Source organism: Meriones unguiculatus, chromosome 6 (genome assembly GCF_030254825.1).
Source record: "Meriones unguiculatus strain TT.TT164.6M chromosome 6, Bangor_MerUng_6.1, whole genome shotgun sequence".
Classification (NCBI taxonomy): Eukaryota; Metazoa; Chordata; class Mammalia; order Rodentia; family Muridae; genus Meriones; species Meriones unguiculatus.
In genome coordinates, this window is record NC_083354.1 from 77,351,643 (window position 1) to 78,505,075 (window position 1,153,433).

At 42.3% G+C, this 1,153,433-nt stretch overlaps 5 protein-coding genes, 2 long non-coding RNA genes, 1 other non-coding gene and 1 pseudogene across 31 annotated transcripts in view; 5 read left to right on the plus strand and 4 right to left on the minus strand.

Annotated features, from left to right (window-relative positions):
• Positions 1–13,195, plus strand: part of Cd180 (CD180 molecule) — a 20,231-nt gene extending 7,036 nt beyond the window's left edge. The window contains exons 1-3 of one of the 2 annotated variants that reach the window (XM_060385666.1): positions 3,103–3,199; positions 5,263–5,429; positions 6,930–13,195. In XM_060385666.1, the coding sequence (XP_060241649.1) occupies positions 3,146–3,199; positions 5,263–5,429; positions 6,930–8,661 (1,953 nt within the window). In that variant the 5' untranslated portion in view covers positions 3,103–3,145 and the 3' untranslated portion in view covers positions 8,662–13,195. Of the gene's footprint in view, positions 1–3,102; positions 3,200–5,262; positions 5,430–6,929 lie in introns of those variants that run through there. The other variant, XM_021649491.2, reaches the window with a different exon arrangement.
• A 9,867-nt stretch (positions 13,196–23,062) lies between these two features.
• Positions 23,063–608,487, minus strand: Mast4 (microtubule associated serine/threonine kinase family member 4). Of its 14 annotated transcripts, XM_060385656.1 has the most exons (31): positions 607,905–608,487; positions 436,404–436,557; positions 405,440–405,564; positions 326,272–326,346; positions 296,125–296,156; positions 280,478–280,513; positions 133,838–133,926; positions 99,031–99,100; positions 93,171–93,249; positions 87,663–87,820; positions 85,634–85,709; positions 83,420–83,629; positions 78,345–78,446; positions 77,035–77,167; positions 73,425–73,492; positions 71,298–71,383; positions 64,371–64,579; positions 62,650–62,788; positions 60,901–61,033; positions 59,937–60,102; positions 57,901–58,002; positions 51,109–51,231; positions 50,802–50,914; positions 48,890–49,017; positions 48,393–48,628; positions 44,522–44,722; positions 41,802–42,031; positions 40,905–41,027; positions 32,282–32,418; positions 29,607–29,788; positions 23,063–29,363 (listed from the first exon to the last, which is right to left on the minus strand). In XM_060385656.1, exons 1-31 carry the CDS (start codon positions 608,244–608,246, stop codon positions 25,477–25,479), a joined length of 7,944 nt encoding a protein of 2,647 aa, XP_060241639.1. In that variant the 5' UTR covers positions 608,247–608,487; the 3' UTR covers positions 23,063–25,476. The 14 variants fall into 14 exon arrangements, with proteins under 14 accessions (XP_060241639.1, XP_021504837.1, XP_060241640.1 ...); XM_021649162.2 differs by lacking the exon at positions 326,272–326,346; XM_060385657.1 differs by lacking the exon at positions 280,478–280,513.
• Positions 447,330–453,983, plus strand: LOC110555910 (prohibitin-2-like; annotated as a pseudogene).
• Positions 574,045–574,170, plus strand: LOC110555918 (thymosin beta-10-like). The gene has a single exon (XM_060386085.1). The coding sequence runs from the start codon at positions 574,045–574,047 to the stop codon at positions 574,168–574,170; it is 126 nt and encodes a 41-aa protein (XP_060242068.1).
• Positions 608,488–608,800: 313 nt separating the features above from the next.
• On the plus strand, positions 608,801–620,558 carry LOC132654533 (uncharacterized). Its single transcript, XR_009592159.1, has 3 exons — positions 608,801–609,718; positions 615,059–615,213; positions 619,895–620,558. It is a non-coding gene; the product is annotated as an uncharacterized LOC132654533 (long non-coding RNA).
• A 159,259-nt stretch (positions 620,559–779,817) lies between these two features.
• Positions 779,818–787,675, plus strand: LOC132654534 (uncharacterized). The gene is made up of 4 exons (XR_009592160.1): positions 779,818–780,500; positions 785,465–785,534; positions 785,783–785,931; positions 787,174–787,675. It is a non-coding gene; the product is annotated as an uncharacterized LOC132654534 (long non-coding RNA).
• Positions 787,676–947,796: 160,121 nt separating this feature from the next.
• Positions 947,797–982,696, minus strand: Srek1 (splicing regulatory glutamic acid and lysine rich protein 1). Of its 3 annotated transcripts, none has more exons than XM_021649210.2 (12): positions 982,438–982,696; positions 974,051–974,184; positions 968,722–968,846; positions 966,425–966,589; positions 965,797–965,975; positions 964,547–964,677; positions 963,585–963,699; positions 959,798–959,917; positions 959,147–959,461; positions 955,164–955,259; positions 951,816–951,957; positions 947,797–950,666 (listed from the first exon to the last, which is right to left on the minus strand). In XM_021649210.2, the coding sequence occupies exons 1-12, from the start codon at positions 982,596–982,598 to the stop codon at positions 950,529–950,531; spliced, it is 1,821 nt and encodes a 606-aa protein (XP_021504885.1). In that variant the 5' UTR covers positions 982,599–982,696; the 3' UTR covers positions 947,797–950,528. The 3 variants fall into 3 exon arrangements, with proteins under 3 accessions (XP_021504885.1, XP_021504877.1, XP_060241650.1); XM_021649202.2 differs by having other exon boundaries at positions 951,816–951,960; positions 982,438–982,695; XM_060385667.1 differs by lacking the exons at positions 974,051–974,184; positions 982,438–982,696 and adding exons at positions 969,133–969,256; positions 971,196–971,817 and having other exon boundaries at positions 951,816–951,960.
• Positions 982,697–1,017,167: 34,471 nt separating this feature from the next.
• On the minus strand, positions 1,017,168–1,119,093 carry Erbin (erbb2 interacting protein). 8 transcript variants are annotated; one of them, XM_060385668.1, is made up of 27 exons: positions 1,118,962–1,119,093; positions 1,093,715–1,093,762; positions 1,090,501–1,090,698; positions 1,088,234–1,088,351; positions 1,072,385–1,072,463; positions 1,070,577–1,070,666; positions 1,069,219–1,069,275; positions 1,066,439–1,066,502; positions 1,065,135–1,065,209; positions 1,064,244–1,064,388; positions 1,062,908–1,062,980; positions 1,061,672–1,061,801; positions 1,061,057–1,061,172; positions 1,059,154–1,059,223; positions 1,050,361–1,050,460; positions 1,044,716–1,044,837; positions 1,044,138–1,044,311; positions 1,043,050–1,043,226; positions 1,040,669–1,040,783; positions 1,039,133–1,039,316; positions 1,033,694–1,035,230; positions 1,029,102–1,029,245; positions 1,026,600–1,026,716; positions 1,023,254–1,023,460; positions 1,021,436–1,021,528; positions 1,021,056–1,021,130; positions 1,017,168–1,019,203 (listed from the first exon to the last, which is right to left on the minus strand). In XM_060385668.1, the coding sequence occupies exons 3-27, from the start codon at positions 1,090,687–1,090,689 to the stop codon at positions 1,019,096–1,019,098; spliced, it is 4,359 nt and encodes a 1,452-aa protein (XP_060241651.1). In that variant the 5' UTR covers positions 1,090,690–1,090,698; positions 1,093,715–1,093,762; positions 1,118,962–1,119,093; the 3' UTR covers positions 1,017,168–1,019,095. The 8 variants fall into 8 exon arrangements, with proteins under 8 accessions (XP_060241651.1, XP_060241654.1, XP_060241652.1 ...); XM_060385671.1 differs by lacking the exon at positions 1,029,102–1,029,245; XM_060385669.1 differs by lacking the exon at positions 1,026,600–1,026,716 and having other exon boundaries at positions 1,118,962–1,119,047.
• LOC132655025 (U6 spliceosomal RNA) lies at positions 1,103,812–1,103,918 on the minus strand. The gene has a single exon (XR_009592608.1). It is a non-coding gene; the product is annotated as a U6 spliceosomal RNA (small nuclear RNA).
• Positions 1,119,094–1,153,433: the final 34,340 nt, after the last annotated feature.

Below are 1,153,433 nucleotides of genomic sequence, written 5' to 3' on the forward strand. Positions count from 1 at the left end.
AACCAATGCCTTGCCCAACCTGAGTTCCACCCCACGGGAGAGAGCCAACCCCCGACACTATTAATAATACTCTCAGACTATTAATATGCTCACAGACATGAGCCTACCATAGCTGTCCTCTGAGAGGCATCACCTAGCCAGGCATCAAAACAGATACTGAGACTCACAGCCAAACACCGGGCAGAGCTCTGGGAGTCTTGTGGAAGAGTAAGGGGAAGGATAGAAGGACTCAGAGGGGACAGGAGCTCCACAAGAAGACCGACAGAACCAGCTAAGCAAGGCCCAGTGTGCCTCTGTATACTGAAGTACCACCAAGGACCATTCATAGACTGGACCTAGGCCCCCTACACAGACATAGCTACGGGCAGCTCAGTCTTTAAATGGGTTCCCTAGTAAGGAGAGTGGAGGATGTCTCTGACAGGCCTGCTTTTCGATCACTTCTTCCTGTCAGGGCTGCCTTGCCAGGCCACAGAAGAGAATGTGTTTAGTCCAGACGTGACTTGATATGCTGGGGTGGGTTGGTGAGAGGGGTCTCCTTTTATGAGGATTAGGGGAGGGGGAATAAAGGGAAGAGGGACAGGGGTGGGACCAGGAGACAAGGAGGAAGAGGGCCGCAATCAGGATGTAAAGTGAATTAAAAATTTGTATTTTCAAAAATAAAAATAAAAAATACAACCAACTGAAATGTTGTTAACCCTAATAATTTTTACTGTAAAACTCAGACTGTAAAAGCTGTAGGGTATGTGTAGAGGCCAAGACCCCTTTGGTTTGAAGTTCTAACTCTTGTCATCACCCTTTCTCCTAAAAATCAAGGGAAGCAGGATCATTGCTATTTCCATCTCCATGGAGATTTGTAGGACAGGCTTTGTGGGCTTTCTTCTTGGCTCTGTCAGGCCTTGACTCTCCTTTTTTTGCTGAGGTGAAACAGCTATTTCACTACCTGCATTTCTTCCTTGAGGAGCTCCTTTGGTCCCTGGCTCAGCAGAGTTCCTGTAGCCTCTACCTTCTGAATCCCATTAGTGCAGTAAAGAGCTTAGAAAGCCCAGGAGAGGCTGACACAGGAAATAATTTCAGTGTCCTGGGCATGTGTACTTAGGAGGAGGCTAATCGTTAGCCTTAGACCTTTTGCTGTAGCACTATAATAGATTGGGGGATTCCCCTTCCTCCACATGTATGTGATATTCCAGTGGGGACCAGTAAAGAAAAATGTAGCCTCCAAGCTAACCGGAACCATAGTAACCTTGAGCCCAGAGCTGTCCACATGGGTTTTCTCTGGGTGAGCCACATGCTTTTCCCCACCAGCCGGCTAACTCTAAGTTTTAAATGCAAAGTGTGCATTTCAAGGACATTATGTGGATGGATTTGTGACAGTGCCTAGAGGACTTTGGGTCTATAAAAATGGAGAATAAATTACAAGGAAATATAAATATGGCATTTTCTTCAGCGACATTTATAATAAACCTCAGCACAGAAGGAAAATAGTGATTTCCTGTAGGTGAGCATGCTTAGTGGTGCTAGAAAAAAAGTGTGCCACCGAGCAGGAAACGGAGTTAAGCAAAAAGTGATTAAAATGATGACATCTCAAGAGCAAAGGAAGGTGAGTGAACTTCTGTTTCTGGCTAGGGCCATCGGTTTGTGGTCAGCAATAGGACAGCAGGTGAACTAGAGAGTGGGGGTGTAGGCCCCTCCAGTGCAGGTGTGTGGTAAGGGTGGTTATGAGTTCACCTAGGATGTGAGATGATCTGAGGACTGGTGGGCCCACTCACCTTCCTGTACCCCCAATGGTACTTTTCTTACCTAGGAGCCTCCCTAGTCTGGCTGCATATCATCAAAACTTCCTACCTACCTCCCCCTTAGCAAACGTGTGCCAGCTCGCTCTACTACAGTTCCACAGATAAACCATGACCCTACAGCTCTGTGGACTCTTGATGAATATCTTCCCATTTCTATTTAGTTCAAGATATGCATCTTAGACTAGGGATTTAGGAGGCATTCCCTATCAGATTTCAGGATCTTCAATTATGTTGGACACAGGATGGACCCAATGATCCACAGTCTGATAGCCGCAGCCTGCAGATCCAAAAAGGGGAAATCATTCACATTTCATGGTTGAAACACCAAATATCTATGCTACTTGGTTTCCTTTTTAACATCATGTTAAAGTTTGTTATAAAAATAGTTACAAGAGCTTCAAAATACCCATCACTCATCATTCCAGTACCATCAGCACCTATCTGTGAATGTACCTACCCATTTCTCTCTCCTACCCTCCTTTTCTGATTATTTGTTTGTTGAGACCAATTCTTAAACCATCTTAGAGTGGCTTAGAATGCACGAAACTACTCTTGTATCAGCATCCCAAGTACTGGGATTATAGAAGAATCTCTCTCCCTCCCTTCCTCCTCCTCATAACCCCTCCACACCCCCCTCTCTATGTTTTTGCCACCAGAGTATGTTAAAGCAAATTTCAAACATCATTTTATCTCTAGCTATTTTAATCTGCATCTCAAAAGACTAAGACCATCTCTTTTATATAATCACATCAGCCACTAACGTTAAGAAATTCATTCTTGTCAGGCATGATGGTGAACGCCTTTAATCCTAGCAGAGGAATAAAGGAGGCAGAGGCAGGCGGATCTCTTTGAGGCCAGCCTGGTCTACAGAGAAAGTCCAGGACCTCCAAGGGTACGCAGAGAAACCCTGTCTCCCAAAACAAAGAAAGAAAGAAAGAAAGAAAGAAAGAAAGAAAGAAAGAAAGAAAGAAAGAAAGAAAGAAAGAAAAGAAAGAAAGAAAGAAAGAAAGGAAGGAAAAGGAATTCATTCTTTTCTCTCTCACTCTTTTTGGAAAAATTCACTAACTTCTCAACATCATCAAATCCTGTCTTCAGAGTTCTCTGATGATTTATAAAATACCTCTTTCTAACATTTAAAAAAAAATCTAAACAAGGGTTAGTCTATTATTTGCTTGTCTAAGAAATTTTATATATCTTTATCTTTTAAAATGACTTTTAAACAGTTATTTTCTGTGCATTCATGAGCATGTGCATGTTAGGCCCAGAGAGAGCCTAACTGCTAGAGCGACAACTGAGGGAAACTCGGAAATGGATCAATACAAAAGCAAGAGGTTTATTCAGACCATCGCGTGATGGCGCCACCTTACAAGTCAGCAGCTGGGAGCGAAAGCCTTGGGTTTTTAAAGGTAAAAGCATGGGGAGACATGGGGTTGCAAGCTTGTTAGTACAGAATTGGTTCATTTCAGGCACCCAAGTCCCCAGACCTCTAAAGGATATCTGATCTTTAAGTTACATGGGGATCTCTTTTGATGTGCAGATTCCGTCTTAGTTGGGGAGGGGGGTGACCATCAAATCCTGTGACTTCTCGGAAAAGCAGAGTGAAGAGCTGTCTGGGTGAGGGAGTTGTGACCTTCTGGACCGGTAGCCAGGAAACCCTATCTTGTACTGCCGGTTTGGACAGTACTTTACAATAGGGAGGAGACCTTGGGAGCCATCTTTTGTAACACGGAGAAGACCTTGGGCTCACTGTTTGGCCGAGTTTAATTTTTCTTATAGCAAGGTGTGTCTTGTCCTAATTCATCTGCTTCTTCTGTCTGCATCCTTCTGCTTTCTGGAAAGGTGCTGAGAGAACTTAGTTTAACATGGGGTATAACATTCATATAAAGTGACCTGTAAGGTTATCTTGTTCCTGTCGTTCATACTAAGGCATATGTGTGGAGTCAACCTGCAAGAGTTGGTTCCTTCTTTCTATCTTGGGAGTTCCAAGGCAGGCTTGGTGGCAAAAGCCCTTAACCACTGACTCCTGTCACTAGCCTCTTCTTTAGCTCTCTCTTTTTAAAATTTTTTTATTTTTTAAATTTTTATTTTATTTTATTTTTAATTACACTTTATTTACTTTGCATCCCCCCTCTAGTTCCCTCCCTCCTCCCCTCCCAATATCTCCCTTCCCCTTCTCCACGCATGCCCCTCCCCAAGTCCACTGGTAGGGGAGGGTTTCTTTTTCTTCCTTCTGATCCTAGTCTGTTAGGTCTCATCAGGAGTGGGTGCATTGTCTTCCTCTGTGGCCTGGTAGGGCTGCCCCCCCCTCAGGGGGAGGTGATCAAAGAGCAGGCCAATCTTGTACAACCACTCTGGAAATCAATCTGGCGCTTTCTCAGACAACTAGGAATAGCACTTCCTCAAGATCCAGCTATACCACAAATAGGCATATATCTTCTTTATCTCTTAACAAACATTTTCTCCCCTCTTCCTCCTCCTCTTCCTCTGTCCTCTACTTTCCCCAGTTACTATACAGAAAGTCTTATTTTCTGTATTTGGCTGACTGCTAGTTTATGATGTTTTAACTTAACTATGCTGTGTCACTCACTTATAGACATGAAGCTAGGCCTAAAGTCTTGACTAGATTCAAGTTTATTCATTCATTTGGTAGATTGTTTTGGGCAAGAATATTTCTGCAGGGTTTCTCTAAGGAGGACCACATTTTGCTCATCTAGATTCATACCGATAACAGTGTGGCTGCTAACAATGTTTTTCTCTTCTGGTACTGAGGGTTGAACCCAGGCTTGTGCATGCTAGAAAGTGCCCTTGTTATCCGAGTGTAGTCCCAGCACTCAGGGAGGCAGAATTTGAGGACAGCTTGGTCTACAAAGCAACAAAGCAAGTCCAGGACAGCCAAGACTGCATAGAGTAACTCTGTCTCGGGGGAAGAAGAAGAAGATGAGGAGGAATAGGAGGAGGAGGAGGAGGAGGAGGAGGAGGAGGAGGAGGAGGAGGAAAAAGAAGAAGAAGAAAGTGCCTTTTGTTTGTTTAGGGAGGTATTTGTTTGTTAAGACGGGGTCTTGTTGTGTAGCTCACATCAACCTTGAAATCACAAACTTCCTAACTCTCTCCAAAATAGTGGGATTTAGAGGTGTGCCCTCCACACTTTGGCTTTCAACCAATCCTTTGCTAACAAAGTGTGTAATTTTCTTAACATCCTCAAATCCCATCATTCAGAGGTCTCTGATAGACTACAAATGACTTTTACTGATTCACAACAGCAAGTACTTTATCCCTATCCTTTGTGGCATCTTACTAAAAACCTAAAATGAATGCAGTTGTTCATAAGCATTTTATAATTTCACAAGTCTATTTTTGGTGAAGATTACTAGAAGTGGGATTACCTCTCAAAAGGCAAACCATACATAATTTTGCTAGAGTGTACCAAACTAGTAAATCCAATATTAATTTATATTGCTTCTCCCATCAGAAAGAAGCCAACAAAACATACAACTGTGAAAATTTAGGTCTCAGTGAAATTCCTGGCACTGTACCAAACTCAACAGAATGTTTGGAGTTCAGCTTTAATTTCCTGCCTACAATTCAAAATACAACCTTCAGCAGACTCATGAATCTCTCCTTTCTGGATTTAACCAGGTAGGTATTTCAGTTCCTTGTGTGCTTTTGACATTTTACTTAAGCAAAACTGCATCACACATCTCAAGTGTCTCCAATATCTCCCGTGGAGCCACAGAGAAGCTGCTTGTGTATTTACCCTTTCCCGAGGAATACATTTCTGGTGCTATCTTGCATTGCCAGGAGTGCTGTTTAGGAAGTTCTAAGGCAGTGGTTCTGAACCTGTGGGTTGTGACCCATTTGGGGGTTGAACCACCCTTTCATGGAGCCACATATCAGGTATCCTGCATATCAGACACTTACGTTAGAAGAAACTCATAGATCCATTGAGTAACTTTGTTTTTTTAGATAGGGTCTCTTTATGTAGTCCTGGCTGTCCTGAAATTCACTCTGTTGACCAGGCCGGCCTTGAACTCACAGTTACCCGCCGCTGCCTCCTGAAAGCTAGGATTAAAAACTAGCATCCCTACATCTGACATCTGTTAACTCTTTGTTTTCCCGTTTTACACAAATTGGATAAAGAATTTCATTATCTAGAGCAGATAATGAAAGATACTGTCAGCATCACAATTCCAGGTACTGAACTGTAGCCTGAAAGTTGTATTTGAATGCTGAAGCAATGGTTGGGAACAAATGGGCAAAACTAGCAAAAGCAGGTGAGGGTGTGCAACTTGTATATGTGGGGAAAGGAAAGAAGCCTGACCCTTCCTTGACACCTGGGACGTTGTAACAGCTCTCCTCATCAGCCTTTCCATTTCTGCAGAGTGGGAGAAGGCACACATCTACCATTTTCTTTCCTGCTTATACGTACCATTGTGACGTATGACCAATATTACTACTCACCTGTGCTTAGAGGAGGGAACCCTCAGCTTGTGTGTGTGCAAACAAAGTGGTGTATGTGTTCACGTGCACATGTGTATAATTAATCCAGTGTTTCTAGAGGTAATGCCAGGATTGTGTTTTCTGAGTCTTCGCTGTTCTCCAGCTCAGGGAGCATTTTCCCACATATCGTCTGGCACGCAATAGTTCTTCATAAACCCCTTTTACATTTAAATGATGAGAAAAGACTCTAGCCTGGTGGTAGAATGTATGCTTAGTGGGTGCTAGGCCTTGGATTCAATCTTCACTAACAGCCCTCCTCCCCCAAATCAGTAAAGGTTGGTTGTAGCTTTCTCACGATGTTAGCAATATCTATTATCACCTATGTGTTATAGGTGACATATTTTATATTAAATTAAACAGCAAATCGCAGTTTATCTTTTACAATCAATCAAATCAGGTTTTTTTTTCTTACAATTAAAAAAAAATCCCTGAGTGTTCACTGTAATGGTGAAAGGAGTATAGAATAAATTCTGAATCAGAGTGTTCATAACTAAGGCTTTCCATTAACCCAACAAACTATTCTATGGGTATGGAAGAAAGTTTTGTTGTGCTTTTCAGTAATGTACACTATTTTGCTGTAATGGTGTTTGTTCTTTTGTCCTTGTTTAAATGACTGTTAAATTCTCTTCTCACTTCCAGGTGCCAGATTTACTGGATACACGAAGATACTTTCCAAAGTCAACATCATTTAGACACACTCGTGTTAACTGCAAATCCCCTGATATTTATGGCAGAAACAGCACTTAATGGTCCTCAGGCACTGAAGCACCTGTTCCTCATCCAAACGGGAATATCCAGTCTCGAGTTCATCCCAGCGCACAATCTGAAAAGCTTGGAAAGTCTATATGTTGGAAGCAACCACATTTCCTCCATTAAGCTCCCCAAAGACTTCCCAACAGAGAAGCTGAAGGTCCTGGATTTTCAGAACAATGCTATTCATTACCTGTCTAAAGAAGATGTGGGCTCTCTACAGCAAGCCACTGGTTTGAGCCTTAACTTAAATGCAAATCTCATTACAGGGATGGAGCCTGGGGCTTTTAGGTCAACTGTCTTCCAAAGTTTGAACTTTGGAGGGACTCTCGACTTGCTCATTATATTCAGGGGTTTACAAAACTCCACTATCCAGTCTCTGTGGCTGGGGACATTCGAGGACATTGATGATGGTAAAGAACTTAGTGATTCCATGCTTGAGGCTCTCTGCGAAGTGTCTGTTGAGAGCATCAACCTGCAGAAGCATCACTTCCTCAACATCTCCCCCAACACATTCCACTGCTTCACCAGCCTCCAGGAACTGGACCTTACCGCCACTCACCTGAAAGAATTACCTACTGGGATCGTGGGCCTAAGCAAACTCAAGAAATTAGTTCTCAGTGCAAATAAGTTTGAAAATCTGTGCCAAATCAGTGCTGGCAGTTTCCCCTCCCTTACGCATCTTTACATCAAAGGCAACGTGAAGAGGCTTGAGCTTGGTACTGGCTGTTTAGAAAACCTAGAAAATCTCCACGAGCTTGATCTAAGCCATGATGACATCGAAACTCCCGATTGCTGCAACCTGCAACTCAGAAACCTGTCTCACTTACAAAGCCTGAACTTGAGCTACAATGAACCCCTGGGCCTCAGGACTGAGGCCTTCAAAGAATGCCCTCAGCTAGAACTCCTGGATCTGTCCTTTACCCGATTACATGTTAACGCAGCACAAAGTCCTTTCCAGAACCTCTATCTTCTGAAGGTTCTAAATCTCTCCCACTGCCTCCTTGACACCAGCAACCAGCATCTCCTTGATGGCCTTCCAGCACTTCAGCATCTGAACTTACAGGGAAATCCGTTTCCAAATGGGAATATTCAAAAGAGCAACCCACTTCAGACACTGGGGAGCCTAGAGAACCTGACTTTATCACACTGTGATCTCTCCTCCATAGATGAGCAAGCCTTCATCAGTCTTAAGATAATGAAGCATGTGGACCTGAGTCACAACAGGCTGACATCCAGTAGCATTGAGGCCCTTGGTCATCTGAAGGGGCTCTACCTCAATCTAGCCTTCAATCAGATTAGCATCATCCCATCTGGCCTCCTCCCCATCCTGTCCCAGCAAAGTATCATTAACTTAAGACAAAATCTCCTTGACTGCACTTGCTCAAACATTTATTTTTTAGAATGGTACAAAGAAAATGTGCAAAAACTTGAGGACATAGAGGACACTCTTTGCGAAAGTCCCCCAGCGCTGAGGGGAGTCAGGCTGTCTGATGTCACATTGTCCTGTGGTATCACAGCTGTGGGCATTTTCTTTCTCATTGTGTTCTTGCTCTTGTTCGCTGTCTTGCTGATTTTTGCAGTGAAGAAATTTCTTAGGTGGAAATACCAACATATTTAGCTCAAGGTTTCCAGAGAAGGCAGATAAATATGTTTAGCAAAGTTGGCCCAAGTGAAGAAACTACCATCCTCAGGTGAGCAGACTTTTTTTTTATTCTTTCCTAGTCCTGGGCTGGGGTTCACTGAGCCTAAACATATGTCTTATTCATGTGAGTCTCCCATAGTGCTGGGACTGGAGGCCCTGATCCTGCTATGAGACTCACAGCCACTTCCTCCAGTGAGAAGTGATCCACTGAATGCGATATAGTAACCCCACCCATTTCAGAAGAAAAGAGCACACACACACAACCTCCGACCATCCGGCTATGTGCAGGAGGAGGGAGGGCCAGCCCTGTCCCTCCACTCCCTTTCTCTCACACATCTGCCATTTTGCTCTAGGCTGAGCTCTCTGTAATTGAGCCATTTGGGAAAGTTAGGCCTCAGCAAAGTCTCAATGCTCATTTTAAATGACAAAAGGTTTAAAAAAAACAACAATAAATTTAAAAGAAAAGACAAAGTAATAAATTCTGCTCTCAACTAGATTCTATTAGTCACCTCAATTATTTGCTTTCTAAGGTTTTTTGAGAAGCTCCTAGGGCTCCAACAGTACAAAACTTTTAAAGCCTCATCCCACCTATTCCTGAAGGTTAGGATTTCATTCATTTCACAACATGGAGGCTCCCCTTCCCCTGTCTGATATTCTGGCTCTTGGGTTGCAGACTTAGAGGTGGGCTGTGGTCCAAACTGCTCTTTTTATCATCCATGTTTCTGGCCTTTGGACCTCTTTCCCACAGGAACAGGGAGATGAATCCTGGTTCCCAGGCTGGCTTTTCAAAGCCTATCAATCCCCTTGGAGACTATTGAAGAACACTTTCACAGTGGAACCTTGTGGATTTATGTGTCCTGGCACTCTAGCTGTTGGGAACATGATAAGGCCAGGTTAGTGAGAAGAGGTTTCTGCTCAGTCCAAGGGTGTTCCCAAAGGTTGCAGCAGTGACAGACAGCATGGGGGTCACTGAATGCACATAGACACAGAGGAGAAGATAATTGACAATGTCACAACTTAACCCCTCCCAAGACTCAGAATCCTTCTGATGTAGGCTAGATATTTTGAAGTCTGAATTGCTGGTTGAAACTCAGTTACTGTAATGTTTACAGTTACTGTTCTCTGAATCTAGGAATTTAAACAACAATGATATTTGAAAAAGATTGCACAATACTACATATATGTATAGTTTTTATTTCATCTTTCCCTGAACAACATAACTATTACACAGCATATAAACCGTGTTGGGTACTGTTAGTCATTGAAAGACAAGAAGAATATAGAAAGATTGTGTGTGCTGTATAAAAATACTATTCTATTTTATTTTTTATATAAAGGACTTGGACATTTGAGGATTTTGATATCTGGACCTAATTTCCCCATGAAAACCAAAGGGCAGTTACATAAAGGCCTTGATTAAATGTCATAACTAATTTTAGATTAGGTATGTTCACTGATGATGAAATGCTTGTCAAATATCAAAGAATGACCAATGGTAACATCTAACCAGAATGATAAGAGCAGCCATGTTTGCTCTTCGCTGCTGGGGAAGCTGCTTAGGCAGGAGGCAGCTGGGACGAACCTCTTTGCTACTTGGGGACTTCAGCTTTTCCCGCTTGGTCAGTCCTGCTTCTGGAAGCCCCTGCAGTCAGTCCTCACATCCCTGAGATTTGCAGACATGGCTTTCTCTCCTGAGAGTGGCTTTTCCCCGTATAGTCAGTCTAAACCCATGGTGAATGATGCTACAGCCAGTGAACACTATGGCTCCTTTATTGTCCTTGTGGCTCTTTGATACCCAGAATCATGACTTGGGCATGATGAGGGTACAGGGTGTGTGCTCATGCTCACACATGAGTGCACATGTCACGACTGCAGATGTTGATGTCATGTGAGTGTTTCACCATCCTACTATTTTGAGACAGGACCCTTCACTGAATATGGAACTCACCCAAACCCCAGGGTCTGCCCATCTTCATGCCCTGAGGCCACCCCAGCTCTGGGGTTATAAGTGAGCACTGCTCTGCCTGTCTTTTCACATGGGTCCTTAGGGAGCTGAACTCAGTCTGCAGAAAGCACTTTTGCTCACTGAGCCCCAAGCCACCCCAGTTGGGTGCCAACTGTTGGTGTTCTGGGTTACTTGGGAAGACTGATGAAAGGAAGAGAGCTACTGGAGGATAGACCTAGGCTTCTCAGCAGCATGGAGACCAGCCTCTAAAGGACTAAATACTGATTGCTTTCTAGAAGCTCTTTTTGTGCTTACGCCAAAGCCACTTTTAGCAAGTCCATTTCTGCACACCAACACATCTCTGAAATGAGGGTTGTCTTGAAAGACTCCTCACCTAAGACATTCTCAGCCACAGGAGACTTCCTGGTCCACCAGGCCTCTCTCCAGACTAAGAGATGCAAAGACTCCTGAGAATCCTTCAAAAGAAGAACCCCCATACAATCTCAGATATTGATCGCTGACAGAAGGCTACTTCAAAGCTAAGGAGCCATCACTCTTGATTCATGCCAGATATAATGGTTCTGCTAAAATCTGCTACACCCCAGCCCCTCATGTTTTACGTTTCAAATGATTGCTGAGATTTTACAAGCATCTGATCCCTGAGCCCTTATCTGAGCTTACTACTGTCACCATTAGCTCTGGTCAACATCTCCATTATTTCCTGCACTGCCCCTCCCATTTATTTCTCACCAGCAATGCCCAGAGCACTGTTAATCATGGATTTCTATGCCAAGCCTGCAGTAATTGGGATATTGAGATGAAGTCAACTCTGGATTCCTAGTGAATGACTATGTCCCTGTCACATCCCACCCCTACTCTTCATGTTTTCCTCCTACTTCTCCCATCTCATTTCAAAGTATAGATGGATCCCACATTCACAATGCTGTCTTGGAAAACACCAATCCATTGGGTTCCCTGTCTATTCTGTCAGATGTCAGCTGATTCCTGCCTTAGGGATAGAAACTGAAGATGAAAGATGCTAATTGTGATCCGCCACTCTATAAGTGGTGGTTTGAAAGAAAAATGGCCCCAGTGGGCTCAAACGCAGTGTGACGTTATTGGGAGCTGTGACCCGGTGGGAGTAGGTGTGGTTTTGTTGGAGGAGGTGTGTCACTGGGGAGTGGGCTTTGAGGTCTCCAAAACCCAGTTCATTACCTGCTGCCTGCTAACTCAGGTAATGTAGAACCCTCTGCTCCTTCTCCAGCGCCACATTTTCCTGTGCATTTCCGTGGTCCCACCGGGGTGATAATAGACTAGACTAGACCTCTGGAACTGGAAGCCAGCCCCGGTTAGATGTTTCCCTTTTTAAGAGTTGCTGTGGTCATGGTGTCTCTTCACAGCAATAAAACTCTAACTAAGACACCATTTTGCTTAATACTTAACTTATAACTCGGAAAAACCAACATATTCTGTAAAAAAAAATAAAAATAAAAATAAAAATCTCTGGTACAGATGCATTCAAGTTAAGGCCCCAAACTCTGAAGCTTTGGCAAGCCCTAACTGCCCATCTTGCTTTCATCTGCCAGGCCTGCCCATTTCCTACCCTGTGACTTGCTGTTTCAAAGCACCACACTGATCTAAGGCTCACTGACAGCTCCTCTGTATTAAGCAACAGTAAATTCAGCCCACAAAGCCAGGAAGGGGGCTATTTGATGGCTGCTGTCAATTTTATTGCTTTATCTGGTTACTAGGATAGGATCTGCAGACATCACGCATTTATTGGTTTTATGTATTGCATGTTGTTGCCGCTCTGACAAGCTACGCCTATAAAAATGTGTTGTTATTGCATGATGTAGCCCAGTGAGCTGACCCGGCATTTCAAAGTGTACTGAAGCAAATAGCATCGAAGTCCATAAAAGATGACTGGCCTCCATCACAAAAGGACTCTCTGCGTGAGCTGCAGCTCCTATAATCCAGGAAAGAATTACACCCTTCCGTGTAGCAGCAGCCATTGCTTTTAACTGAGCACAGCACACTCCCAAACACAGGCATTATCTGAAAAATTCTGAGACAAGATGCTTTATATCACTCTGATTTGTCCAACTCTTTGAGAAGATGCACGTGCAATTTTGAAGTTTACAGAAGTATGAAATGACTGACTTGATGGTGTGGTATTAGGAGAGCATGTGAGTGGAGTTACCAACAGGGTTGCAGGTGCAGAAGAGGCGCCTGAATTACAGCACTGGAAAGTGGTTATGTCTAAGCTGGGGGCGGGGCAGCTGCTGGATGTGTTAAGAGTGTGACTGTCTAGCACAGTGGAAGATAGCCCGTGGCACAGAGGAAAAAGCTAGTCCGCTCCAGCTCCCAAGGCTAGTTGAACACCAGAGTCACCTGGAGAATTCTTGACAAAACAGAAGGAAGTCTTCAACCTACCTTGGGACATCCCCCCCCCCCACACACACACCAAGTGATTTATATAAAATCATTTCTAATCTTCATTTTAGCAACGAACAGCAGAAGCATTTTAGGCTCCCTGATTCAAATAAACTAGTGCCTGTCTTCATATCCCAGGAGAAGAAGTTTCTTCCCAAAAATTGGACAGAGGTAATTGCCAAAACCCCTCGGTTCCAAGGGCCAGCATCCTGCCAGTTGACTTGACAGCCTCTCTTGCCGTCACAGCTGGGCTGCAAGACACTGGCCCCTGAAGCCATGCTGCCTCTCACCTCTTCCCCACCCACTCCTACTGCTTGCAAACAGCTTCAAAGTGAGATTGTGAATTGAATGTCATGGAGCTTGGAAAGAATCTATGGGTTATGTCCGAAGTCTACTGCTGCTCACAAAAAAGATTAAACAGGGAGGATCACCAAAGACCTACCAATACTTCTACTCAGTGTTCTCTGAGCACCTGGCTGTTTGAGGTGTGGGTCTAAATCTGGCAAAGGGGGCAGAGGGCAGAGGGCAGGGGGCAGAGGGCAGAGGGCAGAGCAGTTCTCAGAGCATCCATGCATTCATTTCCTCCTCTTCCATTTGACGCATAGAGCTTCCTCATACCTTCCTCTGCCCATTCCTCCTCTCTGTTCTCGATAAGGTCTCTTGCTATGTGTTCTAGACTGGCCTCAAACTCATTATCCTCCTGCCCACCTCTTCATTTGGAAAATGTACACTACCGTGTCCAGCTTGGTCCATGAGCTCTCTAAATAGCTCAGGTCTCCCTTTATCTTCTTTTACAAGCGACCTAAGTAAACGATCTAACTACAGTAGTAGATAAGGGATTAAGTAAATCAGAGGATGTTCTGAATACATGGGGAGTTATTCCATGTTCTTAGAAGGAAGAAATTAACACTGTAAGAATGTCAGTTCAGGTGGAAATCAGAGAGACACAGATCAAAATGATATAAACAGTATGTTCATGTTCTTCATGAGGACGAGAATGTGAGTTCCAGGCCCCACATCAGGCCCCAGGCATGTGATGTGTGCTCTGCTATTTGCAGGAACTTGCTCGCTGAGGTGCGCACACACAGACACGAATAAAACCAAAATGAGGCTTATTCTGACAAAAGGAAAAGGCTGGAGAGAAGGAGGACAGGCGTGGGGTTAGAGGCACTACGTGCTATACTTGCAGGGTTTTGAATAGATCGCTTCAGTCCTACTAGAACCACGTGACAATAACCAGTCCAACACATGACGTGTAAATTCTCCTCTGCGGTTACATCCCGGGAAAGCCCCATGTGTCTGCAAAGACTTTCAGAATGAGTTACAGAGAATTCATCACATGTCATACAAGACATGGTACAGTGGTTGGGAGTGACGGGTCAGACACACCCACAGCAGAACTTTACTGCAAATACCTTTAGACAAACGAAGGTCAGACAAATGGAGTTTGCAGAGTGTGTTTGAGCAAAGAAGGATTCGTGGGTTGGGAACACGTTAACCGGTGGTAGCTTGGAGCACTCCATCCAGTGATGTGAGATTCATAGGCAGTAAAGGGTAGTGACAAACAGAAACGGCTTGACTGGTCACAGCAGTCTTTGCCTCTTTTAGGCAAGGTGTATTGAAGAATTTGCCTTGTATGAACATAATCAGCAGCTTGCAATTGGCTAGAGTTCAGGTGTTCTGACTGCCTACGACTCAGTTGCCTTACGTGAGTCTGTTTTTAGGTAAGGCGGCAGTTTGTTTCTCTCTGAACCTGGGTTGCAGTTGCTGGCCAGAGGCAACTCTGTGCAGCAAATAGAGAAAGGGAAGCTGAGTGAATGGGAGCTGTGAACATGGGCGCAGCCATGTCAAGGACCCCAAAGCCTCAAACCCATAGTGGGTCAGAGTAAGGCGTTCCCCTCCTCATGCCAAGAATGAGGCTCAGAGGGAAATGGCAAAGCCTTCTTCTGGTCCATGTGTGTGATGTTGACCATGTGTGTGCAGAAAATGTCCACTATAGCTTTCCCCCTGGATGCTTACACTCTCCCTCTGTAAGGGAGGCTGCTTCCCTTACAGAGAATGGCCCTGCAGAGATGGGTTAAACCTGCTTCCTTGATTCGGCTGCATGCCATCAACCCTGCCTCCTTGTATGTCCTTGTGCAATAGCTCCCTCCCCCAGCCCCCACTCAATCATTTACAATAAACGCTCTGTACTTCTGGGGTAAGTTCTTTCTCCAGCATAGATCCCAGACCACCTGACCCCACATTTTCTCTGAATGTGTCTGTATGTTAGCTGTTTCCTCATCCCCTCGCTGGCCCCTGGCCTGGTCCATGTTTCTGCAGCCATGCTAAATGGTGTAGCTGGAAGCCAACGTTAAGATGTAAGTCCTCAAAGGAAAACCACATTAATGTACTAATGTACATAAATTAAAACAGCGTGTGTGTAAAAATGATAAACACTTTGCAAAACAACCCAAAAGATAAACCCCCAATATTGTTGCTTATTTTCTCAGTGAGGATTCTGAAAGTGAAGGATACGGTCAATGTTCCGAGAACTAAGGAGAAGATGACCTCCTCCCTCCTCACCTACTATATAGTTTCTCCCCCTCTCTCCCTTCTTCTCTTCCTCTCTCCCTCTCTCCTTCCTCTCTTTCCCCTCTTTTTCCTTGCTCTCTCCCTCTCTCCCTCCTCTCTCTCCCCTCTCCTTCCATCCCCTCTTCCTCTTCTCTCTTTCCCCTCTCTCTCCTCCCACCCCTCTTTTTTCTACCTCACTCCCTTTCTCTTCTCTCTCCTTCCCTCCCTTTCCCCCCTCCCTCTCCCTCTCTTTCTGTCTCTCTCCACACACACAATATGGCATACGTGAAGCAGAATGTGTGCTGTCACGATCGTGTGCAAGCACATCCACTATTACTTCACTATTCAGCAAAAGGGATTGCATTTTGTCATTGCTGGGACAAAACACATGATAAAAGCAACTTCAGGAAGGATTGTTTTGACTCATGGTTTGGGGGAATGAAGTCCATTTTAGCAAGGGACACTTGACAGCTGACAAGCATGGCTGTTAAAGAACCACAGTCAGGAAGCAGAGAGATGAGTACTGGGACCTGGGGTCGGGGCTTCCTCTATTTCCTGCCTGGGATTTGAGACCTTGGAATAGTGTTGATATATTCAGGTTAAGACTTCCTCAGTTTAACTTCTCTAGAAATCCGTATAGAAGGTGATAGAAAGAGCTGACTAGATTTCCCTAAAACTTCTGTTTCTGCAAGGGTGAAAAATAAAGAGTCATGGGCTGTGAGAACTGTATATGCTGAAAAACAAAACTATTTTTTTCAAATAGAATATCTTTATTAATTCTTTGAGAGTTTTATAGTATATTTTGGTCATATTTCCTCTCTACCGTTCTTTTTTTGCCCCCTTTCTTTTATTTTTCAATAAACCATAAAGTACAGTTGGCGCTGCTCATACCCTTCTGGGTATGAGGCTATCCACTAGGGCACAGTTGGCTTACTTCAAGAGTCTTGAAGACCCTTGTAAGATGCCACCCTTGAAGAAAGCTGAGTCTCCCTCTCCGAGAAGCCCTCCACTGTAAATAACTCCTCAGTTAGGGGTGATACCAGCTGAAAGATTTTTAATTTTTATTAACATTCATGTTTTTCAAATGCAGTGATTGCAGCCAACCTTCATGGGTCACTCTCTCTTTCCTCGTAAAGACACAGGGGCACTGTAGCTCTTACCAAGGATCACTGAAGGGCATGTAACAAGAGTGCATGTTTTCCAAAGTGAAAGCAAAGATTTTTATTTAGAAAGCTTAGCGCTTAAGGATATGGTAAGGCCACGCTGATCCATGAATTCTAGCTGCAGCATGCTTCCAGCAGGCCCTGCAAACACCTTCATTCTTCACCTCCCTGCTGCTGACGGGCATCTCCAGGCGAAGCTTAATGAAACAGGATGGATAATTCTAAGAGACTTTGGCTTCCACCATATTAATAGACTTTTCTGTAGAGCAGTGTAGGGTGATGACTTGTACCACGGCCAGCGGGTCTTTCTTCTTCCCACATCTGAGTGTGCTGGAACAACTTGTCATTGAGAACTGAGCTCTCCCGGCAGATGCTGCCTCCTCCCGCCTTCTTGTGGTACTCACCTACAAGCCAGTATTGCCATATTAAATAAAACTTGGCAAGGTGCAGGGATTCGGGCTGAGAAGCCACCAATGGCTTCGACACCCCAGAGCAATATCATGTTTAGTCACAGTCAAGCAACTTAGGCTGGCCTCACAAGGCCCTAGAGCCAGATAACTAGGCCGTAAATACGAACTGGTGAAGTGGCAACTGGCTGACTGGTTGGCTGACCAGGCTGTAGCCAATTAGATTTTTAATCCCTCGCTCCTGTTTTCCTGTTGATACTCTGATTGGGGCCTCTCCGAGCCTGTTCTCAGAGGTGCCCAATGAGATTGAACTACCAGTGATTGGTTCAAGGGCTTTTTAACAGTCTTGCCAGAGTCAGTGGATCTAGAGTCCACAGATCCTGGAAGCACGGGGTCCTCCTGCTAGACGCGTTGTGGCTACTGAGTCCTTGCTCTCTATCTGGGGGGGGGGTCAAAGGTAGGTTTACTCTTGGATTCTGAAGCTCCGTGGATTTGTGTTTTGCACTATCTGAGCTTGGTTGAGTAGACATTTTAACAATCAAAACTGGGGTTGGAAATTATAATCGGAAACAAGATCAGGTTGCCAGTGATGGACTGGGTCAGGTAGATACTAAACTTGTTTCAGCTGGAACAGGAATGGGCCCTGTAGAGACAGCTCCAAAGTTTCCCTTGCTCAGACAAGGAAACCAAACTGAGTTCCCTAGATAAGGAGAATTGCTAGGTTATGAAATCCTCCTAGGTTGACTGATACGGTGAGAGAGGACATGACCTTACGATGAGTGTCAAGGGTCAGTCTGTGCTATGGAAAGACAATAAGCCTGCGGAGTTTGTGGTAGGCTACGACCAGGGTCTGGAACTCTGGCTAATCTTAGTCCACGAGAACTCCTTGATTTTGTTGTTGTTGTTTGCTTTTTACTTGTGTGAGCTGTGTTTTTTCTGCTTCTCATGTTTTACTTTGTTTTCTAGAAATACCTTAAAAACATAGAGGCTACAATGAAGAACTTTTAATGTGGGTGGATTTGGATGTTTGTGGGGTAGTCTAGACAAGGGTTAAAGACCTCACAGAAATAAAGAGATTATGTATGTTGCTGCTATTGCTAGGGATGGAAAGCAGGGCCTCACTTGGGCTAAATGAGAGCTGTACCACTGAGCCAGTCCCTGCCAGCCTTTTGGTTCACTTTCACCTAGCACATGGAAACTTTTAGATGGTCAAATAAAGGGGAAAGAGAGCTGTCAATAGAGTTGCACCCTCAGTTCAGCAAGATCCGCTTTGTCAGGCAACTTTTTGCTCTAAGACCTTAGTCCAGCAAGAAAGATGTGTTGTTGCCCTGCCTGCTAACGGGCTCAGTGTCAACTGGAATTGCATCACAGACTAGTTTGCAAAGCTGCCAGCGTTTAGTTATCTTTGTAGACCTATCTTTAGTGAAGGGAAGCATGTCTGTAAGGAGCAATTTTATTCATAAAGGTATCACTCTCTCTCTGCCTGGAAGGGAGGAAAAGTTCTGTATGCTTTCCCTTTGAAGGAACAAAGATGTCTCCCTGCGTACCTTCAACCAAGGGTACTAAGTAGGTTTCCTGTACATGTTCATCTCAGGCCTAAAATCTGATTCCAACCAGCAGACTTAGGGCAGTAATGAGGAAGAGCAGTCTAGAAGGAGGAGGCACGCTTTGACTCAAACCCTTGGTAAAAATGAGTAAAAATGAAAAAGACGCAAAGAAAATATCCTTAGAGTGGAATAGCTTTTTAAAAGGATAAAAAGGCCCTTGGAAGGACCCTTGAGATGATTTTAACAAGTTCTGTCTGGCCATTTTGACATTCTCTAATCTTCTGAGTCCCTTCGGAGCCGTCGTTCTCAACCTGTGTGCTGTGGCCCTTTTAGGGGCCTGAGAGGCCCTTTCACAAGGAGTAGCAAGATATTCTGCATATCAGATATTTACATTACAATTTAGAACAGTATAAAAACCACAGCAATGAAATAATTTTATGGTTGGGAGTCGCCACAACATGAGGAACTGTATTAAAGGGTTGCAGCATTAAGAAGGTTAAGAACCACATCTTTGGAGGCTCTGTCTTTAACTGCAGAACTTTAGAAACCCTTTTCTTTTTGATGCTCAAGTGGCTGTACATTTTGGTGCTCCAGCAGATAAAAATTTATGAATGGTATTTTTCCTCGTCTCTAGAATCCTCTTGAAGTCTCAGGGCCTAGCTGTAGTGAATTACATACTGGAAACTTGGAAACTGTCAGATTTTTAAATCTCAGGTATTCAATGCTAAAACAGGTTTCTGGTTAATTTTGATCTGATTGTGTGTTTGAGACGTCCGGCAGGGTAAATTAGCCTGACTTCCCGACATGTTCTAACGACCTTTGACTGGAATAGAATACTAGAAGTTGTTTTAAGGAGAAGACACCTATTCACTTTTTTCATTGGAAAAAAAAATATGTGAAGTGTTTGACAAACTGAAAAATCTTGAATAATGGAACCTATTCATTGAGCAGATACCTGACTGCCCCTGTAATACATTCTACTAGCACCAGGAATAGATGACAAATAGGATAAATACAGTTCCTCTGTCATGGAGTGTCATGGAAGAAATGGGTGTCTATACACTATAAGCAATAGACTACAGAAAATTAGTAATCATGTCAAGTGCACAGAGGGGAGAAGATTGTCCATCCACAGTCCTGTGTTAGTATCTGCAAACCGATAGAATGGATAAACTCACAAATTTCTTTCTTATTTAATATAATGCATTGTGCTGGTCTCAGTTTAGTGGATGATAATGAACGATCTCTGGTAGTGGAACAGCTCAGGATCATATAGAAGAGATAAATGAGGTGTCCTTAGGTCTATCTGTACTCATGAAAACAATTGGTTTTTTTGAGGAAATGTGTCTAGACTTTCAAATGGTGTGGATTTAAAACAAACAAACAAACAAACAAACAAACAAACACTGATACCATGTATTCTTAACTGCTCCATAAGCTTTGAATGGAAATAAATCGAAGAGTAGAAATGTTAGTAAATGGTTATTGATTTCTTAGGTTGTGTTTCAACTAATGATTGAGTTGAAGAATTTTAAAATTTCCCTTCTCACTGTCTCAAAAACCCACTGTTTCTTTGGTCTCCAAGTCCCTGGGTAATTTTTAAACTTTCTCTCGCTATTGATACCTAGTTTCATTCCTCTCTAATCATAAATGATGTAGGATATTATTTCAAATGTTAAACAGGTTAAAGTTTCTTATTTTGGCTTGATACACGGTCTGCTGTTTTTATAATTTTTTATTTATAGTATGAGAATTTCACACATGCAAGGAATGAATGTGTTTTTTTCAAATTCATTCTCTTTCTCTTCACTCCAATTACTACCCCTCTCCAAACCACCTTCCCCTCCAAATTCTATGTGCTTTTTTTAGAAATGCAGAGTCCACATAGTGTTGCCTGTATGTGCAAGGATATAGAAAGATCGATACATCTTTTAGATAAAGAGTCGTCTCTCAGGACATCCATCATCGAAGAAAATGGATTCTCTCTCTCTCCCAGCAGCCATAAATCATCAATAGTTGTGATTTCATGGCCATCGCCTGACTCTGTGATGGAATTGTGTGTAGATTGACTTTCTACAGGTCTTGTGCCTACAGCTTCAGCCACTGTGAGTTTATGTGTGCTATAGTCCAATAGGATATCTTGCCAGGCCAGGTCTCATTGTAACTCGGAGGGTTCACAGTGGGGTGTGACTGCTGTTGGGGGCTGGTCTTGGTTACTGGCCTGTCCTTTTCATGTAAACCTGCCTAAGACATTATTCCAGATTGCTTAATATGAAAGGGCTGTGCGTGGGAGGGCAGAAGGTGTGGCTAAAGTTCCCATGCTTTGGGGGCAGGAGAATCATGGTAAGGAGACAGACAGATGGGAAGAGAGGAAAGAGGAGGAAGCCACGATGGGTTTGCATGGAAAAGGAACCACGTGGGCTGGGAGGAAGGACTCTGAAGGTAGCCTGGAAAAAAAAACAATCCAGGTGAAGGATAAGCAAGTATTTATAAGATTATGGATGGAAGTAGCTCAAATAACAGTGGTTAGGGCAGGTGGCATTGGATGGCGTGTGGGAGGTAGATGATAAGGTTATTGAGCTAGCATAGTAGTATTATCTGCCCAGTCCACGCTGTTTGAAAGCATCTAACAGGCATCTGAGAAATAATATTTCCTGTGTGTGTGTGGTTGTAAAATAAAAAAAGCAAGACAGATAAACAGCAGGCATGGATCTCACAGAGATCCACATGGAAAAACAAAAATTCATGCTAATGCAGTGAACACCAGAGGCGGCTAGGACAGGCTTTTCTGGGTACCTGAGCAGAGCATATTAACTAGCACATTAACTAGTTGGGGTTATCTAGGCTACTGTTAGAAGTGATTGAAGTTGTAAGCTCAGTCCCCAGCACGGCAGCACTGAAGTAAACCTGGAGAAAGGTAGTAAGGACACTGGGAATGCTACCCCAGAAGGGATTAATGTGATTCTCTGAGGCTTTGGTTTGTTTTTATAAGGGTGGCTTTTCATAGAAAAAGGACAAGCCTGACCCCTGAGTCTCTCTGCCTTCCCATCTCACTCTATGACCTCTCTGCAACTGCTTCCACCATCATGGAGCCCTGAGAGGTTGAACATAAGGGACGAGCCAATTCGGGGCTTTCAGCTCTACAACTATGAACTAAATAAACCTTTTCCTTCTTTTCTTCCTTCCTTCCTTTCTTTTTTAAAATAAAGTATCAGGCACCAGAAACTTTCTTAAAACAACATAAAATGTCCTAAAAGATAGACTAAGAAAGAATGTTTAAGGACCTGGGCTCAATGACTGTGGGAGGCTTTTAAATATGTAAAGCAGAGGCTGTAATATAGTGTGTGTATTTAAGGGAAAAAAATCTTTCTAGGGACATTTCAAAAACAGAATAGAAGGGTAAGAATAGCAACAGGGAAATTTATGAAACTTTAGTGTCACTTAGTCAGAAACTGACAGTCTAAACTAAAGCTGCTCATAGCAGGAAGCAAGGGTAGTTACAGCACAGAATACTATTCTGTGAAATTGATTGATCAGGCATTTTTTTGTTTTGTCTTGTTTTTTACCAAAGAGAAAAATAATTCAGGTAGAAACTTACTTTGAATGTAATCAGAGAAAGATAAGGAACACAGCATGGTTTGAGGGAAGAAAGGGACATTTAGAGAATGGGAAACATGTGTTTGGATTTTTGCTTATGTGTGTTCACATGCATGTACACGTGTGAGTAAGGAAACACGTGGGGGGGGGAATAGTCTGATTAGGATTAAAAGGGAGCAGTGTTGTCGGATACTGGTTATTAGGGGAACGCAGTCTACATAAGCGATGCTGGGAAACAGTCTTTGCACTTAGCCAAGCAGCACCGTGCCCTGCAAACCTGGTGCCCCTCAAACCAATGTGGACAGGATGTGGAAGCATCATCCTGGTAGTAGGGGTGGCAGGACTGAAAACCATCCACTGTAGATTCTTCTTCAGGCTACGAAAGAAGCAGGGAAAAGGGGTTTCTGAAACTGGGGGTGATCATTAAGAGCGAGATCTTGGGAGAACAGGAGCAATCACGGGAGACCTCTTTGCCGGGAAAGTGGTAAGCATGGCTGTGCACGCTGGTACAGTCTGTGAACAGAAGGTTGGGGACAAAACAAAACAGGAGAAAAAAGGTAGATTTCCCCTAGAAGAACAGACTGTTTGTGTAGGGCAAAAGGAAAACAGGCAAACCATTCCACTCACAAAGAAGCATCCATAAGGAACCTGAAGGATCATCTGTAATATTTTAGAAGATGGCATGTATACATACACACACACATACATGAAGAAAAAACCATGCCAGTCATCTTTCATGCTAAATTTTTATTCAAGTTATGCAACTGCATAAGTATAAATATTTGTTCAATATACAACAATTATGACATTCATGGGGGGAGGGCTTCTCAGAGAAAATAAGACTGCAAACACTTTATTGCACAGATCCTAACAAACTGAAGCTGGTAAGTCTACAACTGGGAGTCCTACCGAGGGCTACATCTTACAACCACACGGAGACTGACCAAGGAGAACACAGGAGACGTTCTACCAGCTGGCTGGGGAGATTCCACAACAACGAACACTTATCACATGTATGCAACCTTAAGTACTCTTTTACGCATCCAAAATGCAAAAAACATATTTGGCAAAATGATAATACACTATACAAAATATACATAAAAATATCCTTTGTAAACAAGCAGCTAGTTGTGCTTTAAAGAAAACCGGACAGTTAAAAAGCAAAGGCTGTAAACCATGAACTACCTCCTGGACAGACCTGTCCTGATGTCCGAGTGGAGAAGGACTGGGCTATTAGATCTGCCAAACAGATAATGCATTATAAGCTCTGAGACCATTTTTGAGACCCATTTGAGTTCTTGTAAAAAATATTGGTTTGTTCTACAGTTTCACAATGTAGTGATGGGAAGTGGCTAGAACTGTATGGGTGTGGGGAGACAGGGGAAAAGAAGTCGTTCCTTTTCCATCGCCAACCAGCTTTGCAACAAAGGGCAACCAAGCAGTCAATGATGCGATGCCTTTGTTTCTGGAGTGCTTACAACCTTACTAGGTGATTTACAATCCACAGGGCTGTGCTCACATAAACAATCTTATGGTGCGCAGACACTATGACACCCCCAAGGGCTCTGGTGCTAGATTCATTATTCATTTCTAATTATTTTTTTTCCTCTTATAGAACAAAGTCTTGCTATGGTTCCCAAGCATCTTATAAAAGCGTATCTGCATTGTGTCTTAGCGAGTGCCATCTTACGATTCAAAACAAGGTGTTCAAAAACAAAACAAAACAAAAACAAAAACAAAAAATCCTACAACAACAGAAACAAACTAGAAATGCTCGGCGCTAAAATGATCTGACAAATTCTACATATTTCATGGTATACAAAATTTAAATAAGGCTTAGCAAAAGTAAAAAGGCTGCTCACATTCAAGCACCAAATAGCTCCAGTCTCTTTGTTACAAAATGCTGCTCTTTATTAATACAGGATTTTTTTTGCATACAAATAAAGAGATTGTGTTATGAAATGTATGGAGCTACTCGATGCACCAGAAATGAATGTGAAACCCAGGAACTTGCTAAAAACAGCAAGCTTCATCTACAACATAAGGCCCCAGCTATGTATTAAAATGTATCTGATGTCCTGATTATTCTTTAATATATATGCTATGATGCCAAAATCCACCCCCCCTCCTTTTCCTCAACGAAAGCAAATTTAAAACCTCTTCCGATGCCTAATGCATTTCACTCCACCTAAGTGCTAGCAGATTTGTGTGCAACCAGTGACTTTCCTGTTTCCTCACGGGCAGGGCTGGTACAGCACCTGCCCTCTCCATGTGCTTCTTGGACTCACAAGCATACAGGCCTGAGGGTGAGAGCTTGGAAAGGAGGGAGAGAAGAAAGAGCCGACCTGCAGTGTGTTTCTGGTCCCTGGGTGCCCTCAGCTGAAGACCAGACATAGAACCCAGAGACAAGAACAATTGCCCTTTTGGCCACTTGGACCTGAGGGACAAAATGTCCCCTACAGGGACTGTCAAACAGATGCCCAGCTCCACCTGTCCTGGCGGCTCCTAGTGGAGGGTCCGAATGCAGCAGCTCAGAAATGCAGGCAGCCGGATTCGGTACGATCAGAGATCCTGGTTCAATATACACACAAAAACTCACCATCTACTGTATTTAGGGCTTCCTTTCATCTTTAAACTCTATTTCTACAAATGGAGCCTTGAACTATTCTCAAACCACAGACCAAACGTGGGTGGATGTGTACATACGCAGTTATGGGTGGGTTTCTATTTTCACACCCAGCTCTGACCACTCTGCCTCATCACTGCATTACGGTTAAGTGGTAAAACAATTATCTTCACTTAGAAAAGCTTTAGTCAACAAGGCGGTCAGCAGCAAGGTACACATTCTACATCCCGAACCGAACACATGGCTACGTATGTACAGAGAGATTCACTTCCTCACCAACACTACGCTGGAAAGGCAGGGTTTGTACAAACACTATCTGGCAACAGTTTTACCGGTTACAACTGGGAAGGCATCTGGAAGAAAGTTCCCTTTTTTTTCTGTCTCTCCTCCTCCTCCTCAGTCAGCCTCCGAGCTCTGCTTGGAGGACGTTCCCATACAGTGCTGGTTTGTAAGGGTGGCGAAGAGTCCATCGCAGCCACGCTCAGGCTGGCCCTCACGGCCCTGGTGGCAGGGCTGCACATTAGGAGGCCTTTTTGTGAGGACTGCTCCGCAGGCTCTCCTTGCCTCTCCTCTGCCTCACCACAAAGTCCTTCTCCGAGGAGAGAGGGAGGGGGCGGTCTGTGCTCGGGGCTGGGGGTGCCCTGGTCACCTCCCGGCCCGCATTCTGTTTCCTGGCTGGGGGAGGCTGGGCAGGCTCTCTCCCTTTGGGTTCTCCTGTGGTAGCAGTTACTGACAGTGCCCTGCCTCGGTGGCCCGCTGTGCTGGGCGCCTGTGGATCTGGGAAGTGGGACTCGGGGACAGGGTTGGAGAGGCGGAAGGAAGGCAGGGAATCACTCTTTGTCATTTGGCTTCGGCCGTCTCCCCCAGACTGGGGCTTCCTGTGGTCCCTGCCGCTGGGGGCTGGGGATTCTGAGGTGGCCCCCAAAGCCTTGGCAGAGGAGGGGGTGCTGCTGGCTGCAATGACATCTCGCATTCCGGCCTGGGCCTCAGGGAAGCTGGCTGAGTAGCTCAGAGGCTTTTCTGGGGGGCCAGATGGGCGGAGAGAGCTCTGCGCAGTGGCAGAGGGTGACCGCTTCATTCCGCTGGGCTTGCTTGGTTCAGCCAGTGGCTTCTGGGGACCAGGCCCTTTCCCCTTGGACTCTGAGAGGCAGCCCTTCCCCAGGCCCGCGGCTGGCCTCTCTGGGCCTTTGGGTCGGGTGTCACCATGGTGGAGGGAAGGGCTGGCCTCCAGCTTGTAGCCCTCCGGAGCTGGAACATAAAGTGCTTCTGTGCCTTTCTTCCCGTCTGACTTGCGGTCCCCAGCGGCAGTCTGCTGACCCGGGCTTTTGTCCGTCTGTCTGCAGAGAGGGGGGGCGTCTTTCACAGTGGGTGGTTTGGGATGTTTTGGAGACGGGCTTTGCTTTTCACCAGCGGGGAGGACCTTCTGGCTTACTGCTTCGCTGAGCCCTGGATGCCCTTGTCTGGGAGGCTTCTCCTGCATCTCCGGGGGACACCCTCCACTGGTGGTTTTCAGTTTGGCCTCTAGAGGGCTCCCTTCCACGTGGAGTGTGATAGTGACCGTGACCCTCCCTTCTCCCTGCCCGAGCACATCGTTTGCTTTGCCCTGGGTGGCGAGAACGGCGGGGAGCGTGTCTGATGGATCCTTGCTGCCGCCCTTCCCCTCTCTGAGGGAGCCGCCAAGGGGCTGAAAGACAGGCTCTCTGCCTTTTGCCGACCCGGCGCTCGGCTTCTGTGAGGAGGGGGACCTGTCTGGGTGCTTCGACTTTGAAGGGCTGGGGTCAGGGCCAGGGCGGGACTTCTGGCTACTGCAGTCACTGTGCCCGGCCCCGGCGGTGGCAGTGGTCGTGGCGGTGGCAGTAGCAGATCGGGGAGTGTCCTGGAGGCTGGTGCTTGGTTCTGCGGCAGCGGGTCTGGTCCCCATTTCTCTGTGAAGAGCGTGGTTCGGAGAACTGCAGTGCTGCCAAGCTGCTGAGCTGGGCAGCTCTTTGGTGGGTGGGGGTTGTTGAGGGCCACTGCCTCCAGGCCTCTGCAGGGCCTGATCCTTCCTCTCAGGCTCTTTGGGAGCTTGTTTCTGCAAAGCTGGGACAGAGGAGGTCTTTTCACTCTTCTCACCCTCGACTCCCGATGGCTGAGGAGGGTGCCTGGCGGCAGGAACAGGGGGTCTGGGTTCTGTGCCTTTTCTTGCCCTGCCTACCTCCTTTTCATACAGAAGCTCAGCGGAGTGCATGGAGTCCTCCCTGGCCAGGGACCTCACCTCCTCTCGGCCATCTCTGTGGTTTGTTTTTGAACAAGCCCAAGCTTTCTCCGTGGTCTGGGTCTGCATGTAGAAATCAGGATGGGTCCTTCCCCCAGAAGGGAGGTTTTTCAGGCTGTCATTGGCTTTACCCGTCTCTGCAGGACACGGCTTCACACAGGGATCTCTGTGTACTTCATCCCTCCTGGCAGACCACTCGCTCTTCGCCTTTTCGGACGGTTCCTTCGGGCAAGGCGTCTCCTTGGAGAGGGTCTCTTCCGGTGGGAGCAGGACAGATGGACACGGCCTGGGCGGGCCCGCACTGTGTGGGGTCTGCCCTGAGCCAGGGAGACCCTTGGTGTCGGAGGAGCGGTCCTGGTGTTTGGTGGGGGTGCTCTCTATGACGCTTACTGTGCTCCTGGCCACAGGGTGAGTGACCTTTCTGTCCTGCTTCGACTTTGGTTCTGGCCCCGGAGCCGCAAGAGAGTCCTGGAGACCCCGGCTTGGGGGCAGGAACCGGGGCTCCAACAGGTAAGCTTTATTCACCTTTAAGCTTGCGGAAGGAGGCTCCCTCAGGCTGCTGGGGTCACCCTTTTTCCCACTGCTCCCCGGAAGAGCTGCTGGCGCCGACGGGGTGGCGCCGACGCCTGGGCTGGGGCTCTGTGTGGGCTCCGGCGAGGGCAGCTCTGTTTTGCAGGCATGAGGTCCTGACAAGAGAGCAATGTCCAGGGTGCCCTCGATCGGCTTCAGGCATGAAACTGACCTGCCCTCCAGCTTATACTCGGAAGGGCTCTTCCTGACGGGGGATTCCGGGGCAACTAAGCCTGCTTTGTCCCCTCCATTCTCTCCCCGGCCAGCTAAGGCTTTGAGGGGGACAAAGGAAACAGCACCCATCTGAGATGTGTGGGTGCTGCTGATGAATGCCCGGCTCTCCGAGGCTGGCAGGGCCTCTTGCTGCCCAGCCATGGGCCGCACGGCGTTCCCGGGCAGGCCCTCGTGGGGGTTAGATGCCATCTTGGGTTTGAGGATGGCACAGTGGCCATCGTCCTTGTCGTCCAGGGACATTTTCTTGCGGAGGTAATCGATATTGGCCAGCTTGCCGTCTAGCTTCTCACCTCGAAGGAGCTCTTTGGCGGGTGAGGCCTTCTCGGCGTACTCGCCCTTCCCGGGAGTGGGCCTGTCAGGGAGGTGACACCCGCCGTCGTGGAGGACGCCGGAAGCGGAGGCCCGTTTCAGGTCGCTCAGAGGCTGGCCGTGCTCCCCGGACGCCGGGGCGCCGTCGGCGGCGGCCCCCTCGCTGGCCCGCACACTGGCCTGCTTATGGAGCGTGTCCTTCAGCAGGCTGCCCGCCGAAGGGGCCTCGGCCGTCGCGCCTTCGAAATGGCCTGCCCTTTCCAACCCCTTCGGGTACGCTTTCTTCTCTCTCTCCTCCAGCCGGAGCAGAGCGTGGCCTTCTGCGTCGCCGCCGCCCCCGCCGCCGAGGCTGTGAGGTTTCTGGTGGCAGTCCCGCTTCTCCTCCGGTTTCTTCACCCCGACCTTGGCCTTCAGCTTGTCCCGGTCCAGCTCATCCACGGACTCCTGCCTGCCCAGCTTGCGGGACACGGGGCGCTTCAGGCAGCCCTGCTCCACGGGCCGGGCCCGACTGAGGGACGGCGCGTCGCAGACGGCCTCCTCCAGGCTCTGCAGCGCCGCCTCGCGCTGGCCCTGCTCCCGCTGCACCTCCTCCTGGGTCACCTCCAGGCTGTGCTTGCGGGAGCACAGGTGCTTCTTGTCACTGCCGTAGGAGGGCGACAGCTTCTCCTCGGACTGCACGCGCTTCAGCAGCGGGGAGCGCGGGGGCTCGGCACTCTTGGGCCTCACGATGTGTCTGACGATGGTGGGCGGGGAGTGCATCTTGCCAGGAAAGGCCTGAGTGATCTTGGCGTTGCTCAGTGAGTGCCCCAACAGTGGGGATGGTGAGCGCTGGGGAGAGGTAGGCTGGGGGGTCGGAGAGGGTGTCCTGGCCAGCGGGGAGAGTGGAATGCTGCCAGCTGACTTCCGCCTTCCGGAGCGGTACCGCTGCCCACTGAGTTTGGGAGCCAGGCCGTGGAGGGTGCTGGGCCGGATGTGCCCTGAACCTGCTGGAGAGTTGGGCGCACTTGAACTTGGGGAGCTGCTCTGGGAGGAATTTGTACCTGTGGGTGAGGAACATTGAACTGTGAGCAAACAGATACCTTTTTGTTTCTTCCCACACTTGCCGTATCCTGGCCTGGGGAAGGTCATCTCTCACATAAGCCTCTGCACAGCCCTATTACCCGCTTTATTCTGATGGTCAGGCTCGCCCCCACTTGTGCCCTCTCTGTGAGTGCTGTCTGTCATGTGCCAGTTCCGCCTGCTCTCCTCAGCCTTGCCTGGTTCATGCCTTCCATGCCACTCACCGGATGGGAAATCGGGGGTGGAACGGTAGCTGGGTGTTGGAGACCGCGGGGACAAGCTGTGAGTTGGGGAGCCCGGGAGGCTCTCTCCAGAGGACAGCGATCGGTTCAGGCAGGAGAAACTTCGGCTGGTGTGGAGCAAAGGAGAAGGCTGTTTGGCCAGCTTCTTGAAGAGAGATCTCCTCCTGAGCGGAGACAGGAATGGGTCAGAGCCTACCTAAAACAATCCTCATGATAGGCACATCTTCAGCCACACAGTGACCCGACAGCTGACCTACTACATGGTAGCATGCCATTTCCGTACTGACAACTTTCTTAGGAGACTGACAGTATGCATGAAGACTCTCTTAGTGCCAAACAGCAAGAGAGAGTAAAGTGAGAAAGTTATAAAATAGTAAAACCCTTCACTGCTGAGTACATTCATGCCTTGTAGGTACTGATGTGACGTAATCAAAGATAAGAGCTTTTCTTCCGATGACTACTGTCTTGGGTATAGACTTACTAGATGGTAAGAGGTCTGCAGCAGAGGATTTTATCTGCAAAGGGCTGATCGCGGTGCTTGGTCCACTGTGGACTTTTAAATACGCCCCACACAGTCATGGAATGCACATTTGTATCGGCTGCCCACTGATACACGGAGCAAGGTGAAGCTGAGGCTGTCATATCAGTGGGCAGCCGATACAAATGCGCATTCAGTGTTAAATGAGTTCATGATAAAGAAAATGTACGGATGCCCAAGGCTTATCAGTGTAGAAACTGCACACAGCCAGCCCTGGTAAGCTTAAACAGTTATAATGCTGAACATTAAAACATTTTTTTCCCCTGTGTAACCTGAAGACAAAGTGCCCCCTCAAAAAACCCAGAGATCCTAGAACTTGTATGTAAGGAAAATAAATGCATTTAGGATAACATGACACATGTGGGGCTAGAGAGATGGCTCAGCAGTTAAGAGCACTTACTGGCTCCTCTTCAAAAGGACCCTGGTTTGATTCCCAGCAACCACATGGTGGTAGATCACAACCATCTGTAACTTTAGTTCCAGGGACTTGCCATCTTCTGCACTGGCTTCTGTGGGTACCGGGGAAGTACATGTGTGCACATACATGCGGGCAGAGCCCCCCTACACATACAAAGAAGCCAGATGTCTCTAGAAACCTATGAAGAAGCTCTCTGCTGTCTTCCTGGACTGCAGGATGGCCATCTACTATTCTCTTACCTGCTTCTACTTCCGTCTCTATAGTGCATATAACTCTATTATTCATGTGCTTAGACAGTTACTTTAGTTTCCACGCTTGGGCTTATCTGTTGATACCCAACCATGAAAAATGAGAAGATGAGTCAGGAAATGAAGGCCTGTAATCCCAGCACATTGGCAGGCTGAGGCCAGAGCATCCCAAGTTTGGGGCCTGTCTAGGCTACAGAGTGAATTTAAAATTACTGAGAGAATTGAAGGCCAGCCTGGAAAGCCAGGATGACATCGCAAAACAAAGCAATAACAAAAAGTAGAAAGGCTAAGGATGTTACTCAGTGGTAGAACACTTGCTTAGGTACATGAGGCCAGGCCCTGTCCGCCATACTTAAACAAAAGAACTCCAAGGCATCACCATAAACTTAAACTCACCAAGTCACCTCTACCTTCTAATAGCACACGGCCCAACCCTCTGCCAATGTGACTACTAAAGGCAGGTATGGCTCCTGCACTGTCCTTAGCCTCAGTTGGGCTCTCTATTGGTTCTCCTGCTTCTATAACTTTGTTTCTCCTGGAGTTAATAAAGCACTTTTTTATTGGATCATTTCTTTTACATTTCTATCCAAGGCCTTAGCATGATGAGGCTCTCGGGTTCAAGTGAACAAAGGATCATGACTACGTCGGCTCAAAGGAGCCATACCCAGACCGAAAAGAAATACCCTTCCCAGAGCACAGGCTCCCTTGTGCTTTAGTCTGTATGTCAAACTTCCGGTGCTCCCCGTCATCTGTCACTGTGTGTCACCTCGTTAGATCTCAGGCAGACAGAGCCCTTTTATTTCTGTACTTATTTGAAAGGTTTAAAGACGCAGTTATTTTTTGATGTATGACATTTACAACCAGACAGGCAAAAAAGGCCTTCTTAATCACATACAGGACATTTTAAATGCAGATTTCATGTGGAAAACTGCCTGACGGTCATGTGGGTCAGATCCAACTTTCCTGACAGGATGTCTACAGGCTTAAACAAAAACAACACAAAACAAAGAGAAACAGAGATACAGTGGAGCTGGTGATGGTGTGGCAGGGAAAGGTGGACTCAAGCATGACCACCTGAGGTCAATCCCCTGCACCAATGGTGGAGAGGAAGAACTAGCTCCCAGAAGTTATCCTATGCTCTCGGGTGCACTGTTGCATGTGTGTACCATATGCATTCACAGAAAACATAAATGTCCATTTAAACCAGTGAAGGACTTGTCAAGGTGTCCACACACGCTGAAGAACAATCGCAATCTCTTTACAGGAAGACCAAGCAACTCTTTCTGCTATCCGTGCAATGACATTGAACTTGAGTATCTACCGTGAACATGGTGTAACATTTCTCACACACAGAGAAACGTGCCTTTCTCATTTGTATTTGATGAGAAACACATTTTACGAAAACACTGGTGGAGAGCAAAGCAACCCTTCACAGAAGGCTGGCCCAACTTACCTTTCTAGACTTTCTTTCTTCTTGGACTTCTTGCTCCGTCTCACCATCCGGCTCTTGTAACTGTTTCTCCTAGCCGGTCCCGTTTTTATTGATGTGTTTTCAAATGGGGTGGTGGTGATTGACACCTTATTCCCACTCTGTTTAAAAAAAAAAAAGAAAGAAAAAGATGAGGTCGTATTAAAAAGAAGTGCCACGAAGAAGCAAGGTCAGAACTAAAAGACTCAAAGCCAAGTAAAAACATAGGTGCGTCGTGTAAAGGGGCCCTCCGCTGCTGAATAATGCCTCTATCCGTGAAGTCCTGCCAATCCAGATGGGGTAGAAGGTGAAGGAACAAGAGTCCTTAGTGAGTGTGCTGTGGGTGGGAGGGTATTTGAGTCAAGCACTAGTTCAGTAGGGCTGCTCGCCCTACCAAGGCTTCTCCTGAACTGTACTGGATGCCAGCAGAACGCTGCCATCTCCTGAGCTCAGCCGAGGAGTAAATGAGATTTGCAAAGCCGTTAGCACTGAGGGTGACACATGGAAAGGGCTCTATAAATATCAGCTCTCTTCATCCATATGTATTAAATATAAACGTGCCCAGTAGCTGTCTGGACTCCCTTGATATATTTTCCTTCTTTCTCTGTTTCATGTTTTTCTTTGACCTAGAAATCATAAGGTGACAAAACCGAATGAGACTTTTATTTGTAATGATGTTAGAAGGTTCCTTTCTCATTGTCATAAAAACCTGTCAGCTTGCAGAGCTGGGGAGTATGGGCCAGCCCGTGGGGAAAGCTCTCTAAGGAGGTCATGGGCAGTGACATAATTCCTGGTGGGTTTCTGTGTCCTTTCACTTCATCACGGGATGGGGCTTGCTAGGCAGGTCCTAGCAATGAAGGTGAATATGAAGTCAGCAGCCAGGCATTCATTGGGGTGCCTGGCCAGGTGGGCTCCCACATTCTCTTCTTGAGTTGCATAACAGCCAGGGGTAATTACATTCTTTCGAAGTCAGAGGTGGCTATGAAAAACTTGAAAGGCCAAGAAGGCCAAGAACAGGAGCATTTTGAAACACCAGGACGATTACGGAGAAGCTGAGTTCTAAGTCACGCCGAACAATGAAGTTAACTGCTGTGGGAAAGGACAGAGACTGGGCAAGCAGCTCTGCCTCCCTGATAGCCATTTTCTTTCCCTTTACTGGGAAGAAGAAAATGGTAAAGCACAGATAAAAGAAAAATCATTGGAATCTCCACTCTGCTACAACTGGTGCTATTTCAATCTACTTCCTGCTGAGTTTTAATTGTTTTTGAGGAGGAAGGGTGAGAATCAGACCTAGGGCCTCAGCGCATGCTAAGCAAGCACTCTGGCAGTAAACTGCAACGCTGCATCATCCCTATCTCACAGTCGCCTTCCTCCTGAACATGTACAGATATATGGGTAGCTTACAATTTCAATGTTATGTTTGTGGCTTTCTCTTTTCATTTCGCACATCTGAAAATACATCAGATACTCTCTAAGGACATGCTTTGTACTGGCTGCCTACGGATAACCTCCTCACTCTTGTACTGATTTTAAGTTCTACGAATTGATGGTCCATTATATTATTTATTTTTCTTATTTATATTTCTTTAGAGCAGTGGCTCTCAGCCTTCCTAATGCTGCAACCCTTTAATACAGTTCCTCATGCTGTGGTGACCCCCAACCATAACATTATTTCATGGCTACTTCAAATCTGTAGTTTGCTACTCTTATGAATCCTAATATAAATATCTGATATGCAGGATATCTGATATACGAACCCAAAGGGGTCATGACCTACAGGTTGAGAACCGCTGCTTTAAGGGACCTTTCTTTTCATGTTTTACCTCTAGTTTAGTTTTGAAAAGACATAGCATTTTATTATTCCCTTCATAGTGCTTTACATATCATTTTTGAAGTATTGCCTCACACCTAATAATAGATTTGCAGAAAATATTTGAGGCAGGTGGAGCCTGAATTCCAACAGAAAGATAAATCATGTGCCTTACATGTGGATACAAAACTTTAAAATGTTTACATTTACTTTAATGGTAGGGATTGGCCTTATTATTCTTTTTTCAAATGGAAAATTCACTACTGAAGACTTCTGGAAGGAGGTCTTCATAAATTGAATGAACCCCTGATGGTACGATGACATCAAACTCATCCCCCCTCCCACACACACGACGGATGAAAGGGGCAACAAAGCAGCCAGGATGCGTCTGTTTTCTTCCACTTCCCTACAGTGAGTGTACACACAGACACTCCCCTATGAACACTGTCTTATCCGTGAGCCACTGGGCTTGTATTCAAATGCATCTCAGCATTGCCTTTTTTTTTTTTTTTTTTTTTTTTAAGCAGAGTTTAACACTGTAGTGAAGGCTGGCCCAAAACTCACAATGTTGCCCACATTAGTTAGCCTCAACCTCGTGTCGGTCTTTCTCCTTCAGCCTCTAGAGGGCTAGAATGATGGTTGCGAGCGGTCACACCGGGCTCAGCCTTGTATAACTTTGTAAGGGGCTAATAATGCCACCTGGTGTTTTAAAGATACAATTTAGCTTTAAAGCCATTTCCACGTCTAGTCTTTATTTTTTTTTTAATAATCAAGATCTGAGGGTCGGGTTACCACTCAGGAGGTGAGAAAGGACTGTCTTCATTGGGACAATAGGCAGATAATGACAGTGGTTTCAAGGAGCCCGGGGTTCTTGTTCTCTGAGCCGTGGTGGTAAGTGGAACCGTGAAAGCCTGGCTTCTCTGTCCCTCACCCACCACCAGACTCCTCCTTCCCACCTTGCTTCATGTGGGCAGCAGGTGCCTGGTCCCTCTCGATCTCCAGGGCCTGGCACGTGCATGGCTTGTATTCATCACAGCAAGACGGTCACATGCCATGTGCGGCACGCTCTAAGTACTAGATCACGGAGAATGAAGGAGGCACAAGCATGATAAAACCGTGCAAGACAAATACAATAGAAACCGTGAGTGTTTCTCATGAGAAGAGAGAGGGGAGCAGGGGCTCGTCAGAAGGCTCTGAATGAATGTTTCCTTCAACACAAACTAAACCTACTTTCCTGTTGTCGTTGTTTCTACATATGACTTTTCAAAAAGCAATTTGTTAGGCTCATATACATATACCAAGGGCAGCCCCTGTGATGAGAAACACACAAGATGCGCCGTGCAAACACGTCAGACTCGGGAATGGGAAGTGAGAAAAAGAACTGGGCACTACCTGTGAAGCCCGCCATCTAGTGGATCCACCTAGCTACAGCAAGAGCTACAAGGATCTGGATGAATGAGGGAACTCCTAGAGAAATTCTGTGCTGACTGCTTGAAACACAACAGCAAGGACAACACGCAAGCAAGCAGACGGCTAGGTGCCCAGCTAATTCACCTTTACTTGCAGCTCTTTCCGTGACTGGTCCACAGTGGGAGGGAAATGATTTTTAGGCAGGCTGAGCTGAATTCAACAGCTGACATCAGGCTGTCAAGGTCTCAGTCTGGCTGTCAACTAGCTGACTCTGTTTCCCTCTGATGTTCTCTGTAAAGCTCAGCTGGGGGACAGGATCTTCCGGGGCGGTCCCGACTCTCATCCTCCACCCTCGCTCCAGCCTGCTTACACACTTTATCCCTACACAAACCAAGGTTTCAACCCACCAGATTCAGTGTGTATGTCATGATACTTGAGGCCCGCCCACCCACCTACCCCACATTTGCATTTCTACTCCTTGCCTGAACTATCCCAAATCTACTTTTCCATGTCCTAAATCTCCAACCATCTCGTAAGTCCATCACAGATTAACCTTCAGTTCTCCTGTGCTCTTTTGGTGCATGCTGGGAGAGAGCCGTCTTTCTTTCTTCGGAACTTCTGCCATGTTTACAGTCATCTGCCTTATGTTGAGCACTTTGATTATAGCCTGGTGTTGCCACTCCTTCCTGCTGTGAGCATTAGACTGTGTGGTACTGGTAATTAGATGCATGTGTTGGAGCAGTGTGAGGGAGGCGGTGAAAGCACAGCCTCTGAATCACACTGCCGGGATAGAAATCACTTTCCTAGCAGATGGTTGTGGCTGCCTTGTTCATGTCTCTCTAGTTTGTCTGTCTGGAAAATGGGGACATTTCTATTCATAGCACCTACCTCAGAGAATAACTGAGGGTTTACATGAATTTGTGTAAAAGACAGCAGGGCCTGGCAGGCGCCCAGTACTCTTGCTTCATTAGCTGTATGTGTGTGTGTGTGTGTGTGTGTAAGCACATGAGGTCAGAAGGCAACCTTAGCTGACTTTTCTCTAGTGCTGTCTACCTTGTTTTTTGATACGGGATCTAGAAATTACCGAGTAAGCTAACCTGGCTCGCCAGGAAAACCAGAGATACTTTTGGTCTCTGCCTTCCTGGTGGTGAGGTTACAAGTGCCATGGAACCTAGGTTCCTATTGCCCCATGGTTCTAGAGCAGGTTCTCAGCCTGTGGGTCATGACCCCCTTGGGGGTCTAATATCAGATAGCCTGCATATCAGATAATTATGTTACGACTCATAACAATAGCAAACTACGGATATGAAGTAGACGGGATAATTTCATGGTGGGGGTTCACCACCGCATGAGGAACTGTACTGAAGGGTCACAGCATTAGGAAGGTCGAGAACCACTGCTCTAGAGGATCAACTCAGATCCCCATGCTTGCAAGGGAAGTACTTTACCAACTCAACTACACTCTGAGCTGTCCCATTAGCTACTTTTCTGTGTTGTTTTTAGATGACTCTAGCAATATTTAGCCCGAAGCTCTGGATATATCAGGATCTCGTGGAAGGATGACAATCATACCATTTTGTCGTCCCTCATCGATAACCGAGAACCTCCCCAGAATTCATGGAAGGAAAATCACCAAACAATTGCTGGTGAGGCCTAGTCTCTTACCCACCAAGAATTTTAACAAGCAATCTGACTGAATGGAAAGCTCCCTGACTGCAGAGGTCCAGCCTGACACGTTCTCATTTGAGCAAGGGCCGAGACTTGGACAGCGTGGTCTCCATCTGTGACTGAAGGGTAAAGAAAGCCGTGACCTTCTTTTAGAAAGGTCAATGCTGTCCTGTGACCAAGTTCTTCAGGAAGGGAAGGTATGAGGGAGCTGAACGGTGGCCATGCTCATCCTCGCATCTTATCCCATGAGTCTATGCTGCTGACTTCTGTTGGACCCGTCTACCTGCACATGTAAGCTGAAGCTTCCATAGCAGGTCCACTCGGAAGCTGTAAGGGAACATGAGACTAAATGTGCAGCAATGGAATTTAGAAGCTGCGTTCAGTGTTCTCAGTCCAAAAGGTAGGTATATTTGTAGTTCAGGGGTTTCTACACACGTACATGCAGCCCTACAAGTGATCTCCCCATCATCTTCTAAGGATGCCACGAGATGCTGTAAATACTCAGCAAGTCTAAAAGATCATGGGAATGACAGCCAAGAAGAGTTAACAGAGCTGGCACCCCAGCATAAAGCCAGCCATAGCAGCCCCCTGCCGATGCCAGTCGCTTACACTCTTTATTCAAGAACTGCTGGTTAAATCTGGAAGAGAACTGCGTGGTTAAACAGTTCACAGGGGCGATAATCAAATCCCTTGTGTCCTCTTTGTGTCGTTAGACTAGTTACTGCTCTTGAGTGCTTCCTCTATGAAGCAGAGGCAGGCTCTACTGCCTGGACGGGCTACAGAGCATTCTCTGGCTCCAGAGGGTGCCGAGGAGAGGTACGCTCCACCTCGCTTGCACCGTCTGAGTGACCCACAGCGACTGGACCCAACGATAGAGCTGTAGGAGGTGATCGAAGTCACCAGGTGAGCCAAAAGCTTCACACAGAGGACCAGATGGTTCGATAAGGACATTTCCGAAGCCTTTGTGTGTGTGTGTGTGGCGGGGGGGGGGGGGGGGGCACTACATATCCAACCTCAGAGAAGTGAGAAGAGAGGTTTAGAAATCCAGAATCATATTACGATACAAAATCGATTCAACTTATTTTTTTTCTTTTTCCATAAACATCTGAATGCTATGAAATAAACACAGGCTGAGGTAGAAGCTGTTTTTCACATAACATACTACTGTTATGAAGAATGTGGTATAATATATGTATATATACATATAGATTGCTGGTTAATTGGGATTTTTAATCAATTTGACACAACTGGGGTAATCTAGGAAGGAGAACCCTCAATTGATTGGCATTATCTGATTGGCCTGAGATTTTCTTGGTTGTTGACTGACATGGTAGGACAGAGCCTAGCAGGGACAATGCTACCCATGGGCAGATAGTCTTGGGGCATATAAGAATGAAGGCTGAGGAATCCACGAAGCACAAACCAGTAAGCAGTGTCCTCCATGGTCTATTTCAGTGCCTGCTTCCTGGTTCCTGTTCTTACAACTCCTCATGATGGACTGCAAACTCTGAGCCACACTGAACCCTTTCATCCCCAGGGAGCTTTTGATCATGGTCTTCATCACAGCAATAGGGGGCAAACTAAGACAACTGGACAATTACCGTTTATAACTTAAAATTCCCTTAGCTTTCTGAGTAGTGGTGGCACACACCTTTAATCTCAGCACTCTGGGATGCAGAGGCAGGTGGATCTCTATGAGCTGATCTACAGAGTGATCTAGGACAGCCAAGGTTACACAGAGGAAACCCTGTCTCAAAAAAAACAATTAAAATTTTTCTTTAGCTTAACAAAAGTACCATCGATCTAAGGCACAAGTAGGATGGATGGGAGCTGAGAACTGTTCACCAGCTCCACAGGTTACACTGAGACAGGGCCAAAGGTCGCAAGCGAGCGCCTAGATAGGGCCAAAGAACCTTGGAGACAATGAGCTTCTTCGGCTGGAAGCTCATGGTGGCCATGATCATTCTTGCATCTTATCCCATAGTCGCCACAAAAATATAGGAGGCAAACTCCACAGTCATCCCAGGATCTCATCCACAGATACACAGAACCTCAGGGTCCCAGACTGTGGCTGAAGAGGGGAATGAGACTTGTCGGTCTACATTTCTTGACAAGGTGGTCTATGACAGTCCCACGTGCATGTCACAGCCCAGGGATCTCAAAAGTGAGCAGCTCTGCTCAGCCTCCCACCTTGGGATGCTTAGTCAGGGACGCTATCCCATCCTAGTTAGATAATTTTAAATAAGCAGGAGGCTGCATCGAACTAAAGTCCTCAGATCTAAGGTAGCTGTGTGGTCCTGTTCTGCTGCCGCATTTGGACATGAAGAACGCCGTGGCTCATTTTCATTCTATAAATCTATTGAGCCCTAAACCCAAGGTCAAATTTTTATTAACAGAGTGAATTAATGAAGAGAAAAAGCTTTCTATGTACTAGCTCACCCTGGATGTTAGGATGCAGAAGACTACCGCTTCTGGACCCTGGACCGGACTCTGAGTCCTTTGAAAAGTATTCCTTGTGTGAGTCTGGGGCATGGCAGAGAAGGGAGGAGGGAAGGCATTTCAATGCATGTGTTTTTTGAAAGACTTGCACACCCACTCCTGTGCTAGTGCCTTTAAATTCCTCATTTTCTTTCAAGTTCCACACCGCTGCCACTCCCCTGGTGTGCCTCTCCCTACTTAGAATGTTCTCTCCAGAAGCACCGTGTTCCCCTATATGCTCCACTGGGATAATGAAGTTGTTTTTCTCATATACATGTCCTGTACTCTCTGAGAGCAAAGAGCATCCCTTAGTCCCTGTTGTCAACAACATTTATGAGGCGGCCTCAAATGTTATTTAAACCATGCATAGCGGTTTACAGTTGTACACATTTATCCTGTGTCTCCGTAATTTTTTTTTTTATGCTCAAATTTCTCTGACTAGTACTGAGTAAGAGGTTGTACAAAATTGTGTAAGGGGGGAGGGAACTATGATTCTCATTCCAGATAAAGCAGCCTTTTTCCTGAAAAAAAAAAAAATTTTTTTTAATCAAATTCAATTTCAACTATCCCTGTATGTTTGACTTTTATATTCCGGAGTGAGCAGGAAGCAAATGGAGACTCTCAGAAGACCTGCTGAGAGGATAAATGTGCAACTGTTCTCCATTTATATTCCTGCTCTCTGGGAGCTGGTGCCACAGGCTCCATTCGACGCTCCTTTTAAGTAGGAAACGATCCTCGTGGAAGTTTAACTTAGATACGTGTATGAGAGTGAGAGGAGCCTCCTAACTGCTGGGGCCGATTCTTCCACTTATTATTTAGAACGAGTGTAAATACATCTAAAGTTCTGTCTTTAAAAGGAGCACCAACCCTTGAATCCTCTATATCCGCCTTCACAGCTAAACAGTGCCTGTCTCCTCCTACACTGGAATAACACCTACTAACGTTCCCTCAGAACTGGTGGTTCCCAAGTGGAATCCACTCTATGAGGCATATAAACAAAGAGAAGTCATGCTCTGTAGGAATGGTAGCAAGGAGCAAACATAGGTAATAAGAATGCAGGTTCAAGGACACCTTTTCACAGCATGAAACCTGAGAGGTCATGATAGCTCGGCCTCATGTCAGACTTCTGACCGCTACATCCCATCTCTCCCTCCCAGCGGTGGGAGTGACTACTGGGGCATGCCTCGAGAACCTGATCTCACGGTGCTGCCCCTGGCCGGCCAGGACACAAGAAAAGAGTACCTTTAGCAGGAGCTCGATGACTTCCGTGTGGACCAGGCCGTGCACGGGCTCTCCATTGATGTGCGTGATCAGATCCCCAGCCTTCAGTCCCGCCTGGTATGCGGGACTTCCTTCTTCTACATTCTGCAGTCCAAGAGGAGAGTACATATTCAAGAGCATAGAATAACCCCAATACTTAACTGTTTCTTCTGCCAGGATATTCTAAGTGAGCTTTGTAAATGACCTTAGGTTCCTAATCAGAACTCAAAGAGGCATGGCTCCTATTCTGATACTGTTTTAAATAGGAGAATTCTGATGTTTCCTTAAAAAAAAAAAAAAAAAAAAAACCCAAGTGAGTGAGAATATGACTTTTGAAAAACAAAGCAAAGAAACAAAAGAAAGAAAGGATGGAAGGAAGGAAGAAAGAAAGAAAATGCACACACAGGACAGGGGCTGGAGAGATGGCTCCAGTAAAGAGGATAAGAATGCGGAGGATCTGAATGTGGGTCCCAGAACCCATGGTAGGTGGTTCACAACTGTCTCTTAACTCTAGCTCTGGGTTCTCTAACATCTCTGAACTGTGAGCAATTGTACCCAGACATGCATATCATTAAAAATAAAATAAATCTTTTTTTAAGACAATAAGGGAATACGAAGGAGATGGCCTTTATGTTCACCAGATTGGTACAGAAGAATGGGGCAAGCAATTCCAGAAACTGCAGAAGTAGGAAAAATGACTAGTTCGGGTTATACCCCACTCTACCACAGAAATAGAGAAAAGAGCACTAAAATGAAAATAAAGTGGGTCCCCGGTGCCACAGGAACAGAAAGCATGTCAACGCCAAGGCCGCTTCCACCAGCAGCGTGCACTCGGCTGCCTGGAAAGGAGAGCCGACAAGAAAGGCGCTCCGTCCTTACCCAGACGATGTGGTGCACTGTGTAAATGTCGCTGTCCCCCACGTACACGCGGATGGCCCGGATGGTGAAGCCATAGTTCTTCCCTGAACTGTGGATCACAATGGGCTGATGGGGACTGGCAGACGCTGCAGAAGAATCTCGGCTGGGCGAGGAATCCCGGGAAGAGGAGGGGTCTGAAGACAGGGAGTGTGGGGACATCGGACTTCCCAGCGGAGACACAGCAAACATATCTACAACAAAGAAGCCACCATCAAAGCAGGTCCCCACCCTCAGCCACCCCTCCCATGGGGAGGCCCACCACAACCAGGAAAACAAAGAGTGGTCATAAAACGAATCCCTTTATTTCTAATGGCAAAATGAGAACTAATGCAGAAAATGCTCATGTCGGTAACTGGCACGGATGCAAAACTCAAGCCTGTCCAGGGGACATCAGAAGAGTTTCTGCTTTAACTAGTGTTTCAATCAATACCCTAAAATTCAGAAGTTCTACTTTTGCTATACAAAGAGGTTTTTTGGTTATGGTGTCTCTAAATTATTTCAGTGAGATAAGTAGTTTATAGATGCATATATTTATAGTGTATCTTTATAAGGGTATAAAGAGAGATAGTATAGTGTATTTTTATAAGTGTATAATGAGAGATAGTATTCTTCAAATTGTATACTCAACAGTTTAACATGACTCTCCAAACACATGGCCAGGAAAACAATGATCAATTACCAGCTGCTTTTTGTAACATTATTGCACCAGTACTGGTTAACGTATTTCAACCGAGAAACTTGGCTTTAAAAGAATGGCTATGGTTACAACTGCGCCTCTTTACACAGTAGCTTCATAGACTAATGTTTCCTCAAAGGTAAGGATGGTCAGATACATGTTAAGAGCGAATCAGCTCACGTACCCAAATACCATCTCTACTCTGTTTCAGACACTAACATCTGTTTTCAGGTCTTTGCATTCCCCAAGGCTGAAACCTAAGCCCCAAGATAATGGTATTGAGAGAAATATTTGGAAAAGAACTAGATCATGAGGGCTCTGCCTCTGGCGAGAGCAGTGTGTTTCTGGGAAGAGCCTGAGGATCTTTAAGATACGCCATCTATGTGGAACAAGACACCGAATCTGCTGTGCCTGGACTGTGGGCGTCTCAGCCATAAACAAAGGCTCCTACTGTTTAGAACCTACCCGAGCGTTAAGGTGTTACACTGCAGTGGCCTGAGAAAGCTGGATGCAAGCTCGCTCCATGTGAATGCATACAGCCCTTAAGTAGTCGTGAGACTGTGTGTGTGTGTGTTCTGAGAAGATGTAATGATCTACAGAGCACGCTGAGGTTTTAATGTGCGTTTGGTTAGGACCAGGTACCTGGTGCTACCGGAGCATCACAAGGACACGGCAAGACCCAGTGTGGTGGCGGTAAGGTGAAAGCATCCAGACTGCATGTGTTCTACATCTCAGAGCCTTAAAGCTAAGCATATTTCTGCTAGTGTCCTTTCACTTGGGCTCCATGGGTCACACTGATTCCCTTTACTGGTACTTTTCTGTGTAATCCAAAGGCCAGGAAAAGAGATCGTTGGTGGATGTAGACCTTCAGGACATGTGAGTAGAGGACAGGTCAGACACTCAAGACTCAAGTGTGGGAAGGCTGGGATCCTCCTCCTTAACCACATGCTGGTCTCCCTTTCTTCTACAAGTGGTATAACTTCCCTCTTTTTCCAAAGTGTGGGCGACTTTACCTGCTTGTACAGATGGACTAGACTGCACTGAATTGCCCTTCCCTGTTGCCCACGGGCACCTGGGCCACCCGGGCCACCTTTGAAGTATGTTTGGCCATACAGAAAAGAGAGATCGGAGTCTGCTTTATGGGCTCAATGGGATGTTTCCTAGCAAAGGAGTTTGCATTATGCCTTATCAAGTTTTTTTTCTTTGCACAAATAAAATGCAAAAAAGTTAATTAATCTTGTTGATATGTTACATAGTATGTATTCTTCCCAATAAAAGAATTCAATTTCCAGTTCTACTTTCTCTCACTGAGTGATATCATGACCACGTGCATATTTCCTATCTGCAAGGGGAATTGCTACAGACTTACTGCTCAGTAGATGCGAAATAAGTCGTAGGAAAACACAGCAATCCAACAAAACCATAATTAAGTCTGATTTTCCAAAACAGGGCAGAGATTAGCAGAGAGAAAGTGACGCTCAGTCCACAGAATTGGGAAAACATCGTATTTCAATACCTCCTGTGAAGACAGTCTCTGCCATCTCCAGGAATGTGAAGCTTACATTCTGTGTCTGTTTCCTCATTAATTAGATGAGGCAAAGCATACCTAGCTCCCCAACACACAGGCTGTAAACAGCTCTGTAAAGTACGTACACAGTACAGGGTCTACAGAAGAATTATCCCAGGGAGGGAGACTCATTAGCTAGCTTGTGGAGGAGGAAAGGCTTTAAGAAAACAAATGAAATCCGCCTCCATCGGAAGGAGACGTCTCCTGTCTCCTCCCCAGATACAGAATGTGAGCTGATACAGATATGCCCATGCTCTCTGGGTGCTCCAGGGGGGAAGATCACAGCTGCAGAGGCAGAAGCTCTTGAGAGCCGTCCTGGGACCCCACCCGTGACTGTCTCATGCAATTCTGCATTTCAATCAGCATTCCAGACGGGGGAGGACACGAGGAAGCACATGCACAAACCACACAGTTTCATGCGAGTTGATGTCTCTCTACCTCCTGGGATCATGAGGGACAGAGCACTGGCAGAGAGGGACTTTGTGACTTTCCCCGAGATTCTCTTTTTCTCTGTGCTTTCTAATCGCTGCCGGGCCATGTGAGAAGAGGTTTCACTGGATGGCTTTGAGGAATTATCTGTACTGTCCACACACTCGCTCCGCCCATTTATCTGATCCAAGTGCTCTGAAAAACTGCCAACTGTACAAAGAAGAAGGAAGAAACACATTCAGGAAAAGTTAGGATAAGAGAGTTGGAGATGGGAAGAGAGAAAAGGATGGCCAACTTTTGGGAGCTAATTCCATGCTCCTCTCAGGTCCAAATGTGCCAGGCTGCATGTGAAGAACTGGCTTGAGAGAGATGCTGTGGAGGAGGAAAGGACAGAGGAGCTATGCTCAGGCTTTGTTTACATGTACACAGTTAGGTAAGTTCCTAACCATTTTACTTAACCAGGAGAACACCTTTCAATCATTCAATATTTCGGAACCCTCTGAGTGTCTCCTGCCATGGGCCCTCAAGGAGTCCACCTTATAGACCTAATAACCTCCCCCCTCATGTTGATGCTAGTGATTATCAAGAATGCTGCTAATAATTTTGACTTGGGGATACCATTAATCACTCTGTAGGCCACGTCTGTCACCCCCTCCAGCTTCCTAAGACACCATGGGCCCAGGAATGTAACACGCAGAAAGAATCAAAATGTCTGATTCCTTCTGCGCCTATTTTCACTCCAAGCTCTTCCTAAGTTTCAAAGCAAAAGACACAAGATACCGCTCAGCACGTTATTTCGTAGCAAGCTCCTCCTTCCCGGTTCTCAATCTAGACTGCACCCCATGCTGGTCCTTCATGACATCATCCCCTTCCCCACCCGCTCTAAGACATACCTGTCTTTGTTTGTCTATTAACCTCTAATATACAGTAGAGTTATTTTTATGTTAAAACTTAGGACTCTTTCCCAAGACTAGGACATGTAGGAGGGTAGTGAGACGAGAATCACAGAGGCTGAGAGTAAGGGAACTCCCTGGTAGAGAAACGTGAGGAGTCCCTCAGAAACAAACTGAGCAGTGACTCACTCATGTTACTCATTCCTGTTCCTCAGCAAGTTAAAAGTCTTCTGGTTTTAAAACCACCCAATCACACTTTTTTTTTTTTTCTGTTCAGATCTCATAAACATCTCACGTTCTTTGCTTTTGAGATACAATATAAAATTCTATAATTTTATACTCTAAGCATCCTGTTTTGTCATAGATCAGTAGAGCACGTGTGGTATGTGATACCATTGCAGATGATCTTCTGAATGACAGGCCAGCTCATCTCAGAGTGCTGACCACACAGCCTTCTCTGCCTGGGGAAGAATTGGCCTAAATGAAAGCATTGTGACAAGCACACCACTCAACCGCACAGCCCCCGTCTGAGGGCCGGTTTGTGGAGGGGCATATCTTTTGGATCTGTCAAAGAGAGTAGATGCAAATGTAATGCGCCTTGTGGCAGACTACCGTGCTGTGCAAACAGGAAGGTTTCTTGGGCTTCCAGCATAACCTCCATGGCACCAATGGATGAGGACATCTCACAGCAGGTATCAACAGCCTTTGGAAACACAGTCTCATCTACTCTTCCATTCCCTCAGAGGAACAACCTGCTTGAAGGGCTTGATCAGAAACGGTTCCACTAGCCAGGAATCTCTCCTCTCTAAACTGCGCTTCACTTCAGACGACTCACTTCCTTTCTGAGTGGGTTCAGGTGGGTGGAGTGAAAAGGGAAAAAGTGCAAACAAAAAGCTGAGTCTCTTTACAGTGAATAATTTGTTGAGAGCATCTGAGCATTGCAGCCCTGATTTCACAACTTTTACTTCTCAAGGATTCGAGTACAGTGTAGTCAAAGAGAGAAGTGAAAGAGATATCAACCTGTGCTTTCCCCAATGTCAGGATAAATGCACAATATTTTCCCCTCTCCTCCCTCCTGCTTCCTTCCCCTACCTCATTTTATAGCACTGCGTATAAGTAAGTACCTCTTTCTGCCAATGGCAGGTAATGTCACCTTAATGCTCTCTAAATGTCAAGGGTTCCTTCTTTTTGATGGGGGAGCGATATAAAATTCAACAAATTTAATTTTACCACAGCCATGCTTTCCAGGGTCCTCAATTACCCTTGGCTGTAAGCAACTCAGCTGTGTATTCTGTGCAGCCCCTGAGGTCTTTGATTATTTTTAGTATGTGTATGGGGGAGACAGGGTGAGAAAAGGTGGGTTGACTCCATTAATCAAAATGTATGGTAGGACCTCAGCAGATATTTTTAATTATGAAAGTAATCAATCAAGTACTTAGACACTACCGATTCTTCCCTCCCTCCCTCCCTTTGCCTCCTAACTTTCAGATAGTCAGAAGGCTCAGGATACTGAGATGTGGTAAACATGACCTTTTAAATGAACAAATAGACTCTATATTCAGGGTAAGGCAACTGAGAACTAAACAGAGACCCCCTTTAACCAGGAATAGATACCAAGACCCCTACATTTGATATGAATAGTAGGATAAGCATGGCCAGGAACTGTACTGTTTTCACAATGTTATTATCTTGACTTCATGGTTAGAATAAGTGGAGCTACCCATCATAGAAACAGCACTGAGGTGGAAAGAGAGAGAGAGAAGCCAGTACTATTTGCTCAGGTCAACTATAAGCATGCATGCAGCTCCACAGATCCAAACATTTTTAGGGAGGCTGAAATCCAGCCTGAAAGACACTGTAAGTCAGAGCCATTTTTCATTTTAAAACCAAAAAACATGCACCCACACTGCTTAGCAGAGGGATGAGCTGATGTACAACCTTTACAAACCAAATGATGTTGTACATGAAGCTAAGTGCATGACCTTAAGGAAGTAATCTGAAGTCTGGTTGGCTAAGGAAAACACCTCCACTGCTAAGGTCAAAGGTACGCTTGAGGAACAGTGCTGAGCTACCGAGGACCTTAAATGTATCTGAAGACAATGCTTGTGGACACAGGTAGCTTCATTCGCACAAAGCTGCAGAAGTGCTGTCAAAGAGAAGCCCAGACACTGGACCCCACCCCAGCAGGCAGAGACGCTTCAGCAATGTCTAACGCCACTTGCCACAGACTGAGAAAAGCCCTATGCAGAGGCAGTATTTTAGATGCAGTCAGATACCGGGGGAGGCATGGTGGGATGTCTCACTCCCCTGACAGGTGTTCTGGGAACCCTGTGTCCTGTGAACTATATTAAGTATTTTGCTACCCACTGTGCGAGGTTAGCAGCCAGGGACTAGGACAACAAGGTGTGTCTGGTACAACATGACCTACTGACAGGGCTAACACCTTCAAAGACGCTACCATGCAGTTTAGGGCTGGAGGAAAAGATAGCTTCACACTTCATCTGAGAGATGACTGGAGCCATTTTCTAGGTTAACTGTGATGGCTGGTCTACGTGACATTGTATCTCATCCTGAGTTGGATACAGTTTTATAAGCTGTGTCTTTGCATCAGCAGTCGAGAACACACTCCTCTGGCCGGTTCTGTCTGCCACCAGAGGACCCCACAAAGGTGACAAAGAGCTGGAGTCTTTGCCTCAAGTCAGATCTCAACTTGTAGAGACACATGGCTACATATACAGGGTAGAAAACCCAAGCACCAACTGAAGCCAGCTCAGTCTGCTTTGTGTGGCTTGGCACTGAGGATGCAGCTAAGACAGCTGGCCTGGGTTCTTAGGGGCTTGTCCCTAAAGAAGTGGGACCACGGACAGAGTCTAAGATGAGTGAGAACACCCACCCCGGTGGTCTGACTGGGTAAGGCCTGGGACTCAGTACTTAGCGCCACTTGGCAGTATGGTGCCCGAGCAGAACAGGCACAAGCCGTCACTTACCTGACAGCGTGGAACTGCTGATGGTGCTGGCGGGAGTGGTGACCTCGGGCTCCTCCTGAGTGCACTCCTCAGGAGGAAGGACTGGTTTCTCTGGCTCCTCTCTGGGGTCTCCAGAGCAAGGGACAGCTTCATCCTGTTCTCCCTCTGCGGAGATTGCCAGCTTGGGAAGCAGGCCAGAACTGAGTCTGCATCTGTTGCTTTCAGTGTCTGAAGAGTTGGATGTCGATAACTGTTGCCTTAATTAAAATAAGAACAAGTCATACATACACCCCCAGGAAACCATTACGGGCAAAGGCTTGCAGGAACCAGGTGGAAAGGGAAGCTGGGTAACCCTGACAGATGCACGTCTAGAGCAGGGTTCTTATGAGGTGGGTGGCATGTCCTCACAAGCAGGGCACACAGGAGGGGCTGAGATCTACTGTGGCGGGGAACTCTGGACGTGGGTCTTGGACACACTGCACTGGCCCATGGGGCCCCTCGGGAGGGTTCTCACGTACACTTCAGAGTATTCCGAACTCCAGCTGAGTGTCTCCGTGGATGGCAAAGTTGTGCTTTTGGTCTTGTCCTCAGAGCCGTCTTTGTCCTCTCCTGAATTCTGAGTTATTCGATCGATGCTGCTGAAAACCTGGGAGGCAAATAACTGTTGCTTACAAACTACATCTGAAAAGAGCTTGTCAGAAAAAATCCAAGTCTTAGGGAAAAAAAAACCAAAACCCTGAATATACAATTCAAGTGCGAACTGGAGCCATGTTTTCAGGAAATACTGGCCATGCTGTGTGCAAGCCACAGAAAGGTCAAGGCACAGACACATTGTTTTCCAGTGGGAAGCTGAGCTGACACACTACTTTCACCACATCTCTCGAACTCTGTCTCTGCAAAAAAGAATCGCAGATGCACTCGGGTGTACTGGTTTTGAGATCAATGCACATCTCAGACCGGATTCATGCTCAAAAAGTAACCAGAAAGAGAAAATTCAGGAAAAAAAGTGTGTGTGTGTGGGGGGGGTAGCTTAAAGGCCACCAGTCAGGAGAAAGGAGAAAAACAAACTGAAATTGGAGTGTGAGCAGAAGAATAAGTGATGAGCTGTTTCAGTACTTCGAGCGGGGCGGGGTTCTGTGAAGGAGGGAGCTTACAAGGTGTGTCTTACAGAGCAGCCAGGCAGCCGCCAGCTCAGGAGGATAAAGCTTAGGCAAGCACGTCCTTCTTAGCCCATTTCTGAATTGCCACAGTCTCACAGGAAGCACAGGAAGTAAAAATGGGAGTATGGAGAGCCCAATACAGTGAGAACACCCAATTGTTACCCTCCAGCTTATTTACTGTTCTCATGGAAGTGGGCCTTGGGTCAATGACTATCTATAGAGTTTAAGAGAAGGGTTCGGTTAAAGAGCAGGAGCTGGGAGAAATAAAATGTCTTCCAAAGTAAAGCAGCAAACTGCTTAAGGTGGGTTCTGAGAGCACAGAGGCTAGTTATCCTCCGAGTACCCGTCAGATGTTAGTTAAAACTTGCTTCAGGACACACTTGCCACAAGTCTCCAGGGAAATCCTCACCCCCATGTTGGTCCTGTAGACAGAGAGGGGCAGCACCGGCTGACTTGCAGGTGCATTCTGGGGAATCACTCAGGAAAATGTACAGAGTGCTTTAAAATCACAAATTGCTACAGAATTCCTAAATAACTATCATACAAAATGCCATGGCAACCGCAAATATGTAGCAACTGAAAGCAGCAGAAGGGAGGCAGGGTGCCCTCTGGGATTATTTCCATTATTCCTGTATTCCTATCCTGCCAAAAAACAAGGGTTTTTTGTTTGTTTGTAAATCTTACCTGAGTTTATAGAAAGACATCTTTCTTCAGAATCAATTTTATTATCTCCTACCATCTCTAATATTCTAGAGTGGTCTTCCTACTGCCGTTTCACTTATAATCTCTATTACATTACAGATCCAAATACTTTCTCATCCCACAGTCAACTGTCCCCAAGGACTCGTACTCATGCTGAGGACTGTGTTGTTCCCTGTGTCACACTAAGAGAGATTGCTGCACACACTGAAGCTCGCCCTCTTCCTCACATGACAAAAGAAGTGGAGCAGGGAGGCCTCCACAGCCCAGCTCTTGAGCTAGACCTCAGGGCAGGTAAGCAAGCTCACCAGCTGACAACCATCATGAAAAGGTGACAAAGAGCTGGAGTCTTTGCCTCAAGTCAGATCTTAACTTGTAGAGACACGTGGCTACATCTACAGGGTAGAAAACCCTGCTTACCAAGAAAGTGAGACCATCTCCCCAGCCGACCAGGCCGGCGGCCTTGCGCCCCACAAAGCGCGGGTGCTTTTACAGTCTGGTCCAGCTGAGCTGGGTACCAGCTCTTGGCGATACCCCCAGATTCTGAATGCTGATGCCCCGCCCCGCTTACTTTAGAAAACCTGTGTGAACAGGAAGAAAACTGCCTTATCTCCACGGTGAAGTCCTCATCGTTTGTGTCGTCTTCCTCCTCCGTTTCCATGTGATGGTATTTCTCTGACCGAGCTGCAGGAGAAGGTTTGGGAACAGTCTGGGTCATTCGGAAAGTTTCAGTTGTTAACAGAGACAGTTTCTCTAAGAGCGCCTGGAACAACACAACAAGGCGCTCTACAGTCCGTATGAAACCGGAAAGCTCCAAGTTGGAGACAAAGTGTTTTTCCATCTAGTAAAGGCCAAAGGATGTCAGATAATGCACATACTATCAAAATAACTTGTGTCGTCCTCCGATTCCAGTTGGGGAATAAATTCTGCCTTCTGTCTCAGCAAACTGTTCCAGTCTAAAGAGCGGAAGAATCGATGCTGCTTCACTTCGTAGGCGCCACCTGGATGGGGAGAGAGTGAAGGCAGAGAGGCTGAGCCACGCTCCGAGAAACCTGCGAGGAAGTCAGCACCAGGGCTTACAAACAACTTCAGATATTTAGTAGCAGAGAAATAAAGAAATTGTGGAGTCCATACTCCCCGCCCCAACCCTTCTATAACCAAAACTTGAAAAAACAAAAATCCTGTAATTTATCAGCAGGAAATCTGATTTTGCTAACAGCAGTTTCTGTTGCACAGCTTTTTCCTGCTAATTTTTCTACAGCTTCTTCCATTTTTCAAAGGTTAATGACGTGGCCACTGAAAATCACATTATACCGAACCTGGGGACATGTTGGCCCAAAGCAGACTCACTCGTTACACACCCAGAAAATTCTAACAAGGTGCAAAGTGTGCTTAAAGCAAGAGTTCTTCTAGAGGGAAGATGAATTTTTCCTAAATAGTATAGAATTTTTCCTAAATAGTATAGAATTTTTCCTAAATAGTATAGAATTTTTCCTAAATAGTATAGAATGGTTACTGTTCAGTTTTATCGGACTGCTCATTAAGATAGGTAGGAATTAGATTCTATGGCTTAGATCCTTAACTAAGGAACAGACAAACTGGTTAGACAGATTTATAATTCATCTAACAGAAATCAGTCACCATGGCTAAAGTTGAGGCTTCTGCCAGATAATTGTAGTAGCACAGTTTGGTGAGAGGTTTTTATTTATTTGATTAAACAGTTGGCTTTGAAGGGCAAGGCCCATTGAAGAAAATGTATTTACAACATCTCACTAAAAGAGAAGAAAGTCACATGGTAAGAGCAGGCCCCGCCTTATCCCAGCCCACACACTATAGATAACAAAGACAGGAGCCTAAAAAGAAAAAAGCACCAGGATGAAAGATTTCTCAAAAGACAAACACAGAGGTCCAATCTGCCTCTCCTTCAAGCTTTCTTATTTTGGGGGGTGGAGGGGAGAGGTACTGATGTTTCTCTCTGAGACTGTCACCCATGCATCTCATCCTGTTTCCTTCCTATGGGTGCAAAAGGAACAGAAAGAGAAAGGCCAGGGGGAAGGAAGATGGGCTGAGGATCCTGGCTGGAGCAGGGATGCTATCTGTTCCCGAGGGATGCCTCTAGTACATGTTCCAGGTGTTGTGAAAACACTGGGATGGAGGGGAAAGCACAAAGTGGGATAAATCACCCCAAGAGGAGACAACTGACGGGGTTTTATAGGGCAGAAGGATGACAGTCTTTACCAAGATTCTGTGCATGCTCTTTTCCTGGCTTCAAGCTCAAATCCAAACTGAGAAACTACATTACCAGTGGTTTCTCAACTGAGCTGTGGGCTAGCTCTGTGCTGAGTGTTGAGGTCGACAGAAAGACAGGGAGAACACAGGGGAAATGAAGGGAGCATGAGAAACGAAGAGTCTCTCGACCCCCAGTATCTGTTTTATGTTTCTTACTGGCTAAGGGTCAAGATTTTCCATTCAACTGACAAATCCAAACTTCTGTTAAAGACCGCAAAGAGAAATACTTACTTTGCTAGATAAAGCTCACAAAAGAAAAAAAGAAAGTATTACAGCAGCTAACAAAACCATGCTTAAGGCCAAAATGCATGTCTTAAACAATTGCACCCTATGATTTGAACCTTACTGCACCCCTCTCTCATCCATAATCCCAAATAATGCATCTAATAAGCCACCTTGTAATTTCAGCCATAAAGGGTAATTCTCAGAGAAAAATGAGCAAACCAGCTCATAAGTTTTAAAGCTTTACTTAATCTCTGAGTCTGGTTATAAATTATAGCCTTTGAGTGTTTAACTTGCAGAGCCACAAAATCATAGCTATTGTTAGGATTCGTGTCTCCTTCTTATGGGTTACACCCTGGTTCTGCCTTTGAATGGGCACTGTCCTTTCCTCAGTAGGCCCAAACCTTGCTTCATATTATCTTACCCTGAAATCCTTTGATGCAGTGCAAATGAGGATCCCATCTCCATGTAGGAACTCCTTAGTTGTCATCTCGCCTGATAGTACTGCAGTTAGTGCTAAAGTTCTATGCTTCATCTAAATAACTGAAAACACCCCTAGATAGAGTCGGCATTATCAACTCCAATTTTAGATGGTGAAACTACAGAAAAGCAACACAGCAGGCTGGCCTAGGATCCTCCAGAAAAGAAGAATAAGAAGGTTACACCTAGGTCTTTCTAAAAAAAAAAAAATGTAGACCCAGAGGCAACATAGCCTTGCCTCTGCACATGGGATGCCATGCTTTAGTTTCTTCTGCTTCACTGTTTCTCCTGCATGGCTCTGAAATGGATCTACTGTTGCCCAGGCTAGGTATCTGAGCCAGTTGGCAAGTCTTTCTACAGCAACCCCATACATCCCATTTCAGCCCACTGTGCCTTGCTTCTCTTTTAGCTGCCAACTAACATCCTCTCTTAAACTCTGGCCAGGACCATTTTCTTCTAGTGCTCCTTTTATTTGGAGGAGTAAAACACAAAAGCCAAGATGGATCACACATTTTCCTGGTCTCCCCCCCACACACACACACTATGGTGAGACTTGGGACCAAGCCCTGATGAGTGCTCCGTGACGGGCATCTCTGGATGCTTAGAACAGCTGTGGTTCCAGTACCATGGCCATCAAGGCAGCTGCTGCTTGTGGGACCTTGTCAGTGACACTACTCTGAAATTCTAGCTGTTTCTACCAAGAGAAGCAATTTTTCTAAGGTCAATGACTCACATCGAACTTCCAGATAATAGTGTTCTCATCCACTACCATTTACCCATCTACGGAACTCAAGCTGATGAGAACTCTGCTTCCTTTCTGTGGACAGTGACAAGCGGGTTGTCCCAGTGAAATACAGTCATGCAATATGTAGCTTTGATCTCTTAACATTGCCCTTTGGGCCTTACTGGGAAGAAATCGCTCTCAGCAGGCGTAATTGTTGAAAAGCGTAATTGGCAGTATTGCAAAGCACATGGATGTGTGTGTATGTATGTGTGTGTGTTGTTCATGCTCAGAGAGCTTCCATTGCTAGAAAGAGGGAAACAAAGGGCAAGAAACTGCCTTGATCCTCTGGTGTGTGACTAGGTTCATGTACTAGATCCCCATACGCACATCATTGCATTTCGTCCCCACAAAAATCCTGAGATGGTCACTCTGCCCATTTTTATACACTAGGAAGCTAAGGATGATGACAAGAGAGAGAGACAGCCTTAGGAGCTCACAGCTGATACAGAGTTGGCAGTCATATCTCAACAGCTCTAAGGTCAGCGAGTCAGGCTGCCGCTCAGCTCTCTCCAAGTTCAAGAGCACATATAGTGCAAGTATAGAATAAGGTCCTCTATTGCAAGCTCTAGCTTGGTGCTACTGAACTCACTTGAGATCCTCTCCTTTCCTGGAAGCTTCTTAAACATTCATTATGCTCTTTACAGCCCTTTGTTGTTGTTTTTTTTTTTTTTTTCAGCCTCTCCGGTCTCTCAGGCAAATGTGCATTCACATATTTTCATGGTGCATTATTTTGCCCACGAAGTGTGCACTGAACCCAAGATGCTGTCAGTGGAAGGAGCATGGCAGGCCCGCAGGATCCGCAACGTCATTCTCGAGACCCTACTGGGACCCATCACGTCAGCCCTGTCGCTTTGGCAATCACTTCTTGGCTGTTCTAAGAGCTTGAGTGGGACCTTTAAGTGTCTCTTTTGGGCTTCTCCTAGAGAACTTGCTCTTACAACTGTCAAAACTGGCAGCAGCAGTCAACGAGGAAATGTGCAGAGAAATAACTTGCAGCATGTCGTATATACTCTGGGATGCGCTGACCACAGTCTCTGCCCTGTCTTGTTAGGTCAAGCCTGATCAAAGATCCTAGTGTTCTTAGAGAAGGGGGAGGACAGAATAGCAAGTGGAAGAACTCCAAACTGGACCCTAGGGGCAGCAGGGAAGGAGACCTTTGAGCTTCCTTTGGAGGGGTGTGCCCGTTCAAACACATTTTTCAGTCAGTCATGGAAGCCCTTCTTCTGGGTCAGGTGAATGGGGAATCTAAATAGATGTTTGTGCTATGGAAGGGCAACCTTGAAATGCAGCTGTTTCCCACATCTGACCCAATGGAGTAAAAGAAAAAAAATCTTTCCTTAAGAATCTGCCCCCCCACAGTCTTGACACCGTTTCTTTGACAGCCACGCTTGTCTCTCGAACCATAACCCGGATCTCTCTGCAGGTCACAGAAGGAGGGAAGTAACGGGTTTGTTTGACAGTTCAGACAAGTGGAGGAGCAGATACGGTGGGAATATAAACATTTCAAAGAGAACCGTGGGCTCCAAGGAGGTCACAGCACCACCATGGCTCCTACCCAAGAGGGAGGATCGGGGCTCGACAAGCCGGAGATTAAATGCAGTACCAAAAGCACCACACCTGGTCTGCTTCTGAGAACGGCTCCTGGGTAGCCTCCTCGCACCTCGCAGCGATGCTCTGACGTCGGATGACCAAACAAAGCCTACTCTTGGTCACACAAGCGAGGTTTAGCCACCTGCCTCTATCTTGTGCCCTTCACCCAGGTCTGCAGAGGCTTTCCAACGTAAGGGCACAGTCATTCACTGAAAGGGGCAGAGAGAAACAAGGAACTCCAGCAGGTGGCTCAGCTCTGAGGTACTTCCCAGGTCAGGCCAGATTTAGGCCTCCCTGCATTCAGTAACATGGGTCTTCACAATTTCTGTGTAGTGTCTGAGCAGTCCGTAGTTAGGCTTGTGGCCTATACAGTTTGTTATGACTACCCAACTCCATTGTTGTGGCAGGAAAGCAGTCACGGATGATATGTCTCATGAAAAGACATTGCTGTGTAAATGCCTCAAAATCTTTATTTATAAAAACAGAAAACCAGACAGATTTGGCCTACAGACCACAGTATTTCTGGCCCCTGATTTAATCTATTATCATAAGCTCTAGTGTAATTTAGTGGTCTTTTTTAAATTTTATTATTATTATTTTTTAATGAAACAGGTTCTCATGTAGCCCAGGCTGGCCCTGAATGTACTATGTAGCCAAGAATGATCTTGATCTCCTGGTCCTTCTGCCAGTATATCTCAAGGCTTTTGCCACTGAGTCTGAACTACAGCAATCTGCATATAAACAAAAACAGATCACTGTGGTGTTGGGGGCTGGTCTGATGCTTGTATGTTGATGTTAATTACTGGTCCTCAGGATCTGGTTACTGCCCTGTCCTTGTTGTGTAAACTTGCTTAAGACATTATTCCTTCTTGGTTAATAAAAAAGGCCTATCCTAGGCAGGGCAGAAGGAGGTAGACATGGCTAAAGTTCCTGAGCTTTGAGGACAGGAGATTCACAGAAGGAGAGGGAGAGAGAAATAAGGGAAGAGAGAAGGAAGAAGGATGCCAGAATAGGTTAGTGTGAGCAGGAACCACAGAGGTGGGGAGGAAGGACTTCAATAATGGCGTGGACAGGCCCAGATGAAGAATATAAGCAAGTATCTTGGGATTATGGCTGAAGGGTAGCCCAGATAGGAACGGATAGGGCAGATGGCATGGGATGGGGCTAGAAGATAAGAGATGGTGTGGCTGAAAATTCTGCCCCAGCCCAAGGTAAATAAGGCCATTATAAAACCTAACTGGTGTCTGTATCTTGTTGATTGTGACAGCGGGTTAAATAATACTGCCGTAATAATCATAGGGCTAATAATAAATGCTATCTAGCCTGATACAGTTTATTTTCAACAACACTCTAGAAAAGAATCTGTGGAACAATGTGAAGAACACTGGAAATATTTGGAATCTTAACAAATAATTGTCATGGGAAAAATGGTAGAGAAAATGGTTGCTCTGGTCTTTACTGATATTTCTACGAATGGCATAGAACGAAACATCAGAATACGTGACCCCTGCAAGCCAACAGTTTTCACTGATGAAACCACTAATTGCTGTCTAGAGTATATGCATTTACATTTAATGTTTTAGTCTCACTAAAACAAATCCACCTAGGTTGACCTGATGCTATCCCAAGAAATGTCTTAAGTGTGTCTATCCAAAATACAGGAAAGAAAAGGAAGCACATACCTGCTGGCTATAAAACTAGAGGGAGAAAATAGCAGCAAGAAACAAATCGACTGTCTCGTTTATCTTCAAAGACAATGGTTTCATTCCTTTTCTTGGGTCATGGTGCTGATCACCACGACAGGACAGCATGGCTTGGCCCCAGGCCCTCACTCCTAGTAATCAGTTTCAGAGCTGATAACCTATTTCAAAGGCTGTGGGTAGAAGCCTGCTGGGTTAAATTCTCACGGAACGTATATTAAAAACATAACCAAAAAGAGCTCCACATATCTGATTTTCCATTTCCAAATATTTACTTTCAAGACAGAAGATTGGCACATACCCTGGAGATGCATTTATTGAAGCAAATTAAGAGTTTCAAAATGCAAAAACAAACACTACTCATTCTAGTGTCTATGCTGTTCTAAATCACAGGAGCATGCGCGCACGTGTGTGTGCATACACACACACACACACATACACACACACATGCACCAGCCAAATAATATTGCTCTAATGTGTTGTAGCTATGTCCGACATCAACCAACAGATGTTGCCTACACAGAAAACATTAGCAAAAGCTTCAGACTGCTCCAGAGGACATTATTTCTTGTATATTGGCAAAAGCAACACGCATGCTCTCTAACCTGTTCCCAGCCTCTCCAGTGGATTCTGCCTGAGGAGCAAGGTAATCAGGTCCTGAGCATCGGGAGGAGGGGCCTCATCCTTTTCGGGCCAGTTGATTTCATCTGGAAGGAAGAAAAGTTGCCTATAGTTTCATTGCTGGAAGGATGGACTAGTTCCCCACAGCCCAGACAAACCCAGGAGGAATGTTAGAAACGCAGAATCCTGGGCCCCATTGCAGAAATGCAGAAACAAAACCCACATTTTCAGATCTTCAATCGACTTCTATGCAGTCAAGTTTGAACAGAATTATGGCACAGGGCATGGACAGCACCATTAAGAGGACCGTTAAGGTTAAGAGGAAACTACTTCAATAAACAGCACTTTTCATTCACTTTTTTTTTCACTGATAGAACTGTTATTTACTTTCTTCATTGACAGATGATCATTCACTTTTTTCCTTTGACAGAACAGTCTCCTAACAAGTCACTCCTTGTAGGTATTAGGAGGGTTTAATAGAACACAACTGAACAGCTCTGTGTCAAGAGCCTACCCACTGGGGACCATCTAAGTGTAAGATTTTCTTACTAAGCCTCAACTGAGAGTTTGGCCATGGCTGCTCAGTTCTTTAGCTCCAAGCTTATTTTACAAAAGTAATTATTTCTAGAGAAAAAGGTAAAGTCTGAAATGTTAAGAGAGAAGAAGAAGAAGAAGAAGAAGAAGAAGAAGAAGAAGAAGAAGAAGAAGAAGAAGAAGAAGAAGAAGGAGAAGGAGAACCACCCAAGGAAATCATAGTAATGGGAGTACTTAAAGTCTGTCAGAGATATTAGACTACATGCTCATTCTAAAGGAGTTCGCCTGGAGATAGGTATGCATGCTCGTGCGTATGGAAATGCAATAAAAACATGAGTTATTTTTGTGTGTGCCTGCCTCTAGCTTCCTCTGCTGCAGCTTAAATCTGATTTGGAAAATAAAACATGAATATGCATCAGAGCCGTAAGGCATCAAGAACAAAGCCAGCATTTGCTGCTTGTGTTAATTAAACAGTTGATTCCCCTTGCCATTCAGGCCTTGGTCTGTCAGAAAACAGCCTAGTTATAAATCCATAAACAGCTTAGATATTATATAAGGGGCTTTACACTGCAGGCTATTCAACAAATCTACTTTGTTAAAGTTTACAAATACGCCTGGCTTGCAAAGCCAATGTCAGAAAATAATAGTGCGATTAAGGACTCTCCATAAGCACACTGAATTTTCCCCTATATCTATTGCCATCTGCCATAAGCGCAGTCCAGGATAGGACCAGAGGTGGCTGGTGGGGCCTGACAACCCTTCAGGTAGAGAAGCCTTTTCTGTCATCCTTGCATTGGGGAAGTTTACAAAATCAGCAGGGAGGGAAGCAATGGCCCCTATTTAATTATCATTTAGGTGTGCTGCAAGCTGCATGACAATAGTTAGGGTCAGCTCGAAGGTTAAGATCTAAAGGTTATTGAATTTTAAATGGAAGATGAACAGCTGCTATAGAAATAACATTACACATCACCACTACCAATGAAAGCATTAACAATCTGCGGATTCAATTTACTGCCTTCCCATTCTCATTATTTATTATTTGGTAGACATTTGTTTTAGGGTTTATTACATTTTTGTTAATTTCTTCATTGTGCCATTAGCCATTTTTTCCCATTTATGTAAATGTTACCCACATTAACCTTTTCTTCCCTGGTGCAACTTTCCTATTATGAAAATGAAGGCCAGATAACAATGTAAGCATTTGTAAATCCCACACTGATTTCTTTTTGGAAAACAATGCAAGTTGGACAAATCACCAGGCCATTTCCAAACTCCACGTTAGCAGTTAACATAACTTCCGCAGATCAATTTCAACACATCACTCTCTTGAGAATGCAAGAATCAGTTGTGTGTTATGACAAGTGAGTTCTTTTAATTTGTTGGCTCAAATGTTTGACAAAGGTTAACATTTCGTGACACACAACAGATTTGCATTACATAGCTGTTTCCCAGCAGTAGCTTAAAGATAAGCCTGGATGATATTTACCACTGATGACTTGTCCAAACAGCTCTTCTGGGGTGTCCCCAAAGAAAGGCACACATCCAACCAGAAATTCATACAAGATAATGCCCATGGCCCACCAGTCCACAGGCTTTCCATAGCCCTGTCTCAGAATCACCTCTGGGGCAATGTATTCAGGTGTGCCGCAGACCTAAAATGAAATGCAATATTAGAATAATTGGACTACTAGACATGAGTTAAAATATACAAGATGGCTAAACAATTATTCTGCCACAAATACCCCTGCTCACCTACACGGAAACACGTGGACAAAGAACTTGAGGACAGACGTAACGACAAAGAACTTAACACGTATCTATTATGCTTACTTTCAAACTGCAAACCTATCCCGTGCCTAGCTTTATATAATACTAAAAACTATTTTTACATTGCAAAATAATAGCGCATATTTACTCTGTCGCTATTACAGGGAGTTCAATTGTTTAGATGGCCACACTGACTCTCACCGTGGCGACATCAGGAAGGCATGGCAGTTGAGATGGGTTTACCTTAAGTAACTTCACAATGAACAGATTGTGGGCACATGGTAATGAGGCATGCTTAAAAGGAAATGGGCCATAGCTCCGATTCTAGCAGCTGAGATTGTGCGATGCATCATGAGTTTCATGAGTACTCTATTGAGACTCCTGAATTCCTTACAAAAACAGTTTTCCATTTGTCTCTCTCACCCTCTCACTCGTGCGCAATTAGACCGTTCATCTTGCTAATAGACCTTAATGCTAGGGGAGGAATGTAGAGGGATCGGACAGTCCAAAGAGGCCCAGGGAGACAAATGGGAACAGTTTGCAGTTTATTAAAGGCGAGGCTTATACAGACATCCAAACCCCAGCACCAGGTGGAGGCGGCCTGCCCAGGTGGGTTCTGAGCTCACTGGCTGCAGGGAGCTTTGCATCTCTCCACAGACTGAGCCACTCACCCCCAAGCTTACCTGTTTATCTAAGAACTCTCGGGCATCCTTCTCAATATGACCTTCGTAGAGATTAGTCGTCATGCTCATTAGCCCCACCTTCGATAATCCAAAATCAGTCAGCTTTATGTGCCCCATGGAGGTGACCAACAGGCTGGGAGACAGAAGGACAAAAAGCGTGACAATTACCTTACAGCAAATTCTGTTGTTTTTAGGTCTCCCTCTTTCCCCCTTCAGTTTGTAAAACATCAACAGTATTACAAAATGAAGCAAAATGACCAGGGAGCCATGCAAAGATGTATAGGATTTGCATTTGACAGCTGAATGTAATTCAGAAGTCAGAGCTTGAGCTAAGGCTCCACTGTCTTTGTTGGAGCAGTCACATAAAGTGTTAGCTTATTTATTTATTTATTTTTTAATAATTATTATTATTTTTGCAACCCTTAGATACTCTAAAAACTTAAGTATGGAACTCTGATTCCTTTCCATTTTCTTATTTGTCTAGTTTATGGGCACACCACCCTCCCTGATTGTTGCCTGCTCTCAGATTTATGTTCTTTTTAAAGTTATGTGTATATGTGGGGGAGGGCTCCATGTGCACATGTGAATGAGGGTGCCCATCAGGTCCAGCAGAGAGCAGAAAAGCTCCCAGGGAGCGGGAGACAAGAGGTGGATGTGAGCCACCTTTCCAGCTGCCTCTTTCCATCTTAAGAATGAGAAAACAGAAGAAATGATCTGACAGTCCTATGGCATACATATGAGTGATCCACTTGTGTTAAAACAAGACGTAGATAAAAGAACCTGGATAGGAAAACGTAGTTTTCCATATTTCCACTTCCAGCTTTGATTTGAATTTCAACTCATTAAGCACAAAGCCAGGATTTATTACACAGTCAAAACAATTTACATATGAATATATTAAAGTATTTCATTGTAAATAAAAAAATAGCATTATATCAAGTAAAAAGTTAAAGCAATATCGGATTCTTCAAAAACCACTAGAGGAAGGCCAGGCTACAGTGGCGCACACCTTTGATTCCATCACTCAGGAGGCAGAGGCAGGTGGGACTCCGTGAGTTGGAGGCCAGCCTGGTCTACAGAGTGAGTATCAGGACAGCCACGGCTATGGAGAGAGACCCTGTCTCAAACAAACAAACAAGGCTACAGAAGGAATTATGCCCAAGTTCTAATAGTTGTGTATGAAATTGTTCTTCCCTTTCCCTGTGTTCTCGCAGCTTTCTGATGAGTCTAATCTTAGTTTGTCTCATGCTGTTCAGCACACTTAGCAGCACCTCACATTAGTGCAGAAAGTTTGAAGTATCCCATACATGTCAAGATGAACGGCTAGCCACTTGGGGGAAATTCTATCCATATCTCAAATCAGAGCCTACCATGAACTCCAAGCTAACAAAGTATGAGTGACACAGAGTACCATATCACGTATATTACCATGGAAAGGTAAAGCTCACCTTAAGTATGATGCCCAATAAAAAACACCATTCTATGTCACTGTTCAAAGATTTATATGCTGAAGAGAAAATTAACTCTAGCTTTAGAATAATTTCTCCCTATTTATCATAAGTTCTCACTGTAAGCATTGTAGTCTTTCAAGAAATGTATAAAAGATACCATTAAGTTACTATTAAAATAACTCATTTTTTTATGATAAGAATTTTTGAAATGTGCAAATAGCCTTAAAAACATTTCACAGACAGAAGAAAATGTTCAGTGTTAGGTAAAAGAAGACATTTGCTTTGTCAGTGCACATACTTGTCCGGCTTCAAATCCCTGTGTACGATTCCATAATTATGCAGATACTCCAAGGCCAAGACCGTCTCAGCAAAGTACATCCTAGCCATATCGACTGGGAGAGGACCCATGTTTTTCATTAAGGTCGCACAGTCTCCCCCTGTAAAACACAGGAAACAAATTTAGTAGGAATAGCATCAAGCAGGATTAGTGAAGGCTAGCATTGTCGATCACGGAACTTCAAAGCAGAATCGCATTCATAAGTGGAGACTATGTTAAGTCGTCATGTTTCTAATTAAGATGTGGAGTGAAGAAAGCAGCTTGGCTCTGAAGTGAACTGCATTCCGAGGAACCTCCAGCATAATTTGGGGTGATAGTACTCATTTATAATGTATCAGTATAAAACACAGATGCTAGAATTAGACGGCCCTCTGAGCAGCTGAGGGCTCTAGGCAAATGAGTATGGTGGTCTCGGTTACTTTATTGCAATAATGGGTTAGACATAATGTCATCCTGCAGTGGTTCTCAACCTGTGGGCCACAGCCCCTTTGGGGGGGGTCAAAAGACCCTTTCATAGGAGTCACATACCCTGCATATCACATAGTTACACTGCTGTTCATAACAGCAGCCGAATTACAGTTATGAAGTAGCAATGAAATAATTTTATGATTGGAGGGTGACCACAATGTAAAAAACTTTGTTAAAGGGTCACAGCATTAGGAAGGTTGAGAACCACTGCTTTATAGGATTATTTGGGGTTCATCCTATGTAAAGGTGGGAGGACCTTCCCTGATACATACCCAATGTGATAAAAGTTGTTATTGAAGTAATCACGGCCATAGTTCAGAAACAAACTGCTGATATGTAGAAAGAGTAATGGATGGAACTCAAGCAAATTGTTTTGGGCCCTATCTACCATGCAGTTCTCACTAAAGCTCCCTTTCTTGGCTGTCAGTCCACTTAAAAATCTCTGCTGTTTCTTGGAGATTCAGAGTGAGGAGTTTCTCTCCAAAGAGCCTAAACTGCACCAAGAGAAGATGGTCTGGGCTTTTGCTGATCTGTTCATTTTAGTAATTTTATGCCAATGAGTCAGGGAGATGGAAAGTCTCAGAAATTTAATGAGGAAAGAGAGAGAGAGAAATGAGATTACTTGAAACATTTAAAAGGCACACCACCAACAGTTGAGGAGGAGGTAGTTGGGCATGGCCAGGCATGCTGGTGACCCCAGCACTCCTAGAGACCAAGGAAGGACAATTAGAAAGCTTGGGACCTGCTTGGCTACAAAGGAAGACTGTTCACAAGGAAGATAGAAGAAAAAAAAAAAGAAGGGAAGATGGAGAAGACTGGCTGGATTTTTAATTTCCTAACATAGGCTAAAAAGGATATGTTTAAATTCACTTTTTGAGAAGACTAATTATAATAAACACATTTTATGATATGTGATAAAAAATAAGTAGGAAAAAGAAACCCCATCACCTATATTCCAACTTTAATGACCAACTGAAGGGAGGTAGTCAGGATTAAAAGCTATTAAAAAAGAAAACATCCTTTTCTCAAATAACACTAATCTTCCCTTTGTTGTAGTAGCAGGCATTTTACAAGCAATTATCTGAAGATAATGACTGGGAATTCAGCCATCTCATTGCTGGCTGTGGTTCCTAGGTAGATAGCGCTGTTGTGTGGAATAAATGCGGCGTGGCCGGGTACCGGTGCCGGGCTCTCTGTGTGAGGGACCGATTTACCTTCGACATACTCCATGACCATGCATAAGTGGCGCCTCGTTTCAAAGGAGCAATACATGCTGACCACAAAGGGGTTCTCCGCGAACGTCAGGATGTCGCGCTCCACGAAGGCCTGCTGGATCTGGTTCCGGAGGATGAGGTTCTGCTTGTTGATCTTCTTCATGGCGAACCTCTGCCGGGATTCCTTATGCCGAACGAAGTAGACGGCCCTGCAATGGAGCACAGGTATCGGGTTCCCAGGGAGAAAGGGGGTTAGGATGCTGAGGGATTCACAAACCACGTGAGCACCACTCTGAGTTTGTGACTGCTAAGCTAAGGTCCTATAGCTGTACTGGTGACTTAGAAGCATCCTATTCCAAGCCAAAATTGACTTAAAAAATATAAACTTTTTAATAAAGATCATACGTAAAGCATCAAATTTGCTTTTACTGCCCCAAAAAGGAGGCAGACAGTCAGTCCCAGAGTGAGCAACTTCCCAAGAGCTAGCTGATGCTTTCAGTTTTTCCACAAACAAAACAAAATCCGATACATAAATCAGAAACGGGAGGAATTAACAAAATTACATACAGATCACAGACGACATCCATTCTAGCATTAGACATATGTTAAGCACGTTTTCTGGACTGACTAAAGCAATAATTTTCTAAATGATACCCTTGGGCTCTGCAGAGAGGACCACAGCTTCTTAGAGTCTCTGGTTTCCGATTGAGAGTAATTACTTCGCAAGGGATCTCCAGATAAATGAGAGGTATGGGTGAGGATATCTGAGAACGTTCTGCAACAAAGAGTAGCATGTTTCCTCACTGCAGCCTCCACGTGCACATGCTCTATGAGCTCCAGCAGCAACACATCTCTCAGTATAATAGGTGATGGGGGGAGGGGGACAGCCAAAGAGCTGCTCCCTCCCTCCTGGCCAAGCTATGAGGCAACTTTACAGTATAAAATGACCAGCCCAGGTCACATTCAGTCTCTGTTATGGCTCTGCCCAGATACTCCCTAGAGACAGACAGTGAACTCCCTGAGGGTTGGGATGAGATGGAGAACTTAGGGGCAGAAGTCCTAAAATCCCCAGTAGGAAATGAGCAACAAGCAAAGGACTTAGATGGCCCCCTTCCTTCCAAGTCACTCCACTAGTTGTTTTCATGGAAAGACAGGTTGGGCCTCCAAGAAGGCAATGATCAAATAAACAAGCCTTTAAAGGGCCACTAAGCTGTACACACTTAACCCAGGTAACAGGTTGGATATTGTGCCCTGAAACCAAAGGTATTGATGAAATAAGTAATAATTTATCTAAAAAGCCACTGGTCAAGGTAAATACACACACACACACACACACACACACACACACACACTCACATATGGTATGCCTTCTAAAACAAGGAGCTATGTGAACTTAGATATGCTTTCCACTAGTTTGCTCAGTGTGTCTGAGCAATCAGTGGCTGGCTGCAAGGCAGGCTGGGACACTCTGTTCCCTGCTGAACCAATAGCTCAGGGCATATCTGATGTAAGTCTCGGTATACTCAAGTCTGACTTAACCCATTATTAACGTTTTCACTTAAGTGTTCAACTAGGGATTGCTTTTCCTTTCCAATCCATTTTTATATCTTCATCGTATCCCTCTCTTTTCTTTGTTCACAGTGTCACACATTTGCACTTCTCTCTCCGTTATCTTTGGCTTTGCTTCCTCCCTGCTCCCTTTCTTCGTTTCTTTGGTTTTCTAGTTTTTGTTCACTGTATAGTACAAAGGAAAGTCTCTTCATGACACTCACAGTAACTTACTGAGTAGCATAGTACTTTGATTCTCACCATAAAACAAAGCCACACAAGGGTCAGCCAGCTGGACATTTTGTACATGCTAAGTGAAGACTCTCCATGCTGGGCTCCTATAGACTATGTCTATTCCTACACCTGTTCTCCTGGTTACGCTTGATATCAAAATGAACTAATTCAGGTGCCAGAAATCAGACATTCACAGTCATCCTTCGTTATATGGCAAATCAGAGGTCAATCTGGGCTACATAAGACTCTGTTCCAAAAAAAAGTAGCTAATTCTAATAAATAGTTAAACCAATTGTTATGACTTGAACGTTAAGTGTCTCCCACAGACTCAAGTGCTTGAGCACCTCGTCCCAAAAAGGTGGTAGTGTGGGGGTTGGTTTTGAAGCCTTAGGAAAGACCTAGCAGTGAGGAAAAAGAGGGTGGCTGGGTGAGTGTATGGGGGGGGTGGTCTCTGCTTCCTCGTTTCAGCAAGATGCAACACGTGTGCTGCTAACAGTTGCCAATAGGGAAGGAGTTCCAGTCCCCCATACCTCCCCTCTCAGGGAGAGAAAGAAATCCTTCCTCCCTCAGGTGGCTCCTCTTCTATTTGATCCCAGTAAAGAGAAAAGCAACGAGTAACCAAGGAACCAGTGAAATGTCACAATGACAACGAGAAGCTCTGATGCTAGCAAGTGTTGTGAAAGACTTCAATAGATGCAGGCCACTAAATAAAATTCCTATTGGTTTAGTGGGAGTGAGCTTTCCAGACAAAAGCTGAAAAAAAAACATTTGGAGACCTATATTCAGACTTCTTCAAGATTTAGTTTCACCTTTAAACTTGGGAAGCAGAAATCACACATCCTAAGTATGGCTCATGGCAACTGTCTTCAAAGGCCTCAAGACTAAAGACATGTAGGTTAAACCTAAATGTCTACTGGACACATTTTCCCAAAGATTTCCCATTAAAACTAACTTTTAAGTTAATTAGCTGGTTAGTACATATTTCTATCTCTGGTGGAAAGCTTTTACTGTATTTTCCTTTTACTGAACCACTGATTAGGATGAAATTAAAACTCTGTAGATATTGAAAGCTGCTTCTAATCATGATGGTAGCAAGACACGGAGATATTCACAAAGGAGTATAAAAAAATAATCTGTTCAACCCCCAAATATAAGATACATATTGGTAAATAACTGTCACTAAAATGAATTTATGAAACTGGAGATATATATTTTTAAATAGAATTAGGAATTCAAAGTATCACCATGAAAATGTCATCTTTTTATAATTGCTTGCCTCTTCTTCAAAGGCAGCTGGGTTAGAACTCACCTCCTATCTTTTCCTTCAGTACTTCACATTAAGTTCAGTGCTGAGGACCTTTTGACCCGTATGATGAATTTCACACTGAAATAATCACAAGGTTGATGCTTTGATTTTCAACCAAGACTTGATCAAGGTGCTGAAATGGATTAGACTTCCAAATTGGGATTTGCTGTTGCCAAATGTTTTGTGGGTGAGCACTGAACACAAGTGATTACCACTGGGTTATATATTCCGTTTCTAGTTTGTTCTTTGTTATATGCTTAGTTATTTGCTTTGAGTATCATCATCTTTTTATTTGTTTGTTTTTGTTGTTAGTTTGTTTTGTCTTTCAAGACAGGGTTTCTCTGTGTCGCACTGGCTGTCCTCTGTAGCCCTGGCTGTCCTCTGTAGACCAGGCTGGCCGTGAACTTAAGAGACCTTCCTGCCTCTGCCTCCCAAGCGCTAGGATGAAAGGCATGTGCCACCACTGCTTAGCTGGAGCATTAGTCTTAATGCTAAAACTTATTTAATAAATAACTGCACCTACCAAATATATCTTTCACCTTTGCCTATATAATGTTTTAAATCTACTTATGTCAGCAGAGAGCAAGACACTGAGAGAGAGACCCAGAGCAGGAACAAAAGCAGATGCAGAGTAACTGATGGACCACCAACACTGTTGGATGCACCACGGATGTCCTAATGACCCCACTCTGCACTGTCTATGTCTTCGTTTCTCGGCATTGCTTTGTTGGAAAAGCTAGTCTGTCTCTTGCTCCACAGGAAAGTCCAAGAGCAGAAAATGACCTGGTAGGAAGGCAATTGGGGACCCTTGCCCTTGGGAGCCAGGTGTTTCTCTGCCTGTGCAAGATAAATTAAAAAAAAAAAAAAAAAAAAAAAGGCAGGTACATGAAAGGGAGGCTGAAGGCCTGTGAACACCTGCCACCACTGGAAGCATGATTCCAGTGCATATGAAATTAAGACGCTCTGACAGCCCAGTGCACAAATGTGAGACAGCAGATCCATAAGTAGGAGTGGGGTGGGGGGGCGGGGTGGGGAGGTGACCTTAGCATGTGTGAATGAGGGTGTGACACTCATGGGTCTCACGAATAATGTCTCTGGGCCCTTGGTGTGAGAGAATAGTTTGTATCAAAGTTAATAAGAAATGTTGCGACTTTCAAGTGCTTTAATTCTGAGTCAGTGTTATTCTTTTAGCTGCTTGTAGGGGTACATACCTGTAATAAGAGGATCGGGAGTTCAAAGCTAGTCTACATAACAAATTTGAGGCTAGCCTGGACTACAGGAGACCCCCATCTCGACCCACGCAATCCAAAGAGAAAAAGAAGAAATCTCTTTAAAAACATCTGAGGTTACAGCTTACAAATCTAATCAATGTTCAATAGAAGAGTTAAGTTTTTATTTCTCCATTGGGATGACAAGAAGCTGTAATCATGTAGGGAGGGGAGAACTCTGCCTGAAACCAGAAGCCCTATGTACCCGAGCTCCTCCTCCACAGACAAGTGCAGAGGGTATCAGCTACCACCCAAGCTCGTAAGCCGAGAACACAAAGAGGCCAGGACAATGGTGGACTTGCCAGCTTCAGTCTGGTAAGAGTACTAAGAGTACTTGCTATAAAGAGATGTTTCACTTCCATCCGGAGACCAGTCAACACTTACCCACACTGTTGTATGGTCAGGAAGCACAGCAAGGCCCAGGGCTGTGTGTCTCACCAAGCTTTTCTAATGAGAGGGTTAGCTGCCAGCAGCAGCAGCATGTGGGGAGACAGAGTTTGTGTTCCTCTGAGCCACTGATGTAAGCAGCAACACAGATACCTAAGACAGTGGGAAGAGCCTATATCTCCTACCCATCTAAGGGTCTATTTGTTCAGCTAGCCTAAAGACAGCATCATGGCTGGTTGAACTGACAGGGGCAGCTCCATTCCAATTTTAAATTAAAAATAATTCAGATAGAAAGAGAATCTGTCAGAAATGTAATGAGATATTACATCGGAGGACAGAAGAGAGGAAAATGGTTCTGGCTGATCAGCAAAGGCTCCGACAGGCAGCCTGTGAGCCCATTAATGACTTGGCCTGTATCCTGGGTGTTTACTGATTCACAGCTTGTTTAACTTCTTGTATATTCCCCGCCATTCCCCAAAGTGTGATATACCCCATCTACTATACGGTGCTTTAATTGCACTACAAATGAGTTTACTCAACCAATTAGAACTCCAAACACTGCTAAGATACATGCCCAAGATTTACAAAAGTGTTGCTTCCCAGACCATCTCGTTCTAGAATTCATTCCACTGCTGAGAAAGAGCTGAGCAAGTGCCCCAGCCCCTTGCCTGTGAGATCAACCTGCTGGCCTCCTTCTACTAAGAATGTCTGGGGTCATCTCCAGAAGGATGAAGAACCACAAAACAAACGGTAATAAACAAACAAAAGGCAGGAATAATTGCATGGTAGAAAACTTTCAACAGGAAAGCCCACATTGCAAAAAAAGGTAACATCTAAAAGCATTTACGGGTGGCATCAGGAAACATACCATTTGACATAATCTTGAAAGCCAGTGAGGCATAGAGAGGGATCACAAATATTTAAGTTCTTTGCAAAGTTAATGGTGTGGAAAATATTAGAGGTGAAAAAACAGTAAGGAAAAACATCCCTTGTGGCTCAGCAAAAATCACTGTCTCATCTGCTCCTATGTGGATAAATGGCAATAAATGTCTCAGGGATTATTTATTGCTCTCCTATACAGCTGGAATTGGGATTAATACTTAATTAAGATAGAATTCTTGGGCAGTGTAAATGGATTAGGTCATAGTCTGCATGTTTAATTGTTCTTCCACACTATTTATTGGTAACTCAGAATTTACTATTTACAATTTACTAATGTCACTATTTATACCCTGGGAAGAAAACTGTGTCCATAGAAATGGATCAAGGAATTCAACAAGAGAAACATCAAAGGTGCCTGGCACAAAGCAATAACAAATGTTTAAAGAAATGAAAACACTAACTCTGATGTCACCATTACACACATATTGAAATAGTGCTGTGTTACAAGGTACTGAAACATACAGGGTAAGCATGTGCAGTAAATGTCAACAGATAAGAAAACCACAAAAAACAAAAGGGTAGTCACACGACCCTCTAGTCCTAGCACTCAGCAGCTAGAAGCAGGAATTCAAGGTCATCCTTGGCTATACAGTAAGTTCAAGGTCAGCCTGGACTATATGAGACCCTGTCTCAAAATTTTTGAAAAAAAAAAAAAAAAACACAAAACAAAAAACAAACACATTTTATCCATGATGAAAAGAAGTACTAATAAAGGAAAAAGGAAAAATGACAGGAATTCAGTGCCCTCTGGAATCCTAAAATGTGTACACCTGTATGAATGTATAATATAACTCTCTTCCTTCAGGAGTAAACACGGATCAAGGAGGGAATGCTAGCAATGTGTTTATAGTGTCTCATTCGATTTAATAAACATGCTAGTGTATGAAGTCAAATAAACACAATGTATAACACATGCTCTATTCCAAGCAAGTGCCTAATGCCCTTCAGCTCCAAGCTCAGATCACACGATAGAGACAGGAATATAGAACATTTTCCTTTTACTTTATAAAATCTTCCTCTCCGGTCTTCTAAAAGAAGCCGTGGTTCACTGACCTTGTCTTCTGTTGGGCTGGTGGGCGTTTAGAAGAGGTGACTCTGCTTGCATGTCACGCCCAAAGGGGAAGAAGCTGCCTTCTAAAATGCAGCCCCTGCACAGCACGTACTGAGCGTAAGGAAGAACTGAAAACCAAAGGCTGTTCTCAGGTGTGTTCCAGTAAGGCAGCGAGCTCTGTGCATACTCACCCATAGGCTCCATTGCTGATCAACTTAATTGTTTCGAAATCACTCTCTCGGGGTTTCCTTCGCAGTCTCAGGGAGGTATTTGAGCTCTGGGGATCAGAATGCGAAAGTTAAAACACGGTTTAGACTCTGAGAAAATTACTGTAACATGCTGTTTAACCTGCTGAGTGAGGCATGGGGTTCCGGCTAGAGGACCTAGATCGGCTCCAAGGAGCTCGCTGCCTCAGCTCCAATGAGCTGTGGCTCCTAATGATTCCCTATCAGCTGCGCTTAAGCAAGCTTGTGCTGCCAAGAGACTGCGCAGGAAGGTTTTGGAAATTCAGCTTCATCCTGGCCCTACATTTTAATACGTCAAGTCTACAATGCCAAACCTTCCCTCTGCTTTCAGAAGAACGAGGCCAGGCCAGCTATCACCAGGCCTGTGAGGAGAATACAGTCTCTCCATGCCTGACCAGACCATATCTTTTTCGTTCTGTGGCACTCTGTTGGTGGTAGGTGACAATTTCTTAGGTGTGGAATGCTTCTCGGTGTTTACCTCTATACCAGAAATCTTACTATGTATTAAATACCGAAATTCTAAATGACAGCTCTCTAAGAAGTTTAGCTTAGTGAACAGGAAGAACTTCACTGTTTTGATGAACAGGCTCTCGGGCCCCATGCATCTCAGCTGCCGCTTGGCTCCATCCACATCATTTTGGAGGAGCCCATGATGCCAAGGTGCACACGAGTCTCTCCCGACATGGTTGTCATCTCTGCCAACAACTTCCTTTCCTTCTTCTCTGCTTCAGTTCTTTCCTCATCTTCTTCTTTTTTTTTTTTTCTTTCCCCATCCTATCCTCCCCACACGGGAAACACAACCAGTCCCCAGCCCCAGAGCTACCTGAGCTCCTCAATTCAAACAGCCGCCTTCTCTTCTACCTCCCCTTGACCTCTGGCCATAGGACCCAATTTGCATTACTACATTACTTCCATGGCTTCATCTCTGGAAACAATTCAAGTCAGGGACCACTTGCTTGCTCTGCACAAGCCCTCTTGTCTCCTTAACTCTCCCTTTGTATCACGGATGATGAAATCTCTGAGCGCTCCACTGGAAACTCCTCCTCTGAGAGCTTGACTATCACAGATTATAATCGCTAGTCTGATGGTTCTTCTTAGAGATTTCAAAGGAAACTGAGGCTTCAACACATCTCAATGATAACAGTTATGATGATGAGATTAGCATAGCAACCATCAGCACTTAACCATGGGGCACATTCCCACCCACTGTACATGAAGTAGTTCATTTAGCTTTCATCCGGATGGAGAAACTGAGGCTCAGGGAACTCCCTCCCCTGACTAGAAAGCACACTCTGTAAGAGGTAGAGTTAGTTTTCAAATCCAGGCAGCCTGGACCTAGAGTTCTCCAAGCCCAGACTATATAACAGGGTCCACCTTCCTAACCTCCTGGTTTCTCAGACGGCACTCACTTCCTAGGAGAATGGCCCCAGTCAGCAGGGCCCTCACCAATGCCACTGAAGCTGCCTGTTTACTGACTTCCCTGGGCCCACTCGGCCTTCTCTCTGTATCCCATCTGCTTTCAAGCCCCGACTCTGGCCAGGTCGTCTCCCTGTTCACTCCCTCCTCTCTCATACTCCATTTCCTCCATTGCTCAGGTATTCTCCATTCCCCTGACAAGCATGAGCAGGACCCTGCTGACTAGCTTCCTCCGTGCTCTCCAGCTCTGGAGTCTTCTTTGCTTCAGGGCTCACACACATCTTGCCATCTGGAGTGATCCCTTGTCACTTTATGTCCTATTCATTTTTCCCATTTTAACTCAATGGCATGCCCTTAGAAAATCTTTCTGGGACTGGTCAACTCAGAAAAAAAATATGCTTATGGAATGATCTATTAGCTTGTGGTCATCTTTTCTTCATGGATGTTATTCATGGATGCTATTTTGGAATGTATGATGCCAGTTTGTAAACTTCTGCTTCTCTTAGGAGTGAGGCACTAAAATTGGGTGCCTCGTGCCTTGCCCTCAGAAAGACAATAAACATTTATGGAATAAAGTAATTAACGTAGTCAAAAATCTCCAGATGCTAAGAAACAGAAGAAACCAGCATCGTATTTCATCAGGAAAAAAATACTCACGCTCACTGACTCATCCGTCTCTGGTGTTTCTGCTGTCCCACTATCGTAATTCCCCAACTGAGCCATTTCTAAATTAAATAAAAAAAAAAAGGAAGAAGAAAAATATTGAAATTATATAAGACAAAGCCAAAACAAGTGAAATAGTTCTCATCATCATTTAAAGAGAGAGAAACAAAATTTCAGTTTCTACACCAATGTGCGCTTCTTGCAGCTCCAAAGTCAAGAACTGACGGCTGACATTTTGAACATGGTTAATGACATTTTCTCTGGAGCTCCAATTTTATGAACAGCCTGATCTAGGAACAAGGGACGCTGGGCCTCTGCTCCAATGAGGGCAAAGCCACTGGCTCGTTGAGTGCAGTCCAGTTTGCAAAGCCTTGGGTGAGCGAGCTAGCAGCTTTGTCTACAACCCAAGAGTGGTAAGTCTTCCCTGGACTTGACACACAGCGAAGATGCATTGGCTACATTTTGAAAATGATTCTTGGTTTGCAGGGAAACAAAGAATGTGTAATTTGCCAGAGGCAGTAAGGGTAGTGGGTACCAGGGGATAAAAACACTTGGGCTATCACTTCTTAGCTGAGTGACTTTTTAACTTCAGCTTCTTCTGAGAGATGTAAGCAATATTATGTCTTTGTGAGTATTACACACGCCAATGCATGTAAAACAATTAGCATGTTCACTAATAAGAATTAAGTGCTCATTAAATGTTGATTGTTGTTTATTAATTACATTGTACAGAGTCCTTGGTTCTGGGCTGAATGCCACAAGCTTGACACAAGCTTAAGTACTTCCCTGGTGGTCTACTTAAAAGTGACAAAGACGTCTAATGTCTAATGTATAATTGCTCAGCCCATGGTTTGGAGAGCATCACTGAGTTTATTTAAGTAAATGAGAAAGTCTAATTGTAGCCTTGGCTGTTCTGGAACTCATTCAGTAGACCATGCCAGCATCAAACTCACAGAGATCCACCTGCCTCTGCCTCCTGGGTGCTGGGATTAAAGGCGTGATCCACCGCCACCCAGCAAAACATTTTAAAATAAAGAATATGAAAGGATTTTCTTCAAAAGCATTTTTAAATTTTTTTCAAAATTGAAAGTGTTCCCAAAGGGTTATAGATTTTAGCAGTTTCGTAAGCATTTAAAATTGCTCCTTGGGCCTTTATCTCGTATGTTTGTATTCCTATAAGCATAGCCTTCTTTTGGGGGGCAGTTATTATTCATAAGAAAGAGAAGGCAAAAAACACACTGAGTGCTGCCTTTAGGTGAAAATGTATAAATTTCAGATTCTGGAAGAGATGGACAGTGGCACTAAACTTCCCTACTTTAGATATAGGAGAAATTCCTGAGTAAAACTGAATAAATACTTGCTTGGTGTCATGGAAGTGATGTAGACCTGCAGAGGGACCAGCACCTTGGATACAGAGATATTGACAAACTGACATCTACTTGGCTTGAGGGTCTTTCAAGGAATGAAACAGTATTTGATACTGTGTAAAAACAGCAACAGACATTTCTATTTGACAAGGAATTGTTGTGCTGTCCCATCACAAAGATTACATCTGTGAGTTTTTACTTATTTAATTTTATAGAGAAACAAAGTGGCTTATGTCTTTGCACAGTCAAGGTCACAGCCCGGCCTAGACCTCACTCTATGTACCAAAGGACAGGCGTCAGTTTGTCTGCTTTGACTTTAACAAGAAAGCAAAGTGAAAGTATTTCCAAGTCTGTAATTAAATTACCTGAAAAGGTCACATTTTAAGTATTTAAAATAAGCCTGACAAGGTTGAAGCCAGATGTGATGGTACACACTTTTAATCCCAGCATTTGGGAAGCAGAGGCAGGCAGATCTCCGTGAGTTCAAGGCCAGCCTGGTTAACAAAGTGTGTCCAGGACAACCAGGGATGTTATACAGAGAAACTCTATCTATTCTCAGAATGAACTGAGAAAACTATTAGGAGTATAGAAAAATTTCCAGTGATAAATTTTCACTATGCAACTCAAATGTATCAAAGATCACTACTTTAAAAAAAAAATCTATTCAGATCTATGAGAGAGCATCACATTATTCATGTTCCAAAGTTCTGCCTATAGTGACGTTTGCTGCCAGAGAAGAAAACGGCACAGGGCTCACGGGTTGACAGCTCATAGGCTGACGCAGCCTTAACTGTATCAGCGTGAAGAGTCACCCTAACATGCTTTGACAGCCTGCCCTCTCCAATTATTTTCATAAAAAAGAAACAAATTAAAAGATGGTTCTGTTTTAAATAGAATTTCAGCTAAATAACTGTTATCTGGGAAATCCATATTATTTGTAAGCTGTGGGTAGTAATGGGATGGAACCAGGAGTCAGCTTTTGAGGCAGGAAGCTAAGCCATCATTTTGTAATGCCTGAAGAGATTTTTTTAAAACTCATCAAAATACCAATAAACATCTGCCCTTTTTATTTCATTGATTTAAACCATTTCTGAAGACTCATGATTCAAAAAGGTAAAGATGGTAATTTAAAAGCCATGGGAGGAAATCTCTCCCCAGGGGACTTTTCAGAAAAGCAGCCACCAGTCTCTGTGAGTGACGAATCTGTTGTGGTGTTGCTTTCAGTACAGTAAATTTATCTGGCATTATCTCCCAGTAATGCATGCATCATTTCACCAGAAGCAAAGATAAGATGTCCAAAAGAGCAAACAAAGCAGGGAGAACAGGAAAGAGTGGGACAGAAAGCAGAGGGCTCCCGAGCTTAGGACAGGAAAAAGAAAAAAATCTTTGCGCCAACATTTACCTCCACCACAAAGAATTGAGCAGGGTAAACACTGTCTGCAAATTTAGTTTAATGAAGCAGGAAGATGATTTGGAATGAGGAAATCAATGATGGTTTGTGAGTCTTTGGGGGTGGGGGTGGGGGGATGTAGATCCCCAGTGTTGTATAGAGCTATATCAGATAGTAAACCAGAAAAAGACATATTAATACCAATATTAACTTTTTTTCTTGAAAAATGGCTATAGGATGTTTCTTATTCTCTGTATTTAATAGAATTGTATCTTTCTTCGTGGGAAGCAACCATGTACCCTCTTAAAAGCCTTGAAAAAGCAACCTTCTTTACCTCTGGCTCTCCTTTATGTGTTACCGTCTTCACGCTTACTCGAGACAAACAAGTGAGCTAAAAGTGTACCTGCCAACGCTGCACTCCATTTAAAGTCATCTCCTGTAGCTGCGTTACTCTTAAATTAAAATTAAATGTCAATTTTAAATGAATGATGATTTCCAGCAACACTCTGAAAATTAAAAGTGCTCTCCGGAGGGACCCCACTGAGCTTTGCAAGAGAAGAACAGAGGGAGGATGAAATACAAGGGCTCCTGGGGATCTCAAGTCCTCTTGTTCCTATAGGCCTCTAGTCCAGCGAAGCCAGCCCTATTCTCTAGCTGACACACATGGGGCATGCTCACTTCCTCCTCTGTACTGAGCTGTTTCTTTCCAATACTAACCAGTCTCCCCCAAAAGGGGCCTTTTCACAGAGACAGCTAACATAAGGAACGTAAAGGCTCATCATGATGTTCTTCTGGATGCCACAGTCAGGGCTCAGGGCAAGGGAAGGGCAGCCCTACCGGCACTCACCTTCCAAAGGGTCCTTATTGAGGCCCAGCTGGCTGATGATGTACCTGGGAATGTCAGTTTTGATTCCCTGGCCTTCTTTGGCATGGCCTTCTGCAGCTTCCAAGAGGTAATAAAATTCTTCAGGATCGAATTCCTGGCAGAGGACAAGCACAGATTAATAGTTCTCGGAGTCAAAATGGGCTGAGGTTTTATTGAATGTCTCACAACAAAGCAGGCGCGGCTGAAAGCTGCAAGCGAAGGAAGGAGGCAAATGCCTTTACACAGTATAAAATTCTCACTTCATATTTGAAGCCCATTCACACTCCAAGGTAACACATAGCTATAATTGGTAACCTTAAGGAAATGATTACTTCCAATTTTCCAATTTCTTTGTAATATAACTCAGTCTGTTGTCTAGACTAGCCTCAGATTCCGCACCTGAAGAACCTTCCCCCTCAGTCTTCGGAGGAACCAGGCCCAGCTTGGTTCGCCCTCTCCCCAAATTCTCCCCCTGCTGTGTTTCATCAGGCACTGTATGTATTTATGGAGCTATGAATATTTCCATTTCATAAAACATTATGAATGTTAATTAAAGTAAGGATAAAACCAAAGCACCTGTGACTGTAGAGTGAGCGATGCTGAAAGCCGTTACACATGGAGAGGCGTTAGTAGTCAGCAAAAGTGAAAGTGAATTCCCTGGCCCTTAAAGGATCCTTATGCTCACAGCATCAAATTTGTTTACAATTTTGACTGACATCTCAGAGTATCATAAAACCCAAATTTTGAATAACAACAACAACAACAACAAAATGATCACTGACCAAAAAGATACAAACAATAAAAGTATCTAATGTCTACCAGCTGCATTCCTCCAGACTTGCTATAGATTGCCAACTAGCACTTATTTCTAACACAGCACATGTTAACAGCAATAATTATAGCCACGGGTCACCATACCCCTGACTTCCCTCTGTCTGAACCTTAGCAACTCAAGAAACATGAGGCACAGTAAGCATTTTAAATTAGCTCTGGCATAAGGTTATTATGCTGAAATAAGGTCAAGCATATTATTTCATGATCATTCTTCAAGCTTGACCAGAATACAATATGACTACTGCTTAATAACAGCACCAGCACCAGAATTCCTTCTCAAAATCAGAGAAGACAGGCCACATATGGACGCCATCATAAGCATTCACATGTCGTGGTGCCTCCTGACTCTTTCCATTTAGCACCCATGGCTGAAGTCAAATGAAACTGGAGCCTCCCGTTGACCGCTGCTTTGCACGGTTTAACAATAAATAATGTAGTCACATCCAAAGGCAACTTACCAAGCACTCCAATAGCCGAGCGGGGCGGGCGATAACAATTAGGATCTTTCGGACTAGCTGTTTAATAAACGCCAGTTCTCCACTTTCAGAGCGATCATGAGCCTAGGAAAAAGCAATGAGCAGAAAGATGATGGAGCGGGCTCCACTAAGTGGAAAAGAAAATCAGCAAAGCATGCTAATTAGGTAATTTTTTAAAAATCACAAATTAAGTGACTTAGAAAACACTCTTACCAGGCATTATCTCTAACATAAATGGACACTATCAGACATCTACAAAATGGCTCTATTAGCCAAAGTTTAATTGCCAAACTTTGATTTATTCTGTTTTAGAAATCAAGTGTGAGGATGAGGACTGTTAATGTGAGCCACGAATGATGGAGATATTAACTTTATGATCCACTGAGAGCCGGGTGCCAGCAGAGGCAGCTGAACAAGAACTTGGAGCTGGCTGGTGGCACATTTTAGATGTCTGTGGCTAGGGTAGAGATGAACTGATTCTGTTGTCCTGAGGCTCTAACGCAGGCCTCTAACACACGTGAAATGTAGTTCACGCACACAGGATGACCAGCCCGCAAGTCATCTCATCACCTGTGGGATATATGCAGTGCTCGTGCAAATGTTAAGCACGTGCTGTTTGTATTCGGATACACATGTAGATTCAACAACACTCACTGAATAACACCCAAGCTCTTAGCTCAGCAAAACGGAATCGGCTTAAATACTTCTTAAACTTTATTTGACGTGTTACCTAAACACAATAAATATTCCAACAGCAAAGCTCAACTTGTTAATAGTCACTGACATTTTAAATATTTTCTTGAGGAAGTCTGACAATACAGTAGGAAGGCTGGCATACCAAAAAATTTGGATAGACACTTCATGTGGATTTCCTAAGGCTTTCATAATTTTTACGGTTTTTATGGTACACTTTCCTAAGGATGAAGGAAAAGAAGCAACATGTTGCCGGTGCTATAGGATGTCATTTCAGAATCATTAAGAAACACGTTTGATCATTCTTGGAGGCATTCATCAATGGCAAGCCCCACCTCCAGAAGCACTTACAGACAAAACTTATGAAAAATGATTTCATCGTGTCCTCTGTGTTAAGCTGTTTCCCAAGATACAGCTTGCATGAAAATAAAAATAAGGCAATAACTGTAGCATAAGATAGGCTCTACATCTTTAGGAAAAAAAAAATTAGCCCACACTTCGAACACAAGCTATCTTTAAATATTCTTTTTAACCTTTGCTTTGTGAGGAAAAGAAAGTTTGGAAAGTACAATTAATGCTCAGAAAAAAATAACTTGTATTCTTTTTGTAGTTCATCATTGCTAAGTACAAATCTTTAAAGGTGAATTGAAAAACAAAAAGCCTACCTAAGTTCTTGGGGACATTTTGAGTTGCATGTTCCAATAATAATTGTTTAGCAGAAGTATCTAAAATACTGACGTACACTTTGTTGTTCTCCCCGCAAAAGAGAACAGTCAGTTCAAATGGCAAAGACTTCATTTCAAAGACCATAAAAAATGATGACACATTCCAACTTCTAACAATTACCAGCTATGTCTTACTCCAAGACATATGCGTTCTATTTAGCTTGAATATTTTATTTGCTGAACTAGTGAAGGAAGGCAGCCCTCACAAAAACAACTACTAGTGAAATGGCACAGCAAGAGAAGGAAGTGGCTTTCCCCTTTTCTGCGGCTAGCTCCAAAGGGACCAGTGGAGTCCCTGAGCCTGTATTGTAAGTGTTGGCTACTATTAAAAGAGACTGTGACCCAGATCTGAGATTACGTTAGTGTTTCCTTTGTGTTTTATTTTCTTTGGCTAAATACACCCTCGGTGAAAAAGACACCGTAGACATAAAAGCATTCCTCTGAATTTGACCTAGACCCTGGGACTTTAAAAGGCATCTGTTAAATCAAGCTGTTCAACCCATGAGGGAATCTGTGCCTTGGGTTACGCAAATGATTGACAATGGAAAAGTGGTGAGGAGGCAGGCTTGCTGGGCTCAGAGTGTCACATCTGGGAATGGACAGCTGCAAGGCACAGAAACCACAGCATGCTCCTACGGCTCTGCTGTCCCTACAAGTGGCTCCTCTCAGAAATGTGTGCTCCAGGCTCTGGACGGATACTGGCAATGTGCCTCTAAAAGAAGACTGGATTGTTGGAAATGACCAAAAGACAGCACATCTGTGAAGACGCACAGAAGACATTCTTAATCCCTTCCAACAGTGACCTTTGGGCCATTAATAAATGTCCTTCTCTGGCTCAAAGAGAATTTTCCCTAAAAAATTAACCTTTTTAATTTCTCACTACCACCCACACAGAAGATCCTTGAAACAGTAAGATTTATTTTTAATTGCCATAAAACAATCTGCCATGTCTGCCATACATCAACAAAAATATAGGGGAGATTTCCATATAAGCAACTTCAGAATCAATTCTACCCCCTTTAAGGAACTGCCTAGAAAGGACAGGACAAAACCATGGGACTAACCTGGTCTTTATGATGAATCTTGAGTGGCTCTATGGAATTCAGGAAGAGTGACTACAGAACTCCCCTGGCCTGCCTCTTTCAAAAGTGTATCATTGCACAAATGCTGATATGATGCAAAGGAACGGCAGGATCCCATAGTTGACATTATACCATCAGGGATCAAATGTTTTGATATGCATCCATTTATGTTTTCTTCCTTCTTCTCTCCCTTCCAAAGTAACTGAGGAATCCATGAATACCAGATAGCAAGCACTGAGCTAGGCACCACAGAGTAAGAGATGACCCATGGTCTTCAAAGAGCTCACTGCAGAAATGTGAGGCTTCCCTCTCTTCCTGCCTCAAATCTTGTTAGAATGTACCACGGATAAACAGAACAAGTGAGGAATATAGACACAGGCCATGCTATGGTGTTTGTCTTAAGCCAAATGGGTCAATGAAAAGTGTTCAGTTATTCTCGGAGCTGAACAGGTGCATGGATTTGAAGGGCTAGGTTTGGAGATAAGTAGACTGGTGCAGATGAGGATCTGAGCCAGGTAATAACAGGAAAGGAGAGAAAAGTTGGAGAATACCTAGGAAAAAAACCCAGGAGTTGTGAATGGTTGCCTGACGTAGAAAAAGGGGGTATCCTAACTCAGAGTCCTAGCGAGTGATAGGGTTATAGTGGTGGTAGTGATGGCAGCAGAGTCCTCAGTGCTCACAGCTCTGGTTAAGAAGATGTTAAGTCTACCTGACCCATGTTGGGGCTACCTACCACTGCCCCAGCAGGCTAGCCAAGTGCCAAGATATACAAGAAGCAGGCAGTCATGGGAATGTCAAGTTTATCGCGAGCTGCTGGTCTGAGCTATGTACTGAAGGCCACTGAAGTCCAAAGGACTGTTATCCAGACAGACAGCAAGATCGCCAGCAAGCGGAGGAGATGCAGAGGAACACAATGAGACTGGAGAAAACTCACTCAGAGAAAACACAGGCTAGGTGCTGCAGTAAAAGGGCCTGCTCCAGTAAACCAAAGGTGGAATCAATGATCAGGACAGCCGTGAGTCCTGTGTGATGTGCTCAGAAGCCACTCATGGGACAAAACATTTGGAATCTCTACCTGCTGTATGTCACTGTAGGTGTACAAAGAAAATGTATGCCTTTGTAGAGTCCCTATGTTCCAGGTGAAGTGTGGTCTATGGACTAGCGCCAGTCAGGGCACTACCATCAGTCCTGTGGTGGGCTCAGTACGACCACAGAGCGTATGCCTTAACAGCTCTCCCAGCAAGTGCACAAGCGAGGATACTCAAGTTTGTGACCATTTTCCTACACAGTTCTTCTCACTTTAGTTTACGGCAAATGGTAAATTAATAACAACCAAAAACTCATTCTGGGTGTTGTGTACACACTTGTAATCCCAGCACTAGGGGAGGCAGAGGCAGGCGGATCTCTGTGAGTTTGAGGCTAGTCTGGTCTGCAAAGCAAGTCTAGGACAAGGCTACACAGAGAAACCCTGTCTTGTAAAGCTAAAAACAGAACAAAACAAGCAAAAAAAACCCCAACCAAACCCAAAAGGTATGTACGTGTTCACCCTCAGAGACAATCTAGGAACACTGTTTTCCTAGTGACATGTGAGAAATGGGAACCACGAGGAAAATGCTGTTGGGAAGCTTGGAGGAGAAAAATGGAGCTGGCAGCCGCCAGCCGGAAAGGCACCCTCTTACCCGAGAGCACTAAGTCATGCAGGGGAAAGGACAGATGCGTTTCTCAAAAGTGGGATGTTAGATTAGCATTTTCCTTCAGTTTAGTAGGATCACTTATATATTCAGTCAGAGTGAGAAAAAAAAAACCCACCATGATTTCATTTACACGGATATAATTTACGCCCTATGAGATACAGAAACACTATAAACCCACATACGGGTTAACGAGGTTTCTCATGTAGGCTTCGGCCAATCAATTCAATTCCAGCCAGAAGAGCTATATCAGACACTAATTCTATTCCACCGGAGACATTCCCCGCCTGTCCTAGGCGTTATCGGGAGCCAGGCATGAGTGTGTTGGGCAGACAGGGGCCTGTGTTTATCTGTCATTTTGGAAATTGGATATTTTGTTAGAATAAGAAGTGATATTAAGGGATATAGAAGTTTCCAATTTACTCCCCAGTACCACATGCAGGTTAATTAATAGGACACACAGCCTAATAGCAACCAGTAATTTCCCATTTAGCATTTTTAGATATTAAAATTAGATAGCACCATCAAATACCACACATACACTCAGGCAATTTTTAATTTTATGGGGAAAGTTGGGGGGGAATTATTGCTTAAAAATCCTTCACAATCCCCTTATCCTAGAGACATAGACTGCTGGATCCCAAGGTCCCTGTAAAGGTGATTACACTCACCTTCTATTACTATGCATAATGACCAGAACTGCCTCATACCAAGTCGCAATCAGTTAGGTTTGCTTGCACAGGTGCTGTGCGAGCAAACACCCCATCTCCCCACCCCCACCCAAAAAATATTTTGCCAAGGGAAGTGCGAAACAAACCAGAAAATTATATCTGCGTGCGCCTGCGCTTGCGGCACCTCATTCTTACCTCCTGTAGCAACTTATCCAACTTGTGCTGCAACTCAAGGAAGTATCGGGATGTGATGAGACCCTGGTGGGATTTATCCAAGCAGTCTCGAGCCAGCTCGATAATCTGATGGTGGGTGAAGCTGAGCACTCCGTCCGCCAAGGGGAGGACGCTGTCTGGGGAGTAGCTGGTGACGATTTCCTTCAGACGCTCTTCCATCTGAGCCGTGGCCTGTTCGGAGGAGACGCGCGTGCGTGAACTCGGGACACAGAAAGACACACGGGAGCCATGCAACGAGCACTCTTTCATTTTCACAGGCTGTGAGGGGGGACACGGAATCCTGAGGAGCACCTCTGAAGGCAACCTCGTGCGGAGGCTGGAGTGTAGCTCACTGGTAGACAGCAGCAGGCCCTGTGTTCAGTTTCCAACAACACACACACACACACACACACACACACACACCTCAAAAAAAGAAACTTCACTTCTTCTTGATATAATCATGGTGCAAACGTGTGATTGTGCATTGGTTTGAACCCACTGGCTGAACAGCACCAAGGAGGAGTGTGAATGTTGCCTGTTGATGCAGATGCTGCACCTGTGAACCCCAGCAGCTACTGACAAATGCACCACTCCGCTGAGGACACTGAGACTCCGGGAGGGTGTGCACGTGAGGGGCAGGAGCAAGAGAGAAAATCCCGAGCCTTCCACTCGGAAGCTAACACTGCTCTAAAAAATCAAGAGAAGGGAAGAGGGAGAATGAGAGGCACTGCCTTACCCCGTGAGGCTCAGATAATAAACCTTTTCAGTACTAAATGAAAAGGTGTGTTTCTGGCTATCATTCCCCTCTCTCAGGCCTCACTGAATGCAAGATAGTCCATGTTTAACTTCTTGAAATAATTCTTTTAAAATTTTTTACATATTTATTATTTACACAGTATTCTGCCTGAGTGTGTGCCTGCTCGCCAGAGGAGGGCACCAGATCTCATTATAGATGGTTGTGAGCCACCATGTGGCTGCTGGGAATTGAACTCAGGACCTCTGGAAGAGCAGCCAGTGCTCTTAATCGCTGAGCCATCTCTCCAGCCCCTCTTAAAATAATCCTAAAAATGTGTGTGGAGGGCTGAGCTGTCATGTTAGCTCATAGGCTCCTTTCACATTGGTTATCAAAAAATATGAAGTATTTCTTTAGTTGTTATTCAAATCTCAAGATTATGCCAGAGTTCGTGGCACGGTTTCTGCGTGCCGAGAGCAAACATACACTAACTCTAAACACTGTACTTTAAGCACACGGCCAAGGGGATACCCCTCACAAACAGATCCACAATTTCCTTTCCAACCTTCATTTTCTTCCCTGTGATTGCCTACTGGCTAATCAATACTCCTGGCTTACAAGAGCTACACAGGCAGGGAGCTCCCTCCGCCCCTCCACATTGAACCTCATTAACTAGGCACAGTCAATACCGGCTTCCCTTGTGGGCAGGGGACATGTGATAAATAGGCAAAACAGGGCTAATCAATGCCATCAACATTAGGTTCATTACAAATACTAAGTACTCCTCCTCTGGTCCATGAACCCAAAGAATACCCTTTGTTCTCATGCTTCTAGCAACAAAGGCAGCAGGCGATGGTCCAAGTGCCGTAGGGAGGTGGCCTTTGCCAGGCCGTGTGGAGCCTTGTGGGTGAGGAGGAACAGAACTGGGAACTGAGGTGAGTGCAGGGGCCCCTCATAGAGCAGCTGCCGGTGAGCAAGGGATCTGGCAGCAAGCCTCCACACACTGCACTCTGGCTTAATTCTAAGGTTTCTGTTTTTGTTTCTTTAAACCAGTTGAGCAGCCAAACGTTAACAGCATACCTCTGCTTCTACAGTAAGAGGTTTAGAAACGGAGATGGGAAAGAGGGAAAACAGTTTTCAGACCGCAGCACACTCTGCTTTCGAGAGAAGAACCTTGCGGCCCTTGACAATCACACAGGATGGTGTGCCTCTGAGGGCAGGGCCTCCTCCTGTACCTGCCAGGGCCCCTGCTATGGGGTACATGCTGGCTGCATTCATGTTACAGAGTTTGTGTGCTTCACACTTGGTTAGCTGCTTTCTCCTTCTAAGGAGGCTACGGTGCTGTTCAGTGGAAGTCGTCACTGGGCTGGGCCCTCACCTCTGGTAACAAAACCACCTCGCAGAGGTTAAGCTTATGTTGCCCACAACCTGACATGCCAGGCATCTTCAATTCCATCCATTACCTTTGGGAACCTTTCTTTGTAGACATGGTTCATCATAATTATTTCATGGTCACAGCAGGCGGGGGAACGTCCTGGGCTGCAAGGAAAGCAAATTACCCTTTTAAACCTGCCACAGCGTGAGATGAAAATAAGCCTTTTATTTATAAACACTCGGTTGCCTCAGAAGTACTTTGTAACACTCATATGAAAAGTAGCTGTCTTAGATCTCACCAAAGCAGCCGTAAGCCCGCGCGTATGCATGCAGACACACACACACACACACACAGGAAAACACACAGACGCAAGGAATGGATTCAGAACGCAGGCCGGAAGACTGCGATGACACAGGGTGGTTACAGTCATGGTGCCCAGGCAGAGGAGTCCCTTGCACTGACACTATGTCATGCCCCTGGCATGGGCTTGTGTAGCTGTGGCAACCGATCCATGAACTGCAGTGTCAAACAAAATGGGGTGGCCACTATCGTCAACAGCCAAGACATGTTTAACAGTGCAATTTCATACTTGGATCAGACACCTGCGCTCTGCCACACACCACCAGGGAGGGCGGAGAGCCTTCCATGGCACAGGTGTTGCGGTGAAATCCATTTTCTACTCTAACAAATATTTATTTGGAACGCTGAGGTAGGCATTATGTACAACAAAATAATAATAATAATAATAATAATAATAATAACAAAACCGAAAAAGCAAAAGAAATAACAACAACAACAAAAAGTGAGGGGCATACAACTGTTGCGTACCTCAGTATGTTTGCCACTTTGTGTCTTTCAGGCAAGAGTTGCTCAGTTTGGGGGTAGCCATATTCTTGGATAGATATAGCTTAGGCTAGATGCCCTGGGTACTTCTTAAAGAAAATTAAAAATAGAACCTTTGCAACAAACCACGGTGACTCTTCATAAAGGGGCAAAGTTGTTTCTTTTACTCTAGATCTCAAAATAAATTCACACATCCCTCAGTTACCCAGTGTATGTTCCTTTGGCACTAGTCTATGATAGTAGCTGAACACAAAAGATGTAGAGGGAAACCCCTTCCTAGTAAACTTCTAGGTTGAACTCAATACCCAGCCAGCTAATGTTTTTAAACACTAAAACTTTAACAGATCAACACGTACCAATTCTGGCCCATCAAGACGTCATGTTGACGAGGAGACACAATGCCCTGATTCCCTCTTCTAAGAAAGAGCTGTTGCTAGCTGCTGAGTGTGCCATCAGCAGAAGCCAAGAGTCAGTTATGTGTCTTCTAGGACAGCCTCAGCTACAGGAAGGAACTTCCTAATGTGACTGACTGAACCTTCCCAGGATGCTTCTGAAAAAAAGGCCAACGACTGACTAGCTGGAGCAAGGGTATGAATGGAGGGAGGTCCAATCAGTCTACAGGGATCATGGCCCAAGGTGGGCCGAGGCTGATGGGTCTGTACTGTGCTGTGACTTATCCTCCTGCCCAGGTCTGCTTCCCCCATTTCTTTCCATCAGTGAGAATCCCCAGAGCGCTTTCCTATACATCTGAACAAGCCTTCTGGCTGGGGAAACTCCATCTGGAGACAGTACTGTGAAACCTACACTTGAGAAACTAGCCCCAGAGGGGAGCATTTGATACCCACAAAACACGGAAGCCACAAGTCCTAAGAATGTGCTCATCATCCTGGAGAAAGTAAGACTTACGTGGAAAGACGAAAGAAGAAGACTAAGATGGGTTTTATAACAAAAATATCTTTCCATCTATTCCCTTCCCTCCTCATATGAAAATATGAACTGCTCTTGCAACACCATTAGTTGACCTTGAACTTCCTATGGCTAGACTTTTTTTTTTTTTAAATAGATAGTCCCTAAGGCTTTTGCAACAATTAGCACACTGAAAATTTAAAAGAAATATAATGACTTTCTGTGGTAATTAAGAGTGTCATCTAGAGATGGAATATCACACTTCTGTTTATGACTATTCACAAAGCAGTGAGCGCACACATACAAATTAGAGACATGGTTAAGAACAAACAATTCAAGTAAGTATCGGTTAGGCTGGGTCTACGAACCTGAGACTTCGGGAACGGGGACGCATGGGCGTGTTCCTGCATCGGTTCTCGGTGGCGATGCTTTCTGTAGTGCAAAAGTGTTTGGATAAGAAGTGCAGCTCATCTGGTGTTGGCTGGTATGGTAACTGGTGCAACTTTTCCTGGGAGGAACAGGATGACTGAAACAAACCAGAGTAAAGTTAGGAGACGGCCTCCAGAAAAACCCTGGGAATGAATCAGTGTCAGCCATTTTGCTTTGAATCCGTGACAGCAACTACAGTCTACATGTATGAAGTAACTTTTCGCTGAGCGTTCAACATGCCTTCTCGATATCCATTCGCCTGCAGCTTCCCCGAGACAGTTTCCTTCCTGGGTAAAAACCAAACCTGTGAAATGGATGCAAGCCAGCTAAAGCCCAAGGAAGAGAAAGCAACCTCTGGAGTGAGAAGGCCATGATGGATTAGCTTTTGCTCAAGAGACTCTTGCAGCTGTTGCCAGCAAAGACATTGACTTGTAAGTAAATGACACGATTATGTGCTGTGAGATCATAAACAAAGGTAATGAAACCTCCCTCAATCAAAGCACGCTGCTCTTTGATGCAAATGCCACCCACGTGTTTTATGGGCACAAGGGGAGAACAGAAAAGTAGAGGCTTTTCTGAGTGATACCACCTTGCTATTTGGATCTGAAGTGATTCTTTCCTCTTTTATTGTGGGGGTTTGGGGATGGGGCAAAAGTATCCTTTCTCTACTAAACAGTTTCAGTGGTCCTGGCTTTCTCCCTTGCTCTAGATTAACTTCTTGAAAGCTATCACTCAGCATCTGGAATGAGATGGGGAAGGCAAGTAGCTAAAACAGGGGACTTTTAAACACCTGATGTTGGGACCTGTGCAATGAAGGGATTGTTGGCTTTGTTTTTGGGGGGTGATGAACTCGGTGAATCAATGCTAATGAGAGAGATTGAGAATTTTTGAACACACAGAAACACGGCTAGAATAAGCACATTTTTTAAAGGCACCAGTCATCTGAAAATGTCAAGTCAAGCCGAGTTTTTCATAAAACAAAACAAAAATGAATAACAACAACAACAAAACCTGTCCTTCTGAGAGGATACCCTTCATAAATAGAAAAGCCCTGCAGTGGAGTAGCCCTGGAAATTAATGACCGGAGCTGAAACCATCACGACACCTTGAAATTATAAAACGCCTTCCTAAGTACATAGTAAGATAGGCAGGGATTTTTATAATGTAATGAGATTATTTTATAAACCATAAAAATGAGAACACAAGAAAAAATTATGAGATAAACCAAAGCCTTATTTGGGGTAAACAGGCACTCTTAAAATACTTCCACTATGAAAAAAAAAGGAAATAAAACACATGAACTAAATCAATTCAGAAACTCTGGAAAAGAATCATAAAAATCAAGCAGGAGAGCAGCAGAGGTGGCAACAGCAAAGATGAGAAAATTAACAAATGGGAAAATGGAAGAGATTTACAGAGGGCTGAGGACGTGGCTCAATGGTGGAACAGCTGTGTCAATTGCCCCAGGGCAGGAACAAGGAGGCCAGAAGCATCGCGGAGAGAAAATAAGCAAAGTGTGAATGGAAGTGGGCAATCACAAAGGACCCTTGGCTGAGCAGAGGGCACCTGGAAACAAACAGAAATGCAGCCAGTAGCTGACTCAAAATGTGTCCTCAGAGTGTGGCCTGCTGGACAGCAGGGAAGCTGAAGTTTAAGTTGCCCAGGTGCTAGTGTGATCATAGGAGCAAGCACCATCCCCACAACCTCACTTCCGTGTGTGTGTGTGTGTGTGTGTGAGAGAGAGAGAGAGAGAGAGAGAGAGAGAGACAGTCTTGCTCTGGTGCCTGGGCTTACTTCCTAGTGACCCTCCCGCCTCAGCCTCCACAGCAGCTATAATTACAAATGTGAGCCACCACCTGGCTCTCAAGAAAAGATACCTCTGTTGAGCAAAGCCTCCTTAATCAGCACTCTTAGAAGAGCTTGAAGATTTAATGTAGGTGTTTTACAATATACTAAATTTCATTACTTCCTATTTTTCCTAGTGTGGGGCTAGGGAGTCTCATTACCTAACTAGTTTGCATATGACTTTTGATGACACCATGAATCAAATCTACTCTCAAAGAATGAAGAGTTACACCAAAAGCTGCTGTTACTTCTCCAAGCAGTTAGACTCCAAATACATTTCTATGTAATGATATCACTCAAATAAACATCATCTCTCAAGACAACCACTTTGTAAAGGATAGACCTCATATGTATGCATAAATTCCTACTTGTTATTATTAAAAGTAATATGATTTAATACACATACCTCATATTTGTAGGTATTTATATTCTTATTTCCAGTCTTTCTCTTAGCAGAAAATAATTTATCTGGTGAAAAATGTATGGAGGAATGTCTCCCTGCTACTGTAATTCCACATTGCTTATTTCAAAACTAAAAATTACGATGTGACTATTATATTGCGGAAGTTCCATAAATTAATTTCCACTGCAAAATTTCACACTTAAAGAACTGACAAGGCTAAATGCTCTCTGGGAGAACAGACTAACTGTATATGACAAGAATCTTTCCAGTTTTGAAAATAACATTTTTAACACTTGGCAATATTGACGTGTCTGTAATAGCCCAAAGATATTAAAAACATTTACATTTCAGCATGAACAGGTCTAGAGTTTGGCTAACAACACAATTATCTGTGAACTTTAAAATGGTGTTTTGGAAACACTTCTAGTTTTTTCTGTATGTAACCTATTTTGTCCCCCTTTTTTAAAAAAAGCACAGCTCTGACTGGCTAAATATCTAAAGTTAATGAGAATTCTAAGAGACATTCATATTAGGAATAGGAAAGCAGAAACTCTGAGTCACCAGCTGATATAACTGTGCTGATATTTGAAGAACAAGGACAGAAACCTAAACCAGAGCTTTGTAGCTTTCCCTTGTCCATCCTATAAAAGAGCAAAGAAAAAAACCAGCCGACCTATGCTACAGTGAGCACAGTCCAGACCCCAAAGTCCTTGCTTTTGGCAAAAAGAGAAATTATAGAAAATAAAATTTCATTCTGAAGGGAAGAAATGGGAATTTGAGACCTATAACTGCCAACCACCACCTCCATCAATACATAAATGTGTAAGAAAAAACCATTAGAAATGGTGTGTGTGTGTGTGTGTGTGTGTGTGTGTGTGTGTGTGTGTGTGTGTAAAAATGGTCTCAGGGTTTCTTGTTTTAGACACATGAACTTTAGAGACATTAGCCTTCATGTAAGTCACCTACAAAGCCAAAGAAACACCACTCATATGGTCTAAGAAGAGCCATGGCTCTTTAGGGCCTAGACTACTTGCTGTATTTGGATGGATAAAATAAAGAGATGGGTAATCAGCCCCTCAAATAATTTTCTGCACTTTAAGTTTCTGATTCATAAAATGAAGGGGACAAAACAGCAACAATGTCACAGAATATTTCACCAGCATGAAGTGAGCCCCACACATTGTAGGGAACAGATTGGTGATTACTTTATAATTTATAAAATAAGCATTATAATATAATACGATATATTATTTATTATATTATATATAGACATATGTTATATATAATATAATATGATATTACTTACTTTATAAAAACACAATTTAAAAAATTATTTAGACCAAATGGTCTGTATTCACCCTTTATACATTCACTTTAAGAAAATGATGTGTGGGGCTGGAGAGATGGCTCAGAGGTTAAGATCACTGGCTGCTCTTCCAAAGGTCTTGAGTTCAATCCCCAGCAACCAAATGGTGGCTCATAACCATCTACAATGAGACCTGGTGCCCTCTTCTGGCATGCAGGCACACATCAGGCAGAACACTGTATACATAATAAATAAATAAATCTTAAAAAAAAAAAAAGAAAATGTGTGATTATTAGAAAAAGAAGGTACATCTTGTACTGTATTTCTCATTCAAAAGAAAGATTTGTCACCTGAACTGTCATTAACACTGAATGAGAGTGATGCAAGGTGATGCCATTGAAAATACAGGAATCTATGGCCAAACCCCATGAATTTTATCTTTTAGTCTGGGGAGGATTCAATGGGAGTGTGGGTAAGGAAGTCACAGGGTAAAGAATCTGTACTGTTTTCTTGCGGCTTGGTTCTAATTAAAGTCTCCCAAGGGTCCAGGGAGAGGCGTTTTAAATTACCCTATATGGAGTCAGTTTACCATTCATTTTTGCAGTATGGTTCCACATTTTCACATCTGAAATAACCAGTGATGGCTGTCGCCATAATAATCAAGGAAAACCTCACTGGTACTTAGTAACAATTTTACCACTGATAACATCTAGGATTTTATGGATGTGAGGCTGCCATACCACAGAACCTACTCAGAACTGTTAGGGATGTGCTCAGAAATGATCCAAATGGACAATAAACTCACAAAGCACAACAAATGGGGAGAGAGACCGGAGAATAAATGGCCTCTGTCCAGTGTACTACCCTAAGGAGACGTAAAGTGAGCCCAACAGATGTTAACAATTTAAAACCCCTCATTATACTCAAGCTTCTGGAAACACACACGTATGGAGGAGGGGCGCTAGTTAGGTCATCTAAGAGGTTTTAGTTTCTTATCAGTTGGAACATTAGTTGGTCCCAGCATGCTTAGCACAGTGCTGTGGAAGGACAGTCCTAAACAGCACACTATGGTTCTGACAAAGTGAGGAGGGCACTGAATCAGAAATGACTCTGGAGTCACAGGTCCACCCTGTGGGCTGGTGGAGACAGGGCTTCCAGACCACCTCATTAGGCATTCATTGGATACTGTGTGACTTCCTGGGCCTTTCTAAACAATGACCTGGTTCCCAAAGCCCTGTGGTTACAGAAACTCCTCTGACTTAAACCAGGAATGCTTGTATCTAATCTACTGAACAGTATCCAGTAATTGCTAGGCCTGGGGTTGATGTGTTATTGTTTGGGGGAAGAATCTCCTATTTCTCTATCACTTTCCACAGACTTATTACACTGTTTACCTGTTTTATTTTTTTAAGTTGTTAGGGCACAGACAAATTTATGGCTTCGTGGATGTGTGCGCGTGTTGGGGCACCCTCTGGAGGAAAGAGCAAACGAAACAAGCTTCCATCTCAACCACACAGGACAAAAGATGGAGTCTATCAAAGTTTAATGGCATCTTTGGCACGAGTACAACTGGCAGGGAAGGAAAGCAGTAAAACCAGATTGTGTTGTCTCCCCCAAACTACCCCAAACGGTATTCAGTGAAGGCTCTCATTCTCCTTCAAGCTGGTCACCCTGAGCCTCAGACATTTATGCCCTGTCGTTTGGAAGCCTGCAGAAAGAGTGGACCGGTTTTCTACTTGGTAGGCCATCATTTGACATAGATCTTATACAGAGAGATAAATATGTGGAATTCATCTTTTCCTTCCCACTGGGAGACACCCAGAGAAAAACACAGGCTAGAGATTAGTTCTGTGGTTCCGAGATGAAAAGGAAAAAAAAAAATCAAGCACTTACGGAGACGGTGGAGCTTGGTGTATTTGTCCCATAGCCCGAGGAGGGGAGCGAAGCCAGGGACCAGCGGCGCCCATCCGTCCTGCAGACAAAGGGAGCTCAGTTAGGCCAACTGTGGAGCCCTGATACCAGGATACCCCAGAGAACCCCCGGGGAATGAGGGCATCTTTAATCAAACAAATGACATAAACATAGTCTATGAGGATGCGGGAATGCTTGGCCAGGGTTAGGGTAAACAAACATTATACAGCAGGTTGCCTTTTATTTAAGCGGAATCAATACACCCAAACAAGTAGAAAGTGAATGGGTTGATCCATAGTATTGATCTCTCACTAATACACTTTGACAAAATGAATACTGGGGATAATTACAACGGTCGGACTCAGCAGATTCAAAGCGATGCAAGCAGAAAGGGGAGAGGGAACACGTTTTATGTGAGAACTGACAGCTGACCAATGATTTCACGTGGACTCCATCAGGGTGCGAGCCCCCGGGGCAGGCTCAGGGCTTTCAATAGGATTCCACCTCGTATTTCTAAGGGTAGAGTTTTCCTTATTGTAAACAGGGGCTGAGGGAGCACTGGGTTGCTGGTTACGTCACACTTTCAGGTGGCATATAACTTCAGAGTCAGAAAGCCTGAAGCTCAGGCTCTGGAGAGTTATTGCTTTCTTCCGGCTTCATAAAGCATTGGAGCAAAGGCCACCAGCAGAGTCTACGTGCATGCGGCAAGCTCTGCCCACTCACCCTAAGGGCTGGAGGAAATTCCTCTACTCATAATGAAACGAACACTAAGAGTAAAGTTGCCTCCTCCAGTCTTAGAGCCCAAGCCATGAGGCTTCTTAAAGAGAATAGCTTTCGTTTTCGATTGGTGGCTAACTGGTGGCTTTCTAAGTTGGACTGTTGGTTAAGTCAGGGTCACTACAGGAGTCCGAAGTGAACTGAAGTAGTACTTATTGGTGGTGACATTGCTGGTAGGGCAAGGGGCTACCACACAGCAAATTTTCAGGGATTTTTGTTATTCTAGATCTTTATTCAAAGTTTCAGATCACACTGTATCATAAACCATCAGGGAAAAGAACACATGCAAATTTTTCCAAGGGGCAAAAGAGGAAAAACATGTTATTAAAGAGCAGCACTGCAATCTTAGCTACAGGACCACGTGGAGACATTCTGTAATTCACGACTTTGTTAATTTACCAAGTGAGAGACAACAATGTACACAGTCTAACAAAGACACATTCACAGAAAGTGGAAGTCAGGGAATTAAAAAGCGTCAGTCTTGAGTTTTAGAGACCACAATCAGATGTTGATAAGGAAATCTTCCACTGTAGCCTGATAGCCAAAGGGAGGTCTTTTAGGCTACCACAGATGTTGCCTCCAATAAATGCAAATGGTCCACAGAAACAAGATGGAGGTCAAGCAGACATATCACAGAGTGACTACAATGCTAAATTTTAGTGAAATTTACCTGTCATTTCTGTGGCCATGATGGGAGTACAATTGAATCAAGTATTAAAAAAAAAAAAAGAAGAAGAAGCAAAAGAAGATGTTTATAAATGTACCAGAGAAAAGTTATTGGGGCAATTAGATCATGTATTTATTTAAGAACGTTTTTATATAAATGAAAATGTTGAAATTTCTGGGGAAAATATTTATAGTATGTACATAAAAGATAGAAGCACCAGTTAAATGGACACAGGTAGATCTTATGTTCAGCCACCTATTAAAATATTTAAAACCCATGCCTAAATTTTGTATTTTAACCACTTTTCAATTTAGAAGAGAAAAGGATATGATTTTTTAAAAATTTGTTCAGTCCATTTAATAGCAATTATCAGAAACTAGACTCTGAAACGAGTGAGGGGCACAATTTCTCCCAGCATGGTTTGTTTTGTGATTCATTAACTCTCCTTTCCCCCAGGTATCCACGGACATATTTCAGATGGATGAGCTGTTCCAAGAGGAGTCGTGTTCTTATTAGTTCTGAAGCATAAATTACATTTGCTTAGTCTAGAAAACACACAACTAGAAAGATGTTTAAACAAGAATGTGCTCAGTCCTTGGTACAGCCACAGACCAGAAATAATTCATGTCTCATAAAGTTCCCTAAGTTGCCTGTATCTGTTTACTCAAATGGAGCAAAAGGACCATTTCATTTCCATTGCCATGACAACCGCACATCAGAAGTTCCAGCATATGCTATATGTAGTACGGAATGGAGAAAGTGCCCCCTTTCCAAGGAAGCCATCACACGGGCATGATTTGGATCTGACTAACAACGCTGTCTTTTCTGTTCAGTAGTTACCAATAAGGCAACATCCAAAGACAACAAGGATCTTCTGAAAAGAATCATTTCTTTGAGAATGGAAAACTCAATGTTACATCAAGTGAAAGAAGAGAGGAAAACATCCGATGACGTCTTCAAGAGCAGGACACAAACAGATTGGGGGTTGGGGGTGGGGGGGTCAAACTCACAAAACATTTAGATTCACACTGTGCACAGTAAAGCAGAGCGAACTGCTCTGATCCTGGCCTGGGGATTCTAACTGTATGAAGAGAGCACAGACTCATGCATTTCGTTATTATGGCCACCTGGACCGATAAACTGTACACTGTTGGGTCAAATTAAGCCGTGCCAACCAACAACTAAAATCTACTCAAGGAGGAATTATAACACTAATAGGAGTTTACCCTACTGGTATTCAAGGGTCTGAAGACTTAAAAGTTAGAAGGCAAACTTTTCCTAGTAATTTGCTTATAAAAATGTATTCTGGGATTTATCCAGACAAATAATGACTAGGCAACTAGGAGATGCTGACTGATAGCACTAAAGGGCACTAGGCTGACAATGAAAAGAAAAGCAATTTATAACGTGTCAACACCCTAGCTTCTGGCAAATGAATGACATCATCACGCCCATCTTACCATTAGGCAAAAATGTTGAGCAATCCATAGCCAGACGGGCCCTGAGTGTGCACTGAGTCTCCTTTACCCAAGATTCTTTAGACCAGAAACATTCTAGGCTTAGAATTTTTTATTTGTTTTCAAAAGTTATTTCCAAACCTGGTGAACATCCTTAATGCTAAATCTGAGACTTCTCTAAGCATCCCATTGTTGCTCAGAACACTTCAATAGTTCGCAGCAAGTTTCAGGTTTGGAGACCAATGAGATGGCTCGGTAAATAAAAGTACTTTCTATGCAAACCTGAACACCTAGAAGCCACACCTCCCGTGGCACACTCATGAGGGAACACCCACGTGTGTATGTATACACACACAAAGAAGGAGAGAAGAGAGAAAAACAGCCAGAAAGTTTAAATATAAGGGCTTCAGATTTTGGAATATTTTGGATCTTGGATTTTCAGATTAGGTTTTACATATGCTACATTTCACTAGCAATGTGAAATGTTTTCCTTGTCTCAAATAAAATGCAATATGGTAATGATTATTATTTCTCTTCATAAACTCAGTAGGTTAAAAACTACCTGGGTAGGTTTACTCTTGTGTCGGTATTTGAAAATATAGTATGTGTCATCATACCGGACTATTACATTACTAAAAGTTTAAAAGAAAATGTTGAACAAGTAAGGTTAGAAGTTTAAGCTTTGTGTCTCCACCCCAGAATGATCTCAAAGACAGAACTATGTTTACTGTATTGGGGTAAATTACAAAATAATGAAATGCAAGTATATCAAACTGGCATTACTTTTTAAAGGCACAGTGACACACAGCCAACAGGAGGCAATGGAGACTCCAGGCAAAAGGTCTGTGTTTCCTGAGTGAAAACCATCTCCGAAATGGAAGGGGTTGGCAGACGCTAGGTAGAGAGTGCCAATCTGAAGTCTCCCAGCGAACACAAGATTCTATTTACCTGAATAAAAGTTGAACACAACGATCACTCATGTTCTAATCAAAATTAATGTTTTTTGAAGAGTGTGGAAGGAGTCCCAGCTGGCAGTTCATGCAACTCGAACTGGAGGTCTCCAGCGATAATCCCCTGTCACGGTTTATGGTTTATTTGTCAAAAATTAACATGCTTGGGGGGGGGGAGGTTACACATATTTTTCATAGCGCAAAAGCCAGATTCATCTGTCCTTCAGTCTCCCACTTAATTATTAGATACTCTTCATCTTTATAAACCTGGCAGGATTAAGAGACTGTGGCTTCTGTCATGTTTCAATACACGCTGCTATGAGATTTGCACTTACTTATTTCTCAGAGTAATTGAATGCACACACCCTCCATTTTAGACTACTGAGGGCACTTGTTTATTGACTTGCAGAGCATCCCTGCCCACCTGGCATAGTGAACCATCTTGAAGTGACAGTCACGGGCAGATGGACTTCCTAGGGCAGTTAGCTTTTGCATTTCTTTTGTAGTATAATAGTTAAAAGAAAATCTTAACTGAAAAAAAAAATAAGTTGGATCTTAGAGAAGATCCAGGAATGGGTCTCAGCAAGCTCCTTGAGATGTATCTTGTTCATCTTGTGCCCTCCCACAGTGGGATTCATAGCAGACTTGAGCACATGATGGGAAATGGCTCCGGTGATGAAAGAACAAACATTTGTTCTTGGATTGGGACCTACGGTAGAATCCTAATCATACAGAGTTCTGAAAATGCTGCTGGAATCTTAATTATTATACATAATGCTGCTGAAATTCCTTTTCCTGGGATTTTAGAAGATAAAATATATTAATCACATGCTGACAAGTGTTTTGTTAGTAATCACAAGCACTACAAGTGTGTTGTTAGTAATGTGTACAAGAAGAAACGCATTTTCTTAAACATACCTATATGGCTTAGTAAGTGCAATCTGAATTCACTTTAGGGTATAATTAAGTCCCTGAGAAAGTCTTACAAATAGATGGGATGTCCAGATCATAAACTGAGTTTATTGTGAATATTTGGAGACCCGAAGGGGCATTTTGCGTTCTGTCTTGCTTGGGTGGCGGAGGCAAGACATATATGTGAGAGGGGTGAAGGAGAAGTGGAGACTGGATGTCTGACTGAGGAAGGCATACTGATTCAGAATCCAGAAGAAATGGCTGAGGCCACAGCAGCGAGGACCAGGCTGGGAAAGCTTGGTGTTAGGTTCTGAGTAAGGTACTTCCTTTTAACTCAGTTCCCCTCGAGGAGAGGCAAAGCTTATAACCATTTGCTGCCTAATTCTAAGTACAACATTAATAGAAAAAAGGCTCCAGACATGCTGGCGCAGACAGGCAGGAAGAGCTCTCAGTTCAAGGCCAGCCTGATCTACGTAGTGAGTTTTAGGACCATCAGGACAGCCAGGGCTACACAGAAAAACTTGTCTGGAAAAAAAAAATTCCCAACAGTCCAATGTCAGATCTGTCATTCAATTGCTGGTTAATGCTTACAAGTTCATACCTTGTAATCAAGAGCCTCATTTTCTCAAAAAGTACAACATACGGTAACAACAAAAACTTGTACCAGGACATAGATAAATAGAGGCTGTATAATAACACCTCAAAAAATTCAGTAAAAATCTGTACAGGCTGAATCGTGCATGCATACATGGGAAACACACACACACACACACACACACACAGAGAGAGAGAGAGAGAGAGAGAGAGAGAGAGAGAGAGAGAGAGAAGAACCTCCTATCCTCAGTGGGACCAAAAGGTACCCTCCAACTCTAACACAAGGCAGAAGTCATCTTGAAAACTGTTAAAGCAGATGTGTTCTCTCTAACAAGGTCCTTTGGTTGGAGAAGGCTTTACATGATAATGAAAAGGCTCTCACAAGACGCAACCCTGGAAGAGCAGGAGGGAGGGGTGTGCGGGGAGAGAGCAGAAATGGGTTCCCTAGGAGCCCCTTTATTGCCCCACTCATACGCAGGCCTTACCTCCGTGCAAATGAGAAATGGGCTGAGGCACTGGGGGAGAAATTCCTTGGACTGTCTTGAGGGCTATTTCCTGTGGAGGGAAAGAGAGAAATGAACAACCTAATTTTGTTTTTGTACCATTATCCACAACCAGAATCTTCTTCTTGGTAATCAGTTTCTTTACAGTTCTACAAAATGTCATTTCCTCTAATAATGCTTTAGCTTTGCCTCAAGCAGGGATCTGGGAAGTGGTGGAGGTGGGGGTAGGGTGGGGGTGGGAGGACACTGAGCTCTAGCATAGCTTTCCAAGTGGGCCAAACATATGAGTATATATAGTCAGCACTACCACCAAGCCCCAACCCTCCAGGGTTTAATAATCCAAGCATTCGGTCTATAGAATAATGAGTGTATATATATATATATATAAAACGTATATATATATATATATATATATATATATATATATATATATACGTTTTGTATGATGTCTTCAGAAGCTAACATTTAGGTGGATGATAAACTCCTCATGATTTCACTGGTGGTACTTTTTATTTGGAGCAGGCAGCCTCCGTATGGGGGGAAAAAGTCTTGAAATAAAGGCTTAAATTCCAAAGTATACATTTAAAAGATAGATGTGTCAAAACTAGTAATAAAATATCAGGAGAATCCAGCCATCTGGACCTATTTCTAAAATGTCCCAGGCTCTTAGCATTGCTGGAAGAACCTGGCAGGATTACCCCTTGTCAGTATTTCCTTCAGCGAGCTCTGTGTCTCTAAGCAGCAGGAACGTGACTGGCCAGGCAGACTCTAAAAGCTACAGGGAGCTGGCCACAAGGAGATGGCAGCCTGTGTCTCTCCTCAAGTCCTCCATAGGCAGAGAAGAGCACTGATTGCTAGCCGGAAGGAGGGCAGCTCCCTGGGGGCTTGTTACTTTCTCCATTAGCCTGCTCAACCTGCTGCTGATCATTGACAAAGCTTGGCAGGCAGCTGGCGAGGGCAAGTTCAGGACACTCCAGACCACGCTGCTTCCCTTGCATATTTAATTAGAGGCACAGTGCTGTCGGAGGACTGCTTGGGAATGGAGCTGGTTTCAGTAAGGAGGTGAGAAAAGGCTGCAAAGTCGCCTATAGTTTTGTTTTGTTTTTTTTTTTTTTGTTTTTGTTTTTGTTTTTTATAAAGTGAAAAAATAGATCAGGGAGACGCCTTTCATTCCCAAGAGCAAGGCCATTGTCCCAGCATTGGCTCTTGGGTGAGGGTGACCACTGCAGCCAGCCGTAAGGACTACAGTTTTTCAGTTTAAGCCCAGCTATAGACGTAAACAATTTGTTATTAGTGTGCTAAAAGAACAGCTGAACGCCTCACGGGGTTAAGTTTAGTGTTACCTGGAGGACTTCTTAGACTGGTTACATCTCCTGAAATTTTTCAATTAACTTAAGGTTGCAAATTTTATAGTGTTGTCTTTCAACAGATGCTATTAACTTTATGACAGCCCAATCAAAGCCATTCAACAGGGAAGCTCTGAAAAGCTGCTTCTTTATAGAAAACCAGGCAAGGAGCGGTTCCCTTGCCACAGTGAAATTTATCATGTCTTTGCATCTGCTGTTCCGGGGGACCCTGGAGGAATAGATTTTGCTTTTGCCGTCCAGTAATCCAGGATTCATTTTGTCTGTTTATCTACACAGCAAATTAACTTATTTTGATTTCTCTCAACAGCATTCACTCGCCCACTCCTAATTTAGCTTGTGTATCATGCTCTGCATTCTGTAAGAGAGCTCAGTAATTTCAAGATGGCTAAGAGCCCTTGCTTCCTAAGGGGGATAATCTAATGCCTGGAATCACTGTATAGCGGTTGGATTTTTGTTGTTGTTGTTGTTTGTGTTTGTTTTCAAAGTTTGGGGATATACTCATATTGCTCATACATCATGGAGAACAAACCACCAGTAAATTATTAGTTGTAACAAAAACAATTCCTTATTTGAGGCCAAGACATTCTGACAGCAATCCTTTCTATCTCGTTCACAAGAATAAAGTAAGAACAAGGGAATGTGGCCTGATCCCTAGCCTGTCTTCTCTGTGCAGAAACACTAAAGCTGGGGGTTCAAAGGCCCCTGAGGAAGCCAGAGACCGTTTTATAAAAGATTCTACCAGCACATGATGATCTTTCAGCTCGAGGACAAACAGACAGAGACAGACTAAAAAGGCTGATTTAACTCTGCCCTTCAAAGAAACCAAAGATGCCATTACCAAAGCTTCCACTAACCATCCCCAGACCGCCTCACAGCCCGGGCTGCCTTTCTAGGTATGACTAAAACGTCATTTTTTTTCCCCTTCCTTACTTGCTCTTTCACTGCCATAAAGCCAACCCCTAGATTCTTTTCTCTTCAAACTCAAGACTAGAGGACCGTGTACATTTCTTAGTAACTCTGCAGATCTACTTTTTTAATGTAGGTTGAAAAGCTGAACTGAAATGCATATAACATTCACAAAGTCATGTGTTGCTTAAGAACTAGACTGCTCTGAGAGATGTTATCAGGCATTTTTGTCAATGTGTGCACATCACAGAGCGAATTTCAACAAAGATGACAATAACCATCAGCACATGATGTAAAATTTTGGGGCCACAGCTGTACGTACAGTCTACCCATGTTTTAACAACACTGACAAGATTTACTGGAGGAAAAAAATGGGCCAGGGATTTCTGTAGAAAGAATTGGAATGCTTTTGTGTGCTGCTGTTATAACTGTACTATCACTAAAGTTCTCTAAAGCATCATAAGATAGCAGAAGGACAGGGACTCAATGGCAGGGCAGTACAGAAAGCTTCGGGTAAGATGGTGGCTGGGACTCCAGGGAATCACAAACAACTCAGTCACAAACACCGAGTTGGTCCCAGAGACAAGCTCTCTAGCCATAGCAAATGCAGAGCGGCAGAGCCAATGTCCCATGAACGACATTTTTTGGTACCAGATAGTGGGAGGCTTTAGAGATGCTCAGGTGCACCAAAGGAGACCCATCCTTGCATGGACCAGCACATGCAAGGGCAAGAGAAAGAACTTCTGTGGGCAAACCAAGAGGGACTGGAGAAACAAGCGAACACAGAGAGAGACTGGTGCCGCCACTGTAGATAGGCTGGCGGGAAAACACGAGACAATAACTCACTGACAGAGAATCTTGAGAGGTAGGCGGGGCTCTGGTGCTAACCCCGGAAAGGGTAAATGAGCACCATATAGACAAATACGTCATTCACCGAATGGAATTCAATTTTCCCTGGAAACTCTTAAGATCGGCACATTAGACTGGTGGAAGTCAGTCGTGGAAGGTTTTATTCTTATTTGTACTAACAAAAAAGGACTTCTTTTTGGTCCCCTGAGACTTAGCAATACAGTATTTTGTTACATGGTGTCCCAAATGCTGCAGATTCAGGGTGGAAGGGTTAGCATTCATGCCACCCAGGCTCTGGGAAGTGTTCTCGGTGGAACCCACGAGTGGCGCTTCCCGTGAAGAGACGGCGAGATAGATTGAAACTGGAGTCCTACACGTGACCTTCACTCCTCGCACATGGCTCTCGGAATTCATCCACCCATCTGCAAAGCAATACCTGGGAGACTCTCGCATGGAAGCCGGTGCCAGTTAATTCTCTGCCCATATGTGCAGCCCTAGCTTGTAGCTCACATCCTGCTGCTCCAGGGATTTGCTGGCTCTTGGATGTTTGCGCGCTCGGACACTTATGGCCTGGCAGTATCGCTGCTGATGCTCCTCGGACCCGATACAGTGTGCCTTAGCGGTGGCCGGGCACTGGGTAGGTAATTAACACCACAATCCCCGTAAGGCAGAGAGGCACGGCTAAGATGCAAGCAGTGTGTCGGAGCCATGCTTTACCTAACGGCACTACATGGGGTGCCTCATTTTGGAGGCAGTTATTGTGAAGAAAGTGATTTCCAGATTAATTAAATTGTTTGATTGCTTTGTAATTAGGCTGGAGAAGTCCCGCGTCTTCGCCACAGAGAAGCAAGCTGCAAATCTTTTTAAAAGGCATATGCTTTACCCACTATAGATTATTAATGTGCTTTTAATAGCTATCTGTTCACAAAATGACAGTTTCTGATGCCTCAATTTTCTTTAAGGACAGAGGGAATCCAAGAATTAATGACCACTGCCATTTGAAACTCCTGGTGGATCAAAGAGTAAGCCCTGCATTTGAATCCTCATTCTCATTACTTGATGAACCCCTTAAATGAGCTGTGACGTTTTGCACCATAACAATCAGTATGGTGTTTTCTGAAGGCTTCGTGGGCCCTCAGCAACATATAACCGCAGCCTCGGGCCACCTTGGACAGAACTGAATTTAGGAGCTTCCTGCAGGATGAGTGACAGCAGAGAGTGGGTACCTGCAAGAGTTATAAAGGAGCCTCCAACAGAATGAGCCATGTGAAATCACAGTTCAAGTTGCCAGCAAACTCTAAGTGGATCCCGCTGGACCATAACAGGTGATGTGTGAAGGAAAGTCAGAGATCTCCCTGTCACTTAGACACCTGTCTCCGAAATTGGCTCCTGTCCAGATATAATTGTGGAATATTAATTAAACCCGGGCAGCTGTTTAGGCCCTAAATAACCAAGGGCTATCTTGGAATGGCTGACAGTGGTGGCATGCCTGGCAAAAGCGTGCTGTACTCACCGCGGGATGGTGTATAAAGGATACCAATATACTGTCAAGAGCAGATTATTCCCAGTGCATTAACGGTTCCTTATAATGTGGGCTTTCTCTGCCTAAGCCTGACATAGGCAGAACCACTGGCCACTGCTTGACTAATCCAGGCAAGAAATGTTCTTTTTTATTTAACAGAAGGGAAGGACATGATAAAGTTGTTTCCAGCTGTTCTGTGACCAATGGGCTGCACACAGGCCGGGGCAGGAGCAGGGAGATATGTCAGGAAGCTGCCAGCACAGACCAGGGGACCAGTGACTGCAGACCTTAGGGAGGTAGAATCTACAAGACCAATGGGGTTTGTTGAAAAGTGGGTCTAAGTAGAATAAAGCTGGGAAGTGAGCAATTAAGAACGCTTCTTATAACTGATTGACAATCAGAGTCTCAGTCAGTCATCATCAGAAAAGCGTCTTCTCCTTGCAGTAGATGGGGCTAACACAGAGATCTACAACCGGACTATACTGAGTGACAGACTTCGGAGCACTGGGTCCTCAATGGGACGTCTCCATTAAAGCCCCTCCTCAGCCTCAGGGATTGGTGTGGGAAAGAAGAGAGAAAGACTACAAAATCCAGAGGTCATGGGTGACTCCAAGGAAATAGATTTTTCTAGACACAACAGAAGTGATGTGCATACACACTCAAGGAGATTGCTGCGGTAGCTCCCACAAGACTTGCACAGGTTCAGGCCAGATAGGGTCCACACTGAGAGGGGTGCAGTTCCCACCCCTAAATCAAGAAGCAAACTGCAACAACTGCATGCTAGCAGAGAAAACAGTGCCAATAAGCACAGAGTCCCCAGTGCCAGTAAGCTCTAGACCGGTGGTTCTCAAACTGTGGGTCCCGGCCCCTCTGGCAAACCTCCATCTCCAAAACTATTGACATTACAATTCATCACAGTAGCAAAATTAGTCATGAAGTAGCAATGAAAACGATTTTATCTCGGGGTTCACCAAAACATGATGAACTGTATTAAAGGGGTACAGCATGAGGAAGGTTGAGAACCACCACCAGAGCTGAATACACATATGCACAAAAGGTGTGTTTTGACTTCTAGTTTAAAGTTCTTCTTGCTTGGTGCACTGAGTTCCCTGTGAGAACAGATAACAGATGAACAAGACGCAGCAGCCAATGACCCATTGACAGAAGCAGATATGGCCATTTTAGATCATCTTGCAAATCCCACTCTGGAGCTTTATTCATTTGAAGAGCACATTTACCTAAATCAAAGCTTTTACATGCATCAAAATTACTTTTTTAAAAAAAATCTCTCAATGATGGTAAATTACAGTAAACGTACAGTTTGACAACACACTTAGGATTCTTGCATTCGTAATGTTTTTTTTTTAAGGAGTGAGTGATGAAGTTATAGGGTGGAAGACACATACAGAACAGAAGAGAGACCCAATAAGAGGTCAAATCCTGCGTCATGAGACTCACAGAAGTCTATTGTCCACATCATGAAGCCATTCCTCTGGAATTTGTGTCTTATATTTGAAAGGCAGTGGCACTGACACAGATCCCTTGGAGATGAGCTGTAATGGGTTCTTGAGAATGTTTTAGCTTTTCATTGACCCTTCCTTATTACTCTGAATTGATGTCACATCTCAAGGTGATCCCAGGTAAAGACTGGTGAACGGTAAGAGTGATGAAGAAAGTTGATTTTTAGAGGCATGTTTTCCTCCCATCTTCAGTAATTCATCTTCTCGGCAATAGAGAAGAGATTACTCTCAACCCTTGTTTAAAGTTCCTGAGATGTGTTTGTAAGGTCAAGGAATGGGAGGCAAGAACACATCACCGAAACAGATATTCCTCACTTCCATGCAATTACATGGAACTTGATTAGGGCTGTTAATCTTAGATAACTAATTAGTCCCTGAATCTGGGTAGGACCCCGTTAAAGACTCTGGCAGTGTGTGCATGTTATTATTTTTTCTATCTGACAGGAAGGGATTTCAATTCCTTAACATAATTAGATACAAAGAACTTCCCTTTTATTCCTAGAAGAGGGGGGACGTTATCAGGAAATTGGTTCTTAGACTGTTAGCTTCGACTGCTAAGTAATTTCTAGTCAGAACAGAGGCATTTTAATGAAAGGCTGAACATCCATATGGCTTCCTAAATGTACTGCAAAGGTGATGTTCATTATAAACCTTTTCCTTTTTAGATCCTTTTAGTTAAAGAATGAATACTAAAGCTAAGCTGCTCCTATTTAACATATTCAAAATGTTCCTATGAAAGCCAGTGGGTAAGAATGTAACCAAATGCAGCAAGATATATGCCAGGGTTTTTCTTTGAAATAATTATCACTTGGTTTAGAGAATTTTGCTAACCTATTCCTTTGTAATAAAATAGTGTGGAATAAGCCTAGAGTCTAACAAGTCAGCACTCTCAATGTCAGTTCTTAAGAAACATACAGATCATGGGACGCCCCTGGTGCTGACACTCTCGCTCCTTCGATAATGTCTCTCACACTTCTCCTCTGCATCCCCTTAGATCAGTGAAGGAAGGGTTCTCTGTGGGCTGCATACTAAAACCAACAGAGAAACCTTAAAGACGCTGATGCCCAGACCTTACCCCAGTCCCCTTGAGCAAGAGGACCATAATAGGTGCCTGGATTTGAGAAACACAGCTTAGAATTTGCTTATGTACTTGCCCTTTTAAAACTCTTCCTGGGACATACCTAGATTTCCGTTCCTTTGCCCATTTCTCTCTAACACTCAATTTTCTACTCTTGGGTATATTAATGCAATGTCCCTTTTACATATTCGCCTCCCTCTGACCTCTAAGTATTCTCAAAAGGGCAGTTAGACCAGAAAAAATTTCCCTATCAACACGAACAAATACTATCTTGCCATTTCAGCACTTTCATTCCCACCTGCCCACAGGGGCTCTCGTGGCTTAATAAGACAGGGCAGTGTTCCTGTATGGCAATGGATTCCAAGTTCCCCATGGGATCCTGAAGTCACAAACAGAACAGATACTATATATGCTATGTTTCCTTCCTATTCCTCCATACCTTATGATATAATTTAATTTACAAGTTGGGTAGCAGAACAGATTACCAATGTTGAGATATGAAGTATCCCTCAAAAATATTCGCATATAGAAAGGCTTGGTTCCAAGCTGGGGGCACTGCTGAGAAATGACTGGACCATAAAGGCTTCGATCTAATCGGGAGATTCATTCATGGATGAGTTCACGGCTTAAGGGGCTATTCGGAGATGGGGCCTATTTGGCAACAGTAGGTTATCTGAGGTGTGACTTTGAAGGAAATATCTTATGCTGACCCCCTTCTGTCTCCTTCGTATTCTCCCTCGCTCACTCACCGTCTTCCCCTCTTTCTTCTCTTCCTCTCTCCCATCACTCCACCACGAACTGAGCAGCTCTCCTCCGACATATACTTCTGCCATGGTTCTGCCAAGATGTTGTGCTTACCACAGGCCCTTAGTGATGCGGTCTAGTGACCTTGGACTAAAATCCCTGCAACTTTGAGACCAAACAAAGTTTCCCCCTTTACAGTGATTTTTTCCCCGGTATTTTGTCACAGTTAACGAAAAGATGACTAACATAAACACCATCACATCTATTGCAGTGTATGTTTCTTTTTAAATATTTATTTATTACTTATACCGTATTCTGACTGTATGTGTGCCTGAATGCCAGAAGAGGGCACTAGTTCTCATTATAGATGGTTATGAGCCACCATGTGGTTGCTGGGAATTGAACTTAGGACCTTTGCAAGTACAGCCAATGCTCTTAACCTCTGAGCCATATTTCCAGCCCTGTTTTGTTTTGTTTTGTTTTTAATTGTTGCTGTTTCTTTACTAAGCACAGGACTTTGGCCTTACATAAAGAAAACACTTTCAGCTTTTCTTTGACTTATCTAAATTGGGGTCATGACTGAGGAAAAGAAAAGACATTTAAGAGATGCCCTACCACACAGGAACTATGAAAGACTCTATCCAGAGGGTAACCAAGCAGATGATGAGACTCATAGCCAAACTTTGGGCAGAGTGCAGGGAATCTTATTAAAGAAGGGGGAGATAGAAAGACCTGGAGGTGACAGGAGCTCCACAAGGAGAGCAACATAACTAAAAAATCTGGGCACAGGGGTCTTTTCTGAGACTGATACTCTAACCAAGGACCATTCACGGAGATAGCCTAGAACCCCTGCACAGATGTAGTCCATAGCAGCTCAGTCTCCAAGTGGGTTCCCTAGCAATGGGAACAGGGGCTGTCTCTGACATGAACTCAGTGGCCTGCTCTTTGATCACCTCCCTCTGAGGGAGGAGCAGCCTTACCAGGCCACAGAGGAAGACAGTGCAGCCAGTCCTGATGAGACCTGACAGGCTAGGGTCAGATGGAGGGGGAGGAGGCCCTCCCCTGTCAGTGGACTTGGGCAGGGGTATGGGAGAGGAAGAGGGAGGAAGGGCAGAATTGGGAGGGGCTGAGGGAGGGGGCTATGGCTGAGATACAAAGTGAATAAATTATAACAAATAAAAAATAAATTTTAAAAAAGAAGAAAATAAAATGTTTGTAGAGACAAAAAAAGAAAAAGGAGAGAGAGAGAGAGAGAGAGAGAGAGAGAGAGAGAGAGAGATGCCCTATGATGTTTCAGGCAATGATGTGCCAAGGGACACGACTAGTATTAATGGACAGGACATACACACTGATGTCTTAGGCAGGATATGGCAGAACAGCGATGATGTCATCATACTCCTTCAAGTGCCAGTGAGGAAGCTACAGATAGTTTACCTGCGGGTTTCTGTTTAATATTTTTTAACTATTTAAAGTTCACCACAGAAAGCAAAGCCATGGCTAAGGGAAGGGATGACATCCCCAGACATACACTATTGAGATTCTTTTCTACATATGCCCACACACACACCTATAATTTCTTTCTGCCTCTGAAACAGTGGTTCTCAACCTGTGGCTCACCACCTCTTTGGAGGTGCGAGGGTCAAGGGGCCCTTTCATGGTGGTTGCATATCAGATATCCTGTATATCATATATTTACATTCTGATACACAACAGCAAAATTACACTTATGAAGAAGCAACAAAATAATTTTATGGTCGGGGGTTACCACGACATGAGGATATTTAAAATAGTTACACCTACTAGGACAGTTAAAATCATCCATCCAGCTGGTTTCAACAAATGACTGTTGGAAGCAAAGCTAATGATCAACTTGTTTCTTGTAGGAATGATGCCTATAGAGAAATATATGCTCAGTCAGCATTCTGTTATGTTCCATACACACTACTGTCAGTCCATAGCCGTTTTAGTAAAGAACCTTAAAATAATTGATGAGTGTGGTTTAAAAACACACACACCTGTGAGTCTCTATACACACGAATACTAATCTTTTGTGAATGCTGTCTTACGAATTCACAGGCAGTAATCACTTGTTGAGCTCTGAATTTGTGGTGTATGTTAAGCCTTACAGGTATTTTGCGATATAACAAGTCAGGGGAAGAAGCTGGGATCACCCTCTTAAAAGATATATGGAATATAGATTCCCCTCCGGCAGCCGCTAGCCCCTCCACCAGCACTGAGTAGCTAGCTCGGCTTCCAATAGCAGGCATCATTTCCCGCTTGTGGACCAGGGCTTGAGTCCAGTTAGAGAACTGTTGGTTACCACCACATTGTGCATGCCACTACTTCACCCTTAGGGTTATCATGACGTGCTACTGGTTTTTGATGTGGTTCACAGGCACCAAAGCTGGGGAGGCCTTTGGTTGCCTTTCCCCTCTGAAAGCTGGCATGGTGCCTTCAGGTACCATGAAATCTAGTTAGGGAGCATTGCAGAAGAGGAGACAGGAAGGCTGTAAGAGCCAGATCAGGGGGTTTGCTGTGAGACTGTGTCTCCTAGTAATGTCAGAAGCTACAGCCATAAATTCTCACCAACATGAGTGCCCAAACATGAGCTGATCAAGGACAATACCAATGGACACTGGTGGATGGGACATCCCAAAGTGGCTGGGAAGAAGCCCAGGAGGCCTCCACCCTATACAAAGAGCTACAAGCAACTGTAGACCAACTGGTTATCCAGTGCCAAATGGTCAGCCCTGAAAACATACACATGAGTAACATTATAGGAACTGAGCAGATTATATTTGGGGATGTATATATGCAATAACAAATTAGTGGAAAAAAAAGAGGCCATGAATTTGGAGGCCATGAAGGAGAGAGGGGAGGGACAAAAGGGAAGAAATGTTGTGATTATAATCTCAAAATAATATAAAAGGCATATTGGAATCTTGAAGACCTCCTTGAAATGAAAAGAACACACAAGTGCATCTTTTGTTATCTACATTAGTTGAGAGCTTTTATCAGGAGTGGACATGGGCTGGACACTGCTAAATTCTTACAGCTAAGGAGCACTGATTCCCAAGGCTCCCTACAAGGGATGCTGGCAGCAACGGAATACTAACAACCCCGGAGACAAGGCTTAAGCCAGAGCTTTGAATTCTGAAAATAATCAAGAGACCAAAAAATGGCCCATGTTAGGATCAATAAAATATACGAACAAGTGTTCAATATCCTTAGTCATCACGGATATGCAAATTGAAAGTACACCACGATTCTATCTCCCTCAGTCGGACTGGGCATCATTAAGAAAATAAACAACAAATGCTGGCAAGGATGAGGCCAGGAGGGGCTGTGACATGCTACTGGTGTGAAGGGCAATCACTCTCTCCACTATGAAACTCAGGACGGAGGTTCCTCATTAAACTGAAGTAGAACTAACTATACACGGCCCAGTTCTGCATATGTGTAGGAATCGAAGTCAGCACGCCACAGAGATAACTGCACAGCCATATTTGTTGTCACAGTGGTGGTATGGAATCAGCCCTCAAGCTCATCAGCTGATGAGTAGTTAAATAAAACATGGGTGGGGGCCAGAGCAATGGCTCAGTGGTGAAGAGCACTTCCTGCTCTTGCAGAGGACCCAGGTTCGGTTCCCAGCACCCATATTTCCTGACTCAAAACTGCCTTTAACTCCAGTTCCAGGAGATGCAAAGACTCCTGGCCTCTGCACGCACTTTTACACATGTGGTATACACACACACACACACACACACACACACTTACAAATAAAAATAATCTTTAAAAACAAAAGTGTTTATATACCCAATAAAGTTCTAGTAAGTCACAAGGAGAAAAAAAATTATATGATTTGAAAGAAAATTGACAGAAATAGTGATTATTCTGTTCAGCAAAATATGTAAGACTCCAAAAAAATAAATATTGCATGTTTTATGTCATACATGGGACATACATTACATATGTGTGAAGAGACATGAAAGTAGGAGGGAGTAATTGTGGAAAAGAGGAGAGGCCTGGAGGAATTACGAGAGGGCTATGGAGAGCAACTGTGTGCTCACAGTACCTGATAGCATTGAGTGAAATGTCATTAGAATACTTATCATATAAACGATGAATGTTAATACACATTTTTAATTAAGAGGACGTGAGCAGTATCTCTGGGTGTCCAGTCAGGTATGGCTGCAGGAAAGCCAATGAAAGCTCTGTCACATTTCCTTCTTCCGGGCTATCATGCTGCAAACACTGACCATGGGGCTCTCCTACACTGGCCCAGAAAGCAGACCCGCGGGAATATAACAGGCTGTGTTCAAGACAAGAAGTACAAAGCCCTTAATTCAAAAGGAGGCTGTTGGGTCATGTCACAAAGTGTGGCCTTCAATCTAGGCCCTGAAGGACAGCAGTAAGAAAAGCAATTGAAAGGGAGGAGGCAGCTGGGCATGGTGGCCCGTGCCTGTAATCCCAGCACTCAGGGAGGCAGAGGAGGGCGGATCTCTGTGAGTTCAGGACAGCCAAGGCTACACAGAGAAACCCTGTTTTGAAAAAAAGAAGAAAAAAGGTAATGGCCATGGAGGCAAGGGAAGGGACAGTTATAATGGTAACAGCACTTTTTTTTTTTAATGTTTGAATTATACTACAGAAGCAATTAAATGCACATGGGGAAGAAAATGCAAACAATTTCACATACTTAAAAAGATTAAAAACAGAAAACAAAAAACAAAAAAACAAAACCTTTCACAACCCAGAATCCCCTAAGCCAGCCTCCTAGCCCAGACTCTCATTCAGGCACGTCAGGATTTTTTTTTTCTAGACTTTGGGCCTAGCCACTCCGCTGTTATACACATTCAGCCTCTTTCCGTGTACAAGAAGTACATATGTGTGTGCCAACACGAAATGCCCACATAAAATTTACTCCAAAGAGTATAGCGTTTTATATAAGGCATTAGACATTTATAACTTCTAAAGGTTCTAAACCTTGTTTTTAATAACCTAGCAGTAACTTTTTGTTAACCCTTCTAAAGCTTTAGCCCATCATTTTTTTAGTACCAAAGAAAATTATATTATATATTACTCTATGTAATAGAATATATATTATTATATTATATAGCTTATATGTTATATATTTTATATTACATTATATATTATATATGCCTCAGCCTATTAGTGGATACCTGCGCTGATTTTAATGTTTTGATAGTTTCCTGAGTGTTTGCTGAAGGTCTGTGACTGTATCCCAGAGCTAAGTTCCTAGAAGCAGAAGCGGCAGGTCAAGGGTAGGTGTGCTGTCTATTTTAGTTTCTACAGCCATGCTCCTCTTCACAGGGCAGTCCCCTACCCCCTGAGCTACCCAACTATGACGTTATTTTCAGCTTTTGTCAGGAAGTAGCTATTTCTTTTTTCAGACCTGCTGAGGTAGAGTACTAAAATTATATTGATGCTATGTATGTTTTGTATTTATATATCTATATATGTCTTATATTGTATTTATAGGTCTATATATGATGTGGTCGTCACAATGAAAGCTACTAACATATGCATCATCTTGTTTAGCATTTTTAAGTGATTCTGAGTGAGGTCAGTCACCTTTCACTATGCCGACCTTTTTCTTATTTTATTTTCTTATTTTATTTTGCTCCTATGGGTATTTTGTCTGCATTATGGCTGTGCACAGTCTGTATGCCTCGTGAGGAGGTCAGAAGAGGGCACTAGAGGGTCTGGTAGTTAAAGGAGGTTGGAAATTATCGCGTATGTGCTGGGAATTGAACCCAGGTCTTCCGAAAGAGTAGCCAGTGCCCTTAGTAGCTGAGCTCTCTGTCTGGCCTCCTTTTGTAGTACAAAGCCCCTGGTTCGTTCCTTCTTCCGCTGGAGTTCTCACTTCTTGTTTTCCACATGGAAGCAATCCTGTCATACACTGAAGCCGTGTTTCTCTCAGTTCTCTTTGTCCTTTCATGTGTTCATGGTAACTTCCCTGGAGAAAACCTTATTAAGCTTATGTATTTTCTTTGTGATTATTACGTTTTGAACATTGGAGAGACTTTCCTTACTCGAAAATTGTTTCCTAAATACATCCATACTGTCTCCTCATATTTGTGTGGTTCCTTTAAAAGCACATTTAAAAAGCCAGGCATGGTGGCACAGGTGTTAATCCCAGCACTTGGAAGACAGAGGCAGGGGAAAGTATGCTTTACGTAGTGAGTTCCAGGCTGGCCAGGGCTACAAAGTGAGATCACAAACACACAACAAGAAAACCACTTAAAAACCTTTATGAGCGTTACCTGGTATAAGGTATACTCCTACTAGGGGTAGTAGCCGAGGTAACCTCTTCTCAAATGGTTAAAGAATGGATACAGTGACTGAGTAATCTATACCTTTCCCAACAAATCAAGCAGGGGGCACCAGGGAACGGGACATGGTTAAATGCCACAGTTACAGAACACTAGGTCAGACAAGGGAGGGTGAGGAGAAGATGATGGATGAAGACTGGGGCCAGCTGGAAAGGTCCTCAGGGCCAAATTCCAGGTGATTCTTCACCTGGCTGAAGCTCCTATTTTATCAAGTACCCCAGGTGCTTCTTGGGTACCACGGACCTCTGGAATCTCAGCCTTTGAACGGTGGTGATCTTAACCTTGGCTTCACATTAAAATAGCCTGGGGAAACTGAGGTGCCCCAAGGCCCAAGCCACGCTGCAAACCAATTAAGTGAGAATAGGGAGGAGGTGCCGGCGACCATCCGTCATTCTTTAAGGCTTCCCAGGTGATTTCGGTGTGCGTTCAGGTTCCGGAGTGCCGTTTTAGATTCTGCTTTAAGAAAACGGTAGATTTTTACAGCTTAAGTTGTCCTCCCGCCTTCCAATGTATGGAGATCCTCTAGAGAGCCTTTTAAAAGATACACACCAACGCCAGGTCAGACACCTGAAGTTCCTCATTTAATTGGTCTGGGGCCTGCGTCTACTGTTGGTTCTCGTGCATGCCGGGTTTTAGGCCCCACGATGGAGGAATTCTCTCACCGCAAATGCACACAGTCACCCAGACAGACCGGCACCCTCGTGCTCCTGTCCTAGATCTGGGATGGCAGTCAGGCAATCCGTATTTCTAAGTAGCCAGCTCCTGCTGCGGCTGCGGTTCGAGGACCCCCGTGGGAACTACTCCGCTGCATGTCACGGTCATGCAGGTTTTGCTTGAGTTAAAAGACAAAATAAAGCTCTGGTTTGTTTTGGTTTTGTGCTTTTAAAGAACTTCAATGTAGAGGAGAGAGTCTATGTAGGCGGGGCACGGGATATGAGGCCATGCAGAAGAGGAATCCTAGTTTTTATTTATTCCAGAAGTCCTGAATCATCGGCTTTGGCTCTGGACAGAGAGCCTAGGTCTAAAATGCTCTTTAGAAAAGTGGGATGGTCGTCGTAAGAGATAGCGAAGGAAGTTAGATATGGTGGCACACATGAGTAATCCTAGCACTTGGTGGATGGAAGCAAAAGAATCGAGGTTAGCTGGGGCTACGTGAGACTCTGTCATCAAAGTGAGAGAGAAAACTCTAATCTGGGTTAGTGAGTGAGTTTGGTTGCTGATGACAGGAATGGGGTAGTCAGACTTGGTGGTAAGTTTGGTGCTGGGGGCCACAGGTGGAGAATGGCCTAAACAGAAACAAGCATCTGTGCTGAGGAGAACGTTCTCAGCTAGAGATAAAGACTGTGGAAAAGATCGGTGCATAAGCACATGTGGGAAAAGTGTATGGACAGGGTAAGTGACTCGAGGGATTCGAACAGTTACACTGAGCTAGGAAACAGAAAGGTAAATACAGAGGGAGAAAATAAAGACTCCTGGTCTGGGGCTGAGTCGTGTGTGTGTGTGTGTGTGTGTGTGTGGCCACAGGGGGGTGATTGTGGGTCTGCTACAAGAGATCCCCAGGACCCAGGTGTGAAGCCCCAGCACCGTGCCACCACCAGTTAATCTAGGTCGATGTTAAATCTGAACCAGCTTCCCAGGATGTTTGAAAAGGACTTGATGACTGTTTTTCAAAGACAGATAATCAAGATAATGAATAACAACATCCACATTTGGTTATTAATTAAGCTACAATTTCAAAGTAAGGAACTTCAAATGTTATATTAGTTAATGATACCATGGTGTGATGTTAAAACCCTGTATTTAAACTGTGCTATCAGCTGTAAAATGGATAATTCCTAAGCGAGAGGTTAGCTTTTACATTTTATGACACCCTGAAAACACAAGATTTCAACCTTTCTCCCTTAGCTCAGCGGAGTTACAAGCTTGTAATCTTTTCAAAGAACAAGCTTAATCAGGAACGTTTAAGCATCTTAGCTTTGATTAACAAATATAAATACCTGAATGCATATGTGCATTTATTTAATGACGTAGTTTTTCTACATAGCCTCCACTAGCCTCACATTAAAAATCCTCCTGCCCCACCTCTCAAGTGCTGGGGTTGCTGGCTTCTGATTAACACACATTAACTTATACATACATACTAATGTGGTTCCACGTGATATTCTAGACATACATACAACACGCACTGCAAAAAATTTATAGAACATTCTGACAAAAAAAAAAAAGGAAATGGTTTCATTTGTTTTATGATGCTTTCCAGAGCAATTAGCTCACATTAAAAAAAAAAAAAAAGTTGTTTTTTGTTTTTTGTTTTTTTGGTTTTTTTTATTCAGCAATAGATGTTATCAAAGCCCTTCCGGCCCTGGCTGGGACACTGCCCTACCCTGGAGCAGATGCGTGCTCTGAGTGGACGTTAGGTGGAAGACACTGGCATCTGTGCATCCCCACCGTGGGGCTGACTAAAGCGAAATGGAGCCGTAGGGGAAGCTCAGCATTGTTCCTGGTGCGGGGAAATGCCGCCCATAAAACTGTTTAACTGTTAAACAGGAGGCAGATGGTGAGAGGGGAAGCAAGCACACATGGGATTCTGCAGCTAAAACATTCAAAACCCATATAAAGAAACTGCTCACTTTTAAAATAACCTTTTAAAATGTGCTATGAAAGGTAACGCACAATCATGATAGAAGACTTGGAAAATGCATCAACTAATAAAGGTGAAACACTAATCCTTTTCATATATATATATTTTGGTATTTCTACTAACCTATTTTTGATAGTGTAAATATTCATATACAAGGATATTTAAATTTTTTTCTTAATGCTATGGATCTAGTCCTGCACTTAACACATGCTAAGGGCACTTTCTACCCCTTAGCCCTAAATGGTGAATTATACAGGTACATACTGTGCCACTGTACAGGGCAACAGTTTACTCATCCCTCCTCTCACTGGTCGATGCTTCGGTTAACTTCAGCTCTGTATTAGCAGAAATGCTGCTACAACCACTATCCTGAAATGTAGATTTTAGAGTACTTCAATATCATCTCCTTATATTACACTTCCTAAAATGCAAATAATAGTCTAAATGATATGAACTCTTTTTAGGATTCTTGTTATAAAGGTGATGGTTCTCTGTGGAATGACCAAATTGACATCGATGCATGAAATAATCCATTTCACGATACCATCATTAAAAATGAATATTGCCATGTTTATCTTCTAATTATTAATATTTGCAAAGCAAGTGAGACTGCTATCTCATCCTTTTGACTTATATTCATTTGATTAGTGGGACTAAAGTTTTCATTTGTTCACCTGTTGTTTCTATGGCTTCCTTCCCTTCCCTCTGTGGGCTCTCTGCTCAGGCCCTCGGTGCAGTTACTTGGCGTGGCTCTGGAGTCTCTCACGCATGCATCCTAGACAGTCTTACAAGTTACCAATACTGTCTTCCCATTATATTTGTTACTGATATTTCCTCAGTTACATGTGAATGCTTTAATTTTATTTGTAGCGTTTTTAAACTTAAAGAATCTATTTAAGCTGTATGTTTTATTCTTCAAATTATATGTATGTGGATATGTGTGCTGGCGTGCTGGGTCAATGTGCACGTGACTGCCAGCAACCATGGAGGCCAAAAGCACCAATCGCCTGGAGCTGAAGATCCAGGTGGTTGTGAGGCACTGCTCTGGGTTTTGGGAACCGAACTCAGGCCTTCTGCAAGATCAGGATATATTCTTAACTGCTGAGCCATCCTGCCAACTCAGAAGTTCTCAACCTGTGGTCATGACCCTATTGGGGTAAGAATGACCCTTTCATAAAATCTGCCTAAGACCATCAGCAAACACAGCTGTTAACATTATGATTCGTAACAGTAGTAAACTTACAGCTATGACATAGCAATGAAAATTATTTTATGGTTAGGGGTAACCACAACCCGAGGAACTATATTACAGGGTTACAGCATTAGGAAGGTTGAGAATCACTGCACTAGCCCGTAAGTTCTTAATATATTAATATAGTCAATCTTTTCTACCCAGGCATTTTCCCTGCTTTATCATGCTCAGGAATTATTTCTCTCATACAGAAGAAAGTATACAACTTTATAATTTACATTACACATGAAAGAATTATTATATTAAGTGTTTATGTATTAATTTGTATATTTTAGGGTTTAACTGTTAGAGGTTACTTTTGAAAACTGTTTTATAGGTAGTGTGTTGGAAGCTCATTTTATTATTTCTCATAGGCTTAATCAACAAATGATCCTGGGGACACTGATACTTTTTTGTCAGCGGTTCTGAAGTTTCATCATCAATCCCTGTCAATGTCATATGACACCTGAATGTTCCCTTGGGTCACTGTCACTTTGTGACATTTGTTAATCTAAGGCGAGTCAGGGCAGACTCACTGAGTTTATTTGGTTAACTCTCTCCACACCGGTTTCCCAGGAGTAATTCCGTCCTGGGTAAGCAGCCTCCTCCTTAGGAGGAATTCCCCCAGTCTTGCTTGAGTCCTGCCTTCCTGCAGTTGATATCTCCACTCACTCTTCCAGATGTCCTTGCATTTAGCAGACAGGCACAGCTGTGTCTGGCTAAGTCTACAAGTGACTTTAGATTCAAAGATGATGGTATAAGGGTCTGCCGAAGGAATCTGCTTTGGTGGCAAAAGGGTAGTAGAAGTTTTCCTTGGCAGTGGTGGCACATGCCTTTAATCCCAGCACTCAGGAAGCAGAGGCAGGTAAATCTTTGAGTTTGAGGACAGCCTGGTCTACAGAGTGTATTCCAGGATAGCCAGGGGTACACAGAGAAACCCTGTCTCATAACACACACACATGAAGAAGAGCAGGAGGAGGAGGAGAAGATGATGATGTCACTGTGTGTTGTTGCCCTTGCGGAGCATTACTGTTGGAGTTTCTAGAACCCAGAACCCTGAGCAGAAGTACCTGTGAGTCCCTCTGCACACTGCTATCTTGCAGTCTGTCATTGCTCCAGGGTGCACAGCCTCCCGGTACTCACTCTGGTCTTCCTGAATATTCTGTGATCTATCATATTGTGGCTTTCCTTCAACTGAAAGCTCTATGCTTTCAGCGATAAAAGGGTCAGACATACATGGATATACAATACATGCTCACAAAACTGATGGAAACTCACAACATCTAGCCAGTGCTTCAATGAGAACAGCATGACTTTTCAGTATTCAAGATAACTCAGATTTCAAATACAGTTCTGCTTTTCGTTCTTGTTTTTTGTTTTCATAACAATCCCTTTCAAGGTTCCTTACGGTTTTTATGAAGCCTACTTATTGTTCTTTGGTGGGGAAGGGGGTGATAAAGGGGTATGGGAAAGAACACAAAATACTGTCATGAAATCATTTATTTATTCTATGGTTATTTTGAACTACTTATACACGGTAATATATAAAAATGTAATTTCTGCATTGCTGTCTTGTATAAGTTATCTCATCCACTTGCAAGTTTAAGACATAGGTACATAGTTCTCTTGGATTATCTAGATTATTTCTATCATATAAACATAATAACTTCTAACATTTTGGACTTAAACATTTCATTTCAATTTTATGTATTACTTGACTATGAAGAGCTTCTAGAGTAAAGTCAGACATTAATGAGGAGAGATTTTAATAAAATGCTCTTAGTATTTCACTGGAATAAGATAATGACCGTTAGTCTAAATTAGATGGCTTATTGGATTATGAAATTCTCCATTCCTTCTCATTTTCTAAAGAGTTTTTGTAGTAGAAATAGATGTCAAATTTTATCAGGTGCTTCTGCAGCATCATAGGCAAGCATTTGGTCCACTGCTATGTTTTAATATTTGTTCATAATTAATCAGCATTCTTGAGATAGAGACCAGTTATTCTTACACTGTTTGGCTAAATTTTAATATTTATATTTCAAAATATAGTTACATCTATAATTTTTCTACTCTCTACTGTGCAAAGTATTTTTTTAAATTCTCATTTGTGACATATAAAGAAATCACTGCTGCTTTTTATACTGGAAAATTACCATCTTAAAATGTTTACAAAGTACATCTGGGCACAATTTAGTTAAGTCGTGAGATCAAAGGGAACAATATACTGTGAATTCTCTGGAACTGGCTGTCCTGGAACTGACTCTGTACACGAGGCTGGCCTCAAACTTAGAGCTCAGCTTGCCTCTGCCTCCAAGTACTGGGAATAAAGATGTACTCCATTGTGCCTGGCCATCTTTTTATTTTAGGTATTGATGATGTCAACTGTCATCAGATCCTAAAATGCAAAAATCATGTCTTCAGTAAAGAATACAAAGCCAGCATAAATTAATGCTGAGAACAATTTTAAAAAGTTATTGGTTGTGGATAAGAGTATAAAATACCTTTGATACTGAAAATACAAAATTTAATGTGATGCTTCCCAGCCTCTATATAAATTCATAAAATTGTCTACAATTTGGCCTGGTTAATTTTGTTGTGCCTTTTTATTTATTTTCACATTTGGGGTTTTTTGTTTCGTTTTGTTTTGTAAAAATCATTTAAAGCTGGGTATGGTGGCACAGGCTTTTAGTCCCAGCACTTGGGAGGCAGAGGCAGGTGGATCTCTGAGTATGAGGCCAGCCTGGTCTATAGTGTGAGTTCCAAAACAGCCAGGACTGCACAGAGAAACCCTGGCTCAAAAAGACAAAAAAAAAAAAAAAAAAAAACAAATTATTTAAAACATTAAAACTATGCAAATGCAGCAATAGAAGAAATGCTTTAAATAACATTAGAAAAATATAAACAATCCAATCACCTTCATTTAATAGAAAACCAAATTAAGCCTGAGTCTGAAGACAGAAGGGACCTAGTCAAAGCCACATTTGACTGTGGAAAGACTGTGGCAAAGATGCTGAGAAAATTATTGTATCATTTTAAATCAAAGGGGGAAACGTAAGCCATCATTTACTTCTAGGTTTCTACTGAATGGTCCCCCATCTTGGGAGGAAGACAGCTCTGTAACCTCCTGAAACACTGCCTTCTTCACTCCTCTACCACCAGGACACTGTGATGTCACTGGGCACCTAATTCCTGGAAGTTTAGTACAACCAGCTATTGCTTCAGTTACAGAGAACACACTTAGGAGGTGCTTAGGCAGGCATCGGGTTATTTTGGTGCCCCTACAACACATTCCTGATGCTTATTAAATGTCATTTGCAGTGAGCCTTAAAGAACATTTCCTGTGGATACAATTTCTAGCTTCTAGGGCCTCAGAAAATCAGGACAATAATGACTGCTCCCAACATCACAAACATAGGCTAATAAAATGTTATAACTTTACAGTTTTTAATTTTTTATTACATTTATATTTAATTTTTTTGGGGGGGACCACATGCCAGGGTACACATGTGGAGGTCAGAGAACAATTTGCAGGTCCCAAGAATGACACTGAGCTTGTAAAACTTGTCAACAAGTATGTTTACTCGCAGACAGCATTGCCAAGGCTAGTACTTTAAATGACACTGTCCCAGATGAAGCCAACAAATTAGTTAACTGTTGATCATAAGCATTTATGTACTATGCTACCCATCATAATGTTTCCTGTAAGAACAGAAAATTCTGGAACGAGTTGAACTGTCATAGCACATTCATAAAATGGAGTATTAAGGAGATTTCATGATCTGAAAAATACTCCAAAAATAACAATATACAAAAGTACAAAACTGTATTTATGATCTCACACTTGTATGTGTAATATGTGCATATGTGGATATATACATAAATGTTTTAAAATATATCTATATTTCGTATATGCCCCAAATGTTAAGTAGATGATTTGTATGGTAATTAAGACTTTTGATGAGTTTTACATCACCTATTTTCACAAATCTTGTTAATTTTCTACAATGAGCACGGACAGTTTTTAGAAACAGAAAACAGAGGTCTTTTGAAATATACATAAACGTTTCAGGTATTTGCAAATGAAGGTTAATTCTTCCTTCTGAAACTGTACACCTTTCTTCATCCGTTTCCTCCCCAGTCGAAGGGAACTAAAACCTGCTCCCAGGCCTGGATGGAGAGGGGTGTGCCTGGCTCCTCGTGCCCACACTTGACCTCTAAACTACACAAGGTTCCCACCTCTGAGCTTAGATACTTGAGCGTTTCATCACCAGCTCTGTAATTACCCAGGGTTGCTCCTGACATAAAAGCTAAGACTCTGAAAAGCCTGCAATTTACATGGCTTTTGTAGATGGTTTTCACATGCTACTGTGGTGAACTCAAAAACCTGCATTAAAGCATCATTAAAGCTGGAATTGTAATTACGCCAGAGTGAATGAGTTCAAAGTCAGAGATGCCACTGCTGTATATGATACTTAAATATGCCAGAAATAGAAAAGGGTTTGCTAACACATGTACTCCAGTTTAAAGTACCGACTTTTGCACTTCTGTACTGATGGCCCAGCGAGTGCAGGTATGGGCATTTTGGTTGTACTGGGCATACAGATGTCAGAAAAAAGTTAAAGACAGCTAGCTGGCCATGCCCCTCAGTAATCCGTGCCTTCATGTCAAATTCTTTGGCCCCCTATGGACTTGGTCTCTATGGAGCAGTTAGTTATATGGATGTTGGCAAGTGTCCACAGACTCTCACCCCAGAAGTCTGCATTTGCATACAGCTATAGATTCCTGACTCTGCTTCTAGGAGAGGATCAGATGAAGGGTGAGGTAGACACCCGAGAGCCAAAGCCCTGTGATGGCTGCAAAGCCGTGGGCTCTGCAGCCATTGTGTCTGAGAAGGAACTGTGAGAGTAAGAAGGGAGACGGGGATTTTAAGTGTAGCTTTGACTTCGTGAGCAATCGTTCTTCATGTAAAAGAGACGCAGCCATGTCAGGAGGGGAGTTTTCCTTGGCAAACTGACAGACCAGGAGAGCTGATTTCTTCAAATTTGAATATCTGAACTTGCAGGAACTTAGAAAATACAGTCACACCTGTCGATTCATACCATCCAACACACTGAATGTAATCCAAGACGTCACATGCTGAATCATTTTAATTTCCACCTATAACATTTTATAAAATTTGAAATTAAAGACTATCATGAAAATGGACCTTTTTAAAAAAAATGTATTCTCTTATCGCTCTCCCTCCCTTCCTTCTTAAATGGCCCTGTGTGTGTGTGTCTGTGTGTGTGTGTGTGTGTGTGTAAGTGTCTGCCACAGTGTTCGTATGTTGATGGGAGGACTCTGTTGGATTCTTTTCTTCCACCTTGCCGAGCAGCCTCTCTCTTGTCCGTCCCTGCACTGCATACTCCAGCTAACTTGCCCCGGAGCTTTGGGCCTGTTCTCTTATTGAGTCTTCCATCTTGCTGTAGGCTTTCTGGAATGACCAATGCTTGTCACTGTGGCATTTGCCAGGTTTTTGAGGCAAGTCCATCTCCCCTGCCTAAACTGAGCGTTTTGAGGTTATAGTTTCTCGAAAATTCTCCCTTAGGCTTGACATCCTCATGCATGCCTAAATCTGGTGCCTAGAGGCTGAGGTGGGAGGGTCACCGTGAGTTCAAAGCCAGCCTGTGTTACACAGTGAGTTCCCACTCACATTGGGCTACACAGCTATATAGCGAGACTTTGTCTCAAAAACAAAACAAAAAACAACAAAAAAGGAAAACAAAAAACCTTTCTGACTAAAATGTATAAAATTTACAAAAGTACAGTTTCAGATATCCTTAGTTAAGTGAGGTGCTGCCTATCACCTTAGCAACTAAATTATTAAAGCCTTCGAAAGGCAATAGGCCTTTTACCAAGGGTGAGACATTACATCGGGAACAAAGGAAAAGTTTGGTAAAACCTCTTTCAAAATAAGTTCCAGGACAGTCAGAGCTACACAGAGAAACCCTGTCGGGAAAGAACAAACAATTAAGATAGGGTGCTATGTGGAGCCTGGTGTGGAACTCAACATCCGGGAAGACTCCCTGTTTGGGAGGGAGCCAAACTTCACCTTTCATCAGGGAGAATGCTACATTTTTGGTCTTAAGACTTTAAAGTTGCAAGCGTTTTTATTCAGGCAGCTGTTTGTCCAGCAAACATTTCTGAAGTACCTGACTTGATCCAATTTTCCTCACCTTGTTTCCCTGCCTTCTTGTGAATTCTATCTTGCTACATTGTCCCTGTTTTTCCTGCTTTTCAGACTCCCCATGGCCGTTTGTCTCTCAGGACCTCTGCCCTACAGGCCCAGCCCGGGTTCTGTTTTCTCATTTCAAACTCTCTCCTTGCAGTGATTTCTTGGCCTCTCAAGGTTTTACCCAGCATCTAAGAATATGACTTCCAAGCCAATGCCCATGGCATAGACTCAGTCTCCCAGGCACAGCTCTACATTACACTTAGATGTCTCACGGCCTTCCAACTCAAACCAAACACTTGCTTATTACCTCCAGTCTGTTTCTTGTATCCTTTATCATGGGAACCACTTTTATACCCCTTCATACACTCAGCAGGACATCTGGCAGCCCCTTCTGATCAACTCCCTCTCCCCCTACAGCCTATCTTTCACCAAGGGCTGCCAATTCTAACTTGAAACATATATAATTAAGATCTAACTGGGGTTTCAGCAACCAAACCTAAAGGCAAGACACAGCTGATAAGCACATATGTGCATGTAAAAGTGCACATGGACACATGTGCACACTCAAAGAGAGTGTGTGTGTGTGTGTGTGTGTGTGTGTGAAAGAGAGACGAAAATTCTGATTAAAAAAAATCAACTACCACCACCCAACAGAAAGACCTCTTATGACAGACAGAAAAATAAATCTTCTCAAGTAGCTGCCCAGAGTCTCAGCCTTTTAACACAAACAGCCCAACCATTTTTGATAGTACAAGAGAGCTGAAAACAACATTTAACTTCGTGTAGCTTTGGTTTGTAATTTAGGAGAGAAGGAGAGGCAAAACAAATGCCATCATAGTGACATTACTCCTATTCTCAGATTAAGGGAATCTGAAAAATGCTAGTCATTAAACTATTATTAGAGTAGAATAGAAGCATGTAAAGGTTGCAGTTTGCTCGAAGGGCCAGAGCGACAAATGCAGGTCAAAGGGCAGATGGGTCTACCTGAAGGAATTAACCAAGCATAATGGTTTGGGTTTGCACACCCAATTAGTGAGTCAACAAAAAGAAATATTCAAAAATGAGCAAAACAGACTGGCTGACGTCAGTCCATCTGATTTTATCTTTTTTTTTTCCTTAAGCAGGAAGGGCAAGAGATGTCATTGCTCAAGCCAACAAATGCCATTACACAAAGGCTAAGGAGTAACAAAACAAAACAAAACAAAAAACTCTAAGGGCAGCATGGACTAGAAAAGGTGGCATTTTCCACAAGTCAGAGAAATGTATTTATGAAACACTTGAAATGAAGAAGGGGTTCTTTGTAAAACTACAACCTTCAGATAAGCAACAAATAAGGAGTGTTGTTTCGGGGCTTGCTGAATGCTTTAATAATATGAAATAGGTTCAAGGTCATCCACTAATAGTAATTAAGAGAACAGACTGAGGCTGGAGAGAAGGCTGAGAGGTCAAGAGTGCTCGTCGCTCTCATCTGGGCTTAGTCCCCAGCACTCACATGGCGACTCACAAACATCTCTAACTCTTGATCTGGACGTCCCCCTCTGGCCTCTTAGGGCATGAGGCATGCACACAGTGCACATACATGTGTTCAGACAAACATACACATAAAATAAAAATAAATTTAAATTAAAAAAAAATGAGAACCAACCGGCTACAGTCACAAAATTGATTTATTTTAACCAATATTAAGTGAAACTGTATGGGAGGACTTCAAGGTATCCCAGATTGGAGACTAAGGTTTAAAATTTAATGACAATGAATGGACACAGCACAAATGCCTCTGGGTGACTGCAGAAATGGCTCAGTGGATGAAAGCAGGAGTGGTGTGAGCCTGACCACCTGAATTTGATTCCTGTAACCCACACAAAGGTGCAGTAGAGCACAACTCTCTCTAATCCTCTGATATCCACAAGCGCCATGAAATGAATGTGTCCACACTCACAAAGGTAACATAAATGCATAAATAGATATCCCTCCGGAGCCAGAAATTAAATACAGTTTATTTTTTAAAGTGATTATCTGGGTACCAAGAAACTGTCTTCTTAGCCTGAGCAGCAATCAATTTGCAGTGGCTCTGGGACACAGCGTCTCACACTGCCTGTTCTCCACATGCAAAGGAACACAGGCACTTGTGCTTTTTTCTTGGGCAAGCACTTCTATGCAGCCAAAGGAGGTCACTGACTTGCTGTGTGAACACTTTAAAAACGATCTAGAAAGTAGGTTCAAACAGTTTGGTAAAATAATATTTCATGCCCAGAAAACCTGCTGCATGCCTCTGAAGAAATCACAAAACAAAGGCACCACCAGCCTTCAGGCTATGTCCCTGCTCTCACCTTATCTCCACTGGTACTGCAGGGGCATGCACCTTTACCGCCCAAGCTGTTCTCCCCAGCCGTCTGTACTTTATAAGTAAGAGCCTCCCCTCTGCGTGCTGCAGGGAAGCCGGGAGGTACCAGAAACACCTGAGCAATAGCTGTGTGGCTAGCCACGCCACAAGAGAGAGAGGATTGTTTAAATGCCTGATTCGCTCGCAATCTTCCCTTCTTCCTAGGTTAAACTATAAACAGAGTCAGAAAACTCTCTGGGGCTCAAGAACTCACCCACCACTTGAGAACACCATTGCTTTGTTCCGTAAGCCTGATAGCCTGAGAATCGGTCAAACAAACAGAGGAAGGCAGTGGGTGTGGTGACACATGGCTGTAACCGTAGCATGTGGAAAGTAAAGGCAGGAGGATCAGAATTCAGGGCCAGCCTCAGCTACAAAGTTGGTTTCAAGCCAGCCTGTACTACATGAGACTTTGTTTTAAAAACATTACGTGTTATAACAGAAATGGAAGAAGTAAGAAAAAAATAAAAAGGCTATCAGGTTGGACTATAAAAAAAAACTGAAACCAGGGAAATGAGATGACCTCAAAAGCATCATGGCCAAGGACAAATGGCAAACTGAAGAAAACATTGCGAGACTACAAAGAATTACTGTCAATGTCTCATTTCTTATAAATCCGTACAGAAAGTTTCATTTCAAAACATGAGCATTTATGTTACTTGCACACAGAGCAATGAAGCGAGAGGGAAACTTTTGAAAATTGGTTCTCTCCCTCTACTTTATGGGTACTGGGGATCAAACTTTGGTGGTCAGGCTTGGTGGCGAGAACCCTTGCCCCGTGATCCATCTTAGCTGAATTAAAAAAACAAAACAAAACCCAAAAAAAAAAAAAAAATCAAGGGAGCATGGAAGGTGTCTTCTCAAAAATGCACAGTCTACTAAACCAAGAAAACAACAGCAACAAAAACCTAGAGATCACTCATGGATAAAAATACACATAAGGAAAAGGAGAGGGTATTTGGCTGTCATTGGAGGCCCAAATTTTTTTACTAAGTCTCTAACTAATAAGGCTTTGGTGCAGGATTAATATGAGGTGTGTTGCTGACATCGAGGAAGGCAGTGATAACACAGTGATGGCCCAAGAGACATCTTTGGCACACTGAATTCTTTCTTTATCCTGTTCTGGCCTGGTTTATCTTAGACGTCATTGCCCTGTCCTTAGCCCTAATGTTAGATGAGTGAGTTTTAATCATCTGCAGCAGCACAGCTGTCTCTATAACCCTGCCTTACCCCCAGCCATGTAGTGTAACATCTAATGAGTGAGTTATGTGGTGAAGGTGAGAAATGATAAAGCCCAAGTAAGAGCTGAGCCAAGTAAGTAGAAGCCGATTTTCACCCATGGCCCAAAGGGAGATATAAAACCAAATCCAAAGGAGGAAAGCCTTCATGATTGCCGAAAACCGTAACTTTAAATATTTACATAATGTCTTAAAAGTTTTTCTCACCCCGATTTCACGAATGGGAAAGTGAAGACATTCAAGGTATGCATGTCAAAATGTCCACAGTGACCGTATGGAATAGAGTAAGGATGTTTCCCTGTAACCACTGTGTGCCCACTGCAAACTTTCTCTGACTTTCACTCCTTGACCCTCTTTTATCTCAGGTACAACTTTGAAAGTGTGCTCAGCAAACAGAGCTGACTCATACAAGGTGACTAATCCATGAGAAGTGAAATTCCTTCACAAACTACATATATATATATATACATGTACCACACATAAAAGTTACATGTCTAAAACACGCCATGATGCATTTATAAGTCAATTGAGACTTCAGAAATGCTTGGAGAGCTGAGGTACACTGACAGGCCCTGGACTACCACCTGAGAGGCTCGGGGTTCCATTCTCAGAACCGTAAAGGTGAGCAGAGCACTAATAATTCTTTGAGCTGCCCAACTGGAAAGAGATAACCATTTCTTTCCTACAGAAACTCTCTTCTTATAAGTGAGTTAAAGTCACCAGCAAATTCACTAAAACAAACAGAAGAAACACAGGAATAAGCGTTTGGGCCAAGAGGAATCGAGCTGCCACATCGGTGCTCTCAACGCTGGGGTCCTAGGTCTTCCTGGTTTGCCTTCATCTAGCCTGAGGGTTGAGCAGCACTCTCAGGGTCCACGGGTTACACTTCTGAATCAGAATGTAAGTGGAGTGATGCTGTACTAGGCTGAATTTTCAAGATGGTCTCCTCAAGGTTCCTATCCCCTGGTTATCCAATAGGCTGGTACTACTCCTAAGGGATTTGGCGGTTGTAATTAAAGCCCCACATCAGCTGACCTTAAAATGGAGGATTATCTGGATGGGCCCTCTACGAAGAAAGAGTGTCCCGGAGCTGATGGAAACAGAAGTCAGATTTGAAGCAGGACGATGACCAGATCAGCACAGCTGGCTTACCAGTGCAGCAGGGCCGGCTGTGGCTGAAAACAGCCCGGGATGGCCATGATCTAAATCTGTCTGCAACCTGTATGAGCCTGAAGTAGGCGCTTTCCCAGACTTCAGGTCACAGCCCTGCCCAATCAACACCTGATTGTGGTTTTACAGAACCCCGAGCAAAGAGCCTCAGCAAACCTGTCCAGACAACTCTCTCCACAAAACCACAAGATTAAAAAATGCATCCTGTTTTGAGCCAGCGAATTTTTGGTAATCTGTTGCATGGCAGCAGAAAATGACTGTAGGTATTTTATTTCCTTTTTGGTTTTAGCTTTAAAGATTTTTTTTTCATTATAAAGTAATATATGCTAATTTCCCAACCTTCTTATTCCCTGCAAATAAATACTGCTCACAAATTTCACCTTCTTTTTCAAATCCTTATGAACATGTGCGAATACACAAGAGTGTATACATGAGCACAAAAAGAGGCACACAGATGAAATTACAACATGCATTTTTTTCACTTATTTGTACATCTTTTCAGTACCCTACATAAAAGCCTACTGTTTTCTTTATTACAATATCTGCTGGCTTATAGACCTGATTATATACCAGCTCAACACGGAATGACAGATTAAAAATAAATAATAGCAGCAACTTATTTTTCTGTTTTTACTAATCATAAGCACTGCTAACACTTATAATTTTTATTGTCCTAGGGGAATGTAAGTAAGAGACATCCCCACGTATACTTTTATTGGGTCAAAGGGTAAATACATTTCACATTTTAAACAAAACTACAAGCCACTAACTTCACAGTTATGCTGATTTACATCAATACATGAAAAATGGACTGTTTTCCTCCCATCTTCACTGTTGCTGGGTCTAACAAATGAAAAACGGTAGCCTACTCTAAGTAAATGATACCATCTCACTCTTGTGGCTCAATCTGTTTCAGGACGGCAATGACATTACAGGTCAAATTTGGGGGGCTCCCCTCCCCTATAATGGGCTATTTGCACCACTTTCTGTTTGCCCATTCACCCATTTATCACTCTTAGCCATTGCTACCCATCTGCACCAGCCCTTTGTACATTAAACCATCAGGTGGCCAATGCCTTACAGACAAACATACATTCTGCACCAGGTTTTCTTTCCAACTTCTCTTATTACACAGAACTTTTCATTTTACAAAGTATTCACCCGTATCTTCCATTCTGAATGATGGTGAATGCTTTGAATCTTTCTGGAACTGGAAGCCTGGCATTTTTCTATTATTTTGTTTTGTTTTTGTTTGTTTGTTTGTTTAATGACTGTCCTGTTCCTTGTCCTTTCAGGAACCTCTGGCTCCTTGAAACATCACATGAATGCTTCTCTTCTGCTGAATGCCCCTGATAGAAATAATTAATGCAGATAATCAGCACTGGATGCCTATATAAGACTCAGGTGCCAATGGTCAGCAAACATGTGCCCCCCCCTTAGTAAAACAAAGGGGTGGGGCTCTGTCTCTAGGACCTGAAAGACAGCAGGTTTCTGTTGTTTTCATGGTGGCATCTAGCCATCCTTACCAAGCACCCTGGATCAAACACAGTCGACAAGAAACAAGAGGTAAGCCATGGGAGGTGACCGCACACACGCACTAGCAGGACACCAGGACTGGCCTTCTATTCATTTACATCTTCCTTTTTACTACCCAGAAATAGGGATCTGGCAGATTGCAATAAATGCCACTTCTCACAAAAATGCCTGACAGATGTCGCCTCCTCTGAGTAACAACCTGTCGACTCCGTAACAAAGAAAACCACTCCGACCCTCAGCAACACACCTCTCCCTGCTCAGATCCCTCAAAAACAAACAAACAGAGCTAAGGAAATACAGAAGGAGGAAAAGGAATTAAAGGATCATTAAAGTTTTAACCATAGACTCTCTCTTCTCAATACTAGAACTGAAGAAAATCAAAGCAACAAAAGTCTAATTAACAGACACAGAAAGGTTAGGAAGTGAAAATCAAAACCACAAAGAGGAAGAAGATCACATGCTTAAAATCACTGTTGAGTTATACTTAAACAGCATCCATCCTTCAGTTAGCACCTAGTAAGACTGCCAGGCCCTGGCGTGGACACAAGAGGAACAGAATGCATTATTACACACAATTCCAGGCCCCAGGAAATCTGTCCTCTACTGACCCTCTCTCTAGGGTTCAACTATCATGACAACCATGTAATGAATATGTTAAAATCCAGCCAGGAATGATGGCACACACTTTTAATTCTGGCATTCTCGAGAGAGTGGGTAGATCTCTGTGAGTTCAAGGCCAGCCTGGTCTACAGAGCAAGTTCCAGGCCAGCCAGTGCTACATAGTGGGATCTTGTCTCAAAGAAAGAAAAACATTACAATTATAAATAGTAATAATTTAAATAATTGCATACTTATTCATTACATAGCTTTGGAAATATGCAAAATTACCAGTTGCTTCATTCTCTTCCTTCTTACATGCCTCTCTCTCAACTCACACCTCTAAAGTAACGATCATAAAATTAGTCCTTAAACTGACCTGATTTCTTTTAAATAGAGTCGCCAAATAATGGGAGAGGCAACCCTCCAACTAGACATTTCTCATCACCACGTAAAACCTTCAGTTTCAAATGAGATTTCTTCATCAAATCCCTCCCCTCAGAGCACAAAGAACTACATGGAAGAGGATGTGGAAAGATTGTAAAAGCCAGAAGGGATGGATTATGCTGAAGAAAACAGTGTCCTCTAGACACGACAGGACTCACACACATATGAACTCATAAAGACTGCTGGGCAGTGGTGGCACAAGCCTTTAGTCCCAGCACTTACGGAGCAGAGGCAGACAGATCTCTATGAGCTCAGGCCAGCCTGGTCTACAGAAAGAGAGAGTTCTAGAACAACCAGGACAACATGGAAAAACCCTGTCTCAAAACACCAGAAAAAAAAAAAAATTACTGAGGCTGCATGCACAAGTCCAAGCCAGTTGAAGTCCCAGCACCAAGCGGAAAATACAGACACTCGCTCCCATCCCTAACCAACAAGCTCTCTCAAATTGACATCTATAATTTTTTCCAATGAAATTGACAAACCATGCTTAAGGGCAGGTCCCATCCTCAGCAGAAGACGGCCAACACAAAATAAACTCAATAGCATTTTTGTAGATGGTTTTTGTTCATATTGCTTTGTTCTTTTTTTTTTTTAACCTTATTAGTCTTTTGCTTGTATACTGTGGTTTGAGTTTGTGTCTCTATAGTATGTGGGTGTGAGGGGGGTACGAGCATGCATGTCTGTACTTCTCATACCCTTTCTGTTTGTTTATTCTGGTTTGTTTCCTTATTTGCCTGCTTACTTTCTAAAGAGATTGAGAAAGAAGACTAGGTGTGGAGTTGAAAAGGTGGGGGAGGATATGGGAGGAGATGAGGGAAACTGTAATTACTGTATGAAAAATATATTTTTATTTAAAAATAAATAAAAATTTCTCCAATCTCTCATTATAAGCATACATGCATATATGTGTGTGTATGTGTGTGTATATATATAAAACATTTACTACAACTATTACACATTATATAACATCACACGAACACAGACATGTTTGTAAATAAAACAATACCCATAGCGTCACATTAATTTCACGTGAATGGTTGAATAGTGAAGCAATATTCTTTCGCAATTTGCCTTTGTTACCTAACAAAGTTTGAGTTTCATCCATGTAGACATGTGCAGGGCTAGTTAATTTGTTTTCTCTGTGTGACTGGATCATAGTTCATTTATCCATTTCCCAAGTGATTAAGCATTAGGCTGCCTGAAACGCTGAGCAATGATGAAGGATGTCACTGCTGCAGTTTAACTGCCTTCCTGTGTACACGCCCCTCCTCTGGAGCCATCTCTGGAGGAGATGTTTCTGAACATTGTCGTCATCCCTGTAGACACGTACAGGGTGAGTTTAATGATTTGCTTTTACCTTTTCACTTAGCCATCTTTAAATTTGCTCTTGGTTTATACATTTATTCATTTAATGTGTGTGTGCAAGCATGCACACAGCACGTGGGTGCAACCAAGCATTTATGAAGGTCAGAAAGCACATAGTGACAACTGAATCTCTCTTACCACGTGTGCTCCAGGGTTAAACCCAGGTCACCTGGCTTGGTGACAGGCACCATGGCTATCCACAAACCCTTTGACACCTTTTAGATCTAGTCATAATTAAGGGGGAAAAAGTGTCATTCCAAAGGACCATCTGCCCATCTTTCTCTTCTACCCATAAAGGCAGCTCCATCTTGCACTGCAAAGACCTGTGCAGCCAAGATCTACCTGCTCGACAGCGAGACAGTGTTGAAACCAAGATCATCGGAGGGTTCACTGGCATCAAATTACAGTTTCCACTTGGTGCAATGAAAGCAGGGTTACCGCCTCATTCAGAAATCCATCCTGAACATACAGCCCAGATCATCTTCCACGTCCTAAAAAGGCAGTCAAAGCCCAAAGCCTTTCCACTCCTCATCCTTCACCCGCTCTTCCATCTTTCTGTGCCTCAGCAAATCATTTTTCATCTTGAATACTAACTTCATTCCTCATTAAGTGCATGTTCCAGATTAATAAAAGTGGATCCGTACATTAAAGTAATAGTTAATGGCATCTTCTCACAAGTATGCTGAGCCATTGCTATACCTAGAAATCAATTACTATATGTGGGTACAGGTGCCCTCTTTTCCTATTTCTTTAGCAGATACCAAGCATGACCATTCCAAACTCTAGCTTCCTCCTGAGAGTCCTTTTTTTTTTTAAATCCCTCTGCTACCTCCCCTGCCCAAATCTTAGCTGTTTTCAACATCTTGGCCAAGTGGTTTATTTAAACTCTTCTGGTCTTTTCTGTTAAAAGTAGCCTTCTCCCCACTGCATCACTTTAGACAGAGATTTGAAATAAAAAGCATATAAGACAGTTTCCACTGAATAGTCATAGTGGTGTGCTTCTACCTTCCTAATGGTTCTATAAGGACTTCAAACCCCCAACCTCTCCTTATCTTCCTGGTCTAGACCAGTGTTATCAACCCGTGGGTTGCGACCCCTTTGGGAGTTGCATATCAGATACTTGAATATCAGATATTTATATTACGATTCATCAGGATGGTAAAAATAACAGCTAAGAAGTAGCAACAAAATATATTCATGGTTGGGTCACCTCAACATGAAGAACATATTAAAGAGGTACAGCAGTCGGAAGGGTGAGAGACCCTGGTCTAGACAATGACTAGCTATTTCAATATATGCATGATGCTCAGTTTTAGGAGGAGCAGTCTAAAACTTTCTGAATACTCTTCTTCTGCACACTGCTATGTTTGTAACCTCTAAAGATATTCCTAGTGGATAAATAGGTCTGGGTGTGTTAAAAAAAATTAGCAACAGAGAAGAATTAATTACAAAGAGCTTGATAAACAAAAGAATTCTAATTTGTTATCTCGGAAAGAACAACTTAGTAGTAAAATAACTGGAAAACCAAGGCATAAAATACATATGTAGGGCTCAAAGGGCCTGGGTTTGTTTTCAAAGGACAACAAAAGCAACAAGACAAGACTCCAGGCAGAGTCACTGGTTACCTGCATGAGCAGAGAGAGGTGAATGTGGTCTAGGCAAAGCTGGTGACTGGCCATTGCCTATCAAACTTTTCCGGTTGCTTGTCCGGCAACTGTCAAAAGGAAAGAAAAAAACCATGTGAAGAAAAACACCAATAATATTTGGGCATCTTTAAAGCTGACACAAGGATGCACACCCGCCCGGATTTCCTCATGCTGCTGCTAACAGCACAGAGAATTACTGTGTTCTCACTAATGTGGGATTGAAACCTATGCCCCTAATGTGAGACACCATAATACATTCATACAGCATAGCACCATCAATATTCCTCACCCCAGCAGAGCTATAATCAAACGTCTTCTCTTAGCTCATGTCGGCATCTACAAATATGTGCCGTGCCATATACACAAGTGATGAATTAAGAATTCTGATTAGCAAACCCCAGGTAGAATCTTGGTTGACACGAGATTTCTAATAGGAAATCATACGCACTGAAGCGGAATGGTATTAATCTTACAATGATGCACTAATTAAAAGTCTAATTATTTAGACAAATTTCATATTTGTGCCTTTTGTCAATAAAACAGCCGATGCCCAAGATGAATGCAGCTCACCACTCAGTCATTTTTCATCTTGTATACAACATTCAAATTCCTTATTAAGGAGCATGTTAGAAAACCGGAAAAAAAAAAGATTCCGGGGTTTAAAAACACCTAGCTATTGGCTGTAACTTGAATATCCAGTAAATACATTAATATAGATGGATACAAGGCACCTACTTTTCTCCATTTCTGCCAGTAGGAAGCTACCACGTGAACAACTGGATTTCAAACTAACATGCGCAAACATCAAAGACTACAGGAAAAAACAAAACCCAGTGATTATGAAGTTGGTATTTTCCTACATTTGTTTGCCTTCCTTCAATACACATTAACCATATATTCTCCTTGTTCATGGCAGAACCCAGAAAGAGTAATGAATCCAAGGTGACAACTCCTTGACATCGAAATGTTCAGGGTACCCTGAGTCTACACGGAAGGCACTTTTCCCCTTCGTAAGCAATCTTCATTCACAAGAGGTCCCCGGTGAGGCCAGGTTTCTGAAAGCCTCCAAATAACATTTGGATTTGACATTTCAGGGTTTGTGTACAATATCATCAGTTCATCTGGTGAGGATGCAGGTGACATCCCAGTTACACTGCAGACTACAGCAGAAGATCACAAATAGAAGACCGACCTGGAGTGGAGAGCAAGTTCAAGGCTCGCATACGCAACATAGTGAGACCCAGTCTCAAATTTTTAAAAAGCTACAAAAAAGGTTCAGGAAATGGTTCAGTAATTGAGTGCTTGTCTAGCATGTGAGAGATCCCTAGCAATAATAAAAAAAAAAAATAGACTATTTGAAAGGTCTATTCCTAATCTTCAAAGAACACATTTCAAACCTGTACCAGTTTCTCTCAGCAGCACAGACTGGGGAGTCAGTCCACGTGAGGTTTGCTGTGTGTTATCGTTGCCAGCATTTCCATTCTTAGCATTTGCTAAGGTCAGGCTGCATGGTTTTCTTTTCCTTGTTGCAGCAATCAACATCCCCTAGCATTATCTGGGAGTTTAATTAACATCATGTTTACTTAGCCTTAAAGAAGCTGTTGAATAATGATAGGCCCCTGATAGTTAATTAGGAAGGTAGACTGCGATATTATCAGCTCATCTATCAAGAACTGTATTCTCAAGCTATTAAATTCATAATCATTAAGTCAGATAGTCTGATTGTTTTTAAAAGATACCACAGAATCCATGTAGTGCTAATTCAAATTAATGCCACCTTTCACTTCAGGAAGGGACCATTAACTATACTAATCTGTCAATGCTCATCAAAGAAATTAGAAATGATAAATTCATATCCTGGAAATTTCAGCAAATTTACTTGAGCAAATTAACTAAAATTCAGATTAGTTATTACAAAAATAGGCATTGGTATTTAATCTATGTAATTCATAAAGAAGTTCTCAACATGGTTAATTATTAGTGTTTCCTATATGCAAATAAAATGAATGAGAAATGTGTGTCAACACAATCATTAACCTAGTAAGTATATTAGTTATGGATGTCAATATTAATTATTATTAATGGCACATATTAATGTAACTGTCCTAAAACTAAAAATTAAGAAGGGCTATTTCTTTCCGTTTTTTTTTTTTTTTTTTTTTTGAGACATGGTTTCTCTGGGTAGCCTTGGCTATCCTGGAACTGACTTTGTAAACCAAGCTGGCCTTCAACTCACAGAAAGCCGCCTGCCTCTGCCTCTGCTTCCTGAATGCTTGGGATTAAAGGCACATGCCACCATGCCTGGCCAAGAGGGGCTATTTCTTTTTTTGTTTTAAACATTTTTAAAATTAATTTATTCACTTTATATCCCATCGTAGCTTCCTCCCTCATCTCTCCTCTTTCCCTCTCCTCCTCCCTCTTATCCCAGTCCCCTAGTCCTCAGAAGGAGGGAGCCCCCTCCCTTACTAACTGACCCCAGACTATCAAGTCTCTTCAGGACTGCAGGCATCCTCTTCCTCTGTGGCTTGGCAAGGCTGCCTCATAGAGGGATGTGATCGAAAAGCAGGCAACAGAGTTCATGTCAGAGACAGGCCCTGGTCCCTTTACTAGGTGACCCACATGGACACTGAGCTGCCTATCAGGCTACATCTGAGCAGGGGGCCTAGGCCGAGAGGTTATTTCTTAAAGAAAACTTTAAAAATAAAATTTCCTAAGACTCATATAGACTAGTCAGTCTACATGTATTATATAATAGTAGATTACTATTATAGCAAGCAAAATAGTGAAAAAAATTAAAAACCCCTCACAATTACAGTTATTTAAAGTCTATCAGCAAGCAGTGAAAGGGTGATTTAATCTTTCAAAAGAAACCTGTAAGTAAAACCTGAAAATGGTTTTTATTGAAATAATGAGAGGCCTATCTTGTCACACACAAGGTAATATAAGTGTCCTCTATAACCTTTGACACCTTCCACAGGAGGCTGGAGATATTAAAATTGTAACACACTAGGGACTTTCCAAACTCTCCCAACAATCCAAAAGGAAGTCTTTAAAAATAAGCTGCTCTGATGTGCTAAAACAGAGTTGAGGAAACACAGGTCACAACAGATTCCCATGTGTGCACAAGACAAACCTCTATACTTAGGACACAGGATTATGGCCTCACAATGAACTTATTGCTACGATTATTAAACGTAAAAAGAGGCATTTTACTTTAAACTGAATCCTGAAATACATGAAGCACATGTGTGTTTGACCCCCCCATCTACAGTGCACGAACGAACACACACACACACACACACACACACACACACACACTCACTCGACTCCTTCCACTTCACCGGTGTGACTAAGTTCTTCTGACTTCTACCCAAGTAGTCCAGTCAGGGGGAAAACAGGCATATCCTACCAAGTAAAACAGTAAGGACACTTCTCTTCAGCACAAATCTCTCATAATTCATCTGGATCCCAGAACCGGACCTTGCTAGATGTTTTCTGGTTTGGATCCTCAGACACACAGGCCTGGAAAGAACTACACTCACGCTGCATCTAGTCCACCATGAAATGCATTCCTCTTATGTGACGCTTCCTACCTGACACTGCCCAGACTCCTGCCTAATAGGCTAGCCAGTGTTCACGCCTTCAAAGCACCTCCACTGCAGGTCTCCAGCGGAAGCAACCCAAAAGAAGGCTTATTCTCCCGGAACACAGTATGCTTGGTTGGCCCCAAAGAATTTAAGAGGTGACTGTCCTTGTTCTTCTCACACAACAGCACGCTGGGATTTGTTCCCATAAAGCCAGAATTTAGCAAGACAGCTGCATACAACTTGAGACAAAGGCAGAGATAAATAGTGGATTAGGACAAAGGCTGGTCTTCCCAGTCAGCACTCTTATTACTCATTCCCTGGTTCCTCCCTAGAAAGACCTACCCAGGGACAAGGACAAGATACAGAAAGAAGACTCTAACACACACACCAAGGGCACAGAACGTGCACCCTGCCCACTAGACCTGTGACCTAGGAAGAACAAGATGATGGAAAAATGGTGACAAAACTTCTGAGTGAGATGGGCTGGCTGGCCACTGAACACTGGGAGGCATACACAAAAGACAGAATTCCATGTCTAAGAAAGGATGCCATTCTTTTAGATAGTAGCTGAGGGCAAACTATGGCATGATGTGAGGCCACAGTACACTGTGATGCGCTGCATGAGTTTTGTCCTGGTATATGACATGAAGATTGAACAGGGTGCCACTCTTGCTACCACCAAGACCTTCACAAAGCTTCGGCATCTTAATGATGCCAAATGCTAGTAGGCCTTCCACTTGTTTGGATGATAAAGAAAGTGCTCAAAGGTTTCATTATCTAAGTCAGACCAGACTCTGAGAGGACAGAGGCATCTGGTTATCGGGCTGATACTGGGAAAGGAAGGCAGTTTTGGCCCACAGCCTACACCCCATTCCTGCCCAAATTGCCTGTAAGCTCGTTACCTCAGAAAGGTTTGAGGGCTCAGTGAATGTGTGTCACCTGCCTCCCGGCAGAAGAAGCTGTTGCCCCTCACCCGCCAGGTCTCTGAAAGTCTGACAGGCTTTGACTGCTTTCAATTATTCCAAGTAGCTAGATTTTAGCTTAATTTCAATTACATTTACAGTTAGACCCTGTTCTCAGCCTGTCTCATGATGTTAAGCCAACTGAGCTTGCCCCCTGGCTGTAATTTTTTAATTTGCCACTGACTGGAAAGACCAACACCGAGTACAACCTGTCACTGACCACCGCAGAGAGACAGGAATCACAGCAGACCAAGAAGAGAGCGGAGGTGTTGGCTCCATCTTACTGCTTTACCTTGATAAAGATTTGGATCAGTTTGCACAGGAGACCAATTATAGACCAGAGCTGTACAAACACCTGCTGTTTGCTCACGCCCTGGTTGGATCCGACCATCTGAATATTCCTCAGACACAGAGGAAGGCTGACATGGTGGAGCATGGCCTCGTCAGGAGGCAAAGTTAGTCTAGCAAACTACTGAATAACTACTGTTGTTATATAACCCAAGAAGGGCTTCAGCTTCCACATCTTTAAAATCAAAAGCTTTGTTCACATACAGGCCACAAAACAGTAAGAATATTCTGTCCACAAAATAGTAAGACACTAGTTTCTAGATCCAAGAAATGTTTTAATAGGGAGATAAAGAATCCAACAACTCTGGGATGGATAATTATATCATTTGTTGTATCCGTTTCAAATATTTTTTAAAAAAGAAAAGTTTCCATTCCCTAAATATCTTTCTTCCCACCTCTCCAACCTCAAATGTTTGACCCTCTCTATCTCCCAAGCGTGAACTGTGGAGAATACAGGCTCATGACAAGCCTTCTGGTTCACGTGTTGCTAGAAATCAAACCCAGGGCTTCCAGAACATGAGGTCATTCCCAGCCCCCATTCATCAGTAATACCACTGTATGCGTGCATGTACATATACATACATACACACATGTATATATGTGTTTTGTTAACGGAATCATGTTATGATTTTACATTTTCACTATTGCTTTCAGATATCAGGGGGAAAAAATCACCAAAGAACACTTGGAATTGCACACAAAGGAGGTGAACAGATTGCTCTAAAGACATCCACATCCCATTCTTCCTGCTGCCTGTTGCACGGTAAAACGCTGTTTCAGTGAAAGCCGTGAAGAACTGGGAGCAAGGCAAAAGGTTCCTGTCCTTGAACGGATACTCTGTCTGCTCCAAGTTCAACTGGCCTCCTCCACAGAAAGGTGCCTTCAGGTATTCAATGTCCTGTAAGGCAGAAAGCAGTTTTGCATCTACAAGCAAGTTCGTTTCATAGTTCCTGAATGGACATAGATATATGTCTATTTAAAAAACTCATAGAGTGTATCTTCATGTTATTGCTGCTCTAATTAAATGATAAATTAAATTTAAAAAAATCTCTGAATATGTTCACTTTGTGTGACAGTCATGTTTTTGGATTTGAGATAAGCCATAGCTTAGCATGCAATATGCACTATATATATATATATATATATATATATATATATATATTGTAAATTACATCTCCACTCAACATTGTAATTTTGAGCCTTATCCATGGCAACATAAATATGGGTCTAATTCATTTACTTTTAAGAATATCCATTTGAAGAAAATGTTAGGACTTTTAAATGCACTAAAATTATATACAGTGGACATTTTTTTTTTTTCTCCTTCTGACACTGAGTATGTAGGACTCTGTGCTTTTGAAAATCTGATTGCAAAGTTCTTGAAGAGGTATTTAAAGGAAAAATATGTAACACCAAGAAAATGTTCCTTAAGATCTTTGGACTCTTTCCCCCCTGCATCCTGGTACTGCTTCCCTCACCCTAAGCCCTATTCCTACCTCCCTTCTGTGGACATTTCCCATAAATATTTTGTCTTTATCTCGTGACTCAAGCAAGCCCTTTCCTGGGCACCTTCAGTCGAAATCTCTTGCACTTCTTCAATAATACAAAGTCACATGATGTAGCTGGGTAAGCATGATTCTTGTCTAAAAGAAGCAGAAAGCAGGTCTTTATGATCTCTTCCTCTGCTCCATATATGTATTGTCACTCATTTCAAGATAATATACCTGCTGGGGTCTTCCTTGCAGCTCATTAAATCAGGTTCTTAGGCTTTTGAGAATTCATTCACCAAACTATTTGCTGAGTGTGCAGCTATAGTAAGGGAGACACTGTTCTGAACAAATCTCTGGCTTCCTTCTAGAGTAGAATTAAATAATGCACACAATATACAGTAACATTCATCATGTGTAGGATGATGATGGAGGGGAAGTAATACAGACACTGTGTCTGGGGATACCAGTATGGAAGGTCACAATTTTAAGTAGATGTTCAGGAAAGTCCCTACGGAAGAGGTGGTGTTTGGTAAGACCAGGAAGTGAGAGAGTTAGCACTCAGAATAAGATAAGCAAAGGCCCTGAGGCAAGGAGTTTCCAAGAACAGAAGCATGCCAACATGCCAAGTGGGCAATGAACAGAGGAGCAGCTTAGGCAGCTGAACAGGAGGAGGAAGACAATGCAGGGATCAGGGTTGCGACCACAGTACAGGGAGTCTGACTTCCGGAAAACTGTCGAAGTTTATGGGCACAATCAGCCTTTAGAGAAAATCATTCTTGATGCTAAGCTGAAACAGGTGAAGGGGAAAGCAGGGTGAGCAGTTAGGAAGCAAGACCAATGTGCATCCTAGACACTCCATCACTCCATGCTTTGTAACTCCTGTTTAAAATATAACATTGCCATTTTTAGAACCGAGCAAGATGGCCGCTGATTCAATGAGAGCACTGTACGTTAGTTGGCCCCTGCCTCCAGGATGCTGAAGAGAAGGCCAGTGTGGATGCCGGGATAGGACCAAGCCACGGGCTTTAGGCCTTTAGTATTTGCATCGGCACAACGACCACACATAGTTATGAGGAGGATATCCCGACTGACCATCTTGACACACGAACTAAGCTTTTCCATTAGCAGAGAAATTCTTCCTAGGGGCACGAATCACATTAGAAATGATTAACTACTCCTACTGTCTTCATTTATGAGCAAATAATGTCAACAGATTCCAATAGCTACAAGAGAGTCTGAGTAAGCTTTCAAAAGATCTGAAGAAATAGGAAAAAATTTACATATGTTTACATATATGTGTATGTATGCATACACTATATATATATGACCATAGTCAGTGCTTCTTAGAAATACTAATCCATTAACGTAAGTCTATACTGAGGTTGGGCCCAATTTTCTGTCTTCCCAGAAAAGAGAGACAGATGAACATATAGATGTTAGGAAGGCACTGCCCGAGGAAACAAGTTATCTTTCCTACGCATAAGACACTGTGAGGAGGAAAAGGAAAATGTTCTCTAAGCCTCAAGTAGATGACTGACCCACGAATACTGGTGTTCTAGGGCAAAGCATAGACAAGAGATATAAACAGCCACATGTTGCAATCTGGGGTAGGAGATGAATTACCCATCAGCTCTTAAATATATTTTCATAACAAACATTGGAATCCTTTGTAGCATACAGTATATTATGCACTGCAAGTTATCCAGTGGGTCACAGGATTTCCTTTATAATCTCTGGACCAGTGAGATGGCTTAGTGGGAAAGATGCTTGCCGACTAACCATGCAAACTTGACAACCTGAGTTCAATTTCTGGAAGCCACATACAGGCAAAACGAGAGAACCAGTTTCACAAAGCTGTCCCCTGACTTCCATAGGTGCACCGTGTTACATACCTGGCCCACAGTAATAAATAAAAGTAAAGATATATAAAAAGTTTAGGTCTTCTAAATTACTTTCCATTTTATAGCTACTTCAAAGATGGACAGGCCAGTACAGCTACTGTGATATGGCTGACATGATGAGCTATGAGGTTACACTACTATCACGTGACTGACAGTAGCTAACATCTGCTGGTGTCTCATTACAGCAACCACAGTAAACAGAGTATCCCTGTGGGACCCTATCTTCATTCAACACTAGAACCAGGTATTCAACATGGTGCTTAAATTGGAGAAATGAGGATTCCCTGAGGATGAAGATCATATTTTTTTTTATAATACTGAATCCCTTTGCTTATCTATGAAAATAGAGAGAATAAAAATGATTTAAATAGAGACCTATTGAAAATGTGGGCTGGGTGGAGGCCATGCTGTGCCTGGATCCAGGTCAGGTATACTCTTGACACATGGTCTCTCTCCTATGCTACACCGTAGCCAACAGTACATCAGCTCTGTTTTTGTTTTGTTTTGTTTGAGACAGAGTGTCACTATGTAGCCTCGGCTGTCCTGGAGCTTGATATGCAGACCAGACTAGCCTAAAGCTCAGAGATCTGCCTGCCTCTGCCTCCTGGGTGCTGAGATTGAAGGCATGCATGTGGCTATGAGGTATTTTAAGGGAGCAGTGCCTGCCTTGAGGTCGTTTATAAACTAATTTGAAGTACTATTCAAATGTATAATACTAAACTGATCTACTCTGATATTATAATGCAGGACATTCTTACCGAAGGGAGCCAGGCTAAGCATGTGACAAAGAAAACACACACACACACACACACACACACACATCTGTGGAGGCCCCTTACAGAACATCATTCTGAAAAGCGTTACAGTGGGGCCTGCAGATTAATTAAAAGAGAGGGCAAGCACAATCAAGTAGAAATGTGAAGGACCTGATGGCTGTAGAGCCAGGCAGATTCAATGGCACAAGAGCAGAAAGGCTGAAGTCTCAACACCCTCGAGATTTTTAGTGCAGTTCTCGGCCATAGGTACCTACCTAGTCTGCATGCCACCCCCAGGACTCACATCATTATCCAGGGGTCTTGAGAGCCTGGGAGGTCGGATGATTGACAAGACTTCTGGATTAAGGTTATGATGTAAAGATTAAAGGTATCTAATTAGGACTGTTGGGTGGAGGGTGGGAAGAGAGGGCTACAAGGGCAGATAATTATTATCTCTGATATAAGAGCTGGAGGGCTTGTCCAGTGTCTTGGGAAAATGCTCAGTGGGCTGACAATTACCTAAGGGCTCATTCCAGACTCCAAAGGTCTAATCTGTCCTGCCAAAATAAAGAGATGTTATCACTTGGCTAGGCCCACTGGCCTCAGGGCCATCAAAGTGACAAGGAGTAAGAGTTGAGGGAGGGGTAGACCTGGTGGAGCCAGTTTTCTAACTAGAGAAAAGGTCAGAATCAAATTGCAAGGGGACAAACACCCAAGCTTTTGATAGGGAAGTCCAGCACGGAGGAGAACTCTAAAGACACGCTGGGGAGTTAAGGAAAACTACACGAAGCACTAATTACCCACTTATTGACCCTTCCTAGCCTGTGTATGCATGCTGCAGGTTCCCATTCCTCCTGCCACACTCTCCCAAGTGAGAAATTTCACTTTCCCAAGTGGAAATCCAGGTATAAGAACCATACCTAGCTTCTTCTTCTCTCTCTATCTCTCTCTCTCTCTTTTTTTAACTCTATATCTTGTACACACCATGAGAAGATCAATCTTACAAGTTAATGTATCTTTTCCTAGGTGGCAGAAAAGCAAGTTCAAATCCTACTATAAAAATGACTACAGTGAGTTGAGTGGCATTGAGTTATCCTAATTAGTAAAAGAGGCATGTTAAGAATTAACCTTTGAAAAATAAAATTCAGAATGTGGTAGGTGTAACGTCATCAACAACAACAATTATAATAAATGCAAATAGTTTAAATCTAGATTTCTGGTCCTCCTTTATTTTCCTTCTGTATGTCATCTACTCATAATGGTTTCTGTTTTGTTTTTGTCTTTTGAGACAGGGTTTCTCTGTGTAACCCTGGCTGTCCTGGAACTCAAAGATCCACCACTCTTTTCTTATAATGGTTTTAGGAAATGCCTGGTGGTAGTGGTGCACGCCTTTAATGCCAGCACCCAGGAGGCAGAGGTAGATGAATCCCTGTGAGTTTGAGGCCAGTTTGGGCTATAGAGCATTGCAGGACAGCCAGGGCTAGACAGAGAAACTCTGTCGAGAGACGAAGAAAGAAGAAAGAAGGAAGAAGGAAGAAGAAGAAGAAAGGAAGGAGGAGGAAGAAGAGAAAGAGGAGGAGGAAGAGGAGGGAGAGAAGGAGGAAGAAGAAGAAAAGAAAGAAAGAAAGAAAGAAAGAAAGAAAGAAAGAAAGAAAGAAAGAAAGAGAAAGAAAGTAATCATTCCCCATTATTTTGGGAAGTGTTCTGATCTTTAAATCTTATTTGGAGACTATGAGAATCATAGGATGAAGTATAATACTGATCTATCCATCCTACCATTCTTCAAATGGAAATTAAATTTCAGGCAGGGACTAAAGCTCAGAAGCAGAGTGTCCAGAATGCGTGAGGCCCTAGGTCCAATTCCCATACTAGGAACAAATACCCAAGTTCAACTTGTTGTCACCAGAGATATTTAATTTTTAGCCCGTTAGTATACTTTAGATGCATATTCAAATAACACTTCCCAAAATAAGAAGTATTCCCTGTGGTTCCCAGGACTGGTCCTTTCTGAGCCGCTGAAGGGAGAGAGTTTTAGTTCTGGAATCATGGAGTAGCTTTTGCATGACACTCAACAGAAGTTACTTCAACCCTGAATGAACAGCCTGGAGGCCTAACAACTTCCAGCTAGAAGGCGGTTTGCTTTTTCTGTAGCAGTTTGGCATAACGCTCTGCCCACCGGTGAACTGCCCTGATTCCATGTGCTGCTGCCGTTGGAACACAAACACAAACATGCAGAGGTCCTATCAGAGCTCCGCTCAGTTCTTTTCTGCAAGACAAAGTCATGTGGCCGTACGCCAGTCTCTTCCTGCTCACTGTGTTTTGTTGCTGGCTGCTCCTAATTCAGAATCTTGCAAAATGACATTCTGTTAATGACATGAATGTCAAAGCTGTGATAATGGGCAGAAGTAAAAGAAAAAACGTATCCTAAATGGAGAAGCAACAGGAAAAGTGCCAACAGAGTATTAAAATGAGCTGTGTGCTTGCCCCGTGCTTTCACACTCATCCCTTTCTGTTTGTTTCCAACATGAAAGGGAAGTGGCCCCCTAAGGGGAGAAGAACGGCTCACCTCGGTGAGAGCACAGAAAACAAACAAACACTAATAAAAACAAGGGGTCAAGGGAATGTTTTCCCTTAATTAACTTGACAGATGTCTTTTCTTTTTCTCATTTGAATCCAATGATGTTTTCTTAGTCATTCTTTTCTTTTGCCAAGATGGAATTGGCCAGGAGAAACCCATTCTGTTGCTGGCGAGATAGCAGAAGATACTGGCCTGCAAACTGCTTGGTATTCAGACCGGGTGATGGATGCTCCTGGGTGCTGTCAAGCGCAGACCCAGTAAAAGAATCTGGGGTCTGAAAGAGGACTAGTGATGTATGAAGACCATACTGCCCATTTGTGTCAACACAGCCACAGAAAGCCACGTGGCTCCTATAACCAAGGCCTGAGACACAGGGGTACATTTAATGACTTCCCAGCTAAATGTGTAACTGTTTTCACACAGCACCAAGAGAGAACTCTACTTTTGACATAATGGAGTTCTTAGAACAAGAGACTCACAAAACAAGGTTTACAAGCAGCAGATATGGTTGCTAATTCCAAGCCTGTTAAACTCATTCTCTATTGATCCGTGGAATGCTGATTAAGATTAACAACTATCTGCTGGGTATGGTAGTTCATGAAGGCTGAGGCAGGATTACTCTTGGTTGGAGGCCAGCCTGGGCTACAGGATAAGATTCTATCTCAAAAAAAAGAAGAGGAAAAAAGTGTCTGCTAACATAGAGACTAAATAAAAATAATACATGTAAAGAAATTATATCTTATATAAAGACGTTATATTTTATGAATATTAGCAATTAAAAAAAAAACTCAGGTATTTCTAAGTCAGGCCAACCTGGGCTACTTAGTGACAGCCTCTCTCAAACACACACACACACACACACACACACACACACACACACACACACACAGTAATATGAAAAAATCAACAAGCATTTGGCCTTTTCTTCTTGTACACATTCCTGTGTGTGTTTTCCTACTTTGAATTTTACTTTGTTTTTTCTTTCAAGGATCTTGGAACAAGAAGTGTACCATAGCCCACAGAATTACCTTTTTGAATCAAAACTATGAATTATGCAAGAACTAAAGAGGCCGGCTCAGGGGCAGCAAGGCTTGAGCAAATGTAAATATTAACCTGGTATAGGAAGAATATAAAAAGCGGCTTTTGTTGCCTATAGAGACAGAAAAACCAAAGCTCTGGTGTGGAGCACCCACCCAAGCGCTGGCTGGCAGAATGAAGGTGGCGCTTCAAAACTGTGAGCATCAGCCCAGCTTAGCCCGAAGCCTTTACCCATTAAGGCACCCAACATCTTTCCCTAGGTTACCATACCCTCCAAACAATCTTGAGCAAGTCCACAGAGACCCTCTACCCTGAAATGAACAGCAAGAACATTAACAAAAACAAATTTATACTGACCAAGTGTTCAGTATACTCTAAAGACTTGTTTAACTTTCCAGAGCACTCTATACATTGGACTTACTTTAATCTATAACTTTATATATGTGAAAACTGGAGAACTGACAAAGTCCATAGCCTGCCCAAGATCACCCAGCTAGAGGGTGGCAGAATGGGCATCTAAGTTGGGCAAGACCGTTTTTTGAGCCCGTGTTTTGAACTGTGTTTGCTGGACTGTCTCTACAGGAGGTGGAGCGAGCCACCGAGTATCACAACAGATCATATTTCTGGGAGGTCATACGCCCGACTCCAGTAAACAGCTATTAAATGTCACTATGCAGGATTGCTTGTATCCTGGGTCACACGTGCTGTCAGACCCATGGTGGGCACACACCTGAGGCCTGTACGCTGCTGGGCACTCAGTCCTCCGCAGTCTATTTTCACATACCCACAGGTAGGTGACTCAGCACATGCATCATCCTTGTCCCTGCCCAAACCAGCTGGTCTAGACAGAACCAGGGAAAGAACTGTGTTTACACAGCGTGTGCCAGACACCTTGTCCCATTGTTTCTGAGGCAGCTGTCGAGTCAATCTATACACATCTGGATCCCATTCTCTTCAGACTGGCTTGTTCGCCTCCTCATTTCCAGAGAACTAACTCTGAATATTAAAGAGAACACAGATAACAGGTTTGTGATTTCTAACCCCTACTCTTTTTGATAGAGGACCTTGCTAGGCAGCTCTGGCTAGCTTTAAACTACAGATTTAGCTTAGAACTCCTTGCCTTAACGACTTGAGTGTTGCGATAACAGACGTGTACAATGGACCTCACTGTGTATCCATCTATGAGCCAGCTTTGGAGAAAATATTAACTGCCACATTCACGAGCAAATTTGCAAAAAGGAGACCAAAAGCCTAGCATAACATATACTAACTATAATAAATGAGATGAGAATTTTTTTAAGAGTCAAGTATTCACATGTAAGTCAAAATTAAATAAGTAAATAATATAAACTCTACGTTTTCACAACTCTTACAGCCTTACCCAAATCCTCCATCCTTCTCTTGTATATTCTCTCAGGAGGGCATTCCTGTAATCCCAGTATGTGGAGACAAGGCATGGAGGATTGTGGCTTTGGCTTGTCTCAAGTTACACATATAAATATATATAAACCCATCATACATATATACATCCAAGATGTAATTCCATCTCTTACCTTCCTCATTCTTGCCTCTACTCAAAGGGAACATGTATGTGAGAAATCTGTGTTTAAAAAATCATGTGATCCACATAAAGGCTGAAAGGAATTCACGTGAGATGGTGTGCTTGGGTTACTAAGGAAAAGTTTATCTCTGGTGCAGCCTCCTTCGGATCTCTGGCTTGCTTCTTACAGGCATGGCCACCTGTTTTCCCGGGCCCAGCCTTGTGTGTAATGAGCTGACCTCATTCATCCCTACTCTTGGATTTGGTCCTTATTAGTAAGTACCCTGAGCTCCAGGAAAACAGACTGATTCCACCTCTTCACTGGGCTCAGCAGACACCCAACCTAAACTCATTCTGTATTCCCTGCACTGACTCAGAGTTCCTGTTCATTGTGTCCCTGGATTCCTGTTTATCAAAGTTATGGAATCCTGACCTTCCCATGGAAACAGTCTAAGTAGAAATCCAACTGTGTAGAGCGGTGGTGCCCTTCCATGTATGCTTTCCATAATGACAGGGGTTGTGAATAACTCACTGAAGTGGAATTAAGTTATAAGCCACAGTGCCAAGCCTAGAATGAGGATTCCCCAACATAAAGAGAACAAGTCCTTGATCCGTGAAGGAAATGAAAATGTGAGATCTGTTCCTGCCTGTTTTTGCTTATTATTTTCTGAATCAACCTTAATTCTTAATGTAAGATCAAAATGCAAATGAAAACAATACCATAGATAAATCCATCTTGAAAATGAAGCCTGTCAAGAGCCACCAAGTAAACCATTTCTTGGGCTTTGTGGTAACATCATATTTTCATTCACAGTATAATCATGAAATTATAGGGTACATTCATGTAACAAAGAACATTTTCTGTGGTCTTAAATTGAAGGTTTCTCTTCGCAGGCCTGGTCTTCAGAAACAGTGACAATGACTGCCTGTTTTACTAAGAGCCCATGTTTACGAACATGGAGAATGACATGTTAAGGTGAGCAATACATTGTTACAGTCCATTTTCATATTGGGTGTGCTTAGAACTCATCAGAGAGCCAGAGAGAGGCTGGCGACTCTCGGCCCCTCTCTCACCAGCTGGCAGCTAGTGCTCGCCTGCCTCACAGCTCTCTGTGAGTTGGAAAGTTGCAAAATGCTATGTGACTGAGCCCATGATCAGAGAGGGAGGCAATCTCCAGCCCAAGGATTAGATAAAGGTTTGCATCATGAACCAGTAGTACAAAGACTGCAATTCTTGGGAGCACCACTGTCTGATATGGGAAAAGAGGCAGGAATTTCTCACTGTCAGGGACCTTAAAGTCCACTGCCTGACATCAAAACATCACACCAGCCATTTCTGCTTTTTTCTTTATGTCCGCGTCCCATTCTACCATCAGCTTGAATTTATCTCTACAGAGTACAGGTCTTGTTTCTTACAGGGCAAGAATGTAAGTAGGTATAAATAACCCTGCCTCACGAACGGTACAACAAATATTTGATACTCTATGTATCAATGACAGAAAATTGTTTCTTAGCCAGGCCTGATGAAAACAGGCCTAAGATCTCAGTTATTCTACTATGCCATGAAGGATTCAAAACCTGACTGAGCTGTAAGTTCAGGGCAATCTAGTGAGACATGGTCTCAAAATAAAAGGTAAAAGAAAGGCTGAAGATACAGTCATTGGCAGGGTGTTGTCCTAGCAAGCATGTGACCACACATTCAACCCTAGTAGCAACAATAAAATATATATATAAATAATTTTACTAAAAAAAAAAAAAAAAAAAAAAAAAAAGAATCATACAATATCTTATTATCTCTCTTTGCATGTAAAAGAGTCAATATTTGGGGCTATGTGATATAGTTTAGTAATAAGAAACTTGCCCTGGAACAGGCAAGGCCCTGCAATCGATCTTTACAATTCCAAAAAGGAAAAAACAATTAATAATTTTTAAATGCAGGGGAGAGGAGGAGATAGTAGCAAGCAACAGGTAATCCTGACGGTTTATGGCAGCAATGTTGCTCAACAGCCTTGTAAAGGCAAAGCTGGCTCCCACCCACCTCCACAACACAGCAACAACCTGTTGTTTTAACTCAACTTGTTTGTTCTGCCTTGTGTGTAGCTTTTGTTACTTCACCAAAAAAAAATCCCTGACCTTTTTTTTTTTTCTAAAGAGTGCCTTGCCCCAGGCTGAGGAGGGCTGGTACCAGGATCTGAGAGCCTAGCAATCCGGAAATCTGGGGAGGGAGATTTCCTGCATTTTAAAAGACCTCTATTGTTCGGTTAGGAGACTTTGTGTAATGGGGAGGGGGAAAGATAGATGAATAAAACAAAAATCAATCTACCCCAGTTTTCATAGAAACTAGGTAGCCACTGTTGTTAAGTAAGTGACCAAAGGCAAAAAGAAAATAAGTCACATAAAGTCATCTAGGGCAGAGAGAGATTTCACTAGGCAGGTAGGCTAAGCAATGTTCCTGTTTAAGGTTAAGCCACTTTTAGAAGTGGAACAGAAAGGAAAAAGGATTAATGAAGGGTAAATTTTTTTTAACATGGAGAAATGAAAAAGGGTGGTTGGGGGCTACAGAGGTTCCTGGGAAGGTGTGTCTTTAATACACCATTAAACACAATATATAATCTTTCTACAAAAAACTTTTAAAATTTTGTGATTACATTAAGCCTCAGTAGAACAATGAATATTTGTGTATTAATAATTAAGTATAAAGGCTAACTCTCACCTGCAATCCTCCTGGCCCTCATGGTTACAGCCTTGCTCCACAAATTAGTCATTTTCAACTGTTAAAAACTTCCTCTTAGAGAAACAACTTAGATTCATTTCCTCCTCCCTCTTCTGAGATTTGATTTTACCTCAGAAAGACAAAGGGTTAGCTCTTCCTGGAGAAAGACTGAATCAGTTCATACAGAAATGAAGAAAACCGCTTCTTCCATCTTTATACTTCATTTTTTTAAAAAACTGGACAGATCCAGAAATGGATGGTAGACAAATAACTTTTCTCTATCCTAGTTCGCTGTTTGCTTGGTCTGGCCACCAAAGGCTTTGCATGTGCAAAATGGACTATGCTTTTACAGAAACAAGAAACGAGCCCATAGTCAAGACCACACTGTCTCTGAGTCACACTAGCCAAAATGAAAGGATGAGAACACCAAGAATGGGGGAGAGAAAGCCAGTTAGAAGAGGCGCTGGCCTGAGATCCTTGAGAAATGAGAGGCAAAACCTGTAGGCCCACTGTTCCTCTCAAACACTCACCTTCCTCCCTGGAAATGATGACTCCCTCCAGGCTTTATTTCTTACCAAGCCAGCTTCCTACATATGACCTTTTTCATACACACAACCTTTTTTTTTATTTTTAAGAAATAAAAAAAAAATGAGTCTTCTATACACTGTGAAAAGAAGCAGCTACATCCCCAAGCTATATAAATCCCCAATGTACAGAAAAACATTGCTGAAAATGGTGAAGGAAAGCATGATCTCATGCATGTTTAAAACACACAGGATTCAGAGAAAAATCAACTGCAAGTAGAGGTTCATAAATATTAATAGCAATGACTTCTCAGAAGATAGGCACACATGTGTTTTCAGAAACTCATGATCATTATAACCTCTTAACCTGGAAAATATGTGTATAATAAGGCAAGAATGACATCGCTTTGAATATTGCTAGCTGTGTTCCCTAAGAAGAAAGGGAGAGTGGCAGAGATGGACAACAATGTGTACTGTAACTACCTTATTTATTAAACTATTCATCTGTGGTAATCTGTCTCTTAGAGGAGAATAGGATTGTTTTTTCCTTCTCATATTCTAAGAAGCCTTTGTGCTTCATGTTCAGGTTCCTGGGCCTTGGAAGATCCTCACAGGGTTTCAATTTTGGGAACAGACATAGCGATTGGGAGGTAGCCCAAGGGCAAAGCCCCAGGTCCTTCCTTATGGAGAGAGCAACCTGCCTAGAGCTACAATTGTAGGGAGGCCAGTGGGCAGAACAGCCCAAGCAGGAGAAAGAAACAGCTCTTAGACTAGGGTAGGTAAAGGGGGAGGCGGTGAGGTCTGTCTGTGCATTTGAATGTGTGAGTGACCAAGACTTTGATGCTGAACCCCAAGAAGCAGAGGATAAGAGGCCCTGGGGTCTGAGTGTGACTTAGAGTAGAGCAGGGCATAGACTAAGAACAGGAAAGTCACACTCATTTTGAAAATGCCAGTTATAGCGGATCCTGCCCATGACCTTCACCATGGAGCAATCACAACCCAGTTTAGACAGGCCGCATCACTGCATGAAGGCTTGGGCTACAAATGACTGTGAGTCTTTGCCTAGGTCGCAATTCCTTAAGTCCAAGACACCTGACCACACCATAAAGGCTACAATTAGCAGCTACAGTAGGGGGGAAAAAGGCCCAATTGCCTTTGGCTGAGAAGTAGTAGCTAGCCCTAACTTACTCAACAGCTACTGAAAATACCAGGAAACTACCTGGCCCAAGAAACTGTCCATCTATGTCATGTTATTTCAGAAAAAGCCTATCCTCCTTAAGGACCTGACCTAAAATCTAAAGACAGAAACAGCTCAGGGAACTGAGTCTACAGTGTGTTTCCGGAAGAAACCTGTTTGCAGCCTAATAGATGCTGGTACATAGCTATAGAGGTGGGAATCAGAGCTGAGACAGACCCATTCTAACAGGTATTGATGATATAGTGGAGAGATATAGCCAGACTGGCAAGCTGAGCTCTAGAGGAAATGAAGCCAAAAGAAAAAAAAAAAAAGTCTCCATTATTCAAAAGGTAACCCAAATACCCCAAAGCCAAAGACACAGCTACCCCACAAAAAAAAAAAAAAGTTGGGTTACAGAGTTTGACTGTGGGTGTTTTTTAGGGTTCACTCGGAGCCAACAGACCTTCCAGGTTTTCTGTTACTGGTATTTGTTTGTTGTTGACGTTTGTGCTTTGTAAATTAACCCCCTAGCTTACATGAGGGCATTCCTAATGAAAATACTGTCCCTTTAGAACGCTCATATTCTGTATGCAACTGTTACAGTGCTTGAGTTAATCTGCTACTGTAAAATGAAGAACTCTACAGACGTCATCTTTTCCCAGTTTTATTGTTAAATGTATTCATCCGTTTGGAGCCTTAATTACTGAATTTATATTTAGGTCGTGATTACCATACTGCACTAGAATAAAAAAGTGTCTCACATTCAATTTACAGAAAATGAACAGAGTCGAGGCTGCACTGTGGATACTGTAACTAGATTCATATTCTCCCATGGTAAGGAAAGACAAAGTTCCCAGGCCTGGAGCTATACACTGTCCCTGCAGCACCTGGCACTGGAAGCCACCCAGCTTTGGCTGCAGAATTTAGGGCTACAGAACTTGTAGCAAAAGCCATCAACCAGGAAGCCAGCATTAGAAAACAAATGGCAAAGCCTTGAGGTTTTGGAATCCTGGCCCTGTAACTTCCACCCACCCAAATGTCTGCAGTGGCCTTGGCATGGGCCCCACCCACTTCTTGCCTGAGCCCTTTCCAAAGGCTGCTGGAATGCCATGCTTCTGTAGTGACAGAGAACATGTGCTTGGATCATGTTTAGAGTTCAAGCCCCAGAAAGGATAGGCTGGCTTTCAGCACCTACATCTGAAGAAACTCGTAAGGAATAGCTCTGGGTTTTCTAGGTGTGGCCTCTAAGGACACCACAACAAAAGACCTAAGCCTTTTTACTTAGGAGGGTTCTTCAATTGGAGAGGTTGAGCAAAGCCAAATAAGACATTTCATACTTAAGTCACTGGCCAACTGGCTCTAATCTCATGCTTGAAATGTGATCTGCTGTGAAGGGAAAGCTGCTGTCTGCTATCCCTCATTGAAAACCAACTAGATGAGCAGGACTATATACTTAGAGGGAAATGTCATTCTGGAACATATATGCATCTCCATCTGGACATCAAATGCAGATGTGAACTCACACCACAGTACTGTGTGACAATAAACTGGTTGCTTTTCTTTGAAACAAATTCATTTTCTTGAACAGAGGCTGTGTTCCCAAAGCGGACGCCAAGTTAATCAGTTTCCTTTCTGTGGCGAAAACTCGATTGTCCTAGCAAAGTTTACAGAGCTCCACACCTCACTGCTTCCACAGCACCCCCACTTCTGACTTTGACCAGAAGCCTCTCTGTTGGTCAGAAAGCACAGAACGTTTTCTACACGACAAACCCTGTCCATGCTGCAATGTACTACTTCTGTGGGGGTGGCTCAGACTGACCCTGAGCTTTCATTTGTAGTCTCCTTAGAAAGGAAAAGTATCTGTAACAATCTTGGTAGGGGTGGGAGGGCGCACAAAGAAATCAGGAGCCAAATAAAGGCATGCCTACAAGGCTTTTAGTCAGCCGACACTTTAACGCTGGTGGTTGCCACCTTTTAAACAGGGCCACAATGTCAGCTGGGGCTCTTCTTTTTAAGGGTGAGCTGTTCACAGTAAGAACTAATTAGCTGCCAAGAGTGAGCTGGTGTTTCAAAAGAATACTATTCTACTCTTTAGACAGGGGTTTCATTTACTCCCCTATGTTTACGTCCAGCTAGACTCATCCTTAAGCTCAAAGTCTTTGTAAGGACAGTTAGACGAGGACAAAACTATTTACTGATTATTCCATGCCAGCAACTCATCTTGTGTGTGTACACTAAGGCAACTATTACCTCTAACGCGCTGCTGTCTGCGTGATGTTATACACAACATAAACGACTGTGAATCCAAGCAGCTAGTTATTTGGAGTTAACTCAGCACGGCTGTGTGTTTCTGTTTGACATGCATAAGGCATCATTTTCTTCTTTCTGGATTCAAACTCTGTTCTTCTCAAAAAAGGTGATCACTATTCCCATGTTGACACACATGATGTGATCACATGGAAGGTATGGATAGGACTTTGATGCTAAACAAACAAACAGCAAAGCTAGACAAGCAGTAACCAGTTCCTGTTGGCTTTGCTATGGAGTTCTTTTCCCCTCCTTCAAAGTCAAATGGCATATCCAGACAACCTGGGTGTGGAATGGCTCCCCATCGCTCTCCCAGGAGAGACGGTAGGCTCCCTGTCACTATGCACCTCTTATTCCTTGAGTAGCACAAGACAATACACGGCTTGACAGCCCATTTGAAAGTTTTGAAAGCCAATAAAAATGAGGAGGGGAGGGTGTTTTGTTTTCTGAAACTAGGGATGATGGGATTTAAGCATAATAGACTTTGACCCTTCCTTATTCCTCCCTTCTTAAACTGGTCAAAGTTCCCATTTTGCAATTTCTCCTAAAAATCACAGCCCCTTCATTGGGAAGCGTTGGCTCTGCTGAGAATTATTCAAAGTCAGGTTCTCCTGACTCCCAGGGGCTCACTTGAGAATGGATTACAGGTGTGGCAGTGTTGTTTATAAAACAGTGCAGACAACTCTCAAGTCTTCTAAAACCATCTATAGACTAAAGCGTTAACCCGACCACAGAGTGTGGGGCTCTGGAAGGGGGACAGATTGCTTTTGACAAATAAGCACACCTTCCGTGCAAGAGACAGAAGTAGGTCAGGGTGAGTAAGTGAATTTTCCACTGACTCATTGCCACATGGTAAGTGTAGGGAGGGACACTGGGGACCTAGAGCCTCACCTGGAACGGCTGTGCAGATCAGTTCTCCAAGGAAAACAGCCAGACTGCAAATGGCCCGGCAGGAAGGGCTACCCTCCAGACCTGCAAACAAGGCCTAACAGGAACCTCGCTTGGCTTTGAAAACTGACAGGTGGGACTGTAGTTTCAGAGAAGGGAAGTGATTCTTTCTTCAGCCAGTGGGTCACTGCAGTCAGGCTGAATGGGGCTACACCAGCTCATGTACACCTGAACAATCTGGGTATGTAATATATATATTTAGCATTTCACTTTGAATGCAAAGGAAGAAAAAAACAAAAGTCTGCTTTTAGTGTGATCGGAAGGAAAACCTGGCATGGTATTTCTAAACACAAATGCATTTATTTTAGCACAAATGGAACACGCTACTGTAAATGTCAAGCACTCATCATCAGATTATGAAAATAAGGCCCAGCCAATCTTTCCAACTTATTTAAAGTTCAACGCATGAATGATCAGAGCCCCCCAGACAGAACCTTCAAGATGTCCTTATTAAGACTTTGAAGGGCAATGCATGAGATTGGGGAAGTGAGGAGAGAGGTCATTGGCTATGGGAGATGCCTGGTGTCTTGTGCTGGAGTGCCTGGACCGCAACAGCGTCTGTCTGTGGAGGACACAGGCCTGGGTTACATGCAAAAGGATGGTCATTACCCACCAGGAACGCAGATGACCTAGCTCTGTTGTAAAAGCATATATGCTTCGCTCCAGTACAACCACCCCACAAGGCAGTCCTTAAAGTGCCCTCCTTCACATGGGAGCAAACACATACCTTCTCTGGCACCACTGAACCCACTGACACCAGCCTGCCTTTCCCAGCCCAGCTAATGAGCTACGCAGCACCATTCATTGTTTGAAAAGAAGACGCCAAGTGTTATCAGCAAATCCTAAAACAATCCCTGAAGTGACAGAGAAGAGGAAATCTATTTTCATTGTAACCGTTGATTGGCACGGGACCAACACCCATGACCTCGTCCTCTTTAGCACAATGCTCTATTGAACTAAGATTCTAAATAAAAATACAGTTTTTGAGATACCTAAGGCTTTGTAAAATGAGACATTGTTATGAAGAGTGACATGGGCACCCAAGACAGGAAACTGGAGGGCTATGAAACACTTAAAAGGCAGTAGGCACCCCAATATATGATGCTCACACAGTGCGAGGCTTCAGACTAAACTTACTTTAAAAACAAAGAAAAACAAAACAGGGGGAGAGTAGTGTTAACTGACACGGGTCAGAGTCACTGGGAAGAGGGAACCACAACTGAAAGGCTGCCTCCATCAGGCAGACCTGTGCTCGTATCTGTGAGAGATCCGACCGGCAACTGATGTGGGCCCACTGTGGGCTGTGCCATCTCTGGGCAGGTGGGCCTGAGCTATATGAGGAAGCAAGGCAAACTAGCGAGCTAACAGGCAGCACTTCCGTCTGGGTTCTGCTTGAGTTCCTGCCCTGACTTCCTTCAGAGCCGATCACCTGCAAGGGTGAGCCCTTTCCTCCCCAAGCTGCTTTTGGCCTGAGTGCTCAATCACAGAAAAGCAAACAACTTCCGGTCATGCTCTCATTTTTGATACAAAACAGGTCTTACAAAATGCACCATCCCTCCCCGGTGCTCTGATTTGCCTAAAGAATACTCTGGAATAACATTTTACAGGAGTGAATAAGTGTTTATTTTCTTAGCTAAAATGTCACCAGATGATCTATTTTAGCCTCCAGTGCTATGGTTACCAAAATGATGACCAGGTCATTTCCCAACAGCGATCTAGTAACCACCAGATGCTCATCTTGGAACTCTTGCCATGACAAACCTGGTTCAAGCCAGAGCTCAAAGAAGAAAGCAAGTTTATACCGTTAGACGCCATGGACTGCAGGTTCGTAAGTAATCCAGTCTAACAGTTATTTGACCTGAAAATCTAGTTTTACAGTTCCAGAGATGTTCTTGACTAGGCATAACATTTACTATTGACAGATTTCAACTTTAAATATGTCCAGGTTTTAATGTAAATAAAACCAGTTCACTACATGAAAATCTGCAGTAGGTAAACTCAGAGAGGATCAGAATTCCTAAGAATAATGAATTAATCTTACTTTCAGATCAACTAGCACAACCTTCAAGCCCACAGATAGCCACTCTAGTGATGTTGATAAATTACATGCTCAACGGAAGTGAGCTGGTGCACCTGTCTCCCTTCCTCCTCACCCGTTTCTTATGAGGAAACAGAACTATCGTGGAAAATCCTATCAGTCTACCCACCTCATTTTTTATAAGGACACAGAAAACATATAGCCAACTGAGGCTTTTAAACAGGAAATGCCTTCTGTCCTTGTGAAGAAAAGTAGAAAAAACGAAATAAAAACAAAGTGGCTATAATGGTCATAGTCCAAGTACTCGGAAGCCTGAAGCAGAAGAAACTAAGTGACTTCAGGACCAGCCTAGGCTACCATGGAGTCCTTGGCCAGCCTGGGGTATAGTGTGAGAATTTGTCCCAAAACAAAAAAACAAAAAAAGATGCAAATCAACTCAAACAAATAAACAAAAACCCCGTAAACATCAACAACAAAATCCAGCAAGCAAAAAACTATCACATTGCCATAGAAAACTGAGCCTTCAATTCCCATCATCCTCTACCTTTACCTCATTGTTTCTTGGAGGCTGAATGTGTGAGGAAAACTTTCTTCATATACTTCTAACCTACTCCAAGGAAAATGTGAGTGTTAAATTAAATTTCAGTTTTGAGCTGGATGTGGTGGCATATACCATTAATTCCAGCACTTGGAAGGTAGAGGCAGGTGGATCACTGTGAGTTCAAGGCATGCCTGGCCTACATAGAAAGTTCCAGGACAGCCAGGACAGACAAACAAACAACATTCCAGTTCCTATCAGATTCTCCTATGATCAAAGTTGTTTAAATCTCCAAACAGTGTGCCAAAAACAAAATACACGTGCCTATGAGAACATAACTAGATAGCTTTACATTTGTGACTGTCCATCCTAGAATTGACTACTTAAACCATAGGAAAGTTGTTTTCCCACCCCCATATTTCCACTTCTGGATCAAGAGGACTAGAAAGACCAGATTCAGTTCTAGCTCTCAACAGCTCTTGGAAAAGGAATAGTCAACACTATTACCTTTGGAGCTCCTCATTCATCTATGTGAGGATGACCCATCCCCCAACCTGGAATTCTCTGTCATGCTCCACTCAGACCCACACAGCCAACAAACATCTCCATGCAGATATCAGCAAAAGCTTCAGCTCAGTGAGTCTCAAACTGAAGTTACTATCTTCACTTAACCTGCCCTGCTTCCCAAGTCTCTGTTCAGTTACTGGCTTTAGTCATTAGCCTACAGCATGAATCGACACTGGGGTTCCTCCTCATTAAATCACCCAATTAGTCACCTAATCCTATGGATCTGACTTCCTGAGTATCTACCTTTACTTCCAAGGGTTCTGCCTATGACCTCATCCATTATCTTTTCAGAAGGGTGTGATGTGTGCTTTAACTGGGACTCTCCACTGCCCAACTCTAGTCATCCTGCCAGGAATCGTTCTGTGTGCCCTTACTGATGCCCAGCATAAACTCCCCAGTGGTTCCCTTGCCTGCAGAATACATGGGAGGCCATCGTTTACCATTAGACTAGGATTTCAACTTTCAGCCAAAGCATCCTCGCATAGCTTGGTGTTCTCTTTGCCTGCAGTATTCTCTCCCATCTTCCACCGACTCTGCTGTCACTTATTAACATATCAGATGGCCTACTTTGGGGTTATATACGTCTTGGATGCTCTCAGAGCCCTCTCTATTCCACCACCATGGAAGAGCTAGAAAGCATAGTGCATAGTGTGTGTGTGTGTGTGTGTGTGTGTGTGTGTGTGTTTCTGTCTCTCTCAGTTCCTATGACTCCTCTGTACCTATGCCATCCTCAATACATCCATCACGAAGCTCTTCACTTCCATGGACTTAGAAGCCATAACTCCTCATGATCTCCATAGCAAAATGTCCAACACGTAGAAAGTACCCACGTGAGATAACTTAATTAGTGACAAATAAACACAGGAGATAGAGAGCCAAACACACGGAGCTCCACACACTCTGAGCCTCTCTTTCCCAGAGAAATCTCCCCTGCTAGTCACTTATTTTCTTGAATGTTAGAGGTAAGATTTGTTTTTTTTTTCTTTTCTTCTCAGTTGCATAAAACAAACAAGATGGTGAACAACCGTTACAGACTGCACAACTATCTTTCATTATGGCAAGGCAAGTCTCTACTTAGGATTATTAAAATAAAGTCAAAGGATGCTCTTACATCTTTGATACAATTTCATGAACTATGGGCATGTCCCAGACCTTACTAGTAAACTGTGCTTCTTTCTACATTCCCTCCCCAGATTTCATACACTCAATGCAAGTCTGCATGCACCTGTGGGAATAAACAGGGATTTCTGTACAGCTAAAGGCCACTCTGCTTTTACGGCACAGTTGGGACTCTGGAGATGACAAAGCACAGCTCTATGAACAACATACACATAGTTTACTCTGTGTTTTCAATAACTGTATATTTCACCAAGTTCTGCAATACAAATAAATGTAAGTGGTGATCAAATCATCTATTTTAGCACAACATTAGGGTGAAAAACTGCTGTTTTCTATGCTAATTATCTCAACAGTGTCATTAAAAATGTACATAGCAAATACCCATATACAACTTTGAGCCAACCACAGCGCTAATTTACAATAATGACACAAACATGCCTTCCTGATGAAGGCAACTTTTAATAATCTTCTGTAAACAAACAAAACAAAAAGAAAACATCAAAAGTAAGATATACTACAGTTATCGTGACATATTTAGATTTTCACCAAAAAAGATAACTGGCCTTTTTAAGTCTGATTTTTTTTTTTGAGGGTATCACAAACATTTGCATCAGGATTAAAACAGAAGGTGAAGCCCAGAGATAAGGAGGGAGGGGGTTCTTACCACCTACCTCTCTGTCACTGAAAATAATGGATTGTTTTTTTTATATCTCCTTTGAACAGAATTTTGTAGTCTCAAGTATTACAGGAAGAAAAATTTTGCCTAAGGGAATATGATGTAAAATTATTCTGTTTCATAACGATTAACATAAATGACCATGACAGAAAATTATATGCAAGGAACGGAAGAGTCAATAGAAGATATTGATCTGTGGGGGCAGCTGAGAAGAGGAAAAAAATGCTTGCCCTCTATAATTTAAGCCTCCCATCTAATTTGGAAGAGGACCTTTTAACCTGAATTAATTCTGTGTTTACAAAGCATCCCTTTTAATGCACGGGCGTTACCTTTCACAAGGAGATGCACAAACAGCATGCTCAGCACGTTTTCTGTCCAGTCTATCAGGTAGCAGGTATTTAGACTAACCCAGATGGCTGATGTGCAGTCAAAAAGGTATACATACTCCACTCTAGAAGAAATGACCATGAGATGTGTTGGGCGGTTCTGGGCCCTGAGATCGGGTTGCAGTCCAGATGAGTGTATTGTCACATACTCTAAACTGTTGTGTAAACTTTGCTCCCCAATTATCTCTGGTTAGTTAATTAAAAATGCTGGACAGCCTATAGCTGGGCAGAAGAGAGATAAGCGAAGCTTCTGATCCTAGGCTTAGGCTCTCAGGTAGGGACCATGAGGAGAGAAGCAGGAAGAAGAGAGAGAGAAAGAATGGGGCCTGATAAATCAGAAACAACCCAGACAGGACCAATATGGCAAGTAAATAGGGGTGTGTGGCTGGGAAGTAGCCAGACTAGCTTAGAGAATTAGTATAAAAGCATATCTGCCCAGTTAGTGAGAGTAAAGCTTGTTAATATATAATAAGTCTCTGTTTCTTTAATTTGGGAGCTAGAGCAGGTACACAGAAACAACCCCAAATCAATAAATTATCTACATCACATATGTTCTTGTAATAAATAAGCATATACTACGATAATCCAAAGAATTTATAACTTTGCCATTTCTCTCATTTTTCCCTCTCCAAATATAAAGTGGGTAAGTGAGTGATGGAGACATGGCTTTCCCATCTGAACGGGGTAGGCTGTATGCTGCATGCTACTCCTCTTATTCAGAACATACATGGACCTTGACCATTCAAGGTATATAAGTATTCAAGAATATAAGTATTCAAGTACTTATAAACTCTAGGGGAAACAATGACTTTAAGACTAACAGAAGCACCGGGAATGGTGGTGCATGCCTATAATCCCAGCGATGGCAAAGCTGAGGTAGGGCGATTTGACACTTTTAGTCTAGCCTGGGCTACAAAGCTCGTCCTTGCTTCAAACAACTACAAAAAGTACCTTGTCATTGTCAGTCTTTAATTTAAAGTTTTCTTTAAGATTTATTTACTTATTATTATTACTCAGTATTCTGCCTGCATGTGTGCCCGCAGACAAGAAGAGGGCACCAGATCTCATTAGAGATGGCTATGAGCCACCATGTGATTGCTGGGAACTGAACTCAGGACCTTTGGAAGAACAGCCAGTGTTCTTAACCTCTGAGCCATCTCTCCAGCCCTCTAAAGTTTTCTTTTTAGCCTGGAAAGGGGGTAGTTACTCTACCTGGTATTATACAACCTCAGCTCCACTCAACTGTAGGGAAGTCTGTGCTTCTAGCAAACACATGGGAAGATACTTAAAGATAAAGGCTTCTTTAGATGACATCAAAAACATAAGTTCCTGTGCATGTATTCCCACAAGACACGGCTTTGGGTCTCTCCAAAGTCAAAGGATGAGGGTGTTGCCTCTGCTAATCTTGAGTTTGTTCCAAACTTTCCTAGCCGCGTGGTAGATACAAGCAGCATGGCAGTGTGCCTCTGACTGCTCACTTCCAGGTCAGATGAATCTCTGGTTACATGGCTGGCATTGCCTCCCTTCACTCTGCTGGCTCACAAAGCCAGTGCTGGGACAGCCCAGAGGCCATCTGTGTCAAGCCTTGTCTGTTGTAACCTCAAAGTACCCAGTACTACCAAGAAGCTTTGGGTCCAGCTATTTCTGAACTAGAGTCTGCGGCCTTGGAAAGAGGCATACTAGTAGAATTCACTGAGGCCGTGATGTTAGACTGGTTAAACAAAATCAAAGGGAAAAAAAATCGAACAAATTAAAAGCTATATTGTTACTAAACAAAATGTAACTAACTGAGTCATGACATTTCTCCTATTTACAAATGCTTGGATGCCCCCTGTGTTGGTAGCACTGTGTTCCTGTCACCAAGATAAACCCTGCATGTCTTCACATGCGGTGGCAGATACATGGAAAATCATGCCTATACACCATCACTTCAAAGTCACGCTTACTTCCAGACCCGCCTCTAGCTCCTCATCTAGATGCTTTTAAAGAACCATATATATCACAAGTATTTTGATATGGTTGTGGTAACTTTAAAGATGTTTGGTTTTCATCTTATGCACTGAAAAATATTATTTGGAACTGCTGGTGAAAATGCTCAGTGGTTCAGACAATTTGCTGCTCTTGCAGAGGACCCGGAATCAGTTCTCACCACCCATATCAGACGGCTTACAACCACCTGAAACTCCAGTTCCAGGGGATCCAATGACCTCTTCTGGCCTCCATGACCACCAGGCCACAGCTGTTGAACAGGCAGACACTCCCCAATAAAATAAAAACAAATACATCTTTAAAAAAGTACTATTCTGAAAAGATACCCATACAGCCAATAGCAGTCACACTCCAAAAAACAACAAACAAACAAAACAACCAAAAAAACAAAAACAAAAACAAAAGAACACTGGAGAGGACACAGAAAGAACCGGTGTCACACAGTCAGCTGATTACAGAAATGTGACTAGAAACAAGCTCCTTTGAGTCACACCTTTTTCATCAGCTAATCCCGGCCAGGGCAGCAAACTCAGCCAGAAGCCACACAGAAAGACCAAGCAGACATATATTCTGGCATCCTGAGAGGCCCTGCGCTCCAACGCACCCTGCCACAGGCTCTGCCTGTCCTTTTTTTATTTTCTCTCTCACTGGCCCACTCGCCTTCTTTCAAGGCGCCCCAAACAAGTTTTGGTGTTGATGCATGCATCACAAAATTAAAATCCAGGAAACGGAAACCCAGTTCACTTATTTTTCTATCAAAGAGAATTACTTCCAACTAGCTCGAAATTGTAATGATGTCACTGAGCAATATTTTAAGATGCCACAATCCTTCCTAGAAAATGTACTCAAGTCTCCTTCATTTGCCATAGGGAGCTAAGAAGGAACACATGCTCATATGAAAATTAAAAATCTTGAATTTTATATTCAATAATGGCTATATTGAAGAAAGAAAGAAAGAAAGAAAGAAAGAAAGAAAGAAAGAAAGGAAAACAAATGATCCAGGCAGTGGTATCTCAGCACTCTGGAGGCACAGGTAGGCAGATCTCTGAGTTCAGGCTGGTCTGGGGTAAGGAGCAGGTTCCAGGGCAGCCAGGGCAAAAAAATAGAAATATCTTGAGAAAAAAAAAAAAAAAAGAGGATGAGGAAGAGGAGGAAAGAGAAGGAGGGAGGAGGGGAGGAGAAGGAAGAAGAATAAGGAGGAGAAGTAGGAGTGAAAACAAACAAACAAACAAACAATAGATGCTGGTGGAGATTTGGAGAAATGAGAACCCTTGTTCATCATTGCTGGAAATGTAAAATGGCATGGTGAAAAACAGCACAGAGATTCTTCAAAAGTCTCAAACAGAATCTTCCTATGCTCTAACAATACATCTCTACGGTACACACCCCAAAACACTAAAAACAGATATCTCTTGGAGAGCTATTTGCACACTCACATTCATAGCAGCACAATTTTCATCACAGGTAAAGTTGGAACAAAACCAACTGCCCATATGCAGGGGTACTAAGGAAGCAGACTGTGGCATATGCACACGCAAAATGGAATAGTACACAGCCCTTAAAAGGAGCTCTGACACATGCTACAACATAAAAGAACCTGCAGGCAATGTATGAAAAAAAAATGAGTCACCAAAAGACAGATACTGAATGAGTCTACTTACGGGAAGTACTAGAGGAGTCAAATACATACGTGCAGAAAGGTAGTTGCTAAAGGGTTAGTATAAAAAGGTGTTATTCACTCATGTAGGTGAGCAGGGCATAGCTGGCAATGTTAAAGGGCACACCAGACCCTGACCTCTGGTAAAGCTGCAAGACACCTCTCCATTCACCACATAGAACTCACAGAGAGCATGGCAATGAGGCAGTGCCATCAGGGGAAGATCTTTTGGGTTCCAGGCACACGTGATGATTCTTCTGTCATCAAGATTGGTTTTGATGGGTCTGGGCTTGCCCTTCAACGTGGCCAGCTACGACCTGCTCACCTACATGACTGCACACATTATGAACCTGCAGCCAGGCCATTTTGTCCATACTTTGGGAGATGCACATGTTTACCTGAATCGTTTCGAGCCACTGAAAATTCGGCTTCAGCAAGAACTAAGACCCTTCCCAAAGCTCTGAATCCTCTGAAAAGTTGAGACAATTGATGATTTCAAAGTTGAAGACTTTCAGATTGAAGGGTATAATCCACACCCAGCGATTAAAATGGAAATGGCTGTTTAGAGTGCTTTCAGCAATGCTGTGAATATCACCAGTTTTTAGGGTAAAATAAAGTTTTTCTCTAAAGAAAAGTGAACTAGGTCAATCAAAATTGACAGTGATCTCTCTGTAACTATCAACATCTATAAAAGTGTCACTGGTATTTAGAACTGCCTTTCCTTTAGTATTCACCGAAGGTACATAAAAAAGCTGAGATTATATACTCACCAAAAACAAACAAGCATATATTTATATATATATTATGAAGAAGGCTGGTGAAATTCATATTAAGTTATTCCTCTAAACTTTAAATATGTTACAATGTTCACTTATACATTTTATATGCTGCAGGAATAAAGAATTGTTTTGCATTAAAAAAAAGAAGGTGTTATTTAGTAAGTTTGGGGTTTCTCTTTTGCAACATGGAAGCAGTTCTGGAGCTCAGATGTACAGGGTGAATGTTCTCAACACCGAGGATAAGCAATGACCAGAAAACTGAGATGACTGTGGAAAACAAAGCAACTTGGCACACAGACCTATCCCAAACTGTCTTCCAGACACCTAGATAGCACAGACTCATTACCCAGCATCCTCCCTGACTCCCGTGGGTTTGTAAATGACCCAGTCTCTCAGATGAAGGATGGATTAGGAGGATATCTGTTCCTGGCCCCATGATCCCTTCCTTGCAACGAACACCAAGGAAGGACACTTGGCCATGTCTGGGTAACAGAATGCAGGATCCATGGGGAGGCGTCCTCAGCCCTCATTTGGATGCTCCAGCAGTCACTTAGGACTTTAAGATCCTCAAGGGACAGACACAGAAACATTGATTTCGTCGCTCACAGAATTCTGATAGCTGACAGCATGGGTACCCGACTTGTGGGCATGTGTTAGCATGTTACTACTGTCTGACTCCTTTAAGTGTCTCCCAAACATACTTAATTAGGTTAGAGCCCACAGGGTTAAGTTTTCTAAAAGAAAGAAAGAAAAAAAAAAAATATATATATATATATATATATATATATATATATATATATATATATATATATATATATATGTTATCTGATTTGTTAACTCTGTCATCTGGCTCTCTCCTAAAAATTTAAGTTTCAACCTTGAGGGCGGATTAAAGCAGCTGGCAGAGAGTATACACACAATGGACTATATCTTAGGGCAATCATATGTCATAATTCTTCAGAATACACATGGAGCCTTTTTATCCACCCTGATCTTAAGCCTCCAATGCTTAGTTTTAACACAGCAGCGCTCTTGAGCCGTTTTGCCCACCATCACTACATGATGTGCTATGTCATCTAAGTAACTGTGTTTCTCAATAACACACTTGCACCAAGAGATGGCTATGGCTATTTATCATGAGTAATTTATGAAGCTGCCAAATACTAAGAGATGGGGGAAGTGAAAATATCAAACCAGGAACAACAACAACAACAAAAAAGCTGAGTGTTTCCCAAGGTCTCAGCATGGAGGCTCAATCTTATTTCACACACACAAATCAGATCAATTGAAGATAGAAATGCATTATACATTAGACAAACAGTTCCAAACTTTGATAAAAGCAGACCTTGGAATGGGCATTAACAGCAATTTGCATTTATCAATGTTTCCCATTTGAACATTAAATGTGTTGAGAGAGAAAGGCGAATTAAAAAAATACATATGCAGTTGCTTTATTGAACTACTCGAGAAAAGTTCAGAGCAGCAGTAAAACTCCAGGGGGTCGTGGTTCCTTAGACCATACCTTTCATCCGATACCTGGCCTTTGCTAACCACGCCCTCTGCCTCAAGTTCTACGCTACATGAGGAATTTACATTTCATAGACGGGCTTCATCTTAAAGCATATGCAGTGCTCGTTCCAGACTTGGATTGGTGACGACAGGCCCACTGTCACTTTTGACTTGAGAAAATATGGAACACCAGACTGCAATAGTGCATCGTTGCAAGATCAGAATCACAAACTTGGAAGCACCTCAAGTAGACATAAAAACTTCTTGGCGTTAAGTATTAAGATCCATAAACATGTTCACGTCACTTTGGCCTAGAAATCTCTATTCTGGGAATTTATCCTAAGGAAACAGCCCAAAAGACAGAAAAAGCGATATGTCTAAGTGTGTTCACTGAGGAGTGCTTTCAGTCAATAAAGCTTTATTAAGTGTCTATTATGTGGCAGGCACTTCACTGGCATAAGGAAGGTGCCTCAAGACACTCGTGATCAGATGAAAATTCAGATAAGCATATGTCGCACTAGAATGTGCTGGGATAAATGTTAAGGGGGAACTGATCTCCCAGAAGCACAGCTACTCAGATACACTGGAGGAAGGCAGTAAAAACGGAGTGTGTGTGGCGGGGGGATCTTATCATGTCTTCATAGTATATTAAGGTGCAAGTTCGTGTTAAAATACTGAATAAAGATCAGTGGAATGGCTCAGAGGGTAAAGGCACTTGCTTCCACGCATAAGGTCCTCTTGAATCCCTGGGAACTACATGATGGAAGAAGAGAATAAACTCCCACACATCATTTTTATCATTGTTATTCTTTCTCTTTCTTTCTGTTTCTTTTCCTTGTCCGTTTTTGTTTTGTTTTGTGGTAGGGTCTCATGGTGTGACCCTGGCTGGCTTGGAACTCACTATGCAGACCAGGGTGATCTCAAACTCAGAGAAATAAATGGACCCGCCTCTGTCTCCCGAATGCTGGGATTAAAGTTGTGTACACAATGCCTGGCTACAAATTGTCCTCCAGGCTCTGCAAGTGCTCCATGGCACATGTTCCATAGCATATTATATGTTTTGTTCCTGAAAACTCATTATCCATGATGTGTGTGTGTTCATATGTGAGGGTGCATGTACATACAAAAGCCAGGAGACCTCAGGTGTCAGTACTCAGGGGCAGTCCACTTTTTTTGTAGTTTGAGACATGGTCTACACTAGCTGGATAGGAAGCAGCACGCCCCCAGTGGCCTCTAAGTCCTTAAAAACCAAACTGTTCTTAGTTGAGGGGGCTGGCGGGGGTGACATGTATGTAGGGCGAGTGTGCCACGGCATGCATGCAGAGGCTGGAGAACAACGTTTTAACAGAAGTTTTTATTTTCTCACCGACTTTATGTGGATTCCGGGGATTGAACTTAGGTGGCTGGGCGTTTGTGCCAAGCACTTTTACCTACTGAGCCATCTCACCAGCTACTCCAAACCGAAAGAAAGAAAGAAAGAAAGAAAGAAAGAAAGAAAGAAAGAAAGGAAGGAAGGAAGGAAGGAAGGAAGGAAGGAAGGAAGGAAGGAAGGAAGGAAGGAAAGAAAGAAAGAAAGAAAGAAAGAAAGAAAGAAAGAAAGAAAGAAAGAAAGAAAGAAAGAAAGAAAGAAAGAAAGAAAGAAAGAAAAGCTCATTTTAAGTATAGCTACCCATGCCTGTCCTTCCTGTGCTTTTGGGGGAGGTAGAGAGCAATCATGAACACTTCAAATCCGTCCCACCATACTCTATTCCCAGTCTGGGTTTTGTACTAGATACGGGTGTCCCTAATTAAATCTGCTGAGGAATTCTGAGTTTCGCTTTGCTTACAAGGCAAAACAAAATAAGCACAGGAAAAATCCTTATTGTTCCTTTGAGAATGTTTTCTTTCAAACGTCTCAGCTTCGCCTCAGGAGCTCCGGCGTTAAGCTGCACAAAGTCTTTTGTGAAATACGGCCTCTGTAATTTCTCAAGACTATAGTGTGTTTGCAAACAGGAAAATCTCAGCGTTTAGGAGGTGGGCTTTAAAGCCTTTGAAGGAAGAGACATGAGGCACACTTAGTCATCTATAAAGAGAAATAATCTCAGCTCAACCGGGCGTGTTGCAATCTATGAGGCCTGCCTCTGCTTACACTTGGATTAGCAAAAGCTCCATTCCTACAGCAAGCATGGCACCCACTTCAAGTCAACACATGCTACCATAGTGTAGCAGAGCCATGAAGAAGCCTCCTTTGACAAGCTCTTTCCTGTGCAGTGGTTCTAGTTCAGGTTATTCCAGAACAGTGCTGAAGTTCTAGGAAGGTCCATAGAGAAGGCCCTGCCTCCGCTCTCTTTCTTCTGAACTGAACGGCTAAAGAAAACGGAAGACGACAGAACTCATAATATGCAACGGGAAGAGGGGGAAGCATTCATCTGCTGAGCACATAAATCTGTGAGGCACGCCCAAGGTGAACGGTGTGTTACGGTTTCAGAAAAGGTCCACATTGTCTCTGGCATCGCAGGCCTGAGTCTACGCTGGAGCGCTTCAATTCTGCTCTGAGGACCAAGAAATCACAGACATCGCTAAGCAAATGGCTGAAGCTGCATTCTAATAAACGTGATCTACAAACCACGCCAGGCATGCAAGCTAGAGCTTGCCCACTCCTGGCTAGAGCCTTTGCAAATTGTTTAATCTGGGGCCCAGAAAAGTGTTGTTTTCCTCAGAGGTGCGGTGGCCCTGCCAAGGCCAAGTCCCTAACATGATGCAGAGTCAGGTTCCAACCAAAGTCTACCCAAACCCAAGGCCTAAGTCTTTCGACCCTAAGAGCAGGGCTGAACCCAGACGAAGAGGAGTCTGCTGTGTGAAAAGGATGGCAATCCCACATCCTTCCCAGTTCACAGCACCCACGCAAAGCCCACCTGTCACGAAAAAGAGAGGACACAAGGAGCGCTGGTTACTGTGGGTGGGGTGGCTCAGTGGCCAAAGGGGCTTGCAACCAGACCTGAGAGCCCGGGTTGGAACAAGTTGGGACGCACATGGTAGAAAGAGCCAACTGACCCCTGTGAACTGTCCTCTGACCTCCACATATGCCTCATGCCACACGTGCCTGTGTGCGTGCAAGCTTGGGAGTGCACACACCCCCTAAGTAAATGTAAAAGCAGAAGAAGAAAAAAATTATAAAGAAAAGCAGAAAAAAATGCAGAGGAACAGGGCAACAGGCAAAACTCCTCCCAGGTTTCTGAAATAGTCACTAGTGAACTCTCCTATTCTAGGGGAAAGGCATCAAATTCTTTGTCATCCTGTGGTAGATTATGGCAACACGAAAATGTGGTCAGCTTCTCCGAGCTTTAACACTCTAAGATTTTGTGACACAACCCCACTGACCTTCACATGTGCCACGCAATGAACTATTTATGTGCGTGAGAAAGAGGTGTGGCACTTGGTCTTTGGACTCTGTGACGGACTGGAGAGAAGGCAGAGGAACTAGGTGAGCATTATCCACTGCTCTCAATTGCCACTTCAAGGGCAAAGAGAAACTGAGCGCCACTGGTTAGTGCCTGGAACTCAAAGGAAGCAAAGCAGGCACTGTGAGTGAACCTTAACCTATTCCCTTCCCCAACCCCCGACTTTTCCCTCACTCCTTGAGAGATTAAAGATTCTCTTTTCACCATGGTTGTGCGATTCGAAACCTGAAGACAAGGTTCAAGTCCATCTCTGTCACTTGTTTTGGTAGTTAAACATTAATTTTCTTCTCTTACAGGAGAGAGGGTGTCAACTCTATCTTCTTGGCAGGCTCATTTTTTAACATAAAATGCAATGCTCTCAAATTAAAAAAAAAAAGCAATCCCTTTGCATGAACTTAGATGTCCATAAATTTTAAAATATAACAGAATTAAGAGTTAAAAAAAGTTTCCATGATTAAAAAACTAGAAACTATCATTTGTAGTTGCATAATTTATTTCTGAAAATTAAATGATGATTTTCTACAAAGGATGGAGTTGGGGGTAGGGGGAGGAGGAATACATACATGAAGCAGATGGAATCATTGTTCCCCCATGAAGAAAAACCATTTCTGCCCCTTACAAATATGTACTAATTGCCCTGCCACCTGGCAAGCCTGCTCACAGGCATAAGGGATAAAGTCGAGATCTTGAAATGTAACATTTAAGCCTTGGGAAGGTGGCAGTTAGAATCAGAGTTAGCATTAGAAATCCTAAGAGTGTGTTTCATGAGACCCAAGTGCAAGAAAAAAAAAAAAAAGAAAGAAAGAAAGAATAGGACCTAAGATGAGAGGCCTTAAGGGTGAGGGTAGTGAGAGACACCCTCATCACAGCTGGATACCAAGACAGTGGCTGTGGACATACCCCAGGTTGGAATGGTCCATACCCAGGTTGGACCATTCCCTCCCTCCCTCTCTTCCCCCCAATCTGCTTTCCTCTCTTCCTCCTCCCTCTCTCTTTCCCTTCCTTTTCTTAATCCCTTACTTTGTTTTAGTTTGGTTTTTCAGTGTTTGGGGTTGAAGTATTTGATTTTTTCAGTATATTGGGGTTGACTTTGCACACGCCAGGCCAACATCTACCAACAGGCTGTACCCCTTGGCCATATTCTGACTTTTCAGTTTGACATGAGGTTTCACTCGGTTAATCGAGCTGGTTTTGCACTCACTCTGTATGTCATGCAGGCACTGAACATGTGAACCTCATGTCTCAGTCACCCAGTGGGCTGGGATTTCACCAGTGACCACCAAGCCTGGCTCTCACAGTCATTCTTCATACAGTCACACATCATACAGATACCATTCAAGTCTTCTGGAAATCTAACTGCTGTAAATATGGGTATTTAAAAAGAAGCTCAAAGGGATAAAGCAGATAATAAAACAGGAGGTAGAATAAGGTGTTTGTTTTGTGATATGTGTACTCATTTGTATAAATAGAGAGGAAAACAAAAGCTACATGGTTTTAACAGTGGTTTTATCTGAGCATTGGCTTTGGAGGTAATTTTCCTCTTTAGGGTCATTTTTATCTTCCCCATTCTTGGTCAAGGGCAGGTGTCAGTAAACACTTAAATGCTACATAAGATTCCCTGAACTTCAAATACAATAAAATACTGGAAAGACGTGGTTGTTCAAAAGCAAAGAAGGCACCTCAAGTTCATCCTTTCTAAGATGCATGTTTTGTTCTTACTCTGGAAATTCCAGGCTTTCTTCTGGGCCTCAGAACTTCCCAATACCTATGGTCTATGTTTCGAACTCCAGGCATCACACACACACACACACACACACACACACACACACACACAGTAAGTAAAATTGCTTCTAGCGATCCTGTTCCCATATCTAAGCCAAACCTTTCCCACTTGCCAAATTGGTTATCTGTCGGTTTCTAGTAACTTCATCTATGTTGCTTCAAAGGGGGCATTCCACAAGTTGAACAACATGAATTCATAATTTACGCCTTTTCAAAAAATGACTCACTCTTCCTTATATTCTTGCTACTTCTCTTGATATTATCAACCACATGTCAACCATATAGTATTATAAGAATTACGTTTAAAATGGATGGTAAATGTAGCAGGGTACTCTGGATGAGAGCCTGAAAGAGGAGGAAAGGACCTTTGTGGAGAAACTGATTATTGTTGTTTCAGAGACAGGGCCCCAAGGTGTAGTCCAGCCCACAGTATCCTGAAACTCACTATGTAGCCCAGGCTGGCTACAGTCTAGTAATCCTTCTGCTTCAGCCTTGAGTGCTGGGATTATAGGCATGAGCCAAAACACCTGGCTAAGAAACTAAAAGTTTAATAAAATAAAAAAAAAAATTTCTTCATTGACAAAAAGGGTATAGGGGCAAAATAAAAATGTCATTCTAATCTCATATTAACATGATCACTTCATTAAAATATTTAAAACTTGTTGAGGTAACAGAAACATTCTACATACTCGTTTTGAAATTAGTGACATGACAGTTAATTGTTAAAACTTAGGTAACATCATATATAAAAAGCAAACTTGGCCATCTATAAACTGTATTAACATACCTGATTTCAGAACAAAAGGAAACACACTTTGCTGTCTGGACTTTCTCCTCTACAGTAAATTAATTCCAGCTTTAGACCTTATGTGAAGCCACCTGAAGCAGTCTTGGACTTGGGTCAGTAGTAATGAAAACACATTTAACAGTTAGAGTGCCCTGAAGGTTTACCTTTTTCTGTCTTAGAAACAAAGAAAAACAAAAACAACAAAAAGAAAGGGGCAGTAATTCTTTAGAAAAGGCTCAAATGTTACAACACAGGAATCCGGAGGCAACCAGTGAAGGGTTTCTACTGGTTTAGAAAATTCTAGACACAATATTTGTGTCTTCTGCATGTTGTCGACTATTTATAATTTATTCTGACAGAGTTGTTTTCTACATTTCAGAGTAGTCACCTCTTAGATCTTAGTGATTTTCTCAGAGGAAAAGCTGTATTTAAGTGAATGTCATCAACCATGGTCCTCTTAAGAAATTAGCCTAGTATAAACAAATGGAATTACTGTACTTTTTAAAAACAAAAGAAGCCTACAAAAAATTCTTTCTAAAAACTCCTGGAAGAGTTTGGTTTCTGTTTTTGTTTTCATCCTGTATTCTCCTGGTAACTGCCAAATAAGATGCAAGAACTGTTGTCTGTTCTGGGCCGCGAAGTACATGCACTGCCGTATCCGCATGGGTTTCATGTATTCGTGTAACACCCACGCTCAATCGAATGCACAGGCCTTTACAATAGAGGGAAATCTCAGAAAAATAAGCCTGGATGCAGTGGGGAGTTCCTCATTCAAAAGGCCGTAAAACAGCAGCTGTTCAGAGCTACGCCCTAAGTAAAGCTTCACTTGAAATGCACAAGCCCACTCAAACACCATTCTAAACTGTGATGCTTTAAGATGAGGAGATTGCAGGAGCATACATATACAATTTCCACTAATGGGAAAGAGAAGCAGCAGGTGGCAATTTTAAGACAAAAGCAAAGCCTACTTCTATTTTTCATTCTCGCCCCTCAGACAGCAGGTGGCATTTCTATAGCAAAGATCAAAATTACCGGAGCTCTCTGCTCCACAAATCTCTCTCCAATCGCCAAGAGAATGCTCGTTCCGTAAAATTAACACACTCTAGCCTTGCTTTACAAACATTACTTTCACATAATTAGGCTGCTGCTGGAGCCTAGTTCTATAGGAACTGGGAGAGCAAAGTTCCCGTCAGGACTCACCACTTAATCCTGGTGAGACCTGGGGACCACTGCATTTCTCTGAGTCCCCACTTGTTCCCTGCATCACCGCTCTAATAATGTCACCTTTACCGCACCATCGTGAAGATTTAGCACCATTCACATCAGGTTCCCTCAAAAGATACTCTCCCCATCCGGCTCCTTGGCTGACGCGGGTAGATCTCAGCTGCTTATTGTATGCTACTGTGATTATTTGTCAACATTTCCTCATAACCCCACTGAACTGGGCTACTTAATTAAAAGGACCATGACATACACTATCTTTGGTTCCCAGATGGTTATCACAGCCCTGGTGTAAAAGGCACTGGATGAGTACTGGGGAGAGAAAACAAAAACTGTGGCAATGTGGCAAGCCCTGGACGGCATCCACACAAGTCAAACGGTGCAATTAGGTTATTAGGTTATCGGGTTTCAGAGGGTGATTCAGGCTCATCTGCAATCTCCCAGAGCAGTAAAAGGGTCACACAGAGCTGTGTGACTCATAAGTCATCCCCTCTAAGTATTTTTAACTGTAATTAAGTTCCCATATTTCCAAGGTAACTCCTCCGAGCTTGGCTTCGCTATCTTCTGGCCCAGTTTAGAAACATCTGGCTTCTCTTTGGCGCTTGTAAAGCTGCAAGGGGAGCTACCTGGCCTCAGCCACCCTGCTCAATCTAATTCCTATTACATCTTGAAAACCTCATCTGTAACCAGAAGACAAACAGAACAAAGCAACAGCAAATCCGAAAGCTCTTTAGCCTACCAGCTTTAACAAAGCGTTTAAGATGTATACACACCTGCGACTTCCCAACGAAGGCCGTGCATGCTGGGCCATGAATACCCTCCAACCATATTAGTTTCTCTATTAAATAGATTTGAAAGCAAACCTGTGCAAGAGGCTGAAGGAGCAGCTACAAGCCACTGCCTGCTGGACACACCTCTAAGAATGGCAGGTTTGCAAAGCAGAGGCTATTTCTTCAGCTCCTGGCTGAGCGTGTCGCCGGCATGGGAACTAAAGCGCTGGCTTACAACAGGGCCCCAGCCTCTCTGGAACAATAGGTCATGACGAGCTTCCTCAATGCCAAAGTAAGTGTTTAGAAGGGATTTCTGCTAACTGAAAGAAAAGTGTAAAGGGCACATATATTTACTCTGGCTTAGAGTCAATACTTCTGAAGGCCTCTTGGTGCCAAGAGTCAGAACCCTTTTCCCTCATGGATTCCCAACCTGGGAATTCCACGTATGTGTGTAGATCTTAGGAATGTCATGAAAGTATGGTATCACACTAACGTGTAACAAGTAAAGTGCCTGTGTAGTATTTCACAGTTTATCCCAAGTGTGACTTGGAAGACTAACATGTAAGATGACTTCTCAACAGGGAAGAACTCTCCAAACTACTCACAGAGAGCTCCTATGAGATGAAATCAAGGAATAAGCCGTCTTCATAAGCCTGTCAAAGCCATCAGATCTAGGAACTGGGCTAAAGGGAGTAGGCCTCCAACCGGAGCCTAAATTCTTATTAAGAAAGCACCTTTGGTCTGGTGAGATGGCTTTCTGTAAAAGCACTGCAGATCTGAGTTCAGTACCTGGGACCTGAGTACATTTTGGAAGGAGAGAAGGAACTCCTGAAAGTTGTCCTCTGATACACACACACACATACACACACACACACACACACATACATTCATGCATGTGAACATACTAAACCAATTAACTGATTAAAATTTTTTTAAAGAAAACCAACACTGTATTCTCAGCTTAAGAACTCTTGATTTCTATGGCTAATTTACTCAACTGACATCTTTGAGAAGTAAGGCAGCACAGTAAAAATATAGCAACCAGCATATACTAAAGCCATGGCCTAACCTCAGACGTGAAGCCCCAAAACACACAGAGGGTTATGATTCATAAGCACATGAGCCTCTTCAACAGACTCTATCCAAAGCAGTCTGAACTTCCCTACATGCCCATCTGTCACCCTGGCCACCTGGAGACAAGGAGCTAGCTCCCCATTCAGGGAACTACCATGTATGGGAAATGCAAATTGAACCATTTGTTCAGTTTGCAGAGGCAGGTGACATGCAGATGACTGGCCACCTGCCTGCTTCTAGAGCAGTACAACAACACTAGTTTGGGGTGAATGAATTCTCTGTTCCTGTGGATGGGCATTAGGGTGAAGGATAATAAATAGATAACTCACAGGCAAAAATAAAATCGACTCCGTCTATCATTATCTAATGTTTGGTTCAGGTAACCTATTTAAAAAATGCTTTTGATTTTTTCCACCAAAAGTCTAAAATTTAGCCAAGTAAAAGTTAATACTTTTACAGGAATTCGTTCTCAAGGTCCAAGATCAACAAGCCATCAAACTCAGACTTAGGAAACAACATTACATAATAGCCATTTAATAGCTATTGTTTCACAGTACAAAGAGTTCATTTGGCATTTCCTAGAGAGCTTTATTCAGTTGGTAGCTTTTTCCCATGACAAACATACTCTCCCTACCCCAACCCTCCATGAATCTATAAAATAAAACATTTAATAATTGTAATTTCCAAGGTAGAGACACCTAGCACGCTGCATTTCACAAGACACATGCTGAATGTGAGTGAGGCATATCTTTATTTTATGTAAGCTATAGGTGCGGTGACTTCCTTCAGGTTTAACAGCCGAGAAACTGGGCACTGGGTAGGTAATCCTCCACGGGTGACTCCTAAGGAGGTGACACAGTCGGATCTGAGGCATAAACATGTAACATTTAAAATTAGAACGAGGCACGGCCTAAAAAGCTTCTACAATACTCATAGTGAAAAACGGGCCTGCTGAGGTCGGCTGTCCTCCCTCTAACCTCATGACCACAGGAGACCTCAGCAAGATCTCCAATATGATCCATCCAGTGGCTCTCTCCACCCACGTGATTTGCCCAGAACCTAAATTCACTCTTCCAAAAGTTGCTTTGGATGTGAGCTTCCATGCGGGTTAGAGACCTTCCAGAGTCCTCAGCTCCCAGGAGGTTGAGATGTCACGGTGAGATCTGCATTTTGTCTGCAGTCACAGTAGATGAAAGACAAAAGCCAGAGGCACTGGTAAAATCCAAGACCAAACCAGGAGCAGAATGGAGAGATTCCCAGGGTTCTGTAGTTAAGCAAGCCACATTAACAGCTGCCTGCTCTCGGCGATCCATTTTACCTTCAAGTGCTGATGAAAGCCTAAAGCCTGCACTATCTTCCCTTTTTCTTTAAGACAAAACAATATGACTGTTCAGTTTGAGATCAGTGTAGTTACCTTCTCTAATAAGCATGCCCAATAGCTGTTAGTCTAGCTAAAACTTCCTCAGGTCCTCCTAGTCTGTAACAAAGATTAAGGTCAACAATTTTAGAATTTACAGCCAAGTTCTTGATGGACCATCCCTAATCTCCAGGCAGATAGGGCGCAAAGAAAACAGGAAGGATCCAAACTACAAATATGAACAGCCCATGGAAACTTTTATTTAGAGATTTCTCTGGTTACAAAATGTACCCATGTGTCATGAAAAACACATTTGTGACTATTAATATATAGCCAACTTCTACTGACAGAGAGTGACAGGTTTTAATAGATGAGGTTACGCACACCATTCATCTACTTTCAAACTGGTAGCCCCAGGCCCTTTTTTAAATATCTTGGCTCTCCTAGTTAACTTTCAAAGAGATTAATCAGTCACCATGATGTCATACTCAGATGACAAGGTGACATCTGGTGAAGATAGGTCAGGTTAAGATACCTCTGTGTATGCTCACACCAGAGTTGGGTATGGACAGGACGGTGTTGATGCGGGTTCAGGACCTCCACTCTGAATCTTTCTAAGGGAAGAGCTACTTCTATACTAACCAATACAGAGAAGACTCTCACAGAGTTAACGTAGCTTCTGCCCAATTCCAGGCCTTGTCCTCTATAGGTCATCTCCACAGAGGGACTCAGAATTTCTTGATACCAGTATCTATCAGCTTTTTAGTCTTTACCTCAAAGCTTATGACTGCCCTGCTGTAAAGATATCATTTAAACTCCCGATACCAACATACATCTATCAAGAAAACCAAACAAAGCCATAAAAGAGTGATACATTCTATGGCACCTGCAGACCTTCCAATATCCTATCTCCCAGATGCAGCACCCCGAGAGTCACACAGCCGGGAGAAGCACAGACGCAGTACTGAGTGCTTCCCAGTTACGGGGTGAAGACCTCACACCTCCCCTCAAAGCACATGCTCCACATTCTCAGGACTTATTTGCACACCGATTCTTTCGAATCCTACTTTTTTTTTTTTTTTTTTTTTTTTTTTTACATTGACACATTCCTCTCCACCCTGTGCCTCCTTCGCCCATCTCAATACACTGAGCATTCCAGGGCACCCAGACTATCTGGGAGCTCCTCTTCTAAGCCAGGCTGGCCTTGAACTCTTGTCTTTGCATTGTTGGGATCTGGGCAACCTTAGGGGGAACTGCAGAGGCTGGAAAAACTCGCTGTCCTGTGTGCAAGCCCAGGCCCTCATCACACAGCATTAAGAGGCTTAAATGCCAAGGTCTTGGACTAGAGCCCTCTCCTCCCTGGATGGAGTATTCACGAAAAGGTTGAGCAGGGTGTGGTGTGGGGGAGAGCACTACAAGACACCTTCAGGGCACATTAGCCAAGCTGGAGATGACTGCGGATGAGAGAACAGCAGGGCGTGACCACAGGCAGCCATAGGCAAGGTACAGTGGAGAACATGAAGACAGGAGAAGGATGAAAGGAAGCAGTTATGAAACAGGCCTGGGCAAGGCAAGGAGTGGGCGGAAATGGGCACAGGGACTCAGGGAGGGGCCTAGCCCGCAGGTCGGGCCTGGAGAGGCCAGGAGGAGCAACACGTGGGGCCAGGTTTCAACCACCTGTGGAACCAGCTGCAGGGAGAAGGGCTGGTGCCAGGGCTTGGGAGGGAGCTAACAGATGGTGAGGGGAGTTACGTACACTAAGAGGTGGGGTTCTGTGTAGGTCTACGTGTGTTCAGAGACAGGCTGTCACTACCCAGGCCTGCTAGCCTGAAACTCACCATGTAGACCGAGCTAGCCTTGAACTTGCAGCAATCCTCCTGCCTGTTCCACCCGAGTGCTGGGATTAAAGGTGTAGGCCACCGCACCCAGCTGAGTCAAGGCTTTAAAGAGAAACTCCAACAGTGAGCGAGGAGGGGAGGAAAGACTCACAGGAGGTGGGAGGAACTTGAGCTTCCAGGGAGGATGAGAAAAGAAAACTTCTGTCATTGCCAGTTCTGGTGATGAGGTAGCCATGGAGTGAGCAAGAGTGAGTAAGGGGATGTGATTCAAGCAGAAGGCTCCTCGGCTGCCACAGTGGAGAAGGCTTGGTATCCTGATATGTGATCACTGCAGTTGGCTGCCCACGGAAAGCGGTCACTCAGCTTGCCTTTCCTCTTCACTCTGCTCCAGCTTGTTAAACGCCCTCTCAGAGCACCAGCGGACAAGTGTTGAAGCTGAGGGGCACTGATGATCTCCACATGCCAGGGATAGCACACCCACATACAGGCACCCTTCATTCTTAGGGAACTTTGCCCTCCTGAAAGCCATCTCTTCTGTCTCGTCTCTGCCCATTCCTTCAATGAGGCTCTGTTGCTCTCCCAGGTTAATTTACACCTCCCACGGTAAAAACGATCATTTCCAGGTCAATGCCCTGTACCTAAACTCAACTTCCTGTCTGGGGACTTTCTCTTTGGCCTTCCTCAGAGCCTTTGATGATCCCAGACAGTTGCCACCAGATGTTTGCCGCAGTCTTCAGTCTCCCTTTAAATATTACCTTTTCAAAGAGACCTTCCCTGGCCACAGTATTTAAAACAGCCCCCACTCCACGCCCACAAGGTTACTCTCGCTTCTGAGTTCTTGCTTACAGCTGTCGGAACACTGACCTGGATTTGGCAATGGGCTGTCTGAGCTATCTGCCTACTGGGGAGGCTGACACACACTGTCTTATTCACTACTGCATCCCATGTCTCAGCGTGAACTGAAGGCAGGAAGGAGCTCCCTGGGGTCCGTAGGACTTAACCAAAACTCCAAAGAAGTGGTTTCCACTATCTGGGAATATGAGAAGCAACTCCAACTACCACACTCCCCTCTCTTCTCCCATCCCCCACTTTCACACGTTTGGCGAGTCCAGACTACCATCCAGATGGCCCTCAAGCCAAAAACACTTTCCAGGGCCGTCACAGCATCCTTGTTTGTGGTCAGGGCCAGAGGCTCACTGGCTCCCATCAACTTTCCCATCCTTAACTTCTCTCACAGCCATCCATCCTTTCTTTTAAACTCACACAAAAAAAAAAGTTTCAGCGAGGCTGCCACGATGGCTTAATGGCTGAGTGGTGGTGGGTAGAGCTCACCCTACTTCCAGATCTCTCCAGAGCCACCAGACAACCCCTTTTCCCCACAGGATTAAGGGTATGCTCCCTCAGCTCCCCTCAACCACACTGCTGACTACTCGCTCCCATGTTGTAATGACAGCGGTGATGTCAACAGCTCCGATTTATTCAGAGTTTTTATTCACCGGTAATTGCATTAGGAAAATAAAAGGCGCATTAGCCAAGCTGAAGCTGACGAGAGATGAGAGAGCCGTGGGCCGAGCCCTGTCAAGGATGAAAGGAAGCAGTAATGAAGCTTACACACGTAATAATTCAATAAGTAACTTATTTATCCCTATTTCAAAGATGGAGAAACTGAAGTTCAAGAAAGTGAACTTGCCCAAATCGCAGCGTTAAACTCCAGTGTGCTGAGCTCAGAGCCACCCTCCTCCTCATTGCCTTTTTACATTTTTGCTCCAACAATGCCCCAGCGATGTACTTAAGTGCTCTCTGACCTCTGTATCGCCACAGCCACATCATTTCTCTGTGTACATCATTTCTATCCACTTTGGGAAGACGCTCTGCTGTCTGCGAAATATCAACTTATCTTCCAGAACCACATCAACTGTTGCCTTTGAGTCACTTACCCAGGTACATAAAAAGTGCTTAAGAGAAGTTGATGTAACTGGACTGGCAACAAAAGAAGTGAGTGCAGACTTACCAACACCCTGAGCGTAAGTCAGGGCAGAACGAAAGTCCATTTTCATCTTTCTCGTCTACACTTAACCAAACAAACTGAAAAACTCACTGAACAAACACTACAGATATTTCTGACGGGAGGGTGTGATGTTCATAAACAGTCAATACATTTTGACAATTATGTCAGTTAAAAAAATCCTTGCATGTACCTGCTACTCAGAACAACCCTAAGTAATGCAAATTCAGAAAACAAATTAAGGTAAAAACAAAACTTCCTTTATTCTTTGATTTTTACAAGTTGGGATCCTCAGGAAAATACAATCGGAAGATTTGCTGGAAGTGATCAAGAGAACCAGCCTGAGCACTGGCATGGATAAAGGTTTTAGTGATGTGGGTGAGGAGGGGCCGCCACTCCGATTGGGAGGTTACCACTTAAGCCGATGACAACATTGTTTCCAGATGAAAGTTAAAATCCAAGCACCTCCAGGCCCTCTGGAGCAGTGATTCTCAACCTGTGGGTCACAACCCTCTTGCTGGGGGGCGGGTGTCAAAAGACCCTTTAAGAGGGGTCACATATCTGACATACCGCATATCACATACTTACGCTACCATTTGTAGCAGTAGTAAAATTACAGTTACAAAGTAGCAGCGAAAATAGTTTTATGATTGGGAGGGTCACTTCAGCAGGAGGAACTGTATTAAAGGGTCACAACATTAGGAAGGCTGAGAACCGCTGCTGTAGAGCAGCATTTCACGTCGAGCAAAAGCCCACCCAGAAACTCAGCGGTGTGTGACCCAGAGAAGATATGGCTGCAGAATGCCTGGCCTCCTCCTCCTCCTCAGGTTCTTAACCCAATGGAAAAGAAAACCCACTGGACTAGAGGTCCATCAGGGACACAGGTAGGTCCTTTCTGCTGTGAGGGAACTCTCAACGAATTCCATAGCTACAGATCTATGAAGTTAAAGTTGTGCGCAGAGCTTACTCCATTCTAAGCTGAGAAGCTGGGAAGAGCCTGTCTATGAAGTCCAGCTCTGTCTCCTTCAATGAAGCAAGAACACTGCTACTGAGATGGCCTTGAGGAAGCAGGCCAAGGGAAAGAGGGGGAAAGGACAGCTACACAAGGAAGCATTTTTAAGAGGCTCTCTGAGCTTTAAGGCAAAGCAGGAACAGTTGGCATCTATCCAGACAACCCATCCCTCCCATGGCTGTGCCGTGTGTGCTATACAAGGATTGTGGTACAATCCTAAAGATCTATGTGCAAAAGTTAATCTGTGAGCTCCTCTCCTCAAGCACTCCATGAGTTACAGGCCAGGGAGGACTCCGAGTTAGAAGAGACACCTTAAATGCTTTCCTGTGAGAGGAGGAACCAATAAGCCAGTGCCATGCTGGGCCAGCAAGGCAACTGTGATGTTGGCTTGTATGGTGACAGCATCTGTCACAGTTCAGGTTTTGAAGGTGAGAATGAAGAAGCATCCCATCGCTCTTTTGTTTGAGTGGGGCATCCTGCCTGCTAGTGAGCTCTATGACACCCATTCACAAGCTTGGAGCTAAGTTTTCCTCATAGAAGATGCTAACACCAAAAAATACCTGAAATCAAAAATAAACTGTTCCTAAGCATTCTGGATCTGGGATACTAGACCAGTAAGCACAAAGGAAGGCTGGCCTGTTACACAGACAATAACTAAATGGATGGCTGCAGAGATGTCTTCAGGCACATTTCCAAACTCCGCACTTCTAGAAAGAAGAAACTCTTCATCCCACCCCCTTCCTGAACTGAAGACATACGTGAGAGACTGAGAGAGTGGAAACAGCCCTCCTCAACTCTCCTGTCCCAGGCTCCATCAGACTTAATTGGAGTGAGCAGGCTGGATCAGCTATTATCCTCAAACTCAGGCCTGTCCAGCCTGAGAATTCCTCACATGCCAGATTCTTTCAATAGGACCAGCAACAGGTGGGCAGGGATCGGGAAGAAAGGTTCTGCCTGCTTTTCAGGACCAGACACACAGGTAATGTCAGGGCCTCCTTATCTCTCTCTGCCCTGATCTGAACTGGCTCCAGATCAGGGCAGAGTGGCGGGACAGCCAGGGCTGCCCACTGGGAGGCAGAAAATGCTCTAATCAGACTGAACAGGTGGGAACCCTAGTATTTAGCATGGCAGGGCACGAGGGCCTGTCCATGGAGACTTTGTATTTCTCCTCAACTTTACTTGCTAAGCTGAAAACTTGGAACACTGAGGGCACAGTATGGGAAGATGGGGGCGGGGTCTGACAAAACTAAGATGATTTGAACACAATCATACCACAAAACATGAAAAACAGCCGCATGCCTCAATGAATGCTATGTGATTTAGGGTCATCGGCATTACTCAAGCTGCATTAATAATGATTTTAAAGCCTTCCAGATCTCTCTCTGGGTCTAACACACACACATACACACAAGAACATGTGATTTGTGGATGTGCATATATGAAGTAGATGTACTCTACAGTGCAAGAAATACCGTGGCAAACTTAAAAAAGAAAACGACTGTTTGAAAGTTCTTCTCATTTGCATTTACGCTATACATAGCTACAGGTATTGCTCCGCCAAAAGATCAACTTTCCTGTGCTCTCTCAACAGCAGAACACAGAGTTACAAAGTTCCAAATCTGATAGCTGGCATCCTGTTTATTTAGCTAGACTGTTTCAAGCACATTCACAGGCACATGCCAAGCCAATTTTTGATTGAAAAGAAAAATCTGTATTTACACAATGCAGGGGTTGTAGCTCTCTGAAAATACACCAGTGTGACTTGTTGTTTCGGACAGAAATGCGAATGAGACGTGAGCCTCCTTTAAATCATATCTCACTCCAGCTCTCTGCAAACTCTGACCTCTCTTTCACCTGCAGTCAGTCCCATCTCGACTCTCAACCAATTCTACCCCACCCAATCCATTCTGTCAAATATATATAAATATATATATATATTATACACTCACATATATGTACATCTATTACAAATGAAAGGCTGGCCCTATGTAAGTAATAAATGTCAGGAAAACAATAAAAAGTCAAAATGCCAAAGTTGGAAAGATCTTCTTTAAAAGCATTAAGTGCGAAATCGGCTCACTTGGGTTATCTTTGCCACACAGATTCGCATCTTGTAAGTGACAGATGGAATATCTAACATAGGGCAAGCCTCTGGAAGCTCTATAAGGAATGCCAGTAGGCCGAGCTCTGGGTGAATGAATGGTAAAAATACAAGTAGATAAATGGACAGAGACAAAGCACCCCGTGGCAAGGCAATGTCTGATTACACACACTGCAAAAGAATTCTGAGCAGCGCACTGATGGAAGCCCCAGGAAGCCCCACCGGGGAGGGGAACCACCTAAACAGACTCGCCCTAGCAAGGCATAAACTTTTCAAACTGTCACCAACAAACAAAACGACGGAGGCGGCCGGGCTCCGGCAGCCCCCAGCCTCTGCTAGAGAAAGCGTTTCCCACTCCAGCGCGAAGATCCCGCGTTTTTACCTTTGTGTGCGCCGGAGCCTGTTCCCACTCCTCAAATGAGGCAAAGTAAAGTTTGAGAGCACAGTCCAGAAATTGGGGTCAGACATATCCATTTCTTTCTTTCTTCAATTCACTGCGAGTTCAAGGCCATGAGATCAAAACGGAGATGGGGAGAAAAAATAAAGGGGGAAAAAAAATCCCAGTACTCAATCCCTCCAGAGAAAACGTGCGGTGAACTGTGGTCTCAGGAACAACTCGGAGCCTGTCTGAGAATTGCCCGTCCTGCGCTGGCCTTTAATTAATGCACAGCCATCTGAAATGTTCAGGAAACTTACTTCCTCTTGTGTTTGCCCTCTCCGAGGAAGCCTCGGCCAGCTATAAACAGTAATTACAAGAGTTTAGCCTGCGTTCTGCTCAAAATGCTGTCTCCCTGTGATTCAGTCCAAGGTACTTTGTCATCTGTTTGGCAGATACCATTTGCAGCTCCTGGGGGGTGGTGGTGGGAGGAGGACTATTTTAAGTCTATGGTTCCGGGAGGCTGTTGCTTATCAGCAAACCCATTCACATCCGAACATGCCCAGTGCAAAGCTTCCTTTTAACGTCTACATACAAGGAAAAGAATTTGAACGCAAAAGCTTCTTTTGCCCTCCCCTTCTCAAGGGAAAAAAAAAAAACCACCATGGAAACTTGAAAGCACTTTTAGAAAACTGGCCTATGGGAGTACTTGAATCTGACACCTTCGTGTAGGGTCCAGCTGTAAGGAGGCGGCCCTGGCTCGGCCCCCAGCTGGGCCTCCTGGGAAAGAGAGTGGGGCCCCCCTGGTGTACTCTGCCCAGGAGCAGACGCAGGGCTGGAGCATCCTCGCAGCTCCCCCATCCCAGGGCCTGAAATGGATCAGTCCCTCAAAATAAATAAATAAGTCCAGCTGCTGCACAGGAACACTAGTGTGTGCTGTGCACACCTGAAGGCTTGGGTGATTCACCACAGGACCTGGCACAATTGTGGCGCTCTGAGGGAAGTCCCTGATGACTCCCGAGCTGACGCGACCTGTCGTCTTGGAGAAGCACACACACGCACACCACACTCACCTCAGCGACACAAAATTCACGATTATATCCAATTGATGGATAACTGCAGTGCACACCTGTTTGGCCTAATGGATTGGAAAGATGAATCTAGTTAATGATCGCCTATTACGTGTAAATATAATGCCTGGTCCTGATTTAACAGCATGAATTCCTTTTCCTCCCAGCAAGTTAGTCTGACAGAGAGGAATACGGGAAGGGCTGAATCTAACTGTTATTCATTTTGAAGAAAAGCATGGTATTTAAATGACTGCCCAAACCACAAAATGTTTGTTCAAAAGTATATAAAGAAAAGAATTAAATTTAAATTATTTGCTTTTAATTTAATATTATATCATAATTATTAAGTCTTGTGATCCACAGAAATATTTCCTTGCCCAAAGACTCCAAAAAGGGTTAGATGACAATCCTTGTATGAGGCATTCATTCCCACAATCCTACTTTCGTCTGGAGTTTCCACAGACCTCTGAGACTCACAGAAATAAAAGAAAATCATAGACTCCACCCAATTTTACATAGGAGGAACTGAGTCTATGAGCAGTAAAACAGACTCATTTTCCAAGATCCTAGAAGTTTGTTTCAGTGGTTTTGCCCTCTCTGAGGTCATACCTTGTTGGCTTCTTAATATTTTGTAGTACAGTCACGTTTCTGCATAGGCAGGTTCAAGCATGCTCACACTAACAGTGTGAGAACAGTCAGGTGTGGTGGTGCACACGCAGGATGGCTGGCACACACGTGGCTTCTCAGCACTCGGGGAAACCACTGCCTGAGTTCTAGGACAGTCTGCGCCACATGGCAAGAGCCTGTCACAAGAACATAAAACCGAAGAAATGACAACAGCAGCCATAAACCCTGCAAGTAAAATTGTGTGACTAGTGAATGTGGAGGAACTCTTCTTGTTCTCGTTCCTTAAATAACATGTTAAGCTTATAAAATATTACTCATTTTATTTGTGTATGACTGTGTGCATGTGTTCGTCTATCTGTGCTCCATTTGCATACAGGTGCCCCACAGTAGCCAAAGGGGACATCACATCCCCTGGAACTGGGATTACAGACAGTTGTGAGCCGCTAAATGTGGGTGCTGGGAACCTGACCTGCAAGAACAGACCCGTGTTCTAAACTCCTGAGCCATCTCTCTACCCCCCTTTATAGGAGGCTTGAGTATCCCTGACCCAAGGGATGCTTTGACATCCTAGAATTTTACCCATCGATACTGAGAGATGACGGACCACTCTGAATGGTATAAAGTAATTCCCACGCGGTAGTAGGGTTTCTTGCTAGTGACACTGCGGCCTGGGCCATTCTTTGGTTTGGAGGCTTTCTTGTATTTTGACAAACATTTGGCAGCAGCATCCCAGACTTTCCTCTAGATAGTGGAAGTGCCAATCAAAAATGTCTGCAGACACTGCCAATGCCTTTTTGTTGAGAGCCACTGCTCTAGATAATGTCTCCCGCTGACAAAGGTGTCATGTTGTCTTTAATTCTGGACTCAACACTTAATCTAATCTTAAGCAAGTCACTTACTCTCTGTCCACCTTCCCTATTTATAATATGGGTCCATAACAGGACCAAGCTCTGGGAGCTGGTGTACGTAAATGACAAATGGGATGACACATATAACACCCCTCTGTGTAATGTCTGGCAAATACAGTGAGTCAATGCTGACTATATAAGATAATAATACAAAGAACCTACAGGAAAGCTTCACTCCATGATGCAAGCCTGAAGCAAAGGGCATTACAGCATGCTCTGTGCTCTCCAGTGCCCTGAGAGTGGGTCTGCCCAGAGAGCAGCCATGCCGTACTTTAACTGACTGCTTACTGCTGCCTTCCTTTTTAGTATGTGAGGTTCTCAAGGCTAAGGCCAGGTTATACTGATCGCTGTATTTCTAGAACCAGACAGCCCCAACCTTACACAGACACTTTTAAAGATGCTTTTTGAATAGACAGTTCCAATGTTCAAATATCTACTATTTCTCCTATGATGCACAATATGAATAGATCCATCAATTCTCACAGAGGGCTGGAGAGATGGCTCAGAGGTTAAGAACCCTGGCTGCTCTTCCAGAGGTCTTGGGTTCAATTTCCAGCAACCACATGGTGACTCACAACCATCTGTAATGGGAACCGATGCCCTTTTCTGTTGTACATGAAGACAGAAACACTCATAGATATATAAAACAAATCTTTAAAGAAATACTCTCAGGATTGGAGAGATGGCTCAGTGGTTAAGAGCACTGGCTGTTCTTCCAGAGGTCCTGAGTTCAATTCCCAGTAACCACATGGTGGCTTTCAACCATCTGTAATGAAATCTGATTCCCTCTTCTGCTGTGCATGAAAACAGTCTTCATATACATAAAATAAATAAATAAATATTAAAAATATACGCTCACAGAACCCTGAATTCTCAATATCCTTATGAAAATGTTATTAAGTTCTAAAGACTTTCTTTTATGAGTCATTGTTACCAAGTGATGGAAGGATAGCACAGCTAAAATCCCTGAGGTCCTAGCATGGCTTCAGGAAACAGCACAGCCAAACAAAAGGAAAAGTCCCCTTTGAGTACCATCTCCACTTTCCACAGACAAAGCAGAGAGTTTCTGAGCTTTTTGATGAAGAGGGGTAATTACATATCATAGGCTGCCAGAGAAGAGCAATCAAGATGGTGAGAGAGGATTTGAAATTGTGCTACAAAAATCATGAATTCAAGTATCTCTCTGCTGAAAGTAGAGAACACTTGAGAGATAAGAAATAGCTTGACCAACTGACCATGAATATTAAAAAGACTGTATGGAATTAGGTTTGCATCTGTGGGGGGGAAAAGGAGAAGAGAGTCAATTTTCCAAGAGGGGTGTTTAGTCACAAATTGGAGGCTATACACAGGATGAGAATTCAGCTCTGGATAGTTTTAAGACCTGAGGTCTGTACTTCCCTTCTCTCATATTCTTCGTCCTTCTAGAAAAGTTCATTTATTTGGCACTGCCTATGAAGATGGCAGCAACTAAAATGGGTACATTGATATAATCAAACCTTTATTTTTCTACTTCACCAGCTCTGTTCTCCATTTTGAGGACTATCTGAAACTCTCAGATACTAGTAGCTATTGTTAATATTTTTAAATTATGTATATGAAATGTGGGGTGCATCCACAAAAAGTCCAGAGTAGGGCACGGGATGCCCAGGATGTGAAGTCACAGGTGGCTGTGAGCAACCCAACATGGGTGCTGGGAACTAAGTTCTGGTCCTCTGCAAGAATGGTACATGGTTTTAAGCATTCTCTTCTATCTCACCAGCCCCAACACTAATCGTTTTAACTAAAGATATTTTATTACTTTCATTGAAAGGGTTTGGGAAGATTTGGATTTTTCCACACTGAAAACAGAAGACTAGGTAAAGTCCACATGCAGCTAGTGAGGAATTAGCTAATGTAGAGCAACTACTTGATAGATTCCCACACTCACTGATGATAAGAGTAGGTGTGACACTCCAGCAGAACCTGCCTTCTAACCTGTTTGACTTGATTTAGTAACCTATGATTCAGAAGACAAGGCAGTCAGTAAACACAGGATTAAATTTGTCAGAACTACTGACATTTTCCTACAGACAAAATAATTATATAGACAGAAAAGGAAAGCACAGTTGAGTCGCAATTGCCATAGAGCTGTGACTGCAGAACCAAGAAGAGACTGAGCCTTACAAATTCTTACAGAGCCAGCCTAGGCCACCACACAGGCACTCCACAGGATTTTCTACTTACTGGACAACCATTAAGCCAATACAACAATAGGGATGGTGTGGGATCCACGCTGCTCATTCATTTATCAGAATGTCACTATCATCCACTGCTCTTCCAAGGAAGGGAAATGAGATGGGAAAATAAGCTGGTCATTCTGCTGGGAGGCTAGCTCTGGAAGAAATGGGTACAAAATAAAAGGTCTAGGTCTATTCCTTAACAATTCATTCCCCCCACACACACACACAGACACACACACATATATATGTGTATACATATATACACACACATATATACACATACATATATATCATTTATACATATGCATGCATATACATATATATACACATTTGTATATATATATATATACACATACACACATATATTTTTAAACGTCCTTTCTGCAGACTTCTTACTCTCCCTCCAGATGTGCCATGCCCAAACAGAATAGTACTAAAATGTTAATATTTACGAATACTTTCGTGTGTACTATAAGGACACTAATTTTTTCTCAGCCAAGGTGTTAGGATGGGAAAGCTTTCAACTCTCTGAGCAAGACCCTGTGCCTATGTATCGACGTCCAGGGAGGACATCAAGAACGGCGGGAACTCACCTGGCCTGTCTACCAGGATGCTCAACACCAAAAAAATAACTATTTCCCAAGGTTGTCCACATTAACTAGTCCATTAGATCAGCCTCCAAAGGCCCTCCGGAACTTAAGGGTGAAGGTCTAATGAGCACACTGACTTTTCTAAATGAGGAAGCCTACAAGAAATAGGATTGAAGAGGTATCAAAATGAAAAAAAATATGGAAGGAAAATATGAAGAAAGAACAAAGAAGACAATGAACAGCTGATAGGAGACTCTCTTAGTGTCAGCAAACAAATGGGTGCCTACAAGACTCAAATCTTAAAAAGATAAATGAGGGCTGGAGAGATGGCTCAGAGGTTAAGCGCCACTGGCTACTCTTCCAGAGGTCCTAAGTTCAATTCCCAGCAACCACATGGTGGCTCACAACCATCTATAATGATGTCTGGTGCCCTCTTCTGGCATGCAGGTATATATGCAGACAACATTGTATACATAATAAATAAATGTTAAAAAAAAAGATAAATGATAATAAACTGGTAGGGATACAGCTGAAGGCTGAAACCCATTGCAGACTATAATCAGGTTGTATCATCCTAGAAAAAGTACAAAAAAAAAAAAAAGCAGTATCAAAAGGTAAGATGCAGACTTCTAAAGTTATTGAGTAAAATAAATAATTTTAAAAAAGATGATTTCTCTTTCCCAATAGTCAATCAGAGAACTATATAATCCTCATAGTTGGTGTGAAGAATTTTTCTAAATATTGACAGGACAGGATGAAAATGGAACAAAATGAAAAGAGACTGTATTATGGTCCTTGGGCAAACTGATCTCAGGAGAAGCAAGAGTTCAGAAAGGTAGCAGAAAGTCAGAAACTTCAATAAATCTAAGAGAAGGGAATGGACAGATACAGGAAATGAGGACTTTTTACCCAAGTAACCCCTTGACATGTATGATGGATAAGCATGGCGGGACAGGCCTGGGGAGCAGGCAGGGAAGCACTTCTAGGAAGAACACCCTTGCAATTCTCTGCTCTGTCAAGCAGACTTGTGTCCTGTGAAAAGGCCACAACTGAGTTGGACAGAGCAGCCCACACCCAGAGAAGATCAAGGCATGCTACCAGAAAAGGCCATAAGAGGGAGACTACTGGGAGACCCACAGCTGAGTGGTGTGGTGATTTAAATGAGAATGCCCTCTGTAGGCTCAAATATTTGAAAGAGCTTGGTACCCAGCTGATAGAACTGTTTGGGAATGATTAGGAGGCATGGCCTTGTTGGAGAATGCGTCCCTGCTGGCAGGCTTTGAGACTCCAAGAGCCTGTCCATTCATTCCTATTTAGCCTTCTCTTGTGGATCAGATAAAGTACTCACTATGGTTCCAGCACAGTTTGCTTGCCAGCCTGTTGCCATGTTCCTTGCCATGATGATCATGAACTCTAACCTTCTGGAATTGTGAATCCCCAAGTTAAATGTTTCCTTTAATAAGTTTTCTTGGTCGTGATACCTCTTCACAGCAAAAGAAGAGTAAGATTAACGGGCTTCGTGGCTCTGAATATACATCAGCAAATCCCAAACACATGGACCGAAATAATTATGGAGCACAGGGTAATTCCTAGAGGTCAACACCCTCTTCTCACACGTAGGAAGCAAGACTAGATCTTGCTTGCCTTGAGATGGAACTCTGCAGCCATTTGTTCTAGGTAGTCTTTGTGTAAGCCTCACCCCTCAACCCCTTCACACACACACACAGCAGGTTAGGTAACTCCCTACTGGGCTCTATCCCAGACAGTGCCTGCAAACAAGGGTTCATTCAGCCATTATCAATATCCAGATTTGCTCCAGATCAGTTCTGCTTTAGAAAAGAGCTCCTTGCAGGCTGGGGCTGTATTCCTTTCATCTTTAAGTCTTTTAACGTCATCACTGAGCTGAATGTCAAAACAAAGGAGAAGGAGAAGCAAAGACAGAGAAATGGCTGAGGGGTGAAGATCAAGAAGTGTAGGGGTCAGCAAGGGTAAGAAGGGAGTGAGAATGAGCTTGTTCCCAGGTAAAGAGGCAGTAACAGCACAGTTACTGCCAGAAGCCTGAGAACGACCTTGTTTGTGTCTTTAAAAGCTTTTCTGTCTACCCCTATGTGAGCTTCACAGATCCATAAGTCCATTCCATTATTTATGCGTATGGTATCTGGTAAGAACATCTACTATCTCATGCTTGAAAATGCCACAAAATAGGCACCTGTGCATATGCACTTAACTATGAAAGGTGGAGGTATAAGGCTGATTATAGATGAAAAGCTAAGTGCTTTCTTTTTTTTTCCTTTTTGTGGTAACAGTGAACACTGATCATCAGTAAGGAGTGCATCTCCTACAGAGTTAACTTCAAGGACGGGTGCTACTTGATCCAGAAGTCTGGGTCCAAGGTACATCATTTTTAATTCAGCTCCCGAGCATGAATTACAGTGCAATTATAAGAAGTGACAATTTGGTTGAAGTGGGTCAGTGTGGTTATATTTAGCCCTTTAGAAATGACACCAAGGCCTTTCTGTAATGTAAGATTATGGTTAATTTATAAGTTCATCTTTTCTTGACTATTTTTCCAGGTCAGATAACCATGGTTATAGGGAATTATCCCATTAAAATGAGAGGAAGGAGTTGTGATCAATGTACCACAAAGAAGCATGCACACAGAGGTGGAGATGGGGTTTCTGCAATGAGCAGAATTTTATTCTATTGTTAAAGCTGATTCAAGCTGTCACAAAGCAGGATAACATGTCAGTGAGGACATGGAAGTTAGCCAAGCAGTTTTCAAGCAGGGTTTCAGCTGAGTTTCTAAGTCACATCATTAAGTCACATCATTATTATGCCAATAGAAGTTTTTGAAGAAATATTAATTCGTAGGGGGATAAACAGAATGTCAGTCATGAACAGCTATCCGAGAAATGTGATTTAAAATATCAGATACCATTTTTACCTAACTGTCAAAGATGAAAAAATGACTGTATTCAATGTCGGCAAGGGCACGGGGAGACAAGTACTCTATACCAACATTCTAGAAGCAATTTGGAGGATGAAAATAAACATATGTATACATATACAGAAACACATATTGACAAATAAGTGTGCCTTCCTCTTAGGCTTGAAAGCCATCTTATAGTAAAGACAAACTTGGTTCATTCCTGTTTTTTTGTGTAAGCCTCTGTTTCTCAGGAATTGGGCTATGCCCCCCTTATAACCTTAACTACAAATGGTTCTGTACTGGCTGTCCCAGGAAATGGCAACCATGCCATTGTTTTGAAAAGGTTGTTATGACCACCTGTTGTTATGACCACTTTGTTATGACTCCCTTGTTAGTCCCACCTTGCAACCATGTCTTTGCTTTATAAATGGCTGCAGTGATCCACTTGTTCTATTCTTCTCCTGCATCCCTATTTGCCTGCCAAATCCCCCATTTGGAAATCCCCTACCCTTCAGCTATAAAAAACCCTTATCTTATCCATGTCCAACGATGACATCTTGAACCCTGCCTCAGGGTGAGGCAGCCCATGTACATAAATTAACAAATTAATAATTAATTGCTTGTTTTATTTAATTTAACCATGATGATTTGGGTGGGTGGCCTTTCTCCTCACATCTTTAAAATTAACAATATATGTCGGAACATTCTACATCACGTGTACAAGAAGATTTTCAGGTATGGAAATCAATTCAGAATTGCTTGTAATCGTGTGTGTGTGTGTGTGTGTGTGTGTGTGTGTGTGAGAGAGAGAGAGAGAGAGAGAGAGAGAGAGAGAGAGAGAGAAAGAGAGAGAGAGTTTTCTGAAGGTTCAAAAGAAGGGCAATTCTTCTTCAGTCCTAAAATGATTAGAAACTGGAACTTAAGAAAACCAGTACAAGGAATTAGAAAGATGGCTCAGTAATTAAAAACACTGTCTGTTCTTCCAAAGGACCAGGGTTCAATCCCCAGCATCCACATAGCAGCTCACAACTGTCTGTAATATCACTTCCAAGGGAGCTGACACCTTCACACTAATGTACATAAAATAAAATTAAAAGAAAAGAAAAGAGAAGAGAAGAGAAGAGAAGAGAAGAAAAGAGAAAAGAAAAGAAAAGAAAAGAAAAGAAAAGAAAAGAAAAGAAAAGAAAAGAAAAGAAAAGAAAAGAAAAGAAAAGAAAACCAGTACAGACCAGGATGTTAGCCTGGATGATAAATCCCAGGCTTGTCCAGGCTGAACTCTGGAGAACCTGTGACTAGGGTACCTGCCTGGCAGGAGACATTCTGAGTATTTGATTAAAGTAAGGGGTCCCTGGCTATCCACATGGCCCTCAGGTGCACTTTCAACCATCTCTCTAAAAGGGCAGAGGGAGATAGAAACCGGAGGCTTATGTCAGATGCTAATGCAGTCAGAAAAAGGATAGGGACAAAAACCCAGGAATGCGAAGAATGTGGCTAGAGAGAGCTGGATGAGGGGAGAGATTCCAGGCTAGCACTTTCAGCTCAAGCCAGGGGAAGTGGCTTTTGACCTTTAAAACAATAAGAGAGTGAATATATGAAGCCCCAAGCACTTACTTAGCTTGTCCTAAGTGGTTGCAGAGGAAGCTAAAAAAAAAAGTTTTCACAGTATGGATGAAATGAGAGACACTAATACTATAAAGCAGAAGCTCTAGAATGGCTTAAAATGTTATAAAAATAAAGCATTTCAGCAAATATCTGTTTGAGATTATGATTAGTGCTTTAACCGTTTTACATTTTAATCAAGATTATTATTATCTAGTCTCATGAGGAACACACACACACACACACACACACACACACACACACAAGGGTGACCCTGAGCTTCTGGTACTTTTGCTTCTACCTCCCAAGTGCTGGGATCACAGGCAGGAGTCATCACTCCTGGCTTATGAGGTTCAGGAGGTCAAACCCAGGAGTTCTTACAGGATAACTAAGTATACTGCCAACTGAGCGGCTCCAGTTCAAAAGTTAATTACTTTTAATTTTAAAGAAGTCAAAATTTCAGTTTCCCAAACCATCACATTTGGCAGTCTCTCCCCACCCCCAGGACTGTGAAGGCTCATCATGTGAGGCTGCTCTGAAGAGTTTACAAAATTAAGAAAGAACATGCACTCGCCGACATTTTTGTAAGATGCAATTGATGTTTTTGACACATGAGATAAGATGCCTTGAAAGTAAATTCTAAGATTGCTTTTAAAAAGAAGTCTTTCCTACTCCCAGGAATTTTATAATATTAAAAAAAAGAAGAAGAAAAAAAGAAGAATCTCTCCGTCTTCCAGGCATAAATCCTTAACTGTCTGTGGCAACTGGGCAAATTGGGTATTTTTGAAGCCAAATGGGTTATAAATCTACACAGTGCTTTGTTTTACATTGAATACATGCATTGGCTATCTGAGGAGTGGTAGAGCTGTGCATTTATGCAAACTGTTTTGAATTCTAAGCCTGTTTCTCCACATTATACCACACACTTTCTTCTTTCACTGCTTAGAAATGAAAGGAAGTCACTAAAACAATTATACAGAAAAGTATAAGCAAAACCTGGTGGTCCTCCTCGAAATGACTGAATGGCTATAATTAGGCGCACATACACTTGTGACCTTCAGACTTCACTGTTGGGCTGTGAGGAAATGAACAGCACAGATTTTGGGTGCTAAGAATATAAATGTTCTTTAAGTAGATATATTGTCCAAGACGTTATGAAAGACTCAAAATAAGCACCACGATGATCACAAAATGTTTTTTAAAGAGATATTTCAGTTAATGAGAACTATAGCAAGAGTCACTAAAAGCAACCAATAAGGCAGCAAGGGGACGAAGAGTGAGTATTTAATTTCTGCGAAATAAGGATTGTCCCCATTGGTGGCCCTTAGGAGATCAAGTACATACAAAACTATAAAGAATGCTAGTATATTAAGGAAAAGATATCAACTAGAAAACCCAGCTGCCATGGACACAACAGGAACAAGAAAACTGAAGAGAAATGCTTCTTAAAGTAACAGGAAAATGGGGGGGGGGGGGATAAAGAGTTTTCATAGTACATAAAATGATAAAAAGAACAAAACAAGCTGTTTGCTTGTTTATTTTTTCGAGACAGATTTTTCCGTGTAGTCTTGTCTGTTCTGGAACTCACCTGGTGGGTGGGCTTGCCTCTGCCTCCCAAGTGAAACAAGATCATGCCTCTGCTTTCACCTGATAGCGGCCATCATTTCACATCAGGATGAACACAGTCCACTCCCTACCCAGTCTCCCTACTCCCACTGTGAAACTGTTGCTTACAACCTGGCCAGCCCTCACATCTGCCTGTGGTCCTATCATTTACCCAGGAAACACATTCATCAACAGCCTGCGGGGGATTTCTCCCAGGATGGTTTCTATCTCCTACCACTGACTCACTCCGGGTAAGTGAAAAAAAAAATGCAGAGTTAGGGCTCATCTGTACAACAAATTGTTATGAAATACAATGATGGGGCAGAGCTGGTATAAGGAGGAAGTTTATTGGGGGAAGAGACAGGAGGGCCTGAAGAGAGAGAGGAGAAAGAGACAGAGATAGACACAGAGAGAGAGAGAAAGAGAGAGGTGGTGGCAGGTGATGACATAAGACATTGCTAGGTCCCTGAGGGCAGACCAGCAGATCACCTGTGCACTAATACAAATGATTCACAAAATTTGAGTCTGGAGCTGAGGAATCCATTTCACACCAAAATGTCAGGGGACTTCTGTACAGTGTGAGGGGGTACGTCTCAAGAAAATTAAGATCGCTTCTGAAGGGATATTTTATTGGGATGCCCATCATTATATCTCTCCTGCCTGGTCCCTAATCGTGGGTCTTCTCGTGGCTTAAGCTTCAACTGTAAAGCGTGCACTCGTCAGAAACACACTTTACTTTTGGCTCCCTTTACTTTTGGTCAGAATAAGCCCCGGCCACACGTTTTGTACATCCTGTTCCGTTTCTAGAATTTCCACCTCCTCTGCCTGGGAAACTTGCATTCATCTTTCAAGCGTGAGCTAGAAGGTCACCCTCCAGCAAAGTTTGCCTGACTTCTCCTGCACACGTAAGTAGTTCTCGCGCAGGCTCCCCGATGAATTTATGCATTGCATGCCTCTTGTCTAGCAATCATTCTTCTGCAGCAAGGTGATATGTTTTCAGGTCTAATTCCCCACTAGGCTTTGAGCTCTCCAAGCACAAGGGCAGATTCTATCCGTCTGTGGATGTCTCAAGTACAAAGTGGGTACTCGGGATGAATGGATGTACACATATTATTTTCTAAGCCTCTGGGGAAAAGAAAAACCCAAGCCTGTTAATTTCCTATTTCTCCAGCTGTTACATAAAAGCCAGGAGGCGACACTTCTGAACCATTGTGCCTTTTGTCAACTGGCTGACTGCTTTGTCGTTCTTTCATGTAAAAAAAAAAAAAAGTTTATTTTTATTTTTAAAAATAACACTTTAAAAAATGTTTAATGTGTAGGGGTAGTTTGACTATATATATGTCTGTGCATCACATACAGTCCTAGTGCCTGAGAAGGAGGAGGGGGCCTGATGCCTGTGAGCTGGTGTTACAGATGGTTGTGAGCCACTATATATACTGAGTTGAATCTGGGTCCTTCGAAAGAATAGCTGGCGCTCTTAACCATTGAGACATCTCTCTACCTCTGTTTTTATTTTTATTTTTTATGTCGATTGAGTGCTTGAATGTATGTACCAAAAGATAGCACTGGACCTCATGGGAGCTGCCGTTACAGATGGTGTGAGACACTAAGTGGGGGCAGGGATTCAAACCCAGGTCCTCTGCAAAAGCGCGACGTGCTCTTCCCCACTGAATCATCTCTCCTGCTCCCATGGATAATTTCCTTTTAAGCATTGTCATTAGAGACAGTCTTCATAATGAGAATCAAAAATGGCAATACAAATTTAAGTCAGTGACAGTTAACAGATATTAACGTTTTATTTATTTTTTAAATGAACCCTAAACTTCTAGTAGCTTTTAATTCTCCTCTACAATAAGAATGGCTGAAATACAGTTTTATTTTGTCTCCTGAAAGAATGAATAAAAACAGGAGCTTGGGCAGAGTGACCTTTTTCCGAGGTTGGAAACTCAATCTCGCTGGGAACACAACCAACACACACAGCTCCAAAAGAGAGCAGATGAGAATTCAAGAAAGCCATATCAATGGTGCTCCAGGTTGCAACCCGCTGGCTGCAGCCTCACAGCCCAGGCCTTCTGGCTCTCGTGGGTCAGTTTCCACTAAAAATTCTTCCACCTCGTTTAAGAGAAGCTGCAAAGGCAAGCAGACTAAGTTGCCTGACTCCAATGTGCTCTGCCTCTCAGGCACTGTCTAGGCATCCTCTCCTGTCACACTGCCTCTCCAGCAGATGGCCATTCCTGCATCTTCTTTACTTACTCTAACATTAGACATCTTTACCTGAAGTTTTAATTAAGAAGTAATGTTTTAATTGGTCGCGTTGAAGATGTGAACCATCCCCTGGGGTCACATTTAGAACTGGAAGTTTGAGAGACAAGCACAGGGTGTTGGCGATGGGGAAAGTCCACTAACCATTGCAGAATCTGAATTCTGTGACAGAGGCTTCAGAATCTGCAGACAAGCTTCCCAACAGGTGGCAGTCCTCACGCCACCTCCCCACCCCTCTCTTCTCTACTCCTCTCCCCTGGAGCAAAGGTATGAGAATGAGGCACACAGAGAGGTTGCTCTTCACTGATGCAGACACTGTTTTCCTCAGTCATCAAGGGTTGAGGACTTATTTATTAACTATGCAGTCAGCAAAATAAACAGCTCCTGTGAAGCAGGACTGCAGCGCAGCAAACTGTTCCATGAAAATTCCAGTGAAAAAAGGATTGTGCTGTGCTTGCCATAATAATCTTATGTACACACAGGAAAAGATCTGTGGGGTCTAAAAAAAAAAAAACTAGAAAAATTAATTATTTGATTCTTGATACGGTTTTCATGGATCTTAAAACATTTTTTAAGATGTTGTTCCCTAACCAAGCATGTGCCTTTAATCCTGACACTCAAGAGGCAGAGGCAGGTGGCTCTCTGTGAGTTCGAGGCCAGTCTTGTCTACATAGTAAGTTCCAGGACAGGCAGGACTACATAGTTAGACTGTCAAAAGAAAAAGAAAGAAAGAAACAGAAAAAAAAGAAAACAAACTTGTTTTCTGGTGCTTAGCAACTGATACCATTAGTTAGCCTGAATAATCATCCATCTTTCTTCTTTCTTTCTCTCTTTTTTTTCTTTCTTTCTTTTCTCTCTTTCTCTCTCTCTTTCTTTCTTTCTCTTTTCTTTTTTGTTTTTTGAAACAGGATTTCTCTGTGTAGCTTTGGCTGTCCTGGACTCCCTTTGTAGACCTGGCTAGCCTCGAACTCACCTCTGTTGAAACTGCCTCTGCCTCCCCAAGTGCTAGGATTAAAGGCAGGTGCCATCACGCATACCTCCCAACTCATCTTTCCTGAAGCAGTTCCAACTACTTTCAAATAATACTGCTTGACGTAAAAGCCACAGAAAAGTGGGCAGACCCAGGCTGTCTCCAGGTGTGTGGGCTACCTTCACCTGATCAAGAAACTAAGCTTTCATTTGCCAGAAATTAAAAGATAATCATCATTTGCCACCTTGAATGGTATCAGACACTACTGTCAAAGTCCTTTCTGAATAGATCCATCCAGTAATTCTGTCACAGAAACGGCCTTGTGCTACTTCAGTGAGGTGCCAGGGATCAGCAGAAGACTGTATCAGTCCGTGTTCTGTTCCGATAAGGCAACTCTCAAGGGCAGGCCCTTTATGAAGAGAAGAGGTTGTTCTGGAAGCTGCAGAGCATAGCATTAGCTTCTGCTCAGTTCTGGTGACATAATCCTGCTCCATCACAACATTGCTCAAGGTATCACAGGAGGAGTATGCACAAGAGAGAGGCTGCATGATGAAACAGAAAGTCAGGCTGAGCTTGCGCTCCTCAGGAGGCATTCTGCATTCTAACGTGGCTGAACGTGAGAACCACACTGACACTTTCTGGCTGCCTGTGAGGGCTTCCAACATATCTCACCATCACCCAAGAATCACGTGTGACTCTTAGGACAGACTCAAAGCAAACCACTGCGAATCTCAAAGGGTGGACTATTAGTTACTTTTAGTTTACTGCGGGTGTGTGTGTGACAAGGGCCCTGGCCCCACCCCCAAATCTCTCAGCCACGCTCCAGAGAGAAGTGAAGGGAATTTCTGGGTGGATCTGATCCCCACCCACTGCTGGTCACCAATGGCTCACACCCATCACTTCATATGTAAATACGCACATAAGGACAGTTTTGACAAGGGTCAAAACAGGTTTTGTGGCATTGTATAAATGTAAGCTATGCCATTAATTCCTGACTTTTTAAAAATGTCATAGACTCCAGGGAAGCAGAGAGCAAAAAGGTGGAAACAACAAACAGATGAACAGAAAGAGTACACAAGCCAAACACACATACACATACACACACACAGACACACACAGAGAGAGAGAGAGAGAGAGAGAGAGAGAGAGAGAGAGAGAGAGAGTTTTATCTTTTTCTCCTAAAAAAAGTTTAATTTTAAGTACATGTGTACAGGGTCATTTTTATGCTTGTGCACGTGAGTGCAGATATTCTCAGAGGCCAGAAGAAAGTGTCAGATCCCCTGCAGATGGAGTGCCTGGCATGGATACTGTCTTCCACAGGAGCATCCTCGGCTCTTAATCGCTGAACCATCTCTACAGTCTCAACAGATGTTTAATAACTGTGCAATAAGCATCAGAAGGCCATGCCAGTCCTCAGGCCTTACCTACATCCCTTCTCCCAAACCACACATACCTGGGGACAAACCAGGGCACAGTTGCTTGAATGAGGAGGCAAACTCAGTCCCCGTATCTCACAGCTACACTGTGCTGCCACTGAAACAAATTCACACCTTGCTTATTTTTATTTATTTTTTATCCAAAGGATCAACACTTCAAGATGAAACTAAATCTGTAAAATGCTATTCTCTTTCTCACCTAATCAATTTATCGGATTTAAAAATAATCTGGAATGCATTCCCACCTGAAAGTCTCCAAGTCCAGCTTAGTGACTGGTGAGAAAGTCTCACAGAGAGATACAGGCCAGGAGGCTTGAGAGGTGGCTCAGCAGTTAGGAGCACTTGCTGGCCTTGAGAGGACCCAGGTTCAGTTCCCAGCACCCACTAAGATGGTTCATAACCATTCTTAGGCATGCACAGGCAGAGAAATAGAGACAGAGAAAAAAACCACACACACATAAAAGAGATATTTTCAAAAAAATAAAATAAAATAAAAATGGCAAGTCATATTTATCATCAACTGAGAAGAAGTGATACAGGATGGCCATATGGCTCTTGAAATCTAAATTTGAAACTGACATAATAAACAGATTTCAAAAAGACCTTGGTAGCTTCTAAGGGCATATACTATTGTTTAAAAAATAGGCCACTGTTTTATTTCTTTGATTACAGAGAATACGTATGGATGAAAAGCTACCCACCATCTATAGATTTCAGTTTATGGAACGCTCTTGATTCTGGTCACCCTGAATCCTCCAGAGAGTTGTCAACAAGCAGCACGTTGTGAGTCTCAGTTTTACTTTCTGACTGTAGCAAGAATCAAACTACAAAGGCAAAATTCTTAGTTTCACATGTATGCGGTCTCAAATATCCTGGCACTGATCAAAGTTTTTTGTTTTTTTTTTCTTTTTCAAATTGATAAAAATAAGACATGAAAAAATATTTAGGATAGAGATTTGAAAGAGCCTAGAAATTCCTTTTATCTTAACTAAAAGCATCCATCATGTCAAAATTTATTTATAAAAAAAAAAATGTTCTCCCCCTTGGTTGAAAAAAATATTGGTTTACTGTTTCTTATTGTAAGTTTGGGACGTTCCTGTAAAAGCTTATTAAAAGCTGAATTTCTTTTATTAAGGAAACTGGTTTTAGAAGGCCAGTGAGGAGAGTAAATAACGCTTCACCATATGAAACAAGATGTTCTCAGGACTAGCCCTGAGTGCTGATTGGAATTTTGATCACCCCCCTCCCTTCCACACAGAGGTCATGCATCCATTCCCACATACCACAGGCTCTGACACCTGTGCTGAGGTTACATATCTGATTCCAGATGCCAAAGGCTGCGCAACTGTTGACATTTACTGAAGCATGTGGCTGCCCAGAATGAAACAGTGAGACCTCCAACTGATCAGTGAGAAGCAGGTCGCTCACGTGGTCAGCACTGTTTCCGGGTCTGAAGAGGAGAGGTGCTTTCCTACAAGGACAATAAGGAGTGGGGGGTCTGTGCAGAGAGTGGGGCTGAGCATCAGAGAGAAGGCAGAGCCTGGGGCCATGTAAAAACAACGAGGTCCAACAGGTCAGACCTCTGGTAGCGTCACCCGTCGTCCAGCCAGAAGCATCACAGCACGCCAGCATCCCACATCAAGTGTACTTCTGTTCCCGGTAAGGTGTGTTATATTTAATATTCTTTGCTTTACATCTCACAGTCCTCACACATCCTTGGAAGGCTGCAAAGATGTAAGATGAAAACTGTTTGCAAATGTAACACCTCTGTGGATGCTAATGTCTCTTCATGCCTGAGGAACTGGTGTGAAGGGAGGCGGTGTTAAATCATATCACAGTGAAGGACACAGCTGCTGGGGCCCTTGCTTGGGTTCATAACAACAGACTGAGCCTTGGGGAAGTTGCTTACCCCCTAAGTACTCTACTTTCCTGGTCTATAAAATAGAAATAACCTCTCAGGCTGCAACTAGGGTTATGGTACTAGCATAAACATTTAGAACAGTGCTTAATGGTCTACCAGTGGGAGTCACAAGACGCCTAGCAGACAGAAGGGCTCAGCAAAGAAAGGTGGCTGTGGTGGTTTGAATAAGAATGGCCTCCATAGACGCATACATTTGAATGTGTGGTCCATAGATGGCAGAACCGTTTGGGAAGGATTAGGAGGTGTGGCCTTGTTAGAGAAGAGCTGTGCCACTGGGACTGGGTGGGCTTTGAGGATGCGAAAATCCTTCCCCATTCCCGGTAAGCTGGCACCAGTCCCGATTCTGCTGCCCATTTTCAGATAATGCTGTAAGCTCCTAGCTCCTGTGCCACCACCATGTCTGCCTGTCTGCTACTCCACACTGTGCTGCCTGACCATGGACTCCTGCCCTCTGGAAACACAAGCTCCGATAAACTTTCTCCTGTAAGTTGCCTTGATCATGGTGTCTTATCACAGGGGATGGGGTGGGGGGAGTTCATTAGGAGCTGTCTTGAAGGAAATAGAGAGACCTTCAATTTCACATCCTAGACCAACATCTTTAATTCTACTCCTTCCCCCTCATGATTCTCCTCAGGAGAGATACAGAAGTGACCCCAAGGCAAAGGTCAAACTCTTCAATGAGGAGAGACAGGGTCAGAGGTGCTTGGTATCTTGTCCTTCCCCAGAATAAATACCAGAGTCACTTCCCTCTAGTGGCTGAGGTAAAAAATTATATTGCTGGCACCAACCTACTAATTCTTGAAATTTGTTGGCAATGGAAGTAACTCAGAGGATGATAAACTTAAGTCAATGCCAAGCCAATGGGAGCAAGGCAAAAGAAAACAAAGCATTGAGATTTTGAAGAATAAAGCAGTATTAAACATGTCCACAGTGTCATGTATTATGAACCTCTGCGTCACAGAAAGAGCAACCTTAATTAAATGCGACCTCATTGTAAGTGCTTAATACTTAACTTCAGTGTCCTCCAAGCACAGGCAAGTAATCCACATGATAAATAGCTTTTTGCTTCCCTAAGTTTTTGTAATGGATGAGGCTCATTAGTTTACATAATCATCCCTAAAACTAGGACAGCGCGCCTACTGTCACATCGCAGTAAAATATTAATCCTACCAAGCCAAATATTTGACATGATCTGCTGGGCTTGAGCATTTTCCTTAAACCATTAACTTCTTAGAGGTATGAGGTGGCAAACAAGAAGGAAAGAAAAGCTCACATTTTTCACTACAGATTTGTGACATAAGGAAAACATTACAAAGGGAGTCGGCCTTTCTCTCAGAGTTACTGAAGTTATTTTTTTTAGCAGTTTCTGTCCTGAACCATTTCAGCCACACCAGTGTCTGACTCCTCTAAAAGGTTCTGACTTGAAAAGCACATTGTATCTGACTCATCAGGGTGTATCACACGCGACTCAAGGAGGAAGGAAGGAAGGTCTACCAGATTGCTGTGAAAGTACAACTCACTGGCCTCTCACAAAAGCACACAAAGGCTAACACATGTCACCTTCAAGACAAAGAAGGTCTTCCTAAACAAGGTTCTCTTGCTTCTTTCACATCAACTTCAAACATGTAGGCATATTTTACTTTTAAAAAGGGTGACCCCAACGTTTCTGAATGTTCTCACACAGTGCCATGAAAGATATAATAACTCCATATCATCTCATCCTCATTTAAGACACTGTGAGATGCGAAGAGAGCACACCTATGCACAGGCACATTTTGGTGGAACAAAATATAGACAGTACTGGAAAGGGAAGAACACGCGGTCTAGAAGCAGTTTATGCGATATGGTGACAGTTCACCTCAGAATTGATCATCTTCAGCATTTTCCACAGAGTGGAAAAATTAGATGGGAAAGGCTAGATGATCTACCAGGTTGTACTTCTGATGCAACAGTAAAGATCAGTTTTGTATCCATTTAAAGCCCTGGGTTCTCTATTGATGGCAGCATAACGTCCCCCCCCCCCCCAGGATGTTTCCCTCTCTATCCTGAGCTAGAAACACTTCATGCCCCACCAGGTGCTCCTGGGCACACCAGTTTCCTAGGCCGTGGCCCTAGCTGTGCTCACATCTGTCCCCGCTCTGCCCTCTGCTTCCCCTCTCTAGTGCCTCTTCTCTTCCTGATCAGCAACTTCTGCCTGTCTACATCCTGTGGAAACCGAATCAGACAGAATTCATTCTCTCTCTCCTGGTCTGTTATTATATTAGAGCTAACTGCTTTCCTGTTGTCTTCCCCAAGGGAAGGTCACGGGGAGACCAGGCTCTACCACTGGGTCATTATTGGCAATCAATGTGTGTTGATAGGATGAATAAGCAGTTCAACAATGTATGTCTACAGATAGATGACTTCAAATCTTTTTTAGAAGGAGGGAGGATATAAGAAATAAAGGAAGCTGAGGCTTTCACAGCTGCTGGAATACTTACTGGAGTCTTTGCTTACAAGCTAAAACTCATGGCTGATATTTTTTCCACCTCAATGATATAGGAAAAGTTGCTTCACAATTGGAAACCAATTCTGCCTCAGTTCCACCATACCCCAGTCTCTTACTGGACACGTTACTGTCTTATTTCAGCTGTCCACATCTTAACCAAGTTGGGCCTGCTCTCTTGTCTATTCTAAAGGCCCCTTACAACTACATAGACATTATACACAGGGCGATTATAAGATGAAAGCAGCTGGCTCTCTCATCGCCTCCCCCTGAGTGGGGGAGCAGCCTTACCAGGCCACAGAGGAAGACAATGCAGCCAGTCCTGATGAGACCTGATAGGCTAGGGTCAGATGGAAGGGGAGGAGGTCCTCCCCTACCAGTGGACTGGGGGAGGAGCATGGGAGGAGAAGAAGGAAGAAGGGTAGGATTGGGAGGGGGCTACAGATGGGATACAAAATGAATAAATTGTAATTAATTAAAAAATAATTTAGAAAAGAAAAATAAATAATTAAATTAAAAAAAAAAGATGAAGGCAAAGAAATGTGCTGCAAAACCATTCCAGGTATACCGTTCACCTAAGGCTGCCACAGAAGACTAACCTGGTTAGGTAACTAGGGAGAAAAGGCACACACAGGACAAGCCTCAGGGATTCTCAATAGACAAGAGCATTTCAATTTTCCCAGGGGACAAATCAACATCCTTGTGGCATGCTGACATCACGAGGCCGCCTGTCCTTCTGAGAGAAGCCTTTCTCTTCTATCTGATTGAAAAGCAAGCCTCTCCCCCTTCTCAACTCTGGCCTCTAAAAAGCTCCTGAATGTAGAAGCCTTTATTGAGACTGGCGTCAATAGCCTTCAGTGAGCGGCAATGTACATTTGAGTTCTCAGGCACTCTACTCATGTTCAAAACTCTATCTTCAGTTTGCTTTGAATCCACTTGCCTGGTCTCCCTTCCGCACCTGGCCAGCTGTTTTCCAATTCCTATGTATGATGTGTCCATATGCAGTGATTCAGGAATCTGTCCTGAGGCCACTTCATCCAACACCCAGCCAGGAGTGTCACCTTCAGTTTTGTAGCCCTAACCTTTCCCAGGAACCCAAACCTGCCACAGTGTCCCCTACTAAAGCTCACATTTAACACCAACAAAATCATGCCCCAATTTCCTTCCATGAGTCTTCCTCCTCACCAGATTTTCTGACCTCTTCAAGAGACTCACCATCTTCTAGAAGTCTAGCAACAAGCTAGAGTTACCTTTCACTTTGTTCTTCTCCTCCCTGCCTTACTCCAACACAAAAGCAGGCAAACTCCTTCACATCTTTAGAATACAGCCTGCATCCTTCTGCATCTCCTGCATCATCTAAGCGGCGTGGACCCTCAGTCTACACCACTTTCCCATCTCGCCTTGCTCTCTACACAGCAGGCAGAGGAAACTTTCCAAAGGCAAGGCAGAGAGCATCATTTCTCTGTGGAAGAAAGTCAAGCACTCACTACCTAGCTTAAGGGAAAGCTCAGCTGGCTTCCTCAGACTTCCAACCTGGCCCTGCTTCACCTTCTCAGCAAGCTGCACTCACCACATCTGTCTCTGGGTTGCGAGTCCCATGCAGCTCTTTGCTGGTCTTCCCATCATTCAGTTCTGGTTCACACATCTCCAGTTCTCAGAACCTGAAACTTCTCTAGCTGCTGCACTTTTGCCTCCTATATGTCATTAACATATTGATGGCACATCAGTAACCTCAGTTTCTGTACCCACAATGATGTGAGTTTCATAGGAGCAGAGGCCTTCTCTATTCCATTTGTTACAGCGTCCTTGATTGCTAGAAGGTTCTCAGACTCACTTCTTGGCTGTATGGCTGTCAGGACACAAGCACAGCTTCCTTGTGTCACCCTCCAACACATTTAACAAAAAGCTGAAGATGTATGGTCCAAGCCTTCTCTCCTGCTTCTTTGTCTATACACAGATATGAATTATGTTTTATAAACACACACACGGACACACAAATTATATTTTACACTGTAACCTCCACATGCTGATACTACAGGAAAAATAACCTTTGTATTTTCCGGGGATTTCCATCTTGCATAATATTTTGTAGTAGACATGCAATAAAGATATTCTTTCTGCCAAGGACTCAAAACATGGTACAAGAGAAATATCAGCAGCCTTCCTGGCCCTTCTTTATTGACAGTATAGCAACTACTCACTCACTATCTTCTCTGTACCTGACATTTATTCTTTATTCTTCTGGTACTCCAATGCTAAGGGCTGGAGAGATGTCTCTGAAGAGGAAGGCACATGCCACAAGTCTGATAACCAGAGTTCGATCCCTAGCACCAACTTGGTGGTACAGTGGTCTGTAATTCTGATTCTGTGAGCTCCACCGTCATCATCTCCGTGGATGCTCTGTGCATGTGGTGCACAGACATACATACAGGCAAAGCAGCCATATGTATAAAACAAAAATAAATTTAAAAAGAGAGTAAAGGTGCCAAACAGCCCAGGCACAGGCACCCGAAGGAACTGAAGACACGGATGGAAGCATGTGCAGTTTTGATGACCGTGGATGTCCAGCCTATGCACAGTTTGGACTACCAAGTTTTATACAAAATATAAGTTGGATTGATTTGGGGGAAACACCTCTGTGAGTTTAGAGACTCTTCCTTATTCCTAGTGAAAGATGCCCTGATGTTGACACAAGGCCACTCGATTCTGCCAGTGTGTCGGGGATCTGGTTTTTACAGTGACATCCCGGAGATGGTGTCCCTCAAAAGAGCAGCAAGAGATCCTTTTCTAAAAGACCGTGGCTCTTTATACTGATCATTCTACCATTTTCATTCTGCTTCCTGAATGGCAGGGTTGGCTCGGGAAAAGCTGTTAAACGATATTATCAATGTGATGTATCAGCCCTCACTCTAAACATTCCCTGTTCGTCACACAGAGCTGTCGCTAAGCTTTATAGTCACTTTCTGAGTTTTAAAGGCCATACAAGAAGGAAGTGTGAAAGTTAATGACTGCCTACCCATGCCCTGTCTGAAGAACAATGATCATTTTAAGGAACCTACAGCTGGGCGTGGTGGTGCACACCACTAATTCCAGCATATAGGAGGCAGAGGCCGGTGAATCTCTGTGAGCTGGAGGCCAGCCTGGTGAGTTCCAGGACAGTCGGAGCTACATATAGAGAGACACTGTCTCAGAAAAAGAAAAAAAAGAAAGGAAGAAAACGAAAAACAACAACATGGATATAGCCTGTCTAAGAAAAAAAAATGTTTCTTGCAAACAAAAATGAAAGGTTATTCAAAAGGTCTGAGTGAGGAGGCTTCAACTGCCGAATAACTTTCAGTTCACCTCTAAGACAGCCTCTTCAGTTCCAGCTTCTGTAAAAGGCAGGACAAGAAGTTGCAGTCAAATATGGCTATCTGTAAACGTGGAGGAAAAAAAGACCTCACAGATGACTGATAATGACCTTCTAGGCAAATTCTACACCTTAGGTTTTCACCACAGCTCTTATCCACAAGATACAAACCGCAGACACCCTTTCAAAGTCATTTACTGAAGAAGCTACATGCAGGTACATAGAGCACATGGCAAATTCACTGGTAGCTGCAGGACTGGACCACTGGACTGTGTATCCTTCCTTACACAATGATTCCAGCCTCATGGCCAAGGCAAAACCCACCACTGAGGAGAAATGCTGTATGAAGGTTGTGTACTAAATAAAAGCCGTAACTCTCTGATGAATGGGATAGCATTCCTCAACAAACACTTCACTGTACTTCAGATTGACATTAAAATGAAATCTAACTAGGCGGTGAACTCTGTGGAGTCAGGCAAATTAATCTCCGGCGAAAGGGCACAGGGCTCCAACAGTGGTTGTAGGCAGCCTACCTCCTTTGAACAAATCGCAGATAGGTGCTTTAATGATGGAGAAAATACGAGCTAACATAACTGCAGTCAAATCAGTTCCTACAGGAGGCAAAGCGCATTAACTGATGTGATGATATCTGCCGCCAAAATACCAGCCAGGGAGAACAAGAGGCTGTCAAAGAAAGATGCTGCTACTATGCCAAGACAGCCCAGGGACAGGCCTCACTGCAATATGACATTCTCAAGGGGAGCACAGGTTTTCTTTCTAAATGTCAGCTCTTTAAGTGATTTTTATTGATGTCTTTTTTTTTTTTTTTTTTTTTTTTTTAGGACTTACTAGTTATCCCTGACTAGCAACAGGAAATCCCACTCACTTTCCATGATGGCTTCAGATGCTCTCACCTTGATAAATAATAGAAATGTCCTGTCACCCTCAACTACTCTTTCATGAGCGCGGAAGACAGGTAACAGTGTCCGGACCAATTCCTATCACTCAAGCGCATTGCTAAGCAACCCTTCAGGCAAGACAGGTACTTTACTGAGTCCTCGGTAGAATCAGTTTCAGTCTCCTGACATGAAAGGAGATGGAGACGATAGAGGCCAGCGGATGCTTTCACAAACACACCCATGATTCGGAATGGGATATAGTTGGCGGTGTGGGGAGAGAAAGAATGTCTCACCAACCGAAAGCTAAGAACGTGCAAAGTCACAGAAGAGACCAGGCCCCGGCCTGGCTACTACCCAGTTTGTAATTCTTCTCACAGGCTATTTCCTCCTCAAAAAGGCAGCTTTCTCATCTTTATGCTCGCGATACCACCACTACATAACTCCACCTGTTCTAGCCTCTCAATGTGGAGGCCTCAAGTCACTTTGCTGGCTGCCTTAAACGCCACGAACAACCGACTGGGCAGAGTTCAAACAAACAAACAGTAAAAACAACCTCACTGGGCCTTCACGGCATTTGCATTAGAGCTAGCATGTGGGAAGAGTCTCAACTGGAGAGTGCTTCACAATTATGGAGCCAAATTGATTTTGGCAGCGCCTTGGAGTGATTCTTGCATCTCTGGGAGCCTTGCCACTCGGCAGTCCTCAGATTCTAAGTGGGTCAGAGAGTCTCTCTGGAGAACCAAAACCCCAGATTTCAATAGGAAGAAAAAAAAAATCATCAGCCTGGCCCTAGTCTGCATTTCCTCTTAACCACACAAATCATTTCACGGAGTGATGGGCATATCCCTTTTACACATAGTGAAGTGGGAATAATTTCGAGAACATCCTCTGGACGTCCATGACAATATGATTGGACGTTTATCATTGGTACAGTTCCTTGGGTTCTGTGTGGGCATCTCAGTCCTGACTTGGGAGAACGATGTACAGAGCAGGTGCTGTGCAGGGTGTGAAGGTCACCGTCTCCCTGCCATCACCACAGTAAACGCCGCTGAGTCCAAAATGGCGCCTCAGAGCCCTTACCAACAGAGTTCTCAGTGGATCTATCCAACAGCAAGCAAAGGGAAGCATCTACCATTTGCAGTCCTCAGAATAAAAAGTAGCTTGTGCTCATTCAAGCGTCCTTCTGAAACTTTTTTTCTACTTTCAGAGGATTAAAAACAACACTGTAACATAATTTTATTTCTCAAATCAATATATTCCACCATTCTCTTACATTGTGTATGTCACTCACATTAAAAAGCTTAAAAAAGAAGTAGTGTTTGTCCAAGCCACGCATTCTATGTTCTAAGCTATATGGGAAAGACAGTGGATTCCAGCATTCGGCTTAAAGAATCTTATAACCAAATAACATCTCCCACACTCGTGTGCACTCATCTTAAAGTGTCAGCCAAGTGCTAGCTAGTTAGTGTGGTTTCCTGAGAAACCACAGAACAGTAACAACTAACCAACAGCCTGGCCAAAACATACCTTACAATCCATCTCCTTGGATGAGGAACACTGTTATCTGCAAGAATTCCTTGGGTTGCTCCTAATACCAATGGCAGTGGTTTTTCTTCAACTTCCCCAAACAGCTCAAAGTAGAACTGAGAGAGCCTTTGTTATGGAACCATGCCCTACTGGAAGCATTAAAAAAAAAAAAATACATGCTAAGAAGAGTGGTATGTGGAAGACGTGGCAAAGTATGCTGGGTATAAGATTCGCTATGTTCTAGCTCTTTATAAAGCCACTGATGAAAAGCAGTGTTTTTAGACATGAATATAGAACTCAGGCTCTTTACTGTGGCACCGCAACAAGGACCATGTTCTATGACACTGTCATATTTTCTGGTGGTTGCCTAAGGTCATTAATCATTAACTCAAACATTTCTTATGAATTCCAAATCAAGAAAAGACATGGAAGGCCTGGGGTGGTGGTACATGCTGTTAGTCTCAGTACTTGGGAGGCAGAAGCAGAAGTCCAAGGCCAACATGTCCTACATAGTGAGGTCTAGGCCATCTAGAGCTACATACTGACACACGATCCTTAAAAAGGAGAAACTAACAGGGCTCCGAAACCAAAATGTTTTCTTTCATTGAAGGGGTCAACAGTGTTTCACTGTCGCCCTGAACCTCAGACTCTCAGTGAAATATTCACATTAGGAATCTTACTCAAGTATCAAATGTAAAAATATCCTGGATAAAAATTCAAGTTCTTGTTCACCTTCATTTTAACCAAACTGATATGGTTATATATCAGTTTATGGTTATATATCAGTATATATATATATATATATATATATAGTGGGCCTAAGACTTAAATACAACTCAGTCATCTACTGTGCTATAGTTGACTATAGCTACCAGGGCAGCCTTGGCACACAGGGCACTGACCTGTGCCAGATGTGTATATTTGAAGTGCTGTCAGACCTACTCATTTACATCTGGCTACCCAGATGTGATAAAACAGGTTTTTTTTCTTTCTTTTAAATCTAAGTAGAATTTCATACCCAGCAAGTATCTTGAGGTCAGGGAGGCATTTTTCTCCTCAAATGACTTCTACACACACACACACACACACACACACACACACACACACACCTCACCACCATCACCGTGCATGACAATAACTTACCCTTGACAAATTAAACAGGACAATGCTCCAATGTGGTGCTGTATAATATATAACAACTGCCTGTATTCATAATCTGCAAGCTGTCCTAAGCTGAATGCAGTCTAAATATACACATTCTCACACTCTTGATGGCTTTGCATGCTTCAGGGTTAGCTGAATTTTAACAACCCTTTCTCACAAAGCCCAAAGACAATTTTTGGCATTGTCTGGAATGCACCATCCAAGTGATTACATTATTGACAGAAAGTCCAGTATCGCAGGTACGGAAAGGTTCCCACAATCAAGTCAACCTGACGTGTTAACAGCCTTCAATGTCACGTGACCAAGGGTAGTTCAACAGCTCAATCTTAATAGTAGAAAATACAAATGACTAAGTCCCTATACCCACAACCAGGGATCCTTCTCTACTTCTGGGATGTGTCCAGAGGGATCTGAAAGGGAGAGGCCCCAGTTGGAGCTCCAGCCTTCTGAGCATTAGGCTTACTTCCCTGTAGCTGGACTCAAGCATTCTTAGTGCACCACAGTTGAACACACCTCTGCCAGTCCTCCAGCTAATACCGGGTCCTTGGTAGCGGTTTCTCTTGACTCCAAATCTAAACCATGGAACAGCGGAGCAGCACAGGTCTGGCAGAGCACCTGCCTCTTGACCCGCACTTTTAAAGGGGCCAACAGGTCTCTGCTGATGCCTACCTTCGTTCGTCTTAGAACACCATCCTCAGCTCATGCCGAGGCACCAGTACATTTCCACTTGGCCTGACCACCAGACATAGGAATGACGTCACTCAAAGCAAAACCATTATCTATCTTTAAAACTGATTTTGGTCTCTTCTGTCTGGATGTCACAATTCTCCCAGGCTGTAATGCCATGTCTCAGTGGCTCCTATTAACTTTTCCTAGTGCCCTCTGTGGTGCCCAGGCCTCTTCTCATGCTTTCTCTTTCAGTTCTCTGGGCTTTCCCATGTGTTCCTTTTTCTAGCCCATCTATAGCAAGCTTCTCCAGTACAAAAATCCTGTTGGGCTATCATGCTCCTCATTCTGCTTCCCAGCTTAAGAACTTTCAGGCCCTTTCTAAGTGTCTTCCTAAACGGCATATGAGACAGTATAAGACCAACCCCAGCCTTCCTTTTCTATAAGGACCCCCTCTGTTCTCTTGTAGCATCATGCAAAATCCTCAGGATGTGGCTTGTTCTCTCTTCCTGAACATGCTGCCAGCAGCCCCTTCATGTTTGTTCATTCCCAAAGATGCTCTCCTCTTTCCACTTACTCCCTAGACATCCTTCACAGTCAGCTTCAAATCCTGCTCCAGAATTTGCTGTTCTCTAGTGACACCACTCATGGGACATTCATAACATAACTCAGTGGCTTGAAGTTTTCCACACTAAAAACATTCCTCATACTTCTTTACTGGCAATTGAGTGAGAAAGCATTTGTTTTTGTTTTGTTTTGTTTTCAGATTCACTGATATACTTCAGCTAACAGAGTTTCACAAAGAATGCAAAAGCTACAGTTTTAGACCACCAGGAAGCCCCATTTTAGGTGCTAAATTCTCTTACAACTCACATGAGAGGTCCCCAACCTTGGATGTTTTTAAGCAACTGTGTGACTTCTAGTGGGAGAAAGAGAAAAGAGGGGTTCATTTTATTGAACTAGAAAAATTATTTGAGTCTGTCACTATGTTAAAAAGATTACAATAACTGCAAGATACAGCTCTCATTTTCATTCATGATCAAACTTACAAAGTGGTCCGGCAAAATTTAGCTTCAAAATAAGCAAGCATTGTAAAAATTCATATATGTGTGATTTTAGAGTAACATTATTTTAACCAATTATATACAAAACACAATTACAAAACCTAGTTTGAAGCCCCTTAAGAGGCAGAAAATAGAAACAGGAACATCAGAGGGTCCTGAGTTCCAATGCAGTCACTAGTGTTTCTCAAGATGCCACTGTAAGAGAGAGATCAGTTCTATGCATTAAACATATGCTCTCTTCTCCCACCGCGTGGACACAAAGCACAGCATGTGACTGTCATTGCCGTACCTGGCTATCACACTTCAGCCATGCTGACTCTCTGGCTACTTTCCAGACACATCTGAGAGCTCTCTGAGAGAGAGAGACGGAGCCCTTTCAATATTCCTCTCCACAGCACTGTGCCCCGCTCTCCGCAGCAGAAGGAATGCTGAGTAAATTGGAATTCACGAAGGCCCATCGTGGCAAGAACAGTTGGCAGCAGCAGCCCAGATGGCAAGGCCATGATGCCTACAGCACGAGCCTGCAACACGAGAGGCCTGGGGGTCTATGCTACTTTGTCTATCTACCTTTTTGCATGTAACAGGTCAGAAGGCTATACTGCACATAAAAAACTGTGGCTCCTTGAGAAAAGCACCAAGGGACTGTCCTTGAGATAGCAAGGCTTGCATTTCTCCATGCACAGGCTGAATAGCATCTAAATTCTGGAAGGTCATAGAAGGCCAATGTCAAAACGGAGAATAAGGCCTGGACTGTAGCTGGCACATTGGTCATGTTCTCATTCTGTAAATATCTATTTTTTCCAAAGCACCATCAGTTTCTATGTCTGTCCATGAACCACAGTGATTGGTGAGGCATCTCTGAACCGTCACTAGGAGCATTCATATTTCCAGAAGAAGGCTGGGTGATCTAGCGAGTGGAGTTCCAGGCTAAGAATAGAGAAGCTAGTCTAAGTACATAGTCACATGACTCAACCCTTGCTCTTTCCTCACCAACAGAGGGAAGTGCACTGTGCTGCTTTCAGTGGGTCTACTTGATGGTCACAATAAGAGGAAGGGTCCAGACACCAGCACACATGCTTCCCCAGGCTGCTGTAACACATTGTTGCAAACTCAGATTTAAAAAGTGAACATTTATTTTTGCATGTTTGGAGGCCAAAAAGTAGTATCAAGAAAGCCCAGATCCAGGTGACAACAGGCCATGGCCACTGGAGACCCTAAGACAGAGTCTGTCCCGTGCCTCTTCTAGCTTCTCAATGGGTTAAATTTCTCCGCCACTCTGGCTGTGAACGTCTGTGCATGTGTACATGTCTGTGTGCCATGTGTGCATGTGTGTGAAGGGCAGTGAGCTTCAGTTGGACACCACCTTATTCCTTTCTTCACTTTTTGAGACAGGCCTCTCAGTGAATCTGGAGCTACCGATTTCGCCAGACAAACCCTTGGGGTCCTCATCAGTCTCTCTAACCCTGGGACTAAACCTGCTGTCACATACACGCAGCTTCCTACGTAATTGTGAGAAACTGATCCTCAAGCTTGCACAGCAAGTACGTTACCAATGGGCCTATCTCCCTAGACCCTCCCTGCTCGCTTCTGAGACCTTTGTGACTAGACTGAAGGACTACAGAATAATATAGACTCATCTCTTCATTTCAAAACCCTTAAATCAACCACATCTGCCAAGGCTCTTTTTTCATGTAAGATACCATCTTTAGGTTCCTTCAGTTAGGATCTGGTATCTTTGGGACCACCATTCACCTCTGACATGAAATCAACTACATTAAATGAACCATGTGATTCCCACCCCACATCCTCTGCTTAATTCTTAACATCTCAGCGGGATAAAAATTCTTTCAAGTCAATGTACAGCTCAGACTTTAAAAGTCCCAAGAAGGCTTTTTAATTCATTAAGTACAGAACACCACCAGCTCACTTTAGAAATCCCTCATTGTACTCAATTTTTAGTTACCAACATTAGATCTCATGCAAAATTTTTTTAACATAGTCAAGTGTTACATATTCTTATTCTTCTTCAATTTTTTTTTTTTTTTTAATTCTTAAAATAGCCAGACCTTCTGTTCAGAGAAGCTGGAGAAGAAGATTCTCATCATTAATGCTCCGTTGTCAACTGCCAACTGCTTGAGTGAGTGGCATTTGTAATGTATGGTTAGTAACAGTTCCGAGTAACCCCGAAAGACAAAGTCAGGGAACTACTCAAAATCACAATGGACTCCCCACAAATGACTGTAAGCCTCTTGCCGTCTGTCTGATTCATCTCATCAACAGATAATCTGGAAAAGCTTGATGTGGGCTGGCAAAATGGGTCAACTCATTCATCTTACCCATGGACCTTTGTGCAGAGTGTAGTAGTATGTGTCACACCCGAGGGACCAGGTGATGGGCAAAGCAGGCAAGTCCCTGCTCACCTGGATGTCTTACTCTTGTTGAAACAATTGAAAACAAGAACAACAGAGGATATATATCAGGTGAGAATATTCGTGGCAGGAAGTGTCAGGCAGCAGTGAAAGGGGGCGATGAGGGGTTCAGGCTGTGCCCGGGGAAATGCTGTTCTCTTGCAGTAACAGTCAGTACAGACGGCAGGGGGGAGAACCACGTGGGCACCGTGTGGGTGTTCCTTTAGCTGTTCCGGACAGCTAGAACATCTTGTTGTGCTGGAAAATTAGGACATACTCAAAGACTAATAGGGTCATGTCAGAAGGACCCAGAGTCAGCTTAAATGGCTTCCCAATGATGAATCTCAGGACAGTGCCATGGCCTGAAAGATCCATGATGGTGGTGTATATTAATACACAAAACAGATATTTGTTTTCTATTTTCTTGTCTAAAAAAATGTATGAGTCAACAGCAACATGCCTAAAATTGGGAGAAAAAGAAAGAGAGAAAGTTCCTTAGCTGATGAATCAGAAAACTGTGACAAACTTCAGTACAAAACTCATCCAAAAAAGGTCCTCAATGAATGTAAAAGCCAGTGTGGGTCTTTTTGTTGGTAGAAAGATATTCACATGACATAAAAATATCATCACAGGAATGTTTAGTAAAGTAAAAGGGACATGAATTTAGGGAACTTCAGACACAGGGATTCAGGCCTCTTGTTGAGGCCATGAGAGAACATCCCCACCTGTTCTTGCCAGGTACTGGGCTTCAGGCTTCATGGTAAGGAGTTATCTCCACCCGCTCTCTCTCACCAAGTGTCACCTGCGTCTGAGCAGAAGGCAACCATTGCATAGTGTATTGTGGCTAGTGTCACTACAGAGCAGGAGGCACGCTTCAAAACTGCCAATGTTCAGAAAAGAAGAGAACGGGGGTTGGGGGGATGAGTTTACCAGCTAAAAGAGTTAATGACATCCAACCAGTCAATGAAATTTTTTGAGTTTTAATTGGGTCTTGGATTAAGAAAACAAACAAAGAAAGAAACAAAAAGCAACTTTCAGGCCTCAGCGGTAGAGCATCTTCCTAATACGCTCCAACTTTTGATGCCTAGGATCACTAGAAATAAGAACAAAACAACAACAGAACTTCCATAGACAGCTGCACCTCCTGATAAAGGCACACACTAAGGTTCTTGACATCAGCATCGCTGTAATGCTCTCTTTGGGGGCTAAAATAATCACACTAAAGTTAGAAAGGAAAACACACTTGCTCATAGGAAATACATGCTAAAGTATTCAAGTATTACACATCTGTATGTCTGGAAATCACTCTCAAATGCGTATAGGAGTTGAAAGGGGAGGAAGCAGGTAGGTAGTCAAGCATGGCGAGTGTTAGTTGGCGAATCGAGTAGATCACAGCTGTTGACTGCACTATTTAAGCATTTTTGGAGGTTTGGAATTTTTTTTTAGTTGAAGAAATAAGAGAAGAAAACCATTCCAGGAGGAGAAAATCATTACCTACATCAAAGAAACCTGCTTAGGATAGTCAAGAAAAGGCAGTTCAGGGGGCTGGAGAGATGGCTTAGTGGTGAAGAGCACTGGCTGTTCTTCCAGAGGTCCTGAGTTCAATTCCCAGCACCCACATGGTGGCCCACAACCATCAGGAATGGGATATGATTCCCTCTTCTGGTGTGCATGAAGACAGAGCACCCATGTACATAAAATACATAATAAAAATAAATCTTTAAAAGAAAGAGAAGCCGTCCAAGGGGACCCAAGAAAATGAATGAGGGGTGGCGGGAAACGGGACATGGCAGCTGCCAGAAGGTTCTGAGCTAAGGAGAGAGTGAACGACAGTCCCAAAAGAGCTGGAGGAAGATAGAAATGCAGGATGAAGCCTGACTAAGCAGGAAGGCTGGCTGAAGTTACTACAGAAATCTGTGGCTTTGTTACAATCGCTTGGACTACGGTGGTTACTGTAGAGGAGAGGAAAGTCCATAGCAGAGGCAGGACATACTATTTTCATTTTTCATCATGTGTTGTAAACTACCCTGACAAAAAGCAGCTTATGGGAGAAAGGGCTTATTTGGCTCACAACTCCTCTTAGAGTCCATCACTCTAAGGGAAGTCAAGGGAAGTTAGGAACGTGAAGCAACTGGTCATTACCATATCCATAGTGAAGACCAGACAAAGGACAATAAAGTAATGCATGCATGCTGGTGTTGAGCTCATGTTCTCCACTCTCCACAGTCCAGGGCCCCTGCCTGGGGAGTGGCACTATCCAGAGAGGGCGTGACTTCCCGCTAACTGAGTTCTCTCAGTCTCATACACACAGTTCAGTCGGACCACACGTATCTCCGATGGTTCTGGACTGTTTCATGTTGACAAAGCTAACCATAACAGAACTTCCCCGCCAGTCCCACGTACAGACCCTCACTGACATGCATGTGCACACTACAAGAAAGTTTCCAATGCAAGAAGTTAAAGATGACTTTTGAGCCAAGCATGGAGGCAAGAGAATTCTGTGAGTTCAAGGCTGGCCTGATCTATATAATGAGTACTAGGCCAGCCAAAGCTACATAGTAGCACCCTGTATTTAAAACAATGAATAAAAAACCAGAATAAACAAAACTGATAAAAGTAATGACTTTAAGGCTTAGAACCTGGTCTAAGGTCAGTATAGGCAAATTTGTATTCTACATGAATAACAGTGAAAATTCAATCTTTTTTTTTTTTTTTTTTTTTTTTTGAGACAGGAGTTCTCTGTGTAGCCCTGGATGTTCTAAAACTTACTTTGTAGACCAGGCTGGCCTCAAACTCACAGAGATCTGCCTGCCTCTGCTTCCTGAGTGCTGAGGTTAAAGGCATGCACCACCCCCACCCAACAAAAAAATCAATTCTAATACCACAGTGAGAAATAAATGTCCCTCTTATTCTGAGGTGTCTCTACAATGTCTTACTGCCTGCAACCAGTGATGGTTCAGCTGAGTAAATCTCATGGAAAAGAAAACGGAAGAGCAGAAGACTCCATAAAATGCAGCTCATCCCCCTTTCTACCTGGGGCCATCAGCGCAACCATAGCAAGCTCATCAAAGCTCATTATTCTCTGCCACATGCAATTAGGATACATAGCATCTTCCATAGCAAGACTGGACTTTGTAGTTCATTTCAAATGCTGGGTTTCCAAGAACAACGCAAAGCCGAGAATGCTAAGACAGAGCACTCCTCTTGGAACAGTTTGCAAATGTTCCCTAATTAATTCTCACCACACCCCCGAGAGGTATTATTATCCATGCTACGACTAGAGAAACTCGAGAGATTTTTTTTTCCCCTTCAGTTTTGCATTTGTATGACTTCTCTAGCTGAGACACCTCTGTGCTTGACTGTATCACCATTCTGTGCTTTCAAAGAATATCACAACTTCATTCTCTCATCAACACGGGTGGGTGTTAATGGCTGTATCCACATTTTTTAAATGTAGGAAACAGTTTTTTTTTTTTTTTTTTTGATGATGATGATGTAGGTTGCCATTTTTCTAGTCATAAGATGGAACATGGGGCAGAGCCTTGAGCCCAATACACACAGTCACCCAAACACACACATACACACACAAACACACACACACAAACACACACACACTCACTCACCTGGATGGATACATACATTTGACAAAGTAGATTTCTCTTCTTGTTTTCTCTCTCTCTTTTTATTACTATAAGAACAACTAGAAAAGATAATGACGAAAGCTCCATATAGTAATTTCAACATACAAACCCAAATTCAAAAACCAAGTTCGGTGGAGTAGCCAGAATATTTGGGCCATAAGAGAGCTCAATAAAGGACACTCAGAACTGCGAGGGCCAAAGGAAGGGTTAAAAGTATGTGGTACAAAGGAAGGGTCCCGGCCCCTGGCAAATGGGCTAGCATTCTTTCTTCAGTCATGAGGAGGACACTCTCCTAATAGGGCTCAGAGGGCCCTGCAGAGGTCACAGCAGTGGTGAGAACACTGCCACCCCAGGCAGCAGGAGGCCATCTCCCAGCTAAAGGAGCTGGCTCATCCTGCTCAGCTTGCAACAGCACAGGTCTTAGAGCTTCTGGGACCCATGGCCTGGCTGCCAAATGAAGCCAACTTGACCCACATTACATCATCTAGGCTCTCTAAAATCATCTCAAAAGGGCAAAGGGGGCAGAAGATGGAAGACTGCACTAGAATTAAGCAGAGGGTTTCTCCCTAATGATGGACTCCCTCTCTCTAAATGGAATACTGTATTCTGAAAGCATAATTACGGTGACTATGAGTGGAGATGGTGGGAAGAGGTGACAGTACATGCTACAGAAGAGCAATGAGGTCCCGTAGCTGGTGCTGAAGCCAGGACCACAGGAGAGCACACACTGCACACTGGCAAATAGTGATAATGTGTAGTCCTAATTCGGAGCTGTCAAAGTGCAAGAAGAGCGCTACAATTACACCGCTACGAAGGCAAACATGACCCGGACCTGGGCGAAGTGGGAAATGTGTCCCCGCAGACGAGTTCTCCCTAGGCCTCAGACGCCTCATCTGTCAAATTCAGTTCCCACCTCCTAGACACAGTGTCCATATGTGTGAAACACCAAGGGTAGCACCAGGCACAGGGCACGTTCTCTCTATAAACGCTGGAAATTAAGCCAGGGCACATGCAAACACCTGGATTACTGATTTTGGAGTTTAACCACTGTCCACTGTTGGTAGAGTAAACAGAAAAACAAATGTGAAAATGTACACAAGGGATTGGAAAGCATAATTACTGGGACATATGACCAGTTGTTTGTTCCCAGGGTCAGAAATATGCCTACACAGAGGCTGTGCAAGGACTGACATATTCCTGGGACCCCTCTGTCCTCAAAAGCCTTGCTTGCCACCTGACCTCATAAGACTGTTCCCTAATTAGATTGTGTGACTGTACAGCAGATAAGCTTATAAGGTCATGACAGCCATTAACATATAATATATAAATATGTGCATATATACATATATAGTTAAGCTAGGTGTGGTGGCACACATCTGTAATCCCCTCACTAAGGACTCTGAAGCATAAGACTTCAAAAGTTCAGGGACAGCCTGGACTCTATTGCAAGGACATGTCTTAATAACAAACACTGCTGTGTTGCAGCAGAATGAGAGGAGCCATTTGTGTTTTATGCATGCTCACCCACTGCAAATGCCTGGCGAAATCTACCCTGCACTCATCCCTTCCAGGGGACCACAGAGAGCATGCCGTTCCTCCTTTGCGTTCTCCCAGTGGAGACACCAGCTGAGAGGTGGTAAGGATGGCGCAGCAGAAGCACTAACCGGCTTGTCCACACTGCTACCTCTTCTATGACGTCTGAGGCTGCCAACCCCCCATCTCTGCCTGAGCCGCACCCACAAGGTCGGCAGAGTGTGCACCGCTGGCGTGCACCTCTGCCTGGCAGAGCTATTCTGCACAGAGTGGCTATATTACATAGGCTCAGTACGACAGAATAATTCAGAAAGGAATCTCAGGAGCGTATAAGGCGATTCATCAAACCATCACATTCACAAAAGCACGGGAACTTGTATCATAGAGCGCAGAGAAACCCCCATCTGCTGCCAGCTTTCTCAGATATATATATTTTTTTCTTTTTTGCAATGTTCTCCCCAAAGCGAAATGAGAGGGTGCGGCGGATCTGCAGTCAGGTGACATTCCAGTGAGAGAGGGACACAGTGAGGTTCCCAGTGAGGAGACACAGAATCAGAACATACTGCCGCACGCTTGGCAAACACTATGTCTGCCCTTCACCATGGCAACAAGTGAAGTGAAGGGAATCCGCGCGGCTGTGGATACCCAGCAACATTTCCAGCAGCAAGACAAATGTTCTGGCTCTCAGAAGGACTGCATTAGCTGGCACTGTCCTTAATGCCCACGCTGCTAAGGCACTGTCTGCCTTTGTTGCCCACCACTCCCAGAAACAACACGGGTTGTGTCCTTGCTGGCACACATCGCTCTCAACGCTGTGAGCTACCGTTCTTCGGTTGCCACAGAGGTCGGTGATTTGTAGATAGAGACTGGACATACAGTTCGCAGTGTCCTCGAAGCCACCATGCTGGGAGGCTAAGAGGCACTGAACAAAACTCAAGCACCTTCCCAGTCTTCCAAGTCAAAACCTCAGCTGCCTCCAGTCAGAGGACATGACTGAATGAAGTGAAGTAATGCATGCAAAGGACTGGAGAAAAGGAGCCTGCAGACAAAGGGCAGCAGTGAGTCACTCAGAGGTAAAATACAGCCAGGGCAAACATATATCAGTGAAGGGCTTCGGGCCCTTACAGGAAGCTCAGCATCCCTCCAGTCACAGCTGTCTGTTTTTAATTCTTCTTCTTCTTTTCTTTTTGTGTGTATGCAGCTGTGTGCATGTGAATATGGGCACACATGTGCTATGGTGAATGCATAGTGGTCAGAGAACAACCTCAGGTACCACTACTCGCTTTCACCCTTATCTGAGACAGGGTCTCAGGGATGCTTTTCTACCTCTTTCACCAGACGACCTGGCTGGTAAGCATTCTGCCCTCTCCTATCCCCTGAAAAAGATGCTGGGATTATAGACATGTACACAACACGACCAGTTTTTTTGTTCCTTTGGTTGGTTGGTTTGGTTTGGTTTTTCGAGACAGGGTTTCTCTGTGTAGCCCGCATGTCCTGGACTCACTTTGTGGACCAGGCTGGCCTTGAACTCACAGACAGGCACCTGCCTCTGCCTCCTCAATTCTGGGATTAAAGGCATGTGCCACCATGCCTGGCTTTACATGACCAGTTCTTATAAGAGTTGTGAACATTCAAACTCAGGTCCTCAAAGTTGTATGGCAAATACTTTACCCACTGAATCACCTCTCAGACCCTTCTCTACTTTTTCAAACCGCATTTAACACCAAGGACTTTATTTAGTATTTAGTAGTGATGCCCCTCAACTTAAAATGTCTCCATAAAACCACATTTAATGCCCAGAACCAACTATCCCCATGGCCTAGGAACAGTATCAGTTTGGCTTTTCTCTTTCTTGATCACAGGGCTGGCTGAAAACCACAGCTCCATGCTGCTGGCTGGCACAAAAAGAGAAGGTCACACACATCCAAGACTTGAGGTATGGCTTCTACTGAACACATCCACTCCTGTGCCATGGAAAATTCAATATCCCCTTAAGTGGAGCCATTGTAAGATGGGGACTGTCAGTTCACGGTAGGTGCTGTTCTGGGTGCTAGGTGGTAAAATGTGAGGCAGACGGGTCTTTTCCTCCAGAGTGTGTATTCTAATTCTCTTCTTCAGTGCGTCATGCCTTGATTTCTGGAACACTTTTTATCCCCCTCACCTTAGTCAGCCACAGTCTCTCAGATAGTCTGGTGTTTACCTTCCATCAATCATACCTCTTTACTTTGTTCTTTCTGTATCGATAATTGCTGTTCCCCTACCAGTGTTTATCTATTTGACAGCTGGAGCTTATAATTTATGGAAAAGAACCACAATTCAAGCTCTCTGTTTTGAGGTGTCAGACACATTTGGTACAGAATAGTATATCATGTCCTGAGTACAGGTTAAAAAGTAAAAATCAGACTAGACTCAAGTCCTAGGCAATAACACTCCTATAGTGACTCATTCATCCAAAACCTGTTCTATGGAGCCTCTCCTGTATATATCATAGCCATGGAGTATTAATGAAGATATGTGTGAACAAGGAAACAAACTGTGTTCTCCTGGTGGAGTTTGCAGCACAGTTCTCTAGAACTAGCGCTACGCTGAACAGCGAATGAAGCATGGGTGTTTCTAGTCATGGCAGAGAGAGACGAAGGAGTTGAGAGCAGCAAGGAGAAGAAATAGGATACTGTCAGCCCTGGGATCATGGGAAATTCTGAATTGCTCTAGTTGCCTCAGACGTGCAGAGGGTAGGCATGTGAAAGGCCAGGTGACATCCTCAAAGTGCTCTCTGTTCACACAGGGAGCTGATAAACTGAACGTTCAGAGTTAAATACATACTTCAATTGTTTATGAAATAAGATGTCTGCTGGTATTACCCCAGGAGGGGTGGGGGACAAAAATCCAGCAAAAAGTTCAGAATTTGAGGACAGAGATGCCTCTTGCAATATACAGCTTCATATTCTCTGTTAGTGCACAGCTGTATTCTGCTGCTTGTCAAGTATGGGGTCTTCTAGCCTCCCTGAAACTGACAGCCTGGGGAGCGAGCACATCACATCTTCCTCTCGCACAGAGCCCCAAGACACTTTGCTGGCACCTGGGCATGGCACTTCCAGGCCTTCATTTCCCAGAGAGAAAGTTGGCTCGGCAGGAGAGCAGCCTTAGAGCCGGCAGCTCTCATTTCTGGCCAGTCCCCTGGAAGGCTGACCCGGGGGAAGCCCATAGGGACCTGCTGCAGATGGAGAGCTGACTCAGCCGTCAGCACAGCCTGTCTCCAGGGCTTCACCATGAAAGGAGCAGAATCTTCCACCACCACATTTAGAAAGTCTGTGTCAGCACCTCGAAAGGCCACTACTGTCACTCTCCCCTCCACCTGCACGTCCACTCACAAGAAAGGCACCGGAGAGAAATCTGACCCATTGCAGCCCAAGGGAGAAGAAAGTCATCAGTGCCAAGATACAATAAATACCCCCCCCACACACACACTGCATAAACACATTTAGATTCCTACAACTTTTCAACTTATCATAACAGACCATCATTTCAGAGCACACTATCAGAGACATAGCTAAGCTGCCAACTATATAACCATTTCTAGAACAATCTTTATGTGTTCTAGGGATGATTCATCACTATTACATGGTCCTGACTCCCTAACTCTATCTACTTCCTTGGGTTCCAGTCCGGCCATTCATGCTGGAAACCTCAGCTTCAATCAATCATTGAAAATTACCTGCTTTTACCTACAATACACACCTCTCTTCCATCAACTTCTGTGACAAAGTCTGCTCTTTACCAAACCTGTCTGTTCCTTTTCCTAAAGTCAAGTGAGCCCCATTTCTTTAGGTGCGACACAATGACACATGTCCAGTGATGGGATGTTCAATGGTATCCATTGTGCTCCATTCTCTACAAACTTTCCAATCCACCAGTCATGTGTTTGTGCCCCAGGCATCCTTGAAGGTATGTGTAACAGACACCCTTGGTCCCTGGATGGAGCAGATCCTTTCCAAAATCCAAGGATGGTGGGTGACAGACACAATTCTTTGTGTTTAAGCTGTTCTTCTATTGGGTGGTTGACTTGTTAGCGGCACACTAGTTAATACATCCCTGTTTCTCGTTCATTCATCTATTCTTTAACAAACCTTACTCAAATGTTTACTGCATTCCATGTGTTGAGCAAGGCACTTGGGAAATAAAAGAGTCTAAATGGAGGTCACAAGGTCTACCTACACCAGATAATTAAAATTCTATGTTAATGACTTCATAGCAGCGTGGATGTCTGAAGTCATTCACAGTGGAAGGATGTGAGACTTCAGTTTGAGCCTAAGCCATTTAATCTCTCTGTCTGTTAGCATTTTTATCTGTAGACAGAAGCAGCCCTCCCTTGTGGCCGACAGCACTAGATGGAAATGAGTGAAAAGTTCTAGGTTAGTAGTCAAGGCTCTACATATCAAGGTCCCAAATCAAATTAATTTCTTGTTTGAGATAGTCTCATGCATCCCAGGCTGGCCTCAAGATTGTTACGGAGCTGAGAGCAACTCTGGGTTTCTGATCCTCCTGTCTCCACTACCAGAGGGCAGAGGTTACAGGTTGCTCCATTATGCCCAGTTTTATGCGGTGATGGGAAACAGATGCAGGGTTTCAAGAATGCTGCTAAGTAAGCACGCTACCAACTGAGCTACAGCCTCGGTCCCACCTGCAATCAAGTTCCAATCCTTAGTAATCTCTCTACTGATAATTCTTTTTCTTTCATTCCACCCTCCTAATAGTCTATCAGCTCATGATTTTTAAAAATTTGTTATTATATTTCTCTGAGCATGTGTGAGTCTGGGGCGGGGGGCAAAGGAGATTGGTGTGTTGTGTGTGTGTGGGGGTGTGTGTGTTGTGTGTGGATGTGTGTATATACAAGACATAGCACACATGTCGGAGTTAGAGGACAACTTGCAGGAGTCAATTCTGTTTCTATCCTATGAGTCCTGGGGGTAAAATTGAGGTCATCAGACTTGACAACCAGTGTCTTTATGTTCTGACCTGCCTCATCAGCCCAGCACAAACATTAATACAGTTTCTCACCTCCTAGAGTTTGCTTTTTTTTTTTTTCTGTTTTGTTTTGCCTCCCATCCCATACCCACAAGGCTAAACCTCCAGGGTGTCTCGTGGTCCAGCTGAAACATACTAGTTCCATCAACCCTTTCCCCATACCACTAGAACAGCTCCTTCCTCTGCTACTACAGCATTGTTTGCTTGCACTTCGTAGAGCACACTGAGGTAGGAAAGACACTTAGAAGGACGAGAACCCAAAAGAAACTTCACTATTATAAGAGCAATGGAATTCTCCAGATAGACAAGAACATTTTCCCATGTTTTAGTATCTAGATGATGCTTTATAAGAATTATTACATATAACTTCCGGGTTAAAACTCACGTTTACAATCATAAATATAATCCTATCAGCATCCTAGAACCAAAGTTCAAAGTCATTAATTCATCTCCCTAGTCAATTTCTCCCATATATTTCCATTCAATTTTATTTTAGAACTAGGACAGAAACAAATATGTATGAAAAGACAGCATACAATTAGGGAGTCTCTAATCACTCCCTCTAGCTCCCAAACAATGAAACAGAGACCTATAGATTTACTCAACAAGCTTTAAGGCACTAGAGCTGAGCAGATACTCATCTATTCCAACCCTCTGTGCTAGCCTGGCTGCTTCCCAGCCACATGCCCTGAATTACTTGCTATATTGGTTCTGCCAGGGCTGTTTATGCTCCATCAGGTCAGTCCTCATGGCCACATCCTTTCTCTTCCTCTTCTCTCTGCTCTCTTTTCTTCTGCTCTTTTTCTCTCTTTCCTCATGGTCCCTATCTGAGACCCCTTGACTGGGAATGAAAGTCCTGCTTCCTGTCCTCTCCAGCCCAGCTCTAGGCTGAGCAGCTTCTTTATTAACCAGCTAGAGATAACTGGGGAGCAATGTTTACACAAGATTGATCAATGATCATGACAATGCCCATATCCAGACTGCAACCAGATTTGGGGGCACAGAAATCAGCATATGAATACACAGTGTACCAGACCAAGCCCCAATATATGTACATCTATGCAAATACCACCTAAAGATTTTAAGTACTTTCAAGGCACTAGCCATGAATGACAATGTTTATATTCAATTGATTATACAAAAAATAGAGCATTTATTATTGTGAATAATTTCAGCTGCCCTTCCCAACTGAAAGTTAACTTCAACCACAAGACTGATTCTACTTTCTTCCTTAAGATTATAGGACCCCTCATCCAAGTCATTTCCTATGGAAAATCTAGCAGACATACAGAAGTCAGGCAAGCAATAACCCAAGACCAAACAATGTTCCTGAGCTGCATACATGGAATGAGCAATACAGCAAGCAAAGTCCACCAGTTCCCTCGCTGCATAGGGTGCCCTGAGGGCACCAAATCCAAAGCAGGTTCCCGTTGGGTGGCAGACTGATCCAGGACTGGGGAATCAAAGAGAGAGCGGTCCTGACAGGCCCTGGGGTGCTTACCTCCAGAAGTGAAAGGCCAAGAGAGGACTACAAGGGCTGCCCGGGCTGGATGGGGTTGGACTCAGGCTCCTCGGAGTGAGACTGAAAGTTAAAATAACATCATTCCGAGTGGGAGAAATGATTGCAGTACAAATAGCAAAGCTCAGGGGAGGGACAGTGTTCCCCTTGGGCCCACATCTCCAGGACCTGGTTCCCAATAGCTTCAGGTAATCATCTCATCACGTGCCCTTTTCAGCTCTAGAATACAGAACAGGAAGGTGGCTTTCTGTGGAAAATTACAGTTTAAAAACTGCAGCTGCCATTTTTATTTGAGCCTTGGCTTTTTCACAAACAACTTGTCTGATGGTGCCATAGTGATTTTTGCACCAAAGACAATCTAATGTTATTTTATATGGACTGTGCATTGAACGTAAGCTTTTCTAGGTTGAGAATCACTGACGAATCTAGAGCAGAACAAGAGGGAAGTGGTGATCAGACAATGCAGATAAACAGGTTAAATAGTGACGCTTTCAAAAAGCAGACATTAACATTTTCTCCTAAGACAGATGTGTTCTTAAGTATGCAAAGACAAGCAATGTTTCTTCATGGCAATGACCCAGTATTTCTTTCTTTCTTTCTTTCTTACTCTTTCTTCCTTCCTTTCTTCCTTCCTTCCTTCCTTCCTTCCTTCCTTCCTTCCTTCCTTCCTTCCTTCCTTTCTTTCTTTCTTTCTTTCTTTCTTTCTTTCTTTCTTTCTTTCTCCTCAAGGGCAATGGTAACAAGGCTTCTCATGCTTATAGTCACAATTTAGAAAAAACAAAAACTTAAAAAAAATTCTCAAATGTAGCTGCAGACTATTTTATACATCAGAGAAGTTTTCTTTCTTTCTTTGTTTTTGTTTTTGTTGTTGTTAATAATCCAATAATCACTGGGCCATTGTAATGCTTGCTCCCCAAACTCATCCAAACCACCAAACATTTTTAGTAGCCAACTCTCAAATATTCATCACAAGGTGGTCAGAAAAAATCCATTTCCCCTTTGTGATTCTGGCCGCATGCCTGTTCACTAGTAGAGAGGTAAAAACACATACTTTTTTTTTGGTGTGTGTGTGTGTGTGATAGGAATGTATGTACATGTGTGTGCAGGTTTGCTTGCCCATGTGGAAGCTAGAGGTTGTCTTCAGGACGTAGTCCTCCATAGCTCTCCACCATACTTCTCTGAGGCGGTGTTTCTCATTTCAGAACTTGCCATTTCAGTCCCTGTTGTCAGTTCCCTTGTTTGTGTCCTCACCATTCTGGGGTTTTAGGTATGTACCTCCAGACTTGGCTTTTACATGGGTTCTGGGAACAGAATTCAGGTCCTCATGTTTACACAGCAAACGCTTTGCCTCCTGGACCATCTCCCTAGCCCTGGGTAGGAGAGTAACAATTTTACCAGTAGATCTTATTAAAAAAAAAAATAGTGTTGATCCTTGTTGATTCCCAATTATTTTTGCATGGCAAAAATCAGACAGAGAGTTAGTTATTCTGCTACTAACTGTTATGTGGAAGTGAGCAACAGCGATTCCTGTTTTAGTACGGGTTTCTTAAAAAACACACAGACTGCCTCTTTACTGGATCATGGTTCTACATGACATCATGTGTTTTTTCACCTTAGAGGAAAGGGTCCAGAAATGAAGCTCTATAATGGATGATTCCAGCCAGCTGCACCCCTCATTGGGTGGCATAGAGAATTGGAAACAGTAGCCAAATTTAAGTTTACTACTATTTGAAAATTTCTAATCCTATCTTTGGGAGGCCATTGTGTGTATAATTGAGAGTTGGCTCCATGTGTCACAAACTAAAGCATGACATTGCTCAGAAATGCTTCCATCTAGTTACTGAGGCTTTCCAACGAAGCTTGATAGTTTCTAAAAAACATTCTCCAGGTTGGTGGATGAAGGAGTTGGAATCTTTTTGCTGTCAGAGCACTTCAGAAGCTACTGTTTTAAAATGTACTGTACTTGAACTTACCAGCTCATTGGAAACCTCTCAGGAATGCTGAGATACATCACTCATTTTGTCTATGTCCCACAGAGTCTTATCTATCCTTCCCTGCCCTAAAATAGCCATGCATGGGCCCTCACACCATGCTGTCTCCAGACAGAAACGTACATGATGAGTGCTGTGCACTTTTATGAAGCAGAGGTGACATTTACAAACACAAAATGACTGTATAGGAAGTAGAAAGTTGTCACAAATTTCTGTATAAACTTACAATTTGTTAATTTTTAAAAATGTGTTTATTTGATATCTCACATCTAGAACTTACGTTTAAGAAATAGGAATCAAAACTGTCCCTGTGCTATTGGAAGATTCTGGGCTAAATCTACAGGGTATAAAGGATGCTCCTGTAATATTCCATAGCTGCAATGCTTAGGGAACACACTCTTTTGAAAGGAAGTCAGATTGTCTCAGGAGACAGCATTCCAAAGCTATTCTAGTCTTATTTGATTTGTGATTTGAGACCTTGTCATGTGGTCTCCAAATAATTACATTATATACATTATGGATGTTTTTAATAGTGTCAGAGTTAAGACTTCATTAAAATATTTTAATATTTCTCCACAGTGCCTAGATGCTGAATTTACTCAAAGGCTAGTTTTTCTCATGAATGAATGTGAAACTAGTTATGTATATTACAATTTTACATTCCAAGGTAAAACAAAATAATGAAAGTAAATGATGTGTGAATACTGCAATGACATGTAGGCATGCTCCTGTATTTTACTGTCTATGCTCCCCAGGTGAAAGCAGCATTCTAGATGCACAGTGGCATTTACCACACAGAGGCCAGGCCAAAGGAGGAGCCATCTGATAGCCAATCACAGTCCAGGGAACCCCATACTCAGCTGATTCCTGCGGCCTGTGTCCCTGGGAGCAACTTCAGGAAAACTGTGACAGCCTCTTAGCATTTCAAGAACAAAACAGAACACACACAACAACCAATTGTATGTAGTTTTTAAAGTTACTTTAAATGTCTCCTTGGATTATGGACAGGACGTTAAAAATGAAGGAAGGAGAGGCTTAATGTGAAGTAAGGTTTTTGAGATTCAAAGGGAGCTAGGGTGCATGACAAACGGGGTGGGGGCACAGCTCCTGAAGAAGGGTAGTGCTTTGGGTTCTACTCCTGCAGCTGTGGGCAGGGAGGGAGGGAAAGGCAGAGCAATCCCCACCTATCACTAAGCTGCAACATGATGATGAAACTTAATGCGACTGTCATTCAGGGGTCAGGTGGGAAAAGTAACTATGGCAATGGGTAGTTATTACTTGCACGTCCATTATGGCAAGTGTTACACCTAGCAAGAAGGCTGTGAGAGCTCTCCAACTTTTTATCAGTGGGCATTTTATCTGAAGAAAATAAGCACAGATTTTTTAAAGGGAGGACTGGCATAAAAAGTATTCACCAAGATGTTGTACATTCACTGATGGATTAATTTAGGAGGTAATTCCTCTTTCATGGACCATCTACAGAGCTCAAGGGGAATGACGGACAATTGATGATGGACACTTCAGAGGTGGACGTAGCTCTCTTCCTGAAGTGAGTCTGGTATGATATTGCAGGGGATATAAAGATTTCACGACGATATAACCCCCTATCTGTGCTGTAAATGACGTAGGTATTTACATTTCCTACCAGATTCTTATTTTACCGTTTATCCTTTAAAGTGTGTCAGCGCAGACTCACTCACAGCGTCTGCATCCTTGACTAACAGATTTAAAATAAAAAATTGCTGACACTTCCTGCATCACAGATGTCTAACTTCTGCGCCACAAATTTTGATGTGGACATTTTCACGTAGCTGCATCAAATCAGAAGGCAGTAAGATGCGTTAATGGGTTTTAAAAAAAAATGAGGAAGAAAGGAAGAGGAGAAAAAAAAAACTAGCTGAGCAAACACAGACCTCAACTAGGTAAACACATTGCATGCCCATGGCTGGAGACTGCAGAGAGGATTCAAAATGCTCTTCAGTTCATTAATATTCTGCTGCACTGATGAGGCATGGATCACATCTAATGACTGTCACAAATAACCCTTCTCCTGCACGCTCATCCATCCTGATGTTTTCTATTATTCAATGCAGACAGGGGCCTTTCTTCAGAAGCAGGCATTATGAGCATAACAAACAGTAAGAGAAGAGAAAAAGACAGATATACCACGGCCTACTGATGCATTCTTTCACAATGAGCTGTTAAGATGTTTCCAGAATTGAGGCTCAGCAACTTTAAATATGCAGCGGCACCTTCCCTCCGACTGCAATGCAAAACGCTGGGTCTGGGGTTTGCACATCAGCTGGAACCAAATGCCATGCATTTAAAACATGTTTCTCTACCTCACACTGCAGTGCTCTGAGGCTGTCAGTACAAACAAATGCTAAATAGCTATTGGTCCCCGGAAAGAGAAAGCGAGTGCCATGCAGAAAGCATTAAAATATTAAAGACAGACAATACTTACTCCAAGGTCAGCCCCGGAATCTGCAGTCTTTCCCGCTGGGCTTTCATGGTTGTTATATGTTATCACGCTCTATTGTAACCATGACACACACTCTCTGCCAGCGTCCCGGTGATGACAGAGAGCCAAAAGGAACCTCTCTAAAGGACTGGACTAACAACCTCTCAAGGGGGAGGGGGAATCCTGTAAGTTTGGGTCCTTCCACCTCCAGCAGCATCAAGAGCTGTCAGCGGCTTTCCTCAGGTTAACTGTGGGTGCGAGCTGCACTGATTTCGTTAAAGGAATGAGGCTCGCAGCTCTGCATATCAAGTAATTGGTTTCTGATTTTTTTTTTTTTAAAGAAAGTCACTACACTCACAGACCCACTTTTTACCTCAATGAAAAAAAAGAGTCCCCTTCACAGTGTGGACTTGAGGAAAATATAAAGCAACAGTATCATACATAAGAGAGTTCATTAAGCAAAAAAAAACGTCAATTGCCCCTCCCTACACAGCAACCCTGTGACACTCGGGGTCTGAATTTGCCACCCTGGGAAAGCCGCGCTTTCTCTCTCCTTGGAGCTAACAGCATCCCTTCATAGTCCACAAGGGAAGAGGGACGGTGCCTGGTGGAAATAATTAGATTTTTTTTCTATATATGGCGATCACCAGAAAGAGGAATAAACTAACTGTGCTAATTTGGGGGAAGTTGAACTCTGTTTTAAAGCAGAGACTTACGTGAGCAGGCACAACGCAGTGCTGGGAAAGTACCAACTAAGAATGTGAGACACAGGAGTGTGTGTTCTTAGTTTCGAAAAGCTGGTCTGGAAGAACACCTCAGTGCACCATCCTTTACGACAGCAGTGTGATATGAGTTAGGGAGGAAAGAGACAGCATATCTTTTTACAAGCCAGAAAGCTTCATCCTGTATTTACTCAGGGAACAGGTTTTTTTCACAGTGTTCAAAACTTGGAACTAACCGTACTTCTATTGTCCTGTATGAGAAACGTATCTGAGTCATTTCCTCTGATGCATTTTAAAATGTTTTAAGGTTTGGCAGCCACTGGTTGGTTGAAAAGAAACACCAGAAGGAAAAAAAAAAAAACAACTTTAACTTCTTTTCACCAAGAATTCTAATTTTTCAAGTACGACAAGGCCACGCGTGCGCACAGCACACCGCCCGAGGTAAGGAGGTGTGTTCACACAGCGACAGTCTGAGACTGTGAGGCCATACTCCATCTTTTTGAAGGAGAAGCAGGTGAGGCACACAGACCATGGCAGTGCCTAGGTGAGAGGCTGGTATGTTTATTCTCCTCAGGGTAACTGTGGTTCAGATTACATCCCCTACAAACAGCTGAGAAGGGAAGCAGAGGATGAATGTTTCCCCAATACATCTGACTCCATTTGGCTTTACCCATTTTTTTTTTTAATTTCTCCCAGTATTACCTTCTTGAAGCAACTGTTTGCAACTCTTTGGAGCTGACTTCAGATGAAGAGAAATTTACTTACTGTTCCAGAACCACACCGGATCCCTTTATTTGCCAATTGTCTCTTTGAAAGTTGTTGATTTTTAACTAGTCACCAATTTCTTCTTCAGGGTCCCAGTAGCCAGCCCTCTTACCTTTTAGAAGCATCAAATCCATACTGAAAGTGAATCTACTGGATTACCATTGTCTTGATAGAGAGTACAAAGGAAGGGTATAAAGCAGTTATAACTTAGTAAAAGAAAAAAAAAGAAGAAATAATAAAGAATTATAGACCAATAAGACATCAATTTTACTTAAAAATGGTGATTTTTTAAAAAATCAGTTACCTATGGTAAAAATAGTTATATTGTGAAATCCTTTAGTTTTTGTTTTTTTTTTTAAATGGGCGATTTTTATTTAAGGAATTATCAGTTCAATTCAATAAACTTCTATATACTGATCTTCTCAAGAGACTTTTAGTCCCATATACCAAAGGACTAGTATTTCCTTTCAGTACTTCTACTTTAACATACTCAAAGCTGGACTCACCATAACTCTCCAACCCCATGTATGCCCCCATCCAATGCCAGCTGTGTGGTCTCTCACTGTTCTTTCTTCCAAACCCACCTGGATCCCAGGAACATGGTTCCTTAGCTGCGTTAATTTCTTCAACTGACCTCCCCAGCATTTTTCCTAGGTACCCTCTTTATTGTAGACACCACTGAAAATCCAAAGTGGCTTTCTGGAGCAGGTCACCCCTCTTAAAAAAAAGCTCCAATAACCTCCCTCTCATTCACAATAAGAGTCAAACACCAAGCACACTTGGCTCCAGATGAGATAGTCAGGTGTCAATAGAAGCAATGATATAAGAATTGTCTAAAGTCAAGAGTGTAAGAAAGGAGGAAGAAGGGTAGGAGGGAAGGAAGGTAGCTAGGGCCACCTTGATAGATGCTAGAGAATGACCTCTCAGCATCTTGAAAAGGAAGCAGAATCAAGCACCTTTCTTTTCCTGTGCATTGTATGGTACATATAGGGAAGTCATTCTTTTATACAGCATTCCCAACTGGCAAACAGAGAAGAGATGTTAGGCTCAGCACAACACTGTTTTCCAAGCTCTCATAAATCTGTGAGCACTGATGACTGCTGACACATGGATAGATTTGCACTGGACATTGCATGTCTCCTGAGGGAGCAATGAGACCCAGTCTTAGCAAAAATGTCACAGAGCCCTGGAGAAAGCCAAATTCTATATCAAAACATCAATGTGCAGAAAGTAAAGAGACAACATGTTAAACAGTATCAGAGATGTGACCAGCAAAAGCTAGACGTAAAAGTCAAAACAAATGTGAGGTTTTCTAAAGTGGTATGTTCTATATGAGTATTTTATGTAATTATTTACACAATTATTTTTAGTAAGGAGGAAAGAAATAAAAGTCGAGCCTATAAGACTAAAAAGGCTTAAGATATATAGCAACTAACGATAACCCATTGTCATAGTTAGAGTCTCTATTGCTGTGAAGAGACCTCATGACCATGGTAACTCTTATAAAGGAAAACATTTAAATGGGGCTGGCTTACAGTTCAGGGGTTTAGTCTGTTATCATCATGGCGGGAAGTATGGTGGCATGCAGGCATTCATGGTGCTAGAGAAGGAGCTGAGAGTTCTACATCTGGATTCTTGGGCAGTAGAAGGAGACAATGAACCATCAGGCCTCACTTGAGCTTCCGAAACCACTATCCACTCCCAGTGACATACCTACTCCAACAAGGCCACACCTTCTAATAGTGCCACTCCCTGTGGGCCTATGGCAGCCATTTTCATTCAAACCACCAGACCCATGAACCTTTTGTGGGTCCTGATATCAAAGAAACTAAAAAGAGTTAATTAAACATTTCAAAAATAATCAATATGATCTAGGCCTTATATACACATATTAAATGCATATGGAGTGTAAGTATAAATGTGTATACATTTTTTAGTCCTCTTTCTGTTTCTTTGATAGAATACTCTGACAAAAGCAACTTTCTAAGGCAGAAAGGGTTTATATGGATGCACGCATCAAAGATAAAGTCCACAGGGGGAGAGTTCAGGTGGAAAAAGCTTAAATCAGCTGTTTATCTCACACCCACAATCAGAAAGCAGAGACTTATAAATGCATGCCTTTGTCTAGCTTCCTTTCTCTACTTAGACAGCCCAGGATTCCAGCCAGGGAATGATGCCGCCCACAGTGGGCAGGCCTTCCAAAGTAATGAACACAAGCAAGATAACCCCCCACGAGCATGTCCAGAAGCTCATCTCCTGATTGATTGGAAACTTTATCAAGTTGACAATTAACAATGACCTTCAGGGTATGTAGATACTGTGGGGATATTTGGTAAAAAACAATTACTTTTCAGTATATCTGATAATCACCTTTAAATCCTTATCTACAGAGATGTACATAAAAATATTTACATATAACATGACACACATAAGGGTTTGGTTCCAAATAAAGTAAAGAAAAAGAGAGAGGCTATCAAGTCGGCTGTGGCCTACTGCTATTTTTTTTAAGATTTATTTACTTATTATGTATACAATGTTCTGCCTGAAGGCCAGAAGAGGATGGCAGATCTCATTATAAATGGTTATGAGCTACCATGTGGTAGCTGGGAATTGAACTCAGGACCTCTGGAAGAGCCTGGGTGATAAAGTGGATAAGGACAAAGCTGGCATCCAAAGCTCCACAGCTACCTGTTCCTTCCCCAAGCCTTCACTAACACCTCATTCACATCTCTCTCCTTCCCTCTGTACTTATTCTCTTGTTACAGTTTGGATCTTAAAGGTTCCCCAACACCTGTCAGTCCCCAACCTGAAGTGCCGCTTGGGGTGAGGTGGAACCTTTGAGGTTAAGCCCAACGGAAAAAAAAGCTAGGGTAGAGGCTGTATGCTCTTGAAGAGAGCAACGATACCCCAGTTCTTTCTCCTCCCTTGCTTCCTGGATGCCATGAGATTATTGGCACTGCTTTCCCATGATGAGGGCCTCTCCACTGTCACAGAGCATGAGAGACAGATTACTATGATTTCATTTGAAGCCTCTGAAACAATGAACAGAGCAGACCCTCCCTCATTTTGAGGTGCTTCCCTCATGACCGTGCTCCTTGTCACATGGACACTCTGAACTTTCTTTATAACCCGCCTGGCTTTCTCATTTGGATGTGCAACACTCCCACACAGAGTGCGTCCTTCTCCTTATCTTGACATACTTTTCTCTTTAGCACCCAAAACCACTTGATCTCTTCTGTATTTGATTGTCTACCCACAGGACTGGGGACTCCTAGAATGTAGGTGGGACATGCGTTGTGGCTCTGTGTATCTCCAGTGCCAAGGGCAGCCACCTAATTAACCTCCCAGAACAAGATCCAGAAGGAAGAAAAAGAGAAAGAGGAAGAAAAGGAGGAGGAGGAAGCGGAGTGATTCTGCATTGTGGAAGTAAATGAGGCTTATCCTAGAGCTGGGAGACATGATTTCGGTAGGATGAGTGGCACGGTCACTGGCTTACACTGCTTTGGAAGGACTCCGAGGGCATAGATCAGGAGCCTTCTCTTGTTATAGGAAAGGCACAGGCCTGACATCATGCATTTTTAACAGACCCAGTGCCATGGCTTACGCTTGGATCATTCTATATTATCTCCTGAATAATAGCTATCACTAAGATTTTGCGATGCCTGGGGGAAGCTTTGGTCTCAAGTCTTGGGATACGGAGGAGGACTGCTGCTCCCAGTGTCTAGCAGGTGGAGGTCAGGATGTTGCTAGGCTTCCTATAAAGAGAGACAACACCATCCCCACAGCCCCCAAACACCAGTGCTGTACTGGAGACCCTGACGAAGAAGAGACGAGAGGGATCTTCAAGGTGCTTAGCATCAAGGGCCAGTTTTAAGTATTTAGATTTGGGTTTCACAGCAGTCAGCATAGGTAGAGGTAGGAGTGACCGCCTTATTGTTTCACATTTCATTTCACATTTCTGATTCTCGGCAATATAGCTAACCTGAAAGTATATGGAGACTTTAGTTTTGTTTTCAAGGGGAATGGCTTTTTATAGCCAGAGCCCCAGAAGTCCTTCTGAGTCACAGAAACCTAATTACCAAGGAATCCATGCTGTTCCCGAACAGCAACCCAGAAAGAAAACTCTGCTGAGCAAGAGACCCAACAGCATGAAAAATGCTCTCCACAGCTTCTCAGAGGGCAAGGCTAAGACGCTTACCTGGTAGTGATCCCAAATATATGCATCTGAGGCACGTGGCCAAGAGGAGTCCAAACGAAATAGTTTGGCTTCCCTAGTGAAATTTGTGGGACAGATCTGCAAAATCTAATATTCTCTTTCTTCCTGAGGTTCAGGATTCTATGAGGAAGATACAAGATGCAGAGGGACCACCACTCACCACTCTTGATGGATGCTCAGCTACCTATAGATCCCTCCAAGGAGAGAAGAGCTGAAGAAAACTTTCAAAGATGACACATATGACCGGTACTTTCCCTTTAATATCCACACAATATAGTAAGGGTTAGATAAAGGCATTAACACAGATTCATACTAGCTAGTATCACCATTCATTTAATAAACTTCTGTTTATCTGTGCTTGTTCCAGATGCAAGAGACGCGACAATGGATGAGATCAAAAGGCCTATCCATAGGGTTGTCAACCAGGGAAACTGAATAAGGACATACACAAGATGGTTTCTGATAGCAGTGGGTTATCGGCATCTTGGATTGACAAAGAGTTAAGGGCTAGAAGGTGTCTTTGGTCAGACTAGAGGATTCAGTCAGGTGTAAGGGTCCCTGGCAGGTTAATGCTATCAACTCACACAAACCTTGGAAAAGAATGGCACAGCAGGGTGGGCACATCTATACAGGGGTTCTGGCACTGGACCAAGACTGGCTCCTTTGATGATTATCACGAAGCCTGCCTTCATGACGGACAGTCAGGGGCTTTATGGAGGATTCAAAGGTAAGCAGTGTGTGGCTGCAGGTACTGAAGATTATTAGCAGTTGGAGAAGCAGGAAGAAAAATTAAAGTTTGGCATTCTTCATGACTAGGATATCAGAAACAGGTTTTATGGGGAGGGGTAACTTTTAATAGATGGAGCTAATTCTTCAAACAGATCCTTGATAAGGACTCTCTACAACTTCATTGGGCAACTAATGTGAGGTTGAGTATGTGTGTCCTCTGGCTCATGTGTGTAAGACTTTTGAAAAGATCATCCCTAAGCTTGGCACAGGAACCTGGAAGGTCAGGACAGAGCACCTAGCTCTTTCTCTTGAGGCCCTTCAGCCAGTCAGACAAGGCCTATCCCTGCCGTCTACACGCCTTCTAAAGTGGTGTTAAGGAATCTAAGGTGTTCGGTTTATTATCACCTACTGGAAGATGTGCTGAACGGGGACATAAATCATTCAGGGGAAATGCATGAGAGCAAGGAAAAGGCAGCACACACAGAAAGGCAAAGGGAATCACCAGGGCGTTGGCAATCACCAGCAAGAAGGAATCCCCAAAGGAAGTTGCTGCTGTAACAAGAGCATAGAAGGTGACTTGGGCCAGAGAGCTGAGGGGTTAGGAAGCAGCTTCAAAACAGGACACAATGAGAGGTTATCTGATGCCACTCAGAGTGCACAGAGCACAAATGATGACTTCATAGCTCTGTAGGAGAATATGGAAAGGATTCGTGATAGCCAAGTACAATTCAGGCCGAGGGAGAGCAGCCCAACGATCAGCTCCATGAAAAACATATTTATCTAGAAAAATGGAAACATGATTAGTAGGGTGACATATAACACATTATGTAGAGAATACCAGCCCCCTAAAGATGCTGTTGTTACGCCAATCTGTGAATTATCATCTTACACTGCAGATAGGACTTTGTTCTTCAGATTCAGGATGCTGAGGCAAGAAGATGATCTTGCACTTTTGGCATGCATCAGCAAAACCCCCGGAATTCTTATAATGCAGAAGAGGGAGGAGCCAGAGCTGGAGAGATGGTAGTAGCAGATATTGAGGTGATACAGCCAAGGCTCAGGAGCTCTAGAAGCTTCTAAAGGGGAGAAGGAAGATGGCTCTTGACTCTACCAAATAAGACCCATTTCAGAGTTCTAGCCCCTCGAATTGTAAGACAGTAACTTTGTGCTTTTTTAAGACACTAAGTTTGAAGTCAAGTGTCACTATAGCAATAAGAAACTAACATACCTGGAATAGCATAAATACTGTAAACTGATTTAACAACAACCAATCACACTCTAACGGTTGCTATCCTTAGACTGGGAAATCAGAGAAGAGAGAAAACACGGTGATGTGGAATGAGGGAGCAGAAGAATGATGCCTTCCTGTATCGTAAATGAAGTCAATATGTAAAGCATGAAACTAAGTGATTCTAGAGGAAACAAAATACATTACTGAAAAATATGGAGATATTATTAAAGAGCTGAAAGAGAGGTAGGACTGGAGGGTGGGTATGGGAGGCAGGGGCCCTGGTTTTCATAAAGCTAGTACCATTATTTAATTTCTAAAACTCTATATATTGTATTTTGATAAGAATAAAATTAATGTTAAAGAGAAGGATTAGCTGCCAGTATCCTTGCCATATCTCTGAATTTTACTGTACTTGCATTTATTGAAACATCATCTAATATCCTTGTACTTTTTATCTATCATTTTCAGCTACACACAATGGTATCTTTCAAATGGGAGAAAAGCAAAGCCTTTCCATCCCTCAGATTTAGTGATTTTCCCCCCTCACAACAATATGTCATTCATAATCAATGTGAATAAAGCCTTTGTAAACAGAAGGAAAATGAAAGCAAGCAAACAAAATGCAAACTAGTCCTTGGAAAGGAAGGGAAATGAATACTCTCAATATGCGTGGGCAACAGCGATTCACACCTAAAACGCTAACATTTGGAAAGGCGGTTGCCGGAAGAGCAGAAGTTCAAGGTCAGCCAGGACTAGAGTAAGATTCTGTCTTATAATATCAAGAGATGGGGATGTTGAGTACCTCAAGTTCTAACCTGCCATTAAGACACTCTTTGACTTCAACTTTCAGTAAAACTCTATAGTTTCAATTATAGTCTTTTTTTTCCTGACAGCTGTGGACTAACAGTATCAGCAACTATGTATCATGCTGACCTTCTCACACCCTGAACTCAGATGTGTAGTGCTTTTCCTTCATTTATGTGGCGACTGTATTCTAGGTTAGTTTGGGAGCCCCTCCTTGCTTTCTTCATCTTACTGGCTTTGGCTCTGATAAACGCTCTAGGTACAAACTGCGGGCCAATCCAGGCGGTGGCAGCAGTTCTCTGAACACAAGAATTACTTCAGGGATATGTATATGATTCAAGTGAGGTTGGGGACAGGACATTATTTTCCTGCTACATTTCAAGATGGGAGGGCAAACGTCTTTCTCTTGTGATCACAAATCTGGTAACCACAACAGCTAATAAGGCAGAATGAACAGAGAGAAGACCAGAGTTTGACGTTAATTATTTAGTCATGCATCAAGTCATACCAGAAGCAGCACCCTCAAACTTTCTGATTCCTTGACACAACTGGTCCCTTCTCTTAGGCCAGTGTCGGCTGGCTATATTGTTAGCTGCTATACTGTGATTACCAAATGCAGTAATCAGAAAGCTTTGTGAGCACATAACTATCTTCTTTTTAAGACTTTCTTTCCAATGACATATTAAAAAAATAAAAAGCTACAAAAAGATAACATCTAATGATAAAAATGTAGTTCAATAGCAGTGTTGTTTGCCATAGCCCCAAATTAGAATTCACCACAAATGACCACTGAGGTCGTTTGAATAGGTACGGGCCCACAGACTCATGTGTTTGAACGTTTGGCCCAGAGAGCATGGCATTATTAGTAGGTGTGGCCTTGTTGGAGTAGGTGTGGCCTTGTTGGAAGAACTGTGTCATTGTGGAGGTAGGCTTTAATGTCTCATATATGCTCAAGCTATACCCAATGGTGAACACAGTGTAACACACAGTTTCCTTCTGCTGCCTGTGGATCAAGATGTAGAACTCTCAGTTCCATTTCCAGCACCATGTCTGCCTGGACACTGCCATGATGATAATGAACGAAATGTCTGAAAACTGTAGGCCAGCCCCAATTAAATGTTTTCCTTTATAAGAGTTGCCTTGGTCATGGTGTCTCTTTACAGCAATGAAACTCTTAACTAAGAGAGCCAACAGTGGTAAAATGGCTAAATACATGGAATGAGCTATAGTTAAGTGTCATGCGATATCACATACCACAGCAGAAGAAAAAATAACTAATAGAAATAACATACTGAGGGGAAATAAAGTGGCCCTGCCACTGCTAAGAGACCATAGCGATTCCTCAGAAATCAAGAAAGAATGCCTGTGAACGAACCCATCGCACTGCTGGTGTACACCTCAAAGAAATGAAAACAGGAACATAATTATTGCTGTCTGATATAAAGACTCCTATCACTTATTTGAGGCATCTAGTGTTATCGGATCCATAGAAAAAAAGAAAAGAAAATGAACGGTCACTGCTAATGGCCAGCAGTAAAGATGTTAAAGTAAGTGTTTAATGGTCCAAAGTCACAGTTGGGGAACATGAGAATGTTCTGGAAATGGGTAGTTTTGATGGTGATACAACAAGGTGAATGTACTTGATATAACAGAATTGTATACTTACAAATGAGTGGATCAAGTGGAAATTTCATGCTACACATACTTTGCCACTATTTTAAAAAAGAAACTAAGAAACGAGGAAAAAGAAAGACTAGTTGTCTATCATTCTGCTTCTAGGCTTATACGTCAGGATTGGCAATAAAGTCAAGGGTGGAGAGGGAGGCCAAATGACAGAAGCCATGAATCTACACTGTATCGTATCTTTTTTTTTTCTCCTAAGTTCTAATTGCATGGGCATGCAACATTTGTGAAAACCCCCAATTTTTTTAATAGATTTAGAGATTCCAAAATTCTCAGAATCTACTTGTAATCTTTCTGAGCCTCTAGGCTTCTCTTACATGCCTTTCTCTTTATAATATTTATATTAAACACCATCCTTCCAGAGCCAGGTGTGACATAAGGACACACACATACCTGCTAAGGAACTTCTTGCTAAATCAATATAAGCAACACAGAAGTAAAAGTAAATGAAAAGCAACAATACTAAAACAAAAAGACATAAAATCTAGGCATATAGAAAACATAAGATGCCCAAAGGGGTACCCTGAATGAGCTGTCTGTGGCTAGCATCAGTATACTTGCTCCAAATCACACAAGGAGTGCATAAACTTCAACCTGAGATTTTCTTACTTTATATGGTGCAGTCTTTCTGCTACAAAATACAGCTTTCTGGATCACGTCATGTTATGTTTGACAAAATGATTCCAAAAGAATTCTTCTAGGTAACAAATGCTATGTACTTAACTCAAGCCAAAATATTTACTTTGAGTAACACTTCGAATTGTATGGACTAGATACATAATCCAGAGGGTAAGCAGTACATGTGTTGAAGAACTCAGGGTGCCACGTAAAATCAAAAGATACGGGACTTCTGAAAGCCTTTAAAAATGCCAACTACCTTTCAGAGGTCAGAACTGATTCTTTTTAGAAAATGCTTCTATTCCATATTTGGTAGCCCGATGTCCAACTCCTGTTCTCATAGATGAGCAGAGCTATGGTGGATATTTCCCATTTTCGTTGAATGCCTTGTTACACGCAGGTCCATCCACTGTAAATCACAGAGTTGCCATTAAAGAGCCCAAATGATAGCAGCAGAGCAACCTTCATTAGAAAAAAAGGTTCCAAGAACAGGTTATCATTGTAACACCTGTCAATTATTTTCAGTTTTCAGGTTTTGAATCATACAAGAGCATTCTTTAATGCCTGATTAGTGAGAATTTGTCAAAAATAACTGCAAAACTGCTCATCCTCTAGGACTCTGGCTGGGTATAGAAGGCAGAGCGGCATTCCTCTCTCCCCTCCCCACCCCAAGCATGCCATGACTGGTCTTCATGGTCAAGGCACATTCTGAACATCCCACGTCAGAGACACCCACGGAGCTGACAAGCAGTGAGAAGGAACAGCCACATGCCAAAGTTGACCTACTGCGGAAATGTCATCGGTAACATACATGGACGCTGGGTTTTGAAGGCTGGGGAAGACGACATCACCACTACAGAGCTTCCCTATAAAAGTCATCTTCCTGCAATTCTTCTCCCTTGATATTCCACAGAATTCCCCATCAGGCACAGCTTCCCAGTTATAAATACCACGGTGACCTGACAACCTACATTAATAAAGTCTCCATGTGTGTTTCTGTTTGAATTCATGAGAATAAAAATGCCAGACTTCCCTGACTAGATGCCATTCATGCCTGGATACTAGCACAGTGAAAAAACACAAATGCCATTTTTTTTTTTTTTTCAAATATCCCATGCTGGCTAACCATCATTCCTTTAGTAAATACTATGGGTGCCAATGTAAGCCAAATACTAAGACAATAAGGCTTAGCGTTTCCCAGTTTAAAAAGGTTCTATTTGCTACATTCTGGGGAAATGAGAGGGGGAGGGGAGAAAGTGAAGGCAAAGTTGGAGCAAACCTGTTTGCCTTAATAATAATAATAATTTTTGGTTAGACTTTTATCCTTCTCTTCCCAGTTCTATAGAACAGATAAATTACAAGACAGAAAAAGAGTTAACACTTGGATTTTGTGTATTCTGTGAGAGCAGCAAAGCAAAGGTTGTGCTTTCAGATGATTCTCGATAGCCAGGCAATACAAGGCCATGGCAAGCTCTCCTAGATCTGCTATCTCCTCATCTCTGTCTGAACACATTTTAAAGGTTTGAGAAGAACGTGCTGTATTCTTCTCCATCTTCCTGATGGTCAAACAGGTTGCAACAGCTCCTTCCCAAGTACAGAGATAAGCTGGGCCTGTCTGGCATCACAAACACAAAGAAGAAAAGGTCCCTAAGAAAAGACGGCCGCAAATACCACTTTCTAATGAGTGGACAATTACTCAATTTCCATTTCTTCAGAAACAGCAAAATAAAATTATGATCTTCCCATGTAATGCCTTCTTGGGAACAGCAGGAAACACTGAAATAAACATCTTGCCAAACCTACGGGAAGCAGATATCGCCACGTGATCAAGTCTTCACTGAGGCAGAAGTAGGGATGGAAAATTAAATTCACTTTCTACAAAGATGCCGAAAAACACAGGTTGGTTTGTCAATTTCCCCCGAGTAGAATATCAAACATTTTTTTATTTATAGTATTCAAGAGGGTTATTATCCCCTAATTACATTTTAATTTTCTAGGGAAAATTTATTCAGGAAAATGTTATTTATGGAATTTGTGTTTTGTAGGATCTATCTGAGCATTTATAACTGCTAGGACTGTGTAAAATGAGCCCTCCCTTTAGGTTATATATATCAACTTCAGCTACTCCAACCTATTAGCATATATTATCTTAAAGAAGAAGAAACGACAGAGAAATAGGGAATTACTAGTACAAGGTCAACCAACCATGAAAAGTTTTGTTTGTTTGTTTGTTTGTTTGTTTGAGACCTGGTCTCATGGGTCCCAGGCTGGCCTAAGAGTTTCTGTATGACCTTAAACTTCTGATTCTCTTGCGCCCATCTTCTGAATGCTGTGATTATAGATATGTGACATCACTCTTGGCTTATAGATGAGAACATGTTTTAAATGATTTATTTAATTTTATGTGCATTAGTGTGAAGGTATGAGATCCCTTGGAACTGGTGTTACAGACAGTTGTGAGCTGCCATGTGGGTTGCTGGAAATTGAACCTGGGTCCTTTGGAAGAGCAGACAGTGCTCTTAACCACTGAGCCATCTCTCCAGCCCCAGATGAGGACATTTTAAAGCATGCTTGAGTGTCAATATTCCTGAGGTAATGACACGTCCAGGGATCCTACCGTTTCACCCACTTAAGTCTATGCCTTCATAATATCCTTTATACCCAGTAACAGACCAGAAAAGGTAAGCCTTGGACAGATTATTGAAATTGTTTTCTCTAGTCGAAGAGGACCAATTTGATGAATTGTCTGAAGTATAGAAGGTGCGGTAGAAAATATAGCCTACATCTGTGGTGTGTAACACTGACTTCAGATCCAGTCTCATCCGTAGCCTTACTATTTCTGCTCTGAGAACAAGTGGGATACTTGTGAAGATGACACCACACCCACACTCTCTCCAGAACATGCTCTAATAAAAAGACTCCGTCTCACACTCAGAATCTGAACTCAGATGTTATTATTCTAGTTGAGAAACACACTCATTCTTTGTGGGCGCATTTGTGTCCAAGCCCTAACATTTCCTTCTTCAACAATTCTACCATGAGACTTTCTGATAATCCTCAGTGTTCTTCCCTTTATCGTGGATTATGACCTACAAATAGTTCGCACACTTTTACTAATCTTTTGTAATCTCTAAAGTCTGTTGTTCAGTCAGGAACAGCTTGTGCCGTGGTCCAGTGGAATAGGATGCACTGTGCTGAGAAGGGCTGGAATGCTTTGCTGAGGTTTTGGGCATCCAGAGAAAGCAGGGAGGCAGAATTATAAAACACACATTTTGATGCTTGTCTAATCAAATAGCAGCCATCTACTCAAAACCAATCCGGGTTCCATTAGCCAGGATTTGAATGTGATGACAGTGACACTCTGGTCTTTCTCAGATCATCTCAAACTTGAAATCATATCATATCTCCTAGCATGACCCAATACAACTGAGACTTTGGTCCCCGTAACAGGGAACCCAACTCAGAATCAGCCGCACGTTCTCATTCTCGTCCTTGTCTTTCCTCTCCACCTGCCCAGGAAGTTTGGGAAGTCATTCTTGAGCTTGCCTAGACTTATATTTTATGAGCCCCCAGCCTCCTTTTTTACTGCCTTCTTTACTAACATGAGTAGGGACGCCACAGGCCCTGTGACACTGGACTATTGCTGAGGTACAGTCATTCTCAAACTGTGGGTTGTGACCCTTTTGGGAGGGGTCGCATATCAGTTTTTCTGTGAATCAGACATTTGCATTATGATTCATAACAGTAGCAAAATTATACTTATAAAGTAGCAATGTAATAATTTTATGGTTGGGGGTCACCACAACATGAAGAACTGCATTAAAGGGTCACAGCATTAGGAAGAACCACTGGCTTTAAATTCTATGCGTGAGAACCCCTGTTGTTTTGATGCTGTATTTTCTTCTGCGGTTTAGAAGGGAGATACATTAGAGTTGAAGAAATCTCTAGACTACACGAGAGAGTTGAATGAATATTGCTGAATAGCAATGAGTATGTATTTTGGCAGAATTTACATGCTGCCTCTTCGTTTTGTAGATCACACATCACAAACTACCAGGTCTAAATCAGAATCCCAAAGCCGGATTGCATTTTTCTAGATAACTGAGGCTGGTCTTGAACTCTTGATCCTCTGCTTCAATCTTTTAACTGCATGAAACTGCATTATAGACATGCATTCTGGAGATCTAACATTAAGAACTGAAGCCTAAAACATCTTCAGCAAAGTGGCTGGATACAAAATTAACTAAAAAAAAAAATCAGAAGCCCTCCTGTATACCAAAGACAAAAGGACCGAGAAAGAAATTAGAGAAACAATACCCTTCACAATAGCCACTAATAACATAAAGTACCTTGGGGTGACTCCAACCAAGCAAGTGAAAGACTTGTATGAAAACAAACTTCAAGTCTCTGAAGAAAGAAATTGAAGGAGATATCAGAAGATGGAAAGATCTCCCGTGCTCATGGATCGGTAGGATTAACATAGCAAAAATGGCCATCCTGCCAAAAGCAATTTACATATTCAATGCAATTCCCATCAAAACACCAACACAATTCTTTACAGACCTTGAAAGAAAAATTCTCGACTTCATATGGAAAAACAAAACAAAACAATAAAAGCAGAATTTCCAAAATGATCCAGTACAACAACAGATCATGTGGAGGTATCTCCGTCCCTGATCTCAAGCTGTACTACAGAGCAATAGTTATAAAAACCGCATGGTATTGGCATAGAAACAGAAAGGAGGATCAATGGAACCGAATAGAAGACCCAGAAATAAATCCACACACCTACAGATACTTGATTTTTGACAAAGATGCCAAAACCATTCAATGGAAAAAAGACAGCATCTTCAACAAATGGTGCTGGTCTAACTGGATGTCTGCATGCAGAAAAATGAAAATAGATCCATATTTATCACCCTGCACAAAACCAAAGTCCAAGTGGACCAAAGACCTCAACATAAAACCAGATACTCTAAATCAGTTAGAAGAAAAAGTGGGGAAGAGCCTAGAACTTATTGGCACAGGAGACAATTTCCTGAACAGAACACTAACAGCACAGGCTCTAAGAGCAACAATCAATAAATGGGACCTCATGAAACTGAAAAGATTCTGTAAAGCAAAAGACACTGTTGTCAGAATAAAACGACAACCTACAGACTGGGCAAGATCTTCACCAACCCTATATCTGACAGAGGGCTAATATCCAGAATATATAAAGAACTAAAGAAGTTAAAAAGCAACAAATCAGGTAATCTAATTAAAAAATGGGATGCAGAGCTAAACAGAGAATTCTCGATAGAGGAATATTGAATGGCAGAAAAACACTTAAAGAAATGCTCAACGTCCTTAGCCATCACAGAGATACAAATCAAGATGACCCTGAAATTTCACTTTATACGCATTAGATTGTCTAAGATCAAACACTCAAGTCACAAGACATGCTGGAGAAGTTGTGGAGAAAGGGGAACCCTCCTCCATGGCTGGTGGGAATGTAAACTTATACAACCACTTTGGAAATCAATCTGACACTTTCTCAGACAGTTAGGAATAGTGCTTCCTCAAGATCCAGCTATACCACTCCTAGGCATATATACAAAAGATGCTCAAGTACACAATAAGGACATTTGTTCAGCCATGTTCATAACAGCTTTATTCATAATAGCCAGAAGCTGGAAACAACCCAGATGTCCCTCAACAGAGGAATGGATACTGAAATTGTGGTACATTTATACAATGGAATACTACTCAGCAATTAAAAACAAGGAAATCATGAAATTTGCAAGCAAATGGTGGGATCTAGAAAAGATCATCCTGAGTGAGGTATCCCAGAAGCAGAAAGACAGACAAGGTATATACTCACTTATAAGTGGATACTAGACCTAGAAGATAGGATAAACATACTAAAATCTGTATACCTAAAGAAGCTAAACAGAAAGGAGGACCCAGGGTAAGATGATCAATCCTCCTTTAGAAAGACAAATGGGATGGAGATTGGAAATAGGAGAAAACAAGAAACAGGACAGGAGCCTACCATAGAGGACCTCTGAAAGACTCTACTCAGCAGTGTATCAAAGCAGATGCTGAGACTCATAACCAAACCTTGGGCAGAGTGCAGGGAATCATATGAAAGCAGGGGGAGTTACTAAGACCTGGAAAGGACAGGAGCTCCACAAGGACCAAATATATCTGGGCACAGGGGTCTTTTCTGAGACTGATACTCCAACCAATGATCATACATGTATAAAACCTAGAACCCCTGCCTGGATGTAGCCCATGACAGCTCAGTATCCAAGTGGTTTCCCTAGTAAGGGTAACAAGGACTGTCTCTGATATGAACTCAGTGGCTGGCTCTTTGACCTTCCCTCCTCCCCCCGAGGGAGGAGCAGCCTAGCTAGGCCACAGAGGAGGATATTACAGCCAGTCCTGATGAGACCTGATAAGCTAGGGTCAGATGGAAGGGGTGGAAGACTTCCCCTATCAATGGACTTAGAGAGGGATTGGGAGGAAATGAGGGAGGGAGGGTGGGATTGGGAGGAAATGAGGGAGGGGGCTACAGCTGGGATACAAAGTAAATAAACTGTAACTACTATAAAAAAATTTAATTCAAAAAAGTTTCAAAATATAAACGTAAGAGAAAGAAATTGACAATAAATATATCCTGTAAGTGTTAAAAAACCAAAACCAAAACCAAACCAAAACAAAACAAACCCTGAAGGCTATCCAAGATCTAAAAGCTGAAGTACAACCCGACTTGCTCCCCAGTGGAGTCTAGGCATATTGTCTGTTCATTTCCTTTCTTTTGCTTTGTGAAACACCATGGCCAAAAGCAATTTGGAAAGGAAAGGATTTATTTCATGTCCATCCCTGTTAGGGAATGACGTTGCCCACAATGGACTGGGCAGCATCTATAAATGACAAACATTATGCCCCCAAAATCTGTCCCCGGGGCAATGCAGTGGAGGCAATTCTTCACTAGCTCTTCCCTCTTCCCCCGTGAGAAGCTGATAATCACATGTAGCTATCGTAACTTCCAACTAGGATATGTTCACGGCTATCACGCTTCAAAGCTTATTCTACCTCTTGATGCAAGAGATGCTTGGCAGGCTGAGCAAGGATTTGAGTCTTAACTATGAACAGTTCACAATAATAGCAATTCTAGAATAAAGGGTCGGCAGGGAAACAGTGCCGAGCCATTAAACTGAGAGCAGGCTAACTTGAACTATAACTAGTCACAAAATACTGTTAACCCATCACATTGTGCTGTCATCAGAGTATACACTTGGAATTGGGCTGGCTCATAAGAAACAGAAAGACAGACATGCTAAGACCTTTTTCTTTGTGGGGAGATGGGCACACTCTGAGGAGGAAACAGAAAAAGCAGGGCTCCTTTCTTTCTATGCTCCTCTGACAGGTCAGACTCTGGCAGCCACTTTGGTTTGATCTGAGCTCTACAGGGACCAGAAACATCATCCAAAAAAAAAAAAAAGTATGTGTGTGTGTGTGTGTATATATATATATAATGTTTTCCAGAATCCTACTTCTTCCTAGGCAGAAGCAACAATAAAGAATCTAGAGGTAAAAAGAATTAGTGCATCATAAAAAATAGAAAAGAAAAAACCCACTCTGCATTGACTGCCCCTAAGAGAATTTACTCACACACTTAAATTTATGCAGCGAGTTACCAGAAGCCTCATAAATACTGGACCCGTAATCAAGCTGTAATCATTCATTTTATTTACATTTCATTAGGGGGCACTAAGGTAATGATCTCCAAAAGTTTCACTGCAGCCAACGAAAAACAAAGTGGACTTCCAAAGGGGTGGGCATAAAAAGGGAATGTCGCTTTGTCCCAAAGGCATGGAATTATTAAAAACAATCTGTTTTAAAAGTTACTGTATGCTTTTTTAAAAAAAAATACATCTTCAACTAGTAATTGCATTCTAAATTATTTCCACTCTACGCATTACATGTGAGATAGGACCTACATCTCTGACTAAAGAATTTAGGCGGATCTTGTAGCATTACATGAGAAACAAACCTGCATGAAATAGAGAGGGCAACAGAAATTTCCAGGACACCTATAGCATTCACCATATATTACCTCTTGTCATTTACTGCTGGCAAAATCCATGACAACCTTTCAGGATCTTCCACAGCAATTTGAATAGCTACTCAAAGGATAGAGCAGAGATACACTGAATAAAACATCTGGTGCTGGCATTACTCCTTTGAAGGCTGCCAGCCATACATTTTGAATAACGTGAAATGAAGATCAAAAGGGAAGAGAATTTATTTATTTATTTATTTATTTTACCTGAGGCAGTGGATGAGAAGAAAGAAAAAAAAATTTTTTTTTTGGTTGGGTGGGCTCTAAATTTAGACAAACATCAACATCTTATTCATAAGGTCCATAAAGAAATCCAACAGTTAAGTCACAAAGAAGGCCACTGATGGTGCCAAGGCCAAGGCGATGGGGTTAGGTAAAGGGTAATAAAGGCCGAAATGCCCCCCTCTCCCTGTCTGCTTTCATGGACACCCTTTACTAGTCCTCTCTACGCACAGCCCCTTCTGTGTGCGTCACGACCAGAAGCAGGATTTTCTCATTTCTTTTTCTTTTCTTTTCATTTTTTTTTAAACTTTACTTAATTTTTTTTGGTGCAATTATTTTGATCCTATCCTTTCCCCTCCTCTGACTCCTCCCAGGTGCTCCTCACCTCCCTACCCGCCCAAATTTATGTTCGTGCACTCTCTCAAAAATAATAAGATCAAAACATAACAAAAATCAAAACACAAAAATGAAACTCAAAACAGACAAACATCTTGGAAAGTATCAATTGCAGATTGCTTCTTGGTTAGAGATGGGATGGGGGATTCTCCCATTTCTGTCTGAGGTCTGCTGCACATTCTGTGGGAGACTCCCTCTGAGTTGATGAAATTTTTCCCACTTTTAAAGGTGGGAAGAATGGGAAAGAACTCAAGACAACGAGCAGAGAGAAAGTCAGTGAGCCATCCTGGGATGCTTCCGCCTAACATGTAGACGGTGGTTTGAAGTGAGCCTTCCATGCGATATTCTGGAGGAAGTATTTAAAGAGAACTGAAGGAGGGAGCTGCTAGCTCAGCAGAGCAGCATGTAACCTACGCACAAGTATAGCAGGCAGGACTTGAAAGCATTCTATGAGTGGGTAACAATGTTGCCGGTATCGTAGTTACTAAGTGATAAAGTAAATCTGATCCCCTTGCTCTCTGCAGAAATGCTTCGCCGCTGAAACTAGAGCAGGAGCCAAAAGCGGTAAGCAGCACCTGCTTGGCCCACTCCCTGGGTGAGCAAAGCCTCGTGTCTTAGTGTTTTATTGCTGTGAAGAGACACGATGACCAAAGGCAACTTCTAATTTATTTTTTTTTTTAAAGAAGGCATTTAATTGGGGCTGGCTTACAGTTTCAGAGGTTTAGTCCGTTATCCTCATGGCGGGGAGAATGGCAGAGCACAGGCAGACATGGTGCTGGAGAAATAGCTGAGAGTTCTTTATTTTGATCCACAGGCAGCAGGGAGAGACTGTGTCCCATACTGGCCATAGCTTGAGCATCAGAGACCTCACATCCCGCCCCCACAGTGACACACTTCCTCCAAGAAGGCCACACCTCCCAGCAGTGCCCCTCCCTGTAGGAGAAGCATTCACATGAGTCTGGGGTGGGCACACCTATTCAAAGCAGCACACCTTGTGAATCCCTCCCTCTAAGGGCTGTCCTGCAAGAGAGCTGTGTGTTCCCTTATCTTCCCAAGGATGAAGTGCTCAAGGGGATCTAAACTCCCCCATGAGAACCTCCCCTGGAGAATGCGTTAAGTTAGATTTGTCAAAGAGAATGGGAATGTGTCTATCTTGTGTAACCTGGCTTCTCTGGGGAAATAAATTCATAATTTTCCCACAACCAATTGAAGTGAGAACTGATTTAAAAGACCTCATCTGAAATCTGTGACTGTCCTTGAAAAAAAAAAAACAAAACAACAACAATAAAAAGCAACCTAAACTTTTGAAATTGAAAGCCTTACTTAATGATTTTTGTCTCTATTATAATTTTCGCTTGGCCTTTTAATGCTGGTGGGACTTTCAGGAATTTAGTCCTTGAGACCAAATCTCTATGAGTCTAACTTTTATTCATTTATTATATTTTTTACAATGTTTAGTTTAAAATGGGCGTTTTCCCTGCATGTATGTCTGTGCATCATGTGTGTGCAGTGTCCACACAGGCCAGAAGAGGGCGTCATGTGCTCTGGAACTGAACTTACAAGTAGCTGGAAACTGCCAAGTAGGTGCTGGAAACCAGACTCAGGTCCTCCAGAAGAGTATCCAATGCTTTTTACCATCAAGCCATCTCTCCGGCTCTACCTTTATTCATTTATAAAATAAATGTGTATAATATCCTGCACAAAAACTAATCAACAGATAATCTATTCATTTTATTTTGAAAGTCAAGGGTATGGTAGGCAGAATTCTCAAAAGATCCCTGAATGTCCAGCATTCTGGATCAGGATGCTGGTCCTAAGTCCTGTGGACAGAACCTATGAAATGAAAACAGCTTCCCAGAAGAAGTTACGAATCTGTAAATACCCGTTAACCCTAAAGCAGCTTATCTTGGATGGGTCCCTTAACTCAATATAAAGCATCAGGACTGCTTCTGCCAACCTCAACGACCAGGCAAGCTACCACGAGCTCCACACTCTTGAGAAACTGAATTCTGCCAGCTACTGGGAGAGCTTGGGAGAGGATCCTGCTGAGAACCCTGCCCAGACTTCCAATCTGCAGAGCCGTGGGATGGAGGATGCTCTGTTAAGCCCCGGGATAAATGGTAGCTTGCCACAGTGAAATGAAAGAGTGATACTGAATACAGCATACATTTGTGTGTTTCTACAACCTCCAAGAAGCAAGATATCAGAAGAAATTTAGAATTTACAGACTAGCAAGAGAAAGAAGAGGGAAGGAACAGAGGTGAGGTTCACTGCATGAGACACTCTGGAAGTGGCTTTCCAAATACCTGTTTTGAAGAAAACTTTATTTGGAAGAAGGGCTAGCACCTTCTATTGCCCTAATGAAAAGTTTCAACTGATTAAAGTGGTGAGTTTACAAGCTCTGTACTCTTTCAATGGAATTCTAGCTTTCTTATCCTGACAGAAGCCCTTTAATGAACAAAGGAACAGCATCCAAAGACAGCCTCAAAGATTTTAATTTTAAAAGCACACACAACAAAGGGTATGGAGTTGTGATTTTGAAGGAATCGTACAGGCTTCTTGGTTTGTCACACAGGGCATTCAGGACCAATTTTCTCTACTGGACAGAAAGAATACACATTATTTTAGAAATCCACACCACATGACCCTTGCAGCATCAAAGAAGGCCACTGGCAACACCAAAGATATTCAGAAGAAATGTGAACAGAGGACTTGTTAAAAAAAAAAAAAGCAAAATCAGTATATTTTAAAAATAATTGTAAACATAAACTTAAAAATATCAGCTAAAAAGTGAGGGATCTCGCTGGGGCCTAAAAACGCTTGACCTTGACATAAGGTACTAACGTTACAGCCACCTCAGGGGTCCCTAAAAGCTGGCCTTGACTTTTCAGGAAAGACTAATAAATGCAAAACACACTTCAGAATTATTTTGTAATTTCCCCCATTTATCATGTTCTGACTTTGATTCTTTAAAATCAGCCATGTACATCAGTCGTGGCCTCAAAACATTTCAGAGCCCCACCGCAGGTAAAATCAGTCCCTATTTTCTGTTAAGTACACGCTCCTCAGCATTGTAACAGACAGCCCAGGGTTCCTGGAGACAGAATGAAAATAGTCAAATGAGTACTGCAAAGTTTTAAGTACCGCTGTCGTAATTTCTGCTTCCAGACAGGACTGGAGGGAAATGCATCTGCCATGTAACTCCCTGAAACAAATGAACTCCTTGGAATGGGCTCCTATCCTAATTTCATAGAAACACAGTTCAACCGTTCTGCTCTAGATGACAAGAGATGGAACGACAAGTACTATTTGGCCCTCGAAACTTCCCTTCAGGCAATGCTTGTTTCTAAAAAGCAAGGACTTCCGAAAAGGAGCAAGAACCTTTAAGGAATCCTTCATGTCAGCGTCTGCTCTGCGTCTGTGGTGGCTGGTAGTTCCATCCAGTGTGGGCAGGCTGCCTTTTGAGACTAATCGAGCTATAGCTTCCCCTTGCTCTAACTAGCATTCTGCACACTCACGTTTAGTTCTCTTTGCATTGGTAATGAAATTAGGATCTAGAAAGCGTAGTTAACTTGTGTGAAGTTAAGTGACGGAAGAGGGATGGTCAGTACCGCAGTCTGACTGCTGACATCCTGCTAAAAAATCCTCCGACAAAGCCCTAAGCCGAGATCACACCATCACCAATGGTAAATATAATATACATGTCCAAACATGCTATAGCCACATGTCTGCGGTATTGAAAATGACGACACAGCTGGACAGATGGCTTGGACTCAAAATCTCTGGCTTGAGTGTGATCCCTAGTACCCACAAGGTAATGTACAACCAACTGTAACTCATTTCATGGAGAATCAGCGCCCTCTCCTGGCACGGGCACTGCACTGCATGTGGTATACATTTATTCGTGCGGGAAAAACAGGTAATACTCATAACAAATAAAAAAATAGTTAAAAAAAGCATTCATAATATATTAAACACTATTTTATAATGTGATGTAGGCATCAATTAATATATTCTCTCAGTACAATCTTCAGCATACAAAGAGATCCAGACATTTTTCATTATAAAACAAAAAAAAATTATAATCAATGTTTCATAAATAGATCTAGAAAATATACTTATAATAGATTATTATATATACAATGAATACATCCACATATATCCACATCTAATTTTTACAACTAGATATGGAAAAAAACAAATGAACCAGGAAATGCTGTGACAGATAATATTCTATACATTCTATATTATATCTTCATACTGTGACACATGTATATGTATATGCGTGTGGATAATTCTCAGAAAAGAACATCTCAAAAGCAAGATGGAAAGCTTCTGCAATGTTTTGATAGAGTGAAATAAAATTTATGTTAGTAATGAGTCACCACCCTACACTGAAACCCCGTACATCACTAAAGTCCCCATCTTTGGCAGGGATGTGAACAAGGCTACTTACTATGCAGCTACGTGTCATTTCTTCTGTCAGTTCTTCTGGCTGCTTTCTCCCAGCCCATGCTTGAGCGAACAGTTCCTGTCGTCTGCTGTATCTAATCAGCTCTTACACATGCCTTCAGGTATAAATGTCTACATTTGCTTCTTTCTTCATCGGACCCAACCCACTGATGACATTTCCCAACTTCTCTATCAATTTGTCTTCAGTGTATTTGGTACATGATTTTTAAGCTATAGGTTCTCCGATTTCTGAAGCAAACTGGTAACTGTAATTCAATAAGACACCTTTTCCTCCTGTGAGCTAGTTATATGGTCGTGTCTCTTGCACGCTTAGTCACTGTTGTGTATGACTGTGTGTGTAAATACATACGGAAGCCAGAGGTCAAGGTCAGCTGCCCTCCTCAGTCACCTCCATGAAACACCGTCTTTACTCACAGCGACATTCTCTTTGGTAAGACTTTCCTCAATTTCTTTCTAAGTCTAAGACTCCAACATTATTTTCTCACTGAATAACCAACCAGCACAGTATTCCAATGATGGGAAAATACAGGCTTTTCCTTTTTTTTTTTAAATATATTTTTTTATTTATTACAATCTATTAACTTTGTATCCCAGCTGTAGCCCCACCCTCGTCCCCTCCCTCATCTCCTCCCATGCCCCTTCCCCAGTCCAATGATAGGGGAGGTCCTCCTCCCCTTCCATCTGACCCTAACCTATCAGATCTTATCAGGACTGGCTGCATTGTCTTCCTCTGTGGCCTGGTCAGGCTGCTCCCCCCTCAGGGGGAGGTGATCAAAGAGCCGGCCACTAAGTTCATCAGAGGCAGGCTTTTCAATTCAGGCAATTTTGAATGCATTTTTTTTCTAGCAGCAAAAAACTTTTATTTAAATATGAACAAGGAGCTATGTGAGAAAATTATAATTTAAAAATCTGTTCAGTTATATGGTTTTAAAAATATTTCTTACACTGAGTGTATTTTATAATAATAGACTACACTCATCTTACCTGGGCACCAGAAGCATTATAAGAACGTATCACCCACCATCATCATTCTGAGTGATGATTTGAGGATGGCCTTCAGTATGATATGACAGTTCATTGGAAAGAATTATTATAAAAATAAAAATTATGCTTATTTATACATTATGTGATTTTATATCTAGAAATGCAATTGAAGTCAATTGAAAAGCTGTTGAAATTGATGTATTAATTACCCATTAAATATGCAAAGCTTAACAGGTTTGCTACTAGTGACAAAAGATGTGTTAATAATAAGACAATCTTTATGTGACAAAAATATGAAACATAAAATGGAAAAATTGTAAGTAAAATTTTTAACAGTTTTATATTTATTGTACAAAGTAGTGGGTTTTATAATGATGTTTTTCTATAAGCCTACCATAGGCTTTTGCCACGCTCACTCACATTGCCCTCTTCTGTCCTCTTTCTACATCTTCCTTGCCTTTCCAAATAGGCTCCATTCTATTTTTATGACATATGTATAAACGTATGTTTGTACACACACACACACACACACACACACACACACACACACACAAAACCTAGGTTGCACATATGAAAGGAAAATGTGATGTTTCTGGAGGGGAAAGTCTGGCTCATTTTTCTTGATATACTATGATGAAATCTTAACAAGGAACTTCCTATAAGAAATGAAAACAAAAATACGTGATAAAGAAAATCTAAATCAGTACGATTAAATTAAATGTAAAGAATCCATAGAAGGAGAATCTGGTGCCATAGGATTAGACTCTTCTTCCTAATGAAATGAGCACATTCACTTATTTTGAAGTGTAGAGACTAGACACTAAACTAAGCAAGCATGCCATCACTGAGCTGCGTCACGGGCATTGACTCTGTTATGTCACTTTGGGAAATGCATCATGCTGGGAGAGCACCAACTACAATTGTCTCATTTATCCAGGGAGACTAGCTCTAAAAAGAGGAAAATCTGAAGACGAGGGCCAATTATGAAAACAAAGTCTACAATCATATGAAGTTAGGGTAGCAGCTGTTAAAGGAAACACAGATCACAAAACAGGCCACACCTTACATATGACAAGACAAAAGAAATCACAGGGGAAAGGAGGATTTTCCACAACTGGATAAAGAAAGCAACTAGTCAACAAAAAGGGAAAAAAACTTTATCCAAATACGCATAACATAAATTACAAATGCATTAGACTACGGACGTTTCTTTTGTGCCTAGAGGATACTGCGCCCCATTAGGTATCACAGTTTCAACTATGAAGGTTGATCTAGTGTATTAAATCAAGGAGTACAAGTGAGAGTACATGGTGGCTCCCGTGAACCCAGTAAATGATGCTATGGTCCCGTATAAATGAAGGAGCTGTCAGCAAATTCAGAAAAGGCCTGGCAGGTCCAGTTCACTGTGCCTGTTTAATGCCTTCACACCAAAATGTATGGCGCCTGATAGCTAGAAGAAACTCATATATTTATAATAAACTACATTAAAATTTAAAAATAACATGATTGCTGTGTTTCTTAGACCAAGAGGCTGGGTTCTTGTCCTTCTACCTCCAGTGAGTGAAAATTTACTATGATTTGTCATTTCCTGGATTAGAGGGAGAGAAAGCATGAGTGAATTTTTATTCAAGAAGAAGTGAGGTAAGGAAAATGGGAGGGCACAGGCACAGTGACTGAGAACTCAAGCCATGGCTGGGCACGGTGGAGCATTCCTTTAATCCCAGCACTTGGGAGGTAGAGGCGGGCAGATGGCTGTGAGTTTGAGACCACCTGGTTTACAGAGGGAGTTCCAGGACAGACAGGACCACACAAAGAAACCCTGCCTCAAAAAAGAAAAAAAAATGAAGAAGAAGAATCAGAAGAAGAAGAGTCAGAAGAAGAATCAGAAGAAGAAGAAGAAGAAGAAGAAGAAGAAGAAGAAGAAGAAGAAGAAGAAGAAGAAGAAGAAGAAGAAGGAAGGAAAGAAGGAAGGAAGGGAGGAAAGAAAGAAAGACAGAAAGAGAAGGAAGGAAGGAAGGAAGGAAGGAAGGAAGGAAGGAAGGAAGGAAGGAAGGAAGGAAGGAAAGAAAAGAAAAGAAAAGAAAAGAAAAGAAAAGAAAAGAAAAGAAAAGAAAAGAAAAGAAAAGAAAAGAAAAGAAAAGAAAGAAAGGGGCCGGAGGGGAAGAGAGGATCCAGTAGTTAGAATATGGGAAAAGTGTTTATTCTAAGTAGCAAGGACTGAGGGCATAAAACCAAGAAACCAAACATGTCAGTTTTGTGACTTTCTGAAAGCAAGGACTGGCAGCTAGGATCTCTGCATGGAAAATTACCTAACAACGCCATATTTTCAAGAAAAGAAATGAAGACTTTACCGTTGCCTGACAACTTGAGGACAGCTTGTTTTATTTGTTCAATAAATCTACGTAATGCTTAAAACATACCAAGAAATGCTTAAGAAACTTATACAGCAATGTTTCATCTATCTCCGTAAAAATCCCATGAGTCAAGCGTCATGATGACTTCCTGTGTGGTAAATAGGAGAAAACAGGGCCTAGGATGTTACGCAACTGGACTATTAGCATGTTGCTAACAGGTAGATTTAAACACAGGTTGGGGCAGATGTTCTCTGGTTGATTCCCTTTATCATAAGTATTATTCCCCCCTTCCCCCCAAAAAAACCCACCTTGCACTTTGAAACCAGACTAGCAGAAGAGTGAGACAATAAGGAAACCAAGGAGTGATAAAGACTGGAATATGGATCATCTTTCTTTCAGTGATTAGCTGTGAGTCACAGAGTAAAGTTTAACAACACTCCTGGGCCTTGGTGTTCGCTTGAGCTGCAGAGGTAAAGCAAGCTAACCTCAGAATCAGAGAAAGGTATGTTGAGGGGGGAGGTGTCTGGAATCTGCAGAATGCAGAGCTAGAGCTGGGAGAGCTTGACCTGGTATGTCCATGATATAAATGGAAGGAAGGCCAGCGCGAGGAAGACGGCTCAGGGAGTTGGAAGGGAATGAAGGACGGGTAGGTCAGGAAAGGGCCGAAGTGCAGATTCAGTGGGTAGTAACGAAGTTACAGAATTACAATACAAGCGGCTTCCCTCAGCTTCTCAGAAGACGGTAATCCAGCCCATGAAAGAGCCAGTAGCAAGCCATGCAACCACACCACACCGTCGCCAGTTGGTCTGACGACTGACGACGAACTGAGAAATGGCTGTGCCCCATCTGCATGTGCGAGAAATCGGGAGCTAATGACTGTAAATGTTTTTGTTTTTTTCCGGCGATCCTAGCAGCACACACTCCTGAACACCTCACATGCGCCATGCCCTGTCCACAGTGAACACATCGCTGCTCGCTCATGACTCACCAGGACTTCCGTCATTCTCATTCCGGCAGAGACACGTCACACAACAGCTGAGTGGCAGAACTAGCCTGAAAGGCAGACAGCCTTACATTTTGAGAAAAAAAAAAAAAAAAAAAAAAAGGGATAGGATCTCATAAATATGGAGTCTCTTGGAAACCCCTTAAGACAGAATGGAATATGTGAGTCAAGAGCTCCGTGTGTCCACTGCCTGGAGACCTGGCCCCCCACAGTTCACTCATCCGGGGGATTTCTAGGCTCCACAGTGCAGCCTTCGGATCCTCCCCTTGCTTTTAGGTTAGTTCACATGCAGCAGAAGACACAGGTCCAAGCGAGGCTAGTCTCATCAAAGGAAACCAAAAAAAGCTGAATACCAATAAAAAAAAGAATGTACAGCTGCAATTCAAATAATTGTTTCAATAAAGAGCAAGAAGACAAATATTAATCAATCCCAGTCTAACCTATTTCAAGTATAAGTATTGAAGAGCCTATGTCTAAGTCACATTATACCAATTGTGGCATTAGTATATTCTGTACCAATTTTCTGGCTCTGTACCAGAGCCCAAAGGGAATTTTTAGAGGAATACCAAGAGGACAAACTTAAAGGTTGTTGATGCCATTTCACTGAAAGTCATTACAAACAGAAACCATGTGAAGACTACCCTTTAATTTCAGACAGCCCCATAATCTCATTGCTGCACTCTCAAACATACTAATGGGTTAGTTGGTCAAGTGTGACTACTTCAATTGCCCCAAGCTAATGAGAAAAGACCAGAGGACTAACACATCATGAAGACTGAGTGATATCATGGGGCACAGTGGAGTCATCACCCACAGCTTTCCATCAGCCTTGATGGACGAGGAATTAAACTTCACACTGAGTGGGAGAAAAATGCCAGCTAAAAGCAACAAGCAAACCACCAGGCCTGCACGAAGCAGCCGATGGCATGCCCACACGGCGGCTCTTTGAGCAAAGCAGCGTTAACAGAGAATACGACGCTGGCGTTGTTTTCAATTCCACTCTCTAAAAACATTCGTCACACTTGTTTTAAATTTGTCTTCATAGTACACAGTTAAACACAGAGGTTTATGCCTGACCTTCTTCTATGTACATAAGACGGAAGCAGAAAATTATTTATGTCACTATTGGGGGAAGGGGGTGAAGAAACCTTTCTGTTAGAGTTTTAAAAACTTATCCATTATTCAAGCGTGAGGAACAACCTCTGAGAAGTTTGACAGCAAGCATGACTACTTGCTGGGTTTGGCAGGCGCAGATCCAGGCAGCAGTCGGCAGATGCCTTTGTCAGCTGTTCTATCTTTATAATGCAGAAATGCAAGAAACAAAGCGGGCCAGCAAAAGAAACAACAAAAACCCCAAACCCAAACAACAGCAAAAATCCTAAAACAAGAACAAACAAACAAGCAAAAAACAGAAAAATGAAGGAACCCTCATAGCAGCCAAGATACGACGGATGGGACACAGAAACTGTTGCGTATAAACAACAGTGTTATTCAGTCATTAAGAATGAAATTGTGTCCTTTTTTGGAAAGTGGTTCGTCCTGGGGAACCACCAAGTTCAGCAAAATTATCCGAACACAGAAAGACAAATGCCACCTTTACATGGGGAATCTAGGTTTGGAGTGTGTAAACGCACAAGAAGGACCAAGGACACCAGCAGGGGACAGTGCTGAGGTCATGGAGGAAGGTGACTATGAACAAAGACCATGACGAGGCATTTGTGAGCCATCGTGTTGAACCCCAAGGGGCTCAAGATGTAGACAAAGGAAAAGATCCACAAAAGGGGCACATGGTGATCCCTAATTGCCTGCAGCCAGGGATGCTGTGAGATTTCCGCAAAAGCCATCGAAGGACAAAATAGCCAGAGTCTAGAATGTCGTAGAGTCGCCCAGTGCAGGAAGAAAACACCTAAGCACCGAAGAGGACATGAAGAGTGATATGAAGTGGATTCTTTTATTCAATTAATAAGTAGGGATGAGATGGTGACATTCAATCAAGGAAAGAGCAGCCAGGACCACGCAATTAAAAGTGACATGTTGTATCAGGAAAGTCCTGGGGAACTACTGGGCTGATGAACACTTAAACACACACGCACATGGCTCTACACCTCAGGATCCTAGTGAGTAGAATTAAACCAATTCCTCAACATCGAGGAATCTGTTTTAAGTCAGGGCCTCACATAGCCCAGGCTGTCTTTGAACTCTCTGCCTATAAGAGACCAGCCTTGAACTTGCAATCTTTCTGCTTCCATCTCTAAAGTGTTAAGACAGAAGGTCTGCAGTACAGAAAGTTCCTATGTGGCTCAGGATCAAACCTAGGGCCGCAAGCATGCCAGGGAAGCACTCTACCAACTAAATCACATTCCCAGCCATCAGTGAATATTTTTATTTACGTGACATTTTTCTATGTAATAGGGCCAACACAGTACAATATAGACTCAGGTAGTTATGAGAAATATAAGTATTTAGTTTATTCCAACTAAAAGACATAGACAGAGGGGGCTGGAGAGATGGCTCAGTAAGAGCACTGTTTGCTCTTCCAGAGGTCCTGAGTTCAATTCCTGGCAACCACATGGTGGCTCACAACCATCTATAAAGTGATCTGGTGCCCTTGTCTGTCACTTATATACATAAAATAAATAAATAAATCTTAAAAAAAAAAAAGACAGACAGAATCTGTGAAAGGCAGGATGAAGCAATAAATAATGAATGAGATATATAAAAGGTATATAAAAGGTCAATCATATTACATTTGAGAGGACCAGAAAACTCTTTGCTTCCCAGGATCTATTGGTTACAAAATATTCCTGTTTAGATGAGAATTAAAAACAACAACAACCAAAGGAGATTAGAAATAAGTGTTATGAGCTGTGTTTACTGGCTGCTAAAGAACCACACAGTAATATTTTGAAACCCTCAACACAATGTTTTGTTGAAACTTACTTAAACCAAATGGAGACTATGAATAAATGAAAAGATTTAATTGCTAAATTTCATGCTTTGTCACAGAGAGAATAGCAAATTTCACTCTGCCCAAGATTAATAGAAGAGTCAGAAAAAAAAAAACAAAAACCCTGCGCAAATTATTTCCATAGGCTAAATAGGTATCAAAGATGGCAAACGTGCTCTGAGGAACAGAGCTAATCACCAGCCTGTGACCCACGCACAGCTAATTACTGAGCCCAAGGTGGAGAAAGCCACCGGAGCAGCATGCAGACCAGGGCTTCATTATTTCTATTGTAAACAAGGACCTGCCATGCAGAGCAGTTAGCCTGGAGCGTAGTCCTGACACGCGTTCGTTTCACTCCGCCTTTCTCTGCTTCGCCCTTCTTCATGTTCATGAGAACACGATGTCGCTCTCTGACGGCCGTGACCTGTGGGGTAGCCACCTGAGTGCTTGCCTGGGGTCAAGCAATGCCCCTGGAGTCTCTCACAGAAAGGAGACCTTATGAAATTACTACCTTAGTAGGCAAGAGAGAAGAGGAAAGGACCCGTTTCTTTCTAGGGTTGAACTCTGCCATCTGCCCAACCTGCCCAATGGAAAGGAAACCGATGAAGCTTTTGGATCTTTCTTCTGAGTGTGGAGGAGCTTTGCCCAGTGCAGGCATCTCACCTGCTCCTTCCCAGAAGCCTCTAAAGCAACTCGCATTGCAGGGTGACCCACAGGCTCGTCTACGCAAAGCCTGTCGTGGTTAAGATTCTACAGACGACCGAGAACGGTCAGTTATTTGAAGGATTCTGGTATTACGTATCTTAGACATGAGGGCATTAAAGATGTCCTTGAACTACCTCATAGTTCCTCTTGAAATAAAATAACGGACATGACCCCGGCTTTACAGAGTTTCCACAATTCCCCACAGATGACACAGCTTCAGGGCCCCTCTACATTCTTTTAAAACTTCAGTGAGACCATCCAAAGGGGTCACCAGTGGGTCAATATTCACGTCCTGATTGTGACTTCAAAGGGAAGAGCTTGCAGCCCTTCCCTTGATTGACTTCCACAGCATGTGTGATAACCACCTGGCTTCCTGGAGGCGAGCTCCTTTTCCAGAATGATCTGCAGATCAATAGTGAGGGAGGTAGCCTGGTGCAATGGCCCATGCCTGTAATCTCAGAACTCTGGGAGGCAGAGGCAGGTGGATCTCTGTGAACTCAAGGCCAGCCTGGTCTACTGCCTGGAGCCAAAGCTATCTACTAAAGCCAAAGTCAAAGCTATCTAGTGGAGCCAAAGCTATCTACTGATGCCTAAGTCAATTAGTGAGTCAAAGCTATCTAGTGGAGACAAAAGGTGTTTACTAGGCCAAAGCCAAATAGTGAGCAAAGGTCAGTTAGTGGAGACCTAAAGCTATTTAGTGAAAGTTATCTAGGACCCTAACTCATGGGTAAGACTGTGAGGACATCCTTTTGATAGAGCATCTGTGAGAAAACATCCCTATGGTATCTTGCAGGTACCTTATTTAACACATGAAAACACTCTTGCTGTCTCCTGCAGCAGCTAATTACCTTCCCCCTTTTCCTGCCTTCTCCCTATACAAGTTGGGTAAAAATTTCTAATAAATGAAGCTTTGATCAGACAAACAGACTTGGCTTCCTTCCTTGGGCTTCTCGTCCCCCCCCCATTCCTTCCACTCTCCTCCCTTAGGAACCCACATTGAAGCCCCGCTGGTCGGGGCAGTCTACAAAGCAGGTCCAGGAAAGCCAAGGCTACACAGAGAAACCCTGTTTCGAAAACCCCACCCACCCACCCACCAAACAAACAAACAAAAGCTATGGAGGTGATGAAGAACACAAACAGTAAAACTCAAATAATCTTTGGAGCATCTAGATTGCTGCCAAATTGGAAGTAGTAATTAATAAATGAAACCCAATGTAATGGGTTTCTCAATCCCATTTTACTGACAACTCTGATCGCTCTGTCAGCATTTGTTAAGCAGACTGTTCAAATCCAAGCTGGCTAGTGACTTTCCTCTTGCCAATCGATCTCAGTGTTGTTCTTCATCGAGAAACCCGGTACACAGGAAGCAAACACATCTGGCAAACCAGCAGAGAAAGTCCTCCCTCGGCCCATGAAATCTGGGCTCCAAATAAGTACCAAGAGAGTTAACCTAGAGTTGTCAAAGTTAACAGCCTTGGATCAAAACGAGGGAGACAGGAATGGGTGTTGGGATAAACTTTGAAAGTCTTTGTGACTATAAGGTTAAACGCAGTGAGAAATACGATATTCTTTATAACACACGTGAGTATGAATAGCAGATATTAATTGCCACATCTGTTCCCTGAGCAGGAGATGCTGGGTAGGAGATCACATAATTGTGGCTCTTGGTGACACTCATAGGAGCTGACTGGCTGCCTTGTTATAGATAAGTAAGTTCTATGAAGCCCCATTTCCCCTAAATCTTGTTCTCATGAAATTGTTCGCCTCTGAACATTGGCTGTGCATCCACAGACATGGAAAAGCGTGAATAATTCAAGATGGACAGGGCTGCTTTTGAGCAACCTTTATTTACCCTCTCTAGCTGTGTGGAGTGGTTCCCTCCCACAGGACCCAGAATATATAACCTATGTCCCTGACACAACAGTTTTGTACTCTGGCATCCTTTCCCTTCACAGGCCTCCACAGCACTGCCTCACAACAGACCTGCCCCTCCTGGTTTGCCCATGGGGTCCTATTGTCTCAGAGAACATCACTGTGGTACCAAAAAGGAAGGGACTGCAGATTAAGCTACACAGGGGCGGTGCTCACATTCTAAATACAGTAAATAAAAAAGAAGACTAAAATGTTTATTATCAGAGAAGTTTTTAAGCTTCCCAGTTATTCCTCATTTATTTTTCTACTCAGTCTTCCTCTCTCTCTCCCTCTCTCCCCCTCCACACACACACACACACACACACACACACACACACACACACACACACATTTATTTTACTGGCCTGAACACACAATGAACATGCGACTTAAGGATTAGTCTTTTTTTCTTTTTGAAGCAAATAACTTTCCCCGTGGGGTCAGCTGCATGGAGTTCATGACAACTGCTCTTCTTGGCTGTTATCAGCCAGATAGATTCCCCCATCTTCTTCTCAGCTCTGTGAACCAATGATAGAAAACAGCGGCGTGTTCTCCACACTGCTCTCCTTGCCAACAGGCTGCTGCTGTCGCAACTCGATGTTTTCTGGCAGGAAGTGGCAATGCCAACACCATTTATGGTGGCAGAAAACAGAGCAGGAATATGAAAACACGATCAGCTAAGAAGGACACTGCCTGGGAGTTCTCCTCTAGCTCACACAAAAGATGCCTTGGGGAAGAGACGCCAAAGGGCACAACAGCCCAGGCCTTCTTTCCATCCTAGGAAGACCTTTTCTTCCCTTCATTTTTCTTGGCCCTCCTCTATAGGGTAGTGATTGGAGTTCCCATGGCGAGGGTATCTCTGGGGAGTAGGTGCAGCTACGTGGAGTTAACTGGTAAACCTAAGAAGCGATTTAAAATAGCTCATTGCTTTCTTATGTAAGAGAGATTGAGGAGCAGCTAGTAGCCCAGGGCTGCATTGGTGGCTACCAAATCATCCCATTCAAAAGACTTTCACCTTTCAGCCAACCATCCTTTTTTATATTTATTTATTTCATATACATTGGTGTTTTGCTTACATGCATATTATATGAAGGTGTCAGATCCTGTGGAACTGGAGTTACAGGTAATTGAGTGGCTACATAGGTATTGGGAGTTGAACCCAGGTCTCTGGAAGAACAGCCAGTGCTCTTAACTGCTGAGCCATCTCTCCAGCCCCCAGCCAGCCATTTTTAATGGTCCAATCTACCTATCACGTTCACTTTATGGGCCAACCTGGGTGCTGGAGCTCAGCCAACACCAATGTATTCCCTGACAGGAAAAAGGAAAAAAGGGACAAAAAGGGACTCTCTAGCTGTTTCTCCCTCCAACTTGTGGGCCAGAACACATCACATATGTTCTGACTATAGAATGATAATTGTATAGCTGAGAAGGGAGATTGATAGGCACAACTCCTTGGTGAAGTGTGTCAGTACATAAAAAGCCCCAGAGTTTATCACTAACACAGGAGGGAAGACAGATCCTCAGTACATAACTGGATGTATCTACCAATGAGCAGTCACCTCTACCTTGGAGAAACTTGAAGCAAGAAAGTATCTTGACCCATATGCCAAGGATACACCACCAGTAGATAGGACGGAAAGAGTAAGCGTGCTTAGAGGGTGTCTCTATTGTTTTCTCAGTGTGCCCCAATATATGAGGAATGCTCAGACTGTGGTGACATCTCCTCTGATCCACTCGATCTCCCCATCTCTTCTCAGCCACACATGTGGCCTTGCTCTCGAGGGGCAGCTCGGAGCTGGAGACCCAGAACCCTGCTCCAAGCAGCATTATCAGTGTGCTTGATAATGGACTTCAGGCATGTCCACATGGCAGTACTGCACAGGTATACGGCAGAAATAATATTCATCTAAAGTGGAATTGAATGGATTTCAATAGATGAGTCTTTTGCCCTAAAAAGGTGTAGAGAAGGGCCTGAAGAGAAGGGAAAAGAAACTGCATCATGGACCAACTCATGTTTGTTGCCTGCTCTGTTACCTAGGAAACACCCTTGCAGCTCTCTTCTTCTCGGGCAGCTTGGTTTATTCATGTTTTTCACAGCCTTTGCACTGGCCGTCAGCGGGACAGTGAGGGCCCATCCTGAAGCATTTAGTAAGAAAAGGCAAAGACACTCCAACAGCAAGGACAACTCACATTGGGAACATGTCCTGGCAGGTTTCTACCTACCAGACGTGAGCAGTGAAAGGAGAAAAGAGGGGTGTCACCATTTAAACTGTGTTCCTTAAACGCTGCTGAATTTCTAACTCTCAAGCACTTCGCTTGAGGCCTTATTTGAAAAATCTTTGAAGATGGACTTAGAATGGAGTCATTAGGGTGACTCCAAATCAGTATCACCGAGTCCTTATAAAAAGGGGAAATCCGGACACAGAAAGGAAGAAAAGCTTTGCAAAGGCAGAGCCAAGGAGAGTCAGAGACCACCCAGCGAGTCACTGGGAGCTAAGTTACAAGACACCCTTACTATTATTAGTGCATTCTCTAGAGCAGGTTCTACTGCCCCAGTGATGGCCAAAGGGATGTGGAAGAGATTTTCTGTTCCCACCTTTAAAGGGAACTGCCCGAGGGACCCCGTGATTCTGGATATTTACCCATCAGAATGGAAGACAATGCATTTCTGTTGCTTAAGTCACCTGGTTTGCTGTGCGTTAGCATCATGTTTCCTTTTCTCTCAAGTGACTAAATCTTTACATGACATCTCTGTCATCCTCTAGCTATGTCTTGGACTCCATAATTTTGGGCCACCATCACATAAACACATAGGGCTATGTGATGTAAGGGTCAGGGGTAGCTCCATGAAAATTCACCAATTGTCAGGCTAATAGTAAGGGGAAGATGTGGCGCTTTCTATCCCAACAATCATGCTAAGTATTACCTGTGTCTCAAAGTCTACACACATGTAGCACACAGAACCACAGATGTCAACAGCTTTTGTGGAAACAAACTATATGGAGGCAGAAAGCACTAAATACAAGTGACTATATATCATGCGGGAACTGTTCACTTACAATGATTCAACAAGCTCAAATATGCAGCAATGTTTCCTGAAGGTAACTGTTCGCTATGACCACACCCTACTCACTCCTTCTGCTCCTTGTCCTGCAAACCACAGCTGCCTGGCAGAGGCCGAAAGACCTGGACATGCAGTCAATATTCTTTAATGATACCTATCAGCAGACTGGGGAAACACCACTTCCGTTCATGTTCCATGCATTCGTCTTTACTGTTTGCTTAATAAAAACCCTAAAAAGAGAAGAGCATGACAAAACCTTCCCTGCACATCAATAACACAGCTCAGCAAGTCAAATACATACAAAGCTGAAGGTCCCCACCACCCTCCCTCTCCTGGGCGCCCATCTCTTCCCCCAGAGGTGAATGCAATATGAATTTGGTGCATACTGTTTGCAGGTAGGTTTTTATACTTTTCCAAGAAAAAAAAAAAATCCACCCCAGAAAATGATGCTTAGCGACCACAGTCCCAGCAGCTACTTTTCCACCCCCCCCCCAACCTGCTTCTTTCTCTTATCTAGAAAATCAAACGAGATCCGGTCAACTAATAGTTATATTCAGCCATGTGATCCTCTCTCCCAATAAAGTGGTGGTGCAGGAAGTCCAAGCCTGTTGAACAGGAAATACACTTCGCACAGCAGTAGAGTTCTACACTGTTCAACTCATACCCACGCTGAGAATGTGGAGGAAAAACCTCAGCATGGATAAACTGAATGTAAGACAGCAGTGAAATTAAATTAGTCTCTTTTATATAGAGGCCTGGAAGAACAATCAGTAATGAATCCATCACTATTTTTATAAACTTTTATACACTGCTTGACTTGGTGTATGTGAGTGTGTGTGACACACACATGCAAGCGAGGTCAAAGAAGAATTTTCTGGAGTTAGTTCTCTCCTTCTATCACATAGGGGCAGGGTATCAAACTCAACTCATCAGTTGGGCTTGACACCAAGTGGCTTTGCACACTGAAACATTTCACTGGGCCCCTCCCTACTTTTTAGTTTAAACATTTTTATTCTACATGATTGGGTGTTTTACCTGTGGGTGTGTCTATCTGTGCGCCATGTACATGCCCAGTATCTACAAAGGCCAGAAGAAGGCATAGGAGTCCCTCCCACTGGAGTTATAGACAACTGTGAGCGGTCATGTGGATGCTGGGAATTTAACCAGCTCCTCTTGAAAAGCAGCCAGCACTCTTAACTACTAAGCCATCACTTAAGCCCTCACTTTAAAAAAAAATTTTTTTAAAGAAAACCCATTGATCTTTTGTTTTCAGAAAAGATTTGAGGTTAAACAATAAACTCTACCAGTCTGGAGATGCATGGGGTAGAAGACTAAAAGTCCACCATTGCATGTAGAGCATATGGAGTTAGAACGAGTGGGCAGGAATTCCAGTTACTAATCACTTAAGTAACAGATGGGTCTGGCTATGAAACTTCCAAGAGGGTAAGAAAATATACGACTTCAAATCATACAAAACAATAGTCTATAGCTATCTGTGGGAGACCTGTTAGATGCCAGGCACCATTCTAGGCATGAAGACCATTACAAAGATACTGCTCTAGGGGGATCTTGAGCAGGGCAGTATATACACACTGACATGAATGATACAAACTGAACAACTCCATGATCAATGAGTCACACTACAAATCACAATCTGGCTAAGAATGGCTGCTGTGCGGTTCCTGGGAACTCTCACAGAACCAGTGCTGCACCCAAAGAAAGACAATTGGTTCAATTCTCTGAGAGGACAGAGTCTCTGCCGACTCCTGGAACCTACCAAAAGGTGTTGCTCCAGTGCGTAAGATGCAAAACTTTTTGGGACCCTAAGTGCATTAACAGTCGAGGGAAAGTGTCATCCATTGATATTTCTTGAAATGAACCTGTCCACAGTGCCCTCAACAGTTGGACATGATTTCGAAAAGCAACACACATGGCTTTGTTGCCTATTTCTGTCAGAGGGTAGCAAATTTATGGGCCAATGGAACATTGGGCTTATCGACAACTTGTCAACCCATAAAGTACTCACCAGCTGAAAAGAAAATACATAGCAAGAATTAATGATCATCAAATAAGAAGGATATAGAACACAAACACCTTGAAATGTCTTAAAATGTGGGTGGAAGTGCACATGGCTAGACAGTCAGTAAAAACCATTTTACTCCACATTTTACTCTCATTTTCTCTGATGGAAACAATCAGAAAAAGAAAATCAACGCTTTCTCATTTGTGAGAATTTACCATACACAATTTCACGGTAAAATAAAATGCTATCTTATTTTTTTTATTTGTTGATTTTGTAGTTTGAAAAATTTCTTTTCACTTTATATCCCAAACATACCCTTCCCTCCTCTCCTCCCAGTCCTACCCTCCCACTGTCTTCCTCCTTCTCCTCAGAAAAGGGGGCCCCACCCCTACCCCCCCACCCGACCCTGGCACATCCAGTTGCATCAGGACTAAGCACATCCTTTTCCACTGAAGCCAGGCAAGGCAGCCCAACTAGGGGCAAGTGATCTAAAAGCAGGCAACCAAGTCCATGTCAAAGACAGACCCTGCTCCACTTGCTAGGGGACCCACATGAAGATCAAGCTGTCCATCAGTTACATATGTGTTGGGAGTCTGGGTTCAGCCCATGCCTGCTCTTTGGTTGGTGCTTCAGTCTCCATAAGACCCCATGGGCTTTGGTTAGTTAACCCTATTGGTCTTCTTGTGGAGTTCCTGTCCTCTCCAGGTCTTTCTATCCTTTCCTCCACTTTTCCATAAGACTCCCTAAGCACCGTCGAATGTTTGGCTGTGGGTCCCAGCATCTGTTTCCATCAGCTGTCGGGTGAGACCCCTCAGAGGACAGCTATGCTAGGCTCCTGTCTGCAAGTATAGGAGAGTTATTACTAATAGTGTTAGAGGCTGGCTCTCCCAGGTGGAGTGGGTTTTAGAAGGGGAGATAGAATAGACATTGGAAATGGACAAGTGTAGAAAATGGGAAGCAGAGAGTGTGGGGAGGGAAATAAGGGTAGAGAACAGAGAGGGCTGGAAGAAAGAAGGGAAACTGGCGGGGGGGCATCTCTGAGACAACATAGGGACTCACAACAGAATAGGCTCCTGGGAGGAGACTCCTAGCAGCAGGGGACATGGAGACTAAAGTGGTCACCTCATAGCCAGGCAGGATTTCCAGTGGAGAGAGGGGGACACCAACCCACCCACAGAACCTTCAACCCCAAGTTTACCCAATCTACAAGAAATGCAGGGATAAAGATGGGAGCAGAGATTGAGGGAACAGCTAACCAATGACTGCTCTCTCATTCCTTTTTTTTTTTTTAATTTTTAATGACTTGCTCACATTTTATTTTATTATTGTTTTTGAGACAGGATTTCTGTGTGTAGCCTTGGCTGTCCTGGACTCACTTTGAGGACCAGGTTGGCCTCAAACTCACAGTGATCCGCCTGCTTCTGCCTCCCTAGTGCTGGGATTATGGGCGTGCCCCACCGTACCCAGTCACTACCTCATTCCTTAACTGTAAGACTATTTACGTTAGAAGAACCTAGAGGAAGCATTATTTAACGCACCAAAACACAGTAGTGATCGCTACACCTCTGCTTTAATAAGTTAAAATTAATTAATTATTTTTTATGTATGGTTTTGTACCATGTCCATGCCTGGTGCCCACAGAGGCCGGATGTCACAGACAGTTGGGCACTGAGCAGCCAGTGCTCCCGACCACTGAGCCACCCCTCCAGCCCCACATCCACTTTTAAAACTTTCTTTTTCCTCAAAAAGATCAGAGAATTCTGAATGCATTTCTGTCGGCCTGTATTTTATAGGTTCTCTATGCTAGTCACCTGTAAGAATAACAGACTTGTATTTAAATTAATATGATTCAAATTACAAATTTCTACAAAGAACAATTAGCCATTAAAATAGTAGCAATGTTCTATTTCCACTTAAACTATAAGCCACAACAGCTAGCACATACATAGCCATTCATTCACCAAAATGATTCTTGGGATTGCTTCCAGGTTGAAATTACTTTCCACTTTGAAAGGATCATAAAAGTTCAAAGAGGTCAAAATGTACAAACTCTTCTGAAATTAGGTATTTCAACGGAATAGCCAGGTGCCAGGTCCTCGGCCACCTCTGCTGTGTCAGCTCATCAGGCTCACATCAGATGAGGCAGGGGGACAGGCGGCTACAGGGAGACAGCAGAAGGACCAGCTGGCTTGGTTTTTAAACCCCTGTCACCTGCTGTTCATCGCAGGATTAAAGGGCTTCCTGATGATGGAAAAACAGCTAGCTCTTTTATGATAGGCCTCTGCTTCCTTTGGCTGCCGCTGGGTTGGGGAGCCAGAGAGTAATTTGTCACACCTATGAATTCCTCCACCTCCAAGGCCAGGTTTCAGCAGCCCCCACCTGAAATATACGACTGTGTCCTCAGGCGTAGGCCAGCGTGCAAGGTCATACAGGCAGACGATGATTTCTGTAGCAGCCACAAAGCATGTAGAGTATCTGCTCACTCGTGTCATCATCCGCACCTCAGGGATACTCAAGCAGTACCAGGTACCCTTAGGGGTAACGCATGGAACCTTTGGGGTTGCAGGATGACACAGATCCAGCACCTCAATGAGCAGCTAATGGGGCACCAGCCTGCTGTAAGTCCCTACTTTAGAAACAACCTACAGCCCACCAAAGCACTGGCCCCTGGACATTCCTTTCCTCTGGAAAGCTCCCCGCCTCCCCCAATGAATGCTGGAGTGTCAGCCTGCACTTACAAGGCTCTCGCTGCCAGTACCTGGCCCTATTGTCTTTGGTTGAACCCTGAAGAGGCAAAAGTGAGATGCCCTAACATTAATGCACCCCAAGAGAAAACAATTCTTTGTGCCAGGCTCATGTTGAGTATGGAGGCCTTCAACTACCTGGCATTTCTTTTAATCAGTCATCCTGCTCTGGGGATCATTTTCCAAAGCCATCTGGCTTTGCAGACTTCAATGCAAGGACTATGAAAACCCCAATTTTTTTTTTTTTTTTTTTTACTGTGGCCCTCAATGGGGAGTAATGCACTTCAAAGTGTGTTAAGCTCCCATGGTTCTGGTGCCCAGAATAGCCTGCTCAGACTCTTCATTGTTCAGGCTTCCAGGGGACCTGACCATCTAGGACATGAAAGCTGCATCTGAAAGCTCTCTGTGAAAGAAAACATTTGTTCACTCTGAGTGTCCTCACAAAGGTGATCTTACACGTCGCAGCAGGAAGCCTGAGAAGACAAAAACGTGGGGGCCTCAATAAGTGTGGTGAGGACCGGGGAGGCTGGGGACATGTGCCATCCTAAATGGGAGGATGCTGAGGTTACCCTCCTTCCTGAGAATATTCTACTCATTCTTGCAGATTTTTCCTCACTTCAGGATGGTATTAAACAGAAACGCTTTGACTTCTTTTTTTCTTCACCACTGAATACAACTGCAATTATATTTAAAATATCTTTACTTTCTATCTCTTGGACACGTTCACTTTTGAAGTTTTCGATTCTTATATTTCAATAGCCCTATCTCTTTCTTGGCAACAGTATACTGGCCTTTAACAAACGCAGTACAGAGACGGGTGCTCCCTCTTGCTATTTTTTTTCCCCATTGGCAAGTAGTTCTCTTTCAGTCATTAGAATTTGAATGCTAGCAGAAATGATGGGAGAAAACAGGAGACTGACATTTAGACATTCACAAGGATAAAGATATTGTGACAATTAACAGCGAGAGATCAAATTTAAAGTGTCGTTTTTAGAAGGTGGTCCTTTGACATGGCTTAACCTAGACGCTAAATGCAGCCAGGGACGCATGTCACCAGCTCACAATAGGTTTCCCAAATGATGGAGGCAGCTACTCTCCCTTAAGGCACAGACAGTAAGGGTCACCAACCACTGACCCAGTGGCTTCATCCAAATAAATGGAGCAGTCTGAACTCATTTCTTAGTGGCCGCAAGACCTGTCAGCAGGCAAGACAAGCACCCAGATGACAATTATAGCTGATTTACAATTTCTCCATTGAGCCAAGAGACAGGGCCGGTCCCTGCTCTGAAATAACTGATCTCTCTGGGGTATGCCATTGCACTTCAGCTTCAACACAGTTGTTTAAAATTTAGGCAATATGGAGTCAACACCACTGCACTGATAATTTGTGACCTTCTGTGACAGGAGGTTTAGGGCATTCTTGTAGTGGACTAAGACAAAATAAAATAGGAGGAGGGTAGCATTCCATTTTGAAGCAATTTAAGATGGTGTGAAACACATGGATGTAATACCTAACAAGAGACGCACCATATAACAAGAGCAGGGCAATAGGATTTGATTAAAACCATGTTAAACAAAGTCACAGTTGTAAACAACCTTTGCAAATTCTAAACTGACAACTGCAAGCAAGCTCTGCCTCTCAGTTTTGTTTTACTTTATTTTATTTGCCTTTGAAGGTATAATGCCACACAGGCTGTTTCCTTTCAATTAGATCTAATTAATTAAAAACGCTTATGCATGATTGGGGTCAGGTGAGACAGCTCAGTGGTTAAGAGCAATAACTGCTCTTACAGATAACTAGGATTCAATGTCCAGCACCCACATAGAAGCTCACAGCAGTCTGTAACCAGTTCCAGAGGGTCTAGCTCCTTCTTCTGTCCTCTGCAGACACTGCCCACATGTGGCACACAGGCATACATGCAAACAAAACAGCCGTGAACATAAAAAAAAATTTAAAAATTGCTTATGAATGAGGGTAGTTTCTGATTGCTCTTCAGTTCAGAAAGATTGCCCTGGCCTTAGGGTATTGCTCTGAACACAACAACTAGAAAGCTTGGGGGAGACAATGTCATGTTCTAGTCAGCAGCTACTTCATTTGCTTGGTGTCTATACGCTAAACTCTGGGGCTGTGATGAACCTTAGCTGATTTATTTAAGTCGGCATGCAGGGCCGGCTCATTTGGTGGAGTACTTGCCTACCATACAGGAAGGCTGTGTATGACGACAAAGGGCAAGGGGACTGATGCCTGTAATCCCAGCACTCCGGTGATGGAGGGGGGAATCAAAAGTTCAAGGTCATTCTCAGTTACACAGTAGCAAGTCTGAGGTCAGTATGGACCCCGTGAGACCTTGTCAGCAGTAAAGGAAGGGCCAGCAAGATGGCTCAGCAGGTAAATGTGCTGGCTGATTCAGCCCGGCAACCTCAGGCCAATCTGAGAGGCCACATAAAGGTGGAGAGAGAGAACAGACGCTACAAAAATGTCCTCTGACTTTACACACACACAATGACATTTGCACACACACCCCCGCGTCAAATAAAATAAATAGATCAGTGTGCGTGATTTCTTGTTACTCAGTGTTACAGTTTAAGTTCTCTTAAACTTATCTCAATTCCCATGAGCATTATTTATTTTTATTAGACTACTGTTTAAGCCTCTCCAGTTATAAGCCATCCTAAGTAACTTGTGCCACCACAAAACCTACAGCTTTGTGTCCTTAGGAATACAACATGGCACAGCCGTAGTCACAGCAATACTTCCTACAGCCACGCCAAGCTCTGGTCACAGGTGGCTAGTTGGCTTGTTTGTTTAAAAAAGATGTTCTCTGCCCTAGCTTAAACATTCCTATCTCTCACTGACTAGGTACCCCTGGGACAAACCAAAGACCTAAATACTTAAATTATTAGGAAAGAAACTTTGCTTCACTGTAGTTAATCCTATGATATGTCGTTTACTGCTGTTTTTATACTAAGGTTTCCAATTTCTGAGATTCTGTCTACATTCTAAACAGGATTTTACTTTAGGATAACAACGCAGATTTTTCAACGATACACATATAATTACATCTGACATCTACTCTCATTATATCCTCTCATATTTACCATTATCATCTCTGTCAGTTGTGATGATGATTAGCACTTGAGAATTGATGAAAACAGTTTATATAGAAACCAGGAAACACGGAGAGCCTTTCACTTAGCACTGTTGTATCATTTGTCAATCTTTGCATATTTCATGACTGACTCTTGGCTTTCGGGAGACTCGTCTTGCTTTTGTGTCTTATAATTACCATTTTCTCAATGCTGGTTATGCTTTCGCTACTGGCCAGCAGAAAAGAATTCATTTTGATCCATCTGCACTTTAAATCTCAATTGCCACACATCACTGAAAGCATGCTTGCTCTCAGTTAGCAAAAACAAACTGAAACAAACAACAAAAATGACTGTTCTGCAAACAACAACATTCTGCCTGTCTCTACCATGACCTGCTGTTATGTTAAAAAGGGAAGTCCACTCGTCAGTGGAGAGTAAAATTAGAGAACGAAACTGGAGAAAATGAACTAACTGCAATCTGCATGCTTCCAAAGAACTCACGCAAGGGGGAAAAATAACCTTATCACCTTCTTTAAAACAAATGGCTATGGTTTATCAAAAAATTATACAGAAGGCTTCAACTTGTACCACTCATTTGGGTTTTCCTCTGAGTAACTCAATGTCCTTCTCTTTTCTGAATTACAATCTTTATTACTTATATATATACACAGAGGTGCCTTTCCAATCCATTTCTTACAATGAAACTACCATTAAAATTAAGGCTCTCCCTTTTAACTCATACTTAGATTATTTATAAGTATAAAACTCAACACCTACAATACATGAATTCTTTCATCATTTTAATAATGGCTATGGCAAAGCTAATGAAATCTTCTCTTTAGTCAAGTAAACACAGGTAGAACCTACCTGGCATAGTCCCTCTACTCTCATAAGCACAGTACAGACCTCATCTTTATTTGGGTATGCATTAATGTGTGAGTTAATATTACTATTATTTAACAACAGGCATTTTGTTTGCTTGTGTTTATTCCCCACTTAGACAGGGTCTTTCTATATTGCCCTGGCTGGCCTAAAACTCACTGTGTGGACCAGGCTGACCTCAGACTCACAGAGATCCATCTGCCTCTGCCTCCCTAATGCTGGAATTAAAATGTGTGTGCCACCATACTTAGAAATAACAGGCAATTTTGATATTTTAAATGTATTTAAAATATTTTTAATATTTGTGTGTGTATGTGTGTGCATGTGTATGTACCTATGCTTATGGGTAGGTGCCCAAAGGAGAGGGCATTAGTGTATTGAAGCTGAAGTTAGAGGCATCTGTAGCCACCTGACTTGGGCCAAGATCTGAACCGCCTTCAGCTTGAAGCAGCAAATGTTCTTAATTTCTGAGCCATCTCTTCTGCTCCTCAAATTCTTTTTAAAAAGCAGAAAGTATTTATTATTTTAAACCATGCCAACCAAAAGTTTTCAAAGAGAAATTAAGAATGCTAATGAACACAGGTAAGCCAATGTTACGTAAATATAAAAGCCAAGAATTGTCTTAACTAACTCAAGTATTGGACAATTTTACCCAGACTTCAAGCACGAAAGTTTACAAAATCCATGAAATATTCCATCTTAAGTTTAAAAAGAACAAAATCATAAAATATTCTAAGAAAACGGTTTTGTTAGGCACGTCAGAGGTAGCTTATCGTCCTCATCATTGAATCTACACTCTGCAACCAGGTGAGGTACAGGGGTCCCTGTGCTCTGTACAGAAACAGAAATGCCAATCACTTATAAAACTTCAGTCACTGAAAGCTCGAAGCACATGAGTTTTAATGCAATGATCTAATTCTCTGATGGATTAAAATGTTCTGTCAGCTTCTCTATTTTCTGCAACTTGGAGGGACTGAGAAACTATTATGGGGAAGACAAAATCACATTTAAAGAATCAGAATAGACAGAAGAAATACCTTGCGGTCTTATTGGAAGGTTCTATTCTAATTATTAGCATCAGACAGAAGAACTTTCCATACTGAGAAATATTGTTTTTGCTTCTATCCACTGTGTTTTATTACCTTTCAGATTTAGAACATTTGGGTGCTGGGAATGGTGGCACGCACCTTTAAAACTAGCACTTTTGGATCTCTGTGTGTTCAGGCCAGCCTGGTCTACACAGTGAGTTCCAGGCCAGCCAGCGTTATAGAGTGAGAACCTGTCTCAGGAAATAAATAAGTAAGTAGGCAAATAAGTAACTCAAACATTTACAATTAAAAAAAAATTCTCCCCAATTTCAAATTGTAACCTAATTAGAATAGAAAATTATAATTAGCTGTGATACGTATAAAAACAAGGCTAGTAGGTAACTTAGCATATATAATAAGTCCCTAGAGAGCCCCAGAACAGAATGTTGCTGATACAGACAGACAGAGAAGAATCAGAAAGGGCAATCCAGAGCTAGGTCCAAATACACATGTCATCTTTCCATGTGACAAGTATAACACTTCAGCCCCATGAAAAAGCATGGGTCTTGTAATAATTAGAACTTAGGTCATTGGTCATGCACCTGAGAAACAAAAAGAAACAGGATCCTACCTCATATCACATGCAACATTGAAAACTGAAGTAAGTTTTGAATGTTTCTTTTTAAATGAGGTAAAAATATTCAAGACAATTTCTTGCAATCTTGAGGTAAGCAAACCATGCTGAGCACAGCAGAAATCTCAGAACCCAAGAAGGAGAAGACATATTCGATTAAATAATTAACAGTTTTCATTTGACAAAAGACATTATACACAGAGGGAAACATCACAAAGATATTTTCACACATATAACAAACTATTAACACCTTTAAAAAACTGAGCTCCTAGAATTTGAAAATGGAACGATGGGCTATGAAAGTGAAATGAAGACAAAAAAAATTCAAACAGACATCTGACACACAAAAGCAGACTCAGCATTAGTGGCAGGAGAGAAAATGAAAAATCAATCATCAGAGACAGTGAGGCTGGCAAGAATTGAAAGGGGACATCCCATGCTGGAGAGAATGCAGGAAATGGGAGGTGGCGTGCTAGTCCTTTCAGTAATCTAGCAATATCTATTAAAATTAAAAACACACATACCGTTTGACCAAGCAATTCCACTTCTGGGAATCTACCCTATGGGGAAAAAAGGACCAGTATGTAAGTGTGTTACGTACAGACATTCACTGAAGCATTGTTTCTGGGCCTTAGGGCTGGCAAAGGCAGTTCTGGATATAATATGAATGTCCATCATTAGAGAAACAAACCTGCCAAACATCTATCCTGCCAAATATTGTATAATCACTCAAATGAATGAGATAGAGTTGTCTTGATCAACTTGGAAGGGTGAGAAGGTGAGAAACACTGACCGAAGAGTAAATGTCTAGCTGGCATTCCTTCTAAGGCCAGTAGCAATGTATGGGAACATATTTTTCTGGGTCTAAAGCAAGGAAAGGAAACACACAGACCAATCTAACAAGGGCCACATGAGTGCCATATGGAGACAGGGACTATGTTTGGATGCCTTGCTATTTAGGATGAGCACAGTTACAGCTTTTATTATAACTTTCAAAGTTATTTTTGATCAAGAATATCAGCCTACATTAAGAGAAGTACTCCAGGGCATTTGTGTTTGGTAAACTGGCATTGAAAAGACAAATGACTCCTTGTTGGGTCATGCTCATGCTCATCTCAACATGCCAGTGTTAATTTTTTGTGGCTTTCTAATATCCACCTTTTTTTTTTCTGTCTACTCTATGTGTGTTCCATAGCTTATACCCAAACTAAATAATTTGGGCAACACAGACTATACTCTATTTCCAGGAACTCCTAAACTGTTTCTAAACCATTGCTCTATGAGAAACAATTCCAAGTCACTTATACAGTTGCAAATCTTCCAGTTATCACATTTTTCAAAATTTAAAAAATAAGAAGTGAATGTACTTTCTCAATAGTTTTAAGATAAATCAATCAATCTATCTATCTATCTATCTATCTATCTATCTATAGATCTCCAAGCTGGACACTATTTGTGCAGGGCTTTAATCCCAGTACTTAGGAGGCAGAGGCCAGCTTGGCAGAGTGAGTTGGAGTCCAGCTTGGTCTACAAAGTGAGTTCCAGGACAACCTGGGCTATGCAGAGAGCTCCTGTCTTGAAAAACCACCACCACCACCAACAAAAATACTTAAAAAATAAAAAAGAAATAAAGAAATATATCCAAGACAAGACCCAAACTGCATTCTAGAGGCATTGGCTTCCTGGGCATGCTTATGTGGTTGGGAGGGTACAGTCATGTACGCACAGGCACGTGGAGGCCAGGGGCCATGTTGGGTGTCTTCCTCAATTGTGCTCAATCTACACTTTTCAGAGAAGATATCACACTGACTGACCAGACTGGCTGCCAATTGAGCCCTGGGAACGACTTTATTTTCATCTCTCCACCGCTGTGATTATAGCCACACCACTTCCTACACGGAAGCATTTGAACCATGGTTCTCATGTTTGTGATGTCAGGCCATCTAGCTCAGTAAATGTAATTCTAATAGCTTTGTTCTAATCAGACAACTGCCCCTCCATTCTTTCGTTCCAATACAACTAATGAGAAAATCCACATTCTTTCATGTTTCAACTCAGACTAGCCTAATGGCAAGAGCTTAACATATTCAGTGTTCGGTTCAGAATTTAAAACGGACTAATCTCATGGTGGGATAGTCAAAATTATCCCCTAGGTGAAAATGAACCAGAAAAAAAATAGCCTGGGAACATCTGGACCACAGCTCGATAAGAGCCCCGGTATCCGTGAGCAACACTGACCTGTTGCTGTATTTGGTGTGAAGCCTGGGCTTTTCAGTCATCTGAACTAGTTAGTTAGCTTTAGTTACATTATTCAGACACTTTTGGTTAGGTTTTCTATCAGCTGCAATCAAAAGTTGACCAATCAATAAAATCCTCAATGGATACTACCATGTCCACCCAGAACTGTTTACTGAAAGGAACTAACTCAAAAGTCCCAAATTTTTACCATTTACTCAAGGTATCCTCATGTTCAGTTTCCTTTGTTAGGTAACACTTGGGAGAATTTTCTGAAAAAATCCTCAGTGGAGACCCTCAGGCTAAACTTGGTCACCCAGGGTGAGTTTCTAGTGACTACACAAAAGCAATTCTCCTAATGGCATCAGATCTATGAGGTCTCAGAGAAGCCATCATCTCTCATTCTCATTCTACTTTCTCTTCTATGCCTCCCTCTCTGCACCCCTTTTTCCAACAGGTAACTCCTGGGGGCGAGGGCCAGCGATTTCCATGTACACCGTAGGACATTCAACTTTATTCTTGGCTCCTTTTTACTGGAAAGGAAAACCCATCCACCTTCAATAATGAGGACATCCAAAGATATCTCTAGATATTGTCAAGCACTTTCATGGACGGGAGAAACTCAAAATTACCTTGGATCCCCTCCTAGCCTAGACCAACAATCAGTTTAGTTGTTCACCGGACACTGCCATGCTATAGGACACAATCCTTGGAGTACGAACATCCCCCCGTGTGGCCTGCGGCATGACCTCTCTGGACCTCTCCCTGGCCAGTGAACTCCGCCTGGCCAATCTTCTTCTCTTATTGCCCCATAGCATGGTCCCTGAACTCACCTGCTGTTCTTCTTCCTGGAAAAAATATATATAACTGATTCCTTCTGGTTGTAGATTCCAACCAATCATTGCTTGAGCTGTTCCAGGAACTGCTCACCCAGGCATTCCTCTTGGACTTCTCCGAAAGGGATTTTCTGATGAAGTATGTGCTCATGTCTGTCGTGCACTCCCCAGTTGAGGCCCTGGATCCTGGGTCACTAATATCATCCACACTGTTTGAAGGTACCCCCACACCCATCTCTCCATGATAAGGTGTCATTCCCTCTAATCCATCTCTAGGACTAGACTTATATAATAGTTTCTGCAGACCCATACCAGCTCCTCAGATTGACCTATAGTCTCTATAAAATTTCAGGGGGAAACAAAACTCTTGGGTTTTCTTATAGGAGTGGACAAACTGCCTCTAAAGTTTAAAAATCCCAAGCAGCTAACAAAAACTTTGAAATACATTAAAGCTAAAGGACTAGCAGCAATATCAACTAGATTCACTATCACTGACATGAAGACAAACAGATCAATGAAACAAAACAGAAAGCCTGTCAGCAGACACTCAAATGCAGGGACAATTGAGCTTTGACAAAAATACACAGCATTTCAATAAACAAAGAATGGTCTTTTCAACAACTGGCAACAGAAGCATTAGATGTTTGTTTACATAGAAAAACAGGAACTTTCATTCATATCTCACCTGATTTGTAAAAATTAACTCAAAATTAAGAACAGCTCTAAACATATGAAAGTTCTGGAAAACAGAGGGGGAAACTTTTGTCACCTTGGATTACGTAGACTTCTTAGAGTCACCACCAAAGCGGTGAAGGAATAAACTGAAGACCATCAGAGTTCAAAACATTTGCTCATCTGATTATAAAGAGAATACAACCCCACAGGCTGGGAGACCCCATTTACAGAGTCGACATCTTTTATCCGTACTTGCGACTGGAGATGTTTCAGATGGCTGAATATTTGAGATTTGGGGTTTCTGAATTAGGGATGCAGCAGATGTATTTATAAAATCCAAGAATTCTCAACTTCCTAAGTGTCGTCCAAAACTGAACGGATCATCAGACATTGCCATTGCCATGGGACAGACTATTACCTAGCAATGGGAAGAATTAGCAGTAATATATGCAACATCTGTTAGAACCTGTGCTACAAAATAGTTCTCTTAAGAGAAAGAAGCCAGACCAAAAGTGGGGCCGGGGGGGAGAGGGGAGGATGTTAGTCACAGTATCATCCCACTTAACATTTTTAATGTGCAACCTAATCTCTGGGGTGGCGGGTGGCAGGTGAGGGGTGGAAGGCATTGATAGTTGCCTGGCTGGGGTACACGGGTGGACGGAATAATACACAGGACAGAGGAACCTCTGGGGGGAGATAAGCAGTCCACACTCCTGCTGCTGCTGTTGCTGCTACTGCTGGTTGTACTTGGACACTTTGCTTCTGTTCTTTTTATTCTGGAGAACTAAGGACAGATTCGGGATCTCATACAGGTGAGGCAAGCCCTCGACACTGAGCGTCCACACGCCCCCAATGCATACTGGGAAACTATGTGCACTTTCATGCATATCAAGTAGGCACCAGTAAAACGGTCTTCTTAGTGGGAATAAGAATGTAATATCAGTTCGTAGACCACGTGGGGGTACCATGTCCTGGGACAACTGAAATTGGCTCATGCGACGTGGGCTTTCAGAAGAGAAAGCAACCAGAGGGATGGCTGTTTTATAGAATTCCGCTAATGGCGTCAGAGCAACAGAACGCCCAGCTCTAGGAGCCCTGTCCTGGGAGATGTAATCTGCACCAGAGCAGGGAGTAACTAGGCAGAACACATCTTTGCTATGATTCTCCTCTTAAAAATCTGCAAAGACGAGTTGGGTGTGCTGGCACACGCCTTCAATCCCAGCACTCTCGAGGCAGAAACAGGCAGATCTCTGAGTCTGAGGCCAGCCTGGTCCACAAAGTGAGTTCCAGGACAGCCAGGGCTACACAGAGAAACCCTATCTTGAAAAAAAAATCTGCAAGGACAAGCATGGCCTAGTACTATTCTGTGTTCTTCACAATGTATAATTGCAACCATGTAGAGCAAAACACATGGAAGAACAGCAGAAGGAAAGATGGAAACAAGAGGAAACCGATCTGGTATAGAACTAAGGAGCCTGAATTCTCAAAGACAATAATTAAGTTATATGCTTTGTCCAATGTTTATGACAATATTTGTCCATGATTCCACCAGAATCAACTACATTAACATACAAATAATACTCAGAATGTCGGCATTGTTCCCCTAAGACATGAAACCTGCATACTGATCTATTAATTCATCTCAGCACGTGATGTCAAGTGCGGTTTTCAAACACCCTTCAGCTCCTCCAAGTGCTTCTGGAGCCCACGAGGATTGGTTTTAACATTTAAACTAATTTAACGCAGACATGAAGGAAAAAAAGAACCAACCTTTCGCTTGGTTGACTCTTGATTTATTAAGATACTAAACACCGTGCTTTGTATCCTGATCTACAAACCCCCTGGTAAACACACTCATGTGACCCTGCTAGGCAAAGGAGCCCTTGCAGCTGCAGCAAAGAGGCCAAGGGAAGCAGTGCGGGGAGACGACCCCCCCACCGTGCCCAACCTGTGCCTACCTGGAGGGTAGGTGACAGTTCCCTGAAAATAAACATGGTGATCATTTATTCACAGTGGCTACAGGGGTGGAAGTCACATAGCAGTGCCAAGTGCTTAAAGAAAATTCCCTCTTCAGTTGCTTAAAAACCTAAATCTCTCAGCTAAGCCCTGCGTCTAAGCTGACCGGTCTCACTGAACACTTATCCACCCCCAGCTCACTACAGGCTCCCGCCATGCCAAATCCATCTTCCGGAGAACTAGGGCTCAGTCCTGGGTGTCTCTGCAGGGCTAATCCTATGGATCTCTACGACACCTGAAAGCTAAAAATCAGTTCTTTTTGTATAATAAAGGCACAAAGGACGTCCTACATTTTTTCCTTTTTCTTCTTTTCTTAGACTGGGTCTTATGTAGCCCAGGCTGTCCTTGAACTTAGCACAGGATGACATTGGACTTTCGATCCTCTTGTTTCTACCTTCCTAAGGGCTGAAATTATACAGTGCCAGAGACTGGACACAGCCAATGCTGTCAGCCAAGCATTTTTACCAACTGAACAATCCCCAGAGCTCAACACAACAGATTTTCTTTCTCTCTCTCTCTCTCTCTCTCTCTCTCTCTCTCTCTCTCTCTCTCTCTCTGTGTGTGTGTGTGTGTGTGTGTGTGTGTGTGTGTGTTAATAAAGCAAGGGCACTTCCATGAAAGCAACTACAAAATATCCTAATACTTACCAGAGATTATAGGACAGGCTTTTCAAAAACACTTCCCTAGATTCTATAAACACTTTTACATTTATTACCAGAATTTTCACTCTTTGGACTAGAGGTCACAGAAGGCCAGCAGGTAAAGAGCTTGCTGTGTAAGTGTGGAAAGTTTTAGATCACCAGCACCCACATAAAAGGCGAAAGCAGCATTGCATGTCTGTAACCCTAGCACTGGTCACTGGATCCCAGGGCCCTGCCGCCAGCCAGAACTCTGTGAGCTCCAGGCTCAGTAAGAGAATCTTGTTTGAAAAAAATAAGGAAAAGGATGATAGAAGGCGGCTCTCAACACTGATTAATGGACTACATACACACACAAACACACGCATGTACACACACACACACACACACACACACACACACACAGAAGTACCTCCACACACACAAATGGGTGACCACACAAATACACACACACTTACAGACTTTGCATTCTAAAATATTAAAAAATAACTTCCTGTGTGAGATGCTACCTGCTTATATTTATGTGACAATAAAATTTATATAGTCAATCAAACCTTTTCTTTTCATTTTTGCAAAGTGGACTATCTGTGTAGAACTCCCTAATGACACAGAGGCAAATGTTGTCTGGGAAAATGTTGTGTGAGGGGAAGCAAGGCTCAGATGGCCCTTAGGAGGGAGTGAGGAGGAACTAAAAGGCTCCACAGGCATTATCCACACACACTGACATGCAAGTGCAGGGGTGTCCTCAATCTTACCCAGAAGAGTTAAGCTTACATAACAATAGGTTAAAAGACAAAGCAGATATAGTCTTACAGACAAATCTCAGAGGATGAGATCTCCATTGCAAAAGGAGGGAGAAAATAACCCCAAAGTACTTTTGATTTTCCTAGGGCCACTACAGGGAGTAAAGAGAAAAGGATGTGAAGCCTCCTCAAGAGACGTTCACACAAGGAAGTCCACTTCTTCCTGGTCCCTGCCTGTGCATCAGAGGGCTCGAATGGCTTCTGCACAATGGGGTAACGAGAGAACAATACTGAATTGAGCAGAGCGCTCACATGTCTAGTCGGATAATGAATACATAGAGGAGTTGCCAGTTACCACAGCTGGGCTCCGGAGGCCCCTGACTTGGGCAGCCATCACTGGCCCCTTTATCATTCTGGGGTACGCTTTGTTCTTGGTGGTTCTGGGGGTTTGGCAAGTGCGTTTTCCCTCAGCTGCATGAGTAAGTGGAAACTTTTAAGAACTTGCCTGGCATTCCAGAATATTCAAAGGAGCCGTGACAAGCACCGTGAAGGGGACATACGTTAGGAAGTTTACTCACTCATTATTTGGTCTGCACTATTCAAGTCAATGTTAACCTTCATATCAACAAAACAAACAGTCTTGCTAACACTCAAGCATACTGGCTTCAAGGTGAAAAGATGGCACCCCAGTCCCTGATGATTAGAACCCTAAATTCTGCTAATGTTTCACAATCACTGTACTAGTTGAGCCTAACAAGTCCCAAGATCTCTTCATTGCTACTTCATCATTAATCAAATAAAGCCAGTTTAAATAAAGTTTCTCTCAAGGATTCTCCTAGCTTTGAAATCCTATGACTAGGTTTTTCCATTTTCTTCAACACTTACTTGTCCCAAGCCACAGCTGCAAGAAGTGATTGACTCTTCTGGGAAAGGGGCTACTAAGCCTTAGGAGCTGGTGATACAATGACTGTGTGGGTCTGTCTCCACTGTGCAGGCAGAATAAGCCCTACTGAAAACCATAAGGCCACTGGCCCCTCTCAGAAAATCCAACAAAACAGCCTCCTAGAGAATGTTACTAAAATGATCTGGCTTTCAGAGCACTTCCTTCGAGGAAGTGTGCCACTGTGGAGGTGAAGCTTTGAGGTCTTCAATGCTCAAGCTACACCCAGTGTGAAACAAATCCAGTCTTCTGGCGGCCTCTGGATCAAGATGCAGAACTCTCTGCTCCACCAGAGCGCATGTCTGCCTACGCTCTGCTGTCACGCTTCCCACCATGATGATAGCGGGCTAAACCTCTGACACTGGAAGCCAGCCCCAATTAAATATTACCCTTCATAAGAGCTGCCATGGTCATGGTGTTTCTTCATAGCAATAAAACTCTATTGCAACCTCTGAACAATTCCAGGATAGAGTACCGTTTCCATCTTATAGATGGGAAACTAAGATACACAAAAGTAACTTGTAGCAGTCCCAGGACTGGTAAATTGGCAGAGACCAAATCCAAATCCAGGCAGTGCTCCAAAGCCTTATGCAGTGACTTCCCACAGATCAGCAGACCAGAGAAGGTAACTTTTAGTGGGAGAGCTATCTTCTCCCAGCCCCCTTGGCGGCACTGTATGAGCTAAAAAGGAATTGCCTTTGGAAAAGACTTCCCAGACCTAGCTGAACTCAAATTGATAGTATTACTCTAGTAAAGATGAAATTCTTAAATTGATAACTTCTTTTCATACATCTGAGGACCCAAAGCTAGCAGACCAGCTCACCAACCTAAAGCCCAAAACTTACCTAAAAATGGCAGTTCTCAGCTGGAAATGGTGTTTTGGATTCCCCTAAAGATTTTGTGTGCCCCCTCACTCATACTCATTCTCTGTCTCTGTCTCTCTGTCTCTGTCTCTCCATCTCCATCTCTCTGTCTCTGTTTTTCTCTCTCTCTCCCTCTCATATACACACACACATATACACACACACTTCTAATCTCCATGTTTAGAAGTACATATGGATTCTGATGATCCTAAACCTTCCTGGGATAACTCAACCCTTCCCCTGGAGCAGAAAGAAGGTCTTCTTCTAATTTCCAAAGTTAAGCACATCTCCCCCAACCCCACCCCACCCCGCATTGTTCTGTTTTCCCAGCCTCCTCTATTCCCTACAGCAAGGAAGACAAACCTGAAAAGAAGGGCTGCAAATGCATGCCAAATGCCAAACTGGCTACTCCATGAATACAGAAATGCAACTGACATTCTCCACAGCCTGAATCCCTCTCTTCACTCTCGGATATACTATACCACTCCCTCTTTTTATATAAACATGCCACTTTAAATGCTAATTCAGAGGCAACACTCAATTTTTTTTCTTCATTTTGTTTTGGATTTCTAACATCAACATGACACTGGACTTCTTTTTGGCTTTGACAGTAGATATTCTGAACTCTTACTTCAATATTTGTGGGGGTAGGAGGGTACAGTGTTACAGGGAAAATACATTCGTTTTAAAACATAGCCAAATATGGTTTGCATGTCTTCTATTTTGCTTGAATTAAACCCCTTTTTTTTTTCTCCTCTTTCCGGAAATGCTGCCTTCATCTTGCTGAAAAAAAAAATCTCATAAATCTTTTTCAAATCTATTGCAAAACCACGGTGATTCCCTCTCCCTGCGTTCTGGAAATAACCTCATTTTATCCAAACTATTTTTCAGAACAGCCAGGCAAGGCATTATGTTCTGAGCTTAAGTCTTTTTAAAAAGTACACCGAACTATGCATATCAATAGCATCTGCCCAAACCTATTCAATGACTTAGAAGGTCACTACCTAGCTTGTCTCAAAATAAGGAACTCCAGTCTCGGAAAAGCCCTGATCCTGTGCAGGAAACTCCGTCAGTGTCAAGTTCAGCCGTCTCAGCTCCCCCTGAGTCTCCAGAGACCAACTTTTCTCTGCTTTGAAGGCCCTAAGCACTTTTCAGCAGCAGTCTCTCTGTGTGTGGATCGCTTTCATTTCCCACACCATCCCTGGATATCCTTGGCTCTTCTCACATATGGAAGACAGCCGGAAGGAAGTGGAGTGAGTGTATTGCCTTCTGTGCACTTCCTAACTTATTCATAGAGCAAAGGCTTTTGGAAGTCTACTCAAACCTCTGGCAGAGTGGTCTCGGGCCACTTTTGCTAAAAGGCAGTGAGGGGGTACCTAAATGCGTGGTGCTGCCTTTCCTGTGGCTGCAGGCACAGGGGACCCCCAAACCTCACACAAACCTTCAGAGATGAAGGCTGCAAGGCCACCCTGCAGAGGCGGAAGCGAGACTATGACCAAGTTGACCAGGCCTTCATCAGGCACACCCTGGTCTGTTCTCCCCAGCCTGTATACCTCAGATCTTGCACTTCCCTTTCTTGGTCAGTTTAGAAGCTTTTCGGAGCTGTCTGGGCTCCTTTTCAACACTCTGAAACTGGAGTTATCTGACAGCAAGTTGGGTTCCTTATCCATTGAGCAAATCAGCAGCAATTCTGCTGTTTAGACATCTGTTGCTATGACAAGAAAGCTTGAGCTGTATAATTTTTGTGGTGGAAATTACCAGGGGATATTACGGTACACAGGAAAACAAGTGTGTCCAGAAGATCTATATTGTAAATTATATGATCATGGAAATACTAAGTTTGTACTGTTGTGAGGCTCACTGGGGAGAATTCTAGCTGACTAGCCCTTTGTAAATGGAAATACAAAAAGTATGATGATTATCTAAGGATAGGTTATGAATCAATGTGGTCTCAAGTGCCATTGTCTATGGTGACTGGAATGGTGGAGGCTGAAAACCCGATGGCCCCTTAAAGGTTCAACGATATGAGAGATTCCTGGACTCTGAAGAGACAGGTGCTCCCTCTGGTCCACTCTGCATCTATAGGTGACTAGGGTCTTCACAGAGGTATCAGGGATGTAAATGCCATGATATTTAGTGCTCTCATGGACAACGACATGAAAAGAACAGAGCACAGGACCAACTTGAAGGGGGAGGCCAATGGCTCCTTTATGTGTTTATATTTCCAATATGGCTACATTGAACAAATAAATCCTTTTGGCTTCTTATGATTACTTGCCTACTTAACTGGTGTCCGTGGCTGGGTGGCCGAACCTAGCATGTTGAGGCAGCCAGAGTCCAAGTTTTTAAGCTGAAACACCAGTCACTTGGCCAGCCCACCAAAAGTCTTCCATTAATGAGATTTTGGCTGTACCCAAAGGCAGGTACATGTAAGTGAGGTATTGAAAGGAAATACCTTCGAATGAATTTCTGGTTCTAGAGAGTATCAGAGTAGGTATGATGGAGATGAGCACTGCTTTACAGATAATGAGCTGGGCTTCCTACAGGCCTATAACAGTCTATTTAGATCCCTACTGGATATCTAATGTGGCCCGCATAACTGGGCTACAGCCACTTTCAGAATGGTGCAAGGAAAAGGTGAACAGAGAAGAAACGGAAGCTGATGAAAATGCCAGTGCTGTTGCCAGCTGAGGCAATCAAGGGAGAACACGGCATCGCAGCTGACTCTTGAGTGCCACTCCTCAGCATGCAGGCCTCCCTTTCTAGAGCTCCCATGTACATTTGGAGCTGCTTCCACTTGGGTCCTGCTGCTGGATACCACTAAATGCCATCTCTAAAGCTTGTGTGGCCAAAGAACACAAAGCTGAGGAATCACCTAAGAATCATTCATTGCTTCTACGAAAATAAAGTGCTAGCTGCAATGATTTTTATAGATTCCCAGGCCCAGCGGGCTTCATGCAAGAACATGGCAAGGCTCATAATTAAGCAAGGCAGAGGGAAGGCCATGTTTAGCAGTAGGGAGAATCTACTGCTAAGAATAGATAATACAATTCCGTTTGCTTTGTGGAGAGATCTGAAAGCCCATTAAAAGGCAGGCAGGGAGGAGGTGGGAAGAACTGGCCAGCCAATTTCCTGCTCCTCTCTCCAGGGCATAAACACCACATACACCACACAGGCACTCTAGGGAATTCCATAAAATAAAAAATAATAATAACAAATAAATAAATAATAAGGGGCTTCTGTCCTGGGGAGTTGTTTGTTTAGGCAACTAACTAAACACAAAGGCACCTTTCAAAGTAAGCAGTAGCTGCCAGGGGTGCATGACTCTTGTTCCTAACTATTCGTCAGTTCGCCTCTTTGCCTTCTTCACTTTTTCTACTCTCTTCGCCCAAAAACAAACTCCTTGGGCACAGATTTATTTAGAAATGCCAGGCAAGTGCTCAGTAGGAGACCAACAACACTAACACAGAGAGTGGTGACCAGCCAAATAAAAACCATGTCAAAGTCCCAGGCTGAATCTATGACGCCAAGGACAACCATATAGGATCTGTGTCCTAGCAGACAGGCCTGGTGACAGGGGCTACGGAGACCCGGCAGGAATACCTTCACTCTGCTGGAGGCTGCCCGAGGGGTGGGAGGTGGGCTTGTGTCTATTCCACCAACAGCAATACCGGAGACATTTCTGTATCTGGCTTGTCAGGAAGAACAACCACCAGACTCAAGTTCTGAAGCTCAAGATTCTAATTCATCACCATAACGCAATGATCTCGTTTTCCTCCTTGCCTACCTTCTGGCAGCATATGAGAAGCGATTTTAAGAGCCCTAAAACCTATCCACCCAATTCAGTTTATGCTTTTAGTATCCAAGATGGGAAACTTCCAGGTATTATAAAAACTGCAGTCATCTGGGGACGATCTTCATCAAGAGACCAAAAAACAAAAGAGTTTTGATGCACCCTCCTATTTGAAATAGACTTTTTAAATATAAAATCTATGCAAGTTATTTTTACCCCAGGGCAAAGGTTTGGTTCAAAGCTTGACTTGCACTTTCACACAATTAAGAATGTGAAGTCACAGAAGATGTAATATGAGCATCTACTTATTGCCACAGCTTGCTGTATTGGGCAGACTTTAGCCTCTCCATCTCTGCCTTTTTCTATAGTAGCAACTTCTCACACAAACCTGCTGCCCGTGCATCCTTTATGCTTCTATGGTAAATGTATTTAGAATCCACGGAATTTTGTTGTATACTTTTACATTTTAAGATGTAAATGCTGCCTTCTCTCTGGGACTTGTTCATCACTGCATTTGTTCAACATTTAACCTTCTATATACTATTTCCTTGCATAGCTACACCAGTCCCATGATTTTGGTAGACTGCTGAGGGAGAAGAAACATGGAGTGTGGTGACTTAAGTTCTGAGGAAATGGAAGGAAAAAACTGCTCTGAGAATCAGGGATCCAAAGCCTTCCTTGAATGGAAAAGAGAAGCTAAAATCCGCCTAATACAGCAAGCTGGAGCAGAGATAAGATTTGAGGCCTTAAAGAAGATTAGAGTGCTGGAAAGCCTCTGGGGAAACTTAGCTGAGGTCACATTTATCTAGTAACATCTTGCCTGGAAGGCAGTTCCCTTGGCTTTTCTCGCGGCTTGCTCTTTGCACTTCAGAATAAAGGTCTTAATCAACTCTGGCACCTTTTAAACTTTATTTATAGGCCATACAGTCTTCATGCTAGCACCCATCAAAATGACTGCAGAAAATTAGAGGAGAATTGATTATTTTTTTTCTCAACACTATTGTTTGCTTTTATAATCTCTCCATCATGAGAAAGCATATTTTCTCCCTTTCATTTATGAAAATTTTATTTTTAAATGTAGCGTATGCATGTTTTAGGACTGTACATATAGAAGTTATTTTTTAGCTTATTCAAAATAATACTTAAAATTTCAAACAAAGCTAATAGATTTTATAAGTTTCAAAGTGGAAGGAATAAAATTTTAAAGTAGAAACATCAAGTTAGAAGCAGCAAGCCAAAGCGATTTCCTCTGAGGCACAGCCCCTCTGACAAGTTCAGTCTCGTGGCTTGGAGAGCAAGGACCGTGAGGCCCAAGCTGAGTGAGGCTTGTGCAGTTGTTCACGCTAACATGGAAAATGAAGGACTCAACCCAACAGCAGGGGCCAGCAGAACAACACAGTCTTCCTGCAGAAGAGTGGAGGAGTTGAAAGCATTTGCCAGGAGGCATTTTTTTTTTTTCAATGCACAGGGTGAGGAAGTGCTGGTAGAACAATCATGTACTGTGACATTGGCTAAAACCAGCTTTAGAAAAAGCTATGCTGTCATCCTTCATTAGCTCTGTATTAGAATGAACCTGGCACTGTTTATAAAAGCATTTCTTTTTCTGGGTGTCATAAAGGACCATGCATGCAGAGAATAATTACCGGCCCGCTGTGTGGCCTTCTCTGAGGACACTGAGGGCTGTGGGGCTCTGCCATATCACCCATTGTTAATTCTTTGAGGGTTAAGTGTAGTAAATAAAAAACTGTTAGGTTTGGGGTTGATTCATTTAGAAATATTAATTTTCACAAAATCCACTCTTGACCCACGTGCTTTCCTCTACCACCCAATAAATCAATTGATTTTTATTAGAGAAGGGACTTTAAATACCCTATGTAATTCAAAGCATGGGCTCCAAGCACACTTATTTCATTATCCTTTTTTTTGAATTAATGATTCCATTTTCTCAAGTGAAGAAATTTTTTCTCTTTATCATGTGTTTTCACCTCAATTCATGGCTATTAGCTAAAATGAACAGAACTGAGACTTGACTGTGAAAGGAACATTTAGCTCTTACATAGATGTAATGGCTTTAATTTCTTAAACTGTATGAGCTTTTGATAGGAATTGGAAATATACTAACAAATCGAAGGAGAATTACTGTAAAGGCTAAAACCAAATCTGACCAAATATGTAAACATTTTCAAATAAAGTACAAGAGAAACATCCAGGATGCTTAAGAACTAAATAAAAAGTATAGAGAAAATAGGACTGTTTGTTTGCCTACAAAGAGATCTCGTGAAGTTTCTCTACTTTTCTCATCTTTGACTTCCAAAGTTTGTGTTTGGGGAACAGGGTCCTACCTGAGACTTAGAAAAGGAAAGCATTTAACCCTGCGGGCACTTCCTAATGAAGGGTCGAGTACTAACCTCCAGCTAGGAAGTGAGGCTAGGAGCTGGAGACAGTGAGGTAAGCTTTGCAGGTAAAATGATCAATTATACATCTGGCTTCCAAAAGGAAAGGAAAAGAAATAACATGGTCTACAAAGCAAGTTCCAGGACAGCCAGGCCTACAAACCTGTCTCAAAACAAAACACACAAACAAACCAAAAGCAAAACCAAAAACCAACCAAACAAATAAAAAACGGTAAATAAAATGTTCACAAATTATGCTAGTTTAGGTTCCTAGAGACATATTCTGGTATTTTCTTAAAGTTTCACCCAAAAGATGAAAATAGTCACCATACAGTTTTTTATTCCTCTATAGACTTCTTCAATACAAACCAGATAGAAAATCCCAAAAGTTCAGATTCAGGCCTTATAAAGTGCTACTGATAAGAAAGTTATCCTATAGGAAATATTAAAGGACAATTTCACTCTGGACATGGCTAATGAATAAAACTATGATTTGGGCAACTATATAATTGGCCTTAAAAATGAAAGGCGGAGACACACTACAAAGAATCAAGTCAAGGTCTGCAAATCTGCTGTTTTAATACAAGAGCATTACATGTATCCTTTCGATAAGACTGGATCTAAGAGCAGGACGTGCAGCTGACTCCAAGACTTCATCCATTCAAGTGCAAAGAAGTCTGTACCATAGAGAACATCCCCGGATTTTCAAACATATGGACGAAGCATTAACTCCTGATTCCGGTTACCTTGTGCTATCTGCAGATCAAATCACATTTTTGCTTGGCTATCTAATGGAATTTTTAAAACTTAAGATCCTCCTATGAATTAATAAGAGGTTACAATGCCCACACACAGATCCAGCAAATTATAATGAAATCATTACTCTTTGACATTTATAAATAAATTCATGTTGTTTTGTTGACTCAGTAGCTCATCATTAATTTTTCAATCACTGTCAAAGCCCAACAATTCAGATAGTGATCATATTACATACAAACTAGACAAAGAGAGAGCAAGGAAAGAGAGTCCTTCTACTTACAGGCTTCCTCTTCGGGGGAGGCTCAACTCCTTCTGCAAAAGAAAAGAGAAAACACACATGGGAGATGCCACACCAGCCAAAGTCGCCAGGACACCAAGTAACATGAATGGACATTCTTTATTAGACTTGATTTGGCCTTGTCATGACACCAAAGACTTTGATGACATAATTTTTGTTGGACCCCTCCCAACACGGCTCTTGCTGCAGAAAAGAGGTCTGAAGGAGCAGTTTATACTACAAACAGCTTACCTGATTCAGAAGCATAAAACCATTTGACCTGCACGAAGCAACTTGTGTGAAATATTGAGCTGAGCTGCACTGTCCTATGACTGAGGAAAGAATGAAGAACCAGGGGACCCATCCAGACAAGCAATAGACATAAGCAGGAGAAATTTCAGAAGATTACCACTGAGTGAAAGGTGAAATGGAAAGGATAATTAAATCAGATTATTAAATCAGGCCAACTTACCCTCCAAGGGGGAAAAAAAATCAGGCAAAATACTATGCATACCAGATATTATACTTTGTTGTTTTAACGAGAGCCTGCAAAGAGTTTTCTTCTGGAATTACTTCTCAAAACATATGGCATTTATTACTTAGGTATTGAAAAGTAGGTTAATGGACCTCTAAAAGGAACTGGATAGCCACAATTACCAGAGTGTTTACAGTTCTAAGGAAGGTCCTCACACTTATCTCAAATTAAGATCATTATCTACAGAATCACGGAGAGGAAAGGGGGGGGAGCATCTCACAACCAAGTAAGCAAACAAACCACACACAAAATCCTGACTCAGAAATACTTCCACTCACGACAGAAGTTTTGAGGCCCCCTCCTGAAGGAGGACTACTTGAAGACAATAATTAAAGAATAGGAAGCCATGAGTCAGCGGCCGACTTAAACTCAAAATTCAGTACGCCTCAAATTCAGAAGAGTCTAAACCTGGCTATTCATCCCCAAATTCTCATGTATTTGGTGTCTTCCATAAGCTCCAACATTAACTTTTGGAAGGTGTTTCCCTGGCTTTACACTCACCTTGTCTGTGCTCTGTCTTTATTGGATCCTGAATGTTTGTCATGGGCAACGGCCTCAGCCATCACTTCTAAACAGTGCAATTTACTCTAGCACAGCTTACAGAAAATGGCCTTGAGAGCATCCAAGGAGAGGCAAGGGAAGATATGTGACATGGGCTTTAGACATGAAGATGCCTCCCTGCTAACTGATAAATATGTTTCCATATGGAGTTACCATAATGGATCGCTGGTTAGTGTTTGGGAGAACAAGCAGTAATTTAAGAAATGAAGCACCGTCCTCCCACAGAGGGAACGTTTTCTTTTTGTCTGTTTTTATATATTTTTCCTCCTTGAATCTTTGATTATCCCCCAAGAAATTATAGTGTTTGCTAATGCTGGCTTCCCGATTCTGAAATGGAAATGCACCTTCATTTACTGATGACAAGAAGACTGTCTTTAACCAGGATAGTCTCCTCGAGGGGATGTAATGCACACAGAAAACCAATGAACAATTTTCTGTATATGAATCTTTGATTAAGCAAACACTAGAAATTAGTTTTGTACTTGGGCTTTTTTTTTTTAAGGACTCCCTAAGAGTCACAATTCATCAGATTGTGTCTTTCAGGAAAGAACTGAGATTCCTTGTTCAGGAAAAGGCTGAGAGCCCAGAAGTTGACTACTGCTCTGGCAGAAACTTGATCAGATGGCAGCACGCATGATACCAGAGCGCTCTTAGTAAGAGTAAGGAAGTAAGAGATCAGATGCTGTATCAACATCAACTATATATGCAGATAGAGAACTCACAAGACAGAGGAGGAAAAGGGCCAAGTAGGCAACTAACGGTTCAATCAATCATTGCCCGAAATAACGCCATCATAAACTGGCTGTTTTGCTCTCGGAAAAAGCCGCTGAAATAGCAAGATAAGGAGGGGATAAGAACCAACTCTGTTTTTAATCAGAAGCCCTTCCAATAGGCTTAGAATTATGAGTTCTAAATAAGGAGAAAGGTTACAGTGGTTTCCACAGCTCCAGCGCACCACAGGATGGTACCTGAGCTTCCGGGATGAGGAGCAGAGAACATTTAATAGGCCACTGTCAGCTGACCCGGAGCCACCATGCTAACCGAGCTGAAGGAGCTAATCCACCTGACAGCTTGAATGTCAGGCTCAGGATGGGAAACTCAATTTGGTAGCAAATTGGAATCAGATGTGATGGTAATAAAGTGAGAGAAATGAATGTGCCGTGGCCAAGACCTTGTGAACAGTAGCTGCCAGAGTCTGCAAATACCAGAGGGGTTAGCAATTGCAGGCCGGGCAGGCAGCAGCTACTGACCTAACGTATGGAGACCACATGTTAATAAATCAGCCCAGGTCAGACACAAATGAACAACATCAGGGCATTTTACTGCTTAAGCCCCAGCTGTACTCTGTGCATGTGTCTTCATTTGATTTCCTTATTGTCGGGATAAGGTCACTAACATATACTTAGATAATTAGATAAGATGTGTGGTATTGGCCCAGGTCATAAACCAAAGCCGGCATTTGGTACATAGGACATATGTGTTAAAGGCTACATTAGGCAAGAACTGGAGGTGGGGCAGTGGAAAGTGGAATACAGAGAAAATAAAGGGGCAAAAAGCATCTATTCCAACTAAATATGTTTATCAATTATTTCCAGATTATGAATATATTTAAGATTAAAGTTTTTAAAAATTATTTTCATGGACAGTGATTACTCAGGGATTTTGTTTTAGGCTTGTTTTGTTTTTTGTTTTTGTTTTCTGGAGACAAGGTCTCAGGTTGTGGCCAAGGTGCGCAATCTCCCGCCTAAGTCTCGCAAACGCTGGGGTTATAGGCAAGGAGCCACCATATTTGTTCTCAGTGGCTTAATATATTTTAGAATGGTATTATCGTTATCTTCTTAATATATACTTTGTTCCATTTCTAAGAATGTTAAATAATTATGTTGAGAGTTAGTGTAAAGTGTAAATAATTTTTTCTGTGACTTACTGAGATCTCTCAGTGAGATTTAGAATGGCCTGGTACAGCACACTCACACAACCCAGCACTGACAAGGCAAAGGCAGGAGTGTTTCTCGATCCCAAGAGACTAAAGCCATTCTGGGCTATATAGCAAGACCCCTATTTCAACAAATGAACAAACAAACAAACAGACTGACGATATTAAAAAAGTCTTCTCAAATTTAAGAAGAAAACTCGTGCAGAGTTCAGGATGACAAGAGAATTCCAGGGAGCGAGTGTGAGCCTTTACCAGTTAACCTCCGCCTCAAATGGAAAAACAAACAAAGAACCGTGGCTTGCAGTGAGGATGGCCTGAGGGACTTACATATGAAGAATGTGTCTACGTATGTAAAGAGCTAGACGTGGGACATAAAACTCACAGAGGAGTCAACTCACCAGGCCCTACAAACGTGGAGGTTGATGCGACAGAGCCCGGCATGAACACGTGACATCAAGATTGCCCAGTGACAGCCAATTGTTTGCGCAGGCAGGTGGACGTACGAATGTGGGTTCAAGAAAGGGGCTGGAAGTAGAGAGCTATGTGCCTGGGGCCGTGGGGTGGGGGCCAGGGAAGAGTTGGAAGGTGAGACAGCCAGGACACGGGCTCACGGAGATGCATGAGTGGAAAGGCTTTGCTACCCTAGCGAGCAGGAGCTGGGTCTCTTCAAGGCGACAGAAACTCAGGGGGGCTGACAAGGAAAGACCTCATTTTGTGGACCCGAACCAGCACCTTCTACGGCAACAAGATGACTGGGCAGGCAGTGTAGGACACACTGGGCACCAACACGGTTAGTGCACGTTGAAGGGAAACACGTCAGAGAGCGCCTCCTGCAGGTTGTACTTTTAACTGTCCCCACACCTTTAATCTCATGGCTCCCGGCAGGTTCCTATGCCCAGTGCGTGGTTGCTTCCTGGTCTCTTGCTCCTGCTGCCAAGCGGGCAGTAGAAAGGAATATGAGCTTCCCTCATTAACACAGAGAAGTAGGGCCAAAGCCACTAAATTCACATGCAAGGAACTCCTCCAAGATGGCGATGGGGATTTGAAGACTGTGCGGAGTGCTCCCGCTAAAACCTGAAAACAGAATGGCAATAACCAGACCAAACTACCTCCCAGCAGCTTCCAGAAAGGAGCATGTGGGGTGCTCCTGTGCTTCCCGTTATCCTCCTCCCTACAACACCGGCATCTTCATCTTGTCACTGAGAGTTATGACATGCGCTGGCCACTCTCTCTATTCAGGGAGTTCAAAGAACCAGGGTGTGCACAGTAGGGGTACATCCAGGCCATGGTCGGGGACATACGCAGTGGAAGACTAGCCAAACTAAAACCTATTTGAAAGCAACTCGGGGAAGCAGACCCACACTCGCAATGAACAAGGAGGTTTCAGCGGGTGCAAGATTGCGCAGCCTAACCTGGATGTGCAAATGCGAACAGGGGAGAGAAAATGACAGGGGAAAAATAACCCCGCTCGAGCGGAAGTTCTGAGCGCTGGTTGATTTGGCTGAAGTAGAGATTCTGAAACCCGACTACGCATTAATGTCACCCAGGGAGCTTTAAAGAGTGCCAGTGCCTAAGCGCCCCCCTAGAGAGCCGGAGAGGGAGGAAAAACTGTTCGCAGCCATTGTTTATTAGAGGTTAGTTATTTTAAATCCCTTTAAAGACTACTAGTTTGCATAAACCTTTTACCTTAAGAAATTCTTTCTCCCTTTAGGGAATAGTAATTTCCTGGGCTGCCATTTCGGCAGCGCGGGCCAAGCTGTGATGTTATTTCCCGCGTGAGCGGGAAGCGGTACAGGTGGAGGACCGCTGCTTCTCTCAGGGTCACTGTGGCGCCATCCCACGCCAGGGGTGGGTTCATGCAGAGGTCAGCCCTCCTCAAGGAATGCTTGGGCCGCTTTCTGGACTGTCACCCAGGGTTAGGAACTGAGGCAGAGGCAGAGGACAGAAAGGCTTGTGCCTCGGATCTGGATCTCGCCTAGCACTTCCTGCCGAGCCAGAGCAGAGGGCAAAAACTGGTTCTCAAACAGTCGGAGAAAGCTTCAGGAAACTGCCCTACGATCGCATGGTTTTCTTCATGAAGACAGCAAGGCTGGAGAAGGTCGGGCATCTTTGTAGGAAGGCTTCAGTGTGAATACCTTTACCTAGATGGCACCTGTGGAACCTGATGGGGACGGGAGAAGCACAGGGTCCCAAAGTCACACCTCACTTCCCGCAGGCTTTATTTTTCTTTTTCAGTCTATAATCATAAAACCAACTGACTGTCTAGACAGGTTACCAAGCATCCCCAGGCAAAGTCCACAGGAAACTAGCACCTGACCAGGGGAACAAACCCAGAAGATAACTGTTTTAAAAGTTAAACTGAGGGCTGGATGATGGCTCATTTGGGTATCAACACTTGCTACATAGGCACAAGAACTGAGTTCAAATCCCCAGTATTCACCTAAGAATCCAGATATGGCCACATACACCTGTATCCCCAGCATTTGAGGGGAGAGGGGTGGAAACAATAGACTCGCTGGGGCTTGCTGACTGCCAGCTTAGCTTCAGGCTCCACGAGTGACCCTGTTTCCAGAGACAGAAGGTGGTGATAGAGCAGGACATCCAATGTCCTCTTCTGGCCTCAGCTCACATGCATAGGTGCACACACACATCTCTCCACATATATACCACATGAAAGTAACACATAACACCACACACACACACACACACATTATCTGCTCCCATCCCCGCCCCCAAACATTGTGAAAATAAGAGGATGGTAGAACACTTTCCATTGCTACAACAAAGTACATAAGGCCAACTAATTCTTAAACCTAAGAGGTTTGTAAGAGGTTTGTGCAGAGCGCAGACTGGGAGGCTGGGGATCCAAATGAGAACATTTCTTGGCCTCGTGGTAAATGGTAATAGTGGCTACAGCGTGTGCAGAATACAGTTTATGGTGAGGTAGAAAACCAGAGGGACTCAGGGGCAGGGCAAGGATAGTTTTAGGTTTTTTGTTGTTGTTCTTTTTTCTTTTTTTTTTAATAATAATAACCCGTTCCTGTAGGACCCAAGGTCCCATAAGAAGTCCAGTAGCCCCTCTTGGAGATGGCATCCTGTAGATGGCCACACTACCCTGAACACACCTTACCTCCTGTAAATATGACATCCCCTATAATCTAATTACTTCCCAAGTAGGTTCTACCCCTTAAAGGTCTCCTCTTCTCTCCATACTGACATGCCAAGGACCAAGCTTTCAAAGACATGAACCTTTGGGAGAACACACCAAGAGACTATATTCCAAACCAAAGCAAGCAGGCAGGAGAGGTGATATGAGAGACTGAGAGAAGGGGGCCGAATGAAAGCGAGGGTGGTCGTCAGTGATGGTGATTATGAATGGAAGAGGAGGAGGAGAACAAAGAGGACATCAGCTTTGCCCTTAGTACAAGTGAGACAGACACAATTTAAAAGTAAAACTGAAGATTTTTGCCTGTGGTCCTATAAATTCAGTTACTGGGAAGGCAAAAATCTTATGCCAAGGGTGAAGACAAGGGCACATTTGGGGATTAGAGCAAGCAAAATGGGTTTCCTTTATTCAATCACACACTTTTTAGTAAAGGCTGACAGCTTTGACCATGCCAGCTCTGGGGATAAAGGCCTTCACTCAGTGTAAAATGCAGTGTGAAAAGGCCTGGGACCCAGAAGGGCTCTTCAATGTATTCAGCAGCAGAGGATGAAGGTGCTGTGTTTCCTCTGAGGAAGGTCAGCACTGTTTCTCCCCCATTGACATCCCCTGTTTTGTACAACCGCCACTTGTGATGGAACCAGCACACCCCCTTAGTCTCTAGAAGAGCAGTCTTCAACCTCTGGGTCATGACTCCTTTGAGGGGTCGGATGATCTTTTCACAGGGGTCCCGTCAGACTATTTATTGGAAAACATAGATATTTACATTATGATTCATAACAGTAGCGAAATTAAAGTTATGAAGTGCCAGTGAGAATAAATTTATGGTTGGGGTCACCACAACATAAGGAACTGTATTTAAAGGGTCACAGCATGAGGAAGGTTGTGAACCCCTGCACTGGAAGAAACTCTGAACAAACGAAACAAGTAGCAAAGCTTATTTTCTTTGGCCAAAGAAATCAGTTGAGAGATAGCATGTGGCCCAATGTGGGCAAAGCAGATGAAAAGCGATGCTTGCTTGGGAAGCCCAGGGAAGAATTTCATGTGCCTCATCCAGGAGGGTTATCAGGAGAGGTAGGAAGCTCATGATAGGTACCAAAGGTGGATGGGGAGAAATAGGCAGTAGGTGATCCTGTGAAGCAAATGGTCCATCCTTACATATTTCTAGACTTTTGGGATTTGTGAACCAAAGAAGTCCGTTGTTGTTTAAGCCAGCAGTGTTCTGCATTTATGGTTCAAAAGTTCCCAAGTGACGCATACTCTGCTTGTGCCTGCTCTTTCTACTATAGGGTCTATGCACTAGCCAGGCAGGCTGAGGACGGCAGGGAGGGAAGGTGAGTGCAGGATGGGTTCTAGAGAGGCCTTAGCACATCTGGGAAGTAGAGAAGAAAAGAAAAAAAACCAATAGAACAGAGTTTTTTTTATTGTTGTTGTTTTGTTTTTTTACAAAATAGAACACGAGTCAAGAGTACAAAGGCAGCGGTGCACATACCACAGCCTGTTCAGAGAGTCCACATTTATCCTGTTGGCAGTGCGGACTCCGTTCAGCAGCAGCAGATGGCCAGCTGACACAATGAAAAAGGCTACACTCCAGCATTAGGGTGTTACATGGCTCACAGATGGCAAATAGTGGGGAAAGTCTCAGAGGCTCCTTCTAGCATCCTGGGAGCACGGCTGAGCACCAGGACCAAGGATGAGGCAGAGAAAGGCAGAAAGCAGAGGGGCGGGCTAAACAGAGGACTGAGCACACAGGGTCTCGGGGGTTTGAGGAGACATGCTTGGCTTCTGGGAAAGTTAGGAGAACCATGATGGATCACGACGGGGTGCTATCTACCCAGATGAGGGTAGGAGACATCGGGAGGCTAATAAGCGCACAGAGCTTTCAGAAGAGGAAAGGCAGAAATGTGAAATGGACAAGGGAACAGTAAAAGATGTAAGTTACCAACATGGTCCCGGAGTACCATGAGAGTAGGGAGGAAGCTGCACAGTGAGAAACTGGCAAAGTCAGATTCCCAGGCTTCTATGCAAAGTTAGCATCCATCACGACAAACTCTGATTCCACTCTAAAGCTTTCATGGAAATGGTAGGAACTGTGTGTCTACACTAAACTCACCTATACCACAATCACATGTCACCTAATCACATGTCATTAGATGGACTCTGACATATGCTGCGTGTTGACAAACACTGGCTCCTTTAACCTTCACCATGGCTCCTGTTTCACCAATGAGGGAATGCACCTGCCCAATCTGGGGAGTCTTTCCTTACCAAGTCATAGCTGGTGTATTTGTCCCAGTCTCTCCTCACGTCGCCTTCTGAGGGGCTTCGGAGCGGCTAACACCCACCAGTATCTCTCCGAAATGAGAAGCACAACTGACTAGGGCAGCTTCTTCTAAGCAAATTTCACACTTAAATTGTTTTTACAGACTGATTTTATTTGAGGCACAGTCCTGCAAGCATGTTACTTTTAACACGGACTTTTCTCCAGCAGAAAAGGCGTAACAAGGCAGATAATCAGCTAACCCTAAGTAAATGAGCAAGTGAAGCAAGTTTCCTTTCCAGTCCATTACTGTGGTTTGACTCATTTCCTAACGCATTATGCCCTCGATGTCAAAACATCAAGCTTGGGAATCAGACATGTGCGTTCGCAGTATTACCAAAGAGACCTCCGCCGAAAGTCTAAGTCCGCACAGCTCTCTGCGGGGCTTTGCTTAGCAATAACTGAGACACGTGTGACTGACAGCTGCACATCATTGAATGTTTACTATGTTCCAAGCAACATGTGCGTGCTACCTCTAGGTCAACAGCTTTTAGCCCACAGTCAGATTGTATTTGCTGTGCTCAGTTTCCCCAAGAACAAGCTAATTTTCTAAGGAAGATCTCTGTGTCATTTTGAAGTTAAAGAAACTAGTTTGGGCCATGTTGGAAAACCTGGTTTTTTGAAACAAAAGGAGCCACAATAAAATAAAATAAAATAAAAAAATAGACTCACTGAGGTTAGTGCTTACAGATGTAGTTACTGTGCTGAGGAGACGGCTCATTGAAACACGAGGTCTGAACTCAATCCACAGAGCTCATGTAAAACACCTAGGCCTGACACATTCATAATCCCAGTCCTGAGCTGGCAAAGAGAGGGAAATCAATCTCCCAGGCTCACGGACCAACCAGCCTAGCCCACTGGCAAGTTCTAGGCCAATGAGAAGTCCTAGCTAAAGAAAACAAAAGTGGTCAGGCAGTGGTGGCACACACCTTTAATCCAAGGCAAAGGCAGGAAGCTGTTGGAGTTCCAGACCAGCATGGTCTAGAGGGAGTTCTAGGATAGCCAGGGCTACAAGAGAAACTGTGACAAAAAAGGAGGGGGTAGGAGAAGAAGGAGGAGAAGGAGAAGACAAGAAGAAGGAAGAAGAAGAGGAGGAGGAGGAAGAAGAAGAAGAGGAAGAGGAAGAAGAAGAGGAGGAGGAAGAAGAAGATGATGATGATGATACATGGTATCCAAAGAACTTTCACCTGAGGCTATCTCTGGATTCCATAGGCCATGTACATGCAAACACACACACACACACACACACACACACACACACACAAGATAGGGGCGGGGCATACACCACACAAACAAAAGAAACATAAATCAATCATATGTAAAAAGACAAACTTAATGCCACAGCTTTATTCCCACCCAAGGTGATGCTACAAAGCATCCAGAAGAAACTCCTCTACCTCCACTACAACCCAGTTTCCAAAAACACAGAATGGGGCCCACACCACCATGGCATAGTCAGAACCACAACAGTGTTCTCATGCCACTCTGTTCTGACTGCTCCCAACACCTGAGGACCAGCGTTTCCCACCCAAATATACTGCTCAAATTCAATGAAGAAGGCAAGCAGGGCAGACAGGGCCTGGATGTCATGGGTCAGTCATGAGGACAGTCCGGACACCTCCACCCTGTCATGGTCTTCATCCTGGCCCTGGTTCAGGGAAGGCTCCAGCAAAGACACACTCAACTATTCCATTAAATGGGACAGTCTTCTGCCTGGACATTAAAGACCAATGCAAGATGTTGAACTTAGCTGCTTCTAAGACAATGCAAATTGAAGGTTCCTTCAGTGTCTGTATAAAATTAAGGTCACGGGGAACAAGCTCTGACTTCTCTTTCTGTCATTAGAACACACTTGGGAAGCCTTCTGATAAGGAACCGTATCAACCCTGCCACTTAACTATGTTTCTTGGTACTGGGACAAGCCCATGAGCCACAGTGAGCTGAGATAAAAAGACCACACCGCACAGCTGTGCCCCACAGCACCCTGCAATCCTTTCAGGTCTCCCATTTATTACTAGCAAATTACAGTAAATTCAAAATATTGATCTGCAAACCCCTATATGGGAAGAAAGTTACCATTGACTTTTATTGCTTACTGTTGGGTCCAATTCTCTGGAATCAATAAAAGCTACAATGTTCATAAGCTTCTAAAAAGAGAGTTAATATAGTGGATATGAGACACCTTTTAGAATCATTATAAATCTATAGAATTCTCCATCAGCACCATGGCAAGCATCTTCAGTGTTCAAAAGCCTTATTGGATTTCTAAGTCTTCTCATTACCCAGGAAAATGCCCTGGGAAAAAAGTGCATGTCAATGCCAGGGAATGAAAACAAGCAATTAGAAAGAGCCCTGCCAGGCAGAACTCCACTCTCCTTCTCCTGTCTATTCACACCCAAATCACTGCCCCACCCACAGTGAATTATTAATCATCCTGGTCACTTTTTAAACAGCTAGATCTCATTCAGACTTCAGAGGTGTTTTCTAGACACTAGATCCCAAGACCCACCAAGGGAGACCAAGTTTGCCTATAAACAAATAATTCAAAAGTTCCATTAGAATTCCAGACAACCTTGATACAAAGAACAAAAGGCTTTTCATAGGACCAGGAAACAGGGTGGGATGAAACCGTCCAACTAGGAACAGTACGTTTACTCGCCTGAAGATGAATCATTTTTATTTACTAAGGGTACCTCACAGTTTCTCTGAGCAGTCACTGCTCTGAAGGCCTATTTTAGTGTAGAAATTTATTGGCAGGTCAGCTCAAGGGAGCGCTTGGAAAACTATATGAAGCTAATACCCACAAGTCTACTTTCTCCAGGCTATTCCTCTCCATCTAAATGCAAAAGACAACACAAAATATGCATGCAAAATGGATGCAGGCCATGGAGATTAATGGCTCACATATTCAAATAATCGATAATGTGAAGGTAAGCCTCTAACAGTGCTGAAATTTATTGCAAAGAGATGGCTCAGTAACATAAACAATTGACTTGGATGTAGTTCACTGAGGAAGTAACAGCTCCTATTTGTGACATTTTATGTTATATTATTAAATGTTTCTTTTATTTCTGTGTGTGTGTGTGTGTATGTGTGTGGTACATATATGTATATATGTATGTAGTATGTGTGTGATCTGCAACATGTATGTGGTGTTTGTATGTGTGTGGCATGTGTAGATGTGTGTGATGTGTGTATATGTGGTGTGTGTAGATGTATGCGGTGTGTGTATGTATATGTGATGTGTGTGTGGGGTGTGTGATGAGTACTATGTGGTATGTGTATATGTGTGTGGTATGTGTATGTGTCGGGTGTGTGTGTGTGTGTGTCTGGTTGTATACACATGAGTGCAGGTACACTCAGAACCCAGAAGTAACAGGCCCCTAACAGGCCCTCACGGAGCTGTAATTCCAGGTGGCTGAAGCCCCACCCCATCCCCATCACCGCCATGTGGGTGCTGGAAAGCTAACTCGGGCCCTGTGAAAAAGCTCAGCCATCTCTCCGGGGTTTGGAACTTAAGTTCTTGTCCCTTCCCTTTTATTAATGTTTAGTGTCTTCTCTGGTGGACAGCTGAAAGAATGCTGGAATTGGGACCTGTGAGGAAGATAGATGCCCTGTCTCCTACCTTACACCTTCGCCCTAGCACCACTAGCAAACCTGGTGTGTACAATGTGCGTTCTCGCGGGTTTCCTGGGACTCACCACCACCCTGTAGTATGGTGAGGTTACCAGCATTTTCTAAACAGGGCAGCTGAGTTTTAGAAAACTATGATGTTGGGCGGTAGTGGTGCATGCCTTTAATCCCCAGCGTCTGGGAGGCAGAGGTAGGTGAGGACAGCCTGGATTAAAACTTGAGTTCCAGGACAGCCACAGCTACGAAGAGAAACCCTGCTTTGAAAAACAAAACAAAAAGGAAGGTAGAAGGAAGAAAGGAAGGAAGGAGGGAGGGAGGGAGGGAGGGAGGGAGGGAGGGAGGGAGGAAGGAAGGAAGGAAGGAAGGAAGGAAGGAAGGAAGGAAGGAAGGAAGGAAGGCTATGTGATGATTTGCCCGATGCCCAAAGCATTACATTAAGAAGATGCTGTTTTAACACTACACACTCACTTTGAACATTCTGTTACAAACATTTCCACGTGTGAAAAAGAATGTGCCATGTCAGTAACACAGTTTCTGTTCTTTGCAGCTAAGTTCATTGCTGACTGAGGTCTTCCAAAAGTCTCTCCCACTGACTTCCACCAATTTAGAACTGCGGATCCCGAAGCACGGCACATGTCAAGGTGACCCCATCACCTCAACTGAGGGCTGCCCCAGGTTTGCCAGAGTACACGAACAAGGTGTCTACCAACTGGGCCTAGGTTTCGTCAGAAACAAGTCTCGGAAACATTGATTACAGATCGTCAATTTGTTTCCTTTTCCTGAAATAAATTTGGGAGAGCCTCACAGCGTGCACTAATGACTTTGAAGTTAACCAACAGACTCTAGGCTTAATGGCATCACACTTGTGACAGTTAATTAGCAGAAAATATTTCAGTGCGGGGCCGTTTTTGCCTTTTTTTTAAAGCATCAAAAGCAATAAAGGCTTTGGGGTTTTAATTGCTTCGACTGACTTCTGGTTCTCTCCCTGCAAAGACACAATCCTCCCTTCAAAGTCAGAATGGTCCTCTGTGACTTCTGTGATCACAAGGACCCTGACTGGGCTGGACATTTAAATTTGAGCTCTAAGAAGACTTTCACAACATAGCTTATTGTTGTTATCCATATTAGAAAGATGTGTTCTCACTGATTTCAGCACCAGATTCCTGCATTTACCACACGTGAGTGCAGCTGTCTCTAACACCTGTGAACGGAGGTGTTTGCTACACGTATTAGGTTCTTTCAAAAATTTAACAAGCACACTAGACAATATTAAATTGATAAGTATATACTGCAGTCTAATGTGTGTGTGTGTGTGTGTGTGTGTGTGTGTGTGTGTGTGTCCTTGTGCTGAAGTCTCTGGATTGCCTTGGAAGTATGAAATGGATCACTGAATCTGAATTCCTTTCTATAGAACACAGCTAAAAACACAATGACAAAAACCAAATGATATTGTATAAAAATCTAAACAAAGTTGGGGAAACAAACTTTGGGGCCAGAGAATCTGAGCCCTACTGAGGTTGGGGAATCCTACAAGGTCATTCAAAATACCTCATTATTTGGACAAGTTGGAGAATTTGAATCCATTTAAGAAAATGTTCCTGACACTTTTAATGCTAGCTCTAAACCAGAAAAAGAAAAAGCAAGCTGAATCACACTGAGTTTCACTGTTTATTAATCAAACAACAAATTAGATTGTAAAAGTCTCACATGCCACTGAGAAATAAATATTCATATCCTATATGTTAAATCCTATATGCCAACCCATACATCCTCAGGTCGCCAGGATGGATGTGGTGAGAAGCAGCATGGCACCATGGACCAAAAGACTTGGGCGTCTGCACTGCAAAGTGAGTGCCAGCCTCATTTCGCTTACAGCTTTGGGCAACTTGTGCGCCCTGTCTGTGACTTTCCTGCATCAATGGAAACTGCAGTCTCTGTTAGGAGGATTCAATAAAAGAATATACATAAAGTGCCTAGAAATGGATCTGGCACATAGCGAGTCTTCTATTATTATTCTGTCTTAAATATGTATGCACAAATCTGACACTGCAACCCCAGGGGTTTGCCTTTTCAAAATATCAAGTATTCAGACAAATAATAAGTTATTATCCTGATATATATATGTGTATATATATATACATATATATTCAGTGCACCAAAAGAAAGATTAAAAAGTAGTAACAAATTTAAATAGACTCTAAGCCTACTTCAATGAAAGCTTAGAGAAACTATTCTAGTATTATTGATAGGGCTCTCAGGTGCTTTCCAAATAGCTCTATTTAAAGCAAAATGGATTATCTTGGTACTTGAAATTGCCATTTATCAAGCATGAAGACCACCTATTAATGAAAGGCAAACTTCTTAAAGGGCTCTGATTCTATCCAAACATGCTCTGCATACCTGCTTATGTCCCAAGTACACTACAGCTATATATTTTAAGCAGACCTTATTCTTTTTATAGTTCATGCAGCTTTCACCAAATTATAAGAGGAGAAAAATTATTTGTTACGATGACCAGGAACAATATGCTAGATTTCTTGTGTTTGATTTTGCATTTTTCTGAGTCCACCTTTCATCAATAAATAACAGTGTTGCTTTAACTAAAAAGTGTGGAAAATTCTGATTGAATTTTCCACTTCAAAGTACACAAAATCATTTCATCTAACATGCTGTGTTAGAGAAATCTATGCTGCATTCTGACCTCCTGTTGCAGCCTATTTCCAGGACTAGCGATACACCGTATCATCCTGCATGGCTGGTGAAGAGGAGTAAACATATTGGCTGCAAACTGTTTTAAAAACCCCCTACTCCACATAGATCGCAGTTACTGTCAAAAATCACAAACATGTTTGCATTCTGTCTGTGCGAAAGCATGGCAGAGCTTTCAGAGAAATTCCCACAATGAATAAAAGCAGCTACTTGTGAAGCACACGATCTAAGCAAGACTATCCTTGGCTTGCAGTGAGAGGGAAGGGAGAGCAAGACTGAGCCCAAGTAGCACACTCAGAGGACGAGGACAGCAGACATTTTGAACTGTGCCCTCCTTTAACTCATTTGCAGGGATGACACAGAATGTGGACAAGATGACCAGCACTAGTAAGGAGGCACAGTACATGGAACTATGACCTTGCTATACACAGAAAGGAAGGTAACAGGAGGACTTTTTCTTTCCTTTGCAGCCTAGGAAGTTGACTATCTTTTCTTCATTTGGTGGAACTTACAGTCCAGCTTAGTTTCCTGGATAGGAAACCAGGGCAGTCTGTGTGTAGGCTAGGTGGCAGAGGACAGAACACTACGGTAAAAAACAATAGCTTCAAGCAGGAATCCCTAAGTGACGCTGTTCTAACAAGGTGAGAGCACTTCCGCCGTGCCCAGACTTCCTGGTCCTCTCTAGGTGGAGTGAGAAAGAGGCACTTCAGGTTCATACAATGGCCACCCAATGGGGAAATAAGGAGGCACAGAATCCATTTACTTTCACGTTTCTACAAACTGTTTGGAACTTTTAAAATTGTTATTATAGTCTGACGAGAAAAATTTTAAAGTCCCCTATGAAAAACAATTGTGTTCAAATAAGATCTTTCAAAGACTATTGCCATCATCACTCCTGACCTACCAGGGGCAAAGGCATAATTTGCAGGACTTTCCCTAAACTGGGACCATTAAAACATTGGGCTGGGGACAAATGCTGCACACACACACACACACACACACACACAGGTATAACTGAGTCCTACTTTTAGTATAATGCTAGAATAACTACAAAGAAGATAAGCCAGATTAATGCAGTACTATGTACTTGCTACCGCACTTAGTCACTTTGCATCGTGGTCTTGAACTGCACTGTCAGGAAAGAGTTAGGTAGCCTGTGCTGCGATTCAGCAAAGGGTTCTACACAACTCACAAGACTGCAGCAAAGAAATTCAAACGAAGACTGAAAACAAGGACCACAGAAACAAAGGCCCTGTGCAAGCAGTGATCAACTTGCTAAAGGAATAAACCAAGACACACATATACGTGATCACTCTGATGGGTCCACAGTTCATGCAGAAGAGAAACACAGTGGATACAGACTACTGGCATTTCAGTGTATGTCCACCACTGACAGGAAGTCAGGGCTGTGCTCTAATCATCAATGGCCAAGGCTTGTCTTTGTTCTCCTTTTCCTACTGAAAATTTCCTCTTTCTAAGACTTTTATTGTAATGTGGACAATTAGAGCAGGCCATTACTCACAGCAATATGACCACAGACTAGAAGCAAAGTTCAAAAGGAAACATCCATGCTTGGCTGGTTCCTCCTTGCCCCAACCATGGCTAATTCCTCCTCCTGTCACTCCACCAAGGCTGGGAGTGGCCATGGGCCTTTTCTTTCCTTTAATGAGGTTTATTACTACTCAAAAACTTTTACACTCCTAGCTTCAATGTAGCTCTTTTGTTTTAAGACCAGGTCCTGATGTAATCAGATGAGACTGAAAACAATTAAGATCCAGGATACAGGGGAAACTATGGGGCAACATGAATGAAGACACAGACAGTTTCTACAGATAAAATATGAACAAAAAGGGAAAAGCTAGAAATCAAAATACATTATAGTGAAATGGGATTATTCACCAGAAGAACTGAGTGAAGGATGAATGCTGTAGTAAAAATGGAAGAATCATGAAAATAGAATTATCAAGAGGGAAAAAAAAAAAAAAAAAACAATGCAAGAGTTTTGAGGATCAGTAGGACAAATCATACTGGACAATCTAGGCCTAGATGGAATTCCCAGGAAAGAAACATGACAGGACACGATGGCCAGCGTGTTCCAGAACCCAACAAAGGCCATCAGTCCACACAAGAGGTACTGTAAAGCCAGGAAGAAAACAGACCCAAAAAACCTCATATATTTAGCTTTTTCAATTGCTTTTTCAGGTAGGAGAGGTCAACATGTGGAAGATAACTGAGGATGTATATTTATCAAAATTACACACACACACACACACACACACACACACACATACACACACAGGCAAACAATGATGAGAATCCTGCCAATCAGCTCAGTACTTGGGAGGGCAGAGGCAGGGGGATTGTGAGTTTAAGACTGGCACAAGCTACATGTAGTTCCAGGTCTGCTGACATACATGATGAGATCCTGTGTCAACAATACTAAATGAGTGATCAGCAGAGGATGTATCAAGACACTGAATCAATTACAGAAAGCTCAGCAGGTGGGCCTCTGAACCTTGGCCAGCAAGTGCCTCTGAGCTGACCAAGCACTGCCAGGAAGTGATGCTTCTGGAATTCATCAGAATCCACAGAAGCAAGACACGACCAAATCAGACTTGACAGGTCACATATCTGTGTCACTTTTCAAGGTTGCTTGTCACGTTTTGAAGTGTTTCGCTTTTCGGCTTGTAGGATGGGTGGACATGAGGACACACAGGGCCCAGAAGCCAGAATGAATAACCATCATATTCAATCTATGCTCTGATCGTTTCACCTCTGAATTAAATTCTTCTGTTCTCACACTGGCAAATTTCCTGTAACATAGGTTTTTGGCGAGACTAACTCTAATGACTCAAAAAAAAAAAATAGGCAACAGCTGCAAACCACCATTGATTTTTAAGACCTAGGAAAAAAATATCTCATAAGAACAAGAAAGGTTGGGCAATAATAATAATTTACCCGCGTACACTAGATCTCTGTCAGCCATATAAATAAATAAAGGACACAGGACAGCCACAGCTCTTGAAAGTACCCAACCTCAATAGGTTCCAACAACACGCATGGCAAGGCAAGTTAGTGACTGGACAGGAGCTGGTGTGGGGAAACAGATGCAAAGCAGGAGTGTCAATGAGAAAGCACATCAATAAAAGAGAACACATGGCCTTCTTGTGTTAGGAAAGAAACACCCCAATGAAGGAACCTTCCTCTGTGTTTTCCATCACAGCCTTCAAGTGGGTTCAATGACTGAAATACTAAAGGCCACGATTATTATAATCTTTGTACTTGTTCTTTCCTGTATCATATAACCCAGTTACAGCCTTTCCTTGAACACAAAAGGAAACAAAAACAATTGCCATTTTATTGGATAATAAATTAGGATGGGATTACTTACATTCCCAATTATATATATTTATTGGATACTATGTTCATGATCTCATACATGTTTATCATATGTGACAGTCAAAGCCAGGTGATTAGCATCTCCTTCTTAAACATTTGTCATTTGCTTGTGTTGGGAGCCCCTTCGTGAAACAAGTAATAAATTCTCATCAACTACAGACAACTTACTGTATTGTCAAACATGAGAACTTAGGCCTCCCATCTAACATTATTACAACACCCATTATCTACAAGTAAAGGCGTGGGACACAAAGACAGAAAAAAAAAAAGAAAAAAAAGAAAAACGGTAGAAAAGCAAAGCATCCTGAAAACTTCTAAGGATATCACAGTGGGAAGCTCTGGGTGCTGGTGATTTTGATTTTATTTTTATATGTTGCTGATTAGAGTTGTCATTGGCCTATGAAGATTTACTGATATTTGTGTTCTTCTGGGTGCATTTTACTTGGCAGAAACAGCAGTGTCTCACATCTGTGAGATAGTATCAAACTTGAAATCACTGCATGTGTATATGAGAGAGAGAAGGAAAAGGAGATGGGGAAGGGAGGGATAAGGGGAGAGAGAAATAGGGAGGAGAGGGAGAAAAAGGAGGAGAGGTGGAGAAGGAGGGGGAGGAGAAAGTGATTTAAAAGCTGACTATAATCATCTTCAAGTTCAAAGTTCCCAGAACCAGCCACAGAAAATGATGTTCAGTACACATTAGTGGAACTGAATCCCAAAGCTGTTTTTCATGTTGTCATTTTGAAGGGCTCTAATACTGTGTTTATAGATGCCTCATAGATAGCATCATGGGAAGCAAGTAGAATCCACTTCCTGGAAAATTATCTGAATGGGTTAAGTAAATGGATATTAAACTTGAAAGCACAGGGCTAAGTTCTTGGCCTTTTTCTTCTCTATCGTGTCCTGAAGTATCCCATCACCCTCTGCTGTAATAAAACTTGGTGAATGTGGGCTGCCAAGTTGGCTCAGTGGGAAAAACTGGTTGTGATATGGACCTGATGACCTGAGTTTGGTTGGCAGAATGTGCATAAAAAGCCAGATATCATGGCACAGATCTGTAATCCCAGAACTCCTACACAGATGAATGTCTTAGAAGCTCACAGGCTAGTGAGCATGGACTATGAGGTGCAGCAGAATCAAGGGACGCCCTTCACGAGGTGGAGAGTGAAAACTGACCCCTGAAAAGTTGTCCTCTGACCTCCACACATGCACCATCATGCTCATGCCCTCAAAATAATGCTTAGAAAAGGAAATGATATTTAAAGATTAGTGGATGTGCTTTACTTATTTTTTGGTTTGCTTGATTTTCAAGGCAGGGTCTCTCTGTGTAGCCCAGGCTATCGTGCAGCTTGCTCTGTAGAGCAGACTGGCCTCGAATTCAGAGATCAGCCTGCCTCTGTCTCCTGAGTGCTGGGATTACATGTATGTGCCACCACTGCCTGGCTTAGCGGATGTGCTTTAATAGTTCACTGTTAGACAGATCCAGTGGAAGTCAGAAGTGACCAATGTCTATGGGGTATTTGAAAATAACTCAGGAAAAGAAGAAACTCTGGGTTAAAAGATTCTGGGTTTCTTTTTGCTTAAAATAAATTATCTATTTAAGTGTAAGTACATGTGTATTTCTTTGTATGTATACCAAGTCTGTGCCCATGGAGGCCAGAAGATGGCATCAGATGCCCTGGAACTGGAGTTACAGGTGGTTGTGGGCCTTCTGATGAGGATTCTGGGAACCAAACTCAGGTCCTCTTTAAGAGCAGCAAATTCTCTTTATCACTGAGCCATGACTACAGGCCTTGGGTTTCTTTTTCCTTTTCTCTTTTTCATTTGTTCTTTTATTCTTTTAAGCAGCATCTTGCTATGTAGTACAGGGTGTCCTTGACCTTGTAATTCTCCTGTCTCAGCTTATTGAGTTCTGGAATTAGAGTAGGCATGTGCAACCAGGCATGGATTTGATTTTTTTTTGTTACATTAACACACACACACACACACACACACACACACACACACACACGATGATGGATATGTTCCTTTGTTACACAATAGCAACACATTTTAACAAATGGAGATGGATACACACACCCATGGCATGACAGATGTAAACCACACACATCTATGTGTTTGTCATGCGGTATACACTAACCATACTCAGGAAACTTTGCTTTGAATATGTAATGTGTTCATATGTATAGAGATATCTTTAATTTTTAAGTCCATTCTATCCATCTCCTGTGATGGTCTTCCAGACAGGACTAATGTTTAAGCAAACATATTAAACCTCCCCCCTTTGATTCTTCTCTTTGGATGAATCTTCCTCATGAAAAGAGCGCCTGCTTTCTCTCCCAGCCGAGCGGCTTCCACTGAGCGGCTTGCACTCAGTTTGCCCACTCAGTTAACTTCTGAAAGCCGTCTGGGTTATGGCTAGTGATTTATATTAACGTTTGTGCTGCAACGAATCTTTTCCTTGGCTCATTTCACAGGTAGGCTGGCATGCAGCTGCTGGTTAGCCCCCCTCTCAAACGAGCCAGTGTGTCCAACAGTGTGTGTAAGGACTTCAGCTTAGTATGGTTAAGTATCTCTCTGAAGAGCTTGTGCTCACTCACTCCCGTCAGAAATATTATCATATAATTATATATAGATATAAACCATATACTTATATAGAACTACATATATATAATATATCCCCAGAAAACATTAGTAAGATTTTTTAGAACTTTTATAGACCTTAGAACATACTTTCATTTGTACTTCTGAGGGCAGTAGACTTCTGAGACTTATTTTTTAGCCATAAAGCCATTTATTTTAATGTTGGCTTTCTTTATTTTTCAAGTATACATGTGTATATGAGGTTCACATATGTATGTGTGATGGCAAATTGTGCATGTAACAGCCAAAGGTCGAATCTTCCTCAGGAGCTGCTCAGTGTGTGTGTGTGTGTGTGTGTGTGTGTGTGTGTGTGTGTGTGTGTTGTGTGTTTGTGTGTGTGAATAAGGTCTCTTACTGGGACATGAGGCTTATTGATTAGTCTAGGCTGATTGGCAAGTGAATCCAGGAATCCTCTTGTCTTCCTCTCCCCAGCACTGAAATTATAAGTGTGTGTCACCATGGTGGCTTTTTTTAAAAATATGTTGTTGTTTCTAGTGTGTGCATGTGTCTGTGTGAGAGAGAGAGACAGAGAGAGAATTTGTGTGTGATGCATGTATAGCCCTCTCTCTAGCCCCATATGTGGTTTCTTAAATTGGTGCTGGGGGTCAAGCTCCATTTTTATGTTCGCTATCTTACTAACTCCGTATTTGCATCTACCTGTGCTTCTTGCCCCTTTAGCAGGTGAACTGTTATGGGTATGACGGTCTTTTTAAAGCCAACAGAAACAAACTTTATAAACTGGGGTAGACATACATGGGACCTGTAATAGGAATAAAGATTTTTCTAGAAGCCTCGTAGCATTGCCCAGGTCTTCATCAGAAGGCCTGTGTATGTTCCAAAGGCCTTCTGTGGCACATAAGGTAAAGAGGGGGCATAGCAAGTGCTCACTTATGAATGATGATAATGTCCTGCTTCTCTTTGTATATGACATGCCTGGGAAGGCAGCAAGACACCACTGATGGCTAAGGACAGAAATGACCCACTCCAACCCTGGCCTCTCTTCTTCTTTGCTACCTCTTGGGTTTCAAGGGCAGGTTACTTAACTGATGCAGTGGATCCTTAGGGAATCATTTGTTACAGGCTTCTGAGGCAAGCAGGAGACATTAAAAAATGGGACATGATACTTGGTCTGGACACAGAGGGATCTAGTCAGCTGAGAAGTGGGAAAACACTTTCCCACCTTGTAGTGCGGCTTTATCATACAACCTGACAAACGTGTCCCCAGAGTTAGAACTGAGCATCAGAGACAATTGTCCCACAGATAGGAACAATGGCCCGGAGATGTTAAAAGTTCTATCTAGCTGGCCATTGCAAGGTTTCCCTTGTGATCTAAAGCATGGCGGGTATTTATGGATCTGGTTATTTGTATCTAATGCTGGAGGCACCAAATTGCTTACCCTATGTTCACAGGTGGCCTCTCGGTCACCAGGAGGCTCTACTTTCCATCCAAAGTTCTCAGAATGGAAGGGACAGATTGAGGTAAAAATCAAAGAAAAGGCAATCCTGCAGCTCCTCATTATCATGAGCTACTGTCCAGGGAAAGGGACAGGGGTTTGGTTTCACCTGTTTTTCAGGGGTGCTTGTCATGTTGTTTCACAACCTGGAGGCTGTTAACATAGGGTTGCTCAGTTTATCAAAATGTCTCAGGCTGCAGGCTTATAACGATACTATGTTTTAGTCGGGAATTATGCATGCATGCATAATGCATACATACAACCACACAACCACACATATGCACACACACACACTGGAGAAAAAAATAAGTCAGTCTACACACACAAAGAAAAATAGGCCAAGCATGTCTACCATCTATGCAGGGCCTCTCTTCACCGGCTAGTAATGGCCTCAGGGGCCAGCAAGGTGGAAAAGAAGAGGCTGGAGAGCTGTCTCAGTGGGTAAAAGCATTTGTTCCTCTTGTAGAGGACCCTGGTTCAGCTCCCCACACCCACGTGGCAGCTTATAACCATCTGTAACCTCAGTTCCAGGGTATCTAACTAGTTTCCTGACCTCTGTAGTCACAAGGCATACACAGGGTACGTATACATACAGTTAGGCAAACACTCATAAACATAAAATTATACACACACACATATGCATGTTATGTATGCATGTAACCCTAAGTGGGGGAAAAGCCGAAGATTTAAGCTAGACTTGGAGGCTCATATCTATATGAGGCTCAGACAGGAAGGAATCTGGGGCAGGAGGGCTTCCTGAGTTACAAGGCTACACAGCAAGAATCTGTCTTTAAAAGCCTAAAGAATGGGGAGGAAGGATGAATGAGATGGGATGGAGAAGGGAGGGGAGGAAGGAGAGGAGGAGGAGCAGAGGGAGGAATCACTATGTGAGGGAAGGGCTACAAGTTTACCCAGTTCCATCCCGGCAACTGCCCCTCCACGCCTACTGAGAGAGAGTGTCGTCCTTGCCCTGCTGAGGAGGGGAGGGGAGGGCTGCGGAGGACTCCAGAGTGAACTAGCCCTCGCTTGGCTTTGTAGCTAGTGCACAGGATTTGAAAATAATAGTTCTTTGTGATCTCAAAGCTGGAGTGCAACCACCACAAAGAACCGCCACACAGGGATGCCTCGTCTTGGCAGGCGTCATACCCCCACGACCGGTAACGACCGCAGGTACTCGCAGAACACACACACCTAACACTGATGCCCTTTAAAAAAATCCCTAACCTCCCAAGTCTTTTCTGACAAGAACTCGTGGGTCTGTCCCTGCTCAGGATCAAGGTCATGCTGCTGCTGCCGACCATACTGCTTATCATCATCTCTACTTTCTTTATCTGCCAATTAAACTATGTGTGTTGAAGATACTGTGCTGAATGCTGCAAAGACATTATTTCATGCCTAACACACAAGTAGGCGTACAAAAATAGACTAATTAAAGTCTATCGTATATGGTAGGCCTCAAAGATCACAGTATCTTAAACACCAATTTAACAGAATTGGGAGAAAAACCCCAAGGAAAGGCAAATAGCATTTACCTAATACGATGGTTAATATCGTTTGTCAGCTTGGTAGGACCTACAATTAGCTACGAGATAAGCCTCCAAGGGTTTCAATGTAGAACTGCCTCTATTTCATCAGCTGAAGCGGGATGATCCATGCTCAGCATGGATGGATGCATTTCACAGGCTGGAGTCCAGGACTGCATTAATATGAGAGAGTGGGCATTCACTGCCTTCTGCTCCCTGACTTCGTGTGCCCAACCCCTTTCCAACCCTGCCTCTGTGTCCTCTCCACCATGATGGATGGCACCCTCAGACTGTGAGCCAGAATAAACCCTTCCCTCCCTGAGTTCCTTCTATATGGTGTTTCCTCACAGTGGTAAGGACAGTACCTAATTTATCTAACGACTACGGCAACAGTAATCCTAATTTAAAGGATTAGTACAACTGGGTACTGCTTAACTGCTTCAATCACGAGGTCATCATCACACCAATCCCTCAAAGGCAACCTGAAGAGGCCTACATTGTTTTGGTCTCTGTTTTTTTGTGAATGAGAAAAGGAAAGCTAACTCGGAGTGATTAAGTGATTGGCTTCAGGTCACAGCTAATAAGTCTCAGAAATGAGATTCATGCTCATTTTAGTTGGAACCAAAGATCACTGATAGATGGTTGATACAGAAGCACACAAACAGAAACAGTAGACGCCCTCCAAGATTTCTATTAGAAATTTATGAGCCCTTCAGTCCTTTATTTAAAAAAAAAAAGTTCCCATAGTGCAACATTTTATGTTGTTAAAAAAACATTCTCAGAATAATTATGGCAACCAACTTCCTATCCCCTCCTCATCTTTCTGTGTCCTTAAATATAGTAACAAGTATTGCATCCTCCAAAAAAGAAGAAATTATTCTTTAACACTTGAAATTCCTGGGACTAGGAAGGTGTTAATTACCATCTAAAAGCTACATGCATAATAAGACTCCAAAATGTAGATATTTAAAATCCATCCCCTCAATGCTTTAGAAAAAAAAAAATCAACCTATTCTCTTTTGATATGACAGAAAGAAATGCAAGACTATGATTTCCCGCTGTCTATTTACACCATCTCTGTAACTATCAATTCTGGTTCCCTCTGAACAGTGGGTGTCTAAGGTCTCAGAGATGTTTACTCTTTGGGTAGGTAAGAATGAAAAAGGATCAATCCTAAAAGGTTTACACTAAGTGAGAAGAGAAGACCATCTGCTCTGAGATAGCTCGGGGCTGATTTTCCCAGCAGGGGAGCCCAAGCTTTATAAACCTCATTCTCATTAGAGAAAAGGAGAGAAATTGCTGAGAATTCATATAAAGGATTTTCAAGCCCTACAGCAGGTTCAAATGATGAATCTTCTCAGGCAGGTTTTGGTTGCTGGATTATCTGTGTATTGGGGGAGTTTGGGGTTAGTTTTATAAGGAAGGATAGAATGTTTCAACACTTTCTGGTCTTGAAATGTATTCGATGCTCTGCCTCCCACCATTTGCTCTCACCTGCTCAGATTTTCAATACCATCTTTATGAACCTATTTATTCTGGATCAGCAAAGCCTCCGATGTAAAATGACAGCTCATGGAGAATAAATCTTCATCATCCTTTTGTGCTGAAATGCCAGGAGATTTGAAAGCTAATCCTCTGTGTGCCTCCCGTCCTCTTCTGCCCACCAGATCGTGTCCCCGATGCTCCCGTTACAAATTGATTTTTATTTAACAGAAGCCTTTAGCAGCTCCCACAAATAACAGCACCGTAGTCTTTGAACTATTATTCCTACTGGCCATTTTGCTGCATTCTTTGTTCATTTGCTGTGTTAACAGCTTTCCAACTGGGGGACGGACAGGTAAGGATATTCTCAAAGTGAAAGATGATTCTGATGGTCCTGCTGGACAGGGTTAGCCAATCTGAGGAACACCACTTGTCTTTGATCTCCCCTGCACTCTTTATTTTTATTCAAATAAAAACAGATTTAAAAGATTGTTTTCTTATGCCCAAAGCACAAAAGGCTTTCTAAGTTTCTCAGGCAAAGCAAAAATCCAGGCTGTGGGGGAAAAAGCCAATTCTTTGAGCAGAAAATAAGCTTCCTATTTTCTGGTTTATATTTCCCCAATAGTAGGAAAGTCATTTCTCTTTTTTAAAAAATTAGCTTCCACTAGAGACCTCGACAGAAGTCTACCTAACAATAGGGCAGTAAGATGCTATGAGGAGTAAAGAAGGATGTGATTCACAGGGGGATTTTAGAGTTGAGATACGCCATTCAAACATCCCAGTGAATGGGAAAATGCATAGCTTTAAGGAGGTTTGATGGAGGAGAAAACCGATCTCATACACTGATTAAGAGAACATTTTACATGCTCTCATCATGTCAAAGAGGACACTTAGGACAATGGGACTCAGGGTTAAATGACTTCCCAAGGCCACAGAGCTGGCTCCTGATAGGGCCTACAATAGAATCCAGTCTAGTATGGTTTTTGCACTTCTTCCCAAATTATGCAGGGTGGACATTCACCATCAAATCAGTATTCTCAAAACATCTGACAGTGGGCTCACCATACATTGTTCCTGGCTAACCCCTGGAACACTGAAGGCTGCAGTTTGTAAAGAATTCTTTATAACAACTCAGGTCACCCAGTTAAAATGACACAGTGCGGATTAGAATCAAGTATGCTTACAATAAAAGGTCACTGGTTACACAGACACACATTTCTGTTTCCCATTTATTGTCCAAGTGAGTCATCCACGGAGCAAACAGTGGCTTCCTCCAAATCTCCTTAATAATTAGGGAAATAATTCTCAGATCTCCATTTCTGCAATGTTTTGGAAAGGAAAGGATCTGACCTTTCAAATCTATTTGGTAACATGGGTGAACCAATTCACACTGCACATTAAGGCACGAGGCATCCTCACCGCAGTTTAATGAGTTCTTCTGAAAGTTACTGTAGATGAGAAGTCATGATTCTTTCTCTAAATGAAACAACAAAAAAGCCTTTTGTAGTTGAGTACATAACACATTGTATGTGAGACACGTTACCTCTCAGAACGCTAAGAAAGACAGAAATGGATTCCAGACAATACTGAGTTGTGCCCTTAAAATGTCAAGGACCAAGAAGTGTGTGTGTGTGTGTGTGTGTGTGTGTGTGTGTGTGTGTGTGTAACAGGATATGTTTAATTCACACAGTATTTCATCTACATTAATTATAGCTCATAAGTGTATAATAAAATCTTGCTGTATTCTAACCTGTCATCAAATTAGGAAAATACACTTTTGTCTTTTAGAAATTATTTTAGTGTGTGTGTGTCTGTGTGTGTGTGTGTGTGTGTGTGTGAGAGAGATGTGCATGTGTGTGCTAGTATCCTGGGAGGCCAGAAGAGTGTATCATAACCCCTAGTGCTGCAGCTGGAGTAGCAGGCTGTTGTGGGTCTAGGATATAGGCCCTAGAAACAATCCTTTGGAAGAGCAGCAAAGTCTCTTAATTACTGAGCCATCTATCCAGCCATGAAAATGAACTTCTTACACTGTAAGGCCATTAGGCTTCTTCACAGCTAGTTTATTTTTTTCTTATATGTATCAACAGGTTGCTGAGTTGTGTGGGGCTTGGGGAACATTCCAGGCCCCTTAATAAAATAGCAAAGGACCACGGCATCTATGTCCACTTGGAAAAAAATTAACATTGGCAATGTAGCCTATTACTGATGGATTACTGACAATTGAAATGATAAATAGCCTATACATGTGAGCAGCTCTGTGCAGAGTTCATCGCTCCGAGTGGTTGGCCAGCATTATGCTGGAGATGCCTGCATCTTAGTCAGTACCACAAAGTTTGGCACACTGAAGGGGTGGAATAAAAATTGATGAGGCAGATGCTTAAGCTAGGCTTTTGTTATTAAAAACAGTGATATTTAAATAAACATGCAAATTGGCATATTTACTACAGATGCCATAAGACTCCAGGAACTCTATAACTTTTCTCCTGTGCTGTAGCACCTGAGGTTCTGCTAGTTGTGAATGGCTTTAGGTCTAACAAGTGAGGGAGAAGAGCTTTGTGTGTAACACCCACTCCACAGGTAAGGTAATTCGGTCCTAGAAAGTCTTTAGGTTGACCCTGAGCAAAACTTTGCAGAAAGATTTGAGTGGAGTGCTTTGAAAGGCCAGCTGACACGTCACTGAGTCACCGGACCACTCATGAGTATGCTCTCCTGATGGCCAGTAAATGTGAGTTTCATAAAAAAGGCTATGCGCAGTAGAACTTGTACCCCTTAGACTGCTGACTTTAGCAAATCGTCACCCGGCACCTCAGCTACTTTCTGTGACTTCTGCTATCACTCACTGGGCTCATGAGGAGCAGGTGTAGCAGGAGCCTGGAAGCAATGGCTTCTAAAGAATTATAAAACCCCAGGAGATTCATGCTGAAAGCCAGGACAGGCAGAAGCCCAGGCAGCCCTAGAAGAGGGAAGTTCACAGGCAGACAGAGATAATTTCACAAAGTTCTGACAACTTATCTCACATTGGAAATTTCTATATGCACAGTTCATGCATAAAATTTTTTAAAGACTTATTTATTTATGTAATTTATGCATATGAGTGCTCTATTTGCATATATGCCTCCACACCAGAAGAGGACATCAGATCACATTATAGATGCTTGTGAGCCACCAACTGGTTGCTGGGAATCGAACTCAGGACCTCTAGAAGAGCAGGCAGTGCTCTCAACCAATGAGCCATCTCTCCTGACCCATCCCTGGCTTTTGTTTCAACTTTTCTATAACTTTGTAAGGCCAAAACTACAAGAAAAAAGGGTGGGAAGCTAAAAGGTTTTTTTTTCTTTTTTGTCTCCCCAGCTCTGGATAGACTTGTAAATAAACCACAATCCAGGTGCCATCTCCCCCTTTTCTTTTGGGGTAGCAGTGAGCTGAGGACCTCACATTCCAGTTTCTGCTAACACTTCACTGCACACATTAACCTCAGTGCTAAGGTCAACCTACCGACTCTCAGTAAATTTTCAGGATTTTTATAAGTCAGTTGCTTTTGTCTGTCCCTCTGTTGTCTTGTAGTGCTTGAGATGAGGCCTGGGTTGGCATCTATGCTAGGCAAGCACTCAACTGGTGAACTCCCAGCTTCTCACAAGTTCTGACAGACAACTGTAAATGTAAAATGTTTAAACATACAAGTACATTTGTGGCAATGAATTTTGACAGTCATCTTGCTTAAATTCATAAACACAGAGGGTGCTCATGAGGCACACCTTTGGGTGTGTCTGTGATGGCATTTCCAGATAGTCTTCGCAGACGGAGAGCCAGTGTTGAATGTGTCCAGCACTGTCCCTTGGGCTGAGACAGAGACTGAGCACAAACAGGGGAAGCAGAGAGTGAAGGGAGCAGCAGGTTCGGTTCACTGCTGTCTGCTTCCTCCTCTGTTCAGACAGCAGCAGCTCTCACAAGCGCAGCTGTGAGCTGCTCCTGCTACCGTGTATTCCCCACCAAGAAGAATGTGATGGTTATCAATTGCCAACTTGACAGAAGTTAGAATCACCCGAGAAATGGACCTCTGAGCATGTCTGGGACACTATGGGTAGCGTAACTCCCTAGGGAGGATATCCTGCCTACACAGAAGGAGAGAAGGAAAGCAGAAAGCTAGCATACATACATTCATTGTTTCCATCTAAGCAGTGTGGCCTGATCAGCTGCTTCAAGTTCCAGCTGCCATTGTGTCCCTGACATAAAGGACTGTACTCTGAGCTAAAATAAATCCATTTACTTTTAAGTTATCTTACCACAGCAGCAATAATAGAAATTTAGACAAAAGTCCATGCCCTCAAATAATAATCCAAAACAAGTCTTTCTTCCCTTCAATGGTGTAAGCCGGGTATTGTTATAAAGAGAGGGGAAAATAACTAGAACACAAGGGCAGCTGACACGCAGAACTGGTGCACTCCCTGAGTTCTGGGCAGTGCTATCTGATGTGGGGAATCTAAGGGGACTGACCGTATGGCAGTGCTCTAGTGGGCATCTCTTCCCAGCTCTGAATTTAGTGACATCACACAGGTCCTTGACATTGGACACGGTAGGAAGAAACAAGCTAGAAAAGTAGGTTCATCCGACAAGCTGCGGTCTTGTTTGGGCTCAGGGCTGGCTACTAAGTGTTTATTGCAACTCTAAGGGTATGTATGGCCTTGCATAGGGAAGACTCTGCCTCCTCGACATATGATTCTTCATGATCCCACTATCACAGAGGGCCTACACTGTCATGCATGCTGGTCACCCAAGACTGACAGGGCACACTCACTTTTGAAGCAGCTGGGTCCACTAGTCTCTGGCGGTGTCGAGCTGAGTTGAAGTGGCTCTTCGGAGGCTGCCCTTCCTGACAGTGAATGGAAGATGGGAAATGAAAGAGAGGTGGGAAGGGGAAAAGTGGGCATGGGATGATGGGAGAATGGCCAGAAAAGGAGAGGGACAGTATTTAACAGTTCTGTACTTTGGTTCAGCTGAATATCCAATAAGCATGCACACTCAAACAAACCCACGCCATGTTTACTCCCACAAAATCACATAACCCAGGCAAGTCATTATGTAAAAAATAGCCAATATACACATTTATGTAATAATGCCACAAGCCCATCTCAGGATTCAGATATTCCTCAGCAAATGTTTATTCTCCTGTCAGCGATTATACTAAGAAAAACTAGAACACCATTTTTGTAAACCCAGATTCCACATTCCTAAGAAAACGATATTATGGGTCTTGTTTACAGTCAGACTTTGTACCTAGCTGACACCACCTAAATGTCATAGGAATCAGAGTTTTAACAGACACACTATATACACAAATGGATAGACAGACACACACACACACTGTATACACAGACAGACAGACACACACACACACACAAATTTGTCCTAGAAACATCTTTCTCCATCACCCTAGTGCTACTCATCTTTTCTGACAATCATCAATAACATTTTCTAAATGTGTATTATATTTTATTAGTTTAAACTGGGACCTACATTAAGTTTATTTGGTAAAAGTACAGTGAAGAGTGGTCTCTCCTTAAACCAACTGTTAATGGCCATACAGAAACAAACAAACAAACAAACAAAGAAGAAAGAAAGAAAACAAATGGAACACACAGAAAGCTTAATACTTACTCCCTCATTATATAACAAACACACAAATATACAACCCATGGTTCTACCTTTGAAAGACAAAATCGGGAACAAGAACTTCCGTAAACAATGTAGAGCCCACTTGCATCTTTCAAAGCTCTACAATAAGTAGTAAATAAGAATTTAATAAGGGAATGCTTTCTCCCCACACATACACACAGAGTGTCAACTCCAGGGATGACGAGATGAAAATCAACAGAGAGGGTCTCACAAAACCTCTGGGCTGGGCAATAGGCACAGTGGTAAGAGCTTGTCTGGCATGTGCTAAAACCCTCAGCTCACTCCAAGCAAAAATTACCTCTGGGTTTCCGAGACTCAGTCCATGGGTCAGAACAAGCAGGCAGCAAAATGACCCTGAGATGAAAAATAATATTTCCTCAACTCCATTTTAAAAAAAGGGAGGAGGAAAAAGAGAAAGATGCTGGGTTTACTAGCACATGCCTTTAGTTCCAGCATGCCAGAGGCAAAGGCAGGTGGATCTTTGTGAGTTAAAGGCTACCATGGTCTACAGAGTGAGTTCCAGGAAAATCCAGGACCACAGGAAAAGACACTGTCTCTGAAAACAAGTACTTTTAAAGGAAGGGTAAAGGCTTACAGATGTCATGGGTGGTGCAGAAATTACAACGTCTTTTTTTTTTCTAGCAATAATTTCCTCCTAGTAAGCACTCTGTTACATTTAAGTCACACATCAATCATACCCACTTGAATTGCCAGCAATTCCGGCCACTGAGTCTACAGCATAGCACTCAACACTCAACGAGCAGACACATAGGTCAGTATTATTATTTTTGATTTCTAGAGCCTACTCTGCTAATATACATCTTTTCACTGTCCTTTTCTTTAAAAAAAAAAAAAAGTGATGGCATAGTCTTGGATCTAGCTGGTCTCGAATGTCTCCCCATGCTTTAATGATAGAACTGATGCAAACAAGAAGCTAAATGTACTCCTGCTCTCTACAGAATCAATACCTTTTTTAGAGGAGGAAAAGGTTTTTTGTTGTTTTGTTTTTTTTTAAAGAATAGCAGACTACTTAATTTGATAATTTCAAGATTATCATTTAAACCTAGTAGTTTATCAGAATGGAGTTTCAATGCTTTTTCTTCTTCTCTCTAGACAGATGTTTTATCAAATAAACAGTTCTCTGCATTAATAGATCTAGAAGACCCCCACCCTGACTGACCTCCCTTCGGAGTGATTACAGCTGATTTAAGATTCCAATGCACCGTGTCTGGCTCCCTTACATCAGGGGGAAAAATTAATCTCAGCCTTAAATATACAATTATAGTCAATGTGCAAATTAACTAAATTCTGAGCCTGTGGTTTATTGCTCTTCTTCTGACTCCGAGGTGAAAATGTTATCTTTTTTTAATTAGCTAATTGTACCATGAACTCAGCAGGAGGCAGACATGGATATTAAACCTGAGATCTGACTCCTTAAGCTCCCGCTTGGTAGAAGGCTGGCTTAGAAGGAACACACACTTCCTTCGGGAGGTGAGGGCTTGTGGCTTCCTTCCTCATTTATCATCAAGACAATGAATCTGTAACAGCGGACAGCTTGCGATGAACAAATAGGTGTATGAAATAATCAATGTAGTTACACAGAGACTTCAGTCGTACATCTTAATAGAAGCCGAGGAAGAGCCTGCAGGATTAATGTCATTTTAATGAATTGCATGCAGAGTGAAAATAAAGGAATTGTGAACCGCTCAAAAAGTTTTCCTCCGTGTGATTTTAAACTTTACCATTAATTTTCAATAAAGTAGTCATGCCGTGTTTTCATGGAAGTTGGGGAGCTAAGCTCCTCCTAGGATCCAGAGTCAGTGACTTGGAGACAATGTGCAGCGAAAGAACATTAGACCCTAGACCGGACATGGACATCCTTGAGAAGGGCTTTGTTCAGTATGAACGTGTGCCGCCTTCTTCATTTTCAGGGACCATAACTGAATGGTTTTCCCTTCCTTTTTCCCCACTCTTACTACATAGCATATATGGGAGGGGCTTAAACAAAGCACTGCCTAGCTTAGTCAAGTAAGCATAATTGCATCATTCAGTTATGCAGTGGAGTGTGTTTGTGTGTGGCTGGAGATAGAACTAAAGGTTACACATACACAAGCCAAGCATTTTATTACTAAGCTGTATCACCAGCCTGTATTTCACACACCTTTTTAAACAGCAGATAGAGCTCAAACAGTTTCTCACAAAATTAACTTCCCTACTATTCTGACTTAAATGCCAAAAAGTTTGGATATTGAAAACCTCATCCCTATATTCACATATTCATGATATTTCAAAATGGAGCCTTCTGGAAGGGCTTAAGATTAGATGAACTTGCCAAGGCTGGACCCCCATGATGGCTTTAGTGACTTTATATCACAGAAAGAAAGATCTGAGGTGGCACATTTGCCCTGTCTCACCATGGGATGAGGCAGCAACAAAAGCCTCAGAAGCTGAGGAGCAAGGGGCATGCTCTGACCTCCCAGCTTCCAGACAATGAGCAAAATAAATCAATAAAAATAAACAAAAACTTGTATTCTCTATAAATTACTGGTCTCAGTGATTTACTTACAGCCACAGTAAACAAATTTATTTGCTTAAATAGTTTTTTTTTTTATATTCAAGAAAAACATTGAACTCTATCACTCATGCCAACTCTGAAGATTAATTCTGTGTCTACATTTTTCCTCTCATTTGCTAAATCCCAAGAACTGGCTTTTTTTCCTAAACAGCAGCCCTCAGCATCCTGGTATCTGTCACTCCAGACTGAGGTATCAATCTCCTGATACCATTTACCTCCTGCCTAATGGCATGAACATCAGCAAAATAACAGATTGGACCTGGGTGGGCCCCACAGGGTTCTCTGAATTAAATGGCTTATTTACATATGCAAATCATAGGTCTTCATTGCAAAGAGCTGGGAAGGGGGGCTTGGGGAGCAGAATTCTTCACCATTAGTTTCAAGAAACAAGCACATTCCAAATTTGCTTAGGTAGGCCCAACCGAAATAATTCTGCTATGATAACCACTAGTAACAAAAGTAGCAATCCCCAATTATGCAAATAAACCATTAAAATGACAAAAGAAAGAGAGTTGATATGTGCATAATGCTGAAATTTAATGAGACATATTTCACTTGATGGTAAATGCTCACACCAAGCCTTCACCCATTCGATAAATTGTTTTAGAAATTATTAACATCCCTTAACACTACACATCATACTTTTAAAAGAAATTATTGTTCCCTTGACATTGCAGATCTGATAGCTTGGTACTTTAGCCTAATGTGCAACACATAAACATATTTACAAGAATGCCTTGTAGAAAATAATTCATCAGGTATGGAATAATGGGTACCCAGTGATTTAGTTGCTTACAGCCAACTATTTATAAAAGTCTAATTCTTTAAATCACATGTAACTTACTCTTTCTTAAAATAAGAGCCTCAAGGAAAATTTAAAATTAAGTGTACCTATAATTTTGGCATGAGTCTCATTTTTCAAAAACCTATCCTTAGATATTTCCAGCCTCCAAATTTAAAATAAGGAAGGTGGAGGGCAGAAAGCCAAATAATAGATCATAAATTGTTCAAGGACTCCTAGACTACTTCTTAAAAATCTATTCAAAGTAGTTTTTATTCTAGAAATAATCACATGCATTCTGAGAAGGAAGTAAACTTGTCCACCCAGGTCTGAGATGGTCTTTGTCTGTGACAAAAACACTTTATTCCTAATCAAAGTTCTTATTAAACACTATACTTAATTACAACAAAGTTTATTTCAAACAGACACCACTAAAGAGGCCCTTGAATGTCCGTAAAGCAATCTAGATAGGCTCTCACAAAGTAAGAATACTCTATGAAAATAAATTGATTGATAGAATTCATAAGCCAGGGAGATTGAACGATTATTAAGCATATCAAACAGGGATCAGGAACACTGAAGGAATGTATCACCTAAAAGTCATGGCACGCTTTCCATTGGTGCATCATAGCTTTCTAAGACACACAGGATTCATCACATAATAATTTATGAAAACTTCTAACATGAATATACTGTGAAGAAGAGAGCAATTCTTTCAAGTTCTTTCAAAGTCAAGTTTTCAAAATAGGTCAAGAGGCAAGATGAGAAGCCAGGACAGGAAAAGGGCTATGCACACCAGAAGAGCAAACCCCAGAACTGAGGCCATCTGGGGTCTGCCCATACTACCCTACTCTTTAAATCATGAATTATTTCCCCAGTGCTGGAAGCAATGCTTCATCCTTCCTCATCTACTTTCATTCTTTTTAGAACAAACTCTGGCCTTTGTCAGTTAACCTGATGAATGTGACTGGCAGTTAAGTTAGCTTCGTGTTAGAATCATTCCCCAGCATAAAACCACAAAACCAAAGCCCATAAAAACCCTCACAAAAGGAGTACCTCTTAAGGTGTTGTGAGACAGGTGTCACTTTGGGAAAACAAACAAACAAACAAAAACTTACTAATAAGGCATTAGGTTGGGTCCCAAGTCTCTAGTCATTTGTTGTTCTTTTTCTCAGATTCATGTATTTCTTGTATTATTAAATCTTCTACATATATTCTTATTTTAAAAATAGCTTCATTTCAGAAAAATGGTATCTTTTAAAATAAACCGACATTGTGCCAGATGGTGGTGGTGGTGGTGCATGCCTTTAATGCAAGCACTCAGCAAGTAGAGGCAGGCAGATGCCTGAGTTCAAGGCCAGCCTGGTGTACAGAACAAGTTCCAGGACAGCCAGGGCTACATAGAGAAACTCTACCTCAGCACACACACACACACACACACACACACACACACAACATTTTAAATTATGACAAGGAGCTTTATGATAACATCTTGAAATCATGGCTTTGTTGTGCTAGTCACATTTTGTTCCTAATGCATTTTAAGAATGTATAATAAATACTAAATTAAAAACATCTGTGCACTTACTGGTGCTATTCTATGTGTACTAAACAGTACTCTTTAATAGTGTCTGTTGAAATTAGTTCACTGTATTTCGTGTTTAGTGAATATTCTAGTTACTTTTCTTATTGTTAGAAAATACCTGAAAATTTTTTTCAGAGAAGAAAGGTTTTCTGTTGGCTCAGTACAATCAAACACGGGCGTTGGTGTCAGGAGCGCAAGGCAGCTGGTCGCATCGCATCCATACTGAGTAAGTGTTTGTGGCTTTGCTCTGGCCACACTGGTGTTGTTCCCAGGGCTCTCCATGGATTCGCAGGCCTGAACTTACTGGAAAAGTTTCCCCTTACATGTTTTGTTTAATTCAGGGAGACACATATGTTTCCCTTCCAGCAGAAGGCCATCTCACCCCTTCCTCCTCTATCTTAACTTCCTAACATAGCTGACACAATATGGCAGCCATTCTCAACTTGGGGATAAAACAGCCCTTTCTCGGAGGTTACCTAAGAACGTCGGAAAACACGGAGATTTACATTACGATTCCTTGCAGCAGCAAAATTACAGTTATGACGTAGCAACAAAAATGACTTTCTGGTTGGGGGTCACCACAGGAGAAACTGTATTAGAGGGTCGCAGCACTAGGAAGGCTGAGAACCACTGCAGTATAGTATGGACGTGACTGTCTCTCCTTCCCTAAGCATCACAAAACCAGAAGGCATCTTTCATTTGTTCTCTACCTGGTCCAGCTGACGTCCTTGAATGCTTTTTAAATCGGCGAGTGACGCAAAATTTTTATATATTCAGTACAGAGTTACATGCTTAGAACTGAACCACACCTAGGCTTCCAGGCGGGATCCTGAAGGACTTGAAAAGCACTGTGGGGTTGGGGGCGGGGCCAGAGTGCTGACTCAGGAATGCTGACTACCTCACCAACTGAGGGCAGAAAGGGAGAGAGAGCTGCTTCCAAGATCTGAAACAGAGCACCGGGAAGAATTCTGCAGGATAGCATTCAGTTGCCCCGTGACTTAGGAGAAGGTGTGTGTAGGGAGGCAATGGCTCTGCGCTTTCTCTTCTCACCTCCTTCCACTCTTCTGCTGGGATCACCACACTGGGCCAAACTCCAACCAGGCACCAAAGCCAGGATGCCTTTGTAGGCCGTCTCTGAGTTAGGAAGAGAGGAGAGGACAGCAAGGGAAGGAAGAATGAGAAGTGGGGAAAAGAGGAGTGTGAGACAGGCACGGAGACAGGGAGATAGGAGAAAAGACACAGTGGAGAGGAAGGCAAAGAGAGGCAAGCTGAGCCTCTGAGCCACAGCAACAGGGGGTCCGGCTGCCTCTTTCCTCTGCCAGTCACAGCCTCTTAACCCCCAGACCTCACTTCAAGTCCAAAACTGTTTTGCTATTTCAGAAAAGCTGTGGATGCACAGAAAAGCCTGCGCGTCTGCTGGGGAGAGAGGAAAACAATTTGAGTAGAAAAGCCACCTAGTGCTTTTCTCCCAATGGCTTTCACTTTCCAAAAATGCTGAGGATGCAAACTAGAGATTATGCATGAAGCCCATATCTAATCACGGGATTTCTCTTTTGTCAAGGTTTCACAATAATGTGATTCTCTCGTAGGTCTGCAGTCGCGAGCCAAGAGAAAACCCTGGGATTGAATTCCTGATGAAACCCTTACTTTGAATTCAAATTTGCCCCACAATCCAGGTGTGCTTCAATTTGCCTTTTAAAGTTATTCAACATTAAGAAAGGAGAAGAGCCAGTCTGCACAGAGTCTGCTCCTGTCTGAGGAGGCGGCAGCCCTGGCCTTCTCTGAGGGAAACTGAGAAGAGTAAACCCCACTGAGAACAGTCTCCGCCAGGCCACCACCTAGTGACAGAGAGCTGGCTGGACATTCAACCTTCCTGCACCTCTAGGCATGAGGACAGGGAGGTGTGGAATTCTACAACTTGGTCTAAGATCCAGCACAACAGTGTAAAGTTTGCAAATGAGCAAATTCAATTACTGAGTTCATGTCACAGTTCAGTTTTCTTACTGGGCTTCAAAATATGTGTGTTTTGGGATTCACAGTATTGACAACCATTTAGAAAATATTACTGCTCACAGTTGTCCATAGAGAAACATGGCTTACAGCACATGCTACCATCAGTCAATGATCCTTTGTTAGAGCATTTCAGAACATTATATATTGATTCAAATTAATGAATTTTATGTCAAAGGCCAGTTAACATATTTTACCACAGACAATAAGTTTATGGATGTAATTACTGACTGGAGCTCCAAAAACAGTACAATTACGCTTCAGCACATACGTCAACCCACTTAAGTCACTTCAAATTAGAAAAAAAAAATCTAATGAAATCACATGCCACACATTTTTAATGAGAAAAATTATAAGATACCTAAATTAAAAGAACCGATTTTCCACAGGGAAATCTGGGGGAAAATGTTTTAGGTAAACCAATTTTCTGAAGGCAAAATAAAAATTTCAACACCGCTCCGAGTTGTACCCAAAGCAAATTACTGCCAGCAAGCAATAAGGTTCTGATAATGAGGCCTGATTAGGGTTGAAATTAAGCAGGAGATACAGCAGGCTCTTCAGAGCTGTTTTGATGGAGTTCATCAGTTTAGCAGGCACGAGGTGAATGACCAGGCTCCCAGGAAAGGGTAGCAGCCTTCCAGAGTGGAAGAAGATGCGTTTAAATGGCCTCACATCTGGCAGGAGCTCACCACATGCCTTCGTTTTTAAGAGAGATAACCACCCCCACATACACACATACACACACACACACACACACACACGCATTACAGCACTGAACAGAAGACACGGTGCTAAGGTATAGCATCGCGGTCACCATGTCTTTTCTGCCAGCAGTGTAAGCAGTCTGCGCACTTACATGAGGTACGTGAAGGGTCATCTTGTCTCTCCCACTTATAAACAAGGCCCCAGCATTTATAAGATGAAAAACTTCACACACTTTAAACAAACATATGGAGAATTACACTCATGTTCAGATCGCCCTGTTATCATTTTCTATTCTCTAGTCTTTAGTTAAAACCTACTTTTACTGGAGAATGGAAAAGAAAACAAACAAACAAAAACAGTTATTTTGGTTCCTTGAGAGAATCCTTTTAGCTTTTAATTTTGTTTTTGTTTGTTTGTTTGTTTGTTTGTTTTTTGAGACAGGGTTTCTCTGTATATCTCTGGCTGTCCTGGAACTCTTTCTATAGACGAGGCTGGCCTCAAAGTCACAGAGCTCCACCCGCCTCTGCCTCCTGAGTGCTGGGATTAAAGGCAGGCAGGCACCACCAGGACAGAGTTCTTTATGGGCACATGTAGCACATGCAGGTAGTGCTGAGGCAGGGTAGAGAATGCTGGGAGATCCGTGGTGAGTTCCATACTGACCTTGTGTATGCCTGGCAGAGGCCCAGTTTCTCCACAGGAAAACTGAGGCTATGACAGCGACTCCAACAGGTTATGTGACAAAAATAAGACAGGCACACGCCTAACTTGGCTCAACATGTAACTCATGATGGTTATTAGTGTTATACAGGCATCTGTCAGTAATTTCTAATCTATACTACCCTAACACTGGCTCAGTTTACTTCCCTTTACAAATGCCAGGTAACTGTTTCTATGAAGTTTTGCACACTTTTTACATGTTTTCCTAAACAGCAGCAAACCCTCCACAGGGTTTCCATCCCAGGCTTTGTGGGGAACACCAACATCTCCAATGTCCAAAGAACAACTTAATGCAGAGGCCTTCAACAAGTGTCCCTCATCCACCATCTAGGGTAAAACCCAGGCCAGCCCCTGCAAACAAATGAACAGACTTCAGGAAGCAGATGGCACGGAGCTACCTGTGAACACCTGTCAGAAAGCGTGGCTTTCTGTTCGCTTCCAGCCTTATATCCTAACCACAGGCTGTCACAGCATTTCCACTCTGATTGTACCAGACACCCCATGGCCTGCGGAATAGGAAGGAAGCCGTCTACACAAGCAATGAACACAATTCTGCTGTTTTTTTAAAAGTCAGAGGGTGGGAAGTGGCAGGAGGGAAATGCTGCAGCCTGGGAATCAAGTGAGGGCAGATGACAGAGAGAGACACATGCAGGAAGTGTTTGGAAAGAAAAACAAGAAAGGCTGCTGATGAAAAAGACTCCGGCTAAAAAGGAAAAGGTGTTCTTTGCCAAGAAAAATGTGCTAATCTTATGCAGCTAAACAAGATATTTAAAGAAACATTGTAGGACTCTTTAATTCCTTAATTCTTAATCCTAAAGCCATACTTAATCCTGAATCATCACTAGAACAATAAAGTGTACCCCGGGACTCAGTGCTCTCAGCATCACTTGGCTCAATGGGAACCTCATATTTAGGTAAAGATAAAAAAGATCAGGATGGCATACTTTGTTGCTTCAATCAAACTGAAAAGTCCTTGAAGGAAATTAAAGGTTCTTGAACACACACACACACCGATTACCATATTCTAGAATCAGCTACATGCATGAAGGTTTTAAAATGGAAGAGTACCAGGAGGTTAGAAAAATGGGAAGCAAAGAAGGAAAGAAAAGGAACAAACTCAAGAGTAAACAGACCGGGCAACTGCAGCCCCAAACCAGCCTTCACACTGATGGGAATGCAGCATGGCACACAGGCGGTACAACACACTCAAAGAAAGACACGCTTAACCGGGTGATGATACAGCCAAAAGTTCACTTTGGTCCTTGAAAGATGTATTTTTTGATTTACATTTCCTAACATATTCTACCAAAAAAGTCAGATGAATAAAATCTAATTTCAAAACAAAATCTTGAATTGGCTCAATGGTACTACGGGTGTTAGCAGACACAAGGCTGTAAATTCAATGCCCAAACATTAATAAAAAATGTATATATATCAAAGTAAAACAACAAAATAATTGATACCCATCAGAAGAGTGAAAATTAAAAACTAAAATGCCATGGGCTGGTGACTATAAGAGAAAACTGTAACCTGCTGGCAAAATACATGGGCTCAGAAAGTTTGCCAAGTTTGTTAGCCAGATCGATTAGGTTTGAAAATATACATGCTGGCACCAGGTGTGATGGTACAGGCCTTTCTTCCAAGCAGAAGTAGGTGGATCTCAGTGAGTTCGAGACCAGGTTGCTCTATATGGCCAGCGAAGGCTATAAAGCAAGACCCTATTCAAAACAAAACAAAACAACAACAAACAAAATGTATGTGGCCAGAGAATTCAGCAAGCCTGCTTCTTGGCCCATATTCTAGATATTTCTTATGAAGTACTATACTTTTGACTGCTCTCCCATAAGCCCCAGGGGGTTGCACTGTTTGTAGGGACTGCAGAGCCTCTAGGTGGGGCTTGCCTGAAGGAAGTGGATCAGTGCAGGATTTATGAGTTTTAGCCTGCCCCACTTTGGGCTCAAGCCCTCCACTTCCTGTTGTCACTTGCTCCTTCCACCATGGAGCAAACTCCCCACATCTCCATACCTTCCTGACCATAATGGGCTACCAGGCATGTCCAACCTTTTACTACATAACAACACAACTCTGTCATCTACAAAGTCTATGGGGAAAACAATGTAATTGTTTCAAGTATGTTTTGAGGTTTTGTGTTGGGCTACTTTCATAGAAATCCACGTGGGCCACAGGTTAGAAGTACCTGTGCTTAGACTTTCTAAGCTATGAGCCAAAATAAGCCTTTCCTCCTGTAGGTTGGTCCTGTTAGACATTCTGCCACAGTGACAAGAAAGAGAACTATACATGGATGAGCAGCAAGAACACCCCACAGAATGCCCTCTGAAGTACTGCTTGCTTCAAACTAGGAACCCAAGAAACACTTCTTATTGTGAGAAAGGATAAGAAGAAATCATAATATAGTAATATGTAGAAAACTAAGCAGTACTTAAAAACGGATGCCCTAGGTCTATATAAACAAGAACACATGCACACATAATGAAACCATATATGTAGATCTGTATATACACACACATATATACAGATATACAAACAAATTTTCAGTGACAAAAACAGTTGCAAGATAAGTGTGAAAGGAAAAGAATACAGACGAGATATATACACGCACACCAAATGGTGTATTTAATGGTGGCTGGTTCTCACTGGAAGAGCTGGGGAAAAAATAAAATGCTGGGGGTCAGGTGCTCAGTCATTTTCATTTCTGTTCTATTGCAACATCCAATTGCACTCATTAAAAATCCTACCCAAAGAAAAACAACAAATTGTAAATATTTCTTACGTATAGATATCAGTTATAGAAGTGATTGTTACATCATTCTCTGAAGTTTTCAGCATTTTATCAACTTTTAAAAAATTGTTTTATGAAACTACCTTTATAACTAGTCAGGTACTAGGCAGCCATAACCCTTATCTAGGTCGATAATTAAAACAAGACATTCCAATTTAATAAACAGCATGATCAAAAGATTATAAAGACAGCACCAAAGCTGTTTTTGTGCAAATAAATGCACAGCATTTGACTCCAGTCAGATAACAACGAAATCAGAATCAAGATCAGGAAAGCCATCCATCCATCAGTGTGCTTCTCCCTGATTGAGACAGCACACAGGCTCTCTAATCTTTTTCTCCAAACAGCACTGACATTGACTGGCCAGTGTGAGGGCAATTAATAATTCTTCCAAAGTGAGATCCATATCTCAGTTTTCTTCTTGTTCAAGTGCAAACAGTAAAATGAAACAGTACAAAACTTGGAGAAGCCTCCACCGAAAGGATTTATTCATTTAAATTTTAGGTCTGTGTGCTTCCCTTTCCTGTCCCGACTCCACAGAGGAAGGCCTACCTGTGAATCAGCCTTTAGTCCCTCTCTGTACCTGAGCACAGGTGGCCTCCATGTCACCCTGGGGGTCTCCCTTTTGTCTCACTGAGATGCGTGAACCACAGCAGAAGCTTAGATTCAACTGGTACCCTGGATGCAGGCCCACAGCGAGAAGCTGATTCCTATGGGAAAACTATCAAGTAGGGTACAGGAGACAGAGGTGGGGTTAACAATTCATAATGATGCATAATTCATCTTTGCTAGTAGTCTTCAGATGGACCATCCTCAAAGGTTCCTTCACTGTTTCAGGAGGTCTTAGGACAGAGGAATCCTCGCTGCTCACTATAGTGACCTTATATTGCCTCTCCTTCATCCTTCTCCTCTTCCTTGCATGTCTCTCCCTGAAGCTACTACATGGGAACCTCTCCCACCACTCACACCCTCAAATCCTCCCCTCAGATCTGTTTTCAAATCTCTAGTGAGGAGAATGATGTTCACCTAGCTCAGGTTTAGAAGTTATTCTTTCTAATTCATCAAATTAAAACTTTTCTACATATTTCAGTACTAAATAGCAAGTGGACTTTTAAAACAAAAAGGAAGAGGACACAATCTGGCATGTGTAATGTAACATATAGATAAAGAAAACAAAGTCCAACCTTACAGTCTGAGATGAGAGAAGGCGCTTTCTCTCGCTCTTTTCTCTCATACACACATACATGTGCATTCACATGGATGTACACACACGCATGCACAAAACCACAAACATGCACACACACATGCAAGCACGTAACTACAAAGGCAGGACATGTATGCAGGACATGCATGCACATGCAGATGTCATGAGGGAGACAGATGGCTTCTGCCTCTGGAGATCTCCCAGGTTGTTTGATTCCTCTCCAACTGTGGTAGGCTCCATTCACAAACCTGGCATCTATCTCTTTTGTAAAGTCTTCTCCATGAGTACGGGATTTAGTGATTCACTTCTAACAATGAAAACGGATGAGGTGTCAGATTTGGGATTGTGCTGGGAAGGTCTGTGCCTTTGGGGCCACTGGTCTCTTGAGCATGGTTGTCTTATGTGAGCCTCTTCGGGAAAAGCTAACAAACGAGAAGTACAAGGTAGATATTGGGCAACACCTTTGCTGGGACTGCGGTCCTCACTGCAGCAACCTCCCTCATCAATAGCCACTCAAAGGTGCTGGAGGCGGGTCTTCCAGCCTGTGTGATGGCATCGCCAGCCAGGATTAATGTTAGCCAGATGAGACCTTAATCTTAGCTCATGTGGTATGTATGAACAGACTATATGGAACATGTCAGCGCCCTCTTCTGGCCTCCACAGGCACCTCCACCACACAGAGTGCAAACACATACAAGTAGGCCCTTACACATGTTCATACACATAAAATGAAAATTAAAAAAAGTGAAATAAAAAGGCCAGGCGCACCTTTAATCCCAGAACTAGAGATGTGCAGGAAGGTATATCTCTGTGAGTTCAAGGCCAACCTGGTCTATACTGTGAGTTCTAGAACACCCAGGGCTACAAGGTAAGACCCTGCCTCAAAAAACAAACAGTGAATAAATAAATAATAAAAATGACATGGTTCTAGTTTTTGTGGAAAATGCTAAGCTTGGTAGCAAACATTTGCATAACTTCCCAGTCATTTTAAATTACGACTTATTCCAGATGCATAGTTTATACTGGCCCTGTAAGTATTTATTAGAAGTATAATTAAATTATTCTTTACCGAGACAACACACTTTATGTTCAATGCAAGGTATTTTAAGCTTTCTTCCATCTGCTCAGGACACAAGTATATATTTAGAAAAGAATTCTGATTTTCTTCTCCATGAAACATCCCTACAGGAATCAGGCCCTTTCCTTTTATTCATTCAGCGAACTATTCCCACAGGCAGAAAATGCATGGAGCAGTGAACTGGAAGACGTCATGTCCACGCATTCTGTAATAGTTTCCAAATCATCTACATGGAAGCGTACATTTCCTCCCTCTGGAGGGGCTGGGTGGCCTCTGTCTAAACTCTGTGATTTCTAGGATAATCATACAGATGTGGCTGATGGAGGTTACTTCCAGCTTTTGTGGTCTCCCCAAGGCACAGACTAGAAAGAACACACTATGAGCAGGAGCACTCTTTTCGCCTCTTCAGCAGATGCTTCATTGGTCCTTATTAATTTTATCTTTAAAATATTCTTATACAAAAACTGCAAAAACGAAATCAACAAACACGAAATCACATGACAGAATGAACCAGACTCAAACACAGTTTAATTTTAGAACATACCATCAGGCACTCCTACAGTGTCATGAGTAGCCTTTGGGAACTGTAGAGAAGCACGGCCACTTTGATGGGGAAGAAAAAAGACACAAGAGCTGGGTGAGAAGAGAAGGGGGTTAGATCTGGGATAAGTTTGGGGTGGTGTTGAGTATGATGAAAACTCACTGTCCCAACTTCTCAAAGAATTCAAAAAGAAAAACAAGCATGGCCATTTAAAATAAAAATGCAAAAAGAAAAGTAAGGTGAACCAATTCTTCAGTGAGGAATTTAAACATCACACACACACACACACACACACACACACATGTATGGCTAGGATAGGTAAGTGTACCCAAGGCATGTGATACAGAATCGTAACTGTATTACAACCTTGGCAAGAAGGCTTTCTGAAAACACCTTTGTCTTAACCTCCCTCAAGGAAATCCACTTCAACAACATGACTTGAGCAAAAGGCCATTCTCATGAGAAACAACACCTGACTCTTTCCACTCATGACACAGGGCCACAAAGCAAGGAACAGACACCAGAGTCTGTGGAGCAGCGAGTCACTAAATGCCTTGAGGTTAAGCTTTTATGTTTCTTGTTTACTTATCTGTGAGGTCAAACTGTAAGGCCCAGTCTGGCCTTGAGTGCTTCTGCTCTGCCCTCACCAGCAGCTGGGAACACACGGGTATGCCATGGCGTCGAGTCTTAAGCTGGCACCCCATCGGCATTTCCTCTGCATTTTCATTATGAAGTATTACGTCTTCCAACTCATTTCACAATTTCTGCATTCCCCTTTCCCCATTCATGAAAAAAGTATAGATAATGAGAATCCTCTTAGGGAGGAAGGACTCTATGCCTTTTTGGGGTGCCCCCTGAAGATGACTGACAGATATCTCTGTGCATTTTCTTCTTCATGTATGCAAGTGAGCTTGGCGAGTCCATACTACTGTTAGAATTTCTGTCTAAAAAGACTGATTTCTGCTTCTAATTTTGGGAGAGTGATGCAGTCCAAACCATGGATGTTAGTTGTGTGAAATAAATGTCTTTCATCTCAACCCCTCTCTCTAAATCACTAGGGCCAGACAAGAGTATAAGCAATAAGCACAGCACAGAGGGTTAGGAGGCCTGTATTCAGATAGATATACCCCAAGATGTCCAGGGAATTGGCTGTCTCTGATCCTCAGATCTCCATTCTAGAAAATGGGATTAAGAATGCTTAACAAGATCATTTTGAGTGTTAGGCCAATGCACACAGTTCCCGGCAAAGATTCAAATATTTCAAAGCCACCCATCAATATAGAAAGCTACTGTCTGTTTTCAAAATACTTTACCACACTTAGCCCAATACTGTAACTCAAAGGAAATTACTATTCATTAAAAATACTAGGAGGTTAGTTTCCCTGGATTATAGAAGAGGATTCAAACTAAACAAACATCCAAAGCCTTTCTGGCTCTAAAATAAATGAAATCAGGCACCACTTAGGCAGTCTGGAAACAGTCAGAAAGAAGGGTATAGATAGAAACTGTTCTCAAAAAGAATTACTCCACAATTAGCTCCTGCTTGTCTTTAGGAGCAAAACTGCATCCAGGAAATACTGGTACAAATAGAGACTCAACAGAGAAACTGCACACACTGTAATAATCCAGTGATATGTAACCACTATTAAAACAAAAGGGTTTTAGATATGTAGCACAGGTTTTTAAAACATTAAGGAAATGGTAACTCTGAAGAGTCATTTCCCAAGGAATGGAAAAGACAATAAGCACGAACAGTAGCTCACACAAATTAAACTGTCCTGTAAGAGCAATAGCCCACGTGCAAAGAATGCATCTGAGGCTACTTGCAGCATCCTCATGGCTCTTGCTGTGGGTGTTAAATTTTCCGTAACAAAAAACTGGTAACTAACAGGTTGACTCAAATTGCCTGGTGGCCTCATCAATTAGAAGGCTACTCCTGCCCATTCTCCTATTAAGCCTTCTTTAGGAGCGGTCCATGCTTTGTGCTGCATCTTTGCACAGAAGGACATAGATATCAGATATATGGATGGGCAGATAGATGGACGGACAGATGGATGGATGGATGGATAGATAGATAGACAGACATACAATAGATAGATAATAGATATAGATGTTATATATATATAGATAAGATAGATAGGCAGATAATAGACATAGGTATTATATATATAGAAAAGACAGATAGAGATAGAGAATAGATATAGATGTTATATATAGATAGATAACATAGATAGATGATACACACACACACACATACACACACATATATATATACACATTCATAGACAGACAGGATTGGATAACAGTTCTTTCACACAAACATCCATTAATTCAATACCAAGTTGGAACATTGTACTAAAATCCCATTTGTTTGTAGGATGATGTAAAAGCCGCCTTAAACATGAAGTCTGAGATTATCACCTATGGGAGACGTTAGTGGTCATGCACCAAACATGATAAACACTGAGAAGCAGCAGTGGGAAATACCATTTTCCATTCCAAAAGAACATCCCTCCTACTCATGTACAATTGTTTCTTCCTGAAAACCTTTAAGTTGTTTCCATGTTTAAAAAAATTACGAGAATTAAGGTACAGCTTAGTGCTGGAACAAATGTTTAGCTTACATAAGACCAGCACCCCTACAAAATTGCTAACAAGAATTACAAACACAAAGATATGTAAATATATATGTACACACACACACACACACACACACACACACACACACTTGCACACTGCTTTGAGTTTGCCAGATACAAATGGACTTTGAATGCCTCTAGGCAGAGCCCATGTGCTCCATTTCCTCCACAAGTGCTATCACTCCAGCTTTCCCCCTACTGGTATTTACATATGTATTTTTATGTCTAGTCCTGGGGATAATTTGGGTTACCCTCACTTTCCAAAATATAAACAGCAACAGTTTAGAAATATAGGCGCATTCACATTCTAGAAAAGGGATGAAAACAAAGCAAAACAAATCCAAAAGTAACTGCTCAGTGTGACCAAACAGAGGGACAAGGATCAGGCTTGTGCAGAAAGCCCAAGTGGCCACACTCAAGGAGCATGAATGCCAACACCTCAGTCTTGACCATTCCTATTTCCACAGCCTGGGCCCCATCACCCCATTTCTCTAAAATTCAATATTCTTAGCCAAAATATGACATAATTAAGCTAGACTGAGATTTGCTCCCAGCCTTAAATTTCTATGATTTTCTAATTCTAAAGCACCCCAGCAGCTGGAGAGATGGCTCAGAGGTTAAAAGCACTGGCTGCTCTTCTAGAGGTCCTGAGTTCAATTCCTAGCAACCACATGGTAGCTCACAGCCATCTAAAATAAAATCACATGACCTCTCTGGCATGCAGGCATACATGCAGACAGAATAATGTATAAATAAATAAATATTTTTTAAAAAGCACCCCAGGCTGTACCTAGTGATGAGGAAAAAGGATCCTCTTCTCTATTTGGATTTTTGTTGTTGTTGTTTTTTGTGTTTTTTGTTTTTGGCTTTTTTTTTTTGACAGTAAAGATCTTAAACTGTTACCCTGGATGCAATGGAAGATAGATGTGGTAAATTCTTCAGCTGGAATTCTTTAGGGAGCCAGGATGTGCTGCGACAAGAATCCTGAATTTATCATCTTTATTCTGGCTGATGTAACCACCATAAACAATTGCCTCATGCCTGTGAGGTAATATGCTTTACCAAGGACCCCATTATCCTATGAGCAGCCCTTCAGACTCTCTTTTGTTCTCATGTGTACCTTTTATCAAATTAAGTTCCTTTGTAAACTTTCTGCTCTTATTACAAAATAATCTAGGATATAGTATCACAATGGAATACAGACATTATCTAATTCTCACACACCTGACCACATTGTACATACAACAAGAGAAAGGCCAGTTCTCTTTATCTCGAGAAGTGGATAGACAGAGGAAGGAAATGAAACCAAAAGGTTATGACAGAGTCTGATGAGGACAGGATTAGGGGTTGGGGCCATCATGAAGAGTGCTGGCCCTCACTTGGAGTACTGAATTCTGGGAGAAAAATCATGGAGAGGGAAGAAAAGGTAAAGATTAGACACATAGAAAAGGGAGATAAGGCAGCAAAGAGGGAGGGGCTAAGGAGAGAGAGAATAAGAAAACAGAAGATAAGGGTAAGAAAGAGGAAAAAGAATGGTAGAGGGGACAGCAGAGAAAAGGGAGACAGGGCGACAGCCTGCCTGAGGAGGGAGAAGCAAGCTGACCTAGGCGGAGAGCAGAGATGCCTCCTGGCAGCATCTTGATGGGTTCGGGTTGTTGCCAGTCCCTCCCCTTCCTGCTAGGATATGAAACAGAATGAAACAAACTGGGTGCTCTCTCCCAATTCTGCAAAACACAGTTCAGATTCAACCTCAGGGTCATCGAACCTATTCAGCTGGTGATGCCCTCATCATAAATTAACAATGCCCCAAAGAACCAAGAAGACCTATAACAAGGGCACCCTCAATCAACCATCATCGGGATTACGCATGTAGTTATTTCACTGAGTCCAGCGAGGTTCTTAACGTTAAGTTGCTTCACATCAGCAAGGGTGCAAGAAGAGCAGGCTGCTGGGCACGCCACACAAAAAAGCACATTCTGTGCATATGACACTCACAGAGGCTCAGCGGACCCCTGCAAATGCCCAGCTCCACGTATGCATGTGGTCTATAATGGTGGCTATGGACATATTCAGAAATCATCTCATAAACTCAATGTGCCAGACAGCAGGAGAAGACTGGGAAGAAAAGAAGGAAAAGGAGAAAAACCAAACCAAACAACAAACCACCCAGGCAGGATTTCCTTCACTGTGTGTCCTAAACCTCATGTGGAAGAATCTAATGGCTGCTGGATGAACGCGATCGTTTGGAGCAGTCATGGTTAAGAGGCCATAAAGAAATAAAGCTGTAGGCTGCCTTACGGACTTGTGCTATTTGTCACTGACAAATCATTCAAGTTAAAAATCGTAATAACTTAGGCTGGCTGATTGTGATGAAGCCACGCCTGGTACGTCTTTACTTGCCATGCAAACAGAAACCTACTGCCATTTAAAAGGAAGTGTTAAGAACGCAAGCACACGGATCCCTCAAAGGAAAACATCTTGAGACAAATGCAATTGACAATCACAGACTCACCACCTATTATCATGTCCATTTTTTTTCCCTAACCCACTCAGAAAACCCACAAGTATCTTGTGTAAGACATATTTACGTCATGTAATCACAAATATCCATAGAAAGGTTAACCAAGAAAAATGCAAAAGACATTTCATTTTTCAGGTCGTCACAGTGGCCACGCTAACTACACAACAACTAAAAAGTACTAAGTATTTGAAAGAGGAAAACTTCTCTCTTAAGCAAATAGCAAGGAAATTAAAACCTCAAACTTTAAGGGTACCTTCTGTTCAAGGGATGAAATGAGTCCCATTGGTGAAAGGATGATGGCAGATTTGCTTTCCAAGACTCCTATAAGGGAAAAGCTCAGTGTGTGTGTGCATCAGGTCAGTGTGACACGGAAGCCTCCGGTCGACTCTGAGGCTCTGCTTTCTTTCTTTCCTCTCCCGGCTGTGCTTTTCAGGCATGCTGTTGACTTCCCAGAGCACACTGTCTTCAGATGAGCACTTTTCTGGTACTTCCCCTGCTCTGTATTTCCGCGTTAAAACCCAGCAAGAACAAGCACCTTTTCCAGAGACAAGCCAGGGCCTAAGCAGATGCCCAGGACGTGTTTATGGGGGAACACGTTTGTGAATGCACACCCCCTCTGTGTGGTAGGTACAGCCATGCGAAGGTGTAACTAATTCAGAATCATTTCCCACAATGAAATTAGTGAATTTTCCTCTGTGAGTCCCACAGATGTCCTTGTGCAAACAACAAGTTTATGTCTTATCGCTTTTGCCTTAGTCATTTCTCTTTACCAGAATGGTTCGCCACCTACCAACTGCTTTCTGAAAGCCTTCCAGACTCCCAGGAAGTGTTCTAGGAATTTTATAACACAATATAACGTCTGCTGCAATTACATAATTTATCTTTTGAATTGTGAATTAGGCCTCTTTTTCTCTAGCCTCCAAGTTTTTTCACTCTAGAGACTAACTTCACTTCCGCAGACCAAAAGCACTCAGACCAACGGACTAAGGGCCATTTCACCCCTCTTCATGAATAAAGGCCCACAGCTGCTGTCCCTCTGTAAAACTGTCCCAGAGCTTAAGACTTCTCAAAGCTGTTGGGAGAGCAAAGATGAGTGAACTCATGGCTGTTTCTCAATGCAGCCACACACAGGCACTGTGCCCCCTTTATCTCCGGTTTTCCATGTGGCATTAAAAAGTTTTGCTACTATAACAAAATACTTGAGGCAGGCTGCTTAGAGCAAAAACAAGGCTTGTTTAGCTCACGGTTCTAGAGATTTAAGGACAGGGTGTGGGCATCAGATGGGCTCTGGTGAGAGTATCATGACAGAGCATTTGAAACAATGAGTCGTTCTTTTGGGAAGGGAGAAAGCAGCAAGGAAGAGTGGGTGTGACCGGACTCAGCCAACTCAAACCAACCAACAGGGATCCATAGAAAGAACTTAATTCTCCCAGGGCATTCCCCAAGGATCCTAAAGACTCTCCCTGGGACTCTAGCTCTGAAAGATTCCATCAGCTCAGATTCCCACATCTCCATATCCAAGACCACACTCCAAACACATGGACCCCTGGACACATTTGAAGCATAGCACCTGCTATTCTACCTGAAAACTTCTAGGGAAATTGTCACTGTTGGCTAGCCTGCTGACCTCAGTGAGGCAAGCAGTGTGAAACCATCAAGGATGAGGTCAGACGACTGTGACTGTAATCCAGATCTCTTGGATGCTGTCTCTTACTAACTCAGTGAATTAATGATAGGCTAGGCAACTCTGCCTCTTCTTCTCCCAAAAAAACATAAAAAAAGCATCCCCTCCAGGGGTTCAGTAGAAATAAAATGAGATGACACATATAAAACTCTGTGTCAATAAAATTAATATTCAAGACTAGAATTGTCATTTTCAAGAGCATCCCTAAAGTCCCAGTGGAGAGGAAGACCAAATATACACTGTCCAATGCATAACTATTACTAACTTACCTGCCCCTTCAGGAAGTGCCCCTGAGCAGTGGAACTGTCATGATTCATTTAATACTAGTCTTTCTTCCCTGCTTATGAGCATAAGCTTCAGGAGAAATAGCTTCTTCAGTTGTGTCATTTCAGTCTCCATCTAGCGCATAGTAGAGATAGGAGACCACGGATGTGCGGAGGTCACCCCCCTCCTGCCTCAGGTATTTACTGCAGAACTTCCTCCATTCCGTTGACATTAGAATGTGATTCCAATCAGAAGAATTTATACAATTCTGCACTCAAAACATGAGTGCTGAGGTACCCTGCTCTACATATCAAAATCCCCATGAATGTTTTTGTTTCCCCTGAGCAACCAGCCCTTCCTGGAAATAAGAGTTTTCTAGAGTACAAAAAGAGCTGATGAGGTCGCCTCTGACACGACTCCCATGGTTTTATGCTACCTTGTATGATACTACTGCCTGTATTTCTGCCTCTGTGCCGGTTCTGGTCTCATCTCTCCAGACTTGTACATAGTCTTCCAGCCTACCACACACCTCCTTTCAAACTTCCCAGTGAAATCCAAAGCTTAACAAGAACTAGGGTGGAAATCCGTGGCCAAGCTCTACCTCTGTGATCATGCCTCCCACAACCCCATCACTGGATAAACATCCTCTTATGTGCTCATGGCACCTGGCACGGCCACCCACTTAACAGGGTAATTACTTTGTGGCTGACCAACCATCCTAGCAATAACTGTGACTGCAATGAGCTTTCCTTCCCCAGGTCAGGCCATAATCTCCCAGCAGGCAACAAGAATCCAGTGTTGGATGCCCTTGCATCTCCAGCCTAGCAAACCCAAAATTGCACTGAAAGTACCTGTTGAGTGAATGACTGTATGTTCCCATGAGACTGGCCCAAAAAAGATGCTACAGAACTAAAGCACTCCCCACAGATCACAAATTTATTCGAGGAAGAGATGGGCTGCTAAGAAGAATGTAACTGATGAGGTTCCTTGGCAGAGCTATAAAATCCAAAAATGCTTCCTTCAATCAAATCAACACGATGCTGCGTCCCTAAAGCAAGGGTTGTTTTTTAATATGAGTGGAAATAACACTAACTTAATATATATCTACATCTGAAAGTTCAAGGAATAATAAGAGTTCAGGGGTGAAGAGCCCAGGGTGGGAGGGAGATCTGAAGAAACCAACCATTCACAACCTTCAAGCCAACATGCGGGCATACGTGCATGAGTGTGCATACACAGAGAGAGAGAGAGAGAGAGAGAGAGAGAGTCTGGACTGGCTGAGAACAGCTGTTAGAGATGAATGCCAGGCTTCACACCAGCTTCCAGTTTAGAACAACCTAAGGAAAGTGCCTGACAATGACAGGAAGGACTAATATAAAGAAAGTCACCCTCCTGGTGAGGAGGCAGGAAATGATGCTAGCTAGGCTGCCGCTGTTGAGTGTGGCTGCCGCTGTTCACCAGGCTATCTACTTTACCAAACCGAAGGAGGGTTGGGGGACGCAAACAGAGCTAACTCATAAAAGTTAGCAAGAGAGGCCAATGCCAGTAGCTTAGATATTACCCTTCTGGGTTCTAAACAGGGGCACTGGCACACCCGGGTCCACACATCAAAATTCCCATGAACATTTGTTATTTTCTCTGAGCAATCAGCCTTTCTGAGAAATGACAGAACCTTTCAGGGAACAGAAAGAGCCAATAAAGTCCTTTCTGACACAGCTCTCACAGAGTGACAGGACGTCTAATTCAAATGACTGCAAACATTCCTCCCCAGAGATGCAAAGCTTAATAAAGAACTCCATATAAGCCTGCGTTCCTTCTACTAAACCAGGTGTGGGGGAGGCGCCCTGGATCAGGTAAGGAAACCATTCTCTCTTCTCGTGATTGGGGGAAAAAGGGCCCTGGAAGACAGTGATTGTTCGGAGGCGGGGGCCTAATTGTAGAGCAGATCAAATGACAGGGGAGCCATGTTACTGACATACAATATCTCTCCAGAGAACCTGACAAATGAAAAGTCGTGCACGACTTGCAAACACAGGTGAATGGACAGTCCAGGAAAGAATATTCCCTCCCGGGACCACTAATGTAACAACTATTACACGAAGAAAAGGAGCTTTGCCATCAAGGCTCCGTCTCACAAAAGCCTTTTAAGCGCCATATACAAAAGGGCAAAGCAGCATGAAGTTGTTCTGACTCCTTGCCCATTTCACAGGGAGGGGGATTTAGATAGCATCGATGAGGCACAGACCCGGGTAGGTAGGCAAATATGTATATGCAGACACATAAAAGAGTTATTTTGATTGGTTAAAGTTGCCAGGGCTAATGTGGTGTTAAGAGCTGTAAAGTTTCGTTCATGAAATTTTAAATAATAGTAATAGGATTTATCTAGACACAAGCAGAACCTAACTATAAAGCACATGAATAAAGAATGTGCATAAATTTTGAAGGCTTATTTTTCAGAAGAAAACAAAGAACCAAGTGTCTGACTTCTCGGAGTCTCTAAGCATAGCCTGGATTAGCATTTCAACAGCTTCCAAGGTAAACACTGTGAAATTGGTCAAATGTACAGACTGGCATCTAGCCTCCAACCCAAAGCAGCCAATTAGTTTCTGCAAAAAGTGGCATCGTGAAGTTAATATCCAGGAGCTCAAGACCTGGTCCCGCAGATGCACATCAAGTCACCTCAAGGCAAGGATGTTGGTAACACGGGTTTTCAGTGGAACAAATTCCAGGGTGGCAGCTCAAAGCGCAGGCACAGCTTATATGAACAGGAAATGAACACACACACACACACACACACACACACACACACACGCCACACAAAAGTAACAGAAAAGGAAGAACAACAATATAAACGAAAATGGAGAAAGCATGAAAAGAGGACTTGAGGTCCAGTGGTCTGACAGAAAGGTAAGCTTGTTTTGTCTCTTTAAAACTAACCCAATTTCAATGCACTCTCCACTACACACAGCAGGTTAACGCGGGCAAGATGTACACAGAAGTACCACGGGACCCAGCCCCTCAGCCCTGCCCAAGTCACCTTGTAGCAGGTGGTGAGGCTGAGTGGATTCCAATATGCATTCTGCAATCCTGCAAGGGGAAGCTTTGATGGAAGCCATGCCAGCTGCCCCTGGCCCTTCCTCAGTCCCCTTATCTCAAAACACTAACCTTTCGAAAGCCGGGAGAGGCCCAGTGCTAGGTATCTGAATAACCTTCCCAGTGCTGGGCCCTTCCAAGCACAGCACTGTTGTTCTTTCCTTTCTGCCTTCCCTAGTCTTTTTTTGGTTCCTTTTAATAAAAACAGGGTCATAAGATACCAAGAAGCCCAAAGGACGAGGTGTCAGGCTTGCCTCATAGCAAGTACCTAGAAACGTAAAAAAAAAAAAAAAAAAAAAAAGAATTGAAAGAAATAAGAAGACAGAAGGAACAAGGGAATGTATCAACGGAAAACCTACGTTTACTAAGTGTCCACTCACATGCCATGGTTAGTGTCACGGTCTAAATGAGTGTAACCTCTTCCTCGCCCCAGCCACTCACATGCCAAAGCTCTTACTCCCGGTGTGATATTCACAGGTGGGCTTTGAGTAATAATGAAGGTTGGGTGAGATAAGGGGTCAGGAGGCTGAGACCAGTGCCTTTACTGACAGGAAAGACATAGGGTCTCTTTTCTAAGCAGTCAGCCAGGTAATTAAAAAGGGATGTCAGGCACAAAGTATGCAGGCACCTTGATCTCGGCCTCCTTGGCCTCCTGTGAGGAATGGCTGTACTGTTAAGACCTCTCAACCATCTTTTTTTTTTTTTGTGCTTTTTATTTTTTATATTAATCACAGGTTATTTATTTTGTATCCTAGTCATAGGCCCCTTCCTCATTCCCTCCCAATCCAACCTCCCTCATCTCTTCCCTGCCCCTTTCCAAGCCCACTGATAGGGGAGGTCTCCTCCCCTTCCATCTGACCCTAGCTTATCAGGTCTCTTCAGGACTGGCTGCAATGTCCTCTTCTGCAGCCTAGCAAGGCTGCTCCATCATTTTGTTCCAGCAGTACAGACACTGAGAAGTCCAAGGGATGAGGTGTCAGGCTTGGCTCATAGCAAGTACCCAGCACAGAAAGTTGCCTGCTTAGGCCTCATGAGTAAACGTTAGTGCTTTCAAACAGCAGAGGAAACAGAACAAATGAAAGCAGTGTCCTCCCCCTCTCCTTGAAACTGGCTGAGGTCATTTACATGCGCATGGGGTCATTTACATGCGCACGTCATACCTATTTTGAGAACACCCTTCTGAGTTAAGAATTATATCTTGCTGATAACAAAAGTAAAGCTGTAAAGGAGCACCATGCCTAAGGGAACAGAGCCCACGCAGGGCAGGTCGGCACTCAAACAGTAGGCTGGTAGGCCTTGCAGCCACTGCTCTTAGCCACACGGAAGCCTGTCCTGTGTGTTAGTCTCTGCTGTTCCACACACTGCATACCTCACTGCGAAAGTCAGTACTTCTGTTTGCAGGTCTGCAGGGAGAAGGTGAGTCTGCTAGTTTTGACTCCAGCTCTTGGGCCTGATTTAATGAGCAGTGGCTGCCCTGGTCATGTATCTCTTAAAGGAAGCTGCCAGAGACAACTCAGTGAAACTGCACAAGCGAGCATGTGTCAAAACCTCACCTGTGTCACACAGAAGAATGGAAGTGACACAGGTGAGCTGAGAGTCAAGCCAGGAGAAAAGACCTATGTTGAGCATGAGGCCACATGAAGGGAATGGATACTGAGTTCCACCCACATGGGACTATATAATAAAAATAATCTACTCTTGCATATCATCAAATTTGACTCATTCTACCATTATGTCTCATAGTTGGATTGCTAAATCATGGGGAATGAAGCTCAGTGAGCTTCACCATTAATATAAAGAGTAAAATTTTAATGGAAAACTGAAGATAGTGTCATCAATAGTATTATTCAACTTATCATCATTAAAAGATGAGAGAATATGTCATAAGAAACTATAAAGCTATTATTGTCTCATCATTAAAAACATGACATGATAAAATCACAGTTGAAATAAATCTAGGTCTTTTTTTTAAAATATTTTCTTTTTAATTATGTGTCTCTGCGTGACTATATGTGGGTTTATGCACATGAATGCAGGCACCTGTGAAGGCCAGAAGAGGGCATCAGATTTCCTGGAGCGGGAGTTACAGGTGCTTGTAAGCTAGCCAGTGCAGGTGCTGGGAACTAAGTGAGGGTCCTGTATAAGAACCGTGGTGATCAGTCTCTCTCTCTCTCTCTCTCTCTCTCTCTCTCTCTCTCTCTCTCTTCTCTCTCTCTCTCTCTCTCTCTCTCTCTCTCTCTCTATCTGTTTCTTGGTTTCAAGACAGGGATTCTCTGTGTAGCTTTGGCTGTCTTGGACTCACTTTGTAGACCAGGATGGCCTTTAACTCACAGAGATCCACCTGTTTCTGCCTCCTGAGTGCTGGGATTATAAGTGTGAGCCACTGCGCCCAGCTCTCTTAACCTGGGAGCCAACTCTCTAGTCCCCCATCCAGACTGACTTCTAACTTTGAGCATCAAGTTTTTAAAAGTCTACTAGTCCACTAATATTTTCTGACATAATCTATGAGTTCCTAAGGCTTCTCTGAGGGAGGTTTTGCATGTTCTCAACATATGAAACTCAGGAAGTATTGTGAATAAAATAAGCCAATATTCTTCTGTATTGGCCACTCTAAATAAAAAGAAGAGTTGAGTCTTTTTATTATCAATATAACTTAATGGCTTTGTGTACACATTCACAGGTACAAAAGGACACTGGAAAGAGTGTCAGAAAACTGATAAAATGGTCCCTTTCATCACGTGCCTTTCTGAGTTGAACCCTTTATCTTCAATTACAGATATTCCATTCAAATGGAACAAAAATTTCAGCTGAATTTGATGTAATCTCACTTAGGTTTTAAATTCACTCACTGTTTCAGGCAATATGGTGCCAACCTCATCGTCTTCATTTAAGAATGAATTGCTTTTTCCATTACAGCCTCTCTCATCTGGGATGTTTCACTTTGCTTTTCAAAATTATCCTGGAATGAGACTAGCAGGCAAGTTGTCAATGTTGGAAGCAATTTTTTTAAAAGAAAAAAAAAAACGAAAAGAAAAAAGGATACATATCTTCAAAACTGGATACACTGTTTTCAAGGTGTGACTCTAAAACCATTAAACTATTCTATGCAGTCCAATTCTGGCAAAATATGCATTAAGATAACAGTATAATTCTTAAAACTATACTGACATAAATCTGTTAACCCAGGAGAATCATATGCTCCCCTTACTTGTGATCCAGGTCAATTATTGATTAGGGCTGAGGACGTAAGACTGTCATCTAGACACCTCTTGAGAAGACTAAAACTATACATACAACTTGTCCCTCTATAGGCATCCCGGGTGGCTTCCACAGGTGCCATGTCTCTTATCAATATTCAAAGCACTTCCTCTTCTTGTTCTTATTTGTCTCTGTTCACTAATCCCTCAAGCCCTTGGAGTCCCCTCCAGTCTCCTCCAACCCTCCTTTCCTGATCAGCCACAGGTCACTTGCAGCCTGCTGACATTGCCCTAAATTGCCTTTTTGGTACTTCCTCTGTCAGCACCTCAGTCCGCTGCTCACATCACTCCTGACCTGACTCCTGTTTATCCTGATTCTAGCCTTGGGCTCTTTCAAGCACTTTCCATGATAGCTGCTAAGGGATTTCTGTGCCCTACTATAAATCCTGCAATGGCCTCCTTACATAAAGTCCAGTCCCTCAGTATGAGACCGTTACTGGAACTCTGTTCTTTGCTTCCTCTTACAACTGTCTGAAGCTCTTTAAGAAGGGTTTACGCGTCTGTTGGCTAGCCTTGTATATGATGCACATCCATCCTCCCTACACTGTTCTTATTGCCTACTCAGTACTTACCTGGCTTCCACTATGTGACAGAGGTTCAGCCACCAAAAAGGCATGGCTGCAATGGCTGGAACTCATGCTGCTTGAAAGTTGCTGTCATCTCCACCATTCTATAAGTCTCTCCCATGTCAACCCTACTTTCTACTCTTGCCCTGCCAGAGTCTAAAGGAAAATAAAACAAGACAAAAACCAGAAGCATATATTGAAGACAAAACACAGTTTTTTGACACAGGCCTGCTCAGTACAACTATCACCACTGTTGTTATTTTTGCTGTTAAACAAACATCTCTGGAAAGGAAGGCAAAGGAAAGGGGCTGATATTCTCTGCCTGGAGGAAAAGCAGACACCTTCACAACTTATGTAAATTAAAAAAAATTATCAGAACTAAAACAGGTGTGTTCCTCAGGAGTATCCCTGAGAAGGATTCCATTCAAAACTGTGGACATGTGTTATCTTTGGCATGAGGAGGAAGCTTCCAGGAGCCAAGGCAATTGTCCTGGTATGTCCTTGAGGTGGTCTCCTGATGTAAACCATGGAGCACGTGGCAACAATTGCAAAACTGTAAAATTGCATCTGTGCGCTTTGGTGTAAGGATCTAGTGCTTCCTCTAGCCATCCCCACCCTAATAAGCATGCCCCTGAGTGGGTTGCCAAGTGCGTGCCATGATGATTGAGGAACAGCACATTCCAACTGTAGCCATGCGCCCCTGCCAGATGATAATGGAATCTCTGTGCACCACATCCACAGCCCAGGCAACAGGAAGCTCTGACAGCAATGCGGACTTCCAAAGTTTCTCTTAAACAATTAAAGAATAAAAACGGTCCTTACAAGTCCTCTTCTTTTAATTGATTATGACAAAAATCAATGCTTTTTAATTGATTATGACAAATATCATGTGCTTACTATAACAGGAATGAGGACAAGTACAATTTTCCCATCGCACCCAGACATGGATGAGTTGATCTGTTAATGCATTTTCTTCTTATTTGAATGATATGAAGAAAAACAAAAGAGATTTTAGATGTTAGTTATGACAGGTGGTTATACCTTGTTGTGATCCATCTTTAAGAACTCGGCAAATAAGTGCTTACTGGTGAAGAGTGAAACAGCTGAGATTACACAGCTAGAGAGTGGCAGAAATGAGATGATTTTTAAACACTCCAAAACATGTCCAGGCTCTTGCCTTCCACCCCCATTAGGTAGGCCCAGCCACCCATGAACACACACACACACACACACTTACTCCTGCCCTGTAAGCACGTACATGTTTGTATGTGTGGGTGGTACACATTTTAAATAAGCTTACATGCACTATGTAGCTCGCAACCTGCTCTCTGAAACACTTGACGCATTGTCAGCTTTCCACACGTCTCTAAACACATTCAAAAACTGTGTTAATGGCAGTGCTGCCCTCTAACATGCTCTCTGCCAATCTCCCTGCCTGTGGCTGATGCCAAGAAAAACATGTAGTTCTAAGATATATTAGTAAGCTCTGCTTGTATTTCATAATTTATTTGAAATGCTTCTAGTAAATTTAAACAGCCTATTCGCCTTTGTTAGAGTCCAGTGCCAACAATAAAATGATTGGTTGCTTCATGCATATTGATCTCTCTAAGTTCATGTGATTCTCAATTTTTATAGTTTATTGATCAGTTTGTCTATTATCTCCTTTAGTCTTCTCACATTCCTTTAAGTAATTTCATTGTTTTGAGCGCAACATTATCAAAGTTTTAGGACCTACCTCTTCGAAGGCATTTTTTTCAGACAATTTAAAATTTTTAAAAGGTGTAATAAATAAAACCAGATGATGGCAAGAGTTAAAGAATGAAGAGCCGTCTGCTGCATTTATGTAGTGAATTCTGAGCAGGTAGGCATGGGTGAGAAGACAGGATAGTGGCCATCACCGGATACAAGCTAGCTCACCCAGGGAGGGAGGACAGGCCGGCTCATGGGCCAGTTTATCATGAGTCTAAACCAGTTCATCCTATGGACCTGACGTTATTCTGGGACAGTGCTGAGCATAATCGGTGGGCCTTCCAGCGGTCAGGGCTGGGTGACAAAAAGTGGGGAGATGTTTCTCAGTCATTTTCCCCGTCATCCCTCAATAGAAGGACTTAGTGTTAGGCAGTAATTCTGCAAAAAGGCCTCTATGGGCAAACAGATGGATGAGGTAAGTGTTGGAGAGTCTATGTTGGAACCTGTGGGAGGCCCGTCTGGAAGAAGAGCAGAAGGGGTCTCCTGGGTTAGCCCCTCATGCAGCTCTGGCTTCCTGAGTCTCTGAGCCGCTCTCCCCACGAGCTTCTGACCATGCTTAATGCGTAGGAGCCACTGCGGAAGGACAGGGGAAAGTAAGAAGGAAGCAGCTAAGACAGCGGCTCTCAACCTTCCTAAGGCTGCGACCCTTTACTACAGTTTGTGTGGTGGGACCCCTAACCCAAATTATTCTGTGGTTCCTTTAAAACTGTATGCAGGATATCTAATATGTGACCCCCACCACCAAAGGGGTCATGACCCACCAGTTGAGAACCACTAATCTCAGTAGTCCCATGGTTGACTATGTCTTCTAGAACTCAGGGTTCTATTAAAACTGCTCTTTTATCGGGAAAATCAAGTTTGCCCTTGCTGCTTCTGGTTCCTGCACATTCACCTAAGCTTTTCTAATGCTTCCCACATGACTTCATTACACAGCTTAAACCAATTTATGCACACCATGATTCTATTGCTTGGACACTGATGACACGCTTATTTAATTACTTAAAACTGCACTCTGTGCAACTTAGTAATAATACCAAAGAGAGCTAAAGTTAACAGAAAAGGTCCCGTGAGCTGAACGCGGAGCTAAGAGAGTGGCCATTCTCCTCAAACTGTCATCTCTGCGTTGCAGACATGAACACGGAGATTCAGACTGGCGAACAAGCTTGACCCTGGTTGCAGAGGTGTTCTATGTCACTGAACACAAATCTGGTTCTAACGCCTTCGACCCTTAATAAGTCTATCATTTTAAACTGTGAGATGCTCACAAATAAAGCAATGTAATGATTTAAAAACACAACAAAATAATTCAAATATCCTATAGAATTAAGTATGTAAATAAAACAATGCCATACAGGGGAGAATAGGATGGAATGTAGTAATTATGGAAGTTTCTGTGAACTACTGAGAACTTAACTTCGGTCTGTGATAAACAGAAAGAATCTGGATAAAATAAAGAAAGGTAGCCGGGCAGGATGGCACACTGTTGGGGTACGCTGTGCGAAGGGGTGTACATTCAGCTGTTAAATCGGTACTGGCAGAGAGCTAAACGCTGGCAGGGTTTTGGTATTGCTCATTCCTCACCTGCCTAAGTAAGGCCTTCTAGAATGGTATCTGATTAGCTGTAGTAAAGAGCCGAGGGCCAATAGCTGGGCAGGGAGCGGAAGGCGGAACTTCCGGATAGAGCGAAAAGGACTCTGGAAGAAGAGTCAGATGGGGGAGATTTGCCATCGAGACACTGAGGTGAACAGATGGATGTGAACAGGAGCAGAGAGGTAGAGTGAGCCACATAGCAGGACATAGTGCCAGGATCAGATTAGGCTACAAAGCTGGCTGGGAATCTGCCCAGCTAAAACGCCCAAGCATTAAGATGTTAAAAAAAAAAAAACCTCTGTGTCATTATTTGTACCACTGGTGGGTCTGAGAAAGTCCTACTACAGTGCACACCTTTGATCCCATCACTCAGGAGGCAGAGGCTGGGTAATCCCTGTGAATTCAAGGGCAGTTTGGTCAACATAGTGAGTTCTAGGACAGCCTGGGTTATGTAGAGACCCTGTATCCAAACAAAACAACAAAATAAAAGTAATTGAAGTGACTGTAGGAAAACCGGATGCATGCACATTAGGTATCCTAAAACATGATGAGGCAGTGTTGCGAGGCCAGAGTAAAACTAGAAAAGGAGAGAGACCAGATGAAAAAGTAACTGTTCATTCTTATTCTATTCTAGAGAAGAAGGAAAGTCTGGTGGGAACAGGGTTGAGAAACAGGCTGGACAGGACAGGGCCATGAACCCTGACACCACCACGAGTCCTGGCAATCCAGGTATGAAGAATGGGCAGACCTAGACTCATGGGGATTAACATGGCTTGGTAAGAGGATGCAAGTGATGAAGAAATTATACTTGGGAGCCAGGGTGATGAAGAGAATTATTCTATCACTCACAGAATTACAAAGATGATAACGTGCTGAGTCCTTAACTATGAAAAGCCAGGATCTTGTATCAATTGATTTTGTTTTTTGTTTTTGAGACAAGGCTTCTTTGTGTAGCCCCAGATGTCACAGAACTCACTCTGTAGACCAGAGATCCACCTGCCTCTGCCTCCTGAGTGGTGGGATTAAAGGCATGCACCACCACGCCTAGCTTCAAATTTATTTATTTATGTATTTATTTATTTATCTATCTATTAATTTATATAGTATATTTATGTATTGTTTATTTTTATATCCTTAACATTTTTATTATTATGATTAATGTTCTTATCATATAAATTATCTTTTTTTTCCTGAATTCAAGGACATATCAACATTATCCATCAGGAAGCTATAGAATCATGTCTGTCTCCAAACAGAAAGTAAACTGTTCCAATGCATAAGAAACATGACTTGGGAGCTGGAGAGATGGCTTAGTGGTTAAGAGCACTGGCTCCTTATCCAGAGGTCCAGAGTTCAATTTCCAGCAACCACAAGGTGGCTCACAACTATCTATAATGAGATCTGATGCCCTCTTCTGGTATGCAGGCACACATGCAGGCAGAATACTGTATAAATAATGAATAAATAAATAGAAAGAAAGAAAGAAAGAAAGAAAGAAAGAAAGAAAGAAAGAAAGAAAGAAACTCCACTCATGTGTTTCTAATCTGCCTAACAAATTAGGTGGCTGTTCACTTATGACCTTTATTCTTCCTGTCCCAATGAAATCTACAGGCTTTTCTAGAACTGCTGTAGAGGAAAAGTACCTCATCCCGAAGAGAAATAAATGTTAGCTTGAGTGTGTCTACCATGCCCTTCTAACTAGATGACTCTAAATAGTCACCCAGAGTCTTCAAATGACTAGGGACATAGTGGTACTCCCACATAATTAGAGTGCTGTTGAATCTTGGGTAAGGTGTAAACTCGCCTCTAATTACATTGAAGTGGGCACGGAAGGGAAACCGGGACATTAGGACTGCAATGACCTATACTCATACACAAAGAAGAGGTGATCTGATACTCCGTCTGCTTCTCTGCTTTCTAAACTTGAATTCCAGACCAAAATCAGAGGAAAGTCAGGAAAATCAGACACAAAGCACACGTGAGTTCTTTATTATTTGTTTTGTTTTCATTAAGGTGAGTGCATGTCTGGGGCAGGAAGTGAGATCAGGCAAAGACAATCAAACAAAGCCCAGGCCTACTGGAACCTCTGAAATATGAGCATCTAGTTATTCTGCTGTTCTGCGTCATGCAGCAACGAGGGAAAAACTTTCCACACCCTAGCAGCACGTGCTACCTTGGAAGTAGACTTGCAATGAGGATATTTAATGGGGGGAAAGGGGTAAGAGAAGATGGTGCCTAGAAGGTCACTGTTCAACAAGACTTTGGACAGGAACTGTGGAAAGCCTTCCTTAGACACCCCGCCCTTCTCTCAGTGACTTGTACCCACCTCAGTGATTCCGGGTACTCACTGTTCTCCAGCCTTGGAATCCATCACAGTGGAGATAGGGACCCTCTCATTAAAACAAATAAGACGGAAACATATAATGGAAATCACTAAAACAATTAATTTCCCTGACAGTTAAAAATATGACCCACAGATGAGGCATATTAGGTCTGAAAGGAGCCAGTTATCCATTGACAAATTAGACCTGTCTAGAAATTCAAATTGCCCAAAGTCCAAGGCCTGTGCAAGTCCATCAGTCAGTTTCCCTCCTGTTTTAAGATGCTGTCTGAGAAGTTTCCAGAATATAATGGTGAAAGCAGCTGGAGCCTCCAGCTCATACTCCCTTTTCAGAAGCAGGGGCTGAAGTGTCATCACTAGCACTGGCAATAGTGCTAACAGTCCACACACAGAAGGTGCAGGCACTTACATCGAACAATTTAGCGAGGCCATCACTGATGAGGCAGCCATGCTCTGAGAAATTACATGTTGGGACTAAAATAGTTTTGTTTTGTTTTGTTTCAAAATCCAAATCTGAAAGACATTACCAGTATGCCTGTTCTGAAAAGCTAGAGGTACTGAGATCTTAAAATAAGTTCCAAACACACACTGTAGCATCCTGCCCTGAACACATACTGCATTATTGTAAAATTAGATTTTAGAAAATTAGAATATTGTGCACTTCAGATTTCTGACACTAGGCTTTAAGTTATTTAAAGAGCTGGTTAGCTCCACACACTGTTCATTTATTCAGTGCACAGGCTCTTACTCTCTATAGTCTATACATAAAACCCTCCATATTTATAATTGTCATGATCTCGCTAATCAGTATTTACTGGCTTTCCTAATAACTGTTCTAACTTAAAGATAATGTGATAACTAATATTTATTGTATTAGGCGGTCTTTAACTTTAAAAACTCAAGTATACCCACATCTTTATTTTAAAAATGCAAGAGTCCTGTGTTGAGGCTTGTCAAATTACAGGAAGATAAGTAGAGCCCAAGGGAGATGAGGCTTGCCCAGGATTTCCTGTACACAGAGAGTCAGAGGCAGGGAAAAAGACAAGGAGGTTTGCTCTTGGCTCTGCTGCTTCAGAGGTACCTCACCAGCAGCCTGAAAGCCCCACATAGCTCTATCTATAAAGTCACCAAATCTCAACCTCACTAGGTGGCGTTGCTCTCACAAGTCCGTTGTGATGCAAATTCAGACTTTTTATTGTTACTTACACTGGAATTTCTTAAAGCAGCTGCTCTGTGTGCGGGGTGTCTTTTTAAAACACCGCTTGCCCTTTATTTAGGCGAAAGGAGCAAACAGGCTTTGTTTAAGTGGGTGGAGAGTTGTGAAGGAAGAACTTTGAGACACTTCCAAGATCTCATTTCTCATAAGGTGAAGACTCAGCTTCTCACTCACAATACAAAGTAGACACTCTTGCTCAGGAGATGTATCAGGACATCAGGTGCCCCAAGAGCTGCTCAACACAAACAAGACCCAGCACTCCAATTCCACATTAACAAGGAAAGTTTCTTTGTTTTGCTATACATCTTTTTAAAGAAAGACACAGCTCTAAGGCTTTCAATGCCACCAATGACTCCTTTATTTCTAAAATTAAGTCAAACCAACATCCCTGCGAAGCATCACAGCTTCCAACCGTCTCTGACATTGTTACAACAAAACATCACAGAATGGGAGAAGAAGAAAAAGAAACTACAAAATTTCTTCTCAAAAACATATTTTAAACCCATTAAAGTAAATTCCAGGGAGGAAAACACTGACAAAGTGCTTTCAATTAATATTAACTGGCACTATGGGGAGTTAACAGCATATCACTGTTTTAACAAAGAGCCTTTCCATATTTAACCAGTGGCTCTGGGGAGGTCAGGAAGACCACAAACAGCTGTGCATTACCAGAACTTTATGGAGATGATGAAAACAAAGAAAAGGAAGTCCACAGCAGTGACTGTACATTCGAAAACAATGACCATCGGACTCTCCCAGGAGGTCATCTGTTTACTTAGGTCTGGAACAATAAACGGCATTGAACTCCAACTTTTTCAATCCCTCTCTTGTTTACCCACAAATAATCCTTCGGTTTGCCCCACAACACTATAATGTAAACTCAACATAAGGAATGTCACAGCACCCAAAGCAGCTGGCTAAGGCAACAATGACTGGAAAGGTCACAGAGGAAGCGTGGCTAAGCATGTCACCTAATCTGGATCCTCAATCAGGCATAGTTTCTTAATTTCAAAAATAGTGAACAAGAGTTCAATAATGGCCAGATTCTTCCCTAAAGAAAAACAAAAACAAAACCAAAACCAAAAAAAAAAAAAAAACCAAACAAAAAAACCCACTTTTTACGGGAAACAGTTATTGGGAGATAAACATGCTAATTTTGAACACAGTTCTGCTGTGGCATCCTTATTAAACTCGAACGACTGCCAAGCAGATGTTTGTTTTTTGTTTTAAGTTTTCATATTTGCTAAGTTTTCATTGGGCATACATCTGTACACTAAGAGACAGAGTGATTTGGGCAAACTCAGACACAGAAAAGCAAGACAGGGAGACAGACATCTTTCCTAGTCTCTTAATCACAGACAACTTTGAGCTAGTTGCCAGCAGAAACTTTCCTTTCACTGACAGGTTCACTGACAGGCAGAGGATTAACAGCTGGAGACAATTGCCCAGTAGTCACACAGATGCCACCAGGAGGGGCTTACCCCTGGGCAGAACTGAGGACTGTGTTCCCAGAACTAGTCGGAGTTGCTACTGCCTCAGACTTCCCTGACACTTGATAAAACCCCAGAGGCACTTATCAGCTGCCACCACCACCAAGACTGAACTATTCCTCAACAACCAAACCCAAAGTGTCAAACTGAAAGTCCTGTCTATTGTCTCTGACCAAAAAAAAAAAAAAAAAACCTCTCACGGAACTCCGTGTGTCAGACCTGTAACTAGAGCCCCAGCAGACCTCACTGCCAAGCAGATATTAAGAGCTGAGCACAGAGCTGTGCCCGGTAAAGGAATGACACAGGAACTTTGAAATCCTCAGTGGCTGGCCACTGATTAGCCTGCATGTCGAGAATGGAAGGTTTGCCTACCTGGAGCCCTCTCCGTCTCAGAATGCTGGACTCATCCATCTCCCTCTCTGCTTTCTCTGAGCCTGTCGCCACAGTCTGGCCATGCTGTACTACCTCTACTTGGCCACGCTAATTCAGAGCCCGGCAGCTGCTAAACACTTACATCACGCTCTAGCTGATTGGAGCCTGAAGTCAGCTGGTCCCGCTTAGTTATTCACTCCGCCAACTTCGGAGATCAGGGATGCTCGCAGTGCGCCGGGAGAGCGCAGCAAGTGGGCTCCGACGGGCACCTAATGTATTTCCCCAGCGGGCAGAGAAGCCTCTCGCTATCAGACTGGAAATCCTGGGATCCCTGTTTTGTTCTTCCAAATGCAGATTGTTGGTATTCCGGGCAAGCAGGTAAATGGCTTTCAGCAGCGGCGGCTTTGGGTCAAGCCCCTTCGGAGGTCAAAGTGGCTAAGTAAATCAACGCTGACACTCACCTCTGTCAAAACAGCCGCTGATCGGGAAGGTGTGGATAAAACGAAAAAACCAGGGCACAGCTGGTCGGTCCAACGGCACCACCACGCCTGGTGCTTGTCCCTTCAACCGGTATCAAAGAAAATAAATTGTGGCAGAACACACAGGCTGCTGCCTGAAACCTGAAAGCGAGAGCTCAGGGCGCGGCTGCTCCCCAACCAGCCTCCAAGGAGCGCTCCCCACCCGAGGGAGCTCTCCATTCCTTTACACAGAAGTCTCTCCAGGTCAGTTCCCAGCCCTAAGACACGCGGAGAGTGGAGGTTTTCATTTCCCCCATCCAGAACTTAGTTCTGGTGAGACCTGACCGACACGTAAAAAGGAGGAAGAAATTCCAAAGACCCGTCGTTAGCTGGGACATTAACCTATTCACAGTCTTATAAGCTGCTGCGGGGGGGAGGGGTAAAGATTCCCATCATGTGCAATTTCACAGTTTGTTTCGGCTTGTTTACCCTGCGCATCTTATTGCAATTCAAAGCAACTACGGGATGAATATTAGGTTTTCATTACCGGCAAGGCACAGGCACAGGAGTAAGAATATACATTACTATCAATTTATAATAAATTATTCCTCCTGTGTCTACTCTAAAGATATTTAAATTGGGGGAGCTGTTTGGTCCTCAGGGAGATAGGCACTCAGTGGGATGCCTGGGAACCACCTCCCCAGTCGCTCGGCATTTACAGGTTTGTCTTCAGGAAAAACACAGGAAAGAAAGCAGCCATAAAATTATTTAAAATATCAGCGATTCCCGGGTTCCTACCTAATCCGGAGATCTAAGGATTTCTAAATGTGGGGAGAGAAGAAAGAATGTCTGGCAGGTCTCTACAGCCCCCCCCCTTCGTTCTAGCTCCTTCCTGGCTGTCAGCATGCTGGTAGCCTCGCTATCAATTGATTAGATTATGTCATTAAAAATAGCTCTGGGATTTATGAATCTAAGCACTGAGCGAAATTGATTGCATTTTACATCGCCAGCCCTTGCATACATCTCTAGACATACAAAAGAAGTCCGGTCAGGTACTCCCTAGCTGAGGCTCAGCAGAGAAGGGTGTCAGTGTTTTCCACTTGTTCATCTGACACCACTTAAAGGCAGAAAGCCCCAGAGAGTTTTTAGCTCTAGCTTATATGTAGAGAAATGATGCCACCTCTACAAGAAGAGGGGGCTGGAGGGGGTGCGGGGGGTGCGGGGGGGGTGCGGGGGAGCACTATACTGATCATCACTCAACTCAAAGCACACCAACAACTTGAGGGTAAGCCACAGTTGGGAAAAAGATTCCTTTAGAGCTGTGAATTCGTGTTTATAATTGAAGGTGTAAGAATAGTACGTTTGTTCTTTATAGCAAAGAAAAGCCCAAGTTAAAGACGGCAATATGTGCTTGTAAGAGTGCCCAGAAACAGCTCCTGTTCTCGCCGCACCCTGCACTTTGAATTCTTCTTGGACCATGAAGACCAGGAGGTCTTCTCAACGGTAACTACAGGAGCAGCACTCCTGGTCCAGTCACTTTCAAGTGGTTCTCAGAGAGGCACCCAACCCCCCCTGAATTATAGGAGCCCTCTTAGACAAGGCCTGTATCCACACCTTTGAAAGTCCTTGCTGTCTCCCCATAGACTAAGAAGGAAGGCATACTGACTTTAGGGGGAGAAACATTTTTTTAACCCCAAAAGCTCAACTTTGCAAAGTAAAAGCCATTCATGGTTCTTTTACTAAACCAAACCAAACAAAAAACAAAACAAACAAACAAACAAACAAAAACAAAAAACAACTATTGCATGTAAATCAATGCAATACAAGCAGAGAACTTTGAGGGCCTGATTCTCTCCTATCATGTGGGTTCCGGGAATTGAACTTGGGTCCATAGGCTTGGAGGCAAGCATCTTTACCTGCTGAGCCTTCTCACAACCCCCACCCCCACTATGGTTCTTCCATGTATTCTTTTGATTTGAAGACTATGACCTTCAGTCTGTTAATGCTTCTAGAAAGAATAAAGTCTGGTGGAGGGTGCAAAGCTCCCACTAAAAAGAGAAAAATGGAAAACCACTTTTGCCCTGGAAATAAAGATCACACTTCTCCAGGAGGCAGGAAGGTCAGAAGTATCTTTTCTGTGACCAATGGTGGGAGACGCCAAGTGTTACCCGAAGATGCTCTGGGGACACACTGTTCAAGTCAGCTGATGTGCGTGCCTGACAAGCAGAGCCCATGCAGCAGGCACCTTGGCAGTAAAGGTGCCTGGTGCACTGTGGCTGAGGACATGAAGTCTGTCTCTTAACAAAGGGATATTTTGAGATAAAAATCTAGGTTAGCATTCCACCCTTAACTAAGTCTAAGATGAAGATTATAACCATCAAATCTAGTATGAAAAAAATATCGATTACCTGTCAAAATGTATCACTTTGAGAAGTGATACACATACATTTTAAAGAAACAGAACAAGCCAGAGGCAAAAACATTTGGGACAAAAATGAAAGGCTGCTGAAAAATAACATCAGGCAATAATGGCTCAGCGGAGGGAATAGTAAAGGGAAATTGCTACATTTACCCTTTGCTATATATTTTCTCATCAAGATAAGCCATGTGTTAAAATGCAATAAAACCCTCAAATGATGACACTATTCACAGGTAATAATTGGGATCCAAACTAATTTCCATTAATAAACTCATTTTTCCTGTGGTTTAATACCTCCACAGAATATGCTCACAATGCGGAGGGTTAGCTCACAGAGCGCTAACTTGAGAACACATCACCTTTACATCTGGGTTCAAATAAGAAGACCTGGTAGGCTTTGTCATGCATGGTCGTCTAAATCCAGGGGCTTTGAAACACCTGGTTTAAAAATATTTATATGGCTACGTCACAAAGCACGTGGACTGTCGCCTCGTTTGTGTCATGAGGCATTCAAAATCCACGGTCACTATAATAAAGGTTAAGATGACATTTCAATAGTCACCGCAGTTTAACACCTCCCAGCGACAAAAACAATTCCAAATTCCAGTCAGGAAAGGAGCACTTGGGTGCTTTTCACAAAGAGGTGATGGAGACTGGCAGCCGTCGGCGCAGTGTTAGTGTGCGGCCTAGGGATTCAGGTGCGTCTCCTGTCAGGTTTCTGTCTACCACATATTTGGAAACCTGTCTTCGGCAGAGCTCTGTTGGTTACCTTGAGTCCAGATTTCTTTGGATTGCATCCATCCTCTGGCAATTGAGTGCTCACTGGGTTTGTTTTTATACATGTTTGTTTTTATAAAACAAAGATGTGTGAGGTTTTCGGGCCTACCCTCTGCACCCCACTCCACTGGCTCCATCTACCCCCTCGCAGCAAACTCAGCCTTTGCTGAACATCTATCTACCCAGAGGCTCGGTGTCAAGGGAGGGAGAGGGTCTTACCCACCCCACCCCCAAAAGAACACTGGTCCTCCCTCCTACTTTCTACCTGAGCCAGGAGCACAAATGACAGAATGGTGCCAGCGTCCTGCCCAACCCCCTCAGGACAGCCCCAACCCTCAGAGCATGTACAGTGTTCTACAGGCAGCTCAGAGGGGATGCCCCAAAATGTGCTCATGCCTAAGCGTGGTGGTAACAGCTCCTTCTCAACTAGGGTACAGACAATGACGAATATACCCATCACTATACCCCATTAGTTACTGAAAGAGAAAGGAGGCTTCAACTTCTTATCTAGTCATTCCCTGGGGAAGTCACTATTGCCAAATGGATACATTCCCCATTAAGCCACTAATGATGTTTTCCATTCATAAAATTACCACTGGTAACCACTGAATTGTGTTTGCCGCCTTTTTAATTAAAAAGTTATGGGTAGCATGGGGCACAAAGGAGAAGAGCATTCACAAGAAGGCCTGCAAAAGTCTTCTGTGGTAACAATCATGGCCCTTTGTCCATCTGAATGGCACAGACAGCCTTGAGTGGTGGTAGGGGCATGGCCCTTTGTTTAAGAGCTTTGTTAAAATGCATATTTCTATGCATGTATTTCAATTCCTTCCTAATTTTTGTATTTTATTTCTATCTCTTTTACTTATAAATAATAGTGACTGATATTTATTTACTGGTCAGATACTGTGTCCATCAGTCATCTCACTGACCAGTAAACAATAGCCCCACAAATTAGGAAAGCCCACCTCCCCCGCTATAGGTGAGGAAACTGACACTCTCTGGGATTATATATCTTCCAAGGAAAGGCAGAACTGAGCCACCAACTCAGACCAGACGGGAGTCTAAATCCCTACCTCCATCCTTTCCTCCCCCGTAGTGTTTAAAGCCAGGAAGGACAGAGCTTTCAAAGTGAGACAGAGCTGTGAAAGGCACTGCGTCCTTTAGCCCCTAAAGAAGAAAAAATTCTCACAGTCAGTCAGCAATCAGAACACACCAGCAAGAGCATGGGAATCCCTAGTGATCCCTATGTGCCTTGGGCTTCTAAGACAAAAGGAACATTAGGGAAGGAATGAAAGTGGAGGAAAAGGACATCCAGAGACAAGCTAGGCAGAAGTGGCTTTGGGTCTCCTCTCTGTGCAGGCAACCCCTGAGTCTCCAGCTTCTCAATTAGACACCTCTAAACACGACCAGCTCTTAGGTACAGCCACACTGCCCACACAGAGCCAAGGGCATTCTCTCAGTTGCTGTGCCAGGCACCGCATATGCCCCGGGGGTGACACAGTACCAGCAGCTCCTTATTTCCTAGTCAAATAACTCTTCTGGAATTTACCACCAGGAGAATTCTCCTTAGATTTCCTTTTCCTTTTCAGCAAATGACTCAGAGCAAGCTTGTTCTACTCTGAGCCCTGCTGGGAAGGAGAGGGGAAATCCCAGTCCTGACGTCACTCTTCGTTTTCCAGAAGTTGCCCACATAGCTAGCCAGCCAGCCCTCTCCAGGCTCTGCCATGAGCAAGTACACAGGCTATGGCAAGTCCTCCCTCCCTGGAGCCTCCCTTTCTTAGGTATCAAGGTATCATGGGCTTAGGGAAGAGGAAAGTAAGAGGAGTGACCCAGTAGAAAATGTGGAAACTAGTACCAGTGTCCTCGGGGAAGCCCAGCACAGCCCTGTATGGGAACTCTTGCCTTCCCAAGAGGTGCACCAAGACTTCACTCTGACCTTCCTCCCTCCACTCAAGACCATCTCACAGAGCCTCTGCTTCCCAAGGCCCTTGGGCCACAGTCTCTTCAGACCTTTCAATTCTGTCCAGGATTCCACTCGCGGATGAGGAGAGGGCCGAAGCCTCACTCTTACCTGTGGGAATGAGGAGCACAGGAAACACAGGGGAGCTGGACAGTGCATGCCTAAGGCACACTGTAATGATGCCTCTGTGATGAGACAAGATGGCGCTTTGACAAAAGTTGGACACTCACCCTTATTACTGCCCAACATGCATACTGAGTTACCATGATAACATGGCCCACTGTTGAATCCCTGTCAATATTTGCCGATTATTAAAAGAACACAAAGAATAACCAGGTATTAAGTAGCGGTGTCACCAGTGCTCAGGAGGAAACAGAGCCCTAGAAAGGGGTCCACTTCATCTGAAGTTCCAGCAGGTTCCATTCATGTACAGGCACCGTAGCCACAAATGATCTTCACTTGTATTTTAAAATAGTCACTTGAAATGGTACCATTCTGACCTCTAAGGTAAGAATGGATTTGTGTGTGTATGTACACACACACACACACACACACACACACACACACCAAACATAGCATATGTATCTGCTCCCCAAAACGATTTGAAATCCATCAGGAAGTCGACTCAAACAAAGGGTGAGACGCCTTCCAGCCTTCTAGAGACAGACAAATTCTTCCTCACTCAAACAGAATGTGAGGGCCTAACACCTTCCCACAGACGAAACTCCCGGAGTAGCATGTTCCAAAATACATTTAATTTAGCTTGAATTGCAGGTGGGGTCAGCAGCAAGCATATGCCTATGGAATATGCCGCAGCCCACGCTTCTTGCATTGAGCTCCCCTTCTATCCCGCCTCGCCTGCAATCTGAAGGCATATGCAACCCGTGATTCCTACTATGAAACACGCATGCTTCCGCTTAAGCCTCTTCACCAGAAAGCTGCATTGTCTTGACGCCTGCATCACCATTTTTTATCTAATTATTTCTGGCATATTAGCCATCAAATCACTACTGACAACATGATAGGAATCACGGGATTGAAAAAATTACATCCCAGGAGGAAATAATAAAATATAAATCACATACATAATTTTCTTTTGAACATTTTAACAATGACACCCTCATATACATATGAAATATAGCAGACTATCCTCATAAATGCCCCAACATCAATCACAGCAGGAAAATATTCTCTACTTTGCGAACACACGAATCCAACAAAATGTAGCATTTCTAATAAAACCGGGTAATACAACTTCATTTTTTTTCATACGACATTTATGAAGAACTGACAATTGGAAAGAGCACCAATATATTTTTTTCAATTATGTCCCTACATGTCTCAATGCTGCACAGTTAGCAATGGGACAATGAACTGGTGCTTATCTAAACTCCATGTTCCACATTAATAGATAGGGGGACGGGTGTGTGAGGTGACATGGGCAGGGTCACGGGGAAATACCTATCAACCACGCAAGCTTTTGACAGTCCTGCATTGAAACGATACTGATACTGAGGGTGCCCGAACCAACTAAGTAGGGTAGCAAGCACATAAAACAGATATTCCTAAAAATGACTTCTATGAATAATAGACCTTGAGATAAAATATGAAGGCTGATTTGTTTTTAAAGATATGAACAGCATCCTCATCAGAGTAGATTTCTTGATTCAGAGATTATAAAAATCACTGTTAACTTATTATGTGTCCGTCTGTCCATCTGTAAATAAATGGACAAATGCTGGTACCTGAGAGGCCAGAGACATCAGACCCTCTGGATCTGGAGTTACAGGCAATTTCACTTATGGGTACTGGGAACTGAACTCGGATCCTCTGGAAGAGCAAGCACCACTGAGCTATTTCTCTAGCTCCACAGCCACCTTGGATTTACTACAGTGACAAGAGGCTAACCTGTAAGTTAAATGAACTATTACCTAGCTGAACTTCTTGGAAAATATTGAACACAGAGTATTAAAAAAAAAAACCAACTAAAAATAAAACCAAACCAAACAAACAAACAAACAAACAACCCAAAGGATTGTTTTGTTTTTTAACCTTGGAATTTAAAAGACAAGTGGGTAAGATGGCTCAGTGGTAGAGGCTCTTACCACACAAGGTGACCTGAGTCAAATCTCCGGCATCCACCAGAAAGGTGGAAAGGGAGAACCAATTTCACAAAGTTGTTCTCTGATATCCGTAAATGCGTTGTAGCATACTCTCTCACACATATACATCACGTGTGTGTGCACATACGTACAAGCACATATGCATGCACACTTTTTTCTATAAATAATATTCTTTTTATTTATTTTATTATTATTATTTTATCTTTATAATTCATTTATTTTATATCCCGATTGAAGCCCCTCCCTCAACTCCTCCCGATCCCACCCTCTCTCCTTCTTCTGCCCTACCCCTTCCCCTAGTCCACTGAAAGGGGGAGTCCTCCTCCCCTGCCATCTGCCCCTAGCCTATCAAGTCTCAGCAGGACTGCTTGGGTCCTCTTCCTCTGTGGCCTGGCAAGGCAGCATGGCCTTAGGGAAGTGAACAAAGAGCAGGCAACTGAATTCATGTCAGAGACAGCCCCGGCTCCCCTTACTCAGGAGACATGGAGACTGAGCTGCCCATGGGCTACATCTGAGCAGGGGGTCTAGGTCCTCTCCATGCATGCTCCTTGGTTGCACAGACACACACATTTAACCCAGGATTTTTTTTTCAGGCAAGAATGCAAAAGTGTAGAGGCTCCAGTTAGTCCTCTCGGGGACGCTCTCACATTGCAGCGGGCACTATGTGCCCCACTTCTCCACCGCATCAGCTCTGTCTTCCGGCATCAACTAAAAGGACTCTTTGAAGAAACACAAAATAGGCTCTGGATTCTACCTCATCAATCCTCATCGGCTACTGGAAAGGGGAGAAACTGGTTCAATTTACCACTGTGGAAAGTGAGACAAAGAGGCTCAAAGAAGAACCCAAGGTCATGAAAGCGGTAAAAAGGTGCAGTTAACAAGAAAATCCAGGTTCTTCTAGCCATGCCCAGGTCCAGGCAGCAAGCCGACTCCAAAATAAAGCTTTTGTCTCCCCCTCCACTTTTCCCTTCCACTCACTAGGACAACAAAGGCCACTCAAGGGCAAAAAACTGCCCTGTAAAAACTCTCAAGCAGCCATACGAACAAATGGAAAACCGAATATATGCAAAGCCACACACACTCCTCCTCACATTGCTGAAAGGAGGAGAACACACACACTAGTGCCAAGAGGAAGAGAAGCCAGCCTCTGGTGAAGATCAGACAGGATATCCACAGAAGAAGGATTCACATTAAGACCACCCAAGGACACAATATGTAAATATGACTAGTTAGGGGGGAGATACAGAGAACATGGAGCTTACATCATAAGCAAGCTGAACACGGCTAAGTCAGCTCTGGTTTTCATTGTTAGTATCTTCCTACCCTGTAAACACAGAGTCATAAAAAAAAATATCCTGTGGGTGGTACTGCCCTCATCCTTGGCTCTGTCTGGGTCCCTGACGAGCACTCTCACTCTTTTTCGCTCACGGAAAATAAAGATTTGTCTAGGTGTTTTAATGATGTCTTAAGAGTTTTGACGTTACAGATGTCTGTTGTACACATCTATAATATAAAAGAGTTAAGTCACATCTAATTTCAAAGATTTTTTCGAAGATTTTCAAGATTTATCACCCTTATTTCTAACACACCAAAATATACATGTGCTTTCAGACATATCTACCTAGAATTTCATATTAAAAGTCCTTTTAAAAGTTATCCTTAAAATTAGACTAAAGGGTGGCTTTTTTTTTTTTTTGCCAAAGTCAATTCACAAAGATCTTCTCAAACAATGACAATAAATGTTTAAAAAAATTTAATCACTGGGGTTGGCATTTAATTTCTTACATTTGTTTTCTCTCTAGCGTATACTTGAATTCAGTAGGAGTGCTAGCACACTGTCCTTAAGGATCAAGGAATCTATCGTTCTAGTTTTACTCACTGACACAAAGTCACTATGTTCTATTTGAAACCCCCAGCTCATTCATTTATATTCATTAATCTTAATGATATCATTAATGCACAATGTGTTTCACAGAAACTAATCGTATTTTGCTAGAATCAAACATTAACAATTATGCCTCCCATTATTACCTAATAAAATAAAATAAAATGTAAAATGTCCCAGGCACACCAGTGAATATTTTGATATGGTAACTGATTTGCATTTTTAATGCTACAATAAATTGACCAGATTATCATCAATTAGATAAATTAATATTCTCCAGGTAAAGTGTTAGGGAATTACTGTTGAAGATTCACAGCATTTTCCACTCTATTCCTTGATCTTTATTGACTCCAAGCTTAGCCCTCCTTGGACCCCTTATCTAAAGCTGGCTTTTGTGACTCAAGCTAATACCCCCCAGCTCAACACTATATTCTTCTTTAATTTTATGTACTTATCATTGCTTTAAGGAAAGACAAGAGATTAGGGAATCTGTGCTCTTCAAGGAAAGCATCTTCCAAGACGATGAAGATTTCTAAGTCAGAAGTGAATGAATCGATTTTTTTTGAAACCGTAGTATTAGTATTTTTTTATCCCCTCAATTCAGAAACCAATCACTAGACATCTCCTAAGCATCAGACATCAAGATGGATTTTGAAAAACAGGGAGGGGGAAAGACTCAGTCTCCAGTTCTAAGACACACGAATAAATAAACAAAAGCGGAAATGAGCAGAGACAGGACACTACAGCAGGGTGCTTTGCTGCTAAAATCTGAGGAACTGAGGATGTTGGGAGAGCAGGCTCAGAGCAAGAAAGTGTTTGGCATCAGAGGTCAACCAGGCAACACCAGTGATCCCCAGACTTATCTGTGCACCAGAGCCACAGAAGCACCTTTAATAAATCCAAGAAGCTAAGGCCACTCCTAGGCTACCTGAATCACCATCTTCCATGGCAGGACCGAGTACTGGGAGTTTCTGAAGGTCCCTGGGAGAATGTGGAGTATAGACAGGTCAGGAGCCAAAGGAAAAGGATGTAGAAATTCTCAGAGAGACAGAGAGGATGTGGGGGGGGGGGGATTTCTGGGAACATGCCAAACCAGGAGATTGGTGCTACGAAAGAAGGGTGGTGATAAAATGTGACAACAGGTGAGGCACAGCGGGTCGTTCCCTCCCTGAACGTGGATACTTATAAGGCTCACAGAACTAACTCTTACATTATGCCTGTTTCCTGCTACCTAAATCTGCGTGGAGCAACTCCCTTGTACTTTTTGTACTCCTATAGATCTAGTTTCAGTCAGTACCTTTGAGACCCTCTCACTACTATCTCTCCACCCCCTTCCTCAGGAATGACGATAAAACTTAAGCAAAGGCCAGGAAGAGGGGGATGGCTGAGGGAAGCATAAAGGAAGAGAAGCATGGAGTCGTGTGGCCATAGAAGAATGTGGCTTTTATCACTGGAAGACTAGCACTGCCACAGGAAGGCAGGGCTTTCTCTGCAGGCTCTTCCTCTGAGACCCAAGGTTACTGGACTGGGGCTGCCCTGCCCTGTCTGACCTTCCTACCCACACTGCACAGCTCGATTATTAAAAGTAAACAGGATCCTTCATCTTTCCTTTCTCTGGGTCTCTCCAATGCCACCAAACTCTGGTGACAATTTCATATCTCACCTGACAACCTTGAAATCCTGTCACAGCTCTCCTCTGAGACAGGAGGTAAGGAAACCTGTGAGCTGCTTGTTAATTGTATTCTTCAACTGTCCTCTGCAGAAAGCAGGATACAACAGGACATGGCTATCTTGGCTGTTTTACCTTCAGAGAAAACTAATAGAGTAAATCAGATTCTACAGTAGATTCTTCACCCTGAATCATCAAGAAAAATACAGGTTTCTTTCCAGGGAAAATATAATGGAATATAAAAATTGACTAGAAGAGAGACTAAGGGAAAAAAAATTCTTAGTTGGGTCTGAAGTACAAGTTTTAAAAAGTATGTCATTGATTTTGCTATTCCATTTCCAGAAGTACTTTCATGAAGAGAGGTAAATATCTACTTCCTTTGCTTGCTTATAATGAAGTACCTTTGACCATTTTTATATAAAAACCACAACTAACACACTCTCAGCATGGAGTTATTCATTTAGCTGTGGTGTTTAATTATACATGCAATGAGTTATTGATAATGCATCCAGGACCGTCTTCACGGTCTGCTCCTTCAAAAAGAACTTATGCCTAACATGTTCCATTAATTTCCTTTAAGTTACTGCAAGGAATTTCTGCAGCTCAAATATACACCATCCTCTGGCCATGATTCAAATATGGAAACCTAGGCTACAAAAGTACCGTCCACGCATTATTCCCTAAAGCTCAAAAGACTATCAAGATGAACAAATTCCCTCCTTTGCAGCAGTGATCTGAAGCTAGGCACTGTGGGGAAAATCTCTTTATGTGACATCATAAAGCATCTTAATCTCAGATTATCCATTCACTTTCAAACGGATAGTTTCATGTGCTTCGACTGCTTTTCCTCAGCTGGCTTGAGTCACCTTGCTGGCAGAGCACACCTTCTACATGTATTATGGCTGCATCCTTTAAGAAGGCCACTTGCTCAAGTGCCACCTCGTGGACAAAAGTAACAACTGCATCAGCAACTTCACCGTGGCTCTCTCCCCTCCACCTTATAAAAATGCTTAACTAAATGAGTCAGTGGAGATGAAAAGAGGTGAAAACACATCCCCGGTCCTTGAAGACCCATAAGAGGACAAAGGATCTTGAGACCAGGGCAGAAGTGACTAAGTCACCTCTCCTGGCACTTATGGCACATGAATCTCACAGCATTAGGACATAGCAATCAGTTCTTCGCTTTTTCCAAGGACTATATACACCACTCATTAGGGAGGTGAAAAACTGTCAGGAAGAGGCTCTGTGACGACATAATCTGTCTGTAGTTCAGGGAACGGTGACACAACTCTAAAAATCTGTCTGGGGATCCTCTTGTCTGAGGCTCCAGCATGGCGGCCAGACACCATTGTCTGTCTCTGTAAAACCACCCCATTATACCACATTTTAACCCACAGGTCTGGGATCAGGACATGGAGATTTGCTTACAGGGCTAACAGATACGGAAGGTGAACTAAGATGCTTGCCATGTCCCTCCATGAAAGCATTTGGTGTGAAGGCTATACCAGAATGTGGTGTTCAATGTCGATTTATCCGTCCAGCAGACCATCAGCTGTCTCTGTGCCTAACACTCCTTTTAAACACTGCATACCAGGGATTCAGTTTTGTGTTTTTTTGGCACGGGGTTTCTCCGTGTAGCTTTGAGCATATTAGACTCATTTTGCAGACCAGGCTGCCTTCAAACACACAGTGATCTGTATACCTCTGCCTCCCTGAATGCTGGGAATAAAGGTGTGTGCCACCATGCCTGGCTGGACTCAGTTTTGTTTCAAGCTACTAGAAAGCAATGTTCAAACTCTGAACATTTGTTTATTTATTTATTTAATGTATACAACTGTTCTGTCTGCCTGGCCAGAAAGGGCACCAGATCTCATTGTAGATGGTTGTGAGTCACCATGTGGTACCTGGGAATTGAACTCAGGGCCTCTGGAAGAACAGCCAGTGCTCTTAACCTCCGAGCAATCTCTCCAGCCCCCCGGCCCTGTTTTTGTTTCATCAGTGGTAAAACATTTACCCCCGGTGCTACTTAAAAGGTCGTTTGTTCAGTTGGTTGGTTGGATTTGAGATGTGTGTGTGTGTGTGTGTGTGTGTGTGTGTGTGTACATGTGTGTGTACATGTATGCATGTGTGTGTTATCTGTGTGTGTGCGCATGCGTGCATGTTACACACACCAAGCACTGAACCCAGGGCTTGGTACAGGTAAAGAAGGAGTTATATTACAGAGTTACCTCACCTGCTAAAGCCAAAAGTATTAGTCTCATAAAAGGCATACCTAGGTTCTAATCTCCTATATCTCTTGCTTTAGTAATTTAGAAACAGAAATGCAGAAGAGCACTGCAAGGTTCAGAAATAGGACCAAAAACCAAAACAAGCAAACAAACAAACAAACAAAACCTTGCTTTCCTTTAGGGAAGGAGAATGGCACAAAAAGTGCAAGAAGGAGGCTGGGGGAAGGCTCAGCTTGTAAAATGCTTACTGTGTAATCACAAGAACCTAGTTTGGATCCCCAGGCATGTAACTCACATCCACAATCCCAGGAGCTTGCTGGCCAGATAACTCCAGGTTCAGGGAGAGCCCCTGTCTCAAAAGCAAGAAAGACAGTGATTGAGAAATCCACAGATGTCAACCTCTGGCCCCTGTAAATATGTGCATGAGCAAATAAACTCTCTCTCTCTCTCTCTCTCTCTCTCTCTCTCTCTCTCTCTCTCACACACACACACACACACACACACACACACACACCAAGAGAGATAGGCAGGCAGGCAGAGACAGAGAGAGGGGGAGAGGGAGGGAGGGAACACACAGGCCATATGAAAAGGGCAACTGAACAAATGAAGTCTGTCCCCCAGTTCTTCCTCACACCCCTCAATGCCCTTGGGAAGGTACTCTAATTAATTGCTTCCTTTGATTTCTCTTAGTTTCCTTAAGGGAAGAGAAAACACATTTGCCTATTTTTACTTTTAACATTTTAATTCCTATGTTTTTCCCCCTAAATCTACAGTGTAGGAATAGAATTTTCCCCCAGATATCTACCAATTGTGTACATTTTTCTGTAATACTGTAGATAGCTGAGAAAATAAATGCTAAACAGAAATGGTTTTTCAACTTTATAATACACCTTGATATAAAAAGTCCTTGTACAAGGTGCTAAAAGGTCAATAAATACACAGTGAGAAAGACACCCCAGAGTAGTCATTTAGGAATTGCACTTCCTTAAAAACAAAAACAAACAAAACAACTCTTCAAACATCAATAAACAAACAAACAAACAAACAAACAAACACAATCTCCAGAAAACACTTCTTTGATGTTATGTCTCCCAGCTGAACATCCTTCCATTGCAGAGCTTGGAGCCAGCTACTTCCAAGCCTTTGTCCAGAGATGCATCAGCTTAGCTCTGACCAAGCGTCTTGATCTCAGCACCAACTCTGTGCTGATAATAAGAGGGAAAGAGGGAAGAATCGCAAAGGCCGGGTCTGGAGGGAGGAGCAGAAAGCAGCCAAGCATGGTCAATAAATTCCACAGCAGACAGCCTTCTGTGCTCCACTCGAGGGCAACATGGAAAAGCTGCCCTCCAAAGCAAACCTTCCATCCCAAGGTCTCGGGATCCCCTCCCCCTCCTTTAACCTCCTTCTTCAAAGCTCTGACTTGATGCCTAAGCTGGGAACATTTCTGTACTCCTCTTATAGCTTTGGCTGTTCATCTTCTGCTGACTTACGAAACACAGGTTGTTTCAGAGCGAAGATCTAACCAAAAAACAGAACAAACAAAAACCCCCAAACCCAAAACCCAAACTAACAACAAACAAACAAACCCTAAACTCTTAGCCATGGTGTAAGGCTCTGCAAAATAACCAACTTTTTAGCAAACTCTGTACCCACTGGCTCTGCTGTAAGAACATTTAGCCATAGTGTTCTAATACATAAGACCACACATTTCCCAACTGGCTGCATCAGACCCTTTTTTTTTTAAATGTATAATTATTATTGTGTGTGTGTGTGTGTGCCTGCGCATATTCGGTCAAAGAATAACTTACAGTCAGTTCTCTCTCCACTATGTGAATCTTACAGTGCAAACTCTCAGGTCCTCAGGCTTGGTAGCATCACACACCATACCCACTACCCTTCTACTTGTCTTTTATTACGCAGGTTCCTGGCTCAAGCAAGGCCGTGGACAGTGGAGAAAGGGCAAGTTGATTGCGAGCCACCAATTGCTTCATTTGTAAACCAGGGTAGCCATGAACTCCTCTGTCCAACACATTGAGATGCTTTCCTAAGTTATAGCCGAGCTACACACTGCAGTGTATTGATTCCGGAAGCCACCAGGCCCTCTGTCAGTCCCTGCCACGTGTGTAGCTGTCCTCTTAATGTCTTTTCTCCTTTCTGAGAAAAGCGTCCAAAAACCTGGCAGGTATCATTACTTAAAGAACGTGCCTTGCCTCTGTCATTTGGGAGTATCAGGTCTTTACATTTCCTTCCCATTCCCCCTACTGTCTTGCCCCTTTATGTATGACTGACTACACTAAGACCCAGCAGACGGCTAAATCAGGATGTTACCACATTACACTTTTCTGACACAGCCAGCTACTAAAATGCTTAAGATAACAGATGCTAACCTATCTCGATGTATTATATTCTCTATCAAGACATCAGGAATACTCCATGGCTTTCCTAAGCTCTGAAACACATCCACTTTATCTGAATAAACAGAGAGTTGGCATAGGAAGTGGAACGGCGAGGACAAAGGACCCATTTTCCAAAGTTTCCAGGATCATTTCTGCAAAGTCTTATGTTTTAGTTCAGCCCATCTCTTAGGCATTTATTTCTCCAGTTGAAAACAAATCCACAGATCAAAAATATAGCTAGTTTTACATTTTTTCACTCCCAATGGTGCTATTGAAAAACAAAAGTCAGAGTTCCGAAGCAGGGTGATAGCTAATCCTCACTAATTCTTAAATGAACAAGCTGCACGTGGCCAGAAGCCATTTATCCTGCGCCACAGCCAGGCTGGGATTCCTCTACAGCAGAGCCAGAGGCATCAGTGCGTTACTGACATCTCTCTCTCCACTCCAGGACCAACTGTGCGGAGCCCAGGTGGTGACTCAGAGGGGCCAAAACAAGCCCCAGTGCCTGGCAGATTCTCTGGGCTTCTGGCCAGGCCCTGCATAGACTTTGCCCTCCTTGAGTCCAGAAAGCCACCACCTGGAAAGGCCCCAGTGATGCTTTTCCTGCAAACAGAGACACTCAGACTCTCAGAGGGAACAGGCCCTTGGTCCTTCTAGAGAGTGAGAGGGCACCGCGATACCCTCTGCTTACACAGCGGGGGGCCCAGGGCCATCAGGAGAAAGCTTCTCCTCCAAGTTGGCTACCCCCACCTCCTCCCCAAGCTCAGCCACACATTTACATCAAGACCTCTGCATATGCACATATTCGTGTGTTTTTGACCATTGTTAACTGGCCATTTACTTATCGACCAAATCCATTTTCTGTTATTTCTAGGTAGAATGAATTTCTCAGTCTACTGTGTCCTTGGGTGTGGTTAGACAATAAAATATGGCCATTGTATGCCTAGCCTCAAGATTTGACCCAGCAATACGTCTCATGTAGACCTGACTTTTATATTCCCCATTTATCTTCTGGACTGAGCGCGCGCACACACACAAACCCAACATGATGATGGCTTTTCTGTCTGCCTGAGTTCTCAAATGATTGTGTGGGGCAGAGCACGGCTGACCAAAGCAGCCTGGAGGCAATGGGAAATAAACATAACAGATCTGAGAGAACCCTGAGCGGATTCAGTCTGCATCAATATAACACGCAGCATGCAAAGGCATCCTAACTAAGTACTGGGAAAAGACTTACCTCACCAACAGCCACACTCACACTCCAACTAAAAAGAATTATCTCCACATTGTCTCACAGCAGTCACCAGGTAAGTCACAACCACAAAGCTACAAAGCTATGATTTTAGAGTCCAAATCCTGGTAGCTGGCCAGCAAACTGATGGCATATCATACTGCTATATCAGAACTGCACATGGTACTGTGAGCAAGCTTCCAATGAAGACAGAAAAGAAACAGTGAACACCCTATTAAAACATTAGGACTGGGGCTGCAGGGATGGTTCAGAGAGAATGAGCACACACCGTTCTTACAGAGGACCAAAGTTTGGTTCCCGGCATCCACATTGCTTACAACTGCCAGACTGCATACAACTGCCTATGACCCAGCTGCAGGAGATCTGGCACCGCTGGCCTCCTCCACAGGTACCCATATTCACTGGCACACACCTATACTCATAATGAATGAATGAACGAACGAATGAACAAATGAATGAATGAATGAATGAGCCTTATTGTCATGTGTGGGTCTTTTCTTTCTGTACCAAATAACAAGAAACTAACAGCAACAATATGTCTGAGGAGAAGGTTGAGGGCGGTAAGTACAGTACGTTTCATTTTCTACCATGCAGTATTGTTGGAATTCCAAGTATTGCATTTATATTACTTTTTAGCACAAGGTCAACAGGAATAGGAGCACTGCAGTCTCTTGTTCACATATCTCCATATTAAAAACAAATTATTGTTCAAACATAAATCAGTGGCAAGGAAGGAATCACACCAACAAAAAGATAGCACTTCCATCCCTCCTCCCAGAGAGACTGACTTTCCAGTGAGGAACCTAGGAGGCTGCAGATCAATGTCCAGCCGTAAGCCCAAGCCCTGCGATTGGTATCAGGGTTGCCCCTAACAGCTTACATCACCAACCAGCACTATCATGCTTCCACTGAAAATAATGGATCCCACACAGTCCTACAGCACACAAGTCACAGCCACAAGGCTTTAAAGCTGTAGCTTGGGACCCCAGACCCTGGGGTCTGGTCACCAATTCAGGGAATGGTGTTTTGATAAGAATAAAGGCTCCCCCACTGTTTATGAGAAAGGTGACCCATGTCAAGGGCATTTCTTATGATTGTGGCCCAGGAAGGGCCCTAAAGCCTGCGAAGAGTGCTCAGAAGCACTGAGACAAGTGCATGTCTCTCCTCCAAGTCCAAAGACATCACTGAGTCTACACATGACATTTTGTGGGTGACATTTCAGTTTCAAACCACAAAAAATGAATCAAACAAACAAAAACACTTGTGGTGAAGGGGACATAGAAAGGCTGGTACAGAAGCAGTTTAGTAAGTCTGCAGCAAGGAAAAAAAAAACACCTTGATTTGGGGAGAATTCAGAGTCTCATTAAAAAACAGTTTTCAGCATAGACACACTTCTTTGACCTGCTCAGCAACCAACGATGCACAAAAGATGCCTCTTAGGAAGATGAAATCATTAAATTTGCAGGCAAGTGGATGGACCTAGAAAATATTGTATAAAGTGAGGTAACCCAGGCTCAGAAGACAGACACGGCATGCTCTCCCGTACTGTGGTTCCAGGGTCCTAAGCCTCATGTATGGGTTTATAATACAGGGCAACCACAGAAGTAAGAAAATCTCAAAGAAAACACAGGGGTGTGAGGGAGAACCGGGAGAGGAAAAGTAGGATACAGGCAATGTGAAGTGGGAAAAACAAGGAGGGAGCTTCAACCGAGAAAGAGGAAGAGTGACAGAACTGATGGAAGAGAAATGACAGACAAATAACACCAATGCTTTTTCAGAAAGCCTCAAGGAATTACACTGTTTTATATTTCCCTAATATTATACTCATTACATATACATGTATGTGTATGTATGTATATAAGCATATATGTGTGTATGTGTACCTTAAAAGAAGTTAAGCCACTTGAGCTGACAATTTTTCACACAAGAACCCCAGACTAACCAAAACTCCACTACAAAATTCAAGACACTCCTTTTGAAGGGCTGGGATGTCCAAGTGATTCCCTAAACAGTATAGATTATAAATATAACCTCTGGTTGCCTTTCAGGGGTTAAGGGTAGGTCCTTACGGTTGACGACAGCCCACGCTCAGGCCACCCGCTTTGGATGGCTCTCGCTGGATTTGAACTGAAGGTCTCTTTTCTACAGTCTAGCCTTCATGGTTCCAGAGAATGCTATGCAAGCCACCAAAGGAGGGAAGCGATTAAACAGTCCTACCTAGGTACAGCATCTATGAATCATGACAATTACTATCATATGCTCAAAGGTTCAGTAAGTGGCACCAGCATTAGCAGGTTAGTGACAACCAGCAGCTGTCTAACTGGACTTACGGCCTACTCAACAGGAGGGAAATCATGCCTGGTACTGGAAACCTAGCCCAGCTTCCTAGGGCTAGTTGGGTTATGGACCTTAGAAAAGATTTACTGCCACCTTGCTGGACCAGAATAATTCCCTAGTACATCTAAATTTTAATCTTATATCCATAGATAAGTGTAGCTACTACCCCTCAATGGAGATCCTTTTCTTGATAGCAAATGGAGATCGTGGCAGAAAACCACAATTGGAAACAACGCAGAAATCAGTGGATTGTAGGGACCTCAGCCGAAACAGATTTATAACACAGCTCCTGCATCTATGGCTCAGAGAACATCACAGAAGGAGGGAGAGGAAAGACTGTAAAAGCCAGAATACCAGGAAGCCTGCTGGGAAATAGTTTTTCTTGGAAATAGCTGCATAAAAAGCTGTAGAGATGGCTCAGTAGTTAAGAGCACTGGCTGCTCTTCCAGAGGTCCTTGTGTTCAATTCCCAGCAACCACATGGTGGCTCAGGACTATCTTTAGTGGGATCCAATGCCCTCTCCTGGCATTTAGCTGTATATGCAGAGCAGTCAGCCTTGATGCCACATACACAAAATTCAAAAATAGACTCAGAATGTTTTATATATATATGAAACCATATATATTAACATGTATATATACATATATATATGAAACCATATACATATACATGTATACACACACTCATATATATATGTATATATACATATATATATGAAACCATACACTTGTGCATACAAATGTAATAAAAAAGAGACTATCAACTTGAGAGTGGGGGTTGTGGGAGGGGCACAAGGGAGGGTAACTGGAAGGAGCTAGAGGGAAAAAGGGAGGAGGAAGTGATGTAATTCTATTTCAATTTAAAACATACACACACACGCACACATATATAATAAAACATGCACACACGTATGTAATAAAACAAAGCAAAAGTGCTTCTTAGAATTCAGAGTCCAGCCCATCTCTTTTGCTTGGGTTTCAGTTCCACACAGAGGAGAAAAGGCAGACCCAGGGCATGACCACATATCTAGAACACTGGTGCCCAGGGAGCCACTCCGTGTTTAAGTCAAGAGAATACCAGTCCACTGGCACATACATGTTAAGGCACAGAAAGCGTCTGCTTAAATACTATGAGGTATATGTTATGCAACAGTGAGTGACCAAGTGATGAACAGAGAGCTGAGGTGTGAGTGACAGTTCCCAGCACTTCCCCTTGCATAGCCCGAATCTCACAGCAAAGAAAAGTCAGGTTTCAAGGGTGTGATGTTTCACGGGGAAACAGGCATGCTAAACAAATAAAAAGACTAGAGATGCCATCCAGTGTTAAAGAGTGCCAGACAAGGTCCAGGCCCTGGGTTCAATATTCTGTACCTAACAAATGAACAAATGAGTATATGAGTGAATGAAAGAATAAAAACTGAGACATCTAGTTCAAATGCTGCAACATAAAAAAACAGTACTTAATGTTCAGCTCTGAGCTGAACATTCTCAGACATTTGATTTACTTACTTAATTTCACTTGGAAACAGATGCTTAGGTATCCCAGGGTGGTTTCAGGATCCCTATCTAGTGAAGGATGACCTTCAACTTCTGATTTTCCTGCCTCCAGCTTCTAAGCACTATTTCAGGCATGCACCCCACACACCCTTCTGAGCCAAAAATGTTTTTCATTGTCTTATTCATGATTATACTGTAGATATTTTGATATCATTTTATGCTTTTATTAGTGTATGTTAGACTTAATACTGAATTTTACTATGACATTTTCATGGTGCATATAACGTATTTTTATTTCATTCTCTCTCTCTTGCACACAAGCACGCACGCACACACAGTTTCCCATTAACTTTAAGTTGAGATACTCAAGAAATAACCAGCTACATTCTCCGCAAGGCCCGAGCATCCCCCACAGGATGTGGCCTAAGGACAGGCCACACTACCATCTTGGCCACTGCATCACTCTGGCAGCCCTGCACACAAGCCCTAGCAAGTAGTCCTTTGGAAACTACTACCCCAAACCCTCAGGCTACGCTTTTCACTATAAAGCTTCTCTGAAAAGAGATTCCCAGGCTCTGGCTTGGCAAATTAAAGACAGTGACAGGGACACCAGGGAGGGATGGATACTCTCCTTGGAGATTGAAATGCACCTGGAAACAATAGAAAGGGCAAGGGAGATGTGCGTGGTACGGGCCCAGGGCGACAGTCAGCTCTGTTTTCCTCACGGTGCCTCTAGGCAGAGTGAGGTAGATGCTGCCATCTAGAGATAACTAGGGATATGGCTTTGATAGCAGCTGTGGCTGACAAGGGAAAGGCGGATGGGGTGACTTGGAGGACCACAGCCTGAGGAGGGCATTCTTTGAAGATGATTCTGCCCTACTTAAAGAAATAGCAGCTCCCATGAGTGCATGAATGAAATTCCCCTGGAAAAGAAAGCTGGGGAATGAAGAATTATAGAGGAAAGAAATCAAATAGATGACTTATGTTTTGTTTTGTTTAAAAGAAGAAAAGAAGAAGATGTGCAGCCATGTCCGCAGGGACCAAGGGTTAGCACCTCTGGAAACCACTGGACTTCCAGAGTTATGAACTACGGAAAAGGAAAATGAGGTTACAGAGAAAGCCACAGGGAAAAATTAAAGTCAGATAGGCAAGAAAAGAAGCCAATATTGAAACTTAGCTCAAGACTGTGGCATCTCGGGGAAAACAAGAGACATGAGTAATGAAAATATAATGAGTATATATTTGACATCACAGGGTACCAAAGCTCACAAAAAGATAAAGGAATTCCTGTACCTATAGAAAAGAGGTTAAAAATTACTTTCCATCTACGTGGTTTTCATCCTTTAATTTAAATAAAATTCTCAAAATCTTCTATTAGAATTTATCATACTATAACATGAAATAACTAAATTGTACTTTTTTAAAAAATGGAAAATGACATCTATCTAACCCTGGATTTCTCAACCAACAAACTTGATCTAAAATCCTGAGACAGGTAACTAAAGAGAGTTCTGCCGGATCAAAGACCATGCTTTTATCTGCTCTGATGACAGGTTCCCAATCTGTCGCTCTTAATGAAAAGCTTTCTGTGTTGATGGAGCTCAGACTGTGGTCATAATCCCAATGCCAGTTTGTGCCACCTGTCAGCCTTGTAGGACAGGTGATGAGCTTTCTGCTGTACCGAGAACACGAGCCATGAACAACTCCAGCTACATCTACCTAATTTCACACCAAATGCAGATTGGTTTAAAATGCCAGATAAGTGGAGACCATTCGGTGATGGCCAAGCCCCTCCCCGGTCTCACGGGATGAGAAATCAAAGGGCTGTCAATGTGATGGATGAGGGGAATTACTCCTGGTGTGCTGTCAGTGCCCGGCCCCCTCGGAGGCAGCCTTCATATCAGCATTATAGCCCAGAGATGCTCTCAACAAGTTAGGCTAAAGGCAGCCTAGGAAAACAGCTCAACCCCATAGAGCAGAGCAGTCCTACCCTTGGCACTTCTCTGTTGGTTGCTCTCATGACACACTGCATGCCAATATGTTTTTAATGGAGGAAACTATCACTAAAGTGAGTGTGACCCTTGGTAGCATTTATGACTTCATAACTACAAACTAACAAGGAAATCTAAAGTTTCCCTTCATCATGGCACAGAGAAGCCCCACCCCCACCTCCTGCAATGGGCAAAAGACACAAGTCTGCACCCAGAGGGCACACTGGCCTCACAGGTTCAGCTCTGATTCCTGGAGGAAAATGCAGTATTTGGTCCTGCTTCTTTGTAACCCAGATTCTCATCCTGAGATCAGCAGGACGCAGCGGACACCCAAGTCCTGGGCTTTTCTGTCCCAGACTCCAGTTACACAAGCATGCTGGCCCAGTACAGAGCAGAGCTTAAGGGGTAAACGAGAGATATGAGTCCTTCTCCCTTGATCTAGAGTCCAAGAACTCTGGCTACAGGAAAGAAGCTGCTGTTCAATGTTTTTACAAGGGATGTTTTATCCTCACTGGCTTTCAAAGAAGAAGATGATGTTATTTATAGGGCTAGAAAAGGTTTAAACTGAGGGAAAGTCTTTACAATATAACCAGAAATAAATTCTCCAAAAATTCTGAGGCTCCCCTACCAACTATTCTAGATGGTAAAAAAAGACAGAAACCAACAAGAATTGGACAATGTGGTGTAAATACAGGAAGACATACAAAGGAAAGGATCAACAACCAAGATACACACCTTTTATATAATCGGGAATTTAGTATAAGCTAAAAGCGGTGTTAGAGATTTCAGAGGAAAAGAACTGTTGAATAATGCTGGAGTGACTGCCTGGTCACTTGGAGAAAGAAAAAAGTGCAAATACTCTATTCCTTAAAAAAAATCCCTAAATACTAAAAACCAATATGTAGGGATATCAGGAAAATAAGAACATTCTTAGAATCAAGGAAGAAAAAAAAAAACATTTTAAGCCTCACAGCAAGCCATTGGACAGGGTTTCTCTATGTAGCCATGACTGTCTTGGACTCTCTTTATGGACCAGGCTGGCCTCAAACTCACAGGGATCCTCCTGCCTCTGCCTCCCTGAGTGCTGGGAAAACAGGTGTGCACCACCACCCTGGCTGGTGAAGCTATTCTTGACATAAGCTCTACCAGACTTAAAAATGAGCAAACTTACTCTGTGGAAAATAAAATTATTGTTCATAAATACTCATGCCCCTCTCTCTTTACCCCACTGATACCTGACCGTGGGACCTGACTTGGTCATTAGGCAAGAAGACCTAATGTCAGCTCGAGATCTGTTAGCCATGTAAGAGTGTTTACCTCCTGCATGTGGTGAGCATACAGACCAGCACTGCCCTTCAACCAGGCGAGTGAGAGGCATACACCAACATGACTGACCTGCAAAACAGGCACCAGCCACCCCAGGCCACAGGTACAGAACTCAAAGCACAGCCAACTTCAGCTGTTACGCTCTGCCCCGGCCAGAGACACCAGGGACTGCCTCTGAGAAAGTGACTTGCTACACAATATGATGGTCCAGGCAGCCGGGTGACAGACATTCCTAACTTTCTTTGTTCAGCGAGTTTGCCTTAATGTTAAAGCCAAAAAGAGTGCAAGGAGATACCACTTGCAAATGCAGATGGAAAAGTCCTAAACAAAAATGCTTGTTTTAAAATATTTCGTCATGATAACATAGCATTTTCCCTCAATACTGTGAAATGAGTGACTTTTTAACATTTCTTTAAAATGAAATTTTATAGCTTCAAAGAACTTTATTTTTGTCCCGGGCATTAAACCCAGGGTCCTGAGGATGCTAAGTAGGGGTTACATATTGAGCCACACCCTCAGTCCAGAATTTGGTGTATTTTTAAAACCTCAAAGTAAAGGCAAAGAAGTGTTCTGCACATGATACCAAGCTCTCCCACAGACCACTGCATTTACCATCACTGGCATGAAATGACGAAGGTGTTTTGTTTATGATAAAGACAGTGATGAGTTCTACCACTGCTCTGGTTCAGCTGAACCCAGAAGGCTCTAATGAAGAAAAGGAGAAGAATGTATAAAGAATGGAAGAATGCAAAAAGAAAACTGTTACATTTTTGTGTGTTATCACTGTCTATGACTCCAAACCAAACCTACAGATAAGACTAAAAAGTTACAAACCTTAATTAACTTCAAAAGCAGTCTCTAGAAGCTGATTCAATTACCCTCACACTTTAGCAAACAGGTGAAAATATTTATTTGTAAGGGATATTATTTAAGGTCCCCAAGGGCAACCCTAACAAAGAGTGTACAAATTCTAGAAAGAAAAAAAAACTTATTGAAAAACACTAAAGAAGTCCTCAGTTAATAGAGCAATATACCATGTTCTAGGCTAGTAAAACTCAACATCATAAAAGTGCCAATTTCCCCAAACCGATCTACAGATTTAATGTAATTTTAATCAAAATCTCAATCAGTGTGCAGAATTTCATGAGTAAATTTATACAGAAAATAAAAGTGCCACAAGGGCCTACTGTGACCTAGAGGAACTTGCTTTGAACAGACACTAAGACTTGTCATGAGATCCCAGTAATTAAAAAAGTATGACACAGGGGCAGACAGAGAGACTGCTGTCTGCAGAGAGCCACAGGCCAGAGCACCAGAAAGAGCCACCTGAATTGAGAACTCCACAATGAACACCAGAACTTAGCAGTGTGTTTTGATGTGACTTACTCTGTCATGGACAATGATGTTGTTAAGATTGCCCATATCCACACCGGGACTCCATGACGTTCAGTGACAGTTCTCCAGATTTACGTAACCAAGAAATGTCATTACCAGAATCTAGTCTCTCACCCCAACCTCAAACAGGCCAGTCTTCTCCAGTAGTTGCTTTGTCTTAAAGAACAGCTAGCAAATAAAGCAAGATAAATAGCCTAGACATGAAGGGCGATTGTAGATTCTGAAAAGAATCTCAGCAGGAAACTAAGCAGAACTTGGTAAATGCAAGAAAATGAGATAGTGGTGATGTTTGTTATAGGCAAGAGTCGGAAAGCCGAAAAAGGTGGTGCACTGTACATTATACTGGTAAATTGCCATGTGTGGTTTCAGCTCGCCAAGAATCTGGTTCTGGAAGGGGGATTGCTCCACTTATTCAGACCCAGTATGTTTATGCCAACACGTCCTCTAAGGCTTGTTTTCTGGGCCTTACCAAAACCCTGTGACAGGGAGGAAAGAGAGCAGCAGAACATTCAACAGTAAAAACGCCATGCCCTTGAGAATTACTCAAAGGTGAACCACCTCCAATGGGGTAACTGCAACAGGAAAATCCAACCATGGGCAGCTCATCCTCAGCAAGAAGTCTCAGCTGGGAACAACAGCTGACTGCCTCAACCGCCCAAGTGGCTTTCTGTGGGATGTTGTAAGTGTCTGACTTGATGGCGTCTATCTAGCGTTTTTACTATCTATTGATCCCTTTCTATTTATTCTTTTACTTTGGCTTGCTATATCCTTAATAAACTCACTAGTTCAAAACGAAAAGGAGGGCTATCACAGACCATCCTCTGAACTGTATGGAATAAAGATAAGAAGAAATGGTCTCCTGTTCAGAGAAAACCATATTCAAGCCAGACCACGAGTCCATGTAATTGAGGAAACTGTGAGTCACAGAGTCAGACTATGATGGATAATGTGATGGGCTGATTTATGTGGGTCAAAGCTGGGGAAAAGAAGAAAATAACTGCCTCCAACCCTATAGACATACACTCGAATTAGAAGATGGACACTCACACTGGCACTTTCCATGGTATGGGGGGGGGGAATACACAGAACCCTAAAACACCACAGGGACCCAAACCCTGCATCTGTGCAGCTGTTAACCCTAAATCTTCAGAACCCTGTTTAACACTTCATGCATACAAGAGGAGGAGATTTAAAGTCAACCACACAAATGCTGTATTTTAAAATCACTAGAGCAGAAGGTGAAGCAGGTTCACCTTGTCCCATAAACTTTGTTTCCAAAGAGCTATAATTCTGCGGCTGGGTTCTCAAATACTTAGTTTAGTTATGTGAAATTCCTATTAAAATGCTTTATGTTCTGAGCCCATTTAATAGCTTGATTTTTTTCTAGTTTGTGTATGCCTAGCATCTATGAATGCCGAGAGAAACACGCTTTAAATAAAAATGAAACAGAAGAAAAATGACATTTTAAAGAATGGAAATCAAATTAAAATCTAAATTGCAAATTGTGTAACATGTATAAGAAAGCAAAGTTAGAACACCAAGAAATGCTGAAAGGGGATGTACTTTAGAGGGTCATAAACCAAACAATAATATTAATTGTAATAAGAAGGCTTATTTAAATGGAAATGCCAAAACTCAGGCTTTTCATAAGCAATGGTCATGACTTCCCCAGCTAACGTGCCAATATTTTTTACTTTCTTTTACATAGCCAACCAATTAGAGCATATTTCCAGAGAACTAGTTTTATTTGCTGGCAATTACTTGTTATCTTAGCTATAATTCTGTAGCTCTCAAATGACAAATAACTGTCTTACATCTGGAGAAGAAAAAAAGAAAAGGAGATGCCATGATACCTGAAGACACACAGTTGTGGGTGCGTTACTTTCCAGTTACCATCAGCTACAAAGCAGTTCTCGCGATAACCAACGGCACTTGTGGCACTTCAGTGGTGGCTAATGACATGCGTAGCTATCCTTTCTATTTAAATAAGAAATTAAATACACCCCTTATGAAGGATAGATGGGCTCTGCCTCACACGATTCAAACCTCTTTTCAATAATTAGGCTAGACTTGAAGAGGTTACAAACTTAGGTTGTCAGGACTGGCAAGTAGAAACCATCTCACTGGCCCCAGTTTCGAATTCTTAATCTCCTTATTCACTGTTACTACTTTTACATGCATGTCGTAAGTCGGTATTCGCTCTGAAACTTGGCTGACATGCCTCAAAGATGAGGGCGAACATGTTTTCTTCCAGGTAGATGTAACTACCTCCAAGCCCTCCATGCATATCCCGTGTCCCTCATCAGCCAGGCTGGGGCACTCAGTCCTCTCCAGGACCTGGCAAGCTCCTGTCTGCACATCCACACAATGTCTTCTCTGACAGGTTGCTACTGGAAAGTCTCAGATATGTCAAAATATTTTGAATAGTATCTGTAAGCCACACGAAAATCACTGGTTTACATTTTTCATTTATTATGTGTGTACACACATGTCTGTATGCATGCTTACCACAACACATATGTAGAGGTCAGAGGACAACTTGCAGGAGTCAGTTTTCTCCTTCGATTATGTTTGTTTTAGGGATCAAACTCACGGCATCAGATCTGGCCACAGTTACCTACTAAGCCATTTTGCCGGCCTCATGAAAATCATTTAAAAATATATTCACATTTTAGGAATTCCGACTCAAAAGTGTTTCATCGATGGGGTGGGCCAGCAAAAATATTAGAGGCCTGATAAATATCCTCTCATGATGCTGCATCTGGGCAAGGAACATCAAAGTCTGGCAAGAAAAAAATATGGAAATATAAGCTGTGTTTTTGGTAAAAGAGACGTTACTGTTTCGAAGATCGAAATACATGGGCACCATGCAAATGCTATGCCGGATGTCAGTTCACAAGTCATAGCTTTTTACTTAAACAAATAAGACAGGGTTCTGGGACCCTGGGCAGTACTTTTCTGTCATCCATTAAGAAGAATGAAAAAAAGAAAAAAAAACTATTCTTTTTTTCCCCTTTTTCCTAAGGGTTTTAGTTAATGTTGAAAATGACACTTTATCCCTTTTCCAGGACTTTTGATCTCAAGTAAGCAGTAAGCCTTGCCAATTATGCCACAGAAAACACAGAAGACTCACAGCTCTTTCTTTGAAACAGATTTCAGAGGGGCAGATCTTTCCATGGCCAGCATTATATACATATTTAACCTCAAACATTAGGTACGCATTTAATAAAATAAAAACAAACTTTTCTGATTTAATAAATTACTAATAATTCCTCTTTGTCTAGGATGATAGTAGTTGTCAACAGTGTGCATTTTGGGATTTTTCCTTTAATTTTTATGTGTATGGCTGTTCTGCCTGCATGTACGTCTGTGCACATGTGGGCAGTATACATGGAAGTCAGGAGAAAGTATCGGATCTCCTGAGACTGGAGTTACTGACAGTTGGAGCCACCCTATGGGTACTGGGAATTGAACCTAGGTCCCCTGAAAGAGCAGCCTGTCCAGCCCTTTTATATGTTCTGAGCAGACATTGTTAGTGTTCTTATATGTATGGCTTCACTTGATACCCGAAAACCCCATAGAACAGATGCTATTCCTAGTCCTGCTGTTGAGAGGCATGAAGGAGTTAACTCTTGGTCAAAGTCATGCATCTAGTACGCGGCACAATAAGAATCCAATTCAGAAAGTCAGGCCTTGATACCCACACTCTTGAACACTCCTCCCACTGTATTTTTCTTTTGTATACGTATGTATGTGTCACTGTTATTCTCTATTCTCTGAACCTCATATTTCTGAAACAGGCCCTGTTACTGAACCTGAACTTTCCCTATCAGCTAGGCTGCCCTCCTGGAAACCACCTACCCCCATACGAATGCCCCATAGGCAACTTCATCCCTGGCTGCGGGAGCGTGTGACATGGCTTAGTCCTTACATCCTGACAGATCTGGAAGCTGAGAGAACTCAGATGAAAATGGAACTAGGCCCTGTTCCTATTATTGGGGAACCCTCTTGGACACTGAGCTGCCATGGGCTACTTCTTTGTAGGGGTTCTAGGTTATCTCCATGCATGGTCCTTGTTTGGAGTATCAGTCTCACAAAAGACCCGTGGCCAGATATTTTGGTTCTGCTGCTCTCCTTTTGGATCTCCTGTCCTGTCCAGGTCTTTCTGTCTCCCCCTTCTTTCATAAGATTCCCTGCACTCTGTCCAAAGTTTGGCTATGAGTCATAGCATATATTTTGATACCCTGCTGGATAAAGTCTTTCAGAGGCCCTCTGTGGTAGGCTCCTGTCTTGTTCCCTGTTTTCTCCCTCTTCCGAAGTCCATCCCATTTGCCTGTCTGAATGAAGATTAAGCATCTTACCCAGGGTCCTTCTTGCCTAGCTTCCTTAGGTGTACAGCTTTTAGTATGATTATCCTATATTATATGTCTAATATCCACTTATAAGTGAGTATATTCCATGTGTGTCTTTCTGCTTCTGAGATTTTAGTATGATTATCCTATATTATATGTCTAATATCCACTTATAAGTGAGTATATTCCATGTGTGTCTTTCTGCTTCTAAGATATCTCACTCAGTATGATCTTTTCTAGATCCCACCATGTGCCTGCAAATGTCATGATTTTCTTGTTTTTAATTGCTGAGTAGTATTCCATTGTGTAAATGTACCACAATTTCTGTATCCATTTCTCAACTGAGGGACATCTGGGTTGTTTCCAGCTTCTGGCTATTACAACTAAAGCTGCTACAAACATGGTTGAGTAAATAACCTTATTGTTTACTTGAGCATCTTTTGGATATATGCCTGGGAATGGTATAGCTGGATCTTGATGTAGCACTATTCCTAATTGTCTGAGAAAGCACCAGATTGATTTCCAAAGTGGTCTCTTTGACCACCTCCACCTGAGGGGGGAGCAGCCTTACGAGTCTACAGAGGAAGACAGTGAAGCCAGTCCTGATGAGACATGATAGTCTAGGGTCAGATAGAAGGGGAGAAGGACCTCCCCTATCATTGAACTGGGGAGGCGTATAGGAGGAGAAGAGAGAGGAAGGGCAGGATTGGGAGGAGATGGGGGAAGGGAGCTACAGCTAGGATACAAGGTGAATAAACTGTAATTAATAAAAATTAAAAAAAAAAGAAAATGGAACTAGGCTAAAATCCTCAATGACTTCCCAGTGACCCACTTCTCTCAGCTAAGTTTCACCTCTTAGATTCCTCCATTTCCCCAAACAGGAACATCAACTGAGGGTCATGAGTTCAACCACAAGAGACTATGTGGCATATTTCACATTCAAACCAAAGCAGTCCTCAGAAGGCAACAGAAGCGTAGAATGGTCAGGATAATAGTTCCATTTTCACTGGTTCTTGCAAAACAATGACTCGAGGGATATTTATACATTTATACATTTATACATATGCATCTATATTGATCCACGGCATTTTAGAGTCCAGGTGTTATTTACTCAGTACTAAATTGTACAGTGACAACAGTACAAGCACCTTCATTTCTCAGTGTCTTTAGGGGATGACAGCAAGAGAGTAACTCAAAAATTTTTCCCTCCATTTATTTATTTATTTATTTATTTATTCATTCATTCAATCACTTTAAGGCCTGATTGCAGCCCCCTCCCTCCTCTCAGTCCCACCCTCAAGCCATGTCACCCTTTACCCTCTCCTTCTCAGAAAAGAGGAGGTCCCCTTCTTGGGTACCAACCCGCCCTGGCACAAGTAGAAAAAGGAATAGTACATTCTTTTCCCACTGAGGCCAGAGAAGGCAGCTAGGGGAAAGAGCCAAAGGCAGGCAACAGAGTCAGAGACAGCTCCTTCTCCCATTGTTAGGGGACTCACATGATGACCAAGCTGCATATCTGCTACATATGTGTAGGGGGCCTAGGGCTACCCCATACATGCTCTTTGGTTGGCAGTTCAGTCTCTGTGAGGTCCTATGGGCCCAGGTTAGTTTACCTGTAGGTCTTCTTGTGATGTCCTTGACCTCTCCAGGTCCCTCAAGACACCAATGGCATGTATCCACTTACACGTGGATATTAGCCATAAATTACAGGATACATGTGCTACTATGTACAGAACCAAAGAAGCTATGTAACATGGATGGCCCAAAGGAGGATACTTGAATCTCACTCAAAAGAGGAAATAAAATAGACATTTGAAATAGAGGGAAAAAGGAAACTGGGTGGGAGAGGAGGTGGGGAGAGTAACAGGGGTAGGGATCAGATGTGGGGGAGCGGGGTGGGCTAGGGATGAGGAGATGACTGGGAAAAAGAACAAAAATCAGTTGAAGAGGACCTCTCTGGAACAGGGGAGGGTCCCTGGAATCTATGGAGGTGACTCTAGCTGAGACTCCTAACAGCGGAGCATATGGGGTCTGAAGTCCCCACCTCCTGTAGCCAAGTGGGACTCCAGTGGAGAGAGGAGGACACCAACACACCCATAAAACCTTCGACCCAAAATCTGTTTTGCCTACAAGAAGTGTAGGGATAAAGATGGAACAAGAGATTGAGGGAATGGCCAACCAATGACTGGCCCAACTTGAGACCCACCCCATGGGAAAGGGCAAATCTTTGATACTTTCAATGATTCTCTGCTGTGCTTGCAGACTAGAGCCTACCATAACTGTCTTTTGAGAGGCTTCATTCAGCAGCTGATGGAAACAGATGCAGAGACCCACAGCCAAACTGTAGACCAAGCTCTGTGGAAGAGTGGGAGGAAGGAGGAACTCAAGTTTTAGTGGTAGGTTAGACAGAAAGAAAGGTGCAGATCCAAAGTGGGACAGATGAAGTAACAGGAGCTGAGGCTGTGAGCAAACAAACAGGAGAAACAGTAGAGGTTAGAACAAAGATCACCCCTAGGATGAAGTCAGAGTTACTGAAACTCCAGCCAGGGCCGTATGCTTTTGCACGGCATTTATAAAAATGTCCCCACAGGCACGCACCAGAGGCTTCAATTATGATTGTTATTAAAAAAAAAAAAAAGAAAAGGAAACAGAAGCTGATGTGTCCTGGCCAATAAAGAGCACAAACAACAAAGGTGGACTCGGCCATGCTGCTGTTCTCCACACGAAGGCAAATGAACATAATGTCTGATTACAAAGGAGAGACCTCGGAGGATCTAGGAGACCATCACTAACAAAACAGTTAATTTCCATTAGATGAAAATTCTTGAACAGCAATTTTAACCACAGACAAAGCACTCTTTCTTTGGAGGCTTCCTAAATTAAAAACAAATGAACAAACAAACAAACAAACAAAACCAATCAAACAAAAAACCCACCTCACTCAACTGGATGGTTGAAGGTTCTCCACCTACCTCACAGGAGCATCCTTCACTCTAGGAGCAGGGATGCTGGTGGTGTTCTAGCCTTCCGGGGAAACTCACTCAACTGTTATGACCCCGGAGCCCCAGAGTTTTCATGTGGCCCTCTGTCTCTTGACTAAAAGCATCATGAAAGAAGAAACACCATTGGTTGATCCCCCACCCTTTCTGTCTCCTATCCCATGGTATCCATAGGTCCACTATCTCTTGGAACTTGCCTGCTTAAAACCTATGCAGGTTTTTAATTCAGCTGAAATTGCAAAGCCTTTCACCTGCAGCCCAAGTCGCTCTTATACTTCCATGAATCCTCACAGCCATAACTGATGCAGCCACATCTCTAATGTTCCAGAATTCTCCTTTCAATGAGCACTACAGCTCTTCAGAAATGAGAACAACACTACATCATTTCTACAAAGCCTTCAATAATAGTTGTGTAGTAGGGTCCCCATTAATAGTGAATTAAGTGAGAAATGAACATAATGGGGAAAATGCCCATTCAGAATCCAGAGCCAGATTGACACTTCAGATGCCGACAAACCAGGGATAAATACAGTTATTAACTTTTCTCATTACACTAGCCATGGAAGTGTTTGCAGAAAAATAACAAAGGTGACAGCCATGGCGGTGCATACACTTAATCCCAGCACTCAGAAGGCATTGGCAGGTGGATCTCTGAGTTCAATACCAGCCTGGACTACAGACTGAGTTCCAGGACAGCCAAGGGCTACACAGAGAAAACCTGTCTCAAAAACCAAAACAAAACAATCAAATAAAAACACAACAACAAAATCAAAACAACCAAACCAAACCAAACAAAAAAACAATAAAAACCCAAAAGATGGGACTGGAGAGATTTGGCTCAACAGTTAAGAGCATTTTCTGTTCCTCCAGAGGACATAAATTCAGTTCCCAGCATCTACACATATTCACAGCATTAATGTTCTTGATGTGTTTTGCTTCCCTCCAAAATGGCAAGCAATTAAAAGAGGATATGTGTTTCTTGCCTTTAGCAAGGGCGCCGGCGCCCTCAGACTTTCTCAAATGCCCTTGGTAACAGGAAATGCACAGCTGGTTGGCCTACCCAGGCACACCCACACACCGAGCTGCTCCGGGAGGTGCCCGTGTCCTTCTGAGGCAGGACAGCACATGTGCCAGGTAGGAAATGCTTTTGAATCCTTTCAGAATGAACAGGAGAAAAGATCTAAGGCGTGGGGAGTTTCAGGCTGAATTTCAGTCTTGAAAACAGTCTATCCTCAACACATGGCATTCTTTCTCCTTTCTGAATAAGCTGAATCACAATTCTCTTTCCTTGAAGGGTGCTAATTATCCTGTGGGCATCTAAGCACACTTCACATTAAGGGTACACACCAGAGTATCTCTTCACAGAGGCAGTAGCTGGATCATAGCGAGGATTTTATAGTCTGCGTTTAAAATGATTTTTGATTTACAGACTCGAGTTAAACTGGCTCCTCTGTGGATGGGCCCAGGTGAGCCCATAATGAGATTTATCTTTGTGGATTAGGCCTGACCTGTAATAATCTGCTCAGGGCCCCCTATTGCTATTTCAGCACTGAGTTATGAAAATTCATCCCTTCACTATAAACAGAACCTAGCTCAGAGGGTAATGACTATGAGATGTATTACTCTTGGAATACAAGCACTCCTGAGACCCTGATTATAATGTCCACAGCTGAAGGCACTATTTCACAATTGAGATTACTACTTTCCAGCTGAAAAAAAAATTTGAACCATGGAATAATGCCTTTAGCTACACACAGTGTAATCACACTCAGCAGTTCCTGGATCCCAGGAGCGATCCAGGTTGCAGACAGCAGGGCTGGTAAGTTGATTTAGGAAATGCAAGGGAGATGGTGAGGAAGGAAGTACTGAAAATGCTTACTTCCTACTTGCTACATCTGCTGGCTTCACTGCACCTAATAGTCACGTTGACTTTGTAAATGCATATGTTTAAAAGAATTATTATTATTATTATTATTATTATTATTTTGTTAAAAAAGGCAGAAAAGTTTTTTTGTTTTTCTTTTAATTTTTGGAAGAACATACTAGCTGCTGATAGGAATATAAGTAATACACATTAACATGTAGACGATGTGACAAAGGCTAGACAGACCTTTACAATCTTATCTGTTTTGCCCTAATAGTCCCCCTGCGAGTCACCCAGCTACTCTGGGGTGAACAAAGACTTATAACGTGGATGTATCACAATTATTAACAGTAGGAAAAACTTAGAAATAATCTAAATAAGACAATATACTGTGATGAAGCTACGCACCAGAATATTATGCAACCATTAAATGGAGTCATAACAGCTAAGGATAAATGGTAATTTAGAGATGTGTTCCACAACTTTTGTTAAGCAATTTATCCAAGGGCATTCAAACCATTCCTACATCAATATTTAATAGACGCGCTCTTGGCATTAACTAATTAAACTTCAGATCAGGTTCTTGTTTTTGAGCTATAAGGCTAATGAAGTATTGATATAATATTAAATGACTGTAAATAAAGACTGCACCCTAAATAGGATGCTGGCATCACTGTGAATGAGTGAAAAAGGAAAATACATTTCTGCATCTGTTTAGTGAATTTTCCAGGACTCCTCACAATGCACTTTTGCAAATGTAAAAGATGAATATTCATTGAGGCTCTTGGAATATATTACAGTTTAAATAGTTTGGTTTTTAATATTTATAGTACATCATGGAATATAATTTTTCCATTAAGGGAAATGGATGTGATATAAAAAGATAATCACCAAAGAAACAGAATTTCACCACTTCACCAAAAGCTTGAAGTTGAAAAACAGCACCTGAGAACCCCTTCCTCGTCTAAAAATGTTTAGTTGCCTGGAAAGCTCTCTCGGTTTGTTAATTTTGTTTTGAGCACAGAAGAAAAACAAAGAAACAATAAGATAATCCACCAGCACAGAGAGGAAGGCTGTACCCAATCATCCAGAGGATGACTTTTTGTTTTCATCTTTTCTTAGCCACTCCAGCTAAGGCTAGTTCACAGCCTCATCTCCAACACACATTTTACTCAGCAGCCCCAGAAACACAGGGGAGGGAAGACGTCTCAAGTGACAGGCACAGTACCAGGCTCTACCCAAGAGGCTACTCATTAACTCTCATGTTAACTGTATAAAGTTAACACAATGCTGATCCCCCTTCCACATGGAAAACCCGAGGCACACACAAACCTACATGGAACTAATAAAAGGTAGACTGGAGTGATGTAGGACTGCTCATACTCACAACTGCTCTACTTCCCTCTCACGTCATGTCCAAATGGACAATTATACCTTGACTCCTGAATACACATTCACCAGGAGCTTCTCTCTGGCTTGAGGAGCAATGCCTCAGATACACCACAAACCAAAAACAGGACTTCTTTGTTGCATGCGCTCTCCTGAGGAGTCCTGCACTATTCCCAGTAACAGGGACATAGAAAACAAAACAAAACAAAACAAAACAAAACAAAAAACTATCTTTACCTTCATAAAAACTACGCCACAGTTATAGGAGATACAGACTGAGCCTTCCTCATCCATGGGTCCTATATGCATTCAACCAATTACAGACAAAAACATGTTCACGCTGCACACAAATAAACTATTTTCTTGCTGTCATTCCTGAAGATGTACAGTGTATTTGCAGAGCACTTACAGCGTATTAAGTATTACAACTGAGATGACTTATAGTATATAGTAGATATTCATAGAATCTATGCAAATAAAACGCCATTTTCAGTAAGTAACACAAGCCCCCCCCCCGAGCTCTCCCACTCCCATCAACGGTGAGAGATAGCTACGAATAAAATAGCAAATGCTACAGCGTATTTGAAGATGGTAAAGATGGGGAGTAAAATGAAGGCTGAAGGGTATATATCTTGCAAAAAAGGGAACAGCTTTAGACAAATGGTCAAGGAAGACCTCTATGAGAAAGAATGTGAATGAAATGTTTAGATGAACACAATAGATGAGGCAGGCAATTCGGGCCAAATACAGCTGGAGAGATCTATGGGCACCTAATTTTCAGAGTCCCTTCTCCATCCATTACAGCAAAGTGCAAAAGCAGTAAACGTTTCTTAGGATTGGCCACATCCACCATTTCTGGATGTCAGTCATTGAGACTTACAACCATATTTTCCTACCAAGAAATAAGTCACCACTGGTCTTGCCTCTGCCGCCTGGAATTTCCATCTCTCCTGCCAGAAAGCAGCATCTGTCTAGGTCCCCCAGCTCCTGTCGGCGACGATGACTTCTTTGATAAACTACCCGTGTGTGGGGGGAGGGACAAAAAGATGGAGACAGCAAATGGGAAAATGAGTTTCCCTCCCTCAGATTAATGTATATCAAGTGTACATCTGACACTTCATCAGCACTCCCGGCTGGTGTCCCAGCAGGCGGACACCGGCTGAGCATGTATTCTGCCAGCTACCAGGCTACTTAGGATGAATTGGCAACATGCCATTTATCTGAAATGCCCAAAGTGTCTGGGAGAGGGAACACAACTACATTTAGCATTGCCAAGGAAAACTAGATACTTCAGGCTAAGAATTAATCTTCTCCTCGAGAAGGTATTTAGCAGTACCTTCAAGTGTGCCGATGGCTTTTAAATCACTACAGGTCATGCATTTACTAAAATTCACACCCACCAAATCACATGGCCTTCATTAAATTCTTACTGGCATATTCTCAACTCTCAGGTAGAAGGACCATGCTGAAATGTGAGTTGTTTCGAAGGAAAAGGATTTTGTCTTATCAAAGGTGATGTCTGTCACTTGAGCACAACCACTTTGAATCATTTTTTTTTTCCTGGTTCTTCTATACTTGGACAAATAGCTTTTCAACTTAGTGATTAGAAAAAAATCAATGAAGCATGACTACATAGCTACATGAAAGCAGATTAATGAGCATCCGTTGATTATGGACAATTATAATAATCTTACAATTTTGTCATATTTTTTGAATGGCTGACATGCACTAAATGGGATCTGGCCTGTTCTATGAATTTTAAAGCTAGTCACAATTGTAAGATACATGCCAAAGAACAAAACCAGAGAGGTTTTAGGTGGATAAAATAATTAGGCCACCAATCAGAGCACACAGTCATACAATCCCTTCACTTTGCGGGTAGAGAAACCTGTCATTTTTCCATGAATAATTATTTGTTCCTTCATTACTATTTATTGACTGTCTCCTACTAAAGTCAGGAGAGAGAAAGAGGAAAAAAAAAATCAAGTCATCTGATAAGCCTGCCCTCAAGATGCTTACACTCTAATATAGAGAGATTAAGCATTTAAAAGTCATGAATGAGTTGGGAAAACTAGCTCAGAGCTCTACGGGGATTCCAGAAATAACTCTAGAGGCCAGGAAGGCAGGATCAGTCAGTGAGAAGGCATGCCCTAGTACACAGAAGTGCCTTCACAAAAATTCAGCTTGTTTGGAAGAAGAGTCAATGAGAAAAGGTGAAAAAGAAGGAAGAAGAAGGAGGGGAGAAAGAGAGAAAGAAGGAAGGAAGGAAGGAAGGAAGGAAGGAAGGAAGGAAGAAGGAAGGAAGGAAAAAGAAAGGAAGGAAGGAAAGAAGAAAGAAAGAAAGAAAGAAAGAAAGAAAGAAAGAAAGAAAGAAAGAAAGAAAGAAAGAAAGAAAGAAAGGAAGGAAGGAAGAAAGGAAGGAAGAAAGGAAGGAAGAAGGAAAAGAAAGAGAAAACCAAGGACCCCACAGCTGTCTGTCAATTTCCATGCTTGGCACCATTCTCTAGTCAATCTGTTATTTTTGATCAACAGAAATAATAAGTCCAGCACACTCCAAACATTACAGAAACCAGAAACAGGCTAAGCTTTAAGGTTCTGTAAGCTATGTGGTCCCACAAACAGCACTGGCAACAACACAGACATTACAGTGTAGCCCAGTGACACACTGAGCTAAGTGTGTGTGCATCATGACAGAGTGAGGAGGTCAAGACCAGGCTCTGCCCGGCAGGACACCTTGACACCCCCCAGGAAATGGCTCGAGCACATTCTAGCCTGTGCCCGAATTTAGCCACATTTCAGTCATCACACCTTGATGCTTCCTAAAACTTGTGGGTAGATCATGATTATTTTACATGATTATTTGCTAAGAATGTTATCCGGCACATTTTAGGGGATATTCTTCTCATGTTATCTACTAACATTTCTTAGTTTTGTATCTTATTCCCAAACACTTTCAGTTGTCTGGCACACATTTTAGCAATGAAAAGGTCAGTCTGTGTCCGGGCATGTGTTTATTAGGTAATAAAAGAGAGTGCTTGAGGCAGAGTTGCTTTCATCAGAATGATTTACTTGCCAAGAAGCATATACATAATACTACTATTCAAATGTCAGGACTGCAGTGTTTGAGTTATACTGTCGACAATCATAAATTGTGAAGTATTTTTGTTTTAAAAAGTAAATACTTACAGAAAAGAATAAGCTTTTCACAAACTCCCCAAGGAAACTAACTCAGTTGCAGATGAGGTCATGAAATTTAAGAAACTAAGATTTGCTCAAGTTTATATATCTCCTTAATGCCAAAGTAGGCCTTGAAGCTAGACCTTAATCAAATCTCCATGCACTGAAATATACCCAAATATCCAACATAAGTTCCCACCAGTGTATAAAATTATAAAAATGCCACAACACACTGATATATATTTATATATGTTATTTGCATTTGTGTCAATAAGAGATATTTAAAGACCTATTACCAGGCCATGCAACTTTGCTATTAAACCCAAAGTAACAAGTATAGACTGTTTTGTCTTGGTTTTGCAGCTTTGTGTTTGTTTGGGCGCAGAAGTATAAACCCAGGGCCTGCACATGCTAAGGAGATGCTCTACCACTGAGGTATATCCCCGGACCAACTGGTAAAGACTTTTAGCATGGGTAAATCAGTAAGTACCCGCTAAGGAGTTGGGGAGAGGCTCAGTAGACATAGTGACTGTCACTCAAACATGAGGACTGGAGTTCAAATTCCCAGAACCCAACTTGGCAGTTGATTGTAACCCCAGCACTTCTGAGGCACAGCCAAGGGTTCCTGGGTACAGTGGCTAGTAACACTCGCTGTAATTCATCCAGACTCTGATAAACAGAGTGGAGAGTGACCAAGGAAGACAGTGATGTCAAGTTTGGGCCTCCACACACGTACACATACATGTACACCCACATACATGTGAAACTACATGCACACAAGCATGCACAGTACACACACACATTTTTTTTTTAAAAAAAGCGTCCAGCAAAAAACCAAAAACCTAATTAGCACAGTGGTTAAAAATCAAGGTTACACTGGGTAAGAAAGCAAGAAAAGTCCATGTCTGTGCTAGCAACAGATACACAAACAACGCTCCATCTAGTAAATACGGACAGTGCTAGTCCATATTTTTTTCCTTATGCAGGGAATCAAATCCAGGACTTCCCAAATGCTAAGCAAGCACCCTAGCGACATACCTAGCTCACACCATTTTTAATCAACATAAAAAAGGAACGACCCTTCCAAGAATCGCTAACAGATGCTGAATGCAGGGGAGGACTGGGCGAGAGGCCCGTTTGCACAGCCCACACCGCCTCCCCAGGTTGCTCCTACACTGCAACAGAGAAGGTCAGAACAACCAGGCAGCGCCTTAGCAGGGTGATCCAAAATAACATCACAGTGTCACAGTGAGAGGCGGAGCATGTCCTGAGGTCACAGCTCCCGTTCCCAATCCGGAGCAGGAAATGTATATATAATATATATATATATATATATATATATATATATATATATATATATATATATAAAATATATTTTTTTCCAAAAATGTTGATATCAGAAAAGACAAAGGAAGGCTGTGGGAGCTCACCAGATCGAAGGAGCGCAAGGATCTGAGCACTGAGTTCACGCAGGGCCACGTGCGGGGTGCGGCACTGCTGAGTCCACTAGGAAATTAACCCAGATCGCTAAGCGGAGCCTGGGCTGTATCGGTGAGAAGATGCCCCGAGTCAACAGCAGCCAAGGCAAGGCTACGATAGACACACATCTTACGCTCAGGTAAGCCAGGAATGACGCATTCTCACATAAAGGCACACACCCGCCACTCACACATTTATGCACAAAAACGTACGATAAGCAAGCTGGCCAAGGTGTTAGCTGGATAGCTGGATCTCAATATGAAACAGACTGGGGCCATCTCTGTTTCTCTCGCCCTTCCACTCTACCCCGGCCTTCACTTTTCCAGAAAGGTTTTTGTGGTTTGTTTGGCGTTTTTGAAGGCTGGAGACGTCCTTCTCCGGGGTGGGAGACGCGGAGCCAAATAGAAATCTTCTATATTTTGGAGCAGCACACAGAGAGCCAGGCATGCCCATTGCTCAGCTTGTGGTTAACCTGAAGCGGCCAGACTGAACAGTGAGAGAAGGGCCAGGACAACTCCCCATTACACACAGCATACTCACCAAACTGGCTGTGAGCGAGGGAGCCGATTGGCCCAGCGCCTGGCTGCGCATGCGCACGAGGTTAGACGTTTCAGCCGAGGCTGGCCAGGCCTGTCCTGCCACTGGGTTTGGAAGGAGGTACCTCCCTGTTGGAAATAGAAAAGAAAACGGAGTCAAGTGGCAGGCCAGCAGTATAGTAGAAACAGTGGGCAATGCCAAGCCATTTTTCCTCTACATTTTTTCTGGCCTGATCAGTAAGTACTTATGCTGACTAGCAGTGACCTGAGGTACATGTCTTAATGATATGAGGAGGCAACCCTGGTGGGTTCCAGCCCTGACTTCCCACTGAAACCCAAAGCGAATCACTTCATCTGCTGGGCATGGGTGGGGGTGGGGGGCTTCATTTGGTTAGGATGAAGCTTCTGATCTTTTTGCCTGTTCCACAAGAATGTTTCAAGAATATACGTGAATACGCGAAGCACTCTCAGCGCGCACACAAACAAATGTGCTGTGTTTATGATGCCATCGGAAGCCAACCCAATATGGAAAGCAATCTAGAAATCTAGAAGGGCTACAGAGTGGAGGCACGACCAACAAAAGAAGAGCTGGGGTTCTCTCAAGGTGAAGTGGGCTGGCGTCCCTTCCCCCAGCTTCCCTCTGGGACGGGCAGGTGGTCGGCCAACCGTGTCCATCGAATGCATAATTGTATCCATTTGCATATATCAGGGCATCAGTGTCAGTCTAGGCTCACTGTGCAATTTCCATCAACCTTGAACCCATACACACACGCACACATACATACATACATACATACATATGTACATACATACATATGTGCATATACTTTTAGAAGTCAACCAGCCGATAGAGCCACCCTGCAGTTTGCTCAACACAAAAACCGGGATGTTATCAGCACAAGGGAGTTTGTTTTCTTTACCTCGGAAAAGTTAGAATGCCTGTAACTATTAATATATTAATGACGCTTAATGAACAGCGTCTGCCTTTATCTGCTTTGCCTCACTCCTAGCACAGTGACTATCACTGAATAAAGCCAAAAAAGAGCGGGCCTTTCCTTGCCAGAAACACAGGACACTAAAGAGAGAGGCTCTGATGTGTGGAGATGCCGGGAGGATCTGCAGTGCATACAGCTGCTCACCCTGCATCCGAAGGGACACCTGCCCCCGCCCTCAAGGATGCACCTAGCAAGCATGTCTGACTCATCAATAACGTCGGTGACATATCACAAGCTTCATCACCACGATGCAGACCGTAGGCACTGCAGAAGCTGAGCATTACAGGCATTGTCCACCAGCTGCCAGGTTAAAATATCTGATGCTTTATTTAACCAAAGAATTTTATATTTTAATTGCAGAATTTTATATTTTGATTGCAGAAAGGAAAATGGTTTCTTATTTTGCAAAACGGATCATTCGTTCACTGCACAGCGTCAGCAGCTATGGATGAAGGAGACTTGCTGTCCTGACCTTGCCCTGGATCTAAAGGATAATGGCGGGAGGAATTTAGTCAGCCTCTCTTGGTATTGGCTTCTCTGGCTCTAAAATGGACCTGCTACAATCGACCACGTAGAGTTACTGAGGAGACTTTTAAGCACTCTGTACACACTGCCAATTTGGCTATAGCATTAAGTAATATAATGGGAAAAGAGATTTTTATGTTAGGTTTTTCTTCTCACCATTCAAAACTAGAAAATGGACATATGTAGAAATAAAGTCACCTGGATGGCAGCAAATAAATAAATAAATAAATAAATAATCCCTCTGCGTAGCCTTTCCTCCACACTTTACTTCTATAAAATACATTCTCTTGAAGATTCAGAATCTCACTGATTTTTGTCAGTTGCTCTCATCAGCTCCACACACTAGAACATGACATTTTACAGTACTTTATTATTAATATTGTGTGTGAGAGTATGGGTGCCTGTCTGCCACAGCATGTGTGTGGTAGTCAGAGCACAGTTACTGTGGCATCATTCTCTCCTACCTTTATTTACGTCCTGGGGCTTGAACTCAAGTCATCAGGCTTGCACAGAAAGCACTTTATCTATGTAGCCATTTTGCTGGCCCTGGAATATGACTTTTCCCAACTAAACACACACACACACACACACACACACACAGAGCAACTATCAGCTGGGAGGCGAAGGCTGTCAATGAGAACTAGCACATAACTGATTACTTCTATGAGTCTGATAAGTTGTGTGGAGAAATGTTATGTTTTAAAGTCTCAAGTCCGGAGTTTGAATGTTTTTTTTTTTCCTTTCGTTTTATCTTGAAACATGAGCTAAAAGCTGGACTAAGACATGCTTTAGGATCTGCCACTGTAGGTCCAGAAGCAGAACATCAATGAGAAATGGAAGGAAAGCCACAGACTCTGTTTAGGGAAACAACATTCAAGCAGTATGAAAATGTGGTTTCTTTACAGCACAGACATAACTCTGTATGAAGCATATAAGTTTTAAAACATACCAGCTAATGCATAGGTATGCAGGGCTGAGGGTGCTAAATCTTTCTCTGAACCTATGTCATCATTTCCTTTATGTTGGCAGAGAGAAACTCTCAAAGCCAAGGGGTGTTGAGCAGCAAGGCTAATATGATGTAGGGAATTCTTACAGTTTTCCCACCCCTGCCAATATGCTTTTTTTCTTTTCTTTTTTTTTTTTTTTTACTCTAAGAATACACTTAAAAATAAAACTAATTGTTAACAACAGAAAAGTATCTTAGTTCACTTTCAAAAGTCTACAAATTAGTTTTTCTTTTTTCTTTGGTAGAAAGGAATTATGAAGTTGTGTTGCTAAGACCCACCAGATACAGGAAAGGTTATTCACTTGTGTAGCCACAGTTCCTGGGAAAGGGAATCCCTTGGTACAAACTCAATAACTGCTATTGATTGGCTATACTATCTAAGCAACACCTGAGCTGGTCTAAGCAGCAAGAATAACAGTGAGCAGCTCATTTTCTTAAATTTTATCTATACTATTGGTGCAACAACTATAATTCAACAAGGTTTTCATTCACACCAGGCTCTGCAGCACCCTGACAACCCTGTGGGTACAGACTGTCATATCCCTTGTCGATGCAGTTAAGTTCTGTGGATAGGCAAGCAAGCAAGCTGCCTAAACCACCATTCTGGCCCCTAAGCCCCAATCCTAATGCATGAAAATGGTTATCGCATATGCTTAGGTGAAAGTATAAGTTATATATTAAGAGGAGATGAGTTTTATTTGTAAGAAAGTGTGTGTGTGTGTGTGTGTGTTAAGGGTGCATTACCTGGAAAAATAGGAACAAAATTATTCAAACCAGAGACTTGGGACCAGACAAGCCAGGCTTCAAGTCTAGTTCTTACTCGTTGTGTGCCAGACAAGTTGTTGAATTTCACACTCTCAGAGAGCCTAGCTCTCCTCAGCCACTGCAGTGATAAAATGCCCTATGTTTGCTGTGCTCTTCACCGGACCACTTAAGACAGAATATACAACACTGTGTAATTCTAAAATAAGTCAACATTTTTCCATGGAAATAAAAAAAAAAATCAGAATTCTCTCTGGAGGAGGAAAAGGGAGCTGGGAACAGGAAGGGGCATGCTAGGTCTGCACCTTCTCACATTTTTATCTTCAGTGCTGAGGACCAAACCAGGGCCTCCTGGATTCTAGATAAGTGTTATACCATTAAGCTATATCTCAGGTCCCTATATTTTAATTATTTTAAAATTAAATTGCAGGGGGTGTGGCAGGATGGCTTACTAGGCAAAGGCTTTTGCTTCAGAAGCCTGACAACCTAAGTTTGATCCCCAGAACCCACATAAAGCTAGAAGAAGAGAACATATTCCGTAGTTATCCTCTGACCTCTCCATGTGTGCTGTGGCATGTGTGCATTCACGCACACAATAACAATAAAAAAATAAAAATAGTTTTAAGAAGAATGTGGAATTTGAAATTTATGTCTCAGACAGTAAGTTTTGCTAGTTCAACTCAACAGTCTAAATAAAGGAATAAGTGTTGGTGGGCACAGTGGCACATACCTGCAATCCCAGCACTTGGGGAAACAGAGGCAGGTTTCAAACTCCGTGAGTTCAAGGCCAGCCTGGTTTACAAAGCAAGTTCAGGACAGCCAAGGAATAAATGTTGCATAAGTGTTGACTTGTGGCTGCAAACATTTCCATTTGACATGACCCCGAAAGCACACCAAATGCTAAATTAGGCTACAACGGCGGCAGGTGCATGGGGTTGTAGTGGATAGGCATCTGTTTCTGCACAAAAATTTTGCCTTGGTTGTTTTTAATCAAGTATGTGTTCCATATGCTAAGCCAGCAATCGAGCCCCAAATGCTTTCCTTCTATAGCCCTCCAAATGATAGTTCCTAAGTGATCACTGACACCGTCAGGGTTCCAGATGAGGAGGCCTAGACTCAGGAAGAGGCCTGGTGGGCAATCAGAGCGAAGGGGAACCACGAGGAGCCTCCTCGTTATAGCCAACAGCTCCTGGCTAATCTTCTGCACAGGTTGCTAATCTGTGGGATCTCAGGGAAAGCCAGTCTCTGGACAGAACTCAGAAAAGGCAGAAGGAACTCAAAGGACCAAAGCCAGGGCCCTTTTTTCACACATGCTGATCTTCTCTTTGAAAATCTGCCTCTTGTGAAAGCTCCCAGGACTTCTTTAAAATAAGGAGAGGCCTCTGGTAAGGAGAGCTGAGCGCTACCTTGCCTTTCACTGTCCATATCTAATTCACTGCTCTCATACATACACTCTACCTCATTATGAAGAATGAAGGAATGCCTTCAACTCCATTGCTACCTCAACAGAGTTTAACCCAGCAGATGACAAGTAGATTTAGTAACTAAGCAGCCACTGTCCAGGCATGTATCTTAGACTCTCTTTAAACCTCACAGCATGTAAAGGCCACCGGCAGCAGTGGCAAATAATAACCACTCTAGCTGTGGGTGACTTTCAGGTCAGATTGCTGAGTCTCCTGTCTTAATGCCAAAACGGATTCTTTTACTCATGCCACAACCTTCTCCAACTCCCAGGCTCCTCATTTGCAAAGTAGAGGAAAACAAATGGGGTTGCTCTAAGTCTAACACAGGAAATACATTATAGAGTTCAGCCCTCAATCAAGTGAGCCTCAAATGTAAGGAATACAGTGCAGATTACAGTGAGGAAGAAAAACATGTCAAAGTATTAGAAAAATTAATTAGTAAGTGCACAGACATATACAGAATCAAATGTTTCTATATCACGTAATAGGGGAGACCTCAGATGTCATTATTCTTGCATAGGCCTTATCCTAAAGAATCATACAAATGCTCCAAATTAGAGGGTCTGGTAATACAACACATGGGATATATCCTTTCCTGCCTGGGCCCCCATTAGTGTTAATAGGGAAAAGAGTAACAGATGGGCCTAAGGCAGTCATTAGAAGGTACTAACTCAGTACCGTAGCTGGGCTACGATCACATTGAACTTCATAGAAATTTACTTTCTGATGACTACCAAGGGCTTCTAAAAAGTGTGTTGCTGTTACATTCATGCATCATTTGCTGCCTACGACTTAAGAAAATTAGCATCTGTCAACGGCATTGTTCAGCTGCACAGGGTGGAAATTAATGGATAAAACCATTTCCAATGTGTTGTACGAGAGGTGAGCTTGCTTAGCAATCTGGCTGCTCATTTTTAACACCAAACGGAGCCTGTTGTCACAACTGGAACCTTGATTAGCACTGTGCTTTCTGAAAACGTGTTCCTAAAATCCCACCTAAAACTAAAACTCCCCTTAACTACCTTTACTGATGGCACTAGGAATGTGGAGGTCCAAAGCAGAGGTCTACGTTACAGCTGAGATCAGCTGCCCAGATCGACACCAGAACCTGTCAGGTCTGCGTCACTGGGCTACTGGCAATGGATACTCGGGCTGTGTTGGCCACAGGGACCCCACTTAACAGAGATGGAGGGAGCCCTGCCTCCATCTATGGTTATACATTTTTTAAAAATGCCGAGTACAGATGCAGACCACGTCCTGGTTCCAGCGAGGCTGCTTATTAGTCTCCCTTGGAATGTGTTTTCCTTCGTTTCCACCCTAAATTCCCAGACAATGTAGAGGCAGCAACTTTATATAGATGCATGCTTTCTGACATGAGATACATGCTTTCAAACCAACCCACAGGTAGAACTACCCCCCGAAACAGGAAAACACCAAGTCAGCAATAATTTTAACAGAATGGCCATATAAAGAATTAAATATGGCTTCTGGAGATCTCCTTTATCATCAGGGAATCATGGCGCCTGACTAGGTTTGAAAGCTTCCATTAAAAATGTTCCGTATCACCTGAAGGGCCTCTTAGATTTAGCAGGAGTCTACAGCCTTACATTTGGGATTATTTCTTTTGGATTATAACCAGAATATCAGAAGAAAAGGAAGACTGAAAAACTACATTTAAAAAGTACTGCTTCAGTCTGGCTTCTCAGTCTAGTACTCAGCTATACTGCCAGCACTGAAAAAAAAAATTAGAAACGTAATCTCTCTTTAAGGCATCAACCAATAACAGACAGAAGTTAGCTAGGGTGGCCAGTGCCTTCCTCTTGGTGATTTTGAGGATACAGGAGGACCATATGATGGCTGTGAGAGAACCGAGGTACCATTACAGAGGTGAAGGGGCAAGAACAAAGTGTGAGAGCTGGGTGGTATTGGCAATAATCAGGAGAATGGGGTCCCCATTCTCTGCAGAGGAGATTCACTTGGTCACCTTTTATACAACATATGGTATTAGCATATATAGGCTTATAGGTTTTGTACACCAGCCTGATCATGCCCTTAGCATCTCCTGAAGCTCTCACAGTAGTACCCTAAATCCTCACGCTCACCATCACACTGGACACAGCCATAGTCCGACCATTCAGCTCTCCACATTGCATAGCAAAATGCCCCCTCACTTACTCCCTCTTTAGGTATATATACAAAGGATGTGAAAGTGAGGCTTCAAACATGCTTGCACACCCAACTTCCAAGCAGCACTATTCACATGAGCTAAAAGAAGCTGTTGTGGATATAAACATGTTTTTGCTTTGGTCCCTGGTGTGGGATGTGGGACTGATTCAGATGATCCACAGCAAACAATTTGCTTCGTACGGGCTCTGAGAGGAGCTCTTTGCCAGCTGCAGATAGCTTGAATCTGAAGACTCTGGAGAGAGAATACATGTCAGAACCTAGAGAGTGCGAAAGCTCAGAAAGAACGATGCTGCTCCTGCATCCCCCCCTTGCTGCTCTTGGTTGCTGTTGTGAGACAAGAAGATGGAGATCTACCGAAGCAAGGATTGGACTGGCTTCAAGGAACGCTGCGACCCTAACCAGCAGAAGGCAGCTAAGAAAGAACTGCGTCACCTAACCCTTTCTCTCTTCTACCTGGTGTTGGAATGTTGAAAAGGATTGTGGGAGATATAAGAAAGACTGTGGGAGATATAAGAAACGTAAATAAAAGAGTTTTAAAAAACTGACGCCAACAAGAAGCCATGTGTCTACTGATGAGTACAGTTTATCAATGCAATGGACTATTAGCCTATAAATGGAATGAAATTCTGATGCTTGATATGGCAAAGATGAACCATGAAGACATCATACTAAATTAAATAAGCAAGCCACACAAGGTCAGATGCTATATGATTCCCTTTCTGCAAAGTACCTGGAATAGTCATTTCACCAAGACAGTACAACCATAGCTTCCAGGTTTGGGGGAAGAGAGAGAAGCTCTTGCTTAATGCAAATAGACTTTCAGTGTGGGATGATGAAATTGTTCCAGAGCTGGATAATGACAGTGGTTGTATAATGATACAAATGTATTTAATGTGACTAAATCAAGCACTTAGAAATGTTTAAAATGTTAAAGTATATTATGTACCTTTCATTACACAGAAAAAAATTCCTTTGCTTAACTAAAATCCCTGTTACCTTTTAGAAAGAAAGAAAGAAAGAAAAGCCAATGGAATACTCGGGTTTTGTCGAAGCAGACAGCCACACTATCCACATCAACTCTTCCTATTGTAAAGTATAGTTAATTACCCACACCCTTCTGGTCACAAGCAGGGGAAGTGAACTTCTTAAGCGCTGTCGAAACTTCAGAAATGAAAAAAGGTTAAAGTGCGCGCTAAGTCGCTGGCTGGAGCTGGACAGGATTGATGACTCAGCAGCCGGTGCCCTGGGTGGCGTCCATCATCACCCAGAGATCCTTCTTCCATGCCCCATTGCTCATTCCTAAACATTTGCTCCCTCGTCGTCATGGCTCTCGTCCCCACAGCAATTACAGCCTCCCTTTATTCATCTTCTCCAGTGCTACAACAACATGGGGACATGGTTCCCTTCATCTTCCCACTCGCATGGGTGACTGCCTTCCAATTTCTTGTTCCCACTGCAAAGGGATGACTAGAGAGCATCAACAAATTCTGTTAAATCATTTTTCTTAATGGCATAAATAAATACGACTTGAGAAGCCAGAAGACATGTGACAGCAGTACTAAATTTCATGTATTTTTATACTGAATTGCTTTTTAATCCTTGTAAAGTTTGTGCAGTTTATTTATTTATTTATTTATTTATTTCACATGAGAGAAGTCTAGAGTACACAGCCCTGACACTCAGTCCTTGGTATCACTGCCTGTTGGGCAGCAATCTCTAGCTGACACAGAAATTGCAAGCAGAATACAAGACAACACACAGCTTTGGATGATGACATTACAGCTGATTTGGGCCTAGTAGAGCACTGAGGTCTTGCCTCCCTTAGCCCCACGACTCAGATTCACCAAAAACACTTCCTTCTACTCTCTGGGATCCTATCTACAGCATTCTGCATTGAACACAGACTAGCCAGAAAACACTGATAAGTATCCATCGACCTAATTAAGAAAAATGTTTTAACAGAAGCTTATGGCACAGGAGGCAGGACTGGAGGCCAGCAGTTTCTTTGGAAGTTATCAATTTCACATACCTACGCAGACTGGGCACAAGACAATAGTTTCGGAGTGTGACTAATGCCCAGGACTATGCTGGCAGAGTGCTGAGAACTATGGGGAAACAGCAGAACACATACATCTACAATATGGAATTCAGAGCCTTTGGGCAAACCATGAAGCTGTGGAGGTCAGTCTAAAGCTGCCACTGCCACCGTCAATCACAGCTTTGGCTCTAAATCAAAACTTGCCATGGCACAGGTACCACGGCAAGGGCGTTCAAAGATACAGCAGTCCTGCACAGCCAGTCTAATATAGCCAGCCTGTTGCTTTATGATGAAAGGGCAAAAATGTCAACACGTGATACCTTTTTAAAGGGAACAACTCAAAATGGCACTTACATAAAGATTTATTCGGCCTTTTGCTTGTTTCCCCTTAGCTGGTTCTTAGTGCAGTGTTTCTTATCATCTACCATGATCACCTCCCAATCTACATCCAATAAATGCAGACATCAGGAACAAACAGTAAATGCACATGGCAGGGCATGGTAAGTGATGTTCCTATGGCTTAGCCCCACCACTGCCTTTGGGTGTAGTAAGATTCAGCCAATCTCCCACTCTGCAAAATCACCCAACTGTGGCCCCACTGCACCTAGATCACCAAGGCTGCTTCCCCTTGGGTGGCACTTGCCTAGATTTAAAATTCTTATTACAAACAAACAAAAAACTATCAGTTTGGCCCTGAGCTCTATTTCCACAGATCAAAGTCAAAGTGGATTTTTAAATTGGTGCTAAGTAGAGCCCCTTTAATGAGGACACTGTACCAAACCACAGACACCAGGCCATATGGCCTGGAATGACCGGTCGAGCAAGGGTGTGGAGGAGGTGGGTGGTAGTGATGGTGTGATGGTGGCAGCTAAGTGATGCCGGACAGAGGTCAGAGCTAACATCTGCAATCTTGCCTCCCTCCATTCGGGTATTGAAATATAATTCAGTAGAATGAATTGCTAGACATGTCTAAGCCCCCTGGGAAATGACAGATATTGATGAATGCTGCTGGCAAGATATATGGAAGAAAAGGCAAATAAATAGAACAATTTTTTTTTCTACCTCAGAGTCATTTTGTGGATATGTGGAACAGCTGTTAAAGCACTTGTCAGCCCACGTCTTCCTTCCCCCCCGTCTGAAATCTCCCTGAGAACCCATGCCTGGGTCCTGCTTCATCATTAAATGCCTAAGAATCATCTCCTCCATACCCACCATGCTTGCTCTCAGCCCAGTGACTGGCATCTCTGCCATGATTTCCTTCCCTCTGCATGTGTCCATTGGCTCTGACAGATCCTAGAACTCTGCCCAATTTTCTAAAGCCATGAAGTCAAACTATTGATTCCAGGCCCACCCTGCTTGGCCCCAGAAATGAGCTTCACACATTACATTCAAACCCTGACCCTGCAGTAACTGGTTGACCTTGTCCAGGCTCTTTGACTTTGAAGCTTCAATCCTCTGCAAGTGTTCTACAAAATGGAAATGGTAATTTCCACGGCGATGGCAAGAGCCAACTGGAGATGTAAGTAAATAAAGAAGCCCTCATTCTGCATGGCAAACCAAAATTGTGTAATAAATAATAACCTCACATCCCCTCCACTCTCTTTCCCTACAAGGATCCTCCCCAAAACTGGGCACTCTGGGATCACTGATTCTCATTCCAGTTGCCAGGTGGGCTTAGGATTACTGGTGGGCACGCAGCCAGGCACAGGCTTGCTGCTCACTAGCGAGGGGGCCCTGGGTAAACAGCTTTCCCCTCTGAGCTTGATGTTTCTCACATCTAGTAATGATGAAAGCAGGAAACATATGCGAAATGCAGAATGCTTGCTGAACACACAAACTGTGCTCAGGAGTGGTCCAGGCCCCTCTAGACATACTATCCTTTTGGGCATGATTTACGTTTAAGCCAGAGATACTTCCTAGTCTCTTCCATCACACCAGTTCTGTATGTGGGTTCACGAGCAGAGTGATACTTATTCCTGGGTACCATATGCTCTGCCGCCTTGAAAACTCCATGTCCTCTGCGACCGCGGCCCACACCACACTTAGCACACCACCACAGCCCATGCCTAGATCCCAGTGGACTTCGGTAGAACTGCGCTTACATCTCCTCGCGATCCCATCTGTGCTTCTCTCCAGGATACGCTGCCTCTCACTGTTACACGGTTTCACGTTGTCTAGAATATTGGAATTTGATCCCCTTCTTTGTTTCATGATGACAACAATAAAAAGAACAAAAACCCTCAGAGGCCCTAAACTTAATATGGAAGATACCACACCTCCTCTCTGGCTTTGATTTTTACCTTTTAAAAGGCATGTGTAAGAGTCCCTCACTTCCACAATATAGTGCCGACCTCAGAGGGGGCTGCCTCCCCTCGGTAGACTAGAAAATGACTTGTGCTTACTATCTTACTTTTCAAAGAAGTTATGAAGCCTACTCAATAACATTCCTCTCCGTGACCAGATGCTTTGATTGATGTCGCCAAATGTCACCCACAGGCTTGTGATGCTAAACACTGCTGACAGCTGCCCTACAGCTCAACAGTTATTATAGGAGCCAAGGAGAAACTGGGGACTCAGAGCCTTACAAGATAAACAAAAAGAACAAAATCAGCCTTACATGGGGTAAAATAGACTCCACGACACCAGATATGCAGAAATTTCCAGCTACGTCCAAATTCCTTAACAAGTTTCCTATTTATGCAAGGAAATGTCTATACACAGCCTCTTTCACATAATCAAATGTTATCACGTGTATTTTCTTGGAATGGCTAACAATTCCATGCTGGGCCTACTCTACACAATTTCAAGGTCTTTCTCTTCAATAACAATGCCAACGTATAATCCCTAAAGATGCCTACGCATAATCCTTAAAGGCTGATATTATTATTATTTTTTGTCTTAAGAAATGCTTGTTAATGTTGATGAATGGATAATCAAGAAATCTAGATCAATTCTTATATGGTTTGGTGTTTATGGTTATAAAGCAAAAACTGGTTCAAAATACCATACAGAGCTCCTCTCTCACCCTAATGGCAAATATTTCAAGTTCCCTATGTCTGGTTTGAGAGGTCTCAGAACTGTAGAAATTGTTCTCCAAACTTAGTAACTGCCAACTCCGTCTGCTTTAAAAACAACAGAATCTATGGGGACATTGTTATCCAAGCTGCAATCCTATGTCTTCTGAATTAAATATTCACAAATACACAAGTGCTTTATAAGGCACATCATAAGAGTGTTCTTATATTTAAGGAAAGAAAACTCAAAGCCCAGATTAGCATCGTGATTGCCTCGGCGCTGTCTGGAAATGAATGGCAGGTGTGGGGCAGGAATTCAGCCTTTCCATTTCTGGTCTATTACTTAGCCACTGACTACTTCTGAAATCTCACATGACATTAAGTAGCTGTGAACTCCAAGGTCAGTGCCTTGTATTTTACAGTAACACTATCATCAGGCTCCTTAACATTTTTTTTTTTTTTTAAAGAGAGAATTCAACCATGCTTATGGGAAAATCAGTGGGCTGAGATAGGGGAAGGTTGCCATTTGGCCATTCCAATCAACCTCCAAATGGTCATCTCTCAGGCTTGAAAGCCTGGCCATTTTCTGCTATCCATTCCTTTAAATGTATTCATTCTTCAGTTATTTGAATCCACAGAGAGCCCTGTGAGTATTGAATTGCATCATAATAGGGCATATGCATACTAACTTTCACACACCGACAAGTACATCACACACCAGATCTGCCTGATGTCTGTCATCTGTCATCCACAAAGATGGTCCTGATTCCAATGTAATAAAGTAGCTGGGGGTGGGGGATGGGGGGTAGGGGGTGGGAAACGAAACAGGAAAAGAAGACTATATTAATGTCTGTGTGTCATGCCTTTAGCCCATTGTCATTCCTGGCTCACAAAGACCTAGGAGACAGCATGTCTGACAATGCCTAAATATAGAATCATTCCAATGTTCAATGAAGAGATGGCCAAATGTAAACACAAATAAAGGGAGCCTACTGAAATTTGAATTCAAATATACTTCCGTATGTATGCCTCGAGTACCGCATTGAACATACATACACTAAAACAGCATTTCTTTATTTGAGTTAGATGTAACTGAGGACACTGTAGGCTACCTAGCAACTCCGTTACTAAGCACTTAGTACTTGCCATGTGTGGGATGTGCTTTGAAAAGACAAGGAAAAGTCCTCAAGGAATTTATAAACAAGGGAAAGGAATGAAAGGTACATTAACAATGAGAACTGGAAGCAATTTATCCCTGGAGAACACAGACGATGCAGGAAGATGGCACTTGGGGAGTGGCAAAACCACCAAAAGCAGTAAGAAAGTGTGAGGAATGGACTGCACAGATCAAACCTCAAACCCAGGGTCACGCATATGATTGGCAAGACTACACTGACCACTGAGCTATACCCCCAGGCTGGGAAAGGGATGTGAATACAGTTCATTTCCCTTTTATACACCAAGGAGTAGAAAGGCAAAACTTACCATTTGGGGTATATGTATAACTTACTGCTTTCCTTAAAAAACAAAAACAAAAACAAAAAAAAAAACCTATGTTATTTTGGTACCAGTGTAGAAAAACAAACAAACAAACAAACAAACAACAACAAAAGAAAACTAGCAAAAGAGAACCAAAACCAACCACGCAAACCCTTATGCATGATTCCTAGAAACCAGAGTACAGACAGGAACACAGTGGATTACCTAGTTCTCATTACTTAATAAGAAGTTTCAAATTTATCAGACCAATCTAAGCTTTTTTCCTTAATATGACTCCAGAGAAATACTTGAGATACTTTTACAAACAGGTTTCCATCCTTCACAGTATCTTAGGGCAAAAATGGAGGCACTCCTTTCCTTAAAGAATACTAAATTAAAACCAAGTGTTCCATGGGGTGTTTGTATACATGCTTGCCACACATCAATGAGCAGGCATGCAAGTTAGCGTTTACACATGGCTGTTCTTAGCAGGTGGGGAAGCTGCTTGACCTGACACAGGATGCTTCTCAGAGCTGAGTATGGTGCAGTAAGTTACATGGGGCATGGTTTCTTACTCAGAACCTAAAACTGGGTAATTTATAAAATGAAAAGTTTTTTTTTCCCTCATAATTTCATAGGTAGGAAGTTCATGATGGGGAGGCTGGTACTTGTCGTCTGTCTGCCAACTTGTGATGTCTACTCTAGTGGATCAACTTGCAAGTGTCTTTATTCCATTGGTGAGATAATAGTCCCTAAAACCTAATTATCCCAAAAGACCCTCCTCCGGCTGCTATCACACGGGCAACTCTAGAAATATGGTTGGAAATAGTAAAACTAAGCATGACTTTCCCTGTGTTCCTATCGGGAAGAAGGAAACAGATATTTAAACGCTATTGTTCTCTTTCAGAAAAAGCTTCTCCCTGTAAGCAAGTGAAGAATGTGTGGGAAACGTGGAGGAGCCTTACCCCCACCACCTTCCCTTCAGACGCAAGTCTGCCACAGGAACCTCAGACAGAACCATCAGAGAGCAGGGGGATTATCTGTCTAGGCAGACACAAGAAAATAAATTCAGCCCTGGCAATAAGCATTGATTAAGTACCTACATGACAATGACAAATGCAGGCCGCCACCACCAGCGTCATCACAAACACTAATTTTTATGAATCTTTAAACTTCCCCACTGGTGGCATTTGCATTTCTGTGCCTCCTCTTTCTCTTATGTGACTGACTAAAAGTCAGCAGCATTTCCATGCAGTCAAAATAACTTGGACATCCCCAGGGGCTTTGACTGGCTGACGAAAACAAGTTTCAAGAGAGAGATAGATGGCCTGGCAAGCTCGGTGTCAGGGCAAGGAGCAGAGCTCCTAGTGGCATGTTCTATTAGAAGAGATGGCAGGGGTCTCTGCATAGCAGTGGGGGAAGTGTGCTGGGCTGGAGACAGGCCAGGGAAGAGGAGGGAGAAGTCTAGAGAGAGGGAGAAAATGAAGGGACTCCCTTTCTCTGGAAAAGGGTTTCCTCACTATCTCACCGTGGGAGATGAAATTATTTACTTGCTAAGCACAAAATGAGCTTGAGAAAATAAGGCACACTGTGGTTTCACCCCGCAAGACCCTTGCTGAAGCTTGAAGCCCAATGTAACACTTTAAAACAATATTATTATTTACAATTTATTCACTTTGTATCCTGGCTGTAGCCCCTCCCTCATCTCCTCCAAGTTGCACACTCCCTCTCTCTCTCACCCATGCCCCTCCCCTAGTCCACTGATAAGGAAGGTCCTCTTCCCATACTATCTGACACTAACCTATCAGGTCTCACCAGGACTGTCTGAATCCTCTTTCTCTGTGGCCTTATAAAGCCACCCTGCCAGAGGGAGGTGATCAAAGAGCAGGCAACTGAGTTCATACCAGAGACAGCCCCTGCTCCCCTTACTAGGGATCCATCTGAGCAGGGGCTCTAGGTCCTCTCCATGCATGGTCCTTGACTGATTCATCAGTCTCTGCAGGATGCTCCTGGGTCCAGATATTTTTTTCTCTGTTGGTCTCTTTGTGGAGCTCCTGTCCCCACCAGGTCTTTCTATCTCCTCCTTCTTTCATAAGATTCCCTGCACTCTGCCCTAAGTTTGACTGAGTCTCAACACCTGCTTCAATCCCCTGCCAGGTAGTCTTTCAGAGGCCCTTTGTAGAAGGCTCTTGTCCTGTTCCCTGCCTTCTTTCGCTATCCTGTTCACCCTTCTGAATGAGGATTAAGCATATTCCCTAGGGTCTTCCTTGTTGTTTAGCTTCTTTAGGTGTACAGATTTTAGTATGTTTATCCTATAAGTGGATATGTCCACTTATAAGTGAACATATACCATGTGTGTCTTTCTGCTTCTGGATGCCTCACTCAGGATGTGACACTCTTAAGTAGTGGAGCTTTAAGAGGTAAGGTTAGTATCAGTTGGGTATCATGAAAACCAACACTCTCCAGACTGGGATATTTACCTGTGAAGAAAGTTTACAAAATAAAGTTTTACATTTGTTTTGTGTATTTGTATACACACATGCATATGGGCAAATACAACCAGGCATACATGTGGAGGTCAGAGGGCAACTGATAGGGGAAGATTCTCTTCTTCTGGTATGTGTGATACAGGGATAAAACTTGGGTGGGTCAGGCTTTGTGGCAAAGGCCATTAGCTGCTCAGCACATCTCCCCACCCCAGGTGCCACACTCTTAACCATAATATTTTCATAATATTTAACTTTCCCAATTCCCTCATTTTATACTATCAACTCAAAAGGAGTTACATAGCTGCACAGCTGCATCTCTGTCAGGGAATAGAATGGCACTGGCTTGCTTTTCAAAAGCAAAAAGTGTATAATTTATGAAGGGTCAAAAAAGGTTCTGCCATCACAGCCAGGCCACGGTCAATTTCTCCAGCACAGAGACTTTGTAAGTACTGAGAAAAAGAAAGGCAAATGGAAGCACATGCTTTAGGTCAGTGAACTCATGGATGTGAATCTGGTTCTGTCCATCTCTCACACCACCACCACTGACCAATACAGAAATAATCCAAGTTGAGCGTGTCAAAAGGGCACCACAAGGATTTCCTTGCCCCTTATAAGTTTCAAAATATACCCAACTTCAATATATTAACATTCCAGAGACTGCCTACATGCAACGCGGCCCCCTACCACTCACGTGGGCCCAACACCGAGCAAGTCCTGCGTTCCAGAAACATACGTTCAAGAAGCTATGAGAGGAAGGTGATGGACAGTAAAGAACAATGAAAGGAACACGATTGTCCTCCTGCAAAAAAAACATCCATGCCTTAAGCCACGGAGGATGGTGCACACTTTGACACATGTGATTCCAGAAGGTTCAGGGCCTGTGTGTGCCGCACACAAAAACCCAGTCCCATAAAATCACTTTTCTAAAGTACAGCTGAAATGTTATCGGTGTCTAATCTTAAAAGAAATCTCAAGGAAGTATAACTTGAATTTTTGATACATGGATTTGGCAGATTGCTCTCCACCCACCACCCCTCTCTCTCCTCGGGAAGAACCAAAGTCTACCACGAGTAGAACCACCCAGAACACAAGTTATCTGGAGGGTGGGGTGCGGGAACCTTGAGGTTCCTGAATTTGACATTCTAGAGTTTTACTTCCTTTAGAGACTAACTGGTATAGACAGCCCCATAAAGAAATGCATACATGCACACCACCTTGAAAATCACACCAGAGCAAACTTTAAACAGCCAGTAGATGTGTGCTTGTTTGGTGGCCTTTGAAGACTCTCAGCGACTAGATTTAGTTTGCCACATCCAATACATTCGGTTTAAGGCCACAAGAGCAAACTTGTACAGGAACAAGATTTACCAGCCCCTGACAGTAACTTTAAATGCCACTCTAACTATGACTTGGGACCTAAACTAACCATATCATCTACAAAAGAGCACTTCAAACACCTACTGACAAATCAGGCTTTCTATGTAAAACATCTGTAGTATCTGAATCAATACTCAGGACTAGATCATAAGCTTTAAGTCCTTCAAGCTTTATCATGTGTGGAATTGTTAAACTGATTTCTAAGGGGGCAGAACTAGTCTTTGGAGCTCCTTCACATATCAAAGGAAATAGCTCTGGCTTTTGTCTGCCTCTTGGGATAAGGGAAATAAATGCATGTGGTTCTTCAAATCCTCACTAGTCTCCACTAAATTAATCCTCTGGTCCCATCACACCTGACTTCTCACCTCTGGTAAATCACGGGCAAAACTTACCTAAAGAAGATGCGTGAGCTTCCATGAGAACTGTGTCACCTGTTTGGGAACATGGTAAGGCTACTTGGCAGCTCAGGGCTGGGAACCCGGGTGTGGGCAGGCAAGTTAAAGAGGCAATGACTCCTCAATAGGCCATCTGTAAGGGTGATGAACAGCAGCAGAAGGCTCTCTGACAGCGCCACTGGGAGGCAGCATCTGCCAGAAGAACCAGCTGACAGCTGTGTGTCCCATTAAGTCTAGGTCTCAGGAGATCTTTACCCTGACAAGGATAAACTACGGGCACTTTCACAAATGCATGAAAACATTCACCCTCAATGGTAAATGCCCAGCTAGCAGAGAAAACACCCAGGATAGACAGTGATACCCAACTGGGTAGACTGTGAGCGGATCCAAAAGGTTCTTAAAATGTGTGCTCTTGCCAAGACAAAGATGCCAATCCAGTGGCTTCTAGATTACCTGGTGACTTCCCAAAATGAGCACAGACACTCTCTAGCATCTATAATCTCTTAATATCTATCTTTTTTTGGGAGTGGGTAGGGTTTCATTGTGTAATAGCCCTGGTTGTCCTGGACTCACTTTGTTGACCAGGCTGGCCTTGAACTCACAGAGATCCGCCTGCCTCTGCCTCCCGAGTGCTAGGATTAGAGGCAGGTACTACTATGCCCAGCACTTCATAAGCTCTTGCTGATGGACTACATAACTTTGTAAGATTTACAAAGGAATGGCAGACCAACTTAGAAGAATTTTTGCCCTTGGTCATGTGCTTTTAGCAGAGAGACTTTGCAAGAACTTAGAAATAGAAAAGCAAATGGAAGCAAACACATTAAGTCAGTAAAATCATAAATGTGCCAATCAGTTCATGTCAGAGACAGTCCCTGTTCCCATTAGTATGGAACCCACTTGGACACTGAGCTGCCATGGGCTACATCTGTGCAGGGGTTCTAGGTTATCTCCATGCATGGTCCTTGGTTGGAGTATCAGTCTCAGAAACGACCCCTGTACCCAGATTTTTTGGTTCTGTTGTTCTCCTTGTAGAGCTTGTGTCCTCTCCAGGTCTTACTATCTCCCCCTTCTTTCATAAGATTCCCTGCACTCTGCCCAAAGTTTGGCTATAAGTCCCAGCATCTGCTTTGATACCCTGCAGGGTAGAGCCTTTCAGAGACCCTCCGTGGTAGGCTCCTGTCCTGTTCCCTGTTTTCTCCCTCTTCTGATGTCCATCCTCCTTGCCTTTCTGAATGGGGATTGAGCATTTTAGCCAGAACTGATTGGCCTGCTCTTTGATCACCTCCCCCTGAGGGGGGGGCGGGGATCAGCCTTACCAGGCCACAGAGGAAGACAATGCAGCCACTCCTGATGAGACCTGATAGACTAGGATCAGAAAGAAGGAGCAGAGGACCTCCCCTATCAATGGACTTGGGGAGGGACATGGGTGAAGATGGGGAGGGAAGGTGGGATTGAGAGGGGAGGAGGGAGGGAGCTACAGGGGGTATACAAAGTGGATAAACTATAATTAATAAAAAAATATAAATGTGCATTATAGGTAGATCTGGTTTTGTCCATCTCTCGTAACACCACCACCAGCCAAGGGGGAAAGACGCCAAACGGAGGGTATCCGAAGGGCATGATAATGATTTCTTTGCCCCTCAAAGTTTAAAAATATATGAAACTTCAAAATAATCGTATTTCAAAGACTGCCTATATGAAGCTCAGGCCATCCACCACTCATTGCCCAAGTTCCATGCCCCAGGCTACTTAGCAAGACCTGCAGAATGCCACCACTGATGCTATAACTTCCTCCCATTTCCATATAGTTCAGCTCTGCTTTCCCTAACATGCTCTTGAATAACCCTCAGCCATGGCTTTTAACTGCCTTCTTTGGTACTAATGCTCCCAAGAGACTCATCCCCCTGTCTCTGTCCAACACAAAAACAGGATTCACTTTCCACCAGGCCTCAGACTATAAGAGGGTTCTCAGTGCTTCCAAAAAATTGCTTCCTATATTCAGAATTCCATCCTATTTCTTTCCACCTGATTCACAGTTTTTTTTTCCCCAGCTGCCAGAGAACCCTCTGACATTCTCCCAGGCCACAATATAATGAACATTGAAACCAATTAAATTACCTTGGTTATTTTTCAAAATAGTAAACTTATTTTAAAAAAACAGCAATATGAAATTGGCCACTAAAAATGAAACCTCCTGACAACCTCCAGTCCCCTGGCACACAACATCCACCTTTCTGCCCAGTGAGGTCTTGCATGTCTTATGCCAGAGTCTAGCTGGATGATTTTACCTGATTCTTCTATTCACACTCTCTTCCCAATTTCCAGATCTTCCTGGGTCCCATACCCAGTTCCTTGGCTTAGTCTAGTTACACCTGCTTGCACAGACCCCATCCAGTCTCTGGTTAGGCCAACCATCCCCAAGCAACATACAGGCCCCTCAGGCTCCATATTCATTCTCTCCACCCAGCCAAGAATTGTATATTTTGCACCAGGATTTAGCTGGGAGAGCTGACCAGATCTTCCATTTCATGCACCCTCCCTAACCCCCAGATCTGTGCCCACACTCCAGGCTTGCACTAGGACACATATGTTGCAAGCCAGCCAAGTCCCCTGAGTCTACCTGACTTCATTTTATCTAACTATATCCAACCTTAAGGCTGAAGCAAGCCAAATATCTGTGCTCTGTCATGCCCTGCTGTGATTACCTCAGACACAGAACTAACAAAACAAGTTCATATATCCAGATATCACTGCAGAACACAAATAATGTGAGATAACAAGACAGTATTTTCCTGAAATCTTCTAGTCCTACTGAGATGTTTGTCAATAGAATTACCCAGATAACCCCCAAAACACAGAACTTAAAAGAACAATCATAAACTTCAAAAAAATTCAGTGAGTGAAGACACACACACACACACACACACCTCATCATCACCACCATCACCACCACTACACACATACACACACACACACACACACCTCATCATCACCACTATCACCACCACCACCACCACCACCACCAAAAACCCAGGTCAATTAACTTAAAGAGAATAAAGGCCTGAGTGATGTTCATGACAATGATGAAAATGACAAAGACAATCGAGGATTTGAAGACAGAATTCAATAAAAAGATAGAAACACTGAAAACAACTGTACATGGAATTGAAAAACTCAATAACCTAACTAGAAAACTCAAGGGAAAGCTTTCCAAGTAGAATGAATCAAGCAAAAGATAGAATATCAGGACTCAAAGATTAAGTAAAGGAACTAAATGAAATGAGCAAAAAAAAAAAAATTAGAAATATATAAAAACAATATGTAGGAAATGTGGACACTGTGAAAAGATTAAAAACCTTCAAATTACAGGGACAGATAAGGGAGAAGAGTCCAGGTCACTGGCATAGACCAGATCTTCAACAAGATCATAGAAGAAAAATTGTCCAAACTAATTTGTATCTGACCTACACAGGTATAAGATTCACACACAGCACCAAATAGAGAAGACCAGGAAAAAAAAAATCCTTCCCACAACACTAAAACACTAAATATAAGCTAGGTGCAGTGGCATATGCCTGTAATCCCAGCATTTGGGGAGGCAAAAGCAGGTGGATCTCTGTGAGTTCAAGGCCAGCCTGGTCTACAAAGTGAGACCAGGACAGGCAAGGCTACACAGGGAAACCGTCTCAAAAAAGCAAGCAAGCAAACAAACGAACAAACAAAAACCACCACCACCACCACCAACAACAAAACAAAAACCACTAAGTATACAAAACAAAGAAAGAATATGAAAGCTACATTAAAAAAAGCACAGGACACATATAAAGGAAAACCCATCAGAATAAAACAGATTTCTCAACAGATACTTTGAAAGCCAGAAGAAATTGGAGCAATGCACTAAAGCCCAAAAAGACCACAAATGCCACCCCAGACTAATATACCCAGAAAACTATCTGTCACAGTTGAAGGAAAAAGAAAAGCTTTCCATGATATGAACATAAAAAAATTAAATTCAACAGATCAACCTTAAACAAAATACAAGAAGTAATACTTTGGGCTGACAAGAAGAATAAACATAACCAAGAGACTGTAGAACAACCCTTTGGGGGTAGCAAATCAGATATCCTGCATATCAGATACTTACATTGCTCTTCCTAACAGTAGAAAAATTACATTTATGAAGTAGCAATGAAATAATTCTATGCTTGGGAATCACCATAGAATGAAGAGCTGTATTAAGGGGTTGCAGCCCTGGGAAGGTTGAGAACCACTGCTGCAGAAAGCAAACAAATGAAGCTACGATTACAGAAACACACAGTTAAGGCTGAAAATGTAAACAACAAAACAACACAATGAGTGCAATCAACACTCACTTTTCAAAAATAGCTTTAAATATTAATGGTCTCAATTTGCCAATCAAATGACACAGGCTGGCTGAATAGATGAAGAAACAAAATTCATCGTCTACTGTCAAGAAACTCAGCTTTAAAAATAGGTACTGTCTTTTTAAATTTTTTTTTTTTAAGATTTATTTATTATTTATATAGCATTCATCCTGCACACCAGATCTCACTACAGATGGTTACAAAGCCACCATGCCGTTGCTGGGAATCAAACTCAGGACCTTTGAAAGAACAGCGAATGTTCTTAACCTCTAAGCCATCTCTCCAGCCCCCAGGTGCATGTTTTAGATGGACAGAAGTACTGCCGTCAAAAGGGACCAGGAAGCACCGGACGAAACAGACTTCAAACTAAACCTAAATAGAAAAGATTAAAAGAGGCACTCCAATCTAGCAACAGGGAAAATTAACCGGGGGTGTGCCATTACTCTACACATGTATGTACCCACACCTGGCGTGCTCCATACATCATAAACCCCTGATGTACTTGATGTGCACTCATAAAAGTGTACTTCTGCCGCTGAAGACACAGATGACAACCAACCATTAACAGGAGATGATTTTCACACCCCACTTTCTTCAATAAACAGGTCACTTGGACAAAAAAACAAGCAGAGAAACATCAGAACTAAATGAAATCAATCATACATAAAATGGACTTAAGCGTTATCGACAGTGTATTCCATACACACACACACACACCAACGAAAACACGTTCTACCCAGCAGTCCATAGACGCTTCCCTAAAATAGACCATATTCTGGGACAGAAAACAAACCTCAACAAAATCAGAAAGACTGAAATAGCTTCCCCTCTGATCACAGTGTAATAAAACTTAAAATAGCAAATAAATCCACAGTAAGAGCATAAACTCACGGAGATTAAACAACTCATTACTGAATCATGAACGGGTCAAAGAAAAAAAAAATCAAGAAAAACAGTGTCATCCTCCCCACCTTCCAACAGGCCCCTCTCTCTTACTCCTGATTTCATCCCCGTTCACACCTCTCATGGCACAACTTCTAAAAGAGCTATGGGTACTACTGTTTACTCGAATGCTTGCTTCCTCTAGTTCTGTGATTGCTTCCTCTCCACCTGCACCATCCCAGTGTGCGTCCTCGCTCACAGTGTATGCCAAGGTCACCCCATCACGACACCCATAATTCCAGTGGCCCATTCCTAGCCTCTGTTTTATTTGCTTACGTGACAGTCTGGTACACTTTCTTCAAAATGATGACTCTCTCATTTCTGTGACTCCACAATCCCACTGGGCTTATCAGTTTAACATGTTTCGTGGGTACTTCAAACCGAACTCATGTCCTATGGCCTTACTGAATTCTATGTCACCACAAACTCTTCAATGTGGTGAGCGCCACCCTTCCTTGCCTATGTGTATCTGGACTCTAAACTACAGAACAGCAAGGCCTCACATGCTGCATCATCCTGGCGGTGGGGGAGGGGACCTGTGATTATGTGACAGATCCTGTCAAAAGGATGTAGCCAGAAACTCTCTGCAAGCCTGGGTTTCTCCTCTCTTTCCATCTCTACCAATTGGAAATGGAGCTGCAGGCCTATCCAGAGGACGAGGTGTGGGGATGTAAAGGACAGAGAGAGCAGCCTACCCCAAAACATTTCCCCTCAACAATTACACATGGAAGAAACGAACTGCTCCTCTTGGCTTAGCTGTCGTAGCAGTGTCATCTTATACAGGCACTTTTCACATATGACAAAAGAAATGAAAACTAGAGCAGACAGGAGACAGACATTGTATTCAAGTGAATAATTACTAAATATTATGGAGCTTTAATCTGATGATTGGCAAAATTTCCAAACAGGCTAAGAAACCCAGTAAGTGACCAAAGATTCACTCATTCCAACATGATGGCTTCCAAGCCCATTTTAGAAGGAAAGAATGCTCCTTGGAATGATGCTGTTTTTCTTTTCTCTCAAGTAAGATGTCTAAAATATGTACTAGAGTTGGGCAGGGAGTTTAACTGAGGGGTATAGCACTTGCCTACCATGTTTAAAAGACTACAAAAATAAGACAGACAGACAGACAGACAGAGAAGCGAAACTTCTCCATTTTCCCCAGTGATAAAGAACATTCTAACAGTTTTAGAAATCCTAGTCAATACTGTCTATAGGTTAACCCATTAGTGCCATGCCTACACTGCATTCCTACACAATCTATGGGACTCTACTGATTCTGCTTTTCTATATTCTAAACAACCCAAACATCATTTAGAAAACAAAAGTGACTCTCTAAGGAAGAGGAGCTTTCATTCTAACTGTTAAGGCTACAACACACATTACAAACAGGGAAGGAAGGCTATGGAGTGGAGACGCCCAACTGGGTACCCAGAAGGCAGGATTCAAAGGCCCTAAAGTCTGTAAGCTGTCAGGCACAATACTGTGTATCTCCGCCTGGACTAAAGGGTCTGCATGATGATAGAATGGTGCTTTCCTTTCTCATCAGGGGGCTCTGAGACTCAGGCACTGTTTACATGCTCTTCTATCTATTTAGCAGGCAGTGAGCCATGAAGACAGAAAACATTAGCTTAAAAAAATCAGATCATGATGGACACAGTCAGCTCTGGGTCTACTGTTTAAATGTCAGCCCCGAAATAATAAAATCAGCAAGCAAGCAATGTTTGTTTCCCTCTCTTTAACGTAAAACACTTGGTGGTTCATATCTTTAGTTTGGGAAGAAACATTTCACAATTTCAAACATGGATGTCATTCATTCAAATTATGGTATAATTATGGGCCTTCTGATTTATTCTTTCTTGAGGTTCATATTTTCTGAGTTATCTACAGTGAACACATACTTTTATAATTCAGAAATAAAAATATTTTTATCATAAAGGATTGCTAAAGACAGAAGCTAATTATGGTGGACTCAGTTACTAATTTCCTAAGTTCTTGGCATTATATTCTACATCTTTGCCCAACGATGATGGTGGAGTGTGCTTCCACAACTTGGCCTGTTCTGGCCAATGGAAAACTAGCAGCCCAATGCTTGCACATGTTAGAAATATGTTTATACGGCTGGATGTCACCTCACATACTCCCATCACTTTGTGTAGCTGATAATCTGAGAGACAACAGACAAAGAGCAGGTTAGACTCAAAGTGACTCCTGTAACCAAGCCTACTGGAAAGTGTTTCACGTCCCAGAAAGGCCTTCAGCCATGTAAACAAGAAACTGAGAGCTGTCTGCCAATGAGTATTCTGAGAGTATATAGAATTAACTCGGCCGACCAAGATCAGTGAGTGGTACAAACAAACAATAACAACAACAAAAACCTTGGAGGAAAAAACAAAAACCCTATGGATTGAATTGCAGGGTATAAAAAAAAAAAAAAAGACCATTGTACCCTTCACACACCTGTATAAGAAAGTAGACTGTTTAATCATCAAGCTAGTTTGAAAAAAAAAAATCTAACAACATAGTTTTCTTCCCCCATTATCAAATATTCAATTGTTTAATTATAATTATAGGAAGTCCTATCAAGCATGTAATAGTTTGAGAACATTTAGCAACAGGATTTCACATTAAATATTATGAACCTCTTTCAGTGTTCAAATTTATTTTTTTACAACATGATTTTCAATGTTTACAATTGTCTTCCACTCTGTATATGTTCTATAACATGTTTAATCAATATCCTCCTGGCAGGGATTTAGATGACATCTAATTTCAATTATTATAAATAGTACCGCTGCTCCAAAATTACTAGTGCTCATTCTCCACACATATTCATGACTGCTTGCTTGCAATGAATTCCCAGAAATAGAATTGCTGGGTTAACGAATATATGAATTTAAAGGTTTTTTTTAATATGCATTAATTGCTTAAATTTAATTTACTTTAATTAAAGGACTGGGAGCCCTACAGATTGAGTCACAGCCCCAGATTCCAAGTAGGCAAAGATTCCCCTATCTAAAATTAACGGTAATTAATCCTGCTGGAATGTAAAGTTTATTTAAAACTTGCTGGGTACCTGCTTTGCTGAAAAGCTTCACTGTGGCTGTACGCCTGCCTGGCCATAATTGTTTACAAACACCATGCCGTGCCTCAGTATCCCTATCTGTAAAACAGGGATGAATGCTTCCCTGTCTCGGGGGGTTAAATAAATCAATAAATGTAATTCACTTAAACTGGCCTTGCCACACAGGAAGAACATTTTAATATTAGATATCATTAGGGAGAGATAAATGACTAGGTTACGGGCTTTCCTCTTGAAAAGCTAAAGTTTTAGTGAAATTTTTCAATTTGTAATTAGGCAGTAAAATTGCCAACCTTAAGCTGAGCCTTTAAAAAAATCTTTGATTTAGTTTTTGTTTGTTTGTTTTGTTTTGTTTTTTTGGCAAGAAAGAGTCCAGGATGGCCTCAAACTTGCTATGCAGCTAACAGAGACCCTTAATTCTTGGATCTCTATCTCTACCTTAGACCTGGCAGCTCTACCTTAGACCTGGCAGCTCACTGTTGTAAGTACAGTACCACCAAACCAAAGATCCTGGAGTTAAAGCCAAGTAGAAAAGCAGCTGGTCTTTGAAGTAAGAACTACATCAGACACAAGGTTCTAGTGGCAAAACCAGCTTTTTTATTGTAGGCTGGGGTGACACGGCTATTGTTGCCTAAAACTAGTAGACACTTTGTTTTTGAGAATGAGAAATGCTGCCTTCCCCGAGCCAACACCTGATACCTGTGCAGGCATAGGACCAAGCAGACAAAATCCTATGATCTCATAATTCTATAACAAATCCTATGATCCCAGCATGCAGGAGGCTAAAGCCAGAACATTTCCAGGAATTCAAGGCTAGCTTGGGCTATATAGTATGTTCCAGGCTAGCCCAGACTACAATGTCTTTAAAAAACAAAAACAAAAAACAGGTTGCAAAAAGCAAAAATAGAATCAATCAGGGCTACAAGACTAGCTTGGCGAGTTTACTTTCTCCACCAACTCCAAAGCCCTCTGACTCGCCTCCAGACAATGCTAACATACCTGTTGCTGGGCTAAGGGCTCCCCATGTTTCTTTATTAAATCCTAAGCTAAGCTAAGATGCGTTACCAATACTTTCCCCCAGCCCCCAATATCCCAACTTTCAAGGTCCCATTTTCCAAGATAGGCTTATGTTCAATGGTTGTTTAAAATTCTTCTAACTTGTGGAAAAGTGGGAGGAAAGAGAAAAGGACCTGGAGGTGACAGGAGCTCCACAAGGAGACCAACAGAGCCAACTAACCAGGACCCAGAGGGGCTTGCTGAGACTGAAGCATCAACCAAGGACCATGCAGGAACTGAACCTAGGCCCTCTACAAAGATATAGCAGCTTAGGACTCATGTGGGTTCTCTAATAAGGGAAGCAGGGACTGAATTGGACACGGACTCACTTGCTAGCTTTCAGATCACTTTCCCTTGGCTGGACTGCTTTGCCAGGCCACAGGGAAAGAGGTTATGCTCAGTCCTGATGCAACTTGATGAGCTGGGGTGGATGGGAAAGGAAGCTCCCCTTTTATGAGGAAAAGGGGAGGCAGAGGGTGAAGGGAAGGGGAGTTGGGCCTAGGAAGGGAGGAGAGATGGGGATGGGGCTGTAACCAGGATATAAAGTGAGTAAAAAAAAAAATTTAAAATTCTTCTAAGGATGACTAAACATTTTTTTAAAATATCATCTCACCTAAGATTTAACCACCCCAAATTGTTGTACAGCATTCAAATTTTATGAAGATAGAGCTGCTCAGTGTAAGAAATGGGACCCAGGTGCAAGTATTCATTCTCATAAAGCTAAAGGCCAAATTCCATGCTCCAAGTCATATGCTGCAAGACTGTGAATCACTTCAAAGCTTTTAATGAACTACTTAAGCAAAAAAAAAAAAAAAAAAAGGAGGGGGGTGAAACTAATTACTACCCAGCTGTCAAAAACATTTCAATTATAATAAACTTTCTAATTAAAATGAATAAACAGGGGGTGAAGCTTAACCATCAAGATTTCACTTCCCTTCCTGCCTGTTAACGGTGAGTTAGACTGGGGACTGTGCTCCAGGCTGTGCCCCTTACAAGGCAACCTGCATCTACAAGAGAAGTGAGAATGGTTCTGATGGGCATCAGGGAAGCACCAAACTCCAGTGCAGGCGCTGGCTGTTCGTTCAGGGAAGCGCAGTCCGTTAGAGCTCTTGACACAGGATCTCCCTACGTAGACCAGGCTGGCCTCAAACTCAAAGCCTGCTTGCCTCTACCTAGCAGAGCCTTGATGGCACGTATGCACCACCATGCATGAAGGGTGTTGCTGTGTGTGTGGTGCAGGCATGTGTGTGTGTGTAGGATGTACATGTGTCATGTGGATGTGTGCAAGTATACATGTGAGTGCATACACATACACATGTGTGGTGTGTGTGTGCATGTACAGTGTCATGCACACAGGGGTCAGAGGTAGAGAGTAGTGCCTTCCGAATTGCTCTTCGCCTTAATTTTGAGATGAGGACTCTCACTGAACCTGAAATTCCCCAGTTCTGCTACACAGGCTGGGCAGAGAGCCCCACGACTGTCCCTTGGTACTGGGAACACAGATGAACGCTTCCACACTCTGAGTTTTCATGGGTGGAACTCACGTTTGCATACAGGCCCTTTACTGACTGAGCCATCTCTGTGAGCTCTGCAGGATTTTTTTTTTAGGCTATCCTTCCCTAGTCCTGGGTCACTATTCCTCCATTCTAGAAGTGTGACCCTCTAGGCCAAATGTTCCAGCTTTACTGACCATTTGGCAGCAGTATTTCTGCTCCTCAGAAATTCCATTTCCAGAAAGTCAAAGCCCATAATTCTAAAATAAATAAAAAAAAAACCAACATAATTCAAAGTATTTTCCAGACCATTTATGAACTGGCAGAAAAGACTGTTGTACATAGACAAAATTTCTTTCAGGGCTTAAAAAGCAATGATGTTCCTTCAAAATATTTATGTTTACAGGAAAGAAATTGCTAAAATGAAATAGAAAAAAAACTTAATATGTAGTACATTAAAGCTGAGTTTAGAGTGAAAGTTTAAATGGTGAGTCTTTTGTTACTCTTTTCTTGTGCTTTAACTTATCCTTATTTGGCTTTTTTTCAAGCTAGAATAAAAGTCATAAATATAAATAAAAGTTTTAAATATAAATACATTAGATAGCTATATAAACAGAAGTTATTTGTGGGGTTTCTTAGATTTGAAAAACCTTCAGTTTTAGTGGGACTGTTTTCACCACCACTTCATGTCTTTTTTTAAAAGGCATTTTTATTTTCAATGGACCCATAATTCACAGACTCACAGACTACAATATGCTTTTCTTCGTTTCCTTCTCCATCTTTTTTGCTTTTGTTCTTTTTGTAGTTCTGGGTTCAAACCTGGGGCCTGTGAATGCTTGGACAGTGGTCTATCCCTGAGGTACACTCCCCCCCGGGATAGGTTTCAATCCGTGCACATAATGCAGAATGAGTAGATCAGGGTACCTGGCAAATTTCTCACCTCCAGCACAAGGCATTCAGGCCGAGAACATTCTAGATCCTTCCCTACCTGCAGTCTGAAAATGGAATCGCTGCCAATGAGTTACCCAACCATGTAACAGAACAATAATGTTTTCTCTGTAGCCTGTCAACCATTCTCTTTCCCAGGCTCTCATACTTACTTTCTCCTCATGGTGTCTCATAGATAGGAGCTTTAATAGCTCACGCATAAGTAACAGACAATATCTGCTTCTGTGCTGAGACATTTCAGTTACATACCTGTAACTGTGTAGTTAAACACGGGGAACGATTTGATAGATAGCTCACAAATGAAGATACATAAGCCACCAATAAGCACAGAACACGCTCTGCATTACCTACACGGTATAGCGTGTGCCCTATGTGATTTCTGAGGATCTAAGCGTTAAAGGGCTGGGTCCAGGAGGGTGCTATTGGGAAGCAGTGAGGCTCCCAGCAGGAGGTCCTCAGGTAGATCCTTGGGTCCATGCTCTTGAAGTGGCCTGTGGGAGCCAGCTCTGCTGCTTTCTCTCTTTACTTCCAAACTGTAAGATGATCAGTCTTACCCCACAGCGTACTTCCAGTCATGAGGTGCTGATTTAGCACAGTCTGAAAACTACCAGCTTACTAAAGCAGTAAGACCAAAGAGACCTTCTCTTTTTATAATTCGATCGTCTCAGGCTCCTGTTAGAATAACAGAAAGCTAATGGAAAACACGAAAGAAAAGCACAGCATCACAGGAAAACAAAAATGACCAAACTCACAAAGACTGGCCATACCATAGGTTGGTGAGGAGGGACACCAATTATTTTGATCCCCTACTGTTGGTGGGAGTATAAAGTGGTTGGATTTGGGCCCCGTGTCAGTTTTTTTTTTTTTTAAATGAACACTCATTATTGAAACAATAATATGTATGCATTGTTAAAATTGCGATGATGAGTAACACAGAAGACTCAACACACAAATTGTGTGGCCCAGTTAACACAAAACACTTAGGATGAGTCTCATCTGCCGGAAGAGACAGCAGGTCTACAGTTACCTTAGGACAATGAGAGAGAGAGACTGTGTCTCTGTGTCTGTCTCCACCAACATTTTTATATTTTGATCATGCTGGTGGTTACACCAAAAGAGAAATTTTTCCTAAGTGCATTTGTGTGTATATAAAATATGACCGGGTCACTGTATGTAAACTATATTCCATAAAGTTTACTGCTCAAATTCTTAACTTGAACAGCTTTCTGGACTAAGCAAGACTTTCCCAGAGGGCCTGCAGGCAGGCTTTCCCACACAGCGCCCGGGAAGAGAAGCACAGCTCCTCTTGTGCCCCGCGCCACCCACACTCACCGGTGAGGGCACCGCCCAGGCTTCCCCGCCGCAGCTGCTTTCCGTCCTCACTCAGCTGTCTCTTGTACTTCAGTGACTTTCCCAGGCCACAGGCCACATCTGGGTTGCTGCATTTCCGAAACGGCATGGGTGGCGGAGACAGTATGTGGTCAAGCTGCAGAGAGAAGGATATGGGGCGTCATTTCCTGGGGACACTCAGCACAAGTGGTTCTCAGGCTCTCTGCATCTCCTCCTCAATACACACTCCTTCCGACCCTGCTTTTAACATGGCCAGTGTGGAAAGTTCTAAATTTTATTCTTATACCTTCCACCTGAGAGACAGCATTGCTCACTGGAAAATCCCAGAGCCAGGTTGTGAAGGCAGGTCACAATATGTGAGTAGGCCAGGAGATTAAGTTTAGTAGATCCTGACCACAATTTTTAATGCAGTCGAATGGTTATCATCAGACTCTGACAAGGGCTGGGAAGATGGCTCAGTTAGCAAAGTATTTACCGTGAAAGCATGAGGACCCAGGTTTATTCCCCAGAATAGGTATAAAAAGCTTTGCATGGTGACCCATGCTTGTATTCCCAGCTGGGGATCGGTCAGGTTGGTCCCTGGGGTTGATGGCAAGCTAATTAACCTACCTGGAGAGTTCTAGACCAACAAAAGACCTCTCCGAAACGGTAGACAGTTTCGAATGATACCTGAGGGTGACCTTTGGTATCCACATGTACACCTAAGTACACTGAATCCCCTACAAACAAACACACACACACACACACACACACACACACACACACACACACACTTCCGCAAAAACGAAGGTATTGTTTCATGACTGACTCAATTACACATGCATACATTTTTTATATCCCGGATCCTTATGTAAGACATGTCCTTTCTGTGGGCCCCCCAATGTGAAATACTGCTATATAAAAACAGATCAGATTTCACATATTGCTCACACACATACATGCACACAGGAGAGGAATTTCTAAGCGCTGCAGCCCTTAATGGAAATCAATACACTCTTATATCACTCTATAGCTCTTAAAAAGAAAGCCTGTCACAAGAATCAGAGAAACCAAAGTCGCTTCAAGAGACAGCTTTCTACAAAAGAATCCCCTGGGTCAAAGCACTCATGTCAAGATCTGCTCCACTTTCCGGAGAAGACCTTCCAGACCTGAAGAGGGCCATACCTTCTTTTTTTTTTTTTTTTAAGATTTATTTATTGTTTATATGGTATTCTGCCTGCACATCAGATCTCATTATAGATGGTTATGAGCCACCATGTGGTTGCTGGGAATTGAACTCAGGACTTCTGGAAGAACAGCCAGTGTTCTTAACCTCTGAGCCATCTCTCCAGCCCGGGCCATACCTTCTAAATGTTCGCCTGCAAGTTGAGACGCCCAGGCACATGCTGAGACAGTATTAAGGACAAAAACATTCCCGTGCATATACATATACCCTTATCACTATTCAGGGCCCCCAAAATACGTTCAGAGAGTCACAGAAATTCCAGTCGTTGTAACAAAAGGGCCAACTTTGTACAATTTTAAAAGCAGGACGTACTCAGACAACACAGCCAAGTGCTGCTTTTAGGATGGTTTCACCAAAGACGGCTTTGTTTTCATGGGAAAGAGAGGGGCGCTTAAGTGTAACTTGTTTTTTAAAATCATCACGGTGTTCTTATAGAGAGAAAAAAAGTCAGAGACTAAGTCATCTGTCTGTCTGTCCACATGCTAGGGAGGGCATTTAAAATCACTGCAGAGTGACATTGGGGCCTGGTGGTGGTTAGCCCCTCCCTGGATGGCTGAGACGGAACCTTCACTGGTTCAATTCCACAAGGTGTGAACTTTTTCCCCAACCTCAACCATGTTCATTAGCGACACGAAATGGATTTCAAGCACCTCTTAATAAGAATCATCTCCAACTCCCAGACACTCAGGTCTTGACTGTGTTTCATTGCCAGGTGGTATTTTAGTGAGAGGGCCCCAAAGCAGTCCACCCACTCCAGGATCAAAGCCAAATCAGGAGGGGAAGGGACCCCAGGGGGCCCTTTTCAAAGAAACAGCCCTTTCAAAGGAGGAGCTGTGGTCATCTGAAGATGTCATCAGGATGCTGCTCATGACACCGATGTCCACTTACGTGAGCCCCCAAGGAGAGACTCCTTGGAGTCTTAAGACATTTTGCCCTTAAATCCTACAGACAATGAAGTGCCTGAACAGTTACTCACGAACGACTAGAAAACGCAGGACCCATCCACAGCCAGACCAGCAAACAATACAGAGTTATCGGTGCCCCATTGTCGGTACCACTCTATGTCCTTATCTGTGTGCCTTAAAAAAAAACTGCCAACTTATTATTTCACATTGAAAATTTTCATAAGAAAATGTGTGACTATGGAAGCATGGAATGGAATGGGTGAGAGAATAAACATCCTTTGTCCATGTGCCAGGATAGAAATGCTATTCTCTCCCCCATGTGGCTTTCACTCCCCAACCCACAGACATGTTTGTGCACCCCCCCCACCTACCTACACAGTATCCGCTGCAGATAGGGCTTCTCCTCATTAATATGTTAGCACGTCTCTTCTAAGAACATAGGTAATCTCATAAACTCATCTGTTCCGTAATCTACATATTCTTACACAAAATCTCCAATCTTTTGAAATAAGGCCAAATGGAAAAGGCTGGGGAAACTACAAAATGAGGCGCTATCATATAGACTTAATATAATATTATTAAGTTGCTCTTTTCCATGACTAGGAAAATTGAGGCCACAAGGTGGCAATGTACCACAGACGTTCAGCAGAATGTTCCTGCTAGCTCCTGCTAGCAAAAGCCCCAAGAAAGTGTGGCCACTCCTTCACAGCAATCCAGCGGGCTCCGATCCATTCTACTTAGTTTTTTTTCTCTTAATTACTAGTGGCAGTTGCATAAAATACAAATATTTATTGTTTTAAGGTCCATCAGCTTCTGCTACCCGTTTTTCATTCACTTGCAGAATTACGGTTAATTACTCTGGGGAAGAGTGTTGTATCACAAATCAACAGAGGGTGGAAAAGAAGTAGAAGAAAAAAAAAAGAGAGAGGCCTTTCTGAAATAGGAATTATAAGATCTCCTTACATATTTTCAACTTGTCATGGGACGTAAGTGGAAGAAAGAGAAGGTATGTAGTTAAAGAGAAAGTGTGGGCAAAAAAAGAAAAGAAAAACCAGCTCTCTTTTCCATCACAAAAAATGAAGCCATGAACCAATAGTCCACAGGCTGTTTTTTTTTTTTTTTTTTTTTTCATCAGAATCATAGCCCCAAGAGGAGACTACTATTTTAAACCCAGGAAAATTGAGGCAGTAAACAGTGAGGGCTGAAAATGTCTCAAAAACAGGAGAAAAGCCTATGAACAGAGCAACGCTCCAAGACCCCATTTCCTTCCTCTATCAATTCACACTCCCAATAGGGCTCTTTCTAAACATATCATTTTTCCAAATTTTCTGCACTGTCAGTGGCTTTAGTCTTTCTATAATAATTAATCAAAGCTTCTCAAAATGGGCCACTGCAGCCTGGCACTTAATTTTCCATTTTTTCCCCTGAATTTCAACCCTCATGATCCCTTAAAAAACACTTCATCACACCCCAGAGCTGATGGCACACATCAAGTTTGTCACTTTGAACACTGCCATTTAACTGATTTCCATTTAATGTTTTCCAACTTCTTCATACCCGATGGTGACAGTGCTCTAATGTTTAACTAAAGGCAGAGGAGGTCCTGAAACTCTCACAGAGTCTCACGGGCACCGACTGAGGCCTGGCTTCCTCACTTCAAGCATTTCTGGTGTGCCTTTTTCACCAGACCGCAGGCTGCTACAGCCCAACCCCACTCCTTTGTCACCTAGCAGGCTGCTAGCCATACACACAGCCACTGTACTGAAAGAGGTCACCTGAAAAGATGCCTTTCTTTTATCCATCAATCAATCCTGATTTCTGGTGACTACCTCAAAATTCCCTACGTTAGTTTTTCCACAAAGTCCTTTATTTCAAAGAAGAGCCATAGAAAACTGGGGAAAGGTCCATTTGTACACCGCTAAATTTAGAATTCACACAGAGATGTAGCATGTTACTCTGTGTAGCGTGTTACTCTGTGTCAACTACAGACAACTGCTCTTGCTAGAAGCCAGTCCTGGGAACAACAAAAGCATCTTAGGGAACCAAAGCTGCATGACTGAGAGAAATCCGGTACAGTTGAGAAGGACCATTCACAAATCACTGTGACCGCTGATCACACGCAATTCATGTAATTAGTCTCATATCTATGTTTTCTATAATTGTCTCCCTCATTGCTGTCTGGCAGAAAGCTAAGCAAAACAGAATCCATCATGATTACATGTGGCTTTTGTCTTCAATGAAGATGAATACAAGTAGGTACAGGCACTTATGAGCATCTAATCTTCAGTTCCTCTGCCTTGCCCATCACTTGCACATTTGCAGAGATGAACTATTGGCACATCTTCCTGGGCTGAGTGCCCTCCTGCCACGGTGCCACCTTCTTCATACCACAACTGTCCACAATCACCACTGGTCCTTTTTCCCACTTGCTCTTCAGTCACTGCACTGCTAGGCACATTGATTCTTTCAATTCATAGTTTCTAGGCATTTACAAGGATCTTATGAAGAACGAGAGTGAGAGCTCAGACATTAGAGAGAAACATTTGTTCATTCTAGCTCCTAAGCACACAAACGGTACAGGCAGTCCTAACTTTTCTTTCGCACCCTACACTCCTACAGTGTGTGTGTTAACTCATCCTTCAAAATACATCTCCAAACCCAAATCATGCCACAGTGTCTCCTGCTACCACCTCTGCCCTGCTGTGGCGACCTCTCTTCTAAAAATTCCCCAAAGGTTCCTTCTGCCTTCTCACTCATGTCAGGAGAGAAACCAGTGTCTCTTCTAAAGGCCATGCCAGATGCCTGCGCTGGTCTTCTGGAGTGCCTTACCACACACTCCTTCACCTAGAACAAACTCAATGTTTATACCCTGGCCAGCCAGGTCCTACCATCTGCTGACACAGGCAATGCTCTCCCCGTCTCTCATTACATCTTGTTCTCCTGCAGCTCTGCAAAGGCTTCCTGTGTGCTTATCTTTCCTGGAGACACTCTCAGCTAGCTTGCCTCTCCCCCTTACAGGGCTCAACTCAAGTGACAGACTCTCTGGGAGGCTTCAGTATTAACTGTATAGAGTACCATATTCCCCACTTCATTCTCTTCCTTCTCTTTTCTTCATAGACTGTACTGTCACATCACATATGAGATCCTTCATGCTTGTTTCTTGTCATTCTTGACCTGCTATGGGATGAGTAACGAGAAATTCTGCAAGTCATGTCTTTTCTTCCGCTTCACCCCTACAATAGGGCTCATTAAAAAAAGAAGAAAGAAAGATTGTTTTTTGTCTGAATAAATTAGTTTGTAATATCTTAGCTATAGAGGGATTTAGCTAAAATATAATAATAGTAAAAACAGAGAATAAGCCTGTATTGTTGAAAAATAAGAAATTACTTCAAATGTAATCAAGGTGAAGTGCTATAAGGAGTCTCCATTACTTTGACAGAATTGAACATTTCATGTATGGGAAGAGCCTTAGGTCATATCAAATGACATCCTTTAAAAGAGTCTTTCATATATACTGAACTAGTATGCTAATTTTTGAACAGGGCTATCTCTGAAAAGGATTCCTAAATAATGAATTATTCGACCTTTTAACGATATCCCTACCGGCATATTCACTTGTGTCCATCCATCCAATCTCTCCCAGCTCCATTCCTCTTTCCTATAATTCTGCATTCATTCCCAAGATGTGACACATGCATTTTAAAGACCCATCCAGAATGCATGTGCCCTAAGGCCAAAGTTCATGAGTTCAAAGGGATCACCAATGTCATCTGCATTCATAGTGGAAACACTGCTAAAGTTCTTTTTTGTGCTTGAAACAGAGAAAAAGATTGAATAGTGATGCAGATTATGAAAACATTCCACAGTCATTGTTTCTTGATAATAAATATTCTAAGAAATCAAAACCAAAGACACAAAAATACCTGAATTACAAAACTGCTCAGACTGTGTGTATAATTCCAATTAAGTACTTATTCTTTCTCTCTTTCTTCCTCACCACCCAATAAAGAATCAAATAGGCAATCTGGAATGGTTTGACTTTATTTTAAAATTAGATTTTATTTTTAAGCCAAAGCCTACAATCAATATTTTAAAACCTGACAGAACAGTCTTTTATGGCTAAGACAGTCATTATAGGACTCACACTAATTCCAGTGGTTAGTTGCTCAGACGGAGCTGACACTTAACTGTCCCCATTAAAGTCTTTAACTCTTAACGCACCATTTCTTCACCCACGGACCATTAGTAACAAACATGCTTAGCTCCTAAGTTGTCTCTAAAGAGTACCAGGTTGCAAGCATGTACACAGCAGAACACCCAGTAAATAGAAGTGCCACCACAACTTGTGTTTGCCGTGGTTACTTTCCATTTTACAAAGTCACCTCTCCCATAGCCTAGGCGAACATTTCCTCCATGGGAATTAAACCTCCTCTCACTTTACTTGGGACTTTGGTTTTGTTTGTGTAGCTTAAGTGAGAATTTGGTTTCAACTACTGTACTGATATCCCAGGCTGGAGCACAGAATGCCCGACTCACAAGAAGGCACATTTTCTTGTCCTTGTGTGTGTTGTCAGCCATGTTATCACATTTAGTAGGAGCTTGGATTCCGTCTAAGTGCTCAGGGATAAAACTCTAAGGCCATGTCCCTGGTCTGAAGAATAGATCTCAGAGGTGGTGACGTAGGTGATGCATGATAGGGGCTCACACATCCAGGCAATGTATGACCTAAAATATTGGTGCTCGCTGCTTGTCACTGTCTTTCAAGGCTCAGCTCAGCTGCGGCTTCTCCTAGCCAGCCGACAGGCAATGCGCATGGCTCCTGATTCACCTGCCCCTCAGAGTCACACCTCTCAGTTGCCCTTACGTCTGCTCTACGCTACTCAAGAGTAGACAAGAAAACACTTCTTGTTCTTGGCACTGACTCAAGAATATGCTATGTCCCCTCACTGCATCCTAATGTCTAAGTATTGACCCGCTAGACCACCAGGAGAGTGACAGGCCTGACCACACTGTATTGGGTCTGTTAATTGATTCTACTGATAGTCATTCTGGATTACATTCCCCTCAGAACACAGGCTTCTGCTGAATAATGCTGTAAGCAACATCCCTACAAATCTAGCTGCTCAGATCCATAGTGTGCAAGGAGGGCGTGCATACCACTGGGCCCAGTTCAATGCTCATCTCCATTTATAAATATTTATTTATTAAGCAACTTTGTTGTTACTCTTGTTTCCTTGTTTGAAGCAGTCTGTATCACAGATTGGCCTCAAACTCAAGATCCACCTGCCTTGGTTTCCTGAGTACCAGGATTAATACAGCGGCGCACAACTGTATCCAGCTTATCAAGCAGCGCGATGCCAGGGTTAGTTCTGGGTAGAGGAGGAGGCAAACAAACACTAAGCAATACAAACTGACCAGGAGCTGCACCCAAGACTGGGAGAGAGACACTGTAAAGACGCTTTCAGGGCTCAGCAGCAGAACCAGAGCTGCTGCTGCGGGGCTGCGGGTGGGCTGCCTCCTGGGAACTGCACACCCAGCCTCGTTTCTCCAGACACCTAAGCAAAGCCTCTGACTCCTCATCGGGAAGTGCAATGAGTCCCCTCTCCAATCAAAACTTTATGCATCAGACTTCACTTTATCTTATGAAGTGGGACTTTCAGTTTGTGCTGATTTTTGTCTTTATACATACACACATATATACACACACACACTCACATATACATTCACAAACACACTCAAATAAACATACACACATACACACATGCATATAAACACACTCACACATACACAAATACACATACATATACACACATACACACTCACTTCCTCTCACACACATAAACACACACATGTCCACACATATTCATTCATTCACACGCACTGACATATATACAAACATAAACACACACACACACACACACACACACACACACACAGACCCAAACACATACACTCTCTCACACAGTAATATATACACACGTATACACAAATATACATATCTGCACATACTCTGGCTCTCTAACACACATACACACTAGACACTGGCAGTGCCTGGTGCCATTCTTGGATCTCACAGTTCGGGGGATGGGTAGCAGTTGAGCACAGAGATGCTACTAAATGTATCTTGCCATGCACAGGGCAGTGCTAGCAACAAGGACTTATTGGATCCATATGTCAACCTGCCACTGTTGAGGTTCTTTGCCCCATGCTTGCTTTATTTGTGCCTGTCTTCATCTATTTTTACATGATTCCCCCTTCTAAGTTGAGCGTTGTAGCAGGACACCTTTTGAGAACAAGCTGGGCAGAGTGACACATGACTGTAATCCCAGCACTTGGGAGGTAGAGGCAGAAGAATCAGCCACTGCCACACAGTACTTGACACCAGCCTGTGCTGCCAGACCTGTCTTAAAAACAAACAAACAAACAAACAAACAAAACCCCACAACTTTTGAGACCAACAAGAGAACAGAAGAATAGAGTCAGCAAAACTGTTCATAAGGTCTGGTAAGCCAACAATTCCCCTAGCACTAACTCACTCAAACGATTTAACTGTTTATTGCAGTCATTTTCTCAATGAATGGCCTTATCTTAAAAAAAAAAAAGAAGCATCAATAGGATATATTTACACTGGAAAGTGTACTCGGTAACAATATCTTTTTCTGTCTTTGATATCTGTCGGCGAGAGTCCAGAAATTTGAGATTCACCTGCCTCACCTTGTAAATGCTGCAATTACAGGCATGCATCCCCAGGCCTGACTTCCATCTTTGAATTCCCAATTAATTCCTGGAATCACAAACTTTAATTAGCAATATGAAATAAGTTTTAGAACTGTCCTAAAATTCATTAGATCAAATTGCAATGGCATTCACCTAAACAGAGCTGTACCACAAGGTTCACTGCTTGAGAGCATTGATTTCCTTTCCTCCCATCTGAGGGAAATATGTAAATTAGCACTTTGATATCATTATCTCACTTGCCTGTCAACTTCAACTTCAAGAAGGTCAATTCCTTTGCTCATGAACATCTCCACAAACACATACACATCAACCACCAGCAAGAAAACATGGCCATGGCCCAAGGAAGGGTGCTATGCAGCAGGCATTTAATTGCAACTGAGTGTGACATGTACATTAAGCAGCAAGTTTAATCACTGAAGGATGTGAAAAACGAGAGCTAACATTATGTGATAGCCTTAAAACATGGCATTTACCCATACACTTCTCAGAATATTAATTGCTACTCAAAGTTTGCTTTAGGAACAGTGACACGGGGGGGGGGAACACAGGAAACATACAACTTGACTTTGCATATATGGATCCCTGCTTTGCTGTCTTTTTGCTATTCCAGATGTTTCCCTGACCTTTATTTGGGGATCTAATCTCTGCCTGTGGTTGTTTACTTATCTGAAGTCATTAAACTCCCTTGATACCATCTTGTCCCCAAAAGCAATATAACTAAAAAGTCTGACCCTGGTTAATAAGCAGGAAGAGAAAACACTTCCTCCCAGCTATTTTCCTTCAGTATAAACCAGAGTGGAAAAGTCTCACGTGGTAGCACAGAAGCTAGAATTCGCCCACTTCCCCTTTTGTCAGAGTTAGGCTGTATTACTATTTCTAACTTATCAGCTGAGAGAACAGATATGCAAGGATTCAACATCTTCAGCTCACTAGGAAATAACCCTGTGGATCAAGTCCTGTATCCCTAACTCCAAAACCCTATTCCTTCCATCGTCCCAAAGACTCTCCCTGAGAGGTGCTGCCATGGTAGAGCAGGTGCGCCTGGGGAGTCGGCTGAGAATACTCCCTAGAGAAAGCCTGATGCTGTAGCTCTGCTGTTGACACCTCCAAAGTATCCAACCTAACCCTAGGTGGTGGCTTTCTTAGCTCAGCACTCAAGAGTCACTCACTTAGCAGTGAGGAACAGCCAAACACCAAATGAATGCAATGCAAGTTCCTGATATTACTGGAAGACTGAGGCCCACACAAAATATAAAGATAGCTGGTGCCAAACCCGGACCAGAACCCAGATGTCTAGACCTAACCCCCTATAGATCCCGCTGTGTGTCCTTGTGTTCTTCGCCTCCCAAAGCCTTAATATACCCAGCATGTTCCTGCTGTTATAATCAACTTAAACAATTCCCAGTGGTTTTCTAATTATATATATTCTATCAATCTAAAGTTGTCCTAAGATGACCCAAATGCCTATTACAGATAGAAAATGGATAAGAGCTAAAGGTATAAAACAGAAGGACAGTGTCCACAATAGAACAACACAGTAGACGTTGAGAGAGGTCTTTGGGACTACAGAGCTTTAAGTACAGTGGTGGTCTGGCAGCTTATCAATTAATTTTCCTTATCGTGTTGTCAGAGTAATACTGCATTACTCATTGCTTTTACTCACAACTGCTCATACGGCCAGCAACTGGGAAGTTAGACCAAGAAGAGGTGGTATCTAAAGACATGCTTGTTTTAATTCTGCTCTGGGGTTGTAACTACATTTCTGTATTTGTTCGGCCATCAATTGCTCCACCAGGCCCAGGTCCTCAGGAGCTACCAACATGCTACATCTTGAAGGAATCAGGTGCGTGACAAGAAAGACGTCAGTACTCTGAAGTAAGTGACTACACAAGAAAGAATTTTAAAGTAACTATCTTGCTCCCAGGGCCACCATGGCCTCCAAACCTCGTGTGCAAGCCGAGGTCTGTAGACTGGAGTGGGTAGAAACTGGCGGGCACCCTCTCCTGACCGCTGGTGCTGCTCCCTTCAAAAGGATCAGACATGGCCCAGAACTTGAAGGATTTAGCAGGACACCCACCCGCCAGGCCTCAGGGCATCGGCACAGCGCTGAAGCTGCTGCTGGGGGTCGGAGCCTCGGCCTATGGTGTCTGCGCATCCGTGTTCACTGTGGAAGGTGGTCACAGAGCCATCTTCTTTAATCGTATCGGTGACGTGCAACAAGACACAATTCTGGCCTTCACTTCAGGATCCTCTGGTTCCAGTACCCCGTCATCTATGACATTCTGGCCAGACTCCGGAAAATCTCCTCCCCCACAGGCTCCAAAGACCTGTAGACGGTGAACATCTCCCTGTGTGTGCTGTCTTCACCCAATGCCCACCAGCTCCCCAGCATTTACCAGTTCCTACGGCTGGACTATGAGGAGCAAGTGCTGCCGTCCAATGTCAATGAGGTGCTCAAGAGTGTGGTGGCCAAGTCCAGTGCCTCGCAGCTGATTACCCAGCAGGCTCGGGTATCCCTTTTGATCAGAAGGGAACTGACAGAGCGAGCCAAGGACTTCAGCCTCATCCTGGATGATGTAGCTATCACAGAGCTGAGCTTCAGCCCTGAGTACATAGCTGCTGTAGAAGCCACACAAGTGGCCCAGCAAGAAGCCCAGCGGGCCCAGTTTTTGGTGGAAAAGCAAAGCAGGAGCAGCGACAGAAGGCTGTGCAGGCTGAGGGGGAGGCTGAGGCTGCCAGGATGCTTGGAGAAGCACTGCGCAAGAATCCCTGCTGTACCAAACTCGGAAAGATCCGGGCCGCCTCTGAGATCTCATCTCTAAGACGATTGCCACATCACAGAACTGCATCTACCTCACAGCTCACAACCCTGTGCTGGATCTACATGATTAAAGTGCTACTCGGGGAAGTGACCGCCTTATAAAGGGAAGAAATGAGAGGATGGCAGGGATACCACCTGGGGAGGGGGCACATCTGTCCTCCAGTTTTGAGGAGCCAGAGAGGGGGTCTTCGCACACCACCTTGACCCAGGTATCACGTGATGGATTCCTCTGTAACTGGCCCCTGGGATTAAGGAAGACCGAAGACCAGCCCTTTCAGAGGGTTCTCCTCCTCCCTGTATTGGCCCTGGGGGGGTTGGGGGGCTGGGACAGTGTGGTTTCTTGTGCTTTCCTAGTGTTGTCCCTCTCTCTCAGAATGGGGGGAGATAACCATCATCTCAGGAATTCTCAATAAATAAAATTTTTATTACTTAGATTAAAAAAATAATAAAACTATCTTGTTTTCGTTCATGTGTATAATTCATTCATGTGCAGGTACCCTCAGAAGAGGGCACTGGATCCCCTGGAGCTGGAGCTACAGGTAGCTGAAAGCCACTCAGGGTGGGCGAGAGACCTGAACTCAGCTCCTCCCGAAGAGTGCCAAGAGCTCTTAATCACTGGGCACAGGATTCTGTGGGTCAGTCTTAAACCCCAAGTGTAATACAGTAAGACAATTAAACGCCGATTCTTTCATCACATCCACAAAGCTGAAAGTAAACTTATTTGGAGTTTTATTTATTTATTTATATATTTTTGTTGGGGGGGGGGCAAGGTCAACTCCTCTTGTAAAATAACACCTTTTTTAAAAAAAAAAACAAACCTATACATAAATATTCATTTTTAAATTTCACATTAACACTCGGGAGCAGAGGCAGGTGAACCTCATGAGTTTGAGGCCAGCCTGGTCTATAAAGAAAGTTCCAGGATAGCCAAGGCTATTAGAGAAACCCTGTCTTGAAAAAACATTACATTAGGAGGAAACAGGCTTTTGGGGTAATTCAGCAGTAGAGAAAGTTCAAGACTGAACGCTGACCCAAAAGACAACATGAATGTGCTCTAGAATCATGAGTAGCAAATACTCAGGATTCCAGGGGCACCACAAGTTAAAACAAACATTAAAAATTTAAATTAAATTAAAGAACTATCTTATTTTCATTTCTCTGTATAGCTATGGTCTTGTGTGCAGGTACCCAGAGGCCATAAGAGACCTCTGTGGTAAATGGTAATGGTGAATGAAAGGCTTCAGACTGAGGGCTACTAGGACTGCCTGTATCAGCTTTCTTTCTGCTTAAGGGGAGGAGAATAACCACAGAATCTGATAGAAGAGCAGAAGAAAGAGAAGGAAAAGACTGCGGAGAGGAAGAGGAGAGAAAAAGAAAGATCAATAAGAAGAATTCAGAAAACATAGCAAACATCCCATGTGCTGCCAGCCTGGGAGTCTCCCAGAGCCTCCCACCTTCCTCTCTTGGTTGTTTGTGACAGAAACAAAAACCTAGCTTCTCTCTTAGCAAAAAGAATACACACACTTAATGTCAATGCATATTTATTATTAGCTGATTCAATAAATGTGTTATCATGATGGCTAATTTCTGTCAACACGACACAATCTACAATTATCTGGAAGGTGAGCCTCTTAGACACGCATGCCCGCAGTAGAGTTCCATGACTACTCTGAGGCAGGGCGCCCCACCCCCGTGGGTGACGTTATTTCGTGGGCTGAGTCTTAGACCAAAAGAAAAGGAGAGACAGCCTTGAACATAAGCATTATCTGCTTCTGTGGCCTGACTGAAGATGCTAGCTGGCCTGCAGCCTTAAGGTTTGGCCACCGCGAGTTCCGAAAAAAAAAAAAAAAAAAAAAAAAACAGAACCACAACCTTTACTTACAGTATTTAATCACAGCAAAGGGATAAGAAACTAGAAAACTGAAATGTTTATTGTAAAATAAATGATCTCAAATAATTCAAAACTATCTATGATAATAATTGCAAAATTTTAAAATAATGATTTTTTTAAAAAAGTCCAAGGCCTTGCATCGGCAGCTGCTCAGCTTGGCACCCCAGGCCTAATTTCTAGCAGGCCAGGTTCCTTTCCTGCTGTCTCCTGTGTTTCCTGGAGTTCATTCTCTGCGTCTCAATTACGACCCTTCCTGTACAATATCCCCAGTGCTTGAGGTCTGGGGGCTACAAGGCCTTGTGCTGACTTTTCTTGTCTCTGAAACGCAGTCACGGCTGGGGACCAGCCTCGCCATGATGACAGAACACATCCTTCCACCATGGCTGAAGTGGTGCCATGTGTCTGCCCCCCTTCGCTAAGGCTTTGCCCGGGATTTAGGGCTGTACAACCCTGCGTAGTAGCACTGACCTCTGGCTTTCTGACATCTGTGTAGAGCACAGCTTCTTAGGGCTGAGTCCCAGGTCACCCGTCACTGCTCGGACTCCAAATCCCTGACAGCCAGCATGAACTTGAGAATCGGAGAGAAGCAAGTGACAGAAAGGCATGTAAGGGGATGGAGAGTGGATGCGGGGATGAAAACGGGAAGAGGAAAGGAGAAATATCTTGGTTGCCATTGGGGCAGATGAACCCAGGTGTACAGGTGTATGTGTTTTCATATTCTACTGTTCATTTGGGTGATGAGCAGGGGAGAGATATTACTGTGCCCTGAAATGCTGCTTTGCTCATCACCTGTGAAGCCAACTCTCTCACACACATTCCTCCTCCATGAAAGGTGGAGCTCTGCAACAGGCCCAAGGCTGTTTGCCAGGAAGGAAAATGTCTCTAGGCTACAGGAGCGTGGAGTGGACTGCACAGTCTTCAGCATCCACACGCAATCCGGCCAGGAAAAGACTCCTTTTGCCTTTGCCGCAAGCTCTGAACACCACAAAAAGAAGTGTTCACCAGAGCTGCAGGGTGGTAAAGGAAGAAAACGATTCACTGTCAAGAGTCCCTGAAGTCCTCCAAGAGGTCCCCACGGACCAGGTAGAGCTGCATAAACAAGAACAACCGTGCTGCGGGGGAGAAGCTAAACAGACAGGACGGTTTTACCACGGGCTTTCACCCCGCCCCCACAGGTACACAAACAACAGGTCCGGAACTATTATTTAAAATCACACCCAATTTTGACCAGTAAGAGCGAGAATTCTATTTCCCTTACCCCTAAAGGACATAATCAAAACTGTGTCAGGGCACAAGAACCTCCAAGAGAAAAGCTGACAAGCTGCGGCGTCCTCCCTTGGAAAGTGTGAACACGCTGACATCTGAACGAGTCTGAAAATAGATTCAGGTACATGAGCCACGTAGCCGATTCATGCAGGGCCTCTGACCCACCCCGGCTTCCATGCCCTGAGACCATGCTCTCCCTGCCTGCCCGCATCTCGCTGGTGAGAGGGTTCCATGCTGAACTCGTGTGTATCTGAAGGCTGAAATCAAAAGCTAAGAGAAAGCTGCAGGTTTGAACTTCAGATCTGCCTGGGAGCACAGACCTGCCCTCTGCAGACACAGGCCTGTTCTCTTCAACAAATCTAGTGCACTGGGGAGAGGGGGGAGGAGGACACAGCAGGGATGTTGGGAGAATGGGCAGAGGGTGGCTAATGGATGCAGCTTGATGGGCAGAATGATTTCTCATTACTTTACTTGTAATCAATGCATTTAACTTTCTATTTTTAATTAGCCAGTAGAGAAATGCACAGAGAAATGGTGATAGCTGTGCTACTCACTCTGACCTGATCTGTACACACTGCATGTATGCACTTCAATATCATGATGTAAACACATGTGCAATCATTATGAGCTATTTAAAAGTAATTTTAAGAACCGAATTTACAATAGTTTGGCTCTTTTTTTTTTGAGAATTTTAAGCAACTGATTTCTGTCATATGCTTATTTAAAAATTAACAAAAGCTAGCTTATACTGTGGGAGGCACAGCCCCGACTGATGAGGCCACGCCTATTTGGCTGGTCCAGCTGGGGAAGTACAGCCCTGGCTATACACATGGAGCCTCAGGGATCTCAGAAGCCAGGACGCCTCCTCCCCGGCATTATGGACGTGTTTGGCCTCCAGGTCCACATTTCTCTACAAGTTAAAGCTATCCTTCCTATTGCTAAGGAGCCTAGGTACAGCCTAGCTTAAACCACTACAACCATTATCATCCATCCCTGACCTTCACAATTAATGCTATTTCAGGCATCGGCAAAGTACAGCCCACACGCCAGATAAAATGTAGGACAACTGGTATGATTATGTCTTATGTACTCAGTGGATGGAAGTGGACTGCAGTGGTATGACAACAATGAAGGCCACAAACTTAAAAGTCTTAACTGTCCAGATTTGAACAGAGCAAGCTTAGCAGTGCCTGCTTCGTTTGATGAATTTGCCAAGCACTGACTATGTGTCAAACATGACTGGGTAATGTGGAGACTGGGGAGGCTAACACACACACAATTTCTTTTTTCACATAGTAATACTGGCTCTGAAAAAGAAAGGAGAAAATGGGTCAGAGCGAGACGTTTGAATACTTATAGTTAGACAGAGGTGGTTTCTCTGAGGGAGCTGTGGGTGGAGACACCTGAGTTGAGACATATGAGATGGAAGGGACTGAGCTGGGCAGGAAGATGTGGTTCCTAGACACGAGCCTGACTTTAACATGTTTGGGAAGGGGGAGGAGCTAGCAAGGTGACTAGGAAGTATCCTTTGACTGTGGGCTCACTGCCTGGCCCTCCCCCCAATAAGACCAGGTACAGTCCCAACTGCTCTCTGTGGGTCATCTCATTTAAGCTTTAAAACCCTCTGGCACAGTATTTTCATCAGGGAGCTTAAACGATTTAACACGAAGGTATCAAAGTGGCAACCATTCGTAGCTGCTGACTCCTGCCCTTCCTGCACCGCACACATGCCATCCAGGCAGGCAGGTGCAGCGCCTGTGGTGTCAGCCACAGAGTCACAGCTCCGAGCATCTACCGCATGTGGTCCAGCTGACTGACACAAGCCAACTGAGGCCTGGAAGAGACTCTTCCCTGTGCCCACCTCCTTTTCACTTTTATTTTTTGCATTTTTAAAACGAGGCTCTTACTCTATTTCTATACCACCTCAACACCACCATTCTCTAAGGCCCCTAAGACCACCTCTTAAAGACACCGTCAAGCTAGGAGAAATTCCCCGATGCAAGGGAGAGAGCAATCATGTTTGCAGCAGGCCTGTGGGCGAAGGCTGACACAGGCCGACGAGGTTCAGAGAAAATACCAAAGTAGAGAAATCATCCACTGCATCCATTTCTGCACTCCGAATTGCACAATGTGCTGAAGCAGGCCCACGGCAGGCACGACTTAGACGGAAGAGACAGACGGTCCAAAGTCCTGCCCTGTGTGACTGGAGATCAGTCACCACCCAGTGTGCTGAGCCAGGGGGCACAGTGGCTTCCTGCTTCTCTGTGCTCCACAGAGTGATCTCCCACATCCCTCTGCCCTCTCCTTCCTGTCTCTCTTTACCCTTTACATTCACGTCTCACGCCATGGCCCTTTGATACAGCTCCTTACGCTGTGGTGACCCTTAACCATAAACTTGTTTCCTTGCTACCTCTTCACTGTAATTTTGCTACTCTTATGAAATATGATGCAAATATCGGATATGCAGGTACCTGCATATCAGTATCAGATACCTGCATATCTCAACCCAAGGGGGTTGAGACCCATGGGTTGAGAACCACTGCCCTAATGCTTTTCTCTCAAGGATTCACACGGAACGAGAGCCCAGTACCTTAGACCAAAAGGAACACTATCCACAGACACACCCAACAGTCTTCAGCCAGCTCAGACTCCTGGTAGCACTTCACAGTTTCCTGTGGCTGCCCAGACAGACGTGGGGATGAATTCACCGGTGTAAACTTTAACTTCTTCAGACCAAGAAACCCCCAGATCCTTCCCAGTAATGTCTCATGGCAGCAGGTACCAGAGGACAAGGAGCTCCATAGATGTCACCCACGGAAAGCAGAGCTGCCAAAAAATGGTGGGGATGATGGGGAAAAACTCATTCCGTTTGGCAGAAAAATGACAAACTACTATACTGACAACTGGGTCTAGACATTTGGTGTGGAGAAATACAATATTGTAACTTAGTCAATGGATCACTACCTTGCCTCAGGCCTCATCTCTCACCTATAGCCCCAACACTCAGCCAACAGTCAATAAGGCTCGAGTCTCTCGAGATAACAGATTCCCCAAGGAGCAAAGAGATTTATACCATGGAGGCAGAGAAAAAGACTGAAATAAACCTGCAATGCCTCTTCCCACATTAAATGAAACCATTGGTTATTTCCAACTTCCTTAGCACCGAGCTGGGGAGGGGGCGGTCTCCATCACCTGGTACTTTTCCTTTGTGAAGAACCACTGTCACTCATTTCACACACCTCCCTTCCTCTCTCACAAGAATTCCTGCCCCAGAGGGCAAGGAAAATATGAAAAAATAATTGCCCCTCCCCAGCTGAAGCAGGATGGCGCTGAAGAGTGCAGTACCCTCAAGGAACAAGAACAGGACTGTCTCTCTGAAAGTTTGAGATAATTTTACATCTGTGTTACATAAATGGCATTTCACTGAAATGTGAAGTAAATATGTGTCCTTCCTTCCCCAGTGAATGAGGTTGGAAAAAGTAAGAACGTCAACCTTGAGGATTATTTCTGAAAACTTAGAAATGGTTATTACACAAATCACATGAACACAATTAAGTGGTGGCATTTTTCATTTGTTAACAAGGCACTGTAGCTAATTAAAGAAAAAGAACGAGGTCTAGAGGAAGATGACAATGAAGGCATCAATAATTCAAGACTTCAATAACTGCTCTCCAAGAGGAAAGTAATCTACCTGAGCCCTTTGAAGGATTTTTATAATTCAAAATCTTAGGCCGTCACGATACCTCACGGTCAACATTTAATCAACAACAATGGTATTTAATCAAGTTTGACACAAAAGGTCAATCAAAGAAGTTACATGAAGGGGATACGGACAACCAAAGTAATCAACACAAGCAAACCCCAGATGGTAGGCCAGAAAAGTGCTTATCACACAAGTGTGAGGAGTCCGGTTTAATCCCCAGACCCTCGGTGTAGCGCTGGAGCATGGTAGAATGTTTGTAAACATGGTTCTGGGCGTAGATAACTGAGGGTTGCTGGCGGGAAGCTGCAGCCTAATCCATGAGCTCCAGGGCAACGTCGTGACCCCGACTCAGAAAGAGTGGATGTGCCTGAGGAACGATTCCCCAGTTGGACGGCTCCCCTTCACGTACCTGTACACACAATGCACCCCGATGCGTGAATACACACACTCACACACACACTCGCACACACACACACTTCAGAAGACCACCCTGCGCCAGAACTCCTTCACTGTGGAAGGGAACACACTGAGATCAGCTTCTTCAATCTACAGGAAAATACGCTCAGAATAGGGACTCCTTCCGCCCCTGCTTACATCCAATCCCACTCTTTACCCGGTCCTGCTTTCTTCCCAATGTCAGAAACCTGAGTGTGTGTGTGTGATTATCTGGTAAATCCTCAAAGGCCAGAAGAGTGCCTGTATGTAAACAGATGCTGGAGCCATGGGTGCCAAAGAGACTGTGTTGAGACTTCTACCTTGTAGATACAAAATAATCACATACTCTGCCCTGTCGGTATGATGTGCACTTTGCCCATGCCCAAGCACTTGATCACATGCTCACAAGGTCTTCCCTCACCTCTGTTCCAACTGCTGCTTGCTCTGGATGGGGGGAAGCCCCATCAGAATGTCCTAGAGTGAGGACTACACTAGGCAGAGCCCCAGTTATGAAACATGAACAAGAAATAATTGAAATATAGATCAGCGAAGCTCCCAAGAGTGCAAGGCTGTTAAGTGGCCCTCTTGGCCTATGGAGCAGGCATGTAATCAAAGCTGTGGCTAAGTATGTCTACTCCCCTGACAGGGCTTCTGTAGCATGTGCTCTGAGGGGATCTGCTTATACTCGGAGCCGCTCATACTCAAGTCAGCTCCTTCCCCCTGGTACTAAGTTAAAACTCTGTTCTTAAGAAATTCAAATGACAGGGTAGAATCTACGGCAGAATAGAGTTTTTATCTGCTACCCTCCCTCCTGCCTCGAGCCTTTCTGAAGAGTCGTTTGCCTGATCAAAGTCAAGAGAGTGACTTAGAAGTTACACTGTGAGAAGTAATCGATATCAGCAAAAGAAAGGCTTCTCTTGCAGAATCCTCTAACGGGCTTAAAAGTCCTCCCAGAGAAGCACAGATCCCAAGGTTGAAACCCTGTCAGGATGGTCTAGACACAGAAAGGGTCCAGAAGCAGAAGATGAAGGGATCAAGGCACCCAAAGAGATACCATGCTAAGCTGAGGCTCTGCGGGTCAGGGATGATGGTTTTACATCAACAAACTGTGCTGTCTTGCTTTGTGAATGACCTTAACAGCCTCTTCTCGAGGGCAGGCCACAGTTCAGGACTTGCTTCCAAGAAGCAGAACACAGCATAAATGCTGTGCCTCTGCCTCCTTCTCATACAGAAGAAGCCAGATCATGTCATCCATATGCTCGATCAAGAAGTCTGGAGAACAGAGGCTTGCTGACAAAAGCTTGCACTAACATGCCTGCAGTGTGAGGGAGCAATCTCGAAAGGGCCCCCTCCAGCCCCAATCAAGCTATCAGTTGGCTACTTTCCTGGCCGCAACCTTAAGAGCAGGCCTGAAGCAGAACTGCTCAGCTATTTTACTCTAGGATTTCTACCTCAGGAAACTTTGGATACTCACTTTTGGGGTTGGGTGTTTTAAGCTGCTAAATTTGGAAGAGAATTCCCTATATAGTAAAAGGTAACTAATATGTTAAGTGTCCTCTGGTCTAAGTACATACATGTTACAGAAGTGACATGTTCATGGTGACTTCATACAACTAAACTCACAATTCTGCCATCATGTCCAACCAAGTACAGCTTTCCTGCTTCATTTCTGTGGTTCCTCCTTTGTCATGCTTAAGAGCAGAAGGGCAGTCCCTCTCAGAAAAGTATTTAACTTCAGCCCCAATTGTTTGAAACCTGTTTTCCATGTACCAAACATGGAAGTCAGTTTCATGACTTTTCTAACACCCTCTATGATGAGACTGCACACAGTCATGATTTATACATACACATGCTCTCAAAGAAGCACAATAATCGCAAAAATGGACATATTTTACCTGATGAAGGAATAAAGACTACTACTTTAATCTTTATTCATTTCTACTCCTTTCCCCCCAAAAGACTTACAATAGCCCTAGCAGGGCCCACTCTCTCCATCACTGGCCCACTGTGGTTCCTATCAGTTTATTGCAATTAATCAAAACCTGTATTTCAGTCTCTAAATAATTTACTATTCACAAACAGCATTTTAGCAACGAGCAGAGTAAAACCCCATCTCCAACTGTGCGTGAGTGGCACACAAGCCATGACATAAAACAAAACAGCAACAACAAACGCACATCACGTGGTCCTTGGAGTACCCTGCTCCCACTGCGGTGTGCTGGCTCCTGCTCTTTCTGAAGTGGGGTGCCTGTGATAGAAGGGGAATGATTGGCGATTGGTCCAAGGTTTAATTTCTGTAACACTGTTGTTAGCCTAACCTGAGAAAGACAGAACTAATAGACAATGACATACTTCCAAGGTACGGTTAAGATGAGACAGTGCTAAGACTGGTAGGAAAGCCATCTTCAGTAGAAAACAGGACACGTGACAACAAGCAAGGAAAAGAGCTTCTCTAGCCACCTCTGACTCCAGCTTTCGGCTCCACGATGAAGCATTCTCTGTCACCCTGTCTTAAAGGTCTTGAAGCAAGAGTAGAAACATAACTGCAGAAGCTTGAAAAGAGAGAAAGGTCATCAGAAATCCTTTTTATCTTGAGAAAGGAAAGAAGATGTGGACTACTCATGGAAGAACTATTTTCAATTCCATTCCAAACTCATTTATCTAGACCCTGTTCAATGTGAAGACATTAAATAAGCACAGAGTGACATACAAATCTGGCCCACTGTATTAATCTGGCAAGTGATGTAACTTTTGCAGGCCCCAGGCCCCCTCTGCTCCAAAAGACACATGCACATAGAAATACAAAACTTGACTCATATTTTCATGTCATTAGTAAGGTCTATGGATCCTAAGACAAATATGCCTTGGTATAGAGAAAGCTAAAAATTATAAGTATAGCATATAATTTGAAATATTAGGCACTAGGCTACCCCTCTTGAAGCAGATTCAAAGATCATCTTCAGCTTCATCAAATGCTAAAAATTATGGGGACAGATCACACATTTGAAAAATACTAATATCATGTAAAAGTTACATCCACTAACTTTTCTAGCATGACTCCTTATACATATTACTTTGATTTATTCTGGATATAAAAATTTTCTGCAGTCTCAAGACAGCAGGCTGAGACCTCTCAGTAGTTTCAATGATATAAATAATTTCTGGTTGTAATACCAGTAGAAAAAAAAATCACTTCAATTTCTCATTTTTTAAAAGGCTCAGCTGCTCTAGATAAACTGTACTTATGCTGTCAGAAAGAAAACATGAATGACAAGTGAATTGGGCATCAGGGATTTAAAAAACAGCAACAACAAAAACCCTTTCTCATGTTTGGCACTGTCTTCCATGAAACGATTCTCAGGTGCAGTGCAGAGATTCTCCAAAGGGCAGGTGAGGCATGGAAGGCTGACAGGTGTCAAATGACAATCTGAGGGCTGGCCCAAACAAATGGGCAAAGAATGGCATCGAAGCAGGGGGGCAGAGTCAGGAAAACACAGAAAACAGGCGTGCATGGAAGAAACACCAATCAATGTATTTTCAAGCTCCCCGAACTCTCCATCCAATGCAGGAGCCCATGTCACGTGTGGCTCACTAACTTTAAGTTAAAATTTCAGTTCTCAGTTGCTCTAGTCTCATTTCAAGGGGACCAAGCCACACGTGGGTAGTGGCTGCTGGATGGGACAACCACAGAACACAATATTCTCACCATCTCCATATTCGCACTGTCTCCTGAAGTTCTACTGCAGGTCTCCTCCAAATAATGAGACCCTAGAAACTCCAAATCCACTTAGTCTAGATCAGAAAGCCCAGAGATTTAGAGGTAAATTACTTTGGATAAGTTCTTCTAGTCAAAAACAAAGACGAATTGAGACAAAGGAGATAGGAGATAGTTAAGACCGAAACTTCTGAGGGCAACAAAGTAATGACCCACAGTTCCAGGGCGCTGCCCATGATGCCCCAATCTGAGAAGCAGTGTTTCCAGGCTGAGAAGTGTTCAATATTTTCTGGATTTCCAATAGCTTTATATGTCCTGCAGAGAAAAGGAGTTTTAAAATAAAGAGACATGTTTCAGCCTTTAAGAATTCAGCAGGAAGGAGTGAAAAGGGATGGGAGGAAGGAAGGGATAGAGAGAGGAAAGGAACATACAAAAGATGCCAAGGAAAGGAGAGGGAAGAAAGTACAGACACAGGGATTATCTCTAGTTCACTTCTTTTCCATGACCTCATACTAATTTCATTATGTGTTTAATCACAAGTAGCTGAGGGTGTGGCCAAATGTTTTCTGGGGAGATGCAACATAAAAGTTCACTCACCTCAGAGAGAACCCACAACAAAATAATGTACAGACACTACCTAAGTCCAATGTGGTGAAATAATACGTTTTATTGGGGTCACTTTCAGGAATACGGGTGAGGGGTGACATACAGGAGCAGAAATGAGTTGGCTGCATCATCAAAGCCCACCCTCAGTATGAGTGACAGCTCACGAAGCTGTGAACCTGGAGCACACTGCACAGCCTTCCAGCAGCTCAACAGGTTGGAGAGTGTCTTTCTAGGTACCTCAGGCTGGTCTCTGCTTCTTCCAGGCTGCTGGTGTGGCTGAGAATCTTCTTTGCAGCTTGGCTTTGCTCTTCTGAAAGGGACTCAGCTTTCATTGCTAACTCTGGCAGAGAGGGGTCTAGAGCATCTGATCAATTTCAGGGACTTCTGAAGCTTTTTTGAGTTGTTTACCTTCCTGCTTAAGGGGCTTCCTGCAAGGTACAATGTTTTAACTCCAGAGGAAACTGTTAAACAACAGAGGGAAATGCCTAACAGTACGACTACCCCATGTAGCTTTGATTGCCATTCAAAGATTACCTTCTCCAGAGAATCATTTCATAACATGCCTCTTCATTCCTTTGTTGCTTCTGAAGATAATGTCTACTTGAAAACAGGATTTTTTTTTTTCAAGTAGATCTTTTTCTAATCCTGGCACTGGGGAATGGGAGGTGGAGAAAGGAGGATCAGGGGTTCAAAGTCAACCTCCACTATATGTAGTTTGAGGATAGCCTGAACCAGAGATCCTCATCTCTGAATGACTGAATGAGTGAGTGAGTGACTGTTGGTCAAAGAAAGAGAGAGAGGGGAGGGAGAAAGAAAATGTGATCTTTTAGAAAACCCTCACTTTTTCATCTGATAAAAAAAAATGTACAAATCATTCAAGTCTGTTTGTCATTTTGGTTCTGTGTGGTGTGACCAGTGAAGCTCATCCCCACCAGACTGCTCTGTAGTCTCAAGAGATTGCAATCCAGTTGGGAGCTTCCAAAACGCCTCACACAGGAACCAACTGGCAATTGCAATGCGTCTAAACACAGGGTAACAGAGTAACAACCTGTTTATTAAAAGCAAACATGAAAAGGTGACAGCATAATAACAGGACAAGCAAGGTTTGAGCTGCAGTATTTTTTTTTTTTTACATTTTTGATAAAAAGGAAGGTGCTAGGAAAGTCTGGTGACAAGGTTAGGTATCACTTATTATCTTGTCATAGAAGGGATCACGAAGAAGGTAAGTCACAGGAAAATTGAAGAAACATGGTCTTTTGTAACTTTAAATTATTTAACAAAAAAAAATCACAGTAAGAAAAATATCTTATTGTCTGGTATGCATCCCACTGAAGCTAACATTTCTAATAACTTACTATACTTTTATTCTAATGTAATAGAATGAAAAGAACAAGTTAGCCGGGCAAAGGCTAGAAGGAAGCTGATCAACGTCACCAACCACCTTTGTCTCATCAGATCTTTTCCTTTTTCTACACAGCTGGAACAGACTGTCTGAACAACCTGCAGACAAAAGGAAAATCTCTGTGTCTAGGTCCCAAAATATCCAGACTACAAGCCATCTGCAGGCATAGGATGGACCCACTTGTTTTCCATTTGGTAATCCCAGTGTCAATGTCCTACCAAGTGCCAGATGGACAAATACCATCAAGAGTGCCTTACCTTTAAGAAATCTTGGTTCTTAAAACTAGCCTGCTAACTCAATAACTACCACAGCACAAAGGGATCAGCATTAGACTAGGGAAGTGAACAGTGTCCTGGGAGGCAGAAAATACGCTAAAATGTCCTGCCTGGGGCAGGAAAGGCCTCTAGAAAGAAGAGCTCATGTAAGAAAGCCTTTCTACCTAAGCTAATGCTACATAGACCAGAGAAGCCAAAGTGGGCATGGTAAGTAGTAAGATTATACAGTGTGACCAGGAAAGAGAGTTTGGGGAGAGCTTAGGTGGAAAAAAGAAGAGAGAGGCAATGCTGGAACAGAAGTATGGGACCAGGTTATTGCAAACAGTGTTCAAAAAGCAAGTTGCATCTCAAATAAGACACATTTTTAATCCAAGACATGGAAAAAATCAGGTGCAAATGTTTGAAAGACTAACGTACATAAGTTAGACATATATTCTATCACCTAAGAGAATGAACTGGAGAATGCAGAGAAGCCACCAAAGGAGCATAGTGCACACAGGGTCAGGGGCCGAAGAGCACAAGTGAGCTAGCTTTGTGCCTGACTGGACAGGGCCCAGAGTACAGCAGAATGAAGCCATGTTCCCTTTGGATCTCTTACCTGGGAGAGCTGGGATGACTTGGATTTGAGGAGCAAAGATATAAATTTATTTGTTATTGTTTTTAGGTTTTGAACACTTGGGATTTTTGTTGGTGATAGCGTTCTTGTTTTTTTTTTTTTAATTTATTTTATGTGCATTGGTATTTTGCCTGCATATATAACTCTATGAGGGTGGTTGGATCTTGGAGTTACAAACAGTTGTGAGCTGCCATATGGGTGCTTGGACTTGAACCCCAAGTCCTCTGGAAGATCTTAATTGCTGAGCCATCTCTCCACCCACCGGAAAGATAGTGGTTTTCTGTTTGTTTTGTTTTTGAGACAGGGTCTCATTATGTAGCCTAAGCAAGCCTTGAATTTCTGGTTCCATGCTGGGATTTCAGATCTGAGGCACTATTGAAAAGGTGTTTATAAATAACTCAGGCGAAGGTCACTCAGCAGATGCACCAAAGGTTGCTCCTCTAGGTGAAAGGAAGAGAAGAGAAACCAAGACAGAAGCAGCCAGTCTGCAAATAAAAAATGCCCAATGAAATGAGCATGGAAGCAAAAGGCCACCACCAATTTTATAGAAGAAAAATAGATACAAGAGTATAAGCTTCAGGAAGACAGACTTTTCTAATCTGGGAGAGCTGTAAGTGAAGCCATGATGGTTGTAAACACAAAGTTAAATACCAGAGCAAAGTCAAAGCAGAATAAGGGCCACGTGTTGTTGTTTTTTCTCTCTCTCACTGCTGTTTTACAAACGAACAGCTGTAACCTAACCATCAAGTAAAGACTGTTAAAGCAAGAGACGCTGACAGGCTGCCATGGTGTTAGATGCTCTTCAATGGAGACTCAAGCAGCATCCCAAGGAAGGCGACACAATTAAGCTGTCATGACATGCTCACAGGACACCTTACTCTGGATGCTTATGTCTCACAGTTGTACCCCCATAACCCCCACAGATAAGAGATAAAGCTGGATATTGCTAAGTTGCACCCGAATGCCACTTTGTCATTAAACATGTCATGATGAAACATAGGTGTTTCCAAGTAACTGTGGCTCGTTAGAGGTCAAAAATTCTTCTCTCATCTATCACTCATGATGGGTGTCTATAAACCAAAGCTCCAAATTTTCCAGACAATGTGTCAATGTTTGTTTTACTTTGTTTTGTTGAAACAGAGTTCTTGCTACAATGTTCACACTGGTCTAGAAGGAATGATCCTCCTGCCTCAGCTCCCAAGTACTTGTAATCCACAAATGTGTTCTCTACATAGAGAGTGCTTATTTTAAAATGTTAACAGGGCTAGGAGGATGACTCAGTGAGTAAGGACACTTGTCACTAAGTCTAACAATCTTAGTTTCATCCCAGGAACCCATATTGTGGATAAAACTGACACCCATAAGTTGTTCTCTGACCTCCAGGAGTGTATGATGGCATGTGAATGCACACATGTGCACACACACAAACACACATGCACACTAAACAAATAAATACATGTTAAGAGATTAAATTATATATGTAGCTAGTGACAGATTATACTATAGATTACAAAATTAGAGTTTGAAAATTATTTCTATTATCAATGTAATTTTTAGCCAACAATCCTGTTTCTTTCCAATTTTTCATTCCCTACAATTTGCTTTACAATACTCTCTTGTCTTACTTACTTATAAGCAAGTCCATCAAGTAAAATGGCATGTCATCAGTCTCTATCTTCTTTAATGATATTTGAACTAAGTAGGAATAAAACCACAGTACGGGATAAAGTGTGTGTATAGGTACTGTATGATCACCGGAGGTATTGTATGATCAGCTTCTGACATCTACATTTTACAGAGGCTTTGAAAGATATTTGTAATGTAGGCTATGTTGATCTGAGCTGATTAATGTGAGGAAAATGTTGTGCCTTAACTACTGCCCAGAATCCCTTTAAATTACCAGAGATCGGCAATCCGTCATCAGCAAATATGCTGATGTCAAATGTCCTTATAATAAGCTATTACATTTTCAAACATTTTCCTTCATTACCTAGCCAAGAGATTTGCACAATGCATACAACCTGCAGAGAGGAGAGTAAATGAAATATTGGATCTCGGTTTAAATGAACAAACCCTGTCCTGAACAGTAGGGGGAGAAGGAATATATAAATTGAGAAGAGAATTACCTATTCATCTTCATCAATAGTTGACACCATCATCATTTGGGCCTCTAAAAAAAGATGTTTTAATTTGCTGGGAAGAATACATCTCTTCAGGGAGGAGATTTGGGGATTCGACCATGAATAATAATGAAGTAAGCACACTTTCTTCCTGTTGAAGCCTAGCTCTGGTCTTTCAGCCCAAATGAGATTCTAAGTTGAAAGGGGGAGGGGCAGGGGATTCAGCTTATTTATTCCAGTCCATGGAAGCACCCTTCATGCTCATCAACCATATCTTCACTTCCTCTCACTCAAATTAACATTAAAACAAAAGAAAAAAATTAAATATTCCCATTTGTATTGGCCAGCTTGTAGCAACAACCCAGGGTTCAAAGAACCACCACTGCTCATGAAGCTGCTCAGAGCCCTGCCTATAATGTTTCTCTCACAGGAAAGCCAGGCCCTGATTGACAAATTCCTCTAATCATTACCCTACTCCTTCAGCTAATGCAAAACATTCTCTTGGCATCCCCAGCTTGCAATAAATCATTCAGATTCACGCCAAAGCTCAAAACTCAGCATTTATTAATTTTAACTTACTTCTGATACCTATTATCAGTTATGAACAATGACAATATTTCTCTAAGCCCATTAATTTTGTCTTTGCTCCTCAGAAGGCGGAGAGAAGGCAACAGTGTACCTGACCTTTTGTGGTTTCCTAATCATGGCTGCTTCCCATGGGGAAAAGGGGAATTAAGGGAGTTCCAGAACATTATGCAAGTCAGGTAGACAGAATGAAGAGTCTGGGTAAAGCAGACTTAGAATAAGAGCCCTTCAATATGCAACATTGAGGTGATGTATAAATCAATAGAAAATGATTAAAACACTGCTCTGTGAAAGGGCTGCATAGTTAATATACATTCCATTATGAAGAAAAGAATGCGGCAGTCACACCACATGCCTGGGCATGTACCAAACTGTTAAACACATTGAATTTTCAGGAATGAAGCTAACCATCACCTTGGTGAAGTCCCTTCAAATGCCCATTTGTTATTCAGATGTCCACATCACACAGACAACAACGTCCTGCACTCGCCCCAAGCACCTGGTTTCAAACAGTCCACCATTTATCAGAAAGCCCCACTTCAAAGCCCAGCATCAATAAAAGCCGGAGGATGCCTACTGACGACAGCTCAGAATCCATATCTAAATACCCCTAATTGTACAATCATTGCACTCACTGGAATAAAACATACACTTACCCTATCCTTCATTTTAAATGGATCAAATTAAAGCTCTTCCACCTCCCTCCCCCTCCTTCATCCCCACCAAAAGAGAGAAATATGATTTCTGATTCAATGATTCAATTAACTTCCTTGAAACTAGAGTATTATGTTTACAAAACAGTTAAATGATTCCGAACAGGTGGTGTTCTCCTCTAAGGCTGGAGAGGACAAAAAAATCTTTGTCCTTCCACTGGATCCAAATAAAAGGGACTGATGTTTGGATAGTATTTCTTCAAAAAGTTATAGTTACCATTTACTGGGATTTACTGGAGAGGAAAAAAAAAAGCATCACAAGTTTCACTAGGGAGCATTTGGCATGTTCTTCCAAAGGAAAAATCATACCACATAATCTTTTATTTTTTGAGATTTTTTTTAGAATTTATTTTTAAAATTATTACAATTTCTTCATTTTATATCCCAGCTATATCCCCCTCCCTCGTCCCTTTTCCTGTCTCCTCCCAACCCCACCCTCCCTCCATCTTCTTCTCCCATGCCCCTACCCTAGTCCACTGATAGAGGAGGTCCTCCTCCCCTTCCATCTGACCCCAGCCTATCGGGTCTTATCATAGACTTCCTCTGTCGCCTGGTAAGGCTGATCAAAGAGCCAAACACTGAGTTCATGTCGGATAAAGCCCCTGTTCCCCTTACTAGGGAACCCACTTGGACACTGAGCTGCCATGGGCTACATCTGTGCAGGGGTTCTAGGTTAACTCCATGTATGGTCCTTGGTTGGAGTATCAGTCTCAGAAAAGACACCTGTGCCCAGATTTTTTTGGTTCTGTTGCTCTCCTTGTGAAGCTCCTGTCCCCTCCAGGTCTTTCTATCTCCTCCTTCTTTCATAAGATTCCCTGTACTCTGCCCAAAGTTTGGCTGTGAGTCTCAGCATCTGCTTTAATATCCTGCTAGATAAGAGTCTTTCAGAGGCCCTCTGATACCACATAATCTTGACTCCTACGTTTTACATGACAATGAATGGGAAAATGTGTCTCAGTAAATTTTTCCTGTTGGAAATAGCCTTTTTTGTGCCTTGTTCCATAGAGATCTACTAATGACTTCTCTGAGCTACCTTCTAATGCCCACTCTTCTAAAACAACCAGTCCCTCCAGGATTGATTTTTTCCATCATTTGAAAAACATTTCATGTTTATAACATTGCACTTCGTCACCTGAAATGCACAGGACACCCCCACACACACACACACACAGAACAATAGCAAAAATAAGCTACAAGAGTCAAGATTCTGATACTTAACTGTCACAGACGGGGCATGAAGCCAGCATTGCTGAACAGTTCTGCTCACTGTAAGCACAGTGTTATTGCAGGGAACTGATGTCCCTCAGAAGACACCCACAGAACTGTCTCAACTTGGATGTACTTTAACATCTTTTTTCCTCACCTCAAATGCAGATTTTTTTTTCATGGAAATTTCTACTCTGTTAAAAATTCCAGCAAACATCAAGAAAGGAACTTTAATTTTAGTTCCTTCTATATTGGAGACTCGGAAAGTTCCCACATCTCTCCTACTGCTAAATAAAATGAAGAAAGAGATCCGATGTCAGTAATTTAGCAACACGGAGAAAATAATAGTAGACATCACTTAGACATTGTACTTTGTACGTATGATATCATTTAATTCCCCCAAGAAACAACCAGACCAAGCAGACAGCATCCAAAGCTCCTGCTTTGGAGTTGAAAACAAAAAACAAAAAACAAAACAAAAACTAAGTTATTTATTTGGAGAAAACCAACAATGGTTTTCATCATGGTACCAACTAGGCCTCACAGACAAACACCAAAGCTATGTGCAATATTTGGTCATGCAGCCTCCCACAGACAACTCTAAAGAGAGGACCCATGTGAGAAACAGAAACTTAACAGCAGCATCACAAAGTCACTAGTTTGGATAATTGGCAGCAGACTCAAGACATCATAGCTTTTCTTGTACCTGACAACCTGCTGTTGTGTACTAGCAGGTGGGAGGCAGGCATTTTAGTAAACAAAGGAATACCAAGAGGGAAAAACAAATGTGATCAGGGGCATTTAGGGTGATATGGCTGTCAAACATTAGGTGGAGCTCAGGAATCTGAAGAAGAGAAGGAGGAAGGAACCAGAAGAGTCAAGGACACCACAAAACATAACCTGCAGAATCAACTAACCTGGGCTCGTAGGGGCTCACAGAGACTGATCCCACAATCAGGGAGCCTGTATGGGTGTGACCTATGCCCTGGGCATATATATTTTGGTTGTTTAGCTTTGTGTTCTTGTGGGACTCCTAAGAGTGGAAATAGGAGCTGTCTCTGCCTCTTTTGCCTTCTTTTGGGACCTTTTTCCTCCTACTGGGTTGCCTTTTCCAGCCTTGCTATGAGGTATGTGCCCCGTCCTAATGTAACTTGTTATGCCATGTTTGGTTGATATCCCCAGGAGGCCTGCCCTTTTCCGAAAGGAAAGGAGGAGGAGTGCTTGGGGGAGAGAGGGGCGGTAGGAGGAGGGTGGACTGAGAGGAGAGGAGGGAGGAAACACTGCAATCAGGATGTAATGTATGAGAGAACAAATTTATTTATTTCCTATTATGTTCTTAATTCATTAACAAACAGGACTTTTAACAAACTCTTCCTGCCTCTTGCAACAAGGAAAGACAAACCTATTTCCAGCACAACTAACCACCACCTCCTGGCAGAGACAATCTTCAGGCAGTTGGCTGGGGCGGTTGCTGTGTGTGCCACTTTCACTATATTATCTTCACCATATTACATAGAAATCAGTTGGCTCGGACAATCAGTGCGCTATTGCCTCAGATAAATATTTCTACCATGCACTGTATCTAGAAATGACACTGAGTACCGCCCTTCTCCTCTCCCCCCCCCCACTGGCTGTACAGGGTCCAGTGACTGACCACAAAGAAACAGAGACAGCTCATCCACTGAAGCACAACAGGGAAGCTCATCAGGTGCTTTCCACAGCGTGGAGAGAGACCTGCTGAGTTAGTGCCAGCATTTAAAAGAAACTGAAACGAAATAAGGCAGAAAGTGTCAGTGTGTGATACCAGTAGTAAATCATTGCTATTTGAAATTGCTTCATAGCAAGTGTAAAATGTTATATATATGTGTGTGTGTATAAATGTATATATATATGTGTGTGTGTGTGTGTGTGTGTACATATACATATATATAGTACTAAGGGCTACTGTAATATATATGTATTACTAAAGGCTATTGTAATATATATGTATTACTCAACATTATTGTACTATATGTAACTAAAGGCTGCTGTAATATATATATTCTATATATTACTAAAGGCTATTGTAATATATATATATATATATATGTATATATATATATATATATAACTAAAGGCTAAAAGTTACTTGACCCCTCTCAGCTTCCAGCCTCCCAGGCTGGCAGGTTCCTCTGGGTATGCTTTATGGGTCTATCTTCACCTTTCTGACTCTTCACCATGACACTAAATGCTAGGAATGTCAATATCTCTCGGAGACCCATTAGAACAACTTATGACCTCACTGGCCCCCGGAGGTTGACCAGATTTCTAGTACCAGTCATGGTTCCCTTCCTGTTGAGTGGACCTAAAGTCCAGTCAGTTGTCTGTTGGCTACTGCCAAGATACGAGTGTTGATGGTCCATCTCCAGAGATGTTTTGCCATGCGGGTCACTGTTACAGTTAATAGGTATCACAGCTCGATAAACCTATTCATTGTTTCCCTACCTGGTTGGCTTACATGATGCTTTCTGATCCCGCAAAAGCTAGACTGCCGGAAGACTAGAGTCTCCTGTCAGGTTCAGCTAGAGTCATCTGAGTCCTGTGTCTGAAGTGTGAGGTCCCAGAAGAGCCTTTCCTTCACCCTCGGAGGGCAGCCAAGGGCAACAGCAATAGTCTCTTGTTTTGGAGTCACCTGAACTACCTTGACCAATAACTTGAATAGAGGATCCTCATGCCTGGTAACTGAGGTTTGGTTAGCTAGTTTATAGCTCTTATGGGTAGCGCCGTCAGCCCAAGTGGCATAAAAGTTACACACACACACACACACACACACACACACACACACACACACACGAGCACATACACACATAGCAAATAATTTCAGGTAAATAAAAAATAATATAAGACTTAATTGAACATCCATGGTGTAATTTGTCCCTATTCCCTGACTCTGCTTCTGTACTAAGCTCTCTCTGTCTTCCCTAATTAAAGCCCCCCTCCCCATTTTTCCTACTTCCTCCTTCATATGACCTGTATCCTGATATTCTCTCTAGCCTTCCCCCTAAGAAAATTCTAAATTAAATATTATTCTTTTGAAAAAAATCCTTTCATGGTATGAAAATGTAAAAGTCCAGAGCTTTTAATATCTATGCTTTCAGCATTCATTTTTGTTGATACTAGGACCATAAACTCCAAAGAAAGACAGTTAAAACAAAAGAGCAATCAAGCATCTTAATTCTGAGGGGGAAGAAAGGTTTTGCTTAACAATAAGCCATGAGCACATCAAATATGTATAACCATTTAAAAAATCAAATTAAGACTGTAAGAAGAATGATAAAGTATGCATATGTTCCTGAATTTTAAAGCTGGATCTCACACATGTACTTAAGCAATTTCTCCTAAAACACAAGCTTTTGAATCTTATTTGCAACTGAAAAATAAATGACACACCCTTTTTTAAGTTTCCTATGAGCAAAGAAAAGATTTATATAGACATTATAACAAAAGATACAACCTTTTATCCTTCAAACAAAACTGGCAGAAAATAAAACCATAAACACAGAGAAATCGTAAAATCAGAAAGCAGTATAAAAAGAAATTGGCATAAAAAAACAACAACACAATATTTCACCAAGAAAAAGGCACTGTTAGGTGAACAACCAGGACACAAATTTTATAATATCCTCAAATAGAAAAGAAGGAAACCTCTAAAGAGACAGACAGAGATGGTCTACACTGGGTCCCTAATACTTAAGTATGCCAACCAGCAAGTATAGTTTGAAAATATTCAAAACAGCTTGAAAAGACACCCAAGATATAAGACTTCCCTCTGTTACCATTTACACACAACATTTCATAAGGCACAAAAACACTCTCCCAATACCTAGATAAAGCAACGGAAACCCAAACCAGCTCCAGAGTGCCCCACCCGCAACCACATTTCTCCTGGACGATTTCTTGAGTGTGTTGGACTGAAACCCGACCTCACAGTAACATGTGAAAGAACCAGTGATGACAGGCCAATAGATAAATCCCTGTTTCCATGCACCACAGCTGGTAGGTATATTTTAAAATAAAAAACTTGTACCCAAAGTATCAAGAATCCAGAAACAAGAGTGAAGGAAGCAGGGGCGTTTCCTCTACCAGTATAGGGAGTGACTGTTAACATGTTATTTACCAACCTGGGAAATATTCTGTATCTGCTGGGAAATAAAATGCCTGCCAGAAGTGACAGTTTTTATATTTCATATCTCTTTGAGTCAAACTTCCTAAATATCTCTCTCTCTCTCTCTCTTTCTCTCTCTCTCTCTTTTCCTTTCATCCCACCATGCCCAGAAATAACCAAGCCATGTACTGGCAACAGGGGTAGGTTGCAGGAACGTGACTACTTTGGGGAGATCTTGCTTTAACTTTTACTTTAATTTTCACCATTACCAAATGTTCTGTTCTTTGTAAGATATTTCCATTAAAATATTCACCTAATAGGAGAGGATTTCATCTGAGAAGTCAGCTTCATAAGGCATAGTAAATTGTATTATTTCCTCTTAAATGCCCTGGTCAAATGGGAAAAACAGTATGCAGAGTTTAAAAAAGTAACAAGATTTTCAGGGATTGGGATGGGGCAGTGTAAAGGGAGGGGGAACTGGGAGGTAGTTCAATGAATAAGATCATTTATTCTGCATTGAAACCATGGGGATTAGAATTCAGATCCCAGCATTACAAGGTAAGTACAGTTTTACACAGGTCTCTAACCACAGTGCTGAGGAAGGCAGCAGAGACAGGAAGACTACTCGGGCTGGTTTGTTAAAAATGCAAACTCCCAGTTCAAGAAGCGACCCAACCTCAAATGAATGAGGCAGAGAATAAGGCACACTCTTCTCTGCCCTCTGCATATGTTCATGGGTCCCTGCACCCCACACACATGTGAGCATACATACAAACAAAAAACTAAACAAATAGCCAACTATTATTGTGGACAGAATTTCTGAAATATCACAGCATAAACTGTGCTTCTTGGGGAAGGGAGCTTAGCTCAGCGATAGGGTGTTTACTTATCACACAGAAGGCCCTATATTTCCCCGGCATTATAAAAATGAAAAAAAAAAATTAAACTAGTAGAGCTCTAACGTCTACTTATGTTCTTGGTGCTCCTCCCCCCCCACCACCAAATTTCTCACTAAAGATTTGTGGAGAGAATCTTCATATTATTATACTCCCCATGCCAAGGCTGCAGAAAACACTGGTTCTTGCTAGAATCTCAAAGTTTGTCTGATATGATGCTAATGTAAAAATGTACCCACAGGGGCTGTGTAGCCAGAGTGCTTGCCTATTTTGCACAAAGCCCTGAGTTTGGTTCCTGGTACCACCAAAACAAGGTGTGGTAGGGGGGTAGGCCTGAAATCCTCGCGCCTGGAAGATGAAGACAGAAGAAGCAATAGTTGAAAGTCATCGCTGTCTACATCATGTGTTTGGGGCCTGTTATATAGCAGTTTCCTTGGGACTGAAACATTCCCCCAAGAAGGGAGGAGGATCATGAGACATGGCGGTGGACAAACTGTGCCTGGGAAAGACTCGCTGGAGAAGGTGCAGAGAGATTTCTCACCAGACTGCAGAGCTGCCTTCAATCTGTGCAGACAGCTCCAAGGTTGCAGCCTTTGTGAGTAGTCATCCGTGTTCCGGTGGGTTTCTCAGCCATTCATCTGCTCTCTAGTCATTCCTGCTCTGGGAGGCAACACCTTACCCACACTCCTGTTAGTAACCCCCCAAAACTACATCGGTTCACTAAGGTGGACTTTGCTGCAATTGTTACTTTAGTATGTTGTGTTCCCTTTCTGGAATGAGTAGATTGTATGTGTGTGTGTGTGTGTGTGTGTGTGTGTGTGTGTGTAATGTCTTTCCACTGGGAGGGAGGAAAGGAGGAAAGGAAAGGAAAAGAAAAATAGCCATGACCTATCCACCCTTGCTCTACCTTTGTAGACTTTATTGAAGGTGGCAGAAAGTTGCTTCTTAATTCCATCACTTCCCTGATTCACACACAACCCTTTCTACCTAAATATTTGGCAGCTTCCCCATTCCCTGCCGAAGATGCTGACCTGGGATAAGGGCTCCTGCTTCCCACAATGCTTCTCCCTCCCTGAGCAGCATTGAGCACCTCCCTAAATGGCTATCTCCATCTACTCTGAGATTCTACTGATCCCAGAAAGCTAGTTAGAAGCTGAGCACAATGAGGATGCTGAACATCAAATTTTATGAGCTGCAGCCGGTGTTTCCCACAACAAAGCCAGGGCCTTAATTCACTCAGTTATTTGACAAATATTCATTGAGTTCCCTCTACTGGAACTGCCAAGCACTAGCCAATGTGCTTGGGATATGCTTGTTTAAAAAACAAAACCAAAACCAAATCCAGAGACAGAGAACTCTGCTCCCTGGGACTTATATTCTAAAGAAGGAGGCAGACAATAAACAAATTAATAAATCATGTAATGTCATAGACAAGATTATACAAGCAAGCAAACCAAAACCCGCCTAGACCCAGGCAAACGAGGCTGGATACTGAAGAGGGGCTACTGTGTCAGTTGGTCCATGTGAGGACTGTGAGAAGACAATAGTCAATGAGATCTTAGGGGGGTTGAATGAATTAACCTCTTGGTACCTAGGGAAGACTTTCAAAGAAACTTCAAACATCCATGAGGCACCACAGTCACAGAATATTAAAAAGTAGGGAAAGCCCTGATTGGAGTGAAATGAAGGAGGGAAAAGCAAGAGTCTGCAACATAACAGATGTTTTGTGTGAGGGCTTGGGTTCTTTCTGAGTTCCACATGGCTGCCATTTTGAAAGGGTCCTTTTGGTGGGTCTGTGTAGCACAGACAACAGTGATAGGTATGGAGGGAGAAAAGGAGAAAGGGAGGGTGGGAGGGAGAGTGATGGGATTGGGAAGAGACTACAAGAATATAGGATGATTAATTAGAAAGCCTCCAATCCAAAATTAATTAAAAGCCTTATCTTTTAAAGCCTTGACATGGCACAAGCTGAAAATTCCATCCTTGGCCTTATGTGATAGGTCACAGTCAAACCCAACTACACTAAAAATATTATTTATCCTTACCTGCAGGCTTTATGAATCCCATAAAATGACATGGTTCCTTCTGCAAGTATCTCACCATATATGTAAAGTTTTCAAGATCTGAAAACTCTAAAAGCAACATACTTCTGTTCATGCTGGCAAGCTTCAGTGGACTGAGAGCCGCTGAGGGGATTACCAAAGCATACTTCTGGGTGTGTTCAAGCAGGCATTTTAAGGGAGCATTAACATATGGGGGGAACAGAAGAGAAAAGACTCAACCTGAAAATGGGCAGCACCATCCAATAGGCTGGAGCCTGAACAGAGGAAGAGTAGAAGAGAGGAGAGAAAGCCAGCCGGCACCTGTAAGCTCCCATCTCCCTAAGACAGTACATCTGCTACTGTAGCATCAGCTACAGACATCAGACTCTGCTTCCTTCTATCTTTCAGTGGAGTCTTATACCTCTGACTCTTCAGGAATATGGGGGGTGGGTGTAGGATGTTTGATCATGGACTGGGATGGCATCATTGGTATCCCATAATCTGAGGCTGCCAGTTTCTTAAACTGAGAAATTACCAGGTTTTTTTTTTTTTTTTTTTTTTCAGTTCTCTGCCTCCCTAGCTTTCAGACAGCCATTCTTGGATTTCTCAGCCCTATCATATAAGATGGACCAACAAATCTCTTTTCATAAATGTTGGTTCTATTCCTCTATTAAACCTTGACTAGTATGGGTACAAAAATGAGCTACTCAACCTGTACTTCCCTAAAATGTAGTTGTAGTTTAAACCATAGCAGTAGCAGTGGAGAATATCAGATGTCACCAGCTTCTGACTATTTGAGGGTAAAGAAACAAGATTTTATGAAATGTCTTGGATATGAAATATAAAAGAATAGCCAAAGAGAATTTCAGCATTGTCTGAGACTCTGGACAAAGGAAGCAGCTGCCACAGGAAGAGACCAGCGGAATAGCACTGGGAGGTGAGGGAGTAGTTCAGTTCAGGACAGGCGGAGTTGGAGGTGCCTTTGAGGCGTTCAAGAAAAACTCTTGAGTAAATCAGTTGTCTGGAGTCTTGGACAGGCCAAGGCTAAAGATGGGAATGTGAGAGCTGTGAGTAAACAGGTGTGACCATTTTCCTAGATGAGGTCACAAATGATGGGGCAGAGATACACACGAGACTATATACCTGCCTCTTCAGCATTTAGAGATCAGGGAGGACATGAGAAACCAGAAGAGGAAAGTGAGAATTAGCACACAGTGAGGTAGGTGTCTACCAGGAGTTTGACATTTCCTGAGACTGAGGGAGAGCCACACAGGAAAAAAGAGGCAGTACCAACTGTGCCATGTAAAATCTCGTCTGAGAACTGACTGTCTTTCAGAGTTCAGAAGCCACTGGGGGAAGGTCACAAATTCGATAAGATAGTCTCTATGGAGAAGAAGGATGAAACCCTTAATGTCTGAACTTGGAATAATCTAGAGAACTGGTCCTCAACCTTCCTAGTTATACAACACTTTAATACAGTTCCTCATATTGTAGTGATCCCAACCATAAAATTACTTTTATTGTTACTTCATAACTGCAATTTTGCTACTATTATGAATCATAGTGTATACATCTGATATGCAGGATATCTGATGTGCAACCCTTGTGAAAGGGTCATTCAACTTCTGTGGAAGGTCACAACACACAGGTTGAGAACCTCTGGTCTAAGGCTGAAGGATTAGAGATGGTGAGTAAAAATAACTCTTCAGAGGAATTCAACTGCAATGAAATTGTGGTCATTGCTGGGAAAGTAGAGTCAAGGAGGTTACTGGAAGATGGAGACAGATGGTTAGGAGAGGAAAATCTGATCACTGAGTGGGCAAGCAAAAGTAGGACAGAACACACAAAAAGGGTGTGAGCCTAGGCAGAAGCCTCAAGAGTTACCTGGGCAACAAACAGGGAGAGAAAAGATAGTGGTAGGAAAATGAGGTGGGGTAATTTCTCACAGCTCTCCTCTGCTTGCAACTCACAGATCTCTGAATCAGTTTCATCAGCCAAAAGGAAAGGAAAAGAGAAATGCTTTGAGCTCAAAGAGAAGAAAAGATGAAAACATAGAACTTACTGAAAAAACGACTACTGCCACCGTCTTAAACCAGTGCAATTCCCAATTGTATTCTAAATACACACTCTTACCCATAGATAAGCACACTACTCACCCCTCATCCTAGAACTTTCTTTTTGAAGTTGATAAAGACCCTAACAGAAAGCCAAATCTGGTCCCAAGGCAGCAAACAGTTGCCTGAGGAATGCCCAGCCCCAATGGATACATCTACAACACAATCCCTACAGCAAAGTCTTGGAGCCCACCACAGAAAAGTGAGCAGAAAGATTCTAAGAGCTAGAAGATCAAAGCATCTGCTGTGAGATAGTGTCTTTTATAAAGGGCAGGAAAACAGCAGCCATGAAATATCAACAATATGACCACCTAAACAAGACCAAACAATGACAACACCATTTGGGATGCTCCTGCAAATGTGGGGAATCTCAAGGCTCTCCACTCCCAGATGAACAGCATTAATTTCACATGAAATTAATGACTGCTGAGCAAGGGAGAATCGCTCTTCCCCAGGGATGAGACCCACATTCACTTACTCAATATCAAGTAGTCAGCCCTAAAACTACATACACAGGAACATAGCAAGTTGTATTTATATATGTAAGTATGTATACATGTAACAATTATAAATGAGAAAAAAACAATGTGATAATATGTGAAAGTATAAGGAGGGTTTGAAGGTAGAGGAAGGAGAACGGAGGACAGAATTTGATAATGGAGGTTTACAGCTGCTCAACGTCTATCATATACATGTTTGAAATGTCATAATGTAACCCATTAGTTTGTACAACTAACAAATGTTAGCAGAAATGGGAAGGAGGAAGTAAGCAGTGGTGAGAAGGTGGCTCAGTCAGCTGCTGTTTGCTGTACAAGCCTGCAGGTCTCAATGTGATCACCAGAATCTACATGAAGAAGCCAGAGTGGAGCAAGTTTGTAATTCAATGCCAGGACAATGGAAAGAGGTGGACGCCTGGAGCTTGCTGGCCACTCTGCCACCCCTACAAGGCAAGCTTCCTGAGAAACCACAACTGAGCTTGACCTCTGACCTACACACACACACAAACACAAACACGTACGTGAGGAAAAGTTAAGATATTCTACTTATCAGACTAAAAAAAGAAAAAGAAAAAAGAACCACCACCAGATAAACTTAAGAGAAGCAAAAGAATCATTAGAAAGATAAAAGACATTTAAGGATTAGAATATAAACAGGAGAACAGCTGTTCCTGGAAAAGATCAATAAACTACGCAAATCTCTAGCAAAGCTCATTAAAGAGAGAAAACAGAACCTTCACAATGTCAGAAATGAGAAAATGAAGATAGTCAAGAAACAAAGGAGACTTAACACATGTTCAAAGGAATATATACAAGGTTGCACAGAAAAGTTATTAAGCTTTGGAGGGGAGAGATGAGTCATGAGAAAATATAAATTATCAAGTGACTCAAGCAGGCTCTGAACATTTAAGTTACTACAATGTTAACAATACAGTGCTGACAAATAACCCTTCTAGGACAGGGAAGCTGGGCCTAGTAAATCTCAATAACATGGCTGCCTTTAAATAAAACCCAAGGGCTTAAAACGTAGAATTGTTGTGTTATTTAAAACATGGGAGGAGTCAGATTTCTTGAGGGATGTGGTCTTTGATACTGTCCACATTCCAGTGGGTAACCCCTCTCCATGCACACACTGGCAACACTAAATGGACTCAGGAGGTTTTAAAAAGGGTACATGAAGTCGGAGGTGAGTAGTAGGGGGCTAATGAGAGACTTTGGAGAAGAGGGAGTGAAGGTAGATTTGATCATCACATATATGAAATTCTCAAACAATAAACATTTTAAAAATTTATAAGGTATAGAAAAACCAAGGAGTTTGTCTTTTCACTTTATGTAACAAAAGATAATTGTAATATCACAATTTCAAAAAGAGCACAAGAAATAATAACCCATTTTATATATATCTCCTTAAACAATTACCAAATCACACACAGTAAAATGGCATCACACAGATATCAATTTGGGGGAAAAAAGAAGTAATCATCATTGATTAAAAAAACTGACAAATTCATACTAAACCATATTGATCACTTAGCAAACATCTGAGATCCGATTCACAAAAAATGGAGTCCCTCAGAAACACAGAAAAGGAGCTCAGGAAGGGCGGATGAGATGGCTCCATGCGTGAAAGGCACTTGCCACCAACTCTGACAACCTGAGTTCAGTCCCTGGTGCTCACGCGGTGAAGGAAAGAACTGATATCTGCAAGGTGTCCTATGGCAATGTAAATTAAGAAGTGTAAAACTTAATTTCAAAGTGGCCACTAATGTTAGCTGTTGCATTATAACAGGGGTTATGTTCAGACCAAATTGCCTGCTCCTACTACTGATATTTAGGTCTCTGGAAATAGTGATTCCGGTTTTCAAGGCAGACAATGGCATAATAAGCATGACCGCTCACAAAAATCCTGGAGTGTAAGATCAAGCAAGTTGATTATAAATCTTTCTGGACTATAACACAAACAAAGAGATTTAAGAGGGAAATTCTGGTCTGATTGCATTTCCACTATACAGCATGTCTTGATGTTTGTTTCAATTTCAATAGGGTCAAGAAAAGTATACTTAGACAAAGACTAAACAGTGACCCCTGAGGGGGGAACAGCCTTACCAGGCCACAGAGGAAGACAATGCAGCCACTCCTGATGATACCTAACAGACTAGGATGAGAAGGAAGAAAAAGAAGCCTTCCCCTACCAGTGGACTTGAGGAGGGGAGTGTGTGGAGAAGGGGGAGTAAGGGATGGATTGGGAGGGGAGGAGGGAGGGAAGTAGAGGGGGGATACAAAGTAAATAAAGTATAATTTTAAAAAAAGAAAGCATATTTTGATTTCATCAAGCTATGTTTAAACGACAACTTAACATGCTGATAAAGTTTAAAAAAAGTTAAACAAACAACAACAAAAAAGGAAAAAAATATCCCAATAAAAACTCTGTATTTATACTCTCTTCTTTCCTATGTTTTTGAGATTTTGAGTCAGTGTCTCACTGTTTTGCTGATGTGGTTCCCAGTCTTGTGAGTTTAAATGATTCCCCTATTTCTGCCTCTCAGTGCTAGGCTACAGGCATGTGCCTCCATACTCGTGTATGTTTTGAAAATCTATCTCTTCTGCTTTCCTTTTTATTCTTTGTAGTGCTGGGGATTGAACCCAGGGCCTTGTGCATCCTAGACAAGTGTTATTTCGCTGAGCGATGGTGACTTTGATGTCATATCTTCCATGTTCTTATAGTGCCTATATTTGAACATACTTATACAGTTATTATTTTTCACTCGTTTTGTTATTCATATTAAAGATATGAATGGTTTGTGTTTAAAAAAAAGACTGAACAGTGAGGCAAGAATATTTCATTTCATTTTGTGAACAGTTCTGGGGGGTGATGAATAACCTGTTACACATTTGTTCTTAGTGTCCACTTTGCTAAGAGTTCAAAAATTAGAAAATCTTCAGCTCAGAGAAAAAAATGGCCACTTTTAAAGCCCCCCCCCCGCCCACTCCAGCTTTATTTTCCCCACACTTTCCTACTTGGTGAGGGCTCATTGAGAATAATTTAGCTGGTCTCCAAAAAGAGTTAGTTAAATCCTTGCTGTGTAAACCAGTGTTCTGTTGGCAGAATGCCTAGGCAAAATGGCTTAATGGAGTAAAGGTTTACTTTGGCTCATGCTCTCAGAGGCTTCTGCTTCTCCTGGGAAGATTTGAGAGCTGGGCAGTTCATACCACGTAACTAGAAAGGAGGGGAGAGAATGCTGTGCTCTAGAGCTTTACTCCTTCTTCCTTTTTTTATTTCACCTGGTCTCTAGACTAAACAGGGTGGGTCTGCTCCTTAGTTAATTTTCTATGGAAACACTCTCAAAAACATGGGCTATGCTTTGATAACTTCTTTGCTGTTTCCCAATGCAAACAAATGGGCAACCAAGATTAATCTTCAGTTCCTTGGGACTCTTTAGGTTTGAGAAAATGTTTACAGTTGCCAAGCAGAAGGAAACACTCAAGGTAGTACCTTCTAGAGGTAGTTAGTCCTACACAAGTCAAGCCCACACTGTCAGCTGTGGCTGGATTCTGTTTCCTAAAGGGAAGTAATTCCTCAACATATGCAGCTACTGTATAGCAGTTTCCTCTCAGATTGAAATACTACATCCCACAGGAAGGTTCATTAAAAAGGGAGTTAACTCAGAATAGCTTCAGGAAGTTCCTTAAACTGACCAGATTCACTAAGTATCCACCTAAGTTGGAAAAGAAAACTTCCAGAGAAGCCCAGCTGCCTGGAAGAAGCAGAAACCAGCAGAGCTTCCTTGAAGGCAAGCTGAGCTGCAAAAGAACACTCTTCAACCTGCTAGCTGCCTGCAAATTTTAAAGTGTGCTCTAGGTTCCTAGCTTTTATAAGCTGTCATCCATGCCACATCATCTTTGGTGATATAGCTGTCTGAGGCATTTCTGCTCCTGTACACAACCCCTTACTCATATACCTTCAAATAACACCAAAAAACTCATTGTTCACCAAGTTGGATGTTTATCGTATCTGTTCTTTGTCTGTCATTGGTTCCCTATCTGGCATGAGTACATTTTATCATGTCTGCCATGAATAATGTCACAGAGCAGCAGGTCATTTCCATATCCCACCCAACCATTCTGCATTTGAAAGGCCTCCTGTTTCTCCTCCAGTATCTCTACTGCTGATAAAGAACAAAAGAAGAGGAAAGTCTAGGCAGTTAAGCACACGCAAAACATTAATAAGAATCACTCCAAAATTTCAGAATGCAAAGAAGCACTGAAAAAAAGGAAAGTCAAGCAAAAAGCATAACAGAGAAACTGTATATAGTTTCTATATACAGCACAGAGAGTACCTAGAAGGAACAAGACCTCAAACAGGGATCAATTGTGATGTTGAGCTTTGTCAACTTGACACAGCCTAGTCTCTCTTGGGAAGACAGTCTCAATGAAGAATTATCTACATTGTGTTGTTTTGCGAGCATTCATGTGGGCAACTGTCTTAATTCAATAAGTTAATGTGAGAAGATTCAGCCCACCATGGGTGGCACCATTACCTAGGCAAAGGGTCTATGAACTATGAACTATGAAAGAGTGGAGAAATCCAGCCAATCACAAGCAAGCAAGCATGGGTGTACTCATTTCCTTCTGCTCTTGATGGCAGATGTGATTAATTCCTTCAGTTTCCCCTGCCACTCTAACTTCCCTCTTACGATAGGCTACAACTTGGAAAGGTAAATCCAATGACCTCTTCCTTCCATAAGCTGCACTCTGCCTATGTATTTTATAATGGCAACATGAGTGAAACTAAAACACCAGGGATGGCTCATCCACACTTGGCAAGACTTAGAATTAGCCAAAAATCTCACAATCAATATTTTGCAGAGCAGATTCATGTTATTATTTCCAAACACTGAACAGCTCTGGAACTGGCAGCTTGAGTCTGTCAAGCTCGTAGGTCATTTTTTAGAAAAGCACTCATCAGAAGACAGGGCAGCCATGATAATGTCATTCAATCCTGCCAAGGTGAGCAGCTGTGATGGAGGCCCCTCCTCACGTTAAGGCAACCACACCCTGATGCCTCAGTATCCATTACGCACCCTACCTGGTCCCAGGCCCTAAAGGGGCCTCAGGCTCAGTAAACACTGAAAGAGCCTTAACTAAAAAGGCTCCTACAATGAGGCCAGACATGGTGGTGTATGTCTGTTATGCCAGCATGCTGAGGCTGTGGAAGGGAGATCCCAAGGTTAAAGCGAGGCTGGCCAACACAGTGAGACTTTTTTGTTTGTTCTTCTAATGGGCAAGAAGAAAAATCAACCAACAAAATTCAGGAGATGAGTGAGAGAACAGGCAGAAACCTGGTTTAATGATAGTGTTGGTGACTTTGAAAACTATGTAGCACATGTAATCACGCAAACTTAAAGGCAAACTTCAGAGAGTGCTTTCAAAAAATGATCCCTCCAAATGTGCCCCCTTTTCTTCTACAGCTTCCTCACCAGGTTTGCTGACTATATATATATATATGAGCCTGTGTGTATCTCACACCACATCAACCCACAGATTCTCAAAGAGTCCCTGAAAGGACTTTTAAAAGCCATACCGGATGTGAATTACTGTGCAATGGCCAAGAGCAACAAAACACTGTTCCAGCTGAAATGTAGGCCCTTACGTCCCAGTAAGGACTCAGGGACAGCGGAGGGTGAACAGCTGTGGGGAGTTGGTGGGAACCCAGCCTACACACACAATCTCATGGCCTCTTGGCTTCCCTCGGGCAGTGAGCAGCACCCTGTCCAACAGGGAAGAACCAACAAAGGAAAACCCGAGGATGATTCAGACGACAGCAGGGAGAGCCATCTAGGAACATTTTATAAACACGAAAATGGGGGCCATTAGGATCAGCCTCCACAGTACTAAACTGAGGCCCAGGCTGGGGGACACATCAGACCAGAACACTAGGGAGAGATCTATTAAATGCCTCACCACCTCCCCAGGGAGATCAGAGCACAGTCACTCAGAGTGGAGAGAGAGATTTGTTTCTGAAGGCTGCTTTCCAGCTTGGGAAATTTAACTCTGTGATTCTATAACCCCAAGAGACCAGACGGCTGAGGCTGCAGTGGGTGGAACCACGTGTCAAAATTAATACATCGGATATGTTACTCACTGGCAATTCACTAGAAAAGAATCAAAACCTAAAGCAGCCAAAGGAGCCTTTGGTTTCTAGATGTGAGCAGCCTCGCCTACAGTGAGATATTAAAAAATTCGCTTTGTCCTTGGCCTTGAAACATTTAAACAACTCTAGAAAGAAGTACCTCTCCCCGCCACAGCCTCCCAAAGTCTAGAAAACAGCTTTCTCTGCATCTGTATGTCAGCTATTTGTACAGAAGTCAATTCTTTCTCGATACATTCAAAACCCGGCCACAGAGAAGACTCTTCTGGTACCTCACTGTATCATCTAGTCCAGCTTAAGGCTTCAAAGTCCAAGCTCCTCCAGGAAGCCCTCTTCTTCAAGGGCATAATGAGTTCCGGAAACCTCTGCTTCCCTCAGACGTAGTGTTCACATCATGGCACACCATGCAGGTGTCTCTCCGGGAGGGGCAATGTCCTCTTCATTTGTGACATACATTTACTACACTAAGAACCAACTGGTTGTTGACCAAGAGCTGGTTTATTTTGAATTGCCTCAAAATAGAAGAGAATAACACAATCAGTAAAGGTAACTTCAATTCTGATCACGCTACTTTCCTGTGCTGAATAATGACGTCAAGGTAATGGCCCAAAACAGAAAGAAATGGCCTGAGCAAGCTCCAAAGACTGGTGTATGGAAGGGCTTGACTCACACTCACCCAAGGAATTATACCAGTTATGCCCTCACAAAGCTCCAATCTAATATTCGTTATGGTTTGTCTTAGGAGTAAATAGTGAGTGGAATCTGGCTTCTGAGATCTTGTAAATACTGACATTTTAAAATGAAACCGCTTTTACTCAAGCTTTTAAACATGCCCATTGTTATTTAAATACCACAGTTATTTTGTAACTATGATCCATATTTAAAAATACACGAACGACCTTTTCTTTTGCTTTCAGATTCTCAGTTTCCTCTTCTCTCGAATATGTGTTTTCATCCCATTTCCACCTCAGAATTTAATGTAATAGTTTTATGCCTTGAGGTTTTATTGATCATCCTATCATGCTTCTCTGCAAAAAAATAGTTATAAAAATTAAACATTTTATTTTTGATGATCAAATGGTTCTAAGTCTTGTGAACTTCATGTGCATTTAGGTATCACCACAACTCTTACGATAATGCAACTTAACAGGCCTTGCAATAATTAAAGCATAAACACATTTTTTTTTAGCAATGTATTTTTTTTTTCAATCTGCTAGATAGACAAGGATGCTATCTTTTCTCTAATTGGTTCAAATATCCATGGGTGAGTGCTTTTACTACTGGAATAAGGAATGTTCCCATAGTAATCCTATCCTTTTGTTGTTGTTGTTGTTATTAGAAAACCCTTACTCACATAAACAGACTAACGGGCACAGAAGTATTGTATCACTAGTAGTTGATTCTTTATGGTCACTTCTGCCTTTCAAATTACAGTTCTTAAACAAAATCTTCGATTATTGCTAGTATTTGTTGACAAACTTTTCAGAGTCAACTTTAGTTTTAAAAGTTACTTTGCAAAAGGATTAATTTCCACGTTTATACATTTATTCCCTTTCTCAACACTGCAAGGATTCTGATTGTTCTTGTATCTGGCACCCTTCCTCCAGGAAAAAAGGTTTAACTTGGGGAGGCAATCTGCCATACACCTTCAGCAGAGTTGAGCTGGCCATGGTAACAGAGGCCTGCCATCCAGATACTCAGGAGACTGAAACAGAAAGCTGTAAGGCTCAAGGCCTGGCTGGACTAAAGAGCAACTTAGGGAGGTCCTCTGACACAATAAAATGTCAGCAGCAACAAAAAGGAAGGGTGATGTAGGGATGGTTGAGAGCTCAAGATTACAGTTTTGGGGATAGAGTGTTTCATAGCATTAGAGAGGTCTTAGGTTTAATTCACTGCATCACACACACATACACACAGAATGTGTGATTTGATTTGATTTGGGCAAAGTAAAGCCAAATGATGTATTGGTACAGTAATACAGACATGTTGGTTCCTAGGCAGACCTACGTTAACTTATTTTTGGGTCTCAGATCCAGGACAAGCAGCTGAGGTATTTAACATATAAAAGTACGCTTGTCCTCTATATTCTCCCAGCATCCCTCAGACCCTACCTGTTGCAAGGGGTGGCTGGCATATCCTACCCTCTGCCCTGAACTTTTTAGTCCCTTTCCCTAGAGGCTCCTCTTCCCTACATAATCCAGACATTTTGCATTTTCTCTCCCTTTCCCTCGCTTACTCTCCCCTCCCCTCCCTCTCCCTTTCCTCTCCTCTCCCCTCCCTCCTTCCCACTCTCTCCTCTCTCTCTGCATTTCACTCTCCCTGTGTGCTTACCCCCATCTCCCTGTCTGTACGGTAATTTCCCTGGCCACATTCCTTGGGACTCATGAACCCACCTGAGAGCTACCTTCAAAAACCCTGACATTTTTACTTTTAATTCAGCTTGAAATGGCTTATTTTGTCGGCAGAGAAAACCCACTATCTTGGTGCCGAAGCCCAGGAGAAGTTGCCCCCCAGGCTATGTAGAACTGATCCTCTCCCTCTATCTTCCAACGCGGTAAGCCCCATGCCCTTCCCAGCTGCTGCCTAAGAAGTACCAGATATTTCCAGGTCCAGGATCCCTGGGATATCCTGCCAAGCCACGGCTGTGCCAGGGCAAGCCTGTTCTGCAATAAAACCAGTCTCTGTTCTGGGGAGTCTTTGGATTAGCACTACCCTACCTCAACTGTTCGAACCCAGGCTATCGAGTGGGATGCTGGTCCATACCGTCAGGTCATCAGCACAGGCTAGGGAAATGGGCACTGCCAGGTCTAAACCCTGAGCGACAGACGTCCTGGGGTGTCTGCGAAATGCTCCGTAGCTGATATTCTATGGCTCAAACCCTACTAGCAGGGATGGCCATGCTGGAAGAACCCCCTCTCCTCCAAGGACTTGGATTTCAAAACTTTTAGGTGATAGACTCAATAGACACACCTGGCTCACTCCACAAGGAGCCGCTTGAACCAAGCTGCTGATCTGACCCTCCCGAGGTATGTACAAATCATCTGTCCGTAAATTTGATTCTGAATCCTAGAGCCCAACTCTTCAGCTACCTTTGTGTCCTCTATGTGCGCGCTGGCTCTTGCAGCCTGTCCACGTAGCCCCCACCACTGGCTTTCTGCAGACAGCCTGCACTAGGCTAAGTACACTTACTCTCTTCCTTCATGGACTCAGATTTTTTTTACAACAGCTTGACTTCATTTAATGGCCAAAATTGATGCACAGGACTGTTGCACTCATTTTTAAACTCTATTTTATTTGGGGCCTTTAAGCTTTTACCTCCTGCCACCAATCCTTTAATGCTGGGTAAGAGAGAGATGGTGAGTGGGGATAGGGGGCACAGATCCCTTTACTTCTCCCAGCTGTTTAGGGTCGATGGTTCCTGTTGGGGCTCTACCAATCTCCGACAACAGCGAATGCAACAAGCAGTCTTCTCAAAGCTGCTGCGTTGAAACGTTTCTCTCTGTCTGTCTCCTCCAAGTCTCCACACCATCTGTCTCTGGTCTCTCCAATCCGCCACACCTTCTCTTTCTGGGCTCTCATATTTACATCTCTCAGAGTCCTAGACCAAATCCCTTTCCCTGCTACAGGAGGCAGGCCGTTACCAGCTGACAAACACCACACCCCACAGGAGGCAAAATTATAAGCTGCGGACAAACTAAAGCCCAAAGTAAAATCCCACACTCAGGATTAAAACAAAAACATATTTACATAACATAACTGAGTTTTTAAAGAAATCAAAACTTCCATTGCACATGATTTCCAAATTCCCATTGCTGTGGACAAATGATTCACAAATATCTTATATCTAAACTTGCTCTGCTCTACACTGAAGGTTCTACTTCCCCACTCTCAAGAATAGTTTATCTCTTAATTTATTTGCACTCTGATCTCCTATATATATACACACATACACACACATATATACATTAGGATTGTGCTGTAAATTGTTATCTAAGGGTTTGTAAATTGCTCATGAGTATGGTTTAAAATCTTTATAATGTGCAACAAAATTTGGCTTTAAACTTTTAACAAGTGGCTTATAATTAAAATCTGTGAGTATATGTATATATATGTTTAACTTAAATTTAACTCCATATACACATACATACGTATATATATATAAATACACACACACACACGTAATTTGGTTTTAACTCCATATATATACATATATACATGAAACTTGGTTTATGTATATGTATGCATGTAACTTGGATGCAACTCATCTGAGAAACGTATAGAGAGGTAGATTTACTAGGAAAAGCAATGTTTTAAAATAGCGACCATGTCGGCCACATGGCTTGCAACATGCCATGTGAGTTTACCCCTTTTTTTCAAAAGAGGATGGCATACTTTGTTACAATAAACACAAGCGCCTCTCTACAGAACTTCTTTTGCTTCGTGGTGTAAAGAAAAACAAAACAGAGGAAGAGAATCAGTTAGCAAGAGTGAAGCAGGAAAAGTGTGGGTCATAATTTACAGCCTATCAGGAAAATTCTCAAGTGGCAGTGCAGTTGCCCCTCGGTATCCGTGGGGCTTAGTTTCGGAACACCTGCGGACGCCAAGTTTCTGTGTGGATTCCTAGTGTTTATGTTCAACCCGGGTGACTTCACCATCTTAAGATGACCACCGAGTATAAAACAACAATCGTAAAACTTCTTACTCGGAATGAACTGTTTATTATTGCGTATCCTTTTAAGAGGAAGAAAGCAGCAACAAGTCAAATATTGTAAACTGGTATGGACTTTTGTGTGATGATGCTAGAATTTAAGGTTATCTCCACCGCAACAACTCCAATTTAAAATATACTGTATGTGAGGATGAAATTTTAAGGTTACAAAGGTCTATCCAGATTAACAGAAGCTAATTAAGATGTATGCCGAGCTACTCCTGTCTTTGCTAATTGTTCAACACCAAGTTGCTAGAAAATGTAGATAAGAAACAACATATGCTTAGTGAATAAGGTATATTTAGTAATCAAGATCTACGAACTCCTAAGGTCTAATGAGGTTCACAGTAACATTTATCTAGCTTCTCTTGTCTTTTAGCCTTAGCTGTTTGGATAAACCAAACCACACAAAAAGCTGCACTGTTCTAGAATGGTGTGCCTGGCCCCCCAAGAAAGTCCTTCTCCCAAGGATGGGCACTAAGATAAGAGCCCCCATTCCCCCAGGGGTTTAAAGAACCTTCCTGCTTGCTAAAAAGAGACTCAGCCTCTTTATCTCTGGGAGGGGAACTCTGTGGCCCTTCCTTTAACATACAACAGCTGTGCCTATTAACTTGGCAAGGTCACGCTGGCCACTAGGCTCCTTCAGTCTCAGCTCACAAGCTCCTTTTCTCCTAGACAGCCTTAGCAGTTTAGAATAAACGTTTCCCTTTTTCACTCATGGAATGGCTATTTTGGATTTTTTTTACTGTGCCCATTTTCAGGATCAGTAAAGTTACCAGTCTCTTTATAGACCTTTTCTATGATTAAAAGTTTTATTTTGAGCCAGGCATGACGGTACAAGCCTTTGAGGCAGGCTAATCTCTGGATTAAAGGACAGCCTGGTCTATAGAGCAAGTTCCAGGACAGCCAGGGCTACAGAGAGAAACCCTCTCTTGAAAACAAAAAGTTTTATTTTGATACTAAAAAAACCCTTAAATTCAAAATCATGATTTTTATAAAGGCTCAAACCTAGCAGGGCTAAACTAAAGTCCTAGTCTTATGAAAGCTACTAATTATTGTAAACTGTTAATAATTAAGAAATGCAAGTTAATAGTCAACTTATAAATGATCAAATCCTAGGATAGGGTCAGATAGAAGGGCAGGAGGACCTCTCCTATCAGTGGACTAGGGGAGGAGCATAGGGGGAGAAGAGGGAGGGAGGATGGGACAGGGGAGAAATAAAGGAGGGGGCCACAGCCAGAATACAAAGTGAATAAATTGTAATAAACAATAATAATACTCCCCCCAAAAAAACAGAAACAAAAAAGATCAAATCCTTTAATGAGTTCAAAACTGTATTTGTAGCCACGCTAAATACTAATGTAATTAATTACAGGAATAAGCCTTATCTCTCCCTGTGTGTGTTTTCAAGGTTAAGCCTAGGACACACAAGTAGAAACAAGCAAAGTTTGTCTATTCAGATATACTTTAGCTAGATAGATGTTCCTCAAAGATGTCAGAGACCTGCACAATATGGCATTTAGTGTGTTTAATAAAAAAGCTTTCCATGATTGACATGCCAGCTCCTGAAAACACCCCTAATTTCCTCCAAAGACGATGGGCAATGAAAATCCTCCACCTAAAGCTGCTTCAAATGTGACAAAGCTGGACACTGGGCTGTAGGCTGGACCCTGGGCTGTAGGCTGGACCCTGGGCTGTAGGGTCCTTTTGCCTTGACTGCTGACAATGCACTGTCCAAACTGTAGGCAGTCAGGACACTGGGAAGTTGACTGGCTCACTTTGCCCGGACAAGGTAGGACAATCCAAAATTCCTGCTTCACAGGAAGGTCTGTCAGGTCTCTGGGCCTGACGCCCCACCAACCACAGAGGAGCCTGAGGTCCAGGTAGCTGGTAATTCTCTCTCAGTTTTATGGACTCTGAAGTGGCTTGCTCTACACTTCCTGCTTGCTTGGGTGAAATTTATCCTTCTCAGGTCTCTGATGGGTTTTGAAGATTAGAAATCAGTCTCACTCCCCTAGAGCTGCCTCTGCTAGGTCTAGACACAGTTTACCTTGTTACCAGACTCAGAAATCAGGTTTCAAAGTAGCTTTTTCCTATTCCTTTATCTACAGGAACTTGCTTTACAGTGACAGCTCCCAGTAATCAACCACCTGTGTCTGATGGAGAATAACTGGAGAGTAAAAAAAAGAAAAAAAGTAAAGTTTACTTAAGGTCAGAGGATACACAAGCTTAAGTTGTGAGTCTCTAAGAAAGTGTTTTAGGATCTAAGAAGGAGTTTTTAAAGTTGGTAGATACAAGCTATGAAGACTCGAGGATGTGAATGCTTAAATGGGGATTTTTTAAAAAGTGATTTAAGGCGTAGAAGAGGGATAAAAGATGCTTCAGACTCCTCTCCTTCACCATGCTAGCTGCATGACGACTTCAAAGTTCAGAGTCTTGACACTGATCGATGAACTTCTGATAATATAATGGTCACAAGCTCAGGACTTTAAATTTCCCTTGGTTGTCTTCTAAGTACAGACTTAAAAATGCTTCTCATTGTGCGAAATTTATATACAGCCAGCCTTCTGGATAGGAGGAAAGAAGCCCCCTCTTTCACAGTTTGTAGCCTTACTAAAAATCAAGATCAAGTTGAGCTTTTGCCCTTTTGCTTCACAGCAGGTTTCTGTCTTCTCTGAACTTGCCTGAAAGAGTGTTCAATGCTTTTGACCAAAAACTATTTCCCAAGCGTCTACTATGGCACAAAGGTGTGATCACAAACACCTCTGTGCTACAGATCACAAACAACGAGAATGTTCATCTATTTTTGTAAACTTAAGAAAAATTCTTGTAAGCTTCAGAGAATCATCTTGGATCCATCTCTCAAAGGACAAATGGACTACAAATGACAGCTGTCAATCAACAGCCTGTTTCCCACTTGCCTATTCCTGAGTGTGGGTCTCTTCCAGCCCCAATCAAGACCATGGGCCTAAGAGTTTCAAATGTAAACATATTTTCTCACTAACCTTCATGACTTTACCACCTGTCCCATATAGATATACATATACATATACATACATATATATATATATATACACATATATATATATCAGCTATTAGTAGCTGATGGCTACTGGGAGAGGCAAGAGTTATTCGTAGTTAAGAGTTGGGTCCTGGGAGGTTGAATGGATGGCCCCACATCCATGCTTACAGGGGCAGCACCACTGGAATTAATATTTTTAAGGTTGGGTAGGTACATAAAAATATAATGAATAGCAAAAAAATTTAAATCTACAGCAAAGCACTACTGCTTCAGAAATGATCTCACTGTACAGAAGCTCACTAAGATGTACAGACCCTGGGTCTGGCCCTGCGCTTGTATGAATGTCTTTGTTAATCGCTGAACAACGTTTTATATTTTTCAAAAGGGGAACACAAAGTTGGGAGGGGATTTGTTATGGATGTTCAGGAGGCACTGAGGAAAAGGCAAGCAGATACGATGAAACACGCTGTATATGTTCATGAAAAGCTCAGAAACTATATTTAAAAAGAAAGAACATGCAGAGACGGTACAGGACTCAAATTATTTCCACAGCACTGTCCAAGGGCCCAGCACTACTTGGAAAGTCATCATGCACCTCAGAGGATACACAGTCATGTGTGTTGACTTCGGGGACCAGAATGCCAGAGGCCTGACTCCAGGTGGACAAAGTGGATTCATACAATCAAGGAAGCGAGTGAACCAGGGAAGTCAGTCCTGTGGTGGGGCAAAGAAAGACCGAACAAGCCCAGAGACATAGGTAGGAGCCAAACCACAAAGCAATGACTCATTAAACAGGAGCCAGTGTCCAGGAAGACAAGAGTTGTACCGTCCAGAGTAAGACTTAGGAGCAGAGACAAAGAGCATCAACAGGGGTGATGGGGAGAAGTTACCAGTTCATCATCTTTGGATTTTGGATATTCGGAAACATGGAGATTTCACTTCCAGCAGGGCTTGCCAGCAGAACAGAATGACTGCCATCTGGAAGACAGGCACAGGCTGAAGCGAGATGCAGAGCAAGGAGAAGGAAGAGCGAGTCTGTGACACACGTTGCAGGGTGACGGGGGCCCGAACCAGAGGCCAGCACACAGAGTTCCTTCTACCAGAACAACATTCTTCTACCAGTTTTCTTCTACCAGAACAACATTCTTCTCGGGCGTGAGATTTTTAAAGCCAGAAAACTCCATTCTTGTGTTCTCAAAGGTGAAGAATAAACCAAACCTGTGGATTGGTCCCAATCACCCAGCCAATACTGTGCACAGGTAGGTATTAGATAACTTATAGAGTCACCCAGGCACCAAGGACAAAACAGATATGATTTACACATATGGGGTTAACTAAAGTGTCTCCTTTCTAGAAAATCCAGTTGTTCCTTCGTGGTACCTGTAATCCTAATGTTCAGGAGGTTGAGTCAGAGAGATCAGGACATTAGTGACATGAAGAGAAGGAGGGAAGGAGAGAAGAGAGGAAAAAAGGAGAAGAGAGTGGTAATGAGAGAAAGGAGAAGGGAAAGGGGAATAAAAGAAAGGGGAGACAGAAACAGAGAGATCAGAAAGGAGACTACAGTGAACAATAACTGAGCTGAATCAGCTATGTAGCTAGAGAGGCAGTCTAGCATAAGGATTAATAAAGTGCGTATGCTGGCTCCCCCATAAAACCAGGTTTGCCCTTCAAACCTTTTCTTTCTCCAGAGAAGGGGACACAGGAGTTCCTTCCTTAGATTACTGTAAGTGTTGAATGTGTTGATGTTATAAATTGGTAGTTTTGAAGAGTATTGGGCACATGAAACATGTGTCAGTACCAGGATTATCACCACTACAATAAATAAATAAATAAATAAATAAATAAATAAATAAATAAATAAATGAATGGCAATGAATGGCAGCCCCTCTATAATCCCAGGACAGCAATATGGCTAGCAAGACTAGCTGTATCAATGCACTGTGGATTTGACTGAGACCTTGCCTCAATGAATAAGATTGAAGAGCGATTTGCAATGATTTCTGAAATCAACCTTAGTTCTCCAAGTGAACAATCATACACATGCACATGCATGCGCCCAGACACATGCCAAAAATGTCTGCCTTTTCACTCCTCTCTTCGCTTTCTCTCCTCTCTCTCTGTCTCTCTCTCTCTCACACACACTCTCTCTTTTTCTCATGGAATAAGAAAGGAGTGACAAGAGGCCACCAGGTAGAGGCTCTGATTCAATCCTCAGGCTAGCGCAGGGATCACTGAACTCAGTGAACTCAGTTGGAAACATCAGCTCTAACCCTCCGGTGACTTCAATAGTCACTGTAGGGAGAGACCAATATGGACAAATCTCCACTCACAAGAGCACCGATCATTTCTTTCATGATTGGTAAAGTTTGCAATAAGTAACTAAATAAAAGCCAAAATGTGTTTCCAAAGTTCCAATGAAGATCCTGATTTTCATTGCAAAGGAAACAGAAGGGGTAAACAATTCACCCCAAACCTCATAGTGAAAATACTATTGAAGAATGCAGTCCATGTCATGTTTAGATAAATGTTCAATATCAAGGCAGGATGATGAGAAATTTACATAAAGAATGCTCAGGGACGCACATACACTAGCACCTATCGCCAAACAACGGTACCACAACCAGTACATTTCACAAGTCCCAGCATCTTCCTGCCTGACCAACACCAGGAGATTAATATTATATATATATATATCATAGTATATTGAATATTATATAATATTATATACATATAATATTAATATTATATATATAGAGAGAGAATAGTCCAAAAGAATGAAGAAATCAGAAGTGAAATGTTCCAATTGTTACATATTTGTTTGAAGAAAAACAGGGGTAGAAGTAAGGGAATGTGTAGAAAGATGTAGATATAGGAAAAAACACCATAGGTGAGCATTGTTTTTGATGGGTCTCATCAACGTTGTTCTAAAGTATTAGGAAGTATTTTTATATTGGGCTTCTTAATGCAAAAATTTAAGAATACAATGATGCAAATTAATTTTCCCCAAAGTGCAGGCTTCAGTAATGAAAAACTAAAGACAAGCAAAATTGACCCATTTAATCACAGTCTTTACATCTCAGGGGTGCATTATGGAAAGAGCATTTAAAGGCAAGCTAATGATTTTTCTCTTTAAAAAAAAACCTGTAACTTTCAATACCCTTTCAGCAGAGATCATTTGGAGTGATGATTTATGCTAGGGTTCTCAAAGCTATTCCTTGGAACTTTATTTATTTATTTGAGACCTCAAAGGAGCAAAATTAAGCCAAAGTTAAATCCATTTGGAAAACTTAAGGCCAGCATAGAAAAAGCCAAAGAGGCTTAGAACTGTTAACAAGTTACCTGCAGTGTAAGTCTCCCAGCAAGACTTAAATTCCCTTAACTCGCTTGATAAAAGAAGCCCTTTCACCCACGGCATCTCTCAGGACTCCACAAAAACACATGCTGGAAAATCCTGAAGTATATACAAAATGTGTAAATGGGGGCTGTCAATTCTGTGGTGAGTTCAATTCTGTGGTGGTGGGAGGGAAACTTGTCAAGTTCAAATATGCTATATTCCTAATTTTTATAAAAATCTGACACACTGCTGCTAGGAGATATGTAAGCTGGTAGAACCATTCTGGAAAACTTTTTTTCCTGAGTTCAGTGGCTGAACTTAGAGTTGCCACACACTCATTTACAATGGTTCCTGACCACAAGAGTCAGGTTTTCAGCTTATTGATAGCCAGATGTGGTGCGCACCAAGGAAAAGCTGTATTGTGGGTGTTGACAGGCAGCCTGCTTCTTACTCTATGCTAAATGGCAGCACCAGCCAAGCAGTGGGACAACATGGGCAATCGAGCACGAGGGAAAACTTCACGGTTCTTTACCATGCTCGGCAGGCACACGGAAGCCCACCATCGGAACAGGTAAAAGACAGTATGTCCCGGGGGGAGTATGGAGGCGAGAACGAACGTACACACATTCACCACCACCATAGCCCTATCCCCTCGACCTGTGAACTTGAACTTCTCTTCTTTGATGGTGAGAATAACCTGGATTACCCATGCTGGCCTTCCATGTCCTGACAAGTGTTCTCATAAGGAAGCACCAGGATCTGACGACTGGGGTTATGAGACCCATTAGTGGGTACTGTACTGCCGGACCTCAAAGATGGCGGGTCCGCCAGGGGATGAAGAGAGGCAGCCCCCACAAGCCAGAAAAGAGAAGAAACTGGATTCTCCTGCCCTCGCAAGCCCTGACCACATCTGGATTGTAGCTCAGTGGAGCTCACTTTGTGCTTCTGAATTCCAGAGCTCAGAAAGAATTGGTATGTATTGTTTTAAACCACTGAATCCATAGGCCAAGAGGAAGATGTGCTGAAGGGGGTTGGAGGGGCACTAGAACAAGAGCTTTATTCTAAAACAGGTGCTCTTTACATGGATGCCACAAAAAAAATCAGATTATATACATGTAGCATGTATTATGTATGTATATATGTATGTATGCAGAAGTCTTTCCCATACTGTTAACTTTGCTTTTTTAATCATTAAAACTGAATGACTCATAAAATAAGTTCCTCTTGGGAACGTCATGCCTGGAAGCAATCCCACGCTGGGCTGTTCACACACACTGAGAGAAGGAAACAGAGATGCTCTGTCCACTGATATCCCAAAGAGCCTCTCCAACAGGAAAGGGGATAATGAGGTCTCTGGCAAGCAAAAGTCAGCAGTGATTCTGGCATAAGGAAGATGAAAAAAACTTCACAACTAAAAATGAAAAAAAGAAAAAAGACAGAGAGAAAAGGAAGAAAGAAAATAATTACTTTCATCCCAGAATTGTATTTATTTTATTTTGTTTTTCAGAATCCTGTTTTTTAAAACAATCCAATTTCTAATAAAAATTACCTAAGGCTATAGTGGAGAATCGGTGAGGAAGGTAAGGAAAAAGCGGCCTGTCTGCAGACTCATATCTAAGAAAAAGGATGAAAGGGAAGGGAAACCAGGAAAAACATCTCAGTCCCCTAAGAAAGTCGAGCTTTTGCTGCAGCATCTTCCTCTTTAGTAATCTGGTCAATAAGAGAGTGAGAGTCTCAATACTTTCACCTTGAAATGGTGTGCGTGTGTGTGCGCGTGTGTGAGAGAGAGAGAGAAGACACACTGCACGCCATCAGTAGAGCTCAAAACAAACATCTTACCACCCTCCCCCCCCCAAAAAAAAAAAAAAAACATAACACATCAACCTTCACTTCTCTTGGCAAATCATCTCAGAATGAATCTGCTTGAGGACGCACTGTTTTGATAGCTACAAATTACAAAAGCCATAACAAACAGAAGCAGCTCAACCTGAAGCAGCAACAGAAGGATCAAAGCAAGGCTGGGTCACTCCAGCCCCACACGGGAAACACCAGACTTCAGTAAGGTGGTGGGAGGCATCAAAGGGTCAGCAAGGCTTTTTCCTTTCCTTACAGGAGGCCAGGTTTCACACTGCCCTTCTGTCAGCTAGACAGTGAGGGCTCCTGAGGCACTCCATCCTAGAGTTAAAAGGGTTCAGAATCCACCTACACAGACGGTTCCAAATTTTGATGGGACCCTCCACATTTTTCACACCGTAAAATCTTCCCGCAAAATCTGCAACTGCTCCATGAAACTCAAGAGAAACCAGGAGTCGCAGAGCTGCTGAATCAAGAGGTGGAGCTTCAGCCTGGCGATGCTTGCTGGAGCGTCTTGCCACTGGCAAAGCAGCACCAGCACGCAGTGGCCTCATTCTGCACAAACACAAAATACAGATGGAAAAAGAATACTGGATGTAACTAGATTCAAGTGAACCCATGTAACTGAGTATAAAATAAGTGTTACCACACTTATAAAGAGAAAGTTACACAGCTGGAATGTCAATTTGGTCATAAAATTTATTTTGATGTTTCAATACCCCTAACTGTAACCATCAAAGCGCCCACATAGTTTCTCTGATGCCTAGAAAGTATAGTACTGAAGATCTTAAGCTTCAAAGACCAGAAAATTTATTAATAGAAACAAAGAAAATTACAGCATTAGTAAGCGTAGGTAAGTGTAGGTAGCGTTTGTGATGTTTTTGATTAAAAAAAAAAATTATGGGTACTACAGAATAAAGAAATGGCAAGTGTGGAAAAAGAGAACCCCAAGCTCCAAACCACTTGAAGTAGTAAAAACAAACACACAAACAACAACAACCAGAAAAAACCCAACATACATTTCCTATCTGCACAGATCAACACTCCCTTCCAATGAATTTTGTTATTAAACATGTTTTTTTTCCATTAACCTGGAATTTGAGTATTTTCTAATCTGATGTTCCCTCCCCATCACTTATAGTTTTAGATACACTGCCAAATACTCTAGGAAATTAATCTATTTATGGTGCAAAGTAATTCGTGGAAATCTGAAACCATGTTTCGGATGGACATTTTTTGTTGTTGTTTTAAAAGATCAATGGCTGGCTAGGTATACCAGTACATGCTTAAAATCCCACAACTTGAGAGGCTAGGTCAGGAGGGTGGAAAGTTCAGGATGAGGCATTGCAACACAGTGATTTCAAGGGGAGCCTGGAGCACATTGAATCTTTTCAAAAAATAAAAAAAATAAAAGAAGGAAGGAAGGAAGAGAGGAAGGAACGGAGGGTGGGAGGAAGGGAAGGAAGGAGGGAGGAAAGAAAAGAGAGAAAAAGAAAGACAATAGCTACTAAATGAGTTATTACAACAGCACACCCAAACCTCAGTGCCAGTTAAATGTGTTACTGCTCAGTGTCCCCATGGAGAGACAAATACTTGATCCTCTAATAGCAGAACTTGGAAAACCAAACTTAGACAACATAGAACTCTGACTGTAAAGTCAGTCCCGATAAAGGGGTTAGAATAGTCTACAATGGCTACTATGTGTCACGCACTAAATGTTTCCCTGGCTTTTCTGGAGTCAGACGTGTGATGAGCTCCAGCACTGGGCTGCCTTCATCCTCATGGGATGCCACTTTTAACAACAAAATCCAACACGGCCTATTCACAGCCTCATTTAACCTCTCCACCATCTGGTGATAGAGTCTTTAACAGTAATTCCACTCAACTGATCAAGAAACTCAATTTCTGGCACTTACGTTTGCAGCAAGGTGGCCAAACCTGGTGAACAAGCCAAGACACTAACCACATCTTCCCACTTCAAGCCTTGTACACGTTCTTTCCACAATGCCTTTTCCTCTGGTTTTCTGTCAGCCTTGGGGATTGAACCTAGAACCTTGTACATGCTAAGCATGCACTTTACCGCTGTATTATATCCCTCTCCCCTTATTTATAACACGGATCTATTGATTCTTGTGAAGATCATAGTGGATGTGTCAAAGATCTGATACACGTGGGGCCTCAAATGACAGCTGTTGCTATTACTGATAGCGCAGTCTCTGTTCTCACAAGAACCTTCTCAAAAACATGACTGTCTACTACACCACATGACATCAACCGTATGCAGTATCCTGTTTAAATGTGAAATGTTCCCACAGGACACTTGATTCCCCAGCCAGTGGCGCTTTGGGAGAGGTTATGGAACCTTCTGGATGTGGAATCTCGCTCAAGCAAGCAGATAACTAGGAAAGTCCAGAGAGTTATCAGCCAGATCTAGCTTCAAACCCAGGTTTCTTGTGGCTTCCTGGGCCCCTAATGATGGGAGGGGTCCCAGCCACACGCTCTACCACCATGAAACTCATAAATCCCTACTTCTTTAAGGTGCTTTGTCAACTATTTTGAGGAGAGGGAGACACAGAGACAGAGAGAGAAAGAGAGACAGACAGAAAGAGAGAGACAACTTGCAACAGGACTCCCCAAAGCAGCCCTGCAAATCAGGGGCAGGAATGTGCTGTTGTTCTCGGGCTACAGTTTCCTAACAATATGGATGGGTATGAAGGGATTTTGCTTTTACCACACTTATCATTAAACATTCATATGAGACTTAAGGCCAAAGTTTTTATACTCAAAACATTTCATAAGCTGTGAGTAATTCAATATCTCTACAAAAAAAGCCTACAATGAACCCTCTGGATTGTCACTAGAGAGGCCAATCTTTTCTCACACATAATGGCAGCGATTCAAAACCACAACGGCTGCAGAACAAAGTGATCTGATTGAAGATGAAGAATGCCTGTGAGCTGCTACTTTGAGTTTGTCTGATTATTTTAAGAAAACAACAAAAATTACTATTTTTTTTCTTCATCATCACACTCATATGACACACATTTAAAAAAAAAAGTTCTGGACAGCATTCATTATAAGAAGTAATAGATGTTCCTTCAAAGAACATAAAGGGTTGGGCATGGTGGCATAAGGAACAGGACTTCTTAGGTTCCCATTCTGCTTCTCCTGCCCATATCTGCTCAATGTCAAGTACTGAGTTGCCTTCCATTTCCTGTGCTGTTATGAATGGGGAACATCCTGGGCATGGGTCTGTCCAATTCACCGTGGAAGGGTCATCGCTCCTCTCTTCCTGGGTGTGAACAGTCATTGCCAAGAGCACGGATCAGCTCACCTCAGCTCTGTGTGTTCCTCAAGTCTTCTGTACTGCGGAGGGTGAGCTGGACTCTGGGAACAGTGGTTCTCAAAGCCAACTTCCTGGATCAAGTTACTGAGCTTCACCCATGGGGCTGACCAAAATGCAGATTCCCAGGCTGCGCCTAGACTTCAAGTAAGGCTCCTGAAACGTCACAGGAATCCAGTTCGCTAACTGACTCTCCCTCACAGCAGCAGGGAGAGCCTCGGTACCCTCACACTGGGACCATGGGAAAGCCACCTTTCTCCCGGCCTCCCAGCCTTCACTCTACCTATGTGTGAGTGTGAGAGCGGCACCTCCTCCAGGGAGGTTGTGAAGGAGGGCGACAAAACAGTCTACATGAACAATCGATGCGCCGCCGAGCGCAAGGCGTTCGGAAAAACCGTTCGCTATTATTACAGTATGCAAAGGCGTTTCCTATTTATTCATTTTAGCCGAGTATAATTAGCCCTTTCTTATAAGCAAAATGAATGTACTGTAAGGAAGCCAAGGGACCATGCTTGCTGGCAACACACTGTGGAGCTCTGGGCACTCCGCTTTTAACTAAAATTAACAACAGATACAGGCGCGTGACTCCAAGAACACAGCTCCGCAGTCGACCAGGCTTTCATCTCGCCGCCTCCTAAATGGAGGTGTCACCGCTGGCTCACGGGAGCCTGCAATCATTCTGGTGAAACATGATTTGACTTTACTGCCCAATATAACATCACATTCGTCTGGGTAATTACATATTTTTTTCTTTATCATTTATATCTTTTGTTTTTATCTTAAAAAAAAAAAATCCTTATGTACTAGTAAAGCAGAGAAACACACCTGGGACTCCCGGAGGCCTGAACCTGCACATGTACTTAATTACAGGGAGGTTTCTGCCATTATCATTCTGAACATGCTCACACTCCAGCCATTAAAGACAGGGGAAAGAAATGAGCTATAGGGAAATGCAGACAGCACACGGTAAGTTTAATCTTTACATGATCTCTAACGAATCTGTGCAAGCGGAATTCTAAATTAGCTACACATAAATAAAGCAGGGAACCTGCCTGCTTTGACCTCCGCTCCCCTGATGCAGCTTCGGAGGCTTTTTTAGACTCTTCCTCCAGGAACTAGGTCACTACAGGAAGCAGGGATGACTAAGGGAAAGAAAGCAATTGCTGTGACTTGGTAGATACACACATCCCGGGGCAGACCCAGCCCAGCAGAGTTCAAAGCCCTCATGCTGGACTGAGCGATGGGTCCTCCAGTGCTCACGGTACAACTTTCTCTACTGCCCTGGTGAGGCCGGGGCTTCTTACTCATTAGAAGACAGGAAGAAAAAAAAAAAGAGCAGATGGAAAGAAGTATGGTCTGAAAGTTGCCTTGCAACAAGCAGCCAACTGAACATGCCAGTCAAACAATGAGACAGAGATGAGCATGGGGGAAAGGGAAACACAGGAAGTCTCTGTCCGCATTAAACACTGGAGCAGAGCAAGCCAGGAATGAAACCATAATGCTGATATAAATACACCTATTTGGCCTTCTTTCCCCACTACTAATCGCTAGCAACATACTGACAACCCTATCTGCCTATAACACCCATCCACATTACACAAAAGGTCAGCGCGCTGAGGGTATTTGCATGTGCTGTTTTTGAGTTCTTATGAAAATTTTAACCCCAAAATGGACAATGTTTGTGTTTCCAAGACATCTCATATTTTCTGATTGCCTAAAGAGTTCACACTGGAGTGCAGACAAACACAGAGTTCACCCTGGGACAGCAGGACTACAGTTTGATGAAAAGAAAATTCTGGTCTTGCTGTTCCCAATTCCTTAATCTTACACTATTCCATCACTGATGCCTTTTTAATCCCAGATACTCCTTAAAGCACAAAGTGATTGTATAAGAAAGAGCACAGACGTTATACAGGACTCTGATTATTATCGTGATGTTTTAATGACTTTTGGCCAGTGTCATTTTTAACGATGGATACCATCTACAGAGGGAACGTAAAACTTCAGAATTCGAATACTCCCACCATCCTAGGCTTTCTGAACCCATCTGCTGGAATGAAGCCTGCCTCAAAGGATTTCTAGCATGGTCTCCTCCCACTTGTGAGGAAGATAAGCCCAGAGGATGGGGAATGAACTCATCAGCACTATGTAGGCCGTCTTGTAGAAGCTGGAAGGCTGTACATTCGGTACATGACAAATCCTGAAACATCTCCCCTTCAGATGTGTCTAGATACCAATAGCATCTCACCACCTCCTGGCCAAAGCCGCTGCCATTCCCTTGGTGATTCTTCCAGTGTCTTCTTCTCTGGTCTCCAGGTCTACTGAGTTGACTCTCGGTATAGAAGCTACCACAACCCTCTCAAAACACTCCTCTGACCAAAACCTACAGAACCTTTGCACTCACCCAGACAAAAGCTCAAGCCATGGTTGTAACTTCAAACCCTGACCTCATGAGGGCCTCAATACCTTTCCAATTCCCCTTGCAATATGCTCTTCCTCCTGTGCTCACTACAGTCCAGCCTCATCAATTCCTTTTCCCTCACACATATTCAAAATAGCCCAAATTCAGGACTCCTTATTTGCTGCCCCACTGCCTGCCATTCTCTCCTACCACACACATTGCAGAGCCTCTAGCTCATACTCCATTTCTCGCCTCCTTTTTACTCTAAACACACCTAAGATAACTCCAGAGCCACTCATGTAAAATACCACCTGCACATACACACCATGTCCCTCTGCTCCTCCACCCTGCTTTATTTTCATCTCATGGGCACGTGTGATTGTATGTGTGCTGTGACGTCTGTCCCTGTACTTCCTCTACCTCATGGTCACCTCCAGAAGAAGCACAGCTCTCTCCAGAGATTAGGCTGGAGGCCAGTCCATGGAAGGTTCATAAATACGCGGGTGCTGGATGGATGAAAACAAGAGTGACTTGCATCAGAATGGAGGCGATGACTAGAATGCGGATGGTGTGCTTTGTAGAAGCCAGTTACACCCCTCAGTGGGCCCAGCAGCCCTTATGGCCATTTCCTTGTAGGGAAGGTGGAAAGGACAAAGGCACACAGCAAGAGAAGAACCTTCCTCAACCTTGAAAGTTCAAGTCTGCTCCCGAGATAATGTACTCATAACCCACAACAATCTGGGCAAAAGCAATAATCCTCCAAAACATCCCCCGGAGTGCTCCAGTGGTGGAGGGATGATGACGGGCATGAATGTAAAGGTCTGTGCATGAGAACCACACTGGTCCATGCTGGGATTTCATTTTTTAAAGTTTTAACCAATAAAGTCCATGTTTTGGTATTGAAAAAGGCCCCTCATATGTAAAATGTCATGTCTGTGGGCATTTCCTTTCTTTCTTTTTTTAAAGAAACAATCAGCCTACCAGGTTGGTTAGCGTGATCACCACTTCCACTTGGAAAAAGAACAGAGAGGGGTTAAAGGTTAAGTGACTTGCCCAAGGATATGAAATCCTGGCACCAGGACTTGACTTTTACTCCTTCTTTTTTAGACTCATCATGAATTTTTCCATTATTCATGTCGTTGTCATAGAAAACCAAGTCCTTAAAAGAGGAAAAAGCAACTTATAGATAAAGACTTTGGTGCAAAAGAATAAAGCTAGACAGCGGTGTACTTGAAGTCTTGCAAAAACTCCCTGGTGTCAGACCATAACATCGCAGCTTCACATACTACAGGTGATAAGGAGGCAAACGCACCTAGTGCTGGCCAGCAGGAGACACGGGACAGCAGGAGCGTCACACGGTGAGCCACACAGAGGATGCACGGACTTCTCCAAGACACGGACGCTGTCATGTGCCTCCTTAATGACGGAGCAGAGGTAGCACACCACCAGAAAGGGGGGAAAATGCAGATCCTGCTAGAGGTCATGCATCAAGGCCAGAACCTCTTGGAATGTACTTAGGATAAATTTGTAGAACAACAAGTTGCATAATTTACCTCCAAGGTCATGAGAATCATCACATGCTCACCCGGCCTGCACAGGCTTCGCTTAGTCAGTCACTAAGATTCTGAATTTAAGTTACTTACCATTTGTTGAAATATGTTCAGAATATACACTAGTGGCGACTTCAAAATTACTGATAATCAATATCTATTTTAGTCATTACTAAATTATAGTAATGATTTTATTCTTGATTAATAGAATATAAATTGTATTATCAATAACTATAAGCCACATTTATATCACAAATATTTAAAACACTTGATCATCACATCACAAATCATGCCCATGTTCTACTTCTCAGTACATTAATATTTAAAGATCTAGTGGACTATCTATTGAGCAATTTATCTTATACATGTAAGAGAGTATTTAAAGCTGGGCATAATGTCTCACACTTGTAATCCTAGAACTTTGGAGGCTGAGAATTGTCACGAGTTTAAGGCCAAGCTCGATTTTACAGCAAGTTCCTAGGCCAGCCTGAGCTACACTGTAAGACTCTATTTAGCAAGTGGACAGATGCTTTGAAACATTTCTAACAAATTGGGTGCGGTGATGCATGCTTATTTGTTCTGTTTTATTCTACAGTTTTATTTGTCCAGAGAGGTAACAGGCCACAAGGAGAACTGTGCCTCCCTCTAAGAACACCTTTACTCTATCTACGAAGAGCTGACATGCCCAAAGGTTCACCCTTCCTGCAAGCATTGTGTGCACAAGTTGGAAAAGAAAATTCATGTTCCTTCATGATGAATAAAGCCTTCTACTGAGCATGCGTATTTTGCTTCTTGATAGTCTATCTTATAAAATTCCAATAGGCTACTCATGCTTAACAAATTCCACCAATTTTAATTCAAAACATTTATTTAGATCATATCAAAATTCAAGACTTAAAGGATTTGATCAAGATTACAGACACTTTGAATACTAAAAAGAGAACAAATATTCATATGGAGTTCCCATGGAGAGGGGTAACTATCAGAATGCTCCTCTATAACATGCCACACATGTTTCTATAAAGAGATGTGCAATTTAAGAAATGCAAAACGATTATTATTCTGTTCTCAAACTACCATTATTTATTCCCTTTGCTGCTGAAACAGAAAATAAAACTAGGAGCTTCCGTTGTGGTCCTGAGATCTGTCAACCACAAGGAATACCCAGGAGGCCAGAGGAGGAACACTGCAAATGACCTGCCACAGGCACCTCAGCCTCTTTCATAGCTTTAGTTTTACAATCCAAGTTATACTGACCATTCATTCAAGAAAAAAATAAGATACTGTGTACCTAAAACAAATGCTTTTCCTGGAATGGCCACTTAGACAAGGGCTGTCTGGAACATCTGTTTACATCAACTAAAAGAGATAATCACTAATATAAATTCTTACAGCTCAGGACATGAGGTCTTCTGAAGATCAGAAAGCAAGGGAACATGTCACAGTGAGGCTGTTGCTTCAGCCAAGCCAGCCAGGAAATTTTTGGAAGTGAACATTTGGCTGAGTAATAGCGAGGAGGGACAGTAGCAAGATCTAAGGCATAGCACTGAGAAGAACCAGCAAATGCAAAAGAGCTCTTATACCTGAGGCAGGTATTAACGAGAAGGAAGCACAGCACAGCAGTGTAGCTGTGGAGGTAGAAGTGTTGGGTCACACAGTCAGGATGTGGTGAAAAGATGATCTGATCCTAACTGTATCAAGATATCCTAGCAGACTTTAAGCATAGCAGAGACACAGTCTGGTTCATGCCTTAAGCAAGACATAAGATAACTGATGAAGAGGACCTCCCCTATCAGTGGACTGGGGGAGGGGCATGGGAGGAGAAGAGGGAGGGAGGGTGGGATTGGGAGGAAACGAGGGAGGGGGCTACAGCTGGGATACAAAGTGAATAAACTGTAATAATTTAAAAAATAGCACAAGAAGGAAATCAACCCCGTTGTGCAGTTATGATGGCAATTTTAACTTGAACTTTCTGAAAAGAACCTAGTAAACTCCAAGAGATCAAAAGCGCACACTCATAACCCCACTAGCCTGAGGTGAGGCCGAGTATGGGCATAGGGTTGAGGTCAGGGAGGGGGCACAGATGGATCAAGGAAGCACAGAACCTTGGAGGCAAGACTGCTGATCTGACTCTCACAGGGAGACTCAGCTTACGCAGAAGCACAGGAATCTTAAGGTATTAGTAAATGGTGGGTGTGGCTAGGAAGCTGATGCTTACTGATGCCCGTAGTGGATGCACGGCAGGGGTTTTCAAGACCAATGGGAGAGAAGGAAGAGAATCACGGCTGACAAGTAAAAAGAGCAGGAAGAACACCTACAGTTTCTGACATAGGAGAGAGGAGGGGCTCGCTGCCTACAGGAACCAGTGAGAGAAGGGCTTCTAGCACCCCGCCCCCCCCCCCCAGCACAGCAGGCCCACAGCCCAGCCTTCAATCTGACTACTCACAGAGTCGCCTGGAAACTTCCTCAGTGCACCCAAGGTCATTGCTCCAGTCCTAGAATGCCACACTCAAGGTGCCCTAGTAGGTCCCGGGCCTCATATCTCTCAGAGACACAGGAGTGGAGGTGTAGTTTAGTGATGGTGCACATGGCTGGCATGCAGGTGACGCTGGGTTCAGGATAAACCAAAGCAATAAGTAAATAAGTAAATAAATAACCAACCAACCAACCAACCATCCAACCATCCAACCATCCAACCGCTAGCGGGTGGCAAAGAAATCAAACTCCTAAACACCTTTCAACTTGAACTTGGTGTAACCTCTGTACAGTTTCCACTGTATAGCCAATCTGAACAGACCTTGACCCGACCCCTCCATATATGTGCACATATAATCATCTTAACCTAAAATACCTTCCCCTCCTTCTAAAGCTTATCCACCCATACTTCAGAATGCAGGCAACTTCCACATGTAATTTTTGGTGTTGTTTGTTTGGCTTTAAGTTGTTTTGTGCGCTTTTGATGATTCACCACAGCCTTAGGTAAGGATGCTCTAGCTTCAGGAGGACTGTCTAGATTATTGCTCTGCTCACAGCTCTCTCTGCTGTCCTCTAAATTAAAAACTTCTAGGGCCAGCACAGAGCATCATGTCTTGTAATAGATAACATTAAATAACCACCTAAAATCACATTTGTTCCTCTTCTGATTGGTTATGGCAATCATATTTACGTCATATCCTTCTGATAGAGTGAAAATCAAACACAGTTGCTTGTTCAATATTTTCACTTTTAAATCCAGGCTTTCTTGAAAGGATGGGATTTAAAAAAAAAAAAAAAAAAGAACACAGAAATAAAAGCCTTTGTAGCTTTCATTACATGTAAAGCTTTCACACGTACAAAATTATTTTGACTTGTGTTTATCTGCCTTACAACTGAAAGACTATATGCTGTTAATATTTATAAAACCTTTATGATTCTGATGATCATGATCAATCCTTAATTCCTTATTGGAAGCAAATGACAATGTAAGTAAAAAATTATTGGCAAGGGTGATGGCTTGAATGAGAACGGCCCCATTTAGGCTCATATATTTATATGCTTAGTCCCCAGTTGATACTGTTTGTGAAGGGTTAGGAGGTGTGGCCTGATTGGAGTGGGTGTGTCCTTGCTAGAGAAAGTATGTCAATGGGGGTGGGCTGTGAGGTTTCAAAAGGCCATGACAGGCGCAGTGTCACTCTCTCCCTGTTGCCTGAGGATTAGGATATAGCTCGCAGCTACTTCTCCAGCACCATGCCTGCCTGCTTCCAACATGATGCAAATAAACTAACGCTCCAAAACAGCAAGCAAGCCCCTAGTTAAATGCTTTCATTTATAAGAGTTGCCTTGGTCATAGTGTCTCTTCACAGCAAAAGAATAGTAACGAAAGACAACAAAGATGAATGGCTTGAGCTGGGAGCTTCTCAAATAACAACAGAGGCCTTCAAACACACATTTCTAAGAACAATACAGAAAAAAAAAGTCTTAAGAAGCTTCACAGTCATCTCTACATCATATGGTCACTCTTTGTTGGAGTTCATCAGAAACTTTCTGATGATGGGAAACCCAAAAGAAAGCCTTGCATTCATTCATGCAGTTTTTGTAACAGCCTTTCATCATTCATTTTATAAACACGATTGTCTAACAACACCACCTCTCTTCTTAGCTGTTGGACTGCTGCCACCAAACCACTAGAAAGCAGACTGGAATACTTACTACAGTGGAGGAAGAATCCAAAGGTGATGAATGGCAGGCTGGCATTCTACTAAAATGTCTACCAGAAGATTTTAATCAGTACGCTGCCTGAGAGCAAAGATCCGCCTGTGTGTTCTGACGGTCCACCTCTACCACACGAAGAAACCCCAGCGCTGGCAACAGGGGGTGGTATGTTCTGAAAAACAGGTCTAACCTGCATGGCTCAAAGGAGCTGGAGAATAAATATCTCAAAAACAGACCTATCAAGAGAGTTTGAACGGAGTAGGATGTGAGCCCAACCGAGGTGATAAAGGGAGTCCAGGAATAGGAATGGTAATGAGAAGCATAAGTGTGTTCAAGTAAACCCTTCACTAAACTAATCCTATGCTTTTGATTTATATGCACGCAAGGTTTTTCAGGACTGTTAAGTCAAAGGGTATCAGTCACTAAACTATAAGAATCAACAAAATAAAAAATTAGACATGATTATTATCACGAATAAAGGTGAATGAGGTAAAATGAATAAGAGATAACCACTATTAGCCTAATAGAATAAATATCTGTATCCTCGAAAATTTGCTCTGATGAAACCTAACCCTGATGTGAGGGTGTGAGGAAGTAAGGTGCTTGAGGCATCATGTTGTGAGGACACAGCCTTCATGAGTGAGACTGGTGCCTGCTATAATTTAAATCTTGAAAGTCCCACAAAGACATATATATTAAAGACTAGGTTCCTAGAGTGGCTCCATTGGGAAATGGACCCTGGGGATCCTAGTGGGAGATTTTTAGGCCATGAGACATATGTTGCTGAAGAAAACAGAGAAGCTTTTCTCTCTTCTTCTTTCCTCCTGAAATTGTGATGAGGTCAGTGGTGTTGAAAAGCCATAGTATTTGCACCATGATGTGATTTCTTTGACACAATCCTCAAAACAATCACAGACCACAACCTCCAAACCTGTGAATAAAAATAGACATTTAATGTAACTCCTTCCCCTATGGCTCAGGCAAAATCAAGGGATGGGGCCAGAAAGATTTTTAAGCGCCAGAGGACCAGGATGTCTGCTTCAAGATTGTGTTCTCTCAACATGATGTGGAAGCTACAGCACAAAAATCTCACAATATGGTTGCATAAACAAGACCTGTGTAATGACACCTGAAATGCCAATATAATTGGGGAAATTTCACAAGGTTCCACTCCAAGATGAACAGCTACAGACACTCAATGGCTGCTGAGAAAGCAATCAGTTTCATCCAGGAGCTAGTCTCCTAAGAGGCCTTCCAATCCCAAAAGTTCAGGCCTGAACCCACATATGTATGAGATATGTATGAGCAGTACTGAATGGAATCAGTAAAGGGCACACACACACGAACTTTAATAACTTAAGACAAGGTCATAAATTTGTGGTGTTGGAGGCATGGGAGGAATTGGAGGCAAGAGAGGGATAGGTAGAAATAATGTAAATATAGTAAGTATATGAATTTTTTATAATTTAAGTAAAAAAAAACCCTTTTTTTAAAGTTGATTATCTCAAGTATTTTGTCACATGACAGGTAGGTAACTAGAACAATGTTCTTCTAAAGGAGGTCACAAAGAATTTCCTTTCCTCTTCTGGCAGAGGAGGACAGCAAGAATTCAGCTGCCTAAGAATCAGGAAGTGGGACCTACCAAGATATCACTTCAATTTTGAATTTTCCTTCTACCTGTGGTGCTTGGCTACAGGAGTCTGATAAGTCTGTAAAATGAAGCCTTCAATTTATTTTAAGACGTCTGTTCTGAATTTGTTTAACGCAATTAAGTCTGCTAATATTAAAGATACATCACAAGTCTGTGATATTAGCCTTAATATCATAAGAGATATTTCTGTGCACTTAGTAAGAAAGTTAAGGCACTTAAAAAATCGTTAACTTAAAAGTATATCATAACCAATCGTACAAAAAGATACTGTATCCTTAACAAATCATGTCTAAGGCATCCAGAATTATTTTTTCACAGAAGAATGCCTTTCACATGTTCCAAGTTTTTACTGTACTAAATTTTCAAGAAGAAACTTAAGCAGTACTAATGATGATCACTGACAATATCAGTTCCACCATTTAGTTGGTTTTAGAACCCTGGGCAAGGTGACATAAATTGTTTTTTTTTTTTTTATGGCAAAACATTTGATTGTCTTTATTTATTTATAGTCAAATGATATTGAATAAATAACTTAATTTCACAGAACATAAACATCAATCACCTATAAAAATCCACTATTTTCCCCTAGTTTGAGTGCTTCAGATTTCCCAGCAACAGTCTTCTTGATAACTTACTCCTTCATGGAGCTTTACAAAGTGAAGCCTTCTAGTGAGCTTTCTAGAGCTAGGATTAAAACTTAGCTCTGGGGCTGGAGAGACGGCTCAGTGGTGGAGCGCACTGGCTGCTCTTTCAGAGGTCCTGAGTTCAATTCCCAGCAACCACAAGATCACCTATAAAGGGATCTGATGTCCTCCTCTGGCATGCAGGTGTACATGCAAACAGAGCACTCCTGCATTTAAAGCAATATATATATATATATAACATATAACTATATATATACATATATAAATATATAAATAATTTTACAAAAGATTTTAAAAGATCATCTGCTCCATGTTATTCATGTATCCAAATGAGTGGAAGGTGGTGGAAATGCCCAGGAAGTCTGTACAGAGGTCAAAAGGAGCTGTCCGTCTGTCTGACAGGAGCCGATGCCACTGATTGGGTATAAGAGGCAGAGGACAAGCTTCCTGCCCAATGCGTCACACAGCTTGCCATGTGCCTGAGATGCCAGCCCATGTACGCTCAGTGCTCAGACATTTTAGACAATTAATAGATACTAGTTCTGCTCATTCCTGGATTTTCATAGTTCCTTGTGAAAGCTGAAAGGCAATCTAAGGAAGTTACTAGGAGGATGAAATAAAGTTTTGTGGAGCACTACTGTATGTTATCAGCAAAATGCTCTCAACAGGCACAGAATATGTACACTGTCATAAAATTGCCCAATTCTTCTTTTCAGGCTCAACTGAAAGCAACAATCAACACTCTAGTCCAAGGTGACCTACAGGCCTCATAATGCTGTGCTAAGACTAGCTGTCCCTCACAAGGTACTTCCAGAAGAACCGGCTTCACATCTTTTGAGCTGCTTCGGAAGTAATGAGTCAGGGACAATACCTCTACCAAAGATCTAACTGCGCTGGTGCTCATAAAAGCCACACTCCCAAACTTGCAGAGATTGAGATACCATGGTCCTTAAATAACTGGTTTCTCCTTTCAGGACACAGAAAAGCTATAGAGACTCCACAAATTGTCAGTGACTGGGCAGATGTGACTGTAACTAAGCAAAGAGAAGAGAGCATTCTAGTATTTGAAAAAAGAGAAAAGAGGAGTTGAAATCACCTGAAAAGTGAAAAGTGATAGCTAATGGTTTAAGTTGGAGCTTCTCCAGGATGGTGGGAGGTTTAGGCAGGAGGCTTGATAGTTCAAGACCAGGAGCCAGTTTGGACCATATAGAACTTGTCCAAAAAGAGAAGGCAAGAAGGAAAGGAGAAAAGTGTTAGCGCTCAAGACTGGAAATTAACAAGTTGAAAAAAAGGAAAGAAACATTTTTCTTAGAAAGGGTTATAAGTTTTTTTTTATTATTATTAAAAGCAACACAAAAATTAATCTCCTTCTAAGACCTGAGCATTGTTTAAATGCTTAAGACACAATAGCAGTAAATTTTCCAGTATCCAAATATTTCTATGGTCATTAACTGACCCTTAAACTGAAGATTCTGTGAGAAAAAAAAATAGTTAGAAAACATAAAAAGTAAAATCACTCCTCCAAGGTCACACGTCCAGTAAATTGGGGACATCCAAAATGGAGTTTCAGGCAGCCAGAGCATGCATCACCTCATGCAGACTAATTATTAATTATAGTGATTAATGCATTGCAAAGGCTTCTAAGCCATCCATGTCACATGCCTGCAAAACACATACTGCGTTCCAGGAGAGGAAGTCAATTCCAGGTAAACCAAATCCTGTGTGAGAGAACCAAGGTGGAAAGGATCTATGGTAGTCCTCTGAGGGCTTTCGAGAACATGGTCTGAGAGCCCATTACCTCCTGCAATACTTACACTTTCCCTATGCACAGTTCCATACAGCTTCGTACGCTTCCTGGCCCCGTGCACTTTAATGCCTGCTAAATATAGTAAAAAAAATGCAGAACCAAAGTTATGTAGTCACTGGAGATGTTATTCATCAACCTCAGGAGTAGACTCACCCAAGGTCACCAGCATTCCCTGGGCAATGGCAGGCTTAGGCTTAGAAGTCCAAATAGCTTGGGAGACACTGGATTTGTAGATCAAGGAAAGCCAAACAACAATCTGGTACTGTCCTGAACTGGGCAGGGAAGATATTGCTGCTGTTGGCTTAGGAAGGAACACAAAGTGAGAGAAGCTGACTACCTGGGGAGAAAAAATGCAACAAAAAAAGAGATGAAGAGCCAGGGTCCCCAGCTAATGAGAGGGGTCGAAAGCACGGAGTCCTCCATTGGGCTCAGTTCCAGAACGGACTCCACAGAAACAAAGCCTGCCTGCACTCCTCAGGGAAGTGAAGGCGCCCTGGCTAGGGTGAGACTGCCCAGGTCCCTCTCTAAGAACCAAGAGGTATTTCCCAAGAGACCAAAGTTAGGATGATAATGCAGTGTGAGGGCTGAGAGCATGAAGAAAAGCGTGCTAAGGGGCAATTATTAGTTTTCACCAATTGTGATAGGTTTTCACAGAGATCAAAGTAACCAACTGTTTTCGCATTCACTAAAGCTTAAAATGCAAAACAGGCATCTGTGTAAGCTGAACAGTTCCCAATGCTTAAGACAGTTACTAAGAGGCCTGAAGTTGCAGCTTTTAAAACTTTTTCCAAGGACAGAGAACACACTGAAATACTTCAGAAAAGGTCATTTGGTGGTTCTACTCTTCTATCTATCTATCTATCTATCTATCTATCTATCTATCCATCTATCTTCCTTCTATCTATCTATCCATCTATCATCTATTTATTTGAGGTTATAATTTTTATAATGTAATTATTTGTACTTAAATGTAATTACTAAATTACATTTTTCTCTTGCCTTTTTTCCCTCCCTCAAAACCCTCTCATACACCCCTTCCCCGGCTCTCCTTCAAATTCATGGCCTTTCTTTTCTCTTAAAGCTAGTTCTTACTGTATGCATATATGTATAAACATATGTATTCCTAAATAAGACCTGTTCGGTAATATAATGTTACTTGCAATGTATGCTTATCGGAGCTGACTGGACCTGGACAACAGTTACTATGTGCACTCTTCCTGGGGAAGGCCACATCTCCCTTCCCAGGTTTCCTCAGTTGTTTATACTTTATACATGGTTGTAGCTGTGGGCTCTCCTCCATCCAGGTGGACATGTTCATTGGAGTTGATGATGATACATTAGGGAGATAAGTGTAAAAGGAAGACTTTGAGGTAAAATTACCCTCCTGCCTTCATCATACTGTAAGAGTCATCAGGAGATGCTCTCACGGAATTAACTTCTGAATTAATTCCCTGACTTTGTCATGCTGTAAGAGTCATCATGACCTGATCTCACTTAGCAGTCCATCTTAGTCCGAGAAGCAGCCTTCTGCACTCTCCCATAGCCTAGGTAAGTATCCAGGAGAATATCACGCTCATTGTCTAAAATCACTCAACTTACATGACAATCATTCCCCGTAAGTGAATCCTCCACAACATGGCAATCATGTGTACCTCCTCCTCTTGTTAGTCCAGAACTACAAAAGAGAGGTTCCATCGGCAACCAGAAAGCTTTGGGAGGACTGGTTCATTTCCAACCTAAGAAAACAGTAACAGGTTCCAAGCAACCACTCTCCCTCACCTCTTCCTATAGTTTAGGGTCCCAGGCATTTCTCATTTGTTCAATATCTACAAAAGTCAAAGAGCCACACTGGAAATTAGCTTGCAAAGGTAATGCTCAACTCTCCAAGCATGGTCTAAAACCTTAAACATAACCAAAGTATGATAGGACTGTTGGTGACATGGCCCCTAGGGCACTCCTAAGATGCGTGTGTGCCCCTTTGTGTGGGCATGCCAAATCACAGCCAAGTCACCAGAATCAGAGAACCACGTTGGAAAGTATTTCTTCCTCTCTTGTCAACTGGCACAGATTTCAAGGCAAAAGGTATCTGAACCCAGTGAAAGAGAGCTAAGGAGCAGAATCTGAAAGCTTATATGACCTTACTGCTGCCTTTTTATACACACCAAGAAAAGGTTTGCTCAAAGGAGAATATGCTGTTGTTGTCAACTATTGATTGCACGTGTGTAGATTATTTGGATAAGGGTACTCTGGCTACTTATACAACTACACAATCATAAGCTGACGCCGTGTGCTATTCCTAGGCACCAAGCAAAACACCAGCTAAACTGAAGATCACTGTCTGCTTAAGTTGCTTTTTACTTTAAAAATTTTTGCATGCACACACACACACATACACACACACACACTTCACGGTACCCTGTGAAGGTCAGAAAACAACTTGTAGGAACCAGTTCTCTCCTCCCACAAGGTAGTTTCCAAGGATTGAATTTAGATCATCAGATCTGGTTAGAACTACCTTTGCCCACTGAATTATTCCACTGGCGTCCAATGCAGTTTTAAAAAATATAATATTTTAAATTGTGTACACATATTCATACATATATACAATGTAGCATACATATTCATACGCATATATACTGTGTTTTGGTCGTATCACTCAATACTTTCCCACAACTTCCCATGTCCTCTTTTCACCCATTTCCAATATTGTATTGCTAACATATTTATGGGTGTGGGGTCATCCAGTGGACTGTGGTGAATCACCAGGTGCCATCCTTACAGAAAACGTGCTGTCCTCCCTCAGAAACCACCGACTGTCACTGGCTCCTGAGCTAGGAGCGGGACTGGTGAGTCCCTTCCCACTCCAGGCTGGAACGTTGATGGCTTGATACTGTGCAGCCAACCACGGCTGCTTCAAGTTCACGAGTCCAGCTGTCCCGTCATGCCCGCAAGACAATGTCTCCCACCACTCCTTATGAAAATCCAAAGAAAGTAGTTTACTTGGAGTTACCCTACACAAGGGAGATGCTCCTTCAAAAGTTACGGGTCACCAAATAAAAAGCCCAGTCCCGGGTGTGGGATAGCCCTCCCCCTCCTTGAGTTGCTGGTTCGAGGTGCCCTAGAGACCCTCAGAACAATTTGGGATACTGTCGCTGTTCTTACTTACCTACCAGAACTCGATGGGAAGACCATACTGCTATGGACGCCACACACTTCGGTGTCCACACACTTTGGTCACAGGACATCGAAAAGCAAAGACAACCCTGAATCGGAGGCTTCCTCCCTGCCAGCTGGCTCTCACCGTACTGTAAAGCGCTGTGCAGGTTGCTGGGACAAAGTCAGCAGCAGCCCTACCCAGCTGTGAACCCAGGGCATGACAATAAAGACAGGCACAGCAAGATATGCTCCTGGTGTGCAATAGCGGCATGAATGTTGTGGAGGTAAAAAAAAACCAAACAAACAACAAAAAAACAAAAACCTGCTTTCTGTTTGGTTTTATAGTCTGCTCCAAAGGAGGAAATGCATGTCTGGTACTGGAAATCTGGCCAAACTCCTAGATGGGGAGGTCATCGCCCCCCAGGGATGAACCTACTGGTATTATTTTTCCTAAATGTACATAGTTTCAAACTGCCTTCTAAATTCATGTCTCTACATTCATAGATTGGCACAGCCCTCAGACTTCATGAGGGAAGTATCTTTGTGATGAAGATGGTGGTTAACCCAGGAACAAATGGCCAGAGCGCAGAGAGTGAGTGTCACTGCAGTGTTCAGGCAGAATGGACATCTGTATCATACCCTTGTGGTACCCCACAAGCCTCAGGTACCACTGAGGAAGAGGCATGGAAGACTGTAAAAGGCAGAGGTCAAGAAAGACCAGAGAAAAACCAGTATCTTTTTAAAAAGCCTAGTCTGCTCTGTTAAAAACACAGCTACTGTCAACAAAAAGGTTCTGAAGCTCAACAACTAATTGACGTTAGGGGATCTACTGAAGCATTCAGAACGACATTTTCAAACTTTGCATTCCCGGCATTTGGGCTTACAAAGACCAAACAATCCAAAACATCTAAAATCCCTTCTATACATAATTCAATAAATCAGATATGCGGTAATACCAAACATGTGTAAATTATTATGTCTCACTCATAAAGCTCAGGAACCATTACAAGGCAGGAGTGGTGAGGCAGAGAGGAGCAGAATGGAAAAAAGTACACAAAATATAAAAAGCAGAGGTCAGGAGAGAGGCAAAGGAGGAGAGCTGCTTATGGAAGCAATCCAATGGGACTTTTACAACTGCGATGTGTGCTTTTTTAAAGAAGTACCAGAGCAACAGAGAGCTACCAAGGACAGGTTCCGCTCCTTGGGGGTGGAGGAAGCCAGATGAGAAACGTAAGCAAGGGGCTCTTCTTTAAGCCCTAAAATACCTTCAGTTCCGTGACAGTGTTTGTTCAAGATTTAGATCTCCACGTTAGTAAATGTTAGGACTCGGCTTTGTTTACTCAGAAGGGCTTTCCTTTGCCTATGAGCATCTTCAGTACCAAGAGCACACAGAGGTGATAACAACAGTAACACTGGATGGTTCACACACTGAATGCAGATTAACACGCCCGATGCTGCTCCCAGCATGCAACACGTGTCTTCGAACCACGAGCCAAAGAATGACACTGTGCTCACTTTACTGAGAGAGAAACTGAGGCTGAGAGAGGTCGACACTGCTAAAGTCACAAAGGGAGTATCAAGATACAGGCACTTCAGCAGGGCAGCCTGGCCCAGGAGTCTTTCATTTTAACCTCTGTTATGTGATGGAATCAGTAAGACTGTCCTTTGAAGCAAATTTCCGTAGAAAACATACCTCTCTTTTGGGCAAAGGACACCAGGTAAGATCCTTACCTAACTGTAGCTCTCTAGAACGAATCAAAAGGCAAAGATGCAGTTACTCTAATTCTTTCTACAAGCCTGTCCCAATACCACTCTGCCATAGAGCAGTGGTTCTGAATCTGTGGGTCGCAACATACAGATAGCCTGCCTGTTAGATACTTACATTACAGTTCATAACCGTACCAAAGTTACAGTTATGAAGCGGCAACAAAAATAATCTTATGGTTGGGATCACCACAACATGTGGGACTGCATGAAGTGGTCACGGCATTAGAAACTCTCTACCAGGTGTACTTTCTTCGTTTAGCAATGGTTTCCTCTAGGGAAAAACAAAAGGAGAAAGTCAAGACAGCTGTCAATGCTTGTCTCCATTAAAGCGACAGTTCAAATGTTTTTACTTCTTAATCTCGGTGGCCTTCTCCCAACTCTACTGTATGTCCTCTGGTCCTTCACAGCTCCCCACATTACCTTTGTATAACTCTGCTGACCCTGCAGGTAGCTCTTGCTTTGGTAAGAACTCATATCCCCTCTTTCTTGTTCTCGTCCTTAGGCAGCCTATTAGAACCACGGTGGGCAGCTTCATGCCCTCTAACCTCCTGCAAGAGTGTACGGTAGCTGTGGAGAAGCACGTGCTAAGTAAATGCCACCAAGTGATCAGTGGCTCGCTTGATACAGCGCATTCCTTCTTATTATCACTGGTAGCTTGTTTATTTCTGGAGATGGTCATTCTGTGTAACCCAGTCTGGTCTTAAATTCCTGGATGAAGCATTCTTCCTGCCAGGTGCTGACTAGAGTTGTGTACCATTCTGCCAGACTGCAAGATTTTCAAACCAAGAAAGTGACCTTCCCTCTAAACTCTTCCCCCAATTCTTCCACTGTAAACCTTACACGTTATTAGCCTTACTCTTCCCAGGAACCCTGGGATGCTATTGAAAAATCCTTCTGCTTCTCTCTGACAAAGCAACATTTTATATGCATAACTGGCATGTAGTTCTTTAGGCAATTTTCAACCCTGATTCACAGGCAAATATGTATGTATAATACATATATACACACACCTACAACTACATTCACAATGCATATATGTATGTAAATATTTAAATTCCTTCCAAAGCAATTTATGCACCTGATTTCCAAACACATTTAATTGAACCCACTGTCACTCCAAATGAAATCTCTACCTAATTGGTTACTGTGTGTGAATTATTAACTAGCGCTCTTTGAGAACAGAACATAAAGAAGAAAGAAAAGCTCCTGGTATAGTCGGAACATAAGAAGCACATCTTCCCATCTCCATGGTTGTACAACAAACTCCTTTCCCATCTTCCAGTTTTGCTGTCAGCCTCCATGAGCTCCAGGCGAAGGAGGAGGACTACTTCAGACCTGCATCCTTTTCTGGTGGAAAGATGCTCAAAGTCTCTCTGCAGAGCCAGCACTACCTCGGCTTTTACCAGAATATGAAGCATAGCCCGCTGGTCTTCCTTAAACACATATTTTGCCTCCTGTGTCTTTAAAAACTTGCTTATATGTGAATAAAGGAGCTTACCGTGGGACAAACCAAATTCTAAGTTTGGACAATCATCCCAGGACATGTGACTATCAGTGATGTGCCTGGCAGGCTGCCTGCTCCCATCTGGAATGTGATTTTTAGCTCTGCACAGCTACTCATGGAGATCTGCTCCAGAGGTGCCAGAGTACCTACTAATCATCTATCTATCTATCTATCTATCTATCTATCTATCTATCCATCCATCCATCCTAACTCATGGTGATCCATTAGCCTCCATGTTAGTTAAAGGCATTGAGGGTGGCCAAATGACAGCTTACTGAATAGTTCACTTAGGGCCAGCAGTTTGGAGACAGATGTTTATGACATCAGGCAGCAGATACTAGACAAGCCCGGGAAGTGCAAAAAACCACACACACCATAAAAGAGTGGCCATTACCAACAGAGGCATTTAATCCCCTAGAGGACCATAGCAGTTGTCAAAGGAATGATGGCCTCTGTAAAGAGGGCTTCAAATGTTCTCACTGGCACTCTTGCTTAAACATGGCAAGATCAGTGAGCTTACTTTCATACTTGGGAATGGAAGTAAATTAGAGAATTCACTCTTTAAGCGGCAGCCAAAAGGATTCTGATAAGACTGTAGCAAAAGCATATCTTGTGTTTAGAGCCGGTGAGGTAGCTGCTGACGTGTCTGAAGTGAGCAAGTTCCTTCTTTCAGCACTCAGGGTCTTGTTTTGTTGGTCAAGGTACATCCTGAGAAAGAAGAGGTCTCACTTCTCCTCATTAGTTCCCTCTTTCCCCCCAGATTCAAGTTTTTCCCTCCTCCACACTCTGTTCCATTCCCCCTTATCACCTGCCCCAAGAATTGCCAAAGAACAATCTAGAAAATACAAATCCACCTCTTCAAAGATTGCTCTTTGTGGAGGTAGACGGAGATGGTCTCACCTAGCTCACACAATGATTTGTTCTCACCCCCGCCACCTGTCCCTTCAGAGAAGCAGGTGGCTGTCAGTGGTACCTTCTCTGGGGCAGTCATAACCTATTCCACTCATTACCTCCTGTCTGCCAGGACTACCTTATCATAAAAAGCGTTTGGTTAGATTATCTAGCTCAACAATCCTTGAAGATGGTAACTGCCACCATGCTCCCATTCTAGCTGTGATACTAATCCCACAGAATTCGAGTTCAGAGCAGGTTTGCCTCTGCAATCCTCATGAACCTGAATCACCTTTATTTTTTAGCTTTTCTTAGATGGAATCCATTGAGATCAGCATCAGGACCCCATGCAAACATGTGCAAGCTCTCCGCCGTTCCTTGTACTGCACTTCAGGAACACACAACCAGAAAAAGCATTTACACTACAACTGGGATTTGAGGAAACACGGATGAAACCAACCTCAGTGTCCCCACAGCTCAGGGGCCCAGCAGGAAGGCCAGGCAGTTCTGAAACACTGTAACTTATTTCCGGGTATCCTGACCTAAGTAAAGGTCAGTCTTTTAACCTTGTTCATGAGAAGGACTACCACAGGGAATAGTGGCTGACCTGTAAAGGCAGATACCCTTAAGCAGAAAATGGGTCAGAGGACAGATGTGAAATGTATCCGTTGTCTGAAGCCAGCACACCTGTTCACACAGTAGGTCACACCCACACTCACAGCACAAACACAAACACAAACACACAAACACACTCTCGTTACATACTGTCCAGATGCCCAGTTCTCCTGTTACTCCAGAGTCACTGTTAACTAATCCTTGATACCACTCAATTACCCCCAAATAACTCCCAGTTTAGTTTAACGACAGGAAAGCAATTTGCAGAAGCAAATGACAGTGAGAAGACAGCTACTTGACAAAGTGGTGACATTCGAGAATAAGTTTTTGTTGCTCTCCTTCCATGAAGAGCCACTACGGGATGACAGAGAAGACGGCCGTAGCTCGGCACTAACTGTCTCCACTGTCACTGTCACAGAGAGAGCCTCCAGCCCTCTTTTCAGTCAGGTTGTGCCTTTTAGTATGGGAAGCACAGAGAGAAAGCAATTAGGGCCGAGGAAGCACACTCAAGATTTCTGTGGTGGAACAAGGGCAGAACACAAGTTAATCCCTCGGATTTCCGTCAGCAGATTGCAAACATCAGTGTGGTGACAAGACACTGAGATGCTTTGCTGGAAAAGCAGGTCACTGAACATCCCAGCTGGAGTAGGTTCCAGGTGCTTGGATGCAGGTGGCCATCGTAGGTGAAACTGTGACTCGAGTCACCTTCCCCTGCATCTAGGACAGCTAGTCTGCATTAGCCAGGAGGTCAGAATTTAAATGGTAATTCAGTGGCTCAGAAATTACAGGGCCTGGGGTGGGTCATTTCGTCTTTCTAGGTCTATTCCTACCAAAGGAGGAGAGCAGCAATCATGAAGGGCTGCCAAGAAACATTGCCCTGGGAAGTGGGCCTTTTCTAATAAACCCCACAAGAAGATTTAGCACCTCTGATATGCATGTTCGCGGGCCAGGTACAAAAGGCAAGGTAAGACTGAGCTGGAGACTTACCATGTCATGAGATAATATATATTTTCCACCTTGGTCACCTGGGAGCCACAGGCATGTACCACTACAGATGGGGCCCCAGGGATTGAAGCAGAAGGCTGCTGCCCAGAAGCCTTGCCAGCACCCACTACATCTATAATCTGTCCTTATCTCTCCACTCAACGATCACAAAATCTCCGACGTGTCACCAATCCTTCCTCCCCCCATTGCGGGAGGCCTGTTTGGGCTCTGCCTCTGCACATGGAGTGGCCTGCCTTCATGTGTCCTTACCTCCAGTCAGACTGCGTGTGAAAAGAACTTTTGTCAGAGCCACCAGGGTGTTGGTACAGTGGTCCTGCCTTTGCTCTACACTAGGCTTGCACTTTTCTTGGGTTCAATTTCTTGCCCGAAATTGAAGAGATGCTTTGGGTAGAGCAGTGCCTCACACAAAGAGCCTCTTCCCTCCCCCAGGAGGCCTGGGGCTTTGCTCTCTGTTCTCTCTGAAATCAGGGCTTGTTTGTTCAGTAAATAAAGCATCTGAATTAATAGGGGACTTAAAGGAGCTAGAGGGGAAAGGCCATGCCCTAAAATAAGATCTGTGGTTAGCTCCAGGTCTCAGTGAGAAGCTAAATTGACATCCTCATTCCCTCTTTAATTACTGAGGGAGGGAGCACTAGCAGGAGGAATGGAGGGGACTGCCAATGAGGTTAGGAGAGACCCTGGAGGACAAAGGGAGGCAGAGAGACAATGAATGACAGCAGGGACATAGATTTGCCAAGCGCTGCTTCCCTTTTCTTATTTTCTTCCAAGACAGCCAAATAAATTAGATTACAAACCAGTGAGTCCTATAAGAAAAGGAAAGTCAACAGAATTCTGCCTCGATTTAGTGTGTACTTCCAGTAGGAGTAGAGCTCGGGACTAATAAATTGCCAAGGGTTCAGAGCAAGTGTGTTCCCAGCTACTCCCCAGTTTACCCTCCAACATAGGCGTGCTCTTGCAGGCTTGTACCAGAAGCTCCATTCCATTAAAGCTGGGCTCCCTGTCCACGATGTGTTTCCGTTCCTCCTTTAGTAATGTGGCCCATATTTACTGAAAGGAGATATAAGGAGCTTGCAAATTCAGGTACAATGGATAAATAATATGCTAAGTAATTTTGCTGTTATATTTAGGACCCAGAACACTTCTACACTGAGCTTAGCAGTCAGCATACATTCTGTGGAAGATGATGAATTCTGTCAATCCAGTAGCCTGGGTCCACGTTAGAGGAAGACCTCACGCCTGCGCATACGCCTGCATGCAGGAAGTTGCTGTGCTCAGAAGCACAGCTAGTTCCCATTCCCAAACTGGACGGCCTAAGCCTGCATACCACAGAGACACCTGCCCTGGCTCCCACTCAGCAACTTTGGAGGAAGAAGAGAACCAGGCAGTTCTAGACAGCAGGCAGTTCTGGGGATGCCAGATCTATAGAACTTAAAATGAGTAGGAATGTGCAGCTGAGAATGAAGAAGAGACTCCATCACAATCTGCAATCAGCAGGTCACACATTCTAGTCCTCTGCTAAGAAGGAAAGCCAGGGAAGGCAACACATGCACAGAGGCCTCTGGGAGCCCACACCTGGCCCCAAGGTCACCTCCATGGCAACAGCTCTGAAACACCTCCCTAAAGACAGGTGCCCTGGATTCCTCCCAGAAGCCAAGGAGTTTGTTATCAAATTAACTGCTACATTTGATCGATTCTATCTTCAAACCAGGACTTAGCTGTGCCCCCTCCTTGCCAACCCCCACTACATCTATAATCTGTCCTTATCTCTCCACTCAACGATCACAAAATCCCCGACTCTAGTCATGAAGCATTTCCCCCTCACTTCAAGGTTGAGGTAAGCCTTTCTTCTTCCAAGCTTTATTAAGGTAGAATTGAATCTTTGCCCACTACACGTCAGACAGAAAATTTCTGGAATGTATAAAAAAACTACAAAAAAACCCACAAAAAATTCATCCAATCAATAAATGTACAAGTAGCTCGAAGAGCAAACTTTCAAAGGTAGTACAATGGCCCGGAAGAGTGTTTTTGAAATGTTCCCACATTCTTAACAGGGAAGTCATCATCAAAACTCCAGTGGGATGCGCTCTCATACCAGTCAGAAAGGGTATCGTCAAGCAAAGCTAAACTGCTAGTGACAAAAGGTGGGAGGGATCCTTTATGCCACTGGTGAGACCGTAATTCAGTTCGGCCACCACAGAAATCAGCATGGTCCACCCCCGGGTACCAGGGAACCTACGTCAGCCATGAGCAGAGATGCCTGCCTATCCATGTTTGTTGCCGTGCTGGTCCTAACAGTCAAGAAATAGAACTAGCCTAGATACTCCTCAACAAGTTAATGGATAAAGAAATGCTGTCTGCCAGGCATAAGTGGTATACACATTTGAGTTCGAGGCCAGCCTGATCTACATAGAGAGCGATGTAGACCAGGCTAGGCAGGGCTATGCATACATACGTGTGTGTGTGTGCGTGTGCGTGTGTGTGTGTGTGTGTGTGTGTGTGTGCCTCTATACATACATACAATGTTTTATTCAGCCACAGAGAATAAAATCATGTGGTACCATTTGCAGAAAAATGGCTAAGACTGGAAGATCATATTTAAAGAAATAAGCCAGATATAAAAAGACAAATATGTTTTCTCTCTATTGCAGAACACTGTCCTCTGGGCTCAGTATGGCTTAAAATGGGAGCAACTGTGATTCCCATCCAAGACTCTGACAAGATTAGGCCTGCTAATAATCCCTCGTGGAAAAGACGGATAAGACATACAGGGTAGGTGTGTGTATCACTTCCCCAGTGATGTAAGTGTCAGGTAACGATTCTGGGGGATGGAGACTCATAAGTGGTGTGGACCCCACAAGCCACCTGGATAGTGGTTAATCCTTCACCCCCACTAGGTAAGTAAACCCATTTTAACTAACTGATTCACCAAGCGAGTCCTGGGTGACAGGGTAACTATTGCCTATTGTTGGTACCTCATCTGGGGTGAATTCATGTCTGTTCACATCATCCCAGGACGAGTAGACAAATACTCATACCTGTAATCTAGACTTCCTAAAAACACATACATCAGACATGAAACATGAGGGAAAGAGAAACAGGATCAGTAGGAAACAGACAAGAGAGAGAAACTGGGGAATATGAGCCAAAGTGCCTATATGCAAAATCTTAATGAGGCCCTGGGTTCAACGTTCAACACCAGAAAGAAGGCACAATGAAACCTATCATGAATGTGTGCTAGGGAAACTGCATTTAGAGTTGCATTTACAACTCAAACATCCTGTAGGTGTGCACATTTTATAATGATTTAATCATGCAGATGAGCCTGCCACCTCCTCTACTTATCATTTATTGTGGCGAAACACTCACTCAGGACCTATTTATTAATTTCCACTTTTACATAACTAGTTGTGGTCTCTTTGCTCTGTAGTGGTCCCCTGAACTGCTTGCCTCATCTCTCAGCCTTGGTCCTTGACAACCACAATTCTACTGCTTGCTTCTCAGTGCAGCCTTTTAGGTGAGATCTTGCCATGTCTGTCTTTTCGACACCCAGCTCATTAAAACTCAGCGCGATATGCTGAGTCTTCCCATGTTGAGTCATTCCATGCTGGGACACCAGAACTCTCATGTCAGCAAGATCAGGGTGGAAGTTTGGTGTTTAGAGGTGGAGCCTGTAGGAGATGATTAGGTCAGGACTCTAGGATAGAGCCCCCATGATCGAATGCACATGGATTTACGAGAGAGAGAGGGAATACAGACAGAGCTACAGTGTCCCTCCCATGGTAGGATGCAAACCTGAAGGGCCCTTACCAGAACCCTGACATGTTTTTTGGACCTCATACCCCAGAACCTACACACAAGATAGATATAACCATTTTTCTTTATGAAATATCTTCTAGGTATTTTATTTACTTATTTATTCTTTTTTTTTTTTTTTTAAGACACAGTTTCTCTGTATAACAGCTGCAGATTTCCTGGAACTCTCTTTGTAGACCAGGCTGGTCTTGAACTCACAGAGATCTTCCTGCTTCTGCCTCCCCAGTGATGGGGTTAAAGGTGTGTGCCACCATACTGGCCTTGGTGTTTCATTTATTAAAGTAATAAAGGCCAGCCAATACACACCACCAGAAAATTCGTCTCGGTGGATGCACAGTTGGCTCCCACAGTCTGCATCTCAGTGAGTTCCTTGGCTGGTTCTGATGGAGCCCTACAAAACTATCTCCCTGAAGAGTCAACTCCAGGTTTCCTAGTACATCCCCAGCAGCCTGAACTATCCTGGAGTCTCTGCACATCCGGTCCTGGACTCTCTCATCCAAGAGTCTGGCTATTTCTACATATTGTCCAGACTGGACTCAAATATCAATCCTATGAGAGCATCTCCTCAAACACACTTTTGCTCTGGACACCCCAAGCTTGCAAGGCTGGTATAACATGCTTTAGTGTATTTTCCATCTCTTCAACCAGTCCCAGAACTGGGAGAATGACAGTCTTTTGTTTTTTTGGTTTGTCTTTCAAGATAGGGTTTCTCTGTGTAGCTTTAGCTGTACTGGATTTGCTTTCAAGACCAGGCTGGCCATGAACTCACAGAGACCCACCTGCCTCTGCCTGAGTGCTGGGATTACAGGCCTGGTCTTCTTTTGTATTTTAATCATCACTGCTACTCTACACACAGTAGGGAGTCAACAAATGGACTTGATCAGTTTTTGGTTTTGTTTTGCTTTTTAAATAAATGAACAAGTGAATAAACTTTGAGCAAGTCCAAACTGGCTGGATGGCAGTGTTTACCCTCAGATGCATCTTTCATTATCCCAGAATAATACGCTCAAAGGCACACCAGAGAGGGAGGAAGGGAAATGCCAAAGGGATGAAATTAGTCCCACGACCAGCACAGACTTTTACAACGCAGTTTCTGGTGACAGCCTGCTTCTAGCTGTTGTAACTGGGGGATCCTTTACAACGCTGTAATTTTCAAATCACGCTGCAAGCTAACGACTTTTATGCTAATTTCTCTCCATAAATATGAATGCTGGGAAAGACACTTGCGCTTGTTTGCGTTGTAAAGGCCAAAAACCTTGAAAGCACCCCCTTTTTTAGACTTTTAATTTCTAGGCTGGGTGTTTGGGCCAGGAGTCTCCTCAGCAGGAATAACGGCGCTAGAAAGCACTTTCTAAGTGGCAGATAAGCAGGGTGGTGGTGGTGCAGGCTGTGTACAAAGTCCTGTCCTAGATGGTCTTCAAAAGGGATATGTTTTATGAACAAACATAACCCAACATTGGTCCTCTTAGCCCAAATCCCAGTATGGAATGACAAATCAATATGCAATCTTCTCGACAGAATCATTATTTTACAACTTCTTCATATTTTCGAAAGTATGAAAGAGACTTCTCCAGGGCTGTGGCAAACAAACTAAATTCCCCTAATAATTACCTTCATAATTTATCTGATAAGGACATTTTAACACCTTAAGGTTAAAAATAAGCTTACAAATAAAATAGCTTCAGTGTGTGTGGTGTGGGGTGTGTGTGTGTGTGTGTGTGTGTGTGTGTATGTGGTATGTGTGTGAGGGGGGTGGGGGAAGGGCCACTCACCTCCTGAGGAGAGACCACTTGTATTATAGGAGCCTAGAGCCAATTAGAAAAAGTCTTTCTCTGAAAGTGCCTGGATGATTGGTTTATGATCCCATCTCTTCAAATCAAGTATTTATTGTCTCATGTTGCTCTTTATTAAGACATTCCAGTACAGCTTTATGATGAATTAATATTCCCAGGTCTGAAAACTCTTCTGAGTGTTTCACAAGCCTCTTGCAGATATTAAAATTTTCAATAGCCTGCCAAGGAAAACAGAGCCGTGGGGAACATTGTCTGCCATTCAAGGATTCTGAAGACCCGTGAAATTAATATGAGCAGAAAATGCTTGTGAAATGTTTAAATCTCCCTGATGGGCTAGCTGGTCACAGTAGTTAGTGGTCACAAGTGGCAGCTTTCTACTTCTCTTCACATGCAGTTGGCTCTTGGTACTCTGATCGCTTCTCCTTACATCTGAGACCCACCCACTGCCCTTCACCCCACGGCCATGCCACACTTTTACCCGCCTGTATTTGCAGACAGCTGCCACATCTCCCAGTACTCGAGGAAAAAACCCACTGCTTTAATGACCCTCACACATCAAGCTTTTACACGCATTTGCACCCTGGTCACTCCACCCCAAATAGCCTTCCTGAGTGTGCTCAAGTTAATGGATATTTTACATGTCATCCAGGCTATACACAGTGAGACATGACAGATGCGTCTCTTGTGATGGTTACTATTACCATTAACAGCATTTCTGGCTATTTGCTCTTGCACCATGCCTCCATTCGTCTGATGTGATAGAAATGTGAAAGGGATTTTTCACAGATGCTATTGCTAAGTGGCTGTCTCTGTATTTGTCTTATAGATGCATCTAGACGATCTATTACATCAGAACAAGATGTAATACTTGTACCGTATTAAATTCCACTGTTAAATTCAGTTCTTTGTTCCATGTCCCAGGGATCTTGTTGGATCTTTTTTTAAAATGATTTATTTATTTTATTTTATGTGCATTGGTGTTTAGCCAGCATGTACGTCTCTGTGAGGATGACAGCTCTTGGAATTACAGACAGTTGTGAGCTGCCATGTGGGTGCTGGGAGTTGAACGCAGGACCTCCGGAAGAGCAGTCAGTGCTCTTACCTGCTGAGCCATCTCTCCAGCCTGATCTTGTTGGATCTTAATCCTCTTCGTCAGCACACTCACTAACTCTTCCAGCTTAACTTCAAAAGCAGGTTTGAGGAGCCTCCCCCTGCACCCCGCACAGTACTAGTACCCAGCTTCGATCAGTTATGACTTGTTATAGGAGACTTGGTCTTTCTACCATTAAAAAGAATCATTTTGTTTTATTGTCTAACTGAGTATAAGTTTCATCTGATAAGAGTGACTAATGTTAACTACACTGGCTCTCAATGGAAAGCTCTCAGCTGTCTAGTATTTGTGCACCCTTCCTATTGCTTGGGTCTGCCTATGCGGTAGATCTTGTGGAGATGCGAGATCTTCACCTTCTATTAGGAAGAAAGAAGGGAGCCAAATCTATACATGGTCTAAGTCCAGGTAGCTTGAACATGGAACTGGTCAGCACACAGCCATGATTTTCAAAGCCTCTAGAGTTGGAGGGAAGGCCATCGGTAATCTGTTAGAGTCAATAACAGAAATGAATGTCTAACAGGAGACTTCTTCATTCCCCAGGCACAGGCTGCCTTCTTCTAAGCTCTGCAGCCTCCCTGAGAGCCTGTGACTGGATTTCTGAATGTCTAGTCAAAATATCCAGTATCCATCGAATAACACCAGAGTTAGTTTCTGTTTTTTACAACCAAGGACACTAAATGATAGCAGTCTCACAAATAACTTGGTTTAGAATGTGGCCCAGATTCCTTATCAACACAGCAGAATCCACATCTCAACCATTTTGAAAACTCAACATGAATAAAAAGCTCAAGGACCACTGGCTGAAAGTTTAGCAATTCTGTCTACAGGTTTTCTCAGGACACTGGGACACAATCCATCTAAAACAAAGAATATGGACTCACTGAGACCAAAGGTGTATTTGTTGAATCTTTTCACTAGTCTTAGATTTCTAATCCCTCTTTCCACCCCCCACCTCAGCCTTCCCATGCAGTGCATCGTCCATTCTCTTTGACAAAATGGAAAAAGCAAATCACAAACAGAATTTTTTGTCTCTACAACCTGTAGATACTCCAAGAAGCAGCCTTGGTGTTCCCAGGTTTGTTCCTTTCAATAAGTAAGCAGGCTTTGCCCACCAGATCTCAGACATTCTCACAGTAATCCGAGTAGGAACAAAAGAAAATGAAGACCTTCTCAAGACTTTCTACTTCAACTCCCCCAGCAAAATTTAGTCATTAGACTTTGGTCTAGTAGAAGTCAATACAACATTGAACTCCTATGCCATACTGTTTTCAAGATTACACCTTCAAAATTCCCATGCAATGTATTTATTCTTATATTTAAGGAAAACATCAGAGTCGAGGAAGAACCTCACTGGCAATTTTTAACTTTCATGTTGTAATTCTAAGATCTTCTCTGTAGATAGACCTTTCCATTTCATACATTTTATGTGCTGTGTAATTTTGGAAGCATACTATATAATTTTTATATGTTTGCTCATAAAAATTCAAGATACAGTATTCTATAGTTGACCACTTGTTTATGCTAGTAAAAGATAAATACAAAAGCCATGCAATATGCAAATAAAGGCAATATGAAATATAGAATGGCATATAAATAACATCCAAACAACAGTGATTGTGCAGAAGCTCATTCAAATAAGAAAGATGCAGATTAAAGTAACTGCCCATGGGACATGGAGAGAGAATAAAAATTGACAAGGGGATAAGAAGGGAAGGAAGGGAACATCATTTAATAAACCTCTCAACTCACAAAGCAAAGGTGCTAGTCCCTGCTGTCAGTACTTTGGGGGAGATTTTCTTTAAGAGTGAGGGAAGTTGTGCATGGATGCAATTTGATCAGGGCAAGCCTCACACACCCAAACTCGTGTGCATGTCTGTGTGTGTGTGTGTGTGTGTGTGTGTGTGTGTGTGTGTGTAAATAATATTTTATTTCATGTTCTCATTGGTTGAACATGGTTTGGACTGAGAGCAGACCAGATATACCATGCGCAATGGGTTTGGAGTAAACAAAAATCTAGGTATTTAAAAGAATGTGAAAGAATTAGAGTATTTGTGCACATTTTGGTTAGTATATAATGCAGCTAGAAATGGAAGAAATTAAAATTTGCCAGTGTAAAATATTGACAAGGTGGATGTTTTTTTTTTTTTTTAATAAACCAAACAGCACTTTTTCCAGATTTTAATTACATAAATACCTTAAAGAGTTGGGCATTCTTAACATAGTCTAGGTTAATGGAACACGCACTCTTGAAAAGTTGGTGAATCAAATTAGCTTACTTTTCAGGGTTAAATTAGAGAAAAAAAACTAACTTGGAAACTGCTCCTTGTTGGATGGAGCTCAGTTTAATTTCTTATAGTTCTCTCTCGGCTTTGAATATTATAAGGTTTGGTTGTGGTATGGCAGAAGTCAACTCTTCAAAGAAAACAGCTAAGACCTTACTTCCACAGCAAACAAAGCAGTATTTTATAGGCACAATGTACACCTACAAAAAAAATCCATTTATGTCTCCTTCTTCCGTGTCAAACACCCTAACACTGTCTTTTTGGCAATTAGGAGTAAACATGGACCAATGGAATGCTCAGAGAGTTACTACTTGAGTCTTGGGTAAAGTTTTCTACAAAAGGGCAGATTTAGCTGACAACTCCCCTTCCTTCGCCTTCCTTTTGGAATATAGAGAAAAGGCCTGGAAATGCACCAGGGAGATTTAAAAAAAAATGTGAGCAAAGGTGATGCAAAGAGTACACAAGGTCTTCTTTGAGAAATAGTACACCAGCCTGTGATACCCAGTTCAAGACTTCTTGTTAAGGGCAACAGGCAAAACCATTAGAGTTGAAGCAACTATTGTTGGCTTCAATGTAATCCTGATGAACATAGCAGCAATTAAACTACAAAATCTATGCAATGATATAGAAAACACCACATCATTGTACCCACCAAGCACGAAAGACTGTAAGGGCACTCTTGCCATGGTAACAAATTTGTAAAAATGCACCTACTCAAAGATTAAACAGCAACACACAAAGTAAAAGAAGTTACATCAAGAGTGTAGACCTGTGAATGGGTAAAGTGACAAAATCACTTCTTTGCAAATCTTCAGGCTTTTCAACGAAAGGCAGACTGTACAGGCAAGCCACAATGTTTGAGTAGCAGTTTTAATTTGCTAGAAACTTTTCAAGTTCCATCTTTATTTCAAAGACTTAATTATAAAACAGCAAAAAGGCAAACCCTGTTTCTTTTCTGTAACTGACCATGTAAAATCAGTCTTTGTCATCTTCAGACTATGTTGTGCCCTTGTCTTTATAAGGGAGGTAGTGTAAAATACTCAAGAGACATGCAGCTAGAACCCTCAATGAAATGAAGACCTCTTCCTAATAGCATAACTAATAGAAAGTAACTACTCAGAGAAATTCTCCAGACAAAACTGCCTTGTAGACTAAGATTTTTTTTTTTTATCTGAAACATGATAATATCGTTCATGCTTGTCAGGTAACATAATTAAATGGCTTTCAAATCCTGATTCATAAGAAACTATGAAGCAAATGCTCTACCCCTGAGAAAAGTAAATCAAGGATTAGTTGTGAAAAAAATCACAGTTGTGAATATGATAAATAATATTTAAATTATGTTTCTTAAAACTCAGACCCATATATGACCAAAGGGGGGGAGGGGGAAGAGCCATGACTAACCCAAAATACCAGAAACTCTGAGAGTCATTTCTACTCGACCTGGGAACATTTATTCCTTTGGTTGCTGTTAAATAAGATGAGGACACATGAGACCACCATGCTCTGTAATAGACTCACGTAGTACAGAGGGTTAATTATCACACCTTCCCTGGGACTCACACCAGTTTCTCAGCGTAAGCCACCAAGCCTTGAACAGTGCCATCAGTGATCCCTGGCCAGCAACCCCTCAGCAACCTTGCTTCCCAGGCTCATCTCTCGTCTGTTTACCCACTCTTAGTGCCGACAGATATCCATGCTTGCATCTGGAAGATCAACTCTGTACCAGTTTCTCCTGGCATTCCTCATTCAAGGCTCAAATTGAAGGTCACCTTTTAAATGCCGACATCAAGTGACCCAAGCCCAAAGCCAAATTTCTCCCTCTGTGCCTCTTGCTGTTCTCTCTCATCCTAGAAATAGTTCCCCTTGTTCACAGGTTCCCGGAAGTTTCCTCTTTCTTGGTGCAGGACCACGGGGATGCACTGCAACTATCCGCTTCAGCTGAGGCTCAAGTTTTGTGCTCACCTCTCCTTCCCAGATGCCAGCTAGCCTCCCCACTGTTCTGCTCACCTCTGCCGCGCCCACGGCAGCTTCCACACTCACGGAGCTCCAAGCTCTTCCGTTCCTTGTCGGTAATCACCACCAGACCCCGTGTCCTGTAGCCACCACTCCCAACTCTGATCATATCCCAGACAGCCCCGGGCAGGCTTTATTCAAGCAGTCCACATTAGTCAGCTTTCCCATCACTGTAAGAAAATACCTGTGACAATCGTTTTCCTCAGCTTTCCAAAGAATCATCCGCGATCAACCAGCTCCATTGCTTTGGGCTCGTGTTGGGCAACATATCACACAGTGGAGCATCTGGCAGAATAAAATCACTCAGCCCATGGCCAGCAGAGGAAAAGAAAAAGGAGCCAGGGTCCTGCAACCTCCCAGTGGTCTAAAGTCCTCCATTGGTGAGTTGCCAGGCAGCATCCCAGTCAGACATCCTGAGAAGGCAGAAGGGTAATTTCTATCTCTTTAAGACGAGCTTCCCTACGATCAAAGTCTGAGACATCACTGAAGCTGTGCATCTTGGGCTGTTCAACAGTCTTTCTCTAGTGGAATTTTCACACACACATTAGCCTGGGGTTTAGAAGAAGGAAGGCACATTTGTGGGTGCTGTGTTTTCACTGTTACTACACTCCTTTGAGTTTTGGACATTTCTTGAGGGCTGTCTACTTTTAATTTTTATTACGTGTGTGTCAATGTATGAATGTATGCATGTATGTATATGTTGTGATGAGTTTGTGTTCTGTGTGTGTGTATGTATGTATGTATGTATGTATGTATGTTTGTGATGATATGTTTAGATTTCTCTAACCCTGGATCCCTCTACTCTATCCAGGATGCTCTGTTAAGTTTCACTGTTCCCAGCCTCCAAGCAATGTGTCCATCAGATTCAGTACTCTTTCAGATTCTTTGCACCATCTTCAGTTATTAAAGAAATTCTATGTGAGGTCTGGAGACACGGCTCAGAAGTTAAGATCAATTACTACTCTTGCAAAGGACTCGCTTCCATTTCCAGCACCCACATGGCAGCTCATAGCCATCTATAACTCAGTCCCAGAGATTCTGTTGCCTTCCTATGGCCTCTGAAGGGACTAGGCTTATACATGGTACACACATACATGTGCAGACAAATGCTCATACACATAAAAACAATTAAAAATTTGAAGCCAAATTATATTTTACAACATTTTTCTCAGACAGCAAATCTGATATCCTGTGGGTTCCCTTACAAAATTATAAAAACCATAAACACTTAAAAAATTATTAAAAAACCATAAACATTTCAATATTTACCCAGTGCCATGCACTAAACCAAGTGTTTGGCATGAATAAACATTTAGATGTCATAGCACCTTAGGAACAGTGTTGGTAGTGTCCATATTTAATACAGAATTAAATCCCGCCTTTGTGGGGGATTCCATTTTGGCTCCAAGGTTCGTTGATCCTGGAACACACCCTCTAGTACAACACCTCTTTGTGATCCCTGCAATCTTTCCTTCCATGGGCACACTATAACATGCCCGTCTTACATGACCACATTCTAAGTAGGGCTCCTCACGTCAGGTAAGCCTCTCTAGAAACTGCTGCACAGATAAACCCAGAGGTGCATCTCCTTCATGATTCCATACCCCATATTAAGTTGACAAGGAAGACTGATCACCACAGGCACCCACAAGAAAGCTCTGTTCCTACCACTTTCATAAAAAGCAGAAAGATAAGCTGGGAGGTAGGGTTCCATATAGCCTGTGTATTTGCTTCAAGCAAGGAGACTGAGATGTGTAAGCTGGTAATTAATAAGAGGAAAGAACACTCAAAAAGATTGAAAGTGAGACTTTCTCAGAAAAAAAAAATAAATTCCGTTGTGAGTTAGGAATGGAATCTGAAAGGAGAATGAGGAATTAATGAATCAAAGGCTTGAACCTTCTCACATCATCCTTAATCTTGTACCACGCCTTAACCACCGAAGAGAGGACAGTAAATACAACCCATTCCCAAACCAGCTTGTTTAGCTGAGTGAAATGGGTGCTCTGAATACAAAACAAAAAGACAGGCCAAAAAAAAACCTCCCAGGTCCTTACATTTTCACAGCCTCCGATATACTCCTGCTTGAAGTGCAAAACAAGGTACTGACCTTTGCCCTCTGACCCTGCTGCCTGACACCTGGATATGCACAGGCTTGTTGCACACTCTCCCCTTACATATGGCCCTGGGGATCTACCCTGCTCTGCGCACACACACCGCCCAGTGCCTAGTCTTATACTAGCTTTTTCTGCACTTCATTATAAATGCCTGTTTACTCATCTGGCCCCTTTACTAGCTATGTCAAAAGTTTTATTCTGAATTTCCATTTGCATGCTGTGGTTTTCGAACGGCCTCACATTTCTCAGCGCAGTTAATTTATGAGGAAATACTATTTAGAATTATAAAGTCACAGCCACTTGAGTTATAGGGACTTCTGCTTCAATCTGTGGGCTTGTAAATTTTATGGAAAAACAGCAGCCCTTGAAAAGAAGAGACACTAACGTGGTTTCGTGTTTATTTCTATTAGATGAGACACTCCAGCCAATTTTTCTACTAAATTAGCTTTTCCTTGCCATACTGCAGCCAATGTGATAACAGTCCCAAAGGCTATACATTTTAAGTCACATGAAAATCAAATGTGCAGGAATGAATATTCCATTTTGTTTTTGGCATACCACACAATTCATTTGGTGTGATTCGTGCGATTTCTCCCACACTGGAGTTTCCATAAGAGAGAATCAATCATACAGCAAAATACAGATGATCAGATATGACATTAAAAAAAAAGAGTGATGCACTTTTTCCCAGCTGGTGAGGGCTGTGAAAACATCAGCACCATCACATGCACATCAGAGCCATTGTGAAGAAAAGCGTGGTCAAGTTTGAAAGGCTCCATCAATAGGACATTTGTAAATACAGTCTTGGCAACTTCAAGACAGGCAAAGGGATTCAGGATGGTAAGGCATTAGAAGACTAAGTTAAACACATTCTCAGACCACTGTAACCTTGATAACAAGCTGTAATGGCCATGTTACTAATAGTCCAGGTATCTGACCCTAGACAGATACCTCCAAAGAGAATTCTCCAAAGAGAATTTCAAGCAGGAGAAGCCCAACACTAGTAATTAAATCCCTAATGGGAATCCAGCACACAATGTAGAAATCACTCTTTGACCAGAGACAGCAGGAAGAAACTTTTATAGAACATTTTCTTTATGTGAGATGCTATATCTTAGGAACACATGTTGATTCCTTACTTCTTTTAAACATTTTTAATGATTTTGTTGACTGTGTGTGAGTGGCTTGCCTGCATGCATGTATTTGTGCTACATATTTGCCTGATGCCTGTGGAGGTTGGGAGAAGGTGAAGTTACAAATGGCTGAGAATGGACGCTGAGAATACAACATGGGTCCTCTGCAAGAGCAGTGTTCTCAACACTGCGCCCATTCTTGGATTCCCACATTTCTTATCACTCTGATATGAAAGGTCCCCATTTACCCATCCAAGAGCTGAAGAGAGACGGATTAGCCATTCAGAGTAGGTACTGCTCTTGGAGAGTCCAACATCTTTTACAAGCACCTATGCCTGGCAGCTCAAAACATCCTGTAACTCCAGCTCCAGGAGACCCGATGTCCTCTTCTGGGTACCACACTCACTCATTTACACATATCTCCACCCAGATACACACTTTTCTTTTTTAGTGATTCATTTTATTATTATTATTTATTAAAATTTATTCACTTTGTATCCTGGGTGTGGCTCCCTCCCTCCTCTTCTCCCTGTTCTACCCTCCCTCCCTCTTTTCCCCCTTTGCCTTTCTGCCAGTCCACTGATAGGGAGGACCTCCCCTTCCATCTGACCCTAGCCTATCAGGTCTCATCAGGACTGGCTGCATTGTCTTCCTCTGTGGCCTGGCAAGGCTACACCTCCCAGGGAGAGGTGATCAGAGAGCCAGCCACTGAGTTCATGTCAGAGACAGTCCCTGTTCCCCTTTGCTAGGGAACCCACTTGGAGACTGAGTCTATAAGAAAAGAAAGGCTCCCCTAAAGGCTTCGTGTGTCCATAGCTGGTGGCTCCACTGAGAGGTGAATGAAGCACTGGGTCACTAACTTTATCAGTATATTAATCAACTGATAAGCACACAGCTGAGTGTATTATTAGGCCTAGATCACTAGACTCAGGCCTTTGAAAGTTTATCCAGCCCCTTCTTTCCTTCTTCCCCCCATCTCCCTCACTCCAAGCCACCACAGGGTGCCATCTTTGCTCTAACACATTCTTCTTGCCCTGATGTTGTGATAAGGACTAGAAACAACACAGCTGAAACCTAAAATAAATCCTCCTTTAAGTCATTTGTCTCAGGCATTTTGTTACAGCCATGGAAACACAAACACACCTAACAAAATTATAATGTAGATACTGATATTCCATCCCGCATTTCACCAGTAAGGGGACTGAGGCCCTGGGAGGCTAAAAACTTACTCCAAATTCCATATCCAATCACTGAAGAAAATCTGATTCAAACCTCCTGCAGTCTGTGTCTGAAGGTGGCTCTCTTAACAATGACTCTATAGCTAAATAGAGACACTGGCACTAGAGACATCTCTATAAGTACCAAGTAGTGTCCCCATATTTAATAGGTCTCTGGGGTAGGGCTTGGGTTGAGGGGGAGGAGGATTACTAAAGAGATACAGAAGGAAAATAATGCTTAAATATACTAATAACAGCAGAACAAATCAGTAAAGGTGAGAAGTACAAGTTAAAATAGCAGGTCTTCCTGGGCCTGGTAGCATGTGCCTATAGTCCCAGAACTTGGAACATAGAGGCAGGAGGCTTGCCACAAGTTTGAGGCCAGTATGGACTACACAGTGAGTTCCATAGGCCAGCCTGCGGTACATACTGAGACTCTCTAAACAATCATGGTCCTTCTAAGGAACCATATTCTTCCTAGTTGGTCTAATTTCCTCATTAATTACACAATTTGGAGCTAAATATAGATTCCAGGGCATTTAAGCAGAACTTTGGCATTGCCCTCACCACTCGATGCCAGCTAGTGTTACCTATGAAAGGCCATATTAACCTTGACAGCATGCTTTTAAGAGTCAAATGAAGATACTGAGTAGGCAAAAATGCCGAAATTGTCCCACCACTCCTATGCCAGAAGTCTCCATCACTTTTCCTCAGTGTGTAAGCATGCTCCAGCATCTGCATGAAAAGCTATTAATCTCTTTTCTTCCCTTTTCTACAAAACTTCTCAAACTCTCTCTCTCTCTCTCTCTCTATATATATATATATATATATATATATATATGTAATCAAATTTTTCTATTTCTTCTTTTATGAGTTTAGAAAATGTCTCAGCTACTATCTCTTCAAATATTGTTCTATTTCCCCCTTTCTCTTCCTTTGGACTCCAACATGACTGTTAAGCCCTCCTACCTTATTTGATGGATAGATGAATGGACAGAGCTCTTTACCTCTGTTCTGTAGTTCAGAAAAGAAGTGAGAGGCTTAACTTCCAGCTAAGCAATTATTTTTTCACATGGCTTGTCTTCCAAGTCATCGTTCAGGGATTTATCTTGATTATTTCCATCTCTGACTATAATAATGCTGTTTGTTTTTACAGTTTCAAGTCCTCTGACAAGCATCTCAACTGCATCTTTTAATTTTTAAATAACGATGGCTACTTTAAGGTTTGTGCCCATTTCCTGAATTCCATGTTCACCTGTTTCTTTTCTGGGTTCTCGGTTTCTGTGGTCCCGCAGGTTCGAATATCTCCTATACTGGTTCATTCTCATTATCATTTTGACTGGATTTGTTATCACCCAAGTCACATACATCTGGGTCTCTATGTGAGGGTGATTCCAGAGAGGACTAAACGAACCGTGGAGACCCACACTGACTATGGAGAGCATTGTCCCATAAAAGAGCATCCAAGAATGAAAAAAGAGAGTCAGAGAAAAGAACAAACAGGAGAGAGAGATGGCTCATGGCTTACAAGCACTTGCTGCTCTGGCAGAAAAACAATTTGATCGCTAGCACCCATGCCTGGCAGCTTACAAACACCTATACCTTCAGCTCCAGGTGATCCAATGCCTTCTGGCATCCATGAGCACATGTACACACAGAGACATATACATACTCGAAGAAGAATGAAATCTCTTAAAAAGAAAAACAAAGCAGAGAGATCATGCCGAGCACTGACATACATCTTTCTCTGCTTCCTGATGCTTTGTGAATAGCCGTCTCATGGACTCATGCTGCTGATGTCACACCTTTGCTGCCATGATGGACTGTTATCCAAAATGAGTAAAATGAATCCTCTTGAGGTTGCTTTAGTCGAGTACTTTATCACAGCAACGAGAAAAGTGACTTAAACCTTTCTGGTGCCATTGGCTTCCAAATTAACATTTGTTAGATCTCATTTCTCAGTCCATCTCTATAGATAGTGGCCCATACACATTCTGTTAATGTACACAAAACTAAATCCCTGGTTTTTATCCCTTTCTCCAAAGCAATCTTCCACATACCTGTAAACACAATACACACCTCTTACTGCTCAGACCAGGAACTCTGGAGTCTTAATCCTCCTTTTTCTCCCATCTTGCATTTCCTGGATCAGTGAGGCCATCATAATGTACTCAGGCTGCAACTGTCCCTAGCCACCTCTGAGAGTCCCACCCAGGCCATCCCCATCACCTCTTTCTGCAGTCACTCCCCTGCTGGTTTCTTTCTGCTTCTGCTTAATTTGCCGCGATCTATTCTCAGCACAGTAGCCAGAGTGATCTCAGTTCTATGAGCTAAGAATATCACTCACTTCTTTGTTGAAACCTTGCGATATTCTGTCTTTTCACTCAGCATGCAAAGATCTTAAACTGGCCCAGGGGTCCTCCATGACCTACCTCCTCTTTGTCCCTCGTGCATGATTCTCCAGCCATAGTTCCCTCCTAGATGCTCCTTACACATCTCTGAAGTTAGATGTTCTATCACTCCAGGTTCTTCATTTCCTTTTCATGTTTCTCAAAACACCTTTTCTCCTTCCCTCTTTCCTTCTGGTCAGATGTCACATTTACAAAGACTACCAACAATCGACCTTCAGGACCAGCAACTGGTCTCACCATCTACGGTCTTGCTTAAACTTTTCTATATCATTACACTAACAGAACCATTACTTTCATGTGGAAGGGAAGAAAGGATAATCCAAACTGTATTTTTGTGTAAATAATCCCAGTGTGATCAACACAGCTGATGCTCTGGAGTGCATATTGGGGGTACGGAGTTCCCATTTTTCACTACTTTATATTCAGTGTCTAGAGGAGTGCCCATAAAATACATGAAGTGTTAAGCTCATGTGCTAGCACATGTCTGTAATTCCAACACTCAGGATGCTGAGGTAGGATAATCTCAGATTTGATATCAGTGTGTCCTACAAAGTAAGAACCTATCTCAAAGTCGAATTCTGGTTTTGAGGTGGCAGGAATGTCAATCTGTCCTGTTCAGTCGATGAGAGATCAAGGAGACACGGAGTTAAGTCCTGAGAGAAAGAAGGACTACTGATTAACCCTAACCCATCTGACTTCCATGAATAGAAGTCCACTCGTATGTAATGATGGGACTGTTTCTATTATGACTGACCCTTACGGCGCTAAAATGTGTGCACAGCATACACAGGAGCACACAGCACAAGAATGAGAATGCAATGGAGAGAATTCAGCAAAGAAACATGAGAACAATCAAACACTCCATGACTAAACAAAAGCACCCCCCCCTTTTCACATTCTGTAGTTAAACTGTCTATGGTCACCACATAGAATTGTTCTTAATTTCTCCTTTTCATTATCTTTAAGCAGATGGAAGCAATAAAAAGCACCCAGCATGCTCAGTGCTCTAATTAATAGGCTATCACGCTTTTTAAAATGACACTGTCCCTTTGACATTAAAATAAGCTCCTTACATTCTCTGAGCGTGGCTTATTAAGAGTTCTTGAGCATATTAGGAAATACCTAAGTAAACAAAAATCCTTGACTGCATTATGGTATTCAATTAGAAACGTATGCTGTAACCATGGGACTTTACGTGATGGAAGTGTAGAATAAAGAGCTCAAGTGACAGACTGTGAAGGAAAGTCATTGCCCCCCACACACACATTTTGGATTGCCAATGTTTTGCATGAGAAACTGAAGACTATTAATGATTATGTCCAGTGTACAGCCCACAGACTTCTTGAAGACAGAAAAGTAAATTGTAAAGGGAGTAGGAATAGTTCAAACTGTATCTTTATGGAAGTAATACCAGTGATCAAGCGTGAAGAAGGCAGCCAGGGCTTTCCAGATGCGTACTCTGAGTGCAGGGTTCTGGGATCTGCTCAACAGGTGGGAAGTCGAAACTGCCCAGCTACTCAGCGTTAGTGAAGTTGTGGATCTTGGAGGACGTACAACCAGCACTTCACTGAATAAACCCTGACTACACTCTACACGTGTCCCTGTACCCACAGGTAAGTGTAGTTCTCATCCCTCTGCAAGGAAACGTCTCTCTGTGGTGGACAGAGACTGTAACAAAATACTGTAACCAACCATACTGTGGTATTACGGAGCCCAATCCCAGCAGCTATCAACAACGTAACTCCCACACCTAAGGCTCCAGGATCACTTTGGAAGAAGGAAGGATTGAAAGAGCCAGAGGATCAGGGAATTTGTCATGAGGTGTGTCTCCTAGAAATATCAGAAGCTACATCCATGAAACCTTACTAACATGGCTGCCCAAACATAGCCTGACCACGGATGATGCCACTAGGTATGCTCATGTGGAATAGGGAAAGGTCAGACGGCCTCAGCCTTAGAGAAAGAACTGTAGGCGACTAAGAAAGGCTGTGAGCGAGAGAAATAGTCTTCCCCAGGAAAAGCACACCAACGAGTTATTCAGCACCAAATGGTCAGCCCTGGAATCACACATGTACAACTAGCATGAGACAGACTATATTTATATTTATAAATTATATTTATATTTATATGAGCAGGTTATATTTATGCACTTAGGAATGATTATACATATATATATATATATATAGTTACAGACATAGATATGTAAATATAGATATAGATATCAATCAAAGAAAGAGGCAATAAATTTGAACGAGAGCAAGGGATGGGTAATGGGAATATTTGGAGGAAGGAAAGAGAAGAGAAAAATGATGCAATTACATTATAATCTCAAAAATAAAAAAAGTGTTTAACAAAAGTATGAATCAGGTAACTCCACAAAATGGAATAAAAGATAAGAAGTAGTTTTAATACAATACAGTAAAGATACCACCAAAAATGTATGAGGTGTTAATCTCACGTGCATGTCTATCACTCCAGCACTCAGGAGGCTAAGACAGGATGACCTCAGGTTGAGACCAGCGTGTCCCATGGAGTAAAACCTCATCTCAAAAGCAAAAGCAAGCAAATGAAACAAGAGTGTGCCAACTAGAACACTAGATACTGGGGAAAAGTGGAACACTGCAAACCTCTGTGTTCTAACTACCATCATCACTAAAGAAGTAATCACCTATAATCCACAGCTCCCTTTGACTTTGATAGCATCCATAATGTGTAGTTTAGGCACATACAAAAAAAAAGTGCTACTTCATATTTCTTTTTCCTCAAAATAAAATTTTGGATCATAAATTGCCCTCATCTCCTATAAGTCAACCATTGCTAACTATTTCACCCTCCATTTCGAAATGTTAAGAATTGTCTTGTGTACCCTATTTTCTTTTCCTGGTTATTAAAGGCAAATTCTAGTGTCTACTTTGGTTTTATCTGAATTTTCTTTTTTGGTCTTCCTCTCGTTGGATGGAATGTTCACTGCATCATTTCAAAGCTGATATGCCAAATACTCTCACAGGCTTATTGGAAAGTCCTTGGCCCAAGTGTTACAGCAAACCATACAGCTGATTGCCAACTGCCTTTTCCTTATCTTGCTAGCAGAGTCCAGATACATTTTAAAATAACAACATGCCCAGGCCAAAACCAGAAAACAACGTCTCCACATTCCTAGGGCTCCTCTGCAAATGAGTGTTCCCAAAATATTCCCAGCCAGTAACATGAGTTACAAAGTGTTAAGTCAAGAACAGGGCAGAGAACCATGACTTTGACCTTCTGCTTCACTGCTGCTGGAATGCAGAGGGGATACTGGAGGTGCAGCAGCCATCTTAACAAGGGGAGGGGACAACACATGGAAAATGCCCAAAGGACCAGATGCCACAAGGCCTGAGCAAGTGCCACACCAGCCGTGAACCGTGAGGAAAAGCAGAACACTATGTCCAGGTGGCCACTGAGTCTGATCCTTCCCAGCCTACATATGACTGACAACTGATGGCCTGGAGAAGACAACCACCTTTGGTAGCACTCTACCTAAAATGTATAAATAGTCACATTTTCAAAACTAAAAATGACTGGGTAGTAGCACGGGATTCCCCACATTTTAAGAGGACAAGAGTATTAAGAGCCTGGCTCTGCCTCTGTGCTGCTAAGAGAATTATGTTTTAAGAAGACACAGTCTTTAAATAAAATTAACTAGAGAAAACTAAGCATACAGGGGTTGGAAAACCCAACCTCCATTAATGAAAAGTCTGAATTATATTATGTAATTTTTCATAAATAGCAAGAAAAATATCTTCATGTAGAAAATGCTTCTAAAATATGTGCTACCACCCCCAAAGAAGTTTAATCACAAAAAGTTAAAATCTCATCCAAAAGCTACAAAAACATTTGGCTTTCCAAGAGAAGGCGTCTCTAGCTCACGGGCAGGAGTTTACACCAGCCTTCCCTTACTTATCACTAACACGAAGGGGCTACAGGCAGGAAAGTGCTGCCTTCTAAGCACTCGGAAGTGACCTTTGAGTGAGTTGTGTCCAGCCTGGGGATGAGGGGCAGCTTCACCCTGCAATCCCATGGGCTCCGGTTTTGCAGAGTACAGAGACTCATTCCCAAGGACAGCCAATCTCTTGGTGACTACCATGCATGAGCCATAGGGAAATATACCCTGCCTCTGTGATATTCACAGACACCCTTCTCCATGCCAAAGGGTCCCACCACCAGCTCCCCTCACCAGAAAATGTCTTATTCTAGAAGACCCAGAAGAAATGCCTGTGCCCTCGGGCATTCATTCCCTCACTCCCTGGCATCTTTAGTGGAACATTGCTAGACATCAGTAGCTATGTTGATGTAGCCCTGGTCTTCTTACTGTGCTATAAACTACTCATGAAGATGTCTTCCTTGCATCTCCAGAGTCTATGAAAGAAAACCCTTGAAGATGTAATTCTAAGTTACGACTTTTTGGGGATACTTAAAAAAAAAAAAAAAAAAAAAAAAAAACAAGGTGCCCTAACACAGAATCTTTAAAGAAAAAAAATTGCTCAGCTTACCTTTTGGCCTAGAAATCATTTAACCCAGAACACCCACTCCACTTCCATCTGAAAAAGCAGTTCAGAATTTGTGTACACACACTCCCTGTCTCATTGGATGGGTGGGTGGGTACCAACAGCAATTAACAGCTGACAGATTCGAAACTGCCTCCTCTGGTCTCGGTGATGCTTGCTTCCCAGCTGTCAGCCTGAAACATCTTCCCACTGCGATGAGGACCAACTGCCTCATTCTGCAGCACCTCTACGCCAGGGCACAGTTCCCGGCACTTGTGGCGCATTCAAAAGTCACTGAGGGAATGCACCTGTGAAGAGTCAAGCGTTGGAACGGAAACACAGACAGGGCCTTTGCCACCACGTCCTACGAGCTCAGAATGCTTTTCTTAAGTATTCTCCTGAGTCTTTCTAGGCACTCAGTTCAACAATGCAGGTGACTAGACCAGCTCCCTGCTCAGTGCTGTGTTTTACTTGAAAGACTATATGCCAGTTGTTGCCTTGGCAATTCCACTTGCTTAGCTTTAATTTGCTATTGATTTGAAAGGAGCGGAGGGGAGGAGGAAACCCCATAGCAGTTCTATAATTAACAGTTGGGCTTACATAAAACTTGGTTGGAAATACGCTGGTCTTTGTGACACTTTTTCCCAAGTGGGAGCTGCGGTCCCTTTTAGTCTAGACAGGCTAATCTAAAAGGCTCGGCCTGACAATCGAGGGTGTGTTCACAAGGGTACCTGAAACCATGTACAGCGTACAGCCTATGCATGAAGCTTCATCACGAACACTTTAAAAAGCAAAGCCATGAAGCCCCAAGTCCCCTGTTCCTATTTGGTGCTCTTTCTATTCCTTGCCATGTTCTCCTTGGAGGTCACCAGCTCCTGCTGAAGTGGCATTAGCAAGTCACCTGACCATGGAAGACAGGCCACATAAAGCTCTCTAATATACAGCAAATAAACTATGTGGACAGCCATCCCTGCGCTCAACAAAAGCATGTGTCCCCTAGAAGATCACTGGGGAAGGCTTTAAGGGACTGGCTCGGCGTTTCACAGTCTTTACTTTCTGCTTTGGCACTCCAGTCCTGTGTTAAGTATGTTCCATTTTCTAAACCATTTCTAAATGTTATCACACTGGATTAGAACTAAGGAGCTCAGACACCATCAATAACCAAGGCAAATTTCCCAGTCACCCCCACGGTGAGAGAAAATGACAAGCAGCAAGGCAGAAAGGAAGGACCTAGAGAAAGCTGTACCCTCCCCTCCGTACCTTCACTGTATTGGAATTACACTGGCCTCATGCATACTTCTTCCACTCAGGACCATACATTTATGAAAGCAAAATCCGATTAACTGGACATGTATACAGGGAATTATACCACAGATACTGATTTCACTTTCAGTTGTAAAAGACTGAAGAAAAAAATATTGCTACTCAATGGGAGGAAATAGGGTATCAGCATATTAATAAGGAATATGCAATTTCTTCCCTCAGCAAGATGAGGCACTGTTATGTTTATTCTATGAGGGTACAATTAGAATGTTAAAGGGTCTCTGGGCATTGTCCAATTCTGATCAGCTTGCAGATTGCTAAAGGATTCAAGACTCTGGAGATAAGATATTCTCTTTGGTGATAAGACAGTGTCCTCTGTTAAAACAATGATAATTTTTTATCTATGCTTGTCACCCAGTAAACTAGATAGGCTATTGATTTAGGTTAGACATCCAAATACCCAAACAACGATAAATGGTGACTGGATTTGGTCATTACTAGAAGGCCAAGACAGATATTTTATTCACCTGATCAACACTCAGTCTATGAAGCAGAAATAATTTACACAACCTCTGAACGTCTCTTTTATGTTTCTTATTTTATTGAATCTTCTCAGAAATGTAGTGAATAATATTTGTTCTATAACTGCAAAAAATAAATAAATAGATGAAATAGGAAGAGATTTGATACTACAAGGCAAAGTAAGACATATGGGCTCTCGGAATACAATTTTGCTTGGGAAAAATGAAACCAATATACCCAATATTTGAACTTACATGCAATATTTGTCTCACAGGTATAAAAAGAGACATTTTTTTCTTCCCAAGGCACAAGAGAAGAAAAATACTTCATTTTATAATTTATAAAATATACACGAGTCTAACATTTAGTGTACTTTAAAACTGGAGGGTTTTCTTTTTTCAGAAAAGTCAAGTCACATCAGGAAGGTGTGCTTGTCATGCAGAACACAGAGAGAAGCAGCCTTAGGATGGTCTCTCTCAGTTGAAAACTCAGTGAACCTGATCAATTGGGGTCATCAGGGTTTCCTTAATCAAATCTAGAGGCCCACCCACACTGTCTTCTGGTCAATATGCTCAATGCTTCTTCTTTCCCAATTACAAAAAAAAAAAAAAAAGATAACCCCAAGACAGATAGGTGATGCACACCAAGTTAGTTATTTTCATTGTTAATCGCAGCTAACATACCCAGGGAAGCTGTTGCAATTACTGAATAAATGGAAGAGGGTTAAATGTGGAATTTAATGGGAGTGAATTGAACAACATCCCCAACCTCATCAGGAGCCAAACAGGCAATTTCTAAGGAAAATATGCTAGAGGAGGCAAATCCTATGCCGAGAGCACATTCACATTAGCTCAGAGTTATTTAAAGCAAAAATCTAAGTGACATTTGATATGCAGTGGTCACTCCATTATCCAGCCAAGCACCAACCAAAAGGGTCTCTCCTGCATGCAGCCTCTCCGCACTGCACCGTGCCCCACCAGCACCTTCAGCCCCAGAGCAACCTCCTTCCTGTCCTCTGATGTCACGTGCTTCACTTCTTCATTACCAGCATCTTGGTTCACCTCCTTTAGAAGCCATTCCTAACTTTTAGACACCACTGTTGCATTTTCAAAGTCATTAAACATCTAAGGACTTAAATTTTCAATCCTTACTTTCCAAGTTTAAAAAAAAAAGTCTAAGGAGGGTTTATGGTTAATGGCTTGTGGATTCCGTTCCTTTTCTCACTTTAAGACATTAAAAGCCCTGCATTGTGCCGTTCTTTGCACTCAGAATAGGCACCGCCCTCCACACTTGCAGCTGGATTGGCCTGTTCATTAATGAGCCAGTTCCCACAGCAGGAATGTTAGCACAGAAGCCCCTCATGCCATATGAGAAAGTGCAGAATAATTATGGAGTGATAATTCTTGCTTCCCAAAGTGGAATACACACTCCTTCAGAGAGAAGCTACTCTTGAGTGTTCCTCCTGGCCGAGAGCTACCTTTTCTATTCTCTCTCGGGTATTGATATTTACTGGAGAGCAAGCTGGCTCGAAGATTGGGCTTCTGAACGAAGAGAAAGAAGGAAAGAAAAATGGGAAGGAGAAAGGGAGGGGAAGTGGGATAAAGCAAGGAAGGGCAAAAGATGCAAGGAGGGAGAAGGAATAAAGATTAAAGGAAATGGGAAGGAAGGAGGAAGAGAGGGAAAAATAGAAGAGAATTGAAGAGAGGAAGGACAACATCAGATGAAACATTGCTTTGTGTCGATCACCAAACTCTGGCAAATTCACTCCCCATCTGGACTATTTTAGTTTCCCGAATATCACTCTATCCTCCCCCCCCCCCCCCGCGCTTTTTTTTTTTTTTATTGCAACTGACCTTTGCCTCCTTTTATTACTGTGTGGGAAAAAAAAACTACCCAGATTCTGGCTTTGACTCCAGCAGCACCCACATAATGAATAGATTTACTTAATTTTCTCGTTTTCAGAAGCACTCGGCGAGAAAATGCTTAACCTATTCCATGAAAATTCCATGTGCCTCAATCTTAAATTTTGTGTGTATACATGTGCACATGTTCATGGCTATGTGCATGTGTGTGCAAGTGCATTATGGAAGCCAGAGGCTTACGTTACATCATATGTCTTCCTCAGTCCCTCTCCATCTTATTTAAGACACAGTCTCTCACATACCCTAGAGCTCAACTAGACCAGCTGTCAGTGATTTTCCTCTCTCCAGCACTAGGATTACAGTCGTGTGCCACCGTGCCCATCTTTTGTAATGAATGCTGGGGATTTGAACTCAAGAACTCATGGTTGCACAGAAAGCCAGTTGCTGCCTGAGCCATATCCTCAGCCTCTAAGTTTCGTTTCATAAAGCTTATAGACAGATCCTTGTAGTATCTCTACAGCAAAGACAGAGCTGTGGCTTGTCTCTTGAGAAAGACCAACGGCATGAGCTGTTTTGTGGGCATGACTCTCCTTCCAGATACCCAGAAGAGAATCATCTGGTACTAATTCCATTTTCTATACCCCAAATTCCAGTACCAGAACTTTCTTAAACATTACTTCTCACATGGGTCCTGTACCCATCTGTGGTTGTCTGAAAGAATATGGCCCCTATAGGCTCATAGGCAGAGCCTCTATTAGGAGATGTGGCCTTATTGAAGTAGGTGTGAACTTGTTGAAGGAAGTGTGTCACTAGTGGTGGGCTTTGAGGTTTCAAGTGCTAAAGCCAGGTCCAGTGTCTCTCTCTCTCTCTCTCTCTCTCTCTCTCTCTCTCTCTCTCTCTCTCTCTCTCCTCCTCCTCCTCCTCCTCCTCCAGCATCACGACTGCCTGTTTGCTGCTGTGCTTCCCACCATGATGATAGTGGACTAAACCTCTGAACTGTAAGCCCACCCCAATTAAAAGCTTTTCTTTTAAAAAGCTATTGCTATGGTCATGGTGTCTCTTTACAACAATAAAAACCTTAGGACACTATCCATCCAAAACCCAGTTTATTCTATTCCCATTTCCTTCATGGCAAGTATTTATTTCGTATCTGCTTCTTTGACCAATATGTAAGACCCACAAGCGCAGGGATCTGGAGTTATTCAACAGTGGAAGCCAAAGAGCATGTCTAGTGTCTCAAAGACACAAAACAAAAGGTCAACACACATCTGTTAGATAAGTCGAAGGAATCTTACGGTGTTCACTGCTGTACCTGGCTGTACGGGGGAAAAAAGCTTCCTTGTGGAGCCTAAATTGTTACTGGGATAAGTAAGCCATACTAGTGCTAGAGGGGCTCCCTCTGTGAGCTTTGCAAGAATGAGGACTTGAGTTCAATCCTTTTAAGTCCCATGGAAGAACTTGGTATGATGCCACATGCTGACAACCCCAGAACTGGGGAGGCAGCTAGCCTAGCCTTATTGGTGAGCTTCAGGCCAATAAGAGATCTTGTCTCAAAGGAGGTAAATAGCGGGCTCTATTTTTGTTTGTTTTGTTTTGTTTTTTAAGGATGACAATCAAGATTGTCCTCTGGTCCCTACATATACATGCATATGTGCACATACACATGTGTGTGCGTGCACACACACACACACACAAACACTAGTAAGACACACTATTAGGAAAATGAATACTACAGAGAGTTATGTCTTGGTTCTAATCACCCAGGAAGAACATGAAGAAGGAAGGACTGCAACCACCTGAAGTTAGATACAGCAAACTGCATTTTGGTAGATGAGTTAAATAAGAGCTAAAACAGACTCAAGATGGCCTTTCCCAATACCAGGAAGCTCGCCAATCATTGTTAAGGAAAGAAATGTAAATACTCTGGCCAGAACAGAAGGAGTATGAGTGAAGTTCATACAGCATAGGACAGAGTGCTTCCTGGGAAACACATGAGAAACGATGGACTGGGGAGAGCCTTGGGTGCAAAGCTGAGAACTTGGAAAGCTGGTGTTTAGACTTGACACCGCAGTCTGAGGCTTCCACAAGTTTGGTGAAAAAAAATTGAGTTCCCGCGTGAGAGAACTCACCTAAGCAGTGACAAGACAAACCAGGGAACAGAGAAAACAGGAAACGAGCAGATCCATAGACGTGCAGCGGCCACCCAGGTAATAAAAGTAGATATAGAGAAAGAATGAAAACTCATGGCTATACGTTCCTTCAGCTTGTACCCCTTGGTTAGGGAAAAAGAAGAAAAGAGGAAAGGGAATAGCATGATGTCAGTGGCAATGGGAATCAATGTCTTTTCATGATGTCAGGTCAAGGCATATAATTACACTATTGCATAGCACTATCACATACAAGGGAGTAATAACAGCTAAGTCATATGCGGGTACAGCGGTCCATGACTATAATCCCAACACTTCAGTGGGCTAGGGCAAGACAATCACCATAACTTCGGGGCCAGCCTGGCCTACAGACAGAGATATTCCATCTTTTATACATATATACATGCATACATACATACACGTGTGTATAGGAACATATATGTGTATTTATATGAATATATACATGAAATAAATGACGAGAATGGAATATCTGAGTGACATCACAGGTCCTGTATGTGAGAAGAACAAAGTCATATGGCTTCTCAAGGGCAAAAGGATCCACATTAGGTGGCAAAGCTTAAAATCTCCAATTTAAATGATCTTAGGAAGATGGGGAGAAGCAATGATAATGTTTGCCTCAAGCAGAATAAGATTTTTCCCCCCTCAGGAAAAAAATGTTTTTCCTGAGGAAAAAAAAATGTTAAAGATAGTATTTGTTCATGGACAAGTTTCCAATGGTAATTCCCAAAGCCAAGCATACGGTTAAAAGAAAAGCAGGCAACATGGCTAAAATACCTGTCATTAAATATATAACAACAATAAATGAAAACTATGTTGGAATCTCTGAGCTGGCATTAAAGGTTGAAAATCATTTGTTAGGCACCCAATATTTAGGGAAATAAATATGGATGTTATCATACTGCTCTTTACAATGTTTCCTGAAGTAATGCAAAGATTCTAATTATGACTGCTTTGCTGGCAAACTATATTACTCTAGTCTTTAGATGCAGGCAATAGAAAGCAATCATTTTTAAACAGGTTGGAATAATATAAATAATCCAGGTTGATAGTCTATTTTTGAGCTTAAAAAATTTTTAGCAGTTAAATGTTATATTGTGCTTTGCTACCTCTTTGTTGCCAAGGAAATAAACATAAAGAAAGGCAAGAGGGACAGAAATAACCAACAAAGGCATACTACCATTGTCATTTAATCATGTATTCCGTAAAGCACTTATGGAATGTAATTAACCCTGTAGGGTTTATCAATAGGGGCTTGGTTCCAGGGTCTCTCTTGGATTCCCCCAAATCTGCACTGGCTCATGTCCCTCAGATAAAACAATGACCTATTTACATAGTCTCCACATGGCCTCTTGTGTATTTTATTCATTGTGGAACTGCTGAGGCTCCAGCCCTGAACCCCACACAGACTATTTTAGTACCATTGGGCTATATGCCCTCCCCCAGTATACTTTAAACCATCTCTAGCTTACTTGTAATAACGAATAAAGTGTAAATACTATACAAACATTGTTACACTGTATTGTGTAGGGGACGGTGACAAGATAAACATCTGTACATGTTCAGCACAGATGAAATTTTTCCCGGTAACAATATTTCCCTGCTTGCAACTGGCCAAATCTGCTGATGCAGAACCTGCGGGCGACAAGGACCATCCTCATGAAAGACTGGCACTGCATGAGCTGCCCTGGACACAGCGAACCCCTCTTGGCTAGCTTACACTCTGGCACCCACTTGGACCCCAACCTTTCCAACTGCGCTCTGTGACGAAGCAAATTCCAGTTGAAGAATGCACTACCTACGTTATATTCTAGCACCCTGGCCTTGAGGCAAGGCCTTCGCTTTCTAATCTGCAAAGTAATAATAATAACAATAGTGATAATAATTTTACAGGGTGCTAAAACACAACCATGTAACTCTGCTGGCCAATCACTAATATACCCCAGTAATTACATCTTCCTTGTTTTCAAGCCCTTATGTAATTGCCTCTCCTTAAACACACACAGCGTCTACTGATGTGTGAGCAATAAGCAGAACACAGCAAATGTTATGGGAGTATCACTTTCAAGATTAAGTTATAAAGAATCTGTGACTTTCATCTTGGTTGTCCTATGAAGAGGGCAAAGGAATGGAGGAGGCAGTTCTCGGGCTCACAGGCAACAAAGAACTGAGGCCCTCGGCATAATATCTGCAAACAGACAAACAAACAAACAAACAAAGCCTGCACGCTGTCTGTCTATGACATCAGTGAGCAGGACAGTAGGTCCTTCTTGTCTTAGTCAGTGTTCTATTATTGTGAAGAGACACCATGACCACGGCAACTTGTATAAAAGAAAGCATTTAATCAGGGCTCACAGTTTCAGAGGTTTAGTCCACTGTCATCATGGTAGGCAGCTTGGTGGCATGCAGGCAGACATGATGCTGGAGAAGCAGCTGCCAGTTCTACATCCAGATTACAGGCAGGAAGAAGAGAGAGGAGAGAGAGAGAGAGAGAGAGAGAGAGAGAAAGAGAGAGAGAGAGAGACTGGGCCTGGCTTGGGCTTTTGAAACCTCAAAGCCCCCCCCCCAAATGACACACTTCCTCCAACAAGAACACATCTCCTAACCCTTTTAAATAGTGCCAATCCCTGCTGACTGAGTATTCCAATCTGTGAGCACACGGGGCTCATTCTCATTCAAACCACCACAGTCCTTCCCAGGGGAGACTTCCAATGAGATTACAAAACTGATAGAGAGGACAGACTTCTAACAGATCCAAGCAGAAACCTTCAGCCAAGTTATGCTCATATTACCAAGCACCAGAAAATAGTGGGCATTGCTACTTCAGGCAGTCAACTTTTAAAGGGACTGGACACAGCAGTGGATAATTAACACAATGATGTGAATGTATCCTGTGAAATTTAACACTATATAACTTTTTAAATTAAAGCTGAGGCTGTAGCTCCATAGGTAGAATACTTGCCTATGATGTGCACATACCAAGGCAGGATTCCCCAGCACCACATAAAACCAGCTGTGGTGGCAAACACCTATAATCTAGCACTTGGCTGATGGAGACAGGCAGATTAAGGGCATCCTCAGCTACATAGTGAGCCATCTTAGGTATGTGAGAACCTACATCATACATTGTTTTTTTAAAAACTTATGTCTAGAGAAATAGTAAACTTCTCTAAGATTGTAAACAGTGTTTCAGCACCTCTCTTTCCTTGAATAAAAGCCATTTACCTTCATGTTTTTTATTAGTTCCTTTGATCATATTCACCTTCTCTACAAAAAAATTTCCATATTAGTTCCCTCTCCTCTACCGACCCAACTCTGTTTCCTTTTCTCTCTTCCTCATCAAGGCCAGTTTGTGCTGCTCAGATCTCCTTGGCTGAGCGGCCGTCAACTGGAGTGTAATCAACTCACCTGAGCTCCACTCTTGGGGAAAAGCAAAACAATATATATCATTCAGATCATTCTCATCCAATGAATCTAAAATTAACTTATCAGTGGTAATAATCATAATCAGGAGCTAATCACCAACCATCCAAAAGAGAAGGAATTTTGACAAATTCCATGAAAGGATCCATGATACGTAGACAATGAAGATCTAAAACACAATGGGAAAGGCTGAGTAGCAGCAGACAAAGGTGTTAAAAAAATAATGGTGAGAAGGAGAAAAGGGGAGAGTAAGAGAGTAATTTTCTAGGAAGCAAGACCCAAATTCACTCCCCATGTTACCCCTCAGCCTTTTCCTAAATAACACCTACAGATGTTTAAGAAAAGCCCATCTTAATCAAATCTAACAGATATATAAACACAGGTTTCCTCATAAACTGTGTGAATGAGCATTACAGACATAACTCAGACGTCAGTCCAATATGTGACTCAAGCATGTACATATACACATACACATGCATGTGCCAGAAAAAGTCCCTGCTCACACTCTCCTCCCTCCCCACAACTACACCCTTTCCCATGTGAAAGGAGCTCTGCAGCTCCTCCCTCTGCTAGGAGAACTGCTGTGACCAGAAGCATGTGAACAGAAATGGCCATGTCCCAGCTCTGAGGTGCTGAGTGCAGGCTTTTATGCCCAACGTGTATTTTGGGTTAACTCAGTGCCATACTGCAGCCAGCTTGTACCAGCTCGTAAAGGCTTACTCTTAAAATTTCAGGGGCTTATATGCCAACAGTTAAACATTTCAATGAATAAGGCTTGAATTATGTAAGTTTCTAATTAAATATAAAAAAGTGCTTAAAATAGATAACTTTCCAATTCATTTACAACATTGTCCTATTATGCATGTTACTGAGATGGTCTATCCATTTGTATATAAAGTATACAAAATGTGTAACTGTCAACTCTCCCTACTGATGTCACATAGGTTGGCTAGAAGTCACCCCTGAAGGGAGTACTTATACCACAGAAAGAAGAATATACTATGAACAATGCTCTCCTTTCTCCCACAGAATCAATTGGACACTTATATGCATAAGAAATACTTCTTGGTCATCTCTACCCTTTCACCTGGAACCCCAGAAGGATCACATATGATACAGACCTAACCCCTGGCAATAAAAGTCGAGACAGGCAAAGGCTTGAAGCAGTGTCACCAGGCAACTACTGCTTGGATCAGCCAGCAGAGCCTTGAGTCTCAAGAAGAACAGCTTGCTTAATAAGTTGGGTTGGAAGCCAAGTGTGTCATTCAGCATGGAGGACATAGTGGTTAACTAAGTGAGCACTTGGCTAGCATGCACATGTCCTAAATTCCATTCTCAACACTTCAAAAAGAAAAAAAAAAAAAAGAAATAAAACTAACAGTAACAGCAGCAACAACTAAAATAGCCATGGCAACATTTGAAGGATATGGCAAACTAGATTTAGCCAGTTCAGTTCTCTGAAGAGGGAAAAAGACCCATTTCAAGAAGAAAACAAAAGGATCTGGGGCAGGTCCTAAGAGTGAGAACCTGCCAGCTCTCCACTGAGAAAGCAGCAGGAAGCCAAAGAGCATATCCTTGGGTGGTCTTTTGTTTATCACGCTGGGGCTTGAACCAAGGGCCATGTACATACTATACAAGCTCTATACTAATGGGCTACACTCTAGACCGATTTGTATTCTCTAAAACCTATTATAAACAGATAAGTGGACAGATACACAGCATGAAGGCTATAACTGGGGTGTTTACAAAAAAGTGACCTATGATGGGGATTCAGAAGAGACCGAGTGAGCGCCACCACATGCTACGCTCAGTACCAGGCACTGTGGATCCAGAGAGTGAGGCAAGCTGAGCATTGCGATACAGTTCTATAGTCCCAGCATTGGGACTGCGGAAGGAGGAGGAAAGACTGTGAAGCCTGCCCCTGCTTTGGAGGAAGACTCAGGTTGGAGAGGGGTTGTAGGAATCTATCAAGTGCTTACTGAGAAAGGAGAAGAGGTGCACGTGAAGGCGACTGCCCCCCAGGGTGAATGGACAAATACGGCTGACCATGGAAGCACGTTCCTGTGCACCCAGCAGCGGAAGTGATCCCTGCACTGAGGAGATGCTAGCAGTGAGGTCAGAAACAACAAGGCTGAGCAGGAAGAGCACTTCTGGAGTGGAAAGAGGTAGAGAAGCTATGAGGGAATTAGGCAAGCTTTGACAAGCGATTAGGTGGAAATGCCTCACAGATGGCCTCAAACCACCCTTGAACCAGGGTCAGAGGAGATCCCATTCATGCACACAACCCCAGAGATGTGCACACAGTCAAGTGTGCGTAGTCCTGCTGGTTCATCAAACATGAAGCTTTATCCATTTGCCTGCCACATACTCCTAACCACATTCTTGGAACCAGGCTCAACAGTTCAAATTTGACCAGCATTTCATGCGAATATGTTTATAAGTGTCAAGATCTCCACACTAATGGATCCAGCATTTGCCCATGACTTGCAGAAAACACTACATCACAAAAGTAGAAGAGCCCTGTGAGCCAGCCACGGGGAGAAGGCAGACATGGAAAAATAGCACACAGTTTTTGCAGGTCCTTTTAACTTAAACCACAATCCTATTACTTATGCTATAAGCATAATGTCCAAATGACCAAGCTAAAATGAGCAATTTTATAAAGAAAAAAACTCAACTTGAAGATTTCTCTTAAATTTAACCTTTCTCATTTAAACTAGCTTCAATTCATATTGGATGGCAGTCATCACAAAACAGCGAGTCTTACAGTAAGAATATTGCTTCAAAATTAATTTAGCAAGTATGGCTCCTCTGCAAATAATGTAAAATAAAATAAAATAAAATAAAATAACCAACTTCATTTTAGCCACATGGGCAAACCAAACCCAGGAAAGCCATTCTGCTAGATGACAATTCAAATATTGAAACACGGAAGGGAAATAGAATATTTGACAAGGCTTTCATTTAGAAACATCTCAGGATCCAGTTCAATCAGGCATGAATCTATTCTTCTGAGATTGTTAGCCTGCGATGAAATATTAAAATTAATAAGGCCATTTTCTTAGGAGACACGGGTAAAAACTCAATAGAGATGCCACAGACAAGACAGAAGAGTTTAATTCAACAAAGAGAAAAGTAAGTTAAATTATCAAGCCATTACTGTCGTTCTCTGTTACCATTAAATATCCACCTAAGGCATTTTCGATATGAGACCCAAAATACAAACTGTGGAAGTGACATAACTCAGTACCCTGCTTTATTTCCATGCTTCTACTGAATATCCATCTTGAGTATCCTGAATATTTGATTCTTTTTCCAGCAAACATTTTTCTGCTCAGTCGCCTCTCTTCCATGCCAAGTTAAACTCTCCTAAGTCTTCTTGTTCTAATCATAGCACACAGAACTCCAGTAAAAATAACCGAGTAAAGTTTCCCCAAAATGACTATAGCAAAAATGGAGTTCAGAACTAAGATTTATTTTCATGTTTTGTCCACTGCTTACCGCACTGCCACAGAACCTGAAATAGTATGAGGACGAGAAACACACACACACACACACACACACACACACACACACACACAACTTTAACCATGCAAATGAAGTCATTTCCCTCAAGTTCTAGAACATCAATAATGTAAATTACTTATCAGATGTAATTAAAGTCCAGGTTTTTAGGTCTCGATCTAATTTCCATGTCACCCCATTTCTAAAGTTCAGCTAGAAACGCCACACTTTATCCTACATGCTGAAGGCAGCAAAGGCAGCATGCAACAGAATAAGGCAGTGGAATCTTACAAAGCCATTATGGTAATGTGAGAGAAAAGAGGGCTGAGCCAGCCGGAGTATAATCAAGCAGTTCCTTTCCAGGTTGTACGCCCATCATTCCCGTGTTAAAGGAACTTTGGTTCTAAAGATCATCTTAGGTTCCAGTACAGCCACTTGGACCACAGATGGATGAAATTCTTTAGTCATTTATGGAAATAAACTCATTCTAGGTAATGTTTGTTTGTTTTTCTATATAAAGCATCAAAAGGTAACTTCTACCTTCCATATCCAGCAAACACTTTGCTATGATTTTATTCAACACCAATGCTACTCCTTAAAAACAGCTTCCTGGATATTTTAAAACTACAAAGAAGACATACATAGTTAGATGCTGCCCTTAAGGGCACAAGGCAACCACAGGGGAGCAGGTGGGAGGTGGGGCTCAGAGGTTGAAGCAACTTTCTCTGAAAAGGGTTCTTCCAAATAAGCATTTCTTTAAAGATCTGAAGAATTGCTGGGTTAGTGCAAAACATTTACGTGATGTCCCAACTGACGATCCTGGAGCCAAGCTGTTGAAAAGCATGCCAAGTTTCTCCAAAGAGGATGAGGACACTGATTATGAAAAGGCTGTTCACTTGGCTCCGGATTCAGGAGGTAAAGGTCATAGTAGCTTGTTTCTGAGGCAGGGATATTCCCAGTCCCTTAAGTATAGCAGTTCAGCACACTGGGGAAACCAATCTGCAACACTTTATATTTAGAAGCAGAGACCAGATCTCCAGTTGTAAACCAACAGGAAGGACTTGAACATAGCTTAGTTTCAAGTGACTTTAAATGGCATACAAGGGGATTGAGAAGTGGATCATCATTTGTAAGGCTGAATTTGTGGGTACATACTGTTGAAATTTGTTTTTGTCATTGCATGTCTTGTTTTCTCCATCTATGATGATTGAGAGTTTTGCTGGGTATAGTAGTCTGGGCTTACATCTGTGTTCTCTTAGGCTTTGCATGATATCCGTCCAGGCCCTTCTGGCTTTCATGGTCTCTGTTGAGAAGTCAGGTGTGACTCTGATGGGTTTGTCATTATATGTTACTTTACCATTTTTTTTTCCTTGAAGCTATTAGCATTTTTTTCTTTGTTCTGTATACTTACTGTTTTGATTATTATGTGGCAGGAGGATTTTCTTTTCTGGTCTAATCATGACCAAACTTTGGGCAGAGCACAGGGAGTCTTATGGAAGAAGAGAGGGGTGGGGAGAGAGGGATATGGAGGGGACAGGAGCCCAACAAGGAGATCAACAAAGCAAAAGATCTGAGCCCAGGAGGTCCTACAGAGACTGATGCACCAACTGAGGACCATGCATGGAGAGGACCTAGACTCCCTGCTCAGATGTAGCCCATGGCAGCTCAGTCTCCATGTGGATCTCTGAGTGATAGGAGCAGGGGCTGCCTCTATCATGAACTCAGTTGCCTGCTCTTTGATCACTTGCCCCTGGTGATGTGGCCGTTCCAGGCCACTGAGGAAGAGGATCCAGGCAGTCTTGATGAGACTTGACAAACTATAGGCAAATGGCAATGGTGGAGAACTCCCCCTTTCAATGGACTAGGGGAAGGGGATAGCCTGGAAGAAGGAAGGAGGTTGGGACTGGGGGAAGTTGAGGGAGGGGGCTTCAAACAGGATATATAATGAATAAATTGTGAAAAAAATAAAATTAATTTTTAAAATATATTAAGGTCAAAAAACGGTGGCTCATCGGTCAAGAGCACTGGCTCTTCACCCAAAGAACCTGAGTTTGATTCCCAGCACCCACTGGCAGCTTACAGCCATCTGTAACTTCAGTTACAGGGGATCAGAAATCCTTTCCTGCCTCCTTGGATACCAGGTAGTGCACAGATATATATATGCAGGCAAAACATCTATACATATAAAATATTAAAATAACAAAATTTTAAAAATGACTTGAATTCTTGGAAACCCTGACAATAGGTACATGCAGATTATAGTCTTTAAGCCTAGGCATTACTAGGAAACACGGTGTGGTCTCATGCCAGGCCTTTGTCACTTAAAGCAGCCACTCAGAGCTCTAGTATTTTGACTTACTAGACCTACTCCTACAATTGTGATAAATGGTTTCGTAAAGTACTTGTGACACACATGACATCATCCATAGAGCTCGAAAATAAGCGAAGCACAAACTGGAGCTAAATGGAAAATAAAGGGCACACTGATCTAATGCTTGGCCTGAAGACACTAAGAAATTAACAATGTCCCTAAGAACACAGACAATAAGTTAACAAGTGTTCTAGTCTTAGCCACCATAATAACACTAGCTTTCTGGGAAAATTACATTAGATTTATACCTTACACCATGTTTTTTGTTATTCCTACAGAAGCTAAAATGACAAGTTAAGAAGTGACAGAATGTCACTTTTTAAAGCTAGCAATTGAGATCATTTTTAGCACTTTCAGAAGCGCAAGGCTTCCGCAAGAGGCATTCAAACCAGAGTCTATAACTGGCATTTAAGATCCACATTGCTGTCACAATTCAGCTTCTGATGTTTGCCTGTAACCAGCAGCATCCTTTCTCTAAAGCCAATCAAAATAATTTAGCATAAAATATTTTAAGAGCATAACCTTCAGCAGTGATTAATGATCAGAAAGTTCTCTCTCTTCCGCATAGCTGACTGAATGTCAAGAAGAGAGGTTTATAGATTCCAACAGCACAGACTTGGCAGTGAAGCCACCAGGAAGAGAAGGGGAAACTTAACACAGGACATTGGATCAACTATCAACTAATCTCTCTGCCATTTCCTGTGCTATCAGCTGCAATTCCAGGACAATTCAGTAGGTTATAGTAACGTCAGGACATAAGCAACGTAAAAAATTTGACTACTGAAGTCTCACATGAATAAAGAAAATGTGTGTTCTCTGAAATGGCTAGAGATTCAAGGTGGGGGAAAGGAACCTGAGGTGAACAGCCCGTGAAAGGAGGAAGAAGGGAGAAGAGGAAGGTGGAAGGGCCTACACATTACTGACTGAGTCATGCTCTCCTATGAGAGCTGAAGACTCAAACTCAGACCATCAGACTTGTGTGGCATGCGCCAAGGAGCCACCTCCTCAGCCACAGTTTTGACATTTGAAAAGTCAAAATTCAAAGTACAGTTCTAAATGGTGAGAAGCCCAGAGCGGCTTATTATAAAAGCATATAGATTTAGCCAAAAAACAAAACAAAACAAAACCTTTTATTATTATGCTCATTGGGTTTGGGCTTCATTGACATGTGTGCATGAAGCAGTTGGTTCATATTCCAGTTCCCCATGGCCTACGCATGTCCCCCTCCACACCCAGAGACTCTCTTCCCCAAGTAATCTCCCTTCGCGCCTTTTTAGTTTCTAATGAGCCAATGAGTTTAACCACAACTTCTTAGAATCATGTGTGACGGGTTGTCTTCAGTAGTCTGGACCTCCTTATCCGTGGCTACAACACTGAAGAAAATGTCTCTCAGGCATTAATTTCAAATAAATTCTCGGTGAGGATTGGGGCCTAGTGAGCACCTCCCTGCCTCTGTGCCAGAACGGTGTGTGTGGTGTATAGGTTAAGTCATGGGTGCCGTGAGTTCAGGAGTGCAACAATGATGTCATGCCCAGAAGCCAGCATTCCGTACGGCATCCTCCCACTTGCCCTAGCTCCTCCATTCTTTCTACCCCTTCTTCTGAAATACTCCCTGAGCCGTGGAGAAGGTGACACAGATGTTCCATTCATAGTCAGCATTGAGCCATCATATCCCCATCGCCTTAGCCATCTACGGTCCTCTGCAGTTAGCACAGCCCACTGAAAGAAAGCAGCGTCTGTGACCAAAGCACACAGCGGTGCTAATCTGTGAACATGAACAGTTAACTTAGAAGACAAGTTGACAGGCACATCGTGTCCATTTGGCAACGCGTTACCAGTAGCTGCCCCAGCCGTGAGCATCTGACTGAGTTTACACAGAATCAGATGTAAGTGCCCTCTATGAAGAACAGCTTAATCCAATCAGAAAGTAGAGGGCTACCCTGACAGCAGACTTGCCTTTGCAAACCAACACACGGCACCTGTGATTATCAGCACAAGAGACGCACACAATCCTATCATGGAGGGAGGAGGTGATCACAGGGGTCCATCCAGGACATGGCAGTGTTTGTAAGCCCAGCACCGGGAAGATGGAGACAGGCAGATATCCATAGCTCACTGGCCAGTCCGTCTAGTCAAATCAGTGAGCTCTGGGTCAGAGAGACTGACCCAGGTGGAGAGACTGGAATACCTATGACATTCAACTCTGGCCTCCACACTCATGCACAAATGTATTCATGCAGCCATGTAACTAATTAAAACAAAGCAAAACAAAACAAAACACCGCATGTGTGCACACGTATGCACTCCAAAGCTTCTCTACATGCAGACATCTGCCCCATTTACTACAGTGAAAGAAATGTCTTCTCTAACCTTGCTCCGCTCAGCAGAGCTGGTCAGTAGCATGTACTGAAAACAAACAGTCTGTAATCGAATCAAGTACACCACCATCTGCCGTCAGCTGAGCTCTTTTACTGTTAAACTTGCCTACCATCTTCCTCATCATTTTGACAAATTAGCATAAAATCCTCCACCCCTGTCAGTCTAAAAAACCAAAATCCCTAGATATAGGATGTTGTGTTTTAAATAGCTGTCTATAAAAGTAATGGGAAACGAAATCAAGAAAGAGAGGATACAGTTTAATTCCTCATATCCTAATACAGTTTTCCATGATGCATCTGGAAAATGACTCACAGTGCAATGCTCCACTGCTCTGAGCCTTAGCACCTTAGGTTCCTGTGATATAAGGTAACAGAGCTGGAGTGACAGTGGTTCAAATCCCCACTCCTCATATGCTCTGGGACACCTGCTGAAAGCCTTGGGAGTCCCTTCCCACCCTAGACCCTCAAAACAGACATATGCCCAACACATTCTCTGTGGCTCTAGGGAAGCGGAGGCAGATGGCACCTGTTCCCTGAAGCTTTCATTCCACCTCACCTCTATTCTGTACTGGAGGGTGATAAGATCCCATCAAAGTTTAATACAATGCACTGCCACCCCCGTACTTCCTCCCAACATCAAGGAACTACCATCCCCATCACTGTCACAGCATGGCTACAATGATGGTCAAATATGCTTCACACAACTGGGAAAAAAAACCCTAAGAATCACATCTAATTTCATTTTTTGAGACAGGGTTTCTCTGTGTAGTCTGGCTGTCCTGGACTCACTTTGCAAACAAGGCTGGCCTCAAACTCATGAAAGATAGGCCTGCCTCTACCTCCCAGAGTGCATTACAGGCACGCACCACTGCACCCAGCTCTAATTTCTTTTATATATATATATATATATATATTTTTTTTTTAAATAAGCTGTTTCAGTTTTGATTTGGGATTTTTGGTCTCTTGGCTTTATTTTTGTTTTGAAATGGGGTCTCACTGTGTAGCCCAAGCTGGCCTTGAGCTCACTATGTTCCTGTCCCAGCTCTCCAACTGCTGGCACTACAGGTGTGTACCACCACACCTGGCTAAACCTACTACCGGGAACACAGCTGTCTAGAGTACCATAACAAAGACTGTTATTCACTAGAAAGTTTCCCTGTGCTGGCTCTCCACAGCACTGTCTGGGAAAGAGCAGTGTCATCGTAGACCCTAGTTCCTCGGGGCCTGACCATTCCTATCTGTAGCTTTTAGAAGGCAATGTAAAGGACCGAGACCTAGTTAGGGTAACCATTGCTGTGATGAAACACTATGATCAGGGCAACTTGAGGAGGAAAGGATTTATTTAGCTTACATTTCACCATCATTGTTCATCATCAAAGGAAGTCGGGACAGGAACCTGGAGACAGGAGCTTCTGCAGAGGCCACGGAGGAGGGCTGCTCCATGGCTTGTTTCCTATAGCTTGCTCAGCCTGCTTTCTTATAGATCGACCACCCCAAGGGTGACCCCACCCATAATGCGCTGGGCTCCCCCACATCAATTGCTGCTATAAAAGAAAATGCCCAACAAGCTTGCCTACAGCCCCAGCTTACTGAGGCATTTTCTCAGTTGAGGCTCGCTCCTCTCCAACGACTCTAGCCGTGTCAAGTCGACATAAAAGCTAGCTAGAGCAAGTGATATTCTTTCCCTGCAAAGAGGAGAATTCCCGCAGCTGTGGTTGCTTCTCTTCTAGACTTCCACATGAGCTGGGCGGAACCAGGGAGATTTCTCACTCAACAGTTTGAATTAACAAAGTAACTCTAGTAGGGACGGTCGGAATCCGAGGGCTTAGATTGTTGCCCCAAGTGTGGGCTCTGGTTCCTACAGTGAGAATTTGTAATAAATACCTTTATCCTTTGCTCTGTCTGCTGAAAACTGGCCTAAAAGCCAGGAATGTGCACAATATTCCTCAGATCCAACCTCTGGGGGAAATGAGGGTTGGATCAGTAATCTCTTTTACATACAGCTGTTTGCTAGATTCCAAAAATTTAAGATCTGGCAAGCTATTGGTATTATTCAGACATCTACCTAAGAGAATCTAAAGTTTCCATTCAATCTGAAGAAAAGAAGAAAAACCCAGCCAAACTTAACTTCCCCTCCACTGATAAAATGCTATAGATAGTCAACAGCCAAAGACATGGTTTGGAAAAAACTTGAAAGCGACCATTTACTTAAGTGGGGAACTAGGGATTACAGGACTCGGTAATGAAAACAGCTGATAGTTACCACTACGACTTGTGACCAAAACTCATTTTCTCATCTTCTCCTCTGAAAACTTTCTGGGCAACTTGAAGGTGATAAAAGAATGTAAACTTGTACAACCACTTTGGAAATCAATCTGGCGCTTTTTCAGACAATTAGGAATAGCGCTGCCTCAAGATCCAGGTATACCAACAAGGACATTTGTTCAGCTATGTTCATAGCAGCTTTATTCGTAATAGCCAGAACCTGGAAACAACCCAGATGTCCCTCAGTTGAGGAATGGATACAGAAATTGTGGTACATTTACACAATGGAATACTACTCAGCTATTAAAAACAAGGAAGTCATGAAATTTGCAGGCAAATGGTGGGATCTAGAAAAGATCATTCTCAGTGAGGTAACCCAGAAGCAGAAAGACACACATGGTATATACTCACTTATAAGTGGATATTAGACATATAATATAGGATAACCATATTAAAATCTGTAACCTAAGGAAGATAATCAAGAAGTAGGACCCTGGGTAAGATGATCAATCCTCATTCAGAAAGGCAAAGGAGATGGACATCGGAAGAGGGAGAAAACAGGGAACAGGACAAGAGCTTATCACAGAGGGCTGCTGAAAGGCTCTACCCTGAAGGGTATCAAAACATATACTGAGACTCATAGCCAAACGTTTTGCAGAGTGCAGAGAATCTTATGAAAGAAGGAAGAGATAGAAAGACCTGGAGAGAACAGGAGCTCCACAAGGAGAGCAACAGAACCAAAAAAAAAAAAAAAAAAAAAAAAATCTGGACCCAGGAGTCTTTTCTGACACTGATACTCCAAACAAGGACCATGCATGGAGATAACCTAGAACCCCTGCACAGATGTAGCCCATGGCAGTTCAGTCTCCAAGTGGGTTTGCTAGCAATGGAAACAGGGCTGTCTCTGACATGAGCTCAGTGGCCTGCTCTTTGATCACCTCCACCTGAGGGGGGAGCAGCCTTGCCAGGCCACAGAGGAAGACAAAGAAGCCAGTCCTGATGAGACCTGACAGACTAGGGTCCGGTGGAAGGGAAGGAGGACCTGCCCTATCATTGGACTGGGGGAGTGGCATAGGGAAGGGGACTACAGCTGGAATACGAAGTGAATAAACTGTAATTAATAAAAATAAAATAAAAAATTAAAAAAAAATCCTGGTTAAAAAAAAAAAAAGTCATGTCAGGATCCTCTTTCCAAATCAGATTCTTTAGACTCAGCAACAACAAGAGAGCAAATGAATTTTCCATCTGCATTTAAACTTAAACCATGGCTTACACAGAAGGAACACAGCTTGATATTTGGAGGTAGATTGAACTCACAGGGATTATGTTGCTCAAATTTTTCTTTATTTTGAATAACAAACGAAAAAGATGTCAGCAGGAAAAACTTGGCATAGAAAAAGCAGCTGAAGCCAAGAAGAAATTTACAAGCGCAGCCTCTGAGTCCTGGAGTGAAGGTGACAAAGAAAAGTTATGTTCACCATCACAATACCTAAGTTACTGAAGACCATCTCCTCCAAAAGCCCTCAACTATCCACTGTGTTCGCTTTGTTAAACATTTATTTATGTGTGCCTGTGCGTGCATATCACGGTGCATATGGTGGGGTCAGAGGAAAGCTTTCAGCATTGGGGTCACTCCTTCTGCCATGCAGGTTCCAGGGATCACACTCAAACTGTCAGCTTTGACAGCAAGTTCCCCTCCCCACTGACCCTATAATTGGTTTCTTTAAGAGTCTCACTCTGTTTAGTTTCTCTCACTTCCTTGAGCTTCACACACGTGTCTATGATACTGGAAGTATAGATCCGTGCAGGCATCGTAATGTCAGAGAGATCACAGCACTAGCAGCAGCTTCAAGAGATGATGCCCCAACAAGGGGAGCTCTGCACAGGCTTCTCACAGCCAGCACTCCTATAACTCCGACGAGTCCTTTCCTCTAAGAAACATGCTTCCCTGACAACAGAGGCAGACTAACGGAGCATCTTCTGACTCTACTCTGCATGAGTCTTTATGTTTAATTCTGTAACGCTAGATAACTGACTCAACCAAGAAGCAAAGGAGGAAGAAGGAAGGAGGTGGAAGAAGGAGGAGGAGGAGCAGGAGGATGATGAGGACGAGGAGAGGAGAAACATTATTATTATTATTATTACTATTTGTTCTCGGGTTGAGATCTGCACACATATCAACCATCTATTTAAATAATCATTCAGTGCATTCTTTAAAAGATTGGTTTTTAAAGCAAAAGTATAAGCTTTAGTGTGGAATAAGCACTTGATGCTTCTTCTTCTCACTAGTCCAGCTACCTGACCAGCCGCAAGGCAGCAACCACAGCCCACCACTGGTAAGACATGACCAATGCTGTCCCCAACTTCAGCTCCCAGAAGAGCAACACCAGGAGGCATAGGCAATGCAGCCTGACTCAGAACCAACACCTGACAAAGTGCCCAGGTGTCTGATTTTGTTTGAATGTTCCCAGAATCAAGAATTCTTCAGATTATGGGTAGTAACATAATTGTGCCTAACAATCGTCAGTGGGACAAATAGAAATATTTCTACAAGATGTGAAACATGTCTTATTTAGGCAAAGTAGAGAAACAGTGATCCGAATTCTGGGTTAGCATGGGGAGAAGCTCACGGCCGATCAGCGTGGATGGAGGAAACTGGTCCAAATGAAGAATAGTAAATATTTTGGATGGGAGGTAGCCCAGATAGGAATATGATGGGGGCTCACACGTGATAAGGAGAGGGTTAGTATCAGCTGTGCCCCAGGTGAGATAAGACTATTCTAAAAATCTATCAGGTGTCTGTGTCTTTTATTGATTGTGATAGCAGGTTGGCTAATACCACTGTAATAACTGTAAGGCTAATAAACATTATCAGACCTTTAAAATAACTGCCACATCACATCTAAAATCCAAACAGAAATTCCTCCACAGCACATAGCCAACCACTTATTTTCAACTGATTGGAGTTTTTCTAAGGTTTTGTTTGTTTTGTTTTAGTTCTGAGGTTCCTCTTCCATGTTCTTCTTCCCTGTAATTGACTTACTTATCCTCCTTTCAGGGTTTGCTAACAGCACCTCCAGGGACACATGCCAGTTAGAGCCAGAGATCTGAACAACATGTCATTCTTTTTCACTTGTAAATTACAATAAATCAGGCCAGTAGCATGGCTCAGTGTGCATAAAGACATTTGCCACCAAACCTCAGCTTGAGTTTGGGCTCCAGAATCTACATGGTGGAAGAAGAGAACTAACCTCAGCAAGTTCTCTTCTGACCTCTACACAGTGGTGAGTGTGTGTGTGTGTGTGTGTACAGGCACACATTCAGTGTGAAAGAAAAGAAAACAATCTTCCATCAATGGGTATGTTATCCCTACATGTTGTCTGTGTGTGCTGTGAGTAGCAATTAAAGGTTCGTTATTTCATTACTTTACAAAACTGAATATTCTATCAGTTCTTCATTTGTTAGCTAAATAGTCCTGCAAACAGAAACTTCTGATCAATTACATCATCATATTGAGGTACAAATACAATTAGAAAGGCGGGATAAATGATTCAACTTTTCTCCCATTTATCGCTTTCAAAGTAGCAAGTTAATTTCCCCACGTCGTTCAAAGGTTGACTAATAGTTGGTTTTATATCATTATGAAGTCACAGATTTAAATACATTTGATGTACTTCAGTTCAGTGGGGTTATTTTTATCGACACTCAAACTTGCACATAAATAGAAGGGGAAGACTCCTGAATCCTCTGACAGCCCCTTTGTAGCCACGGATAGCCTCGATGCTTTCTGGAGTAACAAGTTTTTTTCCATTCATGATTCCCAATTTTTTACCAGAGACCTGGAGTCTGCTATGCTTCCGAGCAGCCCCAGGTCCCTTGGCAGAAAGTAGTAATTACAGACAAGCTGTCTAGAGAAATGCTCGTTGAAACTTGGTTGCTGTTCTCAGGCATTTACAGTAGGCAAGTAAGCAAGCACATTTTTAAAAAACATAAACGATACTATTTATCTAATAAAGGGTTAATACTAAAATGTATATACAAATGTATGTGTATATACATGTACATATATGTATATGTTTGTATATGTATGTACATATATTGATTATATAAATTTATATCATTTGGGCTGGAGAGACGGCTCAGAGGTTAAGAATACTGGCTGTTCTTCCAGGGGACTCGGGTTCAATTCCAAGCACCCTCACATCAGCTTACAGCGGTCTGTATCTCTAGTTCTATGGGATCTGACACTTGCACACAGACATGCAGGTAGACGCCAATGTGCATGAAATGAAAATAAATTTTAAAAAATGTGTAATTTATTATGTATAATATATATGTGTCTAAAGAAATGCAAAGGTGGAAACAATGTAATAACATTAAGCCATTAAATATAAACCCTAGGCTGGAGATGTGGCTCAGTCAAGGAAAGATGGAGCCCTGGGTTCCAGGTGAACCAGATGTGATGGCTTCACATCTCTATTCCCAGTACTTAAGTTTATGCTTGGCTACATGGTGAGTCTAAGGCCAGCACAGGCTACATGTAGTGAGAATTTCTGCTTTTGTTTTTTTAAACCTAGCTATGTTGGAAATAGGTTTTTGTTTTAATCTCAGGTGTGGAATATGGGGCTGCTTCAGACTGTCCACGGCAGCTATGATTTGTCTCATGATCTAGGAGGGAGGTGATTTCGCCAGCTGAAATAGCTTACTGTTGGAATTGTGGGGAAGCTTGAGAGGGTATGAAAAATGCCAGAGCCCCAAGAGAAGGGGCAGTTGTTCCTTCCCCTGCTGCTGCCCTTGCTGCTGGTCCCTGCTGCTGTTTTGCTGGTTGCTATTGGAGATATCTTGACAAGGAGGAAGACTGCATTTGCCTCACGGAACTTGACTCCCATGATTGGCAGGAAGTAGTCTAAGGAGGCCTATGCCCCTTTTCCTCCCTAACTTCTTTCTCAACTACTTAGTGTTAGGAAGGAAGGGTATGGTGTAGGAAGGTAGGAAAAAGAACCCAATAAAGTAGCCAAAAGTCCAGCTACAACTACATGATACCCTATCTGAAAAAAAAAAATTAAAAAGGGGATCTTTTTGTGATCATTTTGACAATATGACTGAAACAGAAAGACATTATACTAATTAAAATAAGACAGACATAGAATTAAAAAGAACAGTGCATAATTTCTTTTTTTAATTTAATTTAATTTTATTAATTACACTTTATTCACTTTGTATCCCCCCCCCATAAGCCCTTCCCTGTTCCCCTCCTGATCCCACTCTCCCTTCCTCCTCCTTCACACATGCCCCTCCCAAGTCCACTGATAGGGAAGGTCCTCCTCTCCTTCCTTCTGATCTTAGTCTATCAGATCACATAAGGAGTGGCTGCATTGTCTTCTTCTGTGGCCTGGTAAGGCTTCTCCCCCCTCAGGGGGAGGTGATCAAAGAGCAGGCCAATCAGATTATGTCAGAGGCAGTCCCTCTTCCCATTACTATGGAACCCACTTGGAGACTGAACTGCCATGGGCTACATCTGTGCCAGGGTTCTAGGTTATCTCCATGTCTGGTACTAGGTTGGAGTATGAGTCTCTGGGAAGACTCCTGTGTTCAAATTTTCTGGTTCTGTTGCTCTCCTTGTGGGGTTCCTGTCCTCTCCAGATCTTACTATTTCCCACTTCTTACATAAGATTCCATATACTCTGCCCAACAGTTGGCCATAAGTCTCAGCATCTACTTTGATAGTCTGAAGGGCAGAGCCTTTCAGAGGCCCTCTGAGGCAGGTTCCTAAGTTGTTTCCTGTTTTCTTCTTCTTCTTCTTCTGGTGTCCATACTCTTTGCCTTTCGGGATGGAGATTGAGCGTTTTAGTCAGGGTCCTCTCTCTTGATTAGTTTCTTTAGATGTACAGATTTTAGTAGGTTTATTCTATGTTATATGTCTATATGAGTGAGTATATACCATGTGTGTCTTTCTGCTCCTGGGGCAGCTCACTCAGGATGATCCTTTCCAGGTCCCACCATTTACCTGCAAATTTCATGATTTCCTTATTTTTCATTGCAGAGTAATACTCCATTGTGTAGATGTACCATAATTTCTGCATCCATTCTTCAGTTGAAGGGTATCTGGGCTGTTTCCAGCTTCTGGCTATTATAAATAAAGCTGAAAAGCAGCAAACCAAGTAATCCAATTAAAAAATGGGGAACAGAGCTAAACAGAGAACTCTCTGTAGAGAAATATCGAATGGCAGAGAAACACTTAAAGAAATGCTCAATGCCATTAGCCATTAGGGAAATGCAAATCAAAATGACCCTGAGATTTCACCTTACACCCATCAGAATAGCCAAGATGAAAAACTCAAGTGACAACACATGCTGGAGAGGATGTGGAGAAAGGGGAACCCTTCTCCACTGCTGGTGGGAATGTAAACTTGTACAACCACTCTGGAAATTAATCTGGCACTTTCTCAGAAAACTGGGAATAGCGCTTCCTTAAGCTCCAGCCATACCACTCCTAGGCATATATCCAAAAGAGGCTCAAGTACACAATAAGGACATTTGCTCAACCATGTTTGTAGCAGCTTTATTTGTAATAGCATAATTTCTTTTACCTGTAGAATCTGGAAAAAAAAAAGGTACACAAAAAAAGGTAGGTAAATCAGATGGGGGTCAAAGGTCACAAAACTGCCCCTATGGACAATGAGTGAATCTAGAGTGAAAGCATAGTGTGAGGACAGCAGTTAACACTGCGAACAGGAACTTGGCTGAGAGTAGATTTCAAGTGTCTAATGGCATAAAGCATCTGAGATGGTGGCTATGTTGATTAGTTTCACCACACTGATATGTCAGTGTGCATGTGTTTATCAAATCCTGTTGTATACATACATGGACCAGGCTGGCTTCGAACTCTCAGAGATCCAGCTGCCTCTGCCTCCCTAAGTGCTGGGATTAAAGGTGTGCGCCACCATGCCTTGCAAACATGTATTGTTTTTAATCACAAATTCCTACTAATATGGACTGAAATTTAAAACTAATAGATTCTTCATCAGTGTGAAACATTACCCTATATCCCTTTTCATAGGCACCCCAAAAGTTCAGAATGGTACCATAACAGCTACGAATCTGCTTTGCCTCAAGTTCACAGTTTCAGGACAGAGGTACTAACATTATTAACAATATGATTATTAAGACCATTTGAATCTCTGAGGGTAAGGAAGAACAGTCTGAGGCCTTAGAAATCTACAATGCCATGCTTAACATCTCTGAACACAGTTCCGCTCATCACCATGACTCCATTTCTTCCATAGAATTTTGTGTATTTGCTTCAATCTGCTTTTGATTTCATCGAATTTCGAATCTTTGGTTTTGCCTTATTCCTATATAAGATGGAGTCCACAAACCCAAATCTACAAAACAGGATATGTGTCTCTGCCAGCTAATCTTTGTGTGTTTTAGCTTAATCCCCTCCAGCAGTGAACATTTCCTTGGTCCTCTGCCTCTTGAAAACACTCATCTCTCATCTCTCAGGCCTTTAAGCCCTCAGGTTCTCCCCAGTTTTCTGAATTTTCATTCTCCCAGTTCTACATTCTTCCCCCAAACCCATCTGTTGAAGCTCCTGGAGTTCAAGCCAGGAGCTCATTTCTTCTCTCTGCACCTGTTCCTAAGCAACCATCAATGGCTATACCACTAATTATCTTTATGTGGGTGGCCATAACTTGACGTCCAGTATAAAAGTCTCCAGGCTCTTAACTCGGGTACCCAGTGATATGTACAATTTTGGTATTAGGGAGTCTAGTAAGCATCCTAACTTTAATGGGGTCATAAAATCCTTACCCATGAAATGATAATACAAAATTTCCCTCTTTGCCTCCACCTCATGCTGTTAAATGCCACTATTACTCAACACAAAACCCAAGCATTGTCTTTGGCCTCTGCTTCTACTCAATTTTCCAGTCCCCTTGTGAGAAAGCCCTGGTTCTCGCCTATTTTCAGATCTCTCATCCCCATCTCTTGTGCTAGCAATCTAGCACCTAGGTAACTTCAATGGCCTCTTCACACACCTCGCTCTACATGATTCCCACTCAGCATCCTCTCGTGTGGTCCTCATAAGTAATAATTGCATTCTACCGTGAAAGCCTTTTGTTTTTTCACACTGAGTGAATTCTGAACCCTTGACAACATGCAGCGGGAAAATTTCCTGCTTCCTCTCTGGATGTTAGGTGACCTCATTCCCTGCTCCCTAGACTTATTCTCAGTGGCGCCACTTGGCCATCAAATGTGCCCAATACTTTTTCTCCCAACTTCAATGCATACGGCTCCCTGAACTGTGATTGCTCCTATCCTAACGCTATCAGCTCCTCATCCGCTGAGGTCTCCACTTCAGCATCATCCCCTTCAAGAATCTTTTTCCCAAAGACACAGCCAGCTGAATGCACCTCCATTAAATTGACTTCCATGAATTTATGACCCATCTACCATATTAACTGTGTCTTGTCAGTTAGAAAATAAACACAGCATATTGCTCACTAGTAACAAAACTCTCTCTCTCTCTCTCTTTCTCTTTCTCTCAAACACACACACACACATCAATTTCAGCCACTGTAAAGATTCATTGGCACTCCTTTTCTAGCTTGTATGGAAACTTAGTCTTCATTTCCTCTAGGAGGAAAAAAAATCCATTCCAACTCCTGATTTTACTTTGCAGTCCCTAAATGAAGGCCACATGGATATTCCACTTATTAATAGAAGGGAATGAGTTAGCAGAGGAAAGACCAAGCAACAGCAAGACAGAAGTCAGGGGGCCATGAACTGGAACAGCAATGACACCTCCATTTTCTCAGCCTCACATCCAGCATCTCCACTCATGAGGGTAGGCTGTATGTGCACATAAACCTTCTGATGTTCCCATGTGGCATTACAGGGTGGATATCTTAGACTATTATTTATCCTTATGGCAATGCAGAAATGACAGTGATTTTCAAGCTGCTGCAGATCTTGTCAGCCAAGGCTTTAATAAAAAAAAAAAAAAAAAAGCAAATCCTTTTCCAGACACGGTGGTTGTTTTTTGTTTTTTAATATTTTGATAACTGTATTTCACAAACTGAGTTTCAAAGCATTCCTTCTCTGTTAGTTTTTAGGAAGAATTTGAAAAGGATAGGCATTAGATCTTTACATTTCTAGTAGGTCTTCAGCACTTTGATGAAAACGGTATTTTGATATAATTTCAGGGATTTTGAGGGGGGGGTTAATTCTTGTGTTGGGAGCATTTTGTTTTTTTGCAGGACTGCATCTAACTAAGGTCCTCACAGGTACTAGACACACACACTGCCCTTGAATTGCACTGCCAATCCTAACTAGCCTCCTTCAGAACTTTATTTTCTGCATTCCAAATTTTGCCTGGAACCACATACTAATTAATGGTAATGTGGGCAGGAGAGACCTGTGGGAAGGAAAGGAGCCCAGCACTGACTTGCTTACCTGGACTCACTAGCACAGAAAAGAAGCCACCCTGTTACTAATTTCAATACTTACCTCTTTTCTCCTTGTTCTGCCTGCACTGAAATGAAGAAACCCTATAGCTTCTTCCTGGGAAGAGCACTGTCCAACCACATCAGAGTGGTTGGAGCGTGGAGCCTGAGCTTTGCGCCAAATTTAAGAGCAAGGGGCACTGAAATACTCCTGACACCCTGCTTGTGATACAAAAACAAAACAAAACAAAAAACCATCAAAACCAAAAGAAAACAACAACAACAAAAAATAAAACCAAAGTGATGTATCAAAAAGAATGTTTTAAAGTAAGGAAAAACAAACTAAGCAAAACTTTCAAACTACAATAAATTTGAAATTTTCTTCCACAGTATATTGCTACCTTTGCTGGGAAGGGACCAATATTCTAAAAATACATGGAGCTCTTTCCAATTAGTGAGAGGACTAACTGCCCAGCAGGAAAAAAAAAGTGCCAATACATATCAGGTTAGAGAAAGATATGCTCCCCATAAGCATAGGATGACTTAGTCACCAAATGGAAATAATAGATACGCCATTCCTAATCATAATTAAATGGCTAAATACTTTGCTCGCTCAACCATATTTCACATTAACAGTGTGTGTGAAAAATGCTTCTTAATAAAGTTAGCAGTATGAGAAAAAAATAATATGCATGTTACTTTTCTAGAGCACAACATGGAAATACAGATCCAATGTCTTACAAAGGTATCCATTCTTTGTCCCACCAACTGGATTTCTAGGAACTTTCCCCAGGAGGTAACTCAAACAAGTATGCAAAGACAAATTTGAAAGTATAATCAAAGAGTGCTTTCTGACAGCAGCCTAAAACAGTGAACAGAAATAATCTTTTGTACAATAGGAAATGAAAATTTGATGTATCTGTACAACATGAAATCACTTTTTAAAAGTGTAGTTTTCCTCTCATATGGAAAAACACATATGAAGTGAGGGGAAAAACTGGGTTATAAAATTGTATGTTTTTCATGAATATCTTGGCTTCGTAAGAAGTACATGTATGCACATAAAGCAGGCAGCCAACATGTTCAGAGCAGAGCTTCCTCTTGGCCAGGGGTATAACTTATGTTTATATTGTAATTGCCTGGAATATTAATAACATATTTTTATAATATCTCAAAAGATGTAATGTCCATGTTCAGAATATTCTATGGTAAGGAGAAAGACCAAAGGGCAAACGGCACTTCCCACAGGCCCCCTCAGCTCCTCCCCTCCTGAAAGCAGAAGCAGTGTGGCTGTCTGTTCAGGACCCAGCTGGACTGTAAGCACCACACCAAACATACACAAAAGAAACCAGTGTGCTATGGGCAGACAATCCCAGCATCCCCGCACCCACGGCTTACAGATCAGGGTTGAGGACTGTGGCTGTTCCCACAGGAATGAAACCCTCCCTTCCTTCTGTATTCTCAATCAGGTTAGGCCACTGGAGAAGCAATCTGGGCTTCTTCCTTTTCCTAATTCATTTTTGTTATCATGTATCAATTGTACAACATGAGGGACTTCACCTTGGCATGTTCAGAACATGCCATGCACATGACATACTTGGATCACATCCCCCAGTCCTGCCCTAACCCTACCACAGTGTCATGGAGAAGGCCAAGACTGCTTTGCTTCCACAAGCATGGAGTGTCTGTGGAGATTATTTTTCCTCAGGGGTCACAAGAAGCAGCACACAAAGATGTGAGCATCTCCTCTCTACCCCACCACCCCGCCCCCCATGAGTGAAGAAATCAGGGGGAAAAATTACTTGCATTTTAAAATGTTTTTAAAAAAAGGATGGGATGGAACCAAGACTAAATTTAATCTTTTTTTTTTTTTTTTAAGAAATCAAACAAATAAACATTGTTTGAGGTTAAGCTACAAGTAACAGTTAAGCTACAGAACAGTTAATCTGCAAGTAAGGCTTTTAAGCATGATTTTTGATAGCATGAAGACGAAACAAGATCCATTACATGGAAAACAAGGTCCAGAAGAAACAAAAGGCGAGTAACCATAGAACAACAGCCTTCACTCAGTAAGGAGCCAGCCCAGGAACCCAGGCGCACGTGCTCTGCAGAACAGCCCTATAACATGATCCTCCTGTGAAATGGGGTCTCACAGTGGTTTCTTCAGGTGTTCACCTCCTTACCAAACTGCTGGCGTCTTGCCATCAAAGCATCATCTGAAGGAACCGAGAGCAAAGGGCCAACTGCAGGTGTCAGTGCTCAGTGACAAGGGGCTGAAGCAATCCCTTGGGTTTTAGACCTAAACAAGTAGATTGGCATCTAGAAGAAACAGTTTAAGACGAGGCAGGCAACCTGATTGGAAAATAAGCTGACCAACCTTAGAGAACAATTCAGTAGAGTGCCTGAATTCAAAGACTAAGGTTGCCAAGCCCTGGTTTCTCAGCTGTCACACAGAGCCAGAGGTGAATGAAAGGAACTCTAATCAGGAGGGAAAGGACCAGTAAGATGGCGGACAAGCTGGATAGGAGGGAAATCTCTAACCTCAATAAGGCTGAGCTGAAGAAAACCAAGAACAACACCCTGCCGACCAAAGAGACCCCTGAGCAAGAAGAGAGAAGTGAAATTTTCTAAAAAGCCTTGATAGAGGGTCTCCCCGCCCCGACCCACCGCGTCATCTCTGAGACACCCTTGTCATGTGGGGAAGAGCCACCTGCAGGATGGGCACAAGCCACAGGCTGCACTGTGAACCCCGTTACTCCACTCTGCACTGATGCCATCAGCCCTCTGGTCTCTGAGCAGGAACCCCCTCCACTAACTGGACTGCCAAATTTCTCCAGTTTTCCCTGGGATATTAGAGAAAAATATTTATATGACTGATGAAAATAAAACACAACTCGTGGCCAAAAAAAAAAAAAAAAAAAAATCCCACCCAGAGGGGAACCAATGCATCCACTATCACTGTCACCATCTATGAAGCTCTAAGCAAGGAGTGCAAGAAGAGAATTAAAACTCCGACTCCAGTCAGGCAAAACACAGCGACTTCTCCAGGAAGAATTTAACTTGTCCCTGAGAATCATCAAACACCTACCTCGGCCTTCCACGTGGAAGCCGTATCCATCCACACACGAGATCTGACTCTGCAGCCTGGAGAGAAGAAATGGGTGCAAAGGCTCTCCAGCTGGAGTGCGTTCTCCAAGTTAGAGGGGCTTCTTCAAAAATGACTTGTCCACCCCAGGCCCAGGCCTTGTCCAGCCAAGGCCAGGCTTTTACCCCAGGTCAGATATATACTCCTCCCCACCCTCTTCCCCCACGTGCAGCTTGCTGAGCCTACAGTTATGGTGACAGAGACCACACATTCTTAAAACACCCTGTTGTACGTAATGGGAGTTTTGGTTTCTTTTTTATGTTATGTAAAAATGCTTTTGTTTTAACCCCAAGTGTGGGATCTTAGTTGGGCCATAGTTTGTCCACACCTGTTAATTGTCACATGGGGTGCGTGATCTTTGCCAGCTGGTAAACGGCCTTCTATGTGTCGCAGGGAGAGGGTCGTGGTCTAGGACTCAGAGTATAAATATGCAGCTGAGAGAGAGACTGGGTGGTGGCGTTCTATGTAGCGTGTAGTGTTGGGGTGTGGCGTGGAGCAGCCTGGAGAGACCAAAGACCAGAGATGGTGTGACGGTTTGGAGCAGACAGAGAGAAATGCTTTGGTGGGCAGCAGCCTGGAGGAGCCTGCTAGCTGGGGCTGCAGTTGATGGAGATTGGTGCAGAGCCCTAAAAGAATCCCTTGACCGTAACTAAACAGGAGAAGTAAAGGGGTCTTGGCCCCCTCTCCCCACTAACCTATTCTCCCTCCTACTTAAGGTTGGGGGTGGTGGGTTAGTGGAAGGAGATAGAGGCCTAAACACTCCAAATAAAGTAGAGTTAACAGAAAGACCACGGCAGGTGGCTTTCCGCTACAATCCTGTGAGATAACCAAAAGTTTTATGTCCTCTCTGCATAGGCAAGAGCAGCTGTAGCCCTGAGAAAAACGATTCTGTAGTTGCCCAAAGACAAGCCCACAATTGTGAAATTATCTTTCACATAAATACCCAGCAATTATAATATAAATGGCTAGTGGGCTACAAAGAAAATAATAATGTAAATTACTAGCCACCAAATAGAAAAGGAAGTATCTGTACTAACTAAAATCAATATATATTGGAAAAATGTACTTCATGCCACAGTTAAAATTACTGACAACTTTTAAGAGTTGCATATCACACTGCTTGTAAGTTACCATGAAATAATCACTGTCAACGTTTCTAGAATGGACCGATAAGAGTCCTTTTAGAAAACCAGCTTGGGATATATACCAATGCCACAAGAATAGGATCCTTGTATACTGGTAGCAGTGCAACAAAAGACAAGCCCAGGGGTGCAGTTTTAAGTGGTCCGATATGATATGGAGCAGGTGTATAGCTTGTGGAGACTGAGCTTGGGAAACAGGCTCTGACCATTTTAGAGAGACGCTTGTACTTATCATTCAGGCAAGGTTCCAGACATCATTCCATCTAATTTGAGTTCATTTGGATATAAGAATTGCAACCACAATAAGCCTCCGTGGGGAGAAACTCAGAAACAGAGGCATCTCCAAGTCCAACCACAGGAAGAACAACTCGGCTCTGGGAGGAATTGAAACCACAAACTGTACACTCTAAGAATCATGGCATCTGCTCTCAAGGTCTCTCCCGCACACCGCAAGAGCCCATCTACCGTTTCCCCACTTCTGCTCCCAAGTCTAGCCACTCTGCTCACTGAACTGCTTGAAAGTGACCTCCTGAGGCGGGCCCCAAAAGGTGGGGCTTAGTAATAGTGACCTCTCAACCAAGCTCTCTCCTCTATCTCAATTCCAAATAGAGTTCCTGACCTCAGTTTGATTTTAACATCATGAAGCGCAAAAGCAACACATTTGGCAAAAGCCTCCCTTAGAGTTCCAATTTGGGCTCTAGTCTCAGGACAAGATCTGTGACCCAGTCCTCTCCTCTGCCACTGGCTAGCAGCAGGGGCCCCAGCCCTTGAAGAGGAGAGGAAAGAACGCACCATGCAGTGCTCTGGGTGGCCCAGTGTCCCTCCCTAGCCTGAGCTGAGCCCTTGCAAAACCACAGGAAGAGTCGCCCAGCTAGCCTCTCAATTTCTGACTAAGGCTGAGTAGCGGTGACTTCCTGACTCTTCGACCTAGGATTCTGCTTATGAGAACTTTCTTCAGGCATCTATTCGAGAGCTGACACAAGATGCCAGCAACTTATTAGCATTTCTCTGGCAGTCAGGAAGCAGTGGGCTGTGTGAGTTCAAATTTCTGCTTCTTCCAGACACTTTCCCATCAGAGCAGAGTTGTGCCTGACACCAGCATGAGCTCACCTTAATTATATCAGCAATGACTCTCCAAATAAGGTTACATGCTGAGACACCAGAGGGTTAGGACTTGAAACTGTAGATTCTGAGCAATTAGAACCCATGATGCCCACATTCTCTTATGGGTATTTTGCCAGGAAAATAATCTAAACAAGAAAATTTTACAAATGGAAAGGTTTAGTAAGCCACTGTTGATAATGACCACCCAGAAGCCAGTAGCCAATAAAAACTCCTGAGCATCCCTCTAGAAAACAGAGCACAGCATGTGAGAACTGAGGCTCTCAAGTCTTCCTGCATGTAGCTCAAACCTGGATCTTCCCTTGTTAGCTAACTAGCCCTTAACAAACTACTTAAATGCTCTTGGCTGAGTCTCCTCATCTGTAAACTAGGAAGGTGAAAATCCTACAGGGTGAGTATGAACAACACCACCAACAATTTCCTCACAGAATGTTATCCAGGATTAAACAGACCCTCATATATGATGACCACATGAAGGGCCCAGGCATTAAGTTACACAAAATATGGATCCTGCTCTTGTCAAGTTACAAATGGGGCAAACTTGTATTATTAGATCCACGTGCTGAAGAGTCACTATTGGCTTTGCATCAAGTTTACATTATTTGTAGGCACCCTGCTGGGGAGAGCCCCACCAGCACAAAGACCCTACGGCACCGCCTAGCACGTAAAAGCGCTAAGTAAATCTCCCTCTTCTCATAGCTCACTGCCACAGTGAACATATCAAGCGTCCTCTCTTTCATGTAGGTGTCTCATACACTCAGGCAAACAATAAACGAAATGTAATATTCAAGATGAGAGATCAAAGTATACACACTGTGCTTAGAAGCAGGGAAGCAGCTTAGGAAAACAAGTGGGGAGACTGTTCAAAAACTCCAAATTCCAGAATGCTTTTCACCTAAGGCCTCAATCATGGCTTCACCTGCAAGCCTTGGCCTCTGTTGATAAATCTCTATCAGCCCGCTTTTTCAGAACATAGAAGAAACTACCAAGTCCATTTATTGCGACACACTGATGTTATTCCTAAGTCCCTAAGTTCTCAGTGACAAAATATTTATTCTTATTAGACCTATGATCCAACTAATTTGATTACCTACTTTCTAATTGCATGACAAACTGAGACCAAAGACATTCAAAAAATTTAAAAGCAGGAACTACTGTGGGAAAAAAACACAAGCTAGAAAGCATACAAGTCAGAGGACAGCCCCACAAAGGACAAAGAACATCCTTGCCCAGTGCTCCCAAGCACAGCACCTGTAGGGCCAGGCACCCCTCGTATAGTGTAAGCAGGTACACGAAACTGCTCAATTACGCAGAAACCCTTTTTGGCAGCACACAGTCAGGCACTATGGAAATACTCTACTTTCAGGCTCTGGCATTCTCTCCTGGGATAAACTCTAGTTTGTGAGAAAACCGGTACTAGAATGATCTTTCCTCAGCTCCTGACATTCCAGGATTAACTACACACACTGTGATCACAAAAGCCAGGGAGACATTCCAGGTAGAGTCCTAAGGAACCTTTGGGGAGAATGACGTAATTAACACACAAAGTTTATACTTCAGCGTGCGCACTAAAGAGTTTGTACATTCGTTTTATCGCTTGCTTTATGGAATTCCTCTGACAGCTTTCTTATTCTGCTTGTTACAACAACGCTGGAAAGCTATAGCAAGGGCAAACTTGAGTCAACATGTCACTCCCTGTAACAAGATATCCATCCCACGTCTCCCCACCGGGTTTCCTGTTTGCTTCTCTGTTCCTCTGAAGCCAAGACCTTGTATGATGCTCTTGGACAATACAAGTGATCAAATTTGAAGAGCATTGTGCAACCCTTTCTAAGCAGGACTGTGGACTGGGTTTGCTCTCCCTCAGTCCTGATGGCTGGTTTGCAACATTCTTGAGCAGCCATTTCCAACCATGATGAAATCGGCCTGTCCCAAAGGAGTGCAAATCAACACAGAAGTCACAATTATTTAGTCTGGAGTTAGGCCCCATTTTTGGTAATGCTGGCAGTGATATTTTGTTTTTCCTAAAACTTTCAAATGTCTTTAATATGTAACGAGGGCTGAAAACTACTCTGATATGGTCCTTTCTCATCATTAAAGTGCTAATGCCTTTACCCCATCATAAAGCCCTCTACTCTACTTTGCTATTTGCAAGTTAATAACTTAAATATTTTAAAGTTTCAAAATAAAGATGTATTTCTATTCAGACATGAACACTAACTGCTTCTAGGCAATCCTCATGGATGATTAACACTGTTAAACACTGGCTTTTCATAAACTGTTTTAATATTAGCCAAGACATCCCAGTTGTTTTTACAACAGTTCCCAACAGCCAGGGGCAACAAGCAAGTTCATGGGCTGACACCATCTCAACATGTTCCACAAAACATCGAGTTATGCCAAAGACACAAGCGGGAGGCAGCAGATGGGTACTGCTTCATAGGCTGAAGAGCACGAGGAAGCTTTAGTGGAGATTCTTTCAGAGATGTGGGCGGGCTCAGGTGGAAACCGTTCATAATTAACTATGAGAAGTTCTCAGTAATTTGCTGATATGAACAGAGTCAGAAAGCTGGAAACAAACAACAACAACAACAAAAAGGTAGATCGGGGCTCCTGATGCTTACCCAAGTAAGCTGAAGGGCAGGGCCAGCCACACCAGGATGAGTAGAGAGTCCTAGCAGAAAGCTCGCTCCACCCTTTCTCCAGTTTTCAGTGAAGTCATCAATGCGGAAGCTATAACTGACTGACAGCAGGTCTCCCTTGGACATAGTTACATGTGTCATGCTCGTTTCCTTTTATATAAGTGGTTCTCAACCTCCTATTGCTGCAACCAACACTTTGATACAGGGTCTCAGGCTGTGGTGACCCCCAACCCCAAAACTGTTTTCATCACTACTGCGTAACTGTAATTTTGCTGCTGTTATGAATCATGATGTGGTCTTAGGTGACCTGAGACCTACCTACAAAAGGGTGGTTTGATTCCCCCCATGGGGTTGCTACCCACAAGTTGAGAACCTCTGTTTTCTATCAAATGAACACAGTAAAAGCAGCTAAACCCTTTTCGTGTTGCCCTTCCCTAGTATTGAGAAACAACCATATGGGCACAACATTCCACTATGCCTCTTATATTCCTAACGGGATCAGGATGCACCTGACCAAAATGCCAAAACCGTCGTGTTCTCTCCAAAACCGTAGCACCAACTGGGTATCTAATATAAGCGCACTTTGATCACGACTCTTGAATGCAAGGTTTTGCGTGTAACTCTGGAACATGCTATTGGGATTGTTACTTATGATGGTCTTCATTATCTTCAAGTGGATTGTTTAAGTTAGCATAAAAAGCAATGAATCCATTATGGCGTCTTCATACGGGTGTCACTAAACTTTGTTTTCAATTGCTCTTGCACCATGACCACCCATCCTGCCCTGTGCCCACTCTATACATGGAGTTGCTTTTCTTCTTCCTTCTTGGCCTTCCCCTCTGCCTTCCCATGTGTATTCCACTTTCCAACCTTTTCCAGTTTCATTGACTATAAATGCACATATATTAATACTCATGCATATACAATTTTACATCCAGATTCTATGTATACAAAAAACACAGCATGATTGTGAGCCTGGCTTATTTCACTTAACATATAGATGATTTCAGGTTCCATCTACTTTCCTGCAGAAGTCATGATCCCCCATGGGGATATCCTTCTTAAATGTCTATATAAAATTCTACTGTGCATATGTACCATATTTTTCTTCATCAAGATTCATTCATCATCTGATAGATACCTATGTTGGTTCCATTTCCTGACTATTTCGAATAAAGCAACAATAAATAAATATGGCTGTGCAAGTGTATCTGTGGTATGTTGACTTTGGGTCCTTCAGGTACTTACCCAAAAGTGGTATAGCCCCATGGTAGTTCTGTTCTTACCTTTCTGAGGAACTCACTGACTCCCATAGTGACTGTCCAGGTTTACATTCCCACCAGCAGTAAGTAAGGGCTCTTCCTTCTCTATGTCCTTGCCTGCATTTGCTGTCATTTCCATTTTTTGTGATAGTTATTCTGACTGGGGTTAGATGGAATCTCAGAGCAATCAGGGCATCTCTGTGTTGGGAGTCAATGTTCCCAGTGGTTTCTCAGTTTTCAATAACAAGAAATGCTTCTCCCAAGCAATAGCTTCTCTCTGGCTTCAAAATACCAACTCATATAAAAATCCTATTTTCTTCTTTGGCTACTGTGATGATTCTTCTTGTCAACTTCATTGGATTGAGCAGCAACTGGGAGATTGTTACAGCACACCTCTGGCTTTGTCTGTGAGGATGCTTCCAGAGAGGATTAACTAAGGAGGAAAATCATATCCTGGCTGGGAAGCACTGTTTTCTAGGCTACAGGCCTAGGTGCAATCAAGGTTGAAGGAGGGAGCAGCCAGCTCAAGCAGCCTGTCCCTGCTTCATGCCTGCCAACAGGTGAACTGCTTTGCTCTACTGCATGCCCCCTGCCATGATGTTCTGCCAAACCCTGAGCCCGAGAGCAACAGGGCCAATGGGCCATGGACTGAAATCTCCAATTGTTAAGCCCCACAAAACAAACAAACAAAAAACCTTTTTCTTCACATTAGATACGGTGTCATAGCAACAAAAAATTTGTTTGGATGTTCTGAAATTCAGAACCAAGTGTGGGCCCTCTTCAAACAAGTACATAGAACTGTTCTTGAACATTCTTACACAGTAATATCAACAAAGTTTTTCTACTCAACCTGAAAATGTCCCCTTTGCTCTAGCTGCTTGATCTATTAGCTTTATCATCCACATGTATGTAGAGATCTCTTCTAGGACTTGCAGGGTGGAATTCAATCTAAACATGCCAGGCAAACATTATTGTACAAAACCAACTTGTAATTTTGGCCTAGTAGATTGGCAATAATTTCCTCTTTTACCTAGAATGCACTAAAAAAAAAAAAAAAAAAAAAAAGACTCTCTTTATTTCACAGCTCTAAAAGATGGGATACACCAATGGTACTTTATCCAAAGGAACTGAAATCGATGTATAAAATCTGTGCAAGCTCTCAGAAAGTCTGAAAGAGCACCCTGTGAACACATCAATGACATGTTGTCAAGTAAACAAGACCCTGACTCACACAGCTCAATTGGAAAAGGCCAGTGTCAATGTTGTAAGAGTATCGTTGGTTTTTGCTCTTCTTAAAGCTCACACTTTTACTATAAAAAGAGGCTGATTCTTTAATACTAAAATAATAGTGGTAAATGGTTAAGACCAAAGAAAAGATACCAATCATTATTATACCTCACAGATGCCCCATTGTACAAGCTAATAAGGTCAACTATTTATAGGCTCTAAAAATCCTCTTCCAAATATTTCTAATAGCAGTAAGAGGTGACCTCTCTTCCAGTGAAGACTTGGTTCTTGCTCTCATCCCCTTTGGACTTTCAGCAGTACTGAACAACTGAACATCATTATCTCCCACCTTAAAAGTCTATCTTTGCTTGACTTCTACCAGACCTCAAATTTCTGGCATTTAAATGTGGTCACTTTTTATACTCGCAAAGTATATTCCGAACTCCTTAACTAAAAAAGCATAGTTCTGATGGCACAGTCTGCTGGGGTGATCTTTTTGTGCACTGTGTAAAAATTGTCTTTGTGTATCCAAATGCTGATTTCTGTACCAGCAGAGATCTGATTGCATCGCCTGTCTCAGTATTTTGTATGCATTGCTCTCCATCACCTTCTGATTGGTTAAATAAAGAGCTGTACAGCCACTAGCTGAGGCAAGAGGGGGAGGTAGGACTTCCAGCAGAGACAGGTATTCTGGGGAAGGAAGCTCAGGCACAGCAATGGCCAACTGGACATGAAGGAAGAAGCCAGAGCAGGGGTTACAGACTAAGACAGACAGGTAATGGGCATGTGGCAGAGCACAGGCCAGGCCACTGTAGCTGGGTTAAAATAGCTGAGAATCTGCCCGACGATAATGTCATAAGCTTATAATGAATAGTAAAGGTCTCTGTGTGAGCAGGTGGTCTCAAAGAAAATGCCATTTTACAGTCCCTTTCCCAGGTGTATCTCTGTATCTTCAATGCCAGCTTCCGGTGATTATCATGAAATGCCAGGAGTAATTAAAGGAAAAGGGCCATTATGTCTCACATTTCTGAAGTTTCCAGTCCAAGCTTTCACAGCTCTATTACTTTGGGCCTCTCCTGTGAACATAATGGCACAAACACATGATAGGACAAACTGCTTACCTCACGAACTAGAAAACAAAGAGCAAGGGTTGGAATCCCCCAGTCCTCCTTGAGGGCACACCACCAAAGAACCAAGAACCCTCTCCTCCAGACTCCACCTCCTAAAGCTACCGCAGGCTGAATAACACCATCCTGGACACTAAAGCTTTGACATTTGGACACCTGAGGAATATTTGTGCTAATTATACCTCTAGGAGTCCTCAGTGATGTCCATATTCATTTATCCAACTTGCATCTTTACAACTTTACTATCTAATTGAAATCTCTACCCCAATACCTTGGAAGGGTTTTACACAATTCAGCATAGCATTTTCAGCACTTCTCCAACTCTCCAAAGCATTAGTCCTAGTGGAAACAAATCATGCATAGGCATGTATTATATACATATTACTGCCACAGACCATAATACATTTGGCAATACTTTCAGGAAACATTCTGCACATGTGTTTAGAGACACTTTGCAAAACACTATAAACAGACATGACTATCGTAAATTGCTCATTGGAAGGAATTTTGTATGTTATTTATACATTCAATGACAGTGGAACCCATGATTTTTAAACAAGTTTATTGAGATGTCACTGACAACCTAAATATATTTAACAGCTGCACCACTTGGAGCTCACACATACACACACACACACACTCACTGTAAAATGATTACTGAGTTTAGCTAATGAATGCATCTCTCACTGTCACCTCCCGAGCATCACCATTTTTGTGTGATGAGAGATTGAAGACCCAGCTTAGCAGACTTCAAGCCCACAGTATGGTATTGTAAATCCTCAGCAGGCTGTCAATACAGCTTCGGAACGTAGCCATCATGCATTAACTCAAATTCTAGAACCTTTAACCAGCATCCCTCTCTTTTATACCCTGATAATCATCTGTTTCTGATTCAATACATCCACGAGATGACAGTTTTCCTGTGTCTCACTTTACTGAGCATATTGTCCTCTGGCTCTACCCATGTTGCCGCAAATAGGATTTCCTTTGTTAATCCTGAAAACAGTATCCCATTATCCGCATACACGCTTCTCTCTACCCAATCATTTGCTGAACAACATTTAGATTGCTTCCATATCTTAGCTTCTGTACAGGATGCAGTTACACAATGAATATGGGAGGCAGTTATCTCTCCAGGAGTCCAATTTTGCTTCCTTTGGATGTTTGTGTGTGCCCATGTTTGTAGTCGTGCATGCAGCCGTGTTTGTACAATACACCCCCATAACACTTGTTTTCATGTTTCCTCAGCAGCATGGGAAATACTTAGTCTGATATAATCCCCCTTGACTATTTCTGCTTTTCCCGCCGGTGCTTCTGGCGTCATTTTCAAAAAGATATGTGACAATAGTTGAGGATCGTTTCCTTATATTTACTTACAGTTGTATACTTTTGAGTCTCACATCTAAGACTCTGGACAACTGTCACACACCATATACAAAGTCAACCAAGAGTGGGCTGACTGCAGTTTTTGGCTTTCCGAACACCATTTGTGAGAGACTTCTCTTTCCCTTTGCATTCTCAGATCCAAGTTCAGGACAAGCTCGTGGAAAAAAAAAATGCAGAGATCTACTCTGGGTCCTCTATTCTGACATATGAGTCTGAGTGCTTTGTGACATCACCAAACAGTTGCAACAATAATGTAACTTGAAATCAGAAAGCATGAGGTCTCCAGTGTGCTGGTGTTCTTCAAACTTTGGCTACCCAGGGCCTGCTGAGGCTCAATTTATATTTTAAGATTTTCTATTTACGTGAAGGAAACATTAGTTTAATGGGAACGAAATATGATGGCGACAGAATCTGAAGTTTGTTTTGAGTAGCACGAACATTTTAACAATTAATCCGCGCAATACAGGAATGTGAGACAGCTTTTCCTGGAATTATTTCCTCCCATCACTTATGATGTTTAAAGTGTACCTCTTCACCTCTTAATTCCTAAGACTTTATTCATTTCGTTGCTGATACAATTCGACTTTCTTAACTTCCCTTTCATATGGTTTGTTGTCGATGTACAACTACAAATATTAACAGACAGAAACAGTGGCTTCCTTAAAATAATGCCAATAGGGTTACAATAGTCTTGGAATAGTTCTTAGGACTTTCCATGATTGCTTTGTTTAAGACTTAGCATTATGTCAATGTCAAGTAGGACTGTGAGAAGACATCTTTACCTTAAGAGAACAATATCTCAGGGTTTTTGTTTTTGTTTTTTTGTATCCTAATCCCAGTTAGTATAATGGTAGTTTTAGGTTTCTTAATATGTGGTCTTTACTGATTTGAAGTAAGTTCCTTTTATTATTATTTAGTTAGTTAAAACATGTTTGGTCCTGACTGTCATGGACATACTCTGTAGCCCAGGCTGGTCTTAAACTCAGAGGTCCACCTGCCTCTGCCTGCTGAGTGTTGAGATTAAAGGCGTGCACCACCACTGCCCATCCTACCATGTACTTTGCTGAGTTTTATTCAGGAAGAAAGTTGAATATTTTTGAATGTTTTCTGTTCATCTTTGGAGATAAGCATCTGGTTTTGCCTTTTTTTTTTTTTCACTTCTGTTCATGAAATACAGAATTGATTGATTGATGCATGTAGGATAAACTCAACCTGGCCATGATGTATAATCCTTGTAATGTGCTATAAATCCAGTTTGCTGTGTTTTGATGAGAATTTCTGCGTCTGTGCTCCCTGGATATTATAATCTGAACATCCTGTTTGTTTGGGGTTTTTTTCCCACTGCTGTTGCCCTCAGTGCCTGGTGCATAATAGGTAGTTAAATTTGTTTCAGTGGAGAAACAGTCGAATAATGAAGTGGAGTGTGTGACCTTGTATTAAACGATTTTTATCATGACACATATAAGAAAATGCTAGAACTATAAAAAAAGAGAGGGGGGAAAGAAATAAGTATAAGCAGTCAGTCACTGCTGTGTAACTAAACAGAATATGGCCGATGTCTTTCTGGTCGGGTTACTCTGCTGCTCTCACAGGGGAAATTAAGCAAAATGCAAAGTGGAGTTAAATCTGCAGAAAGATATTGCTTGCCCAAAATGGCTTTGTTTTTCTTGACACAGCTCTCGCCCGTTTCTTCCCTCTCTCTCATACACTAGAGTATTTCAAAGTCAAAGGACAACTCCAGAACCTCACCATGAAGCCACTGTGTGGTGACACATGACATGTAAGTGAAATTGCCTTACAACTGCATGACCATCTCCTATCGCTTGATACCCCCAAGACGGAGATCCCCCCCACCTCAAAGTGATCACTATGCCAACGTTCTGTGTAGATCTGACCTCATTTTCCTTAAGCATTCTTGAACTTGCAAAGCACAACATTAAGACAGTCACTCTTGTCTCCCCTTTTACATCTCTCTTCTACTTTATTAATAGGACATCGCTGCCAGTGCCCAGAGAATTCAAAGTGGGGGGAAAACAATCTATTTAGAAACAATTCCGACCTAGATGCGATGCCATCTCCTATCCATGTCTCCCCTGTCCTGAATTAGGGGAGACATCTGCATTAAAACAGTATCTCTCTTACTTAGAATGCACCTGCTCAAGCTGATTAAGTCCCAACCGAAGTCATAATCCTCCACTTTTGAGATCACTCCCATTCTAACAAAATGAGTTATCACTTCTGTGAGACTAGGAAAAAGAAAAAAGAAAAAAAACAAACAAACAAAAAAAAAAACAAGAAAGTGTGGAAAATGTAACTGCCTGGATACAAGCATGTAGAAGAGGGGCAGAGGGAAGGGGCGTGGACAGGCGACCAGAGAACAACTTCTAACAGACATTTCCTTCAGAAATTCACAGGAGTGTTAAGACACAAGTCACAGACAATTAGCACTCCTTCCAGGAGGCTAGTGCCCATGGAGCTCAAGTCTCCTCTATCAGAAATGCTCCGCAGGGGCTGTTTTCACTAAAGGCCATCAGTTAAGGTTGGCCGCCATAACAGCCAGCGTTACAGGCGATCTGTTCACACCAATTTCACACAGTCATAACTTCCCCATTCATAATAAGAGGCAAACACTCCAGAACTTTGTTCACAATTTGTCACTGTGCTGAGCTTTTATGATATATTCATTTGCAGGAATGATTCCAAACAGTTTTAATATGGAAGCTCAGCAGCTAGCATTGCAGAGTTCCGTGTGCTTTCCCAGCTCACAGAGACACAACACGGTATGATTGCTTTACCATGGAAATATGCCACAAAGAAGCCAGGCACACACCTGTAATCCCAGCACTTGGGAGGCAGAAGCAGGTAGACCTCTGTGAGTTCCAGGATAGGCTGGTCTTCAAAGTGAGTCTAGGACAGTCAAGGCTACACAGAGAAATGAAAGAAAGAAAAAGGAAAGGAAAGGAAAGGAAAGGAAAGGAAAGGAAAGGAAAGGAAAGGAAAGGAAAGGAAAGGAAAGGAAAGGAAAGGAAAGGAAAGGAAGGAAGGAAGGAAGGAAGGAAGGAAGGAAGGAAGGAAGGGAGAGACAGAAATGCTACAAAAGTGCCCCCCCACCTCCTACTGCATGAGGTTTCACCTTGCATGGCTAAGCATAATGGGATATGAACTGTCCTACCAATCTTTTGGCAACACTGTACTGTAATTACTGGATCACAGTTATTTTTAAATATCACTCCTCTGTTCAATTCATCAGAAAGAAAAAAAAAACATGTTTTTTTTTAACTCAAGTCAACACCTTTCTTTAAAGTGTTCAAATTCTGCTACAACGTAGTAGCCTGACCTCAGATTTTTTTTTTTTTTTTTAAGGCACAAGAATACATGCTACAGGGTTGAGAATTTACAGTAAAGTGCTGGCTGCCTGAGTTCAGACAAGGATGTACCAAGTATACATATAAAAAGCCAGGCATGGACACGGGTGTCTTAACCCAAGCATCTGGGCAGGGAGAAAGACATGTGGATCCCCAGAAATTGCTGGTCAATCTAGCCATTCAGTGAGTTTCAGGTTCAAGGACAAACCTTATCTCAAAATATGAGGTGGAGAAGTGATCCAGGAAGACAGCTGAATTAGCCTCTGGCATTTACACACACACACACACACACACACACACACACACACACACACACACACACACAGGAACACATTCATGGATATATACAATGTACATATACTTCATACACAACACACAAGGAATTCATAAACTGGTTGTTTCTAATGTTTCTAACAACACAATGATTGATGTTACTACATCTCCCTTTTTTTTTTTTTTTTTTTTTTAATGAGGAACCTAGGAAACAGCTCATAGTAAAGTGCTCAAATTGCATGCCTCAGGGCATGCATGAGTTCAGTTCCCAGCACCAAGGTAAAAAGCCAGATGTAGCCACACTGTGTGTAAGCCACACACTTTAAAATGAGACATGATCTTGGGGAAGCAGAGACAGGAAAATACTGGGGGCCCACTGGCAAAACAGTCTCTCTTAAGTTTTGACCGTTAGGCCAATGAGGTACCACATTTCCTGTTGCAGATATAATGACATATATATTAAGTGGATGAGATGACATCCAGGTCACCCCGTGGCTCTACACACACACACACACACACACACACACACACACACACACAACACAGAAAACATCTTCTAGAAAAAATTTCTTTCAAAATATACAGATAAACAGTGATAAAAAATAGGTATGTAAAGTTGTCACCCAGAAACACATGCACAGTTTTACAGAGATATAAAACATTCCCCACAATGAAGCCTTCTGAGGATATGCATAGAAATGTCTTGGTTACACTGAACCATTGGGAGGAAAATTAGTTTATTTCATTCCTCTTGGCAAACTCACTTAGGCAGATACATGAGCCGCTGGTATAGATCCACAAGCACACATCTGTGTCCACGGATCTGAGGACGACATATCTGTGATGAGGGAAGGGTAGCAGCAGCCAGCAGAATTCTACCGGACCCTGCGGGCATTAATAACCACAACATGAATTTTTATGAGTTTTCAAGGAGAAAAAAAAATCTGCCCTAAATGAAAGGCTGATAAGACCTGACAGCTTCCAGCAAGTGGAACACGTACCCTGGGGCTCACACTCACCGTGGCCCTGCTCCCTGGGTGGCACAGGCACAATCCAACGCCTGGCTGGTCTTTGTCGTGTTTAGGGCCAAAAGGCTAAGGGGTGGGAACCCTTTTAGTACAAGGTACTAAACTACTGATGGTTTAGAGTTTCTGTAGATCAACACACGAACAAACAACCAAAGAGACTGTGTGAGTGTGCCCATCTTTTCCACTACAAACCTCTTGCCTGGTCTTCACCCCCCCACACCTGTGGGATGACAAGGAGAGCCTGCTATGAAAAGAACATTCACTGCGCACATGTTAAAACGCCCCTGTCTGCTAGTTTAGAAATGGACACCTTGACGGGTTTTTGTCTCTCCTCACATCACCAAACACCCGCAGGTTCAGCAAAATTAAACCTGGGTAACAGAGTTCTCCTTTTACAAAATGTGTCCTTAAGAGTCCTCAGGTGGCTCAAGGAACTAAAAGGTGCATGCTCCTGATGAGGAGGGCACTCCTCCGTAGTCATCTTACCACCTGAGGATTCACTCACAAGTGATCAGGAATGGCACCCAGTCAATCGGTGACCTTCTAAAGCAGTGTGCCCCGTCCCGCCACCCTTCATCACAGGAAAAAGTGCTTCATTCTGTGATGAGATGGTCATATCCCTCTAAAGGTTAGGGTGGGGTGAGAGTATAAATACGGAAGAACCAAAAGAACTTAGTATGCCCTGCAGCTTTCAGAAACATGAAAGACAGCGCAAACAGAACCAAGGTTCTGAATCCGGGATGGTACAAGGGAGGTGTCATTTGCTGGGGGTCAGGGAAAGTACTGGCAACAGAGTCAAACACTGGAGAGTCAACCACTCGGATTCAAAGCCGACCCCCTCTCTAACCAAGAGACGGCGGTAGCAAGGACTTGAGCTCTCTAAAACCTCCATGTCCTCATCAATGAAACAGACCTGCCGTGAGGAAAGGAAATGGTGATTGACACATGCTAGAGCTAGCACAGCACCTGCTCCTGTGGCACTGGCCCATGACTATCTTTCTCCACACAACAAAGCAAGCAAGTCCACAACCTGGCCCTTCAAAGAATCCCAGCCTGCCTTAAATATGTGCAGACATACAGCATCAGGATCACTCAGCCAAATCCTGACACAACCAGAGGCCACAGGCAACACCAATGTAGCCAGTGCCCTGTGCCAGGTCCCTGTCCAACTCTAACCTTCCAGAACACCAGCTAAATATTTGGCAAATTGTGTTCTAAGCCTTGTCTTCCTGTCTTCATTAGTTTGCCTTGGAGTTTTAGGCCATGCTTCGTCATTGATCTTTTCACATGTGTCACAGGTTAAGCTCTGTCCGGACACCAGTGGGAAGGGACAGTGAGCTGCTCAACAGTATGAACAAGCATGTAGGAGAGCCAGGGAAAGCCAAGGCTGAGAGCTCTCCCCCACATCACTGTGAGGCAGGCTTTCTCAGATCTGCTGGGCTTTAGGCAACCTTCTCTTGACCTACCTCACAACTGTGTGAGCTAAGAGTCCAGTCGGGGCTCACGGATTGTGCTTTTCTGTTTGGCTTTATTTTGTTGTCTATTGATCATGTGTGTGTGTGTGTGTGTGTGCGTGTGTGTACATGTGCGTGTGTGTACATGTGCTTGTTGCCTCCTGTGTGTAAATGTGTATATGTACATGGCAAGGTGCACCTGGGGAGGTCAGAGGACAACTTTTAAGAGTTGGTTATCTCCCATCACAGAGGATTCCGGGGATGGAACTCAAGCTGCCAGGCTTGTGTGGCAATCGCATTTATCTTCCAAGCCATATCACGGATAGATTTAAGGTTTGCCTTTCAATCCATATGTGAATGAGTATTTCTAAAGGCTCAGCCACTTTGGTTAAGAAAAAAAAAAAAAAAACTTAAAAACCCTCTTTTCTTGGCTTTCTATGTTTTTATAGTATGTTATTACACAGATTATTGAGCATTGCAATTCAGCAACCGGTTGTGGGAAGGAGCTGCCAGCAAGCAATGCTGTCAGGGAAATTAATTAGTCTGGGGAAAGTAGGGGCAGTTCTTAAGTATTTATACAAGGCAGGGTTCGTCTTCTTGCCCAGGATTTTGCCAACAGGTCTAAATGCCTGTCTGCTCAGCAGACAGAGTGCCCGGTGTCCATGCCCTCTGCAGAACTTCCCCTCCACACGGGGACCACTGGCAGCCACCTGAGAAGGTAGAACCCTGATTCAGGGGGCTCCTATAGAATACAGAGTGGAAATGTCTCACCTCCACAGGGGCCATCGTGTGGCTTTCATCCTCTCTACCAGCACTTTTATAAGACCCCTGACATGGGGTGGGAGTGGTGGGGAAGAGGAATCACCCAAACATAACCTAAATCCTCCAGACATCTGTCTGCCCCAGATACCCACCCAGTCCAACTGGTACAATCCAGGAAGTTGTCCCTAAAGGGCGACCACTTCCGAGTAAAATAAAACCTCTCTCTTGTATCTGACTCTGAGTTGCCCACATTGACCCGGGGTCATGGACTAAATGTGAAAACTCGTGTGCCACAGTCTGTAAGGCCCAATGAGGGCACGGTGTCCTGGCGTTCCCCTATGGGTCCCATGGTGTCAGCACTCCCTTCAGGATTACCCCACGTCCCTTGGCCCGCAAAGTGTGATTTCAACAATGTGGCGCAGTAGAAGGCCACAGCTTCGTATGCAAAGATGAGTGTGTGTGGGGGGGAGCTCTTAGACAGCTCAGTGCAGTCAGGGGAGTGCACACCATGATGCATTGATAAAAGTGTGTTAGTGGATCCGAGGTTATGTCCAGGGTCAGGAGCTGCCCCTGTTGCTGGGGCAAGCAAAGGAGAAGCAGGGAAGAATGCAGCTGGCCTTTCAGAGAAGAGCCACTGAGCTCTGGGCACCTTCTCAGGTGTCTAGATTCCAAAATGCTGTAATTAGTAATGAGGCCACACTGAGGAGCAGGACCCGGCTTCACGTCATTCAGGGCCCTCTAAAACCCAGGTTTCAGTCCCGGGCCCAGCATCCACCATGTCCCATGGGGCCCCCACACAACTGCAGACGAAGTGGGGGACAGTCCCTCCTGAGAGGGTAAGAGTCTCCTTCAGGAAGGGGAGGGGGAGGGGGCGGGGGCCTAAGGCTGTCTTTGAAATCCAACCTAGGGGAGAAGAGGCATTGCTCTAGAGGCTGCACAAGTGGCTCAGCGGTTAAGAGTGCTTGCCGTGCTTTCTAAGGACATGGGTTCAATTCCTAGCACTTGCAACTCCAGTCTCAGGGATCTTATGCCCTCTTACGGCCTGTGGGCACTGCGCAAACAGGACCAAAAAAAAAAAAAGCATTGCTCTACATGGAGAAAAACTGGAAATCCTGAGAAATCAAAATTTCTCTTCAGAGCAAGAAAGAATTTATCAAATCTGCCAAAAGATTTGATTACCAACTCAACTTTGGAGGCATAATAATTGCAGAAATCATACACAGTACATTTGGTGAGAAAGTTATAAAGCTATAAATAAGTAGCTGGTTCATTTTTTACCAGGCAATTTTAAATTGCACAGGACAAAGAATCACCCAAAAATCATGGATAAACCAAACTGCCAATTAATTACTATGCTTACAGAGAAACCTGGGAGATAACCTGAAGAACTTGAAGGGATAGTGGGTGAGGCGCTGGGGTCCTTCCTATTACCAAAATGCATCTATGAGCTATTTCAGCGGGGTTTCCTCAGAAGTTATCTCATGGAGCAAACGATTTAATCACATACAACTTCCTTCCACCTTTCAAGGGCTTAAAAGGCCCAAGTCACCATGGAAAGTCTGCTTCCCGATTAAGGCTGTTAGGCTTGTTATTCTTCATCTGGCTCCTGCTGGGGGCTCCTCCCTTTGGCTCTCCCCTTCCACCTGACCCTGACCCTCACTATTCTCCTCCCTCCACCCCCACAGCCTTCTTCCTCCTCTGGTCTTCCTCCTACAGCTACCCTTTCTCCTAGTACCTACCTCTCTTCCCCTCACCCCTCTTCATCCCCCTGCTCTTTCTCATCTTCCTCCTCCTCCCCTCTGTAGCTCTACTTCTCCTCCCTGGCCCTCCTCCCGTGGCCCTCCTCCGGCCCCCAGCCCTCTTTCCCATAGCCACCCTTGATCTGTGTCACTCTTTTGCCTGCAGAGTAGCACTATGCACACCGGGATTAGGTCCGTCCACTGCTGTAGGCACGCAACAGGCTCCTTTCCTCTTTCACTTCTTGCTCCCTTCTTTCCTTAGCCACTGACTTCTACAGTGCTACGGAAGCAGTTCAGTCTAATAAATCCTTTGTGACCTGATGGGAGGGGGCTACTTTTCACACCAGCCCTGCCCCCAAGAAAGGTTCCCGCCCACAGGGTTCTGAAAGGAGGACCTCGAAACAGCTCTTCACCAGCCCCTGTTTTGTGAAACACTGGGAGTGAGCACCCAGCCATAACCCCAGGGCTTCCTGCCTTCTGCCATCGGAAGTGTAAGCCAGAGGCTGGAGAAATGGCTTGCCTGTTAGCAGTGTTTGTTGCTCTTACACAGGACCTGAGTTCAGTTCCTAGGACCCACGTTAGGCAACACACAGCTGCACGTAACTCCAAAGTGGGGGCACCTGATTCCCTCTTCTGGTCTCCTCAGGACCCACCCGCACACTTATGCCATATACATACACAAACACACAAACCCATATACATGAGGAAGAGAAAAAAAAAAAACAACACCCTTTTAATAAGTGAAAGTCAGCTGACAGAGAAGAAAGGGAGTTCCCAAAGCAAGAGCTGAACTCCAGCCACTGGCTCGCCACACCAGCACTGAACACAGCAGAGGCAGCTGCCACCATTAAGTTTGGGTTAAAATGAGACACGTGCCCAAAATCCCACTCCAATAAGGCCTTATTTTCTGGGTTCTTAAGCAATTATTTGAGCCATCCCGAACCTAGGGTTACCTGCAAAATTCAAATTATTCTGACTCATTATTTTAATGAGTAACGCTTCCACAGTCACTCTCCAATGGGACTAGACAAAAAGTTTGAACACCTGTGAAACTTGAGCCTAACAAAGTTTAAGTAGCTATTTTTTCTTAAGTGGTCTCCTAGTTCATGCCCAGGCCAACAAGAACTTAAAAAGCGCCAGTCACTAAAAGCACATCATCAGGTGTCCTGAAATCTCGTGTCTAAAAAGCATAGGCTGTGCTACCTTAGCATCAGCAACAGTATTGCAGGTTTTTCACAGCGACCACTCAGCTTCTCCAGAGCCCATGCCTATCGTCATTTAAGAAAATCTGTGCTTCATGTTCCTTTTAGTTAGCACCAAAGAGCTCTAAATGGACATGGGGGAGGGGAGGGGAGGAACCCACTAACTACAACCTAGCTGAAGCAAATTCAACAAAGTCTCACCGTCACTTTAAGAGAACGCGTGCACTCAGGTGTACCGATCCCACAATCCATTTGTAACTTTCTCATGAGTGAAGGGCGCAGACTAGACAGCCACAGTTGGAAAACTGGATTTGGCTGTAAGCACAAAAAGGCTCCTAAACAAACATTTAAATGCTTGGTCCCCTCTGGAATGAGGCTGTTGAACAGTTATTTTGAGCCTCCTCTGTGGGAACTGCATCCTGATATCCCAGTTCAACTAGAAGGAAGAAGAGCATGGGAGAATTTAATGGCTGCTGGTACTGGGGAGTCAGGCACACAAATTAGAATATTGGCTGTATAAAAGCATTTCACTTACAAAGGAAAAAAAAAAAGAGTGCTGACGGCCCTTAGTTTTATTTCTAACAGTGGTAGGTGGCTTATTAAAAAGGAATTCTGGGGGAGTTTCTAAAGGGGCAACAGCATTCCTTCAACATGAAGCCTTTGTTGCCCTCCCTTCTTAGATGTGGCCCTAAGGCAGGAGGTAGTTTGCTTTGTGTTAAAATTATTTGCCCCCGCATATGGGACAAAGTCTTGAGCATTCATAAAGACAGGAAGGTCATTGCCCCATCTCCAGAGGGCTCCTTGGGAATCTGTCTTAGTTAAGGTTACTGTTGTTATGATCAAACACCATGACCAAAAACAACTTGGAGAGGAAAGGGTTTACATTTCTATAGCACTGTTTATCACTGAAGGAGGGCAGGGCAAGAATTCAAAACAGGGCAGGAACCTGGGGGCAGAAGCTGATGCAGAGGCTTACTGGCTTGCTTCTCGTGGCTTGCTCAACCTGCTTTCTTATAGAACCCAGGACCACCTGCCCAGGGATGACCCCACCCACCATGGGCTGGGCCCTCGCCTATCAATCACTAATTAGAAAACGCCTGATGGGCTTTCATACGGCCCAATCTTATGGAGGCATCTTCTGAATTGAGGTTCCCTCCTATCAGGTAACTTTACTTGTGTCAGGTTGACATAAAACTATATAGCACTGGGTCACCAGCTGGCTGAGAACGGAGGCTGACTGTGGGCTCATTGTCCTGTCCCACCTACTAGAGCTCTGATCTGGAACACACGGCTATCCTCCCAGGAGTACAGGTGTTTCGGCCCCTCAAAGCGGCTGAAACAGCCCCCTACTGCAGCACCAAAAAAGGAACTCACCCTTCACCTTAAGAATGAAAGCCAGATACTGCCTCTATGGAAATGCACTGCCCAAGTCCCCTCCAACTGCATTATGAAAGAACCCGCTGATAGTGTAGGCAGGAACCACCAGGCCCCGTCTCACACATCAGTAAAAGGCAAAGATTAGTGTGTTCTGATATACCTTGGCAAACAAATGTGTCCACTCCGAGAGCAGAACAGCTCTGAGGTCCTGCAGAATACAGAGAGGCCCTGGTTACCTGGGAGATAGAGGCCACACAGATCTTTTAAACATGAGTGATCAGAAGCTGTTAACAACGGATTTAGGCCTAAGAGGCCTGTGACATGAGGTCCATGCTCTGGGTTTCTTTCTTTCTTTCTTTCTTTCTTTCTTTCTTTCTTTCTTTCTTTCTTTGTGAGTGGGAGGGGGAAGTTTGGACCTGAAGATCCTGCCACTGAACCAAGAATCTGCAGAGAAAATCCAAGAGAAAGATCCAGTCTTTCGATTACAGGCTCTGGGAGCAAGCACCAAAAACTACCCTTTCAAATCCCACTGAGAAAAGTAACTTTTAATATTAAGATGTACTTCTCCATTTTAAAGTTATCTCAACAGATCATCGAAACATTGTCTTAAGGATAGTTCTGCCTCAGACAGCTTTAAAAAGTGACAGGAATTGGGAAGACTCCTCCCATTTGTTAGATATGATTAATAGCTGTGACATTCATAAGTAAACCACATTTTTCTGGGTTTAAATCAGCTTAACCTGAAAGACAGAATTATAAATAAATAAACTGACAAGAATTTCTGCTAGAATATGTGCACAGATCTTACATGTCTACAACACACCTAACAGCTAATTGGTTTAAATCATGTCACAATGTACTCCAGGATCAGAATGCCCAGTCTCTCTATAAACATGTCTCCTTGTCCCCAGACCAGTGACCACAGCTGAGGATCACTGTTTTGTTATGGATGTTATCTGAGGTCAAAATGTTTGAGATTATTATGGCTGAAAATGGCTTTTTACTACGTGTAATTTTAATGAATAACCAAGAATTATCCTCCCAAAGCCAGTCAGAGGATAACTGGTTCCTAGTCAACTTCCTTTTTCTGTAGACTCCCACTCAAGCCATTCACAGATGACCTAAGAGCCAGGAATGCAGTTTTTATTCTCTGTAGCTAACAAAAAGTCCTGAGACAGTCTACTTTAGGGTCTCCTCATACCTGCTTCTCTCCCAATTCTGCCCTCAACTGTCCTTGTCCTCCTCGCTTGCATGACATTTGGGAGATCACCTTGCTACAGGGTAGAAAGTGAACCAGTTTCACTATATACTGAATTTTAAGGACTTCTGTGAAACCTAAGGGGTAAATGCATGAAAAATCTTCAGAACAGGTCAAGTTTTGGGGTGCATATAAGTAATCTTAGAACTCTAGATGCTGAGGTAGGAGGATAACAAGTTCAAACCCAAGCCAAGAAACCCTGCCTAAAATCAATCAAGTAATTACTTAGTTTGGAATGGTGCTGCCTGCAATCCATACAGTATGTCATTATCATTGCCCATTATAAGCCATGGGCTCTCCTTGCTATAAGAATGTGAGGTCATATGACATGGTTCCCATCAGGAAGATCCCAGAACCTTACAGAAGGGAAGAAAGATCAACTCTTAACCTATGCAGCAAAATGTGTGTACATCGCAGAAGTGAGAAGAAAACAATTCAAACAGTATAAAGAAGAACAATGCAAACTGTTAAGTCCTCAACAAATCATCCAATGCCCAGCATAACACTGGAACAAACCTCAGAAAACAGAACTGCAACACAGCAAGTTGGAAAAGAAAAACAATGAAGAGCTCTAGTTTTATGAATGCCATGTGTAATTTTCTTCTGGGTATTCCTTATACACGTTCACATCTTCAACAGTTCTCCAATATGATTGACACTCAGAGCAAAAGCCCCAGAGGCACTACAAGATGTCCAGTCATTAACCGAACAAACAAGAAAAGCTTATTCAGCACCACAGTAATAAGGCAGGAAAATGCACGGAGACACCACAGAGAAGAAAAAAAGGTAAGCACAAAGAGAACTTTCAAATTCATCTTTAATGACTCACAGGAGTCAGCGACCAAAAAGGGCTTTCCTCCCAGAATATTCTGTTTGACAAGAGTTGTACTACTGTCTTGTAGTAAAGTTACTGTCACAGAGAAGGACAGCATGTTCTGTAGAACATTCTTAGGACCAAACCAGAGATGTGGAGGAAAGGAAGAATTGGGATGAGTGACAGGTAATCTAATTCACAGAGAAATGATGATTCAGAAATTTCACATCCATTCTTTGAGAATTTCATGCACGCACATACACAATGTATTTTGATGATATTCGTGGCCCATTTTTCAGTTCCAACTCTTCCTAGACCCTCACATTTTCCACTCCCAAGTCCTTCAGACTCCACCCAAACACATCCTTCCTCCAACTCCATGATTTCTTAGTGTGTTTGTTTGTTTATTCTACAGAGTCCAATTAGTGGTGTCCGTAATGCACACCGATTGGGACCATCCACAAAGCATTGCAACCTACCAGTGACCCTACTCCCCAAGAAAATGACTTCCCTGCCCCCAGCAGCTGTCAACGGCCAATAGCTCCTCAGTTGGGGATGGGGCTTCCTAAGGCCCTGGCATTATTCCTGCTGGAATCTGAGGGAATTTTACTGACTTCATCCCATGCAAGTCTTGTCCATGTAACTACAGCTGCTGTAGATCCATGAGGCTAACGGCCATTTTAGGTCCAGAAGGCACAAGAAATAATTTAGGTGGAATGTGAGACAGTAAGAACTTGGCAGGCTGTGGAACTGCAAGGCAGTTACTAGTGGGCTAACTCTCCAAAGCCACCCCCCGAGTGGAGTGACCCACAGAGGGTCCGCCCCCCAACTGGGGTGACTCCCCATGGCCAGCCTACTCTGACTGTCTAACCCTTACCTTCTCACATTTCTATGACAACTTCCTCCCAGTGGGGCTGCTTCCAGTTCCAAAAGCAGAAATGTGTAAAACCAAAGTGTTGAGAACATTTTGATAAAGAAAATCAGGAGCTTTCATTGTCCTTCCCAGTGGACCTCTTGTCCTATACCCACAGAACTTGCATCGTGGCTAGGACCTGAGCAGCACAGTGGACTAAGGCTCGTCCTAAAAAGGTCTTACAGGTACCTTAGGGACTATCTCACCGCTAGTCCATCAAGGAAAAGGACAGCTTCTGGGGAGGGGTGGGGGGGAGTAAGTTAGCCAATTCCTGCTGAAAGAAAACAAACAAGAATTTCTAAAATACAGTGTTACCTTAAATTCTATCAGAAAGGCTATTTTTCACACAGTAGATAAATAATTCAGCCTACTGTCACTTAGTGCAAAGAGGAGACAGGCCTCCGATACATGACAAGTGATTCTCATTCACCTCTGTACAGATTTTTTTTTCTTCTTCTCTAACTTAATGAGGTACTTTAATTTAGTAGTCTGATAAGGGCCATAAGGACATGAAGGCAGATGGATGTCTCCTGACATCCATACTTGACTCATTTGAGGCATGCAAACGTTCTCCCCTAAAAGTGAGACCTTCATGTACTTCTTTCTCAAGACCAGTGTCTGGGTGGCTGAGCTCTCTGCACAAACTCCTTGTGAGAAGCCCCAAAGCCACTTCTTAAAAACCTGAAACCTGGGCGAGGGCTCAGCTTATTTCAATGAAGCCAGTCGAGTTAACACTGCTGGGTGAAAAGGCAGGTTCTCTGAGTTGATGTTGTGTGTGTGTGTCTCTGGGGGCCCAACAGCTCCACGAGAACCCATGACATTTGGTAGATAATCTTTATACACAGAAGGACTCTTACAGTATCTGCACACCACTTAAACAGTGAGCGGGAGCTCAGCTGCTCTCATTGGATGACTGCAATTGTAGATGTGTGGCTTCTCAGGATGTAAATCTTGGTAACAGAGTAACGCAAGGCTGGCAAGAACTGTTTCCTGTTTCTTTCCCTACCACTGTTGAGGCATCACGGTCATTCCCATACTGCCTGCCTAACTCTGTGTACGGAAATGCCTGCAATGACAAATGAGAAGAAGGCCAAGACGTAACGTCTGCTCAGACAAACACAGAAACACACGAAAATCATCACCCAGGAAAGAAAGCCACACTTGACTTCCTGGCAGGTTAAAAGGGAAACAAACTATATTGTAAGGCCAAGGCCCGAAGATCCACGTCTGACAGGAGTTAGTTAATACGGACTCATCCACCCACATCAAATTGGGCCCACTTGGGAGGCTGCTGTGTGCTGAAAAGTGCTAAATGACAAAGTTCCGAACATTAGAATTAAAATTTCATTTTCCACATGATAGCCTATGAAATCAGTAAGGAAAAGGAGCCAAATGCGCCGGTGTCTCTCTCTTCCTTCCCACCCACCCACCTTCTCCCTGCAACCCCCAATATCATCACAAAGCATTTGGGCTGAAAGGTTCACTGAAGTAAGTACCATCATCAAAATTATATCGACTGTGTCTGAGGAGAGAATTGATGGGCGAGCAAAAGACTACAGGCCCGGGATACCAATTTCTAAGCCGTCTCAGACACGTGTCTAGTTAGGAACGCGGCTCATTAAATGAGCAGGAATGCTCGGCATCGAGAGCAGCTGCCTCGATCCCCAGGGCTTCGGGGAAGCGTGTTCTACACTCCTCCACCACACCGCAACACTGTGTTGGGACTGCGGACCACGGTCCTGAACCTGACTTCCATCTTACTCCCTTCTCGGCCCACAAACCTCCACCTGAAAACTCTATTGACGTTCGAGTCATCTCTTCTGCCTCACCACTCAGCTGCCGTCAGCCCTCTGTCAAACAACGTGGTAATTTTCACATTCATAGAGTCCTTTGGGATACTGATTAATAACTGATGACCAAGAGCAGGTTCCACGAGGGAGAGAGAGGTGGTGTCTTCGTAGAAAGGCTAACGAATCATGCATCATAAAGTTTGCTGTTACTATCTCATAAAAATGCTCCACCCATGAAATTAATGATGATACGTGTCACAGATCTGCCTACTCAGAAAGGAAAGAGCCTGGCAGGCTACCATCAAAATGTCCTGGTGGCACAGTCCACCCAGGGATCTCTGCTTACCCCCTTTCTGTGGTAGTGATAGTACCAACATTCTTCAAAACCTTCCCCGCCCTCAGTAACAAAGCAGACATCCTATGGACTCCTTAGTAGATGTCATACATCGTGCTGGAAATGAACGCGAGGCATCGCACTCTTCCAGGGGCCCTCTGCGAGAGGTAAACGGTCTCTGTATCAATAAGCTAGATGAAGTCGTCTGTTCTAAGTGACTGGACTAGCGTCGGACCCTGACCCCAGAGCAGGGAAACACTAGCTACTTGCTCTGAAGGGATGAAAGTAATGAACACAAGCCCTTTCCAGACAAAGCCAAAGAATTCATGAGCATGATGAGAAGTGACAGGGGTGTCTTTCATCTGAAAACACAATCTTCTTTTCTAAGAACATGCCGTCACCTCTGCTCCGCTCTCTCTGAGTCTGGGCCACATAGCTATGAGCCCTTCCTATTACTTCTCCAGTTTTTTGTATCTGTACCCCCAGTCTCATACCCTTCCTCAGAAGGCCAAACTGAAAAACAAGAACAAATGAAACAAAAACAAAATCCATTGAACTCACACACTGTCGCCACTAAATCTGAGTAAACGGATAGATCCTCACCTGCTCGGGAACATTAGCAAGGCGGAAATATTTGCCATGTCCTGGAATACCAGCAATGGCAGAGGTAAAAAGCTGAGTCTGCCCTAAATAGGAAAATCCCCTCCATCACGGCAGACTCCAGTAGTATATGTTGGCATGCTAGCACCATGCTTCCTGCTCACATGGGCACAATCCCAGGGCACACACTGCTAGGTTCTCCTCAGGTAGATCTGCCCTTAAGCTTGTTTGAAGGGAAGGTCCTCCTCTCAAAGATTTTCTCTCAAGAAATCACTGTAAGATGACGACGCAGGGAACAGCAGCACAATGTTCTCTGGAATGGCTCTCAACAATCTGCCTACCATCTTTTCATACATATTCACCTAGAGTCCATGAACTACCTTCTCCCTCTTCCCTTCCCCATCTCATCCACACACTCTCTCGGGTCATCGGTTCCAACTCAGAACATGTGAATGGACTGTACTCACAGTTCTCAACACGTGGGTTTTGAGATGCTCCTCTTCAAGTACAAATCTCATCAGGTCACACCTCCTTGTTTCAAATCCTCCAGTGCTCCCAGTGCCCTTAGCATGAAGTTCACAGGGCCCTGTGAACTCAGCTGTGTCCGACTTCTCAGTCACCTGCTTCCTGTTCTCTTTTCCTCCGTGCGAAGCAAAAGACTGACAGAACTTCCAGGAGCTTTCTAGCTTTCCTACCTTCCCTGACCTCCCTCACTCCTGTTCTTTCCTTTCTTCTTCTCCATCTAACTTCTGCTCCTCTTCCAGGTTTCAGCCCAAGCATCCTTTCCCAGCCTTAGGCTCCCATGGTCATGGGATGACAGCGTTTGATCACATGTTCCCTCACAGCCTGCTGCCTCGTTTGTCGCCTTGGTCACCGGTTAATTAAGAATTGTGTGTTTATGTCTAGTGCATGAGAAGCTCCATGATGTCAAACCCATCTCTGCCCAGGATGATGACGCCGAGAGCTGGGCTACATCATACGCTACATCATACGCTACATCATACGCTACAATTCGCTCACTCCGAATTGGCGGGTCAAAAAGTCGACTAAATAATAAATATGTCAAGATTCATGCACTTCCCTTTTCAAATTATGTAGCTTCTGTGCTTAATACAATATAAAGTCTATGAGAAAGTCTGGCTGAACTCATGGTTCCTTTTTTGCTGTTTATTCTCATAACCAATAATACCAGAAACCCATCTATTATGTTTCTGTCACGTGGGGAAATTGTGAAAACACAAACACCCCCAAAAAAGATGTTAAAAGCAGACACCATTTAATAAAACACTTTAGAGACACTCCCTAATTGTACCTATAGTTAATAAGGGACAACATTTCCCAACTATTGTCAATAAAATAAGTCCTTCAGTGCAGCAGAACATAACCAGCTAGCTCGCAATACGCTGGCAAGCCCTTTACCTACAAAGCTCCTTCAGGCCACTCTGAGTGTCTCTGCAAGTTTCCAACTCTAGTACACAGAGTGAAAAGCGGGTGTGCCTGATTTGACTTTGTTTACATTTACAAAACAAAAGGGTGGGGAGAGAGAGAGAGAGAGAGAGAGAGAGAAAGAAAGAAAGAAAGAAAGAAAGAAAGAAAGAAAGAAAGAAAGAAAGAAAGAAAGAAAGAAAAAGTGAGTACTAATAATGCTCCTGTTAGCCACAAGGTATTTGTTTGCTTGTTTTCATGGGAGAGGAGCCAAGGGATTTGTCCACCCTAAATCACAACAGACAAAATAAATGGACACATGGTCACCCTTCAATCACATACCACTAGTTTCAGAGACATCATTACTTTGTGAATTCATTCAACCATACGTTTGCTAAGTTCTCACTCATTCACTAGAGGCAGGGGCTAGGCATCTCAGGGTAAAATTGCTGCCCTTGGGGAGTTCACCTGCCAACGGCTACCAGATGGTAATCTCACTGGGATCATAAGGTACTTTGGGAAAAAGACCATAGAGCCGTGGCTTTCAACCTTCTTTTTTTTCTTCTTCTTCTTCTTCTTCTTTCCATAATTTTATTTTTCTCATTAGTTACATTTTGTTAATTCTGTATCCCAGCTGTATCCCTCATTCCCTCCCCAATCCCACCCTCCCTCCCTCATCTCCTCCCTGCCCCTTTCCTAGTCCACTAATAGGGGAGGACCTCCTCCCCTTTCATATGACTCGCTTTTGTCAAGTATTTTCCGGACTGGCTGCAAAGTCCTCCTCTGTGGCCTAACAGTACTGCTCCTCCCTTGGGAGGTGGGGAGGTCAAAGAGCCAGTCATTGAGTTCATGTTAGAAATAGTCCTTGTTCCCCTTACTATGGGAAACCAATTGATTACTGAGCTATCACGGGTCACATCCGAGCAGAGGTTCTAGGTTTTATCCTCTCATGGACTTTGGTTGAGTGTCCATCTCAGAAAAGACCCTGTGCCCAGATACGTTTGGTCCTTGTGGAGCTCCTATCCTTTCCACTTCAAACTCCCCTTCTTTCATATGATTCCCTGCACTCTGCCGAAGGTTTGGTTGTGAGTCTTAGTATCTATTTTGGAGCACTGCTAGGTAGAGTCTTTCAGATGCTTTCTGCGGTAGACTCCTGTCATACGTTCAATGCATATCCCATTTGTCTTTCTAAATGAGGATAGATCATCATACCCCATGTCTGCTTTCTTGATTATCTTCTTTAGGTGTATAGATTTCATTTTGTTTATCCTATCTTTTAGGTCTATATAAGCGAGTATATTCCATGTTTGTCTTTCTCCTTCTGGGATACTTCACTCAGAATGATCTTTTCTAGATCCCACCATTTGCCTGCAAATTTCATGATTTCCTCCTTTTTGATTGCTGAGTAGGATTCCATTGTGTAGAAATACCACAATTTCTGTATCCATTCCTCCGTTGATGGACATCTGGGTTGTTTCCAGGTTCTGGCTATTACAAATAAAGCTGCTACAAACATGGTTGAGCAAATGTCCTTATTGTGTACTTGAGCAAATTTTGGGTATATGCCTAACAGTGGTATAGCTGGGTCTGCTTTCAACCTTCTTAACACTGCGACTCTTCAATACAGTTCCTCCTGTTGTGCTGACCCTTAAGCATAAAAGTATTTTTGTTGCTACTTTGTAACTGTAACTTTTCTACTGTTGTGAACTGTAATGTAAACATTTATGCTTTCTGACCGTCTAAAGTGACCCCTGTGAAAGAGCAGACTGCACAAATGTCAGGGAGGGTCAGTCGTCCAACCTAGATTGCTAGAAATTCAGTATGCCACCTCACAGCCACAGGCTTGCAGCCAAGACATAGGGCAGGGGCAGAGCTGTTGGCTTGTTTTTAACAATACTAAGTAACCCATTTCTCACGCGTTTAATATTAAGTATAAAAATGCCTGGTTTTGTAGCTCAGTGGTAAGTGCTTGCCCAATACATTTAAGACTGTAGATTTTTATCCCCACACCATAGGATAATAAAAGCAAATTAAAATTTTAGATACCTATCAATGCCAACAGTCAACTAGTTGGTTTTTTTTTTTTTTAAGACACAGAGCAGACAGGTCTGACTGAAGCCTATCAGACTGCACACTTATACTAGTTTTAGGATTGAGATCCACTATGAGACAGATAAAGCACCGTGACCTTCAAAACAGCTCTAACAAGGTTGTCAAAGAAATCGGCAGTGGAGTACTCTGCTAGGGAGCAGAATTTCCCTGCATTTTAAAAACAAATACAGTGAGTTGGTATTTTAAAAAAAAAAAAATTCTTTGGGGAAAGATTAATCTTCCAAGCTACACAGCAATTTTAAAATAGAAACGAATGCCTTTCCATAGTGTGCGCTGCTCTTAAGCCGTTTAATGTTTTATAGCCCGGGCCTTGCTACTGTGTAACTCAAACTGTCCCCAGGTGTTCCCACAACACAGCCTGTGGTAAAAACAAAGAAGCCCCCACTTCCATCAGTGAATGGGGAAGAGGCTGAGATCTGGAGAAACGGCTCTTGCAGAGGATCAGAGTTCAGGTCCTATCAGGCAGCCTACGACTGCCTGTAACTCCAACTCCAGGGCGCGCCAATGGTGCTTGCACTCATGTGCACACAGTTAGAGATGCACGAGCCTACAGTTTCTTAAAATAATAAGTCTTTTAAGAACAGGAATAAAACCTCAGAGTCACTCAAAGCGGATAGTGCATAAACTATGCATTAATGAAACAACAAGCTGGCCCAACTTTCAAGTTCAATTTCACAAAAATTTATACGCAATAAACTGAGAGGTTAATGCCCACTGCTATTTACTTGGCACTCAAGATTATCTGCCATGCTGAGTTTAAACCAGATGGTGTGTGCAGGGGTGTATGAAATGTCTCAAGAGCGCTGCTGCTACTGTTCCCATTTAAGAGGTGAGAAAACTGAGGCTGTCAAAAGGTAAACCCAGGTATTTCTATAAAAGGGGTGTCTCCAGTCTAGTGCTCAAATCTTCTGGGGTGGCAATTTAAAGAGTGTGGTTTTCCTGAGAAAAGGGACAAGAGTTTTTGTGACTTTCTCAGAGCCACAATTCCACCCCGCGTGCCACCTTCAGCGACAGTGTGCACACACATAGATTCACACCCTTCATCAAGTCTTGACTGCTGGGGCCAGGGAACCACATGGCTTTGCTTTTGCTTCAGAATTCTCAGGATAAGACACAGTTTTACTCCATCGCCCCCTGTTAGGCTAAGTCATGCCCCAAACTGCAGCCCTATCTGTTTATATCCAATTCTGAGCTTTCACAGTGACCAAATCTGGCCAACCTACTCTGAAGCTCCAAATACATTTCTCTCAACCAATCCTCACACCTTCATTATGCCCACTTCCGAAAAAGTGAAACAGTCTGGGGTGGGGACAGGATAAAAAGTTACCCACCCCGCCCCCACCTCTTCAAGACCTTGTGCATACAATGGTAGCTTATACAGAATCAGTAGATTAGGACAGCCAGTTGCCCAGAGCCAACGTGCTACATCAAGGGCAGATGTACCCAGGAGGGAGCCCGGCTCTCTGCCAGCACCCAGGGTGGACTTGCCCCTCAACAAACTCCTGGAATATGGCTAAGCTCAATCTGGAACGTAGAGCTATCCAAAATTCCGGGTCAGAAACAGCACTAGTGTCAGAGTGAAACTCTACCTTGAAATTCTCCACTTTTGACTTACAGAAGTAAACCTCTAAGGATAGAAATGCATGGAGGTCTCACAACTCAGAAGAAGAATTCTAAAATGCAGATCTCCAGACACCTGCCTGAGATTCCTGCCATCCCATGGGCATCCAGGATGGGTCATAGTTACCGCCAGAGACTTGGCCAGCCACCAGCCAAGGCTCCTTCCATCTTTGCCAGGCTGGGACTTGGTTCTGCTAGTCTTGTGCCAGATCCAGCCCCTGCCTCCAAGCTGGGCACCCAGGGGGCTAGTGCCAGGACCCTGAGCTCTGTTTACTTCTAGGGACAAAGGCAATTGTTTCCTAGCTAGCGCTAACCCCAGCAGAGACGGGAAAACAGCAGTCTGGCACTGTGGAATTAATTTCAAAAGGAGACTATGCTAGGGTCATGTTTTATTTATGGCCCTGTCTGATCAAGATGGTTTCTCCCACAAGAAATGTCCAAAGCAAACAATCTTGAAAGACTTGAACAATCCTCCTTCCCTATCTTCCAAAGCAAGAAGGAAAAGGGAAAAAAGGAAAGTCAGAGATAGCAACCTAAGGGGTCACAAAACTCGGTGTGTCAGGAAGCTACCCACAAGTTTTGGATGCACAGCCTTCCAGGGACTGAGGCTGGACAAAGTTCTCTGAATAAGACACATCCTACCCTGCGCGATGACAGCGCTCTTCTGGACACTGAGTCCGAACGCGACTCAGTGCCTGAGCCAGTCGCTTAGCGTGGGGACTCTTTCTCTGCCCCAGGATGGGAGGTGAATCGACCCACCAAAACCACCAAGAGGCGACCTCATAGGACTCCCGTCTCTGACACCCCAAGGCGCAACCCCACGGCCGCCACTCCCACCCGCGTCCTACGCCGCAGGTCTCCCGCTCCGCCCAAGACTTGAGTTGCAAGCGATTCGCATTTCTAAGAATCGGTTCTGAGTTGTGGGGACAAGTCAGGTTTTCAGATCACATCCAGACGCTGCCGACCCAAGCAGATAAGAGACAAGAGGGGATCCGCTCCGTGACATTTCCAAAGCACACCGCACAGCGTCGGGCGGCTCACGCAGACAAGAGTACGGGGACGGCCACAAGAAGTCACGGTCCCGTAGACCCCGACCGCCACTCTCCACCGGGCTCGTGGCGGGACACCTTCAGTGCCCTCCCCGCTCCGAGACACCGGCGCGCGCGCAATTGGGATCAGAGGCGTCCCCGCAGCGGGGACCCGAAGGGTGCGCGGTGGGGGACAGGCTGGGGGGGGGGAAGCCCACCTCCTCATCCTGCTCCTCTTGGGATGCGCTGCGGACCCGGGGCGCCGCCAGCACCGCTCCTCCGGGGGACGGCAGCGGCAGGGTAGGGGCTCCACGCTCCAGTGCCGCGCGCGCCGGAGCCCAGGCGGCGGGCAGCCCGGCTCTCAGGGCGCCGCCCGGCGGCCGAGGCGGCTGCGAGCCGCGGGAGAACCGGCCAGGCTCCCCTTCCTCCGACAGAGTTTCCGAGCCCGAGGACGACTCCGCCGAGGAGGCGCCCTCCGAGGACGCGGCTGCCGCCGGGGGGACCGGGGTCCGGGCGCCGCGGGCCACGGGCTCGGGCACCTCGGAAACTTTCTCCCCCATGTCCCTCTCCTGTCCCAAAGTGCCTTCCGAGGGCTGGCGGGGCGCTCGGGCGCCGCCGCCGGGGAGAAGCCCGGGCTGCTCGGCTGGGTCCGGAGGGCGCCGCGGCTCCCGGGCTGCGGGGAGCGCCGCCGGCCACTACATGACCGAGGCCGGGCTGCGGGAGCGCGCCGCCAAGTTCCCGGCCGCCGGGGCTCGGCAGCCGACGGCGACTCCCGCGCGCACCGCCATGCCCGCCGCGACCCGCGCTCCGCGCTGCGCCCGAGCCGCCGGGACTGCGGCTTCTCCGGCTAAACCTGCCTCCGGGACGGAGCGGAGGAGACGGGCAGCGCGCCGAGCCAATGGCAGCGCGGCCAGCGCCGGTGGGCGGGGCCTGCGGAGCCGCGGGCCGCGCGGGCGTCAGGTAGGGGGGGCGGGGCTCGGCTCCGGCCGCCGGATCCCCTGGGAGCTGTCGCTGCGCCCCGCGGCCCCTCGGCGCGGGACTCGGCGGAGCGGGCCCGCTCTACCCGGGCTGCGACTCCGGGCTGGGCCAGGGGATGGGGATGGTGGTGGGGTCTCCTGTCCTTGGGAACGTGGGAGGGGGATGGCTGAGTGAGGCGAGACCTTGGAGGACTTAAGTCTCCGAAAAAGTGAGCTCGGGGAAACTGAGAGGAAGGGCTTCACGACGTAAAGGCAGCTCCCACCGGTGTGCCCGAAAGCGAAGTCAGGGATGGAGCGAGGGTGTGCTGATCGCTCTCCAACCCCTTTTCTGGTTAAACTTCTTGGGCCTGGCTTTCCTCCGCTGGGAAGGGAAACATCAACGCCGACGTTGTTTTGCAATGAAACTAGAGCGAAATAAAAGTGTCAGCAGAGTTGTCGGCTTGGAGACAAGCCAAGGTCGCCAAAGATGATTTTCTGTATTTATTTTTATTTTTATTTTTATTATTTATTTATTTGCTTAGAAACTAAAGTTTAAGCCAAAGACCCACTCCTGAAGCTAAGGTAGAAAACAGCTGATGCCCAGTGTTTAGGACCAACCTCGGTCCTAGCAGCCCTCTGCCGCTGGCTAAAGGGACATTCCTTCTGACTGGCTTTCCAGCCCTGGGTAGCGAAGCCACTGCACGGCGGACCTGGGGCTTCATTCTTCATCCCCTATACGAACAAGGAGAAAGGTCTGCCACCAAAAGCAGCAACACAGTCACCTTAACCTCCGGGGAGTCTCAACGCGCTGGGAAACCAGTGCAGAGTTAGACAGAGAGAAATGAGTGAGTCCCACTTGCCTTGGGCTCCCGCGACCCGTCTGAGCGCCACGCTGTGACCCCGGGTCTAAACACAGGCAGCTTCCATTCCACAGACGTTGATGGAGATGTGTGCCAGTTGGTTGCAGGGGGTGCAAAGATGGATACCTCAGGTCTCCTGCCCTTGAGGAGCTTGTGGTCGGGGGAAGAGATTGATGCTGCATAATATCGCCTCGTTATTCATGTTTAAAAGCTCTGGTAAGTGTTACAGTGTGTCCTGGGAGAAGAGGGGGGTGAATTACCGCGAAGCCCTTGCAGATCTTTAAGCCCAGGAGTGCTCCCGAATTTTACATTTCTCTCTGTCAGAACAGGTTTGCCAAGGGTCCTTACGAAAAGGAACTGGAGTTGAAAGCCCCGTTGGCTAATGAGCCCTTTCATGCTACCGAAGTATTTACAAGTGATGATGGGGGGGGGGGGGGGGGACGGGGGAGGGTCTCATCTAGTCTGGACAGGCGGCTTTGTCCTGAACACTCTGAAGGGGAGAGCAGTAGGATGCGACCCTCTGGCTGCAGACAGCTGTCAGAGTTGCATTGTGAAGCTTCGGAAAGATCGGAGGGGATGAGGAGACCTGCTGAGGTAAAAGGACATTCAAGAGACTTAGCTAAGTGGGGGTGGAGCGGCTGGAGAGCGCACAGTGGGGCGGTCTGAACCCACCCCCTGGGACTCACAATGACTTCCCTTCTTAGAGTACTGGCCTTTCTCTGAGCCCCTAGGTGGTTGATTCAGCACAGGGGACCGAAATAAAGATTTAAGCAAGCCATTCACATCAAAGAAGAGGAGGGATTGCCTCTCAGTTCGGAGGGAGGGTGCAGCAAGGGCATGGTTTGAATCCTAACCACAAAAATGGCAGTTCCGAGAGCCAGGATGTCTCCCGTGAAAGGCCTCACCGAGTCCTGGGACACTTTCTGTTGGTAACATTTTAGGGATGAAGACAGGAGGCCTGTAAAGCCAAGGAGCTGGTCAAAGGTCACACAGCAAGTGGGCAGTGGCACCGTGGTTGGCACTCTGAAGTCTGCCTTCGAGAATGCCACTCGGAACAGTTTTTCAATCAATGGTACACATATATGAACACGTGACTATAAATGGCAAAAGAAAAGGAATACTGTTACCTTGGTTAATTATGCCAAAATGTTTTTTCTTTGGTCACATTTTTTTTTTACCCACAAACATTTATTTATATGGCACTGTGTGCCAGGCAAGGTTTTAAGCACTGTACAAAAGCTGTTATACTTAATCCTCGTGTTGATCCAATAAGGTAGCTCCTATTTTTTTATCTTGTACCATATCTGTGAAATACTGATACTTATGGAACAGAGGAGTCAAGCAGTTTGCCTAATGTCACACAGCCAGCACGTGTTAGAACCAAGATTTAAAACTCAACAGTATTCATGCTCTTAGACTGTCCTATTCAAGGTCAAGTACCAAATAGTATTTATTAAATGTTTCAAACAGTGATCCCAAATAAATACGTTTTTACATTGCAAGTCATGGTTCACATATATGCACACAGATGCAAATAATCATTCATGATTTAATGCCCCTCCCCCCTTTTTGGAACCAACACAGCCTGAAATTTTTATTGCATTTTTTTTTTCTGAAAACAACCATGATATTTGTGATTTACTAAGTTAGATTCACACTCTACCGTAAAAGTTCCTGTATCAGAGCGTGCGGGATCATCAAACATGTCTGCCTGAGAATGACTGTAGTTTAGGTTAAGAGTTTCCAGGTAAGAACTGGAAAACTCAAAGCCTGCTTATAATGGGAGATGGTCAGAAGGTCTAAATGGGTCCCTGAAATTACCTGAATTGGACACACGGGAAAATCCTGGAATACGAATGGACAAGCCAAGGGCCCAAATCAGTTTATAGTCTAAATCCAGCAGTTCCAACTTTTCTCTTATTGATTAAAGTATAAATACCCCCCCACACACACACACACGAGTGTCTCCTTCAAGAGACTATATCCCCAGTGTCAGAGACTTTGGGGCCTGAGATGAGAGAGAAAGTGCTCCCCCACTGCAGGCTTAAGTCGGGGGGGGGGGGGGAGCGGGGGTGACAGGGGACTAAAGACACAGTCATGCTGCCTGTGAGGGAGTGGAGTGATTCCTCCTCAGGTGAGGAACCAGAGCAGCCATAGAAGAAGAGGGTCAGAGCCAGCTCTGCCGCTCCCAGGAGCTTGACACTCTGCACACCAGACATATGTCCTGAACAGATACATGTGGCTGAACAGTTGCCTCAGATTTCTGTGGCGTGCTCCCAAGTAATGGAGTCAAGGTCTCTGGACCTGTACAGTGTCTGCCTGTCTCTGCTGTGGGGGAGGGGCCAGGTGGACTCTGGACTCTGACTGGCAGGCAAAAGAATGATATTCTAGTCCAAGGCATCACCGGCTTCATGGATCTCCAGGACCGTGGCCTTTCTTCCAAGCATTAGGTTTAGGGCTCAATAAAATAGAAATCAGTTCTTCTTCCCTTTCTTCTGCAAAATGAGATCATCATAAACTCAGAATGAACCTTTTTTTTTTCAAAATCACAGTTAATATGTTTCTAACTACTTAATGCACTAAACTGTTAAGTATCAGCTTGTTGTATGAAAGGTGATGGATTATCTACCTTCGCTGAGTTAGTTTTATAAGCGTTGTTAAGGCTGGGCTTTGCCTCTTCCATCAGGGCCATGAATGTGCAGTCCTAAGTCAGAATGAGCACTCACCAGAAGGCAGCTGGTGATGTGGCATGGATTGGTTTCATTGATACACCTGACTACACTGTGGGTGGGGGTGGGGGGGAGCCCTCATCTCCTCTCCCCTCTTATTTTGTGTCTGTGGTCTAAGGAAGGAAAGGTGACATTATAAAGTTCCAGAAGACAAGAAGAAGATTTTTTAAATCTCAGTGGGAAAAGCCTGGGGGAAAGGGTGAGCTGCCTGTACAGGTGAGCTGCCTGTACTGCAGCTCTCAGGGTCTCTCTCTCCTCTAGAAGGTGGGAAGGGTAGGAAATCAGTTCTGTTAGCTAATGGAAATACACTTTGATGGACCAACTGTCTCTAACCCCATCTGTTGCATTTATGTTTCTGTTATAGGTAGAGTGTGTGCCAAAGATCACCAGGGAAGCAGGGATGAAGGTGTGGGATTCTGCATTTTTATAGGACTGCTCCAAGTGAATGACCATTGGGTATCTGAAATCTGAGGGACAGATGCAGAGGAATCTCCTTAGGGAAAAAAAATCAAAGGGGCAAATTGCATGGCTCCATAGAACCCAGAAAAAAAGTGACTAACTACACTTGGGTCTCTCTGGACCTTGTCTTACTCTCCTGGAGATCAGCCACCTTGAGGCAGCTTACCAGATAGACAAGAATATGCATGAGCTAAAAATAAATAAATAAATAAATAAATAAATAAATAAATAAATAAAATAGCTGAGAAATCTGAGCTAATGTGCTCACAAAAACAAGCTGAAGACACTGTCCCCAGAGGATTCTGTTCAAACAAAATCCAACATGGTGACCTATTTCCCACAGAAGACTCCCACCTTTTGTATTAGTCTTTCCAAGATGAGTAAGTCACATCTGGAATTTTTTTTCCTTATTCTTTCAGCATGAAAATGCTCTTTTATGATCACTCTTCATGCTTCTAAAAGATTTGTTTAGGACCCTTTGCCTGTTGAGGTAATAGAAGACAAGGAAAACACATAGTCACTCCTTTTTGATCGTTATAGTGGTTTGCTTTCAGACTCAAACACTTCCATTTTCCATTTTCAGTTCTTAGATTAATCTCCTTGACATTGTCCAAACCATGTAGCAAGAAGATCCTTTTGCCATGAACCCCAATTAACTGAAGGAAAATGATGGAAACAGTAACATAGCAAACACTTGCTTCACCAAAAGCTCATAGCACTTGCAAATCCGCAAGACATTTTTAAGGTGTTTGGTACTGGTGGATATGTGTTCTAACCCTCTCTTCTTTCAGAAAGTGAAGTCTGCCAAATGGCTATGGCTAAAAAAAAAAAAGGAAAGAAAGAAAGAAAACTTTAATCTCTTACCCAAATTTGTAGAACAGACAAGACTCCCAAGGGTTTTAGAAATATGAGAGTCAGAAATCATGGCTTGGGAACATTGTTTCTCACCCTCAAATGCACATTAGACTCCCCTGGGAGTCCATCCCTGGCACTCCCCTGATGCTGAGTGCCATCCCAAAGATAGTTTAGTTGGCTGGGGACGTGACTCTCATGAGGATTTAACAAGTCCTCTAAATGGGAAGTAATTGGTTTTGGGGCTGAGGTTATAAATATGAAAGGTAAGCCTGGAACAACTCTTGGTGTCCAAGGTCAAGAACTGCTGAAAGAAAGATGGCATCAGAAGGTGACAGGAACCAGTTTAAAGATCACTGTGGGGAAGGCTGGGAGAATTTGAGCTCCAAGCATTGATGCTGTTGGGCTTTAAGTCACAGGATAACTAAATATCCACTAGGCCAAAGTCATAGATAATCAATGAACTATAAAGTAACTGCATGTGTGGGGTATTGTTCAGTGGGTACTGTACTTATCTAGTATGTATGAGATGCTACATTTGATCCCCAGCCTGGTGCTATATGCCTATAATCAGTACTTGGGAAGTAGAGGTAGGAAAAGTCATACTTCAAAGTTGCCCTTAGCCATGTAAAATGTCAGCGATTAGCCCAATATACCCCAAGATACATGATACCTGTGTTGTTTATTTTTTAAAGTATCTAGAGAAACAAAAACTTCCGAAAATAGAATTCCAATAAATTTTATTGGGGAAAAAAGCAATGAGAAAAATAGAAATAACACAACAATAATGTCAGAGGAAGCAGGGATGACAACACTAAAAAAAAAAAATTCTACAAAACTGATTAGGCAGAAATTTGGGGACAATAGACCCACAGACCGAATGTTCTGCATCAAGATGGTCATCAACACATAATGAAGGTTAGTGACATCACAGTGGAGAGAGCCTGCAGACACCAACTTAACCATGTAAATGAGCATCACAAATCATAAGACATATCAACAGCCCAACCCCATTGCTGGGCTAGACAACATCATCTCTTGTCCACAGAACAAACTTGCATAGCCTCACTCCATCACGAGAACACATGACAAGCCAAACAAGGGATATTACAGAGAACCACTTCAACAATATCCAGTCATGGAAGAGAGAGAATCTTCACAGAACTGTCGCACAAACTCAAAAGCTACAAAGAAATGGGAGATCCTGAAACAACAGGAAAAAAAAGCATTAGAAGTGAAATTTGAGGCAGGAGGATCTCTGTGAGTTCAAGACCACTCTGGTCTACAGAGTGAGTCCAGGACAGCCAAGGCTACACAGAGAAACCCTGTCTCAAAAAACCAAGAAGAAGAAAGAGAAGAGAAATTTGAATCAAATGGGTTAGGCATATTAGGAGCTCCTTATATAATTTAGAAGTTTTGGTTGAGTGTAAAATTAGTTAAAAGTACATATATCAAAATTCCCTCTGTGGTCCATACCCTTCCTGTCAATGACATTTTCCTGTCTTGTCCTCCCCAGGAAGCATTGCTTGGGGCAGAAATAACTGTATAAGAAGCACTGTCAATGATACTGGAGAACATCTGTGCAGGAGAATGCGGGGAAACACACCCTTGGGGCATCAGCATAACGGCAGATGTCTTTGGAACTGGGTTGTGGCTATTCTGCTGTCTTTGGTAAGAATATCTGGGTTACCTCAACTTTTTGCTGTTGTGACAAATACCTGAGCAAAAACAATTATAAAGGAAGAAGAATTTGTTTTGGCCCAAGGCTTCAGAGGAATCAATCCATGATTGGCTAGCTTCACTGCTGTGCCCTGTGGGGAGACAGAATGGCATGGATACAGGAGAGTGTGGCAGAGCAAAATTTGCTCTGGGAAACTGGGAAGCGTAGAGAGTGTAACAGGAAGAGTCCGTTTTCCCCAGTGATGCCCCCACGCTCCATAGTTTCACCACCTTCTGTCTATTCAAATTTTAAATCCATCAGTGGATTAAGCTACCTGGAAGGCAGAGCCCTTGTGACCCCATCACCTCCTCAGAGTCACCTCTGAACTTTGCACTGGAGACCAAATCTTCAAACATAAGACTTTTGGTGGGGAGGTAGTACCATATCCAAACCATAACAGCATCCCAATTTATTTTTAAGATATTAGCTATATCCATCTGAGCAGTCATGCATGGACTTGTTAATCTGGAAGTGAGTTAAACTTGAACTTTGAATCTTGACAAGTGTAGCTCAGAGACAGTATTTTGTGAACAAGACTATTGACTCACTCCTTCCGGAGCTGCGGCCCCCTCAGCTCTTTGCCAAGACCTTCGCTCCAGCTTTGCTTCTGCTTCGGTCAGATACGAATGGAACATCCTCCTCCTAGTTAAAGCACTGTCACTAACAAGCAAGGGATCCTAGGAAATATAGGTGCCCCCCCCCAAATCCACTGGTTACCTCTCCGGTTGCAAACAGGCTCTCTACAAGCAAATTCAAGGTGTATTATGATACCAAAGGCATAGAGGTATAGCTGCCCTCAATTCAGGGACTGAATCTGCCAAATGTTAGAAAACAGTATCAGGCCCAAGAAGGAATTCTTCTTACCTGGAGGTTAAAATACTGAGAAAAAATATCGGCAAAAGGAAAGAATTCTCCCATTTGGGGGAGGATAGGATCCTCGTACAAAATGATGTTGGCATTGTCTGTCTGTCTTCCCACTCAGTGGTGAGAGTCTTGAGGGATAATCAATAGCTGTTCTCACTTATCTAGCATCATGTGTGTGCTAGGCCCCAGCACAATGCCTGGCACACGATGGTTCGTAATAAGTATTTGTTGAGTGATTTATATTTATATACATTATATATAATATTTTATATTTATATTAATGTAACATTAAAAGCTTTATTGAATATTTATGTTTATCAAAACTGTTCAGTCAATCAATACAGAACTTTCATACACGTCATAGGCTTATGGAAAGAACGCAGAGACTTTGAGGAGGGAAAGTTTTCTGTTTATTCAGTAAAGTGAACTCAAATTCAAACCGCTATTGTTCTGCCATGGTAATGGAAGTTTCCTTTCACTATTTGCCTTCTTTAAACAGCCTTCTAAGTGTGGCTTGCAGGTGGTTAAGAAGAGGGTGGAATCCTTGAGGACCTCTTGAGACTAAAGCTGTAAGAACTCCCTAAACTCCCTAAAGAAACCAGTAAAGCTGGGCTGCAATGGGGTTATGCCCTTTATTCATAGAAAGTCTGGTTATTATGTAAAATCCACCCATGTGTGGGAATTTTATGCTTTTCTTTCTTTCTTTCTTTCTTTCTTTCTTTCTTTCTTTCTTTCTTTCTTTCTTTCTTTCTTTCTTTCTTTCTTCTCTTCCTTTCTTTCACTTAGCCATGTCATAAAACCCAAGCAAGGGCCTGTGGCAGGTAAGAAGATATCATGAAATGATACTTAGCATCATGAAAGTTGGGGTCTCTGGAAGAACCAAAAACAGAAGCTCTGGAGTGAGTTTGCAGAAACAGGCGCCAGAACCTCAATGCAGAGCTGGCAAAACAGGCAAATGCTGCTTTTGATGACTCCAGAACCATGCTGCCTCCCCACCATCTGTGCCTGCAGCATGGAGGCCCTGCCCCCTCCCCTGCCTCTGCACACAGTCACTTCTCTAGTTCCGTCTCAGTATGTGCATCTGATTAGCAGAACTAAGTCAGATGACTGTATCCCAGAGGCAAAGGAAACTGAGAAATGTGGGGGTTTCACATTCTATCTTGGGAAGACAGATTCACACCACAGGGGACCATCATGATGCAGGGGTGTCAAAAGATTTGGCTAACAGGAAGAACCAGAAGAATTTAGACTTTAAAGAAGTCTGGATTCGTTGTGCCAGTCAGCTTCTGGCAAAGCATCTCTAGCCAGCAGGTAGATGCAGTCCCGGGCATCATTTTCAGGAGGGCTGATCGTAACGACTGACTAAATTTCTCATATGGAAAAAGAGTGGCCACATACTGCTCATGGTCTCCACTACAGTCTCTGAGCTTAAATGTTCTGTGTACATTATATATTCAGCCTCCTTAATAACCCCGATTCAAGGGTATAATTCTCATTTCACAGATAAAGAACACTAGGCTGAGAAATTACACAGTTTTTTTCTGAAAGCCACACAGTGAGCTGGGTTAGGGCTTAATCTGAGTTCTATGCCAAACCTGTATTCTTCCTAATGAGTTTTCAAGCAAGAAACCCACGGAACTGTTCAGGTGGTAATGGCTTTAGAGACCATGAAAAATATGGGTGCTTCTTTTGGGGGCGATTATTTATAGCTATTTGGTCTCAAAGAAGACATGTGCTCCCTCAATTTTGGTGGACCACTGTACTCGCCGAGTTTTGGTGGGGCAGCTGATGATCACAGAGCAGTGGCTAGGACATGGGTACACTCTAAATCAAAGTTTTTGGTTTTTTTTTTCACCATGCCAAAAAAGCAGCCATATAACGTGCGTTCTATTAACAAAAAGTTAAGTGTTTGGTATATTTCTGTTAACTAAGGCATGGTGCCATACAGCAGCTCTCTAGACTTTCCTCATTTTCTCATAACTCAGACTTTATGTTCACGGAGCAGCAAGTCTGTCTCCCTCTCCTCCCAGCCCCCGGCAACCAACCCATTACTTTGTGCATCTCTGAGTTTAACTGTCCATGTAAATTGTTTTATTTTTCATCCGAGCTCTTATTCTTGTGATGTTGTTTTTGCACATTTAAAATTTTAGGGTAGTGCCCATCTCTTGTGCAGGAAGGAGCAGGGGTTAATCCTGACGAGAATGGCTCCTTTCTGACAGATGAGGAAAGGCTGAGCAAACAGGGACCGTATTTTTCATTTAACCACTGAAGTCCTGGCTGTACATCAGAAGGCCTGGCATCTATTTGTGACTTTGCCACCAACTCTATTTATCAGGGCCTCCATCACCTGTGTGATAGGGGTAATATAAAACCTGCCATCATTTCCTCCACCAGAGTGTTATGAGATTGTTTTGAAAGTACTTTCATTTCCCCAACAGAAAGGCATTATAGATCTATATATATTCCTGCTATGACTTCTTTGGGGGAAAGAAAAGCACCTTGGAGGAGTCCTGGCTCACACCTTCCAGGACTGAGTGATTTCGTAGCCTCACAGGCATCCATATTTGGGATATGCTTTATGAAGAAAGGCTTGGTTCCCTTTTCTCCACTTCTACCAGATCGTTTCTTTCTTCTTCTCATTTGTCAAGTTTTTTTTTTTAAGTTCTAGCATAAATAAACCTCTCAAAGTGTATTATTTTGCCCAAATGTTGTTGCCTTAGATGGGGCTGATTATTTATGTCTCCATGTCAACATGCATAATACTTTACAGAACACAAAAGCTGTACTCTAGAATCAAGATTAAGATTGTTTTAAAATAGAAAGATGCCAGGGAGCCCAGGAGGGCCAGCCCCACTAACTGGTTGAAGGAGGCTCCACCATAAAAAGCCTACCTAGGAGAACTTGTAGCATTTCATGAACAGGATCGAGCCTCGGAGTGGAAAATGGCCCCTTCTTGGACGCCTAGTCCCCATGCAATCAGTTTTCTAAATGGCATTTTAGAAAGGTAATGAATATCTACTAACACTAGATGTCAACTTAATTTCAAAGCAGTGGAATGGACCATAAATAAAAACAGTGAGTGACTTCCATAGCTCTGACAGCTCAGACCCACAGAAATGTGGACTGTCAAGAGGTCAAAACACAGCCTCTTGAATAAGATAAAATGGCGGATAGGAAGTGTTCTTCACGTTACTGCTATACTCTGTTCTCTTAGGTGGTTCTTAGTGTAGGAAAAGGTAAAGAAATTTACAATTTTGGTGATAGCAAACATATTGGTCCAATATATGATATGAATTAAACAGGTGGCAGGAAAGAGAGACAAAGGAGACATTTGGAAAACAGGTTTTTCTTGATGTGTTCTCCCAGCAGTTGGATTCTGAATGTCAAAGCAGAACCTTACACCGTGTATTGCTTAAATGAAAGTTAATTGTCTCTATTCATTCAAACACCTAAGGAACAGGAGTGTCCTCCCTAAATGAAGTATTCTTCAGATCTCTACAGGAACACTGAGAACCCCCACCCCACCCCCAGCCAGCAAGAGCCCCTTCCAGCTGGCAAGAGGTCCCCCAAGTCACGCTGGATTTTCTTAATGGCATTCTCCCATTCCTTCTTTTTTATATTAAATTCTGACCCTTTGACTCAGGCAGGGCCCCAGCTTCTTCAGGATCAGTGAGTTCATTGAGTATAGTCTAACCTGTGCAGTTTCTGATGAACCCCCAAGCTAGGTTAGTCTAAAAGTACTGCTTTGATTGTGCTCCTCTTCCACAGGTCGGAATTAGCCGGTGCTGTCAGGAAAGACCCTAAGCTGTGATGCCAGCAGTGGATCACTTCTCTGTTATAGCCAAAGGTGGGTTCCATCCCTCGCACCAAGAAAAAATAAGTCCTGACTTATTTGCCTAACACGAAAGACCATGCTGTCTTCCTAGCACAGTTTCCCAGCCCCCCTTCTACAAGATGTATGCTCTCACCAACTGGATTATTCATTGTTTGTGGTGCAGATTCTGCTCCAGCCCCAAATACCATAAATGTTTATTCAGCCAGAATTCCATTTAGTCAATCTCTATGACCATTAAACAGCCACAGGGACATAACCAAAGTCCATGTTGTTCCATTCTTTAACATGCCTCACGTTGAAAGTCCTCTTCTTAAGTCTGGGTGGGCTGTGGGGATTCCCTTTCTATGATCAGAATGCATCAGAAGGGCTGTTATGTAAAGTCTAAAGTTTTGCCAGAAATGGCCATGTAGCTTGCGTCTGCTTTTCTTGGAGTGCTTGTGCTGGGGGAGGTAGGTACCACACAAGCATAGATGCTCTGAGACTACCATGCCGGAAAGACCACAGACATGCAATCTGGTGAGAAGTCTGGCTCCTACATAACTGCCAGGAAAGGAGGGGGCACCCGAGAGTGACTGCAGCCCCATTACTTTTCCAGGACCACGCCACCAAGCCCTTCCTCAATTCCTCACTCCAGAAAGCAGGCAAAAGGAAGGGCTATTTTAAGTTACTAGGTTTTGGATTCATTTGTTACGAGGTGTAGACCCATAAATTCTGCGTCTGGATTCTGAATTGAAGACTGTCTCTCACATCTCTAAATTCTAAAGCAATTCTTCTCTAGTCTGACTCTTTCAGAAGATATCAACTGAAACACAGATTATAGCAAGGAAGACACTTGTGCTGGGTGCTGGAAGAGCAGCAGGTTTTAAGATTACTAACCTAATCAAGAAGGAGGATCCTGGGTAAGATGATCAATCCTCATTCAGAAAGGCAAACGGGATGGACATTGGAACAGGGAGAAAACAGGGAACAGGACAGGAGCCTACCACAGAGGGCCTCTGAAAGACTCTACCCAGCAGGGTATCAAAGCAGATGCTGAGACTCATAGCCAAACTTTGGGCAGAGTGTAGGGAATCTTATGAAAGAAGGGGGAGATAGAAAGACCTGGAGGTGACAGGAGCTCCACAAAGAGAGGAAAAAAAGATCTGGGCACAGGGGTCTTTCCTGAGACTGATACTCCAACCAAGGGCCATTCATGGAAATAACCTAGAACCCCTGCACAGATGTAGCCCATGGCAGTTCAGTGTCCAAGTGGGTTCCCTAGTAATGGGAACAGGGACTGTCTCTGACATGAACTGAGTGGCCTGCTCTTTTGATCACCTCCCCCTGAGGTGATCAAAGCCACAGAAGAAGACAATGCAACCACTCCTGAAAAGATCTGATAGACTAGGATCAGATGGAAGGGGAGGAGGACCTCCCCTATCAGTGCACTGGGGGAGGGGCATGGGTGGAGAAGAAGGAGGGAGAGTGGGATTGGGAGGGGACGAGGGAGGAGGCTACAGTTGGGATACAAAGTGAATAAACTGTAATTAATAAAAAATAAATAAATTAAAAAACAAGACAAAAAAGATTACTAACTTCTGTCTTAGTTGGTTTTCTGCTGGCATAGCAGAATACTGTAACAGAGTAATCTATGAAGGAGTTTGTGTGGGTCACACCTCAGTGAAGCAGGGAAGTTCAAGAGCAGATAGCCATGTCCAGTGAGGGTTTTGTGCTATGTCAACTCATGACAAAACAGAAAACGGCAAGCTGGCACCTGAGAGAGAGAGAGAGAGAGAGAGAGAGAGAGAGAGAGAGAGAGAGAGAGAGATGAGGCATAATTTCTGAGTAGCTAAACTATTCTCACGAGAAAAGCACCAGACATTCCCAGGGGCTCTGCCTCCATCATCCAAACACTTTCCCATCTCTCAAGACTGTCACCTTAGGGACCAACTACCCCACAGGAGCTTTGATGGAAACAAATGGTACTCAAACTATAGCATCTTGTCAAGGTCTTTATAGTCCTGCTATAGATGAACAATGACCAAGCCCAGGCAATTATGGTGCATGATTAATTACACCCATAATACATAGCTGAGTAGCCATTTTGTGACAGGCACTGTGCCATAGCAAAATAAACTGGAAATACTGATTGATAGACCATAGGGCATCAGTGCGGAACCCTCCTAGAGAGAGCTGACTCTGTGAGTCTGGACGGAAGTGGATTAGAGAGTTAGAGTTAAAGCTGATAGAACTTTGGTGGTAACAAAACCCATGCATCGGCCTGAAAATCCGAGGGCTGAATCAGGGAAGGCAGGGATCCTAGATAGAAATGCTAAGGCTCACAACGTATGACTGCCCTTCCCATGTGAAGACGAGCCAGGGAGAAAGAGGAAATTAAAGTCTCAAGATTTCCAGGAACCAAGGGGAAAATGTTATACCCAATGGCTCCTAAGCCACTGACCAGCATGTTGACATGTGTTTCTGACATTCTTCTATTGCAGTCTTGGATTTTTATTTTAAAACAAGTTTAGTTAATAAGTGTTCATTGAAGTCATGTTAGTCATAGCAAAGGATTGGTTATGTTGTGAATTTGAATTTGATCTCAGATGTGCAAATTGAAAATATTTTTTTGTTAACTAAAAATAAAAATCGGGTCCCATTTCTGATAACAGGTCAAAACTTGCCATTGTATATGGAATTCAGTTCCTTGACTTCAAAGCACACACATTTCCTGTTGGGGGAGGCCTATCTGAACCCAAATTCTGCCCAATCCACACTCTCTCACCTTCTAGCTGGATGTCCTGGGCTCTGTGGACATCCAGCCCTAACATGAGATCAGAGTTTCATTTGAGATGCAGAATGACCCATTTACCGGATTGGACCTCCTCAAAAGACCTCCATGGTCTGTGCTTCTCCCAAAGGCCATGCTGGTTGCTGGCTCGAGCTTTGGCAGAGGACCATGTTGATCTCTTTGGGCCTTCCTGTCACTGGAGACCAGGTGGAAGTCCGTGGTGCAGGCTGATGCTGCAGTTCAAGTGGAGTTCGTGGTCCATGCTTTTGCCAGAAACCATGTGGAAGCCTCGAATCCATGCTCCTGCTGACTGTGGGGGGCAAGGAAGCTACACACACAGTGATAGAGATGACTCCAGATGCACAGTGGAGAACGAGGGATATAAAAGGCTTCTGCCACAACCCATTCCTCCACCCCAGCCCATTCTGCTCTGTAGAAGTGACAGCCTAGAGAAGAAGCCACAAGGGGAACTCCTAAAACGAAGACTGTGATGAGGATGCTGAGGTCCAGCTCTCCACACTTGATGGCTTCCAGTGGGAGTGTGGGTGGAGGAGGACTCAGTTTCCCCTGGAGGACAGGAAGCTGGGATTTTGAGCGTGCTTCAGTGAGTATATGGACCTTTTATTCCCTTCTCTTTCCCTTTATTTTTTTTTTGGGGGGAAAGGTCACCTAGGAGAGGGAGCGGATATGGGAGTCCTGGGAGGTGAGCACATTCGGGGTGCATGAGGTCAGGTTCCCAAATAATCAATAAAAATACTTTGTTTAAAAAAAAATAGCCAAATGCAAACACTCATTAGCACCATCAACTGCTACTTTAAAGAAAAATGTACAGCATCTGACTGAAGGAGAAGTAAGTTGATAGTTCCATGTCCTCCTTTCTCGTTCTCTCTGTTGTTAGACACTGTTTAGTTTAATCCTGTCTTCATCCTGAGTTTAAGCCGAATGGACGCGCCCTTCATCTTCCCACGATCAAACCTCAAGTTTCTGGGTCACTCTCCCCTTGACACGTCTTTGGCTGTTTCTCATTAAGGAAAACCCCTGTGGCTGCTTCTTTGCTAATGGTGTTCTCCACACGCTCCCTCCCCTTCAGACTTACACACCTTTCACTCTTATACCCTTTTCATCTGAAAACCTTAGTAAAAACTGAGAGAAATGCAGGCCAGGCCTCTGCAGCGGTAGTCTGAGTCCTCTGGGGAATAATCTCTCCCCCAAACTAGAGGACGGCTATCCTCCATCTGCCTTCACTTCACTTCTGCTTCTCTTGTGGGAAAACCTCACCCTCCACTGATCTTGAAGTACCCAATCCTGAACTCTGATTTTCACATGTAAAATGGTCTGGGTCAACAGAGCATGAAAAGTTACCTGCCCTAGATAGAGCTGATGATTTCCTGAAAAAAGTGCTGAGACAGCACTGTCACCCTACTTGGGCTAACGGTCTGTTTTCAGAAGAAGACAGTCATGGGAGATGCTTTTGCTTTTCCTTTCTGCAAAGGGCAAAAGGTGGAGAGGCTGATAAGAGATGATCAGTCCTTAGGAAACAGCCTGTTGATACAGCAGGGTCAGGAAAACAGTGTTGAAAACAAAGCAAAGCTCAAGAAATAAATAAAAAAGACACAAAATCTATTCACACACACACACCATAACAAAAAACATACACACTTACATACCTACACACATGCACACAAGCACACACATACATACACATGCAAAGCATAACAAAAAGCATACACACACATGCATATGTGTACACATACACATACATACACACACATATACAAACACATGTACACACCCTCAAAAACAGAGAATTAAGGAAAGGTTGGTGTCGGAAGTGTGACTTTTGTTGTACCGTAATGATGAGTGGAAGGATTAAAGATCAATGATTTGATAGCTCAGCAGATGCCCCTGAAGAATCCCTATGTAGTTGTTGACTAACTGAAACTACAGCTGAGACTCTGTGAAGAAGCTAGACTGTTGGATGAGGGAGAAGCTGGCGTTTTCTATATTATATTATATTATATTATATTATATTATATTATATTATATTATATTATATTATAATGTGTGTATGGGTGTAGCAGGCCATGAAATGTGTATGGAGGTAAGACTGCAGCTTGCAGGAGTTGGTTCTTTTCTTCCATCTTGAGTCCTGGGATTGAACCCTTCATCAGTCTTGGTGGCAAGAGCTGTTAAGCAGGAAGTCATCCCACCAGCCCGGTTTCCTGCACAGAGATAATTGACCTGTATTGTATGAGGAGGGAGGGGCTATGCTGATAGCTCATCTACAACATTATCAGCTCTCTAAGACATGCTTTGATGGGTTTGATGTCGCTCACATGGTGCCAGTTGGGTAGGTATGTAAAAAACAACCCGGCACTGCATTTCTAGAGACCCGTTGAACATTTTCTCTTCTCCTAAGCCATCTCTTCCCTCTCTACCTGTTTCTGGCACTAAAAGCACAGCACAGAGAATGGTATGGATTAAGCAAGTATACTTTCTAGTGATTTTTGGCACTTTCTCTAATCATTTTCAGAGATTCTGAGGTGACTTTTATGAAGACAGAGCAGGCCTTCCTTCTCAAATGCCTTTCATTGGCTAGAGCAGCAGAGGTGACATTTTTCCCTCTCATTCAGGTATAACCTAAATTTAGTAAAATGAAGTTAAGCACAGTGTGTTTACCTGAAACCCGCCTTTCCCAACATTTTACCTCCTATGAATCCTCTAACAGTTGCCTAACAGATCACTGACTATCAGATGTATCTGACATGAAGAGGTTGTAATATTATCTGCTTCAAGTGGCCATTTTCCTCATGCCCTTTGTGGAACAAAGACATCCTGGGCTCTGTGCCTCGCAATAACCCTTTAGGAAGTGAAGACTTGGAGGTTTTAAGCAAACAAGATTGGCCATGTGCTGGTGTTAATTGCTGGGGCTGAGTGATGAATGTGGGAGTTTTATTCATCCTGTGTTTTATTTATTCTGCTTTATTCTGTGTTCTTAATTAAATGAAATATAGGCATGAGGATCTTCACCGGGGCAGAGGATATTTGTAACGCTAAAATGGGTAGAAACTAGAATACTCAATAAGAGGAGAATGACATGGAGGGAGAGAGAGAGAGAAAGAGAAAGAAAAATAAGAAATGACAGCTTATTCAAAAAGTAAGTTATCATGTGGCCACTAAAAAAACTCATCATATTTTTCAATGAATATTTAATGCCCTGAAATAATGCCTACAATTTGCTAAGTGAAAAAAACCTCAATGACAATCCATATGTATAGTATAATATCAAATTCTAAAATGAATTAAAATATAAATGAATAGAATAAAATTCCCCAGGTTGGCTCCAGTACAATTTTTATCCTAAAAATAACCAAAAATTATCATTAAAATTATGTGTACACATGCTCATTATAGGGTTTGTTATAATAAAAATCAGAAATAGTCTAGAAATTGGTCAAATTAATGTGGCATTATCTAGTTAGTGGACAATAGTCATGTAAAGGTGCACTTTTGAAGAATGTCTAATTAACCAGGAAATGCCAGCAAAGTGACGTCTACAGCTCTGTGTCGTAACTCCAAACTATACATAGCACAGACTGTGCCTCCTGAAAAAAAACCCTCAGATTTATTTATAGGGAATTTTCAATTTTTAAGTGCAGGGTCCAATAATTGAAGTAGCTGGTAATTACCAAGGTTGTAACTATCCTCAGGGTATATGATTAAATCACAGCTGAAAACTCACTTTATTCCGGCTGATTCTAAGTTACTTTTTAAATAACGAAAGACCAGCCAAATTATCTTCTCTGATCGAGGCTGTGAAACTGGTCACTGTGGCGGAGAAAGTCTCCCGGGAGGGCTCCTTCATCCCTTCCCGTGGTCCTTGATGAAATCTTGGCTTTGCTTTGGCAAGCAATTCTGAACCCCTTAAATGGCCCCGGGTTCTGTGATTGGTCCTCCCATGTCAGATGACTGCCCCACTTTATCTCCAGTCCTGACAGAAGAGTCACAAGACCAAACCACAGGACTTAACACACCAAACCCCCTTCCATGCAGGACAGAGTGTTGTTCTCACGTGGTCCCGTCCTTCCCTGGCTACGTGGAATGATGGAAAGAGACCTCACGTGTCCGTGGCTGCAGGGGCCACCCTTGTCATAAATGCCTCCCCGCCTTCACGTTTGTGTAATGCGGCACCTTTAGCATTCTACTTAGATGACCTCCAGTGCTCCGACCCTGTGGACAGCAGACTCTAGAACCAGGTCAGAGCCTGACTCCTGTGGCCGCACCAGCATTCACAGAAGCATGGCTGTAAAATGACAAGCCATTGTTCTTTTTAGGGCAAGGTATGGTGACACAGAGCAACGACCCGAGGGATGTGGTTAGACCCTTCTCCAAATAAGTAAGACCCACCACACGCAGAACTGCTGAAGCAGCAGTTCAAGAAATAACTTCCAATGCCTTGGTCATTTCCCTGTTGGTCTGGGGCGTGTTTGGTGCGCTCTCTGTTTTAATCATTTTTTTAAAAGAAAGATTCTACTGTTGATATTTTAGAAAACAAGTAAAATTTGAAAAATTGCATTTTTTTTCTCGTCACCTGTGGTGTGGTGTGTGTATGCTTACATGTATGTGTATATGGTGTGTGTGTGTTTGTGTGTATGTGTATGCCTGTATGTTTGTGTGTGGTTTTGAGTGTGTGTATGTTTATGTGTGTGTTTGTGTGTGTGTATGTTTGTGTGTGTGTGTGTGTTTTCCACTCAGTGTTTTCTAGCTATGAAACCTAGGCTCAGTTGCCACTGGTTGTTACCATTCCTCCCAGGAGTGCATATCCAGAAACTCCCCCTACAAATTATTTGAACCAACATTCTTTAGCATTCCCCCCATTGCAGTGCAGAGACAGCTGCTCTGAAATTTCCCTTTTCTGTTTTTTAACATACTAACGCAGCCACAGATGAGGAGAGTGAAATCTTTAAAAGCAGTATCACCAAATATTGTGCTATAGTTTTAAAGCGTAGAGTCGACTTTTCACTCATAAACGTATAGGTATAGATTATTTTACGGTTAAAATAAAATCTGCTTTGGATAGCTACTGTTAATTATAATTTATGAGTCATTTATTTTGCTATTTTCACACTGCACTGAACACTCGCACATGTGTCAGAAATGACAAAGGGGGTTTTTGTTTTCAGGCAAAAGCCAATGAAAAAATAAAATGATTGGCTGGGATAAAGATAAATATGTCCAGGGAGGAATGGAGGGAAGGTGTTTAGATAAAATAGCATGGCTCTGACCCATCAACAGCTTGAGCTGCCCTTCAAAGAGCTCACGCACTCAAAGTTCCTGATAACATTCCCTCAGCCAGCGAATAGCAACCCAATCTTCCAACCTTCTCGAGCCTTCATGCCCAGCCCCCAAGCCCTGCAGGCCTGTGAGTGAATACAGAGAGCAGGGTCTACCAGTCTGCCAACATGAGACCGTGCCCTAAAAGGTACAATGGCCAATGGTTGGTCCCTCTGGAGAGCTCAGCAGTCTTGGAGGAGCCAGAGTCCTGTTTGGTCTTCAGAGTTAAGCAACTCCCATGATTACGCTCTAGTTCTGAAATATGTCCTTCTGAATCGGCTCTTGCACTTTCTAACAATGATCAGTATGATGAAAATCTGTAATATTAGGAAGTAGGGGAGAGCTTGGGCGGGTGGATGGATGGATGGCAGTTCAGCCTTTTCACTCAGAAAAGCAGTCTCTGTCATCCTCCTCATGAACTATCAGGCATATTATTAATAGTTTCTTCAAACATGGAAGTGGAAACTCTTAAGATAATCTTTTTTATTTAAATCATATATTTGATCCATCAGATGCAATTCAAGAACAGTATTCTAAGGAAATAATCAGTGCACAACTGTTGTGGCACAAAGGTATTCACTGGAGACTGTGATGGCAGATCAGTCAGTAAGGATCTGGGGTTGGCTCCCCAGCACTCGTTAAAAGCCAGGAATGGTGGCGAGCATGCCTAACCCTAGCACTGAGCCTGGGGTCTGGAAAGGAGACAAATGGATCTGCAGAGCTTGCTACCTAGGCAGACTAGCCCATGAACGAGGCCCTGGCTCAGGGAAGAGCCTGTCCTAAAAAATGAAGGTAAAGGAAACAATTGAGAATGACACCCCACATACATAAATAAACTCTGGCTCCCACATGTACTCACATACATGTGCATGCACACTAGCATGTACATTGCACACACAGAAACACACATTTACCCTCATACAACACAAATTTTAAAAATTAAAGAGATGTGTGGAAGCATTTCTAGGATACTGGGCAGGCGGCTCAGCTGTTAAGGGCGTATGTTGCTCTGTTAGAGGACTAGAGCTCTCGTCTCAGCCTCTACCTCAGGTGGCTCACAACTGCCTGCAACTCCAGCTCCAGGGAACTGGACAGCCCTGGCCTCCAAGGACACCTGCACATACCAACACAGAGGCATACACACAAATACACAGTTAAGAATACTAAAAAAGAGGGACTGAAGAGACAGCTCAGCAGTTAAAAGTTCATATTGCTCTTTTAGAGAACTCAAGTTCACCCCCCAGCAGCGCTTGATGGTTGGTTCAAAACCGCGTGCAACCCCAGCCTCCAGGGATCTGATGCTGTCTTCCGGTTTTCATAGGCACTGCATTCACATTTGAAAACCTGTACAGAGCCAGGCAGTGCTAGCGCGCGCCTTTAATCCCGGCACCAAGGAGGCAGAGGCAGGTGGATCTCTGTGAGTCTGAGACCAACCTGGTCCACAGAGTGAGTTCTAGAACAGTTAAGACTACACGAAAAAGCCCTGTCTAGAAACAACAACAAAAAAACCAAAAAACTCCCACAGATACCCAGACACACACATGTAAAAATTCAAAATAATATAATCCCAAAGCACAAAAACTTGTGAGACATAATTTTATCAGTGATGGCAAACGCGCACAATGTAATACTGTCCATTTATGTAATATTATTGTGAAATTATACTCATTAATGTCTAAATATCATCAAATGAGATAAATGTAGCTAAAGCCAATATGTCACTAAATTTACACATTCTAGAAAGCTCTACACAGAAAACATTCTAGAAAGCTCTACACTAAAGAACTAGTCTTGGTTAGGGTGTTCATTGCTAGCATGAAGCACCATGATGAAAGCAATTTTGGGGAAAAAAAAGGTTTATTTAACTTGTACTTATTGTACATTATTGAAGAAAGTCAGGACAGGAATTCAAACAGGGCTAGAACCTGAAAAGAAGCTGATGCAAAGGCCATGAAGAGTGCTGCCTAACTGGCTTGCTCTCCATGGCTTGCTCAGCCTGCTTTTTTTAGAGAATTGTAGACCACCAACCTAGGGATGGCCCCACCCACAATGGTGTGGGCCTTCCCTTTTCAATCAATAATTAAGAGAATGCCTCACAGGCTTGCCTGCAGCTTGCTCTTATGAAAGCATTTTCTTAATTATTTATCTTTAGTAGAGATAATACAAGTAATATCATTCATCTTTATATCCCTCTCTGTTGAATGAACAAGCAAGTGAAAAGGACCCATCTCTATCTCCTAGGACAATAGCAGAATGATAATTTGGACAGCTGACATACTGTTTTCTATGTAACATCCTATTTGTGTCTGCGCTGGGATGTATTATAGTTATATGTTTAAGTTTAAACCAAGCAATGGGAGTGCAGATATGGCATACTTTATTTTCCAACTTATTGGCTCTGGCAAGTCTGAAAATTATTCTGGCTTGAGGCAGAATAAAATCGGCCCAAATAGCATTAGCATCTTATCTCCATGCTGTTGAGCTATGCTGTAATCTTTTGTCTACAATCTGGAAACCTCGTGGATGAATGGTTCTGTTCATCAGAGGATCTCATTCAAGGATTAGAAATGCGTGGCATGGCTACTACCACCGGCTCCTCTCACAGCCGGGGCAGACATCATTAATCACATTTTGTCCAGTGAACCCAGATGTGGCCTCAAAATCCTTTCCAACACAGCTGCCTTACGAAACCCCTATCAATCATTTATTTCAACTCAGGTTGAAATCTATTAGCCATATCTGCTCTGATTACTCTGGCTGTAACATTATTATTTCTTTGACTGGTTCCCAGAACTATGAAGTCAAGGAATTCAACCACTTTCTTTCACAGTCTCTCTTCCCATTAAAACGGTTGAAAGTGTTCCTGACATAAAACTAAATCTAAGGAGCCTAACAGCATGTTTCAAGGTTCCTAACTCTCAAGAAAGAGGAGGGAGGCAATGAGACACATACAGAATGTTTTCTCTCATATATGGAATCTAGATGCAAAGATTACACACACACAAACATATATATATTATATATGTATATAAAAGCACTACTATTTGAAAGATGGGCGATTAGTGGGAAGGGAGGAGGCACAGAGGTAGGTAATAGAGAGGTGAATTTGATTAAACTATACACACACATATATATACTTTTAATATAATATTTAAATTGAATTAATTATTGAAAAATTAATCAATTTTAATCAATCAATAAGCAAGAAAAAATGTTCCATACCTGCAGTCCCAAACAAAATAAGGGAACCATCTTTTCCAAAAACCCATGAGATGGAAATCTAGACCTCATTATACTTTTGATAACTGCATTTACTTTCATACTGCAAAATAAGAGGATATTAGAATAAAATAATGGAATTTAAAGTACGGTCATAAATATTCACAGAAAGTGAAGTCCAAACAGAAGAGAGGAAACTGAAATGGAGAATACGGACCTGGAAACAGAATGGTACAGGAACAATGTTTGAGTTTCATATCCAAAACAAATCACAGTTCCTTTCAATGTTTGTCTGAGGAAAATACTATGAAATCCCAAACGCAGGCTGTCCTGAACAGGTGAGACAGGCAGGAATCAGCCTCAACTCTAAAGAAAGAACCTCACACCTATTATCTCAATGTTCTTACCCTCCCTCCTGCCCCTAACTCTGAAAAAGAAGAAACACTATGCCACTTACTACTAAGGAAGAAAGAATGGCTTGGGAAAACACTAAAAAGGCAAGGCCAAACTTAAAACAACAATAATAATACAGGAAAACTCACAAATGCATGTTTTCACGTTGCAAGCACCCACAAACTGCTAAGCAGGTATCCTTAGTAAAATGTTAGACATAAAGAACAGAGAGAGCGAGAGATAGAACCAATAAGAGAATGAGAATCGATTTGGCCGCACACTTAGAAATACTAGCTGATGACAAATGCTAGGGACACCTCCAGAAATGAGTTTAAAGAAAACGTTAGTGTGCATGTGATGCATGCATGTGTGCCCTTTTTGTGTGTGAGTGTGGGTGCATGCGTGCCACAATGAATGTGTGGCAGTTAAAGGATAACCTTGGGGGTTGGTCCTCACCTTCTCTGTGTTTGAGGCAGGGTCTCTTAGTTGTCGGATGCTGGGTATGACAGGCCGGCCATGCTGTTGGTTTCCCGAGGCTCTCCTGTCTACACCTCCCATTTTGCTATGAGAGCACGGGGATAGCAGGTGAGTCCTACCACGCCCGGCTTTCTGTGACGTTCTGGAGAGTCATGCTCAGGATGTAGGAGAGGAACAGCTTCATCCAAAGAGCAAGCCTCTCGTCCCAGGAACAGACTAGATGTGTCAGAAGGTTGGTAGGAAGGAACACTGCAGTTTGAAAGAAGGACAGGTTGGTAGGAAAGAGGGTCAGTCATGAATCGCCATGGGCCATGCTAAGGAATTGTGGTTCTGTTATGTGTAATGAAGGTTGGGGTGTTTTCTAAAGTCTTTATTGGGCTATATTATGCACATATAACCCAATAATCCAACCATTTCAAATATGCATTTCAATTTATAATTTGAGGAGTGCAGCTATCACCATAAATCTATTTGAGAACATTCTTTTCCTCTCAGTATCATATCCTCTTTTCCCTTTCAACTATAATCTACACTCTGTCTCTACAAGCTCTCCCTTTTTGACTTGTCTATAAATGGAAGCCTGGGCCTTTGGCCTCTGGCTTCTTTCACTTGGTATTTCTGAGGTCCTGAAGCACGCATCACACATTCTGTTCCATCACTGGATAGTGTCTCGTTATGTGGATATACCACAGTTTATTTATCAACTAGGTGCTAGTGAACAGGTAGACTACATCTATCATGGCCAACACTCCTGTGAGAGCTGTGGGCAAGTCTTCATGTAGACACGATTTCCACCATGCCTCTTAGATGGCTATCAAGAAATGGAATTGCTGACTTGTCCAGTAGTTTTATGTTTAACAATTCAGAAACTGCCAAACTACTTCTGAAGTTTGCCATGCTGTGTTACAGTCACAACAGCTGTGCCTCAGTTCCTGGGTGGCACCAAGCTAGTCATTGTCTGTCTTATTTACCACACCCATTCCACTGTACAGCTCACTGTGAGCTCAGCCTGCATCCCCTAATAACTTATGCTGATGAACATGCGCTCTTGTCCTTATCACTAATGGAGGAGCCACGAGCAGAAGAAAGATACGCTACGGTTTATGATTTGAAATCTAATCTCTTTCTAGATGGTAAATAAATGACAGGAAAGGGGAGCCAGTTAGAAGATCATTACTGTGACACGCCAGAGAGGTGATGGTGTTGGGGGAGGGGCATTACGAGGATGGGTTACCACTGTGAGGGTGGGAAAGAATATGCCTACAGATGGTCACAAAGTCAGCTGGCTGTTAGATGGGAAGAAGAGAGACATTTAGCTAAATATCCAGGTGTTATCGCCATTTCTTGCCATAACTAGGGCTTATTAAAGAAAAATAAAATGGCCTTGTTAGGGTTTGGTTATCAGTGTTCATTTCAACCGTAGTACACTTTCAGCATATATTAGATATGCAAGAGAGAACTTGAATATATGATTGAATATAAAGATCTGGCATTCGAGAGAGCAGTCTCAGTAGGAGTGGAAATTTAAGAGTGACGAACATAGGCTCGTATTTAAGGCCTTGGGATCCAGGGAAAGAAGGAGAAGGAAACGGGAATGTAGCAGGGCACAAAACAGCACGGCATTCTGAAAGAGCTGTCTGTGGAGGCCAGAGAGGAAGTATCGCAACTGGTGAAGAACAAGCATGGTGCTGACAGGTTTTGCTTTTCACCCTTCTCTTTCTTGCTCAAAACTGTTAGATTACATTCCTAAAGCTAGCCCCCAAGGTCTGGTCCTTATTCGGCCCCTTCTTCCTTCTGAGCCTGACCACCAAGGTCCAGCTATCAAAGTATTGAAGTCCAGCAGGCAAAGGTTCCCATAACTAAGCCGTCCAATCAAAATTAAACACCTCAGCCTAACAGTGGGTTTCCCCTGTTCCCTGTATAAACTGCCATTTGCCTATGGGTTGAAGTTCTGTGTCCCTCTGGGACAAATATCCTCCCCCCCCCTTTCCCTTATTGCTTTGTCCATCTCCCTCCTCCTCTCTCTTCTGTTTTTCTGTTTGTCTCATTCCCTGCCCTTTATTCCTTGGAGGCAAATAAATTGCCTTTGTGCTGAGAAGTTAGTTGGTCTTGGTGTGTTCTCTGCTGACTCTGGTCCTTTCAACATGAAAGTGGGAGTGAGGCAGGGACAGGCTAAGGGACGCATCTAAAATCATGTCCAGGAGATGGCGAATCCATCCTTGTGGTGTGTGAAGCTGAAGTCACTAGCCACAATGTAGCTAGGTGAATGCTGAAAGGTAGATTATTAAGATGAGACATGTCTACACATAAAATATATGCTTGGCTGTTGATGACAGTATAAAACATATAAAATGTCATTAGTGGTTTTTCAAAATATTGGTTACATGTTGAAATAATATTTTAGATGTTATTTAGATAATATTTAGATACTAAGTTAAAGAAACTAATAGGAAAGTTAAATTGCTCTTCTTTTTTTTACTTTTCTAGTGTCGTCACTAGAAAATCTGACTTTGATTATGAGGCTGGCACTATATTTCTTTTAGCCAGCGCTGGTACAATGTTCTCTCGTTCTCATCCCAATTTTCCCGGGGCATAATGGGATCTCCCGGAGAGAAGCTTGAATTTACATGAGAATCCTGTTGGCATTTTCTATGAGCCTTTCTTAAGACACAAGGGGACACAGATGACATCTATGACTTAGAAGTCCTGGAGCCTTGCACACTTTTGATATATGTTTATATCGTGCACACAGCGCCGCACGGCTCATTTGCTTCTTGCTGAACGAGGAGCTACCATGGAAAGTGAGATATCACTTCCTTGATCTTTAGGAGACTTGAGGCGTCCTTGCTGACTTTGAAAAGGATTCAATCAAATAAATGTCTAAATGTCTCCTTCCATCTGGTTAAATATAACTTGATTAAATAAAGAGACGCTTAATCGCTTAATAAGGTCATCATGAGCTAAAAACCACTTCATTTTCTTTCTTTATCATCCTTGAGATTCTTCACATGCCATAAAAATGAGTTTCATGAAATTATTTTTCAATTGCAGTTATGGTAAGAGTTTCCATTTTGAACTAAGTAAGTGTCTCTTTTCAGATCGTAGAGGTAGACTGTGCAGGTGCAACTGGGTAAAATTTCCTCTGACATTTGTCCCCACTGGCAGGGATTAAGGCCATTTGAACACAGCAATCCTCTCAAAGATATAAAGTTACAGTGCTAAGTTTCCCATAGCAGCGATCTGGGCGGAGTTTATGCAGACCTTCCTGAATGTTTTTTTTTATGATCACAGTCAAGATCTTTCCCAAATGTTTCACGTTAAACTATGGAGTCCAGGTATTAGTTCATTCAGATCATAGAGGATGAGTTTCACATAAGTGGCTTCTTGAGGCATTAAGCATTCCTTTCTAAAATATGTTACCTGATATCTTGCCTCATTGTTAGGCCAGGGCAAGCCAAACATACTGTCATCTTTGCTTGGTCTCTCTTGGAAGGCGGCTTGTTGCGGCAAGACTCCTGAAGTTGTCTAGCAACCAGGAGTCCGGGCTCTAACTTCTCAGTTGCTTTGGGGAGTGATAATTAACCTCTCTGGGCTTCACTTTCCCATTTGTAAAAGAAGGTATGTAGTTCTTAAATACATTTAGGGTGTATCAGAGGGTTTATTAAAACACACACTGGCCTGCCCTGTCCCCTGAGTTCCTCACCCTTAGGTCTCGGATGAAAATTTGAATTTCTGATCAGTAGCAAGAAGATGCTGACTCACCTGATTTAGCAACCCCTCTGGTGATTTCTGCCACCTCCTAAGCTTACCACATGGCTGCCTGTTTGCACATTGGCTCACTTAATGTTGAGGTTCTCTAAAGAACTCAGGAAGCCTGATAACTCTAAAACAGTTTTTTTTAAAAAAAACAAAGTAGTCATCAGAAATGCAGACTTCTCTAATTTCGAGAAATGGAAACTAGATTGTTTTATTAGCATTCTGAGACTGTATATAAAATACACCTTGCAGTTTGGAGAAGAGATAAGTCAGTATTAATTTCTGTTCTCAGTGTAGCAATTACTGCTTATCCATCTAACCATTACATTTCAACAGAAATATAAATTTGGGAATACACGCAGCATAGACTGCTTAATCACTCCCTGCATGGAATCCTGAGACGCTAGTGCTATCCTCCTTGGGTCAAATCAGCTTTGTATAACCATGTTTTATTTTCGTCTCTGTTGCAGTAAAACTGAGAATCAAAAAGATGATTTTAAAGTTCCAAAAATGTGATAAAGCGATTCTTTTTAATTAAGATATCCAGGATGGTGGGCAGCCACTTAATGTGTTTCAGCGATAAACCAAAAGCCTCATACTTCCCATGCTTAAAATGTTGACTCTAGCTTCAGAGAAAGTTTGAAATGTCTTAACCATGAAAGTTCCAGCAGAGTAAATGCTAATTGTGGTTCTGCCAGAGACCTGCTAGCTATACCTGAGAACAGTCATTTGCTTGCTCTCTCTTTTTTGTCAATATCTGACCCGAAACAGAAGTCTTCCTTGTGTGCAAAATATTCATTGAGAATGTATTTCATTCTTTTTAATTTTCCTTAGTCTCTACCTTTTAAATTTTATTCTTCTTTCATACATTTCATTCTGATTTCATTTCCCCTCCCTCTATCCCTCCCCCTTCCTCCAGATCCACTCCTTTGTTTCAAGTGGACATTAGCTGTTAAGTGAAGGCTAATCATGCTACAATTCACAGACCCAGCGAGGCAAAGTAACAAATGGACCTCTCTGGGCAGGGAAAAGAATAGATTTTTGTGGGTTGACTAGGAATGGGTGGGGATGGGAATGTATTTAATCCTTAAGCAAACATTGTTCTCCATGATGCCAACTGAATAAAAGCTATATTCTCCCTCCACCCAAATGTGGCTTCTGAAGGTGCCCAGGGACATGCAGGGAGGGACAAGAGTACCTCTAGAGGAGCCAGCCAGCTGGAGACCAGTGTTCAAGTTCACCTTATCCCCAGTTCCACAGAAGCAAGGAAAATCCTTTGAAAAGACCTAAAACATACTATCTAATGCTGGCTGCAGCCAGTGTTACAAGGATGAAAGTGGATACAGCCAGTCAGGAAAGCATTTGGCAGGAAGTATCAAGATAATTTCCTTTAACCGGGTAATCTTTCTAGGAATCCATTCCCAGGAAGTGTCACAGGCACCAGACATTTGTATTCAGAGAGCTACTTCAGCACTGTTTGCAATACAGAAAACCAGGGAATATAGAGGACGAAGGTTAAATAAATTATGGCTTGCCAGGGGTTCTGCTAAATTAGTTTGGAAGAATGTCCAGTGATATAGGCAAATGCTCTTGTTGTGACGTTAAGTGGGAAGAAGCCAGCGAGAACCTACACAAGCCGGTAGAAACCCTGGTTGGAATGTGCTGATTAACTCAGTTAAGCTGGAAAGAATGGATGCCAGGGGACTCTTCGCCAAACTGGTCTAATTTTCAGTACGATATTTAGAAAGGGAAAATGCCGTGCCTTAGTTTCTGCAAGTCTCTAAGCCCAAAGAGTGAGTTCATGTGGAGAGGTGGGTCCTCAGCTGCCGCCGTTCCCATCTCTGTCCAGTACTTCTTGCTTCTGGCCCTGCTGACCACCTAATGCTCGTCGAGAGCTCTACGAGGACCACTCTGCAGGGACAGAAGTGTTCCCAGATCCCTTCGGGGATGCAGTATCGCTGCTCTCACTTTGGGCTGGACAAGTAGATCTGTTCCTTCCTGCTCCTGCGACAAATCACCATGAATGCAGTGGCTGTAAACAGCTTACTCTCTTACAGCTCGAGGCCGGGCACCCCAAATCACCTTCGCTGATCTGCAAGATGCCATCTGCATCTCCTAGAGGCTCTAGGGTGGAATTCATTTCCTTGACCGTTGTCTAACATCTGAAGGCCACCCTGTGGGCCTTGGCTCATGTCATTCTGATCACCACCACAACTTCTGCTACCAGTTACAGCTCCCTCTGTCTCTCTCTCTTGAAAGGACGCTTGTTATCACCTGGGACCATGTGGATAATTCATGCAGTGTGGCTGCCTTTTCAGTTGACTAAAAATCTCTCTCTTCACCCGTGTCACCCACAGAATGGGCCTTGACTTCTTTCCTCTAACAATTATCCAATGTACAATTTTTACAATAAACCGAGTAACATAGGAACCCTGCCCCCTTCCCACTAGTGTGTGTGTGTGTGTGTGTGTGTGTGTGTGTGTGTGTACAAACAAGCTGAGAGATTCCCCTAACCAATGCTATTGGAAGTAGCAAAAGGTAGCAATGGGAATACACACACATGGAGTCTGTGGGTTCATCCAAAGAAGGTGAAGCAAGAGCAAGATTGACAGATAAAGATGAGGAGGATGACATCAGCTATCTTGCAGCAATGATCCTTGGCCGTGGTAATTACAAAGCAAGAGCTGCATCAGTCTGAGGTAAGACAGATGTGGGCAGATATCCTTTCAATGTACTTTCTGATAAGGTCATGGTACCCTTTGAGCAAGGTCAAGGTTCTGGAAGAGTCTTTGGGATCATTTCTATTATGCAACCATGTGTATAGGCTCTGTTCTTATGACCTCTGAGCTTAATTTACTTTTTTTTTTCCTTGCTGGGGTTGATATGAAAGATTCCATTTTAATCCTGACAACTTGCACATTTCTTTAAAAAAAAAAACAACATGTATCTCAGTGATATATATTAAATTAAGTAGACACATGTGCAAACCACTGAAAGGATTGTATCAATCTGCTATTAATACTAATCGTTGGTCCATAGAAATGTGCTGTAGAGAGGAAGAGGTAAAGGGAAGAGAGGGGGGCCTTGTAGGAGCAGGACATGAAAGAAGAAATTCTAGAACATCCGAAAAGAGGTAACTCAGCCAGGAGAGGAAACAGTGTAACAGAAAGAACAGGAGAAGCCAGGCACTGCAGCTCTGAGCCAGGAGGCTTGGTGAGAGAGAGACAATTTCTTTCTCGTGGGTTTTAGATTCTCAAAATGTGGGAGCAGTGGCCAGGTCTGACATCTGGGGAGAAAGCAGAGCTCTTGGGACACTCCTTATAAAGAGCTGGTGGGAGGGACATACTGGGAAAATGCAGCTTGGAGGGATGAGAGGGGGCAGGAACCATCTGCCTGCTCCTGCTCTCCTCGCTCATTATCTTCAAGAGCCTGGGTATCAGAGAGAGAGAGAGAAAGCCGCTAGTATTTGGGCACTCAGAAGGTAAAACAGATATGTGCACAAGGAAGCTTAGGAACTCTAGCCCAGCTCCCATCCATGTTTGAGATGAAGAAATGGAGGGCAGGGGTTATTGGTAGAGAGAGTGTGCCTAGCCTCAGTTTCCAGAAAGTGACCCATGCTCCAAAAGAATGTTCTACCATTGTATAGATTAAGCAGACTATGGGTTTACTGTTGCTTTTAAAGAGCACATGAAGTTGGGAAGAAACGATGGTGGGTGGATGGGGAGAAATTGGGGGGATGAGAGGTGGATTTAATCAGACTGCATTATATGCATGTATGAAATTCTCAAACAAACAAAAGCCAGGCTTGGTTGTGCAATCCTAGTGTAAGCTGAAACAGAAGGTGGTAAATGCATGCAAGGATGACCTGACTACACGTTATCAAGGCCAACTTGAGGTATATAACGAGATTCCATCTAAGGAGAAGGAAAGAGAGAAGAGAAAGGAGAAAAAGTTAAGCCAAGCCCAGGAAACTGTAGTGACTCCTCCCAGAGCACAGACCTGGTGGAACAGGGGTGAATCAACTAAGCTCAGGCTCAGGGTTGGAGAATGCTGTTGTCCTACAGTAGCAGAGTATGAGGCTGCTCTGTGCATGGGCTCCTCACCAAGCCAAAGCCACTGAGGTGCTGAATGAGAGGGCTGCTGTTAAAATGCTGATTCCTAGGCTGTGGCTCTGCTCTCTTGACTCAGACTCACAGAGTATGCAAGCCAGGAACTTAACCACAGCTCCAGGGATGCAGGCTTGGTAAGGTTTAGAACTAACAGGGTGTTTTCTTTCTTGAGGATGGTATACAACAGCCGGATTAGGGTAGAAGAGCCTCAAGGGAGAGACAAACACTGCTCACTGTTGAGAGAAAAAATCTAAAAGTCTGCAGAAGACGGTGGAGAAGATGGCGTGGGTGTGATGAAGGTGGACAGGTACCAGTTGGTGAGTTTGTCTGCATTGTGGGTAGGGGCAAGGCTGATGTTAAAAGCAGGCCAGAGTCCACTGGCTAGCTGTTCCAAACAGCCATCTTTACCCTGTCCTGAGTCTATCTGCCCACTTGTTGCTGCCTCCTTCACATCCTTGACTCCAGCAGCTAGCTGGCCACCCGCTGGCTCTCACTCCCTCATCCCCTGTAACAGATCACTGGTGTATCCCACCACGTCATTCACAGCTTGGTACACAGCTGGGAGATCACTACCCAGGACTCCATGGAGAGGAAGGAAGTTATGGAGGAGGAGAGTATGGAGGAAATGCACCTTCTAATGGGAATGCTGATGAGGAAAATGGGGAGCAGGAGGCAGACGGTGAAAAAGAAGAGGAATAAGTTGAGGAGGAAGAGGAGGAAGAAGGTGAGGATGATGAAGAGGATGGAGATAAAGATGAGGAGACTGAGGCAGATGATGATGATGATGACGATGACACTAAAAAGCAGAAGACTGAGGAGGGTGATTACACAGCAATAAAGGAAAAGCTAAAGTCAAGGATGTCATGACCTCATCACCCCCACTTCCTATTTTAGAATCTAAGTGTGGTCACCTTCAAGCCAAGAAGCAGAGCACACGGCCCAGAATGGGCAGTGCCACCACAGATGCTATTCACTGTCTGCCACACCACTAAAGCTGCAATGTGACTTTACCATGGGGAGGAAAGACGAACCCAGACTACAAGGCCCTGCTTTATTTTCCTTAAAAGTACTTGAAAAGGAAAAATCTGTATTTTTTATTTACAGTGTATGGTTTTGTACATACTGTTAGGGCTCAACCATCTTTAACGATGATGAGTGGACAAACCATACTTTAGAGCTTTTTCTGTCCTACTTCTGAATTTACTTGTAGTATGACCATGTTTATTATAATCTCAAAGGAGAAAAAAACCTGCAAACAAAAAACCCAACAACAAAAAACAAACAATCCTATTTTAGGCTGTGTTTATGGGGGTGGGGGAATATCTATATTTATATCTATATAGATATACATCTAGATCTATATAGTATATATCTGTAGTGTGGATGTATACCCATATATATGTAGAGTACATATTTATATATATATTTATAATACCTATAGGTACTATAAACAGGAACCATTATATATATAATGTATATATATATTATACATATATAATGTATATATTATACACATATAATGTATATGTAATATAATATAGGAGAATATAGAATATAGAGTATAGAGTGTAGAATATAGAATATAGAATAGAATATAATGTAGAATATAAAATATATAATGATATATATGATAAATGATATATAGGTACTATATGCATAGTACCTACAGGTACTATAAATATATATATAATGAGATGGTTTAAAAGGCCAAAACTAACAAGGTACTTTCTGTCTGTGAAGTTGCTGTGTGTTTATTTATTAGCCTGTTTGATATATGTGTGAAACAATGTCCAACAATAATCCAATTTTTTTGCTGAGTTGTCCTAACAACAAGAAGAACAACAACAAAACGAAAAAAGCCAGACCTGGGAAAGAGCAACTGGAGACCCCTCCAACCTTCAGTCACAGCACATTGTCTTCAGAAGGAGGTCACTGTCCACACAACGTGTTGCTCCTGATAATTTATTGTGGCTCAGTATCCACTCAAATTTCCTACTGAAGAAACAGCAAGAGCCGGTAGCACTGCCTGCCAACTCATGGGTCTCTAACTCCGGACTGGGGTGACAGCAGGCAGGGCTCTTTGACTGCAATACTGCCGATAATATGTGTGGGCTGCTCCCAGCCAACAAGGGGCCTGTTCCAAAGGCCTTCAGTTGATAGACAAGCCTATATATCTCCCTGGCATAGAAAGTCTCAAAGAATTTGCCCTGTGAGACATCTGAGTTAGACATTATTCTACATGGTGGAGAGCTGAAGCGAAAGCCTGTCATTTTGTATTTGGGTTTTAATAGTTTTCCTTCCTGTTGCCATGATGAGATGCCCTGACAAAAGCAACTGATGTAAGAAAGGGTCTATGTCAGTGCACAATTCCAGGCTGCGTTTGGTCATAGCAGGGGGCTCGCAGCAGCAGGGGCTTCAGAGAACTCGTCATTCTACATTGAAAGTCATGGGCAGAGAGCAATGACTAATGCATGACCTTAGTGCTCAGTGAATTAATACATACTACTCAGCAGCTCACTCTCTCCTTTTCACTCGGCTCAGGGGCCAGCCATGAAAACTGTTCACCTGTAAGGTGGCTCTTCCCACCTCAGTTAGCCCAGTTCAGGAAATCCCCTACAGTCATGCCACTTGCCATCCTAATGTAGACACTTCCTCCCTAGATTCCTTTCCCAGGTGCCTGTGCATGGTGTCAAGTTGGCAATCAAAACTCAACAGGACAGACATATTTATCTAAAAGTAATTGTGGGTTAAGGGTATGTCATGGCAGTAGAACCTTGACCTTCTATGTATGAGGCCCCGAGTTCAATATCCAGTACCATTTACATACACACACAAATCTTTATGTAAAAATCAACTTGGATATATGAAAGGGTGATGACCAAGGAAAGGGGGTTTTTACCTCTTTCTCATCCCTCTGTTGTCTAGTCACCAAATCTCATCTAATCAACTCTCTGTCTAATGAACCATTGGGTCCTTGCCAGTCTTCCATCACTCTTGTTTAAGCCCATGCCACTATGGTCAGAGCCCTGGCTACATCAAACCTTCCCCTTGCTCTTCCTGCCTCCAGCCTTGTCTCTTCATTTCGTTCCCTGGAAATCTGATTTTGTCTTGTTCCTGTTCAAAGACCAGTATTATCTCATCTTCTTTCATGCCTCCCAGACAATGTCAGGGCTCATGATTCAACAGTTAAGGCCCTCCATGGCCACCCCCTGCCACTGTTTCCTCCTGTTTTGTCCTTTTTCCTCCCAGCCCCACCCCTTTCATATGGTACCCAACATCATACCCCCAGGCTTTTTGTCTCCCTGCCTTTGTACATACTTCCTCTGTTCTTCTTCCCACTTCCCTGGCTTGCAGCCATATTTTCAGCATCAGCTCTACTAATTTCTTTATAGGGAGTATTTCCTAAACATCCCCTAGGATATTTCATATTTTAAGGACTAATGAAATGGAACAACAGGATGTTCCCTTGACAAACATAGTACAGCATTTCTCACTTTCTTAATATAGAGACACAGATGTATTATGCTATAATCAACTTTCCGAAAAACTGTATTATCTAGCAAAGTGTAATATGCTCTCAACCTTCCTGGATTAAATAACCTTTCTCTGACCCCATAGCACCTTGGACCTCTACCTGCATACTGCTATTAAAACTGTGACCACATGCTTCCATAACACATACACACACACTCTCTCTCTCTTTCTCTCTCATCAGACTGCAAGTTCCTTGGGGACTGGAACACTGCTCTGTAACAGGTCTTTGCATGTCCTGCCCACTATGCTGACTGTGGTCTATTGAACAAAATGACTAAAGCACCCCACCTCTGAGCCACTCCCAACCCATCTCTACTCCACTATGTGTGAAATCGTGCTACAGAACCTCGGTGGACTCCTCCTTCTGAGCAGTGACAAAGCTTTTCCACTTAGATGTCGAGCAGGAAATGGCTTTTTTTTAAAGTATTTTTTGTAAAGACCCCACCCAAAGCCATAGGGCCAAGAAGAGAATTTCACAGAAAGAACACCTAGCGAACTCTCATAAACAAGACCTAGTACAATCCCCTAGTTCACTCTGGAGAGTCCCAGAGCAGGGCCCCACAGCCTCACGGGAAATCTCCGAAAACTCCATAGGATCAGCTACACTGACAGTGGATGGCGTAGAAGAAAATGAGTAAACGTGATCAGAATTTTTCTCTTAGTTACAACAAACTATTCTCTGGTAAGAAATAGAGGCCTTATGTCAGACTTGCTATGGTGCCTTTATTTTTTATTTTCTATAGAATGAGTGAGTGAATCTATGTTTCTCTCCTATGTTGATTAGGTTAATCTCAACAAAGATCTGTTTAAAAGAACCTCTGGTGAGGAAGGGTCTGAGGAGACAGCTAGGTGAGGAAAGTGTTTGCTTCGAGAGGATGAGGCCTTCACTTCCACAGTAGCCACGTAGAAAGTCAGGCATGACAGTTGCGCGTGCCGAGAATCTCAGTGCGAAGATTCAGAGGCAGGAGGATCCCTGGGCTTGTGGGCCAGAAGGTCTATCAGAGTTGGTCAGCTCTACGTTCATCAAGAAACCCTGAAATGGACAACAGACTGAGAAAGATATCTAATGTCAATTTCTGTTTATCATTCTCATAGACTTAGGTTCCACTAGATGACAAGAATTAAGATTCTACTCTTCAGGGTGGGCAAACCCTGGGACATAGTTTTCCACCCACCAAAGCCACCCTGTAGGTCCTTCTCACCCGAGGTCCCTATCAGACTGGATCTTATCATTAGTGTTTAGTTCAAATTTAGTGCATAACGTGCACACATAATTGATGCTCAAGGCTTGCTGATTGAAAGAGTGAGTGAATAATTGAAGTGTGCAGGGTATCCTGCCAACATCTCAGGTTGTACATCTTAACATTTTATACCTATACCAATTCCTCCAGAACAAGCATAAATCTTGTAAATGGATTTCATGCATTTCCACTCAGTTATAGTAACAGCTGGATGTAGCTCTAATGCCAAATACTGTATTTTCTTCTACCATTAATCTTTTTCCAGCTTGTGAGCCTGAGAAGTCATAATGATGAGAGTTGTCATAATGAACCAAACAGTAATTGTAATAAGAAAACTGAGGAAGAAAATTGAAAAAGAAAACGTCTCTCCTACAACACCCCAGACAAATGACCCTATTCTCCCCTGGTTTCAAATCCACATGATTGTATTTGTTCTTGTCAAGATCATTAGGTACCAAAAGACCATTTGACATTGGTAGGAATGATATTTTTAATAGGAATAATGGATTGATGTTAAAAGAGCATACCTCTTCCTTCTGTAGGCTCCATCTAGCCTGCTCAACCTTAAGAGTTAAAAAAGCATTGAAAATACTTAATATAAGGTTCCGATGAATGAGACATGAAAGTAAGTAGCCTGTCTCAGCCAATTTTCTTAAACTGAGACAAGCAATTACTTCTAATAAAGCAATCAAGGGCTTGAATGAGAACAGGTTTGGAGCTCACATAGTAAAATATTAATTGTGGGGTTTAAGGCCCTCTCTTCACAGCTCTTTTCTCCTCTTAAAACAAGAAGGGAGAAAAAAAAGATGTTTTCAAAGTCATTCTCAGTCACATTGATAAGTTACATCTTTCTGTCATATTGAGGCATTTAACGTATGCTGGGAATTACCAGAGAATGCAGAGACATTTATAAGGCAGCTAAATCATCCCGACACCCTCTAGGTCCTGATAGATTTAGTAATGAGTTCTACAATGAGATCCCAGACAAATGAAGTAATTAAGTGCTTGATTCACAGGAAAAAGAGTGGCCTCTTTGCAAAACATCAACAACTTAACTTGGCATGATTGTTCCTGAGCATTCTTGCTACTTAGCAATGGCGGGGGAAGGTGGCATTGCTTATGACAATCTGATCTCCTCCCAAGCACCCACGGCTTGCCCTAGTATGCAGCCATCTTCCAGGTAAGTTAACACTTAAAAGCCCAGATCTTGTCCAACTAATTAGACTTCACTTTAGGATGGTGAAACAGGTATCCATTTGTTTTGTTAGTTGGCTTATTTATTTAAGTCAGGGTTCCATTTTGTAGTCTAGGCTAGCCTGGTACCCAGGCTGGTCCTGCGTACTCCTGGTGCTCCTCCTGTGTGCTGGAATTTCAGATATGAGCCATCAAGCCTTGCTTAGTCATGCTTACAATAGAGGAAAGGTTTATTCTCCAATCTCTGTTTCTTCTAACTTCCTTTTTAGCAACTACTTCACATTTGGTAGGCACTGGCTTCAGTCCCATCTGCACACTGTTTTTATTCTGGAAACCTCCTAATAGCTAGCTCCCATACCATGTCAGAGTACCTGCGAGGAGGAGGCATCTGTCTTTGAGGCTCTTGAAAGACATTACCAAGCACACAGCACTCAGAATCTTAGAACTATGTGTTTATGCAAAGTGGCACCCTCAGAGTTGATGATTATGAAATCAAAATATCAACCAACTCCGGGAACCGGTAAAGAATCTCCGTGTCCTGCAGTGTGGAACACCCAGCAGAGAGTTCATTCTTTATGAAGAGATAAGCAAGGGCAGCCGGTTCATTACCATGCAACTTTGTTCTCATCTTTTATAAATGGCAAAGTTGTGTATAAAAGAATTATTTAAAAATAAATTTCTTTATGATGTATTACCAGTAAATACTGACATTGCCAGGGTCATGTAAACATCTCTCGGGAACCAGGAGCGGAAAAAATGTAAGTGGCCCCTGACCTGTGGCATAAAAGAGGAAATGATCTACTGAAAAATTTTAATTTCATTTAAAGACCTTTCAGATTCATATACAATGCTAACTTAGAGGCCCTCAGAGACATATTTTAAAAAGACAAATAAAATCGACAGCATCGCATGTGCCTATGACTTCCACTGTGCATTCTCCCTATTCGTTGCTTTCTGCAGAGACATCTCACTGATTTAAAACTATATTCTAGGCAAAGAACGAGAGAGCATTTAGGAGAAATAAAGCCAGTTTCTTTTTAAAAAAGGAAAAGAGGCAGAAGAGCTTACCCAGATTGAAAGCAATGCCCCCTTCACTGCTATATCACTCCTGGCTATTCTACCCATGAGCTATGACTGCCATTACAGAACCTCAGGGTTCAGGGACTAGTGATGAGGCAAATAATCAGGAGCAGGACAGCCGGAGAAGACATGGAAAATGGTCTCCTGGATGCTTCCTCAGGGACTTCCCGCTATTCTGAAGTACCAGTCAACAGTGCCTAATGGACACATGTTTGCAGGTCAGTGTGGCCGGTAAGCCTGTATTTTGTGGACAGATTGTTACCAGGAACTTTGGGGGAGTCCCTTCATGGTTGCCAGATGATATTGGAAAAACTGGGGCCCCCTTCTTAAGGTTCTTAGTTTCAACCATAATTTAAGAATAGACTCAAAAAGAAAGTCAAGAACAATTTTATCAGTGTTTAAAAGAAAAACCCCAGAGAAGGAAAACTGAACATCACAGCAGCTGCCCAAAGGAGAATGGAGAAAGGAAAAAGAAAAAGCTTAAGCTGGCATGGAGTTAGCCACATGAAAGACAAGCAGTGGTATTGTGGAGAGGGAAACTTCAGAGGAAGGATAAAGTCCAAAGTGCTAAGGAAGGCATGCAAAAGACAGAAGAAAGGGAAAAGTTACATTTTGCTAAATAATTGAGTAAACTTAAAAAGCACCATAGTTGTATTCTTAGGAGACTAAACTAGGAAGTGAGACTCCTGAGGAGGAAAAGTACATGTCATTCAAGGAAGAAGTATTTTGCCTATTTCTTAAGCATGACATAAGGCAAGTCCACCCTTGGTGGTGGTGGGGGGGGCTGCCTTCTTGAGGAGAAGGGACTCGGTCCTTTAGTCAAATCGTTGACTTTACCCAACTGGTAGGTTAGGTCTCCACCGAGGCCACAGATACAATCTCCTTGACCAGAAGGAACTTGTTTCCTTAATGGGACTTTATCTGTTATAATTGTATCTTACTTCTGTGCTCTGAGAAGGGCCTCCATCATTAGGACCAGATTAGCCCTTGACCGTCCTGGTTCTAGACTGTTTGGTATGTTAGACTGTTTCCAGAGCCTCGCACACAGAAGTTAGCATAACTTTTAATGCTACTAAATATAATTTAATATTAATTTATTAATATTTGTGTCGATATATTAATTTTATCAATTCATTAATAAGTTAATTAAAATTTAAGTTAATATTCCTTTAATAAAATATCATTTATTATTAGATAACAATTTACCACATTGTTTATCTTAAACATAAGCTCTTTGAAGGTAGGATCTTTGTTTTCAAATGCTTTTGGGAGGAAAGGAAGTATCCAGGAGGAAGGAAGAATGGTGATGGAGGAAGAGAAGGAAAGAGAGAGAAGAAGGAAGAAGACATTAAATGGCAGTATTATCTCTTTTCCTCAATTTAATGATTCCTGATGTTTACATTTTTTTAATTTTGCCATTTACCAAAACTTTTGGCTAAGATTTTATTTGTAATGAGACACCCAGAATTAGGTTCAGTTGTAACAGAAATTGTTTTGTTTTGTTACAAACTTAATTTTTAAAAGTCTTAAGTATCCATATATTTTAATATAGAAATTCTGCTCCTGTAAAATTGTTCTAAGAAAATAAACATGCATTTATACAGAGCCAAGACTAGTCCCAAGGTGTTTGTTGCAGAGGTGTTTAAAGAAGAAAATGTTAGAAATGATCTAAATGACAAGAGCCTGATTTAAAATATTCTAGCAGTTACGATCTTATGTCTCAGCAGCGATCACTGTGTGGGGAGTGAACAGAAAGCAGAGAGAGGAGCCAGAGGGGCCTGGGGGGGGGGGATAGGCCTACACTCCTGTCTCAGCCTCAGTAGTTTCAATTTTATAGGTTATATATGGGGTAGTTCTTTTTAGAAAATTGATTCTTCTGCCAAAATATTTGGGAGAAGATATAATAGTACCTTTTTGAGCAATAGGGAAAAGGTTATTCCTAACTTTAAAAGTATCTTTTCTATACAATTTTCAATATTTCAAGGTATTCAGCGATTATGATATATAAATAAAGTCAACAGTGGCTACCGAGTTTTTAAACAGGAGTCTAACTTCTGCCTAAGAATCACAAAACCCAATTGCCACATCAATTTTAGAGGTAAAAGGAATGAGAGGGCAGTACACTCTGTGGATTTCTGAAAAACTCAGACCCAGGCACCGCTTCCTCCCATACTTTCCTTTCCCAAGTTTGACTATTTTAATTGTGACCACACAGCAATTCAGTTTCTCAACGTTGGGTTCGTCTTTGACATGATGCACATCCATAGTAAAAAAAAAAAAAAAATAATGATAAAATAAGATAAAATTCTTGCAGATTTTGTGCTTACTGAAGTTATAAAGCCGAAATATGTTTCTGAGGAAGACTCAGACACAAGGAAGTAGGAACTGGCAGGCTGGACAAGTTGTGGCCACTGGGAGGTGCTGAGGGGGTGCAGGGGGCCGGGAGCTGTGTCATGGTGTAGAGTGAGGTCAGTGATGATGACCATGACACTAACCCCAGCAGTGACAGTGCACAAGAGGCACCACTCCTAACCTTCACCATGCCCTCATGGGTCTACCCTCTGTCCCAATTTCCTAAAGAAAAGGTCAAAGGATGGAGAGAATATGCCATACCAATGCCGAGATTCCAAGTGCTTCATTTATTTTACTATCGGCAGCACTTTTAGTCTCAAATGCAAACCAGACAGATTGCCTCTTTTGTACATAAAATATGTCTTACACACACACACACACACACACGCACACACACATGGCTCATTGATGGCAGCCTGCAGATGATAACAGACCTAGGTTCAAACCCTGACCCTGCTGCTTTTCTCCTCCCAGCATGTCAGTTTCCACATCTGTGAAGGAGCCTAAGGATACCCAGCCATGGCTCTGAGAAAAGGATTCCACAGGTAAACCCTCACCAGAGCATGATGAAAGTGGGCTCAGGATGAGTGAGAATGCATATTTTTGTTAAAAGATGGACCAAGAGATTTCACTTCTGAATAAGGGTTAAAATGATTTTACTACTTAAAAAAAAAAAAAAAACCAGCTAAGAGGACCAGGAAACAAGTGTGCTTTCTTGATGGTTGTGGGAGTGAGAAAAGGAAAAGAGTCTTACAAACGATTGGTCTGTGACGACAGACAAGGACTGTACAAGACCAGCGGGGGAAAGCCACCACACGATAACAATGATTGTGTGCCCGCAGCTAGGAGACCATTGCTAGACCTTCACTGGATCATCCCTTGCCTAACTCCCAAAGCATCAAAAAGCAGATAAATGTGTGTGGAAAGGGTGAGTAGGACAGGGTTTGCCTGGAATGAGAAAAGGCCTGGGTTTGATCCTTCACACCGCAGGGAAGACAAAGAAAATGAGCGAGTATGCTGGTCAGTATATTCAGTCTTCCGGAGATTGTGTATCTGTGCTGCCTCTTGTTCAGAGATGTTATAATTTTTAAGAATCATGTGGGGAGGGGGTGGTGGAGAGATGACTCCACCGTTAGAAGTGCTTGCTGCTTTTCCAGAGGATCCGTGCTTGGTTTCCAGCGCCTCTATTGGGGTGGCTTCACGGTACCTGTAACTCTAGCTTCAGGGTAGCTGGTGCCCTTCTGCCCTCAACAGGAACCTGCACTCACAGCCCACACTCCCACACAGACTCATACAGAATTAAAAATAAGATATATTTATAAAAATACCACTTTGGGAATTATCTGGGAAAACCAATTCATGTCTAGGATACACACCATAATAGAAACTTCTGCATATAAATCCCCATTGCTGTGGTCCTTGAAGGAAAGACTATACAAGCTGGCAGATGGGACTTTAGCATGCAATGCACACCTTCCTTCAAGAGCTGCTGCTGCCATGGTAGCTGATATTCCCTCTGCAGCATGCTTCATGACAGCTTTTACATTAGTTGACTTGCATACATTTTTCTTTCCCTCCCTCCCTCCCTCCCTCCCTCCCTCCCTCCCTCTTTCCTTCTTTCTTTCTTTCTTTCTTTTTCTCTTTCTTTTTTTCCTTCTTTCTTTTGCTATGTAGACTAGGCTATCCTTGACCTTATAAGGATGTGCCTGCCTCTGCCTACTGAGCGCTCAGATGAAAGATGTGGACCACTATGCCTGGCCAAATACAGCAGTTTTGTTTATTGGATTACAGAACATCAGAGCTCATGATGATCTGTCCCTCTCATTTCAGGCCCAGAGAGCCTGAGGGACCATTGTTCAAGGCCACACAATCAGCTAACTGTAGAAGAAGAACCAGAACCCAGGGCTGTGCTCACAGCATGCTTGTTTTCACTATTTTACTGCTAAGTCCCTGCCATAGAGTCATTTCAAAAATAACACTCCATCCCAGACTTGTGGTTTTCATCAGGAATAGATTCTCCTACTGTAGTCTGCAGCATCATTTATAATTAGACATATTTTTCAGTTCTTATTGAGAGAAAATTAAAATTAGATTTATGTTGACGCTTGGAATTCTCTACACTGGGCAGGTAATAAAGAGACGAAGCAATTCATATGCAGCCAAGGCCTGACAACAAATGAGTCCTTCAAACTTGGAACATTTATTTTCCAAACTGACACAGATGAAGACACAAGAGGAAAAGTTATCAGCTATCCCAAACCAGAGTGAGGAGGATGAAGAGGAAAAAATCTCATAACTATAGCCCAGCTATCTTAGTTAGGGTTCCTGTTGCTACGATAAAGTACGTGACCAAACAAAAGCGGAGGAGGACAGGGTTTCCTTGGCTCCCATTTCCAGGGCACAGTCCAGCACTGAAGGTAGTCAAGGCAAGCACCTGGAGGCCAGAACTGATGTAGAGGCCACAGAGGAGCTCTACTTACTGTCTTGCTGTCCACGGCTTCCTCAACCTGCTTTCTGATGCCATCCAGGACCACCTTCCCAAGCTTGGCACCACCCCTGCTGAGCTGAGCCCTCCCATATTAACCAATCATCCAGAAAATTCACTGCAGGCTTGCCTACAGGCAGATCTCATGGGGGCATTTTCTCAACTGAGATTCCCTCTTCTCAAATGACTCTAGCATGTGTCAAGTTGACATAAAACCGGTTGGGACACCAGCAGATGGAGAATATAAATGAAAAGCAACTCTCAAGACCATTTGTTTCAATTGTTTAACTTTCCTGTTTCCCTGCCCTTTAAATCTAGTGTGTTGTTTAGGGTGATGGGGGTGAGAGAGCACTGTGTGATTCTAGTTGTCAGGACACTAGGCAGTACCTAAGAACGCATTTTTTAAAGTACTCTTTCTTAAATATACATATACCTTCATAGGGGATGAGGAAATAAGAATATCAGTAGATTTATTTGCAAGATGCTGAGGGCCTACACACTCTTAACCATCTGTGTATAAAGACGTGTGTCATGGTACACATGTCATGGTGAATGTGTCGTGGTGCTTGGGAGTGCTCAAAGGGAAACTCTCAGAGTTTGTTCTCTGCGTCCATCATGAATGATGTAGCCCTGACCTTTTCTCTTGTGAGGGAAAAACCTCCAAATTCATTTTACTCCCATAAGCTCAACTTAAATTTTTCATCAAACCAGGACAATTGGGCAAGTAAAGGAAGTTAACTTAAAAAAAAAATCATTCAGTGCAGCAGGGAAGAAGCACAACTCATCCAGCCTAGCAAAGAAACTATGCTGTAAAGCTATGCTGCCTGTAGATGGCGTGACCTTGAATTCAGAAAATTCTGAAACGTTTTGCTCCAAACCATGGCTGGAGTGAAGAAGCTTCATGAGTCTTCAGGACATGAGAGCAATGATCAAAAATCAGTTACACTTTCATGTACTGCCTGTCTACAATCCAACATGAAGTTATGGAAATAGTCATTTCCATATTTAGAATATTTAGGAATAAATTTCATACACACACACACACAAATAGAAGATATATACTGAAAATTATAAAGCAATGCTGAGAAAACTGAAGGAGACCCGAGTAGCTGCTAGGTGCCCCTTCTCCATGGATATGTCATTGAATTATTGAGATGGCAGGTGCTACCCAGACTGCGTTTTGCATCCACGGACCTACAAAGTCCCAAATAGCTTTTTTTTTAATTAATTTTTCTAGGAGAAATTGACAGAATTATAAAATTCATATGATAATGCTAGGACTGCCCCCCAAAACACAAATCAACCTTGTTAAGGGGTTCCAATTTCCCTGTGTTAAAAAGTATTACAAAGCCACAGTAATCAAAACAACCTGGCACTACTGTACTTACAGATTTACAGGCCCATGGAATGGTGTGAAAGTTCATTTGTGGCCTTCAATACTGATCTCTGATAGTTTGGTGGAGGGAAGAATTGTGTTTTCAATAAATAGTGTTGGAATAAAGGGGTATTCATATGCAAGAATAAGTGGAATCTCTCTGTCATATCAAACACAAAAATAATTCAAAGATTTAAATGGAAGAAGTAAAACTAAAACTTTTAGGGGAAAAAAGTGAATCTTTGATCTTGAATTAGGCAATAATGATCCAGATGCAAAAATAAATCCACAAACAACAAAAGAAAAAAAATTATATGTGAGACTTTGGTGACATTAAAAACTTTCTTCACCAAAGATGATGAATCCATGCAATCAGATAAAATATTGCAGATATTATTCAGATAGCACAGAGTTCTTATACATTATCAGCAAAAGACCAAACAACCCAATTTAAAGTAGGCTAGGAATTTAGACACCTCTCCAGGGAAGAACTTCAAATGGTCACCAGCTATGTGGAAAGGATGCCCAACATCATTAGCCATGTGGTGTGTCCACAAAATGGAGTATTAGTTTGTAATGAAAAATAATGCAGTACAGTACATGGTACATGCTAGGATACTGAAAACATGAAATAATACAGCCACATGTTTTATGATTGTTCAGAATAAGCCAGTTCACAGAGACAAAATGTAGAGTAATGGTTTCTCGAAAGGGTTGGTGGAGAGATAGGTGCTGAAGAGAGTATTTCACAAGGTGAAATGTTCTGAAATTAGTGGTGACGGTAGCACTAGCCTGTGCATATGTAAAGTATATCTCAATAAAGTTGTCGTGTTATTTTTTTAAATGATCATCAAGTGATGCGCTGAGTAGGCATGACACTTTCTAAAGTGTAACGCCCCGTGATTATACCTCTGGGAGTGCAGCTGAAGCAAATCCTTCAGGTTTGGGGAAAACCACACACCTGACCTAGCTCTTTCCCTGCCTGAGGCAGCTGTTCGTCATTTCCAAGTGAGTCACAGCCTTTACTCTGATCTCTTATGTAAGAGACCAATTAAAATGTGGGAAACTGGTAAGCATCTGTGGGTCCCCCGTCAAATGCTGAGAAGACAGTGATCATCTACCCAGGGCTCACCGCTGCGCTCATCCCTAGCTTGGGAGAGGACAGTGAGCTGCAGACAGAAGTGAAGCCACACACGCCACAACTATGAGCAAGCACAACAGGGATGGAAAGAAGCCAGGCATAATCTTACCCCATTCCCAGAGCAGCCACAGGACACTCCCAGTGAAGACATCCTCCTTCCTGACCAAAACACACTTCCCTCAGAGACTGAAGTTGTAAAATAACTTCAGGGAAAGCCTCCACCAAACACCAAGATCAGATCCGAAAGACAACAAAACAGCCTAGTACATCTACCAAATGAGAAACAGAATGAAGCCCTTGGTCACCTTGATGAAAACTGTGACTCTTTACATGTGAATAGTATTTCAGGCAAATTTTGTTAATCATATCTTAAGGCAACTAGACTCCAGAATGCTTTGAAGAGATGACAGAATGTTCTGACTAGGGTCAATGGATATTTGTGAGTTCAAAACCAGCAGGGTCTACACAGCAAATTCTAGTTCATCCAGGGATAAACAGTGAAACCATGTTAGAAGAAGAATAAAGGAAGAAGAGGAAAAGGAAGAAGAAAGAAGGAAAAAGGAGGAGGAAGAGGAGGAGAATGAGGAGGAGGAAGAGGAAGAAGGATGAGGAAGAGAAGAGCCCTAAGCTCTTCTTTGCCTAACTATGATGTCAAACAAATTACTTATTCCTTTGAAGTGTCAGCTTTCTTTATGAGTGCAAAAATAATATTGACATTGCAGGGCTACTGAGAAGACTGAAGGACAGACAGCATGGGACCAAGCTCATCTCGGAGCCTCCACATAGTGAGCCTTGCAATGGGGTTCTCTAAAGTGTCATTGTCTCACTGGAACAGGGATATGATGGCAGCGTGAAGTGGCCCTTTCTAGGTCTTTATGAGAAAGAATGCAACAGAGCAGTTTCAAATGTTGGTAGAATTATACATTAAAGCTGATATAAGTATCACCAGCATCATGAATTCTGGGACAGCATACAGATGTTGTTAGTGGTGTGGAGGCCAAAGGTTATTGTCAGATGCCTTCCTTGGTTGCCCTTCCTCTGGAGTCTTGGAACACATGCCCAGCCTTGGAAGGGCCCCTGAAGATGCAGGGCTGCTGTGGGAGGGATATTAGACTCTAGAGGGCTTCTCTCCCCTAGCTAGTTCCCAAATAATCAAGACAGAAACCTTTTAGATTTTTAAAAGCTTTAAAGCACTAACTTGGCAGAAATCAACCCTCTAAGCTACTTTGCTATTTCCCAGCTACACAGTCCAAGTTACTTGCCATACTTATTCTTGCCTGGGCTGCTTCTGCTCCATCCATCCATACTGCCCCACAGTGACTCCCTTCTGTCCGGCTTCCTCGCCTGCTTTTCTCTCCTGTGTAATGGTCATCTGACCCCACGTCTGGGAACCTAAGCTCCACCTACTTCTCTTCTGCCCAGTTACAGATTTCTAGCTATTTTTTTTTTAACTAACCATCCAACTTTAAACTGGGGAGCAAGGTTTACCCAACATCACTTGGTGTATGCGAGAATGTGCCCCTCTGGATAGCAACCAGATCTTGGGGGTCAGTATTTAGCATTTGAATACACAGCACTAGACCAATCCCCAATACAGGGCCCTTGAGTACAAGCCTCCTTGTATATTGTACATCTGGTGTGTGCAAAGTAAAATGGTTTAAAATGGTCAGGCATATTCAGGAAAGGGCAAGTTGTCTGACATGGCTCAGGGAATCCTGAGAGGTCTGAACTTGATGCTGTAAGCAATGGGAAGCCAAAGGAGATTTTGGAACATGTAAGGATGGAGGTCATATTTCCTTTAGAAAGAGTAAATAGGAAGGACTGGAGTAGAGCTTTGTGGTAGAACACTTGCTCAGCCTTCACGATGCAATGGGTTCAAAACCCAGCACAGTCAAAACAGAAAAAGACAACTAAATGTGGTGGGTGACAAAGTCTGAGAAAGTGATTACAGGAATGACCAAAGCCACAGAAACAGAAGGCTGGGCCTGGGGAGAGAAGGTAGGTTGTAAAGTGTTGGCCTTGCAAGCATGAGGACCTGAGGTCACTCCCCCAGAAGCCATGTAAAAATGCTGGGTAGGGTGCTGATTGTAGTCTCAGAGATGAGATGATACAGGAGGATCCCTGGGGCTTACTGACCTGGTAATCTCCCCTAATTGCTAAGCTCCAAGCCAGTGAGAGATCCTGAAGATGACACCTGAGGTTGCCTAAAATAATGCCAGCCAGTGCTGGGGTAGTAATGGCATAACAATATTATGAACAACAAGAAAAACTAACATTTATGGAGCCTGCCCAGGCTAAGCACTGGGCCAAATGTTTTAGGCGTCTTCAGTTATTTTAGCCTCACGGACCCCCAGAAAGCAGAAAGGGAATGAGGACTTCCGGAAGTTGTCCCCGCCTTGTATTTAAGTAATGTGTAAGTGAGTGACAGTGACGGAAGGAAATGAGGACTTTGAAAAGTTCTACACGCCTTGTATAAGGTGAGTGACAGCAACTAAAACTCGAAAAGTCTGTTATAGCAAAATGATGACAGATTAGACCTGGGGGAAGAGAAAGGGGGAAAAAAAAACCAAATAATGTTTGATGGATGATGAAAAAATGCCTGACTTTAGAGATGTAGCAGCCAGTGGGAGCGGCAAAGGGCTCTGGTGTGATCTCAAAGGGCAACTTGGTACTATTAGTGTGACCCAGATCACTGTTGAGAGCTGATTATGGAGGGACTCAATAGTGATGGGAGTTCTTAGCCAGTTCCAGGCCAAAGAAACGACATGTGCAGAGGCCAGAGACAGTAGGTGATAAACACAAGAGGAAGAGCAAATAGGATAAGCTAAGCTTTAGACACAGCAGCCACCTCGTGGGATATGCTGGCAGACAGTTCTGAAAGCCACCATTAGCGACCACCCCGTACTTGCTTGGCTGGTTTAGAAGAAAAAAAAAAACGTTTAACCTGAAAACAGATGTGGCTGAGTAAGACATTCCTTGGACACATGCCTTTCCAAGGTGACTTGCCATCTATTTCCTCATCTTTTGAGTCTGTGTTTGGCCGTGAATGAGCTTTAGCGCATGGGTCATTAACAAACACGAGACAAGCAGAGGCTTGAAAACTGATTGCATTGACTGAGGTCACCCGTCTCCACAGTGTTCTGGAACCTCTTCTGCCACTGTGAAAAAAGCCTTTTATCCTCTAGACATCAAAGACCAAAGCCCTATCCACGTCATTTCTAAATCACCCAGACAAAGGACAAATGCTTCAAATCACTGGATTTCAAATGAACCAGCCTAAAATTCTTAAATGCCTGTAAAACCCACAGGGTAGTAAAAATACTGCTTAATGTTTTAAGCACTGGGGTTCATGTTGGTTTGTTACGCAGCAAAAACAAACTGACACATGCCCTGCTTACTCCCTTCAACATCTATCACAAGTAGAATCATGAATATTCAGGAGTGCTTACTCACTTTAATTCTCTCCTTAGAGTTTGGTGAGGGGGAGTAAATACAAGAAATTAATATCCCAGGCAGAAGTGCCAGGCTCCTAGTTAGCTGAAGGACTCTAGTGCCTTTAGGGTTTATGAGCAATAGTAGGACTCTGCAGAGCTATTTATGAGCTCTGTTATTCTAACGTATCTTTTCTGGAGCCAGAGTTAAAGTCAGGAGTAGATGGGCAGTAAAGCAAAGAGGTCTCATGCTCTAACTGAGGAGGATCCCATCTCATTCTTTCTGTCCTGTCATCTTTTCCTTCCTTTCTAACTTTTGTTGAGAAATTGTAGAGAGAGTGGGGGGTAGAGGTTAAGGTTTTTCTACTATAAAGAGAAACACCATGGGTTATTTATTATCTTTAAAATATTTAACTTAATTTTTTACATGTATGTGTGTTTTGCCTGCATGTGTGTATGTGCACCAGATGTATGTATGTGTATCCTGAGTGCAATACCCTTGGAAGCCACAGAGAGCACTGGATCCCTTGGAACTGGAGTTATAGACAATTTGGGGTTGCCAGGTGGGTCTTTTGCAAGAGCAGCAGCTGCTCATAGCCTCTGAGCCATCTCTCCAGCCTGGGCTTATTGTCCATCCATATACCTACAAAGCAGTCATTATTCCACAAGAGATGTGAACCCTTTGTCAACAATGATCCCAACTTAGAAAAGTCTGAGTTTTGTTGCTCTGTTTTCCACACTGCTGAATCCATCTGTTACTGTCATTAACTAATCTGAAAAAATGTGGGAAGGATGTTGAAAGGGCTTTCACAACATACAATCTCTCAGTGGCGGTGGGGGAAGTCTGGAGTGCTGCCATAACAAAAATAAATAAATGTGAGGTCTGTCCTTGTCCACTTCTCCACTCCCTCTGCCCCACTTCTGAGAAATGAGTAGAGATAATAACTGAGAGTCATCTTGGAGGCTGGGGATACAGCTTAACGGTAGACCATTTGCGCATGTGAACAAGGTGTGACCTTCATCTCAGCCATCACCAGATATGCCTTGTGATTTCCAGAAGATTTTGTTACATAAGCGGTATTTATTCAGCTAGATGTTAGTTCCAGTTGCTTGCATATTAATAATGATATTTACTAATAATCTGGAGGCATTGATCCTTCTGTAAAATGATGTACAGAGCATTCCTTTGTAATTCGGGCAGATGTAAAGTTATGTGAAAATCTTGATCTTCTTGTTTCCTTAATTCTGTAAAAAAAAAAAAACACATTTATTTATTATTTAAAAAAATGAGAGTTGTTCATTTTTGGCAGGTAAAATTTCTATACTAAAACTAACAAGTTTAAAAAGTAAAATACATTTCGTACTTTTTTTTCTTAAGTTCAGACAGTGGGACAGTGGACTAGAGTAGCATCCTAATGTATAGACAGGTCTCAGAGTTCTGAGACTTCAGGGATGACCATAGCAGTCTGATGTGCATGAGATAAACAATAGCTTGGTCCCCATTGTCAAAGCGCAGGTCTACAGGTGAAGGGTGAGCAAAGGCCCCTCCAGACAGCGGAGGCAGAAGTCAAGATTCCCTCTCTTGGAATCTAGCTCTCTAGCTCACACTCTGGGGAGATCATTCATAGCCTGAACGTAACCCTCACCTTTTCTGAAAGACATCCTAACTATTGCGCAGTATAAATGAGATCATAATTACTTTCCTGTTCTGCATTAGTCAGCCTGCATTATTGTATGCCTCCTCGCCCATCTGTTCTTCCAAGAGACAGAGAACAGTTAAAGGTGACAAGGGATGGGGGGTAGGGTCTGCATCACCTGCCTTCAGCAAAGGGACTCTCAAGCAATGGATTTTTTAAAAAGTCACTGAATCAATAAATTAGTACACAAAATTCCAAGTAATGAAGAGTGATGCTTTTTAATAAGATAGAGTGGAATAACTCATCAGGGCAATAATAAGTGATGGTTGAGTGCTAGCCTTAAAGGGAATGTCTCTGTCCAAGAAGGTAAGACAGAAAAAACTGTAAGAGCCAGGGGAGAGGAGTAAGTGCTGTGAGATGCAATCCTCTAGACAGGATATGATCGCTGCATCCAAGAAATCACAGCAGCTGAGGTTGCCTGTATAAGGTCTGTGTGAAGGAAAGGGGGAGAGGTTCGGGAGGAGCTATTGGCAGTTAATAGCTGATAGGCATTTTTCTTGAGTGATGTAGCCACTGGTAGGTTTTCTATTTTCCAGTAAAGGGGCTAGAGAGAAGGCTTAGCAGTTAAAAGCACTTGCTGCTCTTCCAGAGGACCCAAGTTCATTTCTAAGCTCCCACATTAGACACTCACATGTCTTCCTGTAACTCCAGCTCCAGGAGACCCAACACTCTCTTCTGACCTTTTTAGCTACATGAACATATGTGGCATATGCTCATACAGATACATACAAACACATAAATAAAAGCAAATGTTTTTAAAGAACATGGATATAGTATATGATTTGTTGGGAAGTAGTCCAGAGACAGTAGGAAAAAGAGAAAAAGAGAAAATAAGGAGTCATAGAGATAATCAAAATATATTAAATAGATGTATGGAGTGCTCAAACTATATATATATAATATATATATATATTATATATATATATATTAGGACAGAGTATAGAGCTCCTTAAACATCCTTCATGAAATGTTTGGGCATGAGATGAAATAAAGAGAAGCCAATGAGCACAGAGTCTTTGCTGTTCAAAGTGTGATGTGTGAGCCAGCAGGCTGAGCAGGGCTGGGAGCTGGTTGAGAACTCAGAGTTCCAGACCCTCTGGTTCAGAGTCCTTGTGTTCTAAGATTCCCAGGTTATCTACGTGTCCATTCAAGGGAGGGAAGAGCTGATCTAAGAGAGCTCCAGAATTCCATACATGCTGCAGGCTGGAATCAGCTGGGAGGCTTTATATGATACTGATATTTGGGTTCTGTCCTTGGAGATTTTAATCTGAATATCCAGGGACCTCTGGATCAACATGGACTCGCAGTCAAGGAGCTGGTCAGCAATCTGCCTTAAACAATAGAAATAAAACCAGGTACAATACCTAAAACAACCACTTTCAAATTGCCTTAGCAAGGACAAAACTTAGCAACACAAAAAGACAGCACATTTCTTGTGAAGATTTCTGTTTTAAGGTATGGTTCAAGTACACCCTCTAACTCAGGAGCTCCTGCTGCTGCAGTGAAGGTGCTGGCCCATCTGATGTTTAAGTTGGAGAAGAGCCACTTCTCAGTTTGCTCACATAGTTGCTGGCAAGATACAGTGCTTGTGGGGAGTTGGACTGAGGACCGGACTTATTTGCTTGCTGCTGGCCAACGGCTGCCCTCGACTTCCCCTATGTAGACAACTACAGCACCGCATCTTGCTTCATCAAAGTTGGAGTGAAGGAGTGTTAGCCAGAAAGTTGGGATTCAGAGTCTTAGGCACTCTAGTCACTGAAGTGCTAGCCTATGCTTTAGCCATACCCTATTTGTCAGTCGTGAGATTGATTCCAGAAGAGGACATCACAAGAATATCTATACAAACAGCAGAAGGGAGGTGTCATAGCTTAGGCATTGTTTCCCTCCCCCAAAGCTTATGTATAAGGAGGTCAGTCCTCATGTGTTGGGATGTGAGTTTACAAAATGTAGATCCTAGCTAGCAGAAGTATTTGACACACCAGGGTGCCCTTGAAATGAATTCTGGGAGGCCTCTCTGGCTTCAGTTCTCTATACATACTCATGTTCCTCCATGAATTGACGGAGCAAAAGGGTCTTTACCAGAGCTAACATAACACTAGCATTATGCTCTTGAGTCCCCAAAAGCATGAGCAGAAGAAACCTCATTTCTTTATAAAGTTAACCTTCTTTTGTATTTTATTATAGTAACAAAAATGACATACTAGACTGTAGATCTTTGAGAACCATCTAGAAACTTCTTCTTATAGATTCTGAATAATAGATGTCACAGGACCATGACTCCCGACAGGAAGGAGACTAGAATTCCAATTGAACAACTGAACTATCTGATGGCTATGTCATGGTCTGAGCTACAGTGCTGAAAGAGGGAAATCAAAATGTACAGTGAGGCTGCAGGGGGATGCATTCAGGGGGTCCAGGTGAGAAGACTTTTTTATTGATAGCTGGCTTCACAGAGAAAGCCCAGGTAAAATGGTGGGCACCCCTGAATTTCCAGCTGTTACTGAACTATGCATATTGGAAGAGAAACTGCCTCAGATCAAAGAAATACCCAGAGCACATTTGGACAGGGCAATTCCCAGAGGTCATACAGAAAATAAGAAATGATCATAACTAGAAAGAGAGAGGGGGGAAAGAGAGAGAAAGAGAGAGAGAGAATAAGGAACAAAGATAATTTTTAAATATATGGTCCAATTTGATGGAACCCATAAATTTGGAAATTAAATATTTCAACAATTTGAGGAGAATAAACATAAAAAAACATCAAGGCACGGTAAAACTAGAAGCCAATACTAGGCAATGGCACTTTAACACAGGCAGAGGAATAGTCACAATGACATAGCTCTAACTTAGAAAAGGCATGAGACTGCAGGTGACGGAGGGCTGTGTCTGAATCATGGAAGGAACAAAGGATGCATATAAAGCTCCTTACTCATTAAAACCCTTCCCACTTTGGAAGTGAAACCAACAATACTTTCAACAAACGTCATCTACCACCAGCCAACATGGCAATATCAGCAAAAAGGAAGGAAGCCAGAGACACCAGAAGCCCATAAAGGACGGTGGTGGCCGGAAACAGGAAATATGCGGGCAGATAGGAAAATGTTGCCTTCCCTGCCCCCGCTTTTAAATTTTTTTTCCTTTAAAGGATACGCATTCCTTAAAGAGTCAGTATTGTCCTGATTTAACATCAGAACAAAACTCAAAGGGAAAACTACAGTCTTAACCCTCCCAAGATGCAAAAATCCTAAGATTTTGGAAAACTGAAGCCAACTCCATCCTGTTGTACATGGGAAATCATTCCAGGAACGCAGGGCTGGTTTAACATTTCAAAACTAATGTGATTGACAATAGTAGCATGCCAAAAACAAGTCAAAAAACCAAGTACATGATGCTTCCAAGTGAAGTCAAGAGATATGTCCACAGGCAGTCCTCAGCCAGTCAGGAGCAGAAGGGAATACCCTTGGCCTCAATAAAGAGCACGTGCTGAAACTAAAATTGTGGCAAAAAGCAAGAAAAGCTTTCAAGGGCACAGTGATTGCAAAGGAAAAACTGCAGTCAGGGACAGAAAGCAATAAAAGCCTGTACTCCAGACAGGAGGAGCAAAAGCCTGCGTGGAAACCCAAAAAGAATTCAAAGAAGGGAAAATATAATACGTAAGCAGGGAGGGCACAGAATGCGGAAAACAACATGGGAAAAAGCGATTGTAAGTCTACACATTATCAAGGAATAATCAGAAACTGAACTTAAAAAGTCAATCAATGCCATTTACAATAGCAGTGGAATCAGAAAGGTGTAGGGGCAAATTTGATGAAAAGTGTGTAATGTTTGAACACTGAAAACTGTAAAGTGCTGCAGAAAAGAACCTAAGGTGATAAGACAGGCACGATGGCTTGGTGTGTAAGGGCACTTGCTTTGTAAGCAACAGTAGCCTGAGTTCAGGCTTTTGGGCTGTCAAAAAAGTGGAACAAATTAACTCAAAAAGGGTCCCCTGACTATGTGCACACAGTAGCACGTGCACCCAAACACCACATACACACAACAGCAATAATCTGAGAACAAGAAATCCAGGGACATATAAAATAAAGAGGTGCAATGGCTTTGCACTGGAATATTCGATTTAAAAAAAAAAATCGGTTCTTCTCAAATTGCTCTCTAGGTTGAACCCAACACCAAATAAAATCTCAGCAGCGATTCTGCAACCTACAAGCTTTCCCTGAAAATTTATGAGGAAATGTAGACATTTCACAACTGGTAAAATATTAAATAATTGACCCAAGTTGGAGGGTTCATGTTACTTACTCTTTTAGACTTAATGTAAAGTGCTTGGTAATCAAGCAGGTGTGTTATTTAAGCAATAAGAGGCAATTAAGTCAATGGAGCAGAAAATAGTCAATAAACACACTCCCTCCTGTACAGTCAGCTGATGTCCCGGCAGTCCATTCGGAAAGCGTAGAACAAATGAACATCCATAAGCAAAGAAATGGACCTTTACCCCGACCCCCAACACCCACGAAAGTGGACTCAAAACAGACCAGGAGCCTTAATGTAAGCATTAAGCAGTAACATTTCTCACAGGTATCATAAATATTTGTGACCTCAGGTTAGACTTCAGTTTCTTAGAACCCAGAAAGAACAAAGTACTAAAAGAAAAAATAGTAAACTCTACCTCATCAGAATTAAAACTAACCTTTGAAAGACTGTTAGCCAAGTGAAAGGCAAGCTTATTCTTGGAAGCATGGCTGCAAAACAGACTTTTGAGGGTTGCTCTGCATCTGGATGATAGAGCTCTCACAACACAGTAGGGTGAAAACGGTCTCAAGAAACAGCTAATGTCGAGATTAAACACGACGCCACAAACCAAGTGGTTCAAATGTCAAAAAGGAAATTAAGTGCCCAATATGGTTACGCATCAGAGAAATGCAAATTAAAATGCAAGTGAAGTGCCACTACGCACGCATGTGAGTGGGTAAAGTTCAGAAGACCTCTAAGTGTTGGTCCCAAAGTAATGTCAACGCATTGCTGCCAAAATTCAAGCTGTTCTCACCACTCTGGAAACGGCTTGGTGCTTTTGTTTCAAGCTACCCATACACTTAGCCCAATGACCCCCTTATACATGGGTTCAAGACAGAGAGAATGTATGGTCTTCTAAAGACTTGTATTCATGTTAGGCCCGTATCCATCAATGGACTTACGAACAAGTAGATTATCATATACCCATGAAATAAAATATCATTCAACAATCAAAAGGAACACAGTGAGACATGTAGCACAAATTAATCTCAAAACTGTCCTGTTAAATAAAGCTGAAAATGGACTATAGAGAACATGGACGACAGACAGTGTGTCTATAGATGATGTGGGCTACAGGTAATACGGACTACAGATGACACGGATTATACATGACACGTATTATATGAACTATAGACCACGTGGACAATAGATGATAGGAACTATGTATGGTGTGTGCTACAGATGGTGTGGGCTATAGGCGGTATGAACTATAGTTGACGTGGACTATAGACTCTATGAACCGTAGATTATATGGTTCTGTTTACACGAAATTCCATAAAATACAAAGGTACAACAAAAATGAGGTCGCTAGAGAGCCTATCTTCCAAAATAAGTTAGAGCATGATGGAGAACACCCAGCGTCAACTTCTGCTCTCCGCATGTACACACACAGACACATGCACCTACACGAATACACACATCTACACACCAAAATAAGAAGGAAGGGAAGTTGGTTGCTGGTTCTCTTGGGGCTGGAGTAGGGGAAGGGAACTGATTACAGAAGAGCAGGGAGGAGCCTCCTGAGCTACTGAAATTCTCAGTTTTGACTAGGATGGTAAGCAATTGTCTACTTTCATTACTGTCTGTCACGTGTACTTCATTAGTTGATTAAAATTAAATGCCTTGGAGCTGGCCCAGGGCACTGTGGTTTAAGAGCTCCCCAGAGGATTCCAGAGTAAAGCTGCAGCCACAGACCGACGGATCCCCATCCAGGGTCACTGCGGCTCTCTGTAATCCTGCCTCTGAACGAGGGTGGTACCCTCGCAACTGGAAATCAACAGTGGGGCAGCATCTCCGCCGCTTTATCAAAGCTAGCTGCTTCTTCATGGCTACCGCCATGTCTCACTGACGTGCTCGCTGGCCTCGTGCTGGGTCACTACACGAGCATGTGGCAGGGTACTCACGGAGAGGTCACGTGTGAGGAACTAAGCGGGACCTCCAACTAGACAGGGATGAGGAGCTGAGACCTCAGCGCAGGAATCCCAGAGAAACTGAATTCTGCCAGCAGTCATGGGCTTGGATGAGGAGCCTTCCAAAGAGAACCCGGAGCCATCCAAGCCGTGTGTAAGAGTACAAACTAGAGGCTGAGCGAGCTCTTAACCCTCAAAACCTGTGAGAAAGGAGGATGTGGTGTGTGCAGCCCTCGTGTTTGGAGAAAATTTGTTACATGGCAATTGCTGAATAACGCACCAGTCAGGACTGATAGCTGCTGACCCAAGGGCAGCTTGTGCAGACTTACCTGTGCTCAGCCATCAGGATTAGGGAAGATGGGTGAAGATTAGGGGAAGGATCACTCTTGATCGTTCCCTGCATCCTGAGTTTTCCTTAGAAATAAATATCCTGGAGCAGCAGTTTCTCACAACTCAAAAGTAACTTTTACTTCCATCACAGATCTGCCCCAGCTGCCCCAGCTTTTGTGTTTACATAACGTATCTTTAAAAGAACCAAAGTGAACCACAAATAGAGAGAAACAAACTTGCAATCCCTCACTGACCCCAACAAGAGTTCACTTAACCACAACCGAATCAATGTGTATACACCTGACAGCATCTTTGATTGATACATTTTGAAAACCTAGTGAAGAAGAGACCAGCAAGGAGGCTCAGTGCGTTAAGGCACTTGCTGCCAAACCTAGTGACCAGACTTTGATCCCAGGACCCACGCAGTGGCAGGAGGTAACTGGTTCCCTCAAGTTGTCTTCTGACCTCCGCACACGCCGTGCTATATTACGCCCAGCTTCAATAAATAAATGTAATTGAAAATGCAATTACCAGTAACAAACCCTTGCCACGTCGCCAAATTCTTCAACCCCAGTGAGAAGTGACGGTGATGCCTGTGTGACTTCATAGCATGGAGACTTGGCAGAAGGGGGCTAAGGGCCCACGATTCAGAGCTGTGTCTTGGGGGTAGGGGAGGTCCGGGAGAGAAGCTCTGACTACCCAGGACCCACATTTAGGGCAGCTAAAGCCGGAAGTCACAGTTTGGGTCTGAGCTTTCAAAGAAGTGCCTGAAAATCAGTGTTTCTGGCACATGCCTACAATCCCAACACTCAGGAGGCTGAGGCAGGAGATCGAGTTTTAGAGGCAAGCCTTATGTAGCAAGGGCAAATTAGAGGAACTGGAATTAGGATCTATGGGGGAAATTTTAAAAATGGTTGGAGGTAATTTTGCATGAAAAAAAGAATAAGATAAAGAGTGACTAGCTGTCTTCAAACAAATTAAGAATAATTACCAACAGGTAATGAACAGTATTGCTCATTCCCCACGCATCAGACAGAAACAAGAGGAGAGGAGTTTAAATTGCACCAGTGACATTTAGTTACAATGGAAGTAGAATTTATTGACCAGAAGAGTGATTAAGCACAGAGAAAAATCCGGGTTCCCAGAACATTTCAAGCTGAGCTGTGTCCTCCTGACAGTGAAACATCTGGTGATGGCAAGCACTTCATCCAGCTGACGTTTCAGACCTGTGGATGAAACATCTGGATGGTAAGCGGGCCTTTGTAATATATTAATTGAACTAAGTCAATGTTCTGTGGCTTTTGGGAATTTTTTTTATCTAAATAATGAAAAGCAAAGGAGTCTACTTAGCCACACGTGTTTCAGAATGATTTTTATTCTATGATTAGAATAACAACCTCCGTGATGGTGGACTGATTCCTCAGGACTCCATGCAGCAGACAGAGCTCCCCCTAATTAGCCCATCTTTAAGGCAACTTTGTAGTGAGATTTTTTTTTCTTAAATTGTTCAATGTCCTGACTCCCTAGAGGCTCACTGATTTCAACCTCCTATAAATCAGGTTACCCAAATTCTCACAGACACCTCTCCCACCCTCTAGCCCCTCAAAACAAAACTAAACAAAACAAACCTTATTCCATTTTTGGAACTGAAAATGAACGTTTTGAGAGTTTTCCTATATCAAATTTGTTGCTTTCTTGGATTCAGGCAAGAAAGAGCTTTGCTGACTAGTGTTCTGGGGCATGTAAAGGCTGAGATGTAGTGACGCTGAAGGACTGACTCGAATCCAAAGCTGCTTTCCCTGAAGGCTCATCAAAGAATGATTAAGACAACGGTTTTCCAAGTGTGTCCCAGGCCAGAATTGCCATCACCTGGGAACTTGCTGGAAATGGAAAAACTTGGGTTCTTCCCAAGATCTGAGGAAAATCAGCAACTATGGAGATGGGGCCAGAAGTCTGTAATAAACAGCCCAGGTGATTCTCATCTGTCCTAGGGCTGGACAGCCTCTGGAGCAAAGGGAATTTGCAATTATCCTCAGCTGTGAATAACCTAGGCTTCAGCTCTGGCTACTTTGTAGCTGTGGGTCCTTACAGGTCTCTTTCTGTATGAACTGGGAAGCACAGAATGTGCAGCTTTTGAGGTGAAGGACAGGGTGATGGAAGATGAGAGGGTGTAGTGATATCTAGATACAAGCCATGATAGTGTGGATTCTAAAGCTGCTGATTAAAAAAAAAAGTAAAAGGCATTACAAACAGAATCTACAAGGATTTGTTGATAATTTGATTCAGTCTAGTCTTTTGACTTAATGAACAGTTTCGATCCCCAAAGAAAGAGGTGGTCCAGGAGCAAAGTGGTTCCAATGAAATGGAATGAGCCGAACAAAAGCCATGAGACATGAGACTTGGCACAGATGCATCTGCTACAGCCTGGCCTCAGCCCTGGGGTCAGGCTGGCCATTCTCAGACTCATGGAAGCCCACTTTTGGGGCTCTCACGGGTTCAGGCAGCATCTTGGGGAAGCAGCAGTAGAAATATTGGTTAGAACATCAGATAGACATACAGAGCTTCTGCAGTCTATCAGTATGGCCTGTGATCCTTATCTACAGGTTAGCAACGCCTGGGGCAATCCAGTTACAGACACATCACAGAGGACCGAACTAAACGCAGGAAAAGGCATGGTACTCACGGTACTCAGATCTGTCTTGACTGTTCGAGATAGTTAGAGCTTTGACAACTGGCGTAGGTTTGCTCAGATCCAAGAAGTACAGCGGTTGTTATACCCAATAGGTAGGTATGAGTGGTGTGAATGGTTTGTGAATTATACACAATAGGGAAATCAAAATCAAAACTCAAGGCCATATTCTCATTCTACTTCCTCATTATGTTATACACTCTGGGTCACAAAACTCTTAGACCTTCCCTTTGATTTTTATTTTATTGGTTTATAGATAGATAGATAGATATAGATATATAGATTCCTTTTGTTTATTTTCGATTTTTCAAAACAGAGTTTTTCTTTGTAGCCCTGGCTGCCTTGGAAACTCGCTCAGTAGACCAGACTGGCCTTGAACACAGAGATCTGCCTGCCTCCACATCCTGAGTGTTGGGACTAAAGGCATCCGCCACCACTGCCCAGCTATAGATTCTTTTTAAAATTACGTTTATTTGTTGTTTTGGGTAGTTTGTGTGTGCCATATCACATGTTTGGAAATAGTAAGAATTGGTTCCCTCCTTCTGTCTTGTGGATCCTGAAGATCATACGCAAGTCCATTATGCTTGGCAGCAAGTACCTGAAACCCACTAAGCCATCTTGCCAGCCCCTTTTGATTTTTAAGAACTGTTTTAGGAGTTAAAATAAACCTGGATTATTGGCAATTTCTGGCATATCTGTCATTCCCATTTTTCTGCTTGAGGCAATATGAATGCCTCTGTCAGACAGAGGGAAAGTCAGTTACAAGGACAAGAGGAAAACAAAAAGCACAAAGATTAATATTTCAAGATATTATCCTGCTGCCTCAGATGGTAAAAAGCATGGTTTTACCACTCAGCTGCCTCCATATGTGGGAAAACATGAAAAATAAGAAAGTTTCTGAAAAGTTAAATCGAGAAGCAATCACATAAGCAGAAAGGGAAGAGTCACCAGGCAAAGACTGCTGGGGACCCCACCTGTGGCTTTTCACCGAAAGATGATGTCAGACCAACAAATCTGCACAGAAACAGACAGGGCAGGAAGTAGAGGAAGGGGATGGGAGGGGCGTACAAGTGGGGAAGGATAAGCCACGTGTAGGTGAAGTGTGACGCCGTTTAAAGTAGGAGAAGAGTCTGGCGAGGAAATAAGGCTGAGGAGAACACCGTGACCTTCAGAAGGAAACATTTACCACTCCGTAGGGAGAAGAAGATGTGCTTGCATTATTTGAATAAGTATCTTAATGGGCTTCCTGTGACTATAACAAAACGCCTGAGATAATTACAAAGAAAAAAGGTTTATGTTAGCTCACGGTCGTAGATGCTTCCAGTTTAAAGATCAGGGGGACCAGTTGTTGCTTCGTGTTGATGTTGAGGGGTCAGATCGAAGGGCAGAGCAAACTGCTTATCTTGTGGCCAGAAGAGGAGAAAAAGATTTCCTCCAAGGGCATGACCCCAGCAACCTAGGGACTATACGTCCCATTTTCTCTCACTCATGTCACCCTGTGAATCGAGGCTTTAACCTATTGACCTTTGAGGAAGGGCCTCAGTCAATGTCCAAACTACACCAGGGAGAAGCTAAAGCTGTTTTGTGACAATGAATCCACATTGAACCCTAGCAGCCATGTGCAAATCCAGGAACAACACTGAAGCAGGGACAGGATGAAGACAGAACCCACTGCAGTAGTGCCGGCAGGAAGTGAGCAGGCCTGGAACTTGGTGGGGGACTGGAAAGCAATCAACAGGGCTTTGACGCTTTGGATCTGGGCGAGAGAAATGCGTCAAATGCAGTACTAACTATGGGAAATGGCCTAGCATCTGTGAAGCCGTGATAACAGCTGTATTTCTTTCATTATTTTATTTGTTTAATTTTTTACAGGCTTGCTCTCTTTGACATAAGTCCCTTTTATGAGGTGAGAGGCCTAGAGCCCGCTTCTCTAGCCCAGGGCTCAGACCCAGGGAGCAGATCACCTGGAAGAGCAACAGATGCACACGTAGCCCTTTTGTGGACAAAGCACCGTCTTTCCACTGCTCACTCACACTGAATTGTTTTGTCTTAACATCCCCCTCAGTATTAGCCTCAGGCCAGAACTTGCCAGACTAGGACAGAACTTGCTAGAACACACCGGGACCCTCTGCTGCTTTTTAAACCATATTTTAGATTTTATTTGTGGGTCCCTCCTCCTAATAAATAAAAGGCCTCGGCTCAAATTTCTGATGTGCTCGTGTCTTTTATTGCCCCAAACATCTAATCTCAGCCTCCAAGCCCTGATTTTTAATCATCCTCAATAAAACAGTGGATTTATTTAATACACAGGAATGCACATTCCTTCAATTTATTAAAAAAAAAACAAAAAAACCACACACTATGAAAATGTTAGCTACCAATTTTTGTAAGGAAAAGGAGAAAGAAAATAAGAAAGCCCAAAGGATAAATCATTTTAAATATTGTGCCTGAGAAAAGTCTGATTAAATGAGTGAGGATGGAAGGACAGATAAAGACATTTGTAAAGCTTTAGACTGTTTTCAAGTACTTCAATTTCTATTGACGGTCTTGAGTCTTTACTGTTTTTAATTATCTTTTACTCTCCGCCTCTCCGTTTTCCTTGAAGCGGGTTAAGAAGTCCATGCGGTTGGGTCTGTATGTGCACTTGCAGTCCATGGAGAGAAGGATGGTGATCGGGTGAGTGAGAGATTTCTGACCCAGAGACAGCAAAAACAAAAGGGAGGGAGCGTCAAGAACCAAAAGACAAGGTGAAGCCATGACTTCATTGCCGGGAGATGTCTTCAGCGGTTCAGCTTGGTGAAGAGGGTGCTGTAATTCAGGAATTCAGCTTGGTGCTAATCAGAAGCTGCGGCAGATCCGCTGTTAAAAACTGTTCAGCATCTGTACGGCGTGAATGTTCCCGGTCAGAGCTGGTAGCGCAGTGAGAGTACCTGTGCTGAAACCTGAGGAAAACTGCATCAGACCGTGAGTTATATTATAAAGAATTGGCGCGCTCCATCCTCTACCAAAAGACCCCGGTCCTCTGGCCGCCATGCCTGGACAGATGAGCCACAGGCCTGCCTGCTGCACTGTCACTCCCAGACAGAGACTTACTGCTCTGGCCCATTTCGGCACCTTGCTCTGTTGCTTATCTAAGAAAGCTGCTCTAAGTGATGGCTGGGTAAATATTGTCATGCAAATAAGAATGAGAATATTAATGAGCTAATCTACCATGACACTTATATTTAAAGATGATTTTTTTAGAAATAATTATCGAGGGGAAAGCAGGGAGGACAATATCGCCTTGTCTCCACAGACTACTACCAAGGACCCCGGTTAGAAAGCTGGGAGAGGTCCAGGCAGCTGGGACTACATTGCCTAATTTTTTTTTCACCATTTATTCATTATACACTCCAATTGAAGCCCCCTCCTTCAATTCCTTCCAATCCCACCCTCTCTCCCTCTTCCCCCCCCCATCTCCTTCCTGATGAGACTTGATGCAGATGGCAGAGAACTCTCCCTCACATTGCCTAATTCAGAACGGGTAACCAACTGCTAAACAGCGCTGGGGTGTTCTTGCAACACAGAAATCCCTGTATGTAACTCCAGAACTTAGAACTCCAGGCAAACCCTCACATTCTTCTCTCCTGACGTCAGGCCCTGACTTGAGTGAAGAATGCTGGGGGGGGGGGGGATGCATATACCTTGGTTCCCTGCTAACAAGGAAGTAATAAAACTCAATATTCAGTAAGCCTTTCACATTTGTGAGTTCCACCTTTTCCGGTTCAACTGGGCCAAAAATGTTTGAAAATAAATATGTTTGTACTAAATGTGTACAGATGTTATTTCCCCAAACAACACAGCACAGCCACCAATATTTATACTGTATTAGGCATCATAAGTAATTCAGAGAAAATGTTAAATATTCAGGAGGATGTGTGTGGGCTATAGACAGATTTTACGCCATCTTATATCTGCGGGGATGAGAGTTCAAACACTGATCCCTCAGCAGCACCATCAGAGCTGAGTTCTGTGACTCGGAAGCTGGCATAAAACAGCCTAGTCAGAAGCCATGGCAGGCTACAAAAGCATTCCATACATTTTCAAGTACGGACTCTGTGCTTTAGAACCTGTGTCTTACAGGGTCTAAGTCTGCAGTTAGTGATGGCATTAATAGCCGGGGCTTTAGGAGTACAAGGCTGGCCGTAGGCAAAATTCTAATGTTCCTATTTTAGGTGTCTCAAACCCATCACTTTCTTCTCTCAAACAGAAGCAAAGTGCTTCCCACTGGCTGTTCCTCCCAGTAAAACCTGTTCCCTGGGAAATAACTAATACCAGCAATTTACTCATTAGTGTGAATGAAGTGCTATCTCCCCCAGGCTGATTTAAATTGTTAAGCCTTATCTTTAATTATATTCTTTCATTCCTTCTACTAATAAATATTCGCTGAGAGCCTCCAACGACTAAGCTGGAAATATAGTAAGTGAAAGTGACACACAGCCCATCCCCAGGGAACTTATAATGTGTGGCCTCCACAGATTGCAGGCACCAGGCAGGCAGCATTTGGGGGTGGGGAAGGCTTTCCCAACTGCCTTCAACAAGGGCACTGCTAGGATGCAGCTGATGAAGGTAGTCGATGCGGATGGTTGAGAGCTGTGAACACCCAGTAGGAGCTAGTGGGCTCTCCAGAATCTTGTCTCTCTCCTCTACTGCATTTGTTCTGAATTGAAAGGTGACGTTAGGGGTCCCAAAGACGTCTAGGCTAGAACAAAGCTGAAAATGGAGAACATTTCAAATTGAGAAATAGGAGATTTTGATTTGGGCTCAAAAAGTAATTTGACTTCAAGGACTGTGTCAAAAACCATCCTAAGAAAAACAGCTTAATCTACAAAGCACAACCTTCATGTCTGAGACAGGGAACCGTTGAGCAAATACGATCTGTCTTACTATGGAATTCAATGCAGCTATTTTAAAGAGTAATTACAAAACACAGCGATATGTTTCAGAAAATACTAACACCTTGGCCTTTAAAACTAGGATATGAAAAATTACCTGGATAAAGATGAAGACGTTTGTACAAGCACATGAACAAGGTGACAAATGAAAACGGCTACGTGCAAATTGTTGATGGATGGATGGGAGAGTGGTTACTGAGGCCCCAGTTCTAGTTGGGGAGCTATTTGCAATTAATGGCTGTTGGGGGAAGGAGAGTCGTTTTTCTTTGGGAGTAGCCCCTGGTAATTGCCCATGCTCCAAGACATGACCCCACCCATGAACATATGGGCAGCACTCATTGGACTCAGTGGATGAAAATTACGATTATATATAATCATATTTTGTATATTTGTATATAATATACATAACGTTATATGTGTATAAATATATATAGCTGTATACATGGATGAAGAGCTACAGGCAATTAATTAATGGTTGCCGAGAGGGAGAATCAGTCTTCTCAAGGGAACAGCTTCTTGAGAGGTTAACCAATCCCAAGAGGTCAGCCCCAGACAGTACAAACAACACTAAATGAACTCAGCAGGTTGTGTTTGCATGTGTGTGAGTGTGTGTGTGTACTAAGAATAAGAATTAAAGAATAGGCACACACCTTTAATCCCAGCACTTGGGAGGCAGGGGCAGTTGGATCTCTGTGAGTTCCAGGCCAACCTGGTCTACAAAGTGAGTCCAGAACAGAGCTACACAGAGAAATCCTGTCTCAGAAAAAAAAAAAAAACAACAAACAAACAAAAATGAATAAAGAAATAATAAAAGGCAATGGGTTTAAGAAGTGAAGCATGGGAGGAGTTGGAGGGAGGAGAAAGTAAAAACATGATATAAATACTCATAAATAAAATTGCTAAAGACTTCCAAGTGTGGGTGCTCAAGAGGCAGAGGTAGGTTTATCACTGTGAGTTCAAGGCCATCCTGGTGTACAAAGTGAATCCAGGACAGCCAGAACTACACAGAGAAACCCTGTCTCAACAAAATAAAACAAAGCAAAAATCTATCAAAAACAAAATAAAAATTAAGTTCGAATACATAAAGAAATTAAAGAGCAAAACAGTTTAAACACACACACACAAAGAAAGCATAAAGTTAGAAAGGAGGATTGCTAGGGAGTCCCAAAGGGAGTTGGAAGAGGGTAGTTAGGGGTGAATATGATCAAGATACATTGTATACATGTATGAAATTTTCAGACGATAAATCATTTGAAATATTATTAAAAACAAATGATAAAATTTTCATTGAAACCTTAAGGTAAATAAGCAGCACAGAAACTGTAATATATTCATGAAAGAAAATTGGGCTGAAGAGACGGCTCAGAGGTTAAGAGTGAATGTTGTCTTTGCAGAGGACCCGAGTTCAGTTCCTGGCAACCAAATCATTTCGTCCACAACCACCTTTAACTCCAGCTCCTGGGTATCCAACAGCCTTTTCTGCTTTCCATAGATTCACACACACACACACACACACACACACACACACACACACACACTAATAAAAATAATAAAAAGTAAAATACTAGGTTACTGTATTTTTTTTTCTTTTTATAATTTGTGCACCACGATAAGCAAAGCAGACAGGCAAGGGTAAGGGGAAACAAATACAGTTTAGAAAGAGCCTGGGAATGTGAAGGGCAGTGGGCTCATGAAAAGCAAGAATAGTTATAGAAATCTATGAAAAAGAACAGATGCAACTGACTTCATCAAGGGGCAAATAAGACACAGATCCAACAAAAACAAAAGTCTCAGTGTCTGTGAGCCGAGGAGCGCCTGGAACATTGTTTGGCTCCCGGTGACTCATTTTGGGAAGACAATAACTCAAGACCGAGAAGAAACAGACAAGTAGGAAACTAGGAAGAGTTGGAAAGAAAGTGGCAAATAAGGAGTAATTGAAGAGATGATGCAATGGTGACTTAGAGGAGGCTCTGCACTGGGTGCATCTCAAGGAAATGAGAGCTCTGTGTTCTGTAAACTCAGAGGGCAGACACAGAATGAAAAGGGAGAAACTGGGCCGCGGAGATGGCTCCGTGGTTAAGAGCACTAATGCTCTCCCAGAGGACCTGAGTTCTGGTCTCACATCAGGCCCCTCACAACCATTTGCAGCTCAAGCCCCAGAGAATCTGCTGCCCTCTCCTGGCCTCCAAGGTCACCTCCACTCATGTGTACATACTCCACCCTACCCCCACCCCATACACATGCACATACAACGTTATTAAATAAATAAACATTATGCTAATTGTAAGTTTAAAAGCTTTCTTTAAAGATAAGAACTTCAGGGAACTGCCTTCTGGTTAGGGAACTGGCCAACACTGAAGCCATCCATTTCAGAAGGTATAACGCCTTCTGAAAGAGTTTGAGTCAAAGCAGGAAAAGCACGCGGGCATCTGGCAGCCTCTGTTGGGTGGCTGCTCTGGACAGTACCTAAAACTTTACTGACTCCTCAGTTCATGTGTTTCTGTCAGATTTGGAATGACAGAAACTCCTACATGTTTCCCCCAGTTCTCCAACCACAGGCATGCAGCTTGGGTCTTCTACACACTTTATTCAGTTTAGAGATGTAAAATGCAATTAGGCTAAAGCAGAAGAGAAAAAGTCGATTTTGTTTTTCCACATTGAACTGTTTAGGAATATCCTCTGATTTTAGATCAGGATCCCATTGCCCAACACCCACTTAATTACTCTCAACCTAATTACTTTGACCATACCATAATTACTTTCTTGACCTTTGACTAAGGAAGGCAGTAAAAGAATTAACTTGGCTGAAGCATCAACTCTGAGCCAGGTAGGTATATTATATACATAACTTTATTTAATCCTATGGCTCACTATTCCCATTTTATGGCTAAGCAAACAGAGGTTTGCTTATAATTAAACAAAAGCACCCATAGGCTGACAAGAGCTCTGCCTGGGCCCCTAGCCAGGAGTTTGTCTTAACCAGAAGTTTGGCTTGACCATGATACTGACAGCCTTCCCCACATCAATCACTGTTGCAGGAAGTTGCTGTAATTACCGGAAGTCGCACCTCCTCCCTGGCCTATGGCTACCTGTTCTCTGAATGAAGATCTAACCAGTAACTTGTTTTAGGGATCACTGGCTTCCTGGCTGTGGTAGGAAGAAAAGTACATCCCAGAAGATGTTCACATGGGCTTCCCAGATGTGATTTAGGGAGTTTGAGGTAGAGAGCTCTTTCTGGATTATTCAGGAGGCCCAAGACAGTCGAAATGGTCCTTAGGGGCAAAGCCAGAGGAGATCTGGCAACGGAAGCGAAGGACAAAGAGAAAGATCTGACCATGCCTGGTTGTTCTGGCTCTTCGCATGGTGAAGGGACCACAAACCAAAGACCTCAGGCAGCCCTGGAAGCTGGAAACGGCCAGGAAACACATCATATCGATGGAACTGCTAGGCAAGCACTCTACCAATGAGCTGTGTCCCCAGTCTCCCTTTCACTCTTTGCCTAGCATGCACCAAGTCTTAGGTCAACATTTAGGACTGAAAAACAAATGCATTTATGTTGCTTTGAGTCATAATATTCTCTCTCTCTCTCTCTCTCTCTCTCTCTCTCTCTCTCTCTCTCTCCCCCCAACTGCTTCCCCATTGCTGTTGTGCATACTCTCTCTTTTAAACACAGACTGCTCTTTGTGATGCTCAGACCCTGGAAGCTTAACTACCCTAAGTTCTCCCTCAAATGGACCCCTAGAACTTAATTGCAGGGTCTAGCAGGAGAACACAACTATTCACACACCCTGACTGAAGAAGAAGCCTCTTCTACCAGAGAATGTCAGTCTCTTGGGCAGAGTGTGGTGTGGAGAGGAGCGTACATGACGTGGTGAAGAAGGAGCCAGCTTCCTCAGCTAGATAGATCCTGGTAAATCAATGGGGTGATAGATGTCACAGGTAAATGGTCCTCACATTCTCCGGCAGTTTTCTGTAGCAGCAACAGGAAGCTAACAAAATAGCCTTGAATAGTCTCTCTGAATAAGGAGTCATTCCCTGTTGAACACCATCAGTAGTGTATAGGCCATGAGATGCCTTCAGCCTTGCCAGTGACTGAATAAACAATGTGGGGGTCACTGGCAGGCTTAGGGAACAGGAGAGGAGAAAGATAAAGAGACAAGAGAGACGGGGAAAAAAGGAAAAACAGAGCGGAAGAGAGAGAAAGGAGGGGAAAAGAGAGAAGGAAGAAAGAGAAGGGGAGAGGGGGAGGAGAAGGGGACGAAGTCAAAAAGGAAGGATGAATTAAAACATAGAGGTGGAGGAGACGAATGTTTATGTGACAAGGAGCAGTGCTCACTGACAACTATCACAGTAAGGCAGGCTTAATTCGAGGAAGCCTAGTCCCGAACAAACAGTGTCAAAGCTAATATTTCTGTGACGCAGTGACCACAAAGAATGTTCACTTGATTCAAACCGTAGGAAGGGGAGTCATCTGACCAATCGGATTCACTGCAGCTTTTCTTCTTTTCTTTTCTTATCCTAGGCACAACCCCAGGAGGACTTCAGAAAGTCATACGAGATCGGGGATGACCTTGAGCTGCAGGTGCAGCCCAAGTTCAAAGCCCATCTCGGAGAAGAGCACAGTCCCTCCACCCTCCCCTGTTGACAAGCAGCTCTCGGGCTGCCCACCTGGTGATGAGGAATTGCTTCTATCCTACCTAGCCTTTCCAAAGCTGGGCCCTGAAGAGCAGGCCTGCATGGGGATTATCTGCGCGTGCTGACGTCGAGGCAGCTTGAAGCAGCTGCTGGAACAAATTGATTTCTACTTAGGTGCCCCGCAAGATTAGGGCTTTTGTCTTCCCCGGAGGTTTGCTCACTTATCTACAGCTAGGAATAACCTGGCTTGAGCTGATACCACCAAGGCCGTGCGGAACGCCCCCTCACATTCTCCCTGATCCACAGCAGCTCTATGAAACCGGCTAAGATACTTTCCGGGGTCTGAGAAATCATGCAGGTGTGAGGTCCCATCAGAATTATTTTTAAAGAAATGCTTAGAGGTGAATCAGTGTTCTGTGTTGACTTGACGGTCGGCTCACACATCCAGCTGTGTGGTGTGAGTTTTTTCACCCTAGTTCCCTCATCTGCGATGCTTCTAGGCTAACCCTTAACCTATAACAATGCAAAGGGCTCCATTTCCTGTTTGCATCTCAGTGGTACCTCACTTTTGACAACATGGGAATTCCTTCGAGTCATTTGTTATTAAACAAACAAACAAACAAACAAACAAAAAACCTTTCTTCAATTGCAAGGAACACATCTTCTCTAAGTTTGAAATCAGCTCCCTTTCCTCTGTCTTCCTTCAATTCTTCATTACAGAGGAGCTGGTCACCATTGTAGTTCAAAAGCCCTTCACTGGGATCTTTCCCCTGGCCTCAGAGGTGAAGGGGAGGAAGGGAAATCAGGCTGGACAGCCAGAATGCAAAACCCAGCAACAGAGAACTTGTTTTCAAATTTTGTAATCTGGACAAAATACTATAAAAAATGTTTATGGAACTAAATGAAATAGTCTGTGCGTTTAGGCGAAATTCAAAACACAGTGGGGAGCTGGGCAAACGGTGAAGCAGTGGTTCTCACCTTGCTAATGCTGTGGCCCTCTAACACAGCCCCTCATGTTGTGGTGACCCCCCCCCCATAAAATTAGTTCATTGCTACTTCGTAAGTAGGATCGTGCTACCATTATGAATAGTAATATAAACACCTGATAGGCAGTGTCACTGCTATGTAACCCTGTGAAAGGGTCAGTAGACCCCTAAAGGCCATGGTTTGAGCGCTGCTGCTGCTTAAGAAGACACAGACCCTGTACCTGGAGGTGCCTTGACTCTTTGTGTGGGACAGTCGGGGCTACACAGGCAGGAGTCAGCAGGAAGGCTCTGACTCCAGGTAGCTCCCTAGGTGTAGGAGTCTCGGCCATGGACTCAGAAGCCCTGCCGTGTCCTTTAATGAATGGACGCCTCTCAGTTCTGCTTCTAGAAGCTTAGTTTTGGCTTTCTCTTCCCTAGCAAGCCTGATTCTCCCAGATCTCCCAGAGGACCATGGGAGGATTGATGAGGTAATGTCTCCTAAGGGGAGACCATCCCACGGACTCTCCTAGTAAAATACAAATTATAGCCAGGTGGAGTCACACAGTCTGTAATAGAAATCCCAGAGGTACAGCACTCTAACCGAGGCATGGGACTCACAGCCTTCATCACACAGCCCCAGGTACACCTGACATGGTTGTCTCGCTTTCCTTACCGTTTGTGACATTCACCTTCGGCCGATGCTGTGTGTTTTGGGATGCTGTATGGAAGGAGTATAACTGACTTTCTGTGAGCCCAGAAGTGGTGCTCCAAAGTAAGCCAGGATGTACATACTCCAGGCAGATTCATTTCTTTGGCTCTGTGTTTGGCCAGATGATGTCAATACTCAGTTTGTTCTTAGTTTAGCGCCAGTTGGCAAGCGGAGTCTGAGCAAGTCATGGGATTTTGAGAATCAAAGGGAGCAGTGTGGGCTATAAGACGAAGAACAGAAGAAGGAGAGGAAAGCTTCATTCCCCACAGTGACTGACAGATCAGCTTGTTCTCGAACTTCAAACCATCCTGTGCATGAAGGCCTCCTGGGGAGCCAGCGGATGTTTTCAAAACACACCTCAGACAGTAACTTATACCAGTACTTAAGAACAACCCATTCACACGCCCTGCCTCTTCCTTCTGAAGGGATTGCCCTCTAAATCTGAGGTCTCATAAAGCGCTGGGAAAAGTGTCAGGCTGACCCTCTCCCCACAAAAGAACCGTGGCTTTTTTTTTCTCACCATTAAGTCTTACTTTTTGATAACTTAGAAAATGTAGCAGAATTTATCATCCGCTAACCCCTATGTCCTAAGAAAGTCAACAGATAATTTGGTAAACAAAACTCCATATTTTTGATGGCAGGCGTTTATGGTTTTGGCAAACTTAACATTTTTTTCTTGTTAATGTTCCCCTCCCCCACCATTCAAATCATAACGGGATGCGACTGTTGCCCGGAGAGGCACCTGGAAGGGTGACCTCTTACCTGAGGTTTCCAATGTTAATTTAACGACTCCCTAGGAGAAACGATGGCTGCCAAGTTGGCCATAGATCATACATTGCTCTGTGACCAGGTTCTCTTCTGGGTGAATACAGGCCTGTGCTAGTAAAGATGCTATTGTGACTGAAGTCAGCCATCTCTCTGCTCATTCCCATGGTAGCCACCAGGGCTTCCGCAGCACACATTTCTTCTATGCAATGCCCATACTTCTCAATCAGAGATTGAACACACCCATAGGAGAAATCGTTACCTCACTGCAGGTAACGATAACCCAAACACGAGCATTCCTTTCTCCATCAGAGCAATTTGCAGCTAACGCCTAACTTCTATTTCAACTATTACAATTCAGGGATGTTACTGAACCAGTGAGGCAGGGAGACGGCTGGACACCAGTTCTACTTTCCACAAGTTAGAAAAGAACAACAAGAAACATACAGCTCTTGTCTAAAGCTATTAACTAAGCTGACATAGTGGCCTCCAGGCAGGGACACTCAGCCTTCCACTCTGTACTGATTCCTCCGTGTTCTTAGCTTACACTGATGGCCCATGACTCCCTTACTGAGAATGTTCCTGCAACAAATATCTTTTCTCTCCATGATTTTAACTTATGTGAATACTTAATTTTTTAAGCTCACTTTTATGCTTGCAATGAAGAACAGAGGTGCAGGGATTGTTAGCTTTCTCTTGCTGTGACAGACATCTGAGAAAACACCTAATAGGATGAGCTGTATTCTGACCATAATTCTGGGGGTCTCGGGGCGTGTTTGGATGGTTCCATTGCTGTCAGCCATGAGGAGAGACAGAACATCAATAGCCCTGTCCACGAGGAAACATTAGTACATGAACACTCATGACCCCATCACTTCATGGTGCCCTTCCTCTGGTCACTGCTAGGTGGGGGAAACACTTTTCAACAAACCAGTCTTTGCGGAACATTTCAAATCCAAACCATAAACCTTAGTTTTAAGAATCTATTTGCCATCTCCTTTGCAAACAAACAAAAACTCAAAATCTGTTTTGGAAATACTTACATGTAACCTTTGGTGTCTTCCCACGGGATTCTCTTCTTACCCATGTTCATTCTCAGGAGTTTGTTCATTCATTCATAGGTGTCACTGAGGATCTAGGATGCATTAGACCCCACTACATGTGTTAAGATGAATGAAACAAGGAAAAAATTTATCTCCTAGAGCTTACAACTTACTGGTAGAAACAAAAATGGACAGATGCTTATATCATGTAATGATGTATTTTGATAGGTATGAAAATAAAAATTAAGAACAATTAGAACTTGAGTGCTATTTTGGAAAGAAAGTCCTCTGCAGTTGGCAATATTCGAGTAGAGATCAGAATGAGACGCACTTGTGTGTGCTTGGTATTACTCGTTGCCTTTTGAAAATGTTGTAGACATCTTTTCCCAAAGGTTATTCGCCTGCTAACTTCATCCCTGATTCATTTTGCTGTTCGGAATCAATGTTAGCACTGATGCGGTAAAATCTATTAACTTTGCATTTTGGTTGTTGTGTGTTTTCAGTCTTGTTAGGAAACACTATTCAAGATCTCAAGGATATTCTGACCCATTGCCTCCCATTAACTCTTAACTGTTTTGCTTTTCGGAGTTAGTTTTTTCCTTCATTTAATTTTTCACGTGGAAGGCTGTCTGTGCCTGTGTCCTTTACTAACCGACCTCGTCTTTATATTGGTTCCAGATGTCTCTTTGTCACATCCCGGTGTTCAGGCACTCCCGAATCTTTCAGTATAGTTCCTTTTTGTCTCATCACGTCGCCTGCCTATTTTGTAGCACCACACTTGCCTCTCCCCTTGCACTGTGGCCCTGTAATCCACTGTTTTTATAATTATATATTGGTATCAGGTAGGATGGGTGACAACTTTCTGAAGAGATCCTTTCACTCTATGAAGGTTATGACTGATTCACCTTTGTGTGCATGCATAGCTACCATTCTGTATGATAGCCACGAGGTAGTAGTTAAATGTATTGTAAAGTATGTAGAGATGAATTATGTTCCTCATGTCCAGGTAGTCACTTGGTTTTAAAAACAATAAAGATGATCCACCATAGTCTCTCCACTTGCAGGAATGCATTTATTTTTTATTAGTTGGAAAGCTGACTGATTTTATACTATATGCAAACATAAATGTTCATTCCAAACTTAAATATGCTTTTTTTTTTTGTCACCTAAGTTGGTGACACATGAGTTGGAGCCACCTGAGTGGCTGAGTATGGTATGGAAGCTAAAAGGGGCCAGTTCCTCATTCAACAAATTTTGATTGCTGTTGATTTCTCTTTGCTTTAAGTTAAGCCTCATGACATAAAACTGGAACACGTCTTATTATCATTCTCTTTCATTTTTGATCAGTTCACTTCAGTTGAGAAGTAAGTGAGTCCAAACTTTATTTTCTAAGTCTAAGTAAGAACAGGATTCGTCTGTTAATCGTGGGCCTGGTGATGTGCAAGTCCTTCCACTGAAAGAGCAAGAGCACGGAAGAGAGAGTGAAGAATCTGGGGACAAAGGCAGACAGCACGAAGATGCAGAAGTGAAGGCCCCCTCGGTCTATCTTTCCTCTGGGAACACTGACAGTGAGAAGAGTCACCCGAGTAACTGAGAGCTAAGCAGACACTTCATCAACTTCATCAAGGGAATAAAAACTGGACTGCAGGCCCCACCATAAAAAAGGAGCCCTGACAAACATTCACAGCTGTGGCTGGAATCCCTGAGGTGACGCTTTGGGAATAAATATGAGCTAGAACAATATGACGCTCTCTTGAACTAACTTCAGTTTTAGCCTGTGTTAGGATTATGATGACTTGGAATAGCCAAAATCACCTTACTAACTACTAAAATAAGTTTATATTTCTTATATATCACATTATTTCTATATTAAAGTATGTGGTTACCAATGAATGGTCAAAAATTTAGGCAGAAACATAGACTGAAAATTTAAAGACAAACAGACCTTTGTGGGATCTGGAAACATCAACCATCTTCTACAAGAGGCTGAAGCATGCCAAACAAAATAGTCAGTAAAAAGTCACAAGGTGAACTGTAATAAAACAAATTGCTGAGAACAAATAAGCAAATTAGAAAGAAAAATGTGAGAGCATAAACACTGCAAAGCCTAGTTATTAAAAAAGAGACTATTGGATAAAAATGAAACTTATTCTCCACAATACAAAAAAATTAAATATAATAGAATAATTGCTTCAAAGGAAATATCTGCAAAATAAAAATTATCTTTAGAAAAAACTTTCAAGAATGAAAATTTTCGTGTGTGTGTGTGTGTGTGTGTGAAGAGCAGATTTTGTTACAATTAGACATGTCATAGGAAACATTAAAGGGCACAAAGTGAAAATGATCCTAGAAGAGAGATTGAAGACATAGGAAGGAATGAAAAACAAGCAGAGCAGTGTAGAAAAATCTTAGTGAAAACTAGCTATACAAAACTTTGTAATGGAGGGATTCCAAGATGGCGGTGTGCACTGTATCTGAGGGGCAAAGGATCCAAACTCTGAAATTGGTGAGTGGAGGGGCAGCTGAAGCCGAAAGCACAACATTGAGGCTTCCTGGGCTAGAGGGGACAACCCATGAGCTGGGACAGTTTGGATCCAGGTCACCCGTGGACCGTCTCTGGGGACTGAGAGTGGCACGCTTCCCCTTGTCCCAAACACGGGCCTCCCTCCTTGGCGGAGGTGGCAGTGGTTGTCCCAAGCAGGATCCTCCATGCTCGGTGACAGAGACTGCAGAGGTGGTGGCAGAAAGAGCCTCCCAGGTCTATGGCTGTGGCTTGCCCAAGCAGGATCCTCCATGCTCAGTGACTGAGACAGCAGAAGCGGCTGCCCCAAGTACGGGTCTCCCTGCCCAGTGGCCAAACAGTGGACACCACTGAGCTGACGGATCTCCTACACTTCCCCTGCAGGGCAAAATCTGAGAGTGGAGAACAGGGAGAAGCCTGTACTTTCTGATTAGGCCTGCGAGTGAGTCCACCTCCACATGAATGCATGCAGAGCCCCAGAGCCAGGGTCCCTCTCCTCCAGCAGCCAGACATTGGATCCCTCCCACCCGCACCCCCACCACAGGCAACATAGGGATCCATGGGACAGCGTTCTCAACACTGAAGCCCCTGTTCTGTGGGTCTATCAGTGGAGTCCAAGCAAACATTTCCTGGAGCCCAGACAGAGCTGAATACAAGGAGGACAGTACAACAGGCCTGTAGGCCACTGTGGGGCAACTGCGCATGTGCATTGCACCCACAAACAGTGCCAGCACCCTCTCCTGCACTCATGCTCCACCCTTTCAGGCATCTACATGATCTAGCACCCCGTCCTTCAAGGAACACTTCTACGCAGAGGTCTGCGCTTGTGCACATGCACCTGTGACCTTCCTCCCTTAGCTACAGTTGAAACCCCAACACTCACTCTGAAACCAGTGGACCTCTCTCATCTTCCTGAAGAATACTGCAGAAACCAGAGACATAGGGAGTCAGTCTGAAGTACAGAATCCAGGAACAAACAGCCAAGTTTATGGATAAGCAAATGGCTAGAGGTTGGCATAAGAACACAGCCAACAAAAATCAGGACATCATGGCTTCACTAGCAACCCCAAAAATCAATGGATATGCTAATTCATTGGAAACACAGGAAAATTATCTCAAATCTATGCTTATCCAGTTATTAGAGGTACATAAAGAGGAAATGAACAAAGCTCTCAAAGAAATATAGGCAAATATAGTCAAACAAATAGAGGCACAAGTAGAGGCATAGAGAGAGGAAATGAACAGAAAAATCTTGGAAAGACAGGAATCTATATTCAAACAGATAAAGGAAATGGTACAAGACATGAAAACACAATTAGAATCAATAAAGAAAACAGAAACAGAGAAAACCCTGGAGCTGGAGAACTTAGAGAAAAGATCAGGAACCACAAAGGTAGCATCACCAACAGAATACAAGAGATGGAAGAGAGAATCTCAGGCGCTGAAGATACAATTGCAGACACTGATACATCTCTCAAAGAAAAAGTAGAATCTAAATAGTTCCAAACACAAAACATCCAAGAAATCAAGGAGGCCATGAAAAGACGAAATTGAAGAATAATAGGAATAGACAAAAAAGAAGATTCCAGGCTCCAAGGTCCAGAAAATATTTTCAAGAAAATTTTCCCAACTTAAAGAGATATCCATAAACATACAAGAGGCCTGCAGAACACCAAATAGACTAGACCAGAAAAGAAACTCCTTACGTTAAATAATAGTCAAAACACCAACTATATAGAACAAAGAAAACATATTAAAAGCAGCAAGTAAAACAGGCCAAGTAACATACAAAAGTAGACCTATCAGAATCACACCAGACTTCTCAACAAAAATTATGAAAGCCAGAAGGACCTGGGCAGATGTCATGCAGATGTCAGAGACCACAGATGCCAACTCAGACCACTACACCCAGCAAAGTTTCAATCAACATAGATGGAGAAAACAAAATAGTCCATGAAAAAATAAAACTTAAATAATATCTACCCAGCCTCACAGAAGATACTAGAAGGAAAACTGCAATCCAATGAAAGCAACTACACCAAAGAAAACACAGGATATAGATAAATTCACCACAAAAATTAAAAGAAAACAAGCATAGAAACACAGTAACACTACCAACTCTACAATAAAAGAAACTAACATTCATTGGTCACTATTATCTATCAACATCAACGGGCTCAAATCTCTAATAAAAAGACACAGACTAACAAAATAGTTGTGGAAACAGGATCCAACATTCTGCTTCATCTAAGAAATATCTTTGTTTGCAACAAAGATAAACACTACCTCAGAGTAAAGTAATGGAAAAGTGTTTTTCCAGCAAATGGACCCAGAAAACAAGCTGGAGTAGCTATCCTAATATCTAATAATAGACTTTCAACCAAAATTAATCAAAGAAGATGAGGAAGGGCACTTCATTCTCATCAAAGGGAAAATCTATCAGGAGGACATCACAATCCTGAACATCTGTGCCCCAAATACAGGATCACCTATATTTGTAAATATAACATTATTAAAGCTTAAATCATGCATTGATCCCTTAATAATAGTGAGAAACTTCAACATTCCACTCTCACTAAGAGACAGATCATCTAGACATAAGCTAAATAGGGAAATAATGGCATTTGTAGAGGTCCTAAATCAAATGGACCTGATAGGTATCTACAGAACTTTTCACCCAAACTCAAAAGAGTATACCTTCTTCTCAGCACTTCACGGAACCTTCTCAAAAATTAACCATGTAGTCGGGCTCAAAGCAAGCCTCAACAGATACAAGATCAAAATAATCCCTTGTATCCTATTAGACCACCATAGGCTAAAACTAGACTTTAACAACAGAATTAACAAAAAGCCCACATGCACATGGAAACTAAACAACTTTCTAGTCAGTGACAGCTTGGTCAGGGAAGAAATGAAAAAAGAAATTAGAGGCTTCCTAAAATTCAATGAAAATGAAGGCACAACTTTCCCAAACTTAAGGGACACAATGAAAGCAGTGCTAAGAAGAAAGTTCATAGCACTAAGTGCCTCCAGAAACAAGTTTGAGACATCTCATACAAGCAACTTAATGGCATACCTGAAAGCACTAGGAAAAAAAGAAGCAGACAACCCAAGAGGAGTAGACGATTGGAAATAATCAAACTCAGAGCTGAAATCAATGAATTAGAAACAAAGAAAACAATTCAAAGAGTCAATGAAACCAAGAGCTGGTTCTTTGAGAAAGTCAACAAGATCGACAAAACCTTAGCCAAGCTAAAAAACAGAGAGAAACTATCCAAATCCGCAAAATCAGAAATGAAAAGGGAGACATAAGGACAGATACTGAGGAAATCCAAACAATCATTAGGTCTTACTTAAAAAGCCTATATGCCACAAAATTTGAAAATTTAAATGAAATGGACAATTTTCTTGATAGATTCCATTTACCAAAAGTAAATCAAGATCAGCTAAATAGATTGAATAGTCCTATATCCCCCAAGGAAATAGAAGCAATCATCAAAAGTCTCCCTTCTAAAAAAAAAAAGCCCAGGGCCAAATGGTTTCATCACAGAACTCTACCAGAACTTCAAAAAAGAGATAACTCTAATTCTCTCCAAACTATTCCACAAAATAGAAACAAAAGGAACACTACCAAACTCATTCTATGAAGCCACAGTCACCTCGATATCTAAACCACACAAAGACCCAACAATAAAAGAGAACTTTAGACCTATCTCTCTAATGAACATTGAAGCAAAAAAACTCAATAAAATGCTTGTAAACTGAATCCAAGAACACATAAAATATATCATCCATCATGACCAAGTAGGCTTCATCCCGGGCATGCAGGGGTGGTTCAATATACAGAAATCCATCAATATAACAAACTGAAGGAAAAAAAAAAAAAAAAAAAACACATGATCATCTCCTTAGATGCCGAAAAAGCATTTGACAAAATCCAATACCCATTCATGTTTAAAGTCTAGGAGAGATCAGGGATATAAGATATATAGCTAAAATTGTAAACACAGTCAAAACTAAGCCTATAGCCAACATCACACTAGATGGAAAGAAACTTAAATCAATCCCGCTGAAATCAGGGACAAGGCAAGGCTGCCTACTCTCTCCTCAACATAGTACTTGAAGTCCTAGCTGGAGCAATATGACAACTAAAGGAGATCAAGAGGATACAAATTGGAAAGGAAAAGTCCAAATATCACTATTCACAGATGATATGATAATATACCTGAGTGACCCCAAAAATTCAACCAGAGAACTCCTTCAGCTGATAAACACCTTCAGCAAAGTGGCTGAATACAAAATTAACTAAAAAAAAAAAAAAGTACCACAATTTCTGCATCCATTCTTCAGTTGAGGGGCATCTGGGTTGTTCCCAGCTTCTGGCTATTACAAATAAGGCTGCTACAAACATGGTTGAGGAAATGTCCTTAATGTGTACTTGAGCCTCTTTTGGATATATGCCTAGGAGTGGTATGGCTGGATCTTGAAGAAGCGCTATTCTTAGTTGTCTGAGAATGCTCCAGATTGATTTCTAGAGTGGTTGTACAAGTTTACATTCCCATCAGCAGTGGAGGAGGGTTCCCCTTTTTCCACAACCTCTCCAGCATGTGTTGTCACTTGAGTTTTTGACCTTGGCCATTCTGATGGGTATAAGGTGAAATCTCAGGGTCATTTTGATTTGCACTTCCCTGATGGCTAATGAGGTTGAGCATTTCTTTAAAAGTGTATCTCTGCCATTCCATATTCCTCTATCAAGAATTCTCTGTTTAGCTCTGTTCCCTATTTTTTTAATTGGATTACTTGGTTTGTTGCTTTTCAGCTTCTTTAGTTCTTTATATATACTGGATATTAGCCCTCTGTCAGATAAAGGGTTGGTGAAGATTCTTTCCCAATCTGTAGGCATTCGTTTTGTTCTGATGACAGTGTCCTTTGCTTTACAGAAGCTTTTCAGTTTCATGAGGTCCCATTTATCTACACAATGGAATATTACTAAGCAATGAAAAACAAGGAAATCATGAAATTTGCAGGTAAATGGTGGGATCTGGAAAAGATCATCCTGAGTGAGTTATCCCAGAAGCAGAAAGACGCACATGGTATATACTCACTCACATAGACATATAATATAGGATAAACCCACTAAAATCTGTACACCTAAAGAAACTAGGGAGGACTAGTTTCTTTAGGACAAGAGGGAGGACTCTGACTAAAATGATCAATCCCCATACCAAAAGGCAAAGAGGATAGACATCAGAAGAAGAAGAAAACAGGAAACAAGTTAGGAACCTGACACAGAGAGCCTCTTAAAGGCTCTGCCCTGCAGACTATCAAAGCAGATGCTGAGACGTATGGTCAACTGTTGGGCAGAGTGCATGGAATCTTATGAAAGAAGTGGGAAATAGTAAGATCTGGAGAGGACAGGAACTCTACAAGGAGAGCAACAGAACCAGAAAATTTGAACACAGGGGTCTTTCCAGAGACTCATACTCCAACCAAGTACCAGGCATGGAGATAACCTAGAACCTTTGCCCAGATGTAGCCCATGACAGTTCAGTGTCCAAGTCAGTTCCATAGTAATGGGAAGAGGGACTGCCTCTGACATGAACTGATTGACCTGCTCTTTGATCACCTCCCCCTGAGGGGGGAGCAGCCTTACCAGGCCACAGAAGATGACAATGCAGCCACTCCAGAGGAGATTTGATAGATTAAGATCAGAAGAAAGGAGAGGGGGACCTCCCCTATCAGTGGACTTGGGGAGGGGCATGCATGAAGAAGGGGGAGGAAAGGTGGGATTAGGAAGGGAGGGGGAGGTTTATGGGGGGATACAAAGTGAATAAAGTGTAACTAATAAAAGTTAAAAAAAAAATCAGTAGCCCTCCTGTATATGAAAGACAAAAGGGTTGAGAAAGAAATTAGGGAAAGTACATCCTTCACAGTAGCCACTAATAACATAAAGTACTTTGGTGTGATTCTAACCAAGCAAGTAAAAGACCTGTTTGACAAAAACCTTCAAGTCTATGAAGAAAGAAATTGAAGAAGATGTCAGAAGATGGAAAGATCTCCCATTCTCATGGATCAGCAGGATTAACATAGTGAAAATGGCCACCCTGACAAAGCAATCTACAGATTTAATGCAATTCCCATCAAAATACCAACACAATTCTTTACAGACCTTGAAAGAACATTTATCCATTTTATATGGAAAACCAAAAAAGCCAGAATTGCTAAAACAATCCTGTACAACAACAGATTATCTGGAGGTATCTCCATCTTTGATCTCAAGCTGTAACTACAGAGCAATAGTAATAAAAACTGCATGGTACTGGCATAGAAATAGAATTGTGGATCAATGGAATCAAATAGAAGACCCAGAAATAAACCCACACACTCATGGATACTTGATTTTTGACAAAGAAGCCAAAACCATACAATGGAAAAAAGACAGCATCTTCAACAAATGGTGCTGGTCCAACTGGATGTCTACATGCAGAAAAATGAAAATAGATCCATATTTATCAACCTGCACAAAACTAAAGTCCAAGTGGATCAAAGTCCTCAACATAAACCCAAACATACTAAACTTGTTGGAAAAAAAATAGTGGGAAAGAGCCTTGAACTCTTCCTGAGACAACTTCCTGAACAGAACATCAACAGCACAGGCTCTAAGAGCAACAATCAATAAATGGGACCTCATAAAACTGAAAAGCTTCTGTAAAGCAAAGGATACTGTCATCAAAACAAAACGACAGTGTCTAGACTGGGAAAGGATCTTCACCAACCCTTTATCTGACAAAGGGCTAATATCCAGTATATATTAAGAACTCAACAAGCCACAATTTCTGTGTTCATCTGGGCTATTCCAGGTTCTGGCTATTATGAATAAAGCTGTTATGAACATGGTTGAGCAAATATTCTTGTTGTGTACTTGAGCATCTTTTGGATATACGCCTAGGAGTGGTGTAGCTGGATCTTGAGGAAGCGCTATTCCTAGTTGTCTAAGAAAGTGCCAGATCAACTGAGGATGGACACAGAAATTGTGGTACATTTACACAATGGAATACTACTCAGCAATTAAAAACAAGGAAATTATGAAATTTGCAGGTAAATGATGGGATCTAGAAAAGATCATCCTGAGTAAGATATCCCAGAAGCAGAAAGACACACATGGTATATACTCACTTATAAGTGGATATTAGACATATAATATAGGATAAACTTACTAAAATCTGTACATCTAAAGAAGCTAATTAAGAAGGAGGAGCCTGGGTAAGATGATAATCTACACTCAGAAAGACAAACAGGATGGACATTGGAAGAAGGAGAAAACAGGAAAAAAGACAGGAGCCTACCACAGAGGGCCTCTGAAAGACTCTACCCAGCAGTGTATCAAAGCAGATGCTGAGACTCATAGCAAAACTTTGGGCAGAGTGAAGGGAATCTTATGAAAGAAGTTGGAAATAGAAAGACCTGGAGGGGACAGGAGCTCCACAAGGAGAGCAACACAACCAAAATATCTGGGCACAGCGGTCTTTTCTGAGACTAATACTCCGCCTAGGGATGATGCATGGAGATAACTTAGAACCCCTGCACAAATGTGGCCCATGGCAGCTCAGTCTCCAAGTGGGTTGCCTAGTAAGGGGAACATGGACTGTCTCTGACATGGACTCAGTGGCTGGCTCTTTGATCACCTCCCCCTGAGGGGGAGCAGCCTTTCTGGGCCACAGAGTTGTAGAATGCAGCAGTTGTACAATGATGAGACCTGATAGGCTGGGGTCAGAGGGAAGAGGAGAACCTCCCCTATCAGTGTTTTTGGGGAAGGGCATGGGAGGAGACAAAGGAAGGGATGAGGGAGGGGGCTACATCTGGGATAAAAAGTTAATAGACTATAATTAATGAAAATTTTAAAAGAAAATCTTTGTAATGATTTATGATATATTTTGAACTATATGTAAAATTAAAATACATGAAAAATAGTAGATATGTGAGAATGGAGACATTTACATTATACTTGTGTCTTTTCATCAACCAGAAACAGACAAAAATATTTTCTATGAGACCTGATAATCCAATATGCATTTTTTATTTATTAGCAAGCACATAAAACAAATACACAAGAAAAAGAAACAAGGAAATCACCTTCTCTCTCTTCTCTCTCCTCTTTTTCTCCTTCTCTCTCCTCTTTCTTTTCTCTCTCCCCTCTCTCTTCTCTCTTTCTCCCTCTCTCGAATCCTCTCTCCCTCTCCTTTGTTCTGTGTGTGTCTTATGAGTGTGTGTCTTGTAGATTATGTTTTTCAGAGATGGTCACAGCAATAGCTGTCTTCTCACACATTCTATACAACATGCTTTTATTTTGTGGTCTTGATTCTTTGCTGACATGGTTTCACCACTTGTTTAAACATGACACTGTTACTGCTTTGGCTGGTGCAATATGACAGAGTGTTTTTGTGTCAGTTCTAGGATACACATAAATTTACCTTATATCACTTTTGCGTGTTAGAAAGTAACCTTAATATATACACTTTGTATGTAATGCAAATACCATATACATGCCCCCAACAGTAAGATGCGCAAGCCAAGTGCGGAGTCTACAGGAAGAGACACTATGTGAGGGTTTTGAGTGAGGAGGATGGAGGGAGAAAGAGAAGGAAGAGAGAGAAAGAGTGAGGAAAGGGGAGAGATCAAATGACCAAAGAACAACAGGATACAGATATGTGAGTAAAGGAACCATCTGAGAAGCTGACCTCACAAGTGGGAAATCAGCAGCCTAGCCAAGTCCTTCCTGAGTCTCTGACCTACTAAACCATTACCAAACTAGCATGCTGGTTTTAAGTCATTTTGTTTTGGAGTGGTTTGCTATACAGAAATAGATAATCAGAACAGCCACCAAATTAAAGTCAGAGGAATAGAAGAGTAAAAGTATTTCCCATCTGAAGATGGCAAATCTCAAAAATCAACAACTACATAAAGTGAACTGAATGTTTTAATTAAAAATCAAAGACCAGAGGGGCTACAGCTGGGATACAAGGGAATATATAAAATTATTTAATATATATATATATATATAAATCAAAGAGCACAGTCAGGGTTTATAAAACAAAGCTCATTCATGTCATAGGAGAAAGCATCCAAAGTAAAAGAAATAGAATGCTCCAGGGTGAAACACTGGGAAAATACACACTAACAAGAAAGAAAATACTTCAACTACTTAAATATGAAATAAAGCAAAATTCAAGGCATATCCCACACCTAGTTTTTACCTTCAAGAACTTCACAAGATTCCACAGTGAATGTTGGGGGAAAAAATCCTCCTGTGCCTCTGCCAAGAAGATGGTGGAGAGGCATCTTGAAATATTCCAGGGCACTTTGTTTCACACAAGACCTATGCATGGGACAGACTAACCAGGGCCTACCCGGCGGCTGTGGTTCATCAGTGTCCAAAGGACCCAGGGAATGGAAGGTGTTCGGCTCCTTCCTCACACAGTCATCCTATCCTAAAGGGAGCAGTAAAGGGCTGGGATACACATGTGGAGCTCAGTCTAGATGCACAGGGTCCCTACATCTGTGTGCATATAATAATATACACCTACATTTTAAGCAGGTTCTGAAGCCATGGGTAAGTCCACAACCATACCAAGAAATCTGGACACACGTAGAATAAACCAGTGAGTTCAACTGTTCACTTAACTTCTTGGTCATCCTGCAAGTGAGAAGTGCGGGAAACAAAATCTATCGAAGAAAGTGTAACAGTTCAAGTCACAAGAATTAAGCTGAGGCTCGAGTTTAGTTTGACATCTCCTCTGCCTGAACTGTATCAGCCCAGAGACTTCTCCAGTGGGCTAGATGCCTTAGATCTCATGAAGATAATGTTCCTAATCAAACCAATTGTTGAATTGTAGGGCTTTCTCGGGAAAAAAAAGGGGCGGGGGAACAAGTCTCATATGGAGTAAGCAGTTATGAGGCCTCGTGTTACAATAAGGTAACCAACATGTGAGAAACTAGATTGTCACTCAAGATATTCAAGACACACCCACCAATTCTTCAGCAAATGACTGCACAAGTCCCACCACAGCATAAATTTTCTCATGTATTTCATTGCAGTAAATATTTCCTAACAGCCATAATTATTCGGCTTACACAAATATTCAATTAACAGTCATACTGTCTTCTACTGGAAAACGCATTTGAATTACCATATAGCGGTTATCAACATGGATAATCACATAGTTGACAAATGAGATACCTATCCATTGAGGCATCATTGTTGATAGACACTATGATAATTGCCTTTTGAATCATCTGTTTAATCACACTTGTTCATGATGATTCTCTAGCTGTTCATACCATCTGTTTGTTAAGAATTGAGAAATATTTTTTTTCTACTGACTGTAAACTAAGAGAAATCATGAGCCTTTGTGCCATCTTAATAAGACACACACTTCTCTCACCAAAATTAGAAGCATTCGAAAGTCTGACTTTGGAGTGGTGTTTGGTATGCTTTCACTTTTCTTGGTGTGTGTGTGCGCTGTGACGCACAGGGACAGCTTGGTGTGTTTTGAGCATTGTTTGAAGTGCTCTGGATCGGAGGCAAATCCAGACTCCTGGTAGCTAGACGCGGCACCACGTTATCTGTCACCCTCCATTGCGTGCAGGTCTCTAAACAGAGTCTAGACAGATCTGCGCAGCGTCTCCTGCCAAGTCTTGCCACCATGGCTTCCTACCATCACACCTTGATCCTGATCGCCAGCCAGCCGTGCGTTTCTTCCTGTTTGCTAAATTAGAGCTGAGGGACAGGTTTCTCGCTCTCCTGCCAGGTAGGCAGCAAGGGTCGCTCGAGATGCAGAGCCCACGTAAGTGAACCAGCTAGGAGGTGGGCAGACTCTACTCTCTAAAACCTCTTGTAGCTAAGCTCTCTAGAACGCCTTTTGTAAAGCCAGTTCAATTCCTCAGCCTTAGAGGGAAATGCATCTGCTCTGAGCAGTTCGGTTGATCTTTGCTTGGGAGCCGAACACAGCACCATAAGGCAGTAACGTGCTCCGCTCTCGTGGGTGTGATGGTCCAACGTCGTGATAGCTAGGGCTCTTCACTATGGGGGGGTCTGGGCTTTGATCTGCCGACACAATTTTGCTTGACTTTCTATTGGTTTTCATGCATTAGTCTGTGATTTCTCTCTCGCACGTGGCTTTGTCTGATTCTCCCTTGCATCTTGTTTTTTTATATCTGGCCCTTGAGCTCCCTGAGGGCTTGATTTCCATGCCATCACCTTTTTCTTTTTCTTGAGTGCCTCCTAAAATGGATGGAGCAAGCTATTCGCGTGGTGCTTTAAAATGAGCGACAGAGGGGAAAGCCGCAGCGGCAAGGTAGAACGTGTGCCATGTCCTCAGGGAAGCCTGTCTGGAGCTGCTCTGCTCCAAGCAGTGTGTGTTTTGCACATCTTAAGGACGAGCAAACAAAATGGGCGTTTAACACTGTGCCTTACTGCTGCCGCCTTGCTGGTGGCTCCCTGAGATTCAAAGAAGCCCGCTGTCAAGACATGGCACTACTAAAACTCTAAGAGTTCTACATAGTGAAATCATGCCTCAACTTCACATGCCACCTCGTGCAATGCTGGGAACTCCTGGCTTTCTGAGTGGCGCTGGCAGGACTTGCAGTGAATCTGTGTGAGGGCAGGACAGGAATCCACTCGCAGACCCTGACAACCTCCAGCATCAGCAGGAGGCTTTCCGGGAGGCTAGGCGCCCATTCCTTCCCCCCTCTGCAGAAACGGATGACAGGCTGACTCCCTTGCCTTAAGGAATCCACAGCCAAGTGAAACGAAGAAGTCAAAGTGAGATTGTGCCCGCCCCGGAGCAGGGCGCTGGGCACTCCGCTCACACAAACTACCCTTCTCTAATGAGGGGCAGCAGTTAGCTGAGCCACCTCCCTCACTTCAGTAAACAAGTAATGATGGGGCTGAGGGGGCAGTAGCCAATGCACATTTCCAGGGCCTTGATGCCTGATTCATCGGGCCATTATCATTAAGGTTAATGACCGTCCAGAGGTTAAACTCCTTAGCTCCTAGGGCCACTAAAGATATTTTAAGGTCTTTGCTGTTGTCAAAAAAAGGCACATTACCACAGTTCACCTTCAGCGTGGCTTCCCTGACCTCTAGCAACAGCTTCTAAACCACTTGGGGGAGATCGTCTGTTTCTGGACCGGCATGTTGGCATCAAACACCAAGATGAGTTGATGAGCAAGACAAGCGGAGCGTCTGAGAGCTCACCACGTGTGGCACAAATAAGACCACGTCCTCCAGACACAGCGGGTAGGGTAATGGAGCCAGCCGGGGCGGGGAGAGCAACTCATGAAGGTGCCGTGAAAAATCGCCTGTCTCCTGAAACTGCAGTGGAAACAGCATGCCGGGGAGTTTAAGGAGGACTTTTATGCAGATGGGGACTTACTCTTTTTCTGCACCCGCTGTCAGCAAGCACTCGACCATAAACATCAGCAAACATTGATTAAGCATATGGCTTTGACGAAACTTCAGGTGAACAGAGAAAGCGGTTCCGAAGCTCCCCAGCCTAGAAGACAAATTACTCTCGGTGTAGCAATTAGAATGGGGAAAATTGCCGCTCCTTCTTCAAAGAGGCGCTTCGAGCGGAGTGTGGCTCTGGAGATGATCTAATAATATCTGATAGGGCTGGGGAGGAAGTCGAGCATTCTCATTTTGGTTCCGTAATTTTTTTTTAAAGTACTTTGGGTATCTAAAGTGCTGCGTGACCGAAACTGAAAAGGCCATCCTGCTTTTCAGCTACATCTCAAGTGAGATAGATGCTTAGACTAGTTTGCCTCAAGAAATGTGTGCTAGATTGAATAAGATGAGAAAGACTTAAGGGCCCCAGCAATCCTACACTTCCTGAAGTAAGGCCCATTCTGGCTTGGGCTCTCTGTCAATTTCCCTCCTGTACGTCACTAGCATGAATGCTTCATAAGCACCTTGATTTTGTTTATTTATCTGTGTTTGCTTTATATTCCTCCTTCCCCCAAGCAGGAAGGAAAATAAAATTCAAGCGTGATGCACTTGCTGTGTGTCTAGCTCTGTGCTGGATATCCTATAAGTTCTATTCAGGGAAGCATAGTGATAGCCATCTGTCCTTTGAAGCCAAGCACCAGGGGTCCAGGACTAGTGTCATAACACCTGGTAAGTTCTCAGCCTGTCTAAAAGAAATACAGACACTGACAGAACTCAGTTCAGGGTGAGTCAATCAGAAGAGGTATCCTAAATGCTCCAAATAGGTACCTTGTAATGTTCAACCAATGAGGTGCCATAAAAATCTCATTGCAATAGTCAGTGTTCTCTGGACTCCCAGAACTGATGGAATGAATCATTCTCTGCATATAGAAAAGGGATTTGTTAGAATGATTTATAGGCTGGAGTCCAGGTCGTTCAGCAATGGCTAGCGGTGAGTGGAAAGTTCATGAATCTAGTAGTTGCTCAGTCCCACAAGGCCTTGTGTCTCAGCTTGCCTTCTCTATATGTTGGAACCCCGAGAAAGTAGGCTCCAACGCCAGTGAGGGAATAGATGTGCTAGCAAGGTGAGGGCAAGCGGGCGAAGAGCAAAAGCGTCCACTTTCTATGTCTTTAAATAGACTTCTAGCAGAAGATATGGCCCAGGTTAAATGTGTGACTTCCTGCCTCAAGACCTGGATTAAATGCATGTCTTCCTACCTCAAAGGTCCAGACTAGAAGTGGATTCACCCTCTTCAAACCAGGCATAAAATCTCTCTCAGGAGTGACTGCATTTTTGGATTGTAGCTCATTCCAGATATATATAGTCAAGATGACAACAAGAATAGCCACCAGACTCATTTAATATAACAAAAGTTTTGCAGAGTACCCAGCACTGGCCCTATTCATAAACGTGACAAGAGAGGCAAAAGAGAACGAATCAACTCTTCCGTAATTTCAAAACTGGTAATGATGTTTCCGTGAAAATATTAAGCAGATCTTCACATAAATGAACAATTGTGTTCATAAGGGGGGGTGCTAGGTGCTGTAACAACTGAGCCTCATGGTTAAAGACTCAAATACAGCAGAACATTACTTTTCCCACATAACCTTTCATGGTGAGTGTTCCTAGCTGGCAAAAGGCTCTACTCTCTGGCATGACTTGGATATCCAGATCCCTTCCATCCTAGAGTTCTCATTCCCTTGGGGCTTCCAGTCCGTGTCTACCATCGCAAGGAGAAAGAGCACCGAACAGCCATAAAGATGTCGGCTCATACAGTCACTCATCTATTTGTTTGCTTATTGAGGTGGAGACTTGTGCAGCCCAGGATAGGTACATCTTACTATGGAGTTCTGATAAACTCCTGATCCTAGCGCGCACCACAGCACCCACTGCACAATGACTTCATGCCTCACAATAGCCGGTGTCCCTTCCACAGACACTGCACATGAGGGTCCTAGGAGGGAAGATCCTTAACCTTACAACTGATTTCCAGTGACAATTCTATTGTCACTGGAAGGAAAGGAAGACTATAATGTCCCTGTGGCCAACGAGTAAGCTATTAGCATCTTTTTTTTTCCTTTTGAGACAAGGCTTCTCTGTGTAGCCTTGGCTGTCCTGGACTCACTTTGTAGAGAGGGCTGGCCTCAGACTCACAGCAAGCCACCTGCCTCTGCCTCCCTGAATGCTGGGATTACAGGTGTGCACCATCATTCCCCGCTAACTGTTAGCACCTTTGTGTGTGATGGACAATACTCAGTTTGACAGCCTTCTTTTATTTTCCCTTTCGTTTCATAAGACTTTTCCAAACTAAAACTGCACCTCTCTTCTTTCTAATATTGCCCTTACTCCCTGACAAGGGAAGTTCAGATCAATGTATCTCAAGACCCTAAACAATTGTCTTACAGGCCAACATAATTGCACTTTCTAATGAAGGAGAGATGAGGAAGAGTCTAGCCAATTCAATGCATAGCCTGGAGCTTCTGGGTTTTGAGTTGCATCTGTTTTTCTGGGCTTCAAATATTGATAAGGACCACCAAATGAGTCCCTCTTAAAAGAAAAGAAAAAAAAAAGTCAAAGCCTTGTACTGATTGTGAACTAAAGGGGTTTTGCATTGAATGGCTAACTTCAACCCACAGAAAAATATACTGAATGCCTGGAAGTGGAGTTCAGCTAAATGAATAATTAAATAAGACCACACGCACAATCAATGACCCCTGCTTCAGTTATTCGGTTATCGCTGTGGAAGAAACCACTTCTAAACAGAGGCTTTAAAGAAAAGCTGTTGCATTCTCCTCACGTTCAGTGGATTGGCTGGGTTCGCTCGGGCACTTCCGCTGCCCTGGGTGCTGTCAGCTGGGACTGGGGTGAGTTGGTGTGTTATCGTACTGGACTGTCCAGGCTTGGATAGTGCCTTGATGGAGTCAGCTAGGAGATCCCACCTGGCTTGCTCTCTCTCTCTCTCTGCTCTTGCTCTCACTCTCCCCCACCCCATACTCTTTCTTTCCTTTCTTTCCACATGGCCTCTCCAGGACAGGTCTCGCTGTGTGATCTCTCCAGCAAGGTCGCCACATTTCTAACACAGCAGGCTCGCGATTCTCCAAACACTGGAAATGGAAGCTCACAGGTTTTCTCAGGGCTTAACCACAGAACCAGCACAGGATTTATACCTGTTCTGTTCTTGGAGTAGTCACTGGTCCTGCCCAGGCTCCATGTGATGAGAACATGAAAGGATACATACTAGATTCTATCTCTATCGGTTACCTCACCCGGCATCAACGATAAAAATAAGAGTGATGCCATGTTCAAAGTCTGGAGAAGTCAGGATGACCTGGCAAACAATGAGGCCTTTTGCCTCTCATTTTTAGGAGTAAGTTTCATGAGGGAGCACTGTGACTCTGCAACATTTCTGGCCTCAGGGTGAGAAGAGGCAGAAGGTGGGACTCCAAGACTTTGCCAACACAACTTAATTCTATCTATTCCGAGAATGTTCTGTCACTGTTCTACTTACAAACAATGGAAGAGATGGCAACAATAGGGGAGACAAACACATAAAATAACAGGATACAGAGCAACCTTTGGATATTCCCACGACAAAAACAGCAACTCTGATGAGTGCCTAAAAGCAATGCCAGTGGCTGGGAAGCCTTATGGTCACCTACACAAAACCTGGTTAGCTTGAGGTTTACACTGATGCCAATAGGCTTTGAGCAAACATTTAAAGGTATAATCACAGAATTTGATGACTCAAGGCTTTAGGGAGAGAGGAAAAATAACCACTAGCTCTAAGGGCTTAACTGATTGGATGAAGAGGATCTAAATTATATCCCAATGAAGGAAAGAGAGGAGGCGGAATGTGCTAGGGGAAGGCGATGGAAAGTTCACTTTGGGGACAGGGTCTGAGCTCTCTGTAGGAAATTGATGAAGCGTAGGTGAGTGCAGGAACATTTGTGTGTGTTGGGGGGGGGTTCTTTTCCTTTCTTTCTCATTTGTTTAAGCTACCTAAGGCATCTGCCAGCTTGTACAGGTGGCAGATTTCTCACTAAAAGGAGGGGAAAGAGGGGGGGGAAACAAGCAGGAAGAAAAGAGAAAAGGAAGAAAGGAAAGACAAGGACATTGGAATCTGAGGATTTAAAAGATATATCTGATGCCTTTAAGAAGTCACTTCCAGTCCAATACCAAGCTCATATAGAAGCTTCAATGCCAAGAAAGCTTCTATCTACCCTGCTAACAGTTTTATGTAATTGCCTGAATAGCAATTGCTTAAATGGCATTTTAATTAATTGCTTTAATTGGCTGTGTTCCTTTTTAAACTAAAAGTAGTGTGTGTGTGTGTGTGTGTGTGTGTGTGTGTGTGTGTGTGTGCTTCAGTTTAAAATATGGGTCACTGGTGTTTCTTTCTAGAAGCTGACTGTGTGTAGTACACAGAGAAAATGATTATAGTGTAGAGTTTTTATCCAACCATTCCTCCAGTTCAGATTGACTTGGCATCTGGAATAAGAATGCTTCAACACTCTTGTGGATTCAGCAATGTTATAGAAAGGTTTATTGCATTTGTTCTGGCTTTTAAATATTGTTAATTCTTCCATGGGTTTTCCTGTAAAAGCGGCCCTAGTGAGCCACTAACAACTTTTTGTTTCCTGAACCTATGCCATTATGCTCTGCTGGCCTTCAGGTCTCAGTTCAGCCAGGAAACACAACAGTGATTCTATTGAAGTGAAATTTTCAAATGCCTTGCAGCCCCTTTGGCCTCCCATGCCTCTAAATCAACAGACAGAAAAAGAATTATGTTCTGGCTAGGAGGATGGTCTTCACAACTGGGGAGAGGGAGGCCTGCTGCTTTCCGATGGAGGGAAGGAAGAGTTATGTCTGAAGCACGGGACCCCGTAGAGCAAGTCCTGGAATTAAAGTCAGTGGAAAATTACAGGGGTTCAGTCTTGGCAGGCCTACCAATGGTCTAGACCCTTCATCCAAGACTGAAGATATGTCAGCCTACCGAGCAAAGAGGCACAACTAGAAGAGATGCTTGGTGGGGTGAAGAGAATATGGAATGAGTTGTGAAGTAGGAATATATATGGTAGGTATGGTGGCATATGGCTGTACTCCCATCTCTTAGGGAAACGAGACAAGAGGACCAAAACTCCAAGGCCGACTTGAGCTATTATCAAAACCCTGTTTCAAAACATAACTTTGATTTAAATATAACCTACAGCCATGTACCTGGTTCTAGACATGAGGGTTCTGACTATTGTATTTCTTTGTTTTTGTTTTGTTTTGTTTTGTTTTGTTTTGTTTTTTTGGTATAAACAAGTTTTTTGTATCAAACACCTTTGTTTTCTTTCTTCTTTTAGACCCTTATCATATAGTGTATGATTTACATGTAAGTAATAGTATGCAAATATTATTAACCTTTTACAAAAATATTTTAGTTGTAATATATGAAGAAGAGTGAGTATGACTCAGGAACTTCCTATCTTTTCTAAGAACGAGTTTATTTCAGATATATCAAGATTGAGTTGTATTATGCTATGTGAAAATATAATCCTGTCGTTGTTTTTATTTGAAGAGTAAGTGTGGTTTGTCACAGTTCATATGTGTACAAAAATGACAAGAGTTAGATTTGAGATGAATTTTAGGTGTCAACTTGATGTTTTTAAGTACGTTGTCAAGGATTCTGGATGTTTCTGTGACAGTGTTTTCCACGAGATCAACAACTATTAGTAAACTCTGAAGAGAGTAAGTTGTCTTCCCTGCTGTGGGTGAGCCTCTCACAGCTACTTGAAGGGCTGGGTATTTGTTCCGTTACTTTCCCTCCGGCAAGGATTTCTGTGGAAACAGCCTTTGGGCTTGAACTGCATCAGCTCTTTCGTGAGTCTTTAGCTTGATAACCCATCCTGCAGATTTTGCACTTGCCTCCCTAATAGTACGAGCCAATCTCCTAAAAATCAAATTTCTTTCTATGTATGTCACATCCTGTTGGTTCTGTTTCTCTAGAAAATGCTGACACGTTCAACAGCTCATATGATTATCTGCGTGTATTGTGATAGCTTCTCTGTTTCGCCTACAGGAAAAGGCTGCCAAGCCTGATGACATGTGAGTCAAAAGAGAGAACAGACTCCTGAAAGACCGCCCAAATACATGTGTGAGTACACAAAATAACTAATTTGAAAGTTAATACAATGCTTTGGGAAAAAAAAAAAACACAAATATCTAGCTTTGGGAAATCATGAAGAATATTGACAATATAGGGGAACTGTTTTATATCCTAATTGTGGGTATATCTACACAAATCCACCATTGTGCAATACAATTCTTAGGGCTCTAGAACCTGAGAATGTTGATTGTCTTATATGTTAGTAAAGGAAATGATAAAGAAGTAAATCAGAATTTTTTTTTTCCTGTTTGACTGACATAGTGGTAGAGAGAATTGGGTATGAACTGACATGAAAGAGATAGAAAGAGAAAAAAAACACCAGGGGAAGGGGAAAGGAAGAAAGGAAGAAAGAAGGAAGGAAGGATGGGAAGAATGGAAGGATAAAGCAGGAGGGAGAAAGGTGACAGGTAAAGAAATAATGGCAAGGAAGGAAGGAAAGCCTGCCTCGCACAGTGGTATGCACTGAAACTTTTCATTATTCACAAGCCCAGAAATCATTAAGGGAAGAAAGCAGTGTGAAAGTTACTCCTAGAGGTATACATCTCTGAAGGTTCTAGAAAAGGCAAAATTGAAATTTCTGGAATGAAACCTTTTTAGAACCAAGACCCACTAAAATACTACATGAAGAGGAAAGAAATCCTGCACCATAGCAAGAGCGCACAGATATAGGTAGCAGGTTAATACCATAAAAATGGGTAGTTAGACCTTAGACTATTCCAAAGGGAGGCTAGAGATGGTTGAATTGTTAAAGGTGCTCACTGCTCTTTCAGAGGAGCAGAGTTAGGTTCCAAGCATCTACGTTGAGCGGCTCATTGACTTTATCTATAGCTCCAGGGGAGCTGATGCCCCATTCTGGAGCCCAGGGCACCCGCATTCACATGCCTATACCACACACAGACACACACAAACACATAATTCAAAATAAAATATATCTTAAAAACAGCTCTGCTGGGTGGTGGTGGCAGAAGCAGGCAGACCTCTGATTTTGAGGACAACCTCATCTACAAAGTGAGTTACAGGACAGCTAGGATTATACAGAGAAACTCTGTCTCAAAAACAAACAAATGAAATAACAAACAGATGCTCTAAATGCCTAAGAGAAGTATAAAACAAATACCACACTGGAAAACAGCATTTACAAATTTAAGCATAGACTGGAGAGATGCTCAGTTAAAGGCGATGTCTACCTTGCAGAGGACCTGGGTCCAGTTCCCAGCACCCACATGGCAGCTCACACACTCATCTGTAGCTCCACTTCCAGGGATCCAACCTCTGGCCTCCTAGGGCATTGCATGCACGTAGTTCACAGGCACAAAACACCTATATACATAAAGTTCAAAGTGTTTCTTTTTAAAAGAATTTAAAGCTAAATCTTTATAAAAATAAAACTGTAAATGATTAAAAACTCCTACAAAGGCATATCAGATATTTGGCTTTACATAATTATCTAAAAATAGTAATTAAAATATAACTTTAAGAAAACTCTTCAAAATGCAATACAGAGAGTAGAATCAGAGAAAGTGTAGCAAGAAATCAATAGATACAGGTATAGGATGGAAAGTCTCCTAATGTGTAATATAAGTTGCAGAACAAGAGCCTAGAGCTGAGACTGACTCACCAGTTTCAGAATAAAACAAATCGGAAATGTTTGGGGTTTTCAGTGAGCTAAGTAGTCTCTTTCAAATTTGCACAGAAGCAACTACAGACTCCATGTACATAATGAGTGTGACTTGTCTCACTAAAACTTTGTTTGCACTGGCCAAATTTGGCTAGTGGTGTATGATTTGTTGATCTGGGATCTAGAGATAATGGATGAAGCTAATATTTGAGAAAAGGGTAAAGAATTTTAAAATGCTTAATCTTCAGGTTGAGGGGATTCACTGAGCTCAAACAAGATAAATATAAACAAATCCACATTGAGTTATGCTGTGGAGGACCTTTTAGTGCATGAATCAAGAGAAAAATCGCTACCAACAAGCAGAGAAAATGCGGGCTTTATAAAGCAATAAGCCAGTAACACATTTCTTATCAACGGCACGCAGAAAAAGAATAGAGTCAAATAATCACAGGACTGAGGAAAAATAACAAGGAACCAGAGTTTTACACCCTAAAATCCTATCAATAATTCAGTAGAGAAGAAAAAAAAATTTTTTTTAAAAAGACATTTTGAAGGAAATTCTTTCAGGAATTTAGAAACTCATACCATCAGTTTGAAAAACTGGCAAGCCTTGGAAAGAAAACAATCATACTGAAGGAAGAGGGTGAAATGATGAGCAAAGGAGTCATTTTTCTATGAGCAACTTACATGTGCTTTAATAAGATGGAAGGGGAGGAGACCTCCACTATCTGTGGACTTGGAAATGGGCAGGGAGGAGATGAAGGAGAGAGGGTGGGATTGGAAAGGAATGAGGGAGCAAGCTACAGCTGGGATACAAAGTTAATAAACTGTAACTAATATTTAAAAAATAAAATAAAAAAATAATAAATAATAATATTATCAATTAATTTTAAGACCTTAGATAAGACAAGACTAAAATATTAATCAACCCAAAGTTGTGTGTTGAACTTTTAAAAAGCAAAAAAAAAAAAAAATGAGTTGCATAATTTTTAAGCCAATAAAAAGATCAAAAGTTATTTCTAAAAAATAGTTAAACCCAATAAATAAAAAGAAACAAAAGGAAAAGAATTGCACAGAAGAAACACAAAAGGTGGAATAAACTTCAATGGATCAGAAATTATTTCAAATGTAGATGGGCTGACTCCCTGCTTTAAGAGACATGACCTCTCAGGTTTTACTGATGTTTAAAAACTGACTCCAACTGTGTATGCCACCCTCCTATCGTTATGATAAAACCCTCTGATCATCAGCTTAGAAGAAGGGAAGGGTTAATTTAGTTCACAGTGTCAGTCCATGTTTGGTCCGCTCCATTAAGTTGGAGGCAAGGCAGTATATCCCGGTGGGAATACATGACATAAAAAATTGTTCAGACTGGGACAGGATCTTTACCAACCCTATATCTGACAGAGGACTAATATCCAGTATATATAAAGAACTAAAGAAGCTGAAAAGCAGCAAACCAAGCAATCCAATTAAAAAATGGGAAACAGAGCTAAACAGAGAACTCTCTGTAGAGGAATATCGAATGGCAGAGAAACACTTAAAGAAATGCTCAACCTCATTAGCCATCAGGGAAATGCAAATCAAAACGACCCTAAGATTTCACCTTACACCCATCAGAATGGCTAAGATCAAAAACTCAAGAGACAACACATGCTGGAGAGGTTGTGGAGAAAGGGGAACCCTCCTCCACTACTGGTGGGAATGTAAACTTGTACAACCACTCTGGAAAGCTATCTGGCGCTTTCTCAGACAACTAGGAATAGCACTTCCTCAAGATACAGCTATACCACTCCTAGGCATATATCGAAAAGATTCTCAAGTACACAATAAGGACATTTGCTCAACCATGTTTGTATCAGCCTTATTTGTAATAGCCAGAAACTGGAAACAGCCCAGATGCCCCTCAGTGGAGGAATGAATGCACAAATTGCGGTTTATCTACACAATGGAATATTACTCAGCAATCAAAAACAAAGAAATCATGAAATTTGCAGGTAAATGGTAGGATCTGGAAAAGATCATGCTGAGTGAGTTATCCCAGAAGCAGAAAGACGCACATGGTATATACTCACTCATATAGACATATAATATACGATAAACCTACTAAAATATGTACACCTAAAGGAACTTATCAAGAGGGAGGACTCTTGCTAAAATGCTCAATTCCTATCCAGAAAGGCAAAGAGGCTGGACATCAGAAGAAGGAGAAAAGAGGGAACAAGTCAGGAGCCTGACACAGAGAACCTCTGAAAAGCTTTGCCCTGCAGACTATCAATGCAGATGCTGAGACTTATGGGCAACCTTTGGGCAGAGTGCAGGGAATCTTAGGAAAGAAGTGGGAAACAGTAAGATTTGGAGAGGTCAGGAACTCCACAAGGAGAGCAACAGAACCAAAAAATCTGACAAAGGGGTCTTTCCTGAGACTGATATTCCAACCAAGGACTATGCATGGAGATAACCTAAGACCCCTGCACAGATGTAGCCCATGGCAGTTCAGTATCCAAGTAGGTTCCATTGTAATAGGAACAGGGACTGTCTCTGACATGAACTGATTGGCCTGCTCTTTAATTACCTCCCCCTGAGGGGGAAGCAGCATTACCAGGCCACAGAAGAAGATAATGCAGCCACTCCTGATGAGACCTAATCGACTAGGATCAGAAGGAAGGAAAAGAAGACCTCCCCTATCAGTGGACTTGGGGAGGGGCATGCATGCAGAGGGTGGAGGAAGGGAGGGATTGGGACGGGAGGAGGGAGGGAACCACAGGGGGGATACAAAGTGAATAAAGTGTAATTAATAAAGAATTTTTTTAAAAAGAGAAAAAAAAAGAAAAACCATAAAAAAAATTGTTCACCTTAGGGTGCTCAGCATTAATTGGGCTGGCTATCACATGCCCCTCCAAGGCTTAAGGAACATCCAAAAATGGGGTATAAAGAATACAAGAGTCAAGGATGGGGGGAGGCGATGCAAAAAATGTCTTCTAGACATGACATGGCCATTGCCCACATGAACTCATGAAGACTTATGTGGGACTGGGCCCAAGTGAATTTCACCATGAATGAGGAAGGGAGCTGTGAGTCCCCACTCCTCCCAGAAACACTGTTGTCAACTGATTGGGAAGAAGGGTGCCTTTCTTCAGCAGTGTAGCCTTAGACAGGTTACCCTCGTTCACTGACTAACTCCCCTGCCACATTCGGGCAAGTTCCTCTAAAATTCAGCGAGCTGGACACAGAAAGAAGAAGGAGCGGGAGAGCGAAGAGATGAGTGAGAGGAATGGAGGGTGAAAATGGCCAAAATTCATTATAGAAATGTGTACAATTATCAAACTATAAAAACGGGAAATGGGCAAAAAGATAAAAACCTGTTTACTTCCTATCAATGAGTAATGAGACAGAGAACAAGATAGAGATATATAGATGATAGATAATATAATATGTATTTAAAATGTAATATATAATTATATATAATATTATATATATATACATATATTGAGAGAAAGAGAAAAAAAAAACTCTTATTGGTTCTGCCACTCCCCAGTGACCTCACCAGCTGGCAACTGAAGCTTTGGGATAGAAGCCTTTGGAGGCCATTTAATATAACTATTTGAAAGAGTCACACTTAAACCTTCATAAAAGCACAAAATGAGAGGGCAGTGAATGGTGGGACCCATATGAAAAAGCGGAAGGCCAGCGAGTGTTGGAACGCAGGCAGTGAAATATGAGAATAGAGTCCAAAAGTTGTCTTCTGACCTATACACACAACCAAGCATGAACACACAAATAAATGAATAAATATTTAAAAATATAAAATTAGAGATATAAATGATATGCCAAAAACTGCTAATGAAAAAGATTTGTAGTGAGTTAGCACATGTCTTTTGTGAATTAAAGGTTTTTGCTTTTATTCTTCTAAAAAACAGTTTATAATCAAGCTATTGTCAAACAAAATAAACGTTAAGGGAATGGTATAGGTATGAAATAGGCTATTGTTCTCTAATAAAAGGAAAAAATACCCTAAAGTTAAAAGCAACAACAACAACAAAACAGATTTGGACATCTAACTGAATCTCAAGAAATGCAAAGCAAATGTAGGCAAAATTACAAGGAAGCTCTAATAAGTCAGGAACACTTTCATGATTGGTAAATGTTTAATTCCTTTTTTTTTTTTAATTTGTGAAGTGCACTGGTTAATCGCGTGCAGTCGAGAATAGCATGCATTAATGTGCTGATGAGCACCAGCCTGTGTGCCTCACCTGGAATTCCCACCTCCCTGACCACGCCTCTTCATACCGGGCGCAGACAGTCCCGCAGGAAGCCTTCACTTATGTTTTACTCCTATCTCTATGCAACAAAAGGCTAGCTGATAAAACCAACAGTCGAGCCGAGAAGAAATCCCCATAGGCATTCAGGGGGGCATGGGAGTCATCTAGGTTTTCTAGGTAAAAGGGACAGCCTCTCTCCTAAGAGATGGGGCAGGATGAAGATGAATACAGAGGAGTTGTGGAGCAGAATGTTGATTTGGACTGGACTGTAAGTTACCCGGAGACTATACTCTCTAACCGTCCTGAATAATTATTGGTCTTGCTCACCATATGGCCTCAACAAGTAAGACAGGCATGCAGCAGGTGTTGGACATAGCCAGGAGCCTCTGAGTAACGCAGAAAGCATAAGGAAGCCAGGAGGCGAGCGAACAGAGAGTGCCAGGGTTTTGCAGGCGAGCAAGCAGCACACCGAATGCCTTAAATCAAGTTTTGGTGGCGCGTGTGCGTGGTATAAAGCACAATTCTTGACCTAGAAACCCTAGCAGGTGTGCTCACTGAGCATTTCATACGCATCATCTTTCGTCCAGAGGGGAAGAAACACCACTGAGCCCTGTGGCCACCATAAGCGTCTGTGCCACCAAGGAGCACAGATGTGTGTTCAGCGGTCAAGCTCGAGGCCGTGGCCCGGAGGTTTGGGAGCCCTGGAGAAGTCTGAGGTTTCCGGCTTCAGCGATGTCCCTATCTCACATACAGGTGTGGATTAATATCCACCAGCTCCCCTTTCTTAACATGCCCTACTGAGTCATCACACCTGTCTCCACACCTCCTACTTTCAGATCTCGGAGTTTCTGCAGACTTCAGCACTTACACTGAAGTTGCTATCTTCCTTTCAAAGAACACTAGGAAACACCCTCGCTTTGGCCATACTGCATGTGTGCATGCGCGTGCGCGCGCGCGCGTGCGCGCGCGCGCACACACACACACACACACACACACACACATGCATAAATCATTTTCTGGACTGGTAATGACGTTTCCCCCAGGTGTCTGCATACACCATGTTTTACTGATCAGCTTCTAAAGCAGCGTTGTTTTGTTTGTTTGTTTTTAATCTTGTCAGAAAGGTCATTGTGGACTGTAATGGGCTGGGAGTGTAGACACCAAACATTTTCATTTTTTCCCAGAACCAGAGAGATCCAGCTATTTTCCTGTAACACTCAACATTGTACAGAGTTCTGATGCTTCCCTGACAGAATGCCCGAGCCTTAATTTAGAATAAGGTGTTACAGACATTGGCAGATCTAAGAGAAGTTGCTACTTCTGATTCACACTCACGATTGTCATTGATTTCTCATTAGAAGCCATAAGGAAGACGCATTAGGCCATCCCTATTAGGAACAGGCAGCTTTATGTTTCATAAACTCATATTAGTATTTGATTAGCAGCTGAACACTTTTCAAAGGCTATAACCAGGTTCAGCACAGGATCAATCTGGCCAACTAGTATTGTATTAGTCAAAATCTAATAATAAATATCTGAGACCTACCCAAATTCAAATGGCTCAAGGAAACAAAGAACACAGTTTTCTCCCTGCATCTGAAGTGTTTTTAAATTACACCATCACCGCAATTGCAGGCTTCCCCCTTAAATAGTTTCTCTCCAGGTGTGGTCCCCAGGAGCTGCAGGTTCAGACTCTCTTTGGATCTCCCCGACCCAGTAAGAACAGCAAAAACCCCTCCCCCTCACCATCCATATCAATCCCTGAAAGTACTCTGTTTCCTCTGGCATCTACTCTCTCTCCTACTCCTTAGGTCCAAGGGTTTCGGTGATCTGATTAGCCTCACCCCTGAATCCATGATGAGAACGTTGGGCTATGTGACTGACAGACATCTCCAAATGCAAAAGATACCTGGCAGATAAAAATTTAAAAAGACAAAAAAAGAAGAAAAGAAATACTTCTTCTCTTTCAGATACATGCCACTGCCAGAGACCTTCAGCTGAATACACTCTCATATTACCAAGTCAAGCAGGGAACCAACCCCTTTTGGATCTTCTCTTCTTGTGTTTCTTCTTGGTAGTCTGTGAGGTTGAAGAGCATGTGTGTAAAGCATGCCTCAGCTTCTTCGCTGGGCTCCTGTACCCACTTCTGTCTCCAGCCCCCAGGATAGGAGACAGTGCTGGTTGGCACTGCCATCTTGCCTGGAGCTGTTCTTGACTGTCTGGAAGCCTCACAGAACTTCTCATCCTCTTTAACCTGTGCTGAGTTCTTGGTCACTGACTCACTAGTGCATGTGTCTAATGCTTCCTCCCCACCCCAGCCAATATGTGACTAGTCAGTGCCAGGAAGTAGACGGCTGTTCAGACAGAATTTTGTGTACAAAAGGTCTCTTACAGAGTGACTGCAAAGTGGAAAGGAGGAAATAAGGTTGGGCAGGGGGAACCTGGACTGACACAGAGCAGGCAAGGCATCTGTTGTTCTAATAGAAGCTATTCCATTGAGAGTTTTAACCAGAGGTGGATGAGAAGGTGGAAATTGCCAGGCCCTCCCGCCATCATTTCTCTCAATTATTGGCTGGAAAACATATAGGGAAAAAAAATGCCTTCAGTTCCCATCGCTGGCTCAGACCTTGGCTGAGGGTGTTTGAGCATATTATGGCCTTGGCTCAAAAACTGAGGTTATCCTGAAGGACTAGCTGAAGGCTGCAGCCTATGGAGATCTTCAAGCCTGGGTAAGGGACCTTCCTTACAGAGGGATCTGTGTGTTTTCTTGCAACACCTGACTCACTTCCTAGAACCTCAGAGAACAGAGCATTTCTAGAGAATCAGTGCCTGACTTCAGAGGAGGCACCCTGCTTACGGTAACTCAGCTCTCAAGCTTTGTAACCTGAAGTAGGCAGCATATCAGCCCTCATACTGAATCTTAAACTTTGGGTCCTTCTGACTCTGCCAAGTGTATTCTTCCATCTTTTCTGTTACCTTTCAGGTATAGTCTTGACATTTTCCCTGATGCTGTCTATCTAAAACATGGAATATTAGAGCCAGGCTGGCAGCGGAGTAATGAGAGACATTGCTGTGTGGTACAAGTAACCATAATTACTCAGTATGATATAGTAAAGCCAGCCATTGCTGTTTGATAGGCTAGGAACCCAAGTTTCAGTAAAGATAATGAGGTTTCCTAAGAACAGTCAATCAGCAAATGATGTTCTGTGTCTCCAAGCTCTCTTGGTTCCCAAAGTTTTCCGTTCTTCCTTTGGTTAGCTTTGATGTTGAAACAGGATCTCACTATATATACCCAATTGGACTCACACTCCAGATCCTTCTGCCTCGGACTCTCAAACTGCTGAAATTATAGTCACGTGACATGACACTAACTACTCTGTGTTCTTCCATTAGGACAACATGTAAAATGTTCCCCAGAAAGTTCTTCATCTAATATATTTGATGGTTTGCTTAATTGGTTGAATTTCTTGTGTTTTTGTTTGTTTGTTTGTTTGTTTGTTTGTTTGTTTGTTTTATGAATTGAAGCATTTCCTCCTGGCATGGAGTGGGTAACTTAAAAGATTCAGGAAACTTAGCGGGGGAGGTAGACCAGATGGTAAAGCACTTGTTATACAAGCATATGAACCTGAGTTCTAATCTCCCAGTTCTGACATAGGAAGCCAGGCATGGCAATGTGAACTGTTAAGCACAGTGCTATAAAGTAGGAAGGAGACTGGTGGATCCTGAAGCTTACTGGCCAGCCAGCCAAGCCAAGTCAGTGAGCTCCAGGTACCACTAGAGAGCCTCTTACAAATAAATAGGGTAGATGACTACGATGGCTCTTCTTGGTTGTCATCTTGACTATATCTGGAATGAACTACAATCCAAAAATGGAGGGCACACCTGTGAAAGATTTTTTGCTTGGTTTGAAGTGGTTGGATCCACTTCTGGTCTGGACCTTTGAGGTAGGAAGGCACACACCTTTGATCTGGATCTTGAGGTAGGAAGATGTGTGCCCTTGATCTGATCATAAGGCTGGAAGGCATGAGCCTTTGATTCAGATCTTGATTCTTGGTTGGTATATCAGTCTCTGCAGGGACTCCTGGGCTCAGATGTTTTTAGTTTTAGCTTTGTTGGTCTCCTTGTAGAGTTCCTGTCCTCTCCGGATCCTTCTATCCCCCCCTTTCTTCCATAAGACTCCCTGCTCTCTGCCTAAAGTTTGGCTGTGAGTCTCGGCATCTGCTTCGATCTTCTGTGGGGTGGAGCCTTTCAGAGGACCTCTATAGTAAGCTACCATCCAGCTTCCTCTCTTCCACTGCTTCTGGTGTCTATCCTGTTTGCCATTCTGGGTGAGATTTAAGCATCCTCTTTAGGGTCCTACTTGTTGTTTAGCTTTTTTAGGTGTGTAGATTTTGCAGCTCAGTCTCCGTGTGGGTTCCTGAGTAAGGGGAGCAGTGGCTACCTCTGTCATGAACTCAGTTGCTTGCTCTTTGATCACTTCCCCCTGGTGATGTGGCCTTACCAGGCCACAGAAGAAGAGGATCCAGGCAGTGATGAGACTTAATAAGCTAGGGTCAGATGTCAGGGGAGGAGAATTCACCCTTTCAGTGTACTAGGGGAAATGGATAGAGGGAAAGAGGAAGGGAGGATGGGACCAGGAGGAGATGAGAAAGAGGGCTACAACCAGGATATAAAATGAATAAATTCTAAAAATTTTAAAAATAAAAAATTTAGGCATGAAGATACATGCCTTTAATATAAATCTTGAGACAGGAAGACATACCTTTACTATAGGCCATACTTCTGCTGGAAGTCTATATAAGGACATAGAAGAAGAAAGCTTTTGCTCTTTGCCTGCTTTCCCTCACCTTACTAGCACATCCATTACTTCACTGGCATTGGAACCTACTTCTTCAGGATTCCAGTGTATATAGAAGACCCAGCTGAGACAACCAGTCTTGCAGATTGAGCAAGTACTGAATTCTTGGGCTTTTCATTCACAGCTAGACATTGTTGTATTAACTGGACTGCAGCATGTAAGTCATTCCAATAAATCACCCTTTTACACAAATGTATATTGTTGGTATAATGTTCATATGGAATATATACAATTTACCCTTGTTCATTCAAATGCTGATTTCTCTACCCCACTACCTGGTTTCAATCTGGACATTGCATTGTGATGTTTATTCTAAGCATCTCAAGTTTGTGTAAACATGCCACCATTTGTTCTCTGTATTTTCAATTAAACAACCAGCCAATGCTGAGCAATGTGGAGAGTAGGGTGGGAAATCCTGTTCTGGAGGGGAGGAGAAAGAAGCAAGTGGGAAAAGTTGGAAGAGAGAGTGTGAGGAGAGGACTTGAAACTATGAGGAGAGATGATCCAGACCTAAGATATAACTAAAAGCAAGTATAATGTAGGTAATCTGAATGGGAGGAAACTATGCAGGCTTGGAAGTTTAGGATGGAGTAGCTATTTCCCAGCATTGTGCTCTAGGTTAATTAAATAAATCCTAGTCTCTGTTGATGATTTGGGTATACGGCTGGTTTAGGAATAACCACTGTTTAACTAAAAGATAAATCAATAATAAATATTAATAATCAACAACAGCATATATATTATGTAGAAAGAGAGGGAGATACAGAGACACAGAAAGATTCATTTTATAAGTTCTGTGACTATAGAGAATCCTGATTAATAAAATGACTACTGGCAAATGACACCCAAGGCACTCTCTCTCTGTCTGTCTCTCTCTCACACACAGAAACACACACACACAGAGGAAATAAAGTTAATGAAACTTAAGAGGCACAGGAAGCTCATAAAATCTACAAGATCCTTAAGACCCTCCCTGAGGTTATGTGAGGAAACAACCGCAAGGAGAGGGAAGAGCCTCCTCAGCAGAGACGCAAACTACGCAGGGTACATTAGTGATGCTGCTTTGAGAATCACCATCTTTCCTGAGTTGGGCTTTTTGGCAATGCAGCTGAGTCATTCATGTTCCTGTACGTAGCCACAGTAAACTCACTGGTTTATCAAGTTTGGCTTGGGTAGAACCATGCTTTGGCGTACTAACAGTTCCCTATCTCAGGCGAATAGATTTGTCTGTGTCTCCCCAGGAAAGCCACGTACCATCTGCCTATTCTTTATGCTTCATTATCTGAAATGGCCCAAAGGGTATGAAGAAGCAGAAAGTTTAAGTCCCTCACAAACTTGATGCAGAAGTTAGCAAAAAAGCAATGCAAGCCAAGCTAGTTTATAAGAATATTTATTATGCACTTGGCTGATTTGTTGGATCATTCTCTCTAAATTTTGAAGGTTCTACCTCCGTCTCTTTTCTCTGCCAAGTGGTATTATGGTTTCAATTGATGTTAGCCATAAAACTAAACATTTGTGAATGCCCAGTTGACCTAAAGTATCTGATCCTTAATTTGTTATTCACACCATATCCTCTCTGCCTTTGCAAGAAGTTAATATACATACAAAGACAGCAAGGTTCAAGCCTGCTCACTAAAATAACAAACCAGAATTACTACAGGGACCATATCAAAAGCCTCACTCACACACAGTGGACCTTAGTTACTCTTGCTTGTGTGTGTATTTAATAGAGCCTGACAGGCTTCTCTGTGCAAAAGTTCTGCTCCAGGCACCCTGCTTCCCCTCTTCAGGGGGAAAGCAGATGGTGAACAAAGCTCTTGGGAATTAAGGACAGAGACGCCTGAGTCAGATATTAAAAAACGTCAGGGGGATTGAGAATCTGTTTAGCTGCATTAGTTACTGCTTTATTATCATCCAACTCATTGTCTGGGCTGAAGCTGTATATTCCTGACACCAGTGCCCACAGCCTGAAATGCTTAGCTCCTTGCTATAAAACAAACATGTCTCAGGAACTGGTGATGTGCTCTGAAAGTCAATGTCAGGCCTACATGATGCATAGATTATTGGAAGACAAAAAAAGGCAAGGCTTGATGTTTTTCTATTTGTTTGTTTGTTCGTTTCCCTGCCATAGACCGATATTGATCAAACCGAAGTCACCTCAACAAAGTAGGGCACAAAGATCTGAGGCTTTCTAGCAAGGTGACCCTGAGGTGATTGGTATAGGTTGTTATTGTGTAGTTATGGTGGGTTGCGGGGTAGATGGCTTGTCTATCAGTTCCTGCTGTGCCTTCAGTTCAGGGCTCTGAGCAGTCAGGGCGAACCACAGCTGATTGCCACCACAACCTCTCAGTGTCCCTGTGGCTCAGCAGGTGCTGGGTCTCCCTCCATCAAGCTCTGTCTTCACATCTATGGCACATGCCTACATGAAACTCGGTTCACTCTTAGGGGAACCTTACTTATAATTTTACTGCAAAAAAAAATATACAGAAAATATCACAAAACAAACATAGCTTACAGAACAATTACAGCAAATGCCTTAGTATCCATCATGCAGACTAAATTTGCCTGTGATGTCCAAATTCCATCATGGACCCAGTCACAGCTCACCTGACCTCTGTAGAAGTCTCTTTCGTGTGTTTACGATTGATTTCACCCATCCACCAAAATTATAATTTAACCCTGTTAGTATTTAAAAGGGTATGTTTTAAGTATCCTTTGAGCCATAGGTGTCCTTGACAAATATTGTCTCCGTACAGCTGATTAGATGAAGGACATAGGAGATGTGATGATGCCAGTTGCCACCATGAGGATTTGCCTGGCTGGTGCCAACCTGAACTTCTGCCACTGAAACTGCCTTGAGATTCTTGTTTGGCTTTTCATAGATATGTTTTCCAAAATATCTTTTCTCTCTCATTTGCTCACAACATAAGCAGTCTCCTCCAAGGTGTCTCTTGGCCTATTTGAAGACATCACTCCTTTTCTGCTTCTGTTTTTTTGTTTTGTTTTTGCCAGCTTAGCCCACTGCCCCAAATGTTTCATCTTCCTCACCTAGAAAGCAGCAAATGGATCTGCAAGACACAATTCAAATGTCAACTGTCCCTTGTCAGTTTGGTGCTAACTGCACACATTCTCTAAAAGCCCATGTCCTCCAAGTGCCCACTGTGCTTTCACACTCATCTTTAGGCTCACACTTCCTGCATAAAGAAATAATTGCCTACACTCATGGTGTCTTTCTGCCCTCTGGAGCACTGAAACCCTTATCTTTAGTACCTGGTACATGGATGTTCAAGTTTCCATTCTGTTGCTATGACAAAACCAAAAGCAACTGAAGGGAGGAAAGCATGGATTTGGCTTACACTGTCAGGTCATAGTCCATCTTTGAGAGAAGTCATAGCAGGAACTCAAACAAGAAATTGAAGCAGAAACCATGAATTAATTCTGCTTGGTGGCTCACTCGCTGGCCTACTCTTAGCTAGGTTTCTTACACAACCCAACAGACCTGCGTAGGAATGGTGACTCCCACAGTGGACTGGGCCTTCCTACATCAATTAACGATCAAGACAATCCTCCATAGACATTCCCACAAGCCAACTGATCTAGGCAATTCTTCAGCTAAGGCTTTCCTCTCAGATGATTCAAGGCAAGTTGGTAATTAAAGCTAACTAGGATACTGAACAATGACTTTCACCCCACCTTGTGGGGAATACTTAGACTCCTTCTACTCTGCAGTCCCTAGGGAACTCATAAGGGATATCTGTTTGGCCAGAAAGTGGAGCAACTTGGGGAACCAGTCCAGAGCGAGGGTGAGGTTGAGACGTGTCCAAACCCTTAAAATCTTTAGACTGGCAGGAGTAAGACTATTCCCTCCTTGCTCTGGGCCTGGATGTCCTGGCACTTGTAGCCTGGACAACTCCTACCTCTGGCACCCTTGAAGTACTCACATAGCCTGGTGGCCAGGTTTCAGGTTAAACCTCCTCCATCCTTATAGGGACAAGTCCAGCTAGGCCCTGGCATTCCTCTTCTTGCAAATGAAGCATTCCCAGCACCTTGGCCCCAGCCAATGATGTACACTCAGCCTGAATACCTCTCCCCACTCCCCAAGGTTTGTATAGCCCTTATTCACTCCTGATCCAGAGAACTATTTCACTGAAAACCAACCTGGAGAAGGCTCCTTCTCCCGCACTCACCACCAACCGAGATCCTGCGTAACACACCTGCCAAGCTAAGCTTCATTCCTTCCAGCCCGGTATGTAACAGTGTACAACGGTGCCTAGATAGCCCCAAAGCCAGAAGCAGACCTGGCTGACAGTTATCCTTCCTTAGTGGCCTACTTTTATGGCTCATTTGAGGTTAACTCTTTTCATTGCACCTTAAGCATGTACTCCTCTCTTTTGTAGTCTCTTTGTTTCAGAATGAAAAGAATGCTTTTCCATGGTGGAGTCCCCTCTTCTTTTCTGAAGAAGAATTTGCAGTCAGGCCTGAGGTCAGCCTGGAACTTCACTTTCAAAGAAAACGTGGAATGCTACCCATCTTTCTCAAGGATGACACTTAGGTATATTTCTAATATAATGTTCCCTTGCTTCAGTTACACTGTTAACTAGTTTGGCAAAAGGCATTGTATCAACAAGCTCCCAAAATATACCCACCCAGAATTACATACCCCAAGCTATGAGGGACATAGCCTCTTTCTCCATTTTATTAAACTCTCACTCACCCTTCAAACCTACCTTCACAATCAGTTCATAACAACTTTCCCTGATTACCTTGACCCAATTCTCTCAATTCCTCTACTCAAGGAGCCTTCATTAATTGCATACCTAGAGATTTTACTCCATTCATACACTGTTGGTGTGTTATTCTGGGCATCTGTTCACTTCTTTCATGTGCATTTACTCAGGACAAAGGTCTGGTCTTGCAGGCCCTTTGAATTCCTTCCATGATGACAGTTCTTGTTTCTGCACAGACAGACCCAATAAATGTCACCGGCTGAAAAATACACAAGAGTGTAAATGTACCTGCACCCTTGTGATTTTTCAGTACCAGAGTTGAAGGAGCTGAGGAAGAGAAAGTGGGAGGCTATCCAGTCCAGGCGCACTCTCTGCAAAGTCCTTGTGCTGCTCGCCCTGCACAGGGCTTCCTTTGTTCTACCCTGCCGAAGTGGGCTGCTGTGCCAACCTCAGGAACTCCTTAAAGAAACACTGAGCAAGCCATGCCTTTTGAAAGAAGGGTTTCAGAATCTAATTTAAAGCACTAGATGTGATTAAGTATACTGCTTTTGGGCATCGCTAGAGATATTTGTGTTCATTGTCAATAAATAACTATCAAATCAGTGGGGTTTTTTCATCATTCTATAGAATTTTTACTAATTTTTTTCCAACCAGACCCTGTGACACAGTACCGGTTTATCTGAGGCCAGCAGCCGGGATAACACTGTGGTGAGCCAAATTTGTATAATTTTTTATTGCGCTTCATATTCTAAAGAGTTTTTTTTTTCAGATCCTAGATTTATAAGTCTTTGATAGTTTAGGAGAGATTTTAATGCTTTTCTAAAGCTAAAAAAGATTTGTCCAAATGTGTTCCCCCCAAATGTAAAAATTGTTCTGACAGAAAACAAGACATAGTTGACTCTGATCATCTATTCATCCACCCAAAGGTTTCTTCCCACCTGTGTGTGTGTATCTGTCTGTGTGTGTGTCTGTCTCTGTGTCTATGTGCATCTGTATGTCTTTGTTTGTATATGTGTGTCTATGTGTCTATGTGTCTCTGTGTGTGTCTATGTGTACCTTTGTGTCTTTGTGTGTGTGTGTGTCTATATGTGTGTGTCTGTCTCTGTGTATGTCTATGTGCATTTGTATGTCTTTGTGTGTATGTCTGTGTGTACCTGTATGTCTTTATGTGTGTGATTCTGTGTGTCTATGTGTGAGTGTGACTGTGTGTCTATGTGTATCTATATGTCTTTGTGTCTGTCTAGGTCTGTGTGTGTCTGTCTATGTGCACCTCTCGTGTATGTATGTGTGTGTGTGTGTGTGTGTTTGAAGAAAAAATATTCTTACTGTACTTGGTAGTTTAGAGGGTTAGGGCACACACCTCACTACTTAGCTGAGGAAAGACATCATGCATTCTATGGAAGGGATAAGAAGTTACTTGAGGTTTTGTTCATATTTTTTTCAGTGGATAAATTAGAATGGATTTTGGATAAATTACAGAGAAGAAGCTAAGAGTTGGCTTGCAACTTGTTTTTCCACACTCCTGGGTTGTATCATTAAGTTGTTTATTTGTGCTCTTTCTGTTTTGTTTTGTTTTTCTGTAGACACTTAAAGCTATAAATTGCCTTCAGGATTACTCTTAATGTGTTCCAGAGGTTTTGTTGTATTGTGTTTTCATTTTCATGTGCTTTCCAGGAATTTCTTTCTCTGTTGATTTCTTCTTTGACTTAAACATCATTCAGTAAGTAGTGTTTAATCTCCATGAGCTGTAATTACGGGAGATTGTTTAGCTCTCCATTTTAAGCTTAATAGCACTGTGCTTCAGACAGGATGCACAGGTTACTTCAGTTGTCCCGTATTTGTTTAAGGTTTGATTTGTGTCCTAGGATATTGTCTATTTTGGAAAAGTTTCCATTGATAGCTAAATCAAACGTTTGGGTGAGATATTATATGGATATCCGCTAGGTCCCTTGATGTATGATGTCCTTTAATTCCAACAATTTTCTGTTTTTTTGTTTGTTTGGTTGGTTGTTGGTTTTTTTTGTTTGTTTGTTTTTTGTTTGTTTGTTTGTTTGTTTTGCTCAGAATACCTGTTCACAGGAAGAAGTGGGCTATTAAAGTTCCCTGCTGTTGCTGAGCTGTGGTTAATCTTTGTCTTGATCCCCAGTAGCAGTAGTAGCAGTAAAAACTGAGTGTACCAGAGCTTGATGCATTTAGGACAATAATGTCTTGTTGGTGAATTATTCCCTTGATCAGAATAAAGTGTCCTTCTTTATTTCTTACAACTAATTTCAGCTTGAAGTATATTTCTTCAGCTATTAGGATATCAATGCCTGCTTGTTTCTTGGTCCTATCTGCTTAGAATATTTTTCTAAGGTTGTGTTTATCTTTGAAGGTAAGATGATTTTCTTATAGACAACAAAAATGGATTTTGTTGATTTTTTTATCTATCTATCAATCTATCGATCTTGATGTACAATTTTGATGTACATTGGTGTTTTGCCTGCATGTATGTCTGTGTGAGGGTGTCAGCTCACCTAGAACAGGAATTACACACAGTTTTGAGCCGTCATATGAGTGCTAGGAATTGAACCCAGGTGCTCTGAAAGAGCAGCCAGTGCTCTTTAACTGCTGAGCCATCTTTCCAGCCCCAGAACTTAAACCATTGACCTAGCATGCATCTTTTGATTGGGGAGTTGCAGTATTGTTGAAAGTTATTGTTGAAAAGTATGTGTTGATTACTGTCATTTTGTTGATTTTTTGCTATTTGTGCTGTTAGTGCTATTTTGTGCGTTAGGAATTATAGCTTCATTTGTTTTTTTTTCTGTATTCATTCATCTAGGCCTGTTTCTTCAATGTGAAGTATTGTTTCTGTTATCCTCTTTTGGACTGATTCGGCGGACAAGAATTGTTTTAGCCTGTTTGTAACCTGAGAAGTTTTTTTTTACCTCTTTCAACTAGGCAAATAGTTTTTATAATTTTTATTGTAATAATTTTTTAATAAAAATAAAATTACATTCCTTTCCTTTCCTCCCCCTAAATCTTTACACCCTTTGCAAATGAGCAGTCTCTTTTTCTTTGATGAATATTATATATATATATATATATATTTGTGTATATGTATGCACAGATATAAAAACACGGCTTTCTAAGTCTGTTTTTGTTGTTTGTGTGTGTTTCAGGCTGACCATTTTGTATTGAAGAGAGTAACTCTCCCTCTCCCAGTCATTAGCCTGGCAGACTTTTTGCTGGGAAAAATAGTACAGGTTGGCCTCTACTGTCTTTTGGAACTTGTAGTACATCGCTCCAGGCTCTTCAGGCTTTTAAAGTTTCCATTGAGAAGTCTGCTGTTATTCTGATGAGTTTCCCTTTATACGTGACTTACAGTTTTTCTCTTGCAGCTTTCAACACCCTCTCTCTTTGTTCTCAATATTTTATATTTTAAGTATAGAATGCCATGGGGAGTGTCTTTCCTATTCCTGTCTGTTTGGTGTTCTGTGTACTCTCTTTATCTGCATGTTTTTTTCTCCCTTGATTTGATGAAGTTTTCTGACATGGCCTTGTTAGAGACCTGGCTATGTCAGTAATCCAGGGCTCTTTTCTGTGCCTATGATTCATAGATTTGCTCTTTTCATGATGTACCATGTTCTTTCTATGAGGTTTTTGTTTGTTTGTTTGTTTGTTTGTTTGTTTAATTTGCCATATTTGCTGTGTGAGTGGTCCATCTCCTCTACTTTGACTTCAGGTCCTCATATTCTATCATCTATTTGACCTTGAGTTTTCTTCGGTATTTCTATCTCTTTACTGTATTCAGTTTTCAAATGCTGAATTGTCTTCATCACTTCATTCCTGCGTTTGTGTTTTCTTGCTTTTCACCTGGTATTTTACTCCTCTCAAAGTTCACTGAGCCTCCTTTCATTGTGTTTACGATTGTTCTTTTACGTTCTGTGTCCTGTGCTTTGTCTAGGTAATTCTCAATGGGGAACATTTCTGTAGTGGAGTGGGGTAGGGCTGACACTTTGTCCTGGCCTTTCATATAGTTTGTATTCAAAGCATGCAGGAGCCGAGGACAGGTGTAGATCTGACTCGTTTACCAGGCTGGCCTGGTATGCAGGTTGCACAACCCGAACTAAGCCTGGGGGTGTGAGGATGCCGCAGGCAAGGCAGGGCCTGGGACGCTCCCCTGGCTCCTTAATGCAAGGCACAAGCGGGTGAGCTTCTGGGCTTCCCAGAGTTGGGGTGCAAGCTGTGCACCTGTGAGAATAAGGAGGGTTCGGGCAGGCAACCGATCTGGAGAACCCAGGAGACTGAGCTCCGGTACCGGCTGAGAAATGCCAGCTGAGCCTGAGTATGAGGAGGGTGAGGTAGGGAGGGAGCCGAAGCATTCAGCAGGCTGGTAAGAAAGCGCTTTTACAGCATATTCGTGTAAATACGTGATAACCACCCAGACACTTAGACATTCTAAGAACCCTGCAGTGACAATATTGGTAACTTAAGACTCCTTCCCGAGCGTGCAGATCTCTATCCACTTAAAGGATCAAAGCTTTCAGAAGGAAACAGGACACACCTGTATCCAAGGCTTTAGGGAATTTTCTGGAAGCATCTGATTAACAGGGATTACATTTCACTTTCTCCCATCATGCTGTTGAGTCCTTTGCCACTCCATCCATCCATCCAGCTGGGTGCGGCCTAGCCTGGGGCAGACACAAAATAGGAGCCCGAGAGACCTGTGTTTAAACAGATTCATCAATATGACTGTTTTTAAACTATTATTCTCCAACATGATGATTAAAATGGGGCCTTTGGCTTATTTACTATTAAGGTTTAAGTAAGTATGGCTGGGAAAATGTATATTACCAAGCCAGTTATATTTCTCTTCTTTTGGTTGACCATTTACTTAAATTTCAACGTATCCTTGTTTCTTTCTACTGTTTAAGCTTCTCTAGAGCACTGCTCTCCACACTGTTTTCATTAAGCCAGATCTCCGCCCCCTTGGTCGTACACCATCTATATCTTGGGCCTATTTCATCCCTGGAGACCCCCTTCCCAGCACCCCGGGTCCTTGGCTGCAGCACTGTCCCCTCCCTGAGCTGGCTCATCACTGTCCTTCGATTCCAGCTCCAGATCTCTTATTGTGTAACTTTTTAGTTGAAACATTCCCTTCTGGATCGAGGCGTGGCTCATAAAACTGAAGAACCTAATGACACTCCACGGAAGTTACAAAGCTCACAAGGCCTCCTCCTGAAGGCTAGAAACTCAGGGCGCGGTTGGGTGAGGCGCGGGGAGGGGCACAGACTCTTCGGTGTAACTGCCTGTAAGTTGGCCAGGGAGCCCCAAGCTTTCGTGAGTGCTCACCCATGCAGGGGTGGGCTTTCGGGGTGCAGCTTTTCAGTCACCCAGGCCCCTCTAAGTAACCCTAGTAAACGTTTCCGTTCTTGCTAAAAAGCATCTTCCAGCAGCTCTTAGAGAAAGGCCACATGCCACTTGATCTGATACAAGTATCTAAAACTGATTATTTGACCCACACGCTTGATCGGTAATTGGGCTTGGTTCTGGATATGGGTGTGAAATTGACTTTTTCTCGGGTTTTGTAGCCACGCCCCATCGCTTGCAGCCTTCTGTGTGGTGCCAATGATCAGTCCCTTTGATGCCTGATCTTTTGTATGTGACCCGCTTTCCCTCTCTGTAATACACATTAACATGGGTCTTTTTTTGAAATTCTTCTTTGTGCAAAGTGCTCGGAATCCTTTATGTCTGGAGATGTGAGGCCTTCGGTCCTGGGAATTGTTACACACTTTCTTTAATAATTCCCTTCCTGTTTTATCTTTGTAAAACGCTTAGATCCTCAACTCAACTCTAATTTTCTCATTTTCTTCCTCTTATTTTCCAACTCTTTTCCCCCCACGGCTTTTCTAGGAGATTTCTTCAATTTTATCTCCAGAATGTTCTTCCAAAGCTTTCATTTCTGTTGTGATTTTTCAATTCCCAACATCCTTATGGCTCCTTTTGTTTCAGGGTTGCAGTCTCTCTCTCTGAGGATTTTAATTAAGAGGAGCCTTAAAGTTTCACTTCTTCTTGTCTGTTTCCTGAGGGTTCCTCTCCTCTGTTTGTCGATATTGCCTTTTGTTCCTCACACACGAGGCTCTTCGTGAGGAGGGGAAGGATGATCAAGCGCTGATGGAAAACTCCGGGTCTGGCCCAGAGGGGAGCTCCCGGGAGCTCCACTGTCAGGTTGTAGAGATAGGTCGTTCTGGAGTTCTTTGCTCTCCCCAGGGAAGAACCTTCTACTTGTCTGCCCCAGCAGACATAAACGCAGCTCCTGGGGGTGGAGGCGGTGGGGTGGAGGCTCTAGGTTCTGTGTTTTCTGTAGCAGCTGCCAAGGATACTGGAGGGTCCTTCTCAGGTGCCGGGAAAAGTTGGGCTCTGGTACACTCAGGCCCAGTCTTACCTACACCGTCTCAGTAGCATCAACTTTGTGCTTTCCTGGGGAGATCTGGGAGAGATGGCCAGCACAGTTTTCTTCAGGTTTTCTCCTCTTTCGGAATCTTAGGCTGAGAGAGTCACCTAGAGAGGCTCGGTCGCTGCCCTGTTGGCAGCAGCAGCCCTCACCCTTGTCTGCCTGCAGTCCTGAAACTGTGGTGTGTGTGTGTGTGTGTGTGTGTGTGTGTGTGTGTGTGTGTGTGTTTGGGGGCAGGGGAGGGCAGTCTGCAGGGCAGTAGCCTAGACGTTCTATAGGCACTAGAGTTGAGACTCTGCTCATTTTACACACGTGCGTCCGCCCTAAATCTTAGGGCAATTTGTTGTCATTGTGAAATTTTGGTTGTCTCCTCCATTCTTTGGGATCCCAGGATTAAAGCATTTCATTTCCTTTCAGCTATTTCCGTTAGATGTGTAGGAGAGATAACATAGCCATATGCCAGAAGTCCAGGCAGCCTCAGCTCGAGATAAGTAACTACAACTAGAATCACATAGATTATCAATCGAGATACCAGAGAGCAGAAGAGGCACCAACAGCAACAATTACACAAGCTTTACACATACCAACCAGTTAAATAGGCCAAATGTGGAGGTGTATGCCTGTAATCCCAGCACTCAGAAGGTAGCCAGAGTTTAATGCAAGCCTGGCCTATATTCAGTGAGATCCTGTCAAAACACATACACACACACACACACACACACACACACACACCACACCCACCACACCACACCACACACAAAGAAATTGCGATAATGAGAGTAGTGGGCCTACCCACTCAATCAATTTTTAAATATAAGTCTTTCTAGAAAATATAAATTAGTATATCCACAAATAACTATAATAAATTTCTTTAAAAAAATCTCTACACTGATCAACTGAAATTAAGGGACAGCATCAGGATTTCTGGGTTATATTCCTGTATCTGGATGCGTATTTTAGTCTAATATATTTCTAACAGCATGGCTGGTGTTTATCTGGCCAGTATGTGTTCATAGTGTACTTGGTATAGTTATGTTTTGCTCCTTCATAACATTTAATAATATTTTCTAGATTGAATCTACACTTACTAAATTTGAAACTGCTGGTGCTTTCAGTTCACTATTCTCGGTAGGCCATGGTCTTTCATGTTAGGAAATACATTCTGTACGGGACTGAGGCTTGTGGGATGCTCAGGGCAAATCCTTCTACATGGAAGACAGTCTCAATTCTGCGGTGTAAAAATATTTGAACCCTGTACTTTCTTTATAAAGTAGTTCTCCAAAGAGCCCCAGATTTTTTGTAAACTCTAGTTAATCATATGGATGTGAATTTCACTGTGTGAGAGAAAACACATATAGCCAAGTTCTAGTATCTTTGTGTGTCCAGCCCTGGCTTTCTACGAAGCACTCATGTGCCTCTCTCATACATAAAAGTATCTGAAAATATTATTCGGTGCTGGGGATTGCGGCTGAGTGCTGAGTCTCACGCATGCTGGACAAGCACTATACTGCTGAGCCACACTCTCAACGCTCCATTTTATATTTTATTTTACTCTGAGAAAGACTCACTAGTTTTCTGGGACTGGCCTTGTACTCATTGTCTTAGTCTTAGGGTTTCTATTGCTGTGATGAAACACCATGGTCAAAAAGTCGGGGAGGACAGGGTTTATTTGGCTTGCACTTCCACATCACTGTTCTTCATCTAAGGAAGTACAGACAGGAACTCAAACAGGACAGGAACCAGGCAGGAGCTCATGCAGAGGCCATGGAAGGGTACTGCTTTCTGGCTTGCTCCCACATGGCTTGCTCAGCCTGCTTTCTGTAGAACCCAAGACCACAGCCCACGGATGGCACCACCCATAATGGGCTGGGTCCTCCCCCATCAATCACTAAGAAAGAAAATGCCTTACAGTTTTATCTTATGGAGACATTTTCTCAATTGAGGCTCCTTCCTCTCTGATGACTCTAGCTTGTGTCAAATAGACATAAAACCATTCTTAACCCTCTCATAACCCTCCCACCTCAGTCTACCAAGTAGCTAGAATTACAAGTATGTGTAATTAGATCCGGGATATTATTAAGTTATGGCAAAAAAAAAAAAAAAAACAAAAAAAACTGCTTTCATTAGTAGGGTTTATGGTTGGGTATGTGTGCATACGCCACTAACTTCAGACTCTCTGCTCCGTATTCCCCGCCTAGTGAGAGCCCTGCTACCGCTGTAGGCCGGGCCCTGCCAGGATTTCTGCTTCTATTGTCACCAGAAAATTTCATCTGAAATGGTAAACTTCTGAACTGGATTTAAAACCACACTCTAGGGCTGGAGAGAAGCAGGGGTGTTGAGAGCCCTCGCTACTCTTCTAGAAGGCCAAGATTAGATTTCCAGCTCCCATGTGGCAGCTCACGGACCATCTGTAGCTCCAGTTCCAGGGATCCAATGTGCCCTCCACAGGCACTGAATGTGTGTCATACACAGACATACGTGCAAGCAAAACACTCATACACATAATTCTAAAACTCAAAATAAAACCATATTCATGTCAAAGGTATCTAGTGCAACTCAGCTTTTTAGGAGATTCTAAAGCTTGAAGTATCTTGAATTTGCTTTTTTTTTTTTTTAATGGAACCACTATTTGTATTAGGTTAGCTGCTTTTCTGTCTGACATCGCCAATGTCAAAATATAGCACAGACATGAGGTACCCGCAAGAATCTCCCTTCACCAAGGGAGCCAGCACATTGGCAATGATTATTTCTTTTTTTATTTTTTTGCATGTACACAGAGAATTTAGAAAAATAGTGAGATACTAATCAAGAACATTGTCTTTTCAATTTTAAGAAGTCATACTCCTAGCACATTTTCTGCATGATACACACTACAGTATCTCTGTCACAATCTCCTTAGAATAGTTACGTTCTGAAGTGCAGGTCTAAACAACAAATGCTGAGAGTTCTTCAGGAAATCTGTAGTTTCCATGTACAAGCAGTCAGGAATGTCACTGATGCCTTCATGGTAAACAATAAACTTGTGTTTCTCTCTCTCTCTGTCTCTCTCTCTGTCTCTCTTTCTCTCTCTCATTCTGCTGGGGTTACATATCTACTATTAATTTTCTTAAGACATTTAAAAAAACCCAGTTATGAAAATTTATTAACATGTACCTTTCAAAAGCTCACGGCTGAGAGAAAATGTGGGTGACAGGACTCCAAAGGACTATAACTAATGAAAATATTGTCAAAATAATCAAATCACATTTAAAAAAAAAAATGGAAGGTAACTAAAAACATTAGCAACCTAGTGTTGCTTATTCCTGAAACAGAGCTGGCCTCAGCAAGGGCAGTGAGCTTGATGGCCTCTCCAGTCCACAGCTCAAAACTACCCTTCAAAATGGCAGCCAACACTCCCCACACCTTACCAGAGAGGAGAATGGGGAGCAGACATCAGTCCATGTTGTTCTTAATGCCTGTCTGCTAGCTTCCTGGAAGACTTTCTCAGAAAGCTGGTCTTTATCCCATCGACCTAAAACTGATACAAGCTGACACAAGGATAAAGACTATTTAAAAAAATATGGGCAAATGCTTTAGTCCTTGCTGAGACAAAATTTAATATTTGTATGAATAATTGATAGGCCAAAATACTTGTGAGGAAAGTCTTGGCATGGGATGCTATAGAGAGTACGTGCTTTGCAAAGCTCTGAGACACTTCTAGGAATCTAAGGGCTTGGATCTGTCCTTAAGGAAGACCCAGGTGGCCTTAAAACCTCTAGCTGGCCTTAAGCCAAGGCTAAGGCAGGGTCACAGACTTCCTAATTGTTACAGTGCTGTCCTGGCACAAGAACAGAACTCTGGAAGACTGGAGGGTTGTTGGCTTGCTTGCTTGTTTGTTTTGTTCCCGATGTTAAATATAATATCCATTTAATTATTAACTAAACACTGAACTTAAGGGGCTCTAGAGATCTTGGGATTTTAAAACAAGCACGTGAAGGAAAAAATTGGAGCAAATTGCTTCTTCATTAAAGAATTATTACAGATTTATAATAATCAAAACTTAAAAAGTGTTGACATGAAAATAGATGTATAACCCCATGAACAGCTCACAGTGTGGTAGAGAATTTGTTCTTGACAAGGGTGCCAAGTCTGCTCACTGGGGAAAGAGTAGTCTTTTCATCAGCTGATGCTGGAGCAACTGGGTACCCACATGTGAAAGAATGCCATTGGCCCTTACCTCATTCCAGGTATAACAAAGTGTGAAAGCTAGAATTATAAAACTCTCAGAGAGAAACATGGATGAAGCCGCCTTCTTCTTCTTCTTCTTTTTTTTTTTTTTTTTTTTTGAATAGGTAACACTTGCAAAAACATGGCACCAAAGTCATGAGCAAAATAAAAATTATAAATTAAATTTAAAAAAATTGAAAACATTGGCATTTCAAAGACTATTATCAAAAGATAAGGCAACTCACAAAATGGCAGAAAACATTACAGAGCCAATTTGCTTGCTGTTTTTGAGTTTGTTTTTATTACAATATATTTGTTATACAAAATGATTTTATCTTGACATTTTACACAAACACATCTTTTATCATATTCATCTTTCATGTCCCTGTTCTCTTTTTCTTCCCACCCAATCTATTTCCTTCCTTTCTCTTTTTCTTCCTCCCTTCCTTTCTTCCTTTCTTTCGGCGACTCACTATATTTCACTCAGGGTACTACAGGCTCCTGGGGCTGTCTACCAGTTTCTAAACCACTGAAGAAAATTGTCCTTTAGCCAGCATTAAATGCTTATAAATATTCCGGGAGGTGCAGAGATGCATGGACCCCTCACTATTCACTCCAGTATCAGTCTATAGGTTTTAGGTCTGGGCTGGGCAGATCTAATCATACACAAGTCTTGCCCAAGCAATGCATCTGCTGTGACAGTGATGGTGGTGTGACAGTGTCATGGATCCCTGGTAGGTCACTCCAGACCCAAATGGTAGTAGCCCTCTCAGTTATCTTCCCTCTGACCCTGTCTACCTGGCTGGACTCTTTGAGAAGCTTCTTAAAGAAGAAGCACACATTGCAAGAAAAAAAAATTAATTAGATATAAAAGTGTTGTTCATTTGTATTTCATTGGTTGGATGCACTCCTGAATTGGGGAATTCTTATGCATCCAAGCTTATATTTTCATTTATTATGGAGTAGATGGATTTTCATGGACATTTTAAAGGTCCTTTAGAAGGTACCGTCAGTATGTGGGATGGACTTCATAATTTCAAATTCTTGGTGAAAATAAATGTTTTGAAATCCATTAGACACTAAAATGGTTTTTGTGTGTATAAAAAAAGTAGAAGAATTAGAAAGGCTACACCATGCCCTCCTAAAACGTACTGACATAAGTCACTTCTAAGGAACCAAATCAGTTGTTCATGTTTCATGGGCTCAGGACAGAAGTGAAGGCTCCAACACAGATCAGACTTGGCACTTTCCTATCAGGAGCACCCAGATATGTGAGCTACGGAGCTTAAAAACGAGCAGGCAAGTGTTCCTCTTCAACATCAGAAGGGGCCCCACAGAACACTGTAGAGTTGTAAAGATTTACATCTAACCCTGGATGCTTAGGATTCCTGAGAGACTCTTGCACAGGTGGAGGAGAGCCGCTGGGAAGACCGCTCATCCAGGACGCAATCTGAAAACTATACACAGCCAGCCGTGGGCTGCGTGACCAACAGACTGTCAGCATCAGGGAACCATTGAAGCCCATGCCACTGGTTAAAACCCCTTCCTCAGAAAACTAGGAGGCATAAGGACCAAAGTTCTGTGTCTTAAAGAAAGGGACAGACATTACATCCAAAGGAAACGCCATCCTCTACCATCTAAATGTCAAAGAGTGGGCAGCTACAGTACTCCATACAAATGTATTTTTTCCATGATTTCTTGTGTGAGCTGACAGGAGCAGAGAGCCCAGAGGCCAGTGGCAAAGCTTGGAGAGACTGCTGTGGGGGCTGAGACTATCCAAACTCAGGTACACCACAGGGAAGGAAGACACTGTCCCAACTCGTCTTTTAAAGGAGGAAGGAAGATTCACTCCTTGCTACCCACTCTAAGTAAGCTGCTTTGTCCTCTCTGGTTTTGTTCAAGTTAACCACAGTCAAATCCCTTTCAGTTCAGAGTCAAGGACCTAAAACAAAACCTCATCTTTTGTGCTTTGAGAAGCCAGCTATTCAGTCTTACATTAGAAATCTTGAGGCTTAAGCCTCTCGAGAGCTTCTGCCTGTACACTTGGAGTCCAATTTTCAATCAAGCCCGCTGGACTTAAAACTGCCTCATTCTAGTGTTTACAGCTGTGACTGTAAATAAATTGCAGCTAGAGAAGCACAAACTACAAGTTCCTGTGCTCATATGGAGCTTCTCCCACTCAAAGACAGGCCAGGAAGACCCTCGTTGTCCCGATGCTCCATGCCTCACACTGACAGAAGCGGCCCATCTTGCAAAAGACATCTTGGTTTGAAAAGGTGGACCACAGAGGCGTAAACACAAATTGGGGCCATATGTTGAAGAGCCTGTGTTATTTATGCCGGAACCAGCTGCTCCCATCACCCACATTATATTTGCAATCAATCATATTTTAGCTCTTTTTCCTGATGCAATGCCAATTTAATAAAAGAATTGTGCTTCCCTTTCTTCTTCATGACTATGAAAGCTCTCATAGCCAAATAAGCTGCCTCCTCTCAAAGAGGTTCCCCTTGGAATTAATTACTTTGCAATCAAAGTATTCCTGGGCTCATGGCCCCTTTTAAAAACATCATTGGCACTTCTTCCTGGCAGATCATCTCCCATAATTGAATCAGATTTTTACTATGATGTCACGGAGAAGAGCAGAGCAATAAAAGTACACAGTATGCCCATTACAAGCTAACCTGGACAATTACTCCATGCTGGCTTTCAAATGGCATTGTTATCTAATATTATAGCTACATAGCAAAATCCTGCTGAGGAACTGAGTTGAAGACTGAAATACGGACACACAGGGTCAGGAAATTCTACCTTGACTGGAACATAGAGCATCCATGTTAGGCAGATGTGTCATAACTTCTCATTTAAATAATTAATGACACATAAAGCATATGTTTATTATTCTTGTGAGAGTGCATGCAGGGGTACGTCGCTAATAACAAAACCTATTCTTCAAGTTCTCTGGGACTATCACAGCTATATTTCTGTCTTCTCTTAACTCTTTATTTATATCCGATGGAGTCATAGGCCTCTTCCAGTCTTTCCTGGTGAAAATTTATCTCTTAGCTCCTTCTAATTTTTTTTCAATTATGGTAAAACTGTATATAACATTAAAATGAACATTTTTATCTTCAGGTATACAGCTGGACAGCATTCAGTATACTTCCATGGTTATATAACCTCAACCAACAACTATCTCCAGAACTTTCACAACCGAAACTCTGTGCTGTTGGGGGTTGGTCTGGTGCTCTCTATATACAAATGCTGAATTCTGGGCCCCCAAATCTAGGGCAGTCAGAACAAGTGCATTCTCATGTACATCTATCTATGTTATGTAAACTTTGCTCCCAATTATCTCTGATTGGTTAATGAAAAAGGCTGGACAGTCTGTAGCTGGGCAGAAGAGAGGTAGGCAGGGCTTTCCTGCCTGGGTTTGGGGGTCTCAGGTAGGGACCAAGATGAAGAAAGAAGATGTAGAGAAAGGATCTTGCCTGATGGAACAAATGCAGCCCAGGCAGGACCAATATCAGCAAGTAACTTGGGGCATGTGGCTGGGAAGTAGCCAGACTAGCTTAGAAAATTAGAATAACTTGCATCTGCCCAGTTATTTATCTTATAGCTTATTAATAAATATAGTAAGTCTCTATGTCATTTATTTGGGAGCTAAATGGGGAAAATAAAAAAGCCCTGGAAATATAAAGTTCTACAATACTGTGCCTATTTAACAATAACTTCTTACCTCCCATTGCATATTACAGTTATTATTACGCCCATAATCTCTGTTTCAAAGGAGTGCATTTATTAACTATATAGTAAGCAAAAGTAAAAGAACAAATGGCAGGTAAAGAGTAAAACGTTATCAAAGCAGAAGCTTGTAATCTCCAACAGAGACAAGTGGGGTAACTTGACTGAGAGAACAAACAACAGTAACAGTATTACCGGGGACTGTTATATCATCCCCAGAAATGACAGGAGAAGCCATGCAGAAACAATGCTGGGATTTCCAGGCAGAGCACAATCAATAGGCTCCCAGTTTCCTGTTCTCACTGTGGACCTTTTTTTTTAATGTACATACCATAGGATAAATAATCGTAACATCTGTTGGAAATGGCTTCCCCCTCTAGCTGTGCTTGAGGGCATGGTATTTTCATTTTCCAGTTGTTTTGGTTTTCTTCCTTTCCTCGTCACAAGGTCAGAGAGCCAGCCTGTGGCTAGACAAGTGACCTTGAAAGACACTCTGAGACAAACACACTTGGAGATGAATGGCTTTCAGACCAGCCACTCATACTGAACTGAGAGTTCAAGCAGCACAGGACCAGTTACCAGCACATCTCATACTACACCACTCTCCCCCGCCCTGGCAATCATTATTCTACTTGCTGCTTCTCTTAACTGCCCTGAGTACCTGGTTCAAAAACATGATAACCGTTCGGGAAGTACTGTGGCAGTTCCCATCTCCGCCCAAATTAAAAATGGACATTACCATAAGATGAAACAATTTCACTTGTAGAAACCTTCCTGCTTCTATGAGCTTGGCTGCTCCAGACAGCTCATGACGATATTTATCCCCTTGTGAGGGCTTTTTTTGCTTAGTACATTTCCAAGGTTTATCCAGATTGTGGTATGTGTGTGAATTGACTCCCGAGACTGGCTGTGAAATGGCTCCACCACTTGACTATATTTTGTTTATCTATTCTTCCTTCAGTGAACACTTGGGTTCTTACACGTTTTGGCTGCTGTGACTAATGTGGCTGTAAGCATTGCACAAATGGCTAATTCTTGCTGTCATTTCCTCTGGGTCTATACCTAGGGGTGGATTTTCTGATTTACACAGCAATTTCTACATTTTGAGTAACTACCATGTCATTTAAAAGGGCTGCACCATTACACATTCCTACCAATAATACCCATGTGTTTGAATTTCTCATCATCATCAACATTTATTATTATTATTATTATTATTATTATTGTTGTTGTTGTTGTTATTTCTTTTTAGCCATCTTAATAAATATGAACCAGTATCTCGTTATGGCCAAATTTGCATTTTCCTAACAAACTAGGCCTGTTAAAAACTATGTGTTTGTTCCTCATCCAGATGTATACGTCTTCTTTGGAGAAAAAGTATTCAGGTTATGTTCTCATTTTTCTGATCTGGTTGTCTAATTGTAGGTCTTCATATTAACCCCTTATCTCCCATATTATTTAAAGACAAATTCTTCCATTCTGTGAGTTATCTTTTCATTCTCCTGATAGTGTCCTTTGATGTACACGATTTTAATTTTGACCAAATCCAGGTAACCTATGTTTTGGGTTGTTGACAGTACTTTGAGTATCATGTCAAGAAGCCATTACCAGGGCTAGGGCTGGAGATATTAGTGGTGAAAAGAACGAATTGCTCCTGCAAAGGACCTAAGTTTAGTTCCCAGAATTTTCCCATGTCAGGAGGCTCACAACTGCCTATAACTCCAGATCCCAGGAGATCTGAAACCCTCATAGGCACCTGTACTTATCACTCATGCACACACATAATTACAACTTTTTCTAAGAAATCACTGTCAACTGTCAAACCCAATGTTGTATTTCCCTTCCATTCACCTCTAAAGCCTATATAGTTTTAGTCTTATACTTAGGTCTTTTTAACTTTGGGAACTAAACCTAGTCACTTTCTGTATTCTCTCCCCATTCCTACTGTTCTCTGCTCCCTAATCAATATGTGGTTTACGTTTCCTGGCCACCTATTGATTCACATCCATCTATTCTTTGTAATGGAATATTAACTGCATGAGGGAAGAAAAGGGGAGTTCCGTTTTCTTTGTTTAGTACTCAAGGCTGGAGGTCTTCTTCACAAGTTCTTTTTTAGCCCAGTGATTGCCTCAGTCAGGGTTCAGCAACAGAAAACAAGAAAACGCAGAGAGCAGATTTAAATGAGCGCTGGGGGCATTTGCCAATTGTTAAGGGCGCTTCAGCAAGGCAAGGAGCTGCCTTAAAGAGCCCTGCGGAACAGCCATGGGGAAGCTGACCTCAGTGAGGAACATAGACACTTCCATGGTTTCCACTGGCGGAACTGGCTCCTCAATAGTACTGTGGCAGTGACCCAGGAGGAGAGGAGGATGTGATGCAAGTAGAGGATCTAGAGTCACACTCACGGCTGCTAGATATGCTGTGGTGAGCAGAAGATGCTGCACAGCCCGCCTCTTGACAGTCATGAAGCCAGAGACAGGACACTGCAATCCTCTTGTTTAAAAAAAAAAAAAAATTATGTGTTCACAGACACATTTGTCTGCAAAATGCAGAAGAAACAATACCCCACATTTCCTTTTCAAATGTCATTGGGTGCATCGAGTTTGAAAAACCTAAATCGCAACAGGAAATTTAGCTGCAAGAGAGGTCAGCAAATGCTCTGAGCTTTCTACCCCCTGAAGAATGGGAAGACATAAGAGAATTTAAATGCCAAGGCCACATCTCCTGCCATTCGTCACCAAGGTCAAGATGATGGAGACAAAGTCAGAATACACGCACAAGGTAGCAGTGGTCATCATTATATAAAATGTCTAGCAGCATTCGAAGCTATATGACAAAGCTTCTGGTTATCAGGCTTCCTTTAAGATTGCTTTCGGGCTGGGTGTGGTGACACACACCAGCAGGTAAATATTGAAGAGGATGAGGCAGGAGGATCATGGGTTGAAGGCCAACCTGGGATGCAATTGCATCTCCATTAGCAAACTGCCTGTTTAATGTGTATGAGGCCCTAGGCTTGATCCTCTGAATTAATCAGGCATGGCGGGGCATGCCTATAACCCACCCTTGGTGGGGACAGAGGCAGAAGAATTGGGAATTCAGTGTCCCATCTTCCTCGACTATTGTGGCCATCCTGGGCTACATGAGACCATGTCTCAAGAACATACATATAGTGGTATAGACAGTTCACTTTTCTGATAGCTAAAACATGCCAAACTCCTGCCATGATGGTCAAAAGGGGGGCTTTCATGACTCTCAGATGGCGCCCCAGTCAGCACTCGCAGGCTCTCCACAGGTTGTTCTCAGTCAGCAGGCTGTCCTTGTAGTTCTCTGTTCTCTCCAGTTCTGGCCCCTCTGGCCTTTCTGAAGAAAACCAACCATTTGGAGCAAACTAGGAGTTCATGGATCCATTCTGTGGCTTCCCGTTGCGAGCCGGGTTGCTCCTTGCTTCTGTGCATCTTATACCCTTCAGACATACCTCAGGGTTGTGTGCACCTGGCTTGGCGGAAGAGGCACACAGGAAATGAACTCACTGAAAACTGAGGAGCTACATTGCTTGTGCATTGGGAATCCACTTTTTCTCTCTTTTTTTGAGCTGTTGGGGCAGGGGGTGGGGGTGGTCAGAATCCTTCCAGAGATGAAAGTACACAGAGAGAAAGGACTACATAGAACTTTGCCCCACAAATACTGCTATATTCTGTGGTTTTCTTGATCCTGATGTGTTTGAGATGAAAGATTGACTCAGGTCAGCCCCTTTTTCTGCTTAGGTCCACTGAACAATTTACTCTGAACTAGGAACTTAAAAAAAAAAAAAAAAAGACCAGCACAGGCAGAATCTGGGCTTGAAGAATTTGCTGTAGCTGTTCTTCATCCTCTCTTGGCTGAGCCTCCTGCTGTGCTGATGGTTAAACCCCTCGCTGACCCCTGCATGATGTCAGTTCTCTTGCAGTGTTTCAGCCCATGCAGGCTCTAAGCCTTTCAGGTGGAAGAAAGGGCAATATGCCCTTTCGGATTGCCGAAAGAACAAGCGGTCTTCAGAAGGCTGTCCCTAGAAGTCTGAGGTTCACTCTGATGGGACCAGGCTAGGCCACTTGACATCTCTTCAATCAATCATTGTGGTCATACGGCTGTGATCCAAGAGTTGACTGGCTTAAACCAGGATCACAAGCTCCATCCTTACATTTTAGACAAAGGCTCCCGGAAGGTATGGATTCAGCACAGAGAGTGAGTAACCAGTATTCCAGTCCCCCAGCCCATCTGAAACAAACAAACAAACAAACAAACAAACAAAAAGAGTGTTGTCCGTATTTCTATCTAGCCTCTAGAGCCTTAATACAGCACAGTCCTGGCATAACACAGACCAGTTCATGAACAATGTCTGGTAGTTATCTTGTTGCCCTGCTCTAGGACAACAGCATGCGCATGGTAAAAAAGTGGCTCAATGAGCCTGGTACGGTGGATCAGTGGTTCAGTCATCTATGGTTGCCCAGTGAATTGGAGACCAGCCTAGGTTATATAAGAACCTCTCTCAAAACAAAGGAAAATGAAGTCAGGCAAAAGTCATCCAAGACTTCGTAGCTGACGACCACTACGGGTTTTTCAAGCTCACAATTTTTTTTTTCCACACCATCGAACTCTGTCTAGAGTCAGCTGCATTGCTCAGCAGCAATCCAATTGTTCCTGGAGAAATCAGGTCAAATTGAGTCGCCTGTTGATACCTTTAAGGGCAATTGAATAGAGTCTGATAGAGCTGGAAGCAAGGCAAATGCATCTGAAAATCTATCTTACTATTCAATTGCACCTATAATTTTATTCTGGCTTAACTTCAAGCCAAGTGATAATTCTTCTCTGTAAGACAGGCAGCTGTGGAAAGACCCTTTTCCAAATAGCTGACCTGCAATGTTAATCTACTTTCCAATCACCCAGATTAAGTCTGAAAGTTTTTAGATGGATATTAAAAAAGCTAGGGTTTTCCTAAGCAAATAGCTATTTCAACAAGTGGGATTTCAGCCAAAGTCACAAACACAACTGGAGGAAAAAGAAAAATTAAAAATCTAGAGACCAAACCCTATAGAGGAGGAGGTGTTAACTGGTAGGAAGGAACTCTGTGTGAGCTGCCGTGGTTGACCGGATGTGCAACTCTAGACCTCACTTCAAATGCAGTCAGCGCACAGAACTGTGCACTGTAGCCTTCTGTGAGGTCCACAGTGAATTTGGTCTAATGTGAGTTACCGCACTCACAGATGGATGGGCCTTACTATTCCGACTTTGAAGTCCTTGTGAGGTTTACCTCACGAGTTTCAGTTTTGCTCTTGTCACTTCTGACTCCTTTAGGTTTTTCGGCTCATGGCAGGATCCATTTGGGGGAGACGGGACCTTAAGCACCCTACTTGTTTAGCTAGCACAGGAGCTAGTTCTCACCATTCCCAGCCTCATCTCTCAGGACCCTCCATCACTTAGTCAATTTTTTTTTCTGTCAAGTCCCCAGTGCACATGTTCTTTTCCACATTGGCTCCATCCACTGTGATCATCCATACACTTAGCCATACATGACTGGTGATAGCTTCACACGCTAATTTGGTATTTGGATATTGACAGGGATTGAGGTCTTCAAGTCTTCAAGCATTGCTAGTGGCCTGTCAGACACCTCATTGAAGGAGGCTAAGCCCCCACATGGGTTAACTAGCATTGTGCTTCTAATTTGCATGCATCACAGAGGTGGGTTTGGTTGTACATTCATGACTGACTCTGTTTTCTTTGTGCAACTGGACAGTATTGTTTGAAACATAAAAGGCCAGCAAGGAAAGCTGCATTAATGTATAGACAAGGAGAAGCCAGACTTGAGGAATTGCAAAGGGAAGACCCATAAGACTTGACAGAGAGCAGACTGTGACAAGGGAAGTGGTGTTTGGGATGCCAGCCTCACTCGTGGCATTGGCATCACCCTAGACAGTGTCATAGAGAGGGATGCTGGAGAAAGATATTAGATGTGTGCATGCAGGTGCTTTAACATATATTGGCTTTGGGTCATTGAGGCAATAACAGTTTAAAATAAGGGTCAGATCTTGGCACCGAAAAAGGAGCTGAAAATACATATTAATTGCTGATGTGTCTCTGGTAAATAAAACAATACCAGCTGAAAGTTAGCCCCCAAAATATAGCCCAATCAATTCTTTGAAATATAAGTGAGTTGAGGTTGGACCACAAGGAAGCATGCATGATACATTAAAATCACATATTGATCCAGAAATGAGGCAATAAAGGGAACAAGAGACGGGGGATTAATAGAACCAGGTAGGTAACCATTATCATAATATTAGCCATTTTGTAATTTCTGAAAATATTTCGATAGAATACTATTTGGTTTTAAAAAAATTTTTTTTAAATACTTTTCTTTTCCTACTCTTCACAGATCCCTTCTCCACAACATTGCTTTCTGTTTCTGAGCTTCTCTGAGACCTCAGTCCTTGGAAGGAGTTGGGAAGAGGAAGTAAGTGTGGACAACAGAAGGCTTAGTGGCCAGAAAGCCTAGACCAAGTAAGTCTGGGGCTGATTCTTGCTATATAGCCATTAATTTCCTCATTTGTAGAATGACTATGTTGAAATAGCTAATTTTTAAAGACTCAAGAATGATTCCAGCTGTTCTGTTTCTGCTACAACTGAATGACAAAGTCACCACCATGTTGGTTCCTAAAGCAAGTGAGACACACAGGCAGATCTTGGAGATGCAGGAAATGGAAACTATCATAGAAGCAAATTTTCAACATCTCCCTATCAAAATGAGTCACCAACCAATCAGGAAAGCTCCCAGGACATAAACCACCTACGATGCCAAACCTTTGAAGTCAGTCTGCCATACATGCAACTCCCGAGGTCCTTACTGGTTTAGACTGGTGTAAGGAACAGGTGGACCCCAACCTGCATTATTACTTTAGAACCTATCTCCAAAGGCCTATGGTTAAAGGCCTGGTCTTCGGGCTGGCACTATTGAGAGACGGTGCAGTTTTTCAGAGGCGAGGCCTAGAGGGAGGTCCTTGGGTAATTTGGGAAAGGTTCGTAAGCACGATTGTGCAAAGCCAGCCATTTCTTCCTGGTGATGAGCTGCGAAGTTCCGCTTCCGCATACATTCCTACCATGACATGCTGCCTCAACCACAGACTCAATGTAAGGGGTCATGGGCTGGAACCTCCATAGTAACTGTGAACCAAAATAAACTTTTTTCTTTGTAACTTAGTCGTTTCTGGTATTTTACTATGGCCACAAAATACTGACTAACACACAGATCCAGTGTACATTCTTTTACTGATTCTGTCAGGTTTTAATTTTGTGGTCTGGACATAGTTAAGTTTTTATGTCTGTTTACTTATTCATAGAACAAAAATAATCCTGTTGTTTGACAAATGAGTTTTTTTTTTTTAAGTTTTAATGAAATGTTTGGTACGTGGAGAACACAAACACATTCTAGGCGATATTATTTTGGAACAATGACCTAGGCCTTGGATAACCTGCCTTCTTCTACACACAGAAGTGAGGCTTGCTCACTTAGAAAAGCTGAACCTACGTGGGCAGTTACGATGTTTCCATGAAACCATGAATTCCCTTTGGAGAAACTCCCAGATGCAATTAACAACTCAGGTCATCTAAATAAACTATGGACAAACTCCAACTGCTTCAGGTACTTTCTGTAGTTGACTTCAAAATGGATGGAAGGAGCCTTTGATCAGAAACCAAAGAACCACAACAGACAAAATGTGTGGCCGGAACATCGAGAATTTTAAAGGCATTTGTTATCTTGGAGCAACATTTGGGGGATTTGATGAAAATGTTAACTGAGAAGTAGGACTTGGAGGGAAGAGATGCTTTGTTTGTGGTGAGATGTTTTATCTCTACATTCTGAATAGACTCTTGTCTGAGCACTTGTTTGAATTGTTTACAATAGGTATTATTTTGTGGGAAAAATAAAAGAGGCTCTTCAATCACAGAGGAAAGGAATAAAACTAGACAAGATACATGTGGCTGGACAGGAATCATAAAATGTTTTCTGTGGCTTTCAGAAAAATATGCACATTTCACAATTTATAAAATCTTGCGGAAATGAAAACTCTAGAGATGGCAGATGCCAACTTAGAGGCAATTTCTTATAAACAGGAAGGAAATCTATTGAAACTACATTTTCCAGTCTGTGGTCCAGAAGAAAGCGGGTGGGTGACAGATCAACATAGGGTGTTGACCGTACCTAGTATTTTGTGGCTCAGATGTCGACTTCAGAGACTCACGCACCCCCCCCATGAGACTCAACTCTTTGCTTTCTTCTTTTTAGAGTACTTGCCCCAGGACCAACCTATGAGGATTCTTTGCTTTCTCACTCACAGTGTATTTCTGCCCTGTATGTAACTCATCAAGAGCAGGAACTGCTTTGTTTCTTAATGTGCCCCTGTTCCCAGAACACCTAGAGCATAGTAAGATGCTCAGCACACTTGCTGAATGAGTAAGTGGACAGAAGAATGTTATTGTTATAATGACCATTTTGAATAAACTTTTGGGTCTATTCAGTGCCATGCATGCGTGGTCAGTCAAACCGGACATGTGATCAAATTGATAAGGATTTTGGCCAAATTAAGCAGACAAATCAATCAACTTGATCAACCTAGAAATGCCATTCAAAGCTTTAGTATACACTGGGTCCAGCTGTCATTTTGAGAGAGGGGGTTTAAAGTCTCTTTCTGACATAGCTACTCAATAATTCTTCTTTAGTTGGTTGTTTCATAGACATAACTAAAACATATATAACATATATCTAATTCCAAAACAATTAAGTTATTGAAGCAAAGTCATTGTTTTAAATAACTGAAATCAAATCAAGGCTCATCGATTATAGAGCAATGATCTGCATGTGGCCAGGCTATATTGCTTTAGAGCTTTGACAGGGCTTGTGACCCTTGACCACACTGCCTGCTCACATAGTTCAAGTGATTGGAAAGGACCTTCTACGGTTTAATAGGTGCTGAGTCAGACTTCAGGAGAAGCACACAGAATATCATTCATTCATTATTCATTTTGGAAAAGAGAAAACTTCACGAAAGATTGATAATAAGGAATAAAGGGGGGATGGCAGGCAGAGACACCCATCACCATCACACATCCAAAACAAATGAAAAAGAAACGTCCTAAAATCCAAAGTGCTTACAAGGGAAATAGGGTATATGCCTCCAACACACATTGCCAGCAGGAACATGTGAATGAAGACCCAGGGCGATGTCCTCAAAGCTGATTTTATCGTTGTTCTTGCATAGTTTTCTGAGACAGGGCCTCCCATAGCCCAGCTAGCCTCAGTATGAAACCAAAGATGACCCTGAAGCCTAGATCTTGCCTCCATCCTCCACTTCTTGAGGGTGCGGTTACAGGCATGCGTTACTATACCAGGGCTTTTAAGAAGCTTTGTTGTTGTTGTTGTTGTTTTATTTTTTAGTGAGGAACACATATCTAGCCTAGCTAGCTCCACATAGCTGGCTCCACTGTTGGAAACATTTTCTCAAAAACCACATTGTATCAAATACACTGAGGCAGGAAGGAGTGGGTCTGTTAGTGTAAAAGAACATGAACTATTTTGTGTGTTTGACATCAGCTCTTTAAGGTTATTTGTGTTACAGACTAGGGTTCTACAACCTCATGGCCAAAGCCCTCACCAAACACCACAGGAAGCATTGGTTCATATCATAACAATAGTGATTATTGCAGTAATTCTTTACTGGTAGGGAAAAAAATATTTTTTGTGTTGTTCAAGAAAGGAGATTTTCTTCCAGGGGTTAAGTTATATGAAGCCAGTTCCAGCTTTATCCAGGGCACTGGAAAGTATAAACATCGAGAGCCAAAAATAAAATCTGGGGTAGGAAAGGGAGAACTGATTCACGGATTGCTCCATATATAGTAAGGAAGGACTATGCGTGACCGAGGACAGTAGGCAAAGGCACTTTCATGTCTAAAGCGGAATGTCTTCTCATTTGTAGTATTTGATGAATGTAAAAAATTAACCATTCTCATAACCGCATCCAATACTCCCTGCTAGATATTTTGCATAAATCATTCCATCCAGGCCCATAACAAGCCCATGTGGTCTGTGCTGCCATCCCCAATTTGCAGATGGGGCTATAAAGCTCAAGGCTGAGCATCCATTAGGAAGCAGAGCCAGTGGGAAGTGAACTCCCAACCCCCTCCCTCCATCCCACCCCTGTATAGTAACTTGAGAAAAATATGGCAGCCAGTCAGGCCCTGTCTTCCCTGGGGTAACATTCCAAACTGAAATTTGAAATAAGTCAATTCCCCCTAGGCCTTCCAAAATCTGACTTCCTGGAGAAGAGAGCCTCAATCCATTTAGGCAGGGCCAGAACACAACCTGGGTTCACGGTGTGAGTGCTCCCTCTACGTGTGGTTTCTGTCTGTTTCGTGTTCGGGGTACTTGGACGGATTCAAACCTGGGGCGAGAGGCAGCGGTTACTTCTGACTTGTAGAGGTTTTTCACTGGAGCGCAGAAGGGAGAAAGGCATCAGGGTGATCATGCTGGGGCTGCATGGTGGAGCACCTCTATATTTATTTGGTCAGATTTACTGAAGAAAACCAGAGCCCTGAGTGAGATGACAGAATGTGGGGCTGCCCCACATACAAAAGGGACCTGGGAGAAGAAAGCAAGAGAAGAAAGTGGAGAAGAAAATGAAGGAGCTTCTGGCCAAAAATGACAGATGAGAGAAGCTGATCAGAGCTCTGACTGCGGCCAGCCTGTTGGGGACAGGCACACGCCTGGGTGACTGATTAAACCGAGGGCCTTTGGAACGCTGTGGACCCTTTGTGCTGTCTCGTCTCCTTGACTCAGACAGGAAAGACAAACCTTTTGGCAGAAAACAAACCCACCAGCTTTTTAGGTCTCCTGTATGGATTTGTGAAGCCCTGCTCCAGCTGCTTCTAAATGATGTCTGAGTCTACATCCTTGTCACCAGCAATTCGAACTCCTCCTTCTGCAAGGGATGTGGCAGGGGGAACAAATGAAAATCAAATGGGCAGAGGCAAGAGGACTCCACGCTGTCTGTCGAGAGGCAGGGCGAGCAGAAGCACAACCTTGTAATGAAGTGATAGGAAGATTGTTAAGACATCTCATGAGTGTGATTGCCTGGTTCCCAGGCAGACAATGCTCCTGGTGAATGGTCCCTTGTCTGAACAAGGCAATTGTGCCCTGAGAAAGAACAATTTCCCTGCACATTACAGAGGGAGTTAGAACTGGCACTTTGGGGAAGGGATTAAAAGTGCCTGCCACACGCATTCCCACAGCCTGCCTCACTCCTGAGCTCTCAAAGCCTGCCAGCCCAGAGAGTTCTTTCTTGCTGTTCCAGGGTAATCTGGAACTTCAAACTGTTGACTGGACTGTGGACCTGTCTGGAAGTGAGATTGTCCTGGCTTCACTTGTCTGATACAGAAGCCCAGCTGCATACTGTCACAGCCGGAGCCAGAGATTCAGAACTCTCTCTGAAAACGCAAAGTGTCGGCCACTTAACAGGATGAACAATGGCCTTGAACAAGAATTTCAACAGATCACTTCCCTTGACTAATTGTATACTGTATGCAATGGGGAAATATTTAGCACCAGAGTGAGGAAGAGCTGCTCATTAAGCCTAATGAGATGCTGAATGCCGCACAAAGCCTGTCCAGGCTTTGGCAATAATTTTCCAGGACTGTTTGTGTTACACTAGTGCAAATGAGAAACACCCGAAATGTCTTACTTAACTGTAAGATATGGCTTCAAAAACTAGGACAGAGCTGGGAATATGAGGGCTTGGGGTGTGAGATCAACAGTGTTTAACAGGATGGCCCTGGTGTTCTTTAAGCTGCCTACCTGTTCTTGAAGGGCATGACAATGAAGAGATAGGGATGGAGATGTGATTAGAGACCTGCTCTGTAGCCTGGAGGTGAGCATCACATTGGAAATCCTGGGCATCCCTTCCCCAGTCTTCTTCCCGGATCAACAGGAAGGACCGAGCAGCCAGGGCAGATAGTAAAGAGTTCAGAGCTGCCTAGGGACAGAAGGACAAATGACTGAAGCAGCCTAGCACCCACATCTATTATTAACAAGACTGTGAGGTAATTTGATTCACTATGCACATTCAACTCATTTTTTTTTATATACTCTTTTTTAAAGGTTATTTTATGCCTAGTGTCCTCAAGGCCAGAAGAGGGTGTCAGATTCCCTGGGACTGGAGTTACAGAGGGATGTTAACTGTTATGTGGGTCTTAGGAACCAAACCCAGGTCCTCTGCAAGAACACTGAACCACTGAGGCTACACTTAAGCCGAAAGAGTCTTTATTTTCTCCCATTATTTTACTCATTTATCTATTTATTTTGACTCCATTTTTACTTTCTAAGCTTTTTACAGTTTATTTTGATCATATTTTCCCCTCCCCAAAGTTCTCTCAGATCCTCCCCAACTCCTACTTCATGTTCTATTTCTTGTTCAAACAAACAAACAAACAAACAAAGAAAACAAAACCAAAACGAAAAAGAAAAACAAAAACAAACTAAACCAAAACAAAACACAGAACATGGAGTCAGTTTTGTGTTAGGCAACTAGTCCTAACCATGAGGCCTGTCTCAGTGTCACTCCATTGAAGGAAACTGGATTTTCCCTCACCCAGCAGATATCAATTGCAAACATCTTCTTGCTGAGGAATGGGACTTTGTGCCCACTTCACCTTCTTTGCTCCAGAATTCTGTCTGGCTTGAGTTTGTACAGGTCTTATACATGCTGTCGCACTCTCTGTGAGTTCAGGCATGCATCAGCTCTACTTCCTTGGAGACATCCACCATCTCTTGCTCCTGCAAACTTTCCACCTCCTTTTTTGTATAGATCTCTGAGCACTGACAGAGGGTTTGATAAAGACATTCCATTCGGGACCGAGGGCTCCATGATCTCTTATTTTCTGAACATTGCCCACTTCTAGGACCTCTTTGTTAATTGCCATCTACTCCAAAAAGAGGCTTCTTGGATGAGGGCTGAGAAATTCTGTAATCTCTGAAATCAGAGTGATTTTATGACTATTTGACAGAATAGTAGTAGGGCCCATGACCTATGCATTCTCCAGTTCTTCCCCTTACTAAAACTGTCAGGCATGGGTTTCATCTCATCGAGTGGGATTTAAATCTAAGTTTTAAATGTGATTGGCTACTCCTATAATGTTTGTTCCACTGTTGCACGAATATTTCTTGCAGGCAGGTCACTGTCATAGAACATAGAGTTCATAGCTGGATGAACATGAGGCTGACCTTTCTCTTCTGGCAATGTTTGTGTGCAGTTCCTTCCAACACTATGGACACTAGTCAGGAGGGAAGAAGCTCCATTTCTCTACGTTCTATGGCCTAGTAAGTAGTGTCTTCAGAAAAGCTCAAAGTATTTCCACCAAAGTCAGGAACAAGTCCGCTCTCTCCATGTCTATTCAATGTAGTACTTGAAGTCTTAGCTAAAGCATATGACAGCTGAAGGAGATCAAGGAGATACAATAAGGAAGGAAGCAGTCAAAAGTATCTTTATTTGCAAATGACATGATTTTATACATAAAAGACACTAGAATCTACACCATGAAAGTTCTACAACTAATGAACCTCTTCAGCAAACAGCACGATAAAAAATTAACACACAAAATTTAGTAGCCTTCATATGTACAAATAATAAACAGAAAGAAATCAGGCAAATAGTTACCTATCATAATAGCTTCAAAAAAATATGTCTTGGAATAACTCTAACCAAATGAGTGAAAGGCTTGCATAATAAAAACTTTAGGACAATGAATTAAAAAACTGGAGAAGACACAAGAAGATGGAAAATCTCCCATGCTCATGGATTGGCAGGATTAATATTGTAGAAATGGCCATCCTATCAAAAGCAATCTACAGATTCAACTCAATCCTCATCAAAATTTCAACACAATTCTTTGTATAAATTGAAAAAAAAAAACATTTTGGGGGTATTTTGGGTTTTTTGAGTCAGGGTTTCTCTGTGTAATAGAGACCTGGCTGTCACTTTGTAGATTAGGCTGGCCTCGAACTCACAACATCCTCCTGCCTATGCCTTCTGAGTGCTGGGATTAAAGGCATGTGCCACCACACCCAGGGAAAAACCAATCTTAAACCTTACACACACCACACACACACACACACACACACACACGCACAGTCAAAACAATAGTCAAAACAATCCTGAGTAATAAAAGACCTGCTAACTAGAGGTATCACCATCCCAGAATTCAGGTTGCATTACAGAGCTATAATAATAAAAACAGCATAGTAATGGCATGAAAATAGGCACATTGGTCAGTGAATAGAATTGAAACCCAAACATAACTCTGCATATTATGCACACCTGATTTTTTTTTTTTTTACAAACAAGCCAAAACAGGACACCGGGAAAAAGACATCACCTTCGACAGATGGTGCTAGTCAGACAGGGTAGCTGTGTGGGGAAGAATGAAAACAGATCTGTATCTATCACCTGGCACAAAACTCAACTCCAGATGTATCCATGACCTCAACATAAGACCAGATACCCTGAATCTAGTAGGAGAAAGTAGGAACTCGACTCAAATTCATTGTCACAGGAAGGGACTTTCTGAACAGAACCCTAGCAGTGCAGACATCAAGAGTGACAATATTATAGGACCGCATGAAGTAAAATGTTTCTGTACAGCAAGAGACACCATCATCTGAGTGAAGAGACAGCCTGCAGAAATGGCAGAGTATTTACCAATTATACATATGGCAAGGGGTAGTGATCTGGAATATACAAAGAACTCAAAACTAAACATCAAGGAAACAATAAAGCAATTAGAAATGGGATACAGAACCAAACAGAGAGTTCTCAAAAGATGACACACAAATGTCTGAGAAACGCTTTTAAAATGTTCAACATCTTCAGTCATCAGAAAAGTGTAAATTAAAATTACCTTGAGATTCTATCTCACCCCAGTTAGAATGGCCAGGGTTAATAAAACAAATGACAACAGATGCTGACAACAATTTAAGGAAAGGGAAACACTTATTCATTGCAGGTGGGAGTGCAAGCTGGTACAGCCAGTATGGAAATCTGTGTGGAGGTTCCGTAAAAAGCTGAAAACAGATCTACCACAAGACACAGCTATATACTCTTGAGCACATACCCAAAGGAGGACTACAGAGATACTTGCCCATCATGTTCACAGCTGCTCGATAGCCAGAAATTGGAGACAGCATAAATGTCCATCACCTAAGGAATTGATAATGAAAATGTGGTACAAATACGCAATGGAATATTATTTAGCTGTTAAGAAAAATGAAATCATGATAAACAGATAAAGCTAGAAATAATCATCCTAAGTGATGTAAACCAGACCCAGAAATATTGCATGATTTCTCTTATATGCAGATATCAGCTTTTTTAAGTTTTGGAAGTGTGTATTTCACTTAGAATATTCACAGTGGCCAGGTAACTTGTAAGGGACCAGGAAGGAAGAAGGGACTCTTCCAATGAAGGGAAAATAGAATATGGTGTTATAAAGGGGGAAACAGAATAACAAGATTAAATGGGGAAGGAGATGGGAAGTCAGGGTAAAGAAGGGATACCAACACTAAAGAGGTTTGAAAAACCTACTCCGCTAGAAGCTTCCTGAGTTATATAAAATATTTTAAATAAAGTTGTGATATATGGGGGAGAGAATGCCCCAATTAGATATCCTACACTGCCAAGTAAAACCCAAGTGCCAAGGATGGGTTGCATCATGTTGAGTCATTGGTAAAAAGGTTCCTTAACCTCCCCCCACCAAGCTATTACAGCTTATTGCCAATGCTATTGCTTACCTCTCCCAACATGATAATCAGATTCATGTGTAGTAAGAGTTAAGTATAGAGACTAGACCTATAGAACCTGGATTAGACTCTCCTGCCCTCTCCACTAAACGACCCTGTGACCCCAGGCACCTCACTGAGCATCTCTTCACTCATCTGGCTGAGGAACAATAAGAGTATCAATGTTAGATGATTACCGTAAGGATGGGATGAGAGACTCCATTATTTTAAGGACTATTTGGGACAGTTCACATGTATGTTAGGAACAATGACCACCACACACCAAGGGCTCTACGATGTCACCTCAGGTCCCTTTCTAAAACTCATCCTAGTAGAGTTTTACATTTTTAAATGTTCTATGGGCGTGATGGCCAACTGTAACCTTCAATGGACTATGAAATGCCTAGGGCATTAGGGAGGCACAGTTTGGAGTATGTCTGTGTGAGTGTGGGATTAACTGAGGTAGTAAAAGTTGTCCTGAATTTGAGTGGTATCCTACTATGGTCTGGAGGGGTCTTGGAATGAATAAGAACATGAACTGGCATCCTCCTCCCTCTGGGATGTTCACATCTGCCAAGATGCAAATAAGCTCCCATCGTCATGGTTGAGTCCCTCCTGTGGCCATGACTTTCCCCTCATCATGGACTCTATACCAAGAGCCACAGTAATTTTTTCCTCATAAATTCATAACCACAACAAGAGGAAAGGCTGACATGCCGTTTTGTTCTGGTAATCCATTTCTTTAGAACTACCCCCTATTCTATGAACTAGCTACACTTGAGGGTCTTTCCTTCCAACAAGGCCTTGCCGATTCCTGCAACCCAAGATGTTCGTGTCAGGGATTTCTATAAACACATGACAGTCTCCAAAATTTTGAGTCAGACTCTTCCCATAGTTCAGGGGCAACTGTACCCACCCTGATACATACTGGGATCCAGATGTGACCCGGGAAACAGCTGTAAATAGAACAGCAGGACCGCCCTTCCGTGGCAGAGCTCTGTGGTAGGGCCTCCCTCAGAGCCAGGTATTGTCAGGAAGGTTTGGAGGCTGAGCTGCTTTGTAGTGAGACAAGGACACAATGGGATGAAACAGGCTGCCTACTGTTGCATTGACCTTTATTAAGCACACAGAGGTTTTGTATAAAAACACGCACACACATTACTAGAATGAATTCTGCCACCCGGGTAAAGGCCAACACAGATTGGCCTATTCATAAAAGATTGCCCTTTCTTTAACTACCAGAGAGGTTTATAGGAAGAGGCTCAGTTTTATCCATAAAGCTAGGATTTGCTTTGTATAGGCTGTCAACAGGCATCAATCAATGAAGCCATGGAAGAGGAATCATGCCCTCATTTGAAGCTGGAGCTGGGTATTCTTGCAAAGAACACAGCCTCTCCGGCCCTTCTCCAGTCAGAGGGGACCACATCTCAAGTGTTCAGTTCATTTGCCAGTGAGAGAGAATGTTCTGGCCTATTTTTAAGACTTATTTTTATTTTTATACTTTTGTGTGTCTGTGTGGGGGTATACGCTTGTGAGCACAGGTACCCGCAAGACAGAAAAAGTCTGGAAACTGAACACAGTTCCTCTGCCAAAACAGCAGGTGTTTTTAAGGGCGGAACCTCCTCTCCAGTCCCCGGGCTTCTTGATTAGAACTTACGAACAAAAATTATATTTATTTTGTGCTTTTCTTCCCTACTTCCTTTCTTTGGCACGTGAGAGCTAAAGCAGAGATTTTTAGAGTTAAATTCTGAAATAAGCTTAAAAAGGTAAATCCTCTTCAAGGAGAAGAGAGAGCTTGTACTAAGCAATTAGCTGTCTGCTTCCCAGAGTAGAGCTTAGGAAGGGGGCACTGCAGAGCTGGCAGACGATGCTTTCTAACCGGATGTCATCCTGAAGTGTTGGGGTGACACCATCCCACCCACACAGCTTTCTGTCTGAAAGGAAGCTACAGGTCTGCTAAGGTAAGCTCAGCACCTACCCTTCCCCAGCATCCTCGTTCCCCCGGGCGCTGTTCATGCACCCAGGCCTCGGTAGACACAGTCACATAAACAGCAAGAAGATGATGCCCGGCTTCGGTAAAAGGTTCACTCTGGGTTTATTCCTCCCTCATCCCTGGGCTCTTGTGGGAATGTGCACAATCTCTTGGTTTGCAGGTCTGCATGCTGTCCATATGGATTGTCGTTCACAGGTAGTCATTTTCAGCAGGGACAGGATGTGATAGGAAGGGGTAGGATGCAACAAAGAAAGAATAGGCTTCCTGCTGTTCTCCTGACATTTATTCAGTCGGAGTAGAGAGTGCGTTTATATCAATCTGAAACAGCTGCCACGCAAACAGCCTGCTAGAAAGAAGAAAAAGGACGCACGAAGTGAGGATGGGAGGAGGGAAATGAGTGAACCTAAGATACTTGATGAGTGAAAGAGACTCTCTCTCTTTCTCCCCCCTCACACACACAACTCACATGTAGGTAGAGGACTGTTATTTCAGTTATTAAATGTGTAATTTGGTAAAGTTCTTAGTAATCAAAGACACAAATCACATAAATGGTCAGACTTTGGCTTCCTCAAGTAAAATTGGAGCTGGCAAAAGTGCTGTGTTGACAGCTTTGCAGGTAGAAATATGCAACAAGCAGCTGGTCCCGGGGTCTCCGCACAGTTTCTGCAGCCTGGATCGCTGTTTGTGGTGCGGCACGGGTGTGCTGACACCTCCATTTCAATCTGTGATGTATCTGGGTGTCACTTAATGCTTTGCAGGGCTGCACAGAAGCCATCTCACAGCCTCTCCCACCCTGCCCCCAACCCCTGGGAGGTGAGTGGACACAGGCGAGCATGCCTTTTTAGACACTTGCATGTGGAGGCCAGAGGCTGGTGCCGTATGCTTTTCTCAAATGCTCTCCATCTAATTTGGGAGCCGCAGGGACTCTCACTGAATCCAGAACTCATCAACTAAGCTGGAATTTTGGGTACTCCATTCTGCCCCGCTTTTCAGGTGAATGTTGAGGATATGAACTCCGGTCTCTGTTTTCATGGCAAGCACTTTGTCAATTGGGCCATCACCCTGCCCCCAAAAGCATTTTCTACTCATTGCTGCGTGTTCTAGGCAAACTGTATAGATTCTTAATATGGACTGAGATGGTCAGGATCCCTATGGACTTCCATGAGCATTCGCCTTTTGTGGGGAGCGAATCTGATGGTCAAGACTAGACATCAATAATGAAATCCAAGGTCTTCATTCTGTTCCTGAAGGTCTATTTACAGCTCTTAAAGGTATAGTAAGCTCCAGCATGATAGGAGGTGAAGTTAAAGCACACTCTGCTGGGACTGCCCCAGAGTTGGCAACGCGTGTCTCTGACAGAGGATGGAATCTGCATTTTAAGCAATTTCTCAGGGCCACTGCTGCTGGCAACTTGGGGAATGGTTACATTAAGGGTCCTCGGAGGAAGCCCCAGAAAAGTTCTTCTGTGGCTTCAGAACATAAGCCCATGTGCCTCTGGTATCCTGAGAGAAACTGAAAGACTGCTGGAATCTGGACCTATGCCCTCAGGCCCACAGCTGGCAGGAGCTGGGCTAGTCCGTAAAATGAAGACAGAAACGTTTAAGACAGATGTCTGACCATGGGCCCCCATTCACAATGATACCAGCCTGGAACATATATCAGCCAGATGGAGCCAGCGTCCGAATGGGCCATGTAGACCAACAAGGAAGCTGTGCATTGTGAGGTGTGCAATTCCTCCCCAGCTCTTACCTCTAGGGTGGTAGGGACTGGTTGGCAAATCCTTTCTCCTTGTATCCAGGATGATTCAAAGTACTTAGAGCAGAAGACCACACAAATACAGATGCATGAATGTAAGACACATGTTCCTCTTGGACAAATCTTGTCAGGTAATGGAAAGTACAGACCCCCTAATGAAGCCAACTCACATCACAGGTGCCATGACCACCAAACATATATGTTACTCTTACTTTTACTTTTTGTTCCACAAGCATTAACCTCTTCTCATTAAAATTCACAGATAAACACATGTGCAAATAAACAAATAATAAATAAGCGGGGCTAGAGAGGGGGCTCAGCAGTTGACAGGGCCTGCTATTCTTGCAGAGGACCTGGGTTCAGTTCCTGGCATCCAAACGGTGGCTTACAACCACACACAACAACTGGATCCAACCCCTCTTCTGACCTCCTCAAGTACCACACACACACACACACACACACACACACACACACACACGTAGTACATTCAGGCACAAAACTGATACACATAAGAATAAATAAATATAAGAAAAAAGAAATCCATCACAAAGTTCCCGAGTCTCCCACAGTACTGAACTTCAAAGCTGGCTAGAAATGTGAATGTTTGCTTGCTGGCTCAGGGCTGTAGTCTCCCATGTTAACCTTGTAGTATGTGCTTTATCGACATTGCAAAGTATCATGGAGCTTTGAGGTTGCAAAAGCAAATGCTAATCTCATCATGTGCCAAGCACTTGATCAGCCTCGCTGTCTCAGATTCTAGATACTAAGCCAGTCCCTCCAGGAACTGGCCATGTGGCCTTGTACAGGGTATTTCATCTTTCTGGACCCCATCCTCCTTATCACTTTCATGTGGGTGGTTCCCTTGACCTGCCGGAAGATGGCTGTTTGTCAAGGCTGTAGATTCCATTGTTGGTTAGCTCACAAAGTCAAAAGATTCCTCTGTAATTTATGTTCATGTCTGCCTCTCCTTATCGTCCACTCACTTTTGCTAATTGTGCCCTCTGGAAAAACACAGATAAGCCTTCTACTCTTTACATACTTTAAAACAGCTGTCACATTCCCTTTAAATCTCTTTTGGTGGTATGTCTGGCGTCTCTTCCTCCCTTGCTGTTTCTCATAACAGACTACCCTAAAACATGTCCTAACTCTTAGCAAACAGGATAGTCAATACATGTAAGTTAAATAAATGAATGAATGAATGGAGTTGTGTATAATGACATACACATGTAACTCCCAACATTCAAAAGGCTAAAGCAGGAAAATTGCTACTAGTTCAAGGGCAGCATAAGCTACACAGTGAGTTCCAGGTCAGCCTGAATGACAGTGTGAGACCCTGTTTCAAAACAATAGCAGGTACATGGATGATACATGAAAAGAAACTGTTTCACATTCTCCCATCATTCTTTTTTTTAAAGTGTATTTCTTTTATATTTTTATTTTTTATTTAACTTTTATTAATTACACTTTATTCACTTTGTATCCCCCATCCCTCCTCCCCTATCAATCCCACTCTCCCTCCCCCTTCTTCACGCATGCCCCTCTCCAAATCCACTGATAGGGGAGATCCTCCTCTCCTTCTTTCTGATCTTAGTCTATCAGTTCACATCAGAAGTAGCTGCATTGTCATCTTCTGTGGCCTGGTAAGGCTGCTCCCCCCTCAGGGGGGAGGTGATCAAAGAGCAGGCCAATCAGATTATGTCAGAGGCAGTCCCTCTTCCCATTACTATGTAACCCACTTGGGCACTGAACTGCCATGGGCTAACCCACTAAAATCTGTACATCTAAAGAAACTAATCAAGAGAGAGGACCCTGACTAAAACACTCAATCCCCATCCCAAAATGCAGAGAGGATGGACATCAGAAGAAGAAGAAAACAGGAAACAACTAGGAACCTGCCACAGAGGGTCTCTGAAAGCCTCTGCCCTGCAGACTATCAAAGCAGATGCTGAGCCTGATGGCCAACTGTTGGGCAGAGTACATGGAATCTTATGTAATAAGTGGGAAATAGTAAGAGCTGGAGAGGACAGGAACTCCACAAGGAGAGCAACAAAACAAGAAAATTTGAACACAGGGAACTTCCCAGAGACTCATACTCCAACCAAGGACTATTCATGGAGATAACCTAGAACCCATCATTCTTTTTGAATGAGGTGCCCATCCTAGACCCAGCACACCTTTGACAGTCACCAAGTGAACATGTTACATCTTCAATTATTTCCGAGTAAGACTAACGTTTTATACAACACAGTAATTTATGGTTGTAGAAAAAGCTTACTAACAGCGATGATATGAGGTTAGTGTGACAGCTGAGTCATTTAAATCGTGACTCAGTGAGTAGGGTCAGTTGACTCTCCAACATCCAAAGTTCAGTTAGACTTTGCTACATAGGTACTTCATAGGGCAAAATATTTTGTAATGGTATCAGAAGTTCTGGAAGTTTGCAGCAATCTTAGATCATATTCCTAGGATTTTCCAAATGGACTGACAGAGAATTCAGTAGGATGGTAATTCTCCATGGTCTTGTCTCTACAAAGCCTCAAGATTTGAGCTTCCAGGGTATACTGGATGTTTCATTTTGTTGGGTTTGTTTTTTTTTTTTTGGTGGGGGGAAGGTGTTGTTTGTTGTTTTGTTTTTTTTTTGTCAACTTGATACAAACGTAAACACAAGAAGAAATCTTAATTGAGAAAATGTTACTATCAATTGCCCTCTACCCAAATCTGTATGGCATTTTTATAACTAATAATTGATGTTGAAGAGCCCTGTCCACTGTGAGTGGTGCCATGTCTGGGCAGGCTGAGCAAGCCATGAGGAGCAAGGCAGTTAGCAGCATTCTTCCATTGCTTCTGCTTCAGTCCCTGTCTTCGGGTTCCTGCCTGCAGTTCCTGCTCTGACTTCCCCCAGTGATGGAGTGTAACCTAAGAACTGTAAAATGAAATAAAACTTCTCCAGGTTGCTTTTGGTCATGATGTTTTAACACAGCAATAGGAATCTAAATAAGATACCTGGGTCTTTTCTGTTGCATTGCACCATCAAATTCTGGAGATATTTTTCATCTGACCTGTATTTCAGCACTCTCCTCCTTTTCCTTTACAATTTCTTTTAAAAAGGGAGACTACACTGAGAACAGCAGAGATTGGTTAGCTGCTCCATTAGCCCCCAAAGGAATAGACTCTGTATCTGAGTTTTTGAGCCAAGAAACTCCATAACAGATCAGAATTTGCTGCTCAGCTTTGGTCTGACTCACACAATCTAACACCTAAAAGACAGATGTAGAAACCAAAATACCCTTTAAATTTTCTAATTAGATCTGTCTTTTGTAATGAATCTGTATTTTGTAATGGTGGTGATACTTCTGTATAACATGAAGGAGATCTCTTGTAAAGACCTAGAGAACTGAAATGGAGTAAGTGGTATCTACTTTATTGAGTACAGAATCAAATGTTCTTGAATCGTAAGTATCTCTCTCTAGCATTGATGTCCTTACAATAGCTAAATACTGCCCATTTCTCCCCCAGGCTGTACAAATACTGACAAATCCCATGTCTTGTCATCTAAGCTCTAGAAAGTGCTTGTCTCTCCTTTTTTTTTTTTTTGTTTCTCTAGATAAAACAAAATAAAATAAAATAAAATAAAATAAAATAGAGAGAAGTCTAGATTGTAAGGTTCTTAAGTCATAGTCCAAACTAGAAGGTCTTCTAGTTCTGAATCAACAATGCTGTCAGGATCTGTCTCTTAACACTAGTGACCTTGCATCTACTTTAGCTTTCAAATTATTTATTTTTTAGGATAGATAGTACATGAACATGATAAAAAAAAATGCTTTTCAAAAAGTACTTTCCAAAGAGTAAACAGTGAGTAGTTCTCTCTCAGTGCTGACATCCATTCTCTTCCATGGTGACCAGTCTCTTGGATGTCCACACGAAGATATCTACCTACATCCTTGTCTTTTCTTACACAATGGTAGCACACAACATGCTTTCCTTGTTCCTTACTTTTGGACTTACGTTGTTCTCTTTATCCTTGGCATAGAATGTCATTGTGTGGATGTACCCTATGTATGTAATTAGTCCCAGGAACGGTGCACATTTAGATTGCTTCCAGGTTTTTTCCCATTGCAAAAATGGCTACAATAATAGCATTGCTTAATTAACATTCCACACCTGTGCAAGTGTATCTTCGGGAGCTTTTCTAAATGTACAATTACACTCTTACTGTAACCCATGCTGCCTAATATGTCTCCATAGCAATGGTCTGATTTATATTCCTACCAGCAGTTTATGAGGGTGCCTGCTTATTCCCACACACTTGCTACACCGAGAGTTCATTAGTTATCTATTGCTGTGTAACAAATGACCGCAATGTTTAATAGCTTAGAACGTGTCCTATCTTACAGTGTCTGTGAGTCGCTGTTCATCATCACTCACAAAGCTGGCCAATGGTGCAGTCGTTTCAAGACTTAAGCAGAGTGGAGGGGTCAATCCAAAATGCCTCACTCAGGCAGGTCCTGGCATGGGGATTCCACAGTGTCTTCATATCACAACTGCTCCTCCCCAGAGAGAGGGCAAAGAGGCATCAGCAGTGTCTTTCATGACCTGGTCTCAGAAGTCATACCATGTTCTGAAGAGCCAGTCACTAGGTCCAGCCCATACTCAAAGGGAACAAAAACTAAGCCCAACCTCTGAGGGACAAGATTTCAAAGAATTTAAAAATATATTTTAAAGCACCACAGTAAGCCACCAACTGCTTTTGTACTTTTAGTTAGATAATGAGTAGAAACGAAATCTATTGTGTTTTAAATGTATAGTTTTCTTATTATGAATGACTTTGAGCGGGTCAGCAGCCTTATTTGGAGTATAGATATGCTAAGAGCTATACGTTCTATTGTGCACAATTTGATGAGTTAGGAGACTACATATAACTTGATCCCATCATCACAATCAAGGTCAAAGACATGTCCGATCCTTCTCAAGAAAAACAATGGTCAGAGTACTTTAACTAGATTAATTTAGAACAAAGAGGAAGTCAAAATGTTAAATCAGAAATGAGGAGGCAGAGATGATTCAGCAGTTAAAAGCACTTGCTGTCTTTCAGCCACATCAGGTGGCTCACAACCACCTGTCACTCCAGCTCCAAGGAGAGCTGACACATTCTGGCCTCTAGCGCCATTCATACATGAGATGTACAGTCAAACACACACAATAATAAAGACAAAATGAATAAAAATATTGAAAAAATTAAATGTGAAAGATGAAACATTATAACTGAAAATAATACAAATAAAAATGATAAGAGAGTGTTGGAATATTGGATAATCGAATAACTGGATAAGTGCCTACATAGATACTGAATCGCAGAGAAATAGACATTTTGAACAGCCCAGTAGCTGGTAAAAAGTTTAACTTTGCAACCAGAAACTTCCTGACAAAGAAAAATCCCAGGCTTTATGGGTGAATTGTTAGCGCTTGCTGTAAAGGCCTGCTTATCTTTCCTCCCATCCAGGGTCTGGGTTGTTTTTCCTGCAGGGGTCTTGCTCTTTGTCTAGGGCTGAACACTCCAAGTACTTTTCCTCTTTGTCAACTTCCTTCATGGTGGGATTCTTTTTTTTTTTTTCATTCCAACTCTATTATGAAATTAAATTTTTAAATGCCTCTCTTGTCTGCAGCACGTTAAAGCTTAGTAATGCCTCAATTCTGAGGTTATGCTTTATAATATACCACGTTTTCTTATGCATTTCTATGACATTTCCTTTTCAATGACCTTGATTATCTGAGACATGTTTCAATATAAGGTATGATGTGGGGACTAATATCCTCTTTCCTCAGAAGCTGATGACCTATAATAACCCCAATATCAATTATTCAATGGTTATTTTCTTCTAAAATCAGTTAGTGTGCTCTCAGGAAATCTGAAAGTATTATAGACATTTCAGAGAATAATTTGATGCAAAGACATTAGAAGGGTGAAAGAAGCAAAGAAAAGGGATGTGGTGGCCAGGAAGCTGAGGGTGCCTTGGGGCTTGGCAACACCAAGCTGTACTCACTACTGAGCTACAAACACACACACACACGTTTGCATGCATGCTTTGTGGACCTCATTGCAGACAGCCTACAGGAACCCGAGACTTGTACTTTAATGCCGTTGCTAAAACCACAATTGTCACGAATCTCCCTGATATATAAGTGCCAGACACTGGTGCTACTACCAGAAGAAGCCCCAGATGGGTAAAGGTAACTCATACCTGGCAGTGGGCTCTGTGATAGCTCTGGCATCTGGGAGAGTTGTTCTTTCCCCCGTTATAGGGTAACTCCATTTAAACTCTTTGTGTATAGGTGTGTGTGTGTGTGTGTGTGTGTGTACATCTTAGGAAACTTATATTAGGCTTCCACATGGCATTTCCAAAGGTCATTAGTAGTAGTCATCCTCCCCATACCAGACAACCCATCCCTCCTCCACTTAACCCTTCCTGTCCCATCATTATCCTTTCTCCCTTCATGCTCTCTATGCTCTAACCTTTTCCCTTAAAACCCCCACCCCAGCCACAGCCCCTTCCTAGTTTCCTGACTTACATGGGCACTCCAACTCAGATGTACATATCCAGGTACACTAAGTGGACTCACTGAGGGGCAGGGAAGAGGAGGGGATATCAAAAGAGCGAGCAAACGAGTAGTTTGGGGGATGAGAGGAGTGGGGAAGCAGGAGAGGAACTGAAGGTGAAGAAATGGGAGTGGCTTCTTCCCCCCCCCCCCCCCGCACTCAATACCTACTCAGGGTACACAGTGCCCTGGCTCCTAGCCAGGACCTTTGCAACAGAGGAGAAGATGGAAGGCAGGAACAGGGCTAAGTGTCAGCATGTAATCAACTCACCCACTGATGTGAAAGCTATGTTTATCACACAGTAAACCCCTCCACGCTCAGAGACCTATCTTTATACTGTCGTTTTCATTGGCCTATTTATCTAGTCAGGGCCAGTGTCTCCTTGTTTTGAATATTACATTTTCCTATCTGAAGGAGGCAGTCATGTGATAATTTTTATTTTTTTATTTTTAGAATTTTCCTAGATCCCCGGGATTGTTTGTTTTCAAGATAAATGCTATAATTAGGTTACGTAGTTCCAAAGCAATCCAGTCTGCATCTTACTGAGAGTGCATTTATGATTTTTGTTTACCTTTGGGGGAACTAAGGTGTCTGTGGACACGCTGTGTTAACTGAGTCTCAGTTCGTAGGTGCTCACTTCTTGTGGTCCTGAGCAGTGTTTACAGTGTTCTCCCTACCGGCCTTCCACAGTGCTTGGCAGGCTTATTCATTAGTAGTTAAGTGTTTTGCATTTGTTTTGGAGTCTCTTCCTATTGGAACAGTTTGTATATATAAGGGTCATTACTGTCTATATGATTTTTGTTCAATTAATTTGCTAAATTATCTGGCTAGACGATATTTCAATGTATTCTTTGTCACATTTTTGAGGCAGCCAGGATGTCTGCTAATGATTATAATTGTGTGTTTACTCCAACTTTGAAGCCATTGCCATTTCTCTTCTCTGCTTAGGACACCAATAACTGTGATATGTTACTCAAGAGAAAGAGGGTCCTTCCCCAGCTCCCAGTTTTTAGACAGTTTCTTCCTCTCTTTCCCCGTTAGGCATAGATCTTTCACAATAGGTTAACATCTACTGATTTTCATTTTGTGAAGTTTTTTTTTTTTAAACCAAGAATAGGTGTTGAATTCTCTCAAAGAGACCCATGAAGATGGTCATTTGGTTTTCCTATCTGATCCACTAATGTGAAATACATTAGTAAATACAAATATTGAAACATCCTCACATCCACGGAGTAAATTCCTTTGATCATGAAATATTAATATTTTCATCTGCTTTCTGTTTGCCTATGTTTTATTTAGAGTTGTTTCAGTGCTTGTCGTGAGTGAAGTGAGTCCATACTCTACAGCTATGTCTGTGTGTGTGTGTGTGTATGTGTGTGTGTGTGCCTAGTACCCTCATTCATTTTAAGTTAATTTCTTTCACTAGATTCTTTCTCAGATAATAACCTTGCTACTGATATCTGGGGTTCCTTATAGGGCCTCCTGCAATGCTGATTATAATGAAAGTCATCTCTTGAACATAAATACTCAACTTAATGTTTGCTCCTAATAACTTCATTTCATGCTTTTATTTATTGATAGTTTATCCTTTTGATTTCTGACTTCCCTCAATAGATTCTATTCTGTGACTTGAACAAACAGGTGGCAGATGGCTCCATAGCTAATGACAGGCTGGCCTATCAGCTCCCAGGATGAAATAGAAAGGGAAATCTCCCAAACGTGAAAGAGAAACCCTGCAGAAGTGCCTTGTAGAGGACTGTTTCATGAGCATTACCCACGACTGATCCCCTTGCCTTAGGGTTTAGTTCATACCTGTGAATTATGGAGGAACCATAGTAGAGTTTTCAGTCTCTAAACCACCTACCAAGGTCTCCTGGAGGCAAAAAGAATGGGAGCTGGGAGCCTGGAGAATCTCTAAGGTTTTGGATTCCAGGTGGTCTCGTTCGGCAGAAAGCAGCCTGAAAGCAAAGACTGAATAGATATTGTTGTCAGCATACAAGATCTGTACTGCAGGTCTGAGTTACAGCCTCAAACTCTTATACTCCATAGGATCAGGTATGAGGAATCAGCCCATGAAAAAAACTGCCTACCATACTGGCTCATAATGCCTTCCCAAGAACACAGACTAGCAAGGAGACTTCATTAACTAGGAAACTACCAGGAGTTACTTTGATAAGTTTTCATAGGATACAATACATATTAACTTTCTTCTCTGTGTGTGTATGACAAAGAGAGAGTGAGTGTGCGTGTATGTGTGTCTTCCCCTATTCCTGTCTGCCCTATCTCTGACAGAGTCACCCACTGCCTGGAGTTTGCCACTTCAGTTAGGCCACTCTCATTTCATTGGCAAGTGCGCTCTACCCCACCCCCTTCCACATTTCACCCGTTTTCAACACTGGGATTACACTCAGACCTCCATGCCTGGCTTGTATATGGGTGCTGGCGATCCAGCCTCACACACAGGCAGTGTTCCGCACCGTCTAGAGAATGTTCTACAAGAACCACAAAGTTGGTTGAATAAGTGAGTTTACTAAGTATATGTCTAGCCAAAGTAAACAAATAGCAGGCAGATAGATGATGAGAGACAGACAGAGATAATGGATAAATGGATAGAAGATAGTTGATAGAGTGATGGATAAGTAAATAGAAGATAGATAGACGGCTGGAAAGATGGCTCAGCAGGTAAGAGCATTGGCTGCTCTTCTAGAGGACCTGGGTTCAGTTCCCGACACCCACATGGCTGCTCACAACTATCTACATACGGAAAAAAATAAAGAAAAAAATTTAAAAAAAGAAGATAGATAGATAGATAGATAGATAGATAGATAGATAGATAGATAGATAGATAGTTGAAAGATTAGATAGATGATAGAGATGATAGATAATAGGTAGAGCGATAGATAGAGTGATGGATAGATAAATAATAGATGATAGATTAAATAGACAGATGATAGATGATACTAGACAGACAGACACAGATAAATAGACACATGAGAAAGGGAAGACAGATAATAGCAAAACATCATCAAATCAGATGCTTGAAACATACAGCAAAAATTGAAAGGGAAACTCCTTTAAGGTCATCAGATGGAGTCCTTGGCAGAGCAGAGTGTCCCCTCTGATTAGGTTTCCAAGTAAAAGAACAAATAGCAGCAGATAGAGATGATACCACCAAATCGGGTATAACTGACATCCAGCAGAAAGTGAGTGGGAATGTTGAGACCATCAGCTGAAGTTCCCAGGTGAACTTTCTCTTCACGGCTGAGCTTCGAAAGCTGAGCTTTCGGGTTCTCTGTCCCGCTGCAGGCACATTTTTATTATGGGACAAACAACAGTAACCTCTGCTAGAACAGTTCACCTTCCAGCCGTTCTCAAGGGCACAGGTGTTTACCCTTGAGCTGGCTCTCCTTATCGCTGAGTTGGGGTGGACAGCCCATCTTCAGACGATCAGCCTTGGCAGACACAATAATAAAATCACGTGAGTCTGCAATGGGGAGGAGGGCAAGGCCTCTCCCAGGGCCAGCTACTCAATGAACTCGAACAACCTCCCCACATAATGTCCATTACAGCAGTACGCACCTCACCCCCTGAGCCATCTCTTCAGCTCAGAACTCTCCATTTCTAACAAAGACTATATTTTTTCTTTGTTGGCTCTGCCTACAATGCTCAAAGTGAACCGTTTTGAAAACAGCAAAGCCAAACAGGGGCGGGGGGGGGGGGCAATTTTGTTAAAACAAGTCATTATCAAGTATAGTCGCACATCACTTTAACTATCGGGAGGCTTTCTGAGTACAGTGTCTTGGGCAATTTCTTCCTTGCGTGGACATCCCAGAATACACATATGCAAACCGAAATGCCTGCAGTGTCACTCTGGAACCACAGCCACGTGTGTGATTGCCTCTTCATCAAAACATCGCTCTGCCACGTCTACCTTCACTCTCTCATACTACAGCAATGCCTCGGCACACTCTAGAACCATTTCATCTTCTGGGGGGGGGATCAATATCCCTTTCTTCTAGTAATGTTCCTTGTTCTGAAATCACCATCTTTGTCATTAACGTAGCGTTCCCCCTTACTATTTATTCAAGTCGTCTTTTTCTCCTCTTTTAATGTTCACATCTTCACATTTAAAGTGTGTTTAAATAATTTACACTAATTATTGATATGATTGGATTTAAGTCTGCTGTGGTATCATTTGTCTTATGCCTGTCCCAGTGGGTTATTTTTTTTCACCCTGCCCTCCCTTTTCTGTCTTCTTTTGAATTATTCGAATATTTTTAATATCCCACTTTATCTAATAGTGTTATAGCTGCATCTCTGAATTATTGCAGGATACTCTGGGGATTACAATATGACACCTAACCTGTCACAGTCAATCCTGAATTCATATTTCATCACTTTTAGTAAAATGCAGAAGTCTTAGAAGCAGGCAGATCCCTTTACACTGCCCCTTGACGTCTGTGATATAGTTTTTAAAGGGATACATGTGTGTACCTGTGCATGCATGTGTATGCTGAAGCTCCATGCACTGGACATCCTGTAAAAAAGTGAACCGGTTCATATACTCTTTAATGAACAAAACTAAATACTGTCCTCTATTGCTAAGAGAAGCAATGAAGATATTAACACATTGCTAAATATTTTTTATAAATGTGTTCATGATTACTGACTTTTCTACCCTATTTAATTTGCTACTGAGCCAATAGAGCAAACTATTTAGTTCATATTTTATTTAAAATTTCCATATTTTTACTCTTTCATACAGTTTCTCTGTTGAAGATGTCTTGACATCCAAGTACTTTAAAGTCTTCGAACATCTGCGACTCTGATTTAAGTGGACTGTTCTTTAGTGACTGCTTGGAAGCTAGTCACATTTCTTGGGTCTTTCTACATTGGATAATTTGGAATGTGTCCTAAGGATGGGTCTGTGTTGTGCAGATTTTGGTCTAGTTAAAGTCATAGAACACAAGCCAGTCTCATCAGGTTTAGATTACAGACACTCATGTTTCCTGGGGCAGGGGGAGCTAATTTCAATCTAAATTCCGTTTTCAAAGTCCTTATTTTGTTGTTTTAGGTCTGATCTGCCCACATATAGTTCAAGGCCTAATCTAAGTCTCTGAATGTTAGTTCACCATTCAGAGCTTTCTCTAGGCTGCCTTGGGTCTATTCTGCATGAGTCAGCTTAGAACTCTACAGGTTCATGCAGAAAATTAGGTTATATATTACTGAATTTTATTATATATTCTGTTAGGTTTTCCCAAATTGTATTGGTTAACATTCTGCTAAAGATTGTGTATCTAGGGGCCAGAGAGATGGTGCAGCAGTTAAAAGCACTTACTGCTCTTTCAGAGGACCTGAGTTTGTCCCCAGCACCCATGTCATATGGCTTGCCAACCCTTACAACTCCAGGAGATCCAATGCCTCTGCCTCCACAGACACTGGGTTTATGTGCACACACAAACATATGATTAAAATCTTTAAATCTTTTTAAAAGATTGTGAGTCTGTATTCAGGAAGAAAAGTGACCTATGGCTTTCTTTGTTTGAATGTTCTTGGTGTGATTGTGTTAGAGTAATACTGACTACGCAAAATTAATTGAGAATTGCTTCTCTCTCTCTTCTGGTTGTGTGCTTACAAACTTCTCCAGTGGAACTGCTTCCAATGAAGGCTCATTTTGAATAATTTAAAAATTACTAATTAAATTTCCTTAATAATTACAGAGCTATTCAAATTATATCATGTCATAGATTGCCCTACAACAAGGTATAATTACTACATGTCAATTAAAAAAACATTTTACTAATTAAGTTGTGATAGTTGTATTTTTGAGGAAATGGTCCATTTCATATATATTGTTAAGTTTCCATATGATGTGTATATGGCTTTGTGGTATTTGTTTATTGACTCTTTATATATTCTGACATTACAAGGATATCTTGTTTCATTCATGATATTGACAGTTTGTATCATCTCTGTTTGTCATTGCTGCCAAGGAATCATTACACTCATTGATCTTTCCAAAGACCTACCTCTGATTTATTGAGATCTTTTTAAACTGCATGTGCTGTTATTTTCAATTTCCTTCATCCATTTATCTTTATTGGTCCTTTTTGTTTTTTTGGGTCGAATGTGCTCTTTTTTGTTTTGCTGTGATGACAGGACCCAGGGCCTTAGGCGTGTCAGGCACATACTTGCCCACTGAGCTGCACCCTTGACCTTTCCCCTAGGTACACTGTACAGGAGGTTAGGAAGGTTGTTTGAGATGTTTCGTCTTTTCTAATGTATCCACTTAGGGATGCCAATTTATCTCTGAACACTGTTGTTAGCTGTGTACCATGAATTAGAAACATTGCTTTTTCATGTAGCTCGTTCCATATTGTATTTTCTTTCATAGCTCTTTTACCATTGGGCTATTTAGAAGTCTGTTGTTTGGGGCTGAGAATTTACCTTTGTAGAAGGCTGTTTGGCTAGGTTCTGGATTTGATCTTCAGCACTGACAAAGCAAAAACCATCAAACTAAAGTCTTTGATTCAGCTGAGCCAGAGAATATTCTAAGAGTTTGTTCACGTAAACCTTCCAGGGTTATGTTCATGGCCCATGACATAGTTTTTCATGGTATATATTCCCCGCTACCTGAAATACAATCCACTGTTGTTGAATATCATGTTTTATAGCTTTTGATTGGATCCTGATGGCCAATGCCATTGTTGAGCTTTTCTAGATCTCTGTTTATCTTTGTCTAGTTGTTCTATTAACTGTTGTAGAAAGGAACTAAAGTCTCCAACTGTAGCTCTGGATTTATCAATGCTTCTCTGGTGTGTCAGTGTTTGTTCTATGAATTAAGCATCTCCATTGAATTCTACATATGTGTTTAGGGCTGCTATGTCTTCTCAGAAGAATGGCATTTTCACAATTATATAACATTTTCCTTTTCTCTGATGATCTGTTCTAAAGTCTGTTTTATCTGATCGTATTGAAGCCACTCCTGGTTGCATGTCTTTCTGATATTTTGTTTTCACCTTGTCTATATTACTATATATGAAATTGCTGTATGTAGAAAATACTTATATCATGTTTTTAAGTCCACTCTTCTATACTGTCTTTCAATTGGCATACTGAGACCATTTACATTTAGCGTAATTACTGATATACTAGGATTTAATTTTCCTATTTCTATTATCTTTATTTTTGTTTTATTTTCTTATTTCTGGATTCGTGGAGGTTATTTGAGCTTTTTATATGGTTTTCTTTTTTACATACCTAGAATAGTTTTGTTTTTTCAGTGTGTGCATGTGTGTGCACACGTATGTAAACAGGTGTATGCATGCATGTGTGTGTGTGTGTGTGTGTGTGTGTGTGTGTGTGTGGTAAGTGCTTGTAGAGGTTGATCACTCTTCAACTTCCTCCCTGAGGCATGGTCTTTTTATCCAAACCAGAACTCATCTATAGCACTAGTCTCACCAGCTTACTCTGGGGACCCCCCACCTCCCCTTTCAAAGGCAGGAAGTACAGACAGTCCGCCACATGTGGCTGGCAGGTGTATGGATTTGGGGATGTGAACTCCAGTCTTCATGCTAATACAGCAAGCACTTTTCCCACTGAGCCATCTTCCTACTCTTCCATAGAAGATTTTTATTCTCTCTTCATATAACCTGCTCATTTTTTTTTTCCACCAAGCTTGTGAGATGACCAAGAGCGGCGGGATCTGTGAGAACCTGAATTTGACTCTTCCAAACTTCCATGAAGCTGAGTGCAGTGGAGCACCTCCACAGTCCCAGTGCCCCTATAGCAAGCTGGGAACTGGAGACAGAACTCCCAGGAGCGGAGGGCCAGCAAAGCTGGTGTTCACAGTAGAAAAACAAAGAAACGCATTTCCAAACAAGGTTAGAAAGTGAGGACAAACACTGGCTGTTGTCCTCTGACCTCCACCTATGTGTGCCAAACACGCACACACATCATAAACACGGACATCCTATAACCAACACACATGTGTCCTACATGCACACGCAGCTTAAGTTATCATAGAATGCTGAGGTCATTTTACCAGTTTCTGTGAAGTAGAAATGCTTTGATTTTTTTTTATGTCCCTCACCCCCATATCTAATAAAATCCTTTGTACATTTAGAACCAAGTCAGACAGTTAAAATATTTGCTTCCATTCTCAAATAAAATTTAGAAAAATTCAACAAAAATCTGTTCCTATATTTACAGTGATTTTGCTTGCCATGTTCCTGATCCTAATGCTTCAGTGTTTCTTCCTGTGTCCTTTCTGTTTATAGAACTTCCTTTACCTATTCATTTAGCACACATTTTCTGGAGATGACTCCTTTTTAGTCTAGGGTCTTTTTAGGGGAGTGGGATGGGGGAGGGTTGGCAGGGAGCGGTGCTGGTGGTTTGGTTTCTCTTCATTCCTGAAGGTTATTTTCACTAAACACAGGATTTTTTTTTTCTGACAGTTTCCCTATGTAAACACCTTAAGAGATTTTTTTTTTTCTGGACCCTGTGGTTTCTGATATGAGATCACCATTGTTAGAATTTGTTCTCCTCTATCCATGGGATAAATATTGCCTGCTGCTTTCAGGATTCTCCCCTTGCCTATAGCCAGGACACGTGTTGTGTTGTTTTCTTTGCATCTCTCCTGCCCTGTCAAATTTGGACTATTTTCAGACATGACTCAACTATGTTCCCATCCTACTCTTTCCAGAATTCAGATGACACAGTGCTAGAACTTTAGGTCTATGTCCCTGTGGCTTGCTCCGTTTTTAAGCCTGCCTTCTCTTTGCTGTTGAGATGAGCAATTTCTGTTGTTCATCTTCCAGGTTTCTATTGCTTCCCTGTCTTCTCTGCTTAGCTGCTAGAACATCAGCTGCGCTTCTTACTTTGGCTTTTGTATTTTTCAGTTCTAAATTTTCCATTTTGGGTCCTCCATCTCCTCTCGTGAGATTTTGCAAATCTGCTGATTTCTCTCACTTGCCTTAGGTGCATTTGCAATCACTAACTGAAGCATGTTATGATCATACCTTTAAGATCTTTGTCCAATGAACAGGTATGTTAAAATTATCTGGTGGATCTACGTCCCATTCAGGTTTAAATCTTACCGGGTTCTCGTTACAGCGAATGATTTTTGCTGACACCTAGCATTTTGGATAACGTATTTGTTGGCTTGTGATCTCATGTAAGTGTTGCCTTAGCCGGGGTGTCCTGGCACCAATCTAGAAGGAGAAAACAGGGTTTCCACTTACTATTTCCAATGGCAGTTTATGTTTTCTACACAGTCTATCTGTGCCAAAGTGCACAGGGACAATGCTCCTCGTCATGGCAAGGGTTGGTGGAGATGCTGCTCTCCGCAGGGTGGCCGGTGGTACCCTGACACTCCCCAGCAAGGATGTAGAATGTGCACCTTGTTCTTGTCATGTAAGAGGTTCCTCAAGCAGTCTCCATTGACACCACGTTGGGCAACAAAGGTACTTAGCGCCATCCAGAAGGCTTGAAATCCCTGGATCCCTACAGAATGTTCTCTGACACTACCTTGGCAAACATTGGGCGGGGCTGCCTTTATAGGTTGGATACCAGCTCATCCTTTACCAGTGCTGGGGGATGGAATTATAGGGTTTTCCCCCCTATAATATTTGGCATGAATAAGACAGCTCTGGTCCAGCTAGACTGTCCTCTTCTGAGTCCTGTGCCTAAAAGAGCAGGCACTCACTGGAGGTTTGTGTCTGTCCCATTAGTGCTTCTTCATTTCCAGTTCTGGAATATGTGTGACACAAGAAGAAAACCCAAAGAAATCACCATCGCCTCTATTTTTCCTTGTTTTTGACAGTAACTATACTCACCCCCATTACCCTCTGGTATCCTCTTTCTTTCCCCAGGAACCTCTTTCCACATAGTGCCCCAATGGTTATACCATTAGATAAAATGCTGCCTCCTTCTCTAGTGACCATTAACACTCATTGGCTTCCCAGGAATGGATGGGATCTGATAGGTACCTCATATAAATTCAGGGACCTTTGCCTTGTTTAAGGAGAAAGTAGAGAAAAATATGCCTGTTCATCTTCCTGGAAACAAGTCTCCTTTTTGGTGTTCTCCGTTTAGATTTAGCTTTGGTTGGGTTTCTACTCTGCACAGTCACTTGCATGTCTTACCATGGGCAGAAGAAGCCGTAACAAATCTTTCTGGTGATAATCTTCATACGCTTAAACAGTGTGGCTGGAAGTTTTGGAACCAACAGGCTCTGAGCCTTTTCCACATTCATTCTGTTCTCATCAAAGACGAAAACTGCATTAGTATTCCTCTCATGCTTCCTATTTTTCAGCCTTTATCCTTAGTTCTGAGAATAAAATGAACAAGATATTGTCCTCACCCTCAACAAGTTTCCATCTAGTCAGGAAGATAGAGGAGTGAAGCGGCATTTTCATGTATATTAGTAAGATCTCTGAGGAGGAGGTATCTCTGAGCAGGTATCTGAAAAAGAGTTCAGGGCACCTACCTGCCTTTACAGCGATGATAAGACAACAGCAACTAACTCCCTGGCAGATGCCAGGCATTTGAATTTGTCATCTATGGACAAAAATAAAGGAAAAGAGTTTCCAGCTGGAGATCAGGATTCTGAGGAAAAGGCATTGGTGCCGTAGCAACAGCTGAGACTGATGGGTAGGAAAGACAGAGTTGGTCCTAGAAAAGGAGGAAGGCCTGCTGAAGAGGAAGACCAATGTGTGTACAGTCAGGGACAAAAATTTAGAGAAATAATTCACAATGGCTGAGGCACAGAGCTTGAAGAAAGCAAAGTGTCAAAAAAAGAGGCCAAGAAGGTGGAGATGATGCTTAAGAGAAAAAGAAAAACAAGAACAAAAAGACACCCCGTCTTAAGGTCTGGTGAAAAGCTTAGAGTTTATCCTGAGGATGTTAAAGAGTTTTATGCAGAACAATGACATTTTTATTTCTGAGTGATGGCTTTGGCTCATGTCATAATTCAGGCACGGATGAAGGTAGCCTGGACAGGATGATACCGAGTAGATGGAGAGAAATGATTAATTCGATCTGGGGAAAGAAAAGAGAAATAAGAGGGGCAGGTGGGTCCCAGTTTCTGACTTAAGTTGCTACATGTATAATGCTTTGTATAGAAGCTGGAATTAGCATGGGGCTGACTTAGCTTAAGGCAGACTGTTGAATAAGTGAAATTCAGGAAAGGGGTTCGAGCACAGGTTTAAGTTAGGTTGCCACCATCATTTGAAAGCCAGTGAGGTGGGGGAAAGATCTAAGCAAAAATCTACAGAATGAGAAGCCTCTTAGATGGAACCACTGTAAAACTGATACTCAGAGACTGGGCCAAGAGAACAGCAGCTACATAAATTTGCAAGATGGTAAGAGCAAGCAGAGTCAAAAGAAAAATGAAAAAGAAAATGCTTGAAGTACAGCCTCTGTGGAGGACAGTTTCATCGTGTAGAATTGACCAACAGTGTTAGTTCTGAGGTGAAATAAGGAAGGAGCATCCCTTTGATTTGTGAGCAAGAGAGCGAGTGTGTATAAAAAGAGTTTCAGAGGCATGGGGGTGCCGGCCACCACTGACTGCTGTGGGCTAAGGGAGGGAGGCCTGGGGACATGGGAATGTGGGGACAGCCCAGCCATGCTTAGCTGTGTGGCGTCTATGTACCCCTTCAGAGGCTTGCATTCAGCTGATACCTGCCTTGCAACATTCAGACCCTAGTATTTCCTTTGGCCAATGAAACAATTACCACAAATTTAGTGGCTTTTTATTGTGGTTCACAGCACAAATGTATTATCATATCCTTGGGCCCCAAGTCCCACACAGGTGTCAGTATACTAAAATCCAATCTGATAGCAGGGCTTCCCAGAGACAAGGTGGATTCCAGCTCCCATGGACCCCCATTCCTCCATTGCCAAAGCCAGCCACAGAACTTCTCTGCCGCCTTTTGCCATGGTTACAGCTCCCTGTGGCTCTGTTCTCTTCCCCTTCACCACTTTTATGAATTTGTGGGACTGCACTTAGGGCTTCCCTGGATGATCCAGGATAATCTCTAACCCTCAAATCCCCAATTTTAATTATGTGGATGGTAATGGGCTCCACACGTCTAAATCCAGCATATGACTAAGAGCACAGTCATAGAGCAAAAGCCCACAGGGCAGGTAAGTTTTACAGGGGGAAAAAAGGTTTCTTGGACTTTTGGTTCTGGGAATTCAAGTCAAGGGCTGTGTCAGATGATGGTGGGTTTTGTTGCTGCTACTGTTGTTTTGGTTAGGTTTTTTTTGTTGGTGGTGGTGGTTTGGTTTTTTGTGTTTTTGTTTGTTTGTTTGTTTGTTTTTTGGTGGTGGTGGTGGTTGTTTGATTTTTCTTTTTTTTGTTGGTGGTGGTTTTTCTGAGCAGTCATGAAGGTACTTGGGGCATCACCTAGTGAGAAAGAGTCAGTGTGCATGCACACACACACACACACACACACACACGTTAAAGTAACTTTTATTCTCCTAATGTAATTGTTTCAGAAGTTTACTGACTCCATATGCTAACCTAGACCTAGTCCTGGAAGCTTCTAGCCACCATACAATCTAATCTAGGCCTATGATGTTTTCACCCTCTGAGACTTACTGCTGAATAAGCTCACCCTTTCTAGCTCTTTCTAAATTCTGGATGGCAGGTTCAACTTAGCGGTTGTGGCTCAAACTCCTCTCCAAGATGACTGATTCCAACTGGCTGGTCTCACTTCTGACTGAATTTCTCTGCTTGGCCTCAAACTAACTCTAGCAGTCTGTTCTATTCTTTTGGCTCATTCTCACTCTCTGGCTCACCTGTCTTCCCCTGTGTCTAGCTTGTTCTCTCTCTCTCTATGCAACCATCTCTGTACAACTGTCTCGGTAAAAACGGTCTCCTCTTGCTGCCGTCTGCTCTGTTCTCTCCAGTAGCTTCTCTTTCCTGTCTGTTTTGTGCGAATTGGGCGTATCCTGTTCTGTCAAATCTTTCTCTGATTTGTTACTTTGTCTGCCTCTCATTTAGACTTCACTTTCAAACATGGGTGCTTCCTTCCACCAAATAACTTCACCTCCATTGTTTGGGATTAAAAGAGTGTACTAAGGGCGTGTCTGCATTCCAGCTGAATTACACAGGTCTAGAATGTCTTTGGATATGATCTAAGCAGCCATGTTGCTGCATTAAAATTGCTCTATACACACACACACACTTTATCTTATCTGAATCACTTCCCAAAGACCTCTCTGAACACCATAGTTGGATTAAATATCCTCTCTTTTTATACCTCACAATAGGAATCAGTCCCCAACATGAGTTTTGAAAAGGATAGGACATCTTTGGAGGTCATCTTTCTGTCTCCAACACCTGGCATTCCTTCTTTAAATGCCCTGATTCTGCTCAGCGACAAGATTAAGAAGCGCCTGGAGTAGGGAGTTCACAATAATGGGGTTGATGATTTAGGATTTGGTGTTGATTATATAGCTCGGGTGTTCAATCATAAAAGTTAAGCAATCATCATACCCTAGCCGGTGTTTTCAGTGGTCAGTTGAATCTTGATAGTGAAATTATATTGGAGAAAAACAATTTCTTTTCTTTCTTTCTTTCTTTTTTTTTTTAAATTTGCTACTTGCTAAAATCTGCCCAGAGCTCTTTTCTTTCTTTCCCCTTACTGGAAACATGACACACTAGAGAAGTTTCCAAACCCGCAGCTGTAATTAAAGGGATGAGCGAAAGATATGCGGCGGCATGCTCAAGATGAGCCTGAAGATACCCAAACCTAGATTTATGGAAAATGAGCTTTTCAGGGGCTGAAAGTGAAGAGGCTAATCTGAAATAAAACCCAATTTCTCCAGCACAGTGGCCTGTGGTTACTTGAGACTGGTCTTTTGTCAGCAATGGGGCCTCAGAATTGAAAGTGTGTGCAGGCGATCACATGCCAAGATTGCCATATTGTGCAGGGAAGGCAAGCATGTGTTTTGGTTGGAACAGGAAAAGAGTGTTCAATTAATCTGGAAATGTTTGCACAAACAAATGATGGGCAAAAAGAAAACTCGACTTGAAAGAGTCTTCAGGAAAGAACCATCTCCACCAGCCTGGCAGCCAGACCAGAGCGCGGATAATGAGGAGTGAGGAGCCACACACTTGAGCAGATGAACAGGCCTCAGTGCCCACTGCCATTGCTCTGAGTAGGTGACAGAGTTTCTCCAGCTTTTCCCCGTTTCAGCGTCGGGCTGCTTCCCTTTCAAAGAGGGCCAGAATGTGAGGGCACCCCTTCACACTGCACGCATCTGTCCTGACCTCAGTCCCTGGCCAGAATCAGGGGAACACAGAGCAGAGTGATGAAGCCACACCAACTCTTCTAAGCGAGGGCCTGCCTCATGGCGGCTCACAGTTTCTGTTGTTCTGGACACATGGGCTATCTGAGGTTTGTCTCTACTCTGACCCCTTTCCTTCTTCCTTCCTTCCTCCCTTTCTTTCTTTCTTGTCTGTTTCTCTATCTATCCATCTATCTCTCTGTCTCTATCCATCTAATCTAGCTCTCCATCTAGGTATCTAGCTATCATTTGTCTATCTATCATCTGTCTATATCTCTACCTATTTATTTTCTGTTTAGATAATTGCCTCACTGCTCCTTAAAAAAACAAATGTCCTCACTGCAACTGGTCCTGTTTGAGCTGGGTCATGAAAGAGCAGCCTGGTCTCTATATTTTGTCCCCATCCACTCAGGAGGAAGCTTCTCTGATGACGGCTAAACAAGGCACTGATTGAACAATCTACCTTTTAACATGTGAATTCAATATTTTCATACTTTTCTGAGCACAGCATAATTGAAGTTATTTTTGACACTGTGCTTCATGTTTCTGCTTGTTTTATCTTTGTTTCTTATCTCTTTTATCACCTCCTGATGGGAAGATAATGTTTTTCTGTATTTTTTCCCTGCTTCTGCTAGCTTATGACCCATAAACTGTATTTGTCTTCTTTTATGTGTGACTATCTTTAATTTTTAAATCATAACCATTCAAACATATGTTTTCACATGAAGACTCTGTTTTCTCATTATTGGCATATTCCTCTAATACATGAATAAAAATTTACACATTTACTGTAACTGTTGCTTACTCCCTGGCCTCACTGGTGATTTATCCCTTTTTAACACTGAAGTCTTCAACATACAAAAATACAAATTCAATTACTTTTATAAATATGGCTCATTTATCTGTATGCTCCTGGTTGTTTTCTATGGCCCCATTTTCCCTCCTGGCTGAATTTTATTCTTATAGAAGATTATTTTTAATGAATAATTTCTGAGTGTGGCAAAGTGCTTTAGACTCTGAGTCTTTAGAACTTTCACTATTTCTCTGTCTCTCTTGAACAGTTGTAGTGAGGTTAGCAGTTACTTCCCCTGGTGCTTTGAAGAGTTTAATCTACTCTCCATAAACACTGTTGCTCAGGGAAAGTCTGGTGTCATTCCTACTGGTTTCTCTTATAGGAAAAAAAAAAAAAAAAGTCTTTTCATCCTGGAAGCTTTTAAGAGCTTTTTCTCTGCACCATCGGCATCTTTCAGTTTCACTGACTTGTTTCAGTGTGGGTTTGCTTGTATTTATCCTGCTTGCTCTCAGGGTGCACTGTCAATCAAGTCTTTTCAACTCAGAGGCATTCTCACCCCTGATGGTCTCAAATACTGTTTCCTATTCCACACACTCTTTTTCTAGAAGCTGTGTTTAGATATGCCTCCCAAGAACCTTCAGTTTCTTAAAATACTTTATTTATTCTCCTGTACTTTCTGATGAATTCTTCACACATTATAGTTCATTCCAGTCATTCCCTTTTTCATTATGACAAGTCTAGGGTTTACTCCATCAGTCAGGCTTCTGAGTTTCAGTTTTTGTTCATTGCCAACAACATAACTGAATCTTTACTTTATATGTACCTCTTACTGTTTTTCTACTCATTTATCGTTATTTCCCAATTACACATTATGTATGAGTATTCATTTTTTAAATTTTGTTTCTTTAATATCCTAAGCATCATTTTAAAACCCCATAGGGTTGTTTTATGAAATCAGTTTTATTTGAAGTGAGTTTTTCTGATTATTCACAATTATTTTTAACATTCTATTTTATCTATGGATTTTTTTAATTTTTTGTTTTTGTCTACTTTCTATTTCTGCCTAAACCATTGATCTCAAGTCCATCACTATGTGACTTTTATTTCTTGGTTTCAGGGTAACACAGCAATCCAGAAGTCACATCAGCAGTCTGTTATGACATTGTTCCTAGGCCTAGAGCTTTCAGGAAAGCTCTCATCCTTTAAGAGCTATTTAAAGGATACACAGTGTCAGCTTCCTTTCCTGAGGAGAGCCATTTTTCAGTTTATATCTTTAAAACAATGACTCTGATCTCTGTTCCACCTTACATCAATCATATTTATCAAACAAGAATAAGACACTCAGTCACCTGTGTCCAAGTCTAGTCTCAGAGCTCAGTGGACTGTGAGCTCAGTCTGGCATCATTGACAATCCATCTGCAGTTAGTGAAAATGTTTGTTTTGCATTCATTCATTCGTTCATTCATTTATTGAGATACGGTTTCAATATATACCCGTGGCTAGGATGGAAGATTCTATACAGCTAGGATTGCTGTTGAATTAATGATCTTCCCTCAGTCGCTTGAATGTCTGATCATAAGCCTGCACCACCATGCCTAGGTCTTTCCCTTTCAACTCTTCCCTTTTTCATTTTACCTTTTTATGTTTTTTCTCTACCTGCATGTATTTAAACATATAAGATGTTTCAATGCACATATTCACAAAGCTATTATGACTAGAATATGGACACTGAGAGCTCAAATCTATGATGCAGATATTGATCTTTATATTCATTCTCTGGCCTCTTAGTCTCAGGAACCATAGCTGTGTGATGCTCAGAATCACAGGAACTAGAAGGGATCTGATGCCATCAAGCACCACTCTTGTTTTGCTGGACCATCACGATTTCAGAGTTGTCTGTGACAAGATTAGTTTCTTATCAGTTACTGAGTCAAGAGAGAGAGAGAGAGAAAGAGAGAAAATAAAATCAAAGAGCAAATATGAAAATCAAGTGAGCTGGGAACCTAGGAGAACAGAAGATGATGGCTCATTATTCTGGTGAGACCTGTAAAGCACTAATGGAAACTGAACATGTGCAGTGGCCATCAGAATAACGTTTAAAACTCTGAATGCCTAGGCATCTGTTATGTACTCACTATTTTAGGAAAGTATGTATGTTTGTTTTCTCTAGAGAACAGAGGGTTCTGGTCAGTAAATTAGAAGGTACTACATCTCAGAGAAGATGGGGTTCTGATGTCAGGTGATAAACATGCTTTCAGGTACAGGTCAAGTGTGATGGGCACCTGTGCAAGCAATGCTGCCCAGTGCCTACAAAGACTAAGGGAATTGTACCAGGCTGTACAGTAGATCTGAACAGAGACTGAAATACAGGAAGTGCTGAGGTATAAATACATCCCCCAAAGATTCACGTGGCAGGAGCCCGGCTCTCTGCGTGGGATGTGAGAAAATGATGTGAAAAATAAGGGTCACCGGAAGCACTGTACTCAAAAGAAGAAGGCAAGTCTCATGGGGCAAGTTCTCATGGAAATGAGTTATAATAGAATAGTGAGTCTGGCCCTTCCTCTTGTTCTAGTGTCCTGCTTCACCATACGCATGCTTCCTCACACACCTGTGCTGAGAGACTATCTTGTGCATTGTATGAATGCAACACCTGTCAATTAAAAAAAAAAATCTGATGGCCTATACCTTAGGCAGGAAATAGGAGGTGGGACATCCATTAGGCAGAAAGGATTCTGGGGTAGAGCCAGATGTGCAAGATTGGAGCAGCAAGATGTGAAGAGGACAGATGCTTGTTACCTGAGCAAAAGTAACCAGCCATGTAGCAGAATGTAGATTAGTATAGTGGGTTATTTTAAGTTGTGAGATAATCAGAGAAAAGCCCAGCTATATGGCCAAGGTATTTGTAAATAATATATTGAGTCTCATGAGCCATTATTTTGGGAGCTTGGGGCTGGGAAGAAACCCCCCACAACACACCTGCTTCTGCAATAGATTCCCTGTGCCATGATGTGATGGGCTTAGTGGAGAGCCATCATAGTAACCACTGTCATACTTGCGGGACAGTCAACCTCCCAAATTATGCTCTGAGTAAATAACTTTATAAGTTACTGTGCCTCAAGTATTTTGATATAATGACAGAAAGTGTGTTAATATAAAGTCTTATTGGTGGGGAGTTGTCCCATGGGATCAACAGCTGTGAGAGAAAAAGAAGCAGAACTGTGTAGAGGGGGCTATTGACTGTAACAAAAGCCTGACCACAGCCAGAGGCAACTCCCCTGAGAACTCCAGGGCTAAAGTGCCCCCATTAAAGTCACTACTTGCTTTTTTCAACCACCTGGCCCTTACACTCTTATTCTGATCAGGAGACAGTGCTTCAGGACAGAGAATGGCCATGCCAGCTACCAGGCAGCTATTGACTGCTAGCTCTCAATGTAAGGATTATGTATGATTGGGTAGCTGTCATGGTTATCTGAGATTTCTATTTTTAAGATTTATTGTTATTGATGTGTACATGGGAGAGAGGAGTAAAGGGGCTGTGCATGTGAGCACACTTGCCTGCAGAGGCCAGGCAGGAGCATCAGATCCCCTGGATGTGGAGTTACAACTTGGGTGCCAGGAACTAAATATGGATCCTCTGGATGAGCAGCAAGTGCTTTTAACTTCTGAGCAATCTCTCTAGCCCTTCAGATTGGTGGGTTTTCTTTTTTCAAATGTTTTCCACTCCATTTCAAACATTTTCATGGATCTTTTTAAACCATACTGGCCACAGCAGTATGCCTGTGGTACCTAATGGGTAAAATGGTCCTGAATGCCCCAGAGGGAAGCCAATAGATATAATGACGGTAACAGCTGCCCTGTTTTCCTGTGACAGTATATGTGGTGGCCGGTATCCGTGGGGGTATGAAAAGGCCGTTCTGCCCACCTCTGCTGATTCTCCACAGGCTCCTCTGAACACATATCAGCTCTTTTTTTCAGTGTATGGAGCAGAAGCCCTGGGAACTACCTGCATAGTTGAAAACTCCAGGCACTTGCTAACACTGGCAGAAGAAAGGCAGAGAGAAACGTGTCTTGGCTATTCTATTCACAAAGGATAATTCGTGTGTTAGCGTCTATCCCATAATATGACTCTACTGGAAGACAGCCTCCTCAACAGCAATAATGAAGGTTAAGTGAGATTGTGAAGGTGAAGCCTCAATACAATGGGACTGGTTTCCTTGTAGAAGAAGACTACACCAGAACTCAATCACTGCCTTGACTACACAGAGAAGAGGCCCTCTACAAGCTTGGAAGCTTCCTCACTAGAAAGCAATAACGAATCTTGGTCTTAGCCTCCAGAATCATAAGAAAACTAAGCTCTGATGTTTAAAACATGTCCACATTAACCTGGCTATACATTCCTTCTGTTTGTCTACTCCAAGAGATGTTTCCATAATGGTTTGTGTAATGCATATATGTGTGAATGTGGGCACACAGCCACAGCATATGTGTACAAGTCAGAAGAAAACCTCGGTGTCAGTCCTTACCTCCTATCTTGAATGGTGGGGTCTCTTTCTTGTTTGCCCACTAGATATGCCAGGCTAACTGGCCCATACACTCTTGGGTCTGTACAGTGTCCATCCCTCATCATAGGGGCACTAGGATGACAGATATGCCACTCTTGGCCTGGTTCTCACATGGGTTCCTGGATTTGAACTCAGGTCCTCAGGCTTGTGCAGCAAGCACTTTTACACACTGTGTCATTTCACACTTTCCCTCATGCAGTCATTTTAGGAAACAGATTCTCACTAGAGTGCCGGTATACACCAAGGACAGAAGGAAGGAAGGAAGGAAGGAAGGAAGGAAGGAAGGAAGGAAGGAAGGAGGAAGACTCTCAAGATAAAATTCTAGTTTGGATAATTCATCTGCTAAAGCACAAACACAGAGACCCTCTGAGTTAAGGTCTTCTGTGGCATCCAGTGGTAACATACTTTATCACACGCAGTCAACTGGCATAAGCTGTCTAGCGGTCTCTACTTCCAAGGATACTGAGAGTTCACAGAAAAGAATCTATCAACTCAGGCTCAGGGACAGACATAGCACAATTCTTTGGTGTTTAAAGAGTCTATTTCTTCTACACCCACTGAGTGGACTTAGCTCAAGATTTGGCCCCTAATCTTATCACCCACTTTGCATAATTATAGCATAAACTAAACACAAAACCCGAGTCTCACATATTATCCCTGGGGCATTAGTTGAAAAGATGTAGAACAATGAGCCTTGGCAGGGGCCCTTAGGCTGCGTGAAAATACTCAGGAGCTTATACCCACAGGCAAGTGGCCCTGGGTCCCTTTCCATATTGTGCCAGTCCTCATCAAGTCTCTGTAGTGTCACGGCTTTATATCTGGCAGCTCCTTGCACTGGGATGCTGTCCTTCTAAAGATCCCACCGTAAATTCTGCTCTTTAGAGAGAATCGGATACCGTCATAATCCGCGGGAACCATTTCAGAGGCTGTTCCGGGAAACACACGGTGCTAATTCATGCAAGTTAGAATCCAAAGAGTGGCTGTGTGAGCCAAGGGCGCCTACAGGTGATCGCAGCTAAGAATAGAAAGAAAAGTGGAGCAAGGCTGGATTTATCACTTCCATCCCAGACAAGTGTTCTAGCTCACGCAGCTGGAAACAGTTCCAACAGTTAACTTCCCTCAATTCCATCAAGACACCAACTCCCCTGATGTAATGAGTTCTGCATCCTTGTGTCAGCATTGCTACCCATGGGCTTAGGACCACCTCGCTTATCACACTGTCTCACGCAACGTTCTGAGCAAGGAGCAGTTTCATACTGAGCAAGTGCCAGTGGCTTCACACTTACTGGCTCCACCGGCCACACTCTGTTCCTTAATTTCCCAGAGCACGCTGGTCTGACAGAATGGCTTGCTGCAGGCTTGGTGGCAGCATCAGAAGGGACAAGACAACCACATGAAGCTGTGTGCTGTATTTTCGGCTCAGACGACAAGCTTTCAAAGGCAACACATGCTCAGCGTTCCTGTTCCTGGATATAGATGTGGGAACGAAAGCCAAAAACTGGCCCCATTTGCTAGTGTGTCAGAGACTTGCTTCCTGTCTTTGCTATCTTGGAGCTGCCCCCAAAGAAAGACTACCGCCACCTACAGTGGAAGAAGACACTGTGGGCCATGTCTTTGCATTATTGCATCATTTCAGCGGGGGAAGTTGTTCTCTGAGCACAAGAACAGTGGCAGGAGACCCTCGCTGGAGATAATCTGGGATGCCACTTCAAATCCCCAAGTAAAGACGAACAGAACAGTGTGACAGTCCAACGACATGCTGGCTGCTACAGACACTGAGCTTCCAGGAATTTTGATTTCAGCTACTCCAGTGGATCAAGACCTGACCAGGTAGAATGCGAGCTGAGGGGGTGGGTGGTGGAGGAAGGAAGCAATAAATACCAATTACAGTTTCGTGGTCTGTTGCAGATACGAGGTCAGGCATCTGAGGATATTTTTCTTAGGCTTCAGCTTTTTATTTCTTTCCATTGCCATCAATCTTATGGTCATTGTGACGATGTTTAATTTTACAGTTAAGTCGATGGACCACCATACGAAGTCACATTTAGACCTTTGGGAAGGGTTGCATAAGCTGGAAAGCAAGCTCTTGACATCTGATGGGTCTTGGGGCTCCCCTTGTCAGGAGCCAGTAGTGTGGGCGGTGTGAGGCAGAAGAGAGATACGTTAGGTTGCAAAATGGCTGCCCTGTGAGCCCTGTTCACTGGGATCCCTCTTTGTTCCCTTCTTTATCCCTGTGTTCCTCAGACTCTTCCCCAACTCTCCCCCTTCCCCATGTCTTATAAGCAGTTATAAATAAGGGAAAGTGATGGGAAACCAGAGACTGGGAGGAGGGGAGAGGCTAAAGGCATTCCTTTGCTTCCGGTGACATCTCTAGCAGTGGCTACATCCTCCCATGGCCTAAAGCCACACTGAAAAGCCTTCCATGGTTCCTGTGACCCCAGGACCTGGTTTCCATACTTTGTCTCACCAATGGGGTGTGTTTTTCACTTCTGCAGTCAGTTTCCTGTGCTACACTCCTTTTGATTTAAATTTTTACTAGACTTTCTGTCTTCATCTTGGGGTTTGTCTAGCCAAGCTATAAAAAGAAGTGACATGTTCTTCTGCATCTTCTTCTCCCCCCCTCTAAAGTAATGGGGACGTGCTTCCATTTTATACAGATGTATCCAACTCATTCTAAAACAAAAACAAACAAACAAAAAACCTATTGATATATAATTTACATACCATACCCATTTAAAATTTAGAACAAAGTGATTAATTATTTAAATGGACTCATGAGTGTTTAGCATATTCTTCATAAATTTTGCAGCCCTCTTTACTAATTCCAGAATATTTCATCAGCACTAAACAAAGCCTCATACCCACAGGCAGCCATGGTCAACCCCTTCTGGGTCTCAGTCCTTTAGACTATAGATTTACTTAATCTCTAATGGTTTGCCTCTTCCGGACACTGCATACAAGTGGACTCATGTGGTGTTTGGCCTTTCGTGTCCAACTTCTATCCGTGAGCATGGTACTTTTTAATTTTTTATGATTTAGTTATTTTTCTCTAAGTGTATCAGTGTTTTACTTGTGCGTATGTATATGTGCCAGATGCTTGCTTGGTGCCAGCAGAGGTCAAAAGACATTGGACTCCCTAGAACTGAAGCTACAGACAGTTGTGAACCACCATGTGGCAGTGGGGAACTGAACCCAGGTTCACTGCAAGAGCAACGAGGGCGCAAGCTCAGATATGTCTCTCCAGCTCTCAGCATATCATTAAACTTCATTCATGTTATAATATGCATCAATACTTCATTCCTTTTCATGGCTGAAAAATACTTCATTGTATAGACACACCATAATTTGCTCATCCATTGTCAGTTGATGGACATTTGGGAGGATTCTAATTTATAGCTATTATGAATGAGTTTCGTATTTACTGGTATACACATTTTTGTGTGGACATGTTACAAGACTTGGGGACATTCTTTCAGGTCATATGATAACTCACTTTACTTTTTGAATTCAAAAAGCGATTAAATATTAAAAGGTTTTAAATAATAATTAAAAGGTGTCTTTTCCAAAGCACTTATACCATCTTACGTATTTAATTCATTGTTTTCAATAGCTACACAAAATTTCACAATATGCCAATATGGGCTTTTTAAAATTATTTTAACGCTTCTATTATTAAAATACATTTAAGTTCTCTCTGCTTTTTCATTATCATAATTAATCATTCCCCTCTATGGAAATATACTTCATGCCCCTTCATGGGTATAAAGACTCCTGGATATTAAACTGCTACACCAAAGAATACATTTCTGCTTTGAAACGTACTGAAATATCCTCCAAAAGCTTGCTGATTAACCTATACTCCCACAAGGGCAAATGAAACATGAGGCTTCCTCACAGCCTGCTAACGGCAGGCACATTCTTGGCTTTGGTAATCTGGCAGGGAATGGTTTGCTCTTCTTTTTAGTTGCACTGTCCTGGTCATGAGCAGCAAGCACCATCTCTGCAAGTACCTGTGTGTCTGTTGCCCAAACAGATCATGTGACTGCTTTGCGTGTCATGGGCCCAGGCTCTCACTAGCAGCCACACATCTTTCCAGTTAGCCTGTGGAAAGGGGTGCCAACATCACCAGGAGAGGCTGAAGCTAGCAAAGCAGAGTGGAATGAGGAGAGTGGTTTTTTGAGAGGGTGAAGATAATTTTTTTTAAAGAAAAAGGAAAAGGAGGGAAGATTTAATAGGACGTTGACCTGCTCCCAGGACCCATGAGACAGCTCAGCATCTCAGTGTGCTTGCTTCCAAACCAAACACCTGAGTTTGACCCCTGGAATTCTGGAAAACAGTGGCCTCTACAGAAATATGAGGAGTTCTAAATTATTATTATTTGTCTACATCTTTGTTTACTTACACAAAAACACTTGTTTCAGCAGATGCCATAAGTTTGACATCCTGTGTGTAAACACTTCCCCAAATCGCCTATTTAAGTTATCCAAGTAACAACCTAAGTCATTACCTTTCCAACTGCCACCTTCATTAGCACTGAGATTCTTCAAACAGAAAGCTCAATAAATTACCCTTATGTAATAGGACAGCTAAATTCTGCCATCCCACAGAACAGCTTGAGCTTTGAAAAGCTCTGAAGTGTTGGGATCTAGCTATCCCACTCCTAGGCATATATCCAAAAGATGCTCAAGTATACAACAAGGACATTTTTCAACCATGTTTGTAGCAGCTTTATTCATAACAGCCAGAATCTGGAAACAACCCAGATGTCCCTCAGTTGAGGAATGGATAGAGAAATTGTGGTACATTTACACAATGGAATACTACTCAGCATTTAAAAACAAGGAAATCATGAAATTTGCAGGCAAATGGTAGGAACTAGAAAAGATCATCCTGAGTGAGGTATCCCAGAAGCAGAAAGACACACTTGGTATGTACTCACTTGTAAGTGGATATTAGACATATAATATAGACATATAATATAAAAATCTGTACACCTAAAAAAGCTAATCAAGAAAGAGGACCCTGGGTAAGATGTTCAGTCTTCATTCAGAAAGGCAAATGGGATAGACATCGAAAGAAGGTGAAAATAAGAAGCAAGACAGGAGCCTACGACAGAGGGCCTCTTAAAGACTCTACCTAGCAGGGTATCAAAGCAGATGCTGAGACTTATAGCCAAACTTTGGGCAGAGTGCAGGGAATCTTATGACAGAAGAAGGAGATACAAAAGGAAAGGTCTAGAGCTCTACAAGGAGAACAACAGAACCAAAAAATCTGGGCCTAGGGGTCTTTTCTGAGACTGATACTACAAGCAAGGACCATTCATGGAGATAACCTGGACCCCCTGCACAGAAGTAGCCCATGGCAGCTCAGTCTCCAAGTGGGCACCCTAATAAGGGGAGCAGGGGCTGTCTCTGACATGAACTCAGTGGCTGGCTATTTGATCACCTCTCCCTGAGCGAGTAGCAGCCTGATCAGGCCACAGAGGAAGACAATGCACCCAATCCTGATGAGACTTGATAGGCTGGGGTCAGATGGAGGGGAAGGAGGACCTCCCCTATCAGTGGATTAGGGGAGGAGCATGGGAAGAGATGAGAGAGGGAGGGAGGGCAGGCTTGGGAGGGAGCAAGGGTGGGGCTACAGCAGGGATACAAAGTGAATAAATTGTAATAAATAAAAATTAGATCTTAATATTTCTTAACTTGATTATTTCTTAACTTAATATTATTTCTTTTTCAAATAAGAAATAAAAAATAATAAGAAGAAAGAAAAGCTCTGAAGTGTAAGAAATAGATTTTTAAAATCAAAAAGTTACAACTCTTGCTTGTGTGTTACTGAAAATTACCGGGAAGTATGAACAGTTCAAAGAAATACCGTAAAAATCAAATGAGCCTTGTTCAAGAGCTTACGACTTAAGTGGGAAGACACATTGCAGATACAAAGGACTCCACTTCCTAACCGCATTACTGGATTGCCAGCAGTGGGTGCTGTAGAAAGCTGAGGGCAGAGGGTCTGCTTCTGTTGGAAGAGGGCCGTCCTTGCAGGCACAAAGCCCTGGGGACAGCCCCTGACCTCCTTAAAGAGCAGGAGACCACCCAGCAAAGCTTCAAAGAGCGCATGGGATTTGAACCAACCTTACAAGTTTGGTAGGACCAAGGGACAGAAGGGCAGCAGACACTGAGCGGGCCAGTCAAGTGCTAGCATGTTCTAAACACCTCCATAGTTTTGAACACTAAGTATGAGTGTCATAAATGTAACAAGCTGCTACACTTCTAACATTCCTTTTTACTTACTTGTTTATGGTTGTATGGGTTATGTCACATGTACACAGTGATCTCAGAGGCCAGAAGAGGGCATCCAATTTGGAGCTGGAACTGCAGGCAGCTGCGAGCTATGTGATGTGATTTCTGGGCATCAAACTCGGATCCTCTAGAAGAGCAGTGTGTGTTCTCAGCCTCTGAGCTGTCTCCAGCTCAGAAGCTATGCTCAGACCCCCAAAAGCTTGAGACTTGTACGTACACTCACAGAAATCCTTGGCTACTGTGAATTCTTCCCAGAGATATCCCAAGCCTCCTATTTTCTCCTGCCTCGTGTCCTCAGGTTTCAGTTTATATATATATGTATATATATATATATATATATATATATATATATATATATACATACATACATATATATATCTTCATATATATATTTTGGTTCTAAAGTAATATGCCACTTCCATATTTCAATTTAATATTTTTTCTTGCCACTTATTTCTAAATTAACCTCTAATCTCTTGTCTGTACCTTTTTTAGACTCAGTAACTGATGAACTACTGTATTGCCACCGACAACTCTGAAATCCTAGTGGTCCAGCAAAATAAGGGTGGGTTTCTTGCTTACTTACACATGTTGGGCAGTATTTTTCCACTGAGGAACACAAGAGTTCCAGGGTCCATAGAGTAATGAAGAGCTAGGGGTCCTTTGGGATTATTGAATAACCAAACCTGCAGTTGCCTGTGTCACCCGTAGTGATGTCGCATGGGTGGAGCCTGGTTGAAACCCAGCTGTAAGGGAGGCCGAGAAATAGGGGACATCATTGGGGTTTGATGGGCACTCTGGGCTCTGTCACAGGAAGAAGAAACCAGTGACTGAGTTGGAGATCCTCTAGGAAACCACTCCAAAAGCTGGTGAGCGGGAATCAGAAGCTCAGAGCCATCAGCTTAGCTGGTCAGATACTACTCATCAAAACAATTCCTACTTGCACGTCATCTTTATGAAAGGTAAACAGACTCAGCGTTTCTCTTTCGTTGTTCTTACCATCCTGCTCTCAACCTCCAGATTAGAGCTTGGAAATTAAAGTGGTCTCAGTTCCCTACATGCCACTACTCACATTTACATGCATGGTTGAGAATTCCAAAGTGTGACTTCCTGGGCTGAAAAACAGCTTGCATGTAGGGCTGCTTTCTCTCACAGCAGACCTCAGGTGGTCTGCTTACCTGTCCTTGCCAAGATCCAGGGGCTTCCGGCAGCCCTTGGCTTAAGGCCCCCTCCCATCTCTGAAGCTACCAGTTTGTACTGCATCTTTCTCACATCAGCTCACTTCTTTGCCTCCCTCATCCACTTTTGAGGACCCGGTAACTGCATTGCACCTGTAACTGCATTGGAGAGAGCAAGATGCTCCCTCTTGGTAATTAGCTACTTTACAGCATCAGTAAGTTTGGTTTTCCTCTGCTGTATCATAGCACATGCACAGGTCCTCAGAGTTAGGACAGACACAGTTTTGGAAGGCCACGTCTCTGATTTCAGATTCCTACAGGACATTTTTAGGCCACAAGCAGATTCTATTTGATCAGTCCAGTGTTTTTGTTTTTAATATTAACATTTTGGGATATTTTAAAATTAAATGCTTTTAAATTAGGAGAAAAAAATATATTTAAGTTTACATAAAATATCCATGTCCACCTTATCTTGGAAGCTCAGATCAGTGATCAGGACTTGGAGTCTCCTGTTAAACCATTGTGAGGTGATGAGGTAAATGGGAAACTGGGTCCTCCAAGCTGTCATAAACGCTGGCACTTTCTGGTACCCGTACTCCCAGACCTGCCTGCCTCCTTTAAATTTGCAAACTTTATACCAAGTGTTACACCCACATCTATGATTCCATCACATCTATTTTTCCCATCACTAGATGTGACCTCCCCTTTCTGTCCCCTCGCTGAGAACTCTAGCCCTGCTCTGAGAGGCCACAGAAACTTTCCTCCTGATCCCAGGAAGCAAGCAGGCCTATGCTTAAGGAGGGGCAGCAGGGTGCTGCTGGGTTTTTAGGCAAATACAAGACAAGATGTTCGGGGTTCTGTGTCATAAGCACGGGACAGAAGTGCAGCCTGCAACAGGGGATTGGTTTTAAATCACCGTCTCCAAAGTAACCTCCCCCCCTTCTTTTTCTTTAACTCCACTCCAAGCCCTGCCTTCAGCCCCTGGAATGAGATGTCTCTTAATGAATTTCTTTACTCTGATGACAGGCCTGATGCTGGCTCCCCTCCAAACCAGCTTCCATGTCCTAGTGGGCTTGCGTGAAGGGCAGATCACTTCGCTGCGCGGCTCGCAGCTCCAATGCGCCATTAATAACCTCGTAGCCTGCGCTCAGTCTTCATCAGCGCGTGATGTGCAGCCTGCCCAACAGAGATCTTCATTACCAGGAAGGCCCGTGGCTTCCTGGGCCAACACCTGAAAGTCACATTAGCCAGGCTCCTATCACAGTCCTCACAAACTGACAGCAGGAAAGGGGCCCTTCGAATCCGAATGGTGCCCAAACTCGCCCAAATGTCCCAGAGCGAGAAGCCAGGAATATAAGTCTCCCCAGCTCCTGTTCCAGGGGCAGCCTTTGTTATTCTGTGGTATTCATTAAATACATTCCCTTAAACCAACCGTATAGAGATTAGCTTTTTTTGGGGGGGGCGGGGGCATGCACACCTTTAAACCCAGCACTCAGCTAGTCTACAGAACAAGTTCTAGAATAGCCAGGCAAACGTGAGAAACACAGAGAAACCCTGCCTGTCTCCAAAAACAAAACAAAACTAAACAAACAAACAAAAAACTCTTGGGATTCACTTTTCCTTAACATACCCTTGACAAGGTAGGTATAAAATGGGAACAAGAAGTACATCTAAACTAAGCTATTCAAGTTGGTTCCCTGCCATTCATCCTAAGGCTGCCAGGATTCCTGTCTGTAGCTACCAGCATCACTGAGTTCTTTCCCACATCGAGCCTGTGTCTTTGAACTGTTTACTCTCATCTCAGTGCGAGGTTGATGGTGGTAGGGTAGACATTCCAAGCCTCCCAGCAAACGGTTCTAGGAATAGCCCTTCCCTTCTAAAATGGTACAGATGACGTGGCTGGAGGAAATCAGCTTCACACTGAAAGATGCAAACTCGGAGGTGGACACAAATTTCCCTTGAAAGATGGACAATGAAGAAACAAAGATGGAGAATAAAGCAAGTGTCCCACCCAGGCTCGCACAAGTCACCAGGCCTAAGTGACCTGGGAGCAAGGTACCTATAAAGCCAACAGAAGTGGCTTCAGGTCAGTCGTGCTGAAGGCCAGCTGAGAAGCTCCAAGAAGGTGCTTCAGGGCTCTGGAACTTGGAGCCCAAAGAGGCAGAGAGACTCGTGGACTCTGAGACATCCTGTGTCTAACACAAGGCGAGCTTCCATGCCATCTCCCCCAAAGAAATGAGCACCACTGTTTTCCCGCAAGTATCTCCCTCTAAAAACAAATAATGGAAGGAAGAGCGTTCTAGAATTGGGGGTGAGCCTGCCTCATGCCATCTCAGGTAAGCCCATGCTAAGGAATCTGCTCCCCAAGAATGCAGTGGTATGTGACCAGTGCTGAGAAAAGAGGGGGAGTCAGCAGAATTGCCAGAGGCCTCTGGGGAGCTGAGTGGGAGATTCGCAGGCAAGTGGCTTGGGATTCTGGAAATGCCTATGGACCCAGCACTGGACAATGTGCGGTTCACAACTCCTCCCTGGGAGGGATGAGGAGCACTCTAGGTGTTGGTACCAGAAGGTCCCAGTGAATGATTGTGAAAGAGAGTGCTCGCAACAGGCCATCCGTCACCCACCTTTTTCAAATATTTAACTGTGCTTACATGTTACTCACAACGGAAATGATGATGCTGTTTACCCATCATGAACCTCTCTCACTGAATCATGGATGAATCCTAAGTGCCAGTCACAGAAGGATGGCTGGCACTGTAGTGTTACAGAGGGCAAATGCTGCCTCAGAGACACGGCTGAGACCAGTGAGGAGCCACACCTCTGTCTCATTCCTCCTCATTCCCAAACATAGCTGAGGGGACAGCATCCCTCAAGAGGGAGGTTCCCAGCCAAGGGAGATTAAAAAGCAGCAAGCTCTCCACTCTGCCCTGTGCGGTCCCAGCTGTGGCCCTTCAGCAGCCCCCCGCCTCGCCTTCCCCCTGCTCCTGCCCTGCTTTCCCTACTTTGGTTTCCTGAATATCCTTAATATACCTTCTGCTTTCCTCAGACCCTTCCCGCCTCGTGTGGAGAAGAAGCAAGAATGGCGTATGGCAGTCAGAGTGCAGGCTGTGTGACTCCTGGTTTATACTCCACATCAGTGACGCGTAACCGTAATTCAGCTTAGTGTAGAGGCCTGCACCACTTTACGGAACCTAGCTGCCGTGTTTGCGTGCCTTCAAGGCGAACTGTACAAACTGTTTCTCAAGCACGTGCCCACCAGCAGCATGACAAGGAAAGACTTTTGTTCTTATTCCGCTAAGTGTCTTCATGTCACAGATTGCTATTTAAACAATAACGTGAGTTTACATACAGAAGCCTCTTGAATTTTTCTCATTTGGTGTATACTAAATTAAGAAAGGTCACAATGACACATCATTTTGTACACTAAAAAAAAGTTAACCAAAGACACCCAAAATAAGTCCACTAGAATAGTTTCATGGTAGACTATGGAGGTAGATCCCTGGGTCTACCTACGGTTTTGTTAGTGGTTGTAGAGTATTTTTCTTGGGGTTACACTCTTATTTACCCCGTCAGTCTCCTATTTATAAGCACTCAGGTTGTGCCCGGTCTTGCTATTTTGTGCGGCGCTACAGTGAATACACATGTAAGGGTCATCATAAGGATGACTTCCCAGAACTGGGGTCGCTGTGCCCCAGGGTGGTGCCAGTCTGTTGGACAGAAATCACAGATACCGCTCTCACAGACAACCTGCAGAATGGAGCTCCCGCTTAACAAGCCAGAGTCGTTACAGCTAGGAGGCTGCGCGTGCAGCCTTTGCAGCTTCCCTCTTACCCTACACATTTCAGTTGACAGGATCTCCGTGTCTTACTAAATGGTCTCTGTTATAAGAAGATGAATATAACATTCTGCAATCGTTGGCCAGGAAACTGGCTAAAACTGATATGTCCACAGAACACTGGAGAGCATCCTCTGCCCGGCTATCCACAGATATTCTCTCCCCGGCTCAGTCTGGGCAGGCATTCAGAAACTTTTGTGCGCAAACTCGTGAGACACTGGCAAGTGTTCTGTGGGGACCTGCTCAAGGGCCAGAGCTCTGGGGCCATCCCTTTTCTTCTCCCTTTGTTGCCCCTGGGAAACCCACTCTCTGTAAATGTCTTAGCTACCTCTTTCCTGCTTTACATATGAACTGAATCTGCAGGCTTTTGATTTTCATTTCAAAAATCAATTATAGGCTGACAGTCTCAGTAACAGAAAATAATAGGTCTATGGCCACATTCTGCTAGGTTTTGGAGTTGGGTCAAGACGGCTTAGTGACAAAACACCACCTGAGCTACCAGAAGCAATCTGGAATTTGTGCAGATGCTAAAAGTGAGGGCTAGTTCCCATTCATACCCAGTGCTGGGCACAGAAGCAAGTGGACTAGCCGTGGCAAATAGCTGGCATGTGGGACAGACTAGGCTCCCACATCTAAAATCTGTTAGAAATACTGACATAAGCACAATCAATAACTATGTAGCCATCAAACCCCCATCCATTCATTCCCGTGCTTTGGTTGCCTCATCTTTAAGCAGGTCTGAGCAGGTACCCCACTCAGAACTAGTGGGGCCCCAACTTTTCTTTCCTAGCATCTTTTCTTTGCCTTCTCTCTTAGATAGCTCACACCAGTGGTTCTCAGCCTGTGAGTCATAACCCCTTTGGAGGTTGAACGACCCTTCCATAGAGGGTCACCTAAGACCATCAGAAAACATAGATATTTACATTACAATTCATAAAAGTAGCAAAACTGCAGTTATGAAGTAGCAGTGAAGACGATTTTGTGGTTGCAAGGTCACCATAACAAGAGGAACTGTATTAGAGTGTCACAGCACTGGGAAGACTGAGAAGCAGTGTCTTACCTGATTCTCCTCACGTTTTCTGTCGTCAAGTGGCCAGCATAGGAAAATGCAAAATTAGTCTGATCCAGGGCGTCTGGGTTCAAGTCACTGCTTACAGCAGTTCTTGAGTTAATTCACTCTCCTTCAGATTAACGCTCAGTTCTGCACCATTTTTCTCCCTCCAGTTTCTCCTTCTTAGAGCTCTCTCTGGGGAGAGCTCCCTGAGGAGCTCAGAGCCACCTGGCCATGTTCCCATGTTGTCTGTGGGCTCCACTGTCACCTTTCTCCCTGGATACAGGGTGGCCTGCTGCTATCCAATGTTGACTACAGCAGGCATTGGCCTTTGTCAGACTGTGACTTCACCCATTTGGTCCCTACGTGGAGCAGCCGGTCCTGGAATTCTTGGTTATCATTTCTGTCCATCCCCACCATCCTTTCACTCCCATCCACCCCAGTTTCTCCAGCCTGACTCCATGAGGCATCTCAAAGGCATAATCATAGATGAAAACATGAGATTTATTCTCTCACTTTAAAATACCTGGAAGGAGCTAATCCAGGGTTTGTGTGCCAGAGCCACGGGCTATCGCAGACCCGGTTTCCTGAATGCTTGCAGCCATCTTGTAACACTTGCATTACATGATGGCGGCGGGAGCCCCAGCCACTAGGCCCGTATAGACATACTGCAATGGAAATAAGGGACCCTAGAAGGGTGCCAGGTACCTTCCAACCAGGATGCTGTCCTGGAAGAAGCCTTCCCAGGAGCCCAGCTCAAATTTCTGCTTACATTTCATCATCTATAACATTTCTGTGGCTCTTCCAGCCACAAATGTAGCAAAACAAAATAACAACAACAATTTAACCTGCAACCATGGGATTCTGCTGCTTAGGGAAATACGCATCTGTTATCTTCTAGCCCAGTTTGTGACATCCAGGGCCTAAACTCTCCGTCATCCTCTCAGACTGACTACAAGGCACTGCTCACCCTGGGCTCAAAGAGGACATGTCACCAGCATCTCTCCTGACCTCATCTGTACCCCTCTGACACCTCTATGCTGCCGCAGCACAAGCACACACTCACACTGCCCCTGTTCTCCAGCCTGCGAAGGGCAGTCAGCTGCCCTCCGCTGCTACTCCTGCGGCTACTTGCCACTGTTTGGTGCCTTTTCTTCTTCCCATAGCCCCCCAAAGTAGAGGGTTTGGGGCTTTGACTTCCTTTTTCTTTCTACCCTTAACTCCGATGTCCCATCTAGGCCCCCTGTTTCCTTTAACAGAGACAAAATGGGGGAGAGAATGGCTGCCAGGGATTATGGGGGAGAAAACATTAAACACACTTTGTAATATTTTGCGAATACTGTCACCATCACAGGAGTATTCCTTTTGTTTATAAAGAACAAGAAAGTGGGGGCGTTTAGATCAATGGTAGAACTGGGGGGTCAGAATGACACCTAACTCAGAATGACACTTTTGCCACAGTGCACAGCAAATCATAAAAGCTTAAGACATGGCAGCCTTTACTGTTATTTCAGTGATAAAACAGTCTGCCTGGGTCTTTCTTGACTCTTTTCAGTGCTCCCAAGCAAATGCACTGGCAAGCAGCACAGAATCCACCTCACAAATGAAGTACTATGTCAGAGGTTCTGTTTTGTGCTTGTTTTAAAGCCCATTTCCTAGAAACGGGAAGAATTTTTCCCCCTAAGGAAAGGAGGAATTGCTCGGAAACCTAACTTCTAATTAACGCTGATCCTGGGTACCCTGTAACCATGGGGGAGTCAGGGGTCTTTAGGGAAGGGGGCTAATTGGAAGAGGAAAGATTGATGAAGGTCAGTGTGGACAGCGATGTGGAATTATGGCTGGAGGCTGGGTCAGCTGACGTCAGGCCTTTCCAAAAGGGACCTCATTGCAGGAGTGTAAATTACTTCTTACCCCTAGTGACCTCCTCCACGCTTTTATGTTGTTTGTGTAGCACAAACTCAAGAGAGCATGTGAGCTAAGTAAGGCAAGATGAGAATTGATCTATTGACAGTCAGTCGGGAGGCTGACTCCAGGAGTCACCAGAGTCCCTGAACCAGAACTGAGCTTCAATAGATTTGAAGAAACATTAGAGAGAAAACAAGGGTGTACTTTCAGTTTTCCCAAGTGCACATCGTCCTGAAACCACCGAAAGTGTAGCATTTCCTGGGAATGAGCAAGCCATCCCTAGAGATATGGACCATAGGCAAGTCCTTAATTTCAACTTAGACAAAAATACAAATGGGAAAATTTGCACATTAGAGGTCCTTCACATACAACCCACAGAAATGGAACAACAGTGTAAAGGGACCACAGGCTTGGATAGAATCAGGGCCAGGAGCTTCTGAGCTCTAACAAGCTGAAGGACACTCCAGATTAGGGCAGAGAAACAAAGACCTGGGCTAGGGTTTGAGAGGCCGGAAGACTTTCAAGATGCACATTAGCAGCAGTCCTGGAAGGGGAGTCTCCAAAGAGCCAGGAAGGGGCTGAGTGAAATGTGGCCAAGCAAACGTGGACAACCCCGTGCTAACCGTGGAGGAGCTTCCAAAGGAACACTGGGATCTATTTGCTAATGGGGAAAATAAGAGGAGTCTCTCCACGTGGGCAGAAAGGAACCCCACACTGGGTTGCTCAGAGAATGTGGGGGGAGGGGTGGAAGGACGGAGGAAAGCCTAGGTCTCCTGGGTGATGCTCACATAGAACAAACGTCTGTCTGCACGCACAGTCTCCCTCAATGTATACCACAAACAAATGGCGCAAATACCATTCCTATATCTGTAATAACGAGGAGGAAGTCAAGGTTGTGAGATTTGGCTAAAATTACAGGATATTTTGTATGAGTGTTTTGCCCGCATGTCTGTACACTGCACACATATCTGGTGGCCACAGAGAACAGGAGAGGATGTCTGTTACAGGCAGTTGTGAACCACCGAATAAGCGCCACAAACTGGACCTTGATCCTCAAAAATTCATGAAAAGGCCACTCAGGGGATGGCTCAGGAGTCGAAGCTCTGCTTCTGGATCCAGGCTCTAAGTTAAAAGTTCTTTACTTCTGAGGTAGAGGGTAGCCCACACTGATCTCAAACTCTTGGCTGCCATCCTCCTGCCTCACGCTCCCAGAGTGCAGAGATTACAGGCATGAGCCACCACCATACCTGCCTGTTTTGTTTTAATAATAAGTGGGAAAACGCTGTTAGGATAAATTTTTGGAAGGCAATTTTAAGCTAATTACAGAAATTTTAGTTCCGCTCAGGGCTGTTCTTTACCGTGGTTAGGCCTATATTTTTGCATAATTTTCTCTGGGTTTTTCCTTTTTAAAAGCTCACATCCGTGGATACGTTCAGAACAATTAAAGAACGACGAGTTACCTTGAAATCGCAGCTGGGCCTCCAAATGGGGTGGGTTTTTTTTTTTAATTTTATTTATTTCTTGTAAATTTTTGAGATTATATTATAACTGCATCACCCTCCCCCACATCCCTTTACTCCCTCCAATCCCTTCCGCGTACCCTTCTTTGCTCTCAAATCCATGGCCTCCGTTTTCATTAGTTTTCCAACCGTGTTTTGCGGCTACCCTCCAGCAACCTCTCTGGGGGAACCCTGCAGCACCTAGCACGGAGCCCGCGCTGCTTAGCAACTGTGGGCCGGAACTGGGTGGACTCCACCTGGCTCCTGACTCAGAGCTTCACTCCCTTCTAGTAGCTGTCAGTTTCTCTAAGAAATTTTAGCTTTACTGCAGAAATTTAAAAAAAAAAAAAAACAGTCTTAGCCATTTGTGTTCATGTTTTACAACTCATTCTGAGAATTAGTATTTTATAAGAGAATTGTTTTGATTTAAAATACGACTTTTTTAAAGGGGTTATGGTCTTCTTAAGTGTTACTCTCATTATGCCTTGGGGCTGGCAGGGTTTGTTTTTTGGCGTTTTGTTTTGTTTTGTTTTTGAGGGGAACAGACACTGTGGTTATTGATGTATTCTTGCCCTTGTGAATTTCCTATCATGTTCTGGGGAAGGAACATGAGAAATTATTTTCTGTATATAGCTTACTTCCTTTTTTCTACCTCTGCCCTACTTGTTTTCTGGTTGCTTTTCTTTTTTTCCTTCCTATCTTTGAAAAATAAAGTAACTACTGTTATCAATGAATGATTTAAAAAAAAAAAAACCAACAGATCATATTTTAACAAAACTGGAGTTAACAGAATGAGGACACTCTCATCAAATCCTGGGAAAGCAGATGTGAAAATGACAGTCACTTCTCAGCTGATGCCGTCCGCCCTTGCCTTTAGTTCCTTCCGTCTTCTCTGGTCTGTGTTTGGGTGATGGATTTCTTCTTTCACATCCACATGATGGAGAGAAAGAAACATGATGGCAGCTGTGGTCACTACCTATTCCCTTCTGGAGGACCTGGCAGGGAAAAGACCCCACACTGAAATTAGAGACACAGGAGTCATTCATCAGTTACTGGTATACAATAAACTGCCCAAGACATGACTTAAGCCAAAACTGAGGGTTTCCTGTGGTCTCTGGACCCGGGGAAAAGTATGCCTTGTCTTGTCTTGGAATGTCTGCGTTCAGCTCATGACCAGGTCGAGGTTGTCTGATCTGAATCAGGCTTCTACGGAACAACTCTCTTGTCTCTCACACTCCTCTCTTACGCCATCCTGAGTGTTCCCCAGATGGTGGCAAGGAGCCAAGGAAAGAAAAGGGGATGAGCACACAAGGAAAGAAAAGGGGATGAGCACACATGGGTTTTTCAAGCTGCTTCCTGCACCAAGTTTATTATCTCATCTTCCAAGCCTGAAATTAAAGTAGGCGGGAACCAAAGGCTTCAGTGCAGAAGGCCTAGTGTTGGGAGACAACTCAACCCACCTTCCCGAGCCTCCAAATTAAAGCTTAATGCTGGGCAAAGAGGATCACTTTGAAAGCAAAATGCAGTTGACCATCATTATTTGCGGGTTCCGTGCTTTCAAACTTGCCTGCTTGCTAAAATGTTTCCTCAGAATGGTGATTCATGGGCATGCGCAGAGCTGCAAAAGATCTGACTCATCCAATGCACGGGATTTCCCATGAGGGTCAAAGCCAGCTTTGCACCCGTTTTAGCTCTTATAAAATAAAAATTAAAAAAAAAAGCGTGGTCTTTGTGGCATCTCTGGTACCATATTTTAGCACTTTTGTACATCTTATTAATGAGTCCTTGGTCTCAGATGGCCCCAAGGGCAGGAGAACAGTGTTGGCTGGTGATTCTGAGAATGAGGCTGTGAAATGCCTCATGGAGAAAATATGTGATAAGCTTCACTCAGGCATGATGAGTTGGGCTCTGTGTCATGAGAAGTTCAATGTTTATAAATCAACTATGTGTTAAAGAAAACATCTTTGGGAAGATAAGTATTTGAACTTATGGCATTGACAAAAGATGACTGGTGTCACAGGATCTTAGCCCTGGGTGTCCCTTACAAATAACTACTCAGCGACCACTACGGAGTGTCCATAGTGACTCGATGAAAGACCATCACTACGAATAATGAAAACCGACAGCGCCTCCCTGTGTGTTCAATATTACCTTCAGAAAAGATATCAAATAACCAAAGCTCCAGTCTCATCTCCAGACTAAATTACATACTTCCCAAAGCAACGCTCTCTGGCAAATAACCCTAGCATGTCACATAAACCAACTTTAGGAAACCAGGCCCTGTGGCACAGGCCTGTAATCCCAGCACTCTGAGAGGCAGAGGCAGGTGGATCTCTGTCAGTTCAAGGCCAGCCTGGTCTGCAAAGTGAGTCCAGGACAACCAAAGCTATGCAAACCCTGTCCTGGGGAGGGGGGGCACTTTAGGATGAGGTCTTATCTGGGGGAAGGACACTTATTAGTGGGACTCCTAGTAACACCCTTTCTGATTTCACCCTATGAGTAACTCTAGCCAAAGCCTAATTTGGTAGTAAATGCAGGAAAATGAGGATAATAATAAGGATGCCAGAAAATAAACCAGGAAGCAAAAATGTGCTTATCAGCCCTTGAATGAAATATTAAGCAAGGAAGAAAACCACAATCCTAAAATAAAAGTCAGGGGGTAACTTAAATATGCTTTGGGGGCTAGGCAGGCCTATTTTAGGAGGAATTTTAGAGACATTTCGTCTTGTTAGGGCGGTGTGTCGCCCAGAGCACTGAGGCACTCAGATGTACATTTAGAGAGGCTAGAAAGTCCAGTCGTGTTTCAAAGCACAGTCTCTGTAGTCAGCAAGACAAGTATCCCAGCCAGCCCTGCCATTCTAACGGCTAGGTGACACGGTCAAACACTTCGTATGCAGACCACCCACCTTCAATCAAGAGATGGAGGTGATGAGGGAATAAAGTAAATCTACCCAGACTCGATGAGTATGACCTAGATACTCAGTAGCTGGCTGGGAACTCTATAAATGACCTCATCCAGTCATCACTGTCCTCCAAGGGTACCATCACTGCATCAGTTCATGTAGCCATCCGAAGGGTACTGTCAGTACCCCATCGCCTTCCTGATGAGATAGAGGCAGCGAGCTTAAGCAATTTTGCCAAGAATTAGGGTTGACAGAGTCAGAACTTAATCCAGGGTTTTTGACTCTACCTCCCCCTGTGTTGTCTGTGAAAACGGCATGAGACAATGTGTATGAAAATGCTTGGCACGGAGCGAGAACACAAAGAGCTCCCTTTGCAGATGGCTTAAAGATTCCCCTCAATAAGAAATTGAATAAAGCATAATTAATAAAAGTTTAAAAAAAAAAGAATCGGGGACAGTGAAAAACACAACTGTCATGTGACAGGCATAGCAGATAGTTTTATGGAAACATTTTACTGTTTTTACATTTAGAAGTACCTTTTTCATTGTGAACAAAATTTTTTCAATTCTGCTGACTATAAATTTGTAAAAGTATAAAATCTTTCCCAGCGAACCAACTGTAAAAATAAAATGATGTCCACTCTTAAAAAAAAAAAAAAAAAAAAAAGAATGTGCCATCCTTCCCGATTTGTGATATAACCAACAGCTAGGTTCCAACAGTTCACAGAACAAGGTACACAGAAGATGCGTGTGGGGCCTCTGAAGCACCATAGGTCTTACCCTACCAGGAAAATCATCCCTAACACCCCTGGAGAAACTGTTGTCTGAATTCATGGGTGGAAGGTAGCAAAGTCAGAAGAAAAGGTCCAAGGTTCCCGTCATTAAAACCGCTCCTGGTGAGGATGAAATTTTGGATGGCTTGTTTCATCTCTCCTTAAATATCTTTATTTAAACTGACTTGTTAACTTGTTTTTGTCCAAATTTCAGAGATAACTCTGTTGTTTTCATTTAAAACATTGTAAGTACAATGTGAGGCCAGCTGTATAAACTTCATGTCTCGTAGGCTAAAACAAAGCACAGTTTGGAAGGAGAACTCGAGAAAAAGCTCAGGCCTCTGCTGTCCCACATTTGCTGAAATGGCCTCCTTTGCCATCCTCACACGTTTTATCAAGACAGACACGGGACAGGACAAATGAGCAGGGATGCACATATGAATGGGGAAGTCTGAGCAGACACGACCAACTGTACTTTCACCTTGAGAGAAGAAGATGACCACTGTGACTGCCCCTGGACCTTACTGAGTCCTCGGGCATCCGACTAGCTCTAAGAGCCCATGAGATGGGAGAACACATAGAAAAATTAAATACAAAACAAAAGACACTCAGGGCCCACTGCGACTGAGAAGCTCAGCCTGGACAACAGACTCTGAGCGTGGGTCTGAAGAGCACTGGGCACCACAGCAGAACTAAAGTAGACAGATGAGTGCTACAGCCCAAACCGCTCCCAACCGCTCCCAGCCTTCGTGTTTGGTGACAGAACCTGGGCGACTGTGTGTCTTAATCCAGCACCCACTGCTAGGCTGGAATAGATGAAGCTAGAGGATGAGTTTCACTCCCAGTTTTGTGGGGTGGAAGTCCAGATAGGATGCCCCTCTCTGGGGTCCCCCTAGCTAAGCCACACACCATGGTAGATGACATCATGACGGGATCCTAAGTGTGAGGGAGGGGTCATAGGGCAAGACAGAAAACTAGAGTAGGGAAGGGCCCAGCCTCGTTCTTTTACGACCACTGTGATGTAAGAACAAACTAATCCTTCTGGAGGACAGTAGCCTCGTGATGGAATTACCTCCCTCTAAGCCCTACCTATTAAAGGTCCGTACCACATCCCATTGAGAAACCAGCACATGAGCCCTTGAGAGACACAACTCAAACCGCACCCCAGCCACAGCACTACCGCCCTGTTTGAGTCACAAAGCCGTACATGTAGAATCTTGCGCCCCAAGGACAGGCACAAAACTAGTCAGTGTAGCTAACTTGGCAGAAGGAGTTAGACATGGCAGGAGAGATCTTTTTCATCTTGTATCATTTTGTACTACTGAAATTTTGATTTAAAAGAATATTTAAATGAACAGGTGTCAAACAGAGAATCACTCAGCCCTCTCATCTGCAGGCGAGGAAAAAGCAGAAAGCTAGAGGGGGAGCTCAGGACCGAGGGAGAGAGATCTGGGAAGAGCTCTGAGACCATTATGATAGGCTGCCATAGCTCCTCCATTTACTGTCCTTCCAGATAGGTTTGCCCTTAGCACAGTGCCTTGTCCAGTCCCCACCAGAGAAGCGTCCTCCTGCAGCAGATGGGAACAAATCCAGAGACCCACAGCTGGACAATGTGCAGAGAGCGAGAGACCTTGGAACACTCAGTGCTAAATGAGATGTCTCCATCAAATCCCTCCTCTCACAGCTCAGGGAACCAGACAGAAGAGAGGGCGGAAAAATCCCAAGAGCCAGACGGGATGAAAGATACCAAGGAAAGAAGACCCTCTCTACATATACGAACTCACAGGCCTGTGGAGGCATGCACGTGGAGAAGTGGGCACATGTCCCCATCCCTAACTCAGAAGCTATCTACAGTTAACTGCTCACAAAGGGAAGTGCTCATTCTTCTCCAACAGAGTCTCATTGGCATTACAAACCGCTCTGAAGGCCCTTCCCCATGGCCAGCAGTAGCTGGTCAGCACAACATGAGCCCAGCGGCGTTTTTGAAGGCTCTTTGTCTCATAATGCTTTCTCGGGGTTTTATTTTTATTGTTTGTTTCTTTGTTTGTTTGGCTGGTTGGTTGGTTGGTTGGTTGGTTGGTTGGTTGGTTGGTTTAACCTTTAAGGTCCTTTGTATATAGTGCCTTCTGGAATTGTGCTTTTGAGACTTCTGTGTGTGTAAATGTGTGTTTCTGTGTGTATGTGTATTTCTTGAGCTTTTTCATCGGTTCTTTTTCTTCTGTTTGTTTCTCTGTTTTGTGTGTTTATTTCTTTTTAGATGCTTGTTACTATCGTAATAAGACAGAGAATGAGACAGTATGTATTTGGGTGGGTAGGAAAGCAGAGAGGATCTAGGAAGAATTGGGAAAGAGAAAATCATAATCAGACTATATTGCATTAAAAATATTTTTACAATTAAAATCTTTAAAAAATAAAAAAAAAAAGAATGTAAGATATGACCCATAATGGGACAGTGCTTAGAAAGTGGGAAGCCAACCTACAAGTGGATTGGACTATGAAAGAAAGAAGAGAAGACACTTACATTCAGTCTATGAGGAAAGTTAACTTAACCAGAGCCAAGAAAAGAAACCACGGAAAAGCAATAAAAAGTCATAAACTGACACAGGAAGGAAATTTTTAAGCAGTAAAATGTTAACGTTAAATCATACTAGAAGAAGCAAGAACAGATGAGACTGAAAGTAGGAATGTAAAAGAATAGCATGGAAAAGTCACAAGTAATCAACCATGAAAGAACAGAAAACAAAAGAGTATAGAGAATAAAGCACCAATCATTATGTAAATTGAAATAAGTCGTTGGAATGAGGGAAGGAGAAAAGGAGAAGAGGAGGGAGAGAGGAAGGAAAAATATCTCCTAGGACTGCAGAAGTCAGACTGTACATGGGAGAGAAGATAAGGATCTAAGACAGAAGGGAGGGAACAAGAAAGGGTTTGGGAGAGAGAAGGAGAGAGGCAGTATACATATAAACATGCATACACATTTAAATGTAGATTGTAAAATTCCTGTTACTGTATAGACTCATAAACAATAATATCGGCACCTTTGCATGATTAAACCATCTTTCTGTGCCAGGCGTGGTGGTGCATGCTTAAATCCCAGTGCTTGGGAGGCTAAGGCAGGAGGATCATATAATATGAAAGCAAAGGGAGATTGTGCAAGTGGAAAGAGGACCAGTCAGGGACAAGAGAGGGTAATGGGCAGTGGCTGGAATCATGTCCTCAAAGGAGCCTTCTCTCTAGTAACACTTAATACAAAGATTTGCTAGAACAGTATCTAAAAAATCCTGATGTGGGAAGCCGGAGGGATGGCTCATGGGTGAAGAGCACTTGCTGGTTTTCCACAGGACTCCGGTTCGGCTCATACAACCTTCTGCAACTCCAGTTGCATCAGATTCCCTCTGTGGGCACTGCACGCACAAGCCTCACAGACACATGCAGGCAGAACGCTCACACACACACAATAAAAATGGAGTTTTATAAGAAGGGATTCTCCTTTTTAAATTCTCACACTGAAAATATGTGGTTTAATAAATATATGCCTCACATAGAAGGCTTGAAGAACAATAGCTGCTGGTGTTATTTTGGTTTGCTTCTGGTTTTGAAATGGTCTCATTACGTAGCCTAAGTGGGCCTCAATTTTATAATCCTTCTGCCTTCTGCGTCCTAAATGCTGGGATGACAGGTGTGTGCCACCATGCCTATCACAGAGATATATGTTTTAATAATGCAAAGTTTCTGATATTTAACACTTAAGGAGTTCTTAAAATAAAAACGTACTGGATAACCAAAGGTAAGTAGAAATGTTAAAGCATGCCATGAATAGAAAAGCCGTGGAGGAGAGAACTGTTGGTGACCACTGGGTGTGTAATTGTCTTTCCAGAGCTCAGCTCCACTCAAGTTATAAATCTTGGTAATAAAAAAAAAAAAAAACTAAAGAGTAAGATGAAGTGAGGGGAAGGACTTAGAAGTGTGAATTTAATTTTTTTCCTTACTTAACAATGTGTCATAAAAGCTGTCCAAAATGTATTAAAGAATAAAAGTTTAACTGTATCAAAGTTTCAAATACTGTTATTATAAGACAAAAGAAAGTGTAGAAAATTTGATGAAAAAAATTAGGAAAATGACACAAAACACCAAATACAATCAGATAAACGTTAAAAGCTCATGCAAGCTTATGTGTGTCCTCAAAATGAGAAGAAGTGAACCTACTGGTTAAAAAAAACTTGCAACTATCAATCATATCAGCAAAATGTGTCTTTCGTGCTAATAGAAAAGCAAAAGAGGGAGGCATGAATAGAAATTATGCAGCACACTCACACATTGATTATCACTAGGAAAAAAGATCCCTTTATAAGAAATGATGAACTCTCAAGGGCTGCAAGGCCTTCCTCCTCCCTAGGCTACCCACTTGCATTTACCTGGGACCTCTCACTGCCAAGTAGACCCCTCCCCCTCCTCTGCATTAGGCTGCCCAACTCCCTACTGGCCTTTCCCAGCACAAAAGGTACCACCATGTAGACCCCTCTTCTTCCTTCCCCCTATACCACCCAGCTCCCACCCACCTTTCCCAGGACCTCGTGACAAAAGAAAAAAAACAAAGTCAAGCCAGAAGTTGATAAAGTGGAAACAAATGAGAAAAAATACATACATAAAGAATCAATGAAATGAATAATTGGCTCTTTGAAAAGATAAACAAGATTGGTAAACTATTAGCCAAAGTAATTAAAAGGAAGGGAGAGAAGACCCCAAATTAGACATGGGCAATGAAAGGTCACAACAGATAGCTAAGAAAAGTGTAAGGGCATACTTTTAAAACCTGTATTCAAATTAACTGGGAAATCTAAAAGAAATGAATGAATTTCTAGATATAACAGATTCACCTAAGTTAAATCAAGAGGAGATCAGTACTTAGGCCTACAGTGAGTGAGGAGATTGAAGCAGTAATAAACGCATGACTAAACAAAGCTCAGATCCAGATGGGTCTGCAGATGAATTCTACCAGAGCTGTAAAGCAGACCCATAGCCAATGCCACTCAAATATATAGAACAGAACAAAAGTGAGTGGAAACCCTCCAAACCCTTTTATGAAGCCACCATTATGTTAGAACAAAAGTCAGATAAAGACAACAACAACGACAAAAGAGGACTATAGATCAAGATCATTGATAAACATAGATGTAAAAAATGCTCAACAAAATACTTGCAAAGTGAGTACAGGACACATCAAAGAGATCACTTCACCAGTCAAGTTAGCTTTATCCCAGGGGTACATGGATAGTTCACCATAGGCAAGTCAATAAATTGATACATATGCTACATACGTATGTATAAACTACATATATATATATTATAATATTGTAATATCATGTTATATATATTATTATATATAACAAATCACATAATCAAACAATGACAAAAATCACATGATCACCTCAAAATATGCATGGAAGCCATTGACGAAACTCAATAACCCTTGATGATAAAAGTTCTATAAAGAATATGGTTGGAGGGATCCTACTTCAATATGGCAAAGACTGCATATAACAAACCCACAGCCATTACCATCCTAAATAAAATGGCAAAAAATTCAAAGCAACCCAACAAAATCAGAAACAAGACTGTTTCCACTCCTATTCATTATTCAATGTAGTGTTTGTCTAGAGCAATAGGACAAAAGAAGAAAATAAAACTGATAGAAATAAGAAAGGATATTGTCAAAGTATCATGTTTGCATATTATATCATGATAAATGTATGAAATCCTAAAGACTCCATTAGAAAAACTCCTAGGACTAATTAACATTGTCAGCAAAGAGGAAGGATATAAAATTTACACACGAAAGTAAGTAGCTTTCTTATATTCCAGTAGCAAACATGCTGAGAAACAAATAATTGAAACAGTCCCATTCACATTACCCTCACCCCAAATAATAACTTGGAGTAAGCCTAACCAAAAATGAAAGACCACATAGAGCCTTAAAACATTGGAGAAGGATCAACCAGGCACGGTGGAGCACACCTTTAATCCCAGCACTAGGGAGGCAGAGGCAGGTCAATCTCTGTGAGTTCAAGGCCAGCCTGGTCTACAGAGTGAGTCCAGGACAGTCAGGGCTAATACACAGAGAAAGCCTGACTTGAGGAAAAAAATTAACATTGAAGAAAGAAATTGAGGGGGTGGAAAATTAAGAACATTACCATTCTACCAAAAACAATTTAAAGATTCATCATGCCATTCATCAGAAAATAGAAAGAAAAACTGTAAAATTCATAGGGAAACACAAAAGACCCAAAACAACCAACTAAAGAAATCCTAAACCAAGTGGATAATGCTAGAGGCATTACCACATTCAACCTCAAATTACACTATAAGGATATAGTAATAAAAATGGCATGATATTGGTCCAAACAAAAAATAAAACCACAGAAACATAAATCAGTAGAACGGCGTAGAAAACGTGGATTTATTTCCACACAACTACAACCATCTAATTTTTGACAACAGTGCTAAAAATACAGAGTGGAGGAAAAAAAAACAGCATCTTTAACAAATGGTGCTGAGAAAATTTGATGTGCACATGTAGAAGAAGAAATTAACTCTCGTGTCTTGCTCTGCACAAAAATCAACTCCAAGTGGATCAAAGGCCTCAATGTAAAACCTCCATCTCTGAAACTGCTAGAAGAAAAGTAATGAGTTCATGACAATCCACAATAACAGGCAAGGACTTTCTAAACAGGACTCAGGTTGCTCAAGTGGCGAGGTCACCACTGACAAATGAGGCCTCATGAAACCAAAAGGCTTCAGTACAGCAAAGGAAACAGTTAACAGAGTGAAGAAGCAGCTTAGAGAATGAGAGAAAATCTTTGCCAGCTAAGCATCTGAGAGAGCATTAATATTTAAAATGCATATATACATATTCACATACTTACATATAAGTAGATCTCAAAATACAAAACATCAAGTAAAAAACCCAATCTACAATGGATACGTAGATCTAAACAGAAAACTTTTGAAACAAGAAATATGAATGGCTAATGAACACTTGAACAGCTTTCAACATGGCTGGCTGCAGTGACACACACCTTTAATCCCAGCACTTGGGAGGCAGAGGCAGTCCAATCTCTATGAGTCTAAGGCCAGCCTGGTCTACAGAACGAGTTCCAGGACAGCCAGGGCTACATAGTGAGAACCTGTCTCAAAAAACAAACAAACAAAAAAAGAAATCACATCACCTTCTTTTAAGCTATGTAGTGGTGGCACACGCCTTTAATCCCAGTATTAGGCAGGGGGAGGCAGGTCCCTGAGTTAAGAGGCCATCCTGGTGGCCATCCTGGTCTACAGAGCAAGTTCCAGGACAACCAGGCATACATAGAGAAACCCTGACTCGGGGAAAACAAAAAAAGTTTTCAACATCATTGGCCATCAGGGACACGCAAATTCAAACCACTTTGAGATTCTATCTCACCTCAGTCGGAATAGCTATCAGCAAAATTCAAAAGGGCTACAAATGCTGGAAAGGCTGTGGGGTGGGACTTGGTGAGAGAGAAACGATTATTCACTGGTGGTGGAAGTACAAACTGGTGAAGCAACTGTGGAAATCGGTGTAGCAATTGCTCAAAAAGCTAAAGATAGAACTACCAGAAAGCCAAACCATCCTGCCCCTGGCGTGTACCCAAAGGACTCTGTGTTCTTTCATAGAGATACTTGCTCATCCTTGTTCATTGCAACCCCATTCTTAACAGCTAAGCTGCAGAATCAGCCTACCTGTCCATCAACTGATGAATGGATAATGAGCATGTGTTATCTATACACGATGGAATTTTGCTCAACTTGCAAAAAAAAAAAAAAAAAAGAGAGAGAGAGAGAGAGATAAAGTAACTGGAAAAAAACCTCTTGAGTTATATTACCCAGGCCCAGGGAAACAAACGCCACATGTTTTCCCGCATACGTGAATCCAAACTTTGAATCTCTATTTGTGTATATTTAACTTGGAATAAGTGTCCAAGGCCAGAGAACTAGAAAGAGGTCACAGGGAGGGGACCTACTTTAAGGACGGGCTGAGGGACAGTGAAATGTAGGTAATATGAAAGTAGAGAGACAACAGTAGGACTGAAGAGTGGGAAGAGGATGGGGTGGGGGGGGACAAGGAGGAGGGTTAACCCAGAGAGGGTATTTAAACACACACACACACACACACACACACACACACACACACACACACGGAAAACTACTGCATTATACCAAATTATAATTTATAATATTTTTAAATGATACAGTTGAAGTGGCTTGGTGGTAGAACATTTGCCTCATAGGTGCAAGGACCTGGGCTTGATTCCAAACCTTGAAATAACAATAGTAATGATAAAGTTTTCCTGCAGGCGTGGTGGTACATGCCTACAATCCCAGAACTTGGGAGGTAGAGACAGGAGCTTTAGGAGGAGTTCATGGTCAGCCACAGCTACATAGCAAGTTTGAGGCTAGCATGGAATAAATGAGACATGCTTGAAAAAAACTGAAAGCTATAGAAAGAGGCCCAGTAAAAGTTATTAGGAAATATCCTAAAAATCATGTATATTATTCCATTCTAATTTCATGAAGATCTATGCCATAAATATACATTTTACGTCCTTATGTGTGTGCATAAGTGTATATTGGCCAATAGGGAAGTGTATGTGCTCAGTGTTAGAGTCATGGGACAGAAATCTGGTGAGAAAGATGTTTGACACAGGAAGGAATGTGATATCTGACCTGTTTACGGTTTCTTCTGTGGGGAGCTAATCAAGAGCAGGTCAACTCTCATGGAGTTGATTCATCTCTTCTAACATTGCACCTCCTTATTGTGTGTCCATTGGGATGAAGCACTTCCAACCCTTCCCCTTGGTGAGCCAGTAGTGTACCTCCTGAAAGGAACTCCAAAGTGTGTGTGAGAGCGGGAGAGAGAAAGAGAGAGAGAGTTGCAAAGCTGAATTCATGTATATCACACATACTAATGGCTGTACCAACGAGCAATATTGGTTGGTACACAGGACACAGGAGAAGAGAGTCTACAGACTTTCCTAGGCCACACAAAATTCTAACAATGTGTTATCATCACCCATTACAATATAGTTTGAGTCAAATAGTAAAAAAAAAAAAAAAAATAAAAATAAGACTATAAGTTAGTTGTAGCCAGCAAAAGACAGTCACTGTGCTTGAATACTCAATGTCATTTGGTGCTCCCATCAGACACAGCACACGCAAATGCAAACTGAAGTTAGGCAGCACTTATATGAAGAGATAACAGGCAAGGGCTCTCCTATCACAAAGGACCGCCCGTGAAGGTTTCCTTGAAGAACTAATGAATTAATCTGGCCAAAGAACCTTTCTCTCAGCAATGAATTTCAGGAGAGCTTGCCTGAATCCTATAATAAGTGACACTTTCAAAACTACAAAATGTATAAAACACTTGCAAAACAACCCCTTGCTGCGATGGCTCTCAGGATCCGCCAAAGCACCTCATAAAGGCTTGACTGCTGTTAGGCCTTTCTTTGGGGAGCTCAACAGGCCCACATGATGCTTCCTGGAAACTTGAATAAAATATAGATGGTGTTCAGAGGATGAAGCAAACGTGATTTACTCCATATCTTTTCGAGTGGCAAATGTCTTAAGTAGACATTTTCGATTTTACGAGATTGCCAACCCTTTCACAACTATGTGTGCTGAAGGCATCTTAAGCTTCACTCATTCTCTTCAGACACCTGCTGGGCTTGTGGCAGGGCTGATGCTGCATTCATCTCTGTAAGGACTAATTTGCTGGATTCAGGAGTAGCAACGAAGTGGGCTCTTTTTCTACTGCCCAAGTGAGAGTTTGCAAAAAGATCCAGGCTGACCGTATGGGCAAAGTCCAAGGCAGCTGTCTTTCTACTTTACGTTCTCACCAGCCCCAGTGGAGAGAAAAGAAAGGGCTTAGGTGAAGTTGGGAGGTCAGGGTCATCATTTCCAACCACTCTATGTAGTTCTCTTCCTGCCAGCAGAGGAAGGGGCTGAGGAAGCTATCTCAGCAGTTCATAGGGTCCCGGCAGATGGAATAGCTGGGGTAGGGACCCCACAAGGGCTCAGCTTCCTTGAATGTTGAAGAAATGTTAATTCTTGCCCACTGGTAGGCTCAAGTACAAAGCACTCGCACAGCTGGAAAACAAGCAGGCGGTCATGTGTCCATCACAGCACTGACCCTTTAGTTCAAATCACAGCACCCCAACCAATGTGAATGAAATCTACATATTCTTCTCATTCTTAAAAAAAAATGACTTTAAGTCACAAATCTGTAAACACTGTCACCCTCTGGAGATCTGTCTCAGTGCCCCTCTCTTCAAATAGTCTTTTACTTGATCCTCCCTTCTTGCCCTGCAGTGCTCATAGACATAATAGGGATGAGGCCTCAGTGCATTCAGGTCCCTGCACACAGATGCTGTTTCTGTACACAGCACCCTAGGTGGGTGTGAGAAGACCTGACCATCCATCCCTGTCTCGTCTTTCTTTTCCTATGGGCTCTTGGCTGCCTCGTTTTCTGTTGTCTGATATGGCTGGTGACAAATGGTCTAAACACTTGTGTTTCAGGGGACTTCTAAACTTCTAGCCTAGGCCCAAGATCCCTCTGGAAAATTTCCGGCATGCTACCATATCCTTCTAAGTAGAACTTTGACTTCCACTGCCATTGTTCAATCTAAATGTGCACCCTTCAGCAGAATCCTAGGAAAATGACTGATTAAGGTCGGGCTACATCTGTCTAAGTTTTGGTTTCATTGCTCTGAAGAGACATCATGATCATGGCAACTCTTATAAAGGAAAACATTTCATTGGGGCTGGCTTACAATTTCAAAGTTTCAGTGGAAAGCATGAAGAGAGTGCAGACAGATGCAGTGCTGGAGGAGTGAGAGTTCTACATCTAAAAACATTTAATTGGAGCTGGTATGGTTTCAAAGGTTTAGTCCATTATCATCAGGGCAGGGAACATGGCAGCGTCCAGGCAGACATGGTGCTGGAGAAGGAGCTGAGTTCTACATCTTGATCCGCAGGCAGCAGAAGGAGACTGTGTGCCACACTGGGCATGGCTTAAGCACAGGAGACCTCGAAGTCTGCCCCCACAGTGACACACTTCCTCCAGCAATAGTGCCGCACACCTCCCACTAGTACCATTCCCTACGGGCCAAGCATTCACACACATGAGTCTATGGCGGTCATACCTATTCAAACCACCACAGGGCCCACTCTCATGAACATAGCAAACATTTAAACCATTACTGAGTTGAGAGCTCAGAAAAACTGAAGCACCTGGCGAAAGAGGCCCTCAAGGTCTCAACAATAAGGAATCATCAGAAATATTTGCCTCAAGGAGCATCTTCCGAGAGTTCTTTCTTAGAGAAAGGAAAATCAGTAGAACAGAATTCTATCTGGTGATACCAAAGAACTCCAGTCGTAGGAAGGGAAACGGATCAGTGGGTAGTGTTTGACCACAAGCATGGGGACCTGAGTTAGATCTCCAGAGCCACCATGAAGCTAGACATGGTAGCACACACCTATAACCCCAGTGCTGAAGAACTGGGGACAAAAGGAGCCCAGCTGTTCACTGGCCAGCCAACCTAATTCTAAGCCAGCAAAGGACCCTGTCTCAGAAAACATGGTAAATAACGTGAGAGAAAAGATACTGGAAATTACCTTTGGCTTCTATACATACACACACACACACACACACACACACACACACACAAGAATTCTAGTCACTTAGAACTCAACAAAGCTGTTGTTTTGTTTTATTTTGCTTTTTAACCAAGTATGATATGGGTCCCCTTGTAAATATTCATAAGGAGTTGATATATGCAAATATATTATTATTAGAAGCATTCTGAATTTATTTAGTGTTAACTTTAAAAAGTAATACATCAAAAATATAATTTCAAATATAAGCCAAGATAAGATGCTATTGATTAGGAAAAGATTAAATGGAGCCTTTTATAACTGAGCCAATTTAAGCAAAAAAAATTTAAAGTGTAAATCACACGCTTAATAACATAAAGTCAAAACAATGAGTGTGTGCAAATGAAAGACTGCCACCAGGCCGGAAGTGCCCACTCCACTCTTAATTTATACTACTCTCAGTGCACAGGCCAGCCAAGGGCGGAAAGTTGGCTTTCTGAGATTCATGGGAAACTTCCTATTGATGTCAGCGGGTGCACTGCCACACGCCCTCAATGTTCTTTCAGCAGATGGCATGGTTGTTCTCAAGTGGACTTATGGCCCTCACCATGAAAGTTTTCTGCCTCTCCCTGCAGAACTGCCTGAGGAGGCCTCGGTGGGTGAGAGAGGAATTGTTGGCTTCCCTGGAGGGCTGGCCTTCAGCGCAGGAGGCTTGCCAGAACCAGAAGAGAGGTTACATAGGCAACCAGGTCCCTGTAGAGCATGGCTAGCCCCTGATCTAGACCCCTAACCTGAAGCTTCCTGTTTCCCATTGTAAAAGATATAAAGTGGTGAGAAGAAGAAAAAGAACAGTTTTGAATGGAACACGATCTGGAATTCTACCAAGTAGAGTTCCAGCAGTGGAAGGAGGTCTAATGAGGCAGAGGCAAGCTAAATACTAAGTGAGTGCCTTGGGTACACGGGAGCAGGAGGGCTGGCCAGCAGAGTCTCGCTGAGGCAAGGCTGCTCAACCCCCAGGTTCTAAGCTAAAGATTCCCTCAGAATCTTTCATAAAGCAATAGAGGGCTGTTCTGAACCAGTAACAGATAGTGAAATGTTCGTGGCAAGAAGCTATGATGTCCATAGGGCAGAAGCAAGATTGTTAGCTTAAGGCAAAGTCTCGTAGGAGTCTAAGGGCCTACTGCACTCTGTAAGCCAAGATAAGAATATTCAGATTTGAGAACATGGTCAGGAACTCATCCCTGTACCAGTCAGAGGAGATCTCAGCGCTGCTAGGTCCCAGGCCCCTTGTAAGCCAAGCAAACAGCAAGTGGCTCCTGACCCAACACTGTCATTTGTATCATGAAATGCCAACTAGGTCTAGAAATGAGAAAGCTACTCCTTGAGTATGTGCAAATGTAACAGACAGGAGGATGAGCAGAAGGAACAGTGTGGTAGAGGCAGGGCACAGATTGAAGACAGAGGCCAAAAGTAAAGAACAAGAAATGCACGTGGAGGTTGGGTGTGATGGCTCATGGGTATCCTAGGAATCTGAGGCCAGCCTGGGCTACATAGTAAGTTCCACAGCAATCTGGGTTGCACAGAAAGACTCTGATGCCCAAAAAAGGAAAGAAGGAAAGAAGAAGGGAAGAGAAAGAAAAAAGATAAAGATGAAGAAGAGGGAAAAGAAATACTTGTCCAGGATCCAGAATCTCCCCTATATGAGACTACCAAGCCACTCACCCCAAAACTCTGTACTAGATTCCAGGAGTCCTGAAAGCCCAGCTCCTGAGATGCCTGCCACCACCTCGTTTACAGTGACCTTCCCTTTGCAGCCCCATCCTAGAACTTAGCTTTGATCCCAACATCCAGGAAAGCCTAATTACTTCACCAGAGGCCTACACGGAGCAAGGCCGTGGATCAAAGCAGGCAGGGACGGTCAATTGTCACGTACTGCCGAAAGGGTCATCATAAGGATTATCATGGGCAAGGAGACAAGAGTCATGATATGTCTGATGCCAATGCTGGCTCCAAGTCCAAAGTCAAGAACCAGGAGTCTCATAAGGATACAGTGAAATAGAGAGAAGATGAGCACTAGGAAGGTGCCTATTAGTGTTAGTTCTAAGGAAGGCTTTAGTAGCAACCATATACACCCAAACATCATAGTCTGAAAGCCTTGGTGGTACCCTTCTTCCAGCATCCTGATATCACTCTTTACAATACTTCCTGTATTGTTATTGTCACTGACTGACTTGCCTTTGTTCCCATAAGGCCAGGCACGATGTCTTATTCAGCTGAGAATTTAACACCCAGCAGGCAGTAGGGTGATTCGGGTTGATTAAGTGAACCTGAACTGAACTGGCAAGGTTCCAGCATGACCAAATCACTTGGGAGTCCCTGGGGTAATGTTATCCCAGGGTTTCATCTGTGTTTCAGAACTCAAGCGTCTGCTCGCTGATTCTCCAGGGTGCTTGTGGAAAAAGAGAGGCACCTTTGTCAAAACCACTTTCATCCTGTCACTGGGGTCTGCCATGAAGCCCCATTGTCCCTCAGCTTTGGAGCCATTATCTGCTCGACATGAATAATGTCCTCTGAGAAAAGGAATTCACTAATTACATCAATGAAAATCATCCTCTCAAATGTGCGATGATTTACAGCACACACGCAAACAATTATGTAATAATGACTTTCCAGTCTTTTTGTTTTAAGCTAAAGTCAGTTTTCTGCCTATGCTGTAATTTTTTTTCCTAGACTCCTTTAATGCTTGCCCCCACTGTCAGTCTCCTAGAGAAATCCCCCAACTCTGCACTTGTATGTCCTGTCTGAGTCACTAACCAAACTGCCCTTCTCAGTCTCTATCCCAAGTTCATTCAAAAGCCCTTTTTTTTAGTGCCCGAGTTTTCTGACCCTCTTATACGCTCTTAACCCTAGTTTGCTATCGCACCTGCCTTATTGGTTTCTACTCAGTGATTTGTTCATGTGTGAGTCAGCTCTGAATCAGAGTCCCGTGCTCCATGAAGGTGGCCCTGGTGTCACTGAGGTGGAAGATGAGAATGGAGGAGGTGAGAAGGGAAGATGGGGGAGGGGGCAGGAGGGTGGCTCTCCCATGTTTGGAGAACTCCCTCCACACCTCTCTCAGACTGCTCTCCAGGGCCCACCATCTCTCTGTCCACACAGGCAGATAGGACATTCATTCTGAGAGGCCCCTGTGCAATGCTCAGATGGAAGAAGAGATGACAGTCATTCTGCTAAGCTGTTGACCTCTGGGTGTCCCTTCCATTCAAATATCACCTTCTCTGTCAAGGTTTCCCTGACTATCACTTCTACCTCTTTGACCCCAAAGCCCTTTCTTCATATTTCTGTGATAGTGTTTATCCTGTGATAGGACTTAATAGAACAGTAAATTATATCCCTCCCTTGAGATTTTTAGAACGGATGGGAACATATATACTGGAGCCTAAGAAATGGAGCTCACAGCACTAGCTTTATGACATAACAGATGAAGCTGGATGGGAGAAGGCACCAGCCCTGCAGCCAAATGAGCTTCCTAATGTGGCACACCTACCCCGATTGGCCTACCTTATCCATCTGGCCACACTGAGCAGCTGGAGGACTTCCGGCCTCCCTGACAGAGCAGATCAGTCACACAGGGGAGTACGCGTGAGTACACCTGCTAAGACAGAGCTGCTCTCAGGGGAGGGGAAAAGGGCAGCCGCTGGAGAAGAATGACCTCTAAATTAACACATCACTCCTTCCAACACGGAGATGTCATTTTCCCCTCATCCTAGCTAAGATGTAAGTCACTCCTCCTGCTCCAGGGAGGAGTGAGTGACGGGTGTCAGGCAGGGACAGAGCCTTATTTTCCATATTGGAGAGGACTCCAGGGCACAGCCAGAAGAAATAAGATGCAGACAATATAGGCACATGGGCACACACACACCATAATTTTCTTTAGAATTCTGTTACAATGGGCTTTGCCAAGGACAGGGCTATCTGATTCACCTTTGTGTAATTAAAGAGAAAAATCATCTGGCTGCCACACAGGCTTTGTTTATTCAGTGTCAACTGAACTAAGCAAGTACCCCATGTGCAGGCTCGTCTCCTGCCCTTGCCCACCTTGATAATGAGATAAGTCAGGGACCTCGGTCTTGTTGAAGTTTCATGGGTGACATGTCATCCTGACTACATGTAGTCTGCAAGTCACTTGCTAGCAACCATTGCTGAGAAGAAGCCTGAAGAGTCCTTTCAACTGGCTGGCTGGGCCCCATGAAGGTGTCTCATCTTCTTCTCCTTGAGACACTGGGATGTTTGTGACTCCCCGGGGACCAAATACACAGCAAGCTATGTGCCCAAGATGCTGTTGCTCAGGAGCATGCAACACAAGATACACACAGGTTATGGTGGTCCCCTGCTCCTGTAACTATAGACTCACAGCAGGAAAGGTATGCTGGAACACTGTAGTTCCCCATCTCTCCAAAGCCAATAATCCCCAAACAGAGCTGCTCTGAAGCTTCTTGAATCCAGAACCCAATAATACAAGAAATGCCTAGCCCCAAACCTCAAACTGCAGATCTGCCACTCAGCTACTTCCTTTGGAGTAAAAACTAGTACTTTCAAAAAAAAAAAAATGTCACGCTTCCTGCCCTGTGGTGAGAAAGGGCAGGTAGCTCTGTGTCCCTAATAACAAGAGCTTTTACTTCGGGGCAAGCGTGCCTAAGCAAAGGAGTACAGAAGCAAGGAAGTTAACTGACTTCCTTGCTTGTCTTTCATCTCCCTGTAAAATGGAAACAGTAAACTACATCTCTGGGGGCTGCAGACAAACAAGCCCTATACATCATGATCAAAGGTGACCAGCTGTTGCTGCTAGAAGCTTAATAAACTCAGAGACATTTAATTGGGATTGTTATTCTTGTCTTCATTTTATGAATTAAAAAAAAAATTTAGCAAGGGGCTAAGGGCAGTGGTCAGGGCCCAAAGCTCAGTTTTCATTTTCACTGCTTACTCTACGAAGCCTCACTTGGAACGCCGGGTCCATTTGAGGCCTGTGGGTACCATTCCCGTGCAGTTTTATTTCCTCCCCGTTGCATTTCAGACAAGGAGGTCAGTGTTCCTCACCAGCTCACCTACCGTTTCAGACTTGCCAGACTCCTTTCAGTTTCCTCCATAAAAATAAAAGTGCTGAGCTCAGAATAGAACAGCACACTGGAAGAGTTGCCCACCAAAGGGAGAGCTGATGGGAGAAAATAGGAGTTGGCCTTCAACTTGGCATCTGCTGGACCCAGAGACAGAAAAGAGTGCTGTCATCGCTTCCATAGCTGACCCTGACCCTTCCAAACCTAGAGGAGGGGACAGAGAAAGTAGCAGGCCTCACTGGTTCCTTACAGAGAGCACGTTACACAGACACAAAACAGCTTATGTTCAAACTCCCAAAGGAATGCTTGCCAGGAAAATATAGTTCCTTCCCCTCAAGTTTAGAATCTCCTACTCCATCCCCACTATGTCTGGAAGTCCAGACCCATCTCCAAGTACTTTCTAGGAGAAAAGAAAAAAAAAGGCAGTTCTATTTTTAAATCACAGTAACTTTTTCCTTCCACTACCTGAACACACAAACAGCTGCCAGAATCATGCATCATTTTGGAAAACTTATGAATGTCAAACCCAAGCTTTCCAGGGCTCTCAGGCACAGGGCAGATGAGGCAACCGTGGCTGCTCACTGAACCTTTTCTCTAGAGCCTGCAGGAGCTCACCTTGATGAGCCTAAGGCAAGCACAAGCTGAGTGTGGACTGAGGCAAAGGGGCCTCAGTCCTGCCTCCAGAGTTCACAGTAACCGTTTAACCTTTACCAAAGGCTCTCAGAACCTGAAGAAAACACCCAGGTAGCAAAAGCTGCATTTCCTAACGCACCTGCCTACGCAGCAGGAGGCACACTAAGGGCTGTGCATACATTATTGAATTTGCACCCAGTCTCAATCCATGAAGTTGTTTCTCTCCTATGTTAAAAAAAAAAAAAAAAACACAACTAATGACTGTAGAGCAAAGTCACTTGAGGCACTCAGGTAGCAAACGCCAAGGCTGGCATTGAATGAGGGGCTGCACTGCCTCCAGAGCCCATGCTTTACTGACCTCACTCCTCAGGCACAGCACCGCAGGCAGATGTCACATGTTATGTCCACCGGGGAGCTGGAGTCACTTGTTGAACAGTTCTATGGGCACCCACAGTCGGTCAGTAGCTGCTAGAGGCAGAGGATGCCTGATGGCCAGACACTCCCAGGTTACTAACACAGACCGAGAAACCACAGTCAATAGTCAACCTGTTCTGTGAAGGCTGACACTTGAATGCTCAAACGCATTTCAGGAAATCCAGGAGAAAGAGAGGGCAGAGAGAGAGCTAGCCTTCTACTGGGATCTCTGGGACACTGGCAGACCCACCGAGGGTCCACGGTAGAGTCCAGGACGTGAGGGTAGCAGCTGTGGGTGTGAAACCATGTTCTCCCCATGTTGCAAAGCAAAAACTCCATGGACTCTATGAATCTGAGCAATGGAGGTCAGGGTAGTCCTGAGATACAAGCCTGTGCTGTTTCCATGATCACCAGTACGTGGGTCTTGACAGCCCTTAGAACCTGTATGCCAACCAAGAATGACTATGAACTCAAGTGACTCCTCCAGACTAGGGCACCATGACATAACCTGATGGGAATAACAGTCTATCTCTACCAAAGAGAGAAAGGAGATGGGGAGCAGGGGGACATGCTTGATTCTGACCAAGCTTAAACCCAAATGGACTAGGAAACTGATAATTTCTACCCTACTGAACTAGACATGGTGACTGGAGATAGAAATGGGATCAAGCTAAAGGGATATAGTTCAAGCCTCTGTTCTTTAGATGAAAAGTCTGAACCCAGCCATGGGAGCCATGATAGTTCCAAAGAGCTCTGATGGCGACGCTGATTGAACAGAAGAGGACCCAGAAGTGGGAAGTGTTAAACCACAATTCAGAGCAGTGTTTGGGGGACACCCTGGAGGATGGACCTTGAAAGTGAACAGTATCATAAGTTACATCGCACACCCCCAAAACCCTCGCTGATATCCTAGGCTACTTCCTTAGGATGTAGCCTTCCTTCAAAACACAATGGCAGAACAGGTAATTAGGCCAATGGGGTCCACTGGGACAGTGTCATACCCTAATTCACTATGGGTAGGGCCTCACAACGAGTCCTTGTCTGGCATGGTTGCACACACCTGGAACCCTGGAATTTAAGAGGATAAGCCAGCTAGATATGAATCTAAAGCCATCACGGGCTACACAGAAAGAAAAAAGAAGATGGGGAGGGGATAAGGAAGCAGAACAAGAGGAGGAGGAGGAGGAGGTAGGCCCGTTACAGTAACTGAGAAGACAAAGGTCACGGTGGCCTGAATACCAGGAAACAAATGTCAAAACAGCAAACCACCAGAAGCTAGAAGAGAGACATGAAAAAGGGCCCTCCACCCCCCTCACGGTCCTCAAGAGAACCCGACCCTGTGATATCGTGACCTCAGACTTCCATCCTCCAGCACTGTGTGAAGATGAATTCAGTGGAGCCTCCCAGTTGGGGGTCATGCTGTTCTACAGTTCCAGCAGCTAACGCAGTGGAAATCTCCACTCCCATTTCCTCTTGTACATTTCCTACGCACCAACTGAGAGAAGGAAAAGCAAGAGTGTTCTGAGGAATACAAAGACGGGCATTTTCTGTGGCAGTCATTTTCAGCCCATCCCGAGGACCGCAATCCCATCTGCTTCCTCGGTCGTTGGAAGTGAATGGTAGGAGTCTTCCAGAAGGTTACCGGAAGCAGAGGGCTTATTAAAGTCACGTAAGCCCACAAAGCCGCATACGCCTGGGATGGAGTCCCCACCCAAACCATAAGTGCCTCTGCTTCTCAGTGATTATTCAGCTCAGGTTCCCTGGTAGAACACTAACAGCTAAGCGCTCCCACAGCATGCGTTCCCCCCCCCCAAGCCTTGGCCTTGCCACCTACCTTCAGTCCTTCTCTTCTCGCCTTGCACACAGGGAAGATGCCTTCGCTAACAGGAAACCAGACCTGTATTTGTGTTTCTGGAGGGCTGATTCACCCTACTGTGGAAATAGACACCTAATTCCTGGTCCTCTCTTTACCTCTGTACTTACAGCCTAGGAAATCCTTGCCTGTTCTCTGGAGTAAGAAGAAGAAGCATGTTCTCACCCATCTCTTCTGCCTATGGTTCAATCCAGGAGCTCAACTGATAAATACTCAAAATGTCCTTTTCTTCCAAGGTCATTCTATTACTACTCTTTTGATATTAAAATTCTTATTTTGACGCTCCAAAGCAGAACAAGGAAGTTTCCTTCTCTACACTGCTGACATGATATCCTGATACTCCCTAGTGCAATGGAAGCCTGAAAAACATTTTTTTCATGAAAAGAATGTGCACACACACACACACATACACACTCCACAGATATGTACAAATACACAGAATGATTAGCTACATTTCTGCCTAACTCCCTGCTGCCAGACAACAGGAGTAAATACCTAAGAAGAAAGGCTAAGACAGTCAAAGTCTTAGTAGGAAGAACATGGAAACCTGTGCTCTTTCCTGTTGAATCCTATCACACTTTCCTCCATTTCCAACCCCTTACTTCTAGGACCAGCCATTGCTCTGGACAGCACACTTGAACTACTTCAGCGAAGAGAAAAGAATACAGAATCCTGTGAGTTCCTGTGTACATTTTCCTAATAGTAGAACCCACAGGATTGGTAACCAGAGAATGTTGGCTCTGTAAGAACCCAGACAGAGCAAGAAAAGTTGATAAAGTACAACAGAGAAGCCATTGGGCACAAGGCAAAAATATGCCTGTAGAGCCAAAACCAGACCTTCAGGGCCAAGACAGGTTCAAATAAACCCCAGAACTAAGACTAGAGCACAGAGAAAGAGAAAGAGGAGACACAAAATCCTAACTTATACAGAAAACAGCTGTAACACGGCTGTTTGTCTGGGTCAGTGCTTCTCAGCCTTTCTAATGCTGTGGCCCTCTAACACAGTTCCTTAAGTTGCCTATAAGTTATTCTTGTCACTTCTTCATAACTATGTTGCTACTGTTAGGAATCATAATGTAAATCTCTGTGTTTTCAGACGGTCTTAGGCAACCCCTGTGTCATTCAACCCTCGAATGTGCATTACCTTTCTACAGTAAACTTAACGCATGGCTCAAAGCCATTATTCTCACTAACAGTTAATTCTCATTCCTTCCCATGATTTCACAAGGGAAGCCCATAGCATGATCACCTGCCTTCTTTTCTATGTGGATAATCTCTACCTCCATGCACTGTAGCGCCATATTCTCCACAGACTGCCAGGCCCTTTCGTACCGTGAGCTTGCCAGCACTCTGCCCCACTCTCAGACACTTGTCAGGCTCCCTGTTCTTCACCTGGCATTGAAATGCTACCTCTTCACACACTCTCCTTGACCACCAAGAGGGCCCCGTGCTTCCATCTGCCTCCACACCCCTCTCAGGAGTGGGTTTCTCTTTCCTCCATAGACTTACTATGTTAGTCAACTCCGTATACTTGAGGTAACCAACTTATGAAAAGAAAAGGTGTGTTTTGACTCACCAGTTTGAAGGTTGCAGACCGTGATCAACTGGGCCCATTGCTTCTGGTCCTAGGATTCGGTAGCAGCATCACTGGAGTTCATGGCACAGCGGAAGGGCACACCTCCTAAGTCAGGAATCAAGAAAGAGAAATGGGAAGAAACAGGCCTCATATTCCCTTCATGGGTTCTTCCCTAATGACTAACACCTGCCAGGCATCACAATCTCTTAAAGGTCCCACCACCTGCCAACACCACCATGCTGTGGACCTAGTCTTTAACACGTGGACTTTCCAGGGACATTCAAGATCCAAATCACGGCATCACTCCGTCTCCAGTTGCTTTTGGGTTTTTTGTTGTTGTCACCTCAATTAGTATACAAAATTCATGAAGGTAAATACTATTGTCTTTCTTTTTTAATCTCCTCTTTCCAGGGACTAGCCCAGTGCCTGGCACTCGTGCGTGCTTGTTTGATGAAGGTGTGAGTGAGCCCCAGATCACTGCCAATGTCACTTCTTTGATGGAGAAAGAAGAGAGAAGTGTTGTTCTCTGCTGCTGTGGGTAACGCCTCGCAGCATCTGTTTACAGCCCCCCAGGGAGCATTTTGCTTTAACAAGCCCAAGGATTTACATTTCCAAGAAACACATGTGGTTACTAGTGACATTAAACTAGTCGTGAGCAACCTTTTCTGGTTGAGAGACAACTCAGGAGAAACACAAATGTTTATGATCAGCATTTTAAAATTTAATGTGAAAATGTCTTCAGTGAATCCTCTGGGGTGAAGAAATAGTGTAGAGTGTTACCATTGAGATGATGTTCTTTGCTGATCAGATAAATATTAATGAGCAAACAAACATTACTTTTATGCCTCTAAAATGTGAATATGAGCAGTAATCCATAGATAAATATGATATAATAAAAAATACGCATTTTGTCTTTGTCTCTAGTTCCTGCCACTGAACTTGGAAGATCTTTGGATCTTTCCTGAGTGACAAGGGTGACAAGAGCAGCCTTTGTGATTCATAGAAGCCTCTTCCGGTCATTCTGCAGTGACTACAGCTGTCTCAACTGGAGGATGGACAGTGGTTGTCAGAGGAACCAACCATATGATTGGGAGACTGAAACTTTTAGCCCCAGACATCTGGAAAGGGAAGAAGTGCTAGAGATGGCTTCAGTCATGGATGACAGTGACTTAATCATGCAGACATAAGATCTCCATAAGAACATCACATCGAGGAGTTAGGGAGCTGAGGACTTAGTAACCACATGAAGATGCTTAGAGGCTGGGCAGCCCACAAAGACTTGAAAGGTCTGCACCCTCCTTCACATTTGAACCTGTGCCTCTACGTTTACCTGTTGCTGAGTGGCAACCTCTACAAGAGTGGTTCTTGACCTCCTTGACCCTTTAATACGGCTCCTCATGTTGTGGTGACCCCCTAGCCACAATATTAATAAAATAAAACTGTAATTTCACTACTATTATGAATCATAATGTAAATATTTGATATGTAGGATATCGGATATGTGACCCCTGTGAAAGGGTTGGTTGACCCCAAAGGGCTCGTGACCCACAGGTTGAGAAACACTACAACAAGCCAGAAGTAGCCACTGCAGTATTTTTCTGAGTTCTCTGCATTTATTCCTGAACCTGAGCTGGGGTTTGCAGAAAAGCTCTCCAGTGTGTGGGAGCAGCGACAGTTCCACGTCTTGCTTCTGAAGTATGAGCAGCAGGTGGGACCGAGCCTTTGATTTGTGCCACCTGATACTTAATGCCAGAATTTGTGGGCACATAATGCCAGAATTGAATTGGATTGTGGGACACCCAGCTGGCATTCAAAAGCCAAAGAGTTATTGGAAAAAACACTGCACATTTGAAGTCAGAAATATTGATCTTTTCTATTGTTAGTATATATCAGATTTTTAAGCCATGATTGTCAAAGTAACCCAGGCACACACATGTTATCTATTTCGGTTGCTGAGTAACTGTAATATAACTTTTTAATTCTTTATTATTATTATCATCATCATTTATTATAATTTATTCTACTTGTATCCCAGCTGTGGACCCCTCCCTCTTCTCCCCCCATGCCCCTCCCCTAGTCCACTGATAGGGGAGGTCCTCATCCCCTTCCATCTGACCCCAGCCTATCAGGTCTCATCAGGACTGGTTACATTGTCTTCCCCTGTGGCCTGGCAAGGCTGCACCCCCCCCAGGGGGAGGTGATCAGAGAGCCTGCAACTGAGTTCATTCCAGAGAAAGCCCCTGGTCCCCTACTATGGACCCCACTTGGATACTGAGTCTATGGACTACATCTGAGTGAGGGTTTTAGGTCCTTTCCATGCATTGTCCTTGGTTGGGTTATCAGTCTCTGCAGAGCTCCCAGGGCCAGTATTTTTTGTTTTGTTGGTCTCCTTTTGGAGCACCTGTTCCCTCCAGGTCTTTCTATAGGAGACAGAATTTTTGTTAACTCAGCAAACACTCTACATTCAAACACTCTAAAGAAAACAAGAAGGCAAGAGTTCCAAGACCAGGTGAGGTTCCTGGTATTTAAGAAAATGCTTGCATTCGGGGGGCCCTCCAGGTCTTTCTATCTCCCCCTTCTTTAAAACTTCATGCCCTCCTCTCAAGTATTCATTTCTTCTTTAAAGACTTCTATCATCTTCACAAGATTGGATCTAATGTCATTTTCTTGTACTTCATCTGTGTTGAATATCTTGGGCTTCCTATAGTAGAAGAGTTGGTTGTGCCATATTGCCCTGGGTGTTAATTGTGTTCTCGTGCTGCCTTTTAGCCTTCTGGGTCGTGGGGGGGGGGGGGCTATTATAAGTTTAGGTGCTGATTTCTGAGTTTATCTTTGTTACATGCTTTTCTTTTCTTTTCTTTTTGAGTGTTTTTGCATGTTTTTTGTTGGGTCTTTGTGAGGTTTAGGTAGCAAGGTTACTTACTCACAGAATGAGTTTGGTAATGTTCCTTCTGTTTCTATTTTGTGGAATAGTTTGACGAGTATTGGCGTCAGCTCTTCTTTGGAGGTCTGGTAGAATTCTATGCTGAAACCATCAGGCCCTAGGCTTTTTTTGGCAGGAAGACTTTTGATGACTGTTTCTATTTCCTTGGGGAATATAGGACTGTTTAATCTATTTACCTGCTCTTGGTTTAGCTTTGGTAAATGAAATCTATCAAGAAAATTGTCTATTTCATTTAGATTTTCAAATTTTGTGGCATATAGGCTTTTGTAGTAAGACCTAATGATTGTTTGGATTTCCTCAGTGTCTGTCGCTTTGTCCCCCTTTTCATTTCTGATTTTGCTGGTTTGGATAGTTTCTCTCTGCCTTTTACTTAGTTTGGCTAAGAGTTTGTCTATCTTGTTGATTTTCTCAAAGAACCAGCTCTTGGTTTCATTGATTCTTTGAATTGTTTTGTTTGTTTTTAATTTATTGATTTCAGCCCTGAGTTTGATTATTTCTAACCATCTACTCCTCTTGGGTGTGTCTGCTTCTTTTTTTTTCCCCCTAGGACTTTCAGGTGTGCTGTTAAGTTGCTTGTATGAGATGTCTCAAACTTCTTTCTGAAGGCACTTAGTGCTATGAACTTTCCTCTTAACACTGCTTTCATTGTGTCCCAAGTCTGGGTAAGTTGTGCCTTCATTTTCATTGAATTTTAGGAAGTCTTTAATTTCTTTCTTTATTTCTTCCCTGATCCAGCTATCCTTGAGTAGAGAGTTGTTTACTCTCCATGCATGTGTAGGCTTTTTGTTATTTCTGTTGTTATTGAGGTCTAGTTTGGGGCTATGGTAGTCTGATAAAATACAAGGGATTGTTTCAATCTTCATGTATCTAGTGAGGCTTGCTTTGTGTCCAACTATATGGTCAATTTTGGAGAAGGTTCCATGAGGTGCTGAGAAGAAGGTATACTCTTTTGAGTTTGGGTGAAAAGTTCTGTAGACTTCTATTAAGTCCATTTGATTTAGGACCTCTGTAAGTGCCATTATTTCCCCCTTTAGTTTCTGTTTAGATGATCTGTCCCTTGGTGAGAGTGGAGTGTTGAAGTCTCCCACTAATAAGGTGTTGGGATTGTTGTGTGATTTAAGCTTTAATAATGTTTCATTTACAAATGCAGGTGTTTTTGTATTTGGCACACAGATGTTCAGGATTGTGATGTCCTCCTGGTGGGTTTTTCCTTTGATGAGAATGAAGTGCCCTTCCTCATCTTTTTTGATTAATTTGGTTGAAAGTCTATTTTATTAGATGTTAGGATAGCTACTCCAGCTTGTATTCTGGGTCCCTTTGCTTGAAAAACCTTTTCCAGCCCTTTACTCTGAGATAGTGTCGACATTGTTGCAAAGGTGTGTTTCTTGGATAAAGCAGAATGTTGGATCCTGTTTCTGCAACCATTCTGTTAGTATGTGTCTTTTTCTTGGAGACCTAAGCCCATTGATGTTGATAGATAATAGTGACCAATGAGTATTAGTTCCTTTTATTGTGGAGTTGGCGGTGATAGTGTGTTTGTGTGCTTGTTTTCTTTTGATTTTTTGTTGTGAGGTTATCTATATCCTGTGTTTTCTTGGCTGCAGTTGATTTCATTAGATTGGAGTTTTCCTTCTAGAATCTTTTGTAGGGCTGAGTTGCTGTGTAGATGTTGTTTAAGTTTAGTTTTGTCATGGAATATTTTGTTTTCTCTATCTATGTTGATTGAAAGTTTTGCTTGGTATAGTAGTCTGGTTTGACATCTGTGTTCTCTTAGAGTCTGCATGACATCTGTCCAGGCCCTTCTGGCTTTCATCGTTTCTGTTGAGAAGTCTGGTGTGATTTTGATAGGTCTACTTTTGTATCTTACTTGGCCTTTTTCCTTTTTTGCTTTTAATATTTTGTTGTTGTTGTTCTGTAGATTTAGTGTTTTAACTATTATGTGGCGTGAGGAATTTCTTCTCTGGTCTACTCTATGTGGTGTTCTGTAGGCCTCTTGTATGTTTAAGTACATCTCCTTCTTTAAGTTGGGAAAATTTTCTTCTATGATTTTCTTGAAAATATTTTCTGGACCTTGGAGCCTGGAATCTTCTTTTTCATTATTCTTAGATTTTGTCTTTTCAATGGTGTCTGTGATTTCTTGAATGTTTTGTGTTTGGGACTTTTCCAATTTTACTTTTTCTTTGAGAGATGTATCAATTTCTACAATTCTATCTTCAGCCTTTGAGATTCTCTCTTCCATCCCTTGTATTCTGTTGGTGATGCTTACCTTTGTGGTTCCTGATCTTTTCTCTAAGTTCTCCAGCTCCAGGATTTTCTCTGTTTGTGTTTTATTGATTCTAAAATTCTGTTTTCATGTCTTGCACCATTTCTTTCATCTGTTTGAATGTGGATTCCTGTCTTTCCATGATGTCATCTATTTTTTTATTCAGTTGCTCTTTATGTGCCTCTGTTTGTGTGGCTGTATTTGCCTGTATTTCTTTGGGAGTTTTGTTCATTTCCTCTTTAAATGCCTCTAATAACTTGAGAAGCATAGCTTTAAAATCATTTTCCTGTATTTCCAATGAATTAAAATATCCATTGATTTTGGCAGTTGCTGGGGAAGCCCTGATGTCCTGATTTTTGTTGGATGTGTTCTTACGCCTGCATCTAGCCATGTGACAGTCAGTAGCCTTTGCTGTTTGTTCTTGGAGCCTGTAATGCAGACTGTGTCCATCTGTCTCTGGAGTCTGGAGTATTCTTGAGGAAGATGAGAGAAGTCCACCAGTTTGAGTGGATGTTGTGTGTGTTGGCGTTTCAGATGTAGCGAAAGGAGGAAGGTTGCAGGCACAAGTGCGCAAGCACAGGAGTATGAGTGGAGGTGTGCCTTCCTGGAAGGGTAAAGTGTAAGGGAGGAGAGCAAGCAAACGCAGGTTGTGCCAGCCCAGCATGTGTACGCAGGAGCCTTGAAAGGCTCAGTGGCCCACAGGCCTGTTTTGGTATTGGGTTCCAAGTGCTCATATCTGCCTGAGCTGCACCATCTTGGCTCCAGGAATTGTTTGGCTGCTCTCCACTGGGAGACCCACAGAACAGGGACAGCATTGAGAATGCTGTCCCAGGGATCCCTATGTTACCTATGGCAGGGGGGAGTGGGGGGCAGATGATCTGATGTCTCACTGCTAGTGTAGAGGGACCCTAATGTGGGGCTCTGTACACATTCTCGCAGAAGCACTCTCTCGCAGGTGGTCGTGCAAAGAGCAGAGGGCCCGCGAACTCACTCACAGGCATTGCGCGGTAATCTCAGAGAGCCCACAGTTTTCTACTCTCAGATTTGGGTCACCTGTTTGGACTTTAGGGTAAGCAGGCGCCCCATACCTGAGGTTATGCACTCCCCGCCGCTGCCTCAGCGCAGAGGTACAGCCGGAAGTGCAGGGGGTTGGCAGTCGGTACTCTCAGACCCTCCCCCCAAGACATCCATGGGGGGCCTGGATCTATCTGTCCCAGGTCACAAGTTGTCCCCTCTAGCCCAGGAAGCCTCAAAGTCACTGCTCTGACTTGGGCTGCCCATCCACTTACCAGTTTTGGAGTTTTGGATCTTCTGCCCTTCAGAAACGGTGCACATTGGTCGCCGCCATCTTGAAGAGCCGCTATAATACAACTTTTTTTTTTTTTACTTTTAATCCTTTTTCATTATTAAAAGATATACACTATGTGAACATCTAGAATATATGTGAAATTTTAAAATACATAAGTATGCATATGTATACAGCAGGATACAGAACACTTCTACAGATAAGGGAACATACTGAAAAAATATTGGAGAGTTTCAAACACAACAATTTTTTTTTCTGGAATATTACTGAAACACTATGATCTACGTTTAATAGATGAAGAAACTCAGCCTTAGTGTTGAATCAATGAGCCCAGCGTTGCACAGCCACTAGAATACATCATGACATTTCACTAATATTTCTACTTCCTGTTTATGCCAGGCTCTGTGGGAAAGTATAGGGATGAGAAGACAAAGAAGATAGGTTCCCCAAATCATACACATACCCTCCTTAGCCTGGGCCCCGTCCTCCTTTCACTGTCACAGAAGCTCTGCTCTGTCAGACACTAGAATCTGTAGAAAGACTGAGGCTATCACCAATTTCCCGAGGCTCTTTTCTCCTCCAGCTTCCTGTCTCCTTGTCCCAGACCTCAAAATCGCCTCCCGTTCTTCAAGAACAAGACCCTGAGGGGTAGTGGTGATGCCTGAGGTGTAAGGCTATCTGGAGGAAGCTTTGTTCTTGTGGAACTCACCAGTGTGTTGGAATTGCTTTGTTCTAGAGAGGAAGGAGTAGGCTGAGTCTGGAGGACAGAGTTATGACTCCCTCAGATCAGACTGAAGACTGTGTCAGGGTATCTGTCTCAGGCCACTGAGAGGCAGGCTGGAGGCAAACCTGAATCAAGGGTGTGTCATAGAATGGCAGGGACTCACTCAAGAGAAACAATGCTCGTGGCAGGACTCATGTCCCCTGGGAGCTACCAGAGACTTCCTAGCACCAGACTGAGGCAGAAGCTTATTAACCAAGAATGAATCAAGAGCCAAGTTAGTGCAACTGACTCTCACGGATCCTATGCACTAGCAGTAGGTACTGCTGGCTCATTGATCTTTAGGTGCCCACTTAGAAAAGCTTCAAATTCCTACACCTCAGAACAAGATTCCTTCAAGACTCTATGGTAAGGAGGAAACTAGAAATAGTGGAGCACAAGCACTGGACAAATATTTGTTGACAGTCAGTTATGTTTCAGTCATGACGCTCGGGGCTGTGTATGACTGGACACGGCAGGCAGCCTTTCCTTGCAGAGCTTATGTGCAGGAAGCATACAAACATCACTATGACATGATGTACCAGGTGCTGAGAAGGGACAGGAAGCGATCAGAGAGGTTTCTCACTTATCAAGATGAAAAGATGTGAACAAATTCATGCATGGAAAGGAGCCCACGGGAGGCGAGAGGAAGGGTGAGAATGCCAGGTAGACGGAGGACCTCGGGATTCCGGATTCCTGAGGCACGAAGCCTTCTACCTCACCACATGGGGCACTGCGTTTACTGTGGTGGGATGTACAGATACATCTCAGCCACTGATATATAAGAATGCTAGGCTTTCAGAAGGGTAAAGGGTTGACCTGCACTGTCTGATGGAAGGACCACTCTATTGGATTTGAGACTCTGGAATTCTCCCAGACAAGAGGGCTTGGAGCAAGTCTTTTTAGTGTTAGGTTGGTTGTTTTCCCCGGGGACCTCATCTGGACAGAATTTGAGTCATCACAATCCTTGACTCTTGGCACACTCTCGTTGTTAGTCCATCATATGGCACAGATTCGCTCATTATTGTATATAAATCATCTTCTTTGAACTGTTGTATAATACCTCATTATATGACTGTAGACATGGATCTCTGATCTATGTCAGAGTTGGCAAGATGTGTCAGTAAAGAAAGGAGAAACTGTTAACTAAATAGAACTGTAAATAAAATAATTGCCCATACGCTGTCAGATAAAAGAGAATCTACTAACTGATTCCATATGTAAAAAATCAACTCCACATGAATAAAAGTCTTATGTGTCACAGGCCCATCCCTGAGACGCCACAGACATTCCACAAGCTGACGTGAAGTGGATATAAAGCCTCAAGAACACAGCTTCATCCAGAAGAATGACTGTGACCCTAACACTCAAAGCCCACTCAGTGCCCAGCATCGAAATGGGTAGCTATATAACATGGAGAACATTGTCTAATGCCCTTAAAAACTGGGAGTTCAGCACATGTGCCCTCTAAGGGCATTCAGCCACATCTACAGGTATCAACTCCTGTAGATACCAAAATTAAAGGCAATACCATACAGCTCCTGGAACACCCAACCCATATACCACATTCAGGAGCATGATGCTGGCAGAGCTGAGAGCCCATGCAGTCGTTCTGATTGCCACTTTGCCCATGCTCAAAGTCCTGAGAGGCCTAGGAAAACACCTCAGCTTTAGCCTATTCCCACCTTCACAATCTGTTCAGATACACAGGGCTGTCAGGACCCAGGGAATGTCACAGAGGAGGCAAAAAACTCAATGAGATACAAAATATCAGGTATATAATTAAAATGAAGTGATGAATGATACAAATAAAAGTTCAGTAAAAAGATATAAATGGTGAAAAAGAAAATTTGAAATGAATAGTTTAATAAGTTACATTAAAAATATAGTCAGAGTCCACAATCAAGATCTAGATAAGGTAGAAGGAAGAGAATTTGAACTTGAAAATGGGTATTCTGACATATCCCACTTGGGAAAGAAAAAGTTAAGGGAAGATGGGTTAAAGAGGGAGAAAGGAAGGGAAGGGGAAGGAAGGGAAGAAAAGAAGGAAAGAGGGAGATAGAAGTAAAGAAAATAAAGCAGAAAGGGGGAGAAAAGATGCAGGAAGGAAAGAAAAGTGAGGCAAAAGGAAGGAAGGGAGGAAGAAGAGTGTTTGTGAGGTCTTTAGGACACCATTAAGTGGATGCATTTTGAGTATATCTTAAGGAAGAAATGAAAAAGGAAGAAGAATATTAAAACTTTGTCAGTGAACTAAGAGTTAAGAACATCTCTAATCTTTGCAAAGATATGAACACCCATGTGTGAGTATAGGACTCAATATAGACACAACCAGAAAAAAAAAATTCTCACCACAGTTTATTATAGTGAAGCCAACAGTGTTACAAGACAAAGAATTTCAAAAACAGCAACAGAAAGGGCACTTCTGTTGAACTAATAGCACATTTCTCAGCTGAAACCTTAAGAATCCAGGTAGAAATGAAAAGATGTATTCCAAGTCCTGAAAGAGTACAGCTACCAGCTGAGAACACTACACCTGGCAAGGCAAGCCCTAGAGATTAAGGAGTGAGAAAGAGCCATCTTCAGAGATCCAAAATCAAAGGAATTTATCATTATCCAATTAGCATATCAAAGAATCTGAAAAGTAACAAATTAAACAACAAAAAGATAATTACGGTAATAAAAAGCTGAGAATACAAGTCTTTCACAATACACAATAAGGTAAATCAATACACAAAAGGTAAATAGAAAAAAAAAATCATAGACAATTCAACACAGTAAACCACCAAACCACAAAGATGAATAAGAGGAAGAAAAATAGAAAAAGTTAAAAGAAATGTAATAAAATCCCAGAATAAGTCTTTACCTGCCAATAATGAACATAATGTAAACAAGCTGATTTCAGACTACTTAACTGCAATAGGCCCAACAATACACTGCCTATAAGAAACTCACTAGTAATGGTGCACACAGCCTGAAAGTAAAAACATGGAAAAAGTTATTCCATGCAAATGAAAACCAGAAGTAAGCACGAGTGAGACAGACAAGAGACAGACAGGAAGAGCTTAGCAAGCAAGGACTCCACTTGCCCTTGAGCTATAACTACATTCCTTTTCTAATAATTCACTTAAGAAACCTCACAACTGCAATACACTTGCTTGTGCATTCTGTTCCAAATAATGCAATAGATGGTTTCTCCATTAGCAGACCTTTGAAAACTCTCCTTTTTGTGGTTACTTTGCATTCAAATAAATGTCTGACACATATTGGGGACCTAAGTGTGGGGGGAACTCATCCAGCCTGAATGAATTTTGGGTACTCACATGATAAGGCAAATTGTATCATCTGAGTAAAGTTTTAGAGACAATCCCTTAATTAATCATCCCATGCTTCTGCATGATTGGGCATGGTTAGGCTGAAAATCAGATACATCATGGGAAAGGACATGCGCGCCAAGTAAAATCTTGCAAAACCCAAGCCTGTCGATCAAGAGAGAGAACTACCCACATTACACCCCTTTGGAATCAGTCCTCCTGCTCCGAACCCCACAAAAGAAAGCCCCAAACAATAACGAAGGTAAAACTACTGTAGTCCAGAAAGCCTGCTGCTCTCTTGCAACTTGCCCTTTTCTTCCTCTTCACATAAAATTGTGCCTGCTTTGCCATTTGGGTGTGCTTTTCAATTCACGGGATAAGCCACGAAAAGCTTGGAAATATCTAGTCTAGTCTGAGACTACCACCAACACCATGACTGAGTTGGGTTTACCTGTGGAAGATAAAAACGAGGCACACACAGGAAGAGAAGTACCTACTTTCTCTTTCATATGTGAAAGCCAGGGATGTATTTTTGTATATGGAACCAATCCAGTGACTCCCAGAACATTCATTTCTCCTCCTAGAAATATGATGCATAGAGTGGGTGTTGATTCAGGAAGGATGATCAGAAGACAAATTTGTACTTTCCACTTCCAGATCTCTCCTTCCCTCACTCATTGTGAGGATCCAGACCAGTCACTCCATGACTCTGAGTTACCATTTTGTCATTCTTCAAGTCTGATCATCATTTGCCTTTCTAACTTCAGGGGTATTGTAATACAAAGTTTTCAAAGTGCATTAAAAGACATAACAGTCTTGGGCCAGTGAGAAGGCTCAGTGGGTGAAAGCACTTGTCATCAAACCTGACGGCTTGAGTTTCATCCCAGAAAACCACATAGTGAAAGGAGAGAACTGACTCCCACAAGTTATTTCTGGCCTCTATGTATCATTGGCATACACACACACACACACACACACACACACACGTAAAATAAGTACATAAATATATTTTAAGGTATTGATTTTGGTCACTGAACATGAAGAAATCAAGCTGACACTAAATTAGAGGCTCCCTCCCAGCTTAACTTTCATAATGCCAGAAGGCACTATATAGAGGCTGAGAAGGGAGAAAACTGATCAATGGCCTTATACAAATATGGAACCTCTGGGCTACGATAATTACCTGTCTGGCGAGGTACGCCCACTAGTGCATGAATATTATAAGAGTAACTAATAAAGCAGCATGACTATTATAAAAGAGTAACTAATTGTTTTCTGATTAGATTTGGGTCCTGTTCCATGGGAGAAAACCCATGCCTGGTATGGTAAACTTTGTGAGGAGCCTGTGGCTGGGAAGGTCATAGGTCGCAGGTGTAATCTAGTATAGGCGTCTTCCTAAACAGACATGTTATCAAACTGCCTTCCAAATACTTCTGCCCATAAATCAGGGCTGCTCCCAGCCTTCATCGCAGAAGCTCATTTCTGCAGTGGGTACCAGTAAGTGTAGATATTCACAACTGGTCAAAGTGTTGGAGGATAAGCAACAGTTGAGTGCTGAGCCCTAAACGGAACATCTACATCAAAGCCATGCCCAAGGTTTGGGGAACACTGCAGAAGATGGGATGGGAAAAACAAAAACCATAAAAGCCAAAGGATGAGGAGAAAGCACTGCCGAACAGTCTCTTCTAGACACTGCATGACAATTGTGTTCATGAACTAACAGCAGAAAACAATCTGAACAACATTGAATCCATCAAGATTCCATCAATTCGTGAGGCTCCAGCCCTTCTGAGTAACTATAGACAGTTATTTGTGACTGGGTGAGAGTGTATCCTATTTTTTTCCAGTAGTAAAACCATTGATGAGTTCCACATGTTTCCAAAAATAAGCCCCCACCCATGTCCATGCAAGTAAACATAATTAGACTCTATAAAGGTCAGAGAGAGAAAGAGAGAGAGAGATCAGAGTAGGTGTCAGAATAGTTGTAATTAAGAGTCAGTGGGAAGAGAGGCAGATATGAGATGGTAAAGAGGGATGAAAATAACCAAAATTCATTACATACATGTACAGCATTGTCACTTTTTAAAATTTTTTGTTTAAAATGGCTCAATGGCTTGAAAACTTTAACAGGGTAGAAAAACAAGGAATAGACAATGCTTTGCGCAATCCCTCGGTGCCCACTCACCAGTGCAGATGAGCCCGGGCCACCTGCCAGGTGCTGAAAGTAAAGCTAAATTCAGCATCTGTGCCCTGTGAGGGTCTCGGTCCAGTGGAGGAGATCATCGGTGAGTACAGCGTCCCGCCGGGCAGCCGAATGTGGGGGGACCCGGAGGAGCAAGGGAAGCTGCTATTGCCTAATGATGTCAGATTGGCTCTCCACCTCTTCCTCACCCCAGTGAGGACAAGTGAGGCGAGCAGGCTGCCTTTTACCCAGGTTCCCCAAGCTGCTTTTTTTAGCACATCTCATCTTCTCCTGGTTTTGTTCAATTTTCTGCAAGCTTTTCTGTCTGGTTCAGTTATCTCCCTTTATCCCTCAGAACCATCTCAGCAATTCCATTGACTGGCAGGGACACTCCTGTCAAAGCAGCGCGTGCTCAGTCCAGCACTGCAGGCCCCCCTACCCCCCAGTCAGTCCCACTGCCTGACTTTTTAGGTTAGCCGGGGCTTTCCACGATGAGAACTCTCTAGTTTAACTTTTTAGTTTCTAGGTGTAGGCTTTCTTACCTTACTTACATTTGAGGCTGCGTTTCACAGAATCAAAGCAACCCAGGTTGTTTGGGGGTTTTCTTGGGGGGGGGGTGTTTGTTTGTTTGTTTGTTTTGAGACAGGGTCTTGCTTTGTAGCTGAGGCTAAACTGAAATTCTCAATCTGCCCTGCCTCAGTTTCCCACCTGCTGGGATGCTACCACACCTGGCTCTGACCTGTTTTAAAGTGAGTTATGATTCCATGAGAGGAACCTATTAATCTGATTCCCACATCAAAGCTGATCTAAATTTAACCCTCTTCAAATAAGAGAATGAAAAAATTACTGGTGAGAGGGGTACCTGTGAAAAAGGTGCCGAGGTTGGTACCAAGGAACTGGGCAGTCAACCATGAGATCTTAGTCATCTAACCTTTAAGACTCCCAAACCTCAGGTCTTATCACCTTCCCCATGACTTAAGTGACAGAATCAAAGTCATGAATTGCCACAAACATGCCTTATAAACAGTTAAAACTGTTCAGTAAGTAAATACCCACATCAAACATGGAGGCACTGGCACCAGGTGCCCTTTTAATAAACACACAAGCTCTATGGAAGCTGGGTCTGGGTCAACTCTTGCTCCCTGTTCCTGAGTGATTGGTAATGTTGAAGGAAATGAGACAAATAAAGCCATCCATACTTGTGAGGCTTACCGCTTGTGGATAGAAATGAAATACTACCTGAGATTGCCCTGGTGTCTTTTCTCTGTTTACACCTATGACTCCAATCCCATTTGTGTGGGGTATGAGAAAACTGATATAAACCAGTGGTCGTTCTGTTGTACATTAAAAGCAGAAGACTTGACCTTGAGAGCCCTGGTAGAGACTGGGGTGAAAATGGCAATATCACAATAGTGACACCTTCCATTTTCCCAGAGCTTTGTAGTTGACCAATCATAAACCAAACCACTTACCACAACCTGCTCTTCAAAACATTACATAGATATGACAAGTCACTCCCACCTCCTGGAAGAAGATACAGACTCAAAGAGTGCAGAAATGCAGAAACTTTAGCCTACTGAGGCCTGTAGGTGGAAGAGCTGGGATGCAGATATTTTTCTGTCACTTTCAGCACTTTCAGTCACTGTTGAAGACAATAAGAAGATGTTGTTTCCTTTGCTGAGAGCCTGTAGCCACCAAGACCGCTATGATTTTTCTCTTCCGTTTGCTAGAGTTGCCGTTATTCTGACCCCCTGGAGTGCAGTACGGGGGGGGGGGGGGGGCATCTCCTGAGAAAACAAAAGCAACAAAAGCTGTTTGGAGTAGGATACCCAATAGGTGATACAAAATAATGTTAAGGTCATATGAAGGAAAATTTGGAAATCCTAAGAAGAGAGAGGTTTAAGTGGGGAGATAAAGCTTCCACTAGAAGCCACGGGTTATCAGATAAAAATTCCATTGCCAAGTATAGAGTGCTTCCCCTCAAGAATGTCCAGTTGCTGGGAAGAAAAGGTTATCGATAGTCTTATACAGCTGTGAACCTTGTAAACTACCATAATGACTGGTATGGGAAGACAGGCCCTCGACGGTAATAATGACACAAAAGTTACAGGGTAACAACCACTTTTGATCATATTTAAGGCCTCCCGTACAGGAGGAAATGCATGCCTGGTACTGCACATCTGGTCAATAGCCCATGGTTGAGAGCCCACAGGCCCAGGAGTGAGACTACCACCATTATTCTGCTAAATGGATAGAGCCTCGAACTGCCTTCTGAAGTTGGATCTCTATAGTCACAGCCTAGTGCAGCTCTCAGACCTCATCAGCCAAATTGTGCAGTGGATGGTAGTTCACACAGAAACTCACGACTGGTCAACGTGCAGAAAACAAGTGAGGACTGGCTCGGCCACAAATCAGACATCTATGTCACACCCTCCTCAGGGCTAAAGAAACGTTACTGAAAAAAGGAGGGGAAAGATTATGAGAACCAGAGGTTGGGAGCAGGATGGAAATGAAAGTATCTTCTGGATATGACAGGACCACTACCTTAAGAACTCACAGTAGGGGTGGTTTCATACACAGAATAAAGTCAGTCCTCATTCCAGCACAGAGGGGATAGGGCCTCATCAGTCCCCACCACTAGCTGGAGTAACTATGGATAGCCGATGGCTTCTAGGAGAAAAAGGGTTGGGTTTCTTTAGAGATGTGGCCCCTGGTAGGCCAACCAGGCTCCAGCAGTTGTTCCCTCACCAGGAGTATATGGGTAGTATGATTTAGGCTCAATGGGTTATTTAAACACACACACACACAAAGTGGGGAATGGGATAGGAGTAGATCTTGGAGTACAAAACGGGAGGAATGGGGATGAATATAATCAAAAGTCATTGTGAGAAATTCTCAAATAATTAGTAAAAAGTTTACACTAAAAATAATGTGTAACATTTGATTTTACTAATAATCAGCTGTACACTGGGTTTGTGGCTCAACCGCAGGCCACTTGTCCACTTCAATGCCCAGCACTGCTCAATAGTGACAACCAACTACAAATGTGGTGGTGAGTTTATGTCAACTTGGCACAAGCTGTGGTCCACGGAGAGGAGGGAGACTCGGCTGAGAAAACGTCTCCATAACCTTGAGCTGTAGGCAAGCCTGGAAGGCATTTGATTAATTAGTGACTGATCAGGGAGAGCCCACTGTGGGGAGGTAGTTGTGGGTTCTATAAGAAAACAGCCGAGCAAGCCATGGGAAGCAAGCCAGTGAGCAGCATCCCTCCACGGCCTCTGCGTCAGTTCCTGCCTCCAGCTTCCTTCCTTGCTCGAGCTCCTGCCCTCACTGCTTATGGCCACCGATGTTGAACATACATATGTACCGTAACAAGCTTTTGAAGGTTGTTTTTCTATACACACCAAGAGCCAGGGCATTGCTCAAACTCTCAAACCAGTAACCTTGGAAATCTAGCCTAAGGAAATAATATAAAATAAAAAAGAGAAGCCGGGCCAGGCATAGTGGTGCAACCATTGATCCCAGCACTCAGGAGGCAGAGGCAGGAGGACCTCTGTGAGTTCGAGGTCATCCTGGTCTACAAAGTGAGTTCCAGGACAGCCAGAGCTATTTCACAGAGAAACCATCTTGGGGGCGGGGGGAATAGAAAAAGAGGTAGAGCGTGCCTTGCTGAGCCCTGATTGTCAAGCTTTCTCTTAGATAGCAATGAGCCATGTTATCTTTTTAATAAATTTACTTTTTGTTTAAGCTTGAGTTGACTCCTTGTTGTCTGGCACCATATCCGTCGCTGCTAGAAATATATTCATACATAAAGATCGTTAACCCAAATATTGATAGCCTAGCTCCCTTCTTTCCAAGTTGATTCAAGTCGACCTTACCAGCCACACAGCCTGGTGCCCGTTCCTTTACCCCCATCAGTGCCAAAGTCCTGGCCAAGGGAAACTAAGGTGGCCTTTTATTTTTGTTGTTGTTGTTGTTTCCTTTAACTTATTTATTCACTCTACATCCAGATGATAGGCTCCTCCCTCCTCTCCTTCCAGTCCCACCCTCCCACTCTCTTCCCCCATTTCCTGTTCCCCTTTGTCTCAGAGAAGGGAACCACCACCCCATGCCATCTCACCTAGCACATTGTGTCCCATCAGGACGAAGTGCATTCTCCTCCCCTGAAGCCAGACAAGGCAGCACAGCTAGGGGAAAGTGACCCAACAACAGGCAACAGAGTCCATGTCAGGGACAGCCCCTGCTTCAGTTGCTAAGGGACCCATCAGCTCCATAAATATATGGAGTCTAGGTCCAGTCCATGCATATACTTAGGTTAGTGGTTCGGCCTCTGTGAGCCCCCATGGGCCTAGGTTAGTTGACTCTGTTGGTCTTCTTGTGGAGTTCTATTCCCCTTTGGCTCCCTCTGCCCTTCTCGAAGCTATTCCACAGGGTTCCTAGATCTCCACCTAGTGTTTGGCTATGGGTCTCAGAGATAGCTCAGTAGTTAAAAGCACTGGTTGCTCTTCCAGAGGTCCTGAGTTCAATTCCCAGCAACCACAGCGTGGCTCACGACCATCTATAATGGGAGCCAATGCCCTCTCCTGTGTGCAGATAAACATGAACAACAGAGCACTGATATACATAAAATTCCTCTTATTTCTCGAGAAGCCACAAGCAAATGTGTTCTTGACTTTTGTGAACAGAGAGTCACCTAGAATGGTGGTTAAAACACTGTCAAATCTTCTCACCCCATGCAACTGCCCTCCACAGGTTTCTGAGTTCTGTGTAAGGCCTGAGAAGGAATGCACCTAGCAAGTTCTGGATCAGGTTGATTCTAGAAGCCATGCCACAAAGCCACTAGTTTTAAGCAATGCCTCACCAAAATTCCCCCAGCAAGATCCTTCTAAGTGATGAAGTCCCAGATTCTGCCTCCCTGTAGCTCTCACAGGTGATAGCTGTCCCCGTGATTCAGGATGAGGGCTAACTGTATCCTCAGTGCCAACTCCCGCCAACTGTGGTGCTGGCCCAGGACTTTAACACGTCTGTGTCTCTAAAGTGAGCCCAATGCTCGGCACACATCAGCCACACGCATAGGGGACAATGAATGATTCTGTGCTGCCTCCCTCAGTAGGAAGCCATGGCTGGTTCCAGTTCCCACAGGATTCATTAGCATACTGAAGAGCTATTTTAAAAAGAAAAGAAAAGAAAAAACGATTAGCCATGATAGCAAAAGAAGAAACATGAGCCAAGCTTATTAGTTTGCCAGGCCAGTAAATATCATCTTGCTTTGCTCTCTAAACTCCCTAATGAAGATAGCAGCTCTCAGGAAAATAAATAAAACATTAGGCTGACAGCACACAGCACATCACAAGCACAGCCCACTAATTTGCTCATTGCTGAAGGACATTAGCCACCTTCAGGCTAACCTCCATCAGCTCATGGCCCGGTCTTCCTTCCTCCTAGATCAATTGTATCAAGCTATGGTTCTAACATTTTTCAATGTCTTATGTGTATTTTATTTCAATAACTTTCTAAATAGGAAGATACCCATCTTAATCACATGAAATCTATTTTTCAGTAATTTCCTAAAAGCCAATTTCTTTTCTGGAAGAAAAAAAAAAACATATCAGTTTGAATCACAAAGTGGCTGGGCTAAACAGTGCTCTCAGAATATTAATGTGAGCCAAGCTATTAAAATGTCATGGTTAACCTTTTTAAAATCTAATTAAATTAAAATAATAATATGTAGAACAGTTTCCCTGAAAGGAAGGGCTCTTTTTCAAAGAACCTGTTCCAGGTCTCAGTTCTAACACCTTGACGCCATGATAGGAAGGGGACTCTGCACACAGAAATAAGAGCCCGCCTTTGCACCTGCTGAGATTAACTTTTAGTTGTTGTGTTAGACTTAATTATTCTAGCATGCTGGAGGGCAGGGACAATTTACTTGTCTGATCTCACCTAATAAGATGTGTTTGCAGATGCCAGCATCTCCTGGACTTAATCAACAAACTATCAAGACAATCAATGCTGTCGGTCCCCATGTCCTTGTGATATCTTTTTTCCAAATTAAAAAAAAAGAAAAAGATAAAAAACTCAAGGGCAGAGTGCTAAAGAGGGAGGCAGCTGCTCAGAAGACCACAGTTAGCTAGCTAGGCTTATCTCCCTCCCTGGACAGCCAAAGCCGTTGTGGGAGAGGGTTTGCCTACCCTAAGGCCTGATTCTTTTGAGCACAAAGTTCAAGCTGCAAACACCAGGTGTAGGGAGGATAATATCTCGGCACTTGCACAGCTCTTGGTAACTGAGTTCTGGAAGACATTAGTGGAATCCTGTCCATTTTATCTCTTGTAGGAAGATTGTTACCTGCCCCCCTTCAAGGCATTGGACTCTTGCTTCACAGTGAATATGTTTCTGTTCCTCTACTTGATCATCTATGTGTGAATCCAAGCAAGAGAGTTTTGAAAGACAAAAACTGGCTATGATATCAAACAGCTTGGCAAATTACACAAAACAGCACGCCTTGCTTTCTACCCTGCTTCCTCTCAGGCTCCAAGACACTCTGGAAAAGAGAAATTGAATCACACGTGGACATACAAAAAGGAAGGGCGCATCTGTGACCCAGCTAGCAGGCTCTCCCAAGGGCAGTAGAAAGACAGAAATGGTGGCAAGAGCCAACCCAAGGGCCACTGGACACTAAACTAGGACTGCCACATGGCCGGTCCATCTTCAGTAATGAAAGGTGGCCAGCATTCGGCATGAACACGCAGCACTCTGTGCAATCCAGTCATTTGTTCGCTTGCTCAATACACATACATTTGTGTAGCACTGCTCCTGCCAACAGCTATGCTGAGTGTGTTCCTGGCTCCCTAGATGTGGGCTGGGCGAGGCTGAATTCTTGGTAGTTTGCCTGTCTCAGGCAAAGCTACGCTATGTCAGCGTTGGGGTCTCGTTCTTGATCAAAATGCCCAAGAGATACAGTCACCACCACCATGAAGTTTTAAATCATATGCCTGGGCTGCCCTACCCAGAACATGAATCATCTCTCTGTCACAGCACATCCAACCGCTATGTGCTACCCACCCATTGTTCACCTTCTAACCGTCTCCCAACCAACCGCTGTGGTATCCCGTGTCTGTGCTCACATAAGCTTTATGTAACAGCCCAGCACTATGTCACAGTACACACTCCTAAGTACTCATCTTAAGAAGAGGCCACCTACCATCTCACGTCATCCCACAGAGGCTGACTATAGCACAGGCAGCTTTTGAGAGAGAAACCAGGTTCACAGAATTACTGTTTTAATGTGTGAGGACCCTCCCGCTTTATTGTCAGTCATTGTTATCTCTGGTTGCATCTAACTTACAAGTTAGACGTTATCATACATGTGTGTAGATGAGAAAATCAGAGAAGAGGAAAATGTGATGTGCATGCGTGCTGTGGGGAGGGCAGTATGTGTGGGGTGTCTGTAGGTATGTGTGTAGTGTGTGGCATGTATGTGTGGGAGGGCTATATATGCAGAGTGTGTGGGCATGTGTGTGGTGGGAGAACGTAGAGAGTCTGTTTTGTGTGTGTAGTGTATGTGTTGCATATGTGTGTGATCTGAGTGTGTGTGTGTGTGGTATATAGTGAAGATGTGGGTGTGGGCAGGGATGTTGGTGCTATCCACAGTTTTAAACACTGTGATAGTTTGAATGAAAATGGCCACAAGAGGCTCATACGTTTGAATACATGGTTCCCAGTTGGTAGAGCTATTTGGGAAAGAATTAGGAGGTGTGGCCTTATTGGAGGAGGGGTGTCAGTGGGGACAGGATCTGAAGCTCTCTCTGCCTGGTCACGATCGTGATGTAAGCCGTCAGCCACTGCTCCAGCACTACATCTGCTTGTCTGCTCCCATGCTTCCTGCCATGACTGCCATAGACTCAGCCTCTGAAACTGTAAGCCCCAAATAAACTCTTTTTTTCTATAAATTGCCTTGGTCATGGCGTCTCTCTTCACATCACTGAACTGGATAAACACTCCAGAGTGACAGTCTGAACACTCAAGAAATAACTTGTATAAACTTGTATTCATGCCCCACTGGTGAAAGCTGTGGCCACACCTAATTAAGGAAAGTTGGGGAACACTTTCTCAATTCTATTGCTAGTTAAAATTCAGAAGACCTATTATCCTATGAAAGAAGAAAAACTGTATTAATGGTTCCACAAGTAAATAACTTCCTGTGGAGGTACAACCTGAGTTCAGCTCCCCAGAACCCACATAAAAGTCAGACATGGGCAGGGTGTGGTGGGTTCACACTTTTAATCCCAACACATGGGAGGCAGAGGCAGATGGATCTCTGGTTTCACTTTGTCTACAAAGTGAGTCCAGGACAGCCAAGGCTACACAGAGAAACCCTGTCTCGAAAAAACTAAAACAAGCAAACAAATAAAAAGTCTGACATGGTAGCACCCATCTGTAACACAGTGCTGAGGTGTGAAAAAAGGAAGATTCCCAGCACTCACTGGCCAGTCAGCCTAGCTGCAACAGAGAGCTCCCAGTTCAGTGAGAGACGATCTCTCAAAAACTAATGTGGATAATTGGTTACCCCGTACCAAATGGTCATCCCTGAAAAAACGCATACAAGTAACATTGTACAGACTGAGGGGGTTATATCTGCGAATGTATATGATATGCTTGCACATATATACATGTAATAACAATTAATGGAAAAGAGGTCATGAATTTGAAAGAGAGGAAGGAGGGGTAGATGAGAAGATTTGAAGGAAGGAAGGGGAAGGTAGAGATGATTTGATCATATTATAGTCTCAAAAACAAAGGAAAAATAATAACACAACAAAGTATTTTAGCACAATAAAAAAGTTACAGTGGAGATGTGATAGATAAAGACACCTGAAAGGCATGTGTCTGCATGGGTGAGTGCACACATATACAGAGTGTGCTGTTCTTGTCACATGTCTACTTTTATAATGAATAATACAGGGTCCTAACCTAATGAATCAGGACTTTGGAGCATTTTTGACAGACTATTGAGTTAGAAGGTCGTCCAGGAACCACCATGCATGAAGGGAGATTGCTCAACTAACCAAGCCTGTTTGAGATCATGGTTTCAGTGATGTGGGCTCTCAAGGCCCAAAATAACGCACAAGTAGACCATGTCATAATCACCATGCATGAGAACATCAGAGAAGGTGTTCTATCTTGTTTATGGGGGGGTGGGGGGTTGTAGGTTTGAAAATAAGATAATGCTGTGGGGAGCAGATAAAGTCCTGAGTGAATATGATTATTGACAGGAACACAGTCAGATCAGGGATCCCAGTGATGCTTCAGACTGATGAAAATGGCAAAGCCTTCCCCTAGTCTGAGTGCAAATGCTGAGGAGGGTGCCCTTAGCTAAAACCAGTGTGTGCAGCACACATCAGCCACGGCCTCCTCCTGACAGAGATGCTCCATCCCCCCACACCTGCTGCCAGAAATTAGCTGCCTACCCCACCCACAGGCTGCATTTCACTTTCCCTGTGCCTCCATCAGAGCCCACAGCTCACCTGATCCCAGTTTTCTGTACGTGTCTGTCATTTCTTTGTTGTCTGTCACCCAAGTCATGTTGATCCCAGAGCAGTGCAGGACCCAGCAACATACTTTGCAGAATTAATTCTGGTTTTAATTTTCCTCATAGGACATTTTGTTGTTGTCAGGAAAAGAATGCGTTCTCAAACCCCCTTCTGTTCGTTGACTGGGACCTAGGAATTAAACTGGCAAAGGCAGAGACAGCATTTGTTCACATCCCCTGGAATAAAAAAATAAAAATAAAAAATAAACTGTCTCAGAGAAGCTGTTAGAATTTGGTGCTTACACCTCATCTGAACAAGGGGCAGAGGTTAGGCTCTCGAGAGGCAGTAAATAGTGGAAATGACTAGGAACTACATGGGGGAGACAAATGAAAGAGAAATAAGATGCTTAGTTTATTTTCTGAATTTGGCTGGGTCAGTGAGTGACCAGATAACTGGTTAAACGTTATTCCTGGTTTTGCCTTTGAGGACAAGGTGAGTGTTTGAATTGTGCCTCATTCTAGTCTCTGAGGCTATAACACAGTGCCTGAGGCTGAGTGGTTTGTAAGGAAACAGCTTATTCCACTCATGGTTTTAAGGTCTAGGAGGTCCCCAACCAAGCAGCCATATCAAGTAAGACCCTTTTATAACCAACAACTCTCTCTCTCTCTCTCCCTCTCTCGTGCTCAGAGTCATATGGGGAGTCATGTGGAAAGAGGAATGCACACAGAAACAAAGCTAAACCTGCTCTATAGCAAACCAATCCTCAAGCTAAACCATGAGCCCTGAGTGAATAAATCCTTCCACAGAGTCAGGTCCTCATAACCTAATTGCCTCTTAAGCGCCCCGCCTGGCCTCATGTCTTAGCACTTGCAAAGAGGATTACATTCCAGGATGGATTTTGGTAGGGACACTCAAAAGCACAGCAAATCAGTAGCAAAAGCAAATCACTCTCACAGAGGCAGTCGTGGTGAGGGTGGAAGAGGCCCTCTGGACAGGAGATTCTGACAGCTGGGAGCTCAAGCCCCAAGGGCAAGGAGCCGCTGCAGCGGACTGTGCTGCCATTTGCTGGCCCATAGCCAAGATCCCAGCTGTGGGTGAAGCAGCAGCCAGGAACAGAGCAGACAACAGAGCACAAGACCAAGGCGGTTTACAATTCCAGCACGGACCAGTAGGGGCTCCCGAGGCCCCACTCCCAGCGGAGGGTCGCTCCGCAGTGGCTAGCGTGGGAAGGAGAAGCACTTTTTGTTAGGAGTATAGCCGCCGGTAGCTCCCCAAGCCCCGCGTGCTTGTGGCCACCACTGATTAGACTTGGTGGGGAAATAAATAAATAGGACATGAAGTTGGGAGGAAATGAGCGGTGGGTATGATCGATATACGTTGTAGACGGGTACAAATTTTTCTAGGAAAAATAAAAAATTAAAATTAAAAGCAGAACAAACCCAGCTGGATTAAAAACAGACGTGAAGATCTCTTGATGCGGGTGGGGCAGGGAAGTGGGTCACAGCGGTGGGAAGCGGACCCTCCACACATGATTGGAAGCTTTCAGGCTTAGGGTCCTTCCCCTCTGGTTGGTCCCATTTTATACCTTATTAGCATATTCAGCCAATCAGAGCCCACCCGGCTCTTGATGCGTGAGCAGGCGGGCTCTGGGAACCCAGCCTCACTGGAGGACTCCTGAGAAACAAGGATGGCTTCAAAGCTCAGCCACAGGCCTCCCTCCAGCACTGGACCTGCAAGTGTAGGTGCGGGTACTCGTTCCCGCCATCGTCTCCAGTTCAGCTGTAAATTGGGGGTTTGTTCCTGTATCCAGCCTCCAAGAGCGGTGGCTTCAGAGACCTGCAGCCCCAGACTTGACGACTTGCTGCTCTGAGACCTGCCTGAGCTGCAACACTTCTCAGAGCTGTAACAGCGCTAACGGCTCTCACTTAGCATCCTGCTGCTAGTGAGAATTCAAATCTCATTGTCCCATTTGTCACTCCTGCCTTGGTGACCTATTTTTCCCTTTTTAAAGTTATTAATCCCAAGTTAATTAAGTTCCTCTCATTTATACACCCTTTGCCGCCTGCCCACTTCGTTACTGGAAAGAGCAAGACAGGAGCTCAGCTGGACTCAGGAAACCGGTCTCCCCTGACCATCTTAGAAGGACTCTGTGTGGGCAGCTGACAACACAAAAGGAACAGAGCAGAGGGTACACAATCCGCCCTCTGCCTGGCTGCTCGAACTGAACGTTTACCTCTTGCCCTCAGTCTTGGACTTTCGCCTCAGTTCTCAGGCGAAGGAGTTTGGACTAGAACTTATACCGCCATTCTCCTGGTCCCCAGACCTTTGGACTCCGACGGGAACGCTATCAGAAGCTCCCTTGGCTGTCCATCTTCCAGGACATGGGACTTCCTGGCTCCCCTAACGACAGCAACAAATACAGTGAGGCTTGTTTTAGTGAGGTCTATGGGTGAAAAGGGTTGTGCTTCCCTTGGTACAAGAAGCTTCCCTTAGAAAGAGCTGAAGCTGGGAATTCTGGAAGGCCCTGCTTTTAGGCAGATACAGGAACCAAACAAAGGCCCTTCCCGCATCTGATGACTCTGGAATGCCTTCAATTCAAAATGATCTCCATGTTATAGCCACGGAGCCTGACCACCCAAATTTAATAGACTCTTTTATTTTAAAAGCAGAAAGAAAGAAAAGAAATCAGGACAGAAAAAGAAAGGTACTGGCTATTCTGAAATTTTTTTTTCAGATAATTTGTGAGTTTCAGAAAAATAAGTTATGCTTACAGCCCCCAGAATCAATGCGTGATTTACACGTGGATGTGCATGTGTGTGCACGCACATATTATAGTTTGCTTTCTGATGCTGTGATAAAATACTCTGATTTAAGAGACTTGGGAAAGAAAAGAATTTATTTCAGCTTACACATCCAGGTGAGGTCAGGCAGCAGCTCCAGCAAGAGCTAAAGCAGAGACCATGGAGGATTCCATACTGGCTTACTGGTTCATGTTCAGTTACCTTTTTGCTTTGGTTTGGTTTTTGAGTCAGGGTTTCTCTGTGTAGCCCTGGACAGCCTAGACTCCCTTTGTAGACAGGCTGGCCTCAAACTCAAGATCCACGTACCTCTGCCTCCTGAGTGCTGGGATTAAAGGCATGTGCCACCCTCATCTGGCTTCAGTTACCTTTCTTATACAGACCAGACATACCTGCCTGGAGATAGTGCCACTTAGAGTGGGCAGGGCCCTCACACATCAATCATCAAGCAAGACAGTCTCGAATAGACTTGGCCATGACAGTTTGATCAGGGCTATTCTCCAATTGAGGGGTTTCCTCTTCTTAGGTGACAATATAAAGACAAACTAAAATTAAAAAAAAAAAAAACCTCCATCTTCTTTTCAACTACAAATATATCACTGTTAAATCATAACCTTCCCTTTTTGGATGGTCCCTAAGATTGCATTTCTAATATCATAAAACACACTATAATATTAAAAGTCCTATAGTCTTTAACAATGCTTACACTTTAAAGTTCAGTTTCTTTAAAGATTTTAAACTCTTGTAAAAATCAAACTTAAGTTAAATACTTCTTATCTTAACAGGAAGGAATCAGGGAGCATAAACAATTAGATCGAAACAAAACCCAAATCCGGTCATGTAAATCAGCCGTCTGTAGCCCAGTGTCTGGAATCCTGGAATCGGTCAGCAATTGATGCCAATTCCTTATTAATTACAGCTAATTCTTCAGTCCCGGCTGACTAACCACCACAGATCCTTTTAACCTAAAAAGCACAAAAATAACCCTGATACAGTTTTTGTTTCCCTCAGAAACTTTGCAAGCCCAACTTCCATTGTCTGCATTCCTTTTGACATTCTTATCTGCTAAGCTTCCACAAAACAGACCATTAAGCTCTGAATACTCAATGGCTTTGTCCAGTTCAAAGGCCCGAGCACTTCCACAATTAAGATAACTGAATAAATGAACAAGCAAAGATGGCCATGTCCATCCCAACGCCACACTGACTACCAATTTCTGTTCAATGTGTGTGTGTGTCCACCTGTGTGACCTGTGTGGGGGCCAGCGGTCAACATTAGGCACCTTCCTCAACTACTCTCTACCTCATTTTCTAAGACAGGGTACCTTACTAACTGTAGAGTTCATCACCCGTTTGGACTGACTGCCCTGGGAGCTCCAGGAATCTACGAGACTCCACCTACCCAAGCCTAGGGTTATACACCCATGCTCCCGTGCCCAGGTTTTCACACTGGTGCTGGGAATCTGAATTCAGGCCTTCATGCTTGCCTGGCCAGCGCTTTACTAACTAAGCCATCTTCCCAACCATCCTTGCATGGTTTTCGACAAACAACAAATGGGTGGGAAAGACGTAATCTGCATCCCAAATTCATCTGGAATGATTTCATTCTCTGGGCGAGCCAGTCTCTACCTGCTGGGGACCTGTTCTAAAGAGATGTTCGGAGTTGTGAGTCATTTGCCCTGATTTTTGTTTAGTATTGTACAAACACCTTAAAACTTGAGAATATATTGGAAAAAAAAACTTGCAGAGAAGAGGAAAGCCTAGGAGGGGGGGAAAATAAGCGTGACACTGGGGGAGAGGGGTGGGTTTTACGAGACATGGGGCAATCATTTGCCAACCATGTTAATAGCTGGGGATTGGAGGAGATGTTTTAGGCATTTTGTATCCTCATAGCTCAGTCTTCCAGTCACATGTGGGCATTTTCACTACGTGCCAGCTATGTCCTCAGAAATTGCTTAGGGGTTTCGGGTTTGTTGATGTGTAACACACTGCAATTTTTTCCCACTTATCGTAATAAGAAAGAAGCTTCAGTAACCACTATCACGCAGAACGCCTGATTCTGGGGAGCAGATTACGGATGTTAAGTGGGATGTACCTGTATTTTAGAAGCTGGATGGAAAATGATGTACTGTGGGTCTTCGGGAGCTCAGCAACCGTTCGTCTTACAGCAGACCGGTCATTGTGCCAGGCGGGCAGACTCTGCGGTGCAGCCGGCATGGTCCCTATCTGACGAGATCCGATCTGGTGAGGTAAAGGATTTTCGAGCCTAATTTTGATTCCTGGCAATTGTCGACCTCCCCTTTAACTTTAGAACCCAATCATTACTGGAAAGGAGACATCTCAAAAATCTCTATCATTTTAGAAATGAGTATATTCTAATGGAATTGGAAATTTCAGAGGTTTTCTGGGAGTTTGACCTTTACCTTGAACAATTTAAACCACCCCACAGTTCAGTTTGGGAATAGAAGGTAGAAAAAAAATATATGAAGAGGGAGCTGTGACTGCCTGAGCCCTGCTTGTTGTCCCCTATCGAACACAAAGCTAATTTAATTGTTAGGCACCTCACTCCCTTGCTTCCCTGGCCAAAAGGAAACGCTGCCTCCATCCTGCCTGCAGTAGGGCTAACAGAGACAGCCAGTCCTGCAAGTCCTCTGCAGTTAGACAGGCACAGAGCCCCAGAGCTTGAAATATAAATGTTCCCAGCTCTTCGACCATCAGCCCACCACCTCCCTTCCAGCTCAGGCCTGCCTACTCACCCTGCTGGGTTTCATTTCAAAATCCGGCACAATCATTGAAAAAAAAAATGAGAGCGATTTGCTCTCCTAGCTATGCAGAGTTTTCATCGGGAGTCTCTGGTGGTTATGATTACAGGCTGGTCTCATACAGCCTTTTCCTTGCCCTCCCTGCACCAACGTACACACTCCAGAGTTTTTTGAATGGCCTGTGAGGTCATCTGTGCTCACCAAGTCCCATAGATAAGATTCTCTCTCTCCAGTCAGACATTTACCAGCGAGCTGTGATCTTGCCTTTCAGCCTGCTTGTCTCTTCTTCCTTCCCCTGAAATCAGATCATCTTTTTGTCTTTCAACTACAATTATGTATTGAAAGGTAAACATCACTGTGCATACGTGACCCTGTCCTTACTCTGCACAGGGGTAAAGAGGGTGTGATTCTGCTGAAAGGCAGTGCCTTTGGGAAGGAAGGAGAAAGATTCTTCAGGAAATGTCCTCATTTTTATTTTTAGCTTGATAGTCACAACCCAGTCGATAGTCACACCTCGACTGTTGACTGCACACACACATGTACACATATAAATACCGAAACATACATGCGCACGCACTCACACTCAAATACTAATCAAAACGAACATTTTTGAGATCTTTGATTTTATTCTTCTCAGCAAGTGAACTGTCAGCCTCCATAGTCAAATAAACATCAAAAGAACAGGGTTTCCCCTTCTGCCGATGCTAAATACAGCCACAGAGATGGGTAAACAGCATGAAACCCTCAGCAGTTCGTGCAGAAGGACTCGAGAGAATAGAAGCTTCCAAATGGAAGCTCGGGTTAGCTCAGTGTTCTCAGAATCTTATCTTTAAATTGTGATTCCAAAGGGGAAATCCCTTTGGCCCAGCCAGCACATACAATCGATTCACCACGTTATTTATGTAAAAATCTGTCCTGTTGAATATTCGGGAGGCAGAAGTGACAGCTTCAAAATGAGATTTGCCAAAGCACCCCCTTTGTCCCCAAATGGGAAGACTCGGCAGAACTTCCTAATCAGGCCCCTCAATTTATTCTTCATCAGACGCCAGTGGGAAAGGAGTTGAGCTGAGCAAGATTCTATGCCGCACAAAACCACTATCCAAATCCCAGCCCAAGAAAAAGAAGAGGAGGTTTTGAGCCAGGATGAGCTGGCAAACGTAAGACCTCCAGAGACTCTAAGGAGGCCAGGCCACAGAAGATCAGGGGAGAGAAGGTGGGACTAATGAAGTGTCCAGGCTGCTGGGCCAGAGAGACAACAACAATCTTCCAAGCGAAGGCTCCTGGGTGACATCACCTGCCGTGGCACATGCATGTTAAGCACAATAAAATGACCGTAGAAGCCTTGCTTTTGAAAATGAGGAGAGAGCAATGAGGTTCTATTTTACGTGACTTCTGCGGTGTCGGCCACATGCGCTCTTCCAATTTCCTGCACATTCCCAGAGGGGCTCTGATCAAGCATGAAGTAATGCATCTTCTACATACAATGAGCTCACATGGACTTTCACTAACCTGTGCTCTTCCTGCCTTGCACATGTTGAGGGCCAACTCAATGGGATCATTTAAAACTGTCTCTTTGTTGTCTGTGTGTTCGTGTGCATCTCTCTGCTTTGCAGGAGAAGAAAAGCAATCTGCTGGCCTTGGTTTTTTGGGGAGAGTGCTTGAAGACTGAGGGAGGTCAGAGAGAAACTAGAGGAGGAAGCAGGTAGCTGACTGAGGAATTATCCTGGCTGGGTCTTTGGAAAGAGATGCAAGCAAGCCTTCTAGGTTTCTGCATGATTGGCCCATCTCCTTTGGACAGAGTTGGAGATATAGTTTAGGCAGGAGACCAATTAAGAAGAGGCTGTGTGCTGGGCTGAGCTCAGAGCCTTTGGGAAACAAATGGTGTGTAAGGTTAACCCAAAGTATACTGCCTTCAAATCAGTGGAGCCCCAGAATCCAGAAAGCCCTGATATACAGCAAGCATACAGGATGCTAATTGGCTACAGGCAAAAAAAAAAAAAAAAAAAAAATTCAGACAGTAGCTGATATGAACAATTCTCCAATGGTCCTCTAAATAGAGTATAGGAATAGGCAATGCCTCTCGCTAGCAGCCAGCTTCGTGGCTGTGTGGCCTATACAGTCCCCATTGGACCTATATTTAGAAGGGCAGATAATGATCTACTGTTATAATCTTGATTTTCTTCATTAAAAAAAAGAATTGCATGTGTATATCTGTGGTATACATACATGTGTATGCACATGTTTGTGTGTGTGTGCACATATGTGAGTAGAGACTTAACATCAGGTGTCTCCCTCAATTGTTCTCTACCTTATTTACTGAGGCACGGTGGCTTCCCGTGCCCAAACCTCACTAATTCAGCTAGCCAACTTTCCCTGGGACTCTGCATCTCTGACTTCCCAATGCCAGGATTATAAGTGGGATGCCATGCCCGCCCTGCCTTATGTGGTAGTGGGAATCTGAATTCTGGTCCTCACACTTGGTGACAAACTATCTCCCTAGGCTCCTTAGAGTTGAAGAGCAGATGAGAAGGTAGGGGTAGATCTGGAAGACGTTGAGAGAAGGAGTGGGGTATGAATATGGCCAAAATATATTGCATGAAATTCTCAAAGAATGAAGAAAATATCGCACTTTTTAAAATGTTAAACACCTAGCATTTTTGTTTTTAACTGGGACCTATAAATCACGGGACTGGCCCCTCTCCCGTATGGAGTCTGAGGTAGTCCATCCCTTCTCTGAGTCCTACTTCCTGAACTAGTCAAAAACAAATGTCTCTCTGCTATCCATGTCTGTAGATATACTAAGCATGCTAGTCTCTCCTCCTGAACCTTCAGACTCGTTTATCTACACAGTGTTCTCCAGCTTCTCTGCAGTCCCCAAGTAGATTAAACACACACACACACACACACACACACACACACACACACAGTGCAGCTCATTACTCTCCATCTAGAGCCATGATTCTCAACCTTCCCACTGAAATGTAAATATTTGTGTTTTCATAGGGGGTTGCCTAGGCAATCCCTGTGAAAGGGTTATTCAAACCCCAAAGGGTCATGACATAAGTTGAGAAGCCCTGATATGGAGGCAAGGCATCCCTCCATGAACATCATTTCCAGAATTCTCTAATGCTGCTTGGGAGATACCATTCCTGACATCAGTTCAGCCAGTATTTACTAGGTACCTACTATGTGCCTAGATTTCAGCTGGGCTGCCCTGGGCTGTTTTCCCCGCCACCAGTAAAGCAAACTTCCAAATGTTGGGTGTGTAGCATGAGTAATCCAAACTAAAAGAGGAACGTTTCCCTAAAGTGAGATAAATCTCACAGGCAATTTGACCTGAGAAAACAGGGCAAACTTAGGAAGGGTGAGAAGCCGCTGACAAAACTGCAAGTATCTAGAATCTGCAAGTGACAGCTGAATGGAGGCGGCAAAGCTGTGAAGGCTCCCTGCCCACCACCCATAGGTTTCTTGCCTCTCATGAGTGTGATCACTATTTCCTGCTTGCCATACTCTGGGACATAAGCACCACGGCACACAGTAGGGCGGGGTCCTTGCCTCCTTTAGCCTTACTCATTTTTCCTGGAGGGTTGAGGACAGTCAAAAATTCCTGGGCATTTGTGGACAAGAGAGCAGAAGGACTTGAGCCCATCCCAAGCAGTGCCTGGAGTGATAGTGTTTTATTGCCGTGAAGAGACACCATGACCACAGCAACTCTTATAAAGGAAAACCTTTAAGTGAGGCTGGCTTGCAGTGCTGAGGTTTAGTCCATTATCATCATGGCGGAAAGCATGGCAGCATGCAGGCAAACATGATGCTGGATAAGGACCTGAGATCTGGACCCAAAGATAGCAGGAAGAGAGTAGCACACTGGGAGTGGCTTAAGGATCTGAGACTTCAAAGCCTGTCCCCAGTGACCACTTTTCTCCAACAAGGTCACACCTACTCCAACAGGGCCACACCTGCTAATAGTGCCACCCCCTGTGAGGGCCATTGTTTTTTTCAAATCACCACAAGTGGCTAAGAGTGGCCAGAAGATAGGAGAGTTCAGCAATAAAACGCTGGTTCCTGAGGCTAAGCTCGCTTTTCTCCTTGAGTACCAGCCCTCAGTGATCCAGAGACCAGGAGAGGAGGTCTCAGAAGATCAGCTATAGAATAAGCAAAGGCTTATTCCTTAGAACCAATGAACTGTAAGTCATGAACAGCAAGAGGAAAATAGCTTCATCCATCTCCAGAGAAGCAGAGAACAGAAAAGGTGAAAGTTCTAATCTTCCACATAAGCTCTAAGCCAGAGCCTTTTGGCATTCCCAAAAAATCCACATCCCCTTTGTGATAGATGGAAAAAAAATCTCCTGCCCTCTTTTAGAGCTGTATACAGTAAGAAAATTGGCTTCAATGAAATGAAAGATGCAATGGCCATCAAGGAATGTGTTTTTTGAGCTAAGCTTGTTCCTTTTTCCTGACCCCCTCAACTTCCCTACAAAGATTTCATGTGTGGGCAGAGAGATAGGTAGGTGGGTGGCCAGATAGATGGACACACACAGACAGGTGAGTGATGGATAGACCGAAGTGTACAACTATCAATTCTTCTTTGGGACTCAAGTTAATTGTGTGCAGTGACCTTGGGCCCCTAGGACAAAATGAGGACAGTGAACCATTCTGGAAGTAGGTTGAAGCCTGGTCCCCAAAGAAGACAGACCAGGCTTTTCCAACCTGGTTTCTGTACATTTCTCAGGAATAAGCTTCCTAACTAGACCAGAATCCTCTCACCCAAGCAGAGTCCTATTCATTAAGCAGCCACCAGTTGTAACTAGGCACAAGACAGCTAGACTATACAAAGGATAATTTCAGAAGATCCAGGAACCCTGCAGCACACACAGTGTCGTGGCCTCAGTCATCTTAACAGAGAGGCAAGCTCCTCCTGACAACCGGAAAACATCTAGACAAGCAGGGCTGGACCGGCCCTGAAGCTGTAGTCTGTGATCTACAATGAATGACCTGAAGATATGGAGCCTAGAGAGGAAAAGGAAATACGCAACAGTGAAGGGAGGGACTGAATCACAACTCTCTTTGGACATTTGAGTATATGTAACTCTTCAGATCTAGAGGACAGACTACGGCTGAGGAAGCAGTTTCTAACAGTTAGGTTCATCCTTAATCTGCCTTCTGCCGTCTACTTTCACATCACATACATACAAACACACAAGCTAGAGTCCACATGAGAGAGACACTGAGAGACAGAGAGAGAGAATACCATTGTCTTTTAATCTGAATTATTTCACTTAATAGGCTTATCACCAGTTGCATTCATTTTCCAGCATATGCCACAATTCCACTCTTCTTTATGTCTGAGTAAATTCTGTTGGGTATTCAGGGTCATCATTAAAAGGCCTATTTATAAGTTAAGCTTCCTGTCCATGGTAAGAATGAGCCAAAGCTGCTTAACTGCCTTTCTGGCTGTAGTATGAGGAATGCCTGTGAGGAAGGGGAGGTGGGGTCCTGACTCCTTTGCCATGGCTCATTGGTTTGGGGAGAATCCTCAGCCCTTATCTTACCCATCACCAGTAAGACTTGAAAACAACATTTATTCAAGGGCATGACAGAGAACTCACTTCCCTTGGAATTTCTGGATCTTCAGACTCTGAGGTCTGTTCACGGAAACTTCAGATGTCCTTCTCAGGGCTGTACAGATCAGAATGGTGCACTCACTGTGGGATGGACCACACTGCGCTTCTGAGAGTGTCCTCCATCTCTGCCTCTGGCTTTTTCTGTCTCTGTTCCCTTCTTCCCTCTGCATTTTTTGACACCAAAGTGCTTCTCAGAAAGTGCTTGGGGAAGGTCCTCCCTTGAGCTCTTCTCTAACGCCTCCCTGGTAGGACACTTGATTGTCTGATCATCTCAGCTCTGGAAACCAGTTCTTAATGGTATCCTTGCCTATTGGACTTGTGATCGTGTCAAACTTGGAAGGAAGTTCCCTGGGACTAGCAGGACATCGGCTCATTGTCAAGTATTCCACACTACCTCTTCCTGCTGTTAACTCAACCCCATCCCTCAGGATTTCAGTCAGTTTGGGGGCATCAACGGCGTGAGACTTTTCTGAGATTTTTTTTTTTTCTGTGCAAAATGACATGGTTCTGTGATAAAAAGGGGGCATTTCCTTCAACTCCTCCATGCTGGAGGGGAAATCAATATCCTTGGTGGTAATTTGACTTATCCAGGAAGAGAGAAGAGACCCTCAAACTCTGCCTCTAGGTCTCTCTGTGTCTGTTTCCTCCTTCACTCTAAATTCTCACACACCAAAGTTCTCAGCAAGCAGCTTGAAAAGGTTCTCATTTGGGTCTCTTTTCTCTAACTTTACCCTAGTCTTCCACCTCCTAATTCTGCCTTCAGTGTTGCCTCTCCTGGACCCTGAGAGCAGGATACCTGGATTTTAGGGAAAGGAACTGAAGAAGACACACAGAAAAAAGAGTCAAAGGGGACTGGAGTTCACTCCATGGCTCACTTGGGCATAAGGCAGGGTTGGGGATCCCTTGAGTAGTTATCAATCCTTCTTCTCTTAACACAACCCCCAGCCAAAGACCCAGGTCAAGTGCGAGCAGAGTGAACACTCTCAGGGTTCTCTGCTTGCAGCTGTTCTCAGCTTTAAAGCAACAAATACCGGAAACCCTCCTGCTTCGGAATTCGCTGTTGCTGCAACCCCTAGCTAGGGATGTGCACTGAGGAGGGCTGACTCAGAGACCCACTGAAGGTGTGATAAGCACTTCCAAGTATCCTCTAATCAGCTCTCATAAAACGCTTTGAGTATAATTCCCTCTTGGGGCAGCTAATCCCCCTCAGCTGCAGGAGTGGGGCTGCCTTTTATGCTAAGAAGGAGATGTCAGAACAAGAGAAAGCAATCCGGTCTTGAACGCTAGCTCGAGTACCACATGCCACGTGTCTTATGCTTTCATAACGTTGTCTAAGTGAAAACAACTTGTGACTACTTGGCTGTGGTTATGCGATAAAGTTCTGCCAAACGCTGTGAGCTTTTTAAACACAGAAAGAAAGCCATCAGGTGGCTGTTAGAACAGTCGCTCTGGCGAAATATGTTGTTAAGAGTTTTAATGTAGAGAAAGATCCTCTTTTTCTGCAGGGCCATCTCTGCTGTTAACTTGGATGATTGGATTTATTGTCAGTGTTTCCATGACTCAAGCCAGAACAGCAAATAATACAGTCACATGATGCTTACGCTCTCTAGAGACAAATAATTTGGAACATAGCCTGCCTCCTTAGTGACTTAAAAATTGTTCTACCTGTAGAATATCATATGAGGCTTTCAATGACAGTTTTAAGTGTTGCCAGGTATCAGGTGAAGCTGACATAAGGGAGGTCCCCATTTCAGAAACCTGGCACCAGAAACAGCAGGCTCACCAGGTCACGTGTGTAAAAACATCACATACTCCACTAATTAAAACCTCTCCACAGTCACCCCAGGACTCTTCCAACCCCTATGGCTAGGATGCCATGATTTGGATGTGTCCCCCAAAGGTCATTAAAGGCTTGGACCCAGACGTCCCCAGTGGCACTGCTGAGAAGTGGTCAAAGCCGTAAAAGGTGAGGCCTAGGGCCGTGATGGCAGAAAAGAAGGAAGGTAGCAGAAACACCAAGTCCCAGAATGACACACGGCAAGTGGCGTCCATGAGATTCTCTTCATGGTAAGGAGTCTTCCTATCCCCGTCCCCTGACTCAGAAAGAGAAGCAGCTGGAACTTCTCGGTGTCTAGGTGGTGTGGGAAGATGGAGGGACGGGCCTCTATGGGCAACAGTGCAGTGATCTGGGGCAAGAGATCTAAACTCCGCAAGCCTGGAATACGCAGATGGAAATGGTACCCCGTTCTTTGGGGATGAAATCAATGGTTCGTTTGTAAACATGATTGGATTTAGAGGTACACCCGATGCTGCAGTAATTCACACCTCTGAGGGTGTTCCCAGAGAGAAGTAACCATGGGGGGAGGGGCACTCACTATCCCATAGGCTAAAGAAAGGAAGAGAGAGGGTGAGGGGAGAAAGCAAACCAGCACAGATACTCCACCTGAACCTTCGCACACACTCCTGCTGCCGTGGTATTCTGCCCCAAAACACACAGCCGATAAACTATGGATGGAAAGTGCCGAAACCCTGAGCAGAAATGCAGAACTCCTCTCTGTAAGTTGCTTCTGTGGGTGTTTTGGTCAGTGAGGTGCAGATATAACTTCACATGGGACCCAGGCAGCAACTTTTCTTTTCCCAGCCAAGTCTGCTGACTTTGTAAACAGTCAGCAAAGTGTGGCTCTTAAAATTTTATTAAATAGAGCAAAGCTCCTTTACAGAGACACACTATAAATCTTGAAAGTTCTTTTCCATATTTTTTATGGCTGCTGTTCTCCAATAAAACATGACATTGTGGTTTTGTTTATTTTAGCATATTATAGTTTTGATAAAGCCCCAAATCCTTACATCAACTATATTCTTCAATGTCAAAAGGGCATGCAAAGAAATGTTTCCTAATGAAAGATTTATCTTTTATCTGACAGCAATGATTTAGCTGGTGCTGATCTCTTCATCCTCTTTTCCATTTAAAAAAAAAGTTGAACAAAATTACCTTTCTTAGAATAACAGCCCCTTTAAAAACCTGACTACTTTGTCATTACGTCTGTAATCTCCCTTGGAGATCATGGGCTATTCATTTTCTCCCTGACTCCAATTTGCCTTTTGATATTTTTCTTTGGTCTGTTCAAACAGTCCCCCAATTGCCCAGCTCATCAGAGCGAGGCCTGAGCATTCACTGCAGCCCAGCCACACAGTGGGTCACCTCACGCTCCACCAGCCCTGAGCCCCTCTGCGCACTGCAGAGGGGCTTTGAAAATGGTCTAAGCTCTCCTCGTTAAAGTTTCCTCTGCTCTTATCCCCCTGAGATCTTTTATCTACATATCATGTCAAAGACTGCAGTTTCATACTCAAAAAAAAAAAAAGAAGAAGAAGAGGTTTAGTGACTGAGAGAAAGAGAGAGAGAGGGGGGAGAAAGAAAGAAAACATGATAAAAGAAATGGCTGGAAGTATGAACAAGTTACGTATAGGCTATTGGAGGCTCCATGAACAGCTGTGCAAGAGACACTTGCTTAAAGCCTGAATACACAACAAAGGGTCCTGAAATGCCTACCCAGGGCTCCAGAGTGTCCCTTCACCATGTTGACCCAGCGAGCCCTGGGCCCAATGCAACCTGAGGGCTTAGCGATGGTTTCTGTGGGATGCTGAGTTGGGCCAAGGATGGAGGTTTTCTTGCTGCTTGTTCTGATACACTCAGTTGGTATCCTTGGGATTGTTTCTCTTCTGTTCCCTCTGTGTAGCTTCATCTCTGAGGCCAGGAAAACCTTGGCAGGGCTGCTATTCAGAAGCAGCATAGATTAGAAAGATTCTCATACAGCCCCCATCTTCGCTTGCACGGGCCCGAAAGAAATTTCTTTCTAGCAGCGTTTTTCATCGGTAGTGTGTAACAGACACACTTGCTCAGTGCGTACTGGATTTTGAATGCACAACCACATCCCAACGCATCCCAGCTCATTAGGGACAAGCGAGCTGAGCCTGTCAGGCATGGCTCACACCCCAGGAAGGTGGGCTGTGCTACAACCCTGAAGCCAGGCTGGGATCCGCACACCAGCTGAGCTGGCTTTTCCTTTCCTTTTAAGCTGTATTGATCTCAGGAAGAACCGAAAGCCTGTGGAAAAAAAAAGTGTGGGAATCAGCTCAACATACTAATTTATGTATTATTTATGGTCTTAAAGAAGCCTGGACCCCCAGCAACAAAGAAAAATGACTGAGAGCCTTGGAACTGCCACTGAGTCCAACTGCAGTAGCCAACTAACTTGGTGCAGGAATGTCATGAGGGAGAATGGGGAGAGGGAGGCACCATGGAATGGGAATGACCTCCTGTTGAGGGCAGAATCCTGTGGCTGCATCTCTAGGCTCTAGTTTTTTTCTAGCCCTGAGATGGAGAGACGCATTTGTTCACAGGGTCATCTCAAGAATTAAACGGAGGAAAAGAATGTGTGATCTCCTGGAAATACCCCGTGTGAGGATGGCACCTGTCCAGCTTCCAGCTTTCCCGTCACAGAATGGCTAGCTTTTCCAACCAAAGGCCCAGGGGGAAGAGGTAGAAAGAGCAAAGACCCATTCGCTAAGTGTAGGCATAGGTAGTGCATGCGTGTGTGCACTCTAATGCATGCGTGCGTTCATCCACCCTCTCTTCTAAAAAGACAATAAAAAATACCTGAAGAACTGGCTCAAAGCCCAACTCCCGTAGTGTGGGGAATTGACCACAGCTCCATGGTAAGGCCGACCTCCTTTCCACACTCAGCAAGAGAACTCCACCCTGAAAGTGCTTCTTGCTGACACCAAGGTGGCTGTGAAACCTGACGGTTCACACCTGAGATGTCCCAGTCACACTGGTATGATCCAGACCCTTGAAGATGATGGACTTTAATGCTCAGCTCAACAAAGGATGCTCATCCCAGTGGGAGCTTCCAGGATAAGGGTCCTTAGCTAACATTCTCAGGAACTCTTATCAGAGTGAGTTAAGAAAATAAGAACCAACAGACCCTTTACATTCTGGTGATTTATTTCTCTACCCTTCTTCCCCAGGATATTGGAAGATTTTCCTTCTTGGCCTTTGAAACTATGGGTTCTCATGACAATGGAGCTAATTCCTAGCAGATGGCTTTATTGAGTATCTTTAGTTCTTCTCTCTTCCGGCTCATGCTCCATCCCCCTCCACACCATTACAGCATCCCACTTCTTCTCCATAGCTACCCTATATTCTTTTCTTGCTAGCCCCGCCCCAAAAGGACAATGCTTCCTCTTGAGTGTCACCCTATGCACCTCTTCAGTGTCTCTTATGGGAAGCCAAAGCCTTCCAAGACATTTTACTAGAAATGCAACTCTTACTCAGATCACATTGTGGAGGACAAATACTATGTCCTATAGTGTATGTCCTTCATCTCATCAAATTATCACAGCCACTTATCTCCATTTGACCAACGAAAGTCTGAAACTCCAAGGGGCTGAACTGCTCAGCCTAGCCCACAAAGCTTACAAGCAGTAGACTACAGCTCTGACCCTCAGCTTAGCAGGTCCCTCCGCTCCATGGATCCCAATCCTCTCAAACTCATTTCCATGCTACGAAATAGCTCATTTCATCCTCATATTCCCCACAGAGTCTGTACACTCTACCATGTCCTAAGAAAGCTCCTGTTACTGTGCAAAATAACATGATCAAAGCACCATGCAGAGGAAAGGGATTCTTTGGCTTACAGGTTAAGGTGCGTCAGTGAGAGGAACTCATGGCAGGAACCTAGAGGCAGGAACTGAAGCAGAGGCCATGGAAGAATGTGGCTATGGCTTTTTTCCCCCCGTGGCTCACTATGTTTGTTTTCTTATAGAGCCCAGGACCACCTGCCCAGGGGTGGCACCATCCACGGTGGGCTAGGCACTCTCACATCAATCATTAATGAAGAAACTGATGGCATTTTCTCAATTGAGGTTCCCTCTTCCTGAATGACTCTAGGTGTGTCAAGTTGAAAGAAAAAAAAATAGCATACCACAGTTAACCAGCACAACCTAGTTCACAGATGCAGAAGCCCAGATATAGGCACAGAAATGCACACCTTGGGCTCATCAAACTCCTCCAGAAGGGAATTCTTCCTCTCTTAGAACCCCATTCTAAGCAGGGGCCTGACAATGCCTATGAGATAGAGAAGGGGCTAGTGGGACAGAGCCCATGGAAGATCTGTGGTTTGAGAATGGGGTTTCCTAATATACCCTACCCCACAAAATGGAGGCTGAACACCCTGCTTATGTGTGATGGACCTGTAAGAGCCACCCACTTCCTATGGCCCAAACCACACAAATGGCCCAAACCACACATCAATGATTCACCCTTGTCTCAGTTGTTTTTCTATCACTGGCTCTCCCCAAGGCTGAGATCCAGGCTCCATGACCAAGTTAACTTACTTTAAAAAAAAAAAAAAAAAGATTTTGATTTGAGGCTCATAGTTCCAGAAGGTCAGTCCATGACCATCATGGTAAGGAGCCTGGCAGCAAGCAGGCAGGCATGGTACTGGAGCAGTCGCCAAGAGCTCACTTATGATTTACAAAAGATAATAAGAGAGGGAGAAAGAAAACTAACTAGAAATGGCATGGGCTTTTGACTCCTTCCAACAAGAGACATGCCCCCTAATCCTTTCCAAATAGTTCCACTAATTGGGAACCATGTATTCAAATATATGCACCTATGGAGGCCATTCTCATCAAGCAATCGCAGCCTTTTTGAATCTTGTAGACCTTTCTGGACTACAGTCACCCAACAAAATATAAACGTCTCTGGGAGCCACTTCATTGGAGACAACTGCTGGTCAGAGTCACACAGCTTTCCTCCTGCTGATGTCTTCTCACCTGCCCTGGGGGCTTAGGTTGGGCAGCCTGAACCCAGGGGAGGTGAAGTAGGTACTCAGAAAAGAAGGTAGCAGAGGAGCTAGCTTCAGACTGAAACTGACTGCAAGGCCAGGACTCAGTAGACAAGGACAAGCGAGATGCCCAGGAGCGGGATGGAGCCTAGGAGCACAGGAGTCTCTTCTTAGACCTCACACTGCCACGTCCTTAGAGGCGCTGTGTGTAACCATTGGTTTGATCCCAGAGCCTACCCATCCTTCTCAGCTTCACCTCCATGCGACAAGGTAGACGGTCCCGAGAACTCGTGTGACTCTTTCTGATCTTGGGCTCAGTTGACACAGGGGAAGCTGGAAGAACCAGGAGGTTAATGCTGCAGAGAGCCTGGCACATGGGTAGAAAAAAACACAGGAAAATCAGTGTCCCTCTGGGATAGTTTGAGAAGTCCCACACACCTACCCTCTCCTGAAGGCTGAGATCCAGGCCCCGCTGTGGTACCTGCTTCTCATGCAGCATCTTCTGACTTCTTCCCCTGTGTTCCTCGTCAACTCCTCTGCTATTGGCTCCAGCGTGAGTTCCTAAATATGCTTGTGCACTCAGGTCCATACTTCCTAGTCTTTCTCAGAGACCAAACAGTTCCTCAGAATATGTGATTTCACTCTGAACTTTCCCTCTGTGTTGTTTGCCGCCTTCAGTTATTTAAAGCTCTTATTTCCTTCGTTCTTTCTTGACTACCATCCCCTGCTTTGTACCCTGTGTAGACACCTGTGTAATCCTGTTACCCATGGGACACATAGAAGTGGCCTACGGATAAAGAACACCAGCAGATGAAACCAAGAGGCACACTGCCATCATTAGAACAAGCTTAGCCATAATAGTTCCTATACAATGAGCCAAAGAATGGGCACGGTGCCCCAACCTTTGTAGAATAATTTGCTAAATGCTGTGGGTGATAAAGAAGAATAAATCATAGTTTCTCAGCCTGGGAAGATCATGAGCGGACTGTGATGAAACCTGCTTGCCTAACACTAACTCATAAAGCCAAGATGGCACTCAGAAAATTCTTAAGAGGTGCTGTGTGACATTAGAGTTCAAGGAACAGCAGAATACGTTGAACTTCTGATGTCCCATCAGGAAGTTCAGAAAGAGCCTCGTTGGCTTTGCTGCCTGCAAGGCAGACAGCTTCCTAGCACAGGCATCCAATGTCAGTTCTGCTCTACTCAGTAAAAACAGCTGTAACAGGGCTTTCATCACAGACACAGCATTTGCTCATCTAGAATGGGGTTTGGGACAAATGGGGGAAAAATACCTCATCATCTGACAAGGCACCTGATATGAGGGTTCCTGACAATGGTGTGACTCCTTCACTTGGAGTACTTAGTGGTTAGAGGTTCCTGCACAGAACCACTTTCCAGGGTCTAATCTGACTCTAGAGACTAGCACCAATGACCCCAGAATTCTTGAACCACAGAGCTAGAAGGGATCTGAAGGCCCCTAACCACTGTCATCCAGCCTGACCATTTCTGATGACCCAAAGCTCACTCCTATTGGTATTCCATTTCCTTTGCAGGCATCTCTCAGTGGTAGAACACTCTTTTCCACCAGTGAAGGTTTTCTTGGAGTTAGGGGAAAAGATAGCTACACTTAAATTTTAGCTTTAAAAATTATTGTCTTAGAAAGTGAACAAAATAATGAGTTTTATTACCTTTTTGTATACATACATCACTGTACTTTGCCATACTGAGACTGACTGCCACTAAACCCTCTGTCCCTTCTCCCCCAAAAATTTGTCATCCTTCTGCTTTTGCATCCTACACAGACTACGTAGTCAAATCTTGAGCCTGAATTTAAGAGAAAACATTTCAAGATGACTACTTTCTACAAAGACCAAGGCCACCATAAATACTGGCAGCACAAGAAATTCAACCCGGAGCTGGAGAGATAGCTTAGAGGTTAAGAGCCCTGGCTGCTTTTCCAAAGGTCCTCAGTTCAATTCCCAGCATAGATGGCTCCCAACCATCTATAATGAGATCTGATGCCTTCTTCTGGCATGTAGGCACACATGCAGGCAGAACACTGTATATATAACAAATAAATAAACCTTTAAAAAGAAAGAGAGAGAGAGAGAGAGAGAAATAGAAATTCAACCAATCTAGGGGAAAGGACAAAACCACTTGATCCAATCCAAGCAAAGGTCAGCTGTGCTGAGGAATGCTCTTGAAAGTGTGTCCCTCTGTGTTCCCAGGAATCTGTACAATACTCCTCAACAGGAAGGCTTCTAAGTTTCTATTAACTTAGAACTAACTATTAACTAACTGTCTTAAAAGTACTTGGAGTGCAGGTATTCTGAGCTGCTCCAGAGAAACTATAACCAACCATATCAGAATATTCTGGGCAGAAATTGGAGTTGAGCAGACCAAGAGAGGCAGCCATGAGAATGAAGAAATATAGGCGCTTGGAGGAGCTAAGATGTGAAATGCGGTCGAGCAGAGTCAAACCTGAGCCTGTTGAGTGAGCAGTAACTAACTCACTCTCAAAGGATTGTGTCTACAAATGCTTCACCCAAGCTTTTTAAAGCAGTGGGCTTCGTTACGGTCTCTTCATGCATATACATCACGTGCTTGGATAATAATCAGTTTGCCATGGCCCTCCTCATCACCCTTTCCTTCTCCTGGATCCTCTCCCTCCTCCTAAACAGTCCCCTGGTACTTTCCTGTCTTGTTCACCCACCCTTTTGATTGCTTCTTGGCTGGTGCCTTTAAACTGATCCAAAATTATAACACATGATTTTTTGCTTAAAGAATTTTTTCTTAAATAATACAAAAAGCAGTGAAGACGTATTTTTAAATTCCCATATTATCACCATGCAGAATTAATGATTACATTTTCTCTCTCTTTGAGCCTCATCCTCCTACTTCTGCTCTCTGTCCTTCATCATTACCGCCAGAAAACTCATAAACTCAGTGAAAACTATGAGTTTTGTGTGTGTGCGTTTCAGCCATTTTTCTCTACAGTTTTATATTCATACTCACTTATGCTCTGCTCCTGGATTAACATATTCAGTTTCCATTTTTTCAGTGGCTACTCTCTAAGCTTTAAAATAGTCTTAACTTCATGTTCTTAAAACCAGGCACAAAACTATTGTCATCTGTGCCTACCTTTGATATTTCTGCTCATATTAATTTCACTCCCATCCTATCTCAGTCCCAAAAGTTTGTTGTTTTATGATCAGAATTTTAGTCATATTTTGCCTTTAAGCACACACATTGGTTATTCTTTGTCTCCTGAGTCTTCACTGTCAGTCCGCATCATTGCTGCTGCCGTCTTCCCTGCCTTAGGGCACCTTTTATCACTTCTTTCTGAGTGGTAAACTACTCAAGTTTCTTTCGGTCTGGAAACCTTCCTGCTTTTTCATCACTCTTTAAAATACTTCGTTGAGCTTATATAGTCCATAATTTTCTCTAAAATATTTCAGCAGAGATAGCATGACATCTGTCACCTATGGATGTTTGCTAGTCTCCTTGGTTAAGACCGGAGGGAGTCTAAGCAGTAATGAACACCGGAAGGGGGACTCATTAGCATTTGAGATAACTCATTCAATAATGGACTTCCTACTCTGGGCTGATAGCTCAGTCAGAGACTAACTATCAAGCATAAGGATGAAAGTTTGATCCTCTGGAACCCACATCAAAAAAGCCAGGTATCCAGGCTAATCAAGTCATAGACCTTGGAGTAGAGCCTACAAGCCCAACTTTACTAGACCAGCGTAATCCCTAGCTACACCCTAAATATTTATTCTTATCCCCACAGATAAGCATAGGTGTTACCATTCATCAAAAGAAAATAATAAGAATGAAAATAAAAATTTCTCCTTGCAACAGACAGAGACCATTACAGAAAACCACAATCAACCCCAATGCAGAGAACAAGTGATCATCTGGTGCACATCACCAAATGATACATCTACAACACAACTCCTGCACCTAAGGCTCAGGGATCATAGCAGAAGAAGGGGTGCAAAGATCAGAAGGAGCTAGAGGAATGGGAAGTTTGCTGTGAGATTTTTTTTGTCTGTAAGCAATGTCAGAGAAGCTTCACCCACAAAATCTCATCAACATGACTGCCTAAACAAGACTTGAACAATGATGAAACCAATGGACACATTCATGGAATGGGGAAAGCTCAAGCCTGCAACTCTAGACGAGCTACAGGCAACTGAGGAACAGTGAGAACAGGAGAAATCATGTTCCCTGGGGAAGAGCACACCAGTTGGTTATCCAGTATCAAACTCATATACATACAAGTACAATTCTATGCACTGGACAGGCCTGAAATTCTAACAACTAGCAACACTAAAACAGGAGAACCATGAGGCCAGGAAGTGCCTCATGAGGTCTAGGTCAGCCTTGGCAACCTAATGAGACCTGTCTCAAAATTAAAAATGGTTTGTTTGGGGTTTGTTTGGTTGGTTTCTGTTTGGTTGTTATTGTTTGTTGCTGTTGTTCTTTTCCTGAGACAGGGTTTCTCTCTGTAGCCTTGGCTGTCTTGGACTTGCTTTGTAGACCAGCCTGGTCTCGAACCCAGAGAGGTCTACCTGCCTCTGCCTCCCCGAGTGCTGGAATTATAGGCGTGTGCCACCGCACCGGGCTAAAAATGGCTTTTAACTTGCTTTATTTTGTATTTTATATGTGCATGTGTTTTACCTGCAAGCATGAATGTGGGCTACATGCATGGCCTGGCGCCAGCAGAGTCCAGAAAAGGGTATTGGAGCGCCTGCATCTAGACTTACGTGTCAGTTCTAGGGGTTACTTCCACGTGGGTTTGGGGGACTGAACACGGCTCCTCTGCAAGAGCACCAGCTGCTTTTAAGCATCGAGCCATCATTCCAGCCCCAAAATACACAGTTTTAAGAAAGGGTTGAGGTAGGCTCCTGTCCTGTTCCCTGACTTCTCCTGCTTCCAATGTCTGTCGCATTTGCCCTTCTGAATGAGGACTGAGCATCTTCCCTAGGGTCTTCCTTGTTGTTTTAGTCTTCCCCATTTTAAGCTGTTTCTTTTTTAATTTATTTATTTTTAATTAATTTCAGCTTATTTCACTTTGTATTCCACAGAGGGCCTCTGAAAGACTCTACTGATGGAGGTTCGAAGCAGAGGCTGAGACTCACAGCCAAACTTTGGGCAAAGTGCATGGAATTTTATGAAAGAAGGGGGAGATAGAAAGATCTAGAGGGGACAGGAGCTCCACAAGGAGAAAAAAAAATCTGGGCCCAGGGGTCATGGGGAAAAAGAGAGAGGGAGGGTGAGGTTGGGAGGTGACAAGGGAGGGGGCCACAGGCGGGATACAAAGTGAATAAATTGAAATAAACAACTAATTTTAAGAATGGGGTGGCATGAGAAGAGATGATGGAGGGAGGGTAGGATTGGGAGAGGACAAGGAAGGGGGCTACAGCTGGGACGCAAAGTGAATAAACTGTAATTAATAAAAAATAAATAAATTTAAACAAAAGGAAAGGGCTAAGGATGCACTTCAAGGTACACAATACTTGCCTGGTGTGTGAAAAACAGTAGGTTTAATCCTCAGGTCTAAGTAAGAATAAAAAGCAAAGACTCTCTCTGCCCACCCTCACAAAGCAAGCCCAAGATGACCAATGCCATGAGGCCTGGGCAGGCAGACCTCAGGAGACATTGTGCCACCAAGATGAGCAAGTGGTAGAGAATGGAAGAGAAAGAGAAGCAGAAGGATGTGTGCACAATGAACAGAGGCACAACTGGAGCCGAACATGGCCACCTCAGGCCGTGGTGAGGTCCTGGCCTGTGCTGCCACCGAGGGCCATGTCTGGGTTCATGGGCCCTACAGCAGTGGGGGGTCTGTTACCACCAAAGACCAGGCGGAGGGCCCTGGTTTGGGCTGCTGCTGGGACAGTGTTGATGGCTGAGGGCAGTACAGAGCAGGCCGGGCCCCTCCCATCTACAGTACTTAACAGAGGGGAGGGGACTCAGACCTGGCCCAGGAGGCACAGCAGAAGTGGTCCTGATTTGGAGTGTTGTGGGTGAGCCGGCCCCAAGGGCATGAGTGAGGGAAAGCTGGCCCTACCACTCATCTGCCGTGTTGTGGCTTGGACAAAAGGGAGATGCTCTCCCCCTTGCTTCTCCCAACATTTAGTAGGCAGGAGAGCTGGTCCCAAGGTCGTGAGAGCAGGAGAGCTAGCCCAGTGCCCCGCTGGCTACAGCACTCGGGAAAGCAGGTCCTATACCTCGCCTGGGCAGCACAATAGAGCCCCTGCTGGAGTGTGCAAGGGTGGGCTAACCCCCAAGAGCATTCTGCCCCTTGCCAGCTGCAGCCTTGGGTGAGGTAGCCAGGGCAGTGCTGAAGAGCTGGCCCTGGTGGTGGGAGTACTGGAGAGCTGGTGAGCTGACCACCTCAGCTACTCACCAGGCCCAGACCCAGGGCTTTGAGTTGGCCCCTGGGTCAGTCCTGAAGATCCAAAGCTGCAGGATCTCCATGACACAGGGCAAAACCAGGATATCCTGGGATATATATATCAGGATATCTGAGAGGAGTCCTGGTGATATTGATAGTACAGCAGGAGACAGATGCCTCGAACCAAGCCAATGACTGCAATGAACATTTGCCAGTAAAGAAGTGTGGACAAAAGGGTATACAAAAGGGACACACTGACACACTGCAGCTTCCACAATGAGGCTTTTTTTTTTCCTTTCTGGGGGAAGTTGCAAAGGTGGAGGGCAGATACAAAGGGACTGTGAGATGAGTAGAATTATGGTGCATGATATTAAATTCACAAAGAATCAATAAAAGGTTAAGTTTTAAAAAAAAAAAAGAAGAAGAAGCAATTTTTGCAAGCAAGCCCTAAGACTACACAGAGATCGAGACGGTCTAGAAGTATCTTTTATTTTTTAAAAGTACCTTTTATTGTTAAATTGTTGCTTCCATTGTATGCAGACTCTTTCAGATTCATGTTTTGCTTTTGTGGTTTAATTAAAGCATGCAGGCACCTGTGCTGCTGTTGCGTGAATAGGCTACAAAAACAGCCCAGCGCAGCATCTCAGTCCAGGCGGAGCAATGGGCTCTCTTTGACCTGTGTCTCACCACTTAATAAAAGATTCTATCATTTAATGGAACAGAAAGGTCAGTGAGCTTCTCATGGAAACCACCACACCCACCTGTGGAGAAGCTTAAACGAGCTGTTGGGAGAAATCTCTAAAGGGTGGAAAAGCAGAATTCCATTGTTTTCATAAGACCGCACAACTATGATTTGTAACAGGCAAAAGACCCTCTTCGAATGAGACGGGATTCTGTTTGAGACCTGCTTTCGCCATCCCATCCTACCTGGTAGCGAGTTCAGAAAGCTATCTCACTCTCCAGTGATTATGAAACTTACCAAAAGAATAAAGCTCAGCACTGCTTGAATGCGTTTGTGGTGTTGGCCAGTGGCATGAGCCTATGGGTTTCCAGTGGTTTAGTATCCATGGCTTTTGCATCTGTGATGAGAGAATTCTGCTGTCTACCTAAATGCCACCATCTTGTAGCAGGTAATTCCAGGATTTTACTTTATTATTTTTAGATCTTTTGAGTGGGGCTTTACTCTATAGCCAAGGCTGGCTTAAAACTCTCTAGGTAGCCCAAGCTAGACTAGAACTCATGGTCCTCCTGTCTCTGCCTCTTGCTTGCTAGGATTACAGGTATAAGGAACTACACAGGGCTGTCTTGAGGTTTATATTATGCATTTACCACAATGGAATCCATCAAAGAAATTTTTCCAATCCTTTTTGGCTGTCAGTTCTTTCTTCCAAATAACTAATTCTCTCCTTATCTACATCTAAATTATACTACAACCCATCTCTAAGCTTTTTTATTTATTTTCTCATCTTACAAGTTTCTGCTTCATCCTTCTTACTTTAACTGAATATGTTATTCTTTCTTTGGGTATTTCTATATGACTGGGATAGTGTCAGAGTCTCTCGGTATACAATCAATCTGACCCTGTGACCTGGAAGTCATCACCCTAATTCTTCACTGAAACTGGGAATCGAATTCAAGGCAGCTTGGTTTGTAAAACATACAGCAGTAGAAATATGAGGGAGGGATCCAGAACCTATTTATTGCTAGAATCACCACAGAGCTAGAGAAATGGCTCAGTGGTTAAGAGCACTGACAGCTCTTCCAGAAGACCTGGGTTCAATTCCCAGAACACATATAGCAGACATCAATTATCTCTAACTACAGTCTAAGGAGATTTGACACCAAAGTCTGGCCCTTCTGTCATTAGGCATGCATGCAGTGCGCAGATACACATGCAAGCAAAACACTACACTCATAACATAAAAACAAATAAATTCCAACGAAAGAAGGAAGGAAGGAAGGAAGGAAGGAAGGAAGGAAGGAAGGAAGGAAGGAAGGAAGGAAGGAAGGCCATAACCGGGAGAGGGACTCTAGCAAAGCATGAACCTGAAAGACTTTGCATACAATAGAAGCCACACTTACATCGTGCCTCTAGTCACGGGTAGAATTTGGCTTTGAAACTACAAACTCTTCAGAGAAAACTGTGCCCAAAAGACAAGGTGTTTGATCTTGTGCGTAACAGTTCTGCAGGAACAATTTGAAGCAAATAAGTCAGCAAGCGCTTGGCAACTGGGTGCATGCCGGCCTGGCAAGCTTAGGACTGGCAAGCACGGAAACTGCTGATTGGAAATAGAGGATGTGTGGGGTCCTTGGACAGACCTGGGACATCAGGCTGCTGCTCTGCTTTTCTTTCTGTTTTTCTGTTTTCTGCTTTGGAATGGAATTGAGAGAAGGGACCTTTCAGCCAGTCAGCAATGCCAAAAGACTAAATGAGGATGACCTTCTCAATAGCCAACAGGCCACAAAGAGAAATGTACATGGTCTGATGGAGATATGACAGAAAATCGCACGCTAGAAATTTAGTGATTGCAAAAATAAAAGTGAAAGTAAACACCACTGGGCTGGGTACATTAACATCCTGGTCTATGACAGCCTTAGTGCTTACTCCTCCTAACCTTTGCAGCCGCTGCCATGAGAGCCCCGGATGTCTACCAGAAGGCAAGAATCAGTTGGTCTTGTCAACATCCTATATAAATTTTAAAAGGAGGACTAGGGATTTAGGGATTCAGCTCAGTCGGTAGATGGCTTACTTAGCTTGCACAGGGCCCTGGGTTTGATCCTTAGCACACATAAAATCTAGCATGGTGGTACATAGCTATAATCCCAGCATTTGGGATCTGGGGGCAGGAAGATTGGGAGTTTAGCAATGAATAGCTCAAAGGCAAGCCTAGGATATAGCAGACCCTGTCTCAAAAATAAATAATCAAAAGAATACACATTTGAGAAATTCTGGATTACACTGTAGTACAAATTATGTCCAAACTCATAGTGGATATTTCAACTTAGCATTTAAGTGAAATAATTACTGACTGGTAGAAGTTTCTCATTTCAATGCATAGATTAAATTTCTACCATTGGGGGAAAACAAATGTAAAATTAGGCTAAGTAGGATTCTACATTACCCACGCATGGGAAGAGCAGCCTATATAAGCTGAGGCTGTCAGCCTTGGCTACATAGTCCATCAACTGAGGCACTTAAAAAAATACCAGTGTCTGGGCTCTACCCCAAACCAATTAAACTCAAACATCCAGAGGGGTAGCCCTGGTATCAGCAATTTCTAAAAGCTCACCAAGCAATTCTTACATGCTGCCAAGGTCAAAACCCACCGGCTCTAATGAAAACTGAAGGGCTGATGCTCAGGGACCGCTCTCAAATGGCGCTCCTCGGGCTGGACCTAAGAAGCAGTTAGACATCTGACACAAAAGTAAGAACTCAACAAAGCACCAGGAGGGCAAGCCCCTTTGGGGTCCACAAACACAGACTCTGCACAGGCCCTCCTTCCAAAGCCAGCACAGAGAGACAGTTGCAGGGATGTCCCATTCCACTCTCAGTCAAATACTGGCTAAAGCAGAAAATTAGCTTTGTCGTCGGCATTGATTAGGCAGTATTTTCCACCGCCTCCATTCATCAGGAAAGGGGTCTTACTCAACAGATTGACAGATTATTTTAGTGATTAGCTCTCGGTTTTCATCAGGTGAGCCAAGTGCCTTATAGATGCCGTGCAGCCAAGCATGCGCTGCAGCTGTGACAAAGGCGACATCCCAAGCCTCTCCCCGACCTGTGCCTGACAGCCCCAGGACGAGAAAGGCAGGAAGAGGATCCACAGACCCTGGGTCATTGTCTTCATTGCCTAGTCTACTTCCTCTTGCATTCCAGTTGGACTTCACAGTATTCAGATCTCTATTTTTTTTTCTTTTTCAAAAGAAAAAAGCACAACAGCATGAACTTTGCCGTCTCTAAATCTTCTATGGTTGGTGAGGTATTTCCACAAGCTTCCTCTGACCACTCCTTTCTCACATCAGCAACAGCGGCGTCAGCAAGCCGGACCAGCCAGGCAATTTTTCAGGGGCCAACATGTGCCTTTAGTAGGTGCCTTGGCAAAATAGCTGGTTGGCTGCCAAAAGACTAGGCAGGAACACCTTGAATTCTTGCCTTGAATTCTCTAGCAACAAATCTCTTGGCAGCCCTGCAGAAAGGTCCATTCCTTGTACTCTTTAACAATTCCCTCTGCAGGTAGCAGCTGGAGATCATGAGATGAGAGAGAGCTCGGGCCCCAGGAGGCTGGAGATGTAAGTTTTTATAGCTGGGAGACCTTGAGCAAGCCATTTAACCTCCCTGACCTTCTGTTTTCCCTTCTGTAAAATGGAAATAAAGATATCTACCCTGTCTTCCTTAATAGGTTGCCATGAGAACAGGGTGACATGATAAATGTACGGGTTCTGTACATTGTAAAATCCAAAGTTTTCTCTCCACGGCGTATGATCCAGGCACCCCTGAACTCCATTCCTCGTGACAAAGAGAGCCGTCAACATCAAACACACACTTGAAGGGTCTCTCTGGGGACACAAGTTCTCTTTCCTACTGTCTGAGTTGCTGATGGGGGTAGATATTCCCAAGGCATAGAAAATTCTGCTGGCTTTGGTCCCCTGAGAGCTGTCACAGAAAATATGACAAGGAAGCCTAGAAAAAGATAAAGGGATTAAAGGACTTCAAAGGAAGAGGTTTTGTTTTAGCAAAGACCTTTTCCATAGAGGTTATTAAAGAGTGCTGGCTTTCCATAAGCCCAAATGCTTCACGTGGAGGTCCTATGTGAAGGCCCAGATGGCCAGAGCGACCTCTATGGAGAAATCACACATCCTGAGGGACCTAGCTATTGGACTTTCAGTTTTTCATGTTGTACTTGAGAACAAGAACTTTACCAGTATGGGAAGCAGAATCGGGGGCTTGGGAGATGGTCTATTGGTAAAGTGCTTGCTGAGCAAGCAAAAGGACCTGAGTTCAGATCCCCAGAATCCATGTAAAAAGCCAAGCATGGCAGGCTGTTCCTAATCACAGTGTGCAGAGAAATCCTGAAGGTTTTGCTGCTCAGCCTGTCTAGCCAACCAGCAAATCCCAGGTCCAGTGAGAGACCCTGTCTCAAAAAAATAAGAGCTCCTGAGGAAGACACAAGCATTGCCCTCTGACCTGTCCCTAACTGGAGAAAGAGGACAAAGAGCAAGCAGAAGTGGGAAAGGGACTGAAAGGAGAGGGAGAGGGAAGGGAGGGAGAGCCTTACCTGAGTATGTTCATAGGAAATGAGACAGAAGAGGGACCACAGGGGTTACCCCAGCCAAAGGATGGCTGGCTTATAGTCGCATGGTATGAAGCTGTGCTCCTAGGAACGAGTGTCGCATTAAACATAAAAGATTCAGTGTGGAAAACGTAGCCAGTACAAGTGCAGCCTTTAAACATTGATAGAATGAGAGGAGAGGCACAGTGGCTGTGCAACCTCCTGCTGGTTGTTTCAAGAAGCTTGATCTGTAGTGACATCTAGTGGCGTCCCATACGAAAGGCTTCTGGGTATTTTCTTTTTTTAGGAAAGCAGAAACTCGGAGATTAATCAAACTCTGTCTACAGTGCAGCCTTCTGCAATTCTCATTTTCATTTGCCCATTCCCCAAGGACCAGAGCCCTGAGGAGTATGATTCAGTAGTAAAACAAGGACTTACCATAAGTTGCCTCCTTAAGTCTGTGAATGTAGCTGCAAGAATGTATCATTTATGGGCCAACGATAGAAGACACATTGCCCGGATGAAGAGAGAGAAGCACCAAAGAATGACATCATGCAAAGAACAAACAACAACCCCCCCTCCTTTGAAATAATACTTTTAAAATACATCTTGTCTCAAACTAGCTGTCTTTTTTTTTTTTTCTGTTACCAGTGAACTCACAAGCTTTTCTTTAAAAATGTGTCATCTCAAGCTGACCAGTGCAAACTCAATCTCACTGTTGCACATACCGCCAGCTACACTGGCTCTAGCAGGATAACACTTTTACAAGGTGTCTCAGAAAGCTCCAACCGTCTGCATTCCCAGGGTACCCCCTCCAGTCAAGAAACTAGTGAAACTCTGCATGAGCCAGCTGTGTCAGGATCAAGTGGGCAGAGAAGAAAGCTGAGTGGGACCTGCCTGAAGTGAAGGGAAAGAGCAATCGTATCTCTCACCATTCTCATCCCTTATTAGGCAGTGTTCTCAAAGGGAATAGGACCAACAAAATGTAAAGTATTATTAAAAGGGATTTATTAGCTTAGCTTACAAACAGTCTAAGGAGAAACCCCTTTATCTTTCTCCAAGCAGTCCAACAATGGCCACCTACATGCTGGAAAGGCTCAGATACCCGAATTTGCTAGGTCCAAAAGGCGGGATGCCTCTGTTTGAAATGTGTCCCTTCAGAGCTGCAACGATTCCATCCACATTGGAAGAACAAAACAGCTGGGGTATGATGTCATGGGAAAATGGCAGCATCAGTGATAGGCAGGCTCCTGACTCTTTTTCGTTGGCCTTGCATAGGGAAGGTCCCTCCCACCCCCCCTGAGACTGGGTCTCTCCCACTCACTAAATTCTCTCTGAAATCATCCTCATAGACACACTTGGGCTCCTACATTGGGTCTAAGATCCATCAAGGTGTTAGTGAAGACCCACATGTAGCACATTACTTACTGAGAAGCCCCCCTGGGATTTCAAAAGAGTGTACACTTATCTATTCATTCAACAAATCGTTCAAGACCAAGATCAGTCCATACAAACAAAACAAAATGTCCTACTCGTCGGATGAAATGGCTTTTGAGCTCAAGTTAGGAACGCAGTTTGAGCTTGACTAAGACTTCAAATTCTGTGTCACGTTACTGCAAGAAAACAGGTTTATAGGTCACCTTTTGGTGTGTCCAGCTCACGCAGGCTGAGTTGAGTGTCCAGGAGCACCCCCTAGTGCTCCTAGCAGTATCTGCACCCAGCTGAGAGGCCTGCCTGGAATGTTCCAGTGCCTGATGGCCTGGGGGAGGGAATAAGAACCGGAGGCTGAAGAATTCTATCATCCTGTTGTCAGAAACACACCTAACCTCAAGGCCAGTAACCCCTTCAAACAGGCAGCTCCCTGCCCTATAAACCCTCTAGGAAGAGACGTTATTCCTTTCTTGGTCAGTGGGCATGCACCTCCCCCGCTCAGATGCATGGATACAACACCCTGGAGAAAGGAACAGCTGTATGAAGTGTGCATGAGCTGACAGCTGTATGAAGTGTGCGTGGGCTGATGAACGCTCTCTGCACCTACATGTGAATGCGTGTGGTTCAACCCATGTGAATGTTTCCTCTTCAGAATGACGCCCTTCCCCGGGCATCTACTTCAAACATCCCAGCTCACCACCAAAGCCGTTCTGTAACCTCCAGACCTAATCTCCGGTCCCACATGCCATCATGCCATCTAGATGGTCCACAAGCGTTTCACCCTCACGTATAAAACTGAACTTTCTCTCTTACCTCAGATCTGCTCTACTCCCCTCCCAGGCTCTTCATCTAAGTCACTGGCGCGCCTTTACCTGCACACTCAAGCGGCCACTCGCCCACTCCTCTTTCCATCTTTCAGGCTCACCTCACAAGGCCACAGCAGCCTTTCCAATCTCGCCTTTGGCCACCCTACTGACTGGATTCCTCCTCCCATGAATTCCAAGTCTTTCCCTAACTTGGATCTTAGGGACCGTCTCTAAGCAACCATCTCATGTCCTCTGTGGGTTTTACACACGCAGATAGAGTCTTAGAAAAATGTCATCCTCTTCTGCACTCCTGTATCCTGGCATATGCTGTTCCCTCTGGGTGGGATGCCCTTCCCTATACCCCCAGACCTCTACCCACTTCTTTCTATTGCAGTCGTTCTCAACCTGTGAGTCTCAATCCCTTTGGGGGTTGAATGACTCTTTCACAGGGGTCGTATATCAGACATCCTGCATATCAGGTATTTACATTACGATTCATGACAGTAACAAAAGCACAGTTGTGAAATGACTTTATGATTGTGGGTCACCACAACATGAGGAGCTGTGTTAAAGGGGTCACAGCGTTAGGAAGGTCGGGAGCCGCTGCTTTTGTGGGGTTAGCTGCTCCTTCCTCTGCATTTATAAAACTTCCCTTTTTCCCTATTCAACACCTTTCTGTATTTCTCATGATAATTGCGTTTATCTATTCTTCTCCACCAGCACGTTAAATCCTTAAAGGATAGGTCAGTATCTTTGAAATTCCTTTTTAACCTCTAGCATTTGGCATAAATGCTAAGCATTGATTTAATGGTTCAATAAATATTTGTCGAAAGACTAAGGAGATAACTTAGCTGTCAAAGTGTTTGACATGTACAACCATAAGAACCTGAGTTTGAGCCCCAGAACTCATGTGAAAAAGTCAGATTTGACCGTACACTCTTAAAATCCCAGCATCGAATGAGGCAAGCAGATCCCTACAACTCTCTGGCCCAACAGTGTGACCTGCTTGGCAAGTTCAAGGACAATAAGAGGTCTTGGGGGGGGGAGAGGTCTTAGGAAAACAACTGGACAGCCCGTGCAGAACACCCAAGCGAACCTCTGATCTACACACACAGAGGAATAAAACATTTGTTTTATTTGTTGGATGAGTCAAAATTGTCAGCAGCAGCTCCCTAAACATGGTGGAGGGCCTTCTGAATGAGAACTTAGATCCTTGAGTCCCACTCTGCTCTCCACAGTTTCACAGTTTCCATCATGCTGGTATTCTTTCCTTCTTCCTCACTGACTAAATCCTTGTTTCCCTCTGGGGAAAACCCTCCTCCATATAGCCCTATAGGAAAGCAGAATGTTCCAAATGTGGCACATTTCTATATCAGTTCCAGCCATGTGTATCTGACTTCTTTTTTTTTTTTTTTTCTTAACCTATAAGACATGAAAAAAAAGGTGCTCCAAGGGCTTCTCAAAGATTCAGGAGAAACCCGCCTTCCATTTCTAGACTCTGTTGGATGCAGGCCATGGTCAGTTTCCAGCTTAAGAGGAAACTAAATGCTACAAGAGCTGAAAGCATTCTGCAGTGATGGGGCAGGAGCCCCACATTCAGCTAGCATGGAAGTCCACCCTTCCTCCGGGCTTCCAATTTCATGAATCCAATAAGCCTGACTAAATCCTTTGAGTTTATGCTATTATTAATAATAATAATCAGATGTACCCCCCCAAACATACCCTCAAGATAACATACATGTGTTATCTTGAGAAGTAGCCATCCCATATGTCGCTTGATTCTCTGTGAGTAAACCATCTTCCTGGCAACCACTCCCTTTTGCTTTCGAAATCCAGTGTGGATTAAGGAACATTGGAAGAGCTGCCAGGGTCAGCTCAAGTTCGTGACGCGTCAACAGGCAGTGTGGTCACATGTTGACAAGCTTGTCCAAAAGCTACCATTGTGATGAACAAGTGGACGTGGGCATGTCAGAACAAAGTCCAAGGTCAAATTTCAACCAGTTTTCATGGCTCCACACTTTCTTCCCTGGCCTTAATCACTGCAGTTCACTGATACGCCTATTGACTTCCTGGTTGATTGTCTTAAAAAATAATAATAAAAATAAAAATAAGCTGTCAAATCAAAGTTGGAAGTTAAGGGAACAAAAACAGACAAACCCAGGCCACGTGAGAGTGGCCAAGACGCTGATCAGAAACACGCTGGAAAACAAAATTGCTGGGGACCTCTTGGGGGAGGTGCAGGCAGGGTCTCGGTGAGCAGCCTAGGCTAGCCCTGAATTCTGATCCTCCCAGGCACCAGACTGCAGGCAAAGGCCACCACTCCAAGCTTCTCGGGACTTCTGTAGTAGAAAATAAAGCAAGGGGGAGGTCCTGGAAGTGACGAGAGGGTTGGAAGAACACCAGTCAGCTCCAAAACAGGAAGACTGTCCTCGAGTATTAGGAAGCTAGAGCCACCCGTAGCAGAACTGTGCCCTCAGCTCTGCTGCTGAAGAAGTTGCTCCTGCCAATAACCAGAGCCCATACCCTGGCACTATGGGAGCCACCATAGCACGCTTGAGGAAGCTGCCAGCATCACACCTGACCACTAGCTCCATAAACGCAACAGCCCTTCGCCTGACCCCAGCACTAGTCTCCTTCCATAGAGCCCTGGCAGACACACAGACAAAGTGGCTCTAGGCCTTTTCTTCCTTTGTCACTAAGGTTAGGTGACATAGAAACAGCCAGTCCATTTTCTCTTGCTATAATGAAATGCCTGAAGCTGGATACCTTGAAGAGATTTGTTCCGTTTATTTGTTCTTACACATCCAACAAAGGCCTAGCAGCACTGCCAGAGCAAACTTGGAAGAGAAGAGAACAAAGTCATAGTTCTAAAGGTCTCAAAACATGGTGCTGGCCTCAGGTCAGTTCTGGATCTCCTGGTGGATGGTGTCATGCCATAAGCACGTGTAGAAGAGACCACGTCGTGAGACTGTAGTCAGAGAGAGACCCAAGGGTCAAACTATTCTTTTGTAACAGTTTTTACACAGGGAAACTAGGGTTCCACAAGAACTGCAGTAACCCAATCCAAATGCAATAACCTCAATATTTCTTTCTAGGCTCTCTCCCTCTCTCTCTCTCTCCCTCTCTCTCACTCTATCTATCTATCTATCTATCTAATTATCTCAACAGGGTTTCTCTGTGTAGCCTTGGCTGTCCTGGACTCACTTTGTAGACCAGGCTGGCCTCAAACTCACAGAGATCCACCTGCCTCTGCCTCCCTGAGGGCTGGGATTACAGGTGTGTGCCCTTGCGCCAGGCTAGGTCCTACCTCTTAAAATTCCAGCATTCTGAATATCACGTGAGGGGCCAAGCTTCCACCACAGGAACATTTGAGGGGCAAACCACAGCAGGAAGCAAACCATGACTATGAGAGTTTAAAAGGGTATCAAATATTTAAGATTCTTTCATGTGTCTGTGCAACATTCTTACACATATCCAGAGCAAGAAGTCCAGAGGAGTGTAAGAAGGCAAGAGCTAGATTGCATAGACAGCCCCCCTAGAGCAGCAGTTCTCAGCAGGTGGGTTGTGACCCCTTCGGGGTCAAATGACCATCTCACAGGGGTCTCATCGTAGATATTCTGCATATGAGAATATGACAATATGTCATGCATATCTTCCATGAGAATTCACAACAGTAGCAAAATTACAGTTATGAAGTCGCAACAATATAAATTTATGGTTGGGAGGCAGCACAGCATGAGGAACTGTATTAAAGGGCAGCATTAGGAAGGCTGAGAGCCTCTGTTCCGGAGGCTGGGAGGTCATGGATCAACACTTGCCCTTTGGTGGTCACACATACACATGGGCTCCAAAGACTTTCCCATTTGTCTCCTTGTATCACTTGCAAACCTACACATCTTCCTTTTATTTTCTTTTAGCCTTCTATTTGCTCTCTATATTAGCCCAACTCCCATTGTCTGTCCTACGATACCTCTTTAGGAAGGAAGGAAGGAAGGAAGGAAGGAAGGAAGGAAGGAAAGAAAGAAAGAAAGAAAGAAAGAAAGAAAGAAAGAAAGAAAGAAAGAAAGAAAGAAAGGCTTTCTTTCTGGCTGTTAGAACAAAATCAAGAAGTTTTACTAAGCTAAAACAGTTTCTGTCTTTTCACGGAGCTAGACGAGCATCCCAGAGGTTAGCCTGATCTGAACAGATGCCAAGCATACACAGGGTAGCCACAAAGTGTACATGTGTTTCTGAATGGGGTCAATTGCCTCTTCTGGCACCACTGAGCTAATTCCATGTCTGTGGTCAACAGCTAGTTCCAAGCAAACAACGCTTTGCCCATGATTCCTGTGAGACTGCTTAGGGAGCCAAGACAAAGCCTGAGACATACAGTTTAGCAATCCGCTCTGCACGTGGCTTGGCAAAGCCGAGGTATGGGAAGCTGCGAATGTTCCATTCAACACAGAGCTTTCCCACAGGTCAACAGTGGAAAAGGTGACAGAAGGCAAGCAGGACATCTACCCTGCTTACTAAGGGAAATAAAGCCCTACCAACCTAGCGCCTTGGTTTGCTATCCACTGCTGTTGTGGTAGACATCATTCCAAAAACAATGTGGGGAGGAAAAGGTTTGTTTCAGCATACAGCTCACAGTCCATCAGGACGGGGAGTCGGGGGAGGGACGAGGAGGCAGAGATTGAAGCAGAGACCATGGAGGAACACTGCTTACTGGCTTGCTCCTCGTGGCTCACTCAGCTTCCTTTGTTATATAACTTAGGACCACCTGCCCAGGGGTGGTACAGCCACAGTGGGCTTGGCCCTCCCACATCAATCATTTATCAAGAAAATACCCCATGGCTGAAGAAATTTTCTCTGTTGAGGTTTCCTCTCCCCAAGATAACTTTAGCTTGTGTCAAACTGAAAACAACAATCAGTCAATCAATAAACCAATAAATAATAGATACAGTCATATATACATACATACATACTAACCAGAACTCCTAGCCTCCCTCAGCCTCCAGATCCAGACCCTCCCATCAGAATGAGCTTGTGAGCATCCATAAAGGAATACAGCTCTCTAAGCCTGAGAAACCCAGAGGAGAGGACTCAGCCATGCTAGACCCAGGCTTCAAAACAACAGAAGCAAAAAATAGCCAATAGCAAAAAGGTGCATCTTAAGCCATGAAATGTGTGGAAATCTCATGCTGCAAAAGCATGACATACAAGCACCGACTCTGGAAGGTCTTGTCAAGGAAGGACACAGGAGCTAGCATTCAGCAGTCACTGGTTCATAGTTACTGCTCAGTAAATCTGTTTGTCATTGTCAATGGGTCAATAACAGACAGAGAGCAAAAACAACCCTTTACCATTTTCAGGGCTTACCCTGGAGAAATATACTTAGCCTCTAGTCTCAGCTTCTCTACTATTGAACTCTACTCTACTTCATAGAGTTCACTAATGACAGTGCTCAGCGCTTTAGTGATGCCAACCACCCAAGAGACTAGCACAATTATTAACCCTTTGTAGAAATTATAGCAGTTCAGAGAAGCCAATGCCGCCAGATACCATCACCTGTAAGGCGGCAGGTCTCAGGCTCAGCTTTCTGACTTCCAGGCTCATGCTTCTCCCAAACAAAGCTGCTCCCTCAAAAAACCCCTGTGATCTGGCAAATGTGAGACTCAACAGTGCTTGCAGCTGGCTGTAGCTCCCAGTGGCTGGATTTATTAAAGTAACCACCTCTGTTCTGTTCTTCTGTTGATACCTGCCTGACAATGGCCACTGTTCTGTCCATTGAACATCCCCCTGGCTTGGCTGACTTTTCATTACACGTGATGCATATCCTAACATTGAAGGAAGAAGAAATAAGGCATGGGGTGGAAGATGACAGGAGACAGGACTTGGGCCATTGACTAAGAGTGGCCACATTGACCACGACAGAGACCTCCAGTAAACACATTAGATCTCTGAGCCCAGTTTCTAACAGAACAGTCTCCATGAAGGCTCGGAAAAACAGGAACCCTGCAAGTATAATTTTCAGTTCATTGTCATCGCCCTTCCCTTCCAGTGTGTAAAAAGGATATAAAAGTGGAAGGAGCAGTCAAAATCATCATGGTTAATAATTTGTCTTCCTAGTTCATTTAGAAATGCCATTATTCTTTAAAATGCTTTAAATTTATCATTTAATTCAAAATTAATCTCTGTAATGAAGTTCTTCCAGCAGGAACAAACAGCTCAATTGTATTATCACAAAGGCAGCAACAGTTAACTGCCCGCTCACCAACATCACATCCCCACACTGTGTCTGAAACCTCTGGCCACCGTTCAGTTTCCATGCCTGAGTCAAACCTTGCCTGGCCCTGGAGCTGCCTGAGTCAGGAAAACATCAGAACAGGGTTCTCATTCAAACGCCTCTAATAAATTTCAAATTACCTTCTCCATATTTGTGACAGTAGTTCAGTCATAGTGGTACCCAGGTACTTCTTGATCAACATTATTCTGGGTGCATAGATGAGGGTTTGGAGGGATTAACATTCCTATCAGTAGATCAAGTCCGGCAGATATCCTTCATAATTTGGTGAGCCTCACCCATCAGCTGAACGCTGCCTTTGAGCAAGAGGTAACTCAATAGAAGATGCCTCTAGACCTAAACATCAAAACCAGCTCTTTCCTGCCTCCTGCCATTGGCCCATGCCCCAGATATGGCCTTGCCAGATTACAGATTCCTATAAGCAGACAAGTCCCTTAAGCAAACCCTTTCCTTTCTTACCTCTGTCTCCTACCCCTCAATTCCCCACAAACACACATACTCATAATGCATCCCATTTCTCTGGAGAACCCTAACAATTAAAATACTCAAGATACTGTCATAGTTACTTTTCTATGGCTGTGAAAAGACACCATGATCAAGGCAACTTATAAAAGAAAGCAGTTAATTTTGTAAGGGGCTTGCTTACACTTTCAGAGCAGTTCCATGCTTATCATGGCAGTAGCATGGCAGCAGACAGGCAGGTGGGCACTGGAGCAATAGCTGAGAACTGACATCTTATCTCCAAGTTGGAGGCAGAGAAAGAGCAACACTTGACTTGGTATAAGCTTTTGAAACCTCAAAACCCACCCCCACCCCCACCCCCAGTGACTACCTCCTCCAAGAAACCCATACCTACTTCAATAGAGCCGCACCCCCTAATCCTTCCCAAAACAGTTCCACCAGCCAAGGACCAAGTTTCTCCCAACCCAGGAGCCTGTGGCGGCCACTCTCCTCCAAACCACCACAATACTTAATCATAAAATGTCTTTAGTCTCCTTAGGGGTAACAAAAAGTGCAGGTGCAGAGATTGTCAGGGAAAGAGTTTCCAGTGATTAAGGAGCTGGGTCTCAAATAAAAGGACTGAAATGGGCAAACTAGGAAGGCACAGACATGGAAATGAGAAGAGAAACGTTTAAAATAGCTGCAGCAAGATACTGAGCAAAGCCTCTAAACCAGGGCCTGTGCTCAGAGCTTTCCATCTAGCCACTTGCTATAAAACCCTATGTTGGCCAAAGCCACAGCACTTGCAAATGCCAGCAGGGTGTAGGACAATAACTCATATTGACTTTTACTATACATACAAAATGGTGCAGCCACTTTGAAGACAGTCTACAGGCTTAGAAGAGGGAAACACCAGATTACCATGTGTCCAGCCACCCTGCCCCTGGTGTCTTCCCACGTGAAACCTGTCAACACAAACACCTGCATCCAGATGTTGGCAGTCACTTTATTCCTAATTATCACAAAACGGAAGCAACCAGGATAGCTTTCAATAGATGAATGGATAAGCAAAGCAGTCTGTCCTTGAGATGTGATCCTATTTAGCAGTAAGGATAAATGAGCTGGAGAATGAGTAGCCTCTTGGACTCCCAGCAGGGCAATGTCCTATACCACAATGAAAATAACACTTAGACTGGCAGTGACTGGGCTATGGTGACTCATGCCTATGACTTCAAACACCAGTTTTATCCCCAGTGCAGGGTACTTGTCCAAGTCCATCACCAACATGGCAGCTCTGTCCATCCAGGTCTTTGCCCTTCCTCTTGGGCAATGTGATGGGCAAAGTGTTCTTTGGTCAGCAAAAGGCCATGGAGATGGAACATCAGCCCGGTGTGCTGTCAGCGAGGCTTGCCTGTCCTTCCCTGTCTTTCAAGGTGACTCCGTTCATTTAATCACTCCCTCTCCTTCTCTTCTCAGATGTTCCTGCTGGCTGAGGACAATATGGGCTGTGTCAGCTCCTTGATGCTCCTCCTGGGTATTGTGAACTTCTTCCTTCTCATGCATCGCCATCACAGCATCCTGACCAGTGCGGCCTCCATGCAGCCAGTGTTTGGCTTTGAGAACACCGTTCTGATAACTGTTGTGCTCATCATCTTCATCATGTATGTGCTGCACCCCATGAGCCTCCAGAAAATAAGACCATATATGTTTTATGCAGAGCTCTTTATAGGCTCCATCAAGGTCTTGCTGTACATGGCCCTCATAGCCACCATGATCCCATTTTCCCACTCTGCATCTGACCCACGTACCTGCCCATGGAGTAGTTAAATCAAGCTATGGAAGATATTATCAGGTCTTGCAAAGCCATCCATAACATAAATGCACTGTCTCCAGCTGTCACCCTTGGAGAGTGCCAAGGCAATGGATGACGGCAGCACCTGCTGAGAAGAGATGGTAACCCATGCGAAGAGATTGCCCTCCAAGTAGGTGCTCCGTGCCAGCCACGTGTACTCCTGGATCCAGTGGCAGCATGCCTGCCCAGCCTGCTGCGTGGATGCCCTGTGTGCATTACCAACACTACCACCATGACTGCTTCCTACCCCTGCCAACCAGGGCTACCCCTGCCTCCCACCGCTGTCGCCCTGTCCGCCAACTTTCCCTAGGACCTCTCCCCTTCCCTCCTTTACCTCTAGACATGTTCCCACTGACGTCCACTGTGGGCTCTTTTCCACTGCCTCACCTTTCCTAAGCTCAGGAGAGGTTGTGCCCCCCCACCCCCATGTGCTGGTCCATGAGCCCTTTCTTAACCGAGTAGAGCACCTAGAATCACAGGTCTGCCTCAGCACCCGACTCTGCCCCTGGCCCAGAGGCTGGCCCCACCCTGTTTCTCTCTTACTTCTTCACTAGATGGGTACACCCCCATGGCTGTCCACCCCGGGCCAGTGCCCCATGCAGCTTTTGCTGGGCTGACCACAAAGGAGCCAAAGGTGCTGGAGAATGGAAAGTGTCAGCACCTAGAGGCAGACTGCAGATCCACGTACTGCTATTCGCTGCCGCACTGCGGGTCAACCGGGTCAACCGGTGCTTCACTGTGCCGGTCTTCTCTCCCCGCCCCAAGATGGCTTTGTCAATCAAGCCCACTGCAGAGACTGCCTCTACGGTGATCATGGCTTCCTACTCCACAAGCGTTACCACATCTAAAACCACCACCCCACCCCCAGGAGACAGACCGCCAGCCCCTGAGACTAAAGGCCTTGAGTTCCTGTCAGTGGGCACTGCCAAGGAGCTGCCTGGGAGTGGGCCTGACACTGCAGCATTCCGCTGGTGCCGCCTGAAGAAGCCGGACTCCTTTGCTGCCCACTGACGGTGCTCCTGTCCCCATTCTCTTCGTAGAGAACACGTCCGGGCACCAGCTCTAGCTCCCTCCTTGTCTGTACCAGGAAACAGAACCCTGGCTAGGATAGAGAAACAGCATCATCAGAGACGTTGGTGGGAAACAGCTGGGTCACCAGTTGACACCAGTAGAGGCCTCTCCTCCAAGAAAGCCCCAGTTCAAGTTACATTTTATTGCTGTGACAAAACACTATGACCAAAGGCCATTTAGGGGACGAGGGAGTTTATTTCGCGCCACTGTCTACCACTGGATAGTGGTGGTGATCTCTCAAGCGGGAACTTGAAGCAGAAGCCACAGAGTAACAGCCTTGCTGGCTCGTTCACAGACTGATGCCTTGCTAGCTTCCTTTAAAAACTTAAAATTAAAGACTTATTTTTACTTATGGAGGTGGCTGCACACGTGTGTGTGCACCATATGTTTGTAGGTGCCCACAGTGCCAGAAGAGGGCACTGAATCCACTGAAACTGGGGTTGTGGGCAGTTGTGAGCTACCTGATGTGGGTGCTTGCAACTAAAGCCCGCTCTTCTGCAAGAGCAAGTGCTCTCCCCTAATGAGCCACCTTTCTAGCTCTTTGCCAGCATCCTTGTGCAGCCCAGGACCATGTGCCTAGGAAATGGTGCTTCCTGTGGTAAGCTGAGCCCTCCTGGTTCAACTAGTTATCAAGACATACCCACATGCCAATCTGATCTAGTCAATCCCTCAACTGAGACTCCCTTCCCGGATGTCTCTTAAGTTGTGTCAAGGTGACATTCCAGAAGGGACAAAAGTAGAGAGGGTAAAAAGATCATTAGGAGTCTTGTGGAAGGGAAGAAGAGTGATGAGTTAGGGGCTCAGGGGACTTTTATGGCAGTGGCATTTTTCTGATAGGGTATGGACAGCACCCAGGATAATTAACACAAGTCATGTGTTTGTCAAAACCAATGGAACTTTAAACACAAAGTAGGGATGGAGAGGTGTACATGGGGGAATGGGGGATCCCTGAACTTTTTGCCTATTTTTATAAGCCTATGCATGCTCTAAGAACAATCTATTAAATATTTTTTTAAAGCTTGTAATGGGTTCTATCCCATTTCTCATGTGATCAAACAGGTTTGGAGAAGAGGAAGGAAAGAAGGAAGGAAGGAAGGAAGGAAGGAAGGAAGGAAGGAAGGAAGGGAGGGAGGGAGGGAGGGAGGGGAAGGGAGGAAGGAAGGAAAAGGAAGGAAGGAAAGAAGGGAGGAAGGAAGGAAGGAATGAAAGAAGAAAGGAAGGAAAGAAGGGAGAAAGGAAGAAAGGAAAGAAGGAAGGAAGGAAGGAAGGAAGGAAGGAAGGAAGGAAGGAAGGAAGGAAGGAAGGAAGGGGAAAAGAAACACAAGCTAACTGAGCAGCAGAAGCCCCAAAAAGCTATCCCAGGAGTTTATGAGACCTCAGCCTCTTCCTGTCCCCTTCATGCAGGAGGCGAGTCAGCCATCAGCCACACACAGACCTGTCACATCTGACCCCTGCTCACATTTAACACATTCTGTTAACCATTCTTGGACCTGTCTTTTTCTCTATTCAGTAACTCAACTATTTGTGACAATAAATATGTAACTTGTTTCTAAATGTTAAGGGAAATGAAGAAACAAGACTCAGAGCTAGGGCTGTGGCTTGGAGGCAGAACACAACTAGCATGCATGAAACCTTAGGTTCAGTCCCCAGAACTGCTGGAAAGAAGAAAAAAGAGAAACAAATCTCCAGCTTCTGTTTCCTGCCCGCTGCCAGGCTCTGCAGCCATACTTCACCCCTCTTCTTTATCTGCCCTGCCTCCCCTATGATCAGACAGTGTTTCCTGAGAGACCCTGCCATGCCTGTCCTCTTGCTTCCAGGCCTCTTCAGGGACAAGCTTCTCCCACAGTGGGATCCACAGGCAGCAGAGATCCACACTGGGGGGAGTTTAAGCGTGGGAGACCTCAAAGCCCTCCCCCACAGGGACACACTCTCCAACAAGAGCACAAAGACTCCAGTCAGGCTATGTCCCCAATAGTGCCACTCCCTATGAGCCAGGCATTCACACTCATGAATCTATGGGGCCCAAACCTGTCCAAACCACCACACTCTGCATACAAACTCCTGGACTACTATAAGCACGTATCCATCTCTTCAACTATCAGTAGCCACACGGAAGAAGGGAAGGCCTGTCCTGCCCCACCCCAGTGTTTCACATAGAGTTAGTTCAGCACTCTGTACATATGTGTTCTAATAAGGGGTGAGGAATAGCCAGGAGGCTCTATTACTATGGAAAAGGAAGGAAAGAGTCACAGAACTCAGGCTGCTCTGTCCAGGTCTTCCTATTACAGATGAGCACGTGCAGGTTTGACTCTGTTGCCTCCTTCCACTCTCACTGCCTCCCAGGGTCAAGAGACTCGGCCTGGCCTCAGATGCCCACAGTGAAGCTGTGCAGCCCTCACCCTCATCCACCGTCACACCTGAGGCAGCCACCTGTACTGGTCCAAAGAGGCCGTTCACACACCTGCCTTAATCCTCTGAGGTCTCTCCCAGCCCAAGACTGTAGGCATTGTTCTATGCAAGCCACAGTGATATCAGTTTTGTCTGTTTCTAGATAGATAAAAGATGACATAATTCTGAAATACTCCACTCAGTAAATAATCGAGCACTTGCAAAAAACACCTTTGGAGTCCCCAGAACTGTAGGAAATATATAAACTCTATCCGAGAACTGGGACACACAGAGAGAGAAAGAGAGAGAGGTGGGGGGAGGGGGTCATCTCAGTATTCAAACTCAGTGCAGCAAGGCTTTTTCGTGCACTAACTTCTGCGGGATTCATCAGTCACCTAATCCAGATGTGTGTTCAGGCGTTAAATGGAGTTGGAGGTCTTTTAACCTAAAACCATCTGCCACATCATTCATTATACCTAGAAACCAAACACAAAGCAGGGCTTAATAAATATTTGTCATGGGCAATGAAGACTTCAGTCTGAACAGCTGAGAGGTCACTGGGATAATTACACAGCTTTCCACCTCTCAGGGCCTGGCCTACTGTCCCTTCCTCTGCCGGCCCCAGCAGGACTCCTGGCCCCTGACTTAATGAGGGAAGCTGAAGGCAGGGTGCGCGCAACAGCCCGCCCTTGTCCGAAGCTCTAGTTCTCTGCTCTTTGTATTGGAAAATCATGTGCTGGGACTGAGGGACCTTGGACCTGCAGAATAAAAAGCAGGTGTGGCAAATGCCTTCCCCCACAGACCCCATGAGAGCCAGCCTCTGTGCCAACGGTGAGGGTTCCGTGGTAAGACATTCTGGGCAGCTAGCAAAACATTAGTCATTTTAGTTTAGCTGGTTGTAGAAGTGACGTTTTCACATCAAAAAAAAAAAAAAAAAAAAAAGGAAGTGAGAGCAGTGGCTCTCAACCGTCCTAATGCTGCAGACCTCCTGACCCCAACCATAAAACTGTTTTTGTTGCTACTTCATAACTGTGATTTTACTACTGTTGTACATTGTAATGTAAATATCTGTGCTTTCTGATGGTCTTAGGTAACTCCTCCCAAAGGGATCATGACCCACAGGTCAAGAACCACTGATGTGGAGGCACAAATAACTTTTGTAAGCAAGAATTTGGAGAAGAGAACGGATGCTTGTGAAGCCTTCAGCACGGCATTAGGGGCTGTAATGGACCCTCTCTGGCTTCACAACGACCCTACAAGTTGGATGATGGATGGAAACTGGCCCTTTAGAAAGCTGAAGACAAACTAATTAAAAGGCCACAGAAACGAATTCAAGATGTGTGTGTCTGAAATGTCCCACTCGTATCATACAAATATCCACCAACAGAGTCATGAGGTCTTGAAATGACAGAATTTTTCAAAAACCACATGTACATATGCATATAAAAGAATGCTTTAAAAGCTTAAGAAGGATCGTGAAGATCTACACCTAATAGGACATCTTGACACACTGCTGTATCTAGGCTGCTACGGCTTACATCTCACAAACTGCATCAGAGAATCACAATTTTTCTTTTGCAAAAAGCAAGTACACTTATGTGTGAGTGTGTATCTGTTGCAGGATATTTGATCACACTGCAAACTCCGAGACTGTGCACTGGAAAAACCTGTTTTTAGTTGTGGTGTGGCTCAGCCCTAGCACATACCTTTAATCTAAGGGCTTTCTGTAAAAAGGTAAAAAGGGGAAGCAAGCAACCAGCTAGCAGGAAGTGAACATGGGAAGAGGGGAAAACAAAGGGAATAAGAGGAAGTCCAAAGGATGGATAGAAAGGTGCACAGAAAGTATAAAGGAAGGACATTGAATTTGAAGGATTTTTAAGACAGATTGGAGAGGGAGAAAGGACTTTTTTTTTCCTTCTTGGAGGCTAGCTGAGTAGAAAGATCAGCTGGGTGCTTTCTCTGCCTCTCTGAGCTAGTAGGCTTTTACCCCAGCATCTGGCTCCTGAGTCTTTATTTGGTAAAAATGAATATTTGGAATCTGTTTTTTAAAAAACAACATATATCTATACATCTTTTTATATGCTCATTCTTCAGTATTCTTGGGGGATTGCTTCCAGGGCCTTTGAAGGATTTCAACACCCAGGATATGAAAGGCTTTCACATAAAATGGCACAGTATTTGTATGTAGCATACATACCTGCTCCACTTACAAATCATATCTCGATTATTTAGGATACCTTAGCTATGCAAATAGTTTTATTGCTATGGAATAATGACCAAAAAAAAAAAAATTCCTGGAGGTACCAATATAAATGGAATTTCTTCTGGATTTTTTTTTTCAGTGCTTCAGATCAAACCCAGGGCCCCATTCATGCTAACCAAGTGCTCTGCTGCTCAGCCATTGATGTGCCCTAAGTATTTTCAAATTGAGGTGGGTAGAGACTACATATATGGAACCCATGGCTACATACAGCAAGGTGTGTGTGCATGTGTGTGTGGGTGTGTATATGTATACACATCAGTATATTTAAACATGGCTCTCAAAAAATATAAGCCAGTGATGTTTTTCTCTCTACAAAGAGATTTTAAATTACCTCTATATAATTTTTCATACTACCCTGTAACTTTTAAAAATAGAGTGAGCGGCTGAGGAGATAGCTCCATAGCTAAAATAATTGCTATGTAACACAAGGACATAAGTTCAATACCTAGCACCCATGTAAAAAGTCAGGCATGATGGTAATCCCAGCACTGAGGAAACTGAGACAGAGGGGTCCTGGGGCTCACTAGGAAGCCAGCCTAACCTACTTGGAGAGTTTCAGACCAGTGAAAGGTTCTCTCAAAAAGCAAGGGAAATGGCTCCTGAAGAATGACATCCAAAACAAACCTCTGGCTTTTACACACACACACAAACACACACACACACACACACACATAGATATAACAGGCACAAACTACCTTTTCAATTAAAGTTATCAAGTTTAAAATGCAATTAAAAAAAAGCAAATCAGAAAATGGGATGTAAGCTTTTTTGCCCTTGATGAGTTTGCTTCTATTAATTATTTCTCTAAAGAAGTATGCAAATCTAATCTTTGCAAAATTCATTTCTTCATTTACTCATTCACTCAGCCAGCCAGTATTTGCAGAATGATAAACTAAATATTGAAGTGTCTTCCTAAAGAGGAACTCTGCCCTTCTGGATCACAGGGAGAAATGAAAAAGCTACAGTTATTGCTTGTGTCATGCTGTATATAAACTAATAAATTGGAAGCATTAACCTCAGGGCACAGTAAAAATAAAAAGCAAGATACTAGGGAAGATGTTAACTATTGAATTTTAATAAAACGAGTTAGAACTTTGAATAAGTATTGAATTTGCTTCTGTGAATATCATGAACATAAATTCACTGTGTCAGATTTTTAAAGCAGAAATGGCCACACGTGTTTACTGGCCGAGTGGCTCTACCCCAGCCCTTCAAATCTGTGAGAGTCACATCAATGAGAGGATTTTCTTCAAATAATTACAAATTTTAAAACCATTCTATAGCCTTTGAAAATTCTACAATGATTAAAATTTTGTTTTTAAAAAAGGTAACTTTACTTTCTTTTCATTCAGCAATGTAAAGTTGAGTTGCACAGTTTCTATACACAATAACACTCTAATTTACCATCTTTCAAAGCCAATCGGTGGCAAAATATACAGAGGCAGCCATCATATGTGTGGGAGATTGATAATGGCCCATCGAAAACATCTATATTATAGCATCTGTTTCTTCTCAAGATAAAAGGGCCCCCGCAAATGTAATTATATTAAGGGTCTTGAAATCAGGAGATGATCCTGGTCATCCACATGGACCCAACATGATCACAAAGGTCTTAGTAAGCAAAAGTGTTAATCAGGAGGGTTGGAGAGAGAGTTAAAGATTCTCTGCTGTTGCTATGCTGCTGGAAGAAGGGCTCGCAAGCCAATGAATGCAGTGTCCTCTACAATCCAAAATACAATAGGAACAGGTGCTCCCTAGAACCTACAATAAAGATGGAACCCAGGCTGATAACTAGAACCATCAGATAGTAAATCTATCCTCTACTCAGACACTAAACGTGTGTATATAGTTATATAGTTATACTATATACATTTAAATTATATACATATAAACATACGTAGAACACATATGTATTTAGACTAATGCTGAGGCAAGAGAAGAGCACAGCCCAAAAGAAACCATATGCCATATCTGCACCTCTCCTTCAACCATCTACCCCTTAGGCACCCAGACCACAAATTCTCCAATACTGCGTGGGTCTCTTGTACACAACAGGCAGCATCGACGTGCTTTGCAGGAGGCTGCTGAAGTAGGTGCCCAAGTGGGAGAGCTCCGTCTTCTCACAGCGCCCCAGCCCAGCCGTGAGCTGGATGTCGCTGATCCAGAGTCCCCCGGAGGCTGTCTAGGAGCTCCAACTCTGCCAGCCCTGCTCGCCTCCCTAAAGGCTGAGAGGAGGAAGCACGTGCCGTCTATGACACTCTGCGTACCGGTGACAAACTGCCGGAGAGCTCTGGCACCTCCGGCCACCATCCTCGACTAGTTCCATTTCTCAACTGAGCCCCATCAGTGTAAAAAGGGGTGCCCAACCTTTCTACACGGCATCACAACATTGTGATCCGCCAACACGTCCGGCCACAAGCTGTTCCAGTTTGATTCCTCTGGCTGTTGTTGTTTGGCCTACACTCCCAGGTCACGGTACATCACTGAGAGAAATCAGGGCAGGAACTAAAACAGAAGCTTGAAGCAGAAACCATTGAGGGACACTGCTTTCTGTCTTGCTTCCACATCCATGCTTAGCTGGAGATCTATAAGGCTAGGACCTAACTACGCAAGCAACAGTGCACCCACCTCTATAATCAACAATCAAGATAGTTCACCCAAAGACGTGCCCACAGGCCAATCTGATCTGGACACCTCTTCACTTGAGACTCCCATCTCAGATGACTCTAGGCTGTGTCAAGTTGACAGCTAAAGCTAATCAGGAGAGTAGCTATCCTGGGGTGCCTGTGGCTCAGGGGAAGAGTGGGCATACCTAACACTGCAGACTTCAGGCAGGCGTCACCATCCCCACTGCATTCCCACGGGCCCCATAAATCTAGTCCTGGGCAAAAATGCCTCCTCTCTGCTCTTAAGGGTGTTATTTCTTTCAAAACACAGAAAAAGCTTCCTGTTTCATTGCCTTGACCATGGTGTCTCTTCACAGCAATAGAACTGTAACAAAAGCGTTGCCTTTAATTCTTTTATAGTTGTCTTGATATGACTGGCCTTTAATCTGGTTCTCATAAACTTTGTGTCTTTCTTATTAGAGAAAGCAACAAAGACAAATCCAAGAAAAAGCAAAGAGGTAGAGCATATCCGTATCTCCTCATGGGGAAGGCCAGCTGATGAAGACACCCTGAAGTTGCCAAGGTCAGCTATGTCCTATTAGCCTCAGGTTGCCACTCAGCCAGCAGGTCCTGATGCAGCCACGCATCTGCACTGGCACAGAGGGACTCCATTTGACTGGTGGGCACTGCATTGCCAGTTGTTTAATAGTCTTTCTATAACCCCTACTGTACCATTTCCTTGACATTTGGCTGTGTGCTAACACCGGGGATTCAATTTTTCGAGGGCTCTGACATGAGTAGTACGGAAAGAGATAACCAAGGAAAAGTTGTGAATTTGAATATCTGTGCAAGAAGATCTTAAATATACCCAGATGTATTTGTGATTACCCTCTCAGGTGGTGTTTAAAACCCTTCGAACAACAATCAGCTAGTTCCAAACCCCAGCATCAGCCTTTTGTGAGCCTTCTACAACTTGCCAAAGTCAGTCCTCTACCAGGTATGTAGAGGAACTTTTTATGCCTTTTTCCCTCTCGAAGGAGAAAGAAGAAAACAGAATGTCTGCGAAATAGGAGATGTGGCCCCTGCCTCCTGTCTCAGATGTGTTGCCCTTATAACACATCTCTTGAAGCTTTCCAAAGCCTTTTGAACGTGTACATGTGATGTAGTAATTAGCCACCATGCCTGGACAAAGGGGGCTGTTGCTCCTGGTAACTGAGCCACAGACTGAAATTTTCTTAAGAAGTTAAGATGTGGCTCAAACAAAAGACGAAAATAGCACATGGGATGCACTGTTTTGTAGAAATACATATGTTCAGCTCAGTGTTTTCCAAGGAACGATTAAGAATGTGACGTCCCAAGAAAGTCACGTGGATAGCGGCCCTTGCAATCCCAACTTCCAAACACCAAAACGTCCGCATATAACTTTCAACTTCCTGAGCTTAACTACTAATCCCCTATCTTCTCCTCAGATAACATTTATTCACCTTGCAGACTTGTGTCTGTTTGGGTTTTACATAATAGTCCACACGGTGTCAGGCGCCTACTGTGATGACACGCCATGATGGAAGCGTGGGAAAGGGTTCACTGGGGCTCACATCTCAGAGGGGGGAAAGTCTGTCCGTGGAAGGGAAGCAGCAGGCATGGCGGCTGGAGCAGCAAGCTGAGCGCTTACAGCTTAAACTGCAACTGGGAAGTAAAGAGAGCACCCTAGGGCTGGCACAAGTCTTTAAGCTCTAAAGGCACACACCTCCAGTGACACCCTCCCTTCAACCACACATCTTACTAGAAAGACGAACGACTCCCACGGAACAGTCGAGCATCACTTGGAATTTTCCACGGCCACAGGAGCGTCTGGGCACTTACAGGCACTTATCTAACATGCAGAAGGTTCAGAGCCCAGTTTCCAAGAAGGACGGTGGGAAGAGAGTGCAGGAGGGTGGAGAGAAAGGAAACCCATGCAATATCATGGCAGTTTGTGTTATGACAGCTTACTACTGTAGACATTGGTCACGAGTGATACCTTATGCAGTCTCTAAGTGTGTGTGCCGAGGTTTGATGGATATTAACATTTTATGATAGACTTGCTTGTACTTGTGTTACTTAGTAATAAAACACGCTACTCTACACAAAGGCCCTTATAGCATACGTAACTCTTAACTCCTTTTCAATATTTCAGTACTATGCAATTCATCTGTGCAATTTTACAAATTCCCATGCAGTTCACAGGGACAGACATCCAGTCCAGAGACTCTGTTTACCTGCCCTTCTGTGCTTACATCCACACCCACGAAAACCAGCAAGACACCACGCATGACGGTTTCCCCTCACGGAGGTAGAAGAAAAGGCTCAGTCAGCTGTCTTAGCCAGAGCTCTCCGTCTTAGAAGAAGCTCAGATGAAACAGTAGACAAATCCTGTAGCAGAGTGAGGCTGCCCTCCTGCATGCAGGAGGGTAAACCCATGTTCCATGTGGGGCAGCCAGGGTGAGGAAAAATGTGGGTCACACGCACGCACGCACACACACCTGTGATCCCAGCACTCAAGAGGGAGCTATGCAAGGATTACAGCTCAGGTCCTCCTTAGCTTTACAGCAAATTCAAGGTCAGCCTGAGATACGTACATAAGACCTGAACTGAACGTGGAATTGGTTTTCATTCTACTTTAAGGTGGATTAAATGCATATAGACATGAATTAAACATACACACCATTTTAGGAGATGATCCACCCAGAAAATAAAGAATGAAATCTAAATTGGGCACAGGACAGTTCTTTTGGGGTTTTGCGGTTTTTGTTTGTTTGTTTGTTTTTGTTTTTGTTTTGTTTTTTGGTGTTGGGGGGAGGTGTAGTGGGGATGAGGCAGGGTTTCTCTGGGTAGTCCTGGCTCTCCTGGAACTCGCTTTCTCTGTAGACCAGGCTGGCTTTGAACTCACAGAGATCTACCTGCCTCTGCCTTTCACAGGCTGGGATCAAAGGTATGTGCCACCACCACCCAACTGCCCAGGAAACTCTTTGGCTAAAGAAATAAGGGTGGTTTTCATGCCCCATCTGTTTGGCAACATCAGCAGATCTCAAAACTACCATTTTCTCCCCCTAGCTCCTAAACCTTAAACAGAGCCATTGAGACTATGCTAACCATGGTGATGGCTGATCGATATCCTGACGAGAAAGGCAACTTACCAGGTAATTGATCTCACTAAGTCACCGGCTGAGCCCCATAGAAACCCAATCCATTATTTTTCAGACCTAGCATATACTTTTTCACTGAAAACAAATGAAGCATTACATATGCTCATTCCAATGTGTATGAAACTATACGTGAAACATGCATTTGAAATAAATTCAAATGCTTCTTACAAATAGATGCAAAGACTGTATTTAAAATAAACAAGGGTATGACCGATCTGGGAGGAGCCATTTTCCTCTGAAACTCTTTAAAATATCCACATGATAAGCAAAAGAACACTAACTTGGAGTCAGTCTTATTGCTGACTTGCTAGTTCTTGGGAAAGAAAATTCTGCATTCCCGGGGATGTTGCAGTCTTATCTCAAATTTTTTTTAGAATGAAGCCAACAGAAATGATCACAAATATACCTAGGAACTAAATACACCTAGGAAATATGTAGAAAACTTAGAATCCCATCAGGAAGCCATACTTAAATCAATGATGATGATAATCATTACTGATTCTTCTTTCCATCTCTGGATTTTGCTTTAAGGGAATGTAATAACTCTTCCTCTCAATCAAGATCACAGAGTAATCCTTCCCAAGAGTTTGGCAGGAGCCCGGCAGTGGTGACCCATGCCTTTAATCCCAGCACTTGGGAGACAGAGGCAGGTGGGTCTCTGAGTTCAAGGCCAGCCTGGTCTACAGAACAAGTTAGAGGAAAGCCAGAGCTATAGTAAGAAACCCTGTCCTGAAAACAAAAACAAAACCAACAAACAACAAAAAGTGTTTGGCAGGGCCACATGCAGCCTTTCCAATGACAACCTTCAAGTGATGTCATGCTATTGCTGATGGCTGCAGCCCTGGCCCCACTGACGCTGAAGGCAAAATCTTATGCAATGCTTCCAACACACAAGAAACTACTAAGAATCTAAGTTCTTAAACCCTGCCTTTCGGGCATGGGGCCGGTGAACCCAGGTACAGCACACCAAGGAGGCCATGCAAGTGAATTCAGCTCGTGGCAGGACCACGGCAGACTGTAGATCAGGAGAGGCTGTGAATTTGAATATATTCTTGCTCCAGACCACAAAGATGATGATGATGATGATGGGAAGGTCTTGGTTTGGAGAGATGGGTGGTTATGCTTGTGGATCTATGTGCACATGCGTGCGGAGGCTGAAGGCTGCCATCAGAAGTCTTCGTCGACAGCTCACAGCTATCGCTTGTCTTGCTCAGGACCTCACGGTGCACCTGCAGGTGGCCTTCCCTGGCCACCCAGCACTTCCAAGGGATCTGAGCTCTGGTCCCCTCACTTACCACTGAGCCCCCCCAGTCCCTGCCTCAGGATCTTGTTTCTGGGTTTTACTTGGCTGAGGGGGTAGGAGTCGTTTTGTGGATGTTAGCACCTGCCCACCTTCCAGAACCAGGTACACCCCCGGCCCGCCTTCAGTGACTCGGTGCCGGCAGCCACATCATCACCAGCCACAGAATGTGACACATGTCCACTATCCCCAAGAATAGGGCACCCTTTATAGAGTCCTCACCATCAGCGCTGCTCGGGCTCTGCGTGTGTGTGTGTGTGTGTGTGTGTGTGTGTGTGTCTGTGTGTGTCCCTCTCTCTCTTTCACTCCCTCCCTCCCCTATCCCCACTATCCCCCCTCCCCACCCCCATTGCATGGCGTGGTCTTTTTGATCTGCTCTGGTACAGGCAGCAAAATTCTAACGGTTGAGTTGGATAGGTGGGTGGGTGGGTAGTGTCTTGTTTTTGCTTTCTTTGCTTTGCTTCTGTTTTGGAAAATATTTCTATTTTGCTTCGTTTTTACATTGAAAGAAGTAATTTTCTTTCCGTTACATGAGGAAGGAAGAAGTCTGTGCCTTTGTAAATGCAGCAGATAGAGTGAAAAACCTCAGCACAACCTTCTATAAGAAATATTATTTTTAAAAATTCTAAGACTGTTTCTTCAGGTGTTTTTTTTAATGATACTCAGAGAAGAGGTGCAACCGTTTCCCACAGCGAGCATGGCAAGGGCCTGGGGCCCCAGGAAGAGGCCTCTTCAGTCCTTCTGAACCTGCAATGTCCACTCCCACCCACACTCAGAAACTAGTAGGGGCTGCATCATTCTTATAATTGGTTGAATTGTGTATTTTGTTCATCCTAGTTTTCTTTTAGATATTTTTAAAGTCATTTTAATGATGATTTTATAGGTGTCGAAGAAGACTTTTTCACATATATATGTATAGCAGACATAATTATAAACTGTACAGTTATATTGATATGCGTTTCAAAGCTCCATTTATTGCCAATATTGTTTGGGTTCTCTTCCTATCGCCAACGGTATTTTCTTTGTGCAGTGTGAGGTAATATTTAGTTTATAAAGATTCGCAACAGTTAACATATCCTGACAATTTTATTTTAGCAACATAAAATTTCCCATAACCCCATTTAATTTCCCCCTTAGGTTCCGCTTGGCCATGTTTGCATTGCCCCTTGCTACCGCTTTGTTGTTCATGGTCATTATTTGCCTCTCCATTTACCTGTAAATATTTGCCTCATTTTGTTTTAGGTCTACTGTTTTTTAACAGCACAATGCTAGATTCTCGGCTTTCATGGTTTATTTGTTTTTGCCTGGTGTGAATTGATTTCTCATATTTTAGTCTATATTCTATGATTTCTCAGTGGTAATTTGGTTTTAATGTCTTCCAGTTTGCTTGGTTGGCTTTGATTTATTCAGCGTCGCATCCTCTCTTCTCCACGGGGTGTATGTTCCCAGACCCCCTGTAGACGGCTGGAACCATATTTAGTACCAAACCCTACATATATAGTGTGCCTCTACCATATCTACACACCTGTGGTGATGAGCTTTTACATGTGAAAAAGCTTCCCTGTGACGTATCCCAAATGCCTGGCTTGCTGTTCTTACGTGGGTGGGGGCCTGTTATTAAATAAGGTAAGGATTACCTGAATACAGTCAAGTGTTACAGGCACAGCTCATCTAAAGGCGAATATTGTTTCCTCTTCCTTCAGAGAAGTGTCTACCAGACTATGTCTGCATAAGGTAAAACGCCGGTCTCTCAGGTTGCCTCTCAGGGTCAGGTGGGTTTCTGTCGAAGCATCTTCTAAATTTACTTACTATCATCATCTTCCTTGTTTCCTTTACTTGAGCCAATGGAGTGCATTAGAGACTCCCCGCATGCACTGCTGCCAACGCGATCCGGTGGCAGAAACGTGCTAGCAAGGTTGGCTGTATCCCTGCGCTGTGGGTTCAACCGCAAGACTCTAACTCCAGAGAACAGTGACTAAGAGGAGGGCACTCCCGCACACATGCACGAACACACAGAGAGACATGTTCGGATGAGTTTGTTTATATTCTCCGGCTTTGTGTAGACCAGAAGTTCTCAACCTGTGGGTCGCTACGCCTTTGGGAGTCAAATGACCCTTTCACGGAGCGACCTAAGGCCATGGGAAAACACGGATATTTACATTGTGACTCATAACAGTAGCGAAATTATAAAGTTATAAAGTAGCAATGAGATTAATATTAGGGTTGGGAGAACCTCTGGCCTGGATAGAGAAAGGCTGGAAGGAGAGGCACCTGGGAAATGCTAATGATACTTTTACAACCTCAAACACAGGTTATAAGACATCATTTTCAAGAATTCTGACCTTTCTCAAATTAGATGATGCCGAAAGCACAGCCTCCCAAGATGGCTGTACCAGGAAACCAGGGCCTCTTAGGCCACAGGGGCAGAGGGCTAACTAATGGGACTAGTGCAAAGAAACTCCCACTTCCCAGCCCCCACCCGACCCCTGCTCATGAGAAGTCACCGTTTACGAACCAGGAAATGGAATCTGCCTGTATCTTGACCTTGGACTGCCAACCTCCCTAACCTGTAAGATGTGCAATTCTGTTATTTATAAGCCACCCAATCTGTTTTATTAAGCAACCTAAATGGGCTGAGACAGATTGTCTAGTGGAGGGATGCTATGCGTGTTTATTGTACTGGGCCTTGGTAGATACTTCACTAAGGAACAAGCCAGGAGTTACCTTATCTGCTTATGGCCCTTTCTCTAGCCACTGCTCTTCCAAGCTATACAGTTGTCTCCATTTCTTTCAGTATTCAAGGCTTCACACACACACACACACACACTAGACAGACAGATAGAATGTGTTATAAAAATGTTTACAAGCAAATAAATATCCCCAAGACTGGAGAGATGGCTCCATGATTAAGAGCATTTGCTACTGCTCTGACATTCATGAGTTCAGCTCCTCAGACCCACATTAAGAAGATCACCGAGAAGCCCAGCTCCAGGGGTTCCAGCATTCTCTTCCAGGCTCTGTGAGCCCTTGTACACACGGTGTACATGCCCACACTCATACACAAGTAAAATTTTAAAACATTAAAAATAAAACTCATTCCCATTCCCACCACCGTTAGGTGTTCCTGCAGTTGCTACGTTTGTGCGGTCACAATCTTAACCTTGCCAGAAATCACTACGAAGGTCATCCAGCCTTCTGATGAAGGCTTTTTGCCAGGCAAAACAGGTGGCTCTGAGGAGCCAAGTCATGACCCACTCAAGACATCAGTTACGTGGGTCCATGTACACTAACGGAGAACTGAGAACAGTCAGGCGCTGAGGGTGCACACCTTTAATCCCAGCTCTTGGGAGGCAGAGGCAGGTAGATCTCTGAGTTCAAAGCCAGCCTGGTCTATAGAGCTGAGAGCAAGAAAAATCCAGCCAAAGGAGCAAGGGCTACTACTGCCTGGTCACACATAATTAACCCTTTCCTTTCTCCCTCTCTTTCCCCTTTCCTCTTCCCTTTCTTTTTCTTTTGACTGCTTAATGAACTGAATGATCTAAGTGGTTGCAGATTATTCATTCTTTCTGATAAGACAGAATCCAAAAAAGACAGTCTCTGTTAGGACAGCCGTGGTAAGCTGCCTGGATGTGCTGGTGTCTACTCTGCTAGCATTGAAACAAAGGAAGAAAGGATTAAACCATCGTCTTTGTCATCACTGGGAAATGAAGGAGAAAAGCCGCTTCATGCATGTTGAAGGCTGGACCTAAGCTCAGATCTACAGTCCACATGTGGCCAGCCCCAGTGATGAACTGGCCGAGGTCAGAACATCTGGGAAGTGATGTTTATACCGGAAATAAAGGCAGTTTACATGAATATGATCAGCGAAGTGAAAAGTCTCTACCACTTGGGGAAACTTCTAAAATGCCAGGTGGGGAGCCAATGGAAATCCTCCTGTAATGGGAAGGATCCCTAACACACTAGTGGCCCTCAACCTCATCACCATGCATCACATCCCTCCGTTCGGAAAAGTTCTCCCCACCCATCTGTCCAGACCCTTTACAAAGCATGGGCTCTGTGTCCACCCAAGTTCTTCACCTCACGCCCACCTGCCATTTCCTCTAGGCCTAGATGTTGCTCACCTTGAAGAGGAACTTTTTAACAGCCAGTGGTTCAAGCCTTTCCCTGAGTGCTCAGTGACAGAACAACTGGGAAACCCAGAAAGGCTCCGAGGCTCAGCTGCAGAGGGACCTCAATGCCCTTGAATGCATGCAAGATGCTCCCCTGAGAGGCTGCTCTGAACCCATGTCTCTGACTCATGATCAATACCTCTAAAGAACAGCGATGGCAGCCATGAGTCATGCCTGAAAAGAGAAGAGCAAGCAATCGGTCTGGGAGAAGAGGGAAAGTGCCTTCGAATCCTCCAGACCTGACTGTCCGTTAGGGGTAAAATTACAGAGCCTCTTGCCAGGAGAGATCTCCAGGGTCACAGAAGAGATATGGCATCTGGTGTCGTTTTTAAAAGGCTACCGAGTGTACTTGGAGTGCTTCACATTTTAGCATCCAGCACACTGTGGCTGCAAACTCTCGAGGTTTATTTTCCTTTTTATCACTTATATTTTATGGCATTTAATTTCTTCAATTTTCCAAGCTGGCTCAGGTGCGGTAATGAAATTCTGGGTCAGGGGTAATTTTCACACACGAACGGGGCCTTTTCAGAAAAGAATTGTTCACCTGAAGTAATTAGCCAGCGGCTCCTTGTATCCATTCTCATTACCTCATATCTCTTCCTGCCAAAACCAGACTTGTTCTGGAATCTGGACCTTCACGTGGGCACCGTTCCTGTTTGTGGGTCTGGGGACCGGCAGAGGGGCCACTGCCTTTCATGGGCCATGAATGAGCACTCCACAGTTGGAGTGGGGCTTTCATCAGCAGGCCCCACCGGAAACCTTTCAGTGCACACGGGCCTGCCAGACATTCATATCAAAAATCCACAGGCTTTATTTAACTCTCCCTGGAAGGAGGGATAAAGGTTACAAAATAATGAGGAAGCGCTCTGTTGAGCAGGAACCCAGGAGTCGCGACCTCTTTGTTAAAACTGACAAAAGAGTTGGAAGATAAACTCTACACGGAGCAGAATCCGGGCTATTTAACCTGCCGAAGGCGAAGCTGGAAGGGAACAAAAATCACAGGTTTCATGCAGATGAAGGTCTATTATAATAAGGGATGTGCAGCCCAGCTCCTCTAAGGACAGGTACAAAATGGGTTTTAATAGCAACAGAAAGGCTTGTAGGCATTGAGCCTACAAGAAATGGTAGCTCTAATCCCTGCCCCTCCCTCAGCCAGCTGACAGCCCCTGCCTCGGTTCCCTAGAAATTGGAGTGGGATGGCAGCCTCCCACCTGGATGGCTGTGAAAATAAAAGGCACGAGACTGCATTTCAAATGTAAAGAACACTGGAAAATTTGAAGGGATTGTGATCTCTGCTTTGGCAAATGATAGATAAAAAGGTTGATGTTATCTTCAAACAGCTGTGCTCACATATCAGCAATCTTATTGGGGGAAACATACTGGAAGATATACTATTTCTCAAAAGGAAATCATGAGTGCGTGCGTGCGTGTGTGTGTGTGTGTGTGTGTGTGTGTGTGTGTGTGTAAGAGAATATATATACGTGTGTGCATGTGTGTATGAGAGTGTGTATGAGTTTTCCTTTTGAGAAATAGTGTATCTTCCAGCTAGATATGTATTCCCCAATAAGATTGCTGATAAGTTAGTGCAGCTCTTTGAAGATAACATCAAGTCCTGTGTGTGTGTGTGTGTGCATGTGTGTGTGTGTGTGTGTGTGTGTGTGTAAGAGAGAGAGTGGGGGAGAGAATGAGGATGTACATGTGAGTGTTTGAAGACATCTGTTTTTTTTGTACTCTGAATATTTACATCCATCCACAACATACAGCTTGAGATTCAATCACCAGTGTACTGGTAAGCCGGATCCGTGCAGGGAGATGAGATCCTGAGGGCCTGTCCTGGTGAATGGGACTACTATCCTTATACAAGAGGTCCAGAGGATGCACACAGCCTTGGTCTGCAGCTGCCCAGACTCTATACCAAGAAGAGTTAGCATCTGTTTTATTATAGCATCACAGACTAAACAGTCAAGAAAATTTAAAGTCTCTGTCTTTAAAAGGCTGATTTAGGACTAAAATCAAAGTCCCATGGTAGAAAATGCTACAACATGAAAGAAAATAACTTGGTTGAGAGGTCTTATCGCTGAATCCACTACCCCACGCATTATCATGGGGCATCCACAATTCCTTCTAAAGTTACCAAAATGTAGCACCTGGGAAGCTGACATTGTTTTCTATCTGTAAAACTCCAAAAGATCTACAAAAAAACTAATGTCTAGTGAAATAACATTACAAAACTGATGAAGTTTACCATCTGTAAATGGAAAGTAGCTCAGATGGAAGAAAATGTGCCCATTTGTGGCACTGAAATGTGAAATCAAATATCAAGGTGTAAACTTAGTATTTAAAAGGCCCAAGACTTGTGTGAAGAAAACAACAAAGCCATCCCTATAATTCTAAAAGCACAGGTGAAAAAACACAAAGATAGACCATGTTCGGTCATCGGTCCCTATGGAAGTCTTTTATGTAGCAGAATCATGGTCTAAAGCGCCATCATGATTATTTTCTATCAGAAAGCAAATTTATTACAAGATTTATAACAATCACAAAAAGAACACTCAAGAAATAAAATAAGGAAGAAAACCATAGTGTGAGAAGTATAGGAAATGAGTTCACATGTAACAAAAATAGTATGAAATTAGCATGAATAAGAAAACCAATGGGACTGAGGAGATGGAGTCAGGAACTAACTGTGCATGGAAATTTGGGTTGCCGCACGTGGAGGCATTTCAAATCAGTGAGAAAGGATAATGGGCACTGAGAAGATTGCTGCAAAGTGCAGGAGGTAAAATTAGATACGTTTTGCACACTACACACACTCAGAAAATCCAAATGGACTGGCAATTTAAAGGTAAACCATAGCTCTACAAATACCATTTTAAAAGGTAGAGTAAATGGCTCTAGATTAGAGAAGGGAAGTTTTTCTCACTACTACTCAAAATACAGAAGCAATCTAAAGGAAAGATAGCAGCTATGTTTAATGGTGGGGGAGGGGGGTCTGTGCGCCTGATGTGTGTGGGGAGCTTACATTCGAGTGTGTGTAATTGCACACCCAGGGCTTCATGCTTGTCAGGCAAGTGACTTTCTGCTGGACCACATCCCCAGCCAGATTGTCAAGCTATTGTATTAGGTAGAGAGAAGGATCAGTGGGTAAAAAATGCACTTTCAACCAAGCCTGATGATGACAGCTTGAGCATCTGAGTCCACAAGGTGGAAGCAAAGAAGCAAATCCACAAAGGTGTCCTCTGACTTCTACATGCACGCTTCACCAGAACACACAAAACAAATCTTTAAATGCTTTTAAGAATATGTGTCTGACACAAAGTGGCACACGCCTGTAATCCTGGCACTCCGGGAGGGCAGAGGCAGGTGGATTTCTGATAGTTCAAGGCCAGCCTGGTCTACAAGGACAACCGAGGTTACACAAAGAAACCCTGTCTCAAAAAACAAAAACAAAGAAAGAACATGTGTATTAGTGCATTTGATGCCAAACAGGTGGTGCTGCCTGTCCAGCTAAAGAGAACAGTGGTACCTGTTGGAGAGGTTGAAAGAATCCGTGAAATGAGGGTTTCTGGAAACAGTAAATATAAGCATTATGAATGTGTGTCAAAAGCACAGCAACTGATTGTGTTTCGCTGCAGGAATTTGCTCAGGGTAACAGCAAAATCCATAATGTGCCAGGCACGGTCTCACAAAGCTGTAATCCCAGCACTCCGGTGGCCGAAGCCAGGGAATCACAAGTTCAAGATCAGTCTCAGCTACACAGCAAGCCCTGTCTCAAAATGAACTAGCAAATGACCAGGTGCAGAGAAACGATTATGCTGGGGCTTGATGTCACCAGGAGACTTTCCTGGGACCACTATGAGTGCTATAGCAAGAACTGGGGGACAGACGGGGAGACCACAGTGCTTCGGCCTCCGTGTCTTGCAACTTTTGACTCTCTGGTAGAGGGTAGAGACTGGAGATATTTCAGTGGTCAGCCATGTCACAGGGGGCTCAGATGCCTGGTGAAGGATGCAGTCTCCACCCACGGGTCTTCAGTATGGATGAAGGAACTTTCCTGATTACCAGTTGGTATTTAACTCCACTCTTGCTAGACTCCTCTCGCCTTGAACATTGAAATGAGGGTGCTATTTTAAAGCAACAATCATGAACATTTGTCATGAGATATTTATTCCTTTTTTCGCTAGAAGCTCACTCAGTAAGCATGGGCAAGATATCAAACTTGGCCTTCTGTGAACTCGTTTTCCCATCTATGAACTCCGACTCCCTCTCCATTAAATATGGATGGTGTTGCTCTCCGCCTGCTGACTCTCCCACTTTGTGCTGGTATTTTATATTCATGGAAGCTCAGCAAGGAACAAAATATAGAATTCAGTTCAGAGCGTCTATCTGTTGGGTTTTCATTCAAAATTCAACAGGTAGACAGAACACCTGCATAACGAAAGGATGAGGCAGCTCAGGAGGTAAGCAAGGCTGTACAGTCATGTTTGATGCAGACTGCCAGGACTATGAGAGCCAGAGAAAGTGGGTCTGGAGATACGGCTAGCACATGCCAAGGTCATGCCAAGTGAGTTAGGCAGCCCCTGTCTGAGCTAGGCCAACAATGAAGTGCCATTTGCCACCTGGAACCAGAGTGCTGTCTTCGTGCTACTTTCACGAGATGGGGTCAGGTAGAGATGTTGCCTACTGCATAAGGGAAATTCATCCACAAAAGCAGCCAGATCTAGTACAGAAGGCCAACTAACTGGTGTGTGATGTTTCTGTCAGAAAAAGCAAATGGGGTTAGACCAGGTCCCAGCCCTCCCTCGTGGCTGACCATGCTGTCGGTGAAACTGTGGTTCGAATGCATCTCTCGAAAGCTCGTGTGTTGGAAACTCTACTCCAGATCCATTTCACCGACAGTATCTGGAAACGGTTGTTTAGAAGGATATCAGGATTCGATAAAGCCGTGGTGTGGTCCCCCTCCCCCACCTCTCTTTATGAGAAGAGGAAGAGACACCGGGCATACCTCCGCCTTCCACATGACGCCGCCACAAGGTGATCCGGGAAGGAAGCCTCAGAAGATGCCCTCAGGCCCTCGAGGTTCCAGAACCCATCTGCTGCGAATTTCTCTTTAAATTACACAGTCTCAAGCTTGTGTTACATGGATGAAGACATGATGGACTAAAATTGAAAGGCAGCATCAAGCAGCCACAAGAAAACCAACAACCCAGTCAAAAACTGACTACGGACTATAGAGTGAGAAGAACTACAAATGGCAAATTGATATTTTAAAAGTTGTTCAACATCTTTAGCCACTGGGGAAATGATGCAGATTAAAACTACATTACCATTGCATCTCACCGGAGTGAGAATGACTAAAATCAGGTAAAGAAATGACAAAAAAAAAAAAAAAAAAAAGATGGTGAGGCTATGAGAGAAAAGGAATGTTCATTCACTGTTGGTGGAAGTACAAACTAGTGCAGCCACTATGAAAGCCAGTGTAGAGAATTCTCAAAAGATGAAAAACAGAACTACCATATGACCTGGCTAGACCACTGCTGGGTATATATCCTTCTACAGAGATACTTGTTCATCTGTGTTTATTATTGCTCTAGTCACAATAATAAAGAAGTGGAGCTGGCCTAGAGGCCCATCAACTGCTGACTGGAAAATGAAAACTGGTACACATACACAAGAGAATTTTACTCTCATGTAACAAAAATAAAATAAAATTCTGCAGGAAAGTAGGTAGAACTGGAAATTCTTATATTAAAGTTGTAACCCAGACTCAGAAAGAGAAATATTCTCTCCTACACATGGATCTTAGCTCCTAATTGTTACATAAGTATATTTATGTAGGAATGAAACTGTATGCCAAGAAGCGAGAAAAGGGCCCATGATGTGGATGGGCCTATGAGGTGGGATGGAGCTTTACAAACAAGGGTTAGGGAGGATAATCGAACACATTGTGAGGTCACCTTTCAGAGAGGAGAACCCTCTTCAGAGAGAGAACCCTTTAGAACCCTACAGCCCAAAGAAGAGCCCAGGGGGAGTTAGCCCCCCTCCAGGGGAGGACCCTGATCCAGTAGAGGACCAGTCTTCGGGCCCTCCTCTGGGTCCTGACAGTCCAGCCCCGTGCCTTCTCAGAAAATACACCTGGCTACATGCCATATCTTCTTACAACTGCAATCATCCATTCTACATGCATCTGAGGGCACTGGCTCTCAACCTGGGGTGGCAGCCCCCTTGGGATCATATATGATGCCCTGCATATCACACTTTTACCTTACCTCCATAACAGCAGCAAGATTACAGTTATGAAGTAGCAACAAAACTAATCTGAAGGTCGGCGTCACCACAACATGAAGAACTGTAGGAAAGCATTGCAGCATTAGGAAGGTTGAAAGCCACTGCCTTAGGACAACCATCCCTGGGCCTCTGCGTTCCAAAGTCCTCTACAGAAACAACTTAACAACAGCTTCCTGGGTTGGCGTTGGGAGGCAAAACCCAACCGTTAATGAGAACTCTAGGACCATCTCAAGTCCCACTTCAAAGAGCAACCTGGAGAAGTAGAGCTCTCTAGTGGAGGGTCCCTGGAACTGGGCCAGGCTTGGATTCCTTACTGGGCCTGCAGCCTGGCCTGTGTCTCAGTTAAGCTTGGGCCCTCTCAAGCAGGAGAATCTAGCACAGGGCAAGCCCTACATTCTGACTCGCCCTGTGTGTGCTAGCTGAAAGAGAGCATGCAGAAAGTTTTCGGACATAGACCAGGTCCCCCTGGTCTGCCTGCAGATGCTCAGCATGACTTTCCGTCACCACCTTTACTCCCATATCCATCTCACCTGCCCCTATACCAGCAGGACACCACGCACACGCTTGCTCCTTACCAGAACCTGCCTGCCTCCTGCCCTGCCTTGTCAGCAGCTTATCTACTGCCGTGACTCAGCGGCCTGCTTTGATATTTAAATCTCAGTAGAGAGATGGCTTTTATCAGGTCTTTACTAATGGCAGAGGAGAACTTGCAAGTCCATCTCCTTTTGTTTGTGACAACAGGTGGGATAGCTTGTGAGGGTTACACCTCTTCCTCAGGCTCCTTGTGCAAATTAACCTATTGTTCTGAGATGTTTTACTGGCTAAAGTAACTCCTCAAAATAAATTAAGTGGTCAGAAGGCTGGAGGCAGAGGATGAGGCAGCACTGGAGACTGGCTGCTGGCACTGCTTGCTGCAGCAGTCTGCCTTTTGCAAAAGCAAAAGTCTGGACCTTTAAAAAGTTTCCTGTGTTGTGTGTTTATTTTATTAATTTTAATCCTCACACCCAACTCAAGAACCGTTCGACTCTGCCCGGCTGGCCCCGGCAACATGTCCACACCCTCTGCTGAGCTACAGTGCTTGAAACACAGACGCACACCGGCACGCATGCATGCGCTAATACACACATACACACACATGTGCATGCCCGCACTGCAAAGCATGCTGCTACCTGTCCAGGTGGCCTGTCTACAGAAAGCAACAAGCCGCTGCAGAACCTGGGATGGAGAGAAGACAGCTCCCTCACATGAACTTTGATGGGTCCCCTTGCCCCCCAGAGCCGAGGAGAGAGGGCTGCTCACCCGTGCAGCCTCTGTAGCTGCGCAATGGGAGAAGAGGCAGCCAAGTTCAAAGCCACAGGTGAAGAGGCACCAGGCAAAAACAGAAATCGCACAAAATGTACATTGAAATACACTCCATTTTAAAATGCAATGAACATTTCTAAAAGCAATGAACACTCAATACATTGCTTCCTAATTCTTTTACTACAATTTGCTGTTACCCATCTCTAGGCTTTTCACCCGCTGGATGTCTACAGCGCAGGTTCGGTGTAAAAGGTGCCTCTTCGTGCCACATCTTGGCTTCATATGACGCCAGAGGTAGTCACATAGCTGTAATGCAGACCTGAGCATAACTTTCTGTTTTGCCAGTGGTAAATGTGAAAGAGAGATGGACAGATATTAATGACGAACACCAAGGTTTACAATGTCATGTTTTAATTGTTATATTATCAAGCCAGAACTATAGTGAGAAAGCCAGTCATTGACACTAGAGGAAGGCAATATCACAGACATCAGAGCCAGGCAGAGTAGAGCACACCTGAAAGCCAAACGCTCAGGAGGCTGAGGCAGGAGGGTAACAAGTTCAAAGCCAATCTGAGCTGCATAGCATGACCGCATTTCATAGAGACACGGGGGTGGGGCAGGGGAGAGAGAAAACAACAGTGAAAATGGCTAAAATGCTCTCAGAGAAGGGTATAGTTTGGTGAGACCGGCATGGTTCTTAGTCATGGGTAAAACTCCATATCAAGATTCTACTGTGAAAACTATTATTTTAACTATTAATTTAATAATTTTAAATATAATATTTAATTATTTTTAAGCTGTGAAAACTTAAGCGGGCTAGAAATCCTTGCTGAGCCTGTTTGTCATATGCCAGATAGACAATAAGGACAACCCTGCTGCGTTGTTATAGGAGCTAACAAGAATACAACCTTAAGAAAGCAGGTCAGTGTCTGGTGTGCGCCAGGGCCCAGGGCTGACACTATTATTACACTGAAATGGTTTAAACCCACAGAGAGTAAATCGACCAAGCAGTGACAAGTTAGGGGATGAGCAAAAGCTTTGGGTCTTGAATTCCAAGCAGGGAGTATAGAAATTGTTTCGTGATTGGGGGTAGGTGACAATGGGAAACGAATGTGGCTAAAATGGCATCACTGAAGATGGCACCACACTTAACAAAACAGAAGCTCAAACTCAAGATCTGTAGCCTTATCAGTCTCCTGTAGTGTGACTCCTCCTTTCACAAGGTCAAGACGTGTGCAGGCACCGTCTACACAGAGCCCCACAGCCCGCCTCCATGGGGCTCACCCCTTCCACTTGCAGTGACAGGTTAGGACTGAGCAACCGGCCTCACTGCGGCAGATCCCAAATGCCTTCTGCATCAGAGACAGATTCGGTTCTATAAATCATACACTAAGTTATGCAAGTTTGGCTTCAAGTGCACCTAAGAATATTCTGGTTCTTTAGAAATTTATAATTTATAGCTGGTAGCTATAGTAACACCTCATTAAGCAAGACTCCAAGTACATCCCTTAATGTTTTTGCCTGCCACTCTTTTATCAAAGAAAAGAAAAGAAAAATCGATCTACTTGCCACTGACCTCCACAATGCCTTGCTTTAAGTCAGGGGTTCACAACGGACCCCCAAGTTTAGTCACTTAGAAACGTTAATAAAAATACACCTCTAGAGAGTGTGGTCTAAGTGGTACAAACTGGAAGCTGAACACTGGGGTTCTGTAAAGTTCCTGAGGGTTCTTCTGTGTTCTCGTTACTGTTTGCCTGGTTCACGGCCTGACGAACTGACCTGGATCCTTCCCGCCAGGTTTAAATTCTTCAACTCTCTTCCTCTCCCTTGAACCACAGTGATCTTATTGCTCCCACACACACACTTAAAAACCCTTCAGTAAGTGATTCTGCTGAATCTTTGAAGCCTTTTCTTCTCTATGCACACTTGTTTAAAAACTTCCAGGGAGAAAGTGGGGAGTGGCAGATAAAAGAGACATTTTTTTAATTTTTTTTTTTTTTTTACAATTGATTCATTATGTAAGAAGATGTTGAGCCAAAAAAAAGATCCTGAGAAGAGAAAACAGGTCAGGTGTGAGCAGCCTCAATCAACACCGCAGCCTTCTCAAATGATGTACAGCAATGGGAAATGACCACACCACAAAGCCCTCCTGATGTCATGGCTTCTGATATTCCTCCATTTGGAAGACAATTTTATCACACACACACACACACACACACACACACACACACACACACATCATATGTGGAAGTCTTATTCCCTCATGTATCCCGCATCTCCTCATGTACTGAGAGGGGGCAATTCCCAGCTGTATGAAATGACATCTTCATGGTGTTTTGATGAAAGGGAGGCTTTTGGACACATGCTTAGGCATGTGTCTCTTTAAAGAGACAGCCGTGTGGAGACAACAGCAGAAATGGGAGTGGCCTTACTCCAGTTCAGGGGTGGCCAGCAACAGACAGTGACTTCCAGAGGCCAGAGGGGAGGCTTGAACAGCTCCTACCATCCCCAGAAGGCCCTGCTGACCCTTGGACTTCCAGATTGAAAGTCCATGAGCAAACACATCTGCACTGTTTAAGCTGCCCAGTTTAGGGTACTTTAATCCGGAAGGTCCAGAGAGCTAGCACACCTCCAGAGTCTTGATTCGACCAGTCCACCTCTCATCCACTCTGCCTCCTCCTCAGAGCCATCCCCTACCCACACAAACCCACTTCCACTTCCCCAACCTACCGTGTCACCATGTTAGATCCTGCAGTCTGCTCCCACTGCAGCATCCACTCCCGCTCCCCATCCTACAGGTCGCAGGAAGGAGCCATCCTGTCTATAAAAGCTGAACTTCACTTTGCTAGTCACTACTGCCTCTTTCCAGGCACGTTTCCACAGAGTCGGCCATTTCTCCTAAGACATTCACCCCTGGAGTCTGGGCCCAACCCATCTCCACAGCTCACAGCCTGCCCCACCTCTGCCGCAGTAGCCGCTACATCCACTCCACTAGCCTAGCTGGAGCCTGACCTCTGCTGTGACCTCTGCTGTCCTGGGCCCACATACCCCTTTGCTTCCTCTTCCTTTCTGCTTCCCCTCTCCTCTGCTTTCATACAGATGTACTGGACGCTCGCATGTGCTACCTTTGTTGCAACACGTGAGAAACTCCTCACCCTCCTCACCCATGCAAACTGCTCCCGAGCAAATGACATATGACGGACTCCACCATTCCAGCAAACTGAATAACCAATGCTTCCACAATGGCCAGCTCCAGAAGCTCCTTACTCATTGCTGTTTCCACTTCCTGATTAACCCCAGCCCCTCCCTTACTATGGCTCCATGTTATCATGTCAAGATAAACTCATATACATATGGTGGCTTCTTGAGGTCCCTTTTCATTTTGGCCTCAGCATCAGTCCCTGTGGTCTCTCAGTGAGTACTAGTAAATGTGTCATCCCCTTGTCAGGTACCTAAGGAAAATTAAGGTAGGTGAGGGGGTCTTCTGCAGTGTCATTGGGATAATAAAGTTAAATCCCCACCTTACACCAAATAGAGCTGAATTAAAGATGCAAAGCAAAATGAAAGACGTTTTTAAAGAATGACAGAAATGTCCAGGCTTGGGGGGTGGGGACTGAAACATCACCTGGGTCAGGCTAGGGCTCAGCAGGTAGCCAAGACAGGTGATAGCTAAGCTAAGTTCCAGAAGATAAGTAGAAAAAAGCCAAGAGAACTCTAGGGGAAAGGGGTGCCCCAGGCAATAGGAAAAGCCTGCATGAAGGCACAGTCAAAGTGGAAGCAATGAAAGCGATGGCCCCGCTGCACTCCATGTCCATGGTAAGAATCCATAGGGAGGTAGCATCTGGACTTCAGAGAGGGGTGTCCGCTCTGCTTGAGCAGCAGCCATGATTCAGATGGAGTCCAGTGACGTCTTTGGGTGAGCTATACTATGGGGCGAGAACACAGTTGCCACCTCCCTGGAGTATTAATGGCCCTAGTCTACACATGGGCAGGTGCTTGGGCAAAGTTCCTCAGAACTGTCCTGGCCATCCAATTAAGGACCATCCAGATTCCAGAGACCATACAAAAACACTGCCCATGCCCTGATGGAAACAGCTGCCACAAAGTTCCAGAAATGCCTTGAGTTGCCTCAAACCAGTATGGATGATCTGTGGCCAACTCAGAGCAAGTAGCTCCAATGGGGCTCCACCAGAGGGTGAGAGAAATGGCAACAAACCAGGCTCTCCCACTGTTTTCAGTCTGGATAAATTGTAGACTCTGAGTGCCGGATATTAGGGCCTGTGATAACTGCAGCATCGTTACCTGCACAGAAATCCGGTATGTGTGTATCCTCTTTAGCCTAATGAAAGGTCCTGAGTAGTAAAAACACGCTTCTCCTCAATTCAAACTGATAGCTTAAGATAGCTTTGGAAACTTTCGTATTCCAAGAAGCAGGCACACTGAATCAAGTGTCATCTAAGAGCCACGCAGTATTCGAGTACTGTGTCCTTAAAGTCCACATACAGTCCTCAATGCATTTTTCCATGAAATCCTTCACAACCAGACAGGATTAAACAGCAGAGCGCCACTCGGGTCTGCTCCACAGCAACAGTGACAAAGGGGATGCCGAGGGGACACTTTGCTGCTTTTGCCACTTGTCATAAACAGAGATACCTGTATTTTATAAATCATTTATTTTTAAACGCCTGCCTTTGGTCACCTGTATACTTTTTCCCCCCACACCTCCGATAAGATAAATTTGGAGGAGGCTGATCAAATAATATCACCAGTGACATATTCACAGGCTTTTTACAGTCATATATTCTTTGTGTTACAGCTGTGTTTTATTTATGACTCATGTCACACACACACACAAAAAAAAGAAAGCATGCCGTGGGGCTTCTGCTCTTCAAATCTGCAGCAGTTTATTTTTCCCCCAAATTGTACTTGCGTTTTATAGCAAGATCCACAGCAATGAAGCAAGAAATCAGAAAAATCAGCATTGGGTGTCAACAGCTTAACATTCCTAGCTACCTGGGACAATCCAGAGGCATCAGGGAGAGGCTTTTGGCAACCTTGCCACGGCTGAGAATCACTGTGACCTGAATGACAATGGTCTCTTCTCCAATCATGCATCACAAACTTGGGGTTAGTGCATAAACGTATCCTGGGGGGGGGGGGTTCTCAGTAGGAGCTAAGATTATTATGGCACAAACTTCATTCTACCACACGGCTTCCATCAATACACTCACGATCTCTTTTAAGCACACAATAGAAGGGCACCCATGCCTCATGCCCACATCTAAGTGCTCAGATAGATACATAAGCCAGTAAGTTATAAAGAACTAGATAAGAGAACTAACAAGAATTCCTGTCCAGGCTGTGCAGACCCACACCCTCACACTCAAGAGCTGTCATGGTAGAAAGTAAATAAGAACAGCAGACAGTCAAGCTAGAAGAGGTGAACGGTCTAGCCGAGGCAGCAGAGGGGCGGCCCTCACAGGTGGCGCCAACAGGTGACCCTTGGCATTAGCTGAAAATGACGCCCAGACCATTCATGCAAGCTTCCATCAAAGAAATCACAAAAAAAAAAGCAATAAAATACAAAGAGAAGAGAAGTGTGGTGTGCCCCCTTCAGCCCAACAAAGCCACGCTAAAATGTCAGTGCTTATTTGATACCCAGAGTCCTGCGGGGGACCCAGCCAGAGGCCACCGCCCCTATCCTGCTGAGAATGCACACTCTTTATCCCTGGCGTCCTCTTGAGCCAGCTGAGTCCCACACCATGGAAACAATTCAAATCTTCTCCCCAGTATGATGGCAAATTGCTGGGGATTCCAAGCCAGCTCAGTACCAAGTGCCCAGTATGATTCAGAGACTTCTCATTTCACTTCCTCCTCCACTGAGTAAAGCCAACACTGTTACCGGCACCTATCCTAGAGATGAGAAGCTCAAGCTTAACATTTCCAACACTGCAAACTACCTGCCCAATCCGCCATCATTGACCCATCACTCTGAGCTTTTCCGTGTATGCCCTGGATCCCACAAAACTTGTTGGGACCACGGATCCTGTCAGGCCACCCCGAAGCCTAAACGTGGACTAAAGGAGGAAATATAAAGTGTTCAGCAGAGATAAGAAAGAGGAGCCATGAACTCCCACAGCCAACCTCCCAGACAGTGGTGGAACCCGTGCAGCTTCCTTTCCCCCAAGATGCGTTTCTATTTCTTGCTCTGGTCTCCATGTTCCCAATGGTAAGAGATAAGATGGAGTGCCACCCACTCCAAACCCAAGGCATAGCTTTACAAGGGGGACCTTGTACCCTCCAGACTTGGCACTGTCGTTAACAGGACCCAAGGTGCTCCAGAACTCAGCAGACTCCCGAGGGACACCTTGTCCCCTTTCACCCTGCATCCGAGCATTCTACCGGCCCCCAACAATGCCCTGTGAGCAGATTCCGTATTCCTGTAAGACGAAGGAAGCCGCGTAGGAGGCTGATGACGTCTCAGTGTCGGCCCAACATCCCCTCCGCCACCCTTTCTAGGCTATTGAAACTCTTCCATGGCGCCTCCTGCATTGCACAGACAGCTCTCAGCACTCTCACATCGGCGCCTCCGATCCCGTTGCCTATAACTCTTGCCCCAACTGAAACCTAAGCCTGCTTCTTCCCTTGGAGGCCGCGAAGGCGCTGGATGTTCTCATCCTTGTAACTCATGAAACGCTGGCTGGAGCTGGGATTTCAGTCTCCCGCCTCTCACTGTCATCTCTAGACTTTTCTCCTTCCTTGAAGGTCCTCGGCTGAGCTTGCTCTCTTGAACTATCACACTGATCCAGCCCACCAGCCCTCCTTGTAATCCCACTTCTGAACCCCTCCCCCGGTGTTCTCCCTCTTGATTGCTCCTCTAACATCTCCATCATGGGCGTTTTAAAATGTGTGAAGATGGTTGCTATAGTTAAACTTGGTGGTCAAGTTTACTGGACTGAGAGATGCAGGTGACTGTAGTGAGAATTTTGGAATTTTGGTTTCTTTAAAAATAAATAAGCTGGGTGTGGTGGCGCATGCCTGTAATCCCAGCACTCGGGAAGGCCCAGGCAGGAGTTCGAGAGCAGCCTGGTCCACAAAGTGAGTCCAGGACATCCAGGGCTACACAGAGAAACCCTGTTTCAAAACAGATTTTGCCAGCTGCAGATAGTTTCTGCAATAGTGTTGGTATTTGAGATTCTGGGGGATTTTCAGAGGGCCCTTAGAGGGTAAGCTATTATTTGGTTGATGGTTGCAGTTGGTCCAGGCTTGTTCAGTAGTAGTGTGCAAAAAAAAAAAAAAGAAAAGAAACAAGAAGAAGAAAAAGTTAGGTATCCTGATGGCAAAGATCAAACTTGTCCCAAAGAACCCCTAATGAGCAGGAAGTAGTCTAAGAGTATCACACCCTTCCCAACCCCTGGCTTTATTCAGGGATCTCTTTCCTTTCCTCTCCATCTTTTTCCTCTCTTATCTAGTGTTAGGGGATTGAAGGTTGGAATTAAAGGGATGGAGAACAGTAGAAGAAATAAGAACCCACAAAGTAGCTAACGTGGCTACAGTATTAGCAAAGCAAGTTTCTGAGTGTGTCAATGAGGGTATTTTGGCATGTGTGCAAGCAATCAGGGAAAAAGACACATGTAGCATGAAGGTGAGTGGCATCGCCTACTAGGCTGCTGGGATTCAAATGCGGGCAATAGAGAGCCAGTCAGTGTTCTGCACTACCCGTCAGTATCAGATTCCTGTTTCTTCAGCCCCTCAACAAAGGCACTCGTCAGAAACTCTGCAGGCAGCTTCCAGGCCTCCGCCTGGCACGGAGGCTGTTCCACTGGTGTCCCTTTCTCAGATATCCACTTCTTGGACTGATCAGCTACTGGCTTCTCTGAGTTGGCCTGCACACAGCCATTATTGGACTATCCAGCCTCCAACTGTGCAAGCCAATTCAATACATCCTCTTTGTTCTATAGGCCCTGTCCCTCCAGAAAGTCCTGTCTAGTAAAACAATCTTTCCTTGGCTGCTAAGCCCTTGCCCTCTGCCTGCCTTGGACCCTTGCTCCTATGGCCACATCCTGGATCTTATCATTTACTGCTAATACCAGCATCACAAGAAAGTTGTGTAAAACCAAGCGCACCCACTTTGACTTTGCCCAGTTCTGGGTTCCAGTTCCAGCCGGGCCTTTTGGTGGCTGTGACATTTGGTCACTTACTCAACTGTTTTGACACTCAGCCTGCTCAGCTGTCAAAAAGGGAACTTCTGGAAGGGTTGTTACGAAGTGGAAATATGACGGTACAAGGAGAGTAAGACAGGAAGTTATCTGCGAGTGATGGGTATTGTGGCAAGGTGACCCCTGTGAGTCCCCCACTGGGTGGTCCAGTCCCTGGAGTCACGTGCTCTTTTTCACGTTGAAGTCTCTTTAGTATCTACTTCCGGCATGGTTATGCCAGTCAGAGCATTTGATGAAGGGCAAAATGAAAGATGCCTCCTTTCACGTAAAACCTGGGAAGTTCATGGACACAAGATGCAATGCAGATATGTTTAAAAGCCAAGTTTGAAAAAAAAAAAAAAAAAAAAAAGCCAAGTTTGGAGGAGGGCGTGAAAAGCATTTGCTTCCCACACACTCACGACCCCCATGTAAGAGCTCTGTCACGGCCATAAAGCCTGGACACAGCGGCATACGCCTGTAATTCCAGCACCAGGCAGACAGAGACAGACAGCTCCCTGAGCCCCACTAGCCAGCCAGTCTGGCCACATGGGTGAGCTCCAAGTTTAAGGAGACCCAGTCTCAAAATAATTAAGTGGAAAGTGACTGAAGAAGACATGCAACAACACTCTGGCCACCACACACATGTACACATGTGCACGTACACACACACACACTTACATACAAATGCACGTCTGTGAACATCCGTAATATTCACTCGTGTTCTAGAATCCTTTAAATTCAAAAGGCTTAAGAGCACAGTGGCTGTAAAATGATGCGATATTTAGCCAATACCACTTTATTCTTGTTTTCTTGATCCTTCCACAGCTCTGGGGTGGACGCCTCAGATGGTCTCATGCATTTCCATCTGAGCCATGCAAGCTATTGCTCTCTAGAGGATGCAGGTTGGAGCGTGTGTCTCCTGATTGCCTAGAATTCAAGCTCTACCTGAGCACCAGCCTCCACAGAGCTGAGCTACCACGTGGACCCACAGAACTCCAGCAAGGTCGCTCTTCTGCTGGCGAGCACGAGACAGTTTTTCTGACTTGGGTGCTGCTGAAAGCCATGCTGTGCTGCAGCTGAGGTGACAGTTTCATGGTCTCCAGCAAGGTACAGTCAGCTGGATGGACTCACTCTGCAGTGTTGATCTAGGAAGGTTGGTGAGCCTGCTTCTCTGGCTGTCCCAGCAAAATGTGTACAAGCCATTCCTGTAAAAATCAGTCACTGAGGTCTGGGGACGCAGGGGCATGGTGCTTCCTTCATCAGCCAGTCCTGCTTAAGCTTCCTTGTCAGTGTGGAGGAGACCAAGGCTATGACCCCTGACCAGTTACATTCAGCAGGAAAAAGGGGGGAGTCTTGCCCTTTTATGCAAATGGAACGTAGGAACAAGGCAGGGGTTGGAACAGACTACACAGAAGCAGGCTGTGACGTCCGTGCTTTCAGTGGCGGTCACCTCCAGAACAAGTGACCAAAGATTATCAGACAAAAGGCAGAGACTCGCTATACCTCAGAGACTGTGAGTCTTGAGGCTCGCTTCGGGGAAGAGGGCCATAGAGTGTACCCTGTTATCACACATAAACATGGGGTGATCACAGAACTGGCTGCCCTAAGGAATTTTCAAACTGGGATTTTCAGAAATGCCACATGCCTATAGAAAGGTGATATGAAATGTACAAGTTGGAGAACTATCTGGAAATGGAAAACCTCATTTTTTTTCTTTTATTATTATTATTTCATATAAAGAGGGAAGGTTCATTTGGCTCTGAATTTCAGCGGTTTCCACGTGTCTTCAGTTGTCTTAGTGCCTTTTGGTGGAACATCATGGCAGTGGTGTATGGTAGAGCCAGCTACTCGCCTCTCGGCTTCCAGGAAGCAAGGCAAGAGAGGAAGGGCTGTATTCCAACATCCCCTTCCTGGGGTGCTCTGGATGGCCCAGCTTTCCCGCCTCCTGACAGTCCTGCTACCTCCCACTAGCACCAGTCTGCTAATCCAACCTTCGGCAAATGGGCCTTGAGAGGACATTCACGACCCTTTACTTTCTTTTCTTCCCCTTTTGCTTTTTAATTTTTTTGCATGTTTAAAATTGGAGTTCAGAAGTGCATCCATATCCAGGATAAGCCGCGTCCGTGCACCCTGTGGTTATTTATTTCTTCCTTTTCTCTAGGAGAAGCTTTTTTTTTTTTTTCATTTATATCCTCATACTTCATTTTTAGAAAGATCTTTTCACTTTTACTTTATGTACGGATGGGTCTCTGCATCGCATGCATGCATTTCCTGCAGCGAGGAGAAGAGGGTGTTGTATTCCTTGTTAGCAGCCATGTGGGTGCTGGGACTTGAACTTGGATCCTCTGATCAAGCAGCCAGTATTCTTAACTGCTAAGCCACCTCTTCAGCCCTTTTCATTCTTCTTTTTTTTTTTTTACAAGTATATGTATGTAGCTTTCCTGTACTGTTGTGATTTGAATGTGAACTGCTCCGCCTCAAACACCCATACTGTAAGCACCTGTACCTGAACACTTGATCCCTAACAGGTTGATTAGAGGTGATGCTGGGTTTAGGTGTTAAGAGGTGGTGTGATGCCTTTAGGAAGCAGGGCCTGGCAGGAGGAAGCAGCTGTCTGTGGAGGTGAGCCTTGAAGGTACAGCCTGGCTTCTCTGCCACCACCCCCTCTCCGATGTCCCTCTGCCCTGAGGTATGACAAGCTCCAACAAGCTCCAACTGACATAGATAGGGCCACCCCAGCCATGACAGACTGTAGTCCTCAAACTGTGAGCCAAAATAGGCCTCCCTCTCCTTTAAGCTGCTTCTGCCAAATGTGTTCTCATTGTGAAGAGAAAAATAACTAATACACAGCCAGTTCCCCATAATGCAATTATGACACCAGCTAGATCATACAATATCATAATAACTCACAGATATTACAGATCCCACTGGTTAAGGACTCAGTCGTACAAAACGCCCCCACCTCAAACACCAATCACAAGTAGTAGGCTCCCAGTTACCATGCTTTGGTTTAGCTTAGTTTCAAACTTGGAGTTCTCCTGAACCCCTTTTCATTTTTCAGTAGTTTGCTATCGTATCTCATAGATGATATCAAAAAGTGATTCAGCATCAGATAAGCACAGGAAAGGCACCAGGGTGGGGGATAGGAAGCCCTAACCCAAGAGTATCCACCCCTGTGGATTTGGGGTGGAAACCCCAAACTTCAGGGCTTTTGACCAAGGCTTCCTCACACAGGCATGAGCATATGTTAACACCATCTCCGCCTTCTTTCCTCTTCCCATGGGATGGAGGATAAACTGGAAGGTCCCAGCTTCTCCTCAGGATTTGGTCGCTCAGGTGACCAATTCTCACGAAGAGCCCAAGTGTCACTTCATTAGCTCAAAAACAAGGATGTGCCTCTGCACACAATGCTCCCACAAAGAAACAGCAACATTAACTGGTCTCCAAAACCATGTCTACAACCATGTCTAAAACCATGCCAGTTCATTGTTAAGTGTCTATACAAAAGCCAACAAAAGGGCCTGGAAGATGACCCAGCACTTAAGAGCTGCTGAGCAATTATGAGAACTGGAGTTCAGATCCCAGCACCCAAAACACTTGTAACCCCAGGTGAAGATAGGATGGTAGCTGGGGCTTGCTGGCTTTCAGCCTAGACAAGAAAGTGCAAGCCTCAGCTGCAAGGAGAGACACCACCTCAAAGGAGAGGGTGGAAAGTGACAGGGCAGTGTCCTGAATACTTCATCTGGCCTTCTGTGTATGCACCTACAGACAAATGCGTTCATGCTCTCACACAGACATAAATAAATTATAAATATTTTTTAAAACCAACATAAAACTGAGACAAATTAGAGAGTAATTTCTGAGTAAGCAGACAGAATCCTTCCATAAATTGTTCTTGTGAGTTTTTAAAAACAACTATGTACATGTGTGTGTGTGTGTGAGGATAGAACACAGCCTAGCTCAGGCTAGACAGGCACTCTAACCACTGAGCTATATCCCAGGCCCTGGTATCTGTAAGCATTTCACAGGGTCGTCTCAGATGCTTTTACAGCTACCGATGGGCACTATCTCTGTTTTACAGACAGGGAGAATGGGGCTAATGGTGGTAACCAACTCATGCACAGTCATACAGCCCCATGCCAGGTGGAATGACCTGAGCCTGAAGACATAGCCTCAGCCTCTACCACCTGCCAATTTTATTTTCTGATGAGGCAGCTCCTCGAAGAAAAATCAGAAGTCACAGTGAGGAGATAGGCTTCAGATGCCTGTGAAAGCAGGGAGTGGTGGCTCATACCTATCCTCCCAGAACTTAGCAGGCTGAGGCAGGAGGATTACCGTAAATTTGAAGTCAATCTAGGCTACATGGTGAGCTCCAGGCAAGACTATAGAGTAAAACCTTTTCTCAAAAATATAAACAAAGAAAATGCTCATGAATACAGCAAAAGGATCAACTTTTGCCTTTGTGCAGACACAGCTTTCTCTGTGTATCTGTGATGTGCCATGTTTGCCGTGGGTTAGGCAAGTCCAATGAACTCAGGCTGTGTTTTGGCAAGTGGAGAGCCAGTGTCTTCGTTAGGGTCTCTACTGCCGTGATGAAACACCATAGCCAGGAAGCAAGTTGGGGAGGAGAGGGTTTGTTTGGCTCACACTTCCACATTGCTGTTCATCACTGAAGGAAGTCAGGACAGGAACTCAAACAGGGCAGGATCCTGGAGGCTGGAGCTGATGCAGAGGCCATGGAGGAGAGTTGCTTACTGGCCTGCTTCCCCTGATTTGCTCAGCCTGCTTTCTTATAGGACCCATGACCACCAGCCCAGGGATGGCACCACAGTGTGCTGGGCCCTCCCACACTGATCACTAATTGAGAAAATGCCTTCACAGCTGGATCTCGTGGAGATAGTTCTTCAGCTGAGGTTCCTTCCTCTCTGACTACAACTGACGTCAAGGTGACACCCAAAACCAGCCAGTACAGCCAGCTACTCCCATCAGCTGAGGGAAAAGCTGAGGTGTGCCTCAATGCCAGGCCAGTTCTCAGGTTTGCCGGCTGCAGAGACACGTTGCTGGGTCATGACCCGAGTGCCAGTGCTGACTGCTGTGGCAGGTGTAGAGGCCCAGGTTATTAGCCCAGAATGACAGCACACTGAGGCTGTCCGCTTCTCATTCCTGCTGTCTGTGAGGCTCATTCTTCATTGCCAGAATGACGGATTGCCTTGTGTCATTGGGGAAACACACACACACACACACACACACACACACAGAAACACGGGATGCCTCAAGGAAGCTCAGCTTTACTTGAAAAGCATGAGATTGCAAAAATGGAAGAAATCTGCTTGCAAATGTACCTCTGAGTGGGGAAAATAAACTAGTTCTTATGATTAAGCCAAAGAAGGACTATTGAAACAGCACGTATCCATAGACAGGAGCATCATATAAATGCTAATCCCCAAGACAGCAGGCCTGACACAGCCCACAGGGGACACCAGTGTCATTCCAGGATAAAGTGCTGAAAGTGCCCGGACTCCTGGGAGTGCAGAGAAATGGAAACAGCCAGGCAGTGGGAAGGCAAGTGGCTGCGTGCCTGGAAAGAAATGTCTGTCCCGTGTTGACACTGGCCTCTGAGCAAATAATACATGATATAGCAGCCACAATTACACCAGTGCCTTAAGATGAAACCCAGCTAAGAAAACTGAACTATGGGCTGACTTAGGAGCAGCAGCAATGCCAGGCTTATAAACATTAATTTGTGGAGAAACTACCTGGCAGCAAAGACAATAGATATTTACCGATGGGGAGCTGACCCTTAAGGACTCACTAACTGGCAGAGAACAAGAGGCCCCCACGCACACTGGACCCCATGGCTGACACAGGATTACCTCTGCTGCACCTCACCAGCCAACACAAGTCAAAGACCAGCAGACTCAAAGGACATGGACACTGCCCCCAGGTGGGCAAGAGCAGGTTTGCAAAATCATATTGCAAAGATTATGGCTACAGGAGAAGGTGGGAAATGAGCTCGCTCTCATAAGCATGAACCCTATCATCCCAAATAAAACTTTAAATATTTCATATACATATGCATATATATTACAGGTAAATATAAAAACAGAGGTGCATATTTTCACACACGTGTTTATTATTTATGAGTTACATATAGCTATTTATCGTGTGTATATAGGCACACACCAACCTTTAAAATCTGTTGGACAGACAGTGAACAAATGAGAGAGCATTTGCTAATAAGTCTACACTGAAGAAAAAATCTTGGGAGGGTGGGACTAGGAGGAGATGAGGGAGAGGGCCACAGCTGGGATACAAAGTTAATAAATCATAATAAATAATAATAATAATAAAGAAAAAATTTTAATCTCAATATCATTAGTCACCATGGAAAAGTAAATTAAAATGGACAAGCGCATCTATTTGCCCTTCAAAGAGCTACAATTTAGAAGTTGACCTCTGACCTCCACACAAATACATGTGCACATGTGAGCACACTTGCATTCACACAGGCGCTCACACACACCAAATGTCGTTATTAGATTTTTTTAAATAGTCCAAATCTACTGAAATATTTAACATGGAATGAAAAATAAACAGCATTTTTTTTCCACAAAAACTGAACGCTACAGATACCATAAGGACCAACAGCATTAGTGATTCTAAGACAAAATGTGTCTGCTCTAGTTTGCTGTGCCCAAGAGCAATTTGGAGGCCAAGGCAGGAAGACTGGAGGCCGGAACTAAAGCTGAGGCAATGGAGGAGCGCCGCTTGCTGACTGGCTCTCTGGGTCTTGCTCAGCCCGCTTTCTTACACAGCTGAGGACCACATGACTGCGGCGGCACCTCACACATCAACCATTAATCAAGAAAATTAACCCCAAGCATTGCGGTGCACACCTTTAATCCCAGCACTGGGAGGCAGAGGCAGGTGAATCTCTAAGAGGTTGAGGCCAGCCTGGTCTACACAGTGAGTTCCAGGACAGACAGAGCTATGGAACAGACAGACCCTGTCTGGAAGGAAGGAAGGAAGGAAGGAAGGAAGGAAGGAAGGAAGGAAGGAAGGAAGGAAGGAAGGAAGGAAGGAAGGAAGGAAATGCTTCTACAGGCATGCCCACAGGCCAATCTGATGCAGGCAATCCCTCAGCTGGGGTTCCGCTGTCCAGGTGACTCTAATTTGTGACAAGCTGACAAAAACTCGCCAGCACACTGATGAACAGCTAAAGCAAAAGGGTCTGGGACAGTATATAGTCTATTTGTATAAGAAATTTCAACACGCACAAAAACCCCTTTGGTTACAGAAACCATGAGAGCAGTTACCTTTGTCAGCCGGTTAGGTCCTCCAGGCACAAGAAAGTCCTTTAGGGTTGTCCTTTCAGACCGTAAACTCTCAAGCTGTAACAGGTGACTCTTGGCTATGGATCGTGCTTTGTAACAGTACGGAAATAACAGTGAGGATTCCATTTGTTTCAAGGTGTCTTCTATCAAAATGCAAATGTATCTGAGAAAGGTCTGGTTTTAACCCAGGATCTGCTGAAGAGGGAGTGAATGTATCAGGAATGAATGCATCATTGGCTCAGCACCTGTGGGGGTGGGGGAAACAGAGGGATCCTGAGGCAAGCAGGCCCCAGGTCTGCTCCAGTGCTAGCCTCACTAAAGCAAACCTGGCTTGAGTCTAGGCCTAGGCAACTCTCATTTCCACTCTCCTCCCTGGCCTCTGGGCATGAGGCTCAGCTTTCATAATCTTTTAAATCACCACCAGCCAGAAAGAAGAGCCCTGGAAACAGGTCACGAGAGATGCCTGTAAGTCTGGAGCAACCCGCTTGCACCCAGCGGAAACCAGCAAGGCCTCTGGCTCTCTTCCATTTTCTCTCTGCTTTCCTCCCATTTCCTGCACCTAATCCTTCATTGTCAGCACATTCGGGAGCTTCTCATTGATAAAAATGAGATCCTTGTTCCCTTGGCTTGAAGCTGCCCGATGGGATTTTGGGACAAGCTGCTGGTGCACAGGGAAGGATATAAATAAAGGGAGCAAAGTCATTCAGGAGGGCTGTACCATCAGGAAGACTGTTAAAATAAATCACTGCATTTTCATACCAGCAGGGGATATTTATCACTGCCTTCATCCAGGCTGTGCCCAAGGCTCTAGAAATGTGTGCCACAGTCTGTCCCATAGCCACATGAAGCCCCACATGTTTGTAACCAGTGAAATATTCAAATGTGACTGGCCCCTCTCAAGGAAGACAATAAATTGATTTTATTAAAATGTAGCAAAGTAGGTGGATGCAGCCTTCAAATGTTGCTCACAATAATCAAAGAAACAGAAAAGTCAGAAAGTAAAAAAAATTTTAATATTTTTTATTTTATTTTAATTTTTATTAATTATACTTTATTCACTTTATATCCCCCCATAAACCCCTCCCTCCTCCCCTCCCAATCCCACCTTCCCTCCCCCTTCTCCACTCATGCCCCTCCCCAAGTCCATTGATAGGGGAGGTCCTCCTCTCCTTCCCTCTGATCCAAGTCTATCAGATCTCATCAGGAGTGGCTGCATTGTCATCTTCTGTGGCCTGGTAAGGCTGCTCCCCCCTCAGGGGGAGGTGATCAAAGAACAGGCCAATCAGTTCATGTCAGAAGCAGTCCCTCTTCCCATTACTATGGAACTCACTTGAACATTGAACTGCCATGGGCTACATCTGTGCAGGGGTTCTAGGTTATCTCCATGCAAATTTAAATATATCTTGACTTACATGTCTTTGTTTATTTATGTGTGTGTTAATGTGTAGGCGTCTGGACGTGGACAACTTGACTGAGTTCATAACTCCTCTTCCACCATGTGGGTCCCAGGGATCAAACCCCTGTAACCAGGTTTGACGGGTACCTTTGCAAGCTGAACCATTCTTCTAGCTCTTCTGTTTAAGTGTGTGTGTGTGTGTGTATGTGTGTGTGTGTGTGTGTGTGTGTGTGTGTGTGCACACGTGCGCACGCACGCGTAAGGATGCACTGTGTATTCATGAGTATGAGTATGTGTATGTATGGGGATGTGTGTGTGTGTGTGTGTGAATACGTGTGTGTGTGTGTGCGGGAGGATATGTTTGTGTGTATGAATAAGTATGTGTGTACTGTATGGATGGGGATATGTGTGTGTGTGTATGTAGGGTGTAGGTATGTGTATATGTGTAGGTGTATACGCACATGTATGTATGGGGATGTGTGTATGGCAGGTGTAGATGTGTGTGTAGGGGTGTCTGTATACCGTAAGTGTATGTGGGTGTGTGTGTATGTGTGAGGTTATGCTCATGATGTCAGTGCAGGTGCCCACAGAAGCCAGAAGAGGGAGCGAACTCCCTGACCTGGAGCTGTGAGTGTGCTTGTAAGGTTCCTAACACATGGTGCTGAGGCCTGAATTCCCGCAGAACAGTACATACTCTTAACTGCTGCGCCATCTCTCCAGCCCCTCCAGCCATCTCTCCAGCCCTGGGAGACCAGTGTTTGGCGTGAAAAATAACAGAAGAATATGCTTTTGGAGACAGGTCCATTGCAGAAGTTCAGTGTTCGTTGGCACGACAGCCACAGCGTTCATTCTTCCTGTAGCCAAGCGTGACTAGGTCCTAGAACAACGTACAGAAAAGCAGAACCTATTTGGTGAGGAGAACTGCAAGAGGTTAGGTGGGTATCATCGTGTCCAACAATATGGACACCAACCAAGGCTCCAGTTAAATCCTAACCCAAACAGATGGAAGAGTATACATGCTTTTTCATCAGGACACCTTCCCAAGTACTTAACCTAGCAGCCCTCCTGTGTCCTGACACGACGCCCTGTGAGCACTCCCCTACAACCCTGACATGCTGATTCTGAGCAGGCAGCATTGCACTCTCCTAGCACCTCAGAGCTCAAAGATCATGGGGTCCAGCTGAAGGAAAATATGTGTTCTTCCATCAACTATATTTGTAGGAGCTGTAGTCCATAGGCTATATTTGTAAGGGCTCCAGTATGGCCTGAAGCCTGGACGTAGGAGGTTCGTTTAAAGAGGGGTTTTTGTTGGTTGGTTGGTTGGTTTGGTTTGGTTGTTGTTGTTGTTGTTTTACTCCTTTTAGTGAAGAAGCTGGACATGGAAAGAAAACGGGGAAAGAAGGAACAAAGAAAAGTCAGCAGGCAAATGTCTGAGGACTCTAATCCCGCCCCCATCTTCACAATGTGAAGTCCCGACAGCACGTGGGTTATGAGCGGCAAACTGTACTGGGGTGGGGAAACTCGGGGCCAGCTGAACAGCATCGCAAAAAGCAGAACCAAACAAAATAGGTCATTGCATCTGAGTGAACAAGCATGTTGCTGCAGTCACAAAGATAGCCACTGGCATGACCACACATTGATAGACTCCTGCAACTTGCAAATGTTTCCTTATGAGGTGTGATTAAATTGAGGATCTTGACATGAAGATATTATCTCGGCCCCTCAATCTAAGCACAATTATCCTTCTAGCAAGAAGATTTTTTTACATGTGTCTGTGGTGTGCATGCCTATGTCCATTCATATTGGCATGTGCAGGTGTACATGTGTGCAATGTGGAATCAGGGACTGATGTTGGGGTATTCCCAGTGGCTCTCCTGAGGCAGGGAGTCTTGCTGGACGCAGTGCTGGCTTACTGAGTTAGTCTAGCTCGCCAGCTTGCCTGGGGGAATGGCCTGCCTCTGCCTTCTGCTCCCCACCAGCCTGTGTGCACACGCTGTTGTCCTCACGCACACAGAGCGGGTATATAATCCACTGAGCCGTCACCCCAGCACCAAAGGGAGATAACACAGAAGAACAGGCATACAGACAGAGACTGGAGTGACGCAGCCACAGGCCAGGGAATGCTGGCCACCGGCCACCGGGTGATAGAAAGTTTAAAATGTTCCTCCAGAACCTGTGGCAACTATACCTGCCTGCTGCTGGGTTTTAGTCCCTGGCTTCAGAACTGTGGCAGGGTAAAGACTTGATGTTTAAGCCACTGAGCTTGTGGCACTCTGAAACAACAGTCACTGGACAGGAACATTCCAAAAGTGGCTACAGAGTTTCCCGGAAAAGAGAGAGACTGAGCTATGTCGGGGAAAGAGAAAGACAGCAGGCTAAAAGCCCAGGATTATGGCGAGTGAAAAAATGCAAGGAGAGTGAATAGGGGGAGGGCCCAGACCATGAGGGGCTTTCCTTGCCAGCATGAAGACCCAAGTTCAAGCCCCACATTACAACAAAAAAGCCAGGAGTAGGTGTACATACTTGTAATATTATCAGTGCTGAGGAATCTGAGACAAATGGGTCCCTGGGGCTTGCTAGCCAGCCAGCCTACTCTAGTAGGTGGGTTCAAGTCCAGTAAGAGGCACTGTCTTGTAGCCGGTCTTTGCTACTTTGTGGGTTCTTCTTTTTCCCACCCTTTATCCTAGACCACCTCAGTTTCACCTCCTATCACTAGATCAGAGAGAAAGAAGGCTAGAGGGGAGAGAGAGCACCTTGACTCTAATTCCTCTCTCCTTATTTCTTCTTTACAGGTAGCTGGTTTTTGTTACTTTGTGGGTTCTTCTTTTTCCCACCCCTTATACTCCCCAGTTCACTCCTTATCTCTAGATAGGACCGAAGGAAGGCTAGAGGGGAGAGAGAGAGATCCTTGAACCTAATTTCTTTCTTCTTGTTTCTTCTTTGAGCTTGACTACCTACAAACCAAAACCAACCCTCATAAACAATCACCAACCCCCCGCCAATCAGGGTCCCAGCATTTGTTCACCCCCGAAAAGTTCCCAGAATTCCAAAGGTCACACAATTGCAAGAAGAACTGCAACCGACAAAACCAGGCCTCTGCTAGAGCATGAAGCCAATCACAGTCAGCTGCTGCGGACAGTCCGAGGCAGCCCCAAATCCCCACACCTGGGGTTACAATGGAAACATAGTCTTACAATATTTCTGTGTTGTTTAAAGAAGCCAAAGTTCCAGAATTGTTACTATAATATCTCAAAAAAAAGTGGTTAATTCCTGAGGAACAACACCCAAAGTACACCTGCCCTCTATATTCATTCTCACACACATGCATGTATACCCTACACACACACACACACATACACACACACACACAAATGCAAAAGGGTGAGAGGTAAAACTCAGGGAGCCCAATACACTTTTGTTGGGTTTTATCGATGGTGAACAAGACACCAGGCACACGTGCATATGCAAAGAAAACACTCATGCTCATAAGAGTAAACAAATTGTTTTTTTAAAGTCATTTAACATCTATTTATCAAGTTACCATGATGCCCAGGTACATTCAAAGGTCAAGTCACAAAACTTTTACAGTTTTAGGGAAATAGGATAACCAGCAAAGAGTTCTTGTCCCAGAGGGTGCTTGTTAAGTAGCCTGTAACAAGAATGTCCATCGGAATTCAGCAAACTGTAGTGGGCTGGAGAAATAGCCCTTTGGTAAAGCAGTCACTGTGCACACATGAGGAGCTGAGTTCCATCCCCAGCATAAAAGGCCAGGCGTGAGGTGGGTGGTGGTGGCACACTCCTTTAATCCTGGCCCTCAGGAAACAGAGGTATTCGGATCTCTGACTTCGAGGCCACCCTGGTCCTGGTCACACATCTCAGGGAAAAAAAAAAAAGAGCCCAGGTGTGGTGGTCCTGGGAGGGAGGGAGGCAGAGATACAAGGATGCTGGAGGCTCTCTGGCCGGCAAGCCCCACCTTCCAGTGAGAAAGAAATCTGTCTCAAAAACAAGGTGGACAGCTCCTGAGGAACCGCTTCTGGGAGTGACCTCTGAGTTCCACAAACACACGCACATACCCACCAACAAAAGTCACAGAGACAGGGAGTCACACAAGACACCTGCTGTTGACCTGTGGCCTACGCAGGCAAGCACGGGTGAGCCTTCTGTGTGTGACAGAAAACTGTAGAGCAGTGCCTCTCAACCGTCCTGATGTCGTGACCCTTTCATAGGGTTCTTTATGCTGTAGTGACCCCCCCACCAAAAGATTATTTTTTGTGCCTACTGCACAACTGCTGTAAACTGTAGTGTAAATATTTGATATGTAGGGGATCTGATATACAACACCTGTGAAAGGGTCATTCAACCCACAGGTTAGGAACCGTTTCTATAGACCATGTCTTGGGATCCAGTCTCAGACACTGCCGGCTTGAGTAGGAATTTAAGCAACATTTCTCAGAAGCATTTTGGCAATGAATACCAATAATATTTTCAAAAAAATCAACCTCTAGTCTAAACCAAGAAGGGAAAAAAGTGCATAGATGACTCAGAAGGTATAGGTGGTTACAGCCAGGCATAGTGACGCATTCCCTTAGTCCCAGCACTCGGGAGGCAGAGGCAGGGGGGTTTCTGTGAGTTTGAGGCCAGCCTTGTTTACAGAGCTAATTCTAGGATGGCCAGGGCTACACAAGAAATCTTGGCTCAGAAAACAAAAACACACAAACAAACAAAAGCTACACAAGCTGGACAACTGGACTTGGATTCCCAAGAGAACTGGCTTCCGAAAGATGCCCTCTGAGAGCTACACTGGCACTGTGGCATGCAAACACACACACCCTAACAGTCATAATTAAAATGCATAGGAAAATCACTAATCAAATTGGACCAAAGTGTTAACAATACTCCTGAAGGCTGAGTCATTGCACTTCTGTAACCTGACCAGATGGAGTTTCCCTGGGCAGGGTAAGCCACTGTTCCTGGCCAGCAGGTGGCTCTCACTCCAACTCTAGGACTGAGATTCAGACCCTCTCCAGCTGCCCTTTCTCAGATCCCCCAGGGCCTCATTAACAATTGCATCCCTCAAGCAGATGAGAGGAAAGACCTCGAAGAAAATACACCTAAAACTTCAAAGTCTTAGCTTGAAAGTGAACTGTGCACACACCTTTGCTGGCGCCTAGGTGCAGGTATGGGCTGGAAAAATATATCCCCAGACTAATTATGGACAAAAGCAGCAAGATTTTTGGTAGAGAGGAAGCCTTCTTTGCCACAGGGATTTAATCTTTATTTTATAAATGTTCTATAAGGAAAAGAGCATGTTTTAATAATTACGAAGGGGGCGGTTGACAATGTGTAGGAAATAAATAACAGTGTGGGAAGAAATACTCAAGAGAGAAAACACAGAGGTGCGACCATTGCGGGGAGGGTGTTCAGAACAGACTTAGTGAAGCAGAACAAGAGACCAATGTAACAGAAGGCTCAGGCTCGCTCCACTTCGGGAAAGATCTTCACTCACTCATCAAGTACTATTTTCAGTAGTTATGCATGAGACAATAACTAAATGGAACTCTTAAATTGCATATTTTAGTCTATCGGATTAGAACATATATTTTAAGAGATGATATGATAAAAATGCAGGGGTATTTTGACATTCAGAATAAGTATATTCTTACCTAGGGATAAGTTGGCAGTAAGTTCGGAAGGCCTTTGCCCCCACAACTAGATGCTAGAATTTGTCCTAAATGTGGAAACACATAGAAAAAAAAAGCCACCTATACAGAACATATATACAGAAAAAGCGCTCAGAGACTGTAACTAACAGGCTCTCCCGTGTACAGTCTAAACCCAGTGGTCAACTACCTTCTCAAAGAAAATCTCAACATGTCCATGGAGCTTAAACTACACGTAAAAGGCTCATAGAAGAATAGCCAAAATGTGCAATATTAGAGCCTCAGAGCTGGACTCTGAAGAGCCAAGGAGGTCTCAGCTTGCATGGAGAAAGATGGGCAGTACCTGCTTACTTGGAGACAAATATAGATGGGGAATTAATAATAAACACTTCAAAGAATTTTTCCACTATCTGGAGATTGCACACACCTATAATTCTCAACAGTTTCTGAAAGGGCCTTCGGCACACTCTCCCATATTTTACTGCAGTGTTTTTATGAGAAGTGGTATTCTCCGAGAAAGCTGAAAGGCTCTTCAGCACTGGCAGCTATGAAATCAGAATCTCAGCCAGCTCTGAACAATGGTGACCATGGCCTGCATTCCACAGCACCATCCAAGCCAAGACATGATTCCCTGCACAAAGCCGGCACCTCCATCACATCAGTCTGCAGGCTTGGTTTGTCGTTAACATGTGGCAAAACTATATATACACATGTATACATCAAAGAATTGTTTTAAAATACATGTCTCTGATTTACTATTAGTAAATGACTTGCTTGTCTTCCTATTTTATATACTTATATAACCAGAAGTTGAGCCAAAAATAATAATAATATTCAGGCAAAAAGAGGTGGTGAGTAGGAAAACCCTTAAAAGCCCTGTTTTAAAACACACTAGTGTCATCTTTCAAACCCGGGACAAACAGTTGAGGTGCCGATTTAACATATTAAATTGGGCCTGGCCTCCAGGTTCTCCCTGTGTCCCTAGGGCCCTCTTAACAGGCATCCTGTGCCTGCCACCCCATCACCCACCTCCTTCTACTTCCTAAAGGTTTCACGACATCGCAAAGCGGCCTCACCCTGCTTTGTCTCCTGTCTGCTGGTGGTGTGTGCAGGTGAGTGGTGTGCGCACGTGTATGTGTCTGTGTGAGCGCATAGTGGGTGCAGGCACGTGCACACACGTGCACCTGTATGTGGATGGAGGTCTGAGATTTACACTGGGCGTCTTCCTCAAACACTGTCTTAGCTGGGGTTTCGATTGCTGCAACAAAACACCAGGACCAAAAGACAAACCGGGGAGGAAAGGGTTTCTTTGGCTCACACTTCCACATTACTGAAGGAAGTCAGGACAGAAACTCAAATGGGGCAGGAACTGATGCAGAGGCCATGGAGGGCAGCTGCTTACTGGCAAGCTCAGCCTGGTTTCTTATAGAACCCAGGACCACCAGCCCAGGAATGGCACCACCCACAATGGGCTGCCCCCACCCCATTAAAAAAAATGCCTTACAGCCAGATCTTTTAGACACATTTTTTCCTCAGTTGAGGTTTCCTCCTTGCAGATAACTTCAATTTGTGGGTCAGGTTGACATAAGACAAGCCAGCAAGAACATACGCCTTATTTTTCCAAGACAGCGTTTCCCCAATGAATCAATCAACCAGACTAGCTGACCAGCAAGCCCCAAGGAGCTTCCTGTCTCTCTCCCTTCCTGGGATTACAGGTGTGTTCCGCTATGTGTGGCTTTTAGTCAGTTCTGGGATCTGAACTCAGGTCCTCATGCTTGCAAAGCAAGCACTTTACCAACCAGAATCAAGTGTTTAAATACAGAAGTCTCTGAGGGACATTTCATAGTCAAACTGCTACAAATTAGAAAGCATTCATGGTATGGCATGAGCTGGAGCAAGGAGAAAGGTCCTCACAAAGTCCCGTGACCAAAAGGCCTAGTTGTATCCTCCCCTCTAGGACCCAATCTTAGCCTTCCCTTCTTACGAATCCACAAAGCCTTTCCAACTGTTTTTATGGTATCCCCGCCCCCTGCCCTTAGCCATTCATTTATAGCCATCTTGCTTTTAAAAATAAAGATAGCTGGCAACAACAGGAACCACCTAATAAGTATTTTCTTTCTACTAGATATTGTATTAAGCATTTTGTAAGTTTTATCTTAATCCTGAGAAGTAAATAATATTGTCTCCACTTGATAGAAGATGAAACCAATTAAATGTGTTGTAATTATTTTTACAGTTGCTCTAATTACAGTAATTGGACTTAACTGGGTTCCCTAAGGCTGTACCTACCCCAGAGCACCTTCTAGGTCCAAAGCATCCAAGCTGGAATGACCTTAGCAGTATGCCTGGACCAGAATCCTTGGTGCTACAACTGACAGACTCGGGCTAGTTCAGATTATTTTAAAATTGCATTCAGCCCATAAACCTGAAAGAAGCACCAGCCAAATAAAATGTTTGTGAGTGCATGGGTCCCCGCCCGGCTCTTAAGCCGCCTCTTGGCTCCCAAATCTCTTACAAGAAAAGGCTGAGAGGGTTGAAGGCGTTTTGTGCACCCGCAAAGCCAGCCTTGATTCGTGCTGAGATCAAGCTGAAGCAATTTGTTTCAGAGCATCGATACCTTCAGCTGACCTTGCTGCTAAATACTTACTGTGACTTTTGTGCAGCAAAACATTGCAAGTTCAATGTAAGATGGATATAACCTTAGTGAGACCTGGTGGAGGAAGATCGATTTCTATGATAAATGCAGCGGCTCCTGTCCCATCCGAGGGCACTGTTGGCAGCCTCGCCCGAGCACAGCATATTCATATCCTGAAAGGCAGTGCTCCCGGCACCCAAGGGCTTCGCCCTGGGATGTTTTAGGCTGCCCTGCAACTCACAGAGAGAGATACCCCATCCATCCATCTGGTTACAGCATCCCAGGGAACTTTTGATGGGAAGGCCCCCACGCTGGGCCAGGAAAGAGACGGGAAGTTGGAGGGCATGGGGGCAGAAGGCATTCCGGGTGGTGGAGACACGGAAGGAAAGAGGACAAGTGGGCCAGAGTTTGGAGCACAGAAACAAGGTTAAAGGCAGCAAAGCATTGGAAGCCCCGTGTGGCCTGAAGTACACAGGCCTGTGCTGTGGAGGTGAGCATAACACAGTGCATAGGTCCATCAAAGGAAAGGTGGAGAATTCACTTCCCATTCACCTGGATGTCAAGGGATGCCACAGGCCACCTGCATTTTGCGTTCAGGTGTTAGATATTTCCATCTTGACTCTCTTTCCTTCCTGGCACTCCCTGGCACTGGCCTCAGCCAGACTCCTCCAGGTAACCCGATAGGTCACATGACCAAAGTTCAGGGAAGGCTCTCAGTCATGGCCCCTGGCTTGCCATCTCTTGGGGACTTTGTTCGGCAGGCATTGGAAAGCCGTTAGATTTTATGCAGGGCGAGTCACGTTGGGTTTAGAAAGGTCACTAATCAAGAAAGAGAGAAGCAGGTGGGAGAGAGGCTTCTCCACAGGATCCAGAGTAAAAGCAGCTTTCATTCTCTTGATGTAATTGTCACCTCAGAGGCTTACTGCCTTGTCTGCTAACCTGTGCTTAGTCCTGGAAGCTCCTAGCCTCCATACAAACTAGACTAGGCCTAGAATGTTTTCAGCCTCTGAGACTTACTGCTGAATAAGCTCACTCTTTCTTGTTCTCTCCAAGCTCTGGGCTGGCTGGCTCAACTTAGTTGTTCTGGCTCAAACTCTTCTCTAAACTAACAGATTAAATCTGACTTCTCTCAGTTTCTCACTGAATAACTCTGCTTGGCCTCAAACTCTAGCAGTCTGTTCTAGTCTCCTGGCTCCTTCTCATTCTCTGGCTTGTTGTCTTCACCTGTGTCTAGTTGTTCTCTCTTCAACTTCTCTCTGTAAAACTCTCCTAGTAAAACTGCCTCTGAATTCCATGAACTGAACTGCCACAAACCCAACCCCACTGCACTGCCTCTCAACTCCCTGACTCAACTGAACTGCCTGAACAGAACTGACTAGAACTCAGAGATCTGCATGCCTCTGTCTTGGAGTGCTGGTATTAAAGGCATGTACCACCGCGCCTGGACCTAAGCTTTTCTTTGCCTGAAACATGCTCTATACCCTCTATACCAGGCTGGCCTTGAATTCAGAGATCTGCTTGTCTCTTTATCCTGGGATTAAAGGCATGTTTGTATTCCAGCTGGATCACACAGACCTAGAAGGTCTTTGGATGTGATCTCTTGTCAGAGCAGCCATGTTCTGAATTAAAATTCCTCTATAACCTAGACCACAGCAGCAGCCCAGAGCAAAGAGAAGTAAGGGAGAGTTGAGACACATTCACCACCAGCAGGAGCAGGAAGGGACGACACATAGAGGTTCTGGTTGGTGGGCAGCACGGCTGGGTGGTGACAGTGTTCGCTGAGGGTGAGAAGAAGGGCTTTCTGGAGGTCACATCTAAAGTAACAGCTCTTTACCACTGAAAACGCTGAGTTTGCTTCTACCTGTTTACACTCTGTCTGCCATTGCATGGTTCTGTCGCCCTCCTTGACGCCAGAAAGGCCCATTTGGAGGCAGCTTGTCTCTTGTCAATCCCAGCCTCCAGCTGCCCCCGAGCTTCCGCAAACTTCCCATCTTCTGCTTGCCAGCATAGGCTGGTTTCCTGGTGAAGGGCCTGCCCTTCAATTCTCTCATGAAGGGTCTCTGGCCTCAGCAAACAAATCCTCTCTGATGCTGTCAGTAACCTTAACTTCCTTCCTCGACCCTGAGCTCAGAGCGCCATGATGTGCACCTCCAAAACATTCAGACTCTGTCTGTCTCTAGGCCTCAGAGCTGGCAGCCTGCTGGTCTGCCGCAGATGTCCGTCCTGGGAGAGCTTCTAGGTCAGTTGCTCCCTTCCTAGCTTTACTTCTGCCCTCGCCTCACCCCAACTTCAGACCCTCCAACCACCCTTAGCCCTTCCCCAAGCAAGGTCTGCAGACCTGTCTTATTTAGATCCTGCAGTCTGTTCTCTAGATGCAGTATTTCATGCCTGCACAGGACTGAACTTCCGCCAGTTCCGGCTCAGATATGAAGACAAATCTTGGAGGAAACAAAGGCCATCTTGTGAGGCTGTGCATTTGGGTTTTTGATTGAATTGTTTTGGTTTCTTGAGACAGGGTTTCTCTGTGTAGTCCTGGATGTCCTGGAACTTGCTCTGTAAACCAGGCTGGCCAGGAACGCAAAGGTCCAACTGCTTCTGCCTCCTTGAGTGCCAGAATTAAAAGCGTAAGCCATACCACCCAGTGAGGCTGCACATTTTTAAGAGTGAGGCAGCCTTCCTCAGATACCACAAGGTCCACACATGAGCCAGAAAGAGCCGTCCGCTACCAAAGGCTTTACTTCGACAGTTACTGACTTTGGTTCAGTCTTAGAATGCTAGGGAATGCTGGGACTTAACCGGTATTTGTCAGCATCTCTGGTCCCTCTCTAGCTGTTGCCCCCACTAACAGCCCTGGCTCCCTCCCACCCAGAGTCCTTCGGTGTGAGCTGCACTCTGTGAGGCCAGAGAGCACGCTAAGCCATTTTCAAAGCTTGTTATTTTTGAGGCCCAGAGCTCCAGAAATGAATTCACAAAGAAAATGAAAACCATAACAAGACAGATGGCCGAGTGCAGTCGCTGCTAACAAAGGCCATCAGCTGAAACCAATGTGGACAGCTCGGCTCGGTCTCGGCTCATGAACTTCACTTTGCCTTAGAAAAGCCTCTCAGCACAGGGTGCACATGGTGTGTGTGTGTGCATGAAACAGTAGACTGGGTTCAGGGCTATTCCATAGCAAAGGAAGCAGCAAAGGAAGCTTGTTTCCGGTTATTGAAATTATGATGTCTGAGAGTTCAACCTCAGTAACTGATAATATGATTCATAACAAGAACTGTATCTTTCCCTGGGCCACCAAGATGGCTCAGTGGGTTAAAGGTGCTTGCTGCCAAGCCCAATAACCTGAGTTCAATCCTCCGGAACTGTAAGGTGGAAAGCAAGGACTGACTCCTGTGCGCATAGGTGCTGTGACATATCTGTCTCCCATCCCCCTACAAAACGAAATGTAATTTTAAAATGTTGAAGAAATATATCTCGTGGACTTCTGTCCCGTCTCAGGGCACAAGCTCCTCAGACTTCAGAATCTGTTGAGCACTGTTTTGATTTGTTTCTTTGTTGTGCTTGTTATATTTCCCTGTGATAAGCACCATGACCAAAGAAAACAAAACAAACAAAAAACCATAGAAGGAAAGAGTTTATTTCATCTTATACTTCCAACTTACAGTCTATTATTGAGGGAAGTCAAGGCAGGAACGGAAACAGAAGCCATAGAGGAACTGGGTTTAATAGCTTGCTCCTGGCCCACACTCAGCTACATTTCCTAAAGAGGTCTGTCCACCCATGTAGGGTTGGTGCCACCCACAGTGGGCTAGGTCTTGCTACATCAATTAGAAATTCAGGATATGACCACAGATGTGCCCACAGTCCAATCAGATGGATGCAATTCCTCAGTTGAAATTCCCTCTTCCCACACATGTCAAGTTGACAACCAAGTCTAGCTAGCCATCACATGTACTGAGCATTTTTTGGATGCTAAAGAGAGGATTGGTGGCTACAGCTCCTCAATAGTCTGAAGATGCTCAGAAACCATCCATTTGATAAAGAGGTAGGAACTCTCATCCCTTACCCCCAACCCCAGAGAAAAAAAGGGGCTGAACATTGAGTTGATTGCTGACAGTCAATCTGTCACTATATGTTTCAGATAAAAACTTTATAAGGAGGAAAATTCATTTCATTCACAGTTTCTGAAGTCCCCATCCTTGGTGGCTGACCATTGCTTTGGTGTCTGTGACAAGGCAGCACAGACAACAGTGAATGCACATCTTTAACTCCAGCAATGGGAAGGTAGAGGCAGGTGGATCTCTGTGAGTTTAAGGCCAGGCTGTTCCACAGAGCAAAATCCAGGACAGTCAGGGCTACATGGAGAAACCCTGTCTTGCAAAACAACAACAAACAAAACAAACAGAAACATCAACTCAAATGAACAGGATCCTGAGAGCTTCCGGGTTGCAGAGCGTGTAGAAGGAAGGAGATCCAGAGGAGACACAGAAGTTGCAAGAGCCTCCCGGCTCTCCACCCTGTGTGTCTCTTGCCCCTGCAGCGCCTCCAGGACTCCTGTAAAGTCCTTTATAACAGTTCCATAACTGTGAAGTGCTTTTCCAAGTTCCTGGAGATGCTCCATCCAGAGAATGACTATACCCAAAGAGGGGGATCACGGGAACCCTTAATCTGCATCATTTTGCAGGAGCGCAAGCTACCCCCTGAGATCTGGTGTAAGCCGTCTTGTGGGACTGAGCTTTTAGTCGTGAGATTCGACTGACCCAGAATATCATGACAGATGGACTTTGAGGAGCTTCGTGTGGTATCTGCGGGAGAATGGACTGTCGGTGGCAATCCCCTAACATCCTCTGGTAACCAGAGGTGAAGGGTTATGCTGAGTATTGAGGGCATAGGAGAAAACACTCAATTTGTTCCACTCCTGCTAGACAAATGTTCCCAAGTTACTGCATCAAACACTAAATTATTTCCTTACAGTCTTTCTTCAACAAGATCCTCTTACTGCCACAGGCTCTTCCTTTTCCCATATTGGTACCACCCTCAATCCAACTGCTCAGGCCCCAGTGAGAATCATCACCCTAAAATTCTTTTCTCATATGGAAGCCATTTTGGTATCCTGATATGTTTCCTCTAAAGGTAACCAAAATTCACCACCTTCATTCTCTTATCCACTCATTATATTGGCATATGTGAATTAGGAACTATTACAAAAATATTTTGTGTACAGCACTCAAAAATGTTTGGAAGCCATTCAGCGTCGCTTGGGTTATTAAGGCTGGGAGCCTTTTCAATGAAATCAGGGCCCTTACGAATGGGGCCTGAGGAAACTTGTTAGCCCTCCTGCCAAGTTAGACCTCCTAAAGGCACCATCTATGAGGAAGTGGGTTCTCAACACACATCAGATCTGCTGGGGCTCTAATCTCAGGCTTCCCAGCTCCTAGAACTGTGAGCAACAAATTTCTATTGTTTATAAGTAACCCAGGCTAAGGTATTTCATTATAGCAGTTCAAATAAAGACATTACATCTGCTAATGTTTTGATGAAAACCTGTGAGATGACTTGTGCGTCCTTATTGTTCCAAAGGACCGTATGGAAAGACAGGAGCGGATATTGTGTGTGGCAGATCTTACTCCCTGCTCCTAAGGAGGCCCATAGAAAAATGTGATGATTTGTGGCACATCAGTGGTGTAGGGGTGGCAAGGTTGCATTCTACAGTGGGTAGAAGCATGTCCTCAGGAAATTCCGGATCCTAATCACTGTTAATGGTGGGCTCTTATTGGAAACAGGGTCATTGCAGGTGTGCCATCAGTTAAGATGCGATCACTTTAGAGCAGAATGGTCCCTGAATCTAGAACTACTGTTGTCTGTAAAAGAAGTGAAGGGAGTTGCAGGAGTGGAGCAAGACACACAGCACAGTGGGGTACGTAGTGCCTGTTGAACAAGCGTGAGGACCTGTGCTCAGATCCCAGCACCTACATAAAAGCTGAGTATGTGTCACACCTGTTACCCCCGTGCTGCGGAGACAGGAGGATTCCAGGAACTCGCCAGTCAGCCAGTACAACCAGCTGAGAAACGCTGTCTCAGAAAACAATGTACAGAGTGATAGATAAAGACACTGGGGGTTGACCTCTGACCTCTACACATGCACTCACAGGCAGTGCACCCATGTACACACACACACACACACACACATCACACAGATAAATAAAATCTGAAGAGACACAAGAAGGCTGCTTAGAGGCAAGGACCGGCGCCTTACTCATGAGTCAAGCAATGCTGAAAAGTCCACAGAGAGGGCAGGACCTTCATTAACTTTGACTTCTGACCCCTAACCTGGACTGGGATGAAAGGAATTGCTACCATTTCAAGCCCTCTCTTCCACAGTCCTTTGTTCCAGCTGCCCTACTGTCCACTACTTGGCTAAAATGAGAAGATGAAATTTCGTTTCTCAAATAAAATCTGCCTCTAACATTTGTGATTTATGAATTTATGAAAGAGTAGAGTGAAACACAATAAGAGACCCAGGGAACCAGGGTACATCTAAAGGAGGTCCTTAGTCTGGGAAGGCAAGATAATCTAAGCAAACTGTTTCATCTAAGCCAACTTCACTCCAACCTTTGGAACAAACATCAGACCTATTTGTTTCATCAAGCAATGAAATTGCTCATTAAACTTTTGGTACCTCGTCTGGGATTAGGAAAAAAAAATCACATTACAGCAATATCAGAAATGTTCTCATTGTTTATTTTAGTGTCCGTAATGCTTCTAAAAGTGAAGTATTGGTAATGAAGTTACATCAGCCTTTCAGGACATCTTTGAACATAAATTGCATTAACCCGACAGTCTCCATTGGTTCACCATGATTAATAAATAGAATCGCCACCACCAGACGCCTTCCTTGGCTTCTTAGGAAATGAAGATTACCAAATGCTATCAGTAATGATACTTGCAAGCCCTGTAAAGTGGCACCAGAGAATTTACATTTTTATGAGTAATTTTACATGGGTTTTAAGTTAAGCAGCCCTTTGAAAGAAAATTTATCCAAATTTTGACTTATTAGAGCAGCACACAGTGGGTTGTGGATAGAACACAGCCTAGAATTTTTGAGTCCTACTCAGACTCTGCTCCTTAGCTGGAAGGAACATGCTGGGCTTACTTCCTCATCACATTGGGGAATTCCTCCCCTATAAAGTAAGAGTAGGAAGTGAGGAGTGGGGCCATTCCCATGATCCTCTTGTGCCCTGAAATACTGTTGCCCATGAAGGGTTCACTCTTATTCCTCTACAGCATATTTGAATGGGCTCTCTCTCATGGTTTGTTTGCTTTGCTTTGGATTTGTAAGACATGGTGTCTTAACAGGATGGACATTGGAAGGAAAAAACAAGAAACAGGACAAGAGCCTACCACAGAGGGCCTCTGAAAGACTCTACCCAGCAGTGTATCAAAGCAGATGCTGAGACTCATAACCAAACTTTGGGCAGAGTGCAGGGAATCTTATGAAAGAAGGGGAAGTTAGCAAGACCTGAAGAGGACAGGAACTCCACAAGGAGAGCAACAGAACCAAAATATCTGGGCACAGAGGTCTTTTCTGAGACTGATACTCCAACCAAGGACCAAGGTCCATTCATGGATGTAACCTAGAACCTCTGCTCAGATGTAGCCCATGGCAGCTCAGTACCCAAGTGAGTTCCATAGCAAGGGGAACAGGGGCTTTCTCTGACATGAACTGAGTGGTTGGCTCTTTGACCACCTCCCCCTGAATGGGTAACAGCCTTGCCAGGCCACAGAGAACAATGCAGCCAGTCCTGATGAGACCTGATAAGCTAGAATCAGATGGAAGGGGAGGAAGACCTCACCCATCAGTGGACTTCGAAAGAGGGATGGGAGGAGATAAGGGAGGGAGGGTGAGATTGGGAAAAATAAAGGAGGGGGTTACAGCTGGGATGCAAAGCAAATAAAATGTAATTAATGTAAAAAAAAAAAAGAAGAAGAAGAAGAAGAAGACATGGTGTCTTATAGCCTAGGAATAGCCTCAAATTTATTATGTATTAATAGGCTGAGGCTGGCCTTGAACTCCAGATCCTCCTGCCTTCATCCCAAATTCTGGGATTATAGTCATGCACCACCACCCCCCACTCAGCTCAGTTTTTTATCTTTTTTGAGCCATTACAGGCCTTCCTAGCTTTTAGGCACCTCCACATGCTAAACAGGCCAGCTGGGCGCTGGCACCTGAAGGAAAAATTGCTGAAGCAGACTCCTGCCACAGGAGCAGCTCAAGTCTGAATGTTGCACACTGCACAATGCAGGAGCCAAGGGAGGCCGTGCTCTACGCTGAGCTCCGCTTGCCACGCCACACACCCCAGAATCCCAGCACTCCAAGGCAGCACCACTTCCTAACCGCACAGGATGCTACACAGGAGAGCAGAAGCCTCCCTCCTACTGTCCTCAGCTTCCGATCATGCCAATCCCTCAGGTTCTTCCTTTGCTTTCAAGAAGACTGTAAAAGAATATGCTTATTTTTTGTGAGAAGACAAGAAAAAAATATACTCATTTTTACACTATTCTTTATGCTTGTTTGGTTTTTTGTTTTGTTCTGTTTTTTATTTGGTTTTTGGAGACAAGTATTTCTCTGTCCTGAAACTCGCTTTGTAGACCAGGCTGGCCTTGAACTCACAGAGATCCATCTGCCTCTAACTCCTGAGTGCTGAGACTAAAGGCACGCGCCTCCACACCTGGGTTAACTATTCTAAAGAGCCAATGAACTTACAAGCATTTGAATTTAGGAGACTTGCAGACCAAACCGACCAGCTATATCAAAATTACAGTGGACTGCACTGGGGAGCTAGCCTGTAGAACAGGAGCATTTGGTACACAAGTATGAGGACCCGAGTTCAAACCCTCGCCAACTACATAAGATGTCCTTGCCACACCTGCTGGGTAGCGGATGGAGACAATGGGACAGCTGGGGCTATCAGAGAGATGCTCCATCTCACGGAAACAAGATGGAAAGCAGACACCCAGACACCTGGCATCTTCAGGTGAACTGGATGTGCGCTGTGTGTGCAATCACACACCTCTGTTACATATTTATACAATGCCACACACACACACACGTCTAGAGTGAACTGACAAGACTTTATCCCAGGACAATCTTAAGATGCTAGTTGGCATTTAAACTGTTCAGCTTCAGTGGTTAGTTTCACAGTTTGTTCCATCATCAGTTTCATCTCTCTGCAACATCTGCAATTTCGTACCTTGCGTGCCTGCTTCCATACGCTCCCGAACCGTCTGGAGTCCAAGTTCCCTGGCAAGGAGACCAGCCTCTGATTGGGCTGATTCCCCAAGTCATCTAGGAAGAAAGTTTTTTGTGATGTGCCCAGAAAGCAATCCTTGCAAACCCAGCCTCTTCATGGAATAAAGGCAAGAGTCCCCAGAGGCTGGGCCGAGACATCAATCCTGCCAATATCTGGTTCTTCCTCCTAAAACCTAGGAGTCACTCTGATACCTCCACAGTTTAAGCCTCATTTCTTCTCATCATTTCCAAGGGAACCTGGCAATATGTCTGCACAGTCCATTTTTGTTGGTGTTTGTTTTTAGACAGTGTTCTACTATGTAGCAGACTATGCTGCTTCTTGTTATGTAGCATCAGTTGGACTTTAACTCATTGCAATCCTCTGCTTTAATTTCCTGTGTGCTGGAATCACAGATACAGCTCCATACTTGATTCTGTCTGCCCCCTCCCCCTTTTTAGAAGTAATTTTTTAAGAAAGAAAAAAACAAGTATGTGGTTTGGGAGGCATGTGGCTCAGAGGGTGACACTGAGGACAAGAGTTCATATCCTCAGTACCCATATAAAAAACCAGAATGGGATGCACAGTAACCCTAGGATTGAGGCGCAGAGAAGGGCGGATATAGAGAACTCATTGGCCAGCTAATCTATCTGAGCCAGTGAGCCTGCAGTTCAGTGAGAGCCTGTTTTGGGGAGCAGTAAGACTGAGGGGAAGACGCCTGCCATCTTGCTATAGACCTGAAAAGGCATACAGCTGCACACATGTGCACCTCACGTAACATAGCCATACACAAGCATGCGCATATGCGCACATACACACACAGCATATAGTCTAAAGCTGTAGACTAAGCTGAAACCGAATAACAGGAATTATAAACTACATCTGCCATTGTATTTGTTGAAGATCCACCAATCGACAACCACAGGGCCATTCACATTGTCAGCTGAGAGACAGCCAAGACATCAGCCAAGGCCCAAACTGGGGAGAACACTTCCTCAGTTAAGTGTGTGCAGCACAAGCCTGAAGCCCTGAGTTCAAGAAGTCCCAGTGCTCAAATGGGAAAACCTGGCATGATGACACTGGGAGGCAGGCCCAAGAAAATTTCTAGGGTTTGCTGGCCTGCCATCTTAGCTGAATCGGCAACTGCCAGGTCCCAGTGACAGACCCTCAAACAAGGTGGACATCTCTGGAGAAACCATACTTGAAGTTAACCTCTGAGCTCCATACACATGAACACACTTGTGTGTATGTACTTCAGCATGGACACACACACACACACTTCTGCACCCTCCCCTCTCCCCCGCCAAAACAACCCTCCAGCCAAAGTCCAGGAAAAAACCCTCTGAACAATCACGAAGTCTCCTGAGAGCTGGAATAGGGCTGATAATTATAATCCTGGGAGCGTGGGAGGTGGCAGAGAAAACAGCCCTTACTTGGAGGAGTTACCATTTTGCTTATGGGATTAAAACAAGCCCTAGAGAAAAGGCTGCTCAGGGCCTTCCTAACAAAACTTTCAAAAGCAAACTTTGAAAAAAAAGTCCCTGGAGAATTTAGGTGCTTAGGGCGGGGGGGGGGGGGGGGGGGGGTGGTGAGCGGGGAACACAACTCAAGAATACCCACAAGACAGAAAAATACTCAGCATTCACTAAGGTAAATCACATAAATTATATGTTACTGCACTTTACATTTAAGCCTGTTAAAGAAGATAAAGGAAACAGAAAGTTGAGCTGGAGTTGCAAAACTCAGTATCTGAGGTTTCAGTCGTTAGTTTTAAGATGCATTAGATGAGATTAATAGCAGATAAGAAACCATAATCATGGGCTCAGGACTAGTTTAGTGGTAGAATGCTTACCCAGCATGTACAGGGTTCAACATTTAAGCTCCAGTATTGCAAACAAACAATAAAAGACAAAAACTTTAAGCATGTGTCACTCCATGACATTCTGGCGCATAATGGACAATGTATATGTTTCTTGCACAGCCTACTAGAGATGTTGAGTACACATGTTCACACAGTAGCAAGAAAAGCCGAACTTCCATCAGCCTTGTTAATCACAGCAAACTCAGGAAGAGAACAGTGCAGCTTTCCAAGAAAGAGAGATTAAAAGCCGTATTCGAGTTTATTTGCTTTTGTTTTTCAAGACAGGGTTTCTCTATGGAGTAGCCCTGGGTATCCTGGGACTTGCTCTGTAGAGCAGGCTGGCCTTGAACTCAGAGATCCACCTGCCTCTGCCTCCCCAGTGCTGTAAGACACCAGTAAGCTAAGACCCAGTTTAAGGAAACAAACAAACAAACAAACAAAAACAACTATATGCTTCCCATGGATGAATAATTTAAACATTAACACACTAAAAGTTTGGAATAAAATGATGGTAAAAGATATCATGCAAATACAAAAAAAAATCCTCACACACAAAATTTTTAAACTGTTAATATCAGGGAAAGATTTCAAAGCAAAGAACATTACTAAGAATAAGAAAGGCAACTTAATAAATAAGAGGGTCAACTTAATGTGAATGATGTAACAGTACTAAACATTTGTGAGCCAAATAACAGAACTTCAAAATCACAAAAACAAAAATGAAACAAACTAAAGATCTCTCATGGACAGAAAGCAAGCAAAATTCACAAGAATATTTTAAAAAGTCACAAGTTACATTCTTTTTAACAGGTGCATGAGGAACACTTACCTAATGGAATTTATGGACCATTAAAAAATAATTAAAAGCAATAAAATCAGACAGATGTTTCCTAACTACAAGAAATTAAAATTTTTTAAAAAGGGAAAAAAATGACCTTTGGAAATTTCCAAGTATTTGGACACCAAATAACACGTATTAAAATAACTCATGAGTTAAACAACAAAACCTAAGGGAAATTATGAAGTGTTCTGAATTGAATAAAAACAAAGCCAAACTGTATCAGGATCTGTGGGGGTGCAGAGCATTAATGCCTGCATAGAAAAGTTCTCAAGTCAAGGGTTCTAATTCAGACTTTAGGGGAGAAAATAAAAAAATAACACAGCACCTAAATCTGTAATATACAAAATTACAGAGAGTAAATGAGAGCAATTTGACTTGAGAAAAATAACTTGACAAATATCCTATTAAACTGATCCAAATACATAGGAAAACAAGTTTAGAAATGATAGGACATCACTACAGACCTTGCATGTTTAAAGGAAACATGAACAACTTCACATAAATAAGTTAATCAACTCAAAAAGCTTAAAATGAAGCCAGGTGTGGTGGTGCATGCCTTTAATCCCAGCACTTAGGGAGGCAGAGGCAGGTGGATTGCTATGAGTTCAAGGCCAGCCTGGTCTACAAAGGGAGTCCAGGACAGCCAAGGCTACAGAGAAACCCTGTCTTGAAAAAACAAAATTAAAAAAACTTAAGAAGAATCACAGAACAGCCTATTTAAAAATGCAGGTAACCCTAAAGCTACTTAATACTGAACTTGCAACTATGTGTATATATTCTATATCTGTGCATAGATACATATATATGTATGTATATTCCCCATCTTCCCAGGGTCAGTGAGAAGACGGCTCAGCTGATAACAGCACTTGTCGACCTAAATTCAACCTACACACACATACACACACACACACACACACACACACACACACACACACACAGGCTCATACTGGCTTCACTAGAGAATAACATCTAGCAATGTAGTACAAATTCCCTCAGAAAAAAAAAATGAACAATTTTAACTTATGCAATTAAATGAGCAATGACCATTTTACCAAAACAAGAAAGCCTGAGCAGTTTAAAGAAGGCTAATTAAGTGGCAATATACATTGAAATAACCCATCGTCAGACCAATTAAGTGTCCACAGAAATAGATTAAAATGAAAGGGACTTAACTCCAGTACTGTAACTACCTCTCTACCAGAGGAATTTCTCCCATGCATCTACAATCATTCCTGATAAATAGCATGTTAAGATACTGGGGGGATATGGGGTAGGTGGTTGGCGCAGGACTGATGGTGTAACACTCGGGTACGTAGCTAAGATTGAAGATGAGTTCAAGTCCAGCCAGGCTAAACAAGACCCACGCTCAAAGCAACAGTTAACAAAGGACCCTTCAGAGGAAACCAGAATTGGCGTAGCAAAGGTAAATGAGAGCAGTGTCGTTAGAAATTGGCAGTAATAACTAGAATGGATGGTGGTTCTGGTGAACTGAACACCTGAGGCACACATTTATCACCACAAATTGTAGAAAGAACATTTGTGACGCTAGTATATAATAACTAACATTAAGCCAAGCGGTGGTGGTACATGCCTTTAGTCCCACTACTCTGGAGGTAGCAGCAGGTGGATCTTTATGAGTTTGAGACCAGCCTGACCTACAGAGTAAGTTCCAGGACAGCCAAGGCTACACAGAGCAATCCTGTCAAACCTATCAAAGAGCAACTCCAACCTGGCATCCATGAAAAAGGCCACATACTGCAGTCTAGCTCTGCTATCAGCAAGTTTCCTAAAAGGCCTCTCCAGCATAACCCTTTGGAAAACCACTGGCTAGTTTTATCTGAAAGGGCAGCTAAGCCAGGGACTTCACTCATCACGGATGGGCCAGCCAAGCCACAAGATCATACTAAATCCTAAATCTACACAGCTTGCAAGTAAACACGATTAGAGAATGACTTTTGGGAATTAGTTCTTTCCTTCTACCGCACAGGTCCTAGTGACCAAAGTCAGGTCACTGGGCTTGTCAGCACATGCCTTTACCTGCTGAACCATCTCACCAGCCCTAGTTAACTTATTTTTAAGGACGTAATTTTGACTTACTGGTCAATCTCACTTAACTTGGCCACTGTGAGCACACATGATAGAAAACTGTACTCCCCCAAAACCAAAGAAAGCATTTCACTTGCTATTAAGATATGGTAGTAACAATCACTACACAAAAATCCCCACACAAAAGGGACTCAGAGCATCTACCACTTAGAATAGCAATAAATGCTTAAGATGGAAACCCTTAATTACAGTTACCACCCAGGACAGGACTGCCCAATATACAAAACTCTGTCAGGGTGGTCATTTCTGAAGCCTGGAAGAGCAAATCACATTTCAGTTATAAAAACAAGCGATAGTATACAAATAAACACCTGTCTCAGAAGATGAAATTACTACTCAACAGTGGAAGGATTTCAAGATTTTCATTTTATTAAAAATATAGCAGCATAATTGCATCATTTGATAGCTCTTTACTAATAGCATGTGAAAGTACTTCTACTCAGACTCACACCTAGGCAGTATCTTTATGCTTACAATGACTTTTCCCTTGAGGATCTGTAATACTGTTCTATTAAACTACTTGAGACCAAGAAGGTATTCTTAATTACAAAACTGACCTATACAATTACACAGCATATTTAATCTCGTATGGAAATCAGTTCTCTGGATTATTCCCCCATTATGTGTTGGCTACTGGTACCATTTACTAGTAGAATTCTACAATTCTTTCAGTATGAGTTTGATGAATCTGAACCTAAATAGTCAGGAATGTCTCTATTAGAAAAACAAAAACAGACAACAAAAAGAGACCACTACTCCACTCTCAACCTAGAATTTAAATATCATCTCTCCCCAAATTGGCAAATTTCCAAATGAAAATGTTAGCTGCCAGTAAGCCTAAACATCAGGCAACAGACTAAAAACCTACTTTTAAAATACATTGTTATGAGCTGGGCTGTAGTTCAGTGACAGACCACTTCAGGTGTGAAGCCCTGGGGGTTCAAGCCTTAAAGTGAGGGAAAAAAAAATTAACCATAAACAAATCAATTACAGAAATTACTAACATTTCTTAGCCTGGAATGTAAAAAGATCTACTACTAAATCTAACCTGGTTATGGACCAGAAGTCATAAATGGCTTTAGCTTTTCAATTTTAATTTATGTGTCGCTCACTCTTCAGGTGAAATCATTAATCATACAATAAAAGACAAAGGAAATTGAAAGGCTGACCTACGAATTAAGTAGGAAACAAGCTTTATTTTTAAAGATTATTTTGTTACATTTAGATTCTTGCTTCCAGGAACAAAATAATGCCCTTTGAAGACCATTAAATTTGGGAACTTGAAAATAATTCAAATGACTATTAGCTAAACACGAGAAAACGTTAAGGTGGGAAAAACACAAATACATATGGACAGCCACTGAACTTCTACATCATGGAGACAGCTCAGCTTCATGACCAACTCAATCAAATCCTATTTCCAGTGACTCACAGAGATGCTCCATTACTCAATGCATTCCTCCAAAAAGGCTGATGCTAGCTGCTGACTCAACTAACATGAAATCATACTCTATCTGTAATTTGCTGTAAATTGGAAATATTTTTAAAGCCTATTAGGGAGCTTCATAACCCCTAAATTTAAATAACCTCATAGGTTAAGACAGGTCTAGATAAAAGGCTGGATCTTTTTAACATTTAAAATGAAAGCCACACAAACAAAAGAATGACATTAGCATTTTAAAACAGATTTTTCTTGACCAAAAAAACAAATCATCCTGATTATAAACATTGGTTTTTATTTGTAATTGAGTATATAAAAATTTAAGCCTCTAACATAAAGATAAATACATAACAGACACTGAATCTGTTCAAAAAAAGAATTCTAAACATGGAGATTACAGGCTGAGCAGTAATTTTTTTTGTCTAAGTTAGCTAGTCCTTCACTGTGCAGCCACCAGGTAGGTGCCTATACCAGCTCAGTGTGCACAGGGAAGCCACCCACAGCATCAACTGCCCACAGTGAGGAAAAGAACAACCACACTCGCCGTCAGTCAGAGTGGCTCCTCTCAGCTTACCTCAGGTTGTCCTGACAGCCATCTATCTTGGGTGAAAAACAATATTCTTGAAAGAAATAAAACACCTTAACAAAAAACAGTAAATGAATAAATAGGCGTACCTGTCTCCCTCATGCCAGCGAGTGTTGCTTCTAAGAAAAACAAATTCTACAGCATCTGAATTCACTTTCGCTTGTGTTCCTAGTCATTCTGAGTTTTCAAAACCATTTTCTACATTAATGATTATTTAAGCAAAATAAATACCTGCATAAAAAGTACTTAGCAGTAGGAATTAAATGTTAATATCCACCATGAAAACATTTTTAACGGTCCACAGGGGAGGAAAACACCTCAACTTCAAAGGGCTGTTTTAGAGACAATGAAAAAGCCTGCATTGTCCCGGACCCTCCATATGCCAAACAAAACAAGAGCAGGATGAAACTAAAGAGTCTTTCCTCTAAAATACTCAACTTTATTAGAGAAATGGTACTAAAAAATAACAAAGATTCAAACATTTGCTCTATTCTAGTTACATATCATAAATAAGACAGCGGTTAAAGCGAGACACACTCCTTCACAATCTTTCCACAGGTGCCCAAGTATTTCTGTATCAGAATAAGCTGTTTGCCAGCCAACCGTATGTGGCTAAGTGATTTAAACGGCCATCTATACTTTACATAGTAAAGTATTTTCCAAAAGTTTAATGTACACAGTGACAAAAAAGAACACACACATATACACACAGTAATTCTGAACACCTGAAGATGATCAAGCAGCTTCATAATCGAACCAGGCTTTATGATTTGCAGAAAGGGCCTTTCTATTCTTTAAATTATAGTTTCAACAGTATTAATGTGAAAACAAGACTCAAGTTGAAACCAAATAACTAAAGTGCTACCTGGCTTTTTAAATCTGTGAAAGTAACTCTTCCCCCGTGAGGTAAGGCAACTAAGTAATTTGATTGTATTAGGTTGTATTAAAATAATTACACTTGATTTTCAAATAACCTTTGCAAATTGAAAGTGGGTTTTTGTTTGTTTTGGAACTATTAACAATCAACAGTGCATTAATTAGAATTTATAGTTTTGAAGAAAACATTAACACAGATGTCATTTTACTACTTGCATACCTTCTGCAAAAAGCTGAGCCCAAGACTGATGGATGACCCTGTGTCTTAAACTCGCATAAGCAAATCGTTAAATACAAAACCACCTCCATATGATCCCAGTCCTTCCTTTAAGAATAATCTCGGCATCATTAGGAGAAAATGACTGCGAGGTAATATTAAGGCCATCCAATGAAGTCAGTTGGTAGGTTTCCTCTGATCTGATCTAAGAGCATGTCTCCTCTCCTTTTTAATCATCACAGTAGAAAACTGGTGGTCCCAAAACTACATTGTTGTCTGAAACTCCCCAAGTCTTGTAAACAGGACTTTCTTTACTTAACTGAATTAAGAAGTGCTTCTGACACACGACGCACACACTTCCCAATGGGTGTGACTAGAACACAGCCATCTAGATTCCATATGAACTGACAATGACTGGCACACAGAAGATCCTAGAAAGCAGCACACCACACATTGTAGAAGGCACTAAAGCTTCAGCTTGTGCTCCCTAGCCCATTTTGAAAATTCAGTTTCCTTTTTATAAAGGCATCTTTGCCACCTATGGCTGGCAAGACACACTGCAAATTTTTTTCATGAGCTTGAAAATATCAACAAAGTTTAAGAAGAAACGCTCATTGTGTGGCAGACCCAATGATTCTAAACATCGAATACTGACATGTTAGTAGTATTCGACACAGTTGTTCTTTTTTTTTTAAAAGAGAACAGTAGCATGCATTGTCAGTTGGTTTTTAATCCACATATTTAGGCAGCTTTAATCTGTAGAAACTGTTTTAAAGAAAAACTGATGTCCAAAACAGTGAGCAAAAGAAAACACAATAGTGAGAATTTACCACAATCACTGTAAGCCCTGTGAAGTGAATGTTAAAACTTCTTACATACTTTGCACTTTACAAGAGTGTGTATATCTGCACAAATTTCAAGCACATCATCAAACTGTACATATTCAATTTTTTTTTAAAAAAGTAAAACAATACAAAATTCAGTAACTAGCATTTTGTAAGAGCCTCCAATGCTCATCTCTAGTCTTTAGGGATAGTTCCACTCTGCATCTTTGATGTTCAATTTCTCTGCAATGCTCCTGGCAAACACTAATGCACTGCATGACAAGTGTGACAGCCACCATGGAAACGCAGACTTCAGAAGATGGTGAGTTTGGGTAACATCTGGCATTTCATGATGTCCACGCTCCATAACAAGATGCCCACAATGTCACCTCATAGCTGGAAAAGCTGTTAGTTTCCACACATGTGTTTCTTCCCGTTTCCACCTTGCTGTGAACTGAAAGCTTTGGGTTTGCTCCCACCTGGAGGGAGATGTAGCTGGCGGGCCTACACGGCGTCGGCTTGGCTACAGAGGCTCTCTTCATTTGGCTGGCAATTCCCATTCTGCTGCACTTTGTTTTCTTCCTCAGTCCTTGGTGAGTCCTTGTCCCCTGCATCTTTGCTCACACTGGAATCTGCCTTCTCCTACAACAGACAGCATGAACATGTTTACTATTAGAACTCTCTGTGACTGCGGCTGAATGATGTAACTGTCTTTTGTGAATAAGGCTGCATTGTTTTCTTTCACTAAAAAACCATGCAAGCATATATCAATTTGTCCTTTGTATGTTATTTCCCACAAACGATGGGCAATTCATGGTAACAAACTCAGACTTTAACAGGTGAACAGAAATTCTAGCTCTTCAAAACAGCCTTATAAAACAAAACAAAGCCAAAGAGCTTTCCAATACACAAGAAATGAATACACATGTTCACAAATAAAATTTGTGAACATGGACAAAAAGAAGTTGCTATTCCTATTAGAAAACCTTCAACAGCAGTCCAAATTCTGCCCTCAGGCTAAGGAAAGACTACAAAGAATGCCTAAGATATAATACATGCTTAATAAAGAACGGTGATTCACAACCTTTTTTCCCAAATAGAATTAGACATGACAAAATAGCAAAAGAAACTCAACTGACAAAACTCCTAAGTACTTAAAATTTCTAAGAAAAAGATTAATTAGGGAGTTTCATTTTTAACTCTGTATTAGGGAATTTGGTTTTCATGTATTACACATCAACAAATCTAACAAATCTAATTGTAACTATATACTACAGAACCAATGACAACAAAGTCTCATAAACACGCTCAAATGTATGCCAAGGAGAGTAGTATCAGACCCACATCTCAGTATCATAAACATATCAAATACATTTGTTACTTAGGGGTTCTCTAAAATTTTCTCCTTATATGTTACTTACTGATTCTCCAAAATAAGGAATTAAGCTGCTTACATTTTAATTGTCTCTCATCTCTTCAAAAGATAGATAGTATGTATGAAGAGCAATAGTGCACAGGGCACCTGTGATGATGGGGGCAGACTGTTGCTCTGGAGGGACAGGACTACTGCCCTGGGTGGGGTAGGAGACACTGTGCTTCTGCACACAGGCCCTAGCTGAGGGGCTCACCTTGTTTTTTTCTTCTTCAAGACAAGAGTTTCTCTGTGTAGCTCTGGCTGTCCTGGACTTGCTTGTTAGACCAGGCTGGCCTCCAGCTCACAAAGATCTGCCTGCCTCCGCCTCTCCTGAGTTTAAAGGTGTGCATCACCACAGCCTGCTCTGAGTGCCTTACCTTAACTTGCGTGTTGGTCTTCTCCACCTTCTCCTTCCCATCTCGGTCACCAGAACTCTTTTTGGTGGAGGTGGAACGCTCTCTTTCTCTCCTGTCACTGACGTGGTCCCGTTCTTTTTCTCTCTTCTTATCTTTCTTATTTCTGCTATATTGAAAACGCAACAGTTGTCTTCTAAGAATGTAAAGACCTACTCTATCTACTGGCAGCAGTCCTTATCTAACATAGCCTATCCAAAACAAGGCACTGAAAATAAGCATGCTAGAAAATTAGGTTGGCAAAGGAACAAAAATACAGTCAGGGTTAAAGTCATTTCTGCAGCAGCCACCACGTGTTCCTTTTTGACACAACTTGGTATTGTCAATTTACTACTTTTTAAATGCTCAAGATTTACTTTTCTACCGAAATAAGAATGAGATGAAAACCCAACTACAGTCAGCTTATACTATAATAGTTCCTTATCCACACACTCAACCACAAGTCAAAATGCTACACCTCAACACAGGCATTTCTTTTCCTGGTCATGGAAAAATCTTCTACTAAATCCCTAACGCCTACAGACTTTTTTCTTTTCATAATTCTCTGACTATACCATATACTAGTGTATGTTTTCATATGAACCTTCTCAACTTAATGTATGAACATTCAAGAGGAAATAAAAAGAGACAGTAAGATGGCTTAGTGGACATCAAGCATAATGCCCCGAGTTTGATCCCTGGGATCTACAAGATAGGAGAGAACCAACTACCCGTCCTGACACCCTCATTTACACAAAATAGAAACAAACAAACAAACAAACAAACAAACAAAAAACATTAAGAGACTAAAAAGGACAGAGATTGAGATGCGAGAGAATCTTAGCATCTAGCAAAACTTAGAATTTCAAATAACCTACGATGTTCCTTACCCATCTCATCTACTACTAGAAACAAGAACCACCAATTCACAACCACCCATAAAACATACGAAGCTCCCTACTTACAAATAAAAAAAATTTAGAAAAATCACAAACCCCTAAGATTGTAAGGGAGAAATTATTCAAATCATTTGAAAAACACAACTGCTCCTGACCTGACTGAGATAATTCTAACATGTAAATATGAGGAGTTCCTTCTTATAAGCAGTTTAAAGATAGATATGAGACTAATGGAACAAATAAAGACAACTATGAAGAAGATCCAAAAACAAATGAAATTCTGTTGCAAGAAAAGTACCACTGGGTAAAAACTTATTTTTTATAACAAGAGGTTTGGGGTGAACTTTCTAATCATTTGCAAGGTGTTAAAACAGAATGCACACGCCATTCTGCATAACAGAAATAAACCAAATTGGCTTAGAGACCAAATTTGTTTTTAAATGAAATGACTACATACTAGAAATTAATATGGGTGAATTCTAGGTTAAAGGAAATTTCTGGCCACAACTAAAACTTCAAAGACATAAAACAAACAAAAAATGTAAAATTTTTTTGTAAGAAACTTTACAAGGCAAAACAACATCAAAAAAAGAAATCTCACATGCCTCAAAACAAAGCATATTTATGTGTGCTATGTTTCTTTATATATGGCTTAAAAACTAAAAACAATACAAAGAAGTGTAACAAACAATAAACTACATGGGCTGGAGGCGGCTCAGCAGTAACAGGCAGAGGACTGGGTTCAGTTCCCAGCACCAACGTGACGCAGGCTGCAATTGTCTGCAACTCCCCCGCCCTCTTCCTGCCTCTGCAGGCATTGTGCTTACAAGCATAAACACAGACATATAATTAAAAAAAACTACAAATGACATTTTAAAGAAAATACAATCAATCTAACTAAAGATAACAAAAACAACACCAATTTATATGCTAACTACAACACAGTAAGGAAGGAACTTACAGAAGACACACTGGAAGGCAAGCCTGAATGCCATTAGGAACATCAGCAAAAACAATGCACATACTCAATGCAACCCCTACAATGACCATTAACAGCATCAGCAGCAGATACAGGAAAAACCCACCCTAAAACTCTTATGACATCTTGAAGGCTTTTCATACAGCCAAAATGATCTTTTAGAAAAAGAACAGACTGAAGCTGGAGAGATGACACAGTTGTTAAGAGCACTCAACGTTCTTTTAGAAGACCCTGGTTTAGTTTCCAGCACTCACACAGAAGCTCATAACCTCCAGTTCCAGGGAATCTGACATCTCCTCACCTCCACAGGCTCCTGGATACATGTTATAAACACTCAGGCACACACATAAGATAAATGAATATATAAATATTTTTAAGGAAAACAGGGTTAGATGTCTCAGAATTTCTGATCTCAAAATGACTACAAAACTACATTAACTGAAAACATGGTACTTGCCTAAGGACAAAATATGTACAGCTATGAAATGGCCTAGAATAAACTTGTATAGCTGGTCAAATGATTTTCAAGATGGGTGTCAAAACCATCATTCAATGGTAAAACGGCTGTTTTCAACAACAGTGCTAGGAAAATCTTAAATCCAAATGCCAAAGAATGAAGTTAGAATCCCACCTCTAACCATATATAAAAATTATCTCAAAATAAGCAAAAGGGTTGACCAAATGGCTCAGAGTGACAGCATATGTTGTGCGACCTGAACCCACATATAAGTAGCAGAGAACTAATTTCATAAAGATGTCCTTCAACTTCCACACATATGCTGTGACACAGGCACATCACAAACACACAAATACTAAAACTTAAAAATAGGTCAACAGACAATAGCAGTTTATCATAAGCTCAAGGGTAGGCTAGTCTACTAGTGTGTAAACATCAAAATGAGACCTGGGCATAGTCACTGATGACACAGATATACAAGAGTATGCTATCCCTTGTGTGAAGAAAGAAAAAAAGGTAGATACTTATTTGCCTAATTTTGTAAAAAGAAACAGAAAAAAAAAGGGAATGGAAAAGCAGGCAGAAGAAAATAGAATATTATCCCAGAACCAGAGTCCCAACATCATCAAAAGGAATGAAGACACTTTCACCCGTAGGGAGACATTTCTTATAGTTACAAATGGTGAAAAGGCACAGCCCCTAGCTAATCTATTTCATGCTACTTTTTAGTCTAAGGAAAAAATGTATACATTTCCATCTTGTAACTATACAAAACTAGTGAAAAAAAGGGTAAGGGGGTTCAATGGTCAACTCCTTTAGAGACAGAGTGGATGAGCACATGGGTGGAAAATGATAGTTTTAAACACCCACGTCTTTTATCAATTCTGAAGAATTCAAATTTTAGCCATTCAAAATTTAAAACTTAAAAACAAGTTAAAGAAGAAGTTCTTTTTCACGTTCTGTTCCCTCTTTATGCTTTTCCCAGAAGCATCACCTACCCCCTGGGAGATGGAGACCTGGAAGACTTTCTCTTTATGGTCTTTGATGTCCTTGGTGATCTGGAAGAACTCCTGCTCCTCCTCCTCCGCCTTTCCCTGAAAGACAAAACATGTCACTTTCTAAAATCAGCCACTGAAATTAAAGACAGTTCAAACTATAAAGTTAGATTTTTTTTTTTTAATGTTTTTCAGACCTTGACAATAGCCTCAGGTTTCTCAGTACTGAGATTGTCGGCTTATACCAACAGCTTAGCTTATTTTTATTGGGAGAAGGGTTAAAGGGATCCTGGAGATAAAATTGAGGCCCTGCCTCATGACAGACAAGTGGTTTGCCCCTGAGCCACTCCCCTAACCCCTTAAAGGCCCATTATACTCTTTTTAAAATCATGTTTTATTACCTGATTTTAACATGGATCAAATTATGAACCATATATTTTATTGTTGACAAAACCATCATCTAAAATTTCAGAAAATAAAGGATAACCTCCTTTTCATGTTAGTATATAAGTAATGGATTTCACTAGAACCAATTTTCCAGTGGAGAAACTATTAATGATGTTTTAGACTCTTAGACTCAAGTATCTTCTCTCTTAGTGACTTAAATCTTTCCTGTCATTATGCTTCTGGCTCTTCCTGCCCTACTGCGAAGACATTACTTTCTTACAAAGTAACAAAGTCTGGCAAAACTGAAAATCTTGCTAAGGTCTGATATGTCAGAATGACAAAAAAGCATTTAAATAATTTATTGAGAAACTGCTTTCCCCTTAGCTTGCTATCATTACTGTTCAGGTAATTTTAAATCAAATGCACAAATTTACACAAATAGTTAAAATCTAAAATTTACATAATTACAAAAAACATTTTAACATTAGCAATGCATATTTTAAACTACATCATATTTAAGAGTAGTTAAATTAGAATCAATGAACTTCACCATGTTCACAATTCAAGGGATATATGGGGACATATTTATCAAATGATTACTATAGCCAATGATCATATATAATAAGTTCTGCTAAGGGCTGCTAATTGTTCTGTGGATAAAGGACTTCCTGCCTAGGCACCAATGTAAATGGCCAGGCAGGGTGGCACAAACCTGCAATCCTGCTCCAAGAGGCAAGAACAGGAGCATCTGGCAGACTTGCTAGCCTGGACAGTCAGTGAGTTTCGGGTTCACTGACATCTTGTCTCAAAAACTAAGGTGAAGAGTGATCGACATTCACACAGACCACTAATTGCAACACATGCAGACATAAATGCACACACTGCAAACACATCCCCCACACACAAAGGAGCAGCAGCTCTGAGAACCACTGACCACACACACAAAATATCAGTCCTCTGAAATTCAAGTTCTCCATTCTATTGCTTTTAGTTTTCTTTCATAAATGTAAGCACTTAGATTATTAGTTGTATATATGGTTTTCATTTTGAAGAGTCAAAAGAGCAAAGATCTTTAACAACGCAAATACTATTTAAACTAGGTCTACTTTTTCAATTGGAAACAAAGAAAACTCACAAACAGTAATTCAAGACTTACAGGGCTGTGCTGAGGCTAGAGGAGAACACCTATAAAGGGGCAAGGAGCAGACCCAGGCACACAGGAGGTGCTCCAGAGACAGAGATTTTATTTATTTTTTTTTTGTGGGAGTAGAAACAGAATGTTGAAGAAAAGTCAAACCCAAATCTATTCACATGTGCTAGAAAAGCAATGATCAACAGTCTCTGCCCTCCCTTTCTATTTATTTATTTATTATTGCTGTTTTTGTTTTTTGAGATATGTCGTCTCTCTGTAGCCTTGGCTGTGCTGGACTGTAAAACAGGCCTGCCTTGAACTCACAATCCTCCTGCCTCTACCTCCCTGAGTGCAAGCACAGGCATGTGACACTGCACCCAGCTTCCTTCCCTTTCTTTTTGACAGTAGTTTTAAAGTAGTAAACATTTAAGTATTAAATCCTTTTTTAAATACAGATTAGGAGACACTGTTGAAAATACAAGCATGAAGTACTTTTGTGAGCCATAAAGGAGGGACCTACTACAGCATGAGAAGCCGTAGCTACTGCTTAACTTGACGTTACTCCCAAGAGAACTCTCAGACCATCACGGGATGCACATGCAGTCATTTACTAACCACCTCCTCTCAGCTCAACCTTGTCTTTTGGTCTGTAGGTCCCAGGTCTTAAGAATATGCTCAGGACTGAACATGAACCTTTCAACTCCTTTAAACATAAAACAAAGGAGCTGGGTATGGTGGCAAACGCCTTTAATCCTAGCACTTAAGAGAGTTGCATTTGAGGCCAGCTAGGTCTACACATTGAGAGCTACATAGAGACTCTGTCAGGGAGGGTGGGGGGAGAGGGAGAGAGGGAGAGGAAAAGGGAGAGGGAGACAGGGAGAGAAAGACGGGGAGAGGGAGAGGGAGGAAAAATGGAAGAAAGCTAACAATCATTTTAGAGTCACCAGAAAAATAAACTTATGTTACTAATTAGAAAGGATTCAAATTGTTTGATACTGTAAAGCAGAGGATCTGGATGGCACAACAACATGAGGGCACCCACAACATGAGTTAACAAAATCACTTGTAAGCAAGGTGATTCACAGGTTAGCCTGATATCCAGGGCAAAGGTTGTAATTGTGCTTCAATGTTTCTATGTTGAGACCATTGTGACTGGTGTTAGCTTTCAACTTCATGGTTCTGAGGCAGTTTTAAAAAGCTGGTATCAAGTACTAGTTACAGATCCGTCACACTTTCTATCAAGAAGGAAACAAGGTACTACACTTCTGATAGCAGGGAAGTGGGCGATGGAAAGGCCTGTTTTTACCACAGTTAGTAGTCTCACAAGCTTGCTGGAAGAACTAAGTGAGACATCAAAGTCAGCTGAGAACAAGACCAGCACCCAATGAACACTGCAAGTTGCTTTTATTAATAGGCTGGCATGAAAAATAAGCTATAAAAAACATTTTAAAAAGTAGGAAAAAATCATTCATCAACTTGTTTGCAATGAAAAGCCAACTTTAAAATTTGTTCAAACATTTATTTTTAAATATTTTTAAAAGACTAAACTTAACTTATCACAGAATCATCTGAAATAAGGGATAAGAGGATTAAGGTTGAGGAAGATTCTCATTTTTGTAGTAGATTCTCATTTTGTTACTATAGCAACATGCTGCCACCTGGTGGCAGCATACCTACTAATAAGTGGAAACAGTAGTCCTAAAAGGAAAAGATGTAATCCTTAAAACTAACAAAGGAGAATACTTAAAGGACATACACAAAGCATAATGGAAGCAAGAGTTAACTTAGCTAATAGACGGGACTCACACTACAACTTTATGAATTATGTAACATGCTAAGATTTACCACACCACTTCAGGGAGACACCAAAGCCTCAAAGGTCAACTATCACACAAGAATTTTTACACAGGCGTTTTAAAAGCATTTTCTCTATCATATGCCATTCTCTAGGAAAATAGTAAGGAAAAATTAACCAGATTTAAATATTGCAGCTAAGTCTGTCCAAATATCCTGCCCAGGAGGTTCACTGATGTAGTAATCTCTCTGCTGGAGAAAAGTTCACTCAGCAATTAAGGGTAAATGTTGCTACTATGCTTGCATGGAGTAATCTTCCCCCTCAGTTATAAATGTACTCATTAGCCACCAGCAAAGCCCTTGGAACAGAGCAGTGTGTACTGAGAGCTCAGTCAGTGAAGGGCTTGTCATGGAAGCATGAGGCCCCAAGCTCTGCCTCCAGAACCCATGTGGAAAAGCCCAGCACAAGAATAACACAAGCGAGCAAGCTTGATAGCATGCATTGTGACGCCAGTACCGGGGAGGAGGTCAAGTCGATCCCCGGGGCTAATGGCCAATCAGCCTAGCCTACTGTGTCCTGGCCAATGAACCACATCCAAAGTCGTCCTATGACCTCCACACACAAGCACCCACAGGCATGTGCACCTGCACACACAGAGAAGTATCATCAAACCTGCTGGTACTACGAGATCTTCTTGATGCATTGTAACTTCGGGGTGGTGTTCTGGACTTCTTATCCTTCTTCCGTTTTTCATCTGTCTCTTTAGATCTGTCTTTTTCTCGTTCCTTGTCTTTATCCTGTTCCTTCTCCTTCTCTTTGTCTCGCTCCTTTTCATGATCCTTTTCTTTCTCACGGTCTTTGTCTTTGTTTTTACTCCGTTCCTTGTCTTTTTCACGATCCTTTTCCCTTTCTCTCTCCTTTTCTCTCTCTCTCTCCTTCACTCTTTCCTTTTCCTTCACCTTTTCACGGGTATCTTTTCTCTTGTCCCTTGAAAAACAAAGAAATAAATTCTTAGCTAAAATAATTCAATCTCAAAAAGAAGAGACCTTTTTCACAATTACAAATAAGTATCGTCGGTACTGATTACAGACTTTAGAAAGGTCTGTATAACTCAGGTGTGCACCTGAGGCTGCTAAGTGGGGCAATTACTAGGCTGAGCTGAATCACACTGGTCATATTTGCATCAGAGGCAATCAATAGTAATCCTAGACACTAAAGCAATGAGAAAGCCTTAGTTCTCTCGTGATAAACCTAAACCACAACTTCACTTAAGTAAAAACAGGGTAAAATTTTAAATTCTCCCATGACCACTCCAAAACTCACCGAGACCGTGACCGGCTCCGTGACTTCCGCCTCTCCCGAGACTTAGAGCGTTTCTTATGTGGGCTCTTGGATCTACGTCTATCTTTCTGTCTTGAACGTGACCTGTTATGGGATCTACTCCTAAAGAAAAACAAATTGTAAGGACATCAAAATTTAATCTTAGAATTTCAACTGCAAAAAAGTTAAGAATTCTTATTTTCAACTAGAGCATTTAGAAAATCTATCCTATAAACATTTTAAGTGACCCTACTATAATGTTTTCATTATAATGGCAGAAATTTAATTTACTTACTGGAAATTTACCAGCTGTATTATTGTGTAGAACACAAAACAAAATTACTTAATAATTATTTTTCCTATGTCAGATTATTTTCAGGAATAGTTTTCCTTTTCATCACACTATTACATGCCTCAAATATGAAGACTGTTCCCTTGGCCCAAGTTTCACATCATGAATTGTCTCTAACTTCTGGCTTCCTTGTATGCTGGCTGTGATTCATCCTGAGGGGAGCAGGTTATACGCTTCAACAATTTCTGTAAATGGCTATGTACTGTTTGTCACAACAAATATTAGAAAGAATGTATAAGGAATGAGAGATGAAGAAGGCAGTGAAGATGAACACCAGTAAGCATTATCAACATGTAGAAACTTGCCAAAGAACACATTAATAAAAAATATTTTAAAGTATATGAAAGAATAGTATTGATGATACTGATACTATTAACAAAATGAAGCATGAGATGTTAAAACCAGAGAGATTAGCTGGGCAGTGTTGGCGCATCCCTTTATCCCAGCATTCAGGTGAATCTCCGAGTTTGAGGTCAACCTGGACTACAGAGCAAGTTCTAGAACAGCCAGAGCTATACAGAGAATCCCTGTCTCGAAAAAACAAAACCAAACAAACAAACAAAAAACCCCTGGTAATTCAAGTGTCTTGATCTTTTAACTCTAATTATAATCACCTATTTAAAAAACCTTTACTACTCTATTATCCCCTGAAAAATAACAGTTATTTCAATTCCAAGGAAGCCCTAATAAAATAACTGGGGACATATTTATATGTGTATATATTGGTTTTTCAAGACAGGGTTTCTCTGTTTAACTGGGTCTATTTTTAATGTTATATTTCATAATAAAATATTCTAGGCACTATTTACCGAAATATAAAATAGGGTTGCCAATGTAGCTCAATGGTAGTTTCTAGAATATCTAATGGATTTGATTTCTACAACTAGACCAAAACAAAAGGACATTATTTCCTTTCAAGTGTAGCAAAATAGAGTACACAGCTTAAATAAGAAGTTGGGAGATCCCTGTCTGAATCTGCCACGGTGGCTCTGAGCTTTAGCCAAGTCCTTCTTCTGTACTAAAAGCTCAATGCTTCTCTGCAGTCTGGATGCCACCTACAGTTCCCAAGGCTATCATGAGGACTCATTCAAATGATGTATGCAAAATGGTTTGTGGCCTCTGTCACAAAGAAAATGTTTAAATTAGCATACAGGTAAACTTTCATTTTTATTTATTCCAAAGAAGCTAGCGACGTGAACTTTCCACAGTGTGCTTTAGATAACAAAATTCATCTTCATGGTTGTAGTTTTGTTTTAATTACACTGTTTGTTTAGTGTTTGTATGTATGCGCATATGTGAGTGCCAAAGCAAATGTCTGGAGGTCAGAGAGCAATCTGTAAAGTAGTTTCTCATCTTCTACCATGTGAATCCCAAGGATTGAATTCAGGCTACCAGGCTGGGTAGAAATTACCTTTACCTGCTGAGCTATCTTACTCGCCCCACTGATGGTCACATTTTCATAAAATAAATTAAAACAACTCCTACAAAAAAGGATTTTGAACTCCTTTCTTCTAGTTCATTCTAAAATATGTAACAGATTATTGCAAACTATAATCATCCTATACACTGTAGCTCATGAGTACTATTCTGCTGACGACATTTATTTTGGCACCCATTATCCAACCTCTTCTGCTCCCTGAGAACTGAATGAAACTCAAACTCAACTTTTAGGGGAACAACTTTTGAAACAATTTCATGGGAACAGTATTCTGCCTGGAGAAGCAAAGGTCCAGAAACATCTGGCATTATAATGTACACTACCCTGCTAGGTCTGCTGGGAAATAGGAAAATGTAGGAATATTCTTTCAGATCAAAACCCTCAAGTCTTATGTCTTTAATGAAAGATTCCCATGTCTCGATTTTAGAGATAACTCATTCTATTTTGTCTTTAGCCTATTTTTCAACATGCATGTGTAAAACATATTGACTATGCATATCTGTGTGTACACGCATGCCAAGAGCTACTACTTTCTAGTCTTAACTTCAGATACATCTATATGAAAGTACATTCATAAATATCAACAATTGCCAAATTTCAATTTACACATAATAAACTCTTAAAGGGAGAAAATAATATATATAAACTTAAAATTCTTACAAGTGGATAGCAGATAAAGTAGGTTAACTCCATTTTAGAGCTAAATTTTTAAAAACATGTAGTTTCATAAATTATCAAGGAAACTGATGTTGATGGACAAGTTTTAGTTTTTCTCACCCTAAGCGCTGGGCTCTCCTTTATGATCATTCCAGCTGAGACCCAGGATACCAGTGTTATTACTCTTGGGCAGTTTCCTACCTCCCTGAGCTTCATCATCATGTCAATATGTGGCAAGCCATCCTTCTATCCCAGTCTCCACACTGCTGGGTCTGTTTTGCTTTCCCACCCCCACTCTGTTCCTACTGCACTTACATTTGGGGTATTTTTCAGACAATGTCTTGCTATGTAGGCCTGGCTGATCTGGTATTTTGTCACTATGTATACCATGCTTAATCTTGAAGCACTTGACTTTGAGCTTGCCTAACTAAGAGCTCCGAGACAGTAAAGTCCCAAAAGAAGATTCTGTAAGAACCATTATTTATGAATCATTCCATTAAAGGTGCAACAAGTACAGTTTATCAAAGTCAGAGAAAAAGCACTCTATTTTCCTATCTGATCTCTGACTCTCATTCACCACCACAGAAACGCAAACTAGACTGAGGGTGCTTTTGAGTCGTCCCTTCGAGCCCTGCCCCTTTCCCTTTTCCCCACCTTGCACATGCACGCACACATTTGTGTCATTCTCTCAAGACATGAGCAACTCAATGAGGACTCACTACATTCCAGACACAATTCTCAAGGGACTTCTCATCAAATCAGGATATGCTGCACCTTAAGACTCCGAGGTATCCTTTGCACCAAATACAAAGCATTAACAAACAAAATAAAAAAAATTAAAATAGTGAGGTTGTGATCAAAAATAAAACAAAAAGAACTTAAAGACAACATTGGTGCCTGGGCCACAGAGTGGCCTAGAGAACTGCAACTTGAACACTACTTTCCGCATTAGCTTTTCTCAAAACACAGAATGAAAACACTTTCTGCAGCGAATGTGTAAAAGGCTAGTTTGAAAAAAAAAATATTAAGTATACAACATAGCAAATATAAAATATAAAAACATTTCTAAAATTAAAGATTATTTTTAATTAAAGATTATTTAAGGTATTAAAAAGTAAGTATCAATTAGAAAAAAAATATTTGAGCACAAAGAACAAGAGAAATGGGATGGGCAGCAACTGGTGTAGCCCTTAACTGCACCATTACCACCAGAGCAACGGTTGACAGTAAGCGGACCACAGGTGAGCAAACACTAATGACACTTCTCAATTCGGATGCTTTGACATTTTACTATGTGAAATACCAACCTGAAACAGCATTAGGCATTGACAGCAGAGGCTCACCTGTGCTTTGACTGTGATCTCTTCCTTCTAGAATGGGATTTTGAGCTAGACCTGGACTTTGAGCGAGTGTGGGAACGAGATCGACCGCCTTTCCTTTCATTGCTCTTTCCAGACTCTGGGAGGAAAAAACCACTTTGCAGCGTAAGCTCAGAACAATTAAAGATCCCAGTTAATAATTAGGCACAAGTGGAATATACCACATTTAGTGCAAGGGGCCTACTCTCTGTACATCCTCCTCCTGTGCAATTATCCTTCAGAAACATCCAAGAAAGTCATTGCATAAACTCGTTGAGTGCAGCCACCCTGCAGCAGTACATATAAACCAGATGATTATAAACAGCTGTTCGTAGTATTTTGTTGCTGCCATAACGTAAGATTAAAACATGTCTGCAATTCCTACGACAGTGAGCCTAAGACCTTCCTGCACTTATTTTTGTTAGATTTGAACCTAAATTCCAAGTGTTAATTTAGGAAATCTAATTAAAGATAAATCACATAGACATTTTAGCATGGATTTTAAAGTATTTAGCAACACAAAAACTGAGTAAGTTTCCTTTAATATGACAAAACTGAGTAACTGTGTTTTTCTAAATTATATGCCCTTTCTCTTGTCTTAAAATTAAAACTTTGAGGGAAAAACAACCTGCCTATATTTAACATTTTAGCATTTACTCTTTCCTTCTTAGCTTCACAGTAACACACTCTGCATTTAGCAAACCAACCCCAATACTGACTGGTCATCATAAAGAACTCACTGACTAAGGCTAAAGTGTGTCAGCTCAGTAGTAGGGAAAAGTCAGTCTGTGCCGAGTTCTTCTGAGTAAGCCACTTACTATGTCTTTAGTTTCAGTCTTCTCATTTGTACAGTGAAGGAGCTGAGCAGTGTAATCCTAAAATTCCTTCCAGCTCTAAGAGTCTACCGTCTGTACTCTACGCCCTGTACAGCAATACTGTGGCCTTACCTGGTTCAATAGCTGCTGAGATAAATGACTGAGCCTCCCGCACTCGCTTCATTACTTCTTCTAACTCCTTAGCTGCAGCCTGAGGGGTCATCTCAGGAGGCTTTACTATTGCATTGTTGGAGTGATTTATTCTAAATTAAAAATATTAGTATATCACAAACACACACCATAGTTTATAAAACAAGAAACAATTAAATGTTAGTATGATACACATACTTATAAATCTGAGGACATCAACAGCACGTAAGGAAATAAAATAACTACAGAATAACCAAAAGCAACCTCACAAAACCATGATCTTTCATGTCCACCTACCATGTCCTGCTAAACAAAAGAAAAAGCAGGAAAAACTGAAATCTACCTTCATAACTTAATCATAAGTGCTTTTGCACATACCTTAGAAAAATGAAAATGCTGATATCAGGATTAAAAAGGACCACCTTTATTCTTAATTTTATTTTGCTGATAACCTGCATACCCCAGGTAGATGAAGGGGAAGCTGACTTCATGACCATTTTATTCAATACTGACCCATGTCTTAGTCAGACACAGCTTCAGAGGCGACAGGCATCTGGTAAACCTCCCCTAGTAGGTAGCGTGTCTCCTGGGACATACACAGACATACCTGCTGTGTCTATCTTACACATACCGCAGACAAGACTGGGCACCCAATAACAACAGTGACTGATCACTTGAGAGTAAAATGCCAAACTAGTAAATTGAGAGATCCAACTATAAAACTCAAAACCATTCGCCTTAATATCTGTATGAAATACAATTTCTGGTCTTAAGTATCTGAAAGGTGATATGAAATTTTTACAAACAAGGATAGGCATGAGCAGATTAAGTCACAATGTCTGAGTTAAAACTGATTCTAAATACTGAACATTATTTTCTTCCTAGGACTTGGAATTTACCCAAATTCTTATTATCGAAGTTCTGTAGTTCAATTGTAAACTAAGCTGCCCTTAATCTGCTATCATCACAAAATAAACCTGTATTCCTGAAACCACTATGTATCATATACAGTTAATGATCAACTATGTATTAAGGACAGAAAAAAAAAAAGAGACAGGTCTTCAACTATAACAAGAAATGTAAAGGCTACTGTGTCATGCATTTCACTTATACTTAACCCAGTCTTTCCACAAATTGCCAATTACTATTTTAAAAAAAAAAGCTTTAATTAAATCAAGCATTTCACAATGTTTTCAAAACCATTAAGAATGTCTTTGTTGAAGGTGTCTTACTTCAGCGGCCTGTCTCCGAACATAACGCCATTAAAAGCAAGGGCCCTCGGCACAGAATTTTGGTCTGCAAATTCCACAAAAGCAAACCGAGTTGGCTGAGTCTCATCACCTGCCATCCGAACAAACTTCACTTCTCCAACTTGTTTAAAAAATTCAAGTAGTTGATCAGCTGTTGTTGTCTGAGGAAGCAGAGTGACACTTTAATACAGTACGTTCTCCTTTTGTAAGTCAGGTAAATAAAGTAGCTAATGCTTGCAGCAGGGAGGGAAGTACATTTTCTTTAGTGACAAGGTAACTGGCAAGGTTCCCATACTCTCCTGTTAATAATCAATGCTCCTAATATGCAATCCCGATTAAACCTACTAGGTTCCAAGAAAGACATGAACGTAGAAGAGGGACTACTTGGGAAGAGAAAGCAGATCGATGGGAGTAGGAAGAGGTTACAAGGGAATAATGGGGAAAATAAATATGGTCAAAATACATGCATATGTGAAAACATCATAATGAAATTAATCATATAATACATGCTAATAACAAATTTTTAAAACAAGTAAATAATACTTTATCAATAGAAATTTTAAGAAGGAATAAATAAATGGCTACTGCCACCTGGTTTCTTCTTAGTTACCTGTGAATTCAAATTTCCAACATAAACTGTTCTCCTAATTTCATCAATTTTGGAAGGATCCACATTTCCCATAAGTGGTGGCTGTGGGATCTCTCCAAGTGTGGTAATATTTGGGTCCAGTGCTGCTGCTGGTATGGCTCCCAAACTGCTAAGTGAAACACCAAGCTATAAGAAACAAAAGTAAACTATGAGGCATAGTTTCCATTAGTGTCCAAAGCACTATTCTCTAATCTTCCTACCAGTAGATCAACTCAACATGAATGGAAGGAGAAAAAGAACTTTAAGCTACATATATCTGAATTGCAAAGAATGACCTCACATTAGTTTTTAACACAACATTTTCTAACTGCCCGGGTATTTAAGTACCTTTAAACTGACATTAAAAGTCAACACTACTTTTCAATGTTCAACATAGTTCTAGTTTGTGATGTCCATAAACAGCATTATTGTATACTGGACTAATGCCTAGAAAAGAGGCAAGGTTAAGTTCCTAGGACCTTGTCATCATAGTATCCCTGCCCATCAAGTACTCAGCACAGAACTTTCTTATATGACTTTCTGTCTGATGGTCCCTCGGTTAATATATGTTGATTTAGCAACACTGAATTCATTGTCAGCAAAACAAATACTCTGAAGCTTTTCTGTATTTCCATCATAAGGACTGAGCTTTTTTTTTTTTTTTTTTGGCACTGTGTGTGGAACTATCTAAAGAGAAAAAAATACATACAGAAACAGAATTTCAAAGAATATGGCACTAAACAGACTATACTCACACCCATTTGCAGCATGAGTACTGAAATAAGGCAGAAGATGCTTGGCTTCATCTAGAAATATCACATGTAACTCAAACTTATCATTACTCTAGAGTATGTGTCAGCTGCAAACAGTGATTTGGAAGTTTCAAAAAACTTGGGCTGGAGAGATGGCTCAGAGGTTAAGAGCACTGGCTGTTCTTAAGGTCCTGAGTTCAATTCCCAGCAACCACACGGTGGCTCACAACCACCTACAATGAGATCTGGTCCCTCTTCTGGCCATGCAGACAGAACACTATACATAATAAGTAAATCTTAAAAAAAAAAAAAAAAAAAAAAACTTTTACTAAGTATATGAATTCACAAATAGTGAATTTGCAATGGCAGCTGTACTTGATCATTCAAAAGATCTCAAAATTTGAAAACATTTTCTGCATTTGGGAGAAGTAACAAAAAAAAAAGATTTTTCAAAGAAATAAAATACAACCACTTTCATTTCTATTTCATTTCATTTCTATTTGTGACCATAAAACTGATCACTAACAATATATGCAAATATTCTATCAATGAATAAGAATATTCTATCAATGAATAAGAAATAACAGCAGTTTCTAAAGCTAGAAAAACAAGTTTACAAAACTTCTTTTGTAAGTTTTGTCCCTTATTAATATTTTTGAAAACATGCGAGGACATGTTGTTTCTAATCAACTTAAAAATAAAATTCAAAATGCCTTTCTAAGATCTAAAAAGCCCTACAGAGTCAGTATCCTATCCAACTTCAAACACCTAGTTCTGTCCCCTCACTATGCTCCAGGCAAATTGAGCACTTCTGGTCTGCTCAAACACAGAAGTTCAATTAAAAACTATCTTGCTCCATAAATCTCAGTGAAGGTCTCCAGCAACAGAATGCTATGCAAAATTCAAAATTCCAGAATCCATGTCTATAATCAGGTCAAACTGATCACAATCACAAAGTATGTGCTCTCCCTATGGAAAACTAACACGTAAGTCACAGCCTTTATCTAACCCTCCTGGAAAAGGAGTATAACCAGAATCTTTTTCACACAAAAAATAAAAGCCCAGTGATGGTTGTATCTTTATTTTACTAAGAAATCACAAAATATTAATTACTGTTTAATTCTATACAGAAAAAGTTAAGATTTTCATCATCTTTTCACCTTGTTCCAGCCTCACAGTCATCACATGACTATTTCTCTGAAATGCTTTTTTCATTACCAATGCTCATGCCCTTCTTTAAATGGCTTTTGACCTTCTGGTACTCCTCAACTGGGAAGTGATCTATGGCCTCCAAGTCTGTGTTATCTAAAGCACCAAGTTTCCTATTTGAATTTCCAAATTTGAACAAGCTCCCAGTTATTTCAGAGGAATCCCCAAAGCAACCTCAAGTGAGATGACAATGGGGTAAATTTTTAAGCATGGACTTTGGATGGTTACCACCAAAACAAAACAAAGTGAAAATAATTTCAAATTCCTTACTCAACCATTTGCATAGGTCACCATGCCCACAACATCAAGAGGACTTACACTACTCACTGCCGTCAGAGGACTGGAGGTCGGTATGGGGAGCAGTCCTGCACCCGGAACCAAGCTTGCCATGGTTGGAGCAGGAGCCAGTAAAGACAGGGCTTTGGCTTCCTCTGGGATTTTACCTGCAGAGAAAAGTTCCTGATATTACGGAAAGCGGAAACACCACACCAACTTTATACTATGATTTTACAATTACCCTTGCACTTAAAAATAATAATAATAAATGAAACTATCTATCAGATCTTGTACAAAGAAACAAATACGAACATAAGTCTTTCCTTTTATCCTGCTCTATTAGGAAAAATAAAAGTGAGCAAAACTTCAAAGACTAACAATCTCATTAATGGAATATTATTTTAAAAACTGAATAATGTAGACAATTATTTAACACTTTGAGCTATGGGTCACCTGTACTGGAAACTTAATGTTCATGAACCAAACGATATCAAGCATGGACGCTTTCCCAGGACGCTGTTTTCGCGGTGATCGAAAGTTGTGTTACACATGACAACCGTTCGTGTTGGCTGCGTCACTAATAGCACACAGAACATCAGATACAGAAAAGAAGAACATTTTTTAAAGTTTAATCCCCAGAAATGGCAAATAACCAAATTAGTCAAAAAAGAAAAAGAAAAAGAAAAAAAAAAAAAAACAAATATGTGCGAATTGAAATTTGTTCCACAATGAGTGTTCTCTATGCTGTCCTGAAGCTACCTACTTGTGAAGCAAACAATTCTGTAACCCTCCAAGACTCCACTCAATCTCAAATAAACACAGGAAAACAGAACTCTACAACATGTAATCAACTTGAATTAAAAATGGTCCATACCCACTCATCAATAAGGCACCTCAACAACTAATGCCTAGAAAGGATCCAATCCCAAAGATACCTTTTAGGCAATTTATAAAAAATTTATGGGACTGAACAAAAATTTTCTCAGTCTCAAAAAAAAACCCTTTTAATACTAACTTTAGATGCAATGTATATATACTTATCTGAATAACAGTAACTAATGCTTACAAATGCTTTGCTTATGAAACCTGTAATTTTCTAACAGGAGTAGTACTAAAATCAGTTTAGAATTAATAAAAACACTTGCAACTTAAAAAATGAAAAAGTCATTTTAAAGTTCATGATCTGCTATATTTGGCTTCTAAATTTAAAAAAAATTTAAAAAACTAAAACATTCACATTTTTCCCTATCTTCTTAGCAAATAAAAAAGGTATAATTCTCAAACTTGATTGCATATATAAATTACCATTTCTATTAATTCATTAAGACTGTCTTAAAACCGCTCTTTAAAAAAAAAAAAAATCACACAAGCTGAAATATATGTGGTAAATTTTCAGGAACATGATGCCTGGTTTCAGTGGTAAATCCTATTTAGAACAACCAGATGTACAGAGATAAATCTCTAAACATCTCTTGAAAGACCTCTAAGCATGAAGTGATTCAAGTTGGAATGTAAAACTTTAGATAATGGGTATAGCTTATCTATAGAAAAAAATACAATTACAGTTTAGTCCTTTTGGCAAATGCAAATTTTCTAATTTTACAGCATCTAAATTTAACTAATTTTAAAAAACAAGGACATTAAGTTCTGGAGAACAAATTTCTTAACATGCAGAATGATAACAAGGTAGGCCTTATTAAAGCTATCAAATAACAATGAGTTACTAGTTACTACTATTACTATATATCTACATATGCCCACATACACACTATACTATTTACTATTTATATTAATTATCACATTCATTTTATCTACTCGAAATATATAGTATTTTTAAAGGTTTAAAACCAGAACACCGGTGATAAGTAACTAGTCCTAACATGTACACTCTATGCTTTAGCACCCTAATTTATTCACCTAAGAGTTTCAATCTAGTAATGCCAAATTTAGTATTATTTGTCAATAATCAAACCCAGCTACCCATACAGTAAAGAGACTACACAGACAATAAGGTGTTCAACACAAACCAAGATCATTACTCAGTACTATGAGGACTTGGTTCTGTAGTAAGTCTCAACAGGTTATCAGATTCTCCCTACCTCATAAAAATAAACTTAAAAATCAGTAACTTTAAGCTCATATTATATTATTTCTGTCTTGTTCTAAAGATATTTTAAGAAAAATTCCATTGCTCTATTTCCAAAATAAAATTCTATAAAATTTATCCTCTAAAACTCTACCAGAGTATATAGAAGTATAAAACAAGTAAGCATTTAGCATTTTCCCCAAACTACACTTCAAAGAAAACTGAGGCAAACATCTCACACTGTGAGTCCTGACGTCAGAATCCACTTAAAAAGCTATTAACCTCTAAAGAATTTTCAACAAAAAATTCAAGCAAAAAAAAAAAAAATACATGCAAATAAACAATCAATGTTGTCTCCAATATCCATTCCCCAGAGGCAACAAAAGGCTTCTTAAGACCAAGTTAATAAAAGACAAAGACCTCCCCCTACCTTCAAGATGGTAAAAGAAATGCACTTATTTTCCTTGATGGTTTTATATGCCTACAGTTCTAGGGGAAGGATAAAAATTATAAGCCATCAGTTGGTTTTTATGAGAGATGTAGACTTGGGGAAAAAATAATAAGCACTGAGCCCATCTAGAAAATGTTCCTAAGATTCTCGTAAGTGCTTTAATGTTTGAAGATCAAAATGTACCTCATCAACCCACAAAGACCAATTAAAAGCACTGAGCATCTTTTCAGCTATACTCTAACTTACTGCATGGCAATTCAGTTCATCTAAAGGTTGAGTTCTGGTAATCATTCCCCCATAAATTTGCAACACGTTATGAACTCTTAATGGAATACCATTTACAAAGAACTGGAAGACCAGCTCACAAGTTAAAAGTGAAAGATTTAACAAAACAAAAACAAAACAAACAAAAAAAAGGGACAAAATAAAAAGAAATAAAATTAAAGTAAAACAATAAAAACAGAGACAGGGCGTCCATCTTCTGCGGTTCAGACTCCGATCTCATTTCCCCAATGAAGGTTTCACTTGGCGGCAGGTTTAGTGGCATGGCAAACAATGCCTAACTCAGGCAAGTGTAACAGGTCTGCCTTGGCCAGTCTAGTCATCTAATAATGCACAAATATCACATAGAGAAAACATACAAAACCAAATTAATGTCAAAATCCATCTACCAGAAAATGTGGACATAAAGTTATGACTGATGATTAGGCTCACACCTGCTATGTTGATCTTATTTTTTTCTAAGTGTTAACATTTCTAAAAAGAAATCTGAAATGCACGCAACAAAAAGGTCATATTTAGACAAGTATAATGAAAGTACTTTTTATTCAAAATAGCATGTTTCATTAACAATAGTTCCTGCTCAAAAGGTATCAATACTTTTCCATTCTCTTCTCACATTACTGTCTGAACTAAAAACCAGCAAATTGAAAAAACCTGGTAAAATGTCTGACCTGGCCTTTCTCGTCTGCACCGTGCTGCTTGTACAGCACTGAGGCCTGCAACGAGTCAAGTGTGCAGAGCGCACACTGCACTGCTTACCTCAGAGACCACTCCAGTGCAGACTTCCCTCCGTTTCTTCCTCTAACTCTGCTCTTTTTTAAATTTAACAATGCACTACTTCTCTGCTGAAGGTGCATAATCAGACTTAAGAGCTGTGAAAGTCAGTGATATTTTGACAAAACTAATAAAAAATGTGTATCAGTTTCTTCTGATACCAGTTACTCATGTCAAAATTGAAAAATGCAGTAAATTTTGATTTGCATATTCAAAAATAGTAAAATTTTTTCTCACTGAAAATATTTAAAGAGTTATAGCTGCCTTTATTAATTTCAACTAAGTAAAACAAACTACAACAAAGACCTCCATATGCCTATAACCTTGAAAGTTTCTTAGAAATCAGTTTCTCTGATTGAATGGACTTAGAGTAAGGTTCAGTGATTTTAAACTCCTCCATCAAAATCAGTAATAATAAAAGCCTATGCTATACTTTTTGATATTTTCAGTTTAAGAAATCCACTTGGTAATTTTTTTTCCTGTGCAGTTTTATAGCATGAAACTTTGTAAAATTAAAACTTCTTCCTTTCCCATCTTACGCCCTGACTTGGGGCTCACTATGCTCTTAAAAGATTATCAAGTAAGAATGCATTTGGCAAATAATTTATTTTAATCCACATTTATCTTCCCTATCTACTCTAACCCCTTAAACACGAGAAATATGCTTTCAAATACATCTGGGGGGAAAAAGAAACCAGAACTTCCTGTTCTGGGATCTGAAAGCCACCAGTCTGGAGGAGCCGTATCTTACAGTGCTCTTAACACTCCATAACAGGCATTCTGAAACAAGCACAGAACTCCCAAAGTGCTAATGCATTAGCTGATTGCATTTTAGTGTTAACCTAGTCACTACGCCAAGTTTTTAAAATTCATATAAAAAGGCCAGTAAATTGTTTCTAGCATACTTTTATGCTATAAAATAGTTAATATTATCTAGCAAAAAAACAAAAAAACATGTTCATTTCTAAGAACATTTCAATTTAGAAAATAACCAAATTTTAAAATCTATATATATATGTCAGTCAAAATCAGCAGCCAATTATATATGAATGACTCTGGAAAAACATAAAATTTGTAATAATAATTACCTCTTAAAGCAATGCAAGACATAAGATTTAACAAGTAACTAGAAGGCTTTTGGCCTTTTTCCCATCTTTGACATCACTTCTTGATGGAGGCCTTAAAAGTTGCTTTCTAGTTATCCTCCCCAATAAAAGCCAATCAAAGAAAAAGTTCCAGGTATATAATAAAAATTAAACTAAGTATGAAATAATAGTCTTATAATAATTGAAAGAAACTACTTTAAGAGGAGATATAAAGAATAAACTGAGTATTTTTCAAATTAATATAAAAACATCACAACCCTAATTTGGCTGAATGTATAGTGTTTTACTTGGAAAATTCTTAACTGTCCTCTGAATATATGAATTTTAAATACCTTTCATACCAACTTAAGTTTTTAAGTTCTAAAAAACTTTTTTTTTACAATCTGCAAATTGGGTATAAAAAGCCAAGGCCAACTATAAAAGGCAAATATTTGACAAATTTTCTAAATGTTCAGTTGTAAAACCTCAAATATCTGTAAGTAATAAACCAACCACTTCAATATAGTTTTCTATCAGGTGTTTTCTTCTCCGATCTCATTCTCATTTTCACACACACAAAAGTGAGTGTGCACAAACAAACACAAAAATTACTGGCCAATGTCTAGGAAGTTAAAGGCTATAGTAACAGACAGGACAGAAACTAAAACAAAAAGGAAAAAATGAGATACCAACCTTCTGCACAAGGAACTACTATCAGAGCTCTGTCAATAAAAACCGTGTTAGTTAGATGCTGGGCCACACCGACACTTGATGGGTCACGAAACTTAACATAACATACTTTGGAGGAAAAAGCAAGAGGTGTGTTGCTGCAAGATAAAAAAAAAATGGATTAATAAACATCTGCATGGTTTTGTAATTTTCATTTTAAATTTCTTACACCAGACTTAGGTAATTTTTGTTGCTAAAGATTATTAACATCGAAACAGAAAATTTTAGTCATTTAATGCTGACTCTGGCTTGTCTGACAAAACAGAAGCCAATCTCAAGTTGTCTGCAAATCAGTAAGTACTTGAGTGAAATTCAAAACAGTTAACAAGTTATCATAGTCAGATTTTTACCATCTAAGACTTTAAACTGTAAAAACAACAAACAAAAAAGTAGCCTCTCCCACCAACTGATTACTCAACATTTATATCACTAAAAACAGTGCTAAGCGCATTGCTAGTGGCAGCATGGGTTCACTGCCAACAATGAACACTAAATATCACTGAAAGTTTCATAGTAATCACACAATTAGGTAATATGGAATTAAATAAGGGTTTTGGTTTTGTTTGTGTTTTTTTGCATATACCAAATGGCTTCAGGCTACAGAGTAATGTGCTTTTCAGGGCAAAAACAAAGTTTTTACAACCAAAATGTTATGTAATTTATTTTGCAAAATAGTAGACACTCAGCTGGGTGTGGTGGCACACACCTGTAATTCCAGCACTCAGGGAGGCAGAGCAGGTGGATTTCTGTAAGTTGGAGGCCAGCCTGGTCTATAAAGCAAGTCCATAACAGCCATAGAGAAACCATCTCAAAAAAATAAAATAAAAGACAGTAGACACTCTAGTCTATCTGATTTACCTCAATGTAGGCAGACCTATAGTAAAAAGCAGCATGCTGCAAAAGAGTCAATCATATGATCTTACCTCGTTATAATAAACAATACACTACTTCTTGGGCACCGTGTTGTCATCTATACTGCTTCGTACTAAATCACTTAGTAACTGGTTAACTAGCAATTACAAAGTCACCTTTTAAAAAAGATTGACTTTAAGTAAGGGTGCTATGAATGCTGGTGGTCATGAAGTCCAGAAGAACATATCAGATCCCCAAGAACTGGAGTTACAAGAAGTGAGCTGCCAAAAGTGGATGCTGGAACCTAGCTAGTATATACTCTAACCACTGAGAAGTCTTTCCAGCCCCTCCAGTCACTTCTATTACTTAGTTTGTTCTCTGTGATTCATCACATACAGCAACGCATCCAACTTTAAAACAATGTAGAATAACACTAAATTGTTTAAAGTTAGTTACACTATCAATGATGGTTAATAGAGTAACTGAAGTGGGAAGACCCACACCCCTCCCTGGGCTAGGGTCCTACACTACATTAAAGAGAGAGCTATGTGACACCGTACTGAAAACTCTACAGAGCCTCACAGTGGACTTAATGTACCCAACTGCCACCTGTTCCTGCTGCTGTATCTCCTTCATGAAGATGGACTGTATCCCCTGGAATTATAAGCCAAAAGCCAAAAGATATCCTTTCTTCCTTAAGCCACCTTTGTTGTGGCAAAAACAAAACAAAAAAAGAAATACTGTAAAAAAATCTATTTGCATCTAGAACTTAAATCAATGTTATCAATAAGTAGTAGGGCTACTTACATTGTTTTTAAAAATACTAATTCTTTTTTCCTATTTGACTAAATTTATCTCTCTCACTTAAGGTTACCAATTCACAGTAGCTCTCACTAAAAACCCTCCTCAGTCATCTAAGCCAAAGCCTTTTACATAGTGTCACATAAATACAGCCTACTCAGATTTAAGCCACCATCTTTACATTACCAAATCTCTAATATAGGTCTGTCCAGAGATCTGTACAACCAGATCCAAGTACCTGCCTGCTCATTAAGTACAATTTGATGCACCCCTACCTCAGTAAGCACAATCCATTCACTACCTCCTCCTCTTTTCCAGCTCTGCCTTACATCCTGTATTTTCTATCTTAACTTAAAAGTAATGGTAATATTTCCCTGCTATGGTATCTGAGAGTCACTAGTATCACAGTAATTGGCACTATTCACCAAAATTTCCAATGTTCCTTTAAAGTGCATGGTAAAATTCCACTTTTCTGCTTCATGAACTTACTTGTGTCCAAATAACTTGCTTTCGTGGATTAAACATGAGCAAAACCAACCCCTCCAGTTTGCAGAAGCTTTGAGAGCCACTGTTTGGCTCTTTTTCTCTGCCACAGCCACCGGTAATGCTCAAGAGACATAAAGCTGATTGTGCACTTCATCTCAGAGCTCAGCCCTACCAAGACAGAGTTAAGAAATTATCTCTTTTGTCAAACTGAGACTTGGACTGCCAATCCTGATTCACTCATCCTTGACCTTTCCAACTTCCTCATCCAAACCACCAATAAATTCCTGAGATCATCTCCCAAATATGTGTCACATTGTCTTTCCTCATTCTCACTGTTGACAGGACCTTAGCAATGCTCACCTAGATTAGTACACAATCTTATAATCAATCACTCTTTGTCTAACTTTAATCCACTATTTAATGGTCTTCTTCCACAAAAATGCCAATGTGATCCTTAAACCCCAAATTGCATTACATCACTTAAGAGGAAATTTCCTTAGAGGCACCTTTGTGTTGCTTCATTTTATATGCATCCAAAACTCCAGACATACAAGTTTTGTGGTTCCAAGAACACACCCTGAATAGCAGAGTCTGAAAATGTGGTCTCTGTACATGCTGTTTCACTTAAGGAATCACTTTTTTCCTCTTATCTCCTCTTTAAGCTAATTTCATTTTTCTTTATGACTCAAGTTTCAAGTCCTCTGTAAACCATTCAAAGATATCACAGGTCACAGGCAACCTGAGCAACTTGAGCATTGTATGCAGCTTCAGCACAGGCATTATTTAGCACAATTTATTTGAACCTCCCAACACATTCTTTAAGCTTCTCTAGCCCCAAGTGATTAGTCACCTGCCACAAGAGTCCAATTCACCTGCTAACCAACAACATGCATTCTGGGTAGTCAGGCTTGACCAAATAAATGAACTCAAACAATCAGATCTTTCTGCTGGAATGGAAAGTAGCTTGTGTCAGACAGTTCCACAAAGAAACAGAAAACAGCCTCTTCGGATAGAAAGGCAGAGTCACTCTAACTGCTGATATAGTTCTGATTCCCAGTCCCAGGAGTCTTGGTTACTCTATGGAGTCTTGGTTGCTCTATGGCCATTACAACTTTTATTCTTCAATTTAACAGAGATCTTTTTAAATAAAAAATGTCAGTTCTTAGGTGAGACTGGTAATACTTTGTCCTTCCCTGCTAAAGCAAGTCAAAAGCCCTGCCCTTAAGGTGACCTACTAAAGCCCTAGGAATTTCGACAAGAACACTCTTAGCCCTCTAATCAAGGGTCTGACAAGCCATCACCAGAGCTACATTTCCCAAATGGCAGAACCTTTTGTGAAAAAATGCAAACCTAAATAGTCACTACTGAAAATTAAAAGCGTATCCTAGACATCTCTAGTTAAAACCCACTTCACTTCAAATTTAATATTCATGAGCATAGTAAACCAGCCCAATCTATAAAGAAACTACATGGCAAGATGTACCAAACCTGAGAACTGATTTAAAAGTGTTCTACTCGGGCTGAGGAGATGGCTCAGTGGTTAAGAGCACCAGCTGCTCTTCCAGCAGGACCCAGGTTCAATTCCCAGCACCCACATGGCAACTGACAACTGTCTGTAACAGTTCAATGGGATCCCACACCAATGCAAATAAAATAAAAATAATTAAAAAAAGTGTTCTACTCCAAAAAGCACTATCATGGTACATACATGTAAGGTATAATATAGTGGTTTTCAACCTTCCTAATGTTGTGACCCTTTAATACAGTTCCTCAGGTTGTGGTGGCCACCAACAGAAAATTATTTTTGTTGCTACTTTGTAATTGTTATTTTGATACTGTTATGAATCATGTGTTTTCCAATGGTTTTAGGTGACCCCTATGAAAGGGTCATTCTACCCCAAAGAGGTCTCAACCCACAGTTGAGACCAGCTGCTTCTTTAGAAGATCTATATCAAAATTACATAATCGAAAACATGGACAAATAGTTTTTATGCATGAAATTATTGACCAACATAACATTTATCTAAGGGCTCCAACAGTACTTTGAATGGCACAGTTCTCCAAGCCTTTCTTATAAAGCACTAACACTGCTTTGCAGACCTGTAAATCCTTGCTGATGATCATTTCCAAATGCAGCTAGCTTAAACTCTTTCATTTGTAATTAAAAATTTTAAAGACAACCAAAATATAACAGACTTTCAAAAACACTCAACACAGCACATGTCTTTAAATACTACTTTAAAGCATGGCAATGTGAAAAGTACTTATTATAGATTAGTAAAAAAAAAAAAAAGTTTATAATCACAATATATGACTCCTTTGATTACACTGTATTATAATAAGCACATATAGGAGACCAGAAGAAAAAAACATGCGAATGAAAGGAATTTGGTGTGGTTATCTTAAGATCACAGATTTTATTTCTTGTTCTCCACTCTATATAGAATGGCTGCTATGGTTAGGTTATGAATCAGGCCCCTAAGGACACCCCTCCCCACACCCCATGTGATGAAGACTTGGTTCTCGGCTGCTGGTCTCTGTGAGGGTACAGACGTGAGAGCACTACTAGGAGGTGGGACTCGCTAGAGCACCTTGGAGGAGGTTTTATCTTGCCCCCGGCTCCTTCCTGGGATTGTCTCTATTCCCCAGGCACCATCATACTCTGTCTGGCCACCAGAGCCCACCAATACAGACCGAAACCTCTGAAAACCTGAGCCAAAGTAGCTCCCTGTTTGATCTTAAAGTGTTTTGCCATGGCAACAAAAAAATAGACATGGTATAGTGTGGTCTTCCAACACAGCATGTTATTTTTTTTAAGTTAACTAAGTTACTTTAAGTAGTTTACAGACTTTTACTTTAATTCTTTGAACTTTAAAGACCAGAGAGGTAGGAAACCAGAGCAGGTAAGAAAAACTGCACAGGTGAAAATCTTCCTGGTGTTAGAAATCAACATAGAATTACCCTTAGGGAGTAGTTAGTCAATTGAAGGAGGGCACAGGGAAAGGGTAGGTGCAGATACCCCCCAGCTGTGTGCTTGCTTCACTGTCATGTTTAAACTGTAAAACTTAATGTTCATTTTTCTGTATGAATACATCACAAGGAAAAGATTACCGAAAAAAAGCAATTTGTACAAATAACTTCATGAACTATGAAATTCAATTACTGTGCAAGAAGCTGGACAGTAATTCTGGCTATTTAATTATCGGCAACATCAAAAAGAATGACAAATAATTCTTAGTATATACAATGAATGTCTACATAAATTCTTTTTTAATTTTCTGTATTATCTGTGCAAGTGTGTACTCCTGAGATGTACCTGTAGAGAGAGGTCAGAAGACAACTTTCAAGAGCTCAATTCTCTCCTTTCACAGCAGGTTCTAGTCCAGAGAATGAACTCAAGTCATTGGCCTTGAGAGGCAGGCCTTTCTACCTGGTGAGCCAGGGTAATGGCCTGTTTATGTGAATACTTAATGTTCAAATTTCTAAATGAAACTGGCCCCTGAGGAGACAACTCAGGGGTAAAGTACTGCCACACAAGCAAGTAGGATCTGGCACTTAACACTTGAAGGGTGTGGGGGCGTGCAGCTGTGGCACTAGCACTCTAAGCAGATCCCCAGCCCGAGCCAGCTCAGCCAGACTACTGGAGCTTCAGGGTCAATGGAGAGCGAAATGGGAAGACACCCGATGCGGACCCATTTTCACCTTTCACTAAAGAAATGTATTTCCAATTTTAAATCAAATAACTACTCAACTTGTAAACGTTAGTCACAAAACTTTTGGTTTGGTTTTTTGTTTCGTTTGTTTGGTTTTTAGTTTTTTTCAAGACAGGATTTTTCTGTGTAGCCGTGGCTGTTCTGGAAGACCAGGCTGGCCTTGAACTCATCTGCATCTGCCTCCTAAGTGCTGGGATGAAGAGCATGTAGCACAACTGCCTGGATAACTATCATTATCTTTCACAGAAGTACTGCTGACTGCATTTTTCTACACTTCAACATCAACTGCAAGTGTATCCTTAAGGACCAGCTAGCATAACTGCATTATGGAGTTATGCTAATAAAGTATAACAGTATCACTACAAAACCAGAGTGTGGTGCTACTCCTGCACTAATGACAACCAGGTAAGAGTTTTTAATCTGGTAACAACTTTGCCCAGAGAATTAGTTTGTGACATACCGACTCTATTTTAACACAAATAGCAGAGCTTTTCACTCCCTTTGACCTTTAAACGCCAAATAATAACATCTTCTCACGCAGGAAGGATAGGCTTATTCAAGGCCAGCCCTAAAAAGGGTAGAATCTTCAAGATACACCTTCCCAAGTGCTACCACCTAAGCCCAAGTTTAGATACAGATGGAGTTTATTGGGAATGAAGGCTATTCTATTCATGGACGGAGTATTTCACCAACTGGCTCGTAACCCTCAAGGGACACAGCCCTTCTCCCAACACTCCCCAATTACTAAATGCTGAGTACTTAATAGACAGCTGAAAGCATCTTCAAATGTTCAAAGAGATTACAAACTTCAGTGTCAGGGTTACATCAGACCTTATGCTCATGCGCTTATGCAGAATTCTTGTCAAAAATATACTGCTTGAATTTCTGCATGAAGAAATAACCGGTACACTGGGTGTGGTGGCACACACCTGTAGTCCCAGCACTCTGGGAGGCAGAGACAGGCGGGTCTCTATGAGTGCAAGACTAGCCTGATCTACAAACTGAGTCCAAGGCTACACAGAAAAACCCTGTCTCGAAAAGCCAAGAAAAAAAAATGCAAACCTGTATATTCAGACAGTAAATCATTTTACAAAATAAACTACATCACTAGATGTCAACGTCATGAATTTTTTTTTTTTTTTTTGTGAGGGAGGGGTTGGACCTGTTCCTGACTGGAGATAACTAGTCTCTGAAGATACACTACATAAAGGGGGGGGGGGTTCACTCTTAGAACAACGAATTTTTGTTTTGTTTTTCCAGACAAGGTTTCTCTGGGTAGTCCCTGCTAAACTCAACTCACTCTGTAGACCAAGCTGGCCTTGAAAGAAAAGAGATCCACCTGCCCCTGCCTCCCGAGTGCTGGGATTAAAGGCCCAGCTAAAACAAATTAAAATTTAAAAACCATCTGTGCCAACAAGTGAAGGAACACAGACGGACACTCAATGTATTATTTCAGCTTTTCTGAATGCATGAATATTTCCAAGAAAAAAAGGAGTTAATATTAAATATCCAAATGCATAAGATTTATCAATAAGCAGTGGTTCCACTGCTTAGACAGAAATACTCTTCTATGAGCATCACTATGAAACAAGCTGAACTCGTACCAAAAAAAATTGTGGGTAACTACTTTTCTAATATGTTAGCATAAAGAACAGAATACTGTCGATCTTAGCATGTCAGTTTACGAGTTCGAGAATGTTAAGAAGGGGCAAACCATTACGAGTTAGCGGACTAGTTAATATTGCATAAGCGAAATTTACCACTTCAAGTACACTGCCTTGGGAAGCGATGTCGACCTACAAATACCAACTAAGATGTGGATTTTAAACACGTGTACGCAGTAGCGGCAACTCCGCACTGACTGAATACTTTCTGGAACATCAGAGCCGGGGTGACCTCTCTGGAGGAAAAACGAGGCTGATGCCGGAAAGGAGGGGCTGACGTGATCTTTTAAGTTCCTGACTATGGGCTCGACTGGAAAAGCCAAGAAGATGGGATGACCCCGGAGGACAAAAAACGGCCTGGATTCCATGTTGTCATCGGCGCTCTCCTCAGCACTAGACCTAGAGCTCAGACTCTAGACCTGGAGCTTCGGGCGTTGGCGTGGCTGGCGTCCTCCACGGTTCCCCCAAGGCAAAAACGTTCCGAGCCTTTGCCATGAGCGCTCCCGCCGGCCCACCTGCGGCCATCTTAAGTTCGGGGCTGGGGGTGACACCGAGAGCCCGCGGGCCCCGACCTCAGGGACCGGCCATCAACCACAGTCCCGGAGGCTTCGAAGGGGGAGCCGCTCCGAAGCCCTCCGCGGGCCCCCCGCGGGGAGGTTAATCCACAAAACCCCAACGCCGACAGCCGGGGAGCCCGCCGGGTGCCCTCATCAAACATGGCCGCCTAGGTGCGCGCGCCGTCACGTGACGCCCGCGCTCTCCCCCACCCCCAGCCTGGGCGCCCGAGGTCCCGAAGCCTGCGCGCCCCTCCCCCCAGCCGGGCTCCAGCACTCACTCTGGGGGGTAGAGCCGCAGCTCCTCGATTTCTCCTAGGAAGGAAAAGAGCGTCCGCATCTGCTCGCTGGTCACCGCCGACGACAGGTTCGTCACCTGGATCACCGCCGTGGGGAAGAGGCCGAAGCCCAAGCCCAAACCGAAGCCGCCGCCGCTGTTCATCCCGGCCCCGCTGCCACTGCCTTCCCGCTCCCCAACGTCCGCGACGCGTCAGCGACGGAGCCTAGGAGGCGAAGACGCGCGGCCGCGAGCGCGCTCCCGCCAGCTCGCGCGCGGCGCCGGGCACGTCTAGCCGCCCACCGCGCGACTCGCCTGCTCCGGGGGCTGCGCGCGCCGGCCGGAAGCGTCGCCCTGGCAACGCGGCGGCTCCCGCGGGCCCTGGCTGCCTCCGCCTCGCGGCCTGGTCGCCGCGGTGGTTGCTAGGCCCCGCTAGGCCCTCTGAGGTGTTCACCGGTTGCTGCGGCGCGGGCTGCCGAGGGTGTGCCCCCGGACTCCATCACTCCTCCGTGTTTCTGTCAATTGGAAGCCCGGCGGCCGAGTCGGGAGGCCTCGGCTGCAGTGGTGAAGGGGCCGTGACGTCTGGACATTTTAAATAAATCCCAGACCAAACTAAAGCTTCGTTATTAAATACAGGCTGTTGTCCCACTTAACCTATTTTTAAAATTGGCAAGCACCACGATTATGAGAATTCTTGTTAAATTTCCCTCCAAGTATGGAGGTTACGATTAAAGTAAATGAGTGAATGAAAGACTCCGCTGTCCTTGTTTATTATAACATGCAATTTTTCACTAGCGGGCCCTAATAGTTATACTCAGGCAAAGGCAGGTAAACGACACAGAGGGCCTGCATAGACCTTAACACCTTCAAAGGGCAATACTTTTCAACCAGAGAAGCTATATCCAAAGTTCATGGTTCTAGTCCCTTCTTATGGGCCCACAACATCAAAACATACACTATTATTAAGACATTGTTGCCCTCCTCACAGTTGTACTGATGGTCTAAACGCAACAGTGGAACTGACAATGTAGCTATGTTGGTAAATGTTTACCGTGTGTACTTGAAAACCCAGTGTTGATCCCATAAATCTGAAGCTGTCTTAAACCTGTAACCTCAGCGCTAGGGAGGTGGAGGCAGGATAATCAGAAATTCAAGGTCATCCGTGACTACAAAGCAAGTTAAGGCCAGACTGGATGGGGTACATGAGATTCTGTCGATGGATGGATGGATACAATGGTAAGTTAAAGGGCTGACACATAATCACAAAGCAAGGAAGTGTTTCTAAACTCTGAGTTACTGTATTTTATATTCTTCACCTGTATCTACTCACTACACTAAATGTAAATTTAAAGTAATTCCCTTACAAAGGAGTATAACATTGTCAAATGCACAATGTACATTTATTTTTTGTTTTGTGAGACAGGGTTTCACTATGTAGCCTTTGTTGACCTGGGACTCATTATGTATACCAGACTGGCTTTGAATTCATAGAGATCCACCTGTCTCCCAAACCCTAGAATTAAAGGTGCGTGCCACCACACCTGGCCACGTAATGATTTATTATTATTATCAATGTGAAATAAAGGCAAGAACTTATATCCTGGTAAAGTAGTTGCCAGAAAAAAAATTCCCTGTATTATTGTTTGAATGTTCAAATGAAGGACAAGGTTTACTGAATGTGTATATTTCACTTCAAACTTGGTAGTTTGCCAGTACTTAAAAACTGAAATCAATGATATTGCCAGATGTCATCTATTATATATATATATATATATATATATATATATATATATATATATAACTATATATGAGCATGTCAGCATTTGGATTGTCCACGCTCTCACTGCAGTGTGGAGATACATTGAAAGGCTGATGAAGCCTAGAGGCAGGGGAACTAGTCATTGCAATAATCGACATGAGTTAAATGAGCTATAAAGTAAAGGTAAGCGGTCTTAATAGTGGAAAGCAATAAATCATCCCAAATTCGAGTGAACTTGGACAAAGAATAAAGTTCACTCAGAAAAAGATAGCAGACATGCATTCAGTTTTGGCCCAAAACTGACAGGAGTTTTCTGATCCTCCCAAAGCCCAGTCATGGACCCCTAGAACTGAAAACAGCAAGTTTATAACAGTGGCTCTAACGTAAGTGTGTGGCAATCTATGGAAACATTGCTGGGCTGTCTCCCAGAGTCTCTGATTCAGTAAGTTGGGAGTGAGGCAGGAAACGTAAACTTAGGAGCTCCAGGTGACGATGCGATGCTGCTGCTGGTGTGTGAACAGCATTTTAAGGAACACTAGTTTAGAAGGCTGCAAACACAACTTACATGGCAGACTCACTCATCTTCTACGGATCAAGAAGCACCAGGAGTTTAGGTTTCCAGCCTGGAGGACTGGGTAAATGAAGCTGTAACTTATGCCAAACAATAGAGAGAAAGAACAGCCTTACGAAGAAGGAGCAGAGAATATTGAGTTCTGTTGTGGACCTGCTTACGATTTAAGACTGAAAGTAAATGCAGTTGTGGTCAGGTGTGGTGAGACAGACTGTTCTTCTGGCACTTGAGAGGCTGAGGCGAATAATCATGAACCTGAGGACAGCATGGGTTACTACATAAAGATACTCTGACTGAAGAGACTGAGGCCCTAGGATGGAGGTATGTGGCAGGCACCTGGAAAGCACAGGCTCCTTGGAGTGGAAGGAGGGGGGAGGGGAGGGAGAATAGAGGAGGGAGGAGGAAGAGACAAGCATCCTGTCTGATATATGGCTTGCACACTTGTGTGTGGAGCGAGACTCCCAGGAATGAAGCAGGAACACTTTCTATGCTAGGCCACATGACCTTTTCCATTCAGGATCCAGAAGTCTACTTCCTGTCCTTGATGGGCCTGCTGTAGATTTTGTTTCTCTTGCTGCAAACCCAGGGCCTCTTGTATACCAAGCAAGCACTTTTCCTCCAGCCATAAGCATTTTGTTTTTTGTCCTTAGCAACAAAAATAATTATATGGTTGGGCATCACCACAACATGAGGAACTGTATTAAAGGTCCGCAGCAGTAGGTAGGTTTAGAAACACTGCTGTAGAGCATTTTCTTAATTAGTGATTGGTGGGGGAGGACCCAGCCCAGAGGTGGTGCTACCCCTGGGCTGGTGGTCCCAGGTTCTATAAGAAAGCAGGCTGAACAGGCCATGGTGAGCAAGCCGGTAAGCAGCACCCCTCCTGGCCTCTGCATCAGTCCCTGCCCTGTCTGAGTTCCTGTCCTGACTTCCTTCAGTGATAGACTACAATGTTGAAGTGTGAGCCCAATAAACCCTTTTCTCTCAACTTGATTTTTGGTCAGGGTATTTTGTTTGCAGCAATAGAAACTCTAAGACAAAATATCACTTGCTTTGCTCAGAAAATATACCAATGAACAATTTTGATTGTCTAAAACTCACCAAAGCTTGTTTTCTGACTCAGCACATGTCCCAAAGAGTGTTCTTCATTCACCTGAGTGTATTCTGTGGTCACTGTGTTAGGCAGTGCTATGTCACGATCCTGGTTTGCTTTTCAGATGCTTTGGCAAATACCATGACCAAGACCAACTTGGGGAGGAAAGGATTTGACTACACACTTCCGGATCACAGTCCATCACTGAAGCGAGGCAGAGCAGGAACCATGTAGGTCCTCTGCTCACAGACTCATGGTTCAACTTCCTTTCTTACACACCCCAAGTCCACCTGCTCAGGGATGGTACCACCCACAGTGGGCTGGACCCTCCCATAGCAATTCGCAATCAAGAAAATATGCATGAGTGCCCACAGGTCAATCTGACTGAAGTAATTTCCTCAAGCAAGGCTCCCTCTTCCCAGGTGTGTCATGTTGATAACCAAAACTAGCCATGTCCTCACTTTAGGCCAGCTGGTCAATAATACTGCCCAAAACTTACTTCCTTGTGGCATGCTCTTCAGGACCCTAGACCAAGGACACTGCCCATGCTGTGAAAGCATGGTGGTGTACAAACATGTACACTGCAAACATTACAAAGGAGTGCCCTAGGAAAAGCCCCACAAAATGGGGTGGGGGGAACGGGGATCCTTTCCTGCCATAATGATTTTCTAGCACCCTCTGTTGACAATGTTTAATATTGCACCATCAGGCATTATCTTTCACATTTTGCTGAAAAGGGTGAATTTGGAGATGAAAAGCAACTGAATTTGTCTCCTTTACTGTATGCGGCCATTAAATGTCTCTCTGTAGTTGTATAAATTCTTACTTGAGGGGATGGAGAAATGGCTTCGCAGTCAGGAGCACAAAGTGCTCTTTCAGAGGACCTGAGGCTGCTCAGAACTTCCTGCAACTCCAGCTCCATGACCTCTGGCCTCTGTAAGCTTTATTCTCACATGCACACACCTACACACACTTAAAAATAATAAAAACAAATCTTCAAAATAAAATTCTTAATTTAACTTGTTAACTTGGTCTTTGGATTTGCCCTTCTGTCTGCTTAGTCTAGTAGAGAAATGGACTGAGTAAAAAGTACACAACTCAAGGCAGCGAGGAGTGCACGTGCTCATTGCCCATGGATGTCTGAGCTGTATGAGACAGTGAGACTTTAAGCAGTTTTCCAGTCTGTCGCAAGGGTAACTTTTCTTCTGAAGATTTGTTTTGTTGTTGTTTATTTGCCTGCAGGTATGGATATGGCACATGCATGCCTGGTGTCCAGAGGCCAGAGTTGCAGTCAATCCCCAGCACAACAGCAAAAAGCAACATAAATAAATAATAAAAATATAAGCCGATGACGAAGTATCTTGTTTTTCTCTCCTTTGCTGTGATAAAATACTCTTGACACACAAACTTGAAGGAAGGAATTGTTTATTCTGGCTCACAGTTCCAGGTTACAATCTACAGCTGTGGGGAAGTCACAGCAGCAGGCACCTGAGCAATTGGTCGCCTTACACATGCAGTCCAGGAGCAGAGAAAGAAGAGTTTTAATGCTCAACTCACTTTCTCCTTTTCTACCATCCAGGATCCCAGCCAGGGAATGCCACCACCCACAGTAGGCAGGTCTTCTGGTGTCAATCAACCTAACCAAGAGAATCCTCCACAGGCATGCCTGAGGCCCGTGTCCCATGTCATTGCATACCTCACTAAATTGGAATTAACCATCACACAGAGGAATACAAGTTTTAAAACACTTCAGTTTAATTCAGGTATGTTGTGTTTCTCCTAAAGGGAAAGGAGAAAAAAAAAGTAATTTAGAAATTACATGAGTTAAGAAAACTGGGAGTCTCCCAATGCCCCAGGGGCTTGGAATTGGAACTGGAGTTACAGATTGGATGGCTGAGGATTCAGGGAGCTACACACCACTCCTCTGCAAGAGCAGCTAGTGCCCTTAATCACTGTGGCATCTCTCTAGTCCTGTTTGGCTTTTCATAGTGGGATATTGCTATCCAGCACAGACCAGTAGTACAGACTTGCTGTCTAGCACTAGACTTAGCTAGTAACTTGCTTCTTAATCATAGAATATGAATTTTAAAAGTAATCTGCCAAACAAATATCATGTGCTCTCTTCCCTTTGTAATTTAAGGAAACAGAAACTATTCTATAAACCGGAATTAAGTTTTTCTACCTTTTGAGGTAAGGATGTACTTGAAGAAAGCCAGGTGTGATGGTGCAAAGCTTAAGTCCTAGCACTCAAGAGGCAGAGGCAAGCAGATCTCCATGAGTTAGTGGCCAGCCTGGGCTACAAAGTGAGTTCCAGAACAGTCAGAACTTCACAGAAAAACACTGCCTCAAAAAAACAAAATCAAACAAGGAAGTGATCTGTAGAATTCAGGAAGAACACAGAAGCATAAAGCAATTCATTTGCTTTCAGTCATTCAGAAAATCATTAACAGTCCGCTGTGCATGCACCATGTGTGTTGTATAATTATATACATGTTTTTCCAAAATGACACAGTGCCAGCCCCCTAGCTTCGGTTTTGTGTTTCTTAAATTGTTTTTCTTGCTTTCTCCTCATCTTGCTCAAGTATTTCCTTAGTGTCTTTCTGAAAGGATTTATGTCGTTTATAGAGACCTGAATCTTTATATATCTCAAATGGCCCCCTGGGTAGCAAGAGGAAACATTCAAATGACTCTGTCCTCCGGTACTCAGCATTACTAACAGTTAAAATCTCCAAGGGGCTGAAGAGCCTCAGCTTCTGAAACACCTGCTGAGCCAGCATGAGATCTGAGGTCATATCCCCAATGCCCATGTAAAAGGCCAGGCTTGGGGCCAGTGCGATGGCTCAGAAGACAAAAATGTTCTTGCTGCTTGAGGCTGGTGAATTGTGTTCAGTCCCCAGAACCCACATGAAAGGCAAAAGAGGGCAATTGGTCAGCTCCAGGGTCGGTGAGATACCCTGTCTCAAAAAGTAAGGTGAAGAGTAATTGGGAGAGACATGCTACTTTGACCTCTGGCCTCCACACAGCTGTACATATGTGTACAAGCATCTATATACTCCTAAATGCACTCACACAGATAAAACAAAAATGTTAGTCATATATCCATCTATAATATCAGTGATCAATTTTTCTTCTCTACAAGCCTTTAGAATTCACTAAAAAATCCTGCTAAAGTCCTTTTCTTCCTTCCTTTCCTCCCTCCTTCTACCTCCCTTCCTCCTCTTCCCTCTCTGTCTCTCTCTCACTCACTCTCTCTTGCTCTCTCTCCCTGCATTGTGCTTGTGGATAAAGATGTGAGCTCTCAGATACTGCTCTGGTGCCATGCTGCCTGCTTCCATGCTCTCCTTACTATGATGATCACGGACTAACACTCTGGAACTGTGAGCCCAAATTAAATGCTGTCTTTTATAAGTTGACTTGGTCATGGCACTTTGTCACAGCAATAAAAAAGTCACTAAGACAAAAGTACATGTGTTTGTACATGTGTGCACATGTGTTTCAAGAAGCTGAAGAAGTGTTCGTTTTTTTAATTAAAATATAATTATGTCACTTTCCCTTTCCTCCTCCTGCCTCTCCCTCTAGCTTCTTCAGGCCTACTCTCAAGATAGTACCCTCTGTTCATTGTCTTTTATTATTATTATTATTATTATTATTATTATTATTATTATTATTATTTGAGATGGTCTCTTTACAATCCTGGCTGTCCTGGAGCTCACTGCGTAGGCCAGAATGTCCTCAAACTCACAGAGATCTCCTGACACTTCCTCCTGACTGCTGGAATTAAAGGCTATACCACCATACCTGGCTTTTTCTTTGCTTATTATTGTTACATATAAATCTATAAGGATAACCTGTTGAGTTTGTTTTTACTGTTTGTTTCAGGACAACCAATAAGGACTTTATCCCTGGTCATACTTTGCCTATACTTTTTAGTTAAGGCGTATGACTCCATCAGATTTTCGTCCTTCTGGGTTAACATATATATTGATACTATCTTTGTTCTGTTCTTGTTTATGCAGCCATTCCTAGGAGAGACTATTTGATAACAGTCTTCCTCATCTTCTGGCTCTTACAATGTTTCTGCTCCTTTTTTTGCAATGTTCCCTAAGCACATAGATCCAAAAATATGATGTTGATACATCCATTGGGACTTGGTTACCATGATAGCATTATTTCCAGTTATGTTTTTCTGTGATGGTCATTTGCTGTAATGAGAAGCTTCTTCTGATGAGGGTCGTAGCTCTACTTATCTGTGGGTGTAAGGATAAGAGTTAGAATGTAGTTAGGAATTATGCTGATCTAGCAAGTGGCAGTAGTAGATTCTAAGATCCATGCCCTGACTAGCCACAGGAAGTTGGCTATATTTCTAGTACCAGGCTTGATTTCCCTGCTGTTGAGCAGGCCCTACGTCCATTAGGATAGCAGCTGGTTACCACCAACACGAGTCCTCTTGCACCTTTGTGGGTATCTTGCGTTGCTGGTCATTTTGGTCCATAGGTGTCACAATTGAATAGGGCTATTATTTGCTTCCCTCCCTTGGTATCCTGCACAGTATCTTCTGGCATCATGAAAGTTAGACTATGGAAAGGAGGCTCTCAGGTTAGATCTGGTTGAATCATCTGTGTCCTAAGTGTGTGGTGTCTTCAGCTTTGGGGCCTATCTTCAACCTCTGAGAAGCAACTAAGGGCAACAGCAATAGTCTATATTGTGTGGGGAGTGACTTGGACTACCCCCACCAGCCATTCCAAAAGAAGATTCGTTGTGTCTAGTCCTGGGATTTTTATTAGTCTACGGTTCTTGTGGAGAACATTGTTAGTCCGAGTGTCTTGCATTCCTTTGTGTGTGTGTATGTGTGTGTACACTTATATGTATTGTGAATAATTTTATAAAATGATTCCTTGAGGCTTTATCAAACAGCTCCTTCCTCTTTCTCCTTCTGTATTGACCTCCTGGGTTCCTAGTTGGAGCTCCCTCCCCAGTTTGTCATTTCCTGCTTCAGATCACCTGTACCCTCCTATTTCCTTCTCACAACCCCATCCCCACCTTCCCTTTATATTTTCCTTGTTTCTGCGGTTACTGCAGGTTCTGTATTCACATCTGAAGAGATGGCGCTGGCAACCACAGATGAGAGAGAACATACGACATTTGTCTTTCTGGGTCTGGTTAACATCACTCAATATTGTTTCTAGGTTCAGCCATTTCTTTAAAATTTTCATGATTTCGTTCTTCATTTTAGTTAAATAGTATTCCATAATGAAATATAGAATATGTACCATATTTTCATTATCCATCCATCTGTTGAAGGACATTTAGGTTTGCTTCCGTTTCCTGGCTATAGTAAATAGGGCAACATTACTAAGCAATTATCTGTGGAGTAGGATATGGGGTGCTTTGGGTATATATGCCAAGGAGTGGTACAGTTGGGCCCTATGGTAGATTGACTTTTCGGTTGTTGAAAATTCTCCAGACTGATTTCCAGAGTGGCTGCATTACATTTACAGTTCCACCGGCAATGAAATAGGAGTCCTCTTTTCCTAGAACCTTGCCAGAATTTGTTGTCAGTTGTTAATCTTAGCCAGTCTGACTAGGGGAAAATGAAATCTTAAAGTTGTCTTAGTTTGCATTTCTCCTATTACTAAGGATGAACACTTTTCGAGGTAGTTCTTAGCCATTTTTATTTCTTCTATTGAGAACTCTCTAGATCCCAAGTTCATTTTTAATTGGATCATTTGTTTTCTTGGTTTGTTGATTTTTTTAGTTCTTCGTATATGCTGGATATTAATCCTCTGCCAGATGTTTGGCATTAGATCGATTGTTTTCTTAAGTGTACAAAAGCCTTTTAGTTTTATGAAGTCCCATTTGTCAATTGTTGGTCTTAATTCTTGGGTCAATGCAGTTCTCTATTCAGAAAGTCCTCTCTTGAGTTCAGTTCCCAGTAATTACATGGTTGTAAATGAGATTAATTATTCTATTAGTATTAACTAAAGCTCGTAATTAATGCAGTGGCAGTTATTCCTTAACCCAGCATTTTATAAATAAAAGACACAGAAACCTGTTAGATTTATTTCAAGCCTTAGAGCTCTACGGCTGGGCAGATAATCAACCCTCTACTCTGTTTTGTCCTCTTCCCTGCCCCCCCCCAAAAAAAAACCCAAAACATAAATACTTGCATTTCTTCCACTTGGGCTGCTTTTCTCCATCAATGCAAATCCTCAGAGCAAGCTGCTCTTGACCACAAGCTTCTAATTCACCCATGGTGACCTGCTCCTTTCTTCATCCTTCCTCTCTCTCCTCATAGTCCTTCTGCCACCCACAAAGCTTGGGAACTCCACCTACCTCTCCTCTGCCCAGCCTAGGCTGTAGGCAGCTTTATCAATCAATCAGGGATAACTTGGGAGACGAGGTTTACACAATGTCGTTTTGGATATGTGAGAATTTGCTTGTAAGACAGTAAAGATCTTGGGGAGCAAACAGTTAACATTTTAATCTATAGCAGCTCCAGAACAAGCTGAACACATGGTGGCTCACAACCATCTATAGTAGGATCCGATGCTCTCTTCTGCCCTGCAGGTATATGTGCAAACAGAGTATTTCTATACATAAATAAATAATTCTTAAAAGAAAAAAACAAAACAGTAAGTCCTTTCCCACATCTATATCTTGTAGAGTTACTGCCTATGTTTTCTTCTAGCACTTTTAGCATTTTATGTTTCACATTGAGCTCCTTGATCCACTTGGAGCTAACTTTTGTACAAGGTGATAGATACAGGTCTGGTTTCATTCTTCTGCATCTGGACAGACAGTTTCCACAGTGTCATTTATTGAAGATGCTGTTTTTCTCTCATGCATTTTTTCCCTTTTGTCAAATATCAGATGACAAAAGAAAACACAGAGCATAGAACTGGAGGGAACATACCTCAACATAATTAATGACAAACTCAAACTCAACATTATCCTAAAAAAAAAAACACAAAAACAAACACACACACACACACACACACACACACACACACACAAAACCCTCAAAGCAATCCCATTAAAATCAGGAATAAGGCAGGGCTGCCCACGATCCTTACTTGTTTTCAAAAATAGTGCTGGAAGAATTAGCTGAAGAAATAAGACAAGAGAAGGAACTTAAGAGGATACAAATAGAAAAAGAAGTCAAATCACACTATTTGTAGATGATATGCTATTATACATAAGAGATCCCTAAAAGCCCAACAGAAAACTTCTTGAAAAAAAAAATCAACAATTTCAGAAAAGTGGCAGAGTACAAAATAAATTTATAAAACTCAGTAGCCTTTCTATATACCAACAACAAACACACTGCAAAAGAGATCAGGGATACACCCACATTTATCATAGCATCAAAGACAATAAAATACGGTGGCAGAAACTAACCAAGGAGGTGAAAGACATCTATAATGAAAACTTCAGATCTCTGAAAAAAGAACTTGAAAAAAGACACTAGAAAATGGAGAAACATCCATGTTTATGGATTAGTAGAATTAATACTGTGAAAATGACCATTTTACTTAAAACAATTTACAGATTCAATGCTACCTCAAGCAAAATATTTACAACATTCTTCAAAGAAATAGGAACAAAAATCCTAAAATTCAATGAAATCAGAAAAGAGCACAGATAAGCAAAGCAAAAATAATAATACTGGCAGTGTTGCCATGGCAGACTTCAAGAGCCATAATAATAAAAACAACATCTTCCTGGCACAAAAGCAGACATGAGGATCAATGGAATAAAATAGAAGGCCCAAACATAAGTGTAGGCTTAGATTTTTCAAACACCTACTTTATTTAATGTTCTTAAATGTCTCTTATCTCCCTTCTAAGTCCCCAATCTTTGGTAGGTTAGTAGGGAAAGGGGCTATAGACTTCTTTTCTCTACTTCCTGATGATAGGGACCTTGGGTTCTTTGGGGGATACATCAGTCTCAGCTGTCAGGACACCAGCAGTCCAGTCAAACAGCAAAGCAGCAAACCACAGCAGCAGCAGCAGACAGCAAGCAACAGCAAAAGCCGTGGGACCACTCAGCAAAAGCAGCCAGACTCCACCCAAACACAAGTCCACCAAAACTCCACCAAAGCAGCACTAAAAGTTCTCTGGCCTTTCTCTCTGCAAAGTGATGTGAACAGCTACGAAGCAGAGAAACGCAAAAAGCTCATCTCGCTGTCTGTGGGCTTCTACTTACCCTTCTCAGAGTCCACATGAGGATGTTTTTCAGATAGTACAAAACACGCCCTTGCATGAGGCAGTTTCCAGCTGACAAACATCACATGCCTTTTCTCAGGGGCTGTTTTCTGCGTGTTTGTCTGGGGAACATTCCTATATCCCACACTTGGGACCAAAACAAAAAATGTATTCATGTGACACAACTGAGTTTCCAAAGAAACCAGAAACTTCCACTTTACATAAGTATTTGAGCAAGCTTTTTCTTAACATTAACTTTTTCATAATACCATTTTATAATATTTGTAGGTTTTTCTTCTTCTTTCTTTTTTGTTTATGTTTTTGTTTTGGTTTGGATTTTTGGTTTTTGAAGCATGGTTTCTCTGTGTATCCTTGCATATTCTGAAACTCTCTGTGGACCACGTTGGCCTCAAACTCACAGAAATCCACCTATACCTACAAGGTGCAGGGACTAAAGGTATGTGCCACCACGACCAACACCATTTTACTTTCTTATGCTTTTGAGATAGGATCTTACTATGTAAACCAGGCTGGCCTCAATCTTGTAAGGATTGCCAGAATTACAGGCCTGCACCAAACTCAGATTTTTGTTTTGTTTTTCAAGACAAGGTTTCTTCTTGTAGTTCTGGCTGTCCTGGAACTCACTCTCCACCTGCCTTTACCTCCCTACTGTTGTGATTAAAGGCATGCACCAACATGCCCATCTTTTGTGAGGGGAGAGCTAGCAGGGAACTGTGCCAAAGGCCATATATTAGATGTGGCTAAATGTATCTATGCCTAAAGCCATTCTCAGATGAGATCAGGTAGAGAGCAGGAGGCCCTGCTGGGGAGAGGGAGTCCTCCATCTAGCACCAAGCTCAGAAAAGCTATTGGACTAGGATGACAGCAATCTCAAACAGCAGAGTCCTCCTACAGAAGTTCTTTTTTTTTTTAGATTAACTTTATTTATTTTTGTGTATATTTGTGTGCATGTATATGCACTTACATGCAGATACACGTGTAGAACTGAAGTAGTAGGTAGCTGGTGAGCAGCCTACCATGGGTACCAGGAACCAAATTTCATTTCTCTGCAAGTGTTCTTCACCATTGAGCCACCCCTCCAGCTTCCAGTGACCATCATTTTTACTAGATTACCAGTTGAAATATTCATGTAAATTAAGTCCCACTCTTACACACATATCAGAAGAGGCAGGGAGATGGCTCCATGGGCAAAAACACTAGCTCTTTAATCCCGGCAACCCGAATTTGGCCTCTAGAACACAAAGGTGGAAGGAGAAAACTGAGCCTATGAAGTTTCTCTCTCACTTCCACACATGCACCAATGGCACACATGGCCCCTTTCCCCCACATCACACACGTACACACACATTAATAAATTAATCATTTTTTAAAATTGAAACTTTGTTTGTATAATATCCAGTCTCAATATTTAAGGACACTGGTGACAAAATCTCATGTGTGGGCATGTTTTAATTTTTCTTGGCTAAGTACCTAGAAGCAGAATTCCTGATTCATATGACTAATTAAAAGACGATTATAACTAGGGATGGAGTGGTAGAAGAGTCAGCTGGAGTGGAGCAGGCTTTTGCCTCAATTTCCCATACTGAGAAAAGGAAAGACAGAAGAGGGCCTGGAGAAAGAGCAGAGTCGCGTTTGGAAGGTGGAGGCGAAAGTGTCCTGTGTTTCTGTATCTTTCCACTGTCAGAGCCCTGGGGCTGTCTGCATGTGCAGCTGCTTGAAAGATCTTAAGTACTAAGGCTGCCAGGTTGCTAGGAAAGAGCGCGGAGAACCCATTGTTATCGGCACAGCAGCTGCAGAATAGCCCCACAAGGGTTCTGGCAGCATATTCTAATCCCCGATTGTAATTGCAGTGTACACACAGGTATACATAAGCACACATGTGACTGTATGTGTATAGAAGCATATGCAAATAACCTGTTTGTGACAGTGCTCACGGCAGGTCCCATGCTGACCCACGGATGATGAGACAATGTATTTCCAGAACCATAACCCACAGGAGGAGCAATGTCCAACCCCAACAGCTCACTACAAATGTGACAGAAACAGAATTTCCTCAAGTAGGTTAGGTTTTATTTTTTGTTTTTTTAAATAAATGTTCTGAGAACCATTCCAATAGATATATCTTGGTACCTGATACTATCTAGTCTTACACTGAATTGTGAATTTTTAAAAATTTTACTTTCCATGTAGGGGTGTTTTGCTTGCATGTACGTTTGTGCACCAGATACATACCTGGACCCTTAGAAGGCGGAAGAGGTTATCTGGTCCAATGGGATAGGGATTACAGGTAGTTGTGAGCCACCACGTGGGTGCTGGAACTTGAACCTGGGTCCTCTGGAGAAGTAGCTGATGCTCCAAATCACTGAGCCATCTCTCCAGCCCTCTTGCACTGACTTTGTAAGCACTTGTGTCCTCATGTTGAAGTCCTGTCTCTTGAAAAGAACTTCAGTAATGTTTCTGTTTCCTTTGTGTTGCTATAACTTACTTACAAACACAATGTACTTCATAGGGGAAAGAGGTTTGTTTAGCTCATGGTTTAGGGAGATCAAGAACATGGTACCAGCTCAGCTCTAATGAAGGCCTCATGCTGGTGCCATCAGAGCTGAGGCATGTGTCAAATGATAAGACAGAAATCAAGAGAGAAACCTGAGACAGCCAACTTACTTTATACCAACCCATTCTTGTGTGACTATATCCACTTCTGAAGACTAGCATTGGGTCTGGCGAAGTACATGGCCATGACCTAATTAATTAATTAGTCTTCACCAGGCCTTTTACCACCTTATCATTACCACGGTGGGGACCGACCTTCTAGAACTTGAATTTGGGGGGACACCTTTCACCCATATCCAAGCCATGGCAAGGAGCTCTTGATGTCTCATAAACAGAAACTGACTATAAAACAGAGATAAAGATACCTAATGGCGACAACTCGCTAACAGAAAGCAAAGGCCAAGGTCTTTGCAGGGATCAAGGCTGGATTCAGAGCAAGAAGCAGGTAGTGCTCTCCTGCTCTGTTCTTTATCGGCACACAGGCTGCAAATATCCTTGAAGATTCAGCTTAGACCTTTTCATGTCAGCTAAGCATGGTAGTGCATGCCTTTAATCCCAGCACTGGGGAGGCAGAGGCAAGAGGATCTCTGCGCATTCAAGGCCAGCCTGGTCTACAGAGTGAGTTCCAGGACAGCCAAGGCTGTTCACACAGAGAAACCTTGTTTTGAGCAATGAGGGGGGGAGGGAAGAAGCTTAATGTCATTCATTTTCCCCTTACTGTTGGTTATTTTACTCTTTTTCTTTAAAAATTACTGGCATATATCTTGAGATTGTTATCACTTTACATTAAGAAAGGACTGGTATTAGGTGTGATTTTAACCTTCTGTATAAGTGGTCCTATGTCTCCATGGGTCTCTCCCCAGATTGGGTCTCTCCTAGGGTTCTTGATGTGCAGAAGATATCTTCCTGAAGGTCACCACTGTGGAAAAGGCAGTGAGCCGACAGTCAGACTAAATGCCAGAAAGAGAAACTTCTTTGTTTTACCAAAAGAAATACAGGGCTACTGGCACGTATGGCCCAAGACAGAGACGGGCGAGATCAATTAGTCATGTACAGACCTTAGTTCCTTTAAATCATAATGAGGTAACCTGATAGTGTGTTGTTACCATGGCAATGGAGCTCAGTGCCGCAGGTCCAAACATTTGGTGTACGTGCATGGCTGAGGAGCCAATGGAGTGAAGCTGCCATCTGTGAAATTGTAACGGAGTGCCTCCAAGTCAGAATCCTGTTCGGGTGGAAAAATGGTTTTCCCTGAGCAGATGAAGCAGGAAGTTGAATCCCGAGGGACTCTCACTCCTGGAGATAAGTACTGACAGTGGCAGCTGGCCAGAACTTGTTACACAGACAGTGCCAGATGGGTGACTTTAACCCTATAAAACAACAACGGAAAGGAGAAGCACAGAAACTATAAAATTGTGTTGGGTTTTATCAAATGGCTTCTCTACTGCAGATATGCAAGGGTGGCTCCTGGTTAGTATCCTTTCACCATGCTTCTGAGTTCAATTTGCTAGTATTTCTGCTGGAGCTTTTTGCCTCTATATTAATAATGATGCTGGTTGATAGTTTTCTTATAATGTCTTTGTCTTTTTAGAATGGACTTCAAAGAGTTTTGACAAATGGAGAGTTTCTTGGAGCTACCATTCCAACCGACATGCAAAGTGTCCCCTTCACCCAAAGCATTCGGTCACGTACGCATCTGCAGTTAAACCCTACTCCCCTCTCCAGCCCTTGACCTTCTCTCATCTGTTTCCCATCTCTGCAGTTCCATCTTCTCTAGAAGCGACACCAAGCAGAGCAGAGCATGTTGAGGCTGCTTGCAATCAGGTATCATTCATTTCAGACTCACCTATATCATTGCATAGAGTGACAGTTTATCTCTTGTGGCTCTGTAGGTGTTTATTTTTGTTTGTTTTATGTCAGACTCAACTGTCTAGGAGCTCATTGTTTTGATTTTCAAAAAAAAGTCAGTTGTACATCAAACTATGGCTCTCCTTTAAAGGTAACTTTTTTCTTTTCTTTTTTTTTTTAAGATTTATTTATTTACCATGTATACAGTGTTCTGGCTACATGTATGCTTGCACACCAGAAGAGGGTGCCTGATCTCATTATAAATGGTTATGAGCCACCATGTGGTTGCTGAGAATTGAACTCATGACCTCTGGAATAGCAGCCAGTGCTCTTAACCTCTGAGCCATCTCTCCAGCCCTTCTTTTTTTTTTTTTTTTTTTTTTGAGACAGGGTTTCTCTGTGTAACCCTGCTAGTTCTGGAACTTGCTCTATAGACCAGGCTGGCTTTGAGATCCCCCTGCTTTTGCCTCCTATGTGCTGAGATTAAAGGAGTTTACCACCACTACTTGACCAAAGGTAACTTTTTAAAAAAAAACATTTTTTTCTGGTTTAAACAATATTTATTATTTATACAGTATACATGTGTGCCTGCCAAGAAGAGGGCACCAGATCTCATTATAAATCACCAGATCTCATTATAAATGATTATGAGCCACCATCTGGTTGCTAGGAATTGAACTCAGGACCTTTGGAAGAGCAGCCAGTGCTTTTAACCTTTGAGCCATATCTCTAGCCCTAAAGGTAACTGTTTAAAAAGCTCTTTTTAAGATTTTTTTCTTCATGTTCAGTTTGGTTTTGTCATTGTTGTTGTTGTTAAGTTTCACTGTGATGAGTGTATCTGTGAGTTTCTTCCTATTTCCTCCCTCTGCTTTGTTGACTTCCTAATCTGGATATTGGAGCTACCCCTTAGTCTCCGAAGTCCCAGCCTTTGAGATATGCAGCATGAGCCCCATTTCCTCTCCAACTCTTGGGTCCTGCTTTATTTCTGGAAGTTGTTCATTGCTATTTCTTCTGTGTGTATGTGGGAGGGATGGAGAGGACAGAGGGAAGGGATCTTAGTTTTGCATTTATCATTTTTGATGTTTTACATAGAATTTCCTAGTGTTTGTAAAGGCAGTTTTCAACTTTCTTCTAGTCCTCAGGATTTGCAGTATTTAGACTGCACTTTTCCCTCTTCCTTCACAGTCGGGCTTCAGCTCCCACTGTGTCACACGAGGAAAATCTCACCCAAACCCGATCTAACAGCTCTTTTCAGATAACGTGGACACAGGCTCACTCTGCAGGATTGGGAACTATAATTGTCTTTGTCTAGTTTTCTGTTCTCAGGAATCTTACCATGTTTACTCCTCCTCTTCCCCTTTCTTTTCCTCTCCCTTGTCTTTTTCCTTCTTTTTCCTTCCTATCTCTACCCTGTGTTGGCCAACTTTGTTTTCCTTTTTACCTGCTCCTATTTGTCTTTAATTCAGACATTTACACCAGCATCCTACAATCAAGGCTTTTAACCCAGACCTATACCCTAAGCCAGATTTGAACACCTAGTCATCCCTAGTCACCTCCTCTAGATAGCCCATGTTATTAACATTCAAAATACCTCCCAAGAGATCAGCTATCATGTCCTGATCTTCACGTGAAGCCTGCTGCTCCTTGCCCTTGCCAGTTCCCTAGTTGTATCTATTCCTTCAACCCTTATCTGCAGGGCATGCTCTACTCCAGCTTTGCCAGGCTGCCAGTTACTCCAGTGTGCCATGCTATTAGTCATATCTGTTGTCCAGTGATGTCTGTACTATGTAAGTGTCACGGGTAATATTGATTGTCAACTTGGGGGCTGGAGAGATGGCTCAGTGGTTAAAAGCACTGCCTGCTCTTCCAGAGGCCCTTTGTTCAATTTCTAGCAACCACATGGTGGCTCACAACTATCTATACTGGGATCTGATGCCCTCTGCTGGCATGCAGGTGTACATGCAGATAGAGCACTCATACATAAAACAAAACAAAACAAAACAAAAAACCATAAATCTTTAAAAAAATATTGACTGCCAACTTGAAAGGATATATTAGAAAAGATCAATTAGACAAGCCTTTGGTCATATCTGGTAGGGATGTGTAGACTAAATAAACTTCTGGGCATAGCTGTGAGGGATTTTTTGGGATTTCATTGCTGAAGGGGAAGATTTACCCTGAATGTTGGTGACACCTTCCAGCAGACCAGATATTGAAAGATCAACGGAAAAAAAAATGTTTCTTTTGTTTTTTCTCTTTTGGCCTTCTTGCCTTTGTATCTTGCTGTCAAGTTCACCTACTCTGTTCCTCCCATGTTGGCTGCTACCTCCACTGTTGGTACTGTCCTTTGCTGACACCAGACAGCTTCTTCCACCTTCTAAGTACACTGAGGACCATAGACTCCCCAGGGTTCCTCTAGGCCTTCAGTGACAGGCTGGAACTGCTGAGGCCCCGTGGCACTGGTCACCTATCAGGTACTCCGTGAGAAGACAGCCACTGTTAAGCCATCCCTACTGAATCCTTTAAGCCAGTGTAATAAACCCCCTTTAGCATGTACATCTATGCTATCAGTTTTGTTCCTCTAGAGAACCCTGCCGAATACAGTGTGAGAACTGATGCCATCCAAAGCTCATTGTCCTTAACTCTTTCCTATCAGTCAGTTAGCACCTGCAAATTAGCTAAATGGACACAAAGGAAAAATTTACTATTCCTCGTTGCTGTATAGAAGGCTATTGGGGGTTGGCAAGTCTTTCTAGGTAAGAAAATGGCTTTCAGTAATTACCACGTTATTGGTGCTTCTTAGACTCTGACCTGGCTTCTCAGGCCCTCGTCTCTTCCACTGCAGTGATAACTGGAGGATGAGGTTGCACCTTGGGCTGCCCACCTACCACCAGGAACACTGTTCCAAGTATGACTCCCATCCCAGCTTCTCTTCAGCGACTCTCTCCCCAAAAGCTGACACATGAGAAAGAATGCACTTCTCCTATGGAACTGGGGAGGTTATTGCTGCATTACATATTTTATTCTAGGGAGATAAGTTTAGGAAATAAAATCTTTTATCTAATTGATTGAGGATGCATTTATGTAAGCTTTTATTTTTTTATTTAGGATCATCTTTAAAAAAAAAAAAACAGAACATTTTAAGCAGAACATTTTTCTCTGTTTAAATTGGCTTGTACCCAACTCATTTCTGAGCCTACAAATATTTGTTTATTATTAATTATGTCTGTGTATGCTGCTACATGCTAGGGTACAGGCTTTGATGACCTTTAAACAGAAGTCCTTCTGTCTGACCCTAAAATACAGCTTTAGCTTTTAAGTCTAGAAAACCATTTGTAAAGTAAATTTTCATACTCAGGCTGAAGCTTTCTTTGTTTTCCTTCTTTTAGTTTCCAGAGGTAGACAACTGTAAAATAGAACTTCAATGAACACCACCTTCCTTGTGTTTTTACCTTGCTTTTCCAGCACTGCTTCATTGATCTGGGAAGCTGCATCAGGTTGCTCAGGTTGCTTAGGTCTATAAGAAGTGCTATGAATCAATCAGTTTAAACAGCAGAGATTTGTTGTCTCACAGTTGTTGGGTGTAGAGTCTGAGAGCATCGTGCCAGCCAGATCATCCTGCCAACAAAGGCACCAAAGATTTTCCAGCTCTCACACCTAGCTTCTGGTAGTCCCTTGACTTATGTTAACCTTCCAGAGAGCCTCTAGTCTCTGTATGGCATTCTATATATATATATGCATATATATATACATATGTGTATGTCTATATGTGTATACATGTATGTATGTGTTCATGTTTTAAAATTTTCCCCTTTTATGAACTCAACCAATTACATGTTCAATTACTTTATTTCCAAATAAGGTTTCATTATGACATAATGGTGGTTAGGACTGTAACATGTAAATTAGGAGGGCTGCAGAATTTAATCCATTATTTATTCATTTAGAAAATGCTTACTCATTTCGCATGATCCCTGGCACCCTCAAATCCTTCAGAGACTCCTCATGGTCTTTTCCTTTATGGCCATCTGTACGGCACTTACTTACCTTTACCCACAAACTAGAATGTAAATTGCCTGGGAGAGAGACATTTTCTATATCTTTCATTTCCAGCAGAGTGCACACCACATAATCACTGATAAGTATCTGTGGGTTGGATGGTCAAGTTGGCAACATACCTGTTTAAATATAAAGAACCAAGCTACATCCTAACACCCCATTTCAGGATGAGACATACAACAGGTTTTACTTACTTTTTTATTGCTGTGAAGAGACACCTTAACATAGGCAAGTTAAAGAAGGCTTCCTTATAGTTTCAGAAGTTGAACCCATGACCATCACTGTGGGGAACATAGCAGAGGGCAGGCAGACATGGTGCCAAACAGTAGCAGAGAGCTTACATCTTGAGACAATAACTGAAAGGCAGAAAGAGAGAGCAAACTGGGAATGGCATGGATTTTCCCTCCAATGACACTTGCACCTCATCCTCCAATAAGGCCACACCTCTTAATCCTTCCCAGACAGTTCCACCACCTGGGACCAAACATTCAATTCCATGGGCAGTTAAGTGCCATTCTCATTCAAACTAATCATACAGCATTCTCCCAGTCAGGCTTAGCATTTGAGAGTACTCTTCTGCTCACAAGATCTGTACCACCCAGAGGAGTTAACACTAGCCACACGTGACTGTTTAAATTCAAACTAATTCCTATGGAGCATAATTTTAAAATGTAGTGTCTCATCCTAGCCACCTTCCAATGTTCAATGGTCACGAGCTGCTGCCAGCTCTGATGCTGTCCAACACACACAAGAACCTGTCCATAATTTCAGGAGTTCCTACCAGAGGGTGTCAGGCTAGACAGTAACATGCCTTCACAAATTGTTGTTTGGCCATACACGTGTGAGTGAGTGTATGTGTGCAGGTGTTTGAAGAAGCCAGAATATTGTGTCCCATGTGCTAGAGCTGGAGCTACAAGCAGTTGTGGGCCATTCCTGTAGGTGCTGACAAATGAACCTGGGTCCTCTGCAAGATCAGCATGCCCTCTCAGCTGCCGAGCCATCTCTCCAGCCTCAGAAACATATTCCTCGAGGAGCTAAACCTTTCTCAGACACACTTCAACTTAGCATGATTAATTAATCCTTTCGAGAAATAACAGAAGACCAAGTTAACTCTCTGATCTCAAGGCACTCACCACTTAGTAATTTCCCCTTTCGTGATCATGGCTTAGCCAGTTTCAGTACGTATGTTGGGAAATATTTTCTTAAAGAAAAGTTTGTTATGTTTGAAAATCATCTACTGCACTGATAGGTAAGAAACCCCCAGAAAACGTCTTTGCAATTATTCTACAGGAAGTGGTCGCACTGTCTCTCTTACTATTGACATGAGTGAAATGAAAGTAGATCCCTGTTCCCACCATACCTGTGAAGGTTATGGTCCTTGTGCACACATGCTGATCCCAGTCTCAAGAAACAGAAGAGTGCCACATTTTACGCTGGTGCAAAAGCTGTTAGCTTGAGCCTTTTTAGAGTGTAGTCTATAGTTCAGCGTTTGGCTATGTTCTAGATTCCCGTGGAAACATGATTAAATCAAACTAAATCACCCTTTTCTGTTTAGAAATTTTCCCACAGCATTTTACCTTTAACCATCAGATCAGCAGGCCTCTGGATTTAATGGACATCGAGGGAGAAACAACTTTGCAGTGACATATGGCGAAGCCCCCTCAGGCTTCCAATTAGACCATAGGAGACTGAAGGTCACCTTAGGCATCACAGAGTGTGCGCAACCCTCAAGATGATCATGTTAAATTCCAGATTGGCCTGCTGACAAGGTAAAAATATAGGATTGGCAAAATCAAGGAAAAACATTTAGCTTGAAAAATAACTTTCAGGGGTAGTGAATTCAGAGGTGTACTTATAGGGTAGGGTGGGGAGAGAGAGGATGCACCTATGCTTGTATAAAACGCTGTTTTCTGGCTGGTAAGATCCCTCTGTGAGGAAAGCACGGGCTACGAAAGCACAAGGCCCTGGGCTTGCATCTACAGAGCCCACAAAAAGCCAGATTCAGAAACAGGCATCTACAACTCCAGAGATCCTCTGGTGAAATGGGAGCCAGAACTGAGAGAGTGCTGGGATGCTCAAGGGACAGCTAGCCTGGCTGGTGCACGCAACACTGAACAGCAAGGGGGGATCTCTCTCAAGGCAGCAGATGAAGACTGACACCCACGGCTGTCTTCACCTTCAACAGAAATGCTGTGTCATGGACACGCCACAGCCATCCCCACCCCACCCCCACTGCCAACATTAACCCACAAAAAATAAAATACTGTTTCCACTTGGACTTGTTTTTGGTTTTTTTTTTTTTCCCCCACAAGCATTGTTCTATATTGCCCTTTTACTTGCCTAATTTCCATTTAGAATTTTTTATGCAATAGACCAAATATCTGGTTTGTTTAATTAATTATTTTCACATCATTACCCATTTGTAAGGCTACCTGTTTGGGAGCTTTCAAATACAGTACTGTCATGGACCTGAAGATCAAAGTAACTTTGTAAGACTTGGAGACATCAGAAATCCCCCTTCGGCCCTCCCTCCCCCCAATTCAGAGGTCAATATTCTAGTCTAGTTGTGTAGCTCAATGGTAGATGGCAGACCCAGGCCTAGGTTAGGTCCCCAGAACCACCAACCCTAAAAAGAAAATAAGCCAAACTTCTAACACACAACTCACCCTCGCTCTTTTATATTTAGCAGAGCTTAAAACAATCTGGACAATGCTGGATTTAAAACTTATCTAGTTTTTAAAAAATATGTAGAATGTTATTTTATAAAGCTTCTCTAAGATTTTTCAGAATGAAGGGAATTTTTACTAGTTTTGTTACTGAGTGAAATAAAAAGCTGTCTGGTATTGCTGTTAATTTAATAGCAAGTCTAATAATGTTTATTATTAGCCCTATAATTATCACGGCGGTATTATCTAACCTGATATCATAATCAATAAGGACACAGACACCTGTTGTATTTTAGAATAGCCTTATATCACCTGGGAAAGGGCAGATATTAACCCTCTCAACTACCATTACCTCCCAACCCCATCCCAGGCTCCTCTCATCTATAGTTCCATAAAGACTTGCTTATTCTGGGCTGCTTCCTCTACCTATGTCCACCATGTGCTTCTTTCCATGCTCACACATGGCGGCTTTCCACCTTCCTTCCTTTCTTCTTCCTTCCAGAGAAAGCAGTTTCTTTCTCTGTTTCTCCTCTCCTCAAAGCCCTTAAACTTTGGCCACATCCACCCTATTCTGCCCTGCCCAGGTTTAGGCCTTTTAATCAGCCAATAAGGAGTAGTTTCCTAGTGACAGTTACAAATGTCATTTTGAGGTGCGTGAGTGTCCGTTTGGGCAGCAACCAGATCTCGGGGGCCAATAATTAGCATCAGAATGCATAGCACCAGAACAAACCCCACCAGTCTGCTCATTATTGAAGTCAAATAATAAATTAGTACTTAATTCTTCTCATGTACTAACTCAGTGGAACCCTTCCCCTTTTTAAGAGTTTCAGCAGAAATTGACTTTTCCCAGTGTGTCTGTGCATGAGTGCACACGTAAATGTGAAGTCAGCACAATCCAGCTCTTGGAATTTGCCTTTGAGACAGGGTCTCTTCTGGGCCTGCAGCTCAATATCTAGGCTTGCTGGCCAGTGTCTGGGTTTTTTGTTTGTTTGTTTTAGATATTTTTGTTTTCCAGAACTGGGCTTATAAGCATGTACCACCATCTTTTTTTTTTTTTTTAAATGTAATTTCTGGGGCTCAAACTCAGGTCCTAGTTTTTGCAAAGCAAATCCTCTACCAACTGAGCTGTCTCCTTGGCCCCTGCCGATGTATTTTCTAATACAAACAAATGCTTGGTAAATGAAATTCTTAGCTTGTCAGCAACACATCCAAAGTATGATACAAATAATCAGAGTGAAAGAGAAGAACATGGACAGCTGCATACATTTCTTAGCACAGTAGCAGCAATGTCACAAATATTTAGGCAGGGAGGTTCTATGTCTCATTGGTCAGTAAACAATGCGTGAAACACAGTCAGTTAAATCCAATTTATTTTAAAATTAAAAAAAAAAGGGTAATTAAAGCAGAGATCTTTTTGTCTTTGTTCCTAAAAATAATGAGCATGTGAAGAAACTGAGGATGGGGAACAGATGGGATTCTTGGCAGCCGTCAGGCAAGCCTGACTGTTGGCAGAGGGAACTACCTAGTGCCCTAGCATACGGTGCTCAAAATACCTCAAGCAATTAAAGAAGTGCCACCCTGAGTCTGCCAGTTCAGGGAACATCTTAACTACTTTTTCTGAAGCCAAGAACAGCTCCTGAATAACCCATGTGGCTGGCCGTGCAGCCAGTTTAGGATTCACTTCTGATTTTTTATGTCAATTTCTAGTGAATTTTTAAGTTCCTGCCTAGATAGATCACTGTTGTGAAACACTGCTGTTGCCTCTAGTAGTGTGCGGAAGGGCACAGGCATAATTTGTTCATTCATTTACAAACTGTATTGAATGCAGGAGCTGAGGCGCTTCAGCACATTTGTAACAAACCTTGTTTGGAAAGCAAGTTAGCATGGGACTCTGTGAAAACCCACAGCCCTTCTTCCTGTCCCTCCACTATTTATCACTTTCCTTTTATATTCTAGCCACGCTTACAATAGCCTGCACTACACATATGAACCCCGCTATGTGACTGCTATGACCTCTCTTCTCCTTTCTCTGTCCGTTCGTTCTGCCTTGCCTACAGAGGTGAAGTCCATGGGTAGGGAACAAACAGTCCTCCAGAGAGCACTGAGAACTCAATGCACATTCATTGTGTCAGCGCAGACATAAAAGGAGTTTCCGACACCTTTCTGAGACTAAACACACATGGAACACTAAGAGAATGATACTAAAGCATGTGGCAATTTTTTTATTTGGCTTTTTGATACAGTCTCATTTTGTAGCCCAGATTGGCCTTGAATCTTCCCACCTCAATCTCCCAAGACCTAAGGTTGTATTTATGTACCATGTTTGGCCATGGTACATAAATTTATTTTATTATTATTTTTTTTGGTTTTTCAAAACAGGGCTTCTCTGTGTAACCGCCCTGGCTGTCCTGGAACTTACTATGTAGACCAAGCTGGCCTCAAACTCACCTGTCTCTGCTCCGAGCACTGGGATTAATGGTGTGTGCCACCACAGACTGGCATAAATTTTAAATATTAAGAAGTGGGAAAGTTCCAAGTTCAGAAATGCATGGTAAGGACTGTCTCCTTGTATCCAGGTCTCACCATGACCTTTGAACTAGGGTGAATTGTTATCTCTACCCTGTTCCTTCCTCTCATCCCTAAGCACCTGGTTCCAAACTAAGCAAGCCCAATGCACAATTTCTTCTTCCTGATTTCAATTCACAATGCCGCCATTCCTCCCTGATTGCTCCCCATCACTGTGTACACTTTACCTGGCTACCCTGGGTACAGATCCCTGTGGGTCTCCCCTTTTCTCGGGGACTGTTGGCCACCAGTCCATGAGAGTGAGGGGAACAGAGGCACAGGGTGGGGTGGAGTGGGGTGGCAGGGTTCATCCCGCCTTGAGTACAATGGATTGATTGACTTCCAGGACCAGCTCCAGTGAGACAGCTCGACTTTATTTGGGGTGAACAAAGGTTATATAGAGCATTGGGGAGGGGGTAGGGATTTCCAGGGTGGGTATATAATATTGGCTGGTGGCTTAAGGTACCGGAATACCTCTTTTGCATGGAGAGACATTCTAAGAATCCATGTACTTGCTGAGCAGGGTCTTTTTTCATTATTATTATTTACAATTTATTCACTTTGTATCACAGTTGTAGCCCCCACTCTTCCTCTTCCTCCCCCATCCTTCATCCCTATTCCACTAACAGGGAAGTCCTTCTCCCCTACTCTCTGATCCTAGTTTATCAGGTCCCATCAGGACTGCCTGATGTTCTTCCTCTGTGGGCTGGCTAGATTGCCCCACCGGGGTGAAGTGATCAAGGAGCAGGCAGCCAAGTTCAGGTCAGACACTGTCTCTTCTCCTCTTACTAGGTAGGGACCCCACATGGAGACTGAACTCTCTATGGGCTAAATCTGAGCAGGGGGTCTAGGTCCTCTCTATGCATGGTCTTTGGTTGATACATCAGTCTCTGCAGTCCTTCCCTGGGCCTTGTTTTTTTTGGCTTTGTTGGTTTCTTTTTTTGTGTGTGTGTGTGTGTGGTTCCTGTCCCTCTGGGTTCTTTTATATCCACCTTCTGCTAAGCGGGGCTTTTTTTTTTTTTTAAGATTTTATTTATTTACTTTATGCTCCATTTGCATGTGAAGAGGCAGTAGAGGATATAGATGGTGAGCCACCATGTGGTTGCTGGGAATTTAACCCTGAAAAAGCAGACAGTGCCCTTAACCGCTGAGCCATCTCTCCTGCCCCACTAAGCGGGTTCTTATTGGGAGAAATGAACCTGTAATTTCTCAAAGGGAGTCCTCAGGGCTTTCTGGTCATGATGGACTGCAATCTTAGCAGCAGGGTTTCCCAACATCTCCCCTTGGTTTATTTTATAACGGAGAGGTGTCATTGTAGTCCTCAGCCTCTATGCTAAAGACGGTTTGTATTAAACATTGAACCATTGAACGAGGCAGGGTGCAAACATCAAAATAGAACACAGCATAATTATAGGGTTAATAAGGAGCGGGGGCCAGGAAAACAATGGATAATTGAACCAACTTAATTGTTAGTCGGCTGAAATCTCGAGAGCAAGTCTGTAGGTTATTTTTTAAGGTATTGGTATTGCTCTCATTTGATTCATTTACATAGACACAACATTTTTCCCCAATACTATGCAAGTCTCCCATCTTTAGCAATCACTAGGTCTAGTGCTATCCTGTTCTGGACCAGGACCCCAGCTTTAAGTCTCAGAAGAGACTTTGGACTTTGAAAGTCAAAGCCGAAAGCCTATGGGGACTTCTGAAATTGGACTAACTACATTTTGCATTATGATATAGCTGCAAGCTTATGAAAGCCATGGAGTGGAATGTGGTGGTTAAGGTTAATGGCCCCCACAGGCTCAGGTATTTAGATGTTGGGGCTCCAGCTGGTGGACCTGTCATTCCACGCTGTGTCCTCCACCCCTTTCTGGTTATTTCAAGATGTGCTCAGCTATTGATTTAGCACCACACCTGCCTGCTGCCATGTTCCCAGTGATGGTCCAACCCTCTGAAATTGAGCCCCAAATTAAATATTTTCTTTTATAAGTTGCCTTGGTCACAATGTTTTGTTAAGAGCAATAGAAAAGTAACTGAGACAACCACCAGGCCTGAAAAGTTCTGTTTGTTCAGTTTTGTTTTGTTTTTTTAAGTCTTCATACTTAAAACTTCATACTTTCCAGGATAGTTGTATCATTTTACATTTCGTCAATAGTACATGAGGATTCCACCTTCTCTGTATCCTTACAATATATTGTTTTTCTGACAGATTATCAGTATAGTTAGCTCACTGTAGCTTTATTGCATTTCCCTGATAATTATCAATGCTGAACATCTTTCCTGGGCTTGTTGCACATTTATACAATCCTTGGAGAAATGTCTATCCAAGTTACTTTGTTGTTGAGCTGTAGATGTTCTTTACGTACTCTGGAATTTTAACTTTTAGGCTGTCTTTTCACTTTGTTGATATTGTTCTTAATTAGCAAAAGTCTTTTAAAATTAATCCCTTTGGCCTATTTTTTTTTTCATTTCTTACCTGTGTTAATGTCATAGTTAACAGATAATTTCTCCCTTTTTTCCAATTTTGATGTCTTTTTCTTTTTCCTTGCTTACTCTGGCTTGAAATTTCAGTACTACATTAGATATCTGTGACAAGCATCCTCACCTTGTCTCTAATCTTAGATGAAAAGCGTTCGGCCTTTCATTATTAAATACAATACTACCTATGGTACTTTCATATATGCCTTTATCAAGTTCAAAGTTTTCTTCCCTGTTGGATCTTGAGTAGGTGTTTGTGTCAGAGTTCACGTGTGTGTGTATAGAGAAGAGGGAGGATGCCTGTTGTCCATCTCTACTGTTCTCTGAATTATTCTCCTGAGGACAGCCTCTGCACTAAACTGTAAACTCCGTTTTTGCTAGCATGGATGGCCAGTGAGCTCCCTGTCTCCATCTGCAATGCTGGGATTATACAAGCATGGCTAAGCCTGGTGTTTTTTATGTAGATGCTAGGGATTCAAACTTGGGTTGTTTTATTTGCATAGGAAGTGCTTTCATCTGCTCAGTCCAGTCCCAAGCTGTTTTGTGTTTGTGATGTCTTCCTTTAATGAGTGAAGGTGTGGAATTTTGTTTTCATCTGTGATTTTAATGACCACATGGTTTTTATTTTTACAGTGTAGTTTTTTTGTCCTTTAATTTTGTATACTGAATTTCAATAAATATTCATTTGTTAGGGTGAATAATTCAGTGTGAAGTTGAATTTGCCTTGTTAGTATTGTATTTGGAATTATATGTATGTAACCTAATGAATTTAATTAGTTACCTATAGAAGCATGATTGAGGGGTTATTTACAGGATTGTGGATATAAGTAATCACGGATGCATACTCAAAAGTGCAATGATCACGTGATGCCCAGAAGTCAGAATCCTACAAAACTCCATCTTTTCCTTCCTCTTGCCCTTACATTCTTCTACTCCCTCTTGTAATTAGTGTTTTTGTATCAAGGATGTCAGTTTATGGCTCTATTTTCTTCTTTGTCTGGTTCTGATAGAAGGGTAATGTGGCCTCATTGTGTTGAAAGTATTGCCTCATTTGAGACAAGATATTTCTGTAGTCCTGACTGGCCTTAAACTCTGAGGTCCACCTGCCTCTGCCTCCAGAGTGCTGGGGTTACAAGCATGGACATGTTGATTCCAGCTTCTCTAATTTTTAGAAGTGTTTATGTGCACACATACACAATCTGTATGTGTGTTCAAGTGTGTCATGGTGCTTATGTGAAGATCTGAAGACAACTTGTAGAAATTAGCTCTCTCCTTCCACCATGCTGTTCCCAGGCGTGAACTCAGGCAATCAGGCTTGGTGGCAGATGCCATTACAGACTGAGCCATCTCTTAGGCTTTCTCTTCTCTTTTTTACAACAGTCTTACAAGGATGTGAACTGTCCTTTAAATATCTGAATCTTTCAGGGATACAATGTGGATTTCTGAGCCTTTTGTTAAGATGGTTTTTTATTATTGACTCAATCTCCTTACTAACAACAAGTATATAAGACTTCTCCCTTCCCCCCCAAGCCAAGGTGGTGATGGTCCACACCTTTACAACCAGCACTCAGGAGGCAAGTGAATCTCTGAGTTCACAGGCTACACATTGAAAACCTGTCTTGAAAACAAAACAAAACAAAACTTCACTGCTGTTATACAAGTGTTTCACATATACTACTTTTCCTTTATGTGATCTGTTTCATGGTCTTTGTTAGTAGTTTTTACTTTTTTCTTAATATATTTGAAAGTTTTCAGTTTTGATTTTCAGGTAAATAAATGCCTTTTAAAAGTAACTTTTTGTCGTATTTCTATCTGTTCTACTCTTTAGCACTTACTCCCTAATATTGGGTTTCTTACTTTTTAGGTTCTTGTTATAATTATTTCTGCTTGAATATTCAACAAATTCCCTGAAAAAAAAATTTTTTTGTATCCCGTAAGTTTGATGTATTGGTGTATAAGTACATGCATTTTTATGTATTTGTGTTTTGTTGTTTTTTTTTTTTCCGAGTCTACTCCAGTTATTTTTAGTTTCATCCTATTGTGGTCACTGAAGATATTTGGAATGGTATCATCTTATTAAACTGGTGAAATCTTTGTGGTGGTCTGGATGAGGACAGCCATATATTTGAATGCCTGCTCCCCAGTTGGTGGAACAGTTTGGGAAGGATTAGTAGGTGTGGCCTTGTTGGAAGTGAGTCACTGTGGGTGGAGTTTTTAAAAGCCTCACATCATTCTCACTTCTCTTTGCCTCAGGGCTGTTGTCTCAACATGTAAGTTCTCAGATACTGCTCCAGTGTCACGTTCCCAGCCATGGCCATGGACTGACTCTGAAACTGTAAGGACGGTCCCCAGTTAAATGCTTCTTTTGATTATGGTGTCTCTTCACAGCAGTAGAAAAGTAGCTAAGACAAGACTGTTTCAATTTCTTGAGAATGTATTTTCTACTATTCTGAAGTAATTATTTTGTACATATAAGTTCAATTGGCATACTGTATTGTTCAAGTTTTTTCTTATGACTTCCTCACTGTAACTGAAAACAGAGGACTGAGTTCTACTGTGCTGCTATTCTGTAAATGCTTGTTTTATATATTTGGAAGCTCAGGTACATGCATGTACACATTCACAATTGATGTTCTCTCATTCCCTAAGTACTGCCATGAGGTCCTAGCTCTCCTGTCTCAAGTCTTTTGTTTATCTGGGGAAACTTTAATTTCAACTTCGCTTTTTTTTTGAACAACAGTTTTCCAGATTTTGTCTTTCTGGCTGATAGGGATACATTAGAGCTCCCTCTCCTCTAGCCTAGGTTTCCAATGAGAAATTAATAATAGCAAGTATCTTGTAAACAGATTTTTTTTTTCCTTGAGACAGGGTTTCTCTCTGTGGCCATGACTGTGCTGAAATTCTATAGACCAGGTTGGACTTGAATCCAGAGATCTTCCTGCCTCTTCCTCCCCAGTGCTGAGATTAAGGGTATCCACTACCATGCCTGGAGATAATTGTTTATTTTTTTCATCATTATTCTGGTGCCAAAATCTTCTGTAACCCAGACTGGACTCCCACTTTGCTGTGTAACAGCAAATGAGTTTGAACTCCTCCTGACCAAGTGCCACCATGCCCTTTTCTGAGGTACTAGGGACTGAATTCAGCCTCTGTGAGCCCTAGCAAGTATTCTGCCAGATGACTTCATCATCTTTGTAATTTTTTATTATGGTATACTTAGATTTTTAGATAGTTATATGAGTTTCCTACATTTGCATATACATTCTTGTCCTAAGAATACGGGGAGTTTTGCTTTTTTTTTTCCCCTTCAAATAGATTCTCTGTTTCCTTCTTTCTTCTGGAAGAAAGATAGACTAGAGACTTGTATCTTTCCCTACTTCATTTCCTATTAAGTTAGTTATGTTTAAAAAAACCTTCTATTTAAAAGTAGTTCTTGGGTTGCCAAGATGGCTCACCAGCGGTCTTCTGATCTCTACAGCCTTGACATGCCATCTACATGTACAAAACAATAACGCAAAAATTAAAAATAATCTCAGTGAGTAGTTAAATATGGTCAACACTATGGAATCATTGGTTTATTCACTTAAACAGAATCTGTCGGGTGCTGTGATGGGTATTAAACATGACTACTTCTGGCTTTTCTATTATCTAAATGACATTATTCATCATGTTTGTTGGCACTTCTATAATCCCAGCACTCTGCAACCTAACACAGGAGGAATGCCATGACTTTAAGGCAAGTCTGGGCAACATACTGAGTTCCAGAACAACCTGGGTTAAAGAGATCCTTTTCTCAAAAATGAAAGTTATTTATACCCAGTCATTTCTGCTTTTTCCTGAATACATAAACTTAACATGCCAACAGCTAGGCATGGTAACGTATGTCTGTAATCCCAGCAGTTGGGAGGCTAAGGCAGCACTGCCATGAGTTCCATGCCAGCCATGATTACATAGCAATATGACTTAAAATAACCAAAATGAAGCCAATGTATCTTGTCTTTAAATATGTTTTAGTGATATAATTGCAGTGTCAACATTTTATAGTGGTATAATGTAAGGGAGTTGTTTTTTTTTTTTTAATCTCTAAGTTAAGCATCAGTACCCAACAGGAACTGAGTCTCTCTTAATACTCTCCCAAGACAAACAGAAAGTGCAGGTATGCCAAAGCTGACATTTTAAAGATACAAAGCAGGAAAAATTGTTACAACTTTCATTCCAAAAAGTTCTGCCCAGGTTCCTTCTTTCTGCTCCATAGCTTGGGTATTTTTTCAAGGTAGTAATGTGAGGATAATTGTAGGCCATACCTTCTCCTTCCCTCAGTATCACTATTCTTCACCATCCTATGTTCAGTACCATGAAGGTCATCCTTTCATATTTTGCCTGATTTTAGCCATTATTGGTCATGAAAATGAGATGTCAAAAACTTACCATGAAATACATGGGAGGGGGCCAAGAAACAGGAGCAAAGATGAATTCTCCTTAAGGCAGTGAGGTCTGGTATCCCAGACTATAAGCATCACTAGCACTTGTGAGAACTGTAAAGTCCTGGGTACCTTGCAGGAGACTCTTGACAGATGCTGAAGCTTGAGGAGAAATGCTGATAATGCTGGTATAAAATATTAACACACATACAGGTTTTATATGACACATAAAAGCAAGTAATACAGTAAGTTATTAATAGAACACAAGTAATAGGTATTTACTATAAACTTTACAACTTTGCTGGGAGAATGTAAGGCCGATGTAACTTGGTCAAGTTTACATTGCATACAGTAAGAAAAGTAGACTCGGGGCTGGAAAGGTTAAGACCACTGGTTGCTCTTCCACAGGGCCTAAGTTCAACTCCCAGCACCTACATGGAGGCTCACAATCATCTGTAACTGCAGTGCCAGGGGATTAATGCCCTATTCTGTCTGTACAGGCACTGCACACATTTGGTACACAGGCATATATGCAGTCAAAACATCCACACACATACATTTTAAAAAAAGTAGGTGTGTACAGTTGAGGCAGAAAGACCAGGTAGCTGATCTCCACCCGATACAACATCCAGTAACAAAATCAAGACAGAGGCTCAAGCAGGAGAGAACATCTACACTGCTAACAGAGTACAAATGCAAGAGGAGCTTTGTGACTCGGGCCTGGAGAATTTATTGAGAATACTGAAGCATAAGTGAGATTTGATCATATGGTGCTAATTTTTTTAAACAAAACAAAACCAAGATACTATCAACAATGGTGACCATACTGTGGACTGGAAAATGTAATGTCTAAAATAAGAAATTCAGGCACTGAGATACAAGCCTGTAATGCCAGTACCGGAAAAGCTGAAGCAGGAGGATTCAGAATCCTAGCTACACTGTGAGTGGATACTTCCTGGGCTACACAGCAAGACTCTGTTTCAAGCATTCCTATGCCAGAAGATAAGAAATCAATATTTAAAACCTACAGGAAACTCCTGCAAGTTTTTTCTTTAAAACTTCTGAGAGGCTTAAAACCAGTGAGGAAAATGGCCAAGAAGAGTAAGAAATGTCCAAAATGGTAAGGTAAATATTGATGGACACTGTGATAGACGAACCCCCATTGCCAACCTGGCTCGATTTAGAATGACACATAGGTGTGTTTTTAAGGGATTCTAGAGGGCTTAACTGGAGGCAGGGGACACTAGTCACAGGGTGAGTTCTGTACTGAATAAGAGGCCCATGTTCAATTCTCTCTTCTCCCGGACCACAGAAGCAATGTGCTGGCTGCCTCAGGCTCCTGCTAAGAGTTTCTGCCATGATGGACTATAATGCATCTCAAATACAGAGCCAAAAAAAAAGTCCTCCCTTCCTTTAGTTGACTGTGTTATGACCAAGAGAAGGTAGCTAGTAAGGCACCTAGTTTAAACCCTGTAGTAAGCAGAGGAACCAAGTTTAAACAAACACCAGACTACAATGCTGCATGTGTATATGTTTATAGGTGCATGTGACACTGGGTGTCTTCTTCAATAGCTTTCCATCTTACAATTATTTTTTTAACTGTTTGAACAGGGTCTCTTGCCAAGCCTGAAGTTCAGATTCATATTCTTTTAGACTGGCTGGTCAGGGTACTACAGGGAACTGCCTAACTGCATCCTCAGTGCTGGAATTACAGGTACATGTTGCCACACCTGGGTTTTTTATGTGGGTTATGCTCATGTGGAAATCATCTTCCGACTGAGCATCTCCTGAGCCCCTCAATGATCATTCTGACTGGTACAATTCTCTACCAATTGGGGCACCATATTTAACCAGTTATCACAAACAAGATAGATCTGGTTTTGAAAACCTGCTGCCCAGTAGCTGTTAAAGTCAGTTTTGAGTATGGTCATTCCTACAATGTAGTAAGCAATATAAATTATAGCTTCTGTATTTCTGTCAAAAGATACACATTATTCAAACTTTTAAATTTTGTTACCATAACAAAATTATTACAAAGCGTAACTTTACTCCCCACCTCATCCCCAATATTCTGTAAGAATACTTTTGGGTATTAGTGCAATATTTTACTACTTAATTTTTTTTTAAACTTTTCTTCTATATCATATGTTATTCCAAATTTTGACAACAAACTTTTTTCTCCATCTTTCAAGAATACTCCAAACCCTCAAATGGGCTGCAGTGGAATACAAGGCTAGTGCACATGACACCTGCTGCACTCATAATAATCATCTCAATGGGATATGCACAGTACATCACTGAAGAAGCCCTGATGCTATAACGCCCAATTCCTTCTGCAAAATCATAATTCGCTATTCAGGGTAAGATCACTGAGAACTGTGCAATTCTATCTATTTTAATCATTCCTAATTAAAAGGGACTGTGAAAATGTGAAGTCAATAAAGGAAGAAGGTGACCATCTTACAATGCCAACACAAAAAATAAAGGGAACACCGAGACTTGTATTAAAGAAGCTGTTTGTCATTCTTTGTTTAAGAGATTACAACACATACAAGTGAGTTTTATCAAAATACAGCACATTTCTGCTACTATATTCATAAAAATCAATTCCTATGCAAATAGTACTGAAAATCAACTAAAAATGAGATAAAATTTACAAAGAGTTGTTAAAGGGTTTCAATCAAAATTATTAAAACTATACAGTATAATACCCAATTGATAACAGCTTGAAAGAAGTGCAATATTTGAGTTCAAATATTTTCAAAAGTGCTGACTATTCTGACTAGAAATGGGAAATGAAGTCAACTCATCTTGTGAAATAATGCAAGTGGTGTTTTAGCCAGTCCTCTCAACTAGTAAAGGTTGAAGAAAAAAAGCATAACATATTAAAAATACCCAAATTATGCTTCTCAGAAATTAAAAACAAATGAATTAAAAAACTGAGTATTGCTCTAATAAAGGTTTTCAGACTAGCCTTAACTAAAAACAGTCGCTGGTCTCCTATGGCACTTTTTCTCTGGTCCGAATAAACATGCATTACTTCTTACCGCTGCATGTTACTCAAATTTTATTTGATTACATAAAACAGAAGCAAATAAAATTAATGGTCTGGATAAACAAAATTAATAAACCTCTATCATCAAATACTTGTTACAGTAACTAGGAACAAAGGCAATTGGTGGTAAAACACTATCACATGATACATTTAGAAACCCTTTAAAGACTCTGAAGTGTGGAGTTCACATTAATGTTATCTGTAGGAACAGCCCTTTATTTGGACACTTGACACCCTGGCAGGTCTCGAGGACCATCCCTTTGCTCTACAACTCTCCACAGCAATTCTATCACTGTGCCAGTTTCACAGACTTGCTTTGGTTTCCTAGCTCCATGCGCACTCACATTTCCTTTCACTTTACCATGACAATGCCAGGCCAACAGAAACAAGAGGCTTTCCGAAACCTTCCATACTTTGTATTATGGGCAACACACACAACTTAAAACTGGCCTTTACATTTCATTTGCTTCTTAAAACAAAAATTATAAATTAAATTATGATGGAGTACTAATTATAAAAATTAGACTGCAAGTACCACCATTTGCTAAAGAAAAAAGTATCACAATTTCATAGTCAGGGAAATGCGTGGACATGCATCTACATTAGAGTTAAAAACTTCTGTAACTAAAAAAATTAAAAATTGAATCACCAGTAGCAAATGTATAGTCAACAGCTATGACAAGAATCGATCTTTTAGAGCTCATAAAATGCAATTATTGTCTTTTAAAAAGACGTTACATGTTTTATTGCATTATTCTATTAATAAAAATACATTATTAGGTAATTTTTTCACTGTTTGCCTCAGATTTTTATAGGAAATAATGTTTTATTCTGGTCTCGGAAACAACCCACCAGCACCAGCTTCATCTACTCTCTCTTCAGTATGCACATAGCAAAAGCCAACACTTCAAATCTCTTACCCACATGGAAAAAGTAGTTCGGCAGAAAAAACATTAATACCAGTTGGATAAAAGTAAGGGCACAAAAGCTATGAGACAGATAGCTCTGCCATCTGTCTCTGGGCTACAATCAAGGCTAATTATTGCCTTGTATACAGTCAGTCATGTGTATGAAATCCAAAAATAAACCTACAATCTATACAAAAACAACATAATTTTGTTTTTGTAGCCTTGATTTGCCAAGTTTAAAAACCTAACAACAATTTCATATGATATGAATCCAACAGTCTCTTCTGTCTTCTGTACAGTGGTGCTTCCCCTCTAACACAAGCTCCATTATCTCAGTAATGTACAAGTTCCAAGCCAACTGAGTTCTTCTTTACATATAAAAATAAGCAAAATAGTCATTTCCCCTCCAAGTGTCTTCTAATAAATCTTGCTATCTTCCCCCTTTTCTTTTTTGTCTATAGTGCTTATGAAGAAACTTCTCGTACAATGATGAGTTCTACTGCATTATGGAAAGTTTTTAACAAGGACACCGCTTGTCCATGTTCAATGTTGATAAAACTGTAGCCATTAGCCTAGAAGAAAGAGAAAAAAACTTTTAGGAAAAAGCTTAGAAATGTATTTGCATATATATATATATTTACATTTCTAGATATAAAAAAAGGATAACTTTAGCAATTTAGAACAACATACTGGCTGATGAGATGGCTCAGAGAATAAGGCCACTTAATTCCATATGGGAAGTCCTGAGTTTGATTCTGTGGACCAACATCTTAGGAGAAAACTGACTACTTCAAGTTGTTCTCTGATCTCTACACTAACGAAGTGCAGTACATGTGTGTGCACACACATATGTAAAATTAAAAACACATACAACAAATGGTCCCTACACTCCATACTTAGGGAAATACGATCTCTAAAGAAATAACCTAGGAACTAGTATTTTGTTCAGGTTATCAGAGGATTCTTTCTAAAATTTTATTTTATTAAGTAATGTGCACGGGTTATTGCCTTCATATATATCTGTGCATGACACTCAAGAAGGCCAGAAGAGGGTGTTAGATGCCCTGAAACTGGAGTTACAGATAGTTGTTTCCAGGTACCCACCCTAGATGCTCTGGAAGAACAGCCAGTCCTCTTAGCCACTAAGCTCTCTATTCAGCCGCTCAGATAATTCTAATAGCGTCGCCCAGAGTTGGGAAGTGTTGTCTAAGAAGGGATCAGACAGGGTGTTGTGTGCATGTGTTAACGTACATCCAGGCTTACCAATCAGCAGGAGTAACTGAAGGCAATAAGACTTCATTCACTGGAGCCACTGGTTCTAGACCAGCATACAGGCTTTATAAAGGCTAGCTAGTATTTATTGAGCTCGTACTCTATCACACACTGGCCTTGAACTCAAATGTGTCAGCCTCTGAATCCTGACTGCTGAGATTAAAGGTGTGTGTAAGCATGGGCTGGGTCTATAGATTCTTTCATCTTATTTGAGAAGACCGAAAACCCAGGAATGTCTGGTCAGGAATAATAACTCCCTATCACAAAACTGAAATCACAGATTTCCATGTGATTCAGAAAAATGTCTGTCTGTCTCTCTCTGTGTGTACAGGAAAAATAAAAGTGGATAGTACAGATAGTGTGGCAAAGTGTGATCACTTTTGTTACACGGTTCTTGTGAGTTTTCTGAGTCTGAAACTACTTAAAAATAAAAAAACTAAAAAAAATTTTATTATCATGAATTTGCATGTCAACCTTTATATCACTCCCATTTTACTGCTGATGGAGGCACAAAGTTAACATTTAAAAAGTAGTGAGCAAGCATTCAATCTGAGGTCTGTACTTCCAGCTATTAAACTCTTAATGGATCTATCATCTTTGGTTTGAAGGTTACTTCTCATTGTTATCTGAACTAACAACAGGAAAAGTAGGAGGGAGGAAGTGGACTATTCTTGTGTCCTAAGAGAATGCCATACTGCACGAACTTGGGTAAAATGAGTTACTGAAGTGACATAGGGAAGGAGTGCAAATTAAAAAAAATAAAGTTTCTCAGATTTTGAAATTTTACTATGTGATAAAATGACAACTTGTGTCCAAGTAGATCCTAAATTAGTAAAAATTAACATTTCCAAATTTAAATAAAATGATGTACCAAAAATATAAGCACGTTTTGTCAATATGTAAAGTAGAAGTATTTAAAATTATGAAAACATTAAAGTAAGTTCTTTGCTTTGTTTTTTTCTTTTTGTTTTGGAGACAGGCTTTCTCTGTAGCCTTGGGTGTCCTAGAATAGCTTGGTAGAGCAGGCTGGCCTTGAATTCACAAAGATATGCCTGCCTCTGCCTTGAGATTAAAGGAGTATGCCACCATGCCTAGCTGTAAAATAAGATTATTATAAAATGAAAGAAAACAATAAAAAGTGCACTTAATTACCTGAATAATTTTATCTCCTGGCTGTAGTAATTTTGATGCTGGCCCGTCGGGCTGAACCCTTGTTACAAATATACCCTTTAATGAACAATAACAAAAATTATTGACAGAATGAATCAGTAACAAGGAAACTCCCCCCTCTTTTTTTATCAATACTATGCAAATAACAAAACTAAAAATCACTTGGTAATATCATCAATATTCACATTTTTGGTTAAATTCTTTCCTTTAAACAACATGCAATGATCAAATTTCAAACACCAAAGGTAATAAAGAAAGAAAAGGGATGAGAACCACATAGATTTACATTAGACTTTCACTTAAGTATGGGCTTAATTAATGAAACCTTATGAATGTTCAAGGATGTATTTTAAAAAACTTACATCATCATCAGGTCTGAAAGGGTTTCCTCTACCCCCAACACCTCCTGATATGCTAAATCCAAGTTCTGGATCCTTTTCTACTCTTACTCGAATCTGATTTAATATGAAAATAAAGAATATTATTATACCAGAAAAATTTACTCTATAATATCCATATTTAAAAACTGGTGAATTAAATACAAGCAGAATATTCAAGGATTCATCAAAAATAAACATTTCAGCAGATGAGGTGACAAGACAACACAGCACATCATTAATGTTAATGAGTTAGTGAGTTAAAGGCACAGTGGGCTGACAACGTGGAGCCCCTAACTTTAACCACTTACACATTTAGTCAACTGATGGTAGTTCTAGTATACTTTTTAGCCAGCATGAGTTTTAACAGCATGTGCATACCTTTAGAACATGTCTGCATATTCTCATCAGTTTTCACTATTGACCATCTAAATTACATACTGCCTTTGCCATATATAAGACATAATATGTCTTGTGTCATAAGATAGTTATGACATTCAGAGCTGGATTTAGAAAATAAACTCATTGTCTCTATCTTTTTATATGCTTCAGGGGAGTTAGGATTTTAAGATCAGATCAACTGACGGTAGTTTTTATAAACTACTGTAAAATAAGAAATGCAGAGAAACATTTTCTTTTCTTTTCTTTTTTTTAAAGATTTATTTAATTATGTATACAATGTTCTGCCTGCATGTACACCTGAACGCCAGAAGAGGGCACCAGATCTCATTATAGATGGTTGTGAGCCACCATGTGGTTGCTGGGAATTGAACTCAGAACCTCTGGAGGAGCAGTCAGTGCTCTTAACCTCTGAGCCATCTCTCCAGCCCACATTTTCTTTTCTTGGGACAGGGTCTCACTATGTAGTCTTGGCTGGCCTGGAATCTGATGAGTAGACCAGGCTGGCTTGAACTCATAGAAATCCTCCTGCCTCTGGCTCCTAAGTGCTGCCTTGTGCTTTGACACAGGGTATCGCTAAACAGTCTAGGCCAGCCTGGATTGTCTGAGGCATCTGAGCTGGCCTTGAATACACCTTCAGCCTCAGCCTTCAAGGTGCTGGAATACAGCAGGGTACAGAAGCTACATTTCTGCTACAGGGTGCTCCTGTTTACACACTCAGTCAAAACAAAAAGTAACCACTACCAAAGGTTTCAACGTTAGCATCACCTCATAAATAAACCATTAAGACATACGAGATTATGACCTACGTGTCTTGAAAATTAAACTCTCAATGCAGTCTAGAGCATAGCTGAATTTCCAACTCTAAGAGCCAAGACTCTGGTGTAGGACAGAGGCTGAACGGTCCCACTATTCACAGTCGTAGAAGAAAATCTACCAGAGCACCATCAATCCATTTTGATTTTTTGTTTTTGTTTGGTTGGTTGGTTTTTGTTTTTTTTTTTTTTTTTTTTTTTTTGAGACAGGGTTTCTCTGAGGGCTGTCCTGGAACTCACCCTGTAGACCAGGCTGGCCTCAGACTGATGAAGATCAGCCTGCCTCTGCCTCCTCTGCTGGGATTAAAGGTGTGCATGGCCACCATCAGGCCCATCAATCCATTTTGGATAAGCAATTGCATTAGAATTAAAAAACCCACATCCCCAATATTAAATCCTATGGTACATGATCATAAAGCCAAGTTAAAAACTATAAAGTTTAATTAGCACTTTAGAAAACTAAATTTTATAAACTTAAAACAAAATGGTAAAAACTACTGTTAAAATTCTATATGGAATTATTGCTATTAACCTATAAAATATATGAAAGGTTGAATTTTGTATTTCAAACAGTCTTGATAATTCTTACCTCTTGCTTTGCCAGTTCATGGCCTTGTCTAGGAGAACAATGGGGATGTGTATGTGGAGGCTGGTGGGCCACTTTCAGCATCAAATAATCAATTAGTTGTTCTCTAGAGGGATGCCTTGCCACAGATCCCTGAGGGGGATGATGGATTTGACTATAATTTGCCTGAGGCCTGAGAGGCTGGCCCATCTGTCCATTACTCACAGGCATCTAAGAAAAACATGAGTTATCTTAAAAATGACCAGTAATAATGTGTTATTACAAGCACTTGGATATTCTTTTTGGAGTAAAACAAAAGCACCAGAGTTTTAACATTCTACACCATTCAATTCTGAGCTACTCACTATATTCTAATTTTAAATCTTTCAAAAGAAAAGTTATTACTGTCTTAATTCTAAACTTGCTTGAACTGGTTGACTCTATCAGCAACCTTTTAAATGAAGAACTCATGTATATTTTACATAAATTGCTTTTCTGTTAGATATATACCTACTGTACATTTACCAAATGTAGGAAATGTAGGAAATAAGTATACTGAAAACTTTAGCTACTGATAATATAAAACAAATCTTTATACACTAAAAAAAGTTAAAACCTGTTAGCCTATTAGAAGGCCATCCTTTTTTCATACCAAATCATAATACACATACACAAAAGGTGTAGTTTGTTTGTTTTTGTTTTTTAAGAAATGGTTTTTCTGGGTAGCCACGGCTGTCCTTGAACTCAATCTGTAGACCAAGTTGGCCTTGAACTCAGAGAGGTCTGCCTGTTTCTGTCTCCCCTGTGTGTTCACTATCACCAGGCTAAAACGGTGCATTTTAAAATGTTTTTCCTGGGGGTGGGGGGCTAATTCAGGGGTAACACCTTTTTCTTAATTTGAATATATTTGCTACCTTTGTATCTTCCTTTTCAGAAATAACAAGTCAATTTAACTATCTACCTAGAAATTATGTGGTTTATTCTTTATGTATGTGTGCATGTGCCAGCAATTTTCAAGTTCTCTAAATATTAATCTATGGAATATTAAAAACGAGATGTAAACATTGATGTTCTACTTTATTTTCCACAAAAGAAACTCCCACCACCGAACTCCTAACAAGCTACCTTGAGTACCTCCTACACTCACATTATAAATGTTCACATGTAAAAGACCTTTACACAGAAGAGGAAATAAATGCTTCAGCTATCCATTTATTTAAATTTTCCTTGTTGGTTAAGAGTAAAGTATTTCTGTCCACAAGGAAATTAGTAGAAAACAAAAATTTCCTTAAAGTTACTCAAAATTAGAAATTTAGCAGAAGTTTCAGAAATGTATGTTGAGAACTTGTATCTTCCCAAAGGTACAAAAAATTTTGGAATTTAGGAAGAAAACTGTACTCTAAAAATACACTTTTTCCCCATTATACTAAAAAAAATTATAGTTGATTATTTTTTGAATAATTTATGTTCATGTTATGTAAAGTAGTGTTTTGACTGTATGTCTGTCTGTGTGAGGGTGTCAGAGCCCCTGGAACAGAAGTTACAGACAGCTGTTAGCTGCCATGTACGTGCTGGAAATTGAACCCAGGTCCTCTGAAAAAACAGTCAGTGCTCGTAACCACTCAGCCATCTCTCCAGCCCTATAGTTAATTCTTAAGTCAAGGAAGATACATGGGTAGTTTATGACACTGCACAAAAATGTTAATATTCTTTAACAAATCTTATATTGGGTCAGGTACTATACTATAATACCTGCTCACATGTCTGGTTAAAAAGCCACTACAGTTATTTGCTACTTGATAACTATAGATTTAAAGCTAGTAACCTATCAAGGGGTGCTCTAACTGGCTGTGCTACTGTTTTACTATTTACATAAAATTCTATGGGACCCCATATCTTCCTCTGTTTCTACCATTTATTCACACGTATAGATTTCAGTATCTTCCTCCTGACAAAAAACAAGGTAAGTTCTTGTACATGCTAGGCAAATGCTCTGTCACTGTCACCTGCACACCTGAACTACTTTTTGTTGTTATTAAATAACACTTATTTATTTATTAGCGCGCGCGCGTGTGTGTGTGTGTGTGTGTGTGTGCGCGCGGGCGCATGCACACGTGTTAGTACAGGCATGCCCTGACATAGGTGTAAGGTCACCGTGACTGACCTCATGTTGTGAGACTTGAGGACAACTGCCTTTATCCACTGAGTCAACTTTCTTGCTTGACATTCTCTGACCTTATAGCCCATGCTGGCCTCAAATTCTTGATTTTTCAGCCTTGGAATTCAAGTGCTAAGACAAAGACATGTGCTATTATACTGAGCCTATTCTATTCCTAAGAACTGCTGACATCTGGATGTTTGGTTTTGGCTAAATCAGTATTAAACATAAGAAATTTATTAAACTATGATTAGCTGCTACCTCATGAAATCTGAAAAAAATGTTAACAATTAAGCTATAAAGCTACATACTGAAAAGAAAAATAAATTGAATGACAGCTTGACTTAAGAGAAAAAGGGATAAAGTAAATAAGCGTGTATGAACTTATATATGGTATGGTTGGATGCCCTCCCTCTGCAGCAACTTAATAGTTTTAGATAATAAACAATCACATCTACTTACACTAGAGGCACGTAAATGGTTAAAACAAGAAAAAATGTGAGAGTGGATTACTTGTGGCATTGCCACAAATAATCTAGCTTTAAGTTTTTTTCTACAAAATACTAAAAAAAAATTATGATTACCTGTTGTACAACATATGAATCTTTCAAGATAATTTCTAATTATAGATAAAGATTTCCAAATGTTTTTAGTTAATAGGAAAGGATTCTAGAATGCACAATTGAAGACAAGTCATCTTCTAACTCTCCAAATAGGTTTGTCATCAAGAACTCTACAAAGTTCTTGATTCAAATAATGAAATAAGGAAGTGAAACTATAAAAACCAATGACTATAAAATGATTCTCTAGTCTGAAAAACCATGGAATAAAATGAGAAAAAGCAGAGTCAAATTCTATCTTATATTAATGAATCATTTAAAGATAAACCTGCATAATAAAAGCAAGAAAGACCTAAAAATATATTTTTTTAAAAGATTTATTTATTTTATGTATATGAGTGTTCTATGTGCATTTACATCTGCCAGAAGAGGGAATCAGTTCACATTATAGATGGTTGTGAGCCACCATGTGGTTGCCGGGAATTGAACTCATGGCCTTTGGAAGAGCAGACAGTGCTCTTAAATGCTGAGCCATCTCTCCAGCCCCCTAAAAATATTTTTAATCAAAGTACATATGAGATTTCAAATTCAAACACTGCAAAACACAGTCAGCTCAAAGACACTGCTTCATTTATCTGCTGTGAGCACCTACTTTCATCAAGCTGTCTGGAAGATCTTTGTGACTAAGTGGACCTGTTGAGTAGCTCTGCTCTCCTGACATCAATCTATCATCTTGGCATGAATCTCCTGGACTGGATGTCTGGGGATGCTTCAAATGAGGAAGGAAAAAAAATTAAACAAATAATATACTTTAAGATGTGAAACAAAATGATGATGACGCATGATAGATTAAGAGAGAAATATTGCTAGACTGCAGAATGAGAAAGACTCAAATCAGATACTGTAATCATTACTGCCATCAGTACCTTTAAGCTTCCTTCAAAGGCATGGCAAGATGTTTGTTCCTGTGAACGTGTAAAAATTTATAAAGACAGACATTGCTAATCTTTACAATATATACCACTTTATGTTCTTTCCTTTTAGTTTAATTTATACTCATAAGTTAGTATCTTTAATCAATAAATACAGCCAGTGGTTAAGATTCAAAGTAAATAAACTGCTTTCTTTGATTTCATAGTACTATACAGAACTTCTCCTCAATTACAATGATGTGCAGTCCCAATAAACTTACTGTATAAAAGTTGTTAAAAAAAAGGTTGTTCTGTAATTATGTCATATTATCATTAGCTCAGTACTGTAAAGGCACAGTTTTAGAGAAATGCCTTAAAAGTTAATTCATATCTTCACATGCTAAGTATTTGCTTATTACAGTTTAACTTAATAATAACCTTAAAGGGGAAAAAAAAAAACAGGCGAAATGTCATTCTCCCTGAATAGCTATTATTATAAATATGATGGGAATAAAACATCTATAGTCATATTAAATTACTTCTAAGCACTCCTAATTTAGAAAATAAAGCATAGTACATTTTACTGTTACTTTCAATCTTTTAAAACAGTATTTGCCTAGCAGTAAAGAAATGTAAATTTTATACTGAAAAATAACTCAAAATACACTCCATTATAATGTACCATGGACCACATACAGTTTTAAGGATTTGGAATTTATTCTTTTTTTTAAGATGTTTTTTTATTATAACTTATTTAATTTTATTTTACGTGCTTTAGTGTGAAGGTGTCAAATCCCTTGGAACTGCCATTGTGTACAGTGGTGAGCTGCCATATGGGTTCTGGGAACTGAACCGGGGTCCTTTGGAAGAGCAGACAGTGCTCTTAACCACTGAGCCATCTCTCCAGCCCCTGAAATTTAATCTTAAAAAAGAATATTTCCAACAGACCCATCATGTTCAGTTAGTTGCTAGTTCAAAGCATGGTGTGATTATTAGCATTATTTGCTGTGATCTGATCTAATTTTATCTACTAACAGTATTTCATTTTTTTTAAAGATTTATTTCTTTATTATGTATACAGTGTTCTGCCTGCATGAACACCTGCACTTCAGAAGAAGGTATCATATCTCATTATAAATGGTTGCCAGCCACCATGTGGTTGCTGGGAATTGAACTCAGAACCACAGAGCAGCCAGTGGTCGTAACCTCTGAGCCATCTCTCCAGCCCTCACTTTTCTCTTATTGTGATATATTTTTAGAATACATAATGATCAACACAGCATAGCTCAAAGTATGAAACTTAAACTCAAGCCTGAATAGACAACTATGCTTATGCATTTGTTAAAAAGCAAGCATATCATAAATGAAAAGCTAAAATTCAAGACACAAAGACTTTAAGAAAAATAAAAGCAAAAATGCTACTGTATAACAAATCTGGGAAGAATAATTGTTTTAGATGACTATGAAGGCCACTCATGGTCTGCTGAAATTAAAGGCTGCCTGAACAGTCACTAGCCTTTCCTTCCTCTTTTAAACTAAGATGCTCCAAAGACTACTGTTGCTATACAGCAAAGAAACCAAGTGATGACCAATGGTAGAGCACAGGCAAAGACCAGTTCAGAGCAACCACAACAAACTGAATCTGGGAAACTGCTCCTGCTCTAGATCATAAAAGAGGCGAGTCAGGGATGAAGACAGGGAGACTGATGAAAAAGCAAAGAGCCTAGAACAGCAGAGAGTCAAAATAAAAGTAAACTACAAGAAGAAATAAAATAAGGTTGTAGAAGAAAGATCCTTCAGGGCAGAAGGGAATATTTCAGGGGCTGCGCTACCTCTGTGTGTCCTTGCTGAGTCATGACAGACTTGTGTTGTTCATTCTTTGCAATCCTTATAATTTACTCTTAAACTTTTACTAGAATAGTAAATCTTTCACCACTAAGGACCATGATGAAATGTGTTCAATTAATTATTTGGATTTTTTTTCCTCTTGGACTTAGAACTTCTCCAGCCTCATATTTAATCATATTCTAAAAAATATATATATAGTGCTTTTTATCACTGGACTTATAAACAGCTAGCTAATCATTAGCTTATGATCAAAGAAAGAGGACAGAGGTTGTAGAACTAAGCCATAAAGAATTCAGAGAATACAAAGAACTTTCCCCCTCTAGAATGTTAAGACGCTTAAGACCTTAATTTTCTCATGTATGTGCTATAAGTACTAGCCTACTGTAGGTACTCACTCGATAAATGTGCCCACCAGAACCTCTTCCGTCTGCAACACTCAGGGCAAGGCTGCCCTGGCTGCCATGCAGATCCCTAGAGCTGCCATAGTGAGAGCTGCTTACAGCAGTAAGATTGGAATTAAAGGACCTTGACAGCATACTCTGAATAAAGAGAGGGTAGATTCAGAGATTAGTGCAGCATGCAAAACCCACAAGACATGTTATGCACACAGATTTATTTACAAGGAACCCCTCTCACACCACGAACAAATACCATGCAACACTGAATTTAGAACCTGAAAGAAACTGGTACATATGGCTACATAAGAACACACATGCATATACAGAACATATATAATCCTAACCATTCAGATATTTAAGGACCAGAGCAGTACAAATGTATAGCTGCTTTTCTTTACTTCATTATGCTTAATATATTGTATGTCAAAAACAGAAACTGAGCACGTACCCAGGTATGTATCTATTTATATAAAGTTGTATATAAGCAAATTTCTCATTATCAAATTAATTGACCAGCAACTAGTAATTCTACATCAACTGGATTTCTAAAAGATCTATTTCATTCTATAGGAATTCTCTTATTGCATATCATCAACACTTATACATGCTACAGCAAAATGTATTTGATAACCAACTTGTTATTATCATTTTCATTCCTTCAAAAGCTTTATTTTCCACAAAAAAAATCTTAAATTTTAAGATGCAAGTTTAAAAAATATTTTCTTTTAAATTTTTTGTACATGTGTATGTGCATACACTTATGTATGCCCATGTGTGTGAAGGCCCATGGAGACTAGTAGAAGGTATCAGATCCCCTGGAGCTAGAAATTATGGGGCTTGATGGTTAAACTACAGAAACCACATTTAAGGCATGGATTGTTATTAAAATAAAGAAGTGAAACATCATTTACATATTACTCTTAGGAAATATATAGTTTCTCTAGATTTGAGGTTGTTAATATTAAGAAATAACACAAAATTTCAAAAGGAAAAATCTATAAAATTACTACTCAGTTATTTTGTGAATTCTAAGGTACTGATTTTAACATGTTACCTTGACTAAATGCTAGGCACAATGTCCCAGGCACTGCTGTTCAATACTGCTGATGGTTATCTAATCATAAGAAAACAGGGCTGAGTACATACTTCAGTGTCAGCAAGGCTCTAGATCAGTGGTTTTCAACCTAACTAATGCTGAGACCTCACGTGTATGAAATCGTTTTTGTTGCTACTTCATAGCTGGAATTTTGCTGTATGAATCGCAATGTAAACATCTGATATACAAGCCCCCAAAGGGTTGTGACCCACAGATTGAAAACCGCTACCCTGGAAGATTCCTATTATCTAATAAGAACAAATAAACGAGACACTTATGCTGTGTCAATAATACAGTTTGGAGTATTTCATATCTGATTTTTTTTTATATGGGTAGAAATATTAGCAAATACTAGTGTTAGTGGTAATTCAACTCTGAAAGAAAAAGATTTGGCTGGCGGTGAACTCAAATCCATCTGCTTCTGCCTCCTGAGTGCTTTTCTAATTTTCATTGTTAGTTTAATTAAGTCAATGAAGAAATCTTCAAAGTAAAATCCGTTTTGTGTGTCTGAATTCCTAGTACAGTTTTTTACGGATAAAGAAAAGTGTTATAACTAAAAGGTCCTAAGCCCATATGCTTCATTAAACTATTATCTATTGCACAAAGGAAAAAAAAAAAAATCTAATACCTCAAAAGGTAAGGGAATCATTTTCCTTTGGGGAAAATTTTAAATGCCTTTCCTGCCACCTTGAATTATGCGAATGAGTATGCACACATGCATGAGTGTGTAGGAAAGGAAGAGGTCCTTTATATCCTCCAATACACTGAACCAATTCTTTAAAGTTTATAGTCTAAATTTTGCTATTCAAGTCCCTAATTAGTAGCATCTTTATGAAGTATTTATATTGCTTATGTATGCTACAATTATCACAGCTAATACAAAGCTGCCAGACTATAGCATAAAGTAGTTCTTATAAAAAAAAAAGGCAACTTTCCAATGCTTTTAGAACATTTCTGAACAGAAGCAAATAAGTTATATATTTGTATTATAATAAAGCTTATAGAAATAATAGTTGCATGCTCTACTATCACAAATTCAAATAGTTCAAAACCAAGTAAGTTATATTTTGCCCAATCTCCACACCATATCACAATGCTTTTAAACTCTATTCTTCAAACTATTAGGAATAAAAAACCAACAAAGTTGATAATCAAGTAAAGCTTTTAAAATTCTTTCTTTCAACCAATGACTTAAAAATATTTTAGGCTAGTGAAGATAAAGGCCCTTGTCCCACCAAGCCTGACCCATGGGAGGCCTCCAAGTTTTTTTCTGACAACTGTGCCTGTACACATGTACACACACACAAACACATTCACACATACTCTCTAAATGTACTTTAAACTGGTTGTTGGGTGTGGTGGTGCCTGTCAGTAACTAAAGCACTTTCAGGGGGTAGGGAGCGGAGCTGGTTCAAGGTCTTCTGCAGAAAGGAGTGGAGGAGAAAACAAACAACTTGTGAAGAATACAGTCTAGAAAGAATACAGTGAGCCTATAGGTAACAGCAGTACTGACTCTTGGTATTTGCTAGAAATATATCCTAACCGGTGAGCTAGACTATACCACAGTGTACACACCTGTCATTTAGTATTCTGGGAGGCAGTTATCTGGGCAAACATGTTAAGAGGAGAACTCTTAACAAAATAAGCAGTATATTATTTTTGGAAAAAGATATATCCTGTCAGCTATCAATCCAGTCTTTCAGTTTCTTTTCTCACAAGTCTTCTATGTCTTTAATTCACTGAATTTTTTACTTTCAGGACACAACTACAAAACTACTGTCATATATTTCTAAGAAACTGTATCAAATTTCTAAATATAATTTATCCAATGGAAAACAAAAAAGCTAAAAAGCAACTCAACAATGAGCTAGGTGTTATTACTAAGGCCCAGGCACAACTCTGTCAAACAGAACACTGGGAGAACAAGCCACTTAATGTAAATGACACCAAACAAAAACCTTTCCAAAACAAAGAAACAAACCAACAAAACCAAAACCACCTTCCTCCATACCAGAAACCCTTATTTTAAATCTGATAATAGTGAAATTCCCAACAGCCACTTACAGCACAGACCTTCAAGTTTTGTCCCTTATCTACAGTGACCAATTATAGGAATATTCAACCAGAAACAAAATCTAAGGATGTCTACTTTAATTCTCTTAAATTCAGTCCTGTATCGCACTCCTACTTATAAACCTTCATTCATTCTTACCTGCATCTCTGAAATAGCTTCCTCTTTGACAATACCCTTTTCCTTATAAAATCCATTTCTACATGTGCAATTGAAGTTTTTTTTATATAAATTAGAGCCATGCTCCTCATCTCATCTTAAAATAAATGTTAAATTCCCAACAAAATGAACATCAATTCACACAGCCTCAACAGTGTGCTACATAGCTACAGCAAACAGAAAGGATGATGAAGCAGCTATAGCTGACAGATGTTAGCTAAAAACTGACAATTACAGGCTGAGATTTCATACAACAGGATAGAAGGCAGTAATCATATTTTAGGCAGTTTTTTTTTTCTCAAAAAAATTTAAGAAATTAAAAAAATAAACTAGATATGATCAGCTCTACTTAATATATTATATATTTAATAAGTAAAGAAATGTAAAATTTTAAAATAAAATTCATATATATGCAGATACATACACACACACACACACACACACACACACACACACAAATAAAAATGGGGGTGGGTGGGCAGAAGAACCAAAGTCTCACTATATAACCCAGGCTGACTTCAAACTGGTGATCCTCCTGCAGCCTCTTAAGTGCTGCAATTACAGGTGTATGATACCATGCCCGGCTTAAAGAGTATTTTTTATATTTGGGTGACATGGCAATGTACTAACATCAATTTTATAGAATTTTGTTTTTAATTCCTCTCAAAAGACAGATTTAGAAATAAGGTTATGAAGTGAACGCAAGCACTAATTACTTTACCAAGCTGCACTACAACCACAGTTATACTCAACTGAGTTGTTCAAGCACACTAGATATGCAATCCAGCAAAGTCAAGAATAAATGCCATGCCAGAGTCATCTGTGTCAGTGATGATGTTAGTTCATTTAATATAGACTGGAGGAAAAAAAAAAGGTTTTTAATGAACTATTTACACTTGGAAATATTTTCTGTCTGGCATTGTCTTATGATATTTACATAACCATCATTTTGTGGTGAGCAGTTCAGAAAGCACTGAACATAGTTGTGTGTATGCACTGTATCTGTATGTGTGCTGGCCAGAAGAGAAGCACTGCATGACCATCAGAGACTTTCAAGAGTGAGGAAGCAGCCTGCACAGCTACGTCACCTGTCCTAGCTTAAGTTTACATACAGAACTCTGTTTCTAGCAACAGAGAAAATGCCTAGACCATAAGTAGGTAACAACTCAGAGTGTCTTATTCCATGGATTAAAAACAAAAGATTAACCATTTCTAAGGAAAATTCATAAAGAGGAGAATAAAAAAAAACTCACGTTCAATTACCTTTTCTAACTTCTTGGCCTCTATGTGTCGAAGTACTTGTTCCCGCCAGTCATGAGGAACTTTACTTTTTCCTGGAGGATCTAATAAAGAATGTTCAGACCCAACCCTTGCATTTGGTCTTTTTGAAGGACTAGTCCGTGAGTAATTGAAATCACTAACTGACATAGTTCTCTCTGGTATTTCATTAATAGAGGGCCGGGCACTCTGAGGCCGTGATGTATTTGGGCCATCAATGCTGTATGCTCGGGCAGAGAGAGGTCTCTGCGATCCTGCCATGACTGGAGTTCTTCCCACTGAATGTAACTCTCTGTATGATAAATAGTCTCCTTCAGTACGCCTTGGGGGACCAGGATCACCAACATTTACAGAACCTGCTGAAGACACACTATTCTGTCGCTGAACTGTAGTCCGAGTTACTGCTGGAATTAGCCGGTCATTTGGGGAGAGAGCCCACATTTCTCCATGTCTGGCTGGAGCAAATCTCTGATGTAAGTGGTATGCAGTATTGGCTCTAACATTGTTATGATTAGAGAAATTCATATTGGCAGAATGCTTTGCATAACTGTGATTTTCTGCACTCTCTGATCTAGGAAGGCGCTGAAGAGGAAAACTGACAGGATCTAACTGTGGATTCTGTTTAGGGTGCCACAATGTGTCTTTGACTGCAGCACTGCCACTGTACTGGACATTATATTGCAGAGGACCATATGGTGGAGGTGGAGGTTGCGGGCCAGTTACTGTGGGGGCCCTTATTATATCTAGTTCTTCAGGGTTATGATTTGAATCGAACTTGAAAACTGTCTTTGTACCTGACAGTAACTCAGAAGCTGAAGAAGAAGCAGTGAACACCTGCAGGGGCTGATCATACAGCAGTGTGGCAGACTTGCTCCTGACAATGTTTTTCCCATCCACAGCAGATGCAATTTTAACTGTTGTACTTGGCGGCTGAGGACCATCATCACCAAGAATGTCATAGATTTTTAAGCCTCCAGTTTCCATGTTAGTTATACTATGAGATTTCACGACAGATCCAACTGGACCACTTCTTTGAGGGGAGAGATCTTCAGTACTTTTAGAAATACCCACATCAGTGGAAGAACTTGAGTTCTGTGGTTCAATCCTATCAGGAGACTGTGGAACTTCCTCAGAGAGGCCATTTATCTTATTGATGGACTCCAAATTTGGATACTTACTTCCATTTTCTGTGTGCTCTGCTTCACTTTTAGGATGAATACTTAAAAAGCCTGCTCCAAGCACTACATCCTGCATTTTTGATCTTTCCATGATTTCTGGCTGAAAGGTGTTATTGGTCACAAGTTTATTGAGATTCATGTTGATATGGTCTAACTGGTGAGACTCATCAGATGTGGCTTTGGAGTCAACATCTTTTTCAATCAGAACTAATTGATCTTCAATATTCAAATCATACACAGGTAACTTAAAATCCTGTTTATCATTAACTTTGAATTTTTCCTCTGATGAATTGTTTAAAATAACTCCATTTTGTAAAAGGCTGTTAAAATTTTCATCTTCTTGCCTAAAATAAAAGGGAATTTTTTTGAGAAAGTAAAACAGACAAGTTTTCTTGATAACAGAAGATCATTAGTAACTATTAGATATGTAGCTAAAAGAAGTTAACAGAAATGACAGAACTCCCGATGAAGACCTTTATTATAACATGAGTTCAAACATTACTATACCCTACTGACTTGGATAATTTTTTTTAATAATTTATTTAATTTTTATTTTATGTGCATTACTGTGAAGGTGTCAGATCCCTTGGAATTGGCATTACAGACAGTTGTGAGCTGCCATGTGGGTGCTGGGAATTGAACCTAGGTCCTTTGGAAGAGTAGACAGCCCTCTTAACCACTGAGCCATCTTTCCAGCCCCGGATAATTTTTTTTTTATATCAGTTAAAACTAAATAAAAAACTGTCTAGTAGAGATTTATACTGGTAGAGAAACATGTAAAACAGTTGTAAGTAATCAATATCAAGATTTTCATCAACATAGACAATATAACTTATTAAACAAAATAGGTTACTAGGATTAAGCTGAGAACAAGAGCAGAATGATAAATCTTCTGTGTCTTTTCACAAATGTGCTAAAATTTTAAATGCTTCAAGGTGGAAAAAACACAGACAGTAACCTGAGTAATCAGGTAAATGGCACAGGACTATTTACAAGTGATTCCGAAACTTTACATTAACTGTAGTAATCACAGGCTACTATTCTTAACAAGCGGTTATTAAATCCAAATATATAAAAATTAAATTAAACTAAAACAAAACTGCATAAACACCTAAGTTCATAGAGAATCTATACCTCATCATTACTCTACAGAACAATTGGCAAATATTTTATAAATTCCTCATTATAAAACTATAGAAAGAATTTGGCAATGTTCCTTCTGTTTCTATTTTTGTGGAAGAGTTTGAAGAGAATTGGAGTTAACTCTTCTTTGAAGGTCTGGCAGAATTCTGCGCTGAAACCATCGGGCCTGGGCCTTTTTTGGGAGGGAGACTTTTGACGACTACTTCTGTTTCCTTGGGGGATATAGGACTATTCAATCTTTCTACCTGATCCTGATTTAATTTTGGTAAATGGAATCTATCAAGAAAATTGTCCATTACCTTTAGATTTCAAATTTTGTGGCATATAGGCTTTTGTAGTAAGACCTAATGGTTGTTTGGGTTCCCTCAGTGTCTGTTGTTATGTCCCCCTTTTTATTTCTGATTTTGCTGATTTGAATAGTTTCTCTGTCTTTTAGTTAGTTTGGCTAATGGTTTGTCTGTCTTGGAGGAATGGATACAGAAACTGTGGTACATTTACACAATGGAATACTACTCAGAAATTAAAAACAAGGAAAACATGAAATTTGTAGGCAAATGGTGGGAATTAGAAGAGATCAACCTGAGTGAGGTATTCCAGAAACAGAAAGATACACACGGTTATATACTCACTTATAAGTGGCTATTAGACATATAATATAGGATAAACCTACAAAAATCCGAACACCTAAAGAAGGTGAGCTGGAAGGAGGGCCCTGAGTAAGATGATCAATCCTCACTCAGAAAGTCAAATGGGACAGACATTGGAAGAAGGAGAAAACAGGAAACAGGACAGGAGCCTACCATGAAGGGCCTCTGAAAGACTCTACTCAGCATTGTATAAAACCAGATAATGAGACTCATAAACAAACTTTGGGCAGAGTACAGGGAATCTCATGAAAGGGAGAGATAGTAAGACCTGGAGAGGACGGGAGCTCCACAAGGAGAGCAATAGAACCAAAATATCTGGGCACAGGGGTCTTTTCTGAGACTGATACTCCAACCAAGGACCATTCATGGATATAACCTAGAACCCCTGCTCAGATGCAGCCCATGGCAGCTCAGTATCCAAGTGCGTTTCCTAGTAAGGGGAAGAGGGACTGTCTCTGACATGAACTCAGTGGCTAGCTCTTTGACTGCCTCCCCTGGGTGGGGGAGCAGCCTTGCCAGGCCACAGAGGACAACAATGCAACCAGTTCGGATGAGACCTGATAAGTCAGATGGAAGGGGAGGAGGTCCTCCCCTATCCATGGATTTGGAGAGGGGCATAGGAAGAGATGAGGGATGGAGAGTGGGGTTGGGAGGGGAGGAGGGAGGGAGCTACAGCTGGGATACAAATATAAAAAATTAAAATTAAAAAAAAAACTATAGAAAATATTTTATTTCTACTTGGTGGTACAGAACAAATGTATATGACCCTGACATCATGCAAAAATTACAGTTCATAATTAAAATCAGCATATAAAAGGTACTGCTATACTCCTTGCTTAACACCCTTACTTTGTTATATAAAAGGGCTGAAGAGATGGCTCAGCTGTTAAAGGCTAGGCTCACACCATTAATATAAAAATATGGTTTACACCATACTACTTTCCAATAATAACATTAGTAAAGTGTTATAATTCAACAAAACAAGCATCTTTTAATACATAAGGGATTATAAAATCAGTATTTTACTAAACCTCTCATATGAAATTGAAGGAACAGATGATAGTGTAGTATCTGAACTGAACTCATATTCAGACATAAAATTAGTATATATATATATATGTTTTTTTACTTAAATAGGTCTGCAACTTAACAATTTAACTCTAATCAGGATCTAAAATATCTGTAAAAACAGCATATAATTCCATAGCAGGCTTAATCTTTTCCTCAAGCATACTTCTAGTCAACAGACTGAATCTACAGTTGAATGCCACTGTCTTGTTTCGACCTTACTCTGATAGCTTAAATAATAAAATTACTTATAAACTTCTATTAAACCCAGGGTAAAAGATTTTGCACATTGTTTTCTCTCAAAAAAAGGTTTTTCTTACAAAATTGAGGCCAAATATACAGCACTGAATAAGAGTATTTCAATGAACTCTTTGGTTAGCTAGAATGATCTAGCATTTCTTATGTGCATTTGCATTTTGTTTGCATGTATGTCTGCGTGAAGGAGTCAGATCTTGAAGTTACAGACAGTTGTGAACTGCCATGTGGGTGCTGGAAATTGAACCCAGGTCCTCTGGAAGAGAAGTCAGTAATCTTAACCACTGAGCCATGTCTCCAGTCTAAGGTGGTCTGAATGAGAAATGCCCCACACAATCTCATATATAGGAACACTTGGTCTCTAGTCAATGATTCTTTTGGGGGGAACTTTTAGGGTACCAGACCTTGTTGGAAAACGCACATTACTAGGGATCAGCCTTGACTCATTTCTAATTTGTTCTCTGCTTTCCAGCTGTGGTTGGAGACAGATCTTTTAGCATCATTAAAAACTTTTCCTTTGGAACCATAAACCAGGATAAACTTTTTTTTCCCCACAAAAGTCTCATCTGGTCAGGGTCTTTTATCACAACAACAAGAAGTAATTGTTTTTTTCTTTGTTTTTTTTTTTTTTTTGCCTTTTCAAGACATTGTTTCTCTTTGTAGCCTTGGGTGTCCTGGACTCGCTTTGTAAACCAGGCTGGCCTTGAACTCACAGAGATCTGCCTAACTCTGCCTCCCAGTGCTGGGATTACAGGCCTGCAGCACCACTCCTGGCTAACAAGAAGTAATTAACATAATATCTAAGAATAAAAATAACTCTTCCCATCTGAACATCCTCGTATCAGCTGTTTTTTAGTTCTAATACCTAGAAATATTTATATAAATGTTTGTTAATTTTACCTAGAGATTAAGAATCTACTGCATTTTGTTGTTTCTTTCTCAAATAAAAAAAAACTATTTTAAAACAGAACTGTATAATCACTATAGTTTTAAAATGAAAGAAATATATTCCCTAAGCTACTTGTATACTATTTGTAAAATCATTTATGTTAAGTTCTGTATTTGTTACCTGTATTATCATTCCTATTTATTGTATAAGTAAATAATTAAAACTTGTTAAAATGTTCACAAACCTGACTTTGGCATTACTGTCGCTACAAGTCTGTTTCACTGGAGAACAGAGTGAGGTGTCTTGACTACTGTCAGTATTAAGAGACACTGAATCAGACATCCGAGATGGAGAAGAACAGTTGCTGTTATTCTGATTGCTGTTGTGTGTGACTTCATCTGATAAAGAATCTGTATCCTTTGCATCATCTGAAACAAGAAGAAAAGTATTTAAGAGCAATAATAAATCACTAAGAATTTATGGAAAGCTTTGATTCAATGTATGAGGTGATAAATTAAGAAGGCAAACTCATTAGCGGTATCTCTGAAAATTAAATCCTAAATACATAAAAAAATTTGAAGTTGTGATATCAATTTTAATGTAATCAAAGTAAAGGACACTTAAGATTTGATTTAGCTTACTGCACAGTTTTCAAAGACTACTAATTCATTTTGGTGAATGAATTATCCTTTTAAGAACTCATATTAAAATTTACTTAAACTTTCATAACCTCCTACAGTTTATCTGGGCAAGAAATTATTTTACATACATGGAATTTTTTCCATCTGTGAAAAAAAAAAAAAAAAGCTGTGAAGTCATTAAAAAGTTCTTAAAAAAAAAAAAACAAACAACCCCTCAATTCTAGCCAATTCAAGGAACTAGTATACCTAGACATACCCACAGAGCAGCATAGGAATTAAAGATATGATTGCTGTTCTCCAAAGCAATCAAATGGTTTAGTAATCTCAAACTCACAGTACTTGAATCTTGGTATCTTATTTTATAATAATACCATTAGACTGCCTTTGAGGTTCTTTTTATGTGGCTATTGTAACAACCAATTGTTTAGTACCTCAACAACAACTGCTTAGTTCCTCAGCAACTGGTAATAAAGCACTTAGCAGTTTCTTAGTTATCATTATAAACCAAACCTAACCAAGTGACACCCTGATAGTGTCATTAGTTCTGCAAAGGCAATGGTCTGGATGAACATTTGGTTGAGATAATGCAAACCTAATCAGGGACTAGTTGTAAGAGGTGTGAGACAAGCAAGATACATTACTTCATGTCTTAGAGTCTAATACTTTGTTACATGAATACTGGTTGGCAAAAGATGAGGAAGAGGGCTTAATACCTACCACTCTGGAATAGATAAGAATAATAATGTGGCTAATATATATCAGTATATGTAATACTATGCTATGTATTATATGCAAAGTCCTTCATGAGCCTTACTGCAATTTGAATTGTCATGTATATATGGATAAAATTAAGCACACAATGATAACATATCTAAAAGATGATCAGCAGAAAAAGAATAAGCTAGCATTTTATCCCTTTAATGCCCAAGCATTAAAAAAGGTATGCATGGGGGTAGAAAAGACCTTCAAAAAGGTCTTTCTTTAAAAATGAGAAATGAGAACATTTTAGAAAGGAAGTTTTAAATTTTGTTTCCAAAATGTTTCAATAATGTGACATCCAATAAAATATGCTCCTGTAAAGTTAATACATCTTATTCAAGCCATTTCTAGTTATAATGCTTTTCCCTTTAACATCTAACCTTTCTTGTTATTACTAAGTGCTACAACTTTGGGTTGATTGATCGAGGTTTCAATTAATGGGGGTCTCATCTCTGCCATTTTCATTTCTTCATCAGAAGAAAGTTCTTCAGATTCCTAGTTTAAAGAAAAAAAGAAAAAAAATTAATCTTTGGACTCTTTAAGTAAGAAATATAAAAACACCATAGGAAAAACAAAACTGACTGTTAAGAACATGGATAAAAGAGCTTTTCAATGATAATAGTTGACAAAACTTCATGATTTAACTTTTTCAAGTGCAGCAATAAAACTTCAGCAGTTACTAACAATATATTAAAATATCTAGTGTGATCACTTTTGGAGATAAGCCTTAACAAATATATTAATAGCTATTATGTGCCAGAGCTATACAAGGTTACAGGTAACCAAAAATGACCAAAGCACAACCCTATCTTTGAAAAATTCAATTTATATAAAGTCTCTCAAACAAAATCTCTCCCTAATTGCGGTTTAGTCTTCTAAGTATATTTGGCTTTCAAGGTATCTTCTAAGATAGACTGCTATCAATACGAATGATAAAAAAATTTCACCTATTTTGAAAACAGAATTATTTTCCACATTTATTTCCTCTAATATGTCAGTTGTTCCAGATTACCTACTACTGAATAGTGTTAACAAAGAAAATGACTTGTTAGTTAACAACAATTAGCAGAAATATTAGTATCATATGGTATGCAGGAAATCAGATCTCTTGCCAGCTACATCACTCTGAGGTACTAGGATGCAACTAAAGCAAACGTTTTACAAAACTTCTCCCGGAAAAGAAGCAAACATATGTACTAAGGACTTTTATGTGTTTCTAAGTGTCACAGTAAAGATATGAATAGTGGAGAGACGGCTCTTCAATTAAGAGTCCGTGGTGCTATTGCTAAGGATCTAAGTTTGTTTTCCAGCACCCATTTGGTAGCTCTAGTTCTTGGTACACAAAAATACTGCCTATTTAAAAGATGTATTTATTTTTATTTTTATTTTTTTTGTGTGTATTACTGCTTTGCCTGCATGTATGTCTGTGTGCCATGTGTATTTAATACCCATGAAACTAGAAGGGATTGTTGGAGCCTCGGGAACTGGAGTAAAGGGAGAAGCAGAGCCTCCAAGGAGTTCCAGCTAGGCATGGTAGTTCACACCTATAAGCTCATCATGCAAGACCCTAAGAATGCCATGAGTTAGACCAGCTGGGGCCACACAGTGAGCTCCAGAGCTTTTGGGGCTACAAACTGGGTCTCAAAAAGCTTAGAGGTCTATCTATGTTTAACCATGTCACTGATGCCTGGGATACATACTCATTAGAATGCTATTTAGCTGCTGCAGAAATAAGATGCAGCGCTGAGAGATAACACATAGTGAACTTCAAGAGAAAATGCTAAGTGAAAGAAACTATAAAAGATCACTTATTAGATCAGTAAGATGGCTCAGCGTGTAAAGGTACTTGCTAATACATATAATGTGTGTGTATATATATATATATATATATAAAATCTCACATGAGTATATATACATACAAATCATGATTGTATATTTCATTCATACAAAATACCCAGAATATGCAAATCTATAAAGGCAAAGTAGATATATAGGCTTAAGAGTTTAGGGAGACTCAATGCCTGAAGAAGGATAAAAAGCATGAGATTTCTTTTTTCTTTCTGTTATAAAAACATTTTGCAAGTAATTATGGTGAAAGCTTTACAACTTTAAATCTTAAGTTGTTTAAGCTATAAATTATATATTTTGAATTGGTAATCTGTAGGGTTTGTGCTATCTCTCAATAAAACTACTCTACCTTAAAAAAAAATCTACAGCTTTTTCAATAGGAAAAATTTTATCTAGGTTCGAAAACAATGAACAAGTGTAATACATTCAATAATGCTTACGTAAGTTAAATGATTGATATACCCACAAAAGACACTTTGTGCTGTTTTAACTTTTTCACACAGTGCTAGGTATTGAATCCAGGATCTTACGCAAGTTAGGGCAGTGCTCTTACCAGTAATCTACATCTTCACCTTTTCATTTTGATGTTAAAGAAATAAAAGCAAGGTCTGGGGATGTAGAACATGAGCTTGTTATGGGCAATGAAGTGAGTTTGACACCCATTAATGCAAATAAAAAATTAAAAGCAATTATTTGTTTTATATAACACATGATGATCTAATTTACCTACAAGTCATTTGCTCACAAAAAATACAAAAACGTTAAGTTTAAAGTGATGAAAGATATTTTATCAGTGTGAAATTTCTTAAGGAGGTATTAGTATTTTTTGCAATCATACTATCAACCTTCTACTGTTAACGGCAAAGAAATACTAAATTGAAACCATCATAATAATGCCAGAATGAAGTCATACCTCAAAAACATCATCATGATTAACAATATGCTTCAGGTTCCCAGACACTTTGATATTTGTAGTCACTGGTAAATTTCCAGGATTGATCTCGGCTTCAGGCTCACCCATTTTCTGTATAGAATTCATATACTTTTCTTTTTCATCAAGTTTGCTTTTTGTTGTAGTACTTTCTGAAGTCTATATAAAAGATAAAGAGCTCATATTATTAAGTATTAAGTCTATTCTTTTATTAAATATTATCTAAAATTTAAGCAATACATCAGCTTTGAATTCTAAATTAATATGAAACTATGAACATGTAAATTAGGCTCACAGATAAAAAAGCCCATTTGGAGGGTAGGTGGCCCGAAGAGAGACATGATCATATTAAAATACATAATGTAGCAAAAGTTACTTTTCCTCAAGAGGATTGGTATCAAGTGAGTCAATTACATCAGCACACTCGAAAAAAAAAAAATAGGAAATCATTTCTGCCTGACATATAACATGACAAAATTTTTGTTTGGAGGTAGGTAGCATTGAGAAAAGTTCACTAAAGAATCACATAGCTTAAGAAACATGTTAATGCCTCTGAAACATTCCCAGAAAATGTCAGATGTATGTAATAAGCAATTAATTAAAAATGAGAATAAAGTGGATCAAAATAGGTGAGAAAGACTATTTCTCTGACAAGACAATCATATCTCATTATTTGTTCAGATAATATATACATATTATTTTGTTTTTTTCAAGACAAGTTTTTTTCTGTGTAGTCCTGGCTATCCTGGAACTTACTCTGCAGACCAGACCAGGCTGTCCTAGAAATCAGAAATCGTCCTGCCTCTGCCTCCCAAGTGCTGGGATTAGAAGCATGTGCCACCAGTGCCTGACAGGCAATGATTTTTTTTTTTTTAACTATTCTCTTGACAATACTCTGATAAACTGGACATTCTATATCCAGAGAACCAGAAGATGAGCATTGGAAATTAAAGAGGTTCACAATTTAGGCATCTGTGAACAAAGCTCTAAATAAAGTAGTATATAATTAAGATCATCCTATCAATTGTCCCAAACACTTTAGATCATTACTTGGAATTGAGTTTTCTAACCTTCATACCCATATCCTTATTTACAACTTGCTGATCTTCATGTTGTTTCAAATCTCTCCCAGACTCTTCATTACTTTCTTCATCTTTTAATCTATGTACAATGGTTTGAACAGTCTTGACCATATTCTTAAGCTCATCCGGGTATGGTGTTGGATATCTCTTTAAGTTTCCCTCCTAGAGAAATAAGAGAAACATGAAGAATTAGTATTTCTAATATCACTCTAAGAACGAAAGGTATAATCCATGTGAACTGAAGACAGACTATGAGTTTTTTAAATTTGTTTTACTCCTATTTATTTATATATACTTCAAATTCAGGCGTTTTGTTTGTTTTTCCCTCTTTCCCAATGGTGGGGATCAAACTCTGGGCCTTTACAGACAAGTGAGCCACCAGTGAGCTCTCTGTCTCCCTGAAATGGACCTTTTAATGGTGGTTTTATATTGCTCTCAAATTTTTTCATAGGTGAAATAATTTTGATTAGTAAATGCAATGCTTCTTTGTGGGTACAAACAGCATAAGATAGGTATTCAGCACCAACTTTAGTCAGCACACCTGAAATTAAAGCTAACAGACTCACCCTGGGGGGTGCCTCTCTTTCATCTTTGTCTTCATCACATTCAAATGCTACTTGAGCCCGCTGTTTCCTTTGTTCTTCCCACAATGCAGGATTAAAACTTTCATTATCTGATATGAACATAACTAGGGGATAGCAAAAAAAAAAAAAAAAAAAAGAACAAAAATGTATTTTACAACAATCACAGAAAAATGCTATTCATTATAAAAACAAATCTGTGGCAGTTGAGACTGGTCCAGGACAATAGCAATAAATTCCAGGTAAGAAATAGGCTTTGGGTTTAAGATTTCTTTCCCATGACTACTGCAACTTTCATTTTCCAGTAGATGATTTGGTTTGTGTTACTAGAAGGATTCATGAAGTTGCAAATTTAAACACTACATAGGTTTTGTGTAGAACACTAAAACATTTAGGACAGTAAGGCTACCACATATTCCAATTTTAGGTGTCTATTTAACATTAATAGTTCAATATGCATGGAAGAACAGAGATCAATGGTAGAGTGAGTTATTTTGTTATAAAGTAAAATGAGTTACTCTGGTGGAAAGTTTATCTTTGTATTAAGTGTTATATACAATATAAAGTACACTAAATAAAATACATTTTCCACACAAAAATTTAAGAAAAATTTACTTTTTATACAAAGTCAATCATTCTCTAATCAGATAAAATGTTAAAACTTCAAAGACTTCTACAGGTTTTCTGGAAAGGCTTAGAGTAATTCATTCAACTACTATAAATGTTATACAATAAAAAAAATATTAAAAGAAAATGACAACTCTTACTCAAAAGAAATGACAGAGTGCAGGAGTAAAGGCAAATATGCTCCATCATGCAGTACACGCAAGCGCACACATGCACAAACACAAAAAAACCCGAAGTTTCTAAAGCATCCAAATATGGCCACTGTCAAAACCTTGTTTGGGTTTTTGTTCCTTTGTAAATTTCATGTCCATATTAACAATACCATAAAACAAACAAGAACAACAGGAATGACATTGTGTGTGTGTGGCTTTCCTTTGTTATGTGTTTTATCTTAAAGTCTGAGCATCAAATCCTTCTGTACCTGAGGACAGCCTTATATTTCTGGCCCTCCCATCTCTATTTGACAGTGCTGAGAGTTTAGCAGAGACCCCTGCATGCTCAACAAGCACTCTACAACTGAGTTATATCCCCAGACCATGATCTGCTAGGTTTTTGTTTTGTTTTGTTTTCCTTTCTTTTCAAAGATTTATTTATGCGTGATACCACTCTAATTTTACAGTTCCTACACATTTTTAATCCTAATATTAATCTTCATATCAGCTAAGTTCCCATGTCTTTGTCACTGTACCTCCTTCTAAACGTTAAGTCATATCCTGATTGTTGGTAAATACTGAGGTTTTTAGCCATCTTTCTTTTCCAACCTGTAAAACCGCTCTTGGTTTTACTTCCTTCTTTAATGAAGCTTCCATTTCATGACACACTAGTCATTACCACTTCCTTCAAATGCCCTTTCTCAAGCACTAGAAACAATTTCATTCACATTACTGTTTTACCTTCATCTCATTATGGACAGAAAATATAATCAAAATTCACAGAGAGGTATTCCAGACTAACACCCCACTATGCTGCTTTCCAAGTTACCTATATTACATATACAATATGTACCTATATAATTTAGGTAACACAGAAAACAATCATGTATTTCCTTCTCCCTGTTTAAGATTAATTCCAGTAGGCCAGGCATAGTAGTACACAGCTTTAAGCCCAATGTTCAGGAGTCAGATATATGTGATTCACTCTGAGTCTGAAAAATTCTAGGTCAGCCATGACTACAAAGTAAAACCCTTTCTCCAAAAAGACTAATTCCTTGGCCAAGACTGAAACTCTCATTCCTCTTGTTTCAAATTTCCTCACCATTATTCGCTTTTGAATTCTGAAAAGTCAAGGGGTTTTACTTCCCTCTAATAGCACCTGTCACATAGGTTGACAAACCAGAATAAGCTCAATGTAAACAAAGGGTGTTTCTCTCAAGTTGGTATAAAAATACAACTGAATAGAAATGTTCAGTATCTGATTCACTGGTTTCTTAGAAGTACTGGGATGAGGAAAGATATTTCCTTGAAGTTCAAAGGAAATTCACTATCCTGTTGACAACACTACTGTAGTTTTTTCTCTTAATTTCATTATTATTGTGTGAGTAAGATGGTACATGCCACGGTTGGAAAACAGCTTACAGAATCAGTTATCTCCTTCTACCAAGTGGATTACAGGGATCAAACTTAAGTCACCAGAATTGACTACTGATCTCACGCTCCAGCTCCATTCTCTGTTGTTTCTGATTTGAGATGTTGAATATATTATATTCATTTATATCTATGGTGAGATACTCTAAGTGACAAATGAACACCAAGGAAACTTAACAGTTTTCCGATTAATTTGAGAACTTCAAGTTTCCCTAATACCCTGAAACAAGCGCCAAAATAAAACCAACAGTTTATCAGTTCTATCAGAACTTGAAAAGCACTTCCTTATCTAAACAATTGTCCTTTAAAAGAAGGAATCAGAACAAAAAGTAAGCTGAAATAAATACTTGGCTTAAAAAAAGGCCAAGTAAATTTGAATCATGAAATTAGAGAACAGTAAAAGGAAGACATCAAGGCATGTATATAAGATGTGGTTATGAATACTTCAGTTTAGACAGCATAGCGAAATGGCTAGCTGGAACCTTTCTGAAAATGACCAGAGAGTAAATACTCTAAATTCTGTGAGTCAGAAGCAACTGATGACAGTATATATTTTGGAAGATAGCTGTAAGATGAGAAGTTACAGATAGAAAGTACTTAATTTTTTTTTAGAAGAAAAATGACTTCCTTTGAGAAGGTTATTGCTTTATAGGTATTTTTGTAACATTTATTTAGGAATAGTAAAATGCTACTCAGACTTTGTGTTGAAATTCTAGATGGGTTTTTGAGGTGTCAAATGTAAATAACTTGAAAGGTCTGTAATTAACGCTCTAAGAATAAACCTAAAAGATCCATCTCTTTTCCATGTGTTTACATCTACTTCCAACCTTATTATTTAGCACGATTGTAAAATGTCAAACTGTTTCCACAATAAAATAGTGTACTTAATTTTAAACTGTCAGTACTGACATACTGTGACATGTTGTGCTGACTAGTTTCATGTTGACTTGACACAAACTAGAGCCATTTGGGGAAGAGGAAAACTCAATTAAAAACACATTTCTCTTAGATATAGGTCTATGGTACATTTTGTGGTTGATAATTGATCGATATGAGAGGTCTCAGCTCACTGTAGGCAGTCTCACCACTGTCCCAGTGGTCCTGGTTGTTGTAAGAAAGCAGGCTGAAAAAGCTATGGGGAGTAAGCTAGTAAGCAACTTTCCTCCATGGCCTCTGCCTTAGTTTTTGCCTTGGGTTCCTGCCCTGACTTCCCGCAGTGATGGAGTATGACCTGAAAGTAAGCTAAAATAAACCCTTTCGTCCCCAAGTTGCTTTTGGTCACAGTGTCTTAATAACAGCCACAGAAACTCTTAAGACACATGTAAATAAAAATTCTGCATGTTAAAAATTAAGTTTAAATGGCTGTGCAGCATTGGGGGGGGGTATGGCAGTGGTACAGTGCTTGTCTACCATTTGCAAGCTTCTGGATTCAATCACCAGCACCACAAAACTGAATGATAAGATAGGAAAGATAAATGGGCAAATACTACTTAAGGTACTAATAGAGAAGTATGGAAAACCATAGCAAATATTTGAATGTCAACAAAATGTTTGTCTGCTCTTACTCATTAGAACTCGTGACTCAATTTTTCACTTTTCATTATCTTTAAAGAAGATTTATGATAATAGAAAACAGTAGTAAGCACTGATGTGAAAATGAAATGTCTCCCACAGGCTTAGGCTGTGAATACTTGGTCCTTAACTGGTACTATTCTGGAGTCTGTGAAAATGTTAGAAGCTGGAGGTTAGGCTGGAGGAAGTATGCCTCTAAAGGTAACACCAGGTCCCTAGCCACCACTTCAGCTTCTGTGAGATCTTAAGGTGAACTGTTCTGCATTTATTATGTCTGCCTCAGTAAGATGAAGAGATCTCTGAAACTACGAACCAAGATAAAGCTTTCTTCTTTTCTTTCTCCCAATTCTCTGTAGTCGTAATTATGCAAAAGCCTGGATGACACAGTAAGAATATAGGAGAGTCCTGTAAATACTATCACAGCTACACAATATGATCAAGTAATTGTCCAATTGTCCTTTTGGTAGTAAAAGAATATTAATATTAATAATATTTGTAGGAAAGGAAATGACTTCTTAGTCGCATAAGATAATGTTTCACAGACTAAAAAAGTATTTCAGTAATGGACCTTATAATAAAATATTTCTGTTGCTAGCACTCAGGTATAAGCTAGAATTAGTCATAAACAGTGTGTAAGTAACTGGCTGGTTCAAATGAAACTGCTAAAGCTTTTTAAAGATGAGGAAATGGAAGCTTAACCCCTTAACTTGCCACGGCATATTTTATTTTTAATTTATGTGTATATATGTTTTACCAACATGTATGTCCTTGTACTGCATGCTTGCGGCCCGGAGTCCAGAAGATGGATCAGAGCCCTAGTACTGGAGTTACCAACAGCTGTAAGCTGCCAAGTGGGTGCTGAGAATAGAATCTGGGTCCTCTAGAAGAATAGAAAAATCCTCTTAACCACTGGACCATCTCTTCAGCACCCTCATGGAATATTTAATGTGTTAAGACTAACAATGAATTTATGCTTTTCTTCAACATTATATATTGAGTTAATTTCTTTTCTCAAAGATACATATACATAAAAAGATATTTCAAGTATAATTTTTAAAATGTTTTACACATACAAAGAAAGGAGGGGAGAGGAAGGGAAGGAGGAGAGGGTGAGAAAAAGGGAGGAGGAGAGAAAGGGAGGAAGGAAGAAAGAGACAGAGGGGGAAAGAGAGAAAAAGAAAAAAAAATAAAAAGAGAGAGAACAACATATACTACATATTAGAGGCTCGAGAGATGTCTCAGTGGCTAAGAGCACTGCATACTCTTCTAGAGTTCCTGAGTTCAATTCCCAGCAACTACACGGTGGCTCACAACCTTCTAAAATGGGATCTGATGCCCTCTTCTGATAAATACAACATGTACTAGAAATAATTTAGTCCTCTGTCTTCACACAATAATCCACAAGTATATACTTGTGGCCAGTATTAAAGAATATATTCTCTTGCAGAACAAGACACAGGAAATAACTTAGCAGTGACGTATACACTCAAAGGTTATAGATGACCTTCATCTAGTGTATGGATTATATACAACAGAAAAAAAACATGTAATGGTTTTAATATTTCTAAACCCACAATGCTAAAAGTATTTCTAACATTTAGTTAAGTATGATTTGAAATAAGGAGAGCTACAATTGATAATATTATCAACATAATTAAATAAATAAAAGACATAATACATTTTCAAACTTCTAAGTTCAACTCAGAGATGTTACTTATCAGCCAATATTTTCTGAAAACTTTCTGATTAAGTTTCCAAACCCTCAATGAAATAATAGAAAGTTTGGACCTAAAATTCTTCTTGGCCCTCAGTTAAGGGGAAAAAGAGAAAGTCATCTTCAGTTCCTACCATCTTCAGTTCTTGGTTGCTGAGGGAACATGTAGTTAGTAAGCACCATTTTCTGAGTCTCTGAATCAGTTTCTTTTTGAAGAGGTATCAGAGGTTTAGACTAGGGAAAGAAAATGAATGGTTAATTTTCAATAAACTTAAAGGAAATACATATCTAACAATCCCTATGAACAACCACCAACAATCTTATAAAGCATTGAGGCCCACGCTATGAAAACAAAAGTGTGTATATATACAATAGCACTATGAACATTTATTTGAAACTACATAGAAATCTAAACAATGAAACTTAAATTTTAGTAAAAGACAAATACAGTATATTCTAATTATTACTGAAACAATTTAAAAAGAATTTCTATAGCCTATTAATTACTATACAGTGATTTTACTAATAAGGTTATAAAACGTGTTTCTCATTTTATGTTATTTTGCTATATCTAATATTTCATTTTGCAAAAATACCTTTAAGGGAAAAAAAACATTTAGGTTTAAACTAGTTATCTAAACATTTATCCCATTTAGTAGCTAAATAGACAGAAAATTGAAACTGCTTCTCTCTTATCTCCATCAATAACAACAAGACACCCAGTAGCGCACCCAGGTATTTTAGACTTTATTTCTTAGTATCTTTCTCCTAATGGTTAACAAATAGTATCAATTTCCTTCCTAATAAAATTCCTATTTTCAAAATACATACTTAAAATTCTACTAGTAAGAGCCTTAAACAAATCCATGTAGGTAGCAATTACCCAGTTTTCTCTTCTAGATTATATCATCAGCCATTCTCTGGACAAACTCTTGTGAAAACATGGTTCTGTCCTGAAATTGTATTCCCAAATATTTTAAAAATTTGTGGCCACCATCTTGTTTAAAACAAACAAACAAACAAAAAATACCAAACTGTTCTATAGCTTCAAATTCTGACCATTTTACTTGATTTCCTCAAATAATGGAAGTGGTAACCTTACTCTTTCCCAAAGACCTGCTTCCTTGAAATCTCAAATACAGGTTGATTATTCTTTCATGCTTTATTTTCCACAAGCCAGACAGCAGTGACAGTATTTACAATGCTTTGAGCGCACCCTGGTCTATCTTTAAATGTAAACTCCCACTACTTGCTACAGTATGCTGGACTCTAAATTTATTCTCCTTTCTTATTACCTACCAATCCCTTCTACCCTTGTAATACTTATCTTCCAGGTAAAGCATACTTAATTAAGCATTTTTTAAATTTCAAAATCTAAAAACACTGAGAACAAACGACTGTCACAACAGAAAAGAACACATTTGACACAAGGGACAGTTTATGGTAAAAACCCAGAAAATTAATTTTAAATGTTAAATAACATTATTTTAAGGACATGTAAGCAATGAATAAAATATCAATAGTTTATATTTAAATTATATTATTTGTGATTATTAAAAGAAAATGCAGCATCTCCAAAACAACTTACTATCCCAAGCAGTTACATAAGAGATACTAAGACTGCATTCCTACCTCTCATTCAAGTATTTCACAGTCATAGGTAGTTTAACAGACACAAAATATAAGTGACATTAACATACTTTTGGCCCAGTAGTTTCTCAGTGTGTGAAGAAGTCTTTACTAAATGGTATTATCAAAATTATCTATGATGTTTTTAAAAACCAACTTCCCTGAAAGTGTTTTGCTCTTTTTTGTTACATAACCCACTGTATATACCAAACCAACATATTTTAAAATGGGTAAACTGAATGGCATATGAATTATACCTCACAAAACTTAAAAATAACTATTGATACTTATGGAGCATTAATTCATCTAGCTTTTTCAGATCCTTTAGTGCCTAACTATTATCTTTAATCCCATTTTTTTTTTTCCAGTTTCCTTTCCCTAACACACAGGACATTATCTGTCAGTACTCTTCCCATGAAATCTAAAATCATTCAATCATCAAATATTAACATTTTTTTAAGGCTAATAGATTTTTATTTTGAGAGAAGAAATAGTTTGAGGCAGAAGAGATTGCGAACTGTCTGCTTGGCAAAGAATGAAGACAGAGTTCAAATGAGCTGAGATTTTCAGCAGAAATGAGATTAAATAATCCTGATACAAATTTTAAGTCAAATCTCCTCTCAGTAACCTTAACATTTCTTTTATCTGGAGGCAGGAAACAGGTATAGACATGTCAAGGTTCTTTTAATTGTAAGATATTATTATTTATTACAATATATTCACTTTGAATCCCGGCTGTAGCAGCCTCCCTTCCTTTTCCCCCCTCTATGCTCTTCCTCTAATCCACTGATAAAGGAGGTCCTCCTCCCCTACTATCTGACCCTAGCTTATTTGGTCTCATCAGGACTGTCTGAATCTTCTTTTTCTGTGATCTAGTAAGGTCACTGGTCAGGGGGAAGTGATCAAAGAGCAGACAACCGACTAACAACATTTTATATCAAAGCATTAAGCACTAGATACAGAAGGCAGCAAAATAACCATCCACACTGATTCCTTGAATTTCTGGTATATACGAGGGATGCTACACTAACAAAGATCACTATTAAAACAGATGGAATCACGAGCTGACAAGGTGTAGGGTACTAGAGAGCATAGGAGACTGACATTCACTTACCACTCAGACTAACTGGACAACATTTCTGAGAGGTTTAAGGAGAAGAGAGAAAAAGAGTAAGAAGGCAGGAAAGGCCAAGAGAACTCATTTGGTGGAAAGAACGAATATGTAAGATATAAAGAAATAGTTACAGAATGAATGAGACCTTGAGGCCTATGATATGCAGAAAACCACCAACATTATTTCAAGGAGTTTAGTGCAAGTGTAGGACTGAAAGATCATATTAGTTACAGTATTAGGGTAATATGGGGCTGAAATGAACAAGCAGTAACACAGGAGGCAGAGGCCTAGTACACAGTCATGTCAACAATCTGAGTCAGCAGCAGAGTAAAATTTCTAAGTATCTAGTAGCCATACTTTTTTTTTTTTTTTAAGGCAAAAAGATGACATAATGCTTAGGTAATATACAGAAGGCTCTGGGTTTGAGTCCTAGTACAGGTGTTGGAGGGGTGGGAAGAAGCTGGGTATGATAGCATATGGCTGTAGTCTCAGTATCCCACAGACAAGAGACAAGAGGATTTTGAGTTGAGGGCCAGCCTGAGCTACATAGCAAGACTTTATCTCAACAAGAAAAAAACCTAATATTATTAAAAGGATTACAATTTTCAGCATAGAATCCAAAATAAAAAATTTAAATGTAAAATTCATATTTCTTTCTGATCATACCAGGGCAAAAATTTAGTAGTTAATTACATGGCATCTGACTTTGGATTAACTACATATGACACTACTGGATTCTGCACTGAAAGGGGCAGGTCTACATGAAATGACAAACACACACATGAGGTATTCAATATTCCTGAGGACTTGGTGATGTATTTGACTGGATGTACCTGATGCTAGTAGTGAGAGGCTGCACTCCATGTCTGACTCCATAAAACATTTCTTAGTGAGTAAGAATCCCAGGAAACATTTGGGGCAGAAACTGGTATGCTGTTTTAGAGTGGGCTGAACCTAAGATATCAAGGTGTCAGTGTTAGATACTGGGCTATATGTCTGATGCAGGCACAGGTGAAAGCACCTGTAGCAGTCTTTCTTTTAACTCTATTTGGAGTGTTTAGGCCACTATCCCCCTCCACCAGGCCCCCAACCTTAAGTAGGAAAGAGAAAAGGTTAAGGGGAAAGGGGGCCTAGACCCCTTGAACCCTTTTACTTCTTCCCTCTAGTTAGGGTCAAGGGATTCTTTTAGGGCTCTGAACCAATCTCCATCAAGCACAGTTGCAGCTAGCAGTCTCCTCCAGGCTACTGCCCACCAAAGCGTTCCTCTCCATCTGTCTGCTCCATACCGCCACACTGTCTCTGGTCTCTCCATCTGTCCAAACTGCTACAAGTCACATGCCCAACAATGAACTCCACCAAACACCCCACAATTTCTTTCTTGGCTTCATATTTGTACTCTCAGAACAGCCCACGACCCTCTCTTTGCAGGGCATGGAAGGCCCTTACCAGCTGGCAAAGATCATGCCCCACCCATAACAAGTAACAAGTGTGGACAAACTATAGCCCAACTAAAATCCCACACTTGTGATTAAAACAAATACGTATTTTCAAAACATACGAAGAAACCAAAACTTCCATTACACTAGGCTAAAGAAACTGTTAGAAAGAACAATGATGTGGAAAGTAATCTGAAGGATAGTTTACAGAAAATAAAATGGGGACATCATTATGAAAGTCACCAAGAGAAGAGCCAGGCCTGTAAAGCAGACTACAGAGTCATCAAGTAGCACCCAGGCCAGGGGAGGACAACAGTCGTTGGGGTGATCTTTTTGTGTACTGTGTAAAGTTTGTCTTTGTGTTATTTGAATGCTGATTTCTGTACTGGCAGAGATCTGACTATACAGGCTGGACTTTGGTACAGTTATTTTTTTGGCTGAATCATATTTTGCAAACACTCCAACATCTTCTGATTGGTTTAATAAAGAGCTGAACGACCCATAGCAAAAAAGTAAAGCAGGACTTCTGGACAGAGACAGAAACTCTGGGGAAGAATACCCAGAAAGACATGAAAAAGGTGTGATGCTGATACTCAGGAAAAGTAACAAAACACATGGCAGAACACAGACTAATATAAATGGGATAATTTAAAGTAAGAGCTAGTTGGGAACAAGCCTAAGCTAAGGCTAAGGATTAATAAATAAAAAGCCTCCATGTCACTATTCAGGAGCTGATGGTCCAAAGAAAGTCTCCTTTTAAACAGGTTAACTCTCCAAATCTATCATTCTCACCATTCTTGCTAAGTCATCTCAGGAGAACTACTGCTCACTTCTTCACCTTTCAATTCCCTTTCTCTGCTTCTTTCATTATGTGGTAGGATTTCGTTTCAACCACTCTCTTCTCAATAATCAAGATCTACTTCCTGTGATGTCCTTCTCTTCCACCTGGGTTTGCAGTTATAGTCACAGACACGCCTTGATTCCAGCACTCAGGAAGAGGAGGCAGAGGTGGGGAGGTTCTCTATGAATCTGAGACTTAGCCTGATCTACATAAGCAAGTTCAAAGAGTGTCAAGGCTGCACAGTGAAACCGTCTCAAAACACCTAGTAAAATAAAATATTTGATCACAAAACTGACCTAACTAGTATCACTCCAACTCTGATCTCTAAGACTTTCTCAAAATTAATCATAAAAGTATTATTTCCTTTTTCCATTATTATTACAGAATTTTGCTTACTTACATCACTACAGATCTGCAACATTATTCTCAACAGTCAAGATAAGAAACCTATGCTATTTGGTGTTCTGTTCAGGAAGTTGTTTCCTGTGCAAACGAGGACAAGACACTTCCCTGCTTTTTCTTCTAGCAGATTTACTGTGTCTGGTTTTATGTTGAGATCTCTGATCCACTTGGACTTTAGTTTCTGTGAAGAGTGATAAATATGGATCGATTTGCATTTTCTGCATGTAGAATCCAGTTAGACCAGCACCATTTAGGAGGCTGTCTTTTTGCCACTATGTGGTTTTGGCTTATCTGTCAAAAATCAAGTATCCATAGGTGTGTGGGTTTATTTCTGGGTCTTCTATTCGATTCCAGTGACTCCTTATTATGTTTCCATGCCAGTACCATGTGGTTTTTATTACTATTGCTCTGCAGTACAGCTTGAGTTCAGGAATGGAGATACCTCCAGACGATCTGTTGTTGTATAGGATTGTTTTGCCAATTCTGGCTTGTTTGGTATTTTTCCTATGAAATTGAGAACTGTTCTTTCAAGTTCTGAAAAGAATTGTGTTATTTTGACAGGAATTGCACTGAATCTATAGATTGCTTTTGGCAAGATGGCCATTTTCAGTATGTTAACCCTACCAATCCATGAGTAGAAGATCTTTCCATCTTCTGATATCTTCTTCTATTTCTTTCTTCAGAGATTTGAAGGTTTTTTTCATATAAGTCTTTCACTTGCTTGGCTAAAGTCACACCAAGGTACTTTATGTTATTAGTGGCTATTGTGAAGGGTATAGTTCCCCAAATTTCTTTCTCAGCCCTTTTGGCTTTCATATACAGGAGGGCTACTGATTTTTTTTTTTTTAAGTTAATTTTGCATCCAGCTATTTTGCTAAAGGTGTTTATCAGCTGCAGTTCTCTGCTAGAATTTCTGGGGTCACTCATGTAGACTATCATATCATTTGCAAATAGTGATACTTTGACTTCTTCCTTTCCAATTTGTATCCCCTTGATCTCCTTTAGTTGTCTTACTGCTCTAGCTAGGACTTCAAGTACTATGTTGAAGACATATAGAGAGAGTAGGCATCCTTGTCTTTTCCCTATTTCAGTGGAATTGATTTAAGTTTCTCTTCATTTAGTTTGATGTTGACTATAGGTCTGCTGTATATTGTCTTTACTGTATTTAGGGTTGTGCCTTGTATCCCTAATCTCTCCAAGACATTAAACATGAATGGGTGTTGGATTTTGTCAAATGCTTTTTCAGCATCTAAGGAGATGATCATGTGATTTTTCTCCTTCAGTTTGTTTATATGGAGGATTACACTGATGTATTTCTGTACACTGAAACGCCCTTGTATGCCTGGGATGAAGCCTAGTTGGTCCTGGTGGATGATATGTTTTATGTGTTCTTAGATTTGGTTTGTGAATATTTTATTGAGTATTTTTGCATCAATGTTCATAAGAGAGATAGGTCTGACATTCTCTAATTTTGTTGGGTGTTTGTGTGGTTTATGTATCAAGATGACTATGGCCTTATAGAATGAGTTTGGTAATGTTCCTTCTGTTTCTATTTTGTGGAATAGTTTCAAGAGTATTGGAGTTAGCTCTTCTTTGAAGGTCTGGTAGGCTCTAAGATCAACAATCAATAAATGGGACCTCATGAAACTGAAAAGCTTCTGTAAAGCAAAGGACAATGTCATCAGAACAAAATGACAGTCTACAGATTGGTAAAGAATCTTCACCAACCCTGTATCTGACAGAGGGCTAACATCCAGAATATAAAGAACTCAAGAAGTTAAAAAGCAACAAATCAAGTAATCTAATTAAAAAATGGGGTACAGAGCTAAACAGAATTCTCTGTAGAGGAATATCTACAGAGAAACACTTAAAGAAATGCTCAGTGTCCTTAGTCATCAGGGAAATGCAAATTAAAACAACCCTGAGATTTCACCTTATACCCATCAGAATGGCTAAGATTAAAAACTCATGTGACAATATATGCTGGAGTTAGTATGACCTGGAGTTAGGAGCTCCACAAGGACCAAATATATCTGGGCACAGGGGTCTTTTCTGAGACAGATTCTCTAACCAAGGACCATGTTTGGATATAACCTAGAACCCTTGCTCAGACGTAGCCCATGGCAGCTCAGTATCCAAGTGGAATCCCTAGTAAGGGGAACAAAGACTGTCTCTGACATGAACTCAGTGGCTGGCTCTTTGATCACCTCCCCCTGATAAGGGAGCTCCCTCACTAGCACCCTTACCTTCCTTACAGAGGAAGACAATGCAGCCAGTCCTGATGAGACCTGATAGGCTGGGGTCAGATGGAAGGAGAGGAGGATCTCCTCTATCAGTGGACTGGGGGAGGGGCATGGAGCAGAGGCAGAGAGGGAGGGATTAGGAGTGGAGGACTGAGGGGGCTACAGCTGGGATACAAAGTGAATAAACTGTAATTAATAAAAAAATTAATTAATTAAACAAAAAGTTAAGAAACCAGTGTAATGGGATATAAAGACAGTTCAGAGCTTAACAACTCTTGCAGCAGACCTGTGTTTGGTTTCCAGCTCCCACATAGCAGCTTACAACCACCTGTACCAGTTTTAGGGTATCCTATACTTTCTTCTGACCTTCTCAGGCACCAGTCACACATACATACAAGCATGCAAAACACTTAAAATGTATCTTTAACAGAAATGACTATGTAACACATATACATAATGAAATATAATGACTTATCCCTTACAGGAAAGAATACTTTGTGATATGAAAGAACATAAATGAACCTGGAATACATTAAGGTAATTGAGGGGGGCTGGAGAGGTGGCTCAGGGGTTGAGATCAATGGGGTTCTCAGCTCTTCCAGAGAATCTGGGTTCAATTCCCAGTACCTACATGGCAGCTCACAACTGTCTGTAACTCCTATTCCAGGGATCCATAACCCTCACACAGACACACATGCAGACAGAACACTAATGTACATAAAATAAAAATAAATAAATCATTAAAACATTAAACTAACTGAAATAATCCAGATACAGAAAGATAACTATCACATAATATCATAGAAAGGTGAGAACTCAAAGAAAGAGAGAAATTAACTAACAGGGGCTTTGGATGGGAGTAAACTGGGACATGCTGATTCAAGTGCACAATACTGACAGAATAAATTCAAGAGCTCTGATGTAGACTAAGGGAATTTTAATCAGAAATACATATCACTCAAAATTGTATGTACACTCAAGAAAAAGAGACAATGGTAGAAAGTAATGATATAAAGCCAAGCAGAACTGAATATGATTTTCTGATCTCTTGGTATTTTTGTCTAAAACTTGATAAAATACAACAAAGTTTGTTACTTTTATGTCTGTATCTGTGTTAAAATTGTTTCTAAACACAGTAAAATAAATGTTTTTACATGTGAACCAAGGTATAACTGCTCTTAAGTGACTCTATATAAACTAAATAGGATAATTATATAGCACAATTGGAACTCCAGCCAAACATACTAGGTCAGAATGCCCACCTGATTATCTGAGAGCCACATAGCAGTCAACTGTTGTAGCCTTGTAAAGCTAAAAGGCAAATTCTTTAACCTGAATGGGAAAAGACAAACAAAAGTTAAACGTAAAAGAGAATATTTAAATAGTAAAAGATTACATTAGAAGCAGTGGTTAGCACTTACCTAGCATTAACCCTATCTTCCTACCTCTTAGCACCATGAAATAATGAAAATGAAAACATAAGTCATCAAAAAAATGTTATATAATGGTATATGAGGTAAGATTAAAAAAAAAAGTAAACCCAAATGAATACTTTTATATAGGAGAAAGGACAAAAATATTACTTAATCTTAAACATTATATGAACCAGCCCAGGGGACGCTTTGTTTCCTGAGGGTGAGGAGTACCTTGTCACCAACATAACACTTGCAAAGCAATCTCCAATATTAGTACAAAAACACTCCACACATGTAAGACAACTTTGTTTTAGACAGGTGAATTAACCTGTCCAAAAGCAGCTTCTATACTTTTTAATAAAAAGAAAAAACAAATCTGCTAAAAAACAAAACAAAAAACTGTCTATTTCACAAAGAAAGGCAAGGCCATATTGAGTATTCACCTCAAAATATCACTTTGTTTTTGTATTTAAAGAGAACTACTGCTGTAAAAAGAAGTTTTAGAGAGCGTATTTTAAAAACATAACACTGTTCTATATTTTAGTGATTCTATATTTTAGTTACTATTTTAAGATGATAATATATAAAAACAAAGTGACATAAATACTTATTACAGTGGTGAATTAAAATAGGATTATAGTGGTTTGAAAGTAAATAGCCTCTATAGCCTCACAGGGAGTGGTGTTGCTGGAGTAGTGGGGAAAGTGGGTTCCTGGGGGCGGGCTTTGAGGTCTCAAAACCTCAAGCAATGCCTAGTGGCTAGGTCACTTCCTGATGTCTGTGGATCAAGATGTAGAATTTTCAGCTTCTCTCTAGCACCATGTCTTGTCTGCATGCTGCCATGTTTCCCACCATGACGACAATGGACTTAACCTCTTAACTGTAAGCCAGCCCCGATTAAATGTTTTCTTTATAGAGTTGCTGTGGTCACAGTGTCTCTTCACAGCAATAAAACTCTAAAATAAGGATCTTATTTAAAATAATATTTCTGACTTAATCCTTTCTATGTTAGGCCTAGCTAGTCTTCTGTGCAGTCCTTTAAAGACGGCATGTGAGCACCTAGTGCTCTAGTCTGGAAAGGGACATTATGAGATGAGACTACTCTGAGGCAGAGGTTCTTTTTAAATAGAATGCAGCTATTACAACACTGTTAACAAGTCAGAACACTGTATTTAAAACTCTACTTTAAAAACCACATGAACTTCAAATTTTTCCTACACAAAAGAGAAACACCTACTGTACTATTCCAAAGGCATGTCTTCATAGTTTGCAAAGTACTACAAAATAAAATATAAAAAAATTCCACAAGTTTAGTTTAACAGCCTCATTCTCTCCACCTCAGCAGCAATCACTACTCCAGCCTAACAATCATAGCAGTCAATCAATCTGCTCTGCACTTCGGCTTTTGTGGTTCAAGCTGTATGAGTGAATCTCTTCCCAGAAAAACACAAGCCGAGATGAGATTAAAAAGTTGTGTTTTTCAGCAGCAGTACTAAGGTGAATTTGGAACTTTGGAAATTAAAATGGTTATATAATAACAGGATAATAAAAACTGTGTGGTTATGCTGGCTCAAAGTGAGCCATGACAATCATAATACAGTAAGTAACATCAGCTTAATTTTGTTCATTCTTTCAGTTAAAAAATTTAAAATATAAAGAAAAATAAATATAACATAAGCTAATGTAGTACATTTCATATGAAACTTTGACTTTATTCAATGTATTTATAAGCCAACTGAAGATTACAAACCTATTATCACTTAAATTAATGACTTTTAATTTCTGCATATCACCCATTTCCTCTGGAAGTGTCTCTAGTTTATTAGAATGGAGAAACAGCACAGTTATATTTTTCCAGTTTCCAATCTGAAAGAGAAACAAACTGGAGATCACAAACCTGGGGTTTATAGGTTAAAAAACAAAGGAGTATTAATATATCTGAAAGTAGTGAAAAATATTTGCATTTACAAAAATATTACTTTTGATGTAATTTGGGGGGGGTTGTTTTTTTTAAACAGGGTTTTTCTAATTTAGCCTTGGCTGTCTTGGACTCACTTTGTAGACCAGGCTAGCCTCGAACTCACAGATATCTGCCTGCCTCTGCTTCCTGAGTGCTGGGATTACAGGCATGCACCACTGTGCCTGGCTTCTTCTGTAATAACTTTAACTATTCCTTTTAAATTATTAACTTTTCTTTAAAAACAAAAATGTTTAGAAACATCTTCAAAATTACATAGTCTGTTATTCAGATAATAACATAACTTGATTAATAATAATAAACTATTTAAGAAAGAAAAAGAATACCAACATACTTAAGATGTTTTAAAAGCAGACAAAAATCTAAAATAAGTGTAAAATATTGTACCTCTGGGGGTAACTGTTGTAAGTAATTGTGATCTGCAGCAAACGTTCTTATGTTTGTGAGCTGTCCAACTGATGAAGGCAAAGCTTCAATTTCATTGAAACTGCAATCCAGTTCTTCTATTGACTTTAACCTTCAGTTATAAATGGAAACACATGGGTTTTTAAAATTTGTTTATTGTTTCATTACTTACAGTTTACTCAATTGAGAGGGGACTAGGGAGCTGTAGCCCCCTCCCTAGTCCCCTCTCAATTCCACCCTCTCTCCCTCTTTCCTCTCCTCCCATGCTCCTCCCCAAGTCCACTAAATCCTAGTCTATCACTTCTCATCAGGACTGGCTGCATTGTCTTCTTCTGTGGCCTGGTAAGGCTGCACCCCCCTCAAGGGGAGATGATCAAAGAGCCAGCCACTGAGCTCATGTCAGAGACAAACCCTGTTCCCATTACTAGGGAACCCTCTTGGACACTGAGCTGCCATGGGCTACATCTGTGCAGGGGTTCTAAGTTATCTCCATGCATGGTCCTTGGTTGGAGTATCAGTCTCAGAAGTGACCCCTGTGCCTAGACTTTTTTTCTCTCCTTGTGGAGCTCCTGTCCACTGCAGATCTTTCTATCTCGCCCTTCTTTCATAAGATTCCCTGCACTTTGCCCAAAGTTTCGCTGAGTCTCAGCCTCTGCTTTGACACCCTGCAGGGATGAGTCTTTCAGAGGCCCTCTGTGGTAGGCTCCTGTCCTGTTCCCTGTTTTCTCCCTGTTCCGATGCCCGCCCTGTTTGCCTTTCTGAATGAGGGTTGAACATCTTACCTAGGGTTCTCCTTCCTGCTAAGCTTCTTTAGGTGTACAGCTTTTAGTATTTTATCCTATATTATATGTATAATACCCACGTATAAATGAGTATATACCATGTGTGTCTTCCTGCTTCTGGGATGCCTCACTCAGGATGGTATTTTCTAGTTCCCTAAACACATGGTTTTTAAAATCTATACTGTAGCCAAAATTTAAAAACACATTAACATGTAATTTAACAATGAAATGTAATAAAGCTAAATTTTATCAACAATAACTAAGCTTATTTTTATTATAAATACAACTAAATTATATGCCAATTACTTATTTTAAATGTTTGTGGAATCTACTTCAGATATTCCTTATGTAAATATCTGATATGTATGCTGAGATACAAAACATTTTCAAATTAACAAAACATTTTCCAGGGCCTACTCATTCACACACAACTCACCCTCCTATTGAGTCTGGTAGATACATTAATTGGTTTTCATCTATTTTAAGAGTTGTGACATTTTTCAATGAACCTATTGAAAAAAGTAATAAATCATTTTCAGCTTAAATTAGAAAGCAAGTCCATTACTAGTCAATGTGAAACATGTTACATTTAACAAGAACTAGAAAACATTATCAATAAACCTACCACCTTTAAGAAACACTACCCCAACACTCTCACTCTCTCACCCAACATTTCCTACTTTCACCCAGCTCCTACTTGTGTGTGTGTGTGTGTGTGTGTGTGTGTGTGTGCGCGCACGTGCACAGGTGAATGGCTGTGCTTGTGGAGGGCAGAGGCAAACCTTGGTTCTCCTTCCGCAGTCTCATTTTTTTAGGCAAGGTCTTGTACTGGGACCTGGGGCTCATATTAGGTTACGATGGCAAGCTAAGGAGCTCCCAGGATGGCTGGCTTTTCACACTGAAATCAAACTTAAGTCCTTATGCTTGCCAGGCAAGTAAGTCCTTTACGGATTATCTCCCCAGCCCTCACTGCACTGTTTAACCTACCAGAAAAATAACTAGTTTACTACTCACCCACCCTCCAACTAAAATATAACCTACACAAGAAAATGGACATCTTGTCCGTATTTTTCACTTCGTCTGCACTGTTCACATTCTTAAAAGCAGTGTCATGGCATGGAGAAGAATTAACCTCAATTTGTTGAGTTAATAAAAAAACCACAGCCTGTTTACCACTATATAACAAAATAGTATATGTAAATAAAAGCATTGTAATTCAAATATTAAAATGCTGATTAAATGAAAACAGAATCTGAAAATATATCTTGACTGTAAAACAACTGGTATAACTCAACTGAGAAATATATAAAATATTTCACCTTTCTGTTACATGGCCTTTAAGTTTTTAGACTTTTCAAAGTGATTTATCTAATACATCATCAAACAATTTCAAAACAACTGACCACGAATTGTAGATCCATCATAAATTCTTTAAAATTCTTCTGTTTCCTTATCTATCAACCAATAATGAAATAACTATAGTTTCCACATAAGGGCTAGGAATCTAAGAAAAATGAGTAGGTCAGCTTTTTTTGTAAAGAATTTACTAAAGTTATAAAGTAAAATTTCCTTAGGATAAATAAAAACAGTAACAACAGTAAAGTAGTAAATTGTGCAATGGAAAATATCAAGAAAACTTCAAAGTAGTATTTCATGTGGTAATACAATGAAACATTAGTAACAGAACTACGCTTCTATGAAAGTCTTGAATAAAAAAGTAATAATAATAATAATAATAATAATAAAAAAACTGTTTTGAAAGCAGTACATACCAATAGTCTCAGGCAGCTGCTGAAGGGAGTTACTTGACAAAAGGAAGTCTTGGAGGTTTTCACATGTTGAAATTCCTTCTTCAACCATTTCAATATTATTTTTAGAAACATCCAAATATGTGAGCTGTCTCAAACTACCAATAAACTATAAGTAAAAAACAGAAACTACCATTATTATATCAAATAATTTTAAACTTTAGGTTATAAGAATGCCAAGCTTTAATTAATAATGTTAATGTTTTCTAAATGAAGCCAGACATTTAATAATAAAGCTAAGGATTAATTTTAGAAGATGGAGAGATGGCTTAGCAGTTAAGGGCACTGACTGCTCTTCTAAAAGACCCAGGTTCAAATCCTAGCACCCACACGACAGCTCACAACTGTCTGTAACTCCAAGATCTGACACACTCACACAGACATACATGCAGGTGAAACTCCAATGCACATAAAATACAGGCAAATACATGTTTTAAAAAAGTATTAATTTTAGTCAACAGAGTGATGGTTTTCTTGTGGAAATACTCATCACGTATAGAATGGAGATAGTCTTGTGTCTTCTTTAGATATGAGAGCATATAATTTCTCAGTTGACAAAGCAGAAATCATATTAGTGTAACTATTTCTGGAAAAACTGAATTTAGTATAAATCTGATGGGTATTAATAGAATGATTTTTTTTCAGTGGTAAAGACTATTTTTTAATAAAATTTGTATGGGAGTTTCCAGATTTTAATTAAGAATGTGTACATGGATTTTAAAATGTATAATTTGTTTCAAACTGCTTAGCAACAAATTCAGTAAAATATTCACTAAATGATTAAAAATAACTTAAATGTCCAATTCAAACACTAAAAGGAGAGACAATAATAAAATGAAAATTTCATAAACATACCCCTGGGATAAAAGTCAGTCTATTACCATCCATCCAAAACTCTTTCAATCCACTTAGTTGTTCAAGTACTTCAGGCTGTTTGGACAGGAGGGGAAAAAAGTCAGTTAATTTGTTGATCTCCATCTGTATCTGGCTCCAGAAGCCTCAAGAAACATTAACAGAGAGGAGAGGGAAATACTGTCAAGGTGTGCCCTTCTGTATGACACTATTGCTATCATCAATGGGAAACCACATTCCACAAAAGTAGAATTATATAAAAATTGTTTAAGTGCCAGGCATGGCACACAGCTTTCAAATAATAGTGTTGAGAGCAAGAATTTCTCTTGTGGGTTTTGTGCACTTCAAACGTAGCCAGTAGAAAACTGTAGTACTTGGGATACCTTATACTTTTTCTACAGTACTTTTGCATATTTTTAATTTTTATTTTTAATTTTATATGTATAGGTGTTTTGTCTTCATGTATGTCTGTACACCACTTGCATACCCTGTGCTTGAAGAACTAGGTTTGAGTACTGGATCTCCTGGGACTAGTTGTGGAAAAGTATAACTTTGAAAAAAAGTAAATCTTTGAAAATACAGTGAAATCCATCAGAATTCATCTTAAATTAGAATATGAAAATGTAGGCTAGAGAGATGGATCAGTGGCTGAAAGAACTGGCTGTTCTTTCTGAGGACCTAAGTTTGATTTCCAGAACATGCTCTCAACACTATCATTTGAAAGCTGCCATAATTTTGAACAGACTTGTAAACATAAAATTTAAATATGATTTTCATAGTTAAATAAAAACCATTTTGTAAAAAAGCTATCTGGTTTATTTTCTGACCTATTTTAAAAAATTTACTTAAATTAAAAAAAAAAAAGTGCACACTTATCCATTCCAATACAGTTCACTTAGAATACGGAGAACAAATCTAACTGAAAGATCTCAATGCAAACTCAAAAATCATTGTTTTCTTCTCAACAACTTCCCTTTTAACTATTAAGTAAAATCTGGAGCTAGGTCACATCAGCTGCATTTACTGGGTTTTCCCTCCACTTGTAAGCTGTCAGATATTTTGCTTATATATTAGTGTAAGCAAATATATATATAGTTATCTCTTCCACAGACTTCTCATTAATTTTCTATTTTGTCTAACCATTTGTCAGGTTTCCCTTTGGTTCATTTTTCCACTAGACTGGAGAGTCTGAGTTAATTTTTTTTTTTAAAGCACACGCAGTTTCACCTAATTTTTAAGAGAAACACTTCCACATTGTGACCCTGATCAAATTCAGGACTCATGGTTAGTGAGACTACAGGACTTACCACTTCTGTGAATTCATTACTTCCCAAATCCAGTCTTTCCAGCTGGGTCAGTCTATTCATGGTTCTATTGACAACGGAGTAACAAAGAATTAACCATACAAAACATCAATTATACAGAAACTTTCAAGTCTCATGGTTAAAAACATATAATAGATTTTTTTTTCAAAGGTTTTGTTAAGAACACAAGCAGAATTAGATAGTAAGTTTACATTAAAGCAATAGGGGTTGTAGAGATGATGCTGTTGTTACTTTTGAGCAAGGGTACAAAATTAAGAAGCAGAGCATGGGAAAAACTCACTCACAGACAGTGTTCTAGTAAAAGTTTTAAAGCAGATTTTAAAAGGGGGTAATACAGGTATGTGACAGAAAGAGAAAGTGCATTACAAGTAATCGCCATTTAACTCTGTTGCTATTGGCAACTTTGATTTTATTTGTACACTTCAGAAACCTCAGGAAAAAAATGCATACAAAAATAACATTAAAAAAAAAGAATAACATGCTTCCTAATTCAAGAAGAAATTAAACTGCCCTTCAAACACTGTCAGTGCCCTTCAGAAACCTTCAGGCAGTATGAAGTTTCACCTAACTGTACATTAAAACAAGTTTTCCCACTGTTTTAATCACAAAACAGAGTCTGCAAGATGGCTCGGTGGGTAAAGACACTTGCTGCCAAGTCTAACAGTGTTAGTTCTATTCCCAGGACCTAGCTGGTGAAAGGAGAGGACTGAGTCCCTCTCACTCTGTACTCACGCAAGCACACATACCTGCTTTATAAAATTTCAAATCTGGTCACATCATCGAAGTGCACATAAGTATCTTAATATTTGAAATCATGTCCTTTGTATTTATAGCTTATAAATTTACAAACATTTTAAGCATATAGCCTTTAAAAAGTGAAAAAAATTTACAAATTCATTTTTATAACCAACTGAATCTCCAAAGAGTTAAAATATATTGAATTGCCTATGGTATGAGAAGGTCCATAAGCTAAAACCTGCACATTCTATGTCCCCTCTGGGCCCATATGTTGTAGGTTTGGTCCCTACTCTGTAGTATACTCAGAAGTGGGGGAGCCTTTACAAAAGGAGTCTTGTGGGAGAAAGTTAGATTGGAGGAAGGCAAAGAAGGAGCCATTGGAACTCTACCATTCGACTCTTGCTTTTCTTTTTACTCCTAAAATGTCATTGTTTCTTCTATCTCACCAAGAGTGCGCTGCTTCCCCACAAGGCCAAAAGCCAGGGATCAGCCAACTCTAAGAAACACAGCACACTGTGAGGACAATAAAACCTTTCCTCAAAGTCTGCATCAGAGCAACACAGTGTCAACAGGAAGACACCAAGCCTGACATTTGGATTCATTTCCAGAGCCCACACTCTATTAACTCATCCTCTGCCTTCCATAATCAAACTATGGCACAAGTGATTGTGCACACACGCACACAAACACACATGGAGGAGGGGATGATAGGGGGGAGAAAGAGAGAGAGAATAAACAAAACTGAACATCTGTTTTCTGTCAAAGTTTCTAGTTAGAAAGTATCTATGGTAGTGACTTTTCTTGTTACTGTGGTAAAACACTTGAATAAAGAAAAAAAGTTTTTATAAGGCATTTGTCACAGTAGCTATTAAAATAAACATTCTTTATTTAGCTTTTTCACATCTCTTCATGCCCAGTAGAGCTTTGAATTAAGCCAGTACCAAATCAGTATTACATACCTCATAAAATCAGAATATGAACGCTTTTCTAATTTATACTTATTAGCACAACTACAAACTTCATCAGCATAATAAAGCCAACCACTAGGCTTAATATATTAACTTGTAATGAAAATCAAATATGGTCTCTGCCCTCAAGAACATATAATCATATGGAAGGGTATATATGCATGATGTGTATCTAAGAAGAAGAGTATAACAGAAAAAAAGATACATTAAAATTAGTTAATACCCACCATGAAGTAAGAACAATCAGAGAAAATTTAATGCCTGTAGGTATGCTCTCTGAAATTCCATTTTAAAAAATAATTTATTTAATTTATTTTATGTGCATTAGAGTGAAGGTGCCAGATCACTTGGGATTGGTGTAACAGACAGTTGTGAGCTGCCATGTGGGTGCTGGGAATTGAACCCAGGTCCTTTGGAAGAGCAGACAGTGCTCTTAACCACTGAGTCATCTCTCCAGCCCCCTGAAATTTAATTTCTAAATATGGATGGTAGATCATGTTTAACCATAGATTAACTACTAAACTATATAGTGATGCACTCAAGGTTCTAGTATTTGTTTAGCAAATGGCCAAAGACTACAGTCTATTTTGAATCTGTCTTTTAAATACATTTAAATTACTATTTGCTCTTAAAGGCACCGTATCTTCTTGATGTTATCTTATATTAAAGAACCAGTTACTCATTTCTAACTTTACAAGACTATAAAGCCATAGAAAAAGTTGTGTAGTTATAAAACTTCATATGAAGAGCTCATGAATCACTCTGAATGATGTGTCTGAACTCTAGCATAGAATCTCTCTGAGACTCAGATTTACTTAATATTTTACTTCTGTGTCACATATAAGGCTGTGTGTGGTTCCAAGAGGGATGAAAGTGTTATTACACTACCATATGAACACCAACAACAGAGCTGTACATTTTTGTATTTCATACCAAGAATCACGTAAAAGCATGTCTTTCAAAATAACACATACTCATATTTTATATAAAACTCTGCTTTAGGACTTAAGGGTTAAAAATCTAAATTGGATTTTAAAGGAGCCGCGTAAGACTTACTTAGGCAACATTTTCAACTGGTTTTCTCTAAGTTCTAGTATCTGAAGTTTAGTTAATCTGTAAAATAAAAAGCAAATCAAGACAAAAGAATCAAATATAAGAAATTGCAATAACTAATGCCACTTCTAAATAAAGCAGCAACATTAAGTAATTACTACATGTAAAGTAATGTTAAATGTGAAAGAAGGAAAAAAATGTAATAGAGTTAGGCATGGTGGTGCAGCTTTAATCCCAGCACTTTGGAGGAAGAGGCAGGTGGATCTCTGTGAGTTCAAAGCCAGCCTGATCTTCACGGAGTTCTAGGCCAGTAGGAGTTACATAGTAAGACCTTGATTAAAACAAAAACAATCCAAAATAACCAACCAAACAACAAATAACACTCTGCTCTTCAAAATTAAAAGGAGAAAAAAGAAATGTTTGTTTTTCGAAATAGAGTTTCTCTGTGTAACAGCCCTGACCAGGCTGGCCTCAAACTCAAGAGATCCGCCTGCCTCTGCCTTTGGAGAGTAAAGGTGTGCACCGCCACCACCACCGTCAAGTGCAATTTAAAAACATTTTTATTTCTTATTATTGTATGTGCATTATGTGTGGGTGCTCATGTACCACAGCACACATGTGAAGCTCAAAAAACAACTTTATGCAGTCGGTTCTTCCTTTCCACCTTTCTATGGTTTCAAGTTTCAAGCTCAGGATGCAGGGCTTGCATGGCAGTTGCCTTCACCAGCACAGCCTTCTCACTGGACCCAGGCAAGCTAGTTTAATACATTTTCAAAGTGACAAATTCCTAATTTTCACCTCTAGGAAAAATTTTATGTCGTTTACTAAAAAAAATACCTATAAAACTGCTTACCACTCTAGGATTATAGAACAGTAATGCACACATCTAAGCAGAAATAAATAAAGGAACATTAAGGACCATGAAGGAAAAAAAGACTCCTGACCCTTGAGAGTGGGCACAGAGAAATGAGAAAGACCTCAGAGATTTCCTGTTCTTAGAAACTTTGATTCCCATGGGAAAAACAGATAAAGCAATTGTCAAGTCACTTCAGAATTTTATTAATGATAACGCAGCATTTAGTCTCTCAACTAAAGGGTACTACTCAAAAAAAAAAGGAGGTACTACTCCCATTAAAATATCTCATCTTGGCAGCTTACACAGCATTTAAAAGAAAACTTGCCATTTACAGTAAATCCAAGTGGAAATAATTCAAAGGAACTATAAGAATTGCTATGCTTGGAAATAATTACAAAAGAAAAGCCTATGAACTGTAATTAATAAATGTTACTAAAGTATTTTGCAGTTGTAAAAACTTGACAGAAGCTAACAAAATAAATGTCTTTAGAATAATATAATTTACCTGCCAAAATTAGCTGGTAAGAATTCAAGGAAAGCATCATTCAGATATAACTGGGTTAGGTTTAGCAGCTGAGAAAACCCATCAGGGAGCCTATATAAAATATAAAAGAATTAAATTAAGTACATATTTAAGATGTCAGTCTCCTACCAAAAATTTCTCTCAGAATTTGTATAATAGAGATAGCTTCTCAAGAAATAAGTTACCTTTGCACTTTTAAATTAAGCTGTCTTTTTTTTGTAACAATTTACCTGTTGTAAAATTAATGTCTTTGTAAAAAGATAAAATGTCTTAGTGTCATGAAATCTACACAAAATATTACATTTAGAATGAGCCACAAACAGAACTATATGTAGGACATTAACTATGAATCATTTAATGTCTCAAACAGACTTTTATCCAACATAAAATAAAAGGACTATATAAGGAATTTCTAAACACTAACAATACAGCAAGATGAATGGTTCTTTGTGGTGAAAACTGGTCCTATTGTATGTTAAGCTATAAACTGCCTCTCTCTCCCACTGTAAAAACCAAAATCTCAAATGATACCAAATGTCCCCCAAGGATTAAATAGCCAACTGTTAAGAATCACCGGGTATCTATTATTTTCAGTTTCAACTAATTTATAAATGATTAGGGCTCTAGAGCTTTATACTAAAGAAAAAAATCAAATAGGTGAATGACAGACTAAGGACACATAAGAACTTATGTTCTTATTTTACACTTCTATTCACATCTGTTTATAAAACAAGTTACAGATATAAAACTTGATGCTAGAAAAAAATTCAAATGAGTATATATTTCATCTTTAGGTGTTTGTCCTGGATTATCACAAGCATGAATTCCCACATAGTAAGACATATCACACTTTGAATAATGTTTTTACCTCACAACATTCCACCATCTTCAACACCAAGTAAAGCAATTCCATTTTTGGTAAAACTTCTCATGGAATAATGGTTCTAGTTATACTTTTAACATGGTTATACTAAGTTGTGCTTCATTCTATTTTTCCTTAGCATTAACATTTCAATGTTGCAAAATTTAACCCCTTTGGTGTAAGAAAGCCTTTGTTTATAGACACTACTATTATAAAAGAACACATTCCCTCAGGGATATGTGTATCACCTGCCTTTTTCGTCAGTTTTTTCTCTTTTGTTTTGAAAGTGGCCCATCTGATTCCATGCACAAATTTTAGTGTCACTTTTTACAGTGACTGAGATCTAGAGTATTCACATTCTTTCAGATCTCAAATTTGTATCTGTAGTAAGTGGGTAAGAAAGATTATTAGAAAGTGTTTAAAACTGAAATCTCTGTGGAGCTGGAGAAATGGCTTAGGGTTTAAGAGCAATAGCTGTTCTTCTAGAGAATCCAGGTTTAATTCCCAGAACCCATGAATGGCTCACAACTGTCTATTACTTCAGTGCCAGGGATTCAAGGCTCTCTTCTGGTCTCCATAGGCACCATGCATGCATGTAGTACAGAGACATACATGCAGGCAAGCTCCACATATGCAGCCAAAACATAGAAATCTCTCTCTCACACACACACACACACACACACACACACAGAGAGAAAGAGAGAGAGAGAGGAGAGGACAGAGAGGAGAGTGTGCAAGAGACAGAGGAGTATGTGGGAGAGGCTTGCGTATGGTACACAGACATACAGACATGCGCGCGCGCACACACGCGAGCACACACACACACACACACACACACACCCCTAAATCTCTCCATCTACTATATAATTGTTATTGCTTTAAAATTGTTAGTCAAAAAAGCAGCTTGTAATTCAATGGAAAGACTTACTTAGAAATAGGATTTACACTGGCCTCCACAATTGTCAAAACTTTACAATTTTTAATATTTTCTGGAAATTCTTGTATTCCTAGAAAACAAGCAAATTAATAGAATACATTAGAAATATATCAGTCTTGAAAAATATGTGTTAGAAAGGCCAAAATAATAATAAAGTCATGTGGAGATTCAGAAACTAATTACCAACTAAGAAAAAACTCAGGAAACTGACAACAATGCAAATCAAGCCATTTTCACAGCAATCTGTCTCCGAGACTCTTAACTTACTTTTATTTATCTTTTTATAACTGCTACATACTTTAGTTACTTTTTCTTCCTTTTATTTAGCACTTCTGGAAATTAGTACTTTTTCTAACTGATTAATGATAAAGATACAAAATGCAGAACATTTAGTTTTCTATTTTTTTCCTTGGGAGAGAAGAAAACTGTTTTTAAAGTGGTGGGCTCCATATTGAGCTGGTCCCTAGCATAAAGGAACAAAGCTGCAAACAAAGCCATAGGTAAAGAGGTGAAAATCTGGATGAGATATACCTTAAAATGCAGTTGCACCCTAAGGCAGTAGTGTCCATACTTAAAATAATTCTCATATCTTACTAATACGTCATTCCTTTCCTTTCTCAACATTCATACTTCACCTAACCTAGTGACAACACTTACAGAATAACTATTTAAGAACCACAGTGATTTCTGCCTACTGTCATTTGTACGTTTCAAGAAACTACTAGACATTTTGGTTTCTGCATGTTCTTCAGACCAAGCAAGACAAAGGATTTCATTTTAATTCCCAATCTGTTATAGACCTGTCTAACTGAAAGACCTTTAAAAGTTACTATGATGATACCAAATTTTGATGAAAGATTTTAAGCACATAATTATTTCCTTCACTTACCATACCAAAAATATAGGAACAAATAATTTGTGAACTGGCAGCAGACTACAGACCAATTTTAAGTACTAGTATCACTCAATTCTAAAAGAACACTAATTAGGAACTTTCAAAAAGCATTTCTCAAATGAATTTTACATAGTTTCCATCACTAACACAGTAAGTTTTCACTATAAGGTTATTTAAGACCTTATCAAGAAGATTCTATATATAAAAAAACTTACTGTAACACTGAGTGCAGTTCTACATGATAAAATGAATGTTGCAAAATCTACAACTAGCAAATTATTTTAATCAAAACTCACCAAAGAACTGCATGTGACAGAATATGTGTTTAACATATTCAAGGCCCTGGGTTTGGTCCCTAGCATCACCAAAGGGAAAAAAAAATCACTAATATATTAAAAACTTAGTAGATTAACACAGTTCCTCATGTTGTGGTGACTCCTACCCACAAATTATTTTGTCGCTACTTCACAACTACATTCTTGCTACTGTTATGAGTCATAACATAAATATCTGATATGTAACCCCTGCGGGATCGCAACCCACAGGTTGAGAACTGCTGCTTTAGAATTATTAGCAGTTACCAGTTAGCCTCATCGTGCAGAAACTGAGAAAAAAAATACAAAAACCTACAACTTTAATTTAATGATGGGAGGCATCAAAGAAACTCACATTAAGAGAACTGCTGCAGGTGCGGTGGCGCGCACCTGTAACCCTAGCACTCAGGGAGGCAGAAGCAGGCATATCTTTGTGAGTTTGAGGCCAGATTGGTCTACAAAGTGAGTGTCCAGGACAGCCCAGGCTACACAGAGAAACCCTGTCTCAAAAAACTAGAGAGAGATGGAGAGAAAGAGGGGGAGGACAGAGAAACTGTTAAAGAAATGGCCAGTATCGTAAAAATTAATTATCAAAAAGGAAAGAAACTAGGTGGAGAAATCTGTCTTAAGAGACCTGACTAAACGTAGCACATGAAAGTAACAAATCCCAGTATGGATGTTGAGAATATATACTGCTGGTAAGAGCACATAGCCCTTGTGGAAAATAATTTGGTGGTTTCTCAAAATGTTACATATATCGACTTGAGAGATGCCGCAATGATTAAGGGCCTTGGCTCCTCTTCCAGAGATCTGAATTCAATTCCCAGCAATCACCTGATGGCTCACAACCACCTGTACTGAGATCTGATGCCTTCTTCTGTTATGCAGGCATGCATTCAGATAGAGCATTCATAAGCATAAATTACATAAATAAATCTTTAAAAATGTTACATATGGAATTACAAATGGCCCAGCCATTATGCCACTAGATATATACATAAGAGCATGTAAAACATGTTCAAATAAAATATTGTACATTAATGTTCATTCTATTTAGAATAGCCCAAGTACCCAGTAACAGATGAATGTATAAACAGAACGAGTAGAATGTAGTATGTTCATGCTATGAAATTTTAATATATGGTAAAATATGAATGAGTCCTGAAAATACTACGCTAAGGGAAGGAACCCAGACACAAAAGGCCATATAATGTATGGTTTTATTTATTTGAAAAATCCACAATAAATAATAGTTTTTTGTTATCTGCAGAAACAAGGCAGATAGGTTGTGTAGCTGTTTCCTCCAAACTGAGACTTTCAATGAAGGGCCTACACTTAGAAGGCTCACCAAACTTTGGAAGAGTCACAATCTTGGGGCAAGCCTCTCCCCAAGATTATGTAAGAACAGTGATTAATCACTGGGGAAGGGGACACTCCAGTGGAGTTTCCGTACAAGCTGGGCAGGAAGCCAGGTGATGAGCCTTTCATGAGCTGTCACCAGCATTTTGGCAATGCAGCTGTCCAAGCACCCATACTTCTATAAGCAACCACAATAAAGTCACTGCCTCGGAAGTCTAGATAATGGTATCATTCTCAGCTGCCGTCCACTTCTTTGAGAAAATTTCTTTAAACCTGGAGCTGGCTGATGTTGGCTTCTTCTTCTCTCTACTTCCCTACAGGCACGTGGTTCTGTGCTCAGCTTTTCCACGAGTGCTGGAGATCCACAGTCAGGCCTTCATTCCTGTACAGTGCTTGAGAATGACGCCTGACTTCAACCCATGGCCTCTACACAAACACACATGTACAAAGACAGACATACATTCATCCTCTCTCACACCCCCCTCACATGTGTAGTAAAGAAAATTATTTTACCATACTTTACTATTTACTAGGGTAGAAAGAATACCACAGATAAAGTTCATTCTCACTACCTTTTGTCCATTCTCCCACTCTTACAGCTCTCTTACAACTTTAAGGTATAACCAGGCTTCATTCCTTGGGCTTTCCTCCATGCTTATAACCTTAGTGAATGTACCTGATCTTAGCCAATACATACCATCTATATAGTGACAATTCTCAAATGCATACCTCTAGAACTGTTTCTATGACTTAACTCCATACTCTTAAAAATAACTGGATGCGAAGTTGGCATCTCAAACAAGAAAGAAAGCAAGCAAATAAAAAGCCTGAATTCCTGAGATAGCCTAGAAAATAAGAGAAAATCTTTGTCAGCCATACTTCAAACAAGAGTATCTTGTTTGAATATCTAGAAATATATAATTAGAAAAAAAATTAATATAAACATATACACAAACCTGCAAACAGTAAGTAGGTCAATGACTTGAACTGACAATTCTAAAAGGACATACAAATGCCCATCAAAGAAACATACACTACAACTACTTTGAGATCTACCTCACTCCAGTCAGAATGACTACCATCAAGAATATAAATGTGAACTGAGGATGCGGCTCAAACGCTAGAGCCTTTGCCTAGAACACACAAAGCCCTGAGTTTGATCCCCAGTACCACAGAAAGTGAGAGTAGTCACACACACACACACACACACACACACACACACACCTGTAATCCCAGTACTTGGGAGGTAGAGGTAGGAGAATAGTAAGTTGTTGGTCAGCCTGGGCTACTGAAGACTGTCTCAAAGTAAAAAAAAAAAAAAAAAAAAGAAATGTGGGTGAGGGCATGGGGGCAAAGGAATAAGAAATTTATTCACAGATATGGTCACTACAGTAATCTGTTTAGAAGCTTTTCAAACACTGAACACAACACTACCATTCAATCTCGATACACATTCTGGGGCATATATACCCACAGGGATCTTTACCCTACTCAGCGGTACTTGCACTTCCACATTCATCACTGATCTTTTAACAATAGTAAGGAACCAGAATCAGCCCAGATTCCCATCAGCAAATGGATGGATGATAACAATGTGGGGAATATATACAAAAGTATTTTATTCAGCCACATAGACAAAAAATTAAGGTTATGAAATCTTTAGGAAATGGTAAGAATTAGAAAGCATAAAACGAGGTAACCCATACTCAGGAGGACATCTGTTCTCTCTCATAGTCAAATACCAGCTTTCAGTGTTCTTTTATTTTCTATGTATAGGTGTTTCTTTCCTCTGCATGTATACCACACACATGCCTAGTGTCTGGAGACCAGAGGAGAGAGCATCAGATTCCCTGGGACTGCAGTTAAAGGTGATTATGAGCACTGGTCCAGGATGAGTCATTTCTCCAGCCCAAAATATATAGTTCAGGCTGGCCTCTAATTCCTGAGCCTCCTGCTTACTCCTTTACAGCGTATTCTACCAGCATGAGCTACTACAACCTGCCAAATATCAGCTACTAATTGTAAAGAAGCCCTTGCCTAGGAAGGGGAGAAGGCCATAGAACATGAGATATTAATGTGGAAGGAGGAATACTGTGGGTAATAAAATACAGATAGAAAAAAAAGAGAAGCAAGGAGATGGAAGGTATCTTAGAGCTGGGGGTATTCAATCAAAACAAAAAAGATTTTGAAAATGACATAAAGAAACCTGTTTCTTAGTAAACTAATTGAAAATTATTCCTGAGTTGAAATTGCACCTAACAATTCCTCCATCTCAGCTGACAGCAATCTTTGTCTTTCCAGTTGCATGATAAAAATCAGTAAGGTCATTTGTAACTCTTCTCACATTTACATGCAGTCCCTCATGAAATACTGAGCTACCTTCGAGGATAACTACAGTCTGCCCACATCTACCACTATTATCTCCAAGACTAAAACTGTATTTGAATTGCTTGTTTTCCAGCTGTATACTCACAGACTCTTAATATACATAGCTAAACCTAAATACCAATGTGCATACAAATGCCTACAAGGCACATCATCAGTTTCTCCAAATCACAACCTCTTTCTTTATTCCTAATATAATCTCATTTAGCTTATACCAGCTATTTTCTCTTCCTGGTGCACTTATTTCACATACCTACATACATGGCAAACTTCCTTACTTTTTCAAATCATATTCTCAAAGAGGCTTACCTGCACAGTACAAGTGTTACCTAGTCTAGGAGAGATTACACAGATGGAGAAAATTAAGAGAACAAAAGAGAGAAGCTCCCAAATGCCTCAAAATGCTAAACATTCTTTTCGTTATTTCTTTTAACTTTATTTTATGTGCATTAGTGTTAAGGTGTCAAATGGCTTGGAATGGGTATTACTGACAGTCATGGGTATTACGTGAGCCACCATGTAGGTGCTGGGAATCGAACCTGTGTCCTTTAGAAGAACAGCCAGTGCTCTTAACCACTGAGCCATCTCTTCAGCCCCTAAATATTCTTTTCTTGATTACTATATTTAGACAATAACTTTTGCTTTGCTATAGTCTGCTGCTCCTACAGATAAGATTTTAACCAAGACAATTAAGAAAAGTTGCTGTAATTTTTATCTACATAGTATTTCTATAGATATTTCAAGTAATACTAAAATATCAATGAATCGTGTTTATGGCCTAATCACATATAACCAAGTATGACCTTTGTCTTTTCACAGATAAAACCTAAAAAAGTTCGAATCTCACAAGACACTCCATTTATGGTAAAAGATGTGTCCTTTCTCTGAATATGTTTTGTTTGTTTGTTTAAGGAATGTTTTCACTCTGTAATCAAAGCTGTCTTGGACTCACTGTGAAGCCTAGGCTGGCTTAGAAACAATGTCATCCTCATGCCTCAGCATTCCAAATGCTGAGATTATAGGCATGAGTGGCCATACCCTGCTTAAAAGACATGTCTTAAGGCTCCTGCCCAACCTTTCAGATTACTCTATGCAAGGCACTTCAGCAACTACCCTGGGATCTGACATTCCAAAACAGGAGAAGAGAAAGGAAAGATGGTTCATTTGCCACACAAGCATGAAGACCAGAGTTCAGATCTACAAAACCCACATAAAAAAGCTGTATGCACACTTCTAGTTCTATGCGGAGAAGCACGAGATAAGAAAACCCTGGGGTTTGCTGGCCAGCCAGTCGAGCCAAACCAGTAACCTCCACATTCGGTTAGAGAAGGCATTTCAAAAAATAAGACAGAGCCAAATATGGTCACACACACACACTTTTACTTCCAGAACTCAGGAGGCAGGGGCAAGTAGATTTCTGAGTTCTAGGCTAGCCTTGTCTACATAATAAGTTCCAGGGCAGCCAAGGCTGCAGAAAAAGACTGTGTCTCAATAAAATTAAAGACAATGACTGAAGATATCTGAATCTGAATGATCTCAGGCCTCCACAAACACATAAAAATACACAATAAAATAAGAGGGAATAAAGGCCTCTCCAAAACCTTTTGAAGTAAAACTTCAGAAGCCACTGAAATTTTATGTATATATATATATATATATGTATCTCAATTGCTTCAGAAGCCACTGAAATTTTATGTTTATATATATATATATGTATCTCAATTGCTTCAGAAGCCACTGAAATTTTATTTATATATATATATATATGTATTTCAATTGCTGATACAGTTAGGTGTGACTGTCTAGAGAAGTCCATATTCATACTTGGGTATATTCTGTCCCTTCTGAGTGCTTATATTTTTATTAATCAGTGTGCTTAAATCTGTTTAAAATCTCTCTCTTTCTCTCTCCCTCTCTTCTTTTTCCCTTGAGACAGGTTTCTCTGTGAAGCCTTGACTGGCCAGAAACCTTTGCCTCTGGGAGGCAAAAGGTATGAACACTTGGGAGGCCAAGTGCTGAGATTAAAGGTATGTACCAGCACCTCTCAGCTAAAAATATCTTCTTAATAGACTCTAACTTTGCTCTTTATACTAGGTTGTTCTGAATAAAATTCCATTGTGGGATACAATGAAGAACCAAGGCTTTGCATGAGTGGTGGTATTATATAGAATTCCAAAGTTGCTATAGGATGTCCCACATGCCAATGACACAGAGTCAGCTCATTTTATTCTTATAAATGCAAACTAATTGGAATTTTGTCACAACCTACTTAATTCTCAGTTTCAACCATCAATGGATGGCTAGTCTTAGGAAAATTAGCTAGCCAATTAAGAAGGAGAAATTAATGTTCTGCTAAACTACTTCACAGGACATTAGTATCAGACTAGGCCACTCTGTAAGCGTAATAGAGCAAGACACAAACAAATCTGTAATCAATTCAAAACAAAGACAAAGCATGACTGTTGTCAAAACCAAGAAGTATGAAGCATTTCTTATTCCAGTTAAGACACGATTACTGTATTTTAACCAATGATAGCTTTACCCTTGTTAGAGTCTGTCCTACAGTAAGGTTTAAGATAGTCATTCACAGCGAAAGATAGCATTTCAATTGGGAAACTCTCTTTCTCTTAAACCTTCCCTAAAATTACTAAGCAAACTGAAATCTAAAGCCCAAATCCTATGTCTTATATATATTTTTGATTCAATTAAATTCTCATGTTTAGGGTTTCCTCACTGAAAGCCTAAATTTTTCAATCATGTAAATACCTCTTTTCCAATTTAAATGTGTTCTGTTCAAACTGGCAATCCTCCTGTTTACTGAGCAAACACATTACCCAATTAAGCCATCTCAACCACACTCCCAAGTACTTTAAGCAGAAACCATACTACCTGGCCACCTGAAAACACAGGAAGAAGTACATAAAAGACCAACAATTATATGTCCAAGTTTTTTGGCTTTTTAAATAAACAAATACAACTTGCTGAAGTTATTAATAATAAAGTGCCCACAGTGTTTCCTTAGTCATTCCAAATAGAGAATAAGAGCTAAAACCTCAAAATGGTACCTGGTATGTTAAGATATACTCAAATATTAAACAACTGATATAAAAACTTAAAAGGACACTATATCTTAGATATAAAAGTTTAGATTTAGTGTTAAAACTGAAAAAAACAAACTCTTCTCAGAATATAAAACACATCTATATGTATGATGGTGGTTAAAACAAACCCTAAATAGAATTTTAGTGGCAGTAAGATAAGATCATATATGCTGGTTAGGGTTTATCAACGTTACACAAACTAGTCATCTGGGAAGCAGGAACCTCACAACTGAGAAATGGCCTTCATAGACTGACCTGCCGGCACGTCTATGGCAGTTTCTTAATTAATGGCTGATATGGCAGGGCCAAGATCACTGTAGGCAGTGCCACTACTATACAGGTAGTCCTGGGTTGTTTAAGAAAGCAGGCTGAGCAAGTCATGGAGAGCAAGTAAGCAGCCATCCTCTATGGCCTCTGCTTCAGTTCTTGCCTCCAGGTTTCCTGTATGGGCTTCCTTTGATAATGGGCTGTAAGTATAAGCTAAAATAAACCATTTCCTTCCCAAGTTGCTTTTGGTCATAGTGTTTATCATAGCAACAGAAAGCAAATGAGGATACATACTAACCTTTTATTTATATAAAATATCATGCAATCAAAAGTCCAACTAACAAAATTCAAATTTCATCCAACCAGCCACACTGGTTTACCTCCAAATGGATGTTATATTGACTCTTTCATAAAGCAGATTGGTAAAAATATACACATTAGGGTTAAATATTACAAGTTTATCACTCTAGCTCCCAGTATGTAAAATTCGTTAATTACATCACTTATAATGATTACCATAAGGAATTAGAATGAACAGAAAGTATTAAACAAGGTAACAGGTCTGACATTATCATAGTCTTATCTGTTCCTCAACTTTATTCACTAACAATAAACTGTAGCTTCATTCAGGAATCAGTTAAAGATGAAAAGCAGAGGGCTGGGAACAGGGCCAGACACCTGTGACCCTAGCTTCAAAGGAGGTAGGACTACCATGCTTGATGTCATTCTGGTCTATAGGGTCAGCTCCAGGCCAGTCTACAATACACTATAGGACCCTGTCTCAAAATAAATACACAAATAAAAATATATATTGCTGGGCTTGGTGATGCACACCTTTAATCCCAGCACTCAAGGGAAAAGGAGAGGAGGGGCAGGCAGATCTCTGTGAGTTTGAGGCCAGCCTCGTCTACAAAGTGAGTCCAGGACAGCCAGGGTTCTGTTACAGAGCAAAACCCTGTCTCCAAAAACCAAAAAATAAAAAATATATACATTTAAAAAAAAAAAACTAAAAAAGAAAAATATAAAGAATGAGCAAAATACAAGGAAATGAGAGTAATTAAATAGAAAAATAAAGAACACGTCAATTTCATTATTTTAGCTAACAGTAGTTGCAAGAGTTTGTCAGCATTAATGTCAATTCTCAAAGAAGAATGCTATTTAAACACTTATTCTAATATTTTACTTGAAATGTTTTTTTCTAAATCTTCAAAAATACTCATGAGCTCAAAGAACCATTTAAGCAAGTGTTTGATATTAGCAAGAACAAAATAAAACAGACAAAACTGCTCTGACTGGTAAGGCAGAGACTTCCCACAGGCTACCAGCCTGCCATGACTGCATTAGTGTTATCAGCCTTTATGTTGTATGAAAGTCTAGAACACAAACAGAATGATACTTCAGTGCCTAAACACAACCCATTTTACTGAGTGCTGAGGATCTAACCCAAGGAAGTGCTCTAGTAACTGAGCTCTATTTCCAGAACACTTCCTAATACTTTAAGATCTCTGTAAAAAGACCACAGGTTGCAGATTTTATAAATTCTAAAAATCAAATAAATTCCAAAATTCCCAATGCTTTGGTTTAAATAACTTACCAACATATGTAAAGATGTGACAGGAAGGAACAGGGCACAGTGGAACATGCCTTTAATCACAAGCAGATGGGTCTCTGTGCATTTGAGGCCAGCCTGGTCTACAAAGTGAGTCCAAGCAAGCCAAGGACACACAGAGAAACTCTGTCTCGAAAAACAAACAAACAACAAAAAAGACCCAGGAAACAAAACAAAATTTTTAATCCACACCATTCTTTAAATTTTTCACATGACAGACATTTATTTAACCTGAACCAAACTCTGAAAAAACATCACAAATAAAAAACCAACTGTCCAGGGCTCTTAAAAAATAGTATGAAAGACAGGCAAACTGTTCAAGATTTAAAAAGAGACACAACTACTAAGCACTAAGATCTTTAACGGAGAGGACAAAAAGAAAAGGGCTAAAGTAGTAAAAAGGGGGCAATATGAAAAGCATGATGTCAAGTTTTTGACAGTGAATACTGATTTTACAGTTTTTGTATTAGGAGATGCATATTCCAGCATTTGAGATTAAATTTATGGTGGCTGCAACTTAAATTTATAGATTCAGCAGAAACAAATTTTATATAAGGAACAAGTATAAATACTTTTTTCTAGATAAATTTAAATATATAAACACAAGATAAAAAAGGGAGAAAAATGCTAACAACCTGTGAATACAGGAGTATTTTTTCAAGTCTTAAGGATAATTTTAAATTAACTTTTTTGTTGTATTATGTGTCTGAGTATTTTGCCTGCATTTAAGTATGGACCATGTGTGCTGTGTGGCTGGTACCCAAGGAGATAAGAACCCCTCAAACTGGAGGTATGAATGGTTGTGAACAACCACATGAACGCTGGGAACTGAACTCAGGTCCTTTCTAAGAGCAGCAAGTATTCTTACCTGTTGCACTACTGCTCCAGCCCCGAGGATGAATTTTTAGAGCAAAGAAAAAAAATTTCCCAAGATATCCTTAATAATGAATCCAATCAAACAAAAACTATAAATGTATTTAAAACATATTTTTCTTAAAAGATGGAACATTAAAGATTAAGCCATAAAGTTAAATGATTCTATAGTAAAAGTAAATAGTGAGTCCTCCACTCTGGGTGTGAGTATGGTTTGTACAATGCTTTTTGTTTTGTTTCGTTTCAAGGAAGCCTCCCTCTGGGACCTGGAGCTTGCTACTAGGTTTTCTAGCCAGTGAGCGCCAGTTATCCACCTGTCTGTACCTCCTCTGTGTGGGAGCTACATGCTCACACCACAGAACCAGGCTTTTCTGCATAGGTGCTGGGAATGGAACTCAGATGCATGTTCGAGCAGTATGCACTTTACCAACTAATCTATTCTTCAACACAGATATTATCTTTACAGCTTATGGTAGTCTGAAGAAGAATGACCCCCCCCCAAGAGGCACGTCATGTTTGAATGATGGGTCCACAGTCAGTGCAAGGATTAGAGGATGGGGTCTTACTGAAGGAGATGCATCACTGGGGGTGGTTCACTGAAGGCCCAGTTTTGCTCTCTCTGCCTGCTACCTGAGGACCAGGATGTAAAGCTCTTAGTTACCTACTCCATAGCCCTGGCTGCCTCCAACCTCCAAGTTCCCCATCACAATCATCATGGCCTAACCCTCTACAACTGTAGGCAAACCCCCAATTAAATGCTTTCTTTGATAAGCTGGTCATGGTTTCTCCTCACAATATTACAGCAGTAGCTAAGATACAGCCAAAATCTACTGGCTATTCTGCGGAGCAGTAACCACTAGAAACTTCACCTGAACCTAAGATGAATAAATAAATCAAAGCCTTAAAATGGACTTATTAATGAAAACAGTAACAGTGTCAAGGTAATCATTTTTGCTATAACTTGCAACCTAATGTTTTATAGGGATTGTTCATATGAAGGACATATGGAATTCTTTACATAGCTTGCATTTAATAAATAAATGCATATGCATATTTTTACTTTAGTTTTTTTGGTGTAGGTAAATAATTAGTGACTTGCCAAAGTTAACTGTTCTTTGTGAATACAAGGTGAACATGACTATTATAGTTCATCCTAGAATGAAGCACAGGAGTCCTAAAATTTATGAGAATCAACACAAAGAAAGTCTACATCTACATGCTCATATCAGAACAAAAAGTGACCTTGAAACTAGAGATCTGATTACTATGTACTGTCTGAGGATGCTGCTGCACTAATTTGGTAGGATTTGTTCCCAAATGTTGAAAGGAAATATTTTAAACTATTTTTTTATTTAGTGCTTAATGAAAGTCATATTTTAAGTTAGAGCACTAAAAAGTTATTCTCATGTGATTCACTCCTTTTTGTAATTATAAAATATATGCTCATTAAAATAATTTCAAGAAAAAGAATTAAGACCTCACTTTTTCTTCTCCCCCTTTCTGAAAGTTTAAAAAAATTTAAATATTGTCTTCTATGCTAGGTATAGAAAGCTAACAAAATTCTGTATTTGTTAATAATTTATTATTTACGAATCTATACATGCCTCATTAGTAGGACATGAAAGCAAAATCTTTCAAATGCAAAAACAATTACTATTTTGAAGTTTTTATAACTTCGAAATGAAGTCAAACAAATCAGTGATAGAAGTTCTATTTTTCAACTTAATAAAAACCCAATATAATTTCACAACTTAAACAGCATATTCAACAATGAAAAGTTCACAGCTTTCCTCCTACAATCAGGAACAAGACAAAGATCCCTACTGTCACTATGTCTATTCAGCACAGTAGAGTCATGCATGACAATGTTTCAGTCAATGTCAACCACACAAGCAACAGTAAGCTATCACAATGCAGTTGGAAAAAACTTTACTGTCAAAAGCTGAGGTAGGCTCCAATGTCTGAGTACAATGTATCACTCATGTATATGTGGTGATACTGGTGTAAACAAACCTGTGCTATCAGAGAAAACTCTAGCCTGACAGTTAAAAACAGCACATACTGCCAGATCACTGTTACTGGCTTATATATTTACTATGTTATATACTATTATTTCCTGTAATAATTTTAAAGAACATTTTATGATTTGGGCATTATATTTCCACAGGCCTGTATACTAAAGGTTTATTGACTGTTAGTAGACTGTAGACCCTTTAGGTAGGTAGGGCACAGTTGATAAAAAATATTATTACAGAGGCACTCCTCCATTCTCTGTCTGCTTGCTGGCTGCCTGCGATGATCAGATTCCCAACACATGTTCCTCCTATGATGTACTGTACCACCAGCAGCGGAAAGCAATGAGGCAGGAAACCATGTATATCTCAAACTGTAGAAATGAGTAAATATAAATCTTGGCTCTTTATGACATTTTCTCAGGTATCTTGTCACAGCAGGGAAAAACAGCACAGAACTTCCTCCTACTTACTAAGCAAACATTTACTGTATTCTAATCCAAGTAGCATTCCCATACACCCCACGTTTACCATTGCTTGATTAGATTAAGAAACCATATACACAACCAGCAAGACAGCTAACGGTAAGGATGCAGTAGCAGCACTCATACCGTGGTACAAGCTTTCTCATTGGACTTAGGAACCACTCAACAAGAGGGAAATCATGCCTGACAATGGAGAGCCTCCCAAAGACCCAGGGCTAGTTAAGTCATGGATCTTGAAGGAGAACCTACATCTGCCACTTTAATAAACTAGCATGATCTCTAGCTACACTCTAATTATTTGTTCCTATGCCTACAGTCCCCATTCCTCATCAAAGAAGAATCTTCCCTTTGCAACAGAGACCACACAAAAAGGAAAAAAAACCCATGAGACCTCAACCCTAGACAAAGAGCCTCAGAGACTAGCTGGGGTGTCACAGGCCTTTGATCTCAGCACTTGGGAGTCAGCGGCAGGTGTATCTCTGTGAGTTTGAGACCAGATCTCGTTGAGTTTGAGGCTAATCTGGTGTACATAGTCAGTGACAGCACAGCCAGAGCTATGTAAAGAAACCCTGTCTCAACCCCCTAGTCATAAACACACACACACACACACACACACACACACACACGTGCGCGCATTCTACAAACAACTAAAAAATACAGAGACAACCAGGAGCAGAGGCGCACGCCTGTAATCTCAGCACTCAGAGAGGCAGAGGCAGGTGAGTTCAATGCCAGCCTGGTCTACAAAGCCAGGGTTATAACACAGAGAAATTCTGTATTAAAAATCAGGAAGGAAGGAGGGGGGGAAAGAGGGAAGGAGGGAAAGGAAGGGAGAGAAAAGAAAGTAAGTCTTCCTCAAGAAAGAGACCCCAAATTGGTTATCCAATATCAAATGGTCAGCCCTAAAGTCATATACACACAAATAACAAATAGGCTAAGAAGGCTGTATTTATATTTATGTAAGAACAATTAGGAAAAAGTACCCATGAATTTGAAAGGGGAAGATTAAATAAGAGGGACTGGAGGGAGAGAATTATGTAATTTAAAAAAATTTAAAACTGATTTTTAAAAAGACTACTTCTATAATGCTCACCACAGCATAATCACCTGTGGTGTACTTCTCAGAGAAAGTTGTACCTATATGGTCATTAAAATTACTTGTACTAAGTCCTAACGAGAGCAATCAGAGAACAGAAAGAAATGAAAAGGATTCATATTGAAATGGAACATCTAGAACTCAGTTATATTTCTATATGCTAACAATAACCTATCAAATTTTCTTCTAAGGCAATCCTATGTGTAATACCTAACATCAAAAAAAAAGAATTATACTAAAAACAACAAAGCTCTGATGAAAGAAACCAGAACTGTAAATAAATGAAAAAAGACATTCCATGTTTCCAGATCAGAAGGAACAGAACTGTTACAATGTTCAAGCCATTCAGTGACCTGTTGATTCAATGTACTATCAAAATTCTGACATTTTTCAAAAGAATAGAAGAAAATAATCCTAACAGAGAATCACAAGAGACTCTGGATCAACAGTAATCTTGAATAAAAAGAACAAAGCTACAGGCCTCACACCATTTAACTTCAAAATATTACTTGCAAGTTCTGATAATGAAAGAATATGGTACTGCTATAACAGACGACTACCAATGCAACAGAACAGACGGCCAGAAATAAATCCACGTATGGATAGTCTATTGATTTCAACAAAGGTACGAAGAACATATCACAAGGAAGAAAGCAGATGTCCCTGGGTAGACAATAGAACTCAAAGCACAAGACTAGATAACTGTGAAAAGAAGCAGAGGAATCCTAGGCAATGGTTTTCTAAAATATGACACCAAAAAGATAGAAAAATACAAAAATAAACCAGTTACATAAAACTATAAAGCTTTGCATAACCAAATAAGCAATAGATAAGAGTTTAAATACAGTTGTCTTGTAAGCCACGTGACTTCTGAGGGAAAAGAGAATAAAGGTCTGCATGCCTATGCTTACTGCAGTATTATTCACAATAGTTAAGATGTAGAATCAACCTGAACTTCCATGAATAAATTAGTCAATAAAGGAAACACAGTATATGTGTACAGTGAAATACCCTTCATTAAAAATGAAAAGAGAACTAATCATTTATAAAGGGACAAACTCAAAGAAGCATTAAGTAAAATAGTAGTTGGCAGGAGCTAGACAGGGTAAGGGAAGTACGAAGATTAAGACGTTGATCCGGGTATCAGCTTTCAGTCTGAAAGGCTCATTGCACAACGTGGACTATGATATACTTAAAGTCTACTTATTTTCCAGCTGTTTTGAGGTATCATAGATTTTATATTTATAAATAAATTCTAAGCCAAGGACATGACACTAAATTTTACTGCATCATAAAACTTTTGAAATGGGAAACATGTTTTTATATTTATGTAGAATGGATTCTAGATTAAGCTAATATATTACAATCTGACTTTTAAACATTTGGAAAACAGAAATCCTAACAATGAAATATGTCTCCAAAGACAAGAATTTGGAGAACTTACCATTTTTGCTGACATCCAGTTCCCTGAGATTAATAAGATTTGCAATGGATGCTGGTAATGTTGTTAAATCATTGTCTGGCAAACTTAGTTTATGTAGAGACTGGCAATTAAAAAGTTGCTAGAGAAAAAAAAGAAGAATTTTTATTATCTTTTACATTTCTTTAGGTATTTTATTATTCTGGGTATGTTACTGTGGATCTGAATAAACCTGAATCACTTAGAATGACCCACACGTCTAACCTAGAAAAACTGCACACAGTGAGAATAAGTATATAAAATACATATGACTACATTTTCTGTTGAAGCTGTCAAAGCATAAGATGGCTATTACATATTATAAGCTCTGGAGCTTGTCTTTCAATCAAACTCATTCCAAAAAAAAATCCATATGGAAGAGCATGCCTTGAAAACTATATAAGTTTTAAGTCTGAGTTCAGTTACTTGTAGTATTACAGTCAGCATCTCTCTTGTACAGGCCTCCTGACTAAGATCCTACTTAGGACTAATCTAGGTTTTCCATATTGTCAGAGATCTAGTCATGGAAAAAGAACAGATTTGTTGGTGTACATAATAATGATGAACAGTAAGTATAACATATGCTACAATCACACTGTAGGTGTGATTCACAACCATGTAACTGGTGACCTTTACTATTTTTCCAGAGCTGTTATAGACCTCTCTACAAAACTACCAAGAATAAACAGGGCATAGTGGCTCAAGCTTATAATTTCCCAGATCTGGGAAGCTGAGGCAGGAGGGCTACAATGAAGTTTGAAGCTAGCCTAGAATACAAAGTGAGATCCTCTCTCAATAAAGTTAAAAAAAATTTTTTTTTCAATGGAAGGGGAAGAGGACCCTCCCTATCAGTGGACTGGGGTAGGGACACAGGAAAAGAGGGAGCGAGGGAGGGGGCTACAGCTGGGATACAAAGTGAATAAATTTTAATAAACAAAAAAATAAATTGAAAAAAATTCACTACCTAGGACAGCAGTAGCTTTAAAATATTTTTAGTACTGGATCATCAGTATTAAATACTGACAGCCTTTAAATACTGTCATCCATAATGCTCACAAACATAAAACCTAAAACAACTATTTCATAAAACAAGGTGCATCTGCAACATACTTTATTATCTGTTATAATACAATTAGGGTTGCTGGATTAAAGACAGGCTTTCCAATTAAATTTGAATTTCAGATAAACAAATTTTTAGTGTAAGTGTATCATACATACTTACACTAATTATTTCTTGTTCATCAGAAATTCTTGTATCCAGTAATTTCATTTTATTTTCTAAATCTCACAGTCCAAATTCCAGTTTATTTTTCAGGATTCTGAAAACATACATTACATCGTTCGCTGGTGGCTGTGGTTGGTTGGTTTTGAAAACAAGGTCTTACTATACATATGGATCAGGCCATGACAGAACTCACTGTGTAGGTCGACAGTCTTGAACTGGAGAACTTCCCTTAGGGACCATCATGCCCAACTCTAACCTGTTTTTTAAGCCACCAATTTCAAGTCTCCATTTACAGCTTCAAAGGGCACATATGGTACATACCAACAAGCCTTAGAAGGCAAGGGCAGTCAGATCTCTGAGAGTTGCGAACACCTAGTCTACACGGTGAGGCCCTGTCTTGAAACAAGAAAGCAAACTGCCATTTGGATGGTTATAGACCCTAACAAGTAATTTAAAGCTGCTGCACCTCTTTCATAAAATAGGAAAATGCAGATAATAACAGAAAAGAGCATAGTTAAAAAATAAAGTGGCAATCTGAGAAAGCACTTCAGAGCAGCAGTCTTTCCCTGGCAGTTGTCACTAGATTTCAGAGATGCATATTCTACAAATCAATTCCATACAAAATGGAAGCAAGCAGATTCCCACTTCTAAAAAAATTAGAAAACCATAAAAGCATGATGTGGTAATTGAAATGACAATTAGCCCCAATTATAACAATGCATATAAAAGGCTTACAGAAATTACAGTAAGACAGTAAAAGTTCAATTTTCTTTGTCTAGCTAAATCTAATGACTCCAGAAGTTGTATATACTTATTAAATGGTTTTAATATGCGATAAGTAAAAATAAAATTATATACTTAACACAAGTACTTAAGCAACGTAAACAAAGGCTTTAAAATGTGTACCATTCTGAACTGTGCTTGCAGAAAGACTACAGCAATACATGGAAGCACACAACACAACAAGGTAAGAATGCAAGCTTCTATGCACAGACATTACCTAATAGAATTGACAGTGTCAGCATACCTTTGGAAGCTCTTCAATCTGATTAGCATCTAAATAGAGCTCCTCTAAAGTTTTTTCAAAGGTGAAAATCTCTTTGGGAACTTGTTCCAAGCTGCAATGAGAATAATCTAGAGTAGTGACGGTCTCCTCTTCCCCTCGTAGACAGCGACATGGTACCAACCGCACAAACAAACTTCGTTTTGTAGTCATTTTTAAATGCTGTAGCATGTAGATAAAAACAAATCAAAATGTATATAACAAACAACTTTTCCAACAAATTACCATCCATGTAACACAACTCAACAAGCCACAGACAAACAATAACTCCCCACCAACCAACACACTCAACAGAGCCTATTAATATCTTTATTAATATAACTCTGGACTTTAAATTAAACTCAAGCATTCCAGTATTATCACAAAACAATCCAAAGTAACCAATTATATGTTTTTTACAAAACCATGGTTTGTGAAGTCTGCTTAGCTCTCAAAAACAACGATAAAAGATTTCTCTCTATCTTCTGGCTCTGAGAGTTCTGTCTCTTAGTTAAGAACTCAACTGTGTACATTTCTGAATAGGAAATGCCTGCACAGACTTTCAGGTCTTTTGCACCATCTACCAGCGATCAACCACCACTTAACTTCCCTGTGATTCTCCTACATGAAAATTTCCATCTACTCCAAGTAGAATTTTGTTCCAATCAAATAGCAGCGTATAGTTTCTGAAAGAGCTTTCAAGTCCTAAATGTTTAAAATTACATGTGAGTAAACTCACTTAAAATAGTCTTCCAGTTGACAGAGAGAAAAGGCCAGCTTTGAATTAATAAAAGTTCACAAGGCCCAATTTTATTAACAATTCGAGTACAAATTTCAACTAGGTTAAGATTAAAAACTAGGAGAGAAATTATTTAAGAAAATGAGAATGACTGCCAACTGGTTAGTAATTCTTTGTACATAAATAAATTTTTCCTTTGGCACAGAAACAATACTTTAACCAGCATCATGTTCAAGTTAAAGTCAGTAAGACCTCAGGGACAAAATGTAAGAAAGTATCAAAAACTCAGTAAGAAAGACAAAAACCTTCAATAAAATATTTTAATGGCTGAAAAAATTTCTATTTATGAACAAAATGTCAAAGTTTAAATAAAGACACAATCACGTTTATATTTTCCTTGCCTCAGAATCCAATATGGATGGCCCTGCAAGGCACTAAAGGTTCTACTTCCCGTTTTATGATACTTGAATCTGTGACCACAGACAGGTAAAGTACTCCCCAGTGCAATTGTTTCTACTCTGACTTCACTCAATCATCAGGCACTCTTTGGATAACGTTTGCAATTATTTTCTTTGACTTCATCACAGTTTTCTAGAGAATGTCCTATTGCTTCCATAGTGAAACACAGTTTCCTAACTGGAAGCAACAGCCAGAAATTAAAGGCAGATCTTTAACATGGTGGTTGGTGTTTCTGTTTTAGAACTACATAGACTCATCAAGTAGACGCTGAACTAGATCCTCAAACCCCATTATCAATAGGTCCATTTACACACTAAAGATTTAATAAACAAATACACAGACCTAGTAGTTCAAGCATCAGATGTTTTCATCTGAGGCTGAAGGTAGCATGCAATTATGCAAGGCTGGCCCTTGTTTACAACCCCAGAATCATACACTCAGAAAGTTCCCATCTAAATCATTGTCTAGCAAAAAAACATACCAAAAAAAACAAACAAAAATATACTGATTTCTTACTAACAATTCTTTATTTACAGAAATGCACATTTTACCAACAGGAATAAAAAGTTCATTCAATAAGGAATTTAACTGTTAAAAAGGGATTAAGCTTACAGTTATATACTAATGATATAAAATTTAAAATCTCCAAAATAGATATAAAATCTCTCATTTAAATTGATATTGAATTAGGCTATCCAAAACCTGCTACCTGCTCTGTCCAGTATGGTAGCCAGTAGATACACAAGCTTTAATATTAAGGTTAAATCAAATAAAATATAAAATGTCATTTCCTCCCTACTAGGGATACCAAAGTGGATCAAACAGTTACAGATCATTTCTATCATTGCAGAAAGTTCAACTGCACAGAACTACTTTAGTGATTCAAACTATGACTCTCACACACAATGTATTAACAAACATATCTGGACATATAATTTGAGAGTGTGTAAGAACCCGGATGATGTGCCTTTAAAAAAACCCCATTTCCAAGAAACCATTCCAGATTTAGAAATATAATGAATGGCATAAAAAGTTATTACTCAATAATGTATCTAATCTGAAAAATAGTGTGTTTATTTTGGATACGATGTAGGTAATTTATAGAGTAAAGTAATATTAAATTGAAAGTCTCCAGAATTTTTCCTCATAAAACAAATAAATACAAAATTATAACAGGACAATTAATTCAGAAAAGGAAGATCAAATGTGTGCTTTGCTCTAGGAAGCTACATAAGAGTATACATTCAAAGGAAAACTTTTGTGGATGAAAGCTACAAAGAAAGCAATTCAAACATCAGATAAAATTCAGATTTTTTTTTTCTTTCTATTTTGTTTTGTTTGAGACAAAGTCTCAAGCTGCCCCAGGCTGGCCTCCGGGAATCAAGCAAGCCTCCTGCTCTGCCTCAGAAGTTAGGACCACAAGCATGTGCCATCATGCCAGATTATTAGTCCTCAAATTAAAATGAGTGGACACAGAGCCAATACAAAAATAGACCTGAATGCTACCTAGGTCTGTAGATAAAACAGTATGGAATGAAAGCTGCCAACTGATTTAAAAGAAAAACTAAAGGAACCTTAATCCTTGAGAGGAGGGAACACACCATACTATAAAGAGAAAGTAAGACCTAAAGCAAGGTCCTCCCATTCATAATAATACAAGATGACAACCAAGCTAGTCTGAATAGAAAGTGATGGACTGCTAGTTTTAACAAAAGCCACTATATAAACCAGAGGTGACAATGAAGTTAAGAACCTTCTCATCATAATGGAAGAAAAGTGGTCAACCCAGAAAAGAAACAAAATGAACTGAAAACTTTCTAAGAAAAATCAAATCTAGCTAAGCATGGTGGTCCATGCCTTTAATCGAAGCAGGCAGATCTCTCTGAGCTTCAGGCCAGACTAGTCTACATAGTGAGTTTCAGGCAAGCCAGGGCTGAATGAGTGAAACAAATCAATCAATCAATCAAACAAACAAACAAACCATCAATTAAATCTACTTACCACTGAGTTGAATTTACAGCCCTGATGTTTCTTAATTGAGCCAACATTCTATGAAATGCAGAAAAAAAAACCAAAATTAACAAAATATATCTTCATAACATTTCTCCTAATTTCTAATTTACAATGAAAGCATTTACAGTCTTCATTTATTCTTCCTGTTATGCTTTTTTAAAAGGTTTTTAAAATGTGTACGTATATGTGTGCCACATGTATACACATGCCTGTAGACACCAAAGGAGGGCATCAGATACCAAGAGCTGGAATTACAGGCAGTTCTGAGTCACCCAATGTGGGTGCTGAAAACTGAATTCACATCCTCTAGAACAACACTAAGCACTCTTTGCATTGAGCCATCTCTGTCCCCAGTTGTTCATAATCCAACTTCAACAACGTTTTGTCCTGCCATTTCACTTAAAACTATCCACACATCCTAGTTCTGTCACTATGCCTGGGCAAAGTCTCCTTTGCTTGTTGATCCTCTTAACGATTCTTTATTATCACTTATTATAATTTATTCACTCTGTAGCCCAGCTGTGGCTCCTTCCCTAGGCTCTTCTCAATTCCACCCTCCCTCCCTCTTCTCACCCTATGCCCTTTAGCAAGTCCACCGATAGGGGAGGTCCTCCTCCCTGTTGTATCTGACCCTAGCCTATTAGGTCTCATCAGGACTGGCTGCATTGTCTTCCTCTGTAGCCTGGTAAGGCTGCACCAACCAGGGGGAGGTGATCAAAGAGCCAGCCACTGAGTTCATGCCAGAGACAGCCCCTGCTCTCCTTTCTAAGGAGTCCACTTGGTGACTGAGTCTGTGGGCTACATCTGAGCTGGGGTTTTAGGTCCTCTCCATGCATGGCCCTTGGTTGGGGTATCATTCTCTTCAGGGTTCAGTTTTCTTTGGCTCTGCTTGTCTCCTTTTGGAACTCCTGACCCCTCCAACCAACCACTTAACACAAAATTTATTCCTCTTTTACATATACTCATACCTACCCCAAATGAGTGCTCAATTTCAATCTTTGAAGTATTATCTATTTTTCAAATACTAAGTACTCATGAACTAGAAGAGCTGATTTTTCAAGTTTTGACCATACATAATGAAATAAATGTTTGGAGACAGATACATTTAACCTGACAAGTTTATACAGTCTATCTATGTCAGATTATTATTATTTCATTAACATGTACAATTGTATGTTTTTATGTACCAGTCAAAAGACATTTAATTGAAATTTTCAAACCTAAATAAATGCAATATTAAGTCTGATAAGTGAATATATTCTTTGTTTGGGTTCCAACTTGTCCCCCAAATTGGCTGAAGCTAGGACATGATTAGGATAGGTATTTGAGCAATTAGCTGGAGGAGCAAGAATATTAATAGAGGAAATCCCAATATGAGGAATGATGTAAAAAAAAAGTCTTCCATATGATGAACAGGAGCTTCTTCTCCTTAACCCTGCTGAGAAGAACACAAAAGGCTACTCAGAACTCTCTACCTACAGGATAAATGGGGAGCTTTTTATCCACTGCCCCTCTCAGTGGGAGCCAGGAGCAGAGCTGCTTCCATGGGCACTAACTCTTCCTTACTACCACCACCTTGCTTTCTATCTAGAAGGCCTCCCACAGCTAAGAAGTCATTGAGGTCAAAAAAGGAAGACTGATTGAGACCATAAGTCCAGTCTCAGGTGAGCCCGAGTTTCCACAGTACCAATTTTTATGACTGAGACTAAAAATGAAAGGTAAGCTAGGAGAACACACTGTAGTTCATAAGCAATGCCAACTAAACTAAAGTGAGTCATTGTCCAAACTCAAACTTGCATATCTAACTCTCTAACAAATAGCTCCATTTAATAAAGGGACTAAAATGATTAAGAGTACTAAGAATAGGCTTAGATGTTCAGGAGACAGAGGCGGGAAGAACTCAAGTTCAAGACCTGCCTGGACTACAAAACAAGTATGGGGTCAAGATAGAAGTTAGTAGTACCGTCTAAAGCAAAAATTTAAAGATCCAGGGCCATCACTTAGAGCACTTGCCCAGCATGTGTGAAGCCCTACATTCAATTCCCAGTGCGGCTGGAAAGAGAAGAGAGGAGAAAGGGAATGAAAGAGAAGCAAGAAAAGAGGAAAGAAAAAAACCTAATGAACGGTTACGGTTTAGATGAGAGTATAAGCACTCAGACTAGAAGGGGGTTCTGAAGAGAGGTCAGGAGGTAAAAGCACCTGCTGCAAAAGCATGAGGACCTGAGTTTCAATTCTAGCATCCATGTAAAGGGCCAGGTGGCCATATACACTTTAACCCTAGTGCTGTGGGAGACGGAAACAGGAGGATCACTGAAGTTTGCTGGCCACCACCTCCCTCCAAGCTCAGTTAAAGACCTGTCTCAAGTAAATAAGGCAAAGCAATAGAGCAGAACACCCAACATCTTCTTCTGGTCTCATGAATAACCCTCCCTCCCCAATCCACCCACACAAGGACACACAGCATGCTCACAAACATTAGAGAGAGAGAAATAGGAGAGGGTGCTAGGAATGTAAATAAGGAGTAGAATGCTTACTCCTGCGCACACATACACAAACACGCACATGCACACACACACGCAAATACTTTTGAGGGGTATGTATGTGTGTGCAAGTAGTGGTAGCATAAACCTCATGTACCTGTAACCCCAGGAAGGCCAAAGCAGGAAAAATTTGAGTTTGAGCCAGCTTAGGATACCTTGCAAGTTCAAAAGACAATTTCTCAGAAGACTCAAAGACACAAAACCTACCAGCAGAAATGAGAATGGGCATTTAATAGTACAGATAAGCTTAAAATTGCTAAATTCAAATAGTGGTTATATTTTAAAACATGCAGAGCTTTTTATAAGAATGTTATAAAATTACATTTCATTTTCAAATTCATTATTATAAGTTTAATATAACTTTAAAACTGGTATCTAGCATAAATTAACTATTTTAACCATGCAGACTCAAGAATACTTCAAAAGCGTCTGAGGCAGGAGATGGCAAGCTCAATGTCAACCAGATTATTCACAGACACCTTGTATTTAAAAACAAAACAACAACAACAACTTCCAAAAGTATCATTTGAGTCTGGATGTTCAAAGCTACCCTGAGCAATATAGGAAGAACATATAGTTTTCATTACTTGTTTTTATATTTTAAAGCCTACATTATGAAAGAACAGTAAAGTATAACCAAAGAGTGCCAAGATAAATAAAAAAAACTATTACCTATGGATCACAAAATCAAATAAAAAAAAAGAGCTTTGTCCCTAAATATCAAGTAACATATAAGCAAAAAACCAACATTCATTCTTGACAAAAAATTTTAGTAAATCAGAAACAGAACTATTTCCTCAGTTAAAAAAAAAAAAAAAACTAACAAAGCCATCAATGTCACTTCCAAGAATAAAACAACAGAAACACTGAATAATTTAAAAGATTATTACTAGAAGCTAAAAAAAACACCCCACAGAACTAGAGATATATTTAATAGTGGATTTGTATCTATATTTTAAAGAACTCTTAAAATTCAACAAGAAATCACAACATGGGCAGAGAGGCAGCTCTACGAATAAAGTGCTTGTCCAGCATAAGGCTAGGGTTTAATCCTCAACACAACATAAGCTGAACATAGTCACACAGACCTATGATCCCAGCATTCGGAAATAAAAGTAGGTAGATTAGAAATTCAAAATAATCCTTGGCTATACAAGGATACCAACAAGTAGTTAGAACTCCAGTCTCAAAAATAAATTATCTGGACACATTTTTCTCCAAAGGCAAACAAAAACCCAAAGCACATAAAGATGCCTTAATCATTAGGAAAAATACAAATCAAAACACCCAGAAACTCAACATTATCCCAGTAAAGGAATTACCATCAAGACAGAAATAAATGTTAAGGAGGATGTGGAGAAACTAGAAATCTTATATATTACTGACAGAAATTTAAAAATAGTACAGCCAGTTTGGAAAACACTTAGCAGAGCCAAAACATTAAACACAGTTACTGCCAGGCATGATGGTGGCACACCTTTATTCTCAGTACTCAGGAGGCAGAAGCAAGTAGATCTCTTCTAGCTCAAGGCCAGCCTGGTCTACATAGTAAGTTCCAGTACTGCCAGGGCTACACAGAGAAACATTTTGAAAAACCAAAAGCACAGTTACTACAGAAGGGCTAAAAACAAAGACTCTCCAAAAAAAATTCTGTAGTATAGCAGCATTATACTGTGAGCAAAATGTTGAAGCAGACCAAAGACATTAATTAGCAAAGATAAACAACAACAACAAAAAAAGTCATCATAAACCCATAACATGCCTCTATGCAAATACTAAGGCAGAGTATGCGGCTTGGCAAGTAGGTATGTATAACAAGCAGCCTGCCCAATAAAACAGCCCTGTGCTCAAGGCTGTTCTCCCATCTGAACGGTGTTTCCCCACATCAAGTGTAGAACCAGGAAGGAGTAACACTGCTACAGACCAAGTAGTTAATCGTCTTTCCTCCTCATATGTTAAGACTGAAGACAGTATCCATGGAAGGAGCTGCACAGAATCAGAAAGCTCTCATTGAAGAAAAATATAGACAGAGATGCTCCTGAATTCCTGATCACGTTCTAATTATTTATTCTAATTTCTGAAACTAACCACATTCTAGCTTTTAAATGCCCACATGACCAATTACATCCTTCAGATAATACCATTTTTCTAGTTTGTTTATTTCATATAAAGGGTCAGTCATATTGATACTTTATACTAAAGCTTCTGAATTTCAAATTTAGAAAAAAATTCAAATACATGAAAAAGTTCTAATATATTCTCAATTACTTTGTAAACCACTGTCTCTATCCTCCCATGCACATTGAAACACAATATCTTAAGTTTTGTACCAGAACCTATGTAAATGCCAAGTGCATATAGCAGCCAGCTTGTAAATTCAGTGCCCAGAAGGTACATGCCGGCTATTCCTGGAGCAAACTGCTTATCTAGACAAGCCTTATTGTTAAGTTCAATGAACTGTAAAATGACCAAGTTAAAAGTAGACTTGCATACCGTGGGCCTCTACGCACACATGTGCCTATAAACATGCACACATTCCACACAAATAAACATGTAGAAATGAGTAGAGGAGTTAGAGAGCTGGCCCAGCAGTTGAAGAGTGCTTGCTTGAAATCCTGAGAACCAGAGCTTTTACCACCTAACCCTATCAAGCTGGGTGTTCCCTGAATGTCTATAGCTCTGGCAGTGCAAACAAAAAAACAGGAGAATTACTTGGATTTTTGGCTTCCATTTTAGCCTAAAAAATATGAACTCTAGGTTCAAGGAGGGACCCTGCTTCAAATAAACGGGCAGAGAGTGACTGAAAACATTAAAAAAAAAAAAAAAAGATGGCGAAGATGGGTGTGGTGTAATCCCACCACTCAAGAGAGGCAGAGGCAGGAGGATCTCTGTAAATGTATGAAACCGTACATACCTGGACACACATATACATGTGTGATCACAAACATCAGAACTGTTTTATGCTGTCCTTTACTGAATCACATTAATTGAATTGTATTTTTACAATCTTCTTAAATAGGGTATTTTTAATCTTTAGTATTTTCTTTCTCCTTTCACTATCTCTCTCTCTCTGAGTTGTGTATGTGTGTGTGCTTAAGAGTACATGCAATGTATACCTGTGGAAGTCAAAGAGTAACTTTCAAGAGCTGGTTCTCTCCTTCCACCACGGGTTCTAGGAATCAAACTAGGAACCATCAGGTTTGCATAGTAAGTGCTTTTACCTGCTGAGTCATCTTACTGGCTCTGAAATAGTTTTCTTATATGCACTAACTGTAACTACTAGAAAACTTTATTAACTGAGTAATATTAACATAGACATCTCTGAAGTAGGAATCAATAGAATAAATGGAAGTTACCACCTTTCTACAGCTTAATTAGGAGCTTTAAAAATATTTTCTTTAAATTCTTAAGAGAAAAAACAGATTATGCTACTTTAAAAGTGAATAATGTTTATGTAAAATTGTATTTAGTAACAAAATTCAAAGCAGGTATATCTGATTTTATTCATAAATAATGTGCATTTTTTGGTGGAACTCTTTTTTAAAAGATAAACAGTTGTAGAGCAAATAAGAGATCTCTTATGATTCAAGTAGTAACAATTTTGCCAATTCAGTACTGTTTATCTTTCAATCTCAGTATGATTTTTTTGAAGAAAATTGTAGACTTTGATAAAAATTTTTAAAATTTTTCTCAAATTTTTAAAAACATTAGAGAGTAGAGCTCAAGAGTAAAGTGCTTACCTGGAATACATGAGCCCCCAGTTAAATCAACTAATATAAATTTGTAAAATATGGGGGAAATAACTCAAAGTATTAGATCTAAAACTGTGAGCATGAAACACCTTTACTTATAAAGTACACAATAGAAACACACAAGCACAGCTATGAACTGTATTTTAGTGTCTGGAGCTTTACAAAGGGGCATGACTTTTTTTTTCTAGTAGCTTAATTTCTCCATTCTCCATGCACGAGTCTACAAGTAGTAATTAACTCAGAAAACAGGATTTATGCTCTAATCAAATTTTATAGAAATAAAGACAAATGAGAACGTCACTGATTTCTCATTTAAATGAAAAAAAAATCAGTTCATTTTGGATATACCATATGTTTACAAAATAACTGCTCTTCTATCCAAAGAATTTGAAAATAAAAGTGTCATGTCTCAGAACTTTAGCAATTATGATGGCATTTCATTAAGGTATTACTTCAAATATGTGTAACATATAAGCTGTCTTTCTTGGCTTTACAACTCCTTTCTGGTCAAATGGTAGATCATTAGTTTTCTGCAACACAATAAAAAACTGACACTCAAAGAGACCTCACCACTGATCTATCTGCATTACCTCTCCTGATACTAGCAAATCCAGAGTAGCAAATTGCTAGTTGCTCTCAATAACGACACGTTCCTTGGCTCAGTGGTTAAAGAGCACTTGCCAAGCTCTTCAGAGGACCAGATTTTAGTTCCCAGCAAGTGTTATCTGGTGGCTCACAACCCCAGCTCCAAGGACTCTGACAACCTCTTCTGAACCCTAGGGGCATTTGCACTAACCGGTGTGCATCACCAGTGGCCCTCAACCTGTGGATGGTGCATCCCCTTTAAAGTTGTACAACCCTTTCACAGGGATCACATAAGACCACTTGAAAACACAGATATTTACATTATGATTCATAACAGTATGAAAATTACACTTATGAAGCAGCAACAAAAATAATTTTATGGTTGAGGGTCAGCACAACAAGAGGAACTGTATTAAACACTCACAGCATTGGGAAGTTGAGAACAACTGCTCTATAAAAAGACACACCTACACACACACACACCCCACACACAGATTTTTAGAAGTTACCCTCCCCACCAAAGATACCTAAAACTCATCTGTACATACTATCAATCTAACTCAAACAGAAAAACACAATTCCTTACAAAATAAGGAACTGGACACAGTAAAGCACTGCATCTCATAGTTCACACAGATACAATAGTAAATGGATTAGTAGTGGCCAGGAACAACTGACATTCTGTAATGCAGGAGTCAATCTCATCCAACTTGTCACATCCTTTAGTCATATGAATCTAGGAAAACACAAATGTACACACTGGAGTGGGGAGATTGTTTACCTTTTTTTCACATTTTAATAGGCTATAAATATCCAGTAAATCATGGGAAATATTAACGTTTTCTTATAAATTTAGCAAGCCATAATGAAATCTCCACTTACTGGGCTGGCAAAATGACCCAGCAAGTAAAAGCACTTGAAGCCAAGCCTGATGAAATGAGTTCAATTGCCAGGACCCACATGGTGAAAGTAGAGAACTCAACTCCCACTGGTATCCTTCTGCCTTCACACATACTCCGTGGTATCTGCAACCACACAATTACATGAAAAAATAATATAATAAAAAGATTTAATTAGAAAGGCTGAAGAGATAGTTCACCAGTGAAATGCAATGCTATGGCATAAGGACCTGAATTATATCACCAGAACCTACATAAAAATCCAGACATAGAAAGCACATGCTTATTCCCAGCAATGGGGAAATAGAAAAGAGGACCCCTGGAGCTTGCTGGACAGCCAGTTTAGCCACAGCAAAGAGCCACAGGTCCCAGAGAGAGACCTTGTCTCAGTGAATTGGAGGAAAGCTTGGGCTACATGGACAGCCTGTTTTAAAAGGAAAAAAAAAAAAAAAAAAAAAAAAAAAAAGGAAAATCAGTACTCTGTAACATTAAATAGATCAAACAAATTTTAAAAGTTTAAAAATATACATTTGTGACTTTTTAATTTTTTTCCACTTCTTTTTTATTTTTATTAACTGCAGTTTATTCACTTTGTATCCCCCCTGTACCATCCTCTCTCCTCCCTTCCCAATCCTCCCCTCCCTCTTCCTTACCTGTTTCCTCCTCCCCTTCCCTCTGATCCTAGTCTATCAGGTCTCATCGAGACTGGCTGCATTGTCTTTTTCTGTGGCCTGGCAAGGATGCTCCCCTCTCAGGGGGAGGTGATCAAAGAGCAGGCCATCAGTTCCTGTCAGAGACAGTCCCTGTCCCCATTACTATGGAGCCCACTTGGATACTGAACTGCCCTAGGCTACCTCTGTGCAGGGGTTCCAGGCCATCTCCATGAGTGGTCCTTGGCTGGAGTATCAGTTTCAGAAAGGAGTATCAGTTTCAGAAAAGACCCCTGTGCCCAGACTTTTTGGTTCTGTTGCTCTCCTTGTGGAGCTCCTGTCCTCTCCAGGTCTTACTATCTCCCCCTTCTTTCATAAGATTCCCTGCACTCTGCCGAAAGTTTGGCTATGAGTCTCAGCATCTGTCTCGATACCCTGCAGGGTAGAGCCTTTCAGCGGCCCTCTGTGGTAGGCTCCTGTCCTGTTCCGTTTTCTCCCTCCTCCAATGTCCATCCTCTTTGCCTTTCTGAATGGGGATTGAGCATCTTAGCCAGAGTCCTCCTTCCTGATTAGCTTCCTTAGGTGTACATATTTTAGTATGTTTATCAGACTTTTTACTAATGTCTTTAGATTTTCTTTTTTTGGATTAATTATATACACCTTCCTTGCTATGCCATACTCTTTTTTTTAACATGGAAAGTACTTAAGTAGCCCTACAGGGAAAAATTTTACAAAAGTATGGTAACACTTTGGGCAAACCTTTATGAAGAAGTATCAACAAAGTATCTAAACACCTCTTCCATATTGGTGTGATGTCTTGATATTTATACTAACATATGCCTTGAAACTTAATTCTCTCCAGGAGGTTGAACTTAACTGGTTCCAATTTCCCTGAAGATGGGCTGAGCTTCTAACAAGTGATTACAGGAAGGCAAAAATAATAATCTTTTTTTTAAATTTTTTTTCTTATCAGTTATATTTTATTAACTCTGTATCCCAGCCGTGTCCCATCCCTCATTCCTTCCCAGTCCCTCCCTCCCTCTCTCCCCTCCACTGTGCCCCTTTCCAAGTCCACTGATAGGGGGACCTCCTCCCCATTCATCTGATCCTGTTTTATCAGGTATCTTCAGGACTGGCTGCAAAGCCCTCCTCTGTGGCCTAACAGGACTGCTCCTCCCTTGGGGGGTGGGGAGGCCAAAGAGCCAGTCATTGAGTTCCTGTTAAAAATAGTCCTTGTTCCCCTCACTTTGGGAAACCAATTGGTTACTGAGCTACCACAGGCTACATCTGAGCGGAGGTTCTAGGTTATATCCATACATGGTCCTTGGTTGAATGTCAGTCTCAGAAAAGACCCTGTGCCCAGATATATCTGGTCCTTGTGGAGCTCCTATCCTTTCCCCATCAGACTAACTCCCCTTCTTTCTTATGATTCCCTGTACTCTGCCAAAGGTTTGGTCATGAGTCTTTGCTTTGAAAACACTGCTAGTTAGAGTCTTTCAGATGCGCTCAGTAGACTCCTGTCATACGTTCAATGCACATCCCATCCATCTTTCTAAGCGAGGATTGATCATCTTACCCCATGTCCGCTCTCTTGATTATCTTTTTTAGGTGTATAGATTTCATTATGTTTATCATAGGTCTATATAAGTGAGTATATACAAAAATATGGAACGCTTCACGAATTTGCGTGTCATCCTTGCGCAGGGGCCATGCTAATCTTCTCTGTATCGTTCCAAATTTAGTATATGTGCTGCCGAAGCGAGCACCAAAAATAATAATCTTACAACGCAGAAAATTGACAGATACTACCCTCAACAAGTGATTAAAATTATTGCATGATAAGATTATGCATCTTTCCTAATATGGTAGGAGCACTTTCTTGTGTAATTTCTAAAACTTCATTCTAGTGGGGAAAGGAGATCAGACACCTCAACTTAGGATCACTTCAAAAATACCTGAACAGACAGAACCCTTTAAAAAAAAGTCATGTAAAAACAATTAAAGATTGAACTGTCACAAATTAAAAGAGACTTTTAAGACATTAAAAACTAAATGCTAAATGGATTCATATTTATCTCCCTACATAAAACTAAAGGGTGGATGAAAGACCTCAACATAAAACCAGATACACTAAATCTGTTAGAAGAAAAAATAGGGAAGAGCCTTGAACTCATTGGCACAGGAGACAACTTCCTGAACAGAACACCAACAGCACAGCCTCTAAGATCAACAATCAATAAATGGGACCTCATGAAACCAAAAAGCTTCTGTAAAGCAAAGGACACTGTCATCAGAACAAACTGACAGTCTACAGACTGGGAAAGGATCTTCACCCTATCAGAGGACTAATATCCAGTATATATAAAGAACTCAAGAAGTTAAAAAGCAACAAATCAAGTAATCCAATTAAAAAAATAGGAAACAGAGCTAAACAGAGAATCCTCTATAGAGGGATATAGAATGGCAGAGAAACACTTAAAGAAATGCTCAATGTCCTCAGTCATCAGGGAAATGCAAATTAAAACAATCTGAGATTTCACCTTATACCCATCAGAATGGCTAAGATCAAAAACTTGATCTTAAAATACATGCTGGAAAGGATGTGGAGAAAGGGGAACCCTCCTCCACTGCTGGTGGGAATGTAAGCTTGTACAACCACTTTGGAAATCAATCAGAAAATTAGGAACAGTGCTATCTCAAGATCCAGCTATACCACTCCTAGGCATATATCCAAAATATGCTCAAGTATACAAGGATATTTGATCAACCAGGTTTGGAGCAGCATTATTCATAACAGCCAGAATCTGGAAACAACCCAGATATCCCTCAACAGAGGAATGGATACAGAAATTGTGGCACATTTACACAATGGAATACTACTCAGCAATTAAAAACAAGGAAATCATGAAATTTGCAGGCAAATGGTGAAATCTAGAAAAGATCCTCCTGAGTGAGATATCTCAGAAGACACACATGGTATATACTCACTCATAAGTGATATCAGACATATAATATAGAGTAAACATACTAAAATCTGTACACCTAAAGAAGCTAAGCAAGAAGGAGGACTCTGAGTAAGATGATCAGTCCTCATTCAGAAAGGCAAATGGACGGACATCAAAAGAGGGAGAAAACAGGGAGCAGGACAGGAACAGAGTACCTCTGAAAGACTACCCAGCAGGGTATCAAAGCAGATGCCAAGATTCATAGCCAAACTTTGGGCAGGGTGCAGGGAATCTTATGAAAGAAGGACAAGATAGAAAGACTTGGAGGGAACAGGATCTCCACAAGGAAAGCAACAGAACCAAGAAATCTGGGCCCATGGGTCTTTTCTGAGACTGATTCTCCAACCAAGAACCATGCATGGAAAAAACCTAGAACTCCTGCACAGATGTAGACCATGGCAGCTCAGTTTCCAGGTGGGTTTCCTAGTAATGGGTGCAGGGGCTGTCTGTGACATGAACTCAGTGGCTGGCTCTTTGATTACTTCCCTCTGCGGGAGGAGGAGGAAACACAGCCTTACCAGGCCACAGAGGAAGACAATGCAACCAGTCCTGATGAGACCTGATAGGCTAGGGTCAGATGGAAGGGGAGTAAAGAACCACCCCAACCAGTGGACTGGGGAAGGGGCAAGGGAGGAGAAGAAGGAAGGGTGGGATTTGGAGAGGATGAGGAAGGGGGCTACAGCTGGGATACAAAGTGAATAAATCGCAATTAAATTTAAAAATTAAAAATAAATAAATAAATAACCCAAATGCTGCCATGGAACTGGCAATTATAATTCTGCAATATTCAGTACCACTAAGGTAAACTGAATTAAAAGTACACAAGACCTCACTGCAAAACTCTGTCAATATACACGTATTTCAAAATAAAAAACTTACAGGAGCCTACCACAGAGGGCCTCCGAAAGACTCTACCCAGCAAGGTATCAAAGCAGAGGCTAAGACTTATGCCAACTGTTGGGCAAAGTGCAGGAAAACTTATGAAAGAAGGGGGAGATAGAAAGACCTAGAGGGGATAGGAGTTCCACAAGGAAAGCAACAGAACCACAAAATCTGGGTACACAGGTCTTTTCAGATACTCCAACCAAGGACCATGCATGGAAATAACCTAGAACCTCAGCGCAGATGTAGCCCATGGCAGCTCAGTGTCCAAGTGGGTTCCCTAGTAACGGGAGCAGGGACTGTCTCTGACATGAACTCAGTAGCTGGTTCTTTGATCACCTCCCCTTGAAAGGGGAGCAGCCTTACTAGGCCACAGAGGAAGACAATGCAGCCAGTCCTGGTAAGACCCGATATGCTAGAGTCAGAGTGAAGGAACCAGTGGACTTGGGGAGGAGATGAGGGAGGGAGGGTGGGATTAGGAAGGGATGAGGGAAGGGGCTATAGCTGGAATACAAAATAAATAAACTGTAATCAATAAAAAAATAATTTAAAAAAACTTAATTCAAAATCTGAAACAAAACATTCATATATTGAGGAAGTTCCTACCAATCTAACTTCATCCTTCCTCCCACATCTAATCTCTTAAGTTCAGCTGATCTTCCATTCTACCAAAATTTCCAGATTCCATACAATCCCAATCAAGATCTCCATCTCGTTCGTCACAGAAATGGAAAAAGACTATCTGAAATTTGTATGGAATCACAAAGATCCTAAATAGTCAAAGTAATCCTGAGCAAAAAGAACAATGTTGGAGAGAGTACCATTCCAGATTTCAAGCTACATGAGAACCACAGTAATAAAAGAATCGTACTGACACAAAAACAGACACACAAACCAATAAAACAAAATTGCAATTTTCCAGACACAAATTACCAAATGTTTATTATTTTATGTCTTCAAAACTACAAGTAACTTTTCCATTGGTAACACACTATGCTCGTATGAGAGCCAGTAAACCACAACTGGATCTCAGGTAAAAATAGATTATTACCATTGTTCACTCCCATCCTAATATCAATGCTGCCATTCCTTTCATTTAATCCACATCACTGAATCCATTATTGCTAATTTTAGCAATAATTACAGATCAAAGTCACCAAACATTTGTCAAAGCTCACAGTACCAAATAAAAAGCAAAGTTGAAAATAAAGGACTCTGTTTAGTAACAATGCATCCATATTAGCTCAACTGCAATGAATCTATATGAAAACAAGATGCTAATAACATGGAAAATAAAATATAGCATGGTACTTCACCTAATGGTAAGATTTTTGCAAGCCTAAAACTACACAAAGCACTTAGCTGTACTTGGAAAAACAAAAATCTGAAATCATGTTGCAAAACTTAAATCTTAAAGTGGTAACTTTAAGATAAACTTCTCTATAAACTTACTGGCTCAAACAGTAATACTAACATCTAAATTCCAATTATTGTATTCCAATCATTTCTAAAATTTAAAAACTATAGTCTATGATAAATTGGCTTTTGCCAAAAAGGGAAAAGTGTTTTAGTCCAGAATTCCCTGAGTTGTGTGAATCCAAACATTTTTTTCTCTAATGCTTACATAAATTGTTAGGAAATAGTAGTACTATGCTAAAGAAATCAGATTTGTCAAACATACTTAAAGAAATACTAATATAAAGGTAAAAGCAATAGAGTTGGAAAAACTGTATGTATACTTCTAATCTCACTTAATGTTTCTGATAAACTAAATTATTTCCAAAACTTCACTTCTTGCACTGGGCTGACAGGCTCCTTTTTTTGTTAATCAAAAGAAAAAGGAGAAGGGGCATTTAAACCAGACTATTTCCAAGTCATTAACAATGATACAGAGGAAAATATAACATCCTAAAAAATATGCCTTTTGTTTACAAATTATCTATGAAATCCATTAGCAGAAAGTTAACATCCTGATCAGGAAAACATGTAAACTGACAGAAATTAACTCTAAAGGATAACTAATAACCAAGGAGCTTTGTGAAACACTGTGTGAGCTACATGAAGTAGTAAGCGCATTTATATAAAGGTCAAATAAATGACTGAAATAACTGTCATCTGATGATTTGCTAAATTACCAAGGAGTTCAAAAAATGTTTATAGACGTGTGGTTTTGTTTTAAGAGAACAAGAATCACTACAGAAAACAATGTTCAAGAATCAAACCAAGATCTTTGTTTCTCTAATAAATATTCAGAGTTTAGGAAGTTTCCTTTTGCTTCTTCTCATTTTCGTAGCTGACAATGCTGGAGAAAGCAAGAGTGAAATGGTCCAATGGAAGCCTCTAGGCAACAATAAAAACTCCCTATGGGGTTTGGAGATATATTGCTCAGTTGATAAAGTGCTTGTCTTGAATACATACTACTCTGGATTGACTACCTAGCATGGCAAATTAAGCAAGTAAGTAACTAACTAAATAAGCAAGTAAATAGATCAAGCAAGAAAATATGCTTCAGGAGAAATTAAGGAATATTTTTATGGCTAAACATATGGCCAAATATAACAATCGATAAGGAATTTCAGTTCTGTGTGAACTACACAATGAAACCTTGCGCTACCCCATACACACAAAGAATACCATATGATGAAATAATTTTTTAAAATATCTGTTAGTATGTGTTTTAAGTTAAACCATAAAATATTAGAATAGATTCAATTAAAATTAAAAAGACTCTTGCTTAAATTTTATGAGAATGCACCTTAGAAATACAAACATGACAATTAAAATCCTATCTGAAAGTTTTTGTATGAGTGTGGTCCAGGGACACGAACCCAGGGCTTCGTGCATTCTAGGTAGCCCCAAGCCATACCCATCTTCTCCATTAGGATTTTTTTTTACGGCTTCAGTGTGTTTCAGTGAGTAAAAGCATGAAAGTTCACCATTTCTCTTCATTTCAAGAGCCAGATAAGTGCTTATCTCGTGTACAAGGGCCTTGGGTTCAATCCCCCATATTGAAGAAAAAAAAGAAAGAAAGAAAAAGAAAAAGCAAGCAAGACAGACAAAACTGATAAAACTAGAAACAATTTCAATAACTAAGAACAATTATTAAAAAAATGACTACAGATGACTGCTAAGGCAGCTCATGAGTTAGCACTTGCTGCAAAACAAGAGCCCACATGGTACGAGTGCATCAACTCCATAGGCTGTCCACATGCCTTCACATGCTCATTGTGTTCTTGTATGCTGACAGACACACACACTCCTTCTACCTTCGTCTATGTATCTGTCTCTCACACACAAGCCTCACACACACACAAAATAGTAAAGAGAACAAAGTTTGCTTGCTTGCTTTGTGCCTTAAAAAAAAAAAAAAAGACGACTAGTATGGTCTCTAGTTCAGAAGTGGCATTCTCTTGCCTATGACATATCAAACAGTATCTACTATATATAAGGCCCTCCTTACACACAGTACCAAAACATTTCATGAGGTCCCCAAAGATCACAGGACACCTACAGAGTCCATGAGATACTTTCATGATGCTTGCTTGGCCTTTCCCTCAAGCCTAAAAGTAGATCTAGTCAAATAAGACTAAATCTTAGTATTTCCCTTAAATCATGTCCAAAATCTCCAAGGATAGGAAAGGCCAAGTTATTAATTCTAGGGTAGATGATAGTTTGACAAAAAAGGGATTCATTTTTAGATTACAGGTTTCTCATAAAGGCCCCAAAACAAAAACCTCCATTCCAGAGTTTAGAATTAACCTATGATTTGAAAACCAAGGATATCAGTTCAGGCATATGTAAGCTCCAAACTTTGAGATGATTTAAACAGTAAAATTTCAACATGGCAGAACAGGATCTAGGGAGAGGCTCCATGAGTGAGAATACTTGCTCAGCAAGCAAGTGTGCATATCTCCAGCATTGGGGGGGGGTGGGGGGGTGGAGCCAGCCAGATGCCACCAACTCCCATGCCAGCCAGCCTAGCCAAGAAGATGAGTTTCCAGTTCAGTAAGAAAGCACATCCTAAGTCAATAAAGTGGAGAACAACAAACACTGGACTTCTAGCTCTAGCTTCCCCAAACATAACTACATGCTCGCACCAATTACAGAGAGAGACAGAGACAGACAGAGGAAAAACTACTCAGTGTCAGAGATGAGCTACAAATACTGGACAAAAAAAAAAACAAAACAAAACAAAAACCAGCTCAACAAGAATGAGCAGGGCCTGGTGACAGACATCTGTAATTACAACTGCTGAGGAGGCAGGTCTTGGGGGAAGCTGAGGCAGGACTACTGAATTGGTTCAAGACTGAGCTACAGAGTGAGTTCAAGCCTAGCCTGGGCAACTTAGTATGACATTTTTTGAAATACAAAAGTAAAAAGACTAGAGATACAGGTGAAGAGTGGCCCAAGTTTGATCCCCAGTAAAGAAAACAAACAAACAAAAAAACAGGCAGCGGTGGTCCATGTTTTTAATCCCAGCACTCTGGAAGGAGATGCAGGTAGATCTCTGAGTTCGAGGCAAGCCTGGTGTACAGAGCAAGTTCCAGGATAGCCAGTGGTACATAGAAAAACCCTGTCTCAAAAAACAAACAAACAAAATTTAAATAGATTAAAATTTGTAGAGATTAGAATCATAGCCTTCTCACATAGATACAAATATAAATATGTGTTCATAACAAGACTCCCTTGCTCTGTGTACTGGAAGGTCTGAGGCAGCAAGCAGGACCACAAGAGAAATAAATACAAGTACCAAGACACTGGTTCCTAAGTACCATTTTCCTTTTAAAATAACCAAGGAGGGTCTGGAGAGATGTCAATGATTAAAAGCACCTGCTACACAGATCCTGAGGACTAGAGTTCAGATTCCAGCACCCACATAACAAGTCAGGTATCCTGCAAACCCATTCTAGGCCAGTGGGTACAGGATTGCTGAAGCTTGCTAGATTCCAGCCTAGAAAAAAAAAAAAAGAATCCTGAGCTCCAGATTCAGGGAGTAGGATACAAACAAGAACCTTCTGGCCTCTGCACCTGCACATGCACTCCCTATACACAGATAGCTAAATCTGTAAAAATAATAACCAAGAAAGTAGCAGATTAATTTAAAATATGTAAAAAGGGGCAGGGAGGAGATAAGGGAAGGAGGGTGGGATTGGGAGGGAATGCGGGAGCAGGATACAGCTGGGATACAGAGTTAATAAATGTAATTAATAATAAAAATTAAAAATTAAGAAAACGTAAAAAATCACATTGTATTCTAAAGTTAATTTAAAAAAAAAGAAAGCCAGGTGGAAGACGTTCTCATTTTCCAAACCAGTAACAATGGGAGCTGGGAGTAACAACAGCTCAATGGGAGAGGACTAGCCTACCATGCTCAATCACCAGCCCTACATTTAAAATAAAGAGCATCAAAATTAATGAAAATTAATTAATTTTGAATATAATAGGAAATCAGGAATTCAAGTAGATTTAAATAAATTAAAAATCTAAAGAAGAAAAATTTTACGCTTCAAAACACCTACCTTCAAAATAATAATTACAAATAGAAGAAGTACCTTGAAAAAACTGGGCAGTAGTGTTAGACTCCTTTAATTTCCAGCACTTGAGAGGAAGAGGCAGGCAGATCTCTGAGTTCAAGGCTGGCCTAATATACAGAGTTCTAAGACCATTAGGACTATTAACACAGAGCATCAAACCCCCATCCTACCTCACCACCACCCCCCAAAAAAAAAAAACAAAAACAAACAAACAAAAAAACCTTTGAAAAAAGAAGTTTGGCAGTCCCAACCTTTGTCACTTGAAGTGACTATCAGTAGTGGACAAATTAAAATTGCCTGGCCCCTGGTAAGATGCCAGGAGAACACAGAGTATGAATCTCTGATAAAGATGCTGAAGAGTTTATCATAACAATCTAATTATGAAATCCGATTTAAGAAATATAAAAAATAGCAGACAACTGAAAATGATGGAATGTTCTACAAAACAATGAAGCCTGTAATTTTCATACATATCAGTGCCTTCAAAGACAGAAATTGTTCCTGATTGCAGAAGCAGAATGACAAGCAACTGTAACACATAAAGACAACTGATAGGGTTAGAAAGCTGTGTTCATGTTAAATTCTAACTTTCATAGTCCTGATGTGATTGTTTATAAGAAATAGACATGAAATATTTCAGAGTGATAAGTTATGAAATGGGCAATTTATTGCCAAACAGGTTAAAGAAAAATAGATGCAACTTTTATGTCTTGTCATCCCCTCAAAAATTAAGACAAGAGCTAGGAATTTAATTCAGGAGAATGAGTATTTGCCGAACACACTCAAAGCCCTGGATTTGATTCCCAGTGCCATCTAAAAACTCATTCTGGGAGTAAACAGTGACACATGTGCCTGTAAGCATAGCACTCAGGAGATCAACCATCAGAGTTCAGGGTCATCTTTACAGAGTAAGTTTGAGGTCAGTTTCTCACATATACTGGCTCCCTAAAAAAAAAAAAAACAACAACACACCTCAAACCAGAGAAAACCTTTAAAAAGTCTGTAGCCATTTAAAAACCTGGGAAGAGTATGTATCTACAAAGTAATATGAGTGTACCAAGGACTGGAGAAGGGAGAGGACATCAAATGCAAAAGGCCTGGCTATCCAGTTCCATGGCCTACAGTCAATTACCTGAAGTCGTTCAGTCAAAGACTGACAGAAAGTTCTAGAAATCAATTCTAAAGTTTATTTGGAATAAACTTTACTGTATTTACTAACTATCTAAAGTAAACACAATTCTAAAGGAAATGTTCACATTATCCCTCTGTCTAGTGCATCCACACTGCATAGACTTCCTGAAAGTCACTTAATAGCCATATAGGGCATCAGATACATTGCAGAGGTATTTCAGCGCTTATGTTCATGTAAAACTTATTTTACTTAATGGACTCAAAATGTAAATAGGCTAATAAGCCAAAGAAAAGCCATTTTCTTTTCAGTAAAAGGAAAAAAAAACTACGCTCAAGTTTCTAAAAATCCACAATAAGAATTCATCTTATGGCTAGGTGTAGTGGTACTTTGGAAGTAGAGGCGGGAGGAAGACGGCCAACCCAGCTTCACAGTGAGTTCACAGCCAGCCTGGGCTACATGAGACCCCGTCTCCAAGTCAGCAACAAGGACTGTGTCTTCCATCAATGGAACTGTGAAGATATGTACACTGACTTTCCCACCCCACCTTAAACAGCAAAGGCCATCGCCACTGGAGCTGAGGCTACTGCTACCTGGTAGACTACTTATTTGAGTAGCAAGTAGAAGCCCTCAAAGCCACTATTTACTGCTTAAAAAATTAAAAATGTTTAAAAACTTACAACCACAGTATGTGTCGAGTGCTTAGTTAAGACAGAGAAGGCATACAACTACAGGGTTTGGTACTGTCAGTGGTTACAGGCATCTACTCAGGCCTGAACCTTTTATAGCCAAACATAAACACGTACAGCTATTACTATGCATATAGGGGGCAGATCATGAAAAGAAACATAAAATGTATCTCCAAAACTACTGAGTTTTCTTAGCAAGGATTGGGAGCATTGTGTCTGAGCAGTCAGTCAGCTCATAGACAAAACTAGAGTAGAACCCTCGGAAGCTCCAATACAGCAGCTATCTGTACTGTGGGAAAGCTGACAAGCCAGCTGGATGCTGAAAATAGGAAGACATCTCCTGAAGGACAGGAAACACCTGTACCTTGGTGATCCACAATCCTAAAGCTGAAACACATTAGTACAATAGTCCTCTCCTAAGCAAGTACCAAAGCAAGAACGAGTATTCACTTAGGCTGGGAAAATATGTTAAGATGCCCTATAATAAGGTACAAGGTAAGCCATTAATAAAAAATTTACCCACTACAAAAAAGAAACTATACTATTTGAGGAAAACCGAAAAGTACAACGGATCTACAGAGCACAAGATCAAATTTCAAGCAGAAAACAGGCAGCAATATTAAATAATTAAATAATGCCTCAGATTCTGAGTTACATGTAGACCAAAACACTGCTGAAAAATAAAAACCAACATCTTTGAAAAAAAGGAGTTCTTAGAAACTGTATTTCAAAAACAAATTACTAAGAACTGGAAACCAAAGAGCAAGCTGAATGATTAAGCTTCAAGATTCTGCCATAAACTCAGAGTACCCCATAAGTATCTAAGAAGTGTTCAAAAACATTCCTCCCTTTCCTAGAAACATAACTGTATGGGGTGGCTTTTCTTCATACATTTTAATTAAAACAACATACTACAACAGATGGGAGAAACTGATAGGAGATTTGAGATCTTTTACATTAAGCCTAGCATAAGTAATTTGTAAAAATGCAAACATATCTTCTTTTCACTTTATTCCAGTCAGTCCTCCAAATCACTATATTCAAACATGCTGCAAATACTCAGGGGGAAAATTGCATCTGTGCTGAATACATACAGACTTTACTTTCTTGTATTATTTCCTAGACAATACTTTAAACCATTTACTTAGTATTTATACTGGATTTAGTATTACAAGCCAGCTAAAGTTGTCTTAAAGTGTTTCCAGCGGATGGGCTTAGGTTATAGACAACTACTATATGAGGTACCTAAATATCTATGGAGGGAACAGGAACAACCCACCATGGATACCCATGTCACAACTGTATTTGTTTTGGAAAGTAATTATATTTTTTGCTAAAACAACGTTAGCAGGCAATGGTTTACTGTTATTTTAATTTCTAAGAGACAAATAGTAATCAACAGCTAACATAAACCCAAACTTTTAGGTGTTCTCAACTTGAAGCATTTGTGAATTCTATGATCAAAACACCAAGTAATCTTATGACTATTACTATTTCTCATAATCATTCCACATTATTACAGAGTGACTCCTCCAACCTGCAGATGAAACTTACAGAAGGCATTCTGTGCAAAATAAGGAGTTCAGACTACAACTGGTCTCTGAAATAACAAGGTGCAATTTACAGCTGTTTCACAATATTTTTATGTGTTTTATGTCACATACTCAGCAGAAACTACTTGAAATTTTGATCACATCTTCAACCAATAATCCAAGTTACGGTATTTCTCAGGAGCCACAAATAAAGGATGAAACGATAACCTAAATGAACTCGGTTGCCAGAATATTTGGACACAGGTACTCAATAAATGATAGGAGATCTAACCACCTGTTTATAAGCCAAGCTTTTGTGTGAGATGATTTTGCCCAACTTCAGGGCTAGTAAGCGTTCTGAGCAAGGTAAAGTGGTCTAAGCTAAGCTACCACATTTAGTGTGATGTGTGAACGCATTCTTGATCAGTTCCAACTATGATCAGTTTTTCAGCATGCAATCCCATCCCATCCTAAGTTCAGAATATCTGTACTTTCTACGTTATTCAATTTTCTTTCCATTTTCCCCATTCTCACTGTAATATTCATTAGTCATAATTTCACAGTGCTGTTAATGTACCTTTCTCAATCCTTCTAGCACACCAGAAAGCCAAGAAATAGCTCACTATGCACAAAAACCTGAATTAGGATGTCCCTATGAATAAACGTCACAGGCTTTATTATACCTGTTTTGATTACACAAATGTCATTTCTGTTGTTAGTTTCTTAAAATATACTATATAATTAACTTCACAGTTGGTACATCTCATGTGAGTAGAGCTTTATTTTCCTAAGCTTATTTTTAGATATTCTTATTTTCTATTCTCTTGCACACCATCATTTACAAAGCATGCTGTGGAACAAAACTGGTAGTGACAAAAATACTGTGATGAAGCACCAATGCAGTTATGGATCAAGACACACAAATATACACAACACAACGCAAAAAACTAACTGCAGAGCCACTGAGGTAGAGTAAAAAAACTGATGGAACAGCACAAAAACCAAACAGTATACTAATACACATTAAAATACTGCCACACACACTGGCTTGGAATGCAAACATAAGAATTAAACCGACTGACCAAATCCATTTTTCTGTTTCATGTTTCACACCTTTGAGGAGTAATACATGTGGACTAAGGAACTTTGGAAGAGAGAGACAAGGAAAATATAACTAAATAATTGGTGAACATGTAAATGACATCAGGTACTGAGGAAAGAGAAAATATAATGTGAAGGGGGAAAATGGAATCCCCCTAGCTAATTCAAAAGTACATATTATAGACTATAATTCATATATACAATTAGGACAAGAACACATAATGCTCATTCAAGAACTTATCTATTATGAACAGTTAAGGAAGCGTAATACTGCTGTCAAGAAAGGAAAAGAGAAAGCCTGGAGTTTCAACAAAACGTAACAGAAAGAGAATAAGACAAAGAGTAAAGATTAAAATCTAAACAATAAAGAGATCCTGAATAAGCAGCAATTATAAATCTGTTTAGTATCCAACATCACTAAAATTCTGTATAATCCCAAATACTTTGTAAATACTGCCATAATCTACTTCTACAACAAAGAAGCTTAAATTCTAAAAACACATTGTTGATAAGCAATTATTTCAAATAAGCGCTCAAGTAAGTACCTAGTTTTCTGAAAATTTAAAGTACGCTCCTTGGCATATGGTGTTTACTCTAAAGTATTTCTTAAAAGTAAAAAATAAGAAAATACACAAAATGTCTAGAACAACCAAATTTCATAATTACTACCAATGATAAATGTAAAATGCCTCTATCTTAATCACTTAGTTAAGTAAGAAACAGCACAGTAAAAACTGTTTCCATTCTTGAACCTCTCTAAGCATTTTATACATGACATTGACAATAGCTCTTAAATGGCAAGGAAACGCGGTAATACTGAATCAGGTGGAGCTTTGAAAGCTCCTAATTACTTTCATTAACAAGTCTCTCCATGCAATTTAGGCAAACACTCTGAAGTATTTTATTTCATAATTTAATCGGGGGAGGGGGTCTCTCACACAATACTGAAAATATATAAATTTTGAGGCCATTTAGAAAGACTTCAAATCACTGTCTTAAAAAAAAAAACTTTTCAAACCTTTGTTGCATTTTAAACAAGACTTCAAAAATATTTGGTTTGAGAATATAAAACCTAAAATTCAATGTGGTGCTAAATTTACCTAACTTTAACTGCAAAATAAGTGCCTTGTTGAGGAAAAAAAAAAGGTTCACAAAGGTGGAACATCTCATTTTTACCAAGTCAAAATCTAAACATACTACTCTTTAAAGAAGAGTGGGAGTGTTAAATAGTCATTTTTAAGTGCCCTAATACTTTATACAAAACTGACTGACACACAAAAAAAAAAACTTTGCAAAGTATTCATTCTCTAAAAGACTTGCTCTATTAAGGCTTGCTGCTCTAAAGCCAGGAAGAAGCCATAAAAGGAAACCAAAGTTCAATGTCATTTATTTTGTTCCCCTCTTTCATATGCGCAAGAATAACCTCTTTCGATGCCTAATTATATGTCCCCAAATCATAAAGTCCACCAGTTATGCACTTTAAAATCCTTCATAAAGCAGTCTGGCTTTTAACAGGAGTACCTTGATGAGTTCACAAATCTTACCAATAAAATTAAAATGAAAACAAAACTCCAGAGACTAGGCCCTAATAACACAATATAAATACTGGAATGATTCTCTTTCTGAAATGTACCTCATAAAATCGGGACAGCGAAGAACAAGTAGTGAAGTTGTTTGATCCTGCTCTTTAAAACCTACCTTTTCTCTTTCAACTAATGGAAGTCACTCTTTTTCTTCAGGTTTCTGGTAATTATTTTGGTAGCATCTGATTAAACATTAACTTATGCTTAAGTTACATCTACCTATAACGAATATTTACTTAAAATACAGTATTATCTGCCCCCTCCCTTTAACACAAAAGCACTTGGGAAGAACAAACAAGCACGCTAAACTTAAAACGGCACCCAACTGAAACACTACTAGGAGAAAAGACAGCAGGGTTCGCTGCAACCAAAACTAGTTTTACCCATGTACGCGACCTCACTGCTTCAGAAGCGTTCCTAAGTCTGACTGATGGAATGTCTGCCGTACTTCATGAATTCCTGCCCGCACAGTCCGTACCTATCACTTGTTAGGCAGACCCAAACAAAAACAGATGGGTCAACAGGAAAATATGAGGACCATACAACTGCAAAACAGCGCCGCTTTTTCGCATCATGGGACTCCCCTGGAAAACCTTGAGCGTTTCTCTCTCTAGTCGGAACGGCATCCAAGTCCTGACCAATCAACTACTTGCAGGTGTTTGGGGTTCTGCTTTGTTTTCGTAGCCACAGCCATCTCTGTCTTTATCCAGAATCTGCACCTCGTTCTGCTTCCTAGAACACCAGTTTCAGAGAAGAAGAAAAAAAAATGCAGCAGCTACTCGTCTGGGGACAGGTCACCAGGCGAGCCCTGTAAGCGACGGGCCGCCGGGAACGAGCCACTCGCGACGACCGGTGCCTCCGCCGTCCCCAAAAGGCACCCGGGAAGGGCAGGCCGGTTCCCAAAGTCCAGGGAGACGCCGCCCGAGCTGGGTTAACGCCGGAGCCCGGGGCGCTCGGCGCCAGCGTAAACAAACGTGGCAGCCATCTCGGAGCGAGCGGACTCGACCTCTCCCCGGCCGCCCCGACGCTTCCAACTTTTCCTTCCGAACCCCCAAGCTGCCGTCCGCGCCCCGGAACGCGGCCACTTCGGGCCCTCCCGCCGGACAAAGGCGCTCTTCCTTCCGATGGCCGCGGGCTCCTCGTCCCCCCACGTTCCTACAACCCCAACCCAGAAAGGGCGTCCGGGCGGCGGACGGGGCGGCGGGGAGAGAGACCGCGTCTGCCCAGCCGCCCCGACACGACGGGGAGAAGGGGCGACGCCGGCGGGGCGAAGCCGACTCGAGCGCCGTCGCTTCCGGCCCACCAACTCGGCTCGACGCTTTTTTGAGTCTTTTTAAAAAATAAATAAAATTACCTCTCGGGGTGTCTCAGGGCAGCCGTCCCCCGGCTCGCCCCGACATGGCTCCGGGCCCCGCCGGGGGCTCCCGCGAGGGCGAGGCGGATGCGGAGCTGCCCCCCGCGGCCGCGCGGCTGCTCCGGTGGGGGCCGGGGTGCGGGCGGGCGGGCTTCCTGCTCGAGACTCGTGTCAGGACTTTCCCGGGCCCCGGCTGAGGGCCTCCGCCGAGGGGGGGGGGGCAGAAAAAACTTTTCACTCGTGACGCCGCCCGGAACGGCCGTGCGAGACTCACTTCCTGCCTGGGCGAAAAAGCAGGATCCAGCCCGGGGCCCGGGAAGCCGGAACCCCGGGGCGGCGCGCCGCCGAGGGGGAGGGGACGGCGCCCGCCCCGAGCCGAGCCGCGGGCCCTGGCGCGGCCCCCGGGGGGCGCGGACTCGGAGCCCGGGCCGGCCTGGTCCGCGCTAGGCCTCCTCCCTCCCCGACAGCCGCGCCGCGCGGGTTATTGTCTGGAGAGCGCCGGCCGCGCCCTGAGCCCGCCGCCCCGAGCCGGAGCCGCCGGGCCGCGCAGGCTCGCGGGCGGCCGTCCGTCGGGCGGTCCGCGCGTCCGTCCTCCTTCCCCGAGGGGCCGCGGCGGCGCGGTCTCCTCACGAGCTCCCGGGGCCCTCGCCGGGGGCCGAGGCTGCGTCGCGCGCCGCCGCCGCCGCCGCCTTCCCTCGAGCGGGAGACGGAGAAGGGGGAGGCGAGGCCGAGAGAGAGAAAGGAGGAGGCGGACCCGGGCCGGGCCGGGCCGGGGCGGAGGGAGTTTCTGCCTCGCAGGCCGCGGCGGCAACAGCGCCACCGCCCCGCCGGCGAGGGGGCCGAGGCTGCGCGCGGGCGGCGGGCGGCGGGCGGCGGCGGGGGCGGGGCGGCCTCCCGCGGGGGCGCCCCAACCGCCCACAGCCGGGCGAGGGCCGGCGCGAGCCAGTCAGCGCGCGCGGGGTCGACGCGGCCGACGTCGGCGGCGAGGGGCGCGGGCCGGGGGTGGGGGGCCGCGGGCTGGCGGGAGGCCCGCCTCCCCTCCCCTCCCGGGCCCCCGGCCGGGGCTCCCCGCGACCACGCTAAAGGCCTCCGCCGGCCCGGGCCGATCGAGTTTCTTTGTACGACCGTAATTGGCGCAGAGAGGTTGTTGGGGTGCAGCCCCGATTTGCAGGCGGCGGGTATTCGCTTTCAGCCGCGGCACTCCGACATCCTCTAATGGCACGCTCAGGTTGCAGGAAGCCGCCGCCGCGCCGTGCAGCTTCTTCCCACGCTGGGCCGGCCTCCGAGCTGCCTGGAAGCGGCCGACGCGCCCGGGGCCCCTCCGGAGAGGCCGGAGCCCGGAGGGGGAAGGCGGCCCGCGAGACCGCCTCGAGACGGTTGCCTTTGTTAGGAGGCAACATTGGATGCGCTCCGAACCCCGCGCAGCCTTCCAGCCCCTGCGCTTTCGGGCGTGCAGTCGTTCCGTCGCGCTGGCCCTGGTAGTTCTGCCTGGCAGGGTTTTGCGTTTATTGCCGAGACAGACTTGAGCATTCTGTCAACACATATGGCTTAGGAAGCTTCAACCATAACATTGCCGTTTTTGCAGTTACTGCTTTAAGTGTGTTAGCAGACAGAGCATCCTTGTTTTACCCGAGGGAATGGAATAAGATTCTGAGCAAACCATCGTCCACCCCCAACCTGCTGTAGTAACTATGCGCAGTGATGGTAATTAGCCTCTGGGTCCCTCAAGCCACCGGTTCAGGTCTTTCGTCTGTAGCCCAGAGATAATTATTCATCACCGAGTTTGAATAAAAAGCTATATGCCTTACAGATGAGTTTTGGCTCGCATCCAAGGGAAAGAGTTCACGAAGTCCACCAAAGAATTATTTACGAAAGTGTGTTTTACACCAGAAACAAATACTTGGAATAACTCCAAAGATATTCAAGTCATTTTGAATCGGAGTGAAAGCATTTTAACTACACCCAACACTGCTAGAACTAACTAACACAGGCGTTAGTTTCTTAGCATAGAACAGAAGTTGATGGGACAGTGACACCAGGGTTTCAGTGCTGCCTCAGAGTGTTCAGTGACAGCCCTGGGAATGGCAGATCTAGTCATTTCAATTTGGGTATCTATTTCACACTAATAGGGATCTCAACCATTGAATATTTGAAAGCAGAACAAAACTGTATTTGTACAGACTGAATGTATTGTGAAAGTTTTGTTTTATACTTTTGGGAGATGTTTGGAGTTCTGATCAGAACTCAGAGGCAAGACTGTGATCAAAGGGTCACTCTCCTAAAGCAACCTAGATGGAGCAGCTTCCATCCAGTGAGAATTCAGATGAATCCTGGGATTCCAGTATGGCATCCTGTGGGTAGACTTAGGCTCCGTTAAATGTGGTTCAGTATGTAGCTCAGTAGTAGGACACTTACTTAGCCATGCCCCGGGTTTGTTCTCCTGTACCGTGTGGGGAGGGATAGTACAATAGATTGAAATAAACCTACTCCCAGCCTAAATAACATCAGACCCCATCTCCAGGCTAAAACTTGCCCTGGTCCTAGCCTTTTTTTTTTTTTTTTTTAAACTCCTGCTGGGGACGATGTGACTACCACTGTGACTAAAAGTCACCATAACTCACCTGAAATTCTGTCAGTAGCATTTATTCTCTCAGGGTTTATTTCTCTAGAGCAAAGCCATAATCCCAGAAAGGTGGTATTTTAAGCCTGAACGGTCATTTATACCTAATTCATCAGATTGTTCTCTAAAGCAGCTTGTAGTGGAAGGAGAAAATTAAGATGACATGTGTTGATGCTGAGTAAATAAAGGAAAATGAGCCCCACTCCTTAGAGCACCATAGTGAGAACAGGGGAATGCAAGCAATAAAGTGATCCTCATTAAACTGTTAAATAAGTTCTGATTATACTGTGGAATGAGCCCCAAGAGTGACACACATTTTAGTATGTCCTTCTGTATAGCTGAGACAGAAATATAACATTGCTAATACGTAAAATGTTAAGGAAAACATTCTAAACAAGTCCATGTGTTTATGCATGTGTAAACCTACAAAATGAACCCCAAAACACTGTGTTTTATAAGAAATGAAGTCAGGATACACTTTGCCTATTTGGTCAAGTGTTTCTTTAATAATCCCTTATAAAGTATTTCCCGGAAATTCTATGAAATGGCAGCTATATGATCAGGTATACGGCAATCACAAATGATGCATCTTTGCTAGTCATCACTGTTCTAACATGAACAGACATGCAGAAATAGCCAATTCTTCTATCTGGACTTTTCCATGAACATTCTTGCTCTGTGCTTTACAGATTAGATTTCTTTGAAAATCCTCTCACAGGAAACAGAACTAAACCTCACCTTTAGCAAGGCTGCCTTGCTGTGACTCTCTAATGATAAACTAGCCTGAAGGACCACCTTCAAGAGTGAACTGTTGATAGCAGTTCGGCTTCCTTGTTGTGAGCCTCTGAGGAACATTGTCTGAGAACCATTCTTTGTGATTCCCCTTCTCAAACCCAGGCTTCAAGAGGAGAACACTGATGGAGAGAAGCTGCTTCTGTGAAATAACATTTGTAAGGCCTTACACATTCCAACAAGTGCTTATAGAGCCCATGAGAAAAATAAGCCAAGGAGAGGGCATTGGCACTGGTGTTTGTTTGATTTTTAAAAAGACCCTCTGCCATAGCCCCATGCCAGCCAAGCAGTTACAATACACAGCACCAAGGAGGCAACATTGTCAGAGTGCAGGGGAACGCCTGAAGTGATCCTTCTTTTCTCAGCCTTTGACAAAGAATTAGTCATCTAAACGGAAGTCTTCTGTTTCCCATATAAACGTACATTGAATATACATATGTACATATATACATATAGATGTCACAGTAGTCTGAGAGAATGAATCTTCTAGCTAGTAGCAAGGGGTTAGGCTAAAAACAAGTCTAGAAGATTTAAATGAACTAGGTCAAATTGTATCATGTTTTTGTTTTTTTTGTTTTTTTTTTTTTAGTAGTAGAGATTTGAGTTCCCTCTTTTCACTTCCCTCTTAGCTCCTTGTGCAAGGGCAGGAGGTCAGGGTAGCAAATCTATGACTCAAAAAAGAGGTAGCCGAGGACCTGCAGAAACTAATACTGGGATTTGTTAATAATATTTTGGAAACAGAATTGCCCCTCCCACAACAAAAAAAGATTTTAGCAAGGGAAAGACTATTGGTGAAAAGGTTTCCTTAAAAGTTTTAGAGTTTCCCCACCAGTACAGCAGCCCTTTCTTAGGCACAATTATCAATGCCTAAAACCACATACCACACAGTACCAACCCTGGATGTATCATGTACATATGTATTGATGAGTAAGTTTAATTGATAGATTAAGTGCATTAATGGATCAGCAACAATAATAAGATAATTGTAAAAATATATAACAATAAAAATCATGTGAGGTCCAGTGCGAGGGGGGGGCCTCCATGGGTAAAGGTGACTGTCACCAAACCTCACAGGCAACCTCCAGGACTCACAGGAGAGAACCAGCTCTCAAAACTTGTCCTCAGGCCTCACATCTACACAGAAGAGGCACACAAAATGTAATTTTATTTTTAAGCTATGTGAATGACGTCTTTGTAAACATCTTGTGTTGTTTCACTATTATGAGGATGGAGAATGATAAAATTCCTACAAAAAAGCCTAGTGTGGCGAGACACACCTATAACCCCAGAACTCGAAAAGCCAAGGCAGGAGGACTAAGGCCAGTCAGGGCTATGTAACAGCACCCTATGTCAAAAAGACAAAACATAAAGCCTACATGATGAGACAAAGTGAGATGAACGACGTGACCCAGCGATGGCCCATTATATCAGACTTCCTTGAACACAGGCACTGGGAACCCGTGACAAATCAACGCTATCACCAAAGTGACTAATGGCTGGATAATGTCCATGATGGGAATACACTGGGCAAAAGAATGGTTTACATTCCCATCAGGACAAAGCAGAACAGCACCCAGTTGAAAATGTAAGAATTGGTCATTTCTAGAATTTCCATGCAGTATTTTCAGACCATGTTTGACTACAGGCAACTGAAACTGGGAAAAGTGAAAGTGTGGACAAGGGGGAACCGATATGTGCACTTGTTGATCTCCCCCCCCGTCCTGTTCATTTGTGGGCCACATTTCAGATATGTTGTGAATATTTTTAATGTGAGGAGACTATGATTGATGCCTAAGGGTTTTCTGCGTGGTTTCTGAATTTGACTGAAGCAGAACCGTGGCCGCTGGGTGACTGGGACCAAGTTTCTCGATAGCTGCTAGCATACTTGGGTGTCCCCTTCGGAATGGGGGCTATGACACCAGCTACGTGGTAGATGATCGGCAGTACTCAGCGGAACAGTGCTTCACATATTACTTGGCAGACTCAGGAGTGTTAGCCAGGGTCCTCCGTGTCTCTAAAACAAACTGATCACGTGCTCTGTGTTCCCGCCATTTCTAAGACCACCACAGTCTATCACCCAGAGCAGGACGCTTTGAGAATGAAAGCAGACAAATGAGTATATAGGGTGACAAATGCGAAACCCAAACTGTCCTTGGCCGATGAGCAATCACCCCAATCATTTCCACCTCTGCTTCCTTTCTGATCTACTCCCTGGTGTGAATCATAGTCTATTTCTAACATATTACAGTATACATGTCTCTGCAAATTTCAGCAATATTAAGTAAACACAACTTTAAATACTGATATGCATTGCCTATCCATGCAGACTTGCAATTCTAAGCAAGCCAAAAAACAATAATAATAAAATTTTCTTTAAAAATTACTCTTTTCATGGACTCTATTGCCTGCTTTTGGATCACTTCCCCCTGGCAGGGCTGCCTTGCCTGGCCTCAGGGGATGAGGATATGCTCAGTCCTGATCTGCCGGGGAGGGCTGACGAGGGGAACTTCCCTTTTCTGGGGGGAAAGGGAGAGAGGAAGAGGGAGAAAAGCAAAGGGGGGACTGGGAGCAGAAAAGGGAGGAGGCACCCTTAGGCTGTAAGTAAATAAACTGAAATTTTAAAATGAAAAAAAAATTTACTCTTTTCCTAATTAAATCTACATTTCATGAATTAAAAGTGTTCTATAGCACTTTATTCTAAAAACTACTTAGCATAAAAAATACCTGGAAAATAGCAAATGCATGGGCATCAAAAATAATTCGAGGTGTGATAAGTGGCTAAATGCTCTAAATTAAAAAAAAAAAAAAGAAATTTCTGGTTAAGCCTTGTGTCATGCCTATCTCAAAAAGACTAAATTCTCTCTATACTGTCAGAGGCCATCATATCATAACTGTAATCTGGCTAAATCTCACCAAAATCTTGTTTAATCAGTATTTGGAAAATGATATTCCTCGGTTGGGTCTTCTAAAATAAGCTTTACTAGACTTACCTTTTTCTCTGACAAATAAATTTATCTTTTGGAAACAGCCTGCAAATTTCCTTCCACAGTGCTGATCCAAATAGCAACATAATTTTACATGTTTTGTCTTTTTCCTGTTTCACCCAACTCAGTCTCTCTGTTTTATGCCAGTCCCCCATCCAGTCTCTTTGTTTCTACTTTAAATTAATTTCAACCATCTCAATAATCATATATTTTAGCATTCTTAGTTTTTAATTAATTACTCTTATCCCCTCCTTCAGCTTTCTTCGATGATGGATGCTTAATTTCTTTCTATCTCTTAGAACTCCCTTGGAGATTTTTATTTTCTTGCATAGAACTTCACATAGTATATTATTCATTCCCCTGCTACACAGCAGACTATTAGTAGAAATGCCACTTTTCTCCCAATAAATAGGATATTTATTATGCTTCTGTGCGTAAATGTAAGCACGTGGAGAAGAAATGGTTCTCAGAGTTTTCGAGTACTTTGTCAATAAATTTAAAATAATATTTTTCACATATTAATGAGACTATTAACATATCTACAGATGAGATATATATCTCATATATCTCATAGATGGAGATGTATAGATTGATGGATAGATATAGATATAGATATAGATATAGATAGATGGACAGATATAGATAGATAGATGGTGGGGGGCCTCTCTGTGTAGTACAGGCTGGCCTCAAACTCACAGAGATCTTCCTGCCTCTGTCTCCCAAGTGCTGGGACTAATGGTGTTGCTCTATCACAGCCCTGTGACAACTGCTATTTCTAGTTTCTCTGCTGTAGTAATGTAACCCAGCCAATGAAACCTTTCTTAGCAATATGATCTTTCTTATCATCTTGTAGGACAGTTTAGAGGTTGGCCACCAGCACTTACTAGTTGAGAACCATTGAAAACTCACGTAATTTGCCCATGCGTACCCTATAAGATGGGAAAACAGGCCTTATTTTACCTATGTCATATGGTTATTGCAAGTGCCAAATAAGATGGTGGACATTAGAGCATATTACAAACACTACATAAGTAAACTGTCACTATATCATGTCTGAAACAGCATAAGCCATATTAAACGGTCATTGACTTGACAGTTATGTAGTATGTGTTAGGATTCGACTTTAAACCTGTTCCTTGAAGTCTCATGTGTTAAAAGCGTAGCTCCCAGAGGATGGGCTTCTGACAGGTGATGGATCCCAATGGAAGTGGGGCCTCGTTGAAGTAACTAGGCCATGAGATCGTGAGTTTAGGGGGTATGCCTAGTCCCTGGACTCTTTTCCTTGTTGTCCCTGCTTCCCAGAAGCCATGAGTTGAGAAGCTCTCCTCCATTACACGTTTCTGCCATGACATTCTGCCTGCCCTCAGGGACAAAGCAAGTGAGACAACTGACCATAAACTGAAACCTCTGAGGTGAAATTAATTCTGAGATATTTTAAGTTGTTTATCTCAACTAAGTATTTGTCCCAGTGATTAAAAGTATTAGTGTGCAGTATGGATATTTCTAACTCTATATTAAAAGCAGCACCTTCTTTTAAAAAAAAAAGAAGTCTATCACTTATAGGAGAAGGTATTAACTCATCGTGTTTTATATAAAAATTTAAATTTTTAATCCAGAAGCCCAAAAAAATAGTAGTCTTAATAATTTAGGCAGTAACTAGACATTCCCTCTAAAAAATACTGACAGGCAAATAAGAAATATTTCCTCTGTGGAGAATGTCTGGTCTGCTCTTAAACCAGGCATTGGTGGCACACGCCTTTAATGACAACACTTGGGAGGCAGAGGCTGGCTGATTTTTGAGTTTTAGGCCAGCCTGATCTATAGAGTAAGTTCCAGGACAGAATTTTTTAAAAGAAAAGAAGCTCTCCAGCACTCAGGTGGCAGAGACCAGCCTATCTCTGTGAATTTGAGGCCAGCCTAGTCTACAAAGTGAGTTCCAGGGCAGCCAAGGCTATACAGAAAAACAGTGTTTCGGGAAAAAAACAAAACAAAACAAAACAAAACAAAAAGCAGAATCTGTGAATTGTCAATAACCAGGAAAAAGTCATCTCACTTCAACTTCAAATAATTTTATAAGTGCATAAAAAAAACCAAACAAACATGGATTTGATGACTGGCCCAGAGCTACACCATTAGTTAACTGCAACCTGGTTCTCTGGGAAGGGGGGCATTGTAGAATGCTTGTCCGGTGCAGGTAGGACCCTGCATTCAATCCCTAGAACTACAGAGGCACAAAGAAGAACAAAGGAGGAGGAGGAAAGAGAAGGAGGAAGAGCCCAGCCTGCCCAGTGTCTCCCCGTTCTGCCACATTGCCACCACATGAGAATCTAAACAGCGAACTCAGAAAACGGCAAAGAAAACTTTTGACAGATACAGCTACTTAAGAATTTCCAATTCCTCTTGGCAAAAGACACCATAAACAAAGCTGAAAGATAAATGGCAGAAAAAAAATGATACAAGAAACAGTAGTTAATATCTGTGGATATATAAAAATCTCTTGTTAAGTCCAGAAGAGAATAACAGTCCAACTGAACTATTTACAGAAGACATAAACTGATAGTGTATACACACACACACACACACAGAGTATAGAGAGTCAATGAACACTTGAAAACATGTAAAGGCTTTAAAATCTAGTTGGAGGCTAGGAGAGTGGTTCAGATGGTCCTGCAATGCAGGACTAGCAGGCCGGATACGCTGGCTTCCATCCCAGCACCCCATAAGTGGAAGTGTGACCCTAGCACTGAAGAACTCAGGAGGTAGAGGAAGGAGGATCACAAGTCCCAGGTCTTCCTCGTAGCGAGTTTGAGGTCACTCTGGGATATATGAAAGAATACTAACAATAGCCATAGCTGGAAGTCCAGGTGGAATAGCCCTATCGAAAACTAGGACAACTGAAACCCTTGCTGGCTTCTGCTCTTTGCCCTGGACTTGGAATAACTATTGCTTTTCAGTGTGGTCAAGCCAAAGGACCTGCACTGATCTACAATCAAAGGGTGGTCCTACGACATGGGCACAAAGGGAAGCAACGTCAAGCAGACTGGAGTCGAAATGTTTAAACCTGGCCCCAGAATACAGGGTCTTTCTGAGTGACACCCAGAAGAAAGTTGAATAGTGGCTCCCCAAAAGTGTCAGGCTTGGGCATCTACCTCCACCCCCACCCATTAGTCTACCAGGCTTCTAGGATATGGATTTTCCTTAGTTTACCCAAAACAGTACATAAGCAAGAAAAAGAGAGTTAAAACTTGCTAAGTAAATCAAGCTGAAGGGAAGAAATTTGGCATTACAATCTTCATACAAAGCAGAAAACTATTTATGTATATATTTATTTATATGCCACATATATATATATGGGGAGAAGTTGAGTTAAATTTTTTTAAATGTGCTCACTCCTTGTGATGTGAGCTTGTAATCCTAGCCTTGCAAAGGAGGTAGAGGCAGGAGGATCAGGAGTTCAAGGTTATCTTTAGCTACATAACTGTTTGAGGAAAGCTGTTGAACTGCATGAGACCCCATCTCAAAGAAAAAAAAAATTAATTTTAAATGAACGTCATTGCATCAAGTATGGTAACTTCTCATCTATAATATAACAAGTGCTCACTGGTAGAACAGTTGTCTACGATGCACCAAGCCCTGAGTTCCATCCCCAGCAAAATACATTTACGCATACATACAGTTCTGAATCAGTTAAAAATAAAGAAAACTGCTGGAGGCCATTAAGTTCCTAAGTTGTCTGGTTTTCACCAGGAGACAAGGTACAAGCTTCGGGAGCAGAGAGGTAAAGAAACAGAAGGCCGCTCTGAAGATGTTCGCGGACTCCTAGTTTATTGGCTCCCAGTGTTCCCAGCTGCCACAGCAGCACGGCCTGCCCTTTATACAGTCCTCCCAAGCCCTTTACTCCATTCTTTTCTTCAGCGCATCCTTATTAGAACAGCACGTTATGACACCACTTAATAGATAGCCTGCCTGCCAAAGATTATGTAGCTAGGAAACCACAGAGCTGGGATGTGGACCCGGCCACCAGCGATCAGCCCATAAGCACCAGCTGTTAAACTACGTGTAACCCTTTAACTCCTTTTAGTTCTTGTACTAGCAGGTTTTCTACACCACAAGTAAGCGAACAGTTCACTTCTAAAGCATTGGTTTGGAGGGAGGTATTTTACATCATTAGTAACTTGTTAAATGAAAACAAAGGAGTTTCAGTTTTATTTTTATATATTTCCTGTATCTTCATCTTTCTTTTATGCCCCTCTAAACAAAAACTAGTGGCTTTCCTTCTCTCCCCCTCCCTTTCTCCTCCTCCCTTTTTTCTTTCTTTCTTTCTGATATAAAGGCAATATTTATGCATTGTATTAAACAGGCAGCTTGTGACGTACAAAAAAATGACAAAAACATTCCACTGAAAGCAGCTAAAAATAGGACCTTATTAACAGTGCTATTCAAGTATGTAGTAAAACTGTGTAGATGGTGATTCAAGGCCTTTTTCCCTCTGAACATAATGTTCGTTTTCGGACTATAGCAATTGCTAAGTGTAGAAGCCCCCTCCCCCCCTTCTCTTTCATTCCAACTTGGTATTGCACCTGTTTGCCGGTTTTGTTTGTCTGGTTTTGGTTTTATTCTTTTGAGATAGTGGCTTACCAAAGCCCAGACTGGCCTGGAAACTGTGATAGCCCAGTGTGGTGTCAAATTCAGGGTGCTCTTCCTGCCTCGGCCTCGGGAGTTCTGGTACTGGACACATGAGCCACCATGCTCAGATGGGAATAAAGACTTGCATGTCCTCTTGTCATTGTTGTGTGCACCTGTATATGTAGAATGAGGAAGGCACAGGCCACAGTGCACGTGTGGAGGGCAGAGGACGACTCTGGAGTCAGCTCTCTAGTCCACCTTTAGCGTGGATTCCAAGGATGAAACACAGCTCACCAGGCTTGCACAGACCCACTGAGCCATCTAGCAGATCTTTTTCTTAGTTAATATTTTTAATCTCAACTTTAGTTAATAATTTCACCTTATTAAATCAAATACCGCTGCACTAGAATGTTCCTGGGAAGCATTCTGCACACACATTGTACAATGTAACACCAGCAAGGCTCCATTGCCGCTTACTTGCAAAATTGATGCCTTTGTCCCTGGTCTTCTTTCCTTCCACGTATTTGGGACTCACTGATGATTCTCAGCCACGGTGGAGAAGGTAAAATCATTACCAAAGTAAACGTCCATTCCCTGGCTCTATCTTGTACTTGCTCACATCACCTCACTTAAAGTCTTTGTGCTTAAAGGTATGTGATAGCCCTAAAAGAAGGCATTATTGTCTCAACTACTGCTCCAAAAGAAGCGAAAACCTAGCTTGTTAACCCGCTGTGTAATCCCTGCACAGACCACAGCTTCTTTCAGTGGGAAGCCAGTCTCTGCCAAGAGCGGGGAGGATTGCAGTTTAAACATTACAGGGTCAAGTTCAGCGTTTGTTCCATTCACAGAACTCCCACTGGCATCAATGGGACTTCTGTGCTGAGTACGATGTCTTGCTCAGTTAGATGATTTCTGGAAGGGCTTCTATTTTGCCAGAGTGTGTTCCACAAAGTAGGTAAGAAAATATATTTAAAATCAACCTATTCTTGATTTCAATAAAACGTCATTTACAGAAAAGTCTTTTTCTTATATAGGACAGGATTTATAAGCCATTTTGCAGCAATTGTAAAAAAGAAGCTTCAGTATCATTCCAGACTCATCTGTCTGCAATTTTTAAGTTTTTGTTTTAATTGTTTATTTTTGTATGGTTTTTCAAGACAAGATTTCTCTGTGTCACAGCCCTTGCTCTCCTGGAATGCACTTTGGCCTTGAGATCATAGAGATCCACCTGCCTCTTCCTCCTGAGTGCTGCGCACCACCACACCCAGCAAATTTTTGTTTTTTTAACCTGAGACACAAAAAGTTCAATTGCATTTAGCCAGTGGCCTTTTAACCTCTAAAAAGTTTGCCCTAAACTATATCACAATTAGCTGATTTGTACATAGGATCCTTAAGCCTATTAATCCAAAACATATGGCTTTTAATTTCAGGTCCACAAACATCCTAAGGTTAGTAAAGTTTGCTAAATAGAAAAAGCAAAAGCACTGAAATCTATGTAATTGTTGGAAGGACCATACCCTACAATGCTATGATGTAACTTTATTGGTGTTATATTATAGCACCAAGGAAAATGAACTAAGTCTAAAAGGAGATCAAATAAACAGAGAATTAATTAAAATAAACAGAGTTAATTATGACTAAAATGTTTTTAAAACTTTTAAACATGTATTTATTTATGGGAAGAGCATGTGTGCCACAGTGTACTTATTGAGGTCCTTTCTCTCCTTCCACCACGTGGGTTCTGGAATGGACATTAGGTGGTTACCTTTGATGGCTAACATCTTTACCCACTGAGTGTTCTCCTTGGCATGTGAGCCTGAAGTTTGATACATAGATTATTTTTGGGTGTTTTTGTTTTTGTTTTTCAAGACAGGGTTTCCCTGTGTAGTCCGGGCTGTCCTGGACCTGCTTTGCAGACCAGGCTGGCCTCTAGCTCACAGAGATCTGCCTGCCTCTGCCTCCATGAGTGGTGGGATTACAGGCATGCGCCACCACGCCTGGGCTTGATATATAAATTTTATTTCTTTGAATGGTTATTACCTGATTCAATTTATGACCTGGGGAAATTACACAAAATTTTTTACTACAAATGAATTACAGTGTCTAACAACATACTTACGGCTTTCTTTTTAAGGTTTCAGAAGAACATCTGAAGTTTCTTTGAGGCCAAGAAAATATTCTAGACTGAAAAATCTGGTGTGTTTTGCTTAATCTTCAGAAATATTTTTAAACAGACTGGATTTCAAACTTCATTAGTTTTCCCTAAAAAGCTTTGGCATGATTTAGTCACACTTCATATAAGGGAAATTCTGATTTGAAAAAAGGAACCTAGGAGCTAGGGGAACACTTTAGACACTGGCTGGGGTTGGGCTCTTGACAGCTGCAGACTGAGAAAGAATTAGACTTCAGATAAGGTGATCTTCTTAAAAACTAATGGTTGGTATTTTTCTCCCCTCACTGCTTCCCTATCAAAACCTTTTAAACCCCAAAAGTTGTTTTCTGACTGTTCTCCACGGCCTTTTATCAACTTTACTGAATTATGCTTACCTCAGATTCAGGGTCAGCAGCCTTATCAACTGAGCTATCTAAGCTTTCTGAATTATGCTTACCTAATAAAAAAATTTTAATGGTTAAAAGAAAATTAGTAATGTATGTACATTTACATGGAGAACCTATATTTTTATTGGATTTATAATTATATATACATGTATGTTTATAAGAGTTAGTTACAACTATATACCATAATATTGATGCTATTTGTTTAGGTTATTTAATTTTTTTTAACTTTTATTAATTATACTTTATTCACTTTGTATCCCCCCTGTAGCTCCCACCTCCTCCCCTCAAAATCCCACCTTCCCTCCCTCTTCTGCACACATGCCCCTCCCCAAGTCCACTGATAGGGGAGGTCCCCCTCTCCTTCCTTCTAATCTTAGTCTATCAAATCTCATCAGAAGTGGCTGCATTGTCTTCTTTTGTGACCTGGTAAGGCTTCTCCCCCCTCAGGGGGAGGTGATCAAAGAACAGGCTAATCAGATTATGTCAGAGGCAGTCCCTGTTCCCATTACTATGGAACCCACTTGGACACTGAACTGCCATGGGCTACATCTGTGCAGGGGTTCTAGGTTATCTCCATGCATGGTACTTGGTTGGAGTATGAGTCTCTGGAAAGACCCCTGTGTTCAAATTTTTTGGTTCTGTTGCTCTCCTTGTGGAGCTCCTGTCCTCTCCAGATCTTACTATTTCCCACTTCTTTCATAAGATTCCATGCACTCTGCCCAACAGTTGGCCAGAAGTCTCAACATCTGCTTTGATAGTCTGCAGGGCAGAGCCTTTCAGAGGCCCTCTGTGGCAGGTTCCTTTTTATGTGTATTTTCTAAGTGATGATTTGAAAACATGAATATGCTTCCATTCTAAAAACAGATGAAGTAGGGGCTGGAGAGAGGCCTCGGAGGCGAGCAGTGTGCTCCGCTCTTGAAGAGCACCCACCGTGAGACCCTTGAACCCACACCAAGTGTTTCACACCACATGTGCCTCCAGCTGCATGGGATCCGACATCCTCTCCTCCTTTCCATGGGTACCTGCGCTCGATCCTCTTTCATATACACATAACTAAAATATAAAGGAAATGTTAAGATGAAATAAGGCTGGAGGAGAGCTTTTGTAAGCTCAAGGTTTGTGTTCTTTGGTGTGAACAAGAAGAGGAGGAGAAAGGGAGAGGAGAGGGAGGAAGAAGAAGGGGAGGAGGAGGAGAAGGAAGATCGTTTTAAAATAACATGAATTAGAATTTTTATTGTTTAATAGATACAGAATTTTTGTTTGGGATGAAAAAACAGACATAGCAAAACATGGCATGGAAGCCTTTACAACACTGTAAATGTACTTACTGTCATAGAAGTAGACAGTTAAAATGGTTAAAGTCATAATGAATATGTGTATTTCACCACGATAAAAATAATAGACACGGGAGCATTATAACTTGCATGAGTGCTCCTCAAAGCTCATGTGTTAAAAGCCTGTGGTTCCATTGGAATATGGTGGAAACTTTAGGAGAAGGGCCTAGTGGGAAAACTTGGGTCATTTGATATGTGCCCTTTAAGGGAATATTGAAACGTCATCCCTCTGCTTCTTTCCTTTTTAGCTTCCTGGCTGCCATGAGCTGCTGTAAATTTAAAGTATTTTTTTTTCCTGCTTCCAATGTCTATCACATTTGCCCTTCTGAATTAGGACTGAGCATATTTCTTGTTGTTTAGCTTCTTTAGGACTATATATTTTAGTATGTTTATCCTATATTATATGTCTAATAATCACTTATGAGTGATTTTATGTGTGTCTTTCTACTTCTAAGATGCCTCACTCAAGATGATCTTTTCTAGATCCCACCATTTGCCCGCAAATTTTATGATTTCCTTGTTTTTAATTGCTGAGTAGTATTCCATTGTGTAAATGTACCACAATTTCTGTATCCATTCCTCAGTCGAGGGAGTTCTGGGTTGTTTACAGATTCTGGCTATTACGAACAGAGCTGCTAGACAAGGGAGGGAGCCACAGCTGGGATACAAAGTGAATAATTTGTAATAAGTAATTAGTAAAATTCTTAAAGCATTTTTCTACACTCACTCTAGCTCCCAAATAATGACACAAAGACCTATAACATTTATTGATAATCTTTTGACACCATAGCTGGGTAGAGAGTCATCTATTATAAGCCAATTACGCTGGGTTGGCTACTTCCCAACCACGTGTCCCTAAGATTACCTGACATCTTAGCCTCACCCTGGCTGCTCCTGCTCCACCTGTGTCCTCATGGAGATTCCCTCATGGTGACCTCCTCATGGCAACCTTCTCACCTCTTCTCTCTCCATCTCAGATCCTCCTCCTAGGATCACAAGTCCCACCTCATCTCTCCTACCCAGTTATAGGCTGTTCAGCCCCATCAGAGATGATGAAGAACAAATTTTACACAGCAGTCACAGAAATGGCAATGCCCGTGTCTGGACTGCAGCCAGATCTCTGGGTACAGAAACCGGCATTTGAATGCACAGTGCACCTCCCCCAACAAATCCCACCTTCCGCTACACCTGCCCGTCACAATGTTTTGCTATAGACCCAAAAGCAAAGGGCTAACCAACCAAGGACTAAGACCTCCAAAACCGTGAGCCAAAAGTAAACTTTTTCTTTTATAACGATTTATCTCAAGTGCTCCATTGTGGTGAGGAAGAACTAACACAAGGCAGTAAGTATTCTTACTATGGATCAACTCTACCATAAATGAAACATATTAAGCACCATGGTCTTGCCATGTTCACTCACATCCTTTGGCCGAATATCAAAACGATTACTCTTTTTACATATGAAGAAAGTTGTGTTTACTTTTCAACTTTTGAGATTCTGATTTAAAAAAAAAAACTGATTAATAGAGCTTTTAGGGAAATTACTTTCATTATTATTAATTTTCCAGTCTTGTGAAATAATGTTAACTCTCCCCGTTGACTCTCGTTTGGCTAGAGACAGAGTCAACATGAAGATGTATTTACAATGCATTTTTGAAAATAGTTTTCCAAGAGCTTTCTGGAGAAAATTATTTTCTTAGACTCCACTTCAGAGTCTGAAGGAGAAGACGGGGTTCAGGTTCTGCCCATTTTATGAAGCATGCCCACACATCCCCTCACCCCGTTTGGAAGCTTAAAGAAATACGTTAATAGTCAGCAGTAGATCGATTCTACGCCCCACTCTTCTGGTTGGATGTTGGAAGGATTTTGACCTTGTAGCATCATCTGCTTTTGTTTCCTGCAAAGATCCTGGAGACATTCCACTCCTTTAGATACCAGGAAGAGTTTACATTCTGAACCACATCCGGTCTGGTTCATAGATGGACAACCAACAAGAGTGTGTTTCTTGGAGTCGCCTGAGCCGGCTGTTCAGACACTGATCTGTACAGGAGTCGTGCTCACAAGGCTGTGGCTCGTTCATGCTATTCCCCTAACTAAAGCATAGTGATGAACTCACTGAAAAGGAAGAATGCTGTTTTAAGAACTGTCAAAGCATATGAAAATTTGGGAAGGGTAAAAGCTCACTATTGAAAGAAGTGTGAAAAGCAATTAAAAACTAACAGTATTAGGGCCAGCAAGATGTTCATTGAGCAAAAGTCCTTTCCACCACGCCTGATTACCGGAGTTTGATCCCCAAGACCCATGTGGTAGAAGGACAGAACTGACTCATGCAAATTGTTTTCTGACCTCCACATAGGGGCTGTAGCACTTTCACGTGCTAGTGAATTCACACGCACACTGAGTAAATACATGCAATTTGAAATTTTAGGAGATTTGTAAAAATTATTTTAAAATTATTTATACATGTGTGCTCTGTGTGCATCTGAGTATAGTCCCTTCAGAACACAAAAGAGGTGTTGGGTTCCTGCAATTAGAGGTACAGGCAGTTATGAGCCACCTGATGTGGGTGCCAGGAATGGAATCTGGGTCTTCTACAGGAACAGAACTCTTAACCAATGAGCCATTTCTCAATTTAAATTAAAAAAAAAAAAAAGCTGCATTCATTACAGTTGCTGAATGTGATAGCATGCTTCTCTATTTCCAGCATTCGGGAGGCTGAGGCAAGAGAATCGGGCATTCAACATCAGTCTCTGCTAAAGTTCAACACGGGCCTGGATTACATGAGACCCTATCTCAAAAAAACCAACAAAACAAACTCCAAACAAACGAAATTAACCACGCTTTTAGTATGAGGGTGAAAAAGGAAAGTTGATGCCAAGAATTTGTCCAGTCATGCAGAACCAAGCATGCAAGTCACTCAGTTCATCAGAGTCAAGTGAGGATGGTGAAGCAGGCCTCTGACACACACGTAGAAAACTTTAAAATTGACCCTCTCACAATCCAAATGATCTGACGTGGAAAATATTGTCTACACCAAACTGAAGACTCTCTAAGATCCTACAAGGTTGTATACTGCCCATAACCAAGCATTGGCCTTTATATACAATGATCAGCACATTTCCATTTGAAAAGTGGGACAGGCCCACCATCATAAAAGGCTACACATTCTTAAATAACCACTAGAAGACACGCGCAAAGATGGATAAACACACATGCAATGTCCATTCTCCTTGTCAATGGAGGGCAGCTCTGGATCAGAGAGTCTACAGCTGAGGATAACTTCCCACAGTACGCATATTTCTAGGTAAAATGTGTGTGTTGGTTGTAAATTGCCTCCCTATTTTATCTGTTTATGCCAGGGTTTCTCAACCTTAATACCATATCCACTTCTGACTGGGTAATTCTCATAATGGCGGCCTGAATGACGTAACCAGCATCTCTGGCTTCTATCAATTCGTCAAGAAAGCACCCCCCACATCTGTGACAACCAAATATGTCTGCAGATACCGCCAAATGTCTCCCCTTGAAAGCCACTGATTTATACCAGTCTCAGAATGAGTTTGGCATTGCAGCTTTGCACACACCAGCTGGCTGGTGAGAAAAGTTGTCGAAAAGAGTACAAGGAGAAGCTGGCTCAGGACAAAGAAAATTTATTGTGGATAATCTGCAGTGTAGATAATCAACAAGTAATTCATGGGAATTAAATAGAGGGCTTGGAGCGTCTTATTAGAGCCAGTTGGTAGACAGTGAGTGATTGAGGTTGATATAAATACCGGACACCGTATAATCACCTTCCGGGCGCCAGAGCCTGGCCACTGAAGATCAAATCAAGTATTCCTTTTATAGAGCTGCACGACTTGATACGCACTGTGCAACTGGGCGCACGCTTGCTTTTCAGTTGTTGACAGCTGGGCTCATGGAAACGCTGCCAGATGCTTGGGCCTCGCAACCAATCTCACAAAACATATTGGGCCTGAGGGAGTTATAAAGGTGATGACTAAGGAATTCAAGAAGAGATCCCTTCTAATTTAAGCATAAGTTTGATAAGCATAAGCTGGGTTTAGCTCATATTATATTTTTTATGGATTAAAAACTTATTTCGACAAGAAAGCCTTTGGTCTGGTTTTTGCTTTGAGACAGACTGTCAGGTAGCCCAAGCAGGCCTAAAGCTCACTACGCAGTTGAGGACAGCAATGAACATCCTCCTGCCTCAGTCCTAACTGCTGGGGTCACTGGTTTAGGCCACCACACCTAGCTCCTCGAGAAAGTTGCTTGAAGGATGGCAGCCTGGGGGCTTATGAATTGCTACTCTGAAGACAAGTATCACAAGATACAAACTAGGGATGCAGATAGATATCACGACTAGAGTGCTTGCCTAGTATGAAGGAGGCCCAAGGGCAAACACCTGCACAGAGGAGAGTGAGAGGGGAAGAGGGAGAAGGAGGAGAAGGAGGAGAGGGAGGAGAGGAGGGGGAGGAAGGGGGAGAGGGAGAAGAGAGGGAAGGGGAAAGGGAGGAGAGAAAAGGAGACAGAATATCTCTCTTTCCCGTCACTACTTTCTCCAGGAATAGTCACTAGACTGGTCTCAGCAGCACAGATGACACTTGCAGGCTTTGTCCTTTATATAAGTAAAATGATACAAAGTGTGCGATTCCATGTGTGGCTTCCTTTCTTGACATTCTCTTGTGAGGCTCATCCAAGTTTCTGGATGTAACTAATTTGTTCTTTTCTTGTTGCTATTTTGGTTATAATGAACTAATACGCTACAATTGCTTTCTCTATTATTACATTGTTCTCAGTTTGATAGTATTAAAAATAGTAATTTAGTTGGACATGGTAATCCCAGCACTCAGGAGGCAGAGGCAGGTAGATCTCTGTGAGTTCCTGGCTAGCCAGGACTATGCAGTGAGGCTCTGCCTCAAAAACAAAACAAAACAAAACAACACACACACACACACACACACACACACACACACACACACACACACACACACACGCAGACTTTAAAAAAGAAGCCCCACAGAGCAAAAGAACATATTCTTTTGTTGACTCTGTTTTTTCTTTTTCCCACTCGGACTGACTGGTCCCTGGGCTCTGTTGTCTGCTCGGCATGAAGTATTTTTCTTTCATATCGGGTCTTCATATGCTGCCCAAGATGGTCTTGAATTCTCGAGTTCAAGTAACCCTCCCGCCTCTGCTTCGCAAGCAGGCTGGGACAATAGCTTATGTACATATGCCTGATCTGTGTGAGGAATTTAATAGAAAGTGGTACATCTGTGGGCCAGCAGTAAAGCATTTAACAGAGCATGTGCAAGACTCAGAGCTTGGTCTCCAGCACTGCAGGAAAAATAACAACAACAAAACAAAACAAACAAACAAACAAACAAACAAAAAAACAGCTATGCCTGGAGAGTAGGCTGTAGCTCACCAGATTCTATTTGTATCAGGTATAGTAATCATTTTATTTTCATTAGTAAACTTCTGTTTACTTATCCATTCAGAGAAAGAGATGCCCTTAAGGCTATAACCTCAAGCATAGTTTATGAATCAATTTACCAGTGGATTTAAGGTAGTCACTGGAAGCACAGCATGGCCCCTGGTACTTGGGAGGCACATGCTTGTTGAGTGATTAACAGAAAGTGACTGAATCAGGGCAACATCAGTATGATTGGTTTTTAAAAAGTTATTCAAGAAAATATTTATATTCTAACTGTATAGAAGTTTGTTGAAATGTATATAGAATGTGGGTCTTGTTATTTTTGCTTTGTGTGCTTTTTCTTTTATTTGAAAGTCCCTTACAATAAAGTTTAATGTGTGTACATATATGAACTGGGCTAGAAGCCCGTCTGACTTTAAAGCACTTAACTTTCTTTTCTTCTCCCTCTCCTCCCTTCTCTCTCCTCCTCCTCCTCCTCCTGTCCCTCCTCTCCTCTTTCTTGATACAGTTTCATTCCCAGTCTGGCCTCAACTTCTCTATGTGGGTGAGGACAACCTGGATTAATTTATGAACTAGGTAGAGCTAGATGGAGAAGAAAATAAGTTCTGTCATAAAGCAGCATTTCCGTCTGTAAGAGAGGAGCATGTTACACCAGTACAAGACGGGATATTGGTAATGGCCACCATTCACATGTAAAGGACAGCTAATGGCTTTGGTTACCCACAGCCTCTGCTGAGCCTACGATATGCTGTGGTATTGAAAAAGCTGGTGCTACCTGAGGTCATGCTAGTCAACCTATTAAAGCAGCAACAGGCCTATATCCCACCCCAGCAGCTTTCGCCTTCTGCTCCCCGAATAACCATGTGGACAGCACGTGAACCGTTTGACTCTTCATGCCTCCATGTTTTACCATGTAAGAACCACCAGAAAGTAGGTAGAACAGAGAAATCTGCGAGTGTGTGCGCCCATCCAGTGCAGGCCCCCCGCTCTAGCATTCTCCACTTCACTGCCCCATGCAGGCTCTGCCCCAGAACCTGGGGCTCACCGGTTCACCTAGCTTGGATGAGGTGGGGCCATCATTTTCCAGTCTCAGCCTCCACAGTGCTGGTTTACAGGGTCAGGGCTACACGAGCTTTCACCTGTGTGTTGGTGACAGAACTTCAGTCCACATTCTCCACAGCAAATGTGCTTGCCCCTGAGCCATCTCCACAACTCTAAAACATCAGTTTCAGCATTTTAAAACTCTGCTTCGGGGCCATTTGTTGTCCTCGGATTGTCTCCCTACTTATGTCACATCCTGGACTGCCCCTTGACTGCCCTGACTAGAGAAGTGGCAAGGTTCATTCCGAAAATTTCTGGACTGCATCAAGCCATGGCCTCAGGTATTTGGAAAGAGGTTTGGTAACCGTTAGGACAGATTTTAATTGAGGGCAACCAACATGAAGATATATCTAGAAAACATATCACATGGATACATTTGATCTTAGCCACAAGACTGAGGACAAATGTGTCGTCTGAGGAAAAGCTGAAGAAATCAAAGGTGCTTACCGTGCACTTAAAAAGGGTAATGGTATGATTATATTCTAAGTGAACATGTACTATGAAGAAAGGGAAGTAAGAGTTACTTCATTTGTAAGTAGGAAATATAAATAGGAGGATGTTTTAAATTGACTTTTGGGGCCATATGGAAGGACAAACTTAAATATATATGTATATATAGTTATATATGTGTGTAGACACATATGTTTATACATGTATATATGTATATATATGTGTGTATATATATACACATGTATATACGTGTATATATGTGTATACACACATATTTATATAAGTACATATCTGACTTAAATATGTATACATATAATTCAAGTTCATTCAACACAAGCCAGTTCATACACTGAATATAATATATTGTCACTTTAACTTCAAAATTTAGAAGGAAGGTTGTTTTGATCCTTGAAGGTGGAATGGGGGTGAAGATAAAGAGGAGATAAGGAACCTTCTCTCTTGGGTCATGCTCTTAGATCATACAAAATTTCTCCAATGATTGAAGTGTTTTAGGACTGATCACTTGGAAGAGATTGGCCTATTAAATTTCTGAAGAATGGAATAATAGGATTTTCAGAAAAACAATGAAAGATTGTTCCACACTGCACAGCTGGGATTGAGAGAGGAGAAAAAGAGCATGGCCAGAGGCTCACCCCGACTAGCGGGAGCAAGATGTATGCGGAACAGAAGGGACGGGAGATTTGAGGTAGTAACAGAACAATTGATGAGTTATTCTTATTGTAATGTTTTGGGAATTTATGAAACATACAGATCAAGATGCCTAAAATTTCTCAAAAGTTTATTTCAATGTAAAATGATATCTACTATCTAGAAAAGATTTTTACATTGTTTGTAAAAACTATCTCAGTGTGCTATTAAAATATCATGTCTTCGGATGCTTTGCCAGTAAGTCTCTGGCGGTATTTGTGCAACTGACATTTCTAAAGAAAGTATCAAAGCTGCCTATGAAGTATCGAGACACCATTCTTCAACACACTCTATGTGGATGAGGTATGTCTGGAAAAAGAAACAAGAGGTTGGTAGTGATCGCCAGGAAGGAAACTTTCAAAGGCAGGAGTTCCACCAGGAGTCAGAATCTTCATGTCCTGCCTTTTAGTACTATTTGAAACTTAATACCATGTGTCTTATTCAACATTTGCTAAATAATTACTTAATTAAAATGATAACATTTTACCCACGACTATTGACATCAAGCTGAAAGATATGTTTTCTCATTGACTTCCTTTGGTATTTTTGTTGCTAACTTTTTCTTTTTCTTTTCTGAGACAGGGTCTCACTATGTAGGACCGGCTGCCCTCAGACTTACACTTCCCCTGCCTAGGTTTCCCATGTGCTAGGATTACAGGTGAGGCCACCACACTTGTTTTGCTGACCCAAGGCACAGCCTTATCTGAGAACAAGATCTTACCCACCCTTCCTCATTCTTTTTCCTTTGAGTATTTTCTCCACAGTGGGGGCCAGCAGCCTAAGCATGCCGTTGCCAATCAGGGCTTTGCATGCCTGTCCTCTGTCTTCAGGAAGAAGGAAAGTCTTCTTTATATGGCTTACAGAGTTTTTCTGTAGCTCCTGGCCATTCATCATCATCTCTGATCACCTTCCCCTTCTTTGGTCCAGCTTTTCCATTCTTGGGACTTAAGATGAACTTTCTGTAACCCAGTACCACCTAGCTAACTCTTATTTATCCTTCAGTTCTCTCCAGTATGGTGTCTTCAGGGTCCTCACAGCACCTCTCAACCCAGGTCAAGGAACAATGTTCTGTGCCTCCAAGTACCCTATGCTTCTTCCCCTTGGCTGCTGGATCACTGTACAGTGTTTTGCTCCCCTGGTTTCTGTAGAAGAGCTTCAACTTCATGCAAACAGTGACATATCCACAAACTGATGATTACATCTCCAGAAGTTAGCACAGGCTCTGGAATGAGTAAACACTGAAATCAATTAGAATTATACTAGAAAGAAAGGAGCTGTGGTTTAATTATGTGTTGAAAATAAGATTGCCATACTTTATAATGGAGACTGACCCCACAGGAATTATTGAAAAGAGGGATCTCATTAGAATAGTTTATAAAAAGCATGTTAATACAGCTTTGCTTATGAACATTATCTTACTGAATTCCAGGAAGGAAGGCATTAGGATGTTTCCTTTGGGTTGAGGTTATGTTTGTATTCAGGGCACAGTAGTAAGACTGGCTTTGATGTTGGAAAATTCTACTCTCTAGCCATCCTCACTGGAGTGAGGTGATAGTGCACTATGGCTCAGATTTCTCTGATGATTAACAGTGTTGAGCACTTGACATACTCACTGGCCATTTGTACATCTTCTTTTGAGAAATGGCGTCTGAATCTTTTGTCCATTTTAAGCTGGATTATTTACTTTCTGCTATTGAGTTCTGTCCCACACACTGGCACTGGGCAAATGCGTTTCTCAACTTTGTAAGCTCACTCTCTTGACTGCCTCCTTACTGGGTAGAAGCTCTTTAGTTGAATGACATCCCATTTCTCTGTTTTTGCATCTACTGTCTGTGCTTTTGAGGTCCTATCTAAAAAGTTCTTGCCAGTGCGATACATCCAGCATCCTGAACTGTTTCTGCTATCAATTCTTCTATTAGCTTCGTAGCTCCAAGTCTTACTTCTAAGTGTCTAGTCCACTTTCAGTTGATCCTCATGTGCTGAGGTGCTAACTCAGGGCCCTGAATATGCTACCAACTTCACCGCTGAGCTGCAGCTCCAGCCATTTGAGTTTTATGTACTATAAGAGACAGGGGCCTAATTTTATCCTTCTGCATGAGCATGTCCATTTTTTTTTTTTCTTGCACCATTTACTAAAGAGACCACTGCTTCTTCGGGGTTTACTCATAGCAAGCTTGTTGGATGCTGTTGACCCTATATGTGCTGTCGGGGATGTGAAGCCCATAGAACTGTTCCACACTGTGGGTGGGAATGTAAACTAGTACTGCCTTTATGCAAAACAGTACAGAGGTTTAAAAAAAAAAAAACACCACCTTAAAACAGAACCCTCATATGACCCAGAAATCTCACTAATGGGGGTTACCCAAAGGAAATCAAGTCACTATGTCAAAAAGATATGTTTATTGTAACTGTATTCACAGTAGCCAAGATTCAGACTTAAGGAGGGTGTCAAATGAATGCACACAGAGAGTGTGACATGTATAAACAGTAGAATGGTATTTGGCCATAAAAGATCAGAGCCCACCATTTATGACAGCATGAACAAACCTAGAAAACATTATGAGAAGAAGTGAAGTAAGCCAGGAACAGAAAGACAAATGCCATGATCTCACTCACACATGGAATCTCAAAAACAATAAAACAAGAATAAGAGAACTGAGGGAAGCCAAAGTAGAATAGAGGCTGGGGATGGGGGATGGGGGATCGGCGGGGATGGGGACAGGAACAGTTACAGCTGGAGAGAGAGAATGAGTTCTGGGGTACTTTGGCTCTGTCAGGCAAGGACAGTTAACAGTAATGCATTATGGACTTCAAAATGGCAAGAGGAAAGGAATTTGAGTGCTTCATTGGAAAGGTGTGATGGGTGTTTAAAGTAACAAACATGCTAATCACATTGATTTGATAACTGAACAATGTGCACTTGCACCAAAACATCTTGTTTCCCATAAACCTCTATGATTAACATGTCCCAGTGGAAAGTAGAAATAGGAAAGTTACGTGGCACAAGTACATATGATTGATTACTTGATTCCCAAAAGCCATCTTCACTTGTCCCAACTCTTTCTCTGGCAGCTTTGCCCTGGACAGAACCTTCCTCAACAGCCTCCTCCCAGTTCAGAGCTCTGTAGACAGGACAAACACCTTGATTTTCACCTCTGAATAAAATGGTATGCATTCAAATTTTTATAAAATTGTATATTACAGTTATTCATTTCTTTTGTTGGCTTGTTTTTCTTTTTTTGTGTCAGGGCTTTCTCTGTGTAGCCTTGGCTGCCTGGACTCACTTTGTAGCCTCAAACTCAGATATTCGCCTGCCTCTGGCTCCCCGAGTGCTGGGATGACAGGCATGTGCCACCACGCCCAGCTCAGTTCTTCATTTCTAAGAGATAAAACACTTTTTTCTTTTCAAGGAAGAATTATAATAATAAGTGTAGCCAACAGGCAAGCGTGGTGACGCACGTCTACAATCTCAGCATCTGGAAGGCTGAGTCAGAAAGATCACAAACTCAGGGCCAACCTTGAGCTATAGAGTATGATGTTCTCTCAAAAACAAACAAACAAAACAAAAAAATGCAAATATAGCCAATGACATTAAGATTCAGAATGAATTAAAATATATTATAATGAGAAAGACTCCTACCTAAATCTTCCCATACACAAATACATGTATTTGAATAAAAGAAATAGGTACAGAATTTAAAAAGAAGTAGCAGGGGCTGGAGGGATGGCTCAGTCCAAAGAGCACATTTAGGACCAGCATTGAGGCCCCAGCACCTATGCCAGGTAGTTTACAATCATCAACTCCAGAGGGTCCGACACCTTTAGCCTCTACCAACACCTGGACTCACACGCACCTGCCTACACACAGGCGTGTACCCACACACATAATTAGAAACACGGAATAAATCTTTGGAAAAGAAGTAGCTGTATAGTAAGATGTTAAGGTTGATGGGGATGTGGGATGTAGATAGTTTTTGTTTTCTTCATTCATATTTCCACAAGGAGCAAAGATTAATGAACTTGATAAATAGGCACAGGGAATAAAAGAAAGAAAAATAGGCATGGTGTGGTCAGTGTGTTTTTGCTTCGCTCCCAGGTGACTGAGGCTTCTGTAGACTGAACTGACATAGCTTACTCTGGGCATCACTGCTGTCCAAAGCCGATATGATGGCCTTGCTTCCTCCACCCCACACTTTCCTCTCTCTCTTCTCTCTCTCTCTCTCTCTCTCTCAATCATTTCTTTCTTTTATTATTCAGTATGTTGCTCTCCCCTCTGGTGATAATTCCATAGAATGCTTTTGGTAAATCTCGGGTCATTATCCCTTGAGTATCTGCCCATTTTATCTTCATGGGTGTTTGTGTCGGTTAGGAGGGCCTCAGACACAATTCTGCATTCTACAAACTTTTCAAGAGCCTGAAGACACTCTGAGACTTTCCTGACTAGCTGGTTAAATGAGTTAATGGTGGAGACAGTACTTAGTAGATGTTCCATAAATGTTCTTTCCTCCTGATGCTCATGATGTGTAGGAAAAGAATAAAAAAAAAAAATCTGAACTTATTTTTCTATTCTATTTCATTTGTCTGAAAAAGTTTAGGTTTTATAGATCCCTGTATTAGCTCTCCATTACAGTGACCAAAAAATACCTAAGACAATAAACTTTAGTTTTAATTTAAAATGTACTTATTTTTTATTTTATCTGAATGGAAGTTTTGCCTGCCTATATGTCTGTGTACCACGTGCATGGCACAGTGCCTGCAAAGCCCAGAAAAGGGTGTCAGTCCCCTGGAAAGACAGTTGTGAACTATTCTGTGATGCTGGGATCCTCTTATTCCTCCTCTTCCTCTCTCCCCCTTCCTCCTCTTCTTTTTTCTTCCTCTCCTCCTCCTCTTTGTCATCGTCCTCCTCCCCATCCTCTTCAGGGTCCCACGTAAGCTAGGCTGCTTTGGAACTTGCTGTGGAGTCAAGGATGCCTTCAGATGTCCGGCCCTCCTGCCTCTGCTTTCTGAGTGTAGGGATTTACAGGTAAGGAACCCCGTAAGAGGGTTTCTTCACTTTTCCCCTTTATTTTAAATCTTTGGGTTTACACATAAGTATAGATAACTGTGCACACAGAGACCAGAAAAGGGTGTTGGATCCCTCAAAGATGGAGTTAGAGGATTTTAAGGATAGCTAGATTGTTAAGTGGGTGCTGGAATCCAAACTCTGGTCCTCATGATTGAGGAATCAGTGCTCTTAACTGCTAAGCCATCTTTCCAGCCCCTTCTAAAGCTTATTGATAACACGTTTTTACTTTTCTTTAGTTGATCTTATTGAAGAAATCAGTTCATCTATGAAATACTTGTAGTTGTTTTCTCCGGTAGCTCAGTAGATTTTATCTGCTATTGTATTGGTGGCTTGAAACCCCAAACCTTTCACCAAATTCCTTTCCTGAACCCTGAGATTACCAGCTACATATGAGAAGACCCTTTGTGTGCCCTGTATTAATTTTCTTCCCACATCCTTCTTACCCTTCAGTTTCCTACATAACTTTCTACCTGTGCCAACTGTCATCTAGGGCCCATCCTGTTCATCCTCTCCTCATCCAAATGCCGAGTCTTATACATTTTGCTCACTAAATGGATTTCAAGGGGCTGGAGAGATGGCTCAGTGGTTAAGAGCACTGATTGCTCTTCCCAAGGTCATGAGTTCAATTCCCAGCAACCACATGTTGGCTAACAACCATCTATAATGTGAACTGATTCCTTCTTCTAGCAGGTGTAAATGCAGATAGAACACTCATATACATAAAATAAATAAATCTTAAAAAAGAAAACTAAAAAAAAAAAAAAAAAAAACAGATCTCAAACCATTTCTCTCCATCATCATTGCCACTGGTAGTCCAGGCCACTATAATGTCTTGCCTCAATCACAGCCAAAGAGCCTCAAATCACCTCCTTGCCTTCAGTCTGTCCTCAGAGATCCATTCTACACACAGTAGCTAGAATGATAGTTCTGAACCACAACCTAATCTCAGTTCTCTCCTGCTGATACATAATACCCACTGCCTTCAGGATTAATCCAGATTTCTCAACCTGGCTTTACAGATCCGTTCTCTTGCAGCTTCCCCTCGCCCAGTCCCTTCCCCCAACCTGGCTGCAGCAACAATGAGCGTCTTTCTGTGTGCTCTGGTATTTCCTGGTCTTTGCATATACGGCGGCACATTCACTACTTGGAGCACAGTAAGTGTTCTCTGCGTCACCAGATGTTTGTTATCAGCTGCCCTCAGTGCAAACTCCGCAGTTGCCGGGGAGGCCTTCCCGGGAAGGTGTCCCCTCTACTGCCACAACACACCTAATTATTCTGCCGGAGTTCATTACACGCTGGCTTTTCGTTTTCTGTTTATTTTTGTCGCCCTTCTTAGATTGCCAGCTCCCTACGGACAAAAACAGTGTCTTGTTTACTTCAAGGTCCCTGGTAAGGTGATAGCACAAAGGTCTTGTAAAGAACCCAGCAGAGGCCTGGAACCAGTAAGCTCTCACTTCCTATTGACTGAACTAATGAATGAAGTCACGGATGTGACAGGCTCCCTGGCTGCTAGAGCGGTTACAAATAAAGCTTGAGTTACTCTGACTGGATTAACAAGTAAACCTTCAGGCCCATGCCAGATTCGGGAAATCAGGACTTTGATTTTCATGGCCTAGATTGACCTGATTCCACAGTGTTGTGGCTTTAACAGTCAAAGACCTGTGAATGGTAAAATACTGCAGTGTGTGTGTGTGCGCGCGCCTCTAGTGTCGATCCTATGCCACTCACTTTGGTTTTTGAGAAAGGGTCTTCCACTAGCTTGGAACTAGCCAAGTAAGCTGGGCTGGCTATTCAAAGAGCCCAAAGATCTGTCTGTCTCTACCTCCCAGAAGCTGGGATCAGAAGGGCCTACCACTGCACCTACTTGGTTTTACATGGTTCTGGGAATGAACCTGGGTCCTCATGCTTGCAGAGGACATTACCAACTGAGTTTTACCAGCCCCTCAACTCCCCGTTCTGATAGAAGCTATTTCATCCCCTAAATGAAATATAAACTAAGCAAAAAGAACCTTCTATCCTTTTCAGGAATTGTAGCATTTAGAGACCTGCCCTCTCGCTTAACAGCTTCAATCTTCCTCCGAGCTCTTCCACTGAAGAATCTGTCCCTTAGAATGACAGGCTGCTTATGGAGTTTCTCCCAGAATTCTGCAGAAGCCTCGGAAGAAGTGTTTCTAGTACTCTGCAGGTATTAGTCAGAGTCCTCTAAAGGGACAGAACTCATAGACTGTCAGCTTTACAATGCATGATTGGCTGACAGGACACAATCTGGCTAATCCAACAATGGCTGTCTCAGACTGGACAGGCAGAGAATCGTTCACTTCAGGAGGCTGGACGCTACCAAAGCTCCAGTCTGTTCCTGGAGTCCCAGAAGTTGCCTGGAGAGCTTCTGGTCTTTGCTTTACATTGGGATCCAAACTCTCCAGGAGCCAGGTGGCTACAGTTCTGATTTGAACATCAAAGGAGCATCGGTTCTCCCTGTCAGGGGGCCAAGCCCAACAGACTCAAGGACAAGGGCTGTATCAAGATGGCACTCAAATCTCAGGTCACTTCTCTGCTGGAGGTTTTAACATTGTACTCTAGAAAATCAAAGATTATTGCTGGAGAATAATGCAAGGACAGAGGTCTGGACAAGTGGATTGAAAACTTGGGATATTTTAGTGGAAAATTGCCAGGAGCAGAGTTAAACAAGAAACAATGCCTCGGCTTAAAGAGAAGAATCCAAGACACCAAAGACATCAACAAGATTAGGTGATAAATGCTATGACATCATAATGGGGTGATTTGATAGAGGTTGGGGGTCGTTCTCTATATAAGCTCAGGAAAGTTGCCTTTGAAAAGGGGATATCCAAGCCAAAACCTGACTGGTAAGAAAAGGAGGGAGGCACATAAAGAGATGTAGGGAGAAGGATCATGTTGGAAGAAATAGCAAGTGCAAAGAATAAATTTGCAAGTTCAACAAACAGGAAAAACGAGCATTTGTGACAGGGCCACAGTGTTGCTGGAAAAGGAGGCTCTCAGGCTACAGGATTGGGCTTGAACAGTGAGGAAGCACTGGAGGCAAGTGATTGTTTTTTTCCTAAATATCCTTGAGATATCCTAAAGAAGCAGAAGCTAAGAGGGGGATGGGGGCAAGGAGCCAATTATTTTTAGATCTCTCCCACTTCAGCTAGCACCATTTGTTTGTGCCTTGCCATAATATTCAGAATGAATTGCTGACATATTAAAATGCATTTGTGATGTATTTTATGTCTGTTAGTGACTCCAGGTGAAGAACGAATCCAACCTGCACATTTTAATTTTTTTTTTTTTTTTTTTTTTTTTTACTGTTTCTACCCAATGGGAGATTAGAAAGTAATTTTGTTTAAGAACTAAAATTAAAGCAATTACTAATTTTAACCTCTTCTCCTCCCAGGTGGTTATCACAATTAAAATTGGAACCTATAACAGTCACAGCCAACGAGAACACAAAGCTTTTGAATCCTTCATTCTAGACCTCTGGGTGAAGGGCTGAGATTCTGCAAATCTTCTCTATTTAATTGCAGTTTACGTAGCCTTTCTAGAGAACCTGTGAGGTTTAGAGGTGAGTTGAATCTGAGTGTAATTAAAAAGTTATGTGTGCCGTGTTCCTTGCTGGGAAGTGTTAACCAGGCAGTGTTTGTTGATAAGTTTAAAGTTGGTTTGTTAGCTAGCATTCAGAAACTTTACGGGGATCCTCTGTCAAAATGAGAGCTTAATATATTGTAGTCCTGCAAAAATATTTTTTGCTTGAGTACCTTAAAGCATTCCACTGCTGTTTTCTCATTTGTTCTCACCATTTCCAAGGTAAGTAAATGGAAAGTATTATGCACAGACAACATGAGCAGGAACGAAGCCAAGAGAAATGAACGAACATGCCCAAGGTCACAGACTACGTCAGTGGCAAGGGAGGGATGAATCTCAGGTCTTTTAATTCCCAGGGATCTGGCATTTTGTAACGTCAGCTAGGTACCAAACCAGTTCTTGTTTGGTTTAGTACATTTGAGTCTCCATGTGTCCAATTACTACAAACTAATAAGGCATCTGTTTGAGGTTATATCTCTACACTTTGTGTTTACATTGGCAACGCTTCTTAATGGTTATTTTTAGCTGTTTGTTTTTCTTTCTTTAAGCTGCTGTTTATAAATGATGGTATTTGGGGTTGAAAATGTGGTAAGATTAAAAGATTTATCTCATAGATCATATGCAGATTGTCTGTCTAGGAACCCATGCTGGCTTTACAGTAACCTTGCTATTTTGCTAAAGACAAGATTTATTGCCTGTTGTTTAGGAAACTAGAAACACACACACACTCACTGTTCACTGAATGGCTTTCTTCCATAATAGGGTATTTAAGCCTCTGGCTGCCTATAAGAAATAAAAACAGTCTGAGCTCTGAATTCTAGGCGTTTTGTTTGTTTGTTTGTTTGTTTATACATCCTCTCATTCTAGAATACCTTTGGGGCCCCACCTGTTTTTTGAGACAGGGTCTCATTACCCAGAGAGGCTGGTCTGAAACTCTGGTCTGAAGCTCTGGCTGGTCTAAGCTCCCTCTCTTGGCCTCCTGAATGCCACTGTTCCCCTTGCAGTTTTTGCTGCTTCCTCCTTTCTCCAATGTAAAACAAGAAAAAAAAATCCCAAGCATTCACAGGTGAAGCAAAACTATTAGTCGGCGGCCATATGGCTGCACCTTGATGGCAGTTCCATGTGTCATTATATAGTGACAAAGATTTTACAACACGTATTTCATATGCCACCTTTCCCCCTTGCCAATCTTTTCCAAAAAAATTCACAGACACCAAGTTAACTCGCCTTATAAACTTGATCTCTAAACCTCTAAGAATTTTAATTCAAGTTGTAATGTCATCGCCACACAAAAGAATTAACTATAATGTCTTCGTATCACGTAAAAATCTGTTGTACAATGATGTTCTCAGATGCTAAACTGAACCAATGTTTCCTATGTGTGTGGTCAGACCAGGGTCCCCAAACGGCATTCAACTCTAGTCCTCTAGCACAGCTCTCTCCCTGCCTCTTGCCACATCCGGCCATTGACTGGTTGCAGAAGCTGGGTAAGTTGCTTAGAGAATGCCTCGCCATTTAAAATAATCTCTTTGCCTCTATTCCCAGTGTGTTTGTGTGTGTGTGTGTGCGTGCATGTGTGTGTGAAACACTTTGACTAGATTGCTGTTTTTTTAAATTGTTGCTGAGAAAACATGTAGGGTGCTGTGAGTCTTCTAAGAGGAAGAAGGAAAGCCACATGCTGTGAGGAAAGCCACAGTGCCTGACTGTTCTGCTCTCAGAGATGCTAAGAGTAATCAGAAAGCCCATGTTTCGCCTGATCCCCCGTTAAAGACTTCCACCAGCCTTTTAGCTATTGAAAATCTTTACCTCAACAGATATTTCACAGCTTTCAAACAAACTTTTTTCTAATCCTGTCATTCTTCTTTATTTTATTGATATTTTTTCTAGAGAAGCTTTGCTCATCAATCAAGTTTACTCGCTAAAGAGGGAATTAGTGTTTAATTGTTTACTCTCCTATAAGAAATTGATCATTCTAGTTATGTCCAGTGATATCTAATGAGACAAGACTTAAATAACCGCATTTGCAAATCTTGAGAGTGAAGTTCTTGAACTAAACCTGTACTTCTAAAAGCAACTCCTAATGAAGGAGTATAAAAGCAGGTATTTGATGCACAGTGGACCTGAAGAAAACACATCAATGGTTTTGAGCACTAGTCTTCCCACTCAACTAGATCCTTCCCTGTTTCCTGTGGCTTCACTCTGCTCCCTAGTAGATATGAATGTGAAGGAGAACCAAAAGAATGAGAAAGAGTTAAACATTTCAGATAGAAACAAGAAGGCTGGGATAAAACAAAAAGAACAAGCTCTCCTAAGAAAGAAAAAAAAATACCACTAGGTAATATGGCTTAGGGGGTACGGCTCCGTGGTCGAGTACTTGCCTAGAAAACTGAGTGCCCTTCTTTAACTGCTGGTACTACAAACATACTACCGCCTTTAATGGAGTGAACAAATAGAGACAATTCTTTATATTTCCACTAAAGCAGAAACACTTCATTAAAATTTCACCTTGACACATATTTAATTACTTGCTGAGATGCTAAGACTAGGCATTCTCATAATGCCAGTATCTTTCAGTGGTTCAAAGGAATGACATCACTGGGGAGAGACAGCCATATCCACTCAGGAGTCACGGAGCACCATGCTTTTGACTTTCCTATGAATGCCACAGTTTGTGAGGTACCAAACTAACATAAAGCTACCACGGCCTGACTGCTTGAAGAATGTCTAATAACACCCTTTATTAAGAATCCACTTTCAGGGGGCTGGGAAGATAGCTAGGTAGGTGGTAGAGTGTTTGACTAGCAAACACGAGTCCCTTGGCTCAAATTCTCAGCACCGTAAACTAGTAAGTAAATACAAAGGAAAGCGCATTTTAAAAAAAAATACACTTTCAGAGAGTGCTGGAGAGATGGCTCAGTGGTTAAGAGCACTGGCTGCTCTTCCAGAGGTCCTAAGTTCAATTCCCAGCACCCACACGGCAGCTCCCAACTCCAGTTCCAAGGGATCCAACACCCTCACACAGACAAACGTGCAACGGAAACACCAATGCATATAAAATAAAAATAAATACATATTTTAGAGGGCTACACTTTCATTGTACCTTTCAGAAATAACTTTCTACTAATATACGAATGGTGTTCGGGGCTGAGATGCCTGTTCTCAGCAAAGAGCTGCATAAGAACATTTTTAAATCACC

What these genes read in the sequence shown, in the direction of transcription:
- LOC110555918 (XM_060386085.1), top strand. Translation starts at nt 574,045, where the DNA reads ATGGCGGACAAGCTGGATAGGAGGGAAATCTCTAACCTCAATAAGGCT.
- Mast4 (XM_060385656.1), bottom strand. Translation starts at nt 608,246, where the DNA reads ATGGGGGAGAAAGTTTCCGAGGTGCCCGAGCCCGTGGCCCGCGGCGCC. An exon ending in ATCAGCAATGGAGCCTATGG is followed by an intron (nt 64,580 to 71,297) that starts GTGAGTATGCAC and finishes GCTCCATTGCAG; the next exon opens with GGCCGTCTACTTCGTTCGGC. An exon ending in TCATCGAGCTCCTGCTAAAG is followed by an intron (nt 32,419 to 40,904) that starts GTACTCTTTTCT and finishes TTTTTTAAACAG; the next exon opens with AGTGGGAATAAGGTGTCAAT.
- Srek1 (XM_021649202.2), bottom strand. Translation starts at nt 982,598, where the DNA reads ATGAACAGCGGCGGCGGCTTCGGTTTGGGCTTGGGCTTCGGCCTCTTC. An exon ending in CTCAGCAGCTATTGAACCAG is followed by an intron (nt 963,700 to 964,546) that starts GTAAGGCCACAG and finishes TTTTCCTCCCAG; the next exon opens with AGTCTGGAAAGAGCAATGAA. An exon ending in AGGTCTCCATCTCCCAGGGG is followed by an intron (nt 951,961 to 955,163) that starts GTAGGTGATGCT and finishes TTTTCAATATAG; the next exon opens with CAGAAATAAGAAAGATAAGA.
- Erbin (XM_060385668.1), bottom strand. Translation starts at nt 1,090,689, where the DNA reads ATGACTACAAAACGAAGTTTGTTTGTGCGGTTGGTACCATGTCGCTGT. An exon ending in ACTTAGTAATAACAAGAAAG is followed by an intron (nt 1,039,317 to 1,040,668) that starts GTTAGATGTTAA and finishes TTCTTGTTTCAG; the next exon opens with ATGATGCAAAGGATACAGAT. An exon ending in CTTTCAGACCTGATGATGAT is followed by an intron (nt 1,021,131 to 1,021,435) that starts GTAAGTTTTTTA and finishes TGTTCATTAAAG; the next exon opens with GGTATATTTGTAACAAGGGT.